The 1,153,433-nt window shown below is 41.2% G+C and overlaps 7 protein-coding genes across 13 annotated transcripts; 4 read left to right on the top strand and 3 right to left on the bottom strand.

The window, feature by feature from the left end:
• Positions 1–58,344: 58,344 nt before the first annotated feature.
• Positions 58,345–191,307, bottom strand: TTC6 (tetratricopeptide repeat domain 6). Its single transcript, XM_084629936.1, has 33 exons — positions 191,220–191,307; positions 189,369–190,552; positions 182,274–182,357; positions 170,067–170,288; positions 168,782–168,924; positions 163,720–163,929; positions 151,835–151,994; positions 148,788–148,892; positions 145,715–145,819; positions 144,063–144,125; positions 134,773–135,200; positions 132,304–132,796; positions 130,424–130,553; positions 123,007–123,182; positions 122,442–122,578; positions 113,555–113,724; positions 112,026–112,146; positions 104,474–104,624; positions 103,605–103,687; positions 101,541–101,617; positions 99,847–100,007; positions 90,299–90,433; positions 87,803–87,952; positions 81,457–81,597; positions 80,663–80,776; positions 78,413–78,532; positions 73,964–74,037; positions 68,396–68,606; positions 66,344–66,496; positions 65,957–66,127; positions 64,568–64,793; positions 62,674–62,836; positions 58,345–58,371 (listed from the first exon to the last, which is right to left on the bottom strand). The coding sequence occupies exons 2-32, from the start codon at positions 190,530–190,532 to the stop codon at positions 62,700–62,702; spliced, it is 6,015 nt and encodes a 2,004-aa protein (XP_084486062.1). The 5' UTR covers positions 190,533–190,552; positions 191,220–191,307; the 3' UTR covers positions 58,345–58,371; positions 62,674–62,699.
• Positions 191,308–212,270: 20,963 nt separating this feature from the next.
• Positions 212,271–218,775, top strand: FOXA1 (forkhead box A1). Of its 2 annotated transcripts, XM_084630540.1 has the most exons (3): positions 212,271–212,700; positions 215,210–216,440; positions 218,655–218,775. In XM_084630540.1, exons 1-3 carry the CDS (start codon positions 212,626–212,628, stop codon positions 218,744–218,746), a joined length of 1,398 nt encoding a protein of 465 aa, XP_084486666.1. In that variant the 5' UTR covers positions 212,271–212,625; the 3' UTR covers positions 218,747–218,775. The 2 variants fall into 2 exon arrangements, with proteins under 2 accessions (XP_084486666.1, XP_084486667.1); XM_084630541.1 differs by lacking the exon at positions 218,655–218,775 and having other exon boundaries at positions 215,210–217,613.
• Positions 218,776–256,953: 38,178 nt separating this feature from the next.
• On the bottom strand, positions 256,954–541,629 carry MIPOL1 (mirror-image polydactyly 1). 3 transcript variants are annotated; one of them, XM_084630964.1, is made up of 15 exons: positions 525,481–525,524; positions 524,762–524,907; positions 523,173–524,140; positions 482,355–482,481; positions 480,889–480,968; positions 465,419–465,647; positions 461,928–462,060; positions 459,048–459,153; positions 436,537–436,666; positions 430,243–430,276; positions 429,812–429,982; positions 389,258–389,365; positions 330,789–330,883; positions 291,326–291,556; positions 256,954–261,381 (listed from the first exon to the last, which is right to left on the bottom strand). In XM_084630964.1, exons 5-15 carry the CDS (start codon positions 480,905–480,907, stop codon positions 261,315–261,317), a joined length of 1,323 nt encoding a protein of 440 aa, XP_084487090.1. In that variant the 5' UTR covers positions 480,908–480,968; positions 482,355–482,481; positions 523,173–524,140; positions 524,762–524,907; positions 525,481–525,524; the 3' UTR covers positions 256,954–261,314. The 3 variants fall into 3 exon arrangements, with proteins under 3 accessions (XP_084487090.1, XP_084487088.1, XP_084487089.1); XM_084630962.1 differs by lacking the exons at positions 523,173–524,140; positions 524,762–524,907; positions 525,481–525,524 and adding exons at positions 492,003–492,076; positions 541,522–541,611; XM_084630963.1 differs by lacking the exons at positions 523,173–524,140; positions 524,762–524,907; positions 525,481–525,524 and adding an exon at positions 541,522–541,629.
• Positions 541,552–945,417, top strand: SLC25A21 (solute carrier family 25 member 21; the record flags this gene model as incomplete). Of its 3 annotated transcripts, none has more annotated exons than XM_084630965.1 (10): positions 541,552–541,618; positions 802,129–802,177; positions 862,334–862,417; positions 908,937–909,003; positions 916,958–917,017; positions 919,816–919,923; positions 924,849–925,013; positions 939,564–939,745; positions 940,588–940,640; positions 943,733–945,417. In XM_084630965.1, the coding sequence occupies 10 exons, from the start codon at positions 541,552–541,554 to the stop codon at positions 943,792–943,794; spliced, it is 897 nt and encodes a 298-aa protein (XP_084487091.1). In that variant the 3' UTR covers positions 943,795–945,417. The 3 variants fall into 3 exon arrangements, with proteins under 3 accessions (XP_084487091.1, XP_084487093.1, XP_084487092.1); XM_084630966.1 differs by lacking the exon at positions 541,552–541,618 and adding an exon at positions 552,751–552,934; XM_084630967.1 differs by lacking the exon at positions 862,334–862,417.
• A 3,007-nt stretch (positions 945,418–948,424) lies between these two features.
• Positions 948,425–971,919, bottom strand: PAX9 (paired box 9). Of its 2 annotated transcripts, XM_084632476.1 has the most exons (5): positions 971,750–971,919; positions 970,371–970,997; positions 967,162–967,301; positions 960,073–960,225; positions 948,425–949,896 (listed from the first exon to the last, which is right to left on the bottom strand). In XM_084632476.1, the coding sequence occupies exons 1-5, from the start codon at positions 971,751–971,753 to the stop codon at positions 949,642–949,644; spliced, it is 1,179 nt and encodes a 392-aa protein (XP_084488602.1). In that variant the 5' UTR covers positions 971,754–971,919; the 3' UTR covers positions 948,425–949,641. The 2 variants fall into 2 exon arrangements, with proteins under 2 accessions (XP_084488602.1, XP_084488603.1); XM_084632477.1 differs by lacking the exon at positions 960,073–960,225.
• Positions 971,920–1,045,433: 73,514 nt separating this feature from the next.
• Positions 1,045,434–1,047,778, top strand: NKX2-8 (NK2 homeobox 8). Its single transcript, XM_084632052.1, has 2 exons — positions 1,045,434–1,045,919; positions 1,046,877–1,047,778. Exons 1-2 carry the CDS (start codon positions 1,045,757–1,045,759, stop codon positions 1,047,407–1,047,409), a joined length of 696 nt encoding a protein of 231 aa, XP_084488178.1. The 5' UTR covers positions 1,045,434–1,045,756; the 3' UTR covers positions 1,047,410–1,047,778.
• Positions 1,047,779–1,125,850: 78,072 nt separating this feature from the next.
• NKX2-1 (NK2 homeobox 1) lies at positions 1,125,851–1,129,520 on the top strand. Its single transcript, XM_084629783.1, has 2 exons — positions 1,125,851–1,126,369; positions 1,127,591–1,129,520. The coding sequence occupies exons 1-2, from the start codon at positions 1,126,003–1,126,005 to the stop codon at positions 1,128,259–1,128,261; spliced, it is 1,038 nt and encodes a 345-aa protein (XP_084485909.1). The 5' UTR covers positions 1,125,851–1,126,002; the 3' UTR covers positions 1,128,262–1,129,520.
• The last annotated feature ends 23,913 nt before the right edge of the window (positions 1,129,521–1,153,433 follow it).

Here is a 1,153,433-nt window from a genome sequence, read left to right as displayed (position 1 = left end):
TCCCCTATCACTACCATAATACCTGTTTCAGACTCACTAATGAATTTTATCCTCACCACACTCCTGTGAGATAGGGAAGTACTATCCCCATTTTACACACGGGGAACTGAGGTACAGCATAGATTAAGTGATTCGCTAAAGAAGTCTTGCACAGAGAATCTTTGCCTGTGCCAGGAACTAAACCCACATCTTCGGAGTTCTAGCCAAATGCCATATCTATTAAACCATTCTTTCCACCCCAGGGAAGGCTGATATTCACTAATGACGACATCTCCCCTCTGATGACTATAATCCTTAAGGCGGCTACAATTCCTACTCTCCAATACTCTAAGAGTTCTTGACCAGTCCCCTCCTTCCTTCTTGACTTTGGATTTTTTTTAACGAGGCAATTGTTTCATTTTCTGAGTTAAATTGAAAATAATCATTGACATTTAACATGAAGACCTTTGTTACATTATTTGTGTCCTGAATAATGTTACTAGCCATTTGACTAAGCAAGGATTTAGCCCATGAAAATTACAGCATAATTAATAGCAAGCCAGCTAAAGACTTTCCCACTCCTAATAATAAGCCCCACTATTTGGGGATATACAACCAAGTTAAAAATTGCAAAAAAAAACCCTGACTCTTGTATTACTAATCATTTTAAATAACAAAAATTAGAAATAGCAAAGATCTAGATGTATTAGGTTATGTAAGTCATACCCCACTAGTGCACAATTGTTTCTTACAGCGTGGTCTCAAAGGACTTTGCACAGTTTACTTTTAAATGACTCAAGTGATGCAACTTCAACCCATGACTTCCATAGGGAGATGGTTTCGTAATCTGAAAGCCCCTACAGTTAGAAGTTTTTTTCTGATACCCTGGCTACATTTTCTTCTGCTCATTTTCAATGATTATATGCACCTGCACTATTTGAAACAATTTATTTCCCTTCTTGTGTTTACCTGCTTCAAACCCTAGTATGCAGTATAGTTGTAGCCGACTCACCCACCTTGTCTCTCAAATCCTAGTAGATGGTTATCACATCTTCCTTAGTGATCTCATAGCCAAGGAAAAAGAAAAGGAGGACTTGTGGCACCTTAGAGACTAACCAATTTATTTGAGCATAAGCTTTCGTGAGCTACAGCTCACTGCATCTGATGAAGTGAGCTGTAGCTCACGAAAGCTTATGCTCAAATAAATTGGTTAGTCTCTAAGGTGCCACAAGTCCTCCTTTTCTTTTTACGGATACAGACTAACACAGCTGCTCCTCTGAAACCTGTCATAGCCAAGAGTCATTCAGACTACATTTTTTCTCATAAATCAATCCCTGCAGACCTTTCGTCATTTTATATAGTGCTGTTCTCTGGATTCTCTCTACTTTGTCCATGTAGCGCTTATAAGGGAATGTCAGGGTTAGATGTATCTGTGCCCTGTCTCTTTAAGGATTCAGGTCTTCTGATCAGGTTAAAGAGGGAAGCTCTGGTTGCAGCAGCAGAGTTGTGTGGTTCCTGAAAGGACTGAGTGGCAGTGGGGCATGTGCAAGTTGTTTGGTTTTAATTCTTAGTTTAATAAAACTCCATTTTTAAAACTATCCCTTGCCTGGCAGTGTAATATTTGGCAAGCACAAGAATCTATATGGCAATAATCCACCCTCTCAGAGAGACAAAACTACATGGAATCTGCTGTAAGCTGTTCCAGGAACAGCTGCCAGGGAAGATTTAGTTATTTGAAGCACTATGGCAGGGAGAACATTAGAGAATCTGCACATGGAAGTAGTAGGACTTTTATACCAGCTAATGGACGAGAATTTTTGAGAAGTCTGACTCTGTGGGCATTTCTGGGACAAGTCACAGTGAAACTGCAGCAAAAAGCCATTTTGCTTCAATCAGATATATAAGAAGCCACTTATATTAGCAGGAAGAGTTGAAGGATCAGAGACTGTCTAAATTGCTGGCAGTGTTGGTGCTAGCCCACTGGGGGCCATAAGCAGGAATATTTTGCACCGCCACACACACACACACAAATAATTAATAGGGGGCCGCTTGACCTGCTCAGGGCCATAAGCAATTCTGCTTATGTCATGTGCCGGTTCTGATTGCTGGCATTAAAAGATAAGATTTTTACACTTCATTACTACAGCAAAAGAGGCACAAACCAAAACAACTGAAGTAGAGAAAATTCAAAGACAGTATGCCGAAAAATTCAAATTGCTTGAAATACAGTTTCAGGAAAGCAAGGACGAAATTAAAAGCAAAACCACTGAGGAAAATCTATCCCTATCACCCTGCCCCAAAAACAGAACCAATTTTAAAGAAAAGCTTTAAAGTAACCTGACAGATTGGGAACTCCCACCAAAAGGAGAGGTTAAACCTAATGTGAAAGGGGGTACACCAAGGCAGAGATAAAGGAAACTGTAATCAGGGCAGTTTGCTCAGGGCTGAGCTCAGGAGCTACTTGGAAGGAAAAACTAATCTGAGTCTGCCAAAATGGAGGTGCATCTTAGGTCCTATTATCAGGAAAAAGGTACAAGTGAACTTTTACCTGCAGCTCTCAAGAGAGGCACAAGAGTCAGAAGACACACCTCAGGATTTCCCACTTGGAGCACTTGATTTGAGACAGTAAGTTTGCCCCACACAACACTGACTCTGACCTAAGATATGACCCTAGCCTTGTACAAAATGTTTTTCTTCATTAAGTCCTGCCAGCACTGCAGAATGACAATATTCAGAATGCGATGCAACCTTATTTAAAAGCTAATCAGGTTGCAGATGAAACCTGGTTTGAGAACCTGCACACTTCTGTAAGTGATGAGGTAGAGCAGTAGCAGAAGCTTAGGAATGGAGCACTGATGCTAAGGCAGTAGTTTGTAATGCTGTGCAATTGCCCTACACACAGCACAGGTCAGAGAGGAAAGCAGCACCTTCTCCCAAGGGAAAAGAAGTCTCAAAATGATGTATCTTCCATGTTGTATGCAGTGTTGTAGCCATATCAGTCCTAGGATATTAGAGAGACAAGGTGAGGGAGGTAATATTTGTTATTGGACCAACTTCTGTGGGTGAGAGAAACATGCTTTTGAGCACCACAGAGCTCTTCTTCTGGTATGGGAAACTTACTAGCTGTGACATGCTGAGTAAGTTTCCCAGACCTGAATAAGAACTCTGTGTAAACTGGAAACCTTGTCTCTATCACCAATAGAAGCTGGTCCAATAAGAAATATTACCACACCCACCTTGTGTATCAAAAGTGACTCATTGATGAATGAGATAAGGGAACTAAAGGCCAGTGCTGATGAACTCAAAAGTATGAGAACTAAAATTAACATATTAAAGCAAATTGGCTAGGTGCATAACAAAAGCACTGGTAATGAATTACCAGACATGCAAGCAAGCAACCCCAGAGAGAAGATGTTTTAGCTGCAGGCAACTGGCACAGGAGGTACTTGTGACTCCTGTTTCATATGTGGCAGTAAAGAACTCTATCAGTCAGGATGTCATGCAGGAATATCACAAGAGAGTAAAGACTAAAGACACTGTCTCTGATTTACCAGGAGTGGTTTACATTTGCCATCTAACACTGAAGCAGCAATCTACAGTAGCTAATTTGGTTGAAAAGAGATGGATGACATGGCATTTCCTCAACAAAATAAAAATTCATGCCCTATAGGACACTGGCATACATAGGCTGGAGTCAGTGAACGGAAGATAATCTCCCAAGGACACACCTTAGAAAGCTCAAATTACTTTGTTTTAAAATGTGGTTTCCCTAAAACAATTAATCATGACAAAGGGGCAGAGTTTGAAAATTTATTTAGAAGGGTACAGCACCACTATAAAACTGAAACATCTTGCATAACCCCATATCTCCCACAGGGCAATGGGCAAGTAGAAAGCCTGAACTGAACTCTGCTGGCTATCTTGAGAACCTTCCTAGAAGAACAAAAGTCAAACTAGAAGAACTCTCCTAATAAGGTAATCTGTGCCTATAACTGTACATGAAAGGAAACTGTAGGGTTCACAGACTTCTATTTATCATATGGAAGATCATCACATTTGCTCATTAACATAGCATTTGGTCTACCTATAAATAGGGCCCTACCAAATTCTCGGCCATGAAAAATGCATCATGAACCATGAAATCTGGTCTCCCGCTGTGAAATCGGGTCTTTTGTGTGCTTTTACCCTATACTATGCAGATTTCACAGGGGAGACCAGCGTTTCTCAAATTGGAGATCCTGACCCCATAGGGAGTTGCAGGAGGTTACAAGGTTATTTTAGGAGGATTGCAGTATTGCCACCCTTACTTCTGCACTGCCTTCAGAGCTGGCGGGCTGGAGAGCGGCGGCTGTTGGCCGGGCACCCAGCTCTGAAGGCAGCGCCCTGCCAGCAGCAGCACAGAAGTAAGGGTGACTATACCATACCATGCCATTTTTACTGCAGTGCTGCTGCTGACGGTGGCTCTGCCTTCAGAGCTGGGCTCCCCGCCAGCAGTCGCCGCTCTCCAGCTGCCCTGCTCTGAAGGCAGCGCCGCCAGCAGCAGCGTAGAAGTAAGGGTAGCAGTACTGCAACTCCCCTACAATAACCTTGCAAACCCCCCCCCCCACTCCTTTTTGGGTCAGGACCCCCGTTCCCTCTAAGCCGGGTGCGTGTGCATGTGCACACAGATCCGAAACACCGCATGCACAAAAACTTGCACAGAAGCATAACAGTTTGCACAGAAGAAATTTTTTGTGCACACGGCCTGTCAAAAATTAGAGGGAACATTGGTCAGGACCCCTGCAATTACAACACTGTGACATTTCAGATTTAAATAGCTGAAATCATGAAATTTATTATTTTTAAAATCCTCTGACCGTGAAATTGACCACAATGGACCGTGAATTTGGTAGGGCCCTACCTATTAACTTTGAATCTGCATCTGGGGACCATAATGATTACGCTGAGAAATGGGAACATCAATTGAAAGAATATATGAGCTGGCATCAAAATATTCTCAAAAATCTGCTGCTTGTGGAAAGAATCACTATGCCAGAAAGTGCATGGTGCTGTACTCTTAATGGGTGACAGAGTACTTGGCAGGAATCTTTCGGAAAGATGAGGACCACAGATATTAAGATACTATTGGGAAGATAAAACTCATGCAATATTTGAAAGGAAAGGGATAATCCGGTCTATAAAGTAAAAGCAGAAGATGAAAAAGGATGTGTTAGTGTTCTTTGCCACAACCTTTTACTTCCCAGTGGCTTCTTACACTTGGAGATAACACTACCCTGTAAACCACCACAGCAGAAGATCCAGAGAACAAGACTAACTAGCTCAATAAGAGACCAAAATGAGGACAGGAATTCAGACTCCAGTGATTCTGACAGTGAGAGTGAAGATGACCTTCATTACGTAATGGCACCTGATACTGTCCATGTCACAGAGACTTGGAATCGAGAGGCAGAAACATTTTATCCACATCTGGGAAATGAGGATGTCGTTGATCTTTTAAACTTGGACACTGCTGATCAGACTGATGTGACGTTCACACCATCCACTGAAAGACATGAATGCCAAAATGAGACCATGGAACCTGAAATCAGTAGTGCACCAAAGGACAGATCACCAGGACAATCCACTGACATGCGAGATCATCCAACTACAGAGAGAATAGCCCCACAGACATTGATATAAGAACAATTAGAAACGTCTGCTTATCAGTGTCTAAATCCAACAGTTGAAATACACCATGGGGTTGTCCTTATGTCTGTCACATGGCTAATACCTACTCTTGTACCTTATCCTGATCTCTGTCCAAGACTGATGTAATATTTGTAAATGATGTGATATTGATTTATGGATATTGTTCTAAATAAAGTATCTTATAGGTCTGGATAGTTTGCTATTACGTTAAATTAGTAGATTCTTTTCTTAATAGCTTGCCATATGCCCATTGACTTTGAATGATGTAGTTATATCATTGATCATATCCGAACTGTTATTTCATAAGATAGAAATATATTTTGGAATTTAAGCTACTCAGAACTGGCTTAACTTTCTGGGGGTAGCAGAACTATGATTGCCGCAGAAACGTTCTGCTTAATGTGAAATAAACTGGGGAGAGATGCAGATGTTTTCACCATCAATACCAGAACTTGTGGAAGAGGAGAAACCTAAAGACTCAGTTGAAAATGAGTTATCAGCTTGTGAAACTCATGGACTACTGCTAATAAGTCAAATGAATACACTAAGTTATGTTTTGTTAATAGAAATGTCAGGCTGACATTACATTTACAAAGGGGGAGTGTAGCGTGCATAAGGGAATATCAGGGTTAGATTTACTTGTGCCCTGTCCCTTTAAGGAATGAAGGTCTGCTGAGGGGGTCAAAAGGCTTACTTTTGGACTGGTTGCAACAGCAGAGTTCTGTGTGCCCTGAAAGGACTGAGCAGCAATGGTGCTTGTGAAAGCTGTACTTTTTTAATCTACTAAATGTAATAAATCTCCAGTTTCAAAACTGTCCCTGGTCTGGGAATGTAACAGCTACATCTTTCTGGAATCAATGTGCCCAGCTCTACAGATGGCATTTCCCCTCTTAGTCCATGATGGGATATTTTGGTATCTGCAACTCAAACTTTCCATCCGGTTTTCTTCTTATATTTGGTACTTTACTGCATTCCAAGCTCATCATTAATTTGTCAATCATTATCAGCTCTGGTTTGTTTGGTTTTTTGTGTGTGTGTGTTTTTTTGTTTTAGCGGGGAGGAGGAAGTCATCCAGCATGACTGCCTAGGTATTGCTGTCCCATTGTGATTCATGCAGTTTTTCTCTAATTGCATTTTCCAGGAAGTACCTCAATTTATTTTTTCTATTTTTGTAGAATTGCTCGCTTTCCTGATGTTTTCAACACCTCCAAGTTTAGCATTATCTGTCAACATAATTAACCCTTAAAGGAAATGCTCTGAATGCATCCGATGAAGTGAGCTGTAGCTCACGAAAGCTTATGCTCAAATAAATTTGTTAGTCTCTAAGGTGCCACAAGTCCTCCTTTTCTTTTTGCAAATACAGACTAACATGGCTACCACTCTGAAACCTATTTTATTCTTGTATTTCTAGCCAAATTTATTAACCCCTTTGGAGATGGTGCTCTTGAAATACCACACTGAGCCTCTAGGGGACTCACCCTTGGACTACAGCAGCAATAGCTACAGAGGCTTAGGATGCCGTTTCCCAGATTGGGTCTGGTAGTACAGTCCCTGGATCCTAGGCAATCATAAGCAGAACTCAGAAACAAATGGTTTGGTTTCATTTTCAGTTTTGGCTGTGTTTGGAGTGTAGCAGGGAGAGAAGCGTCACACCCAGGAAGGACCTTATACTTGCCACATTCCTTCTAAAGGGAAGACTTTGAGTCCCTTTGGGATTTCTGGGCCATTGAAAAGTGTCATCACAGCAGAGACCAGAAACTCGGGAGGCTAAAGAGTCATGGTTAGGCTATGAAGAGCCAGCTTAACTGCACACTGGAATCCAGACAAGAGAGCCACAAGGACAATCTTACCATCCTTGGCGTGGATACTTTATAAGAACACTGCATTTTAGTTATTTTGTTGTTTTGTTTTAATCCAGCCTTGGACTTCAGCCCTGCACCACCTGTCAAAGACTTGGCCTAAACTCACTGTTTACCTAGGCTGGTACTGGGAGGGAGAACAGGGTGGTTTGTACTGGCTGTACATTTGGGAAGGGTCGAGTTTAGTATTGCCATTTTTGTCTTTTATTATCCTGATCCCTTCTTCCATTGTCCCCTATCCTGAGTTCCCCATACCTAATAAAGCCCTGGTTACAGTTGTCTTACTCTGGGAATTGTGATAGCTATTTTATTTTTGTGCTCACTTACACTCCTCTGTAATAAACTGTGTGTTAAATATTTTCCCAAGGAACAAGCCCTCTGTGTTCTCCGCACTAGGAGCGGTCTGATTGCTTGGAGGCACAAGGCACCCTTATAAGTGAACCTAGGATCCATAACCCTGAGGAGAAACAGAAGGCTGCAGCCACATCTCAGGGCTCTAGTAGGCCATCCTATACATATATTTACATTAGTGGCCCTGTACAACTACACAAAGCCCAGATATAGTAGAAATACCTCATTCCTGCTACACTAGGGTCCAGGTAACAAAGAGTACATAGGCCTACACCATTTCCTGTGCACTGCAGTATTCTTTCTATACTCCAAGGGAAAGGGTGTGTATGTTGGGAGAATGGCAGCAGTGTGGTAAGTGACTCCATGCACAATTTGAATTGCCAAACCCCATGAAAGTGAGAAGCAATGGGATGGATCCACTACTCCCTTCTCTGTGTCCTGTAACAGCAGCTGTAAACCAGATGAGCACTGGCTATTGCATGTTGGAACCAAGGATTTTGTCCCTTTTGCTACAATGGCTTCCCCATAAGAGACATGATAGTTTCCTTAGGTATAGGATAATGTTTAAGAGCTTAGAGATCTGTACTTTCAGGAAGGGCTTGATGAGAGAGGACAGTACATGTGGAGAAGGGAATAAAACCTGAATGTGCACTGCCTTGGCTCTCTCTCTTTTTATGCTTGACCATGGAACACCTCTGCTCTGTACCTTTTTGTTTTTAATTTCCTGAATGCATTTCCTGTTTACTCAGCCTGTGCACTGATTTCCAGGCCCTAGCCACATCTGACATCTTCAGAGGATTGATGAGCTATTTCCTACTTCCAGATCATTTACAAATTTGTTCCATTAAACTGGACCCAATAGTGTTCCCTATGGCATCCTCTGTACACATCGCCCCAGTTAAATGTATTGCCATTGATCATTACTCTTTATTTCCTTTTCTCAGCTATGGTGCAATACAATTGACCAGGCTTCTATCCAAGCCAATTTGAATTAAATTGTCTAGTAAGATTTTGAGAAGATCAGTATAAATCACTGCCAATACATAGCCTATGGTTTGTTTTTAAGAAGTTACCAGTCAATTTAATAGTCCATTCTCACTATTACTAGTTCTGGTTACATACTGGAAATGAAATAGTTATTTACCTCTCAGACTTGGTTTGTAGCTGGATTCGTTAATGTTCATAAAATGTTTTGAGATCCTGCTAGACAAGAACAAAGTATAATTATTATTGGTTAACCTGTGATTTTAAAATCTTTTACTAACACCTGTATTTAAAAATATTACATACTGCCTTTGTAATCTAAAATATTGTACTGATAATCTATAAAGAAGCCCCTCAGAAGCTATCACTGTTGTGCCCAATATATCCAGTTGACTTTTTAGACAGATCTATTGCATTAGATTTAAAAGTGCACAGTGACTCAAGTGCTTTACCGGTTTTTTCAATTTCAGCAAACTCTCACCATGGCTCAGCTCCCACTGGAGATTTATATCTCAAGTCAAGAGTTTCATTCCAAATGATCTAATACAACTTTGTCTCTTGCCTTTTCAAATTAAAGTACACAGTACATGGGGTAAAAAGCCAAATGCAATTTTCCCCCTGGAGAGGATGGAGAAGGAACCACGTGACAGATGCTAGTCATATTGTTTAACTAATCATTGGAAGGTGATCAGATACTTTAGTATCAGCCACAGTAAAAAACCTCAATAGAAAAGAACAGGATATCCCTGTATTTTATAAGAACTGAGATGTCTCTATTTACTGCATTTTAAAAATAGCTACTTATTTTGACTTCTCCAACAAATTGTGTTTTTACATTTATCCAACAAAATCAACTTTGATAGAATTACATTTATTGAAGGCCAGTTGTTTTGCTTCCCTACTATGTAAAACATCTCTTTTATTAAAAAAAATGTGTATGTTATACTAGTGATATTTCCTGGAAACAATTTTCAAGGCAACCCAGGGACTTTGTCAGACAGTGTAAATAATTAAGAACTTTATTGAGGGCAATTCTATTGCACTACTCCTAGTTCTGTTATGGCTGATACTGTGGTGACAGCCACCAATGGGAAGTAATTGAGTGTCCCAAGAAGGCAAATTCTGGTCTCTATTCTGGGGGTATAAAGCAAATGCAAAGCTGTCTTGACTCCAGGCAGCAAGAGCCAGTCTAGCAGCTCTGCACCAACTCTATTCCTAGCCTCTGCACAGAGAGCATGACTGGTATATGTTATGTTCATGGCATGTAAACGGAGAAGCTGGATAAAAACATAAAATATTCTTTGTGGATATTGCAACTGAACAGTACCTTATTTCTTAAAATCCAGAACCTTAACATACAAGAACCAAAAACTGAGAAAGAAAAAGTAGGCAGCTTCTTAATACAGAGATACACAACTCACCCTAACTTGCTCTAGGCTGGTTCTTTGTAGACGGACAGTACAAAGACCCAGATCTCAGGCTTTCTTACAGAATCCCCGAGTCTGGAAGCAGGAGCAGGAAAGTCCCTGAGAATTTAAAGTGATAGCTTGTAATTTTAATACAATTTTCAATATACCACAGTTTGGACTGTCTTTAGGCTGTTTGAATTTGTACCAGAGACCAGATTGGTCTTTAGCTGGACTCAGGTACAAGAGTTGCAAATGTGGCACAGAGACACCCTTTTATCAGTCACCTAACACCAGTCCTGCACCAAAAACATCTTGGCCATACCAAAGAATGTGGACTCCTGTGCTCTTTCCTGATATAAGTTTCCAGATGTCCATTTAGAGTTATCTACAAAAGGCACAAATGATTGCTTCCATTTATTGACTGTTTACAACGTTGTAACCATTGCAACAAACTACAAGAGACGTGGTGAATTCTCCATTTTTTGATGTCCTCAAATCAAGAACAGATACCTTTCTGGAAGATGTACTTTAGTGGAACCCTGTCAGTGAGCAAGTTATGGGCTGTCTTGTCTAATGGTTACAGCAAGAGTCTGGCCAGCCAGTTAGAGCTGAACTCAGAAAGGGCAGGTCCTGAAGTGGAGCCAAGAGTCAGGGCAGGAGTCAAAGCCAAAGCCTAAGGTGAAGGGTAAGCCAGAGTAGTGGTCAGGAGGTATAACCAAGAATCAGACTGGGAGTCAGAAGCCAGAGTCAGAAGCCAGGGTCAGAAGCCGAAGGGTGAACTGGCTTCACAGTCATAGGTGTAGCTGAGGATCAGGGCTAGGAGTCTGAAGCCAGCACGGAGCTGGAGACTGGGGCAGGTAACAGGCTAGAGCCGGAGCAGGGCTAGACAGGACAGGACCAAGCACAGCTGCAGGCAAGAAGTGCATTGAGCAGCCAGAGCTCTGCTGTTGCTGCTGGGCTTATAAATCAGGCACTGTGATTAATCAGGCAGTTCCAGGGCTGTGCAGTTGGGCCTATTAATTGCCTAGCAGGGAAGTTAGCAGGGAAGCAGGCCAGTAGCTGGTCCTAGCTCAGTGGTCCCCAAACTGTGGGGTAGGCATGGAGGAACGTTGGGGGGTGGGGAGGGAGCAGGCAGGCCGAGGCCAGCCCCCATGGGGGATGAGGAGGCAGTGCCACCCAGCTCCACTCTGCCCCCAGCTCTGCTCCAGCCCCATCCTCAGCTGTGTCCCCGCCCCCACCCCCAGCTCCGCATCTGGCCGTGGCCCCGGCTACCGTCCCCGGTGGTGGCTCCACTTCCGGTCCTAGCCCTGCCCTCCCAACCCCTGTCTGCACCTCCCACCCCGCCTCCCAAGAGCCAGAGTCCCGCTCCCGGCCGCAGCTGGGGGGGCGTACGCATACTGGAGTAAGGGGGGGGTGCAACATGAAAAGCTTGGGGATCACTGTCCTAGCTGGTCTGACCCCTGACAGACACAAGGGGTAACAGGGAAATTCTATGGCCCATGTGATACAGGAGGTCAGACGAGATGATCCCTTCTGGCCTTGAAATCTGTGGATCTATATTATATAGCAGATTAGCTCAAAGATATTGTCTCCTGAGAAGGGGAAGAAGAAGCAGCATAAATTGAAGAAGTCAGAGATAGGCTGGCAATTTTGGCAATCATTTTCAGTTAACTGATGGCCACCAAAGTTAAACAGTTGTGTAATCAAGAAAGCCATAAAATGAACACGTATTAATTTACCATATAAGCAAAATAGTAATACTATTATTGTATAATGTAAAACATTTTCCTGAAGAACTAATATGTTTAATTTGAGACTAATATCATTCAGCTTTTCTACATGTCATCTAAAGTATATTCCCCTACTTCTCAACCATTTATTTTGTGCTGTTAGTGACTGAATGCGTTTTTAGCTTCTGTCAAGTGATAATTATATATCTGAGTTCAGTATCTTACATGGTAGCAGAGTCTGTGCAAAGCCAGAGAAAGCCAGAAAGGATTTAAACCTGAAGTGTAATAAATGTTAATGTAAAGCTGGGCCCTTCTATCTTTCTTTCAAAATCTTCCAACTCGATTGCTGACAAATATACATCCCTAGTGTCAGTTTATAGCTCATAACCATCCAGCGTAGGGCAAATATAACAGCCCCCAATACATGATCATGAAAATATCCAACAACCGTGATCCTGTGAGGACACCTAGTGAGCAATTACATATAGAAACCAAATAGTAATAGTTGGATTGTCCTACTTCTAATATACACGTTCAGAATATAAACATTTTAACCTTAAATCTTGTATTGAAGCCAGTGGTGATTATTATTAATTGTATTATAGTTGTCCCTAGCGGCCTGGGCCCCATTGTATTAAGCACTGTACAAACATATAACAAAAAGATGATCCGTGTCCTGAGAGTTTACAATTTAGGTAAAATTTTAGCTCTCGCTTTGGTACTTACGTGACCCGCAAAAGTACAGTATCTGAGCACCTCAAAATCTGTAATGGGTTTACACTGACAACTTGCTGGAAGTGCTTTATCTCCACTTTATAGAGAGGATAATAAGATACAATAAGGCCCAGAGTTTTAAAGGTATTTAGGCATTGCTATGCTCAGCATTGCAACACCTACCAGTAATTTATTTAGAAGCCTAAGTCTCATTTTCAAATGAGAGTTAGGCACTTAGGTGCCAAAATCCCATTAACTGTCAGTGGGATTCAGATTCCTAAGTGCCTTATTGCCTTTTGAAAATCTGTACCCAACTGACTTGCCCACAGTCACACAGGCAGCCTGTGGCAAAACAGGGCATTAAATCTGGGTTTCATAATGCAGAGCTGTAAAAGGAGATGGCCAGAACTGGAGACAACTGGCTCTCAGTTTGGGGTTTCAGTGTACAAAACCCAAACCAGAGTCCCATTTATGCCAGACCCCAAATTTTGGGACAAAGGAGATGTCTGGATAACTGGTTCTGATTTGGGCCATTCTGTTTCAAATAGAGCTCATAGAATCATAGAATATCAGAGTTGGAAGGGACCTCAGGAGGTCATCTAGTCCAACCCCCTGCTCAAAGCAGGACCAATCCCCAATTAAATCATCCCAGCCAGGGCTTTGTCAAGCCTGACCTTAAAAACTTCTAAGGAAGGAGATTCTACCACCTCCCTAGGTAATGCATTCCAGTGTTTCACCATCCTCCTAGTGAAAAAGTTTTTCCTAATATCCAACCTAAACCTCCCCCACTGCAACTTGAGACCATTACTCCTTGTCCTGTCATCTTCTACCACTGAGAATAGTCTAGAACCATCCTCTTTGGAACCACCTCTCAGGTAGTTGAAAGCAGCTATCAAATCCCCCCCTCATTCTTCTCTTCTGCAGACTAAACAATCCCAGTTCCCTCAGCCTCTCCTCATAAGTCATGTGTTCCAGACCCCTAATCATTTTTGTTGCCCTTCACTGGACTCTCTTCAATTTATCCACATCCTTCTTGTAGTGTGGGGCCCAAAACTGGACACAGTACTCCAGATGAGGTCTCACCAATGTTGAATAGAGGGGAATGATCATGTCCCTCGATCTGCTGGCAATGCCCCTACTTATACATCCCAAAATGCCATTGGCCTTCTTGGCAACAAGGGCACACTGCTGACTCATATCCAGCTTCTCGTCCACTGTCACCCCTAGGTCCTTTTCTGCAGAACTGCTGCCTAGCCATTTGGTCCCTGTCCAAAAGCAGGGGTGGTTTTGATTGGGATTGCGTGAACTTGTTTGGCCTAGTTTTGTCCCCACCCAAGAATAGCTGCTCTTAGTTAAGATTTTGGGTTGAGCTCTGTAACTTCCTACATGTTCTTACTAAGGGTATTTTTGAAAGTGCCCCTCAGTGCTTCTGCTGTGCCCGACAGGCAGTGCAGTGATGTCATTGTGCTGCTGCTTTGGAACCCCGCAGAGGAATGTGTTTATGTGTAGTACATACAGGCACTTTTGAGAATGTTTCTTCTTGTGGCCGCTCGCTGTTCAACAAAGTTCTGATGCTTCTGATGGTTTAGAGCCTCAGGGTAACATCCAAAAAAGGTGACTTAGATTCAGGGTTGCAACATTTAACTTTAGGCACCCTGGTTAGGCCCCCAGGCTCCCAATCAATGTATTAGGCTCGAAGGAATAGGTGTCACAGAAGCCAGCACACAGAACAGGAAGATGCCTAATTTGGCCAGCTGGAAATACTGAAGAGAGGCATGTGGCCTAATCCCTGAAAAGAGATGGGATTTAGGCCCCTAACTCCAGACTGGAGGAAGGTGCCTATCTCTGCTTGACATTTACAGCTATGAACCTGCTCCTGGAGTTAAGCACCTAAACCAGGTGAGCCCTTTCTCACAAAAAACAGTGGTGATGGTATTATACCCAATATCCCAGTGGTTAGTGTACTCACGCAGAATGTGGGACACCCAGTTTCAAATCTCACTCTGTCTGATTCAGAGTAGGGACTCAAACTCAGGTCTCCCACCTGAGTACCCTAACCACTGCATTATTGGGCATTCTGGGATAGTTTTCTTTTCATTGGAGCAAGGTCTCATCTGCCAGATGAGTGCCCTAACCTCAGGCTTTACTCATTTTCACACTCTCTGGGCCATCATGGATTCTACATCTAGAAGCCCATTCTGTTAAATTAACAGCTGTGAATGGTTTAAAAGATACATTTGTTCATCTTTATTTTTTCATTTTTCTGGGCAGGGTAGTTCTCCAGGTTTGTCCTACAGTACAGTGCTCACTGCTACTCAGAAATTGCAAGTTTGAAAGTTTTATTTGAATGCAGTTGGGTTCCTTGCTCTATATATGAGAGGCTGTGAAAGAGGCAGAGATAAATTCCTCTTAAATTTATGGGGGCTTGAAAAATAGTTCTAGGTTTGGCCCCTCTCTACCTGTAATATGTGAAAGCCCTGTACAAGAACAACAGCTGTGATCAATTTTGATACATTTAATAGTCCCCTAATGAATGATCAAGTACATGGATGTGTCCCAGCAGCAAAACATGCCAGAACAACACTGTCAATGTGGTGAAAATTCAAGGAAGATGAAGGAAAAGTAGATTTCAAAGAATATTTATTGCACTTGATTTAGTTGCAGCATCTGAGATATTGGACAATTTAAGAATATATTGCACTAAGCTTTGAAAATTATAATTTTATATCATACAGTACATAAATAACGTTTTCATTTAATTGTGTCTATGGTTGTACTTTCCTAATGCTCTTTTTGTTCTCTACCCAGATAGTAACTATATCAATGACATGTTCATATGAGAGGCCATTTGAGACTCCTTTGAATTAGTAATGCCCCAAAGACTGTTTATGGCAGCACTAATTAAGTGACAGGGCCTCCAATTTCCATCTAATTAGAGTGCTAGTTAATTTCCCCAAATCCTCACTAATATTTAGAAAGTTGCCAGATAATGCAACAAGCATAATGAAAAGAGATTAGCTTCAGAAAGACTTGGGGGGGGGGGGCGGTGTCTGATAACATAAGCACCATAATGGTGAAATACCTGGAAATACTGTGAAAGGAAGAGCACACACAGATTACATGTAATTATGCTTCAGCCAATTCTTTAGCCTTGCCATGTATAAAGTACCAAAGTACATTTCTGCCCTTTTTCCTGAGTCTTCTTGTACCTTAGGGTAACTATACAGCAGTTCTATTAAGTGGTACATCTGTCATTGCACTGAAATCACCCCCCTAAGACAGTGAAACCTTCGGAGATCAGAAGCTGAGTTAATTTTCGTGTGTTGTCAAAAGATAATGTAAGTTTTTATTGGGGAAATATCTTTTCCAAAATATCTATTCCCAAAAGCCATTCACAGAAGAAACAGTGACATAACTATGTGAATCATAAAAGGAAAACAAACATGTGGGCTGCAATTCTGAAAAAACTCTGATTTTTTTTACAACAGACAAATTGAATGTTAAATAGTCCTATACATGCCTTTACTGAAATGATTTTTCTTAGAATGTACATTATGCCATTTTAGAGAACGAGACAGAAACACAGGCACTTGGTTTAGGTAATTGTCAGAAAATACGTGAGTGACCATCACTATGATATTTGTTATTTTGAATTGGGTCACTTAAGTTACATGGTGCTGTTTCTGTTCCAGGCCTGGATAAAATAAGCTTCAAAAGGTTGCGGAGGGGGGTATTTGTTTTTTGATTATCTGCAAATATTCACAATTGCTTGAGGAATCTATTGGGCAAAAAATAAAAAAACCCTAAACATCTATAGAAGCACTTTTGGCAGGAATTCTCTGCTTCTAGAATTTGTAAAGCATTTGCTATTGAAGAACATTTTTATGAATGAACTAGTAAAAAGCAGGATGGACAAATAGCCACAGAACTAACATGACAGTTCTATTTGTAAGACATTTTCAAATAGGTGTCAATGATATTAACTCAAAAATTAACAGCAAAATATTTTTTAAGTACATCAGAATCAGGCAGCCTGCTAAACAACCAGTGGGGCCACTGGATTATTGAGATGATAAAGGAGCACTCAAAGAAGATAAGGTCATTGCAGAGAAACTAAATGAATTCTTTGCATTGGTCTTCATGGCTGAGGATGTGAGGGAGATTCCCAAACCTGAGCCATTCTTTTTAGGTGACAAATCTGAGGAACTGTCCCAGATTAGAGGAGATTTTGGAACAAATTGATCAATTAAACAGTAATAAGTCACCAGAACCAGATGGTATTCACCCAAGAGTTCTGAAGGAGGTATGGGGGGTAAGGATACCTCCGGCCAGTGATGAGCTGCCAAAATCTTAACAACCGGTTCCCTCCTCACTCCACGAGGGGGTCGTGGCCCACCCCTCCCTGGGACCCCTGCCCCATTCACCCCCCTCCCCTGTCCCCTGACTGCCCCCAGAACCAGGCAGGAGGGTCTCGTGGGCCACCGTAGTGGGTGCCCACCACACGCCGCCCCTAAGAGCCAGAAGGACCTGCTGAGGGGATGAAGTGGGGAGTCCCAGTGGTGCTTACCTGGGGCGGCTCCCAGGAAGCATCCGGCAGGTCCCTCTGGCTCCTAGGGGCGGGGAAGCATAGCTGGGGGGGAGTAGGGGGAGCAGCCGCTCCCCCCACTGATCACATCAAAAGTGGCGCCTTAGGCGCTGACTCTGTGGGTGCTCCAGGGCTGGAGCACACACAGGGAAAATTTGGTGGGTGCAGAGCACCCACCGGCAGCTCCCTGCCCTGCCCCGCACCCGGCCTCAGCTTACCTCACCTCCAGTCCGCCTCTGCCCCTGAACACACCGCCCTGCTCTGCTTGTCCACACACACTCCCCCCACCCACCCACCCCGGTTTCCTGCAAATCAGCTGTTTGCGCGGGAAGCCAGGTAGGGCTGAGAAGCAGGCGGCAGCTTTACGCTCAGGCCCAGGGAGGCAGAGGTGAGCTGGGGCGCGGAGCGGTTCCTCTGGGCACTCCCTGCCCCCGGGTTACCTGCTGCGGCGCAGGCAGCCCTCCTCGCGCCCCCCCCACCCCAGCTCACCTCCGCTTGGCTTCCGCCTCCCTGGGCCTGAGCACGAAGCCGCTGCCTGCTTCTCAGCCCTCCCAGGCTTCCCATGCAAACAGCTGATTCGCGGGAAGCCGGGTGGGGGGAGGCAGAGAAGCAGAGCGGGGCGCATTCAGGGGAGGAGGTGGAGGTGGAGTGGAGGTGAACTGGGGCCGGGCGCGGGGTGGGGAGCTGACGGTGGGTGCTCTGCACCCACCATATTTTCCCCATGGGTGCTCCAGCCCCAGAGCACCCATGGAGGTGGCGCCTAAGGCACCACTTTTGGCCGGTTGTTAAATTTAGAAGCCCTTTTAGAACCATGAGGGACAACCGGTTCTAAAAGGGCTTCTAAATTTAACAACTCATTCCAGCTCACGCCTGCCTCCGGCCCTGTATCTGCCACAGCTGGGCTCGTAGGTCATCCCTCTCCTGCTCTACGCCTTTCAGCAGGAAACATACATTTTCTTTCTCCTCTTTGGCACGTCAAACCTGGTTTCTCTGGAACTCTAAGTTCCCCTCCACTATTTGCAGGGCCTCCTCAACAGCTGCCAGTTTGTCCCACAGCTCCTTCACCTGCCCCTCTGGGTCCCCCAGTCCCTTTTCCCCCAGGGTCTGGGTCCCCACCATAGCCTGCTGTGCCACTGGGTTCACCCCTACATCTTTCTGGGCCCATTCTGTTTCAATCTTTTTGTCTATCCTTTCTTTCTTACTCCCAGACAAGTGCGTGGGTGGAGCCTCTGTCCTTTCTGTGGTTATACCCACTTTCTCTGCACTCCCAGTATGTGCTTCCTGTTCCCCCTTCCTAGGAACTTTACCCTTCTCTGAGCCATTCCTCTTCTTCCTATGCAGGGACTTCCTTTCTCTGTGCCCCAACTCCCCACATAAAAAACAGAACCTGCCCCCCAGTCTCTTAGCAGGAGGGCCTCTTTTGGGCACTCTTGCTTTTTCCCTTTCTGGGGAGTTTCTTCGTTACAACTCACATAGGGGCATTGCCTTTGTAGGCGTCCCCTCTGGCCACAGACATAACATAATTTTGACTGGGATCCAGGCCTTAGGCTTTCCTCCCCGTTCCCAGCCCTTATGGCCTTTCCTATTTTTCTTCTTCCAACACCTCAATAAATGCCACTGCTGTGCCATAATCTCCAGTAAGTACTCCTACAGGTACTGTTTTGCCTCCCACAGTCTTTGCTCATTTTCCAGCAGCTGCATTAGCAGGGCCTAGATCTGCCCTTACTACTTGTCTATCCTCTTTGTTGGGGGTAGCAAATGCAGAGCCGAGCCTGGGAGGGTTTTGCTGCCCTCTGCAAAGAGTGCCTCTGCCCAAAGTGACTCTATAAGTCTTTTCTCTTCCCCCCTCACCTTAAGGGTGTCTCTCCTGCACTGCACCACGCTCCTCCCTTGTGTCAGTGGTGACCATGCAATACTGTCTTTCTCAGTTCCCTTTCCTCAGGGTCAATTGTCCTATACAATTCTTTATCCAGGGCTCAGTCCTTCGCACCGTTCCCTTACCTCAGAGGCAACTGAATGCCTGCATTCTCCACCATGTTGTCATGGGGTGCAGCCCTCACTGCCAGACTGGTGCCTCCTCCTAGTCATGCTGGGGATTAGCTTAAGGCTGATGCCCACATCCGTGGTCTGCACACCGGCACTCTGTATCTACTCCCACCTCTGGCTCCTCTCTCTGCTTCAAGAACTGCAGCATCCTCTTTGAAACACAGCCCTCCTGCCATGTCGTCATCTGTGTTTCCTCCTTCTGTGTGTGGGGGGGTATCTCTGTCCAACAATCCAGCCACTTCCGCAGTGGTAAGTTGTGGGGACCTGGGCCCACCCTCTACTCTGGGCCCCAGCCCAGGGACCCTGTAATAGCTCCTCTGTAACCCCCATCAATGCTGCTATATTTCCGTGGGCCACTTCCCCATGGCCCCAGCACCTTCTTCGCCCTCATCTCAGGGCACTCAGCTGCTCAGTCCCAGAAGCCAGTCAGGAATTCCCTCTCACTCCCCTGGTCCCCTTCTAACAGCTGCTCCGTCCAACGTGTTTAGTTCTTTCAGTCCTCTGGGGATGCAGTCCTTACTCCCTGGGCTCTCAGCAGCAATTGACCCTACTCTTCCCCACAGCTCCCTTTTATCTGAGCTTGCAGGGCATGATTAACCTTTTTCTCTTCCTGTGCGTATCCTCAGGAGGGGCCCACTGGAAGAGTTGATTCTCCTTAATGGCCCATCAACCATGGCTGGCTGGCCTTATTGTAAATCTGTCTTGTGGGTGTAACCCAGGAACACAACACATTTGAAATACAAACATATAGCAAATATTCATTACTTCAGATACAATGATGACACATGGATTTAAACAGTATAATAATACTTAGCAGCTCATAACATTTTCATTGACACGTTACAAGTAATACTTTGTATAAAATTTATCAGAATTGTGCAACAGATGTGGTACATCACTGGTTGCACCTTAGTGTACACATGGCCATCTTTCTTTCTATACAGCATCACAGTAGCATTTAAATACTAATATATTTTTAAATGTTTTAAAAAATAGGAAACTGAGCCAATGCCTCACACCAACAACCCTTTAAAATTATAGTTCAGTTTGCTATATGCTATTCAAGAAAGATTTCCCATTAAACATATTATTTTAAACATGCAAACATTAAAACGTATGGAGATCACAAGCTAAGTTACAGAAACAATTCTGACACAAACCTTAATATTCAGTTCCTAGACACAGATGGTTAAAGAGGAAATAATTCTCATTAAGCAGCACCCAAACATCCTTAACTCTGACCCTGGAACAAGACATTCAGACTACCTACAGAGTCTGAAGCAAACTTGATGGAGATTTTCATAGCCATCCAGGGGATAGAGCCACATATTTTTCATTCAAATTCATGTCTCTATCACCATAATAAAAATGAAGGTTAGTCTGAATAGACACACTATTACTCAGATGTTTCTTAGCATAAGAGACAAATAAAATCCCTTTAAAAATCTTAATTCTTTTTAAATAATGTGCCAGAATCCTTCTAGTATCCAAAGTATGTAACACCAATAATTCCCCTTTATTAGGATGTGACTTAGTAAAAATGGTAAATTAATAGATTTAAATAAATTCAAATACATTAAACGTTCCGAAATAGAGGAAACCGAAAGTGAAACTGGGGAATCAGATTTTCTTGGCATCCAAGAGACCTGGAGAGTATTAGATCAGGCAAAATACTCAGTACTTCACCTCTGATCTTCAAAGTTAAAACCAGAACTGACCTGGGCTTCAGAGATGGAACCGCAGAGGTCATGTCAGAATCAGACAGCTTTAGTAAATCTGATGCACATGATCCGTTACTGCTAACAGTCGCTCTCTTTTCCCTGGCCTTCTTGGAAAATGATATACTTGGAGCTGATGATGTGGCAGTCATCCTTTTTCCACCATTGGGACCTTCAGAGACTTGACAGCTTGGAAAGAACGATCCAGAGCCAGAATACATAATGGTCCCAATGACTGGGAATCTTTACACAGCTTAACTTTGCTGAAAGAAGCTACTAGAGCTGAAACAGGCCTATTGGACTTCAGATCCAATGACCTTCTGGAACCAGTTGAGCAGCAAGGGTTTCCTTAAGTAGATCACCTGCAGTCTGTTCTGCCTCTCCTTGCGAGTGCTGGGCATGGAAGTCTGGCAAATAGAACACCCACACGGAGAAGGGCCTTCACCCAGGCATTTAAGGTACCTCAATAGTCATCTAATACCAGGAAGACATCTGGGCATGAAAAGGATCTCTTAAAACATGACTCATTTTTCCGTAGTTCCACTATCACACGGAACCAACTCCACAAGCTACACAAAACTATCTATACTTAACACTACCTTATATTGAACAGTAAACTAAATTAACAGCTATAAACTACAGACTATTGAGACAAGCTCAGTGGAGAAAAATCTGAGATCCAAATGCACCAGACCAATTCACTTCCAACTGCTGCAGAAGCTGGAAGGAACTGAAGCAGTATGAGGTGCACTACCCCCTTAAATAGCCTTGGACTGAGAACATTTGATGACACTGAGAAGAGGGGTACAACATGTGTATTCTAACAGACATTGCTTGGAGAAGGTTCTATCGTTGGGCACCACCAGGTGGCTCAAAACCAATAAGTGGGACTATGCAGAGCCACTTGAAGAACTATAAGCATCACCACAAACGTGATGCATGTGAATCTTCATGATCAATCTTATTCCCAAAAATGCCAAACACATTTTAAACTGATGTGGCAAATCCTTCTTATGGTAGCACTCTGGATCTCTGCAAACAAGGCACTGTCATAACCTTCTCTTTGAAACTGCCCAGTGAACCACCTTCCTACTGAAAGTGGGGAATAACATATTTTATATTGTGCACACTACTTACTATAGCTAAGCAAGGGATGGTGGATGTCTATTAAGGAAGATAGATTTAAGAACTCTGTAAATTGTCAAACAAAGGGAATGGCCTTCAAATAAATAATTAAAGAATTAACTGCATTGCCACAAAGAAATCAGGCTAAAATGCAAAACTGTTTCCTGTTTTACCTGGCAATGACATTCAATATTTCTGTTTTCTTACATGTTTGTAATCAGAATCTTTGAATCAGTTAACATTTATGTGTTCTGCAGTTACCTAAAGGCATCTGGTAATCTGATCCTTTATTTAAGATACTTCCTATAATGAAAATCAAAAAAGGGATGTAACAAAACACAAGGGAAATTATCATTAGTATAAAGAAAAGGAGTACTTGTGGCACCTTAGAGACTAACCAATTTATTAGAGCATAAGCTTTCGTGAGCTACAGCTCACTTCATCAGATGCATATCGTGGAAACTGCAGCAGACTTTATATATACACAGAGAATATGAACCAATACCTCCTCCCACCCCACTGTCCTGCTGGTAATAGCTTATCTAAAGTGATCATCAGGTGGGCCATTTCCAGCACAAATCCAGGTTTTCTCACCCTCCACCCCCCCACACAAATTCACTCTCCTGCTGGTGATAGCCCATCCAAAGTGACAACTCTTTACACAATGTGCATGACAATCAAGTTGGGCTATTTCCTGCACAAATCCAGGTTTTCTCACATCCCCCCCACCCCCATACACACACAAACTCACTCTCCTGCTGGTAATAGCTCATCCAAACTGACCACTCTTCAAGTTTAAATCCAAGTTAAACCAGAACATCTGGGGGGGGGGGGGGGAGGAAAAAACAAGAGGAAACAGGCTACCTTGCATAATGACTTAGCCACTCCAAGTCTCTATTTAAGCCTAAATTAATAGTATCCAATTTGCAAATGAATTCCAATTCAGCAGTTTCTCGCTGGAGTCTGGATTTGAAGTTTTTTTGTTTTAAGATAGCGACCTTCATGTCTGTGATTGCGTGACCAGAGAGATTGAAGTGTTCTCCGACTGGTTTATGAATGTTATAATTCTTGACATCTGATTTGTGTCCATTTATTCTTTTACGTAGAGACTGTCCAGTTTGACCAATGTACATGGCAGAGGGGCATTGCTGGCACATGATGGCATATATCACATTGGTGGATGTGCAGGTGAACGAGCCTCTGATAGTGTGGCTGATGTTATTCGGCCCTGTGATGGTGTCCCCTGAATAGATATGTGGGCACAATTGGCAACGGGCTTTGTTGCAAGGATAAGTTCCTGGATTAGTGGTTCTGTTGTGTGGTATGTGGTGCCATGTACATTGGTCAAACTGGACAGTCTCTACGTAAAAGAATAAATGGACACAAATCAGATGTCAAGAATTATAACATTCATAAACCAGTCAGAGAACACTTCAATCTCTCTGGTCACGCAATCACAGACATGAAGGTCGCTATCTTAAAACAAAAAAACTTCAAATCCAGACTCCAGCGAGAAACTGCTGAATTGGAATTCATTTGCAAATTGGATACTATTAATTTAGGCTTAAATAGAGACTTGGAGTGGCTAAGTCATTATGCAAGGTAGCCTGTTTCCTCTTGTTTTTTCCTCCCCCCCCCCCCAGATGTTCTGGTTTAACTTGGATTTAAACTTGAAGAGTGGTCAGTTTGGATGAGCTATTACCAGCAGGAGAGTGAGTTTGTGTGTGTATGGGGGTGGGGGGGATGTGAGAAAACCTGGATTTGTGCAGGAAATAGCCCAACTTGATTGTCATGCACATTGTGTAAAGAGTTGTCACTTTGGATGGGCTATCACCAGCAGGAGAGTGAATTTGTGTGGGGGGGGTGGAGGGTGAGAAAACCTGGATTTGTGCTGGAAATGGCCCACCTGATGATCACTTTAGATAAGCTATTACCAGCAGGACAGTGGGGTGGGAGGAGGTATTGGTTCATATTCTCTGTGTATATATAAAGTCTGCTGCAGTTTCCACGATATGCATCTGATGAAGTGAGCTGTAGCTCACGAAAGCTTATGCTCTAATAAATTGGTTAGTCTCTAAGGTGCCACAAGTACTCCTTTTCTTTTTGCGAATACAGACTAACACGGCTGTTACTCTGAAACCTATCATTAGTATGTTTGATATCCAGTTTCTCAATATTTTTTCTATAAAAAATAGGTTAGAGACTAAATTTAGAGTTTATCTCCCCAATTTAGCTGCCAGTTGAAAACACCTTTCGTATCTACCATTAAGTTAGTCTAGATAAGTGACTCCTTTTTTCAGGTTTCACTTACATCTAATAATCCTTAATACCAATCATAGATGGTTCATGTATAAATCAGCAGTTCTTACCTTCTTTACTGCCAGAAGCCGAATGCATTATCTCTAGAATAAACATTGTGCTAGCTTCTGGCGCAAGAAATACAGGATGCAAACACTGACCTCAGCCTGACATAAATATGTACAGCATGCAACACCATTAAGCTACTTTGCAATCTGCATTTATGGGCACAATGCCCTTCGACTTTCATTAATTCTAATAATATATTCATTAGCAGATTAAATAAACTTGTATTCAAGAAACAACAGAATTACAAATAGCTAAAAATATGTTGTTATGTGGATGGCCAGTGAACTTCATCAAATTTGGTTTCTATCTGTGATTGAAATAATGGAAGTAAAACTCAATTAGCACCAAAAATAAATGTGCTAGATCCTAAGCCTTCTTTATTCATAGCGTTTAACTAATTAAAATAAATATTTTCATCATAGTGAAACGTCAGATATGCTTATCACAACTATGGTAGTTTATTTTGATCTCCCCGTAGATATTACTTCCTGTGAGGCATGATTCTTCATTGTTTTGTTTATTCTAGGCCGTATGTCTGTTTCTCCTGGATAATATAACAAAAATATCAGGACACTTTGCTGTCTGGTACTATTATGCAAATAAGATTTTTGTGTAGCATATTCTTTACCTTTTTTCCCTAAGCCTAATCATAGACAAATTAATTTAATCTTTCTGTATTTTTATCACCCTGTGTCCCCCTATAACTATCACTGGAGGCAATCTATAAATAATAATGCTACCACTTTGCCAGGATGAAAGACATCCGTCCATACAGATGCAAAGTGCTTTCAATGGAAACTATTATTCCGTTTTATGGATTGGGGAACTGAGGTACAGGGGGGAATAGTGTATTGCCCAAGGTCACATAGTAACCTTGATTTCTTCCTGATGCAGACTCCTGTGTTCTAATGGCTCTTCTATATACTACCATGTGTCCCAATTCACAAAAAGAAACTATATTGGGAATGGAAATAATAGAATCAATAATAATTTTATGCACATAAGTATAGTTTGTAGCACACTATAAATACGTCATTAACTTTTAAAAAGAAAAGGACCACACAGTATTCAGAATATGTAGTAGAGGGGGACATAGCACTGGCCAAGACACCAACAATACTAGTGACTTGTCAATAATACAGCCAAAGAATTAAAAGTTTAAAAGGTAAAAATTTTAAAAATGCCTAAGTCTGGACAGGAAACAAATTTTCTGTTACATGGGCAATTCCATGGGCTTGAAAAATATTTTCCCTTACAGAAAAATGAAAACAAAATGAAAAGAGAATGAAAACAAAAAATTCCTGTGAAGCAAAAACCTAATAAAAAAAAAAAGCAAGTCAGTTGAAATATTTCTTTTTGATCAAATTAAAATATGTCATTCTAATTTGTAATGTTTAATTTTTTGTAATAATATTAAAAGATTTCTAAACAGAAAAATTCAAAATGAAAAACCAAAATGTTCTGTTCTGAAATGTCAAGATTGAAAAACATTTCAGGTCATTCTCTTTCACCATGAAAGTTTCTCCAAATGGACACTTCCACAAAATGTTTCACATCTGATAAATTGGCATTTTACAGTAGAAAAACATTCTGTCAGAAAATTCCCAACCAGGTCTAGTCTCATTGACTTTCAGTGAAACAGGATCTTAGGAGCCAAAGGGCCTGATTTTCAAAGATATTTAAGTGTCTAAAGCTGCAGATAGGCCCTTGTGGGATTTTCAAACACACCTACATTCCTAAGGACCTTTGAAAATCTGGCCCTGAGTCACTTTTGAAAATGGGACATGGGCTTCTAAGTCATGTCGGTGCTTTTGAAAATTTTACCTTAAAACTAAATTTGTCACCACATCTTGAACTTTCCTTTCTCTTCCCTTCCAGAGAGGGCCTGAAAAATGTTCTCATCTTCAGCTCAGTGGTTTATTTTTTTGCCTCTACATTTTGTTTGACGAAATAAACTATTTGGGGGGGAATGCTGGCAATTTAGTCTGCAGAACAGAAGCTGGTAAAGCTGCAACACCCACATGTGACTGCATGGCCCATTCCCAGTTGGCAAAGCAGTCATGTCAATAACTGACCTAATGGACTGCCAGGGAGTGATTAGGATATCAACACTATTGGTGGTGAAGTGTTATTGGCCTCTCTGTTTATTCTAACCCAGTAATCCACCTGTTATCATTTTCCAGAAAGCAGAGGAAGAATTAGCAGCAAGAACCAGTGAACTGTGAAGCCTCATGCAAGGTTGAGTGGGCTCGTCTACAAGTGAGCCTTGTTCTCAGTGACTGACAGAAAGTACTGCAGATGTACCTGGGAGAGCCACTTTTGTCCATCTCTTTAGGCACTTATATGGCCTCCATCTTCATAATAATCCAGCACCTCCCAATCATTTCAAAATAGAAATATCAACAACAATATATTGTTCTAGAAAAAGCCACTACTATGGCAAATCAGATACCATGGTGATGGGCATGGTGTAAAAAACAAATAGAAAGAGGGGGAAATTCCATGTTGTGCCTCTAAGTGTATGTCTTCGCTGCAGAGTTAGCATGGGCTCTTACTCGAATGTTAGCTCTAACAGCCTGTGATTGGGTATGCATCCCACACCAGCCCTGATAGGGTAAACCAGGGCCTCAGAGGCCAATTAGGTTACCTGGCATCACCTCAGAGAAGGAGGTCCAGGGTTAATTGAGAGTGAAGCCCAGCACTGTAAAGCCCAGAGTCTGAAAGTAGATGGGGGCTGAAGGGGAAGGAATCTGCAGTTGCTTCCTGGGAGGAAGGAGGCCTCCAGGAACAAGAAAAAAGTCTAGGGGGAGAGTAAGTCCTGGGAACCTGCCCTGACTCTAATAAGGGGTGGGGAGCGAAGCAGCCACAGGGTGTAGAGCCTGAGTATACCCAGAAGCAGGCAAGAAAAGATAGAGAAGCCGGGCAGGTAGGAGCCCAAGGAAACCGGGACTGGGAATGAGCAAACCTGGATTACTGGTTGTAGGATACCTGGGCTGGAACTCATGTAGTGGGCAGGCTTGCGTTCTCCTGCCAGCCATTGGTATAGTGTCACAGAGCCTGAAAAGAAGCTGAACACGATCTTCCATTTGCACAGTTGTCCTGTTGGACTTCATAACCCCAGAAGGGATGGACTAAATGGTGACCTGGCCAGAGGGCCAAATTAGTTGAGGATGAAAGAAATGCCATATCTCTGCTCCCCGTTTCTTCCTATACCCTTTCCCCAGACACATCTGAACCACGATAGATTCCAACCAGGAGAAAACATGCAACTACTGATTTATTCTGCCACGCACTTCTGCATGCATTCAAAGCAGAGAACACTAGTACAAGCCAAGCAACGCTTGCAGACACCAGGATGCATGATGCACACACATATGTGCATCTCTCTCTATATGCTGAAATGTGCTTTTCCTCACACTGACAGGCATTAAAGCATTATCTGAGGAAGCTTAGATTTTAAGTCCCATTGCATGACCTGTGGCTGTATTAAGTCCAGAGGACTTTCAAAGTCTCTTAGTACTACTAGGCCATTTTCCATTTATCACAGGTGGAATTGTAAAGAGCAGAAAAGAGGTTGCAAAGGTATATCTCATGTAAGCAAGATTCTGCATCCGAGTTCAGCAACATGTTTATGTTCCCTGAACTTTACTCCACTGCTGTGTGATGATACAGAAGAACTTTTCATAGAGGAGGAACTCCAGATGATCCATGAGGTTCCTGAGCAGGACAAATTTTCTACAACTCTCCTTGTAGCTCACTACACAGTTCCAGTCATTAAATTTGTTCCTCTGATCCTTCCATATGTTGTGCAGTGCACAGCATGCCCCAATAATATGAACAGTACAGTACTGGGCACACTGGGATCCAAATGGGTTTGTAGGAAGTGCCATCTTTCCTTCAGTCCACCTAATGCACATTCTATAATGATCCTGCAACTGCTCAGTGGTTAATTACAGCTTCATCTGCCAGGTGTCCTCACATCAAGGTAGGGCTTCATAAGTTAAGGCATTAGAGGATAGGCTGGGTTCCCTAAAACAGTAGGGAATAGGCTGGGTTCCCTAAAAGTTTGCTGCCTCCAAAGAGACAGAGAACACATCAGCCTGAGAGGTTAGCTGAAGACTCACACTTCACTTTAATACACAGCATTGAGACGGTTTTGTCATAAATAAGAATAAGTTTATTAACAAAGAACAGAGATTTAACTGATATTAAGCAAGAGAAAAAGAGACAGGTTTTGTTACAAACAAAAACAAAACACACTTTCCGGTGACTACAAAGTAATCTTAGCAAGTTACAATCTTTGCATAAGCAGTTTTCTAACTTACATCAAGTTATCAGCATCTCTAGCCATCCAGACGAGGGGATCTAACTTTGTCAGACTCGGAGGGTGCTGTACCCTATGTCCCATCAGTGATGGATAACTAAAAGGTCTTTTTGCTCACCTTATATTAGTCAAAGTCCATTGTCTCTGTTTAAGAACCAGGAAGGCTTCTGGGGGGGTGGGGTGCAGATTCTGTCCCCTCTCATGATTGTTAAACTGCCTTCTCCCCAGCTCATTTAGCTTGATGGCTTTATTTACCTTATACATCAATGTATTTTCATTGTCCTCTGTCAGTAATCAAGCCAATCAGACAGGTAAAGACACATTCCTTCGTCTTGGGCAGCCTGGATTCAAGCTCTGTCTCCCAAGCACATTTGAAGAATATATTTCCAGCACATATTTATAACTCTTTGCATACAACCCATACATACATCACACTGATTTTTTGAGACCACCATGTTACCAGTTTACATATGATCCTTTACATGACACCTTTGAGCTACATATTATGGCAATTATATGTTTGGGGCAATGAATTTGTCAGGTAGAGTGACCAGATAGCAAGTATGGAAAATCAGGACACTTCTTTTTTGGGGGGAGGGCAAAAGTTGCCTATATAAGATAAAGCCCCTAATAGCTGGATGGTCTCAATAATATCAGGATGTCTGGTCACTCTAATGTCAGGCCTGATTTGAGTTACAATGTGATGGATCCTCTCCCAGTTGGCCTAGAGGGGCTCCCAGGGTCATTTCCCTCTGCCCCCCAACTAAAACTCAGAAAACTCCAGCCAGAAGCTCTGCACTTAACCTAAACATCTACTTTTCAACATCTGTGATTTTTTTTTTTAAAAAGGCACACCATCAACTTGAAATCTAAGCAGTTCAAAAATATACTGGATCATCTATTATGTATCAATACTTTATCAGGGATATGAAGGGTTCCTGATGGAGGACCAGTGAATGGAGATGGGGAACTGCATGGAGTGGCTCTCTCTTCTGTAGTCATCGGCTCTGGTGAAAGTTAGGGGAGGACTGGGCATAGCAGAGTCATGTCCTCAACACCACCTTTTCTTTCCCTTATGCCAGCATTAGTGGTGTGAGGGCATCTAGCAGGAGGCAGCATACCCATGTCCTGCACAACCAGTTTTCTGCAGGTGGAGAGGTCACCTACACAAGGTGTTATGTTCGTGATGTACACATAGGAAAGTTAGATAAAAACATATACTACTCTTGCTGAAAGGTTACAACAAAACATTATTTTATTTCTTAGAATTCAGAAGGATTACACACAAGAACCAAAAGCAGAGAGAGAGAAAACAAGCTGCTCCCGAGGGCAGTAAGGCACCACTGACCCCACCATGCTTTAAGTCAGTTCTTTCCAAGAGTCAGAATGACTCTTATCATATGCTTTCCGACACAGACCCTTAGCCCTCAAGCATGGCCAGAAACTGCTCCCCCCCCCTTAAAGTGATATCTTGCAGTTCCAGCACAGTTATCAATGTACCGCACAGGGAAAATACTCCACTAGCCATATCCAGCCATTTTAAAGCCACTTTGTATCACATAGAGAACTGAAGATTTTCAGGTGTTAGCTCTAATCTCTTTCACTTGTCATCTGAGCTGTTATTTGTTAATACAGTTTGGTATTGAATTTTCAGGTAGAAGTGTGATTTTTTTTCAATTGACCATGTCCTTTAAGCCACAGCCCATAGTGAGGCTGGGAGTGGAGGAGGGGCTCCATACCAGAAACAGCTCCTGGAGGCATTGGGCCTGAAGCTTGGGAGCTGCTGGAGGAGTGCAGTGCACACAGCTGCTGCCAGAACAAAACCCTTTGAACAGAGCACAGCCTGTACACTTTCTCCTAAACCCACCTTGGCTCTGCTTGACTGGGTGGTGCAAAATGAAATGGGATCATGGTACCATCTACCATGTTTGGGGATTAATTAGGAGTTAGAGGCCTTGACTCTCCACTGTGTTACCACATCAGTATAACTCTGTTGAAATCAATGGCATTACACTGGGATAAAATTGGTGTAACATTATGAAGAATCAGGCTTTTAACATTCACTTGCATTCAACTGTGACCTTAGTGATCCTTCCAGAGTTCCTGAGCTGATGACTGAAACACATGCACACCCAGCATTCATGAATACTGTGTTAGAGATTAAAACACTCAGCAAACACAGGGCCACAATCAATCATGTCAGCATGGGCAGAGGATAGATAACATTCTCATTTCAACTGACAGTTCAATCTGTCCATTTCACTTTCAAAAATGTGGGTGGGTATTTGTTGTTAATCTGCAGTTTGTGGATCTGATCCAAAGATCACTGAAGTCATTAAGGGTCTTCCCATTGATTTCAATAGCTTTTGGATCAGAATCCTAATGGGTGGTTTGTGTGTGCGCCTGTTTACAAAAAAATGAGACTGCAGCACAGCTAAAAGTGCTGTTCAGCAGGGACACTAGGTCCCTGAACTTCTATTGCTGCCTCTAGTAGGTATAATACCTGTTTTCCCTTTGTTTTTAAGGACTGACAGCAAGTCTCAGGGAGGGTATCAAACTCTGCTTCCGTTCTAGGATATTTATTTTTACTTAAAAGAGAAACCACTAAGCCAGATTTGTTTCTGTAAAGTAAAATAAAGGAGAACCAGCTGCAGCTGGCATAGCATTACTATCAATCAGTAATAGTCATCCCCTTTTAATTATCTCTTTTGGGGACGGGGGTGGCAAGAAAGGGAGGATGGACAATTCAGACAGGGAGACTGGCTGCCTCACAGACAAGGAGCTCTCTTTCTCTTCTTTTTACTTGCTTTTTGGTTTTTTTTTTTCCTGTTTATGTTTCCTTCGGGTGCAGTATGTGATTTCTTTTTCTGCGAAAATAAAACAGCCACTGGGGCAATGAATCAAAAAGAACAGCCTGGAAAATATAACTGCTGGAGATGGTTAGAAGATTCTGTACTGTTTTCCTTCTCTTTCTGAATCCCTCTCTTCGGAAAGATCAATAAATCTGAGCTAGGCAGAGGAAATCATAGCAAGAAATGAGTAGTTATGCCAGACCTACAGTGCCTTCATTTCTGTTTTTGGTTTCGTTTTTAAATATCAAATAACGTTATACTGTATATCAGACACAGAGAGAGAACCATATATTCAATGGACTTGGAGACATTATACTGTAACATTCTACTAAGAATAGCTCCAGTACCAACAACTGATATTTATGACTCCAGCATCTCTTATTATACAGCTCATCAGGTTGTCCTAGTAGAGCTTCCACATTGCCACTACAGGTGGTTATGCTGTAATTCACTCTTTCTGTGGATGTCACAGTATGTAACTTTCACAAAGTTTAATATTCTGTCCTTTACTCACAGTGTATTCTTCAATGCACATTTTCAAAGCTTACTTATTTTCTTGATACTCCATGGAGAGACTTTCCATAGACTGAAACGCAAGCATGAAGACAGTAAAAAGACAGAACATACTGTATAAGAGTGGATTAATCATTATCTTTTGGAACTTTATTGATTTGGAATAAGCAAAATGAATAAAGTTTCCTTTTTACTGTTTTAGAACACCATCCTGGAGCAAACAAACACACCACAGTGGAAACTGCTTACGGAAAAAGGTCCATGATGTTGTATACTAGTATGTGGCATGCATGGCAGTGGATCTATAGCAGTGTCAAATAACGTTTTCTGACTGGGCAAGACACCTAGAATGTGTCATGTTCCAAGTCAGCAGTTGCATGATACAGGCATAGGTGATTTACCACGGTCTTCAAGCATGTGTGTGAAATATCTCTAGCTCTTCTGATGCGCTTGACACATGAAACAAAATGTTGCAAGCACTCCCAAGGGAATAATGCACAAGAACTGGGTATTCTGAATTACCAAGTATATAACTAGTGTTTGGAAGCATCCACAGAATATTTAGTAGAAAACATGCAAGTCCCAATCCTGCACACCATATACACCCAAATTTCTCATTAAAATTAAGTGCATTTCAATTAAAGAAATGTGGGATCAGCCCAGTAAAGGGCACTAGACACTGACAACCTTCCTATTAAATACTGCTGGGCCTTATTTGTGATATTTCATTTGGCTAAATACTGTCATCCTGCAATCTTTTGACAAGTATGAGCTTTCATGCCAAGGAAATGTTCTTGAGATAATATTTCCTGTTATACTTTCAGGTAGATTTACCAGGGAGCCTCACAAATAAAGTGGATGCATCATTACACAAACTAAAAACTATTTCCCTATGCTAATTTCCCCCCCTACTGTTACTCACACCTTCTTGTCAACTGTTTGAAATAGGCCACCCTGATTATGACTACAAAAGTGATTTTTCCTCCTGCTGATAATAGCCCACTTTAATTGAATTGTCTTGTTAGAATTGGTAAGGCAACCCACATCTTTTCATGTACTCTGCATATATATCTTCCTACTGTATTTTCCACTCCATGCATCTGATGAAGCGGATTTTAGCCCACGAAAGCTTATGCCCAAATAAATTTGTTAGTCTCTAAGGTGTCACAAGTACCCTCCGTTGTTTTTTCTGATACAGACTAACACGGCTACCACTCTGAAACAAAAAAGTCTCTGTGCAGCAGACAGAGGCAGACAAATCACATGCACACACCTGAAAAGCACGGATTATGACATTCTGAGGCCCTAAACTATGCCAAGTGTAAGAGTCCCCGTACTAGAAAAAAAAAGAATTTATTATTTTCTCAAAAAGGACATTGAATATATAAACATGAAAGCTTTATATTTGCATATATACAAAGGTGAAGTTGTAAAAATAGAATAATAATCTAACTAAAATACATGTCTTGCAAAATGCCTGTTTTCATTATAAAATAGTTTCAAATTAACATATTTTCATCTATGATTTCTTAATCATAGATATGAAAACTTTATATCTACAGAAACATAAAAGCAATTACAGTTACACAGACCAGCTTACTTAATGGAAGCAGTACAACCTGAGTATGTCTGTTTGCACATCACGTTAATTTTAACACTGACATTTAAAACATTTTCTTTCATGATTTTTGGAGAGCAAAGTCATTGATGATGTCCTCAAACGATAAGCTATGGAGTTTGTCACTTTCGATTCACAGAATGCTTAGGGCAGATAGCTCATTTTTGCAACTGAACTATAGCAAGAATGAACTGCAGACAACAATGCTGCAAGAAAAGCTTTCTCCTGAGCAGTTTGTTACAATTAGACTAAAAATAAGCCACAAAATCACTTTCAAAAACCAGTAAAAAAAAATTTATATTATAAATATTGAGATTTATATATCGATACAACAAATAATATATATATATATATATATGCATGCTGAAAACCTGTGTTATTTTACCAGGATATTTCTGTGAAAGTTAGTGCTATTTTGTCTATGTTCTCACAGGAAAACAAGAGAGGATATATCTTTTTTTTTACACCATGAATAAGGAAAATTATCCTACTTTTCATATGAATAAATGAAAAAAACGCTTGATTAATTTGTTAGGGAAATACAAAGTTTATCCACACTATATACAAAATATATTTACAAATGTTTATTCCGATTTAATTTTTGCTATGAAACAGTGAATTGTTGGGGTTTTTCTTTTGCCATACTATAAAAATACAATGTATGATGCATATGATATGTGATTTATAACTCTGTACAATAATTTTTACATAGCATACTACCTATAATAAAATATTATCTTGAGCGCTCCAAACCTGCCAAGCAAAAAATCCCAGTCTTTTTTCTAGGCACACATCTCTCTTCGTGTTCACTTCTCTATACTCTGTCTCCCCCATGACCACTAATTAATCTCGAGTGAACACCTCGGATACACAGAGTGACAACAAGCTATATGCATGAAAGAGAAAGAATTTACCAGAAAAAAGACTGGTAATCTCTAGACAGGCACTGAGAAAGTGAGAAAAACTAGCCTATATTCAAGACATTAGAATGAATATTTAATAGCCTATAAATCATAGTTTGAAATAATTGCTCACCAAGTACTCAGATTATAATATATATGTATATCTTCCTTCACTTTTCTCAAAACCCTCTATTTATCCTTTTGTCAGCACTCTCTGATATTTACTATCAAAGTTCCCAAAACTGACAGAGAGAAGCCAACACAAATTTATCCTCCTCAAGATCCACTCGATCCAAGGCCATAAGACGATCACCTGCAAACTCCATCATGTGAAGCATGGGTAGTGCATGAAGCAGAAAGCAGCGTGCACACTAAAATACACAACAGCACAGCTGTATGCACAGCTCAAAAGAAGAAACTAACACTAAGACTTTAAGAAAACGAATTCAAACAGGAGCAAAGGCACTGTACGCCTGAGCGTGCTGGACCGTAAACAAAAGATGGCATTCTTTCGGCTATTCCCCGTCAAGGGGGATGCTATACATGATGGCACTCCTAGGACACGTCCCATGTGAGTATGAGCTTAGCACGATGGCTTCACGACACTGCAGTCTCCAACCTCACATTTTGTTCGATTTTATCAGCAGTTGGATTATTCATTTATTTAAATAAGTTATGAAGGCATGGGGTCAGAATTTTACCAGTAGCAGCTGGCCAACAAAACGCTGCTTTAGGAGACTGATAGCAGATTTACTCGTAGAAATACTAATTTTACAAGTACAATTATGGTTTTTTTCTCAGCCTTGGCCTCCTGCCTGTCAATAATTAACAATTAGTGAAGGGTAAGGGTAGGTTAAGGGTATTTGTGTTGCCAGATGTGTGTATTTTTGTCATATTTGAATGAAATGTCTGTATTTAGAGAGAATCTTCTTTTCCCCATATCTCCTTTATTTATCAACTGATTTTGATAACATTTGAAATGGGATCGTTTTTTTCTTTTTTAGAGGCCCCTGATATTGTGAGGCCCTAAGCTGTAGCTTAGTTATTTTATGCATTAATTCGCCACTGTTGAAGAGCAGGGACTAGAATGCTGACCTGACCACTTTGAAAACACAAACCTTTACCACTTGACCTATAGAGGAAGACTGTAGCTGTAGCTTCTTGTGAGACAGCCACTAGAGGGCAACATCCTTCCTTCACTCATACACACAAAGCCAGTAGTACATTACAGCCTTTTGTATATTTTTAGGCCCAAACAAGGTAGGCTGTGTGATGCTGTATGATTAAAGATGAACATTTTGATATTACCACTGTTATATAATTGCAACAAATCTTGTACAAAGTATGTGTCATGTAAGATAACAATGGAAAAGTTATGATTTGCTAAGTATGATTATCTTGCTAATATGCAGGTATCATCTTTGTATCTGAAGTTATGAATATTGGATATGTACTTGTATCTTAAACATGTTTGTTCTTGGGTGACAGCCCCAGATAGAATTTACATTAGGGCTAGACATCTATGTGTGGACGGCCCATCAAGGATACTCCACTCTCACAATGGTCCATTGAAGAAACTCATCCCATCCAGATAGCTCTTCCTAAGGATGCCTCAAACAGCAAGAAGCCAGTGTCCACCCCCTGTGATTCAAAAAACCATGTAAGGACATGTGATAAGGACATGTGACTCTGGACTCCATCTTGGGCCAATAATTTTCCATGCACCTGAGGTGTGGGCTTCGTTTGGGATAGTACATTTCCAGCCACATGGCAGAGGATACAAAAGACATCTGAGACACCTCCATTTTGCCTCTTTCCTGCTCTAATTCTCTGGACTGTGGATTTACAACTAAAAGTAGCCTCTTGAACTATGGACTGAGGACCTTCCAATCTTCTGGACGTTACCAGAGAAACTTTACAAGCCAGCAGTCTGTTCAGTCACTGCTACAAACCCTGATATAAGGACTTTGCAATCATTTGTATGTATATGATCTATTAACCATTTATAACTCTTCTTTTGTTTTATTAATAAATCTTTAGGTAGTTTACTAAGGATTGGTTGACAGCATGATATTTGGATAAGATCTGAGATTCATATTAACCTGGGCGTAAGTGTCTGATTCTTTGGGATTAGAAAGAACCTCACACATGGGGAACTGAGTTTTCAGTAACCTCTCACTATATTAGATTGGGTTGTCTGGATGGAGGCCAAGGACTGGAATGCCTAAAGGGGACTGTGTTTGGCTTCTGGTTAACCAGTGTGGTATTGCAAAAGCTCTTTTGTTACTGCATTGGTGTCAAATTATAAAATAAACCACCAGTTTGGGGGGGATTGTCTGTCCTATTTCTTGCAATCTGCTCTGAGTGTGGCATTCTCAGTGTGGTCTGTCCCAGGCACCTGGTCACAGGCTGAAATAAACAAAAAGTTCAAATCTAGCACTAGATTAGCTGTAGCTCTAGCTATTGATTATAAACACTGACTGTGTTGCTCAGGTGATCTTATAAAACTCTTCCACTGCCAGGTACACTTTTTTTTTTTTAATAAGGGTGTTTTCCCCAGGGCAGCTTTACCCTACATGAGTTTTTTTCATGCCAAGTCAGTGTGTTTTTAGTTCACTTTCATGTGTTTTTCACTTTTATAGGTTTGGCAATCTTGCAGAGCTGACACCTCTATGTGCCAGCTACCAATTTACGTTGTTATTTTTCTTAGTTGTTAGGTTTCCTGTTCCAGATGCGTGGGTGGGACGGCACCTGTTTTTTATTCCTCATGTCTCCTCTCTTCTAGCTATGCTTTTCATTAGAAAAAAATCCAAATCACAAGCGAGCAAGAAATGGCCCCATAGAGAAAGCGGTGACATTTTATTTTGCTTTTGTTCTGTTTTGTTTGTTGACATTGGCAGTTTTTGGCTTGTTTCTTTAACTTCCGTTTCCCTTTGACAGCTATATTTCTGTCACCTATGGACTAACTTATCACTCTGTTCAAGCTAAACTGCCATGAACCTGAACAATTTTCACCAAGAGGGATATTTTAAAGGATTTCTGAATGAAATGTTATCCACTTTATTTCACAAAGAAAGGGATAGCATTAGCAATTGTCACTGGGTGAGAAAATAGCCAATGTTTGCCATTGTGTACTGTGAAGAAAGAAAAAGCAGAACTTGCAAGTCCTGTTTGTTTTACTCAGACAGAGTCTGGCTGCTATTTGTCATTGAATATAAGTGGTATTCCCTCTGAAACTGGATTTTTTTCCTCAATGAAGACAAAGTTATTTTTGCTGTTTGTTTGTTTAAATAGAACTACAGAATAAATTAGATGTTGGAGTTGGGAAAATCAGTTTATGGAGTTATTAAAATTATGTTCACAAAATGTGACTCTAGCCTAACTGATAATGTTAAAAGTAGGGCTTGTTGGAAAAATTTCAAATGAAATATTTTCCCATCACAAAATGGGATTTTGTTGAAGCTGAAATTTTCTGTGGGAAAAGATCAGATTTGGTGACTTTTTCCATCAGGAAAATCTAAATAATTAAGGAATGTCAAAATGTTTCACTTTGATCAAAAATGTTGAAACAAAGTGCCTTGACATTTCAGAATAAAATTTGTTTCAACTTTTTTTATTCTGCAAGAAGTTTAGCTATTTCACCATCTTATTCTAATTTGAGATGAAAACAATTTTCAAAATTCTGAAATTTCTCAGTCAATGGAAATTCCATTTTTTATCAACTCTAATTAAAAGCACTTCTGTGGCACTTTCCAGCCAAAGTTCTTAAAATGCTTTAAAAATATTAAGACTTACAATGCCCCTGGAGAGTTGGTGAAGTATTATTATCCCTATATTACAGGCAATAAAACTGAGTCAGAAAGAGATTAAGTGACTGGACCAAGGTCACACAGTAAATCTTGGACAGCGAACCCATATCTATCTCCAAATTCTACCCTTTAACCATAAGCTCATCCCGATCTGTTAGCTGATGTCAACTAACGGATGTCTGGGTATTCTACTTAACTACAATTAAGGTGTGACTCATACTACAACCATTACAGTTAATGCATCCTTGGCAATTTATCTCAGTCAATATTCTTTCTTTGGTTTACAGTGTTGTACGAAATAATAACTACTGCGCCTTAACCATTAGGTTGTCATGAAATGCTTTCAAACATCCTAGTACACTTGTTCACAGACAAAATGTCAGGCACTCACAAGCTGAACCAAAGGATTCAATTATTTTTAAAATAGTCTAGGAGATACAGATATCCAAATATGTTCATGGGGATTTCCCATGTGCCCAGATAGCCACTAATGATATTTCTCTTATTATGTTGTTTATGTAGCTATAAAATATGAGTGCACAAATCCAGATGACAAAGGTGTGTCCAACATCCATGCAGACTAAGGCACTGCCCATTAGTTACGGAAAACATTAATATCCAGAATGATCATGGAGTTTGCTTACACTTCTGTACAATGCAGCAGTAGTTCCTTAATGCTACCGATTGTCATTATGTTTATAATTTTGTAAATAAGCACCCAGGGCCCAGATCTTCAAAGATATTTAGGCTCCTAACTTCCATTGCTTTCAAAACCATGGAGGATTTAGGTCTAGTTGCTTCAGCAATAAGCACTTTATAAATCAATACAATAAATTAATCCTGCACCCCTGGTACCCTTTAGCCTCACCCCAAAGCCTTAATTGTATTTTAATCTCCTAGATTACTATGATCTATTGTAGAGCTGAAGACTGATATTTCTATCAACTTAGAGTAGCTTCTCATAAAACATTCTAGTCTTCTTCCTGAATCATATCAATGAGATCCTTATATCACCTAAATTCAGAGGCAGGTATTGATCCAGGATTGTAATGACATTCTGTATTGTCTGGCCAGCATTTAAGAAACAAGTGCAAGTTTATTTGCCTCTTCTCTACCCTGCTGGTGTCATTGCTTCTTCCCAATACCTCCTAACTTAATTTTCAATCACTCATTAATTCAGAGCAACTGGCTTTCTGCTGATATATATATATCAGTGTTTTAAAGCAAAGAGTGTGTGTGTGGTGGTGGTGATGAAGAGATGCTTCAGTCCTTTACATACATAGACCTATATTTAGGTGACAAAGATTCTTTTCAGTAATGCCTCCAATCTCCTCTATCCAATTTGATATAACTTCTTGAACACTTATGCATAAGTAAGCAGGGAATTATTCTACTTGAAACTTTGGTTTTTATAAGGCCTATACATCACGATGACTATGGCATGCATGTAAAACCGAAAAATGCTGACATTTCTGTCTTTCTTTGTCAATATGAAGCTGAAAACTCTTATTTTTTCCCCTGGTCTTACTTACAATCACAGGGATCATTTTTCTGAAGCAATAACATGCAATACCTCTCTCATATCATTTCCTTGATAAAGCATATTACATAGGAAAATTGTTTTTGAGATATTTCTACTGAATGATCAAATACAAAATGAAGTAAAATGACAGCATTATAACCACAAAATGACTAGTAAAATATCTTGGAAAAAAGGTAAGGGCAATCCTCAATGAATTAAGTGCACCAGACAAAACTGAATATGCTACTGAATGGGAAGGATTTGCCACTACTTATATATCTTCACTTTTCTTAAGTTAAATGAGGCAGAATGTTTACAGTGGCAGTTTCCCTATCTATCTGAGCAAAGGCAAAGCTTCTTAGTAAATCTGGCTTTCTATCTACTTGGAGAAAATAAGAATGAAGAAGCTGGAAAATAAAATCACAATGAGACTCATATATTTTAAAGTCAGAAGGGACCATTATGATCATTTGGTGATGATCACCATCTTCTCTTATACTAAGTAAATCTGAAAAGCAAAATCACTTTGATACTTCCAATAAGCAAATCTCTGGATCTATAATTTATTAACGGAGATAGAAAATACCCCCACATCTTTACCTCAGATATAAGTTTTGCATCTAAGTGTTGGGATAACAGAAAATGAATGATTCATTTACAGGAGAAGTCAAGAAGGTTCCAATTTTTTCTAATTCAGTAAACATCCTGAAGTTGCAGAGACACTCCTGCAGTTGATTTTGAATGGTTTAGTCTAGTCTGCAGAAATCCTTTCATGCAATTGCAATGGACTAAATCGTGAAGTCCTAACTCATTCAAATCAAAACTCTCAGTGAACTCATGAATGAGAAATTACTTATCTGATAATTTTCTGTTAGCAGCTACTCTCCAAATTCAGTATGCATGGGCTAATGCCCACCCCCCTATGGAATTCAGAGGCAGTCCAACATTGTTGCTGGAGGCTCCAGGACTAGGCTCTGCCCTTCAGCTCAGGCCAGCAGAAGAGTACTTCCACAGCTGTAGAAACACTTCAGCCACCAATTATTAGCATTGATATAATGTATTAAACTTGATATAATGTATTAAATTAACCTTGAAACAATATATGTCTGTTTTTCTTTTTCTTTCATTTATAGTCTGTCCATTTACCAGACTACTGGGGGGTTGAATTTAGAGAGAAGCTGCTAGCAGAACAAAAATTATCAGGTGAGAAATTTCTCGTTCTGTTGCACAGCTTCTCTTCTCATTCATTACTCATGGGTAAGGCTGTGATTTTGTCATGGAAGTCACGGAATCTGTGACTTCCAAAGATCTCTGTGACATTTTTGCTTCAGACCCAGGGCGGTGGGGCTGAAACTGTCAACCGGTGGAGTCCCCCTGCAGCTCCCAGCCACGGCAGGCAGCAGGGGCCCCTGGCAGCTCTAAGTGACTGCCACGGGAAGACCCCATAGCCCAAGCCGCTGCTGCGGGCATCATGGGGACCCCCACAGCTCCAAGCTGCTGCTGCGGTTGGCAGGGATCTCTGCAGCTCCAAGCCATTGGGCAGCGGGGGGACCCTGAAGCTCCCAGCTAGTGTGGGCATCAGGGGGACCTCCATAGCCTCCAGCATGGGTGTTGGGGGGATGCCGCAGCCCCAAGCTGCCGCAGTGGGCATCGGGGGGGATCCCTCAGCTCCCAGTCCCATGGGGCAAGGGAGGGACCCTGTAGCTCCAAGATGCCAAGGTCAGAACCCATGGCTCGAAGCTGCTGCCACAGAAAAGGGGGACCCCGTGCTCTCAGCCACCATTGGTGGGGAGAACCCTGCAGCCCCAGAAATGGTGGGTGCTGGACCCTCCTCCTTCCCCATTTTGTCATAGCTATTTTTAATAAAAGTCAGGGACAGATAATGGGCTTTCATGAATTTTTGGTTATTGCCCAGGACCTGTCCATGACTTTTGCTAAAAATAACCATGACAAAATCTTAGTCTTACTCAAGGGAAGTAGCGAGCGGTGAATCCAAGAAGTAGGGAGGGAAAGGACAAGCAGAATTTAATTATTATAGTAGGGTAATAGGCAGGAACTGAAGTTCCCCCCGATAAAGCAAGAGCTTTATAAACTAAGGGGTTATGTGGGAACCAGCGCAGTAGCACGTTCCTACCAAAGGATGTCTTTGCAGAGGAATGGAAGCTTGGTTGCAGATTTTCCTCAGATGATCCTCATACACTTCTCCCCCTGTGTTTCTAGAGACTTCTGTGAATAGTTTTCCAGATGCCTACCATGTCAACTGGCACAGGATTTATACATCTTGCCTACAGCAACCTTTAGACCCAAAGGACTTGGCATCATGGAGAGAATGAGATGGTACAGGGTACAATTGGCATATGTACTCCATATGCTTGAGATACATCTGTAGAGTTCTAGGAATGCCCATTTATGCCACAACCTTCCAAAGGTTAGAACAAAACGATGGGAGAACTGTTTCCCAGGAATTGTGAAAAGAGGAACTTACCTTGAACAGAAAGGTCTCTGAAGCTATAAGAATAATCTTTTCCTCATGACAAAGGCAGTGTGGTTTTTGTAAGGTTATGGGAACTCATTCCAAAACTTGCCTTACAGAGGTAACAGCGACTAGAAAGGTCAGTCACAGGCGTGTCTGATTTGTCATTGTGATAGAACTTAGCACCTGCTACTCAAATGAAGAATCTAATGTGTCCATCTACAAAATGCTCTCCCTCCCCCACACCTGAAATGGAAATTTGACCAGATCTGTTAGAACTCAACAAGCATAATTATTTATCTGGATACCAAACTGTATGATAGGTTAATGGAGAATCCATGTGCTGAAATACACTTCTCTTCCGATGCCAAGGCTGTTAACTGTAGGTGTTCCCAGTCTGACTGAAAGAGTCCCTGTGTCAGGAGCTCTAGTGTCTTCTGGTGTGGGGTCCTTGGCTGTTTAGCAAGTCCAAAGTGCTTTCTGGGCCAGTGGAGGATGAGGAGGAGAACCACAACTCTTCTTTTTCCTCTTTTCTGTATCCTTTATGGAACGGTCTTGAAAGGGAGCAGATTCTTCTCTAACCAGAACATGATTTATATTGCCACAGAGAAGCTTTGATCTCTGGTTACTTCCTAGCTATGGAAGTGATTAAACACTCATGCCTCAATCATCAGCCAATCCCTAACAGGAAGTAGGAGGATACTTCCTCTGTGAGTACCATTATTGCCTACTATGTGGTTTCTTGCACCTTCTACTGAGGCAGCTGGTAGCGGTCATGGTCACAGAGTAGATACCGGACTAGATGGAATCACTGTCCTGGAAAAGTCCTGGCAAACGGTTGTGGTTTGGGTTTTAGTTGTTGGTTGTGGTGGTTATGTGTGATACATGTGTGGTACTTCTTCCCCTGGTTGTTTACAGAGGGGAGGTAGTAGACTATTCATCCTGGCATGAAGCCCACACAACAGAGGAAGGGCATTGATACCCATACCTCAGTAGTGGAAGTAGCTTGTTAGATGTCCCCGGGGGGCTGAAAGGCTGCCTGCCTGCCCCACCAAGCTGGCTAGCATCCAAGTTAGGGTTGGATAGATAGGATGGATAGGATGGAGGATGTCCCACCTCCTGGTTTGGCTGGGAGTCTCCCGGTATTGGGCTTGATCTCCCAGAAGCTACTGAAGCCAAATCGGGAGATTTCAGGCCACTAAAAGTCCAGTGGTGCAGCTCCCTACCTGCCCAGGCTCCGTGCTGCTCCTGGAAGCAGCCCACAGGTCCCTGTGGCCCTTAGGTGCACGGTGGGCCAGCGGGTCTCTGTGTACTGCCCCCACCCTGAGCGCCGACTCCACAGCTCCCATTGGCCAGGAACGGGAAACCGCGGTCAATGGGAGCTGCGGGGGTGGGGACTGGGGCAGCACGCAGAGCTGACTGGCTGCCCCTGAGCCTAGGAGCCGCTGCTGGACATGCCACCCCTTCTGGGAGCCACCCAAGGTAAGCACCACCTGGCCGGACCCTGCACCCCCTCCCACACCCCAACCACCTGCCCCAGTCACCTCCTGCACCCAAACTCCCTCCCAGATCCCGCACCACAAACCCCTCCTTCACACCAACTACCTGCTCCAGACTCCCACACCCAAACTCCCTCCCAGAGCCTGCACCCCCCTCCTCCATCCCTACCTGCACCCCAACTCCCTGCTCCAGAATCAGCCCGAAGCCCCCTGCCACACTCCGAACCCTTGGGCCCCAACCTTCAGCCCAGAGCCCACACCCCAACCACCTGCCCCAGCCCAGTGAAAGTGAATAAGGGTGGGGGAGAGTGAGCGGGGGATGGGGCCTCAGAGAAGGGGCAGGGCAGAGGGCGGGACAAAGGAGTTTGGGTTTGTGCAGTTAGACAGTTGGCTACCCTAATCAGACTGCCTATACATGCTCAGGTCAGGATAGCAAAGGGGCAGTGTGCATGTGTAGCGGGACCCACCCACTCAAGTCCACAAACAGCTCAGAGACCTTTTTGCTGGTAAAACACCCAGTCCAGTTTATTTACAATATTAATTTCCACCACCCTTGTACTCTATATAGCTTCAATCCTACAGTTCGGGAGCCCTCAGCTCCTGAGGCAAACAGGGAAGAGTGAGCAAGCGACTGGTAAGTGATCTCGCCCTCTCTCTCTAGCTATCTGCTTCCCACATTCTTCCTGTGTCTTTTGTACCATCTGCCTAATGGCTTAATTAGCTTCTTATTTCTCCTCAGCTCAGTCAGGCGCACCTCTTTTCAATGAGATCTGCTCAGCCTCTGCTGTAACTAGAACTGCAATGACCAGAGTGCTGGCTCAGCTGCTGTTGCCCAATGCTCTGACACAGAGCACTGTGAAAGGGGCTGTGTGTAGGAGAAAAGCCCCAGACGCACCCCTTAGGGAGAGAGAGAGAGGAGAAGGGGTTTAACCCCTCATTTTCACCCCGACTTGTTCAGTAACAATACTAATCACTGCTGGGTGAAGGACACACTTGCTTTTGCCTTTTGTGGAGTCTGTGCGATTTGTAGGCCTTACCTTTGAGTATCATGAGACTCCCCTGGTTCACAGTGGACAGAAGGGGAGCTGTGTAGGAGCCTTGCTTCTTTCCCCAGGGAGCTAGGACACACTTCAGTATCAGAGAGGAGATTCTGGATCCTTTCAGGGTTTTCCCCCTCCAGCCCAGATCTGATGTGGGACTTGCCTCCCGAACTAGACAGAGCTTCCTCCTCATCCTTGGGCCTTGTCTACACTACAAAATTACTCCGATTTTACAGAAGTCAATTTTTGGGAACAGATTGTATAAAGTAGAGTGCATGCGTCCACACTAAGCACATTAATTCGGCGATGTGTGTACACAGTACTGTGGCAAGCATTGACGTTCTGAGCGGTGCACTGTGGGTAGCTATCCCACAGTTCCCACAGTCCCCGCTGCCCATTGGAATTCTGGGTTGAGCTCCCAATGCCTTATGGAGTCAAAAATTTGTCACGGGTGGTTATGGGTAAATGTCATCAGTCAACCCTCCCTCCGTGAAAGCAACGACAGACAATCATTTTGTGCCCTTTTCCCTGGATTGCCCGAGCAGATGCCATAGCACAGCAAGCATGGAGCCCATTCAGCTCACCGCAGCAGTTATGACCATTGTAAACACCTCGTACATTATTGTGCAGTTTATGCAGAACCAGAACCTGAAAAACCAGGCGAGGAGGCAACGGCAGCGTGGTGAAGAGAGTGATGAGGACATGGACACAGATTTCTCTAAAACCGCGGTCCCTGGCAATTTGGAGATCATGGTGTTAAAGGGGCAGGCTCATGCCGTGGAACACCAATTCTGGGCCCGGGAAACAAACACAGACTGGTGGGATTGCATAGTGTTGCAGGTTTGGGATGATTCCCAGTGGCTCCGAAACTTTTGCATGTGTAAGGGCACTTTCATGGAACTTTGTGACTTGCTTTCCCCTGCCCTGAAGCGCAAGAATACCAAGATGAGAGCAGCCCTCACAGTTCACAAGTGAGTGGCAATAGCCCTGTGGAAGCTTGCAACACCAGACAGCTACCAGTCAGTCGGTAATCAATTTGGAGTGGGCAAATCGACTGTGGGGGTTGCTGTGATGCAAGTAGCCAACGCAATCATTGAGCTGCTGCTATCAAAGGTAGTGACCTTGGGAAATGTGCAGGTCATACTAGATGGCTTTGCTGCAATGGGATTCCCTAAGTGTGGTGGGGCTATAGACGGAACGCATATCTCTATCTTGGGACCGGACCACCAGGGCAGCCAGTACATAAACTGCAAGGGGTACTTTTCAATGGTGCTGCAAGCACTGGTAGATCACAAGGGACATTTCACCAACGTCAACATGGGGTAGCTGGGAAAGGTTCATGACGCTCGTGTCTTCAGGAACTCTGGTCTGTTTAAATGGCTGCAGGAAGGGATTTACTTCCCAGTCCAGAAAATAATTGTTGGGGATGTTGAAATGCCTTTAGTTATCCTTGGGTTCATGAAGCCGTGTACAGGCACCCCAGACAGTAGTAAGGAGCTGTTCAACTATAGGCTGAGCAAGTGCAGAATGGTGGTAGAGTGTGCATTTGGACATTTAAAAGGTTGCTGGCACAGTTTACTGACTTACTCAGACCTCAGCGAAACCAATATTCCCATTGTTATTGCTGCTTGCTGTGTGCTCCACAATCTCTGAGAGAGTAAGGGGGAGACAGTTATGGTGGAGTGGGAGGTTGAAGCAAATCACCTGGCCACTGAAAACGTGCAGCCAGACACCAGGGAGGTTAGAAGAGCACAGCAGAAAGCACTGCGCATCAGAGAAGCTTTGAAAACCAGTTTCATGACTGGCCAGGGTACCGTGCGACACTTCTGTTTGTTTCTCCTTGATGAAAACCCACCCCCTTGGTTGACTCTAATTCCCTGTAAGCCACCCACCCTCCCCCCTTCGATCACAGCTTGCTTGCAAAGGAAATAAAGTCACTATCATTTAAAAACCATGTGTTTTTTATTAATGGATTATAAAAATAGGGAGAACTCACAAGGTAGCCCGGGTGGGGTGTGGGAGGAGGGTAGGAGGGAAGGAAAAGGCCACTTCAAAACTTGTTGAATGACAGCCTTCTGTTGCTTGGGCTGTCCACTGGGGTGGAGTGCTTGGGTGCCCGGAGCCTCCCCCCCACCCCCTGTTCTTGGGCGTCTGGGTGAGGAGGCTATGGAACTTGGGGAGGAGGGAGGGCGGTTAAACAGGAGCTGCAGCAGCAGTCTGTGATCCTGCTGCCATTCCTGAACCTCCACCAGATGATGGAGCATGTCCATTTGATCCCACAGTAGCCCCAGTGTTGCATCCTGCCTCCTCTGATCTTCCCGCCGCCACCTCTCATCTCGATTGTCCCTCCTGTCCTCACGTTCATTGGCCACTTTCCTGTACTGTGCTACTGTGTCCCTCCACACATTCTGCCGAGCTCTGTCAGTGCCAGACAACTGCATGAGCTCAGAGAACATTTCATCGCGCGTGCGTTTTTTTTGCCGCCTTATCTGAGATAGCCTTCGGGACGGAGGAGGGAGGCTTGAAACATTTGCAGCTGCGGGAGGAAAAAAAGGGAGTGAAGTATTTAAAAAGATACATTTTACAGAACTACGGCTATACTCTTTCACGGTGAACAACACTATTCACATTACATAGCACATGTGATTTCGGTACAAGGTCGCATTTTGCATCTTATATTGAGTGCCTGCGGCTTTGGTGTTAGAGATCACACACGCAGCCCGGGGCAACAGAATTCGGCTTGCAGGCAGCCATGGTAAGCCATAGTCTTTTGGCTTCTGCAACCTTCATAACAGCAGCGCCCTCCTTTCCCATACCAAGCAAAGCCCATTGAGTTGGCCATTTAGTGCTGCGGTTTTCCTGTTAACGTGCAGCAGCAGAAACCAAACTAACACCTCCCCCACCTCAATCCAATTCTCTGGGATGATCGCTTTACCCCTCCTCCCACCACGTGGCTGGTTTCAGGGAAGATCCCTGGCTAGCCAAATGCAAACAGCTCAGCACCAATGCCCACCCCCCCAATCACTTGGCTAACTGCGGGGAGGATTTCTTTTCAGCCACAGGCAAACAGCTCAGTAGGAGCGGCCACCTCTGAATGCCCCCTTAATTAAATTCCCCTATTTCAACCAGGTCAACCATATCACTCTCCTGAGGATAACACAGAGAGATAAAGAACGGAAGTTGCTTGAATGCCAGCAAACACCAGGACCATAAGCTGCCAGGCTTTGTCATGCAATGATAGCAGATTACTTGCTACTAGCATGGCATGGTAAAGTGTCCTACCATGGAGGACGGAATAAGGCTGCTCTCCCCAGAAACCTTCTGCAAAGGCTTTTACTGTACCTCCAGGACAGCTTCATGGAGATGTCCCTGGAGGATTTCCGCTCCATCCCCAGACACGTCAACAGACTTTTCCAGTAGCTGTACTGGCCACGAACGCATCCCAAGCCTTCAGGGCTACTTAATCATTAAAAAATGCTTGATTTTATAACATTTATTATATTTTAAAAAGGTACACTCACCAGAGGTCCCTTCTCCAGCTTGATTGGGTTGGGAGGGTATTTCAGTCAGGGTGATAAAAAGATTCTGGCTGTTGGGGAGAACGGTGTGCTGTGTGCTCTCCTCAAGCTCGTCTTTCTCCTCCTCATCTTCCCCATCCGCAAAATCCTCAGGCATGGCAGAGAGTACCCCATCATCAGAGTCCACGGACAGGGGTGGGGTCCTGGTGGCCCCCCTAGAATTGCATGCAGCTCAGCGTAGAAGTGGCATGTCTGGGGCTCTGTCCCGGAGCGTCCGTTTGATTCTTTGGTTTTCTAGTACGCTTGTCTGAGCTCCTTAAGTTTCACGTGGCACTGTGTTGCGTCCCTGCTGTAGCCTCTGTCCATCATAGCCTTGGAGATTTTTTGAAATGTTTTGGCATGTCGTCTTTTGGAACGTAGTTCTGATAGCATGGATTCCTCTCCCCATACAATGATCAGATCCAGTACCTCCTGTTCGGTCCATGCTGGAGCTCTTTTTCAATTCTGGGACTGCATGGTTACCTGTGCTGATGAGCTCGCCTGACCAAACAGGAAATGAGATTCAAAAGTTCCCAGGGCTTTTCCTGTCTACTTGGCCAGTGCATCCGAGTTCCGAGTGCTGTCCAGTGCGGTCACAATGGTGCACTGTCGGATAGCTCCCGGAGACCAATACCGTCGAATTGCATCCACACTAACCCTAATTCGAAACGGCGATGTATATTTCAGTGCTAATCCCCTCATTGAGGAGGAGCACAGAAATTGATTTTAAGACCCTTTTATGTCGGAAAAAATGGCTTCATTGTGTGGATGGGTGCAGGGTTAATTCGATTTAACGCTGCTAAATTTGACAAACTCGTAGTGTAGACCAGGCCTGTCCTCAGAAGCTACTGACTGGGCTTTTCTCTGCTGGAGCCATGATTCCTTGGTAGGGTGGGGACCCAACAAACCAGTTGGACTTTGAGTCCCCTACCCTGGCAGTGCAAGGGTCAGGTGGCTGGCCACAGGCAGGACATAATTCAACCTCTGTAGAGCCTGTAAAGGGAACAGTGCTTAGATTTACATCAGGTGTTTGCAGAACAGCTCTGCTGTGCTTGAGTGGGGACAGAGGAGGCCAGCACAGAGGTGCTACAGCAGCAGATCCAAGTGTCTGAAACCACAATGCTGCTAGTTACTCGATCCAGGGGTGGAAGATAAGTCGTAACTACATGAAAACAAATACAAATACAGGTTTTAAAACTAAATGGTAGGGAGAAACTGAACCACCAACTTGTTCCAATGTTGGTGGCAGAAAATCTGGTGGTGTGAGCTGAAGAACAGAATTCTAGTCCTGGAGTCTCCAGTAACAACACTGGACCACCTCCAAGTTCTATGGGTGAGGGGCATTAGGTCTTGAATAATGAATGAGGAGAGAAGTTGTGCAACAGAAATCCTTACTCAGCTGTTACCCAGGCAACATGCACATTGACTCAGACTCAGACTTTAAGGTCAGAAGAGACCATTATGATCATCTAGTTTGACCTCCTGCATAATGCAGGCCACAGAATCTCACCCACCCATTCCTGCAATAAACCTCTCACCTATGTCCGAGCTATTGAAGTCTTCAAATCATGGTTTAAAGACTTCAAGATGCAGAGAATCCTCCAGCAAGTGACCCATGCCCCATGCTGCAGAGGAAAGCAAAAAACCCCGAGGGCCTCTTCCAATCTGCCCTGGAGGAAAATTCCTTCCCGACCCCATATATGGCGATCAGCTGAACCCTGAGCACGTGGGCAAGATTCACCAGCCAGATATCCAGGAAAGAATTCTGTGTAGTAACTCAGATCCCACCCCATCTAAGATCCCATCACAGGCCGTTGGGCCTAATTACCAAGAATAGTCAATATGCCAAAATCATGTTATGCCATCATACCATCTCCTCCATAAACTTATCGAGCTTAATCTTGAAGCCAGATAGGTCTTTTGCCCCCACTGCTTCCCTTGGAAGGCTGTTCCAGAACTTCACTCCTCTGATGGTTAGAAACCTTCATCTAATTTCAAGTCTAAACTTCCTGATGGCCAGTTTATATCCATTTGTTCTGTGTCCACATTGGTACTGAGCTTAAATAATTCCTCTCCCTCCCTGGTATTTATCCCTCTGATATATTTATAGGTAGCAATCATATCTCCCCTCAGCCTTCTTTTGGTTACGCTAAACAAGCCAAGCTCCTTGAGTCTCCTTTCATAAGACAGGTTTTCCATTCCTCGGCTCATCCTAGTAGCCCTTCCCTGTACCTGTTCCAGTTTGAATTCATCCTTCTTAAACATGGGAGACCAGAACTGCACACAATATTCCAGATGAGGTCTCACCAATGCCTTGTATAATGGCACTAACATCTCCTTATCTCTACTGGAAATACCTCGCCTGATGCACCCCAAGACTGCATTAGCTTTTTTCACGGCCATATCACATTGGCGGCTCATAGTCATCCTGTGGTTAACCAACACTCCAAGGTCCTTCTCCTCCTCCGTTACTTCCAATTGATGTGTCCCCAGCTTATAACTAAAATTCTTGTTATTAATCCCTAAATGCATGATCTTACACTTCTCACTATTAAATTTCATCCTATTACTATTACTCCAGTTTACAAGGTCATCCAGATCTTCCTGTATGATATCCCGGTCCTTCTCTGAATTGGCAATACCTCCCAGCTTCATGTCATCCGCAAACTTTATTTGCACACTCCCACTTTTTGAGCCGAGGTCAATAATAAAAAGATTAAATAAGATTGGTCCCAAAACCGATCTCTGAGGAACTCCACTGGTAACCTCCCTCCAGCCTGACAGTTCACCTTTCAGTATGTCCCACTGTAGTCTCCCCTTTAACCAATTCCTTATCCACCTTTCAATTTTCATATTGATCCCCATCTTTTCCAATTTAACTAATAATTCCCCATGTGGCACCGTATCAAACGCCTTACTGAAATCTAGGGAAATTAGATCCACTGCACTTCCTTTGTCCAAAAAATCTATTACTTTCTCAAAGAAGATCAGGTTGGTTTGGCATGATCTATCTTTTGTAAAACCATGTTGTATTTTGTCCCATTTACCATTGACCTCAGTGTCCTTAACTACTTTCTTCTTCAAAATTTTTTTCCAAGACCTTGCATACTACAGATGTCAAACTAACAGGCTTGTAGTTACCCGGATCACTTTTTTTCCCTTTCTTAAAAATGGGAACTATGTTAGCAATTCTCCAGTCATACGGTACAACCCCGGAATTTACAGATTCATTAAAAATTCTTGCTAATGGGCTTGCAATTTCATATGCCAGTTCATTTAATATTCTCGGATGAAGAGTATCTGGTCCCCTGTCAAGGTTCTTCCCCCACTCTGAATTCTAGGGTACAGATGTGGGGACCTGCATGAAAAACCTCCTAAGCTTATCTTTACCAGCTTAGGTCAAAACTTCCCCAAGGTACAAAATATTCCACCCTTTGTCCTTGGATTGGCCGCTACCACCACCAAACTAATACTGGTTACTGGGGAAGAGCTGTTTGGACGCATCTTTCCCCCCAAAATACTTCCCAAAACCTTGCACCCCACTTCCTGGACAAGGTTTGGTAAAAAGCCTCACCAATTTGCATAGGTGACCACAGACCCAAACCCTTGGATCTGAGAACAATGAGAAAGCATTTAGTTTTCTTACAAGAAGACTTTTAATAAAAATAGAAGTAAATAGAAATAAAGAAATCCCCCTGTAAAGTCAGGATGGTAGATACCTTACAGGGTAATTAGATTCAAAAACATAAAGAACCCCTCTAGGCAAAACCTTAAGTTACAAAAAAGATACAGACAGAAATAGTTATTCTATTCAGCACAGTTCTTTTCTCAGCCATTTAAAGAAATCATAATCTAACACGTACCTAGCTAGATTACTTACTAAAAGTTCTAAGACTCCATTCCTGGTCTATCCCCGACAAAGACAGAATATAGACAGACACACAGACCCTTTGTTTCTCTCCCTCCTCCCAGCTTTTGAAAGTATCTTGTCTCCTCATTGGTCATTTTGGTCAGGTGCCAGCGAGGTTACCTTTAGCTTCTTAACCCTTTACAGGTGAGAGGAGCTTTCCCCTGGCCAGGAGGGATTTCAAAGGAGTTTACCCTTCCCTTTATATTTATGACAGCCCCTTACTTCGTCCCATTAAGCTGTTCGAGTTTTGCTTCTACCTCGGATATGGTAATATCTATCTTCATATCCTCATTCCCATTTGTCATACTACCATTATCCCTAAGATCCTCATTAGCGTCATTAAAGACTGAGGCAAAGTATTTGTTTAGATATTGGGCCATGCCTAGATTATCCTTAACCTCCACTCCATCCTCAGTGTTTAGAGGTCCACTTCTTCTTTCTTTGTTTTCTTCTTATTTATATGGCTACAGAACCTTTTACTATTCGTTTTAATTCCCTTTGCAAGGTCCAACTCTACTTGACTTTTAGCCTCTCTCACTTTATCCCTACATGTTCGGACCTCAATAAAGGTAGCTTTCCTTGCTGATCCCTCCCATCTTCCACTCCCTGTATGCTTTCTGCTTTTTCTTAATCACCTCTCTGAGATGCTTGCTCATCCAGCTTGGTCTACAACTCCTGCCTTTGAATTTTTTCCACTTTCTTGGGATGCAGGGTTCCGATAGCTTCTGCAGCTTTGACTTGAAGTAATCCCAGGCCTCCTCTGCCTTTAGATTAATAAAATCTTCAGTCCAATCCACTTCCCTACCTAATTTCCTTAATTTTTGAAAGTCAGCCCTTTTGAAATAAAAAACCCTAGTCGCAGATTTGTTTTTGTTTATCCTTCCGTTCAGTTTGAACTGAATTAGCTCATGATCACTCGAACCAAGGTTGTCCCCTACAACCATTTCTTCTATGAGGTCCTCACTACTCACCAAAACCAAATCTAAAATGGCATCCCCTCTTGTTGGTTCAGCAACTACTTGATGAAGGAATCCATCAGCTATTGCATCTAGGAGAATCTGAGCCCTATTATTATTACTAGCATTTGTCCTCCAGTCTATATCTGGGAAGTTAAAGTCTCCCATGATCATGCAGTTCCTATTAGTATTTACTTCATTAAAAGCATTAAAAAGAGGACTCTATCCACATCCAAATTAGATCCCGGTGGTCTATAGCACACCCCAAGCACTATCACAGGGGAGGCTCTAGTAGTTTTCTTCCCCAATGTGATTTTTGCCCAGACGGACTCGGTCTTATCCATTCTAGTGCATTCTACCTCATCATTGATATACAGTGCTACTCCACCACCTTTACCTTTATTTCTGTCTTTCCTAAACAGCACATACCCTTCAATACCTCTAGTCCAGTCATGACGACTATTCCACCATGTTTCTGTTATCCCTATACTATCTGGTTTCACTTCCTGCACCAGTAGCTCTAGTTCCTCCATTTTGTTACGTAGGCACTTCACATTGGTGTACAAACATCTTAATTTTTGCTGTTTGGACTTGCTCACATTTTCTACCCAATTAGGCATGGACATTCTACCACAAGTATGACCTATTAGACTGGTATCCACACTGCCCTTCCTCCTTATGTCCATTCTCCTACCCACGGCTGTATCCTTTATTACTTTGTTTTCTTCCCTCTCAAAGACAATGGCGTGGAGATTACCTGGACATCTCCTAACCATCTCCCCCAAATTCCTAGTTTAAAGCTCTCTTAATCAGTTGTGCCAGCCTCCATCCTAGAAGTCTATTTCCTTCCCTACTCCGATGAAGTCCATCCCGAGAGAACAGTCCTCTGTCCATGAATGCCTACCAGTGGCCATACATCCCAAAGCCCTCCTTATAGCACCAGTGCCTGAGCCATCTGTTGATAGTCATAATCTTGTCACACTTTGGTGCCCTTCTCTTGGAACAGGCAGAATCCCACTGAAGATCACCTGAGCCTCGATTTCCTTAAGTGTCTTCCCCAGCCTGGCATAGTCTCCCTTGATACGTTCCAGTGAGGATCTATTGGTATCATTCGTTCCCACATGAAGGACGAGCAGTGGATTCTTTCCTGCTCCCTTTAGGATCCTCTTCAACCTCAGGTCCACGTCCCATATCTTAGCACCGGTAGACAGCACACCCTTCTATTCTCTGGATCAGCTCTGGTTACAGGACTGTCTATTCTCCTCAGTAGGGAGTCCCCGATCACATAGACCTGCCTTTTCCTGGTGATGGTGCGATTCTCTGGTCTATTCCCTGTTCCCTCCGGCTGCAAGTTCTTTCCATTCTTATTCTCCCTTGTAATCCTCTCCAACCCATCCTGTATCCTCTTGGGGCTCATATTTGGTGTTGTCTCCATTGACTCTTCCCCTTTTCCTGTAGGACTAGCTGCTCTTCTTTTCTTCCTTGCCCTTCCACCTTCAGAGATCACCTGTTGTGCCCCTTCTTCATTTTTTAACTTTGCATACCTGTTCTTGAGCTCTATTTCTCCTTCACTAGCCTGTCTTTTCCTCTGCCTGGTTTTTTTACTCACATGCTTCCACTGTCCATTTTCTTCACCCAGCAGTCTCCCCTCAGAGTTCTTCAGTCCTGCTTCCATCTGCAAGTCTGAGCTCTTCCCTTCAGCCGCCTCGTGTCTTTGCTCCATAATCTGCTCCAACCCCCTTCTTAACTCAACCAGACTTTCCACCTGCATCTCCAATCCTCGGATCTTTTCTTCCATCAGCTCTATCAGGTGTCACTTCATGCAGACAAAACTCTTTACAAGTACCCCCTCCAGGATCATGTACATACCGCAGCTTCCACATCCAGTCATCTTCATTGTGTCTTCCACTACTTGGGTCACTACCACTGCTGCCTCTGTATCTGTCATAGCCTTCCCACCTAAATCCGGTTAGTCTGGGAAACAAACCACACCAAAACCCACCCCAAATGAGCACCGCAATACAAACTCCCACTCACAATCCCCTGTTTACAGCTCTGTTTGCTGGCTCCTGTGCCGCTGCAGCTGTCTGTGCCGCTGCCTGATTGAGTAGGGGTCCTATAAAGGTAGCCAGAGAAGCCCCACCCCCTAATCAGGGCTCAGCTTCTCTCCCAGCACAAAGCCCCTACAAGCCTCTACACATACAAATAATAAAAATACAAAACCAAACACAAATAACTTCTCCTCCAACAGAACTCCCACTGAAACTCCCCTGTTTACAGCTCTGTTTGCTGGCTCTTGTGCCGCTGCAGCCCAAGTAAGATCTGAGTGAGATCCGAGTGAGAATTACAGGATTTGTCTCCAATTATTCAACCTCCCACACATCTCTACCAGATCTTCCTGTATGTAGAAAATGTATTTTTCCCCATGTCAAACTACATAAGGCTAGACTGTGGTGTTTAGCCACAGCCCAGAGTAGAGGGCAGTGCAGAGCTGCACTGTCCCGGAGAGATCTCTGTGATGGATTGTATTTCAGAAGCTGCAGTATGTCCTGTGGGCTGGAGAGATTCAGGGGCAGCACCCTCACTGAACCTTTCCTTTGAATGCAAAAGCTGGGATTTTTCCTGGTCCTTGCATGAGGAAGCAATCACAATGGGTCAGAAGGTGCCTTGCATCTATCCACCCCCACCATACAGCTATACAGGGGTCAGGTACAATCTGATCACATCATTATGGGATTCTATATGATCCACACAGGGTCAAGTGCTTGAACAACAAGGAAAGGTCAGACCTGCAGAATTCCATAGAGTAAATGCAATGTTTTTTCTTCTGAACACCATTAAGGGAGGACTGAACAGTCTGTAAGACCTGTCTAGACTAGGAAAATAGGTCATATTTTAAAAAATGTTACCTAATATAGTTTAACTACTATGTTTTTAAATACTGTGGACAACTCTATCTACACTAGTGTTTAAAAACATGGTAGTTAAAATGTGTTTGCTCAGATATTTTTAAATACAATCTATTTTCTTGTCAAAACATACCCAGTGTGTGCTGTTGGCCCAACGAGGAAAAAAAATGTAAAATATCCAACGGAAAAAAAACAGCTGTGAAAAAAAGTTAGCTATAAATACTGATTAAAAATGATACTTTTAATAATCACAGTGGTGCTGCGTGGAATCCAAATCATACCAGGTTAGGCAAAATTCAGAATGGTATGCATCATTCATAGTCCCTTCCACCAAGAGGGCACAAATGCTACTGCATAGCCATAGCCTACCAAAAATAACCTTAATTTATAAGTGGCAGCAATGGCTATTAGAAGTATCACAGACTTGGTCTCTTTTAATTTGTTCAAAAGATTTGAAATTAGTTTTGTCATATAAACCTTTCCACTATTTTTAAAAATTTTCTAAAAAAAATTATTTGGATCATAATCAAAATAAGAGCTGAAGAAAAAGAACCTGAGAGCTACCAGAAACTTGCCACTTGGCTTCAAATGAGTCCGTGAGCTTTGATTTATGTAGCTCAAGGTTTTACTGCTCTATACAGAGGTTCTCAAATGTCATTGCACTATGACCCCCTCCTGACAACAAAAATTACTACATGACCCCAGAATAGTTAATACTTTAAATAAAAAATGCTTAGAAACAGGACCGGCATTGGGGGTGGCAAGAAGGCAATTGCCCAGAGCCCCATGCCACAGGAGCCCTGTGAAGCTAAGTTACTCAGGCTTCGGCTTTGGTCCCGCACAGCAAGGCTTGGGCTTCAGCTTTCTGCTCTGGGCCCCAGCAAGTCTAATGTTGGCCCTGCCCAGGCAACCCTATTAAAACGAATTCATGACCCACTTTGGGATCGCAAACCACAATTTAACACTCGCTGCTCTATTATGAAAAATAAGATCATCAACTATTTCCTGTTTAATTTTAAAGGCAGTCGATATACTTCCTTAATTGTCAGTGATATGGCAGCGATGCATACAGAAAATAGAAATAGGAAGGCTAGCCCATACCCCTAGTACTGTGTGATAGATTAAATGTATTGAAATGAATCATTACTTAGCCAATTATAGAAGTGAAAATATTTCAGTATTCCGGTTTTGTAAAATTTACAGTATCTACCATAAAGGATAGAACAAACTGAAAAACAGGACACTTAGCCAGCATTATTCAAAATAGCTGGAACCTGCCAATATTAAGCAAAGGGAAATTTGTCCAGTTAATCATAACTGACAGAGTTTGATTGAAGTGTTTTTAAATGTAAATCAAAGAGCTTATAAAATGTCCATGGCTAAATTCATCCCATGGTGATGGCAAGACTAAATTAAAAAAATCTACTGTAGATAGTGCAAAGAAAGCATCCAGGGAAAGGTTTGATTTCTGTTCATTTTGATTTAACTCTGATGTTGCAGTTTCCACAAGGAGACTGTCACAATCTCATGACCCATAACTGAGCCTTTCTTAGGGGTGTGGAAGGAGGAAAAGAGTAAGAAAGGACAAGGCCTTGATACCACATGATTTAACAACCCACCAGCCAAAAAACTGCTGTTACAGTAACATGAAACATGCAAAAATACCTTTGAATGCTTATTTGTACACCCCATTACCACTGTTAAATTGAGAATGTGTGTATATATGGTTAATTAGGTGCATAACCTTATTTGCATATGCAATCATTATAATTGTACACACCAATAGGGGCACAAGTATACTCACTTTTTGTAAACTCAGGCGGCGGGGGGCGGGAAAGAGGACATTACCCTTCACAAATTTGGTCTCTATTATCACAAACCCATCACTCAATATTCATCTTTTCATAGGAAAGCAAAGCAGGAGTGGGGAGACTGTAGAGGAGGAAAAACAAACAAGAAAATGGGGCAACCCCCCCCAAAGTGATCAGAACTGAGTATGCCCATCCTGGGCTGAGCAAACAACCAGTAATAAAAGAGCCATTGTCACTGAGTCAAACTGAAACTTCTGAAGAGTAGAACTGGCCACAGAAAGCTATGCTACTATGATACTGGGAAGTTAATTTATTTCTTAATAGCCACAAAAATTTGTTGTTTGTTATGTCAGTCTCAGGAGTTCTCTTTATTGAAGTTACAAACTCTAGAGAAACTGTTTGACTTTGTCATCTGTCAGAAACCTAAGAATTCTACAGGCTATTGCAGAAATACTATAAATCTCTTATTTATTACTGCAGAGCTGGAGGCATGAATTGCTATTTGACCTTCCCCTTTTCTAATAAACTAGGCTGACAGCCACTTTTACCTCTCTGGCATATATTCTCTCTTAGATTTAACAAAAAGCTTCTCCATCAAATAAATGTCCACTAATTAAAGCTCTAATGTAGTGGAAACCAATTTAAACTATCTATACAGGGTGATGTGCTGCTGACATCAAATATTATGCTTCTAATATTCTAGTGCCTCTGTATTGTGAAGTTCCACAGTACAAAACAAAAGGCACCATATTGGTACAGCTGAAACATAGTGGGAGAAATCTTCGCCCCACTGAAGTCCATGGGAGTTTTACCATTTACTTAAATGGAGCCTGGATTTCACCCATTAAAAACAAACAGTTGTCCTTCATGTGAACTGCATCTGCTGAAGATTACTGGAACAAAAGTCTAGCTAATATTTTATAGGTTCTACATTTAATTTCTAAATTTAACTCGTACATAAAAATCCTTTTTTCCTTGCATTGGAATAAGCAACAGTTTCACCATTTGCTTTCTCACTGTCATAAAGCTTAAGGCCAGAAGGGACCACCAGATCATCAAGTCTGACGTCCTGTATATCACAGGCCACCAGCACCACTCAGCACCCACACACTAAACCTAGCAACCCAAAATTAGACCAAAATATTACAGCCCACAGAAGACTAAACTATTATGTGCCACAAGCAGAGAATGGGACAGACGGAGGTGCTCCAATGCCTGAGGCCTTTGCAAGGCAGTGAATTGATTAAGTGAGATATACCCCAATAATACCAGCAAGTGACCTGCACCCACATGCTGCAGAGGAAGGCAACAAACACCCAAACTCACTGCAACCTGATCCAAGGGGAAATTCCTTCTTGACCTCACATATGGTGATTTGTTAGACCCTAAGCATGTGATCAAGAACCAGCCAGCCAAGCACATAAGAGAGTGAATGCTCAGTGCCATCTCAGAGCACTGGCCCACCCAGTCTGGTATCCCATTCCAGTCATGGCTATCTCTGATACTTCAGAAGCAGCAGACCAAAAAAACCCAACAACCCAGAATACACTGGGGAAAGTGGTGGAATCCCTTCCTGACCCCTATAGGTGAGTATCTGAAGTCCCAAAGCATGAACATTTAGGAACATAAGACATAAGGTGGAAGGGACCGTACGGCTGCCAAACCCTGCCCTCCACCATCAGGAGCAGATCAGCACAGCATGCAACAGCTGTCAGAAATGGAGCTTTGAAAGGGGAGAAGCGCATGCCTTCAGGGCAGCCAGCCAGCCAAGTTCAAAACAATGAGCAGAGTGGCCACTTGAGGGATTATGGGACACTTCCGGAGGCCAATTACAGCGCTGAAAGCAATTGATGAGTTTACACTGGCAATGTAGCACAAAAGCATCTGCGCTGTAAGCCTTACGACTCTCGTTGAGGTGGTTTTTTTGCAATGCTGCAACTGAGGAGTTTCTGTGCACTAAGTGGCTTGGCAGTGTGTACACTTCAGGAGTTACACCGCAGAAAGCTGCTTTACTGCAAAGAAACTTGCCAGCGTAGACAATGCCTACTTTGCTGAATAGAGATGGACTTAAGCATATGCTTAAGTACTTTTGTGGACTGTGGCCTTAGCTATGATCTTTTCCACTTCTCCACCCCAATGAAAGTTTATTTTACAAAAACATTTTTCAAAAGCAGAATATCATGAAGTGAGAATTTTAGCAGTGGAACCTATTGTCACAACTGCAGAAAGTTAGAGAAGACAGCTATAAAACCAGTTTGCATCATTGTGCCATATTAGCTAAACACTGATTGCTTGGGCAAGGGGAAAAACAAATAAAATTTTTTTATGCAGAAATAAGGGGGTGAATAGCATTGTATGAAATATTCGAAAAAGGGAATGCTTTAGGCAAAGTAATTTTGACGTTTTTACTCCGGTCTCAGCAATGAAAAATCTATTGGGAGTTGTCAGGAAGTGAAAATAGAACTGTGAGACCCATTAAATAATCAATTCACATTATGTCAAATTATATTTTTTCTTATTATGAATGTGAATGTAAATTATTTCCTTGCCATTGAGTGATTTATTTTACATAGAGAAGACAATGTAATGATAATCATGAACTAGCATTTTATTATCAGCTTCACAGTGAAGACTCCTTTCTGAATTCATATTTCAGGAGGAAAATGGATATTATTTTAAGGCGAAGGGGGACTTTTTAAAGACACAAATGGCAGGTAGGTGTCTAACTCTCATAAACGTTCAATGAGAGTCAGGTGCCTAACTGCGATTTGTGTCATTGAAAATTTCCCCCTATCTTGAGAAATTGTAGCAAGTTTTCTGTTTTCAGCGAAAGCTAAGTTCTTTTCCCACCCACCTCAAAGTAATATCCGAGCACATAGCTGTATAGAACTCAGCGGTACGTTACAACTAGATATGGACTAAACTTGTTAACTTCAATGTATGAGGTTGGGGGTTGACATATTTTTATTTCTGTTCATGTGGAGTTATACCCTAAGTTTCAAATCTGAATGAACATGATCAAAGCAACATTCTAAATCTCATTCTTAAGGCTCATACCCCAAGACTGTGATCTATTATTTAATTCACTTTGAAGAAAAGTACAAAATACATGCTGAGTGTTCATGTCAATTTTTTATTTTATGTTCTTAAATCCTTTTTCTTAATCTGCTTTTCAATGACATCAACCTTTTCCAACATGGGATGTGGGTAAGTGGACAAATTATCTGTGTTTCAGATTTCAATTTGGAATAATTAGGACACATTTATACCTTAGCCAATGATCCCCATCCTCCATTCAGATGGGGGGGGATGTTTGAGCCAATTGGCAGGGGACAGACAAACTCCAGGTCCTAGGAAGAGGAGGAAGGGAGGGGCTGGCTTGGCTGCTCTGGAACTTTTCCCCACACCCTCCCTGCCCATAATACACATGGACGCTACTTGTGTAGAGATTGGGGAGGGCAGGGAAGGACAGATTTTTCTGCTTCCTCCTGCTGCCCATTTGCTGGACTGTAGGAGGAAGGGATAGCTGACTAGCACTCATACAGCACCATCCTATTGCTGTTACTGCTTTGCTCCCCCACCCTTTAACTGAGGGAAATACAATTTAAACTATATACAAAACTGCAATGGGTCTGACTAGGTCACCAGCAGCATCCTGGAGGCCTGATTTAGGTTAGTTTAGAGAAAGAACAGTAATTTACACATTGTAAATTTAACAAGTGGAGTTTGTAAATTTTGTTGCAATTTATAGCTGGTGTCCAGTGTAGGTAAGAAGCTCAAAGGGGCCAGCTCTCAGGGACAAATGTGTAAGAGGCCCAAGAGGTGGCAGGTGGACCATGTTAACCTAAGGTAGAAGGAAGACCTGAAGTCAAAGACTCAGGTACACCTTGTGTGTACGCTCATTCCCTCTCACTGGGAGAGGGAGAGAGGAATCAGAGGTAGGCTGAATCCTAAGGGTTGGATGAAAGGGGGCTAAACCTAAATATTGGTTATTTTGCCATTTAACGTCACATTGGACCCAAGTAAATAAAGATGAGGCCTTCCCCAATGATAGTTATTCCTTTGTCTGTGTTTTGTTCTCCAACAGCCATTTGGTGCCAATCAATAAAGAAAATCTAACATTCGCTTTGTGAAATTACTTCTTTAATGTTAGCATTCTGTTCTTAAATAGCTCTGGGTTTTTTGCACAATTTTTGCACTGAATCAAGCAATTAAATTATTCAGGAAGATAACATATGTGCAGAAGAAAATGAAGATGGATTATTACAGTATTAACAATTTTTTCCTTGTATATAAAACTAACCTTTTGTGCCAAGTCTAGTGCTAACATAATACATTCTTCTAAATAGTATTTGAGATATAATTAAACAAATATCTCTTAATTAAATAAGGCAAATCTCTGTAAATAGACCCAACTTGTTACCATGTTTTGCAGGAACTGGAATCTTTTCACATTGCATCGATCATTTCTTGAATGCTGATTGCTTGCTTGTAATCAGCAATGGCTTCTTCACTGAATCCCATTTTACCACGAACATCAGCTCTAACTTTATACATCAAAGCATCATTAGGTTGAATTGACAATGCTGTAAAAATGAAAAATAAATGTTAAGGCATTTTTAAATTTCAAAAGATTGTTATGATTGTTATAAAAAACAGCACATGCTAAAGCCCATCTGAAAGTTGAGACAAAGTAGAGAGCATGTGGGTTTTGATCTAAATAGGAAATACATATGTCCAATTCATATTTTTATAGCAGGAGCTAAGTAATTTTGTTAAGATATTTACAATCTTACTGTCTCCCTTTGACTCTCCTTTTTCTCCTCTTGATGTTAGATATCATCATGGCATGTTTATAAATCTGACTCTAGCAACTGCTGAAGCATCAGAAGCCACATTCTCCCTCCCAAATCAGGTTCAACACCAAAACAAATATCAAGCAATAGGAAACCATTATCAATCTATTCCTTGGTGTCAGCAATGCACATTGTCTCAGAGTCAGATTTCCTATTGTTCAAAGGTATTTAAATAACTTACTATTGGCAAGTGTTTAATCTGTTGTTTAAAGAGTCTAGGTCCCAGCAAACTCCCTGTTTTATAGTAATCAATTCCCTAGACAAGATTTCATAATTATTCTGTTCTGACATCATGAAAATCTACTTTTAATGGAAAAAATTCATAGTGAAAATAAGGAATTCTATACATCTTTACCCAAATCATGTTTTCAGATAATTTAGACAAACTTATATTGTAAGCGTATACCGGTTAACTTCTCAGTAAGACTTGATCATATTTATTGTTGGTGGAAAAATTATTCACTTGCAATCAACTATTAATTGGTTCAAAGTACAGACAGTAATATAACAGTGGTACTCTAGTTTGTATAGGGCTTTGACTCAAGGACTTTGCTATCAAAATCCAATGAAGTAACTTCATCTTAGGAACATTCAGACAGCCTGACCATGGATTTGGTAGCTGAGATGGAAAGACAGGAATTGAATCTGGGGTGGTTGAAGATGGGTAGCAAATAGGGATGCACTTGGCTGGTTTGCACACACAAATGTGGTATTTGTGAAACTTAGCTCTATGTATACATTATAAAATTAATTTAAAAAAAATCTTTATCTGTAATTGGCTAAAGCAGTAGTGACTGAGTAGGTAATGAACTCAGATGCCCTCAGGGTTTGTGAGGGTAGCATGAATGCACATCTTTCTGCTACAACTTTCTTTGAAAATCTGGCTCAGAGTTCAGCTGCTATGGTACATATTACATATGACACATTTACTTCTAATCAGTAATTGGAAATAAACAGATAATTGAATTTTTGGGTTTTCATGGCTGAACTGAACCCTTCTCCCCCTCTCAAAAAAAATCATTGTGGGTGAATCCATAATAGATGTTTTTTTAAACCAAAACCACCATCTCCCCCATCCAAAAAAAAGTAAAAAATAAAAAAAAAAATTACTAACTACTCCCCCCCGCTACACACACAGTCAAATTCGACTCAAATTCACAAATAGTTTCTGTTGACCCAAAACTGCATTTTTTGGCAAATAAAATTATTTGTCCAGAAAAAAAAATTTGCCCAGCTCTCTAGTTAATTTTCATTAGAAAAACAATAATATTTTTTAGCTGGCATTTTCATTACAACTCCCTTTTCAATCTCATAGCCTCTCCTATATAAGTTAAGAACTTAAATATATTAAATACATAAATGGAAATAGTTGCTAATACTTTCCGAACTATGAAATAGAGCCAAAATAATTTGTTGTTCTTATTATAACTGAAACTATGTCAGGTACTGAACAAAAAGTACCTGTTGAAATATCCTTCTCAGCTAGCTCATATTGCTTTAATGTTCTATAGAGGTTTGCCCTGTTAAAGTACACTGCTGCAGAGAAAGGGCAGAGACAAACTGCCTTCTCAAAATCTTCTTCTGCTTCTTCGATATTTTGTAATAATGTATTTGTAATAGCTCGATTCAGGACTGCAGATTCATTCCGTGGGTCAAGCTGTAATGCCTTGGAATAGTATGAATTGGCCTGTGAAATATATAAAATGAAGATATTATGCACCATGTAAACTTCTGAAATGCTGTATATATTTTTATATTGCATTAATAATCAAGGTAGCAGAAATCCACAGGATTTATGCAAGAATGACAAGATTTTTGCAAGGATCTTTGAGAAGAAGAATTCAGCCACTCTTTTGCAACAGAATGATTTATTATTATTTATTAGTAGTACTATGGTAACACCCAGAGGCTTCAATCAGGATTGGGTTCCCACTTAGGGTTGCTACCTTTCTAATGGCTGGTAACTGGACTCCCCAAATCCCCACCCCGCCTCTTCCCCCAAGGCCCTGGCTCTGCTCCATCTCTCCCCCCAAGTACCCACTCCTGCTCCGCCTTTTTCACCCCAGATTTTTAAAAAATGGACATTGGGGTTTGTTAAATGGCATCTAGGACACACAAGCCAAAACCCAAACTGTCCAGGTGAAAACCAGACAGGTGGCAACCCTATTTCCACTATGTTAGAGGCTGTACAGAGAGTATGAAATGGTCCTTGCCTCCAAAGAGCTTACTAGGAAAATGCAAGGGGAACTTTGGTGTTTGATTACCTCAGGCCCTCCCCAGGGCATTTCTGCAGAAGGGACTGGGGATTCAGGACTCTGAGGGTATTACAACAGAGAGAAAACCTGGCTTAGTAGTTAAAGAATAGGCCTGTGAGACAGGAGATTTGGGTTTTACTTCTCACTCTGTCACTGAATTACTGTGTAAACTAGGACAATTACTTGACTTCTCTTTGCCTTAGTCTCCAGGGCAAAAATTTCAGAAGCACCTGGCTGATTCAGTAGCCTAAGTCTCATTGAAAGTGAGGGAGATTTAGATTTCTAAATTACTTAGGAATTTTTGAAGGTTTTGGCCCCCATCTGTAAAATCACCTGTTATGAGTCTTTATTCATAAATATTTGTAAAGCATTTTGAGATCGTCAGATAAAATGGACAGTAGTAGAACATAGTAGTATTATGTATTACTCATTTCTATATATTAATTCATACCCTATCAGAGTACAGCTAAATGATTAATTGTAAGAAGATTCAAGTAAAAGCTTACATTTATACACTAATTTGTATCAATAGCATTATTCCTTAGTCAAGGAAAAGTGTTCTAAGAATGGTATGAAAATAGAACATAAGACCTACCTGTGAAAATTGCCTGTGATGAAAGTAGATATTTGCTGCATTGAAATAGGCTAAAGCATAGCCAGGGTTGATGGAAATTGCTTGCTGATAATCTTTCATAGCACAGTTTAAGTGACCCATAAACTGGTTAATGACACCCCGGTTTGTAAGCAGCTGAGCATTGGTAGTGAGCTGAAATGTAACAATATATGCACTCTTATTTGAATAAACTCCACATTTCTACATTAATAACAAGACTCTTTCTTTAAAGGAAATGTATAAAAATAGAAAGTACCTCCTAATCTAAACCTACAATTATTCATACACAGTTCTTCAAATTTATGTGCATTATTCAGTGGCCTAATAGCAGGTTCATATTTATAAATCAACTGAAAACCAAACATTTACCTTTAGTGCTGCGTTTGTATCTTGAAATGCAGCAAAAGTATCACCCATCTGAAGACAGACCACAGCTCGTCCGTCATAGGCAATATGGCATTTTGGATCAATGTCAATGGCAACTGTAAATTGATTCCAAGCTTTCTGAAACTTTCCAAAGGCCTATAATGAGTTTTAACATATGAATATTATTAAATGTACCACATACCAATGGACATATTTTCAAAAATTATATACATGTGGGAAAATTGCACATGCCCCCATGTTGCCACATTCAGTTATTTAATTTTGTGCACAAATTGGGAAAAGATGCATGCAAATAACTAGTTAGATATCCACACATCCACTGCATGGGCAGTTACTTGATTTATATGCTACCTTTGCAGGAACTGCACACGTAATTGCTCTTGTACCTCGGCTTCTGGCCTCAAGTTTTAAATGTCTGGCCCTGTATGATAATGTAATGAAGTGAAGACTCATCTCTATGCACCTGCCTTCCCACAATAACATCAAACTGTCTTGGTGTGACCCTCTCTCCCTGGAGATATTAAAACAACAACAATAATCATCCTTGGGTTACACACTATCCAAAACTAAATAAGTAAGACCTAGTGAGAGCCACTCACTAAATACGACAGAATAAAAATGAGAAACACCAGCATAATTGTTCAAAACAGTATATGAAGAAAGCACAGAAATTCTGTTAGACAGCAACAATATCTCATTTTCATTTACTTGTGAATATGAGCCTATAACCTTAAAATTGGGACAGCTATGTTTTATTGTCATGTAGCCAAATTTGAGGTCTTAGCTGCCCATGGACGAGTGATCTGATATTTTATCCCCAGACTGGAAGTAGGCCCAGCCCCACTGGTTGTGGAGTAGTAAGAGTTGCTAGACAAAAAGGGGATGGAAATATGCATGGGGCAGGATAAGCTGTTGAGTGAGGGAGAATAGAAAGATGTGAGGGAAATAAATGGCTAGACCCTACTTCTTCAAGTTCTGATGACTGATTCACGGATTCACTAATATTCTACCTTGGAAGACCTGGATTTGAATTTTGACCAAGTACAAATAAGTTTGGTAATCTTTGGTTCTCCAAGAAACAGTCACACAATTTGGATTCATTCAGCAGAACCAGCACTTTGTTGTTGAAAGAGACTTCCTTATATGACTGAAAACAATGGCAGGAAGGCTCCTTGTTAAGACTGATGATAACACTCAGCACTTAGTACTTTATAAAGGTCAGTGAAAACATTAATTAGAATTAAAACATATTGGCAGAGCTGTGTGAGGAAATTTGCACAAGGCCTATCCAAGTAAGCCTGATGCAGGCTGATAAAATTAGTCCCTCATTTACACAGGCACAAAATTAACTCACAACTTTGTTGGAAAGAGTTTTGTCAGACAAATGGGTATAACAACAAAGCACAATAACAGTGTTGTAAAATCATGGGAATTAGAGAGGAGGAAAACACATGATATGTCATTTCATACATGACTTTGCTAATGCAGGATTGTTCTTTTTGGGGTATAGCTAAGTGGTTTTCAGATTTCATTATATATAAGCTCTTTTTGAAGGGGCTTAATACAAATGTTAACATTTTGTTTTGGATTGACTTAATCCTTTTACATAAGATTCACCAAAAATATCTAAGTCACTTTTTATGTAGCGGCCTAGTCTCTAGTGTTATTGATTAAAATACCATACAAGGTATCTAGGCATGATTACCAATAACGCTCTATTTCTCTCTGCGCTGACTAAGGAGATCAAGTCTATTGGTACTCAAGAGTAAATCCAATAATCAAGTAAGATGCAGCACAGACAAATGTCAAAGGGAATTGCAGCCTATCCCTTTAGTTGAAAAGAAAAAGTGAGTAGGGGGAAAACAGAGAATAACAAAGGATACATTAAGGATACAGTTATTTTATCTGGCTGAACAGTGTTTAACTAGTTTGCAGTATTACTATGTATGGAGCATGGACTAAATTTTATATATGAAAAATAATGCTCCTCTCTTTGTCACACAATATTACAGACTATGATCTTTGGTGTATTACCTGCAAATTGTATCCTAAGCAAATTCTGGCTTTCACATACTTTGGGTTAAGATGCAGTGCTTTCAGGAAGTCTTTCTGTGCTAGGGTATTGCCAGCTTCATTACCATATTCCATGTATGAATTTCCTCTTGCAACATAGGCATCCAGAGAAAAGGGATCTAGTTTAAGCACTTGAGTAAATGAATTGACAGCTTCTTCCAACTGCTCAAGTCTAAAAATAAATATGCACTTGATGGTCAGTGTTTTGTTTTTTTATTTTTTTTTAAATCAGTCATTTTAATGAAAGGTGCCAGACTTACAACTCTAGAGACTTAGGTTCTCATTTCATCCACTAAACAGATAGCACTGGCAGTGCACACTTCCCCAACCAGGGACAATGGTTAAAGAAATATGACTGTGATTAATTCTCCATGCACAGTCCTTTTCTTGATCATTACAGAGGCCAATGCTGTTAGTCTGTGAACTTTTAAACACTTAGGGTGAAATCCTGTCCCCAATAAAGTCAATGTCAAAACTCCTGTTGACTTCAGTGGAGCCAGGATTACACTCAGCAGATTCCAACTTGGCTTGGTTTGTTCAGGTTCAGATTTCCAGCTCAACCATTCACACTGCCCAGTTTCAAGACCGAACACACTTTGTGCCAGTCTGTTCAGACTCAGCCGTTTCAACCAAGCATAGTTTACTTCTACCATAAACCTTCTTCTTCCTGTTTCATCTTACTCTCTTCACTCCTCCAAGACTCACTCTCACCAATTCCTTTCTTCATCTTTCTCCCAGTCTCAACTCTGCCCCTTCTTTTTCATGACAGCCTGTAAAATTTGGAACTGACTCCCTCTTTTTAGTCCTGATCCAATGCCCATTAAGACTCCCACTTATTTTGTTCCTCAGACTACCTTTTCTCCTTCAAATACACTTTATGCAAAGACTTTCAGCTATAACGTCTGCCCCACCTCAACAAATACAATTTCCCAGTGCATTAAAAATATCTGAACTATTTGATCTATTTCTAAACTATACTGTAAACTCTTTGGGGTAAGGGCTGTGTCTTGTTATATGACTGCACAGCTCTGGGTGTGCACAAAGCTCTCAAATAATAAAAAGAGAGGAAGGATAGTATTGCATTTAAGGCACTGGGACTTGAGAACTGGGTTCAGTTCCTGGCTGTGACACACATTTTTGTGCAATTGTCCTGGGCTGAGATCCACCAAAATGCTTGTTATGAACATATACATCCAAAAGTACAGAATTTGATCTTCAGCATTCAATAATAAAATCTTCAAGCATGCTTTCCTATTTAGTTAAGAACAGTAACGTTTATGATTGAAACATCTGATTTATTGTGCCTAGACGAGGACCTTTACTCAGTGCACAGAGCCACATGTATAGACCCTTAGAGATTTTTCCTTTTCTATGATTTGTCGAAGTCACTTTATAATCATGTGTATAACAAGCCTATTGCTTTGCCAAATCTGGCACCAGTCATACTATAGGCAACATGTGGGGGGGGACATGTGGGATCAAGTGGCCCCCCCAGATTTCTGCTTGGCCTGCCAAGGGGGAGGAAGAGGGGCTCCGTTCTCCTGCTGCACCTACCCCCAGTACACTCAGCCTCTGACCCTGGCAACCGGGCCTGGGCGGAGAGTGGAAGGGGTGGGACCAGCCACTTTTCATGCCGGCAACTCCAGATCACTGCTCTGTGCAGTATGGCGGCTGCCTGAGAAAGAGCCTGGCTGGGGAAGTGTCCCCACCCCCTCTGCTCCCCACCTGGGCCCAGCTGCCAGGGACAGGGGACAAGCGAGTCAGAAACATGCTGGGGGGTGGGGAGGCACCAGCTTGCTCAGCCACTGTCCCCGGCAGCTGGGCCTTGGTGGGGCGGGCTGCCATCCCAGCCAGGCTCTGGCTCAGGAAGCCGCCGCGCTGCACAGAGTCAGCGACTCAGAGTAGCCAGCTTCAGCTGCGTGAGAAGTGGCTCCATCCTGCTCTCCAGGGCCGGCTGCCAGAGAGAGAGGCTGAATGTGCCGGGGGAAGATGGAAGGGGAGGGAGGCGCAGTGGGAGAAGGACAGAGCTCTTCCCTTCCCTGCCCCCTGCAGGAAACTCTGGTGGGGCAGGTAAAGCACGGCAGCCCCAGGCTGCGCACAGGACGGGGGGTCACCAGGCAGAAGAGAGACACGTGGGGCAGTCACGTGTCCTCCCCTTTCGATTGTGTCCCCCCAGTATTATCTAGAGGCACGAGTTGTCTATGAGTCACATATGCTGCCTAAGGGATGTTGTCTCCTAGCAACCACAAGAAAATGACCAGAAACCACTACCGCCTACTTCAAAGTCATGATTCCCAAAGTTCCAAGAACAAAAAAAGTAAAGGGGAAATAAATACAAACCAAACAGGAAAACTTTCCATGGTATGATTACAAAAGATGTTTCAATGATTATACTGTCCTCACCCTTAACTCTTGTCCACTCTATGGAATATTTCCTTAAAATTCATTCTGCAGCGTTGCCACTAGAGTTTCAGCTCCACTGGTGCCATCAATAGTGGGAGCATTGGGATAGACAAAGCTCTGGTGTCAGCTAACGTTTCAAAGCCCCATGTCACACAGACCTGCGCTGGGCAGGATTAGACAACACAACACTTAAGACACTGGTAGCCACCTGGAGCTCTGGCTCCATTAGGCCTCCCCTTGTTACTAATCCAGAGGTGAAACAGTGTAAGCAACCAGGGAAAATTTGAGGCCAAAAAAGCAAAGTGCAGACACCCCTTGAGGCAATTCAAATTTATTAATATTAGTAACTTTAAAGCAAGCTTTTGGAGCTGTTGCTCAAAACCAGCATTTGATGTCTTGTGTGTTTCTTATTAGTATGGATGATGTGATGGGTTTGGAGCTGCCCTGTGATAATTTATAAATACTGTATGTTGGCCTGGTTATTGGGTGTTTTGTAGTCATAGAGTTTAAGGCCAGAAGGGACCATCATATCATCTAGTCTGACCTCCTGTATAACACAGGCCACCGACACCACCTGCACACTAAATCCAGCAACCAAAATTAGACTAAAGTATTATAGTATACAGGAGACTAGACCAGTGGTTTTCAAACTTTTTTGCTGGCAACCCAGCCTGAATTTGTTCATGGCCAATTTACACCCATTTTCTTGTGGCAACATTGACTTTTGTCTTAAATAGCTCTTCTCCCACCCTGGTATTCTGCCACCCTGGTATTCCTTCCTCCGCTTGCCCCACTACCGTCGTATTTATAGAGATAAATCATATCCCATCTCAGACTTTTTTGCTAGACTAAACAAGAAATCTCTTCCAGTCTCCACTCGTAAGATAGGTCCTCCATTCCCCTGATCATTCCAGTAGCTCTTCTCTGCACCTGTTCCATTTTGAATTCATCTTTTTTGAACATGGGTTTTCTGTATGACTATATTGTTTTAACACAATGGGAGTCTGTCTGGAAAAACATGCAGGAAAGAAAAGAATGGCTCAAGATGCCACCTCTTGGCAAACATACATGAGTTGTTAAGGGGCAATGACAAAACTATTAGTGCTTCGATGATTCTGCCTCTGTCTCCAGCAAACCTACAAAGCTGGTTTTGATCACGACAGGAAAAGGCCTGCAATCAAAGAAGAACAAAAGAACAACAGCAGGGATAAAAAGAGTCACTCTCTCAAGAAAAAGGCACTAGTTATTCAGGGAAGAAGAAGGAGGGGAACCAAACCTATTCAAAAGATCCCACTGAAAAAGATAGGCCTGCCTAGGTTACCAATAGGGATGATAAGTCTTTAGATAAGACAGACATGTGTGTAGAGTGTTTGTTATTTTAAAAAAATTCTTTAAAAGCTTTGTTGCCACTGCACAAAAAAAAATAAGTTTGTTTGGTCACAGATTCCAGAAGGGAAGAATTGCATAAGCCTGAAATGTGTAGGACCGGCTGGGTAAGCACTGTAAACAAACAGGATACTGTAGCCCAGGGTCTGGACTAAGAGTGGAAGAACTGCTGAATTCCACCCCAAGACAGGTAAAGGCAGGAGGCCTGATATCTGAGGAGGTGCACTGATAGAGACCAGAAAAGAGACAGAGGTGCAGCTAGCCCTTTAACAATGACAGATGAAAACAAAACATTTACCCTATCTGCAAATGACAAAAATGTGTACTCATATGGTGACATAAATTAATGTATTTTAAAGGGATCAAATCTGCAAACAATCTGTGCATGGAACTCTAATTTATGTCAAAAGCTCTTTTATGTATGGAGGTCAAAATTGTGCCAAAGTGTGTAGTCATTTTACCAGGGAGACACTGAAAGATATACTAGATGTCCATGTTCTACCTGAAGCATAGACGGAATTCTTTACTACACAGAAACAGCTCTAACAGATATGGCTAAAATGCAACTACAAGGATTCAGGACAAGGATTTTGTTATAAATCTAAATAATTTTTTAGAAGTAAAAAACTGTATTAAAACCATAGTGCCAATCTCTCAGTTGGCCCTTTTAGCACTCACGTAAGCTCAAGGGAGGGGGACTCCCTGATTCTGGAGTTATAGGACCAGCACCAAGATGCAATTTAGAACAGCTTCTAATTTGCGTTAGCTGATAATGGGCCCTGAGAAGCTCTTTTAGAAGCTGAGGATCTCTTAGTCATAGGAACATCCCAGTCACACCCACTGCACCTGGGTACACCAGAAAACACAGTGCCACTGTTTCAGCTCTATGCCCTCCCAGAACTCCCCTGATACAAGGAGAATCAAGGAGCCAGTTATATCACCAGAGCAACACAAATCAGCCATAGCCAGGCAAGACTCATGATGATAGATCTTAAATATGCCCACCAAAAGAGGGCCTAAGCAGCACTTATATAATACAGTGATACGTGCTAGAGAAAACCCTAGAATAGATAAGAGTAAATTAATAGATAGTTCAACCAACATCATACTATAACCTACCCTTTCCACATTAAAAAGTAGAGACTTCCCATTCTTACTGATTATCACTATGATAAAATAGAATAACTTAAGTGTATACTCTAATGCCTCTAAATTATATACTTTTAAAATGATTAATAGGTTTACTTGAAGTTTTCAGAATATATCTCTGCTAGCTGAGACTAAACATGAAAAATTTCAAGTTAAAAAGTCAGAGGTGATTTTGTAAAAAGGAAGGCGCATAGACTTAAAATGGAAATTGTGTCACTACTAAAATTATGGAGACACTAACATGGTGCCATAATTACAGGCATTACTGGGTCTGTTCTACCTCCTCACCACCTTTCATTCTATTTCATCCCTCTTGGTTCTCTTAGCTTTACTTTTTCTCTTGTACCTTTTCCCCCCCGCTCTACTGCTATAAACGTCTTATTGCTAGGTAATGAATGATCCCATGTGAGACTGGGACATCAATGGCAAATCTGACAAATACCTACTCATCTCTCTTTTTTCTTTCCCTTCTTCCTCTTCTCTTATCCAGTCCTCACTCGGACAGTTATTAAAAGATACATTGGAACATCATCCAGCTCCCCCTCTATTTCTCTTCTCCTACCCTATGCCATACCAAACCACATATCATACCTGTGGTAGCAGATTCCAATAGCTTGATAGATCTCACTATTACTTGGATTACACAATGAAGCCTCTTTAAAGTCCTGAAAAAAAAGATACTCAATTATATATGTTTGTATTGTTTTGCTTCAATAACATGGCCTTAGCAAATCAAATTTATATCAACAAGGGGATGAAACCTAAACAAGAACACAGTATGTTTTCAGTAGAATTGGAGAGTTAATGCACTGTTTTCCATTCCATAATTAATGCTCAGGTTCTTGGGGGAACATAGTTTTTCTAGTCAGACAATATATTTGACATCCAGGTATTTCCTACAGAGCTGGATGCAATATTACTTCCAGTATTTTTTATAGAAACACCTATATAATTGCAATTAAACATACATATTAAGGGTATATTATTTTCTGATACACAATCTCGTTATAAAATTCAGTAATAAAAACATTTTAATAATAAAAACATTTTTTCATTCGCTTCTGCTACAGTATTTATAAACAAGTAAACTCAAGTAGTTTAAAAATAAATGATAGGATTGAACTGAGTGATTCTTTGGTTAGAGAGTTTCCTGTTCATAATATTCCAATTAAAGATGTGTCAATATTTCCATTATAAGTCACTAGTTTAGGGATTTCTAACTCTTCTTTTAACTAAAATTTGGAATACTTTCTCTGTGTGCTTTTGATATATAAGATTTAAAAGGAAAACACTGTTTGGATGTTTCTGATATGGAGAAAACACCTTTTAACGCTATAATAAGGAAGTAGATTAAGTCCTTGCAAGGGAAAGTAGCCTTTATACAGTCTACAGCACCTCCCATCAACATATAATTACAGGAACAGTTTGGCTTTGAAACAGCACTTGTACTGATGCACTCAATGGAAAAATAGTTTAGACTGGGGTGGCCCGCCTGAGCCTGAGAAGGAGCCAGAATTTACCAATGTACGTTGCCAAAGAGCCACAGTAATATGTCAGCATCCCCCCCCCCAATCAGTTCCTCCCCGCCCTGCTCCCAGCGCTTCCTTGCCACTGGCAGCCCCGCCGATCAGCTGCTCCCCCTCCCTCCCCACACCTCCTGATCAGCTGTTTCGTGGCATGCAGGGGCCTCTGGGGGGGAGGGGGAGGAGCGAGGGCACTACAGGCTCAGGGGAGGGGGCAGGAAGGGGTGGAGTGGGGGCAGGGCCTGTGGCAGAGCCAGAGGTTGAGCAGGGCCATTGGAAAGTTGGCACCTGTAGGTCCAGCCCCAGAGTCAGTGCCGATACAAGAAACCGCGTATTAACTTCTGAAGAGCCACGTGTGGCTCCGGAGCCACAGGTTGGCCACCCCTGGTTTAGAGGGTATTTTCTAGCTCTTCAAATGGAAAAAATAAATATCTCACTATCTATAGAGATTTCGTATTCAAGAGACTATCATCACATTGTTCTGACATTGTAATGAGATATACACATATGTACAGAAATGTGCTACTACGTTAGTAAAACCTCTCTTTTGTAGTGACAATTTTATTTTACTTGTGTAACTAAAATATTGTAAAATAAAGGCCCACTCTAAACAGGGCTGGACGTTCTGGCCCAAACTACCCAAGCACTTAAACGTGTTTAGCTGTAAGCACACAAATAGTTCTAATGAAGTCAATGGCACTGCTCACATTGCTAATTTTGCGCAAGTGCTTAACTGCATTGCTGGATCACCACACTCACCTTCACAGATCCAGTAACCACTCCAAACACACTGAAAGACCTGTTGTTATCTACAGCCAGGCACTGACATACCACAGATTGTGCTCCAAGAAAAGAGTCTGGGATACACACCTTAATACATTTAAAATATCCTTCACCGAACAAGGACACTCCACCAGAGAAGTAGATTGCATCATGGAACAGGCCACTCAAATACCCCAAGAGAACCTGCCTCAATACAGGGGAAAAAAAAAACAAAAACCTCCAACCACACACCCCTAGCTGTCACGTACAAGCCCACACCGGAACCCATGTAGGGTATCATTAAGCAATTACAACCCATACTCTATGGAGACCACATCCTAAAATAAATCTTTCCTGAACCCCCCTCTTCTGGCCTTCAAACCACTCCCCTACCTTGCCTACACATCACTCCATATCTGATCTAGAAGTCCTCATCCTCAAAGGAAACCTGCACAATACCTTCAAAAGATAGGCCTGTGAGCTTAAATTCATAACTTTGCTAAACACTAAAAATCATGGTCTTAATACAAAAAGAAAAAGGAGTACTTGTGGCACCTTAGAGACTAACCAATTTATTTGAGCATAAGTTTTCGTGAGCTACAGCTCACTTCATCAGATGCATACTGTGGAAACTGCAGAAGACATTATATACACAGAGAGGTCTTGTTTCATGGTCTCTGTGTATATAATGTCTTCTGCAGTTTCCACAGTATGCATCTGATGATGAAGTGAGCTGTAGCTCACGAAAGCTTATGCTCAAATAAATTGGTTAGTCTCTAAGGTGCCACAAGTACTCCTTTTCTTTTTGCGAATACAGACTATCACGGCTGTTACTCTGAAACCGGTCTTAATACAGACACTGGATTTATAGCTTATTACAATAATCTGTAACCTACTAACTTCCCCTCCCCCTTTTTTGTCCTATAACTGCAGAGGTTTTAATGGGCCACTTCACCTTGATTGTTTATCATAAGTAGTTAAAACTTATAAGAGACCAATCTGTTCACAATGTGTGTAGTTATGACATTCTGAGTACCTTTCCCAGACCTGAAGAAAAGATTTGTGTAGCTCGAAAGCTTCTCTTTCACTTTCACCAACAGAAGTTGCTCCAACAAAAGATATTACCTCTTCCACCTCGGCTCTCTTGCTAGATCATGGCAGAAAACATCTTCCAGGATTGAGCCCTAAAAGACTACCTCCTGACACAACAGGCATAGTACATGTGGGTTCTCTGAAAGCTCCCCCCAGCAGCACACTAACAAAACTGATTTGTACACCAGATTCTCTAAATTACATGTAGGAAAAACATAATCTTGTGAAAATATTTAGCTACACGGGATGCATTAGGATTTTGAGTCTCTAATGTTCAACTCTCATTTTGTAAATCACTCTTCTCTAAAATTCATTCAGGAATTAACACTTTTTCCTGATCATGTTGCTTCTACCGCATTACTATGAGTCCCTATTCTCCTTTTAGGAGCCCCTACACATCAAAATATATACCATCTGAGTCTCTCCGTTGAGCCTCTTTGATGAATTACATTTAGTAGCATAAGACAGAGACCTATACAGTAATTGTTCTGTTTCAGCTATTTCTATCCAAGGTCTACAAAGTGTGAAGGACTTTTTCCTGTGCATTTCTAGTGGGACATTTCTGGGTCATCACAAAGGTATCCATCTTCATAGAATCATAGAATATCAGGGTTGGAAGGGACCCCAGAAGGTCATCTAGTCCAACCCCCTGCTCGAAGCAGGACTAATTCCCAGTTAAATCATTCTTGCATCTACATAGAATATCTATCTTTGAAACAAACTACCCAATTTTGTAGCGTGCCCATGCTGAAATCATTCCTGTCACATGAACAAAAAATTCAAAGCCTAAAGTTACCCATCCAAAATAAAAACACAAATAATACTGAGAAAAGTATTCCTTTAAGTCATAACAATTGAAGGCTTTTGAGAAATTATACTTTAAGAATGAAAAACGGTATCTATGAGACTATTTAATATGTTTAAACCTCAGTCCTGCTATTGTTTTGCAGGCAGAACGCCCAATGAATAAGAGGGGAGTCTGGATTATGGATCAATGACAAGACTGCAATCCTTTTTCTGAAAACCTGAAGAAAAAAAAACTCAAGGCCTGAGTCTCCTGTAACTTTAACCTTGAGTGATCATTTCACCTTCTGCAAAGAGAATGTAAAACAAAACCAAATCAGAATCCTCCATTCACTTACACCTGTGGCATTGGCTTACACTCACCTTGCAAAAACAGAAAATGACTATTCACGGTGCAAGGCAGTGGAGGCAGGCCTTCACTTTTTAACTTAATATACAACTTGCATATTTTGGTTCTGTTTGTTGTTTACACTGTGGCCATTTTACATCACTCTGGCAGTGTAAAGGTGCAGCAAAAAGAGTGTAACTGTCATTTATGCCCATGCTAATGTAACACTGAACTACAGTGACAGAAAGGGTTCTTCCATCACTGCAGTAAATCCACCTCTTCAAGAGATGGCAGCTAGATTGATGAAGGAATTCTTCTGTCAACCTAGAAGTGTCTACACCAGGATTTAGGCTGGCTTAATTACATTGCACAGGGCGTGAAATTTTTCACAGCCCTGAGCAATGTAGTTAAGCCGACCTAACTTTGTAGTGTAGACCTGCCCTAAATTTGCACATTATTCTTCAAGTCAGCGATATGTGTCATAAAATAAACATGAAATGTGAAATTTTGTATATAAAGAGAATCTTATACCTCTAATGCATTAGAGTAGTCTTCCAGTTCCACATAGAGTAGTGCACGGTTAATTAACACTGTCAAGACAATTTCCTTAGTCAATTCAAGAAGAAGAAGAATTCCATAGTCTTTCAAAGCCTAAAAAAAAAAAAATTAAAAATATTTAATTTTACTGAGAAGCATACAATGATACTTAAGTTTACAATCTAAAGCTCCAATCCTGCAAACACTTATGTCTTATTTTAAGTATCTGAGTAGTCCTACTGATTTCAGTGTGACTACTAAGATGCTAAAAGTTAAGCACATGCTTAAATGTTTGCAGGACTAGGGCCTAAATGATAAAGAGGAACACAATACAGCAGTTATTTTCTTCTCACAGTGTTGCCTATTCCTTTCTGTACTTATATATACACCCCTGTCTGCAGAACACAATAGCAAAGAGACTAAGTCTGCACTGAGGCTACAAACGATTTATGTTTAGAGATAAAACTGCTATTCTTTCTGTATCTAATTTGCTGTTTCCCATATTTGTGTTTAAACTTTATTTTAATTTTTTTAACTTCACTTTAGATGCATCAAGCATTTTTAATATAAAGTTAAGAAACTTCTGAAAATTAAATGTCTCAAAACCTAATTTAAGACTATACTGGAAAGTCTTATTAGTTTAGTTTTATTAACTAAATCTCAGTAGAGAGCACAATGGCATGAATAAGTGGAATGGAAATGCAGGTATCAATTCACAAACTTATCAAAGTTGGACAGTATCTCACCAACCCTAAAATGGAAAATAAAGTATATGCCTTAAGTCAAGTGATAACTAATGTGGGATAATTAGAACAGTTTAGGCCTTCATATCATGAAAGGCTTCCTGATAGTATTAGGCAGACCCCGCTTGTTGAAGGGCAGGAATGAACCTGGGAAGCTAAATGCATGAGCCTCTACTACATGAGCTAAAAGCCACATGGCTCTTAGCTAAGGCTGTAGCAGACTCATTAATCTCTAAGTGGTCTGGGTGCCACAAGATGGGACAGAACACCACACCCAGAAGGTGTGTGGGTTGCACTAAGACCTCTCTACACTGCCATATTGGTGTAAAGAGGCCATAGTGTAAATGAGAAGTAGGCCTTTAGTACTTTAGGATTTATCTACACTAGAAATGCTACAGTGGCACAGACACAATAGTCTCCCAGGAGAAGTCCTACTGCTAGCGATATTTAAAACTAGACTAAGCAAACATTGGATTAATCTAAAAGGTCTTTTCCATCCCTAACTCCTGAGAGTCTACATGAGTTGATGGGTCAGCTCCACTCTCACCACTATTCCTGCCACTTCCTGACGCCTATTGGGATGGGCTTCAAGGACTGGAATGGTGATTCAACAAGAAAAATTCTGTAGTCCCTTGGAGGTGAGGGATGGGAACTGAAGTGTCGCTGGGTAGCAAAAAGAATTGGGAGGAGAAGGCTAGAATGAAGACCTGTAGGCTGGAACAGGTGTTGGGGAAGCCTTAAGAGGCAAAATAAGTATTGCAGGGAGCTCAGGGTACTAAGGATTTTTGCACCTTTAGAAGCTATATGGGGTAACAGTTCCCTCTGGAGCAAAAAGATCTGCAGGGAGGAAGTAATCAAGCAAAAGGCTCTGTGGGGCTGTTGACACCCAAGTCCCACCTCTATGGTGATGAAGTCCCAACCCCACCTCTGTGGCGATCCCATGTGTCTTTTTCCCAAATGAAGTGGGCTTTGTGGAGCTTCTGTCCCAATCCTGCTCCTTTGAGCAGTGGGTATGGACAAGGCCACAGGGGACCAGATCAACCCCACAAGATAGAGATGGGCTCAAATTTTTACAATACCCATTACTGCCTTAATCTTGCCCTGTTCTGCTTCTATGCTCCCCTTCTTTCCTTCCCCTTTCTGAACTCCCCTGCAAGATTTTGGTGGGTGGGTGGGCGTGCATGTGTGTGAGATACACATATCGCAGCAGAAATGCATATGTCTGAACAACACTACATCCTGAAATAATCACTGCAAATGTTAGTGATATAAAGGCCAGATTTTCAACCTGGCCTTCACTGTATAAATGTATTGTCATGTATACATCCAAATACCTGATTATACCCACAAAACAGGTACTTAGATCTTCAACTGACAGCAATGCAGTTGTAAAGGATTGTTGATGCAAAAAGGAAAGCTTACTACTAATGTTCAGAAACAGTTTATTAGCATTTCTGAATAATTGCATAATCAAGTGCTCTTGAATAAAAGGATATAATACCTTTCTAAAGTCCTTTATTTGGTGATAACAGATTGCTCTGTTGCAATATGCCAAAATGCAGATTTTGTCCAAGTCAATAGTTTTGGTTAGGTCTTCAATGGCATTTTTGTATGTCTGCACATAAAAAACATTGAGTATAAAACCACTGTATAATTCACAGCATCATATGTTCTGTCCTAAAGAACACAACAGTGTAAAATTTGACCATACAGTTTTACATTTCTTGTCTCTTCATCAGTACTGGAAGGCATTCTCTCATATCAGTTTGACAATATGGGCCAGTTATTGTAGTCTTCCCTTAGGTAGGATTTCTACGGGATTTTGACTGGACCAGGACTGCATAATTGAGGCTTATTATTTTATATTTTTGTCATTGTCATGGTTTTATTACTTAGTCAATCATTAATGTTATCTAGCTATATTATTCTTTACCCTCTCTTTGACCCTTTCATGATCACTTTGTATCATCTCCTAACATGGATGGTAGTTTATTACGGAGCTGCAGTTGCTCCTGTGGCCAAATTCACTTATGGGAGCTTCCTCCATGGGTCCTGGAGAGGTAAAATAGAGATAAATCTAGCTAGCTTAGCCAACCCACCCCACTGCACCCTCTCCAGAACCACAGAGCCCCCCACAAAGTGGCTTCCAAGGCACTGGGGAAACTAGAAGTATGCTATATCGGTGGAATTCCCCACAAGCCTGGGTAGCATTGGTCCCCCGCTTTTATCTCTTTCTACAGGTGACTAACAAAAATATTTCATGTACTTCATCCAAAAGATAAAATACGTCTCTACCTTATTGTGATATTTCAAAGTTCCTCTGTAGAGATAGGCTCTCACACTGTCAGGATGAATTTTGATAGCCTCGTTACAATTCATAATTGCCTTGGAGTATCTTCCCTTGCTACCATAGTAAGCAGCACGACTTAAATATGCCTTTATAGATGAAGACAGAAACATGCTGCAGTACAAGTACTAAAAAAACTTTGATAATACTTTGGACAACCACTGAGTAAAGGTAATAAATTACTTTTTTCATAAAGAACTTAAAACTTCTAAGTCTCGCGGTCATAAAACCAAGCAAATTAAATGAACACTGGGTACCTTGGTTATAATAATGGAAAACAACATGAATATTGAAACAAGAAATAACTTATATTCCATTAGATATAACAAAAATCAAATGCAGGAAAATGATCTTTGGAAAGCAAAAAGAAAAAACAAAAACAAAAACACAGATAAAACAGACTTTAACAAAACAATACTCATGATATCCAAGTCATCCCTTAAAGGGAAACTACTAAGCTGTTTAATAACAAAAATTACCATTTAGAAATTGCTATTGTGACTCTGGCAGATCAGACACCAGCTCATGCCAAGGTCCCCATGTCTCAAATGAACACTGACAGATAAATAGCTGGAACCTCTCTGGCTCACTTGTGCGTTAATATTAATATGATAAATATAAGAAAGTGCTTAGTGTTTGGACTCTGTTGAATGCTTATGAATTGCTGCATGCATTGATCTTCCTTGTAATATCTGTATTCCATATTGTAATGTACTATTTGAGTGAGTGTAGTGGGAGCCTCTGTGACTGTATGAATCACCATACAGTTGATGGGTCAGCTCCACTTTCACCGCTATTCCTGCCACTTCCTGATGCCTATTGAGATGGGCTTCAAGGACTGGAATGGTGATTCAACAAGAAAAATTCTGTAGTCCCTTGGAGGTGAGGTATGGGAACTGGGGTGTCTCTGGGTAGCAAAAAGAATTGGGAGGAGAAAGCTAAAATGAAGACCTGTAGGCTGGAACAGGTATTGGGGAAGAGGGAATTAATTACACACAGGGACATACAGGAGAGGGACATTAATTAGTGTGAAGAGCTGCTCTTCTACAGAAATCATTATGCCCCTCCCAAAAGAGGAGTCCGATCGACACCAGACAGGCTATGGTTGGCTCTTACAACTGGACACTCCCTATATCTGGATTGAGGAACCGTCAACAAAAGTACTAAAGACTTATTGTTGTTCTGTTCTCCTCCCCGTGAAGATGAGTCATGCAAGTGAACTCCTCCCATCAGCTGAGTTTTGCAGCTGAGAGCATATGGCAGGACAGTGATCAAAACCACAAGCAAAAGGAACTAAGGATCTCTATGTTGCTGGGACTCTGAGAGACAATGAGTTTTCTAGGTATAAGCAAGAGATCATCAGTTGCTTAGCATGAATTAACCCTAAATGACAAAAAGAGCTTGCTGATTAGAAGAGCCTCTATTACCTTACCAAGACTGTAATTCATTTGTGTGTCTATATTCGCTTGCTTTAATCTTGTAAACAACACTCTAGTTACTGTTTCCTATTTAATAACTCTACATATAATTTATTAAAGGATTGGCTACAAGCTTTGTCCTTTGTGCGAGATCTAAGGCACAAATGATCTGGGGTAAGTGACTGGTTCTTTGGCACTAGGAGTTACCTCAACATTGCTGTGATTCTTGGTTTTAAGAGCCATGTATGACAGAGATATGCTCAGCTGAGTGACAGGAGAGACCAGAGGACCCAAGGAGACTGTCTGTGACTTCGTTTAAGGCTATTAATATGCCTGAGGAGTTTGCACTTGGTTGGTGAAATCTAAGTTTAGAATTACAATTTGCGGTTTGTGTCCTGGTTTTTTAACAGTTTGCCCTGAGTTTGTTACTCATGTTCTTGCACCTCCATTGGGAACATCAGTTATAACCTGATGGAAAATGTGCTCCAGATTTTTTAATATCCATCACCCTATTGCAACAAAACAATAACTGTTTTGTGCAACACAACAAAACATAATGTGTGAACTCCCTCTGCTACTTTGCTTCAAATAGTTAACTAAAACATACTGAGAGCACTACATATTCTTATGGAAATTATGCTGCTGGTGTATAGACAGAAAAGTAAACATAATCCTCAAATCTTAATTATTTCTCCATTAGAAGCACAGCAGAAAAATAAGTAAGAGTGATTAACACATGGAGGACATAACTGTCAGGAAAATACATAAAAGAGATCGATACCGTGTCTTTCACATATACCAGTATATGAAGAACTTCATAAGAATAGAAGAATGGCCATACTGTCTGAGATCAATGGTCCACCTAGCCCAGTAGCCTGTCTTCCGACAGTGGCCAATGCCAGGTACTTCAGAGGGAATGAACAGACAGTAATCCTCAAGTGATCCATTCCCTGTCACCCATTCCCAGCTTCTGGCAAACAGAGGCTAGGGACACTTCAGAACATGGTTTTGTATCCCTTCCCATCTTGGCTAATAGCCATTGATGGATGTATCCTCCATGAATTTATCTAGTTCTTTTTTGAACCCTGTTATAGTGTTGGTCTTCACAACATCCTCTGGCAAAGAGTTCCACAAGTTGACTGTGTGTTGTGAGAAGAAATACTTCATTTTGTTTGTTTTAAACCTGCTGCCTATGAATTTCATCTGGTGACCCCTAGTTCTTGCGTTATAAGAAGGAGTAAATAACACTTCTCTCCTTACTTTCTCCACACCAGTCACGATTTAATAGACCTCTATCATATCCCCCCTTAGTCATCTCTTTTCCAAGCTGAAAAGAGCCAGTCTTCAAATTCTTTTTTGGCCTTCCTAATTATATTTTTACACTTCACTTACCAGAGTTTATGCTTCTTTCTATTTTGCTCAATAGGATTTAACTTCCACTTTTTAAAGGATGCCCGTTTGCCTCTGCTTCTTTTACTTTGGTGTTTATCCATGGTGACACTTTTTTGGTCCTCTTACTATGTTTTTTAATTTGGGGTATAGATTTAAATTGAATCTTTATTATGGTGTCTTAAAAACATTTCCATGCAGCTTGTATGGATGTCACTTTTGGCACTGTACCTTTTAATTTCTGTTTAACTAACTTCCTCATTTTTGTGTAGTTCCCCTTTCTGAAATTAAATGCTACCGTGGTGGACTGCTTTGATGATCCCCCTGGGATGTTAAATTTTATTATGTTATGGTCACTATTACCAAGCAGTTCAGCTATATTCACTTCTTGGACCAGATCCTGTGCTCCACTGAGGACTAAATCAAGAATTAGGGGGTAGCCGTGTTAGTCTGTATCCACAAAAACAACAAAGAGTCTGGTGGCACCTTAAAGACTAACAGATTTATTTGGGCATAAGCTTTCGTGGGTAAAAAACCCACTTTCCTCAGATGCATGGAGTGAAAATTACAGATGCCAGCATTATTATACATGAAGAGAAGGGAGTTACCTTACAAGTGGAGAACCAGTGTTGACAGGGCAATTCAATCAGGGTGGATGTAGTCCACTCCCAATAATTGATGAGGAGGTGTCAATACCAAGAGAGGGAAAGTTGCTTTTGTAGTGTGCCAGCCACTCCCAGTCCCTATTCAAGCCCAAATTAATGGTGTTAAATTTGCAGAGGACCCAACCACATAAGCCACAACATCAGGGACTCAATCACCTGCACATCTACAAATGTGATATATGCCATCATGTGCCAGCAATGCCCCTCTGTACATTGGCCAAACTGGACAGTTTCTACATAAAAGAATAAATGGACACAAATCAGACATCAGGAATGGTAACATACAAAAGCCAGTAGGAGATCACTTCAATCTCCCTGGACATTCTATAACAGATTTAAAAGTAGCCATACTTCAACAAAAAAAACTTGAAAAACAGACTTCAAAGAGAAACTGCAGAGCTAAAATTTATTTGCAAATTTAACACCATTAATCTGAGCTTGAATAGAGACTGAGAGTGGCTGGCTCACTACAAAAGCAATTTTCTCTCTCTTGGTATTGATACCTCCTCATCAATTATTGAGAGTGGACTACATCCACCCTGATTGAATTGGCCGTGTCAACACTGGTTCTCCACTTGTAAGGTAACTCACTTCTCTTCATGTATAATAATGCCGGCATCTGTAATTTTCACTCCATGCATCTGAAGAAGTGGGTTTTTTACCCATGAAAGCTTATGCCCAAATAAATCTGTTAGTCTTAAAGGTGCCACCGAAATCAAGAATTGCCTCTCCTCTTGTGGGTTCCAGGACTAGCTGCTCCAAGAAGCAGTCATTTAAGGTGTCAAGAAAGTTTATCTCTGCATCCCGTCCTGAGATGACATGTACCCAGTCAATATGAGGATAGCTGAATCACCCATTATTATTGAGTTAATTTTTTATAGCTTCTCTAAGCTTCCTGAGCATTTCACAATCACTATCACCATCCTGGTCAGGTGGTCGGTAGTATATTCCTACTGCTATATTCTTATTATTCAAACATGGAATTACTATCCATAGAGATACTATGGTACAGTTTGGTTCATTTAAGATTTTTACTTAATTTTACTCTACACTTTCTTTCACATATAGTGCCATTCCCTCAGCCATACAACCTATTCTGTCCTTCCAATATATTTTGTACCCTCGTATTACTGTGTCCCCTTGATTATCCTCATTCCACCAAGTTTTTGTGATGCCTATTATATCAATATCCTCATTTAATATGAGGCACTCAAGTTCACCTATCTTAGTATTTAGATTCTAGTATTTGTATATAAGCACTTTAAAAAATTGTGACTTTTTAGCTGTCTGCCATTATGTGATGTAATTGAATTGGACTCTTTCATTTTATTATTTTTCATCAGATCCTACTGTGACAAAGCTCTGTCCTTGCCTCCGTGGGTACCGTGTTTCCTGGCGGATTTCGCTAGCCTCAGAGGCTCACTGTGACCCTCCACGTAACCCTTCTTTCTCTAGAGACAAGGGTCACAGTCTACTGAACCATTTTCATCATAAGCCAGTGAGAGAGGTGAGGAGAAGTTATCCTTCCTTGCACAGTCTCTGTTGTCTCCCAGTCTCAGTGATTAATCAGGGGACAAGGGGAGGGGGAGCCCAGGCCCACCCTCTACTCCAGGCTCCAGCCCAGGGACCCTAATAGTATCAGCTATGGTAGCTGACCTTTTAGAAACATGACATGTACAATTCCCTGGGCTACTTCCCCCACAGCAGCCCTCACTTCCTCAAGCTCCACTTCACCCTTACCTCAGGGCCTCCTTCCTTGTGCCTGATATGGTGTGTACTACTCAGCCTCTCCATCCAATAGCACAACTTCCTTCCACAGCTCCTGACATGCACACCCACCTGACTGACTGTGAAGCTTTTAACTAGTTTCAGCCAGCCCCTGATTGGCTTCAGGTGTCCCAATCAACCTAGCCTTCTCCCTGCCTTCTGGAAAGTTCTTAATTGGCCCCAGGTGTCTTAATTGACCTGGAGCAGCTTCCATTTCACTTAACCTGGTACCAGGGATTTGTTTAGCCTGGAGCTAATATATCTCTCTCCCACTACTTTTCTATAGCCATCTGGCCTTGCCCCATCACACTACCCATATTTTATCCTCTCCTCCTTACTAGGATAAAGAGAATCGCCATAAATAGATCCTCCCCAAAGGCGGCGGTCTTCAAGGCCGGTCCGCCACTTGTTCAGGGAAAGCCTCTGGCAGGCCAGGCCGGTTTGTTTACCTGCCTCGTCCGCAGGTTCGGCCGATTGCAGCTCCCACTGGCCGCAGTTCGCTGCTCCAGGCCAGTGGAGGCTGCAGGAAGGGCGGTCTGCACATCCCTCGGCCCACACCACTTCCCGCAGCCCCCATTGGCCTGGAGCAGCGAACCATGGCCAGTGGGAGCTGCAATTGTCCAAACCTGTGGACGTGGCAGGTAAACAAACTGGCCCGGCCTGCCAGGGGCTTTCCCTGAACAAGCAGCAGACTGGCTTTGAGAACCACTGCCCTAAGGAATGTCTCTGTTGGAACCACGTGCTCCTCCAGACCTGTTGACTTTCCCCCAGTTCTTAGTATAAAAAACACTCTAAGACCTTTTTAATTTTATGTGCCAGCAATCTGGTTCCATTTTGGTTTAAGTGGAGCCCAGTCTTCCTGCATAGGCTCCCCTTTCCCAAAGGGTACCCCAGTTTCTAATAATCTAAACCCCTCCTTCCTACACCACCATCTCATTCATGCATTGAGACCCTGCAGTTCTGCCTGCCTAACTGGCCCTGACTTCAGAATTCTTTAAAACTGCTCTCAAAATCTACCCAAAAGAAAACCATCAGAATTATAAATTCAGTATTACCTGAAAATGTTTTGGATTAATGGCAAGTGCTCGATTGAAATCTTGGATGCAGTTAGCTTGTTTGAGTTGCATTCTGCACAGCCCTCTCTGATAAAAAGCATCAGAATAATTTGTGTATATCTTGACAGCAAGGCTAAAAGCTTCAAGGGCCTAAAAGATGACATAATGGTTTGAATTAATGTAATCTACTTGCACAATTGCAACCATAGGCAGAATATCAACTTTTAAAACCCAGTAGTATTTTTTCTTGTGTTTTCACTATTTTACTCCTACTTTTTTAAAATTTTAATACAACATATGAGACAAACACAATAAGTGAAATTCTGCCCTCATTTAATACTTATCTTAGTCCATTTTTTTCAGTGGGACTACATTAGTATAACCAAGGGCAGAATTTGGTCCTGTGACCATCAATGATTAACATACTAAAATTATTTGCTACATTAGAGAACACCTAAAATGTGATTTCTTTAAGGTCCTTCTGCAGATTTTTTTTATTCATACAAAAACACAGATTTTTCAGGGATCTGCTAATGTGGTGGCAGCCACATATTCTAAAGGGAAAGTAACCCATTCCTAGTGGTCAGGGTATGCCACATCAGGTATTTCAGCCACTCTTGACTATCATTTATAACTGTCTTGGAAAAGGAGGCTAACAGGGTTATAAAAATAATGTTGTGATACTACTATGTTTGGTGAGTCTCCCAACACTGTAATACAGAGACAAGCTCTTGTCCTCACAATTAAACATCAAGTCAGCCAGGGAATTTAAAGTTGCTATGATCTGAAGATTTAGAGATAACCTGGGCTAACAGATCCATTTTGGAGGTAAACCACAAAACAGAAGACAAGGACCATTCAGCTCAAATATTACACGCTTCTCTATTCAAAATAGAACAGTTACTATGAGGGAAGTTCCTATTCCAGGTGACATTTCAAATTTTAGTCATATAAAATTACTTTGAATATACTGTAGATATTATTCACTGGTCTCCTGTGACTAAAGAAATTATTAATGTTTATATTGTTATTGTTAAAATAATGCTTGAAGCATGCAAGGCTCTATTCAAAAATAGGGTTCCTACCTAAGGATATACCACTCTAATATCCAGTCCTGTAAACACTTATGCATTTGTTTAACTTTACTCATATGAAAGGAAGGTTGGCCTAGTGGATTGGGCACCAAACTGGGACTCAGGAGCTCTGCATACATTCCTGGCTCTTCCAAAGTCTTTCTAAGTGACCTTGGCAAGTAAATTTAGGCCCGGATGCAACAAAGCAGGTAGGCATGAACTTTACTGTAAACACATGCATAGGCCCATCTCTACTCAGCAAAACATTTAAGCACTTACTTAGGTCCCACTGATGTCAATGGGACTTATGCATATGCTGAAGTGTTTTGCTGAATAGGAATGAACTTAACAAGTGCTTTCCTGAATCAAGGCTTTAATTTTTCAGTTCTTTAGTTCCCCATATGTAAAATGAGCATGATAATAATATTCCCTTTCACCCATGCTTGTCTCTCATGTTTACATAAGACTGTAAGCTTTTCAGAGTAGTGACAATCTCTTATTGTGTTTTGGAACAGTGCCTAACAATGTACTCCGATCACGCTTAGGACCGCTAGGTGCTACTGAAATACAAATATATGATGATAACTAATCCTACTGAGGTCAAAGACATTATACATGTGCATAAATGTTTGCAGGACTAGGCTCTACAAATAGAATATAGGAAAGAATGGAGAAAAGGGATGCAACGATAAGCGAAAAGGCACTCTTAAAAAAGATTTTCTAATGTCAATTTTGTAACACTTCAAAATGAGGGGAAGGCTCGGGTTTATAAGCTTTTTAAAGTTGGCATTATTCATATACAAAATGGATCCTACTCATATAAGGCCTGATTCAAAGCCCACTAAAGGAGTCCCATTGATTGCAATAGACTTTGGATCAGACTGTTAATGAACAAGCCTGTAACTGTAGTTAAAAACATAGAAAGAACAAAAAAGTCCTTTAATATTAAAATGCACCTAGAAAAATGTATTAAATTACCTAACAAAAAATACCTAGTTAAAAAAAAATTTATATCATGTGTAAAATAAATGCCAAAAACTGAACTAGTATAGGATTGGTTGGCTGAGGGATTTTTTTTTAACTTCTGTAAAAGTACAACAATCCGTTAACTAAAATGCTATCCCTAGCGTGGCATACATTGCTTAAAACAACAGTGAAGACATTAATGTACAAATAAGATATTCATGTTGATTTCACCTCCATTAGAAACACAGCAAAAAGTATGTATAACTAATTAAATATGGTAATACTGGTATGGAAAAAATTGTTTACACATTTGCAAGATGGTCTGATAAAAACTAAAGAGTAAAAATATGTAAAAAGAAGTGGAAAGTAACCCTTAAAATATTTAATTTTTTTAGTCAATCTTGTTTCCAGCTCTTAAAGCCACAAGGCTAATATGTTCTAATTAATAAATACATACCGGTAATAAACTGACTTGCTCCATATAGCACAGGCCCATGAAATAATAAATTTCTGCAGCCTCAAATGTATGAGGCAAGATTTGTGCTGAAGAAGTCAGTATCTTTAATGCTTGTTGAAAACTTTCCACAGCATCCTGTAACAACAAAGGATATTATTCTAATATTTGTAAAACATGGTTAGTAAAAAAAAAGTCTGAGTTTTAAAGGTGACATACACAGAATTTTTTTTAATTGGGCCTGTGCCCTTTTTGCTTCTTTATTATACGTAAAGAAGACCTGAAAAGTACTTTTGATTTTTTAGCCTTATAAATTTAAGAAATGTGAAGTCTGGTCTTCCTTGGTTTTGCTGAAAGTTCTGAATTGCTGTAATTGAAGGTGTGGGCATGATTAAGTACAACTTTTTTTCAAAATGTTCATTAGTCATTGGTTTAAATAAGTGTTAACAAAAACAAAAAGTAGAACTTTAAGCAGTCTGACTAATAATCTCTTCCTGTTGCAGTTGCTTAGCAACTTTCAGCCTCTTGACACTTTTGGAGGACTCTATCTTGGGAAGCAGCAACTCTGAAAAAGATTTGGAAATCATGGTGCATGATCAGATGAACATGAGTTCTCAGTGTGATTCCTGTAGCCAAAAGGGCTAATGAGTTCTTGGATGCATAAACAGCAATCTCAAGTAGGAGTAAAAAGGTTATTTTACCTTTGTATTTGGCATTGGTGCAACTGCTGCTGGAATATTGTGTCCAGTTCTGGTGTCCACAATTCAAGAAGGACATTGACAGGGTTCACAGAAGAACCACAAGAATGATTAAAGGATTATAAAACATGCTTTAAACTGATAGACTCAAGGAGCTCCATATATTTAGCTTAATAAAGAGAAGGCAAAGGGATGACTCAATCACAGTCTATTAGGACCTACATGGGGAAGAAATATTTGATAATGAGCTTTCAATCAAGCAGACAAAGGTATAACAAGAAGCTGGATATGAGTCAACAGTGTGCCCTTGTTGCCAAGAAGGCCAATGGCATTTTGGGATGTATAAGTAGGGGCATAGCCAGCAGATCGAGGAACGTGATCGTTCCCCTCTGTTCGACATTGGTGAGGCCTCATCTGGAGTACTGTGTCCAGTTTTGGGCCCCACACTACAAGAAGGATGTGGATAAATTGGAGAGAGTCCAGCGAAGGGCAACAAAAATGATTAGGGGTCTGGAACACATGACTTATGAGGAGAGGCTGAGGGAACTGGGATTGTTTAGTCCGCAGAAGAGAAGAATGAGGGGGGATTTGATAGCTGCTTTCAACTACCTGAGAGGTGGTTCCAAAGAGGATGGTTCTAGACTATTCTCAGTGGTAGAAGATGACAGGACAAGGAGTAATGGTCTCAAGTTGCAGTGGGGGAGATATTTAGGTTGGATATTAGGAAAAACTTTTTCACTAGGAGGGTGGTGAAACACTGGAATGCGTTACTTAGGGAGGTGGTGGAATCTCCTTCCTTGGAAGTTTTTAAGGTCAGGCTTGACAAAGCCCTGGCTGGGATGATTTAATTGGGGATTGGTCCTGCTTTGAGCAGGGGGCTGGACTAGATGACTCCTGAGGTCCCTTCCAACCCTGATATTCTATGATTCTAAGGTCCAATGGCTGGAAGTTGATGCTAGCCAAATTCACAGCAGAAATAAGAAGTAATATTTTAACAGTGAGGATAATTAACCATTGGAACAATTTACTGAAGGTCATGGTGGATTTTCCATCACTGGCAAGTTTTAAAATCAAGATTGGATTTTTATGTATATATTATATATACACACACACACACCAGTTCAACATACATTACTTTGAGGGAGTTCTATGGCCGGTGTTATACAGAGGTCAGAGTAGATTATCACAATGGTCCCTTCTGACCTTGGAATCTATTAATCTTTGATGTCATAACTTGACTAATGCTCCAGTCAGTAGAGACTCTTCCAGTGAGACATCACCTGAATTTCTAAAGCAAACAAGCAAAACATGCCAACAAACAAAAGCCAAATCTTTTAGGCCTTCCTTATATATCAGGCAGAGGCAAAAACCCCAATGTGTCCCACTTTTCAGGTCACATTTTAAATACTTGCTTTCGGGTTTTCTGTGCGAACAGTGATAAACTATGTATAATATTCAATTTATAGCCATAAAACATCTCACTTATAATACAATGGTTAAGGGCTAATCCTGCAAATACACAGAGGTAATTTCACTCAAGTGAGTAATCTCACTGAATAAAGCTACTCACATAACATGTGTGATGGATGTGGAGCTATTCTGTAATAATTTATGAATACTGTATGTTGACTTAGTTATTGGAATGTTTACTGTCTGAAAATATTGGTTTAATTTAATGGGGGGCTACAAGGTGAAACAAATAGGAAGTTAAAGAATGGTACGAGCTAAGCCACTCCTCAGAAAACACTTGAGAGTTACTAAGGGACAATGACAGAGCCACTGGTTTGGAAGACTGACTATCTCCTGTTCAGCATACAGACTGGTTTGGTTCAGAAGGCAAGGACAGAACCTAGGTACTCAGAAGAACAAAAAGGGCTATAGCAGTTTTAAAAGGAAGACTTTCTCAAGAGAGTGAAGGAGTTGTTTGGAGGAACCAGACTGAGGAACCAGACCATCAGGGGATGGTAAGCCTTTAGGTAACACAAGGTGGGTGAGGTAATATCTTTTACTGGAGCAACTTCTGTTGGTGAGAGAGACAAGCTTTCAAGCTTATACAGAGCTCTTCTTCAGGTCTGAGAAACTAAGAGCTTGGCTACACTTGCGAGTTACAGTGCATTAAAGGAGCCCCGGGCGCACTAGCTAACTACCCATCCACACTGGCAAGGCACATAGAGTGCTCTGACTCCATGGCTACAGCGCTCTGCGAGTGGAATAACGTTTTGTGTGCCCCTGCTGGAGCGCCGTGGTGCCAGTTTGGACGCCCTGGTCTGTTAGTGCGCTCTAATCGGCCTTCAGAAGTACCCCACAATGCCTGTTATAGCCACTCTGGTCATCACTTTGAACTCTACTGCCCTGCTCTCAGGTGACCAACCCCCAGACCCACCCTTTAAATTCTCTGGGAATTTTGAAAATCCCCTTCCTGTTTGCTCAGCCAGGCGTGGAGTGCTCTCAGCAAAGCTTTCCAGGTGACCATGCCTCCACACGCCAGGTGATTCCCAGTATGGAGCAATGGTGAGATGCTGGACCTCATCAGTGTTTGAGAGGAGGAAGCTGTCCAGTCCCAGCTGCGCTCCAGCCGTAGGAATTACGATACCTTCGGGACGATATCAAGGGACATGATGGAAAGGGGCCATGACAGGGACGCACTGCAGTGCAGGGTTAAAGTGAAGGAGCTGCGGAATGCCTACCACAAAGCCCATGAGGCAAACAGCCACTGCGGTGCTGCCCCTGTGACCTGCCGTTTCTACAAAAAGCTGGATGCGATACTTGGGGGCGACCCCACCTCCACTCCGAGTACCACCATGGACACTTCAGAGCCCAGTTCAACAAGGCAGGAGGAGGAGGACCAAAGTGGGAGCGAGGGTGCTGAAGCAGAGGAAGACATTCCGGAATCCCTAGATGCATGCAGCCAGGAGCTGTTCACAAGCCAGGAGGAAGGTAGCCAGTCACGGCGGCCGGTGCTTGGTGAAGGACAAACACCAGAGGAGGTTCCCGGTAAGCGGCTTTTATTTTGGGAAGGAAGTTATTCGGAGCGGGATCTTGGGGCGAGGAGAGTTCGGGCTGCATGCATGCCTAAATGCGGAATAGGGCATTGAGGTGCTCTCTCACATCACAGTAATCGGCCTCAGTGATCTCTTCAAAGGTCTCGTCCAGAACTTGGGCAATGCGCTTGTGCAGGTTTCTTGGGAGAGCCACTGTGGTCCTTGTTCCAGTAAGGCTAACTTGTCTGCCCCACTGTGCCATGAGGGGCAGGGGGACCATTGCTGCACACAGGCAAGCTGCATATGGGCCAGAGCGGAAGCCGCATTGCAGTAGAAGACCCTCCCTTGCTTCCCAGGTCACCCTCAGCAGCGAGATATCTTCCAGGACGAACTCCTGTGGAAAATGTGGGGACAGTGTTCAGTATAGGGGCCCCCTGCAGCTGTTGGCTCTCCCCAAGGCACAGAAACCCAGAGGACAGTACAGCCATGAAACAATCAGTCACGCTTGACCCTATGTTTACTCACCATTTTGGGGCTCCCGTGAGTTATGTGCGCTCGCTTTGGGATGGGCAAATTATGCTATTGTGTAGACTGTGCTTGCCCTTAAGTATGGGGGAATCATTGCTCTGTCTGGTGTGAACAATGCTGCCTCTGTTAAGTGTTGCATTTTGCCATTACAGATGCAACCTTGAGTTCTCAGCCGTCCGTGTTATCACTGGCTGAAAGACTCCAAAGAATCAGAAAGAGGCCACGTAGAAGCAAGGAAGACATGTTGCTGGTCCACCAGCAGAATGAGGAGCGCCGGCACAAAAGCACGGTGCTCAAGCAGCAAAGCATGGATCGGCTGATAAGCATAATGGAGCGCCAAGCAGACTCTATTCAGGCCCTCGTAGCCATGCAGACGGAGCACTACCGTGCCCACCCCCACCCCGTAGCCCTTGTCCCAAAACTCTTTCCCTTGTATCCCCATGTCACCTCCAACCCACTTTCCCCAACATCAGGGTTCTTACCACCACCAGCTGCCTCCAACACCTGTAGCTTCGCCACCCAGCTCTGAAAACTACAACCCTTACCCACTGCACTCAACCCCCATCACCATGCAGTATAACCATCCTGAAGTGCAGCACTCATTGCACAGCACTCCAGACAGGAAGGCTGAGTATGATAACAGGACATACACAAATCTGTGATTGTACTGTTCCCCACCCCAGCACCTTGCCCTTTCTGTTTCCCAAGCAGTTGAGTTTCTTTTCAATAAATGGATTTTTTGGCTTTGAAAACATTTTTTATTATTGCATAAAGTAAAAGATACCTTAGCCCAGGAAAGAAACAGGCACTGCAAGTCAGAGTAGTAAACACAGATTCCTACTAACATTGGAACCACTGCACTTCACTCCTGTGCAGGGGACCAGATATTACTGGTGGCTTTCAGCCTCAAATTGCTCCCTCAAGGCATCCCTAATCCTTGCAGCCCCACACTGGACCCCTCTAATAGCCCTGCTCTCTGGCTGTTCAAATTCAGCCTCCAGGTGTTGAACCTCCGAATTCCATGCTTGAGTGAATCTTTCACCCTTCCCTTCACAAATGTTATGGAGGGTACAGCACGCAGATATAACCGCAGGGATGCTGTCATCAGCCAGGTCCAGCTTCCCATACAGAGAGTGCCAGCAGCCCTTTAAACAGCCAAAAGCACACTCCACAGCCATTCTGCACCAGCTCAGCCTGTTATTGAACCGCTCCTTGCTGCTGTCAAGGCTCACTGTGTAAGGTTTCATGAGCCACAGTATTAAAGGGTAAGCAGGGTCTCCAAGGATCACAATGGGCATTTCGACTTCCCCTACGGTGATCTTATGGTCTGGGAAAAAAGCCCCAGCTTGCAGCTTCCTGAGCAGGTCAGTGTTCCGAAAGATGCGTGCGTCATGCACCTTTCCAGGCCAGCCTGCGTTAATGTCAAGGAAATGCCCACGGTGATCCACAAGCACCTGGAGAACCACAGCAAAATAATGTACTTGGAGGCTAGGTGGGCTGGTGCCAGAATTGGAATGTGTGTGCCATCTATCGCCCCTCCGCAGTTAGGGGAACCCATTTGTGCAAAGCCATCCACAATGTCATGCACGTTACCCAGAGTCACGTTTCTTCTGAGCAGGATGCGATTAATGGCCCTGCAAACTTGCATCAACACGAATTCCAACAGTCGACTTTCCCACTCCAAACTGGTTAGCAACCAATCAGTAGCTGTCTGGAGTTGCCAGCTTCCAGATTGCAATAGCCACCTGCTTCTCCACCGTCAGGGCAGCTCTCAGTCTCGTGTCCTTGTGCCGCAGGGTGTGGGCAAGCTCCTCACACAATCCCATGAAAGTGGCTTTTGTCATCCGAAAGTTCTGCAGCCACGGCTCGTCATCCCAGACTTGCATGATGATGTGATCCCACCACTCAGTGATTGTTTCCTGAGCCCAAAAGCACCGTTCCATGGTGGTGAGCATGTCCACGAATGCCACAAGCAAACTCATGTCATATGCGTTACTCAAGTCGATATCATTGTCGGAGCCCTCACTGTCACTTTGGATCATAAGGAATAACAACTGCCAAACATGACGTGCTGGCGAGACTTGTCATCATACTCCACAGTACTTCGGGCTCATTTCCCAAGGGGAAGACAGAGCACGCAGTACATAAAACATTGAAAGATGGCGCCAAACGTGGACAAAAGCACAGGGATTGCTGGGATGCAAACCGATGCATCACAGGGTGTTGGGACAGGACCCAGAATGCCCCGCACCCCCGCCCTCTTCCCACAAGCCACAGCGCCAGAATGGGAAGAGGTGCTCAGTGAGATAGCGCCCATAATGCACCGCTCCCAATGTCGCTGTAAGTGCTGCAAATGTGGCCATGTCAGTGTGCTTGCAGCTGTCAGTGTAGATGGACTGCAGCGCTTTCCCTACTGTGCTCTCCAAAGGCGGGTTTAACTCAAAGCACTCTGCATCTACAAGTGTAGCCATGCCCTAAGGCTATGTACACACTACAGTTTATGTCAGTATAAGGGCTCGGCTACACTTACATTGTATAGCACTCTAACTTGCTGGCTCACGTTAAAAGTGAAAAATCACCACCCTGAGTGCAGCAAGTCAGAGCGCTTTGAAGCGCTAGTGTAAACAGGCTCTGAGCGCTGGGAGCCGTGCTCCCAGCACTCGGAGCTAATCCCCTCGTGGAGGTGGTTTACCAGGAGCGCTAGGAGAGCTCTCTCCCAGCGCTCGAACGCGACCACACTCGCACTTCAAAGCGCTGTCGCGGGAGCGCTCCCGCAACTGCACTTTGAAGTTTCCAGCGTAGCCATGCCCTAAGTTATGTTGCTCAGGGATGTGAATAAGCCACCCCTGAGCAATGTAAGTTACATTGACCTAAGCGTCAGTGTGGACAGTGCTATGTTGGCGGGGGGAGCTTCTCCCGTGGACATAAAACTACTGCCACTCGTGGGGGCTGGGGTAATTAAGTTGAGGGGAGACCTCTCTCCTGTCAGCTTAGAGTGTCTGCACTAACAGAGCTACAGCAGCCACTGTAAGCTCTGTAGTGCTGCCATAGCCTAACTCAAAGTGTCACTCCTAAAAACAAGGTTTGAACAGGTTGTTTAGCATAAGTAGTTAACAGGCTACTTCACCTTGAATGGTCCATTGAAATATTTGTTAACACCCCTCCAGTCATAAGAAGGAAAGGAGAAAATGCAGCTGAGGGCAGTTGTTAGTGGGTTTATAGATTGTTTTAATAAACCATAAATCCATGATTTTTAGTGATTAGCAAAATTATGATCTTGTTCATCTTTTGAAATTGTTGTTTAGGCTTCCTTTGAGGATGAGGGCTGATAGGTCAGATACAGAGTGATCACTTTGTGAAAAGTGTTCACCCAGAGGTTTTTGTCTTCTATCATTTTCCTGTGTGAGTTCACTCAAGAGTGTAGTGATAGCCTGGCGACACCCACATAGCTGCTATTGGAGCCTTTAGTGCACTGGATGAGGTATACCACATGCTGTGACAGGCATGTTGTGGGGGGTGTGGATCATCATAGCAGTGAGATATGTCTGCAGGTTTTGCATCTGTTGTTGTGGCAGTGTCTGGTGCCACCTTGAGTTGATGTGTCCTGGTCTGAGGAAAGCTTGCTTCTAATGATCATCTTGGAGAGGTTGGGGGTTGTCCCATCAAGTATGGGTTGTAGTTGTTTGATGATACCCGGTATGGGTTCCAGTGTGAGGTGAAAACTGGGTGTGCAGTCAGAGGGGATTTTATTTCTGAATTGAAGTAAGTTCTCTTGGGGTATTTGAGTGGCCTGGTACATGATGCGATCTACTTCTCTGGTGGAGTGTCCTTGTTTGGTGAAGGCAGTTGTGAGTGCATTAAGGTGCATATCTTGAACTTTCTCCTTGGAGAAAATTCTATGGTATCTGAGTGGTAGGACAGACATGCATATAGACCGTTTGTTGTTTTAAAATCCTCTCGCTCTAAATGCTTTATTCCTACTGTTAAAATAAACAATACTTTGGTTTTAAGAAGGCTGTTTGGTCACTGTATACCACTGGTCACATACTCCCCAAGGTGCCAGAACTCAGTCAGACCTGATCAGCAAGCATGCTCAATACAAATGATATGGTAACACAGGGACCACTTTAAGAGTGGGAGAATTGCAGAATTCCACTGTGGGAGAGGTAAAGGCACAAGGCTTGACATCTGAGGCGGTGCACTGAGAGAGACCAGAAAGGGGACAGTGGTGCAGATAGACCTGCAACCATGACAGCATGTTTTCAGGCTCTATCCCTAATGCCTAGAGTACTCCTTTTCTTATGCTGAAAGTTACTAATGGCTACCATCAAGGGGTCATTGATCCAGAAACGATCACAGCCATGGTTAAAGCCAATGGATGAGCTAATTACCTTTCTCTCAGGTGAAGTATAAGGAAAACATTAAGCATCTTTTCTGTGGTGAGACAGATGTAATAATGGAGGCTACTGCCTAAGGCACTAGGCTGTATGATGATGTGGCTCAAGGGGTTTTGCCTAGTGGAAACACAGGATGTAAGTGTTTTCTTTCTGCAAGCTATGTGCATGTGTGTGCAATACAGGAGAAAGCCAGAGAAGCAGTTGTGAGCATAATCCTGAGACAAAGCAGAGGGATGGAGCTTCTTGGACACAGAACTTGCTAGAGAGGCAGACTTTTGAGGATTTCTGAAAAAGGAAACTGCCAGGTACAGTTTGTTTCTAGTGTGTTTGAGGAAACAGGGCTTGCTGTACGTTCTTTGTAAATAAACAGGATTGCACCAAAATACATGCCTGACTTGTATCATCTATTTCTCCTCCTAACGAAAATAACCCTGCAAGGCCGTGATTATTGTCTAACTGCTTGGATCAAAGGACCAACAGTATGATATTTCTACTGGTAACATACAATGGGAAGCAAGTACAGTATTCACAAAGCTGAGGGACTAGTTATAATCACTCTTAAAATTCTTATACATTCATTCTACAAATATGAAACAACCAAACTTTTGTATTGCCTCTAGCTCCATTAGATAGTACAGTATTTGCACACTGCTTTCTTATTATGTTTTGAAAAAAGCAACATTATGAAATTTAACTGAACTTCAGTCTAAATAATTATTTCTTTTAAACTAAATTTTACATTGTTTTAAACAACACTGTGTAACACTTGCTGGAACATTAGTGCAGGAGCATTAAGCTAAAAAGAGTGTTACTATTCCCTTTTGTAATTTAAACATTGAAGTGCAGGGAATATTTGATAAAATGAGATACTCTGTAAAGCATCAAGAAACCAAGACATTGTATTGCTTGGCATTTTATTGTAAATAGTTTAGAAATAATTTTCTAACCTTGGTTTTCTTGGCTTTCATTTGTATTTTTCCTAGCAGAACAAATATGGAAGGCACAGGCTGACTTGCAATAACCTCAAGTAAACACTCTATAGCTTTACTGTGATTTTGACAAAATGACTGAACGAGTGCTTGCTGAACAGGAGAGGTTTTAAGGGATACTAAAAATAAGAAAAACAAACAAACAATGGTCACATTATATTATATTATTTCACACTGCATGTTCTAAATATAAGATAGTTTCATAGGATAAACAAAACTTTACATTGTTCAAAAATCCATGAGACTCCAAGGTTGTTTGCTCTAACCGCTATACCAAAACATAAACAATTTTTTAAGAATTGAGTTTTAATCCTTTCACATCAAAGCCTGGGGTAGAAAACTTCAACTGTAAGCAATGAAGTTAGGGTCAAATAATGGGCATCTGCAAACTTCCCCTCTCCAAAGAAAGAAAAAAGGAAAAAGACAACGTCAAACTACTACACAGGCATTGCTGAGGGGTCAATGGGGCAATAGAATCGTCCCCACTGAGGGCATGGGGCACTTGTTCTGCCACTCCGAGACCACTATTACAACCCACAAGAGTTACTATAGCCATTGCAGTATTTTACCTTACAGGTGTGTTATGAAGCTTAATGTTTGTAAAGCCATTTGATATCTTAGTAAGAAAGGTCCTAAGTAAATACAATGTATTACAATAAATTCCACATAAAGTTCTATTACCAATATTTATAAGTAAAGCTGCAAATTTGTCACGGAGGCCCAGGACTTCTGCAGTGGCCAGTGCGGCTGCCTGGGGGCTGCTTGAGCAGCTCAGGCAGCCCCTGAGCCAGCCGCACTGGCTGCTGCTGGGGCAGTCTTGGGCCACTGCACCCGCCTCCCCCAGCAGCAGTAGGAGTTTGGGTGTGGGATGGAGCCCAGGGCTGGGGGTTAGGATGCGGGAGGGGGTGAGGGCTCTGGGCGGCGCTTACCTCAGGGGCTCCCTGGAAGCGGTGACTTCCCTCGGCTCCTGGGCAAAGGCGTAGCCAGGGGGCTCAGCGCGCTGCCTCCACTTGCAGGCACCGCCCCTGCAGCTTCCATTGGCTATGGTTCCTGGCTAATGGGAGCTGCAGAGTCGGCGCTCAGGGTGGAGGCAATGAGCAGAGCTGCCTGGCCGCGCCTCCATCTAGGAGCTGAGGGAGGGGGATGTCACTGCTTCTAGGGAGGTGCAGAGCCAGGTAGGGAGCCTGCCAGCTCCACCAACCCTCCCCCCCACCAGTGCCTGCGGGTTTCCTGGGCAGTGGCGCACAGCCTCCCCTCCTCCCCCCGCAGCACCAGCGGCGGTCCTGGGCCAAACCCAGGTACCTGTGACACCCCCTACCCAAGCAACCCTGGCACTCTCGGGCTGCCCCCACCCCAAGATTTAGTTAGGAGTATATAGTACAAGTCATGGACAGGTCACGGGCCGTGAATTTTTATTTACTGCCCATGACTTGTCCATTACTTTTACTAAAACGTTACTAAAACGTAGCCTTATTTATAAGTCAAAATATAAACATAAACAGCACAAGTAAAGAAAGGTAAGTGAAAGAATTGCAAGCAACATAAGGAAGTGTCAGAGTTCCTTATAATAAATTACAGTAGTTAAATTACTCCTTACGTTAGGGCTCAGATACTATGGTTAATAAGAACCTAGACAATTAAACTGATTTTACCTTCACCCATTTCTGATACTTGAAGAATACAGAAGCTTGCAAGTTTATAATCCTCCATCTCAATTAAATATTGTCCCCTGTAACAAAACAAATTTTTGTTGTATGTAATTTGTCACTGTAAAACCATTTTTTCAGGCTAAGATTTCTTATTTAAGCAGTATTTTAAAAGTACAAATAGTGCAGGAGTAAGTAAAAGTCTAAAGTTTCTAGTAAGAATCACATCTTCAAAGGAATACCATCCAGGTTTTTCCTCTTGTTCCTTCTGAACATACTTTTTTAAAACACTATCACCAAGAAATTTTAAAAATGCATAGCTATTCAAATGGCAAAGCTCACAAAAACACATTTTCTGTGGGCTCCACAGCTAATAGCACACACACACTATCTCTAGAACCATGTAAATATTGTTAATAATGCTATTTCTAAAATCAATGTTGTTTTACCATAGAGTGGTTGTAGGTAAATTCAATCTGATTCTGAAGGCCAAGCTAGGTTTCTTGCTTTCCCATGCATCACCATTAGTAGTAAATGTACTTGCAAGCCAAATCAGGCCTTCAGAGATACCTGCACCACCCCATTCTTGGTATTGCGGTAACAGAGGTGGGACTGACTGAAACTTAGTAAACTCTTTTGATGATGAACAAGAAGGATGAACTTTTCGCCCATTCTTTCTTAAGTTTGTTGCGGCTCTATAGTACTGATAAGAGCAAAAAGCAGTAAAAACTTATTGTTGTTCCTAAAGTAAGCAGAGAGGACTTGACATGCACACAAGGAATATTGATTAAGGCAACATTTTTATATATTCACTATTTAGAGTACAGCCTCACTTTAAGTCCTTAATGTGAGTTTTAATTGATGCATAGAGCATTGAGTTGGCCTTCTGCACTGAGATGAGATGACAATGAGATGTTCTCACTTCTTAAACATTTTCTACAGTTTATTTGGTTCCTCTCAGATGAAAACTGGCTTATCTGTTTGACTTAGTAAGGAGTGGTACCTTTCACTAATTTGGGAGGAGTGGAGTGAAGGAATTAGTTCATGATTAAAAATGTATTTTATGCATACTTAAGGAACTATATGGATTCATTAGTCAATACGTCAGTTTTCACAGAGTTTTGGAAATCCACACCAGCCAAAGGAGAGTTTCTCAAACTGCATGTGCCTGAAGTGACAGGCAGGATTTAGATATGCCAAATGGTACATTGGTTCTAGACAAGCCTTAAGAAGCTTGTAAAAAAACCACCAACTATGCAGAAAATACTAAGGACATTCACGAACAGTTTGGGAAGCTCAGATTTGACTTTTGAGACCAAATAAAGACCAGAAAAGGAGAAAGAACAAATGGTGGTAGAATCCTGAGACTAGGAGAGGGAAGATCTTTAGCAAAATTATTTTCTCTGAAGAGAGAAACAGATTTACAGAGAAAATGAGTGAAGCTACACTGAAATGGAGCTTTTAGGCTAAGCTGGAGAGAACAGCTAAATATCAGGTTTGAAATATTTACTCTCTCTGAACTCATAGGTTCAAGCCTAGGGGAAAGGCTGGACTCAGCACTTCACCCTTATTTTACTGTGTCATTTCTTCAGATAGGACACTGAAATATTTATCCACTCTTAATGGACATTTAAAATATGAATTTAGAAGAGTATAGGTGTGCTCTGTTGTCACTGTCCATATTCACACTCCCCCGTCCCCAGACCTTGCATGTACTTTATCACGCAGCAGCCTGTATATCATGCTGGATCCTTCTCTCCATCCCAGAGGTAACACCAATGAGGTGCTACTCAGAGCTTTGGAGCTGTGCTCCGGCTCCGCTCCAGCTCCAGGCAAAAACCTGCAGCTCCACTGCTCCGGATATGCTCCGCGCTCCAGCTCCGGGCTCCAAAGCCCTTTTGCTACTACATGGATATAATTTGTAAAGGATATTACCATTACCCATACTTTTCTACATTGAAACACACTAAAAATATCAGCTATATTAACACATCTACTAAACAAGCCTACTGTTGTTGAAAACAGTTGTAAAGTGGAATACTTGTTAAGTTCTAATGATAACTTTCCTACCTTATTATGCATAAATAGGATTCAGTTGGATAAAGATGAATGGCTCGATTTATATCTCTTAATGCACGCTGTAAATTGTGCAGCTGTTATTAAAAAAAAAAATTCAGTTACTCCTACATACTCTCTAATCACTTTTTCTACCCCATTGAGTATATTCTTCTCCACAAGAGATTTCTTTGTAATAAAATATGTAAATTAATGGCTACACTGTCCTTTTCTTTAGGTTTTAAATAATAGTAGAATACACACAGTGACTTGCACATCATGAATAAATACATTTTAAAATAAAATATTTGCTAATCAGCTTCTGCTTCACTTATCTACCAACACCCAATTTCAGGATTTTCTATTCTCCCTACATCTAATGGTGACACTAAAACAAATGCCAAACAGCACAGAGATCCTTAATCCTGACAAAAGATACAAACATGCAAACTTCCTAAACTGCTTTTATAATATTTTACAAAAGCTTATCTATTAATCTTACCTCTTACTACTATTATTTTATCCATTCCACTTTTTGAGGACTGATAGATGGCAAGGTAAGGCCCTAAAAAGCCCATAGAGCTCTAAATACAGAGCTCTAAATACAGCTCATGGAGGAAGTCTTTAAAACTACAATTACTACAGATGGGATTATCTGTTATTGCCTTTGATCCCAACCCTACAAAGATTCACATATGTGCTTTTTATGCATTGCAAGTAGTCCCATAGAAATCAATATGGGTACTTATTGTCCACAAAGTTAAGCATGTATGTAAGTCTTTGAAGGACCAGGGCATAAATATCTATTAAAATGCTTTTCATAGCAACTATAAAATGTAAAAGTAGTGTTATAATGATATAAAAGACCAAAAAGGATAAAATACCTGATGATATGCTTGAGCTCTACATATATAAGCGCTAATATTTGTTGGGTCAACTTCAATGGCTTTAGAGAACTGCCGAATAGCTTCATAGTAATGCTCCAGATGTAACAGTAATATCAAGCCAATATTTATGTACGCCAAGGCAATACCACTAAAAAAGAATAAAGATGATCTTATTTTTCATTTTGTCATACAATATGAAACACTTGGATGTATACATCAATGTCCAATACAACATGTTTCATCTAATTACTATAGTATTATAAAAACACATCTGTAAGTAGTCAAAAGGTAGGCTTTGAGTTACACCTATCTGCTTGCATAACACACATCAAATGCATTACTAATTCCCTTTTTAATTCCCTTGAACACTGGTAGCTGTATATATGCATGATTAGTGACTTCTCCAAAACACGGACTGCACCTTTTTTGGTGGATGTTTATTAGAAGTCTGTGATATGCAAGTCCAGTTTCATCAGCATTCCTCTGACTTTCTCCTAGATCCCTGTCTGTCTGGTTTAAAGGCTGAATTTAGTACAGAGGGTTCATTAGTTTCTTTGGTTGTTGATTTTTTGCCACCATGTCTCCATTCTTATGTTATTTTATCAGATGCCTTTGATGTCATAGACCATGAAGTGCCACTGCCCCACCTGGGGTATTGTGAATGGGCTGACTCACCACCAGCACCTCCTTGTGGCTGGGCATGGCATAGCAGCTCACTCCTTACTGGGTGTCTTCTGCCGATGCCTCCTCTGCCTCTGTGGTGGACTGCCTCTTCCTGTGACTTGGCCCTCCAGTCAGGTCACTTTAAAGTCTCTCTCTTTCCAGGGTAGTCCATGAACAAAAAGCAAGGGGAATTAATACGAAATAGAGGGGAATGATTCCCTCTCAGGATGCGTCAGAATCTGGCCCTTCCTTCCCTCAGGGAGTGGCCTTCAGGCAAGTGGTCATCTGGGAAGCTCCTGCCTTCAGTTAGCCCTTTCCTCAGGAGCTGAGAAAGGCTGAAGGTCTGTCTTCCCTTGTCTGCCAACAAGTGAGCTACTCTGTTCCCCTTTTAAGCTCTTCCTCCAATCTATGCATGCCTTACAAGTGTGATAGGACTGAACTGCCTAGGCCCAGAGCAGCTCCTTAGCCCCTGGTTGTCCAGTATGGAGTTTGTATACCACATTGCATACCCTCCCACTCCAGATGGTACCTGGAGAACCAGAGCCAGCAGACTATCTCCACTGCCCCCAACTCGGGGAGGGGGTGCGGGGGGGAATAAAAAAAATCAGCATTTTGGTGAGCTCTTCTCACTCTGTGCTCACAGTTCAGATAGAGTACAAAAAGTTCCTCTCCATTTGTTTCCTGGGCCAACATTTTCTTTGTCTCACTTCTGAGGCATCGATTTGCAAAATGAATTCTTTTGAAGAAGTCAACATTGAGCAAGGCAGGCTCTTTGAAGATGTGGTTTTTCAACTTCTAAAAGGCTTTTTCATAGGCCTCTGACCAGTGAACCTTCTTGGGGCTACTGTCCTAATTAGATCTGTGAGGTGGGCTGCTAACATCGAAAACTTGGTACAAATCGGCAGTAGTAACCTGACAGTACCAAAAATCTCTGGACTTGTTTCTTCATGGTTGGGATAGGGCATGCTTTGAAGCCTGGACTTTGTCCACAAGAGGCTGGATCTGGTCCTTTCCCAAAAGTATATCCTAGGTAGGTGGTCTCTTCTTTTCCAATCTTAGACTTGGCTGGGTTTGCAGTTAGCCCAGCCTCCCATAGGAACCGAAGTACAGAGGCGACTTGACCTAGATGCTCCTTCCAATCTCAGCTGTGGATGTCCACATCATCTAAATAGGCTGCTACATATAAGCCAGGTGGTTGAAGAAACTGATCCATGAGCAACTGAAACATTTTTGGGGCACCATGGAGGCCAAAAGCATAGTCCTAAAATCACTTAGGCCAAATGGCGTGGCAAAGGCATTTTTCTCCCATGATTCTGGTGGAGTGGGATCTGCCAGCATCCCTTGGTTAGGTCTAACGAGGTGATATATCAGGCCTCACCCAGTTGGTGTATTATTTCATCAACTCAGAGCATGGGATAGGCATCAAATTTGGAGACAGAACTGACCTTTCTAAAGTCTATACAAAACCACATAATGCTGTCCAGCCATCAAGCTTTGGTATAGCTGCTGAGGGATTCTTCAGTGATCTCTGGTTCCAACATTGCTTGGACCTTTTGCCACACAGCCTCATGAATTTCTGGGGAGAGCAGCCATGGGTTCTCCCAGGCTCTGTCTGGATATGGTGTTGCATGAAATGAGTCCGCCCCAGCTGGAAGATGAACACTGTTAAGATTTTACTAGGCTTCTTACCTGTACCCTCTGTTCCAGGCAGAGGTGTTCCCCCATCTACATAGGGTCTGGGATCAGTGAGGTGGATCACTTGAGGCCCCAGCTCAGGCTCATGGGGATAAAGAGTGATAAAGAGCTCTCCCTCTCCTTCCATGTTTTCAGAAGGTTAATACGGTAGACCTGGGTTAGGTTCCTCTTATCAGGCTGCCTGATTTAGTAGTTAACTGGCCCAATTTGGTGGACTACTTCATATGGCCCTTGCCATTTAGCAAGTAACTTGGACTCTTCATTCAGGAGTAGAAGTACCCAATCACCCAGCTTAAATATGCATTCCTTTGTTATAGGCTTGTTCCTGGGTCCATTAAGTACTGCGTAAGTTTTCTTTGGCAAAGGTCCGAAGGGTTTCAGGCCTCTCCCAGAATGTACTATAGAATATTCTCCATGCTAGGAGGCTGCTCCTCCCATATCTCATGCACCAGGTAAAGAATTCCCAGGGGTTGTCTCCCATATAAGAGTTCAAATGGGAAGAACCCAGTAGATGACTGTGGAACTTCTCAAACATCAAATAATAGGGGATCCTGAGCAATAAACTTCTTTAACATCTTTTTCAGGATCTAGCTGAATCGTTCAACCAGCACTTGCGGATGATAATCAGAGGTACATAATCTTTATTTTTAGGAGACCACACACCTCCTTCTGCAGCTGAGATGTAAAGTTGGTGCCTTGATCAATGAGGATCTTCTTAAATATCCCTTCTTTGGCAAAGACAATTAGCAGTTCCACTGCAATAGTCTTTGCATTGGGGGTATGCAGTGGGATTTCTTTGGGATAGCAGATGGCGTAATCAACTATAACTAATACATGTTTATACCCAGTTCACTTTTTTCAAAGCACACAATGATGTCCATCTTAATCCTGTTGAACAGAATGCCTACTATGTGGTGCAGGATGTGGTCTCAAACCCTGGTCCTGAACCTAGATCCACTGGGGAAGCAGTCTTGGCTGTTGTGCCCTGCCAACTCATCCAATTATCAGGGAATTCACAGACTTAGGTGGGCCAGCTATCAGGATTCTGTAACCTGCTTCCTGACTGGCCACATGATCTTGACCCGGATTGGTTGGTGACCATATATAAACTTCCTGCTTCCTTTCTAGCCTTGTCTGAGCAACAAGCCATTGTCTGCTAGTTGGTACTTGGACTCTGCCTTTCTGCATTGCCTGATCTGAATGATTCCTGTGCATGACACCCGGAGACCTAGCAATTGGAGTCATAATGCTATGGTAGGTCCCCTACAGCTCTGGAGCAAGATGATAAAATCCTAGGTTTTCTGAAATCTTTCTAATGATGGGTAGATCTTGCTACCAAGGTGTCTATTTCCATCCCCAGATGGGTTACTCTGGTGAATGAAACTAGGGAGCTTTTCTTGGTACTGATGATGAAGCCATTTTCCAGGAGGAGATTCAACTTCCAACATGTGACAAGTTGTGCTGCTAATTGCAACGGAGCTCAGAACAGAATGTCATCCAGGAAAGGGTACAGGTGGGTCTACCACCTGAGTCTGGCTACTATCACTGCAAACATCTTTCATAAAAAAACTGGCGGAGCCCAGGACAGGCTGAACGGAAGTGTTCAGTACTCGCAACATTTTTTACCATAAGCAAACCTCAGAAGTATGCAGTGACATGATCTGATGGAGATATGCATCTGTTAGATCTACCGAAGTCAAGAAATCCCACTGAGACAGGGATGACACCACAGAGGCCAGTGCCTCTATCTGAAACTTCATTTTCTTCATCCACTAATTAAGCCTTTTGAGGTCAGCAATAGCTCTGATACTACTTCCCTACCCCCGCCCCCATCCCATGCATTTCTGCACCACGAAAAAGATATAGTAGAACCCAGTGTATATAACTGCAAGGGATGCTTAGAGAGTGGTGGAAGAGGCTTTCTGAGAGTAGGCTCCATCTTTCTAGCCATGGAGTCCTTAGAGCAGATCTCCTCCTCTGAGGGAATAACCATATCCCTGGTGAAGGATGCTACAGTGGCATCCACCTTTGGTAACTAGCAACAGAGCCTTTTGGTTCTTGAATGTTATATAGCCTGAGGTCACTCTTGTTAATTTCTTAACAGGCTTGTTCCATTCATCACTAATCACTTCCCTGAAGAAGGAGTATTGCTGACTCAGGGGGAAATTTTGAGGGGAGAAACTTACTCAGGCTTATCCAGGTTGCATGTGAATCCTGGAAACAATCTGGTTGCATATAGTTTGACATTTCTTGGGGGGGGGGGGGAATCTTTCCTGCATTCCCCCCCCCCCCACCATCCTGTTTCAATTCAGAGCCAGACAGCTTACCCTCTGTGGTGGAGAATAAGGAGGAAGAGGAGACAGGACTCATACTTCCTGACTTTTTGTGCTTTTTCTTTCCCTTTTGTTCCTTTTAAATTTTTTTTTAAACTTTTTTGCACACTTTGGGATTGTAGAAGCCTGTAGCAAGGCAGTTACCCCACTCTGGTAGAAAAACGCTAGGCTGATTGGGGAAGCAGCCACAGCTGGGGCCACGTCCTGATCAGGCCATACTTGGCCCTGTTATATGGGCTCAGCGAGGAGCTGGGTTAGTCTCTCTCTAGCCATGGAAAGAGAAGGACCTAGCTGCCTGGGAGCGGAGCGGAGTTCAGCTCAGCTCCAGCCTGGCAACTCCCCAGGCTGAGGCTTTGATAAAGGCCTACACAGGTACTGCGACTGGGAGGTGCAGCCCAGGAATAGGCAGAGGCAGCTGGTGCAACCCCCTTACCGATGATGGGTGGCCATTACAGACTGCAGTTTGCCCCAATAAGGGGGGCTACAATAGATGACTGGCAGTAGCCACTGAGGCAGGGTAGGTGTAGAGGGTTGGGGGATCCCCTGGTAGGGGAGACCCAGAGCATGGGGACTGCTGGGGGGGGGCAGAACCCTGAGGAAAGGGGCACCGGGGTCCAGGAGGCCTGAAAGGGCGAGACACCAGCCACCAAGAGGCGCTTCACATGCTGGATGAGCTAATTCCCAAACAACCAGCAGGAGGTGCCGCACCAGTGAGTCTTCGCTCTGCTACAAAGCCCTGCTGCAGCTCTGAGGAGACCTTTTGCTGTTTGCCTTCCTTAGTGCCTGGAGCCCTTTCAAGAAGTCAGTCTCAGAATCCTCCCCACTGTGTCCAACCCCCTGGGAGGGGAAAACTCCTCAGTCAGGGCCTTCCAGGTCATCTTGGGAGGGAGTGAGGCTGACTAGAAGGCCTGCTTCTTTCCTCAAGATGCTTGGGACCCACTTTAAGACTTGGTGGCATCTGTGGACCCATAGACTCCCCTCTTTGTTCTGCAGTGGTCCCTTGGGACTTACCCCCTTTGTCGAATGGTCTGGGTCCTCCTTCCTTTTAGAGCTTCTCCCTACTCTGCACTGGGGTTCCTGGTCCATTTTCCTGCAGTGGAGTCAGGGCTGCCTGATGAGTTGGGGACCCTGTCTGTCTGACTCGTAGCCCTGAATCCTAACAGAGATAGGGACAGAAGGCCAGGTGTAGGGTGGGCACCACTCATCCTAGAGCCTGCCTCACAAACAGAGCACTGTTTGGATTTAACCCTATGCTTTCTTGGCTACTCACCACACCTGCAAGGGACAGAGGAGCCAGCAGTGAGACACTGAAGCGGAGGCTCAGAGAGGGTTAAATCCCTGAAGAGTTAATTGCCCCAGGGAGGGAAGGAATGTTGGAGAGGGAGAATGCTGTCATCACTGCCCAAAAGCTGGGCAGAAACAGTTCAAATTGCAAAGTAAGAGCAGAAGCAACAAACTGCCACTGTCTGTTGGCATGGACCCAGAGAATCTGGCAGCAAGCAGGAGCAGAGGGATGTGGAGCCAAAACATTGATCTGTCTCTGCGAAGCTGCCGACAGAGGTGAACAGCTCAGATGTCCAGAATTGTGGGAGATGGTGGGCTGCAAAAATACTTATAGTTTTCCAACAAATAAGAGGAAGGATAATACACCTATACCCCGATATAATGCGGTCCTCGGGAGCCAAAAAATCTTTCCGCGTTATATGTGAAACTGCGTTATATCGAACTTGCTATGGAGGGCCGGGTAGGGGAGGCTGTGCCTCCCCAAACAGCCTGGCCCCGCCCCATCCGACCCCCACCTACTTCCCACCCCCTGACTGACCCCTCAGAACCCCCGACCCATCCAACCCGCCCTGTCCCCTGACCGCCCTCCGAGACCCTCTGCCCCTTATCCAACCCCCCCCCGGCCCCAGCCCTTAACACGCCGCTTACAGCAGCATGTCTGAGCCAGACACGCTGCCTCCATAGGCACCAACTCCATGGGTGCTCCAACCGTGGAGCACCCACGGAGAAAAATTGGCTGGTGCAGAGCACCCACCGGCAGCTCCCTACCTCACCCCAGCTCACTTCCGCTCCGCCTCCTCCCCTGAGCACACTGCCACTGCTCCGCTTCTTCCCACTCCCTCCCTCCCTCCCAGGCTTGCCACGACTCAGCTGTTTGGTGCAGCAAGCCTGGGAGGGAGGGAGAAGCGGAGTGGCGGCATGCTCGGGGGAGGGGGCGGAGCAAAGGTGAGCTGGGGTGCGGAGCAGTTCCTCTGCTCCCACTGCCCCCCACCCCCAGGTTACTTGCTGTGGCCCTCCCTGCGACCCCCCCCCCGCCCCAGCTCACCTCCGCTCCACTGCCTCCCCCCCTGAGCTCACCGCCGCCACTCTGCTTCTCCCCCCTCCCTGCTAGGCTTGCACAAGCCTGGGAAGGGGAGGAGGGGAAATGCTTTACTGCGTTATATCTGAATTCATATTATATTGGATCGCGTTATATCAGGATAGAGGTGTATTGTGCTTAAGGCACTGCACTGAGATGCAGGAGACCCTATTCATTTCCAGCTGTGGCACAGAATTCTCATGTGATCTCTGGCAAGTCAATGAGGGCGGAATTTTCAAAAGGTTCCCTTAAGGCACTTAGACGCTTTTGAAAATCCCACTCAATCTCTCTACTGCTCAGTTCCCAATCTCTAACATAGGAATAATAATAATGCTTTCCTGTTTCATAAAGGATAAATTCATAAATGTTTGTAAGTCTACACTGATGGGGGGCCATAGCAGTACTTAGATGACAGACATAGATTGAGAGAAATGAACATAACTTTCCGCCTTAGCTAATTCGAAGTGTACACAATCTATATTAAAAGTCCAATCACCTGTCCAGAGCTAGAGCACTTTCAAAGTCACAGATTGCTAGTGACCACTGACACTGTTCTGTGTATAAGATCCCACGGTGAATGAAAGAACTGAGATTTTCATAAGAGTCATTGAGGAGCACTGAGGAAAAAAGAATATATTTTAATTGTAACTTTTTGATATTCACATTTAAATTGTAGTTGTTTGTTATATAGCTTATCTGCATATTTTATTCTAGCTTTCTTACTGTTATACTTAATATCAGTGAAGTGAATATAAAGTGAAGTATAAACTAACTGATTGGACTACCATGCAAAGAAACTAGTTTATGTAACATGAAAAATGGTATGTATAAAATGGAGCATGTACATACAAGTATATAATTATACTTTACTACTTCTACTCTCAAATGATTAAAATAAAACAAAGGGGGAATTTGGAAACAGTGGGAAATAACTGAAAATGGCTTACAGCCAACATCCAATACTAACACTAAATTAATACAAATTAAAAAGGACAAAGTCATCACAAAGTGCGGAGTGACTACAGCATCCCTGCCCATCTTGGCTAACAGCCATTGATTGACCTATCCTCCAGGAACTTTTCTCATTCTTTTTTGAACCCAGTTATACTTTTGGCCTTCACAACAACCCCTGGCAATAAGTTGCACAGGTTGACTATGCATTGTATGAAGATGTACTACTTTACGTTTGTTTTAAACCTGCTGCTGTTAATTTCATCAGGTGACCCCTAGTTCTTTATGTGAAGGAGTAAATAACACTTCCCTATTCTTTCTCCATACCATTCAAGATTATATAAATCTCTGTAATATCACCCCTCTAGTCATCGCTGAAGCAGTTCCATACCCCTAATCATTTTTGTTGCCCTTCTCGGTACTTTTTCCAATTCTAAGGTATTTTTTCGAGATGGGGCAACCAGAACTGCACATAGTATTCAAGGTGTGGGCATACCAGGGATTTACATAGCGGCAGTATGATGTTTTCTGTCTTTTTATCAATCCCTTTCCTAATGGTTCCTAACATTCTATTAGCATTTTTTGACTGCGACTTCACATTGAGTAGCTATTTTCAGAGAACTATCCATGATGGTTCCAAGATCTTTCTTGAGTGGTAATGGCTAAATTTAGACCCCATCATTTTGTATGTTTAGTTGCGATTATTTTTTCCATATTCAACAGTGAATTTCATGTGCCATTTTCTTGCCCAGTCATCCAGTTTTGTGAGATGCCTTTGTAAATCTTTGCAGTCAGCTTTGGACTTAACTATTTTGACTAATTTTGTATCATCTGCAAATTTTGCCACTTCACTGTTCACCCACTTTTCCAACTCATTTTTGAATATGTTGAACAGGACTGGTACCAGTGCAGAACTCTGAGCAACTCTGCTATTTACTTCTCTCCCTTTCAGTACTGACACTAGGAAATAACTGTGATATCTCAGACTGTGGTCTGGTAACTGATGGAGAATGTTTTGTAAAAAGTCAACAATGCATTGACATTCATCAACATAAAATTAAAAAACAGTAATACCAGAAACACTGAAGTCCTGCAGCGCAGTCTTTGGATCAATCTTTCGCAGTATGCAACCTCTGCAATAGAATGCTAACCAATTAAAAGGGTCTAGATGAACTGCAGCAGAAAAGTCTTCCACTGCATTTTTATACTGCTGTCGTTTAGTATATGTTCTTCCTCGATATATCCTAGTACAGAAAAAATAATCTCTTTATTTACAGTTTTCCATACAAAAATTATATTTACAGAATGAAGCCATAGGATGCTATCTAAAATTTGAATATTTGGATCAGCTTAGCATTAATAGTACTTAATTTGTTTCTTTGCTGTATATCTTAAAGTAATTATCTGAAAAAAATGTCAAAGGATAGAATAAATGTTAATGGTAGTTTTAGTGGTAGTAAGAGTTTTATTTCTTTTGTCAGAAGCTCTTTCTTTCTTTTTTGTTTAAATCAGCAGTGACAAAACAACTCAGAGGTTCAAATCCTCCATATGGATTCATATGGGCAGTCTACTGCATGCACCAGCACAAAGCCCCACTGAAGTTGATGGGGCTCTGCATAATGGACCCGTGCACCTGCATGGAGCTTCACAGACCCGAGTGGGGCTCTGTGTGAGTGCAACTGAACACTTATGCAGAGCACTTTGCAGGATCAGACTCATACAGACTTAGTACACTCTTTTAAAAGAAAAGAAATGGAGCTCTGCTTACTACCACTAAAACTGCCTATAAACATTTATTGTCATTCAATATTTCCTTCAGGTAATTCAGTTTACAGAATTGGGACCCATCTATGCCTCTTAATTTCACAGTATTACTACCTTAACTTCAATTAACTAGCAACATACTTAAGTAAACTGCAGGCTCAGATGAAACAGAGCTGACTGGAAAGCCATGCAGTTAAGATTCTTTCTGGGAAGTTTTCCATTGCTATGTCATCCAGTGGGACGTATGCTGCATTCCATAAAACATAATAAAAGTACTTTACTTCTATTCAGAAAGGTCACTTAAAATATGTATTAACCCTGACCTATTAAAAAGATGCACAAATTAAGACTGTGTTCCTTTAAAGATTTAACCATGTATTTTACTTTACGTACATACAGTGAGTTGTCCCACTGAAGTCAATGGGACTAGCCATAGGGCTAAATTCTCATCTGCCTCTTGAACTTTGGGGGGGTGGGGGGGAGAAGGCAGACTTCAGGGATCTTGTAGTTCTTGGTGCTGCACAGTCTTACTCCAGTGTAAGTTAGAGTTGCTGAGGAGCAACTGTAACTTACATCACTGGCATAAGGTCTCTCAGTGACCATACGCCAGAGGAGTATTGAGTGTAGGGGATCTCTGCTCTACCATGTCCCCTATGCTGGGGGATGCGGAGTGGCTGGTGCAGGAAGCAGCTATGCCCCTTCCACCACTGGAGAGCTCCCCTCTGCAGGTGGAGAGTTCTCTACTAGACATTTCTTGTCAGCATATGTCCACTGTGGAGAGTCTGTTCCAGAGTGTGATTGATACCTAAGAGAGAGAGCAAACTCTATATTTTCAAAAACATTGCTTAATCCACAAAACTCAAACCACCACTACAACTTAGAAACAAAGAAAAATTAATTTGGATTTTGATGCTCCATAAAAAGAAATACTAAAGAACTAAGACCTTAATTCAGCAAAAGCACTAACGCTGGAATTTTCAAGGTAACCTGAGGGAATTAGGTACCCAACTAAGATGAAAGTACATCCTTAACTTTAATCAGGTGTTTAAATCTATCCCCATTCATCACTTTAGCATGTGGTTAAATCCAGCTAACTCTGTAGTTGCCTCTTCAAATGGATTTAAGCAGATGCTTATGTGCTTTGCTGAATCGGGATCCAAAGTCCATCAAACCCATGGAAATACTCCCTAAGGAAAGGAGTACTTGTGGCACCTTAGAGACTAACCAATTTATTTGAGCATCAGCTTTCGTGAGCTACAGCTCACTTCATCAGATGAAGTAATCATCATCGGATGAAGTGAGCTGTAGCTCACGAAAGCTCATGCTCAAATAAATTGGTTAGTCTCTAAGGTGCCACAAGTACTCCTTTTCTTTTTGCGAATACAGACTAACACGGCATTCTGAAACTCCCTAAGGAATATCTTATCCTAGAAGACTTACTTTTCAACTTCTATGACAAATCTCTTCGGAAACTAAATTATTTTTATTATTTAATGCATATTTGTCAATCTTATATTATTATTTATATTACTGTAACACCTAGGAGCCACAGTCATGGACCAGGACCGCACTGTGCAAAATACTGTACAAACATGAAACAAAAAACAGTCCCTGCCCCAAAGAGTTTACAGTCTCACTTTACATTTGTGATTACAAATATTTGCACTGTAAAAAACAAAACAAATATTATATTTCAATTTACCTAATACAAGTACTTTAGTGCAATATCTTTATCGTGAAAGTTGAACTTACAAATGTAGAATTACATACAAAAAAAACTGCATTCAAAAATAAAACACTGTAAAACTTTAGAGCTTACAAGTCCACCCAGTCCTGCTTCAGCCGATCGCTGAAGTTTGGTTACATTTGCAGGACATAATGCTGCCCGCTTCTTGTTTACAATGTCACCTGAAAGTGAGAACAGGCGTTCGCAGGGCACTGTTGTAACCGGCATTGCAAGATACTTATGTGCCAGATGCACTAGAGATTCATACGTCCCTTCATGGTTCAACCACCATTCCAGAGGATGTGTGCCTATGCTGATGACGGGTTCTGCTAGATAACGAAAGCAGAGCAGACCAACGCATGTTCATTTTCATCATCTGAGTCAGATGCCACCAGCAGAAGGTTGATTTTCTTTTTTGGTGGTTCGGATTCTGTAGTTTCCGCATCAGAATGTTGCTCTTTTAAGACTTCTGAAAGCATGCTCCACACCTCATCCCGCTCAGATTTTGGAAGGCACTTCAGATTCTTAAACTTTGGGTGGAGTGCTGGAACTATCTTTAGAAATCTCACATTGGTACCTTCTTTGTGTTTTGTCAAATGTGCAGTGGAAGTGTTCTTAAAATGAACAACATGTGCTGGGTCAGCATCCAAGACTGCTATAACATGAAATATATGGCAGAATGTGGGTAAAACAAAACAGGGGACATGTAATTCTCCCCCAAAGAGTTCAGTCACAAATTTAATTAATGCATTTTTTTAACGAGCATCATCAGCATGAAAGCATGACCTCTGGAATGGTGGCTGAAGCATGAAGGGACATACGAATGTTTAGCATATCTGGCACGTAAATACCTTGCAATGCTGCCTACAAAAGTTCCATGCAAATTCTTCTTCTCACTTTGTAGTGACATTGTAAATGATAAAAGGGCAGCATTATCTCCTGTAAATGTAAACAAACTTGTTTTAATGACTGGCTGAACAAGAAGTAGGACTGAGTGGACTTGTAGGCTCTGAAGTTTTACATTGTTATGTTTTTGAGTGCAGTTATGTAACAAAAAAAATCTACATTTGTAAGTTGCACTTTCATGACAAAGAAATTGCACTACAGTACTTGTATGAGGTGAATTGAAAAATACTATTTCTTTTGTTTACAAAAATATACACTTTGAATTCAATTACAACAGAATACAATACATATGAAACGTAGAAAAACATCCAAAATATTTAATAAATTTCAATTGGTCTTCTATTGTTTAACAGTGCAATTAAAACTGTGATTAATCGCGATTAATTTTTTTGAGTTAAACACGTGAGTTAACTGCGATTGATCGACAGCCCTAGTAGACTTCAATGCATTGGGAAAGAAAGGTAGGTCATATAATGGAGATATGCAACGCATCTTTAAGAACAACAGGTACAAGAGGATGAGTAATCATTTTTTCTTCAAGTGCTCGCGTATGTCCATTATACTGTAATTGACACCCAAGCTGTTATCCCAGGTGGCAGGACTGGGAGTCTCGTCACAGAAGGGAATGTAGGATTGCTTTCCCTATACTTGAATCTTCCTTTGATGCAGTGGCAGTGAATGATGTCTGGTAAATGTATGAATGGAAGACCACATCACCGCTTTGCAGACGTCCATAATTGGAACATGTGCCACAAACACTGCCGAGGCCAAATGCTGTCTGGTTAAGTGTGCTGTGAGTCTGTCAGTAGGCGTGACCACTTTGACAGCATAACATTCTGAAATACAGCTGGTGATCCATTTTGAGAGTCTGTGCATTGTGGTTGACTGACCTTTCACACAGTCTGCCTAAAAAATAAAGAGCTGGGAAGAAACTCAAAAGAGCTTTGTCCCACTGAGGTAAAAAACAAGAGCTCGACAAACATGCAAAGAGTGGAGCCTTCACTTGAACTTGTGTGTATGTGGCTTTGGGAAGAAAACTGACAGGTGTATAGATTGATTCAGATGGAAATCAGATACCACTTTTGAGAGAAATTTAGGGTGTGGTCTAAGCTGGAGTTTGCTTGTAGAAAACTGTGTAGAGTGGATCAGTGACCAATGTACTTAGTTCTCCCACCCTCCTAAAACACTAAGAAAGCTACCTTCACTAACAGTTGTAGAAGTGAACATGATATTAAAGGCTTGAAAAGAGAATCCATAGGGCAGACTACACTACAAGGAGTTGGGTCCCTGTTTGATAGGAAAAATCTATGTAGATCTTTCAGGACTCTGCTCATGATATGATGAATAAAAAGTCTTACCATCTGTGGAAGGTCCAAGGGTGGACCGCTGAAATGGCTGCAAGACACATCCATATGGAGCTGATGGTTAGACCTGACTCCTTAAGTTGCAAGAAACAGTCCAGTATTGTTTAAATATTAGTCTAAGTGGGGAGACACATTATGGAGGCTGGCCATCCAAATGCAGAAAGGCTTCCACTTACTCAATAAGTAACTCCTGTGGAAGGTTTTGTGCTGTGAAGAATATTCTCGACTGCCACAGAGCAATGTGCCTCTTCTGCATTCAACTACTGACATGCAGCACTTTGGGACTTCAGTGCAGCACCCGACACAATTCTGTGTTATGAGGCCAGTTATCAGTAATAGCATGGGCTCCTGCGTGGGCAGTTTGTGGAGCTCTGAATAGCAAATCTGTCTTGGCCAGGCTGGAGTTATAGGGCTCATTCTGTCATGATCTTTCTTGAACTTGAGAATTATCCTGGGAATCAGAGGTACTGCTGAGAATCAGAGCTGGGTATGCATACAGCAGACTTCTGTCCCATGGAAACAGAGAAGCATCTGATATTGATCTGGGGCTATGACCTGCTTTGGAATAGAACCAGGAACACTTCCTGTTCTGCCAAGTCACAAACAAATCCACCAACAGAAAAAACCCTGTGTGGAACAACCAAGCTAGAATGTTTATGTTGAGAAACGATTTGTGGTCTAAACTGAAAGTTCTGTTCTGACGAGCCATTAGACCATTTTGAACCCCCAGCAAAGCGAGATGCCCTGAGAGTGTCTGGGCTCCAAATGCACGTTACACAATTTTACCGCTTCCTGACAAAGGCTGTTTGAGCTGGCACCCCTTGGCTTGTTCACATAATACACTACTGTGGTGTTGTCAGTGAGCATTTGGACAGTTTTGCCCTGAATGTGAGGCAGGAACTGCTGATTTGCAGGCAAAATTGTGTGCAACTCAAGTATGCTTATGTGTAACCTGGCCTCATGGGCAGCTCATAAACTTTGAGCCTGATAAATGCCCAGATTTGCTCCAAGCTGAAGCATCTGCTACCAAAGTCTTGGAAGGGAAAAGAGGAGAGAAAGGGACTCCCTTGGCTCATCCACTGAGGTGACAACACCTTGTCAGGAATGCATGCCAGCTTATCTAGACAGTGAATCTGAGGATAATAAACTGACTTGAGCCATGCCTGCAGTCCTCTGAGGCGGGTCACACATATACGTGAACCAGTGTGACCTAAGAGCCTGAAGCAACTCCTCACAGGATGGTCCTTGAAGGATGCTCAGAGGTCCCAGAGAGTCTGAAATCTAGAAAGAGACTAACACCTTGACAGAAGTCAAATCCAGGACTTCCCCAGTGAATTCTACCTTTGCAAAGACAATAATATCAACTTTTCTCTGTTTAATTTCAGGCCCAGAATGTTGAACAGACACAGAGTTTGATGGACCATAACATGCAGCTGGCATCTGAAGTGACCCCAAATCAACAAGTTGTCCAGGTAAGGATAACAGTGATGTCTCTTCCGTGAAGACAGTCTGCCACTACTGCCATGCACTTGGTAAAGACCCTCGATGCTGACGATAGGCTGAAGGGTAAGACAGTGATCTGGTAATGGTCATCTACTAAGACAAACTCAAACTCCTTCCCCACGCCTCCTGCCCACCGCAATCAGCTGTTATGCAGTGCGCAGGAGGCTCTGGTGGGGAGGGGGAAAGAGCGAGAGCATGGCAGGCTTGGGGGAAGGGGTGGAGTGGGGACAGAGCCTGGGGCCAAGCAGGGGGTTGAGCACTCCCCAGCACATTGGAAAGTTAGCATCTATAGCTCCAGCCCTAGAGTTAGTGCCTATGCAAGGAGCTGCATATTAACCTATGAAGAGCCGCATGTGGCTCCGGAGCCACAGGTTGGCCACCCCTGCTGTAAGTCAAGGGAAGCATGCCAGCCTCCCAGATCTATGGAGGGGATAATCATAGCCAAGGATGCCATACAGAATCTTATCTTCCTGAGGTATTTGTTGGGCTTTCAAAGGTCTATGATGGGTCCGAGAGTTCTTTAGTGGGTGCAACACCTCATCTATATTAGGTGAAAACAATGCACATTCCTTCAAGGAGAGTCCTTAATTGTCTGTGACACCTGCACAGGAATCCCCAAGGACTCCAACCAGGAAGAGCAGCACGTAGTCACTGCCATAGCCCTGGCTGTAGAATCCGCCATGTCCAAAGAAGCCTGAAGAGCTGATTGAGAGACAAGGTGGCCCTCAAAAATGAGTGACTGAAATTGTTCTCTGGAACCTTCCAGCAGCTTGCTCACAAATTGAGATATTGCCTCCCAGTTAGAGAAGTCAGACCTCGACAAGAGAGCATAGTGATAGACAATATTGAGGTGTGAACTTTCCATAAAATGAGTTTTACTACCAAAAAGGTTGAGCTTCCTGGTGTTTTTGTATTTGGGGGCAGCCTTGGCCTGGTTCTGCCAGTTCTTCTCATTCACTACAGCCACTATCAAAGAGCCAAGTGTGGGATGTAATTAAAACTGTTCAAACCACTGGGTCAGAACCTGGTATTCCATTCATTTGGCCACGGGGGGAATGGAGGAAGGGGTTTGCCAAAGTGTTTTAGCCAGCTGCATAATGTCCTCATTGATAGGCAGGACTACCTTTAATACCACATCTTGGCAGCTTTGCCAGTGCCAGATGACAGATTTTGTCCTGAAACAATGGTGACTGTGGTAGCAATGGACATAAGTCCCTGCTATGGCCTAAGCCTCTGGTGTAGTCAGTACAAACATGGCTATTGTCCCACAGTGAGCAGAAATGCCTGCTCCATTGCAGCTGGAGAGATAGCTAGTCTCAATGGTCCCTGGGAGGGCACCTGGGTTGATGGCTCAGGTCTTTCTATATGAGCCAGAACAAGGAAGCAGCAAGCCAAAGGGCAGACTGTACCACTAGTACCAGAACAATCTTCTTGTTGTGTTTTTGAGGCCAGAACTACTCTGAGTCTTGGACTTCAAAGAAGACAGTCGTGGAGACAGAACTCTCCTGCAGCTCCTGTCTGTGGGCATAGCTGCAGGAGCACTTCAGGAAGGAGTCATCGAAGAACTACCTTTGGACAACTGAGGAAGTTCCAACACCATTCTAAGGGCAGCCTTCATGAGGATGTAATGGAGATGCTCCTTCCTCAGCTTCTCTGTCCTGGCCTTGAAACCACAACAAATAAAGCACTTATTTCTAACACGATCCTTGCCTAAGCACTTGAGACAAGGCAAATGAGGGTCACTGACAGATATAGGCTTTCCGCAGCCTGAGCAAAGTTAAAAACCCAGGGATCTTGGCACAGGCTCCCCGGATCCCAAGTAGGGACTGGATGCCCTGCTGACTGGAAAAAAACTAAGAACTAAACATTTTTGAAATGAAATAAAAAATTTTAAAAGCATCAAGTGACAAAAAGGAGTACCATTAGGTATTACAGAGTAGACTAAAAGTTTTTGTTAACAGGGAACACAAATGCTCTGACCACCAACCACGGATGGTAACAAGAAACTGCAGGAGCAGAGGGTTGGCTCCACGCTTTATACCCTCACTTCAGAGAATGAGGAGCTCAGCTGTGAGGGGGGCTGCCCCTATATGTACCACTAAGGGAAAACTCTCCACCACCGGTGCCTGGGACATGCACACACCTACAGTATAATCATCAATATACAAGCACTTGAAATATCTGCAAGAATTAGACTTGGCCTGGATGCGAGGACCTAGAGAGAGGCTGGAGTCAAAGATGACACCCAGATTACGGGCCTGAACAACAGGTAGAATTATGGTGTTCTCCACCATGGTCAAGAAAAAGGTAACGGAAAAGGCTTGGGAATAGAGTTCCAACTTTGGCTGGACGAATTCCTGGAGATTTCATAACATGACATGATCTTTATTTAAAGATTCGTCTTTAATTCCTGGAGACTCCAGGGCAATCCTGGAGGCTTGGCAACCTTTGGGGGGATTAAGAGCTCTGTTTTAGCCACGTTCAGCGTAAATTAATTGTTAGATATCAACGAGGAGATGTCAGTGAGACAGGCTGAGATTTTAGTTTGGATAGACAGACAGGTCTGGAGTAGAGACAGAGATCTGTCAGTCCCTGCATAGAGATGGTAGTTTAATTTGTGTTTGCAGATGAGATGTTACTATATTATTTTTAAAAGCTATTTTAAAAATCAAATAATAATTATGGACTATATATTTACCTTGCTTCAACATTGCTGGGGTCTTCCTTAATCACAGCTGTAAAATCCTGAAGAGCTATAGTCCAAACTGATTTCTCAAAGAAATGTATTCCATGTTTCATAAATGCATCTGTTCTTTTTGGATTATATTGAAAACACTACATTGAAAAATTTAAGAAGCACATAATATTTGCATAATAGTTATACTTATTTTCCTACAAATTAAAAATCTGAAATGAAAAGGTACCAAAGAGTATAAACTTTTAGTTTATATATTTTTTTAAAAAATCTTCCATTCTTTTAAAAAAATTTCCTTGTCCTTTAATTTCCTTTGCTATTCTTTTCCCTTCAATTGTAAAAGTGGAACACATAACCAACTAGGCAATCTTATAAACTGACTCTTAATTTAGCTATGAATCATTCTCCAGGATAAATTACATAAAATATGTACTAACTCCATCACACTGAATGATTTGTTTGTTTAAAAGGATACATAGCTTTCAGAAATTTGTGCCAGATAAATCTAAATATTTGTAATTCAGTGTTGTTACTATAATAATGTTACACTACAAAAAGGAAAACCTACTTTGGCATAATCATCCATTGCCAACAATAAGTCCTGTTTCTCTTCCAACAACTCAGCTCTCCTAAAATAAATGTCATCATCTGTAGGGTTGCATTTCACTGCTAACGTGCAATTTATGATGGCCAATGCATTATTGCCTTGATTTCTGTAAATTTCAGCCTTTGACAGATATGCATCTAGAACCAATAAAATATAAAATACATTTAGCAGCACAAAATATTTACGATTCATCTGCCATCTGTAGAAAAATAGCACAAGCATGAAAGTAAAGCATGACCAATTCTTTTTCACTCTGGGTGATACACGGCAAAAGTACTGGAACTTCAGCTCTGTGCTCAGACCTCTAACTCCATAGTCCTCCCGACAGATAGCTTGTGTAAGATTTCTCAGTTATTGAAAGTCTTTGCAAACTCAGATTAACGTAAAGCACTTCAAAGTGATCCGAATGTTCAAAGCCATTTTAGCCTGAGTAAAATAACCTAACAGGCCTATTTTGATGTTTCTCAACAACATTCTAATCTGTAGATTGAGCAAAGAGATGAAATAAAAAAAAAAACTGTGCATGCACAAAAAACTTCCAGCAACTTAAATTACTACACCAATTTATTTCAAACACAGCATGTTTCCTTAGCTCCCCTTAGAATGTATTCCTCAAAACAAAGCAAGTTTGAGCAAAAAATATCAGTCACAAGTTAGTTATGTTTGTGTCAAATTCCTGATTAAAAAACTTACGGCAGTGTTTACACACACATGCACACCTCAAAACATTGAACAAATTTTGCTGGAACTTTGCAAAAACAATTTGCTTCAGGCAATCATCAAGCATGGAAAACTGCAACCTAAAATGAATTTGTCTGTTTAGCGCAGTTAAAAAAAGGGAGTTAATCATAAAAATTACATTTTAACTAACATACAAGGGGACAAAATTAAGGGTGCATGGACAACCGTAAATTTGTTGTTTCCTAACTTTCAAGTGCACCCTAAGTAACATTCTTTTCATGCAGGTTTTATTGTATGCAATCCCTTAGGTTTCTGTTTGCTGTAAATTTTTATCTTCCATTAAAAACAATCTCACCTAGGGTTGCTAGGTGTCTAGTTTTCAACCAGAAAGTCCAGTTTTAAGGGGACCTGTATAGTCTCCAGTCAGAAGTATTGACTAGACACCAAAAGTCCGATTACTGCAATTTTCTATCTTCTTCTCCAGGAAGCAGCTGTAGCCATGAGGGAAACTCTGCAGAGGGTTCAGCCATCGCCGCTGTGGGTCAGGGCGGAGCAAGCCATACCCCTGGGGCACACAGGTGGGGGAGTGTCCCTGGTTTGCCTCGCTCCCCTCCAGCTGCACAGTGCCTGGGTGGGTGTGAGCCAGGAGGAGGGAGGGGTTAGGAGTAGTCATGGCCTGTCAGTCATGGAACCCTCACTCTGAACTCTAGGGTACAGATGTGGGGACCTGCATGAAAGACCCCCTAAGCTTATTTCTACCAGCTTAGGTTAAAAACTTCCTCAAGGCACAAAGTCTTTGCCCTTGGATTAGGTAAAACGCTACCACCACCAAGAGTTTTAGACAAAGAACAGGGAAAGGACCACTTGGGGTCCTATTCCCCCAAAATATTCCCCCAAGCCCTACACCCCCTTTTCTGGGGAAGGTTTGATAATAATATCCTCATCAATTGGTACAGGTGAACACAGACCCAAACCCTTGGATCTTAAGAACGATGAAAAATCAATTGGGTTCTTAAAAGAAGAATTTTATTTAAAGAAAAGGTAAAAGAATCCCCTCTGTAAAATCAGGGTGGTAAATACTTTACAGGGTAATCAGATTCAAAACACAGAGAATCCCTCTAGGCAAAATCTTAAGTTACAAAAAGACACAAAAACAGGAATACACATTACCTCCAGCACAGCGAATTTACAAGCCAAAAAACAAAGAAAACCTAACGCATTTTCTAGCTAGATTACTTACTAACTTTACAGGAGTTGGAGAGCTTGCATCCTTGATCTGTTCCCGGCAAAGGTATCACACAGACAGACAAAAACCTTCCCCCCCCCTCCAGATTTGAAAGTATCTTGTCCCCTCATTGGTCATTTTGGGTCAGGTGCCAGAGAGGTTACCTTAGCTTCTTAACCCTTTACAGATGAAAGCGTTTTGCCTCTGGCCAGGAAGGATTTTATAGCACTGTACACAGAAAGGTGATTACCCTTCCCTTTATATTTATGACAGAGCCCCTGTGAGGGGTATTTGTAGGGAGCTTGTTGCCACAAGCTAGTGAACAGGGGACCACAAACAGGGGAGTTTGAGAGAGGGAGAAGGAGATCCCCCTGCTGAAAGAACAAGTTGCGAGTACTAATCTTGGGGTGAGTGAGTTTGTTTGGCTGTTTGTTTTTTTTCTCTCTTTCAGGTTATTTCAGTTACAGGGTCAGTTGAGATTGTGTCTGGGGACTGTTTGAGCCTTTGTTCCCTGGATCATCCTTGATCATCTTTGATTAGCCTCAATCAGCCTTGCGATCACCCTCCCCCTGTGTGATTAACAATGGGCTAGAGCTGACCTAGGAGAAAAGGCCTTAAAAGCCAGAGGCTAAGCGACCCAGGGGAGCTAGCAAAAAGGGGACCACAAACAGGGGAGTTTGAGAGGGAGTTTGTGGGCGGGAGCTGTGGTTAGGAAGGGACACATCGCCAGTGCCAACACTGCTCCAGTCTCCTCCACTTGCACCTGTACCCAGACAAACCACCTAAGCATGGATGCCTCTACCCAGATCCTGGTGTGGATTTGAAGAGACCGTGGGCTGCATTTCCCCACTCACAGAAAGCCACGCTGGGGGGACCATCCAGCGTGAAAGGTGCCTGCTGGTGGAATCTCAGGAAGCAGGGGGGAGAGCTATAGGAGGAGGTGGCTAAGCTGAGGAGCATCCATGCCCACAAAGAATTCCTTGAGAGTATCCACATGGAGACATCCAAGGCTGAGGAAGCTATCCAGTTTCAAAGGACTGATGTCACACCACCAGGGGAGGAGGATATGGCTCTGTCACAGGGAGGACACTGGTTACTTCTGGCAACAGGCAGTGCTCCACCCCCTACTCCCAAACTGCCCACTATGATGATGGAAAACCATTATGCTGCCCTGGCAACGAGCGATGAGGAATCACCCCCAAATGTGGAGGAGGAGAAGCCATATACCCACAAGGCTGGGAGGATCGCAGCCACCAGTCCCAGGAGGAAACATAGGGTAGGCTGGTGAATCTCTTCTGTCACCCTGACATGGCATCCTGGAAGGTATGGCTAAGGGACAGCGGCCCATATCCGAGATGTTACTGAGGGACTGTCGAGGATCATCCAGCCCTCTTACTACAACCCACTGCTACTCATCCATGTGGGCACTAATGATACTGTGAGGTATGACCTTCAGCAGGTCATGAGTGACTACAGGGCTCTGGGAGTAAGGGTGAAGAAGTTGGGAGCGCAGGTGGTGTTCTCTTCAATCCTTCCGGTCAAGGGTAGGAGTCAAGGCAGAGACAGATGCAACCTGGAGGTGAGTGCCTGGCTGCGAGGATGGTGTTGCCAGGAGGGTTTCAGCTTCCTTGACCATGGGATGCTGTTCCCGGAAGAAGAACTGCTAAGCTGAGATGGGGTCCATCTATCGAGGAAGGGGAAGAGCATATTTGGATACAGAATGGCTAACCTCGTGAGGATAGCTTTAAACTAAGTTTGAAGGGGGCAGGTGACCAAACCCCACAGTTAAGTAAACATGGAGACCTGAGAGAAGGGTCAGAATGTGGTGGGAGCATGGGCTGTTATAGCAGGGATAAGGGAGAGACAAGACAGAACTCGGGGGGGGGGGGAGCATGAAATCAAATCAGTGTCTTAAATGTATACTAATGCAAGAAGTATAGGGAATAAGCAAGAAGAACTCAAAATACTAATAAATAAACACAACTATGACATAGCTGGCATCACAGAGACTTGGTGGGATAATACACATGACTGGAATGTTGGTATAGAAGGGTACAGCTTGCTCAGGAAGGACAGGCAGAGAAAAAAGGGAGGAGGTGTTGCCTTGTATATTAAAAATGTATATACTTGGATTGAGGTTGAGATGGAAATCGGAGACGGACTTGTTGAAAGTCTCTGGGTAAAGATAAAATGGGTAAAAAACAAGGGTGCTGTCATGGTACAGGTCTACTACAGAGCACCTAACCAGGAAGAAGAGTTGGATGAAGCTTTTTTTAAGCAACTAACAAAATCATCCAAAGTACAGGGCTTGGTGGTAATGGGAGACTTCAACTACCCAGACATCTGTTGGGAAAATAACACAACAGGACACAAATTATCCAACAAGTTCTTGGAATGTATTAGAGACCATTTTTTATTTCAGAAGGTAGAGAAAGCTACTAGGGAGAGGCTGTTCTAGATTTTATTTTGACAAATAGGGAGGAACTGGTTGAGATTTTGATCAAATTCACCCAAGCGGCACTTCCACTTTCATGAAATGGTAACGTTCATGATTTTAAGGAATGGTAGGAGGGAGAACAGCAAAATAAAGACAATGGATTTCAAGAAAGCAGACTTTAGCAAACTCAGGGAGTTGGTAGGTAAGATCCCATGGAAAGCAAATCTAAGGGGAAAAACAATTGAAGACGGTTGGCAGTTTTTCAAAGGCCACAAGAGCAAACTATCCCACTGCATATGAAAGATACAAAGTATGAGAAGAGACCACCCTGGCTTCACCAGGATATCTTCAATGATCTAAAACTCAAAAAAAGAGTTCAACAAAAAGTGGAAACTAGGTCAAATTACAAAGGATGAATATAAACAAATAACACAAGTATGTAGGGACAAAATTAGAAAGTCCAAGGCACAAAATGAAATCAAACTAGCTAGAGACGTAAAGGGTAACAAGAAAACATTCTTCAAATACATTAGAATCAAGAGGAAGACCAAGGACAGGGTAGGTCCATTGCTCAATAAGGGTGGGGGGGAACAATAACAGAAAATGTGGAAATGGCAGAGATGCTTAATGACTACTTTGTTTCAGTTTTAACCAAGAAGGTTGGTGGTGATTGGACCTCTAACGTAGTGAATGACCGTGAAAATGAGGTAGGATCAGAGGCTAAAACTGGGAAAGAACAAGTTAAAAATTACTTAGACAAGTCATCAGGGCCTGATGAAATGCATCCTAGAATGGAGCTGACTGAGGAGATATCTGAGCTATTAGCCATTATCTTTGAAAAGTCCTGGAATCTCCCATCTTCCATAAGACTGGAAAAGAGCAAATATAGTGCCAATCTATAAAAAGGGAAATAAGGACAACCCAGGGAATTACAGACCAGTTTATCTTCTGCTCCCAGAAAGATAATGGAGCAAATAATAAAGCAAACAATTTGCAAAGATCTAGAGGATAATACAGTGATAATACATGGATTTGTCAAGAACAAATGGTGTCAAACCAACCTGATAGCTTTCTTTGACAGGATAACAAGCCTTGTGGATAGGGGGAAGCAGTAGACGTGGTATATCTTGACTTTACTAAAGCTTTTGATACTGTCTCGCATGACCGTCTCATAAACAAACTAGGGCAATGCAACCTAGATGGAGCTACTATAAGGTGGGTGCATAACTGGTTGGAAAACCGCTCCCTGAGAATAGTTATCAGTGGTTCACAGTCATGCTGGAAGGGCATAATGAGAGGGGTCCCATAGGGATCAGTTCTGGGTCCGGTTCTGTTCAATATCTTCATCAACGATTTAGATAATGGCATAGAAAGAGTATAAAGTTTGCGGACAATACCAAACTGGGAGGGGTTGCAAGTGCTTTGGAGGATAGGATTATAATTCAAAATCAGCTGGACAAACAGGAGAAATGGTCTGAAGTAAATAGGATGAAATTCAATAAGGAGAAATACAAAGTACTTCACTTAGGAATGAACAAATCAGTTGCACACATACAAAATGGGAAATGACTGCCTAGGAAGGAGTACTGACGAAAGGGATCTGGGGGTCATAGTGGACCACAAGCTAAATATGAGTCAACAGTGTAACACTTGCAAACAACATTCTGGGATGTATCTGCAGGAATGTTGTAAGCAAGACACGAAAAGAAGACTGAGAGGGGACATGATAACAGTTTTCATGTACATAAAAGGTTGTTACAAGGAGGAAGGGGAAAAAATGTTCTTCTAAACGCTGAGGACAGGACAAGAAGCAATTGGCTTAAATGGCAAGGGAGGTTTAGGTTGGACATTAGGAAAAACTTCCTAGCTGTCAGGGTGGTTAAGCACTGGAATAAACTGCCTAGGGAGGTTGTGGAATCTCCATCATCGGAGATTTTTAAGAGCAGGTTAGAAAAAAACCTGTCAGGGATGGTCTAGAGAATACGAACTCCTGCCTTGAGTGCAGGGGACTGAACTAGATGACCTCTCAAGGTCTCTTCCAGTCCTATGATTCTATGCTTCTAACTTACCCTGAGCACGTTTGAACCCTGTACCTTCTGTACTACAGCACAGACTTTTATCATTTGCACTACAAGAATAACATTAGTCAGTGGCAGAAGAAGGCTGCAATTGCAGATGGTGAGAGGGAGTAGGCCACTGGGGACAGGATATGGTTTGGGGGAGCCTGGTCCACCTCCCTCTCTCACTCCCCCACCCTTCCTGGGAGTTGGAGAGCCCCTGCCCCATGTGGAGCCCCCACAACAGGGAATGAACCTCTGGGACCATTTCCTGGCCCAGATAATGACTAGGGGGAACCTGGCTTATCTCTCTTCCACTTCCCACCCCAGAAGTGGGGAATCTCCTGATCCATACTGTGCCCTGGGAGGACGGTGGATGGATGGCTCGGGCCACATGCTGGATTCAGATGGCTAGTTGGGAAAGCCTGTGTTTCTGTGTTCCCCACTGAAGGAGTTGAGGGATCTCCTGCTGCATGTAGTGCCTGGGTCTAGGGGGAGGCTGGGAGCAGAACACCCAGCCCTCCCACCTCACCCAACCTGCTGCAGCTGCTCTGGGAGCTCCCAAGCACTTTGAGTAGCATCCACTGCAGCTCCTTTGGCTTTCCTTTCCTTTCACAAACCAAAAAAAAATAAAAGGTTGAAAGAACACTTTATAATAGAAATCTTTAGGCAGGGTCATTACCAGCTTTCCTAGAAATATTAATGGATATAACATCATGACAATTGTGTATGTATTGAAATAAAACAGTTAGTTATTGTTTTAGAAATTTGGGCCCCAATCTTTCAAAGACTTGTGCTCATGCAAAACTTTACAAACTACAAGCAATCCTATTGAAGTAAATGGGACTATTTGGTGCATAAAGTTAGGCATGTCCATAAGTCTTTGTGATACTGGGGCCTAATACAACTGAAGAAACAGCATTTGTAAGAAAAAACTGTTTTAAAAAAAAAATCAGTCATACTTCAGTAGATACATACCTGCATTATTTTTGTTCCACTTAATTATAAAATTCAGGTCATCCAAGGCAGCTTGATTTTTTTCTTGAAAGAGGTAAATCAAATGTCTGTGCCAATAAGCATTAAGTAGAAGTGGTTCTAAGCTTATGGCCTACAAAAGAAAATGTGAAATAAATAATAATTTATTATTTAGACAGTGAGATCTCACCAAGCAAATAATTTCTTATGCATTTTATTCATAGTGCTCATAATATTAATCTAACATAAGTCTAGGGAAAATTTACAGGAGTATACATATCTGCCACTGGTCTGCTAGAGTCTGGACTTGTAAACTGTCAAGACACACTGCAAGGCTCACCTGTTTTCTAAGGCTTTGGAGGATGATAAAGATGAGGAATTAAAAGAATAAAATGAATGTCCTGTGCAGGTAATTTTAGACAGTCTAGAAGATATCTAAGAGATTATAGGTGATATTGTGTATTATAATGTACTGTAAAGAGTCAGAACATGTAACAGATACCTATATTATTTTATAAATCAAAATAAATTAAACAAATACATACTTTACACTTATGTATCACTTTACATGGAAAGTCTAGTTTCTTAATTATAAAACAGTAAGTCAAATTTAAAGTTAAAATGTTTTATAAATGTTTACTGGAATCTGGAGATAATATGTAAATTGGGTCCAGAACAGGCACATTTTGGGGGGAAGTATCAAAACCAGGTAAAAAGATTTTTACCCACATGCTTTGGATCTATGCATAATGAGAACAGGTGATGTGAAAGATGAGCAATGTGGATTTGGAATTTATAATTACTGCACCTATCTAAAATAAACACTATTCCTGATCTGAAGACTATTTCATCAAGAAACGTCCTGGTGATAGGCACCTTAGAAATACCTAAAATAGATAAGTAAATTGAAGGAGCGCTGCTTGGATAGAATTTGAATTAATGAAGAATAAGATCCTCCAACAAAGACAGACTGGAGGGTAAATCTTTCTCACATTGTAGATCTTGAGAGAGCAGGACAGCACAGATGATTAAAACACATATATAAACAATTTATTTATACTGAGGGGGCTGAGATTAATTATCATCATTATAATCATGATTTAACATTTATATTCCAATAGTGTATGGACACCAAGCAGGTTGGGGCCCCAACGTGTTAGATGCGGTGCAAACATATAGTAAAAGATAAGTATAAATATGAAGAACTATGCTATTGGCTGTAAGTGAAGATTTTTGCATTAAATACACCTTCTACCTTCAAGTAATGTACTTTAGATTTTATCTTTTTATTTTTGCTGTTTATAATTTATTTTTGTTATGCTTAGTTTAGATTGTGTAGTTTCTTGGGTGGAGGTGAAGAGTTTCTCTATAAAGTGGGTACCCTCTAAATTACTGATAGACTTAATCTTCAAAAACATACCAAATACCAATGTTAATTTATAAATATTAATTATTGTAAGAACATTTATTTTACTTATGCGTAATAAATATACTGCACTTTATAGAAAATAAAGGCTTGATCATCAGCTGTGCCCAAAGTAGTACTTGGAACAGCTGGAAACAAAAAAAAAAAAAAACCTTACTTGCCATCTTTCTACACTCTCTCTTCGCAGCCAGGGCCCAATTCAGAACTTTTCTAGCTTGAGACAGCTATTATGGACTCCAAAGAAACATTATGGTGCTAGAGCACAGCGTATTTTGGCCCTGCATCTCCATTCCCCCAATATGCACCTGGGAGCATCCCATTCTGGGAGAGAGGCAAAAGAAGGTGGCATAGAGGCTGGCTATCAGCTTTCTACCAGCCCTGGGAGAACTCAGATGCCCAACAAGGAAATAAAAAACACCTACTTCTTGGTAGTAAACAAACTTTGTATTAAACTTACTTTTTCTAAATCATCCATGGCTGACTTTAACTTGCCTAATTTCCTGTTTATTGCTCCACGTCTACAATAGTGAAATGCTGAGGAATTTTCTTCCTTTTCAATCAATACTGTTAGTCTATTGATTTCTGTTTCCAAATCTTCAATTTCAGCAATATCTTCTACCAAAGCAGGATTCACTGAGTCCATTAGTTCTATTTCTAGATCAGGTTTTCCTTGTTCTGCAGAGTCCACCTTCTTAGTGTCTGTTAGTACTTTAGCATCTTTTTCCTCAGTAGAAGCCCTACTAGGAGGGAAAGCCTCATCAAACCAGCTATCCCAGATTCCTCTGACCCACTCACAAACACCAAGGTCTTTTGGAATTCCACCTTTACTTTTTTCAAATTTCTCAAAATCTAACAAACAAGGGAGACTGGGACTTCGATAACGTTGGACTGCCGGAGATACTCTGATACTGAATTTATCCTGTAGATGCAGTCTTCCAAGGGATACAGAGCTGAAACAGGGGGGAAAAATGATGACGTTAACTACAGGTTCTTAGCTGTATTGATGATACGGAGAATTTGGCAATCAATAAATATTTAATTAACCACTTAATTAGTTTAATTAATAATTATATAATATTTTTGGTCTAAGAGCCACTTATTACAATATAATTACAAATTAGTCACAAGTGAGCACAGGTATGATAAATGATGTTCACACTCCAAAATAAATCAGCACCTGCTGCTTAGTTCCAAGCACACACACCTCCTCAGAAAGTTCTCAACAGACGTATATAAGGACAAAGCTAGATCTGAGAAAAGGACCAAATTCAAGAGCTGCATAATAACCTAAAAGATTAGATTAAATAGATGGATGAGACACACTAATGGGATTCTAAGGAGGCCAGTGAACATAGATCTACGTGCATCATCCAAATTGTAATGCATGGAACATGCTAATCGCCAACGACGGTGCCAATACCAAGCCCAGAATGATCATTTCTTTCTAAAGACAATACATAGCTTCCAAGCTGAGAGCCTCGACAACGTTCAACATCAAAATCTGCTGATTGTGTCAGATTTAAGACCTATTTCAAGCCACTCAATGCCAAGGAAATATAAAAGTCTTTATCTGTAGCTGTAATATTATCTCTGTCACCAAAACACAGAGTTCTAAAATGGAATGTTGAGATAATATTTTACGTTTATCCAGACTCTTTCATCTTAAAAATCCCAATTAAAACCATATCTAATTATATACAAAACCACTGAAATGTAGCCACCTCTAGGTGAAGGACATGCAGGACACCACACAGAGGTAGAAAGCCCTGACTCTCAGCAAAAGGGCTATGAAAACTTCAGTGTCAACAAAAAGCAGAGAGCACCTCTTTTTATAAGTTTCAGAGTAGCAGCCGTGTTAGTCTGTATTCGCAAAAAGAAAAGGAGTACTTGTGGCACCTTAGAGACTAACCAATTTATGTGAGCATAAACTTTTGTGAACTACAGCTCACTTCATCGGCAGCTTATGCTCAAATAAATTTGTTAGTCTCTAAGGTGCCACAAGTACTCCTTTTCTTTCTGTTTATAAGGTTATCTTGAAAACCTACCACCACTTCAACATAGCATCACAGTAAATCACACTGTCCTCAGTTTTGCTAGTTGAGAAAAATCTAAGAGCTAAACATAAGGAAAAAAGAAACACAAACTCATAACAGCCCATGAAAGATAGCTACAGAGACAAACAATTAGCTGGAAGAAGAAACTGAACTGAAAGGCCAGTATTGAGCACCCATTTATATACAGTGTGTGTACATTTTTCATCAATCAGTGCACAAGCGGGTAGTGTACATTTTTTCAGTAGCTCCCAAACCCACACACACACAACTTAATCCAAAAGTGAAGATCTATGCATCAGACTTAAGAATTAATTTGTTGTCCATTTCATATACTAATACAAAACTGTTAAGTAAGAATATTAACATTCTTTTACTGCATCTGTGGCCTTTTAAATCCTTGATAGCTTCCTAAAGTCATATCTCTTCTATATCCTATATAATAAAATGAATAAAAATAAGCAATGACAATGAATATATTTAGAGTGATGCAAGAAGTCTGAAGAGTAAAGAAAGAACCCCTTCCCTTGGATATAAACTGTGCAACCTCACAGAACACAAGACGTTAATCCAGCCTAGGATTTCATTCTATTCTTTCAGAGGAAAGAAATCTCAGGTTAAATTGTGCTGTTATAACAACTAGATTAAGCTTTTGAACACACTACTTTTTAAACTTCAGTATTCACTGGCTACTGTTGTTCTATAAATAAGTTAATTAATTAAAGTATAGGATTCCCTTTTTAATGAACTGAACATAATTCCTGTGTTTCAGAGTAACACTTCACATTCAAAAAGATTAAATACAAAAATCAAAAATATGACCACAAATTTAAATAAATGGTTTACAAATGCAGTATGCATTAATTAAAGAAAACCTTTTAAGAATCTTTGAGGGTTGTTTTAATTCCTCAGCCATAGCTTCTAATTTTCCACGGTCTATCATTTTCTTTGATTTCTTTGTTTTCTTTCTTTTTGGGAAAATAATGTACTTCATCCCAGCTTTTCGAGCTTTCTCAACAAGAACGATGTCATCATCAGTATCCTCTTCTCTTCTAAAAATAGGTATTCTTTCCATTGGTAAGTCTACCAGTGCTGGTAAAGACTCATCACAGCTTTTAGTCAATAGGTGCTTAGAAGGGGAGCTTTTCTCAATCTCCGTCTCAGCCGCTCGCTCAGATAGCTGTCCCTTCATAACCTTCAACTCTTTCATGCTGGTTTTGAAATTAGCAGAAATCTTTAACACTGTTTTGCCTTTGAAAGCAGACATATCTGGTGCAGAGACTGATCTTTTAATAAAACTTATCTGTTAGAAAAAAGAAAGCTGAATTTATTTGATGTTCATTTGAAACAATATTTATGTATTACGTTTACACAATTTTAGTAGATTGGATTTTAGTATTTAATTTAAAAATAATAAAAAAGATACATAGTTTCATAGAGGCGATTCTATTCAAAACATTTTTAAAATAGTATTTAACCTAAAAAAACCTATATTGTATCTACATTTGTCAACATGTTTTTGAAAGTATGTAAGCCTATGCAGTAATACATCATTATTTGAAGCTGACAGATGTTAATCTTAACAGCAAAGTATTACAAGGAACCAGAGATGAAGATGTAAAATTCATCTCTTTTATTCAAGTTTAATTTTATTCAAACCAAAAGATTTATACCAGTGGAGCCACCATTCATAGAAACGTGTATTGAGGCAGGCATGGAATCAGGACTAGTGAGAGACTGTTTGTCCTAGACACACGGAAAGAGAGACAAGATGAGAGGAATGTGGTTTAATTAGGCCGAAAATTTATTACTTATCTGGGAACTACCTGGTGATAATTTGTACAATGCAGGCCATGATTCCTACCTTAATGATTTCTACCTGGTCGAGTGCTGCCATCAGCCACCCTACCCCTCCACAGCTAGTCTCAGCCCATTGCTGTGACCCCTATCACTGTCCCTTGTATGAGGATTAATGAGCTGGGGAAAGAGGGTTGTCTCCTCATTGTACCAGACATTAGGAGTCCCAAGCCTGTTCCCCAGCTACTTTAGGGAATGTGTTTGTCAAAGACATGGCAATTTCCTGCACTATCCTTGAAAAACCTTACTGAATCAAGTGTATGTATCTTTGGAGTACATTTTATTAATGCAAAGTTCATGTATTATTGTGGGTCTGGATGATCAAAACTATATTGAACAGTGTGGCAGACAAAAATAGTCTATTGGGACATATGAAGTGAATTTTCTGGGAAGTATCTATGGGAGATGAATGCAAATTCCCCACCTCCAATTATGCAAATACCCAGCCTTTTGAAGCTACCCCCTGAGGAGAGGGTATTTGCCTGCTGGTCACCTGTTACATGAGGCCAACATCAAAGATCCATGCTGTATCAAGAAAAGACTGCACTATTCATAGTTGTTCCCATTCTGAGCCAAGGCTGGTATGAACTTGTAACCACAGAAAAACCCCTTTGAAGGACTGGCTCCTATAAGAGTCCTTGTTGCAGTTGGCGGTGATCTCTGGTACGCTTATCAGCATACACATAGGTTCTTTTGTTGTTTGAATATGTTTTCTCTCTAATGCTTTCAATTTAAGATTAAATGTGCTTGCTTAGAAAGAGCTGTGGTAATTTGTAACTGCTGGCAATTACAGCAGTTCATAACCTTTGGAAAGAAAACAAAGCACAGACCCTAGTCTGGTAAGGCAATCTGGCTTGCTGGGTATATCAGAGTATAGGCAGGGAACTATACAGCCTGGAAAAACCCCAGTCAGGAGGAAGAGAGGTGATGGCTGAGGAGCCGGGAGAGTAGAGTGGGTGTCTTCAAGTGACCACAGAGGGTGAATACAAGTGCAGTTGTCCTAAACTGTGACATCCTTCCCCTAAATCCACTTCCAATTCTGATTTATCAGGAAACTGGATGCTCTTTGAGATGAGTACCTGCACTGGACACCCTATACCTGCTAAGTTGTATAAAACTTGACCCATACCTCCAGGCTTACCCTGTTAGGTCTCTGAGTTGCCCTGGGGAAGATGAAAAATCCCACCCCATTCTAGCAACTCTGGCCGTGAGAGAAAAATCCCTTTCCTGTCCTCAAAAAGGTGAAGAACACAATGCTCACAGCAGACCAAAAACTCACTCCTCTACTAATCCCAGGGATGGGAGGGTGGGGAGCTGCTAACTGGGCATAGGAGGGGGCTCAGACTGGAGGGACAAGGTTTATATACCCTCCACTAGATGTGCAGAAGACAATGGCTTATCTTAGCCCCACTGGCCTGCCCACCATCTGCTCGGGCCCACCTCGACCAGGTCCTGCAAGAGGGCACACCCTGCCCACCCTCCACCCCAGGCCCTCCGGACCTTTTCATCGGGCTCCTGCGCAGTGGACTCAACCGCCCCCCCCACCCCTTCACTGTGAGCCGACTGCATGACTTGCAGCTGGTTCATTTCCAGACCGCACCAAGGAAACATCTGTACATGCTCGTGCTCCACACCCTTCACTTCCTCACCCTTGTGTCCCGCCCTGACACAAAGTGGCAGGGCCTCCTGCCACCTTTAAAGGGTGAGGAACCCTGGTGGACCAGCCTATACTCTACCCTGGTCCTGAAGCTTGCCGTGGATATCAGTTGACGGCTCCTTCATGGGGCCGTGATCACGGGCATGTATTTGGCACGGTTTACCCCTGTCCCAGACACCTGCCCCTTCTGCAGCGCGAGGGAGACCCTGGCACACATTTACTTGGAGTGTGCCAGGTTGCAGCCCCTATTCCGGCTCCTCACAAATATTTTGTTACATTTCTGGCTACACTTTTCCCCTCACCTCCCTATCTATGCACTCCCTATCCGTGGCCCCACAAAGCAATGGGACCTCCTGGTCAACCTCCTCCTGGTTCTGGCTAAAATGGCCATCTATAAAACCAGGGAGAGGAGGTTGGCCAATGGAAACTCCTGTGACTGTGGGGCCTATTTCCGATCCTCCGTCCGTTCACGTGTCCGGGCAGAGTTCCTCTGGGCAGCATCCACTAACTCCCTTGACGCCTTCAAGGAGCAGTGGGCGCTGTCTGGGGTTCTCTTCTCGGTGTCCCCATCAGGTTCCCTTTGACCGCACTCCTGTTCCTTTTATTTTGTTAGTTGTCCCCCGAAATCACTTGGCTTCCAGGTCCTGTGGATCCCCCCCTTAGGCTGGGGGGAGACCCTTTAGCAGTGGGCGGGCTTCCACCCGTCCACTTCCTGGATCCCAATAGGATCTGAGGTGATGCCTTCTCCCCCGACCCCACACATCTGAGGGGGGTACCCCTTAAGGAGCTACCACCCTTTCTTCCCCACCAGTCCAGACAAAGTCTCCCCACCTTGAGGTTGCAGGGATTGCAATTTGTGCTACAGGGAATCAAAGTTTGAGGGGAACGGTACACTGCTATAGTTTGTGTAAACAGAAAAACCACAACCTGATTACATCCAGGATACAGACCAGCTGTTACACGCTGGTGTTTAAATTGAACAATTATAAATCAGGTACAATTTGCAGTGATAAAAGTATGCTTTGCCATAAGTTTTTACACTGTTAATACCAATTCACTGGTCTATTTTAAAAATGTACACAGACTGCTGAGTAGCCCTGCCCTGCGGCCAGGTACCCCAGCTTTCCAGTGTCCGCAGCTCAAGCGCAGCCCTGCTATGCCAGAGCTTCAAGGGGTTCAAGGCTTCCTGCTGCTAAGCTGGGAGCCTGGCAGTCCAGGAAACCTGACTCAGGCATGGGCTCTCAGGATTTCCAGGGCTCCCAGCTCCTCAGCAAGGAGCCTGGAAGCCCTGATTCTAACTGGGGCTCAGTTCCTGGTTCTATGGCTGGAAGCTGGGAAGCCCTGAGAACCCCAATCTCATGGCCAGGTCGTGGGCCAGACCTAGCAGTCAGAACTAGATTCTGCAGTCACAAGATAGGAGTGAAGAGTCAGCTGGTCAGGATACCGGAAAGTAAGAAGCAGGAGACAAACTGGAGATCAGAACCACGAGTCAGGAACCAGAGTCAGACCAGGTCAGAATACAAGAGCATCAGAGGCAGAAGCGAAACTGGAAGTCAAGAACCACAAGTCATATGCCAAGAATCAAACGTGGTCAGGATGCCAGAAAAATCAAGCTGGGGAAGTGGGCAGCAGAGTGGAGCCTAACTGTTCAGACAGCTTCCTGTTCCTGCTTCTGACTTAAGTAAGTCCAGTGGGCCAATCAGCCACTCTGCCAGCTGGACCTCAGGGATGGAGCCTCACACTGGGGCTGGGCTTTGTGGGTCCCAGGTAAGGAATTGTCAGCAGGCTGCTAGGTAGAGGGTTGAAGTATGCCTGCTCCCATGAGCCCTGTGGGCCTGGATTCAAGACTCACAGGTCATATCACCACCCCTTCCCCCAAGGGCACTCTCCAGGAGACATGGGTTCAGGTTTCTCAGCATGGCTCCAATGGAAGACCCAAACCAGGATGGGAGTATGAATGTTTTCAGCTGGCTCCGAAGTGCATTGTTCTGAGCCGTAACCCTCTCAATCAGTTAAGTACCATAATTTGCCCCACTTGATCTTAGACTCGAGAACTTAATGAACAATGTATTCCTCCTGACCCTGTACTTTCACCGGTAGGAGCAATGATTGGGTTCTATGGAGTGCATGGTTTTAAAAGCAAGACATGGAACATGGGGTGAACTCTGAGGGATCAAGGGAGCTGGAGCTCGAAGGTGACTGGGTTGATTTGTCACCATATCCAATACAAGCCAAGGAATTGGTGGTCTAGTTTCTGAGAGGATCTGTCCATGCAGATGTGCTCTGTAGAAAGCCATACCTTTTGTCCTACAGATCATGCAGGGCTCTGTTATCTACTCTTGTCCACATGCTTTTTGTAGTCTTCCTTCACCTTTTCAAGGTGTCCCATCACTTCATCTTGTATGCGATAGATGTATTGTACTAAGTCCAATGCAGAGTTGGCGGAAGATGTGGGTAGCTATGGTGACATCAGGGGTGGTACCCACAGTTGATAAAGAAGGAGCTGTGGCCTGTGGATGCATGTTCTGCATTACTGTACAAGTACTCAGCACAGGGAAACAGTGAAGACCAGTTATCCTGGTAATGGTTGATGTGGCATCATAAGTATCGTTTGAGGATCTGGTTGATTCTTTCTGTTTGGCTGTTAGACTGAAGATGGTAGGCAGAGGACAGGTGCACATGGACTCCTGTTTAATGAAGGGCTTCATGTCAGAAACAGGCAGTAAACTGAGGTCCCAAGTCAGAAGTGATGTGATACTAGAGACCATGAAGGCAGACTACATAGTTTATGCAGAGTCAGGTGGTTTCACCCAGAGAGGGTAAACCCATGCAAAGAATCATAGAATAGAACATCATTATGGGATTTGAGTATGTTGGCTGGTTCTGGACTGGGGCCCTGCTGAGTCACAGCCACATCTTCAGGACAAAGCGTTGGCCTTGCCATTTCTAGTTCCCAACTGGTACGTCACGATAAAGTTGAACAAGGAGAAAAATAGGGCCTACAAAAGCTGTTGTTGGTTTAGGGCCTTGGCCTGGCACAGGTACTTCAGGTTCTTATGATCAGTAAACACTTGGATCTGAAGACAGACCCCCTCCAAGTAGTGTCCTCACTCTTCAAAGGCAGTATTAATTGCCAGGAGCTGCTTCTCCAAGATTTTATAGTTTCTCTCTGCAGGGGTAAGCTTCCTCAAACAGTAGGAGATGGGGTGCAGTATTTTTTCAGGTTCATGCCTTTGGGAGAGGACTGCCCCGATTGCCATACTAGAAATGGCTTCCACAATCAAAGCTTGTATCATGTCTTGTATCAGGTCTGAAAGGCAGTATTCCATATATCCCCTTCTCAGATATAGATGAGACTGTAAACTCTCTGGAGATCCAGTATAGTGAATATGCGGGCAGCCTCCACATGGTCCAAGAACTCAGGGATCAGGGTAGTGGGTAATGGTTCCAGATTGTTATCATATTTAGGGCTCAGTAATTGTCCCAACGTGGAGGGAGGCTTTCTGCATTGTTATTCTCAAAGACATAGTTCTGGTGCTTGGGAGGTAAGTTCCATCATTCCCCCAGCAAGTGTTTCAATGGAAGCGACTACACCTACTTGAGCCTACTTGGGTTTGGATACAACATTCACTTGTCCCTGACCATGCTGTCCACCAAATTCTGACAGGAAAATGACCTTCTGCTCTCGCCAGTGAATAAGATGCAGCCAGGAGATGCCAAAGATCTGGGAACATGCAGGGAATTGCATTATTTTTCTGTATCCCTCAATAATGGTCTCCATTGGGAGAGTATCTTCCACAACTAGACATGAAGACAGTTTCATCAAGAGTTTCAATCATGTCAGGCATGGCCTTGTGCAGCAGGAATCTGTATGGCCCAAGCTGTAGCTGCATCCATTAAATTGTCTGCTGCTCCAAAATTGATGAGGGCCTGTTCAAGGGACATCTGTTGTGGGTCCCCCAGGATGTGCAGCTGGACAGGCACCGCAAATGAGAAGCCCCTGGATAGGGCTCAGGATGTGTGTCAGTAAGGGACTAGGATATGGGGAAGTTCTCTTCTCTAAAGGCCCAAGCTTGTTCCCACCACCATGCCTGGACCAGCTTGTTTCCCATGCTCCTCGGCATTCATACTGTCCAGGCTGAGATAGGGTGGCCAGGTTCACCATAGTAGAAGCACAGATGGCATTGACGAAGCTGTTCCTTTTCTTCAGCTGTAAATCACTGATGAGCCAGACTGGTTTCACGGGCAATAGAGAAAGTCACAGTTCACAGATAGGAGGGCTGCAGGAAACCTCTTTTCTCCTCCCTTTGTTCTTGCAACCAATTATCTGTGTGGATGGTAAGGTCCGCAAGGCATCTAAGCCTGTAGGTTTCTCTACGTGGGCCAGTTCATCTTTGATTTCTTCCCACAAGCTCAACTGGAACTAGTACAGCTGCGCTGCTTCATTCCACTCTGTATCCGCTGGGAGGCGGTGGAAGTGCACCGCTAAGGAGGCCACTGTGCTGTGCCTCTGCTGGAGTCCCTCAGGATGGCCTCTGTCATTTGAGCTGGGTCATGGAAGATGGTTGACATCAAATAGAAAAAGCCAACCCAGTTTGACAGCACTGGGATATGGGACTACCAGCTGCAGGGAGGCCCAGTCTAATGCATCTCCTGTCAGCAGGCTGATTACCAAGGCTATCTTGGCCCAATTAGAGGCATATATTTGGGGATGTATCAGAAACATAAGGCACCATTGGTTCATGAATCCCTGGAACAACTGGGGGTTCCCATCGAACCGTTCAGGCAAGGGTATCACAAGCCCCTGTTCAGGGCAAGGCACTGCAGGCTGTGTTAGCTGCACAGTATTTTTCATACTGAGCTGCCTCACTTGCTCCTGCAGCTGCTGGTTGTCTGAGGTCAGCGGTGCAACTTGGGCCTGCAGTTCTTGATGATCTGCCTGAAGGGAGAGGGCCCATTTGAGCAACTCCGGTGCTTCTGGTGGTGCTGCTGGGTTTCATCCTTCTTGCTCTGCAGGGTTAGTCTGGTCCAAATAACCTGTCACATCTTGGTCACAGGCAGCCAGACTTAGTGGTCAGAGCCAGAGTCGGCAGTCACAAGACAAGTTAAAAGTCCGCTGGGCCACAATACCAGGAGATCAGAAGTAGGAGGCAAACTGGAGATCAGAACCACAAGTTGGGAACCAGAGTCAGGCTAGGTCAGGATACCTTGGCATCAGAGACAGAAGACAAACTGGACATCAGAATCATGAATCAGGAACAAGAGTCAGGCCAGGTCAGGATACACGAGGGTCAGAGGCTGAAGCAAAACCATAAGCCAGGAACCACAAGTCAGATGCCTGGAGTCAAGCCAAGTCAGGATGCCAGGAAATCAAGCAGGCGGAGCAGTTGCAGGAAGCACAAGGCAGAAAGTCCAGAGCAAGGTGGAGCAGGCCAATCAGCCCCTCTGAGACTCTGCCAATCAAACCTCAGGTTCCAAACCTCACACTGGGGATGAGCTTTATGGGTCCAGGTGAGTGATTGTCAGCAGACAGCTAGATGGAAGGTTGAAAACTGGCTGCTACCATGAACGCTGCAGGCCTGGGTTTGAGAACCATGCGTCGTAACACCCAATACATTTTAGCATTTCAATATTTGGTTTAATTCTGAACAACAAAACCAAATTTTTAAAAATTTCTTGCAAATCAGAAACCCTAAAAAATGTTTCAGAAACAGCAACATATTGTGTTCCTGAAATGAAATAAATTCCCAGGTCCAGCAGTAGTGCAGCAGTGAAACTAACAAGAATGTCAGTTTCAGTAAGCAACTGCTGAGGCTACTTGCCCCAGTGTTGGGTACCCCAGAGCACCAAGATTCCCAAGCCAGCTTGGGAGTTGACTTCCCAAGGAAGTGGGAAGCCCTACCTCTTGCCAGTTGCTTTCACATTCTCCTCCCCACCATACACACACACCCCTTCCAGGCACCACGTTACATTCCCTGCAATCTATTCACAATCCCTTCCCTGGCAGGAAAGCGTCATCTTAAATAGAGTCCACAAACTGATCTGCCTTAATAAAATATTACCCTTATAATGCTGTTAAGGTCAAAGTCTTGCATAGGTTGCATGATTGGTAAACAAAATATGCATAATTTATTGCTGTCTTATGCAATTTGTCAGGTTGCTAGAAATATTATTTATTTCTATAGTACCTTAAATATGCATGGCACTTTACAGATATAAAAAAATCCACAATGTTGCTATTCCAATCTGGTTAGAATCTAAGAAGCAAACCTTTACTCACAGATCTTGTCCAACTTATATGTGATTAAGTAGGTAAAGACTACTCACATGAATAAAGGCATTAGCCAATTCCCTCTGAAGTCAACAGGAGACTCTCAATACAGACCTCCAGCTTTCTATTTTGATATTAAAAGATTCCATGCAATCCACTTGAAAGAGAACTTTGATTTAATCTCATTTTTTTAAATTTAAGCAGAAAGGAAAACTTTAGAAAAGCAGTTAACTGTAAATATTTCTTATACAGAATTATTATGCTGGAAGTTTTCTTTCTTAAAATTTACTGGAGATTGAAACAATCAAGCACCAAAAGGATAAAAGCTGGTCTATAAAATCTAAAGGAAAAAATAAATAAAAGTGACTAAATTACAGTACCTTTAATTTTTCAGAAGCATAAAAATCTAGGCAGGAATGGCTTCTTCTTAGTGTGCTTTTTGCCTACAAATAAAATAAAATGAAAATAGGTCTATCATAGTCCATGCCGAGTAAAAGTGGAGTCTTCATTTACTCCATTCTTAATTACACAATTTTCAATAAGAATGATAGTTCTTCCTGACAAATTTTCTGTTTTAGAGCTGGTTTTATAATATGAATTTATGCAAAAACTATGTTAACACAACGCTAGGATTACAAAGTTAAAATTAAAACAAGAGCAAAAAAACATTAAGTGACTATGTTACACATATTTCTTATCATCAAATCTTGGTTTTCTTGTTAGATATAGAGCTTAATATAGCTCTAGTTATGTTATTAAGTACACACCATAAAATATTACCACAAACAAAATATTTAGTTAGTTTAATATCTTAGGTTGCATGAGGACACACTCACCTCCCTTAAATCTTGAAAGCATGTAAATAAGAAGCTAAAGGTAAAGTCTCTAACATTCCTTCCTACCTTCACATTACCTACAATGTGGTCAATGACATACTCCAATAGTCTATAGGGTATTCACTTCAACAGGTATAAAAAAGCAACTGCATCCAATTCATAATCTAATGCAAAAACTTAATAGTGACCTCATATGTTTTATATTTACCAATTAGCACATCTAACTATCACATAGACCATTCATTTGGAAAATTATTCTGCCTTAATTCTGTTGAGACTACCATCGCAGTTTTGCACGTGAGCTTGAGTTGGATGAAGCTCAGGTATATACTACTTTTCAGTAGGTATGTTCCAATGAGCTAATGCAATTGTCCCAGCAGCAGCATGTATGCCTGCTGAGCGCCTGGTCAGGCCAGAATGTGCAGTGATGTCATTAAAGGGCTATTCTTCACTTGAAAATTAAATTAAGTTAGAACATGCCTTTCAGGAGTTGTATTAGTTAACCTGATGTTAAATGCTGCTTTGCAGTAGACAGTAAACTCAGGGACAAGGCATGTTTAACATTGTGTCAGCTTGTCATGGTTAAATATATGGTTCCAGTAGTTTACCCACAATCAGCTGACACAATGTTAAACACAGAGATCCTTGACTGCAAAGCCATGCTTAACAGCACGTGAGATAACATGACTCAAAATTGTGTTCTAACACAACCTACCTTTCTAGTGAAGACAAACCTTGGATGATAAACTCCTTTCAGTTACACTTCTTTCCAAAACAACTGTTAATTGCATTACAGAGAATTCTACAGTATCATATAATACTTTTATAGTAGTGTGACAGGGTGAACCAGGACCTTTGAGGCTCCCTGCTGGAGGCCTCTCAGTCCTACCACACCTTGCCCCAGGAAAGGAGCAATGAAGGTTGGTCCTCCAGGCTGCCTAGAAAGACTGCAGGGAAGAAGCCAATCAGAGCACAGCAGCCTCAGATAAAAGGAGTTGCAGGGGCTAAGCATGGCAGTTCCTGGCTGGGACCAGAAGGGGGAAAGACAGGGAAACAGTTGACTGACAAAAAGTATCTTTGAGTGTAACAGATTTATCCAAAGATTACAAATGTTTTTGGTAAGCCCTTAACTCTTGAAAAGGAAGCAACTGGAAATAATTTAAATTGAAAGCTATCTTACTGAGATACATACATACCACCATATAATTGTAGATGTCAAGATCATCCTCAGACTCTGAGTCTTCTTCATCTTGAAGGTCAGCAGAAAAGTCTTCAGTTACAACACCCTCAATAACATTGCTCTGTAATATTAACGTATTTACTATTAATTTTACATTACTATTAAAATTTTAGTCAGCTACAGTAAATATAGCAATATGCCAATTACTAAAGAACATACTATAGCTAATCTAAAGTTTAGGGCTGTCAAGCGATTAAATAAATTGTATACTATTGTTGTTCAACAGTGCAATTAATTGTAATTAATTATTTTTTAAAATATTTTTGGATATTTTCTACTTTTAAAATATACTGATTTCAATTACAGAACAGAATACAATGTGTACAGTGCTCACTTTATATTATTTCATTACAAATATTTGCACTGTAAAAAACCAAAATAAATAGTAAAGGAGTACTTGTGGCACCTTACAGACTAACAAATTTATTTGAGCATAAGCTTTCATGAGCTACAGCTCACTTCATCGGATGCATTCAGTGGAATAAATTTGTTAGTCTCTAAGGTGCCACAAGTACTCCTTTTCTTTTTGTGAATACAGACTAACACGGCTGCTACTCTGAAACCTGTCAAAATAAATAGTATTTTTCAATTCACCTAATACAAATACTTTAGTGCAATATCTTTATCATGAAAGTTGAACTTACAAATATAGAATTATGTACAAAAAATAACTTCACTCAAAAATAAAACAATGTAAAAATTTAGAGCCTACAAGTCCACTCAGTCCTACTTCTTGTTCAGCCAGTCACTCAAACAAATAAGTTTGTTTACATTTGCAGGCAGTAATGCTGCCCGCTTTTTGTTTACAATGTCACGTGAAAGCGACAACAGGCGTTCACATGGCACTGTTGTAGCCGGCGTCACAAGATACTTACATGCCAGAGGCACTAAAGATTCATATGTCCTTTCATGCTTCAACCACCATTCCAGAGGGCATATGCCCAGGCCAATGACGAGTTCTGCTCGATAATGATCCAAAGCGGTGCAGACCAATGCGTGTTCATTTTCATTATCTAAGACAATTGCCACCAGCAGAAGGTTGATTTTCTTTTTTGGTGGTGCACGTTCTGTAGTTTCCGCATCAGAGTGTTGCTCTTTTAACTCTTCTGAAAGCATGTTCCTCCCTCTCAGATTTTCGAAGGCACTTCAAATTCTAAAACCTTGGGTGGAGTGCTGTAGCTGTCTTTAGAAATCTCACATTGGTACCTTCTTTGTATTTTGTCAAATCTGCAGTTAAAGTGTTCTTAAAATGACCAGGTGATGGGTCATCACCCGAGTATGCTATAACATGAAATCTATGGCAGAATGTGTGTAAAACAGAGCAGGAGACATGCAATTCTCCCCCAAGAAGTTCAGTCACATATTTAATTAACGCTTTTTTTTTTAAACGAGCATCATCAGCATGGAAGCATGTCCGGTGGAATGGTGGCCGAAGCATGAAGGGGCATATTAATGTTTAGCATATCTGGCATGTAAATACCTTGCAATGCCAGCTTCAAAAGTTCCATGCAAATGCCTGTTCTCACTTTCAGGTGACAGGGTAAACAAGAAGCGGGCAGCATTACCTCCTGCAAATGTAAGCAAACTTGTTTGTCTGAGTGGTTGGCTGAACAAGAAGTAGGACTGAGTGGACTTGTAGGCTCTAAAGCTTTACATTGTTTTGTTTTTGAGCGCAGTTATGTAACAAAAAAAAATCTACATTTGTAAGTTGTACTTTCATAATAAAGAGATTGCACTACAGTACTTGTATGAAGTGAATTGAAAAATACTATTTATTTTATCATTTTTACAGTGCAAATATTTATAATAAAAAATAAGATAAAGTGAGCACTGTACACTTTGTATTCTGTGTTGTAACTGAAATCAATATATTTGAAAATGTAGAAAGATGGATTTCTGATGGAATTCCAAATGTAGAAAGATGGATTTCTAGATGATTTCCAGAAGATGATTTCCAGTTTTAGTTAATCACATGAGTTAACTGCGATTAATCGACAGCCCTACTAAAGTTTTTATAGAATTGCTATTTAGTTCACATTTAAGATGTGCAGACACTGCAGGCAGATGCTCTGTTATGGTCAAAATCTATTTGGTGTGACAGCAAGTGAAGCTACCACCAAGCTGGCTGGTGCTCCCTGATTCTCTAAACAGCTCCTCCATGGCCTTAGTAATTTATGCCACAGGAAATGGTCCTCAACGCACTAACAGTTAGGGATAGGCAGAGCACAGCTCACTCTGGCTGTACCCCCTCATGATGAGACTGAGAGGGACTGGCAAAGGAGCTAACTATCCCAGGTCTGTTCCTGCTGTAGACTCCCCTATGCATAAGAAAGAATGCCTCTTTTTACTGCATCTCTTGCACTGGATATTGTATATGGATTGCTGGCTTCTCTATAGCCACTGGTCCCAGCGAAGGTGCAGAGTAATGACTTTGAGTGCCAGCACCAGGCATTAGATATGCCCATTAGCTTGGATGGCATGTCGGCTGTCAAACATGTTTGCATTACGAAGATTTTATTGTACAACAACTTGACAAAATTTAAAAAAAACACTGACATTTTCTAAAATTGTTTTCTCTGTCTAAAATGCTGGGGAGCGGGGAGGAGGGGTTATCACATTTTAATAGGAACCAGTGATAGGATTCTGTACAAGCGACTTCATGTAAAGTAGCTTTATAAGTTTTATTAAAAGAAAAAACACACATTTAAAAACAACGTACTAGCATATAAAAGCATTAAGTGGTAAAGGTCATATATATTACAATGTAATTAAAATAAACACTATACCATATCAAAGGTGGCCACTATAACATATAGAATAATTACTACTGGAAATTCTATTATTTCAGAAACTGAACTTAAAACCACAGCAAATTATGCAATACATACTATAACAACAGATCATACATAGTATCATCTATAGATATTAATACAGAAACTCTAATACAAATAGTAGTATAAATAACTACAATTAGAGTGGTATACATCTTCAAAAGGTAACAATACACAGAAAACATTTAAAATATTTACCTCATACGTAGGAAATAAGGTTTCCTTCATGAAAGATAGTGGAGCAGAAAATTTTGGTGGAGCTGGAGCCCAAAACATTTTTAGAGTTCCTGGATAAACAGAAACCTTCAAAACCAACAAACTACAGTTAGCTACTAAAACCAAGCTAAACATTAAATGTCTTTATATTATTATTATCTGAATATAACTGTTTGGTGAAAAAATGCCAAAGTTCACTTAATATGCTTTTGAGGAAAGCTGCAACCAGAATAATGAAATTTCAAGAGATGAAACACACTTCTACGCCAAAATAAACTATTCAGTGTAGCTCTCTAAAATTTTTAATTAATTGTTAATTGGCATTTCTCAACCTAATGCTGGCATTGGCTATCATGCAGAAAAGTGAGGTCATTTTTGGCACTAGCAACAAGAAGGAACTACAAGTTTCTAACTTGTTTTACTAATAATTTAACAATTAAAAGAAACCCTAATACTTAAAACAAACATTTTCAATTGTAAATATTAGAAGTTTTCCTTCTTATTGCTAAATCAATACTAAAGCAGATAAGAAACCGACTAGCAGATTCTCATGTCTCACACACTGCCATTGTTACAAATGATATAACTTTTCAGAAGATGGCAGGTTCCAGCATTTGGCTCAGACATGATCACTCTACTTAAAAACTTAGCTTTATAAAACTTTAAAGTAGGGCTGTCGATTAATCGCAGTTAACTCACGCAATTAACTCAAAAAAATTAATTGTGATTAAAAAAATTAATCGCAATTAATTGCACTGTTAAACAATACCAACTGAAATGTATTAAATATTTTTGGATGTTTTTCTACATTTTCAAATATATTGATTTCTATTACAGCACAGAATACAACGTGTACAGTGCTCACTTTATATTATTTTTATTACAAATATTTGCACTGTAAAAATGATAAACAAAAGAAATAGTATTTTTCAATTCACCTCATACAAGTACTGAAGTGCAATCTCTATTGTGAAAGTGTAACTTACAAATGTAGATTTTTTTGTTACATAACTGCACTCAAAACCAAAACAGTGTAAAACTTTAGCGCCTATACATCCACTCAGTTCTACTTCTTGTTCAGTCAGTCGCTAAGACAAGCAAGTTTGTTTACATTTACGGGAGATGCTGCTGCCTGCTTCTTATTTAAGTTACGTGAAAGCGAGAACAGGCGTTTGCATTACACTTCTGTAGCCAGCGTTGCAAGGTATTTACATGCCAGATATGCTAAACGTTCATCTGCTCCTTCATGTTTCAACCACCATTCTGGAAGACATGCTTCCATGCTGATGATGCTCATTAAAAAAATAGCGCATTAATTAAATTTGTGACTGAACTCCTTGAGGGAGAATTGTATGTCTCCTGTTCTGTTTTACCCACATTCTGCCATATATTTCATGTTATAGCATTCTCAGAGGATGACCCAGCACATGTTCGTTTTAAGAACACTTTCACAGCAAATTTGACAAAACCAAAGAAGGTATCAATGTGAAATTTCTAGAAATAGCTACAGCACTCCACTCAAGGTTTAAGAATCTGAAGTGCCTTCAAAATCTGAGAGGGATGAGGTGTGGAGCATGCTTTCAGAAGTCTTAAAAGAGCAACATTCTGATGTGGAAACTACAGAATCCGAACCACCAAAAAAGAAAATCAACCTTCTGCTGGTGGCATCTGACTCAGATGATGAAAATGAATATGCTTTGGTCCGCTCTGCTTTCGTTATCGAGCAGAACCAGTCATCAGCATGGGCACACATCCTCTAGCATGGTGGTTGAACCATGAAGGGACATATGAATCTTTAGTGCATCTGGCACATAAGTATCTTGCAACGCCGGTTACAACAGTGCCCTGCGAACGCCTGTTCTCACTTTCAGGTGATATTGTAAACAAGAAGCGGGCAGCATTATCTCCTGCAAATGTAACCAAATTTCAGCGATTGGCTGAAGCAGGACTGGGTAGATTTGTAGGCTCTAAAGTTTTACATTGTTTTATTTTTGAATGCAGTTTTTTTTCTATATAATTCTACATTTGTAAGTTCAACTTTCACGATAAAGATATTGCACTAGAGTACTTGTATTAGGCAAATTAAATATACTATTTCTTTTGTTTTTTACAGTGCAAATATTTGTAATCACAAATAAATATAAAGTGAGCACTGTACACTTTGTATTCTGTGTTGTAACTGAAATCAATATGTTTGAAAATGTAGAAAACATCCAAAAATTTAAATAAATGGAATTCTATTATTAACAGTGCAATTAATCATGCGATTAAACGAGATCAATTTTTTAATCGCTTGACAGCCCTACTTTAAAACAAACATTTTGGTTTATCTATGGCCTCAAATATTTCTTACCATCTTAAATATTTGTTGTTCAATGCAACCAAAACCAGTGCAGTTTCCCTTTAAATAATAAGTTGCCAAATTTAAAACAGATTTTAGAAATACTTTTTAGCAAAATGCACACACAGCATGTGGAATTCATTGCCTCATGATATAATTGAGGCCAACAGCTTAGGAGGATTAAAAAAAAAGTTTAGAAAAATGTATGGATAACAATAATATCCAGAGTTATGTTAGGATATTATATTTTTTGAATTAAGTGTTGGATGGGATATAAGCCCTCACACTTCAGAGCACAAGCCAACCTCTAATTATTGGGGGTTAAGAGGAAGCCTCTTTAGGAACCAGCTGTTCCAAGGATTCTTGCTCCTTCCTATGAAGCATCTGGTACTAGCCACTGACTGCAACAGAATGCTGGGACCACGTCTGATCGAGTAGGGAAATTCCTATGTCCCCATGTAATAATATTTCATATAAAGAACTGGGGATGAGGGTGATTTATTACAGCATATAAAAGACTGCATATTACAACATATAAATGACACATAAAATGTGTCATTAGTGTGTGTCATTGAATTCCTGAATGACACACACTAACAAAATGATTTAGGAATTTGTTTTCAGGCTCTGTGTAATTATTTGTAAAACCGCACAAACAGTGTACATTTTTATCAAAATTAGTTCTTACTTTCTCTCCTAACAGTTCCAGTCGTGGCTTTTCAACATAATAGGCAGCTATTTTTTGCCATTCTGTTAGACTTTTTGATGTATGTGGAGGCAAAACATTAATTCCATCTTTCTGATTATCCTGATATAGTTCTGAAACAGGAACTCCATCATAACAAATTCTAAAGTGGAATAAAACATGAATAAACTACTCAAATATCAGTTACTTGAAATATTAAGAAAAATAATGTAATGTTACTTAATTCAAATTTTAAATTAGTTTCCCTTGTGACTAAACCAAAGGTGAAGGAATAAATAAATAAAATTACTCAAGTTCTTTCCTTAGAAGGGGAGATGTCAGGAATAAAATGGTTACCTGCCTTTGGGTAACTGGTGTTCTTCAAGATGTGTTGCATGTGTCCATTCTACTGTAGGTGCGTGTGCACTGTATGCACAGTTGTCGGAGAACTTTTTTCCTCAGTGGTATCTGTTGGGGCGGCTTGAACTCCCTCTGTTGCATACACTATTGCATGCTGGTATAAGAGAACGGAGCTCCCCCTAACTCCCCTCAGTTCCTTCGTACTAGGTGATTTTGATAGAGAGGGGAAGGAGGGCAAGTCGTGGAATGGACATGTGCAAAACATGTCGAGGAACAACAGTTACAGAAAGGTAGGTAACAGTTTTTATTTCTTTGAGTCCTTGCACATGTTCATTCCACTGTAGGTGACTCACAAGCAGACAAACATAGAGGTGAACTCGGAGTCTACCTGAATAGTGATTGAAGGACCACCTATCAAAAAATGGTATTGTCCCTGGACTGATGGGAAATGGCATAATGAGAAGCAAAAGTGTAAACTGATTACCAAGTTTCTGATTTACAAATAGCTATGATCAGCACTTGTGTCAAGAAAGCCACTGGAGTTGCCTATGCTTTAATAGAATGCATCAATACTCCAGCAACTGGTAGCATAAACAAATGCACAGAGATCCAGGATGAGATTCTCTAAGTGAAAACTTAACCCTGTCCATAACCGTAATGAACAGCTGCGTGGAGATTCTAAAGAACGTAGTACTCTTCAGATAAAAAGCTTAAGCCCTTCTCACATCGAACAAATGAAGTCTTTCCTCATCTCTATGCACATGGGGTATCGGGAAGAATGTAGGCAAAAAGACTGCCTGGTTAGCATGAAAATTAAAGACTAACTTGATGACAAATTTTGGGTGAGGGCAGAGACAAATTTTATCCTATGGAAAACTGGATAGGGAAGCTCTGACACTAGAGCTCTCAACTTGCCCACCCTTCTGGCTGAGATAATGGCAAGTAAAAATGCTACCTTCATAGAGAGCAAGTTTCAAGGGGTTCAAATCGCAGTCCCATTAACTTTGCTAGAACCAAGTTCAGATTCCAAGGAGGGATAGGATCTTCGGCATGTGGGTACAATCTGATCAAACTCTTTAGGAATTTGGTAACAATGGGTTGAAGAAAGGGGATTTATTATCCACCAAAATGTGGAAGGCTGAGATAGCTGCCAGATGTACTCTTACAGAGCTAATCTCCAAACTCTGATGCTTTAGGTATAGAAGACAGTCCAGTACAAGATTCAGGGGTGCATGCTCTGGGGATATGCCTTTCTGACAGGATGAAATGGAGAAGCACTTCCATTTACTACGGTACATGCCCCTAGTTGAGGGTTTTCTGCTATTCAGAAGCACTTCAGGGACATCCTTAGAACAGGATTCTCCAAAGCTGTGTTAACAATGCATTAGCAATGAAGCATCCATTCTGTCAGTTGGAGGGCTTCTAGGCTAGGATGGAGCAGGCAGCCGCGGTCCTGCAAAATCACATCTAGATCCAATGGGAGAGACAGGGGCTTGACTGACAAGGTCAGTAGGGTCAAGAACCAGTATTGTCGAGGTCACATTGGTGCTATAAGGATGAGATGAGCATGGTCTTGTTTGACTTTGAACAAAACTCTGGACAGCAAGGGAATCAGAAGGAAGGCATACAGGAGGGGGTCCTTCTAGGATAACAGAAAACACATGTCAACTAGCCTGGTCTGATACCTCCCCGGAACAAAACCAATGGTATTTTCTGTTAGACTTTGCTGTGAACAGGTCCATGTTACTAGTCCCCCAGAGTGGAAGATGGATCTGGCGATATCAGGGCATAAAGACCACTCATGGTGATCAGAGAAGTCCTGCTCAATCAATCTATTAATGTATTCTGCTTCCCTGGAAGGTAAGCAGCCCTGAGATTAACTGAATTGGTTATACAAGAGTCCCAGAAGCAAATTGCCTCCCGGCATTGCCTCCTGGGTCGACTGCGCTCCTCCCTGTCTGTTTACGTAAATCATAATCACAGAGTTGTCTGTTAGAATTAACAAATTCTTTCCATCTATATGTCAGAAGAAAGCTGAGCAGGCTAGTCGCAAAGCTCTTAACTCCCTGACACTTATATGAGCAATCAGATCCCAAGACAACCAGAGACCTTGCGTCTGCAGGGACCCCGCGTCTGCAGGGACCCCATGTGGGCCCTGCAACCCAGAGCTGATGCATCTGTGACTAAAGTGTGGGCTCGTAGCAGAGGGATAAAAGGGACCTCCACACAGACTTTCAGAGGGTCCATCCACCAATCCAGAGACAACAAAATTGACACTGGTACATGAACCATTTATCCAAATGATGATTACTTGGGGCTTTCCCTGACGCTAGCCATGCATGCAGCTTTCTGAGATGCAGCCTGTGTGTTAACCCACATAGGTACACCTTGACATGCGACCCAGGAGGCTGAAGCATCTGTGTGCCATGGCGAGAGCCTATGCTTTCAGTCAAAGCACCTCAACAGTTTTGTCTGGCAGTGAGGAAAAGGACAGCACAGGATTCCAAGGTGGTAGCTGCTCCATGACTTGTGATGAGGAAGCCACACTTGTGACCTCAGTGCTCAGTACTGGAGAACGATACTCTTGGTGCCGATGCCCCCAGAGCAATCTCAATGACAAAAGATGAGATGGTTGCGGGGAGGTCCTAGCAGGAGCAGGGACACCCCACAGTGTCCAGAACGACCACTGATATGGGCCTGGAACTGCACCTTGACTGGGCCATTACTCCATAGGAGGAGGAGACCAGTGCTGTGACTGTTGCGTGACCCAAGGTCTGATGGAGTGTATGCCCTCTGTCTTGGATGGGACACAGAGGAATGCACCTCTGAGTACGAAGAGGAAGAATCTGAAACATCTGACATTGGGGGTGCAGAACCAGTTGGGACTTTGGATAGGTAGCCCAAGCTTGGAGAGGATGGATGTGGTACTGATGATATCATTGGAGGCTTGCCCTTAGACTGCAACAGCCTTTGTGGAAGTTTGGAGGTAACAATACTGTGAGTTCCTGACATGGAGAGGAAGGTCACACAGGCATCAGTACTGATTTTAAACCTTCTTACACCTCCGCGGATACCAGTACCAAGAGGCTAAATAGGTCCCTTGTGACTGCTTATGCCTCTGGGGTGGTTGGGAGCAGCAATGACTGATGGCTCTGCTGCAGAGATCTTTCAGGGGATGCCTTCAAAGGACCTGGCACAGCTCTGGAGGTGGCGATCCCTTCTTCTTAGCTGAAGAGTGCTCCAGTGAGAGACTCTACCCTTATTGTCGCTTAAAGTCTCTAACTCTACTAGGCTTCGGCATCAACATCCCCAAGTGAGGTACCAAGCCTGAGGAGGATGTAAGCCTTTTCTTCAGTACCAGCGAATGGGACCGAGGAGTTGCAGACACCTCCTGTGTGCTCCATACTGAGGCTGATGTACTTGGGGTTCTCTCTGCATGAGACGAGTCCGATGGGGGGCAAAATGCTGCCTTTAAGAGCAACATTTAAGCCTCACCACTCCAACTCTCCTTGAGCGGAGCTTAAATCCCTTCCAAATGTGACTTTTGTGGGATTCTCCCAAACATTTCAAACAGGCTGGGTGTGGGCCACTGACCAGCACAGATTTAGTGCAAGTGTGGCAGGATTGAAAACCTGGTAAATGCGGCATCATTTCGGTACTGATCCCAGTATTGAAAGACGAAAACTAGTCCAAAAACACCTACGACTAAAATCTATCACTAAGACTAACAAACTTAACCAACTAACTACTTCCTAACAATAACAGAGAGTATATATACAAAGGAGTGAAGGAAGCTAACTACAACAAGTCTGAGATTACTCCGACAACCATCACTGGCAGTAAGAAGGAACTGAGGGAGTTGGGGACAGCTCCATGCTCTCATACCAGCATGCAGTGGTATATGGTGATGGGGGCATTTGAGCCGCCCCAGTGGGTACCATCGAGGGAAAATGTTCAAACAACTGTGCACGTCCACGCCCACACCCACAATGGAATGGACACGTGCAAACACTCAAAGAAGTGATTTCAGGAAAGCTTGTGAGATCAAACCCATGATGTACATTATGTGAAGACACAAGAGGGCCACACTAGTGTTTCCCATGCATGTTGGACCTACAGCCCTGAGCCTGCAAACACCTATGAATATGCTTAACTTTAAGCATGTGAGTAGCCCCATTTATTTTAACAGGATTAAATTTAAGCATGTGTTTGCAGCATTGAGGCCTAACTAGTGCATGCATAACTTTAAACATAAAGAGTAGTCCCACTGAAGTCAATGGAGTTACTGACATACTTTACAGTAGGAACATATTTAAGTTCAAAGTGCAGTAAAGTCAATGGGAGAGTTTCCGTTGTCCTCAGTGGGTTTTGGATTATACCCTAAGTGATTATCCTGTCATTTGGATTCTGATTTTGGGAGGGTTTTTTGTTTTTTTATAAAATCACCTACTGCAAATGCCACACAAATGGAACATCTCACTTTAGAAAGTAACATTCTCAAGTATGTAAGATAAGAAGTAAAAAGCCATGTGTCTAGATGTTTCAGATTAAAACTTACTAACCACTTCTTACATAATGTATATAAAACTGTCACGTTGAATAAGCATTTTTGCCATTCTCTACCTCTATTCACTTTGTGCCTGGTACCTCGTCAATAACAGATTTGGAGTGGGGATGACAGGGTTACCCAAAAACCACTACTATTTTCATTCTTCCAGGTTTGATTAATATTTATCAGCTAAGTAGCTATTTTTAAAAGGCATTCAGCTTGATAAATGATAGAGAATTTATACCGATAGAGAATTTCTGCATCATATTTTTAAATATATTAACTTAATAGAAAGTAAGGATTATATTTATATTTTTCTTTTAATTTATATTTTTGTCATGATTTCATAACACACTGAATACTCAACGTTTTGGTTATAATTGGTCTTTATGAAAATAATACAATCACAAAAATATATAACTAAATGGAAATGATGAAAGGTAGTATATATACACACATAGGAAAGAGAACTTATTGCTAAATACCTATGTATACACAAAAATATATATTATGTTTGACTTTTGAGCATTCTAACCTCATTAGTACATGCTCAGAGTGACATCTGCTGGCTTTATATAGTTTTGGTTTTTGAAAAGACTAAACCAGTGGTTTTCAACCTTATTTCATTTGGGGACCCCTAAAAAAATTCACATGGAGGTGTGGAACCCTTTGGAAATCTTAGGCATAGTCTGCAAATCCCCAGGGGTCCACGGACCACAGGTTGAAAACCATTGTTCTATAGTAATGACAACCTTTCACGTGAACCCAGAGGGGTCCACGGACCACAGATCAAAAACCACTGGGCTAAACTAATAATGGCATTTCTCTTTGTAGAGACAAGGTGAATGAGGTAATATTTGTGTTAACTACTTATGCTAAACAATCTGTTCCACCTTGTATTTAGCTGTGCCACTCTGAGTACCTTTCCCAGACCTGAAGAAGAGCTGTGTGTAGCTTGAAAGCTTGCCTCTGACCAACAGCAGTTGGTCCAATAAAAGATATTACCTCACCCACATTGTCGCTCTATCATGGTGTCAATGTGGCTACGACAATACGTTTCTCTTTTAATTCATACAATTAAGTTTCTATTATTTCATCTCACATTTCTTTGTAATCTAACTGACACACACATACAATATAGTTGGCCTGATTCTCATTTACACGATATATAATTTACTCTCATTTTAACACCTCTTTACACTACCAGAGCAGTGTAAAGGGGCTTTAGCATACCTGAGCATCAGTTTAAAACAAAGTGCCTTCTAATTTGGAGTGTGATTAATTTTTGAAAGGAGTCCAAAAAAGGTAACTTTGGAACAAAAGAACCTGTAATTCTTACTTAGGGCCTCAGAGAGAAAGGCCTTGGACCTGAAAGTAATATGATCTTGAACAGTCTCTGACATATATCTGAGATTTCTCTTTCTTCAAATAGAAGTCTTAACGAAAGATCTGTTAATTAACTTGATGGCGGGAAAAACTAGCTTTTTGGCAAGTGTCTGGCCTTTTACCTGTTAAAGTTTCCTCTTTATTTCTAAGACTTTGCAGGTTCTGACTCCCATTGAGAGTTTGTATAGAATGAATATAAATTAAAATGATAAAAGATATAAAACACCCTTGAGTAAAACACACTTAACACCCGAGTTCAGAAGTAATTGAAATGAGCAACAAAAACAATTATTCACTATTTATACTGCACTTTTGATCAAAGTAGTTTTCAGATTAAGAAGTCTATGTCAAACAATAAAAAGTTGATGTAACCTGAAATGCCTTACAGACTGTTGACCTTCTGGAGACAAAAACACACTGAGGGAAAGTGCTAGGAAGTAGTAATACTGATGTAACAGTATTGTGTTTCTATCTGCTGGCAAAAAAAGTATAATCTGCACTCCCAGAGAAGTACAGGAATTCCTGCTGAAAGGAGTTTTATAAAATACAATACTATATGACATTTTTTACAATATCTTGTAGGATATTTTTGCTGGAAATGGGGCGACAAAATACCTCTTTTAATGTTTAAATTGAACATATTGGTGTATAAGATAAACAGAAGAATGAAATAAGCATTACTAGCTTAGGCAAACTTGAAGATATAGCTTTCTTGATCCATTCCTCTATAAATTCTATAATAGACCGCTGCAGATTTCCTTGGTCTTTGTTACAACAAACAAGCGTTAATCTAAGTACTTAAAACTAGCACCAACACATGAAGAGAACTAAACTATTGTTGTTATAACTGCAGACATCAGTATAATTTGATTTTGACTATCCGTTGCACAGAAAAACGAGTTTGCTCTAATTTGATTCATTGTATCTGTAGAATTTGTCAAATGCAGGAGCTAGTCATGTCTCAGTAGTTCAGTGTGTGCAATTATATTCTGAAAGAAGCCTTATCTGGTGTTAGGACAAATTGTACCTATAAGGTTGTAGGTTCACATGGCATGTAGATTTAAAAGATTTAAAACCAGGCAATTTCAAAGCAGTAGGTGGTGCCACAAGATGGCAGTGCTCCAGAGGATTCAGTTTTCTATACTTAATTCAGCAAGGTCAGGCATATGCTTAAATACTTGAGCATGCAAGTTGTTCCATCAATGTCAATGACATATAGATAAAACATAAACATACAATATAATGGTAATTTCTACGCCTAGTAAATAAAAAAGTGAAAAACTGAGGCCATAACACAAATTGAGTAGCAAGAAATCTAGAAAATTAGCCAACTATTGAAAATATTAAAATCATCAAAAGTTGTTCTAGATTCTTGCATCTAAGATACAAAAGCATCATATATTGATAAATATTTTTACTTAACATTCTCTGACTCGCAAATCTTAAACTGTTGGGATCTTTCCAGAAGTCACTTAAAAAGAAAATGAAGGGGTGGAAGAAGTATTATAGCTAATGGCTTAGGAAATTCTTGTTTCTGCTTTTGAAGCTGCATGCCACGTTCACTGGGATAGTGAGTCTTCTGAAACCAGCTACTGATGTGAAAGCCTTTCTAGGTAAAGCATTTTCAACTCCTTTGCCTTCTGTACAGAGGTCTCCACCTCTTACCCAAAGTAGTTCTCTATGAACTAAAATAGGCTTTTGAGATTTTTCTGAACCTCCCAGTGGAATGCAGAAGTTTGCAATCAAGTGCACCTGCTGGCATCAGCCTGAATCAATAATTTTCTGTACTGTATCACCCCCATCAAGGAGTGCCAATGCCTGGCGTCAGGCCAGATCTACACCTTCATAAACTAGCTTTTTAGGCTCTCTGTTCTGAGGGACATTAACCTGCCTTTTAGTTAGGAAGGCAAGACAGACCACAACAGGAAGGGATGCAGCTATGGTGTGGTAAACCCCTTACTCCAAATCAATCCTATGACTCAAGCTCAGAGTTCTGAGGTGTAGTACCACATAGTTGGCTGGCCTTTCCTTAGACCATGGCCATTTCAACCACTATCCTTTCATGCAGAAGGAAGGACCCATAGCTGGCAGCATCCTCAGGGAAGATCCTTGGAGACAGTACAAGATGACAGCCATAAATGCTTCACTAGCTGGTCCAACATACTTTGCAAAGTCACAACATTCCCACTGCATGGCTCAGTTATCACTTGGCTACAACCCTTGTAGATCCCTGGCCCACTGCTAACTGGGTCAGCCAACATAGCCAGCTTTTTAAAAAACTGGGGGAAAGTCAAACCCTCTGTCAGAGTTGTTATCCCTATCCTCCTGCTTCTTTGCAGCAGAATCATATTTGGCAACAGATTAGAACATCAGCCCAATAGAGTACAAGCAGCAATCACCATCTCCCTGGTCACCACTCTGCTCCAATTTGGGTAGTGATGGAAGATCTAGGAGAAATGAGCTCTTCAGTACACAAGGTACCAGCAGCACTGGTGAGAAGGCCAATGCTCCATGCAGTGGTGAATTAGCCACTGGACCAATGGGGCCCATGCCCAGGGGCCACAGCCAATTGGGGGACCCCCGGAAAATGGGCAGCCCTGCGCTGCGCTCCGCTCCACCTGCCCGGTGCTCGTGCCGGGGAGCGGTGTCAGGGTGCGGGAAGCCCCTGCACCCCAACCCTGCTCCCCAGCAGAAGCCCCGGGCAGGCAGGGCAGGGCAAGCCCCCGCGCCCTGACCCCTTCCCTGGCAGGGGCGCTGGGCAGGTGGTGCTGCCCCAGCGCTTTGACCCCACTTCCCCGGCAGGCGTGCCAGGCAGGGGAGGGGGGACTTCAGACAGAGGGGGGACTTCAGGGGCCCCCACTTGCTCTGGCCCAAGGCCCCACAAACCCTTAATCTGCCTCTGGCTCCATGTGGTAATTAAGCCAATAATTGTAAAATGGCCTTCTAATTATGGTCTAAAAGGAATTGACTGAATGGTTCCAAGGAAAGAGTTTAGTTTATGGGTGTTATGCAGCCAACAGTAAGGGGCATGACATGCCTTCCTAGCCATGACCCTTAGGGGTCAAAAAAACTTTAGAGGCTTGGAAAGTTTCACCTGTCATGTGTTAGAGAGCTTACTTTACAGAAGGTTTTTCCTCCTTCACCATTTACTTCACTAAGTTTCACCAGGTGGCATACCTCCAGGTAACTGACAGCCTCATAAATCCTAGCTGTCACCATTCAAAAACAGAGTCAGATATTTTACACTGTTAGGAATTTTTTATCTACTTTATGGAAATGATTGATTAGATATGGAATTGGATGAACACATTCATTGGGGTAGATCCACATCTGGGAAGACAAACACAAAATCTTCTCTATTTTGCTAATTTTACTCACTGAGGTTCTAAGAGAACTTCACCTCTGGTGAATACTCAAATCAAAAGGAGCAGTATTAGTCTACTGGGAGGAAAAGAAGTCTGCACAGATCAAAATGAAAGAAAGGGCCTAACACAGTAGCCTGACAAAAATACTCAAGGAAAACTACTAAGTCATCTTGATAGCTCAAGTGAAATCTTTACACAAGAGTTTTCACAGACTCACAGATTTTAAGGCTATAAGAGTTCATTATGATCATCGGGTCTGAGCCTCTGGCATAATACAGGCCATAAAATTTTACCAAACGATTCTTGCATCAAGTCTATAATTTCTGGTTGAGCTCTAGCCTATATTTCAGAGATATTCAGTCTTGATTTAAACACTTCAAGTGACTGAGAATCTCACATTCCTTTGTTTGCTAAATTAAAGGCTCTCTTTCGAAACCTTCTCCCCATGCAGATGCTTATAGACCTTGATCAGGCCACCTCTTAACTCTCTCTCGGATAAACAGAATAGACTGAGCTTCATTAATTTCTCACTATAAGGCAAGAGGTTTTCCAGACCTGGAATCATTCTTATAGTTCTTTTCTGAGCCAATTTGTCAACATCCTTTTTAAAAAGTGTGGACACCAGAATGGACTGCAGTATTGCAGTAATAGTCTCACTAATTCCATACACAGTTGTAATATCACCTCCCTACATCTATGCAATATCACCTTGCATATACATCCAAGGATAATGTTTGCTGTCTTTGCCAGTGTATTCCTTTGGAGTTCATCTCCAGCTGATTATCTACCATGACTATTAAGTCCCTTTCAGAGTTATTGCTTTCCAAAATATAGTACCCCATCCTGCAAGCATGACCTATATTCTTTATTCCTAGAAGTATAACCTTACATGTGCCTGTATTTTTAAAAATGCATGTTGTTCAAGTGAGCCCATTTTAGCAAGCAATCCAGACTGCTGTGTAGAACTGACCTGTCGTCATTATTTACCATTCTAACAAATGTTTGAGTCATTTGAAAACTTATCAGAAATGATTTTATATCTTTGTAAGTATGACTGGATCTGGAGATATAAACAGCCCATAAGAAGCGAACAACCAGTCTGAAAATTGTGAAGGAATATCTGAAAGTATTAGGTATCCAATCCTAAATCCCCCGATCAACAACAGAACACAGTAAGTCACAAATAAATACAGCAAAAATGTAACTAAAATAATCACTACACAATGAAGGTGAAAGATAATTCTTATTTATATTTAACTTTTTTTCAATTAAGAGAAAGGAACTGCAAAAACCTGTATGAAAATCAGAAAGAGATTTAGGAACTAATCTGAATGACACTGGAAAGACATAAATTAGTGATGTAACAACACTATAAAACATGAGTAGGCGGACAACAAAGCAGAGTACTGTTAACGTTTCATCATTGTTCCTTGTAAAACAAATTACCTGTTGACAGATCATCCTGTTGTTTGGTATGTTGTACTATCATTGTTAACCTGGATTTTTTAAAAATATTTTACATAACAGTCTCTTCATTTTAAATAAATTACTCACAAATCAAAGGTTAAAATCCTGCAACGCTTTCTTCCACGAGTAGCCCTTATTCATAAAAGTAATCCTGTTGACTCACAAGCTGTGCTTAACTTTATGTACATGAATTTTCCATTGGAATCAATGGAACTACTCAGATGCTTAAAAGGTAGACAGAAATGTAAGTGCTTCCAGAATCAGGACTTGTGTGAGTAAGGTCTTCTGTGAGTAATGGTTTGCGGGACTGAGCTTTAAAGTCCAAATTCGTATAGGCATGCATAACATGACTCCCTTAAGTAGCCCTATTGACAATAATGGGACTGCTAAAGTTTGTAAACTTAAGCATGAGCATAAGCATTTTCAAGACTGAGGTCAAATCTGCACAATATTCACTGAAAACCTGACTAAAAATGTATTTGTTTTAATAAGTCAAATGCAAAACAATATCTTTAATGTTTTGAGCAATATGAATTCTAGGTGTTTGTGGTTTAAAGATTAATATAAACAAGAATATTAAAATATGTCTGTAGTGCCAGCCTAATACAGAATCTATTACGACATTTTGTGTCCAGAACATTTCTTTAATAATAAAATATTAAAATAACGAAGCCTTCAGAAAAGTTATTCTTTAACTAATATTCATCTAAACTAAATTATAATTACAAAACTAAAACTGAAAACAGATTATAGGTTCATACCTATTTCTTTCAATTTGCTCTTCAAAAGTAATATTTTCTGAGCAGAGTGATGCTTCCTCCTGGTGGTCCAGATCCTTTGCTGTAAATAAAAGATAATGCCCTTTTCTGCTGAAAGTATGACATACTCTTGAAGCCAGCTGTAGATCAGCAGGCAGTGCAAAACTAGGAGAAGCAGTACACAGGTGATGAATAACTGGATAATGTTGACCTCTGGGGGACAAAAAAAATCAACTATTTAGCATTTTCACTGTCTTCTGACATCTAGATTTCACATACACAGATTACTCTACTACTGCATTAGAATCACACAGACTGTATTTGAAGTTTTAATACATATAATTAGTAGAAATTATTGTACAATTAACAGAAAAGAAAAGAAGATGCTAAAATCCCTGACAGTAGTTTTAAAGTAGAAATTAATTACATAGGACAAAGTCTTACTCTCCTGATTCAAGCACAACTTTTATGAGCTTCATTGAGAGTTTCACTTGTGTAAGTACTTAGGATAAGACCCCTAAATTGTACACATATGTAAATATGCTGAAACATTTACACGAACTCATGAGTAAGACTACGGGTGTGTCTACACTGCAGCTGGGAGTGTGCTCCCCAGGGTGGGTAGACAAACACATGCTAGGTCTGCTGGAGCTAGAGTACTAAAAATAGCAGTGTAGCTGGAAGTAGCATGAGCAGCAACTTGGGCTAGCCACCCTAGTATGTAACCAAGGAGTCCAGGTGGGTTTGTCCTCAGGCAGCTAGCCCGAGCTGCTACCCATGCTACTCCCAGCCACACTGCTATTTTTCATGCACTACCTTGAGCGGAGTATCTGTCTACCTGGGAAGCACACTCCCAGCTGCAGTGCAGGTGAACCCTAAATCTTTTGACAGAGTTCCTTGGAAATAATGTTTATAAAGTTTTGGACTTAATTATGTTAATGAGGTGCTATCTTCACTTGAACATTTTCCTAACTTCTTTCAGTTCATAATTCCAAAACAGTCTGGCCCATACTCTACACATTTGTTTTCATCTCTTGGCTTTGTAAGACCTGATGCCATTGATTAACTTTGGAAAGTTAAAATTTACTTCCACCATTTAAGATCCTGATCCAAAACCCCTTGAAGTCAATGAGACTCTTTCTACTAACTTAACCGGCAATGTATCAGGACCTAAAAGGCATTTCCGCCCATTTTATGGGCTCCACAGAGTTAATAAATGTCCAGGATGCAGACAGCTATGATGCGGGGGGGGGGGGGGGGGTGGTGTGCGGGTAGCAGGCAGGAAACCACCTGGAGCGAATGAGGATGGTCTAGGAAGTAAAGAGGGTCCAAGTGATGGTTCAAGTGATTCCCACATATCCACGTTACATGCACCCAATCATCCACCAGACGCAACAAAGCCTTCACCATGAAGAAAGAAAATAGGTAGCTTAGAGCCATGAAGGGGTTAATGGAGAAGAGTCATTTGGTCGGAGAGTGTGTGCGAGTGAGAGAAAGGGTGGATTTTAGAGAGGGTGGATTTTTAGGAAGAAGCAGAGTCCATCCCTGTGCAGGTTACAAATTCTACCAAAGGTCCTTTCACTGAATTGTTCTTACATATTTTGTTTTTTGTTTTCATTTTAAGATCTAAGAAAATTAATAGGGAAACAAAATTATGAAGTATTTACAAACTTAATTCCAGTTTATCAATTACTTAAGGGGAACATCTGTGTGAGAATGCTGGAAATTCAAAGTTAAAGTTACACTGAGTAACTTTCTTGATACCTCGCAGGGTTACCCCTGGAGTCATGAAGCTTACACATCACCCTCTTGCTCAGGGCTGTGCCTAACTCCACAAGCTAGAGTGTAACGTTTTTTTATTTTATGAAGGGGGAAAGCAGCACTAACTACTACAATTAAATCAGAAAAATACAGAGGTTAGTGTAACACAGAGCCATGTTTGTCATGTTCTAAAATAATATTTTATATTTATGTTGTAATAATATTACAAAAAGAATGAAAGCAAAGAGGAAAGATAAAGCAGCCATAGAAAATGAAGGCAAGAGGATATGCACAACATATAACACCACTCAGAAGAAAATAATACAACTCAAGAATCAGAAAATTGTTGTTATTATACAGTCCAGCAGTGACATCAATGGATTTTAAAGAAAACTGCAATACCCACTTAGTTCGTCAATATCTGAAAAACCTTAAACTACATTTTAATTTTTATTTGGGAATATACTTCAATATGTTTTAATTAATTGTTATATGAAAGAGAAACCACTTTGGGGGGGAAACAAACTATGTCTATTCTGTGCAAAAAAGTTAGGTTTAACTAAAGAAGTGTTTTTTTAAATTATTTAGTTAAATTAATGCAAAACCCTGCATGAACACTCTTTCGTCATTTTAAATCTGGTTCATATTGATTTAGCATGTGTCAGTAAATGTACAGGCACAAGTTAAACAAATATAAATAGTTTTCAGCCAACACCCCCAAAAGTGTTTGGACCAGTTTAACTAAAATAATTTAAAAACTGATTTTAGTTAAACAAGTGCAACTTTTGTGGTGTAGACAAGGCATTAGTTCCCTCAACAATGCAAAATGCAACAATGCAAAATTTCACCAGATCCTACAACCCAAGCAAAAGCTCACTGAACTCAGTGGGAACTTTTCCTGCATAAAGAGTACAGGATCAAGCCTTTGGGATAAAATTTAAAAGGATAAAAAAGAAAGGAGTATCCATGAAAGAAGGGGATTCACAGGCATGGCACACATGAGATGAATGGGCTAGTCTGGATTAAAGGATACCCCCTGGAAACCCAAGCAGTGGAGGGGACATTTTCAGGACAAGAGTTCATAAGTTTTGCAGTATAGTAGGATTGAAAGCAGAGTCAGCTTAGATTCAGGAGAGTGAAATTGCAGACCAATATTTTAACGAGAAGCTTACATATTGGTTTATTTTAGAGAAGAGAAGAAAGATTTCACACAGTATTTCTACAAGGGGGAAATACTGAATATACTCCATAAATGTATGCAATAGCCTGGCTTATTTAAATCCGTGCACTAAAACTACATTTTCCCCACAGTACAATTCACCTGCAAATTAAAAAAATAACTGAGAGAGATAAGACTTCTATGGGCAAAGAGTTTCTTAAATTTTCTTTAAAATATAATAGTTTCAGTGATTTCTGTAAATAAAGAAAAGTGAAATAACTGAAAATTTGTCCCAGAACATTGATCAGAAATTCTTGTTTACTTATTTAAAATAGATAAAAACAGGCAAAGTATACATTTAATTGGGTCATGTTCTTACTCTTCTAGTACAGAAGTTTATCATTTCACTGGATGGACAAGCTGGAAGTATAAGCAATAAAAACTAAAATATTTGGGGCATGTTGCAGGTAAAGGTGTGTTTTTACAGCACACAGTCTCCCTTAAGATGACTGACTATTTATCATTCTTTGAAAAAGAGGACATGAAAAAACAATACTATGTGTGTGGCCTACATTACCTTCATCTAATGCGCTAAATAAAGTTTTTTTTAGAAAATCATGCAGTTTCTGAACCATTGATAATCTGACAATAACTATTTATTGAAGGTAAAATACTCATTGTCTGCAGTCACTATTTGTTTTAATATATAATCTTGCTAACCAAATGATCTTTAAGCCATGTAGATAAGCAATGGCATGCAGAGGGTCACTTAAATGCCAATTTGACTGTTTCATAAACTTAGGCATTCTTTCCCCATGAGTCTAGTCTCGGCTACTTAATTGAAAGTAATATCCATTTACAAACTTTAGGCCTGCCATAAAAAGGCTCTCTTCTGTGTCCAGCAAACCTTTCAGGGCCCTAAGCCCAACAAAAGCTAATAATTAAAGCTTTTTTTTTTTTTCACCTCAATAAAGAGTGAAGTGGAGGTGCAACTTAAGGTACACCAAAACAAACCTGGCCATAAAGATCTAATTGACAGGGAAGACTGTAAAATCAGAGAATCTCACTTGTCATGAAGTGAACAGGATCAGACAAATTAGTGCATAAACTGTACTTCTTTCTATATCTGCACACATGCTACAGAACGACATATGCCACCTATGACAACAGCAGAATAAATAGGAGCTGTCCTCAAATTACAGCTTCAACTAAAAACTGCTGAATAGAGCTGTGCGAATATCTGATTTTTTGGTTAGCTGAACCAAAACAAAAAACAAACAAAATTTTTTGTTTTGAGTCAACTCAAAACAAAAACTTTTTGGTGAACCAAAAACGTCTAAAAAATTTAGTGTTGAGTTGAGTGAAATGTTTCATTCGACCCAAAATAAATCATTTCATTTTGCTTGAGGGTTGTGGGGTTTTTTTTCCTTTTTAAAATAATTAAAATGCAGGTAAAATCTGAAATGAAAAATAATTTCCAACCAAAATATGAAGATGTGTTTTATTTCAAAAATATCGAAACAAAATATTTAGACTTTTTCTGAATTTGTGTTTAATATGGCAAATATGACATGAATGCAAGAAAGTTTCAGTCAATCTGAATCTACATTTATCTAAAATAAATTTCATCCAAAAAATTTCACCCGCCTCTACTGCTGAATCTGAAATAATAAGCACTGACTATAATACAAATACAAGTCAACGAATTCTTAGTACATAAGTAAAGAAGATGGCTTAAATCCGGAATTGTTTACATTACATTTGTAGTATTTTCCACTGTTTGTTTTTAAATATTTTAATTAGATTATGCTTGGGATTGTATGGACCAAGTTCTACCACAGCATAAGTGCCTCCAACTCCTGCTGAGTCAATGCCTGGGCTGAATTTGGCTCTACAGGTTTAAAAAGTTGTAACTGAAAACTATTTTAAGGAGATAAACAGAAAATTCAAACTACAGTTGATTCTGAGCTACAAAGTTTGAATCTGAACTTCCCCAAGGTTCTGGGTGTTCAGATTTAGGATTTCTAAATAGCCCTATGCCTACTCTAAACATGTACTATACTAATTTTTTCCAAGTATTTAAAATAACTGCAAAAATATTTCCATAATATTCACTTCATAACAATGAAATGTTCTAAAAGTTACTTGATCTCTGGATTCCATGTGGACAGCGAAGACAGTGATTGCTGTAGCTGGAGATCTTCTTCTAATAACTTTTGCTGAACTTCAAATGGTTTAGCCTTTATGATTGCTTCTCCTTTCACCTGTAGCATGTCTGAGGATATAGCCTAAAAAGCAATAAAACTGAAGGGTAAAAACAATGTTATGAGAAACTAAATATTATATGGATTTTTTTTATCCATGTTGAAGTACTCTGAACTCTGGCAATTCTACACTTCAGAGCAAACCATAGCACACAGTTAAGGTTGCTATAAATTAGAGTAGCCATAGTGACTGCTGTAACTTACTCCACTTGTTACATCAGCTCCAGGGGAAATCCAGAATCTGGCAGACACAAATTTGCCATGCTCCTTCCCAGGCTGCACTTTCTGAGAGTATGTCTACACTGAGGGCCGGTTAGGTTAACATAAGCTGCCTTATGTCAGTGTCTACACTTCAGACTTCCACCCACCAATGTAAGTGCCCTACTACACTGACTCCACCTTCACGAAAGGTGTAAGGCTTATGTCGGTGTAGTTAGGGCGACGCAGCTTACATCAGCTATCTTGTCAATTTCACCGTGGGGAACAGGGAGGAGAGAAACCCCAGGGAGCTTCCCTCCCACTCCTGGCTGGAAATGAAGGGGTGGGAAACCCCGGGTGGTTTCCCCAATTCCCTGCAGCGAACAGGGAGTTTGCGGGGGGGTGGGGAGCCTGCCAGGAGCCCAGGAGCCTATGAGGCAGCCAGGCTTCTGTCAGGGAGCTGCCAGCAGAGCTGAGAAATCCAGCTCTCAGCTCCCCACACTGCCCCTCTTAGGTTAGTGGAAGCGCTCCTGGGAGGACACGCACCACCAACCCCAGGAGAGTAGTGTTGACATGCACCACCACAATAATTACACAGTCAACCTAATATAGGTTGACTTAGGTTTGTAGTGCAGTCATACTCTGAGATTGGAAGTGTGCTTCCCGACCTGGGTAGACAAACATGTTAGCTCTGCTTGAGCTAGCGCACTACAAATAGCAGAGTATCTGGGGATTACATAGAATACGCATCCAAGGGGTTCAGGCAGGTTTGTACTCAGGAGTCTGGCCCAAGCTGCCTCAGCTATGCTGGCTATGCTGCTATTTTCAGCACAATAGCTCAAGCAGAGCTAGCGCATGCCAGTCTGCCCATGTGGGACCCACACTCCCAGCTGCAGTGTAGACATAGCCAGAGATGCACAACACGATCCACCTCTAAAACTATAATTAATCAGATATACAAATGTTACCTCTAAAGGAGATGTTACAGTTGTCTGTGATTCTTGTTTTCTCTCTACATCCTCTGAAATTTTAGGCACTGGAAAAGCTGGTTCATATAAGGATGGAATGTCTGAAGAAGACAACTTTAATTTATATTCCTCAGTTTCTACAGAAGTAGGCATATCCTCTGAAAGTGGAGATGAAGTTCCTGGTGCCTCAAAAGGAGTTGTTCCACTAAGTGATTCTTTGATCTAAGAAGGGGAAAACAGTTAAAATTTTATTTTTTGTAGACATGACATGTTCATACTTCTAATATGACTTTTCTGAAATATAGAATGTAAACACAAAATCTCAAAAGATCATTAAAATCTTAAAATTAATATTCAGAACAGCTCAAGGTATTTTAGCCATGAACATACCAATGATATCATGATGATTTTTTATGTACACAAGAAGGGAATTGGCGGGTTTAGGCTAAAAGTTCATGACTTCTCAGGAGTCTTCTTTTAGAGAGCTAGATTCCTTCAGAACAATTATTTTAAGAATCCATGTTCTTGTGCTGTTTTCTCACATTGCCCCTCACTATATGCTGACCGCAGAAGAAAAGTTGCAAAAGTCCTTACTAAAGCATTGATTAATGGTACTACAGACAATCAGGATTCTACTGAACTTCACTTAGATGCTTTCCCATGGAACGGAGGAAAGTGTAGAGAGGTAGTAGAGTCAAGAAACTGAAGAATGAAAGGAAAGAGGTAGCTAGCTAGTAAAACAGAGAAGAGAGGAACAATATCAAAATGGAGGAGGGGAAGAAAAAGACTCAAAAACCTTACTACGGATCCAAAAACTCATCTCCTCACTTACGTCCCTAGGACTTTCACAAGTCATCTTTGGTTCAATCCACTCAGCCAGTTACCCCTGGGGCCTGATCTTTGGCCTAGATATCAAGATAGAAGACATAACAACCCAGTCTCTGTCTTGGATAGACCATCACCTCATTAAAGTACTGGTCAGAGATCTTCCAGTGCCCAAGCAACCAGAAATACGAATTACCCTGATTCAGCCATGGATTCCAACAAATTACAAAGCCTGCTAAAGAATGAGAGCACTCCAGCCATAAGATCAGGAGCTGAGGACCTGGTGAATCACTACCATTCTACACTAGCTTCAACAACTAACATGTCTGCCCCCAAATGGCACCTTTCTTCCCATCACCCACAGATCTCCTTGGTTTTCTGACACCCTGAACCAGCTGAAGAGAGAAGAGCAGAAACTCAAGTGGTAATGGTGGGGGAGAAAGACTGATACTGACAAGATGAAACACAATGATTCCTCAAAGCTGAGGCTGTATAACAGGCCAAAAGAACTTTTCTTTCAGCCTGCACTGAGGCTGCCAAATCCTGCCTCAAGGAGCTATCAAGGGTAGTAAAGTGCTTTATCAATCCTGAATGCCCACAACCTGCATTAGAGCTGGGCCTCAAGCACCATAAAGAGCTATCATCTTGCTTCTCTGAAAAGATTAGACACATTCAGGAAGCCTTCTTAAACAGCCTGGATCCATGCTGCCTATACCCACTATCCAACTCTGCATTCCCAGAGTTCAGAACATTCCCTCATCAGAAAGTTCTGGACACCCTAAAGGAGTCTCAACCCAAAACTTGGGAATCTGACCCAGGCCCCTTCTGGCTTGTGAAACAGAATCAAAAACAACCATTGCCACTCCTGACCGAAACAGATAATATATCATTCAGAGAAGAATATACGAATGGCCACACTGAGTCCAACAAATGGTCCATCTAGCCCAGTATCCTGTCTTCCAACATTGGCCAGATGCTTCACAGGGAAAGAACAGAACAGAGCAATTTATCAAGAGATCCATCCCATCGTCCAGGGCCGGCTCCAGCCTTTTTTGCGGCCCCAAGCGGCAAAAAAAAAAGAAAAGAAAAAAAACCCTGATTGAGCTGCCACCGAAGTGCTACTGAAGTGGAAGGGAGAGAATGAAGGACTCGCCGCCAAATTGCCGCTGAAGACCCGGACGTGCCGCCCCAATAACTAACGGAGTGCCGCCCCTTTCTACTGGCCGCCCCAGGCACCTGCTTCCTTCGCTGGTGCCTGGAGCCAGCCCTGCCATCGTCCAGTCCCAGCTTCTGGCAGTTGGAGGTTTAGGAACACTCAGAGCATGGGGTTGCATCCCTGAACATATTGGCTAAAAGCCATTGATGGACCTATCCTCCAGGAACTTTCTAATTCTTTTTTGAACCCAGTTATACTTTTGGCCTTCACAACATCCCCTGGCGATGAGTTCCATGAGTTGACTGTGTGTTGTGTGAAAAAAATACTTCCTTCTACTAATTGTAAACCTGCTGCCTATTAATTTCATTGGGTGACCCCTGGTTCTTGTGTTATGGGAAGGGGTAAATAACACTTCCCTGTTCACTTTCTCCACACCATTCATGATTTTAGAGACTTCTATCATATCTCCCCTTCGTTGTCTCTTTTCTAAGCATAACAGTGCCAGTCTTTTTAATCTCCCCTCATAAGGAAGCTGTTCCATACCCTTAATCATTTTTGTTGCCCTTCTCTGTACTTTTTACTTTGCCAAGGGCTCTGTTCCTCTCCCCCCCGCATAGCAGGGCCCCACATTCTCTGCACCATGCCAAGGATACAGTCCCTCCCCCACCCTTTCCCCCTTCCCTCACACCAAGGTCCCCTCTTATCTGCACTACGCTAAGGGCTTTGTGTCTCTCTCCTCCCTCTGCCCCTGAAGTACCTTTCATTCCCCTAGACTGGGAGGGGTGGATGCCAGGTGGTGCTCTCTCCCCACACCTGGTTCAGGCTTTGAGGAGGCAAGACATTACAAAGCAAGGAAGAAAGATTTCTCTCTCTCCTTTCTCTCTGGCTGCCCCTACTGGCTGAGTACCTGCTCAACAGCTCCAACCAGAGAAAGTAATTGTTTCTCTTTTGTCATTCAGGGTGTCAACACGTTGAACTCTATTGGCAGAATGATCATAGGTATTATTATGCTGCATAGTATTAAACAGATGATAGCAACTCCAAGAGTCCCCCATTTTTCTTCTTTCAGTGTTCTGATTGCACCCAGAATCACCAGGATTCTGGCCACAGATGCCTAGAACATGCCCTGAAATTTGGGAAATGATCAGATTTGAAATTCAAAAGTTATTGTGTCACAGACAGACAGAGAAATGTCATCAAATTAACTATAAGGCCTTCACAAGCGCATGCAAAAATGGGTACCGGTTATATGGGCCTTTGGGCCCAGGCCCCACCAATATCCTGGGAGTGGATTGGAGCTGGCACCACTTAGAGGAAAAAGGCCCATACCAGAGCTCATGTTGTGCCAGAACACTGTGTAACAGTGTTCCAGCACTTTTTTGGGGAGCCAGAACATAGTCTGGTACTTCTGACTGAGCTCACTGCTCCAGAAGTAGAGATGGTGGCTCATTTAATGAGCCACCCTCACTCATTGGAACACAAGAGCTGGTCAGACCAAAGGTCCATCTAGCCCAGTATCCTGTCTTCCGACAGTGGCCAATACCAGGTGCCCCAGAGGGAATGAACAGAACAGGTAATCATCAAATGATCCATCCGCTGTTGCCCATTCCCAGCTTCTGGCAAACAGAGTCTAGGGACACCATCCCTGCTCATCCTCGCTAATAGCTGTTGATGGACCTATACTCCATGAATTTATCTAGTTCTTTTTTGAACCCTGTTATAGTCTCGGCCTTCACACCATCCTCAGGCAAAGAGTTCCAAAGGTTGACTGTGCGTTGTGTGAAGAAATACTTTCTTTTGTTTGGAAAATAAATAAAACTTCCTTATTTACTTTCTCCATACCAGTCATGATTTTATAGACCTCTATCATATCCACCCCAATCGTCTCTTTTCCAAGCTGAAAAGTACCAGTCTAATTAATCTCTCCTCATACAGAAGCCATTTCATACCCCTAATCATTTTGGTTGCCCTTTTCTGAACCTTTTCCAATTCCAATTCCAATATATCTATTTTGAGATGGGGCAACCATATCTGCACACAGTATTCAAGATGTAGGCATACCATGGATTTATATAGAGGCAATATGATATTTTCTGTCTTATTATCTATCCCTTTCTTAACGATTCCTAATATTCTGTTCGCTTTTTAACTGCCGTTGCACATTGAGTGGATGTTTTCAGAGAACTATCCACAATGACTCCAAGATCCCTTTCTTGCGTGGTAACAGCTAAATTAGACCCCATCATTGTATATGTATAGTTGGGATTATGTTTTCCAATGTGCATTACTTTGCATTTATCAACATTAAATTTCATCTGCCATTTTGTTGCCCAGTCACCCAATTTTGCGAGCTCCCTTTGTAGCTCTTGGCAGTCTTCTTTGGACTTAACTATCTTGAGTAGTTTTGTATCATCTGCAAATTTTGCCACCTCACTATTTACACCTTTTTCCAGATCATTTATGAATAAGTTGAATAGTACTGGTCCCAGTACAGACGCTGGGGGCACCATTATTTACTTCTCTCCATTCTGAAAACTACCCTTTCTACCCTTTGCTTCCTATCTTTAAACCAATTATCGATCCATGAGAGGACCTTCTCTCTTATCCCATGACAGCTTATTTTGCTTAAAAGCCTTTGGTGAGGGACTTTGTCAAAGGCTTTCTGAAAATCTCAGTACACTATATCCACTGGATCCCCCTTGTCCATATGTTTGTTGACCCCCTCAAAGAATTCTAGTAGATTAGCGAGGCATGATTTCCCGTTACAAAAAACATGTTTACTCTTCCCCAACAAATTATGTTCATCTATGTCTCTGACAATTCTGTTCTTTACTATAGTTTCAACCAGCTTGTCCAGTACTGAAGTCAGGGTTTCTGACCTGTAATTGCTGAGTAGGGATCCAAATCCTGGGGATGCTCCTGGGTTCCTCTGGAGACTGCCCAGGTGACTGAGCTTCCATCTCTCCTTCCAGAGCGGGAAGCCAGGTCTGGAGACTCCCCAGGGGTCTTCCCAGGTTACCAAGCCACCATCCTTCCACTTAGGAAGGAACAATCAGTTGTACACATACAAAATGGGAAATGACTGCCTAAGAAGGAGTACTCTGGAGAGGGATCTAGGGGTCATAGTGGACCACAAGCTAAATAGGAGTCAAAAGTGTAACACTGTTGCAAAAAAAAAAAGCACACATTATTCTGAGCTGTATTAGCAGCAGTGTTGTAAGCAAGACATGAGAAATAATTCTTCCGCTTTATTCTGCACTGATTAGGCCTCAACTGGACTATTTTGTCTAGTTCTGGGTGCCACTTTTCAGGAAAGACGTGGATAAATTAGAGAAAGTCCAGAGAAGAGCAACACATATGATGAAAGGTCTAGAAAACTTGACCTCTGAGGGAAAATTGAAAAAAATGGGTTTGTTTAGTCTGAAGAAGAGAAGACTGGGAGGGGACATGATAACAGTTTTCAAGGACCTAAAAGGTTGTTACAAGGAGGAGAGAAAAAAAAATGTTCTCTTTAACATCTGAGATTAGCACAAGAAACAATGGTCTTAAATTGCAGCAAAAGCAGTTTAGGTTGGACATTAGGAAAAACTTTCTAACTGTCAGGGTGGTTAAGCACTGGAATAAATTGCCTAGGGAGGTTGTCATTAGAGATTTTAAAGAGCAAATTAGACACAAACCTGTCAGGGATGGTCTAGATAATACTAACTCCTGCCTTGAGTGCAGGGGAATGGACTAGAAGACCTCTCAAGTCCCTTCCAGTCCTAAGATTCTATGACCTCTCCTAATGGAGTGGGAAGCCAGGCCAAGGGTTCCCCCTGGGTTGTGCTCAGGTTACTGAGCTGCCATCTCTCCTTCTGGAGCAGGGATGCAGGTCCAGAAGTTATCTTCCAATTTTATGCCCACCTGGGAGGCTCCACCCTCCCCCAGACACCCAAATATAAGGGACTCTGTCCTTTACTCCCCTTTGCTCTCTGACCCCTACCAAAAATTTTTACAAATCTAGGGCCTGTACTGGAAAATATTCTTTTTTGCCTTCAGAATACACATAACAATTGTAAAGCCACACTAATTTTTTAAACCAATATTACAGAGGGGACTTAAATAAGGTTTTTTTTATAGTACCTGTCTGTAACCTAAACTATGGAAATTCTACTACCCCTCCAGAATAGTGTTGAACTTCACCTGTTTCAGTTGCTGAAAATCTATTGATAGCTCTTTTTAGCTTGAGATGTATTTTGTGCTGAGACTGGAAATTTTCTAACGATAACTTCCTTTCTGCTTGGAGCATCTCCCACAATTCTGAACATTTGACATCTAAAATATTCTCTCTGCAGCTCACAGAGGTGGATCAGTATTTTGGTGCCATATGGTCTGACCACACCCACTCTGCTCCCACATGCTGCCAGATGAGTTATTCCCATGCTGTAAAACTTGCATAACACCATTATCAACAAATATTCCAGAGATAAGTAAATAACTAATACATTAGAACAAGGAAGACTGTCATATGGTAATGGTTCCACCTAATATCTAACCCTTTGTTCTTGAGCCATCCAGGGTGGATAGAACTGTGGGAGATGCTACTAGCCGAAAGGAAATTATCATTAAGAAATTTTCCATTCTGAAGCCCAGTTTCTCCCACAATTCTCAATGACTGAGAAGTAGCGAGCAGCAAGTAGGAAGGGTTATGAGACAAAAGTTTAGTAGGAAAAAAGTATCCCCCTTTTTATGAGGTCATGCAAAAGTTTGTATTATTTATAGGCTACTTCCTGCAGCACCTTCCTGCCAAAGAAGGCCTCTGGAGAAGACAGAAGGTCCACCTTTATGTGAATAATAAAGTTGTTAGCTGTAGACCAAGTGGCTGCTTTGAAAATTTCTGAAGTGCACACACCTGTTCTTTCTGCCCATGATGCTCCTAAAGATCCCGTGTAGTGTGCCTTGATCCCTTCTAAGACATGAACCTCTGATTTCAAGGATTCTACAATACATAGACTAATCCACCTAGCAGTGGAGGACTTGGAATTTCGCATGAAAGGACATGAATAGGGAACCTGATCCTCCCATGGATTCTGCATGCCTGAGATGGATTTTTCAACACTCTTCTGATATCTAAGGTATGCCATGCCTATTCAGTTGTATCTTGTGGTTTTGGACATAAAGGAAGCACAATTGCTTTAGAAGTGTGGAAGGAGGAATTTACTTTAGGAAGAAAGGATTCTAGTATTCTGAGCACCAGTTTGTCCTCATGGAACACATAGTAAGGCTCCTGTATAGATAAGGCTGCCAGCTCTTACACATGCCTCGTGAATGTGACAGCTACTAAGAAGAAAGTCTTAATGGATTATTTTTTAAAAAAGTAACACTGAAGTCAAACACTGAAAGGGATAGCTTGGCTGGGCCCTCAAAACTAGTGGAAGGTCCCATTTTGGGAAGAGTGGCCTGACTAACTGACTGCTCAAAAGAATCTGGCTACCTGTGGATTGTCTGCCAGGCAGCCCAAGGATCCTGCAAATAGTATGCTAGTAAGAGCAGACAGCTGATGTGCACTGGTATAGGGCTAATCTGTCTATACCTTCTTGTAGAAAGTCCAAAACAGTTGGAATTCCTGAATTTCTGGGATTTGCATTGTGCTCTTGGCACCAGTTGACGACTCTGGACCAGATAGAAGAGTACGCTTTTAGTGTTGATACCCTCGTAGATTAAAGCAATATCTTAATAACAGTGGAGGACAGACCAAGACCTTTTAGTACTTCCCTTTCAATAGCCAGGCTATTAGGTGAGCTGTTTAAGATCCAGATGAAGGAGAGGATCTTGCCAGAGAAGGTCCGGTCTCCATGAAACCTGGAGTGGGAGCTTTCATGTCAGCTCTATCAGGTCTGAGAACCAAGGTCTCTTCAGCAAATGGGGAATTATCAGTATTACCTCTCATGTGCTCATTTTATTTTCTGGATCACCTTCTGCAGTAGAGGAAAGGGTAAAACACATAAAATAGGCCCTGTGGCCAACTGTGTGATAAGGCACTGTTCCCATGGCTCTGGGGTCTGCCTTGTATGCAAAATATTTTGGCCTCTTTTTGTGAACAGGTCAGTTGAAGGGAGGCCAAACATCTGAACAATGAGATCGAAAACTTGATTCAGGCACCACTCGGAGTTGTTGACCCTACACCTGCTGAGCCAGTCTGCTTTTTGGTCCAGATCCCATATGATATGGATCACTCTGAAAAAAAAAAAAAGGAGAAACTGTTCTGCCCACCTCATTATTTCTATTGCTTCTGTGTGTAGTGTCAGATTCTTTGTTCCCTTTTGACTGTTTAAATACACTACACTAGTTGTATTGTCTGATTGAGCCAGAATGTGGTTTCCCTTTAAGGTGGCTGGAACCTTTCAGTGCTAGCTTGACCTCTCTCAGCTCTATGAGGTTTATCCTGTGAGCCTTTTCCTCTTCCCTCCAGAGGCCCCTGGCTACTTGGATCTCCAAGTAAGCATCCCAGTCCTCCGCGCTAGCACCGGTTGTGAGGACTAAAGGATCTGGAAGGTAGATCGGCATGCCTTTACGGACCTTGTCATGGTCTGACCACCATGGTAAGGAGTTGAACACCTGTGTTGGAACCCATACTTGATCTTTCATGGGTTCTGTAGAGTGGCCCCAGACCTTTAGTATGAAGGCTTTTGATGTGTGACTGCCCATGGAGCAATCCCTACGCATAACATCAGGAGTCCTAGCAGTTTGAGATATAGCTCTATGGTGGGCCTCCTGCGACTCCGGAGAAAGAAAATAAATTACTGAGTGGAATCAGAGAACTTTTCTTAGCACTGATGATGAAGCCATGCACCTGGAGGTGATTCAACATCCAACGTGGGGGCCTGTGCACTGCTGACTCTGATGGAGCTCTGATCAGATGTCATCCAGAAAGGGGTACAGATGAGCTCCTTGCAACCTGAGTCTGGCTATTATCACCACCAGTATCTTTATCAAAATCCTGGAGGCCAAGGACAGGCTGAACGGAGCATTCAGTACTGATGTCTCCTGACATAGGTGAATCTCAGAAGGCTGTAGTGGCACGGTGTGATTGGAATATGGAGATATGCACCATTAGATCTACTGAAGTCAAGAAGTCTCCTCCCCTCACCCCACTAATTGAGCCTTTTGAGGTGATCTCTGATACCCCCCATGCATTTCTGCACAATGAAGAAGATGGAGTAGAACCCAGAGAACTTTTCTTCTGAGGGAACACTCTCTATTATTCGGATATCCAGAAGATGAGATATTTAATTCTGGATCAGATTGTGTTATATGGCGTCGTTGTAGCTGTATGAAGAATGCATGGGGTGGAGCCTGCAACTCAGGGTGCATCCCTTGTTCACTATTTCCCTGGCCCACTTTTCTGTGGTCAATGAAAAATTCCTCTAGGAAATGGGAAAACCTGCCCCATAGCTTCTGCTCTGGGCAGAGGCCTATGTGATTTTTGTCAAAGTGGACTTTTCTGGAGGGCTGAGGTCCCTCTGGACTTTCCTCCAAGACCTTGATTCCACTATTTTCCACTGGGGAATCTGTTGTCCACACAGTGGTACCAGCAAAGGGACAAGGAGAGAAAGGAGTGACTCCTGCTGAAGGCTGGTCTATAGTCTCTCCTGAGGGTCCTTAGTGGGGATGGAGAGACTGTTTGGATATTCTTGTATCGTCAGGCACCACCTTTTCCAGCTTTTCTCCAAAATGCAGGGAGCCTGTAAACTTGGCCAAACATAGGACCTGTTTAGAGTGAGCATCCACAAAGCCATAGGTGTGCCCAGCTAGTGAGCTGGAAGCCATGGAGCAGGCTGAGCACCTCATAGCATCCATTGATGCGTCACCTGCAAATACTGTTGCTAGGGAGACTTTCTTTAAAGTGGAGCCACAGTCAGGGTGAGCTCTGCCCTTAAGGCTTTGAGATCGTTCAGCCAGGAACGAGATGCTCCTACAAAGCAGGCAGTTGACAGGGACACTCAGAGGAGGCTTCAAAGTCCTTTTGAGAGTGGTCTCCATCTTCTTATCTGTGAGGTCCATAAGGTAGAACTCCCCCGAGGGAATACCATATCCCTGGCAAGGGATGCTTCAGCAGCGTCCACCTTCAATGTCTCTGCAATAAAGCCCTTTGGTTCTTGAGTATTATATAGCCTGAGATCGCTCTTGTTAATGTGGTTGCTCTTATCCCTAATCACTTCATCGAAGGCAGAGTGAAGGGGTATTGCCATCTCAGGGGAAGTTTTTGAGGTGAGAAATTGACTCTAGGGTTTACTCTCAGGAACCTGCTCAGGTTTCAGAGGCAGACAACCCACCTTCCTCAGAGAAGGAAGAGTGAAGGAGGAAGAGGAGTCAGGGAACCTACATCGCCTGGATTTTTTTAACTTTTTCTTTCCCTTTTTATGCTTTTTAGATTTTTTTTTTTAAACCTTTTTGTGCACTTTGGGAGCACAGAAGCTCTGCTGCAGATTTGGTTAGGACTTTTGTGGCTTGCCTTCCTTAGAGCCTGGAATCCTCTCAAGAGGTCTGTCTCAGAATCTGCCTATTGGGTCCCATTTCCTCTGAGAGCAGGGAGGAGGAAACTCATGGTCAGAGCCCTCCTGAGCTTGGGAGGGAGGGGGCTGATTAAATGCCCTGCTTCTTTCTCCACGGTGCTCTGACCCACTTTAAGACTCTGGGAGACAGGACTTGTGGCCCCAAAAGCCTCCCCCTTTTGTTCTGCAGTGGTCCCCTGGTACTTACCCCTGAGTCGAATGGTCCAGGTCCTCCTCGCTTTTGGAGCCTCTCCCAGCTCTGCATTGGGGTTCCTGATCCATTTTTCCCCAATTGGAGTCATGGCTGCCTCAGTGACTGAGTGACCTTCACCCACCTGTCTGACTCGTAGTCACGGGACTTAACAGAGGTTGGATGCAGGGTGAGCACAACTCACTATCTTCCAAGCCTGAGAAGGCTGCCTCATACATAGAGCACCACTTGGATTTGACCTGGTGCTTTCTTGGCTGCTCTGCCATGCCTGTAAGGGGCAGTGTAGCCAGCAGGGAAGACACTGTAGTGGAAACTCAGAGACGGTTAAACCAGAGAGGTTAACCAACCCAGGGAGGAGGAGGAATACGGAGAAAGGAGAACACTGCTCCCCACTATCCAGAAAACTCAGCATAAAAGTTAAAACAGAAGGAGTAAGGATGGAAGCAAACGAAACTGCTACTGTCTTCTGCTGCAGAGGCAAAGAATCTGATGGCAAGCAGAAGTACACTGAGTTTGGCCATACCAGGCAATGCCAAAATACTGATCCGCCTCCATGAGCTGCAGAGAGATGTAAGCACCCAGGCATCCAGAACTGCAGGAGACACTGGGCTACAGATATTTGTATCCTATAAGGCAAATTTCTCAACATAATGTTTCCTGCTGTGCAATTTTTCCTTCATTGCCTATATTTATTTTATACAGCATCTGCAATATTTGATCAGTTAAGACTAAAAGCAATCAATTCCTCTATGAATAAATGGACTTACAAAGAAAGGTGGAATAGAAACCAAAAGGAACTATAATTAATTGCACTAACTATTAATATTAATGGGGATTTTTGCTCAAAAATTGATGGCATGATCTGGTCTATGGTTCCTACAACATGTGACCTGAAAACTTGAAAAGAGATATACAACAAAGACATATACTACTCAAATACATTATACATCTCTCAGCTGCTCAGTTTACAACTGTGAGCAACACTAAGAACTTGTCTAAGCTTAAATGTGTAACCATATATAGCTAGATTGTATGTTACAGAAAAACAAAATATACACACAAATATATAAGAACTTTTATTTACTCAAGGACCCACTCAATACAAGCACTTAACTTGAATAGTTGATTAATCGTGTTTATTATTTGTAGTACTTAGGGATCAACCAAGAACAGGGCCCCTTTGTGCTAGGCACTGTACAAACAGAGTAGTGTACTGTCCTGGCCCTCAAAAGTACTTGCCATTGATTTCAATGGGATTTTGGATATGTCCAGTAGTAGGAGAATGAGATCCAGGGGGAGACAGAGGAAAAGAATTGCATATTTGACTTTTATGGAGTATTATAAATGTTTTAAAACACTATTTAGTTTCCTTTCACTTTTATCAATTTGAAACATGAACTGCCTATCTGAGCAAGACAGCAAGCAAACACAAGCACAATAATTATTATGTTGTAACATTCCTAGATAACACTGAACTTTACCAGGCTCGGCTCCTGAAAACTTGTCACTATTTCTTCATTAGCTTGAGATTCAGTCTTCTTTTCCTGAGATTCAGCTGATGTCTGCTTTGCAAACAAGAAAGAAAATTAAGTATGATTTTATGACTTATATTTTTATCCTACAGAACAAAACACCAACAAAGTGATATATTCTCATAAGCATGAGTTTTGTTTTTCACTGCAAACACTGATAAATTAATTTGCAACTAGTAAGTACATTTATGGACAAATGATCTTAGGCCCCTATCCTACAACCACTTTTGCACATGCTTAATTTTACTACCATGAGCAGCCCCTCAATGGACTTACTTATGGTAGTAAAGTTAAGCACAAGCAAAAGCATTTGCAGGATCAGAGCCCTAAAGAGCAGGATGTTGAGTAATTTCTTGATGCACCACCTCACATGCAGAATTCTGCAGGCAGAGCCAGCAAAAGAGTTACTACAGGGTTTAGAAGGATGCTCAGCTCCTTGCAGAACTACTCATCCTCTTGTGAAGTTGGGGTGTGGAGCCACACCATGTCTGTGCTCAACATATGCCATTTTGTTTCTGGTGCACCAAAGTAGAAGCACCAACTCACCATGTTAAGTAAGGTGTGCATTTCTTTACTCCACATGGTTGCTTCCTATGCATCTGCCAAGTATGTGCAGATAACTCAGCAAGTGTGCATTTACCCTTTGTGACATATAGGGGTTTTGGGGGTCAAGTCCTAAAGACAGCACTAGCTAGTGTGAGTTTCATAGCTAAAGCTATATTTAAGAAACGTTCTGAAATAAAACATGCTTTAAAAATCACAAAGAAATTGGAAACATTTATAATCTAAACAATTCACAGATGCAAATAAATACAAGAGCTCATTAAAGCCCTCAACAAAACACGTTAGAGACCAAAAATGGAAGAAAAGAAAAAAGAACCCTTCAGCAACAAAACGCCTACTGGGATTGAGACCACTTATTTTTAAGTTAAATGTACAATTTTTCAAGACAATGCAATTTTCTCTTATTGGATACATTTTCAATCTAGTATAGTGAAGATTTTAAAATATACAAGCAAACAGTTTTTTGCATGTAATACTCAATTTAATTTTAATCTACCGAGTAACATTTCATTGAGAGTACATTAATAAATAAGCATCAGAGACCATGTATTTTCAAAATTTTGACTTATCAATGATGTTGAGTAAAAAAGCTGTCCAGAGGCCAAGAAAAAGAGAGCTGGGTCGACTACTATCCCACAAATTTAATCTGAAAAGCAATGAAAAGCTATACAATGCTCTGAAAGGGACCCTGATATATGTTTATTACAACTACCTTTATAATTCACCAATGACTTGCAACAACAGACAAAGGAAAAACTATGCTTTTCAAGGCATTAGGTAGTTTTTCCCTGCTTCAGAGGCAAGGAACTGAACTGTGCAGAGAATTCATTGTAACCAAAATAAATTCCTCTGTTTAATCTCACAGTTCTATTTTTAATTCTTAAAGTCCTGCTAATGTTATCTACCTTTAATAAATGTTTTTCAATATGTATGAAAATTTGATATTTTACATAGCAGTTTTATTTTACCTAAGAGATCACATTTGTTCTTCAATAGATAGAAAATGTTAAAATAAGTTTAAGGAAGAATCTATATTTATATTTAATCTATATTCTATTTATATGCAGTAAATAGGCATGCCCTGAAAACCCAAAGACCAGCACTTCAGCTGTACTAAATCAGGATAGCACCACTGATTTACACATGCTGAAGAGCTGGCCCAAAACATGTTTGCATTCTGTGGAAGTCATAACATGGAATATACAACATGAAGATCCCACTAACACTTACATTTTGAGTAGTAGGTATGCTTAAAGGTATAGGTTTCCAATAAAAGAATACAAAGATGTTGCTATTCTTCCTACTAATGATCAAAAGGTGTATCTTAAAGCAGTGGAATGAGAGAATAGCTCCTGACATATAAGAACAGGTAGAATACATTCAATATCATCTTCCCATGCTGGAACACACAATCTTCTTCCTTTTGCAACACCTGCACATATTTCCCCCCTTCACAGGGGAAGAGGAAGTCCTGTCCTCACCTACCTCCAGCCCAGCCGGGATTAACACCTAACCCGACTCAGGGTAGGAGCCACTGGCTGAGAAGTCCCCAGCCCTGTGGTGACTTCTCTCTCTGCTGATGCTCCAGGTGCCTGAAATGATCTACCTGCACAGCTAGAGAGTGTTGCCTGACTGCTCTTGCAGCTTCCCTTTGCTTCCCTGTCAGAAAGTCATTTTTCTGCAGGGAAGCAAAGAAATCTGCAAGGGACATGAATTCTGCACGGAATTCCCCCAGGAGTATATATCACAGGCCACCAACAGCACGCAGGACCTGCACACTAAGGATGAGGGAAACAGTAATAAGAACACGTGTCTATATAGAACATCTCTTTGCACAATTAGATTATTTTGAGCTGATTAGGTTTTTTATAGAAGATTTAAGCAAATAAGTTAAACATCAGAGGTCCCTACCTCTAGGCCACCATCACCAGGCAATTTCCCATAGCATCATGACAGAAGTGTGTATTGAAGAGAAATTTGGAGGAAAGTGTAGTGGCTTACCAGACTATTTCAGGGACAATATACCATGCATAACGGTTGCATGGAAGATTGTGTGATGGTGCTTGTGAAGCAAGTGAATAATTGGGCAATGTAGGATAAAGAATAGCATTATTAGTAGAGCAGAGGAGATGGGGCGTTGACACAATAAAGTACATGTACAGATAAGAAGGATGGGTCTAAATTGAGAAGGGCCTTAACAAGTCTGGAACAGACAGCTTCTGAAGGAGAAGCCAGTGGAAGGACTCAAAGAGCAGGGTGCTGTGTTCAGACATACAGGTCAGGAAGATGACCTTAGCAGGAGTATTTTGAATATACCTCAGGTGAGCGTCAGGAAGTGAGGGTGAGTGTCAGGAAGACCAGAGAGAAGGAGGTTGCAATTATCAAGATGGGCAAGAAAAAGAGCCTAAACAACAGTGAAAAGACTAACAAATTTATTCAAGTCTTCCTTTTCTTTTTGCGGATTCGGGGGGAGGGATAGCTCAGTGGTTTGAGCATTGGCCTGCAAAACCCAGGGTTGTGAGTTCAATCCTTGTGGGGGCCATTTAGGGATCTGGGGCAAAAATTGGGATTGGTCCTGCTTTGAGCAGGGGGTTGGACTAGATGAACTCCTGAGGTCCCGTCCAACCCTGATATTCTATGATTCTATGACTAACACGGCTGCTACTCTGAAACCAATGAAAAGACTGAATCTTAGATATGTTATAGAGGAAGGACCAGCAACATTTGGACACAGTCTGAAATGGATGCTCAGATCTGCATTCCAAAATAATGTTACCATTCCTTTAGCAATTAAACAAAAAAGCAGAAGCAGTACAAGAAAAGGATGGACATCAGTTCCATGACAACCAATAGCCCTTGTAATCACACTTGTAATGAAAAAAAACATTATGTTTCTTTTACAGAAGAACAGTGAGGAGCCAAGTAAGAGCTGTGTCCACAAGTAACCAGAAAAATAAAGATGAGAAAAGTCTGACCTTCCTGCTTGAAGGCCTGATCCAAATCCTATTCATATCAATGAAAAGACTCCCATTATCTTTACAGGAGTTGAATTGGGCCTCAAGGAAACAGTGAAAAAGAGAAAGTTTAAAAAATCTGCTGATAGTGTCTGTATGAAACTGTTCTCACTTAACCACCTTTCATGTATTGCTTGCTGGTAAATTGGTGGAAAATGTATGCTCAGTCAATTTCAGCATTGCCGCTTAAGCTTGCAGGTATAGTATTAGTATTTATATCTTCTACAAGAATTGCTTCTCAACTAATGGTGCACCATACATAGATCTATCCAAAAGCATAAGCCAGTTATGTCCGAACTATCATTTAAACCTCAACTAGAACATAAAGAATGTAAATAGCAAACATTAAACTGACATAAATATCATGAATAGATGTAAATGTCAAAGGGAAACAGACCTGGTCAACAGTGACTAACCCTTACCAACCCACTTCTGAAGCACAGTAAGTGATTAGCCAAACTATTAAGCATAATGGAGAAGATCACAACAGGCCATCATTCTGACATGGACTCACAGTACCCAGAGACAGACAGACAGCCACACACACATAAGTTAAAAAGATAAAAATACTGTGTATTTGGTGTTGGTTTGATACTGTTCATTACATAGTTCTTGTATAGTAACAATATTTGCATGCTCAAATTTTTGTGGTTATTTTACCAAGATTTTTATTTTACTAACAAAACAGTTTTTCTTCTATCCATATAACCCAAAAAGTTATTTGGACCGCCAAAGAATTATTGTACTGTAACAAATAAAGATGATCAGCTGCAGGTTGTTTAATGCTGAACAAAAGAAATACATTTCTGCAATGAATATAAACTGAATATAAAGTCAACAAGTAACTTGGTAACTCAGTATATTAAGAGTTAGCAAGCACTGACAATCAAATTAAAATTATAATTAAAATTCTACTTCTCAACAAAACATGGTGGGAACTATTATTCATAACTAGTTCCCCTTGAGGAATCCAAAGAAAACATGGTTGAGGGGTCATATCCCGCTGCTGGGCTGGCATACTTTTCCCTGGATAACAGTAGTCTTTTTAAGGCTGCTGGGTAAATTGTGGTCAACCTTGTAACAATATAATAAGCTAACAACATTAAGTAGCCAATGCCAATCAAGAATGAGATAATAAGAAGGGGAAATATGTAAATAAATAAAATCTCATTTAATTACAATAGCTTGTTTTCGTTTCACTACATGTATTTCTTGGATATTTCTATTTCACCTAAAAGAATAAATTTCATACCTTGTTTGTAAAGGCAAGGACTGAAACTCAGCAAAAGATATGAGATAAGTTGTGCATAACAGATTAAAAATAATTGCTAGACTCTTCATCCTATTTCAAAAGTTACTTCAGTTGAGAAAATACATGCTGCAACTGCCTTTGACTTTACATAACTTAATCAACAATTGTTAGAGCAGCATTCACCCTTGTTAAGGCTCAGATCTTCTAGATAATGAAAATGCTAAAGAACAACCAGACCTGCAAAGACTCTCCATTTTAGATTTTTTTTTTAAACCTGAACCTGTCAGTGAAAAGTTTTAAGTGAAAGGAATTCAAGATCACTGTACAGATTTTAAAAAGTGCTCTCCGCCCAGCAACTCCCATTGAAAACAATGGAGAATCTCTCCTCCCCACCTCAAACTGGGGACTGAGCTTTTTTAAAAACCTGGCCACTTATTTAGGTGCCTAAATAGGAACTATAGGTTATTGGGCCCTTTTGAAAATTGGGCCTAAGACATGTGTAGTTCTTATAAATAGGTGACTAAAAGTAATGTAGCATAAAACTAATAATAATTTTTATTGCAAACTGAACAGGAAGTCACAATGGGATGTGCTCACATATACTACTGTTTAAAATAGAAGTTCAGTTAACTTACACAATTATTGTTGCTCTCCTTCTAACTTTTGCATTTAATCAAACTACATGATGTTGGTTATCTCAAGTGAATTTATTGATCCTAACTGTATTGACAGCAGTAGGGAATCATAGAATATCAGGGTTGCAAGGGACCTCAGGTGGTCAACTAGTCCAACCCCCTGCTCAAAGCCAAGCCAATCCGCAACTAAATCATCCTAGCCAGGGCTTTGTCAAGCCTGACCTTAAAAACCTCTAAGGAAGGAGGTTCCACCACCTCCCTAGGTAATCCATTCTATTGCTTCACCACCCTCCTAGTGAAAAAGTTTTTCCTAACATCCAACCTAAACCTCCCCCACTTCAACTTGAGACCATTACGCCTTGTTCTGTCATCTGGTACCACTGAGAATGGTCTAGATCCATCCTCTTTGGAACCCCCCTTCAGATAGTTGAAAGCAACTATCAAATCCCCCCTCATTCTTCTCTTCTGCAGACTAATGATGTTCTCTGCCTACCCATAAAATGCATACAGTCACACAGCTCCACTAATTTGCCTCACCTTGTTCTAAGGCAAGCACCTCTGCATGAAAGAGTAGTTCAGTCTCCATGCCCATTTATTTCTGGGATTCTCTGATGATATTGCCAACACGGGTGCCAGTTGCAATAGTGGTTTTGGTGAGGGGGCTGGACTAGATGACCTCTGGAGGTTCCTTCCAGCCTGAATTTCAATGATTCTGCGTGATCACCTGACCACTTGGAAATGGAATAAGATCTTCTTTCATCAACTTATCTCACACAGGCCAACGAGCCATCTGACAGTAATATCTACTGTCCTGGTTACAGAGTAACAGCCGTGTTAGTCTGTATTTGCAAAAAGAAAAGGAGTACTTGTGGCACCTTAGAGACTAACCAATTTATTTGAGCATGAGCTTTCGTGAGCTACAGCTCACTTCATCGGATGCATACCGTGGAAACTGCAGAAGACAGAACTACAGAAGTCCTGGTTAGAAACTGAATCAGTAATCACCAAGTAAAAAGGCTCTGTATCCAATTAACAGTCTTCTGTAGCATTTTTTTTAATGCTTGATGCCTTATTGTAGTCTTTTACTGTAAACATTACCACATTAGATGAGAGGAATCTCTAACACCACATTAATAAATCTAACAATAACATATTAACAGTTTTTCTGTGATTTCACAATGCTGAGCAATAACTCAAAACTGACACCCTTAATATTGTTACCTTATAAATATTTAACACTTATTAATCTGTCAATATCAAACATATCCCTTTAAAAGGGAAACAGAAAAACCATCTAAATAATAAGCAATGTAAAGGACCAATGTCCAAAAAGAGGCCCTTAAATGAAGTTATATTTTAACTGGTTTTAACATTGGCTTGATTTTACTTTTAAAGGACACTGCAAATTGACAGTAAGATACAATGAAGGAAGCTCTATAACACATCAGTGTTTTTATCCATTTGTTTTGTCTGGCCTCTGTGTTATAACACATTGTAGGATCTGAAAAACAAATATACAACTTTTCTAAAAGTAATATTTACTCAACAGAAAATATTGCTCTTGTTCTGGTTCACCTACTTCCATTTTTATGCTGTAGTTCCGGCCAAGAACACTCTCCAGGAGTTCTTTGATCATCTGGTCTGAGGGAGACTGAAAAGTAGACTGCAGAGAAGCAATTATTTCATCAATAGACCTTGCAGCCACTCTCACAGGCAACTTTGGTGTGGAAGTAAGCTCTTCTGGTTTGCTCTGCTGGAAGTTCTTCTCGTATATTTTTGAACTGTCTGGTCTAGTTATGTCTCTAGCCTCTTCCAACTGCTCTGAAGCAGACCTCACACTTGGATGGCTGCAGGAGACACTGCTTCTTTTACTCAGTGCTCTTCCCGGCTCAACAACTGAATCTTGTTGACTTGCTTTTGAAAGTTCTCTGCATACTTTCTTATCTTTTTTCCTAATAACTATTTCCTTTTTAGAAGCCTTTTCACTTGAATCAGAATCTGTAGAACTAGATTCATCACTTTCTTTACTGTCATTGCTAGCTTCTTCGGTTCTATTTGTTTTTACAACCTGAATGTTTATCTTTAGAGAATGGGCTCTAGCCTGCACTTTTCTAGTATCTTTGACTTTCTGTAACAGAATGGGGGGCTTATAAGTTACTAGTCTTGGATGAAGAATGAGTTTGCGATATTTAGGCTTCCGAGGTGGTGCTGGTTGTTTTAACATAGTGATTTTTTTAGTGGTACCTGCTAAAGATGCTATTACTGGCATCTTTACACTTGTACTTTCATGACTACAACTACTATTTTCCACATTTATTTTTTCAGAGTAACTTTTCTGATTTTTGTCAGCACTGTCCTCTTTTACAGAAGATTTATTCCTTTGAGTCATCGTGCTGAGATCACGAGTTTGTTTTTTCATGTCTCTTACTTCAGGAGAGATTCTTACTTTTCTGTGAATTTCAGAACTGCCAATGAATTCATTAGGGACATTTTTATTTATATTAATGATGGGCTTATGTGGACTCTCTGACCTCTGAAGATGATACTGCTCTAACTGATGTGACTGATCTGGTGTTAAATCTTCCAGTAAAGGCTGAGTGCTCACATTTGTATAAGCAGTAGCTACTGCTTGTTTGAATTTAAGAAAATCCTTCCGAGATTCCTTGCATATAATCTCACGCTCCTTAATCATATTTAGTTCTTCTAGATAACTTAGTCCAAAGTGCTCATGTTTTCTAGCCATTTCCTTTTAATGTATGTGGCCTGTAAAGCAAAACAGAAATGTGTTTATATATGTTATATACAAACATAGACCCCTTAATCCTGCAAAGACTTGTGCACATGCTTAACTTTATGCACTGCAAGTAGTTTCATTCATTTCAACAGAACTACTCACAGTATGTACAGTTAAGCACGTCTGACCAGCCACTAGCACTTTATCTACAGCAACTTGAGCCATTCCTACCACTGCTAGCAACTGCTGGAAATCTAGTATAGAGAAGGCCTAAATATGGAAGTGCTAAATGCAAAAAAATTAAAAGATGGCCTTCACCTGCAATAATAAGTTATCCCCCTCCAAAAAGACAGTACTCTCTCCAATCAAAGAAAAAGATCCCCCCCAAGAAACTTCCCTTTAAACGAGTATCTGGAAAAGATACTCACAGCCCCAAAGGAGACCAGCTACCCCCAAAAAGAGATACAACCTGACCTCCCCAACATGAAATATACCACCCAAGTCCCCCAAATGGGACCCCTCCTAAGCACCCACCCAGCCCCCAAAGACACCCCCTGGCCCGCCCCAAGACACCCTCAAAAAGATACCACCATGCCCCCTGACCTCCCCCCAAAATAACGCGCCCCCAGGCGAAAGGACAGCCCCTGACGCCGTGGCGCTGAAGGGTCAGTGAGGCCCTACATCGAGTTCTCTCACCTGCCCCCAGGGAGACAGCTGGGCAGGGAGGGAGACCCACAGCCACAGCCCTTCCCGCGGGGCGGCGGCTCTGTCCAGGCACAGGGCCAGGGGCGGGGGGGACGCGCTCGGGAACCTAGCAACAGACCAGCTCGGCTCTGTGCATGCGGCCCGGCGGGAGAAGAGAGGGACCCGCGGGGCGCCTGCTTCCCGAGAGCGCCCCCTGCAGCCGGGGAGGGTCCAGCGCCGCGCGCCTTCCGGAGGCAATGAAGGGCGGAGGGGAGCATGCTCCAGCCCTGCCCGGATTAACCTCTCCCGGTCCCTGCTGGATTTCCCCGGCGGTAGCCAGGGCTGGTCTCGGCGGGGATGCAAAAGGCGAGGCAGCTCGAGCTGATGAGATCCAGGCTTCAGCGAGTAGCGCTGCGGGGCATTGGTGCTGGACTCCCTGCGGAGCGGGTCCAGCTCCTCCAGCAGTCGGTGCAGCTGCACCCGTTTAGGCCAGCCGCCAGCGTGGCCCCTGCTCTGCTCATCTCGGGGTCACCCGACGAAGGGGGACACTTGGCTGCCGAGGCAGGCGGAGCGGTCTGGCCGCCGGGCTGTGTGAGCTGTGTCTCCTCCCCAGCCCCACGTGCGGACGGAACGGGAAGCCTGGTAGCTGCGATCCAGCTGTGGGAACTGTCCTCTGAGGTTACCCGCTGGCTGAGGGGCAGCGACCAGGGTCGGGTGTCTCCCAGCCACGAAAGCAAGCAACTCTCACTCTGATCCTGGATTTTCCTTCAGCCTCTTTTCTTCTCCGTATAAAGAAAACTCCGTTGCGCGGTCGCTGATGCTGTGCACTGGCTCCATGACATTTCTACTCGGAGCCTGACTGTCAAAATGGCATTCATGGTGTTTCATATTTATTATCTCTCAGAGACTTTCAGATAAAGTCCAAATACCTCTGTCTAACTGCCAGCCCTGCAAACTCAGCCTGGAACTGAAGGTCAAACTTGAATCTTTCTGGCTCATTCATCAACAGCAATAAAGTTTCGATCACTGGAATTTAACTAAAAAGGTGGCTGAGGACCCGTGGGACAGAACAGAATCCAGTCCTGGCTCCTAGAACTGTATCCAATTTGCAGTGCTAACGGGAGTCAAAAGTAGAGAAAACAGTTGTGAATGGAGCCTTCCTTGTGCTTGCGGTTGCGGATAATAACCTAGTTTCCTATCCATAGAGGTACCCACTATACCTGATATAGCTAAGATCTGAGAGTTCCATGTTAACGCTAATCCTTTTGTGTATTTCTGATTTGGGAGGATGGGGATCCCTTCCTTAAAATAATCATGCCCAATGCAATAGCAAAACCTTTTAGATACTTATCCAAACTGAACCTGGGTATCTCTGAGGCTGGCCCATCATTGTTGTAAATGGTCTTCACCACCAAGGTTTATATATCATTCAAAATGAAAGAAGAGCAATATTTCCCACAAGAGAACCCAAAAGACAGAACAGAGAGACAGATTAATAAATTTGAACACTTCTGCCCTTCCATTGTTTGTTTTGATAGTCCATCTAAGCCCAGAAAAATGCCTTGTTATTTTCAGGAAGATGTTTACTCCCGAGATGGAAAATGATTCTCCCCCCTCGAAGAGGAAAGATTAAGAATGAGCTCTCAAAACTGGATACTTTCATAAAAAAACAACCTTCCACACAAAATTCCTCATGGATAGATTTTACAGAAACTAGACAAGCCATTTACAACACAAATTTTGCTTCTCTACAAAGGAAAAAGGACACTAAACTATCTAAACTACTACATGCCACAAGGAGCCACAACAGTAGTTCCCTGAACCCACCCAACAATATTGTTAATCTTTCCAGTTATACTCTTAGCCTGGCAGAAGAGTCTGTCCTATCTCGGGGCTTCTCCTTTTGTCCCTCCAGGCCCACAGACATGATACAGTTCTGTGGTGACCTAGAATCCTATTTTTGACGTCTCCAACTCAAAGAATATTTCCAACACAACTCTGAACAACATACCAACCCACAGAATCCTTCCTACCAACACTACAAAAAGAAGGATTCTGGGTGGACTCCTCCTGAAGGTCGAAACAACAGACTGGACTTCTACATAGATTGTTTCCGTCGATGTGCATGGGCTGAAATTGTAGAAAAGCAGCATCACTTGCCCCATAACCTCAGCCGTGCTGAACACAATGCCATCAACAGCCTTAGGAACAACTCTGACATCATAATCAAAAAGGCTGATAAAGGAGGTTCTGTCATCATCATGAATAAGTTAGAATATGAACAAGAGGCTGCTAGGCAGCTCTCTTAACTCCTCATTCTACAGGCCATTATCCTCTGATCCCACTGAGGATTACCAAAAGAAACTACACCATCTGCTCAAGAAACTTCTTGAAAAAGTACGGGAACAGATCGGGGCAGACACATGCCTAGAACCCTGACCGGGGTACTCTACCCAAGATCCATAAACCTGGAAATCCTGGACGCCCCATCACCTCAGGCATTGGCACCCTAACAGCAGGGTTGTCTGGTTATGTGGACTCTCTCATCAGGCCATACACTACCAGCACTCCCAGCTATCTTCGAGACACCATTGACTTCCTGAGGAAACTACAGTCCATCGGTGATCTTCCAGAAAACACCATCCTGGCCACAATGGCTATAGAAGCCCTCTACACCAACATTCGACACAAAGATGGACTACAAGCTATCAGGACCAGTATCTCCGATAATGTCACGGCAAACCTTGTGGCTGACCTTTGTGACTTTGTCCTCAATTACAACTATTTCACATTTGAGGACAATATATACCTTCATGTCGGGGGCACTGCTATGGGTACCCGCATGGCCCCACAGTAAGCCAACATTTTTATGGCTGACTTAGAACAACGCTTCCTTAGCTCTCATCCCCTAACGCCCCTACTCTACATGTGCTACACTGATGACATCTTCATCATCTGGACCCATGGAAAAGAAGCCCTTGAGGAATTCCACCATGATTTCAACAAGTTCCATCCCACCATCAACCTCAGCCTAGACCAATCCACACAAGCGGTCCATTTCCTGGACACTACTGTGCTAATAAGCGATGGTCACATAAACACCACCCTGTACCGGAAACCTACTGACCAGTATACTTATCTACATGCCTCCAGCTTCCATCTTGGACACATCACACAATCCATTGTCTACAGCCAAGCTCTAAGATACAACCACATTTGCTCCAATCCCTCAGACAGAGACAAACACCTACAAGATCTCTATCAAGCATTCTTAAAACTACAATTCCCACCTGCTAATTTGAAAAAACAGATTGACAGAGCCAGAAGAGTACCCAGAGGTTACCTACTACAGGACAGGCCCAACAAAGAAAATAACAGAACACCACTAGCTGTCACCTTCAGCCCCCAACTAAAACCTCTCCAGCGCATCATCAAAGATCTACAACCTATCCTGAAAAATGATCCCTCACTCTCACAGATTTTGGGAGACAGACCAGTCCTCGCTTACGGACAGCCCCCCAACCTGAAGCAAATACTCTCCAGCAACCACATACCACACAACAAAAACACTAACCCAGGAACCTATCCTTGCAACAAAGCCCAATGCCAACTCTGTCCACATATTTATTCAAGTGACACCATCATAAGACCTAATCACATTAGCCACGCCATCAAGGGCTTGTTCACCTGCACATCTACCAATGTCATATATACCATCATGTGCCAGCAATGCCCCTCTGCCATGTACATTTGCCAAACCGCACAGTCCCTAGGCAGAAGAATAAATGGACACAAATCTGACATCAGGAATCATAACATTCATAAACCAGTAGGAGAACACTTCAACCTCTCTGGCTACTCAGTAAAAGACTTAAGGGTGGCAATTTTGCAACAGAAAAGCTTCAAAAACAGAATCCAACAAGAAATTGCTGAGCTTGAATTAGTAGGCAAACTAGATACCATTAACTTGGGTTTGAACAGAGACTGGGAGTGGCTGGGTCATTACACATATTGAATCTATTTCCCCATGTTAAGTATCCTCACACCTTCTTGTCAACTGTCTAAATGGGCCATCTTGATTATCACTACAAAAGTTTTTTTCTCCTGCTGATAATAGCGCATCTTAATTAATTAGCCTCTTACAGTTTGTATGGTAACTTCCACCTTCTCTGTATCTATATATATATAGATATATCTTCTTACTATATGTTCCATTCTATGCATCTGATGAAGTGGGCTGTAGCCCACGAAAGCTTATGCTCTAATAAATTTGTTAGTCTCTAAAGTGCCACAGGTACTCCTGTTCTTTTTGCGGATACAGACTAACATGGCTGCTACTCTGAAACCTCTAAGAGGGTTTGTCATCATTCATTGCATTTAGCTTTAAGGTGGCAGGGGAAAGAAACCAACAAGAAGTACCAAAGAAACTGCCTCAGCAAGTGTTGTTTCTTTCAGGCTAGAAGAATCATAGATGAAACATTTCTGGTTCACAACATCTGGGAGACAGGCATCAGGTGTTTGGTGATGAATCCACTTAATTCAGAGACATTCAAACCCAAGTGACAGATACAGAGCGGAATACCTGTCCTTCCAGTTTTTATACTTATTCCTTCTATTTTCACTTAGTGTGCAAACTGTTTGGAAGGCTCTCAACCTAATGGTTTTGCTATGTACCACAGTGCTTACCCTCATTAATATTTATGTACAAAACAAATCAGGTTGCTGGGAAACCCAGGGGGAAAGGTCAGTGTGTGTTACTGGTCCCCCCTGGGCTGGATCAACAGAGGATTTGAGTCTGCTAAGGCCCCAGCTACAGAGCTCTTTAGCCCAAGCTCTAGAGATTTACACTTCCAGATCAGTTCAGTCTCTAGTGTTGGCCAAGATAGTGGCCATCACAAATGCATTAGAAAAATATACAAAGCAAAGCCCCACATAATTTACCATAATCTGAATTTAGGTGAAGGGTTTGGTACTCTCCACTCCCTGGAGAGGCAGCAATTCCATTGCACTCTAACAGGATTCTAATTACCTGACCTCTACCTTACTGTGTTGCTCCAAGCACCAAATTTCTGAAGTTCAGATAATTCACTGGCTTTTATACCCTGCATCTGCTTTTCCATAGTCCTTTATTAATTTTTCCCTTTAAAATAATCTCCTGATATTAAACATTAAACATACCAGATAATACCCGGGGGGGTGGGGGTCCACAGTCCAGTTATCCCAGGCCTCCTGGCGCACTGCAGCATCAACATATAAGCAGGCAAGTGTCCCACTTTTGTGACATAGAGCCAACTTGCCAGGAGCCTTGTGGCTGCAGCAAATTTGCATACCTGTTTGCCTAATCTGGTCATGTCTATGGATTGTCGCTATAAATGGATGCTTTTATTTCACCCGTCGTGGTCTGCAAACAGCTGTCTGATAATAATGAACTTTTGTGATAAGCTACTTGTACCAGATTCAAACTAGTGACCCAAGTGGCAGAGAGGCAGTGAAAAGCACAGAACCAAAGTTATAATGGCTTTATATGGTAAGTATCTTTTCAGATTATTCTGCTTCTGAGTTCTATAGCCTTGAGAAGCCTTTTCTACCTGTTTGTATTCCTGTAGCTCAAGGGAGTAACAAATGTATTTCTTGAAAATAGTTCAGGTTAGACTAAGCTAGAAGGTAGATTTTTACTTTTTTCAGGCAACAAAGGATGTGTGAAAGCACAGAGAACATGAGCCTGTCACATTACGTCCAGAGTTACTGGAAGGGTTCCTTCTACTAGCAAAGTAATTGATTAAAGCTTTAAGAACTTTTGCTTGCTCTGGGGAACATGACTTCAGCATGGGGTAGTCTACCAATGTAGGATGCCCTCTGCAGCCCATTATTTTGCTATGTAATTTGTTTCCCTTTCTCCCCAATACACTCATTAATAAATAGCTATTTGTTTTATGGTGCAGTAACCTAGTTAATCATTCAAGCCATCATGCTACTATTCTGCACAATAGGAATGCAAGCAAAAGTTGATAGAGATTGCTTTCTTTGTTGAGGTAAGAATCATTAGCTGAGTCATATAGTTGGGATTCTAGGAAGCAGCTCAGTCTCAAACTAACCTAATGGTAAATAATAAATCAGCATCTCACTTTATCTTTGATAGTTCTTCTCTGCAGGAGTCACTGTGGGGGATGGAAGAGAGGACACTGAACACGAAGAGGTATTTGCATCAGGAAGCTTTAGGAAGATGGCACTGAATGGAAAGAGGTATTTGCATCAGGAAGCTTCAGGAAGGAGGGGAAAACCTTAGAGATTGCTTCTTCCAGGTCAGGGTTGTGATACAATGGTGGAGCACTGCAGGAAAATTAGCATTCTATGCTGCCCATCCTGTATCTGTTCTGTTCTCGGGACTGATTCAAGCAAAACTGGGATCCCCTTCAAAAGTATTCATTTAGGCTGCAAGAAAGGCCCAAGATTTACTTTGCATATGTTTCCCCCTTATTCCACCTGGCCTCAATGCCATGCAAGCTAGCTGGGGTCAGCACCCACGGCACCAAGGATGGAAAGATAAAAGCAAACACTGCAAAACATTTGTGGGGCTAATGTCAAGTTAAATAGCAAATATCATTTAGTTTCCTTTGTGAGTAGGGCTGTCCTCAGAGGCTAGTCCAAAAGGCAGCGCTGCCAATTTATCACCTAGTGATTTACTTGAATTCCAGACTCTACAGTCTCTGCATTTCATGGACTAACTCCAGAAGAAAGAGGGCTGTTGGGATGTTATCAACAAGGTATTATGCACATCATGGGTTGTTATTTTCTATACTTCTGTTTCAGTTATATTAGGGTTGTCTCTTATCCTCTAGGCAGATAGTGCCATTACCAAGGTGAAAAGCAGACGGGACAGGGCACAACCCTGTGCTGACACTCTTCTAAGCTCTGTTTTTTATACCAGTGATTTTAATAGTATCAAAAGGTTCTGTCTACATAAATTCAATCCAGTGTCTAAACCTAGATCTCAGTCTAAATTTAAGAGCTGTATATAGGCTCACTGAGCCTGGTTGAAAGCATCCAAAGGAGATTGTTCTGGGGAGAATCACTTATATATGATATATCTAACAGTGCGGAAAAAACTATGATTAAAATAAAATGTTGAGGAAGAAATTTGCAGGGAATGGGAAAAACATATGCCAACACGTAAAAGAACAACTAGTGTTACAACTAATTGATAACAGTGGGAGTTCTGCATGTGGAATGACAAGGATAGAATCTGGCCTACTGTGAGAAGCTTAGCAAAAATATGAACAGTCAGCTCTCAGATGTCTACTGTGATTTCATCAGTTCCAGGTGTTTCCTCTCACTTTCATTTCTGAAAGCACCTTGCCTTTCTTCATCTGCTTAAGGGTGGCCATGCTACCTTTGCTGTTTGCCAGTCTGAGACTATCCTGCAGTGCAAGCCCAACAAGACAATCCCTGAAAGAACTCTACCAGAGAAAGCATATGTTCATGGACATAAAACAGTGAATAAGAATGAGCCCTGGAATAAAAAAAAATAATGGAAATGACTGGCAGGGGATTCAGAGCTGTCAGGAGTATCTTGAGAAATTTAGACACAATGAAACAAATAAGATTCTGCAGCTTTTGACTTTCAGCTGAAGAGAAGGCATTTTACCTGAGGAGCAGAGATATGAAAATTAACCAAATGCACTCAGCAGAAGATACAGATAGTGCTGAGAAGCTTGATGTAACAGATTCTAGGAACAGCTAAGAGAAATTGCAGAACAAATGCCTGGATTAAGAGCCAGGCAAAAGTCAGAGGTGTGATGGAAAAAAAATCAGAAAAGTTAGTAATAATATTGAGCAGGACATTTATCTTATGGATGCGACTGCAACTGGTGATTGAACTGATCCATTGATTCATTTTAAGAGGAATAACGGCAAAAGGCTATCAAAAGTACAGGTCGGTTGAAATAAAAACATATAAAACAATAACATGGATGAGTCTCACTGAAACAGAGAGAAGTAAAATAATGCTGAAAATAGCTTTCTCCATGCCATGGATTAACATAGCTGCTTTAGATATTGCAGTGAATTGTCTCCATGGTACTCATCCTGGGGACAATCACATAAAAAATTGTGCATAGGTTTTTTGTAGGAAAAGTATGACATACATATATTCTGGTAAGAAAGTGATCTGTATTTCCTAGCCCTAGTGAGTTGACACAGGACAGAGTATATAGTAGCCACTGCTACAATTTTCATTCCAAGAAATTATATCAAAGCACCAATTTGGGCCCAAACATATAATCCAAACAGAACTTCCACTGTAGTTGGTGAGTTTTGCCTGCATGAGGACTACAGGACTGAGCCCTTTCTCATTAGGTATACTATAAAAGTTATACCTGAATGTACTTAATGACATTCTGTGACACTCTGCATTCTTGTTTCACACGCTATCTAGAAAAAAGTGATGTGGCTTATTTAGTACTGTAAGATTATTCTTCATTTTGAGCAATAGGCTAGAGGTAATTTATTATAAATAGTTAGGCTGCAATAGGCACTAAGCCACTTGATCCTGTTCCCAATGAAATCAATGGCAAAATTCATATTGATTTAAATGGGAGTGGCAGGGCAATTAGATAGGATTTAATAAGTGTCTAATAGTCCCTCCTGCAGAAAATTCAAAGGAGAGAATTCTGGGGAGGAGGGGGAATGGTTTTTACCTCCTAACTCTCTGTTTTCCCTCAAGACCCATACAACTCTCTGAAGCCCAGGGCCATCTACACAGGAGGCTCTGGCTCTCAGGCCCTGACTGCCAGAAAGTACAGTTTCTGGAACCCCTTCTTTCCCCAGACTTCCCTGCAGGGCTTGGGGGATGATATACATCCTGACAGCCCTCCCCCTTCTACTTCCACTCTACTCACAGATCTACCACTCCATGAGGGGCCTTTATGGGGACCAGGACAGAAGGTACAGTGTCATGGAGGCAGCTGACACCCCTCCACCTCACCCCTAAATTGAAGTTTTGTGCATGGAGAGTCCTCTGTACGCATGGACACTGGGAGGGGGATATCCCCTCTCCCCAAAAGCTAGTGTGTGGCTTATGAACCTCTCTTAGCCATCACAGTCATACCTGAAGCCTAGAAGAGTCTTTTTCTTTTTTTTTAGTGTAAGCCATTTAGTCGAACAGTTTAATCCTCGTCTCTGTAGCCTGCTTAGTCCAAGGATTTAATCAGTAGATGAATCTCGATACATGTAGATGGCTCTAGATCTGGGAAACCTTGCATAGTTTAGTCCCTGGGTACACACTATTATTTTTCTAAATTATACTTCACCATATCACTAAGCTTTCTAACTTCATATACACTGTACCTTCTAGCAGGCTACTACTACTACAAGGAAGGCTTTGTTCTTTTAAAAAGAAAAGTGTTCAATTGGCTGGAGAGAAAATGCAAACTAGTTTCCTTTGTTTCTAATTAACACAAGCTCTTTAAAGAAACATTCCTAGGAAAGCTAAAAAGTAATAATTTTAAAAGAAAAGAAATTGTCTGCTTTGTAGCAAAAAGTAGTAAGTTTACACTGAACCACCTGTCTATAACCAACTACTATAATAATAAATAATATTCCTTATCACTTGTATATTATTTTTACTAAGAATCTGAAAGAAGGCTAAGTAACATTATCCCCATTGTAAAGAATGGAAAACTGAGGTACAAAGTGATTACATGACTTTCCTAATGCCACAAAGAGAGGCATAGTCAACTCAAGAATTGAATCCGTGTCCCCTAACTTCTAGTACAGTGCTTCTCTTCTACATCCTCTATCTCAGATAAATAGAAAAACCTGATAAAATTACTCAGATGTTAATCCTATATTTGCTGTTTAAATAAACCAATAACTATGTTTTAATATTTCAGTTTTCCCATATATACAAATAAAATAAGCATAAGTGTCCCAAAGACAACTTCTTATTAATACATAACTACAGTGAATATTAACTCTGGAAATACCATAATCCATATGTGTGGTAACTAGCTAAATACATTACAAAACAAACCACTATCCAGTTTAACCTTAGGAAACTGATCCGTTCCTAGTTGCTGTAATTTAAGACTACCTCATCTGTAGTGTTTTAGTGAAGCCACTTGTGCTGTGCAAGGGAGTTTCTGTGGCACTGGAAAAAGGGGCTGAGTTGGACATCTATCCTGCAATGAGACCTGCTCTGCCTCAAAATCATTATCACCTGAAATGGGGTTTTATTATGACTATTCTACATGGCATTATATGTATTCCATGAATTCAAGCAAAAGTGCTCCTTCATAAATTTGTAAATTGTCTGATTTAGAACTAAATTATGTCTTCTGTGTGTTACCTTAATGGGAACTGCAAGTTCATAATCAATATTTGGCCTACAATAATTATTGTAGCAAACAAACTATCCTTGGAAAACAATGTTATTGTCATTGCTTGTGTATAGCTGCAATGACATTGCAGTTTTTAATAACTGATGAATTACAAGAAGGTAGACTGTAAAATAATGTACTTTATATTACAGGCAAAAATACATAGTGGTATTCAAATTATCTGATTTAGGGCCCAAACCTGTAAATACTACCTGTTGAGAGTAGTACTTACTATTATGAGTTGTCCCATTAACTACAAAAGCCTAATCCAGCTCCATTGACGTATAGGGCATTGGTAGCTTTTCCATTGTCAGTGTATGGGTATTTGATCAACCCCTATTGGGATTACCTATAACAATAAAAAGTAGTAAGTGTCTACAGAATCACTACTTTAAGTAGCTCAGGCCGTTACCTTCTGAGAGTTATGGGACTTAGAAAACTGTAATTCTTCTAATCATTATATCGTATCTCTGACCCACAACAAATATTCACACTCTTCTTTGATAAGCTCCTCTGTGGTTCCAGAATATCTGAGCTTGCCAACATTATATCAACAGAAATAGTTTTGTAAATAAATATCTCTTCCTCCTAAGTGTTTAGGCTTTATTTGTTTGCCAATTTAAACATATTATTTAAACACTGACATGTCCTTGACAGCAGCAGAGTTGATCAAAAAGTTGGAAAATTGATGATGACCTTTAATTGTTAAGCAATATTTTTAATGAGACATTATGACCACTTTTAGTGAACACAAACCAAAAGTTTATATTTGTCAGATTTTCACTGTGCTATTCATAATCTAAATAAGTGTAATATTATTACGTACCCAAAGAAAAAATATCTGATTCACTTTTACAAGTTAGTCATAATCTTTACAGTGAGAAGGGCAGAACCTCCCCTGTTTTGATAGACGCCAAAAGCAATAAGTAAAAATAAAACATTTTCACGTAGGTAATGTGCTATTCTATTTATCTAAGGCTCTAATCGTGCACTGATTCAATGAGACTACTCAGGAGTTTAAAGTTAAGCCCCTGCAGAAATCTTTGCTAGATGTGGCCCTGAACTTTTAATTTAGTTTTTAAAGGTTGACCTTATGACTGGCTGCTCTCCACTTTCTTTGAGTTATCCTGGCAAATTCTCCAGATTTCAGTCCCAGTCCATTTCATCTGCTTCCTAAAGCATCCCATTTTGACCTTGAAATAATGTGTGTGTAGTTCTCATTGACTTCATAGCTGAAAAGCTCAGCCTCTGGGGGCATACAAGCCCCATACGTGCAGACTATGCAATTAAAAGGTCAACCCTAGGCATAGAGGGAATTAAATCTGCTGTGGCTCCAGCGGTACAGAGAGGTTGGAGAGTCCAAGGCCAAAGCTGCTAAAAAGAATTGTGGGGATTCTGTTTGTGAGCCTGCAAAGGCTGAGGTTTGGTATGAGAGTGACTCCCTGATAGTGATCCTGCAAAAGGTGGTGGGGAAAGGGCCTCTTCCCCCAACCCTACAGATGATAATAAGAAAAAGATTCTGTCCACAATCCTGCAAATAGAGTGGGGGAGATAGTCCCTAATCGCTGCTGTTGGGAAGGGTTCTATTTGAGAAGTTTGGGTTCCCTCCTGTTCACACCATCACTGTGTTGGGGGCTTTCTCTCACTCAGCATTTAAAGAGGAAGAAATCTGAAGCTGGGTAGATTCCGGAAAGTCTCTTTAAAGAGAGCTCCCTTTTGGAGCTGTCAGCCTTGGGGAGGGTCTCATGCTGCTTGACTCTTCACTGACTGCCTGTTAGCCAAGGAAAAACTGATGCTGCGTGAGGAGGGAAGGGAAGGCAAGGCACCTAGTGTGGTAAGTGCCTTTTCTGATGTGATTTCCTAGATCCTGAGCATTGTAAAAAGCTCCATCTCTCTGAAGGGGATGGTTTGGGGAAGCTGTGTAAAGCCAAAATCTGCTTCACCAGCCAGCTACAGGGGGGAACTAACCTTCAGAATAGGAAACAGCTAGCAGGGCTGTGGTGCTCAGGAGGTTCACAGAACTTTGGTGATCCCTGCAGTCACTGGGGCAATAATGAGCTGGATAGAACCCCAAGCAAACCAAAACCAGCCTCTGCATACTATGCCATGGAATCTCACTGGGACTCCTATTCTACGGAAATATCACTGACATTCACTTCCCCTCAGTAAAGTCCTTTACTCCATGGACTCCACTGGGCATGCTCAAAGTGGGGTACAGATGTTCCTTTGCAGAGGCTAGTGGTGGTGGGGGGTGTTCCTCTGACAGATGAAATATCACACCTGCTCCTGCATATGTGATCATACTGCCCTACAATCTACAGAGCATGAGCATTGCTAACTCAGCTCAAGGAGATTCATCTTTATCTCATTTGTGATAGGGCCCTGACTTTTTTGTAGCAGAAAGTCTTGTGTTCTATGAACTGTGAAATGCATGAGTAGCATTTCTGGTAGCATCACACAGGAAGGAACTTTAAATAAACCACCCCTGTGTTTTGTTATATTCAGCTCTTCTATTACTGTGAATTCAAAACTGAAATCAGTCCAGGACAACCATTTATGACAGCCACTGGTCTCTACCACACATCCCTCTAATACTGATGAGGAGTTAGAGGCACACAGCTGAATTAAATCTGTCTCCCTAGCTGACTTAAAGAATAGACCCCCATCAGCCCAGGAAAAAAGGTCCAAACAGTCCTGTGGGGTGGGAGAACTATCAAATGTGGGGGAGAGGGAAGAACCCTCCACAATCCCCATCATTCAAAATGTGAGCTACCAAACCCACCCTTCCCTCAAGAAGAGCCATTTCAACCTAGAGTTAGTAGTATTTGCATAAGCACTGCCAGCCACAGTCAGTTCTGGAGCTTGTGCCCAGAGTGGTATGGAATTATTTGATTTATTATGGCCTTTAAAGTTGAGCCAGCCTTTCTCTGGGGTAGGTAACCCTGCTGCAATTCTAGGATTCAAAATTTTGCCTGGAAAACCACATATATTGCCTATTTAATAGGTCATTTGTTAGGGCTAGAGGTCCAGTTCAATAACAATGATTTTTTTGCTTCCTTAGTTCTCTGTTGAAAGCCCCACCTGAACCCTGAAAGATCATGTTAGTTGTTTGAGTTGGATTCCACAAATAGGAAACCATAGGGATTTGTGCATGTTTTCCCTAAATTCGCTCCTTAGCTACTGCTAGTATATTATTATAACTCCAGAGACAAGGTAGGTGAGGTAATTTGGATCAGCTTCTGTTGGTGAAAGAGACAAGATTTCCAGCTCACACAGAGTTCTTCAATCCTGAAGAAGAGGTCTGTGTAAGCTTGAAAGCTTGTCTCTTTCACTAACAGAAGCTGGTCCAATAAAAGATATTACCTCACCCACCTTGTTGCTAATATCCTGAGACCACCACGGCTACAACAACACTGCAAACAATTATGACTCTATTAACTTTCAAAATAAATAATGTGTTTTGAAAATTGGATTTGTGAGACTGGGTACAGGGCACCCAATATACAAGATAAACATTTATTTTTACAGTTCCATACATTATAATATAAACATTGCACCCAACATTCAAAATAAATGCTTATTTTTGACACTGGTGAAAAAAAAAGCCAATGTATTTTAATAGGTCTGTTCCCATACTTAAAAAGATCCACCCCAGACCACATATAAATGTGGGCATCCTGACAATTTGAACTATTCAAATAACATGTATATGTCTAGCAGCATTCCCAAAAATTAAGGTAAGGTATTTATTACATAGCTTAATTTGGATGGTAAACTATTTAACAAAAAGTATTTAACAAAAGTTGCTTTAAACAAATAAGACATACATTTCCTTACTACCCAATGGTCTTTTTGTCCAATTGTAATGATTGGACAGACACTATTTATTAGTAGTTTTAATTGTAAAGATTTGTCCCCCTCCTAACTGATTTAGTACACAGATATTTTGGTCGGTTTTAGAGCAGGAATATGAACTATGTAACCAAATGTATTCTGATCCCTAAATTACACCGGAATTAAATCTAGAAAAAGAATGGATGCTAACACGCTATGATGCTATCAATACAAATCATAGGACAAAAAAAAAAAAAAATCCTGGCAGTACAGCATCCCTACAACAATGTCCAAAGCGGTATCTCCTATGACTGTGGGCAAAAGAACTTTGTGACATGACTAAATTGTCACAATCAAGTAATTAAAGAATCCGAGGTTGTTAGGGCTGGATCCTTAGCGGTGTTGTTGCGGATGCTCAACATCTTTCAGGAGCGGCTCAGTACAGATCAGGATCGGGACCAGACGTGACTGTCTCCTAAACCAATGTCTTCTTTTATATCTTCCCCCCTCCCCCCAATACTCCATGAATCTGATGGCCCGGATCCTGTTCTCACGGACTGCAATGCAGCAGGATCGAGCCCTGTGTCGGCGAACCTTCAATTTGCAGTTATCTGCTTCATTCAAAATAGAGAACTCGACAGCCCCGGCTACTGCGTGGGGGGAAGAATTCGTATGCACCTGCGCTACAAATTCTTTGCTTCATCTATCAGGAAAACATACTGTCTAGTTTGGGGTGTCGGGGGGGGGGGAATACAAGAAAACAGGTTGTAATGTTGGAGACTACTCGATTATCGGACAACCTGCGAGTCACCCAACTGGCGCGACAAAAACGGGAGTAGGAGTGGAGGATGGCGGCGAAAGACGCCAGTTCCCAGGTGACATTTGTGTTGATTTCATTAATCAGACTTCCTGGCAATTCTCCAGAATCCAGCTACGGGTAATAGCTAATTCCCCATTATTAATAACATGCGAAGTCCAAAATATTGATAATTTTGCCGAATTTCTCATATAATTTGTCCCCTTTATACTTTTATATAGTTCCTCTTTAAAGGAGTGACTCTAGACTGTATAAGTTGTCACCGTCTATATTTATAGGCGCCCATTCCATTTGGATTTATTGTAATATGGAAATAGCACTAATCCCTGGCGGTTGACAACAGTTCTGCTGTAATCCTGTATCTTACAGTCATACCCCTTTATTTGCATAAGACTGAAATTAAAGGAAGAAAAATCGATTCATTTGACTAGCTTAATCGAGATTCATTTTTTTGAAATGGGCTTTTGCCTGTAGACACCAGAGGAGATAAATGATTCAGTTCAGAACGAAAAAGGGTGTTGTCCGTGAGAGTGGGATCACGGAACCATGTAGTGTAGTTAAATGTCACTTGTACAAGTGATTCAGCAACGTTTAAAATCTACTTCCCCGTATGTTCACTTTAAGGAGAAGAAAATTCTTTTTACAATTTAGCAGGACAAACAAAACAAGCAGAAGCTAGGGGAAGAGGCTCTCCATTTCAAGGCAGGTCATTAGTTAAGGGAAAACTACTCAACTGACAAAATCCGAGGCAAGAAAAGTTCATGTGGAAAAGACTAAAAGAAGCTGTTGACCCAATAAAGTGTTCTTACCTGTCTAGGCAGGTAAACTGATCCCCAAAAGAGAGGAAAGTAAATGCAACCTTATCGCATCTCACCTGGTCGTGAACTCCTCCTGCTGAGCGACTCAGAGTTCAACCCTTAAATCAAAGACAGATTCCAAATGGGTATCGTCTGAGTCTGAGGCATACTTCTAAAACAAAGAGATGTCATATGCTGGGCTGGCCTGGGAGGTGTTAAAATGCACGAGGCTATATTTTGCCCAAAAATTGTTATGGTGAACCGTTTAATCACTGTTTACATTTCAATCAATGCTGCAAACTGCCGAAGTGGTTTTATTCTGTCTAGATCCTTCCATAAAATTAATTTATTTGAGCATGAGCTTTTGTGAGCTACAGCTCACTTCATGGAGGCATACTGTGGAAACTGCAGAAGACATTATATACACAGAGACCATGAAACAATACCTCTTCCCACCCCACTCTCCTGCTGGTAATAGCTTATCTAAAGTGATCATCAAGTTGGGCCATTTCCAGCACAAATCCAGGTTTTCTCAAATCCAAATCCAAATCAAATCCAAATCCAAATCAAATCACAAATCCAGGTTTGCTGGAAATGGCCCAATTTGATTATCACTTTAGATAAACTATTACCAGCAGGAGAGTGGGGTGGGAGGAGGTATTGTTTCATGGTCTCTGTGTATATAATAAAAAGAAAAGGAGTACTTGTGGCACCTTAGAGACTAACCAATTTGTTAGAGCATAAGCTTTCCTGAGCTACAGCTCACTTCATCAGATGCATCTGATGAAGTGAGCTGTAGCTCAGGAAAGCTTATGCTCTAATAAATTGGTTAGTCTCTAAGGTGCCACAAGTCCTCCTGTTCTTTTTGCGAATACAGACTAACAGGGCTGCTACTCTGAAACCTGTGTATATAATGTCTTCTGCAGTTTCCACAGTATGCATCGGATGAAGTGAGCTGTAGCTCAGGAAAGCTCATGCTCTAATAAATTGGTTAGTCTCTAAGGTGCCACAAGTACTCCTTTTCTTTCTGCGAATACAGACTAACACGGCTGTTACTCTGAAACCTTCCATAAAATTGCATTTTGTCTTGGTATTTACCGGATTCTTCGTGGAATCCAGATGCTGTTTAAATTAATCGAAGTGCTTTCTGGGAGTGAGAAAGGAGGATTCAGGCTTTCACAATTTGTGTTGTCTCTGCCCAGTATTTAAAAGAAACACTTGCTACACCTGGCGATCTGGCAATTTTAGGATTTTCGTTTTATTGCCATTCGTGTGCGGTTTTGTATGAATGGAAGTAATAGGACTTTCCTGTTTCTGCTTCTTTTCTGTAGAAGAGAAGTAAGCTTATTTTTCCAGATAGATAGATAGATAAATAGATGATACCATCACCAAGTTTAGACAAAACAATTTTAACCCTTCCCCATAACACTCGAATAATATGGAAATCCTTTGTGATAATGACCAATTCTAGGGTGCAGATCTGCAATTAAATGTATATAAGGAAAATAAAACGAAGTCTATATAGTAACGTAGAAGAAAAATATCCTTAGCTGCATGGAAAGCGACAGATGATTGAAACAGCTGCACTTTAGGGATGTGTCCCTTAACAGAACATCTGTTTAATGTCGATCAGAAGATCTCATTTGGCTAAAAACCAAGTGGCCACTTCAAATTAAACCTGAAGAATTACCTGCAGGTCCTGTCCATTTCAAACGCAGTCTCTCCTAAATTAAGCGGCAACGTTCTTCTGCTCTAGGAAAAACAATTAAACAGCTTTTCCCTCTCTCTTTTTTTAAAATAACTCCTGATATTTTAAAGCTTTGTTTCTGCGTTTGTTACCCGGTTTGTGGAGAAACGAAACTGTGGAGAGGTTGGAATCCATAAATAACTTTTATATTTGGCAAGTTAGTAAGAATGGCAAACTCTATTTTCCCCCAACTTTATTCTTCAGTAAATGAGATGGCAAATAGTCCAAAAATATGCCATTTCACCTGGTTCATTGTCATTATTTCCCTACCTAAGGCCTGCCTGGAATACCGTTACTCAGAAATATTGCACAAACTGGCTTCAAAAATTGTGTGTGTTCTGTAAAATAAGTAGGATAAGTCGTGACTCGCTTATAATAACAATTTACATTAACGTATTTCTCGTTTTAATCTTGTTATTCCCCCCGCCCCTCCCCAATCTGCAACATCCTCCGATTTCTGATGCGGAGAAATCACTGACAGGAATTGAGACTCTGACCCCCAGTTAGACAATTCAAAGCAGAGCCCCTCCCCTGTATTATTGTTCTGTATTATTACTCTGCAAAACAAATTATCTTGGAAGAAAACGATTTCACGGATTCGTTAGAAATAGGCACAATCCGCACTAGATCGGTAAGAGGAGAGGAACCCTATCACTTGAACCAGGGGCACACGATTATAGCCTAGCAAACACACTTTGGCAACCAGACTCATCCCAGAAGGTTTTATCTGGAGTCACCCACTCACATCCTAAGAAGAGTCTCCTTTCTTTCCTGCCTGGAGTGACTTAAAAGTACGGCACAATGCAGTAGACGCCCAGATCATCAGGCATGTTATTACATAGAGTTGCAACAGCTAGCTGGCTAGAGCGATCGACTGAAAAGTACTCTTTTTAAATACCCGCAAAAGATAACCGCCCTGATCCTCGAGGTTAGATCCACCGCCTCACTCAAGAAAGTATATTGGAAGCCAGTCTCTCAAGCAGCAGGCTGCAGTGCAGTAAAGGGGGGGTGGGCATTGCGGGAATTTCCAGTAGCGGCCGATTCTTTGCCTCAGGCAGCTTGATTAGTATTCGAAAAAACTGTTGTAAGAAGATTATAAGCTGCAGTTATTCATGTGGTATTGTACCCAGTAGCTGTGTTTAAAACAGGTATGTGAGTTTGACGTAGCAGCTGGACAACAGGAGGCGCTGTGACTTTGTTCAATCAAATAAGTCTCCTATACACCTATAACTTCAGTGAAACAAGTGTCTTACAATTGCCTTTCAGCAGAGGAAACCTTTAAACGTTTAAAAAGGGGGCTGATTCTTTAATCAGTTTTGTGTGCTGATATCATTGCTTACGGTTTTTGGATGGACGGAGAATGTAATTTTAAACAGGCTCACTTTCGAGCCAGGTGATATTTCTGTTACACTTTGCCTTGTGATGTGTCTATATAATTTTGCAAGTGTATCTAGCAAACATGTGGCGTGGGCAGTCGTCTTTTCGTGGGTTTTAACTGATCTCTTTTGGGAGCGAATATATTTAGGCAGTTGTTCACTAGACTTACATTACTGCGGAAAATAGGATACTATCTTGCTTATCTCACTCAAACGAAGAATAGTTTGTAGCATAGTCACCTGAAAAAGAGAGGACCTTTTGCTGCTGAAAACTGCCAGTTCCATAGTGCATTTGTGTGTACTTGTATGTTATCCAAACAGAACCAAAAATATTGAAATAAGCACGTGACTCAAAAAGTACTAATCCATAGATTGATTAGTACTCATATGATAGATAGATAGATAGATAGATAGATAGATAGATAGATACTGCATTGTGTAATGATATTGTCTCTTAATACGTTCCATGTGGATTTTGTTTCAGCCTAAATCTTTTATTTACAGTGTGACCATTTTAAAAAGTGGATTGTAATCCAATGCTTTTATCTTTTTATTTCTTTAACGGCACATTTTTATCCCTTGTTCTCGCCTGCTGTTTTCAGCGTTTTGTTTGTTTCGAGGATTTAACTTAATTCTGTCGCCAGATTTAAAGAAAAAAGGGAAAGAAAAATAACAAAGAAAGGGATACCGCGTTTCTTAGACAAGTTAAAACATATTTCTTCAAAGCAGAGATATTATATATGAGACTATATATTAGAATGTTAATTTATTTTTAGGTGCTTCAATAAGAAAGTTGTTTAAGGTGTGATCCACTAGAATTTACCACATTATTAGTAAAAAAAAAAACAAAACAAAGCAAGGACAGTTGAATGTGGAAGCAACCAAAAGCCGTTGTATATGTCCCATCTGATAAACAACTGGTAAAGAAATTCAGATCACTAGTGTATTTTTAAGGTTTGCTATGATTCGTATATAATCGATTTTCAAACGCTCATGAAATTGCAAGGTGGTTTGTTCCCGGCCCCCTGCCTTTCCCCGAAAGCTTTTTTACAACGAAGTAATACAAGTTCTGTCATGGGGACAAACATAAAGGATGTTGCTAAGAAACCCAGGAAGAGTCTGTGATCTTGACATCAGATCAGAGAATCACAAAAGCTAGAAATTGATATCTTAGTTCACCCAGTTCACCCCCCTACAAGGGCTGGATGGATCGCTCACGTGCTTTTCCACCTTTTAGCCAAGTAAGCCCATTGTCAGGCAGGCACCCGCATTTCTTGGAAGAAGTCAGAATAATGCACAATTAAGTTACTAATCAGGCATCCGCTACCCATTGTTATCACTATTCTTGGGTGACTATTTCCAAGCAAGCTTCTGGGCTGAATGCTTTCTATAACAAAGATATAAAATGGTTTCAGTGACTCACCTGATGTTTGTCAAATATAGGTTAATGTCAGTGGATCCGCATTCAAGCTGGTGTTCGTGTTTATTGGATGGCTTAGCGTCATGTCTCACCGCTGTGACTCACATGGCATGGTTTCTAAACGTGTGACACGGCAAAAGAGAATAATAAAATATACAGAAATAGAAGCCTTGTATGAAGGACTGGACTGGATTTAGCCCATGAACGTGTCAATAGAATGTTGGAAACATATGTTCGAGAACCTTGATTGAAATTGTAAGCCCCAAAGTTATTTGCCTTGGTGAGTCGGGGGGTGGGGGTGGGGATAAGTATTGTGTGGTGTGATCATAAGACTAGTTCTCATTTCTTGGTGTATGTTGGCTGCAGTGCTCAGTCATTACTTTGAAATATATGCCGGTCGTCAAGTTAAAGGAGCATCTACTGTACTTTAGTAAACACAGCCTGCTAATCTCCGGGTTTGGAGGCTGGGTGGCCTTTTGTATTCTAGTCACACAGCGAGGGCTGCCCTTCCTTATCTACTTCGTGTAATTTCCAACGATCCCTGCTAGCATTTCTACTGGCCATTTGAAAGGACGGTATTTTCCTTTCCTACTCTTCCCCCCCATCCCTCCTCCCACCCCGGTCTCTCCTTCATTCCCCGTAGCTTAAACCAATTACACTGCTTTGCAAATAAAGTGACGCCCCGGGGGAGTTACAAGCGAGTGGAACTGCCTTGTTTGCAGGTGCATCTCCGGCTTTGTAGGTGCGAACGTCTTTGTGCGGCGGACAAATGGGGAGAGGAGGAGGAGGAGGTGGGCACTTCTGCGACGTAAGATCCACATCAGCTCAACTCCACTCACATCCCAGCCGGCACTTCCTCACTTTCTCAAGTGTCTCGCCCAACACCGCTCCCTGCCTCCTTTTTGGCTTATTATAGACCAGATCTCAACCCCCTTCCTCCCCCGCGCCCCGCGAGTTGGCTTCTTGCTAGACTGGGGCTGTGTCAAGCTCCCTTTCCTGCTGCCTGTCTCTTGCAAAAAGGCTGGATGGTTACACCGGGCAGGTTGGCTCCATGATGTTAGGTGCTGTAAAAATGGAAGGGCATGAAACTAGCGACTGGAGCAGCTACTACACCGACAATCAGGAGGTGAGTGAATCATAAGAGCTCCCTTGTTTGCTGCCCCTGAGCCGCTGTAGCGGGCTGGGGGGGGGGGGAGGCGTGGGGGGGAGGCTGGGTGTGCGTGTAACAATATGGGGAAGCGGTTTGCACTCTAGATCCTGCCAGTGCAAACGTGCCTTTTCCAACACTGAAGCCGGCCAAGCAATAAAGAAACCGCCACGCTTTCCAATAGCCCCATGATAATGGGGCTGCTGCTTGTGCTTGGAGTGAGTGGGGGTGCAGGGGGGAGTTAGCGAGCTCGTTTAAGAGGCGTCATTTGTACTTTTGCACAAACAAAAGCCCCCCGTAAACTCTTGGCTCGGTGCACAGGACTGTGCCCGAGCTCTGAGCGCCCTCAGCCCTGGACTCTCCAGATGGTGCAGTGTGAGGGCCACGAGTTGCAAAAACCCTCGAAAACACTAGCGCCTTCCGTCGCCGTGGACGAGCTTGACTTTTAAGGCCTTCTCGTCCCACAGTTTTCAACGGCCTCACCTGTTAATTCTGGTGGTTTACTGGGCAAAATAATCAGGCGTTTGTACTTTGCAACAAGATTTTTGAAACATGGGTGCGCTTCTGCCCGGAACCGGAGGGTGGCGCTGCTGAGAGTCGGATCAGGCTGGCACTGGGGAACCTGTCTCTTTCTCCATTCCCTTTGCATTTCCGTGTTGTTCTTATTTTTACAATTATGCTCAGAAGGAACAGAAAGAAAAGATCAAACATAAAGAAATGCACAATGATAGAGGGCAAATAAATCACCATTACGGAGTGACTTACCTCCCCTTGGAATATGGATTAAAACACAACAGCGATTGCTGTTTGCACATTTGTGGATGTGGCCGTGCAGCTTTCACACTGGCATGTTTGTGAAACACAACACAGTTAGCATTAGAGAATATCTAAAGTCATGCACAGATTAGTACATAAAAAGGAGACACTTCACAGCCGAATTGTAAATGTGTAGGGCTAAATTGCGGGATATATGCTAAATATTTACAAACCCATTTTTGAGTGTATATGTGTTTAATGAAGGGGAAAATAAGAGTCATATTAAATACTTAGCTTTTCTGTATTTACTATTCACTACCATAAAGTCCTGGAAGCCTCCCTTTTACTATGTTAGAGACAATAGCTTATCCTTATTTGTTACTATAATAAACTCACTGTACATATTTTTATAAGGGAAACACATTCCTGTTTTAAACTGTTCTGTGAAATAATTACCTCAATTTAAATTAAAATCAGGCTTTTAGAGAAAAAGGCAGGGTTGCTTATAATAAGTAGCTGCAAATACAACAGTACATCAACAAAATAATTAAACATAGCTTTTACTTGACAGAGTTGCATTTGTTCACTCTTAATTGTAAATGAACGAAAAAGGCCTTGACCCCATTTCTATTAAATTAGATTTAGTACCGGTTTATATACCTTTACTAATTTTGGTGATAGATTTTTATCATAGTTCTGAAATATGTCAAAGTCGTAATTATATTGCACATAAGAAGATTATAGAAAATCATAAGGAAAACACAGTATAGAATTCAGAGTATTTATACTTTGGGAAGTGTTTTTTAATGTTAAATAATGTGACACATTAGATATAAAACAAATAACGGTGCATGCGTTGTCTTTCAGAAATGTATAAGTAAAATAATACGGTCTGAGCAGGAACTGCTGAATTTCTTGTAATAGTATATCATTAGTTTGTTTAACAAAAAATTCAAGTACATGGCAGCCATCTGTATGATGATTCTTTTGTAGCAAAACCTAGGCAATTTAATTCCGCCTTGTCTAAAATGTAATCTGACAATGCACAAGTTTGTTCATTTTTATTAGTTGTATTAGTTTTTATTAACTAATCAAAACATTAGTAATATGGAAACAGTCTAAGAGTAAAATCTATCCTGTTTTAGCCAATTGTTTTGCCATTATTTGTAAGTATGGCTTTGGTATGAAAAGGTGAGATTGTACTTTAGCGTAACTTTGTAACGTAACTGTGTACTGCATCAGCCGTTGGGGATACAAATACAGGCGCCTTTTCCAAATAAGCACTGAGTAAAAATATTTAGCCTTCTCATCCCACTACCTTGTGCACAAAACGGCTGCAAATAAAGATAGCATCGTTTCAGTATGACAGTAATAAAATATTAAAGGCAAAAAGGCATTCACGTTGGCTGGCCGTTTGTAAGACACGTCAGCTAATACACGTTTTTATATATTTTTGCTTTGTATATGTAAATAGGGTGGAGGTATAGGAGCAAATCTGTTTCAATGAAGCCTGAGTGTCTTGCCTTGCCCCGGACAGTCAGATCGCCTCCAGAATTGCCGTGGTAACTTTCCTGGAGTTCGGGGGCGTTATTGCTTTGTGTAAGGCAGGGAGACATTGCCCTGGCCTCTCGTGTAATGAACTCTTGCTGGGGAGGGCGGGGGGTCGCTTTCCTAAAGTGTCCCGCCTTCTCTTCTGCTAACCGCCGCTCTTAATCTTGTGTCCCTGCTGCAGGCCTATTCCTCTGTTCCCGTCAGCAACATGAACTCGGGACTGGGATCCATGAACACCATGAACACCTACATGACTATGAACACTATGACTACCAGTGGCAACATGACATCCAGTTCCTTTAACATGTCCTACGCTAACACAGGGCTGGGGGCAGGCCTGAGCCCGGGCACCATGGCCGGCATGTCTGGGGGCCCCACAGGCGCCATGAACAGCATGACTGCCGGGGTGACGGCCATGGGGACAGCGCTTACCCCGACCAGCATGAATGCCATGTCGGCTCAGCAAGCTTCAATGAACGGCCTGAGCCCTTATGCCAGCATGAACCCATGCATGAGTCCCATGGCGTACGCTCAGTCCAACCTCACCAGGACCAGAGACACCAAGACCTTTAAGCGAAGCTACCCCCATGCCAAACCCCCCTATTCCTACATCTCTCTGATTACAATGGCTATCCAGCAGGCTCCCAGCAAGATGCTGACGCTGAGCGAAATCTACCAGTGGATCATGGATCTGTTCCCCTACTACCGGCAGAACCAGCAGCGGTGGCAGAATTCCATCCGCCATTCCCTCTCCTTCAACGACTGCTTCGTCAAAGTGGCCCGGTCGCCCGACAAGCCCGGCAAAGGATCCTACTGGACCCTGCACCCCGACTCCGGCAACATGTTTGAAAACGGCTGCTACCTGCGCAGGCAGAAGCGCTTCAAGTGCGAAAAGCAAGCGAACGGCAAAGCCGGGCAGGAGGGCAGGAAAGACCACTCCGGCGCCTCCAATTCCAGCTCCAATTCCCCTTTACACAGAGGTCACAATAAACCTGCCCAGCTGGAAAGCGCAACAACCTCCGTCTCCAACCCCAACCCTCCCACCAGCCCCCCGTCTCTGGACCACAATGGATCGAGCACTGAGCTTAAGCCCTCGGCCTCCGCGGCGCCCTCCGCCATCAGCTCGGTCCCAGCCTTGGCGCCTGTCCCCCACCCGCCGCACTCCCTAGCCCACGAGTCCCAGCTCCACCTGAAAGGCGATCCCCATTATTCCTTCAACCACCCCTTTTCTATCAACAACCTCATGTCCTCCTCGGAACAGCAGCACAAGCTGGACTTTAAAGCCTACGAGCAGGCTCTGCAATATTCTTCTTACGGGGCGGGCATCCCAGGCGGGCTGCCCCTGAGCAGCGCCTCCATGGCCGGTAGGAGTGGTATTGAGCCCTCGGCACTGGAGCCGTCCTACTATCAAGGTGTGTATTCCAGACCCGTGCTAAACACGTCCTAGCTCTGCTCCCTCACCTCCCGCATGGCGAGGCTGATTCTCCCTGTCTCTAGCCCGGTAACAAAACTGTCACGTTTCCGCACGCTGCGTGCGAAAGGACTGTTACTTTATTATTGTGCTCCAACGCGTTGTGTATGTTATTATAAAACTGGCCCTCCGGCGAAGTTGAGCGAACCCCCATTGTACATACTCCCCGCCCCTCGCCTCTGCCCCTCCAAAGATCGCTGTCGCCTCTGCGGGGTGTTATTAACAAGAGAGAGAGAGAGAGAGAAAAAAAAGGTTGTTAAGCTTGTAAACTATTTGTTTGTGCTTTCCATCCCCACCCACTCCCCCCTTCTGTGCTCTAGAATCTCAAGCAAGTTTACAGGTATGTGGCAATACTTTTAACAATACGGAGATGAAGAAGCAAGCAAGCAGACATATAAGGTTCTTTTTTTAATTAAAAAACTTTGAAGGACAATACTGCTGTGAAGTAGCAAAACACTAATCTCTAAGCAACAAGAAAACCATTTACTTTCTCAGATTATCCTTTTGATACTTGCAAAACACTCGTCGGTTGGTAGCACAGGCATCAACACAGATGCTATGGGCCGGATCCTGCACTCTCACTGATGTCAAGGGGAGTTTTGGAGCGCAGAATTTGGGCCAGATATTTCCAAGCGTTACCTGTCTTGGGATTTAATATAAAGTTACAGAGGTCACAATCAGTTGGATTTTTTTTCCTCCCAGGCTGTTACTGAAGATTCTCATTCATCAGGAACTCTCTTCAACATGTGGATGACATGATTATTTCATTTGAGTCTCTTCACTGTGTACAAACTAGACCTATATATGTATAACAACGTTATTTTCCCCCCAGAAAATATTGAATATTAACCCAACGCAAAGAAAGAGGAGAGAGAGAGCTCTCTCTCCTTCTATCTGTTTCAGACTGACACATCCAGAATTTTTTATGGCCGTTTAATTATTGCCATTGTTAGCTTGTTTCATCCAGTGTTAATGCACTTTCCACAGTTTTACACGGTGTTAGCATAGACAGACGGGTTTTATTATTCCTGTTCGCTTTCTCAATGTTCTTAATTTATTGCATGGTTTATATTTTCTTTCTTTACAGCTGAAATTGCTTTAAATAACAGCAAGAAATTACACATGAATTTTTTTAAAAAATGTTAATTTTATAAATGTGATTGTAATTGAAAAATATTTTGATTTAAAATGATAACTGAGAATTTAAGCCGTGAAGTATGTTTTTGATCATTTGCAGTTAAGGACTTTAAATAAATCAAATGTTAACAATGAATGATTTCTGCTATTTTCTTTCGATTGCATATGTGTGAAGGATAGAATAGACTTACATAAAATATAAAAAAAAGAGGGTGGATATGAAGGCATGATAAAGACTTATTAAATGTTGAAGAACTCTTAACACTGTGAACCAGAATGGGGATGCTGGCGTTAATAAAGAAAGTGATATCTGCTTTATTCGATAGATAGATAGACCACACAAGCTCTCTCTATATAGTAAATATATTCATGCATAAACATCCACCTCGAATTTAAAATTCACTCGCTATGGAAAAACTGCAGTTAGATGAAAGTATAATATCCTTTTTCTTTAGCGTTTTAAGACTACAGAAATTATCTTAACCGGTGCTGTGAATCTTTTGTCATTTTAGGGCGGGAAAGAAACTGAAAGTATGTCTCAGTGTGTGTACTGTTTACTAGGAAAGTAAAACTAACATTTTACACAATATTTAAAAGGTAAAAATCCACCGCAGAGTGTGCTTTTATTTTAAATGCCATTAGATGCTCCCTACTGTATATTTAATCTGTATTTATTGCAAATTATGCAGATGTTTCCGAGTCCAACTGTGGATAACTAATTTAACAAAATGTGCTTGTCCCTCTTACCGCTGTTCCTAAATATTAATTGGTTCTCGCTGATATTGTTATGTATGCCAGTGTGCATTCCTCTCTGTGCTGAAATGCAGCAGAACTATTTGCAGTATAGAATGCAACATAGCAGTGTGGTTTTGTAGAAACACATTTGGTACCTATTCTTCTAAAGACGCAGTTTCCAGGAGTTAAGCTGTTGGTCATTGTTACACTTGAAGAAAATCTCTTCAATGCAACTTCACACCAAAATGCTGCTCTAAATCACAAAAATCATTAATCTCCTCAGATCCTAGGCTCAGTTTCCAGTCCACCTACTTCTTTGTGGATTTTGCTCAGATTGACATCAACAACAACAACAACAGCTCTGGCAAACGCTGATCCCCAGCAAGCAGCACTTGTTTGTGAACAGCATCATCGCGAGGGGTATGAACTTGAACAGATTTTACTTTGATCAAGCTACTTCATACAAGAACCCGAGATAAAAGAACGGTGTGATTCTCTTAATTATCACATAATTGCCCCCTGACTGGTCGGGGAAAGTGGAGACAAACTAAATGGGGGGGAGAGAAACCACGGAAATCCCATAGCAAAACCCAATTCTTCAAACCCTGCGGCCCAGCCAGGAAGGAAAGGAAAATATATAAAAGGCAAGCAGCTCTGGGCTTTTAAAAAAATAGTTTGATCATTCACTGACTGAAGCCACTACTCTGACGGGGGTTTAAGGACACAGACACACAGAGTGAAATACATTCCACCTTTTGCTACATACTTATATTTGATCGAATATAGATTTAGAAAATGAGTTTTCCAAATGATATATCACGTATTCTGGAACACTGGGAAATGCAAATCTCGGCCTGGTCAGCAACATGAGCTGCTTAGCCGTGTATCTAGATGCCATTACTTTGCTGCCCCGACGCATAAGACTGTCTATGCCGCCTGGAGCTGCAGGCTGCTCAGCACCACTGGAAGTCAGGCCAGATGAGCCCTAGTCTACCGCCCTACCTCACTCTGTCAGAGGGAGTTTTTACCCCAGCAATTACTACCCATTGTAAGTAGAATGTACCTAGTCCTCCATAGAACAGTGCTATAAGATAACACTCTACTTCAAAATGAAAACATGGATGCAGTGCTTTGGGGCTTTGAACAGAAAATATAAATTGAGCCACAGTGGTTAAATATTAGGATTCAGACCTTAGCTGTGGAATACAGCCAGGATGTAATTGACCTGGAAGAAATGTAAAATGATTAACCAGACCATTCTGGTTCAAAATGATCTATCCGGCTATCTAGGTATCTAGCTATAGTTAGTTCAGTCTATATTATAAATAATATATATTTCCAGGATATGCATTAAATATGATAAACGTTAGAATCTCTGTTTTCTATAATAAGAGCAACAGTGACTACGATGGGGGAAACCATATACATGGAGTAGAGGGGAAATTATTAATTGCCAGCATGGAAAAAAAGTATATTTTAACAAATATAGCGAATACAGCTTATGTGCTTAGTTCAAGACAGAGTCACCGAAAGGAAGGAAAGTCGTGTATTTTCTGCCCCATGCTCATCTATCAAGTTCTGTTGTTCCTGCTTCTTCTCCTCTTTACACCTCTCCTCAAGAAGCCTTCAGTAACAGCAGAAAAATAAGCTCGAGACAGGACTGCAAGGGAAGGAGTGCAATGCACCACTTTCATGCTTTTATTTTCAGCCAGTTCTATTGTTCTGCCACGATCAAATTCACTACACAGAGCATGATTTTACTACATTTCAACGCCTGGTGTCTTAGCCCTGTTGCCTTATAGGAAGCCAAGGAAATGGGTGAATTCAGGATTAGTCGCGCTGTGACTTTCGGACATTACTGTATTCCAGTTTATCTGGGAATTTCTGCCTTTTAAAAATGCAATTATCTTTAATCAACCACATGCTAGAAAGCTAAAACTATTGGCAACCGTCAGGTTCCTTTAACCTAATTAAATGCAAATAGGGAGTAATTCAGTATATTAGGGGACCTCTTAAACGGTCTAAGTGGATTTTAGATGGTTTGAAAGATCCAGATCTGGAAATGGATCGCGCTTTCCTTGAACGGGAATTTTTGAGTTCGCAGCGAATAGGGGCTGGGATTAGTGTCAGTAACTTTTTCATTTCATCATTTTAAAACGCTAGGTAACTCGTACCTCTGGCAAGTTTTATAAGCAATGAGAAGAAACACATGCCCAGATTGTCACAGGTCTAAAAGGAAATACGTTTTTTTTCCCATCCATAAAGCAATTTGGGCCCAATCCTGCTCCCACGGAAGACAACTGGAGCTGTACTAGTAACTGCAGCGAGATCAGGATCAAGCCCTAAATTTGCATCACTTTTTAAAACGGGGAAATCCTTATTTTTCTTTGAAGGGGAATGAAATCGTGACACTCAACGAATGGGCAGGAAGACAGACACATCGGTGTCAGGAAAGGAATAGAACAATATCCCTTCGGTATTGTTTGATCTATCAGGTTAATATTGGTATATGTAACAGCAGAACCATTGTAGGGTGGGTATCTATTGAAATAAATGAGTTAAAACCTCTATATGGAATCATGAGAGAAATAGAATTTTCTGTTATTTTTGCCTTACATGTTACTGTATCAATAAAGTATAAATATAGTCAAATCCTAGAAAACACATCTCACTTTAACATATGCCCATGCCAGGTTTTAAAATGACCGGGGGAGGTTTTTTTTTTTTTTTTATTGGTCAATGATCAGTCAATACAAACCACTGGATCCTGAACTAAGTGAACCATCCCCGCTGTAACTATAACTAGCCTTTAAAATAATCAATTGAATGGGGGTTGATTTTGCAGCAATACTGTATGTAAAAACGCTTGGCTGCAGGAGCAGTGCACATAACTGTTCCTTTTTGCTATGAAACAATATTAGTTCTAGATTTTTTTTTAAAATACTCCATTTGGAAACCAGTTTCTTTAAAAAACACGCAAGAGAGGAAAGACACTTGTTAAAACACACGTTTTAGTGTACGTTCGGCTGTTAATTTTGACTTAATGTTTAACCAAAATTACCCTCTTATATACCGAGAGCGGAATGTTTTCTGGGGATAATAGGATTCATATGCCTGCATTGCATGTAGTAACATATATATTTAATATGAATTTGTTTCCACCGGAAACACACATGCAATGGAAATATAGACAAATAAACAAAGTAGCATTACATGACAATAGCGTATACAGACTGATTGGTGTGCGCAGTTAAGGCTAGATTTTCCATTCCTAAGGCAGATTGTGGTATAGAATGTTTGCTGCCGATCAATAACTTAAAAAATCAATTAACTTGGTGACTAAATTTACAGGTGATGCAGTAAGACAGGTAATTTCTCCTTAATCAAAGCACGGGAGTCTCCATTTCCCAGCAAATACAGTGTAATAACTAATTACTATAGACTGAACAATTGCCTATAATTTCCAAGGGCTAAAGGTCAATTTTCAGAAGGCAAAAGATTGAAAAACGAGTTAAAAAGGAAGGGTGATAAGGAAAAACACAGCCTTTGTTCCGGCTGGTTATTCCCCACTAATTATTCTACCCTTTGTGACAGAGTAACAGTTAAAGACAGATTAGTCCAAATAACCTCACATTTCATTCTCAATATAGTGCAACTTTCTGGCCCAAGACATTCCATGCTGTTTGTGTTTCTCCTCTTCGCCTCAAATAGAAACTCATTGAGATTTCACATCTTTGAACTTTGGACAGCTTAAACTATCAGCCCTCACCTTTGTTTTCAGTCTTTAGGATTTAAAACACATGCAGTCTCCTGACAAAATCCAGCTGGGTTTGAGGTAAAAATAATAATAAAATAATAATAATAATAATTAATAAAAATGGGAACCTTCAATCCCCTCATACTGCTCTCCCCTAAACTATGAAATGAAATTTAAATAATGTAAACAAAATTTTCTTATTATGGCACGACTGGGTCATTTTCACTTGTCAATTGGGCTTTGCAAAACTGAACAATTTAAGACAAAGCTCGGTACAATTGTTGATCGTTGTACAATTATGTTTTAATTTGTCAAGAGAACGCGTTTCATCATTCTCAAACCTTTGCATTCCTCCAAAAGAGCTTCTCGCAGATGGAGAATTATTTTTTAAAAAGTGTCGTCCCGTCCCCCCACCCCGCCCCCCGCGGGCGGAATACATTTCAAATAGTTACTGGTCCCAAATCTCAGCCTTGTACTATGTACTCTCCGCTGGAGCCCTGAGAGCATGATGCGGTGCAGAGGATCGCTAGCAAGCTGGACACGCAAGAACTGCAGTATCTGGAGATCAGCTGCCTTGCGATGATGCATTGCAGCTCTCTTACGCCGCAGCAACCAGAATCCGAATAGAACGCGCCGCGACTACAGCGCACTCCGACTGTATTCCAGGAACATGGGCAACTAGATTGAATGGCCAGAAACAAACCCTGCCCAATTCAGGCAAAACGCCTTTGCACTGAAGTAATGTGATTTATCATCAGGTGGGAAACGGATCAGTTAAAGGCGATTCCTCCCTTCCCCCCTCCCCATTTTTAATGCCACTAGCCCCATTTGATAGATTTGACGACCCTGAGAATCATTTGCGGCGAAAGAGCTGGCTTGTAAACTAGGCGCCAATAATACCCAGAGACCACCTGAGAACGTTTCCAGGTGACTTTAATTGAACTCATTTCTGCTTGCGGATTCTGTCCTGGATCAGCTACTTCATACCGATTCAATAAAGCAGAATTAGTCGTTATTTGAAATGAAATCACCCTCCGAAGCTGAAGGCAGGGGCATATAGGCTCCCCGTTCCCTTCGAGGCGTTATAAATGAACATTTAAAATGTCCCTGCAGTGAGTGTTTACTTGGGTGCCTCGTGACCCCGGAGGTCTGTCTCCGTTTATGCGGATTCAGGAGGCTTTATAAAGCCCGCACTGTGGTGGAATCGGAGCGGTGGATGGCACGTATTCTGTGCTTGTGAAGCGGCGTATTCCGGCGAGCAGCAACGCCTGACGGCCACGATAAGCCTGGCACAAAAGTGCAGCTGGGAGCCTGACCCCCCTGGGGCAGATCCTGCCCTCACTGAAGTCAATTGCCAGACTCCCTCTCGGCTTCAGTAGAAGCAGGATCTGGCCTAGGCGCTGCATAGCCATTGTAAACATTGCCTTTGTGTGTTAGACTTTCAAACCCTCGCCGGCCAGCCATCTAAAGCTGACACGAACTGCGCGGTAGCTGACATACATCGGTCCCTTTATCCTCTCTCGTCTCATAGCCAGCCGCGCCTGGGCAGCGGGCATACATGCCCTTCTGCTTATGACTGGCAAAAAATGTAAGCATCTTGGTAACTAGAAGGTGGGGTTCCTCCTTATGAAAACTTGGGATTTCTCCATAGTTGCTCTCCGTAGTTAAAATGGGCTCCTTTAGCTTGAGAAACTTCTGGGGGGCGGGGGATCTCTCCATGGCTGGAGGAGCGTGCGGCTTGGAATAAGAGAACGTCCGAACTTCATTCAACTATATGCAAGAAGTTTTCTAGTGATGAGGTTATCTCATGTGACTAAGATCTCTTCCTTTTGTCCCCTGTCTGGCTGCTTTAGCTGAGGAGATCCCTCACAGCCTGTAGCTGTGTAACCACGGCGTACAAAACGAGGAAGGGACGCAATACCCTAGCTAAAAGAAAAGGAGGACTTGTGGCACCTTAGAGACGCACCAATTTATTTGAGCATAAGCTCTACGTTCAGTTTCGTAGCTACCTAAAAGCAAAGTCCGCCCAAGAAACGCAGGCTCGCCCTCGCCATCAGACACCCACCGCGCAAGCCGAGCCCCAGACCAAAAGAAGCGCTGGTGCCCAACTAACCGGCCACCCGACGGCTAGGGGCAAATCTCTGCCTTACAGCCGCCACGGTGAGTTTTCTAAGGTGCCCTCGAGTCCTGCCTTGAAACAATACGGTCTGCTCCTGTGGAAGAAACATTCTGCCCTTTCATACCGAAACAGCTGGCCAAGTAGACGGCGTGATTCAAAACCAGCATGCCAGGCAGAACCTCATCAATCTCCCCTCCAATAGCCATACTTAGCGGCACAGCGGTCCCGAGAAAAAGCCTTTAGCCGGTGTAAGCCAGGCTAGCGTCCCCCCTGCCCAATTGTTCCCTTTGAGCCCCTATTAATGCGGGACATATGTTATCCACAGGCAGTAGGCAGCAGTAAGACGCTGCCCTCTAACTTGTTGCTCAACTTACGAGGCGGTTCTCATCTTCTCATCAAAAGCCGCCGGTCTTTCTTCAGCCTTATGGACAAAAATTTGAACAACAATGCTCGACCCCCTTCACTTCAAAAGCCGCTATCAGGGAGGCTACCCAGAGAATTTTCTCCCGGCCTTTCATTCCGAGTTTGAAAAAGCCACTACAGGGCCAAGGCGCTCCTAATACTCTTTGATGGGGATTGAATTCATTATCTCCAATAACACAATTGTGCTTGGCCAACGAAAAGAGCAAAGTAATACTCATCTAGAATTAGAGGGGGCTGAGAAGAAAGGGAGGGGGGATGTGGAGACATTTCAAAGGCGAAGGGGGGAAAGCAGAAAACACCTATATCGAAAATCGGCTTGGAAGTGGGGGTCCCCGGCACTTTAAATTACAGAAGTGTATTAAGTGGCGCATTGCGCGGATCAGGGCGCGCTGGTGGTCCGATTGCGCATTCCTGCCTTTGCTGGCGGAGCCGACGCTAAACTGGTTCCTGACATTTCTCTCCTAGCAATAGGTAGGTGGCGTTGGGAGGTGCAAGTCCGGATCAGGGACCCGGCTGTGGACCCTCCTCATCTAAACCTTACAGCAATTCCTATGTAAACGGACCGCATTTTAGGCACTAGATGCTGCACTCCAGAATGGCTTGAGGTTGGAGGAGGGGGAAAGGATCCTACCCGGCTGAACCTGCCATTGCTAACCGCTCCTGTTTTAAGTGCCACATGAATGGACCGACAGCTCACTGCAGGGGATGGCCCGCAGACACCCAGTCTTACCCCCACAACTTTGCAGAAGAGCGTTAGAACCAACAGACTGAACTCTGTAAGAATTGCTGCTCCACTGAGCAGAGCAAAACTCAGGAGTGTGCCCAGGAGAGATCAGGGCGGTGGGAATGTGCCTAAGCACAGAGCCTGACATCAAACATTATAGACCGTTAAACGCGGCACAGTTTGAGGCAAATGATTGTAAACAAACTCAATCAGACGTTAACGCTTCCAGAGAAAACAGGAACAGCCAGCCCTTGTTCTGATCAAATTCAGCTACCACTCCACTTGGTCGTGGGCAAGACTAAGGACTAGATTAAAATGAGGGATTAAAAGAGTTCCCTGCTTCTTTGTTTATAGGGTGGTTGTTTTCTATCGGATGTTATTCAAGCAGGTTTCCTTTCAAAGCCAACCAATATAGAGATGAATGTTTAAATAAATAGTGTGTGTGTGTATTTATATTTGTGAGGGGTTTGGCAGTGTGAACAGAGGATATACATCCTCTGTTCACACCGCCAACCCTCCCCCCATACATAAATATGTTTAAATAAGATTATGACTTTGTATAAGGTAAATATGTAATTAAAATCTTTGAGGAATAAGTCAGGGAAACTGGCACATAGCAGATAATGGTAGGATAAAGAAGGGTTCAGAGTTCAAGACTCACCCTCAGGGCTATATGGTGTCATCCAATTCTAAGCAAAACTGGCTGGAACCCATGAGGAGTTCTGCATCCCCCTGCTCCATTCCCCCTTAAATATTGATGGTATAATAAGACCCTCTCCTTAGCTCTAGGCCAATGGTTCTCAAACTTTTATACTGGTGACCCCTTTCACATAGCAAGCCTCTGAGTGCAATCTCCCCTTATAAATTAAAAACACTTTTTTATATATTTAACACCATTATAAATTCTGGAGGCAAAGTGGGGTTGCGGTGGAGGTTGACAGCCCGTGACCCCCCACGTAACAACTCTGCGACCTCCTGAGGGGTCCTGACCCCCAGTTTGAGAACCCCTGCTCTAGGTCTTCTTTCACTGCACAGGAGTCCCTTTCTTCTACAGCTCTTTAGCACCCCTTCTGGCTGTCTTTGGAGCAAGGTTCATGTGAAGAACCATCACTCATCCCCATTGCAATGTCAAGCCATAAATGGAGAGAGGAAGGGAGTGAGGACCAGACCTTAAAAGGTACTGAGTGCTTTCAGCAAGGAGCTGAGCACCCCGGGAAGTAATTCAGCTCCCATGGAAGTCAAGCCCATTAATTGCCATGGGATTTGGGGGCGATGAGTACCTTGGAGGACAGGCCCCTAACAAGCCAGGCCTCACAATCTTTAGGGGACACCATTATTATAAATTTAAAAAACAAGGGGGGGAAGTGGGGGTGTGGAGGTTTGGAGGTGGGGAGAAGGGAAAGATCATTGCTAAAATTCCAGTGCCTTGAAAGTCAACACTTAAATAATGTTATAATTGTGTAGGCAATTCTCTCTAGTGTTAAGGGGAGTTACTTTCATGGTGGTGGTAGGGCGAAAACGTGAGTGTGTCTGTAGGGGGAAATCTAACTGATAACTGGAAGGAAAGTCAACTGCTAAGGCATAGTTTAGAAGCTTCTGGCTTCTATGTATTAGTCAGACTTTAAAAAATTATTCATTTTCATAAGAGGAGTTATCTTTTATATTTTAAATCTTTCATGGAAGGTTATAAAACATGTATTAGTTAAACAGGAGACTGCCTCTTTAGGCTAATTTGTCCTTTAGATAAGACATAAAACCCAAGGTCCTGACCACTTGCAGTACATTAACAACCCTATGACACATTTCACAAGAGCAGGGGTCCCTGGCCAAATTCCACTTTAGGTAACCAAGACCTTCTTAAACCCCCCTATTGTTCCAGTTGAATATGATAGAATCAGCCTTCAGTTCCTACTTTAAATGAGGGCCAGATTCTGCATCCTTCTAGAAAAACAAAACACCCCCCCCATAAAACCCCCTCCCATTCCCATTGACTTCTGTGGGAGTTTTGCCTAAGCAAGGACTGGTTTAGGTTACTTGGCTGGGTGGGGGAGAGGTCAGGGTCAGGGGAGAGATAGCTTCTTCCAAACCTGTGGGGATTTCCCCATGTGCAATAAAGCTGACCCTGTCATCTTTCCTTTCATGAAATAGGGCTGACCTTGACAGGATTATTGTATGTGGATTCCCACTCTGTGCTCTCAGGTATGCCCTGGAGGGATTTTTTTTTTCTTTTTGGCCCAAGTGTGAGTTTGGAACCACACCTGCTTTGACTTCAGAGGGGGTGCAGAGTATTCAGGAAGTTCAGTATCTTTCCCATAGTTTGTAAAGTGCTTTAGGTTGCTTAGATATTTAAAAACAAAACAAAACAAAAAACATGAGATAAATAGGAGCCTAACCTTTCTCCCACTGAGGGCAGTGGCAAAACTCGCCTTATGCTCTATGGGAGCAGACCTCACATTCATAACACTGAGGTAGGTATATATAGGCCAACATGAATATATTTCATCTGGTAAAATACAGATTTTACTGTGCATATGATTTGCCTCATTACGTATAATGACTCCTCCAAAATATATTAAATGACCGCATACTTCATGTGCAAGAACTGTCTTTTACAAGGCTAGTTACCCTGAATGTCAATATTCCACCACACATTTTCTAAATAGGCATTTACACAATAGACCTTAATTGCTACAAGGGAGCCCTTTGTCTATGAGAAATAATTTGTCCTATGCCACAGCACAAACATGATTTTCAGGTGAGGAATAAGAAACCCTAAGCAACACAGATTCTGTTTTCATGCAACAGTTTGTACTAACAAAAAGCAGGAGGTGACCCCATTCTCATTTCCTGGATACCTGAAAGCAAAATTACAGCACCAATGGCCCTGGTTTTTTTTTAAACTGGCCTTGTTTTTCCATATTACTACAAGTTACACAGAACACTATGCAGTGAAAATAAATAAGATAGATTTCCCTCTTTCTATAAAGCTATTGCATTAAACATAATCACTATTTTAAAAAATCATGAATCAGCAAAGAATGAGTGAAGCTGAGCTAGAAACTTGCTATTTTCTATAAATTCAGTAAAAGGTGATTTATTTTTAAAATATTCTTTCCATTTTTTATTGATAGCTGAATTTTTCAAGCACCAACACACACCAAATTTTATTAAACCATAATGTTTAAAACAGGAAGTTCCTTCCTACTCCAGAGGCTTGTAAAATAACTGCTACCAGTCAATGGGATATTGTTAAGGGCCCAATCCTGCAAATACATATGAGTAGTCCTTCATTTTAGTGGGAATACCCATGTGAATAAGGGTTTTTGGGATGATGCCCTTACTGTTTAGGCTTCACATACTCTTGATTTTTAAATATGGAAATTTACATTGATACATCACATTTGGTAGTTTGCCTGCATACTAGTGTCCAAAATATTTTCATCTAAAGATATAACCATCAAATGCAGTATGTATGAAAGCATTTTAAGCATTTTCCCTTTTTCAAAAACAACCTGCCCAATCAACCTGTATTTAAATTACCATTAAGATTGTTTGTTACAACCTGACTAAAGCCAGATTATTCTAATTTAAGGTTCACATTATCTTTTAAGAACATAAGAATGGCCATACTGGGTCAGACCAAAGGTCCATCCAGCCCAGTATCCTGTCTACAGAGAGTGGCCAATGCCAGGTGCCCCAGAGAGAGTAAAACCTAACAGGTAATGATCAAGTGATCTCTGTCCTGCCATCCGTCTCCACCCTCTGACAAACAGAGGCTAGGGACACCATTCCTTACCCATCCTGGCTAATAGCCATTAATGAATTTATCCAGTTCTCTTTTAAACCCTCTTATAGTCCTAGCCTTCACAACCTCCTCAGGCAAGGAGTTCCACAGGTTGACTGTGCGCTGTGTGAAGAAGAACTTCCTTTTATTTGTTTTAAACCTGCTGCCCATTAATTTCATTTTCAGTTCTGTCCATTAAGAAAAATGAACAAAACTAGCAATACACAGAAGGTATAATTTCCTTTTGAGGAACCTCATGGGAAATACCTGCTGGCACTGTACTTACAGAATAGATTTTCCCCCTTCACCATTGTATCCCTCAAATTTTCCCCTCTTAACATGGAATTTCTTTGTTTTGGTGTCTTTTGTTGCCAGGGTAATGTTAAAGATGAACATTGGTTCTTCTGACATTTAAAAAGTAACCAAAGTTCAGTTCCTGCTAAATGGAGGGGGCGGGGGAGCGAAAAATAGGGAAAGAAATCATATGTGTATTTACACTGCATAATTTTGGGAGGGACTCAGATACCAATGTGATGGGCACCATGTCTGGACCTAGATAGATAGGGAATCGATGAATAAGCTATACACAGAGAGCAAAATCTCAATGAATGAAAACACAGTATCTTACTGCCTCTACCTCCTGGTTCAAAAGTTTTAAAATACTTTCCCCTACCCCCTAGAACAGTATGGGAAGAAAACCAATTACTGGGAGGAATATACTGGTCTCGCCTCTATAGGGCTAAAGTAGCCAAAGAGGTGCCTTAGGGAACTGAGAAAGAGCAGGAGAGGGATTGTGATGCAACTAATTTCCACTCTTCTAGAGCCAGCAGGATATATCAGAGGGTTTGTTTTCTTCCTTTTGCTCTTTTTAGGAAGTTAGGGCAATCTGAAAGGGTGGTGAGGTCCCTTCCTATCTCGTCCCATTGCCAAGGTGGAATCAGAGCAGCCCAGGAACTGCAAAGTCTGCACAGAACCCTAAGTGTTCAGTTACACTGCCCATGCATCAGACAGGCTCTGAGGGTAAGAACTATGGGTATCACAGGTTACTGCTGAGGTCAAAGGGAGTTTTGCAAGAGATTTCAGTGGAAGAAGGATGGGTTTTATTAGGTGCTATGTGCCTTCAAGTCCTATTGTAGACTGTAAACTCTTTAAGACACGGACTGTCTCTTTACTGTATATTTGTACAGCATGTAGCACAATGGCCCCAATACACGTACTATTGTCACATAAATGATAACATGAAATAAATAAACAATGCTGCTCAGTACCTCTAGGAGTTGATCAGCACCTTGCAGGATGGAGCCCTATATAGGTTGCTGTCAAAGTCACATATCAGTAATTTGTAACAACTGCTTGGACTCTTGTACTATCTTAAACACTTCTGTTATGTACTGTATAGATTACTGAAGTTTCATCTAGATATGAAAATAATAAAAATCCAGTTTTACACATAACATACAGGATTTTTTTCAAAAAGAAAAACAGAAGACTATCTCTTTCATGAGAGGTCGTAAAATGGGGATTATTTGCTCAAGAGTCCGGAACTCCTTGGCAAATAGATATTTATCTGATAAATGAGAGCATTTACAGTTTGGTCTATTGAGTGTAAATATGTACGTAAGCAGTTTTTACAATGTCTCTTCTGTCCTGGATAGACTGGCACACTTAAATATGTATTAGTATACTTTTCTAAAGGACAAATTTGTATTCCTTTTTGTGGAAATGCTTATCTAGAACAAAAGCTATGGGATAGAATGATAAGGAAAATAATCTTTGTGGAAAGTAGTTATTAGATATGAGCTAAATTGTTTTGTAATCGATTTTAATTTTGAAAAGGAAGAGAGACATTCTACTTAATCAGGTAAATAACATACAACAAAACACTTTTTAACTGAATAGATTATACCTATTTTGGACTAAATATGTGGAAATTTAGTTGCTGTGGAAATTATTATGTCATAAACTGTGGAGTCTGGCCCTATGCAATAAGCAATAAGGAGCAGGATTAGATTCACTACTAATAAAGTACAACAATCCTGTTTTAATGCAAATATCTTTAGCAATAAATACAAATGGAAATATAGACAATGTAATTAGCTTTTAAAAAATACATTTTCCCAATATATTCAGCACTGAATTGCACGTGAAATCCTATAAAAGTGTGTAAATATATATGCCCAGTAATATACAGATCTACATTAATATACATATACTCATCTACAAGAGCCTGTGGTTTATTGACTATGTGGACTATGCATACATATAACACACCTGAGACAATATCAGCTTAACAAGAAACTTTGAAAATTAAAGACCAATAATGAAAAAAGTGTTTTTTTAAAATGCTACCCTCATTTTAATTGTAACATTATTTTTAAGATTATTGAACACTGGGGCTTCAAAATTATTCTATGAGAAATGAAATCACATTTCAAGTGTAATTTTTCATAAGGTCTAAAATAAATATTCAATATTACGTCCCTGTCAAAATATGAATTTGAAGCTTGGAAAGCGAAGGGTGAGGGAGGACAGCATTTAGTATGGGCCTGGCTCCTGGGTGGTGCTGAGTGTCACCAAATCCGACTGATCTCAATAGGGGCTGGAGCTGCTCAACATCTCACAGGATGGGTCTTTTAGAAAAGGCCAGAAAAAGAAAAAGAGAGAGATGAGTTAGCTTAGCAGCAGCAGGTGTGGGCTCAAGAGTAGATAGCTGGATGGACAGACTGAAGGGTTAATAGACAGATACACATGTGAATTAATGGCTGGAGAGGGCGAGACGGAGTGTGCTGGGGAAGACAAGGAGTGAAAAGATTTGGCGTAGTTATAGCAACCAGCTCAGCCCTGTCCACTCCCCCATCCCCTCTAAACCCCTTTCAGCTCGGGCTGCCGGAACACGTTTTTAATTAAAGCGTATAAAAAGTTGTTTTGTAAGGACTGCTCCTCATCCGATCGGTTTCAAAATGGTTAATCAGGCTTCATCTCCTTTTGATGCTCAGAGAAGCATAGGCCGCAGAGGGGCTCACTGGGGCTCACTGAAACTGCTGCGAGAGAGTTATCTCTCAATCAGACTGACCGGGAGGGTGAAACTAGCACATTGACTTGAGTAAGGACTGGAAGATTTGGCCAGTAGTTATTTATTAACACCGCACATAAGCACAGTGCTGCCTGTGGGCATGTTGCTCTGAAATACAGAAGGGACATTAGGCAGCCTGTGCCTTTAGCGCTATAGGGATTCCCCCCCACTCCAGTGTGTGGCGGCTGCAATCTCCAGCAGCAGGGATAAGCTGCCCTGGAAAAATGAGGGTGGGGACTGGCCTGAAAGGTTTTGGAGACTGGTGCCCTATAGATAGAGCCAAGGATGCAAAACCATGGGGGAGGGGAGGAGGCTCCTCTAAGCTTATCACACATTGAAACTTATTGTGATGAAGTCTCCTTCAATGGCACTCAACTTCCCAGCCACTTTTCCTCCTCCATTTCCTGAGGGCAAGTGTTTCCATAGAAAACATGGGGGCTCTAGTCCCCCTCCACTCTATCCTCACCACTCAGTCTCTGGATGCTGAGGCAGGTCTGGCTCATCTCTCCTGTTCCTGGAGACAGCAGCCTGCTCAGTTCTAGCAAAGGGAGTGTGGAGTTCCCCACTGGGGGCGCAAGGGCCCCAGAACTAACTGCACACCGAGTTCTTTATTTACTCCTATTCAAGGGCTCCTGTAAAAATGAAATAAATAAATAAATAAATAAATAAAATAAAACAGTATATACTAAACACACACAGTTCTTCATCTCTGTTAATAACACCCTATACCTGATTAAAACTGAAAGAACGTTTAATACTCCCTTACACTTTTCTGTGGTCACTTTTTGCATTTCCTTTAACTCAGACAATGAAAAACATCGAAGTCAGTTTCATGTTTCTTTGCAGTCAGTTTCACTTTCAGGTCCTTAGTGCCCTAAGGTCTGAGTTGTAAGCTCTACAAGAAAGTATTCTGGTTTTGTTTGTTTGTTTGTTTGTTTGTTTAAAAAACCCATCAGTACAAGTTTTTTATCATGGAAAATATTTCTATTGATCTTAAATTTTGTCCAAAAATATTTTTACAAAACCTAACTTTTAAGACAAATTTAAGCTAATCCTGCCTGTAACAAGCAGGAAACCAACTGAACTCTCCTTTTGAGTGTCTCTGAAAACTGCCAGTCAAGTCTGGGGAGGGACTGGTTGTGAAACCTGATCTTGCTTCTGGTTCAGTTGAAAGCCCCAAATGTTTCATGCATGACAGTGTCTTTTAGATATTTCTTATTTAGACTTTTTTCCTGCTTCCTCCTTCCAATCTCCTTGGGATTAACAATTCCAAGAAGCCCTTACAAATATAACAACTATGCTGTAGGCAGCAGTATTTCTTTGAAAAATTTTATTACTGTTTTTTTTTTCATTCAAAGACACAAGTGTCTGACATAATTGTTTATAAAACAAAAGCAGCCAGTTACATGTAAAAAAATTGATACATTTTATAATTATCACAGCATTTTAGCATTGCCATCCATATTTGGCAACATTTCACAAGATTTTGCTTTCATTTTAAACATTCTGATTAATTTCTGCTTTCTGCTTTCAATTTTGCCTTTATCTGAAATGATTGCTATCTCCCATTACTCTCAATAGGACCAACACCTCAGGTTTCCCTCAGCAAGGTAGCCACCACTTTGCAGGTGAAGTCGAGACTGCCCCTAGAAAAGATGGCCACTGTCTCCCATTATTATCCATGGGGCTGAGCCCAGACTTCTCTCACAGAATATGGTGGCCCTTGTCTGTGAGGGCCGTGGAAAGGACAGGATAATGTGTAGGTGCCAGGAAGGAGTTTACCAGGACAGGAGGGAGGGGGAATGTGTTAGGAAACTGAACAATAAACAGGGAAGAGTCAGGGGAAAGTGGAGAGCCAGAAACAAACTGAGAGGGCTAAATGCAGGGAGCAGGAGGCAGATTGAGGAGGTACACAGGGCAGTGTGCCATGGCAGGCAGAGACTAAAATGGGTAGCAAACTGGAAGGAAAAAAAGGAAGGACATACAGGGGGAAAGTGAATGTAGGGAGTAGGCGGGGGACAGGAGAGAGTGGGGAGCATGGAGACAGAATGTGAATGGGGCTGCTACCTATCCTTTCCAGGAAGGGAAAGAGAGAGCACAGCAATAGAATGGCAGCTCCCCGCACTCCAGAGGATAGCAGTAATTCAGTGGAATTTCCCTGTGAATAGTGAACAGAGAAGCCTGCTTTTTGTGTGTGTATGTAAGGCTACATTTTGACTCTGAGATAACTGCACACAAAATGGGGGTTGGCTGCTTCCCCTAAAGATGAAAAAAATCAGAAGTCAGGCTAAAAACTTGATTTATTAAATATCTCCTGATTTGGGGCTCTGACTCATGATTTGTGAGTACTTGTTGGCAAAACTGTACTTTTAAAATATCATCTTTACCACAGGTCAGGAATTTTTATTGTTTTTTATTATTTACTTGCAGTAGTGCCCACTATGTGCTAAGCACTTTCCAAACAATTAAGACAGACAATCCCCACTCCAAGGAGTTCACAGTCTAAGGAATAGTTTAATAAAAGCAGGGTTAATAGGTTATTTCCAAATATTATATATTCATGTTCTTTTCTAGAAGTCCATTTTAAAGCATGTAAGAGCATGCAGAGTTTACTACTGCAAAAGTTATAAAGCTATTGGTAATCGAGACTCAGGTTAGATAAGGGGTTGTATGGGTGGAGCAAGTGAACAATGCACTTAGAAGTGCTTTTCTTTCACTGATCTTGGTTCAAATTAAGGTTACATTCCAAGGGGAGTGTCCTTTTCTTTTTCTTTTTTCTCCAGGAAGAGGATTTAAAATACATCATTTTTAGTTTAAAACAAAACAAAACAAAAACCCCTATACATATTCATATGAATGAAGTATTCAGCAGTGGAAGAAATTAAATTAGTCTTCCTCCTCATTAAGGGTTGATTTTGAGCACCCTCAGCTCCAAGTACAGTCAAAGCAGGTTGAATAAACTCAGCACCTGGCAGGAATAGGCCTGATCCTGTGCCCCTTTTTGGTGTAAATAAGTCCCACTGAAGTCAATGGACTTCTGGTCCTGATCCTGCAAGATGCTGACAACCTGTCCTATAAGGTGCTATGTGTTCTCAGCTTCCAAAGAAGTCAGTGACAGCAATTAAAAAATTACAGGTTCAAGCCCCACATACTTCCCCCTATGCATTGGAATTACACTGGCTCCACTATATTCAGGGTGGTCTGTGACTGTGTGATTGGACTTGCCCAGTAAGAAATAAAATACACATGCACATGTGACACAGGCAAATACTCACAAACATCTGCACTCAAGCACCCCCCATAATAAGGCCAGTTCGTTGTATATATACGTATGTCAAGCGTTTTAAATTTTTGTGAAAAATATTTCCACTTTCCCCCCCATCAAAAGTCTACATTTGCGGGAAAAAAAAACATTACAAAATGGGTTATTATTATTGTCACAAAATAACTATGGGGTCCTGTCGGGGTTCCTTACCCACTCTGAACTCTAGGGTACAGATGTGGGGACCCGCATGAAAGACCCCCTAAGCTTATTCTTACCAGCTTAGGTTAAAAACTTTCCCAAGGTACGTTGTCCTTGAATAGTATGCTGCCACCACCAAGCGTTTTAAACAAACAACAGGGAAAGAGACCACTTGGAGATGTCTTCCCCCAAAATATCCCCCCAAGCCCTACATGCCCCCTTTCCTGGGAGAATAGTATCCTAACCAATTGGTTACAAAATCATCAAAGACCCAAACCCCTGGATCTGGAACAATGGAAAAATCAGTCAGGTTCTTAAAAGAAGGATTTTATTTAAAAAAAGAAAGGTAAAAATCATCTCTGTAAAATCAGGATGGAAAATATTTTACAGGGTATTCAGATTAAAAACACAGAGGATCCCCCTCTGGGCAAAACCTTAAAGTTACAGAAAACAGTAATAAACCTTCCTCTTAACACAGGGAAAATTCACATAAAACAAAAGATAAACTAATCCTCCTTGCCTTGCTTACCTATACTGGTTGCAATATTGGAGACTTGGATTAGGATGGGTTGGAGAAGATGGATTTCTGTCTGGCCTCTCTCAGTCCCAAGAGAGAACAACCACGTAAACAAAGAGCACAAACAAAAGCCTTCCCCCCCCAAAGATTGGAAAGTATCTTGTCCCCTTATTGGTCCTTTGGGTCAGGTGCCAGCCAGGTTAGCTGAGTTTCTTAACCCTTTACAGGTAACAGGATGTTGCCTCTGGCCAGGAGGGATTTTATAGCCCTGTATACAGAAAGGTGGTTACCCTTCCCTTTATATTTATGACACACCTCCCTCCCTCCAAATCACAGGTAGGGTGAAACACTGTCTGTGATTTCTTCCTGGAGCTCTAGGAGAAAACAGAGTTAATAAGACACATGTATCTCTAAATATACTACTAACTGTATAAAGACTAACAATATTTCCCACATCTTAAGACGATTTGGACCAGTTGATTCTGGGAAACTTTCACGGGAGAGTGCATCAGCCACTTTGTTAGAAGCTCCTGAAAAGTGTTGTATGTCGAAATCAAAATCTTGGAGAGCTAAACTCCACCAAATAAGTTTTTTGTTATTTCCCGTGGCGGTATGAAGCCACTGTTGCGCAGCATGGTCAGTTTGCAGGTGGAAACGCCGTCCCCAAACGTATGGGCGTAGCTTTTCCAGAGCGTAGACAATGGTGTAACATTCCTTTTCACTGATTGATCAGTGGCTTTCCCTCTCAGACAGCTTCTTGCTGAGAAACACAAGAGGATGGAACTCTTGATCTGGTCCTTCCTGCATTAAAACTACTCCCACACCACGCTTGGATGCATCTGTGGTTACTAGGAAAGGTCTGTCAAAGTCTGGGGCCCTTAGCACAGGGTCAGACATGAGTGTCACTTTAAGCTGGTTAAAGGCCTTCTGACACTCTTTGGTCCACTGAATGGCATTTGGCTGTTTCTTTTTGGTTAGGTCTGTCAGTGGAGCGGCAATTTGGCTGTACTGTGGTACAAATCACCTGTAATATCCGGCCAAGCCTAAGGATTGGACCTGTTTCTTTGACTTTGGGACAGGCCATTTTTGGATAGCATCCACTTTGGCCTGTAGCGGGTTGATAGTTCCTTGACCCACCTGGTGTTCAAGGTAAGTTACTCTGTTTAGGCCTATTTGACACTTCTTAGCCTTAAGAGTTAGTCCTGCCTCCCTTATGCGCTCAAAGACTTTTTGTAGATGTTCCAGGTGTTCTGCCCAGGAATCCAAAAATATGGCCACATCGTCAAGGTACGTGATTGCATATTCTCCCAATCCCACTAGAAGACCATCTACAAGTTTTTGGAAGGTGGCGGGTGCATTCCTCAGCCCGAAAGGGAGCACATTAAATTCATACAGCCCGACATGTGTGATGAAGGCTGACCTTTCCTTGGCAGATTCATCTACCGGTAACTGCCAGTACCCCTTGGTTAAGTCCAAGGTAGAGATGAACTGGGCCCATCCCAGTTTCTCCAATAGTTCATCTGTGTGTGGCATTGGATAGTTGTCTGGGCGAGTTACAACATTTAGCTTACGGTAGTCCATGCAAAAACGTATCTCCCCATCTGGTTTGGGAACTAGAACCACTGGAGATGCCCATGCACTGCCAAAGGGGCAGATTACACTCATCTGTAGCATATCCTGGATCTCCCGTTCATAGAATCATAGAATCATAGAATATCAGGGTTGGAAGGGACCTCAGGAGGTCATCTAGTCCAACCCTCTGCTCAAAGCAGGACCAATCCCCAATTAAATCATCCCAGCCAGGGCTTTGTCAAGCCTGACCTTAAAAACTTCTAAGGAAGGAGATTCTACCACCTCCCTAGGTAATGCATTCCAGTGTTTCACCACCCTCCTAGTGAAAAAGTTTTTCCTAATATCCAACCTAAACCTCCCCCACTGCAATTTGAGACCATTACTCCTTGTCCTGTCCTCTTCTACTACTGAGAATAGTCTAGAACTATCCTCTCTGAAACCACCTCTCAGGTAGTTGAAAGCAGCTATCAAATCCCCCCTCATTCTTCTCTTCTGCAGACTAAACAATCCCAGTTCCCTCAGCCTCTCCTCATAAGTCATGTGTTCCAGTCCCCTAATCATTTTTGTTGCCCTTCGCTGGACTCTCTCCAATTTATCCACATCCTTCTTGTAGTGTGGGGCCCAAAACTGGACACAGTACTCCAGATGAGGCCTCACCAATGTCGAATAGAGGGGAATGATCACGTCCCTCGATCTGCTCGCTATGCCCCTACTTATACATCCCAAAATGCCATTGGCTTTCTTGGCAACAAGGGCACACTGCTGACTCATATCCAGCTTCTCGTCCACTGTCACCCCTAGGTCCTTTTCTGCAGAACTGCTGCCTAGCCATTCGGTCCCTAGTCTGTAGCGGTGCATTGGGTTCTTCCGTCCTAAGTGCAGGACCTTGCACTTATCCTTATTGAACCTCATCAGATTTCTTTTGGCCCAATCCTCCAGTTTGTCTAGGTCCCTCTGTATCCTATCCCTGCCCTCCAGCGTATCTACCACTCCTCCTAGTTTAGTATCATCCGCAAATTTGCTGAGAGTGCAATCCACACCATCCTCCAGATCATTTATGAAGATATTGAATAAAACCGGCCCCAGGACCAACCCCTGGGGCACTCCACTAGACATGGAGCCATTGATCACTACCCGTTGAGCCCGACAATCTAGCCAACTTTCTACCCACCTTATAGTGCATTCATCCAGCCATACTTCTTTAACTTGCTGACAAGAATACTGTGGGAGACCGTGTCAAAAGCTTTGCTAAAGTCAAGAAACAATACATCCACTGCTTTCCCTTCATCCACAGAACCAGTAATCTCATCATAGAAGGCAATTAGATTAGTCAGGCATGACCTTCCCTTGGTGAATCCATGCTGACTGTTCCTGATCACTTTCCTCTCATGTAAGTGCTTCAGGATTGATTCTTTGAGGACCTGCTCCATGATTTTTCCGGGGACTGAGGTGAGGCTGACTGGCCTGTAGACTGGCCAAGCCCGTTCTATAGCAGTTTTAGCTTGAGGAGAGACCCGGTAAGGTTGGGCTCTAATTGGGCTCTAATTGGGGTGGCTGAGAACGTCGGCGCATAGCTAGTGCACAGCTCCTTGATCTGCTGTCACTGCATACGTCCAAGGGTCATGGAGAGGTTCACCTCTTCCACGCCACCATCACTTTTCCCTTCGTAGTAGACACCTTCAGGCCACTCAGCGTCATCTCCTCCCTGGGCTGTAAACTGACAAACCTTTAATTCTCTGGAATAAAAGGGCTTTAGAGAATTAATATGGTACACCTTAGGCTTTCAGTTGGAGGTGGGGAATGCTATGAGATAATTAACAGCTCCCAGGCGCTCTTGGACTGTGAATGGCCCTTCCCACGACGCTTCCATTTTATGGGCCTGGAGTGCCTTTAAGACCATGACCTGGTCCCCTACTTTGAAGGACCGCTCTCTGGCATGTTTATCATACCAGGCTTTTTGCTCTTTTTGAGCATCTTTTAGGTTTTCTTTAGCAAGAGCTAAAGAGGTTCGGAGGGTGTTTTGTAGGTTGGTTACAAAGTCCAGAATGTTAGTTCCTGGAGAAGGTGTAAACCCCTCCCATTGCTGCTTCACCAACTGTAATGGCCCCTTAACCTCACGGCCATATACAAGTTCAAATGGTGAAAACCCTAAACTGGGATGTGGTACAGCTCTGTAGGCAAAGAGCAACTGCTGCAACACGAGATCCCAATCATTGGAGTGCTCATTTACAAATGTACGTATCATGGCCCCAAAGTTCCATTAAACTTCTCCACCATGTCATTTGTTTGATGGTGGTAAGGGGTGACAACAAGTGATTTACCCCATGAGCTTCCCAAAGGCTTTCCATAGTTCCTGCCAGGAAATTAGTTCCTGCATCTGTAAGGATGTCGAAGGGCCAACCTACCCTGGCAAAAATGTCTGTTAGTGCCTGGCACACACTTTTAGCCCTGGTGTTGCTTAGAGCTACTGCTTCCAGCCATTGGGTGGCAAAATCCATGAAAGTCAGTATTTTTCGGAAAAGGACCCAGAATATCCACAGCTACTCGCTGAAATGGAACCTCAATGATGGGGAGTGGCTGGAGAGGGGCTCTGACCTGGTCTTGGGGTTTTCCCACTCTTTGGCATACCTCACAAGATTGGACATAGGCAGAAACATCCTTGCCCATTCCCTCCCAGTGGAATGACCTCCCCAAATAGTCTTTGGTCCTGTTCACCCCAGCATGGCCACTAGGATGATCGTGGACTAAGCTCAAGAGCTTGGCCCGGTATTTAGTTGGAACTACCAACTGTCTCTGAGGATGCCAGTTTTCCTGGTGTCCACCAGAAAGAGTTTCCTTGTATAAAAGTCCTCTTTCTACAACAAACCGGGATCGATTAGAAGAGTTGAGAGGTGGTGGGTTGCTCCGTGCCTTCATCCAAGCTCTCTGGAGGCTTTCATCTGCTTCCTCTTTGGCCTGGAACTGTTCCCTTGATGCTGGAGACATCAGTTCCTCACTGGATTGTGGACCTGGGCTTGGTCCCTCTGGAAGTGATGCAGGTGATGGGGCTGTTTCCGCTGATGGTGAACCGCTCTCCGCTGGTGCACTATGGGGTATTTTAGGCTCTGGCTAAGCTTCTTGTGTAGGGTCATCTGCTGCTGCTGTTAGTGCAGGCTCAGTGGTGCCCTCTGGTGTTGGAGCTGTAGACGAGGTTGCAAGCGCTGGACTCAGTGCTGGCAATGGTTCTGTTGCTGGTTGCTTCACCAGATTAGGTTCGGGGACTGGCTCTGGCTGGGTCTCTGGGACTGGATCCACTACGGCCGTTGCAGTCGTTGGCAGGGTCTCCGGTTCCACCACCTCCATCTGGGTCTCTGGTAACACAGATGGGGCCCTGGTGGAAGGCTCAGGAACAGGGATAGGTGTGGAAGCTTGCTTAGTCGGGCTGCGGGTGACCATTCCCACCCTCTTGGCCAGCTTTACCTGCTTGGCCAAGTCTTCCCCCAGCAGCATGGGAACGGGATAATCATCATAGACTGCAAAAGTCCACATTCCTGACCAGCCCTTGTACTGGACAGGCAACTTGGCTGTAGGCAAATCGAAAGAGTTGGATTTGAAGGGTTGAATCATCACTTGGGCCTCTGGGTTGATTAAGTTGGGGTCCACTAAGGTCTGATGGATAGCTGACACCTGCGCTCCAGTGTCCCTCCATGCTGTAACCTTCTTCCCGCCCACACTCACAGTTTCCCTTCGCTCTAAGGGTATCTGGGAGGCATCTGGGCCTGAGGACCTTTGGTGTGACCCTGGTGCAATGAACTGTAATCTGTTGGGGTTCTTGGGGCAGTTGCGCTTCACATGCCCCAGCTCATTACATTTAAAACATCGCCAGTTGACTGGTCACTGGGGCGAGGTGGGTTGCTGGAGAATGGTGTGGTGGGACGTTAAGGTATCTGGGGTTTTCCTTGGGATGTAGATGGGGCCTTGGGTTGACCCCGGTGGTAGGGTTTTGTTTCGGGTTGCCCCTTCTGATATTCGCTCCAACTGCTACTTGTTTTTTTCTTTTCTGCCACCTCCACCCATTTGGCTCCAATCTCCCCCGCCTCGATTACAGTTTTGGGCTTCCCATCTAGGATGTCCCTTTCTATTTCCTCAGGAACACCCTCTAAGAACTGCCCCATTTGCATTAGGAAGGGCAACTCTTCTGGAGATTTAACACTTGCTCCTGATATCCAGGCATCCCAATGTTTCACAATGTGGTAGGCATGTCGGGTAAATGACACATCTGGTTTCCACCTTAGGGCTCTGAACCACTGACGGGAATGCTCGGGTGTTAGCCCCATTCTGAGTCTCGCCTGGGTTTTAAAAAGTTCATAACTGTTCATGTGTTCCTTAGGCATTTCAGCTGCCACCTCTACTAAGGGTCCACTGAGCTGCGGCCTCAGCTCCACCATGTACTGGTCTGTAGAGATGCTGTACCCAAGGCAGGCCTTTCAAAGTTTTCTAAGAAGGCCTCGGTATCATCGCCTGCCTTGTAGGTGGGGAACTTTCTGGGATGGGAAGTGGTACCTGGAGAAGGATTGCTAGGGTTGGTTGGTATATTCTGCTGAGCCCTTGCCTTCTCCATCTTCAGTACATGCTTCCTCTCTTTTTCTTTCTCCTCCATAGCTCTCTTGGGGGCAGCTTCCTCTGCCTCCACCCTGGCTTTTTCTGCCTTCATACCTCTCTTGTGGGCAGCTGCCTCTGCCTCCACCCTGGCTTTTTCTGACTCCACCTCCAAACACCTTAAGGCCATCTGTCTATCATGCTCTTTTTGCTTCTCTTCAGCTTCGAATCTGGCCAGCTCTAATTTATTAGCTGCTTCACTTGTAGTCATTTTCCTGCTTTCTTGTGCTTAACTCTAGCTATACTCGAGAGTTAGGAAAAAAAACCAAACTTGTGAATTTCCCTGCAGGAGGTTAACTATCCTGCCTTTAGGTAAAGAAAACTCCAGCTCAAAAAAGAAAAATACCTTCGTAAAAAAACACCTCTGTCTCCAGCCAAATAGACAGAAAACCCCCTAGCTGCTCTCAGCTTAAAAAAAAACCTCTTCAGGTCTGTGCTTTTGGTTCAGAATGATCTCCGGTTCAAAATGATCCCACCGCTCTGCCACCATGTCAGGGTTCCTTCCCCACTCTGAACTCTAGGGTACAGATGTGGGGACCCACATGAAAGACCCCCTAAGCTTATTCTTACCAGCTTAGGTTAAAAATTTCCCCAAGGTACTTTGCCTTTTTCTTGAACAGTATACTGCCACCACCAAGCATTTTAAACAAACAACAGGGAAAAAGACCACTTGGAGACGTCTTCCCCCAAAATATCCCCCCAAGCCCTACACGCCCCCTTTCCTGGGGAGGCTTGAGAATAATATCCTAACCAATTGGTTACAAAATCATCAAAGACCCAAACCCCTGGATCTTGGAACAATGGAAAAATCAGTCAGGTTCTTAAAAGAAGGATTTTATTTTAAAAAAAAAGAAAGGTAAGAATCATCTCTGTAAAATCAGGATGGAAAATCTTTATAGGGTATTCAGATTAAAAACACAGAGGATCCTGCTCTGGGCAAAACCTTGGTCCACAGGACCATAACAAGACCTCATATGGGACATCTTATTTTATGGATCCTGAAACCTTGGAGACATTACAATCTGACGTATCAATAAGCTCGAGAAGAGACAAGGTGGGTGAGGCAATCTCTTTTATTGGATCAACTGCTGTAGATGAGAGAGACAAACTTTTGAATTTACAGAGAGCTCTTCTTCGAATCTGGGAAACTTATTCAGGGCTTGTGTTCACGTACAGCACTTTAGTGAAGATGCTAGTATGTTTCTCCCGTTGGCACAGTTAATCTACCTCCTGAGAGGTGGTAGCTATGTGAGAAGGAGAAGCTCTCCCATTGACATATCACTGTCTACACAGGAAGTTAGGTTGGTACAACTACATCACTCAGGGGTGTGGATTTTTCACATCCTGAGTGATGTAGTTATACTGATATAGGTCTGTAGTGTAGACCTGGCCTTACAGTGTCACAGCTAACTACAAGATGGAATAGATAGTTTAGCATAGGTAGTTAATACATATTTCAAGAGACCATTCAAGGTTAAGTGGCCTGTTAATACCCCTCCTGTCATAGGGAGGAAAGGAAAGGCAGAGGGTGGGGGAGAACAACTGGGAGGTGGGGTTTAGTGGGTTATAGATTGTTTTAATAAACCATACATCCAATGTCTCTATTCAGGCTCTTTTGAAAGTGTCGTTCAAAAGATGAGCCTGGGAGTTAAATTCATAACTTTGCTAGTCACTCACAATCATGGACTGAATAGAGTGTTCTTGGTCTGCAACACATGGTATCAGGGACTCAGGACATGGTGTGGGTGCAGCAGGAGCCTGTGCTCTGGAGGTCATAAGTGAAAGCAGCCTCTCAAACAGGTCTGTCTGCAGGCCTCTATCTCTTTCCCTCAGCCAATATTCCTACTCCAGAAACTGCAATGCAAGCCTCTCCCTGCATGCTGAAACTCTGTCTTCACTTTGCAGCCTCTCTGTGCCTTCCCACTTCCCTTAAATCCTTCTCCTTCTGCTTGCTGGCTCTGTCCAGAATGGCCACCATAAGTTCATCATGGAAATGCTTCCACTTGGATCGGTCTGTGACAGTTCAGAGTCCCAGGGACCTGCTGGAGTGGGTCCATGCTGCTGAGGTGGAAGGACCAACAGAAGTTGAAAGATCATCTCAAGTGAGGCTGTTGTGAAGTGCTGGTGGCAAAGTGCTTGGCACGGTACCCAAGCAAACTCCTTGTAAAAGGGGCAGGATGATGGTGAGTGCTCAGAGGTGTGGTTTACATCCCTGGCTTTCTGGTAGTCAGTCTTGAGCCACGAAATCCTCTCCTTCCATCTGGTGAATTCCCAATGTTGCCTGCTTCTTTGCTATTAGCTGGTCCACATTGTCTTCCTGGAACCATTGCTAAAGTTGAACTGTTCACTTGCCTTGCACGAGAGATTAATCAAAATCTGGCTGTGCTCCCGGGACCAGCTAGCAGCATGCTCGGTAAAGGGCTTCTTCATATCAGTGGCCATTACAAATGCAGAAGTAGGTTCACTCTGCTTGCAGCTCAGCAGTCAGAACAAAATGGAAGGGTTAAACACCTCACAGATGTTCTTAAACCATTTTGTGCTTAAATGTGCTTCCGTTTCCTGGGAGTTTCCTTGGGATAGAAGGGACAAAGGACACTGGCCCATGGTATTGTTACAATGGCATTGATGGACTCTCAGGACCCAAGTCTGGGGGTCCTGGACCTGAGCTGCATTCACACTACAAAACAATGGAGTATGGTCCCTTGCCCCCACCGGATTCAGTCTCAAATCCCCCAGCCCTAAGGGTAGAGCCTTGCAAATCCGTGGATATCTGTGGACCATTTTTGCAGATATGGGTTAGATGCAGATACAACTGTGCAGGGCTCTACTCACTGGCGGTGCCTGGCCTGTGGCATCTGGCTTGGGCAGCCCGGGGGGGCACAGCATGCTTGGGGCTTGTGGCCAGCAGCCAGTGGCTGGGCGGCAGGCTGGAGTCGGAGCTGTCCCCACCCACTGGCTGTGCCGCTTCCTGTCCAGCAGCTTGGGCCCCTTGGGGAGTGGCAGCGTGCCCACCATGGAATGACCTGCTAGCACTGGCCGCACTCCTGGCCCGCTGGCTCCCGGGCAGCGGGGCCTGCCCCAGCTGTGGGGACTGGAGCAGGCGGGGCCCTGGGGCCTCACCCCTCTGCCCTGCTGTCCTGCAACATGCACTGCTGCCACCGCTGCTTGCGAGCACATGGGAGCAGCACGCGATGCAATGCCCCGTTCCCCCAGCCCCTGCCCCCACGTCCCCCTTCTCCTCAAGACTCCACCCCCCTGCTAGCCCAGCAGGCTGGCTTGCTGCTGTGGATGCAGATACACATAAAAGACAGCTAGCAGATTGCCAGCCGGATGCATGTTGATTCTGGCGGATGCGGATCGGATGCAGATCCACATTTTTGTATCTGCGCAGGGCTCTACCTAACGGGTCCTGGGTCTACTGTGCCAGACAGAATTGTGTATAGACAGAAGCGGGTTTGGGCTTGAGCCTGAGTGCGAGTCCAGGCTTACACTGCAGGGTAAATATACCCTCTGCCTCTGATCTCTCCCCATTCCAGCCCATTCAACACACTGCCATTACATTTCTTCGCTGCCACTCAGCTCATGTCCCTCCCCTACCTTAATGAGTCCCTCCACTGGCTTCCCTACTGGGTTTCAACCTCAATTTCATGCTTCTTCACCTCACCCTTAGTGCTCTTTGCAGTGCTGCTCTTGCGTGCATCTTGGCTCTCCTCTCTTACTACACCCCCATGATGCATTATGACCTGCCAACTCTGCCTGCCTCTCAGAAGCTTACATTTTCACACTTTTTTCACCCTCTTCTCTATGCCAAGAATAGCTTCCCCCTCCTTAAAATGCCACGCAAACATCACTGTCCTCCTTCAGATCTCTCCCGAAAATTACTTCTTCCAGCTTGCCTTCCACTAGCAAGTGCCCACCCACTGATTTTACAATACGTCACCCAATAATCCATTGCTTTAGCTCAGATTACAGTATAATTAAAATCACCATAATACAAAACCAAGCTAATAAGATTAACTGCTCAATCACTTAGCTTTTATGTTGCATCCTTTCTGTCCATCTCTCTGACTTTGGCTATTTAAACTGTGGGATCTTTGCAATCCTTACATGTTTGCAAAGCCCCATGGCACAGCAGCAGTGCTATAGAAATAAAAAAATCATCTGTAGTAATTAATAAATACATAAATAAATAAAACAAAGGTCATTAGGTCATGGGTTGTTTTACTCCTATTTTGCCAATCCATCTTCCATCCTACTCTTTCATTAGTTATCTCCATTACCATTTTATTTTCCTTGTTTTCTATGTAATGTTTTCATGTCTTTCCTTGTCTCTCCTTTCCCCCGGTTCTGTTTATCTTTTCCTATTCCCAGCTTTCTGGTATGATGTGGTGTCTCCCTTTACATGCTACCCCCTTCATCTGTTTTCTCTTCTTTTCATTGTAGCCTGTCTTGTTTGGCTCTTTTGCACCCTCTCCTCCATCTCTTTTATATTCCATCTTTCATTCCTTTGTGCTTTTTTCTGTCCAACCTTCCTTCCTATTCTGTTCATTGCTTCTCTTCTGAAAAGTCCTCCTTATCTTTTTCTCCTTCCCTTCACCCATTGCTACTTCCCCTCCAAGTCTCCCAATTTAGCTTTCCTCCAACAATTATAGAAAGCAATCTGGATCACTTAGCAAGGTGGGCTCATGTGAATGTGTGGTTTAGACAAACAAATGCAAGTGTAGACATCTGGGAACAAAGATTGTATGTCACATTTACAGGTGGGGGACTGTATCCTGGAATGCAGTTGCACTGAAAAGGAGTTGGAGGTCATGGTGGATAACAAGCCAAACCTGAGCTTCAAGTGCGATGCTATGGCTAAGAGAGATAATGCAATCCTTGGATATAGAAGCTGGGAACAATCAAATAGAAGGAAGTTGGCATTATCTCTGTATATAGCACTGATGAAGCCATTACTGGAATACTGTGTCCAGTTATAGTCTGCACCATATATTATAGGAGCCATCTCCGTGGGTGCTCCAGTGGGTGCTCAGCACCCACCAGCCACAGTTGTTCGTCAGTGCCCCCGAACAACTAATGGGGGGTGCTGCCAAACAGCTGTTTGGTAACGCCGCCAAACAACTGATTGGTGGCTAGGGGAGGGACTTCGGGGAGAGTGGAGAGTGGCGGGAAGATGGGGGGCCCGGGGGAGGGGATGGAGCAGGGGTGGGAAGAAGCAGAGCAAGGGTTGGGCCTTGCCGGAAGGGGGTCAGGGTGACGGGGCAGGGATGGAGCACCCCCGGGGAAAACTAGAAGTCAGTGCCTATGGTGTCCACAATTCAAAAAGGATGTTGAAAAATTGTAACAGGTTCATAATGATTCAAGATCTGGCCTGTGTTATACAGTAGATCAAGTTAGATAATTATAATGGTCCCTTTGGCCTTAAAATCTATTAATCTGTTCCTTTTCCCAGAATTTCTTTGAACTCTATTTGCTCCCTCAATGCTGAGAACAGCTTGAGGATGATGTTGATATCGCCACACCTGGGGAACAGACCTTTAACTAACACACATATTTATCTCCAGTCTGGCTCTGAACCCTCACATCTCTACAAACATACAGCCCCACAACATTTATCGCTGGCTTCTTCCCAAAATGCATTTCACCTTCCATCTGTGGACCCCCATCCCTTCCCCTACAGAAATGCACAAGCATACCTCCTGTTTTGGTGCTCTGATTCCCTCTTCTCTTCTTCACTGGGTACCTCTACATTTTCTTTCACTCTCTCTTCTGTAATAGAATCAGAGAAATGGAGCTCTAAGCCCAGGGCTAAATTTACACATTACACACCCCTAGGCACAGCATCTTCAGTGCCACCCACCCAGGGACCCTTCACAGACCCCATTACCACAACTGCACAGTACCCCACACCCACTCACCCCACCCACAGACCCCCCCACTGCCCAGTGCCCCCCACACAGCCCCACCACCACAACTGCCCAGTGCCCCACACAAACCCCCACTGCCCACCACCACCTCACAAACTTCCTACTGTCCAGAGCCCCCCACTGCCCACCACCACCCCACAAACTTCCCCAGAGAGCCACTCCCCCACACCCTGCCCCCCAGCCACACTCACCAGCCTTGCTGGCAGGTGACTGTCCGCCAGGCTGAGCTGGCAGCACAGCTGGGGCCGGTTGGGGATCGCTTGGGCCCCTCGGGAGCAGCGCGATCCGTCAGGCTGGAGCAGGATCAGGGCCTGCCCAGGCTGGGCTCCCTCAGGACCCACTTGCCCAGCATGGCCCCCTGTGTTGGACTGCTGACCTCTTCCCCTGCCAAAGGGGGCTGCTTTGCCTTCCCAGCTGGCAGGAGTGCTTCAGCAGGCCTGCGTGGCACCGTCTCCCGCTCAGCCAGCCCCGCCCCCTGCTGGAACCTGGGAGTGTCAAGCTTTGAATTTTTAGGGACCCCTAAGCACATGCCTACTGTGTCTAATTGGAAATCCAGCCACATCTAAGCCCCCTGCACTGAGGCAGGACCAGCTATATCTATTCTATCCCTCACAGGTGTTTGTCTAATTGGTTCTTAAAAGCTTTCAATGATGGGTACTCCACAACCTCTCTTAGAAGCTTATTCAAGTGCCTAACTATCCTTATACTTAGATAGATTTTCCTAATATCTAATTTAATTCTCCTTTGCTGCAGATTAAGCCAATTACTTCTTGTCCTACCTTCAGGGGACATGGAGAACAAATGGTCATTGTTCTCTTTATAACAGCCTTTAACATATTTGAAGATATTAATCAGGTTCTCCCTCAGTCTTTTAGGCACATTTAATCTGCAGGAGCTGCCCCCTGTGGAACCAGCAGTAACACAAAAGGAAGAAGTAGCCCCTGAGCTTGGTACGTTTCTGGTACCATGTTTGTTGTTATTGATATAGGGATGGGAGCGATTTTCAGTTTATTACCCAACACAAAATTTATGGCGAATCACAGGCAGTAGGGTGTAGCTGTTAATGGCGGATTGCAAGCCAGCACCTTATCACCCCTGCCACCACCATCACGTGGAATTCAAAATGGAGCCTGGGAAGTGCAAACAAGTGAAAGCAGCATTCACAATTAAATTTTGACTTACAGAGGTGTGCCTATGTATTTAAAGTAAGACTTTTGTTGGCTTCCCTTTTAGTATGCATAGCCATACAAATCAGGCTACAACATAATGAGGCATCTGTAAAGAAAAAACTGTCCCGAGGTGGAGGTTGGGGGGGTGGAAGGTTAAATGTAATCCCTGGGTGATTAAATCAATGTCCAGAGTGTGGCTGGGAGGTTGTATGCAATCCAGAAATGTGCTGGGGGAGGGAGGATGGTTGGGTAGTTTTTGTAGAGTCCTTATGATCGTGCGTATTTGCATGCAGTCCCTGGGCAGATGCATTCAGAGCAGCCTACGTTGAGAACTATATGGAGCCACAGGGAGGCAGCCATCCATGTGGATGTTAATGCAGCATCCTGTTGATGCCAGCATGAATTTTGAGTCAATCCCAGGTGCCGATGTAGTAGGAACTCCAGATAGGTAGTCACATTTTGGGGAAGTGCATATTTCCAAGGCTATCCTCTGTAGGTCATCAGCCCACTCCACTCGAAGATGTACTGCCCTGTCACCATAAGTTTGAAAACCTCTATGGCATACGTGGTTGGTGTGTAATTTTCCAGCCGCCGTCCCCATCATCTAGTCCTCGGTTAAAGTCACTTTTTTTATACCTACCTCTGGGCTTTTGTCACCTGCCACCTGTAAGCCTAATTTAAAAAGCCCTTCTCATTAAGTTGGTGAGTCAGTGTGTGAAGATACTCCTCCACTTCTTGGTCAGGTGGACCCCATCTCTCTCCTGCAGTCCTCCCTCCTGTAACAGCATCTCATGGTTAAGAAAGCAAACCCTGCCCCTTCTTCTCTCTTCCATCATTTTGTTTTCCCTCCTCTTTATCTCTCCTCCTGCCATCCATTATCTCTCCCTTTTCTCTGTGCTTCCCCAGCTGGGTTTACATGGCAGTGAGAGGGTTCTGCTGGCACATGGTGATAGTGAGTGTGGCAGTGAAACACGTCTCTTCCTGTCCCGCTTTCCACATAGGCTTCATTTCAGCTGGGAAATAGAGCAATCTGCTCCCTGCTAATTCTAGGTAAGTTGCTGGAAGCAGAACAATGCTGAAGGGGAAGAGGAGGTCTTCAAAAACACTGAGTGGCCCTAGATAGAGCCATAGAACCACCTGTTGGTTAAGACTGTCACAGGTGGATGTATATTGGAGCAGGAGGTGGAGTCAGTAGCTGGAGGATAGAGAGGAACAAAAGGGCTTGACGGCTGGTTTCAGTCCTGTCCAGTTTTGTAACATCAACATTTTGCATCCATTGTATCCATTCCTCTCTGAAAAGGAACTAGCCATTGTCATCTGTACTTGCATCACCTTTCAGTCAGAAAACTGCAACTCACTATATCAGATGACAACTGTGAAGGTCACACAGGAGCCCCAATTTGTGCAATGCAGCAGCCTTACCTTTAAGACCAATAAGAGGACATCATACCAGTACAGTTTGCTCTCCACTGCCTCTCCATTTAATTCTAGGTACACATTAAGGTCCTCGTCCTAATCTTTTGAGTTCCTTGTGGGCTGGACATAGCTATTTTAGAGACTCCCTTTCCATCTACAATCCCCTGATATAGCTGCAAGGATGCTGTGATTATTGAAAACCTAGATGAAATTTTATTTGGTGTCTGGATTTCCCAGTGGTGAGTGAATTAGAAAAACACTTAAATGTAAAGAAAATGGATGCACTTCAAATGTTCTTTTCATTTTGAAATATCCTACCAGATAGAGAAAGATTCCTTAAACTTAAAATGAGGAATACCTCTAAAAGCAAAGAAATTTTTTATACACACATGTATTATAATAATTAATAATCAATCATAATAAATACATCTATATAACGGAAGAGGCACCAAAACCAGGTTTATATTTTCTGCTAGCAGGAGACGATTTAGATAATATGAGCATAAAAATGTAAATACCTGTGAAAATATTAGACATACATAATAGGAGACAAAATAGCAGGTCCACATGATAACATACATTTTTAAAGGAAATGAGGACACAAATGAGTGAACACTTAAATAAGAAATACTTCACTGATAATGTTAGCAGTACTTTTCAGTATCTCAATGACTGGATAATTACAAACATTATTCCATTTTTCAAAAAGAGACAGTCAGATATGTGAATGCCTGGAAATATTGGAAATTATTCTGTGAGATTTATGAAAACATATTGGCAAAAGGCATAATTTGATTAGATAAAGCCAACATAGATTTACTTGAGGGAAGCTGGGCGTTAGTAACTTGTTGGAGTTTTTAGAAGATAAAACTGTCATGGGTAGACAAGCAAAATGAAGAGAAAGCAACATACGTAGATTTTTGAAAAACATTTGATACAGATTTCCAAGGTGTGTGATCAAAGAACAGTGTAATTGTGAAGCTTTCTGGACTTTTTCCAGAGAACTTTATGATGACTGTCTCTGGCGGTTAATAAATGTTTGATAATGTGGAACAATATATGTATTATTCACACTAGTACGGAGTTTGCAAAAACCTGGAGTATAATCAAAGGTCAAATTCTGGCAGGATACTTTGCACAGACTTGTTAGGCTGCACCATATTCTGGCCCAGTGGTTCATTATTAGTCTATAATGAAATCAAATGAAAACAAGACCATTTTTCTTGCCCTGAGTGTGTGAAACTCACCAAGTTTCGATATATATTTGTTAATCCAATTTTATGGCTTGATAAATGTTAGAAGTAGAGGATGTATTAATTGCTTAGCAAATAAACATAGTATAGAATATAACAGATAATCAACAATGACAAAAGTAAGATCTATAGAGAGGTTTATTAATACAATATTTCTTTACTAACTAATACTAATGATGGAGTGGGTAACTGTGAATGACTGAAGTTTGCAATCTAGTAATGGCCAGATTCTATGACCCTTCCTCATTCCCCGTCTCAGCGGGGCTACTCATGGAGTATGGTATTACTCAACATCAAGGAAAATAGTAAAATCTGGTTCTAATCACCCAATTCTTGGCCAGCTGCAATCAGTGGAATGACTCCCATTGACATCAATAGGTTTCAGTTAAGGCCCTATCTGAATAAACACAATAAGTAAGCAAGCAAATAGATCACCAAATGCACTTTTAGGATTTATTTTGCCAATTTGGGGATACCCTTTGTAAAGCACTTTCAGATTTACTGAAGAAAATGCTACATAAGAACTAGATATTTTTAAAATTATAATTCAATGTTAATTATTTATGATAATACATCACAACATACTAGTAAGTGTTTTACAGGATGGAAGTCTTAATAATAGGGTGACTCACTGCAACCCTAGCTAGTCAATCTTTGAGAAGTTGTGGAGAGATTGACAGCTTTTTATACCAATAATGAAGCATCTGAACCAGCAAAAAGTGAATGAGCAAGGTCCTACTCTATTATAAATATGGAACTAGGTTTGCCTGTTTCATCAAATAAGAAGTAAATCAAGAAAATGAACATAGATAGCCAATATTTTCAACCCAGGTGCCTGAAAATAGATTCCTAGATCCACATAAGTATCTAAGTAAAAGAGCACCTGCAACTCTCTTTGACTTCAATGGGGTTTGCCAGCGCTTGGCAGTTCTGAAAAGCTGGCCACTTTTATTTAAGTCTCCAAACAACTGCTTTTCATCCCATTTTTAAGTTTTAAACAAACAAAGTTTGCATTCTCATGCAGAAGTTGCGTGGTTTGCTGTGGGATTGTTCTCCAGATGAAGTTTAATTTGTGACTTGTACTTGCTGTATCAAGTGCATTCCTCACTGTTAGTGGGGTAATTTTGCTATATGGATTAGCACTTTGCTTGTCCATAGGAAAGAGTCCAGTTTCTGGAGATTCAAATTTTAAACTGCAGAATTCCTAGCGTTCTCCTCCCACTGAACTGAACTGACTGGGTGTTCCACTTGATGAGTGCTTGTAGGACTGGATCCAAAGAACACAATGTGGTTCTTGTTCTCCCGTGAATGTTTGGACTAGTGCTGAGGCTAGTGCCCACAGGGGCAGTTATGGCGTGGCATGCAGCATAGATAATGCACCCTCTTCACTAATGGCATAACTTCCACACTCCCTGAAACTCCACGACTTATTGTGCCTGCTTGAGGCACCAATTTCTGCCGTATCCCAACACGACACTGTGCTTTGTTTTTTCCGACGTGCATATTGGCTCTAGACTTTGCACCATAAACCTTCATGAGTTATGAAGTGTCTCTTTTAGTGAGTTTTTTTGATGTTCACATGTTCAACTGCTTTACGGTCATCTTTGCATAGAAAGTTGTCGATTGGCAATCAAATGTACTCACGTTCTTTGACTTTACATTTCAATCTTTGATCTATAGATATCATAATTACAACAGAATTAATGAACTTACATAAGCAGATGCTTTTGCAGAACACAAGACTCCAAAAAAAGATAGAGCTCAATTAACTGAAAGAATGAACATGCCAGTTCAATCTGTTGTAAATGATTCAAAAAAAGACTTTGGTGAAAGAACTGCTTATGTTTTTTCTCAACAAACTATTGTGTCAATCATGATTCTTATAAGTGCCAAGTGGGGAAACCCAATGGTCAAAAGTAATCTGCCCCAAGTTTTGCCAAACCTCTGGAATACCCGCTAAAGCAAAATGGATGAACTGGTGATTGAGCAAGGATTATAAACCATAGGACTGTGGGTATATCAGACATAGCAGAGAGTTCAGACTCTGAAAGACTCATTATCACAACACTGATGTCTTGCTCAAACTAATTTGGATTGATCAACTGCTTTGGCTTCAGAGACTCCTTACCAAGAAGGCCTCTAGTGGTATACACTGCTGTGATGAGCAAACTGAAAAGTGAATGGAAAACAGGAAGAAAAATTACCCCAAATAAACAAAAAAGGAGGATTTACAAAAGTCAGGGGAAGTGTTAATCTGACCTCCACAAGCTAATTTACATGGCCAATACTTTATGTGCCAGTAATAACCACTCACTGATGTTGGCACTATTAGAGGAGAAATATTATTACAAGGAAGAACAAACAATGTTTCCAGTTTATTAAGTACAACATGTTTTCTATCAATACCAGGCACAAACATATTAGTCTTTCACTCCTTTGTTTTCAAACACGCTGGAGTCATTGCATAAAATCCGCCACCCTCTGCATTTCATATTACTACAAACTGACACAGCAAGGCAGTAGCTGATCTTGCTTCAATCTCTGTCAGTTCTTGATCTTCTTCAAAAGCACAGTGTAACTACTAGTCTTTAGTGATCTTCACTAATAATATTCCTGTTCGTCATCAGTTTTATTATGTTAGAATCTGAGGGTGAAAGTAAAATTTGCTCCAATGTGTGAAGTGGATGAAACAAAAATAATGATACTATTGGAAATGTTAAGATATCAAGCATAGTGGTAATGCAAAATCTGAGCTCATGCAGTTTTCCCACCGTTAGTTACTCTCTTTTGGGTCCAGTATATTCTGGTAGACGTATACTCTGATACACTGCTGCTTTGTTGGTTAATAAAGTGTAAAGTGTATTCACCAAGTCAACTTAATGGCTACAGTTATTTTATTTTGTGAAAGGAAGGCGATTCTAACCTGTTGATAGCTGAAATCCTGCTTAGACATCAGTTTGTGGCCTGATATTACAGAGACTGATTTTTATAAATAGCATACAGAGAACACACCCATTGTGCCACATAAAGAATTTGTGAAACAATATAACTACGTCTGTGAAAGTCAAATACTGAAAAACAAAACTCTAGGTCTCCAATCTGCAAGTTAGAGCAGTTCCCAGGTAGTGGTTATTTCTTTATTTGTGTATTTATTTTATCGTGCATTTTAATTTATGGAAGTCTCTTTGAAAAGGTTTGCTTCAGAAATTTGGTCAGCTAATATCTGTTCTGTGACAAATGCACCATATAAGAGTTTCTACCTGTAGTGGGGCGACTGCCCCACCCCTATGAGAGATAGGGCTAGAGTAGGCCAGAGCGGCTGCACAGAAGGGCAGCCAATCAGGAAAAGGCCTACTGGGAGCCAATCAGGGCCAGTATTACAGCCAGCCAATCAGGGCTAGGCGAGGCCCTATATAAAGGCTGCCCAGGAAGGGAGCAGGGAGTCTGTCCCAGACCTTCATGGGTGAAGGAGACAGAGCAGGAGACAGGCACCTCAGACAGAGCAGTGCTGGGCAGGCTTTGGGGGAGCATAGAAGGGCTCTGGCCCAATACCTGTCAGACTGCGGGCCCTGATAGAAAGGGCCTAGAGGGTGCGAAGGGCCAGAGGGGAAGTGGCCCAGGGACAGTTAGACAAGGGGAGAGAAGGAGGGAAGGGAGGCTGCCACTAGAGGGTTCCTGTGTTGGGACCCAGAGTAGTGGGTGGGCCTGGGTCTCACCCTTTCTCCTTGTACAGCACCTGGCCATGGAAGGGTGGCCATGACAGACTGCAACCGGCCATTGAACAGAGGGGCTAGACTCATGGGGTTGTGGTTGGCCACTGCGGCAGGAGCGAACTGAAAAGACTGCGGTTAAACTCCCACCCCGGAAGGGGGCAAGTGTGGACTTGGGGATTACGTTTTACGTCTAACTAGAGCCACATGAAACATGGTAGTTTCAGTTTGCAGTGGTTTTCATCTCTTGAGTTTCACTATGAATTTCAGGTTCAAACTAGCCAGAAAATTCAAAGTAAGTTTAGTTTTTTTTACTTTAAATTATAAAAATTTCCCTATCACATGTTGGAAACAGAAAAGAAGGATTTCTTTTTTCTGAAGTTATTCTACTTTATCAATAGACTACACAGGCAAACTGTCTGCTTATAGCCTGATCCTGCAAAGTACTATGGGTAATACTTACTAACCCACTGTAAGCGTTACTCCAAAGAGGAAGGGTCTGTAGGATTAGGCCCCTAATATATTTTATTCATTCTATGAGGAAGAAATCTGGGCCACTGACATGACGCTTCAGATTCTAAAAGACATTTTTGAAATTGCATGTCAGCCATTGCAGTTAATTTTGACTCTCATTAGTTTAATAACAATATTTTATGTTACTTTTTTAAAAAAAACCTTTACAAAGACTATTTTAATGAAGGGATTAAAAATACAAAAAACAAAGACAGGTAACTTGAGAATCAACTTTGGAATGTATACGGCTAGTTCAAATGTGCAAGCTTGAACTTAACAAATGTTTAAAATATTTGAGTTTTTTAAACAGTGCCAAAATAAACCACATCTTTTCTAAAGACTACATATTTAGCTAGGCACTGGCAATGCAGATCTTTCAACCATTCCAAGTATTTGTTTAAAAGCCTCACAGAACACGTGCGCTCCCTACAAAACTGGAGAATGAAATGTTTAGACCACTGAAGCCCAGCAACTGACTTACGATCAAGCTAAAACAAGACAAACACTTTGTTTCTTGGATTTGCGAATACATTTTTTATTTACCAGTGCAGTGGAAGAAAAAGGAATATTTTGCACAGACCTTATGCTAATTGGTGTAATTATAAAAGCCAGATGAACTTCACATAATGCTGCAACGCTGTCAAGTATAGTACCAGAAAAACTGCCATTCATTTGTTGCAAGAGTTTTCTCTGCCTCACAGTAAATTGTTTTATGCTGGTACATGGGGTACAGCACCCCCAAAAAGCAGCTTTCATATGGCATTATTTTAAACAAAGACAAACAAAGGCATGTAGAAACTTACATTTAGATAGCAACTTCATTGTTGTGTGTGAACTAAAGCAATTACAATTCAAGGTCACCTAATAAGATTTTTTTATAAAACCATTTTAATGTGGAAACTAAAGTGAATGAAAATCTTATAAAATATCCTATAATTTGAAAAAAATGGAATGTCTCTGTGACAACACATTGACATTATTAAACTATTTCAATATGATAGCTTATTTGTAAAAGCTGTCTTCAAATTCTCATACATTAATAATTAACTAATGAGTCTGCCTAGCAGCTGAATATATTTAAAGAGGGTTATAACTGATTTCATCGATAGGGTCCCACTACAAGACTGAGTGGGCTATGAACTTTTCAACTATCAGCAGCTTCCCTGACACCAATGTACAAAACTATGCGGTGAGATTTTGGCTGTGGGTTGAATGAAAAACAGTACTAAATAACTAAAGGGCCACAGTTCTGTTCTGTTAAAGTTGACTTGTCACAATATTGTTAATTAGTGAGGGCTTAGGGAAGGCTTACTATGAATATAATTACAGTACTGAAAAGCATTAATAACATTCTTATCCGGAGACAACGTGACACTATTTACATATTTTATCATGGCATGCATCATGAATGGCTCCCAGTGCTGTCATTCGCTGCATGATCAGAGAAATGCACAAAATCTCAGGAGGGATATGAAATGTACATATATCTCCATGCTACATCAAAGTAATGGTGACACTGCTTACACCAGTAATTACCATTGTCATAGTCTTTGCCTATGGAAGACAAGCCCTTACTCTGAACTGGTGGTAAAGGCACTGTCACTACTGGGATGTAATCTGACACAGTCTCATCCTTCCCCATAAATTAGGAGACTAATAAATAATGTCTATTTTGCGGTTATACAGTATTTTACACCTGTACAGACATTAACTAATCAATCCGCTCAACAATTCTGGGAGGAAAAGCAAAAGCAAAATACTATTATCTCCATTTTACAGATGGGGAAACTTAAGAGGGTGAAATCCTGCCCCCCATTAAAGGTGAATGGCAAAACTCCCCTTGATTTTAATGGGTCCAGGAATTCACCTACACTACAGAGATTAAAGGCCTGATCCCATACCACTGAAGTCACTGGGGGGATTAACCGTTCATTTCAATGGGAGCAGGAGAATAAATCAATTTATTTCAATGGGAGTTTACCCATTGGGGGGAGGGATAGCTCAGTGGTTTGAGCATTGGCCTGCTAAACCCAGGGTTGTGAGTTCAATCCTTGAGGGGGCCATTTAGGGATTTGTGGCATAAATTGGGGGTTGGTCCTGCTTTGAGCAGGGGGTTGGACTAGATGACCTCCTGAGGTCCCTTCCAATCCTGATATTCTATGATTCTATACCTTGGCACTTTTGAAAAATCCCACTAGGTGCCTAAATACCTTTAAAAATCGGGCCCTAAATGACTTGCCCAAGGCCACACACCAAGCCAGTAGCAGGACAGGATTAGAACTCAAGGGGTCCTTCTCGTTTAGATGAGCCTTCCCAAGCATTTTCCCAAAGACGACAAATATTTGTAGCTGACTTTTTAAAAAGTGATGGGTAATTTAACAATGAATAAAAGTCATTTGTAGTTGCACTACAAGGGTGCGAAAAATCCATGCTAAAAGGTAATCCGATCTCATGCTTCATGGTATAAGTGGTAACACAGAGTCAGGAAGGAATTTTCCCTCATATACAACATGGCACAACTATATTATGGATGGTCATCATCTTGCTCTGAAGAATCAACTATTGGCCACAACCAGAAAGAGTATATTTGACTTAATGACTACTGATCTGATCTTGTATGATCAATCCTACTTTCCTGGATAAAAAGGGAGGATGGAAGCATGATCATGTAAAGTCTGCATGTAAAGGATTAGGAGCTCTTTCATTAGGGATTCTGTTTTTCATTTGGGGGGGGGGGGTTATTTTTAGCAATTTTTTTTTTTTTAGTTTTATGTAGCTGTCCAAAAATCAGGGTAGATTTTTTTGTGGGCTGCCTCTTTATATACACTGCAATGAGTGATGTATATTATATATATTACTCATTACAGTAGCATACACTGTAATGATTAATCTCTTTATAATGTTCCCTAGTGAACTTTAACACAGTACTGTTTTCAAAGAGCACTATGTCATAGCGCACTAGGGAACCTTTTGTGCATGCCAGCCATGTCTACATGGACCAATTAATGTGTAAAACATTAGTGCGCTTTAGAAATCACATCCCACAGTCCACATTATTGCTCCACGTAGGCAAGTTCTTTGATACAAGTAACCATTTCTGCTGTTCATTGGATAAACACCAGTTTCATTTTTTGCACTAAGAGCGCTATATCAGTTAAAACTGAAAATCAGAAGCCCTACCCTTAAGAGAGAATCAAGGGGAAAATTCTAGATATACCTGGATAAATGTGAAAGTGACACCTAGGTCACTCAAGCATGGACGAAAACTTCTTCCTTCCTTGTTTGCCATTTCCCTCAAGCAGAATTGGCACAGAGGTGTCCACAGCATGTGGCATGCCACTCAGTACACCACTGGGGGTACAGTAAGGGTATTAGAATAGGTTAGTAGTTGCTTCCAATCTAGTGAGAGCAGCATCCTCAAGAGAGTAATTACAGGCTCACTTTGCGCACAAGAGGAACTAGGGCCTGGTGCAGCAGTCATTGGTTCCTCTAGGGTTTTACCAGTTTCCAGGTCTGGAAGCATTAAAGGGTCATCTGTGGTTTCATGACCATGGAGGTTCAGAAGCAATAATCACAGTCTGTCTTGGGGCAGAGTGGGTGGTTTGGAATCACTCATAGAGTCTCCTGGGGCATAACAAGTACTATGAACTGTAGGTAAACGTACCTTCCTCTGCAAGTGGCCTAGTTGGCATACTGAAACCAAAAGGAGCCTAGGTCTGCAGACAAAGAATGCAGAGTATTCTGCATTCTGCACGTTGCAGTGTCTGACCAGAAAGATGGACCCTGAGTCTGACCCTCCACATTAAACGGCATATTGCAGATTTCTTTCCTTCATTCTTCTATTCTCTTCTTTCATTGTATCTATAAAAACAATCACTAAAGAGAGAAGACAGCATAAACACACAAAAGCCAGACGAGGGGGGCTGAGCAGACGGTTCAGTGCTTCCATTTCAAAGGAGGAGGCAAGAGGATTGATATAGAAGAGGTGAGGCTGTGCCTTACACAGTGGAGGTGAATGGCAGTTCCTTTGCCCCAGCAAGGTGGAGTATTAACCCCTCAGAGATTTTCTTTCACAGGAGAGGGAAGAAGAGTGTCATATAACAATCAGAATAATCTTCTCTACAGCTTCAACACTAATCAATGTAACTATGTTTTTACAATTTAATGAATCTACTCTTTTAGTGAAATCTAACTGTACATACATGTATATAAGGAGCTGAAACTGATCTATAGTAGGATTCTGTGCTAGCTATAGAAATTCTTTTTAAAGCCATGTGTATACCTTCCCCATGATGCATTTACATAATTCTGATTAACAAACTACAATATAGAGGGATTATGAGTGTGCATCAGAAGGAAAACATCTCCATGATATTAATATACATAGAACATTGAATCTGAACTTCTATTATCAATTAAGAAATACATTCAACATTAAAATATTCAATTGTTTGCAGACTGATAAATAGCACAGTAGATTTACATTTTGAGACTGTGCTTTGTAGGACTGGCCCCTGAAGCAGGCCGTATGTAACAACATGACCAGACTATGCCTTTCAGCACATTGCAGTCCGACAATGTTAACTGAGAGAAGAGACTACTGTTAAAACAGCACACAAATGATTTCCACAATACTCACTGACCATACCACAATACAGCTGCTTAAAGCAAATACATGTTTGCAGAGATACAGTTTGACAAATAACACAACTCAGCAGCGAAGTGGTTAAACATTTATGATTTGATTTTATCTCAGTCTGGAATGTCATTGGAGTGTCCCACTTCTAACAACTGTTTGCTAAGTTAAGGCTTTAGTGTTTACATAGTGCTGAATGAAGCAGCCTGGTCACCAGATGTGAATACTTCCCTAGGCTGGCGCTTTCAGTCAGATCACAGTCCTAATGGTCCCTGCTCCAATCTTCTTCCTCAGGACGTCCACCAGTCTTTCCAACCTGAGATGCGGGCAATGTGGGGAAGGGAGGGAAGAAAATAAAAAGGAAGCTAACATTAGGAATGTTCTGGCTGAAAGAGACAGTGTTTGCACTGAACCAAGCTGTCCTGGTGGTGGTCATGCTAAGAAACAAAGCATTACTGTAAAAGACAGACACTAGGGCAGAATGCCGACAACGTGAGAGAAACTTTTAACCTACAGCCCAACCCAGTCACAGTCCGAGGTGTCTATCAACTCATCTTCCCTCTGTGTAGGACATACGGTGTCTGAGACCCCCATGACACACTAGTTTACACAGGACTGTCTGAATAAATCTTGCTGCAGATATGCCGCGATACACGGGCAGCACATTCAATTCCTGGAGGAAAAAAAACAACCCGACTCAGTGGCTGTTGCCTTCACTAAACGCAATACTAATTGTCTTGTCTTCTTTAAAAGAAAACTAGCACGTGGTACTAAAGCTATGTGCACACTACAAGCGGTACAGTGGCAAGTCTGCAGCACTGCAGCGATGCTGATGTGGCACGGGTGCTTCCTTCATTGACGAAAGGGTTTTTTCTGTCACTAGTTAATCCACCTCTCCGAGAGACAGCAGCCAGTTCGACAGAAGAATTCTTAGCTGCACCTACAGTGGGGGTTAGGTTGACCTAACTAAGGTGCTGAGGGTGCCAAATTTGTCACAGCCCTGAGCACTGTAGCTAGGTCGATCTAATTTTTAAGCCTTAGCTCAATTGCGCAATGTGCCTTGCACATACTGTATGTTTATCTCTAAAAATCCCATGTGTGAAAATCTCTTTTCAAAATACATGATAAAAGTCCAGTTTCTGAGTTGAGAGTGTATAAGATGTTATGTCTACACGGGTTCACATGTTTTGAATTGATGATACAAACAAGAGCATACCATAATTTGGGGTCAAATCCTGCAAAATGCTCAGAGTACTCAGTTCCCATAGACTCCAATGCAGTGGGAGCGAGGGTGTTCAGTGCCTCACAAGATCAGACTCTTCCTGGCACACAGCCAAACCCAAATTCTAAATTTTTTCCAGGAGTTCACAGTCATATGCATTTTTCTTAAGCACTCCAGGGAAAGTGTATTTAGCTATTTCCTTGGTTTAATCTGTTTTTTTAAATGTAATACTCCAATGAAGGTTCTCCCACAAATAAACACAGAGCATAAAGCTGGACATTGAGGGAAAGGGAATATTTTCAGTGCCTATGCCAGTTAACAAGAGTTGTGACTTGTGAGTCCAATTAGCTGCACACAACACTGAAGGTTCACCATCTTTTCTGGTCTGAGAAAATGTTGTGTGTATATGTGTTGTATACTGCACAACACTGGAACATAAATACAATATAAAAATAATTTAACCCCCTTAAAGCTGAAAAATGCATTTGACCTAATGGATGCATTAGTGACTTAGTGCAAAAGAATTAGTTCATGCTTCTTGGATTTACTGCCACAAGTTATAACATCTGATAATCACTAATGTGTACAATTAGGTACTGAAACACTCGCATTTTCCAGTAACCCCTGAGTACCATGAAACTACACCTTTTATTGTGCTATTCAGATGGCTTAACTCCTGAAACTAGATTAGGAACTCACTACCAAAAACAACTGAGGGGAAGATTATCGACAGGCACCAGGAAATGACACATGGAAAATACAGATGGTACTGGTTGCATTTTCCATGGTGAAGGTACTGGAGATGCAGTTTTTATGTCTGTGTAGTTTCACATTTTAAGTACTAGCATAGGTAGTATCATTACAGGTTAACTATTCCTCCTCTTCCCCTTCCCGCTTGTCTATATATCTTTGTACCTTTGTCATTTTTTCTTTTGTCTTTTATTTGCTATAATTTCCATTATTTACCATAACACATGCATCTACAGGAGTTCATCAAACTTTTGGGGGTGAGGATCCGGCAGGAAACAACTTACCCACCATGATCTACACAACTCTCTTAAGTCAGTTCTTATGCAGTTTACTCTAACCAGAAATACTTTTCCAGGCTGGTTAAGTGAGTGGCTTTTAGGTCGTAGAAGATCTAAGGATTTTACCTCATAGCTTTCACTTGATATGCCATATTTTTCTTCCCTCTTACTTAGAAGTTCATATATTTTATCATTTCCTATTTCAGGGACAATATTAAAATAATTTGGAATACAGCTGGTTGAAAAATTTATGATGTAATGTTTTTCTGTTAGCAGATGCTGATTTGACAAAATCAAAACATTTCATGGGACTGCATCTATTTTGTTGAAATTTTTGATGGGGAATTATTGAAACATTTCATAGGGATGAAACAGTCCATTCAGACTTCATCATTTTGATAACAAATATGTTATTAATGAAATCTTTCAACTTTTATAATAGTCAAAATAATAAAATTATAAAAGTCAAAACGATAAAGTTGAAACAAAACATTTTGACCTTATTGAAATGAAATCTTTTAATTAAGTCCAAATTAAATATTTAGTTTCACAAAAAAATTCCCAGATTTCTACTTTTCGTCCCAATTCAGGATGAAACACAATTTCAAAATCTTTTCCCATGGGACAGGAATTCCATTTTTCAACCACATCTAATTTGAACAATTGAAGTCAATGGAGTGATACCAATTCACATCATCTGAGGATCAGACCCACTGTATCTTATCTGTTTTCCATCTGCAGGAAATATGCCCTTTTTCATGGAATAGACATCAGTTCCCTAACCTTCACCAACCAGGAATTGCCTAATGTCTCTGCAAAAGATCTGGGAGATATCCAAGAAGAGTAGCTTTCCTTTGATGGCTTTTTCAGGTTAAGGATTAAGATGACATTTTTAATCTTCACGAATAGGGGCTGTAGGAAGGGCCAGTTCTATGGGTGGGCAAGCAGGGTGGTTGTCTTGGGTGCCAACTTCCAGGGGTACTGAAGTGCTGTGCTGGTTTTTTGCCCCACTCTAATCCTGATTGGCTGGTTGTGTTTTCTCCCACTTTCAACTGCTGTCGGGAGGCATGGTCCTAAAACATTTTCTGTCCTGGCTGGCAAAATGGCTCGGGCTGTTGCTGGCTCTAGACCTGTTCAGGCCCACAAAGCTCAGTGTTATAGCAATATGGAAAGGGAAGGAGGCCAGGCCTCATTTAGATGTTATCATTCATCTCCCTTTACTTTCAGCAGCTGCTAGGACCTTTGGATTTCACAGGTATCTTATTTATTATGTTCAATAGCACCACAACAACCTTCTCAGCCACTTTAAGCACCTATGAAAATCTCTCTCATACTAGTACTTATCCCCAGGATAATACAACCCCTGCTATGGAACAAAAGGGATGAAGAAACTAATCTGACACACTGAAAGTCTGAGATTTGAGGGTTCATTATTTTTTGGAAAACAGAAACACCTGATAGCGTGATTATTTAAATCAGTGTTGTATTAAAAGCAATGCTGTGCAGCTGCACACATGGGGAAAAAACTACAATGGTTTCAGTTATTTAAGTACCTTTAAGATCATAAGATAAATATGGAATAGAGATCAATGTTTAAACTTTCTCTTGCAGGTGTGCTTAGATATGTAGCTATGATCACAATTTTGTGATCAACCAATGGCAGAGGACACCAAAGTAGACAAGTTAGTGAAGAGTTGCCCATATTTGAAAAGAAATACCAGTAGGATGAAAGTTGCTGTCTTCTGTTTAACCTTGCAACTGTCAGGCCTCATTGAAAATAATGAGGCTTAACAATCATAGCTTCTGCTCTTCTGATGAATGATGACTGCAATCATCAAAATGAGGTATCCAGCAACAAGTACAAACTATGCAGAGCCTATGTGCCTTTTATGTCAGTCCTGTATGGATTTGCATTTATTTATTATTAGAAAAAATAATTTTTAATCGTAGGAGATTAAGAAACCACATCTCTAACATGGATCTAAACAATTCTGTGAAATAAAAAATAACAGCTAATTATAAATCAAATCACAAAGAGGGTGAAATTCACCCCTGTGCAGAGAGCCAGCAAAATGCCTACTTGTACCCCTAACATACCTCTTAATCCCATAAAATAGTGCTATGGCCTAAATCAGTGGTTAACAACCCCTGGTAAAAGCCCCAGGACTCACTTTTGGGAACTATAATTCTATGTCCCTGTTGTCCATCACAGAGCCCAGTTCTGCCACCCTTACTTACAGAGTAGCACCTTTCTCTGTGAATAGTCAACTAAAGTAATGAGACTACCTGTGTAGTAAGGTATTACCCAGAGTGAGTAAAGGTGACAAAATTGGGCCCTGAATGATCAGCCTCTTTGTTAGCTCAGATGGGCTGCTGCATATTTCCTATCTCCCTTTCAAGGTTGTGCCGTCTAATCCACGGTGGAGCTTGTTGCTCCAAATGCCATTCTTATGGCAGAGATAGTAGCCTAAATTCCTTTGTGCATGCATAGCTGAATGGGAGGTGTAGGAAACTAGTGGGTACACCAGATCTCTTAATTTTGGTAAATTTTCATAAAAAGGATGGAAGCCAATAACCTATAGGAAGTAATATTAAGAACATAAGAAAGACCATTGGTATGACCCAGTAAGGCCAATCTAGCCCAGTATCCTGTCGTCTAACAGTGGCAATTGCCAGATGCTTCATGAATGAACAAAACAGGACAATTTATTGAGGGATCCATCCCCTGACATCTAGTCCCAGCTTCTGGCAGTCAGAAATTTAGGGACATCCAGAGCATGGGGTTGTGTCCTTGACCATCTTGGCTAACAGCCATTGATGTACCTATCCTCCCTGAACTTACTTAATTCTTTTTTGAACCCAGTTATAGTTTTGGCTTTCACAACATCCCCTGGCAATGAGTTTCAAAGGTGACTGTGTGTTGTGTGAAGAAGTTCTTCCTTATGTTTGTTTTAAATCTGCTGCCTATTAATTTCATTGGGTGACCCCTGGTTCTTGTGTTATGTGAAGGGGTAAATAACACTTCCTTATTCACTTTCTCCACAACATTCATTATATACCTCTATACTATCCCCGCCCTAGTCACCTCTTTTCTAAGATGAACAGTCCCAGTCTTTTTGCTCTCTTCTCATACGGAAGCTTTTCCATATCCCTAATCATTTTTGTTGTCCATCTCTGTACTTTTTCCAATTTAATATATATTTTTTGAGAACTGCATGCAGCATTCAAAGTGTGGGCATACCATGGATTTACATAGTGACACTCGATATTTTCTGTCTTATTATCTATCCTTTTCCTACTGGTTCCTAACAGTGATAGCTTTTTTGACCGCCACTGCACATTGAGCTGATGTTTTCAGACAACTATCCATGATGACTCCCAGATCTCTTTCTTGACTGGTAATAGATAATTTAGACCCCATTATTTTGTACATATTAGGGCTGTCAATTAATTGCAGTTAATTCACGCGATTAACTAAAAAAGAGTAATCGTGATTTAAAAAATTAATCACGACTAATCGCACTGTTAAACAATAAAATACCAGTTGAAATGTATTAAATATTTTTGGATGTTTTTCTACATTTTCAAATATATTGATTTCTATTAAAACACAGAATACAAAGTGTACAGTGCTCACTTTATATTATTATTTTTATTACAAATATTTGCACTGTAAAAAGATAAAAGAAATAGTACTTTTCAATTCACCTCATACAAGTACTGTAGTGCAATCTCTTTATCATGAAAGTGCAACTTACAAATGTAGTTTTTTTTACATAACTGCTCTCAAAAACAAAACAATGTAAAATTTTAGTGCCTACAAGTCCACTCAGTCCTATTTCTTGTTCAGCCAATTGCGAAGACAAAGAAGTTTGTTTACATTTACAGGAGATGCTGCTGCCTGCTTCTTATTTACAATGTCACCTGAAAGTGAGAACATGTGTTCCCATGGCACTTTTGTAGCTGGTGTTGCAAGGTATTTACATGACAGATATGCTAAATATTCGTATGCCCCTTCATGCTTCGGCCACCATTCGAGAGGATATGCTTCCATGCTGATGATGCTTGTTAAAAAATAATGCATTAATTAAATTTGTGACTGAACTCCCTGGGGGAGAATTGTATGTCTTTGGCTCTGTTTTACCTGCATTCTGCCATATATTTCATGTTATAGCCATCTCGGATGGTGACCCAGCACATTTGTTTTAAGAACGCTTTCACAGCAGATTTGACAAAACACAAAGAAGGTACGAATGTGAGATTTCTAAAGACAGCTACAGCTCTCAACCCAAGGTATAAGAATCTGAAGTGCCTTCCAAAATCTGAGAGGGACGAGGTGCGGAACATGCTGTCAGAAGTTTTAAAAGAGCAACACTCAGATATAGAAACCACAGAACCCGAACCACCAAAAAAGAAAATCAACCTTCTGCTGGTGGCATCTGACTCAGATGATGAAAATGAACATGTGTTGGTCTGCTCTGCTTTGGCTCATTATTGAGCAGAACCCATCATCAGCATGGCCACATGTCCTATGGAATGGTGGTTGAAGATGAAGGGACATATGAATCTTTAGCGCATCTGGCACGTAAATATCTTGCGACGCCTGCTACAACAGTGCCATGCAAACGCCTGTTCTCACTTTCGGGTGACATTGTAAACAAGAAGCAGGCAGCATTATCTCCTGCAAATTGTAACCAAGTTTGTTTGTCTGAGCGATTGGATGAAGTAGGACTGAGTAGACTTGTAGGCTCTAAAGTTTTACATTGTTTTCTTTTTCAATGCAGTTATTTTTTATAAATTATTCTACATTTGTAAGTTCAATTTTCACGATAAAGAGATTGCACTACTGTACTTGTATGAGGTGAATTGAAAAATACTCTCTTTTATTTTTTACAGTGCAAGTATTTGTAATAAAAATAAATATAAAGTGAGCACTGTACACTTTGTATTCTGTGTTGTAACTGAAATCAATATATTTGAAAGTGTAGACAACATCCAAAAATATTTAAATAAATGGTATTCCATTATTGTTTAACAACGCAATTAATCACGATTATTTTTTTAATCGCTTGACAGCCCTAATACATATGTATTCATTTTTATTCATCTTGTATATTTGTGTTGATATATTTTAGTTAAGTTGCAAACACATTTATTACATTTGTCTATGATCTTGCAAAACAGGATGAATTAAACTTTTCACTGCTGTGAGTCTTATACTGTGAAGAAATACTTTGCGGAGGAGGTACTCTTCTGAGGATAACTAAGATGCATAAGACAACGCTTATCCCAAAGTATAAGCATGGATAATGACCCAATTTGCTTCACCTCTTGAAGCTACCCAAAGAATATCCTCAGGAAGAACGAGGGAGTACTTGTGGCACCTTAGAGACTAACAAATTTATTTGGGCATAAGCTTTCAGAGATTTTTCTGACCTTTTAGTGAAGATTGAACATGCATGACTGACTGGTGGAAAAAAATCAACTCTAGTGACCAAGGTCCAGACGTTCAAAGATATTTAGGGCCCTGAAGATAACAGATAGGCTCATAGTGGAGTTCTCAAAAGTGCCTAATCTTGTTAGGCACCTAACTCACATTGATTTCAATAGGACAGATACCTAACCTGCTTAGGTATTTTTAGAAATTCCACAGGGCACCTATCTGCCTTGTTGGATGCCTAAATGCCTTTGAAAATCTAGCTCTATGAGATTAATTCACCTTACAAATATCACTTTACTGGTGTGCAATTTCTTTTTGCTATATTGTATCTATGTATTCAAAGACCCATGTTAAAAGGGAAAAAAAACACTGGGCCAAATTATGTCCTCATATGGATATGATTGCTCTGCCTTTAGTCATATTGAGCTGCACATTCCAAGGGCAATAAATTCCATGCTTAAAGGATGGATAAAATTTGCCATATTTGAGGAGCATAAAAAGGAGTGAGAAATATTCTTTATCTTTATCTTATTTCTATAGTGCCTATCTAAGTGCTTCTGCTAATAACCTTGCACAAGAAGAAAAGTCCTATAGTTTAAAGGCAAAGACATCTGCAAAGCTGGTACATGAGTATTTCTTACTTTAGCAATAGACGTATTGCCTTTAAGACTCTTGAGTGGTGCTAGACTAATGGTGCTCTTTTTTATATGGAGTTAATTCTAGGCCAAAAGCAAGGAAATCTGTGGCTGAGTGTAGCAGCAAACAGCTTTACTAGTGGGGTCTGCTACTGTGATGTTATCAGGTGGAATAAATTCTTCATGAAATGTTCATAATCTTTGAGAAGAAGGTCCCATCTACAGAAGCAGACTGCCTAAGCAGTCAGGTATTTCTTTTCCAAGACATAGTCTGCTTGCTTGCTTATGCAGTTACTTTAGGTTTGTGCTCTCCTGTCCCTTATGCATGCTGTTCTGATTTGAATACTGGATGTGGTTAGACAGTTCTAAGTGCTTGACTGCTTTGATTTTTAGTAGATTTATGGATTTCCCTTCCTTGGTGTTTCCCTTTGGGTTGCCATACATTGGAGGTGGGCTCCAGATTTCCAGAGTCTGATGTCTACTCTGATTTTGAATAATTCTGAATTATCTGGAAGTTTCCTTATTAAAATATATTTAAAAATTCTTGATGACAGAACTTTTAATATTAGCTATAGGGCTCTCTATTCACTGTTCTTTCAGTTCACCCCTCTACTATGGGTGTGTGTGTGTGCGCAATTTTTGCACCACTGCCCCCCGCACAGGAGACCAGATGAAGGAATACAGCTTTAAACTGGGGTTTGAGTTTACTCTAAGATCTACTGATGAAGGCTAAGAGATGTGCTGAAACAGCGCATTCCCCTACCTGTGCCCCTTCTCTGGCCTGAGCTGCCCATTTTATGGTGGACAGTAGCATTTAGCCACAAAGCTTGAGTAAGGGCTTGTGTAGATCTGCACTGCTCCAAGGGGATCACTGGGAAGATTACAGCTCAGGTCTACCTAAAATATACCTCTACTAGAGAATACCATTCTTCAATTAGCCTTATGTCCTAATCTGCAACGCAATACATAGACTAGGACAAAACAATAGCTTCTAGCTGCAGATGGATGATAAAAGCGATAAAAACAAAACCCTTGTGGATTTTGAAATACTATATAAAGGCCTATAAACCTATACTCTAACCTTTGGTTATCTGTCCAACAGATTAGATTAGGCTCAGGCCATGAAGATGGCCTTACTTGGGTGCTTGCTGGCTTCTTGTGGAATGTATTTTGCTGACATTAAGGCCTCTCCCAAACCCAACAGTTCTGACACATTCCGTGATGAGTAAGAGGCAGTAGACAGAAAGAGCGGGAGATGTCTGTGTTTAACAGACCAAGTGCAGATCTGCTACAATCCTGTAATAGATTATTTATCGGATAACACCTTGATATGGTTTAGAGGCACAATGCTGATTTCCTCATACTTCTTCACTCCTTCAGCATCTTCTCTACCAGAAAGAATAATTTTGTACTGGATTAAACTTAGAGGTAAATACAGCCAGTTGGGCGCCTTTCAAAATAAACCTGGTTTACATGGGCCTTGGCTAAAATATTAAATATTGTTCTGTGGCCCACAATAGTTAATCTCGCCAAATAGTTTCCCCTATACCTTCTGTCTCAAAGATTATGAACCTGACATCAGCATTGCCACATACCTTCTACCATCACTTACATCAAGGAAAAGTGAGTGTAAAACACTACCATTCTGTTTTGATAGTGTTTTACTCCTAATGACAGGTTTCAGAGTAACAGCCGTGTTAGTCTGTATTGAATTAGGCCCCGTGTATGTATTTGGGACTTAAGTCATTCTTGCTAAGGGTACAGCTCTTCCCCTATTTTAGAATGTTTATTAAGAGCTTTTATTGATTGCCCACAAGACATTATCTTATTACAAATAAGACAAACCCCCCTGAAATCACTAATTTACCACCTCAACTGGGTTTCAGTACAACCAGTTCTTTGGAGCAAAGACTGTCTTTGTTTGCTGTACTGTACCATTCTGCGCAAGTTGTTGACCCTAAACAAATAATAATAATTAGAATAGATGATAGATTCATATATTTAAAGGCCAGAAGAGACCATTAGATCCTCCTGGCCAGAGAATTTCATCAGGTTATCCCTTTGTGGAGCCCAATAACTTGTACGGTAGCTTCAGTAGTGACCTTCTGATCCCACATGTGTATTAGAAACCATTTTCTAAATTCTTTCTTTATGTGTGACTTATTTTATGCTGGTTTCTCCATGATAGTTTGTCACTGACAATTATTGCTTCAGGTAATTTTTTTCCATAGTTTGTTCTCTTTCTTGTAGAGTTCATCTAAAAAATCCTGGCATCAGAACATGTGTCTTGGAATGACCACATTTTCACAGCTTTTTTGCTTACATTAACTGGGGGTTTATTTAATTTACATACCAAATATTTACTGGAACAATTCTCTCTGTCATATGCATAAGAAAAACTAGCAGTTTTGCTTTTCAGGTCAGATAGCTTTACCATAGAAAGCCTTTGTGCCAAAGTATTTATTGGTTTGAAGGGAGGAGAAATCACTACTTCCCATCAACCACAGAAGAATACTAGTCTTTCATTTTGGTAGTGTTGTTTGATGTTATTAAAAAGTCATGAACTCCTGAAAGGCTCAGTCTCTCTCCTAACAGCTCCCCACCCTTCTCTCAAGAGAAAAGCTGCATGTGTATATAGCTGTGATATTCATGTGCAGCCCGGAGTTTAAGGGCAGATTCTCAGCTGGCATAATCAGCATATTGATTCCAACAGAACTATGACGATTTACATCAGCTGATGAGTTATTTCAATAATACTTCTGACAGGGTCACTTATTTTCTGCAGTGTCCTGTTATATACAATCCATTTAGCAAGACAACCAACATTCTTCTTAAGAGTTGTATTTACTGCTGCTAAAGCAGGCCAGCTGACAAGTGTCATCAGATACCCACACAGATAAAGGCAAGTTACTGGCAAGATGGAAGAATGATGTGGGATAGCAGTAGCTCTGTGGGATCGTTCAAATCTAAGCTAGGACTGAGGTGGTTGCAAGGTCCCAGATGAGGTTTTTTTTTGTTTGCATGGCTGTTTTAAAGAACTATTCTTTAGATCCTGTAGTATTAGGTTACAGAATAGATAGTACATATCTGCAATGGAGCCAAAGGTAAGCCCTTGCTTAGCCTGCTGGGCAATGCCAAAAATCCATTTCTCTCTCTCTTTTTAACATCAAAACTGACTAACACAGCCTGCTGTGCCTATTGTCACCATGCAGAGTATTTCTAAACTCTAGGTTAGAGTATGTGGTCATGGAACAATCATGGAACAGTATGTGGATGTTTTTCTTTCCATAAGAGATGAGGTTTGTGATCACAGAGATTGAGACTGATAGTGAGAAAGCTTGCCTGCTAACCAATAAACTGAACCAGTACAAAGCTGAGAAAGCTAATAAAGCCATACACATTTTTGTAAAGTAATAAAATCAAGACTATGAGGTTCTCATTTTCGTTTTTGTTTTTAAACCACTGAAAAAGAATAAGATGATCAAGACACAAGAGCAGGGTTTGACATTTTCTTTGTTCCCAAGTCCAGTAGTTGCTATATTCAGTCTTGGATCAGTGCCTGCTAGACTGAGGGACAGTGACAGATTTTAATGGCCCATGGTCTCCCAAACACGAGGGTTGGAAAAGAATGTGAGTACAATCATAGCGAGCTGGGAATTCTCCCTTTCAATGCACGGCTAGCTCCAGGGCTTCTTATGTGGAATAGGCAAACGTCCTGCAGTGACCCACACTAGCAGATACTGAAAGTTTTGTTGCTCCATGCAATTATTCTGTATGGGACAGCAATCCCTGTTCCAAAACACCGGTCCCTCCAGGGATGCATGTTAGTCCCCCACTAGTCGTGGGAGGAGCTTCTAATAATAAAATGCACTATTACTAAGGCTCAGTCTTTGGCATAGTTATTTTTATAAAAGTCACGGACAGGTCACAGGCAATAAACAAAAATTCATGGAAGCCGTGACCCGTCTGTGACTTTTGCTGCTGTGGCTCCATGGTTTACCCCGCCACTGTGGTAGCTGGGAGCTGTGGGGATCCCCCTTCGCCTGAGGCAGCTGGAAGCCCTCTGCCCACAGCACCTGGGAGCTGCAGGGTGGTCATATTTCCCAAAGAAAAAACAGGACACCCCCCAGCTGCTCGCCCAAGGTGCTCCCTCCCCCTCCCCCCCAAGAGGCTGTCGCCTGTCACTGGAACCATGAGGAGGGGCCCCCTCAGGAGTCTGTCACCTGTCGCTGGAACCTTGCAGGGTGCCCCTGTTGCTGCCTGTCGCTGGAACCCTGCCAGGGTATCAGCTCCAGAGTCTTCCATGAACTCCGTGGTATCAGCTCCGTGACTTCCATGAACTCCGTGATGGAAACGTAGCCTTAACTATTACCACTACTTAGCACTTAGAGTTCGTTTTACCATAAAACTTAAAGTACTTTACAAAGGCGAGTGAGTAACATTAGCTCTGTTTCTCAGATGGGAAAAAGTTTGGGCAGAGAAGTTAAGAGATTTGCTCAAGCTCACACAATAAACCAGTAAGGCCCCAATCCTGCAAACATTTAATGCATGTGTTTAACTTTATTCAGAAGTAGTCTTATTGAGCAGGATTGCTCATGTGTGCAAAGTTGAGCACATGCATAAGTGTTTTCAGGATCAGGACTGAAGAGAGCGCTGGGAATAGACCCTGTCTCTCCTGGCTCCCAGTCCCATGGCCTATCTATTGGACCAAGTTCGTACTTGGGGATCTAGAATGCTTCCAGGTTTTGAGAACTCTCTTAATGATATGTGTCAGAAGGTATGTGCTGCAGGAATTGGAATTAATACAATAATATCTTCTGTTGGAGATTTTGGCCTTCTTTAGAAATACTCAAAAATGACCTCAAAAACTGATTAACTGACAACTGTAAAAACTTTTTTAAGCATAAAAATCTGTTTTAGAGTATTTTCTGTTAGTTACACAGTAAGCCAAATGGTGTATTTTTAAAAGTCTCTAGGGAAGCTGTGATTATCTTTAAATGTTAATGCCATCATTCTAATGCCTCTCGGCGTGCTTCAGACAAGTCCTCCTTGTAAGACCAGATCTGACCTTCTTGTCTGTCTATTCCAGGTCAGCTCCACCTCTCTTATGTGTGCCCTAGTCAAGACTTGTTTATAATGAGGTTTGCAAAATTGCAAACACTGTTACACTGCCCAGGTTTCTGTTTCTCAAACGCATCCCACCAAGCCGTAGTTTTGGGCGGTACCTGCTTAAAACACTAAACACCCTCTTGACACTGTAAACAACGAAGACAAGATTGTGTTCTTTCTTGATTCTGTGCATATTTTGCAAACACTGATGCAGACTCCATGGGCTCTAGATAGCTCTTATTTTTCTTCTATCTCCTCGTAGGTAGCCGTACCACTATGACTGAGAGCAATGCGGAGTCTGTGGAGCAAACTCTCCCCTTCCCCCCACCCCAAACCACCATCAATTCCCCTTCAATATACTTTTAGAAAAACCCTTTTTTATATAGGCGTGATGTGGTTTAGTTGATTTTCCTTCCTGGCATAACTGAGGTGATATTGCTCAAGCTGAAATGGAAGAGATGGTGCCATAGAAAGATCAAATGACAATGGGAAAGGGTTTGAAGGCACAGGAAAGTAGTTAGTTAAGCTCTCACTTGTGATATCTCCCTCATGACAGGCGACAGACGAGTAGCCCAAACTGCCCAACCTTCTGGCAGAATCCAATGGCACACACCGAGCAATACACCTTGCCCATAGACCTTTCAGTACCTCTCGTTTTGGAGGTACTGACAGTTGGTCAAATCCTGCAAACCATTTCTTGAAAAAACAACCGCAGATTATTTATTACTAGTCTCTCAATAATGTAAGGAAAATGCTGTGGACGAACCATTTCTCTACCTACAATATCTATTTCTTGTAATATTTTAAAATATTTCGGATGGGCATTATTAATGGAGAATTAATGGCAATTGGGGCCCCATTGTGCTGGGTGCTGTGCAAACACAGACAAGAATGCGGAGGTGATCACTTGCACGCAGTAGAAAAAAGATTGCAAAAGCATTGTTTGAGGATTAACATTACTCAGCAAAATGTGCCATCTGCACATGCATGGAGCTCTCCTCAAATTATGCTGTAGACATGCTGCCTCTCCACAGGAGTTCCTCATTTAAAATACTAGAACCTGCTCAAAGTCTTATGGGAAAAGCTGGCTGTTAGTTTAGTCACTTAATATTGGGTTAGAAATATGAAAAACTACTTTTTCTTCATAAAATTCGGTAGGTTCCATTTTCACAAAGCACTTACAGCCCTGCTTAACTTTAAGCAAGTGAGTAGTCCCATTGATTTCAAGTCTGTTTAAAGTTAAGCATGGGCTGAAGTGCTTTGCTGGATTGGGGCAATAGTTATTTCCATTGGCTTTGTAAAAAACAAGAGTGACTAGCCCTTCAGTAAAACCTTAGAAGTAATTCATAAGCCTCAAAAAGTCTGAATTTTTCCTGAGTTTTTGCAAACACAGATTTATCTGGCTACAACATTCAATCTTTTGCATATTTTCAGAAACAATTTCAATATTATTAAAAAATACCCTTATTGTTATTCCAACAGCCAACTCACTATTAAATTACTTTTTTACCTTTTTTGATAAATGGCTCTGGCAAGACAATTAAATATCATTTAGTAACAGCAATATAAATGCCATGGGTATATTTTATTTGGATAGAAATGATAAAAGCTAATGATTATTTACTGAGAGACTTACTTTTTCACCTAGGAAAAAAAGCAAGTTCCACAAAAATGTTTTCTTACTTGTCTTCAAGGGGTATTTAGTGTGTTGTCAAAAAGATAATTTAGTAGTTTGTCATAGAACAGTTGACTATATGCTTTAAAATGCTATGTAAATATGCTTCTTGGTACTGGACAAAGTGTACAACTCCAAGATCTAATTTGTTTGTGTTATTGGTCTTACTAAATATTAGTCTTTGCTAGTCTGGTTTACACCATTTATCTTGACTATGCCAACATTCTGATTTTGTTCTGAAGTATTCCACAACAAGCTGATGTTATACAATACTAGCCTTAGAGCTAGCTTTTCCAGTTTACTGAGTATACTTAGTATATTTTGTTACTGATAAATCAATAGAACAATGTTGTAATGTACAAACTTCCATCTCTGTGAAGCAGCTATAAGCAAACTGTAAATGAACACACGGGTCAAAAAATGGGATACTGTGATTATGTTGACTCTGAAAACATTTGATTTTCATACATTTTACTGTTTAGGTAAAATAAGTTGTAGCACTGCCTGCATTTTCTTGAACATTAAAGTGATAAATATTCAAATGATAATAAATATATGGGTTTAGATCCTAGTTATTCATGTTTAAAAACAATTATTGTGAGGATTGGTGTTGCAGGCCATATTTTATAGTAGACAAGTAAATTAAGTCATATGTACAAGTAAGTAGATAAATACCTGACTTAGGCTATGTCTATATTTAAAATTGTACAGCTGTAGCGGTCAGTGTGGTAGACACTTACTACAGTGATGGGAGGGGCTCACCCATCACTGTGGGTAATCTACCACCCCTAGAGGTAGTAGCTAGATCAACGGAACAATTCTTTCATTGACCTAGCAATGTCTACACTGGGGGTTAGGTTGGCTTAACTACATCTCTTAGGGGTGTGGATTTTCACACCCCCAAGACATGTAGCTATGACACATGTAACTTTTCAATGTACACCAACCCTTACATTCTGAGCTTGATTTTGCATCCCATATGCACCCGAAATTCCATGAAGGCTATGTAAGTTTGGGCTGTGCAAATAGCCTCTCTGTAAATATCTTGAGGACAGAGTCTCTTGACTTCATTCTTATGTAGATCACTGAACATAATGTTGTCATTCAACACAAGCCATCAGATGCCAGAAATCTCACTTCAACCCATGGCATCGGGGATCTCAAGAGAAAGATATCCCAGAATGACAGGTCACTCTGTGACACCCCAGAGACTAGGCTTGCAATGAGACTTTTGGTATTTGATACCAAATACCAAATACATTTCAAAGACAGATGTATTATGGGATATCCTCAAAGAAGCAGGAAGTGTCAGGAGGGATTCAGAGATGGGAAACAGATTAGATCAAATTTATTTCTCTGCTGAAAGGTCTCCACAATCTGGCTAGTAGATGGCAGAGGAGGCATTCAGCACATGCATCAGTTTTCATTTTACCTTAGTTCATTTTTAAATATTTTGAATTGATTTGTTGACTTAGATTAATCATATCAAGGTGATGTAGCAGACTCTACCTAGTTAATTTTAATCAGTATGTATCAAATTGTATTAACATTGAAGATAGGCCAGGGCTGAGACATACTACTTCCTGAATAGCAACACAGACAGTCTGCCATCAGAAGTACTGCTTTATTCTTGGAACACTAAGGCATTATTCCTGGAACACTCAGACATTTCAGGTGTTGGGGAAAGATCCTGAATTGTGTCTTTTACATCAGCTGTAGAATCCACATCAGTGAATTCCTCTGTATATGTATGTTTCAGAGTCCACAGGTACCTTCAATATGCTTTCCAAATTATTTCTGAACTCATGTCCACTGTGTAGTTGTACTGTACAGGATCTGGGAGTATTTTCTTTGACCAACACTTGAGAAAGTTTCAACTTACCTCCTGGATGTATCTCTTCTGAACACCAGCATTTACTGGAGGGCAGTAACTTTATCATCCCACTGTATTAACTTTTCAGCATCTATTTATGAACTATCAACTTCTATCTTGTAGTACAGTCTCTCTTGCTTATTTTAAATAAGCTAATTGCAACGGGAAGTCTTGTTTTCAGATGTCTACCCATTCATAGTTGGACAGATGATTCTGATTATTCTCTTTTCTTGAGTATATTTTTTGACCAGTTTTTTCTGCTAATCCTTTTGACCTTGGATATTTTGAACTGGGTATAACATGCACAGAAGCCCACTACTTTACAAATGCTATGCATTTTGTATTAGTATGTAGCAGAACATTATTTGAACACATTTGATCAAGAATTTCATGCTTTGCAAAGATAGATTTTCAGGTGACTAATTACTGTTTTACTCAGCTCAAAGTAGCCTGAATATGAGTGATATATGGGAAGAAAATCTAAGGGAACAAGGAGCTCTGCAGAGCAGGCAGTTTCTCAAAGAGACAATATTAAAGGCACAACAGAAAACTATCCCAATGCAAAGGAAAGGCAGGAAGAATAATAAGAGGCCAAAATGGTTCCATTAGGAGCTCTCTAAGCCTGAAAATCAAAAAGGAATCCTACAAAAAAGTGGAAACATAGACAAATTGCTATGGATGAGTATGAAAGACTATCACAAGCATGTAGAGACAAAATCAGAAAGGCTTAGGCACAAAATGAATTATCTCTAGCAAGGGACATAAAAGGCAATAAGTTCTATAAACACATTAGGAGCAAGAAAAAGATGAAAGATGGTGTAGGTTCTCTACTTAGTGGGGACGGAGAGCTAATAATGGATGACATCAAGAAAGCTGAGGTATTTTTTGCTTTAGTCTTCACTAAAAAGATGAATTGTGACCAGATACTTAACACAAATAACATTAACAAGGGGGAAGGAATACAAACCAAAATAGGAAAAGAATGGATTAAAGACTATTTAGATACGTTAGCTGTATTCAAGTCAACGTTGCATTTCAAAATATACAAAGTATATATTCTTAAATCAAATGCTAGTATGTTCTCAAGCAGCATTTTTCTTACTTTGACTCTATTGGTAAATTTTTATTATTACTGATGGAAATATTTTTTCATCAGTTTGTGTCTGGTGAAATAGCCAATTACCAATACAAATCTAATCCTACCAACTGTACCTGTGAGGAAAATTTAAAAATCAGGGCATGTTTAATCTTGAGAAAAGAAGTCTGCGGGGGGACCTGATAATAGTCGTCAAATATGTTAAGGGTTATAAAGGGAACAGTGATAAATTTTTCTCCATGTCCACTGGTGGTAGGACAAGAAGTAATTGGCTTAATCTGCAGCAAGGCAGATTTAGATTGGATATTAGAAAAAACTTTCCCACTATAAGAGTAGTTAAGCACTGGAATAAGCTTCCAAGGGAGGCTGTGGAATTCCTGTCATTGGGGGTTTTAAAAAACAGGTTGTACAAACACCTATTAGGGACGGTCTAGGTTTACTTGGTCCTGCCTTAGTGCAGGGGGCCGGACTAGATGATCTCTTGCAGTCTGTCACGGGGTTTGCATACCCTACACTAGGCGAGAGTTAACCCCATCTTATGAGCCTCAGTTTAAAAGGGAGCTGCCCAGCTCATTCTGGGCTGACTGCCGATGCTCGGTGGAGACTCCAGTCCAGGAGCCACTTCAGCCCCTGACTGCAGGAACCAGAAACCCTGAGGCCCCCAGACAGGAGACCGATTGCCTACTGCCAGCCGACAGGAGTCCCAATAAGCTAACAGCACCGGGGAGCTCAAAGCCCCCAGTGATGAATGGACCCCAACTTCAGGACTCACAGTAGGAAGTAGCCCAGGGAGGTGGGGTGAGTGGTATCTCCCATCGGAGGAAAGTTGGAGTGTTGTGGTAGGATCCCCATGACTGGGTGGTGACCATACTTAGTGCCAATAGGGCCCTGGACTGGGACTCGGTGGAGAGAGAGGGACCAGGTCCCCTTACCCCAGCTGCCACCCACCCCTAGGTGGCAGCCTGCTTCACTGACTCTGGCCATTAGGACGCACAGTCCTGAGCCCAAGGGCAGCTGTACTGACTCTGGCCACTAGCCCGTGCAGCCTTGAACCCAAAGGAAGCTGCATAGACTCCAGAAATTAGGCTGCCCGGCCTTTCGCCCAAGTGCAGCCTTCTTGGCCCTGACCACTGAGCCATGCTGCCTTCAGCCTAAGGATCGCCTGATAGATGGTAGTCCTGTTGATATCACAACCCCATCTCACCCTGAAATAGGACGGGGTGTGCATACTCTGTGACACAGTCCCTTCCAGCCCTACATTTCTATGATTCTATAAAACAGGTCTTGCCTTCAAAGGCAAAATGTATCAGCTTTACCAAGTTTTTCTCGTATATACTGAGGATACAATAATTCTTTAGGTTTTTTGGATAACAACATTTGATAAGTATGATTTTCAAACCGTAACAACCATTTGTTTGCTCATACAGGCCAGTAAATGTTTTCTCTGGTGCTTCTTTTATATAATTCCATAACCACAAGTTCTTCAAGAAGGTTCGTTCCCCAGTCTGCATGAGATCACTCATTTTATTCCTGAAAATTACATCACTAAGAGCAGCTACTGCATTACAGACAAATCGGCAAAGAAGGGATGAGCCATTTCTCTTTGCCTCTAGTGATGCCTCAAGTATCATCCTGTTCAGAACATGTTTTGCAGCCACACAAGTTTCTTGCATCTACCAGTAGAGACTTGAAGGTGCGTTAACTTGTACTGCTGTGTAGTGGTCCATGGTAAAGGTAAATGACTGTGGTAATAAATTTGAGTTCTGGTAATTATGCCATAAATAGTGCACATGTTGCAGCCAAGATGTCACTCGGCACATGGTTTAGGTTAAACTGATACCTTTGCAAGCTCAACCATATATATTGTACTTATTCAACGTTTTTAAACAAAAGCCTCTAAGGTATTATGTTCAATTTGTACCAGGAATTCATTCCCATAAATGTACTGATGAAATCTCTCTGACCGAAATACTATAGCAAGTTATCTTTTTTCTACAACGGGGAGGTTTTTTGCTCCTCTTTGAATCATCGGTATGGAAGCAAAAAGAAATGGAGCAACAATCCGCATTATCCACTTTGTTAGGCAGCACCTACCAGTCCATTTGTTTTGATATAAATATTGCAAAATAAGGGCTTTCATTTACTATTTCTTCACTATTTTAGTGTGTTTCAATTTCCATAGTTATTCACAGTACTTCCTTAATAATTCTTTAAGTGGCAGAGTTGCTGTGGAACTTGGTAGCAGGAATTTGGGAAAGTACATAAGCATTCCAATCTGTCATTCCTATTTACTTGAAAGTTACTAGAAGTTTAGTGATAGCCTCTACTTTAGTGTCACCCTGCTTAGTGACTTTTCTAGTTAATACAGATGGAAATGTTTTACCCGTATTGCTGGCTTTGCAGCATTTGCCTTTATTTATTAAATCTAAAGCCCTATTTCCTTGCCACAATTTCTAATACTGTATTCCTTTCTTAGGCCACAAAATCAACAGCATCAGTGATACCATCAACTACTCCTAACACAGACTACAAAATTCTAACTGGACACTCACCTGGGGTAAGCAATTTATTTTTATAGGCAAGTAAAATATTTTTAAATTATCCTCAGTCAACACAGCAAAGTATGGGTGATTAGATTTTATGCCTGGGCTAGTAAATTTTCATGAGAATTTTGCAAGAATGACCTCTACTTTTTATGGAACATGAACAGTACACTAGATATACTGAGAGAAAAAATATCTACCAAGAGATGTTGGAAATGTATTATACCCAGAACATTCTGTAACTATCCAGGCAAATTTGTGATGAGTGACTGCATGCATCTAACACAAATTAATATTCAGCTCCAGTCCAGTCTACTACTTATTTCTTCAATAGCTAAGAGAGAAAATTGCTTTTACTTTATAGCTTTATTAAGTTCCTTTAGATCTAGGCATACCCTCACCAACTTGTTTGGTTTTTCTACCACTACAATTAGATATACCTAGATACTTGGTTCACTGACTTTCTTTATAAGTTGTAATTTCACCATACATGTTAGCTCCTGCATACTGCTATCAGTGTAAATGGAATTTTGCTGAGTGGAGTAATAATGGGGATTATTTTAGGGTTTAAAACAACTGTGATGTGTACAATTAGTTTTAAACACCTAAATAAATTCTGTTAGTACTGTGAATTGCTTTCAGTTAGATCACACATGAACTTCTTTATATATTTCAATTACTCTTCATTCTTCACAAATCTTAAACCCTAAAACAGACAGAGTTTCCATACCCGCTGTCACAAAATCTAGTGACTTTACACTCCCTCTATTCAAACTTACTTATGTTTCTTTTTCTATTTCAGACTTCCTCATGTACATATCCATGCCATGCAGGCCTAAGAAAGCTTGCATCAGCTGTGCCACACTTTGCAGAGTTCCTTTGGGGCGCACTGTATTTTTATGCATTTGGAAATCTTGCTACTGACTAGTGTTGCCTTCCCAAACTCTGTAAAAGCCAGCAAGGGGAGATTAGATCATGGGCCCCATGAAGCGTATATTGCAATAGTCACTTGCAGAAATCAATAGATTTATAGGGACACTGCAAGTAATAACTCCATCACATACAGGCAGGACTGAAAACTTCCTCAAACCTCTCCTTCCCCAAAAAGATACATCATAATATCAAAACAAAACAATTTTGCTCCTATTGGTGGAGGTAGTATCTACACTGATCATACAATATACATAACCTGCTTTTAACAACTGCATTCTTTCAGGACACCAGTCCTCACCTAGCATTTTCTCCCTAACAGATCCTACCCAATAACTTTTGATCCAATTATGAAACTCCATAAAGTTGTTAATTTTCATCACTGTCAGTATTACACTAATCTTATCAATCATAGACCTTTCACAGGGGGAGACACTACTGACACTAGACATCAACTCTATTGTCTTTAAAAACAGTAGAAAGTTAGTAGAACCTCTCCACATTCAACCTTTACTCAGTTGTCTATTTTAGTTAGTTTTTTTGAGTATAGACTATCTGTTTCACTATAAACTATGGGTCAGATCCTCAGCTGGATAAAGCTAGGCCTATTTATACCAGCTGGCCCTATATTTATATTCTTCCATAAAATATCAGAGCTTTCTTTATGTTTCAGAACACCAGAACTCATTACAATTACTCTCACAATAATGTTAAAAATACTATTGATTATTCAGCACCAGTACAAACATTCACTGACACAGAATTATAGCACTCTTCTTTAAGATCAAAACCACTTTTGACATTATGGGCCAAATTCTTTGCTGGCATAAATGGGTGAAACTCCATTAAAATGAATGGAGCTCCTCCCATTTACTCCATTAGGTAATTTGGTCCTATCATCCCCCAAATCCTGTTTTATAATTAAGGGGAAGAATCCAGTCTAAATATAATAGAAGAATTTGAACATGTAATCATTAAACATATTACTAAACTAACAGGAACAAACCAAATGTTGTGAAAGCCGCAAAACAGAGAAAATTATTGGTGATATTTAAAGTAAAGCCAGCGGAGTTCTCCGATATTGGGTGATTTCTCCAAAACAAATAGCTTTTATTCTCCATGAATGTACAACTTGTTTCTTTTGTGCAGTGCTTCTGCTTGTAATTTTTAATTAGCTAGACCCATCCTTATCTTTGAAGAATGACTGAAGGCATACATGCCACCGGATATACTTCAACTAAATATATTTAGGTATGATTTTTATAGGAAGAAAAAGACTCAATCAGCATAATAATCCTGAAGTCTAGTTTTTATCTGTTTCCTGTTTAACAGAAATTGTACTCTACAGAATATAATCTGTACATTAAAGATATCATGCTTGCAGTTAAAAATCTCAAAAGACTTTAGACCTACAAATAAAAGATACCCATTTTATCCTTTTCTGAGACACTGACCTGTATCCTCATTTAAAAATGAACACCACATCTTTATGTTATTAAATCTTTGTTTTGATCTGTTAGTATTCACCAAAGTGCCATTTTATAAAACCCCACACTGAATAGGCAAGGCTGGAGGTAACCATCTGCAGCTTTAGAGTCTGCGTTTGAATTGATGAAAAGAGCTTTGTGTTTTCATTGCCAAGTTTGATTCTTCCAGTCATTAGGCATTCCCCTCAGATCGCATCAATGAAGCGGACTCTCTTACACCCATGTGTTAAATTCTCTTCTCCTCATGGTTTCCTTTGCCAGCTATACTCCAGAAAGACTACTGGGTCTTAGTCACATTCTTCTCACAGCTGTGTTAAAAAAGAGCATCAGAGCGTCTTCCCAAAACCCATATGTGTATCTGGTCAGTCCCCTGTCTGGGGGTCACCTCACATTGTGGTGTGATTATTCAAAGATTCATTCTTGTTCTTGAACTGCTCTGCTCAGATCATTCTGAGAAAGATTAGACCCTCCAGTGGGCACTAGAGAACGTCTTGGACATTGATGTGAAATGCACACAACTCCTATACTCAGAAGGCAGATTAGTTTTACTTTCAGAGGCAGAGAAGTCTAACGTTTATTAAATGTTCAGTACTCATTTCTTTTCATTTTCACATTCTTTTCATGTGTCAAATGCCAGTATAAAATGAAAAGAGAAATATTCCTTTTTGTGTCTCTCATTAATGGACATATTTATCATACAAAGCAAAGAAACAAAACAAAGTTTTATAGTAAAATACCTGAAAACATAAAGAGCTTGCACACCAGAAATGCAATGGGAAAATGCAGGACTGTGAAAAATGGATATGTTCCATTAACAGTAAGGGTTATGTTGGCAAGGAACATGCAGGAATTCTCATTCTATTTTACACTAAAAAAAATCACCAAAAAATTAGGCAAATCACTGGTAAGATTAAATATATCTTGTGTAGGGTATTGTAATTCCCTTTGCTGAAATTACCTAATTATATATGATGTACTTTAATTTTGTCTTGCATTTTTTTCCAATTTAAAAGCAGAAACAGGGTTTTTTTTAAGAAAAGAACTGAGCGTCAGTAAACAATTACAGAGAAAACAACTAAGAGTGTTATCACTTTTATATTTTCTTAGTCCATTAAGAAAACTAACTTGGCAAAATGTATGTACAAGCATTTATCACAGTTTGTGTTTATTTTCTTAGATTTATATGTTAACAACCAAAGTGAATTTCCGTTCTAATTGTATGTATGTCATTTCAGTTGTATGTGTAGCAATATTTTGTGTGCACACACGCACACACACACACAGAGTCAGACCCTACTGATCTATCCAATGTCATTAAATTACTCTTTTACCAATAAAAACCCATAACTAAAATCTCATACACTTAAATTCACAGTATCCTCAAGACTAATGTTATAGAAATGGAGCTCTTTCTAGGGAAAATATATCATAACCACATCAGTCTTTACTATAAATTATTAACATTGATTTAACACTATATTAGGACCTCTTCCTGCTTTTAATGAACTCGACAGCCACTGCCAATCCCCACTAGTTCCACCAGGGCGGACCACTTTAAAATCCAGCGTGGACTTCATATGATCCAGGTTGGCAGAGGCACAAATTAATTCACAGCATCTTCCAGTTGGCTTGGCCCCACCTCCTCCAAGTCAACCCCACTTCCCTTTTGGGGCTGCAACATCTGGGCCCACCATCAGAGCAAATTTTTAGGGGCCTTCTGCCTATGTGTCACCATTTCAGGTGGATTTATGCCACTGCCCCAAATGCTTTGTTGATCAAAATGAAATAAAAAATTTATTTATCGAAAATTATATTTATTTTTACAGTCTGGTAATTACATATACTGTTGCAGACAGTTTAAATATTATTTAAGTCCCTAAGCAGAGCAGGGCAAATAAAAAATTTGTTGGTTTACTGGTTATTCTAAAAAATTGGAAAAAATTCACTTGGGGTTGAACCCAAAACAATTTTTTTTCAAATTGTTGGCAAAACAAAAAGTTGAACTTTTTTGCTTTGTTTTGGATCAAATGAAACCTTTAGTTCTACCCAGAAATAAAATACTTCATTTAGAAAATTTAACATTTTTAATTAAAGAAAATTAAAGGATGCTTTGAAATGAAAAGACGTTTGAATTAAAAAATAAAACCTTTTTGTTTTGAAAATGTCAAAATTAAACAGGATTTTTTAAAAAGTTTTTTTCCCCACAATGGAAACAATTTGGAGAAATTGACACAAATTCACAAAATGTTTCGGTGTTGCCAAATCTGTTTTTTTGGCAAAAAAAACAAATTTGCTCAAAAATTTCTGCCCAGCTCTCTACATAAAAGATCTTATCTATTAAGTTAATATTTACTCTGTTGCATATATTGCTATTTATATATTGCAATGCATTGAAAAAAAAAGTAAGAATTTCATTCTACCTAAGTATAAAACTGTACTTTTGCTATATCCAGGTTTGCTATAAGCAAATTCCACTGTATCCCCTTTCTGGCTCACAACTGCTGCTTCACATGGGGTGGAATCCAGAAACTTTTTAGATGCTTTGTGTCCATATGCCAAAGGACAGAGCACTAATTTATGTGAGATACTACATTTAGAGAGCAACAATTGCAGGTAAAAAGAAAAGGAGTACTTGTGGCACCTTAGAGACTAACCAATTTATTTGAGCATGAGCTTTTGTGAGCTACAGCTCACTTCATCAGATGCATACCGTGGAAGTGAGCTGTAGCTCACGAAAGCTCATGCTCAAATAAATTGGTTAGTCTCTAAGGTGCCACAAGTACTCCTTTTCTTTTTGCGAATACAGACTAACACGGCTGTTACTCTGAAACCTGTCAATTGCAGGTAAGTAACTTAATATATACACAAATGAATTAAACCCAATAGTGCCACCTTCGATGGAGAAATGAAAGCTATGCTGTTTTCTAAACTGTTGACATAACATATATTGTAAGAATTAAGATTTATTTTAAAATCTTAATTTTTTTATTCATTCTTCAGTAATGTCAAAGAACCGGTCATCTAAAGTGTGGTATATGTCAATCAATGACATTAAGAAAGAAAGATTTGCTTGCCAGACTTGATTTTGACTTCTATTAATGACATGATGCTCTGAATTACATTCTTCCTTAATCAAGCTCATGATTATTTCCCTTTTTAACTGTAAATCCATTACTAATGTAATTATAAAATAACACTGAAAAAATAAAATAACTAGCACATCACCAGAAAATACTTCACTCACAAATCAGCATTACACTTTCTTTTGGCAGTTTTTTAAGATGTTATGGAGAAGAAAAGGTAAGCCTATACTTTGAATTCTCAATTGGGCTATGAAATTTAGTTTCATATTTTAAATATAAATAAAAATCTCTATAGGATAATGATAAAAATAAATACTAATATAGCAAAAAGCCTTTCAGCTGATAGGTTTTAAAACTGTCAGTCCTTTTTGAAATGTAGAACATCCTACATCTTAAAAAAAAAAAATGTAAAGCTAACAAACTAGTTCCTGCCTAATTGCCAAACACTGATTTGAATGAAGCAGTTGAGGTTACAAAGAAATTGTGAATTCTCAGCCTGGTTTCCCTGCTGATGAGCAGGAACTGTCTGTGTAGTTCTCCCAGAGGTGTCAGTGGAATCTCTATAGTGTCACACAAGGGTTCTTAGCTCAGAGTAAACACACTTTCCACAAACTCAGCTGCTTAATCTGTTTGCAGGTTGAATTATAGGATGGGGGTGGATGACTGGGTGCTGGGAAGATGCACTGAGCATTTCCACAGTTTCTTGATAAAAAGGGCATGCTATTGTCATCAAAAGACTTCAACCAACTGTTTAATTTTGCTAGAGGACTGATTTTAGCAATAACCTGAAAAATTTCCCAAGTAGTTAAGCATGTTAAATTGAATGAATTCTTTTCATTATGGCAGTGCATTGGCACCACTATAGTTCAAGTTGTGTCTGCACTTCTGTTCTGACCACTGTGGTTTCAGGGGATTAAAACATGACTGAAAAATATTATCTGGGACAAATATTGGCCTATAAATTCCCAGTTTACAAATAGCAAGTGTTTTTTCAACTAAAATGAAAAACAATAGCATGACAGCTTGAAAATGATGCTAGTGCAAAGGAAGATTTAATAGATGTTTGGACATGGACCATGAGTCCTCTACGTTCTGTACAGCACTGAGCAGTGTTGACACTGAACAAATAATATAGATAGTTTATATTAATTTGTCAAAAATGATATTAAAAAGCAACTCCTGCATATGCACCATATCTATTTTTCATAAGGTTATTTTAATTATGCACTGTAATTTATTATTTAATTTATTTATTTAATTATTTTAATTATTTTAATTAATAATAGTCCAAGTATATGCATGCTTAATATATATAAAAGATTAACCCAACAGGGAAAAAAACTTATTGGGTGCCTGAAACGAATTATGGACTAATTTCTGGTTGCTAAGTGAGTATATTACACACACTAGGAAACTTGTTGGCAGATGTGGAACAAACAGGGAGAAATGTTGCCCTGATTCAGGCATTACCACCTAAAAAACTTGTAGGGAGTTCATTTTGGAACCCCCAGGTGTCATACAGGTGCGAGCTGGGCCAAGCAATGAAGAGGTATAGTCTGCACGTTTGCCCTGATCCAGCAATGAGAATTATGGGCAAAGAACTTACAGGTAGAATAAATAAAAAGACAACTCTTAGGATTTTGTCTGTATATACAATATATAACACTAGACCTATGTTTTGATCTCAGAACATTAATATGATCAAGAAAGTAACAAGACGGAACAAAATAGATCACATCTTTCTTCAGAGGAGGTGGGTGAGTGTACTTCACTGAGAAATAACAGTACCTTCAGAGAACAACAGTTTAATCCCCTTTGATTTCAATGAGAGCAAGAGTAAATTTGGAGTCTTCACATTGGAGACTATAAAGTCAGAAATTTAGAATGAACATGCACACTTTCCTCTTAACAGTATACTGTATTCTTTCTGTCTGCGTGATTTATTTCTCACAAGGCCAAAAGTGTCTGTTAGAGGAGCATTTATAACAACAGGTTGGATAGTGTATAATCTTGAAACTTGTGAAACATATACTAAAGCAAATATTAGGAGTATATACAAATAGTTTAATTTAAATTCACAAGTTGAGTTTGACTTGTAGTGGCTGTAATAATTCTATGTACATTATTTTAAAGCTGACTACAAAGTCATATCTTTGTTTTATCAGCTAGTTATTACCCAATATTCAACTATCGCTTGTAACTAACCATTATCCAAATGACTAGTCATTATGACTGTAAGATCTCATGGGTGAAATCCTGGCTTCACTGAAGCCAATGGGAGGCTTGCCGTTGACTTCAGTGGAGCCAGGTTTTCATCCAGAGTGTTGTACAGTGATTGTCACTAAGATATATTTCATATTCCACTTTCACTATATAAGTTTGTTTGGTCAGCTTTGCCGTGTTTCCTCTCTAAAAACCTGCTAAATGGAGCATAGAATTGTCTGTGTACTAACTAGTACATTGTTAAAAGGGAACTTATAATGGACTTCAACAAAGCTGAACTCCAGGGTTCAGAGTTTAGCAGCCTTTTAACAAGAAGTCTTAAGTTATGGAGCACTGTCATTTACCTGAACACAGGGTCCAATCCAATGCCCACTGAAGTCAACAAGAGTCTTCCCATTCATTTCAATAGGATTTGGATCAGACTCAAACACCTGGCCTGAAATGTACTAGGTATGAACCAGACAAAAACTGATATATATGTACATTGCAAATATTCTCACATGTAACTATAAATTGTTGTAGACAGTGTTGTTGTAGCCACGTTGGTCCCAGGATATTAGAGAGACAAGGTGGATGACATAATATCTTTTATGGGACCAAAATCTGTTGGTGAAGAGCTCTGTGGAAGCTCAAAAGCTTGTCTCTCTCACCAACAGAAGTTGTTCCCATAAAAGATATTACCTCACCCATGTTGTCTCATGTAGCTCTAAAGGCAAATATAATACTGTAGCAGGGATTCCATGTGTTCCAAGAACACTGAAAACCATTCCAACCTAACAGAAAATACTTTAAAGCCTCTTGTATATGTATAAAAGCAGTGCCCATATGACATTAAGGGAAAGCACATCATGAATCCTACTATTTCATTACAATGCTGTTGAAATAATCAGCATCTAGAAACCTTTAACACTTGTAGCCATGGATGTCAGAGTTCTGGCATGCGAGGATTTAATTTTGCTCAGTCACTTATCCAAAATGATCTGTCCCAAACTGAAGAGTGGTTTTACAAAACTCAAAGACAAGTTGCTTAGAATCTAGAGAACATAAAAACCTATGGGGCTGATCAATGGCTGCTGGATCTGGGCCAACTGGAACAGGCAAATCCCATTCAGCTCATTCCCCCCAGTTTCTGCACCCTTAAAGAATACCTCCTTTAAATCCTTTACCAATCCATTTTATCTGATCACTATATCCCTTCCCTGTGGAATACCTGCACTGGACACCCGTCCCACATTTACATAATGATTTGCAACATCATAGACTAACTCCCATTTCATGTTTGCCCCCAGATAAGCCGCTTCTCCCACAAACCCGCTGTGGGGAAGACAAAAACTCCCAATCTGGTGGTGAGGGAAAAATTCATTCCCAGCCCCCCGAGAAAGGAGCACTAGCACAGCGCCTATAGAGAATCTCAACAAAACCCAGTCTTTCACCATTTCATGGGTGGGAGGGTGGGTGCTGCTCTGTCTGGTCCAGGTAAAAGAGGGCTTTTTCTCCACTGGCACGGACTTACATAGTCCCCCCTCTCTTTTGGTCACATGGGGGTTGTTGGGTCAGTGCCCCTATGCTGACTTGGTCTACAGCTGCCGCAGAAAGTCACTCCCTAGCTCGCTAGCCCTTAAAGGGGCGCACACGTTTTCCAACAAGCCAAACAACAACCCCTACCCCTTAACGTGCAGTGAGGTCATTCTCCCAGAGGCAGGTTGGTTACAAAGCGCTAAGGCAGTAAGCAGTAGTAGTGTTTTGTCACTAAAGCAGCAGAAGTGACTCTTGACTACAACAAGAAGCCAATCTGTGAGAAGCCACTTTTAAACAGCCACTTTTGTGACTACAACCACACTGTAACCATCAGGAGGAATAATGTCTCATTTGTCTGTCAAATGACATTCTTCCAAATGTAAAGACAACTGACTTACGTTTGAACTTTTTTGTTGGCCTCTTGTGAAGCTTCTAAAGCTTGCTGAAGCTTTAATTCCATGTCTGTTCGCTCTGTTAGGGCTTGCTGCAGTTGGGTAGCTAGCTGCTCATTTTGGCGATGTGTGATGGTTACAATATCCTCGCTGCTTTTCAGTGCATCTTCATATGTACTAAGAGTACAGTTAAACTGATCCTTAAGACTCACTTCTTGGGACAGAGATTTGTGTAAACTGGGAAAACAAAAATATACATTTTATTGACTCACAGTATAAGCTTTGAGTTTGAACTGCAAGAATACCACACTTAAATTATATTAATGTATTTTAAAATATTACACGTATATCAATATAAACTAATTCTGGAGCAAGATCTTTATTATAGAACAAAACAAGAAGACTGAAAATGCAGAGATGTAACACTGAGCTGGAAAATCTCTTTATATTAATTTCAATGAACCTATAAACTAAAAACAACATATAATTTTAAAAGCTTCTTTTCAAGTGTACAGAAGATATTTAAAAATTCCAAAAGAAAAAAAACCGTGAAAAACTCAGATTAAAAAAAAAATAGAATACATCCCAAAATTAACTCTTTAAAAATAAGATCTGTGCCACATTTAAGCATAATTTTTCTATAGGTTGTATGATAAAGTTGAATGTGTGATTTACAAGAAATTGAGTTAATCACCAAGAATTACTGAGTGTGCAATGGAAGAGTCAGCTGTTTTCTCATTAAATATTGAAATAAGTGAGTAGAATGAAACAGAGGGATAGATTCTGATGCCCTTAACTCATTTTGAACAGCATGAGTTGCCCCATTGACTTCAGTGGGATTACTTGTGAAGTAAGTTATGACTCAGCATGGGTAAGGATATCAGAATATGGTCCAAAGGGAGTAAAAATACAACTGACTAAAATAAATTAATGAAATTAATGTGCTTTTCTGAAATACAGTTTGCACAGGCTAGCCCAACTCCAAACCATCTCAGTCAACTTTTCAGTGTCAGAAATCTCAAATCCTTCCTGATTCTGGTATAAATAAGGATAAACTGATCTTAAATAAGTTTTTCTATATTAGGTAGAAATATGTTACTTATCACTATCAGATGGCAATCACTGGGCCAATTCCATATCCATAGCTCCTTGCATCATGGTAACCACAATTTCTTGCCAAGCCATCCACAGCCACCATTTTGGATTCATTTATATAATAAGTAAATCACCTTTAGCAACTATTTCACACAGAAAAACCTCTATCAGCCCTGGCTATGCATTCATCCACTGTATTTTATATGACGTTGGGACTGTATTCATGGAGACATTAAGTCATGGAGCATGGTGGTAATAATCCTTCATTGCAAGATCTGGTATACAGTATTCAGCAACTCAGTACCAGGAAGCTACGGACAGAGTTTAAAAAGCAGCAACAAAAGTGTCTATATGTGCACAGCAAAGAAAAACCTGCAGCTGGCCTGTGCCAGCTGACTTGGGCTTTTTTCCCCCCCAGCATGATTCAAAGGCTTTATTTCTTCAATTGCTTACAGGTTGGGATTTCCATTTTTAATATTACATTAAAACAAAAATAGGAGCTTTTCACACTAAAAGGAGAGGGAAAGACGCTATCTTGTATTTCTCCCTGTCCTTGTGCCAGCTGGATTTCTTTGAACTCTTGGAAATAGTGGAAGGGGCAGGACTGTTTCTGTCATCCTGTTTCTGAAAAAAGTTGGAGTAGGGTGTGAAGAGAACAAAGGTTAATGTGAAGAGTACCTGTCTGGATATGAAGCCAAAGCAATAGGTGAGCTGCAGCTAAAAGGGTTTTCAATGCAAACCTTACTGTCTCTCCGAGCTCAGACTGTGGGGCTGTTTCATTGCTGTCTAGACTTCTGGGCTCTGGCTGGAGCCCAAGCTCTGGGACCCTCCCAGCTCACAGGGTCCTAGAGCCCAGGCTCCAGCCTGAGTCCAGAAAACTACACAGCAGTGAAACAGCCCCGCAGCCTCAGCCCAGCGAGTCTGAGTTGGCTGGCATGGGTCAGCTGCGGGTTTCTAATTGCTGAGTAGACTTACCTAATGGAGTTGAAGGGACTGATTTATGAGAAAAGATTAAAAGAACACCAGATGAGGAGATTGATTAATAACTAAGGGCTTGTCTACTTTGCGATGTAGTGTGCAGCAAGCCAGGGCGTGACTCGACAGTGCACCAGGTTGCTGAGCACTAACTGGCCATGTGAACCCTGCAACCACGTGCTAAAAGTTCTGTAGTGTGCTTTGATGTACTCCCGTTTCAAATGCTGAGTAGGGAACATCCCTGCACTGACCAGGTGATGGACTAGACAGTAGGTCTGCTCCATTTCTATTTTCCATTATTCTATCATTCACCTGTGTGTGAAATGGGACCAAAAGTAGAAGAAATTCAAGGAGCACATTTACAACGAGGTGGTAGAAATAAAAACATTATAATGAGTAGGCAGTTTATATCATAGTTTAGAGTACTTCAGAACTGCTGCCTGTACACTAGAAACTTATGAAAGCTGTTACCATATTGATGAATATGACCTGAAGTCATGACAGAATGATGACTATGAAAATATCAACCATTCTTTAAAGTGTATTGTCCTAGTCTCCTATCTGAAATGCGGGGTGAATAAAACACGCCAGCCATACTTTGCATCCAGGGTGCTGGTATGCAGTGGCATATTTATTTCCCTTTCCTTTTGTTAAAACATTTATACAGAAAACATCCCCCCGTCAAGCTATATAGCGAAATCACATACAAATTAAAATATAATATACATGCAGAAGTAAAATATGGATGAATTAATAGAAATTGAAAAGTTAAAGGTTAGAACACAGGTACGTCATTACACCTAGCACCTGAGGTTGTTTGAAAATGGTGTGAAGCACCTATTCAATTAAATCACGACATTTTGAATATATCCATAATTTATGAAGGGACATGACAAATCCACAGAGGAGAGGCATTAAAAAAATAAAATCATATTAGTAGCTGCATAATAAATATATTGACTGATGTTTTATTCTAGTGGGCAACTACTGAGACCTACTAGAAAAAGTAAACAACAACATTTGGAAGTAGTGCTAAAAGCTGCAAATTGAGGATGCTGTTGCTCATTTTTATACTCCTCCGCCAAGATTTTCAAAAGTGGCAGCCTTTAAAGTTAAGCCCCTCAGGGTATGTCTACACTGCAATTAGACACCTGCGGCTGGCCTGTGCCAGGTGACTCGGCTCGCAGGGCTCACGTTAAGGGGCTGTGGTGTAGATGTTTGGTCTTGGGCCGAAGCCCAAGCCTTGGGACCCTCCCACCTTGCAGGCCTCTAGAGCCCAGGCTCCAGCCCAAGCCTCGATGTCCACACTGCAATTAAACAGACCCTTAGCTGGCACGGACCAGATGCGGGTTTTTAACTGCACTGTAGACATACCTTAAGTCAGTATTTAAGTACTGCCCCTGATCTATGTCTGGGCCCCCTAGATATTATCATAATTATCATAATCACTCCCATAACCTCATTGGTCATTGGGGCACCATCAGTGATGAGCAATCAACCAATTGTCTCCACACCTGACAATTGTGTGTCAGTGCTTCAGTCTCCATGGAGTCCATTCCTGTCCACTCTTTTATGTCCTGTTATGGACGGGAAAGTCCATTTCCTATCCATGTCTTCTTCTGTCTACCTCTTCTTCTTTTCCCCGTACTGTCCCTTGGAGGATGATCTTGGATAGGCCAGATGATCTTGTTACATGGCCGTAACACTTCAGCTTGCACTTCTTCATGGTCGTCAGGAGGTCTTCACATGACCCAGCGCATTGGGTGATGATGTTGTGGACCTCTTCATTAGTGATGTTGTTGAAGTAGGAGCTACCCAGGATTTTACGGAAGCATCTCATCTCTACTACCTGTATTTTCCGTTCAAGTTCTGCCATAAGGGTCCATGTCTCGCACTCATACAGAAAAATGGAGATGACCAATGTGTGCAGCAGTTTCAGTTTAGATTCCAGGGAGATGTTCTTATTCCTCCCAAATTGGCTTTAGCTTTGCCACTGCTGCTGCTGTTTGCGCAGTTCTTGCCTGATTTTCTGCCTTGGATCCTTCATCTGTGATGACTGCCCCCAAATACTTGAACTGTTTCACTGTCTCCAGCTCTTGTTCACTGGCGGTGATATGTGAGTTGATCCCATCACGTTTGTTTGTCATCAGCTTGGTTTTCTCTGCACTGATTTCCATGACATATTTTGCGGAAGTTCCATCCAATCGTTTCACAAGGTTGGCAAGTTCATCTTCGCTGCCTGCCAGGCCATCAATGTCATCAGTAAACCGAAGATTTGAGATTGTTCGCCCCCCAATGCTGATTGTGCATATGTGATCTTCCAGGGCATCAGTCATTATGAGTTCCAAGTAGATGTTGAACAGTGTGGGCAAAAGAAGGCAGCCTTGCGAGACTCCAACAGTGGTGCGAAACCTCTCTCCTGTTGTGCCACTGATGAGAACTGCACTGCTGGCCTTGGCATACAGTTGTTTAATGTTATCATAATACAAATAAAATAAAATAAAACAAAAATGACAACATTTTGGGGAATCCTCACCTGCCCATAAAGGGGAGATTTAGAGTGTTTTTGCACTGCTGTTTCATGGCCATCTATCTAGCCCTATACCTATTCTACATCAATGCATTACCTTTGTCTTATTGATCACTCTATTTGGCAACATCCAGAAGACCTGAGATCTCAGTATGTTCTTTAGTCTTGATAACATTTTTGCATTTTGAACTTTGTGAAGAGAGTCCTGAGACTCTTGAGATAACAAGTGATTAGCTAAGGTAGGATCTGAGGAGCTGATGGAATAGTATCCCAAAGGGAGTAAGTCTCTCTGATAACTTTTTGTGACAGATTTCTTCAGGCCTGAACCTACGAGGCCTACAAGGCACATGCATCTGAGCTATTTTTGCTGCAAAAGAGGGTTAAAAATTGGTCAAATTTGGATTATTAAATGTAAGTATGTTTAATTGAAAGTCCAGCAGCCATTAATCAGTCACTAGAGTGGACTCCTCTGCCACAGTCTGGTATCTTGGACTTCTGCCACAGATAATCCTCTGTTCTTGTAGTGCTCATTCCATAGTGTGCAATTAGCCCCTTTGAGAAAGCTTTGTCTTCCGCACAGACAAGCTTTGCCTCTATTGTAGAAAGTTCCCATGTGACATAGGAGTGAAGTTGTTGACCACAGTCTTCATCCCAGAACCTTAGTCAATCTTTTAAATACCCTGGACCCAGGCCATTGAGCGCCTTGATGATAAGGACCAAAACCTTCGATGTCCTACAGGAAGCCACTGTAGGGGGAGCAAAGGACAGGTTTGATGAGCTTGCAGGAAGTTGCTGAGGAGATCTGCTGCAGCATTCTGTACTAGTTCAAATTTCCTAAGTGCTGAAGGTGTCATGTACAGATATATTGCATTGTGGTAGCCAAGCATGAATAAAGATAGTTTTCCAGGATGGGATGGAGTCTCCTAGCCAAGTGGAGGTGGTAGAAAGCATCACTAGCAATTACTTCTGTGTGAAAACTTAGTGTCAGTGAGGAACCCAGGAGCACGCCAAAACTGTGGACAGAACTTACCAGTTGTGGCTGTGTACCTCCAAGCGAAGATTGAACATGGTTTGTAAACTCTTCAGGTGGTTTCCTCTGCCTATCAGCATCACCTCCATCTTGGTCAGGTTCAATTTCAGTCAGCTGTTCTTTGTCCATGAGCTGATCTTTTCCAAGCACAAAGTCATCTTGGTGGTAATCATGTGGTTGTATGTGGTAAAAGATATAGACCTGTATCTTATCTCCATATTGCTGGCACCTGAGTCTCTCATTTCACCATTTCCCCTAGTGGCTGCATATGGATGTTGATTAGGACCAGAGAGAGAATTCTTAGTGGAACTCCATGAGTGAGGGATCTAATAGTGGAGGTGCATTTTCTCATCATGACTCATTGGATGCATCCCTCTAGAAAGGAATCAAATCATTTTTAGTGCATTACTCTGGACCCCTGCCATCTCTCTGTTCACAGTGTTGAATGCTGCAGAGAGGTTCAGAAGGACGAGACTGATTATCTGCCATCTATCCATTGACAGCAGATCATGCACCAGTACCACTAAAGCGGTTTTGATTCCATGTCCTGGCCTGAATTCAGATTATGCCAGGTCTAGGATATTCGCTTCAATTAGATAAGCTTAAAAATGGCCGTTGGCTAGCTTCTTTATGAGCTTGCTCAGGAACAGAAGTTTGACACACTGAAAAGCAGTTGACTAGAACCAGTGTATCCAAGGTGTTCTTTCCAGTGTTGGTCAGACTGTTAATGTGACCTTAACTCATGTAATTGTGGAGGAAACCACACAATAGCAGACCCCAAAGTACTCCTAGACTTCTAAGTGCTAGGCACATTTCTTTGACCTTGCCTTCTCCAATAATATATACACATTCATCTGTTGCTATATATTATATAAAAAAATCCAAAACAAAATGCTTGACTGAACACACTTCTAACCCTGGGAACAGGACGAGAGAACAAACACGTGACAGATGTTGGTCACATTGGTTAATGCACTACTTGGAGATGCTTGGATACTATGGCAATGAGTGCAGTATAAGCACCTATATAGAACAGAACAGGATATTCTGGATTTGCTGCCTTAATTCTGAATTTTCCTCTCTCTGTGTGCGTGTGTTCAGATTAGTGATATATTTTTAAAGAGCCTCTAAACATGTGTACCTGTTATTTGCAATGCACACCCATTCATATGTTCTAATGTTTCTTTGCTTCCACATTTGTGGATTTTATTTTCAAATTAGTGCAGCTGCAATTGTTGTAGGTGCCCATTGTTACTTATTACACTATACACCTACATATTTCTGGTTTCAGAGTAGCAGCCGTGTTAGTCTGTATTCGCAAAAAGAAAAGGAGGACTTGTGGCACCTTAGAGACTAACCAATTAGTCTCTAAGGTGCCACAAGTCCTCCTTTTCTTTCTACATATTTCTGTGAATAATCTGAATGTTTCTGTTGAGCTTTGATATAGAACTGGCTGTTCATAATGTTCATAAGAAACAAAGTATACAGGGTTTTGTACAGAGACAAGGTGGGTGAGTTAATGTTGTTTATTGGACCAACTTCTGTTGGTGATAAGAGACAAGCTTTTGAGCTTACACAAAGCTTTTCACCAACAGAAATGGGTCCAATAAAAGATATTACCTCACCCACCTTGTTTCTCTAATATCCTGGGACCAACTCAGACACAACAACAGTAGTGTAGCTGCATACAGGGTTTGGTATAGGCATTCACAAATCTGTGCATCCTTAAAACTCAGACAATCCCGGCACGTTGCAGTCTTGCATCAACTGAGAACAAGACAATTGCAATGGTGGACTCATGCCCAACCTACAGAGGAAGGCACACTTCTATAGAAAATTTATAGAGTTGAGGCTGAAGGAACAAAGAGCAGGAGGCCAACCATGAATGAGGTTGGAAGATGCAATTTTGAGGGATTTAAGAAGCCTAATTCCTTCCTTACTGACTTTTGCCACAGGAAAAAGACTTGCAAGAGACTGTTCAAGATGGAAGTTCATTCTATGTGCCACCAAGGCTACATCATAGCCATGTGACTCCGCTGCTGCATCTTTGAGATACCCCTTCTGACTAGGTAAAACTGAACTTAAATTTGCAGAATGGCTGCATTTTGAATCGTGCCGTCTTTGTTTTATCCCACCATTAAAAGTTATAGAAAAGATTTTTCCTATCTTTTATCTACTATTTATTGTCAATTCATGTAGTCTAGTCTGCCTTAAATACTTACCAATTGCTTTTGGTAACTAAATGACTTTAACTTAATATTTGCAATCATTTAATTGTTTAGGTAATACAACAAATACTGAGGTAACCTTATCTATTAATCAAAGGTAGTTAAGAGTGACCTCACTATTTAAAGAAAAAAGATGTTTAAGATGTTTTCATGTATAAAATCTCTCAGACAAACCTGATTATTTTACACATAAAGGGCTAAATTAACAGCTGCACCAGACCAGAGCTTAGGCTCACCGGGGTCAAATGGAAGTGCAAGTTAACTTCTGCTGGCTTGTGGCGGCCACTACATTAACTAGAACTGTTAGAGGCCAACGTATTGTGGCACTGCCCCCTACATAGGGAAGTCTTTGTGAATGGGTGGAGTAAAGCCAGCTACACTGGCTTTATGTCAACTGAGAATTTGCCTATGTCAAGGGTTTACAGCAGCACAAAGTCTCTGGAAGGGGTCTGAGGCTCTACCCCAGGGGTTTAAAAAGGTTAATTTTTTATACTAAGTGTGTGGTTCTAACTACACTAGTTTCAAAAACAGCGCATATTTTTGCTAAAAACTGAGCACAATTTTTTTTAAAACCCTGGTTATATATTAAAATATTACAGCTATTTTAACGCAAATTAAACTTGGTATGAAATAAAAAGTAGTAGATATTACCCTCCTTTATTTATCCTTATTATGAGCCTGATCAAACTGTTTCTAGATCATGTGAGGCTCAAGCCCCAGAGCTGCATCCTACGAGGTGTTGAATGTGTTCTGGGGGTGCAAAGCCTCAATTCTTACTGACTTCACGGGATGTTGAGAGTGCTCAGCAAATTGCATGTTTGGACCTTGATTCCCCTGCTGGGTCATGGTCCAGCACCGTGACATATGCGGTCGGAGGCCTTAAAAATCTGTGCTGTCATGGTTGCTTGACTTTACATCAGCACACATACCTAAGAAAACCAAATGGAAAATATACACATGGAAAATAAGATTTGCTTTTTGTTAGGAGTTGCATATAAAAAAAATAAAGGGCACAAACAAAACCAACCCTCACTTCATGAATAGTTTTAAAGATTTTTTTTTTTAAATAGGAAAAGCCCTCCCTGGAAAAGAGTTGTCTGTCTATAATAGCATATCACTTTGCTCTATTTGATAAATTATAAGAATAATAAAGATGAAAGGAATAAGAATATTGCCTCTGAAAACTGAAGTACCCAGTAAAGTGTTCACTCAGTTAAAAGTGATACTTATGATATATCAGCAGTCTGATAACACTGGAACGTATAATAACACAAGCAGAATAGCCTAAAAACAAGTTCAACTTAATGACCATCCTGTGCTATTTACTTTTATTTTTGTCTCCAGGGAATACTGTTTACCTTGCTTTAAAATTTATATGAGTCATTGTTATGTGCCTTTTTTAATTAATTTGAAGGAAATAGTAATTTGGGAGAGACAGCGGAAATCAATTCTGATTCTATATTGGTAGCTACTGTGCAATGTAAACCGTATGTCCTCTCTAATTAAATGTAAACATGTTCAGTTCTAAAGTCCAACAGCGATGACAACAACCACTAGAAAGGATTGCTTAAGCACTGATCAACTGATTCTCCTGAACCTTTTGTTCATACCGTAGGTGCGCTTGTGCAATCTGTGGCAGGGTGAATGCCAGTTGTAACTGACTTTATTTTAGGTCATCTTCAGAGAAAAGAATTGACAAGCATGTGGAGTGTTCTGTAATACCTCAAGTTACTCATTAACTATGTCCTTCTGATAGCTAATCAATAGCATCGCATGGAGCCAAACACACTGCACTGAACTGCCCCTCTTCCAAAAGCCAAGTCTTGGTAAATATTTAATGGCAGTAAAGGTGTTTTGACTCTTATCAAACAGATATGTTAAAGAACTCTTAAAAGAAACTTTATCTTGTTTCTCTCTGCATAAATAATTTGTTCTGTTACCATACAGTCCTGATGCAAAAGCACTTACATTAATGCATTCAAATCAGTGCTTTGGAGAGAGAATACTGAGTTTCACTCTGTGTGGTGAAATAATGAAAATAGCTCTGCTGTCACAAAATAACAATGAAAAATCAAAAAGTTTACTTCCTTGGTAAAATGCCAGCTCCAAATACACAGGAACCAACCCAACCCTTTATACTTCAGTAGTAAATACTGCATCAGACTTGTTCAAAACCTGTTATACGAGTGCACGCTTGAGGTTCTCTGACAAGGTTTCTCTTGTTATAGAATCTCTACGACCCTCTAGAATCAGAACGGGCCTGGATTTTAATCCCTTAGCCAATATAGGGGACAAAAAAAATCCAGTTTTCAACAGTTGCCTTAGTTCCTGCATATTTTTATTTCCCATGACCATCCCATACAGACAGTGGATATGTTCCCCCATCAACTGGAAACATCCTTAGCCACCGAATCTCATTTGGACGTCTCCCATTTGTCATGTTTTTCTCTATACAAGCAGCATGTATGGACTTTTCAAGCATTTAAGCCCCGATACATCAAAAAATAGTATGTGGGCTGGCTGGTACACCTTGCCCAGTACTCAATTGATTTCAAAGGGGTTTGCACAGGTACACCAATGTGATATCTGTTGCAGGATCCAGGACTTAGACATTTGCCATTAGAGGATCTGACCATCAGGTAAACCTGTGTGTTTTGAAGACATTGATTCATCAACAGTCTGAGGAACATAAAATTGAAAGTGCTTCTGCCTCTGAAATTTAAAACACTAGAACACTAAAGAAGTATAAGCCCTTATATTTATATTTGTAAAGGACCTCTTCACTGCTCTAGAAGCTAGCTATTCAACAGATAAAAATATTGATTCATTATATTTTGGAATGATTCCAATATACACAGGTAAATCAGCCACCCAGGAGTTTCCAAATCAATAATAATCTAAGAAGAAAACAATATTAATAAAATAATAAAAAATATAAATCAATCAAACAATAACAAAGTGCAGGGCATTTTATGGGAAAGAATGAGTAGTTGAAGGAAATCATTGTCATTAAATGCTTTGCACTTAACACATTATTACTGTTATACAAATCAAGCATAAGAAAATATTTGTCACTGGTGAAATTATGGGTCTCATGGTTTGGGCATTGCAGTGAAGTTGCTAAATCTGACCCTGAACCAAAGCAGAAAGAAATTAATGGATTGGATTGAAAACCAGCCCTGCCTTCCATCAACATCAAGCCTGGAAAGGGGAAGGCAGGAGTCTCTCCAGATGGAGAGAATAAAAAAGATGGAAACGTACTTCAAAGCTAGGCTGCCCAAATAGATACTGAGTTTGAGCAGAGATGACCCAGTGGGTGGGTTGAGCAGCCCGGAAACAGGGACTCCAGTGGTAGCCAAGCCTGGGTGAAAGACTTTCACTGAACTACGCTATCTTATTATTCATTTGTTAATAAATACAAGTGGTCAAAACTTTTTGAAATTAAGTATTTAAATTTAAAAATGCCCTATCTGACAATGAAATTTTTCACTAAAAATTGTCAGTTTAAAAAAAAATATGCATGACACTTCATCAGAAGTGTTATTGAAGATATTATAGGAATTCTTCATTTACAGAAACCCCTTTGATAACAATTTTGATGTTTTCAGTAAAAAACACTCCAACAATAAGGGTCGGTTCTGAATCCTGGAAAACAAAAATAACTTTGAAATTTTGGTATTTTTCACAATTTCCTCCCGCCATTTTTCACCCAGCTCTATCAATAAAGTCAAGTCCCAGGGATGGAGCAAGCTCTGATGCTAACCAGGTTGTGTGGACTGTGTCTGAGGGCTTCTCCTCACTTCCATGCTACAGTGGCGCAGGGGCATTGATGCAGCTGCGCCAATGTAGTGCGTCTGATGAAGACGCACTAAGTTGATGGGAGAGCACTCTCCCATCAATGTAATTACTCCATCTCAACGAGAGGCAGAAGTTATGTCGGCAGGAGAGCGTCTCCCACTGACATAGCACAGTGTAGACACTGCTTTAAGTCAACGTAACTTATGTCGCTCAGGGGGTGGCTTTTTCACACCCTTGAGCAACATAAGTTACATGAACTTAAGTGGTAGTGTAGACGAGCCCTTACAAAAATCACCTGCTCAAAGGCATGCAATGAAGGTCAACTGCACTTTAATCCTTATATTTTACCTAGGGCTTGCTCCTGCCAAACCCTTGCTCATAGAAGCCACTTTGTTAAGTGGACATATAGATCTATGAAACAAAAGACAGCTGAAATGCCAGCTCAAAACGACGAAAGGGAGGGGTAATGCCTGGGAAATCTAATTTGTTGAAAGTCTGTTCACCAACGTACCAACCATTACTGAGACAATTGGCAGACTTGTCTGGGCCATCCTCCTGAACGCTAAGGCATTATTCGAAGACTTGGAGTGGGAGAATAATCTTGTGGTTGAGGCACTGGACTAGGATTCAGAGATCTGGGTTTAATTCCTGGTTCTGCCACATGCCTTCTATGTGACCTTGGGCAAGCCACAGCCTCTTTGTGGCTGAGTTTCCTTTCTTCAAATGGGGAATAATACTTCCTTTCTCCCACACTTTGGCTGTCTGGTTTACTTAGATTATAAGCTCTCTGAGGCAAGGACTGTCTCTTACTGTGTATATGTACAGCACCTAGCACATGGGGGCCCTGACTGTGGCTGGGGCCTTTAGGAACCACTGTAATACAATTTATTACTAACAATGAGAAGACTTGAGTACACATATTCACTCTAGGATCACGGCCTTAGTGACTCACAGGTAGCTTATAGGATATGAACTCAGTCTGCTATTGCTAGAGAAAATCAGAGAAGCAGCAGTAGAAGGCTCCAGGAAGTAAATGCTGGAAGGGGGCTGAAAACAGATCTTGTATCCTGGAGCTTATAAGACAGTTGCTCTTCTCTTCCTTTTTTCCTGCTGAGTCTGAATGCTGAGCTGTTTAAATGATGTGGGGAAAAACCTATGCTGTCATGTACTATAAGCAAGTCTGAGTTAACAGGAAGACATATTATATGTACTTAATGAGGCAAGAATTCTTATGAAAAACTGCAGGTCGTTTCTCCGTAACTTGTAGGTAAAATATAAATATAAGGAAGTGTGTTCATTGCATTAAACCAAATGGCTAATTATTTCTGAGACCATGACAAGGAAGCTGAATAGGATCCACCTGAAATCTAGCCAATGCAGTGTGCACTGCAGATCTTTTGGGAGAGGACAACGGAACAAGCTAAGTATGAACATGACCTAGAATATACTTATTGAATCAGGATTTTGCTTTTTTCTTATTGGAATTATAAAACCGCTCAAGAAGTAGAACTGAAACCATATCACAGGCCACTTGTTTTACCATTATAGCTAAAATGGAAGTAGGAAGATGGGCTTCTTATCAGGCTCATTTGGTTAGACAGAGTTAGAGTTTTCCCTTTTTAAAAGGGAGAACATGGATCCTCGCATCTCTATCAAAAATCTTAGGAACCAGCTTTAGCCTGTGGAATTCACTGTTGCAAAATATTCCTGAGGCACATAGCATCTGAAGTCAGACAAGCGTGGATAAAATTACAATCCTTTCAGTCTTGTAGATCCAGGGGTTAAAATAAGGGGAAGCAGGAGGAATGGGACAGGGAATGGGGAGAGGGGTTGAGCACGACTCCCCATCTCTGCTAAAAGCTCTCTTCCTCCCCTTGGCTTGCAATCTCCAACATCTCTCCTTTCTCTTTGCCTACTGGGATGAGAGTGCCCCATCCTGTTTCAAGCTACTGTCACCACTGTGTAGGTCATTAGTGGATTTCCTTCTGAAGTCAAAGAAAAATTTCCCAGCATTATATTATTAGTTATTTGTATTCCCCTAGTGGCTAAAAGTCATAGTCAGGATCAGGGTTTCTTTTTGTTGGGCTCTGTGTATAATACAATTAGATGCATTATGGAAAATTCTACTCCTTCCTCTTAATCTTTCATGAATGGCCACACTTAGAACGAGAATACCAGACTAAAGGGAACAATTCTGATGCTTCTAAAAGCATTTTAAAAAATCCAAAAAGAGGGGCAATATGAAAAAAGTTCTTTCAAGAATAAGAAGAATTACTAAAAGTCTAGATGCTCGGAGTTTGACATTAACCTCATTTACCTCCTAATAGCCAAGAGATGACAATGACACAATTCCTCAGGGGCATATTTTGTACTCTATATGCAGGCCTCTTACATTAATGGGAGGTGCACAGCTCAGAGCCCATGAATCAAGTTGATAATATGTCCCTAAGTTATTGTTTCATGGATAGTGGGTGAAACTGATGTCATTCCTCTGTTCAGTCAGGAGTTAAAACATGTACAGCAATTCCTTATTTTCACAATATTCCTTCTGACAAAAAGAACCACGAGAACAGTTCCCAGCTGGCTAAACCTGACATACAGGTTTCGTTAATAAAAAAATGCATGACTTAATTAATGAAATGGATCTATTAAGACTGTCCCCCAACCCACTATGGCTGCCCCACCTACAGCTGAACTTCATATGACCTATCTTATGCAAAAAGAATTGTAATAACTTGTACTAAAAGCTGTTACAGAGGAAAGGTTGCCATGAAGATAAAGTATGACTCAGAAATGCATACGATGCCCCTAGAGGAGAAAGCTAAGTAAATTCACGTTTAAGCAAGGTTTACTTTTACAGTGAATAAACAGGTGACATAATTTTGTTAAACTGCGTAATATTATTTCATCAGCAGTAATTATATTTGGTTCTATAAGTACTTGATTATACGGACTGCACTCAATCCACAAATAAATGTCCATAAATAAATCTCAATAGTATTAGAATTAAGTCCATTACTGAGGCATTAGTGGAATCAATATTTTTTAAGAGTTCTACATTTTTATAAACTCCCCCACAATAATCCCCAAAAGAGAGACCATGACACTGTTAGCTTTTTGTTTTCAAACTGTACATCTTGACTTAAATCTGTAAGTTTAGGATCTTTAAACCCAAGAACAATTTGCCTGTTTTGCCCCAGCAAGCATAATTCTGCAGTAACCTACTCATTTTACAAGTTTTTCTGTTCTTGTCTAGCCATCCCACGCTAAACTGGTTTTCAAATCCACCTCCATCAACACTGGCAGGTTCAACCCCTCCTTCTCTCAACTAGTTTCCCCCCAGTAATGCTCTACCACATTACCTAGCAAAGAAAAAGAACTCAGCTCTGTTGACATAAACCAAGTGCTACATATGTTCATGGACAGACCATGAACATTTTCCAGACCTGCACTTCTACAATAATAGGGCTCGCCTATTCAGAGTGCAGACTTTCTTTCTCTGTCTCAGAACAACATCGTGTTTCAAATGAGGCTGTTTCAAACACCCCTTGTCCATATGTAGAAGAAATGTTAGACATATCTGGAAATAAATTCTCACTCCAACTGATGGATGCTACAGGCCCCACCCATATGCATGATGGTGAGCTGACACCTCCCTCCTTGATTGTACCTACCTTGATTGTAATTTGTATCTTGAGAGTAATCTAGAGAAACCAGATGGAACTGTTGGTCATTAAGCATCGCAGATAATAATTAGTCATTCACAATGCATCATTTGCCTGAAAAATGCAGATTAGCATTCTCTAGTCTTGGAAAACTGGATGCAAAGCAACAGCTGCCATAGAATACTTTTTTACCCCACCTAAATTGTAGCACAGAGTCTAATAACTAATACTTAAATTTATATAGCTCTCACAGTACTTTCCAATGGTGAATGTGTCATTATTCCCATTTTACAGCTAGGAAGACTGAGATGCAAAGAGAAAAAGAACAACATTTTCAAAAGTTGCCTCTGATTCTGGATGCCCAACGTGAGATTTCCTGGCCGTGATTTTCAGAAGTGCTGAGCACCTACAGCTCAATGTAAGTCCCTGGAAGATGAGGGTACTCAGCAACTCTGAACAACAGACCTAACGTCTCTCTAGTTGAGAACTCCAAATCACTCTGGGGCATGTAGGAAACACGCAGCTCTGGGTTCATGCCATCCCTGAAGAACTGCTTGGTTCTTCTGGAGACCTCAGATTCTGGTGCACTAGTTGAGTGTCATGTGACATCCTCTCAGTAAGTGGTAAGTTTAGGAATGGCACAGTAGAGCGCAGCCTCAATGAGCTTTGCTTACAGTGCACAGCCTAAGCAAAGATTCTCTTTGTGCTTTTAAAGTTACATATACCACTTTATACAAACTCTCTAGAAATGAAAATGTTATTTCAAAGAATCTGTCTCTGACCAGGCCAGGGCCGGCTCCGGGCACCAGCTTCCAAGCAGGTGCTTGGGGTGGCGTTTAGAACGGGGCGGCCGTCCGTGTCCTGCGGCGGCAATTCGGAGGCAGCTCTGCTGCTCTTCCCAGAGCAGCGGCTTTTGGGTGGCAGGTCCGCCGTTATTGTGGCGGCTACAATTCGGCGGCGACTGCTTGGGGCGGCAAAATTGGTAGAGCCGCCTCTGGACCAGGCCCAGGTCATGCCTAGTAAATGACCTATATTTTGCCTGGTCTGATGAACTGATGACTAATTTAAAGTTTAAAGTAATTTATCTTGGGAGCCACCAGAAAATTAATGCTAGACACCAGCGGTTCCCGAACTTGTTCCGCCGCTTGTGCAGGGAAAGTCCCTGGTGGGCCGCGCCAGTTTGTTTATCTGCTGCGTCCGCAGGTTCGGCCGATCGCGGCTCCCAGTGGCCACGGTTCACTGCTCCAGGCTCCAATGGGAGCTGCTGGAAGCGGCGCAGGCCGAGGAATGTACTGGCTGAACCACTATACACTAATGGAAAGCTAGGAATCCTTTTATTTTTCCCTAGCCTTAGTTATTCATGAAATATCACGTCTTAAAATGACAACATTGGGATAATCATCTTGACTTTTCCCCTCCTGCTTCAATTGTGACCTTAATTAGGTGGCTGCTATCTCAAATTGTCCCAGTGTCCTATGAGCCTTACATACTGTCAAATAGTTGTAGAGCTGAAAAGCTCATTGAAGTCAGTGGAAAGATTCCTCCTGACTATAACAGGCTTTGGATATGGTCTAAGATGATCGTATGCATTCATAGGGGAAGGAAAGGACGGTTGTATACTGGCACTAATCAGGAGGCATGTTGGTTGTGTCCTGTGCTTTCATCATAGCTTCTTGGTCTGTGACCCAAGCAGCACACTCCAGGAAAAATACAAAGTTGAGCTTTTAGCACCATCTAAAACTTTGGAAAAGAAAACAGTTCCCAGACAGAAAAGGAGTACTTGTGGCACACAGTCTCTAAGTTGCCACAAGTACTCCTTTTCTTTTTGTGGATACAGACTAACACGGCTGCTACTCTGAAAAAAGTTCACAGACAGAATCCAAAGAGCAGAGAGTGAACAACCAATGTGCCTAGAGCTATATGTTTTTCAGGATGAAAGTAACCTGGTTCAGGAGTCATCTGTCACAGTAGAGCAGATGACAGCATTGTTTATATGGTATACAAAAGATCTGGTGTACACAATGCACAGATGAAAAATATCAGTCAGATCTCTTAAACAATCATTCTGGATGAAAGAATCTAGAGTCTCACAGCTGTAAATTTGCTAAAATAAGAGTAATATGTTGCCTACTTCTACAATAAGTACAGAAGTAAAAGTGATTGGCTGCTAAATTTGGGACGTGATACTGAAAAACCTTAACAAGGAGATCAAGGAAAAGAGAAGCAGAGTATGTAATTCTCAAAGTAACTATGGTGTAGAGAAGAATTTCAGCAGCCTGCCTCATCAAGTACTGACAAATGGAATGTGAGAACTATCCCTTAGATGAAAGAAGGCAGACTGAACAATCCAGCTAATGGGATCGCATTGAGCTAATGGGATCACTCTGACTTTTTTTGCTTTGGTTGGTGTATGTCAAAACTTTAATGTTATTTTAAGGTTGTTCCTTTTATTTTTATATTCATTAGCAGCGGGCCAGAACGGGCTTTAAAAAATTTGAAGGGATTGGGAGAATAAACACATCCAGACACTGTAAAACTTGTGGGGAATGCCGAGCCTTCTGCAACAAGGTTACACTGCAAACTTCTGCTGTGTTAAAATTGTGAGAACAAATTTCTCTAGCACTGTTACCGAAGACGAAACAGAAACCTTGGGTTCTTTAATATCACATTAAACAGATGTTTACTGCTACTACAATCACTCTGAGATGAGAGGGTTACAGATTGTTTGCATTCAAATAAGCCCACGACTGGTTTCTTATATAACTCTCAGTTAGGCAAGAGAAGGGTGAATACAATCAAAGTGTCCTTCAGACACGGCAGAGCACCAGGTAGATTTGGTGTTCAACATTATTTGCATAATCTAGACATTATGGCTCCAATTCTGCTTCTGCTGAAGTCAATAACAGAAGTTCAGTTGACTTCCGTGTGGGTGCTGTGCTCTATGGTCAATATGACTCCTGAAGATGTAAACATGAGTTATATCAGTTAAATATTACTGACCCGTATATGTTGATAATACAGTGAGCATCTAGCACATTTGTGGGCACTATAAAACATTTGATGATGACGGTTGCTAGAAATTCTGGACTACTACTTGTATGACATGCCAGCATCAAGGGGTTAAGCACGCAGTAGGAGTTCTGGGTGTTTACACTCGACTAATTTATGAGGCTTTTTTAACAAAAGTAAGATGAGATCAAAATGTTCATACCTAGGAGCCTAATGTTTGGTACCTAAATGAGCAGCCAGCTTTTCAGAGGTGCACTTGCAGTTCCCACTTAAGTCAGCGCCTTTGAAAATCAGGCCACAAGCTACTTACTAAGAGTATTTCTACACTGCAAGTGCTAGAGTGGCACAACTGCAGTTACACTGCTGTAGTAATGTAGTGCAGACGCTTGCTACAGCGACTGAAAGGGTTTTCCCATCACTGTAATACATCCGACCCCTCGAAAGGTGGTAGGTAGGTTGACTGACAAATTCTTCTGTCAAGCTACGGCTTTGGTCAGCTTACTTATATCTTTTAGGGTATGAATTTTTTACCTTAATTTTACATGTAGACCAGGCCTTTGTCCCTAAATACAGAGTTAGGTGCCTAACTTTATGCATCCAAGTTTGAAAATTTTGGTTTTACGGTCAGATGTGCTCAGAACCCCCTTGTAAACAGATCTTTAAAAAAAGCCTTAAAATACACTGGATTCTGTGCTATCAAATCTAAAGAGACTGTCCAGAGCAAGCCAACATCCTCACTGGCTTCAAAGTTATGATTTTCCACCTCATGAACTTTTATTGACTAATGACAGGTTGAGTACCCAAATCAAGTCTTACTTGGAACATATATTAATCATTTTGGAGTGCTAGCAGCTATCTGTCTACAAAGGCTGTGGGCAGAATAAAAGCATTCCAAATTGTAGTTGCCTGACTTCAAGACTGATTCCTAAAATCACAGGAAACCCAGGGACATGACAACTCTGACACACTGTTCACTGAAAAACTGGGGTCAGTGAACCCCTGCTTATAAAACCTGGAGATCTGCTAAGACTACTTTTATTATCTACCACATCATTAGTTTTAATGATACTAGTGATTACACATAGATAAGCTTAAGAGATACTATTGTTGTCTCCTATCTTATAACAGTAGGTATCCTACTGTGACTTCACACTGGTCATCCCCTAAACCACACTTTTCTTTCTTACTATTCTACCTTAAAAGAATAGGCTAATGAAATAAAAATCGCTTTTCTGATGCAAACCACTGAAATACTAACACAAAAGCAAAACAGTATGAACAAAATATTAGGAATAAACACTCCACAGTATGTTTTTTCTTGGTTTTCCAAGAAAAAACACAGAAAAAAACAAACAACAATCCCAAATAAACTACTGTATTTGTAGTTTAGTCTAATGTTAATTGAATCTTATTTGGGCATACTGGCCCAAACCCAACAACATGGAATTCAAATGGAAGGAACAGATTAAAAAGGGAGAGTTTGCTGTAGTTGTATGATTGCCACTAAGAAATCAACATTTGCCAACAAATTTTACACAATTGTCACAGTTATTTCCTAACTCAAGTATAAAGAAAAAATCTGGTATCTCAGATTTTGCTGTGTATAATGTGTGGCAAACACTATTGGCCACTACTGAGAGGTGTGGACATAAGTTGATCCTTGCTGCAAGTCTGGAAACAGCCAAGAAGCCAGACACATTACACAACAGTATTTAAATTCCTAGGCACAAGAAATAACCCCCACATGAAAGCAGCAGCCTTAAAGACAGTAGGTTGTGGGGGTGATGGTAAACATAATTCCCATCTTGGTTTTGGTGCAGACATACAATCCCACCTGGAATGTAGGCTCAAGAATTGTGGAAAGAAAAAGAAAACATTGTACACTGAGTTTAGTCATCTATTTAAGGCTACAAAAAATTTGAGGCTGATGTTTAAGAGAGTTTTAATGAGAGATGATGTGATGTAAGCCTGTTGGTATGGTGTGTTCTTTTAGGTGGCATGACAGCAGGAGTGGGTGAAATCTAAGACTTGTGAAATATTTTGGGGCTATCACAAAAAAGGAATCTTTTCAGTTTGGACAGAAATATCACCATAATTTTCAGCCATTTTTGTGCTATTTTACTGCCCAAGAACTATCTTTCTCACAGACAGATGTGGCAAAAAGTGGTGCAAAGTCTCATCATTTCAATGATTTTTCCACTTGGAACAAATAACTAAGAACTCATGTGATGAGCAATAACATAACTGTCATAGACTGTGAGCAAGGAGGCATTGTATTTACAAATCAAGGAAGTAGAAGTGGAAGATTTTCTTCTTTTTAGTTGCATGCCAAAGCTAAAGCTCCAGCAGGGTTCACACGGGCCAGTCAGTGTGCAACATGCTAGTGGGCACTAGAACGTACACTCTTGTAGTGTGGGCTAATGCACCATGTAGACAAGCCCCCAGAAACCAAAGAAAAGTCTATAATGGAAAAGCTGATTAAGAACAAAGTCAATAATGAAAAATCACAGAGAAAAAAAGGAAGAGAATTCCATTAGATGCACAACAGGAAGTTGGTATGAAGGGAGAAATAGAACCATGCAACCACATCAGCATCCAATTGCAAACAATTCCTTTGTCAGGTCAACTAATGACCCAAGACAGCACTTCAATGACCACCTGAAAGAAATCTACAACAGCAAAACTGGCAAAAAATCCTTCTAGTTAGATTTACTAAAAAGCAAAAAATCTAACATTTTCCCTTGAATAGTTCAGTCTGATGAAAGACAGAATATTACAGATTGAGACTGCCTTTTGCCTTAGTGTTGACTAGAAGATAAATGCTAGGTCCCTGCCTTGTGGATTTTATAGACCTGACATTGTTCAGAGGATTTAAAAGTAGGTGAGTAAGCAGAATACAAGGTATAAAATGTAAACTTCCAGAATACATAATATTCAGTAAGCAATTAAAATTGCATTATACAACAATTAAGATCGGCACTGAATTGAAACAATTCTTTAAAATCAAGTCTGCAGAAAAGGTAACCAGGAAGTGGACTACAGCTTTCATTTGATTAAGTCTTTGCTACATGGATGTCATGAGGCAACTCATTATTCCATCAAGAAGTTGGAAACTTATGAAACACCTTCAGGAAATTGTGAGTGGCCTCTCTTGCTCAACATTTCTATAATTGCTTTAGTGACCCATCAGGTAAAAATCATGTATTTTTAACAAAGTAAGGACTCAAGCCTACATTCCTTGCATTGTCCAAAACTCCCACTGAAATCAATGGGACTTTACAGATTGAGAATAAACCAAGACACATCACATGGTATCCCGCATAGGTGGTACCTGCGATTTTTTAAAATAATGAAAGAAATAAAAAACCCAGCATTTCCTTACACTTCTATTGTTCTAGATGAGTTGTGTTATATCAAATTGCAGTGGGTTAGGCTCCTTCACAGGAAGAGAATAACTCAAGACATATCACATTGTGTCCCACTGCATAATGCATGTAAACAAATACCTCCTCTTCACTTTGGTAGAGCAGAAAAAGAATCCTTCCCTCCTGTGCCCTGAAACTATAAGCACAAGAAGAACATTTGGAGGCAAGAATGTCTGTACTGTATGGAAAACTAGTCAAGACAGGAAGTCTCTATAGTACTAAAAAGAACTCCCACAAAATCAGAATGAAAAATAAGAACAGTATTATTTATCAGTATAATTGTTTGAACTAGTCTTTTTTTATTATTATTATTCTTTCATGATTACAATCAACCACACTAAAACGCTTTTAAAGCCATGGAGACCGATCTGTAGGGGAGAGGAGAAAAGGGTAGGAGGGTGGGAAGGAGGAGTAAAGAGAGTCAACCTTTTTCTTTTAAAATATTTCTTTTTAAATATAGTTTTTTAGTTAAGATTTTTAAATTTTGCCACTTTTCCACCTCAGTTTAAAAGAGTGAGAAGCTGAGGAAGCATCTTTGTTGCAGGCAAAAAAACCTTGAAAAATCTAAGTACAGGAGTCAGCTAGAGCTGAATTGGACAGATTTGCATATTCACAGTACTACTGAGAAATAACCATACATTAATTATGCTAATCCCTGTATTCTGAATGGCTAATACAATGATTGTCAGCCAATTAAAATACAGTCAGGATATGATTATTGAAAAATTACACACAACTATATACCACCAGAGTCCGAACAATCAGTGTGTAGGGAATTGCGTAACTGGGCACAAAATCATGCAGTAATGTATCAATTGGTGCACAGAATCCAAGTACTATGATGGGCCGAAGTAATCCTATTTCAGTGTAATAATCCATAATTTGGACCATGAAGCTATAAAATATAAGAAGTTAAACATGTACCATTGTACACAGAGCCTCAGTTTTGCCAAGAATGCAAATACTACCCCATAAAGCATCTTTCTTCTTTTATTTCTCCTGTTATAGTGTGGGTCAGTGGTAGCATTAAAATTAAAATCTGGTGTGTCTCCTTTACACTATGCTTCTACTTCTGTCACTTGAAGAAATTGAAAAAAAAATTGGTTCCCTTGTTTTTCAAGTCTATTAATTTTAATCTTTAGGAATATCAACCTTCATGTCACTGTACAAGATAGTCTGCAGAAAAATATGCAAAACTCCATAAAATTAATTGTTTTTGAGACTGTTTGCACATGCCACTTAAACTATGAATTCTAGCTTAACTGAAGCATCAGGAGCTGACTTTATAGAAATGCCCTTGGAGTAACTACATCATAAAACTAGGTTAAGGAAATACAATAGCAGGAGAAAATTAAGGGCAAAAAAGAAAGCTATTCAAGTGTGGAAATAGTATCTCTAGCTGCTTTTGGATTAAAATTTTAATAAATCTCTTCAGAAGTACTTAACTCTTAAAAGTAACAGGACTCGTTAAGGAGTTGCTTTGCAACAATTCACATGAGAAAGCCACCTGTACTAATTAAGGGGCTGATTCTATTAATATTTACTATAGGCCCTACTGCTATTATATAGTGAATCATTCCACTGAGGTTATTGCTGTGTGGTTTTTGAAAACTACAACACAGATGAGTCAAGATATCTTTTCTGCTCTCTGCCTGGCTATTAATAGCACATTGTTTTCATGACTGTGCAGTATGTAAATCCCTACACTCTGACTTGTTACTGCCCTCAGGACTCACTACTCATATGCCAACAACCAACATGGCTGCCTAAGCTTTTCATTTCAATCTGGTGACAGAATTATACATTAAAAAAATCCTATTCTAGAGGAACGTTAATTGTAATGCAGTTGTACCACCTGAAAAATGTCTGCTCTTTAGACAATTTGATACAATAAAATCAAGTTTCTTTCTGTTAATTAGAGCTGGACGAAATGTTTTGGATATTTTGACATTTCAGTTATAAGTGGCAAGAAAATTTTGATAGACAAGGTGGGGGAGGAAATATCTTTTATTGGACCAACTTCTGTTGGTGAAAGAGACAAGCGTTCAAGCTTTCAGAGCTCTTCTCAGGAAGAGGTCACTTGAAGAAGAGCTCTGTGTAGGGTTACCAACTTTCTATTTGCATAAAACTGAACACCCTTGCCCCGCTCCTTCCCTGAGGCCCCACCCCTTCCTCTGAGGCCCGCCCCTCCAGGCCCCATCCCCGCTCACTCCTTCCCCGCTCCCTCTGTCGCTCACTCTCCCCCATCCTTGCTTATTTTCACTGGGCTGGGGCATAGGGTTGCGATGTGCAACAGGGTATGGGCTCTGGGCTGGGGGTGCAGGCTCCGGAGTGGGACCAGAATGAAGGGTTCAGAGTGCAGGAGGGAGCTCCAGGCTGGGGCAGAGGGTTGGGCTGTGGGCTCTGGGTGGCACTCACCTCAGGCAGCTCCCAGAAGCGGTGGGCATGTTCGGCTCCTAGGCACTGGGGTGGCCAGGGAGGAGCCACACGCTGCCCCCGTCTGCAGGAACTGCCCCCGCAGCTCCCATTGGCCATGTTCCCAGCCAATGGGAGCTGCGGAGCTGGCACTCTGGGGCAGTGCATGGAGCCTCCCTGGCCACCCCTACACCTAGGAGCCAAACATGCTGGCCGCTTCCGGGAGCCACACAGAACTGGGCAGGCAGCCTGCCTGCCCTGCTGACCAGACTTCTAATGGCTCTGTCAGCCATGCTGAGCAGAGCCGCTGGGGTCCCTTTTTGACCAGGTGTTCTGGTCAAAAACCGGACACATGGCAACCCTATCTCTGTGAAAGCTTGAAAGGTTGTCATTTCACCAACAGAAGTTGGTCCAATAAAATACATTACCTCACCCACTTTGTTTCTCTAATATCCTGGGACCAACATGGCTACAACAGTACTACAAACAGAATTTTTTTATAACATTTTTGGTAAAAAGTTTTTTTATTGTTGCACCCTTAAATTATTGTTAAGTTACTGCTGGTGCATTTAAGAAAACAAAATAAACTAAAACACTAAATCCTACATTAGGGCCCAGCCTTGCCATTGGTAGCCTCACTGCAAGATAACATATATTAACATGAGTTTATATATACTTTACATAGTGTGTACAGTTAACAGTAATGTTAACCTCCAGATGTTGGGACTGAATGATATGATTATGGAGTGTCACAGTTTCTGATCACAATGTAACTTTTGAAATATGTAAGCTTAATATAATAACCCCCTAATGTTTCATAATTTTGCTTTACCTGCTTATTTTTACACTGGTTTTCTGGTTTTGCAGTCCCTGCCTTCAGTTTCTGTTTGAACACTGGGATGAGAGGCGCGGCTTTGATCTCATGACATCTGAAGAGGGGCCATCATATTAACAGCAGGGCACAACCAGCTAGAACCTTTGGTTTGAGGCCCTCTATCACCACCTATCAACAGTGCAATCTTTCTCTAACCTCACCCAGCATCCACACATGCTCTGTTGCTGTAACCCCACCATCTCCTTGTAACCATTGCAACCCAGCTGCTTACTCCCTAGCCAGAAACTCTTTCAACCCCACAACCACCACATCGGGAAACTCAGCAGCCTGCCATCTTCTCCATTAGATGTGGTGAGTGTTAAGAGCTGCCCTCAGGAAACTACTTATAGATTCATAGATTCATAGATACTAAGGTCAGAAGGGACCATTATGATCATCTAGTCCAACCTCATGCACAACGCAGGCCACAGAATCTCACCCACCACTACTGCGAAAAACCTCTCACCTATGTCTGAGCTACTGAAGTCCTTAAATAGTGGTTTAAAGACTTCAAGGAGCAGAGAATCCTCCAGCAAGTGACCCGTGCCCCATGCTACAGAGGAACGTGAAAAACCTCCAGAGCCTCTTCCAATCTGCCATGGAGGAAAATTCCTTCCCGACCCCAAATATGGCGATCAGCTAAACCCTGAGCATATGGGCAAGATTCACCAGCCAGATACTACAGAGAATTCTTTCCTGGGTAACTCAGATCCCACCCCATCTAACATCCCATCACAGGCCATCAGGCCTATTTACCATGAATATTTAAAGATCAATTAATTACTTGTACTGCATAACAACAACTTCATTGACCCTACAAACTTATCAACAATGTTGCATATTCTTATATCCCAAGAGATGGAACTCTTTATAGTACCTAACACCTCCTTTCTGTAGGTATGTGTAGATCTTTTATTACATCAGAGAAAACCACATTAAAGAAGAGTTAAAGTTACAAAGTGAAGCACTCAAAATTTTGGAAATGCCAAAATAATCTGGTCCCTTTATGTATATACGTTATGATAGCGTTACAGATCCTAGCGAGCACTCCCTCCCAGCCACCCCCTAGGCCTGCTGTAAAGGGAATGCAAGCCTCTGTGCTCTGGATCCTCCTATATGTGTTAAGTTTCTGGAGCCTGACTCAGTCTGCTACCATTTCTCAGAAATGGGGCTCCGCAGAACACCTGCCTTAGCCCCCAAGGACCAGCACTGATTCCAGAGATACCTCAGATATTTAAATACACCCCTATCCCAGAGCTCCATCCCAAAGGTGTGAAGCTTCTAATTTATTGTTCAAGTCTCTCAGGGGACACAGTAGGTGTAAAGCAGTCAGCAGACATATTTTGCTCAGTCTAACACCTTTATGTTCCTTTATACTTAATCATGCAAAGCAAAGGAGAGCACAGAACATACCAAACACTAAACGCATGTCCCTGCCTCAATTCTCTCAACACTCCAGGCATTCTTTGGGCTTGGGTCTGAGTCTCTTGGGTTGCCAAAATCCTTGAGGCCATCTTGGCTCAGGAAAGCAAGTAGGGCCTTGTGCCCCATGCTAGTGCCCTCTTCTTTCTGGAGCCCATTACCCAGTTTCTGTGACCTTGCTCCCTCTTGCCCCATTTTGCTCTTCCTCTGTGGCTACCCCCATTTCTCTGTGTTTCTTTATTTAACCCTTCCCCCCCCCCCGCCCGGTCAACTGGTCTCTTTTGTTTTAGTCCTGGTAAGTTCCCACTACTCTTACCTTCCCCCTGCCCTTTGGGGGGTGAGGATGGGGGGAAGAGCGGTTAACCTAAAACTGGATTTTCAAGCCCAGTGCTGCTTTTTAGCATTATGAGGTCTAAATACTGTTGCTAACCTTAAGTATTTCCTACTGTTCCTGCCAGGTGTGTATCTGCTATAAGCCCTGTCAGCAATGGTGTATCCACATACGTATAGACACTCATAATACAGCAGTTTTTTCATAATACAACTTTCCAATGTCAATCAGAATTCATAATTTGTACTGATATAGCCCCAATTCATCACAGATGATCTTTAATTAAATGATCACATACTATCTTTTTCTACAGAACCTCAAACTGGTAGTAGTACAAGCGGTTATCCTCTGTGGGGACTGGCTGTTAGAGGGGTAAAAGAGACACATTTTGCCAGTGGGCTCACAGCTGACTACAGAGAAATATGAACCTCATTCCCTCCATTGAGCCTATTCTCCCTCCCCAGCTTCTGTTCCTGTGTCCCTCAACTTTAGGTTTTACTGGAAAACAACAATTCCATATTGCAAAAAAAATTCAAGGTTCTGAAATTTGTTTTCAATCCAATGCAGAACACAAAGGAGACCTTGCAAAAGTTTTTGTGAAACAAAGAAAGGCTCTGATTCACACCAAAGATTTGAACCTGGGTTTCCCACAGTCCAGGCCAGTGCCCTAAGCACGGGGCTAGAGAAAGTGTCAGTTGCTGTTGTTTTGACCACAGTGATCCTAGACCTGAGAAACCTTCCTGATGACATTGTATTTCTATGAAACATTTCTGTTTTGACAAAACAACATTTTTACACTGGAAAAAGTTATCTCAAAAATATTTTGACCAGCCCTATTCAGTCCCTATCCTCTGATCCTACTGTCCCTGTCCCCCTCAGACATATTATTCCCAGCCTGCAACTATCCCTCCTCCTCCCCTCTGCTTCTCATTCCTTTGCACTTCTCTCTCCTCATTGATGTCTACAAATTACTAAGGGAGCAGTGAGAGCACAAGAGAGTCTTGCTATTTGGTTCTGGTGCCACAACAGCCCTAGAAGACAGGAGGAGCAATGCAACCCTTGCAGCCCTGAGGTGGAGCATGCTCAGTCACTCTCTGGGGATGGAGCATACTCAGTGCATATGAAAACTTAAGTGAATAATACTGCCAGCCTCTATCAAACTTTTATTGAGTATTCACAAACTGCAGTTTTTCAGAGGCTTATAACTTGGGCAAATTTTCATAGGGACAGCAAATGGTATACCTCTGACATTAGGGTGACCACCCTGACATATTTCAAGTCCCTGCTCCAAAGCATGGAGGTGCTAGAGCTTCTCAGTGAAATGATTGTAAGAATTTTTTTAACTTGGAAAAAAATAGCATAGGTTTCCTTAGCCGCTTTCTCCGAAATGGCTGAACTGTTTTAGCTGAAACTTTAAATAAATGTCCACCTGAGACAGCCAGCCAGCATGGAAAATTTCAGCTCCAACGGTCTGAGTTTGGCAAAGTTATAGCCAACTGAAAATGGGGTTTTATAATAGGATATGTCCTCCAACCTTAACTATGGGGGGTCACTATCAGCACCTTCAATAGCACAGAACTGTGTGGAGGTGGAGCTCATCAGCAGCAGGATCTCTCATTCTCTGGGCCCAGAAAAATCAGGGGTAAATCCAGAAGCAGGTTTTTCACTCCTCCCTCCCCCCCCCCCACTACCAGAGCAGTGAGAAAGTAGGGCTGGTGGACATTTGCTCTTTCCATGCCTCAGAAGGCCAACGAATTGGGGACTAGAGCCAAAGACTGGATTCATTTTCATTTCTCTATTCTCAGAGATTAGGGACTAACATAGAATATGGAAGCAGGACCAACAAGGGAAATCCTGGGTTGTCTGGTGGCCCAGTTTAAGCCAGTGGGGAGAAAAATGGACTGGGCAACTGTTCAGCAATTCTGAACTGTGACAACCAGGGCACACTGTTTGTTACATCCTGCAGTGGCAATTGACAGAGTCCTGACCAAGAGCCGCACTTCCACTCACACAGAACAAGACGCAGAGTTTCAGCTGTGAAAAGCCCCCCAAGATCGGCCAGCGCTTCAGCTCCCAGCTCCAATACTTGAAATCTGGCATTTTCAGACTTACTCCCATCTGCTACTCTGAAACCACACATTCTTGTGGAAGTTAAATAGAAAGCCCTGACAACAAAATGGGTAGTAAAATGTGAAATGCTGTTTTGATTTATATAGACTTTTAAATAAAAATAAAATTAAAAGGAAACTGCTTGTACAAAACTGATATAGATCATGCAATTAAAATTATGCAAATGAAAGAAAAATATACTTGATAAATTCAAACAGTAGAACAATCTGAGAGGATGGACAGTAATGTAACTCTTCTACATAGTGCAAAACTGATTATTCTAACACATCCTTCATCATGTCACTCAATTTTCTATGATTTGCATTAATCCTCAGCCTAAAGGATACAGTTGTGAAAGAATTAGAATAACTCAGTTGGGAACACTAACTCGGAACTGTTATGCAAATTTTTATTTCAGACTCACATTTCCAGGTTATGCATCAGAAACTGTGATTTTGCTTCTGAGCCACAATATAAAAAAAATAAACAGAGAGACAAAGAACTTGCCTAACTTCATTCTGAGCCAACTTTCTTCTGGCGTGTATGATTGAATTTGATTCCTGATATATATATTTTCTCATTTCTCTTTCCTTTTAAAGCATGATGGAATCAATTTTTGCTCACCCTCAGTTTTCAGAAAACTCAAATTCAAATTGAAATAGATGATCAATTTTGGTCTTTCAAAAAAATTTCATTTTCTTTCCTTTCTGAAACTCATTTCTTCTAGGAGTTTCTCTCCATGTTCTTTGCATGGGAGCATGGCCTGCAACAGTGGCTTCTGGCAGAGAAACAAATAATAGTTTCAAAACAGCAGCAGCCTGATCACATGATATGCACAGGGAAGAAAAGGAAGCACTGCCAGGGGCTCAAACGTTGAGATATTTAGAAGGGTGGAAGGGAGGGCAGATAGCATTTGCGGCCCAACACATTTGGGATCTGGGAAACTTGGGAGAGAAATACGTCCCCACTAAACTAAATAGAAAGCTGACCTGGGAGGGAACAGGAGATGCATTGCTATTGGAGGGTCAGCAGAGGGTGCATAAGGGAAAATTGCTGCTAGGGAAAGGGGCAGTACTCTACCCAAGGTCAGTGCCAGTTAGGTTATAAAGCCACCCAAGAGAGGTGAAGTAACTCCTCTCCTTCATGCCACATGGACTGGCTGCCTCTGTCCTCCTCCCTTACCAGTGAAAGGACAGGGGTTTCTGCCAGCAAGGATATGTCAATGCTGCAAAAAAAACCAGCAAAAACAAAACAAACCATGGCAATGAATCTCAGAGACCATGTCTGCAGATTTGGGCTTGCACCCTGGATCTAAAAAATAACCATGCAGATGTTCAGGCTCGGGCTCTGAGACCCACCCTACTCCCTGGACTTCCTAGCCCAAGCTGCAGTCTGAGCTGGAATGTTTACACAGCTATTTTTAGTGCGGGAGTGTGAGCCCTAATCTGCAGCCCTGGGCCCTGAGATTTGCTGTTTTGGGTTTTGTTTTCTGAACATACCCTAAGTTTCTCTGTTCCTAGGCCCCTGTCTGCTAGCATAGACCATTCAGGACTCCCTATCTTCTGTGCATTTGCTGGGGACGGGGGAAGCAGTGAAGGAGGGGAGGAAAAAATCACTATGGTAGGCAGATTTCCTTCTAGGACTATGTCCTCCGACTTCCAGACATCTTAGAGGCGCAGGAGCAATCTGTTCCTCTCGCTAAACCAGACGTTTGCTTTTCAAAGGTGCTTCAGCTCCTCTCCCACTTTGTAGGTGAATGTACACACACACACAAACCTGATCTCCTTCCACATCAATTTTATATCATTATAACATGAGTGTGATGAAATTAGTTCAGTTAGAGAATGTACATTAGAGAAGAATCAGGCCCTATATATCTATAAGTAAGCGTGTACACATGTACTCACTCACCACTAGATATGTATGCATACACAGTCACTACACTCCCCGCCCCGCACCCCTGTACGTGGTATTGAATGCTGTAGCTCTCTTACTGGGGGCCTGGTTGTTCTGCTCGTGCATGGCTCTCTGCTTTGCCAGCCCTTGCTCCCTGCCCTAAGCTCTGAGTGCCAAGAGGTGCTTTCCTGGCTTTTCCTGCCTCCCTGCTTGAGGGAGTCTCTTGGGAGGGGCACTGCTGCTCTTTAAATGCCTTCGTGTTACACTGCCTGTGGTTTTTTAATATCTTTTTTCATGCAGTGCACGCCCCTGGAGTGGATAATGGTGTTGCTGATGCTCTCTCAATTTCAGGATGACTGATTCCGGGAACTTGACCCACTGGCCAGCAGGGATCCATGGGTGATGTCCCAACAACTATGGGACCTTGGCTTATGACAGCTGTGGGACTAGTTGAGGACACAGTGTTATCTCAGACTCTGAGGTCCTATAAGGAGTTTGTGGAATTTAGGGCACATGAAGGACTTTATTGTGGATGGACCATCCCCACGCACCTGGTGGTGCGATATGTGGTGCCTTTGATTCACCACGGGCTGGCTCCCTCCACTATCTCTGGCCGGTTAGTGGGCCTGTCCTACTGGAGTAGGTTGGTGGGTTTCCCAGACCCATATGGGCATTTCATTGTATGGAAACTCTGACAAGGGTGGTCCAGCAGGAGTGGATGCTAGAGACAGAAACCCAAAACAGAAACAGGAAACCCATGACAGAGCTGTCAAAGGCTCTGCTGTGGGTCTACAGCTGTCAGAGGGAGGCCATGTTATTTAAAGCAGCATTTGTTGTTGCCTTCTTTGGTGCTTTTAGAGCGAGTGAACTGGTGCCTTATGGCAGCTGTGGATAGGTCCCAGCATGCATTAAAAGTAACCAATGTGCAACTGGCTGCAGGACTGGTGTCCCTGTGCTGAAGGTACTCAGAAACAGACAAAAAGGGAAGGGGGGCTTATGTGGTGTTCAAGAAATGTGCAGATGAGTGCTTATGCCTTCTAAAGGTGATTAGAACTCTACTAAAAACCTCAGGCCAGCATCTGGGCCTGCTGTTCACACATGGTGAAGGCAGCTGCTGAGAAACACCTTGCGCTTCTGAGGTCTTGACCGGGATAAATTTGGTACTCATTCTTTTAGGATCAGGGCAGTGATGTCAGTGGCTGCAGAGGGTTTTGGCCAATGACAGGTGGAGGCAATAGGGCACTGGAAATCAAGGTCTTACAGGACTTATGTCCGCACCAAGGAAAAGATGGCAGGGAAGGGCGAAATGTAACTACCCCAATGTGCTTGTTTGTTTCAGAAGCTACCCAGAGCGTACGCAACATTTGGATTTGCGGGCACTGTGTAGTGCATTGGGCAGCTAGGACGGCAGCCGGAGCTCAGCTGCACTTAAGGGCTCAAGCTATTCACATCCAGAGGAGACATGCAGTGGGATCAGCTCATACCACTTTTGCACTCATAGACAGGGAAGGGCTGGGAGCCTACGTGGACAAGGCTAGAAAGCAAGTAAAGAGGGAGGTCACCAAGCTATTCCTGGAGATCCGGAGTTCAGTGATACAGCACAGGGACATCTGTTTACAAACAGCTGGAAGTTCTCAGGGATGATGGCGTACATTTATTAGATGGAAGTGCTAACATACGGCTATGGAATGTAAGGGCATATATTGGGCAGGTGTTATGACACCATGTGGTGTGGTTGGGTGTGGGAGCGGCTAAGATAGTCACCGGCACCCCCTGTGGCCAGTTTCCAGTGAAGATAAGAGAATAAAATGAGCGGATCCCAGAGAGTAAAGATCTGGGACTTTGGTGATGGACCATGGGTGAGATCTTGTGGCCTTCGTGGGACCAGGTCCCCACTCTGATGCACCCTCTATCCCTCTTGCATGGGACAGGGTGCTAGGACTCAGAGAGATGAGTCCTGGAGGGTAAGCTGAGGAGAGTCTATCCCAAGCTATGGGTTATGTGATAAGGAGTCCTGTAACTCCCGCACTGGTATCAATTAAATGCCTGGTATAGGAGAGTATGTGTGATGGAGGAGTAGCGCCCCCTTCCCTTTATTAATGTTTAATAAAAGTTGAGGCCTTCCACTTAATTCCATGCATGTGTCTGTCCTCATTTTGCTGCTGTGTCCACATCAAATGTGTGTGTGTAAATACACACACACACACCATATATGGTATTCATGTTATAAATCATTGAGCCATACATTTATACTGCTCCCAATGTTCATTATTTTCATGAGTCTAATGGTATTTGTTTTTTTAAATCCCCAGTTCCGGGAGTCAAATGATTATGTGAAAATCTCAACTTCCTTTTAAAAAACAAGTTTCCTTCATGGTTGCAGAAGAAAGTTTGAAAACATGAACCAAGGGATTCTAAAAGCTCTGAAACCAGAATACAAATAACTAGAGGGTTGCACACTTTGTTGCTTCTGTAGGCTAAGTGCAGTAACCACACCAAGGCTCCCTTGCATTCCTCCATTCCCCTCCCAAGCTCCCTGTGTGCCACTCCCCCAACCCCCTCTATTTCAGGGACTCCTTGCAACCACCCACTCATTCCAGGGGCTCTGAGTGCCCCTCATCTCCACCTTCCCCCCTCATTTCTCCCCATACCCCTAATTCTCCCTTTCTTGACCAGGCCAGGGGCTCTATGTGCCCCCCACCCCCACCACATGCCAAGGATACTGTGTCCCCCATGTCCCCCACCCCCATATCATTGTGCCTTCTTTCTCCCCATGCCAGGTGCTCTGTGTGTATCCCATTCTTTTTCTGTCTGGAGAGAAGTCTTCCAGGGTGTCAGCGTTTTTAAGCTGTATTCAGAAGATGGGCAGAACTGAGATGGGGGGTGTTATGCTAAAGGTGCTAAGGGTCATCATCAACTGCTTCTTTGACCTCTAGATAATTACAGACCTGATTAAAGCTGGTGAGTCTGTTAACCAGATGCTAGGGGTTCTGTGTGTCCCCCATTTTCACCTTTTAATTTTTCCAATTTTCACCAAAATCAGTAGGGTTCTGTCTATAAATACCTAGAACATTTCCTGAAATTTTCAAAATTATCAGATTCAGGGTTCAATTACATTGCAGACAAACAAAGACGCAGACAGTCAGAGAAATACACTTAGCTGAGTGTCCTTGTTCGCTTGGCCAGAAAGAACCCCAAAATGTATTATATTTTTTAAAATCTCATTATTTTGAGCCAATGTTGTGATTTTTTGGAGGCCTGAAATCATGATGTTTGAATGCTTGGAGTTGCCACATATCTTGGACAGCCTCATCTGCTTGCTAATCTATCCCAACATGGGAGATGTGTAACATTCCAAACTTCGAACAGCTTTAGACAGTTGACATTAAAATAAAACTAACCTGCTACAAATGCGTTTCCTATTTTCTCCCCACATTTGTGTTTCTTTCTACACTCCTTCCCTTAAGAAAAGCCCAATTTCCAGAATGAACAATATTTTAGTCCTGGACTAGTTATACAAGCAGTCAACTCCACTAAGTGAGAGGTTCTGTGGAAAGTACTCAAATGGTATGGTTTTAGCAGCAGGCTGATTCAAATACGGCAGAATCTGTATAGCATAGCTTGGTGTGCAGTGAGAGTCAGTGGTAAGCTGACTGAGTGGTTTGAAATGAAACCTGGAGTCAAACAGGGATGCATACTCTGTTCAATACGTTTTGCTTTATATTTAGAAAACATCTTGTCCAACTCCCTAAGTAACATTGATGGAGGCTGATGATATTGGAGCAAATTATCTATCATCTTAACTTCACAAAAAATATCATAATGATAATGTCTACAGAGGAATACAACCAAAAAGCATTGGACAATCTGTATACAACAGCCAAACAATGGAGATTAAAACTGGATGAACAAAAGGTAAGAATAACAGAAATATCAAAAATCAAGAAACAGGCTAAATTAGTAATTTATGATATAGATGTCACACAAGTAGACAGCTTCTGCTTATTTGGGTTCCATCATAACACATGGCAGTCACTGTGATGAAGATATCATCAAGTGGATAGTTATTGCAGCAGAACATTTGTATGCTTGAATAAAAAATGTTTGGAATTTCCAGTCAGTGTCTATGACACCTAAAACCAAATTATATATTCCATTCCCTTATGGTTGTGAAACATGGGTGCCTACAAAGCATCCGGAACAAAAGCTGCAAACATTTGAAAAGAAGTGCCTGTGCCATATTCTAGGCATGACAAGGCTAGATAGACTAAGAAATGACAACATCCGTAAAAGACTGAAAGCATAGTGTGTAACTACAACCATCAAAAGCCGCCAACTGCAATGGTTTGGCCGTGTTGCTAGGACAACTCCATACCTATTGCCTAAAATTGATCGCTATGGAAGAGATACTCCTGGGGGAATTCTGCACCACTGCACAAGCACAGAATTAATGTCCCCTACAGATTTCCTCCCGACACATAACAATTTATCCTGACCGGTAGGTAAAGGGAAACTGCAATTACACTTTTCTCCCACCAGGGGCTGATGTGATGCCAGAAGAGAGGGCAGCTTGCTCACAGGCCAGAGCAGCTAGCTGCAGAGAGGTAGGGGGCAGAGGCTGCCTTCCTCACAGTGTCCTGCCTGCAGGGCTAGGTAAGGAGGCGTGGGATATGGCAGGGAGGGGGTGGACAGACCAAGGCACACAGGGCTGGTGTGGGGGGGTTGCACATACTGGGGTTCAGAAGGGTTAGTGAGAGTACAGACTGGGATGGGGGCACAAGAACTAGTGGGATGACAACATTGAGCCAGGGGCTGAATGGGGGTGGGAGGGTGCAGGGCCACATGGGGATATGTGCAGATATGCCTGGCTGAATGGGAGAGGCTAGGGGTCAGCCAGGGTCTGCATGGGGGAGGCTCCCCAATTCCCTAACAATCCCCCCACAAAAAAAACCTGTTCCATACTTCTCCCACCCACACCCAACAACCCTCCAGGTTCACTGCCAGGCTCCTTCCCAGCAATTACTTCCCTCTCCCACGGCTCCTTTGTTACCCTTGACTCCCCCATGTCTTTGCACTGCTTCTGAGGGGTGTGGGAAATACAGTTCTGTGCTGTAGTTTAAATGAATTATTACTCAAAAGTTCTGCATTAATAGGCCTAGTAAGGAATCTATTTGTCAAAAAACATTTCTTGAATCTTTTTTTGTTGTCTGTATTGTTACAGAGATACTTGCTGACAGGTATTTTGAAATAAACTACCAAAATAATTGAAACTGGCATGATTATATTGTGTTACTTTGACAGGTAAAATATGCAGAATTTTAATACTGTGTGCAGGATTTTTAATTTCTTGGCACAGAATTCTCCCAGGAGTAAATAGCATGGTGAGAGAGACCGTGGACATCCAAGGAGACAGTGGTATAACAGTATATAAAACCATCCAGGGAACCCACCGAATTTGCCCAATTGCTGGCTCAAAATAGATGCAGATGGAATCTGCTCATAACTTTGGCCCTACCCAACCTTGGTTTTGGAAAAAGGAGATGAGGGTGATGAATGGAAGTGGGACGGAGTAGGGAGGAGGGCTTTGACACTTGTACACCCAATAACTATTTTTGCTAGTGAAAATAATGAAAATTCATGTTGTGTCAAGTTTGTACATTCTTTTATATAGACCTTTCTCATTTTACCACAAAAATATGGGAAGCAAAAAGGGAAAATATCATACCCCCTCTTCACCTTCTAATGAACTTGTGTCCAACATGTCAACAGAAAACTTCATATTTGAGATTACTACTAAAGGTAGCATACTGTGCACTGTGAAAACTAGACACACCCTCTAACAAAGATTTAAAGAACACTGAACTGCTAGTATCACTGTTATTATTTAACACAATAAATCTTGTTCTGATGGCAGCAAACAATAGGATTTGATCAGTGTTTGATTATTTCAGTTTGCATTTTTTCTCAACAATAGGAAATATAAGGAAGCACTGCAAATCAGCAGAGAGACTTAGGCGTACTCTTTATTACAGAAGAGGATGTCATTATTATACTGGCTGAGTCTTGGAATGTAGTGCTACTAGTTTGTGACCAAAAAAAATAAATCATGTCCTGAACATGACTGACTCCTTTAAATTTAACATTCTCTTCCTCAGTGAATTTGTTCAGGCCCAAACTAATACAAGTGGCTATCCACTGCTGTTATAAGTTAATTTATTCCCCAATGATAAACAGAAGTGAAACTGCAGAAATGTTCAATGTAACTTTCGGGAGTAAACTTAATCCCTTTTTATTCTTTATTATTATATTGACTTCTACAAAAGTTTTGGAGATAATATTAAAAGCTGCATTGTATCTTTTCTTGATGACATGTACGTATACATATGGGACTGAATTCTAAATGTGCTAGAAAAAAGCAACCACTTAAGACATCAAGGGAGAAATGGCATTTACGGGTCAAAGTTCTCTATTTCTAACCTTATAAAGGGCTCTATAACCTAGTTATTAGTTGGTACTGAAAGCTCTACAGTCAGAGCATATTATATTAATTCAGTTTATAATTTCATATATCTAATGATACCAGACCATAATCATCATAGATTATCAAATACCATAATCAAATTAGCACTAAACTGTTAGGTGAAATTAAAGGTCAGAACTTAGTTAACTATGTGGTATATTCAGATATGGAGGTAATATTCATGTGACTGGAAGTATTTGCATCAACAGACTATAGTCTACTGTCTGCTTTAACGTCTGCTCCTGTGGAACTTTTTCATGTTAGAATAAAAATGTGCTTCGTCTTTATGCTTACAGACCAACTCGTAAATTCTGAGCTTGAATTTTTGAAGTGGCATGATAAAAAAGTAAATCAAATTATTTTTACTATTTTTCAAGTCCTTTCTAAGTGACTAATGCTGTTTTGTAATGCATTATTTCTAGTTTACTATAGTGTATCTAGGAATTTTTCATTGAATGCTGAACAAATTAGTTAAAAGAAATACTAAAAGATTCCTTGGAGTTTCTATTGACTAATAACCAAAGCAAAGGTTTTCAGAAATGCTGAGGAGATTTAGGAATACAAGTTTTTAATAAATATAAGGAACAAGGGAAGCGTTAACAGCTACTAGAAACCTGCAAATGGAATCTCCGTCTCAGCTGAAACATTGTGTGGAAATACAGAAGACACACAAGAAAAATGCGGTGTCGTTGCAGTTATTTTTTCAGCTGTAACAAACAAGTCCCCTTCTGTTTTAAATTTTAAATGAACACACCAGTCATATATCACTGTATTATTTCTGCAGACCATGTCCCTTGCAATAGCTATACATTCAACTTTCAGACTTTCTTCTTGTACTGATGTCAAGAATTCTGTACCTAATCTGTTGCCCGTATTGTAGGCTGATAAACTAGGAGGTCAGGATGAAGAGAAATAGTAACACAACCGCTCCCCCATAAAACAACCTAACTTCTTCACTGGACCACACAGCCTTCCCTTAGAGACTAAACAAATCCAGTGATCCATGGAGAAGTTTTTCACAGGCCTCCAAAATTAATGAGAGAATGGCTGTCCGCGCCACTAACTATTGTAGAATATAAGGCAATCAAAATTCTGCATTATGTAGGAGTCTAGAAAAGAAAACACAGTTCTAGAATTCAACAGATTTTGTGTTTCCTAAATCAATGCAGATAAAGCTAGGTAAGTGCAGATAATCAAGTAAGAAATAGGCTCTGTCCAGCGGTGCTGGAACAATTTGTATAGTGGAGGTGCCAGGAGACACTGAACCATGACGGAAACCACTTCAAGCCACGGGGTGCAGCAACACTCCCAGCATCCCTAGTTCCAGCACATATGGGTCTATCTGTTTTTTAGTGAATGCATTGCTGCATCTAACTTTTTGAATTTCATCAAGAACACTGAGTGAGAATTACTACACAGAAAAAAACCCAAAGGAATAAAGAGCAGGACTATTGAAATGAAACTATATTAGCCATGTTTCAGAGTAACAGCCGTGTTAGTCTGTATTCACAAAAAGAAAAGGAGTACTTGTGGCACCCTAGAGACTAACCAATTTATTTGAGCATAAGCTTTCGTGAGCTACAGCTCACTTCACCGGATGCATACTGTGGAAAATACAGAAGATGTTTTTATACACACAAACCATGAAAAAATGGGTGATTATCACTCCAAAAGGTTTTCTCTCCCCCCCCTCCCCACTCTCCTGCTGGTAATAGCTTATCTAAAGTGATCACTCTCCTTACAATGTGTATGATAATCAAGGTGGGCCATTTCCAGCACAAATCCAGGTTTTCTCCCCCCCCCCAACCCACTCTCCTGTTGGTAATAATTAGCCATGCGACCATCTTTATAAAAAGATACTTCATGGCACTGAGTCATTGTTAATAAACCAACAATCACAGGAGAGGACACCTTGCATTTCGGAATAGGGCTTGAAGATCAGAAAGGTGGGAAATCTAGAAAAGAAATCTGCTAGCTTCACACTCTTTGGAATTTAAGGCCCATGGAATATGTATAACCCAAGGCAGTTATACATGTTCCTAACAAATACCTAAGCAGTAAGGCCATTTCCTCACTTACAGTTATAAAGCCATGCAGAAAGTTTCCCCTATGAGTCATCACATTTACAATAATATAAATGATTTTACCTGTAATAAACACGTAGCGTCTGAATTTCTTCTTCTAGGTTTTTATTCTGTTGAACAGCAGTCTCTCGCTCTTGTTGCATAGCTAGCAACTTTGCCTGCAAATAGATAGGTGATAATTATTTAAGAGAAGACTGTGCTGTTTTAAGCACAATGAAAAAAATACAGCAATCCTTTATGAATGTTAATTTCAGCTCTGTTGTAGGTTTGATTATACACAAAACCGTAGTCCTCTGTAATATTACCCATTTGTTCATTATTACAACATTCTTATTTAGTTGGTATACTATTGTAATTGTTTGTAAGTATTGACATCTTTCAGTTGGTAATGTTCTAAACAAATTTCCCTACTTTTCCCTTCTGCTTTTCTATATTCCCAGTTCCCATATTAATTTCTTCTTCAATTTTATCCAGCTGTTTGCCAACAAATATATTTACATGGTATTCAGAATGCTAAATCTTGAACTAAAGTACTGTTGTTAGAGTGCTAAGTAAGGGTATTGACCAGTTCCTGTAATTGTCTGAGAAGAGGTATGGAGAAATAAGTGCACGTATGTTTAATATAGGACCATAGCTTAATCACTTTGAATATTTAAAAATCTAGTACTAATAGTGATTTAGGACTCCCCAGAGTACTCAGGTTTCATATCATTTATTTAATATCTCACAGGATGATTAACTGATTTAACTACAAATAAGACTGGGCTTGCATTAGGCAGGGTTCCCTACCATTCAATATATTTTTTATTATATTGTACATTATACAGCTACTGCAGATCAACCAATTACCAGAAGTCATAGGACATAAAACCCAAAAGGGTGTGTGTGCAACTCCTCAGTGTACTACTATGTGTGAATTCTGTCAGTGTCCCTGGCCTTGCACCCACCAACTCTCTGAGGCTACAAAAAAAAAAGTCTTGGTGAATTCCAGACACAATAGATGAGCTGTGCATACATAGAGTGGAAGGATATGTTTCAGGCACTGGACTGGGACTCAGTAGATCTAGGTCTGCCAGACTCACTGTATGACCTTGAGCAACTCAATCTCTCTGTGCATCAATTTCCCATCTGTAAAAATGGGGATAATAATACTTCCTTTCATCCCCCTTTCTTTTGTGTATTTAGACTGCAGCTCTTCAGGACAGGCACTGTCTTTTAATATTTATATGTACAGTGCACAGCAGAGAGAGGCCCTGATATCAGTTGAACCTCTAGGTGCTACTGTAATATAAACAAATTATAATAAGCTGTTAAGAGAACAACAAGCACAGACTATTTTACTACACACATGGTCTCTTTTAGCCTTGAAAGTGAAGCATATTAATGCTTAACCTCTCAGTAACACTGATTTAGAGTGCCTGATGCTGAACGGCAATGCACTTTGCATGAGCACTTGGAGTTGGCAAGCCCTAACTCGTGGCACTAAGAGGTTAAAGTACTCTCCAGGTGAGCTGTTTAAGTCCTGAGCCTGGTGCTGCTTACAGCTTTGCAAAGAGAACTCACAGAACACAAGAATGTTAGCCAAACTAAGCGATTTTCTATAATTATACCGTACTGTCGGTGAAACAACATACTTAAAAATTGGAAAAAACATGCTCAAATCAAAGTAGGTGGTTTGTTCTAGAGGCCAATAATTAACATCCTTGCCAATTTTCAGTGTACTGTGAAGTGTGATTGAAATGGTAGACTGGAAGGAAATGTTTGCAGCAGACACACCTACGCACAGAGAGATTAACGGCTAGTCTCTTTAGGGAAGTACACCTACCATTCAAGTCACGCTTTTCAGGACAAAGTTCAGAAGACATTGGGGCTTGAGACTCTTATTTATGCCAACTTTGTACCAGTCTAACTCCACTGATTTCATTGGAGTTTCACCTGATTTACACCAGCATAAATGAGAGGAGAATCCAGCTCACTAGACTCAATATAGTCAAAAACAACAAAAACAGAAAAGTAATAGGCATGTTGCCAATCTTCTCGCATGTGATTTGTGGGGGTGGATAACAAAAAATTTCAGCCTGGGTATGTGATCATGACAGGGAAGGGGGACTCAGCTGGGAGTGGGGTGAGAGAGAAGGCAAGAGCAAGCACCAAGCAGTGAGGGTACTTCTCTGGGATGTGGGAGACCGGTTCAAGTTCTTGCTCCAGCTATTCTGGGGTGGTCTTTCTCCTCAATTGCACCTGATGGAGCTATTCCACTCGTATAAGTAATCAAACATTCAGCAGGCCAGGGAAAGACTGATTCTATAGCTCTATGGTTACAGCACTCACCTAGGATGTGGGAGAGGTGGGTTCAAGTCCTTGTTCTGACTAATTTGGAGATTATATAGTGGAAGAGAAAGTCCTGAAGATTGTTTCAGTAGTGGAGAGGCTCAACTGTTTACGCTTGGTACAGCTGTGGGGTGATGAGGGCATATGAGTCTAAGCTACCTTTCTACTCCCTCAATCCTGAGCTAAATGAAAATTGGCAGCACATAGCCAGCAGAGAATTGCCCTGCATTACAGATACTCCCTTTTTGGCCTAGGTGTGCTGACTCCATGCCCTGCACCCACTGTCCCCCCCTAAGATGTGGGGGTGCACTGCATTTATACTCCACTAGCAGAAGGTCTATTAAGGGCCAAACGCTAGTATAGGGATTTAGACCTCTCTCACAACAGATCTAAGCAGAAATAGAGCTAGAGCTGGCCTGAGAATCACGATATTGTAACTGGCTCCCTGGCACAACTCTCCTGTGCCCAGTCGAGATCTGGTGTCCATAAACATTTATGACTTAAAAAATAGTTGAAATGTTTGAACAGGACGGAAAGTTGTTACTGTGTTCCAGCAACAGAATTTTGATTAAGCTGAGGAGAGAAGAGGGCATGGAAAATCAACATTAATTTGACGTAGGCAGCAAATTTTACAGAGTGCTGATCTTTCCTCCTCAATTTTGAAAGTGGTACCAAAATTCAGCTGTGTATATCCTAATGACCGAAGTGATAGTCACAAAATAAAGGACCCTGCATACTGCATTATCAGGGGATGCTTTCTAATTATTTAAAAAATGCTCAACATACTGAATAAAATTCCGACCCCTTATCTGCACTATGGGACATCTATGGCATGTTACATGCATGCACCACATGATGAACTCCTCTTGACATCAAGGAAAGTGTCTCATGGGGAATAAGGCTCCAGTACAGTACTTAAATATGTGCATAACTTTAAGTCCTTGAGTAGTCCCATTGAGTTTAACAGGATTACTTACGTACTGAAAGTTACGCACATGCTTCAGTACTTGGCCAAAGCGGGGCCTAACTGCAGAACGTATAATAGAGATCCCAAGCGGAGAGGACAACTGTGACTTTCTACTGCCACAGGCACAATTTCTGAAAAGTACAAGGAAAGAGGTGTAACCAGCCCTCAAGTGGTTGCATATCTAGGGTTAAATCCTCAGCCCTGCCTTTGGTTGCTTTGCATTGCTGAGGTAGATCAAAGCAGCCAGAAAGCTAACCTAATCCTAAAGGGGCAGCTGAAGATTCCCCCTGGCCTGGGTGGAACAAAGTTGGTGTAGCTGGCTTATACCACCTGTGCCCCCTCTTGCTGGAGGGGGCATGGCAGGATTTAGGGGGTGGTTCAGATCCATTGACTGGCTGACATTCCTCAGGGGCACAAACGGGATAGATCTCAATAGAGAATATAACTCTTATTAGTTCGTATCTAGAAATTTTAATCAGCAGGAACAGCAAATTAAACTGTTTCACTCTGCAATCTAATACCACGCTCCCCAACCCAATCCTTACTCTGTTATTTAATACTGTCCAGGGATATTTGCAGCAGACATGTAAATGACAACGCTCATAGCGGTCTGGGTTTTGCCTTAGTCTTAAGGTTGCAGACAACAAATCCTGCATTAGAATGCCCTGTCTGTCTCACATGAATATTACTGCTACATCACATGATCATTCATTTCTGAAAACTTCAGTCCTGATTCAGTATTATGGATCTAGGCCAGAACAAACATTTTCCAGATAGTACAGTCAGGGAAGAATATGGCTTTTATTGCTCTATCAAAGAGAAGGAAAGGGCTGAACAGCAATTTTGAGCAGGTAGTGCACACATGATTTGTTTCATTGTAATAAAAGCAAATTGAGCCTGATGCTAGTTAACCCATGTAAAGAAAAGTGTGTTGTAACATTTTGTTTATGACGTTAGTTCCATAGTCTTCCCCTTACACGATCACCTCACACTGGGGAGTGTGGCATAAAATATTATTATAGCAAATATTTTACATGTAGGAGCTAACTATGTGCCCATAAAAATACTACATGCTAAGTCTAGTATGTTATCACATTATGGAGGCAAATTGATATATGAAAAGTTCACATTCCTCTGAATTAAAGTTACTTTAAGAACCTGCCTATTTTACCTTAGATACATTGATAACATTTCCTGAGTATCTGCAGTAACATTTTTTAATATCCTATACTTTAGGAAATACCTGAAATATTGCAAATGCAGAGGTAAAATGAGTTAGTTATCTCAAGTGCAATCCAAGGCAAATACGCGTGATTAATACATGGAATGTACCACCCTGAAATATTTTATTGCATATGGTATTTCTGAAAACCAAAGGACTGTTTTAATCACATAGAGAAGAGGCGTAGGGTGAAATCTTGGCCCTACCGAAGTCAATGGCAGACTCCTACTGACTTCAGTAAAGCCAGGATTTCACCCTTAGTTTCTGTGGATTTAAGCACATAATCTCTAAAACCCAAAAGTCACATGTAATCTATTCAGCACATATGGATTATTACATATGCAAACTAGATAGTTTATTTCAGGCAGAAGGCCATCTTAGCCCTGGTCTACGCTACAGGGTTAGGTTGAATTTAGCCGCATTAGGTCGCTTTTATAATGAATGCATCTACACAAGCAACCCCGTTTCGCCGACCTAAAGGGCTCTTAAAATCGACTTCTGTACTCCTCCCCGGCAAGGGGAATAGCACTAAAATTGACCTTGCTGGGTTGAATTTGGGGTAGTGCAGACACAAATTGACGTTATTGGCCTCCAGGAGCTCCCAGAGTGCTCCATTGTAACTTTGGACAGGACTTTCAACTCCGATGCACTAGCCAGGTACACAGGAAAAGCCCTAGGAACTTTTGAATTTTGTTTCCTGTTTGGTCAGTATGGTGAGCTCAGCAGCACAGGTGACCATGCAGTCCCCCCAGAATCGCAAATGAATCATAGAATAACAGAGTTGGAAGGGACCTCTGGAGGCCATCTAGTCCAACCCCCTGCCCAGAGCAGGACCAATGCCAACTAAATCATCCCAGCCAGGGCTTTGTCAAGCCTGACCTTAAAAACTTCTAAGGAAGGGGATTCCACCACCTCCCTAGGTAACGCATTCCAGTGTTTCACCACCCTCCTAGTGAAAAAGTTTTTCCTAATATCCAACCTAAATCTCCCCCACTGCAACTTGAGACCATTACTCCTTGTCCTGTCATCTGCTATCACTGAGAATAGTCTAGATCCAAATGAGCTCCAGCATGGAGTGAACGGGAGACACTGGATCTGATTGCTGTAAGGGGAGAAGAATCTGTGCAGGCAAAACTCCGATCAAAAAGAAGAAATACTAATATATATGCCAAAATCGAACAGGGCATGGTGGAGAGAGGCTACAACAGGGACACACAGCAGTGCCATGTGAAAGTCAAGGAGCTCAGGCAAGCCTACCAAAAGACAAAGGAGAGAAATGGTCACCCTGGGTCAGAGCCCCATACATGCCACTTATTATCAGCTGCATGACATTCTAGGGCGGGACCCTAACACTACCCCACCACTGTCCGTGGACACCTGCAAAGGGGGACTCTCACACAACAAGGAGGAGGATTTTGTGGATGAGGAAGAGAAGGAGGAGAATGGGCAGCAGGCAAGCGGGGAATCCATTCTCCCTGGCAGCCAAGACCTTTTCATCACCCTGGAGCCAATACCCTCCCAAGACGGGATCCCCGACCCTGAAGGCGGAGAAGGCACCTCTGGTGAGTGCACATTTGTAACTACAGTACAGGGTTTAAAAGCCAGTGTTTAATGTTTGATTTTCTCTGAAGACTTGGGATGCATTCGTGGCCAGTACAGCTACTGGAAAAGTCTGTTAACGTGTCTGGGGATGGAGTGGCAATCCTCCAGGGACATCTCCATGAAGCTCTCTTGGAGGTATTCTGAAAGCTTTTGCAGAAGGTTTCTGGGGAGGGCTGCCTTATTTCGTCCTCCACGGTAGGACACTTTACCACGCCAAGCCAGTAGCAAGTAGTCTGGAATCATTGCAGCACAAAGCATGGCAGCGAATGGTCCTGGGTTTTGGTTGCATTCAAGCAACATTCGCTCTTTATCTTTCTGTGTTAGCCTCAGGAGAGTGATATCATTCATGGTCACCTGGTTGAAATAAGGGAATTTTTGTAAGGGAACAGTAGCGCTCCCCTAAAAGGGATCATCCCATAGCCACATGGCGGGGGGAGAGGTGAAGGGATCATCCCAAATAGCCACACGGAGGGGTGGAGGAAGGTGTGTGCTGTACATCCACCCGAAAACCACAGCCCCTCCTTTTAAATGGCAAACCCAACTGGCATTGCTTGCTATGGAAAGGAGGATGCTGCAGTTTGAAAACATTCCCACATGTTATGAAGGCGTCAGAAGCCAAACCAAGTACCTTTTGGCTTACCATGGCTGCCTGGAAACCGAATTCTGTTGCCCAGCCATGTGTGATGTGTCACCATACCGGCCGGCGCTCAATATGAAAGGCAAAATGTGACCTTGTACCTAAAGCACATGTGCTGTCTGCTGTGAATTGCTTGATTAATTGTGAAAGAGTCTCCCTTTTGTTCTCAGAAATGTATCACCTTAAATTTTACTCTCCCTTTTTATCCCCCTGCAGGTGCAAATGTTTCTATGCTCCCCCTATCATCTCCGTCCCTGAGGTTATCGCATATTAGAAGGTGAAAAAACCACACTCGTGATGACATGTTTTACGAGCTCATACAGTCCTCCTGCACTGATAGGGCACAGCTGAATGCTAATCGGTGTTCCATTGTATCAACCAGCCCCACTGCCGCCATGATGTCCCAATTGCCACAGCCTATGCTTTTAGGAACGTCTGTGTCCCATGTCCTCATAATCGTCCTTGTGCTGCCGACTCTTAGCCAGGTTCTGCGCATACTGCAGTATAATGTGCAAGGTGTTTACAATGCTCTCAAACAGCAGCGGTGAGATGAGTGGGCTCCATACTTGCCGTGCTATGGAATCTGCATGGTTGTGAAATGATTGTCTGCAGTTGCTTTCACAGGGGGAGGGAGGGGAGACTGACGACACGAACCCAAAAACCACCCGCAACAATGTTTTTGCCCCATCAGGCATTGGGAGCTTAACCCAGAATTCCAATGGGCAGCAGAGACTGCGGGAACTGTGGGATAGCTTCCCACAGTGCACCGCTCCGTGAGTCGATGCTAGCCAAGGTAGTGAGGATGTACTCCGCCGACTTAATGCGCTTAGTGGGGACATACATAATTGACTGTATAAAATTGACTTAGATAAAATCAACCTAATTTCGTAGTGTAGACATACCCTACGTGTCAACAAAAGTGCTTCAATTGTCACAGCACCAAGTAGTGCATTCAAAACCAGATGTCAGATTGGTTTCTGCAGGCAGGTAATGTTATATGCAGAGATTACAACAGATTCCAGGCAGAAATAGTTTTATTATGAAATCTAGCTGCAGGCAATTTTTTAAAACAACAAGAATCCTGTATATGGAGGCCTAGCAAGTAATTTCTTGTATCACCAATCATAACACAAACTGTGAAAAGGTGAGAAAACCACAGATGCCATTTGCATATATCAGCAAACAGTTATTCCTAACTGATTTAGAAGCCCAAATCTCTATTAGGCTTTCAACTACCTGAAAGGGGGTTCCAAAGAGGATGGATCTAGACTGTTCTCAGTGGTAGCTGATGACAGAACAAGGAGTAATGGTCTCAAGTTGCAGTGGGGGACATTTAAGTTGGATATTAGGAAAAACTTTTTCACTAGGAGGGTGGTGAAACACTGGAATGCGTTATCTAGGGAGGTGGTAGAATCTCCTTCCTTAGATATTTTTAAGGTCAGGCTTGACAAAGCCCTGGCTGGGATGATTTAGTTGGGGATTGGTCCTGCTTTGAGCAGGGGGTTGGACTAGATGACCTCCTGAGGTCCCTTACAACCCTGATATTCTATGATTCCTCAGTGCATGAGCCACTTTTGAAAACAAGACTTGGGCTCCTAAGTCAGTTAGGCCTTGCAGTGCTGAGTGAAGCACCACTTTAACACCTTTTAAAGTCTGGATCTTTGTGCTTATGCCAGGTGCTAGCTTGGTACCACAGATGACAAAGTGGTATGGGAAAGTTTCAGTGTTGATACCTGTTGTCCAAAGAAAGGGCTCCCGTGACATCAAGCTAGCACCTATCACAAGCACAAAGGCCAAGACTTTAAAAGGTTTTTAAGTGTAGCTTCCCACAGCAATGCAAGATCTAACTGACTTAGGAGCCCAAGTCTCATTTTCAAAAGTAAATTAAGCACTGAAAATCAATGGGACTTAGGCTCCTCCGTGCTTTTGAAAATGAGACTTGGGCTCTTAAGTCAGTTAGACGTTGCAGTGCTGAGCAAAGCAATGCCTAAATACTTTTATAAATCTGGACCTAAGTTTGTTCATCGTTCCCTGTTCCAAAATACACCACACATCTCTCTTGGAAATCTTGAGAGTGACTTAGGCCCGAATGGCCATGTACAATAAGTGAACAATCCCTCTAGCATCCAGATCAGGGTTGAAGTACATTGGTGGGGGGACCTACAGAAGCTAACACTGCTGCTGTCATAGGTTATAATTAGGCTTAAATTTCACTGTACACGCACAAACAGATGAAAAATATTTCCATCAATAATTAATCAAAATTTACAGTTATGCAAAGTAAGAAAAATGCTGTTTGAGAACTTGTTAGAGTTTGATTTAAGCAGGTTTAATTTGTGTTTTTTAATGTGATGTTGATAATTTGTGTTTTAATGGTTATAAAGCTTTCACATTTAAAATCTCAGTGTCTGTTGTCATTAAATACTTAGTGTCTCACCCCCTCATAATTTCCCACAGCTGTGAACATTTAAATTGATAATCTAAAAAAATGCTTAAAAATAAAAGGATACTATCTTTCAAAATTATAAAAAAATAAAAATCAAATTCTGCCAACTCTAGTTATATCTGTGTTGTAGACAAAGTATCAGTTTTCAGAGCTGTTAGTCCAATATCTTTCACAATCACTAAATTTCCCTTTGAAAGGAAAAATCCACACATTTAAATTCTTCACTCCTCATTCAAGTACAAAAAGTCAATTCAGGTAATTAAGCAAAATACTGTACTCAATGAAAAGCAGTTAACCAATTTGTGTTGAATGCTTACAATTTATGCTAAATGGGAAAACATAGTTTTTGCTAATTTCATTGAGCAAACAAATAATTAATATATCCCAAAGTAGTACTTTTTCATTCATAGTGCCAAAATCATATATACCACTCTGAGGTGCTTCTGCTGAGAACAACAGTGTCAGAGTTTTGTTGTTGTTTATATTGACTATTTGAAACTATTAAATGAGACCATACCAAAAAATTCAGTTACATCATGAACAGTTCACAAAGATCACTATCCTACAAAGAATCACAAACATGAGTAGGCCTGTTGACTTCAGTGGCATTGCTCACGTGAGTAATTTTTTGCAGGATTTGGGTAGGCAAGGAGGGGGAGTTTTAGTTAATGTCTATTTGTATATACACGGCCTGTGTTCGTGAAAGGGAAATTGAGCTATTAGTATGCACAGGCACACAAAAAAAATCTAATTAGATATTATCATCTATACATAACACAGAATCAAAATGCTGAGTTTAATACTAAGACTTTAGACAAATACGTCACTCTTAAGAAAAGAGCAAAGAAATTATCAACACAGAATCAATATATCTGTGATTAGGAAATTTAGGATTAGTAAAGAGTCAATGTTTATATCTCAGATAAACAACGGAGGTGAGCATTCTGCAAGTATCAAGACACTTGTCACTATAGGAGCTTCTTTTGCAATGGACTTGTATAGGAGCCCATTTTGTATGTGTGTTCTCCTTTGATATTTGAGGCTCCAATCAGACCACCTAGCGAAACATTGAGCTCAGTCCCCAACTGCGCCATCTTGCTTGACATATTCGGAAAAGGAAGGAAAAAGTAGCTTTAAGCCATCTTTCTGCTTTCCCAATTCTGTGACTGGCTGGGGGTTGAACTGATCCCTGACTCAGTTTAGAGCAGCCTAAGGGCTGCATTAACTTGATCCATCTCATAATGACACTGGTTAAACTAAAGACTGCTGAGACACAATCTATGCAGGCCCCTGGAATGTCTCGTATGCTGCAGGAATCCTCTACAGACAATTTATGGTGGCTTTAGGGTTCCTTGCACCATTCCAGTGATACAAAAGGACCAATCATAGTGGGGCTATGGATTTGTCCTTTATGATTTATCATGACCTGTTCTGAATATAAATATCACCAAAATCTTTATTCTGAATTATGCTTTTTTTCCCTCACCCAAATACAAGTCCAGCCAGGAATTCTGATTAAGATATACCTATTAAAACATTATGGGAGCCCTCCAAAAAACATTTAGCTGTTGCAGAAGATGCTACTGAGGATTCAATAGGTGACACTCTTCCTCCTGAATCCATACGGGATAAACATCTCCATATGGGGTTCTGGAGCACTATACTATAGGAAGTGCAGTCTTATAGATCAGACATAAAAACAAGGTTCTGATGCTAAAGATTCCTGGCACTTTTTGCGAGAAAGGTGGATATGTCCTTAATTAAATTTCAGTTGCGGTAACTGCATTCTTCCTTACTAAATTTCCATGTAGCTTCAATTGAAAACAATTTTCTTTTTCAATTGCTATCCTTAGCTGTGGTGTGCAGTTGCTGTGCACTGTTAAACCTCTGTCACCATTCAACACATGGGTACATTTCAGCAATGAAAGAAGGAATCCCTGCGTATTTGATAACACTTATAAGCATTTGAAATTTGGAAGGTGAAAAAAACAAAATGTTAATATATTCTATTTAAAATTACAGTTTTGCAAAGCCAAGCAAACACATTTGGAAAAACAAATCCTTTTATTAATGAACTGTCAAATGCTCTGACACATTTCCATATCTATAATCCAGTGCAGAAGGCATAATTTTTGCATTAGACTTGTGAAATGCTATTGAGCCCATTTCAGTCACCACAGACAAAATTACAGTGTGAAAAAGTCATGTCTTGTTAAACCCACACAGTAAACATTTCCCGATATAACAGTGTCCTTCTATAGTTAGAATTTTAGCCAACAGTTTTGTTTTTGTTTGTTCAAAGGATGTCTCATACTTTCTCACTGCACCTACTGTATACTTCATCACCTGAACACCTGCAACTAAACTGGTCTTGCCAACAAAATTTTTTAAAATTATGCAATCTGTATTCTATCAATGGCAAGCACTTGGGTAGAATTTCCTCGATACCTTTCAACATAACCAACAGACAATTAAAGAACTGAGTGTATAGTAATATTTGCCAACTGAAAAGTTAGGGAAACCAGTTTAATCAAGTGATCTTCACTGACATTTTAGCAGTGTTTTTGAGCATTAGCTGAATGTTTTAAATATAATGTATAAGGATTAACTTTAAATAATGGTTCATGGAAAATATTTTGTCGTCTAATTCAGGCTATACAATCTGTAATATGGGTCTAACTTTCATAATACTTGAGGCACAAGATCCATTAATATTTGAGCACCTCTTTTGCATGTATGAAGCAAGTACTTAAATGCATGCAAATCTTAGCCTCGATTTAAGAAAATTAGGTTCTGAGAGAGGAATCCTGCCCCATTTAAGTCAATGGGAGTTTTGCCATTAACTTACATATGCATTCACACAACTTCTATTTAGACATAGATATATCAAATAAATATACATATGCTGTATTGTATGAAGGGAAAAATAGATAGGATAGGATATGTGTGCATGCTCTCTTTCTTTCTCTGATTTTATGTTTACTAACAGATACTATAAATGTAAAGACTGTAGAATTCTTTCCAAATCTATATTATGAAAGCTGAGATGCTATCTATTCCACAGTGGTAAAGGATTTTCACTTTTAAACTGACCAACACACATAGATTTTATGGAGCGATGAAAAGATCCTGGGTCCATTTGCACAACCCAATTTATGAAGGACCTGGACTGCAAGAGTAAAATTCTTCAGATGACCAGCCCTTTAGAATGACAACATTCTTTTTTTTTGTGGGGGAAAGGGGTCCAAGGATATAAAACATATATAGAAAAGGTGACACCCACCATCCTCTTTTGGAGGCGGCAAGAGTTGGCAGCCCTATTGCCTAGGCACACCGCTGTGGATTTCAGCCATTGTATGGAACTCTACAAAATGCTTTTGATCCATTTTATCTTGCAACTTAGCAAAGAAATGTTGCAATAAGAAACACCAACAAAGATCTGAAAAACTTAAGCTCTGGATTACCATATTGTGTTCTACTGCTATTCAATGCGTCAGACAAAGGCAGTGGTGTTCAAAGTAGAAAAAGAAAAAAGAAACTGGTCACAGAAAGTGCAGAGCACAAAGTAAATAATATTCCTCCACATCCCCACTCTTTCATAGATTGGTTGTTAAAAGAGTTGCAGCAATTAGGCTTTTGTTAATTACCAGCTGTTGAAACAGATGTGTTGACTGTGCTTATTAGCCAACAGCTGGGGCAGGAGAACAATTGATGCTCCCTAAAACCAACAGCCAGCTGCCTTGCAGTAATTATCTCCAATCAATAATACAGGTGATAAAGGCAATAAAAAGCTTATATCTATGAGTTTCAATAACTAAGGCACTGTTAATACATATTACTGGAATCTATGGTTATTTTTAGAAAATGAGAAAAATAGTAACTTGTTATGGCTGCCATGTGCATTATATCATTTAAGGGGCAAGTGTCATGCAAACATTAACTGAGGAATACACAGCAGAAACAGACACTTTAAATTCTTTTCACTAGCTTGCCATATTTCAAATGTCTGCCTATCTTTAAGGGCTGTTCTCTCTTTCTCAGCTGTCTCTGTGACTGGTTTTTATTTACATTTAATGGACATCCTTACCATATACCTTTTCCCTAACTTCACTGTACATCACTTGATTTTTAAACAATATATATATATATATAAACACTAATTCTAGGTGTTAGGAAATAGCATTATACAACATATAATGAAAATGGTGTGGTCTAGTGGTTAGGGCAGTGGTTTGGTTCTCAAGAGACCAAACTAGACCACTGACTCCTGAGGCAAATAATTTACTTTGTGCTCAGTTTCTTCAGCTGTAAAATGGGATAATAATGCTTGCCCAGTTTAGTATACTATTTTAAGATTGTTGTCTACCAGGTGCTATATAAATGCAAAGTATTACAGTATGCTATTGTGAAGGGACATTAAATATTTTCTCTAATTCAAGTAGATCAAAAGGATCAAAATGTATAGACCATATAGTGGCATAACACCATTCAGATCTACACTGGTGGTGGCCACCTGCATAAAAGAAAATTTCTGAATGAATCATACTACATCAGTGTATATAGTCATATGGTTTTTATTTCATTTTGTTCCTGCTTTGTTTTACATTTTCTCATCTCCATGGCCTATTAAAGTGCATTAAAAAAAGAAAAGCAATGGAAAATAATAGTTTTTAGACCATTTATATTAGCCAGGCAGTTCATCTCAGGCCAACAAAAGACATGTCTACAACAATGTACAACCATGTCTATTCACTAATTAGTCTGCACTTAAAGACACTGCCTTACTGAAAACAAGGATTAAGGCTGGTTGAATACTTGCCCTTTCATAGACCTCCCTTATGTCTCTGTTGGGTCATCATAAGCAGCTTGTTCACTCAGCTTAAGTAGAGAAGCTTGACAACCAGTTCTGCCCTCATCAGTAGGCATTGGGGCAATTCATAGGAAGTACAGAAACTTTAAGGAAACTTAAAGAAATCAGCCAACCAAAAGTGTTTCATCTAAATGTATTTGTAAAACTGCAAATATATTAATTCTATATTAAATACTTATAAAGCAAGAAGCATTGTAAACTACATGGTACAGAATCCTAAAGTAAAAACAAAGTATATTCCAATCCCCACTTTCCTACTCCAAAAGAAAAAGAAGTGCTTTTAATGGAATCAAGAGTCATGGAAACAGATCTCTGCACATACACCTTTACATCCATTAATATGCTTTCAGTTCATACTGTAAAAGAAACACCCGATCAAGCATGAGTATAAATATCAGTTTTCTGTTTTTAGAAGAATGCCTAAAACAAAGTAACCCCCCCTTCAGCTACTTTAATTTCCATTAGGAACAATTGTACAGTGTTAGAGAGTAGACAAACACCACAACAATAAGCCACAGCAAGGTGTTTTTGAACCATCCAAGAATTGTATCAAATGCTTAATAATACTAATACACATATTGATGGGACATTGCTATTAGACTTTAAATGTAATTGAAGTTAAAAAACCAAAACAAAACACTTCAAATACAAAACATGATTCGTGGCAGAAACAGAACAGAAAAAAGTTGGGAAAAAATACACTCTGTCTTTACTATTTTGGAGCTTGCACAGACCTCTTCTCTATTGTATTCTTACTTTTCTTTCTTTGCACTCCCCAAACTGCCTGAACTATTTGGACTCCTCCTCTTGTACCTATTCCTCATGATTCCTGCTGACCTTTAAGATGCAGTTTGTTTCTTCATAGCCATTTCTATTGTAGAAATGAAATTAGGAATACTAAATATCTTCCAAGTTAGATTTTAGAGTAGGAAATGACATCTGAAAATGGCACAATGGTCACAAATGGTCACCTGCTGCCTAAAGGTTCCTGAGGGTGGGGTGGAAGGGTAAATAAGCTGTTTTAAACCACCACTTTTCATTCTCTTTTCTCGTCCCTCTGCATAGATGCCTCTCCCCTACAGTACACATCCCTGCAGTTTCTGGGCTGTTACATAGCTTTCCCCCTCAGAAGGCATGGTTTGGCTCCCTACATTCTCTTTTATATCCATGTATGATTTGACGGGGACAAGGAGAGGGAAAGGGTACAAGTTGTGGCCTGGCTCCACTCTGCTAAGAAATTACTAAGATCTAGATGGTACTGGGAGGGGATATCTGGTGGAGAAGTGGACAGCACAGGACTACTAGTCCCTAGGAAGAGCTCAGGGAAGGATTATACCTAAGACTGAAAGATACTTTTAGTTAAATTAGGCTAGATCTGCTGCTATCAGGACATTTTTCGAGTTTTATCAGTTTTAAAAAAAATTTTTTTTGACGGCTGCAGCAGCAACAGCAGTAGTAAGTGGGAGCTGAAAGACGAGGAATTCACCATTAGCATTAGGAGTTGTCACACCTAAGCAGGGACAGGACCCATGACCTTTGACTGTAGATGCATACCTTTTGGGGTTGGGGAGATCTGCCTAACATTCTAAAGTTCTTAGAAACTGGGATTACCAAACCACCTGCATGAATTTATTATAACCAACACTTTACCTCTATAGAATAAATTACTGAAACATAATCCAACAGTAACAAGCTACCTTATAATGTGTACTATTTGGCCCTTAGCATACTACTAGGACACTTGAAGGCACCTGGACTTAGAGGCCTCATAGCTTGCAACAGTCCTACGGTGAGCACTAAGCCCTGGTCTACACTAGGACTTTAGGTCGAAATTAGCAGCATTAAATCGATGTAAACCTGCACCCCTCCACACGATGAAGCCCTTTTTTTCGACTTAAAGGGCTCTTAAAATCGATTTCCTTACTCCACCCCTGACAAATGGATTAGCGCTTAAATCGGCCTTGCCGGGTTGAATTTGGGGTACTGTGGACACAATTTGACGGTATTGGCCTCCAGGAGCTATCCCAGAGTGCTCCATTGTGACCGCTCTGGACAGCACTCTCAACTCAGATGCACTGGCCAGGTAGACAGGAAAAGAACCACGAACATTTGAATCTCATTTCCGGAGACTGCGGGAACTGTGGGATAGCTACCCACAGTTCAACACTCCGGAAGTCGACACTTTGCTCGGTACTGTGGAAGCACTCTGCCGAGTTAATGCACTTAATGCACTTAGAGCATTTTCTGTGGGAACACACACACTCGAATATATAAAACTGATTTCTAAAAAACCGACTTCTATAAATTCGACCTAATTTTGTAGTGTAGACATACCCTAATAGTCCAGGAAGGCACACCCTAACTTGGAACAATTAAGGCAACATTGCACAATTAAGACAAACCTTCTTAGCCTTAAGAATTACATGAAAAGCTAACTAAGGAAAGGTGATCTGGATGAAATTAGGATAAAGAGTTCGCAGTCAAACCAGGAGGGAATATCTAGTGGAGTCATACAGCAGTCTGGTACTGTTCAATATTTTCATTAGTGACTTGGATAATGGAATTGAGTGTATGCTTATAAAATTTGTGAATGACACCACACTAGAAGGGGTTGCAAGCACTTTGGAGGACAGGGTTAAAATTCAAAACTACCTTGACAAATGGGAGAATTGATCTGAAATCAACCAGATGAAATTCAGTAAAAACAAGTGCAAACTACTATACTTAGTAAGGAAAAATCAAATGCACCGCTACATGGGGAATAACTGGTTAGGCAATACTGAAAAGGATCTGGGGATTATAGTGGATCACAAATTGAATATGGGCCAATAATGTGATGCAGTTGAGAAAAAGGCTAAAATCATTCTGGGGTGTGTTAACAGTTGTGCCATTCATAAGACCGTGATGTCACTGTGCTGTGAGCCAGTATGCACTGGTGAGGCCTCGGATGCAGAAATGTGTCTTTAAGAAAGATGTGGACAAACTGGAGTGAGTCCAGCGGAGAGCAATAAAAATGATAAAAAATGATAAAAAAATGATAAAAAGTTTAGAAAACCTGACCTGTGAGGATATGTTAAAAAAAAAACCTGGGCAAGTTTGGTCTTGAGAAAGAAGGGTGAGGGGGGACCTGATAACAGTCTTCAAATGTGTTAAGGACTGTTATAAAGAGGATGGTGATCAACTGAACTCAGCTGAAGGTAGGACAAGAAGTAATTTGCTTAATCTGCAGCAAGGGAGATTTAAGTTAGATATTATCAGAAACTTTTTAACTATAAGGATAGTTAAGCTCTGGCATAGGTTTCCAAGGGAGAACAGGTTGGACAAACACCTGTCAGGGATGGTCTTGGTCCTTCCTCAGCATGGGGGACTGGACTAGACAACTTCTCATGGTGCCTTCCAGCCCAACATTTCTATGATATGCTCTGAATTCATACTCAACCGGACCACATTCTGTCTTCTGCTACATTCATGCAATCCCACTGAATAAGGCTCAGAACAAAATCTGGCCCATTGAATTTATTCCAATGCATTTTTATATCTCTTGTACTCAAATTAATCTTTACCTTGCTAATGAAACATGTACACGTCAGCACTGTACACACTATGGGGTTATCCTATTTATCCAAATCTATAGTATGTCATAAACAATAAGAACAGTTCCCTAATAAAATGTTAAACTGATGCTTGTGACTATAACAAATCCTTTTTGATATCTCATCAAATGTTGGTAAATGTTCCAATCAATCAAGCTCTCAACAAATTTTACCTGGCAACAGCTGCATTGAAACAAAGTTACTGCAGCAACAGGTAACGTCACAATGTTAATAATTGACATGCAAAGAATGAAAAGGTGAGCAAAGGATAAAGAGGACAAAGGAGAGATTTTAGTATTAGTAAAATAGTAGATTTAGTACTATTTAATCAATCAAAATTAAGATTCAGTGTATCTGCATTCAACATTATGTTAAAAGCTGAAGTAAATTTGATGTTTTGGACACTTTTTTTTATCAATATATGATAGAAGTTGATTTGCAAAATGTGGCAAGAAAATCCTTCACTGATTTGAATCTTCCTTCGTTTGAGTCTATCAAGACAGTAAAGAGAATGCCATACTGTAGCTCCGAATGTTTACTGTACCTAAGAAAAGTGTGGTTCAATTCCTGGTTCTGCAGGTTACAACAGGAATTAGTAGTGTGTTGGTAATAAATGAGCTTCTAGATTTACATATGTCTATCAAAAGGTCACACCCCTCTGAGGGAGGAACTAGATCCTAGTGACACTGTTTAGATGAAGTTGATTCGCATGACTAAATCATCAACAGCCTTGGGTGAATTCTGCTATTGTATTAACATCCAGGACTACTATTGCTAGAGGCACTGCAGCAAAGAAGCCTCAAAGAAAATAAATTAAAAAAGAACAAAAATAGTGAAATATGGATTAGATCCTTCACCACTGCATTTTTTTCTTACATGCACAAGATGATTGACTCATAGTTCATATATAAAAGTTTTAAAATGTCAATTTCCATGCTTCCAGGTAATGCTATGCTGTTTTACACTGCTACGGAAACATTGGTAGAAGTTACATTTACTATGCACTATAACTGCATTTCAGAATTTTCTGTAAAACATGCAAACTAAACATAATTCAAGTATTGCACTTAATAAAGTAAGCAAACCTTACATTTAAGTTAATTACTACAAAGATTCTTGCAAAAGTAAGGGTTAGACCCCTAAATTGTTTTCCCCCTGAAATTAAAATCCCCATTTTCATTATATATAAGCTACTGAAATTCTGTCAATTCTATTCAAAAAGATTCTGCCATTTAGATGGATTCTTTGACTACATTAGAACCTTGCTATTTATTCTACACTTTTCGGAGTGCACACAAAATACTGGTCATTTTTCCCTGTCAGCAAAGATTTATTAATGGATAGAGGCTAGAGTACAATTTTACAAAATATACTACAGATTTAATTCTACTTCATGGAATGTTGACATAAGTAATTAAAGTTGAACTGTGATTGTCAAAATAAGTTAGCCAAATATATTTGCTCTTTTGCAGGGGTTATTAACTTAGGGCCTGATTCTACTCCCTCTCAGGTCAGTGCAAGTCTTCCCTATGACTTCAGTGGGAGCAGGATTGGGCCCTTCCTAGCTAGTTCGCAATGGTCTTCACAAAATTAGAGAAACAAAGTAGGTGAGGTAATATTTTTGTTGGACCAACTTCTATTGGTGAGAGAGACAAGCTTTAGAGTCACACAGAGCTCTTCTTTAGACCTTAGTTGCTCGAAGGCTTGTCTCTCTCACCATAAAATTTGGTCCAATAAGAGATATTACTTCATCCACCTTGTCTCTCTAATATCCTGAAACCAACATGGCTACAACTACACTGCATACATTCCCAAAATTAGACTTAATAAGGGTCTTCTACATTAGTAGAAATGTTCCACAAGGCTTCATTAATATTTCATATTAAAAGGATACCATACTTTTCCAGCCACAGCAGCATTATTTAAATACTAATATCTATTATGACTCCAGTCTCTAAAATGCCCTCTTGTAGCAACTCATTAGCTTTCTTTTTAATCTGCTTCATGGTGGTACTCTTTAAACAGGGGGGAATTTGTAAAGTAAGTATCCGATTAAGAATCTTCCACAACCCTTCCCACCCCCATCTTTATAGCATCAAGACTCCAGGAAAATGGGTGATTTCATTGAACACATCCACTTACAGAATAAAGAATTTACATTACTACTCGAAAAATGTCCACCTCAAGAAACTGATAATAGGTAGCAATCTTTCACCTCCAGATAACCACTCATCTGACTGAGCTCCCAGCAGCGCCCACTGCTTTTACTGTCTCTGAACAACTTTAATATTTTTAAGGTACCTTAATTTTTGGACATGCTGTGCAATCTTCCCTCAAAATGTCTTTGGATATCAACAGACTGACATTAATGTTTGCTAAAAACCATCATCACCACCACTACCACCACCATTTAAGATTTAGGCTGAGAGAGTTATTGCTGCAAATTGGAAGTTAGCATCTACAACAAACTTTACCACTAAGGAAAAAACACAGAAAGTAAACATTTACTCTCTGATACAACGATCGTGTAGAGTTTTTGCTTCAACAGTGGGTCAAAGAAATTAACAAAAACACAGGATTTTTCATTTTACAATGAGGTTTCCAAAAGTTCCTCAAATGATTTAATCTAAACTTCAGTTTTAGCTGATCTCACACAAACTCTTTCATCCTACACACAAACCTTAAGAGACAAAAAGATCATCTTTTGCTAGAGCCACAAAATTGTCTCATTAATTCTTGTGCAGTGTATAGATTTGAAGAAGCCCACATCACGACATATTTAGCCTCACAATTTAGATTTTAATTATGGTTAAGACGACCATTTTGTTAAGAAAGGTATTAATGCTTTTTGTACCTAACATTTATAATTACAAGAAAAAGGAAGCATAATGCTAAATAAACCTGTTTCAAGGTTAGGCTAATCCTCTAAACATATGTCTTATAAAAGTGGATAGATTTGGCAACTGATTAAGGTAAAAATAAACATACTACTGGATTTCCAGAGAGCACACCTTACCATACTGTCTTTGTTTCATTTTAAACAATGAAGGACAGAAATCAGACATTCCTTGATTGTTTAACAAGTTATCAGTCTTCAGATATAAACCCATTAAAAACAACCCACCTGAAACCCCTGGGCTTATTCAAAGTGAAATACTATTCTTTATCAACCAGGATAATCTCTTTATCAGTGTTATAACCATATCACATTATTGAGACTATCTGGGGGACAGAAGTGGTTCTCTCCAGACACTAAGGAAGCAGATTAAGACTGGGGCTAGATTCTACAGCTCAATATAGGATGACTGAAGTACTATTTCTGAGGCCTGATCTAAAATATACTTCAACTGCAACTCGGAAAATCACTATTACTATAAAATATAGTAATAGGCTAACACACTAAGTATGTACGTAGATGAATATATACATGTATGCATATACACACACAGAGACATATATCGCACACAAAAATAATGCTTAAAAAGCATTATTAAGACTGAAACATCAAGCACTGAAATGTTAGGAAATGCCACAATTAAGGTTGCCTGTGCAATCTTAATTCAGTCCCCTTGTCCGTATACATTATGGCACAGTCTTTAATTATATGATTGCATTCTATTTTTTCCACAAAACCCCTGCCTTATTCCGTGCACAGGCTTAACCTGCTCTAGTGATGAATCAGAGTTGTGAAGTAAAGAAGGATGTTGTCTGTAGGACCACTGCTTCATTTGTTGCAGTAGTTGGAAGGTGTGTAGCAACTGAGGCAGGGAATTGTAGGAAGAGAAGGGATGGACTCATGGTTAAGGCAGTTCAATGCTGCTCTGGAGAACTGGATTATATCCTTGCACCTGCCACAGAATTTCTATGTGATGTCACTTAAACCAAACTTTTCACAGGTGGGCACTCAGTTTCTGAATGCCTGATATAAGACCCTAAAGTCTGATTTTCAGAAGTGCTGAACACTCACAGTTGCAACTCAAGTCAGTAGGAGCTGTGCTTTGAACATACAAAGTGCTATATAATGCTAACCATTCTGAAAAATCAGGTCTAATGTGTCTCAAATCGGGCACTTAAAATTAGTGGCTACTTTTGACTCTAATCTCTCTTTTCTTCAGTTCCCCATTTGTAAAATGGAGATTTTAGCGCATCCTGATCTAACAGGAGTATTGTGAAAATAAATTCATGAATATTTATGAAGGACCCAGATACTATAGTGATGAACAAGATAGACATATGAGGAAATTAATAATTCTGTCTTCAGAGCATGATTTGAATAGTGGACAGTAAAATAAAGCCTGGGGCCACAAAGAACAAGGATAAAACAAAATATTGAATAGTTGCTCACTAAGTGAGCACCGTCCATCCTGTGCACTGAATGAGTCATGTGTTCTGTGGAAAAAGAGTATGTAATCATGTAATTAAAAACTATAATAACGTACAGGGACACGGTATGAGGCAAACCAGCAACTAGACCAGGACTGCTCACTTGCCTGTCATGACTCATCCCTCCAGCACAGCCTGCAGTGACTCAGCCCTAAGGCATGCTGCTGCAGCCTATCCCTGAGCAGACCCTCAGTCAGATGGCCCCCAGGCACAGGTATTACACTGACTGCCAGAGCTGAAAGTTCATCTGTGCAACAGTACTACATGGCCAGGAATCCTCCTGCTACCTTGCAGTGTTACAGACTCCTAGGCTTCCAACCTGCTCTTGATCCAGTTCCTGTTCCTGTGCCCAGCCTCGCCTGTGCCTTGTTCCAGCTCACTTCAGCCTTGTTCGTACCTTACCCTAACCCTGCTCCAGCCCTGTTCCTGGCCTGTTCCAGCCATGTACCCACCTTCTGAACCCCAGATCTTTGGACCAACCCGGCTTCAACCTTTGACTTGCTTCCTTGCTCTTGACTACAATCCTGTTTTGGCTTGTCCATGGACTCCGACCGTGGTTCTGACCCACAGCCTGACCCCGGATCCCAGTTTCAGCACTGCCCTTGGCCCAGTCCCAACTCTGGCTGACTTCAACCACCACTCCAACCACCAGGCCTGATCATCTAGAACCCAGAGCCTGACACAAGGGGGCCTAAGGTTGAAAAGGCAACCTTAATTGTGGCATTTCCTAATCTAGGAGTGCTTGATTTTGCAACCATAACAACATTCTTTCAACATAGTTTTTACTCACCCACACATAGTCATAATCTGGATAGTCATGCAGGGTAGTCATAATCTGCAGGATACTTATAATATGACCAGATAACCTGCTTTCCTGAGAATGAGGAACTGTGTGAATAATTCTACTACACTTTGAGATCTATGGATGAAATATACTATATAAGAGTTAGGTTACTGAAACCAAGAACATTTGGCCATCCTGTCTTACACTACTCAAGTCCCCTGAGGTTTCTGCACTGTGAATATAGCACAACAGTGTGTCCAGTGGACACCAGAAGGTTTTTCTCATCCTGCCCACTGCCGGCCACTTTCTAGTTGCTCAGTGTGGACTTGAAGTGATCTTTGTGCTTCACAGCACAGCTAAGAGGAACAAAACTACCAGTGTATTAGCTGCTGCTCCCAGCATGGGAGAAAGGTCTTTAGAGTGTTCAGGCTGGCCCAATATTTGGGTAGGCTGTGGATGAGGAAGATGGGGGCCAGTGAGAGAGAGCATGAGAACCCAAGGAAAGGAAGAACAAAGGAGAAAACCTACAAGGAAGGAATGTGGGAGGGAACACTTCAAGGAGGACAATAAAGGAGACCTGAGAGGTGCCAAACAGATGATGTGAAGGTTTAGGGCAAAGAGAGAGAGGGACGAGTAAACAACACCACCTTCCTTTCAAAACTGGGCCAAAAAGAAAAAAAAAAAAAAAAGAGGAACAGAAGGAAGTTAGTGAGAAAAGAAAATGGGATATGCAAAGTGCTTTAAATAATAAATAAACCTATTCAGCTTTATCAGATTTTTTATGTTTTTAGTGCTCTTTTTCACTCTGAGGTATTTACATGAACATAAAATAGATTTGAAAGTTTTTTGATACAAGACTTACTGGTCAAGATTTTAAAAAATGGCTCATGATTTTGAGTGTCCAGGTTGAAACATCTTAGATGGACCCGATTTTCAGATTTTCCTGAGCACCCAGAATCTGAAAATCAGTGTCTCAACCTAGACAGCCAAACTTGGAATTATTTTTTAAAAGCTTGGTCATTAGACTGTTATTGTAACCTGTTAATGACAAGTAACAATTCTTAATGGTTAAAAGGGGTGTGATAAAATATTAAGGTTCTTGTTACATCTTTTAGGCTAAAAGTTTTGGAATAGTCTAGAAGCCTTGAGAGGAAAGAGAATGGTGGAATCACTGGGAATTGGAGAGGGGCATGCTTAGCAAGTCAAATCAACTGTAAGTGGATATTCAAGGGAGAGAAGTAGATGGAATTCCATCTTCAGTGTTGGATTCACTAGGTGGTGACTTCTCAATTTAAACAGCAGTAAATGTGAAAGCTACAATACAGAAAATGGGCAAATAATATTTAGTGATTACTAAATATCAGTATGAATTTATCTTAAATCCTGCATCTTGGCAGGGGGCAAAACTAGATGACCTTTACAGTCCCTTCTAACACTGTAGCTCACGAAAGCTCATGCTCAAATAAATTGGTTAGTCTCTAAGGTGCCACAAGTACTCCTTTTCTTTTTGCGAATACAGACTAACACGGCTGTTACTCTGAAACCTTCTAACACTATGATTCTATGATCTGGCCCAACGTTCCTAGAAAATTAAAGGAAGTGCAGAGAACAAGTTACTGAATAGACTCAAGTAATGAAAACAGATTATTCTTCTAAAATAAAAAGTAAACATTGTCAAAAATGGTAAATTAATAGCAAGGATTTGTGCTCTTCTAAAAAAAAATCATAATTGGTTCTTTAGATTTTTCAAGATCAAAAGTGTCACTGAATGAACCTTTGTCCACAGAAGTCAAAGAGCAGGGTAGAAGTGTCTCTGGTCACCTTCAGCCTCAAAAAAATGCCAATGTTCAATCAATGATTATGCCATAAAAACATGGATATCCTTGCCCCACAAGGATTAGAGACCCTTCAGAGTAGCAGCTGTGTTAGTCTGTATCTGCAAGAAGAACAGGAGTACTTGTGGCACCTTAGAGAATGCTCTAATAAATTTGTTAGTCTCTAAGGTGCCACAAGTACTCTTGTTCTTTATGTCATAAAAACAAATGAAAAGCAGACTTGAATTTCATAGGAATCTGAAACCTCACTCTATGCTAATATCACCAATTTCAAAGGAGCATACAATGAGCAATATAAAGAAATGACTGAAGCTCTTCACTGTGAATATACACCTCTTGGCAGCTTTAAATTTGCAGGCCCACTACAAGATCCTGAATGTCAAGTCATAGAGGAAAAGATAAAGGAAGATTCAAGAAAGGCAGTAACTTCTCATGAAAGGGTCTGTAATCCTTGTGGGGCAAGGATATCCCTGAATGGCACAGTACATGCTTTATGCCTTTTTCAGTTAATTTATTTATTTTGAATAAAGTAACACAAAAACATGGAAGTCATATTTTCTTTAAAGAGAATTTCATTTCCCTTCTCTCATCAAGGACTGGAGATGTGTCCCAGTCTTATAGGAAGATAGACATAATGAAGGAAGGACAACCTACTGATTCTGATGAATATGAAGAGGGCCCTTGTGCACCACGGTTGGAACAGTATGCAGAACAACTTTGTCCACATGGAAAATTTAGATTGTTTCTTAAAAAAGAAACAAACAAAACTATGTTTGTAGAAAAGGGGTGTGTTATAGCAGGTCCTTACCAGCTTGCTCACTTCCCACGTTATGTAGTGCCTCAGCTCACCTGGTCTCTGCTCTGCACCACCTCCAATGCCTTCTGGGTTGCAGAAACTTAGTCCTTCAGCTAGGTCACTTTCACTTCTAACCCTTCTGGGATACTCAAAATCCACAAGTATGAAGCAATATAAAAACTCTTCCTATTCCTCTGGGAGATCTTCTAGGCACCAGTCTTCCACCAGTCCGTGACCTTAGTCAGCCTTTTCTCCTGTAGTGAGAACTCCACATCAGCTCCCCTCCTGCTGCACAGGTCTCTTCTATTTAAGCTACTCCCTGGAAGACTACCTTCTATTCCAGGTATCTCAATTTGGGTGGATTGGACCTTCTGTAGCCCATTAACCCCTTCCTGCCTTGAATGGTGGCTTGCATGCTGCATTGCAGGCAGCCATCTCAAAAACCAAGTGAGCACAGACAAATGCAACTCAAAACGGGACCTTAAGGGTTAAACATTTAAAAAGGATCTTCAAATGAGGACTGCAAAGAGGATATACCAGGTTCACAGGAGGCTTAAATGGAACTAGGGCTTCTAAACAATATGATTACCAATATATTGTTGAGCAGTGTCCCTATTCATCCCCAAAGCTGATGCCTCAAGGAGCAGATTAAATTACCTTCATAAAAAACCTGTTGGGAAAAAGCCTGGGACCTTACTGAGAGAGGGTTTGGTAGGTTTAATGGATCTCTCCTTACTTCTACATTAGAATCTCTTCCAAACTCTTGAATGGGAAAAGAACATAGAACAGCACCTGAGATTTTAGTAGGGTCTCAGTGAATCTTAGTCAGAATTAGAGATACATTGAAGAGTTACCTCTTATGCACTGGGCTGTCAGAGCTAGTCACTGGAAGTTCATGTGAAAAACTGCCTCCTGTTGGTTAAGTTATGCTATTACAGATATATTCTCTGTCCAGACTAACCTTGGCCTGCCTGATACAATTTTCATGAGGCACCATCTCTTTTAGCTCATATCTCCAGAACAAGTATCTAGAACCTTGCTTCCAAGCAGAATTATTTTCTCTAAGCCATTTTGTCATTGACCCTACAATTGGCCAGATTTGCATCTATTGCAATAAAAGTTCTTCGAAGACTTAATAGAAGTCCCAGAATCAGTCAAACACAGAAAATGCAGTTTTGTTGAAACTGAAACATTTTGTCGGAATGTGTTCATTTTGAGAAAATTCTTTTGACTTTCTTGTTTCATTAATTTCAATCATTTTAATTTCAATGTCAAAACATTTTGTTTCAATGAGGTTAAAATATTTCATTTCAACTTTATCATTTTGATTTTGTTTCAACTTTATATTCTATTAAATATTAATTTAAATTGTACAGTACAGATATTTAATATTAAATATAATTTATACACATTATATATTTAAAAGTCAAAACAAATAAGGTAAAATATTTCATTTGGACTTCATGAAAATGACATATTTATACCCTATTGAAATGCCACATTTTTACCTTATTGAAACGAAACTTCTTGATGGTCCCAAATAAAATAAACCAAAATGTTCATTTAATGGGAAATTTCAGCTTTTTGTTCTGATTCAGAACCCTCCCCCCCACCAATGTCAGGTTTCTTCATGGAACAGAAATTCTGATTCCTGGCTGTTTCTCCTTTTAATAGATTGAAGTCTTGGATCCACCATGAGAACATTTTATCATGAAATATTTATCTATTTGTCCAACTTCGGCTTCTAATTTGTTCTAGCTCATAAACAAAACAATTGTAGAGGTCAGAGCTGTAAGCAAGTCCAGAGGATTACTTTGAGCAGGATACATGTAAATGAAGGCAGGATACATTGTCTGATGATGTGAACAATGCTGTAGAGAGCATAGAACTTCTGGATGTCTGACTTTAATTGTCTTTTTTTCAACAGAAGAGGTCATTCAATAGTGATGTAATCACGGTGGAAAAGAGTCAGTAAAGTTTGAGAGGAAGGGATCCCAAAAAATTGTTTTACAGGCCCGCCACAAATGCTAAGGCTGCCTCTGTGTGGAACTGGATTCCCAGGTGAAAATTCTTGATGAGATTTAAAACTAGGAACCAGAACAGACAAAGCCTGGACACTACTGGTTGCATCTCATGCAAAGAGTTGCACAACAGACAGTCATCTAAGACTTCAAGAAGTCTGAAGTAGAGTCAGCAAAGTTGTGCTTTTTCTTAAAAGACTAACTGCTTCTCTTAAAATTATCATGCATTTGTAAAGACACTGGGGCTAAAGAGAAGCAAAAGGAAGGATCTTAGTTTTGGAAGTATAGATTGCAGAAGCAGAACTGGAAGATAAAATTGGTGCTGGAGAGCAATCCGCAAGTACAGATAAGCATGTTGGTGAATGGGAATGCTAAGAAATTCCACAGAGGAACAACTAGAGTGTCTGTATGGAATCCACCTTGAACATGTAGGAAATTTCTAACTTTCTAATTAATTTTCAAATCCAACATTTCTTCAACAAGAAGCAGAGTGAATGAAAAGTTCCGAATCTTTTATGTGACGAGTCTGATATTACCTGTATGGAGAGGAGATGCAGAATTGTCTTTAGGCTTTTGGCTTTCTTTTCTATGTATTGGAAGAAAAGAGACTGAACTACTGTATGCAGAGTGAGAATGGAAGTTAGGAAAATCTATTAAATAAGCTTACACTGAAGAACAGACTAAAAGAGACTGATTCGTTCATGACAGAATTATTTAGCTACATAGTGTGTTCCTATCTTGTAAAAACAGACCTGTTTATGAGAAACCTGATCAAACAACCTGAGGTTCACATAGGCAATGATGTAAGCAACATACACATTTATAAAAATGATAAGAAAATACATGGATTTATTCTGCTTTAACGTCAGTTATAGAAATACATCCTGAGGACATGCTCAGAGTTGTACTTCTAGCAGGCCAAATTAACACACCCAATGGAAATCAAATAGATCAGATTTCATGATCTTTTAGAAGCAATTCCAATTTGACAGCCACTCCAATTTTAAATGCTATGGCACAATAGCCCTCGCATTTGATGGCAAGAGGTTCTCTGACAGCCTTATTTCATTGTCAACACTTATGGTGAGCAGGAAGTGAGCAGGGACCCCAATTTTGAAAGATATTTGGTGCTTAAAGATGCACACAGTTGCTTAATGGGATTTTCAAAAGCACCTAAGCAAGATAGGCACCTAATTCCCATTAATTTCAATAGGCATAAGGTAGCTAACCTCCTTTAGAAAATCCCACTATGCAAATATCTGCCTCTTTAGGCACCTAAATACCTTAGGAAATCCGGCTCTAAAACCTATCTATGTCTGACCCAGCCTTTAAAGTAACAGTTGCAGTCCATAAGAATATTTTCCCTTTCAGATATTGTCCTTACCTTGCTCCCTTTTACACTTGGTACTTTTATTAGCTATTTATTTAATTATACAGACATTTCACCTAAATTCCCTTAGAGCCCTTCCTGAGTTTAAGTGCTCTTTTTTTTTTTGTTCTCCCTAGCTCTCAATCCAATTTTTGGATCAGATCCTAAAATGGTGTGAATGAGCACAGAAACATTAATTTTAACAATGCTACACTGATCTGCACCAGTTGAGGATCAGGCCCATCATGTGTCCTCCATGCCCGAAGGTGATTCAGACGGGTCACTTTGACAACCTTCCATTTGACTCGGTTGGGAACCATTTTTTAATTTTTTCCATGAGTTCCTTTCCTTGCAGTAAATTAAGATTGCAGCCCACTTGCTTGGCTGCTTTGCAACTTGGAGAAAACTTCATCAAAGCATTTGCCAATACTAATATCACTTTACTTTTCGAAGTAGAACACAGTGCTTTTTGTATCACGGCTGCTATATTATTAATCACTTTCTGGAACATAATAGAAATGTTCCCACTTTCCTGTGTTGGTAAATTGAGATAATTGTGATACAACCTGTAAGTTTTTTGGAATGCTTGGAATGGAGGGTTGGAATGCTACCACACTGCTATGCTGAGCTATCATAGAAATGTAGGGCTGGAAGGGACCTCAAGTGGTCATCTAGTCCATCCCTCCCACGCTAAGGCAGGACCAAGGACAGCTTGGCAATCCCTGACCGGTGTTTGTCTAATCTGTTCTTAAAAGCCTCAGATGATGACCTCACATGGTAACCAATTCCAGTACTTAATTTTCTAGTAGTTAGAAAATGTTTCCTAATATCTAACCTAAATTTCCCTTGCTGCAGATTAAGCCCATTTCTTCTTGTCCGACTGCCAGTGGAAATGGAAAATAATTGATGACAGTCGTCTTTAAAACACCATGTAACATATTAAAAGACTTATCAGGTTTCCCTCCTCAGTCTTCTTTACTTATAGGTCAGGTTTATAAAAACATTTTATCATTTTTGTAGCTCTCCTCCGGACTCTCCAATTTGTCCACATCTTTCTTGAAGTGTGGCACCCAAAACTGGACACAGTACTCCAGCTAAGACCTCACCAGTGCAGAATACAGCAGGACAATTACCTCCTATGTCTTACATATGAGACTCCTGTTAATACACTCCAGAATGATATTAGCCTTTTTCTCAACTGCATCACAATATTGACTTAGATTCAGTGTGTGATCCACTATAATACTCAGATCCTTTTCAGAAGAACTACTGCCTAGCTAGTTACTCCCCATTTTCTATTCATACATTTGATTTTTCTTTCCTAAGCATAGTACTTTGCACTTGTCTTTATTGACTTTCATCTTGCTGCTTTCAGACCAATTCTCCAATTTATCAGGATCATTTTGAACTTTAACCCTGTCCTCGAAAGGGCTTGCAACCTCTTCCAGCTTGGTATCATCCACAAATTTTATAAGCATACCCTCCACTCCACTGTCCAAGTCATTAATAAAAATACTGAATAGTATTCTTTGAGTATGTTTTTTCAACCAGTTGTGCACAGATACTTTACAGTAATCTCATCTACACCACATTTGCTTAGTTTGCTTATGCGAATGTTATGTGGGATTGTGTCAAAAGCCTTACTAAAATCAAGATACATCACCTCTACAGCTTCCCCTGACTCACTGAGCCAGGATCATGTCAAAGAAGTAGCGCTGCCAATTAGTCGCAGTTAACTCACGCAATTAAATAAAAAAAATTAATTGCGATTAATCACACATAACAATAGAATACTGTCATAAATATAAAGGGAAGGGTAAACCCCTTTGAAATCCCTCCTGGCCAGGGGAAAGCTCCTCTCACCTGTAAAGGGTTAAGAAGCTAAAGGTAACCTCGCTGGCACCTGACCAAAATGACCAATGAGGAGACAAGATACTTTCAAAAGCTGGGAGGAGGGAGGGTCTGTGTCTGTCTGTATGCTGCTCTTGCCAGGGACAGAACAGGAATGGAGTCTTAGAACTTTTAGTAAGTAATCTAGCTAGGTATGTGTTAGATTATGATTTCTTTAAATGGCTGAGAAAAGAATTGTGCTGAATAGAATAACTATTTCTGTCTGTGTATCTTTTTTGTAACTTAAGGTTTTGCCTAGAGGGGTTCTCTATGTTTTTGAATCTAATTACCCTGTAAGATATCTACCATCCTGATTTTACAGGGGGGATTTCTTTATTTCTATTTACTTCTATTTTTTATTAAAAGTCTTCTTGTAAAAAACTGAATGCTTTTTCATTGTTCACAGATCCAAGGGTTTGGGTCTGTGGTCACCTATGCAAATTGGTGAGGCTTTTTATCCAGCATTCCCCAGGAAAGGGGGGGTGCAAGTGTTGGGAGGATTGTTCATTGTTCTTAAGATCCAAGGGTCTGGGTCTGTAGTCACCTAGGCAAATTGGTGAGGCTTTTTATCCAACATTTCCCAGGAAAGGGGGGGTGCAAGTGTTGGGAGGATTGTTCATTGTTCTTAAGATCCAAGGGTCTGGGTCTGTAGTCACCTAGGCAAATTGGTGAGGCTTTTTACCAAACCTTGTCCAGGAAGTGGGGTGCAAGGTTTTGGGAAGTATTTTTGGGGGAAGGACGCGTCCAAACAGCTCTTCCCCAGTAACCAGTATTAGTTTGGTGGTGGTAGCGGCCAGTCCAAGGACAACGGGTGTAATATTTTGTACCTTGGGGAAGTTTTGACCTAAGCTGGTAAAGATAAGCTTAGGAGGTTTTTCATGCAGGTCCCCACATCTGTACCCTAGAGTTCAGAGTGGGGGAGGAACCTTGACAAATACCAATTGAAAATTATTAAATATTTTTGGATGTTTTTCTACATTTTCAATATTGATTTCAATTACAAGACAGAATACAAAGTGCACAGTGCTCACTTTATATTATTATTTTTTATTACAAATATATGTACTGTAAAATGATAAAATAAATAGTATTTTTCAATTCACCTCATACAAGTTTTCAAGTGCAATCTCTTTATTGTGAAAGTGTAACTGACAAACGCAGAATTTGTTTTGGTTATATAATCGCACTCAAAACCAAAACAGTGTAAGACTTTAGAGCCTACAAGTCCACTCAGTCCTACTTCTTGTTCAGCCAATCGCTAAGACAAACAAGTTTGTTTACAGTGACGGGAGATACTGCTGCCTGCTTCTTATTTACAATGTCACCTGAAAGTGAGAACAGGTGTTTGCATGGCACTTTTTTAGCTGGCGTTGCAAGGTATTTACATGTCAGATATGTTAAACATTAGTATGCCCCTTCATGCTTCGGCCACCATTCCAGAGGACATACTTCCATGCTGATGATGCTCATTAAAAGAATAATGTGTCAAATAAATTTGTGACTGTACTCCTTTGGGGGGAGGGGAGGAGAGGGAGAATTGTATGTCACCTGCTCTGTTTTACCCGCATGCTGCCATGTATTTCATGTCAGTCTCGGATGATGACCCAGCACATGTTTGTTTTAAGAACACATTCACAGCAGATTTGACAAAAAGCAATGAGGGTACCGATGTGAGATTTCTAAAAATAGCTACAACACTTGACCCAAGGTTTAAGAATCTGAAGTGCTGTCCAAAATCTGAGAGGGACGAGGTGTGCAGCATGCTTTTAGAAGTCTTAAAAGAGCAACACTCTGATGTTGAAACTACAGAACCCAAACCATCAAAGGAGAAAATCAACCTTCTGCTGGTGGCATCTGACTCAGATGTTGAAAATGAACATGCGTCAGTCCACACTGCTTTGGATCGTTATCAAGGAGAATCCATCATCAGCATGGAAGCATGTCCTCTGGAATGGTGGCTGAAGCATGAAGGGACATATGAATCTTTAGTGCATCTAGCACGTAAATATCTTGCAATGCCAGCTACAACAGTGTGATGCGAAATCCTGTTCTTAATTTCAGGTGACATTGTAAACAAGAAGCAGGCAGCATTATCTCCTGAAAATTGTAACCAACTTTGTTTGTCTGAGTGATTGGCTGACCAAGAAGTAGGACTGAGTGGACTTGTAAGCTCCAAAGTTTTACATTGTTTTATTTTTGAATGCAGTTTTTTTGTACATAATTCTACATTTGTAAGTTCAACTTTCATGATAAAGAGATTGCACTACAGTACTTGTATGATGTGAATTGAAAAATACATTTTTTTTACAGTGCAAATATTTGTAATCACAAATAAATATAAAGCGAGCACTGTACACTTTGTATTCTGTGTTGTAATTTAAATAAATATATTTGAAAAGGTAGTAAACATCCACAAATATTTAAAATAAGTGGTATTCTATTGTTGTTTAACAGCGCGATTAATCATGATTACTTTTTTTAATCGCTTGACAGCCCTACGCAGAAGGAAATTAGGTTGGTTTGGCATGATTTGTTCTTGACAAATCCATGTTGGCTATTGCTTATAACCCTATTATCCCTAAGTGCTTACAAACTGTTTAATATGTTGTTTCAGCATCTTTCCAGTTATCAAATTTAGGCTCACTGGTCTATAAATATTCAGGTCCTCTTTGTTCCCCTTTTTAAAGATAGGTTCTATGTTTGCCCTTCTCCAGTCCTCTGGGACCTCACTTGTCCTCCATGTATTCTTGAAGATATGGTTCCAGTATTGCTTCAGCTAGTTTTTTAAGTACGCTAGGTTGAATTTCATCAGGCCATGTCAACTTGAATTCATCTAATTTCTCTGAATATTCTTTAACTTGTCTTTTTCCCTATTCTGGCTTGTGTTCCTTCCTCCCTGTTAATAATATTAAATTGTGTTAAGCATCTGGTCACAATTTACCTTTTTAGTGAAGATTGAAGCAAACCAGGCATTAAACAGCTCAGCCTTCTTGGTGTCATCTATTATTTAGCTCTCCTTCCCCACTAAGTAGGGGACTTTCCTTTGTCTTTCTCTTGTTCTTTCGCTGACTCCACCTCAAATAATTCTTTCACAGCAAAGTGACACCACCACAACTACCACACCCCCATGGTCAGTCAGAAGAAAAAAAAATCACTTGACTTGACACCCCACATTGGACGAAACCACCCATTTGATCATTACATTGATTGCTTAAAAGGAAAAAAAATGTCTGAAACTCTTAACAAACATCACATCCCCTACGCTGCTAAGAGGGTAGTTATACAATCCCTGAAATCCACCAATCGGATAGTGATCAAACCAGCAGATAAAGGGGCACCATCATAGTCCTCTACCATGACAACTATGACAACGAGGCCAACCAACAACTCTCCAACAGCATTTACTATGAAGATCTCAAAGACAACCCCACATCACAACTCACCTAGGAATTTAAGGATATCATGAAATAATCCCCAAATAACTCCAAGAGAAACTTGACACCCTCATGCCCCAAGAATCCACCTCAGGGACCTTCAATATGCTTCTCAAATGCATAAACCAGGGAACCAGGCAGACCCTGGCACTGGCCCCAGCACTCTTACTGAAGGAATATTGGGACTCAAAGAAACCATTCTCAAACAATTTACTATGCAACAGGCCTGTTTCCTGCAGGAGGCATCCAACTTCCTTCAGAAATTCTGCAGCATTAACAACCTCCCTCAGAGCACCATCCTTGCCATCACAGATGTCACCTCCCTGTACCCCAACATCCCTCACAATGACAGAATCACTCTCTATAACACATGTCTACAAGATAAAGGACACCGCTCAGATATCCACCCCAAACACATTGCCAGAATCATCCATTTCATCCGCACCCGTAACAATTTTACATTCAACAACAAACATTTTGTGCAAACCATGTGAACAGCTCTGGGGACTAGAATGGCTCCCCAGTATGCGAACCTCTTCATAGGCCACCTCGAGGAAGCATTTCTGGACAAATGCATCACAAAAGCAAAGAAATTTCTCAGCTCAAAGGATGAAAATATCAGTGTGACAGACAATCTAAAATCCCTCATAGATTCCACAACTTCAACCGCCACCATCCATCCATCAAACTATCTCTCTAGAACACTATGACACCAGCATCAACTTTATGTACACCACAATGCTCTGCAACAATGTAAGCCTACAGAAAAATATATACAAGAAACTCACTGGTCACCACATTTACTTTCACGGATCCAGTAACCACCCCAAACACATTAAGAAATGAATTATCTGTAAAAAATACAGATAATTGCCTGTCAGGCACTCAAATACCAAAAGGTGTCCTCTGAGGAGAAAGTCTGGGATACACATCTTAACACATTTAAAACCAGCTTCACCAAACAAAGGAACCTCCACCAGAGAAGTAGATTGGATCATGGAATGGGCCACCCAAATATCCCAAGAGAACCTGCTTCAATACAGAAAAAATAAAAACGTCTGACAACACCCCCTTTAGTTGTCACCGAGCACCCTACACTGGAGCCCATACAGGGTATCATTAAGCAATTACAAACCATACTTGTTGGGGCCAACATCCTGAAATAAATCTTTCCTGTACTTAGTGGTGGATTAGCCACTGGGTCAGCGGGGCCTGTGCTCAGGGGCCCTGGCCACTTGGGGGCCCTCAGAAAAATGGGCACCTCCATGCCCCGACCCGCTCCACCTGCCCAGTGTTCCTGCCAGGGACTGGGGTTGGGGGCTTGCCCCGCTCCGCCCACCTGGCGCTCCTGCTGGGGAATGGGGGAAGCCCCTGCACCGCAACTCCATTTCCCCAGTAGGAGTGCGTGGGGGGGAAAGAGGAAATGCAGGCGGAAGGGGTGGGTAGGGGTCCCCACTTGCTCTGGCCCAGGCCCCACAAAAGCTTAATCTGCTTCTGCCTGTACCCCCTCTTGGGGCCTTCAAACAACTCCAAACCTCACCAAGCTCATCATCAGAGGTAAGCTCCCTACAGACCATGACACACGAACTCAAAGTGGCACCAGACCCTGCCAAGACAATGGATGCAAATCCAACAGACATATCTTCACTGCTATGATAATCAATACCCCCCACAACACACCTTTCAAGATTTATGGGTCCTACATATGCCCATTACAACATGTGGTGTACCTTCTCCAGAGCATTAAATGCTCCAATAACAACTATGTGGGTGAAACCAGACATCACTATGCTTTCAAATGAACTCACACAGGAAAATAAAAGAGAAATAACACAGTATCACCTGTGGGTGACACTTCTCAAAAAATGATAATTCCATATATGATCTTTCAGTCCTCATCCTCAAAGGAAACCTGCACAATGCCTTCAAAAGACAAGCGAGGGAGCTTAAATTCATAACTTTGCTAAACTCTAAAAATCTGGGAATCAATAAAGACACTGGATTTATGGCAATTATAACAATGTGTAACACACTAACCCTCTTTTGTCCTATGACTGTAGAGACGTTATCTGCCCACTTCACCTAAAAAGTTTTCTTTTCTGTTAACTGCTTACGCTAAACCATCTGTGCCACCCTGTATTTAGCTGTGACATTCTGAGTTCCTTTCTCAGATCTGAAGAGCTCTGCGTAAGCTTGAAAGCTTGACTCTTTGACCAATTGAAGTTGGTCCAATAAAATATATTACCTCACCCACCTTGTCTCTCTTGCTCTTAATGTATTTATAGAGTCTCTTCTTATTGCTTTTTATGTCCCTTGCTAGGTGTAACTCATTTTGTGCCTTTCTGATTTTGTCCCTTTGTGCTTGTGCTCTTCTTTCGTACTTACCCTTTAACAATTTTTCCACGTTTCCATTTTCTGAAGGATTCCTTTTTAATTTGCAGGCCATTTAATTTGAAGAGCTCCTGATGAAGTCACATTGACGACAATGATGACTTTTTCTTCTCTTTCCTTCTCACTGGGATAATTTGATTTTGTGCCTTTAATATTGTCTCTGAGAAACTGCCAGCTCTCCTGAACAACTATTCCCTTTAGATTTTCTTCCCATGGGATGCTACCTACCAGTTGCTTGAGTTTATTAAAATCTGCTTTTTTAAAAAGTGCATTGTCCTAATGCTGCTGTTCTCACTCCTTTCTTTCCTTAGAATCACAAAATCTATCATTGTATGCATCCGATGAAGTGGACTGTAGCTCACGAAAGCTTATGCTCAAATAAATTGGTTAGTCTCGAAGGTGCCACAAGTACTCCTTTTCTTTTTGCGAATACAGAGTAACACGGTTGCTACTCTGAAACCTGTCATTTCAGGATCACTTTCACATAAATTGCCTTTTTCCTTCAGATTTGCAACCAATTCCTCACAGTTAGTTGGAATCAATTCTAAAATGGCTGCCCACCTGTTTATTTCTTCCCCCTTCTGAAATATGTTGTCCCCAACACATTCTAAGAACTTAACGGACATTTTGTGTTTTGCCATATTATTTTTCCAAGAGATGTCTGGGTAGTTAAAGTTCCCCATTACCACTAGGTCTTGTGTTTCGGATATTTCTGTTGTTTGTTCTAGAAATGCTTCACTGACTTCATCCTCTTGATTTGGAGATCTGTAGTAGACCCCTACCATGACATCACCTTTGTTATTTTCCCCTTTTTTCTTCACACTGAAACTTTCACCTGGTCTGCTTGTCATCATCTTCAGGACCTCTGAACAATGATATATATTTTTGATGTATAATGCAACAACTCCTCCCTTCTTATCCTGCCTGTCCTTTCTGAACAAGCTATAACCTCTTATACCAATATTCCAGTCATGAGATTTATCTCATCGAGTCATCTGAGATGCCAATTAAATCATAATCTAGCTTGTGTACCGAGACTCCCAGTTATTCATGTTTATTCCACATACTCCTTTGCATTTGTGAATATATATCTAAGATGTTCAGCAGATTCCCCCACTGTTGTCCCATTAAGATGTCAGACCAACAATATTACAGTAACTGTGTTCTGGCCTATGGGTTTTGATCAAGGGTTTCATGTTGTTCTTTCCCCTACGCTGACCCTGAAACTATCGAGCAAACACAAAATTCTAAGGAGAACAAAGAGTAAGAGGGATATAGAGCATAGTGCTAAGACCAACAAAGTAACTTTTTCTTTCACTCTCCTTCAAAAGCACAGAACTTGACCTAGATTGAATAGTTCTTAAGAAACAACTATTACTACAATTATGAGACAACAAATTCTATAGTCAAGAATACTAGGCATTGTAGAAAGGCAAAATAGAGGTCTAATTAAGTACAAAATATTAAAGAAAGCAATTCTTAAAAAACTATAGTATCAAAACCACACCAGCAACATTTTAAAATAACAATAAATGGCAACTGGAAGCAGCAATAGACAAAAATTTCATCCTATCACAATATGAATTTCTAAATAATAAGCCAAAACAAAACATTTTCAAAGCTCCAGCAACACCATTAAAAATACCTGTTGAATTTCAATTTTTAAAGAGTGTAAGGGGTACTGTAATTAATTTTAAAGAGATAAACGAATCCAGATGGCACCTAGCTTAATTCTTTGACTGACAAAGGACAGAAAAAATATCATCTACATGATAAAATAGAGGCAGGTGTATTACCCATTATTTTAAAAAAATGTTTCTTTAAAATAAAACTCTCCATTCTAAAAAGAGTTCAAGATTAATTTTTTACTGGAAGATAATGTGTACAATTAACCTTTTGAAAATACTATGATATGATATTCAACATTCGACAGAAAGCCAAGTTTAGATATTTTCTTATTTCATCTCTAAAAAATAAAATTGACAAAGATACAGTTAATTCTTACCATACAATTCTGTAAGGTACTAAAAAAAAAAAAAGAAAAAAATCCATGGTTTGTCCCCAACTTTATGCAATAAAATTTCAAATAGAGACATAAAATGTTAGTAAAAGGAATAAAATATTGGTAAGACTAAAATTAGCTACATAGATAGATATGATCTGGTATCCTACTAAATGTAAGAAAAAATCCAAGTGTTTTCAACTTGGGGTTAATGATTAGCTGCATAAAGAGGTCTGCTATCTCTCTCTCTCTCTCTCTTTTTTTTTTTTGTATTGCAAAGGCAACACAGCCATCATGCAGGTCTGTCTGTGTCATTCTTAGGCCACTTTCAGGCAGATTGAGAAAAGCTGGAAAGTAAACACAGGTGTTTTAAAACTGGAGCCGCTGTCAGGGACAACCACAAACACCCTCAACTCTGATGTGGCAACGCCTCTTTCCCGCCCTCCCTTTTTTTAAAGCAATGCCCAAAAAGAAAATGTCAAATGTTTCACCTTTCACCACCTCAAAATAACTTGGAGCTTAAAGCATTGTTTGGCAAATCTCAAGCAAATAGATCATTTTTTCATTTCTTTTCAAATGTAGCCAATTAAAAATTATCCACATAAAAATAAAGTCATTTTATTTCTATTTTATTTTCAAGATAAGTTTTCTGGTTTAACTGCAAGCACTGTGTTGCAAATTGAATATTTTTTTCCCTAAAACCAGTTTAGACTGCTTGCTTCAGTTTCAGCTAGAAAATATGAGAAGGAATTTTGCAATGCCTAACAGATAGACTTAATCCAATGGATAAGAAGATAAAAAAAATCCATGGCTTTTTGGTCATTGTGCAAGAACAGATGCAACACTGTAAAAGTACTAACTTGTTGTAAGTCAGCTATCCCAGGAATTTGCACATCCTGTTTAACAGCCACAAAGAGGTATTGGCACTAGTTAGCAAAAAACTATGGTAAATAAAAGTAGAACAATTCCCCACCAATTATGTAATTAGTCTCCACTTAGGCAGCCAAGATGTTTAAAAAAATCATTTAAAAATGTAATAGCTATTAAAGAGACTTAATATTTCACCTTCAAAAATAGGTAAACTAAACAAATGTGGTTAACCTGGACCAAAACCATCAACACTCCCCACAAAGTCTATAATTGGTTCATAACCTAAATATGAAAAGATACGGCAGATAAACCAAGACATCCGTAAATGTTATACTCAAAACTGAATAAAACTTCCTCTCCTCCTTGCATAAGCAGCTGACATACTTCAAAAATTAGTGTTGTTAAAAGAACAATGCCTATCAAAACGAGGTAAAATATTACTTATCTTAAAGGATGGTTTTTCTGGTCAGTCTCCACATCAGGACTCCAGAACAATTTTCTTTTGGAAATAGATGCTTACACGCCCTGAACGGTTTTATAAACCAGACACCAGACTTACTGTGTGTTCTGTGTTCTAAGTTAAACAAACATGTGCAGTACTTCATGACATAGACAGTGCTCATGCATACATTTATTTATGTTAGAACACAAGCAGTTTGGGGTCGGGTTTTTTGAATTTCTCAGTATGGTGAAGGGAACATATTGCTTTCAAAAGATCTGGCTGAGTGATCCTTAGCACCCTCCCATTCAGTTAACCTAACTGGGAATTGAAAGGTGCTCAGCACGTCACACATCAAGCCTTAAAAGAGCATCACTAGGTAACTCCTGAAATTTAAATTATACAAGACAAATCAGTTATCACATTTAGTCATTTTTAGGCCATGCTAGATTGATATTGATTTTTCATGGAAAGCTGGATTCACAAAACCTATGAATTATTTTCTAATGTGGTATTAAAAGTCTGAAGGGGTAGTATTTTCAAAGATGCATTCTGTCAGGAACAAGAGGCAACAGAATGTAAATGAGAGTAAAACAAATATAAAAATTCCATCATCTTGCAGGGAAGCATCCGTGCCTTGCATCACCTCACACATGCAGGGTGTTAAGAGACAAAACATATATAATGTTAAGGTTGTGACCTAATCCATAAACAGCAAATAAATAATTCATTTAGCATTAATTGTCCTTAACTCCGCCCCCTGCACCAAGCATAAGACATACGGTCTGTAATATCACATGCTACCCTGAAACCGCTGCACATAATGGGGCAAAAGTTAGGGAGAATATGTCAAGTTTACATATATAAGTTAGCTTGTTTTATTGGTTGGTGTTAAACTTAATTTTTCATAAACATAAGAAGGATTTATGTCTTCACAACCCCTCTTTCTGGGAGTTTTTAATAGAAAAAAACCACAAGATGGTTTTTCAGGCTTCTTTGATTTTTTTTAATTCACATTATAGAACTACAAGATGCAATGTGAATTGTGAATCACATCTCTCATATGCATACTTGATGCTAAAGAGAAAAAACCTCTAATTTAAAAAATTTGGATTAAGTACAAGAGAATTTACAAATGACTGTTTAACAGTGGTTTTAAACTGTGTGATATTTACCTAGCGGAGAGAAGCAGCAATTATGGTCCATTACTTACCTGTATGTCTGAAAACATTTTAAAAGTGTATTTTTAATCCGACAGACTGGAGTTGGTGTAGTTTGCCAAGTCACTGGCTACCATTAAATAATGAATGATTATCTTTCATGCACCATGCAGCCGTCCTGGATGAAAACTAAGTCCTTCCAAGCCTTTGTGCTCAAAGTTATTACCCGTGCACAAAAGGAACCAATTTTCTAAGCAAAAAAACTCCTGCCCTGCTCCTTTGCAGTGCTGAGCACTCACAACTGCCACTAACTTTAACCGTGGTTGGAAATACTCAGCACATCTGATTAATTACTGGATATATCTGTAAATTACCTTTGGGCAGAGACTGGTCATTTTCTACGTGTCTTGAAAGCACAGTACTATGGTGCTGAATAAAGTAAGATATTATAATAAATTTTAATCAATTTTTGTTAATGAAAACAAAACTGTTTTTAATAAATGACAGAAAACCATCTTAGATGCTTGGCTGATTTTATCTTTTAAGAAACAAGAAAAAACATCAAACTGATTTTTTAAATGAAGGCCCCGGTCCTGCAAGTCTTATACATTTGAGTAATACTTATTCACACAAATAATCCCATGAGTGAAATTTACTGAATTAGGCCCCAGTTCGTGAAAATGTTGTTTCTGGACTTGGACGTGCTATTCTAAGTTTCAGTCTGGAATGAAGTTTTTACTGTTGAATTCTTAAGCCCAAAAGATAGGGGGTTAGAATGGAAACAATTCAGTAATGTGAATTATGCTGCTGCTAGAACGTCAGCTCTGCTGGGCAATTTTTTTCAAGTTACTAAAGAGAGGAAACGAAGTCTGATGTCATTTTCTTACAAACATAAACAAATCCCAGCAAGACTGCAAGTCTCTCTCTTTTTTTCCTGAAGAATAACAGAAAAAACAAAACTATGAGAGGCAGACATTCCTTTGTAAGGATAAAGCTAATAAAGCATTTTATGTTGGAAGTAGACATGACACAATGAGTTTAAAGGTGCATTCAGCTTTGTCCTAATATTTTAAACTTGACAACGCTACATGTCAAAAGATGTTAACATTGTTTTGTGGTCCAACAAGTCGCTCTGCAAGAATAATTTTTAAGCGGCTTTTCTTTTTGTTTCAGTTAAAATTAAAATCTATGCTGTCTAATCCTTGGAGTCAATCTGTAATTAAGGGGATTTGAAGAGAGACCATGCACTGCATTAATGATAAAATTTAATATCTGTTTTAATACTCCAACATAAGAAAAAAACCTAAGCAACACACACAAACACAATCATTTCTCTAGTGTGTGTGAATAGAGTATATGCACCATTTCTATGTGTAGTAGCAATGCTATGTTTGATGTCATCTTTTTTGTTTCTAGATTGAATATTTCAGGATTAAGTATCTACGCAGCTTAAAACTGCATTTGGTTGAAAGTTGGCACACAGCTCTAGTAGGCTAGATAAACAGATTTTATTTTATCTAGTACAGAAAATTATTGTTGGATGTATAACTGCTTCTACTTGGAATTCCTAGCAATCACACACTCAAGATTTCACACTTCCCCCCACACCTCCAACATCTAAGGTAAGTATAGCTCAAAGGTGAGAAATAAGAGTAGACAAGCAATTCAAGTTGACAAATTTCATTTGGTATTTTGATTTTTTTAATAGGTCATTAACTACTTTTATAAATTCTATTAAACATACTGCAAAAATTGTTTTTCATAATGTTTTTAGTGTCAATCCATATTCTATACTATGTAACATAGAGCACTGTACCTCCCAGGATAGAGTTTGATATCTTAACTATTTAAAACTGCAGGAGGTTAACACCTAGTGTAGTACTCAAACTGTCCACTCAGCTATACATCTTTAAGTGAAAACATGATTGTTTTTAGACCGAAACTGATTTTAAGTAGTCATACTTTATTTTTGTACAAACTAGTGAATAAAAGATCTAACTGAACAAAGAGTGCCATTTGTACTTAGAGTGGTTCCTAATGACATTTTGGATGGGAAGGTTTGAAGTGATACAATATTTATATTTGAGAAATGGATACTGACTTGGATCAGTAATTTAACTTTGGAATATAGCATTTTCCTCAATAAAATGCCTACTTCTCCTGAGCCTTTCTGAAAATTGTATAGAACCACAACTTATTCTAGCAACAACTAATAGTATTGTACAACATACATATGTACTTTACTACACAGGTCTACACATAGCTTCTAATGATGTCACTGGATATTAAATGGTTTATTTTTCTACGCCAATGTAAATGTGCATGGCACTTCCCTGAAGACCTTATAAACTCTGGGCTCATGCCTACAAACAATTAAGTGTGTGAGTAACTTTAATACTCCAAAGCAAGTAGAAAAAAAAATAAGGTCCCAATCCTGCCAAAGCTTATGCCTAGAGCCCTACCAAATTCACATGGTTGCTTTCATGGTCATAGGATTTTAAAAATCTTAAATTTCATGATTTCAGATATTTAAATCCAAACGTTTACAGTGTTGTAATTGTAGGGATCCTGAACCAAAAAGGAGCTGTGGGAGGTGGGGGTCACAAGGTAATTGTATGCGGGGGTTGCGGTACTGCTACACTTCTGAATTATGCTGGCGGTGGTGCTGCCTTCAGAGCTGGGCAGCTGGAGAGCGGCAGCTGCTGGCGGGGAGCCCAGCTCTGAAGGCAGAGCCGCCTCCAGGAGCAGCGCAGAAGTAAAGATGTCATGATATGATATTGCCACCCTTAGTTCTGAGCTGCTGTTGGGTGGGGTGCTGCCTTCAGAGTGGGGCGCCTGCCAACAGCTGCCGCTCTCTGGCTGCCCAGCTCTGAAGGCAGCCAGAAGTAAGGGTGTAAATACTATGACCCCCACTCTCCCACACCGAAATAACCTTGCGACCCCCCCCCGCAACTCCCTTTTGGGGCAGGAGCCCCAATTTGAGAAACGCTGGTCTCCCCCCATGAAATCTGTACAGTATAGGGTAAAAGCACACAAAAGACCAGATTTCACAGTCCGGGATGTGCTTTTCATGGCCATGAATTTGGTAGAGCCGTACTCATGCCTTTGAATTGTGCCAGTGAACTCAGTGGGACTATTCACATGCACAGTCATTCGCCTGAATGTTTACAGGATCAAGGCCTAAGTTAATAGGGCTACTGCATTCATAGAATTACTCACTGGAGTTATGCAAATCAATTTTTCAGTTTGCTGGCCAAACCAAAAATATCAAAAACAAATTTTGTCTTGGATTGACCCAACACAATTTTTTTCAGTTTTCTCAGTGACACAAAAAGTCAGAAAATAGTTCATTTTAGGTCAAACAAAACAAATAGTTTCAGCCAAAGAATTTTTTTCTTGGTAATTTCACAAAGGTGCTCTTCACAAAACTGGTGGAGGCAGTTGAACCTCCCCCCATTATATCCCATGGCCCCAAGGTTAGAGCAGTCACCTGGGATGTGAAGATACAGACAGGTCGGAGTGAGAGAATGAAAACTTAATAGCCTGGTGGTTCTGGGACTCACCTGGGATCCAGGACTTCCTCCAATGAACACTTAATTATACAAAGTGGTTCAGCTCATCTAAAATGCAAGAGACCCAAGTTTAAGTCCTGCTTCAAATCAAGCTGCATGGGGAGTTGAACATGGGTGTCCCACATCCCAGGTGAGGGCGCTAACCCCAGGACTATAGGGCAACACTACCATCACAGCTTCCTTGAATAGTGCCTATGGCCCATTGTGAATTGCGCCCCACCCAATTTTTTTTTTGACTGAAATTATTCCTCAAACTCATATTGTATTTGTGAATAGTTTTGGTTGACTCGAAACTGCATTTTTTGGCAAATAAGCTTTTTGTCTGAAAAATTTCACCCAGCTCAATTACTTGCATTTTTAAATGTTTACTATTCTAAAAAGCTCACTATTAGGAGCAAAGCCAGAGTCCATCACCCAGGCCCCCTCCATGAGGGAAAACCAAAGGATCAACACAGAGGCAAATCCACTAGCCCCACTCCATCCCTCACCCAGCCCCACACATCCTGTGTGCTACTGTGAAGGAAGCACCTATAAAACAGGACTCCATAGCCTTCAGGGTGTGCATGTCCCCCATGTAGCACCCTCAAACACTTACACAGTAGAACTGCACTCCTCCCACACACCCACAAAGGTAAAGGTGGGATTTAACCCTTACTTATGATCAAATGGGTGGGATTTTCAGAAGTGCTTCAGTGATTTAGGAGCACAAGTTTTATCCAATTTATCCACAACATTTTATCCAATGTTGCACAATACATGGGACAAACAAACAGACTGAATTAAACAGGTGAGGTAACTAGGGTCTCAAGAAGCTATTTCTGCAAATAAGTGACAACTGGGAACCAAACTGCAAGTTCTGATGTAGCTAGGGTTACCATACTTCCGTATTTTCCCGGTCATGTCTGGCTTTTTGGTTCTTAAATCACTGTCCAGGAGGAATTTTTAAATATCTAAAAATGTCCGGGATTTTGCCATTATTATTTTTCCCCAAAGAAGAGTTGATCATTCGAGAAAGAAAGTGAATGTTGATCACTCGAGAGAGTGCCCGCTTTTTCCCCCCTAGCTCCCAGCGCTTGCGCCGTGAAACAGCTGTTTCGTGCAGCCGGGAGGGAGGGAGGAGGAGGGTAAACGCGGTGTGCTCAGGGGAGGAGGTGGGGCCGGGATTTGGGGAAGGGGTCCAATGGGGCAGGGAGGGGGCGGAGTTGGGGCGGGGACTTTGGGGAAGGGGTTGGAATGGGGGCAGGGAAGGGGTGGAGTTGGGGTGGGGGGGGTGCGAGCAAATACTCCCCTTCTCCCCCCGGGTGGAGTGTCCTCTTTTTTGAATGTTCAGATATGGCAACCCTAGATGTAGCCCTTCTGACTTGATCTATGTATGCAAACCAAAAGGATCTTCCCCACTCACAACAGCAGAACAGACAAGATCTTCTGATTAGGGGAGAAAGAAAGATGGGTAGGAGCAGATATATAGTATCTTGTGGGCTTCTGAGGCAAGACTGATCTGTAGGCTTGAGACTGCATTAGGGCCCTGTGCTTTAGTGTCATCTGCTGCCAACTCCCCCTCATCTACTCAAACTACCTCATAATTGGTTCTTAAACCACAATAAAAAGCCTATCCAATAGTGCATAAGACTGAGATAAACCGGGCAGATTTTCAGATAAAGAAGCCCCAGAAGACATTTTAGCAAATGTGTAAAACTCAGAAATATTTAGATTGATACCCCACCCCCATGTCTCCTCAGTGTCTACCTCAGACCTAAAGTGGATTCTATTAACTCTGAGAGCCTTTTCAGATAAGGAGGTCATGGGTGGGTCAGAGCAAGACCTTTGCTATTTAACGCTCCTTTTGGGTGAGGGCTTAGGTTACTACTACCTTTTATACATTTTATTGTAGGACAAATAATCAATGTATCATCATGCACTCAGGCTCCAGATGTTGTTTACAGTTACTGCTCAAATAAAAGTTATTTTCTCTGTGCATCCTGTAAGCTGACAATGTAAAATAGGGCATGAGAAGGGTGCATGAACATGGAAATTGGGATCCACTGCACTGTCAGGGGTGGATGGAAACAAAACTTACATACAAAATTAAGTTTTATGAAACAAATAAAGTAATACTTAACAGCAACATATTATTTGTCATAGCCATTCACATAGGTCTGGTACCTTGTCTCCAGGAGAAGCCTCAGAGAAAGGGAAAATAAAGACTGAGCTAAACATTTTTGTTTGTTTGTTTGTGATGGACCTATTCAATAAAAAGAAAAGAAGTAAAGCCAACACATTACAGCAACAGGAAAAAAAAAAGGAACAGTAAGAAAAAATGCTCTATAAAGTTTTAGCACAAGGTATGACTCAAAGCCAGATGGCCACATCCACCTGCTCCCACCTGACAATCATAGCTCATATAAAGGGGAAAATCCCCAAAGTGATTACAGTTATCCAAATTCCAGTATAAGGAAATTACTTCAGGATCAGATCATGAAAGAGCAGAAATAAAACACAATCAATGCAAAAGAAGTCCAGATTTCAACAATATTCAAAAGCTTCACAGTACCTATAATATTCAAAGTGAAGAACTGCAAGCAGCTGCACACCATGTTGCACTCAATATTTTACTAATCCAACAGGATGGGATTATACTATCGTGACTAAGATATGGTGGGGGTGACTGATTCATGCTATTCAGTCTTCTTTCTTCCATGCTGTCTCAAACCCATATCAAGTCAGGACCCCTACGCCAGGACATTTAAATCCCCATTTTATTTGTGTGTGTGTGTGTGTGTGTGTGTGGTGACAAGTATCGGAAGCAGTCAACGATGCACATGTGTGTGTGTGTCATGACAAGTATCTCTAGCAATGATGTACCAAATAAAAAATGTCTGACAGCCACAGCATCGTCTGGGACTGGAGTGACATTACAATTGTTTCATTGCTGCAATCACCAATTTACCATTGCTTTTAAAGTTAAGTCCTTCACCTTCAGAATTATCAGATTTTATCAAATACTGGCTCCAGACTCATCAAATTGGCTTTTGTCTCGAAGGTTAGGAATAAAAACAAAAACCCCAAAGAACAAAGATCAAGGGAAGTTTTCAGAACACCTAAGTGGCTTAGGAGACACTTAGGTACTTTTAAATATTATACCGAGATAAAGCTCTAAAATTTGATTTTGGGAAAATTTCTTGTAGTCCTTCCCACATAAAGCAAGTCTGTCTCAGTTAGTATGAGTCCAACTGTACAGCTGTCTGAATGACAGGAACAAGTTAACTGATACATTTTAGACTCCTCTAAAGATCACATAGAAAAGTAACTTCCATGCTTAATAATGAGACAGTTGTAAAGTCCAATATTTTGTAATCTACTAGTGCTGGAAACATTCCTTACACCGCTGAAAAAGGTGAGTGGGGGAGAGACCCTGGATATAAAGAACCTATTTCTAGCCCTGAAACTTCAAGAAATATTAGACTTTAACCTGCCCCTGTCTGAAGACTGAAAATTGCATGACCTGTACCTCAGATCAGCATAATTTTGAAATGCAATTCTACATTTGGGGGAAGGGAAGAAACATTTTTTTAGCAGGTTTTGGATTGTATTGCACTGAAACTAACTGAAAACTGCTTGGAGGCTTGGAATATCCAGAGTATATCCCACTGATGATGGATTATTGGGCAGAATTAAGTGAGATGGTCAAATGTATATGATACATTAGTTAGTGCATAGATAACAGACATAAACAAATGTTGTTCCAGACATATGTATATGACAGTGGATTGGGACAGAAAGCAACTAGCTGAGGGTCTCAGGAGTCGAACTGACCAGGGAACAGGGCTAAGGAAGCTGGAGAGCAGGTGAATGGTATCTGATGTGTTTAAAACTTTACACTGCTGGCAGAGGAAGCTCTAACTGATGCTCAAACTTTCTCCACTCAGTGATCCACATAGATAGAGAATTCCCTGAAGCTGTGTGGTTATCGGTGGTATTTTCTGCCACACTGTGTATGATGATGCACGGGCTGGTTGCCAAAAGTCTATGACATATCTTTAATGGGAATTATAGGACAGTAAGAAGAAAACACACTCAATTCACATTGGTCTTGAATATGTACTCAATTTGTTATGCCAGTAATTGTAGATTGCACAGTCTTTAAAGTTCCGCTAGTGCATAATAGAACTGCTTACATAGAGTCCAACCATTAATCATGTTGACTAGTACTTAATGCATTTAACTCAGTAAGACTGATCATGTAAGCACTATTCAAGTTGAGTGAGGGTTACCAAATTGGGCCTAGATGTAGTAACATCCCACACAGACACAGAGCATGTCATTACAACTTAGTCTACTAGCAAACAAACATTATATTTAGTCACCGTTAAGGTTCTGGCAGGACATACCCCATCCACCCAAAACCTTAAAACATGGAAATAAAAAGTTAAGGGAAAAGATGAGTGTATTCCTTTCCACCTTCATATTCCTACAACATTATCAATAACACACTCCCATGCTCTACGAGGCTTTAACTTCCATCTGCAGCAGATTCCCAAAAGCAATATGCATCCCTGCTTCAACAAACTTACACTATAATGCAAAACCTTAACAGTGATCTCATATGCTTTTACATTAATTATATCAACAGATCAGCACATCTGACTGTCACACATTCCGTGCATTTGTGAAATTATTTTGCCTTAACACTGTTGAGATCTCTGTTAAACTTACACTCATATGGCAAAGCCTTAAACTGGGGTACATACTGCTTTTGAGTATCTGTTTGAGATGGAAGTGAAAGCCTTCCATAGTTTCGGTGTACCTCACTGGATAGCTCCCCTAGAGAAGAAAAGCTGCACCTGCCTGGGAATCAGGGAGAAACTGAAGCTGCTGCTGTCAATCCTGCTGAAGAGCATGAGAGGTTGTAACATGTCTCAGTGAATTCTGTGTCTATAACATTCCATCCCCATTGAAAAGGTCCTCAACATAAGTACAGAAAGAGCAATCCACCATGATGGGCAATGACAACATAACTGTTCACAGAAGAAACTTCCATTCAAAAGTCTATGTAATCACTCACTTCCCAAAATACTCTCTGTCACCTCTCATAGACTTCTGGAAATTGGCTACAGCCAAGTGCAGCTGCAGCAGCAGGGTGTGCATTCCTGCATTGCACCAGCAGATCTGCCTTTTGCCCTCCCACTTCCATGGCAGAATGAAGCATACATCTCAACCTCCAAAGCGAACAGAATGTTGGGAATCATTAAGAAAGGGATAGATAATAAAACAGAAAATATCATATTGCCTCTATATAAATTGATGGCATGCCCACCTCTTGAATACAGCACGCAGCAGATGTGGTCATCCCATCTCAAAAAAGAATTGGATCAGATCCCTATCTTTCACCCTTACTATTTGAGGTGAAGGAGTAATTGCCAGCCCTTTTGTAGAACTACTACTTGAGGAAGACTTGACACTCAACTTCTCAGTGGGTTACACAACTATTTACCTGTCAGCAGGAGAATATTGGTGATTGGAAACCCTGGATTTGATCTCTGACTCTGGGCGAGCACTATAGTTTATTGTAGTTAGAGCCAGGATAATCAAAACTGACTAGATATTCAATATGGGGTTTTGTCATGGAACAGACCTGGGATGTGGGCCTGCAGCAGCCTTACATAAGCTCTCTGATCACTTATTAAAAAAAAGTGGATAATGGAGTGTTCAGCAGCTCTTCCAGAACTATCTTCTAGGTTAGGGTTATTGGCTATCGTCAGTTGCATGGGAATTTAAACAGCAGTTAGGAGACCAGAAGTTCAAATCTCACCTTTTCTTTTTCCCAGCTCAGGGAACTTTCACCTGGGCTACAGGCATCAGAGTCAGACACATTCATTCTCTCTCTCTCTCTCTCTCTCTCTCATACACACACACACTTTACTGATATCAGTTCCGCTGCTTTGCAGTAACAACCCAGTTTTAGACACTTTAAAAGTGAAGCTTTGCTGGCCATGTGTGCCCACAGTGTTAACTGTAGTCATTTTTTTTAAAGGTAGAAGCAGGCAATACAATCTCTCTTCAGAAACAAGAATCATATTCCACATTGTATATTACTTAACATTACAATAATTCCAATAGGAGTGAGCATATTAAAGTTTATGTTACAGCTGATCCTTCAGATTCATCATAAAGTCAAGGGTTATGTGCTTCACTCGATTGGTTGAATGCTCAGCTGCGGTGCTCTTGTGCTTGGCATAACTAAGGGTGATTGGCACACCTTTCCACTCCAAAAATTTTGGGATGCTGGGGGCCAAAATGGCCTCTGACACAACTTGGGGAAGCCTAAGGGGTGCTCTAAATTGTACCACCTGGAGTGGGCCTCCTGTCCCTGCCACATGCCACATACCACACACAGAGCGAAGGAAACGGGAGGTGTAGAGCCAGGCAGTGTAGGATATACCTACTCCAGGGGAATCTTTTGACTTCTCCTTTAGGGCAGCTTTCTGGCTCCCTTGTGCAGCAGGACCAGGAGCTGAGGATGTGGCCTGAATGTATTAAGTTCTTAATAAAATCATGAAAGTGTATAGGATGAATTCTACATAAAATTACAACTAGAGAGATGGCCAGGCAATAAAATATGATAAAACAATCACAGCCAAATATTAGCATTCTAACAGCTTTGAAGGAGATGTATAACCTTTAGAAAGTCTACTGACATCATACTTGGCTGGAATAAACTCATTAAGTCATTAAAGGTCACCTGATTTGTGTATCCCTTTCCCCATTTTAAGGGTTTAGCTTAAAAGTAAATTAGTGTGTCTCTTTCGTGTTTAAAGCAGATTAATAGCAGCTTTACAAAGAATGGGCCACCTAATTAAAATTTGCAACATAAATCATAGGCCTTTGAAAAAAAATCAGCTCTCCAAACTTCATATTCAAATCCAGTTAAATATGTTGCATGAGTTTTCACATGAAGTTTATGATTTCACAGGACTTCTTCTCTATTTTTTCTTTAGCAGAGCAAAGAGGATATTCACATAAAAATACAGAAATGTTATGATGATGGTGACTGAGGCATGGCAGAAACATTTCCTTTTCTTTTTTTGAACATATTCTCCACAGCTATCAACTACAAAATCAACAACAACAAAATAACTCGAGGTGGTATTCTAATACTGATGATCAAAACGGTGATTCCTGAAAAACTGCACAGTTTAACTGAGTCAGGTATTTCAGTGTAATGTGGGAATACATTTATCAGAATCAGTAAAGACCAAGTGTTAATTACAAAGGCCAAACACAAATGAATAATCTTATATATAGACCCTGACATATTAGTCCCGTAAAGCACTTTGCAGATCTTATTTTATGAAAATGTACAAAGGATCTATATACATTTGTGCTTTTAGGAAGTAATTATTCCTAAAAGATTTAGATATAATTCAATCTGGAATATTGTAAGAGATTTTTTTAAAATGGTTTCAGATAGAGGAGGATTATATTACCTTAAAATGGAAATACTGATCCAAATTCTCCTCACATTGGCATCAGCACAACTCTGGGTGTCACTATGAGAAGGATTTGGGACCGACATTTTCATTCAAATGAGTGTAATCCTCTAGTATGTGGAGAAAAAAATGTAAAACAAAATTCAGAGCACAAATTTGGCATCAGTGGGATTGGATCACTGTCACCATGAGGAGCGTTTGGCCCATTACACTAATTAGTCATGTAAATCCTAAACCCCATAAACTGATCTGCATGAGACAGATTGGTTTAAACCAACTACCTTACCCAAAAGGTGAAGATAAGATGTACTGTACCGTAAGGTAATGTAAATGACTGATATGGAACTAGAGGAAAGCTGCATACATGCAATAACATCACACTTCATACATGAGGCACGATTCTCAAGTCTGACAAGACCTAAGGGCTCACAAGGGTGGTTTTACTTCACTTTTGTGTCCCCCTGATCTTGGGGCTGGCTAGGGCGTAGTTCACCCCAGCACAACTTACAGCAGCCTTCTGCCCCATTCAGTTCCTTTGCTATGATCCTAGGAAGTGCTGAAAGTCCTCAAAACCCACTCCAGTACGTGAGGGTAATTAGCACCTTACTGAAGGTGGCCTGTGCCCCAAACATCTTACAGAAACAACCATTTCACAAGAGACCCACATTAGAAAGCGTATTCAGTAGCTATTAGTGAAGGAGAAGACATTCATTTTAAATTATGTACTTCTATCTCATTTATGAAGTTAGACATTACACACCCAATCTTTTTTTTAAGCCAGAGAGACTTGCAAGGCATGGGAGACGTTACTGGGAAGCATTAAAGCACTCTGCAATTCCCTGTCTGTCTTCCCCGCTTTGCAATTTGCAGAGATAGTATGAAAGGTTCTTTAGCTCATCCATAAGAAGAAAAAACCCCATTAAGCCTTTATACTGTACATTCACTTTCTTAATCCCCCACTTCTTTACTTTAGCAATAACACACCAGAGGCCTCGTAGCCCTTCTCTGAGACTAACTCAGCACCTTTATATGAACTATTACCATTCATTTGTAAGGAAATGCTCCAATCACACAGACACTTATGCACATGAGTAACTTTACTTCCATAAATGAGTCGGTGGGATCATTCATTTGAAGAATCACTTGTTTGAGAGTGTCTGCAGGATCAGGGCCTTACTATTATTTTGCAGATTTTCTCCTTTCATCTTATGAAGGAAAGAGTTGCTCAATTACAAAACAAGTATTCGCTTACTCAAAGGTAGAGTTATGATTGCTGCCACACAACAGTGCTTCCTGCTTCCCATACCCTGGCATCCCAAATCAGAGCACCTGCCACTAGGCTAAGAGGCTCTTTCCTTATCTCTTTCCCCTTATCCTCCTCTCCTTCAGTCAGTCCCTGCACACTGCTGGTGCTCCATGCAAGCAAGGATTGCAGCAGTCCTGTTCACTACTCTGGAAATAAAGTTGAATGATTGTTTATGAAGTTTGGCAGCTTGTTTTAGGTATCAATCACTAAATCTCAACAATCAATCCAGTGTTATATATTTAGTGGCGGCATTGCTCATGGATTTTTCCCTTTCTTTGAATAACAAAGTGTAAGGAAGCTGATATTTTAAAAACAGGTTATTATTTGAGGAGTTTTATCTCAGAAACCCTGTGAGCAAATGATCTCAACTTTGTATCACAAACTCTACCTCAGGCCCTGAATTGTCATAACAATTTTCAACCCAATCTGACTATGCATGTGGACTATAAAGAGTAAATTGGAAGTAGAAAAATTCATTACAAAAGTTCAATAAGTAACCTTAACTCCAATCCTATATTCCTGCTCTCTCCATTGTTTCTATACTTAAGGGTGTAACTATCTTTCTGTTGTCACCCTGATTTTGACCCCTCCTTTATTTTTAAAGGAAAATCCAAAAGGCATGAACATCTTTTTTTTTTTTGATTCTCATCAGAATAGATTATTTTGGCAAATTTGAGGTGAATTGGACGAGAAGAGTTAAATTTATGGGAGTTAGAAAAATACAGAAATTCCCCCCCCCCCTTTTTTTAAACAATTGGTGCAGAGTAGACAGAGTAAAGGTGGACATAAGCCTTGTTTCTGCAGTGTGAGGTCTTACAGCCGTATTTGGAGGATGGATTAAGTATATACATGGTGGTTTATATATGGGGTGCATGTGATGCTGGCAGACCAGGTGCCAGCTCTTGCCAAGGTTGTAGGTGTCAGCTGGGCATAGACAGATTCATAGCTGGAAACCAGACCAGCTCACCTGTATGTTAGTATTATTCAAGACAGGTGTTAGACTTACAGGAATGTGTTTAGTGTTTAGACGCTATAGAATGCTTGCAAGTCGCTGCATGCATTGATTTCACTTGTCATGTCTATATCCCATGCTATAAGGTGATATGGAAGTTTTGCTTTATAACTGTCAAAATGCTTGCTCTGAACCTGGGAACCCAGTCAGAAGGAATGGTCCACCACCCGTCAAGAAGGGCTATCAAAACTAAATGGGCCATTGTGGAACATCACAATAAAAAAACGTGCTTAACAGCCCTCTCACACCCTTGAAGCTGCTATGTGCAAGAAAGCCTGTCCCATCAGCGTGAATGCTGGAAGAAGGGGATAAAACAGGGACACAAGAAAATTTTCTCTCTCTTTTTGCTGTTTGGACTCTCACAGCACTGGAGCTAGGAAACAGAAGCAGAGATCCCCAGGGTCAACCTGGGTTAGCCTTAAAAGACATTCAGTGCTGGCAAATTACTACAAACCTCGGTCACCTTTTGGAACCACAGACTGTAACTCATTTGTGTATATATGTTGCCTAGTTTAACCTGTAAATAACTCTCTCATTTCTTCTTCCTAGTTAATAAATGCTTAGTTCGTTTACTATAGGATTGGCTACAAGTGTTGTCTTTGGTGTGGTGTGGTGTTGTCTTTTTGTCTGAGGTACAAAATTGATCTGGGGTTAGTGACTGGTCTCTTGGGACTGGAAGCAACCTGAATCTTTCGTGATCTTTGGCATATGACAATCAACTATCACTAAGTCCAATTTGCGTGGGTGGCTAGATAGTGTGGAGTGCCCATGGGGACTATCAGTGACTCCATGGTAAGACTGTTATAGCACTTCAGGAGTTCACATTTGTTATTAGGTTGGTGAAATTTAATCACACAAGATACCAGTTTGGGGTGTCAGCCCTGCTTTTTGACAATCTGCCCGGAGGTTGGCACGCTCAGTCATGAACCACTCCAGACACCGTGACAGGGTGGATGAAGTAAATTTGTTTCCCTGGATCAGAGTGGGACAGTAGGAGTTGGGAGGATGTTGTTTTTGCGCTGTACATTGTATGGATAAAAGATATGGTATGCTTCTCTGAAAACAGTCAGGTGACCTAGAGGATGTTCTGTGGCTGATGTGAAGGGGCTCTTAGATTTGTAACTACTCTATGTGTGGTGAAGGTTTATGGTCACTGTTAGAAGTGTACCAGAGATGAGACCTGGTGGTTGGGAATGAGAAGGGGGAGGGGGGAGTATGGGAGCATATTTTCAGTCATGCTCGGTCTCCCAGTAGGGTGTGTGTGAAAATTCTGTCACAGTGAGCTCTGGTGCTAATAGTCATAGGGACAGGTGGTTCTGATTGCAGTGGCAAGAGAAGAGCACCTGCAGGAGAATAATCTGTGATTTTTAAGAAAAGTCACGGATATAAACTTTTATATCTAGTGTTTGGTTTACATTTTCTACTTTTACCAGAAAAAGGGCTGATTAGCTTCTTGTTCTAAATGAAAGCTTAGTTACATATCAAAGATCACAAGCACTCCTGATGGGAGTTTTCAAAGGTTCTAAGTCCCTAACTTAAATTAACCACCCAATCTTTCAAAAAGTATTCAAAAGGGACAAGTTCTCTCTGAGGACAACAAAATACAACAAATCTGGACTCACTAGATTTCTGGAGATATAATATTAAAAGACCCCAAAAGCAGCTTTTCCAAAAGTGAAAAGCCTTCCACATTTCATATATCCAAAACAACTTGACCAATTAACCTCTAACTTTGCAAAATGAAATATGCCTGAAAAAGGCCAGGCAGAATTTAGATTCTTTGAGGACTGGGTACAGGGACAGCAATAGCAGGATTAAAAATAAAATCTAGTTTCAATTTGAACTATTAGGTCTCTCTTATGGCTCTGAAAATAAAATTATACAGTAAGCATCATTTCAGATAATATTAAAAGGAAAAATTGTAATCTCAATAAAAATATTGTTTTCTGATGGAAAGAATCCCTCCAGCAACCAGGGGCACTGGAACAATTTTTATAGCAAGGGTTCTAAGAGCCATTGAATGAAACTGTAAACTTGGCATAAAATGGAATTCACTTCAAGCTTGGGGCTGCAGCAGCACCCCTAGCATGCCTAGTTCCAGCACCCATGCCAGTAACTATTCAATGCCATTAAATAAGTAACTTAGTACAATTATGGGAAATTACTTAATATTTTTTAAACATTTCCTATTTGCACTCAACAGAGTATCTGTCCAACACTAGCTTGTGGTGACTCCAGATTCAAGGCACCTGCATTACTGTGAACATAAATGATTCTGGAGTCTACGGTTTCTCTCTATGATGACCATCAGTTATCTTGAAGAAGGCTGTACTACTTTTGATAGCATAGACTTCATTCTGCAATATTCAGCAAAGATTTTACTGGTAACCTTAAGCTCATGCAACACTTGGTATTTATGTGGCATAAAGTCTTTTCTAGTCTATTTAATAAAAATCTGTTTCCAAAAATATCCTCAAAAATTGCACAGCAATTTTTGGCTACTAAATTCATGTGCATGCAGTTTTATATGGCCAAGTTTCTGCTCAAGCAAAAAGTTGGATTTGTGTATGCAACCTCTATTCTCATTCTTACATGCAAATCTGAATGTTTTCATGTACAAATATATATGTATGCAAAATTTTAGAAACTAAGTGGAGTCTGCTCTGAAAATTCAGCCCTCTACATCCACAGTGATAAAGTGCTGTTCCTTCTTTTTGTAATTAGTGAAGGAATAACTAAACAAGAGGTATATAAATCAGCTGATAGTCACTATGATCTACTTGATCTCAAATTTCTTCACACTCAAGTGCCTTTTGTGCATTCCATAGTAAACAACCGTGGATCCACTTTTTTGTCAACAGAAAGGTCAACTCTTAATTTCTTTGTTGCAGCATGAAGGTTGAACATGTCACTGTATCCTGAAAGTGACCAAGGGTAAAAGAGAGAGAAACCATCTAAGGTGACAGGTTTCAGAGTAGCAGCTGTGTTAGTCTGTATCCGCAAAAAGAAAAGGAGTACTTGTGGCACCTTAGAGACTAACCAATTTATTTGAGCATAAGTTTTCGTGAGCAACAGCTCACTTCATCGGATGCATTCAGTGGTGCTTATGCGCAAATAAATTTATTAGTCTCTAAGGTGCCAAAAGTATTCCTTTTCTTTTCATCTAAGATGAGTTGTCTTGAGCTGACCAAATCTACCAAGCAAGAATGACAATTCTCTCATGCTCTCAAGAGTAACAAAAGAGGCTGGGCTACATTTGGCTATAATGAGATATGTTCATTTCCTTCTGCCTAAATAAAACACAATTTTAAAGTGACAAGATTAAAGAGATAAAGGAATACTGGCTTCTACTTAAGATTTATTTTCATTCCTTCACACATAAACAGGAAATAGATTTCTGAACATTTTATTGGTTGAACACACTTACAAGTTTTTGCATCTTCACCGGGCAATTTCTCTTATGCTGGCAAGTAATGGTGTCTGCAGTTAGGCAGCTACCACTTTCAACAACGTCACAATGCCACTTTCTCAAATCAAAGTAGAAAAACCCTGTCAAATCTTTTCATTGTCTTTTCTCTGTCCCCCTCCTCCTACTCTCCCAATTTTTATTCTTATTGACAAGGCTTATTATTCTTCCTCCCAATTCCAACTGAAATAAGCTACCCTTTTGCAAATAGTAGTCTCAACTATGTGGTCACTAGTAGTATAGGTCAATAATGTTATTAATATAGCACATGCTGCTGAGAGCAGATCAAACAGCCGTACTTTAAAATGTTAGTTTTGTGCAATTGAGACAAACAGCAGCAGTTTTTTACACATGATAAAAATGTAATATTGCAAGAACAGAACCAAAACCAAATCTAGTGCTAGTTACCACAACACAGCCCATTGATTTGGAGAATATATTATTTCTTTCTTGTTGTTTTCATACAACACACAAAATAAAATAATACCATAACAGAAGGGTGCTGTATCTGTGTTTAAAGAAGGGGTTGTTGGCAAACAGCACAGCTCACTTCTGCCGAAATGTACACAATTGATATATGCAGCACGGAAAGCTGGCACCATGGGCTTACAACCTTAATTTGCCTGCAAGAAGGAACGGAGATTTACCTTCAGAGCACGTTCTTGATTGTTTTCAGCAGTCAGATGTCTCGTGTTGTTTGCTGAAGTCTGGTTCTGCTCTTTCAGATGATGAAGCTCCTGCTCCAGCCGTTTGCACTGCAACGAGGAAAGAATTCCATTAAGTAAAGGAGATGGGGCATATTTTTTTTCCCAAGAAGCCAAATGAATTAATGTAAATAACACCATCACCATTTTTGCAGCGGAAAAAGCTTCCAACAAAAGCAAGTTGTAATCAAAGAGATGAAATCATATTAGATCTATACTATATATATATATATATATACACACACACACACACACATGTAAATCAATCTTTTATTCATTGTCTTGTTCAGATCCAATTGTTTGAAGGAAAAACTTATATATCAGGTATAGTATATCAAGAAACTCTGCCAAATAATATTTAAATATATTTTACAAATTAATATGACACTAAGCCAAATTCTGGTCTCAGCTGTGCTAGTGTAACAGAGAAGAATTTGCCCCATTATATATTTAAATATAATTGAATATGAAAAAATTAAGCGTGTACCTTCACAAAACCCCTCACTTTTTAATAAGGAAATATATGTATAGATTTATACAGTACATATTAATAAAACTCAGAGACTGCATTCCCAAATACCAGATCTTGGACAACAACTAGTTTTTTAAAAAAATGTTTGTTTTTTAATAATCAACTTTTTAAAATAACCAAGAACAGGATAGAAAATTTTAGTTTTTCCTATTCTGAGTGTGTGCATACAAACACTTAAAGGAGTTAACTTGAATAAGTATTTTAAAGGCCAAAATATTTAGGATATTCAAATTGGTACCCAAAGCAGATTTAACCAGTTTTCAAGATAGCAATGAGGGGCAAAACCCAGCTACCCTGGCTTACCACAGTAATTAAACAGTTAGCAGAAAAAAACTCTTATAAAAATAGGGAAAGGGGAACTAGAGATGTCTTACTATGGGCATGTAAGAGAGCATATTAGCTGAAAACATTAGCAAAACCAAAATGTTTTCAGCATACACCATATTACTGGGAAGCAGAAGGAAGGAGTTATGATAGCACCATTGAAAACCAAAGCATGGAGGAGCTTGACAGCACAGCATCTGAATATTCAAAGATGAGGAACATCTTCTGCTGATACTCAGAGTACACATGAAGGGAAGGGAGAAGATCAAAGATATAATGGCCACTAGCACTGTGATCTCAAAACTAAAAATTTAAACTCAAATAATATTACTATGGACAGATATGATTCTGGATTATTTTGGAAGCTATGTAAAGAATCAAATTTCCTATCAAATTTATAATCTGTCATGATGCAGGACTAGCGAGTAAGGAAGCATGGGTCATGTGAGCCCCAATGATTAAAAAGGGTAAGTGGTTCTGAACCAGAAGACCACAGGCAAGTGAGTCTATCTACAGTCCCAAATAAAATTTTAAAACTGTATCCAAAAGTGCATTTTCCAACACAAGTTTAGATAACACTATTTTATTTCCTTCTTTAAACCCTTAACTACAAATAATGGACTCTGGGCCCCATTACCAAACACTGGCACCTAAACTGGACGCCAAATCCCAAGGCTTGCATGGGTATCCAAATAACGGCAGTTGCTCAAAATGGGCAAATAAGGGCTGATCTAAGCACCCAAATGAAGTATCTGGGTGTCTATTTTATGTATTTGCATATGAAACCTGAGCTCAAAAAAGTCACCAGCTCTACTGAATTTCTCCTTTTTAAAAAGAGGGAATATTTCTGGAACTAGTATATTCTCTCGAAGTGGTGGCAGTGTGTAAGTGTGCTAACTGTATCACAGCTATTTCATTTTTATAGTGAACAACAAAGGAGAAAAAGATAGAGAAAAGAAAAAAAAATCTGTTAAAGTGCACCATGATGGATGGTGGTTGTGGATTTTTTTTCCTTGTTAAAGCCTAAGGCTAAGATGACATATTAATACGTTTGATTTGATTTGTGTATGTCTGTGTTTATTTGTATAAAGCAATGGTTCAAGTACTGATTATAATTTTAATGCTCATTTTATAGAAAATAGCAATCACAAGTCATGCCCCTAAAATGCCTTTTCATAACAAGTGTGCGAGAAGTAAGGTGGTAGGAAAACAACTCCAACAACTCTAAATCAGTTCTAATTAAATCCATGTATATATGGGTACAGTTTCTCTGACAGGCAGACTCATAACACCAGAGTTTTAAAAATCAGTTAGTTAACTCATTATCACAAATCATGAGTTTTCAATTGCAACTTAACATCAGCAAAATTGCCATTTCAACCTTTCAAAAATGCCTTCCTTTAAAAAAAAATCTTTTGTCTTGAAATCTCTTAACATTATACTCATTGTACCAATGACACTTAAAACACACTGGGGTAACATAAGGAGATGGGCCAAAAATTTAATCCATCTGAAAAATATCACACATTTTTATTCACGCTGCCCTCCTGGCTCCAAAAATAACGCTGGTACATGGGTAATATTAAAACTAGTTATTGGATAATTCAATAACAAACCTCACGGGCCTGATGTTTTGCACAACTGCAGGCATCTGTGTGCACTTCATAATATTATTCTACTCTATTTGTTCCACTCTTATGAAGACAGGATATTGACATAAACAGAAACAGCAAGATTCTTGCACTATCCTAGCTACTCACAGGGCAAGCAGGCAAGTCAAAGAGAAGCAGCACAAAGCATGCATACCCCCACATTAAAGCAGCTGGTAGAATTAAATGTATGTCAATCTCAACAGTGTCTAAGTTGATTTAAATATGCTAGATGTGCACTTTTCCATCTTCAGTGGATAAAATGATCTCATTTTCACTAAAAACACTGACAATAGAAAATCAGGACTAGTGTTGCTAGAATCCATTTTAGGGGTATCATAAAAAAAACCCCAAACAAAACAAAACAAAGTTAGCGACTTAATTTACATATCACAGGAGAAAAAGTGTCTAATTAATTAAATCTATGATAGTGTCACCCAAGTAGAAGGCACAAGTCACCTGATACATTTAAAATAATTCATTAACCAGACCTATCACAGGTACATCACAAATCAAATTTATTTTCACCAGTCCAGGAAATAGCACCTAGATATGCCTTGTCTATGAAGGACTGTTGTTACAGTGACAATTTTGTATTTATATGTTAATGGTGTATATGGCATAAAAATCATCACTTTACAAAAATGTACAGTTAGAATATTTTTAGCATTAACAATACTGTACTAAAACTACACTCCTTTTTCACAAGGGCAAGAGTATCTGGAATTTCTGTGCAGCCAATATTTTTGCTGTTCGGAAGTAGCATTAAGAACAGTTTTAGACAATGTGGGCCTTCTACTCATTTCAGCCAACATTTTTTGACTTCTGTGTCGTTGGTTTTTAGCAGGATCCAATAAAAATAGATGTTCTTTAAAAGAACATGTGTTTTTATTGGTTCCCTGCTTTGCTGAAAGATGCCAACAGCTGCAAGGATGAAACTGGACTTCCTTCTAAAAACATATATAAAAATCTTTTTGGAGTAGGGCAGAGAAGACATGCCCAGTTTAATACTGACAAGGAAGCATCAGATGTTTGCCTTTAAGGCCTAATGGAGGAAGTCTTTTATTTTTAGTATTATAAATAAGAATTTCTAAACCCTGCCATATCAAATATGTGAAGATATTTATTTGTGAAACATTCAAGCTATAGCCTAGCAATATCAGAGATGTGAAACTATTTGAAAATGATATATCAACTAAAGTAGATTTTAGACTGTCTACAGATTCTTATTTGAAAGAAAACTGCTCACATAGAGGAAATCCTGAATTAAGCTACTTACTAGATTATGTAAAAGGCAATAATCATTTAGGATTCTGTTTCTTTCCTAGATCGAATATCTTACATACTTCGGACACAATTATGGCACATATGCACAGTGTTGTTGCAGGTCAAGAGGGCTGGGGGGCGGGTGATAAGCATGAAGTAGACTCCTAGAGACTTAGCTAGGAAGGGGTCATTAGAGCCTTGGTGAAGGAATGTCTCGTTTCATGGAGATTTCACACAAGTAACCCATTGAAGATCAAAGCTCACTCATGTAAATGGATTTTACCACCAAGAAAAGCTGCGTAGTCAAGATATGCATCACCTATGCAGAGATCAAGTGTGTAATGTCAAAAAAGGGTGAAAGGATTTGATAGAAAACAGGAGACATTTTCCTAAAGAACAAACTATTATAAAATCTGGATCTACACATTAGCTCTAAAATTACCACGCTTAAGTCGGCTTTGCCGATGTCACCAACAGCCTCTAACCCAAACAGTGCTCCTCTTTAACTCCACCCCCCAGCTCTGCTCCCTTAGCAATAAGTCTTTCCGTTTTGTACAGCAGTTGCCAGTAAAACAGCAACATTTCCCAACACTTGCCACTCACCATTGTACTAGTTTTCTTCTATAATTAAAATAGGAAACAAATGCAGTGTCTAGAGAACCACTGCATGGTAAGTGTTGGAATATGGTGACACTTTAACGGTGATCACCACACACTCATTCAAAAAGTAATCACTTTGGACAAGATTTTTATATTCCTCCTTCTGAATTACGTATGTATAGAGGGCTTTAGTTTTACACCCATGAATTTCAGAGAGGTAGTGAGAAAGGGACAGATATGATGGGCAACATAATTAGCATTTGCCACTCAGTCTCCCATCCCCCATGCATCAAAGGGCTGAAGCAGTCCCACCCAGCTCAGCCAGTCTTCTTCCCTCCTGCTAGGGCCTTGGAGCAGGGCAGTGCAAAAGGATCCGTCAGAGAGCTTTTCACCACTACGCCTTGAAGGGAAAAGAAAGTCCTAGGTCTTGCCCTCTATCAGGCCTGAGGCAGGTGGAGATACTCCTGCTGTGTGCCCCTGCTGTGTGCCAACTCAGAGCTTGGGGAAGAGCGGTCATTGTAGATTAGTCCCTCCCTCAGGAAGGGGATGAACATCCTCCAGATCTGGAGTAAGGGGGTTGGCTGGGGGTGTGCGTGTGTCTCCATCCTCCGGAGGCTATATCCCATCCCACATCTGGAGGGATTGAGGATCTTCCCCGTGGTGGTACTGCAGCATCACAGGAGTAAAACAGAGTAAGAAAGTCAACTGTGTGTGAAAGAGAACAATAAATGTAAGCAAGTGTGAGAAAGAAACTGGTATGTATCCGAGAGTGAGAGAGCTCAGAGGGGGCGGGAAGGAGGTTGAGAAGTACTGTGGGGAGCTGAGATGTACAAAGACAGAAGAAAAGACATTGAGAACCCCCCCACACACACCAGGGAGACGCAGTGGTGGGGACGGATTCAGAGTGGGGAGAAGGGAATAGACAGAGTATGTTTTAAAAAAAATACTTATTCTTCCTCCCCTTACTTGAAACTCCTGTGGGTGCCTGGGGCGCTGGAACAATTTGTATAGTGGGGGGGGAGGGCTGAGAGTCATTGAATCAAACTGGAAACCCTGTATATAATAAAAACCACTTCAAGAAAGGGGGTGTGGAAGCACCCCCAGCACCTCTGAGGGTGCTAGAGGCCCTTACAGGTCAATTGCTCTTTCTGTGCACCTGACAGCATCTGATGTGAGATTCAGCAGAGTGAGATAGGTCTAATGAGGAAAGGTAGATTTGAGAGTCATCACAGAGGAGGTAATTGGACCCACACAAACCAATGAGGACACAGTGACAAAAAGCGTAGAAGGAAAACATGGGAAAGCTGAGAACAGAGCCTGGAAGACCCCTACAGAGGTGGGGAACAGGGCAGAGCAGGAACTGCTGAAGGCGGACATTGACGGAACAGTCTGGGATAGGAAGAAAACCAGGTAAGGACAGTGTCAAAATGCTCAGGAAGGACAGACTGACAGCATCAGAAAGTTAAGAAGGATAAGCATGGTGTAGAGTCCTAGATACTAGGAAGAAATTATTAGAACTACGGTAATGACAGTTCCAGTGGCACGGAGGGGGTGGAAATGGATTGGAATAGGCTCAGAGGTGTGTTAGAGAAGAGGCATTCAAAGGAACCATCTCATGTTGTTTGTCTTCACTAGAAAATGAGGTTGCATTAACATGATGCTAAATATGACTTTATAGTCAGTACAAATTGATCAGCTGACACAACATGTTAAGCATGACCTGAGGGAAGCCCCCAGCATTCTCTTTCTCACGGTTTATCTACAACTAGCTAACATGGTGTTACACACCACTTTCTTTTGTCTACACTGACTGCTAAATTGCTTCTATCACATTACTGAGTCTGAGTCCTCAAAGCTGGATTCTAACATGCCTTCACTAGAAAATAAAGTTAAGACCAACAAGGTTACAAAGGGAAGAAGAGAAATGTGAAAGTAATTGGAGAAACAGCTAAAGTCACTAGTTGTTTTAAGTGTGGGGGAAACGAGGCAATGCTTATACAGGATTAAGAGCCATCCTGTCACCCTCCTGTGCAATGTACACACAGCTCTATAGCTCTGATTCAGCAAAACATTTGAGTATGAGTAGTCCCATTGACTTTAATGGGATTAGTCATATGCTTGAAAATAATCATGTGTCCAAGTGCTTTGCTGGATGAGGACCTATGCCTCTATTTCATCAAACCAGATGCAGCAGATGACCAAATTACTAATTTCTTATCTGAATACAGAGGCTGAACGACAACTAAGACTAGCTAAGATCAACCCAGAGAAGACCCAGGTTTTACTGGCTGGAGAAGCAACCCAATAATATGGCAGGCTGAACAGAATAGGAGGGGGTTGTGGTAAGAAAACTATTTGTAGTGTGAGGGGAAATATAATTTTTAGGGCTATTTGAGCCTGCTAACTTTTGTTTATGTTTTTTATATTGCTGCACAACACTTTTGTGCAGAGTGGGGCTTTTATTAAAATGGAAAGATCAGTTATGGGAAGATGCTCCAAAAGAAGAAAATGCATTGTACCTTTCAGATGCGACACAAATTATGAGTAGATTTCTCCTTTTAATCACAGGTTTGAGGTTAAAATTTGACACCTGTTTACAATGTCATTTGTTTAAATAAATTGCACCAGGTGTAAACCAGTGCAGAACTTGGCCCAGAGTTCTTTATTGATATCTGGAGTTCAGCAGAAATACCTAAAAGAGATAGATTAGATTGATAATGCAATTAAAAACAAAAACAAAAAGGCCTTTGTTTATTTAGCTCTTCTATGAAAATATATCATGTCCATGGAGCAGATCCTGCAGTCTTTGTCTGAACCCGCACTGTTGATAATTCTGTGACTAGTTCTGCATTTGCAGTCCCATCTTGATGTAGACCCTATATTTGAATAGTAATTCTCTTTTTTCTCTTTATGTATTTGATAAAAAACAATAATATTTATTAACCTTAAAGATAAAAAGTGATCGTCACTAACCTAAGCCATTTTACTGAATTATACTAATGCACCTACAGGGATAATTATCTAAATAAATTTATTTAAATTTGATAACTTAAAAAAATCCAGTTTGATAGAATACACTTAATTGTATGTCCTGACATATAAAACAATTGCTTAAAAAAAAAAAAGCCCTGTCGCATATTTTCCCCTCCCTTGTTGATGTTTATGTGGATTTTTTTTTCAAACAAGTGAGAATCTAAATTCCCAATCTTGCACTGACCTCATTGAGGCTCCATATAGATGCAGGATGCATTCTGATATAGGATTTAGGTCAAAATCACTATGGTCCAGTTCAGCACGGTATTTAAGCATGCACCCAACTTTAAGCATGCAATTAGTTTCCCTAAACTCAACGGGATTACTTCAGTGCTTTATGTTAGGCCTGTTCTTAAATACCTTGCTGAAATACAAGTGAAGCAGTGAAATTGACAAGAACCACGTTGCTAGGGTGACCAGATTCCTGATTTTATAGGGACAGTCATGACTTTTGGGTCTTTTTCCTATATAGACTCCTATTACCCCCTACCCCCGTCCCGATTTTTCACATTTGCCGTCTGGTCACCATATAGGTTGCAGCCAATACCCAAAGTAAATATGTATAAGGGGAGAGAAATATTTCCCTCTTTAATGTCTTTCAGTTATGGTCAACTTAGGTGTTCATTTAAACAATCGTATGTACGTCATTTTGACAGAATTGCATTTATCTCCTTATGTAGAGTCAAGAGAATGTTACTGTTCTGCACGGAGAAAAGCAATTTAAAAAATAAATTTTGATATATTTCAATAGAAATATACAAGAGAGAAATTAAACAGACCTTTGAATATCATGTTCCTACTGGCCAGAGTAGTATTTCTGCAAGTGACAAATACTAGGATTTACAATAGCAATCACTTCATCAGTAGCAAAAGCAACTCACAGACAATCTGTACATGAAACACTAGAAAAATATATTTTTTTGAAACTATGGCTATTTTTTACATGTGATTTTTTTTCTCAGTCATCTATAGACATGAATGAATACAATAATATGAAGGAGACAGAAACAGTTTAACTGATTTTACTTTTGTTTTATTATTCTATTATCTTTTTCTTTATTTTCTTTTAAAAGATCTTCACATGAGAATAGCACCCAACTTGAGAGTCCTAATGGAATGCAAACATTCTTAGTTTTTGACAGTTTTTTTCTTTTTGAACAGTCTGCTCCTTGTCCCAAATTCATCATGATTGCTTGAGAGGCAAACATCTTGCCACTTGGATGCTACACAACTCTTTCCTTTGCAGACAAAAATAATACCAAACTCTTCCAGTCAAAACACAAACCAACCTTTGGTGTCAATGTGAATTATGTACATTGAACTGCAGATGTTTGGACGCACTTATATTTATATAAATAGATTTTATCTTTTTTCATGTAGAAGAATTATTTTTGTTAAAAAATAAATGAGTTTCTATACAATAATCCCTAGAAGGATTTTTCCATTAAACTATAATTTTGAATTAAAATTTTCTACTGTCTGAAAGAAAAGGTTTTCTTCAAAGTCTTGGCAAACACTCAACAAATGTGTTTAAATGATTATTTATACAATGCCTAGCAGCTTAAAACTACCGGAATTTCAAGAAAGAGAAGTGCTTTTATAGCGCTTAGGCCTCAGAAACAGCTGCCTCTTAAAAAAAAATTATATTTGATTAGTAAGAGAAACATTTCAAGCTAGAAACATTTTTTGCAATTGTGCATTGGGGTCTTGCTCACTCAGAAGTCATCAAAAGAAACATTAAAATACAGATGAAACACTCTTCGTCTGCATTGCTACTGTGAGCCAATTGGAGCCTGGCAGATTAAAGGAACCAGATAATACACAATGAACCTCACAAAATGTGTAATTATGAACATGACGAAGAACAGCAAATCAAGATTTTATTTCTTTTTTTTGGAATACTTTAAGGAACCATAGTCACACTCATACCATAAAACAAGATGTACACAGGTGATGTAGGTTAAGTACTTCTGTCCCTCTTCATTAAAAATCTAGACAGGTACAACCAAATAGTGCCACCAGCCACACCTGTGCAATTTTGTTTGGCCTCAAGTGTAATTTAGCTGTAACGTTTATGTAGTTATACAGCTTTTTTTCCCTTTCAGGATGAAGTTTGGAAGATCCATGACAAGATAAATTTTCTCTTCGGTAAGCTCTCAATGTACATTTCTACCATATTATAATGAGCCCTCAACATTTGGCAATGTGGGGACAGAGTCAAACCTATGATGTAGGACCACAATCACGGCCTAGAAATGATCAAAACTATCTTTGTTCTTGCAAAGGGCAAAGACTGGTAATGGCTGAACCTAAAGAGATATGGTAGTTTGATTTGAATAAGCAGTATAAAGCTTGGATTGCTTAACCAAACCCGTTAAGTTCTGGAAGTCAGGATCGAAGACTTGCAAGTACAGGCTATTTCAGAAGACTTTATTTCTATGAGTGAAAAGTTTCATTAAGTAGGCCTGTAACAGAGTCAAAACTGGTGTCAGGCCCCAATTTTCAGTGTTGCTCCATTTATTGTTGCAAGGTCCAAGTGACCTAGTTAGTGTTAAATTCCACTTTCAAAAGTTAATTTGGCATTTAGGAGTCTAGGTCTCATTGACTTTCAATGAAAAGGAGAGAAAAAATAATTTTAAAAAGTAGTATCTCTAGAAATTACCTAAAATAGTCTTTTGTAGGTCTAAAAAGGCCACAAAACTAGAGGTCATTGTATCTTGGCCTTTCAGGAACAGAACCACAGAATCATAAAAATGTAGGACTGGAAGGGGTCTTCAGGGGTTATCTAGTCCAGCCCCCTGCACTGAGGCAGGATCAAGTAAACCTAGGTCAGGGGTCGGCAACCTTCGGCACGCGGCCCATCAGGCTCATCGGCTGGTGGACCGTGAGACATTTTGTTTATGTTGACCGTCCGCAGGCATGATCCCCCGCAGCTCCCAGTGGCTGCAGTTCGCTGTTCCCAGCCAATGGGAGCTGCGGGAAACTGGACACAATTCTCCAGTTTGGAGAACTCACCAGTGCTGAACAGAGCAGGACAGTTACCTCCCCTGACTTACATACAACACTGCTGTTAATACACCCTGGAAAGTTATTAGCCTTTTTTGCAACTGCATCATGTTGTTGGCTCATATTCAATTTGTTAAAAGAAAAGGAGTACTTGTGGCACCTTAGAGACTAACCAATTTATTAGAGCATAAGCTTTCGTGAGCTACAGCTCACTTCATCAGATGCATATCGTGGAAACTGCAGCAGACTTTATATATACACAGAGAATATGAACCAATACCTCCTCCCACCCCACTGTCCTGCTGGTAATATTGGTTCATATTCTCTGTGTATATATAAAGTCTGCTGCAGTTTCCACGATATGCATCTGATGAAGTGAGCTGTAGCTCATGAAAGCTTATGCTCTAATAAATTGGTTAGTCTCTAAGGTGCCACAAGTACTCCTTTTCTTTTTGCGAATACAGACTAACACGGCTGTTACTCTGAAACCATTCAATTTGTTATCCACTATAACCCCCAGATCCTTCTCTGCAGTACTACTGCCTAACCAGTTATTCCCCATGTTGTGTTTGTGCATTTGGTTCTTCCTTCCTAAGTGTAGTACTTTGCACTTGCTTTATTGAGTTTCATAGTGTTGATTTAAGACCAATTCTCCAATTTATCAAGATAATTTTGAATTCTCACCCTGTCCTCCAAGGAGATAGCAACCCCTCCCAGCTTGATGTCACCAACAAATTTTCACTATCAAAGTCATTAATGAAAATATTGAATAGTGCCAAACCCAGAACCGACCCATGGGACCTCACCACATACATCCTCCTAGTCTGACAGCAAAACTATTGATTAAGCCTAATGGATTTAATATGGATTTCTACAGGGATATAAACAGAGCATAATTCTACCCAAAATATCTTTAGCCATGCCCTGAAAAAAAAACTGTATATGCTAGATTGAATAAAAAGCTACATCTAATTCTATTAACAATATAAGCAGAGATCAGTCTCCTGCTAAGGCTAGTGTGAGGGAAATTCAAACCTGGCATAAAGCCAGCAGAGCTTCTGGCTCAGGGGGCATGTCAGGATTTTGGCAGCGTATAACAGCTAGGAGGGTATGGGGTCAAACTCCACAGCTCTTATGCTGCTCTAAATTATCTAGAAGCTGTTTGGGCCCACAGTGACCCCAAGATCCTGGAGGCAGAATGATGGTTTAGAGCCCCTAGGCTCGGTCCACTTGAGCATCTGATCCATTGGAGACAAGTCTACAGGTCTTTTGCTAGATATTCTCAGGTCATACACCACCAACCTTCACAGCAGGTGTATTACTTTTGTCTGTTTTCTTGCACTGATACAATGTATACTTTTGTATGCATGCTATCACAAGATAAAATAATTGCATCAGTATCCACTGGAAGAGAAGAGAGTACTCTCACATTTTGTTGCAAGTAATAGAACAGAAAACTGGTGTGCTCGGTCCCAATGGAAAATAGGGAATCTCTCATTCTCAATGGGGTACTGCTTCTATTCCTAGCCCCACAAGGCCATGAAGTATCTGACTTTCAAGTGTTGTCATTTTTAGGTGTAGAAAAACTTTCACTGGCCCACATCTGAATCTTACTCATTGGGGACCTAGGTAATTTGGAGGGAAATTCCACATTTGGTGGAAAGACAAGATTTTCATTGCAAACTAATTGCTGTTGTTTGAAGCAGCTCAGTGATCTGGAATGGTGAAGTCCCAGAAGATGGATTAGGCCTCAGTCCTTCAAAGATTTATATTAGTCTCAGACAATGTAAACAGTCTCACTCAACTACCCACTCCTAGAAAGTTAAGCACATGCATAAGTCTTTGTGGGACTGGGGTCTTAGTGGGTAGGTAATGAGATTACAGGTATAAAACTTTGCATATGCATGTGCAATTTGTCACAGAACTTTTCCATTTATCACATGGATCTCACTTCCACATATATGATATCTAACTATTAATGTAATTCTTCTCAATTCTCTGGCATTTTGGGCTTGGTTACGAGATGTAACTCAGTGTTCTCTCTTCACACAGTATATAGAAATGGTTTGTATAAGGAATGGGTAAACTCAGTGAAGTTCTAGGATTTGCAACCTCTCAAACTGTTTTTAGGGGTTGCAAAACTCATTTGAATGTTTGACCCTTGCAATTTACCTAAGAACGTTCAATTAAAAGACAAAAAGCAATAAGTTTTTTCTAGCAAAGGAGAATCCTATACTCTGTACTGGAAAAAGACAAACTCCCTTCAAATAATGCTGGAATAAGTGGGTGCCTTCTACTTGGCACATATATTGCATATCTTTTCTCTGGATTATATTCCTCTCTTACCTTTTATCCCCCAGTGGAGTTTTTTCTTTGCCCTCCCTCTGCTACTTTCTTCATAGTCCTTTCTAAGCAGAATGCAAAAAGTAATAATTCCAGAATCTGAGTGAAACTTTTACACACAAAGGTTTGAAATTAAGCAAAAATATGTTCACCCATCTTTAAGGTTTTTTAAGTGCATCTCATATATAAATAAATAAGAGACTTCTGTTTTACATGGAGGTCACATTACTCATTCAATTTTCTAATTTCATACCTATAATTCTAATAAATAATAAACTAAACATGTAAGCTGATAAGTAGTGCTCATGGTAATAGGTTAGTAAGCTCATGCACGGGAAATCAATATAGTACAATGAACTTTAATAGTTTATACTTCTCTGCATTGTACATATCAAAACAAAAAACATTACCAATGATCCCAAATAGTTCAGCCAATTGTACATTTTAATTAAGAGTTCATCGTGGGAGAAAAAAGGCTCAATAATTTAAAAATCAAAGTTTTTTATTCATCACTGTCACTGATAATGAAGCACAAACATTTATTCTACCAAACAACTTGTAGATCTTTGTTAGCAAAAATCATGATCACAGGATAGAGGTCTAGAAGTACAATATATTTGCTGGGGAATTCTTTATTACATTCAATGCATAGTAGCAACTTCAAAAAAAGAATTTCAGCATGAACAAAAAACAATTCCAATGTAATTAGCTTGGAATATTAAACAGCACTAACCGTTTAAAATGTTTAAAGAATATAATGATAAAAATATGTCTAACATACTAATTAATTCTTAGAGTAAATCATGTGTTTCTGGACACTGACATGTGTATCAGTATTGATACTCTATAAATCCACTGACTACTCAAGGCCCAGTTCTGCTACCCTTACTTCATTAGTCTCATTGCAAGGGGCTACTTGCAGGGTAAAATGCAATGCACATTGAGAATGGGTATCAGAATCAGGTACTTGGGGTACATCATCTAAACTGCAGCTGGGAGCTTGCTAAAAGCCAGAAGCTAAAAGCAAGAAACCCACTCTCAGCTTCAGTGCAGACAAACCCTTTGTGAGAATTCTATTTGCTATGTATCAGTTATCCCCATTTAGTTGTCTGTAAACTATTTTGAAATTCAGTTATGGCTGCTGCAAACGTCACTCCTTGTGTTGGGATGTTAGGTAGCTGTAATATTTTGGAATGGACCTCCAAAACTACTTCCTAACTTCCTGAAAACTTAACTCACTTTGGTTCATCATGATCACAGCACTATACAAAAGACCAGCCTTAGGACTTCAGGAAGCATGTTTTGAGTCCCCATAAACTTAAATTATTCTTTTTCTATAAGAGAGAGGTGAAGATCTTCAGGCTGCTAGTAGTCTCCTCTGCTGCAGGAAAAAGTGGAGCCCAGCTGTTTGTTCTGAGTTCCGTTCACATCTGCTAATGTTTTTAAAAGTTTCAAGGGACAATTCTTCAAATAACCTATGGGTTGAAGGGCTATTACAGCACAAACAACTGGATGTGTACATGCACAAACTAGTACATTTGAGATTGTCTTTTTCCTCCAATTATTTAAGTACACACATCAGAATATCCAGAAATATTAATATAACAGACCTTATCGAAGTAGTCATTCCATCCTATTCCCTCAAATTCACAGAGATTTCTGACAGAGAAGAACAGAAAGGAGCATAAATTCATCTAAATTCACCACCCTACAAATTGTGTACATTTTTACTTGCTCGTTCCCTTCTATTATGTTATCTCATTTTTCTCTCCTTCCATATGTGAATCACAGATGCCCCATTTTTTCTTCCCAATTTTGTCTGTTTTCTTCTTTTGTCTCTCTTCCTTTGAAAAGCAGCATCTTCTTTCCTCTCATCCTCACCCTGTCTTGTGTTGTCCACCCCACCATGCTCCCCACATTACAATGTCTATTTCCCTTTGGTCTCTCTAATCTGTTCTCCCTATCCCCACAGATGTTCTCTGTATTATATGTCTTCCCTCATAAGTCTCTCTCATTATAACAACAGTATGCACCAATGTTATAGCAGCTGACTGTCAAACTAATAAGTCATTACAACAGCCTTCTGAGTTTAGCAGATAGGGCCAGCAATACTTGCCCGTTTTATGGGATGGGAAGTTAAAAGAGAAAGTTCAAGTGGCTAAATCAAAGGGATCCCATGTTAGAACTAAAATGAGTACACACAAGACCCTTGCTTTCACTACTGTGCTTAGCCCATTAGACTATATGATATTTAGCTATTGCTTCTGGTGGCCACATGTTATGCTGCCTGGTTCCACTGCAATCAGAGGGCTTACAGGCAGGAGGCAGCTTGTCACCATTTGGCACAGCACCTCCCCTTACACACAGCTGCTTTACCTCTCCCCCCTGGGGAAAAAGTTGAGCAACCTACACCAGCATTGTTCACAGGAATTGAATGGAGGCAGTGGACAGAGTCTGGGACACCCGAGTTCCAGCCTTGTAAACTGGGGGAGTTGCTGGAAAAGGTTGGTAACCACAGTTTTAAATGGTTGGCTAGAGCAACACATTTCGAGACTAGCCTTTTCTCTATAGACATTTCAGGGCTATAGAAGCAAACATCCAGCGTAATCCGTCCTCTTTTCCACCTATTTCTAGGAATGAGGAATCTAATTCTCAGGCTAATGCAGAGTATTCCGCTGTTGATATAGGTATGTTTTTGTACAACTGTAACCTTGTTTCACTGAATGCAACTAATGTAAATTGATGGACAGGAAAACAAAATTCTGTAAACAATGTGTCATTCTAATGAGCTGGTTTTCAAATAAGCTTCAATGGATTTTCTTGAAATCCATATGCAAACAAGACTATTGCCTAAATGTTAAGTTGGCAGTTATTACATAAAAAGACAAGAATGCTTCTTGTCCTTTTTTAAATACCACCACATTAGTTCAGGAAACAAGTATCAGGGATCGCTGTGCAATAGCCATAGTTTATTCATTTCCTTGTTCGGTTATTATAATCCTGGGATCACAGGTGCTTCCTCATGGTACACAAACTAGCTGTTTGTCATGATGATAAGTACTGTACTCTCAGTTGAGCTGTCAATTGCTTAAGTGCCTGGTCTTGATTTTCTCATTGAAAATGTGTGTTCCCCAAACATCTTTAAACCCTAACAAAGGCTACTTTAAACAAGACAGGCTATGAGGATCTAAGCCAAGATAACTAACTAGGTATATTAGAAGGGAAAGTTTCAACGGCTCTAACAGTGGTAACAGGTACTTTTTGAACAATCAAAGAGTAGTTCCTCTTTTCTCCTTGGAATGAGGAATGGAGACATAGGACATGTTGCTTTCATTATTCTCAATGAAAACAGCCCCTATCCCCTGACACACACACTCTACATAATGCTACATAAAGGCCAAGAACTTATATTATATAGAAGAAAAGGTGCTCTGCATGCATAAACACACAACTATAAACCTTCAAACTTTAAAATTATTAAATCATTTTTTCTCCAGAACATTACTGCAGTTGTTCCTTACAGAGAGCTGAACAAGGACAGAACTGAACATGTAAATTTCAGATATTTTTGTCAAATTTGATCAAATTCACCCCAAAATCATTTTTTCTAGTACAAGCAAAGGTCAAAACTTATCAATTTTGCTCAAACTTTTCAAAATGAATGACAAATGGAGAGACTAATCCTGTGATGTTACATCAAATGAGGAAAATATTTTTAAAAATTATATAAAACAGAAAAGATAGGTTTAGAATGTATAGCCTTCTCAGCTTCAACAATAGTGTATACTATCAACATGAGATTTATTATATATGTGTATGTATATACAATGTGTGTGTGTGTATGTATTTAAAAAAATCTTGTTTCATTAATGTTATATCTGTGGGGATGGAACTAGCTACCCAAGCTGATGGGGGCTTCTGAGAGCATTCAGTTCTGAATGGAAATTTGCTGTTATTTCAGAAAATCCACCTAAAAGCTTTCAGACCACTAACAGAGGCAGAAAGCCTAAAACTAAACACTGTGGTTCCCTCAAGACCTCTTCACTTGTTTCCTCAAGAACTCAGTTCAACTTCAGTCTCATCACTCAGGGTGTTTTATTTGGATACAGCAAAGCTATGCGGTGTTGGTCAGACTGAAGCATAGGCATAGGCATAGGCAGGGGAAGTACAGGTGCAGGGGGGGTGCAGCAGCACCTCCAGGTTTTACGTGGGGTCCCAGCTGCCGACCCCATACCCACCTCCAGCTGTGGACCCGGCCCCTGTACCTCTGTCCAGGTCCCCACTCCCAGAGACACAGCCCTGCTCCCGGCCTCAGCTCCGGGGGAGGGGCGAACACGGACAGGGATAAGGGGACTGGCTTTCAGCATCCCCACTATTAAAAATGTTCCAGGACCACTGAGCATAGGGGGTGAGCATAGGGTGTATGACACATCCAAGGCTACACAGAAAACTTCTTCCTCTATACACATTTAGGCATTACATTGCATATACTATACTTGCATCATTGGGATTGCCTTGGTTAATCTGTAGGAACCAATCCCTGTACATCATGCTCTGTCCACACACTGACCATGTACAATTTACTCTTTACCTCATCTTTACATTTCTGACTTATCCATTGTTATCTTGTCCATTGTAAATAGTTTCCCTGGCTGTTCCCCTTTATCTTAGCTAGAACAGATATTCTGTTTCCAGCCTGCTGATTCGTTTACCTCCCTAATCCCAAAAAATGATGCCTCACCCATGTCCAGTTATTCATGTCAAGCCAGGTCTACACTAAAAAGCAGCAGAGAGAATTTCTCTGAAGTGCAGCCTGCAACATGTGCAACCCCCAGCACCCACACCCACCTCACGGTCTCCAGGCAATTCCATTATTCACATTTACAGGGAAAGACACCCTAAGTAGAGGGAGATCTGAGGAAATTTTAAGCAAAACAGAAAGCTTACAGAATGTTATGACATCTCCTGAAAGCAATGGGGTGGATCCATCTGCCAAAACAAACAAAATGAATAAATGTCTCAACAGTTGAGAAGCGTCTATATACCATGGAGGACAGTATGCAGCACATAAAAGAGAAAGTGTAATGAGACACGCAGCAGCTGTCTAAGTAAGAATTTGGCCCCAGCATGGAAAGCAGAATGGCCCGAGTATTGGTTACAAGTGAGAAATAAAGAAAGATCTAAGAAGAAGCTGCTAGATGCCATTAGTTTCATCAAGAGATTTATTAGCCTGGTTTTGCTAATTGGTTTAAATTAACGTCCCTACCCCCATGCAAAACCCTAACATGTTCTAGTTGTCATTGGGACTTTCCGAAGTGGGGTTATAACCAGTGCTTTTAGATTGATAAAGAATAGTTGGGCTTAGAGAAGTTGAGAAGGTAGAGGAAGCAACCTACAAAGTGATTGTCATAAATATAAAGGGAACCACCTTTCTGTATACAGTGCTATAAAATCCCTCCTGTCCACAGGCAAAGTCCTTTTACCTGTAAAGGGTTAAGAAGCCTAGGTAACTTGGCTGGCACCTGACCCAAAATGGCCAATGAGGGGACAAGATGCTTTCAAATCTGGAGGGGGGGAAAAAGGCTTTTGTCTGTCTGTGTGATACCTTTGCTGGGAACAGATCAAGGATGCAAGCCCTTCAACTCCTGTAAAGTTAGTAAGTAATCTAGCTAGAAAATGCGTTAGGTTTTCTTTGTTTTGGCTTGTAAAATTCGCTGTGCTGGAGGAAATGTGTATTCCTGTTTTTGTGTCTTTTTGTAACTTAAGGTTTTGCCTAGAGGGATTCTCTATGTTTTGAATCGGACTGCCTGTAAGATTATCTTCCATTCTGATCTTACAGAGTTGTTCTCTTATCTTTTTTTGTTCTTCTAATAAAGTTCTGTTTTTTAAAAATCTGATTGGGTTTTTTGGGTCTTAAAAATCCAAGGCTGGTCTTTGCTCATCTTGTTTATTCTCAAGCCTCCCCATGAAAGGGGGTGTAAGGGCTTGGGGGGATATTTGGGGGAAATAGGAACTCCAAGTGGTCCTTTCCCTGATTGTTTGTTAAATCACTTGGTGGTGGCAGTGTTTACCTAATTTAAGGGCAAAGACCTTGTGCCTTGGGGAAGTTTTAACCTAAGCTGGTAGAAATAAGCTTAGGGGGTCTTTCATGCGGGTCCCCACATCTCTACCCTAGAGTTCAGAGTGGGGAAGGAACCTTGACAGGGATAAAGATTTTCACTTCCTGACCAGAGCTCCCCAAAGCAGGCTTGATAGCAGGAGGCCAGAGATATCCAAGTCGCTTCAAGCAGAGGGGGAGTGGAAGTCTTCCTCTTCTACCCAACACCGCATCAGTCCGCACAGTGCACTGTAATCCCCTTTTGGGATACGAAATCAGCTCACCACCTTCTGAAGATTACGTGGAAAGAACACTTGACCAGTAACAACTTAGAACCTTTCCAATGAGACTGTAAAACAACTGATCTCATTCATTCAACATAATTATTTCACCTTTGCTTTCTAGTTGTGTGTGAACTTTAGTAATAATTAGACATGAATGCCTAAGGCTCAATTACTTTGCAGAAGAGGGTGAAAAACAAAATCAAAATTACCTAAGAAAATAGAAACTTTGTGAATGACTGTAAGGAGAATCACGAGTCAAACACTAATTCCAGTAAAACTTTTGGTTAATATATTTATTATATTTAATTTATTAATTCTGGGGCAAAAATTTTATTATGGCTGAATTTTTCTTCCAAAGAGACACTCTATATTATCAACGGCATAGAAAATTTGAAGTAAATATTATTGATATTTATCCAGTACTACAGTATAAGGTCTATGCTACAGTATTTTAGTTTAGCTACCTCAGATATTAAATATTTATGATCATTGTTATATGATTGTGAAAAGCAATTATTGTAGTTACATGTAAAATCAATAATGACCCTAAACATACAAGATTTAACAGATGGTTCGGTTATTTTTGCTTAAAGGTTAAAATATCCTTTACTGCCTTCTAAATATTAATGTCAATGAGGATATGTTACTTTTCAAATTTACCTTTTGTTAAGAATCTTTCAAATACCTTTGTCCATTAAAATTGGGCAAATCATAGTTTTACTATAGCGACCAATATATAAACTTGAATTAAAAAAACTTTTAAAAAAAGAATTTGTTGTTTCTACTGTACCAATAGCATACACCATGCTAAATGTGTCAAAACACACTACAGAAAAGAATGGTGATAAAAACTGCATAGAGCACAATGTCCAAAATCTCTTAGACAGTAATCTCTCACAATTACATGCTTCCTCCTTTCAGTTTTTCCAGTGGATACCTGGCAGAACCAGTATCCCCCCAAGAATTAAAAAAAAAAAAAAAGTTTACACATGACTCAAGACTTCCCAGGACAACATTCATGAATTCATAGAAGTTAGAGGTGGAAAATAAATATTAGCTCATGTAGGTTTGTCCTTTTGCCAGTGTAGAATTGTTCCCTAAAATTGAGTCTTTATTGCTATTTAACTTCAAATGGCTAAAATAATGGGGCTTCCACAGGTTCTCAAGAGAGATTAGTCAATGGCTTAATATTCTTCCCGGTTTGGAATTACTCATGATATTCAACTTAACTTTACTTTTGCTCAGTTTTATTCCATCACAATTATATTCCCCTCCCTCCCTTTTTTTTACCACCTTAAACACTTCCTCTTCTTCCTTACTGTTTATGTCCTTCAAATAGTTTAGGTGGATTGCCTTTTCTCATAAGTCACCATTAACCTTAGATGGTCATCTAACCCAGAGGTGGGCAAACTACGGCCCGCGGGCCACATCCGGCCCACGGGACCGTCCTGCCCAGCCCCTAAGCTCCTGGTCAGGGAGACTAGTCCCTGACCCCTCCCCTGCTGTCCTCTCTCCCCCACAGCCATGCCGCCGCACCACCAGTGCTCTGGCCCTCTGCTCCTGTTGGGCAGTGTGGGCAGCATGGCTGGCTCTGGCCGGGCTGTGAGCTCCTGCTGCTCTGAGCAGCGTGGTAAGGGGGCAGGAGGGGTTGGATAAGGGGCAGGGGATCCTGGGGGGCAGTTAGGGGACAGGGAGCAAGGGGGGTTGGATAGGCGTGGGAGTCCCGGGGGGGCTGTCAGGGTGTGGGGGTGTGGATAGGAATTGGGGCAGTCAGGGGGCAGGGAGCAGGGTGGGTTGGATAGGAGATGGGATCCTGGGGGGGCAGTTAGGGGCGGGGGTCCGGGGAGGGGGTAGTCAGGGGAGAAGGAGCAGGGGGGGCTGGATGGGTCGGGAGAGCTGAGGAGGGCAGGGCCAGGCTGTTTGGGGAGGCACAGCCTTCCCTACCCGGCCCTCCATACAGTTTCACAACCCCGATGTGGCTCTCGGGCCAAAAAATTTGCCTACCCCAATCTAACCAGTAAATCATTTTCTTGTAGTTTTCCAATGTTTCTCCAACTTGTTGATGTCCCAGAAATAGGACACAAAACCAAGTGTTCATTGTGTAGGAGTTTCTATAATTGCCTTAAAGAGAATTGATACTGTATTGATATGTTAGGTAAAAAATGCACAATACAGGGCAGGATGGCAACTGCTTCTAATAAAGATGTGCAAGCTTTCTTTTACATTAAACCTAGCCAAAAAGAAATGGGGAAGGCGGGCCAGTATTTGCAGATAGGATTGCATATTCGTCTCAACCAATTCCACCAATCCACCTCATCAAGTGGGAAACTTGTTGGGGCAGGTGGTGATTGGAATACCCCATTTGAACAGAGGAGGAGAACATATGCTGAGGGAGCTGCAGGGGTGGCCCCCTCCTCTAGCAGAATCTCTAGCCACTAATTGGCCAACTGAAGGAAAGAAGCTGATTGGTCCCTCAGCCTCCCCTTTCATTAGTTTCAAATTTTAGCTCAGGCCACATGAAGCCTGTTTTTGCTGTTTTTCAGCCACTCCACCCTGTGCTGATAGCTTCAGAGTTGTGTTTTGTAGATACTGTGGGTGTGACTGATTGACTGTTTTGGGGACAGGAGAAATTTTTTTCTTCCCATAAGGGCAAAATTGGCAGAGGCCTGAGGAGGTTGTTGCTTTCCTCACGGAACCCTAGAGGCACAGTTAAGTTGACAAGGAATAGGGTTTAGTAGTTAGTGGTAGTACTTGGTGAGGATGTTGGTTCATCACAATTTACAGTAGGTTTCCACTATGGTTCAGAGGAACAGTAGCCAGAAGTAAAACACCTGGGATTTTGCTGATGGGCCTTGTTCTTACGGTATAGAGGGACAGCTTGTGGCCTTCCTGGGCAGAGATCCCCTTTTAGTTAACCTCTGTCCCCCTCGCAGAGTGAGGTGGAGATGGTAGAAGAGCAAGCAGGGGTAGGCTGAGAAGAGTCTATCCTGGGTTGTGGGTTATCTGGTAGTAGACCTGTAACCCCCACACTAGAACCACTTAAAATGGTATTTGAGAATATGGTTAACAGAGCAGGTAGCACTCTGCCCCGGGTTAAGTTTAATAAACTTGCGGCTTGCCACTTGAAATCCATGCTTGTGTTTCTCCTCATTTACTGCCATGTCCAGATCAATTCAAGTCATTTTGGACCAAGGGAGAGGGAATTCAATTCTCAAGTCCTCATGGAGAACAGCCTGTCAACAACTCTCTTCCTTATGAGCCAGAGAGACTTCAGCTTGAACCATTCCATTGTTTGCAACTGCAGTATTATCATAGGAAAGAGTGGGGTCCCCACGAGTAGGCAGGTCTCAAGTCATTCAGGTCTTTTGGTCAAAGAATAGAGAAGGGGCCACAACCTCCTTACCAAAAGCAGATGTCTTGGTCACTATTCTATCGGGCCACTTAAAAACAGGTGGGAATTTAAGAACATGCCCAAGTTGCAAAGTCACCTATCAAAGAGGCCTATATAACCTCTGCTATATATTCTATTGTTTCCACCAAGTCATTATCATCATCTCCCCATTCTTACCAGTCTCAACCAACTCAATCTCATCCATAGCTAATCTCACCCAGACAATGATAAAAAAACACCTGGCCACACTCCCTGTAGTAGAACCTCAAAGTTACGAATTGACCAGTTAACCACACATGTGATTTGGAACCGGAAGTACACAATCCAGCAGCAGCAAAGACCATACAGTACACTATGTTAAACATAAATTACTTAAAAAAAAAAAAAGGAAAGCAGCATTTTTCTTCTGCATAGTAAAGTTTCAAAATTATATTAAGTCACAGTTCAGATGTAAACCTTTGAAAGAACAACCATAATGTTTTGTTCAGAGTTACGAACATTTCAGAATTATGAAAAACCTCCATTTCCGAGGTGTTCGTAACTCTGAGGTTCTACTGTAAATGAGTTGGAGATATAAACCTAGTTGTCACCAACATACTAAAGGCACTTAATCTTCTTTTAATACTTCTGCGCTCAGTCTCTTAATAGGCTCACAGGCATATTGAAGAGCAAAGATGGCTAAGGAGAACTCTGCAGCAACACCGGGACATTACTACACTTTGGGAGCTCTCAAAAGAAATAATATTGCTACCAGAAAATAGCTCTATCCATTTTTTCTGCTTTGATCTGTAGACAAATCAACTCCACCCCATCACCCCCATGACCCATATCAAAGATAGCTGATAGATGTAACTGCATGATAGCAGCATGAACAAAGATATATTTGGCCACTATTATTTGAAGGTGCCTCCATCCATTGTTCACTTTGCTATTACTTCAGAAAAACTATGAGTCACTGAAATCAATAGAACAACTTTGATTTATACCTGCTGAGGATATGGCCCTAAATGTCCACCAGAAAGATAATTATGACCACAAAAGCAGCCTCTTATACAAGTCATAGATTTCAAAATAAAAATGGCAAATATGGAATATTTTAGGATTCATTCTTAGAATAAACAGTGATAACTTAAAACAAAGAGGGGAGAAGAGGGGAAAAAACATTACGACAAAAGGAAATAAAAATTATTTCCCACCTTCTCCTTCCTAATTTCATTTAGGCAGGACTGATATAGAACTCTTGATATAATTAGTTATTTTTTGTCTTCATAAAATAAATGGATCGAGTTTTCATTGCTATAATAATAAATAATGATGCTTTGCACTTCTAAAGTGTACTCATATGCAATATTAAATTGAGAAACGTATAATCAATTACTATTTAAATAGACATCAGGATTTATGGTGGCTGAGTATAAAGATGCAAATTTTTTTTACATTCAGAAATCTTTTATAGGGTAATAGAAAGACAGACACACACAATGTAGGTACCAATTTTTCCATATAAATGCGTATACTGGATTCCACTTATGTTATTAGGAAGGGAGTGTATAATAAAAATAAAACAAAACCAATCTTTTTTATAATTTCTTTTTTTTAACAAAGAGATAATTCAAATGTATGACAATGTATTTCTGTAGGCAGATTTCATAAGCATGTTGCCTGTGCATACTACAATTTAACAGGAAAACCTCCCCAGCAGTTTGGATAATGTATATTTTTATAAGTAATACCCACTGAGCCAAATCCAAAAGACCTGAGTCCTTACTCAAGGAAAATTTTCATTAAAGTCAATGTGATTTTTACCTGCTCTGTAAGCAAATCAGATTTTGGCCTAACATTTAGGAAGTGTACAGCACTTTACATCTTCTAAGTACTGTAGAAACATTACTTTAAAAATATCTAAGCATATAATTTCAGGCACCTATACAACTTATTTCAACCACAGTGAGTACAATTCTGCTCTCGGACTAAGTACTGTATGTTACTTATAACACATTGGGAATTTCCTCTACAGGTTGTTAATGAAACAGACCACCAATGATAAACCATTTTTTCCTGTTTCATCCTAAGGTTTTGACATTAAATATTTAAATTAATTCTAGAAAGTGGTTTGGGAGTCTGAGCTGTGTGATCCTAGAGCTTAGCATTATGATAGATGAGTCAAACAGCAATTAATCAAACAAGCTTGTATGCAAATTTATGGGCACTACCTACTGTCATTTTCGAAAAGGGAAGGTGTTTTATGTACTGAATAGAAGATGAATGTTCCAGCTGAAAATTTATTAAAGCTTATAATTAAAGATACAAGGCTTAATCATGCCCTCAAATACTATGTAGATATGTAACTTGTAAATTCTACACAACACATTGTTTGCATAAGCACAACAGGTGATTTAACAATACAAATAGTGATGTATCTCAGGGCAGAATCCAGCCAAAAGTTTGTGACATTAAATGGAGAAAATGCAATATTAATTAAAATTTTGCTTCAAAAGTTCAAAAAGACAAATTTTAATCCCTCTTTTCAAGGAAGTTATGCATTCACATATTTACTCATATTGAGCATTCAGACTAGATACAGGAGTCTATTATAAGAACTTCTTGAAGGAAGATTAGAAAATCCTTACAAATCCTCTATTTTCACTCCCTCCATGTCCTACATGCTGACCTGTCCTTCCAGCTGAGGAACATGGTTCCCAATGGCATGGGTCAATGCCATACCTGTAGTCAACTGAGAGGATAGCTTCAGAGATAGTGTGACAGATTCACTTTCTTAGGGTGAAATCCTAGCTCCAATGAAGTCAATGGGAGTTTGGCTACTGAGTTCAACAGGGCCAGGGTTTCATGGCAAGGCACAAAAAATCTGCCAATACAGAAATCACAGCCTCTACCATGTCAAAGTGAGGAAACTAGTTGAGATTCCAAAGATACAGATCTCAAAATCTTCTCAAACTGCCCTACTAGGGCACAAGAACAGGCATATTGGGTAAGACCAAAGGTCCATCTAGCCCAGTATCCTGTCTTCTGACAGTGGCCAATGCCAGGTGCCGCAGAGGGAATGAACAGAACAGGTAATCATCAAGTGATCCATCCCCTGTCGCCCATTCCCAGCTTCCGACAAACAGAGGCTAGGGACACCATCCCTGCCCATCCTGGCTAATAGCCATTGATGGACCTATACTCCATGAACTTATCTAGTTCTTTTTTGAACCCTGTTATGGTCTTGGCCTTCACAAAATTCTCTGGCAAAGAGTTCCACAGACTGACTGTGCATTGTGAAAAAATACTTCCTTTTGGAAGTATTAAGGATCTCTTATTCCCTCTGGACAGTCTCAGCTTTCCTCCCTTTATGCAACAACATATAAACTGAGACTATAGAACTATATGCAATGATTGAATACATTACTAAATGAAAACTGAAGTGAATATTATTTTCTCTGGGGGTGGGGGTATTACAAGTGAACATACCCAATCCACGGTATAGAGAGGATTAAGTTTGGTGAGTTCACTTACTACAAGACTCCAGAGGACTATAGATCACTTTAAAAACAACAACCCCCCGTCCCCACCACCACCACTTTGCACATTTACTCAGTGTGATCTAATACAATGTCACTCAAAATTTAGGAAAGAGCAAGGGGTGAGCTAACATTCAGGTTTAATTGCACGTCACTCCATGACATACTCATACAGCAGAAAACCACACTGACAAGTACCAGAATCACATATGTTTTGGCTTGTTTATCAGAGACCATTTCTGATTTTTTTTTTGTTTTTTGGTACCTGAATAAAAAACACCTCTATTTATTGAAGAACAGACTGACATACAGTCAGGTATGAAAGAACCTGACCTTTGGTAAGATGTTGGGGGACTGGGCAACTCTCCGATGCCATTCCCAGTACCTCAGATACCTTGAGGGAAGTAAAAAGAAAAGGAGTACTTGTGGCACCTTAGAGACTAACCAATTTATTTGAGCATGAGCATGAGGGAAGTAGGTATTCTGTGCTTCACAGCCATAGAGGCTATTGCTACTTCTGAGGAACCTAGCCAGTTTGGAGCTTCTGTAAACTCTGCAGCCAAAGAGGCTCATTTTACCTATTTTACTCCCTAAGGGAAGTAGCACAGAATATAAACATCAAAGACATGACCAGGAAATGGGTGGTTTGGCCTAAAGGTTGGAGCCTTGGGGGCAGCCAGGCCAGGAGGTTAGAGTGGAGCTGAGCTGAAGTCAAGAATCAGGGCCATGGGACACCTGGGGACGTACTTGAGAGCAGAGCTGTGATCAGCAGCCAAATGCCAGGGCCACTGGCTGAGCTGGAGACTTGGTCGGGAAGCAGAGCCAGGAATGTCAAGGATGGAGAAGGACAGGGACTGAAGTGGGCACAAGAGCAGGTGGGGCAGGAGCAGACACAAGAAGCAGGACCAAATGCAGCTGCGAGCAGGGAAAGTGTTGAGCAGCCAGCAAGCTCCAGCTGTTGCTGGGTTAAATAGTTGTTGCCTCCACCCCTCCACCAAGCAAGAAGTGGAAACAGGCAGCACCTGTTAGAATCAGGAGTCCAGTATGTTGCTAAAAGATTGCCCTGCTGTACAGGACTCCCCATACAGTACCACTCCTCTCCCCGCAAAGACAACTCCTAAGGGCCATAAGGCCCAGATTTTTTTGGTGAAAGGCAAGTACAAGCTCAGGAGCATAGGCATTCCCTTCTGGTTCCCAAGATCGTTCTTCCAAGCCACAACATTGCCATTGCACCAGGTAGTAAAGTCGACTTCTGATTTGCTTAGAATTCAGGATTTCTCTGACTTTGCATTCTTCCTGTCCTTGAAGGAAAGTGATGGAGCAGAGCAGTCAGGGAAGTAATTTTCTGTGTAGGGCTTCAGGGGGGACACACAAAAAACTGGATGGACATTCGGGCAGCTGTAGTGGGACTGATGCTTATGTTTCCTTGGCAGACTCCAGATGCTCCATAAATTCCTGGTGAACTTGAAGGTGGGTAATGAGATCTGTCACAGCAGTAACTTGCGAGTGCAACTAGATGGAAATGAGGGTGAAAACTGTAATTGGCATAAAATGGACTGTGTTGGATGCAGGTATGGATGGAATTATTTTAAGCAAATTTGGCATATGGCAGGAGAGTGACCCAATCCTCTTGGCAGTAGTTAAGGAAGCACTGAAGGCATTGCTTGAGCATTTGATTTACCTGTTCTGTCTGCCTGTTGGTCTGCAGGTGACAGGATGAGGTGGTAAAGAGTTCAATTCCTAGGAGTTTACAGAGCTCGCACCACAACTGGGAAGTAAATAGCGGGCCCTGATCAGACACTATTCTGGCTGGCAATCCGTGGAACCAAAATATAGTTTAGGAAAAGGCAAGCTGTTTCCTGAGTAGTGGGGAGAGAGTGAAAAGAAATAAAGAGTGCCATCTTAGTGAAAAGATCAACTGCTAGGATGTTGGCGCAACCTTGGGAACAAGATAGTTCTACAGTAAAATCCAGGATTCAGGTGGAAAGGGATGAGCCTGGAGTACGGTTTAGCATGTGGGCACTTGTTCCGACAGTGCAGGTCATAGGAGCGGACATATTTTTTTCACGTCAGTACTTGCCCCTGGCCAGCAGTGAATTTTGTACCACCAAGTCTGGAGTTTTATGGCAGCCAAAATGGCTGGCCATCAGCATATCATGGCACATTCTCAACACTTTGATTCTGGGCTGACCTTCTAGCATATAAAGACTTCCCATGATACAGAAGACCATTGTGCAAATAGAAAGCTGAGCTGGCCAGTGTGTTGGGGGAAATCAAGTGTCTGACAGACTTTGGTCACTTGCAGGTCTTTTGGGAGTCATGTCAGAATAAGGAACACTAAATCCCAGGCTATGGCTCCACAAATAAAATTAGATGGGCATAGCACTGTATCTCAGGGAGCTGTGTTTGTTTCGGCCTATTCATCCTTGCAGGAAAGGGTGTCAGTTTTCCTGTTTCATGACCCAGGGTAGTCGGTAATGATGAAATCAAATTTGTTAAAGAAAAGTGACTAATGGATCTGCTGCTGTTCAAAATGATGGGCTGTTCAAAGATTCTCTAAGTTCGTGTGATAAGTAAGGACCTGGACTGGGAACTGAGACTCATCCTAAAGATGTCTCTATTCTTCAATTGTGGTTTTGATTGCCAGCAGCTCATTGTTCCAGACATCACAGTTTTTCCTTAGCAGGTGTAAGTTTACAAGTATAATACACACAAGGATGGAGTTGGTTATGTGGCCTACATTTTTCAGAAGTACAGCTCCCACTGCAAATTTCAAAGCATCTGCTTCCCCAGTAAAAGATTTAGCAGGGTCTGGATGCACAAGAACAGAAACTGAAGTGAAAGCTTTCTTGGCTGATTGAAGGCTGACTTCCTCCTCTGACCTGACAAAACGAACCTGTTTTTGGAGGAGTACAGTTATGAGTGCCACTAGCTGGGAGAATCATTTAATGAACTGTGGATAAAAACTGGCAAATCCAAGAAAATGCTGAACTCCCTTAATATCTTTTGTGGCCTTCCACCTAGTGATGGCAGACACTTTCCATAGGTCATTTGCTAGGCTCTTTGGGAGAAATGTTGTAACTGAGGAACTCAATAGTGTCATTGTCAAATTCACATTTCTTCAGTTAAGCATAGAGGCGAGCCTGGTGAAGTCTGTCAAGGACAAAGAGAATGTGTGTGTGACGTTGCACTCCATATGTTTATGGAAATATGCTAATGAGTGTGAATATGATGTAACTGGAATATGCTTCATGCAAAAGGTCTCTTGTATGGTATCATTACAAAGCTTATAATCTACTGAGTGTGTTCAACCTATTTGTATGAATATATCATTCTTGTATCTAAAGCTAGAAATATGAAGTATTACTCTGAAATCCTATTGTAATTATACGAAGTGTGGGCCATTAATGGTGGCTTAGAATCTTGATGGCTCCCATTAACTAGAACAATTGGTTGTAAATGGCTCTGTTTACTTGTAAGACTTCCTGTGTTCCTGGGAGTCAGGCCAGAAAGAATGGAGGCTTGGGGCTCACAGGACATGTGACCATGTCACCTCGTACTGGAATCCATCTTAAACCTGGTGCTTTTCCATTTAGAAGGAGAGGTGGGAACCCAGAGAGACAAAAGATCCCCATCTTGTGCCAAAGCTATAAAAGGGGGTGGAACAGAACTAAGGGGGCTGCCAGTCATGAGAAATCCCCTAATTACCACCTGAGCTGGAGCTAACCGGGCAAAGGATTGGGCCCAGACTAAGAAGGAGTCTAGTCTGTAAAAGAAGCTTACTGGAACATCTCTGAGGGTGAGATTTACCTGTATTCAGTTTCTTAATGTATTAGGCTTAGATTTGCATGTTTTGTTTTATTTTGCTTGGTTACTTACTTTGTTCTGTTTGTTATTACTTGAAACCACTTAAATCCTACTTTTTTACTTAATAAAATCACTTTTGTTTATTAATTAACCCAGAGTAAGTGATTAATACCTGGGGGAGCAGACAGCTGTGCATATCTCTCTATCAGTGTTATAGAGGACATGAGTTTACCCTGTATAAGCTTTATGCAGAGTAAAACAGATTTATTTGGGGTTTGGATCCCATTGGGAACTGGGTGTCTGGGTGCTGGAGATAGGTAACCTGCTGAGTGGTTCTCAGTTAAAGCCTGGAGCTTTGGGGGTGTGGTTCAGACCTGGGTCTGTGTTGCAGCAGGCTAGTGTGTCTGGTTCAACAAGGCAGGGTTCTGGAGTCCCAAGCCATCAGGGAAAATGGGCTCAGAGGTAATTTCAGCACATCAGGTGACAGTCCCAAGGGGGTCTCTGTGACTGAACCATGTCACAGTGTGTCATGTAGCTTCTGGTTTTCAGAGAACACAAGGATATCATCTAAATAGATAACAAATTGGTCCATCACATCTCATAAAACATTGTTCACAAAATCTGAAATATAGCTGGAGCATTACATAGCTCAAATGGCATAACTAAATACTCAAAATGTCCCTGTCAAGTGTGAAACACTGTATTCCACCCATCACCTTCCTTCACACAAACCAGCCCATAGGCTGTGTGAAGGTCTAGTTTAGGCAAAACCCTACTCAAGCAAAGTCTCTCAAAAAGTTCCTTAATAAGTGGCGAAGGGTGGCGATTTCAAACTGTCACTCTAGTCAGGAGCTAGTAACACAAGAGCACAGGGAGCCATCTTTTTTGCCATGAAAAAACAACAAAACAAATAGATGCCCCCCACTGGAGAAGTAGAAAGATGAATAAACTCCTTCTCTAAATTCTCATGGAGGTAGTCCCAGAGCATCTGGAATTCCAGTTCTGAGAGGGAGTAAATATGGCCAAAGGGAATGTCAGACTTGGGCTGCAGGTCAATGGGGCAATCTTCAGTGTAAAGTAGTGGCAAAACATCTGCCCTCCTTTTGTCAAAGACATCAGCACAGTCTTGATATTTCTCTAAAATATCTGAAGGGGATAAAAGGGTGACAGAGATGGTGGCATCTATTTTTTAAGTCCCCCCTTCAGCAACTGCATTGCAAGAGGATTAAGGACTAACACTTAACCTTGGAAGACCTGACTGGCAGCAGAACCTTGTGGTAAAGGGCATCATGACTCAGCTCCACTAAATGTGCGTCATAGGCAACCAGCCAAGGAATACTGAGGATGATAGAGGAATGAGGGGGCAGATCAGTTGAAATTTCTGAACCTCCTATTGGCCCTGGAGGGTGGTCACAGTCAACAGTGTTGTCTGGTGAGTTACTGGGCCAGAGGAGAGTGGGGACCCATCAATGGATTCTATCAAACTGGGGATCGAGTTACGTCGAGTGGGGATGTTATGGGTCCAAGCAAAATCTATGTCCATGAAGTTGTCTGAGGACCTTGAATCCACCAGCATTCTCAGCCCAATCTCAGACCTGGCAGTTTATCATAACCAAAAAGGAAGCTGGAGGCTTGCTGGCCAGCCATTGCCAGGGTACTGGTTGTTCCTGACTGGGACAGGATAGAAGTCTTACCGGGGCACCCCTGGACATAGTTCCCAGGTTCTCTGCAATATAAGCATAAGTCTATGGTTTATTGGTGGCTCCTTTCTGCATCAATAAGGCAGGGTTGAATTTGGTTGGCTTGTGGGGAATCGAAAACTGGTCTCCTTTTATAGTCACTGTTCAGCCAGGCGATCACCAATGCTCAGGTACAGCTTGACCAGGGGATCTAAGTCAGATGCTGGCTTTACCTGTGCTGGCTCTTCATTCAAGCCATGCTGAAAATGGTAGCTCTGCGCTGTCTCATTCCACCTAGTGTTGGCCGGTAAGCACTGGAATTCCACAGCGAACCTGGTGACTGGTCTATTTCCCTGGCATACATTCCGAAGCATGCTTTCGGCAGAATGGGAATGGTTCAGATCATCCAAAACAATTGCTATGGCTCAACTGAATTCCTTCAGTTGCCTCAGCAAGGGACAGGAAGTCTCCAGGAGGTGTGATGCCCAGGCCAGGGCCTCCCCAGTTAACAGGATGATAATGAGCTCCACTCAGGCCTGATCAGTGGGAAATGACAGGGATGTAGCATGAACAGGAGTTGGCATCGATTCATGAAGTTGCATTTCCCATGGTCACCGTCAAACTGGGCTGGCAGCAGACTCTTCAGGTCCTGAGGGATCTGGGTCCCAGATAGGAAGATCTGTTCCTACAAGGCTGAGATCTGGGACTGCAGCCTCTGCAAGGTGTTCATTATATCCATCGGAAAGAGGGAGGCCTTAACAGGTGTCAAACCCACAGCTGAACAGTCTTCAGTCTCTCTCTCTTGCACTGCTCAAATTGTCAAGTACATGACTGGATGTTGGCAGTCAGGCCTAATGGTTAGATCAATGGGGGTCGCTAGGCCTGGAGGCTAGAGGAGAGCTAAGCTGGAGTCAAGAATCATGGCCTTGGGACACCTGGGGACATAGTCGAGAGCAGAGCTGAGCGTTAGAACCAGTGATCAGAAGCCAAATGCCAGAGACAATGGGTGAGCCAGAGACTTGGTCAGGAAAAGGAGCCTGAGGTGTCAAGAATGGAGAAGGATAGGGGCTACAGCAGGCGGCAGCAGCAGGCACAGGAAGCCGGACAAAGAGCAGCTGCAGACCAGGAATGTGTTGAGCAGCCAGCCATTTCTGACTGTTGTTGGGTTAAATCGTAATTAGCTCCACCCCTCCACCAATCAAGAAGTACAGTCAAATAGGCAGCCCCTGTTAGGATCAGCTGTGTCCAGTGTGTCCCTACAAGACTGCCCCTGCTGCCTCTGGCTGTCTGACAATAAATCAGTTGATCTACTCACCTTTCCCAAAAATGAAGGTTTTGATGAATCTTTGTAAGGAAACTCTTAAAAATAATTAGAATTGCAGTGTAATTAAAGTATTTACCCCATTAACTCTGTGGAACAGAACTGAATGGAAAACTGAGCCCAACTTACAAATAAAAATCACTGTTTGTGTGACCGGGCTTTGTTTTTTGGTGAATTTCTTAGAAGGGTGCATGCCGCCCAGCTTCATGGGCTTAGGCTTCAGAGTGAGGGGGCAAGGAGGTATCCCTACAGCCACCTGTGAGAAAGATGACTTGGGTCTAGTAGCCATTTCCCCTGTTCTACCCTCCCAGAGGGTTATTTTTTGGAGTTAAATCCCACCTTTTAGATTAGAATAAAAAATGAAAGTGCTATCTCCCCCAGCTCTTATCCCCCTCTAACCGAAAGCAGGGCTCACTCCAATATGAGCTGCACAAAAGGGGCATCTTGCAGGCAGAGTCTTTGAGCCTATACTGACTCTCTTGTGCTTACTGCATTAACTCCCTCTGCTCACTCTTCCTGGTGGTAGTTTCCTCCTCCCATTCTCTTGCCTGTTACCAGCTAGAGAAAAAGCACAGGAAATGTGTGGGTGTAGGGATCTTGCTGTATGCTGGCACAAGAGAGGAAATGAACCAAGATAGTCCTAGGGCTAATCAAATTGCAATCACACTCCACACAAGCCAGTGAGTTTGAAAAATCACCCCCACCCCCACAGCTGTCTGCTTCACACAGACAAGTGTGAATCATACCTAAGAATCTGGTATTCTCCTCTGACTCTTAGTATTAGAGGCAGCAGAAGAGGGGGTAGAAGGAGCAGTGTCCTAGCACAGTAGCTCGATCATTGTCAGATGTACCTTCTGGTGCGCTAATGCCAACTCCAGCAAAGTGAACTCAGCAAGTGTTGGCAAAGGCTAGAATAAGCACCACAGTGTAAAACAGAGATGCTAATGTGAAAGATTTCGTGTTTTAAAAAAAATAAAAATAAAAAACAAAAGGTAGTTTCCTCTGTTCTAACAGTGTGGCCATGCGCGATTGCCCCCCTCAACCCGAGGATGCAGATTCCCTAGTTTAGAGTGCAGCCCCAACCTATTTTTCAAATAACCACTTCTTTTGTGGTTTTTAAAGTTATTGCAGCTCACAAGGCGTATTTCTTAAATGAGAAATGTTCACCGATGTGTGGTAAGAAATCTTGAATGCTCTAGGAACCACAGAAAACACTGAGCTCTACACCTTATTTGGTTTAAAACCAGAAGAACGGTTTGAGAACAGCCTCAGAAAGGTTAATAAGAAGTTGGCCCACTGAGACTACTGACATTTATTAGTATTAGTCGTTAGCTGAAATTGATAATGGTAGGCAGTGAAGCGTACTGTTTCTAATCTTTGTTCTCAATTACCATGAAACACTGTCTGATGCCAAACAGTGCCTTGAAATGGAGAAAGGCACTTTAACTTGTTTCAGATGAGCAACTGGGAGTGTGCCAGTTTTGTACATGAACAGTCATAAGCATGTTCCTGCACAGCAGGATGTGATCAAACTATTCAAAACTGTAAAACCAGGGTTGCTTGCCAATTACGTTACTGCTTCAATCCAGGGTATTAAACAGACAATGCTATACTGGTCATGAAACTATTGCTTTTCTTCTACAACAAATTCTACACCTTTAATATTAAACTTTGCGTAGCAACAGGCTATACCTTGATTACAAAATATCTACTCAATGGAAGTTAGGGCTGAAAACACAATAAATACATGACCCTTCTGTAGTATGATCCACGGTCTTGGTTTACAACCTTTAAAAGCACCTTCAAGCTGCACTGATAAAAACATCTCTTTTTGTCCCTCAAAAGGGAAGAAAAAAAAGTTGCAATGCCTTACTCAGTGCCCCAGTTTCAGCTGCCAAACCTTTAATCATATTAACATTCCTGTCCAGAAGGTGTAAAATGGCTTACAGCCAGTTGCTACTTTGAGGCATTATTACACCATATTGCCTCCTGCTGGTAACTATTATCTTTAAAGTATTTAATGAAGATTACCAAAATTTAATGAAGATTACCAAATTGTGACTACAGTGTGTTATATTTGTATTAAATGTTAATCACAAATATATTTGATTACTCAATAAACAAGCAAGACTTGCGAAGAAATACAAGAACTACATTACAAACATTTGAATGGACAGGATATTTCCATGAATGGGTTAAGGTTAAACTGAAAATAAATCAAGAAACTGATTTCTTCATTCTCATGGCAGTCAGCATCTCTGTTTTCTTTTTAAAGAGCAGCCATAAAACAGATACAAGTTCCACACCATAACACAGTATCTGTTCACTAACAAATATATCTTGGCAAATGCAACCACTGCGTTGTGTTTGGGTTTTTGTAAAAAGGGGGTTGACATTGGTATGTGGGGTGGGAAGGTAGGGATGTCAATGTTTAGCCATACTTTAGCTGTTTGTTTTTTATTCATTGGAAAATACATACTAAAAGTAGTATCAAATATTTGAGTTTATATCATTTTATTTGTTTTCACACATACAAAATGTAGTTTGTGTATTTGCTCAGCGATCTAGTGAATGATCTAAGATTGCGTACATGTGTGCTACTCAATACGGTGATAATAGTGTCCAGCTTTCTGTTAAGACATGGTGATCTAGATATTTGTGGTTCACAAAGGGGTGGGTTTTTTTAAAACCACATTTCCTAAAAATTAGTGAGCATTTCTAGTTTGTGCAGCAGTGAAATATGCAAGTAAAATTCTAAGTCACAAAATATAACTAATTAACTATTGTCAAGCATGTGTACAATAGCAGTCTAATTAAATAAATACAATAGAGCCACCACAATGTACTGCAAAAATCACACCTGAAAGACTACTTCAAACAGCCTATATTTACATGCTCATAGAGGGCACCCAATTTATTACAGTGCATCCATTATTTAAGAATATTAAATATTGTCCAACTGAAACGAAACTGATAAGTTAAAGTTTCATGGTCTTCTGTGTTACAGTTTCTCAATCAGAAAATCTGAAAAACTATCAATAATACCAGAAGAGCTAGATGCTGTTCAGGTAAATTGTAGTTAACAGTCAAGTGTCAGGCTGTGAAGGGACTCATTCAGAAGGTTAATGGATTAGCTTAATTAAACATACCCCCTGTAAAACCCTGAAAGCAGGGAGGAAGTGAAATCAGTTATGCTGGTAACTCAAGTGGCAGTGTTGCTCCTTCACCAGATACTAGCAAGTTGTATAGGAGGATGTAACTTTCACAGAGCCTCACAAATACTGAGCTCTTAAATGCTGCACTCCAGGGGACAACCACAGACTACAAATGTCTCCCTATGGGTGTGACTGATTGTAACCCCTGTTTTGGCTCAATTTTTATGATGTGCCTTTGTGTGAATGTGATTTTATGTCCACTGAAAATGGAGAGCTCTCATCTTGCGGATGCTACCAACACCTGTGGCAGGGCCAGGTCTAAATGACAATAATTTGGGTTTATTATAGTATAACTATAGATATTGCCTGAGTTACCTTCAGTCCCGTTGTGCTCTTATGCAAGATTCCCTCTCCTATTCTTCTTGCTGATAAATTGTAATAACTGTTATTACAATCTTAACAAAAGACCAGTAATTTGTATATTGCACAAGTACCCAAACCATTATCAATTAAGAAATGTGGTTTGAAATGGTGGCCACAATTCTAAGATTTCTCTTACACATTCTAGAATATTAGTTTTAGTTATAAAACTACGTGTAAAAATATAAGTTAGGTTTTCCATCAGTAAATTTCATAGAGTTCTATTCGTAATAATTATTTACAATTCATAGCAGAAGCGTTTTTTAATGAACATCAAGTGGAGCAGTACTGCTTGGCATCAAATGTTGGTAGTACAATATAATTCACATCACAATTTTTTTTATGACCTGCACGATCTACTTAAAACTACCTGTGTATTATGCTGACAGATGTATAAATTGCCTTTGATGCTCTTGGCACATAAACCATTATTATGTGGAATAACTGACCTTTTATTAATGCTTACTTTAATTATTTGGGAGAGCAACATATCATACATGATTCTGTGAGATTATTCAAACAAGCAATTTAAAAAAAAAAAAAGATTTTATATATATATATATATATATATATATATATATATATATATATATATATATATATATAGGTGCATGTGCACACCGTAACACTCAAATGGTGATATTCAAGAATTTATAGGTTTTACTGACCTTTTACAATTCCTATGTGAAAGGACAAGGACGAAAAAAAAACCCCATAAAAGCAACAAACCAAAAATAAAAATACCAAACATATTCTCCTCCTTTGCCAAAATCTTTTCTCTTACTGGTTGCCCAAATGTCAATGTCCTGTGTAAGAAAAGTCAATAATAATAAAAAAAACAAGCATAAAATGTTCATAGGACTGTTGGGTGTTTCACCAGTAACTATGCTGCTACTAAGCTTTTTTAAAAAATCAAAATATAATCAAATACATTCTGGAATGGCAAATGAATGGAGGAGACAGGAAGCAGCCAAAGATGGACTGAGGAGAAAGAAATGACTGAGATATGTTCAGGTAAATTTGTATAAATTTAATCAACAAATTAAAAATAGTTGAGAAGCCAATACAAATACAGGTGATTTGACAAACTATTTATGCTTTGCTCAAATAACTTTTTATAATTCTACCTGAAACTCTTGTCACACGTGTTCCTCGGCTAGTCTATCCATTGTACTCTATCAGTTATTATCCATTTACTGTAGAACACCCCAACCCCATTAGTCTGTGAAAGATGCCCATACCTGTGCAGAGGGCCAACACAAGACCATGTGGTTTTAATGGTACATAGATTCTGGACATCTTTATGAGACTGACTGAAGTAGCCCTGTGTGGCTCCAGCAGGCTCCCGCAACAGGAACGAGGAACAAAGACTCTGATAGAAGTAGGTCCTCTGACTCCACCCCTTTCTCTGATGCAGGAGCCCTCTCTTTGCATTGTGTATACACCCCCTGCACAGAAACCTCTTGCACAGTAAGAGCAGAATTTGTCTCTAAATGCCTATCATTTATTTGATATATACATTAAGACACAGATCCTACTCCCCTTGAAACTAAAAAAATAAAAAAAAATATTCACACCATCCAATGCTGCAAAGCAACTGCTCCAACACATGTTCTCAGAAATTATCTCGTTTTAATATATCTGTCCTGAGCAAAGAATGAACCAACAGACAAGGGAAGCGTAGTGAAAAATCTCTGAACAATTTCTTAATCACCTGGCTCATTCATGACATTTCATGCAATACAACTTTCCAGATTCCCAGAGATATTATTTCATCTTAAAGAAAAATTATTTATTTTGTAATGTTTGTCTTCTGTGTTTGGAATACTGTGGAGGGGAAATGCAAAAACACAAAAAATAAAGGAACCCAACATTAATGCCAGTGGCAATTCCATAACTACATGAACATGGTTGCATGCCAAGTAGAGGTCCTGGCCAGGGTAAAATAGGGTAGAACATAAGAACAGACGTGACAGCAGAAGAGGAGGAAGATTCAGGGTTTGGAGAGGACACTCTCCTACCTGGTAGCTTCTTGTTGAAAACATTAGTTGAATCTACATTGCACCAACAAAGACCATAAACTGACTTTAAAAACTAGTTAATCCCCAGATGGATGCTACTTGGAGACTGGATAATTTAGATAATTAAGGTTCAGGGAGCATGTTGGATTTCTGGCTCTCTGAGAGGCAGGGCCAGATCACAGCTCTTGCATGAGGTGAGTGCTTAATGGCTGTATGTACCCCCCACCTAAAGTCCCCTTATTCTCTCCCAGCTGCCACATGATCTGCCTATTCCTATGACCTGATCCCAAAGGACAGAACCCAGGAATGTGGAAACAGGTCATATCAGGTGCTAAGTCTAGGAGCAGCCAAGACTGGGCACAGAACCCAAAGCGATTCTATGGTGAGGTACGACTGGTAGCCCATGGAAGCAACTGAGTTCTCTCAGAGGAGGGCTCTCTGCCTGCTTCAGGGAAGGGGAACAGTGTTTTTTTGTGGAGTTAAGGAGATGGAAGGGGTTGTGTGTTCAGAGGTATCAGGAGCAGGAAGGGCATCAAACTTCTGCCGAGTATAGTAAAAGAGGCAAAGACACGGAATACCAGGACTGTATATCAAGGACTTGATTTTTAGCTCTTGAATGCAGAACCCTAGGGAAGAATTTGCTTGTCTTAAAGAGTAGCTATATGTGACAGGATTTCTCTGCCATTTATAATGGTTATCCCTTTACAAATATTTAGGACTCACTGCACTGTTGCCCTGCACCTTGTGTGCCCATTTACACCATCACAATGACCGCCCTGCACCTTTAAGTGGGGGTAATTTGGCTGGGTGGCTGAGTGAATGGAACAGTGCTTTATGGATTTGGGGTAGGGAAGGGAATAGGGATGAAAACTGTTGCAAAAAGGGGTCAGCATGGTCACTGACTCATCCCCTAGGAATGCAGGATTTAAAAGGGGCAGCTCTGGGCCTGAAGCCACCCTTTTACATGGAGCAGTCTGAAGAAGGATCCACCCTCCCTCCCCTTTAGGTGGTAAAATACCAGGTTTGGTCTACACCTGCTGTAGGCATTATGCTAGTCGCCCCTTTTTTAGGGGGGCTGGGAAGGAATTTTTCCTTTATCACCATATTGGTCTGGGTGCAGTTCGGGTTTTTTCACCTTCCCCACAGTGGGTTCAGCAAGGGCTCTGTTCATGCATGGCATGACGGGCAGTAGGCTATATGTCGCAACTCATTATTTAAGTGTAAGGCGGATGTCCAGGGCAGGTACTCCATAGGGAAGGTATACAGTAACCAGATAAATGTTTTGGAAAAGGACTTAAAAGAGATGTTCATTAAAGAAATGAATAGGGGAAGTTGGGGACTCCTATGATTGGTATGGCAGGGAGTCAACCCCCCATTCTTATAGCCCACCTTAACCCTCCTACGAGGGGGATGGATGGTAAATTCCTAGCATTGGATTTTCTGAGGGACCTGGATGGAAAAAGAGGGGGAGCTGGTGGGAGCCCCTAGGTATGATAAGGTCCCAGCAATAAATTTGCTGGATGGACTTGGATGGAAAAAAGAGGGGGAGTTGATAAAAGCCCCCCAGATAATTACAGCATAAACATGGGGTTACCTGCACTGTATAGTTTTATCTGCTGGGTAGTCCCTGATATCTAATAATAAAGTTGCATCCATGTCAAATGTCTCTTGTCCTTCTTTCGGCATAGCCGGACAATGAGCTGCACAACTGAGCTCTTAGCAGTTCTATAAAGGTTAGTACTTTGGAAGCTGTACTTAAAAAAAGAAAAAAAACACAGAGAAGCATCTTCTGTAACCAGGAGTGTTAGATGCAAAAAAATAATCTTTTCTCTTTGAACAGTGGCTTGCAAACATTGTTAAAGCCATTTTAAATAGCATTCCGATGGTACTACAATAATTGCATAGTGTTCATGAGTTCTCTATGTGGAAGGACTTTTTAAAAGGTGAACTTTGAACAGGAAACATACATGGAAGACTTTGTTTCACCAAACATGGGGGAAGAGAGAGAGTTTGGCATTGAATGTTTTTATAGACTAGTAGGGACTTACTTGAGACAAAGCAGCATCCCGTTCTTCTATCACTGCATTCATTTCCTCAGCTGTTATTTTCTTTCTACGCTCCTTGGTCCTGTGTATTCGATCCACAATTATAGCTCCATTCTTCTGTATAGCTATCCCTGTGTCTGCATTGTTTATTCTGTTCAGTAATTCCTGTAATGTCTACCAACAGCATTATATGTTAGTCAGACATGAAGTTTTAATATATTTTATTTAATATAGGGTTTTAATTAATAGGCACATGTGAATTGTAAATTGACTGAGTGAAGTTATTGAATTTTCATATTGCAGCAAAGATGTACATTATTAGTGTGTCAATTCTTCTTTTTTCCCACATCTTAGTTCTTGAAACCCACTCAATTGAACTTAAGCCTCTAAGATATAAGACTGACATCAAGAAATCTCCTCAGAGAATGGCTTACCATGTCATTTTCTTCAGGGTTAATATTTTCTAGCCTAGAAAAAAGGGACACAGAAAGCCTGATCAGTAGCATTTCCTTAGTGCAGCAAAATGAGTTCGCTTTTTAAATCTTTAGAACCTCAAGTAATTTCATTCTACTAGTCTTTAGAGTCAACCATGACACTGAACATATTAAAGTGCCACCTGCTTGACTCCATCTTTCAATAATGCTCCATATCTTCAGCACTGACTTCAGACTGTTAAGTTATTAATGTTTACTGCTATATATGACTACAAGGATCAATTGTTCATATGTGCTTAGATGAAGAAAGTTCCCTAGTGATAGAAGGCGTTGGTGCTCTTATTTTATTTATTTCTGGACTTACAACTTTAACCTGAAATTATATTCGTGTTGTCTTTATTGCACCCCAAAATGCAATGGGACAGTAGGTTTGTGTGGGTGGGTGGGTGGGGTGGGTGGGGAGGGTTGGGGTTGGGGTTGTTTTAACAAAATGTCATTCTTCCCCTCCACCTAGGAGGACAAACATTTTAGTTAAACCTCACTTAGAAATTTTGTTTTATCCTATCACAAAATATAGGAGTTAAATTAAGCCTCCGGTGGTGCCCTTCCTTAATTCTGGAACAAAAATATTGAACTCTTTCCTTCTTTGTTTCACTGGCACATTTACTCATATGTAAAGAAGCAGTAAACAGTTTTACTGCTTTGTCGAACAACTGCTATTGTGCTCTGCAACAGCAATGAGTAATAGCACAAATTTCTGCATACAGAGATGATTAAACAGGAAATTACACTTTTTTCTATAATAATTAACAAGTTAATTATAATTAATATCAAAACATCTGATTATTTACAGAACATTTGGGGGTCCAAAATACAGAGATTAATACCTTGTTAAAAATTAAGATTAAACATTAAAGAAGTGCAGCCTCTCCCAGTTCATGGCTACTTAAGCAAGTGGTGGATCCAGTACATATTAAGTAGCTTAAGAAAAAGCAGTTCTGGCAGAGGCTGTAATGTAACATTTCAAAAACAGTTACTGCAATCATCACACTTCCAATGTCTGCCAAAGAACTAGGTGTAATTTGTACTGTGATGCTGTTGTCAGAGATCACCCTTCAAACATCCCTGTGCCACACAGCAATTGACAGTGTACTAACCCTGTGCCTTTGAATGCACTAGTCTTCATGACCCTAAATATGGCATAGCCTCTTATGCACACTAAGCTAGGAACTCAACCCATTCCTGCCATCTGACCTTTGACATTTAATACTAGTGCAGTTACCTAGTATCATAATTAGTGAATTTCCTCTGTGTTTTCTGTTCAATTTGTACAGGTTCATAGTCAGACAAAGTCACCCGAATTCTTGTAATCACGGGAAGCAATTCAGAAAGGAATGCTCTATTGCTGCTGTGCAGTGGAAGACATTTATTTGGGAGGTTCTGAGCAGATGGTATTCCCAGCATACCCCAAAACAATAAACATGTGCTGAGTAGGTTTGAACCTTACCTCTTATTAACAAGTTTACACACAAAATGTAAACTCCAGCCTGAACTCTCACTCATAGCTTAGTTATTCCTAGAGTTACTCCTTTCAAACAGGTCAGTCCAAGCCCCTAGATTCCTCTGACTAATGCGGCCATCATCATTTCCAGAGCAGGCAAATGATCTACACCTGCCACTGTGAGTCAGCAGGATTCAACTGGCAGCTCCCTATGCGTTTCCAACACCTGCTAACAGGGTGGGTCAACGGTAGAACCCAGCCGACTAGAAGGGAAAAATGAGTATTATTACCCTTTGTGGGTAAGGCTATCTCCTAAATCTGATTTTGGGCCAGATTTATGGGCAATGATACTTAAGTAACTTGTAAAAATCAATTGACTAACAGAGCACACATTAAAGGCAGCCATACTATTGCAAGGGATCTAGTTTTATTTTAACCCATTGGCCAGTGGCAACTGGCATTTCCCAGCTTTATTCTCTAATGCAATCAACAAGTACAAACAACAAAGCATGAATGCAAATTGCCAACTCTCAATACCAAGAGGTTGAATACAAAAGTGGAAAAATAATGGGGGCATTTCAGTCTGGAAAAATGCAGGTTGTTTACTGTGTAAAAATCAGCAGTGCCACCAAGAAAAAAGTTTGTAAGGGAAGCTTCATGAGAATAGTTTTTCTAATGAAGTCTTTCCTACCAATTATCTGTGATACAGAAACCACATTTATGCTAGGGCATTAGAGTAAGAAAAAAATGCCAGCTAATAAAAATACCCAACAAGAAGCAGATATCCATTTTGTCCTAGAGAAAAGAAACAGTTAATGAGGTTTTCTACTAAGGTCAAATATTTAAAAAGTAGCAACTAAGTACAATGCAAAATCTGTTGTACTTACTTTATGTGACAGGTTTCAGAGTAACAGCCGTGTTAGTCTGTATTCGCAAAAAGAAAAGGAGGACTTGTGGCACCTTAGAGACTAACCAATTTATTTGAGCATAAGCTTTCGTGAGCTACAGCTCACTTCATTGGATGTTGTAGCTCACGAAAGCTTATGCTCAAATAAATTGGTTAGTCTCTAAGGTGCCACAACTACTCCTTTTCTTTTTACTTTATGTGGTACAACACTTACAGATACTATCCTTGCTACTGTGAAATACTGTCTGTTCTCAGTGATACAATGTATTTTTGGGATGAATTCAAGTTGCAGCACAATTTCCAGAATTGTGAACATTTGGACCAATACTCAATTCTCATTCTGCAAAGAAGGACCAATCCTAGGGATCATACTGGGGAAATAGAGTCAGATATATCATCTTGATATTCTTTACCTGCCTGATACATGGAGCCCTTTAGTGGCTTCATACAAACAGACATGATTAGGGCTCTCTCTAGCTCCCTGGAGTAGTGGTTCCCAACTTTTTTCTGTTAGAACACCTCTCTACTGCCAGTTCAGCAGATGTCATCTTTCCTTTCTCTCTGGCTATTTTCTCTCATTTCTCCTTTCCCATGTGCTCCCCCCCCCCTTCTTGTCTCTCTTTTCTGTATACTTTTTCTTTATTTACCCTTTTAACTTATTGCTCTTTTACATGTGCTTTGTTGGCTCTTCTTCCCTTATGCCCCGATACCCTCCTCCTTTCTAGTACTCTATTCCCCTTCCCTATGTCCTCTCGCACCAGAAGCCTTTATGCAGCTGTTGTGAGAGTTGTCTGTTGGTGAAACCCAGGGCTGAACAAGGGTCATGAAAGGAGTAAAGCTGCTGCCTGAGCCTGACACTTGGAACCATACACAAGCGGCTCTTGCAATGTGCTCCATCAGAGTCCACAACAGAAGCAAAGAGGGAAGGGGAATGGCTTATAAGCTAACTATTGTTTTATCTTCAGATGCAACAGCACATTTGCAGAGAGAGAGAGAAAGAGTGAGAGTGTATTGGGGGGCATCTGGGTCCTACATCTTTCCCCACCCACACTAAACCTCTGCATTCATAACAACAAAAGAATGGTCACACTGCATCAGACCAATGGTCCATTGAGCCCACTCTCCCATCTTCTGACAGTGGCCAGTGCCAGATGCTTCAGGGGAATGAACAGAACAGGGCAATTTATTGAGGGATCCATCCCCTTTCATCGTGTCCCTAGCTTCTGGCAGTTGAGGTTCAGGGACATCCAGAGCATGGTGTTGTGCCTTTAGTACGAACCTCTATTATGGTATTTTAAAGAAGTTTCCATACAGCTTGCAGGGATTTCATTCATGATTGTTCCTTTAATTTCCTCCTCATTTTTGTGTAGTTCCTCTTTTTGAAGTTAAATGCTACTGTGGTGGGTTTCTTTGGTATTTTCCACCCTACAGGGATAAGTTTAATTACATTATAGTGGCTATTACCAAGCAATTCAGCTACATTCACCTTTTGGACCAGATCTTGTGTGCCATTGAGGACTAACTCAAGAATTGTTTCTTCCCCGTGGGTTCCAGGACTAGCTGCTCCAAGAAGCAGTCATTAATGGTGTCCAGAAATTTCATCTCTACATCCTGTCTTGAGGTGACGTGTACCCAATCAATATATGGATAGTTAAAATCCCTCATTATTATTGAGTTTTCTGTTTCTGTAGCCTCTCCAATCTCCCTGAGCATTTCCCAAACACAGTCACCATCCTGGTCAGGTGGCCGATAGTATTTTTCTGCTGCTATATTCTTATTAATTCAGCATGGAATTGAGATTCTATGGTGTAGTTTGATTCATTTAAGATTTTTAGTATGTTTGAATCTATGCTTTCCTTCACATATAATGCCATTCCCTCACCAGCATTACCTATTCTGTCATTCCACTTTAGCTAGTCTGCCACTCTGTATGGTTGGAAACACTAGCCTCATTTGCTCACTAGAGCTGGCATTTTTTGACAGAATGTTTTTTCACTGGAAAATGCAGATCTGTCTAAATGTATTGGTTTCAATAAAACTTTTGTTCGGATGGGTCCTCAGGTCCAGAATGCAGTTTCTGGTCAGACACACCTCCCCACCAGTAGTTATAGCACTCTCCTGGGACATGGGAGACTCAAGTTCAAGTCCCTGCTCTGCCTCTGGCAGTCTTTCCCACAACCCAGGTCAGTGCCCTAACCACTAGGCAAGGGGTGGGCAAACTTTTTGGCTTGAGGGCCACATCAGGGTTGGAAAACTGCATGGAGGGCCAGGTAGGGAAAGCTGTGCCTCCCCAAACAGCCTGGCCCCTTATCCACCCCCCTCAGAACCTCCGACCCATCCAACCCACCCTGCTCCTTGTCCCCTGACCACCCCCTCCTGGGACCCCTACCCCTAACTGCCGCCTGGAACCCCACCCCTTATCCAACTCCCCCTGCTCACTGTTCCCTGACTGCCCCAGAACCTCTGCCCCATCCAACCTCCTCCTTCTCCCTGTCCCCTGACTGCCCCGACCCCTATCCACACCCCTGCCCCGACTGCCCCCTGGGATCCCACACCCATCCAAGCCCCCCTGCTCCCTGTCCCCTAACCGTAGTTTGCCCACTTCTGTGCTAGGCCATAGATCCAGTCTCTCAATCTGTCCTGTTGGAGCTGTTCCATTTTATATAAATATTTAAAGATTCATTGGCCCAGAATGTATCACAGCCGCTCTCATATTTTACATAAAATATTTCAAAAAGGTCTCTGATTCATTCCTATGTGGACCAAAAACCAAGTTCAAAACCACGAACATTTTCATGAAATAGATTTCTTGTTTTCCAGCCAACCCTAGCGCTCATACTCTGATACTAGGTTGTCTTCTCAGAAAGATAGAGGTCCCATGGGCAGTGGCGACATAGGACCCTAACAAACCCTTAAAAAAAACCTGGCTTTTGGAGCCTAGCCTGGGGGTCAGCAGTAGTGGGAGAGGAATCTAGTCTTGTGCCCAACGAGTTTGTGCTTGACAGACTAGTCGAGACAAAAAAACACAAGGAGAAGAGAACAATAATTATGAAGAAACAGCATTCTGGGTTCTGGTCTATCCTGGAATGGGAGTAATTAGAGGGGTATGTGTGTATGCATGCATGACAGCATGCATATTTGGGTGGGAGGAAGGTGGGAATTGTTGGGCAAATGAGAAATAAAAGGCAAGCTAGGGAGGATGTACTGGGGAAACAGGGAAAAGGAGAAAATTAGGGATGGGCAAGAAAGTGAGAAGAGGAAACAGTAGAGGAAGAAAGAAAGAGAAAAGAGAACAAGAAGGATAAAAAAAATATAAAGGAAAAGAGAAAGAGAATGAGAAATTAAAATAGTTCTTCCTAAATTAAGAATGACTTTTGCTTAAATGAGAACAAGTAGGAGGGTAATGCAGATAATTTTTTCCACACTTCCACTGTAATTAGTAGATATTTTGCTAAAAGAAATGTCTAGTGGGCTAAAAGATTCGATTGATTTCCTATACAGTGCAACTTCTGACCGACAAACTTGTACTCCATGTGAAGAAACCACTGTATGAAATGTCACACTTCCCTAATTTATCTCTGAATAAATCAATAGTGGATCTTTTTCTCTCTCTCTTCTTTCTTTTCTTTACTTTTTTGCAACCAGAATCATTCACCTTGTTCTCCATCTGGGGAGAAAAACATGACCTCATTTGATCATGTGTTTTTTTTTTTAAAAAACCTACACACACAGTTGGAATATTTAGACTATCGATATCCTCTTACGTTCTATCACACTGAAATTCATGTTAAGATTTACCACATGTTCACTTTTGAGTACTATCAAGTTTCCCTTGGCTTCCAATAAATAGCCATCTCTTCACATATAGCAGAAAAAACATACATACTCTTTAAGGGACTGCTCCAAATCCTTGGCTCGAAGAAGTGCTTCATCTCGCTCTTCATTGGCTAACCTAAGTCTAGCCATGACAGCTTCATCACGTTCTCGTTGAGCTGTATAAACTTCTTCCACGAGTGCTGCAAAATGACCAGTGTGTTTAGCACTGCTTTAGTTGTATCTTCACATGGGGCCCTATCTAACGCCTATAGAAATCAATAGTTTTTCCACTCATTTCAGTGTCCTTTGGATCAGGTCTTCACTGTACTTCCTATACAAAATATTTGCTAATGTGAAGATACCATAACAAGATTTTGCTTTATAGTTTTGAGAATATCAAAGTGCTATTGCTAGTTAACATACCTAGAGGAATAAGGAAGGGACAAGGTTTCAAGATTGACCTTCAAACTCATCACACAGAACAAGGAAACCATCACTTATTTGAAGCAGTGACTCTGAATACAAAGCTAATTCCTGATGCACACATTCATATCAGATACAACTAACCCCGTTCTCTTACAGCAAGACATCAGGTTAAGAGAAAAGATCTCCTGAAGGTGCTTTTAACACCACCCTTTAACTAGCCCCAAAGTGGTGCACAATTTAGCTCTTGCACGATGCCTCTCTGGTATTACAAAGATAACATGGTCAGCACCCCTCTCTCCCTGTCAAGCCTTTACTTTATTGTTAATATATTGTTCTATTATCTGTTAAAGCATTCAGGGACCTTTGAGCATTAAGTGCCAATAAACTAAGATTTACTGTTAGTTTGCTCCCAAGGACAGAAACCTTCAAGTCATTCCTCACACTGGGCTTACTTTTTCTTCCTGCATCTCCCTTGTCAACATGGCTGACATCATCTCTGGTACACCGTCAGAATTCGTACCTCAACCCTGCTTCTGCTAAAATCTTTATTCACACACTTTCGTCATTCCCCCTCTCTAATATTGCAGATCTCTCTTTGCAGTCGTCCTAAATCCCTATTCTCAACTTCAGGGCACTCAGGACGCTGCAGTGAGACTACTCTTATTCCAAGGAGGACTATATCTTCTACCATGGCACTGGAATGGAATCTCCAAATTCAAATCAAAATTGTTTCCCCTGGGTCTCAAAGTTCTCCGTGGGCCCCTTTCACTCTAATGAACTGATCTTTAATTTACATAGTTCTCCTGCACCCAACTCTGACGCCTCCAAATGCTGGCATGTTTTCCAGTATTCTCAAGATTCTGCTGAGTCAAAGGCAATTGCATTTGTCCTTCCCCCTCTATCTGGAATTCCCTCCCATTCTCTGCGTCACGGATGAGTCATTTCCTTTCTTCAAGTCTCACCTTAAATAGATTCTGTTCACTTTAACCTAGAGCCAACTCTGCTGCTTTTTCTATCTTAGTTTCTTTTTTCCTGCTTCACCTTTGTACATTATTATTATGTCTGTATTAAAGTGGCTCCATCCAATTTACTATAAAGCACTTTATGATACTTCATGGGAATGGCACTTTATAAAATTGTAATTATATTTTATAATACACTTTTTGCTTACTACTGCACTTATATCATTGGTACCAAATAAATACATTTACAAATATTTACAGAAAATATTTAAAAGACAAACTAGCAATAAAATGTCACTGCAGTCAAAAATACCAGAACAAACTGTTGCTCGCGACTAAATTTTGTTGAGAAAATACCCCATGATGAAATGTCATTTTTTAGTTATTTTTCAGAAGTTTTAATATATCCATACAGATATATTCAAGTACAATGACAAAGAAAACAGCAGGAGTATGGATTTAACACTATCACAGCATGAAATATTCACCGATAAATATTCCTGAGTGTTATAAGATAAATAATTCCCTAACAACCTCCCACCACAAAACTAAAAAAGTGGAGAAGCATCAGACACCTAATCTACCTGGATTCAATTGTAATACTCTCATGAAAGACCAAACATCTTCATAGTTGCATCTTATGTCTCCATAGATTAATGTCAGTTTTTCCAAGAGGGTGGTGTTGGTTTGGTCAGTTAGCCAATCAAAGAATGAAATGGGAAGAAGCTGATATCCATTTTCATAAAATGACTCTTTTGGTCACTAAAAGTGCTGCAGCAATTCATTTCCTGGCATTACTTGAGCAGGGAAGATCTAGAATGTCCAAACCACAGAGGCTTGACATAGGGGAAACTCCTACCCTGGTCACCCTAGATAGAGCATCACAAATGCCATGATTTCTACAGTTCTGCCTACTGTGCCATTAGGACTGTTCAATAAATGAGGTCATTTGAAGGGTTAACCACAAGCATATCAAAACATTTCGATGAAAATGTAGTCTATACAATGAATACCCTTTAACTTGCAGATTCCTTGACCCCTTCCACGAGCAGCTTTGGCAGCTGAGAGATGTAGGACACTGGGGGAAGGAGTGGAAGAATTAATCCTGACAGATCATCTAGAAAGGAATTCTGGGTTGAAATACTTCTGTCACCCCTGGAGCAGAACCAGAAGCATTATTGGGAAGTGGATGAAAGGAGAAAGAAAGATGTGATTTTTGTGCTTCTGAGGGTAGGGTGAGAGGGCCAAGGAGAATGGGGACAGCTACACAAGTTGCTTCTAGGGGTATGGTCTACTCTCTTGTTCACGGTTGAAGAGGAGCCCTCAACTCAGTCACATTAGAGAGGTCACAGAAGATATATGCCAAATTGTGTTTCTGGCAGGAAAATAATTTCTGTATCATAAGAAAAACCATACCCGATTGTCCAAGAATATTCTGCCCAGATTTGGAGCATCCATCAAATACTCATTTAGATATCTTCAACCTGAATATTGTTTGGTGGCAAGAGGAAAAGAATTTTTCTGCTGCAGATGGATGTAGACACAACACCAGACGATACCTGTCTCTTTGTGAGATGATATCCTTGCTACTGTGCAGGGATAAAGTTAGGTGGATGGGCAGAGCGTGCAGCTCCAGATCTACACATGTGATTTGGAGATGACAGAATTAGTAGCACATGCGGAGAATGATTCTGACATCTGGACAGTTGTGTGGCGCAGATAAGCACTGTGTCCTTACACCTATCAGGTTCCCAAAGGGACATAAGATTTCTGAAATTTGTGATGGCATCATGATGCCAACTGCAGAGGCTTACATTAGAGCCTTTGTGTCTCTTGCTGAACTCACTTGGCTGGTTGTAGAAGCCTTATATGCCATCTGCCAGATTTCTCTGCTGGCCAGATCATCTACTGATTCTACATACATATTTTCACGTTCAACTTGTACATTCATTTCTGACCATATCAGATCATTTTTAGTATTCATAAATTTAAAAAGTTCTACAATTATATCAATATTTCTTTCTAAAAATCCTTTAATTTCATACAGGGTGCAATTATTTTGGTAGCTAAATGGGCTGAGAAATTTATTTTCACAGCAACAATCAACATTTTAAAGAGTTATTGATATGTCGTTGTAGCGGGGTGGCCACCCTGCTCCTAAAACAGAAGGGGTTAAAAGCAGCCCTGGAGAGGGCTGTGGCTGGGGATGGCTGATTGGGGAAGCAGCCGCAGCTGGGCTACGCCCCAGTCAGGCCCCAGCTGGCCTGTATAAAAAGGCTGTGAGCCAGAGGCCCAAGGAGTCTCTCTCCAGGCTGGGAGAGAGCAGGGCTTGGCTGCCTGCCTGCCTGACAAGGTACTAAGGGTGGTGCAGTGCTGGGGAAGAAGCAGGCTGAGCAGGGGCTCGTGATGACTGGGAGTAGCCCAGACTGAGGCAAGGTGGGGATAGTGGATTGGGGGTTCCCCAGGAAGGGGAGACCCAGAGGCAGAGTGTGGGGGTACTGCCAGGGGCACCGGGGTCTGTGAGGGACAGAGTGGCCAGAGCTGTGCGGATCACTAGCCTGCAGAGGGTGCTCTGGGGCTGAAAGAGCTAATTTCCAACAACCAGAAGGAGGCGCTGGAGGGGTGTGTCCGCTCCTTTACAGTCGTGTATAGAAGTACAGCCCCACTCCTACAAGCTACTTGGCAAAGGCAGACTCCTGCAGCTGCACAGAGCCCTACTGAGTTCAGGAGAGCTGGAGGATAAGATTGTAATTCTTCAAAGTTAATAACGAAGAGAAACACCCAACTGTGCAAAAAAAAAAAAAAATCTCCCACCCACTATCAAGCTCATATTTGAAGATAAATAAGCAAAAAAGGATTTTTTCTAGAACTACCCCTGCATGAATGTGCACAGAGTGTGGAGCAAGGGACAAGGTATGCCTTCCCTCCCCCAGCTCCAATGGAGGGGTTGAGCTAATCTCAGTCCTTGTGATCCTATGGGGACTAGGACTGAATGACACCAGTTACCCCACGGATGGCCCGGAGGAGCCATGGCCACACCCACTCCAGGGGCAAGGCACACTGAACCCTCACATGCCGTTGCGGTGGCCATGCTACCTGTGTCCATTGGAGAATTCTGGGAAGCATTATGTCATTTGTAAGTGGCTTATACTTATCACCTTCCTTTATCGAAAACAGCTCTATAAATAAGGACCAAAAGAGTGAAGAGGGAAAAGAGAGTATTTTTATATAATTTAGCATTCTGTTACAGAAAAATACCACTATCAGCAATACCACATCTTTCAACCAGAAGGATCTCAAAATGCTTTACAAACTTTATAAAGAAATCATCACCCACTGAAACACAGCCACCTCTGGAGTGAAACAGAACATCTGTTTAACAGCACAACATTTTAATGCTATATTTAGGACAGGATCTGAAGAATGAAAGTCCAAATAAAACTCCTTGGGAGATATTTTGACAGAAAGGATGCAGTTATCCAGGTTGGAACATCAGGATCCACAACCCTATCTATGCTTATGAAAAGTGTCATGGGATTGTGAATGAACATAAGCAATCGGGTTCTTATGTCCACTACAAAAGATGGCACCTCCAGCAGCACAATGGCCCATAGTTCCATGCTAGCACACTAATTCGGTGCCTGACTCTAAGAAATGAGAACCAGCTACTTAATCCACCCTCCTGGGTTTTCCATGGAAGCCTGCCATTGAAGTACCAACCAACCCTCCCCTGTTTATCTCAAGAGCTGACCAACAAGAATAAAATTTTGTATACAATTTCCCCCCTTGAAACATGATACATGAACTGAACATGTATCTTCAGGCATTAAGGTAAAATGAAGACTTATTTTTTAGTAATAGCATGTATATCTCAGGACATGCAAGAGTTAATAGAGGTTATTCCTGCAATGTTAGATAAAATTCACCTAATGAAAAAAACACCCCCAACTGTTTTCCAATGACAGGTTTCAGAGTAGCAGCCGTGTTAGTCTGTATCCGTAAAAAGAAAAGGAATACTTGTGGCACCTTAGAGACAGTCTCTAAGGTGCCACAAGTACTCCTTTTCTGTTCTCCAATGCTTACTAAAAGCGTACTTGAAACATATTTATATAGTACATTGAACAGCTAAATTTTATCTGCTCTGGAATAATGTAATAACATCTTTGTCTTTGTTACCAAAAAACTTATTATACTGGAGCTCTTTATTTCAAAATGATCATTATGCTAAGTCCATCAACTCTAAAACATTTTTATTTTTTAGTAAAGAAAACAACTGTAAACAGAGAGCTTTGGTAAGGTAGATAGCTATTACAAAGTTCACTTAGAAAATCAATATACCATTTTAGTTGGAATTTGCTCATTAAACACCCACAGCTCTAATGCAAATTATGATGGAATGAATAAAGCAAATACATATGCTTCTTTCTTTTTATTAAATGTAAAATCTGCTGTTAATTGCTTCTGGTATGTCATATAAACTTTTCTCCTTAACTATTAAATGGAAGCTTTTACAAAAGTCATTAGAGAGTCTCTTTCTTTAACTTGTATAAATTTCAATATTTGTTCAGTAAAGGTTCACAGCAGTTAAATTACATTAACAAATATTATTAGCTACTATGTAAGCCAGCTAAGTAAAATACTTATATTGCAGGTAAAACAAATCATTGGGTGTTTACAATAATATTTGGATATGCCCATTTTTAAACAAGCTTATCAAATATCCTGTAATTCTTAGTCAAATGAGAGACTCAAAGTAGATTTTTTCCCCAAATACTCAAATTTGTTTAGTAAGCTAATTGTTTTCTAATATGGGTGAAAGTAAATATGAAGAAGATGAACCATACCAAGTATGAGTTTACTGAGTCAAAGTAGTGTACATATTTTCTTAGTTAAACCTGATTCTGTTGGCAAACCTGTCTTCCACACTTTTTAAACTACCTTTAAAATACAGTAGTAGCAAGAGAGCGTGTTGGAAATCATTCTAGTTTAAACATTAGTTCATGATTCTCCAAACAACAGAACTTTGGGGGAAGGGAAGGAGTACGTTTCCCAGGAAAGAAGACTGTTTGCTGATTTCCTAGAGGTCATCTGTGTAAATAGAAAAGCTGAATAGGAAAGGCAAGAAAGAAGAAATTGTTAGGATTTAAAACATCTACCTCAGCAGAAATCACTTAACATTACTCCTATCAAAAAAATGAAAAAGACAGAATGAAGGCAAGACCTTATAACAAAAAGATGAGATCGCTATCCACAGTACTATCTCAGAAGATATAATAAATATTACAACACTGTAAGGATTGACTTTCAGAATAATTCCCTGTTATGAAATATACCAGTACAGTATTTTGGAACTTTATAAGGTATTTTATAAATGAAGTAATAAAATTCTGCCATATATATATATACACACACTCGTGTGTATGTCTCTCTCAGAACAAAAACCAAAAGCTCTAAGAAGTACTGAAAGGTTTTATTTGTTTGTTAGTATTTTGTTACTAACTCTAGTTGTGATTGTTTATTGGGCATTTTCATGGAATAAGAGTGGCAAAAGCAACTTGCTGTTAATATATTGGTGGATGATATGAGGGTTCTTTGGGTTTTGGATTTAGTATTCAAGATTAGTGGCTGTTGAACTCTGCATGACCTAAGCTTTTCTTTAGAGTTGGCTTTGGAATTATCACTTTTAATGGTTATGCATAGTATGTATTTTTAATGTTATAGTCAATGCTGGGGGCAACAGGGTACATTTTTATGAAGAAATGCTTGGAGTTTCCTTAAAATTTAAAAGTTAAAATTTTTCAGAACTATCTGAAAATAAAATATTTCTAAGTCTTTTTTACTATATGATTTCACTGATAATTCATATAGCTCTATAGAGAGTTAAGATTTAGTTTGTCAGAAAACAAAGTAAATGATAGGTTTCAGAGTAGCAACCGTGTTAGTCTATATTCGCAAAAAGAAAAGGAGTACTTGTGGCACTTTAGAGACTAACAAATTTATTTGAGCATAAGCTTTCGTGAGCTACTCACGAAAGCTTATGCTCAAATAAATTTGTTAGTCTCTAAAGTAAATGATGTATTTTCTATTTCGCCCTCCCCACCAAACATATATTAAAGTGAAAGTAAAATACAGGAAACACTTGGTAAAGTCATACTTTGAATTTAAGATTCCAGTAATGGGTCTCTTGTTTGTTCTGCTTAGTTGTTTCTGTGAAGGATCTGTCAGCTGAAATTTATCCCGGGGAATGGGCGTAAATGGTTTTGGGTTTTTTTGTGTTTGCTTGTTTTTGGAAGGAGGGCAAACGTGGGGAAAGAAAGGAGAAAAACAGGGAAGAGGGTCACTAAGAACCACCTTCATTTTCACCTTTGCAGCCTCCCCCAGCATTGGGGTGCCCTGTCCTTCTGGTCAGAGTAGGTTTGGAGCCTGTCTATGCCATTTCTAGATGGACCACTACTATTGATATTTGTTTTAAAACACTTGCCAAAACTCAATTTCCATTAAAAAAATCTTTTCTTTATTCATTTACTTTAGAAATCAAAATAAATTGACAGACTTTTTTCAGGTTTGGGTCTAGTCATTAACCCCCAGTTCTTATTTTAGAAATTGAACTTATAATAGTCAAATAAATTGAAACAGAGTAATTACATTACTGTGAATGTCATTAAAATGTACTATTAATCTGCCTACACACACACATTGCAAAATGCTGATAATCCCTGGAAATGTTGTAAACCTAAAGGACCTATTCTACTCTCATTGAACTCAGTGGCAAAACTCCCATGTCTTACTTTTTTTTTTTAAATGATCTTTAACGTTCTGCTATGAAACGGACAACACGACCAGGTTCTTCATTGCGATTTTGAAAATTACCATTAATTTATTTTAAATTTTGTCAGGTAACTAAAAATTAGAAGCACAATGCTGATGAACAAAAATTGCAAAGCATTTTTGACTGGTCTATACTAGGAGTTACCGACTACAAGCTATTTACATATAAATGTGACTCTGTAGATAAAGCAATCTGTACAAACACAGATAGACGCACTGACACTTTTATTGCTTTGTGTTTGCTATATGTATTTAGTTTGTTGTATTCATCTGCTCCTAAATTTCCAATGCTGTAAACACACTGATTTAACTAAATGGCTAAAACTATTTAGTTGGCACTTATCAAATGTGGCTCTGTACCGTGGTTTCACTGTGTACTCAGATCCAATTCAGTGAAAAAAGAAAAAAGAATTTTTGTGGGTTTAGATACCGACTCTCCACAGGACTTGCCTAACCTGGCTCTTGTGAAAGCTAATCCTTGTACAACTTTAACCTCTCTGCTTTCAACATACTGAATTCCACACAGCTGACTTTTCAAAAACTGCACAGCAATCTTGTTCAGCCTTTTTCTGTGAGTAACTGATTCCTGAATAGCTTTATTTAATTATTTTAATGGAAAAAGGATTGGTAAGTAACATGGGTATGTATACAAATGTAAGCACATTATGGTCATGTTTGGGTGTTACACTTCAACAACTATAGCCGGTGTAGTCCACGCTATTCCCTAAAAAAAAGATGATTTGAAGTCCTTTCTTTTGTGTATAAAGGAAAAACAGATCTTATATTTATGGTTTACTTGGCATCATGGAGCAAAAACTCACTAACAGGGCCTTATCTGAAATAAATGCTGGATTTATTTTTACATAAAAGCAAAACTGTATATGGCTTAATAACTAAAATACTGAACTTGTTCCATCCAATCAAATTTTATACTTTAGATAGTTGTGACCTGTATATTGTTTTTAGACTATTGACATTTCTGAGCATTTCAACGTAAACTTTAAAGTGAAACGTTCATTATGTTGCCAATAGTCATCAGAGTTGCAAAGAAAACTCTACGTTGTCTGTTCTTTTGACAGCTGTGTACTTTCCCATTCTCGTAAGTCAAACACTATTGTCTCTTTAAAGATTTTACTATGTATAAAGATACATTTTGATAAAACATTTAGAAAGTGGGTTTACATAATGCAACATTAATGACAAGAAAACCAAGAAATAATTATGTATACTGTATACACAGTGAATAATTATACACAGAGAGCTGAATAATTAGTGAAAGTATATGCATTACATACTTTTTAAAAACGTAGAATGTCATATGTATTTAGGTTTATAAACATAAGGGTTGGGAACTAGTGAGTTCTTTTGGCTAAAGCCCAATATTGGCCTTATTTCAGTTTAATTGGAAGAGGATCTTGAATTCATCTTCTCCATGAGTTATCAGGAACCTGGATTTCTCTTTGTACCAAAGGTTAATAAGAAATGTGTCTGCAAAAGTCAAACAGCATTAAATACCAAAAACTGATTATTATTCCACAGGAGTTGTTCTGTCATTCATAATCTCTCCATGCTCCAACCTTCCTCAGCTAATCTTTAATGGATGACATGCAAGAAAGAAAAATAACTAACATCTAAAAAGGGGACTCTACAGCAAGCTTTTAAAGAAATGGAAAATACTTTTCTCAGTGCTAGAAATAACCACCATTGGCACTTAATTAGTGAAACGACCACTTAAGTAAGAGGAAATAAGTAATGTTAAATTAAACTTTAAGTCTAGCCTAGCATCCTATTGGATGATTTGTTTTCTTCAATTCTGCTGTTTGAACTGTTGCACATTTATTCAGTAATTATAATTTTTCAAGTAAATTAAGGACATTTTCAATAATGCTCTGCACTTCATGATGTTCATACCCTATACCACATCTGAGTATTCCAAAGAACTGCACAAACATGAATACACAATATTAACTACTTGAACAGACTAAACGAAAACGTAAGTTTTCCTGTATTGTACTCCATTGCTACATTTTTTTTTTTGAGACCGAGAAAAAGAGAGACAGACAAACATATAAAGCTGCAAAACAAGTATAACAGTAAGTGATATGGAACACAAACAGCAAATAATAGATTGAGAAAAAGGTGGAAATTTTCCTTTTTTATTTTTAAAAGCAGAGAGAGAGAGGAAAAACCTCCAAAAGAGTTCACAATTTACATAAAACAATATTTTAAACATTCATATAGCAAAATTCACGGACCAATCTTTTTCCAATACATTCATATATAAACACAAAACCAAATGTTTTGCAATTATCTACTGGATTTTTAATAACAAAATAATTTATCCTGCTGAAAATTCAGGGATCTCAAAGCACTTGTCTCACAACTTACAGTGCTCTAGAGCTGTGAAAAATTTTACCTTCACATTACGAGTCTCCTATTTTAAGAACACTGCTACAGTCAAAAACTGGATGTAAGTATGAAATACTTGCCAACCTATTTTATTTTTGTAACAGTTTCTGAATGTATTTTTTTAAACTCACAAGAACAGTCCAAGGAATGACCCAGGTTGGGACTTTCAAGGGCTTCTTTGAAAATCCCAGCCTAACATTAGTTTATCTGTCCCAGCCAGTACACTGGATATGGATCTCTTTACTACATTCCTGTTCCTCTCCTCTCACCACCAACGTTCTCTCCCCCAAAGCCTGGGAAACAAGCAGGGAGAACTGGAAGTCCTGGCAAAGTCAAGGAATTATGATGTAATTGGAATAACAGAGACTTGGTGGGATAACTCACATGACTGGAGTACTGTCATGGACGGATTTAAGCTGTTCAGGAAGGACAGGCAGGGCAGAAAAGGTGGGGGAGTTGCACTGTATGTAAGAGAGCAGTATGACTGCTCAGAGCTCCGGTATGAAACTGCAGAAAAACCTGAGAGTCTGTGGATTAAAAAGTGTGATTTAGTCTGTGGATTTCGAAGTGTGAGCACCAAGGTTGATGTCGTGGTGGGAGTCTGCTACAGACCACCAGACCAGGGGGATGAGGTGGATGAGGCTTTCTTCCGGCAACTCACAGAAGCTACTAGATCGCACACCCTGGTTCTCATGGGAGACTTCAATCACCCTGATATCTGCTGGGAGAGCAATACAGAGGTGCACAGACAATCCAGGAAGTTTTTGGAAAATGTAGGGGACAATTTCCTGGTGCAAGTGCTGGAGGAACCAACTGGGGCAGAGCTCTTCTTGACCTGCTGCTCACAAACCGGGAAGAATTAGTAGGGGAAGCAAAAGTGGATGGGAACCTGGGAGGCAGTGACCATGAGATGGTTGAGTTCAGGATCCTGACACAAGGAGGAAAGGAAAGCAGCAGAATACGGACCCTGGACTTCAGAAAAGCGGACTTTGTCTCCCTCAGGGAGCTGATGGGCAAGATCCCCTGGGAGAATAACATGAGCGGGAAAGGAGTCCAGGAGAGCTGGCTTTATTTTAAGGAATCCTTATGGAGGTTACAGGGACAAACCATCCCAATGTGTAGAAAGAATAGTAAATATGGCAGGCGACCAGCTTTGCTTAACAGTGAAATCCTTGCTGATCTTAAACACAAAAAAGACGCTTACAAGAAGTGGAAGATTGGACAAATGACCAGGGATGAGTATAAAAATATTGCTCGGGCATGCAGGAGTGAAATCAGGAAGGCCAAATCACATCTGGAGTTGCAGCTTGCAAGAGATGTTAAGAGTAACAAGAAGGGTTTCTTCAGGTATGTTGGCAACAAGAAGAAAGTCAAGGAAAGTGTGGGCCCCTTACTGAATGAGGGAGGCAACCTAGTGACAGAGGATGTTGAAAAAGCTAATGTACTCAATAATTTTTTTGCCTCTGTTTTCACGAACAAGGTCAGCTCCCAGACTACTGAACTGGGCAGCACAGCATGGGGAGGATTATTTTTGAAAACTCATGGCGATCCGGGGAAGTCCCAGACGACTGGAAAAAGGCTAACGTAGTGCACATCTTTAAAAAAAGGAAGAAGGAGGATCCTGAGAACTACAGGCCAGTCAGCCTCACCTCAGTCCCTGGAAAAATCATGGAGCAGGTCCTCAAGGAATCAATTCTGAAGCACTTAGATGAGAGGAAAGTGGTCAGGAACAGTCAGCATGGATTCACCAAGGGCAAGTCATGCCTGACTAATCTAATTGCCTTCTATGACGAGATAACTGGTTCTGTGGATGAAGGGAAAGAAGTGGACGTGTTGTTCCTTGACTTTAGCAAAGCTTTAGACACTGTCTCCCACAGTATTCTTGTCAGCAAGTTAAAGAAGTATGGGCTGGATGAATGCACTATAAGGTGGGTAGAAAGTTGGCTAGATTATCGGGCTCAACAGGTAGTGATCAATGGCTCCATGTCTAGTTGGCAGCCAGTATCAAGCGAAGTGCCCCAAGGGTTGGTCCTGGGGACAGTTTTGTTCAATATCTTAATAAATGATCTGGAGGATGGTGTGGATTGCACCCTCAGCAAGTTTGCAGACGACACTAAACTGGGAGGAGTGGTAGATACGCTGGAGGGTAGGGATAGGATACAGAGGCACCTAGACAAATTGGAGGATTGGGCCAAAAAAAATCTGATGAGGTTCAACAAGGACAAGTGCAGAGTCCTGCACTTAGGACAGAAGAATCCAATACACCACTACAGACTAGGGACCGAATGGCTCGGCAGCAGTTCTGCAGAAAAGGACCTAGGGGTTACAGTGGACGAGAAGCTGGATATGAGTCAACAGTGTGCCCTTGTTGCCAAGAAGGCCAATGGCATTTTGGGATGTATAAGTAGGGGTATTGCCAGCAGATCGAGGGACGTGATCGTTCTCCTCTATTTGACATTGGTGAAGCCTCATCTGGAATACTGTGTCCAGTTTTGGGCCCCACACTACAAGAAGGATGTGGAAAAATTGGAGAGAGTCCAGCGGAGGGCAACAAAAATGATTAGGGGACTGGAACACATGAGTTATGATGAGAGGCTGAGGGAACTGGGATTGTTTAGTCTACGGAAGAGAAGAATGAGGGGGGATTTGATAGCTGCTTTCAACTACCTGAAAGGTGGTTCCAAAGAGGATGGATCTAGACTATTCTCAGTAGTAGCGGATGACAGGACAAGGAGTAATGGTCTCAAGTTGCAGTGAGGGAGATTTAGGTTGGATATTAGGAAAAACTTTTTCACTAGGAGGGTGGTGAAACACTGGAATGCATTCCTAGGGAGGTGGTGGATCTCCTTAGAAGTTTTTAAGGTCAGGCTTGACAAAGCCTGGGCTGGGATGATATAATTGGGGATCGGTCCTGCTTTGAGCAGGGGGTTGGACTAGATGACCTCCTGAGGTCCCTTCCAATCCTTATATTCTATGATTCTATGGTACAAATTATTTTCTGCTGCTGATTCACACTTTCTGAATTCATGATAACTGAGGGCAGGTCTACACTAGAAGCACTACATCAGCTCAGCTGCTGTAGGGTGTCTGGTGAGGATGCCCTATGCCAATAGGAGCATGCTCTCCCTTTGGCATAACTACTCCACCTCCATGAGAGGCGGAAGCTATATTGGTGGAAGAGCATCTCCCGCTGACATAGGGCTAGTGCAGACAGCACTTCCGTTGCTGTAACTTCCATCGCTCAGGGGGTATCTTTTTCACACCCTGGGCGATGTAAGTTAGATTGACTTAAGTGGTAGTGTAGATCTGCCCTTAGTTTGGATTGTGTATGGTACGGGGCGGGAAAGGGAACAGATTTTCCATACAATAAAAACTAACCAAAAAAGAGTTAAATTATTGTAAATTTTGTTAATTAATAGCAATTCTAGTGCAATTGTCATTTAAAAGGTATACAGAGCAATTTTTTCCCAGTGGCAACATAGCTAAATGAAATATAGTGGGTGAAATCCTGAACCCACTGAAATCAATAGGGGTTTTGCCATTGACTTCAATTGGGCCAAGATTTCAACCATTCACTGTAATGAGCTGGCAGTGTTTATCTGAAACACTTCACCACGTTAGCCAGTGTTAATACAGCTGAGAAAGAGATAAGTGGGTTTGGCTGATTCACTGAGGCATGTGTCTTGTTACCCTATGTAGACATAAGAGAACGGGAGCGGCTCTCAAAGATAAAGAGTCTTCTAAGGAGTGGGCTGAGCAGTGGCGATGGAGGAACCCTTGCAGGAACCAAGGTTTCATCAGCTCTTTAATAGTATCTTCTTGTTTTATTCATTAATAAAGCTGAGTTCCATGAAGGGGGTGACGTTAGACTTTACAAGTTTGTAGAGCAGATTGGAAATGCTGCCTGCTAATGTTAAGGTGAGGCAACGTGTCCAAGTAAACAGCTAAAACCAGAACAGAAAATAAAAACACAACCAGCCATGCCTCACACATCCAACAGTAGTTAATTCCTTCATCAGCAACTCTTAAACCCCCCCCAATAAACCAACATTTTCAAAATAAGTTTGTCTTCCATAACACAGAACAAGGAACCTAAAACTTCACAAAATCTAAAATTGTGCATCAAAGCTGTAGTTATATTACGAGGTTTTGATGATGTATTAAAACACAAAAGAAAGGCTAGTGGTAATTCCCTCTGTTTATCGTATTGCTCCATGTCCTTCCTTATAGCCATTGTTTGGGGTGACATACAAGTCCTTCTACAAGCAAAATGATTGCAATGTCACTCCCTTAGTAAAGCTGAGTAACCCTGCTTTGTTGACCTAGCATGATATTTCATTTATTCGCATTTCAGAAAAACAGTTTCAACCCTATCAACACAACAAATACAGGTTACGATGTTTCAGGTTGCATAGTCAGGACTTGGAGAAACTAGGTTACCAAGTAAGAAGTTCCCAGTCTACATTCTCCTCCTTTGCCAACCTAGATAACAGGATCGCCAAAGTGGCACCCAAGAAATGTGTTGGCCTATTTCTTTGAGAGGGAGAGAAAGTTATTTACATGATCTAAAGGAATGTAGGAACAGACTACTCCTTGTCCAAGATGCACTGAATAGAGCAGATAACCTGGAAGCCTTCTTATGGCTGGTCAAAATAGCCAGTCAGTTTTTAGAATTAGTATGCTGACCACTTGCTTAATCAGCATGGTTGGACTGCCCCTTTTGGAAAGTACGAGTTCAGAGACGTGACTCTTCCCCCTCCTCACCCTGAAGGAATTTTCTACTCTTCACGGTCATTGATCCAAGTCTCATCTCCCATTTCCAAGTGGGGAGGCTAATCTACTGAGAGAGAAAAAGTATTTTTGTGCTTGAGAGAGACTGTATTGGCCATGAGATTGTTTTGAGCAACCCTGTGATGCAATGAGCCTGAAGCTCAGACCTTCTAGAGAGACTTGAGAACAGACATCACTGTTGCCATTCTTGGTCATCAGTCTTATTCTACATGCTTAGCCCCCTTATACTGCAGCATGACATTGTGTCACTAAGTAACACTTTGTGGCAGTGATGTAGCCCTACTAAAATAAAGAACCTGCAAGACTCTCTATATAGCAAATATACCTAGAGTACAAAACCAGTGAAGGAGCAACCCTCAAACGTCTGGCACTTTAGGAAGTTTTTACAAACCGATGGGGGCTTCAACTAGACGCTGAAACTCTCCCTTACACAGAACTGCTCCTTCCTGTTAGCAGACAATGGTTGCCCCCTATATATCTATTTGTTTCTTCTTGGGGAAGGTCTAGTGGACTATCATCCTGGTTCAGACTGAGATCCATTCCCTCCTCTCACACCTTTGAATGGATATTCACCTTCTGTCTCCCCATCTCTTCCTTGCAGTGTCTCCACCCTTACTTTCCACTCTCCCTTTACCTTTTTTGGTGTGGTCCCCCCTTCTCCCACCCCTGGGGGGCAACTTTCCTTTCTCCCTTTCCACCTTTGGTGTCCATCCCTTCCTCTGTCCACTTTGAGAGGTTTCTCCTTCCTCTTCACAGCCCCTCCTGTGAGGTTCCTCCTTCCTCTCCCACAACCTTCCCTCCCACAGAGTTCCTTGTTTTCCTCTCCATCACCCTACACTCAATCCCTATATGGCTCTCTCTTCCTCTGCCTTCACCTGTTGCCTCTTCAATTACTTCCTCCTCCCGAGGGATAATTAAGTGAACAATACCTCCATAGATGATGGCTTAGATGAGAGAGAATCAGGCAGGGGGAATAGTAAAGAATTAGAAGAGAGAGAGAGAGAGACAGAGACAGAGCCTATGGAAACCAGCAGCAGCAGGAATAATAGCCTCTAGTGGCCAAAGAACTACAACAACAAAATTCTTCCCTATTTCTAGTCCCAGCTACTTGGGGCAGAGACAGGAACCCAAGACAGAGATTGAAACTCACCATTAGGGCTGCAAAAAGGAATGATAAAGACTATATTTGACAGTACATTATTTCTTATATATGACTACAAACACACGCCTTGTGTTTCTTTCCTCACTTTTTTTTACTTAGTCTTTTGTTATTCTCCCATTAACCCCTCAGATATTTCTGTTCTTCCTCTTTACCTCTTCCCATGCATGTACAAAGCTCTAGAAATGAAAAGTATAAAGTGACAAGCTTTGGGTTATTTGCTGCTGAACTCTATGGAAATTTCCATTTAAAAATGAACTCTCTTTTTAACAACAGTGCCAGTCCCAAGTGTGGATAAAAAAGGAGGCTTCTGCAGTTGGGTTTATACTCCTCTCCAGAATAGAGAGGGGTAACTAGTGGTGTTCCCCAAGGGTCAGCCCTAGGACCAATCCTATTCAACTTATTCATAAATGATCTGTAGAAAGGGGTAAACAGTGAGGTGGTAACGTTTACAGATGATACTAAACTGCTCAAGATAGTTAAGACGAAAGCAGACTGTGAAGAGCTTCAAAAAGATCTCACAAAACTAAGTGATTGAGCAACAAAATGGCAAATGAAATTTAATGTGGATAAATGTAAAGTAATGCACACTAGAGAAAATAACCCCAACTGTACATACAATATGATGGGGGCTAATTTAGCAACAACTAATCAGGAGGAAGATCTGGGAGTCATCATGGATAGTTCTCTGAAGACGTCCACGCAGAGTGCAGCGGCAGTCCAACATGCAAATGGGATGTTAGGAATCATTAAGAAAAGTTTAGAGAATAAGACGGAGAATATCTTATTGCCCTTATATAAATCCATGGTATGCCCACATCTTGAATACCGCATACAGATGTGGTCCCCTCATCTCAAAAAAGATATACTGGCATTAGAAAAGGTTCAGAAAAGGGCAACTAAAATGATTAGGGGTTTGGAACAGGTCCCATACGAGGCGAGATTAAAGAGGCTAGGACTTTTCAGCTTGGAAAAGAGGAGACTAAGGAGGGATATGATAGAGGTATATAAAATCATGAGTGGTGTGGAGAAAGTGAATAAGGAAAAATTATTTAGTTGTTCTCATAATATAAGAACTAGGGGCCACCAAATGAAATTAATGGGCAGCAGATTTAAAACAAATAAAAAGAAGTTCTTCCTCACTCAGCGCACAGTCAACCTGTGGAACTCTTTGCCTGAGGAGGTTGTGAAGGCTAGGACTAGAACAGGGTTTAAAAGAAAACTGGATAAATTCATGGAGGTTAAGTCTATTTATGGCTATTAGCCAGGATGGGTAAGGAATGGTGTCCCTAGCCTTTGTTTGTCAGAGGGTGGAGATGAATGGCAGGAGAGAGATCACTTGATCATTACCTGTCAGGTTCACTCCCTCTGGGGCACCTGGCATTGGCCACTGTTGGTAGACAGGATACTGGGCTGGATGGACCTTAGAGCCAGTATGGTCATTCTTATGTTAACCCACTAAGGTAAAGCCTTACTGCAACAGTAACAGTTGGTGGGCAAAACCAGAGGTGGGCAAACTTTTTGGCTTGAGAGCCACATCTGGGTATGCAAATTGTATGGCAGGCCATGAATGCTCACAAAATTGGCGCTGGAGTGCAGGAGGGGGTAAGGGCTCTAGGTGGGGTTGCGGGCTCTGGGGTGGAGCCAGAAACAAGTTCAGGGTGCAGGAGGGGGCTCTGGGCTGGGGCAGTGGGTTGGAGTGCTGGGGCGGGGGGTAAGAGTTCCAGCTGGAGGTGTGGGCTCTGGGGTGGGGTTGGGGATGAGGGGTTTGGGGTGGAGGACGGTGCTCCAGGCTTGGACCAAGGGGTTTGGGGTGGAGGACGGTGCTCCAGGCTTGGACCAAGGGGTTTGGAGTGTGGGAGGGGGCTCCAGGATGTGGCAGAGGATTGGGGCATGTGGGGGGTGAGGGCTCCGGCTGGGGGTGCAGGCTCTGGGGTGGGGCTGGGGATGAGGGGTTTGGGGTGTAGGAGGGTGCTCTGTGCTGGGACTGAGAGGTTCAGAGGGCTGGAGCGGGATCAGGGCTGGGGCAGAGGGTTGTGGCATGGGAGGGGCTCAGGGGTGCAGGCTTCGGGTGGCGCTTACCTCAAGCAGCTCCCAGAAACGGCAGCATGTCTCCCATCTGGCTCCTACACAGAGCCGCGGCCAGGCGGCTCTGCGCACTGCCCCATCTGCAGGCACCACCCCTACAGCTCTCATTGGCCACAGTTCCCGGCCAATGGGAGCTGCGGGGGTGGTGCTTGGGGCAGGGACAGAGTGTGTAGCCCCCTGGTTACCCCTACACATAGGAGCTGGATGGGGAACATGGCGCTACTTCCGGGAGCCACACAGAGCCACAGCATGTGCATACAGAGTGATCTCTGATCCCGCTCCCTGGCTGGAGTACGGAAGTGGGGCAAGCCCCAGAACCCGCTCCCCAGTGGGAGCTCAAGGGCCAGATTAAATTGGCTGGCGAGCCGGATGTGGCCCATGGGCTGTAGTTTGCCCACCCCTGTCTTGAACCAAAAATCGAGGATGGTAGATGTAAATGGAACTTAAAACCCAAATACGACAGATCTCAGTGAAAGCCAAAAGGAAGCTAGAATCAAGACATCAAATCCTCATGATCAAATTTGTAACAAGAACAGGTGCATGGAATTATGAACTTTGTATAGTACAGAAAAACTGGCATAAGTTACATAAGAAACGAGAAAATACCATATGAACATACTTAATATCAGTGAAATGAGATGGGCAGGAGGTGGCAAGATGGTGTTTGATAGTACTACAATCTTATACTCAGGTGTAGGAATTATGCTGGATAAAATCACAGCGAAGACTCTGCTGACTTGGGAGGCAGTGAATGACAGAATAACGACAGCCATGCTGCAAACAAGACAGGACACCTGTACAAGTATATGCACCAACAAACACAGCAGGCCACAGTGAAATAGATACATTTTATGAGGAGGTGCAGCAACAACTGGACGATGTGCCTACCCACAAAATCAAGGTGATGATAGGCAACTTCAATGCACAAACTGGTAACAACTCTACTGGCTGGGAAGTAGTCACAGGCAGAGCAGCGGAAGGCATCCAAACTGATAATGACGAATAGGTCTCGATTCGCAGTGGCACAAACACTCTAAAGATAGGAGGACAAGAGGAGTCACAAGGTCACATGGAGATCATGAGATTATGCAACTATCCATCAGACAGAGCACGTGTGTATACCTAAAATGTGCTATATTCTTTGAGGGATGTCAGAGTCAGCAGAGGAGCAGATGTTGGCTCAGATCATTATATTTTAATGTCCACATTACAACTTAAACTCAAAGATCATGAAGACACACAGACAGTGTTCTAGCAAGAGAAAAGTTCAAGGACACAGAAACGTAGATCTGATTCCAGATTGGACTTAGTAACCATTCCAGGATTTATAGGACCAGGCTGATGACAGAGCAGGACATATTATAAAAGTAAGACGGCTCAGGTGGTTGGGATGTGAACACCACATGGCAGATGGGAAACATGCTACGCAAACACTGAATTGCATACCTGAAAGAGGAAAGAGAAAGCAAGGAAGGCAAAGGAAGATCTGGCACAGGAAGTGAGAACACTGAGTGAATTGCCATCACCTGGGAAGAAGTACCACAACTAGCGAGTAACCATAATCAGTGCAGAAACTGGACTGCCTGAGATGTCAGGTATCTTTTTCTGCCTTTCTGACACAGGTTTTAAATCAGCAAGGCCTTCTATAAATTGGAAGGTTCATTTTTAAAAAGTGAATTGTAATCCCTCCCAAAGAAGGTGGTAAATGTTTTTATGATGTCCTTATGTGATGCTTTTTACAATGTACTTTTCTGGAGTAATTTTCTTATCACAAAGTCAATACTAAGCAATAGGAAGAATGCAAACACCCATATTTCTAAGCTTCATTCTTGATGTGTTAAATACAATAGCAATTAAACATTAACTAGTTACATGAAATCATAACACCATGTGTTCCCCTTTTCTCAATGAACTTAACAAATTGAAAAAAATCATTTGTCTAAATACACTGAATCTTCATTATTATGCTCTTTAATGATAAAGTAGGTCTGCCCCTGAAGTTTTTATTAGACAAATCGGCAAACCTCCACAAGTTCAGTTTGGTTTAGATAACTTGGATAAGCACTCCAAATTTTGGAGTTATCTGAAACTTTTACACTGGTAAAACCGAGCAGGAAGCAAACACTCGAGAGATATTGGAGGCTTTCTTCTTCCAGTCAGGCTAGAAATAAAAGGACACCCAGTTTCCCAGCAATTAGACACTTCTGCTCTTCCAGAACAGGAGATGCAAAAACAAAGAAAAGATGAGAGGGGGAAAATTTATTAAAAAGTTACCTAATGTTCTTAAGACTTCAAAGCTTTGATTCACATTCGGTTTCAATGGTTTATTGCTATGTCCATATCTAGTTATCATATCATGTCATATCCTTCTGAGAGGATATCATTAATAAATTTACTAAAGTAAACAGAAAATTAAAAACTTAAGATGGGAACTGATTGCCAATAGTTGTTTCTTCTTATCCTTACAGGAAACTGATTAGGATTTTGACTATGTATTTTATATCTACAGGGGCTTTTTCCCTATAGGCTTTAATGAGCAATGAAGGTTTACTTTAAATAGAATATTTCTGTATTATATACAATAGGTAAGACGCTATGCAAACATCCAGAAAACAAACAGATAACTTTGAATTTAATGCAAACAAAAGATGTTATCATGACACACACAGAAGATTTATGTTTCTTCTGAATATACACAAGAGGGTTCATTCAAAAAAAGAAACTAGCAGAGTTTAATAATATCCAGAATTTCTCTTATTTTGTTTCACACTATCTAGCTCCTCATCCCCATAAACCTCCTCTTCCATCTGTAATATACACACACAAAAGAATATCGTATTCTTAGGAGCTTGACATTAAACTGATAGCCAACCATCTGATTTTTCAGTTGGAGAGTTTACTTACATTCTTTTCCACTATTTTTCTGGTGATGATTAATCTCCCTTTCAGTACCAATATCTTGGAGACAGGTCATTAGACACATAATTTTACACCTTGCACCTAACTTAAACCTAATAAAATATGGCTGAGAATAAATTGCGTGAAGCATTTCATAAAATTCTGGTGCAATTAACTCTAAATCACATGGAGAAAGATCTCAAAGAACGTTGTCATCTTTCTTTATGGTACTAAACATCATCTTTCTATAATATTTTAGCCTCACGGTGTACTGGCTCTATATAAGAAATCACTGTCAAATGTAAATATATTCTACTTAAAATATAACTTTTTGCAACTTAACAAGGTAACTGTTTTTTTTTATATACCTACCCAGAGAACAATGGTTAAATATATTCACATCTGTACTGTTCTTAAAATCTATTTTAAAGTAGTCACTTTCAACTGTAAACTTTAAAATCGTTGCACTTTGGAAATCTTTTATAAACCTCATCCTCTGGAGCCATACCATCATCAATGTCATGAGATGAAAATTCATTAACTACCAGAAGAACAGATTTTTCAAGTAAAGTGCAGGTCTCCAGTTGAGGTGAATATGTGACTATCTCCATACAAAGGGGGGGCGGGGGGGGTAGTATTGCTCTGAACAAGCTAAAACAATAAGTGGTATTTGAACTGCTGGTTGAAAGGTAGAGGCACTGGTAATCATTATTTCTTCTTGTTTGTTCAGGACCTTCCAACAAAACAAACAACCTTTTTGTGATTGGATTGACATGGTGTTAACAATGCACTTAATGCCCAAATCAGTATGAATACAGGTAAAGCTCTCACTAATACCAGTACCAGGATGTTAAAGCCACCTATTTTCTAAGCAACTCTAAACAGCCACACATAAAAAAAAAATTATCAAATCTTCCCTCCTTTAGCAAACATAGCTAACAGTCACTAGGCCACGTCATATAGCAACCATGGGTACTGTATGATCCATAGGGCCATCTGTTAAATGCTTGTCTACTGTACCTGCAGTCTTTTCCGCAATCTTAGCTTCTGTAGCTCTCTCTTGCAGTTCTAAGTCCAGCTTTATTGTCTTCAGCTCCTTGTCTTTTTCAGACAGCTTATCCTGAAGCTTAATTGAACAAATGGACAATAAGATTCTTGTCTGACAAATATACCCTGTCCATTAATCTTCAGCAAAATAAAAATTTCCCATTATAAAATGATTCCTTTCCTCCCAAAGAAAACAAATATTAAACAACACAGGTGTTTAACGTACTTCTATTTATTTAAAACACTAAAGCAGAAAATACCATCTGTTTTCAACCCCCTTGTTTTCATCTACTCTGTACGACAGACAGCACTGTTTTTATTTGGGACACTCCAACTCAGAAACTACTAGCTGTAACAGTGTTACATTAAGAAATTCAGAAGCAGCATGGGATGAATGATGCATCTTATTCCCTGGAATATTCTTTCAGCTTACAGCCCTTTCATAGCAATGGTGTTCAGTTCAGATAAACGGAAAGGTTTGGGCCAAGATTGTAGGTGCAATACATTCTTTTCTGTATTCTTTTCAAGCCAGAATTTTGACTCTTTCTCCTCATATTGAGCCCTTCTTTTATTTGGGAATCAATTGGATCTGTACTTGGGAAACAGTAAAGTGTGGCTGTCATTTAACTGTAAAAAAATGTACCTGCAGAAACGTCAGAATCTGCCATTTGGTTATGCACATGTGACTCTCACTGACAATAGAAACCTCTGCAGCGTGTGACCCAGGGATTGGCAACCTTTGGCACACGGCCCATCAGGGTAAGCCCCCTGGTGGGCCAGGCTGTTTTGTTTACCTGCCGCGTCCACAGGTTTGGGCGATCGCAGCTCCCACTGGCCACAGTTTGCCACTCCAGGCCAATGGGGGCTGCGGGAAGCAGCGGCCAGCACATCCCTCGGCCTGCACCACTTCCCGCAGCCCCCATTGGCCTGGAGTGGTGAACCGCGGCCGGTGGGAGCTGCGATCGGCTGAATCTGTGGACACAGCAGGTAAACAAATCGGCCCAGCCTGCCAAAGGTTGCATCGTGCCAAAGGCTGCCGATCCCTGGTATAACCAATAACAGAAATTACCCCAAAACTTAATTAAAACAACAAAGTGACATTTGGGCCTGCCTATCAGATTGACTATATTCATAAAGCAAGAGCTCCAGTTTATAAATTATTGCTCTTATTTATAAGCTTCTAGCCACTGTTTATGCCAAACAGCTGATAATAGCGTCATGAAATGCTTGAGCTGTCTGAGAATGGGGGAAAATCCATGGGGATAAATTGTTTAACAGAACAGATTAAATGAATGCCATTCTGGAAAGTAGGTTTCAAACTTTTCATAAAAATGTGGAAGCACCATCATTCAAACTCTCTACCATCAACATTATATTAGAAGGCTGAAGTCTAGTCTTCACGAAAAAAACAAAACCAAACCCAAGACAAGGTAGTGATGGAGGCTGAGGGAATTAAAGTAACACTAATAAAACATGGATTGGGGTTCATTTGGTAGATAGAATAACTTTGGAACCAAGAACTCTCAGAGTCTCAAACTCCTCCAAATTCTAGAGAGAGAAATCCAATGGAGATTACAGTACACAAACAGAGGGACGCAGAGGTTATATTAAAATGATCAATGCTTAAGAATTTGTACAATCTCTAGGGTTTCCCTCAAGATTAAGACATGAGGGAGTAGGGGAAAAATCTCAAATGTTTTCTATCTAAAATGAGAGAAATTTGGAGAAATATATGTAGAGATTGCAATTGTTATTTTGGTATTAGTCTAATTAAAGGTGGAATTAAGCAAACAGGAGAGGGAATGTGAGAGAGTAGATAATTAAAGCTTGGGATGGAAAAATGTGGTCAGCATTAAACAAACAGAGGTGCTGTTAGAGGCCAGGTACGGTAACAGACCTGAAGAGGCACTGCTGCTAAATAAATCAAGTTCAGTCAATCAGCTGCAATGCAGAAATTCATTAATTAAATGACAACGGGGAAATGCTAATAAAAAGGGAAAATAAATACAGCGGAATTTACTAAGCCCTCAAATCTGTGAACATTTCTGTACTTGTTTTCAAAAGGACAAACAAAATGAGTACAGTTAAGCATATGCATGTTTGCTGGATTGGGGCCTGAAACAATTTGCTATGTCTAATTATTTACGTTCTGCTTTTAAAACATTGGTCTCTCCCCTCTTCTCAGAAAAGTTTTAATAGGAGTGCACTGTTGTGAGATTTCATGTTACTAAATATTATTACTTCTTCAAAATATTGTATGATACCTTTACTACTAGTTTGCTGTGAAATATCAAATTATTGTAAAAATAAATGGACAAAGCACATTTTGTGACACATTATTCTCGCTTTTGTACTGTGCTTACTTAATCACTCATTTGCAAAATTCTGTGATCTGTACTGGATCTCCCAGTCATTAGCGTGAATGACTGACATGAAACTAGCCCAGTGTGGGCCCTGATCCAAAGCTCACAGAAGACCACAGGAGTCTTTCCATTAATTTCAGTAGGTTTCAGATTAGCCCTTCTGTTTCTAAATTCCCCAGTCTCCACAAGTCTGACTGAAACCTAGTAAAATGTTAATGAATGGCCCTACAGTGATATATTTATTTTGCATCTATATCTATGATATAGGAATTGATGTCACTGATTAAAAAAGTCAAAAAATAAAAGATTATTCACTTCCTTGGAAACATTCATTATGCAAATACTAAGAGTAGAAATGACAAGAGATCTATTGATTAATAATGCAATAAAATAAAATAATTTAAAAAACTATATTAGAAAAGGTTGAAATGAAGGTTTAATGGAAAACAATAAAACAGCAAGTACTGTAATCTGAATATCTCTATTGTACCTTTTTATTCTTTGCCCTTACAACATCCAATTCTTTTAAAAGGAATGCAATATTCATCTCTTTATCTAGGTCTCCAGTCTCCTTCCAAGAAGTCATGAGGTCAGAGAGCATTCTACCTTGTTTTTCTGTAATACTATGATTTTTAAAAAAAGATTAAAAAAATTCATCAATCAATAGAATAGAAATTCTCTCATTCAGCAAGACATCCACTACCTGCATCTGAAGTTTACAAAACTATCACAGATTTAGGATTTATAAATTAGCCATAGAGCTGGACAATGCTATTTCTCATCTTTTAAACCTACAAGAGCAGCAGTATTTGAAATAATAAATGTATTAAAATGCTAGTATATAAAATAAACTAAGCTAAATAAGCTATGAAGTCTATAAATTGGAAATGCTTAAAGGAAGTAAAGATCAAAAATCCTGAGCTTAATCTGGAGTGATAATGTAAGGAAAATATTGGGGGATCAAATTTATGCTCAGGATAAAGTATGTATTCCAAGAGAATGGGTCACTCAACGAAAAGAAATGAAAATATTCAAAATATATTCAAAATATTCAAAATATTCAAAAGATATGAGACAAAGGAAAACATATTTTTGGAATTCTAGAAAATGATTTTATGTTATTCTGAATATTATATCAGACCACAGGGTGTTCCCACTTTATACCACCCTATTCCAAGAGCATTTATTTAGTGATGGAAAGAAGAGAGATAAGGTAGAGTTGAAAAGGTTAATTTTTGGAATACAATGTGGTGAAATTTCCTGCTGAACCTTTATACTACCTATTTTGCTTCTAAGGTCTGATACCAGCTACTGTAGGGAGCTGATAACAAGGGGTGAAATCCTTTCCTGGTTAAAAACTGAATTGGGCACTCTTGCTATACCAATCAGACAAAAATTTAGGCTTCATTAACAGTATACCAATGTCTACAAAATATTGTCTTGTAGTCTACCTTTCTAGGACCCAACTCAAAGTAAGATTTAAAAAATTCCTTTTACTCTGTCACCTGTTATTTCCAGATAACTCAGATCTTAGCTCTAATGCAGAACCAATGTAGACATGTTCATGGATTAGGGGAGAAATTCATGGATTATAAGTAACAGGCACAGAAACCTTAAGTTTTATACAATATAACCTATTACCTTTGACATACCAACTCTGCAACTTTTTTTGTGCACGCTATCTTCAAATACAATACATTTCCCAAAAATAAATAGGAGAAAACCAAGGGTGATCTTTCCCAGACAGCTGAAGACCTAGCAAAATATTTTCAAATGTGGCTAAGTGTCTTTGGAGCCGAAATCCCATTTTCAAAAATTTACTTAGACACTACAGTCCCACTGACTTTCAATGAGACTTCCTAAATCAATGGCTCCTGATTGCCTAAGTCACTTTTGGAAATGGGATTCAGGCTCCAAAGTCATGAGGGTGCATTTGAAAATTTAACCCCTAGTAAATAAATCAGAGTTTCTCATAAGTACATACACACATGATTACATGAAGGAGCGTTTTACATTCTAATTATAATGAAAATGCAATATAGATTATCATGGGACTCAAAACAGGTCAAATAAAGAATGGAAAATAATATGGATAAGTCTACTAAAGGCCTTACAGAATATCTGCATTAAGACAATGATTAACATATACAGACCCCAGAAATTTTTATTATATATAAACATGAATAGATCAAGGATGAAACTATGGATCCTATCTCCAGCACACAAAGAAACAAATCTTGGATCCATAGAGCCATGGAGAGATCAGTTGCCCCCAGGAATGTGTTGAGAGGACTATTCATGGAATTCTAGGGTTACCGCAGTTGATTCATCACTTTCTATCAAAGACATCCATATTGAGTAGCATGTTAGCACAATTATGTCAAACAAGGATAGCTTGCACTGAAGCAAGAGGGAAGCTGTGCAAGTGGTAGGACCAGTTATCAGTTCAACTGGACTCACCAACGTAAGAAGTTGGTATTATGAAGGTGAACACAAGAAGCGTTATTAACACTGGAAAAAGATAAGAGGGAATCTACATGGAAGGCAGAAAGATGTAAACACGTATCAACTTGCCCCTCCTTTCACCTTTGCTACTGACAATTTAGTCACTTGCCCAACTCACATCTAAGAGTTGCATTTGACCCTTTCACTTCTCTCCTCTCACACCCCAGTATTCACCACTTCTAAAACCATCCTTTCTTTTCAGTCCCCATTGCTAATACCCTGCCTCACACACCCTGCCTCTCTCTGACCTGAACTATAATACAACCACCTAATCCCCAGCCTCCCTGATCTTCCCATCTTCAATCTATCCACAATTCTGTAGCCACGTTATAATCTCTCTCTCACTCCACAGACCATTCCTCCCTCTCCCATAGCCCCCTAGATTCCTTCTGTGGGTGCTTTCTCCAAAGTGTTATAAATCCTCATCCTCACTTGTAAGGCTTTGCCTACATCTCACCTCCTATCTGCCTTTGCTCCCCCAACTCACACCAGGTGGTCTGCCCACTCCTCACCCATCATTGCTCCCTTGGTTACTCCTCTTCCTACACTTGTCTTAATTCCCATAAACTCAGCTCACTCGTGAATGAAAGCCCCTTTTCCAGTGCACCCAACAACAGCCTCATTCTCTTCCTTCAAGCCCTCTCTCCAAGACCCATTTCTTTTGCCTTGGTTTTCGTAAGTGACCTACACTGCTGAGCTCTCTCTCCTGCTGCCCAGCCCAATACTCAATTGTAATTAGTGTCAGAACTTCATTTCATTAGTGTCAGAACTTCATTACCAGCAGGACAGTGGGGTGGGAGGAGGTATTGTTTCATATTCTCTGTGTATATATAAAGTCTGCTGCAGTTTCCACGGTATGCATCCGATGAAGTGAGCTGTAGCTCACGAAAGCTCAAATAAATTGGTTAGTCTCTAAGGTGCCACAAGTACTCCTTTTCTTTTTGAGAACTTCATTTGTGACATAAAGAGACTTTGTTTTAACCATTGCACCTCATTTTGCTACCCCTCCTTTTCTACAGTTAGCTTCATTTTCAATGTTTGTCTGATGCAGATTTTACCTTCTTTGGGGCAGTGACCATGCCTTGTTTAAATTTCAGTAGTGTTTTGTGCAGGTTTATTATAGCCCTAGGTAAATATTTATCAGCACCACAATAGCTTTGGATTAGTGCTAGAGGAGAAACAGCTGAAAGGAGTGGGAGACACACTGGATTCCAGGAGACATGGCCTAGGGGTGGGAGAGCATGGTGACCATTTTTATGAATCCAACACATAAACAGCCTTACACTCATTCCAAATTACACAGAAATGCTCCATATTTTTGGAATTTTCAAAGCCTAAGGGAGTTAGGCACCCAAATACCATTGAATTTTAATGCAACCTGGGCAGCTATCTCCCTTCATCGCCTTTGAAAATTTTACCCATAATAGTGAAATATTCTCAATCCAGGAAAAATATATAAAAGAAGCTTGTATTTACCTTGATTCTTCAGCAGTACAAGGGGCAATAACATGATCTAGACACACATTCTGGGTGCTAGCACTCTGAACACTGAGTGAGGTGGCTGTTGGCAAATCTGACAGCTTCATTGCTTCAACATTGCCTTGGATGACTAATTCATGTTGTGGTTGTAGGCTTCTTGAAGAACTTGGATAAAGCTGAAATTTCGGACAAAAGTCTTCTCTTTGCTGTTCCAGACTACAGATTTCTATTTGAAGATAAAAATTAACAAAAAGTTGTCCTTGAACTGCCTTTTAAATTGAAGGAACACATACACTTAAAATAATTTATGAAGTTTTAAAACGCACCCACACTTTTCTTTGTAACAGAAGGAGGAAACATACCAATTTAGATCCACTGCTCCCTCATCATCCTACTGATGAAAGGAGAGGAGTGTATCCAAAGCACTGACTCAGGAGATCAGTCCATATTCAGGAGTTACTGATTTTTACTGGATATTTCACATGCAAGTCAAAAATTGCTCCCCATTTCCTGATTTCTCTTCCCTCTCAATTACTTATTAACAGGATAGATCATTGGTCCTGACAGATGACCTGCAATAGCCAGGGTAAGCCTGTATTACAGCGCGTTATGAGCCTGATTTTCATTTACACTAAGGCCTCTTGACTTCAAAGCTTATGTTAATTTTCCTCTTAGCTCCCAAAGCACCTGGCTCCACTCAGCTCTCCAGCTTCTATAGAAATATGATACTCCAGCATATGCTATGATAGTTTTGCCACCACAATTTGTGGAAGTCTGCTGGAATATGCAGCCAGTGCATGTCAGTGCATCATTCACCCAGAGAGTGTAATAATATTTGCAAATCTTCAGAAGCAGGTATACTCTGAGCTATCTGTTTTATGTAGATTAAATAGAGACTACTAAGAGTTCTATTTCTAAAACTTCTTGAGGAGGGTTTTTGTTTTGTGTCACTGTTTATTAAGATTACTTTTATTCTATACATACTGTACTTTGATCGGACTCATTATTTCCACTCAAAACAGATACAAGAAAAAACTGTCTATGTCCTGTTACTGTTCTATGAATAGCCTTAAAATAGCCATTAAACAAACCCAGGATACTGTACTGCATATAAAACTGAGAAGCAGAACTTTAATCCAAGAATACTCAAAGTAATTCCCTAAAATCTGTTGAAATTGTGGGACTCTTTCTTTCCTGAGGGAGGAATAGCAATGACACACAGTCACTTGCTGCAAACTCTGCCTCAGCACTGGGGTTGAAGCTTGCTCCCTCAGGTTAGGCTATCGCAGCACTATTACGGAACTTACGCAGGACAGGCAGGACTCCTGAATCAGGTATGCACTAGTGCTCATTGTCCCACGCACCCCTGGTTTCTGACTGGCCGTTCATTGAAACTGCTGCTGGATTTATGAGCTATTGGGGGAAAGTGGTTCAGCCTCTTTCTCCCTGCTACAATACATAGCAAAGGAAGACCTCGCTGTAATGAACAAGGCAGAGCAGAGACACTGAGTACAGATCTTGCCCCCACTAGGGTGTGGGACATTCTGGGTGTATTCAGTCACTATTAGCTAGAGAACTAAGGTAATGGGAGTTTTTATTGCCTTTAAACCCTTGTTGTGGGGGGCGGGGTGGAATCCCTTTTGGTTGTGTAACCACTAAAGGGAGTTCTCCTTGAACTACCTTTAATTGCTTCCCTATCTACCAAAGTACACATTGACGAATCTTGTCTGCAAATGCATTGTCTCCTCCACTTCTCCCACTTTAGATACCCTTTGCTTTGCATACAAAGTAATACAAACCACCCCCCTGCACATTATAGGATGGGTGCTGCATTACTGAAATTCGTACTTGCTCTCAATAGTTTGGTTCAATCTCAGGTAATTATTTTCTTTCTGTATTCTAGCAGTAAACTCCATAACTAGTATTTATTTGAAGCACCTCAGGCAGGGATGGATTAGTGACTGTGATGAACTCTCCAACCACCACACACCTACTATTTATTATTTGTATTACCTTTGGGCCTCGAAGCCTTAGTCATGGATCAGGACTCCCTAGGAACTGTACAAACACAGGACAAAAAGATGGTTCCTGCCCTAAAATACTTATCATCCAAGTATATAACAAGCTAATCAGCCTTTGTAGTTACACTGGGACAGATCAAAATTTCAAGAGATCTCAGCTCTCATACTCCAGGGCATAAGGTGATCAATAGCAGAGGTTTTCCTTTTCCTATTTTTCACATCTGCAGCTTTTAAACCTCATCAATGGATGTACTGAGTTCTTGCAGGAGGGTGAGCTGAACTGTACTGTTTAGGGCACTAGTAGGGTGGTGCTCTCTGATTCCCAATCTAGGTGCGGTTAGGACTTGGAAATCTATGTCTCCTTTGAGTCATCAGCAAAGCCAGTCATCATTGCAATGGATTCAAATTTGCATGGGACATTTCAATTAGCTGGTCTTAGGGCCTGTAATTGATCTGGCTTATGGGACCTGGTCTTTCCTTGCTGGTTTTATAAGACAGAGAGGAAAGGTGGCAGCCTCCCCCTCTCAGAATTGGAAGGACTATCTGTCATGGGGCATTAAGGGTGAAATTGTTGCTTGTTCAATAAAGCTGCATCCTTTCTTTGCCAAGGCACTACAACTATGTCATTGTCCTCATTTGAGCGCGTCTGGACCAGAGTGCTTTGAGGAAAATTTTGTAAATGCAGTCAGGTTTACTGTGTATTGTGACTTTTATCAATTTCAGAAATATTTTATTCACCAAATAAGCATGACCATTTGTCCTAGCTACAGAACCTAATCTAATCTAATGCAATTTGACTGTACATTATTGCACTTCTACTAATCAATATATTAAGTCTTATGGAAAAGACAACACTTCAGCTTGAAACTTGTAACTAACCCATTTTTAATAGATGCCAAAGAAACCAGTACCATGGCTGGGTAACTTAAGGATCAGAAAGGAATGAATCAGCATTTTTTGTCAAGGCCAACATATACACATATTACCTCTGAAACGTCTACCGAACGGAATGTCTGCAAGAGAACCAGATTGCTAAACAGCTCACCCCCTTCCTGAATAGAGGTCCTATATCCTGAAAAAGAGGGCAAAGCTCATATAAAAGGGTTTTACTTGAATAAACATGCAGTGAAACAAAATGACACTGAGGGAAGGAATCTACTTCCGTTGCTTGGTGTAGGTGGGGAGGGGCGGGGTTTGTTTGGGCTGTATGCAAGGATCTACATATGCGTGCTTTCTCCTCCCTCATTCCCATTGGGGTCATTACAAGCGCAGTATGTATGAGGTTGCAAAGTACCTTGGCAAAGAGCTTCTACTACTTTTTGATGTCCTCTACTCAGTTGACATGCCTCTTTCTCAGTACTGTTGTCCTTTATGTGTGTGCAAACCAGAAATCTTCAAGATTCAGCCCAAATAAATTAGTGAGAAGATGGAGAAGGACTTGGGAAATTCAGTGCAAGTAGATAATGAAAGTAATTCCAACTTCTGTTTGGCAAAATTGTAACAGCTGGCTCAAGCATTTAATACAGAATATTGCTACAGGATCAACATCTCCCATTTTCAAAATAAAAGCCACAGGTTACCTCAGCCTAGGGGTTTTAGCATAGACTGGCCTAAGTTGATCATTTTATTGACCTAATAGTCATAGTATTGAGTGTCTAAACTTGGCATTTGTCTAGGAGCACCAGGCTATTATCCTGCAACTGTCCTTCATTGACACTCTCTTTTAATTTGGCCCTATTACGTATCTTCCTTGTGTCGGGACTACTAAAAAAATATGCTTTTTACTAGGACTCCATACGAGGCCTAATAGCATCACCTGTGCAGAGTTCAGAGCAGCTCCATGGGGAGGCTGGGATCTGCAGCCACAGAAGTTTAGGGACATCTGGGGGCTCGTATCACACTCAATGTGTCACTTAATTGAATCCCTTCCCTTTCCTGTAACTCCACCTAGACTGACTTCCACAGATGACAGCCAGGCCCTTGAGAATTACATCAGAGAAAGTGCCGCGCAGGTGCAGTATATCCCAGTTCCCTCATCTGTCCCTAATTGTCAGCCCGGTAAAGACTGAACAGGCCACAAGGCCTGAAGACAGTCACCTGGTTCACAACTGGTGCTAGTCAGGGAGAAGAGACCCCTATTAGCTGAAGACTCTAAAATCCCCGGCAATTGACTGGGACAGGCGAGGGTCTCTTAAGGAATTCCTCCAAACACAATGCAAGGCAGATTTAGTGTGTTGTTTGTTTTCTTTTGAAAACACACACGTTTAAGAAGCTGTAGGTTGATGGCCTGTCATCTCTGCCCATGGAGGATTCAGTGCCACACCTAGGGTCTTTATTCAAGCATAGTTTTATTCTCCAAAAATACAATTTAGGCAAAACCTTGAAACAGATACAAGATTTTTCCTCTTTATCCCTCTTAGTCCATCTTGCTTCAGAGTTGACCATCGTCTCCCTCTTGTTGCTCCTCATTCCTCCTCAGAGCCATCTGCTTAGGAGTTGCCCTTCTCCAGGGCTTGTCAGAGGAGCCAGCTCCTCTACTAACTGAGCTCTATCTCACTCTTTTTAGATTCCTCATTCCTCTGACTCCTTCCCAGCTGGGTCAATAATTGAACAGGGTCATTTGATCTTTAGCCCATCAGGATCAGCTGGGAGGATCACAAGTGAGGCTGGCCCTGACTCCCCTGAAAGAGCTAGTCACTCTGTGACAGGGACCCATTAATAATAATACCACTTAGCTCTTCTATAGATAGCACTTTTCATCAGTAGAAATCAAAGCTCTTGCATTAAAGAAGGTCAGTCTCATCCCGATTTCCAGATGTGGTAACTGGGGCACAAATACAGGAAGTGAGACTTGCCCCAAGTCACCCACACGCCAGTGGCAGAAACGGGCATAGAACCCAGGTCTTTTGAATTCCACTCCAGTGCTCTGTCCACTACCTCATTTTTGGCCCTTCTCCTTGCCCCCTTCTATTCTGGTGACATTTAGAGATTACTCCCACAGTTTCTCTTTTCTTTTTCATTGGCTTCATTAGGACCTTAAGAGACACAACAAAATGGAGTCAAAGAATAATGATTTTTTTTTAAACAGTGAACATGGAATAATGGTTCCCTACCAAGAAATAAAGAGGAAATTCAAATAATTATAGTGGTATTCTTCCAAAACTCAGGATGGCCATAACTTTCATGAACATGCCAGATCACAATATGATCTGTCACAAAAAACCCAAGAGGCACGTTTACAAACTTTTTATAATTTTTAATGGTTTGTGTAAAAATAATTATCCTCTTAATTAAAATGAAATTGTAATTCTCAAACATATAACTTTTCAACTACCAAAACTGCTTTGACAGATAGTTGCATTAGTACAGCACTGCAGTTTAAGGGCTGAGGCTCTTCTGGTTTTGGTTTGCATTTTTAAGAGTCCAAAATGGTGATGAAATGGACAGAAATTTTTGTTAAAACAAGGAAGTTTTTTGCTAATAGTTCACAAAGCAAAACTTGTATAAGTTTTATTCTGAAATGTCACTTATTTCACATGATAAAAAAACTTTTAAAATAACTTTTGAAAAAGTCAGATGTCCTTTGTCTTCTAGAATATAGACAAAACTCAAAGTGTAATGGTTCATTTCTTTAAATCTTGATGGAATCTAAAGAGAATACTGAATTCATTCTCTGTAAGTAATTTAAAGAAGGACATCTGTGTTACTTAGAATGCTTCTTTATTTCACCTGTACTTGTTTGGAATCCCGGCAACATCCTTTAGAAAGAAAGAAATTGAGAGAGCTTAAGAACTGTTGGAGTTATTCTGGCAGAATGGCAATTTTTACAATTCTCCAAGGACACTGGTTATTTTAGCTATTATATTTTCTCTCTCTCTTTCTCTCTCATTATTAGCCTTTTACTATCTTTCTTTGCATCCAAAATGCTGAAGTAAATGGGAAGACTTAAATATTTACAAGATTGAGCACGTCTGGTATTCACTGCAGTTAATCATGATGCAAATATTAATAGGTAAATATGACATACTTCCTTTGGCATTCCATTCTCATTTTTCAATTAACATTTAAAAAAAATACTAGCATTTGAGAAGAAAAACGATTTTTGTTGGATTGGTTTCTCTCTTACTCTAAAAGCATTTTTAGATTCTGAACACATCAAAATAGCAGAATCTCTAGTCAGACACTAAGTGGGATTCACTGAAACACAATGTTAGTTCTAATGGATGGATGATTGTGTTTGGTCTTTTGAAACTTTGAAGTATAGGTAAGTCTTGATCACACAAATTAATAAATCCTAAAGCTGGAGTTAACAATAACCATTACACCCAAATTCTGCAGCTTAGCCCAGCCAATTTTTCAAAAGGTCAGGTTGTGAACTGGAGAAGATCAGGGAGGTCCACCGCATAGCTTTGTTGCCAGGCATCTCTCGTCTGGATTGTTGCAGGCATTTATTAGTATTCGTCAGCAGACTCAACAAAGCAAACAAGAAATTCAAGCACGAATAATAAAATGAAATGCTGCTATATAACCCTTTGTCATTCAGCAAATATGGGACTTTTTAGCTACATTGTTCCTAAACCTGGGTTACTACTTTAATTTTTCTCCACAGTGCTGACTGAATGAGTATGCATGTGTGTTAAATGCAGAGCTCCCTTAACAACTGCAGGACTGCCATTTAATCTGTTGGTAGATGGACCATTTCCTGTGGGAACTCTAGCTATGACTTCCAGATCCACCAAATAAATCTCAGATTAAGATTCCAAATGAAACCTGCCTTTGGCAGATAAAAAATGTCAAGATGGATATAAACAGTAAAATTATAAATTATCTAGGTGTTGCACGATGACTTTATGTGCGTTTTTTGTTTACACTTTCCCCGATATCACAACTATACAAGGCATTCATCAAATGTCACACTTTCATAATATTGGAGGCATCATTAAAACTGTTTGGCTAAGGACCTTGAAGTGTTTAAGCAGTAGCTCAAAAGTATATTTGTGCAAAGTAGAAGAATAAATTTACATATCAGCAGCAGCTCATAAGGGATGGGTAAATATTCTGTTTATCTCTCATTGTAATTCAGGTTAGTTTAAATACAGGGTTTCAGGATATCATTACAGCCTATATGGAGTTATTACATAATTTCCAAACACACTGACTGGCAGAGGTTTATTCATGTACCCTAGTATTTATGTTTTCTAGAACAACTGAAAACATAAATGGGATAAAGTAAATCTTCCCATCTCATTTTCTGCTGTTATTGTGATACCAGAAAATTACAATTTATATATGACCAACTCAATTAGCTAAATCTTGATTATTCACAATTCCCTTTTATCTACAGCAGGGTCATTAAGTACACTGAAAATTATCTGTATTAACCAATATATTCAACGTTCCCCATCACATTTGAATAATTAAAGTTCTATTGTATTTAGAATTCTTAACAAAACAAAAACACACTACTCTTTAAATGATTTTTCCTTTAAAGATTTCTTTTAATTGTAGGTGTCCACCATAAAAAAAAGAAAGGAAAGGTCACTTTTGGCAATAAAATGCCAATAAAAATCATTCAGAGCAAATGGTCTATTAAAGATGCAGGTGAAATCTCTGACGCTAGTCTCCAATGCACTCCCCAGAGAACAAGGGCTGTTTTTTAATGAAATTTTTTGTTATGTCTTTTCTCATCTTACCTGTGCTAATGCAGGCCTGTTCTGGATTTAAGCTTCATACCAGTTGATAATAAAATACTAGCAATGAAGGTTTCTAAAGAAGGAAACAACCAATTCTTCTTGTACCTGTGATAGTTCTTCTAAAGCTGATTCTGAGGCATAGTATAAAAGATGGCTGTGGTAATAACTGCCACTACCCTGAGCGGACATTTAAAGTCTTTTTAAAGTTAGCGGTACCCCCAATTTTAAAGACTAAAATGATACAAAGTGAAATATTTTAAGGGGTTCATTGACCCAACCCTTTAACCAAGTAATAAATGCGTGGTACTTATAAAGCACTGAGTTTTCTAATCAGTGTATAATCACTAACAACAATCTTCACAATATTGCTCTGAGAATTAGGTAAATGTTGCAAAGCTTTAATTTTGTGTCTGGTGGAGAGCAGTTAGGGACACTCTTACAGCCCCCATGCTCCATCCAACACACTTGCAAACAGTTTCCAGTTTAGTGATTTAAAGTTTATGGGGTGGGGGATGAGTGGCTGGAGGGGGAGGGAAGATTGTTTTTGGAGGGCAGATCAGATAATATGTGAGTTCAGTCAGTCAGACAGTCATTTAGTGTGGCTAGAAGTCTAACAATCAAAGAGAACAAAACAACTTCCTCACAAAATTAAATTCACTTTCATTTTTAGATCTCTCAACCTTCAGATCCCTTCTCTCTTCCCAGGGTTCTTTTGGGGTGTCCTGTTCCACATTCCTCAACCTGAGATTTTTTTGTCTCCCTCCTTATGTCCACTGTTGCCCCGTTGTTTCTACCCCCTCCACCTGTGATGTTTTGTCTTGCCCCTTGTGCCTCTTCTGCTTTTAACATCATGCTGCTTATCCTGCTCCCCCTGTGCTCACTCTTTGGAGGTCCCTTTATCTTGATGTAAGCACTAGGGTGGGTTTCCCATCTCTGAAGGCAGAATGAGAGGAGGAAACGGCTGCGGTTTCTCCTGCTGCAGCGTTCGAAGGGAGAAGATCTGAGCCAAGCATGTTGAGTGTGGTTCCACTCTGCCCCCACACATCAGCTGTACTCTTGGAATGAGGGGCATCAGTCACCACCTCCCCACAACAGCCGCAGCAGCACTGTGTGTTTCGGAGAAAGAAGAAGCATCACCTCAAGTCTGTACCCAGTCGACTCTTGAGCCAATTAGGGCATTGGCTGGAGGTGAGAAGCAGTTTTACAGCTGTGTCTTACCCCCAGAGCTTCGTTGAGTAAGTTAGAAGGCTAAAGTGCTAAGTGGCAGTGGAGCACAAGCTCACCATCCCTTACCACAGAGACTCCAGCCACACAGTTCCTGTAATTCCATGGCCAACTTAGAGCTTTGTGCTATCCTCATTTTACAGAGAGAGGGGAACAGACACAGATAAATTAAGAGACTAGATCAAGGTGACTCTGCAAGTCAATAGCAGATGTGGGATTGGATTCAGCAGTTCCTGGCTCCCAGACCCACACTCAGTCTATTGGACAATTTACATCTAACTATATATGTAACTAATACAATGGGAGTTTCAGGAACACAAGGAGAATAGCACAGACTTCCCTCAGTGGCTTAGTATTTCTTTTCAGCGTTGCATCAGGACTTACATTTCATTCCATTTAGAAAGAAATAAATCATAGTAAAATCTTTATGCTACGAAATCACCGCAATCAGACAGAGCTCCTTACTAACATGGTCTATATCTTTCATGGAAATGGAGGGTTTTCTTTGTTTGCTTTTAATAAAAACGTCAACAACAAATGTGTCTTGGCTAACTTTTAATCCCATTTTACATCTACGTTCCAAATGTGTATAGCTGTACATATCAATTACAATGAATTTATCTGGGATTATTGATAACTAATGGAAGTAATCTGCAAGTGAAGTAAATGCAATACATACATGATATATATTTCTAAAGAGGTTTCATTTCTTAATACATTTTCAGTATGCTATAAAATGGAACAACATATTTATAAATATACTGAAATACATATCATAACTTTGCTGACATAAGGAAAAAGCGCCCGATTTTCAATGCTAGGTACCAAAATTTGCATGTACTTAAACAACATGTGTATAACTCACATGCATGTACAAATACATGAAGGAAATGCACAGACATCACATATAAGAATGGCCATACAGACCAAAGGTCCATCCAGCCCAGTATGCTGTCTACCAACAGTGGCCAATGCCAGGTGCCCCAGAGGGAGTGAACCTAACAAGTAAAGATCAAGTGATCTCTCTTCTGCCATCCATCTCCACCCTCTGACAAACAGAGGCTAGGGACACCATTCCTTACCCATTCTGGCTAACAGCCATTCATGGACTTAACCTCCATGAATTTATCCAGTTCTCTTTTAAACCCTGTTATAGCCCTAGCCTTCACAACCTCCTCAGGCAAGGAGTTCCACAGGTTGACTGTGCGCTGAGTGAACAAGAACTTCCTTTTTGTTTTAAACCTGATGCCCATTAATTTCATTTGGTGGCCCCTTATTCTTATATTATGGGAACAAGTAAATAACTTTTCCTTATTCACTTTCTCCACATCACTCATGATTTTATATACCTCTATCATATCCCCTCTTAGTCTCCTCTTTTCCAAGCTGAAAAGTCCTAGCATCTTTAATCTCTCTTCATATGGGACCAGTTCCAAACCCCTAATAATTTTAGTTGCCCTTTTCTGAACCTTTTCTAATGCCAGTTTATCTTTATTGAGATGATATGTGCACACACAAAGCAGCTGTACATGAACACTAAGTATTTAAATGCATAAACCAGGCACACACAAATATATCTGAAGAACTGTATGTATCTAACTATGATAATCTGGCCCACATGTCTATTACTTCCCTCCACCCCTCTTCTGTTTTTCCTGGGGGTGAGGGGGGAAATTCTTGAACATGATAGTAAATTAGAATGAGCATAGCACACAGTAAATTCTATGGCAATTTCCACATGCTGCTATGCCAATGCAACTCAAATTCAACCTACATCATCACAACCTGATTAAATTGTGGGCCTCTCAACAGTCAGTGACATGCATGCTAAATTTGGTACAAATTAAAGTGCTTTTGATGAAGCAGACAAATGTCCTCTAAGGACTAAGATGAAATCAGTGTATTCATTTTAATTGTCACCACACTAGAATTTGACACCCGATCTTTTGAAACACTGGTTCATTAGCTCACTATACCAACATGTAAAATGAGAGGGAACTATATTACTGATCTTATTCTGTGATACTTATATAACTATGGTTGAAGGTGTTAATTAAAAACTCCTATTTTCAGAACTTATACACTTTGTGCTCATAACTCCTTCTCCAGAAAGAAACTGGGTATGCAAGATTCCAGCTGGGATCATAATTCGTTTTAAAATAAAGTTTTAAATACAAATAATCAGAATGTGAGTTATAGAAAACAGCGGTGAAAACTTTGGATACTTTTTGGCCACTCTCACAAATAAAATAAATGAGGGAGTTATTATTTATTTTACAGTAGCACCTATACATCCAAATCAGGGATCAGGCCCTCATTATGCTGAAAATTCTTTTAATTTTCATGCACACTTACTAAAAGACAATTCCTTCTCCTAAGAAGTTTAAACTCCAGGGTTGTTTGATAACACAATGCTGGTAACTCGACTCTCATATTAATTTTTTTTTTTTTTACTGTGTAAGCATATGGGACAAAAGAAGTTGTTGGTCTGGTGACTCTTTGTATCTTTGAAATTCAGTTATTCCAATAATAAAATGTAATCTTTTTTAAAAAAATCCAAATTAAAAAACAAAAGCAAAAACCACAAGCTTTGTAAGTCTTTGGCCCGTTAAGTGAACAAATCACTTTGCCACTTTTAAAAGCAACAAAAAAGGGACAAATTAAGTTACATACTTTTACAAAGTTAGTAATTCTAGATGCACAGCAATCAGATTATCATGATCATTTTCTCCAGTTTGGAGTCAGTGATAGAATATCTCTTGTCATTTTTGGTTAAGAAATCAAAAACTACCTTACATATCCAAGAAGGGTTATCTCCCTCCTTTCCTTAAACCAAATAAATTCACACACAAAAACACAACATAGACAAAAAGATCACAACTGCAAAAAGTATAAGAAATGTGAACATATTTATAGTTAACAATGAAACATCCCCGAACCCTTCAAGCACACCTTTCAAATATAGCTCTTCACATGGGACATCACTCAATTCAAACACAAATTTACCTCCAAGTAAATTTACCTGCCGTTTTTCCAAATCCTGCTATTTCCTGTGAATTGGTATAAAAATGTTGAATCTTGAAGTTTAGGTCACAGAAACCTATATACCTAAAAGGAGCCAATGCCGTTCCAAGCCTCCTCATGTGCTTTTATTTATTTATATTTGTGTGTTCTCCATATTTTGGTGCTTTGCCACACATTTAGGCCATCACCAGATAAAAGTTTTACATCCCAATTTACAACTTCTTTTAATTTTCATGCAAACTTTATACATACATTTGTAAGATTAAATTTCTTTTTAGAATAGACTATAGTCCTATGCTTTCGGGCTTGGAATCTGAGCATTCATCTGGAAATTAAACAGTTTTCACTGGCCAGCTGCCAATGATCCTAAACCATTCCATCTAAGAATACTTGAGAGAAATATGTGAGAAACCACTATCCCCCTATTAAAAACGAGGTCCTGTGGACATAAACAGTAAATTTAAATTAGACCCAAGACCAAAACGGTAATCCTTACACACAGACTAGTTTTTAACCCTGTCTAATACTTATGAACAGAGGCAAAAGCATGTCTTCAATTCATGAAGACATTTATAATCCAAACAGTCTGGAAGTTTCAAAGACCAACTGAATTCCAAAACAAAATTTAAAATACAGTGTCCTGCTTAAACTGCTCTCTCAAATGTTTTATTTGCTGGAATACATAAACAAATTGCCCAATGTACCATGTAATTATTAAAACTGCCATTTCTCCAGAGGTAATAACTTATCTTTCCAATCTCTTTGTTTGGTTGAGTTTCTTCTAACCACATGAATTTAACCTCAGCCATGCCTAATGGTATTTGCTTATGCTGTAAAACAGGTTCTGAATCAGAAATAGTCATTAGGAGCTATTTCTAGAAGCAACCTATGTGGAGGGGAATATTGGAGGCAGTATAGTATCCAATGCAGGAAGGAAAAACAGCTAAGAGGAGAGCATGGAGGATTGAGGGACACAAACAATGGCAAGTTACTACTTTAATTATCCAGGTAGAACACCTGAAGTCGTTTTGGATGTAGTGGGTCATCCAAAAAAAATCAGATGTTCACCTTGGTTACATAAAAGGCCTTTACCTGTTACCAATATGGCAACCAGGCCAATTACTCCAATAAAGTATCTAGACTCTTAGTACTGGAAAACAGTTTCAGGGAGTTATTTGTTTGAAATAATATTTTTCAATTTAAACCAAAGTGATGACAAGGAGCTCTGTATGTCCAACTGATCTCCGTAAATCACAACATAAAAACTATGAACACTGTTCATAGTAAGTACCTCTTTCTTAACTTTCCTATGGATACAAGTAAATAAGAATCATACGATTTGTAAATTACTAATTACAACTTAATTCTATGTTATGCTATACATGCTTTCATCTTCAATATTTCATAAAGTTAGATAATATCTTTTATTGGACCCACAAATACATAAACATTTGCATGAAATAATGTCCTTTCCTAAGCAATATAAAACTTTGAAATCCTTTAATCAGAAGTGATATTTCAAATAAATGGAACTCATTAAATAGCCAGCAGTTTTTTTAAAGATTCTGTAAGCTATGAAATTAATACCATTTCTTGAAATTTGACAGGAAATGTTTAATGCACAGTAAATTTACGGTACTCATTGTTAGCTACTTTGGAACAGTTAACCTTTTGAACCTTTCTTAGGGTATGCTGACCCCTAAAGGTCTAAAGGTACTACATTTGAATTAGCTACATAAAATTGAAAATATAGTATAGTGAAAGACCAGTTCTCCAATTTTCCACTTAGCTACTGCACTGAGAATATCTCATAAGTTTTTGGTTCCGAAATATTTTTCAGCTACCTCAGCAGGCATTCTTCATAATGGGGATTAAAATATGCCTGTAGATTGTTTTTACATACAGTATCACTCCTAGAAAATTAGGAATCTCCAAACCAGTAAGAAGCAAATCCCCTCCCCCAAAAGAAAAAGAATGCTTTCTCTGCCTTGCCTTGCAAATGCAAGACTGGTTTTATGGCATATTTGAAATTTATTCTCTTTGGAGAAACAGTGGGTAGGTGAAAATTTGGGTCACAGACACATGAGGTGCCACTAGGGTTTGCCATAGCAGAGGTCTTTGTGGTTGAGGCCATTAGCAGCCTGATTCGTCTCTGCCCCACTCTTCCTAACCTATCTCTATGCCCACAGTAATGGTCATTTGCCTGTGAGCTCCTCTCTTTCATGAGACACTTGGGCTCTTCCTCCCACATCCTTTCCTTTCTTCAGGATATATGGGCCACTCATGACTTACCATCTCTCCATTAGACCCTTTAGGCATTCTGTTCCTACGAAGAATCTAGCTCATTCATGTGATACCACCTTAGACACTTAATTCTCATGCAGTTCCCCCATGAGATAACCCTCTGCCCCAGAGCTCTCTATGTCACCACTGAGAACTCCCTTTGATTCTTTCCAATATAAGATGACTCTTCCCTTTCCCAATCAGGAGGCTAAAGATATGTCTACACTGCGGCGGGAAGGTGTGATTCCCAGCACAGGTAGACTTGCACTACCTCAGCTAGAACTAACCTGCTAGAAATAGCAGTGGGGACGTTGAGGCAATGGCAGTGGCTTGTGATAGCCCCCGGAGTCCAAGACCGTCCGACCCCTTGCGTCCAAGCTTGGTCGGTGAGCCCAAGCCCCTGCCAGTGCAGCCACATCCACCCTGACATTTTTAGCATGCTAACTGAAGCTGAACTAGTGCAAGTCTGGCTACCTGTGCTGGGACTCACACCTCACAGCTGCAGTGTAGACATGTTCTAAGAGCCCCAACTCCTAACAAGGTGCCAAGTGCCCTCAAAGCCCCATTGAAGTCAACAGGGGAGACACTGCACATTGTTGGATCAAATGCTACACTGTCATGTGATTTGAACTAAGGTAATATTAAGAATTTTTTAAATATTAATAACAACATTTTGATTCCCACCACAATGAGGGTCTGAATAACAGAAAAAATACCATGACTCTTAATTTTAAGATAAACTTTTTTTTATTAAATTCGTGAAAGAACTAAGTTAGAAAGTAATGGCATTTTGAGGGCAAGGACTGTCTTTTTGTTCTGTGTTTGCACAGTGCCTAGCACAATGAGGTCCCAGTCCGTGCCTAGGACTCCTTAGCACTACAGTAATACACATAAGTAATAATAATACTGAATATCACAACTGAGAGTTTAACTGAAGTCCCTTAACATTGCAAAATACCGAAAAGCTACAGTAATCTACAAAAAACTACACTGGTTGAAGATTTACACATTTTGTCTTTCATGGAAGTTTTACAATTCTATTTTAAAAGACATAATCTTGCAGCTGCTTTTCTTTCACCCCAAATGTTTCCAAGAGGCAGAGCAAAATGATTGTGGAAAAAAAAGTCACTTCAATATATCAGCAAGAACAAATACATTCCAGTCAGTACCTAGCACTGGTACATCACCTGGGGTTACGCATTAACACCTTAAAAGTCCTTACCTTTTGACCAGTCCTCCATTTGTACTTCTGAACTTGTTTGATCTGGCACTCACTCTGGTTTTTGCTCCAAGATTGTAGAGCTAAAATAAAGCCAACTCTAGATAAATAAACTTGAAACAATATATTAGAACACACCTATGCCTACCCTTTATTTGACAGAGAATTTACAAGACAAATGATTTTTAAAATATTTATAGTAGGACAATAAACTCTGTGTATTTTAACAGTTAATGCTAAGCTATGCTTCTCAGTAAAAGATTTTTTTCTTCACACATTTAGTTTATAAAATGGTTTATTCAGCTTTCTGCTGGGTTTAATGCCTTTGTTGAAGTATTTATTAGTTTGCCTCCTTGTTCAAGTCCTGATCTTGCAAACACATGCTACCAAATGCAGCATTTACTACAGCAAGTAGTTCCATTGAAGGCAAAGGCATTGTTCACCACTGTGGCAAGTGCTACTCGTGCTAGTAAGTACTTGCGGAATTGAGTCCTTGAGCTGTTTATAATGTGCTTGCGTTTGTGAATTTCATGAGAAACACACAAAATAACCATGAACATTTTCAACTTGTACTTTAAGCTTATATTTAAGAAGACAATTCAAACCTCTATAATAAAAAAAACTGCACTGTATATATACTGTTCCATATTATATACTGTAATATAAAACAAAACTTTTCAACTAGTCATGACAATATTTAATTACGGTTAATGGTAAATTTACTGTATTGATAAGACCTTTTACTTCTTTAGATTTTCATGAACTATTTAATATGATGGATTTTTAAGACTCTCTCTATAAAATATTTTATTTCATTTTTACATACAACATATTATCTTATGATACTTTGTCTAAACACTTTACCGTACACTTTATTTATGAGCTTTGCTTTTTGTTTACCATCTAAGTTTACCATAAACTTTTTAAATTATCTATAGCAACAGCAATTTTTTACCCTTCAAGTACAGGTGTTGGTGAAACACCCAAAAATAAATACTATATTGTATTCTGCATTTGTCTAAAAATACAGTGTGAAGAGGTAATGTATGGGCTAATGAAAATGCACAGAGAATTACCATCTCTGCAAATAAATCTGATGTAGGGTGAAAAACCTTAAAAGTGAATGTATAAAATCCAGTAAATGATACCAAGATAAAGGTTTCTCTTTCCTCCTCCCCACTTACTAGTGAAGAAGGGGAGGGGGAGGGGGAGGAGAGTTTTCCTTCTATGCTACATCAAAAACTGAAGGGTCTGTCATTTTTCATTTGAGATTATAAAAAATTAATTCTGAAGACAACTGATAAGACTTTATTTATTGAGACTAACATTTACAGTAAACACTCAAGAATTAGTAGTATCTCTAGCTCATATTTGTCCTAAGTCTAAGTGTACACGATGAAAGCAGTGCAAGTGTTTATTTGATGTGCTTGCTTCTTAAGAGTGAAAGAAAAGATAACTTTACCGCATACCTAGAACAGTGAGTGCCTTACAAAAGTCCTCAAATGAAGCTGTAAGCTTCTTCTTTTTAGATTCTGTATAACTGTTGATTTGGAGTTGGCAACCTTTTTCTAAGTTCCTCATTTACTTTTGGATTAGCTGAAAATATAGAAGGTTATTAATATCAAAGAAATATGTTTCAGTCAGTGAAGCCATTTCCCTACATATTGCACAAAAAGATTCATAATAATTGCAGTCTTTTAATAAGATATTCATATAGCAAGACATGAAGAAAATACAGTCTTTAATAACCTCCAGAGTATTTTAAAACATGTCTTAGAGCCTTAATGCGCCTAGTAATATACTATTTAAAACCATAATTTTATCCCTGTACAATATACAGTCATTCTTCCTCGTGATTTACCCAGCTAATGAATGCCAGCAATTAGTAAAATGTAATCCCATTGCACAATCATTTTAATGCTTTTAGCACTCAGAAAAGTAAACATCAAATTAATACTGCTCAAGCCATATCAGATCCTAGCTGGAAGCAAGCAATTATAGTTCAGCTCCTCAGGTGTAATTAAATGATTGGAATGATTTAGTTCCATAAATGCAAGTTAATTCATAAGCAAGCAACAAATATACTGGGAGTAATTACAAGAAACATTGACAGTCTAAGCAGGGCATGTTCTTTTATGTACCTGTTGTAGGAAAAGGCTGCCCTCTCCTGGAGATAATAGTGAATAATAAATCTACTGAATAATCAATTCCATAACTTGGAGAATGGCATAACTTTTAGAGGTTGTAGCTTCTCTCATATGATACACAAATACCCATAATTAATTAATAGAAACTGTTTTGTTTTACATAGAGAGAAAGTCAACTATGGTGATCAAATTATGTTGGGTAACTTACTGGTAAAAGTCAACTAATACGATTTTTCCAGGCAGTTGGTTTTTTTATTTGTTTTTTTCCCTCTGTTATCAACAAAATATTACTTTTCAAAATATCTCATTATTCAATTTTGCTAAGTATGTGTCCAGGCTTATTCTTAAAAAAATCCACCATAAAACGTAGCTTATACACAATATTTGCAAGCAAGACAATATATGTTTCCATAGGGTACTCTAAGTGACATTGAGTAACAAAACTAACTACAATGCTACCATTCTGACAGCACTGAGTAACTCATACAAATCAACAAGAAGTTGGGCATGGTCATAAAAGTTTCTTTGTGAATGAATCACTAAAGAATTGCAATACAGTGTTCTACTTAAATTCCTTTTTGAAATGAAATGAAAGTTTTGTAACTGATCTACTACCGCAGGCATCACTGAGTGCTTTTATTAAGGAAACAGTCTTCTGGTTAACCTAATTAAAGTGATAATCAAAATAAATCAAAATTTAAGAAATAGTGGAAGAATATACAGGAAACAGGGTGTTAAACTTAGAAGCGAAGGGTAAGAGAAGGGTTGGAAGGGGCAAAACTAGATGGATGGATGTCACACAAAAGAATTTGATTAGCTCCAGAGTTTCCAAGGAACTGCTGCAAGACAGACTGGAATGAAGAAGAAGGACTCAAAGAGCATCGATTCCATATAGATGGGTCTAAGGCGAGAAGAAGGTGACAGTATACCACTGGGGAAAAGGTTAAATCAAATTCTAAAAATGGTAAGAGGAAATTAAGGCCACAAAACAACATATTTCAATGACACAATTCAAGATTGATTTAAAATGCTCTTTCCTTATTCACGATCCTTCAATTCAAGGTGGTATCAATTATACATATCCTGTTTTGATATAATCATGACATCCTATTACAGCTTCCGTCCTGTACACATCAGCAACTAACCAGGACATTAAGCAAGGAAAATTATAAACTGACTGTAACTGTGGCATGCCACATCCAATAACTGCAAAAACAAGGCTTTGCAAATTTAAGTGAAAAGTTACTTATGTACCTGAGTATAAATTTATTAATAACGTCCCAGTTTTTAAACGAATTCCAGCCCTAACCTGTCTTTACATATTGCTTTCTAGTAAAGTGTACAGAGAATATGTAAACAGTATTTGCAAATGTCCTGTATATGGTCTTTTCCACAAACACTAAACTTACAAAAAGTACATTCAAAAACATGATTACTGCTCTTTAAGACATTGAATAGTTCCTTACTAATAAGATTTCTTGCTAGCAAAATAAGTCTCTGTTATTGATCTTTACACACTTAAAAGCAAGCAGAGGCCATGGACAAATATCTGCAGACACTATACTCATTGTCGAGATGAAATAAATCAAATTCTTTTAAGAAGTCACATTTCCAAGTTTAAAATGTACAGCACACTTGCTTTGCCCTTTGATGTCACAGTCTTATTTTTCTATTCAAATCTTGTACACTGTAAGTTAATTGCTTTTGGAAACTACTTATTATTCATGTAAAAATTAATGTGCCAATGTGTTTAAATCCTTTTAAATGACCATTCATGCATCTTTCTTCTTTAAGTACCGATGAAATCTGTCAGAGATATCAATGCAAGATGGTCTTAAAGAAAGTTCTAATAAAGATTCTTTTCTGCTAACATAAGATTTTCATTTTTGCCAACTTTACTTAAATTCCATTAATTTTTTAAGCTGCTTTTAATAAATTCACCAAGTAAAATTTTTTAGGCCCCATAGTCTGTCATTTGTGTTCCAGCTGACTTTATGAATATTAATAACAGTGTTATCCTGATTAAATAGGCTTCATATGAAATCCCTGTGAATCCTATAGCTCAGACATCTCATTTTTCCAACTCTTTATGAATTTGGATTCAGATATTAAACTGGAAAAAAATCTTAAAAAACAGATTTAATGGTACATTTGTGTATTCTTAAGCAAAAATTAGATGATCTAATGATTCAAATAATTAAAACCGATAGCCTGAAATCATAATATGTGGACCTTTCTGTAAACATGCAACATATTTTAACTCTAATGAAAACTTCAACACTTTCCAGAACAAAGGATTAAGGATCTATTATAAAATACTAATGTCTGTCCTTACACTCACCTTAAACAACAGATGATATAGTCTTAACTCATGTATATGAGTTTTAGAGTTGCAAAAAGAATTCCTAAAGTTTCCCTAAAGGAAAATAACTATTGATGGATCTTTGGTTATGTACATTTAAATACCAAATACATGCACACAGTGCATTTATTACAGTTTAAGTATAATGATTTCAATCTTTTAATACATATAAAACCATACTCAGACACCCAAATTAAACTAAACAACATTAACATTTATCTGGTGTACTTCTGTTCTCATTCAAAAATGGCCTAAGTTTTCTAACAGGGTCACGCCAAAGTACACACATGCTCTCAACTAACAAATCCTTAGCTACATGCATGGGCAACTCTGATTTATGTACATGCACTAGAGGTTCTGTACAGCTTCGTCAGACATCAGATTGAAAAATTGGGACAAACTGTCCTGTGTTATAGCCAGAACAAAAAGTTACTTTATTTTCATCATGCAATATGAAATAGAAGCATCACTTACCTCATTCAGTTAGGGCCCAATCCTGCAAAGGGACCCCTTCAATCTTTAGCCCTAGGTATAAACGTTTGCTTAGATGGATTCCATTGCAAGAACAGGGCCTTAACTATTAGATTTACTAATCACCAAGATTATTTAATTCACTCATTATCAGAAGAAGTTATATGTTAGAATATTTTAAAATGTTTAAACTTTCAGAGTAAATAATTTCTGAGGATGATTTGTTTTTAGACTTCAGTCACTTTCTACAACGTATGAACAAATTAATTTTCCAGCTAATGAGGATTTTCTACAGCCTGTATGCATATCTCTGTCCTTCACTATAGTATGAATTTTTATTGGTTTGGTGCCCACAACATGCTAGGTGCTTTGCAGACTTATTAAATTGAGCTGGTTCCTTATCTGTTTTCCCTACTGTCTGAACTAGCAGAGTACTCTTTTATTTCACTTAGTAGAGATATATGTTTTTGGCAGTATCAGTATAAGGTTAGGCCTGGTCTCTTCGTGTACCGTTACATGATTATATCATTACATATTGGGCTCTGAGCTCTTAGAATGTACATTGGTGAACCACCGATACCCTGCAAAGCACTGTTTTGAGTGAAGGTTGGTATGTGAAGAGGTGTGATCTACTGATTTCTGCACAGTTGTTCTACTCTCCTGTGCTAGAAGGAATACAGTCAAATTCATTTAGGATGTGTGGGCTGACCAAGCAATTTGACAAAACCCATTTACCTAAACCAAACTGACTACTTATGAGAGACGCATGCCAGGGGTTCTTAAAACCTTAGATGTAAACAAGGTCTTACGAGAGTGTGTCTCATGGACACCTCTTCTGTCATTCAGAACTGCATAGCACGCCAGGGCAACCACAGCAATCATTTATATAAAAAATATTCGGAAAGCCTTTAATTTATCTATAACTACCTTGACAGTGATATAGCCATGTTAACAAAGGAGGAGCTGGCGGCAGCACCTTGTGACCAGCCAGGTCTCCACACACCCATAGCAAGTGATCCATAGACCACGCTTTGGATACGGATACCACAGATTTGTGCTATTGCTTAAGATTAAAAAAAAAATCCACAACAAATAATTTTCTTTGAACATTTTCTGTACCAGATTCTGCTTCTCTCTTTGAAGTGTATTAAGACCATTCTTGTTACTGCTGTTCATATGGCAGTAACATCCAAACACCCAATCAGGATCAGGGCCCCACTGTGCAAGGCACTGTACAAACCCACAATAAAACATGGTCCTTATCCTGAAGAGCTTACCATCTAACTTGAAACAAGCTATAGGTGAGCCAAGTCACCATGTGATCTTATGTGCACATATTTATGTTCCTGAATTGTGTTTTTGTTTGTTTGTTTGTTTGGGGTTGTTTTTTATATATATATATTCGCTGCAAGTGCTGGTCAGCCTGTCATTAGTTGGCTGATTTTCTTTTAGCTGTCACACCAGATGTGGGTCTTGAACAGGGGTGCTGGAACAATTTGTATAATGGGGGTGCTGAGAGCCATTGAACCAAACTGTAAACCCTGTGTATGATAAAAGTCCCTTTAAGCCAGGAGGTGCAGCAGCACCTATGGTCTTGAGGAGTGGTTTGAAGGAGAGAGTGGATGGATTAACTGATAGATTAACTCAGGAAGTGTATTACATTTGCAAGAGGTGGCATGGCAGCATGGAGAGAGTTGTAGGAAAAGTGAAAATGGGCATTCACTTGCAGCTTCCATCTCTATCATCTCTACCACAGGGAAACTCAATGTCCCCTTCCCAAATGACAAAGACAGACAGTCTAACTGCGGTCTCTTGAATAACTATCTCAATCAGTTATTTTGGAAAAGGACAGGATTCTCTACGGAGCGCTCCTTTCCTCCTCTCTCCTTGATAGTGGGCTCCAACTCCTTTCACAAGTCACATAACCCTCCTCATGTACTGAAAAATCTGAAATTACATACAGAGAGTGGCCCCCTGCCATATTACCTTCCTTGATAGAGTAAGGCTGAATAGGATTTCATTCAAAGCTCACCAAAACTTATCCTACTGTGGTTACCAGCTGTCTCTAGACAGCAACATAAGTGCTCCATCCCTCCACCCCAAGTCTACATGAGCTGCCTTCCCATGCCAGCCCATGAAGCAAGAAACAGAACCTTGGACTCAATATAGTGATTCTCAAGTCATCTTAAAAGGCTTTGACTGAAATCAAGTATTTATCCTTTTTCTGTAATGAATGAACTAGTAGAATTGCTCCATTATCTGAACAAGTAGAGTGTGTTTGGAGCCAAAAAGCTGTGAACTGTACTCCTAATGTGTATACTTAGCTAATATTCCCTCTATATACGTGACCAGAGATTGTTCATTACACTAGGTCAGGGGTGGGGAATCTCTGGCACCAGGGCTGGATCCGGCCTGCTGCTTCATTTCATCTGGCCCACAGCAAGTCTCTGCGCAGTGGGCCGGAATCCCTGAGACTTGGCGCCACCCCCACAGGGTTGGAGCTGCGAGTGCCGGCTCAGCCCGCTGCAGAAGGAAACTGGGGTTGCCAGGTCATTTAAAGTCTGGTCAGCTCTGCACAGCTCCCAGAAGCAAACGGCATGTCCCTGCGGCCCCTAGGCGGAGGGGTGATCAGGGAAACTCTGCATCCTGCCCCAGCCCCCAGCCCCAGCTCCGTAGCTCCCATTGACCAACTGTGGCCAATGGGAGCTGCGGGCGTGGGAAGCACGCACTGTGCAGAGCCCCCTGGCCCCTCTATCTAGGGTCTGGACATGGTGGTTGCGTCTGAGAGCAGCCTGGAGCCAGGGCAGGCAGGGAGCCTCCCTTAGCCCCACCGACCTGGAGCTGCCTGAGGTAAGTACCGCCTGACCGCAGCCCGCACCCCCCGCCCCAGGTTGGAACCCCCTCCTGCACCCTAACTCCCTCCCAGAGCCTGCACCCTATGCCCCAAACCCATGCCCCAGCCCTAGCCCCTCCTACACCCAAACTCCCTCCCAGAACCCACACCCCGAACCTCCTCCCGCACCCCAACGCCCTACACCAGCCCTGAGCCTGTCCCACACTCCAAACCCTTTGGCCCCAGCCCAGAGCCCCCTCCCATACCCTGAACCCTTCATTTCTGGCCCCACTCAGAGCCTAGGGGAAGCCCTGAGCCTCCATGCCCCTGTCCCACAGGGCTGTCTAGCCCACGACTGATTTTTTCTGTGGGTCAGTGGCCCCTGATAGAAAAAAGGTTGCCCACCCCTGCACTAGGTAAAATTCTGCTGTTTCTACACAAACGTTCTCTTGGGGTTACATCTTTGATAGAAATGCTGTATGCTCTAGGAAAATACCACAGACAGCTCAGTAGATCTGGTTAAAACATGCAGTACTATAAAATTAATAGATGCTAACATTCTTCAGAAGTGTGAAATTCTAAGCAGTTTGTACTTAAAAGAAAAAAATGGACGTAGGTCAACATTAGAACTACAAATTGGCCATGAAAATGTGGCCACTAGATGGAAGAAGATATTTGCATAAAAAGGGCAAAATACAAAGTTTACTTAATTTGTGCATTCCACAATGAACTTGATAACCCCATATTACAAACACCTTTTAATCTTCAGCCACTCCTCCATGGCTTTATTGTCTTTCAAGCAAACAACTCCTGTTTAAGCGACAGGAAACTGAGCTGGCACTCATATAGTTTCCAGTGCATTTTTCCCTTGGTGAAGAAGGGATAAGAAGAATGCAGATTTTGAGTTAGAAAGGTCTGGAATTCTGTCCCTAAACTCAGCAGATTTCTGGGGATTCAACCAATGCTACTACCATCCACGTGGAGGCGTAGGGTGAGTTTCACAAGGGGAACTTAGATACCTAAGTCCAACAATTAGCCACAACTGGCATTGAGAAAATTCCTGCTCAGCTGTTGCCTAACCCAAGGTGCCTAAGTTTCCATCATTAAAGGGTCCTGAGCATCTGGGCATGCACATAGTCACTAAGTCCTGACAGTGCCCAGTAGCTCAGCACTTAACTCATGCTTAAGCCCCAGTGGGATTCACAAATCAGGAATTCTCCACTTATCTTGCCTTCGGGGCCCAGTTCAGTAGGTATGCTTATAGCATGCCCAAATCCATGGAAGAAGAAGAGGTGGTGGTGGTGCCCTTATGACTTTTAGCCCAATGGTTAGAGAACTCACCCACAATGTGGGAGAGCTGAATTCAAATTCCCCATCTGCTTGATGTGGAGCAGGTATCTGAAGTTATTCTCCCACCTCCCAGGTGAGTGCTCTAACCACTGGGCTATAGAGTCAATCTCTCTTTCTCTCTCTCTCCCTCTGTCCCAAAGAATATTTAAGTATTTCTACACAGTGGAACAGCTTCAACACAAGACACAGAGAAACTTACACCACCATATCCCACAGCACAGTGATTAGGGCACTCTCCTGAGAAGGAGGAGACCCCAGTTCAAATCCCTCCTCTGTATCAGGCAGAGGGGGGATTTGAACTTAGGTCTCCTACATCCTGGGTGAGTGCTTCATCCACTGGTTTTAAGGCGATAAGGAGGGGGCAACCTCCACCTTCTCATTTTTTCTTGGAAAAGAACTGACCTGGATTAGGCACCAAACTCCAGGAGGAATTCACAACAGTGAACCCTCAGGTGGAAATGGACACTTCCTTCTGTCCCAAACTTCAGCACCTAAGTCCCTTTCAGAGGCAAGGGTTAGGCTTCGCCTCTCCCCTCAGCATTTTCTCCTGGCTAGCTTAGGTGGCTCCCGAGGAAGCACGCTGGCTTTTGTGAATCCCATTCTTAGGCGTCTAACTCTCCCCTAGGCATTGTATAGGGAGCCTGGATGCCTAACTTAGGTTTGTGAATTCCACTAGGCAGCAGGACACTTAAAATGGAGACACTGTGTATATGTCTACACTACAATTAGACACCCGGAGCTCACCTGTGCCAGCTGACTCAGACTCGCAAGGCTTGGGCTGCAGTGCTGTTTAACTGCAGTGTAGACATCTGGGCTCAGGCTAGAGCCTGGGCTCTAGGACCCTGTAAGGTGGGAGGGTCCCAGAGCTTGGGCAGCAGCCCCAGTCAGAATGTATACACTGCAGTTAAACAGCCCCACAGCCTGAGTCAGCGGGCATGGGCTAGCCATGGGTGTCTAACTGCAGTGTAGACATAAAGTGCAATGCTGAGCAATGCAGCCCTCCAGCCCTTTCCCACCTATGGTGCCTTCAAGGGCCGCTCTTGCTCCTTGGCACCACCGTTTCTGAACAGCCTTGGAGTAGAGACTCCTCCTGATAGCTGCTGCTGCTGCCCCCGAACCACCTCATGGGACTGGGTGTAAGTTAATGCTGATAAGGCTAGCACTGTCTTACCAGCAAAAATCCTGCAGGGGTCGTGGGGGGGGGGAAGGGGCCGCCACAGTGCTTGAATGACCATCCTCCCCCCAGCTCTGCCTTCTCCCAAACTGCAGACTCATCAATTCCACCTGGAGAGCTTTCCGTGGGCCTGTGAAAAGGTGGCAGTATCTGATGCTAAGGTGGATGGCACTTACATGCTCTGTTACCTAGAACTCCCCATTTTTGACACCATCCACCCATAAAAGCAAAGGCTCGGTGTGCTTTCACCAGCCACAGTTTTGCTACTTGCCATGTTGGAAAGACCTTGTAGATCTGTCTAGATATCGCACAGTAAAGGAAAAGTTTACACAGACTTAAAAAAAAAACAACCCAGCCTCATCAGGCCACTATACATTTGGAATAGTTCCAAGCCAATATTTGTCCTGTACCTTGGATGTAAGTGACAGTTACCATTGACATATTAGAGGGTGCAGGGAGGGATACAGAAGAGGGAAGATTATATGCTCTATTGATAAGGAAGTAAAGTTTGAAATTTAGGATTATTTTCATAGGGTTAATTAGATACCAGGATCTTCTAAAATATCCTGAAACGTTTTGCCCCAGGCCAAGGTAAACTAAATCACTTAATCTAGGAGGGTACAGCATATAAAAACAAAAGTCAGCTTATAGAATAGTTTCCCCAGGGAACAAACAGCCTGTTTTGTTTTGCTTTTTTGTATTCACATGGAAGCCAAGTTTTGATGAAGTGACACACTCCTCCACAAAAGGCTTATATTTCCATAGAACCAACAAACTTACCAGAAAATCAAAAGTCTATAAGCACCCAAAGCAAGTTCAGATCAATCTATGAAGACAGCTGGTATGAAAAGTCCCTATTGTTCAAAAGAAAAAAATTATAAGAAACAATTATAATAACTAATTCACATACATATCAAAAATATAATAAAAAACACCAGACTCAAGTTTTCATTTACATACAATAGAACTGTTTTACTGTTTTATTGATATATTAAAATCAGGACCCCTCATGTCCCTGGTGTTTTTTTTGGGGGGGGAAGGGATTTTTAAAAACACCCTATACACCATAAACTTGCACTCTCTGTCTCCTTTCTGCCTCTAACCCCCATAACAAACTCCATTTGCACCTTTATTCATTAATTCTCTTCTGTCCATATGTTCTGCCCTCCTTCTCCTGAATTTTCTTTTGTTTCCTATTTTGTTTTTTTCTCACTTTGTCTTCTGCTCTTTGCTCCTCTCTCCCCCTGCCTCCAAACAAGCGCTGGCCTGAGGTTTTGAAAGAGGTGTCTGTGCGGTTTCCTTTACTCTCTTTCCCCTCAAAGTCTGTCCCTACTTTAAATTCCATCTTCTCTCTCCCTATACTTTCCCCCTCAAGTGTATTTTTCCTGCTAGGCCTCATCATCTCCATTCTCCACATTTCCAATCTGGCCAAGTATTAGCCCAAAGAGCTTCCTGGCATCTGAGCTTGGATAAACCCCCAAATCCTCCATGCCAGGGCAGTGTGGAAAACCACTGCTGAGGTCATAACCTGCTTTGATCAAGCGTGAAATAGTCCATTTCAGCATCTAAATGGGCATCATTAGGCTTCAATGCAAAACACCCCTTGAGATGAAAATGGGCAGTTGAAAATTCTCAAAGCTATTGTTTCAGTCATGCAGTCAGACAGGCCTTAGTGCATCAGTTTCCATTGTCCCCACAACCGGACAATCGTCTCTGCAACCTTGAAGGCTCAAAAGACAATTTTTAAGCATTAAATGTTTTGGTTTCCCTTCATAATAACAAGCGTAACATAACAATTCCAGGTTTCAGAGTAACAGCCGTGTTAGTCTGTATTCGCAAAAAGAAAAGGAGTACTTGTGGCACCTTAGAGACTAACCAATTTATTTGAGCATAAGCTTTCGTGAGCTACAGCTCAAATTCCAGTTATTGACAATTAACAACAAGCACAACGATACAATATAAAGTCATATTCCTGACATACAATAATAACACATATTTGTTTTCTGCTTTATGTTGTAAGGCAGTAGAGGAAAAGAATCATAGGAAATGATGAGAAGATGACACATGTAACATGGCATGGCAGACACTCTTCCACCTGTGTGTGATATTTCTTTTATCATGAAATAAGGGCATTAATCTGTAACTGTTTCGAGCACTGTTTTAGCAGGTCCATCAACAGAGTTCCCAATAAATATCAGCTTCTCACAGTGATCTGTCAGGTTAGTTTCTGAGTAATGAGACCAGACCCCAAGAATACTGGTTTGTAGGGCAGCCATGAACTAGCCCAGTTTGACCTCTGATGCAGACAGAACTGAAATACTGACCAGACTTTCTGAAACTATTTGATTAAAGTAAAAGTCCAGAGATTTTTCCCATTTACTGTATCTTAGAGAAAGACTGAAATGAAAGCCGGTAAAAAATGTTGATATGCTTAAAGTGAAACTCTAAAACAAACTTTAGAAATGGTTTAGGAGACATCTGATAATATGGCTATACTATCTTCTCTTTGCAAAATCCACTGTACAATAGATCACAAGAGTATCTAAGATGTCCTAATACTCCTAATTACAGCTTCCGCTACCAGCAAAACAAGTCAATACTGTCTTATTCCCCCCCGAACCCAATATACTGAAAGAATGAAATTAAAGCAATAGGATGGCATCATAGCATGGTATCATGTCGCACACAAGCACACAAAGAGGTGTCTCAGTGTTGGTATCATAACAAACATGTCTACATGCATGTGGGCCATAATTTTAAACACAACCTATGTCATAAATATAAAGGGAAGGGTAAACCCCTTTGAAATCCCTCCTGGCCAGGGGAAAGCTCCTCTCACCTGTAAAGGGTTAAGAAGCTAAAGGTAACCTCGCTGGCACCTGACCAAAATGACCAATGAGGAGACAAGATACTTTCAAAAGCTGGGAGGAGGGAGAGAAACAAAGGGTCTGTGTCTGTCTGTAGTCGTCTTGGACAGGGACAGAACAGGAATGGAGTCTTAGAACTTTTAGTAAGTAATCTAGCTAGGTATGTGTTAGATTATGATTTCTTTAAATGGCTGAGAAAAGAATTGTGCTGAATAGAATAACTATTTCTGTCTGTGTATCTTTTTTGTAACTTAAGGTTTTGCCTAGAGGGGTTCTCTATGTTTTTGAATCTAATTACCCTGTAAGATATCTACCATCCTGATTTTACAGGGGGGATTTCTTTATTTCTATTTACTTCTATTTTTTATTAAAAGTCTTCTTGTAAAACACTGAATGCTTTTTCATTGTTCTCAGATCCAAGGGTTTGGGTCTGTGGTCACCTATGCAAATTGGTGAGGCTTTTTATCCAACATTTCCCAGGAAAGGGGGGGTGCAAGTGTTGGGAGGATTGTTCATTGTTCTTAAGATCCAAGGGTCTGGATCTGTAGTCACCTAAGCAAATTGGTGAGGCTTTTTACCAAACCTTGTCCAGGAAGTGGGGTGCAAGGTTTTGGGAAGTATTTTGGGGGGAAGGACGCGTCCAAACAGCTCTTCCCCAGTAACCAGTATTAGTTTGGTGGTGGTAGCGGCCAGTCCAAGGATAACGGGTGTAATATTTTGTACCTTGGGGAAGTTTTGACCTAAGCTGGTAAAGATAAGCTTAGGAGGTTTTTCATGCAGGTCCCCACATCTGTACCCTAGAGCTCAGAGTGGGGGAGGAACCTTGACAACCTATAATTCACAATCAAAACAACACAGTCATTTTCAGTAGTTTCAAGAGACAGAAGAAATTTGGAGGAGACGTGGGGAGGGGGGAGACGACAAATTTAGAAATGAAGTAGAGGAGCTGCAAATCTACTGGCTAAACTTACAGTATCCAAATTTTCTTCAGCCATAATCACCTCTTTACAAATAATCTTCCATTTTTCTGAAAGCCAAATTATTAAAAACATAAAACAAACACGCAGTTCTTGAACAGTCTCTAATTTCTGCACTAAATTTAGGGTTGTCAGGTGTCCTGTTTTTGGCTGGAATGCCCAGTTGAAAAGAGACCCTGGCTGCTGACAGGGCCATCAAAAGTCTGGTAGGTAGCAGAGCGGGGCTAAGGCAGGCTCCCTGCCTGCCTTGATTCCACGTGGCTCCCAGATGCAGTGACATGTTCCCCCTCTGGCTTCTATGCATAGGGGCAGCCAGGGGTCTCCGCACGCTGTCCCCGCCCCAAGCACCAGCTCTGCAGCTCCCACTGGCCGGAAACCATGACCAATGGGAGCTGTGGGGGCGGTGCCTGCTGACAGGGCAGCACACAGAGCCACCTGGCCATGCCTCTGCATTGGAGCCGGATGGGGGACATGCCGCTGCTTCCAGGCTGCCTGAGGTAAGCGAAGCCCATAGCCTTCACCCCTGACCACCCCCTCTACACCCCAACCCCGTGCCCAAACCCTGATCCCCTTCCCACCCTCTGAACATCTTGGTCCTAGCCCGGAGCCCCCTCCTGCACCCCAAATCCCTCATTCCCAACTCCACCCCAGAGCCTGCACCCCCAGCCGGAGCCCTCACCACCCCACACTCCAATACCCTGCCATAGCCCAGAGCCCCCTCCCTCACTCTGAACCCCTCATTCTTGGCACCACCCCAGAACCTGCACCCCCAGCCCAGAGCCCACACCTCCCTCCCACACCCCAACCCTCTGCCTCAGCCCAGAGCCCCCTCCCATACTCTGAATCCCTCGGCTCCACCCCCCAGCCTGGAGCTCCCTCATGCACCCCAAACCCGTCATTTCTGGCCCCACCCCAGAGCCAGCATCCCCAGCCGGAGCCCTCACCCCATTCCGCACCCCAACGCCCTGCCCAACCCCAGTGAAAATGAGCAAGTGAGTGAGGGTGGGGTGAGTGAGGGACAGAGTGAGGAGAGATGGAGTGCGTGGGGGTGGGGCTTTGGAGAAGGGGTGAGGCAGGGGTGGGGCTTTGGAGGAGGGGCCGGGCAAGGGTGTTCAGTTTTGTGCGAGCAGAAAGTTGGCAACCCGAACTATATTGCCACTAACTGTAAACACATACAGTCATGTTACATGTACTCAATCCATTCTAGATATAGAACAGAAAAACTAGAAGCCCTTTTGTATCCCTTACAATCAGCACAACAGTATTTCTCACATGCCTTCCAGGTGGTTTTCCAAATAAGAATGCACTTCCTTTTTTTATCATAAACTGTTGGATGTGCAGTGGACATATCCAGAATGGTTGATCCTCTCAATTTCTGTGGCATACTACACTTATAAAGGCCAGCCACACTAGAGTTAAATCAGTCATTCAAAATCTATAGAGGGAATGAGGCACAGGCAAGTAAAAAAAGACACTACCACTGAAATGAAGTGGCTTTGTGAGGAGAATTAACTTGGACTTCATATTCTGAACTAAATGATTGAGGAGAAAAAAAAATCCAGAAACTTAGGTGCTGAATTCTTCCCTCACTTACATGCTACTTCTGACTCATTGAAGCCAACAGGAGTGCACTGGTGTAAATGAAAGCATACGTTTGTCTGTAGATCTGTAAAGTTTCAATAGCAATTATTGGGCTCCTCTCCTCAATTTAAGATGCTTGATAAGTACTGCAAACACATCTAGCAAGTAAATGCTTCCCCCACTCATGACAAAAATAGCCCAACATTTTAAAATTGGCAAGAAAAAACAAAGTTATGAAAAGCATAATGCATTTCAGGGTCCATGTGTTATACTCCATTAACAACACTTCACAGGTGTTGAAAACACTCTACATTAGCCTTGTGCCTTATATCACACCTAAGGCAAAGGGTATAACACATGCCCTGTCATGTGCTGTTGCTTATTTAGCTATGATAAGCAGACTAGTGTTTTTGTAAATGTAACGCAGATGTTTCTCACAGACTATACATACCACTAAAGAGAGCTAACAGGGAAAAGGGGAAAAGTACTTGGATAAGAACACCTTTAGACGGGGGGGAAGGGAGGACAGTCTGGGACCATCCCAGGAGAATCAGATATTTTAAAGCAAGCTAGAGCCTAATGAAAACAGCAGATAAGTGCTGGATCTCTTCAGGAATTAAATATGATGAAAACAGTGTTCAGAATTTAAATGGATGATGAAAATCAAAAGGACCCAATCCTGCAAATACATATTGCCATGAGTTGTCCCACAGCAGCAACAGCAAAAGGTCAGGTGAAACTTCAGGTTTACATCTACTAGCCGGAAGCCAATACAAAAGAAGAACCTCCCATGAATTGTGCTTGAGTGGCTAACAGGCTAGTGGTCTCAGGGAGCTGACACCCAGTTAAGCAAAAAGCAAGACTTCCTCATGCTGGAGGCAGAGAGTAGCAAGGTGATTCTCAGTCCTGGCTATCCTGAGAACTATCACATTTCCTCCTTCCCCACTGGTCAGGGCATAGAGACAACACCTTGATAGTAATCCCAACATCCAGCTGGGAAAGGCAGGGGGCTGGGCTTATCACCAGAGCATTTCTGCTGGACCTCCCTGTGAGGCCAATGATCTCTCTGGGTATGTCTACATTTCAGTTAAAAACCAGCAGCTGGCCCATGCCACCTGACTCGGGCTAAAGGCTGTTTAACTGTGCTGCAGGCATTTGGGCTTGGGCAGGAGTCCAGGCTCTACACATTGCAAGGTGAGAGGGTCCCAGAACTTGGGCTGCAGCCTGAGCGCAAACATCTACACCACAATTAAACAGCCTCTTTGCCTGAGCCCAGGTCAGCTGGCACTGGCCAGCCACGGATGTCTAATTGCAGTGTAAACATACCCTCTCTCTCTCCTGGATAGTAGTTTTCTGAGAAGTTTTTCAAGACCTGCATTGCATTTTTTATAATAATATTATATTCATACAGACACCAGCCTAGCACAATCCTACTCACCCACTTGCAAGCAATACTTTTTTGATGGCCAAATTAAATGTTAGGGGCTTTCTGCCAGTATAGGGTAGGTGAATAAATATTTGGCTGGGCTGGTAAATTTTCATGCCAATATTATTTACATATATATTAACTTAAAGGAATATCAAATACATAGTATATGAGATACACATATTGTGGGGGTATCTATCTTTCAGACTGTGTACAGAAGACATTTTTTTTTAAAAGACCCCAACAACATTCTGTAATTTCACACACCCTGCCTTTAGTAGGGTTAAACCTGGAAGTATATCAGATGTCTTTTTACAAGGCTGTATTTCTTGCTGATAAGAGAATGATAAAGAAAACCTGAATCTAGAAATCACCATCATTGCCACCAAGACTTCAGACTCACAAGGTAATTATTCGCAAAAAGAAAAGGAGTACTAGTGGCACCTGAGAGACTAACCAATTTATTTGAGCATAAGCTTTTGTGAGCTACAGCTCACTTCATCGGATGCATTTAGTGGAAAATACAGTGAGGAGATTTATATACACACAGAACATGAAAAAATGGGTGTTATCATACACACTGTAAGGAGACTGATCACTTAAGATGAGCTATTACCAGCAGGAGAGCGGGGCGGGGGGGGGGGAGGGAACCTTTTGTAGCGATAATCAAGGTGGGCCATTTCCAGCAGTTAACAGGAACGTCTGAGGAACGGTGGGGGAGAAATAAACATGGGGAAATAGTTTTACTTTGTGTAATGACACATCCACTCCCAGTCTCTATTCAAGCCTAAGTTAATTGTATCCAGTTTGCAAATTCATTCCAATTCAGCAGTCTCTCCTTGGAGTCTGTTTTTGAAGTCTTTTTGTTGTAATATTGCGACCTTTAGGTCTGTAATCGAGTGACCAGAGAGATTGAAGTGTTCTCTGACTGGTTTATGAATGTTATAATTCTTGACATCTGATTTGTGTCCATTTATTCAAAACCTGTCAAAAGGTAATTATGGTATTTTAAAACACAATGAAGCTAAAGGTCAGTGCAGTAAGTGAATGCAGTTGGTTACAAAGCCAACATGTTGGTACATAATGAAGTTTTACTTTCCACCCTCTCAGCCCAATACTTTGTCTATATACTTTACTACTACATAAAAATGCATTAAAAGAACAGTAGGATATAAAGTCAAGCACTCAAAAGTAAGGAAGTGCCAGAATTAAGGTTACCTCTGCCACATTAATCTGGCACCCTTATCAGCACATGCATTATGATACAGTATTTAATTAAATGATCACATACTATTTTTTCCACAGGACCCCTACCTCAGTGCTCTGGGAATAAACCAGAGTTGTCTCATGAATGACTACTCATTCACTGAATAAGGCAGGGGTCCTTAATTCTGGCATTTTTGTAGCTTTGGAATGTTTGACTTGACAAACTTCACATTTGGTTAACTTTGAGAAAAACAACAATGTGATTTCCTAAAAAAACTGGAAAAATAAATTCCATCATGTTAAACCATATTGATCCCCAGTTCATCAACAGGGTTCTGATCTTCATTTCTACAGCACAGACCTCAACTATGCAGTTAAGATTAACTAGTAACAGTAATAGGCTGTTATCCCCTATAATGTGAACTAGAACGGGATGAGACATACACTTTGCCAGGTTTCAGAGTGTTGTTCTGTATCCTCAAAAAGAACAGGAGTACTTGTGGCACCTTAGAGACTAACAAATATATTTGAGCATACGCTTTCATGGGCTACAGCCCACTTCATCAGATGCAGAGAATGGAACATATAGTAAGAAGAAAGTGGAGTAAGAGGCTAATTAATTAAGATGAGGTATTATCAGCAGGAGAAAAAAACTTTTGTAGTGATAATCAAGATGGCCCATTTAGACAGTTGACAAGAAGGTCTGGGGATACTTAACATGGGGAAATAGATTCAACATGTGTAATGACCCAGCCACTCCAGTCTCTATTCAAACCCAAGTTAATGGTATCTAGTTTGCATATTAATTCAAGCTCAGCAGTTTCTCATTGGAGTCTGTTTCTGAAGCTTTTCTGTTGCAAAATTGACACCTTTAAATCTATTACTGAGTAGCCAGAGAGGTTGAAGTGTTCTCCTACCGGTTTTTGAATGTTATGATTCCTGATGTCAGATTTGTGTCCATTTATTCTTTTGTGTAGAGACTGTCTGGTTTGGCCAATGTACATGGCAGAGGGGTATTGCTGGCACATGATGGCATATATCACATTGGTAGATGTGCAGGTGAACGAGCCCCTGATGGCGTGGCTAATGTGATTAAGTCCTATGATGGTGTCACTTGAATAAATATGTGGACAGAGTTGGCATTGCGCTTTGTTGCAAGGATAGGCTCCTGGGTTAGTGTTTTTGTTGTGTGGTGTGTGGTTGCTGGAGAGTATTTGCTTCAGGTTGGGGGCTGTCTGTAAGCGAGGACTGGTCTGTCTCCCAAGATCTGTGAGAGTGAGGGATCATTTTTCAGGATAGGCTGTAGATCTTTGATGATGCGCTGGAGAGGTTTTAGTTGGGGGCTGAAGGTGACAGCTAATGTTGTTCTGTTATTTTCTTTGTTGGGCCTGTCCTGTAGTAGGTGACTTCTGGGTACTCTTCTGGCTCTGTCAATCTGTTTTTTCACTTCAGCAGCTGGGTACTGTAGTTGTAAGAATGCTTGATAGAGATCTTGTAGGTGTTGGTCTCTGTCTGAGGGATTGGAGCAAATGAGGTTGTATCTTAGAGCTTGGCTGTAGACAATGGATTGTGTGCTCACCAGTATTTGCTGATAACAGACAAATGGAGAGACGAAGGACTCCTGGATTCAGGCTTTATAGGGGAGTGTTCTCTAGTGGATATAGACCATTCTGCCCCTAACTGCCCCTTGGCTCTGTAACCCCTTCCCCTTCTGCTCATATCCAAACCCCATCCCTTGGTGCGTGCTCCCCATTCTACAGCTATAGTGCCCCACCAAACCTCCTCTGCTCCAATCCACCAGCTCCCATCCCTTCTCTGCTGCTTCCACATCCTCAGCTTCTACAACCCCCTAGTCTCTACCCATTTCTCACCTCTCTGAATTCCAGCATGTCTTCTTCTTTGTTCCCACTGCCAGGACACCAGGAAGGGGAGCAGAGAGCAAAGAAAAGAAAATCTACCTATTCTCAGTTCTGGTACCTGGCAGATGAGAGGAGCAATTACAGGGAAAGCCATGCTCATCCCCTGCAGTCCTAAAATGGAGCATGCTCAGTGCAGAAGGAATCTTCAGATAATTTAGCTGTGAAACTCAAACAAGCCTCTACTGAGCACGTGTGAACAAAGATTTGTTTTCAAAGGCTTAGAACTTGACCAAATTTAGGAAGACTTTCACAGGGACAGCAAGAGGTGCGTCCTGAAGACTAGAATGATCTCTCTGCCAAATTTCATCCGCTGCTGAATAACATGGAGGTGCTAGAGCTCCTCAATGACATGATTTTTTTACACGTGTAAAACAATGGATTTTTCCCTAATCTTATACTTGGAAAAAGATACACCTTTTTGAGCTGAAGGTTTAAAAAAAAATCTACTGGAGGCAGACAACCAGCATGGAAAATTTCAGCTTAAATTGTTAAAGTTTGTCAGAGTTATAAGCAACTGAACAGAATCTTATAATGGGAACCAGTGGGCACTCGTAACTATCGGTGACATTACCAGCACCACCTATCACAGAACTATTTATTCATTTCATGATTTCTGTATTCTCTTTTTATCCTCAATTAAATTTTATTATTTAAATCTTATTTGCAATACATAGTGTGAATAAATGGAACCTTCTAGTTACATGATTCTTCCATCATTTATAAAGTTATACAACCTAGGTCATGAAGAAGCTGAACAGACCTGCTTTGTTAAAACATTCCTTTATTGCGCCTTGAATAAAGATCAATTGCAAGCCTTTATAAGGTGCATATGACACACACACACGACAAGCATATTTCCTGGGCCAGAAATGTGAATAGAAAATCATGATTCACACATAATGAATTAAAAAAAAACCCTTAAAGTATTCTTCTGAGGTCATTTACCTGATGGTGGAGTATAGATAAGTTTTAGGATACACCATTGCCAGAGAAATTTCTCTCTATGGTTCAGATCCTCAAACGCAAACAGAATAGGTTTTTGCTACCAATATGTTATGGCAAACAGTCAAACGGAAGCAAACATTTTTCTTGTTGAGACATGGACAACTTAGCTTGTTTCAGCAAGATTCTCTACTTGAAATTTGCCTAGAAAAGAGAAGTTGGACAATCTCTTCTATCCTGTAACTATAGTGTCAGCTTAGCAAGCTGCGTATTGATTAATCATAGAAGGCCAGTTTACAAATAGAGATTGTCCTTTTCATCAAGCTACAATGATATGTTTTCACTAGCAGTGCCCTAGGCATCATGGGGAAAGGGAGAAATTAAGTATTGATGGATTGAAGATTTGGACTACTACCTCAATATCAAAGCACCTTCACACAATTACTCTTTGTGGAGCAAGAGTACATTCTTGGGGAGGAGAGAGCTGTATATCTGCTTATTCTCCACCTGCAAGTAGATCCTTGATCAGCTCACAATTCTGAAACCCTCACTCATGCTGAGGATTATTTATTCGTGTGAGTTGTCTTGCTGAACCTTGTCAGTCATTAGGAGCCTGTTTTTCAGAGGTTTTGTGCATCCACCACTCCCTTTGCTCAGCATCGCTAAAAACCAGGCCTACAGCACTAGGAATACTACCTTATAGGACAGAAATGCAAGGAAAATCAAGCTTAGAGGCCAAATACTTAAGAAACATATTGGTATTTTGCATTGTCAGCATCTGCTGGACTCTAGGTTTGATCTTACCAACCATCCTGAAGAAGCACAAGAGACTATATACAACATTCACCAATAATGGTCTCAAATGGTCGTGAGGACAAGTCTTAGCATGATGAAAGACTTCCAGATCAAACCACACACCCTGAGTTCACAATAAAACTGGAGGAGGGGATGCAAGAGATAAATTCTTAAATCACTTATCCAGGGAGTCAACATTTCTTTAAAAAGTTTCACTTTCATGAACCAAACTGTCAAGCTGTTAGCACAAATCTTATCTGGTTATCAAAAACTAAACTTTAAAGCAAAGGAACTCGAGTTGTCTGAGAGACGATCTGTGAATATGTGTAAGGCCATCAGAGCTGTTATAATGGATCTTAGCCCCATTCTTTGAATTTCTTCAGGACTTTGAGGACAGTATCATCTAATAAATGGTTTGGCCTTGTAAGAAAATATGCCAATGCCCTTTCTTTGGCTATCTAAAAAAAAGTATTCTTTGTTGAACTCCCAGATTGTGAACTTGTTCAGCAGGCTGGCTTGAGAATGGAGGACACTGTAACAAGCTGGCAGTTTTTGCCTAAAATGTTTCACCCTGTCAGAAGATGATTCTGCTGGAAAAGGGTTAAGTGAGCTCAGTTTCCTCACTGAGGCAAGTGGCTTATTACTGAAGTAAATGTAAGGAAGAGAAAGGATCTTTTCCTGAGATGAGCATTCTTGATGTAGGCACTCCAGGAATAGCCAAGCCTGGGGAGAAGTCTTGAGCTGAATTTTATTAACAAAGAAATTCACTAAAACATACAGCCAAGTCAGAGGAAAGGGGTAAGATTTTGATACTACGCATTGTCAGAATTTTGTTTTATAGTAGTGTGACTGGGTCGGGCCAGATGGCTACAGGAGAGTGATAGAAAGCAGATATATTAGCCCCAGGTTGAGTAGGTCCCTTTTCCCTGGGTAAGGCAACAGCAAAGGTTCCAGAACAATCAGGAACTTTCTGGAAACAATTAAGACAGACAGGCTGATTAGAACACCTGCAGCCAATCAAGAAGCTGCTAGACTCAATTAGACCTGCTGGCTAATCAGGGCACCTGAGTTTAAAAAGGACCTCACTTCAGTTTGTGGCGTGTGCGTGAGGAGCTGGGAGCAAGAGGCACTAGGAGCTGAGAGTGAGAACGCATACTGTTGGAGGACTGAGGAGTACAAGCATTATCAGACACCAGGAGGAAGGTCCTATGGTGAGAATAAAGAAGGTGTTGGGAGGATGTCATGGGAAAGTAGCCCAGGGAGTTGTAACTGTCATACAGCTGTTCCAGGAGGCACTCTAGACAGCTGCATTCCACAGGGCCCTGGGCTGGAACCCAGAGTAGAGGGCAGGCCTGGGTTCCCCGCAAACTTCCCAACTCCTAGTCAGACACAGGAGGAGTTGACCTGGACTGTGGGTTCATGAAAACGGCCAAACTGAGGGCTGCCGTGAATCTCCGAGGCGAGCAAATCTGCCAATAAGCGCAAGACCCACCAAGTTAGAGGAGGAACTTTGTCACAGTAGGTTGAGAAAGGCACCTGCTCACAGGTGCCCATTGCTAGATGCATGGGTTACATATTACACACCCCCTACTTCTTCAATTAGAAGAAAACTACTGCATTGTTTTTATGAATGAGCTTGAAAACATTCAGAGGATCACAAAAAATAAAAACTTAAATAACACACAGCTAAGATTGAAAGCATGTTTGAATGGAGTCCAATTAACAACCCAAACCACTTATACTGTCTTTACAAAAATGCCACTTTTTTAATGCAACATGAATTACCATGTGTACCTTTGAATTCCTGTAAAACAGACAATCTTTTTCTATAGTACAAGTGGAATTTTAAAACTGTAGATCTGTAGACAAGTTCTTTAATTTTCATTCATCCCTCTGAATGGGTGGGACAGCAATATTATTGCTGGATACTAGTGAGAAAAATTCATGTAACTTTTAGAACTTTCATATCAATAGTGAAAGTATAGATATATCCTTCCATTTCTTTAAGCAGTTAAGATATATGATTTCCAACTGTATAATACCAAACAAAAAACAAGTACCGGCAGGCAAAGTCATGATGGCTCCCTTAGCATCAAGTAAAATTTCCTACTAAATATTCAAACATAATGTTGTGGTCTATTTGTGACCCACAGCTAAAGTTACATATGAAAAAACAGTGAATGTCTACCAGGAATATTTTATGCACACCAACTTTTTTTGGAATGTGAAATAGATACTTTCAAAATATGAACAGAATTACATTTTTTTCCTAATATTTAGTAACCTTCAGCTACTGTAATTCCACTTCAAATCCTGGAAAACAGTCTAGAGACAAATATTAGCCTAGCATAGGACAGCAAAGAGGAGGAATAAAATTACATTTCAAGGCGAAACTGTATTTTAATTAGTGTTACCTAGTACACCCACACAGCAGTCACCTTCAGTGCAATGAGAGAAAAACTGTTACACTCCACAAAGGTCTTTGGCTGCCACTGCAAAGCACAGAAGTTGGAGCCCCAGCAAGAAGGGGGCAGGAAGGTAAAATTGGCTTCAAGTCACTTTAGTGCCACCCTAGTTCTAGGACGGCAAACAAACTTACACCACCTTTCTATGACTGCCCGTAGGCTGCTCTGCAGCCCAGAATAACCAGAGTGTTCTCCACTCACTTTTCCATCCCAAACAACCCCTGCACTGGGAGAAATCTCCAGGGGGCTATTCCATCCCCCTTTTTGCTGCCACAGTGGCATCAAGAGGCTGGTGCAGTGGATAAAGTCTGTCTCAGGGTGGCCCTAAAGCAACTGTATTCCATCATAGAAACTCTCTTTTGATGAAGGAAATTCCACTATACCATGGAGGTGTGGTGCTGAGCCAGTAACCACACACAGAACTGCATTTGCCCAACAATCCAGCAAGGTGATGAGGCTGCTGGCTCAGCAACACCGCCAAAGTCTGTGCATTTGTGTCATCTAAGCAAGCGAGACTTTTTGAGCCACAGACATCACAGAGACCTGAACTGTAACATCAGCCCAGCATGCTAAAACTCCTGAGCTAGTGACATCACAGAGGCCTGGGTACTGACATCACACCACTATCTACAGATGTTGAACTGCCTCAGACACCTGAAAGAAACGTGAACCTTGAAATTTACCCAGCAAATTAGAGATCCTCAGTCCAAGAGCTCACAGAACCCTGTCCCTGATGTCAGACCAACAGGCTACAGGTCCCAAGTCAGCAAGACTCCTCTTGCCTTGACATCAGACCAGCTACCTAAGTGAGCTGAACCAGTGGACCCCCACCAAGGCCCATATCTTTAACCCAGTGCAGCAAGCTGTGGCCGCTCTGCTAGTAAACTTCACAGAGGTGTCTGCATGTAGACATCAGATCTGCAATACAGAGTTGCCAAGCCACAGGTCTCACAGTCACCATCTCCTGACTTCTGCCTAGCAAGCTAGATGAGGCAAGTCACTGACCTCACAGAAGCTCATACCTTCACATCAGTCCAGAAAACAAGAGAGGCTTTGAGCCAGTAATTGTCAGCAAGCTAGAAGTGTGGAACCAGAGAGCTTACAAAGGCATGAACCAGACAACTCATACAGGCACCCTGGGCTAGAACTGTTGGGGCTGGGGCATGGATGAAGGTAAACTGGCCAAAGCTCTACCCATACAAAACTGAGGCAAAGATGCTAGGTTGGGGGAAGCAGCAGGAGGATATGGCAGAGATACTTCTGCCCCTTTAATTGAAGTTGCTCTTCCACCATTAGTTGCATGAGTTCACATCTTAAAAGGGATTGGAGGGTAAAGAGAAGGGATCTTTAGATCCCCAGTAGCTTTTAGATGACCATATTACAAAGTGGACCAGATTAGTTTTGTGGAAGGTTAGGGGATTGTGATTGGAGCTGGTTGCGAACAGAGGAAATTTTTTTTCAAGCTGCTGCCCCATTTCTCTTCCACCCCACCAATTTTGCTGAAATTTCAAAATTAAAAATATCAGCTATAGTTGTAACTTTTTCACAAGCTGGTGTAAAATATGACAGCCTCATTGGGATCTAGTTACCTAGGGAGAGCCATTGTTATAATCAACTTAGGTGCACAAGTGCTCCAGCTTGTTCTAGAAGAAAGGCAGTTGCCAGCATAGCATTCTCAGTGATGACTCTGGAATTTGTTTCTTCTTTCTCAGTGTGAAATAGTTCAAAGGTCTCTCTCATCAGTGCTTACAGCAAAGACCATCCAATTGCTAAGACTTGCAGGGAGGACTGGGCATATGAGCACGGTGGGGCTCTGAAGGGAGATGAAGTATATTATGCAATTTTAAAATTACTGACCAGTGCAGTTGATTTTGTTGTGTGTAGATTTATGTTAGCCTGCTGTGTGAATTGTGATTTTCAAAAACTGCCAGGGAATATAGGACAGCGGAGAGGACTTTTTTGTATTTAAATGGAAACAAATTTATTATATACACAGTAGAGCTGTTGATTAATCACAGTTAACTCAAGTGATTAACTGAAAAAAATTAATTGTGATTTAAAAAATGAATCACAGTTTTAATTGCATTGTTAAACAATAGAATACCAATTGAAATTTATTAACTATTTTTGGATGTTTTTCTACTTTTTCAAATATATTGATTTTAATTACAACACAGAAACAAAGTGTACACTTCTCACTTTATATTATTATTTTTTATTACACATTGTATGTCTCCGGCTCTATTTTACCTGCATTCTGCCATATATTTCATGTTACAGTAGTCTCGGATGATGACTCAGCACATGTTCATTTTAAAAACACTTTCACTGCAGATTTGACAAAATGCAAAGAAGGTACCAATGTGAGATTTCTAAAGATAGCTACAGCACTCAACCCAAGGTTTAAGATTTTGAAGTGCCTTCCAAAATCTGAGAGGGACGAGGTGTGGAGCTTGCTTTCAGAAGTCTTAAAAGAGCAACAATCTGATGCAGAAACTACAGAATCCGCACCACCAAAAAAGAAAATCAACCACCAAAAATCAATTGAGTCAGGTGGCATCTGACTCAGATAATGAAAATGAACATGCATCGGTGTGCACTGCATTGGATTGTTATCAAGCAGAACCCATCATCAGCATGGAAGCATGTCCCCTGGAATGGTGGTTGAAGCAGGAAGGGACATACAAATCTTTAGCGCATCTGGCACGTAAATATCTTGCAATGCCGGGTACAACAGTGCCATGAGAACGCCTGTTCTCACTTTCAGATGACATTGTAAACAAGAAGCGAGCAGCATTATCTCCTGAAAATGTAAACAAACTTGTTTGTCTGAGCGATTGTCTGAACAAGAAGTAGGACTGAGTGGACTTGTAGCCTCTAAAGTTTTACATTGTTTTATTTTTAATGCAGTTTTTTTGTGCATAATTCTACATTTGTAATTTCAACTTTCAAGAGAGATAAAGAGATTGCACTACAGTACTTGCATTAGGTGAACTGAAATACACTATTTCTTTTGTTCTTTTACAGTGCAAATACTTGTAATCAAAAAATCAATATAAAGTGAGCACGATACACTTTGTATTCTGTGCTGTAACTGAAATCAATATATTTGAAAATGTAGAAAACATCCAAAGATATTTAAATAAACGGTATTCTCTTATTATTTAACAGTGCGATTAATCTCAATTAATTTTTTTAATTGTGCAATTAATCGCAATTAACTTTTTTATTGCTTGACAGCCCTAATATACAGTAAACTAGCCTCAGAAATCAAGCAGGTAGGTGGCCTTTCCCAACCTGAGTATGCAGTCTACAGAATCCAAACTCATCCTTTCCCTGAGGTTTAGTTTTATTAATATGGAGATATCCGTGATATGGGGTACGGCAGAGGAAGAAAAGGTATGTGATAAGCTGTTCGTGTTTGCTGGAACACCCTACCCCATTACTATGTGTGGATCCTAGTGCCAAATGTTAAGTGGGTTCCACTGACTTACCGAGGCACTACCCCAGCACACGTGGTGACAGGGGAAAGGGTCTCTGCTATCTGGTATAGAGGGGGAGAAGACAGGACTTCAGTATCATATGTATCCTTCCAGTATCATAAGACTCCAGGCTGGGCCTGCGGAAAGGAAAGTGGGCTGCAGTGGTTATGGGACACAGTGCAGTGCAGGCTTTGTTCCATCTCCTCTCCTCCAGCTGCCTGTGCAGTGTGAGAGGTGCAGTGGAAGGGCAGTGCACAGCAGAATTATATGATTGAATATCCTTCACTCGTTCCTAGAGGTACCAGCCAGGGACTGAAGAAACAAGTTACATTTGAAGCAACTGTTGGTCACACAAGTAGCAAGTGCTTTGTATTTTCACAGGCTGAGCCAGCCTTGGCATTCTGGGTTGGTTGCAAAGCAATTTTTGCTGTCTCCCCCAAAAATGTAAGCTATTTCAGTCCATGACTGTCACACTGTTGTGCACAGGGCCAACTCAAGGACTGTGTGGAGGGTGAGAGAGGTGACTCTCTGGAATCTACCTCAAACTTAACTGCCTTCTTTGTCAAAAATGGTACATGCAGAGGGGATCTTTAGTCCCCATAGCTTCCTGCTGCAGAAGTAGAGCAGAGCTGCAAATTCTTTTCAATCTTAGCCATCAGTTTACACCAGTTTATGTTTTCAAGGCTCTCTCTATCAGACCCAACTGATTCTCTTTTACCAGGCTTACAGGTAATATCTATTAATAAGGGTTCTTTGTGAGCTCCTGGGAACCCCCTCATATCATTGCTCCTACCAAAAAGAGGGCACAAACTTTTGTCATTCTCAATAGTTGTTCTATATTTATCAAGAAAGAAATACATCACTATGAAGTTTAAAGGTTTTTTTTTTTCTTCATTTTTTAGTTAAAAATAATTTGCCAAAATGCCACAGCAAAACATGTAAATGTGTTACTTCAAGGATTACAAGTAGCATATGAACCAACATATCTCTCTCAAATTTTTGACAAAATAAAGATGAAGGATCATGTCCCAAGAACCTGTGCTTACGTGCAACGTGTTACCTGAAATCACACTCCTCGTAAAATAATGTTCACTGAGCTATGCTGATAGACAACTTCACAGAGCCGTCTGACTCCAGGTAACATTAATTTGGCAACTTGTAAAGAAGGCTAAGAATGTGGCAATGGTATATATAAAAGAGATCTATTAAAGGGATACAGTAACAGTATACAGGAACACTTAAAAATATTAACAAGTATGTAACTATTATTGAAGGGAATATATAAATTACAGGTGATCAGATTTAGTTTTCAGGAAGCCTACCTGATGCTACTGTCTGCTGGCATCAACTGCTTAGAGTTTTATTTTTCAGCAGAATTTGGTTCACTTGAACTATTTCCAAAGGGGAGTGGTTGTATTGCAACTTCAAATCTGGTGTATGGTGAGAGCGATGATATTCTCCCAAAACTCAAACTTGTAATTAGCAATGCTATCCTCTCTGCAAGAAAGGCTGTTATATATTTACAGCAGCAACCTGCTGTAAATATATCTTTAAATCAGAGGCTGTACCTGCCCATACTAGATTTGATCCAGTCAACAGCAGTCTCTGATCCTGACTGACCTTGTACAAGTATCATAGTTGATCTTCTCTAGGTGGTCCTGGCCAAGTGTCCCCCCCACAGCCTTAGTGCTGCAGCAAAATGTACGTTAATCTCTTTTTAATAAAGATACTTTATTTTTGGCTACAAATGATATGTGGGATGACACTAGGGGCATTAATACATCTCCACTCCCTTATAACACTGAAAATACCTGACTCTGTAATGTTACGATAAATGTGGAGTGTATATAATAACAAGGGCAATATATTTCAATCTCATTTTATTCACTTTATATTTCCAACAAAAGAAATGTATTTTGCAAATGAAGGTGCTTCTATCTACTGACCTTGGCATTCATCAGGACCATACTGTGATTTATATTGAGAATTCCAAGACTTTATCTAATCTTATAAATAAATGTAAAATACATAAAACAATTATCCTAGAGTAAAATTGAATTTTATCTCTCTGTAATCAGCTTTTGTCTATGCTACACATTTCTATATTTGAATACAATTCAAAATTAATAACAGCTATAATTTATTTTCTGACTTTTCATTATCTTGACATTTTAACAATCATTTTTTATATACATAGGCTTTACTTTATCTAGGGCTTCCACCCCACAGTTGATTTTTAGCCATGAACAATGTACTCTTCCAGAATACCTGTTCAAGGAATAAGCCTGTTAAAAGAATACATTTCCCATCTAGCAAACCAAAATATACAGTATCAAGAAATAAAAGGAATTCATTGTAAAGGAAAAATCAGAGTAAAGAAGAATATGTAGTGCTGCATGTCAATGATCCCGAATACTGTGTGTACTTCAACATCTGCCTACAGCAAACTGAATTAAAGAGAGAAACTGGCTTTGATTGATTTCCTTGCTTTTAGAAGTTTCCCCAATTAGGAACATAAGATTAGCCAGTGCTCCATTTAATAGCAATTCTTAGCTCTTATCAGTAGATCTGAAAGAGCTTTACAAAGTGAGGCAAGTATCATGCATCCCCATTTTATAGATTGCGAAACTGAGGCAATAACTTTCCCAATATCACCCAGCAAGCAAGTAGCCGAGCCAGAAATAGAACCTAGATCTGCTGAAGCCCAGTCCAGTGCTCTATCCACTACAACATACTGCCTCCTCTGTCTAGTATACTGCTTCTGACAACAGCCAGTACCAGATGCTTCTGAGGAAGGTACAGATACATGAAATACCAAAATAGAGGACTATGGAATAAGCTGCCAACAAAAGTTTCTTCCCTCTCAATTAGTGGCTGACTTATGAGGGTTTATAGTGTCCTTCCAAATTATAGGGTTTATAGTCCTTCCAAAGCATGAGGGTTTATAGTCCTTCCAAATTTTCTCTACATATTTCTAAATAGAATATTTTCATCAGAAGCTAGTACAAAGAACCTTCAATGACATAAAAAATGTCCGTTTTCCAATTTTGGGGGGGGAGTGGGGTGGGGGGGGCAAAAATTGCCAATCTTGTTAATTTCAATTTTTACAAAAATGTCATGGCCCTTTTCAAACTTGTAGTACATGACCTTGTACACATGTTATGATTACATAATTATATATAGGACTCTACATGTACACAGCACTCGTCAGAGGAGGCATGGTCCTTGTCCAAGAAGCTTACAATTTAGCTCAGGCATTAACAGTGGTGAACAGTTGAGGTGCATGGGTGGCATTGGCATGATCAGTGAGGAAAATCCACCATTGGAAGGCTTCACAAGAGAAGTATTGTTCAAAAAATTATATGAAAGAGGAAAGGGGGGTCAGTTGGGAAATGATCCAAGATGCCAAATACATTCTATTCCCACTAACTTCAGAGGAAGCTGGGGGTGTTCAGAATCCTGATATGATTTCTCAGCACCCTCAAGGATCTAGTCCTTAGTGAGTAAGTCATAAAGGGAAGTTTGAGGCATAAAAGCTAGCATAAAAGAAAGTACAAAGCCAATACCAGGAGGAAACAACAAAAAGGAGCAGTTAGGAGAAAAACTTGAAAGAGGGAAGGTAGGCTAAGGCAGAGCTGAGTCGAGCCTTAAAAATGAAGGCAAGGAGCTTGATCTTTAACCCCATTTAGGCACACCCTTCGAACACACAAAAATACAGTGCTGATGTCATAGAAAGTCCTCAAACAGCATGGACAAAAAAATCTTGAGTAAATAAAAATGAAGAATAGATCTGCTCTGTGGCTTGGCTACAATGCTATGTGTCATGAAACTGGACAAGTAGTGCTCAGAGGTTCTCACACTTCAATGCACCGCAACCCCCTTCTGACAACAAAAATTACTATACGACCCCAGGAGTGGGGGCCGAAGCCAGAGTCTGCCTGATTCCCACTACCCCAGGTGGGGGAGCCAAAGCCCGAGTCCCACCACCCTGGGCAGGGAAGGGGTCAAAGTCGAAGCCCAAGGGCTTCAGCCCCAGCCAAGGGGCCTGTGACCTGAGGGCTGAATCCCTCAGGCTTCAGCCCCGGGTGGTGGGGCTCAGGATTCAGCCCCGAACCTAAGCAAGTCTAAGCCAGCCCTGGCAACCCCATTAAAATGGGGTCCCAACACACAGTTTGAGAACTGCTGTTGTAGGGCATTAAAATGGATAAGGGAAGGGGGTAAGGAAGGAAGCTGGCTGTGTAAATGCCACTTGTGCACCAATGGTGGATTGGTAATTGCATTAGTATCAAAGGAGGCTGCTCACCTTGCCTCCCTGGTTGCAGGAGGAATGTCATAACCATGGTGGTCTAGACTGTTGAATAAAAACAGCATTCCCAAGAATGAGTGACCTTGAGTCTGAAGTGGCCCTGGGTCAGAGTGAGGCATGGTTAGGAAGAAGCCCATTGAATTCCTTAGTGGTAAACCCAACAAGGAGAGGGAGAAATAGTATGAAAGAACACTGTAGTTAACTAAAGAAAAGGTTAAAAAAAACAAACAATATTTTTGCAGCTTAGCATTTATCTGTGAACTGCTGGTGCAACTCTATGTTCCATGGTAAAGCTATGAAGCTCTTGGTTGTTTGACAAGACAAGCTACAAGCTTGAATGAAATGTTCAGCTTAAAGAATTAGAATAAATCTGATGATTGATGTTTTACTGAATGTGACGGGCTGTCATCCATTTTAAACAGGATCTTTGCTAGGATGTACTGAAAGCAATTTTTCCATTACCCTGAACATACTAAAGCTTTTTCCAATGACAGCTCACTTCAGACTATTCAGAGAAAAGACCTGCTCAAACTATTGCCATTTAAATAAAATAATGAAACAGGAATTGAGCTAATTTGAATAATTAAGCATTCAAACCAGAACTGTATATTTGTGATTAATTCACACCCAATCCACAAAAACATACAAACCAAAACTATACACTCATTTCCTAATTACCTCTAAAAATTACAAGATACAAGGTATTTTAATCATTTATTTGCTCACCCAAGCCTTACATATATAGATGATTCCATATTTTGAAATATTAGGTTATTGCAAAAGACAGTATTGAAAACAATGAAATAGTGTTAACTGATGCGGGAATGTGTCTGATACTATCTATTCTTAGGTTAGATAGTAAAGACTAGGAGTGGATGGGTCATGACACAAAGTAAAACTATTTCCCCATGTTTATCCTCCTCCCCTCCCCCACACTGTTCCTCAGATGTTCTTGTCAACTGCTGGAAATGGCCCACCTTGATAATCACTACAAAAGTTTTTTTCCCCCCCTGCTCTCCTGCTGATAATAGCTCACCTTACCTGATCACTCTCCTTACAATGTGTATGCTAACAGCCATTGTTTCATGTTCTCTGTGTATATAAATCTCCTCACTGTATTTTCCACTGAATGCATCCGATGAAGTGAGCTGTAGCTCATGAAAGCTTATGCTCAAATAAATTTGTTCGTCTCTAAGGTGCCACAAGTACTCCTTTTCTTTTTGCGGATACATACTAACACGGCTGCTACTCTGAAACCTATCTATTCTTAGTATTACTGTTAGACTATGCATAAAAGATAGTGATACAGAGGTTCTGCAATTTTCTTTTCAAATTAAGAAAGATTCATTAAAGAAAGTCCTGGAGTGGAATTCTGTAATAACATAGAAGAGACAAGAAATCAACCTGCATTTTTCTGGCCTGTCTAAACTAAATTTGGAGTTAAGTTTAACCTTTGTCCGGGGTAATTACTGCATACATATCGATGCTCATTTTTAGGACGTGCATATAAATCTAAAATAAATAATTAATTAGTGTTGCCTCTGGGCAGTGCCTTATACCAGTACTTTACAAAAACTGTAGCCTAGCCACAGGTAGTTTTGGGACAGAAAATACCGGGCCTACAAATGCTGGTAATTCCTTAAGTAAGAACACCCTTTCCCCATTAGATTGTACGTACATACACTGCGTGAGGAATTAGGTGGTGATGTTATTTTAGGTGATCTTTTCACACAAGGTCAATGCTAAAGATAAATGAAAAATGAATTTTGTGGCCTCATCCAAGGTCTCTACATCACAGAACTTCCACATGTAGAAAATTGACACAACTGATTATCACTGCAATAACACCAACAATATAGGTCAAAATTCAAGTACATTAGTAGAGCTAAGAGGGAAAGCTTGCCCAGTATCTCTGCCATTTGTCTACGCCAAGCCATCGCAGTTAGTGAATCCAATTTCAAAATCATTAAATTCACTCGCAACTTGCAGAACAATGAAGTCAAATAATCTATTACAGCCTTGAAGATGTCATAATAATGTTCAGATTGTTCTTTCCTCCAGTTATTGGGCAGCACTCTGCATACAGTTAGTAGATTAACATCTGACTTAAATTTCATACCATATTATTGTCGAAAAAGAGCAGTATGTGCTATGATCCAAGAAGAAAAACAGTCATTTTGAATCCTGTTTGGTTCTAAATCAGGCAAATAAATCTGTTAGAATGAATGCTACATTAGGGATTTTTAAAGCTCCATCTAAGTGGTGACAAACTACTGGGTATGAGTCTTTTGTTATTTTCACAAAATACAAAAAACATTTAGCCAGAGGTAGTGATGTTATGACAAAGGTAAGCCAGAAATAATGGAAGAAAACCCTTATACTTCGTTTTCATTCCAAGATAAGCTTCTCTCTAAGAAAAGATGTATATGCAACTAAAAATTCTAAAACCATTTTTCTAAGTTCTGAAAAGCTTTTCAGAATAGTATGCTTTCCAGAAAAACGTCTCTGTACTTCACTCCTAGAAAAATGTTAAATGTCATTTTTCACTTGCCCGCCCATGCACAAGGATGTTTTATATATAAGAAATGCTTCATATAAGAAATCATGATAGTTTCACCCCAAAACTCTATTCAAAGTAACAAATTCCTAAATATGACTGGCTAATGCTGCTGTGAAATAGCACTGAATTGTGCTACAAAAAATATTCCATAAAGTTAGTCTGCAAAATCGTAATATGTGAGTAAAAGCAAGTGTGCTTCAACCTTCAAAGAACACAAACCAAAGATGGTGTTCTGAGAAAACTAACTTGTTCTGTTAAATTTCTTTTTGACAAATGCCAAAACATTACCTTTCACTGTCTCATGTGTAACATCATGCCTTGAATGTATTTGTTTTACTTGCATAAATAGCAGTGTGCAGAGACTCACTTTCTGACACTACTTCAGCTTGCAATTCACTATTACTGCACAGTAGTAACCCAAATCTGTAACATTTGGACATAAATGAATCCCTTATTTTTGGGATATCAGATACTGTACAAAAGTGTTATTGTACTATGATGTTATTCAGATGTAGGACAGTTGGGACTCAATCAATTTCCAGATTTTCTGAGAAAAATATGAATGACCAAGAGCATCAAATAAGAGATGCACTGTATTTAATTTCTTTTCAGAAAACACCAAAACAGTCCAAATTTAAAGTTTTAGACACTGATCTTTAGAACGACAGATTTTTTTTCCAATCAATACTATATATTTACATTCTTTCAGACAGCAATTTCAAGAAAACCTTGGTTCCCCCCCTCCGAGTAAAAATATAAAAGAACTGTAGCATCACTGTAACCACATCATCCTGCTCTTTAGATGTTGTTTCACTCTCATAGCTTGTGTCAACACACAGAAATGGCACCATTTTAACTAAATTGGTTTCAAAATGTATTTTGTTAAATTAGCATAACTCCCCTTGTGTGGACACTCTTAAATCACGTTAAGAGTGGTCAATATGGATTTAGCTTCATTTGGTAACAAACCAAATTCATTCGAGCCTATTCACACTACTTGTTTTTTAAGTTGAGGGTATGAATATGCATCAGGCACAACAAAGTGCGCAGTTTTTTGCTGACCTATTTTCTGCAGTTGTATCTGCATTTTCAGTTAAAAACTCAAAGGCTAAATGGATATCAGAGCCTTAGGCTACGTCTACACTACCCGCCGGATTGGCGGGTAGTGATCAATCTATCAGGGATCGATTTATCGTGTCTAGTGTAGACGCGATACATTGATCCCCGATCGCTCTGCCGTTGACTCCGGAAATCCACCAGGGGGAGAGGAGGAAGCAGAGTCGACAGGGGAGTGGCGGCCGTCGATCCCGTGACGCGAGGACGCGAAGCAAGTGATTCTAAGTCGATCTAAGATACGTTGACTTCAGCTACGCTATTCTCATAGCTGAAGTTGCTTGCGTATCTTAGATCGATCCCCCTCAGTGTAGACCAGGCCTTAGTGTCTCAGTGCAGGATCAGCGTCCATGACTTGTACAATACATTTCAAAAAAAGTTTTAATACTTCATGCGTTTTTTGAACATGTAATATAGAATCATAGGCATGAAAGCACTTTCAATTATATATACGGGGTTTCTGGGAGACTGGATAGCCAGTATTGTCACCTGTTATTTTAGAGATCCACTGTTGGCACATAGCTCCATCTAGTGTTTAAAGATACTAAAGAAACTCTAAAAAAGCTGTATTTGTTGAAAGATGTTTTAACAGTTCAGCATGTCAAATGTGGTAATAAGGGCCCGGCCCTCGGAAAAACAACTGAACAAAAGAAAAAGGTTAAATGACAATCTTCATCAGTGTATGATCTCCTTTATTGTTCCCAATAAATGTACTCTCAAAATGTATTTCAAGAAGCTCCTAAACTACCACCATTAGTCTAACGGGTACCCAAATCAAGACATGAGAACCATCATAAAGTAAAAAGTAAAGGAGTACTTGTGGCACCTTAGAGACTAACAAATTGTTAGTCTCTAAGGTGCCACAAGTACTCCTTTTCTTTTTGCGAATACAGACAAACACGGCTGCTACTCTGAAACCCATCATAATGTATTCATTCCTCATGCACATGTAAAGTTCAATATGTCCTAGAAAAATACATACAGCAGATAACTATTATTGGCACAGTAGCACTGTTCTAGACACATATGGACTTCATTTCTTCAAATTTATAGAAATGCAAATGCTTCCATAACATGCATTTACCTTTTAAAACAGTAAATATGATCCCAATTTAATATTTTTCCTCATATACAGGTAAAAAGTGTGCTACACTTGTTTTCTACTGCTTGCTTATGCTCAACACATAAGTAATCTGCTGTTTGGTAGCGGACAGTAAATCAGAGAATTGGGATGTGAGGTACACGAGCAGTATCAGATCACAGGTTACAAAACTTGCAGTTTGTTTTTTTTCGGGGTGGCGTTAAGTTAAAGACAAGCAAATATCTCAACACGAATGTTGGCATTTTAAAATTACTGTAGTTTGTTCTAAAAAGTATTTTTAAAATGTGAGTAGCAATAATCGTAAGGTTGTTGTTCTACGTACTGTTCCTTTAAGGAACACAGTGAAATTAGGAAGGATTCTACTTCACAAGGATATAGGTGTGGAACTATATCCTTTTTCATGATATGTAGTCAGGTGCAAACATAGAAGCTTAACTTTAAAGTTCCCTGTGGTCTAATAAAAACAAACAGTTTTAGAGACAGAGCCAAGAATGCAGATTTATAAAAAAAAATTATGTTTGCTTTTCTTTAAAGACAATCATGCCAACTGAAATGTTTAACTGCATCTTTCTAAATTAAGATTTGTTAAAAAATAAAATATAATGTCAACAAACTCATGAAATATTGACATAACAAGCAACGAAAAACAACTGTGAATTAACATGTTTGTAAACAGATTAAAATCGAATGGCTAAATACTTGAATATTTTACTTTAATTACTATAAAGCAATGTATCCAATAGGGTATTAACTTTATTACACATTCAAAGATAATATTTGTGAGAACAAAAGCAATTTAACCTGAGAAAATATATTTTTATAGATACACCAGATAGGATTATTTTACCAGGCTTTCAAGCATGCTTCATAGCGTACCATCATTTTTACCATTACACAATGACAAGTTACACAGGTTTATTAGTGTTATCTGAAATGTATGCATTTACATACTAATATGCCCAGAGGGTGTGAAAGAGTGTGCACACACAAAAAATAGCACACTTAAGTACACAGACCTTCTTAAATTACCAAACTATGTCTAGATAATGTGGAGTACCTGAATTATTCTCACAAAAGCAAGAAAACTACTGAAAGTTGAAATCCTGGGTTTACACTGTATATAATTCACAAAGGGCCTATTTCAAAACTCACTGAAGTCAATGCAAGTTTTTCCGCTGACTTCAATGGACTTTAGGTCAAGCCATACGACTTATTTTAAAAAGGAACATCTTCATTTAAGTTCATATTTCATTTGTGGCATTAACATTGTTCCTTCACCACAGTATTGTATTGTATTTTTGTAGGGTTTAATTTTCTTTTTTATTTTAAAGTACAAAAACAAATCAACACTTTTCCAAAAAAAATCTAAATAGGAACAAGTGAACCTTGTAAAAATTTCCAACTATTTCTCCAAGAGTTCTGTTTTTCACAAAGTAAGTCTGTGTTTTTGGAAATCCAAAGCTTTCAAACCATTCCCATAGCCCCCATCATCAGGCAGGGAAGGACTGCACTGCACCCTCAGTCATGCTGGAGAAAAAAAAAGAGTGAATATTTCACAACACTTTGCCCAAACTCCCTAAGCTTCTCATACACTATGAATTGCCTTGGTCTCTTGGGGCTTTTCATAGCACTGTGGAACATAGTCAAAATTATTTTCCCGTGTTTTGCTGCTGCTCGATGAAGTGTTGAACGACCAGTCTTCCTCCCCTGCCTGCTCACCAGAACAGTCTCCCTTTGATGGTAGGGTGTAGTAGACTTTTTGCCAGGCTACTTGAAGACAGAAAATGCGCGGTAAAGCAATATGCGTCCTATAGAAAGTGCTAGAGGGGAACATAAAATGCTAACTACACCCAACCCATCGAACAACACTGGTAAGAAAGTGGGTATGGTACCTGGAGCCTTTTGGGGTGGGTGAGTGCAGATGGACATGGCTCTCAAGGGTTGTGAGAACTTCACTCCCTGGTCCCTTGAATGACAGAAAGCATTTATGGATCTCCACCATCTCTTCCTGACATAGGGCAGGGAAAAGGGTTGCATTTCATCTGTCATCCTACCCAAAGGTCATGGAGATGCTTCTCTTCCCCTTTTTAACTATGTGATGGGATGAAAGTTAGTGCCCTGCCAGATGTAGAAATCCACGTGTCTTAGCCCACGGCAAGGTACTGATAGCAAAAAGACAGGAATTGGCAAAATTCCAGTGCCAAACAGAACGCAAGCCTCAGAAGGTTCAAGCTCTGTTCTTAGTTTCAAACTTGTGATACTTGAGTGGGTTTGAAATTAGGCAAAATGTATTGAATACATGTTGAAATTATTGCTGATATTTTATGTTCTTTTCTTCATTCACAATACCTTAATTACAATACAAATTGCCACAAAGCAAGCAGCTCATATGATGTTTTTATCAGAGATTTTTCTGTCAAGGGAAACCATGTCCCAAAATTTTGTTGCAACAGAGAATGGCATTTATGTATAACAAGACAGGAAAAATTGTGATATAAATGCCATACACATAATGCTGAAAAATAAAAACAAAACAGAGGAGATAAATACATATATACAAAATAAACTGGATGAGAAATATTGCTACTTTCACTCACTGGGACTGCATCTAAAACCAGCCAACCAATTTCTCTGTAGGTCCATCACTGCTGAACACCCAATACTGCAAGGCCCTGAACAACCTCAAAATTTCTATTGACCTGAATGTGAGTTGCAGTTCTGTACCTTGAAGAATTGAACTCTAAAAAATCCAACTACAGATCAAGAACCTTGGAAAAGGAGAATTGTATTGATGGGAAACTAGTGCCACTTATCTTGAAGCCCAGCATTCATATTAGCATTGGTAAATTTTATTATAGTTACATACATTATCTATACACTAAATTAATATAATATATACAAAAGTACACACATCATATAAAGGGTAAAGACTCCTATTGAACTGAAAACTGATATAATGTTGCCTATAGTTTAGCTACTGCTCCACCATAATATAATACATGTATATGCTATTTACACTGTTGCCAATTTGGCTTGGACGTAGTCCCAGAGTTTTCAGCACATGACAATCTTTAATTAAAGATTAATCTTTAATTCCGGGAGACTCCAGGACAACCCTAGCTGTATACTGTGTTGACATGAAGGCAATAAATGGCATCACCATGTATACCTTGCTTGCACACTACCCTCTAATCCACCTTAGCCAGAACTATTTTCTCTTTTCTTTTCTTAAAAATGTATAAAATAAACCATTCCACATGGCATACATGCTTACACTGTATGCTTCTAAACAGTTTTCAGGTAAAATACCACCATTTAGGAAAATAAATGTATTTTTCAGAAAATAACATACTACAAAATTACTTCTTTCCACCCAAAAATAGGATATCCAGTACTTGCAGCATTTAGTTCTGGGCAAGAAAAATATTTAACATTCAGTACCTTGTGAACCATCTGGTCTGGAAATAAATATACAACATGTAACATGCAGGATAACCATGTCATATCCCCCTTTAGTGACTAGAGTAGAACCTACTATTGCTCCTACATACTGTACTGTTACTCCTCTGGCTCAAATGGTAGAGGCCTGAGCTTTTCGTGCTGACGGCCTCATGTTGAATCCTGAGTGACAATCCATGGGAAAGTCATTTCAAATGGGAGAGCTGGTTCACCTCTTTCCAATGGTCTATAGCACTTGTTTCTTGCCCTGACAAGATCCTGGATTTTAACATCACAACATTATGATTTTATTGTAATGTACCTAAGAGATATGAACAAATACTTCATATTATTATTTTTATCTTCTTCCAAGTCCTATGTCATTCACAGTATGCATGCTAGCTTTACAGGTGAAGAGATTACACAAAGTAGTTCTAACAACACTTCCTTAAAAATAGTGTCTAAAACATTTGTAAAATAGTTTTTTGTATTAAAAATGTAGCAAGAACAAAACATACAGGATGAGGTGTAGGATAAGTGCTTTAATACTAATTTGATACAAGACAAAGGCCTATGTTGTAACTAAATATGAAGGAATAAGACTTCCAACACAAACACTTTTGTACAGCAGGATATTATAACTCATGCTTCTCAGTAAATTCTTACGTAGCAAACTGCTCCATCACACAATCAGAATAAAATTAATTAAAATAACACAAACCAAACCAAATAAAGTTACTTGAGCAAGTAACACTTTCCCCATATGGAGGGTGGCTGGTAAGCATTTCCTACTTCTGAAATGTTTAGATATGCATCCTGCTGCAACGAACTGAAAGGCCACTGAGAGGTGTGCTTGCACCAGTGAAACAACACATGAATGCGAGCCTTCCACAATGTTATTTTAATCCATTCCAACTCTGCGGGGAAACAGCCACTTGTCTGTCTATAAACTTGTCTTTCTGCCAATCAAACAAGCTCTCAAAATTAAGCTAATCTATAATGCACAGGGGAAAATTGTCAAAAAAACAAAGTATGTGCTAAGATATTTTATTCTTATGTCAGAAGTATTATTAGTACATCCAAGAATGGGGCAATCCACTCACTAGCACTAGCTGATGGAGTAGAATGCAAAGAAGGGGTTCACATTTGAATCCTGTACTTAGTATGTAACGCTGAATGTAGTATGGCAAGAAAACTGAAGTGAAACTCAATTCTCCTAAAGAAAATAAACTATTGTAACTATGAAAACGCCAATTAAGACCCCTGTCCTGAAAAGATTTATGCATTGAAAATTGGAATGCAGCATGATAATTTTTTTAATTGTACAAATTTTGTGACAAATTTTTAAAATTAAAATTCACACATATCCACTAGCATGCTTGAAAGAGCCTTATTCTGCTTCTCCCAAGCTAGTCTAAGGCCTCCTCCACACTACAAGTTTAGGTCGAATTTAGCAGCGTTACCTCGATTTAACCCTGCACCCGTCCGTCCACACGACGAAGCCTTTTTTTTCAACTTAAAGGTCTCTTATAATTGATTTCTTTACTCCACCCCCGACGAGGGGATTAGTGCTGAAATCGGCCTTGTCGGGTTGAATTTGGGGTACTGTGGACGCAATTCAACGGTATTGGCCTCTGGGAGCTATCCCAGAGTGCTCAGTTGTGACCGCTCTGGACAGCACTCTCAACTCAGATGCACTGGCCAAGTAGGCAGGAAAAGGCCCGCAAACTTTTGAATCTCATTTCCTGTTAGACCAGCATGGCAAGCTCACCTGCGCAGGTCACACTGCAGAGCCCATCAGCACAGGAAACCATGCAGTCCCAGAATCGCCGAAGAGCTCCAGCATGGACAGAACGGGAGGTACGGGATCTGATCGCTGTATAGGGAGAAGAATCCGTGATGGCAGAACTCCGTTCAAAATGATGAAATGCCAAAATATTTGCAAAAATCTCCAATGGCATGAAGGACAGAGGCTATAACAGGGACCCGCGTGAAAATTAAGGAGCTCAGGCAAACCTACCAAAAAAACCAGAGAGGCAAATGGCCACTTCGGTTCAGAGCCCCAGACATGCCGCTTCTATGATGAGCTGCATGCCATTCTAGGGGGTGCAGCCACCACTACCCCAACCCTGTGCTTTGACTCCATCCAAGGAGTGGGAGGCAACACGGAAGCAGGTTTTGGGGGCGAGGAAGATGATGATGAGGAGGAGGTTGTAGATAGCTCACAGCAAAGAAGCGGAGAAACTGGTTTCCTCAACTGCCAGGATCTGTTTATCACCCTGGACCTGGAGCCAGTACCCCCCGAACCCACCCAAGGCAATCTCCCGGACCCTGAAGGCGGAGAAGGGACCTCTGGTGAGTGTACCTTTGTAAATATTATTCATGGTTTAAAAGCAAGAGTGTTTAATGATTAATTTGTCCTGGCATTTGAGGCTAGTACAGCTACTGGAAAAGTCTGTTAATGTGTCTGGGGGTGGAGTGGAAATCCTCCAGGGACATCTCCATAAAGCTCTCCTGGATGTACTCCCAAAGCCTTTGCAAAAGGTTTCTGGGGAGGGCAGCCTTATTCCATCCTTCATGGTAGGACACTTTACCACGCCAGGCCAGTAGCACGTAGTTGGGAATCATTGCAGAACAAAGCATTGCAGCGTTTGGTCCCGGTGTTTGCTGGCATTCAAACAACATCCGTTCTTTATTTCTCTGTGTTACCCTCAGGAGAGTGAGATCATTCATGGTCACCTGGTTGAAATAGGGTGGTTTTAGTAAGTGGACGTTCAGAGGTGCCTGTTCCTGCTGGGCTGTTTGCCTGTGGCTGAACAGAAATCTTCTCCACTGTTAGCCACGCGGTGGGGGGAGGGCTGAAGCCATCATCCCAGAGAATTGTGTGTGTGGGTGGGTGGGGGGGGATTAGTTGGGTTTCTGCTGCACGTTAACCCGGAAACCGCAGCTCCTCCTTTTAAATTGCCAACCCATTTTAAAAGGCCAACCCCACGGCTACTTCGTATGGAAATGAGGGCACTGCTGTTTGAAACCATTCCCACATGTTATGAAGGTTAAAGAAGCCCAGACTGTGGCTTACCATGGCTGCCTGCAAGCCGAATTCTGTTGCCTGGCCCTGCATGAGTGATCTCTCACACCAAACTAGCATACCCTCAAAAAGAGGCAAAATGCGACCTTGTAATGAAAGCACATGTGCTATGTAATGTTAACAGCAAGGTTTACCGTGAAAAAGTGTACCCATTGTTCTATAAAATCTGTCTTTTTAACTACCACTCTCCCTTTTTTTCCCCTCCACCAGCTGCATATGTTTCTCCTTCCCAAAGGCTAGCGAAGATTAGAAGGCGAAAAAACCGCACTCACAATGAAATGTTCTCTGATCTCTTGCTGTCCTCCCACACTGACAGCACAGCAAAATACGTGGAGGCAGACAATCTCAGAGTGCAGGAAAACACAGTATGACCGCGAGGAGAGGTGGCGGGCTGAAGATGGTAGGTGGCGTCAGCTTGCTGAAAGAAGGCAGGATTCAATGCTCAGGCTGCTAGAGGATCAAACTCATATGCTCCAGCGTATGGTTGAGCTACAGGAAAGGCAGCAGGAGCACAGACTGCTGCTACAGCCCCTGTGTAACCAGCCGCCCTTCTCCCCAAGTTCCATAGCCTCCTCACCCAGATGCCCAAGAACGCGGTGTGGGGGGGCCTCCGGCCACCCAGCCACTCCACCCCAGAGGATTGCCCAAGCAACAGAAGGCTGGCATTCAATAGGTTTTAAAGTGCTGTGTGGCCTTGTCCTTCCCACCTCCACCACCCCACTCGGTGCTTCCTTCCTCCACCATTGAAAAGTACCCCTTTCGGTTTATGTACTCGCTGTCTTGGTGCTCTAGTGCCAAGATAGGGATATGGGTTCCGTCTATTGCCTCATCACAGTTAGGGAATCCCATTGCAGCAAAGCCATCCACTATGACCTGCACATTTCCCAGAGTCACTACCCTTGATAGCAGCAGCTCAGTGATTGTGTTGGCTACTTGCATCACAGCAGCCCCCACAGTAGATTTGCCCACTCCAAATTGATTCCCGACTGACCGGTAGCTGTCTGGCGTTGCAAGCTTCCACAGGGCTATTGCCACTCACTTCTCAACTGTGAGGGCTGCTCTCATCTTGGTATTCTTGCGCTTCAGGGCAGGGGAAAGCAAGTCACAAAGTTCCATGAAAGTGCCCTTACACATGTGAAAATTTTGCAGCCATTGGGAATCATCCCAGACCTGCAACACTATGCAGTCCCACCAGTCTGTGGTTGTTTCCCGGGCCCAGAATCGGTGTTTCACGCCATGAACCTGCCCAATTGACACCATGATGTGCACATTGCAGGGGCCCCTACTTTGTGAGAAGTCTATGTCCATGTCCTCATCACTCTCATCACCGCACTGCAGTCGCCTTCTCCTCGCCTGGTTTCGCTTTTCTTGCAGGTTATGGTTCTGCATATCCTGCTGGATAATGCACGTGGTGTTTATAGTGCTCAGAATTGCCGTGGTGATCTGAGCAGGCTCCATGTTCCCAGTGCTATGGCGTCTACACTGAAAAAAGGCACAAAACGATTGTCTGCCATTGCTCTGATGGAGGGAGGGGCGACTGACAACATGGCTTACAGGGAATTAAAATCAACAAAGGGGGTGGCTTTGCATCAAGGAAAAATAGAATGGCCCCCTCAAGGATAGAACTCAAAATCCTGGGTTTAGCAGGCTGTTGATTTCACGGAGGGAGGGAGGGGGGAGAAAATGAATACAAATGAATACAAAACAAATCTGGTCTATTTCTTGTTTTGATCCACTTCATCTATCTTTATACATCTTGCTGGCAGCAGAGGGTGCAGTATGACTGCTGGCAGGACTGAATCTCCATGAGATGAAACTTAAAAGGGAAATGACTTGGCTGAGTCACTCCCATGTCTGCCCAGGCGCCCCTGACCGACCTCACCGAAGTCAGCTAAAAGAGCACCCTGGAGTGTGGCGACGATGGCTACCAGTCATACTGCACTGTCTGCTGCCAAAAGGCAATGAGCTGCTGCTGTGTAGCAATGCAGTACCGCGTCTGCCAGCACCCAGGAGACATATGGTGACGGTGAGCTGAGCGGGCTCCATGCTTGCCATAGTATGGTGTCTGCATGGGTAACCCAGGAAAAAAGGTGCGAAACAATTGTCTGCCCTTGCTTTCACGGGGGGGGAGGGGCCTGACGATATGTACCCAGAACCACCCGCGACAATGTTTTTGCCCCATCAGGCATTGGGATTTCTACCCAGAATTCAAATGGGCACCAGAGACTGCAGGAACTGTGGTATAGCTACCCACAGTGCAACGCTCCAGAAGTCGATGGTTGCCTCGGTACTGTGGACACACTCCGCCCTTAGAGTATTTGTGTGGAGACACACACAATCGACTGTATAAAAATGCTTTCTACAAAACTGACTTCTATAAATTCGACCTAATTTCGTAGTGTAGACATACCCTAAGCTTGGTACCATTTGCTAAATCGGTATCTGTAAAATATTTAAGTAATCGATTCCATGCAGAAATTTGATCAATAAGATTTTCAGAGCTTACTGCACCTTTTCCTCATAAAGTTAAAATATAGAGCAAGCAGAAATCACCAGAAATCCTCCATATTTACTAAATACTATTAAAAACTCAGCCAATGTACTTCAAGTACACAATTCTGGACCATCAAAGAAGCTTTCTATTAAGCTCTCTCGCATTTGGATACAAACTCAGACCAGACACCAAAAAATCCTGTGCTTTTACTCAGTACTGAGCTTTGTAAGTGGCATTCATGATCAAGGAATTAAACTTTTTTCCCCATTCTATTAATATATTAATTATCTTTACATTCCAAAAGCATCACATTTTGTACTAGCAGTAGAGAATCTACTGGCAGAGATTTAGATTTTGCCTTTTTGCCTGTTAGAAATGCGTATCATTTAATTTACTGCAGATTTGGTTCCAACATTGCTATTCAAATTAACATATTACACGAAGTCAAAATTCTGCCTTCATTGGAGTTACCCAGGATGAAAGTAAGGGTTGAATTTGGACATTATGATGTTATATGGATTTTGGTAAATTCTGCATCATTAAAACCATACTGACAGCGAGAAGATTAACTCATTACCTATTATTTCTTCCATACCTAGGACCCAGTCCCACAATATCGAAATTGATGGGAGTTTTGCCACTGAATTCAAAAAGATCAGGCCTTTAATTTGCTAATTCAACTACTATAAATTGTGATGTATGCATATCAGTTTTCCTCACTAGGAAGTAGACATCAAATGGAGATCTATAATATCAGTCTAGTAGCCTTATTCTCTACTAAAAACAGAGAACAACATTTTAACAATACTTGCAACTACTCCTGTAAATAAAGTCACAACAAAATTCTGTGAACCTTTTCAACATTGAATTTTTTTTAATGAAGTTCAGAAACAAGAAAAGCAATGACTGCTCATACTGTTTTTCAGCATGTCTTTTTCTTCTACTTTTAAACAGAGATTTAAAGCGGGATAATGAACTACCACATATTGAAAGTAAAGCCCTGCATGTAACCATTACCTCTTTGATGCCAATAAAACTATAAGCCTCTTCTTTTTTAAATAGAATATTTTCATTAATTTACACACACCAAAGAAAGAGTACACCTGGTTCCAACCTCAGAATCAATTCAATTGTGCATTAGCCTACCCACATCCTTCTGAAATGAAAACTCAATACTGGAAGGAAGAAATGAGAACGAGCTAAATCAAGATTTTAGAGCTGTGAATGAATTGCAGTTAACTCAAGAGATTAATGCAAAACAAATTAATTAGATTTTAAAAATAGTCACGATTAATTGCAGTTTTTAATCACACTGTTAAACAATAATAGAATACCAATTTAAATGTATGAGAAATATTTTTGGATTTTTTTCTACAGTTTCAAATATATTGGTTTCAACACAGAATACAAAGTGTACAGTGCTCACTTTATATTATTATTTTGGATTACAAATATTTGCACTCTACAGAAGAAAAAATAAATAATATTTTTCACTTCACCTCATACAAGTACTGAAGTGCAATCTCTTTATCATGAAAGTACAATTTACAAATGTAGAATTTTTTTCCACATAACTGCACTCAAAAATAAGACAATGTAAAACATTAGAGCCTACAAATCCACGCAGTCCTATTTCTTGTTCAGCCAATTGCAAAGAGAAACAAGTTTGTTTACATTTATGGGAGATAATGCTGCCTGCTTCTTATTTACAAGGTCACCTAAAAGTGAGAACAGGCATTCGCATGGCACTGTTGTAGCCAGCGTTGCAAGGTATTTACGTGTCAGATATGTTAAACATTTGTATGCCCCGTCATGCTTCAACTTCTAGATTTACAGTGCAAATATTTGTAAAAATATAATATTAAGTGAGCACTGTATTGTATTTGTATTCTGTGTTGTAATTGAAATCAATATATTTGAAAAGGTAGAAAAACATCAAAAACATTTATCATAAATTTAAATTGGTATTCTATTATAGTTTAACGATGCGATTAAAACTGTGATTGTGATTATTTTTTTAATCTCACAATTAATTGCAATTTTTAAAATCATCTGACAGCTCTAGAAGATTTCAAACAATCATTATTTCTGCTTTCTCTCAAAAGTGTCCCAAGAATAAAGTCACTATTTGTTTGCATGCAGAGTAACTTGTTTTCATTCATGACAGTATAATAGTTTGCTACAAGCATTAACAATAAGGCTGCGTGTGTGTCATGGACGTCACAGAAGTCACAAATTCTGTGACTTTGTGACTTCTGCAATAGCTGGTGCAGCTGGATCCAGGGCTGCCCTGGGCCAGCCGCCCTGGCTGCTGGTGGGGCAGTCTTTGGCCATCGCCCCCAACCCCCTCCAGCAGCAGCAGTAGTTGGGTGTCAGAGGGGACCCAGGGCTGGGGCAGGGGGCTGCGCTTACCTCGGGGGGCTGCCCGGAAGCGGACGGCATGTCCCTGCAGCTCCTAGGCAGAAGGGCCAGGGGGCTGTACATGCTGCCCCTGCCTGCAGGCATGCCCCTGCAGTTCCCATTTGCTGCGATTCCCAGCGAAAAGCGCTCATGGAGGGGGCAGCATGCAGAGCCCCCTAGCCTTCCCTCTCCCTAGGAGCTGTAGGGACATGCCATCCACTTCTGGGGAGTTGCATAGAGCCAGGTAAGGAGCCTGCCAGCCCCGCCAATCATCCCCTCCCAGCAGGGGGGCCAGGTCGCCCTCTCCCCAGCACCCACGGTGCTCCCCACCCCACCCCGCAGCACCTGCAGCCCCCTGGCCCAAGTTTTAGTCAGGGGTATTATCATAAATATAAAGGGAAGGGTAAACCCCTTTAAAATCCCTCCTGGCCAGAGGAAAAATCCTCTCACCTGTAAAGGGTTAAGAAGCTAAAGGTAACCTCGCTGGCACCTGACCAAAATGACCAATGAGGAGACAAGATACTTTCAAAAGCTGGGAGGAGGGAGAAAAACAAAGAGTCTGTGTCTGTCTATGTGATGCTTTTGCCGGGGACAGAACAGGAATGGAGTCTTAGAACTTAGTAAGTAATCTAGCTAGGTATGTGTTAGATTATGATTTCTTTAAATGGCTGAGAAAATAGCTGTGCTGAATAGAATGAATATTCCTGTCTGTGTGTCTTTTTTGTAACTTAAGGTTTTGCCTAGAGGGATTCTCTATATTTTGGATCTAATTACCCTGTAAGGTATTTACCATCCTGATTTTACAGAGGTGATTCTTTTTTACTTCTATTAAAAGTCTTCTTGTAAGGAAACTGAATGCTTTTTCATTGTTCTTAAGATCCAAGGGTTTGGGTCTGTGGTCACCTACGCAAATTGGTGAGGATTTTTACCAAACCTTCCCCAGGAAGTGGGATGCAAGGGTTGGGAGGATTTTGTGGGGAAAGACGTTTCCAAACTACGTTTTCTCGGGAACTCAGATAAAGTTTGGTGGTAGCAGGGGAAGTCCAAGGGCAAAGGGTAAAATAGTTTGTACCATGGGGAAGTTTTAACATAAGCTGGTAAAAGTAAGCTTAGGAGGTTTTCATGCAGGTCCCCACATCTGTACCCTAGAGTTCAGAGCGGGGAAGGCCTTTCACTGCTCGTGCCACAAATCAGCCGGAGACGGCTTAGAGTGCAAGCACCAGTGCCCTTTTATTTACAGTGTCACTTCCTACCACCATCTATATATAGTCTGTTCAACACTGCTCCCTGAGGGACAGCTAGCTCCCTCAGCCAGGAGGGACCTACAGCCACAGGCTCCTCCCTTTGCTTCCTTCCTGCCAGCTTTATATAGCCCCTGGCTAATAAGGTCTACAGGTGTTTCTCATCAAGCCCTTAGGCAAGCCATACCCAGCCAGCTCCAATTAATGCCCCTTAATTGGAGCTGAGCTAACAGGGGCCTGGCCAGGACCTCCTGGCCAGCACCCTGTTACAATCCCAAATACCTGGTTTTCAGTTGTTAATGACATTTCTTAAAAGTTATCCTTATACACTAAAAATACATTTATTCTAAATTCAAAGGTGATTTTTTTAAAATTTTGAGTAAAATCCCTTCAATCATGTTGTAAACAGTTGGTGCAATTAAAAGAATGATATTTACCATCCACCATAATTAAATTTACTTCAGCGTCACTGTTATTTGCCATTCTAAGTATAAAGAAAGCCACAAACAGCTCTGTAATACATAACCTTTGGTATTCAGTGTATGTGGTCACATGTCTTCTTAAGTGTTTGTACAGCACCTATTACAAGGGAGACAGAACAGCTACAGTAAAAAACTCTCAAGCATTTGTTAACTTGTTTCTGTTCTATTGGATCTGCACAAATCAGCACATACTAAAACTTCAACTAATATTATTTAGCTCATTAATATCAGCACGGATAATCAAATATCACCTCCTGCCATCTTCAAGTTCACAATACTCTTTTAGCCATTCTAATTTTAAGTTATCTAACTATATCCATATAATTTCTATAACATACCTAAGCCAGTCCACTGAAGATATTACTAATATCTCCATTACAACCACCCATTTTCCTGTTGAGTTCGTAGTGCATAGGAGTCCACAACGAATAACCACAATCAATTTGGTAGCGATAAGCATCCTTGGTGGTAGTTTGTACAAATCAGTATTTATAAAGTGTTTTAACTACAAAAAGTGGATATATTGTACATGTTAAGGAATACTATATTAGCCGACAGCATGGTTACTGCCCTCTCATGCTTAAGAGTTGGTAGACCCACGGTAGCATTGAGGCATACTGATGGAAAAGCATGAAGGAACTTACACTGATGCTTTCCATGCTGTATCTATTCTGTGAATAAACAGAACTTCTCAGTCTCCACTGATGTTTACATGACATTTCACAAATAGTTTACATTTAAAGAGAAGGGAAAAGGCAAAACCAGAAATCCTCTTTTCAACAGTATTTAGCTGCTGAAATATTGCTGTGAGATGAAATTTACTAAAATAAGCGTTAGTCTCAAAGTAAGTTTTTAAAATAAATGTTAAACTAGTCACTAATCCACACAAGTGAAAGGAAGCCTCAGCACAGGTTTGAGAGGTTTGAGCTAACATGTTACAGGCTATGCTTTTGCATTTTTGGGTGCTCCTGCAAAATATATTTTACCACTGGCCTCCTTCCACAAATGTAACTGTTTCCTGCCTACACTACTATGCACAAAGATGGCCTAATGATTTTGGGAAGAGTTAGCCAGAGGACGCTTGGGGATATACATCAAAAGCAATTGACTTGTTTTACATAAAATTGTGGGTCACACAGGTGAGACAAAACTTTAAGCACTCAGCCTCCTGCAGCAGAAGTTGAGCCCAACTCTGGTGACCAGTTTACATTCACAAGGCTATCTGCACATGGGGAGGGGAAAGAAAAGCTAATATATTTAAGTGAAAGCCGAGCTTCTCCTTTAATTTTCCACCAAATTAGAGGAGTGAGCAGTTGAGAGCTTCACAAGAACAGAGCTGACTTTTGAACCCTTATAGAAGCAACATCACACACTCTCCTTTAGGGCAATAACAGTGTGCTACAGCAACCCCTACACTATCATGTATCAAGATGGCATGCCAAAAAGATTAATGGTAAGTTTGATCTGATTTAATATGCTCATTAATGGTTGAGAAAAAGGAGTAAATTCCACAAGAGTGAAATTTTCAGACGGTACTGAACTGGAAAGGGTACCAAATAGCAGTGAGAACAGAGAAATGGCACAGAGAACCAGCGAAGCTAGAAATATGGACAAAAAATGGCAAGCTAATAACTCAGAACAGAAATAAAGTGAAACAGTGAATGAGAGAGAAAAAGCTGATTAGATGTCAAGGAGAAACACTGGGTGATAGAAAAATCACATTTCATTTGCTATCCCCTAGGCAGCGGAGCAGCAAAAAAAATAAAATAAAAGTGATCTATGGGAAGAGGCTGCATCATCAGGGAGGTGATAGTTCCTTTCTAGGGAAACATGTGTGCACCCACAGCTCCACACTGCCACCTCCATGTTCGTCGGCACCAGCTCACCAACAAACAAACAAAGCCCCAAGCACAGGCAGACAAGGACAGCGGGCACGCTCTGGAGACACCGATGTGGAGGGGGGAAGGCATACAACTCTTGGGAGTGCGAAAGGTGAGCCCCAGCTGGGAAAGAGGAGCAGGAGCATAAGCAAGGATGGGAAGCAGGGCTAGAGACGGCGGTTAGGATTTGATCAGCTGTTTACTGAAGCTGGTGAGGAAGTAGGGGCTGGAATTTTCGGTGGATGTTTTTACTGGGGGCTGAGAGTGATTGCTGGTAGCTTGTTGCTTTGGACAGTGCTGTGGTGGTGGACCTGTGGGGGATTTTTGGGGGAAGGGATGCATAGGCTAGGTATTTCTGAGAGATGGCTAATGGGAAAGGGCTGGAGCACACTGGGGTTTTTTTGAGGGGGTGGGGTTGGCGGGAGAGGACAAAGTTCCTGTGTTTGTCTGCTTGGTGTTTGTTTTTGTGTTGCTACTGTTGTTTGTTTTGTTAAGAACGTTAAGAACGTTACGGGACCGGAGGAATCTGATGTGTTTCTTACTAATGGCATGTGAGGAAATGTCTGAAGAGATCAGGAATGGAGGCCCTGACAGGTGTCTGGTTTCAAGAGTAAAGTTGGTTGAAGTGTGTGTGTGTGTGTGTGTGTGTGTGTGTGTGTATAGAGGGGGGATCATTCACTAATAATTTAATACCTAGGGTGATCATACATTCTGTTTTGGCTGGGACAGTCCCCTTTTTAAACCCTGTCCTGGACATCTTGACTTTTTTTTTGGCAAAAGTGGGCATTTGTCCCGTTTGATGATCAGTTGGCAAGAACAAACGGGACAAATGCCCAGTTCTGCCAAAAAAGTGGGGTGTGCCTAGGGTGACTAGATAGCAAGTATAAAAAATTGGGATGGGGGGTAATAGGAGCCTATATAAGAAAAAGCCCCCAAAATCAGGACTGTCCCTATAAAATCAGGATGCGGGGGTGTGGTGTGGAGGGGGAGAGAAAAGGAGATACCTGCCATGCACAACAGGCTTGGGCTACTGGTGACACCAGGTGGCTTGGGTGTCCCGTTTTCACTTTGAGAAATATGGTCACCCCAGATACCTTCGAAGGTGGAAATAATCAAATAAACTGTATTTTGATAATAATATTACTGAACTAGTTCTTTTAAAGAGGAGGATGTTGTGGTCCCGGTAAACACAGGTGACGCAGTGTTTGGGAAGGGCAGGAGAAGACAAGGCTCATGAGAACACAGGATTAAACCTTGTAGTACTTCGGGAACTCTGTCCAGTGGAGGTGCAGCCATTAGTATTTTGAGAGTGTGAGCAGATAGATGTCAAAGGAGAAAAGGTATATGTTATAAGTTAAAGTAACCTGCAGGGGTGTTTAACCATGTTTGTTTGGGGTATATGACACCTAGTACGAAAGTGATAATGGATTTGTTTTTATTTTAATATTGCAGATCCTCTTTAAGGTTTCCTAAAGTAGTAGTTAATGTTTTATATAAGAGAATGACATTATGGGGACATGGATCCACAACAGACGCATCTCAATGTTAATTATGTACACCTTGGGTATTTTATTTTGAAATGTAATTTTATTCTGTAGACATATACAAATTCTCTACACAAATTCCTGTTTTGTTGCAATGGTACTTATTGCTGAAGAAAGATCTGATCAACTGTAGACCCTCCCCCGGCTGATACTGTTAGGCTGAACTGCTACAGTTAGTCCGTCCTAATTCTATTTCTGTTCTTTGTATCAAAGGGGATCTTGTACAGTAGATTCTCCATCTCTGGATAAGCAGTGATGCTCAAGTAGTTCTTTGACAACCTAGAACACTGGGGGCCTGATGATCCTGCAGTATTTATCAAGCAATGTTCTCACTGAGAAAAACCAAGGGAACTAATGCAAATGTTAATGAAACATTAATGTTGAGATTTTAATTACTTGAAGGTCACCACAAACAAAGTTTATTATCTTACGGGAGTTACTCTAGATCCCCATCACAATGATTACTCAGTCTTTATAACATGCATATATTAAAGAATTCACATTACTATTTGTTTCCTGATACGTGCAAGGGGGACGAACTATGTTTGCTGTGTGAAGAATAATTTTGAATTTCCTGATTTTTTTACAATTAAAATCTCAAGCTTTAATGCGGCATTAATTTTTTTACATATAATTAATACTATCCATGTTCATATACTGTATAGTGACAATCACAGGTTTTGCAAAGCAATTAACAGCTACATTTTCTTACAGTGCTGGAATAAGTGTCTACTTATTGTATTGGAATAAGTGTCTACTTATTGTATTGGAATAAGTATCTACTTATTCCAGAACTTGTTGGTAACACTTTATCACAAGAAGAGAGGCTCAGCAAATGAACTTATCAGAATTGTACTGTAGCTTGGTGAAAATATCTTTCTAACAACAACATATTTTCAGGTCTTGGCTTCTAAGTAATAACACACTAGCTATTCATTTTCCAAGTAGCAGAACACATTTTGGAGAGATTTGACAAATTCTCAGAAAGGCCTGCTTCTGGGGGAAAAATGTGCTTTATCTCAGAAGTTCATGCACAATAACTACCTATAGACAACTAAAGTATCTTCTTCAGCATACCACTTGTCTAAAAAATATTGCTTTTTTGCTTGTAGAGGACCTGCTTTTTCTGCCACATAAATGGGCTAAAATGGTAAAATTAGATGAATTTTGGTTTCTAATGATTTAATAGTCTAACTTGATTTCCCTTCCTGTTCCCTATATAAATCTAAGATTAGCCTCTTCACAGTCCTTCCATACGATCTCTCCATTGGTAGTATAAGAACCGTCTCTGCAACTCCTGCCAAGTGAAACAACTTTCCTTTATCTCTATTGCATTTTGCCATTATTGTGACACTTTAATCCTAGCTCAAAATATATTTTCCCTTTCCAGTAACTTAACATAGTTTTCCTCAGTTACTAATTATTTAACTCCGTGAAGGTATTAACTCTGTAAAACATTTTGGGGTGCTGTTTGTAGGAAATACTGAATACAAAATTAAGTTGTGCTGTAATCTTACTATCTGGTGTAGGTACTTATATTACCCTATTTCCACAGTTTCTGGGCACTTCACAATCTTTAAAGTATTCATCCTCACAACACCCCCTATGAGGTAGAGAAATACTTATCATTATTAAAAATATTACACTTTTCACTTTAAATATATTTATCAGATTGTACACCCAAAGAATCATTCCAGATAAGAAGGGAGAAGAAAAGTTATTTATTTTCTCCAAAGCTACCAGATTTCATTTAACCCCACACTTGGGCCCATACTCTTAGCAGCAGACTTATCATAACTCTCACATTTTAAAGTAGTCTAACGTCATTATCTCCTGCAAGAGTGTCACATGCTACCACATCCCATGGCAATTTCCAAGTGTCTCCAAGTGTTCTTTACTTTCTGTTGCGTGACTACATTGTTTATTGTTACACGCCTCTTATTCACACTTACTCAATGAAGTTTTGGTGCCTTAGTCCTCTGATGTGAACGTTTTCTCTTTAAAATAATCTAGTTTTCCCTAAAACTTGTCTTGTGTATAATTCCTTAGCCATGTCTTCCAAAATCCTGCTAAAAAGGAAGAGAAGAAACATCACAGTGACTTCAAAAACTCTTCCATGTGTGGTGACATTCACTGCAGGCTAAAAGGACCGGTGTTTGGTGAATCTTGTGGCTCACTGTATCTGCAATGACTGGGCCTAACTGCTTTGGATGAAAGCCTGGCCTTACTAAAATCAGTGGCATTGACTTCACCCAGAATTTCACCCTATAAGTCACTGTGGCTTGGCAGATCTCTGGGCAAGCACCTGAAAGCTGCCTTGCCCTTTTATTGGTGTGCCACATAATTATGACAAGAAGTTGGCACCCTGAATGAACATATCAGAGGCACCAGGAGGTAAATGAAACACTGTATTAGTACCACCCACTTTGACACCAATCTATTGAGTCATACAAGGGTAAATACCAGTTCAGAATATGGAAAACAGCTCTACCCAAAAGGAAATTCTACCCAAAAAGAAAGCAGGCAGAATTTAAAAATACAGGCGAGTCGCATCATACGTGCATTTAACTTACACAAATTCAACTACACACGCTCGGCAAAAAAAAAAGAAAAATAACAAGATACTTATAAAAAGTGTGGGGATTCCACCCACCATTCCACTCAATGAGCATATGCCCCGAGTGAACATGAGATGGGAGACGTGAATCTGCTGTTCCCGCAGTCGGTTTCAGTTCCCACATGCCTCTCATAGTGTGAGCATCTCGCCGCGCTGAGTGTGATTCTAGTGTTTAAAGATAACGTATTTTCCATACAGCATGGCCGCTAAACACAAGCCAACTACTTCATCTGGTGCTCAACCAAAGAAACAGTGATCTGTTCCAATGCTGGAGGAAAAACTGGCTATGTTGGACTTATTGAGAGACAGTATGTCAGTCTCCAAAGTGGCGTGTAAATATGGATGCAATGAATCTAGCATCCGTGCCATGAAGATTCAAGAGAGAGAAATTCGTCAAGACGTGGCATCAAGTGCTCCAATAACTGCTAAAGTGACGAGCCAGGTGCGTGATAAGACTTTAGTGAAGACTGAAAAGGCATTAAACTTATGGCTGGAAGACATGAACCGTAAACATGTGCCTATCAATGGCAACACGTGTCAAGAAAAGGCTCTTAGCCTCTATGCACTGTTCAAACCTCCCGCTGAAGAGGGACAGCCTTCTGATGAGAAGGAATTCAAAGCCAGCCAAGGTTGGCTTAACAGTTTTAGGAACTGCTTCAACCTCAAAAACGTGCAGACTACTGGTGAAGCTGCATCTGCCAATGAAGAATGATTTAATTTCTGAATACGATCCCTCTATGGAACGAAGTCTCAAAATCACACATAGTATTACGGATGATTTGAGACCGTATCAAGAAATGTTTGAGCAGCTCAAGAGACAACAGCAACAATTGCCCATCACCCTGTTTTTCAAGGAAAAACAACCAGCAGCAGATGAGCCTACACAATCAACTTCTCAAGCTGAACCAGAGCCAACCGCTTTGTCTACAACTCGCTTTCCATCACCCAAGCTATGTACTCTTTTTTTATATACTGTACATTACTGTATACATTAATACATATTACTGTGCAGGGTTGTATACACAAACCATGTACAGTATACTGTACTTTATGGGCGATTTAAGGGATTTTCAAGGGTAATTTTGACTATATGCAATTTTAGCCTTACACACTGACTTCAGAACCTAACCCCCACATAAGACGCAACTCCACTGTAGGATCTGTTTTGGCTTGGAGATGACTTGGCACTAAGGTTCAGATGGTCTTTGGTGGCTGGGATGCAAGAGCATGCAGACACACACAGCTACAAATATTTTCTGTCTTCAAGAGGTTCAGCAGAAGCTAGGGTTCCTGTTGTATGATGGTGAGCACCTTTTGAGGGAGAAGTTAAGAGCTTCAAAGTGACAGAGACAAAAGCCACCCTTCATTCCCTCATGTCTGTCATCTAGTCCTTTCACCAGAAGCCACTAGCCAACCTAGACCTCTGGAGTCAGGACACTCATGTTCAGGGTGTTCATCATCCCTTTCAGATAATCCAAAAGGGCCTCCTAAATCCCTAATTCCAAGAAACAAAAACCTCTTGCGTTTTAAAGGGTAAAGAATTAATAGTCAGTTGGTATCCAGTTTCGAGGGTGTCCCTCATGGAAGGAAAATAGGAAGCTTTTTATCCCAGATGGTCCCTAGTCACCTTGGATAAATAGTCCCTCAGCTTTACCAAGGAAGGCTACAGAATTCAGTTAAAAGAAATTCCACCAAATTCACCATCTGAGCTATGTTCAAGAGTGCCTCTAAGATCAACATGCATTTGACATGCATCCGACGAAGGGGTATTCACCCACGAAAGCTCATGCTCCAATACGTCTGTTAGTCTATAAGGTGCTACAGGACTCTTTGCGACTTTTACAGATCCAGACTAACACGGCTACCCCTCTGATATTTGAGATCAACAAAATCAATAAGAAATTTCAGGAAATCCAATCCCTCCTGGAAAAGAAAGGCATCAAGTCTATGGATATGTATTTCCTGATCCTTAAAAAAAATGAGGGCTGAGGCCTATCATGGTGGACAGACAGCTCAATTTCCATGTGGCAAAAGAAAATTCTCAGTGTCTGTAAGGATAATCATACATTTGTTTTCTGTTTGTTTTGTTCTGTTTTTTGGAAGAGAGTGACTTGATATATGCAGTTTGGACCTCGCAGATGCTTGTATGCTGAAATGACTGAATTTCATTCAAAACTACCTGAAGGTGCAACTTGTGTATCTGAAACAAGTACAGGATATAGAAGCCCTGCCAGGCCTGACTCCTGAGCAGGTAGAGACTAGAGGAAGAGGTTTGGTATCACCTAGCTGAAGGTGGGAGACAGGAAGTTAGACAGACATCCCCAGAAAACAAAAGGCATTGCCTCTCCCCTCTGTAGATTCAAATTGGGTCAAGAGTCATCAGGGTGATGAAATAGGTGTTGGTTGGCTTTGGGTTAGCTTGTGTGGCTCTGTGGGGATGGAAGCCTGAGGGGTCCATGTCTAGCCCATGAGAGGGGAGCTATGGGATGTGGGCAAAAGGGTTACAAAAAGTATGGGGGTCAACTGGAGGAGAAAGGGGGTGGGGCAGCCAGATGCAGGGGTCGGGGTCGGGGTCAGGGGCAGGGCAGAGTGTTGTGCTAGTAGATTGGGGGCAGCCAGGGAGCACAGAGTTATTTGGGGATTAGAAATCTGAGGAGGGTACTGGGGTCAGCAAGGGAGTTGGCACAGTGGGGTGGGACAGGGGGGAACGGGGAAGAAGAGCAGGGGAGCTGGCTCAGTTGATTGGGTTTGAGACCAGAAAGTGGAGGTCCTTTCTGTTCTCTGCTCCACTGGCTACTAGGATGCTCTGTCCTATCACCATCCCTGGGGCTGCTGCCTATACAATAACTCCTTGCTTAACATTGTAGTTATGGTTCTGAAAAATGCTACTGTAAGCAAAATGATGTTAAGCAAATCCAATTTCCTCATAAGAATTAATGTAAAGGGAGTTGGGGGGTGGGTGGGTTAGGTTCCAGGGAAATTTTTTTCACTAGACAAAAGACATTTATATATGGAGTCAGAGGGTGGAAGAGGGTGTGATATTTCCCAGGGAATGCCTTGCTGCTAAATGATGAACTAGCACTCGGCTGAGCCCTCAAGGGTTAACACATTATTGTTAATGTAGCCTCACGCTCTACAAAGCAGCAGTAATGGAGGGAGGGAGACACAATAGATGCATGGCTGTGGCTGCAAACATTCCCTGCGAAACTGAACAGTGATGATGAACCCATGCTATCCCACTGAAGCACACCACTCCCTCCACAGACATACACATACCCATCTGTGTGTATGTGTGTGTGTGAGAGAGAGAGAAACAGAGACACACACGGTGTGTGAGAGAGATAGAGACACACATTGCCCCTTTAAGTATGCTGACCCCACTCTAAGTACATTGCCTTTTTAAGTAGATCAACAAGTTGAGATACCAGCTGCTGCCAGCAAGCTCCCTCTGTCCTGAGCCCTGTCCTGTCCCCACCTGCTCTGTGGAGATGAGGTGTAGGAACGTGGGGGGGGTGGGGACACCCTGACATCAGCACCCCTCTTCCCCACCTGCACAGCAAGCAGGAGGCTCCCAGGAGCAGCTCCAAGGCAGAGGGCAGGAGCAGCACAGGGGAGTGGGGGGAGGGACAGCTGAACTGCCGGGCAATTGATAGCCTGCTGGGCAGCTGCCACACAGGGAACTTAAGGGAGCTGATGGGGGGCTGCCAGTCCACGCTGGTTCTAAGCCCCCACCAGCTTGAGCCAACTAGCTGCTCTTCCTGCAAGCAATGGACAAAGCGGGCAGCTGCCAAACACTGTTATAAGACAGCATTGCACAACTTTAAACTAGCATGTTCTGTAATTGATCAGCCACATAACAAGTTAACCAGGACCACATTAAGTAGGAGTTACTGAACCTCCTGCCTCCCTGCCCCTTGTGACAGGACTTCCCCCTTTCCACTCTCCAAACTTGCTCCCTCTCAGTCTACCAGCAGGGGCTGAATTGCAGACTGCAAAGCAACAGGGGACCTGGCCTTTCGAGCAGGGCAAGGACTCTAGGCCCAGGTTCTGGCCCGTAGCTGCCCCCCGCCCACTAGGTATAAAGGTTGCGGGGGAAGGGCTGGGGGAGCGCACGCAACAGGCAGGTTCCTGCACGTGTAGCTGGGCTCGTTCCTCGCTCGCATAGCCTCTGCCTCTTCCTCCTCCCGCCCAGCCACGATCCCAGGGTGGAGGGGCGCTCGCGCTTCACCCTTCCAGCTGCCACTTTCTGCCAGGAGCCGGTCTCCGACAGTCCCCCCTCCCCCCGACTTCCCACTGTCTCGGGCTCTTTCCCCTCACTGGGGCTGGCGCTAGTTCTGCCCCCAGGCCGCCTCTGCCGGGTACTTCGGGACTGACCGCTCTGCTGCTTCCCCAGCGCAGGTGAAGATGTCCAGGAAGCCGGGCGGCTTTTTGCAGGAGGCTTCTCACCAGATCACGGCCGGCGGCTCAGCGGGTAAGTCAGACATTTTCCTCCCAAGCACTCTGCGCTCCCTGCTCTCTCATTATTATGTATTGGAGGGTGTGATTCAGTTCACCAACATTTCCTGACTCTGGCTAGTCGTGGGCACAACCTCCCCTGGTGTGTGCGCTGCGAAGCCGAGCCTGGGCATCTGAAAACCCACTCTGCGCCTCCTCCCCCCACCCCAAATGTGTCCTGGCCCTGGAGTCCAAAAAGCCTTGATCAAGTGCCCAGTCTCATCCCACTCGCTGGCTGTGGGCTGCTCCTCCCCCTGTGTGTGCTTGCAGCCAGTTGCACTGACTAAAGGAGGCGAGGTGACAGCCTGCTCTTTGGTTCCCTGCTTCAACAGTTCCCCTGTCTGGGAAGTTTAAACCAGCCCCCTTGGCGTTCTGATGCAGCTCTCTTAACCCAGAAGAACGGACTAGGTTTCCTCTCCTTTGATTTTACAAACAAACTGCATGGGGGTAGAAATTAGCATGTGGTGTTCTCCTGTCAGTGTCTGTTGCAATATATAGCAGTGGACTGTAGGTTGCTGGTAAAATACAGTAACTCCTCACTTAATGTCCTCCTAGTTTGGCAGCCGCCTGCTTTGTCCACTGCTTGCAGGAAGAGCAGCCCATTGCAGCTAGCTGGTGGGGTCATGAAACCAAGGTGGGCTGGCAGTCCCCCTATCAGCTCCCCTAAGTTCCCTGTGTGGCAGCTGCCCAGCAGGCTATCAATTGCTGGCAGTTCAGCTGTCCCTCCCCGCACTGCTGTGTGCTGCTCCTGCCCTCTGCCTTGGAGCTGCTGGTGGGAGCCTCCTGCTTGCTGTGCAGGAGGTGGGGGCGGGAAAGGGGTGCTGATGTCAGGGTGTCCCCCTCTACCCGCTTCTGCTTCTTGCTCCTGTACCCAATCTCCCCAGACCAGGGGGGACACTATAGGGCTCAGGATACAGGGAGTTTGCTGGCAGCAGCTTCTGTTGCAACTTGCTGATCTACTTAAAAAGGCAATGTACTTAGAGTGTGGTTAGCATACGTAAAGGGGCAATGTGCATGTGCATGTGTATGTCTCTCACACACATGCATCCCCAGGCACTTTGGAAAGTGGAGGGAGTGGTGCGCTCCAGTGGGATAACATGAGTTCATCATCACATTCAGTTTCCACAGGGAATGTTTGCAGCCACTGCCATGCGTCTATTGTGTCTCCTCTAGGGTGACCAGATAGCAAATGTGAACAATTGGGACGTGGTGGGGGGTAATAGGAGCCTATATAAGAAAAAGACCCAAAAATCAGGACTGTCCCTATAAAATCAAGACATCTGGTCACCCTAGTCTTCTCCCTCTATTACTGCTGCCTTGTAGAGTGTGAGGCTACATTAACAGTTCATTATTTAGCAGCAAGGCATTCCCTTGGAAATATCCTACTCTCTGATTCCACCACCTCAACCAAGCTTCACAATCATCATTGCTGTGTACAGTATTAAATTGTTTGTTTAAAACTTATAGTGTGTGTGTGTGTGTGTGTGTGTATGTATAGATACTAAAAAAAAAAAAAATCTTTTGTCTGACAAAAACAATTTCCCTAGCACCTAACCCACCCATTTACATTAAATCCTATGGGGGAAATTGGATTCACTTAACATCATTTTGCATAAAGTAGCATTTTTCAGGAACATAACTATAACACTAAGCGAGGAATTACAGTATTCTGTCTGAGGCCCCAAAAGCTACGTTTACAATAGTGTTACAACAGTATTTTAGGCCATTATGGAACAATTGTGAAATACTTAAAACACAGGAATGGCCATACTGTTTCAGACCAGTGGTCCATCGCCTTCCAACAATGGCTGATGCCAGATGCTTCCGAAGGAACGAACAGAAGAGGGCAATTTGTGGAGTGATCCATCCCCTATCCTCCAGTTCCAATTTCTGGAACTCTGAGGTTTTGAGGACTCTGCTGTACTTTGGACTAAGCTTGGATATAGTGCACCATGATTATGTTTGAAAGGCTGCTAAGATTTAGATCGGTTTACTGTTTAACTATAATGGTGCTACTGGCCCACTGTAGTCTCTTCTAACAAGTGACTGCTTTATCTTTTCCTTGCAGAAGCATGGACTTAATTTAATATCTTTCCATATTTGCATACTATGATCGTCTATAAATCCTTATTGGAGTGTTCATACCATGTAGAAAGCAGTGTTAAACTTCAGAAACTTATTTTATGTAGCATTTTTGTAGCACATTTGATATTATTAAGTTAAAATAGATTCTGGATTGTTGTTACTGATCTAGACTATTATGACACATTGTTAATAGCACTTGAAGTTATGTAGTTCAGGGTTTACAATTCTGAAATATTAATAGTAAAAATTGCACTGCACTGAAACTGTAACTACTCTATTTAAAATGGAAGTACACTGTACTACTCTTTGTACTTTAGCAGTAATCTTTAAAATCAGATATACTGTTGCATCTCCAGGAAGAAATTAAAGTAACATCTTACACTTTTCTGACATAAATATAGCATTAAACTAACAAAATCAACCTATAATAATCAATAACATTATTTTTAAAAATTTACCGATCACTAATTCATTAGATTATTCAAACTGTAAACTTTAAATATCACAAATTTATGATATTCAGTTTTTGCATTTAAGTCAGCTTGGACAATGACAGTATTTCTAGTTTCTGATTGTCATGTAGTAGAATATTTCAGTGCTGGGTTGCAAATAGTGCAGAGTGCACTCATGTCTAAAGAAAATATTACTTTTTTTAGTTAGATTATTTAAATCATGTAAGTATTTTAATTAGGTGGTCTAAAATATTTTTTTTATTAGACCTAAACTAGTAGACAGTATCTTTTTTGGCTTAAAATGCTTAATCTGTCATTGAAGTACTATAGTCTGTTACCGTAGTTTTCAGACTTTTTTTTCTGATGACCCAATTGAGGAAAATTGTTGATGCCTGCAACCTAATGGAGCTGGGGATGAGGGGCGTGGGAGGGGTTCAGGGCTGGGGCAGAGGGTTGGGTGAGGGCAGTGGGGTTGGGGATGAAGGGTTTGGGGTGCAAAAGGGGGTTTGGGGGGGCTCAGGGCTGGGGCAGGAGGTTGGGGTGTGTGGGGGTCAGGGCTCTCGGCTGGGGGTGAAGACTGTCGGATTGGGGATGAAGGGTTTGGGGTGCAGGGGGAACTCTGGGTTTGGGGGGCTCAGGACTGGGGCAGGAGGTTGGGATTGGAGCATAGGGTTACCTCAGCCGGCTCCTGGTCAGCGGTGCAGCAGGGGTGCTAAGGCAGGCTTCCTGTCTGTCCTGGCACCGTGGTCTGCGCTGTGCCCCAGAAGCGGCCAGTAGCAGATTCAGCTCCTAGGCGGAGGCACACAAGTGGTTCCATGTGGTTCTCCTCCACAGGCACACACCCCCACCCCCACAACCCAGCTCCCCTAGGAGTCAGACCAACTTCTGGGGCACAGCACAGTGTCAGAACAGGTAGGAACTAGCCTGCCTTAGCCGGGCAGCACCACCGGCGGGACTTTTAGTGGCCTGGTCGGCAGTGCTGACTAGAGCCGCTGCTACCCAGTGCTTTACATTCCATGACCCGCAGTTGGAAACCACTGGTCTATTAGGCCCTGATATAGTACAGTATATAAATGTTTAATTTCAAATCCCACAATATACAGTATAAATATGACAAATATAAATAAATCAAACAGAGTCAAAAACAAAACCACGTACACACAACAAACATCAGTTAGTCTGGAATAGCAGATTTTTCCCTCGCAGATCATTATCCAAATATAATGGATTTCTCTTTTCCTGACTATCACACTTTTTTCTTTAGTTTTTGTTTTTAATCTTTGCTAAAGCAGATAACACTCATTTACCATCCTTGATTTGAAAAAAAATAAATACATGCAGTGTTCCTTAGATAGAATTAATAGTTTGGCAGAAAAATAATAAAGCTATGTCATTCCTAGAGTTATGAGATGCACTTTACCACCAGAAACATGAGTAAATATCTAACCTTAAATTACTGGCTGAGGACTGAGGCCCCCTACTCAGCCAAGGCCTTAGATAATTTTTCCAGCTGTTCTACCTCCGTCTATCCCCCCCTACGCCACCCCTTGAAGGCAACCCTGACTCCTTTGTGGACACCTCATATACCTGAAAAATGTAATCTAATTGGGCAGAACATTGTGAAAAGAAAACAACCTGATTTAAACTAAATATGCAATTTGGCAAGTGACGAGTTGCGGAGTGTGTGTGTGTCAGAGTTGGGTGTGTGGAAAGTAGGGCATAAGTATCCACAAATATCTGAAGGGTATAAATAGGGCCCTACCAAATTCACAGCCATGAAAAACACATCACAGACTGTGAAATCTGGTCTTTTGTATGCTTTTACTCTATACAGATTTCACGGGGGAGACCACCATTTCTCAAATTGGGGGTCCTGACCCAAAAGGGAGTTGCAGTGGGGTTGCAAGGTTATTTTAGGGGCAGTCATGGTATTGCTACCCTTACTTCTGCATTGCCTTCAGAGCTGGGTGGCCGGAGAGCAGCAGCTGTGAAGGCAGTGCCCTGTGAGCAGCAGCACAGAAGAAAGCATAGCAATATCTTACCATGCCACCCTTAGTTCTGCGCTGCTGCCTTCATGGTTGGGTGGCCGGAGAGTGATGGCTGCTGACTGAGGGCCCGGCTCTGCAGGCAGCAGCACAGAAGTAAGGGTAGCAGTACCACAACCCCCTCCTACAATAACCTGGCAACCCCCACCACCACTCTGCCCACACACAGCTTTTGTTTGCTTCAGGATCCCTACAATTACACCACCATGAACTTTCAGTTTTAAATAACTGAAATCATGAAATTTATTATTTTAAAAATCCTCTGACCATGAAATCGATCAAAATGGACCATGAATTTGGTAGGGCCCTTGTATAAACTTCAAGGTGACAGAATATTGTCAGCGTGGTACAAGGGGGTATAACTAGGACCTACAGGATGCAATTAGGGAGAGGAAAACCCTTTTGTTGGGATCTAAAACTAGACTTCCCAAAACCCTAGAATATGTATTCAGAACTATCCACCATTGACAGGAAAATGGAGTGGATGACTGAATAGGTCTTTTCAATCTCTATTTTCTGTGATCAGAAAAGCTTCCCCAATTTCTTTGCATTACAGACTATTAAAAATGATGCGGAAGGAAAAAAAAAGGAAGAGAAGTACGGAACTTGTGAATTGTATTAGAACAGAATATGTCCCTTGGTGGTTCAAAAACACTTTCATATACAGTAGCTCCTCACTTAAAGTTATTCTGTTTAACGTTGTTACGTTGCTGATCAGTTAGGGCAGTGGTCGCCAAACGTTTTGGCTCGCGCACCCCCAGGATGACCTGCCGCAGGCGCGCTGCCTATGGAAGAAGACCGGTAGACCTGCTGCAGGCGGGGTACACCAGCTGTGGATGTGCAGAGCTGCCGCCGAAGGGAAAAATGGTGGAGTGCCGTCCGGCGGCACTACTGCTGCTGTGCACCCCCGGGATCATCTCGTGCACCCCCTGAGATGCGCGCACCCCAGTTTGGAGACCACTGAATTAGGGAGCATGCTCATTTAAAGTTGTGCAGTGCTCCCTTATAACATTGTTTGGCAGCCACTTGCTTTGTCCACTGCTTGCAGGAAGAGCAGCCCCTCCCCCCTGCTCCTGCCCCCCGCTTATCCCTTCTCCATATAGGGCAGGGTGGGGACAGGACAAGGCTCAGGATGGAGAGAGCTTGCTCACAGCAGCTGCTGTCTCAACTTCCTGATGTACTTAAAAAGGCAATGTACTTAAAGGGGCAATGCGCATCTCTCCCCCCCCCCCCCACACACACACAGAGCGTGTGTGTCTCTGTTTGCCATGCTGTCTCCCCTCCCTCCATTACTGCTGCTTTGTAGAGTGTGAGGCTACATTAACAACAATATGTTAACCCGTGAGGGATCAGCCGAATGCTAGTTCATCGTTTAGCAGTAACGCATCCCCTGGGAAATATCCCACCCTGTTCCACCCTCTAACTTCACCACCTCAATCAAGCTTCACAATCATCATTGCTGTGTACAGTATTAAATTGTTTGATTAAAACTTATACTGTGTATCTATGTAAAGTTTTTTGTCTGGTGAAAAAAATTTCCCTGGAACCTAACACGCCTCTCCCCCTTTATATTAATTCTTATGACAGGTTTCAGAGTAACAGCCGTGTTAGTCTGTATTCGCAAAAAGTAAAGGAGTACTTGTGGCACCTTAGAGACTAACAAATTTATTTGAGCATAAGCTTTCGTGAGCTACAGCTCACTTCATTGGATGCATTCAGTGGAAAATACAGTGGGGAGATTTATATACATAGAGAACATGAAACAATGGGTGTTACCATACACACTGTAAACAGAGTGATCACTTAAAGTGAGCTATTACCAGCAGGAGAGCGTGGGGTGAGGGGGGGAACCTTTTGTAGTGATAATCAAGGTGGACCATTTCCAGCAGTTGACAAGAATGTCCGAGGAACGGTGGGAGGGGGGGAAACATGGGGAAATAGTTTGACTTTGTGTAATGACCCATCCACTCCCAGTCTCTATTCAAGCCTAAGTTAATTGTATCCAGTTTGCTTAATTGGAATTAATTTGCAGTCTCTCGTTGGAGTCTGTTTTTGAAGGTTTTTTTGTTGAAGTATTGCCACTTTTAGGTCTGTAATCGAGTGTCCAGAGAGATTGAAATGTTCTCCAACTGGTTTTTGAATGGTCGAAACAACAGACTGGACTTCTACATAGAAAGCTTCCGCCGACATGCACGGGCTGAAATTGTGGAAAAGCAGCATCACTTGCCCCATTACCTCAGCCGTGCAGAACACAATGCCATCCACAGCCTCAGGAACAACTCTGACATCATAATTAAAAAAAAAGGAGGTGCTGTCGTCATCATGAATAGGTCGGAATATGAACAAGAGGCTGCTCGGGAGCTCTCCAACACCACTTTCTACAAGCCATTACCCTCTGATCCCACTGAGGGTTACCAAAAGAAACTACGCCATATGCTCAAAAAACTTCCTGAAAAAGCACAAGAACAAATCCGCACAGACACACCTCTGTAACCCCAACCTGGGGTATTCTATCTGCTACCCAAGATCCATAAACCTGGAAATCCTGGACGCCCCATCATCTCAGGCATTGGCACCCTGACAACAGGATTGTCTGGCTATGTAGACTCCCTCCTCAGGCCCTACGCTACCAGCACTCCCAGCTATCTTCGAACACCACTGACTTCCTGAGGAAACTACAATCCATCGGTGATCTTCCTGAAAACACCATCCTGGCCACTATGGATGTAGAAGCCCTCTACACCAACATTCCACACGAAGATGGACTACAAGCCATGAGGAACAGTATCCCCAACAATGTCACGGCAAACCTGGTGGCTGAACTTTGTGACTTTGACCTCACCCATCACTATTTGGGAACAATGTATACCTTCAAATCAGTGGCACTGCTATGGGTACCCACATGGCCCCACAGTATGACAACATTTTTATGGCTGACTTAGAACAATGCTTCCTCAGCTCTCGTCCCCTAACGCCCCTACTCTACTTGTGCTATATTGATGACATCTTCATCATCTGGACCCATGGAAAAGAAGCCCTTGAGGAATTCCACCATGATTTTCCACTATTTCCATCTCACAATCAACTTCTGCCTAGACCACTCCACGCAAGAGATCCACTTCCTGGACACTACGGTGCTAATAAGCGATGGTCACATAAACACCACCATATACCAGAAACCTAACTAACCGCTATTCCTACCTACATGCCTCCAACTTTCATCCAGACCAGACCACACCACATGATCCATTGTCTACAGCCAAGCTCTAAGATACAACCGCATTTGCTCCAACCCCTACAAGATCTCTATCCAGCATTCTTACAACTACAATACCCACCTACTGAAGTGAAGAAACAGATTGACAGAGCCAGAAGAGTACCCAGAAGTCACCTACTACAGGACAGGCCCAACAAAGAAAATAACAGAACGCCACTAGCCATCACCTTCAGCCCCCAACTAAAACCTCTCCAACGCATCATCAAGGATCTACAACCTATCCTGAAGGAAGACCCATCACTCTCACAGATCTTGGGAGACAGGCCAGTCCTTGCTTACAGACAGCCCCCCAACCTGAAGCAAATACTCACCAGCAACCACACAACAGAACCACTAACCCAGGAACCTATCCTTGCAACAAAGCCCATTGCCAACTGTGTTCACATATCTATTCAGGGGACACCATCATAGGGCCTAATCACATCAGCCACACTATCAGAGGCTCGTTCACCGGCACATCCACCAATGTGATATATGCCATCATGTGACAGCAATGCCCCTCTGCCATGTACATTGGTCAAACTGGACAGTCTCTACATACAAGAATAAATGGACACATATCAGACATCAAGAATTATAACATTCAAAAACTAGTTGAAGAACACTTCAATCTCTTTGGTCACTCGATTACAGACATAAATGTTGCAATACTTCAACAAAAAACCTTCAAAAACAGACTCCAATGAATGACTGCTGAATTGGAATTAATTTGCGAACTGGATACAATTAACATAGGCTTGAGTAGAGACTGGGAGTGGATGGGTCATTACACAAAGTCAAACTATTTCCCCATGTTTCCCCCCCTCCCACTCCTCACTGTTCCTCAGACGTTCTTGTCAACTGCTGGAAATGGCCCACCTTGATTATCACTACAAAAGGTTCCCCTCTCCCTCCCCCCCTCCCCCCCACTCTCCTGCTGGTAATAGCTCACCTTAAGTGATCATTCTGGTTACAGTGTGTATAGTAACACCCATTGTTTCATGTTCTCTATGTATATAAATCTCCCCACTGTATTTTCCACTGAATGCATCTGATGAAGTGAGCTGTAGCTCACGAAAGCTTATGCTCAAATTTTTTAATCTCTAAGGTGCCACAAGTACTCCTTTTTCTTTTTAATAATTCTTATGGGGAAATTGGATTCGCTTAACATAGTTTCACTTAACATTGTAGTTATGGTCCTGAAAAATGCAACTCTAAGTGAGGAGTTACTGTAATGTAAAAGTATTCTTCTTGTGGGTGATGCTGTAGAGCTGAGTTCTTACGGGGGATTTGAATAAAGTCAGGTTGGTGTTTTGGTACATAGATATTTTTGGAAGGGTGTTCCTGTCAGAAAGGGCAGCAGGGAAGAAGGCATAGAGCCAATTATAAGAAAAGGAAACTGGACACAGAAGCTGATGGTGTTGGCAGAGCAGAGAGACGAGGGTAGGAATGTGAGCAGGAGAAGAAGTTTGAACTAATTGCACTGTGCAGTGGGGAGGCAGTGAAGTGACTCAGAGGGGATGACATTGTCAAAGTAACAGGTGAGAGAGATTATTTTGGTATCAGCGGGTTGGATGGACTTGAGGGGAGTTTTTAGTGTCAAAAAGACCTGAGTAGAGCAGACTCCAATGGGTGAGATGGAAAAATGATAAAGACAAAAAGAAGCTGTCAGGACAGAAAAGAAGGGATGAATTTGAAGCATGGTGACAGATGTGTTGGGTCTTGCTCATGGCCTTGATAAGGGAGGAGGAGAAGGGGGATGGGAAATCAAACATGACCCACCCCCCACCGGTTGCAGGCCAGGGTGAAATGGAAGAAGAGGTATGATCACCTGTAATGGAAAATGAAGGTAATCCAAAGATTTATGGGGAGGAAAGATTAGGAGTGTACATCTAGATCGTGACAGCAAGTCGGCTGAGATAGGTGCAGAATTACATTTGAGTCACCTGTGTAGTTCATCAGTTAAACTCATGTGTGGCAAGATTTCTTACCTCTTCCATGTCAGATGCAGTCATTGCTTTGGTTTTCTTGGTGCTGAAATAATTTAGCTCTTTGGCTAGACTGAAAGCTCTACTCCTTTTGAGAGTATACTGAAAGTCTAAAGTCACAACCAGATCTACCCCAGTTTTTGCTGGGTCATGGACTTCTCCCTGGAAGTGGTGAAGGGGAACTTCCGCCTTCTGAATTTCCAGTTTAAGTCCCTGTAAAGTAGCCAGGCGGACCCACTCTAGGCCACAAGCCCACACTTTCCTAAAGGTTGCTTCCTTCACCTTGTGTCCAGTCTGTCTCCTACTTCGAGCTCCTCACATCAAGTTCCAACAGACATAAAAAGTTCCTTTAACCACTTGTTCGAGAAACCTTTCCCTGAGCTTCCTCTGAGCCACTAAATGCTTTTCTGGTTGCTGCCCACAGGAACTTGTGCTTCTTCTGCACATTTCACTTTTTGTCTAGTAAAAGAATCACAGCAAGTCCTTCTCCCTATCTATCTATAAGGAAAAGAAGGATGCTTTTATACCATCCAGGGGGAAGGATAGCTCAGTGGTTTGAGCTTTGGCCTGCTAAACCCAGGGTTGTGAGTTCAATCCTTGAGGGGGCCATTTAGGGATCTGGGGCAAAAATTGGGGATTGGTTCTTTGGACTTTAGGGATCTGGGGCAAAAATTGGGGATTGGACTTTGAGCAGGGGGTTGGACTAGATGACCTCCTGAGGTCCCTTCCAACGCTGATATTCTATGATTCATTTCTCTTCCTAGATTGGCCTGCTATCAAACCTTCGGTTCCCAAGTACCCTGGAAACAACTGTTCCTCACAATGTCTGTGCTCTGGGTAAAACTTGGAATAGGGCAGAGCTGGAAATTGATCCCCTCTTAAAGGGCCAGCTTTGCTCTGCCATACCATGTGAGTGGATTATGTTATCCAAGAATCCATATCAAGGGAAGGAGCCAAGGAATGAGAAGGAAAACGGGGGGGGGGGGGGGGGGAAGGAAGACAAGACGTAGAGCCAGGTAAGGCTGTGTAAAAGGAAAAGGATGATCCTGGACTCCCTAGAAGATACTGACCAAAACCCAAAAGGGTTGTAAAAGTGGTGAGGAAACAGGCAGGGTTTTGCATGCAGGTCTCTTACTTTCTACATATTTATATATCTCTTGTGCTTTGTCTTTGAGTAAAGTATGGTTCATTTAAACATTCTGTTGCAAAGTCTGAGTGCCCCTTGCATTCACTGTCATGTATCCTTGAAGGTGGAAGCTGGAATTTGGAAGGTCCACAGCTTCAGTGGAACTCTGAGAGCCCATAAAGGCTACTGGAGAGGCTTAGGAGAACTGGTACTGGTTTCAGGATGTACACAATTGGACTGAGGAGTCCTGTCTGTCAGAAGTTGCTAGATGGAGGATCTGTACCCTGACCGTGCATCTTAAGACCCTGAGCCAGAGTTGTGAATGCAAGTACAGCGACCTGGTAAGCATCCAACTACCAGCCCTGCAAATTCAACAAAGGATCTGAAAGTCAAGCTGGGCTATTTCCTTCATCTGCACCATAATCTCCTACACTTTAAGGTGCTGTAAGTGAAGTTCCATCCTCAGAAACCCCTGTGCAATTTCACTTAAGCCTAAGAGGGTTCATTTTGGCTTTGATGCCTGTTGAGTTTGCAAAGTTGGCAGTTCACAAAAGCATATTTTTCTTATAAGCTGAGGAAATTTTGACATGAAAGAGTTTGAGGGCCAATACATTTGCAATACCATTAAAGTCTATTCTTTCCAGTACTTCAAATAGAACAGAATAAACCATTTATGGTAATGTACAAATAATCCATATATAAATCATGAGGGACAAGGAGGGTGAGGTAATATCTTATCTTGGATTAACCTCTGTTGGTGGAAGGGACAAGCTGTGACATTTTGGGGATAACCCTACCTGGTAAAGGGGTCTGTCTCCATGTGCCCTGTAACGTTGGGATGCTTTGGGGCCTGACACCAGGAGCCATGCCAGAAGCACAAAGTGTCACCCTGGCTCTCACTAGCCTTGTTACTCCTTGCAGGGTGATACCAACAGCCCTTCTCTTCCCAAGTCTCTCCAAAATCCATGCTCCCCCAAGTTCTTAGCTACCAGACATTCATACCATTCCCCTCTGGTTCATCACCCCGTTGTGTGAAAACCGTCTGTCAGTTATCAGTTTGGCACGCACACACTACATACAGTTTGCACACCAGTGATCTGCTTGGGTAAAAATAAACAAAAGGTTTATTTAATAGAAAAACCACAGATTCAAAGATGAAATAGTAAAGGAAAGCAAATGTATAAAAGTTACACAGAAAATAAACAAAGATGTGACTTCAGGCTTTACATTTCCATATTAGCTAAAATCCCTTTTCTCATACAAGTTACTTATTGCCCTTGAACAATTTCCTGGTATGCCCTCTAGCATTAGTCCCTTCTACCAACAGAAGTTGGTCCAATAAAATATATTGCTTCACCCACTTTGTGTCTCTAATATCCTGGGACCAACATGGCTGCAACAACCCTGCAAATAAAGTCATTAAGACCCGGATCCAGCAAAGCACACAAACATCTGTTTACTTTTAAGCACATGGGTAGTCCCACTGAAGTGAATGTGTTTAGAAGTATGGAAACTAAAGACAATAATAAATGAGATTAGTACCTCCCACAACATCATAGCTTTCACTGTTAGACTCTGATCCAGCAAAACGCTTAACTTTAAGCATGGGAGAGTCCCACTGATTTTAGAGTTTGATTTTAGTACGTTCAGTGTCCATACTCCAACATACGTCTTAAAATCCACACAGAACTGTCAACCTTGTTTCTTATCACATGTTCATTTAAAAAAATGGACTATTTGCCCTTTGGTGATCAGAGTCTGCAATTATTTCTGAACAGTACATTATATGCACAAAGGAATTATGGAAAGTAGTTTACAAACTGATATTTGAAATATTTGCATAACTTTCCACCTGCCAGAGCTCCGAACACATATAAATAATAAGTGTGGCAGCGTTCAGGGGGTGATCTGCACTAAACAATTTCTAGCTGATTATGCAGGTTCATTATTGGTATTGATGACTAAGTCAGTCTTACTTTGTACTGTTTCCTCCTGTGGACTTGAAGCGTTGCAGGGGGGAAGAATGCAGCAGACTGCAGCCAGACATCCCTAATCCCACCTTTACAGAGGGGATCTTAGGGAAAAGGGAGTAACTAGTTGGGCACAAAGTTAGCTAATGATGTCAGTACTTCCTGGGCAACTCCTTGGTCAGGATCTACAGGTTTGGGTTCCTTCATGCAGACAGAAGGGAGCATTTGTCCCTAAAATTTTATACCTTTAGTCCGACCTACATGTTAAAACATCAGAGAGCTAATATGATTCTTTCAGGTGGGTTGGGGTTTCTTCCTAATTAAGGACTCTAATTATATTGAAGGTAAAATTGTTTTTTTAAAAAAAAAAAACACCGACAATAAGCTTGGGTATATAGCAAAAGGAATCTTGAAATTAAAGGGTTAAGGTATATATTAAAACAAAAAACTGCTTTTACTTTTGCCACTCATTTTCTGCGTTATCCACAAGATGGCAGTGTAAGACTGCCATCTTGTGTTTAAATGTGTAGTATTTGGTTATGGAAGGAACAAAAATTAAGTTGTATACTTAGCCTTTGCAGGTGAGAGATAAAATTTCAATATGTCAATCTAGATGAAAAATGTTTGAAAAATTATTGTAAAGATAGAGGAACGAAAAGTTCATATACATAATCAATAGGGCCTGAAAACAAACACACATACTACATAATCTTCTGTGTATATACGCGTACCTAAATTTAATTAAGTTAAACATTCTGTTTTGTTAGGAATTCTACAGTCTAAGAAACAGCAATATCTTTTCCCCCAAAAGTTCATACTGTGAAGATAAAAGTGACAACATCAAATTTTCTGTTTTACAACAAATCTACAATAAAGATCACATAACATAGTAATATATAATTGGCCAGAAGCGGGAGGATGGTTTTGTGATTAAGATACTGTTTTATTAACCAGGACACCTGGGGTGAAATCCTGGTTCCATTGATATCAGTGGGTGTTTTGCATTGACTTTAACAGAGTAGGAATTCACCCTTGGATTCTATACCTAGTTCTGCCACAGACTTCATGTGACCTTTCAAAAATCACTTAATCTGTCAGTGGCTCTCAACCTTTCCAGACTATGATATTTTCAGGAGTCTGATTTGTCTTGCGTACCACCCCAAGTTTAATCTTACTTAAAAACTACTTGCTTACAAAATCAGACATAAAAATACAAGTGTCACAGTACACTATTACAGAAAAATTGCTTACTTTCTCATTTTTACCACCTAATTATAAAATAAATCAATTGAAATATAAATATTGTACTTACATTTCAGTGTATAATATATAGAGCAGCATAAAACAAGTCATCGTCTATATGACATTTTAGTTTGTACTGACTTTGCTACTGCTTATGTAGCATGTTGTAAAACTAGGCAAATATCTAGATGAGTTGATTTACCCCCTGGAAGATCTCTGCGTACCCCCAGGGGTACATGTACCCCTGGTTGAGAACCGCTGTTCTATGTCACCCATCAATGGGTAGGCAGCACAACCTGGCCGTCAGAGCAGGAAGCTGACTTAGTGGTCATAGCAGAATCAGAGGTCAAAACCAGAGGCATGGTCAGGAGACAAGCCAATAGTTGATCAGGAGTCAGAACAGGACCAAAAGGTAGGGTCAGAAGACAAGTCAGAATCGAGTTCTGAGGGTGGCAGGGACTAGGGCTAGAGCAGAGCAGGCAAGGGTGGGGGAGCAAGGGCTGGACAGGAAGCAATCAAGTGCAGCTGCAGGCCTGGAACCCATTGAGGACCGCCGCTTAAATGGTGGTCAGTTGGCTCTTCTGGCCAGGCAAGAGCACAGTCATTTAGTGCGGGTTTATTGGGCCTAGCTGAACTAGGGTTGCCAACTTTCTAATTGCACAAAACCAAACACCCTTGATCCTTCCCCAAGGCCCCTCCCCTTCCCTGAAGACTTGCTCCCTTTCACTCCATCTCACCTCCCTCCATCGCTCACTCTCCCCCACCCTCACTCACTTTCATCTAGCTGGGGCAGGGTTCAGGTGCAGCAGGGGGTGAGGGCTCCACGGGCTTGGAGGTGGGGCCAGGGATGAGGGGTTTGGGGTACAGGAGGGGGCTCCAGACTGGAGGGTTTGGGGTGCAAGAGGGGCTCAGGGCTGGGGCAGAGGTTTGGGCTCTGTGTGGGGCTGGGGATAAGGGGTTTGGGGTACAGGAGGTGTCTTAAAGCTGGGGCAGAGGGTTGGGGTGTGGAAGGGGGTTCGGGGTGTGGCTCTGTCCAGGCGGTGCCTACCTCAGGTGGCTTCTGGAAGCGGCTGGCATGTCGCCTTCCTAGGCAGAGTGGCCAGAGGGCTCTGCACGCTGCCTGCCCCCGCAGCTCCCATTGGCTGTGGTTCCTGGTCAGTTGGTGCTGCAGAGCCGGTGCTGGGGTGGGGGCAGTGCACGGAGCTCCCATAGCCGCCCCTGCGCCTAGGAGCCGGACATGCTGGCTACTTCCAGGAGCCGTGCGGAGCAAGGGAAGGTAGGGGGCCTGCCTTAGCCCTGCTGCGCTGCTGGCTGGATTTTTAGCGGCCCGGTCAGCAGTGCTGACCAGAGCTGCCAGGGTCCCTTATCGACCAGGCGTTCCAATCGAAAACTGGATGCCTGGCAACCTTAAGATGAACTCATTGGGTTGCTAGGTGACTGAGCCTAGAGGCAGCTGAGTTCCTGACACTTTATGCCTAAGTTTACTGAATCTGCTTAAAAAAACAAAGGGGGATGGGGGGAAGGGAAGCATGGACCAGTTTGTGAGTAATAGTGCCCTTAAGGTCTGGTCAACACTTAAAATTTAGGTCAACTAGCTACAGCACTCACACATTCCTGAGTGCTGTAGTTGTGCTGAGATAACTCCCAGTGTAAATGTAGCTAGATCAATGAAAAGAATGCTTCAGTCAACATAGCTAGCATTGCTCAGGGAGGTAAAATTCCTGAAGGAAAAACCCCTTCTGTCGATGTAGGCTGTGTTTACACTATGCGGTTATGCCAGCATAGCTACCGTGCCGTAGCTAGACAGCTATACTTCTAGTAGTGTAGACATGGTCTTAGTCTGCTTTTGATTGCACCTATAGCTAAGCTGGTTCTTCTAAGCATCTAGCATGCTGTAAAATGCCATTAATGGCAAGTGCTAAATTTCACCACTGTAAACACCAGACTCTCCATGACTGAAGGTCTAGTGGCCTGCACATCCCAGTTTATTTAGTGGCTTGTCCCTTGGACTATATTATTTATTTATTTATTTATTTTATTTATGCTGGCAGTTATACAAAGATTGCAATGCAAGCATGTGGCCTCTATTTTTCCTGCAGCTCAAGACAGTTAAAAAGTGATGCCCCCAAAGATTGTTTCACTGACATTCCAAAGCCCTAGGCCAACTTGTGTATAGTGGTGTAGTCCTGGACAAATGTTGTTTGGGGGTGCCTGAAAATTGTTTTGTAGGATTAGAATTCATATGTTCTTGGCTCTTAGACTTTTGTGTTCAATCCATTAGACTACATGGTTGCTGCTGTTCTTGTTCTCTAGACCCTCTTCAATTTTAATTTTGGTAGGAAATGTAATTTACAGGTCACTTTTCATCCTTCATTTAATAGATCATTTCCCAGTTTGGGACATTCTTTTCATGGTTTCCTTGACATTACTCTGTTTGTGTTACACTGAAATGTGTTGATGACTGGTTTCCTCCAGGACCCACCCAGACAAAAACAAAATGTGATGCTTTCCCAGTGCTTAAAACTTTTTTTTTTTAAGTCTTCATATTTAACTTATATTCAAATGCTCATTCTGTAAATGTTATCACAGAACTGGGAAACTTCCCTGTTCTCTTGTAAACTCAACTTTGAATGCAAATCTTAACTTTTATTTGTTAAAATGCGTGTAATGTTGCTTACGTTTGCAAAATGTATATTTATTTGTAGGGTACTCATAAAACTGAAGAGCAGATTAACTTTAGTCTTTCAGTTGACATCAGGTACCATCCTTGATTGACTGATCTTCCATGAGAGAATGATTATTACACCTGTTCTGGTTCTACTACCACATTATCAGGCAGTGTTCCTGACTTTGGTGATTTTTATCATGAGTTTCATGGTATTTGGTGTTTTCCTCAGCTGCTAGAGTCATGTGATTATGTAAGAATCTTAGTTTGTTTGTTTTTTTAAGATAAATTGTTAGTCCTCATGGTTGTGGACAAAAGCTTGAAAGCATGAACCCTAAAGTCTTAAAAACCAGAAGACAAATAAAACCTCAAATGTATTTATTTATTAAAAATCTCATAATTAAGTCAATCTGATACTGTTTTTTTAGTGTCTTAGTCATGATTTTTGACTGGTTGGGTTGGTAATAATTTACGGCTTTAATTAACAGGAGCTATGAAGATATAATCTACAGACAAAGCTTGGAATGCTGTCTTGGAGCTAGTGGAAATACAGATACACTATAAAGGAAATATTGGTCTCATGGAGGCCAATAAAGCACTAGTGTGAAATAACCATCCTAATGCTTATTGAAACTATTCCCAAGTGTCTAGTACAGAAGATGCTACTTCTCTGTAAAATCTGACAAATACTGGCACAAAAATGAAAAAAAAGTGTGTATTTAAACATACACATAAAATAGTGCTAATTACTAACTTATTAAATGTGGTAATGTGAATATGTGAAATACACAATACTTAAACTGGGTAGATATATGAGTTAGTGTTGGGGATAATTTGGTCTCTTCTAAATATCTGGTAGCTTGCTCTGGGTACCAGAAGCTCCTCTCAGAGCTACGCTAGGTACCCTGATTACATCTGCCCTTTGATACAGGTCCCTACCAAAGAGGCAACCTAAAGAGGGGAGAGGGAAGTAGTACAAGTTAATGTAGCCTTGGAATATATTAATTTGTGCAGAGAGGAAAGGGTTTTAGAAGATTCAATAGAGGAGCCCAGTTACTTTTCATTGTCTCAATTCCCCCCTCTCATTGCTTGGTTTGTAAAGCCTGAACCATGCAGGGGGACTTTGTGGGATTGGGGGATTATGTTGCAGAGGCGATCACTTCCTTCCCCGCATCTTTGCTCATGGATGAGAGCAGGGCTGCAAGTGAGTGAGGAACAAATAGCAGCTTTATTTAACTCGTATCTGTTCTTAAAATGATCATATATCAAAGTTGGGATGTAAATGGGGACATGAGATGGTGCTTCGTTGAGAAAACCTGCACAATATTTTGTTTCTTTGTGAATGGTTAAAGTAGTGCCCACTCCCCTCTCCACCCCCTGCATCTTCACTTCTTTCCCATCGGAACAAAATGGAGATTGATCACTAAATGTATTTGATATCTCTGTAATGTTGACAAAGAATATATATAACTTTTTTCTTTCATGTAGTGGTTGCCCAAAGGGAAGGAAAATTCAGAGGGAGCTTGTAAGCAAGTATTTGGGCCAGTACGCAGTATTTGTGATAGACGAGAGAAATATTAAAATTGTCTCTTTGAGCAGTTGTTCACTACATATCTATAAAGGGGAGGAGGAGAATGGTATTTGTGAGGAAACAGTCACAGACATTTTTTCCCCTCTCAAATATTAAACATTGAATATTGCTAAAGATCAGAGTAAATGGAAAAAAAAAGTTGTCTTTAGGGTATGAAACTATTTTACCGTAATGTCAATACATTTAAATTGGTTCAGACTTTTCTTATTAGAATAAATGTTTCCTCTTAAAATGGATGATAATCATAATCAAGACTAAATTTGTTCTGTTATTTATTTTCAAAATGATTGTACATGTTTAGCAGACTTTTGATTTAAATCCCTAGGGATATATTGGAGACAGATGTTTAGATGACCTCATGTTTAAAGTAATGTTGTATTTGGACAGCAGATTAAATTTTGCTTAAAATCTTTCCTTATATATTAGAGTAGTTTGGGATGCAGAAAGTAATCAATAATTTATATTGGAAAGATACTACTGTATTTCTATAAAAGAGAGGTGTTTTTTTCCAGGAGTCTATATGCTACAAAAGGTCTGATTATGAAACAGCTTGTTTACAAATGAAAATATTGTTTCTGGCTGGAGAGCTAAATGGGAAACAGATTTTTAAAATTCCATGAATTTAAATGCAAATTTACCATGTCATTTATACCTTCCCTAAAAAGCTGGTAAAAGCCTGCAACAGGATTTATAATGTAATATCACTTGAAGATTGCTTTGTAAACCTCCATGAGAGCAAATATTTTATCATTTGCTTTCTTTGAACAATGGTGTCGACCTGGTTACAATCAAGATCATGGTAGGTAAGTATGATTGTTCTACATGGGAGGCAGTTCAGTGGCCCATAATAATGAAATCATCAGTATTTCAACAAAAGTAATTATCAAAATTGGCCGATTGAAAATATATGGTTATGTATTAATTGACAGATAAAATAGTGATCTTCAAAAGATTGAAGTGACTTACTACTTGCATTAGGCAACACTTTGCCTTTTAATGTGTTTTGTTAGATAAAGAGAAGTTATTCAATAAATGGCATTTAGCCATTTGCAGTTGTAACTAAAGTTACTATAGTGATTAATGTGTAGTTATCCTTGTCACTACTACCTGGAAAAAAATATTAATATTTTACTGGAATAATAAAACGATTCAGGTTTTTTCTCTGTAAGCTAAAAGAAAAGATTATCTGAAAACATTAGTGATGTTACGATTCTTGGGGCTAAACCCTTCTTTCACTTAAAAAGGCATATTAGTGTCTAAAACATCATAAAAGCTATATGTGTGTTGCACACAAAGGACAAAGCACCAGAAACCCAAACCAGAGGGAATTTGCATCCTCTGTACATCATGTTTCTGTGGCTCACTACAGGTGTGTGAAATATAGATGTATCAAATATGGCCGGTAGGTTCCTCTAGAGCATGGATCCACTTGCTGGTTGGAGAGAGAGGGTGAATGTAGTGTCTACCTACCATTGTTTCTGTGGGCAAAGAGGTTTTGCTCAGGCTTTTCCTGTGGGAATCAAGAGTTGGGATTTAGATGCTGATATCTGCTGAAAAATATTGGCAAACATTCTGTTTACAAATAATTTCCTAATATTTACCCTCATTTCTTATTAATAGCTTTGCATGGAAATCAGGATCTATAGTGTCCTAAGAGTTCATCTGTTCCTGCTTTTCTCATAAAAAGCAAAGGGCCAAATACAGGGAATATGTCTAAGGGTATGTCTACGCTACGAAATTACTCAGATTTTACAGAATGTATAAAGTCGAGTGCATGCGTCCACACTAAACATATTAATTTGGCAGTGTGCGTCCACAGTACCATGGCAAGCATCAACATTCTGAGCGGTGCACTGTGGGTAGCTATCCTGCAGTCCCCGCTGCCCATGGGAATTCTGGGATCAGCTCCCAATGCCTGATGGAGCCAAAAATTTGTCACGGGTGGTTATGGGTAAATGTCGTCAGTCAACCCTCCCTCCGTGAAAGCAACGGCAGAGAATCATTTCATGTCCTTTTCCCTGGATTGCCCCAGCAGACGCCATAGCACGGCAAGCATGGAGCCCGTTCAGCTCACCGCAGCAGTTATGACCATTGTAAACACCTCATACATTATTGTGCAGTTTATGCAGAACCAGAACCTGAAAAACCAGGTGAGAAGGCGACAGCAGCGCGGTGATGAGAGTGAGGACATGGACACAGATTTCTGTAAAACCGCGGTCCCTGGCAATTTGGAGATCATGGTGTTAATGGGGCAGGCTCATGCTGTGGAACGCTGATTTTGGGCCCGGGAAACAAGCACAGACTGGTGGGACTGCATAGTGTTGCAGGTTTGGGATGATTCCCAGTGGCTCCGAAACTTTTGCATGCGTAAGTGCACTTCCATGGAACTTTGACTTGCTTTCCCCTTCCCTGAAGCGCAAGAATACCAAGATGAGAGCAGCCCTCACAGTTCACAAGCGAGTGGCAATAGCCCTGTGGAAGCTTGCAACACCAGACAGCTACCAGTCAGTCGGTAATCAATTTGGAGTGGGCAAAACTACTGTGTGGGTTGCTGTGATGCAAGTAGCCAACGCAATCATTGAGCTGCTGCTATCAGAGTAGTGACTCTGGGAAATGTGCAGGTCATACTAGATGGCTTTGCTGCAATGGGATTCCCTAAGTGTGGTGGGGCTATAGACGGAACGCATATCTCTATCTTGGGACCGGACCACCAGGGCAGCCAGTACATAAACCGCAAGGGGTACTTTTCAATGGTGCTGCGAGCCCTGGTGGATCACAAGGGATGTTTCACCAACATCAACGTGGGATGGCCGGGAAAGGTTCATGACGCTCGCGTCTTCAAGAACTCTGGTCTGTTTAAACGGCTGCAGGAAGGGATTTACTTCCCAGACCAGAAAATAACTGTTGGGGATGTTGAACTGCCAATAGTTATCGTTGGAGACCAGCCTACCCCTTAATGCCCTGGCTCATGAAACCGTACACAGGCACCCTGGACAGTAGTAAGGAGCTGTTCAAGTGCAGAATGGTGGTAGAGTGTGCATTTGGATGTTTAAGGGGTCGCTAGCACAGTTTACTGACTTGCTCAGACCTCAGTGAAACCAATATTCCCATTGTTATTGCTGCTTGTTGTGCACTCCACAATCTCTATGAGAGTAAGGGGGAGACGTTTGTGGCGGGGTGGGAGGTTGAGGCAAATCGCCTGGCCGCTGAATACATGCAGCCAGACACTAGGGCGATTTAGAAGAGCACAGCAGGAAGCACTGCACATCAGAGAAGCTGTGAAAACCAGTTTCATGACTGGCCAGGGTACCATGTGACACTTCTGTTTGTTTCTCCTTGATGAAAACCCACTCCCTTGGTTGACTCTAATTTCCTGTAAGCCACCCGCCCTCCCCCGTTCAATCACCGCTTGCTTGCAAAGGAAATAAAGTCACTATTGTTTAAAAACCATGTATTTTTTTATTTATTGATTATAAAAATAGGGAGAACTCACAAGGTAGCCCGGGTGGGAGGAGGGTAGGAGGGAAGGAAAAGGCCACTTCAAAACTTGTTGAAAGACAGCCTTCTGTTGCTTGGGCTGTCCACTGGGGTGGAGTGGTTGGGTACCCGGAGCCTCCCCCCACCTCGTTCTTGGGCATCTTGGGGAGGAGGGAGGGCAGTTAAACAGAGGCTGCAGCAGCAGTCTGTGATCCTGCTGCCATTCCTGAACCTCCACCAGATGCCGGAGCATGTCCGTTTGATCCCGCAGTAGGCCCAGCGTTGCATCCTGCCTCCTCTAACCTTCCTGCCACCACCTCTCATCTCGATCGTCCCTCCTGTCCTCACGTTCATTGGCCGCTTTCCTGTACTGTGCTACTGTGTCCCTCCACACATTCTGCTGAGCTCTGTCAGTGCCAGACAATGGCATGAGCTCAGAGAACATTTCACCGCGCGTGCGTTTTTTTTGCCACCTTATCTGAGATAGCCTTTGGGACGGAGGAGGGAGGCTTGAAACATTTGCAGCTGCAGGAGGAAAAAAAGGGAGTGAAGTATTTAAAAAGATACATTTTATAGAACAATGGCTATACTCTTTCATGGTGAACAGCACTATTCACATTACATAGCACATGTGATTTCGGTACAAGGTCGCATTTTGCATCTTATATTGAGTGCCTGCAGCTTTGGTGTTAGAGATCACACATGCAGTGCCAGGCAACAGAATTCGGCTTGCAAGCAGTCATGGTAAGCCATAGTCTTTCGGCTTCTGCAACCTTCATAACAGCAATGCCCTCCTTTCCCATACCAAGCAAAGCCCATTGAGTTGGCCGTTTAGTGCTGCGGTTTTCGTGTTAACGTGCAGCAGCAGAAACCAAACTAACCCCCCCCCAATCCAATTCTCTGGGATGATCGCTTTACCCCTCCCCCCACCATGTGGCTGGTATCAGGGAAGATCCCTGCTAGCCAAATGCAAACAGCTCAGCACCAATGCCCGCCCCTCCCCCCCACCGCTTGGCTAACTGCAGGGAGGATTTATTTTCAGCCACAGGCTGAATTCCCGTATTTCAGCCAGGTTACCATGAACAATATCACTCTCCTGAGGATAACACAGAGAGATAAAGAACGGATGTTGCTTGAATGCCAGCAAACACCAGGACCATAAGCTGCCAGGCTTTGTCATGCAATGATAGCAGATTACTTGCTACTAGCATGGTATGGTAAAGTGTCCTACCATGGAGGATGGAATAAGGCTGCTCTCCCTAGAAACCTTCTGCAAAGGCTTTTACCGTACCTCCAGCACAACTTCATGGAGACGTCCCTGGAGGATTTCTGCTCCATCCCCAGACACGTTAACAGACTTTTCCAGTAGCTGTACTGGTCATGAATGCATCCCAAGTCCTCAGGGCTACTTAATCATTAAAAAATGCTTGCTTTTATAACATGTATTATATTTAAAAAGGTACACTCACCAGAGGTCCCTTCTCCGGCTTGGTTGGGTTGGGAGGGTATTTCAGTCAGGGAAACAAAAAGATCCTGGCTGTTGGGGAGAACGGTGTGCTCTCGTCAAGCTCCTCCTCCTCATCTTCCCCGTCCGCAAAATCCTCAGGCATGGTGGAGAGTACCCCATCATCGGAGTCCACAGACAGGGGTGGGGTAGTTGTGGCGCCCCTTCCCCCTCCCCCCCCCAGAATTGCATGCAGCTCAGCGTGGAAGCGGCATGTCTGCGGCTCTGTCCCAGAGCGTCCGTTTGATTCTTTGGTTTTCTGGTACTCTTGTCTGAGCTTCTTAAGTTTCACGCGGCACTGTGTTGCGTCCCTGTTGTAGCCTCTGTCCATCATGGCCTTGGAGATTTTTTTGAAATGTTTTGGCATTTTGTCTTTTGGAATGTAGTTCTGATAGCACAGATTCGTCTCCCCATACAGCGATCGGATCCAGTACCTCCTGTTTGGTCCATGCTGGAGCTTTTTTGCAATTCTGGGATTGCACGATCACCTGTGCTGATGAGCTCGCCTGGCCAAACAGGAAATGAGATTCCCGGGGTTTTTCCTGTCTACCTGGCCAGTGCATCTGAGTTCCGAGCGCTGTCCAGAGCGGTCACAATGGTGCACTGTGGGATAGCTCCCGGAGGCCAATACCGTCGAATTGCATCCACACTAACCCTAATTCGAAACAGCGATGTTGATTTCAGTGCTAATCCCCTCGTCGGGGAGGAGTACAGAAATCGATTTTAAGAGCCCTTTATGTTGACAAAAATGGCTTCGTTGTTTGGATGGGTGCAGGGTTAATTCGATTTTAACGCTGCTAAATTTGACATAAACTCATTGTGTAAACCAGGCCTATATTTGAGATTCTCTTATATTAGTAAGTGTAAGGAAGTTTAAGATGCATGTCTTGATTTGGAAAAAGGTATAAATAACACCAATTTAGAGTCTCCTCTGAATTTGTTCCATAATTTTTGCTGACATCTAGCAACTAACATATTACAAATATAACTTCAGGTGGGGAATAAGCAACAGGAGCACACAAACTCTAAACACAAGTTAGTTTTTTTTTTTTTCCCATGGATATTCATCAGAAGTAAAAGGACAAAAAAGTTAATTAAAAATTCTGTTTCAGCAGAATTATTTTATCTTCCAAAATCTTCATTCATAACTTTAAGTAACAGCCAAGCTTTCAAAAACACACAATAAAAATATTTTACATGTCAGTTATCAGGATTAGTGTTACGAAGGTGAACAACCTTCAATACAAAGAAATTTGATTATATTGATACCCAAACTTGAGGAATCAGTAGAATCTAAATATTAACATCCAGATAGATTAACTTTCAGAAATGATCTGACAGTTACAGTACAACAAAATATTGATAATTTTCTATGACTTTTTAAATTGGGCTGCTCATCGTTTTGCTGTTTTATCAAAAGTTGTTAATTTTAATGGATAGCACTGGCTTTTTTTCTGTTCACTTTTTTTCAGGGTTTGTGAAAACTGTTTATTACTTGGAAAAAAAAAAAAAAACCCATCCCAACTCAGAACACTGCACTAAAATGATCTTATGGTTGCAAAGCCAAGCACTCCAAAGTTAGGAAATATCAGAATTGAAGATGCCCTAACTTTGATTCTGCCTTCTTGTAATTAAAGAATGTACCATAATACATACACACATTTTCACAGACTAGTTCTTCCACAGCACACTTGCCTCATTTGGTGCACAGGATGGACCATGCCCACTAAATGGCTAGCTAGTCAATAATTCATTTATCCTTGTCAATATTTACCCTGTGTCATCTTTACTGAACAGCATTCAAACCCTGCAATGAACAAAGATTATTAACTTTCTCATGTACTTTTCTGTAGAGCTTAGGGTTGCCAGCTCTCCAGGATTGGCCTGGAGTCTCCAGGAATTAAAGATTAATCTTTAATTAAAGATTATGTCATGTGATGATGAAATCTCCTGGAACACATCCAACCAAAATTGGCAACCCTAATGAGAGCTTATTGCCATGATATCTGAGGCCCAGACCCACAAACGTACTTAAGTCCCTAAAACTCATACTTAGGGGCCTAATTCCCAGTGTTAGGCTCCACGGTGATACACAAAATCCCTGCTCAGACATTGCCTTACCCTGTAGGTGCCTAAATTCACTCCACAAACCCGGGGAAGATAGGCGGGGGAACGTATATCTCACCCAGGGGGCCCAATCCACTAGGCATGGTCAGAGGCTGCCTAGCAGATCAGGTCCCTTTCTGGAGGTATTAGTAGTGCCTGCTTGAACTTTTATCTCAGTAGTTAGAGCACTCTCTTGGGACGAGGGAGATCAAGGTTCAATTCCCCACCTTTGCCAGATGGGGGGAGAGGATTTGAACAAGGGTATCCCACACTTCTCAGGTGAGTGCTCTAACCACTCAGCTATATGATATTCTGAGCTGGGGCTCCTTCAGTCTCCCTCTCTGCTTTTTCTAAAATCTTGAAATTAAAAAAAAAAAAAAAAGACTGGAAAAAAGAAATTCCATAATGCAGAACCTTATGGATTTCTCCCTCTTCCTCCTCCTCTCTCACCCCTCCCCCCGGCCTCATTATCATGATTGGAACCTTTAGATTTACACTACAACCCTATACCTACCGAGATAATGGAGAAACTCGGCAGCAGTAATAGGCTGTTTTCCACTGTGTGGCCAACCACTTGAGGAGAAAGAGACCCATACCTTGTCAGTGGATTTCACAGCTATTTGCTGGACAGCAGAGGAATGTTGAGATTCCATTATTCCTGGATTCTATTCCAAATTCTGGAGGGGAGTATGCGCTAGTAAATACAGATGCTTGTTCCCTTTAGCTTGAACAGCTAAATTTCTCTGTCTGCTGTTGCAATGGAGGAACAAAAGAGTTTACAATTGACTATTATTCATGGTATGAAACCGTATTTCAAAAGCAGTGCAGTTAAAAGAAAAACTTCTATACTTAATTCCACTCTTTGAATTAAGGCGACCTCAGTGTAACTTGAAATTCTTTCCCATCCCCTCTGATTGCATGAGACAGTCCAGTGAATCTGAGAACTGATAGTATTTTATTCACTCTTCATATTCCTTTTTCACAGGAATTTGCTGCTCTGCTGAAGCACCTTTCTGCTTCTGTAATATATAAACTACTACTACTGTTTGCACTAAGAACCACTTTTTTTTTTCAAATTAAGGGACAGAAGCATCAATGATTATATGAAATTCACTATGAAGAATGTAAACTTAAGCTCTTCCAGAGTATTCCCAGGATATTCTTTTATTGGAAAGAAAAGACTTACTTAGAGGTCTCTGTATACAGTGAAACTGAACAAAAGAGATGTCCTTTAGATTCTCTGCACTATTTCTGCAAATTAGGGACTTCTTAAGTACTTGTAATGCTTAATTTCCATATACAGAGCTTTGACTGGCTGCCCAAGCTCTGCTTCCTTTGTGGCTTTGCATTTATTATGGAATTGCATTTCTCAATTTACTTTAGAGTTGGATTAGATTACGTTCCAACTCATAAAAGTTACTATCTTTTGAAAATAAGTTATTTTAAAGAGGGGGTGGTAAGCTCTTGAACCACAGTGTCAAACACTTCTCAACTATAAGAGCTGTACAGCCTATTATGAAACTACAAAATCATTTCACTGGGATGATATTACAGTAATTCTCCAGAAATCTGAACATTATTTATTTATTTATTTATTTTTTAATAACCATGGAAGCCCTGAAGCCCTGGATACTAGGGAAGTCACTCTTGGCACCTGTTGGTGAAAAGTGCAGCCCAGAACTGTTTGAGAACTCCAGATGGACAGGGGCTCGATAGGGGAGGGAGCTCCATGCCAACATTTGTTGATGAGCAAGGGGAAATGACTGAACGGGCCATTTGCATTTAAATTATATGACCATTTGGGGCAGGTTTGAGTTTGGGAGCAATCAAATGCTGTTGAGAAATGAACTGACAAGAGAACTACACCAAATGTACCTGGGATGAGGGTTCACCCTGACCAAAACAACAGTTTGGCATAGTTGGGTAGCGATGCCAATGGACAGAGCGGAAACGGCTTCCCACTATCTTCTGGGAGTGATCTGCTGCTGCTAAGGATTCTGTAAGGACACTTTCTATAAAGAGTCAGCATAGCCGCAACTTCAACATAGTGGATGGCTGCAGGCTGAGCTGAGGTAGCTTTGAAGTAACTAAGTCAATGGGCTGAGCTGGCTGTGAGATAGCAGACAACACAGAAGTGTTCCTGAGTGGCTTGGGCTGAAGCTATGAAGAGCAGTAGCCTGCAAGCTGAACTCAAGTTTGGGCCCCCTATCCAGGAATCAAAGCTGAAATAGCTTCAGCTGGGTCAGGTGCTGGGGCTCCTGGAGCAGCCCAGGCAGTACTCCTCAGGGGGAGGAGATGGACTGCAAGAAGCCTGGACAAGAGACTGAGTGGGGAGCTGGGGTGGCAGGAAATGCCTAGAACACATTAGCCACTCACAACTGCAAGAGAAGCCCAGTGAACTGAGTTTGGGACTACTAATGATAAGATGCAGTGGGGGAGGAGTTTTACCTAATAGATAATATTAATTTATTAATTGTCGGCTTTCCCAAGTTCATTCAGTTGTCTCTGTTCCTCCTTCTCTTCCCCTCAAGTAAAATTCTATTTGTTTTAGACACCTGGACCTGGTGCTGCAAGTGGGGAAGTATCGCTTATCAAGGGTGCCTATGGTATTCTATATAGTTTGCCAGGTTTCTGGGTGGGGGTTCAAATTGGTGTTTGTTTTCAGGAGGAACTCCTAGAAAATTGAACCTGGCCCTTTTTGTTCGTGACAACATCTGGCAGAAGGGTTACATCCGGAAGAACTCAGTCTAATATTGAACATAGTAGACTCGCATAAAGTTACCATAAGAATAATGAGCTACAATCTACATACCATACAGACTATGCTGACAGCTTGTGCCACACGCTCTCAAAGAAACTGCGGAATCACCTGATCAACATCCTCTACAGCAAACAGGGAAAGATTAAGAATGAGCTCTCAAAAATGGATACTCTCATAGAAAACCAACCTTCCACACAAACTTCCTCGTGGCTGGATTTTACTAAAACTAGACAAGCCATTTACAACGCACACTTTGCTTCTCTACAAAAGAAAAAGGACACTAAACTTTCTAAACTACTACATGCTACAAGGGGCCACAGCAATGGTTCCCTCAACCCACCTAGCAATATTGTTAACCTATCCAACTATACTCTCAGCCCAGCAGAAGCAGCTGTTCTATCTCGGGGCCTCTCCTTCTGCCCCTCCACCCCCACGAACATGATACAGTTCTGTGGTGACCTAGAATCCTATTTTCGATGTCTCCGACTCAAGGAATATTTCCAAAATACCTCTGAACAGCATACTAATCCACAGAGGTCTCCCTACCAACACTACAGAAAGAGGGATTCTAGGTGGACTCCTCCTGAAGGTCGAAACAGCAGACTGGACTTCTACATAGAGTGCTTCCGCCGACGTGCACGGGCTGAAATTGTGGAAAAGCAGCATCACTTGCCCCATAACCTCAGCCATGCGGAACGCAATGCCATCCACAGCCTCAGAAACAACTCTGACATCATAATCAAAAAGGCTGACAAAGGAGGTGCTGTTGTCATCATGAATAGGTCGGAATATGAACAAGAGGCTGCTCGGCAGCTCTCCAACACGAGTTTCTACAAGCCATTACCCTCTGATCCCACTGAGAGTTACCAAAAGCAACTACAGCATTTGCTCAAGAAACTTCCTGAAAAAGCACAAGATCAAATCCGCACAGACACACCCCTGGAACCCCGACCTGGGATATTCTATCTACTACCCAAGATCCATAAACCTGGAAATCCTGGGCGCCCCATCATCTCAGGCATTGGCACCCTGACAGCAGGATTGTCTGGCTATGTAGACTCCCTCCTCAGGCCCTACGCTACCAGCACTCCCAGCTACCTTCGAGACACCACTGACTTCCTGAGGAAACTACATTCCATCGGTGATCTTCCTGATAACACCATCCTGGCCACTATGGATGTAGAAGCCCTCTACACCAACATTCCACACAAAGATGGACTACAAGCCGTCAAGAACACTATCCCCGATAATGTCACGGCTAACCTGGTGGCTGAACTTTGTGACTTTGTCCTTACCCATAACTACTTCACATTTGGGGACAATGTATACCTTCAGATCAGCGGCACTGCTATGGGTACCCGCATGGCCCCACAGTATGACAACATTTTTATGGCTGATTTAGAACAACGCTTCCTCAGCTCTCGTCCCCTAAAGCCCCTACTCTACTTGCGCTATATTGATGACATCTTCATCATCTGGACCCATGGAAAAGAAGCCCTTGAGGAATTCCACCATGATTTCAACAATTTCCATCCCACCACCAACCTCAGCCTGGTCCAGTCCACACAAGAGATCCACTTCCTGGACACTACAGTGCTAATAAACAATGGTCACATAAACACCACCCTATACCGGAAACCTACTGACCGCTATTCCTACCTGCATGCCTCCAGCTTTCACCCTGACCACACCACACGATCCATCGTCTACAGCCAAGCTCTGCGATACAACCGCATTTGCTCCAACCCCTCAGACAGAGACAAACACCTACAAGATCTCTGCCAAGCTTTCTTACAACTACAATACCCACCTGCAGAAGTAAAGAAACAGATTGATAGAGCCAGAAGAGTTCCCAGAAGTTACCTACTACAGGACAGGCCTAACAAAGAAAATAACAGAACGCCACTAGCCGTCACCTTCAGCCCCCAACTAAAACCCCTCCAACGCATTATTAAGGATCTACAACCTATCCTAAAGGATGACCCAACACTCTCACAAATCTTGGGAGACAGGCCAGTCCTTGCCTACAGACAGCCCCGCAACCTGAAGCAAATACTCACCAACAACCACATACCACACAACAGAACCACTAACCCAGGAACTTATCCTTGCAACAAAGCCCGTTGCCAACTGTGCCCACATATCTATTCAGGGGACACCATCACAGGGCCTAATAACATCAGCCACACTATCAGAGGCTCGTTCACCTGCACATCCACCAATGTGATATATGCCATCATGTGCCAGCAATGCCCCTCTGCCATGTACATTGGTCAAACTGGACAGTCTCTACGTAAAAGAATAAATGGACACAAATCAGATGTCAAGAATTATAACATTCATAAACCAGCCGGAGAACACTTCAATCTCTCTGGTCACGCGATCACAGACATGAAGGTCGCTATCTTAAAACAAAAAAACTTCAAATCCAGACTCCAGCGAGAAACTGCTGAATTGGAATTCATTTGCAAATTGGATACTATTATTTTAGGCTTAAATAGAGACTTGGAGTGGCTAAGTCATTATGCAAGGTAGCCTGTTTCCTCTTGTTTTTTCCTAACCCCCCCCCCCCAGATGTTCTGGTTTAACTTGGATTTTAACTTGAAGAGTGGTCAGTTTGGATGAGCTATTACCAGCAGGAGAGTGAGTTTGTGTGTGTATGGGGGTGGGGGGGATGTGAGAACCTGGATTTGTGCAGGAAATAGCCCAGCTTGATTGTCATGCACATTGTGTAAAGAGTTGTCACTTTGGATGGGCTATCACAAGCAGGAGAGTGAATTTGTGGGGGGGGGGTGGAGGGTGAGAAAACCTGGATTTGTGCTGGAAATCACTTTAGATAAGCTATTACCAGCAGGACAGTGGGGTGGGAATAGGTATTGTTTCATATTCTCTGTGTATATATAAAGCCTGCTGCAGTTTCCACGATATGCATCTGAGGAAGTGAGCTGTAGCTCACGAAAGCTTATGCTCTAATAAATTGGTTAGTCTCTAAGGTGCCACAAGTCCTCCTTTTCTTTTTGCGAATACAGACTAACACGGCTGTTACTCTGAAACATAAGAATAATGTGAGCACAAACATAAATATAGCTTATTGAATTGCACCACAATACAGTACTTGATGACTAATCTTTGAAGTTCTGTAAGTTTCTACCCAGGGACATTTATAGAAGTTTATGTAAATGTGTAGTAATTCTCCATTTTGCAAAAATTTTATTCAGCACAGATGGCTAGTGTTTGTGGGCTTGCTTTGTCTATATCTTGCCTACAGACTATTAGATTAAGAAACTAAATTCAGACAGAATAACAAATCACTTTTGTTTATTGTATTGGATTTTATAGTTTGGTTGGAACTATTTGTGTATTTGCTAACTGCTTTTGTAAATATTTCAGTATTTAAACTTGTAATACAAGATATTCTGACTAAGTCAAAACTTTCAAATTTGGGGTTTAAAGTTAGGCCCCTACAGCCATATTTAGGTATTTAAGTATGAGGCTTGATTTTTACCCAGAACCCTTACTGAAATCCATAGGAGTTGCAGGTGCCTGACACTTGTGAAAATAGACAGCTTTTATATAAATGGATTTAAGTGCCTATGTTTAGATTCCCAAGATTGAAAGTTTCAAGAGTGGCTTAAAATGGAGGATAGACACTGAGCTCAGGGATCCTAACCTGAATTCCCATTTCTCTCCCAAGCACAGGCCCAGGTGCATACCCATGGATTACTTATAGCACCCAGGCTACACATCTCCCAAAATCACTGTGTGGTAGGCATCCCTGCTGAATGCATGGGGCCCATGCCTGTGAACCAGAAACTTACCCAGATCCTCCTGCACACACACGCCATCACTATCTTCTGTGGTTTCCCTCCCCACAAAATGAGCCTAAAAGCTATCTCAGAGGAATGGTGCCATGGGAAGTACCAAGTGGTGAATGACATGAATAACCAACTTCAGCTGCTAGCCCTAGGTTGTACTGTACAGTAGACAATTTATTACATTGCTCACTTGACTTTATTTGGTTGGTTTGTTTGTGAGAATCTCTCTTCTCCCAATACTCGGGTAGCAGAATTCTATTGCTGCATCTGGTTATCAGGAGTTGGAATCATGCTGGAAACTGCAGATAAAGAAATTGGGGGAGGGAGAAGCTAGTGTGTGGGATGGACAGAAACATAGACAACTCATGCCTCCCCATGCTGGGTGGGGCACAATCTAAAGGGGTGGACACGTGACCACCCCACATGTCTCCTCTGCCCAGTGACCTCTCCACCCTGTGTCCAGCCCAAGGCCACCATGCTCTCCCCACCCCAGGTTACCTGTTTTGTGCATGTGTGTATGGGGGGGTGCTCTGTCCCTCCCCACAGTATGTTTGGCCATTTTCCCTGACAGCCGGGTGGGGAACGGGACAGAGCCACTTCTGCCTGACAGTCTGGCTGGGAAGCAGTGGCGGCCCGCTCCCAGACCAGGCTCAAGAGCCAGGAACAGAAAAAGAAAGAGGAAAAATACAAATAATCGACTTTGTACTTGAGGACAAAAGGTGGTGGTGGCTGATGGTGGTTCATTAGACTGAAGATTCTCTTAGTCTTACTCAATGATTAAATCACAGAAAAATTAGGGCTGTTGATTAATCGCCGTTAACTCACACGATTAACTCAAAAATGAATCGTGATTAAAAAATTAATTGTGATTAATCACCATGTTCATTGCAATGTTAATCATATTGGGTGATGGTAATAGAATACCAACTGAAATTTATTAAATATTTTTGGATGTTTTCTAAATTTTCAAATATATTGATTTCAATTACAACACAGAATACAAAGTGTACATTGCTCACTTTATATTATTTTTATTACAAATATTTGCACTCTAAAAATGATAAAATAGTATTTTTCAATTCACCTCATACAAGTACTGTAGTGCAATATCTTTATTGTGAAAGTGCAACTTACAAATGTAGATTTTTATTTGTTACATAACTGCACTCAATACAAAACAGGGCAAAACTTTAGAGCCTATAACTCCACTAGTCCTACTTCTTGTTCAGCCAATTGCTAAGACAAACAAGTTTGTTTACATTTATGGGAGATAATGCTGCCCACTTCTTATTTACAGTGTCACCAGAAAGTGAGAACAGGCATTCGCATGGACTTCTGTAGCCAGCATTGCAAGACATTTACGTGCCAGATAGGTTAAACATTCATAAGCCCCTTCATGCTTTGGCTACCATTCCACAGGACATGCTTCCATCTGATGAAGCTCGTTTTTTTTTTTTAAGTGTTAATTAAATTTGTGACTGAACTCCTTGGGGAGAATTGTATGTCTCTGTTTTACCCGCATTCTGCCATATATTTCATGTTATAGTAGTCTCGGAAGATGACTCAGCACATGTTGTTCTTTTTAAGAACACTTTTTCTGAAGGTTTGACAAAATGCAAAGAAGGTACCAATGTGAGAGTTCTAAAGATCGCTACAGCACTCAATCCAACATTTAAGAATCTGAGGTGCCTTCCAAAATCTGAGAGGGACAAGGTGTGGTGCATGCTTTCAGAAATCTTAAAAGAGCAACACTCCACTGCAGAAACTACAGAAACCAAACAATCAAAAAGAAAATCAACCTTCTGCTGGAGGCATCTGACTCAGAGGATGAAAATGAACATGTGTCAGTCTGCACTGCTTTGGATTGTTATCAAGCAGAACCCATCATCAGCATCAACGCGTGTCCTCTGGAATGGTGGTTGAAACATGAAGGGACACATGAATCTTTATTGCATCTGGCGTGTAAGGATCTTGCAACGCCGGCTACAACAGTGCCATGCAAATGCTTGTTCTCACTTTCAGATGACTTTGTAAATAAGAAGCAGGCAGCATTATCTCCTGCAAATGTAAATAAACTTGTTTGTCTGAGCAAGAAGTAGGACTGAGTGGACTTGTAGGCTCAAAAGTTTTACATTGTTTGTTTGTTTTTATTTTTGAATGCAGTTCTTTTTGTACATAATTCTACAGTTGTAAGTTCAACTTTCATGATAAAGAGATTGCACTACAGTACTTGTATTAGGTGAATTGAAAAATACTCTGTTTTTTTACAATGCAAATATTTGTAATCAGAAATAAACATAAAGTGAGCACTGTACACTTTGTATTCTGTGTTGTAATTGAAATCAATGTATTGGAAAATGTAGAAAACATCCAAAAATATTTAAATAAATGGTATTCTATTATTGTTTAACAGTGTGATTAATCACAATTAATTTTTTAATCATGCAATTAATTGCAAATAATTTTTAATCACTTGACAGCTCTGATAAAAATTGGAGGAGGAGATCTCCAAATCTGGTGATTGTATGTCATTACTGGTTTTAATGTCGCATGGTGAGGTGACTACTTCATACTGGGTGATGTGACATTTCAGAGAGAAGAGAAGGGAATAAACATTTTTGTAAGTAGTTTATGTCCCCATGTAGACCCTCAGATTACAAAGTGTGTGTGTATGTGTGTGTGTGTTCGTTCACAGAATAACTTTTTTTTTTAAATGAAAACTGTGGTATAGCTCATCCAGTGTACTAAATGCCCCAATTACAATTATGTGGGTGAAACCAATCACTATGATCTTGATTGAACTCACATGGGAAAATAAGACAAAAACACCTTATTACCTCTCAGTGAACACTTCACAAAGCAATCACTTTATGTGATCACAAAGCTCTGGCCTCTCAGTCCTTATCCTCAAAGGAAACCTGCACAAAACCTTACCTTCAAAAGACAAGACTGGGAGCTTAAATTCATAACTTTGCTAGACACTAAAAATCATGATCTTAATGAGGACACTGGTTTTATGGCTTATTACAACAATTTATAACCCACTACACCTCCTTTCTGTCCTCTGACAACAGGGATGTTAATGGGTCACTTCACCTTGACTGATTTCTTAGTTTAGCATAAGTAGTTAGCATATATGCTATCTGTAGGACCTTGTAGTTGACACTCTGAGTACATTTCCCAGACCTGAAGAAGAGCTGTGTGTAGCTTGAAAGCTTGTCTCTCTCACCAACAAAAACTGGTCCAATAAAAGATATTACCTCACCCACCCTGTCTCTCTAATGACTATTAACAGTTTCTAGATAGCAAAGTTCCCAGTACACATGGCTTGGTCTACTCTGTTCTTTCTCTGTGGTCCTTCCAGAAGAGGTGGATACAGAAACTAAACCTGTGGGTAAATAAAGAAGGAAAATATCATCAGGGCAATTTGTCATAAGTATTAAGCTGGTTTACATGGTCCCTGTTCAGAGTCTCATGTAAAGAGCTGCACACAACAAGCATTTTCAGTGCACAACATAGGGTTGCCAGGTGTCTGATTTTTCGACTGGAACACCCGCTCAAAAAGGGGTCTGTGCTGCTGACCGGGCTGTTAAAAGTCCGGTTGGCAGCTCAGCAGGGCTCACAGGCTCCATGTGGCTCCCAGGAAGCGACCAGCATGTTCGGCTCCTAGGTGGAGAGATGACCATGGGGCTCTGCACGCTGCCCCAGTCTGCTGGGGCCACCCCGAGCACCGGCTCCGCAGCACCCATTGGCTGGGAACTGCAGCCAATGGGAGCTGCAGAGTCAACACTTGCAGGCGGGGGCAGCGGGCGGCGCCACCTGGCCTCCCTTCCACCTAGGAGCTGGAGGGACATGTTGCTGCTTTCTGGGAGCCACCTGAGGTCAGCACTGCCTGGAGCCTGCATCCCAAACCCACTCCCACACCCAACCCCGCTGTCCCAGCCCAAAGCCCCTTCCCACACCTTGAACCCCTCATTTCTGGCCCTACCCTGGAGCCCACACCTCCAGCCCAGAGCCCACACTCCCTTCCACACCCCAACCCCTGCCCCATCCCAGAGCCCCTCAGCCCCAGCCTGGAGCCCCCTCCTGCACCCCAAAACTCTCATCCCTGACTCCACCCCAGAGCCTGCACCCCCAGCTGGAGCCCTCACTCCCTCTGGCACCCCAACCACCTGCCCCAGCCTGGTGAAAATGAGTGAGGGTGGGGGAGAACTAGCGACAGAGGGAGAGGGGATGGAGTGAACGGGAGCGAGGCTTTGCGGCAGGGGTGGGGCAAGGGTGTTCAGTTTTCTTCAATTAGGAAGTTGGCAACCCTAGCACAACAACAAACAGCTTTACTGGGCCTACAAAATCCAGGAACAAAGTTGCATATTCTTGGGCACCATGTACAGTCACGTTATCTATTAACTGACTAATCACATATATAGACATCTCTTTTATAGAGCGCTCTCATAACAGTCTCTAACATAACAAGATGATTCTCCAGATCATTAAAGGAAGTGCCAACAGTTTTGCTCCCAAGACTCTGACCGTGGGCCCCAAAAACACAGCTGGGGACCATAGGACAGCATGTTAAAAATATCACCATGTTATTCTGAGACCCTGTCACACATGCCATGTTTATTGCCTTTAAAGTGCCTAGTTTTAGAAAGGAACACATTAAAAGGAAAAAATTGTTTATGGATTATAGTTCTTTAAAACTCAAATATATAGCTTTCTCCCCAAAACTTTGCTTTGTAACTGTGAATATAGTGGTGAAAGATAGAAAATGACTGGAAAATGTTATCAGCACATAAATATGTAAAATGCCATGAAACATGAGCTAAAGGGGATTTTTTTTTTAAATTGGAAATGGCTATTTCAGTGTTAAATAAATTATCCATGACTTCTGACATTGTTTACTAGGATTTTTCTTTAAAGTCATTTGAAAACATTCAAATTCGCCTGTTTAATGGCATCTCCATGTATATATGCAGATAAGGCAAAATTTGTTGGCAAATGCTCTACGATAAATAATAAAAATTCCATGAATTTCTCCCCGAAGTAAATTTCTTGAAGTCAGCTTTCCCACATACCATAAATTTGCAATAATTTTCTTCCCATTTTAAAATCATTCTATTTATTACATATCTAATTTATATTTCTGTGGTGAAATAATTAGCCTCTGAGGACAGTTGTCTTAGAAATCTTATGTGAGAATGTGTATTGTTTCTTTAAATCCATAGCAGGAAGAGAGACAGGCATGGATGGGGGGAAAGTTCTAGGCAAAACCTATAAAGTGAAGCAGACGGAAAGCAAGAACAACAGTGTGTGTATATATGTGTGAGGGAGGAAGTTCATGTTTAGAATAATACTGAGTTTTTTTAATCTAAAGAAGTTTCTTGTTCAGAATTAGAAGAAAATGACCCTTTACCAGGGCGACGTGACATAGTGTCAGAAGCTAATGCATTGGTTTTGGACCAGCATAAATTAGAGGAAAAGAAAATGCCAAAGTTCAACAGTCCCCTTTCAGCTGGGTAATTCCATATAAAGGTCTGAGTGGTAGGAGTACTTCACCAGATTCTGAACCTCAGTGAAGCTTAACACAGACAGCAGCAAAGTATGGGCTGGCTCATTAATTTATGCAATGGGGTGGGAAACTGAAAATATTTAGAAATCATTTGCCAACTAGTTGCTGACAATGTAGAATGTGTTTGGTGGTCTCATCTTGCTTCGCAATGCATAAGCATCTGTATCACAAAAGCCACCATCACGGTCAGCACTAATCTGCAATATTAGCCGAGAAGCCAAGGAAGGAAAGCACACTGAGACTGAACACTCCTCTTTTTCCTCACTGACCCCATTTCCTCCAGGGCAGTTGGGAGTGCGAGGAGATTTGAGTAGCCTGTGTTGAACCTCCTCTGTTAACCCCAGTCTTCTGGTCTGTTAATCTGGCATTTGTTAGGAGCATTAAATTAAAACACTTTCAAAAATAATTTTTGATTAAACTATTTTTACCTGCCATTGCTATTTTTACCTGCCATTTTAAATGATTCACACAAGAAAAGTTAGCATTCTGAAGGTGCTTTGTGTTGCCAGAACATTTCAACTTAAAATGTTCACTGTTCTTTTTATGCCTATGATACTTGTACTTCAGGATTTAAAATGGAGATGGCAGTGTTGTCTGTTCACTATCTTTGTGTTTTCCTGAGATGTAAAGGCAAGTAACATACCAGTTGGCTAAAGTTCAGTATTACCTCTTGGGACTGTCTTTGGCAACTGCTGTTGCTGAATTCATGTGTGCATACAGAAGCTTCAGTACTTGGAGGTATTTGTATATATGTAGTCTGTACTATAAGATATATTGAGTATCATTTAATTTTCTGGCAATAAATGTAAGATTATTAAATTATTACAAGTGTGAAAATAGTTCTTTAAAAGTTAACTCCACTCTGCAACCCTGGTGTGGAAGGAGAATAATTCATTAATTGAAATGGTTTCTGAAAGGATTTGTCAAGAAAGGTTAACTTTCTTTCCTTTATAAAAATCTTTTGAGGTCTGTTTGTATTACATTTATAATAATTTAAAATATTTCAAAAAGACTTAGTACTAATTTTATTCCATATAAGTTTTCCTTTTGGTAGTTCTAAACACACAGGAAAGCTCTGAGTTTCAAAGTGTTCATAGCCTAGTAACTTAAAGTTTCTATAATAGTTTTAGTTGTCTTTTTTAAAAAAAGTTTTCCCTTATGATTAATGTGGGTGATCAGTGAAAAAAACAACTTGAATATCTACTATATTAAATTTTGAGCCAACTATGGGAGACCCAAGCTGAAAATACAGCCTGGCTTAAATAGAGCTGGGGAAAAATTTTGTCCAAAACTTTTTTGGGGCAAAAAATACAGATTTGGGGATGCCAAAATGTTTATTGAATTTGTGGCAATTTCACCAAATTGTTTATTTCAGGGCGGGAGGCAAAATAATAATATTGGAAAAAAAGTGAACCATTACATTTTGACTGTTTTGAAATGGTTTTTGATTTTTCAATTCTAAATGACTTGGTTTGAAGTTTCCTACCATATTATTTAAAAAATTAACCTTAAAAAGGCTCAAAATAACATTTCATTTTGGGTTGAACAACACATTTTGTTTGACCTGAAATACAAATTTTTAACTTTTTGGTTCGGTGTAAAAAAATAAAATAATTTCAGAACAGCCTACAAACAAAAGGTGATGTTTGATTGTTTTAATTTTTGAAACTGCCAGCAAACTGAAAAATCAGTTATTCATACAATGCTTTGTCTTAAGTGAAACTTTATAGAACCACAGTAGTACTAATTGTCATTTGAAATGTTGACCTCCCATATTGAAATATATCAGACCACAGTCTTGCAACCTGCTCTGCACCTGCTGACCCCTGCACCTGGAGTCCCATTGACAAGAGGGGGGTCTGAACTAGGGGTCTGCTTGTGTGGAGCCTCCTTTGACTTTTTAAAGCTATCGATTATGACTCCCTCTGAAATTAAAGGCTAACAAATCATATGGTAGAACAACTATATTTGGTTAGTTTTGCAGTTTTTGAAAGTAGAGCTTTTTCTCTACATCATATTTGATGAGCTGTTAAATTGATGCTACATTTGACCAATAATTAATGCAGCTAAGGCAACACTATTTGAATTCTCTAATATGGTAGTGGTAATGACATCTTCATTTCAAGTTGTTCTGGGATATTTTTAATGATTGTTTTTAACCCACAAGAAAATTTATTCTCAGCTGGATTCTTTCATTGTAGGTATTACTCTTTTAACTTTGTGGGTTTATTTATAATTATTATTGAAAGGATATAGTCTAGTGACTTTGAAAGGTATCCATTAAAAGACTTCAGTAACAAGTGCATGACTTTGAAAGTCATGTTAGACCATGTGTAACATAACAACATCAAATATTTTAGAAATAGTATGATATGCAGACAGTACACAAGATTAATGTATCATATATATAAGTAGTGGTGCGTGCATTTTTAGAGCTATCTATTCCTCTTGAATCTGCCATTGACATAAATGGTAGGTGCAAGAGCGTAACCCTTCATACACATACACAGGCAGGGTTTATACTACTGCCAAAACTGGCCTATTTTATCTTACAAGTGAAGTCTTTGATACTTAGGCATTTGAAGAGCCACAAATACATGAGAAGAGTTGGAAAGGCTTGAGTATGATACATTTATGTTCTGTATATACTATTCGTTTCTTTAATGGCTGTAACTGTATTTACAACTGCAGGTCTGTCTGCAGTTAATGTACCTTAATAAATTTGATTGGTATTTAAGGGGTGACATCATTCAGATTTTTTAGTCCTGGTTCTTTGTAACTTATTCAAGGTCTGTTTTACTTTTTTCCATTCTCTTCTGCTGAAGCAGGAATTTCCTGACAACTGGCTTTAGCCAATTAGGTAACAAGATGTAGCACTACTTTCAAAACATAAATAATGTGAAATATATTCCGATGAGACTGTTTGCTTTTCTTTCAGATTAGATGATACCCTTATGGTAGTCTAGTCTATACAGGTGGAAGTAAGTATATCTGATGTTATCAGCATCTTAAGATTTTAACCTTTACTATTACAACTTCTATTACAACTGTAATAACTGACAGTTTTCTTAACTTCAATTTAAGAAAATAAATAGCAATCTTACTGTCATGGCAACATTAGTTCTGCTTTTTAAAAAATCATGTGTTGGTTGCAAAGAAAATATTAATTTTAAAACCAGAAATACTATTTTTTTCTTTTGGCTATTATAGTTGCAAGAGATGCTTATGGGTAGAATCCATACATTTTTAAACATGGCCTTTAGAAATATTTACATTGTCTTGCTGTTGAAACAGCTGGAAAATGTTCCCCTCCAAATCTAATAAATCAGAACAGGGGGTTCCTAAAGTGTAGGGGCCAAAGAACTAACCGGGGAGGTATGGACAAACCTTAGCTTTTCTTTCTTCTTAAAGAAAAATAAAAGTCAGTCTCTAGTTGTTATGGATGCAAAGAAAACTTTCAAAATCTGAAGTGATTCTAGCCAATACAATGATGTCTGCCTGAGTTTGCAGAGAACTGGAAACGTGCTCTGGGTTGTGAACTATCCGTTCATTTCAATAAGTGCTAACTTGTATGTCAATGATAATACTTTAAATGTCAACATTTTGTTAACAATTTTGCTACTCATCAAAGCATGTAAGAAAGGAGAGGAAATATCGTATTATGAAGATCTACACCAGCATTTCCTAAAGTGTGTCGGGGGTGGGAGAGGAGCACATGGGGGTGGGTTGTCTTAAAGGACTTGCTAGAGGGGAGCTGGGAAGATGTGTAAAATAAGATGGTTAGGCCTTTAACAATATATGCTGGGATTTCAGGATGGCATGACTAGTTTTGTTCTTCTAAATGGATTCTCAGCTTTCACAAGTTTGGGAAATACTTCGTCATTATTTTCACATGAACACCTTGATCCTTAGGGATATTGGGTCATAGTCTGACCTAGTGTCAGCCGGTGCAATTCCATTGACTTAAATTTCTGAATTTGGCCTAATCTATAGATTTTCAGGGCTGTAATATCTACACAATAGTCAATAATTTTACTCTTGAGGAGCTGTTATAATGAGGTAAAAATTAGCTAGCTTTCTCTCCTTCCTGCCTTTCCTGTGCCTCGGACTTAAGCAGTGCTTAACTGTGCTCTCTGCTGGCCGTTGCTTGAGCTTTTTGTTCATTCCATATGCATTGCCAGACTTCTCTGTAGCACTCCAGTAACTAGGAGGAGGAAGAGTACCAGAAAGGACACACATTCTGAAGCCATGCATCATGGGAACCTTCAGCAGCGCTGCTTGTCTAGACTCACAACTCGTTATGAATTCTGAGCCTCCTCTCCTAGTCAGGATGTTACCAAGGAAGAAAAGAATTCAAGTGTGAGATCAGCTTGTCCCTACACCACACATTACCTGTTTTGGTTTGGTAGTAAGTTTAATACAATATTTAGTGGTTGAGGTGATGATATATAGCAGGATGGCCATGACCCAGCATTTGGACCAGTATGTTAATGTTTTCATCTCAGACTGTCAAGAACAATTGATACTCTTCAGCTGAATTGGTGTACTGTTCCCAGGGTGAGAAGTCCACCTTTAGTATATACACAGTTGCACGGCTGTGGCAGTTGGGGCAAGTAATGCACAATTTGTGCAGTCTCCCTCATCCAACCAATGAAATTACTGCACACAAATTAATGGTAGAGTAAGGGTTGTGATTGGTTGAGTTACCTCTAATATCACAATGGTTTTTCTAGGACTCTTGGAATTGCATAGATACAGGACTAAGTTGTACACTACATGGATATAATTTATAAAGTCAAAATGACTGAGAACTTAAAAGTATGTGTTTCCCAGAGTTTGTTTCCCAGAGCTGTCCCTTTTTTAGAGGCACAACCACCTAATTGTTACCCCACATAGGTGTTACTCTCACCATCTCTGATCAACTGTCATAACTGGAACAAATTATTAAACAATCCATTTGTAAGCACCTAGAAGATAATAAGGTTATACACGAATAGCCAGCATGTATCTTTCAAGAACTAATCATGCCAAACCAACCTAATTTCCTTCTTTGACAGCATTACTGGATAGGGGAGAAGCTGCAGATGTGATATACCTTGATTTCAGTAAGGCTTTTGACACAGTCCCACATGACATTCTCATAAGCAAACTAGGGAAATGTGATCTAGATTAAATTACTTTAAAATAAAGTGAGTACATATTTGGTTGAAAGACCATATCCAAAGAGTATTTATCAATGAATCTCTGTCAAACTGGAAAGATGTATCTAGTGGGGTCCAGCAGGGGTCAATCCTAGGTCTGGTACTATTCAATATTTTCATTAGTGACTTGGATAATGAAGTGGATGGTGTGCTTATAAAATTTGTGCATGACACCAAGCTAGGAGGGGTTGCAAGCACTTTGGAGGACAGGATTAGAATTCAAAACAACCTTGACAAATTAGAGAAGTATATGAAACCAACAAGATGAAATTCAATAAAGACAAGTGCAGAGTACTACACTTAGGAAGAAAAAAAATCAAATGCATAACTGCAAAATGGGGAATAACTAACTAGGCAGTAGTTCTTCTGAAAAAGATCTGTGGTTTACAGTGAATCACAAATTGAGTGAGTCAACTTGACGTAGTTGCACAAAAGGCTAATAAAATTCTGGGGTGTGTTAATAGGGTTTCATACGTAAGATGGGAGGCAACTGTCCCACTCTACTCGGCACTGGTAAGGCCTCACCTTGAGTTCTGTGTCCAGTTCTGGGCATCATCGTGCTTTAGGAAAGATGTGAATAAACTAGAGAGAGTTAGGAGGAGAACAAAAAATTACGAATGGTTTGGAAAACCTGATCTATGAGGAAAGCATGATAAAATCTAGGCATGTTTAGTCTTGAGAACAGGAGACTGAGGGGGACCTGAGAACAGTCTTCAAATATGTTAAGGGCAGTTATAAAGAGGCAGAACAAGAAATAAAGGGTTTAATCTGCAGAAAGGGAGATTTAGGTTACATATTAGGGAAAACTCTCTAACTACCAGGATAGTTAAGTACTGGAATAGGCTTCAAAGGAAGGCTGTGGAATCCCCATCACTGGCGGGTTTTTTTTTTTCTGTAGAATAGGTTAGACAAATATAGTCAGGTATGGTATAGGTTTACTTGGTCCTGCCTCTGCAAAAGGGGGTGGACTTGATGACCTCTCAAGCTGCCTTTCAGCCCTGCATTTATATTATTCAAACTGCCACAGGGCCTTTGGACTCCAACATTTCTTCTGATTCTCACAGACAATATGAGTGAGTGAGGAAGACGAATGTGCATATTGTGCTGGGAGAGTTGTTGATTTGTGTGGGGTGTGTTCTGTGATGAGGGGCTGTGTGAGTTTCGGGTTATTGTGTGCATGGTTTTATGGGGGGTTGTGCTGGTTCTGTTGATTTGTGTAGGTGGCAATGAGGTGCATGGGTGTGGCACTTGGGCCAAGTAATCCACCACCTGTGCACTCTCCCTCATACAACCAATTAAACTGTTGCATGGAAATTACCTGTAGAGTAAGGGTGGTGATTGGTTGAGTTACCTCTGATGGCATGGTATAGATACATGCCTTACTTTTGCAGTATGCTGCATGGGTGTAATTTGTAAAGTCACTTAAAACTTAAAAAATGGATGGTAATAGACCACAAAAGCCAGTGATGATTGATCCTGGGATAGTCTGAACAAAAAGAGCTCTCGACCATACTTCTAGCTGTTTCTATCGCTTCACACTGAGGGCACGTCTACACTACAGTTGGGATCAACGCTTTGAGATCAATCCACTGGCAGTCGGTTTAGCGTGTCTAGTAAAGACCCACCAAATTGACTGCAGATCACTCTCCAGTCGACCTCTGTACTCTACCCCCGACGAGAAAAGTAAGCTAAGTCAACGGGAGATTTTCTCCCATCTACCCCCCCACGGTATAGACCCCACGGTAACTCAACCTAAGGTACGTCGACTCCAACTACGTTATTCGTGTAGCTGGAGTTGCGTAGGGTAGGTCGACTTACTGCGGTAGTGTACGCATAGCCTGACTCTGCAGATATTTTAGGCTTTTGAGTGACATTCTTGTTTGAACGGTTTTGTGTTATAAACAAAGATGCAACATTTTCATATAATATTAGTAAACTACTGAGTTATTAGCAGATCAAGGAAAGGTGTGGGATTAGCACACATAATGTGGTATGCGTAACCTTGGTTGTTTAAAGTTCTTTTCCTTTTAAAATACTGTGCCTGTTTAGATCACTAATGTATTTTAATTGTTTCCATCTTTCAAAATATGTCTAGCGGGTTCAGTTTTTAGTTGTTGTTAGACAAATAAACCAGTATTAGATGCAGTGCTTTCTTCCTTTCAAACATAGTTTCAAATTATTGCTTAATGTGGTTTGAAGATTTTGCCAGAATATTCCCCCAGATCCTACTTTTGTATGAGGGTGGTTGATTACATCTATTTTTTTTTTTCAGTTTACAAATGCCAATATATTCAGAAGAATGCAAACCCTGGGACCATTTGTCATCACACTTTGATTGTAGTTCATTTAATTATTGTATGTAGGAGGAAAAGCAAACAATTAGATGTCTGAGGGGGGATACAGTGGAGTGTCAGGGCATGCTAAGCATTATTATTGCATCACATAGTTGTACAACCTTTGATTTTTTCCCCACTGCCTTTAACACTTACCTGCCTGGATTTGGAAGATACACATCTGCAAAAAGACTTTGTTTAAAATATGTTAAAACATAAATATGGAGTACTCCTGAAACAAAATTAAATTAACAATAGTTCTGGGCTTTTGGGTGTGTGTGGCGGGGAGAATTAAAGCCCTCCCATGGGGGATGGGATGGTAGTAATTGCATCCTCCTTAAATAATAAGAAAAGTCAGAGGAAAATTAGGGTCCAAAATAAAGAACTCCAAACCCTCTCCCAGCAATATTTAGACAAGACAATTGAAACTCCAATTTAGAACCATTTATGGTGTCTTTCACTTTATTTTGCTTTCTAGGGTAGGCTCTAGAACAGTGATACTCAGACTGAGGCTCGCGAGAGCCGCAGGTGGCTCTTTAGTGTGTCTCCTGCAGCTCTTTGCCTCACGTGATATTAAAACACTGTGTGATTTCATTATTAACCAATCAAGATTCTTTTACTATGTTATTAACCAATTATAGTTGATAAAATAATACTTGGCCAGTCATTTTGCCATGAGAATAATATATATAGTAAATGAAACAATGAATTCACACTACTGTGGCTCTTTTGGGTAATGCTGATCTCTAATTTGGCTCCTGAACCGCTGAGATCTGAGTATCACTGCTCTAGAACATGACAATTCTATCTAGGTAGGGCAACATACCTCCATGTCTGATACTGGAGGAAGAGAAGACATGGAGGGTTAAGTGAAAAGAGAAGGGCTAGTGTAAAGTGGTGAGGTGGCCTCTACTCCTCATCCACAAAGGAAAGCTGTACAACACCTTCAAAAGACAAGCCTGGGAGCTTAAATTCATAATTTTCCTAGACACTAAAAATCATGGACTGAATAGACACACTGGATTTTCCCCGACTTTTGACTGCAGAGATACTAACTGCCCACTTCACCTTGAATAGTTTCTTGCAAAATGTGTTAATTTCAGATGCTAAACCAACTGTTCCACCTTGTATTTAGCTGTGCCACTCTGAGTACATTTCCCAGACCTGAAGAAGAGGTCTGTGTAAGCTCAAAAGCTGGTCTCTCTCACCAACAGAAGCTGGTCCAATAAAACATATTACCTCCCCGACTTTGCTTCCAGTGGGCATTTTCAACTAATTCTTAATTCATAGTTAAGGCTAGAGTTTGGTGGTGGCCTCTTCTGCAAAAATCCAGTTCAGTAGGTAGCTGGGACCATTACCAAAGGTTCTGTCCTTGTCCCCTGTAGCTCTGCCAAAGCTCCTTTGCTTTGACATAGCACTGTTCCATGTCCTGGACATATCCCTTCTTCACTTGCTCTGCAATCCACTTGTAGATCTTGATGTTCTGATGACTGTTGTTCAGATGGGACTGGACAAGCTCCTTTCCTAAGAGGAAAAGGAAGTTAAGGACCTCCTGATGGGATCACACAGAAGCACAGGGCATGGCTGCTATAATGTGTATGCAACTCCGGGTTTGGGATCTTGTCACAAACTAGAATTGCAAATGTGTACATTTGTCTGTATGCCAGCAATTAAATGGGGAGGTGACATCTGCTCAGGATAACCCTGGAGCAGTAGAGGGCATGCAGGCCAATCCAGAAGTGAAGCAATGTACTCTAGGATAATAGTGAGAAGGGCTGCCAGAAGCAGCATAGTTAGTCCGAAATAGAGATGTGTCTACTAGAACCTCATACTGTATAATTATTCTGGAATATTTATGTCACTTCCAAAGCAAATTAAAGTGGGATAAGATAAATTGAAAAAAGAACTTGTGTGTGTAGAGGTGAATACCATCTGGTTCTCGTGACTTATTACTGTTTATCAGTTCCAAAACCTCCTCTAATGACACCTCAATTTGTGACAGTTCCTCAGATTTGTCACCTAAAAAGAATGGCTCAGGTTGGGGAATCTCCCTCGCATCCTGAGCCACAAAGAAGTCAAAGAATACAAATAATTCATTTAGTTTCTCCACAATGGCTTTATCATCCTTGAGTGCTCCTTTAGCATCTCAATCATCCAGAGGCCCCACTGGTTGTTTAGCAGGCTTCTTGCTTCTGATGTACTTTAAAAAATGTTTTGCTATTACTTTTTGAGTCTTTGGCTAGCTGTTCTTCAAATTCTTTTTTGGCCTTCCTAATTATATTTTTACATTTCATTTGCCAGAGTTTATGCTCCTTTCTATTTTCCTCAGTAGGATTTAACTTCCACTTTTTAAAGGATGCCTTTTTGTCTCTCACTGCTTCTTTTACTTTGTTGTTTAGCCAGAGTGGCATTGGCCTATCTACATTGTGATGGGGTTCCATTAAAATTTAAAAATATGCACTATAATAAAAATTATAGTTTTAAAAGTTAAAATACAAAATTCATTTCAGGTAGGCATCTTGGAAGGAGGAGGGTTTTCAGAAGACACTTTTATGACTATAGTGATAGTGTCTATCAGCATGTCCAGGCACTTAAAATGATTTAGGGGGAGGGATAGCTCAGTGGTTTGAGCACTGGCCTGCTAAACCCAGGGTTGTGAGTTCAATCCTTGAGGGGGCCATTTAGGGATCTGGGGCAAAAATTGAGGATTGGTCCTGCTTTGAGCAGGGGGTTGGACTAGATGACCTCCTGAGGTCCCTTCTAACCCTGATATTCTATGAATCTGTGTGGACAGTTTACCTAGAATGACTATTAGATTTCTCCCGGTTAATAGTCAAGATTTCTTAAAATAGTTTTTGACGCTTGTGTGTTTGGTGGGAGGTCAGGGGAGGTAGGAGAAAAAGTGGTTTTCTCTTCTCCAGACATGTTAGATGTTTTACTGGATGGTGATGGATATTTTTCAGGTGTACAGTAGCTATTTAGAACTTACTGCTTTGGATACATGTGTCACAGATCTGGACAGGTACTCCTTTCTAGCCACTCACTGGACTGCTCTGAAAGGAATCCAAGCTTCTGTGTTCCCTGGATTCCTAGGTATGTTAAGCTTATGGAGCATCAGCAGACATCATGCAGGCTCTCTTTCTTCCCTTGGCTTCTCTGGCATATTTCTTACCCACTTACTCTGTCTGCAACCCTATCATGGAAACATAGTCCTGCAGCCCATGTACCTTAGGCTCCTAGGACCGGTGCTGAACCCAAAGACACCCCCATTGCTTAAATGCATCCTGTCCCAGAACTCTACCCCAAAGGTATGGAGCGTGTGGTTACAATTTAACTTTCTCCAGACACATGCAGTGGATGAGAAGTATTTAACACAGAGAGAGAAAGGTACTTTGCACAGAGTCCAACATCTTAATGCTCTTTTACTTAATCATATAAAGCACAAGAGTACAGATGATACAAAACAATAAACTTCTAACACCATTGTACCTCACTAGCTCACCCTTTCCTTGTGAGACCATCTGGGTCCAGGCATGAAGGCAGGCTCCCCATGCTGGGTGGTTTCTCCTTCATGTATTGGCAAAATTGGCCCTGGAGCAGAACAGTTTCTGTTCTTTGAAAACCTTTTAGCCCCTTCTGTCAGGTGATATCCTTGCCATCCACCTGTATGAGCACAAACCTCTGCCAGGTGACTTTGTTGCCAAGGCGACCTCTCCCCTGCTAAACCTGTTCCCCTGGTTGGGAGCCAGTCTGTTATCTAGAGCAGTTACATTTCAATAGTCAAAGCATTTTAAGTCAATGACTCTTTTGTTATTCTTTTGCCGCCAGCCTTTGTATCTCAACCCAACGTGGAGGAAAAAAGACCATAAAGAAACCAAATGCTGCACATTTAGAATGGAGTTTGAAGCTTGGTAATAATACACAGAGTTAATAATCTTACACAGAATTCATACCTTGTACAGACATTCCCAAATAGTCATAACATTTAAGTCAGTGCAGAGAAGTTCTGGCTTGATCCAACTGAAAGGCTCCACCATGTTGACTGCTGGTCAACAGAAACTCTGAGAACTTCCTGTGCTTGCCAGCCATGCAGGCCATTGTCCTATTCTAAAAGGTAAGTCCCTCACCTCTAGCACCCACAGAATGCCAGAGAAGACATTTTATGGTCATGCTTTTTCCAGGCCAATCACCTCTGCTGAAAAGCCTTTCTCTTACTATACCAATCTCAATCCATCTGTCTTGTATGTTTGAGATTCTGGACACAAAATCTTGCTGGCCTCACTCGCACAATTCCCCTTAGCTTCAGTGGGAGTCTTGTGAGAGGAAGGTGAGCAAGATTTAACCTGGTGTCTTGCAGGGTACGGTCTGGATCTAATGTAAGCCCTGATCCTGCAGTCAAATTACATGGACATATGCTTATATCCAGAGCAGTTCCACTGAAGTGAATGACGCTGCTTATGGATGCAAGAGTCTGACTGCACAAATCTGATTGCAGGATTGGGGGCTTAAATTGTAAGCCTCTCGGAGCAGGGGTTGTGTCCTCTTTTACATACCTGGCAAGCTTTAGGCACTAAGCAAATAGTTACTAAAATGGGAATTGTAAACTTGAGAATAATGTTTATTGAGACTCTGACATATTCAGGCCTGATCCAGCACTCATTAAAGCAAATGGGGAGACTTCCATTCGCTTCAGTGGAGGTTAGATCAGCTCTTCAGTGCATAAGTGGTGTTTTCCTTGGTTCAAGGAACATCTGTCAGCTGGGATGGAATTGTAAACATGCCTTGGCCTGAACCCATCTTCCCTGCACTTATCCCGAGTGATGGGTATTCTGTTTTGTTTTTTTTAAAAGACAAATAAAAGCAATCTCTGTCCAGAAGCTGACCCAGAACATGCCTCTCCAGTCATGGCTTTTCAGAGGTATTATGCTTGCTCAGGCTGTGTAACCCCAAGTGAGGAAATGGCCTTCCCTGGGAATCATGACTTTCATAGCATGGGAGGTATTTGCATAAGCTGTCATTTTCCATCTCTGCCCCCTGCTTTTGAGAACTGCACAGCTCCTGACCAAGGAGTAGGAATACTTTAGCAGTTTTTTGGCTTTCCCCTAGAGCTTCGGTTAGCTATAAAGCTTGCATCTGTTGTCTTCTGAGGCTTGTGCAGCCTGGAAGGCATGGATATTTAGTTCTGGATCAGGTCATTAATTTGAGGGATAGAACAATTTTGGGCATTACTTTTAAACTTTGAAGAAACTTATGTCTAGTTTGTATTTTGTTGTTATGGTAGTGAGAAGCTCTGGACTCAGCCAGGCCAAAGAAAAGATGGGGTAAAAACCTACATAAAGATCTATTTCATGTTGCCTTTAAAGTTCCCTACATGGAAAGAATATGTATAAATTTGCACAGATTTTGGTCCATGTCCTTCAGCAGCTCAGAAGAATTGCCCAGAGATAAATGTAAACTTAAACTTGAGGGAGCAAGGAATACTTCTGCACAGTTGCATCAAATATACTCGGCTCTCTCCCCAAGACTTTAATATTTAAAATTAAAGAAGTTTCCTTCTTTTGTGCATGCATGGGTTTTTTTTGCTGTCTACCATTCACACATATCTCCTTTGAAACTTTGCATCTATTTCTCTAACAGTTTTTTTCTTCTCCCTACTAGGCAAACATTTTGTTTTGCTGCTGTTCTAGTGCTGCCATAGCCAAAGTGACTGCCTTTCATGACTTCTGTTTCTTAACTATTATTGTTACATTTTTTGGCAGTCTTAAAAAAATTTCTGGAAATTTAATTGTGATCACAGACTGCCTTGCACTCCAGAAATTGCTGCTTCTTTGCTTGAGGACATACTAACGTGTTTTAAAACTAGGAAGAGCTCAAACGAGACACACATTGATTCTGTTGCTGATCTCAGTTACACTTGTTTCAGTGTAATTTCCTTTGTGTTACTGAAGATTATTCCTGTGTAAGTGAGATCAGAATCAGACCATGATGTTTTGGTATGATTACAGCAAAGTAACAGCATTTGATTACTGTTTTGCATATTAATATGAGTCAATGATTTAAAATATCTTTTTTCTGTTTCTGCATATAATGTCATTTTGTTAGTGATGTGCAAAATCTAAACCCCATAGATCCAAATATCCTCAAACTTTCAGGAAGTTCACATCTAAACTTTCTGTCTGAGAGGGAGCTATCAACTAACTGTAGATTTGGCAAAATGCAGGTGTTTTTTTTATAATTTTGATGGATAATATTGATTTTCATTTTTAAATTTTATCAATTTAAATTTTCACAGTTGTGGGAAATTGGGGGTGGGGAGACAGTAATTACTGAATGACAGCAGACATTCAGGTTTCAGAGTAGCAGCCGTGTTAGTCTGTATTCACAAAAAGAAAAGGAGTACTTTTCATTGGATGCTGTAGCTCACGAAAGCTTATGCTCAAATAAATTTGTTAGTTTCTAAGCTCTGGTCTACACAAGGACTTTAGGTCAAATTTAGCAGCTTTAAATCGATGTAAACCTGCACCCGTCCACACGATGAAGCCCTTTATTTCGACTTAAAGGGCTCTTAAAATCAATTTCCTTACTCCACCCCTGACAAGTGGATTAGCGCTTAAATCGGCCTTGCCGGCTTGAATTTGGGGTACTGTGGACACAATTTGACGGTATTGGCCTCCGGGAGCTATCCCAGAGTGCTCCATTGTGACCGCTCCGGACAGCACTCTCAACTCAGATGCACTGGCCAGGTAGACAGGAAAAGAACGCGAACTTTTGAATCTTATTTCCTGTTTGGCCAGCGTGGCAAGCTGCAGGAGACCATGCAGAGCTCATCAGCAGAGGTGACCATGATGGAGTCCCAGAATTGCAAAAGAGCTCCAGCATGGACCGAACGGGAGGTACGGGATCTGATCGCTGTATGGGGAGAGGAATCCGTGCTATCAGAATTCCATTCCAGTTTTCGAAATGCCAAAACCTTTGTCAAAATCTCCCAGGGCATGAAGGACAGAGGCCATAACAGGGACCCGAAGCAGTGCCGCGTGAAACTTAAGGAGCTGAGGCAAGCCTACCAGAAAACCAGAGAGGTGAATGGCCGCTCCGGGTCAGAGCCCCAAACATGCCGCTTCTATGATGAGCTGCATGCCATTTTAGGGGGTTCAGCCACCACTACCCCAGCCGTGTTGTTTGACTCCTTCAATGGAGATGGAGGCAACACGGAAGCAGGTTTTGGGGACGAAGAAGAAGATGATGATGATGAGGTTGTAGATAGCTCACAGCAAGCAAGCGGAGAAACCGGTTTTCCCAACAGCCAGGAACTGTTTCTCACCCTGGACCTGGAGCCAGTACCCCCTGAACCCACCCAAGGCTGCTTTCTGGACCCGGCAGGCAGAGAAGGGACCTCCGGTGAGTGTACTATAAAATACTATAAAATATGTAAAATACTATACATGGTTTAAAAGCAAGCATGTGAAAGGATTACTTTGCCCTGGCATTCGCGGCTCTCCTGGATGTACTCCCAAAGCCTTTGCAAAAGGTTTCTGGGGAGGGCAGCCTTATTGCGTCCTTCATGGTAGGACACTTTACCACTCCAGGCCAGTAACACTTACTCGGGAATCATTGTACAACAAAGCATTGCAGTGTATGTTTGCTGGTGTTCAAACAACATCCGTTCTTTATCTCTCTGTGTTATCCTCAGGAGAGAGAGATATAATTCATGGTCACCTGGTTGAAATAGAGTGCTTTTCTTCAGGGGACACTCAGAGGAGCCCGTTCCTGCTGGGCTGTTTGCCTGTGGCTAAACAGAAATGTTCCCCGCTGTTAGCCACGGGGAGGAGGGAGGGTTGAGGGGGTAGCCATGCGGTGGGGGAAGGCAAAATGTGACCTTGTAACGAAAGCACATGTGCTATGTATGTAATGTTAACAGCAAGGTTTACCCTGAAAGAGTGTAGCCACTGTTTTATAAAATGTGTCTTTTTAAATACCGCTGTCCCTTTTTTTTTCTCCACCAGCTGCATGTGTTTCAATGATCACAGGATCTTCTCCTTCCCAGAGGCTAGTGAAGATTAGAAAGAAAAAAAAACTCACTCGAGATGAAATGTTCTCCGAGCTCATGCTGTCCTCCCACACTGAGAGATCACAGACGAATGCATGGAGGCAAATAATGTCAGAGTGCAGGAAAGCACAAAATGACCGGGAGGAGAGGTGGCGGGCTGAAGAGAGTAAGTGGCAGGCTGAAGACAGGGCTGAAGCTCAAATGTGGCGGCAGCGTGATGAGAGGAGGCAGGATTCAATGCTGAGGCTGCTGGCGGACCAAACCAGTATGCTCCAGTGTATGGTTGAGCTGCAGCAAAGGCAGCTGGAGGACAGACTGCCACTACAGCCCCTGTGTAACCAACCGCCCTCCTCCCCAGGTTCCATAGCCTCCACACCCAGACACCCAAGAATGTGGTGGGGGGGCCACCGGCCAACCAGCCACTCCACTACAGAGGATTGCCCCAAAAAAAGAAGGCTGGCATTCAATAAATTTTAAAGTTGTAAACTTTTAAAGTGCTGTGTGGCATTTTCCTTCCCTTCTCCACCACCCCTCCTGGGCTACCTTGGTAGTCATCCCCCTATTTGTGTGATGAATGAATAAAGAATGCATGAATGTGAAGCAACAATGACTTTATTGCCTCTGAAAGCTGTGATCAAAGGGAGGAGAGGAGGGTGGTTAGCTTACAGGGAAGTAGAGTGAACCAAGGGGCAGGGGGGTTTCATCAAGGAGAAACAAAGAGAACTTTCACACCGTAGCCTGTCCAGTCATGAAACTGGTTTTCAAAGCTTCTCTGATGCATACCGTGCCCTCCTGTGCTCTTCTAACCGCCCTGGTGTCTGTCTGCGCGTAACCAGCAGCCAGGCGATTTGCCTCAACCTCCCACCCCGCCATAAATGTCTCCCCCTTACTCTCACAGATATTGTGGAGCACACAGCAAGCAGTAATAACAGTGGGAATATTGGTTTCGCTGAGGTCTAAGCGAGTCAGTAAACTGCGCCAGCGCGCCTTTAAACGTCCAAATGCACATTCTACCACCATTCTGCACTTGCTCAGCCTGTAGTTGAACAGCTCCTGACTACTGTCCAGGCTGCCTGTGTACGGCTTCATGAGCTATGGCATTAAGGGGTAGGCTGGGTCCCCAAGGATACATATAGGCATTTCAACATCCCCAACAGTTATCTTCTGGTCTGGGAATAAAGTCCCTTCCTGCAGCTTTTGAAACAGACCAGAGTTCCTGAAGATGCGAGCGTCATGTACCTTTCCCGGCCATCCCACGCTGATGTTGGTGAAACGTCCCTTGTGATCCACCAGAGCTTGCAGCACTATTGAAAAGTACCCCTTGCGGCTTATGTACTCGGCGGCTTGGTGCTCCGGTGCCAAGATAGGGATATGGGTTCCGTCTACGGCCCCACCACAGTTAGGGAATCCCATTGCAGCAAAGCCATCCACTATGACCTGCACATTTCCCAGGGTCGCTACCCTTGATATCGTAGATCTTTGATTGCGTGGGCTACTTGCATCACAGCAGCCCCAACAGTAGATTTGCCCACTCCAAATTGATTCCCAACTGACCGGTAGCTGTCTGGCATTGCAAGCTTCCACAGGGCTATTGCCACTCACTTGTGAACTGTGAGGGCTGCTCTCATCTTGGTAGTCATGCGCTTCAGGGTAGGGGAAAGCAAGTCACAAAGTTCCATGAAAGTGCCCTTACGCATGCAAAAGTTTCGCAGCCACTGGGAATCGTCCCAGACCTGCAACACTATGCGGTCCCACCAGTCTGTGCTTGTTTCCCGAGCCCAGAGTCGGCGTTCCACAGCACCATGATGCATGCATTGGCAAGGCCCATGCTTTCAGAGAAATCTGTACCCATGTCCTGGTCACTCACGTGACCGCGCTGACGTCGTCTCCTTGCCCGGTATCGCTTTGCCAGGTTCTGGTGCTGCATATACAAATGCGTGTGGTGTTTAATGTGCTCCTAATTGCCAAAGTGAGCTGAGCGGCCTCCATGCTTGCCTTGGTATGGCGTCCGCACAGAAAAAAGGCGCAGAACGATTGTCTGCCATTGCTCTGACGGAGGGAGGGGCGACTGATGACACGGCTTACAAGGTTGGCTTCAGAGAGCTAAAATCAACAAAGGGGGTGGCTTTACATCAAGGAGTATTTCAGGCAGGACTTCACGGAGGGTTCCAATAAGAAATGGTGCACCTAAGTTATTGTTCTTATTGGAACAAGGAGGTTAGTTTGGCCTCTGATTGATACATGGCTAGATTTACCTCGCTGCACCTTCTCTGTGAGTGACTGCAGTGTGACCTAGAGGAATGAGTCTCCTAGACAGGGGAGGGGAGGAGGCAAATGAGTACAAAACAAATCTGGTCTATTTCTTGTTTTGATCCACTCCATCTATCTTTTACATCTTTGGCTGGCAGCAGACGGTGCAGAAGGACTGCATGCCATCCACATCTCATGGCTGCTCGGCAGAAGATGGTGCAGTAGGACTGCTAGCCATCCTCATCTCTTGCCTGCCTGGCAGAATATGATGCAATAGGACTGCTAGCAATCCATATTGCCTGCCTGCTCACCATAAGACGGTTCAATAGGACTGACTGCAGGACTAAAGAGAATGACTTGATCAAGTCACTCCAGATTTAGTTCCTGCACCCATGTCTGCCCAGGCACTCCTGATCGACCTCACACAGGCGACCAGAAGCACCTCAGACATGACGATGACAGCTACCAGTCCTATTGCACCGTCTGCTGCCACAAGGCAAGGGGTTGCTGCTGCTGTGTAGCAAAGCAGTACCATGTCTGCCAGCACCCAGGAGACATACGGTGACAGTGAGCTGAGCGGGCTCCATGCTTGCCATGGTATGGCGTCTGCACAGGTAACTCAGGAAAAAAGGTGCAAAACAATTGTCTGCCCTTGCTTTCACGGAGGGAGGGAGGGAAGGGGGGCCTGACGATATGTACCCAGAACCACCCACGACAATGTTTTAGCCCCATCAGCCATTGGGATCTCAACCCAGAATTCCAATGGGCAGCAGAGACTGCGGGAACTGTGGGATAGCTACCCACAGTGCAATGCTCCGGAAGTCGACGCTTGCCTCAGTACTGTGGAAGCACTCCGCCGAGTTACTGCACTTAATGCACTTAGAGCATTTTCTGTGGGGACACACACACTCGAATATATAAAACCGATTTCTAAAATAACGACTTCTATAAATTCGACCTTATTCCATAGTGTAGACATACCCTAAAGTGCCACAAGTACTCCTTTTCTTTTCGCAGACATTCAATAATTCAAAAAGTTAAAACTTTATAATCGCTAAAAGACAAAATAAATATCCTTAAATCAAACTCTAGTAAGTTCTCAAGTAGCATTTTTCTTACTTAGCCTATCTATACATTTTGATTAGCAAAGATGGAAATATTTTTTCCGAGGTTCGTGTGTACTGAGAAATCAACACTTGCCAGTAAAAATCTAATCCTTCCAAGCTTCACTGTATCTCTGCTGTATGATGTGCTTTAAATCCTGGATAAACTTCTTCACATAAGATTATACATTTTTTTAAACTATTGGTATATCAAATATGGGGATGTAAACAGGAGAACAATCCCTTTAATACGCTAATTAGCATTTCTAGATTCATATGGAGGAATGGGAAACCTATAGTTTTGTAGTGAGACATCTCGTTCCGTTGAGTTTTTGTGGATTGATAGTGCAACAGGACTATGCGAAAATTCCTACACACATATTTGTGGGAAACCACACCTTTGCACACCAAAGATTCCTGCATATGATCAGTTAGGTGTTCATGTAAACATGCAATTCTGTGTGTACAGTAGGTGTGTCTTTGTGGCTTTACTTGCTGTATCTGCAGCTGAAAATGTGACTAATTTTAAACAGTCTTGTACTATGGAGATACTAACAGCTTTTAATACTAACTAAAATTTATCTATATGTAAGTTCCTTACATATGTGAGATTTTTATCATGCTGTATATTAAACAGGCAAACATTACGAAATGTTATTTTTTATTGCTAAATGCATGTAGAATAATCTTGTAATGCTCAAGGCTAAGTTTCTAGTTTTCAGTATGAGTTGTTCCTTTACAATTCTGTTGCTTCCATTTTTTCTTTACATTTTTAAATGTTTTTTGTAGTTCAGAAGTTGCTTTTTGCCTCATTGCAGTGCTTTCTTAGGACTCAGCATCAGGTAATAGAAGTAGACAGGAAATGTGCTATTGCTCCCCAGAGGATGATTAAACAAGTCTGAAGAAGTAACCTGATGTTCCCACAAAAACGCTCTTATATAACAATATGGGATTGTTAACTATGTTTTCCCCAAGTATTGAACAGATTTTTAGAAAACATTTTTAGAAAACATGGTCTCACATTAAATCAGACATTGTGGTTCAAGAAATAATCATGATACACACAATAAAGAAGCATAATAAATGAAATAAATTATTACATACTTAAAGCCCTATCACAATTGGTTTTTGTTTAAATTCTTCAAAAATAACTTTACAATCCTCCACCAATCTTTGGAGCACGCTTATAAATAAAGGACTCTTATCCTGCAGCCCCTTACTCTGTTGACTAAAAGGTTACAGATTGAGTCCTAAAGACACTGTGGGACAAATTTTGGAATGAATCCCATTCTCTTTCTTATGGAAGTAATCCAGTTTACTTCAGGGGGCTGCTTTATTAAGTAAAGGAAAAAGAATTTGGCCCTCTGCTCTCAGTTACACTCAGACAATCCTATTGTAGGGGCAGAATTTGATTCACAGCTTTTAAAAACATAATTTTTATTCTTTCCTTCTCTGCCTTTTGTTTCTCTGATGTTTTCCCTGAATATGATCTTAATAATATATATTAGCATTAGGCTGGGTTATTATAGGTATTTATGAGTCTGAGCCATTAACATTTGCAAGTATATCTTCTTGAGAAACTTGTTTTGTGTGCATTTTATTTTCTTTAGTGAAAGGTGTGTATATATAATTTACAGTTTTATAGTTTTTCTTTTCCATATTATGTGAAAAATGGAAAACTTATTTTATTTTGATGGTTCTAAATAAAATTCTAGTCAATGTGATTTTACAACATGAATTTTATCTTTAGAGCTGTAAAATAGATTATTTGAAGTCAGATGGGGGCGGGGAATAGATCCCTCATAGCACATTGTGTCTTCTAGAGTATAATTTATAATGTATGTTTGTTTCCATTGGCGAGAACATACAATAAATATATTGGAACAGACTATTTTATGGTGGAATTAGGTTAGAGTTGTATTTTTTCCATGTGTTTTAAGAAAATAGTAGAAATACTGTTAATTTCCAGGTTAATACTGAAGCACTTATGGTTTTTATTTTATAAATTATAAAGATTTGAAACTGTAAGAGGTAGAGATGGAGTTGTGACCACCTGTGAAATTTGACTATGTACAACTTACGAATTCTCATTGATGTTATGAAGTCATTGTGAAATTATTATGTCACAGAATGCCTCTACATGGATTCCACTATTTGCTCAGAGGGGCAGTAGCACATATGTTCCAGACGAGGGACAATGGAGAGTCATTAACCTTAATGACTGTGCTGTGACCAGACAATGAGTATGCTGAGGCAGTTAGCTGGAGCTGAGAGAAGCTAGTTCCTTCAACTTGTCTTCAGAGAGGGAGAATTGGAGAGTGGAACAGTCCCAAACAGGACAGAGGTGGGAAATCAGGGATTTAAAAAGGAATCAGAAAGAACAATGGGGAAGGCTTTTGGAGGGACAGGAAGTTTTGGACAGGAACAAGGAAGAGGCAGGCGTACTCTTGTAGCAAGGGGGTCCAGTTTAACTGTATGACTAACCAAGAACAGAGAAAACTAGCAGACCTAGAAAAGGCTCTATCATTCTGAGGAGAAGCTGTAAGCTGCAGGGGAAGGATCCAGGACACACCAGTAGGCTCTGCCCAAGCCCAGAGAACCTCCAGAGTGGTGAGGAACCTAAGGCAGGAAAACACATATGGGTGTGTTTATTTTTTTATAGATATGTATATCTCTTACATTAACTAAGTAAAGGGTAATGATCATAGAATCATAGAATATCAGGGTTGGAAGGGACCTCAGGAGGTCATCGAGTTGAACACCCTGCTCAAAGCAGGACCGATACCCAATTAAATCATCCCAGCCAGGGCTTTGTCAAGCCTGACCTTAAAAACTTCTAAGGAAGGAGATTCCACCACCTCCCTAGGTAACGCATTCCAGTGTTTCACCACCCTCCTAGTGAAAAAGTTTTTCCTAATATCCAACCTAAATCTCCCGCACTGCAACTTGAGACCATTACTCCTTGTTCTGTCATCTGCTACCACTGAGAACAGTCTAGAGCCATCCTCTTTGGAACCCCCTTTCAGGTAGTTGAAAGCAGCTATCAAATCCCCCCTCATTCTTCTCTTCCGTAGACTAAACAATCCCAGTTCCCTCAGCCTCTCATCATAACTCATGTGTTCCAGTCCCATAATCATTTTTGTTGCCCTTCGCTGGACTCTTTCCAATTTTTCCACATCCTTCTTGTAATGTGGGGCCCAAAACTGGACACAGTACTCCACATGAGGCCTCACCAGTGTCGAATAGAGGGGAACGATCACATCCCTCGATCTGCTGGCAATGCCCCTACGTATACATCCCAAAATGCCATTGGCCTTCTTGGCAACAAGGGCACACTGTTGACTCATATCCAGCTTCTCGTCCACTGTAACCCCTAGGTCCTTTTCTGCAGAACTGCTGCCGAGCCATTCTGTCCCTAGTCTGTAGCGGTGCATGGGATTCTTCCGTCCTACGTGCAGGACTGTGCACTTGTCCTTGTTGAACCTCATCAGATTTCTTTTGGCCCAATCCTCCAATTTGTCTAGGTCCCTCTGTATCCTATCTCTACCCTCCAGCGTATCTACCTCTCCTCCCAGTTTAGTGTCATCTGCAAACTTGCTGAGGGTGCAATCCACACCATCCTCTAGATCATTTATGAAGATATTGAACAAAACATTTATTTATGAAGATACTGAACAAAACCAGCCCCAGGACCGACCCTTGGGGCACTCCACTTGATACCGGCTGCCAACTAGACATGGAGCCATTGATCACTACCCGTTGAGCCCGACAATCTAGGCAGCTTTCTATCCACCTTATAGTCCATTCATCCAGCCCATACTTCTTTAACTTGCTGGCAAGAATACTGTGGGAGACAGTGTCAAAAGCTTTGCTAAAGTCAAGGAACAACACGTTCACTGCTTTCCCTTCATCCACAGAACCAGTTATCTCGTCATAGAAGGCAATTAGATTAGTCAGGCATGACTTGCCCTTGGTGAATCCATGCTGACTGTTCCTGATCACTTTCCTCTCCTCTAAGTGCTTCAGAATTGATTCCTTGAGGACCTGCTCCATAATTTTTCCAGGGACTGAGGTGAGGCTGACTGGCCTGTAGTTCCCAGGATCCTCCTTCTTCCCTTTTTTAAAGATTAGCCTTTTTCCAGTCGTCCGGGACTTCCCCGGATCGCCATGAGTTTTCAAAGATAATGGCCAATGGCTCTGCAATCACATCTGCCAACTCCTTTAGCACTCTCGGATGCAACGCATCCGGCCCCATGGACTTGTGCACGTCCAGCTTTTCTAAATAGTTCTAAATTTCTAAATGTTTTAGAATCTTGTAAAAGTCTGTTTTGTTGGCTCTCTATCATGTGGTCCTGAAGAGAAAGTGCAAACCAAGAGTGTCTACATGGCTGAAGTTCTGGGAGAGGGTGTGTTTAAGCTATGGGGAAGTCTGTGGGGTTAAAACTGGTCGAAGGGATAGGCAGTTGGACCATGGGGTCCCAGCTCTCAGGAGGGGTAATATACAGAAGATCTACACCTCAAAAGTTTGCCTAGAGACCCAGCCACTGGGACCCTGTTCTGACACAAAAGGCTTAAATAGCACTTGGGGCCGAGTGAGGAGGACCCCCACTACAACAGTTTGGGGAGTGTTCAGGCAAAGAGAGCTCTACTTGAGCTATATGTGCTTCTATGGCCATGGCTAGGAACTCCAAATCTGAGTATGCTAACATTGAGGGTAATAAAAGATTGAACCCCAAACTAGATATGAATTTTCTAGGTCAAGCCTACCTCCAGTAGAAAGCCTTGAATGCCCTGAAAGCTCCTTAGGTCTTACAATAGTGAAGCTGGCATCTATAAACTGTGTTATGTAAAGTATTTTTCCATAATCCAGAGACAGAGCTTCATCTTCTCTTTGTCAAATATAGAAAATAGGAAAAGGTTGTTCTAAAGCTTTATCCATATTTTGGGAATCATGAAGATTAGTACATCACACAACAACTACCCTTTACACAGCAATAGTAAGTGTCTTTAACTGGCTGGATAGTCTGTATATTGAGCTTTGTAAGTACAGCCTCTTGTATGATGTTGTTACAAATATTTTTAAATTATTTTGTTTAACTATTTGTCCCAATAAGTGGAAGAGAGATATTACACAGGGGATCCCTTCACCAGCAGGGAGCAGGAGGTAGAACAGACTGGATGCAGATTGTAGTGTATTGCTGCCCTTGTGAAAGCTAGATAAACCTAGGAAAGTTTCTGGTAGCTGTGCTCCCCTCCTGGCATGTGAAGACTACTATTAACCTATTCTCTGTCTTGTGTCAGCACCATACTGGAAAACTCTGGTGCTTTTTTTGTCTAATGCAATTTGTAATCCATTTTATATTTTCTTCTTGTGGCACAGGTAGCCCAATGGACCATTTGTCTTCCTTATGCCCTAAGAAGAACTTCTCTTGTCCATATGCTTTGTTATTCCAATGTCCACATGATTTAAAACAAAAGTACTTGTATGCTTCTCTATTCTACTTTAGCTGATGGTTGGATGTCTTGGTGTGTGAACATGTGACTAATGTTGAAAAACCCTTATTAAGAAGAGTGGTAGTGAACTTTTTAATAGTACTATTCACTCATAGAAGTTAGAGATGGAAATGACCTATTAGTCCATATCCCTGCCCATGCAGGATTGTTCCTTTTATTACATTTTATAATGTTTTTTAATGTCCCAAGTAGTGAGGCTTTCACCACTTACTTGTGAGCCTATTTCACAGACTATAGATTTAACTGTTAGGAAGTTGTCACATTTAGACAGGCTTTCCAACTTGGAGTGTTTTTTGCTTAGCTTCCTACTAATGAATGGTACTGTTACTCCAAATCAGATTATTAAATGGTAACAAATAATGGTCAAACTAGACATGTTAGGATTAGAGTAATGAGAAGTCAAAAGCTATTGCAGTGCAAATGTTTCATTATAAAATGCTTCTGGTCTTGTTGCAAATATAATTCTGGTCAAAGAATAAACTGTTTTAAAAACTATAAATTGTAAAAAAAAAAAAAATCTAATAATTATTCTAAATATTAAGCAGGAAGGAAAATCTTCCTTGCTTCCAGTGAAAATAAATTGAAATGATGCTTTGACTATAATAGACCACCCTACTAAAAATACATAATCCATCCCCATCTTGGAAAATTACGCCTTTGGCTTTTTATCTTCTGTTGTATGACTTTCCCTTTCTAGGGGTACATCTTCACTGCCCTCCAGATTTGCGGGTAGTGATCGATCTATCGGGGATCAATTTATCGCGTCTCGTCTAGATGTGATAAATTGATCTCCGAATCGACGCATGTACTCCACCTCGGCAGGAAGAGTAAGTGGCGTCGACGGGGGAGCTGCCGCAGTCTACTCACCTCCATGAGGACGGCCAGGTAAGTCAAACTAAGATACTTCAACTTCAGCTACGTGAATAGCGTAGCTGAAGTTGCATATCTTAGTTCGAACCCGGCCCCAGGGTAGCCCAGGCCTGGGACATGGCCACTAATTCACTATTAGAGGGTAGTGTCCTTACTGTGAGACTGGAACAACACCATTGGTTTTTCAGAAACTTCTGCTTCTGTCATGCTGTCTGGAGTGGTTCACTCAGTGTGTCTAATCTTTAACCTTTAAAAATTCTCAATATCTAATTTAAACTTTTAACAGTGCTGGGGTTATAATCTATAAACCCAATTGACCTGTGGCATGTGAATCCTCCCAACTACGCCAGTTGTCAGTGTCTGGAGTGGTTCACAACTGGGAGTGCCAACCTCAGGGCAGATTGTCAAAAGGCAGGGCAGACACCCCAAACTGGTTGTGTGTTCTATAATTAAATTTCACCAACCCGGTAACAAATGTGACCTCCTGAAGCACTATAACAGTCTTACCATGGAGTCACAGACAGTCCCCATGGACATTCCAGTCTATCTTGTCACCCAGGCAAGCTGAACTTAGTGATAGTTGGTTGCCATACAAGAAAGATCACAAAAAATTCTGGTCGCTTCCAGGCCTAGGCAACAGCCATCGAACCTCCGTGTGGAGCATTCACATCTCATTACATAGAGTGGAAAAGATTCTGGAATTAAAGGGTTGAGCTTTAATAATGCTTACCATCTTCACAGCATTGTTCAACACCTTCAAGTTGGTGGGCATGCTTTTGGCAACAAGTGCTTCCCTATGTATACTGCACCCACATCACATTGGGAGTGACTGCTCTGATATTTGTCACTACTCCACTATTCCTACCAGTCATTGGCTTTACTCTATTGGTGCAGATGCCAATACATCATGACCAGATGATGATATGTTGATTTTTGAAGCTGTCAAGCAACTGGAAAATCTCCTCTGGTGTTGTTCTGGTAGGCAATGACTGGCAAAACAAAAAAAGTCTTCCTATATTGTACCTTCGTAAATGTACTGCACGTACACCAGAAGGTGAACTAAGCCTACCATGTCTGTGGATTCATCCAGCTGCAGAGCAAATTACTGGCCCCTAGTGACACAGTTCACTAACTGAGTTAGGACCTCATTGGCCATGTCATCAATTTGATGCAACACTGTGTTGTTTGATAATGACTGAATTAATTTTTGGGCCTTGTCTCCAAGCATAGTGCTTTCTATGTCTGCAGCCACAGGTAATATTAATTCCTCTGCTATGGTGGGAGGTTTTCCTGACTTTCCAACTCTGTAACTCACTAAGTATGATGCTTCAAGGGCCTTAATATTGTTAGCAGCAGAGCACAAAACTTTCTTGCTCACCCATTATCTGCACCTACATCTGCTTGAAAAATTCTGCTGGTTTGTCCTTGTGGTGTTCATTTTTTTTTCCAAGTGTCTGCATAGAAGAGATGATTTTAGGCTGTTAGTCGACAGGACTTCACCATATAACACACACTGCGGCTGAGTGTATTCACTGTCACCAGTCTAAGAAAATCCCTTTTTGTTGTAGTTTTCGTCATGTTTATGTCTGTTTGAGGTAGATCCTGTTTTGTCCCTCGTGTCAATGTTTCACTTCATAGGTTGAGAGCCACTTGTTGAGTCAATAGTCATTGTCTCACCAGCAATTTCAGCAAGTGCACTTGCACTAAGAAGATAAATTTCATCACTTTGCGTTTTATCACTGATACTTTGTGTGTTCTTAACACTACCTGTCTTTAGCCATCTGTCCATATTTCACTGTTATGTAAAGATATAGTTATAGTGTGACGTGTACAACCAAAAAAAGACCCCTAAGTTCTGAGCTCAGGTAGACTGGACAATTGCTGGGTAACTGAACCTGAGCTGTACAGTGATTGGAGGTTCTGTACGTCAGAAGCTGTGTATCTGTGTGCTCATTGGTCCATCCCAAAGTAAATTAACTATCCTATTTTATATAACAAATTACCACTGAGCCTATTATGAAAATGCAATAAATAAAATTATTAATACATAAAATCCACCATTACATAATTTCTCCCATGTAGCCTCCTGGAGATGTCTTACATCGCATACAACAGTTTGAGAACCCCGGCAATATACCATGTTATATACAGACTTGCAGTCTTTTGATTTTTTACAAATACCTTTTCATGCAAGGCATTATAAAAGACTGCTAACATATTTCATTAAAGAAAACATTTTCTGAGCAAATATTCAGTTAATTTGGAAGAGTTTCAATGTAATCTTGTTTCATAAACTGGTTGGCAGAGCAAAGCAATATCTAACACTCAACGTAATGGGATTTCTCTGTCCGTCCTTCTGTAATACGATAACTTGCATGCCATACAAGATCAACTACTGAATTTAAAGGGATGTTCTAGGCACCAGTGGGCAGAACCCTACTGATTGATGGACAAAAACGAAAAGAGGGATTTGGGGGGCACATAGCCCCTGACATCTGGTTACCAGAGCCAGCAATTTCATCTGCCTGTGTAATTTTCTATAGATCAAAGAACCTCTTATTGGAGTCATTAACGCCTGAAATAGAGGGGGATGAGAGGGTGGTATGCAGAGTGCTGTGGGGGGAGGAGGTGGAATGAAGTAATGCAAGGAGCTCCTGGTGTGTGCAATGTACTTGGCCTACTGAATCAACAATGTATGCAACCCTCTCGTATTCTTAGTATGAAATGTTTCATTGGATTGTGCTGGTATAATTGTCTCAGATCCAGATCCCCTGACAGGTTAGTTATGTGAGTATTTGTGTAAAAGAAACCTAGTAGTAGTGCAGTTATACATACGGAACCAAGTCATAAGCATCATCTTGCTGGGTGTAGCTGAGGCAGCCAACCTGGATTCATATCAGGTATCTGTCTAATCACATGACATACATAGGGGCAACCTACCCTATTCTGTGCTGGGCATCTGCAGAAGGTTAAAAACAACAACAAAACAGAAGAACCACAATCATTTAAAAAAAAAAGTTGAAAAACTTTAAACAATGCTGATAGTGCACAATCCAGAGACCAGTGAAAGAACAACTGAACTTTAAGATAAACATATTTTGTAAATGGAAGGGGGGCAACGAGAAACAAACATTAGAACTTGTGGCTCAGTGGCCATGTCTTCTTAAAATTGCCTTTAGGAGTTGTTTTGATGTAATAAATCTGTCCTGGCAGTAGTGAATGAAGGGACAGCCACAGCATCTCTGGGCTATCACTGACCCTCCCACTTCACCCCATCCTTTCTTTGATTGAATCCAGAGTGTCCTAACATGTTCCAGGATTAACCAGATGACTTAAACTTAATTCTCTAATCAGTCCACATAGGACACTAGACAAAAAAGTCCCAGAAACTTGCTACAAAGGCTCTGGCCACCTTGCAAATTCAACATCCTTTTGGCACAGAAGGTAGATTGATGCCTAATTTTCAGGAAAGTTGATCTTTGCATTTTCTGAAATTCTAGTAGGCACCCCCAATAATTCTATCCCATTGAGGGGAAATTAACTCTCTGGACAGGGCGCACTGCCTAAAGTGCTGATATTGTGTGTGATGGACAGTGCTCACTGGCAGCATCACCTAATGGTTAGGCTACTAGGTTTCTACTTGTCCTACCTCCAATGTCTCTCACTGGCCGTTGTCACATGCTGTGGCAGCCTGCCTTTTGGTGGGTGTTGACTCAATCCTCTGGTCAGGTAATCAATTATCCTTAATTCTCTCTGTACTAAAAGAATCTCCAGGAAGATATGGGGTCCCACACCCTGACCACTGTGGGGGATTATCACTCCATCTATTGACCCCTGCAGGTGTCCAGTCCCCCAGCCACACAGTTTTCAAAGTCTTTACCCTGCCCTTGCTTCACCAAGGAGAAATCTGGAGGTGAAGGTAACTACAGGGGTTGGTAGGGTAACTTCATAACTACGGGGGTTGGTAGGGAGCCTCTGCCCTCCTACTCTTCTGGGCTCCAGCCCAGGACACTCTAAGAGGCAACAATGTCCAGCACCCAGGAGTGTCTTAAGGCTGCCTCCCTTGGCCACCTTCTACTACCCACTCTCCTGCCAAAGTCTTACACTTTGATACAAAGTAGTAAAGAAAGTAGTAAAGAAAAAGAGTAACTGAACCTTCAGCCCCTCTGGGCTCAGCAGGCAGGAGCTCGCAGGGTAGGTCTCTCTCTTTCTTTGCCCTAGCTGATTCCCTTTAAGTTCGACCTGCAGCTCGAGCATTCTCTGCAGGTGTGGATGGGAGGGTTGGCCTTGACCCAGAGTTTCTCCTTTGAACTCCTTCAGTTCCAGGGTGGGGTTTATATACCTCATGTCAAAGTTTGACTCAGACTCACAATTTATCAGACCACTCTGTTTTATTAGCAAAGCTGCTCTGCTAATACATTTAGAAATGAGCCCCCCGAGTGGGGCTTGTGTCTCTTAAATTATACAGTTTTTTGGAGAACAAGTTACAGAGAAGTTACAGACAAAAGAAGAAAAAGATTTTAGTCACCACCCTTCGAGATCCCTGAGACCAGTCACGTATCTTCAATTACCTGCCACCCTTAACAATCTCCTTTAACAGCTTCCAGTTAATTGAACTAATTGCCCTTCACACCTTCCATTCTGATGCCTGCTTCTTAGACGTGCTGGCTCTATCTTAATTGCTTCTCCATTCAAAAGCTAACTGTCCCTACGTGTGCTCCCTCAGATACTTTGTAACATGTTTTGGCATGCCCTCTCATATACAATGTATCCAGCATGTCCCCTTATACAACGTTATACTTATACAATGTTATACTTCCATAATCCCCCCTTTTGGTCAAGGCTACGCCCATGACCAATGACTTACTGGATTCCATACATCAATCGTTCTTTTTCATTACTTTCACTGGTGACATTTAACAACATTAGATTAGCACTCTGGTTAGGGGTAACCTGATGGATGGTGTGTCTTGTGCAGTTTTGGATACAACAAGAAATCAATTGAAAACACACAAAGATTATTAGAATTCCAAATAGGATAGTCAGGATTCCTTGAAACAACCAGTTTCCCAGACTAGAGAAATTGAATAAGTTACTTATCCATTTCCACAAGGAACTTGGTTCTTCGTGGGGAAGGTATGCAATTTGCTCCAGATGGCTAGCACGATTTACTACCTCATTAGTATTATCAGGTATGTATACACAGCATTCTGTTCCAATTAGAGCACAGGTCCCTCCTTTGGCTGCCAGTATTATATCTAATGTCCGACGGTTTTGGAAGGCCACTTGTCAGACTGCTCCTGCTTCTTTGGCTAGAGCTTTTAAGCTCTCTCCTGTTTCATTGGGCATGATCTCAACCAGCGCTTGTAACCTTAAAAGCCTTTTTGCATGGTGGATTACCCCCCCCCCCAACTGGGACTAAAGAAATGCCAACAGCTTCTTCCCAAGTTATGGGGCTTATGTTATCCACATACCATTTAGCATCTGGCAAGTCCCTCCTTTTTCACCTGAAATTACGGAGGCGATTTCGTGGGAGGGATTGAAGCACCCGGAATTGTGGGAAAAGCTGAGCAGGATAACAGATACCTGACCAATTTGCTGGTAACACAGTGTAAGCATTTTCCCCACAAACCCAATGATGTCCCATTAAAGCTGGGAAGGGTTGACTGCAACCCTTTGACATGTAAGAATTTACGAAGGAGGAATAGTATCCCCCAAAGGGCACAGGATGATTTTCTACTGGGAGAAGAGGCAGCATTCACATGACATTTGTAGATGGTGCTGTTTTTCTCAGGGAGGCTGTAGGGGGAGCAAGAGATTGAATCTTTGGTTTGGTCCCAGGTTGAGAGGAAGTTTATCTTTCCATACCCGGTTCGCCATTCTCCAACTTTGTTTGAATAGTCCCATACACCATGGGACACGATGTATTGGAGACAGCTGCTCCTCCCTAGATTCAGCCCTGTCCCATTACACACCCAGCACCAGTGGCCCTTTCCTTTCACCACACTTATAAGTTTAGGAACATATGTTTTTCCCAGCCCACAAGTGTCATTTTCCTTCCATGTCCTTTTAAGTGGATAGGGTTCTCCAGCAAGCTCTGAGGAATTCAAAGGGATTGCCATGGTGGGGATACTAGCTAGTGAGTGAGCTGGGATGTGGCTGCAGACCCAGCAATTAGAAATATTCAGGATCTGGGCTATCTGCACCTATTGTTGGATGAAAGAATTGTCACTGTCACTCTGGATTCCCCAGACCCTCAGGACACAGTAGCTGAGGATTAAGCTTCTCAAAGGACACATGTTGGAAGCAGGACCCTTTCTGGTTCCGACAACCCCTTTCGAGGGAACCGCAGTCACGGTTTTACGTCCACCAGGCAGCAGGCGCTAGGCTCACTACTGCTTCTTGTTTGTTGGGTCCTGCTGTCTGCTTACCCTGCTTCTGGCAACCCTTATGAGAGCGCAGATTGTAAGGTATTGCAGGCTTTTCCTCTTTGTCTTCTGGGGTTGAAGCTGGTTCTGCGTGGTCTTGCAGAGGTGCTTGGTCCCCTTGAGGTGGCACTGGCTTACACTGTGAGGCGTGGATCCATGCAGCGATGCCGGATAATTTCACTGCTGTCTGGGTGGTGAGCAGTACCTGGTATGGACCCTTCCACCGGGGTTCCAAGGCGTGCTTCCGAAGGTGGTGCCGCAGGTAGACCCAATCACCAGGCTCAAGAGTGTGACAGGCAGCAGAGGTGGGTTCCGTCGGCCAAGCTGCTCGCACCTGCGAATGGAAGGAGCTCACAGCTTGCATTAACCCTTTGCAGTACTGGAGGAGCGTGCTGTGAGTTAGGTTTAGGTCTGGGGCTGGGGTAATAGTAGCCATTGTTCGCATAGGGCGTCCCATGATGATTTCAAATGGACTCAATTTGTGTCTCTGGGATGGGGATGACCGAATTTCCAAAAGGGCCAGTGGTAAAGCAGCTGGCCAGTTTAACCCTGTGGAACTACAGATTTTTGCCAGCTTATTTTTAAGCACATCATTTCGCCTTTCAACTGCCCCTGCACTCTGTGGATGGTAAGGGCAGTGCAACAGGTGGGTGACATGTAATACCTGGTTTAGATGTTGAACAATTTTTCCAGTAAAATGTGTTCCCTGGTCACTAGACAAAGTGGCAGGAATTCCCTTGGTAGGGATAATGTGGTTTAACAGACATTTTGCAACGGACAATGAATCAGCTTTGCGACAGGGAAAGGCTTCAATCCAACCCGAAAACAGACATATTATAACTAAAATGAATTCATATTTCTGACACTTTGGCATTTGTACAAAATCAAGTTGCCAGTGTAGGAAAGGTGCTTGAGGCAAACCCCGGAACCCTTGTGTTACTTTTACAGATTTGCCTACATTGTGGCTTTGACAAGTAACACAAGCGGCACAGTGGCGGGTTGCAAAGGAGCTGAAATGGGGAGCCCACCACCCGCCTTACTCATAGCAGAGACCATCCCCTCCTTGCCGACATGCGAAACACCATGTAGCAGGGCGGCTAGAGACAGGTAGAGTGAGAGGGGGCCTACAAAGGTACCGGTGGGCGATCGCCAAAGGGAATCAGAACGCAAAGAGCAACCCAAAGCTCTCCAGGAGTCTTTCTCTGTTTCTGGGGCAGAATCCTGGAGCTGAGCGAGATGAGACAGGGATGGTGGTGTTACAGAGACAGAGAGGGGACCAAGAAACACTTCTGGTGAAGGTTTTATAGTGGCAGCATGTTTTGCAGCAGCATCAGCAAGTGCATTACCTTTTGCCACCTCGGTGTCTGCCGCTGAGTGGCCAGTACACTTAACAATTGCCAAGGCAGACGGTAGTAAAACTGCATACAGGAAGGCGGCAATGTAGGGGTCATTCTTGATAGGGGTACCAGTAGAGGTAAGAAAACCTCGAGCCTGCCAGAGGGTGCCAAAGTCATGCACAACCCCAAAGGCATACCGAGAATCAGTAAAAATAATGGCAGAGAGCCCCTTGGCTAGAAAGCAGGCACGGGTTAGAGCAATCAGTTCAGCCACCTGGGCAGAGGTCACAGAGGGTAAGGGCGCAGCTTCTATGGTCTCAGAGAGAGAGACCACAGCGTACCCTGCAAGAAGGTGGCCTTGGTCATTTCTATAACAGGACCCATCAGTGAATAATACCAGGTCAGAGTTAGGGAGAGGTACATCTGAAAGGTCGGGGCACGGGACAGTGATAGCGGAGACAGTTGCAAGGCAGTCATGGGGTTCATCATCACTAGGTAAAGGAAGGAGGGTAGCAGGGTTTAACCGGGAACAGCGCTTAATAGTGATATGTGAGGCTGAAAGCAGCAAAAGTTCATACCTAGTGAGGCGAGCAGAAGAGAGGTGAGCAGTGTTGCGTTGCAGAAGGAGAGTTTCCACAGAATGGGGAACCGTGAGAGGAGAACGGAGGACAAGGGACTCAGACATCTCGACCAGGCGCGCTACAGCAGCTACAGTGTGTAGGCAAGGGGGTAAACCCTGGGCTACAGGGTCCAAGGTTGCAGAAAAATAGGCCACCGGGCGATTTCTGTCACCGTGCTCCTGACTAAGAACCCCGAGGGCACAAGCAGATTGTTCGTGACAGAAAAGGGTAAAAGGCTTGTCATAGTTAGGTAACCCTAAGGCAGGGGCAGAGGCTAAATTCTGCTTAAGGGAGATGAAAGCAGCATTTGCTTCAAGTGGCCATGGCATGGGGTTAGATACAGAGGATCGAGTGAGTTCTTGGAGTGGTTTAGCCAGAGAAGCATATTGGGGAATCCATTGCCTACAGAACCCTGTCATGCCTAAGAATTTTCTGACCTGGCATGGAGAGCAAGGCTGGGGAAAGCTAAGGATGGCTTGTACCCGGGCTGGAGAGAGTGTACGGGAGCCCTGGGAGAGAAGGAAGCCTAGGTATGTGACAGAGGTTTGGCAGAGCTGCAATTTTGTGCGAGAAGCCTTATGACCCTTGTTTGCTAAAGCTGTGAGAAGTGTTAGTGAATCAGTTTCTGAGGCAGACAGAGAGGGGGAGCACAGGAGTAAGTCGTCCACATATTGGATCAGTGTGGATCCTGATGGGAAAACCAGACCAGCGAGATCCCTGGCGAGGGCTTGAGAAAAATAGGATGGACTCTCTGTATACCCCTGGGGAAGGTTAGTCCATGTATATTGCTGACCCTTGTAGGAGAAGGCAAAGAGATACTGGGATTCAGAGTGAACTGGGACAGAGAAGAAAGCGGAGCACAAATCTACAACAGTAAAATGGGTTGCATTTGGAGGAATAGACGCTAGTATTGTAGCAGGGTTAGGAACCACTGGAAAAGAAGGTATAACAATACGGTTAATAACTCGAAGGTCTTGAACAAATCGCCACGATTTGCCATCAGCCTTTTGAACTGGGAGGATAGAGGTGTTACAGGGGTTGGAACAAGGGACAATAATTCCTTGTTCTTTTAATGCAGATATAACTGGAGCAATCCCAGCCTCTGTCTCAGGATTCAAAGGATACTGAGACAGGCGAGGCAGAGGTTTGGAATTGTCTACAGTAATCCAAACTGGGTCAGTATTTAATCGGCCCACTTCAGATGGGTGCAATGGCCATAGGGAGGAAGGAACCTGAGAGATTAGGTGCTCTAGGGATGGAGTTAAGGGACAGCAAGGGACCGGAGTGGAGAGGGAAGTTTCAGACAGCAGGGAGGCTACAGAATCACATAAGGAAGACTGAGGGATTTGCAGATAGACACCATCTGGGGAGCAGTAAATAGAACAGCCAAGTTTGCATAGCAAGTCCCGTCCCAGAAGGTTTGCAGGGGCGGAATCAGAGAGGAGGAATGCATGCTCCTCAGAGAGGGGACCGACCTGAACAGACAAAGGTTTTGAGAGGGGAAAAGAGGTAGGGATCCCTGTAATGCCAACAGCAGACACAGATTTTCCAGATCGGGGAACCTCAGGCAAGTCAGTGGTGCGGATTGTAGAAAGAGAAGCTCCAGTATCAACAAGGAAAGGGAGAGAGAGATCATTTACAGTCAGGACACATTCTCCAGTAGGGGACAGAGGTAATAAGGGAGCTAAAACTTTGTGAGGTTCCCCAGCATCCCGTCATTGTTGGGGTGAAAAATAGGGTTGGGGATCAGCTGGAGGAACCAGCGGGGGGTTCACTTGATTTCCCATACAATTATTAGGTCATCTTGGACACTCTTTTTTCCAGTGTCCAGGCTGTTTACAGTAGTTACAAACCCCAGTTAATCCAGCCCCCCACCCCCTTCCGCAACCCTGTCCCTGTCCCCGGTGTGGTCTGCTTAGTCCTGAATAATGCTGTATCTGCAGAGCCATTAACTTTTGGGAGGACTGTTCCTCCTTTCCTTTTAAAGTGCGGTGGCAATGCTCTGCTACTGCCAGCAATTTGTCCATGGTTTCAGTCTCCCATCCCACACTTATTCATTTTAACATGCTGCCTGTGGCAGGGAGAAGACCATCAACAAATGCATGTGCCAAGGGCCCCTGCCCATTTACATCGGGCTCTTGTATTCCTGAATGTTGTAGGAAAATATCAGTTAGCCGGGACCTATAGTCACCTGGGCTTTCTCCTTGCCCTTGCTTACAGCAACGTATTGCTGTCCAGTTTGTTTTAGGAGACCACACTTTGGGAATGGCTTGATGCAGGCGCTTCCAAAGAGCCATACACTGGTCTCTGTATGCTGAATCTGGGCCAGTACTTTTTATGGTTGAGTGGCGTGCCTCAGCTGGCCAGTCTGCGGCAGCCAACCATTTTTCATAATAACTGGCAGGAGCTAACAATTTATACAGTTGGAGGAGATCTGTCTCAGAGGGTTCATAGGTTTCACAGATTAACAGAAACTCCTCAGCAAATTTGACAGAGTTTTCCTGTGGTTTGGGAAAACTTTTAACTATAGATAAAAGTTCCGTACGAGTCCAGGGCTTATAAACCCATATGGACTCACTTTCTCCCATCTTAAGGACTCGTAAGGGTGCCACAACAGTTTGATCAGAGTCTCTCATTAACCTCCCATCAGGTTCTCTTTTCCAAGAAGAGATGTCAAGAGAATCTTTGCAGTCTGCTTTGGATTTCTTCTTCATAATATTTTGCAGAGCTGCGAGGCCAATGAGGGTATCTTCTTCACTTTCATTATCTGTAGTCAATGAAGATTTTTCCTTTTCTGATTTCTTTGCGCAGGAGTATGGTGGGGGTCGGGTTTGATCCGGATCATTGCACAGGACTGGGCAAAGGCAAGCGCTTGGACTAGTGGTGGGAGAGACTGCATCCAATTGAACTGTTAGTTTTTTGATAGAATTTTTAAGAGAGGTGAGTTTTGACTCAGTCCATCTACAATTTGCCTCTTCCCACCACTGCATGAAGCAATCTACTTCTCCTCTCTCCAATTTGGTTTTTGGGAGGACGAGTTTGCTTTTTAAAGCGTCCACTCGATCCTTGTCCCAAGAACCTAACAGTGGCCACTGTAATTTGGGGTTCTCTAGAGCTAATTTGGACCATTTTTCAAGAAACCTACAAGAGTCCGGACCCCTCCTAAAATACATAAAATAAGCTGGAGTTCCCTTAGGGAACTGTTCTACCTTAGACTTCTGATTACCCATCCAGGAGGACTTCACACAGCACTCACACAAGAAGGAAATTCAGGCTCAGCAGAGCGGTGCCCGGTGCAACACACAGAAAGGAGCCCACAGGCTACTGCCTCAACTGCCCTTGCTTTCACACCAGGGGTTATACCCAAGGCGTGGTGCGGCTGCAGCTGTGCAGATTCCACTTATTCAGACCGTGGGGACGGGGACCCCTTGGTCAGCCAGTCTCCGGACAGAGATGGCTCCCAGATTCACACACACACCACAGGGAAGACAGATAGACACAAAGACAAGACAGTCCTCAAACCGGTTAAAGCACAAAAATAATAATTACCTGAGACGTCTGATTCCGGAAGCTGGATCCAAAGACCCCTACCCGAACAGAGTGGGAACCAACAAGTTCAATGGCGTAGACTGCGCTGCTGCTTTGTACCTTTCTGTCTTGTGGAGGATCGCTTGGACTAAGCGTCCAGGCACCGGCTGCCACGATCGTCCTGCAAGGCAGTCAGGGATCACACAGCCTCAGTGAAGCCACTTGCCATCTCGGTAGAACCTCCAAATTGTCAAAGTTTGACTCAGACTCACAATTTATCAGACCACTCTGTTTTATTAGCAAAGCTGCTCTGCTAATACATTTAGAAGTGAGCCCCCTGAGTGGGTCTTGTGTCTTTTAATTTATACAGTTTTTTGGAGAACAAGTTACAGAGAAGTTACAGACAAAAGGAGAAAAAGATTTTAGTCACCACCCTTCGAGATCCCTGAGACCAGTCACGTATCTTCAATTACCTGCCACCCTTAACAATCTTAACAATTAACTGAACTAATTGCCCTTCACACCTTCCATTCTGATGCCTGCTTCTTAGACATGCTGGCTCTATCTTAATTGCTTCTCCATTCAAAAGCTAACTGTCCCTATGTGTGCTCCCTCAGATACTTTGTAACATGTTTTGGCATGCCCTCTCATATACAATGTATCCAGCATGTCCCCTTATACAACGTTATACTTATACAGTGTTATACTTCCACACCCATTACACTGTGAAATAAATACTAAAAAGTGAATCGTGAAACGTGCTTTTTGGCGAGTTGATTGTGCCCATGTAGCACAAACCATACTACTGTTTCCAAAGCCAGATGTACCAAAGCCAGGTGCATGCTCACCTCCTGTCAACTGTTGCCCTTGTTGGGCAGGTCTGCAGTGGTGCAGGCCTCCAGCTAAGTCACACAGTCAAATGCATGAACGAACCCGTTCTGGGGTAAAAGGTCCAACAGGGCCTGTCCTTGTGCACTTGGTAATGTCTTTAGCCTTGTCTCTGGATTCAGTCCTTAGCCTCTTCGGGGCTAGCTTTAATTCCATGCCTGCCCTGGTATAGAGCAGTGCCCCTGGGGCTTTCTCCCTGGGGACTCCTTGCCTTCATCAATTCTTATCGCCCCAGCTCTCCAGCCTGCTCACTCCTTCAAGTTCAGTCCCCTTCTGGGAGTAACAAAGTTCAACAAATGGTTTGCCTTCTGCATGGTCTTCAGCTCTATCCTTGAGCCCCTTTAAATTCTAGCTTTCTTGGGCTTCTAAACAACATCTTCTCCTTTTCAGGGCTTTGGCCACTCTGTTTTGTGGGGACCCAGGCCTGTCCACTTTTCCAGGTCCCAACCCAGGGACCCTACAAATAGCAGCCACGTGTTGCTTTCTTTAATTACTACTGCATCTCCTGGGCTGCCTCCCACTCTGTCCCATCACCTTCTTTGTTTCTCTTTCTGTTCCCTGTTTGAGCAGGATCTCTCCCAGGCCTCCTTGCCTGGAGAGTTTCTCTGTCCTGACGTCTCAGGGTCTTCTCTCAGGCCTCTTTGCCTGGAGAGCTTCCTAGTCCTGTCCCTGCTTGAGCAGGGTTTCTCTCAGTCTGTTTACTTGTGGAATTTCACAGCCTTTTAGTCCTCCTTCATTCTTCTGGTCCCAACCAACAAATGACCTGTTCAAGCCCTCCTTTTAATTGAGCCTACTGGGCTCTGATTGGCAATTTCCCTGCAGCCTTTCTAGGCAGGCCTAGAGGACCCACCTTTACTGCTCCTATTCTGAGACAGGGTATGGTAGGACTGGGAGGCCTCCTGCTGGGGGCCTCAAAAGCCCCAGTACACCCCATAATACCATGACATACTGCACCAACCTGACAGAAAACGTATATGGATATGGTGTAACCATTCTTGAGGTAACAAGCTGATTCTCAGTCTTCGGTATCTCCCTGCCTCCCTATATCCTAGGGTGGGCTATTAATTAGAGACCATTGGGATTCAGTCCCAAATATTATATTCTAGCTAACAGTCACATTATAGACATTGTAGTATCTAATGTGGCTATTGTATTGGGTGCAGCTCCATATGCTGCCACTGGGGGATACCTGGAGGGCTTGTAGCTTCTTCTGCCCGTGTTGATTCCAGTGGTTGTAATCCTGGTGTCAACCCAACTCACCACATTATATGCTTTCTAGGCCACAGAGCAGGGAATGCAGGCTTGTGAGGGGCTAATTCAATTTAATTCCACAGAAACAAGGTACGGAGCTAATTGCACATGCTCCCTTCAATCACTGCTCCATTCCTTGTGCTGTCTTTGCTCTTGCTTCAGGGGAAAGAGGGGCTGGCAGGAGGGAAAAACTTTTGAGTCTTGAGAAGTCTGTTTTTTGGTAAGTATAAGGGTTGGGGGCAGGAGGTGAGTTGAGCCAGCAAGGATTTTGAGTAGGGCTGATAAGATATTTTTCCATGGAAAATTTAGATTTTTTTTTCATCAAAATATTTCAATTTGGAAATGTTGCTGTATTGTCTAATAGGAGTTTTAATATGGGTACCTCATGCTCCAATTCTCCTGCATAGGCTAGGCTCCCTAGCTGGACTACATCTCCCATGGTGCATCATGGTCTCCGTATCAGGATTTTGAGTAGAGGTGTCTTGGGAGATGTAGTTCAATCACACAGCCCAGTCCTTTGAGGAGAATGGGGAACATGAGACAACTGAACTACAACTCCCAAGAGACACTGTGGGTGCATATCCAAATTGAAATATTTTTGTTCAGGAAAGAAATATTTCTTCATCTTTTTATGAAAACATTAAATTTTCCATGGAAAGTGAATCTTTCCATCAATTTTTTTTTCTATTTGAAAAAAATTTTCAGTGGCAAATGTTCAACTAGACCTAATTTAGCGACAGGACGGAGGGTCTGAGCTGTCAGTAGATGCTGAACATCAGGTGGGAAGGGGAGTTGAGTGTGTTCTGAACTTGCTGGGATGTGGGGGGGTGAGGTTGGAGGGTTTGAGTTGGGTTGGGTTGTCAGAGTTAATGGTAGGTGAATGTGTGGGGGCGTGTTGGTAGAATGGGCTGTGTGTGTTCATAAATTTTGGTAGTATATATAGGTAAGGAGGAAAAAGGAACATAAGAGTTACATTGGAAGGGGGAGAGTGAGTGGGAGGGGCATTGGTTTGGAGAAAAAAGTAACGATTTTCTTCCATCCTGTTTACAGTAATGTGTCCCACATTTTCATTATGGAAGGGGAAGTATGGTGGCAGAAGGAGTGTATGTATCCTTTTCTTCCCTTTTAACTACCAGCTTTCCTGTACCTCTATCAAAACCCTTCTCAAAGACACTCCCACCAAAGCAGACCATCCCAGCAATTCACTAGAACAATTCAGAACAAAACAGAGTTAGTCCCATGAAGAAGTAGCAAAGCAGAAAGTTCAAAGGAGAAGGGATTGAAGAGTCTCTCCTCTTAATTCTCAGTTTTCCCATTGCATATATAACCACCCCAGGGAAGATGGATACAGTAGAAGAAAAGACTTAAAGTAGGAAAAAATATATTAAAATAACAAAGAAACAAACAAAAACAACCCTGTTGAAAATAGCGCCTGTAGCTACTACATATTTAAGGTGATATTGGAAGTTCCCTTTCTATGCTTGCTCTCATGCATGCAACAGTTAACGCTGTTCCTAGTACAGCCTCTCTCAGCATAAACTGTTACTGGATTTGAAAAGAACTATTACACTGCCTTTACACACAATCCTAGCATTCTGAGGTAGAAAAGAGGTCATTTCATTCTCCCTTCTGCAGGATTTGGAACCATTACTGAAATAACGAAGAATTTCTCAGTTAAAGGTTTGAATATAAAGGCCTGTAGTCAGATGAAGGAGGAATCCACATTTAATTACTCATGCACTTGAATAAATTAAAAAATATATTTTCATTATCCTTTTAAGATTGGAGGTAACACTGGGATTTTTTTCAACAGTTCAGAAGAATTCTGAGTGTTAAGATTCCTCTTTTGCTCTTCCTCCTGAAAAGCTATCATTTTATCTGTAGCACATATGGAGAAGTCTAGCTAGAATGCAGGCGAGCCAGAGCTGCTCCCTTATCTGGCCCCTTCAGAGCATAGCCTCTGTGTTTGCTTGATCCAAATTGACAGGCTAGTGTCTTAGTCCCATAGCCTATGAAATGAGTGCTAAAATGATCTATATTAAGCAGAAAAGAAAACACGAAATTTATAAGCCAAAAAATCCAAGATTTGAGCTCTACCGAAAAAATCAATACTTGCATTTATAGATGCAGAATGTTAATTACCTAGTATCAATACTACAATAAATGAGCATGAATCATTTAGATCTGTTGTTGCATCATTTCATCTAAATGTGTAGTACATTGCCAGCAGCCAGTATCCTGACTGAAAACTGTCACAACAGTGATCACTACAATCTGGGAGTTAAGTTTGACTAAAACATATGTCTTCAATTTTAATAGCTCAGCTTCCCAGATGCCCTAGAGGAGAATATTGCCTGAGAAGGAGCTTTTCATGTAAGAATAATTTGTGTTAAGTAGCTCAGTGATCTGTTTGTTAGGTTAGAGCTGACAGTTTGTTTATATTTCTAAAGGGGTATGATGAATGGGAGAGAAGTTGATGCTAATTAGCCTAAATTGTTCCTAAGAATGCGGAGAACTTTGCCAGTTTCATTGTTTCTGTTTCTTTGCACATTTTCAATAATTGAATGGAGCTCAGACCATTCATCATAATTTCAGGCAAGATGGAAATAAATGAATATAGCACGGGCCAGCCTGTGCCATGGAAGATGTCACTTTAGAGGTCAATTAGGTAAGACATCAACCGGGAACTGATGCAGCATTTTCTAATCCATTTTGTATAAATATAGCAAACATGAGCATTTTCATCTAAGAAATTTATTCTCTCTGTCATTACACTAGTATACAATATTAATACTTGGAAAGCTTTTTTTTTCCTTATTAACATGATGTTTCTTTGTTTTTGGAGCTTAACTATAATGCCAGGATGTGGACCTGTAACATTATATATGAGACAACTTGCTACTTTTCAGTGTGCTGTTTATCAGTTACAATAAAACCAACAAATCTGCTGTTGGGAAATCTAAAGCATGGTATGGTCAAGTGTGATTTGCAGAAGATGTTTGCAAAAGGGCCTGAAAATAATCAGTTGTCTGGCATAGTTAATAATGAAGAACCATTTAATACTGTTCAGTGAGTTTATTTTCTACATATTGTACTATGTATCAATATTACCCTTTGTTTTAGATTTGGGATCATAACTTTTTCAGCTCGAATTCAAAACATCCTTTACATACATAAATAGATAATTTTATAAGAACATATAATTGAGCACTTTCCCTAGTAAACTAAATCTAAATTTAGAAAAACCTACCAATGTCAAGTTTTTAGGCTTTATTCAATACCATTCTTTTTTAATTTATGCACATATAATACCACAGGAAGAGATGGTATAAATTTGTGGACTGTGGAGAATGAGTGAACATTTTTGAATCAGGATCTTTAAAAGGGGTGAAATTTGAGTATGATTAAGTTAGGAAAAAGGCTCGCTTACGGCGGAAGTCAGAGACTCTGTATACATTATAGGCATGTCATGGCTTTTAAAAAGTTATGTTAGACTTCTATACAAATTGTGAAAGAATTTGTATAACCCCAAATAAAATTCCGTGTGGTTCTAAACTCTTACAACAGCACAACATGAAGTAAAATAAAAAGGAGTGAAATGATAATAGTAGTTAGTATTCAGATCAGGAGTGAGCCTTGCTGTAGGGCAGTCTGGTAGTTTACACTGCATGGGTGTTTTGCTGGTCACTAATTTTCTCGGAAGGAAATGATCCCATGGCTTATGCTATCCACGTTTGTGCATATTTGCCCTATAATTGGCATTTATTAAGGAGACTTTTGGTTTGATGGATGACTGTCAGGTTATAGCTTGCTAGCTTTGATGCAGATTGCTTTTGCATGAGGGTGTTTTTCTGTTGTTTTTTTTTTTTTTACATTAACTCATTAGAACTCTGGTCTGCTTCAACATGCTCTTTATTTACCTCCTGATAATTAAGATTTTTGAACCACAGGTTTCAAGAGACTTAGCAGAGTTTTAGTCAAGTCCTGATATTTCTACTTTTGAGGGAAAGAAAAGCATGTAGCAGAAAAAAATAGATGAACTGTGAACTGAAAAGTTTTAAAATTATAAATTGTAATATGACCTTAATTAGATGGCAGCTTAATTAGTTGCCTTTGAAATGTTAAGCCACTTGCTAAATATCTTAAAATTATAGCATTAACTTCCTTGTACCTAAGCTTCCTTTTAAAGAAACAAACAAAACAAAACCAAAACAACCTCATAAAATCAGCAGGTATAGTAATATTTTCACAGCAGGTTGATATAAAATGAGCATTCAACAAATCTTAATTTGGATGTCTGAGGCACATTAGCAATTTCTTCAGTGCTGACTTAGTAGCCTCTCTTATAATATATTTGGAATACAGTACTGTTAGGATAATTAGCTACAATATTATTGGTAAAATGGTTAAAACAAAATGATATGGATTTTTAAATGTTTTCTGGTTAACAGCCTTTATAGTCAGTCCCATAAGCATTTTTTGTTTTGACAGACAGAGAAAAGCATATAAAAGAAATATAAGTTTTCTGCATTAACAATGTCAGGTTGAGGTGCATAATTTTAATGCAAAAACAGATAATTAAAATGATAAATGGGTGTTTCAAAAAATAAATAAAATATGCTCTTGAGAATAACAGTGGACCAATCCATGGCTGCTCTGTTGCACAAAGTAAAATCTCAATCTTTAATATGAAAAATCAGTGGAGCAAGAAAAATGCTATTTTTAAGAACATGCTGTTATCAGTTTTGTATGATCTACATTTTGGTTTGGTTTTTGTATTAATTAATATTCTTGAATATTGAACATATATGTGGATCAAATTATTTTGCCAATAGTTGAATGTTGTGTTTTTTCCTGGTACTTTTTAGACAAAGGCCTGATATATTATGTTACAAGTTGCTTTTTATAAGACACATGCAACTGTAGAAACAACTATATTCAAATACAAAATTGGATCACGATTTTGAAAACATTCAGGATTATTCAGATTTGTGATTTCACTCAACCAATTGCAGAGATTCTATATGGCACAACCACAAAATTTGGGTCTTTATTCCCTGTAATTCAGGAAGGTTTGCTTGGATCTGAAATTTCTGTTTGGGCCCATCACAAAGAAAAAATATTAATTTGGTCCCAATCTTGCAAATGATTACAATGCTTAACTTTACTCATTTGAATAACTTTACTGAAGTCAATGGAGAAAAATTAAGCATGTGTTAAGAGTTTGCAGGATTATAGCCTTTGTTGCTTGTATGTTAGTTATCTGATTCCATATGTTCTGTTTGTGAGTAGTGCTGATCAAATTATTTGTTGCAAATAAATTATCTGACAAATCCAACACTTTTTTGTTTACAAGCAGACTGATTTTTTCTTAATAAATGTATTTTCTCTTCATAATTATTTAAGCAATTTGTGAATAATTTTCAGCTTTTGGATTGCTTGAGATGATTACTTTGACTCTTCAATATTCCTACTGTGTGAGTGGTCAGCTCAGGCATGTGGTATTGTTTCTGCTTCTAATGGGATGTTTCTGCTCCTAACTCAATGACTGAGATGTCTTAAAGGAGAATGGTGACTAACAAATGGCAAATACTCTTTGTGTGTGGATATTGGTATTTACATGAAGAACAGCCATGTTCACCAAACATAATTCTGTTCACATCAATGTTTATAAATATTATTAAAAGGTGTAGAAAATGACACTAACCAACTCTAATAGTTTGGTTCAGTTAATGTAGGAGTGAACTCACTGTGATCCTTGCCCAGAAGTAGCAGTGGGTGGGGAAGAATGGATTTGGCCGGAGTATGTTTACCCATATGTGCCAATGTTAAATATCTTTTGTCCTTGATTTTAACTTTGACAAAGACCTTTGTGGGAATTCATACTGTCTAACTTTTGCAGGGGAATGTAAACTATAGGTTATGTATTCCATACATCCTCCTAGGTTAAAGTTTTAAATGCTGTTATATAATAAAATAAACTGTGAGAACCCAGAACCAAAAGTACTTGCTGTTCAGTGAGCATGTTGTATTCCAAAGGGGTGCTATCAAATGGCTTATGCCCCAGATCTGACCAGCTTTAAGCAGTGTTGCAATCTGGTGATAGCAGTGGACAAATATGCCCCTCCCCATGCCCAAATTCTGCAACTTAGCTGGAAAAAAATGTATTGTAATTGTACTTCAGTAGGAAATAGTGAAGATTTGGGGGCATATAATGAGCTGCAAGCCATGTGCTTTGGCATTTCTGCATGATCTTCCCCTGTTCCACCAAGTACATGAATAATGAGGTAATAGGATTAGGATAAACCAATATTATATTGTCTGGCTATACCGAAAGAAGGACAGGAGACTTCTGACATCGGTTTAATCCAGGGATCGGCATCCTTTGGCATGCAGCCCACCAGGGTAAGCCCCCTGGTGGGCAGGGCCAGTTTGTTTACCTGCCGCGTCTGCAGCTTCGGCCAATTGCAGCTCCCACTGAACCCTGGTGGGCCGCGTGCCAAAGGTTGCCGATCTCTGGTTTAATTAGTCTGCAACTTTATTATTAGATGACTGGGACTACCCAGCAGATAAAAGTATACAGTGCAGGTAACCCGCACGTTTTTTCTGTAATTATCCAGGGGGCTTATGCCAGCCCCCATCTTTTTCCATCCAGAACCCTCCAGCAAATCCATTGCTGGGACTTTATCATCCACGCCCCCTTGTAGGAGGGTCAAGGTGAGCTGTAAGAACGGGAGGTTGGCTCCCTGCCATACCAACCATAGGAGTCCCTCACCACTCCCTGTTCATTCCTTTAACAAACACCTCTTTTTAAGTCCTTTTCCAAGACATTTATCCAGTCACTGTATACCTTCCCTATGGAGTATCTGCCCTGGACATCCGCCTTACACTTAAATAATGAGTTGCGACATATAGCCTACCGCCTGTCATGCCATGCATGAACAGAGCCCTTGCCGAACCTGCTGTGGGGAAGATGAAAAAACCCCAACTGCCCCTAGGCCAATATGGTGGTAAGGGAAAAATTCCTTCCCAGCCCCCTTAAAAAAGGGGCAGCTAGCATAATGCCCACAGCAGGTCTAGACCAAACCTGGTATTTTACCACCTAAAGGGGAGGGAGGGTGGATCCTGCTCCCTGTAAAAGGGAGGCTTCAGGCACAGGGCTGCCCCTTTTAAACCCTGCATTCCTAGTGGATGAGTCAGCGACCACACTGACCCCTTTTGCAACAGTTTTCATTCCCTCCCCCACCCCCAAGCCATAAAGCACTGTTCCCTTCATTTGGCCAGCCAGACAAATACTGCCCCCCCTCCCTTCCCCCCCCCCCCACTTGAATGTGAGGTGCAGTCATTGTAGTGTGCTAATGTTGTTGGTACTCATTTTTTGTCAGTTTTGTACCCTTCCTGACAGTGGGAAAAAAAACAAAATTCCATTCTGGTTAAGTCTTCTGTTTTTAAAATATTTTATTTTTATTTTTTTTAAATTGGCACAATACCTGAGAATTTTTTTTTAAATAACCGCTATTTTTATGTGACGGTAAGAAAATAAATATGTTAACTGCTTTTCCACTCAGCCACAAACAGTTAAGTAACAAACTCTACTCCAAGGGGTGTGGACGTGTCTCATGACATTGTTGATGATGTTGGTACATTGTATAAATGGAAGTTGTAAACTGAGCTAGTTTGGCTTCTCTGGGCTTCTGTTCCATTGGACATGTAGGAAGGTGAACTAAAAAGAAAGGAAGCAAACAGAATTAAGTTTAAAAAGTTGAATTTATTTGTTTAGCATGGGAGACCCATCTAGTGGTCAAAGTGCAGGACTGGAAGTCAGGAATTCTGGATTCTATTCCCAGCTTTGCCATTGCCTTTCTCTGTGACAGCAGGAGTGCATGGCAGGCCAGTAGTATGGTGAGTTGTAAGGGAGATGCTGAGGAAGTGGGGCTTATTGAAGGCTCTCGAAGTACAAAAACTGGCTGATAGTTTATTTCTACCCTGGTAAACCTTTCAAGGCTCATGTGTGAGGATCTGAGGATTGATGAGTCAGAGAAAATGTTTCACACAAATTGTCTGTCAGATGACCTTTTTGTGGGTACATCTGTTCTCTGTTCTTTTATGAATCATCATTGGTTCATCAGAGCAGAGATAACTGGTACTCCACTTCTTATACTTCATCAGCCCACACCACTCTTTTCACACCACTTTTCATACCACTCTTCTCCCCTTCTTTCAACATCTCTGCTCTTTTCCTTTTGTCCCACATATGTTCTGTAGACTCCCAGTTCCTGCCTCAGCTTCCCTCAGCATTGTCATCTCTGAACCCACATTCCTTCAGCCCTCATCCTCATAAAGCAGGGGTTGTAGGCTGGTTCTGAGGGTCAAGTGCGGATCTGGAATGAAAGGGAACAGGGCTCTGTGGATGGTGGGATGGCTGAGATGAGGGATCCAGAGATCTTTGTGGAGACTGCAGCTGGACAATTCTGAGCCAGTGCATGGCACTAGGAAAGCCCTTGATGTATACCAGACCTAGGCTGTCCTAATTCTAGCCTCTCCAGTGATGTTAGAACTTCCTGGCTTATGCCTCCACATCCCCAAACTACTGCAGAACTCCATTCCATCCAGGTCCAATCCTGCAATACAGTCCACGTCCCCTGATTGGGGGAAGTGGGAATCCATGCAGGGGGCTTAGAGTCCATCAGTTATTTGAGGGACAAGGAGAGGGGAAATGCATTATAGGGAGTTAGGTACACAGTGTAAGATCAGAGGAGCCCCGCCTCCCCCCCCCCTCCCCACACACACATTCCACAAAACAAGCCCCTGTTATACTAAGTCATTTAAAAGAAACAAACAAAAAACCCTTTCACTTTTAGCTAGCCATGGGTCAGAGGAGGTCCACACCTTTTCAAAATTTTAGGGGGCACGGGCCCAGTATATTCGTTCAGCTACAATTAAAAGTGATGGACTGAAGGGAGAACTTTGGATATAAATATGAATTTGGATGAAAAATCCGCCTTCTCACACACATTCAGGATGAGGGGGTCCAGTCCAGAAGTTTGGTTCCACCTCATTTCTCCTTTTGACACATAAGTCACCTATTCCAATTATATCTATATGCCTTACTGAAGACCATATAAAACAATACATTTTATAGTCTATTCCACACATACCTATGAAGAATATTAAGAGGAATGTTACAGTAAAAACTAAGTATTTACAATTATGGAAATAAAATGTCAAAGGGAGGGAGATATGTATTCAGATACATCAAGCTGTTCATTTGTACATTTATTTAAGAGCTTGAGTATAAAATATGGTTTTGCATATTCAAGAGCTCCACAGGAAACTTTGCCTCCTTCACTGTCTTGGTCTGTCAGGCACACACAACAACAGTAGATACTCTTATATGCCAGCATCTAAGCCTGTAGAGGGAAAGAACATATTATCTTACAATGTATTTATCAAATAGTACGTTAACTTGTAATTAAAGACATTGGACCTGATTTCTCACTCTGTTACTATGGTTTAAAGTCCCTTTGGATACACATTTAAACTTTAACTTAAATAGATTTTGTTCTCTGACATATAATATGTTTATAGTTAAGTATTCAAACTGGTCATAGCAACCTGTTTGAATCGTGATACACTCATGAATTTGTTTCTTTCTATTTGTGTTAATTTCCTAAGATTACACAGAATTTAAGTTTCTAGTATTTGTAATCAAAAATAGAAGATGATTATGGGTAGACTAGTCATGAAGCAACCTGGAAATTACTATGGAAGGGAAGAACCTTAAAGGAAGAAATTCATGGCTTTGGAACTTTAGCTTGGCTTGGGTAATGGCGCACACTAAAAAGAAGTCCATTTGTAAAAAGGATACTTCCTTGAATAGAAATTGATGTGGGTTATACACATTTGGGAGGGGGAATTTGTGTAAACAGTCCTATATTTAGCTTAAAAATATCTCTGCTAATGTTACATATGTGCATGAGAAAAATATAAGGATATAGTAATGTTAGCCTTCTGAGGAAAATAACTTTTATTATATTTCTAGTGTGCTTGCTTAAAACATTTTTGTTAACCAGTGCTCACCATTGCTAAAAAGCATCAGAGATTTTCCTGTGGTTGCATACACATGATCTTCTGAGTAACATAATGTGAAGATATTCAAATACAGGAGTAGACAAAAGAAAAAAAGTTATACATTCAAAAGGCAGAGAACTTTACAATGCTTCAAGTAAGTAAAAGCAGATGTTGAAAAGTTTAGAAAATCAAGACATTATTTTCCTGCTTCCATTGAATTTTCCTAAACACATTATAAATAAGCTTTGAAGTAATACAAAATACCCTGTTTGTTTTATTGATAGCATCTTTTTGTAAAAAACTTTATCAATGCTTGTTTAAGTTATAGACTAAATGATATCTGTGTGGTTAAACAACCAGCCGTATCTCTTTGCAAGCACAATGCTGAAAGACACGCAGTGTCTGAATCCTTCAAAAGCCTATCTGATTAGATCTTTTGAGATTAATTTTAAACAGCTTAAATATTTTGTATGTTTTCAGAATGTAAAAATTAAACCTAATTGTTTTTATATTACCTCAAAATAATGTGACTTTGCATTGCTCCAGAAAAGTCATTTTAAACCTGTAAATAATTATTCTAAAATGTTGGTTTTATAAAGGCTTTTATAATAGAGATTTTTTTTACAGCCTTGATAATCTTTTCTAGTGTTATACTTTACTTTCAACAAACATTTTAAGTCCTTAATAAATATATAAACTGATGATGATCTATATGTGAGAGGTTCTAAAATGCGTCCATGAAAAGAGGTTATGTGAATTAAACACTTATGAAGTGATAGTCCAAAAACTGATATTCTGTCTCCCCAGAGCAAGCATAACAAAGGCAATCACGGCATTGGCATTTAGCACTGTTTATGTGATTCCATAAAGAAGGGGCCAACTGAATAATTAATTTGCCAAATGGCAAGAATTATACCTGTTTGGTCAGGCAAGTGTTTCCAGATAGCAGACAGATATTTGGGAGCATGTTCATTCAACTAGCAATAAGGGTTCAAGGGAAACTTTCACGTCTTACATTCAAGTCTATTTTGTCTAGTCAGTAGCTAGATGTAGAATGTATCATCATGTAGAACAGCCATTTCCCAGTCATTTCTCACTCATTTTGGATGCTGGCGTGTCTGAAAGATGGAAGCAGAGAGGAAAAAAGCCTCACTTTCTCTCAAACTTCCACATGCCCCTTTGTTTTATAATATTCCTCCTCCCACACAATCCTCTCGGGTTTGTTTGTTTTTATAGCATAAGATGAGGATCTGAGGGAAGAGGGCACTTTCTCAGTCTCTGCTGCTGGCTGTAGTGCTAGTGCACTGGTGAGCAGTATTAGCACTAGGTAGACCGATACGAAAACTTCAGACAGCACGGCACCTACATGCCAGGAAACTCTGCATCTTGCTCTCCGGGTTTTGGTGGTTGCTCTTGTGAGAGTTGGGTGAAGTTCAGCTGCTCTATTAGTCTGCTTGGCTTAGTTTGCAAGTTATTGTTTTAGACCCTGAGGTTGCAGAAAGGGACTCTTTTATTCGGTTTCGTCCAGAGGGTCATATGTCTTTAATTTTAAGACAAAATTCTTCTGCCTTTTAATCTGCTGACCTGTAATTGGGCCTCTAATTTTGCATGGGCAATTTTTGCATGCACAGGTGGTGTATTTGCACACTTAATTACTATAAGTGCAAAAGTCAAATTTGCATTCACACATAGGTGCACATACATGTTTATGATGCACAGAATCCACAGTTTCCATATAGAGTAACTTGTACAATTTCAATTTTCCTATACTCTTTATCTTGTAATTCCTATTTCTTATGTATGAAAATAAAGAATTGAGGCCTACAAAAGTTAATAAAATATTTCAATAAATAAAAATCTGTCATAACAGAGCCCCCTAGCAGAATGACACGTGGCAGACACATTGTAGCACTAGGCTTTAGGATTTAGGACTACTTAGTTCCCTGAGAGCCAGTGTAGTTGTGCATTGTACTTGCCATTACTGATGGAGTTTTGATATATATCTTTGGGATGGATGTTGCATCATGCCTGGTCACATAATTGACAGTGTAATGCTTGGATCATTAAAAGAAAAAAACTAAAATCCTGGTCTGCTTTTTTGCTGCTGCTGCTGCTCATCTTACTGTCCTTTTAAATCTGCCTGTTTCTCTTCTCTCTCACTGCTACCATGACTATCTAATGAAAGATACAGAAAACTACAATATATATTTGAAATCTCAGTTTGTCTCTCCCCTCAGGATGACTCTTGTGATGTACCTGTTGACTTCATTGCTCTACCCAGCATTGTTCACGTTTTACCGCATTATTTCAATTCTGTATTTTTTCTGAAGTTAGATATTCTCAAATATACAAATAAATAGTCTCTCTAAATAAAAATATGACGTGAACCCAATTAGTTATCCCTTCCCAAATATCTATATCCATTCAGTCCTGTGCCTCTTTAATGAAAGTGTCTTCATGGCCTACTAGTTCATGCAGTCATGTATTTTAGTTATATGATAAACTGTTTGGGGCCATCTTTTAATTCTGTGTGTACAGCGCCTAGCATCATGGGGCTCTGATCTCTGATTGTGGCCTTAATAAATACATGACATGGACATCAGTTGGCTAGGACTTGCATAGAGACCCCCAATTTGTATTACATAGGCCATGTCTGAGCCATCCACAGGTAATGAAGTTTGGGCCAGTGTGTTTGGGTTCGTCTGAAAAATAAAATTTTGTCTCTAAGACACAATTGTTTAAAAAAAAATGGAAATTTTTTTTGAAATGTTTAATGTAAACCAGATCATTTGCAAATGTTCTTGAGAAACCTCCTTCATCTCTTAATTTTTTAAAACTGGAAATGTGATAGAATCAATTGTATAGTATTTTAATGAATAAAAGTTATTTGCATTCTTTGTCTCTCCCAATGTGAATTAGTTGCTTCCATAATTTATTCCTGTTAAAAAAAAAAAGAAGAAGAAGAAGCCCGAGACTCATTTAGATTTTAAAAAAGTAATAGTAATACAGTGTATATGGGACTTCTTTTCTCACTTTTTATCTTCACAAATAAAGGTATAATTTCCATTCTCACATGCACTTTTACAAGATGTGTCAGAGTATAAATCTACAGAAAAACATTTTTAACTGCAATACGAAAATAATGAAATGTACTCTGTTTTTGGAGCATCATTAATTTCCACAAAATGAATGCATAAAAAGCTTAGTCTGAATACTGTTGTTACTGTACTTCAATTACTTCTGGTATCATAGAGGAACAACATATCTTTCTCCTTTTCCTCATAACTTTCATCATGATTGTATAGTCAAATTTCCTTTTTATGTATGTGATACAGGCAGTAACTTTCTTAATGTTTATGCAGACGTTAAAATTAGCAAAAATATCTTATACTTTTTTAATTTGTATCAGTCGCAGGGTGAGTGTTTCTTGTTGTCAGAATATTCTGTTTCTTTTCACAGTTCACCACGTAATTCACTGATACAATGGTATAAAACAAGGCAATGCATCAGCTTTTTCTGCAACAGAGCCAAGTTACAGCTGACCGTTTTCCCATGGAAGCATTTGCCAGTCTAATATAATGCTTTTGTTTGTGACGATATTTCCAGAGTCTGCGTTAGGGAAAGGCATTTCAAAGAAGCTGAAATGCTGCCACTGGAGAGCTTCCCCAAAGGAAAACTGAATCATGATTTCTGAAATGCAGAGGACTTTCTGCTAGAAGTATAATGTATGTTTACCTTCTATGATGTGTTTTTCATTACCAAAAATGTAAGCCTCATCAAATGATAGAGCAAATTCATTAAGAACATACAGTAACTATCTCTGCTCTTGTTCTTTTTCTTCCACTTTTCTGTCACTATTAACAGTGAAACGATTAATTATTGCTGCTAGTTTAAAATGTCACTTCTTAATTCCTAGGTTTCTTTTCTTCTCATTTAATATTTTCCTTCCTTACTCATACTCTCATGGTGTATTTTTGTTGCCAGATATAGTAATGTAACACTGGGCAATGTCCTGCCATAATTTCACAAATAGAACTCTCATTTGTCAGTGGGAGGCTTCCATTAAAAAAAAAAAAGTGATGACAAGATGCACTTATGGCCCGCAATTCTCAAAGACTACTATAGTAACTTATTTTTGGGAGAGTGAAACAGTGCCTAGCAAAGAGGTGAGTGTGTATATAAGTGGGAAGGGACTACTGAAAAGAGTAAAGACAAGGTTATTTGATTTGGAGACAGGTGGACTTTAAAGAATGGAAATTGCACATTATGATAAAAATAAACTGCCAAGTGAAAGTACAGTTTATTTTCCTCAATGTGCAATTTCCATTCTAAAGTGTTCATGCCCTTTATTTGATATATTTAGATTTATGCAAATGCTAAAAATAGGGCTCCCATATACATGGTCTAAGCACCCTTAACATCACTTAAAAATACATCACAAATAATACCCTAAGTGTAGCAGTACGATTTAAAATAAACAGCTGCCAATAGGGCAGGCAATTTAAAAACTCATTTTCCTCTTCCTCTCCAGCAATACCCCACCCTTACAATTCCCCTAGGGAAAAAAAGATGAGCTTTGCAATGTGCCAAGAAGGTCACCACATTTGAGCTATTTCAGACCAAAACAGGGAGTGAGTTTCAAAATGTCCACAAGGCTCTTTCCAAGAACACCTTGCCAGTAGCTCCTTCCTGTTTATACCAATTGAGCTTCAGCTCGAGTGGCTCTTCTGATCTCAACTGTAGCATTATGGCATACAGAGAGAGGCATTCTCTCTTTAGCCTCTTTCTACACTTAAGGTCAAACTGTTCTGGGACATTCTTGAAATTAAGGTGCTAACATGGTTGTCCTGGCTGATCTAGAGAAACCTACTGTAGGGTGACCAGATAGCGAGGGTGAAAAAATCAGGAGAGGGGGTGGAGGGTGGGGAGTAATAGGCACCTATATAAGAAAAAGCCCCAAATATCAGGACTGTCCCTATAAAATTGGGACATCTGGTCACCCTAACCTACTGGGACCAGCTACGTTAACAAAACTGTTCTGGTATGATGATGATGTCTTACCAAACCGTATTGTATGCGTAGGTGGAATAAACCTTGTTATAATCATGTTACTGCACAGTCAGGATCTTTATACTGATTTGTAAAATAGTTTACAACCAGTGACATGCTGGACAGGGGCTTTTACAGGCTCCTGGGATTTCCTTGTTAAATTTCATCACCAAATTCAGTTCATATTCTTCACAAAGGGAAAATTATGTGAGTAGTGTGGTGTTCTGTTTTGGTGGGTATCAGAAAAGTTATATGTACACAGTTGTGTGTGTTTACATTAGAGAAAGCAAGGTTAAAGACGTGCATCTTGCATTTGGAATAGGAGATGATAGTGTCTGGTGGTTCTTAGTTCCTGTCAGAGTTCATTCCATACTTGTATACCTGCCCCCATAAAGGCTTTTTCTGCTGTACAGATGTGACAGTTCCAGTGTTCCTGAGGAGATAAATTATTGACTAGGGCTCTTGTCCCAAAACTTTAGGCAACCTTTTAGGTATCCTGGGCCCAGGCCATTTCAGCACCTTGAAGATAAGAACCAAGACCTTGAATATGGCTCTATATTCTGTGGGAAGCCAGAGTAGAGAGCAGAGGACAGATTTGATGTGTTTGTGATAGCCTGTTTGCTGAGGAGATGTGCTATGGCTTTTTGTAGTAGGGCTAAGGGCTGGTGGCTTCACGCTCAGGTATAGTGCCTTCTTGTAGTCCCACTCTGTGTGTGTGTGTGAGAGAGAGAGAGAGGTGTATAATTGAGGCCAGGTCAGATCATTATCCATAAGATAATTTCCTAGCCAACTTGAAATGGTAAAAAGCTTTATTTGAGGACACTGCTTTGTGAGAGCTTAGTGTCAGGGAGGAATCCAGGAGTTCTCATAAACTATGGACTGAACTGATCAAGAGTGGGTGAATAATGACTTATCCCAGGTCTTGAAAGTAATGTTGTTGCTTTTGGAATGGCCCAGATGGCATCAGATGCTAGAATTTTCAAAAATGCTTCTGGGAAGCTGTAATGGACTTTACCATCCCAGAACACCTCCTCATGGCATTGTTGTCACCCACCATCCCACAGCACCATCTTCTGGCATTGCTGTCTATCTCATGTAGTGGGTACATAACCCTTTGACCAGGTCCCTCTAGAGTCCTGCCCCTTTCGGGGCATTAATGTCCTACATAATGTCCTTCACCAGTTTTTAAAACACAAGTAGCAAACCATAAAGACTTCTGCCCCCTTTGTGGGTCTTCAGTTCCAGTATCTTCACCGACTGACATCAAAATGATAACACCACCTCACTTCTACCCCTGTTGCTTTGGGATTTTAGTCTCTCTTCTGATTCCCTTTTGTCCTCTGTCCTATTGTCAGGACACTGACCTGCAGGGCCATTTCCCTTGGGTCCCGCCCCACTTTCTAGGGGCCCACCACAGAAACTAATCCTGGTTCCTATAGCTTATTCCTCTCTTCCCTCCCCACCAATATCTGAGTCCTTCTTCAGTCTCTTCACCCAGGAGAGGACTTCCACTCTGCCTCTTCCTCAGGCCTTCCCACCCTGGGTATCCTCTTAATGTTGCTCTAAATGCCTTCCTTCATGGTAACTACCCAGCTCGTTCCCCTCTAGGTGTGTTCCTAAATTGAGCCTGACACAGCCTCCAGGTAGAACAAGGTGAGCTAATTGGGCTCTCAGGCTCCTGTTAACCCATCGTTGGTCTGTGTTGGGTTTATACACCCTATCACAGGAGAATACCCCTAAATGCTGCCAACAAGGGTCTCATCACTGAGGACTTTGGGACTGCATACTATCAGTATACTTTTCAGGCAGTATAAATAGTTTCCAAAAAAAGTATACTTCACCTAAGTTTGTTTGCCAGCTTCCATGGTTGGGAAAGAGTGTTTTTATTATTTAAATGGAAAAATAAATGAGTAGATTCCCCTGTCCCTTATCCTCCCTCCCTTCAAGGATACGCATTCTAGGATACAGACTTATCATAAGCTAAGAAGGAATTTTCCTTGTTTAAAATTCTGATACCACATCACTGGTTTACTGTGTAATTCATCCTTGAGCATGCTGGGCACAGAAACTGTTAGCTCTTTGCTTGAAAGAATTGTATATATGCCACATATGGGGTGGTGATACCAGTGTGACAAATTGCAGTCATCTGATAAATTGTATTTACATCCACCTTTGACCATCTCACCTGCTCTCTGCCCACTAATCCATTTCCACTGGGATTTATTCTAACATTCCAAACCTTGGAGCAGCTTCAAACATCTGCTATTTTTAAAGAAAATCAACCTGTCAGAAAAAAATTTTCTTCTTGCATCCCAGCAAAGAATCACCCCAGCCTCAAAAATTATACTGGCCTAAGTTGGGCCCCACAATGGGCAATAATCAACTCTACACCAGTGATAAGGCCTGATACCTTGCAATCCACTAGTTCTAGAAATGGGAATGTTATACATTTTGGAAAGAGATTTTCAGCTTTCCAATGAGATGCACAACACTTGCTTCTAGCTCTGGGAGTTCTTGAGATATTAGACTTTAAAATTATGACATTTATAGGTATAAAATAATCTATTTTAGGTCACTTAGAGAAATTTTATCCCTCTTATGTGGCACTTATGATACTAAAGGAGCTGGAGTTTACAGGAGATGGGATTGACTTGAGTGGGAGAAGAGTTAAGCCAACACTGAGCCCACTTGAAAATCCCACTCAGAGAATACACGATAATGTGGTATAGGTGTTTTATTGGCATGAAAGGGGGATGCATTAAACGTGAGTTGTGAAGCCATTAGTAAGTTATGCATATCATCTCAAACAAATTCCAATAAAACCTCGATATCACTCCACAACCCCATATGCGTACATGCACACGCAAACACTCTGTCTCCCCCACCTGCGTTGCAATTAATGTCAGTGGGAGCAGCATTAGGCGGACACAGAGCACTTTTGAAAATCTCACCTTCTAGTTATAGCCTGTAAGTCAGAAAGCACCTTAACTTGCAGTGCAAACTCCTATACTGTTGTATACTGATTTCTGGATTCACTCTTGTTATTTCAATACATCAACAATTATTTGTTATTATTAAATATTTTCCAAATACTGTGATTTTTAGAAAAAAGTAATTAGAAAATCTCTGGATGACTAAAATTTAATTCATTTCCAGTAAGACAAATTTATTTATGGATGGTGCACTTAAGCCTCAGTTCAGCAAAGTGCTTAAACACATGCCTATATTTAAACTTGAAGTTAGGAATGTGCTTGAGTGCCTTGCTGAATCAAGATCCTACTTAGGATCATACTGGCTTTTGAGCAGGTTTTTCAACATAAGATACAGACCATCCAGAGATAATTGTCTTGCCTTGCGCCTGTTATGGCAAAAGGGGAGCATGAAACAAATGGCTGGGTGAAGCAAAAATGGATGTTTACAGCTACATTTGAAAACTGACTTTATGAACTGTTTGCTTATTGCTACTGAGGAAACCTGCTAAATACAGGACTTCTAATATGAAAACGTAAGAGCATCAGCAAATATGTGCAGTGCTTTGGGAAGGAATCCCGACATCTGCTGTATGAAGAGCTTGCCAAGGAATAGGCTGCAACAAGCTTTGCTTTACAATTACAATATTTTTGGCTCTAGTATCTTATTTGACCACAAAAATTAATATGAAATAATCACTATGGAAATATTAAATGACACTTTGCAAATATATAGTATGCTTTTAAAATGTATATACCTTAGACATACTTTAAACCTAAATTAGATTTGTTTATCTAGTAGGGAATGTACTTGAATTCTAAATAATTATTTTCTCAGGAAAATAACCAGCTCAGATCCTCATAGAGAAATTCTGAAAAGGAGTGACCACCTCCTGCTGTTCTGTATCACGCTTTTAAGTAAGTCTTGTCCAATTGGTACATTCCTTTTAACTTTGTTAGCAATCCTAGGACATAAAGAGAAGTAAACAAAATTGAGCAATTTTAGCAGTTTTAGTGCCAAATGTTCACAATTAGAAGGAAAGGACATTTTCCACAATGAAATGCAGTTTCTGTGAAAAATGACAGACTAATAGAAATGGAAACTGGAGTTCTCCATTTGTTGAGCTGATACAGTGTAGTGAAAAACAGTAGTTCTTCTCTGAGCGATGGTCCCTATGTGGATTCCAAACATCGGTGCACATGCGCATTATGCTCCAGAGCCGGAACTGTTCATAGTAGTGTCAGTTGACCCTCACATGCGTCGGCCGCATGGTGCATCGACACTGCTCCAGTTCCCTCTTACCACCGCATGACCAGAGTCAGAGCCCCTGTTCCTCAGTGCTCTTAGCTCACTAAGAAAAGTGCTTCTGTTCCTTGTTTATGTTTTTTTTTTCTAGTTTTAGGTGTTTGTTGTCCATTTGTTCATTGTTCATTCAGTTAGTTAGTTTATACTATTGCAACACAGAAAGCTTGGAAAGGACACACGGGCCTCTTCAGAGAAAGACTAGCATCATTTGTGAATCTAGGTTTTCTCAAAAGTTACCAACCAATGGTGAAACTCTTGTTAGTGAAAAACTTTTGCTCCAAGTCTTCCCTATTACTTAAACCAGCTTTCTCAACCTTTTTGATATCTGGGACCAGCTTGCTGTCATCCTAAGCTATGTCAGGGAGATCTCAGGGACTGGCACTGGTCCATGGAACGGTAGTTGAAAAACACAGATTTAAACGCTGTTTTAGTGTAATTGACAGTACTTAAGAGATGCACGGGTCCTTGCACAAGGATCTGAGTCAGTATGGGAAGGTCACTTTCACCCTCAAGATTTCGCTGACCAGACATGCCATTTAAAATCACTTGTGCAGTTAGTTCATAAACCTTAGCTTCAATGAGCATTGTCACAAGAGAATGTTTCAACCTGTTTGTCAGCACCAGTTAATTTCTCCTCTATTTTGAGATTGGTTTGGGGGTGGGAGGAGAATGAGGGATGAGAGGAGGGAAATAACTTTTATATATCAAGGAAAATTGTAACATAAAATGACAAAATATTTCCATTTATTTAGATTGTACAGTACATTTTAATTTTTTTTCTGCACTCTTGCTTGCGTCAGTAAAGTGACTGTCCTCATGTTAAGTATCCTCACACCTTCTTGTCAACTGTCTAAATGGGCCAGCTTGATTATCACTACAAAAGGATTTTTTTAGTCCTGCTGATAATAGCTCATGTTTAATTAATTAGCCTCTTACTCCACCTTTTCATATTCTTTGTATGTGTATATATATATCTTCTTACTATATGTTCCATTCTATGGATCTGATGAAGTGGGCTGTAGCCCACGAAAGCTTATGCTCAAATAAATTTGTTAGTCTCTAAGGTACCACAAGTACTCCTGTTCTTTTCTCCATAGTGAGTTGCATTTCATATAGGTTTTTTTTTTTTTTTCAAGGACAGGATTTTCTTAATACTGACAAAACCAGGGTGTAATTAACATGTATAGAAAATAATTTTCATAAACAAAGTGAAGCCTTATTATTTTTTTTCAGTATTTGTCAAGGTGTTTTGTGTTTCTTTGCAACTGTTCTCTAATCCTTGCTCTGCTCCTTTCATTAAGTAAGAAAACATCTGGGGAAGTGGTGAGAAAAAGGTATTCCGACTCTTAATGCAGCCTGCTTAGCTGTTTTCTACTTAATTATTAACTTTGGGAGGTTTATATATTTTATACTGTTCCATTATATTGAAAATTGGCAGTTAATGACACTGTTACATTTGAATATATAAGTTTATTTTGTTCCCAAACACAAGAAATAGATATTTTGAAACAGATTTTTGATAATATCAAGGGGTAATTTGAGTTGGTTTTCTTCTTTCTCTTTCAGTACAACGTAATACTTCTGCTGTTCTTGGAAATCACGAGAGACATTTAGCTATTTACTTAATTGTGTTTTTAATCTGTCATGTGGCACCAGAAACAAGAAAACTTCACATTCTGCACTTTGCTAGTCAGCTTTAAAAACACATCAACAAGTACAGAGTATCAAATTCACGTCTGTTTTTCCATGGCAAATAAGGGTTACTCAGAGTGTATTTTGAAAGGGAAAACAGGGAGGAAGAACTGTTTTGAAAAGCAGTTACTTTAGCATTTAAGTTGCTGTGAATATTTTTTTAATCACACCTTCTCTTGTTGATGTGGGCTACAGGAATGAAAAGTTACTTAGTGAAGCCTTCCTGTCCTACTTTAAAACCTACAGCTAAAGTGAATTTAATTTAACTTTACTATAGGCTATTGACCAGCTCATTCATCTGGAGTTGCCTTTGTCCCCTATCCTGTTGTTTAATATAGTGTATTATGTAGGGTATGATAATTATTCTGTGTTGGAGGGACATGTAAAATGTTATTCTCTAAATCTGATTTCAAGGTCATTTTACAGACCATGTGCTGAAAAAGCAAGACTAACCCTGTTCCCACATATAGTCATCTAGTCTGCAACTACATGTCTTTTTTTTCTGTTTGTGAATCACTTGCAAGACATAACTTCAGGTTTCAGAGTAGCAGCCGTGTTAGTCTTTTATTCGCAAAAAGAAAAGGAATACTTGTGGCACCTTAGAGACTAACCTTAGAGACTAACTCACGAAAGCTTATGCTCAAATAAATTGGTTAGTCTCTAAGGTGCCACAAGTACTCCTTTTCTTTTTGTGAAGACATAACTTGTTTCACTGGAAAAACGGGGGGAAATTGAGAAAGGACAGGAAAGAAAAACAGAATAAGGAGTAGACAACAAATGGAGAAAAGGAAACTGAGTGGAACAGATAAAAAATAAATAAAATAAAAACAGACAGGGGACTGAGAATTATTTTATATACTTAGCTTAGGCCCTGATCAAACTTCCACTGAAATCAATGTGAATCTTTTCATTTACTTTTGCTGGAGTTGGACCCCGCTCTTGCTGCCTAAATTGTATTTACCTTTAAACAGCTCAAATCTCTATCTATTGAAGGAGGGTGAAGTGAAAGGTAATGGCAGAATGTATTTACTGATGGAAGTTGGATCAAATTGTGCCGATATGTCAATTCAGAAATCTTACTTTAAACAAACATCCTTGCTGGTAATCTGTTAACTAATTACAATTTAAAAAAATTAAAATCCAATTTAGTTTTTCGCTGTTTATACTGCGTGGTCATTTTTTGACATTTCTCCCAACTTCAGCAGGGAGTGCCAATGAATCTGGTTTCACTGTTCTTTATAATCTGTTTCACTTTCAGGTTCCCAATACTGGAATGCTTGGGTTAGAAACCCTGCAGGAGGTACATTTTATGTAAACTGCTTTTTCCAGCGCATTTTGAAAGAAAGTATAGTATGTTGCTCTTTGGTTTTGGAAGAGCTTGTTTTTACAAGATCTAAATTTAGGGCCACTTTTGAGGAGTTCCCCTTTAATGATTTGGCATGTTAATAGGATAGACATTTTAAAATATTTATGCCACAATAAGAAATCTCTCCTCCCCACGCCCCTCTGAATTTTATGTCATGCTCAGGTACAAAGCATATGCTCTAATATTCAAAAAAAATTTCAGCCAGAAGTTGTTTCTTGAATGTTGCATAGTGTGGCCCTGGCAGAAGAGAATTGAGAGATGTCTTGCAATGATATCTGGCATTTCCTGTTGGTTGAAATGTTGCTTTGCTTACTATGTTAATATTTAGTGTTATCATTGGCAAGGCAAAATTATATAGAAAAAATGTTGGTGTGAATTTTACTGGTGAGATGGGATTACAGGCCATAAAAATTCTCAGTTTCCTTTTTAAAAACTTAATCCATTTGTCCAACAGGAATGAATACAGCAGGACTAGAGGTTTTGAACTTCCCTCACATCTGGGTATAGCAATGTATTTTGACTCCAAGCACAATAAAACAACCCTACTTGCTGGTGGTATATGACATAATGACCCAAATATGTTTTTAAAAAATCATTTATTGCTGTACATAAACAGCTAAGTTAGCACAAGGGATGATAAAATAACACTGGTAATTCTTCCTTTAGCTGGGAACCATTGGTGGCCCATTAGGATTCCAGATGTAGCCATGTGTGCTTTTTCCATTTGTTTTCCAATGTCTAGTGCTTGGACCCTTGGTACCTTGGCTGTGGTTGTCAGGCATGTTGGCTTTTCAGCTTGAGGTCTTCCTGGAGAAACACACTGGCCTAGCTAATAGCTATAAAGCAGCTTATTGTCTTGGGCCTGGTTTGTTGGGAATAGCCGGACTGAGGGCAGCCTCTTGTCAAAGGTCAAACACCAGCTTGACCAAGTTTTCTATAGTAAACACTTTCAACTGGACCTCAACCTCTCCTTAATTTTAACATAGAAAGTAAGAATGCAAAGTTAAAGTTGCTTTTCAAAAGTACTGAATTCTGCAATAATTCACAACTCTTCAGAATACATGTGATTGTATTCAGGTGCATTATATTATAGAATATATTCTAATTATTTTATAAGAGAAAATATAAAACACTGAATAGAATACCAATAGAAAAAAGAACAATCCACTAGAGAAGCTATTACTGTAATAATGGTGTATGTCTCATTGTGAAACCTTCAGTTTGTTTCATAGTTGTTAGGAAGCAGCAGTTATATTTGACATTATATATGTGAATCAACTGTTTTGGTTTTTTTTTAAGGTATTGGTATTACGGTGGGGGTGTTAACTAAAAAAATTGGCACAAGCCTTAATCTTCTTTTAAGTAAAGAAAGAAATACTGAAAAAAAGAACTGTTGCAAATTTAAGGACACATTCTTTCATCTTTTATGTCGGGTAGTGTGACATTATGCCCTATATTCTTTATAGAAATATTATGATCTGAATATAGCATAACTAAGATGTGTTTTATGCAAGATGGGTCATGTGCGACATCATTGGAAAGGTTATGATTTACTGAATGTGATTATCCTATTTGTATGCATGTGTCATTTGTGTACCTGAAGTTAGGAACATTGATTATGTAACAATTACAACTGTGTTTTCACCTGGGGAACCCCCACCAGACACTGTGCAATGAGCCTGGAATGGGCCATTAGGGAGAACAATAGGACTTTGAAGATACTCATCTCCCTCCTTCCTGAGAAGTTTCCTGGGGTGCTGCTTTGACACTGCAGGGCCATGTGATCATGTCATCTGGTATTGGACACCATCTTGGACTGCTGGTATTTTTCCATTAAGGGGAATTGGGGGTTAAACTGGGAAACAAAGGATTCCCACCATATGCAAATCCTATTTAAGGCTGGGGAAGTAAGGTAATCTTGGTTCTTCTCCACTGCCTCCCCACCCAAGAAGGAAGATTGCTGAAAACAAGAGTCAAAGGAACTAAGCTAGGAGGGACAGGGGCTGAGCCCAGGCAAGAAGGTCTAGCCTGTGAAAGGAATATATGGAGATTTAAACGGCAAGCAGTGCAGTTTACCTGCAAGAAACTCGGCAACCTATACAAAACAACATTTAGGGTGAGAATATGCTACTATTTACCAGTTAATTTAGTGTATTAAGCTTAGATTGCGTGTTTTGCTTTATTTGCTCAGTAATCTGTTTTGATCTATTTGCTGTCCCTTATAATGACTTAAAATTTACCTTTTATAGTTAATTAACTACACTTGTGTTTTGTTTATTCTAAAACGAGTTTGTGTAATTCATAACTGGGAATGGGGGTGGGCGGGCAAAAAGCTGTGAATATTTTCCTCCACACTGAGGGAAGGGGTGGATTTCATGCGCTTATGCTGTATAGATTTCTCTGCAGTGCAAGACAATATAATTTTGGGTTTACACTCAAGAAGTTGTGTGTACATGAGTGCTGGGTAATTCCCTCACTGAAAGCCTTCCCATGCAGCACTGATTTCAGTATCGGTGTCATTGTGCAGCTGGGTGTGTTCCTACCTGTGTGTGTGTGCGCAGCAAGACAGGGTTATGGAGCCCAGGCTGGTGGAACAGGTGGGCTCAGTAGAACCCCTGTACATTAGTTGGCATTCTGGAAGCGGGGGGGGAGGGGGCAGGCAAACTGTCACAGGTAGCACTTGCTTAATTAGGGCCAGATTTGTGAGCTGCTTTACTCCCACTAGAGACCAGTGACTCACTTGAGTCACTAGGATTATTTGTACAAGTAATTGTTTGCCTATGGAGGTAAGGGCTGGACAATCCAGTCCACATTAACTTCAGTGGCACTGCTTATGTAATTGACAGTTGCAGAATCTAAATAGAATGTGGCCCTTAGTATGTTCAGTTGCCACATAAAATGTATGTTTTCAGTAGGGTGGGTGGGTCTGAATCTTTTAATGAATATACACACTTCAATAGAACTGAGCCAAAACTAAACCCTTCCATGTGGACAGCCCTGAACTTTGTATATACAGTATGTGGATCTGAATTTATTAACTGAGGTCCATCTCTAATTCATGTACTGTGTATTTCAAAGTTCTAGTGCATCACTGTATTACAGTACATTTATTGGTATTGAGGATCTTTGGATCTCCTCAGTCAAGGGTTTTCTGGAGTTAGAGCAAATTATGACTGGGCTCGGCCCAAGCTTTCCCATTACACTTGTGGTAAAGGGGCCTGTTCTCCTTTCACTGAAATCAATGCAGTTATGCTGGTGAAAGTAAAAGGAGATAAAAGGAGAATCAGGCCCAAGATATTCAGCAATAGTTGGACACTTCCTAAAAAACTCGTTGCTTTTAGTCCTGGTGAGTCTGCCCTGTGGACCTTATCCAGTGACAAGAAACCTCGTTACCATTTACATCCTTTCAAATGCCCATCTAAGTTTGGTTTAAAGGAGGTAAATTGTTTCCTTTTCAGATTGCTAGATATCATAGCATTATATTCTGTTATAGTTATCAAAGTTCAAAAATAACACTTTATCTCTCTATCTATCTAAAAATAAAATAAATATATATCAGAATATAGAGAGAGAGTTTATATAACTATAACTATATAACTTTCTATCTATATCTACAGATATACGTACATAATATTTGGCACAAATAGCACAGGGTATAATTCTTCATAGCATGGGTACATTGAGAGTGTGTGAGAAAGAAAATATGGGCTAACTGGTGGATGAAGTGACCATTTTCCTTAGAGCTTTGTGGCTTAAAGTGTGTCTTAATAGAGGAGATAGCTTATTGGCTTATACAGTTATTCCTGAGTGAACACTTCAGAAACAAAATGGAGTTGCAAGGGGATGAGTAGAGGGGAAACCAGTGGTGGGAGGGGAAGAGATGGAGAAGTAAAAGACCCAAGCAGATGAGAATGTGGTCCAGCACCATGGCCCTTGTATTACAATCACTTTCGTACCTGTCTAACCTTGCACGCAAGTAGCCCCATTGAACTCAGTGGGACTATTTGTGTAAAGTTACTCACAAGCATAAGTGATTGCAGGATCAGGGTTCATATCTGTACAGTCAGTCAGCACACTTTATTTTTGCCCAAAGCATTACTTTCAAACTGTATATCAAGCTGCTGACGTGGCCTCATTTCATTTGAAATTTGAAAACTGAGGATGGCCAAATCTGATGTAAATTAGTTTTACTCCACAGAAATCAATTTACATCGGCTGATGATCTTGCCCAGAGTATAGTTATAAGTGATCTGGAAGCAAAGAGTTAACTGGAGACCAATTAATGTATTGTAATGATAACAGAATTTTTGTAGATAACAGGAAAAACCTGGAGAAGGAAAAATTGACCGTAATTCAATGTTTTGAAATGGGTGAATCTAAGGTTGTAAACTGAGTGTGAAGAGCTGTTCAGGTGACTTGTGTGAATACTGGATGTTGCAATTTATTATTATTATTATTTAATTATTATTTTATTAATTTTTTTTCTGTAACCCTTTAGAGTACAGCTATCCATACACATTCTTCTAAATATGTGTTTGTTTGGCAGAAAAAATGTCATTGTTCTAAAATAAAATGTCTTAAGCTGAAAACACAGATATAATGAACCCATTGTTAGCTGGGTTTTATATACAATCCTTCTTCATTGACAATTTTATTAGTTTTTTTTATAAGATTTGTATTTTCATGATTGAAAAATTTAAATAATATGTCAGACTTAAATAAAAGTACCATGGCTCTCGTTCTACCATCATACACATGGGCACAACTCCTGTTGACATCCCATATGTTCAATAATGTGTTAGTTCAGTGGTATGGCCTACAGCTAGTATCATGTGCTGCTGTTATTCAGTCTGCTCTCACATGCTATACAGGATTAGGCTAGTCAGATTGAAGACCTGCAGGTAAATACCATCTGGTTCAGAAAGTGATTCTGGTGATTTAGTAAGTAGCAAGCTTCCCCTGAGGCTGTACTGAATCAGCCAATGCTCACTAGGGTGTTAGAGGGCACTAACACGAGAAGTACTACTAGAAGTACCATCCTTCAGGTAAGATGAAACATTGAGGCCTATTATAGGTTCTTCTCTGAGCCCACCTCTATATTTTCTGAGCACTGCAATAGTAATTTAGATTTGCATAGTGAGGTAAATAGTAGATTTGACGGAGTTTTCTGTTTTCACCCTTCTCAGATTCCAGGAAGCTCTGCTTGGAACATGTTTATCATCTATTTTAAAAAATATATAGAAAACATTTTTATTTAAAAAAAGAGGTTCTTGCACTGTGTGTAGAAGTGGTCAGTTTTGGTAAATCTCATCCTCTTTGCTAACTCATTCCATAGCTGAACTCCTTCAACCAAGAACCCTTTGTCTCCAGTCTTGTACTTCATTTTGTTCTGGTAGCTATATTGTGCCAGAAGAACAGATCTGTCTTAGCGTGCCATGGCCTAAAGTCTCTCTGGGTCCTGATGGTGTTGGAAATTAGGATTGAGGCTACTTCCAGTTGGCAATTAAAGCGGTCTGGGAGCCCGTGGAGGTTGCTGGATGCGTCAGGGCGATCTGTCTTTGTAGGTGCTAAGATGATCCTTGAGAAGGTAGGCTGCTGAAATCTACCTATGCTGGTGCCTCTGCCTTACTTCTGCCCCAGACATGGTGAATTACAGTAATCAGTCTGGAGAGGGTGAACGTGTGGATCATTGTGGTCAGCTTCTCAAGTGAGACAAAAGGGCTAAATCACCTAAGTAATTGAAGGTAGAAGAAGGCATATTTGCCAGTCTGCACTGTCTGCTCACCCAGGGTTGGAGGTGAGACCCCCAAGACCTTGAGGATTCATACCACTCTAAAGCATTTCCTTCTCTTGGCTAGCATTGCTTTTGCCTTGCCTGAGTTGAGTCTGAGCCAACTGCTCTTCATGCAGATATTGTTCTGTAGTAGACTTTGGGACATTTCAATGACTGTGTTGGCTGCATCTGTAGAAACTGAGGTTGACCTTGGAAAATTGTGTGTATAATTTTGTATATTAGTGTGTGAAAAAACAAAACCCAACAAACAAACAATCCCCACTGTGATCCTTCAGGTGAAAGGCACCACGTAAATATAACAGAACAAAAATATTAACTGTACATTACATTATTAGCAGTTAAAGCAATTAATTATTCTTGCTTTTTATTACATCTGTGTTTCTATTCACTTCAGATTTGAATGTCCTAATCTTATAAAGGACTCAGAAATATCTAGGGATATAACAGTGGCATGACTTCCTCTGAATTAGATTGGCACTACATTAGTTTTCTTGAGGAAAGATATTTTTCTAACATGGCCAGTTTATTTTTATTAGTGGTAGCATAAGCCAAAACCTTATTGACTCAGTTTATGTAAATTGCCAATCAGTTTCTCAGCAGAAGTGAAATATATTTATTAAATGATGTATAATGCAAAAGCAGTGTTTTTAAAAGCAATAGAGATGAGAGTCTATGTAAAATATTGCATAAAGGAGCATGCTTACCGCAGACTCTGCTAGCTGTTTTCTCTGCTAGCTGTTCATTATATAGATTCTACAAGATTTCTGCACAAACCTGATTTAAGATATTTTCAGGCACAGCAGAAGAATATTATTGTTGGATCCAATCCTTGACCAAGGAGCTGCACTAGATACAGGGCCTTGGAGTATATGGGGGCAAAGATGTCTATAATCTACCTTTTATGCACCCTTCCTCCTGATTCTGAGGTCAGTTTAGCCCCCAGCCCAATGTAGAGTATCTTGAAGGCTGCTCTAAATTACACTCAGCTGCAATGGTCCCAAAGGGCCATTTAAAGAGCTGGGGATTACCAGAGCACAGCAGTGCTCCAGCCATGCCTCATTACCCTAGGCTGTGAGAGGGATGGCATCAGGTCGGCTGAGTCAGCTCTTCATAACTGAAATATTCTCCTATGTAGAAGAATCCTCATCTGACAATTTAGACCAGCTGTGGCTGCTTTGTGATGCCAGTCATGCAAAGCAGATTGAAAAGAGGCAGGATGTGGCCTATTGGTATCTATCTGGGTAGTTCTTATGGGCCCATCATCAAAGTACAAGGACCACAGTTGATATATGGCCAATTTTGCCTTTCTGTAGATATGGTTGCCTCAATATTTGCAGCAGTCCTATAGTATATCTGTTGAGGCATCTTGATTTGAGGTGCATGGAGTGTTTCTTTCGGCAGAGGGGAGTAGGTGGTGGGATAGAAGAGTCCCTGCAGCAAAGACCCTAGGACAGTGAAACTTGGGGACGAACCTTAGGCTGAAGTTTGTTTTGTTGTTGATTAAGTGACTAATAAAGCCAAACTATAAAAATGGCTGAGTCTAGATCATATTCAGTGTGTGAAGCAGCTGGAAAGCTGCTCCTAAGGGGTAGCTGAGGATTCTCCTGATGCAAGGCAATCTCTCAAGCAGCATGAAGCTGAAAGAGCCAGCTGTATGTCATCTGCCTTTAATTCCTATTTGGGGGCATGTTAGGGACAGGGTTGGAGCTCATTGTGCTCTGGCTGATTCTTTGTTGGTAGAGATGTCTCTTAGGTTGCCTAAAGGATAGTGGTGTAATTTTCAGGATCAGGAGATAGGAAAGATGGCTTAAAGTCATATTTTCATCTTTCCCTTCCTCTTTGCCTCAGCTGCATCAAGAATGAGGCCCAACCCTGCTTTGAACAGAGGAACTTCACCTGCTTCCAGTGGGTTTGTCTATATCTATTTTGGGGGGATTTGGCTGGGAGCTCCTGTCCATTACAGTTTATACTCCAGGCACCTCTTTGGCCCTCATTTAAACAGCCTAGATCTGGGAATCTCTCTGACAATGAGAATCATGCAGAAAGGGTTTCAGATTGATTTCCATTCTCCTGCTTGTGCTTGGATATTCCAAAAAAAAAAAAAAAAAAAAGTATAATGTTGCCCTGTATATTTTAAAAAGCAAGATAATGGCTGATAACAAGATAACTTTAATGCTGTTTTAGCTTGAATTTGTGTCTAATCCTTTTCAGATTCTGTTGTTCATTGGGACGTTTGCATGGAACAATTTACTGCAACTGAATGTGTACAATGTATGAAAGATGTTTCCTTTGTTGTCTGGAGGTACACACTAATTACCAGAATTATTAGACTGCAATATTTGTATACGAAAATTGCACTTTTCTTCTATTGTGTTTGGTTTTAGCAGGATTGTTAGCATTTATCAAAGTTAGGAAAATATTGCAATACTGGAAATAAAACAGTATTATCTGCTGGGCATGGTAAGCTTACTCCTAATATGTGGATCCATAATCAGTCCCCTGACCATTTCAGCCTCCAAGTCAGATTTCTGTATATTAATTTACTGATGTTGAGTCACTGTTTGCCAAGAGCTGACCTGAAATCCCCCAAATCATTTTATTTGAAACTTTTGGTTGGTCTTAAACTGAAGCCTCAGAAAAATAAGCACTTCAATTTGTAGCACTTTACTGGGATTATATTATAGTTATTAAAATATTTCTTGGTGTTATTTTCTTGGGCTTTAAATTAAAGATTCAGTCTAGCAATATACAGTAATCGTTACTGACTCAGAAATTGCAGCCAATATGAGAATGGAAGCCAATTTTTTTGTTGACTTTCCAGAATTGAAATTGTAGTACAGTGCACTTAGAACACACATGGTGTCTCTTTACCATTCAGTCATTTAAAAATGATGCTTCAGCCATTTAAACATTTTCATATACTTGTGCACTGTATGGTGTCCAACAGCCAAGTCAATAAAATAGTTGAAGTAAAATAGTAATTTAATTACCAGCACAGCCAGAATATTGATTGTAGGTAATAAAGGTGCTAAAGCAACTAATCATACTGTAGTAACTCCTGAAACAAAGATGGAGTTTGGAATTATTTGAATGACTTAATTTACTTTAAATTGCTCTAACATTTAACATATTTTCTTTAAAGAATGGTTCTCTAACTCTGAACATTTAAGTTTAGCACCTCTTTATTTTTTGTTACTGTTGGCACACAAAGCCTGTAAAAGAAATTTCTAGTGTATAAGTGATATATTGTAAGAATGATAGTGTTGTTTTTCTTCAAAATTAAGGTTGAAAGTAGCTATTGAATGACTAGGTGACTAAGCCCAGATAGTGTATATTGGCTGCATTTCTTTAAAATGTTGTTGTTTATATATATTGCTTAAAAACAAAATTTAAGTGACTTAGCAGTTTAGAATCAAAATATCATTTCCTCAGTATAGATACATAACACTTAATTACTCTAGCTTATTATAACAATGTAATTATGTGGTGGAATAATACAGAAATTGATATTTAAAAAAGTTTAGAGGTACGTTTTTAGAAGATTGCGTTTCTGGAATTTTTTATGCAGTGGAATTTCTGATGCTACAGTAAATAAAGAAGTTGGATGATTTTCATATGATATCATATTTCACTAATACAGAACAACCTTGAACCACACTAGGGCAATAATTACCTAACCTAAATCAGAAACAAACTCAGCCAAACAGCTGTTTTCAGTTTGTTAAGAGATCCATTTGATTTACTCTCTTGGTCAACTTTCATTACTGTAGAATACAAAATTTTACTTGAGTTTTTAACCCTGAATTCCCAGTCTTGTTTGCTGCCTGCTATAAAATTGTATGCATGAACTGTCACAGTCATTCAGCATGCTAGGGAGCTACTGCTGAGTTTTATGTCAATGCTATTTTCATGAGAGGTAGAAGTTTCAATGCAGGTAGAATGAAATCCCAAATCCATTTCTACATCCCCCTCTGAAAACTAAGAAAAGAAAAATCCGTTTGCAGATGTTGACAAGTCACTGTTGTGAATATGTTTACTGAACGGATGGGCCAAAACTGTAACCTTGAATCCAAACCACTTTAAATGTTGGGGTTGTGACACTTCCCAAGGGTATCCAGAGTGTGAGGCACCATCTCATCATCACCTGCCCTTACTGTGAAGCTGTCTTTCTTCTCTGTGCTTGCTGTGGATCAGCTCCCTAACACCACCAACCTCTGGCAACTACCTTCTAGGCCTCTGCATGCCTCGTTGTCTCTGTACAGTTTAGTGATTAGGCATACACCAACCCCAGAGTCCTTCAAGGATTCCCTGTAGTGCCCAGCCCCGTATCCACTGAACACTAATAGAATTACCAAGCCTGCTGTTCCCAAGGTAACAGAGTACTGAAGCTTACTAGTTATACCTAAGAACACAGTTCTGTTGAACACACAGCTCTTAGATATATTTATAGTGAAAAGAAGAAGTTCATTACCAAAGAAGAGAAATTCAAGTGATAGTGAGAGAATATTGGAAAGAAATGGTTACACATTAAACAAAATCATAACACACTTTCTAGAGACTAAACTTAGGAGAATACCTTGTTAGATATCTCCTACAAGAAAACTTACCCTAAAGTCTTTCCTCGGTGTTTTCAATTAGCTTGTGTGAGACCCCTTCCAATAAGATCAAGCCTACTGACCACTTGTGCTCACAGATTGAATGTGTTCCTAGTGGTTCATCTGTAACCCAAATATAGTTCCAAAATTCATTTAATTTCATTGTGGTACCCCTAAACAGGATAACTGCTACTGTTCACCTATTCCTGTTAATTTCCTATCTTTGAAGATTTCACAATCCTTCATTAGCATTTGTCTCACACTTGTGAGTGGAGGCTCATTGTGAACCCTAAAATATTTAATTAACATGTAAAAAGACAGATAAACATTTCTTGTCTGAAAGAAAACCTGCTTTTCACCTTTGCTAATGACCAGATCCGAGATACAGACCCTATGAACATAATTTTTCAGTGTCTATACATAACTTTGTACACAATATCCATATATGTGTTTTGCATGTTATTGATGACCAGTGTGACATAGGCTTTTATTACAGACCTCATATAATACTTTTTGGTGAACCAGAATGTAAGTACCAGATCCCAAGTGTTCTGGTAACCCTCATGCACCCTTTATTCCCTCTACCACTTTGACATTAAGAGTTCCGTGGATCATAGGAGTGTTCAAATTTACCTGCTCAGATTTGAACCTACTCTTGTGGTTTTCAACTCAAAACCATAATGGGTCTACATTCTGATTTCAGTTTGGATGCAGCCAAAAATCTTACAAGATCACCACAAAAGATCAACAAATATAATGAGCTTTCCACCATCTTTAACTGAAATTTCACAAGAATTTGGTGCTATCAAATATGACCCTGAACATTGACCCTTATTCAACCTCTACCCCAAACCTTAACCTAAACAAGAAGACATGACCTCTTTTGATAATCTACCATGAAATTGAAATGACCACTGCACTGTGGCATTCCTAGTGAACTATCTTTATTTGAATTAAGTGTTATTGGTAGGAGAATACAAAGAAGTAAAACATTCTGTTATTGTTTTTACTTTGGGTTGTATGAACATATTTTTGACTGTTATGGATTCCAAGATTATATGTAATGATAACCAGAATCTCTAGATCAGTGGTTCCCAAACTTGTTCCACCGCTTGTGCAGGGAAAGCCCCTGGCGGGCCGGGCCGGTTTGTTTACTTACCGCATCCGCAGGTTCGGCTGATCGTGGCTCCTAGTGGCCACGGTTCGCTGCTCCAGGCCAATGGGAGCTGCTGGAAGTGGTGGCCAGTATGTCCCTTGGCCCGTGCCACTTCCAGCAGCTCCCATTGGCCTGGAGCAGTGAACCACGGCCACTGGGAGCTGTGATTGGCCAAACCTGCGGACGCAGCAGGTAAACAAACTGGCCCGGCCCGCCAGGGGCTGTCCCTGCACAAGCGGCGGAACAAGTTTGGGAACCGCTGCTCTAGATCATTATTGTTGTACTTATAGTGCAATGCAGTGGTGCCTAACCTTATTACCCAGGAGGGCCGCATATACCTAAGCAGACTCTTGTGTGGGCCAAACAGATTCTACATCTTTTAATAAGATTTAAAGTCACCTGTATTTATTTATATTTTAAGTTCAGCTTGTTTCATATGTATTTAGATAAGTTGTTTCTGGGTACAGTATTATCTGTTTACACACTAGTGTAAAATAAAATGATGTAAAGATGACAACAAAATGCTAATGAATCATCCGTTAGTATATTGTGTTGAAGCAGGCCATGGGCATTATGAAATTCTCTGGAGGGCCATGTACAGCCTGTGGGCCATAGGTTGGGCACCCTTAGTGCAATGTATTCTATCCCCTCTCACCAAAGCAAATGGCAGCGTTAGGGACCTGCAACCCATGCAATCACAGGGGGCCACAAGGCGGTGAGGGGCATGGGGGCCACCTGACATGGGGCCTCAGTTACAAGTGAAATGCAAACTCTGCCCAGCATGGTGAGGCAGTGATGCATACCCTAACCAGTGTGATGGGTGGCCACTCTAGTAGGGGCTCCGGAATTGAGTTTTGCAGGGGGGCACCACAGGACAAACACTGCCACTGAAAAGCAGAACATTCCATAGGGTTTCTTCCAGTTAGTTACACACCCCACTATCGCACATGTAACATGGAAGTTCAGTAAACATCCTAGTTCTAATATGGAAACAAATTGGACACTCTAGGAAGTAAAAAGAATTCTAGGTCTCAGGTTTGGAAGTAAAATAAATTTTGGCAATGTACTTTTTTTCTGAAGCTAGTGTTTCAGTCTGCAGAGTCAAGATGACTTCTGATAAGGTGGTGATTATTATTATAATAGTGCTTCTGTTGTCTTAATCTGCTTTTTGTTATAATATTCTAAATGCATCCACTAGGAAGGCAGACAAAGGAAAGGGAAACTGCCAAGTACATCTCTTCAAATAGTTTTTTAATTTGGTTTTACACTCCATTGTTTATAATATTCTTAAAAACTTGAAAATAGCATTTCCCTGCTTTCTGATTTTCACTTTTCCATTTGGTAAATGTGAATTGCATGGGTTCCTTATGGAGCTCACCCAGCAAGGCTGTACTCTGTTTACTTCCTTATTTGTGTTCCAGCATACTAGGTGAAATCAGCACCTCTTCAGGAGGAGGAGCATTTTAACTTGTCCTGACTCTCTTGGCTGCTTGTCTTTGCAGCTGTGAAGCACTAAATATCAATATTGTAGCACTTACATAACACTTCTCCGCTTCAAATCTCTTTCCAAGCATTAATTAATTAAATGTTGTAATGCCCTACTGAGGTACATAAGCACTAGCCCCAGCACATCGAAATGTAACTATAGCCCCTGTAATACATGTGTGAGACCTACTTTTATCAGATAGGAAAATGCCAGTTATGGACATCAAAATTACCAATTTATGTACATCAGAACTTTTCAACCAGTGGGACTGGTAAAATTATAATTGGGCAGGCCAAAAGGGAATTTAAAGAGCTAGTAGCAAAGACACAAAAACTAAGAGCAAAATTTTTTTTACATTTTTTTAATCTCTGGACAATTGAGGAGTTAAAGGAGAACTCAAGGAAGACAAGGCTGTTGCAGAGAAGCTAAATGAATTCTTTGTATCAGTCTTCACTGTCAAGGAGATTCCCACACCTGAGCCATTCCTTTTAGGTGACAAATCTGAAAAACAATCCTGGACTGAAATGTCAATAGCAGAGGTTTTGGAACAAACTGATAAATTAAACAGTAATAATTCACCAGGGTCAGATGGTATTCACTCAAGAGTTCTGAAGGAACTCTGATATGAATTTGCAAAAGTACTAAGTCCAAAGCAGACTGTGAAGAGCTATAAAGGTATGTTACAAAACTGGGTGACTGGGAAACAAAATGGCAGATAAAATTCAATGTTGATAAATGCAAAGTAATGCACATTGAATAACATAATCCTAGCTATACATACAAAATGATAAGTTCTAAATTAGCTGTTACTAATCAAGAAAGAGATCTTGGAGTCATTATGGATAGTTCTCTGAAAACATCTGCTCAATGTCCAGGAACAGTCAAAAAGCTAACAGAATGTTAGGAACGGGAGAGAAAATAAGACAAAAATCTCATAATGCCACTATATAAATCCATGGTATGCCTATGCCTTGAATACTGTGTGCAGTTCTGGTCACCACATTTCAAAAAAGATATATTAGAATTGGAAAAAGTACAGAGGCAGCATTTTTAAAACAAATATAAAGAAGTACTACTTCACACAAGACATAGTCAACCTGTGGAATTCGTTGCTAGGGGATGTTGTGCAGGCCAAAAGGTATATCTGGGTTCAAAAAAGAATTAGATAATTTTATGAAGGATCAATGGCTATTGATCAAGATGCTCTGGGTGTCACTAAACCTCTGACTGCTAGAAGCTGGGACTGGACAGTGAATGGATCACTCGATAAATTGTCCTGTTCTGTTCACTCCTTCTGAAAGAATCTGGTACCAGCCACTGTCAGAAGAGAGGATATTGGGCTGGATGGACTATTGGTGTGACCCAATATGGCCGTTCTTATGTTCTTAGAGGAATAACTCATTTCTGAGTTCAACTGGCCAGCTCAAAACTTCCTCGTGAAAGCCATCAATAAGGAAAAGGTGCAACTGGTTCTTATACCCTATTTTCTCACAAAGTATATAGATAAAATGTACCAGTTTTACAGCATCTGATTACGCTGTGCTTAATTGAAGAGGCAATTGCTTTTCTGCAAGTAGTTTTTGTGCATAGTGTAATGAACCCGCTATATTTGAGGATGGACGGTCTCAGTATGAGTGATAAGGCCTTTCTCTCTCCTCTCCCCCATCTTCTGCACTATTAGTACAGATAAACTAATGCCATTCCCAGTGATTTTTGGTTTCCTTTAAAAAAAAAAAATCAAATTTTCCCGGGAGCAAGGATTTAATTTTGAATGGATTGGTCTGCATGATCAAAATACTATAATTTATTAACAAAAAACAAAGCAATAAGTTCTGCTAATACAGCAACATCAGGAGATTCAGCATGGTGCAGTGGAAATTACTTTACGGTGTGTAGTGTTTCACTCACTTGACACTGAACAACAAGACCTATTTCATCCATTTGGCATATGACCGCAATCTTGGAGATTGGTAACATTTTCACTATATCAATTTCTTTTTCTCTTGTGCATGTGTGTGGGACATCATTTCAGCAGCTTCAGTAATGGATGGTAAGATTAGCCCCTCAACCATTGCAAAGTTTCCTTTCTTCAACAATTTCTTACAGACCGCAAACTTTGAGTATGTTTCGTGGACCTGAGGAAGAGCTCTGTGTAGCTCAAAAGCTTGTCCCTCTCACCGACAGAAGTTGGTCCAATAAAACAGGGGTTCTCAACCTTTTTTTTTTTCTGAACCCCCCCACGCACTTCCCCCACATGCTATAAAAATTCCATGGCCCACCTCTGCCACAACAATTAACTTTTTGCATCTAAAAGCCAGGGCTGGCATTCTGGGGAGGCCAGCAGGGCATTTGCCCAGAGCCCCGTGCCACAGGGGACACCGCAAAGCTAAATTGCTCAGGCTTCGGCTTCAGCCCCAGGTGGTAGGGCTTCGACTTTCTGCACTGGGTCCTAGTGAATCTAATTCCAGCCCTGTTCGGTGGACCCCCTGAAACCTGCTTGCAGCCCTCCCAGGAGACCTCGGACCCCTGGTTGAGAACTGCTGCAATAAAAGATATTACCTCACCCACCTTATGTCTCTAATATCCTGGCATGGGCTCAGCTGCGACAACACTGCATACCGCAAACGTTAAGACTTTTTTCTGAAACAGCGTTAACCTTTTGAAAAGTACTTTTCTGCTTTTTGAGGGCAGTTAGCATCCTTTTAAAAATAATTCTGTAAGTTTCCCAGCATGCTCTTTATGATGTTATTAACTGGCTCTTGAGCAGCTTGTTTGGTTTCATGCTTTCATTACCTAGTATAAATGTTACATAATACACGTAATAGATTTAGAAAACTAAGTACACCTGTAAGGCCAAAGGGATGATGAAAACTAACCCCTCTGGGTGAAATCCTGGCCCCATTGAAGTCAATGGCAAAATTCACCCTCTGTCTTATTTTCTTGCCCCCAATTTATCTGGCTTATCTCTCCCTTTTGGGGAATGGCAATGGTGCTTTATCCACAAACTGCAACATGCTACACCCTTTCACACCACAGATATGCTTGGGTGCAATGGCCTGGCAATTATGCACATGATGACACAATCAGGAAATGGGTATGACTCTTTTCCAGGCCAGCCCCACTGGTTGAAAAGTTCTGATGGAGATAAGTTGGTAATTTTGATGTCCATAACTGGCATTTTCATATTTGATAAAAGTAGGTCTCACATATGTATTACAGGGGCTAGAGTTACATTTTGATGAGCTGGGGCTATTACTTACATACCTCAGTAGGGCATTACAATAATTAATTAATTAGTCAGTCACACCGCCGCGCCCCCCCGATGGTTTGGCAGGCTTCCTGCTTCTGATGCACTTAAAAATTTGTTTGCTCTTAGTTTTTGTGTCTCTTGCTAATAGTTCTTCAAATTCCCTTTTGGCCTGCCTAATTATACTTTTACACTTGACTTGCTGGAGTTTATGTACTTTCTATTTTCCTCAGTAGGATTTTACTTCAAATTTTTTAAAGACGACTTTTTCACTAACCACCACTTTTACTCTGTTTAGCCATGGTGGCATTTTTTTTGGTCCTTTTACCACTTTTTAAATTTGGGGTTTATATATAGTTTGAGCCTCTATTATGGTGTTTTTAAAGAGTTTCCGTGCAGCTTGCAGCCATTTCACTCTTGTGACTGTTCCTGTTAATTAGCTTCATTATGTTTGTATAGTTCCCCTTTTCGAAGTTAAATTCTGCTATGATGGTTTTCTTTGGTATTTTCCCCTCTTCAAGGATTAAATTTAATTATATTATGGTTGCTATTACCAAGTGGTTTAGCTATAGTCACCTCTTCGACCAGATCATGTGCGCCACTTAGTACTAAATGAAGAATTGCCTCTCCCCTTGTGGGTTCAAGGACTAGCTGCTCCAAGAAGCAGTCATTAATGGTGTCTAGAAATTTTATCTCTGCATCCCCATCCTGAGGTGACATGTTCCCAATAAATATGAGGATAGTTGTAATCCACCATTTTTATTGGGTTTCTGTTTTTGTAGCCTCTTTAATCTCCCAGAGCATTTCACAATCACCATCAACATCCTGGTTTGGTGCTCAGAAGTATATTCCTACTGCTATAGTCTTATTTATTCAAGCATGGAATCTCTATTCATAGAGTTTCTATGGTACTGTTTAATTCATTTACGATTTTTACAATATTTGACTATGCTTTCTTTCGTACATAATGGCACTCCCCCACCAGCGCGACCTACTCTGTTATTCCTATATATTTTGTATGCTGGTATTATTATGTCCAATTGATTATCATCATTGCACCAAATTTCTGTGATGCCTCCTATATCAATACCATTAAATACCAGGCATTCAAGTTCACCCATTTTAGTATTTAGATGTCTCGCATTGTATACAAGCACTTATAAAGTTTGTCAATATTTAGTTGTCTGCCTTCATGTGATGTAATAGAATAGGACTCTTTTTTCATTTGACTCTTTCTCTTCAGTACCTACCTGTATTTTATCAACTTCTATCCTCTCCTCTTTGTTAGGATATAGAATATCACCTTTAATAAATCCTCCCCTAAGGGATGTCTCTGTCTAAACAGTGTGTTCCTCTGCATCTGTTGGCTTTCCTGCATCCCTTATTTTAAAAAACTCCTTTATGACCTTTTTAATTTTACAAGCCAGCAGTCTGGTTCTGTTTTGTAATAGGTAGAGCCCATGCTTCCTGTATAGGCTTTTCGTTTTCCAAAAGGTTCCCCAGTTCTTAATAAACTTAAATACACTGAGCACCATCAACTCATCCACACATTGAGACCTTGTAGTTCTGCTTGTTTAACTGGCCCTGTGCTTGGAACTGGAAGCATTTCAGAGAATGCTACCATGGATGTTCTGGACTTTAATCTCTTTCCTAGGAGCCTAAATTTGGCATCCAGAACCCATATCATAACTTTCCCTTTTGTCAATGGTACTTACATGTACCATGACCATTGGCTCCTTCCCAGCACTGCACATAAGTCTATCTAGATGTCTCAAGAGGTCCTCAACCTTCACACCTGGCAGGGAATTCACTACATCACATACCCAACTATCTATATTTATAATAATCAAGTCCCTCATTACTATTATCTGTCTCTTCCTAATCACTGGGATATCCTCCCCTGGAAGAATATTCTCTGTGTGAGAGGATACCATGATATCATCAGAAAGGAGGGTTCCAACTATGGGATCATTTCCCTGAACTCCAGCTTGATGTTCTCCTTCCTCAAGACTTTCATCTTCTCAACAGCTCAAAGGCTGTCCGGCTTGGGGAGGGACTGCTCTGCTGTGTCCCGGAAAGTCTTGTCTATGTACCTCTCTGTCTCTCGCAGCTCCTCCAGTTCAGCCACTGTGGTCTTAAGAGCCCACACTCAGTCTCTGATGACCATGAGTTACTTGCACTGAATGCACACATACACCAACTGTCCACAGAGCAGGTAGTTATACATTCTGCATTCTGTGCAATAAACTGTATAGCCCCCACTCTGCTGCTGGATTTCGGGCTGCATTATTTTTACTCTGTGGTTCACCCTGCAACAGCTCACCCGCTCTGATAGGCAGGATGTTAACCAATTACAGTGAACAAGTTTCATGCTCTTAAGAGCACCCTCTTCTTTTCTGCTCTTTCTGTGTCTATTGGTAGCATGTGATTTTTTTCCCATACAATTCAGGACAGTTTTCCAGCTAACTGACAGAAACACTTAACAGGAAATACCTGGGGTTTTAGGGCTAAATCCATTCCCGTAGCTTTCTCTGTGCTAAGTGTCCAGGAGATGAAGGAACAGTGAGATCTTCCCCTGCTGTCCCATTTCCTGAAGGCACTTTTCTCCACTGTCCAGTGAGCTCCCTAATGTCTCTAGAAGGCTGAACCCAGTCCTCCTCAGGTTTTGTGAACCTCTCTTCAAGATTCTCTGCTTGGTAGCTTTGCAATTCTTTACTGTGAAGATAGTTTCTAGATAGCAGCCATGTTTGTGTGCTCTCTCTTTGCTGTCCTATAGTCCTTCATATTTGGTCACCCATAGCCACAAGATGGTCCTTAGCACCTCTCCTAGGGTGGTTGTTTTTTTTAAAGTCCTATTCTGCTTTCACCAAACCAGGACACCTCCTTTCAGTGTTTCTAGTCCTCGCTGGAACCCAGAAAGTCCATCATGGTGTACCCAGATAAGAAACCTTCAGGCAAATGGATCCTCCTTTTTGCTCCATTCAATTGCCCTTCAGTTAAACATTTAGCAGGAATGCTTCCATCCTCCTGCACAAAAAGATCAGAAACAAATAGCACTACCTTGGGAATCAGTACAGATGGTTTGGGAGAAAAAAATGAACTAATGTAATGTGCATGATGTTCTAATGATGATTGCAGATTGCCTTACCTCAGAGCCTCATGTCTTCTGAAACAAATGATGGCATTCAGAAAAATCTCAGGGCTTTAGAGTCAATTATATCAAATCCCAAGTAATAGCGTTTGGAATAAACCAAGATACCTAAAAGTCAGTGCAAGAAAAAACTTATATTCCATTCGGCAAAAACCTTGATAAAGCTTGTAAGTGTCCATATTACCTCCCATCTGGAAAAATTCTGCAATTCATGTTACATGTCTCTATTGAAAAAAGTAGAATGATTGAATAAAATGGGACAAGCTAATAATATCGGTAAAAATTATCCTTTTCCCAAAGATTGTTTTTATTCGCATAGTTCCAATTGAAATAGCTACCAAAGTGTTAGAAGAGTTACAGGTTGTTTGTTGGTATTTTGGGTTTGAGAGATAGAGAGAAACATTTTAAGTGACAAAGAGTTCTGTGGCACCTAATAGACTAAGAGACATATTGGAACATAAGCTTTCGTGGGTGAACACCCACTTCATCGGATGCATGTCATTTTCAGTGACTATTTCAGTGGACCTGACACCCTACAAGTTAATGGAAATCTATGAAGATGTGTTTGAGTGATGGCTGGAGAGTCTGGAATAAGCCTAACATTTTATCCATATTTGTGGGAGTGATCCAAAGCAAAGGACTTTAAACCTCAACCTGAACATAAGAAAAGTGAAAATACAAGTGGCATTGAGAGTACTTTTGGATCTCCCAAATTAAAGAGGCCTAGCTACTCCAGAATACAGAAGTGCCCTTGCACTGTCTAATAGCCTTAATGTGTGCTCTGCAGAATTTTGAGAGAAGAGAGATCCTGGTGATAACAACTTGAAGTCAGAAAGGTGTGGTATTTTCTCGTAATCGAAAATCTCAAAAATTATCTGAAACAGGAGTAAACAGTGGTTTCTTATAGATCAGGCTACCATTTCTAAAATATGAGAAGAAATAAGACAAGAAAAACAAAGACCTGAGAAATTTTGATTTACAACAAAATATTTGCAGTCTGTAGACTCTGTTTTCTATTAATAGAATGGATGGCTAATAAACTTCTAATATTTTAATAGCTTTGGTTCCAAAAACTTCCCACTGTGTTGTACTGTAATTTGAACTTTCATAATGATTTTTCCTTGTATCTGCCTAAAGTCTGCAAAATAACATTTTAAGAAATCTGTTACTGAACTCTGAATGTTTATATACAGATCTGTGATCTCCACAGAAGAATCTGTAATTGTAAAGAGAATATGTTTGCCAGAGAACGCCACTAGCCATCACCTTCAGCCCCCAACTAAAACCTCTCCAACGCATCATCAAGGATCTACAACCTATCCTGAAAGACGACCCATCACTCTCACAGATCTTGGGAGACGGGCCAGACCTCACTAACAGACAGCCCCCCAACCTGAAGCAAATGCTTTCCAGCAACCACACATCACACAACAGAACCGCTAACCCAGGAACCTATCCTTGCAACAATGCCTGTTGCCAACTGTGTCCACATATCTATTCAGGGGACATCATCATAGGACCTAATCACATCAGCCACACTATCAGAGGCTCGTTCACCTGCACATCTACCAATGTGATATATGCCATTGTGTGCCAGCAATGCCCCTCTGCCATGTACATTGGTCAAACTGGACAGTCTCTACATAAAAGAATAAATGGACACAAATCAGAAGTCAAGAATTATAACATTCAAAAACCAGTTGGAGAACACTTCAATCTCTTTGGTCATTCGATTACAGACCTAAAAGTTGCAATTCTTCAACAAAAAACCTTCAAAAACAGACTCCAAGGAGAGACTGCTGAATTGGAATTAATTTGCAAACTGGATACAATTAACTTAGGCTTGAATAGAGACTGGGAGTGGATGGGTCATTACACAAAGTAAAACTATTTCCCCTTGTTTATTCTGCCCCCCAACCCCCACTGTTCCTCAGACGTTCTTGTCAACTGCTGGAAATGGCCCACCTTGATTATCACTACAAAAGGTTCCCTCCCCCTCCTGCTGGTAATAGCTCACCTTAAGTGATCACTCTCGTTACAGTGTGTATGGTAAACCCATTGTTTCATTGTTCTCTATGTATATAAATCTCCCCACTGTATTTTCCATTGAATGCATCCGATGAAGTGAGCTGTAGCTCACGAAAGCTTATGCTCAAATAAATTTATTAGTCTCTAAGGTGCCACAAGTACTCCTTTCCTATATTATGGAATATAATGCAAATGACAAAATATACTTACTATGAAAAAGCAAATAACTATTGATCGTAGCAAACAATTCAAGTCTTTCTGGCTACTAACCTAAGCAACATTCCTATTTAAGCCCAGGTGAGTTTTTCCCAGGTAAAGGCCATTTCTTTCCATTTCTTTCTTCTAACTTGAAGGTAAGCACAGAAGAGCTTTAGTTGTCTTAAAGAGAAAGGAAGTCAATTGTCACTAGTACAAATACTTTCATAATAAATAGGCTGTATTCATTATGCCATCACTTAGTAAGGGATACTAGATGTATATTTTGAATAGCTGCTTTTAATAAATCAAAGTTCTTCTCTTCTTCTGTTGTTCCTACTCCTGTAGCAATGGCTTTCTTTTAGTCTGTGATACTTTTCTACAATTTCTTTGTAGGGCTAGTGGATTCATCAACAGTCTTCACAAATAATCAGCACGTGTAACAGAGAACAGACTATAATTAAATAAAACAGCAAAGGCAATTCTGGTTGATAATTATATCACACAAGGCATAGTAATCATGAGTTCTATGTGGAAATAGCTTCTTTATATAAAGGCAGTATAGTGGCCAACAGAGAAATAGATGACCTCAAGAAATGTCTGGTTTAACAAATGTATATCTTTAAATTGAAAATCTAATTATTTGCCTTAGAGTTTCACTGCTGGGAACTTTAATGCAAGACCATGTTAAGTAAACTTATTATTTCCGTTTTTCGTTTAACCTGTGGGTTATAGTATGACCAATCTGTTTTATATCCTCAATCAACGGATGATTGTATTTGGTAATAATTTATCAAGAATAAAAATCTGTTTTTGAAACTAATCACCTCATCTTAGTCTGCCCTTTTTCAAAACCACCATCTGATATTCATTTTGTCTGCAAGACAAACATACTGATGAAAATGCATCTACCACAGGATATAGCCAGTGGAATAAAGCCGTTCCATTCTTTGTATATATTCAGAATATTTTGTTTTCTCAACAGATGGACCAAATTTCAGTATTAAAAAAAATCAATTTTACATAAACAATTTTGAACAAGTACATTTTGCATTTCTGTAGCAAAATGTCCAATGGAATTCGAGGTCAGCTCGGGCCATATCCGAGATGTGAGATTTGAAAAAAATTACTTTTTTACTGAATTTTTTCTAATGAAAATGATGAAGCTCTGTGTTTAAAACCTATGTTCTAGTTCTGCTTATGGATGTGTGGGCAGGTCTCCTGTTAAAGTCAGTGGGAGCTATGTGTGCATGCATTTGAAGACTGAATTTGGCCCATAGTGTTTAAATATTTACTTTTTAAAATTTTTCTTTTCTTCAAAAAATATTCTCCAGTAATGGGAACTGAATTCCTTTAAAAAGAAGTGCAGAAGGCAGATATATCTGTGTACAGACGTTGCAGCATGAACCTCCCACACTCCCAGTTATCTGACCTGCCAGAACCCCCTTCGGAATATGAAGTATGTAAATCTTCCAAGCATCCATTTCTTGCACCTTTCCAGAATTGCTAAAGTAATACTAAAGTATAAGCTTGCTACAGCAAGCGCTCCACATGCAGAGCACCTGCAAATGAGTTTCCTGTTTGCTGAGCACTGATTGGATCATGCCCATGTGCCGTAATCTTCTGAAATAAAATGTTGTCCCCTTAGGACTAAATTGAGAACACCAAACTCATTTTAATTTGGAGCTCAAAGTAGATTTAGACTCTTTTCTCTGGAAGAGCTGGGGGTTGGTTGGGAGTTTTTTATGAAACTTTTTTTTGTCAAAAATGCTGATTCATCAAAACTAAAACTTTTTGTGAAAAGATATTTGTTTTGACTAAACTTTTCTAAGGAAGGATTCTTGGGGCCACGGTGGAATTTCTGGTGAGAAAGAAACCCACCCCAGAATAGCCAATAGCCTAGTGATTAGGACTATAGCTCTCTCTGACCAATGAATATTAATTTATTTATGCAAAATGACCGCACCACACCTTTAAGGGCCAGGGTGGGGAATTTGGCTGGCTGGCCGAATGAAGGAAACCGTGCTTTTTGTCTGGTGGCCTGTGGGGGAGGAAAACTGCTGCAAAAGGAGACTGGGGCCAACCTGGCAAAACTGAATAATCTCTTGGGAACTGGATGGGCAGAAAGGTTGAAAGGGGGCAGCTCTGTGCATGAAGCCCCCTTTTACACGGAGCAGGCTGAGGTAGCACCCACCCTCCCTCCCCTTTAGGTAGTGAAATATCAGGTTCGGTCAAGACCTGCTGTGGGCATTACACTAGCTGCCCCTTTTTAGGGGGGCTAAGAAGGAATTTTTCCCTTACCACCAGATTGACATAGGTGCAGTTGGGGTTTTTTCGCTTTCCTCACAGCAGGCTCAGGAAGGGCTCTGTTCATGCAGTAGGTTATATGTCGCAACTCATTAGGTAAGTATGTGACAGTGAAGATACTCCATAGGGAAGGTATACAATGACCAGATAAATGGTTTGGAAACGGACTTAAAAAGGACAGGTTTGTTAAAGGGGGGAGGTGCGGACTCCTATGATGGTTACAGCAGGGAGCCAACCCCCCTTTCTTATAGCCCACCTTAATCCTCCTACGAGGGGGAGGGGAGATGCATAGTAAGTTCCCAGCAGTGAATTGTTGGGGGGGGGGAACCTGGATGGAAAAAAAGAGGGAGCTGGCAGAAGCCCCCCAGGTAATTATGGAATAAACATGGGGTTACCTACACTATACACTTTCATCTGCCGGGTAGTCCCAGACATCTAATAATAAAGTTGCGGCCTGATTAAATCTATATCAAATGTCTCCTATCTTTTTGGTATAGCTGGACAATGGAACAACTCCAAAGGAGAGATTGACTGGGCTGTTCTGTAGTGTCTCTGTCTTACTTTTGCAAAATATTTCAAAAAGACTCAGTTTTGTTCTGAATTGGAATGAAAACAAATTCCAAATCTCAGAATTTTTCATGAAACAGAAATGTTGTTTTCCAACCAGTCAAGTCCTTACTCATTGTCCTACAGATGAAATGCTATCCAGATCTTTATAGAGTAATAAACTCTAAGGTAAATCTCAAAAGGGGAAATAAACCTTTAAAGAAATATCATATATGTCATTATTTTTAGTTTTTAAGAAGCACATGGAAAGTAATTGGAGTTCTTCCAGCGTTCATTCTTTCCCAGCTCTGCTGTATTTAAAAAAAAAAAAATCCAAACTTTTCCCCATGGAAGTAATGAAGTACAGTCAAAATTAGGAAGCTGGGGACTTTTGTTTTTCAAGGTACCAAGTCTGTATGTATTTGTCATGTTATATCACAGACTATCTAGGTAGCAGTAGTAATGTATTATTCAATATTGACTGGAGCAATTTTGCAGTAACCAGTGTTTAGCAACAATTTTCAAAAGCAGTTTTGTTTCAACTATTGTTATTTTCTCTAGATTCTTTTTTTTTTAACAAAACCTCAACTAAAGGACTTCCCCCCCCCCCATAATTTTACTAGTGTGTTGGCCATGATACTAACTGTATTTTATCTGACAAGAAGTTGAAAAAAAGAAAAAGCTTTGAAAAACAAAGAAGCTGAAAAATGAAATACAGCTGTTTGCACACAAATAAAAAACAGGAGGCCTAAAATCCTTACCACGGATTGGGTGGATTATTTGAAATGTGGCTCATTGTTTTGTAATAATCACCACTTATTTTTATCCATTACAATGAACACTGACAAACTATTGGAAACAACTTTAGCAATCCACTTCTATAAAGAACTGGGAATGTGAACATACCTTTAACTTTTATTTTTACAATTTATATGTCAGGGGCCCTATGAACACAAAACTGCAAATGTTCAAAAAAAGCCATTTTATAGATTTATATACACAATATTTGGTTTTATATACTATTTTTCAAACCTCAGAGATCCCAAAGTCTTTTACAAAGCAACATGCTAGCTATTGGTAGTACGCTGGGTAGGCAAATGTGGCACCCAGCTTGAGCTGAGCAATAGGCTCTCACACAGCTTTGGACGTATTTAGGTCCTTTTTTATTAAGAGAGGAAATGTTGGCCAAGACATAGGGATTATTTCCCCCCCCCCACCTCCACCCTTCAAAAAAAGACAAGGCATGAGATCAATTTCTACTTGGACAGCAACCAAACATAGGCAAGGATTTACAACTCTGCCATATATCACATCACAGCAGGCTAAAATCTGGTACAGTTCTCACCTCGGAATATTTGTTTTGAATCTGTATAACAAGTTGTTCAGCCATTTTTAGTTATAAGGCGACAAAAATAAATACTTTCCCTTTTTCTTTTAACTAATAATACTCTAGCATCAGGCTATCCAAATGAATGGTGAAGGCCACATTGTTGAAAATAAAAAACTTCAACTAACTTTAATGCAGCCAGAGCCTTCACACAAAAGTGCTTATCTTCCCTAGAGCTGGCAACAGGTGGTGGCACCCCCCAAAATATGCCAAATCTATGTACAACCCAGCTAGTGGGGATGGGGAATCCCATTACAATATCTATATTAAACTGCTTTTTGTAGGCTTTGCTCTATGAATCTATGAATCTAATACACAAATCTATGAATTTGTATGGCCCAATTACTGTATTATCTATTGTGCTATAATGATGATTTGACCCTTATATTCATACAGCTCAAGTATTTAAATTATTTTTAGACAGCAGTTCCCATTGCATCCACACTTGCAGCTCCTGGTATATAGGGCAGGAATGGATGTGGCTGAAAAATACTGTATTCCTTCAATTCCCAGCTAGTGGCTATCCCCAGTATTAGAATGGAAGTCAGTGAAGGAATTGGAGCAGCAGGGGTGTTTATAGCAGCTTGTTCAAATGAGCCTATTTCATTACAGCAAGCTAATTCAATGTTGTAAGGACTGGTAGCTAGAACATATGAGCAAGAGAGAGAAATATTTTTTCCTTGAAACTGGTGTTCGCCAATCTGATCTAACCTAGAATATTTAAGTATGGACTTGTAATTATTTTTTCACATAAATATAATATAATGTATTTGAAAACTATTTTTTTCTTCATACAGATCAGTGTGCAAAATATATATGGCCAATTTTTTGACTTCTAAATTATACATGCAAAACTGGGAACCTGGGAGTAAAAAATTCACATAATTTCCTTTTAATTTCCTCAAAGATGAAAAGAGAGCTGAATCTTAATTATTTTAAGGTAATTTTGATATACATGCGGTGTGCTCATTAAGCTGCTAAGTATCGTGTCACATTTTTTTTGGAAAAGGAGGTGGAACTGGCAATATTTTTTTATGGTGATCAGAACTTTTTGTACCCTAAATATTGTGGAACAAATGTAATAGATGATAACTTCTCTAGTCATTTTTGGATGAACTGTCAGAAATATGAATGAAGAATGGCACTTCTGTGAGGTGTACAAAAAACCTGATAAAGTTAACAAGAGCCTATTGTGGTGGTGTGAATGCAGGACTAGGAGCTACTGGGGAACGCCACATAACATCTCATACTCTGCCTTTCCATCCAGTGAGGATAATGTGGGCTTGCCTACTTCTCACAGGTACTGCTTGTATCTTTATATAAGTTTGTTAATACTCCGCTACCACAGTGATGAGTGCATTTCAACTACCTAAACAGTTTGAAAGATAGAGAGTTTGAGAATCTTCAACTGTCATTAAAGTTCATGGGAATTGAGGGCCCTCATCCCTAGTGCCTTTGTGAAAGTCCCTTTTAAATCATATTTGTCAGCTGAAAGTTTTTTCTAGACATAGTTGAAATTATATGCGAATACATAATATTGGGTCTATGCTGTAATAAGTGCCTGGAAAGGGAATAAATTATTAGCTTCTTTACCTCATCAGTTACTGAGCTGTAGCTCACGAAAGCTTATGCTCAAATAAAGTCTCTAAGGTGCCACAAGTACTCCTTTTCTTTTTGTGTGTTTACGGTTTCAGTTATCACATTTTAATATACCGTGGCATTTTCTGTATTAATGGACAAATATTCACATTTAGGCTAATTCTTAAGAAAATATTACTTTTATAATGAACCCCAGTAATGGCTCCTTATGAGAGGAGTAGGTGTTTTAAGAGGCCCATGTGAGATGGAAAGAGTGGTGCATTGAATATATGGCGAAGTAAGTGAATAGGATGGCAGAGGAGGAAAAAATGTCTGGGAGCAACGTTTTTCTGAGTACTGGTGAAAAACAATCTGGCAAAGAAGAGTGAAGCTCCTATGCCAAGTTGAATGCAAAGCCACTAAAGAAACTTTTGGAACTCCAGTACATGTTTTGTGGAATTTCCTTTTCAGTGTGTTTGCACATCTTAGGGAGCAACTTGTCAAACTGGAATGGAGTCCTTCTGTACTTGACCTCTTGCACTATAACTATTGTACAGATTTACCTCAGGAACAGACAGTGGGTTAGGTAAACTCATACTGTGTATGGTCAGTCAGCATATACCACTGTTACCACCAAATATTTTTCCTTCCCCCAAACAGTGTCTAGCAAACCTTGCAATTGCACAGAAAATGTTCCCATTCACTCCACATCAATCCTGATAAGACTAATGGAGAAACAGTCTTAGTATAGGCTTAAACTACCCAAACTGTTTCAAGTGCCTGAAAAATACCCACCATGGCCCAAATCCTACTGTCCTTATACAAGCAACCCCATTGCAATCAGCCCTATGGTTAAGCAATGCATGTGAGTAAAGAAATCAGTCTTTTTAAGATCTGAACACCAAGGAGGGAGAAGAATTTTTAAGATATTGATAAGTAAAGTGATGAGATGAAATACATGAGCTGAGAATTAGGAAAATCTTTCACCTAGTAAGATCAACAAAGTGCAATAATGTCCCATGTATAATGAAAGATTAGGACAATAGGAAACAATCCCTCATTGACAAAGGTGCTAGACCTTTATAGGTGTCTGCCAGCTCTATCTATGATGATGTGCCACCTCATCTTTCAGCTTAAATTTGGCATTTATAGCAATACAGATTAGAATTTTTTTTTAAAGGGAACAGATTCTTTTCTGTGGAAAAATGGGCTACTAGCAGTATGGTGGATCTCACTGGCTGGTCTCCTGATGGCTTTGAACTGCCTTTGGGTCTCTCATGTGATTATATGACTGTGGGACTAGCTAGACAATGCTTCCTCTGGGAGCAATTTAACCTTTAATTTTGAGGAATTTGTGCTGGTTACATATCTATGTACATCAGTAATGTATTGTGGTTTGTGCTTTGCATATTTATTATCTGTTTCTACATATATTTAAAATTGAATCTGTGTTATATGAAATCGACATATTGCCTTCAAAGACCACCTACAATCAAGATTCTGACATCATGTTTTTCTTGAAAGTCAGTATGATAAATTGCACAAATCATGCTTTCCAGCCCTTTACTGTTCTTACTAGTGAGCAGTTTGCTAATCAGACAGAAGAGCAATAATTGAAACAGTGCTCCCTGGATGCAAAAACATATAGGTTTTACATATGTTGTATTCATTCTTTTATTTTGTATGAACAGTTGGGATTTTTCACTGTTCTTTCTTAATGATCTCAATCCCTACTTGGCTTTGTGACTTCATAATGACTTAAAGATTTTAAGGATTTAAATTTTTCTAGACTTTTTCCTTTATACTATTTTCATTTCTACCTTTGATTTTAATGGTGTCTCAAGAAAAATGAATGATCAGTAGCTACTTCTAATAAATATTGTAGTTTTATTTCTTTTGCACGTGTTCTGCAATACAGAGAATTTGTAAGGATTAATTAATACTACTTTGTGTATTACTGTAGCTATTGGTCCTAATTAAATTCATTAAAATCTCTAAGTATTACTGTGTGCCATAAAAACAGGATTCCGATTCAGCTATTTTAGTAATGCCTTCACATCAACCCACATCATCATAAAATACAGGGATATAATGTTGTGTTTTGGATTGTATTTTTTAGGTTACATTGTTTTTTCTTCTAAACTTTTAACAAGCTTAAACCAGACCATTTTCCAAGTATTTAGAATTTTGGGAAAGGAGTGACATTTATTTCATAATTCAAAGCCTTTTTTTTAGCCTTGAATAAATAATAGCCTTATTAATGGTTTTCATACATTACATTTTATAATCTAAAAAGTTTTACGTTTTTATGAGTTTCTGGATACCAGTATCTGTTTCATTGCCATAGGAGATATGGATTCTTAAGAAGACAAAAGAAATTAGAGGAACAAACAAAACAGCTATCTTGCATTGCTCAAGCTGGGTGTAGGTAGGGTTTTTTGTGACCTATTTTAGGCTCTGATTATTATTTTTTATTTGTATTGTAGTAACAACCAGAGGCCCAAACCAATGCATTGTGATGGGTGCTACACCAACACATAGCAGAGACAAACCCTGTCCTGAAGTTACCAGCTAAATAAACAAGACAGACTAAAGGTGGGAGGGAAAACTGATGGATAAAGAAGTGAAGTAACACACACACACACACATCCAGGAATAGAACCTAGATCTTCTAATGCCAAATCCAGTGCCCTGTCCACTAAATCATACTGCTTCTGATGGTTCAGCCACTTGAATTCAGTGGGACCACTCTTATGGCTGAATTACTCAGACATTGCAGGATTAGAGTTTTAATGTGTAGCAAACTCCATCATAAAATGATGCACTTGTTATTTGTTACTGATAATGTAAGATATTAGGGCCAGATTGGGATACCTTTGTTCAGGCTAAGCAGTTCCTTACTCCACAAGAAGTCCTATTGACTTCAGTGGATGTACTCATAATGTAGGATAGTATTCAACATGAGCAAGATTATCCCAAACTATTTATGCTAAGTGTTGAAATGTATTATTCATACTGTCCAAATCATATTCTCTCTGAAGTTGGTTTATAGATAATGAGCCTGATTCTGTTTCTCTTTCCTCCAAATTCTCATTGACTGTAACGGGAACCTTGCTTTCATTGGTCAAGACATGCCCATTGTGGCCAAGGCGCAAGAACATGTTTATTTTAAGGTCTTGCTAAGGAACTGAATGGACTGTATATGTCATATGTTTCACAGTTGCTATTCCTATTCTTTTGTGATTCTAATTGTGATCTTTAGTCGAAGTCCCTGTATGTTCTGTGCTTACATGAAAGGCCTTTAATAGTCAGAGCACTCTCCTGTGCTTCTTGTGTGGTGATATGAAATTCATTTTTTTCCATAATAGGAACTCTGAATCTCCAAATGCTTTTTAAGGTTAAGAACTTCTCATAATAACAATTTCCTGGTCAGGAACTGAAAATGCTGATTTGTTAAAACTGAAATTGTTCATGGGAAAAGGTTGGTTTTGACAAATCTCCCAATTCAAATTTTTTTTTAAAAGAAAGTTTCAAAATTCTCAGAATGTCCAGTTTTGATATTTTCTAAATGAAGTTTCATTGTTTGGTTTCAAATGATTTTTTTGTTTTGCAATTTTAATTAATTTATACTAAACAATTTTTTAAAAGGTTAAAATGTTGAAATCAATATGAAACATTTTTGAAATTATCAAAACCAAACATTGATTTGCTCTGAAATTTTCTTTGGATTATCAATTCACCAAAAAATGTTGTGATTTTGACTTTTTGGATTAAGTCTGGATGGGAAATGTTTTCAAAATCTGGAAAATTCTTATGGGACAGGAAAACCATTTCCCATCCAACAAAAGAAGTGAATGATTCACATCATGTGACTGTTTGAACAAGATCATCATGGTCAGTTTTAAGTTATATAAAGGTTAAAAACCACACTGCCCCATTTTAAACAGTTGCTACTTTTCCACTCAGATTAAAGTGCAAAGTATTTAAATAGTCAGCACTGAGGCATATGTCCAGTACTAACTTTAAAAATCTAGATTGGATAATACAGCAGTGAGCAATTGTTACTAGCTCAGAACTCAGTTTTGCTCATCTTGGGATTCTAGCATGGGTGATTTTTGTGGAAAAACTACATGGAAGTGGGGGAGGGAAAAGGAAATATATCTCTGTTAGATTAATATTTATTACTGGCAGGTGTTTGAAATTGCTCAGGAGGGTTGGAAGATAGAATATCTCCCAGGGAGATGGATTAGTGGGCAGGTGATGCAGTCATGAATATCAAATTCCTCTTTAATTTTTCACCTGGATACCACCTCCATATATATGGGGTGAGAGCCTGTGCTACATACATATATCCTGCAAAAATCCCAGATAGCTGTATTTTTGTTGATATATGAACAGTTCATTACGTATGGAGGAAAATAAAATATTCATGAATTATGAAATACTGTATAGGCATCCAATTAAATCCTAATTATGACAACATAGCTCTGACATTACTTATTATTCGTAAAATAAGCTTTTACCTAATAGCTTTTACCTACTTTCTTAAAAGTAAGAAACAGAAGAATATTCACAGCATTTTAATTAGAAGGACTACAATCTTTTAATCAAGATCAACTGTATAATGAATGGCAGTTCGTATCTCTGTTGTCCCAACTGTCCTCAGACCAGGAATTAAAGCTGGGTCTGCTGTGTGCCAGTGAAGACAATTACCTTTAAGCTTTCCCAGACGGCTTGTGTATGTATGTGCTTTAAAGCCGCAGTACATGTAAGTGAGCATGCTTTCCTACACTGGGGATAATGTGATCATAATTCTAGCAGCATGGCCTGCTAGTTGAAAAAGTTAGTTATTGCAGCCTGACACATATGCTTCATTTGGGGGACTTTTTCTAGTTTTGTTTTCTTGAATGTTCATTTTTCTTACTCCTTTTACGCCTCCTGTTTAAAACAATTAATCAAAATCCCCAATAGCTTTTAAACAGTCTTTGTTACTAAAGCGTATAATGTGCCTTTAAAAAAAATACTGGAAAATTGTATTTTCACAATGGGCTTAATCTAAAGCTGGCCACTGCTGTGAGAGGGGGGAAAAGATGATCTCCAGTCAGCTCTCTGTTAGAAGAAGGAGTACTTGTGGCACCTTAGAGACTAACAAATGTATTTGAGCATAAGCTTCCATGAGCTACAGCTCACTTCATCAGATGCATGCAGTGGAAAATACAGTGGGAAGATAAATATACAGAGAACATGAAAAAATGGGGGTTGCCATACCAACTCTAATGAGACTAATCAATTAAGGGATACTGTTCCTGAAGGCTTGTAGTCCAAGTTTGTGTGGAATGTTGGTTTAGAGGGCTTTTACATCCATAGTGGCCAGGATGGTGTTTTCTGGAAGATCACCAATGGATTGTAGTTTCCTCAGGAAGTCAGTGGTGTCTCGAGGATAGCTAGGACTGCGGGTAGCATAAGGCCTGAGGAGAAAGTCTACATAGCCAGACAATCCTGCTGTCAGGGTGCCAATGCCTGAGATAATGGGGCATCCAGGATTTCTAGGTTTATGGATCTTGGGTAGCAGACAGAATACCCCTGGTTGGGGTTCTAGGGGTGTGTCTGTGCAGATTTGTTCTTGTGCTTTTTCAGGGAGTTTCTTGAGCAGATATTGTAGTTTCTTTTGGTAACCCTTAGTGGGATCAGAGGGTAATGGCCTGTAGAATGTGGTGTTAGAGAGCTGCCTAACAGCTTCTTGTTCATATTCCGACCTATTCATGATGACAGCACCTCCTTTGTCAGCCTTTTTGATTATGATTTCAGAGTTGATGTCACAGACAGGACCAGTATCCCTGATAATGTCACGGCAAACCTGACGGCTGAACTTTGTAACTTTGTCCTCACCCACAACTATTTCACATTTGGGGACAATATATACCTTCAAGTCAGCAGTACTGCTATGGGTACCCGCATGGCCCCACAGTATGCCAACATTTTTGTGGCTGACTTAGAACAATGCTTCCTCAGCTCTCGTCCCCAAACCCCCTACTCTACTTGCGCTACACTGATGACATCTTCTTCATCTGGATCCATGGAAAAGAAGCCCTTGAGGAATTCCACCATGATTTTAACAATTTCCATCCCACCATCAACTTCAGCCTGGACCAGTCCACACAAGAGATCCACTTCCTGGACACTACAGTGCTAATAATGATGGTCACATAAACACCACCCTATACCGGAAACCTACTGACCGCTATACTTACCTACATGCCTCCAGCTTTCATCCAGACCACACCACACGCTCCATTGTCTACAGCCAAGCTCTAAGATACAACCACATTTGCTCCAACCCCTCAAACAGAGACAAACACCTACAAGATCTCTATCCAGCGTTCTTACAACTACAATACCCACCTGCGGAAGTGAAGAAACAGATTGACAGAGCCAGAAGAGTACCCAGAAGTCACCTACTATAGGACAGGCCCAAAAAAGAAAGTAACAGAACGCCACTAGCTGTCACCTTCAGCCCCCAAATAAAACCTCTCCAGCGCATCATCAAAGATCTACAACCTGCCCTGAAGGACGATCCCTCACTCTCACAGATCTTGGGAGACGGGCCATTCCTCGCTTACAGACAGCCCCCCAACCTGAAGAAAATACTCTCCAGCAACCACACGCCACACAACAAAAACACTAACCCAGGAACCTATGCTTGCAACAAAGCCCATTGCCAACTGCGTCCACATATCTATTCAAGGGACACCATCATAGGACCTAATCACATCAGCCACATTATCAGAAGCTTGTTCACCTGCACATCGACCAATGTGATATATGCCAGCAATGCCCCTCTGCTATGTACATTGGCCAAACTGGACAATCTCTATGTAAAAGAATAAATGGACACAAATCAGACATCAAGAATTATAACATTCAAAAACCAGTCAGAGAACACTTCAACCTCCCTGGACACTCAATTACAGACTTAAAAGTCACAGTTCTTCAACAAAAAAACTTCACAAACAGACTCCAACGAGAAACTGCAGAAATGGAATTCATTTGCAAACTGGACACCATTAAATTAGGCTTGAATAAAGACTGGATGAATCATTACACAAACTAAAAACTATTTCCCCATGCTAATTTTCCCCCTACTGTTACTCACATCTCCTTGTCAACTGTTTGAAATGGGCCATCCTGCTTATCATTGCACGCATTTTTTTTTCTCCTGCTGATAATAGCCCACCTTAATTGATTAGTATCATTAGAGTTGGTATGGCAACCCCCATTTTTTCATGTTCTCTGTGTATATATATTCTTCCTACTGTATTTTCCACTGCATGCATCTGGTGAAGTGGGCTTTAGCCCACGAAAGCTTATGCTCAGATAAAATTGTTAGTCTCTAAGGTGCCACAAGTACTCCTCATTCTTTTTGCTAACACAAACTAACACAGCTACCACTCTGAAACCTCTCTGTTAGAGAAATTCTACAGGCCAGGGCAAGATTCCTCTCAGCTGGCTGGGGAAGACATGTTGCAGAGCTCATTCTGCCACTCCTATGAACAAGAATAGCATTTTCCCCTAGCGAACAATTACTGTGGGGGAGAGAGGGCTTTATAATACAGACCATACCACATTGTGGAAATGGAAAGTGGGCTGGGGTATTAATCTTCCCTTATTCCTGGTGCTCTCAAATGCTATGTAGAGATCCTGCCTAGTTGCTTATGGATCAGATCCAAAGCCATTGAAGTCAATGGGGGTTTTTCAGTAGTCTTCAATGCACTTTTGATCAGGCCTTAAGGAAGGAAAAGAAGCTTTTTATGCCCTCTTTGCCCATCTGGTATAGCAATGTCACACAGAACAGGATTTATCCTTATCTCCCTGCATCCATCTCATTTACATAGTAGGTGTATAGATACTACTTACAGAAATGATTGATGTGAAGATCAGACAGGTGATATAATACTGTATTTTTAAGGGGGATATATACATGGGTAGGACGTCTCCCAAGTGGCCCAACCAGTCAGTCATATTCCAGCATTGCAATCAGTCTCCAAAGTCACATTGATAATTAGCTTTGATAGTAGCAAAGATGTTTGCACACTGGGGGAATAAATATTATGACATTTTCCCAAAGTGATCAGTTATTTTGGGTACCTCAGTTTCTGGGTACCCACCTTGAGATATCTGAAAGCAGCCTCAGCTTCAGAGCACAGGTTTTCACCAATTCTGAAAATCTAAATACTTTAAAGCAGGCATTCTCAAACTGGGGGTTAGGACCCCTCAGGTAGTCACGAGGTTATTACATGGGGGGGGTCACGAGCTGTCAGCTTTCACCCCAAACCACGCTTTGCCTCCAGCATTTATATTCATGTTAAATATATAAAAAAGTGTTTAATTGATAAGGTGGGGGGGGGTCGCACTCAGAGGCTTGCTATGTGAAAGGGGTCACCAGTACAAAAATGTAAGAACCACTGCTTTAAAGCAACTCAATTTGGGCACCTGAAAATAAAGGCATCCAAAATCACTCGTCACTTTTCAACGTTTAGACTACATCAACACATATTAATTCCAAGGATTACATATTGTATATTACAGTAAATGAAAATACGTTTTAATACAAAGATAATTGTCACTATAGTTAATATAAGAGCAACCAAACTCTTTGAAACAAAATACAAATATTACCCTTTCTAAACAAAACATTAACAAGTGAGACATTTTCTGTCTTGTGAGGAATACGGTTTACCAGTGTTTCATATATACTGTAATCTCTGTACTTTATTGTAGCGCCTATCAATATGAAGTTAATCATGGGTGATCTCAGGTTCAGTTACTCTAAAATTCTCTTTTAATGAGAGATGCCGCTAATTTATATAAACACACAATAGAGACCACTTGTGGTGTTGATCATCTTGATTTGAGGGATTTGTTTAAAGAACAAATCAGGACATGCGGGACACATTTTTTTAAAAAAAGATCCTGTAAAATTACTCTCTGAGTTGAGCCCAATATTTTCTGTAATTTTTTCAGTCAAAAAATTTAATTTACAAAGCTCTAAAGGTTTCCTATGTGGGTTCCCATTTGGGTCCAATCTCGCAAATCCTTACTCACGCAAGGACGACTCATATGAGTAAATGTTTTCTAGATCTGGGCTGTGTTTGTAATTTATTTGCTATATTTTGTTATCTTTTGTAGTAATAGCATATTTTAAAAGGATCCCCTAACTACTATACAATTTCTAGACACAGCCTCATACCATTTATATGGTGATCTGCACTTATTTTCTACCAAAAAAAAACCAAGCAAAATGAATTAGGGACAGCACAAAAAAAAACTGTAAAAAAATGTTTGATTGTTGCTTAAAGCCAGACAGACACATGTAAAAACAATAATAAATATGTATCCAGCCAATCTAATATGCTTGTTTGGGCAATTTTTGGCTGGAAAAGCATAAGTGAGTAATTAGATAGTTGCTGCCTTGATTGAGCTTAATAGGAAACATTTCAATTAGGCTAAAACTACATAGAGAGGAAGTAGGCTTTATAAAGGGAAACATTCTTTGTCATGCAACTGTCAGCTTTTGCCCACACTAAGAGATGGGATTAAGTGGATCTATGCAAAGGAAGCAAAAAAAGAAATGATTGCAGTAATTAGACTTATACTTAAACACTGTGTCTTCTGATACAATTTCTTGATGATTCCAGCTTCGATAACATAGCTCTTATAACCTCTTCCATGAATTTAAGGCCATAATTTGTTACAGGCAGGGGGTTTAAGTTTCTGCTTTTAAAAAAAGAGACGGTTTCTCATTCTGTATATTCTAACATTCTTCTGTTTGCCCTAAGCTACCTACACTGCAAAGAGTGATCAGAAGAACCATTTGGGGCGAATTTATATATAGTTGGTGTTTTTATAGTATATCTAAGGTTAAAATATCCATGTAGGACACTCTCCAGATTAAAACAGTCTCCATGAAGGGCTGAGATTGTGAAGACGACTCCTCCTTCAGGAAGTTGTTTCTCCATCAATAGCAGAGGCATAATACCTAAACTGGTATTGCATGGCTTTCTATGCCTGTTCTTACAGGGGTGGAGTCACAGGCTCCATATATGGCAATCCGGCTCACGGGAATTTTGTCAATGCTGAGGCCGTCCCTAGCCTCCCAACAACAATTAGGGGAGCAAGTACTTCCATGACTGACTGATACATTAAAACAAAATTGACCAGATGTTGTCTGTCTGTTTCCCTCTGCCCTCACCCCACATGATGGGGTCTCCTACAGGGTTATATTAGTCTTAGTTCTGTCATAACTCCTGCAGGTTGCATAGCTTGAGTAGTGGAGAATGGAAAGACGAAGACAGACAGATGACTGCAGCACAGGGAGCTGCAGTTGTGCAGGAGGTAGGAAGCTCATTTACAGTACGTGGGCTCTGCTCTATAACTACCTGCTGTGGAAATAGGGTTCTTTTCCTTTTATCAGCCTGCTGCAATGGGCTGAACTTTCCCCTGGATAAATCAGTTGCAGAACAGCCATTTGCACCCTTGAAAATAGAAAATATTTCCAGCTGGATAGACCCTAAAATGAGTAAAAATGGCTGTCTTTTATTTACTGCCGCATTGTTAGACTACCCTAGTTCTGTACAATGTTCCCAGTAAGTTATGACAGATATTCCCTTTCATGTAGCAGAAATGTGCTAAGCTAAGCAGGCTCATGCTGGGTTAATACTGTGATTAATTACTTTCAAGGGACACGTGGGTGCTGCAAGAAGTGCTGTTGGTGATTCAGAAGGTGGTTGTCTGCCCTCTGAGTATTGGATCATTGCCCCGGCATGAATCGACAGTCTGAAACATTCTGATAGCCTCATAATAAAGGTGCTAAAATAATTATTTTTGTATTAAGAAAATCATTTTAAAATACACTTCAGAAGCATTTAACTTTCTGACACCAACTTCAAGGGAAACCTGGAAGCTGTCTAATAGAATGACTCCTGCCAGTTTGTATTTGGGTTCTGGGAGGTGCAGAGGGCACTCAGTCCGTTGAGCATGAAATTGCAGAACTCAGGGGAAGGCTCACTTTACCTGCTTAAAATCAGAATGAAATAAGTGTTGATATGACCTCACCAACTGAGACAAGACAATAGCCGTTTTCAGTTGCATCTATTAAAGCTTACTGTACAGGCTAGGGTACAGAGGTTAATTAATGTAAACAGAGAATAATATTGATCAGGTTTTATGTTTTTTCTGTGTAAAAGTTTAACAAAAATAAAGTTTCATTTTGGCATGCATGGAAAGCTAGGTAGAATTTGCATATTTTCACATGGTACAGCAGCTAACTCCTATTGAGATCATTGTGGGATTGTTGCTGTTGCTGTTTAAGCCTGGTGTCGAGTTTGTTTAGCCTGGAAATACTTGGCCTGAGGTAAAGAATCATTGGAGGTTTGCACATCTGCAGTTATAATTTAGTAATTTGTGTTTGCATGATGTATGACAAATTGACTAATGAGTGCCCTAAAGAGAAATGCCAGCCTGGCATTTCATAGGCAGCAATCTTATGGTAATACTCAGGTGTACTGTCTACCCTAAAGGACAGAAATTACTCCACTGCTCCATTACATTTTGTATTTCACTTAGGTTTGAAGTATATGTATAGTCTTTTTTCCAGGAGCTGCTTTTAGATGGAGTTCTGCTTTATGACAGAAGCTTGACTTTCTGCCAGAAAAGTTGGAAATGGAGGCAACTTAAAATAAATACTGATGGTATTTCTCTCTCTCTTTCTTTTTCTTTCTCTCTCTTTTATTTTTTTTTTTTTAAGGAAAGGCATATGTTCATATCCTAACTTGTCCCAATAGAGGGTCAATTACAACCAGTTGGCTGCAAATCCAATCCAAGAAAAATACTGAGTAAAGAAACTGCAGCAGTAGGTACCAAGGGCCTCTAGTACAGTCATTCACTCCCAGTACACGTGAAATGTGAACATAAAGCCTACGGGTAAGATATTTTTAGGTCTTGTGTTTCCCAAGATGTCCCAAAATGAATCCATACATTAAGCAGACATTTTTGCATAGTTAGGTATTTTCCTGGATAGCCTTTTAACTGTCCACAATGGTATGAGCTCTTTTATGTGAATCGTGAGAATAGAACAATATCTTATTTAGAAAAATCCGCCTGGCCAAGTGCTCACATAGAGGCACATGGTCTGCAACGTGTGTTTATAGGGCCGAAACATCTAACCTTTGGAGCCAAATTTAAAAAAATTAATGAATGAGAATGTATCCACAATGGTATACATGAATGGGATTAAATTTTATTTTTCCAGAAGTGGTCCATTTTCTGAATTTCTGGAATTCTGGAATTCTCAGAAAGGAAGACTGGCGTGTACACATTAGGATACACACATAAACACGTCCCCACCCATCACAATCTCCCTGTTATCTGAGGTCACACACTTAAATAGATCCAGTCCATATTCATCGGTTGTACAAACTGGGGGGGGAGGCAAAGGACTATATGCAAAATATGTTCTGGTTTTTTTAATATTGCACATGCACAGCCTGGCATCATGCTGATGTTACAGAGATGATTCTCCTTCTCCTTGTCTAACTTTTTGTGCCAGACCAGGTTCTCATATACACATTTTGTGTCAGATCTACCTTGCTGAAATGATGGTGAGAAGAATTGTAATACTCCAAGTCATCAAAGGTCAGCATCAGTAAATTGTGTGCCAGCATTTTTGTCAGACTGGCATTAAAACGATGGTCACAGGTCAGATAGAGTAGAACTTAGATCAGGTCAAGCAGGCTGGACACAGATCAGCAGTATCTCTCCATACATAACATTCACACCTGAACTTTGCCTACTCTTTTAATAAACTGTCATACAGACCAGTTGCGGGAGTAGAGAGAGAAGTTTCACCTCTCTAAGTCTAAGCATTTACGGACTCTGACCTGTACTCTGTGGCTAGGCAGTCATAGGACTGGAGAGAGAATGTTTCTACCAAAGGAATCACAGACAGAGAGTAACAGCAGTGTATATGAGACCAGTAAACTAGTTTGAAGTGGGTTCCCTTCCATCCCCAGCTTCACCCAGACCACTTTTCATCAGTACATACCTACTTCTCATTGTCACTTGTGCTCCATGGGTGCATGCTCATCTGTTTCCAAATAAACAACTAGAGCTGATCAAAAAAATTTTGATCGAACAGTTTTCCATTTAAAAAAAAAGTGGTTATGTTGGAATTGAAACATGTCATGGGAATTATGATAATTTTTTTTGCTGGGAAAAACTGAAAATGAATTGTTTTGATAAGCTAACAGCATGTCATTTTGATAAGATAAAAGAGTTTCATTTTGACTTGTATTTAGATTATTTTTTTCAATGTTTATATTATCATGACGGTAATATATTATTATGTTAAATATGATATATAGTATTATATGCAAAAACACATCAAAAGAACAATAAGGTCCCAAAGTACAGCCCTCAAAAATTAAGAAATTACAGAATTAAGACTGCCTGGGCAACGTTAATTGGGCCCCTAGGTGCTTATGCATGGTCTTTCATTACATGAACACATGCGTTGCCCAGGAAGTCCTATCTCTGTGGGGATTGGGCATGTGCAGTCCAGTCAAATGTAGGAGCTGTGAAGAGATGGCCTATGCTCATTTGCTCGGTGGAGATGGCCCATGCACAGACTGGTCAGCACTAGGAGCTGTGAGGACCTAACCTTCAGAAATTTTAGCTGTTAATTTCTAGTAAGTCTCTACTGAGTGTGTAAATGCAATTTTTTAAAGGCTTATAGCTTGGAAAAATTCAGGTGAATTTTCACAGAGACAGCACAAGGCACATTCCTGACACAAATGATACCTTCCTCCCTATTTCAAGTCCATGTTCTAAATCACAGGTGTGTTGTGGTTAGAGTGTTATATTGAAAAACAATGTATTTTTCCATAACCACATTCTCTGTTTTGGCTGAAATTTTCCAAAAGTATACAACCTGAGGCAGATACCCAGAATGGAAAATTTCAGCCCAAATGGTTGAAGTTTGGCACAGTTATAAGCAACTCAAAACAAGGTCTTATAATGGGTAACCTTAATAACAGGTGGTGCTACCAGCCCCACTATAGTATATTGTACTGTATTTAACATTTTGAAACAAAATGAATTGAAATGATAAAGTCAAAATGAAATGTTTTTGCCTTGTTGAAACAAAATTATTCAATGTTATCAAAATATAATGATACAATGATCCCAAATTGAATTTTTTTAGAATTTTAGTTTTGTGGAAAATTTGAAACTTTGGTTTTTGTTATGATTTGAAATTCAATTTTTTTCCAAAATGTCAAATTTTCCACAGAATGAAAATGCCGGTTTCCAATAACATCTCAAACAAACACACAGAAAGAATCCTCCCCTTCTAAAAATTCAGTGGTATCAGTAGCAGGTTTATGCTGTGTTAAAAATTAGCTCTTGATCCTCTAGCTCTGACTTGAGCCTCTCTGACTGATTGGGCCTCCCTTTTTTGCCAGTACTTTGGAGGAAAGAGCTAAAATTCAGAGGGATCTTGATACATTAGAGAACTGGGATATAGGCAACAAAATGGAATTCAACAAAGACAGATGCTAGCCTTAAGTAATAAAAACCAAATGCACAAATACAGAATAGGGAAAAACTGGCTAGGCAGCAGCACTACTGAGAAGGATCTGGGAGTTGTGGTGGATCACAACCTCAACATGAGTCAGAATGTGATGCTGTTGCAAAAAAAGCATATGCAATTGTAGGTTGCATTAACAGAGGCATAGCACGCAAGTCACAGGAGGTGATAGTATCGCTCTGCTTGGCACTGATTAGGCCTCAGATGGAGAACTGTGTCCAATTTTGGTCACCAATGTACAGAAAGGATGTAGAGAAACTGGAAAGGACCAGAGGTGAGCAACAAAGATGATCAAAAGGGTGGAATACAAGCCATATGAGCAAAGGCTGAAGGAACTGAGTATGTTTACTTTGGAAAAGAGGAGATTAAGGGGGGATATGATAGGGGTCTTCAGATACTTGAAAGGTTGCCATTAAAAAGATGGAGAAAAGTTGTTCTCTCTTGCTACGGGGCAGGACAAGAAGCAATGGGTTCAAACTAGGAAAAACAGCTTTAGATTAAATCTCAGGAAAAACTTTCTGTAAGAACGGTAGGACAGTGGAGCAGATTGCCTCAGGAGGTTGTGGAAGCTTCTTCACTGGAGGTTTTCAAAAGGAGGCTGGATAGCCATCTGTCTTGGATGATTTAGACACAACAAATCCTGCATCTTGCCTGGGGACTAGACGAATGACCCTTGTAGTCCCTCCTAACCCTATGGTTCTATGTGGTTTATTAAACTTAAGCTTTTGGGCATCAGCTCTCTGAGGTCAGTGGGCAGAGCTACCTTCCTGGGAGGTGGCCATCATTGAAGAAGCCACAGTGTGACCTCTGACCCTGACTGTGGCCATTTGGTTATAATAAGGCCTCTCTTTGTAGAAATGTTGGGGAGTGGGGGGTTGTGCTCCTCTGCTATTGCTTCTGTTCCTGACTTTCTTCATGCGGGTTGCCTTGGGTCCCACAGCAGAAGGTTCTTATCTAACATCTACAGCACCATTGAGATACAGAGCACTTTACATACAAATGATGAGAAGCTCATCCTGAGTACTGTAATTTTCAGCCTAAATAAGAGAGAGATGACAGCAAGGCTGACAGTTATCTGAAAGTGGATGAAATAGCTTGGGAGGGTGAGGGTTTAAATAGTGAAAGATGATGCGATGTATATGAAACAAGATGTATATCTTGTTTTTTAAACTTAAAAATTTAGGGACAATGTTTGAATTTAAGACCTGGGTGCAGATAGGCCATATAATGGTATCTGAAAAGTGAGGAGAATTGAAGTTGCAGACACACTGGCACAAAGAGGATGTTCAAGTACATGGGATTGCATGATTGGAAAAAGGAGGATCATCAGGAGAGCTGAACTTGCAAAGTGTAGGGCATGGGCTGTAGATAGGAAACTCCGATTGTCTCCAGGGTCTGCGATCATCTTATAAAACAGTTATTACTAACAATAAACACGATGCTTTGAAACTATAGAGGGGCTTCTTCAAAACCATAGATTTCCTGAAACACATCTTTTATTGAAATATATTTGAATTTTTGTTTTTGTTGTTCCTTTCATGATCCACACTGTTAAATTAAATTTGAAAATGATCCAAAAGAAGGATAAAACCATCTGTGTCACTTTCTAATATATTATGACTATTATTCAAAGTGGTGGTGTGTACATAACTGGCTCAGAGTTCTATAACATCCAGTGTCAGGTTAGAATGTAGCACATCTTCCCCTTCCTAAAGATAAGCAACATCTTGCAAGTTAAAAACAAATTGGAGATGTTGGATTGGGTTTGTTGAGCTGATAGGAATCTAGCAAATTCAGTTTATTTCTTGCAGCAAAATCAATATTTTACTAATTGTGGATAGAGGTATATTCCGACCTTCCGACTAAAGAATTTTGTTATTGTTATGGTTGATATGATTGACTCATATATTTGTCAGACATGTCTCTTTTTTTCATTGCCCCTTTTTGAAACATTTTTTATTTTATTTTGGTAAGTTGGTGCTTCCTGGACAAACCAAGTGTGCAGTAACTATGCCATTCAGAATAGACTTTGGACCAATTCTAAGGCTGTCAGTCACTTGCATTGTTTCATGTTGCATTACTACTTGATGTTCAGTAACCAATAATGAACAATTAGATAGGTATTTTTTCAGATTTAGTTGCATGCCAGTGTTCTTGTCTTCTGTTCTAATTTCACACAGAGTATTGCAAAGACAGGTCCATTTCTCCTTTTGCCAGGATCTTGGAATTTGTAACACTGCTCATTTTAACTATGAGTTGCTAGAAGACCAGCTGCATGTCACCATGTAAGAGGAGTGAGGCCTCTAACTGTGGAGTTGTTTTGTCCTTTTCAGCCTAAGGTACCAATGTATGCTAAGAGCTTTCCTTTAAGGATAATATTAGATAATTCCAATTTGTTATATTTCGCCTCAGTGAAAAGACAGCTGATTTATAGAGTGCTAGGAATAAGGTTTCTTCCTTTTGGGTGGCACATGACCTCTTCTTGTAAGAACTTAGCCCTGGTCTACACTGGTGGGGGATCGATCTAAGGGTATGTCTACGCTATGAAATTAGGTTGATATTATGATTTTTAGAAATCGATTTTATACAGTCGATTGCGTATGTCCACACTAAGCGCATTAAGTCGGCGGAGTGCGTCCTCACTACCGTGGCTAGCATCGACTTACGGAACGGTGCACTGTGGGTAGCTATCCCACAGTTCCTGCAGTCTCCACCACCCATTGGAATTCTAGGTTAAGCTCCCAATGCCTGATGGGGCAAAAACATTGTCGCGGATGGTTTTGGGTATATGTCACCAGTCACCCCTCCCTCCGTGAAAGCAACAGCTGACAATCGTTTCACGCCTTTTTTCCATGTGGATGCCGTACTGCTTTCAGCAGATGGTGCAGTAGGACTGCTAACAGTTGTCATCCACTGCTTCCGCTGCAACTCTGCTCTGCTGCTATTGTCTCAATAGCGAATTTCTCCATGTTGTCTGTAATGGGCTCCCAGGTACATGTGTTCTTCTTCGGGAAATGTGTGCGGTGCTAACCATCGTCATCCACTGCTTCCGCTGCAACTCTGCTCTGCTGCTCTCATGAATCCACCTCGCAGGTCCTCTCGTCGTTCTATATAAATATCTATTCTCGTGGCATCCATCATCAGCCACCACTTCCGCTGCAACTCTGCTCTCCTGCAGGGGCCATACCATGGCAAGCATGGAGCCCGCTCAAATCACTGTGGCAGTTATGAGCATTGTAAACACCTCACGCATTATCCTGCAGTATGTGCAGAAGCAGAACCTGCAAAAGCAGGCGAGGAGGCGACGGCAGCGCGGTGATGAGAATGATGAGGATATGGACACAGACTTCTCTCAAAGCATGGGCCCTGGCAATTTGGACATCCTGGTGGCAATGGGGCAGGCTTTTGCTGTGGAACGCCGATTCTGGGCCCGGTAAACAAGCACAGACTGGTGGGACCACATAGCATTGTAGGTCTGGGATGATTCCCAGTGGCTGCAAAACTTTTGCATGCGTAAGGGCACTTTCATGGAACTTTGTGACTTGCTTTCCCCTGCCCTGAAGCGCAAGAATACCAAGATGAGAGCAGCCCTCACAGTTCACAAGCGAGTGGCAATAGCCCTGTGGAAGCTTGCAACGCCAGACAGCTACCGGTCAGTCGGGAATCAATTTGGAGTGTGCAAATCTATTGTGGGGGCTGCTGTGATCCAAGTAACCAATGCCATCACTGAGCTGCTGCTATCAAGGGTAGTGACTCTGGGAAATGTGCAGGTCATAGTGGATGGCTTTGCTGCAATGGGATTCCCTAACTGTGGTGGGGCGATAGATGGAATGCATATCCCTATCTTGGGACTGGATCACCTTGGCAGCCAGTATGTAAACCGCAAGGGGTACTTTTCAGTGGTGCTGCAAGCACTGGTGGATCACAAGGGACGTTTCACCAACATCTATGTGGGATGGCCGGGAAAGGTTCATGACGCTCGCATCTTCAGGAACTCTGGTCTGTTTCAACAGCTGCAGGAAGGGACTTACTTCCCAGACCAGAAAATAACTGTTGGGGATGTTGAAATGCCTATAGTTATCCTTGGGGACCCAGCCTACCCCTTAATGCCATGGCCCATGAAGCCATACATAGGCAGCCTGGACAAGGAGCTGTTCAACTATAGGCTGAGCAAGTGCAGAATGGTGGTAGAATGTGCATTTGGATGGTTAAAAGTGCGCTGGCGCAGTTTACTGACTCAGTTAGACCTCAGAGAAACCAATGTTCCCATTGTTATTACCGCTTCCTGTGTGCTCCACAATCTCTGTGAGAGTAAGAGGGAGACGTTTATGGCAGGGTGGGAGGTTAAGGCAAATCGCCGGGCCGCTGATTAAGCGCATCCAGACACCAGGGGGATTAGAAGAGCACATCAGGGCATGCTGCGCATCAGAGAAGCTTTGAAAACCAGTTTAATGACTGGCCAGGCTATGGTGTGACAGTTCTGTTTGTTTCTCCTTGATGAAAACCCACCCCCTTGGTTCACTCTACTGGCCTGTAAGCCACCCACCCTCCCCCCTTCGATCACCGCTTGCAGAGGCAATAAAGTCATTGTTGTTTCAAAATCATGCATTCTTTATTAATTCATCACACAAATAGGGGGATAACTGCCAAGGTAGCCTGGGAGGGGGTGGGGGAGGAGGGAAGCACGGGGTGGGGTGGTGGAGGAGGGAAGGACAGGGCCACACTGCACTTCAGAACTTATTGAATGCCAGCCTTCTGGTGCTTGGCAGTCCTCTGAGATGGAGTGGTTGGGTGCCCGGAGGACCCCCCCACCCCGCATTCTTGGGGTCTGGGTGAGGAAGCTATGGAACCTGGGGAGGAGGGCGGGCGGTTACACAGGGGCTGCAGTAGCGGTCTGTGCTCCTGCTGCCCTCCTGCAGCTCCACCAGACGCCAGAGCATATCAGTGTGATCCCCCAGTAGCCCCAGCATTGCATCCTGCCTCCTCTCATCATGCTGCCGCCACCTCTCGTCTTGCTCCCTCAACCTCTCATCTTGCTCGTCCCTCCTGTCCTCGCATTCATTTTCTGCTTTCCTGGACTCTGCCATTGTCTGCCTCCACACATTCTGCTGAGCTCTTTCAGTGCAGGAGGACTGCATGAGCTCAGAGAACATTTCATTGCGAGTGCGTTTTTTTCGCCTTCTTATCTGTGCTAGCCTCTAGGACGGAGATGATAGGGGGAGCATTGAAACATTTACAGCTGAGGGAGGAAAAAAGGGAGAGTAGTATTTAAAAAGACACATTTTAGAGAACAATGGGTAGACTCTTTCACGATGAACCAAACTGTTAACATTACATAGCACATGTGCTTTTGGTGCAAGGTCGCATTTTGCCTCTTATATTGAAGGCCTGTAGGTTTGGTGTGAGAGATCATACACTCGGAGCCAGGCAACAGAATTTGGCTTGCAGGCAGCCATGGTAAGCCACAATCTTTTGGCTTCTTCAACCTTCATAACATGTGGGAATGGTTTCGAACAGCAGCACCCTCCTTTCCCATACCAAGCACCCATTGGGTTGGCCATTTAAAAGGAGGGGCTGTGGTTTTCGGGTTAATGTGCAGCACAAACCCAACTAACCGCTCCCCCCAGCTAATTCTCTGGGATGATTGCTTCACCCCTCCTCCCACTGCTTGACTAGTGTCAGGGAAGATCCCTGCCAGCCAAAGCGTGAATGGGCCCTCCCCAACCCTTCCCTACATGGCTAAAAGTGGGGATGATTTCTTTTCAGCCACAGGCAAACTGCCCAGCAGGAACGGCCGCCTCTGAATGTCCCCTTAATGATGTCCCTAGAGAATTTCTGCTCCATCCCCACACACATTAACAGATTTTTCCAGTAGCTGTATTGGCCACGAATGCATCCCAAGTCTTCAGGGCAAATTAATCATTAAAAAACACTTGCTTTTAAATCATGTATTATATTTACAAAGGTACACTCACAGAGGTGCCTTCTCTGGCTTCATGGTCCAGGAACCCACCTTGGAAGGGTTGTGAGGGTATTGGCTCCAGGGTGATAAACAGTTCCTGGCTGTTGGGGAGAACGGGTTTCTCTGCTTGCCTGTTGTGTACTATCCTCCTCTTCCTCCTCCTCATCATCTTCCTCGTCCCCAAAATCCTCATCCGTGTTGCATGAGACTCCCCCCAAGCAGGGGTCCACGGACAGGGGTGGGGTAATGGTAGGGGCACGCCCTAGAATTGCATGCAGCTCATCACAGAAGCAGCATGTCTGGGGCTCTGACCTGGCACGGCCGTTTGCCTCTTTGGTTTTTTGGTAGGCTTGCCTGAGCTCCTTAATTTTCATGCAGCACTGCTGCAGGTCCCTGTTATAGCCTCTGTCCATCATGCCTTTGGAGATTTTTTCAAATATATTGGCATTTTGTCTTTTGGAACGGAATTCTGATAGCACGGATTCATCTCCCCATATAGCGATCAGATCCAGTACCTCCCATTCAGTCCATGCTGGAGCTCTTTTACGATTCTGGGACTGCATGGTCACCTGTGCTGATGAGCTCTTCATGGTTACCTCTGCTGATGAGCTCGCCACGCTGGCCAAACAGGAAATAAAATTCAAAAGTTCCAGGTGCTTTTCCTGTGTACCTGGCTAGTGCATCTGAGTTGAAAGTGCTGTCCAGAGCAGTCACAATGGAGCACTCTGCGATAGCTCCCAGAAGCCAATAACATTGAATTGCATCCATGCTACCCCAAATTCGACTCAGCGATGTTGATTTCTGCGCTAATCCCCTCGTCGAGGAGGAGTACAGAAATTGATTGTAAGAGCCCTTTAAGTCAACAAAAATGGCTTAGTCATGTGGACGGGTGCAGGGTTAAATTGATCTAATGCTGCTAAATTCGACCTAAACTCATAGTGTAGACCAGGGCTATGTTACGCAATTTCAGCTACGTGAATAACGTAGCTGAAGTTCATGTACTTAGATCAACTTACCATGGTGTCTTCACTGCAGTGAGTCGACTGCTGCCACTCCCCCATCAACTCTGCCTGAGCCTCTCACGGCGCTGGAGTACAAGAGTTGACGGGAGAGCACTCGGGGGTCGATTTATCATATCTAGAATAGACGTTATAAATCAATCCCCGCTGGATTGATTGCTGCCTGCCGATCCGGTGGATAGTGAAGACATACCCTTAGTTTGTAAAGAAGGCAGTCATTGCTATCCAATTTACATATCAGTGTACTATCTGATGAAATGTGGGACCTTACTTATAACTTCTATATGTCTTTCAAACTAGATACTCTAAATGGAGCTCAATCAGAGAGGACTTGTGTAAGAGAATAGTTCATTTTATTGAAATAGATTATTTACTTTTATATATATTGTCCAAGGAAGAACCAAAATGGAAAAAGTTTGTAACATACACAGAGGTGAGAGTAAGCCGGTACACCCCAGGACAGTGTACCAGGAAGCAGCAGAGGCAAATTATATGGGCTCATGGCTCCAGCAATATTGAGGGCCCAGGGGCCCGGCTCCACCAGTGTTCAGGGCCGGGTATCCCCCCTGGTCCCACCTGCTGCCCCCCCATGCCTCCCCCGAGTGTCTCCTGACCCCCCCCCCACCTTGCTGCCCCCCACGCACCTCCCTGGGTCTCAGAGCAGTGTCTCCCTGTCTCTCCCCTGCAGCTCCATGCTGCCTCCCTGCATGAACTGCAGCCACGGGGTCCTAGTGCCTCCCAGCCACTAGTGGCAGGACAGGCTGCCCTTACCCTGCCCTTCCCCCTCAGACTCTTTCATTTTGCGGCTGGACCCTTCACCAGTACAGCCGCCCCCCTGTCCGCAGTCTCCACTCCTGCCCCACGCTGGGCAAGGGGAAGCCCCATCCCCCACCCCCAATGAGGCTACAGTGAGGGGCAGCAGCAGGGGACGAGGTGCACATGTGATGGCAGCCCACTTCTTCCCCCCCTCCCCTGGCCATGGCATCCACCACAGGGGAGGCAAGGGAGATTCCTGGACCTGAGAGGGGCCTTAGGAGCATGTGCAGTGACAGTGGTGGGGATGAGTGTGCTGCCGGGGTGGAGAGGGGGGCCCCTACCCTAGAGTTCACTGCTGCTGGCAGGGAGAGGGCTGGGGGGAGTCCTCCTCTCTGGCTCCAGTCCTCGGGCAGCCTGCCTGCACCCCAAACTCATCCCCAGCCCTGCCCCACCCCAGAGCCCATACTCCCAGCCAGAGCCCTCATCCCCCCACACCCCAACCCTCTGTCCTAGGCCTGAGCCTCTCTGACACTGCAAACCCCTCATCCTCAGCCACACTCCAAATCCATCCCCAGCCTCATCCCACAGCTTTCACCCCTGCACCCCTTCCAATCCCCAAACTCCCTCCCAGAAGCTGCACCCCCTCTGTTGACACCCCCCACATCCCCAAACTCCCTCCCAGAACCTGCACCCCCTCTGTCAACACCCCTTCACATCCCCAAACTCCCAGAGCCTGCACCCCTTCTGCACCCCAATCCCCTGCCACAGTCCAGGGCCTGCACCCCAGACCTCCCCCACCCAAGCTTCCTCCCAGAGCCTGGGCAAAGTGTGGGGTGGAGTTTGGGTGGGGGCAGAGTTTGGGAAGGGGCAGGTTCTGGGCACCACCAAAATTTCTACAAACCTGCCACCCCTGCCGGCAAGAGCCGGTGCGCCGTACCAGGGCAGACCAGCTTCCCCAGGCGGCAATTTAAAGGGCCTGGGGCTCCCAGAAGTGGCTGGAGCCCAGGGCCCTTTAAATTGCTGCCAGAGCCCCACTGGCGGAGTCCTGGGGTAGTGGCGGCGGGGCTCCGGCTGCTATTTAAAGGGTCCGGAACTCCCACTGTCTCTACCACCCTGGGCCCTTTAAGTAGCTGCTGGAGCCCCACCGCTACTACCCCAAGGCTCTGGCAGCAGGGCTCCAGGGACGATTTAAAGGGCCCTGGAGGGTAGTGGCAGCCAGAGCCCTGGACCCTGCTGCTGGACCCCCGGGACTCCATCAGCAATTTAAAGGGCCCGGGGTCCTGCTGCAGTAGTGGCAGCTAAAGCCCCAGGCCCTTTAAATCGCCCCTGGGCCCCAGGGCTCCCAGCCACCTCTGCAGCTGGGAGCTCAGGGGGTGATTTAAAGGGCCTGGGGCTCTCAGCTGCTGCTACCAAAGCCCTAGCCCCAGGCCTTTAAATCCTGATTTAAAGAGCCCAGGGATTTAAAGGCCCCGCCTCTTCCGGTAGAGGCCCCGCCCACTCAGGACTCCGGAGTACCGGCAAGTCCTTTAAGTTACTTTCACCCCTGAACATACACAACTCTCCCAGCACTCTTTCCTAGTGAGTTAAATCATTCCTGGCTTTGATTTAGCCTAATCTGGCTGTTGAGCATTTAACAATGAAGATATTGTTTAGGAAGGTTACAAGAACCCCTGAAGAGAGTTGTTTCTTCTGAATACCTTTCAAATAGACTTAGTATATGTGGCCTGTCTTTTGGGAAAGGGCAGCTTGTTATGGATAGCAGGTAAATATTGCTTTACTGGTTTAGCAGATTTCTAAATAAGGTTAGGTTTCAGAGTAGCAGCCGTGTTAGTCTGTATTCGCAAAAGGAAAAGGAGTACTTGTGGCACCTTAGAGACTAAGAATGCATCCGATGAAGTCAGCTGTAGCTCACGAAAGCTTATGCTCAAATAAATTTGTTAGTCTCTAAGGTGCCACAAGTACTCCTAAATAAGGTTGTTATTCAAACACGTTTGCTTCTACTGTATGTTTGAAAATAAGTCTTTGGGAACGCAGTACAATAGAAATATCCAATTTGAGCTCATGAATAATTAAACCGATTCATGAATAAACTCTTACAAAAGATTGAAGTCTATTTATGTTGTCATAATAGTTATTTGCAAGTATTCTGATGATCACTTGTATTCAGGCAGAAACAAATATTCATGAATCTCAAGCGTAGGTACTGGAACTAGGGGTGCTGCTGCACCTCCTGGCTTGAAGTGGTTTCCATTATATGCAGGATTTATAATTTGGTTCAATGGCTCTCACCACCCCGACTATAAAAATTATTCCAGCACCCTGATCTCAAGTTTATAGCATTTGTTAATCTGATGCACTATTTGCTATTCTTATTTCAGTGTTGTTATTCATTATCTTCCCATTGAAAAGTTTGACATCCAATCGGGAGCAGAATATATAGCACATGACCAACCACACACTATGAATTGAGAATGGCAAATAACGTATTTAAAGGGAACAATTCCCAAGAACCCATAATTAGAAAACTATTTGTCTAAACTATTATGTGAATAATGATCAATATCTAATTAATTGTCAGAAACCTGGAATAGTTTGTTAATGATTTGCAAACCAAAACAGTCTAAATTCATTGAAGTTTTGATTTGATGAACACTGTTCAATAACAATATGGAGTAAAATTGACAGTCAATGGGACTTAGGCTCTCAAGTGCCTAAACCACTTTGAAAATGGGATTTATGCTCTTAAATCACATAGGTGCTCTTAAAAAGAAAAGGAGTACTTGTGGCACCTTAGAGACTAACCAATTTATTTGAGCATCAGCTTTCTGAGTGCTCTTGAAAATTGTATTCTACAGCTAGAACTATTTGTTTCTCTATTTTATCCTTATTTATTAAAAAGTAATATTATTTAAAGATTGTTGTGTATCAACAAGTGTCTCAGTTATTTCCTATCTTAAGCATAGGCAAACCTATATCTCAGGTACCATTGTTTCTGTGATAACTGTTGACAAATTACTTTTTATTGGCTCCTGTTGTATATGGTGTTATTTTTATTCTACCATAATTACATATATGCATGTTGATCTATATATACTATGGGTTTGACTACTATGTTTCCCTAGCATAATGACAGGTTTCAGAATAACAGCCGTATTAGTCTGTATTCGCAAAAAGAAAAGGAGTACTTGTGGCACCTTAGAGACTAACCAATTTATTTGAGCATAAGCTTTCGTGAGCTACAGCTCACTTCATCGGATGCATAAAGCTTATGCTCAAATAAATTGGTTAGTCTCTAAGGTGCCACAAGTCCTCCTTTTCTTTTTATGTTTCCCTAGTCTAACATCTAAAATGCATTATACCATGTCATTTTTGATTGTTTATTCAATGGAGTTCCCATACATCATATAATGAAGAATTTAATGAGACTTTAATAGAATCTCAGGGTTTTTTTGCTATGTGATGTGTTGAGAACAAACTGAGTTTAAGCTATATGGATTTAAATACCGTCCAATATAGTAAAGCTTATGAAGAAATCTTAAGCCTTTATTTCCTTACAGCATTGCCCATCGCATTAGGAACTCAAAACATGTTCAAACATTTCAGGATTAGTTTCTTAAATCTCTACGTAGACTCTGTGTTGGACTTTCATTGTGAGAAAAGTATATCTCATGTTTACAGTGTAGTCTTCCTGGACTATAGTCCCTTATGTGGTCCTGTATGATTAATAATCGTATGTGTGAAACAGCATGGAAAATCATAATGAAAATACATGTAATTCAGTTCCACCGAAATGCTTCACTGGAACCTCCTGAATCAGGCAGAAAGGAAAGGCCTCAAGCAATTTTACGTGCCAGACTGTAACCCACTAACCTTTCTTTGTCCTTGTGGGTTTCAGAGCCCAAACATCTATGCTGCAATTTTTAGCCACGCAGCCCAAGCCCTGTGAGCCCAAGTCAGCAGATCTGGGCAAGCCAGAGCCGTACTGCAGGTCTTCTATTGCAGTGTAGCCATAGCCTGAGGCTTTTGACCGGGGAATAGGACTCCCCAGAGACAGCATCTTCAAACTACCTTGTCTCAGCAGGTGTTTCCTTTGGAGCTGCTGCTCCTTCAGGTTCCAATATAGAGACTGCGCATCAGGAGGAAGTTATTGCTGTCTTTCCTGAGAATTGAAAGGTCAAAGCTAGGAGTCTTCTCTGGAAACCCATTTAACTCCAAATGCATATCTTGATTATTGAGTTTCCCAAGTCTGGGTTTTGGGTTTCCCAAGTCTGATTCTCTCCCCACAACGCCCCAGTCCTATGATGGGTGCTTCAGGGTGGGCCCTCACCTAGGAATGAACAACCTGAGAAAATGGATGCTTGAGATAATCAGGAAAGGATATTCAATAGAATTCACTCATTGTCCCAGGGACAAGTTTGTCTTTTCACCAAAGTAAATTAAAGTAAACCAACGCTATCGGTGAGAACTTTGTAGCATCAAAAGATGAAAGGTGCAGTAATCCAGCTCTTGCGCATTGGAATGACAGAACCGGTTCTGTGGCAAGAGAGAGATTTTGGAAAGAGTTCTTCGCAGAATAATGGCATGCATCCCATTTTATATCTCAGATCTCTGAGCAAGTCCCTAAGATCATCAATATTCCAGGTGAAAATACTGAAATGCATTATTGCAGCTTTATCTTCCCAAAACTTCAGAATATGAAAATAAAACTTCTGGAGATCTACTGAAGATACAATAGAGGAGAGTCATCTAGAGATCCCTTAGCTTTTGCTACAAGAAACATTTTCAATATAGAGTACTTCCTTTGTGGACTCATAACTTCTCCACGGGTATTCACAAATGCCATATCATCCCTCCCTTCAGGTGAATAGGATACATATCTACACTGGACAATCTGATCTTCTCAATCTGTTATATGGGGCCCAGCAGCTATTGCTAAAAGCTTTCAGAAATATGGCTTTGAACAAACAAGTGGAAGCCCTCACAAAACTCCAGCATCTAAGGTATTGCCCATGACGATCTTTGTTTCAGAAGAGAGATGGAAGAAGATAGTGTCTGACTGGCCAAACATTAGCACATTCCCCAATGATAAAATCTCTCACTCAGCTCCTGGGCTAGCTGTTCTCATGTGTGAGTACTCGGGACAATTCTTGCTTTGCTTCCAGACAGCAATCGTAGCAAATCAGTATATAAAGGTCCTGTTCAGATAAGTCTGTATGACAACCTCTTGGTGAATTCATTCTTAATATTATATAACAGCTACCTGGTGTTCAGTCCAGGGAAGCTGGTCTTAGGCAGAATATGTCTCACATGCATTCTGTATTAAGGTTAAGTTTGAGCATGCTCCAAGAACAAAGTGATCCCTGACAGAGCTTACACACTGAGTGAAAGAAGTGCTATAGAAGGAGTGCCTTACTCATGGTTACTTCATATATGTTAGAAATTGTTGGGAACTGATATTTTCAGGTTCTGCACAATGATAAACTCTCTGTTGAACTGAAATATTAATACAGGTCTTGATGCCATTTTATATCCAGAGAAAAACAATTTATACCTTGAAATTTAATTTTTTACAAAATTGGACTCACTCAAATCATAGCAATAGGATAAGTATATGAATATGGCGGAGTACATAACAATGCAGGGTTTGTAATGATTTTATACTAACTTCATTATCTGTAGCAGACCATTCTTTAGTCAGATCTTGGTCTCATGAGTATCCTTTTTTGGGTTTCTGCTGATTTTTGAACAGTTTAAACTTTTAAATTAAAACATTTATTTGGCCACATAAACTCAGATGTCTGATTATTGAATTTACAACCATATTAATTAGTGTACAGTCTAGTATTTAATTCTATTCTATTCTTTATTTTCAGTTCAGCCACAATAGTAGGATGTCCAATCCAGCTGTTAGTTTTCATTCTACTATAGTATCCTTAATCAGATGGTTGTGGGAGCATATTTTCAAGTGTTACAGGTGTAAACTCTGTAATCAAAATTTTGTGTCAAGGATTCATGCTATTCTTTAGTTACCAGACTTGGAGAGGAGAGGGGTTATGGAACCAGATGGGACTTCTTACATGGCTAGACACATTCATCATGTGCTCTTATTGCATTGGCTTTTTATTTTGCTTCATCATCTCTGATTTGCTTATAGGCCTTAGACTCATGACATTCTTCAAACACAAATTTTTCTGAACTTAAGGTTCTGCATATGGTCCAGTTCTTTCTACCCCCTTTTGTGGCTCCCAAGGTTAACAAAAAAAATGAACAATCTTTGGCCAGTTTAAACTGAACTGAAATTATGGAATTGTGTTTTAGTGTCTGGTATATCATGAATGTTTTGGTAAATTATTGCTTGGAAACAGTAACTGTGGTGAGAGATCCTACCTGCAATCAACAATTTAAATTATCTTTTGGCATCTGTGTGCAAGTGTAAACATGGCTATTTCTTCATTCTAAATATATTGTATTTGTGTAATGGCATACTGAAGTCCCCATACAACCAATATTTTCTATTTATGTGAATGGTCAGATAGTAGAGATTAAAACTAGTTGGAGAATGTTAAGTATTTTCTTTGTAATTTTTTTGAAATAAAGATTTGTCATTTTCTTCTTTTTTGTATAATTTCTGTGTTTTTAAAGAAAAACATTTTTTTTCAATTTTTGGTTGTTTTGAAAACTGAAAATATTTGGTTTCTGGTTTTCTTCCTTTTGCAAAAAATGGAAAAATTCAAAATAAATAAATCAAAATTAAAGTAATTCTACAAAAAAAAATTGTTTCCCAAAAATGACCATTCTTAATTGAAAAAGTTTTTTGATCAAAATATTTAGACCAATTCAAAGAGCGTTGCTTTACCTACTGTATACATCCACTAGACAGTGCTTCCAACTTTAACACAGTTTTTTAGGGCTGACAAGAACATGGTTGCACAATAGCAGAAATAAGGAAGCTGAGCAAACAATGGCACCAGTATTCATCCTGGCTAGTTTTCATTCCCTTTAGAAGGATCAGTGACATCTGCTTCACAGTTTGAAATCCCCAGCTGAGGCCCTTCAGATTAATGACGACAGGGAAGATCAAGGATATATACCAGCATTTCTTGTAGATCGTAGGGAGGTGCAAATCAAATGTACAATTTGCCAAATACTGCAAATATCGGCAATGTTTGTCCATCAGCATGTGTGTGAATTCACATGGTAATATGTTTCACTTGCCCATGGTGCTGCCAGCAGCCGCTACTCTGCCTGTCCCCTTCCTGCCAGAATACAACTTCAGATAACTGGAGGAGGAGGGTCCACATATAGAAAGATATTTTGAGCAGGGTTTTGTATGTTCAGACTGATTCCAAATTGGATAATATTAGGATTGGAATCAGACTGTAACCCGAGCATTAGAACTACTAATTCCAAATATCACCTAGAGTACCCCATTTCCTCATCAACAATAATATATAGCATATTATCAGTATCTTGTATATTATATTTTTCCATGCTCTTCCAGTATAGTCTCTTGTGACTAAGGAAATGCCATGTGAGCAGCGTGAACAGGAAGCATTAACACTACATATTGTGCTAAAAGCCAGAGAAACAGAAAATTGTCTTTCTGCAATCTGTTGGAAGCTGTTTTGAGAGAAAAAACGAGAGCTCGGGATCAAGGTAATAAATAGAAAAAGGGAAAAGCTTTAGAAATTTGTTGAATGAGTAAAAGCAGAGTGCCATTTCATAATATGGAAGTCTCAGTGCAGCACTCCATAATACCAAAATAATACTAAATTTCATTTGTTATTGCTTGCCTTCTTTCTATACACTGGGAATCATCAGTTTATTGCTTAATACTTAATGAGACTCTTAAAGAAAGACTATGTGAATTTGTTGAAATCAATGATTTTTGTCTGCCTATTGTTAACAATGTACACATATCTATTGATCTCCATTCCCAGAATCTTATTCTCAAAGATACATTTCAAACTTCCCTACAGGACAAAAGGTCATTATTGATAGTGTGATAGCAATAATCATCTACAGATGTGATTCCTTTAAATAGAGTTTTGTCATTTTGGCATTCTATGTAAGCAAGAGTATAGAATCATAGACTTTAAGGTCAGAAGGGACCATTATGATCATCTAGTCTGACCTCCTGCACAACGCAGGCCACGGAATCTCACCCACCGACTCCTGTAACAAACCCCTAACTTATGTCTGAGCTACTGAAGTCCTCAAATTGTGGTTTAAAGACTTCAAGGTGCAGAGAATCTTCCAGAAAGTGACCCGTGTCCAACGCAGCAGAGGAAGGAGAAAAAAACCCAGAGCCTCTGCCAATCTGCCCTGGGGGAAAATTCCTTCCCGACTCCAAATATGGCGATTAGCTAAATCCTGAGCATGTGGGCAAGACTCACCAGCCAGACACCCAGGAAAGAATTCTCTGTAGTAACTCAGATCCCACCCCATCTAACATCCCATCATAGGCCCTTGAGCATATCTACCGCTAGTAGTCAAAGATCAATTAATTGCCAAAATTAGGCTATCCCATCATATCATCTCCTCCATAAACTTATCAAGCTTTGTCCTGAAGCCAGATATGTCGTTTGCCCCCACTGCTTCCCTTGGAAGGCTGTTCCAGAACTTCACTCCTCTGATGGTTAGAAACCTTTGTCTAATTTCAAGTCTAAACTTCCTGATGGCCAGTTTATATCCATTTGTTCTTGTGTCCACATTGGTACTGAGCTTAAATAATTCTTCTCCCTCCATGGTATTTATCCCTCTGATATATTTATAGATAGCAATCATATCTCAGCCTTCTTTTAGTTAGGCTAAACAAACCAAGATAGGTTTCCATTCCTCAGATCATCTTAGTAGCCCTTCTCTGTACCTGTTCAAGTTTGAATTCATCCTTCTTAAACATGGGAGACCAGAACTGCACACAATATTCCAGTTGAGGTCTCACCAGTGCCTTGTATAATGGTACTAACACCTCCTTATTTCTACTAGAAATACCTCGCCTGATGCATCCCAAGGCCAGATTAGCTTTTTTGACGGCCATATCACATTGGTGGCTCATAGTCATCCTGTGATTGACCAATACTCCGAGGTCTTTCCTCTCCTCCTCTGTTACTTTCCAGTAATGTGTCCCCAGTTTATAACAGAAATTCTTGTTATTAATCCCTAAATGCATGACCTTGCACTGTTCACTATTAAATTTCATCCTATTACTAGTACTCCAGTTTACAAGGTCATCCAGATCTTCCTGTATGATATCCCGGTCCTTCTCTGTATTGGCAATACCTCCCAGCTTTGTGTCATCTGCAAACATTATTAACACATTCCCGCTTTTTGTGCCAAGGTCAGTAATAAAAAGATTAAATAAAATTGGTCCCAAAACCAATCCCTGAAGAACTCCACTAGTAACCTCCTTCCAGTCTGACACCTTTCAGTGTGACCCACTGTAGTCTCCCCTTTAACCAGATCCTTATCTACCTTTCAATTTTCATATTGACCCCATCTTTTCCAATTTAGCTAATAATTCTCCATGTGGAACCATATCAAATGCCTTAGTGAAATCGAGATAAATTAGATCTACTGTGTTCCCTTTGTCTAAAAACTCTGTTACCTTCTCAAAGAAGGAGATCAGGTTGGTTTGACACGATCTACCTTTTGTAAAACCATGTTGTATTTTGTCCCAATTACCATTGACCTCAATGTCCTTAACTATTTTCTCCTTCAAAAATTTTTCCAAGACCTTGCATACTACAGATGTCAAACTAACAGGCCTGTAGTTACCTGGATCACTTTTTTTTCCTTTCTTAAAAATTGGAGAATTGCTAACATAGTTCCTGTCATACGGTACAACCCTGAGTTTACAGATTCATTAAAAATTCTTGCTAACAGGCTTGCAATTTCATGTGCCAGTTCTTTTAATATTCTTGGATGAAGATTATCCGGGCCCCCCAATGTAGTCCCATTAAGCTGTTTGAGTTTGGCTTCTACCTCAGATGTGGTAATATCTACCTCCATATCCTCATTCCCATTTGTCATCCTACCATTATCCCAAAGCTCCTCATTAGCCTCGTTAAAGACTGAGGCAAAGTATTTGTTTAGATATTGGGCCATGCCTAGATTATCCTTAACCTCCACTCCATACTCTGTGTTAAGCGGTCCCACTTCTTCTTTCTTTGTTTTCTTCTTATTTATATGGCTATAGAACCTTTTACTATTGCTTTTAATTCCCTTTGCAAGGTCCAACTCTAATTGGCTTTTGGTCTTTCTCACTTTATCCCTACATGTTCTGACCTCAGGAAGGTAGCTTTCCTTGCTAATCCCTCCCATCTTCCACTCCTTGTAGGCCTTCTGTTTTTTCTTAATCACCTCTCTGAGATGCTTGCTCATCCAGCTTGGTTTACAACTCCTGCCTATGAATTTTTCCCCCTTTCTTGGGATGCAGGCTTCTGCAACTTTGACTTGAAGTAATTCCAAACCTCCTCTGCCTTTAGATCCACAAATTCAATTCACTTCCCAAACTAAGTTCCTTAATTTTTTAAAGTTAGCCTTTTTGAAATCAAAAACCCTAGACACAAATTTATTTTTCAGAGTAGCAGCCATGTTAGTCTGTATTCGCAAAAAGAAAAGGAGTACTTGTGGCACCTTAGAGACTAACCAATTTATTTGAGCATAAACTTTCGTGAGCTACAGCTCACTTCATCGGATGCATACTGTGGAAAGTGTAGAAGATCTTTTTATACACACAAAGCATGAAAAAATACCTCCTCCCACCCCACTCTCCTGCTGATAATAGCTTATCTAAAGTGATCACTCTCCTTACAATGTGTATGATAATCAAGTTGGGCCATTTCCAGCACAAATCCAGGTTTTCTCCCCCCCCCCACCCCACCCCCACAAATCCACTCTCGTGCTGGTAATAGCTTATCTAAAGTGACCACTCTCCTTACAATGTGTATGATAATCAAGGTGGGCCATTTCCAGCACAAATCCAGGGTTTAACAAGAACGTCGGGGGGGGGAGGGGGAGGGGTAGGAAAAAACAAGGGGAAATGGGGAAGGGTAACCTATTTCCCCTTGTTTTTTCCTACCCCCTCCCCCCCCAGACGTTCTTGTTAAACCCTGGATTTGTGCTGGAAATGGCCCACCTTGATTATCATACACATTGTAAGGAGAGTGATCACTTTAGATAAGTTATTACCAGCAGGAGAGAGGGGTGGGAGGAGGTATTTTTTCATGCTTTGTGTGTATATAAAAAGATCTTCTACACTTTCCACAGTATGCATCCGATGAGGTGAGCTGTAGCTCACGAAAGCTTATGCTCAAATAAATTGGTTAGATTTATTTTTGTTTATCCTTCCATTTAGTTTGAACTGAATTAGCTCATGGTCCTTTGAACCAAGGTTGTCCCATACAATCATTTCTTCTATGAGGTCCTCACTGTTCATCAAAACCAAATCTAAAATGGCATCCTCTCTTGTTGGTTCAGCAATTACTTGGTGAAGGAATCCATCAGCTATCGTATCCAGGAAAATCTGAGCTCTATTATTATTACTAGCACTTGTCCTCCAGTCTATATCTGGGAACTTAAAGTCTCCAATGATCACACAATTCCCATTAGTATTTACTTCTTTAAAAACATTAAAGAGGTCTCTATCCATATCCACATGGGATCCCGGCCGTCTATAGCACACCCCAAGCACTGTCCCAGGGCAGGCTCTAGTAGCTTTCTTCCCCAATGTGATTTTTGCTCACACAGACTCTGTCTTATCCATTCCATCACTTCTTATTTCTTTACAGTCTACCTCATCATTGATATACAATGCTACTCCACCACCTTTGCCTTTATTTCTGTCTTTCCTAAACAGCACATACCGTTCAATACCCGTACTCCAGTTGTGACAACTATTCCACCATGTTTCTGTTATCCCTATAATATCTGGTTTCACTTCCTGCACCAGGAGCTCTAGTTCCTCCGTTTTATTATCTTGGCTCCTTGCGTTAGTGTACAAACTAATATCTTCTGGCACAAAAAGTGTCACTTTTTTGTCACTTATTCCCTTTTGAAACTGGTAAAATTCCTTGTTACTGGGCAGATTGCAAGGTTAACAGGTAAGTGGAAGTGTTGTGGCTAGATCTATTAGGTGGGAAGATGTGTTTTATGGAACTAAGAGTGCCCCTCACTTGCCTTTGTGGCCTGAATATTCATCCATTGATGGAAATATAAATGTAATATACATATGTAATATTGTGTCTAGTTGTTTGGTTTATGGTATTAGTTCAACAATTACAGGTAAACATTATATCATAAGGAAATAATGTTTAAGTACTTACTTTTTAAATGTCTGAAAACTTGTGCAAAGTGTATGAGTATAAAATGTATTTAAAAACTCTCTACATTCAGTAAACTAGTACAATTATTGTATGCATTAGCCAAGGTTTGCTCTCTTTCCCCCATAATTACATAATAAAATACTGAAGATACCATTCATATTATTTAGAGGCAATTAAAGTTGCATCCAGCTTTCATTTTAAAGTCTTGTTTTCTCCCGTCTTTAACACGTATTGGAAAAATTACATTAGTAGTATTGGGCACCATGGACCAGATTTTTAAGAGTTCCTATTTAGGCATTAAAATAAATTACCAGGTTTTTCAGAAGAGCTCAGCATGTTGGTGTCACAATGGATGTTGACCTGTGCTGATTTCTGTTGAGAATCTGGCCCCAGTTTTGCATGCTGAGTATTTGAATATCTGGTTCTGAACTCTTGCAAAACTGGCCCTGAATGTATGTGAGCAGATCGCTTTGTATGAGATGGCTGTATCTTTGAAAGATCACAATATTCAATTATTTTCGCTCAGGTGATAGTAGAGCCATCTGTTTTAGGATCTCTGATGATCAGGCTTCCTGTTATGGCTGTGCAGGTGTGGGGTGAAGGGGTAGGAGAGTGTGTGTGTGTGTGTGTGTGCATGTGACAAAGAGAGAGAGATTAAGGAAAAGTGATAGCTTCTCAGTAATTACAGTAGTTACCATGGTCCAATGTGAAGCTGATTTTGATCTCTCTTGTACCATTACAAGAAAGAAAGAAAGAATCATCAGGAAGGGTAATAAGGAAGGAAGAACAGCTAATGGAGAAGATAGGGGGGATCTGTAGAGAGGGGAATGATACAGAGAAGAAAGTTGGATATGGTAGAGTGGAAAGAGTACCATGTCATACATCAACGTATTCTTTTAAATTGATCGTATTTCCTTTTTTGCACAGTCTTATGTATACGTGGCGTTCTGCCCTCTATTGTTACTTGAAGAACTGGCTCATATGTAATCCTTGAGAGATTCATGAGCGATACTCCTCTGAAACATAATAGGTCAAATTCATCCCTGGACTTCAGTGAGTCAGCTTTGCACTTCCTGTAAATTGTGTGGCATATTCTATTGTTTAGTGACATATTAAATTTTTATTAACACTTGTGCTATAGCTGGTATTTATGCATATATGTGTGCATGATGCACAAACTACTGCAAACAGTCAAAATTCCTAAGGAGAAATGATATATTATCATTTCACATCTACTAGATTGTATCCTAGTGGTATGCAACTGATTATCTTGAAACTGTAATATCTTTATTTTCCCACTTCCAGTGTGTCCTCTGTTTGGGGGTTTTCTCCCTTTCTGTTTTAGATCAATTTCAAAATTAGGAATACTTTCCTCTGTAAAGCCCTGATCCAAAGACTGTTATTGCCATCATGGGGCTTTTGATCAGGCCCCAAATGAAACTGTATTAGTAGGCTTGTTAGCCCAGGTTAGGTTTTCACTGTATTGTTTCAAATTATGCTGTAAAAAGTTCTATGATGTGTATATGGCATTGGGACAAGACAATACTTTAAAACATGGGTAGGGAAATTGTTCTTATCCAAAAGTAATTTCACCTGTAAAAAATTCAGTTGTCTATCTTCCACAAAGAGAGTCCCTATCATAATAATTATACTTGGAGATGGACCTTGCCTGCAAAGTTCAAACCCAAATCCAAACAGTCCCCAAACTTGAGGTTGTTCGGTTCTGGGGCTCTTTCTTGTACCTATTGCTAACAATAATATAATTTTACTTTGTTTATATTGTACTACCTTTCAAGGGCACTATTGAAATTATGCTAAGATTCTTAATGTGGTTCATGAATGGTTATGTTCATGAAACTCCCTCAACTGAGGACATAACAAGTCCCTAATAATGACCCCTTTACCAACAAGATTTCTTTTTCTTGTCAGGGTTGAAAAAGAGCTGATTCTGATAGATTTATTTCACAATATCATCCAAGCCTTATTTCAAGGCAGGCAGCAGTGCAGGCGGTCAAGAAATAAACTGTACTGATTATATGCCACACTTTGTTTAGAAATCATCTGCACAAAAGGCCTCAGATGTGGGTTGAAGAGCAGGAAAGATTATATAGGTCTGTGCAGGCTGCTTCTTCTGAGAACCTTTGGAGGGTGGCACATCTGTTGCTACTAATTGACTGCTGTGTTCCAGGCATTAATTAGAACTATTGAAGGACACTCCCAGATACACCAAAGATATTCCTTAGTTGCTGAAGCAAGAACCCATGATCCGTTGTGTCGTAAGCTGCTGAAAGATCCAGTATGGCGAAAATGATGAAGTGGCCACCTTGTGAAGTCAGGAGGACATCATTTATTGATGAGTGCAGTCTCAATTTAAAAAAAAGTCTTAACTCAGACTGGAATATATCCAGGATATCGTTGTAGTGGATTGTGCCAGTCAGAGATCCACAAGAGAACACATGAGGAAGTGAACCAGCTGGAACTGGTTGTGGGTAGGTAGTGTCTGACTTCTCAAAAGCTGCAGTGAAGCTCTATTTGTTGAACTGGCGCCTCTGTCTGAGCTGCCTCCTCATCTGGTCCCAAACTGAGAACATTACAGGCATGAATATCACTGGTGGCATCCAGATACACCTTGGGGTTGAAAAGCCACCAATTCTTCAATCACACCATATGAAGAGGAGGCTGGAGACATTACATTGGGCTAGACTATGATTTAACAATATATCCAGAGTAAAGAGTAGCACATTGTTGTGCTGTCTCTGCAGCAGCCCTGTAAGGATATTGTGGCTCATGTGATCTCAATCTCCTTCCTGGTCTCCCTGCTCCTCCAGGAAGAGAGTAACTGCCAGATCTACACCTGGCATAGCCACATTCTCAGGCACTTTAAAAGATGAAGCCAAGGTAGCAATGAGAGACATAGCAGCTCTGCAAAGCTTGCTACCCCTCCCATTCCATTAGCCAGCACAAGGAAATAATTGAGAGTCTTATGTTCCCTATTCCCTTGTGTTGCCACACAAGCCAAACCAGAATGTCTTATAGCAAGTATGAGGAAGAGATGTATTGCTAGATAGATTATTGTGAAATATGTTTATTATTTTAAAATTTTATGAGGTGATAAGATCAAGAAAAGTGGTCAATCCACTCTGATGTCTCCACTGGGATTTACTACTTATCTTTTTATGTGGTCTGAAAAAAATGCTAACAAACGCACTTTTTCACGTGTGCCACTAAATGCCAATTCAGTGACATCTCAAAATCCTTTTTACTACATTGCATCACTTTGTTGTGTCTTCTTTAGTAGAAATCATTTGCTATCCCTTCACATGCTCTTCAGAATGTTTTTGCATGTATTTTAATCAAGCAAATAGACAATCGATCTATCTAGTCTCAAGAATGTTCAGCACGCCTTTTGTTGTGGTATGTAATATGAGGCCAGTCTCCTCCAGAACAATTAGATACAGAGTGACCTTCTTATCCTCTTTCTGCAGCATCACAAAGGCATCCATCCATCTATGACGTTTATAGGGTGTGAATCACCATAAAATCTAGGTGCATGCAATTAATGAACTAATATCTAGGTGCATGCAATTATTGAACTCCAAAGAATTATATAAAGATATAGAAGGTACCATGTGAGCCAACCTGTTGCTGAAGTATTACTCATCTGTGGAGGAATGACATGACTCATGTTTGCATGCAGTGAGGAGGCACTTTTCTACTTTCCTTTATCTGCTTCAGATTTCACAAATTGTTAAATGAAAGCAGTTTTTAAAATGTGGCGAACAAATCAATTCCCCATCTATAATGACACAATACCATGTTTTTATTGTGCCAGAGGCAATGAACCGAGGTAGAAAGAGAAAGCAATGAATAAGGCTCTCTCAGGCCTTGTCATGCAGCTCCTTTAACACATTCTTTGTGGCGTTCAGAGTTTTCTAAACTGCACTCTGAGTGCCTTCCTGCCTCAGGTTGATGGGTGAGAAATCTGGCTTCCTCCTGCTGAGTAAGGAAAGGAAAAGACAACCAGTGAGTGGTAATACATATGTATACATTTGGAGGTTATGCCACTCAATGGGGAGCCTGTCCCTGATCTAGTCTTAGACGTGCTTGAATTGTTCCAGTCCTGTTTCTCCTCCTCTCTTGGCTCTCCTTTGCTGCTCTACAGGGTGCAGATGTTTCTCCCATGCTATTTCATGGTTATTTTTCAAGTGGCTTCTTTGTAGAAGGATGAGAGCCCTCACATTGGAGCATCTGCTCTAACAATTTTTCTAAGCAAACAGCAGATGGCATTGCTGCTGTCCTTTTGATCTAGAAAGAAAAATCCCATACCAGTGGTTTTGGTTTAAGTTTCAGGCTGCTTAGCAATGGTGTGCGTGAGCATGTGCCTCCCTCTCTTCCCTCAACAGTAGCACTACATGCAGATGTTTTCTTTGTGACTTTCTTGTTTAGCCTCTTTCCCTCTGTGACCCTCACTCCTACTGGGTGCCTTGAACTTTTTCTTCTAAGTCTCTCCCTCCTGGGACTTTGTAACAAATGCCATATCATTATCATCAGATTCAATAATTTTCTCTTTGGTGTCGGTGTGTATTTGTAATGAAACAGGACAGGTGTACCTGGCTTGGGCTTCCACCATTGTTATGATTCACCCTCTGTACATAGTGAACTGAAATACGTAGTCATCTTTCCTATTTACTTTCCCTCCTTAAAAAAGAGAAAGGAAACTTTATTTTTGTTAGCATGACTAGTTTACTTCTAAGTAAAGTTATGTATAGTTAATTAAACTTTTAACTTCAGATCTCAGTACTAAAATGTCTGTGAAATTTGCAAGCTTCCTTAAATATGTAGCCTCTGTTGTTATTTTTGTCATATTTTCTGTAACACTAATTTAATTTTTATCCACTATGGAGCACTTGATTTTTACTGACTCTGACATGAAGGTATTCATAATGCTCTCTTAAATACCTCTTAGTAGAAGTTTGTTGTACACAGGGTCTATTTATGGGGTCCTGTTATTGTTTTATTGTGAGAAAATTGAATTTCTATACAAAAATACTCTGTGTAATTTCCTGTAAGAATAAGATAGGATTCTAGTGCAAGGAAACTGCAGTAGGATTTCTATGTGAGATAGGTAAGACCGAAACAAGAACAGTCTTGCAGGCAATATGTTGTCAGCACAGTGTAAGAGTTAGGAATATCATGCCCATTAGCAATCCTGAGCGCTTAAGGTAGAGCTTGTGAGCATTCAGCCACTTTAGGTTTCCAAGGCTGTAACTGAGAGTAGAGTATAGCCCATTTTATCATGTTTCTAATTTGCACCATGTTGTACTTAGTCATTTAGTAGCCAGGATAGGAACAGGAAGAATCACAGACTGAAAATTCCGATGCAATTTAAAGGAACCTATTTTCTTCTGCCTTCTTTTCACCAAACTTAAGTGTGCCTCTCCCTGGAGCGCCCATCTCTTCCAGCTGTTGGGGCATAAGTTTCATTTCTTTATTAAATAAAGTGTAGAAATTTTCTTTTGTGAATAAAGAATTTGTCCACAATTCATATCTTCAGAGACATTTTCTTTGTTTAATCATGAGGTCACATTACAGTAAGTGCTAAATTCAATGCTGACGTAAGTAGGCTAGCTTGTTGCTGTTTATAATGTTCTATAACTTTAATAGTAATTTAAAAATTAAGGAATTTACTTTTTATTCTTTGAAGCACTAGATTAAACCAATTTTTACATGAAAGTATTTATAATGCTGTATTCATTTGTGTCACTGGAAAAATGGATAACACATTGGCCTTGAACTTCTATGTTTTTTCTGTGGGTTGACATTAACTTGACATCATAATTGAAACCAAGTTTAGTCTTTTGATAAAGATTAATAAATAGAAAGCTTGTCTGTTTTCTACCCACAATTGCAAATGATTTTGGTGCTTTTTCATTCTCCATGAGTTGGCAGCTTTTAGGTTTGTTGGTTGAAGGTCTTTCATATTGTGGTAATTACAGATATACATGAAATAGAGACTGATTGTTCGTATTGTATCTAATTGATTACTAAAGAGAGGTGAAAAACAAACACTGGTATCAAACAAAGATGCCGTTTTATCTTTGTCCCAAAATTTTTGGAAAATCAACACAGGATGTCTAAAAGGGAATTTCTGATTTGCCTACAATTAGCTACATACATGAGTTAGTTTGCTGCTATTTGAACCAGCTCCATATAAGTAAAATTAATAGATTTAAGGGTCAGTTTAAAATTTATTTATAACCTGTTCTCGGATTTCCTTCATAGTTCTTGCATCTGAGGTCCTTCCCATTTTATAAGAAAAGAATGGCTTCCAAGTTTCCTCAAGAGTAGATCGTTGTAGTATATCAGGAACAAAATTATCCTGTCCGAAGGACTAATTTTCAGCATGTTCTGAAAATTCTTTGTTTTTCATCATGAGGAAGGATGATGTAGTTACTGTGCCTACGGAAAGGCATGGCCTTCAAAATGTGCTGGGAGAGGAGGTATTGCCAATGCCACCTCCAGGGGGCTGGCACCAGAGCAGTCCTGCTGGCTGTGTAGTACAGGTCAGGTTCCTTTGTAATGGTCATAGGTTGTTATTATTACTATTATTACTTGTTTCATGTCAGTGTCCAGAGGCTCCGGTCAGGATCATAGACCCCCTTTGTACAAACACACAGGAAGGCATTGTTTCTGTCCCAAATTGTTTACTCTTTAGTTTAAATAGATTGGATCCCTTGCTGCAAAACGTTGTCCAACATAAGGACTAGAGCTGGAGGAGTATGTGGGCCTAGAGGCATGAAATGGATCAGCATTATCTTATGTGGTAAATTGCAGGCAATTCAGAGGTAGATGTTGCTTCTGAGAGCTCTTCCACCCTGCCTGTGATCCCTCGAAATTCATGGCACCTTCCACTCAAAGTACATGCAGAGGGAATTCTGGAGATTCCCAGAGGTAATACTACTGCTACTTTACTTCATCTTTACTCTCCACCTCCACCATGTGCCAAGTCATTTTGTCTAGTATTTGCACAGATTTCCTGAACAGGGACATTGACAGGATGATTCAGCCTAGAATAACTTGTGTAATTTGTCTGGGTCAGTTACCAGTGATACTTATTTTTATCAGAATTTTCCTTAACTGTAGTGCATGTTGAAGATATTATTGCTCTGTTTTGGGTCAACCCACTGCTTTCCCAAGATACTGTGTATCCACAGGGTTTTTCCACTTGCCTTTTATATAAATTCTTTTAAAGCTGAAAATTAGGCTTTTCTTTGAAAAATCTTGTAAAATCCTCTTTTCAAAGTTTAATGGGTAGTTTTGCATTGCCAGGTTTTCAGGGCCATTGACAAAATGTGTACTTTTTATACTCTGGAATAAAGGAACTTTATGGGGCATAAATCTACCATTCGTAAATTCTTCCAGTTCTTTTTTGTTGTTGTTCTGTCCTTTTAATTTCTTCAGTTCATTCAACCCTCTTCCAGAAGAAAAAATGGAGGAAGAAAATTTCACATTTTATTTATTTAGAACTAGATTTTATCTTTACAGTGTGCACTGCATAGATGACAGCCGAAAGTTGCACTGCCTCAGGAATAGACAAGGCAATGAACTATGATTCTGAGTCACAGTTTGTTTCCACATCTTCGCCCTTGTTCAAGGAAGAAATGAACTGCTACTTGTCTATATTGGTAGCAGTTTGCTTCCTTCTCTCCACCAGTCCCACTATGTTGGCTGGTGTGTAATGGGGTGGAATCCATTCCCTGCCTACTTGTGAGGGATGGGGAGTGCTGATTCTGTAGTGGCTACTCTACACAAGGTGTGACCCAACATGTGGGTAGCCCATATAGGGTAGTAGGGTGACACTTGACATCTCCTTACTCCATGTCCTTAATCCTTACTCCTTAATCACATGTTGTGTGATTGTGAAGGGCAAATGATGATCTTGCCCTAAGTGTGCTGATCTTATACTCTTGGTGTTCTGTGCAATTAAAAATAGAAATATTCTGTACAAACCCCTTAACCATTAGCATTAATTGAGTTGTCAATATTTCAACATTAGCATAAGCCTGCCAAACAATTATAATGGTCTAGATTCTGCATCCTTACACTAAAAAGTACTTTATCCTGTGATTAGTCCAAAATAAAATGAATACTATAGAGGCAATCACAGTAAAACTCAAATATTATTCAAATATGGAGGCTGCGAGTGGGAAAAACTTGCAAAATTCTGGTCAGCAAAGCACATCAGAAACAAGTGCATATGTTCATAAAAATCCCCAATTCTTACATTTCATTAAGAATTCGGCCATTAGAACTTCATAATTAGTCACAATTAACAAATTAGTATATATACATTGATAGAAAATAGCAAGCATGTAATGGCTTGTTTACACTAGAAGGAAGCTGTGTGGTGTGTTGTGATATATAGGACATTTGTCAGGTTTAGTAGATTAAGATAGAGTTAAGGTGAAGAGTACAGATCTATATCTTGAGTTAAAAACATTACAGGGGTGTGGTAATTATCCTAAAAACAAACATTACAAACCCAGGATATTCAGAGTTAGGGTTCTATTTGAAAGAAATTCAAACATGATAAAATGAGCAACTGCACAGTTATGTCACCCAAGCATCTTTAACGCTGGCCTGTAACATTTGAAAGATGGCTGAGACCATAGCATGTTTATATTAAGAAGGGGAAGGAGGAAGCATGTATGAATGGCATCAAGGGAGATCATGAGGTGGGACAAGGATCAGGTCACTGGGACAGGTGGAGGCTTGGAAGAGGAAAGGAGACAAGAAACACTGGCATCTATGACAGGGAGAAATAGGATATAGTGGGGGTGCCACACTGGATCTTGTCAATCTTTTTCACACAGTCAAGATAGGGGAGGGGACATAAGGAGTTAGTCAAAGGGAGTGAATACAGGTAGCCAGAAGTGAGGGCAAAAGAGTCAGAAAGAATGAAAAGTACAGGAATTCTGCTTGACCAGGAAGAAGGAATTGAATTAGTATTGTGAGGCTTAATTAACTGATGTTTTAAAGCACTTTTATGATGCCTTGCATCTGAAGTTCTCAAAGTATTATTACACTTCAATAATTTATTTCTTCAGTTTGGTACATGCCCTTGATTTCAATTCTATGTTAACTTTTACGATGGCTGGGAAGGGACAGAAGCCACTGATTCCTGTATGCATTTTACATTTTCTAACAGTGAAAATGTGTACAATGAAATACCATCCTTTACTTTAAAGTCTCTTATTGAGCTCTGTCTCTCAGAGAGTGAATTCACTCTGTTGGTAGATGTAATGGCATCACGTCTCTCTGTTGGTGCTATATGGAAAAGACAACATCACTGAAAGCTTTAAATTCTCATGTTGTTGGGGCTCCTTAGTTTTGTCAGGTGCTCTGACTTGGACCTAACACTGAGTTGTAGCTTGGGAGACAAAACAGTTGGAGAACTTGGAGAAAGGCTCTAAGGGTCAGTGAAATTTACTATGGGCAGCTGTGGCTTCAAAGCAACTCTCTGTGCAGAAGCCTATTAAGAAGTAGTAGGTTACTTTCCTGCAGTTTCCCCAGCATGATGGATGACATTCTGAAAAGTGAAAGGACTTCCTGTGCCAGGGAGGTTTTCCTTATGGTATGCTGTGAGTTCTTCTCTACCCAGTTTGGTTTCAAAATATTGGTTACCCTTTGCCTGATTTATATTCTGAATTAAAAACAAAAAAAGTGGCTTCAGGTTTTATTATACCAAAACAGACAATGTGTGATTTTCATTGTGGTTTATGATAGGAATGTTAAATTAGTAATTTATTCCTTGTCCTAATAGTATTCTAAATAAGCCATTTACAATTTAAAAGCAGCAAGTACTTTTAACTAGGAACTGGTCCAAGGTCAGATCTCTATTTGAACTTTTCTAAAGTTTTCATGTATTTGGATACAGAATTTTAATTTGGCTCATTAAAATGGTGAAGGACACATCCGTAAAGTGTGGATCCAGATCCAAGTTTCATCAATATTTAGTCAATGTCTGAATCTGGGCCCATGTCTACTTTAAACCTATTGTACATGGTATTACTCCTTGCTTTTTAATATTAGATAATGTTCTAAAGTATGCACGTACTTTTAAAAAAATATTAAAATTCCAACTAAATTTGGAGCTCCTGTTAGCTCACATGAATGTTAATTCTCTGTCTAATTAAGGAATTGTGTTAGTTTATGTCTCATTTAAGAAGAAGCATTTTTATTATTTAATTTTTTTTTTCAAAATTTTGTATTCTTCACAAAGTTCTGATGGAAAAGTTTAATGAGACTATTTTTGTCTATTGATTTTCCTAAAAAATGTTTTTCGAGTTATTGTTTCTGCTTTGGATTTTTTGTTTTTTATGTTGCCAATTTTTTTGGTCTATGGGTGGGTCATTTTTAAAATTAAAATCATTTTGTTTTCAGAATTTTTTATCTTCAAAATAAAAAAACCTGATTTTGAAACCAAATAGTGTTTAAAATATTCAGTAGAAATTTTAAAAAAAAATTTAAAAAAATCAAATCTTTATGAAATGAACAAACACCACTTTAAAATGCTTTTGAATTTGCCAACATTTCTGTATATAAAAAACATTTCCGGGGTTTTTTGTTTGTGTGGCTGTTTTTTTTTTGTTTGTTTTTATTAGCCATAACATTTTGTGTGTGTGTGTGTATATATATATATATATATTTCAGAAATAGTTCTCAAAATAGGATGTATTCTTAAGGAGTTCTGTAGTAATAAGTGGTAATGATCTCCCATTAAAATGGCAGCATTTGCCAACAGTTACAGAGATATTTCCTATTTTAATTATAGACTAAAAACGGAGCTAACTATGTGATAAATGTTGACATCTCAGTACAGACGACTGCAATGCATATTCTGGATCTTTCATTCATACATGTCACAGGAAATGATTGGAAAAATAACACTAAAAGAACACTCATTCTAAAATATACCTTTCCATGGGATTCTTGTCAGTAACTCCTCAAATACATGAAGCTAATATAAAATTTTCTTTTAAGATCCCCACTGATTGCCCCAAAATTAATAATACACCAGGATAAAAATTGTGGCCAGGTCTACACTAGAAACTTTTGCTGGTATAGCACTGTCAGGTGTATGATATTTTTTCAGAATTTCAATACCAGGAAAATCCTTAGTGTAGATGCAGTTATAATGGCATAAAAGTGCTTTTGCCAGTATAGCTTACTTCACTCATCGAACCAGTATAAATTATACTAGCAAAAGCACTGTTTTTACCAGTATAACCTGTCTACACTGGGCGGGGGTTGCTGGTATAACTATAGGAGTTTAGCTCTACTGGCTAAACTTTTAAGTGTAGATCAAGCCTGTGTTAAACTGGAGTTAAAGTTGAGTATATTTTAGTAACTTCAGAGTAAAAACATCACAGAGTTATTGCAGTTATCCCCAAAATAAGTGAAACAACCCCCTGGAAATTCAACATTATGGTTAAACTTAAAAGAAATTCAAACATATTAAGGTCAGATTTATGATTAGCACATAATAGAGTTTGTACTTCCTAATTAAATTAAACTGATTATAAAGGATACATTTACATTTTTTCCATTTTTCCTCTCTGTCTTAAGAACATAAGAATGGCCATACTGGGTCAGACCAATGGTCCATCTAGCCCAGGATCCTGTCTTCTGACAATAGCCAATGCCAGATGCTTCAGAGGAAATGAACTAGCCAGGATGGACAGGTGTCCCTAGCCCAGGGGTGGGCAAACTTTTTGGCCCAAGGGCCACATCTGGGTGGGGAAATTGCATGCCGGGCTGTGAATGTAGGAATGGGGCAGGGGCTTGGGGTGCAGGAGGGAGTGTGAGGTGTGGGAGGGGATGCGGTGTGCAGGAAGGGGCTCAGGGAAGGGGTTGGGGTATAGGAGGGGGTGTGGAGTGCAGCAGGAGGCTCAGGGCAGGGGTTTGGGGCGCAGGAGGGGTGCAGAGTGTACCAGGGGGCTCAGGCTCAGGGCAGGGGGTTGGGGTGCGTGGTGCAGGAGGGGTTTGGGCTCTGGCCAGGTGCTGCTTACCTGGAGCAGGTCCGGGGTGGCAGTGGCACGCAGCGGGGCTAAGAGAGGCTCCCTGCCTGCCTGCCCTGGCGCCGCGCCATGCTGCTCCCGGAAGCGGCCAACACCATGTCCCTGCAGCCCCTGGGAGAGGGGGAGTAGAGGGCTCCGTGTGCTGCCCTCACCTGCAGGTACCTCCCCCGAAGCTCCCATTGGCCATGGTTCCCCGTTCCTGGCCAATGGGAGCTGTGAGAGGCGGTGCCTAGAAGCGAGGGCAGCATATGGAGCCCACTGCCCCTCCTCCCCCAGGGGCCGCAGGGACTTGGTGCCAGCCGCTTCCAGTAGCAGCACAGGGCCCACAGCGCCCTGGGTGGTGACAATCCCGCGGGCCTGATCCAAAGCCCTGATGGGCCAGATACAGCCCGGGGGCTGTAGTTTGCCCACCCCTGCCCTAGTCTCTGTTTGCCAGAAGCTGGGAATGGATCACTTGGTGATTACCTGTTCTGTTCATTCCTTCAGAAGCACCTGGCATTGGCCACTGTCAGAAAACAAGATACTGGATTAGATGGACCTTTGGTCCGACACAGTCTGGCCGTTCTTATATTCTTATGTAACAGAACAGGGCAATTATCAAGTGATCCATCCCGTCATCCAGTCCCAGCTTCTGGCAATTAGAGGCTTAGGGCACCCAGAGCATGGGGTTGCATCCCTGACTATTTTAGCTAATAGCCATTGATGGCCCTATCCTCCATGAATTTATTTAATTCAGTTTTGAATCCAGTTATACTTTTGGCCTTCACAACATCCTCTGGCAACGAGTTCCAAAGATTATCTGTGAGTGTGTGAAGAAGTACCCCCTTGTGTTTGTTTTAAACGTGCTGCCTATTTATTTAATTGGGTAACTCCTGGTTCCTGTGTTATGTGAACAGGTAAATAACATTTCCCTATTTACTTTCTCCACAACATTCATAATTTATAAAGGATTTATAATTGTTCCATATCCCCAATAATTTTTGCTGCCCTTCTCTGTACCTCTTCTAATTCTAATATATCTTTTTTGAGATGGGATGTGCAAAACTGCACATGGTATTCAAGGAGTGGGCACACCGTGGATTTATATAATGGCATTATGTTATTTTCTGTCTGATTATCTATCCCTTTCCTATTGGTTCCTATCATAGAATCATAGAATATCAGGATTGGAAGGGACCTCAGGAGGTCATCTAGTCCAACCCCCTGCTCAAAGCAGGACCAATCCCCAATTAAATCATCCCAGCCAGGGCTTTGTCAAGCCTGACCTTAAAAACTTCCAAGGAAGGAGATTCCACCACCTCCCTAGGCAACGCATTCCAGTGTTTCACCACCCTCCTAGTGAAAAAGTTTTTCCTAATATCCAACCTAAACCTCCCCCACTGCAACTTGAGTTGTCCTCTTGTCCTGTCCTCTTCTACCACTGAGAATAGTCTAGAACCATCCTCTCTGGAACCACCTCTCAGGTAGTTGAAAGCAGCTATCAAATCCCCCCTCATTCTTCTCTTCTGCAGACTAAACAATCCCAGTTCCCTCAGCCTCTCCTCATAAGTCATGTGTTCCAATCCCCTAATCATTTTTGTTGCCCTTCGCTGGACTCTCTCCAATTTATCCACATCCTTCTTGTAGTGTGGGGCCCAAAACTGGACACAGTACTCCAGATGAGGCCTCACCAATGTCGAATAGAGGGGGACGATCACGTCCCTCGATCTGCTCACTATGCCCCTACTTATACATCCCAAAATGCCATTGGCCTTCTTGGCAACAAGGGCACACTGCTGACTCATATCCCGCTTCTCGTCCACTGTCACCCCTAGGTCCTTTTCCGCAGAACTGCTGCCTAGCCATTCGGTCCCTAGTCTGTAGCTGTGCATTGGGTTCTTCCGTCCTAAGTGCAGGACCCTGCACTTATCCTTATTGAACCTCATCAGATTTCTTTCGGCCCAATCCTCCAATTTGTCTAGGTCCCTCTGTATCCTATCCCTGCCCTCCAGCGTATCTGCCACTCCTCCCAGTTTAGTATCATCCGCAAATTTGCTGAGAGTGCAATCCACACCATCCTCCAGATCATTTATGAAGATATTGAACAAAACCGGCCCCAGGACCGACCCCTGGGGCACTCCACTTGACACCGGCTGCCAACTAGACATGGAGCCATTGATCACTATCCGTTGAGCCCGACAATCTAGCCAACTTTCTACCCACCTTATAGTGCATTCATCCAGCCCATACTTCTTTAACTTGCTGACAAGAATACTGTGGGAGACCATGTCAAAAGCTTTGTTAAAGTCAAGAAACAATACATCCACTGCTTTCCCTTCATCCACAGAACCAGTAATCTCATCATAGAAGGCAATTAGATTAGTCAGGCATGACCTTCCCTTGGTGAATCCATGCTGACTGTTCCTGATCACTTTCCTCTCATGTAAGTGCTTCAGGATTGATTCTTTGAGGACCTGCTCCATGATTTTTCCGGGGACTGAGGTGAGGCTGACTGGCCTGTAGTTCCCAGGATCCTCCTTCTTCCCTTTTTTAAAGATTGGCACTACATTAGCCTTTTTCCAGTCATCCGGGACTTCCCCGGTTCGCCACGAGTTTTCAAAGATAATGGCCAATGGCTCTGCAATCACAGCCGCCAATTCCTTTAGCACTCTCGGATGCAACTCGTCCGGCCCCATGGACTTGTGCACGTCCAGCTTTTCTAAATAGTCCCTAACCACCTCTATCTCCACAGAGGGCTGGCCATCTCTTCCCCATTTTGTGATGCCCAGCGCAGCAGTCTGGGACCTGACCTTGTTCGTGAAAACAGAGGCAAAAAAAGCATTGAGTACATTAGCTTTTTCCACATCCTCTGTCACTAGGTTGCCTCCCTCATTCATTAAGGGGCCCACACTTTCCTTGGCTTTCTTCTTGTTGCCAACATACCTGAAGAAACCCTTCTTGTTACTCTTGACATCTCTCGCTAGCTGCAACTCCAGGTGCAATTTGGCCCTCCTGATTTCATTCCTACATGCCCGAGCAATATTTTTATACTCTTCCCTGGTCATATGTCCTACCTTCCACTTCTTGTAAGCTTCTTTTTTATGTTTAAGATCCGCTAGGATTTCACCGTTAAGCCAAGCTGGTCGCCTGCCATGTTTACTATTCTTTCGACACATCGGGATGGTTTGTCCCTGTAACCTCAACAGGGATTCCTTGAAATACAGCCAGCTCTCCTGGACTCCTTTCCCCTTCATGTTAGTCCCCCAGGGGATCTACCCATCCGTTCCCTGAGGGAGTCGAAGTCTGCTTTCCTGAAGTCCAGGGTCCGTATCCTGCTGCTTACCTTTCTTCCCTGTGTCAGGATCCTGAACTCAACCAACTCATGGTCACTGCCTCCCAGATTCCCATCCACTTTTGCTTCCCCCACTAATTCTTCCCGGTTTGTGAGCAGCAGGTCAAGAAAAGCTCCCCCCCAGTTGGCTCCTCTAGCACTTGCACTAGGAAATTGTCCCCTACGCTTTCCAGAAACTTCCTGGATTGTCTATGCACCGCTGTATTGCTCTCCCAGCAGATATCAGGAAAATTAAAGTCACCCATGAGAACCAGGGCGTGCGATCTAGTAGCTTCTGCAAGCTGCCGGAAGAAAGCCTCATCCACCTCATCCCCCTGGTCCGGAGGTCTATAGCAGACTCCCACCACTACATCACTCTTATTGCTCACACTTCTAAACTTAATCCAGAGACACTCAGGTTTTTCTGCAGTTTCGTATCGGAGCTCTGAGCAGTCATACTGCTCCCTTACATACAGTGCTACTCCCCCACCTTTTCTGCCCTGCCTGTCCTTCCTGAACAGTTTATAACCATACATGACAGTACTCCAGTCATGTGAGTTATCCCACCAGGTCTCTGTTATTCCAATCATGTCATAATTCCTTGACATCACCAGTACCTCCAGTTCTCCCTGCTTGTTTCCAAGGCTTTGTGCATTCGTATATAAGCACTTGAGATAACCTGCTGATCGCCCCTCATTCTCAGTATGAGGCAGGAGCCCTCCCCTCACAGACATTCCTGCCTGTGCTTCCTCCCGGTATCCCACTTACCTCAGGGCTTTGGTCTCCTTCCCCCGGTGAACCTAGTTTAAAGCCCTCCTCACTAGGTTAGCCAGCCTGCTCGCAAAGATGCTCTTCCCTCTCTTCGTAAGGTGGAGGCCGTCTCTGCCCAGCACTCCTCCTTCATGGAACACCATCCCATGGTCAAAGAATCCAAAGCCTTCTCTCCGACACCACCTGTGTAGCCATTCGTTGACTTCCATGATTCGACGGTCCCTACCCAGGCCTTTTCCTTCCACGGGGAGGATGGACGAGAACACCACTTGCGCCTCAAACTCCTTTATCCTATGATGGGGTTTGACTGACCACTGTGGCGCCTCCTGCCGGCAATGCTGGGAATTAGCTTAGTTTGCCAGTGCGCCCTCTTCTGGTGATGTCTTGCCATGTCACATCTGCTCCAGGAAGCGTGTTGTCCCAAAGAACACAGAATACTCTTCAGGACACAGCCCTCTGGCTGTGTCACACTCTGTTCTCCCTCCTTCGGCGGGAACCGTAGTCCACTGTCCAGCCACTTCCTTTGTGGTGAGTGGGGACAGTGGGGGGGACCTGGGCTTGCACACTACTCCAGGTCCCGGCCCAGGGACCCTGTAGATGGCAGCCATGTGCTGCATCCCCTCTAGCCCCACAGTCTACTTTCCAGCACCTTCTCCACCCTTGTCTCAGGACCCCAGCATGTCAGCAGTCGGCTGAGAGCTCACTCTCACACCCCTGATCCTGTCCAGCACTGCTCTGTCGAAGGTGCTAGTTGCCCTCTACCTGAAAGGTAGCCAGTCCTTCTTCCTCTCCGAGCTGCAGGAAGTGACTGACCTGCTCTGCCCTGAAGCTTGTCTTATATTGGCCTGCCTGGCCCTGATTGGCTGCTCCTCCTAGCCCTCTCGAATTGGCTGTGTCCTGCACTGCCTCCCTAGGGTCCTCACCAATTAGCTGCCTGTTGCACAGCTTCCCTAGGGTTCTGTTAACCCTTTATGCACTAGTGTGGGACAGATGCCCCATCACAGTTCCTAACATTCTGTTCGCATTTTTGACTGCCACTGCACATTGAGCAGATGTTTTCAGAGAACTATCCACAGTTACTCCGAGATCTCCTTCTTGAAAGGTAACTGCTAATTTAGACCGCATCATTTTGTATGTATAGTTGGGATTATGTTTTCCAATGTACATTACTTTGCATTTATCAATATTGAATTTCATCTCCCATTTTGTTGCCCAGTCATCCAGTTTTGTGAAATCCCTTTGTAACTCTTTACAGTCAGCTTTGGACTTAAGTATCTTGAGGAATTTTGTATCATCTGCAAATTCTGTCACCACACTGTTTATCCCTTTTTCCAGATCATTTATGAGTATGTTGAACAGGACTTGTCCCACTACAGATCCCTCATTTGGGGAAATCTTCATGATCATGGTATCCCTGGGAGGCACCACTATTTACCTCTCTTCATTCTGAAAACTGACCATTTAATCTTACCCTTTGTTTCCTATCTTTTAACCAGTTACTTATCCATGAGAGGATGTTCTCTCTTACCCCATGACTGCTTACTTTGCTTAAGAGCTTTGAGTGAGGGACCTTGTCAAAGGTTTTCTGAAAGTCCAAGTACACTATATCTACTGGATTACCCTTGTCCACATGTTTACTGACCCTCTCAGACAATTCTTATAGATTGGTGAGGCATGATTTCCCTTTACAAAAGCTATGTTGACTCTTCCCCCAACAAATCATGTTTATTTATGTAATTGATAATTTTGTTCTTTACTATAGTTTCAACCAATTGGTCTGGTACTAAAGTTAGGCTTGTCGGCCTGTAATCACAGGATCAGCTCCGGAGCCTTTTTTCAAAAAATTGGTATCACATCAGCTATCCTCCAGTCATCTAGTACAGAGGCTGATTTAAGCAACAGGTTACATATCACTGTTAGTAATTCTACAGTTTCATATTTGAGTTCCTTCAGAACACTTGAATGAATACCCTCTGGTCCTGGTTGCTTATTACTGTTTAATTTATCAAGTTGTTCCAAAACCACCTCTGTTGACACCTCAGTCTGGGACAGTTCTTCATATTTGTCATCTAAAAAGAATGTCTCAGTTCTGGGAATCTCCTTCACATCCTCTGCAGTGAAGACCGATGCAAAGTATTCATTTAGCTTCTCCGCAATGGCTTTGTCTTCCTACAGTCACCGCCCTGTACTTTAAATTGTTGACTGGCTGGCCAGGAGAAGAGGGCAATGCTTTCTGGCTTGGGGGAGGAGGGGGGACGTAAAACTTCTGGAAAAGCAGTCAGCATGGTGAATGACTCACCACCTAGGAATGAGGGGTTTTAAAAGGTCATCCTAGGCCTGGACCCTTCCCTCATCACTTGAAACAGGCTAGGCAGCACCTACCCTCCCTCCCTGTTTATGTCAGAAATATGCCGGGTGATTAGCTATATCTGCTGTGGGCATTACACTAGCCGCCCTGTTAAGGCCGGCTGGGAAGGAATTTTTCCCTTACCACCATATTGGCCAGGGGCAGTGGTGGGGTTTTCACCTTCCTCGCAGCAGGTTCAGGTGGGCTCTGTTCATGCACAGCATGACGGGCGGTAGGCCATATATCTCAACTCTTTATTTAAGTGTATAGCGGATGTTCAGTACAGGTACTCCATAAACTAAGACACAAAAAAAGGGGGAAATGGCTTGGAAAAGGCATTAAGGAGAGGTCATTGGTAACTGAGCAAGCTGGGGGCAGCTGCGGACTCCTCTGATTGGTACAGCAGGGAGCCAACCCCCAATCATTATAGTCCACCTTAACCCCTCTTACGAGCAGGGGTGATCGGTAAGGTCCTGGCAAAGGAATTGCTGGAGGGACCTGGATGAAAAAGGGGGGGGAGCTGGTGAAAGCTCCCCCCATAATTGGAAGCCCCCTCCTCCTCCCGGAGGTTCCTGGCAGTGGATCTGCTGGAGGAACATGAACGGAAAGGTGAGGGGGTGGCGGAGGGTGCTGAAAAAAGTACTCACCCCCCCCCCGGTGAATTGTGGGAGTTTTCACCCACACTACACATTTTATCTGCGAGGTTAGTCCCAGACATCTAATAAAGTTGCGGCCTGATTAAACCAATATCTAATGTCTCCTGTCATTCTTTCAGCATAGCCAGACAATACTCCTTTAGCACCTTGATCATCCAGTGGCCACACTGTTTGCTTGGCAGGCTTCTTGCTTCTGATGCCCTTACAATTTTTTTTCCTGTTAGTTTTTGTGTGTTTTGCTGGTTGGTCTTCAAATTCTTTTTTGGCTTGCCTAATTATACTTTTACACTTGACTTGCCAGAGTTTATGCTCCTTTCTAGTTTCCTCACTAGGATTTGACTTGCAATTTTTAAAGGATGCCATTGTGCCTCTAACCATTTCTGTTGTTTAGCTAGAGTGGCACTTATTTGGTCCTCTTACTTTGTTTTTTAATTTAAAGTATACAGTTAATTTGAGCCTCTGTTACTTTGTTTTTAAAAAGTTTCCATGAAGCTTGCAGGCATGTCACTCTTGTGACAGCACCTTTTAATATCCATTTAACTCACTTCCTCATTTTTGTGTAGTTAAATGCTACTGTGGTGGGCTTCTTTGGTATTTTCCCTCTCACAAGGATGTTAAATTTAATTACATTATGGTTGCTATTACTGAGTGATTCAGATACATTCACCTCTTGGATCAGATCCTGTGCTCCAGTTAGGACTAAATGAAGAATTGCTTCTCCCCTGGTAAGTTCCAGGACTAGCTGCTCCAAGAAGCAGTCATTAATAGTGTCTAGAAATTTTATCTCAGCATCCCATCACAAGGTGATATGTACCCAGTCAGTATGGGGATAATTGAAATCCCCCATTATTGAGTTTTTTATTTTTATAGCCTCTCTAATCTCCCAGAGTATTTCATAGTCATCATCACCATCCTGGTCAGGTGCTCAGTAGTATGTTTCTACTGCTATACTCTTATTGTTCAAGCATGGAATTTCTATCCACAGAGATTCTATCATACACTTTGATTCATTTAAGATTTTTACTGTGTTTGACTCTGCTTTCTTTCACATATAGTGCTACTCATCACCCAGTACAACCTACTCTGTCATTCCTGTATATTTTGTATCCTGGAATTACTGTGTCTCATTGATTATCATTGTTCCACCAAGTTTCTGTGACGCCTAGCATATCAAAATCCTCATTTAATACCAGACACTCGCGTTCACCCATCTTAGTATTTAGACTTCTGGTATTTGTGTACAAGCACTTTTTACTTGTCTGCCATTATGTGATGTAGTTCTTACCTGTACTCTATCAACTTCTATTCTTGCTATCCTTCTATCCTTGCTACAGGACACATACACCACCCTCCCCTAGAACTAAAGAAACACTAGTAGCAGCCTTTTGCTTAGGTTTTCTGAATGGCTTTGCAATGCCTGGGGAAAGTTTCTTTATCCCTCTCTTCCCCTACCTACCAGCCCTGAGCAATTACCGAAATTTAGCCCTTAGAAAGAAAACAAAAGTGCTAATGACTGGATATAGATGATTCACCATGATTAAACACCTCAAGCTCTAATTACACAGAATTTACATAGACGAGGAAGCATGCAACACTTCTGCTGTATTCCTCTATACCTCCTAAATGCTCCCTATCATATATTCACATTAGTAGTCTTCCGTCCACCCACATATGGTGAGGGCAGCATCCAGTCTCCAGTGAAAAAATATTAAAAATACTGCAACACATATGCTTCCAGGAACTGTGTCAAAATAAGCTGATTTAATACCAACATTCCTATCATGTTAGGAAAGCAACTTCTAGTACAGTATCCGCTTGCAGATTTTTATCTAGCAGTATAACTAATGACTCTATTTTGAGATGTTTTCTTTCCTTAACTGTGTCAGACAGATTATACCATGAGGGGAATTTTCAATATGAAAACCAAGATTCAACAGCATTCCCACCTTTTATGTTGGGGGAGAGGTGGACTTAATAAATTAATATTTATTTTTTACTGTTATCACTGTGTTGATGCCCTTTGGACCTGTGGACACCTTAACATAAATTAATTTAATATTAAATAGTACACACACACACACAGGCTAACAAGTACCACATAACTTCTGGAATGGGAGCATACAAAGCCATTACAACTCCAACACATAGACAAAATTGCAATGGAAACAAAAACTCTTTGCCCTGATGAGGCAGAAGGTGAATCTTAGCAATAGAAATTTCCAGGACTGTGGGCCTTCAACAGAAAAGGATTTGTCCCTCATCCTCTTCAGTTGTCTCTCGGGAGAGTTAGTAGATCTGTTGCTGTGGTGGGGTCGGCAGCTCCTCAGATGGACTGATCTTAAATAATGTAAGACTTCAGTGCCTCAGAGCTTTCCCTTCTAATAAAAGGCAGCTAGTGCAGTTCATGGAATGCAGACATCAGTGCATTTCATGGACATATTTTACAAAAATTTCCAGTCTACAGGTGGTTTTCAAAGGCAGTCTCACACTGAGCATATTACAATAATTCAGTCTGGAGGTCATCTGGTTGAACGAGCTACTGAAGTGGAAAATTTTCACTAGGGACAGGAAAACCAGTTCACTTAAAATCATACCCATCATTTCAATTGCACCTTTATTGTGAGATTAGAAAAAATTCAGTTTAAGGACCCTTTCTTTTCTTTCTTCTCCTGACCCAAGAAGAGAAGGGATTGTGTACTTCCTCAAGTTCCACTGTTTGTTAACTTATCTTGTTGGAGTCCAAAATCTCAGAAGTCTTTCCACCCACCTTGGTTGCTGCAATGTTAAGATTGTGCATGAACAGAAACCAGAGTATATACAGCAGCATTTTGCTCACACATTTTGTTCACACTGAAAGAGGTCATCCTCATCTTCCACTCAACCCAAGCCCATTCATTGGAAGATAGGGGGGGTCCTCAATTATTGTCTGTCTAATTTTGCAAACATTTTAGTAGAAATGCTAGAAGCCAATATTGCATGTGAGTGATCTGATACTGAGATCTGTGAGTGTAAGTCATAGCCTAGCCATAGTATTGGTGCACAGATGATTTACAAATGTAACCTATTATTTTCACTTTAATTAGATGATGTGAGAGGTATGAGGGATGGATGAAAGAAATTACTTATTTGATACTGTATTTACTGGTTCTAGTAAACTGTGATATGAAGCAGCCACAGGCAACAGAGTTAGTAACACAATCAACTAAAAGTCATTACTAACTTGCTCAGGCATATGTACTGAACTGGGACTATTTGGCATATCTTTAGTCTCCTAAAATAGAGGAAATGAGGAAGCAGTTGGAATGGGCTGGCTGAAGAAAGGAAGGGGGGAGAGAAAGATGCGCAAACGCTTTGTGTAAAACCTTCAATTCGCTTGCATTTATCTTTGGGTGTGAGAATTGAGGGTTTTGAGAACTTCAGTCTGTGCTTGTGAAAATTCACAAAAAGGTTGAGGCTGTTCCCATTGCTGGAAAACCTGTAACTCCAATGGCCCGGTCAACCCCTTTATTCACCGAAGAAGCCTCACAGTCTTCTTGCTAATTTTAGGTGTTTTAAGAGAATTTTTTCTGGTGGTGGTCTGGATAACCTAATAAATCTTTCCAATCTTTAACTTCTCTGAATCAAAGGGAGTCCTTGTCTCTACCTGCTTTCTTGTGGTTGGATAGCTCTCTCAGTGAGCTTTGCAGAGGGCAGCAGCTGGTCATTCCCCCCCACTTCAGGATCTTTGAATCAGTTGGTTTGGGGTTCACTAGTATTGGTCATTCTGCCTTACAAATCCATCAGATTCTGCTGATGAGACTGAATGTGTGTGGCCTCAACCCTCTCAACAGTACAGTGGAGCAGGACATCACTCCTGTTCCTCCTGCTTCCAGTCAGCTCCTTAAGGAGCTCAAGGGCTGTGAAGACCTATAAGTTATAATCCTTATAAATGCATCTGGGAAATGCCTGGGGGTTGCCTTGCATTCACACACTAGGAATTATGGGAGTGAACCTTGTAACACAGTTGCTAAGAAATCAAGAGATGACCGTGAGCTGGAATCTCTAAGTGAACAAAGAAGAGTTGGTTCCCTTCCAGTCCTTGTGACTCAAGCTTCAGGAGTTCATTTTGAGAAGTGAGCTTGGCAGGATTCACACAGCTGTAGAGAGACACCTAACACATAGTCTGAGTGAAACAATTCCAAAATCCAGGCAAGAATTCATAAACCGGATAAGTCATAAAGTTTGCTTTCAGAGGCATTGTTTTCTGTTTTTTATATACCTGCATTGTATCTATTTATTGTCCATTCCTTCTTACCGAGTAAGTGACCGTTCTTCACTTTAGGATGAATTCTAAAGCCCTTACTAAGTTATTCCTCAGGAAAACTCCCACTGAAGTCAATGGGATTTGGAAGTTTGCCTGAGTAAAAACTGAGTAAGGGTGTTAGGATCTGAACCTTAAGGTATTTTACTGATTCTGTCAATGTAAAAAGATTAGTAGAGTTCAGATATGGATCAACATTCATTTGTCTAGGACTCGGCTTTTTCCATAATGAGGATTGCGTAGAGTACAAAATGAAGACTGAAGAAAGTGTAACCATTCAGTTGCTATAAATTTATGACTGCTATAGATTGCCTTAGTAGATTATTGAATTAGTAGTGCAAGAGAAGGATCATATAACACAAATAGAAAATCTATCCAGATTATAGGACATTCAAATCTATTAATAAATTTAACAGGCTTGCTTTCGGAATTTTTTTACATTGTATATATGGTGAGGAAGTCAGTGAGTACAGCATATGTTTTCAGGTACTGTGAGGAAAATATCACGATGCACTGCTTGGGTTTTATGTAATAAAATCATAGCATAGGACTCAGCAAGGTACTACGGGCTTGTCTACACTACCGCATAAGTTGATGTAACTTATGTTGTTCAGGGGTGTGAAAAAGCCACGCTCGTGAACAAGGCAAGTTATATCGACCTAAGCGCTGTCCACACCAGCTCTAAGTTGGCGGGAGACGCTCTCCCACTGACATAGCTTCTGCCTCTCACTGATGTGGAGGAATTATGCTGATGGGAGAACGCTCTCCCATCAGTAGACCGTGACTTCACCAGATGTGCTACAGCATCGTAGCTGCATTGGTGCAGCTGTGCCAAAATAGCGGGTGGTGTAGTCTAGACCTAAGTCACGTATCTTACTGTAAGCATGCGATACATTGAAATCAAAGGGATTATTCACATATTTAAAGTCAGGCATGTGTTTATGTATCTCGCTGCATCAGGGCCTTAAATGGAAAACATTCACTTTTCTTTAAAATGATATTGTCTCCCTCCCCACAACTTGTTTGTATCCTTTTCACCTCCTGCTAATTATTTGTAATAATGTGTTCCTACTTATATACATATGTTATAGCTGCAACAGATTAAATTATTATTCTTACATATCTGCATGCCACCTGTAACCTTTGGAAAATAAACATTAAAGGTCACAACCCGCCCTAAACCTTGATGATAATGATTGGCAGTTTTAGAAAGTGTTATCTAGTTACTATTCTAGTAATTAATATTCTAATAATGCTAATTTCTTAAAACAAAAATGATACTAGATTCACAGAGTGAAATTTATACTTTAACAAATTGAGCTGTAAAGCTTTAATTTAAAAAAATCCCCAAAACCATAAGATCCAAATCATAAAATAAATATAAATTCAAAGATAATAAGGCCAGAAGGGACCATTGTGATCATCTGATCTGACCTGCATAACGCAGACCATAGGACTTCCCTGAATAAATTCCTGTTTGAGCTGGAGCATATCTTTTAGAAAAATATTCAATCTTGATTTAAGAATTTCCAGTGCAGAATGCACCATAACCCTTGTTACATTCCAGTGTTTAACTACCCTCACTGTTAAAAATGTGTGCCTTATTTCTAATCTGAATTTGTCCAGATTCAACTTCCAGCCATTGATTTTTGTTATAACTTTGTCTGCTAGACGGAATATCCCGTTATTATCAAATACACAGAATGTATGTGTAGATTAAAAATTTATAAATATATTTAACAGGTTAACTTTTGACACAGGCCCAGAACTGCTTTGACATTAACTGGCCTGTATTTTTTATTAAAACCACATAACCAACTTTTACTTATTAGAACCACAATGTAGAGCACAATGTGTACTTTACCTCATTTGAGCCTTCAATAAAGTCTACACTTTTCATATTTTTCCACAACAACTTTTATTAGATTTACTATGGCTAGTGGGTTTTTTAAATTATTTTAGTTTTTTTGTGCCAGCACATTTTCAACAAACTTTATGCAAATAACATTCTATTTTTGTGACTGTGTTCTAACAAAATAATCTGCACGTACAACCCATCTCTGCCAGACCTGAAACAGACATGGAAATGATATAAATGTGTCAGTATTACAGTAGGGAAAACACATGAATGCACATGGTGTCTCTTTTAACTCTTTGGCTCAGTGTGATACTAACTCATTTTTGACATTTGGAAAACTTCTAACATTAATTTATAAGTTTATTGTGGGGGATAATTCAGACAGACATAGTGTTGAAATAAAAACTTGAAAGAATGCACATCAGATTTTACAGGTGCATAGAACATTAATTTACAATGACAAACTTTTTGTTAAAGGTTGACATAATATTGAATGGAATGTTTTGTTTAAATATGGTGGTCTAGTTTACGGACCAATACCAAAATGTATGACCAAACTGGGACTTTGTACAGCCTGAGTTTCTTCTACTTTTTCTAGAATCATTTCTTTCTTTCTTTCCCCCCCTCTGATCACCAGTAGTTGCCTTAGAGTATTTTATTTGTATTATTTTCCATAATTGTATTTTCCTTTAAAAAGAAAAGTATTTACCAAAGTTGATAATGTTAGATGTATAGTTCAGAACAAGTAATATTTATAGAATGCATACTAAGATTGACCTTTATGTCAGTTGTCACAGAACTTGATTTGTTTGTTTGAAGTGATATACATTTATACTGAAAGCAAAAATTACAGTTATTAGCACTTAGTATAAATGGATATGCTTTCTCCATGGAGGACTTTTTCTTTTGAAATTTACTTAAGGAAAATGCTGAGAATGTATATCACTTAGTTATGTCAAATGGGGGAATTGGGAAAATGGGTAATGAAAATAGTTTTGTGTCTTTCATGTGCCCACTTGAGTGAATAGGATGAAATGTCTTCGTTTCCATTTAACATTTCATGGGATAAGCTGATCTCTTTGTGTACAAGAACAAATTGTCTTGGTAATTTTAGGACTAAACTCTGTTCTTGAATGTATGGACAGGGATACCATGAAGTCAGTATAAACCCTATGCATGCATCTGGGGCCAGAATTTAGCTGGTGGTATTTTTTAATATGTTACTTGATGGTGATAATAGTAAAAAAAATAAAGACATATTTGATGGCAACAAGGGACAAATGACATCAGAAACTTAAATCTAGACAAAAAAGCTAATGTAAGGAGGGAAATGGAAATATGAAGACATTTTAGGTGCTTTTATCCATTTTTCTTTGGCTCAGGTTGTTCATAGATCCTGGATACCAGGTCAAAACTCTGACATTACCCTTTAAAAAAAATCTCTGAAAAGAAAAACACATTCCTTACTCCAATCTGGGTAATGATCTTTCACTGCTCTCACTAATACCTCCTTCTCTGCAAGATACTAGGTACATTGTAAAATCTGAAAATCTATCAAGACCCACAAATCCTAATACCAGCCTTGCCCCTTAAGGTCAGCTGCAACCGATTCTGACTCTGTCTTCTCTGAGTCTCCTGGGGTGGGCTTGCATTTATATCACAACATATGACAGTCCCTTGGGCTAGAGAGTTCATTCCTCAATCAAGGCAAACTAATGGAATCATTTTTCCAGTAAGAGAAAGCTGCACATCAGGATTTTGGAGCTATAGGGCAATATGCCTGGCCCTTCTATTTGAATCCTCTCTTGGCCACCAACATATTGTCATTAGGTCAGACAACTCAGCAGTCTCAGCATACTTGACCTGTCAGAGGCATGGATGGAAAGGACCAAGAGCTAGTCCCTTCTTAAAGAATACTCCCCTTTGTTCAGATGGTCCAGCAAAATCTGGAATCCAGAACAACTTTTCATGTAGTAGGCTATTTAAGTAGATTAGCTCAGAGAAGCCCAGATATACTCAAGAAGATTGTCTTGTCACACAAGGAGCTATTCTAATGGATAAGTAACAATACACAAAGAGCATTGAGTGTCCACTTTGCATCTAACTCCTACCCAGATACTGTAAGGTATACTGAAAACCCTAAAGCATGAGTCCAAGATGTTGTCTCGGTTCACTGGACCAAGGAGATATTATTTACATTCCTTCTGCTTCCCATGACCTGGGAAGTCCTCATAAAACCACAGAGATGCTAATGGCCCCAGAATATGCAAGAAGTTATAGGTCTGTGGGCCTCTTTTTTGTCCAGAGCACTCAGCTCTTAGAAAAAAGAGACTTCCTGTATAAGGGTCCCATTCTTCATTCCAGGCCTTATTCAGATTAAAAGCTTGTTTTATGAAGAGCCTTTAGAAAATACTGAGGTGCTCAGATTGTGTCCTCTCCACCATGCTTTATTCCCATAGGAAGGGAATTCCCTTTTTCCGCTGGTGTTTGGGAGACCATCTCCGCCTGGAGTAGGTTCCAGAGACTTCAGCATGTAAGACTTCTTTCCTTACCATTCTTAGATTTATTGCAGATGTGGTTTATAATGGCCAGCTGTCAGCCACTTCAGCTCTTAGCTTACTTAGTGTTAACATACCATTAATAGCTTTCCAGTTTGGTCTCACCCTTTGGCAATTAGATTCTTCCACATGATCTTCTATCTAGTCTATACCCTCCTACCTAGGTCTTAATTTAATTCTAAAAGTTGTGTACTCAGATTTCCTTTGAACCTACTGAATGCCATCCAGATGTCCGTCAGGTTCTGATGGTTTTCATTCAGTTCACGTGGGAGCTTGTGATCCTAGTTTTCAAAACTGCTTATCTGGTTTTCCACAAGCAGAAACTGGTTCTCCATGGCTAAGTTTTTCAGTTTTCTCCTTCAAGTAGTGTCTCCTTTATTTCTTAACTAGGAAATCATTCTCCCATCTAACCTCCCAACATATATCTAAAGCCAGGAGCTTGGAAAGAAATCCTCTGGCATTCTCTAGCCTCGTTCTCTTCTCTCTGACGTTGTCTGGCTTCTGCCCCTGTCTTACTACAACAGCCTTCAGAGGTGAGAGAATGGCTTCTGGATGGGGATGCAGATAACAGCCTTGTAGGGATAGTAAAAAAAACCACTCCCTCTAAGACCCAAGATACATCCTTCTCTTTGTGCAGTGGACAGCTGGAGAGATTGGAGAGAATAGTGGAGATGGAGAAACAAAAAGTTAGAATTTGGGAGGGAAATTATTAAGTTGTGTGAATAGGGGATGGAGTAAGGGATGGAGAGATAATGGGGGTAATACTCAACTTAAATCCTTGACAAAACTTTGGAATGGTTTATCTGTAAAAGTATTTTGGGAAAGGGGGTAAAAGTTACCTGCAGAGTAGATGGATAGTGCATTTTTGCCTTTACAAAGGTAGAATTTTTAGAGCAAAACTCAGGTCATTGGTAGGACAGTATAACACATTTGTACTTACACCTTCCTTTAGAAAGTAACTATTCGGTTCACATTTACTGATAAATGTTACCTGAAATTTTAAAATAGAAAATATAAATGTTCTGGGTAGTTTGTTTCTTAACTAAGAGCCAAATTCAGTTGCACTTGGAAGCAGAATCAATAAGTGTTAACTTTATGAAATATTAATAAAAAAATGGTACAGGGATTAAAATAAAAGTATTGAAACCAGAAGTATTCAGTATGCTACATAGATGTGCAACACTGCATCTTGACATTGCTGAACACTCAGTGGATGCTTCTTTTTGCTAACATTATATAATATTACTATATCTAGTAAATTACTTTGTTCTAGTAAATTCTAGTAAATTACTTTGTTAAATATTTTGAGTAATGCCGTGTGGAACTCCCTAGTGTTGATCCATTTTGGCATTACTCAAGTTTTTTTTTCTTTAATAAGTTAGCTACTTTTTGGCTTTTTTTGTATGGATTGACATCTTTGGCATTCATTGGACCAAGAAGAACCAACATGTGATCAATTACCAAACAAGTTTCATTACAAAATCAAAATGAATATACAGAATTTGCTCTAAAAATGTCTTTCTATTAAGAGGTTACTATTTGAGACAGTTGGATATGAAAGGAGCTACAGTAGACAAAACCACAATCTGTTTTATTCTGTAGTATTTTCCTACGTCTTTATTAATATAGTTACATAGTGTTCTGATTTTCTCTCTCCTTCTTCTCCCACCCCAATTTGTCAGAGACTACTTGGAAACCTAGTGATCAGTTTTATTTTTCTCGTTCCAATTCAAAGGATTTTTAAAACAAGAGAGTATATTTGCATTCATAAAATCTTTGATTATATAGTATTGAATTTTTTTTCTGGTGCCCTGTGTCCATCCTGGGTTATGTGTGATTTAAGGCATAAGAAACAAAAACTACAAAGGTCTTTGAAATTAAAAGGTACTGTCATCTTCCAAAGCACTGACGAAAATGATCCTAACTGCAAAGAACAGTTAAGCTATCATGCTGACAACTGTAAACTGTTGCCAGTTAAGTTTCTCTTAGTTCTGTGATATTATGCCTGTGGGGAGAACTCTGATTTTAATTAGCAGTTGAAGCTCTTGCAAAACTACGTTTGGCACATCCTGGCAAGCTCAGGAACAACTATCTGCTGTCCTTGCAACTATTTATAAAATTATTATAGAGAAAACTGCTAGTGTTGCTGATTCTTGGACAAGGGAGTCACTACTATCTCTTACTTTAGCATTACTGCGCAAATCTATATCCAAACATTGTGCAAAGTTTGTACACTGTGTAATTTTAAAATACTAGAACTGACACTTAGGACCAACACCAGATTTATTTCCATGATGTATGGAAGTTGTTATAGAGCACCACAAAACACTGACTACATGTTAAAAGGAGAAAATGGGCCAGATTTTCAAAAGGACATTCACTCACCTTAGATATACGTGCCACCAACTTATTCATATCCATTGAGGTGTTTGGGAGCCCTAACTGGATGCATGCAGTTTGGTCCTCTGATGTTTAAAAAGGAGCCAGATGTCCAGTTTTCCAGTGGTCAGTTCTGGAAATTTGAAGTCTGAAAATGGGACACCTAAATGTCCCGGTTATGCTCAGCAGCTTTCCTGACCTTTCCCAACAGACGGTGCTGATGTGGGCTCGGGAAGCATTCTTCCCAGCCCCAACCCTAGCCCCTGGGAGAGCACCAGCAAGAGCTCTTCTAGACAGAGAACAGCAGCACCACCACCACTGAGGGCTGGTAAGTGTGGTGCCTAGCCGGCGGCAGCCCCAACCCAGGAGGTCAGGAGAGGGTGTGAATGTAGAGAACAGGCTCCTCACTGGGTAAGGAGTGCCAGGTATCAGGGTTTTTTTCCCCCCTTCATTTTGATAATGTGGGCATCTTAGCTATAATAAAGTTGTAGCTTTACCAACTTATCCAAAGCCCACTAAAGTCAATGGAAAGACTTCTACTGACTTCCGTGGACTTTAGATCAGGCAACAGGATTCCGGTCTCAAACATATGATGTATTATATCCTGGATTGTAAAATATTCAGGTCAGAGACTGACCTTGTCTTGTTTAATTTGTCTTCAAAGTGCCACACACACCTGTGGTGATAGTAAATTACAACATCAGTTAAAGTATACGTTGTGACGTTAGCTACTATCTGTGTGGATACATGTGAGAGAAATGATTTTAAAAGATGAACTGTGAAATGCACTGGATATATGAGACCAGATTCTGGCACTAAAAAGTAAGCATTTTTTATTATTTATTATTTTATTTTAAAATAAATCTGACAGCACATGTTTATATGCTACCTGAAAATGCTTCTTACATTAGCATTTTGCTTGTTAGAAGCTCTATTTTCTTCTTTTAAAAAAGAATAATATTTCAATAGAAGCTCTAACTAATTTAAAAGTAGTTCCTGGCTGAAGGGGAAAATGTTATATTTGGCCAGTGATGACCCAGCAAAATAATTTGTGAAAAATATGACACTATTCTAAGTAATGTTATTTTAAATAATATCTCACAAAAATGTAGGGTGCCCAGATGTCCCAATTTTATAAGGACAGACCCAATATTCAGGGCTTTTTCTTATGTAGGCACCTATTACGCCCACCCCCATCTTTCACAATTGCTATTTGGTCACCCTACAAAAATGTATATTGTATGTAATAATTTGAGGAAAAATTACATGTAGGTAGATATCCACTTCTTTCTATACTGCAGAACTTAAAACATACGTTAAAAACATCATCAGGGTTTGTGTGCATGTGTGTGTTGGACACTTCTGGAAAACTCGATGTCATGCATTTCAGACCGGACATGGTAAATCTATTCATCATGAGCTGAAGACCACCACTGTGTTTGCAGAGCAAAAAGCCAGCCTTTCTTTTCTGGATAATAAATGATCACAGGGCTGGAAATGAGTCAGACTTTTCAGACTAGCCAAAGACAAACTATCTTTGATTCCAGTCTTCTTGACTCACCTGTACATATTCCATGTTATTACTCAGGTGCTAAGCAGAAGTGCTTTTTGTCTTCAAGGCTGAAAGGCCCTTTAGTTTAAATTAGGGACATTCACTGGTCTTCCTTGAGAAAGTAAAATAAATTCGCTAGTGGTTACTAGTTGTAAAAAGCTGTTAAAATACACAAGTTCTGCCTCATTTCCAGTGCAATGCTGTGACTTAAGAACACTTGTTTATTGTTGCACAGTATGCTGCCAGACTGTCCAGGTAGATGAAATCTGATTCCCTTTCTTATTGCCTTTAAGCATTTCATTATCACTTACGGGTTGTTTCAAAGGACGAGTAAAAATATAAGACTTCTTGGAGTAAAGTAGTGACTAACTTTCAGTAACTTGCAACTGAGCACTTCTCTCTCTCTCTCTCTCTCTTTTTAAGAATAAATTGACTGTGTTTGACCTTTGACTCAAGAGAATCTTACAGGTTTCTATTACTGAGGAAATAGGTTCCTTATTGACAGTGTCATCAGAGGTGAGATGAGTAAAAGAAGCTGTTATGTAATGAAACATGAAGAGACATACATGAAATATTAAAGGCTTGACGGGGCAAGTCAGCCTGCGTTAACAATATGCTAAGAACATCTATCAAAACAGAGCCAGTGCCTGAGCAGCGATACTCTGGCTGCATATTAGGTATGTAGTCAGATTGCTGAAGTGTAGCCCTCTTCCACTGACCTGTTGCACTGATATGAAGTGTAAATGTATCTCTAGATAAGCTGTCTGTTGGTTAGAGCTAGACCCTGGCCTGCTACTAATTGATTCCCACCATTGTTTTCCCAGAACACTTCTGGTGATTTCTAATGAATCCCAGTATTGATGATACTCTTTTAAATTTCACCCCTGTGCTGTTTTTCATTCCTTTCATTAACACTAATAAAAATATGGCAAGAAAAACACAGAAAAGCAAAATTGCAACTGCTTATTTGTGTTTAAATATGTTTTAAACAATAGTTAAAATGTTTTGCATCTTAAGATGTTTGTCACTAATTAAATGGCTGATTTGTATATATGCAGCTAACTTTGTATCTTACTTGCAGTTGTTCAGTGTTTGAAAATGTCATCTTCTAAAATGATGATAGGTCTGTTACACAGGCTAATGCAAGTGTTTTTTAGGAAGTAGAAGAAAGCCTTGCAGGCATCAGCAGTTTATTAGATCCTGATTCTGCTTTAAAAGCTTTTAACACCAGTCTTTTATCACATATGTGTCAGGGACAGAACTTATAAAAAGGCAAGCACATTTGAATAAATTACACTTAGTTCGTTGTTAAAATTATTATAGGCTAAGTCCAGACTTAACACAGTTGCAAAAAGTAATTTTGTATTTACAACTTTCCTGGTCTCTGTGTTAGAAGTTTATATAATTATCAGCTCGTTAACAAGTTGTTAGTTAATTTCATTTATTTATTGTACTAGAGATGGGAGATCTTAAAGATTCTGCAATTTCTAAATACCCACACTTAACGGAAGTTCTGATTTTTATTCTGAGCCTTATCAAACACTGCAGCACTCATTCCCTACCATCCCTAGATATCTGTCTACTCATATGCCCCCCTTCATCATAGTATCTGAGTGCCTCACAATCATTAATGAACTTCATCCCTATTATTTAGGCAAGGAACTGCAATAAGGGATAGATTAAGTGACATGCCCAAGATCACACAGGAAGTCTCTGTTTGATCTGGGAACTAAACTTAGGTTTCTTGAGTCCCAGTGTGGTGCTCTATGCACTGTTTATGTCCATAAATCAATCCTTTGGTTACTTTTTGTCCTCATCCAGGGCTTTTGTGAGGATAGGGTTTTTTTTAAAATAACTATAATGTTATGTAAAATTTTAGGGTGGATTATCCACCAGTCTATACCATCTGATCCTGCTTGTTCTCTGCCATCACTTTGGAGGTAAGACAGAACACCTCAGGGTCAGCTCCTCCTTAAAGATGGGTGAGTCCATTCGAATAAAATAAGAGTCCTAAATCTTCATCCAGTCTGAACTGAAACTGGTTGGGTTTTTGGTGGTGGTGGTTGTTTTTGGGGTGGAAGGCACGTTTGTTTTTGTTTCCTTCCTAAAGATTACTAAATGTCCCTTTTATTTAACTTTCTTCTCCACATGCCTCTGCACTTTTTGGTTTGGCTGGGACAGTAGGCGGAAATACCATGAGAAAATTGCTCCTGTAATCTGTTCAGCCTTATTGAAATCAGCACTGACAGGAAATCTCACAGGAAAGTCTTTTCTTATGAGATTTTCAGCCCAATTTCTCAACCCTAGGCCTTTTAATCAGGTATGAGAGGAAAGAAACAGATCTAAAATCCTGAACCCTGAGCAAAATCTGAGTAAAAAATGTTTACTCACAGAAACTGTGCAGGGATTGAAAGTAAAGGAATCCACTCCTAGGTGCCTCCACAGTCCAGTCACAACCATTCCAACTTACTGAGAGGAACTGTGGACACAGTCAGCTGGATATGTGCAGTGCAGAAACACACTGGGCACATTTGTCTGCTCTATACAGAGAACCTTGGAAATGGGTCTAATACCTGATCTTCCCCACTGATTTGGCCCTTCTGCACAGCAAACCTGCAGCTTTTATGCCAGTTTGAGCCTCAGTATATGTGCTTCAGGGGTTGCAGGATTTGGGCCTGAGTGAACTACTGTTCACATATCTCAGAAAAAGTAACATCTCCAACTCCCAGTTCCTGACAATGTGCATCTGAGGCAACTAGCCAGATCCATAGGAATTAAAGTTACCCGAAATATCTTTTCTATAAATTTCAGAAAACTCTGGTGAATAAGTCACATCTGCGGCAGGTACTGTAACTTTCATTAGTTCTACTAGCATTTACTTCATGGTTCAGTCCAGGACTTATTAACTTTAGCAGTCCAACTTCACTAGTCAACTTCACTAGCAGATCAAAATTTATTTTCCTTCCACCCATTTGTTTCCAGGCCCATTTACTCCAGCCATTAAAAGGGTATCCAGCTCTATTGAATTATCTTGTGTATGCCGCAAAATACTGTAAAAATAGAAAACAAGACATTGTTTGCATTTACATTTTTTCTCAATTTTTTGGTTTGGGGAAGGGGTTAGTTAAGAGCAAGTGTTGGCATTTATTGCTCTCCTTATCTTTTTGTGGGCAAGAAGCAGAAACTGAAGAGGGAATTTTGTTCACCTTGAACTGTAAAGATCTAAAGTGTCCCAATTCTCTATACTGCCACCAACGACAGATTATATTTAGTTGCAAAATAATACACAATACTTTTTAGATATATGAATTATCTACCCATGTAGACTACCTCTCTGTATTTTAATATAGTTTAAAATATGTATTCTGTAGAATCCAGATATGAGCTGGGTGAATGCTGCAAAAGAGAATGTGTGAGCACTTTTTCAAACTTTTCAACAAATTTGGTTTGGCTGATCATGTCTCTTTGATGCTTGCTTTCCATGAATATTTTAGCAAACATGTTTACTTGTAGGAATACTCATTGAAAGAACAAATTGTAAGGACATAGTGCTGAATACTTGGATAAAGTGGATTATGACTTTGTAACCACAAGCCCTTTTGCTAACCATCTGATTTAGGAGAAATTTTCAACCAAGTAAATGCAAAGAAATATACCATGTGACTTAATCATCAAGCAAAACAGCACACATTTCCAATTGGAAATACAAATACATGCATGAACCAGTTGTGGTATCCATAGGCTGAAATATGTTTGCATAAAACATTTATTAGCATTTGTTAAGTAATTCTGAACAATGAACAAATTACTGGTAATAGGAATTACTCTGTGTTCATGGACAATTAATTAATTAAAAAGAAAAAGCTCTAAATTCAGTGACTAATGTGTTTGCTGCTGGTAGTCTGTTCAGCTCTATTCCAAGTTGTGTATTTTGGATTTTCTATGGAAACAATTTCATTAAACTAACCACGTGTCCTACCATGTAGGAGATGCATGTCCACTACAAAAAAAGAATTCTGATGGGACTAATATGATTATGTTATGCCATAAATAAATTTGTGAAAATTTTCCCATGAAGTATGAGAAATGATCTTTTAGTAAATGTATTTATATGTACGTTGAAAACTCACTTTTCTCTTCGGAGATGAGCCTGTACCAAAACACAGTTCCGAAAATCCCTAAATTATCGGATATGTCTGAATTGGAATCTGAATCCAAAATCTGTATTTCAGGTCTTATTTGAATTTCCATTCCAGCTCGGTTTTAAGGTTCTTTTTTTATGTTTAAAACGCACAGAAATAGTGTATATGAAGAGAAACCTATTTTTTTATTATTATTGTTGCAGTTGGTGTTTTTCAGTTTCTTTGTCACAAGAAAGCTGTAGACTTCAAGTTTGAGGCTTCCAAAAAGTGTGGTGTTGTCATTTATTCCAAACTTGATCCTAGTTGATTGAATAAATACTCAGACAAAAGCATTAGATAAAAAGATTGTTTGCTTCACTTAAGGCAAACTGGCTGAAATGTTTTAATGGCAGGTAATACAACACCAAGGAGGCGTTTCTGAGAATGTTCCTGTGCATATGCCATTGTTTCTTATGACAATAATAGCTTGTGGTAACATGGTCCAATGTGAGTTCCCACAGAATTATATAACTGTTACAAAACGAATGTGAGTTTTCACTGTGTGATGCAGCAAGAACTTTGTAAGAAATGATCATCTGGGGAAAGCAGCTCCAAAGCCCTTCCACTGCTTCTGTTACAGACCCTTGTGTGTAATTATTAGACAATTACACATTTTATTAAACTTTCTGTGATAATACTTTGCCTTCTTTTTTTTTAAATTATTTCCACTAAGCGTGGAACCAACAGCCATGTCCCCACCCCTGGACTGCTCCTTATGTCACCTGCCTACCTCCCATCATACTGAGCTATGTGGAGTGGTGTCCCCCTGCATACCTGTTCTGCAGCTTTTGACTATGGTTCTGTTGCACTGGAAGGTTTTTATGGCACCAACATCCTTAGGTGAATTTCATCCTTGGTCCCAAACCTGATGTCCTAATGTAAGCAAAATTTGCAGTTTCAATGGGATGGGAGTTTGTCCATCTATGACTACAGCAGCAGGTCCACAACATGTAACAAACTTCTTTGGCTGAAAATTCAGAATTTAGAAAATGATGGAAGCAATGGACTAATCCAGCCTTTTGTCTATGGAGATATGGATGCAGTTCTAAATTAGATAATAAGTGATTTGAGTTTGATGGCTTTAGTTTCTGTTAGTGTAGATGCTTAACGGGGTTTTGTAGGTCAGTGTAGAAGATGAAAAAAAGTAGGACTGCATCTCCTTACCTTATTCCTATCTCTAGTGTCATTCTCCCAATTCCATGATTACTTAGCTTCTTCACTACAAGCGCAGGCCCTTGAAAAATGGAAATATAACATTAATATTACTAAAGATTTACTAGTCAACAAAGGATCATTAAAATGTACATTAGAGGCCAAATTCTCTGCTGTTGTAACTCCAGTGCAGCTAGTCAAGTTTTGTTTGATCCTTGATGTTTGATTCTTGATCTTAAATTGTTTCCACTAGGAAATTAATATGTAAGTGTGTGTGTTTTATTTTTCTTAAACACTGGAAGTAGCTGCGGTAATATTATAGGTGGACTCTTCTACTACCTTTATCCACTAGGTGACAGTACAACTCTTTTACCTTTTTTATTATTATCCACAGGTGATTGAAGCAAAAGAAAAAAGTTAATGTAAACAACTTCTGAGAATATATTCTTGGCAGTTGAAAATTAATATGTACTCTGTGTGAATTTTTTGTTTATAATTTTGGTATTGTGAGGAAATATTTCTCATAAGTTAATTTGCTTAATGCAAATAAAGGAGTTCTTTATCATTAAGCAAAGCTATTGTTTGTTTTTAACCAAAAGACCCCTTACATTTTATCTTAATTGTAGACTGATAAATAGCTATGGAAAACATAAATACTGAAAGTTACTGAAAATGAACCCGTTTTTGACAGCTGAAAGTAAGATATGCAAAATAAACCCTGAATCTTAGCAGTGATCTCCAAGAAGAAAGATGGATTTTTAAAGTTTCCTTTTAAATAAAATAATATGTACAGTATTGTTAACCCTTTTAATAAACAGTTACACTATGAATTAGATGACTTGTTATTTAAACTGTTTTTAAAAAGAATGAAAATAAATTACTAATTTTCAGCATTTCCATTGTACTCTGCCACATGGCTTATATTTAATTTATGCACAATAAAACTAAATGTTTCTTTTTGTATTTGAAAATTTTATAAAACAGAGTTCCCCTTTGCTACCCATTTTCATCTGCATACTTCTCAAGGTATTTTTATTTGAACAAATCCTGGAGGTAGGGTAAAGGAAAAATAGTATATCGAAATGTGCTGGAGTGTGATATTTTGTATGTTCTAAGGGCTGATTCTTCAAACATGCATTTCATTGACACTAGTCACATGAGTAAAGTTTCACGGCTAAATGTTTACAGGATCAGTCCTGCAACCACTACCATGTACAAGATAAAACATACACTAAAAAAAATTACATGCTACTCATATTGTGTGATGATATGAATATATAAAATTATAATTTAATAGTTACAATATTTTATACTATTCCTCTGAGCCATATAAAGTAATAAAAAATCCCAAGAACTAAACATTTGTGTTTGTAACTACAGTGAGATTTTAGAGTGAGCTTTAGAATGATATAGGTATGCAGAGGCTATTTTAATTTATAATGCAATGCTGAAACCACTTGGAATATTGTTTGTAAATACTGACAAACCTCTGATTCCTATTAGAGGAAAGAACAAAACTATTCTCATAGCATAACAGACATATTTTTATCATGGTATTATTACATTCTGGAAACAAATGTCTCTGTATAATAAACAAAGTAATAGCCATTTTTTAAAAAATTCTAATTCCCAAAAGTTATAAAATATAATAAGCAAAATGAACATTTTTACAGTAGTAATAAAAGATACAATTTAATGAAAAGTGAAAATTAAATAAACTAATGATCTGATATACACAACACACACTTTCTTACAGAACACCTTCAAAATGTACCTTATAAAAAATCTATTTTAAACATTTTAGCAAAAACCAATTATAATCATGAGCCTACATAACTCAGAAAACATCATTCTTAAAAGAAAAAGAAAATTTTCATCGGTATGACATACAGTAACACTTGCTGGACTAAACTGTGCTATGATTTACACTCCGTGTAATCCCCCATTAGGGTGCAAGGTAGGGCAGAATTTGGCCCATTATGTTTAATGATTGAGGACTACGAAAGTGTTACACATTTAAAATTTATGATAGAGCATTACAAAGGTTCACTTTGTACTTTGAGCTAGGATTTCTAGAGACATTAAATGCTGTTGCACATTTCAACACTTCTAGTAAAACGGTTGTGGTTCATTTTTGAGACATCAATTTCTCTATACATTTACTACATACTATATATTTCTGTTACTTGTGGTCCCATTACGACATGTAATGTGAAAGAGCATTTCATTAAAAAAAAAAAATTAAATCCTTCTTAATCTTCAGCAGAGTCTTCTGTTTAGTCTCAGAACATAGGAAAGATCAGATACACTGTATTATAGAATATAATGCCTAAGTGCTTGCCTTATTTTTTTCAATTTATTTTAGGCATGTGCCAAAATACTGCATCCTTTGTCTGCACCACATAATGTTGCGATAAAATTCTACCTACCTTGGACACTCTTCTCAATTTTTTCATTTATTTGTAGAAGAGCTAAACAAAATACAAAGGCCTCAATACTGAATTTAGCCCAAACCACAAAGCGATTACTTTGTTTTTGATTCCTTAAAATGTAAGCTATTGTGTAACCATGATGTCTATAATTTCCCTATATTTCTTAAAAGAAAAAATGATTGCACTGTTAACCGTATAAGGGCTCTTAGGAGAATGTAAACAAAATGTATTTACAATACATTATGTTTTTCTGAGATTGATTTAGGCTTCAGTATTGTGACATTACCTTTATAGTTAAAATTGTCATTTCCACTATAAACCTCTATGTTGAGATGTTTATAATTCAACTCAGACATTTAAAAAATAAGCAATCTAGGCTGTGAGGTCTTTATTTGGCAGTGAAATTTTTAGTAGACATTTGGAAAAAATAGCTCTGCCTTTTCAAGTTGTAAGAAAACAAAAACAAATGTTAGTGGTTTCAGACACATTTCTGTCGACCTATAACCTAAAGCCAGTTAAATTTTATTAAATGAAATTTTAGAAGCCATTAATTCTTAGCAAATACCAATGGTAACTAACTATTGAGTATACTAATTGAGAAAAACAATCACGTTACTTTGCCAGTAATTTTTTTGTGAAGCAAAATTCAGTGAGCTATATCGTGCCATCACTGAAGTCAGTGGGGAGTTCTCTTTAAAAGCTGCTTCTACAACATGGCCCCTTGTATGTACATTTTGGACCTGTTGCTTATCTTACTGGTTTTTCACCAATGTAACTCCATTCATTTTAGTGGAATTACTTCTGATTTATACCACTTTGAGAGAGAATCAGATCAGCTATGCTTATGCCTGACAGCAGAAATGACAAAATAGAGTATCTCTGTTCCAGATAGAGGTTCTTTAACCTATGTCCATTGAAGTCAATGGGAATTATTTCATCAGCTTAAATGGGTGCTGAATAAGGCCCTAGATCCTGATCCTGTAAATACTTACACACATATTCAACTCATGTGAGAAGTCCCATTAGCTTCACCTAAGTGAAGTTTGGCATGTACTTAAGTCACTCTTGGATTGTGTTCTGATTCTGTGGAGTTATCTATAATTTTATATATTTTCTGCGCTTGTATTTCTATATTAGGTTGCACTTTCATGCTGTTGAATCAACATCCATAGGTTTCTATACAATTTTATTTTTTAAAGAGAACTAATTATTTTTTATAATTGTTATTTCTTCTTTGCTAAAAACATAGCTGGATAAATGTTGATATTTACAGAAAAAAATACTATTCTGACAGAAAGAGAAAGGATGAGTAATATTTGTGTCACATGAACTATTAAAAAGAAAAGGAGTACTTGTGGCACCTTAGAGACTAACCAATTTATTTGAGCATAAGCTTTCGTGAGCTACAGCTCACTTCATCGGATGCATACCGTGGAAACTACAGCAGACTTTATATATACACAGAGAATATGAAACAATACCTCCTCCCACCCCACTGTCTCACCCTCCACCCCCCCCCCCCGAGAAAACCTGGATTTGTGCTGGAAATGGCCCACCTGATGATCACTTTAGATAAGCTATTACCATCAGGTGGGCCATTTCCAGCACAAATCCAGGTTTTCTCGGGGAGGGGGGGGGTGGAGGGTGAGAAAACCTGGATTTGTGCTGGAAATGGCCCACCTGATGATCACTTTAGATAAGCTATTACCAGCAGGACAGTGGGGTGGGAGGAGGTATTGTTTCATATTCTCTGTGTATATATAAAGTCTGCTGCAGTTTCCACGGTATGCATCCGATGAAGTGAGCTGTAGCTCACGAAAGCTTATGCTCAAATAAATTGGTTAGTCTCTAAGGTGCCACAAGTACTCCTTTTCTTTTTGCGAATACAGACTAACACGGCTGTTACTCTGAAACCTGTCATGAACTATTAACAGTAACACAATACTCGGGTTGGGTGGGACAGGAGCAGCTGTTATGCCAAACCTATTGGTTTGAGATACATATATGGCCCCCATTACTGTAGTTTCTGAGAACCTTAGAGTCTTTAAGGTATTTATCCTCCCAGCACCCCAGAGAGGTAGGGAATTACTATTATCCCCTTTGACTGAGGCACAGGAAGGCTAAGTGACTGGTCATGCAGTCATACCAGGAAGTCTGTGGTAAAGCAGGGACTCCCAAGTCCTAGACTGGAGTCCTAGCCACTGGACCATCTTTCTTCTCCTCATTACTCTGCATCTCATTTCTGCCAAATTTAAAAAATGAGGGGAGGTGTGCTATGGCATCCCTTTTTGTGAAATAGGTAATCACATTTTAGAGGACAAGCCCAGTACAAAGCACTGGAGTGAAACATGTGGAAGCGGTACAGTAAGATGGGGCAGCAAATATATTTATCTATTTTAATATATTGGAAAATAGCCATCTGAAAATATTGTCTTAGGCATTTATTTGCTCTTTGACAGGTCATATTCAACCACATTATAGCTATACTTGCCACAAAAAGAAAAGGCAGAAAGCTCATATTCAAAAGAATTTAGTAATGTAAAATTTACTTCTGTACTGTTACTACCAATGATGACTGGAGGCAAAATGCTGGAAACAAAATCCAGTCGCATGATAGCCGCTGGAAAGTGTTCCACTTTTCATGGGGATAGATTTTCCACAAATTTTTACTTAAAAGATTAGATCTATGTGTAAACTGCAGGGATAACGCTGAGATCAGGATGGCATAGATTCTATCACATTCTTCTTATGCCACACCTTCCAGGCCCCACTCCATAAAGGATCAGCCTCAGATGTGGCTTGTACTCAGACCCATTTCAGCCTGTTAAGAGCGAGTGATATTACTAGTTTGACAATTCAAACAATACAAACCTGTCACCCTAGGCAATTTTAATGTGTCATTTAATATTTTCCTATACCTACCCATTTGAGTGTAACAATATTACTATAATATTTACCAGTGCCAGTTTCACCCATTTTGGGGGCACCTTCCTACCTTTCCCCATCAGAAAGTTCCCCATATACACACTCCTTTCTCTTTCCCCACATCCCACCACTTCAGTGAGATTCCTGTGACCTTCATCCCTACCATTTTTATATTTAAAAAAATTGAAATTATTATCTTGACTCTCAGCCCTGTGACTTTGGTCATCAGTGGGGTTCCATGAGCAAGTGAATGCCAGGTGCACCCTCACTCTGACCACATCCCTAGGGCTAGCCAAAAGAGTTAAATTAACCGTACTCCTGTTATGTATCTTTTTGGAGTCACTTCATTGGTCATTAAACTTAGTACCATATTCTGGTTATTTTATAGTTGGGTCTATTGTGCCTGAATCTGTTTGGCATTGCAATATGTGTGCCATTATTAGCTAGAAAGCAAAGGGAATAAACTGTTGTTCAGACCCATCAATCCAGGAATGACTAGGTAAGGAATGACCCCAAACAGCTCAACGGTGATATAAAAGCACACTTCATTTACAGGTGAAAAAAATGATTCAAGTGTCCAGGTGCAAAATAAGTCCAGAAGCCAGAGAACGAAAATATTAACTGACATTCCAAAAACAACCACAGCATTTCATTGGGTACACAATGAAACAGCCGTAGGCTTTCTGTAAGCCATGAAAAATAAATAAATAAATAAATGGATAATATAAAAATGTGGTCAATGTACAGCACTCCCAGCAATGCTGCCTCAACAGGATTTCATCTTGCAGCTTTTGAATCTAAGGTCTCTTTATGCACTGGCTGCAGAAATTCTTTTCTGTAGCTCCCAGAGTTGATTTTTCACTGTTCAGGTTATATGAATTTTGGTCAGAGGAATTAACCACACTGAGACAAAATTTTGAATAGGCCTCAGCCCCGCCTTCAAGATTGCGCTTGCAATCATTTCCATCCAGATGTTGGGTGTGTTTTCTTTTTCAAATAAAAGGTACTTCTGCATGCAAAGCAGGCATCTATCTTCTCTTTTCCCTGTACTCCCACAAGTGCCACTTGTACATAAAAATGCAGGCTTTCTGAATGCACAAATTACTATGTTGTGGGTGCAAACGTGGGGAAATATTTAGACTATTGATGTAAAAATGTTTAAATCTTCTTCATTTCAGTTTAACTGTGATTTCAGCCTTCAGCCTTTAACTGTGATTTCAGCCTCAGAAGACACCATTGCTTCTCTCTCACTTCCCTATCATATAATGCTGGAAGCTCCTCTGTAATAAGGGTCCAAACCTGTTTTGACTGGTTTTGATAATGGAAGGTTGGGCCCCAACTGCAATAGCTGTAGGGATGGATCCCATTTTTAGATTATTTGCTACTTCATAGAAGTGCTGCTATACTAAAGTGTCCCAGATGAGTGTTGTATGCCTTAGCTTCTCCCCCAGATTGATATTTTTAGATCAAAGTTTTTATTCTGTCCTTCAGGTATACTAGTCAGTGGTCAGACAAGATACAGAGTGATCAAAGCCAGATATAGAGATGGGAGGAGGGAGGAGGGGAGAGAGGAAATGTAGCAAAGGGAGAAAAGTTGAGGGAGCCAATTCTAATTTGAGGGGGAAAAAGAGAAAAGTGCCTGAAAGATGTTCTCTGTTCACATTTCTCTTTAGTGGTACGGTACGTCAATGTCTAATGCAATACACTGTTTAGTTTTCAGAAACTTTAGGCGGTATGACCACATGCTGAAAAACAGTCTCTAAATTTGCACCTGCAAAAAAAAAAATACTCAATCTATGTATGCAAATGACATATTAACTACAGTAGCTACAATGAATTGCATACCAAATGCTGCTTCTACATACGCTTTTTCTCTTGCGGACAGAAATGAACTTGCAAGCAAAAATGTGGCTGTAAATGTGTAGATTCTTTGAGATTTCTATGTAAATTTGGCCCTACGTAAATTTGTAAGCTGCTTGTGTATCAGAATTAGTTACAGCTCATTAAAAAATTCTACAAAGTAACGGATGGCTGGGACCGCTCCATCATGCAACTCAGACACATTGTTAGTGAAACCCATAATGAGTGCCATAAAATAGAAAAGGCTATTTTTAAATGTTATTGCCTTATTTTCTTCTTCAGATGGTATTTATCTACCCTTACTGAGTGAAAGAAAAAATTCTACCTAAGGCATACTAATATGATGAGAAAAATAGATTTTTTCCTGTTTATACAGAAGTTCATTTTAAAATGTAGGATGCATCAGAATTAAGCATGGAATTAATGGGATGTGTCCTGGTGGAACTACAAATTCACATAAATTACATATGTATCTTAAAATACATGTTTATGTTTTGATTATTGTTTAGAGTATATTGAATGATAATTTAACTACACTGATCACTTAGGTTTTCACCTGAAACATACCATTTTCTCACTAGGTATGTGCATATAGACTCTAGGACCCAGAGCTCTAAACATGCTTAGCACCCACAGTTAGGACAGATTTTCAAGAGTTTGGCACCCACTAAGAAAAATATGGACACTTTTTTTAGGTGCTTACTTGGGAAATTGCTGGGTTCTGAACACTTTTGAAAATCTACTTCTAGCTTCTTATTTAACATCATTAACAAATATATAGCAAATATATTTCCATATTCCACTTGGAAAGCTAATACAGAGTACTGGTAATTGCTTAAAAAGCCTATCTGTTTAAAGGCCAGTAAGAAAACAGTAAGAGAAGGCAAACATCAGGACAAGCATAGGTAATAGTTTATGGGAGATGGAAGGAAGGGTCTTATTGAAAAGCATTCCAATCCATTTAGTTCCTTCACAAGTCCTAATGAGATAATAACTCAAGTCAAAACTATTTGTTACTTTCAGGAAGTGTACCTCAGGTAAATGAGGAAATTATTTGAAGAAGGATCATAGTGGGTGGGGTCTGTTTGTGATTCAGCTTGGTAAAGGCAGATGCGGATTTACTTCTGGTGTTTAGTGCCCCACTAGTATTGGTTCCCATTGATGTGGCTATCTGGTCTTTATCTCATGTGATTCATGGCTTGTGAATTGAGCCGATGGAAAACACTTAGAAACTGATACTACTGAGGCTGTAGCAGATAAAAATGTAATACCAGTAGCAGAAGGAATCCTGGAATGTCTCTTTAGAATAAGCTGATGATAATGAACATTTGATGACTCCAAATTAAAATAGCTCATTTCATAGTGTTTAAAATACTTTAACTAATTAAATCAGCATGATTCTGTTACGTTGAACTTCCAAACATCCTAAAAATGTAGTGGAGGGGACAAACATATGCACTGAAATGTATAGTTCTTGTAAAGATGAATGAAAACCAACTGGGAAATATACATTTTTTTTAGCACAGAAGTAACAGAGCCCTACCATTCCCTACATAGGCAGCTAGTACCAAATTGTACTCATGGAGCTTGTGATGCATATATTTCTGTTGAGGGAAAACAGCTGAGGTTCTGCCTGTACAAAGGACTTGTGCCTTTGCACTAGCTCCTTGCTCTTTCTAGCATATGCAGAAATAATAAGAAACGACATTGCAGCCCACAGGCAATTAGGGCCAAATATTTGCCCTTTACTTAAATGGCAGCCATGTGCATGCATCTGAGGGCATTCTGTAATTCTGAGGGCATTCTGTAATTCAGCCCTTAGGAAGTGTCTTCCGAAGGGCCGAATTACAGAGACTTGTAAAAACATCAGTTTATGTCACTTTTTTGTCAAAGTCGGTGTACAAAAGGAAAACATTGAATTAAATCATGAAACTGCCAGCAGTGAAACAATGACATTACAAACAACTGAAATAATATTCAGAAAGAGAAATGTACCACATGGTATTTGGCAGAATAGCAAGTGTGTGAGTTTTTATCCAATGATAAACACTGGGTTCAATTAACAAAGCCTGTTTTCCAGGCTTTTATTTTTAACACTCCTAGATAACTTTAATGGACCCGTTCCATTAAAAATACTAGTACAGAGCCTCTACACATTAGGGGGCTTTCATGTGGATCTTATTGCACCTGAAAAAATAGTTTAGTTTTCAGTGCTAAATATAGAGAGCACAGCATCAATGTTCACAGTGAATTTCCACAGTTTAACATACCAGGTGAGAAAGCTGCTCTTCAGAATGGTTGTCATATTCGTTAAGGGGGTGGGAGAGAAGGGGGCCTTCTCAAGTTGAACATTGCTTAACCATAGTCAGGGTTGGCAGGGGGCCAGTGTAAGTACAGTCTGTGGCAATGTAAAGGCCTGGGGTAATCTAATAAGTGGCACTATGCTCTATGCTCAGGATTAGGAATCTTGATGGATCAACTAGAATATGCATATTTTAAACAAATGTGTTTTGGGGGAACTACGCAGTGTCTCATCTAATAAATGAGAAAAAAATTACTGCAAATGAGGAAAAATTATGCCTTAAACTGAAAAGAAAAAAATAACAAATAGGGTACAAGATAGAGTGTAAAAGCTGAAATGGAGTATTATTATTGTATGCAGTTGTTGTAGCCATGTGGTTCCAAAGATGTTAGAGAGACAAGGTGGGTGAGTTCAAAAGCTTGTCTCTCTCACCAACAGAAGCTGGTCCAATAAAAGATAAGGAGTACTTGTGGCACCTTAGAGACTAACCAATTTATTTGAGCATAAGCTTTCGTGAGCTACAGCTCACTTCATCTGATGCATACTGTGGAAAGTGTAGAAGATCTTATTATATACACACAAAGCATGAAAAAATACCTCCTCCCACCCCACTCTCCTGCTGGTAATAGCTTATCTAAAGTGATCACTCTCCTTACAATGTGTATGATAATCAAGTTGGGCCATTTCCAACACAAATCCAGGTTTTCTCACCCCCACCCCCCGCCCCACACACACACAAACTCACTCTCCTGCTGGTAATAGCTTATCCAAAGTGACCACTCTCCTTACATTGTGTATGATAATCAAGGTGGGCCATTTCCAGCACAAATTCAGGGTTTAATAAGAACGTCTGGGCCGGGGGTGGGGGTTGGAAAAAACAAGGGGAAATAGGCTTGTCATAAATATAAAGGGAAGGGTAAACCCCTTTGAAATCCCTCCTGGCCAGGGGAAAGCTCCTCTCACCTGTAAAGGGTTAAGAAGCTAAAGGTAACCTCGCTGGCACCTGACCAAAATGACCAATGGGGAGACAAGATACTTTCAAAAGCTGGGAGGAGGGAGAGAAACAAAGGGTCTGTGTCTGTCTGTAGTCGTTTTGGCCGGGGACAGAACAGGAATGGAGTCTTAGAACTTTTAGTAAGTAATCTAGCTAGGTATGTGTTAGATTATGATTTCTTTAAATGGCTGAGAAAAGAATTGTGCTGAATAGAATAACTATTTCTGTCTGTGTATCTTTTTTGTAACTTAAGGTTTTGCCTAGAGGGGTTCTCTATGTTTTTGAATCTAATTACCCTGTAAGATATATACCATCCTGATTTTACAGGGGGAATTTCTTTATTTCTATTTACTTCTATTTTTTATTAAAAGTCTTCTTGTAAAACACTGAATGCTTTTTCATTGTTCTCAGATCCAAGGGTTTGGGTCTGTGGTCACCTATGCAAATTGGTGAGGCTTTTTATCCAACATTTCCCAGGAAAGGGGGAGTGCAAGTGTTGGGAGGATTGTTCATTGTTCTTAAGATCCAAGGGTCTGGGTCTGTAGTCACCTAGGCAAATTGGTGAGGCTTTTTACCAAACCTTGTCCAGGAAGTGGGGTGCAAGGTTTTGGGAAGTATTTTGGGGGGAAGGACGCGTCCAAACAGCTCTTCCCCAGTAACCAGTATTAGTTTGGTGGTGGTAGCGGCCATTCCAAGGATAACGGGGGTAAAATTTTGTACCTTGGGGAAGTTTTGACCTAAGCTGGTAAAGATAAGCTTAGGAGGTTTTTCATGCAGGTCCCCACATCTGTACCCTAGAGTTCAGAGTGGGGGAGGAACCTTGACATGGTGGCACAGTGGTGGGATTAACCTGAAATCATTTTGAGATCCAGTTGAGATTTTTTGAACTAGAAATACAGATTTTAAAAAGGAATTTTTAGGAAGTCCAGAAGGCAGCTTTGAAACTGAAAGCAGCTTGGTTTCTCTCTGCTTTGTGGCCAAGCAGAGACAAAAGGGGATTATCTTGTGAATTGCAGGTTTTCTTTGCCTGGAGGCAGGGTACTTAACTCCTGCAGGGAAATTCACAGTCTTCCAACCCAGAGGTTTTTTTTTTTTTTCTTTTCTTCCTAAAAGTAAATAGGGGGTGTGTGCTCTACCCATTTGCCTGGAGACAAAAGTGGCAGGGTTTTTTTTAGGATTTTGATTTTTTTTTTGTTTTACAAGGAGCACAGGTTTGAAAAGAAATTTTTTTTCTTCTTTGGGCTGGGTAAGCAGGTTTCCAAGTAGTTGGAGGTTTTTTGCTTTAATTTGGGCCCAGAGCAGAGACAAGGGAATTGTCTTTTTCTGTAGGCTGACAATCACTATCAGAGAATAGGTATTCTATTCCAGCACAGCAAAATTTTACAGCCAAGTTTTGTTTGTTTATTTCTAAACCTCGGGTGTAAAGTTAGTTAAAAACAGAGAGGTTAGAATGGCCAAATCCTCAGCTCGACTACAGCTGGAATTAGCCAAATTTCAGGCTGAGGAAAAACAAAGGGAACATGAAAGACAGATAGAACTCATGCGGCTGAAGGAGGAGGAGAAGGAAAAAGAGAGGAAGCATGTGGAGGAGATGGAGAGGATAAAGGCCCAGCAGAATATACCAACAAACCCTAGCAATCCTTCTCCAGGTACCACTTCCCATCCCAGAAAGTTCCCCACCTACAAGGCAGGTGATGATACTGAGGCCTTCTTAGAAAACTTCGAAAGGGCCTGCCTTGGGTACAACATCTCTACTGACCAATACATGGTAGAGCTGAGGCCGCAGCTCAGTGGACCCTTAGCTGAGGTGGCAGCTGAAATGCCTAAAGAACACATGAACAAGTATGAACTGTTTAAATCCAAGGCGAGAGTCAGAATGGGGATAACACCCGAGCAGTCTCGTCGGAGGTTCAGAGCCCTAAGGTGGAAACCAGACATGTCATTTACCCGACATGCCTACCACATTGTAAAACATTGGGATGCCTGGATATCAGGAGCAAGTGTTGAATCTCCAGTAAATTTGCCCTTCCTAATGCAAATGGAACAATTCTTAGAGGGTGTTCCTGAGGAAATAGAAAGATACATCCTAGATGGGAAACCCAAAACTGTAATTGAGGCAGGAGAGATTGGAGCCAGATGGGTGGAGGTGGCAGAGAAGAAGAAAACTGGTCGCAGTTGGAGCGGAGACCAGAAGGGACCACCCCAGACCACACCCTATTACCGGGGGCCGCCCAAAGCCCCACCTACCTCCCAAAGAACCCTCCAGACCCCTTATCGTCCCACCACCCCGTTCTCCAGCAACCCTCCTCGCCCCAGTGACCCGTCAGCTGGACGATGTTTTAAGTGTAACGAGCTGGGGCATGTAAAGGCCAACTGCCCCAAGAACCCCAACAGATTACAGTTCATTGCACCGGAATCACACCAGAGGTCCACAGGCCCAGATACCTCCCAGATACCCTTGGAGCGGAGGGAAACTGTGAGTGTGGGTGGGAAGAAGGTCACCGCGTGGAGGGACACCGGAGCACAAGTGTCAGCTATCCATGCTTCCTTAGTGGACCCCAATTTAATCAACCCAGAGATCCAAGTGACGATTCAACCCTTCAAGTCCAACTCTTTCAATTTGCCTACAGCCAAGTTGCCTGTCCAGTACAAGGGCTGGTCAGGAATGTGGACTTTTGCAGTCTATGATGATTATCCCATCCCCATGCTGTTGGGGGAAGACTTGGCCAATCATGTGAAGCAGGCCAAGAGGGTGGGAATGGTCACCCGCAACCAGGCTAAACAAGCCGTGAGGCCTAGCTCTGTTCCGGAAACTTCTATCAGGACCCAGTCAGAGGTGATGGACCTGGACCCCAGGCCAATGTCTGCAACAGCAGTAGTGGATCCAGTCCCAGAGACCCAGACGGAACCAGTCCCAGAACCGGAACCAGCCAAACAACCAACACCAGACCCCGTGTCAGCACTGAATCCAGTACTTGCAACCTCAACACCAGAGGGCCCCACCGAACCTGAACTGGCAGCAGCCGATAACCCTACACAAGAGGCTCAGCCGGAGCCTGAATCCCAACATAGTGCACCAGCGGAGAGCGGTTCATAGTCAACAGAAACAGCTCCATCCCCTATATCGCGTCCAGAGGGACCAAGCCTAGGTCCACAATCCCATGAGGAACTGATGTCTCCAGCATCAAGGGAACAGTTCCAGACCGAACAGGAAGCAGATGAAAGCCTCCAGAGAGCTTGGACAGCGGCACGGAGCAACCCACCGCCTCTCAGCTCTTCTAATCGATCCAGGTTTGTTGTAGAAAGAGGACTTTTATACAAGGAAACTCTTTCTGGGGGACACCAGGAAGACTGGCATCCTCAGAGACAGTTGGTAGTTCCAACTAAATACCGGGCCAAGCTCTTGAGCTTAGCCCATGATCACCCTAGTGGCCATGCTGGGGTGAACAGGACCAAAGACCGTTTGGGGGGGTCATTCCACTGGGAGGGAATGGGCAAGGATGTTTCTACCTATGTCCAGTCTTGTGAGGTGTGCCAAAGAGTGGGAAAACCCCAAGACCAGGTCAAAGCTCCTCTCCAGCCACTCCCCATCATTGAAGTTCCATTTCAGCGAGTAGCTGTGGATATTCTGGGTCCTTTTCCGAAAAAGACACCCAGAGGAAAGCAGTACATACTGACTTTCATGGATTTTGCCACCCGATGGCCGGAAGCAGTAGCTCTAAGCAACACCAGGGCTAAAAGTGTGTGCCAGGCACTAGCAGACATTTTTGCCAGGGTAGGTTGGCCCTCCGACATCCTCACAGATGCAGGGACTAATTTCCTGGCAGGAACTATGAAAAAACTTTGGGAAGCTCATGGGGTAAATCACTTGGTTGCCACTCCTTACCATCATCAAACAAATGGCATGGTGGAGAAGTTTAATGGAACTTTGGGGGCCATGATACGTAAATTCGTAAATGAGCACTCCAATGATTGGGACCTAGTATTGCAGCAGTTGCTCTTTGCCTACAGAGCTGTACCACATCCCAGTTTAGGGTTTTCCCCATTTGAACTTGTATATGGCCATGAGGTTAAGGGGCCATTGCAGTTGGTGAAGCAGCAATGGGAGGGATTTACACCTTCTCCAGGAACTAACATTCTGGACTTTGTAACCAACCTACAAAACACCCTCCGAACCTCTTTAGCCCTTGCTAGAGAAAACTTACAGGATGCTCAAAAAGAGCAAAAAGCCTGGTATGATAAACATGCCAGAGAGCGTTCCTTCAAAGTAGGAGACCAGGTCATGGTCTTAAAGGCACTCCAGGCCCATAAAATGGAAGCATCGTGGGAAGGGCCATTCGTGGTCCAGGAGCGCCTGGGAGCTGTTAATTATCTCATAGCATTCCCCACCTCCAACCGAAAGCCTAAGGTGTATCATATTAATTCTCTAAAGCCCTTTTATTCCAGAGAATTAAAGGTTTGTCAGTTTACAGCCCAGGGAGGAGACGACGCTGAGTGGCCTGAAGGTGTCTACTACGAAGGGAAATGTGCTGGTGGTGTGGAAGAGGTGAACCTCTCCATGACCCTTGGGCGTATGCAGCGACAGCAGATCCAGGAGCTGTGCACTAGCTACGCGCCAACATTCTCAGCCACCCCAGGACTGACTGAACGGGCATACCACTCCATTGACACAGGTAATGCTCACCCAATTAGGGTCCAACCTTACCGGGTGTCTCCTCAAGCTAAAACTGCTATAGAACGGGAGATCCAGGATATGTTACAGATGGGTGTAATCCGCCCCTCTGAAAGTGCATGGGCATCTCCAGTGGTTCTAGTTCCCAAACCAGATGGGGAAATACGTTTTTGCGTGGACTACCGTAAGCTAAATGCTGTAACTCGCCCAGACAACTATCCCATGCCACGCACAGATGAACTATTAGAGAAACTGGGAAGGGCCCAGTTCATCTCTACCTTGGACTTAACCAAGGGGTACTGGCAGGTACCGCTAGATGAATCTGCCAAGGAAAGGTCAGCCTTCATCACACATCTCGGGCTGTATGAATTTAATGTACTCCCTTTCGGGCTGCGAAATGCACCCGCCACTTTCCAAAGACTTGTAGATGGTCTCCTAGCGGGATTAGGAGAATATGCAGTCCCCTACCTTGACGATGTGGCCATATTTTCGGATTCCTGGGCAGACCACCTGGAACATCTACAAAAAGTCCTTGAGCGCATAAGGGAGGCAGGACTAACTGTTAAGGCTAAGAAGTGTCAAATAGGCCTAAACAGAGTGACTTACCTTGGACACCAGGTGGGTCAAGGAACTATCAGCCCCCTACAGGCCAAAGTGGATGCTATCCAAAAGTGGCCTGTCCCAAAGTCAAAGAAACAGGTTCAATCCTTCTTAGGCTTGGCCGGTTATTACAGACGATTTGTACCGCACTACAGCCAAATCGCTGCCCCACTGACAGACCTAACCAAAAAGAAACAGCCAAATGCTGTTCAGTGGACCGGAAAGTGTCAGAAGGCCTTTAACAAGCTTAAAGCGACACTCATGTCTGACCCTGTACTAAGGGCCCCAGACTTTGACAAACCGTTCCTAGTAACCACAGATGCATCCGAGCGTGGTGTGGGAGCAGTTTTAATGCAGAAAGGACCTGATCAAGAATTCCACCCTGTAGTGTTTCTCAGCAAAAAACTGTCTGAGAGGGAAAGCAACTGGTCAGTCACTGAAAAAGAATGTTATGCCATTGTCTACGCTCTGGAAAAGCTACGCCCATATGTTTGGGGACGGCGTTTCCACCTGCAAACCGACCATGCTGCACTAAAGTGGCTTCACACCGTCAAAGAAACTAACAAAAAACTTCTTCGGTGGAGTTTAGCTCTCCAAGATTTTGATTTCGACATCCAACACATCTCAGGAGCTTCTAACAAAGTGGCTGATGCACTCTCCCGTGAAAGTTTCCCAGAATCAACTGGTTAAAATCGTCCTTGAGATGTGGAAAATATTGTTAGTCTTTATGTACTTGGTAGTATATTTAGAGATGCATGTGTCTTATTAACTCTGTTTTCCTAGAGCTCCAGGAAGAAATCCCAGCCAGTGTTTCACCCTAGCTGAGATTTGGGGGGCGTGTCATAAATATAAAGGGAAGGGTAAACCCCTTTGAAATCCCTCCTGGCCAGGGGAAAGCTCCTCTCACCTGTAAAGGGTTAAGAAGCTAAAGGTAACCTCGCTGGCACCTGACCAAAATGACCAATGAGGAGACAAGATACTTTCAAAAGCTGGGAGGAGGGAGAGAAACAAAGGGTCTGTGTCTGTCTGTAGTCGTTTTGGCCGGGGACAGAACAGGAATGGAGTCTTAGAACTTTTAGTAAGTAATCTAGCTAGGTATGTGTTAGATTATGATTTCTTTAAATGGCTGAGAAAAGAATTGTGCTGAATAGAATAACTATTTCTGTCTGTGTATCTTTTTTGTAACTTAAGGTTTTGCCTAGAGGGGTTCTCTATGTTTTTGAATCTAATTACCCTGTAAGATATATACCATCCTGATTTTACAGGGGGAATTTCTTTATTTCTATTTACTTCTATTTTTTATTAAAAGTCTTCTTGTAAAACACTGAATGCTTTTTCATTGTTCTCAGATCCAAGGGTTTGGGTCTGTGGTCACCTATGCAAATTGGTGAGGCTTTTTATCCAACATTTCCCAGGAAAGGGGGAGTGCAAGTGTTGGGAGGATTGTTCATTGTTCTTAAGATCCAAGGGTCTGGGTCTGTAGTCACCTAGGCAAATTGGTGAGGCTTTTTACCAAACCTTGTCCAGGAAGTGGGGTGCAAGGTTTTGGGAAGTATTTTGGGGGGAAGGACGCGTCCAAACAGCTCTTCCCCAGTAACCAGTATTAGTTTGGTGGTGGTAGCGGCCATTCCAAGGATAACGGGGGTAAAATTTTGTACCTTGGGGAAGTTTTGACCTAAGCTGGTAAAGATAAGCTTAGGAGGTTTTTCATGCAGGTCCCCACATCTGTACCCTAGAGTTCAGAGTGGGGGAGGAACCTTGACAAGGCTACCTTGCATAATGACTAAGCCACTCCCAGTCTCTATTCAAGCCTAAGTTAATTGTATCCAATTTGCAAATGAATTCTAATTCAGCAGTTTCTCACTGGAGTCTGGATTTGAAGTTTTTTTTGTTGTAAAATAGCGACTTTCATGTCTGTAATCGTGTGACCAGAGAGATTGAAGTGTTCTCCGACTGGTTTATGAACGTTATAATTCTTGACATCTGATTTGTGTCCATTTACTCTTTTACGTAGAGACTGTCCAGTTTGACCAATGTACATGGCAGAGGGGCATTGCTGGCACATGATGGCATATATCACATTGGTGGATGTGCAGGTGAACGAGCCTCTGATAGTGTGGCTGATGTTATTAGGCCCTGTGATGGTGTCTCCTGAATAGATATGTGGGCACAGTTGGCAACGGGCTTTGTTGCAAGGATAGGTTCCTGGGTTAATGGTTCTGTTGTGTGGTATGTGGTTGCTGGTGAGTATTTGCTTCAGGTTGGGGGGCTGTCTGTAGGCAAGGACTGGTCTGTCTTGGGTGGAAAAACAATAAACAGGTTGGGGTGGGGAGGAAGGGAGGATGAGGAGCGATGAGGAGAGTTTGGGGCAGAGACTGCTACCCAGGCCCCATGTTTTTGCATGAATTAGCTGTATGCACAATGTGGCTCACCATGTGTCGAGCCAAAAGCACCCGGATGAATTCTGTGGGCATCATGGTAGAAACCATCCTCACACATGTTTTGCAATGTCTGTCACTGTTGAGTAGAAGGATTGTGTAGTACACAGATTGTTTAGATTCTGGGAGGTCTGCTGAAGTGCCTCAAACCTGGGTCCACAGGAGCAGCCATGCGACAACCCTCCACTTGGCTGCCTGCTGACAACTGCTGACCCATGAAGCCCAGCCCCAGTTTGAGGCTCCATCCCCAGTGCCCCATTGGCAGCATCCCAGAGCAGCCAATTGGCTCACTGGCCCTACTTAAGCCAGCAATGGGAACAGGAAGCTGTCTGAACAACTGGGATCCACCCTAGTCTGGACTGTGTACCTTGTAGCTCCCACTCCCCTGGCTTGACTTCCTGGCATTGTGAGTGCTGAGTTGTAGTTCTGTTTTCTGGTTTGTCTCCTGCCTCTGACCTCCTGGTTCCTGACCTGGCTGACTCCTGACTGTGGACTGCAGCTCTGACCACTAGGTCTGGCTTCCTGTGACCTGTCCCTGACATACCAGGTGATTTTATTGAGCTGAAATACCTAACAGTAACTTGGAAGGAAGTGAAAGAACAAGATAACCCCATGGTCTGACACACTTGGGAGAGCTGACCACTTCATTTTAATTCTCAGTACATTTGCTTAAGGGTATTTTTAAAAATCCAGCCTCTAATGTAATTGCATATCTGTCTGTACAGTATTACAGCTTTGTGATTGGTTTGAGGAAGAAGCAGGAGAAATGGTGAGCAAAGGTCCAGCAGAAGTGGAGAAATATGCCAAAGCACGCCCTCACAGCAGGAAGCTAAGACAGTAATTGGGAAAGTCTTGAAAGCTTCTCTTTGCCCATATGTTTACTGTTGCTCCAATTCTGGCTCCAACAGTGACTGCAGGGCAGTATGTATCAAGGAAAATCCCCCTTGTCTAGGGAACTATGAGATAGCAGTGGTAGTCTGGCATAAATAGTCTGGGATTTCGATTGATTTTTTTTTAAAAAATTACCTTGGAATTAGGACCAAAGAATCCAGATGCATTAGAAAGTTCTGAGAAGAGCTGGCTGGGAAATTTCCATTGCAATGAAATATTGTGGTAGGTACATGCACACGTTCATTATGATATATTCTGTTTTCCAGCCAGCTGTAAAGCTGATGGGGAAATTTTCATTCACATATTTTGTCCAAAAAATGGAAAAGCTGTTGAGGAACCTTTCTTTCCATTTTCCAACCAACTCTAGTTATCAACATCTAAAAAGAGGTTGGAAGGGGATTATAATGAAAATTGCATTGCAACCTTATCTGAAGCACATGACCCTGTTTATATATAAAAATGTAATAGTTTTGTAACTTCTGGGGGACACTCTATTAACAATCCACCATTCTTTCATAACAAGCTGTGGTGTCCATTCATAGTCTGGAAAGTATTTGGCGCAAGAGGGAATTGAAGGCAGAGGAGTGGATTTGGGGTTAGAGGGAATCAGTCTGGTTGAGTAGGCAGGAGATGTATACAGTAACGGGTGATATTAGTAGGTTCCCGGAAAGGTGCCATATTGCACTAGTTCACAGTGGCACGCTGTGCTAACACTTCTACTTTGGCCTCAAAGTTTCTGCCATATTTAAGCTTTCATTTAAAAAAAATTAAGGCCAAGATTTTCAAAAGCGGCTGGTAATGTTGAGTACCTCAATTTTGGAGTGCTGAGCTTGAGACACTAACAAGGGCCTGATTGAGGGCTCATCAATTTCTGAAAATTCAGGTCCTTGAAGGAGTCTCAGGCTGGACCACCAAAAATTGGGGCATCTAAAAATCACTAGTTACTTTTGAAAAGTTTGGCTTATGTATCGAGCCCTTTAGATTGCCAGGTTACTGTTCTGGATGTGAACCAATGCAGTGCTGGGCCTACAGCCAGATCAAAACAAATGTAGAAGGCCTAAATGTTGACTGGAAATGAAGATCTTACATGAGAACAGGCATGTTCCCATACCTCTCAATGTGGCAAAGCACAGATATGGGACACAATATGTGACAAAGACCCAAAATGAGGAAGACAAAAAAGTATTCATGCGTGACATTTAATATGCTGTAGGATTCCTTCCCTTAGTATAAGTAATTCTGTTTATAACCTCAGTTAAATGATTCTTTCTGAGGGAAATAATTTTCTACAATAAAAGTATGGGGTCACCAAATCTGTGAAGAACATAGATAAATGGGAATAAAATGAATAGCACTCCTCAAAATGAGGGCTGTCTGAGAGGTATGATGGTTCTATTGCGCTGGGCATGGGGTTGGGGAGAATAGGCTTCTGAGAGGGACACTACATGGAGGAGTTTGGCATGATGGGAACAGGGCACATGACTGGCTTATAGATCCACTGCTATGTGGATCCTCAGGCCTAAATTGTATAATGGATTCCAAGGAGTCCTTGGCTGCTGCTGAAGCAGTCATAGAGGCAGAAGAGAGACTGTCCAAGTGGTCCATGCTGATCCACCAGTTCCAGGGGTGGATTTTCCTTCAAAGCCTCTTAGATCCTCCACAAAAATTGCATTTATTTACCTGGGTTTCAGCACTGGTCCTGAGAGCAATTCTTCTCCATTGGACATTGACTCTGAAACCTAATAATGATAATGTCAAGTCAGCATTCTTAATTATCTCATGCAGAAATATCCAACTGGTTTAGGATTGTGAGCAGAGTAAGAATTGTTGGGAGAGCTGAAAGGGAATATCACCATTTCTGTCTTCTCCCCCCTGGTCTTGGGTGAGGAAGGTGATGAGGAGAAGCAGAAAAAAGAATCTGTGCTGGAGTTGAAGTGTTGAAGCTGGAGATAGTTGTAAGTATTAGAAAATGCAGAAACTATAATTAACAGTTCATTTAATTTGTTTAAGCCTTAGGGTATGAGTTCTCACCCTTTGGTGCGTCGTGTGAGCACAAAGCGACAGCATGTTTCTCTAGTTTACCCTGAGAATTAGTTCTCTCAAGAATCATAAAACACCTCTTGACATTTGACAGCTCAACATTTGATGCTTTTATCATCCTTCATTACTGCTGTCCCAAATAGCAGTAACTTCTTCTGTGGTTTTTATAACTCAAGGCAGCATGTGCCCAGAGTGAGGACCAGATACCAAAATGTTATTAGAAGGTGGAAGTGAGGCCCAAGACTGTTGTAGAGTAAGGCTCTAGTCATGCAGAAGGCCAGGGATCCGTGAGTCTGTTTCTTACCAATTTGGACCTACCGAAATTTTGCAGGCCATGTCAGTACCATCTTGAGAACTGTATCATTGCACCCTAAACTTTGAGTGTGTAATAAAGATGAGGCCCAGAAGCTATGCAACTGTTTTCTTGTCCATGTCTGTAATGAGATAATTTAGCAGTGACTTTCTATGTTTATAAAGAATCTGTTCTGTGTTTGATTTTTTTCTGCTAAGCAGCTTTTCATTTGTATGTGACTCACTTATTATAAGGAATCACGTATAATAATATGCCGCTGCTAATCAGTTCTTAATCTGTATGAATGCTTTTGTATATATGTTCTGTTCTCTGTACTCAGCGAATACATCTATGCCTCAATAAAATACCTGATGCATGGCTGTGGCTGGCCAGGGTCAGTGGACTTGGGCTCGCAGGAGTCAGGCTACTGGGCTGAAAATTGCAGTGTAGATGTTTGGGCTTGGGCTGAAGCCCAGGGGCTGAAACCTGGGCGGGTCTCAGAGCCCAAGCCCAATCAGGCGTCCAGCCCAAGCCCAAGCGTCTATAGTGCCATTTTCAGCCCTGCAGCCTGAGCCCAAGTCAATTGGCCCAGGTTCTGAGACTCAGTGCAACAGATCTTTTATTGCAGCACAGACATACCCAGAGGCATTATCTTATGAAAAATGTTGATGCATGTTAATTATGGATAAAACTTTGACTTGTGTGGAGGAGTGAGAATCAAGGAGATGGTGGCAGCTTCCTGGTCACATGTGTCCAAACGCCAGTGTAAATTAGAGTTGCTGAGGAGCACCGCTAACTTACACCACAGATATAAGGTCCTTCTGTGACTTTAAACCAGTGAAAGATTGGGTTTGGAAGAGCTCCATTCTACTCTGCCTCTCTTCTCCCCAGCATGCCCTCACACAACATTTCCCTCCCTATACACCAAGGGACGAGGGAACAGCTAGTGCAACCGCCTCCACCAGTGGGTGCAGGGGAACCCTGCTGGCGATTTGTGGGCAGTTTTGTCCATTTTGCACAACTTAAGCAAATTTTGCTTCAGAATCTGGTCCTGTATCCAGCATATTGACAGGCACATAGCCTGGTGATCTTTATTCTTACCACACAAAAGCATGCACTGCCGTGGGGGGTTGTGCCCAGGCTGAGGTTCATTAATAAAAAAAAATCGGCAGAAGGGGAAGGTGTGGACCAGAATAGGTCTAGAAGGAGGTATATTAAAATTGTTTTCAACCATATATCCTATACCACTTTTTTACCTGACTGAGTTCCAAAGGGAAAAAGTTGAAGTGAGCAGTCAAGAAGAAAGTTCTGGAGACCCTACAATAGAAATATTTATAGTGTATCTGTAATAACTGAAGGTGTCTTTAAAATAGTTGTAATTTCACTTACTGAGAGGATTCTAGGGGCTTGAAGATTTGACGGTAGCTTTCTAGAAAAATGAACTTTTGATTATCATCATTATTTAACTTTTAAGTAAGATATAATCTTCTATGTAATCTCTACTTTATTTTTACTACATTATATTTTTATTTTCACTAATAAAATATAAGACTTCTTGGATGGAAATATATTTTCCATAAATGATATGTAAGTTTGTTATGATGATATGTATGTTTGGAATCAAGTAACATCCACTTGAAAGGTAATGAAACATATAAATCAATTGTTTCATCTAAAAATATTCTAGATAAATGAATTAATAGCTATTTTTGACATATTAAGTATTTTGGCATATTGGAAACTAAGTTAAATATATTCTGCTTTCAAGCTGTCTGAGCATAAGTTGTAAGAGGAGGTTTCAGATGAAGGGACAGAGAGATGGACAGACAGATATGAAAACCTCCATCTGTCCTAGGCATTTGTATTGTGCTCATCACTATATTAGCTGAAATGCAGACTTTTGTATATAGTTCCTTTCTGTATAAATCCCTTCATAAAGTGCTCAAGATACACCCACTATACTTTTCCTAATCCTAAAGTGCTGCCACCTTGAGAATAGAATACAGCAGACAAATGCACAGCTGATCCCTCACCACAGTGCAAAACAGTGGGTTGGGGAGAAGGTACATTTCGCCCAGGGCAAGCCACTGTTTGTATGGAGAGAGCCATAGGATGTGTAACGTCCACAAACAGCAGAAAAATCTTGGTTATCAGATACAAAATAAAGACTGTTTCTGCAGCCTGCAAGAGCTATTCAAATTGTGTTTAGTTTTGGCTGGTTAGGTAAGAAAGATACATAGAATTGTTTCTGTTCTTTGATTAGATGAGCAAGAATTTCTGTTGCAGAGACTTATGCATGTGGATCTAAAAACCAGTTTCTGTGAATACTCACACATGCAACTTTTAAAAGTTGCATTCTGCAAACTTTTACGCCAGTAAAGCTATTGTTTGAATGTTTGCAGAAGGTGAATCCAAAAAGACTAATTGTAACCCGCTGGTCAGTGTTTGCTGCACGTTCGCCTCTTGCCCAGTTTACAACCTCTAGCTAGAAAGGTTGGCTTTTTGGCTCAAGAGGTAGCCATTTGCACTTTTAGCTCTAGAGGTCCCCGTTCAGTGCCCAATATTGACCAAGGTGGCAATTGTCCCAAAAGTGGGGCTGGGCTGAGATTTGAACTTCTGTGGCCTTCACATGCTTGGGATGATCTTTTGCTGTCCAGAGGGAGTGTGTAACCAGATTGTCAATATGTGTTATCTTCCCTCAATCTACAGAAGATCTGGGTCTTGTGTCCTTTATTGATTATTGTATTGAATTATACTGATAACCCCTGTAAACCCTAATATCAGACAAAAGTCCAACCTCCATGGCTACTCCAGTAATCAAAACATTACGGCGAACTCCAAAGTGGGCTAGCATCATTGTTGGGGTTGGAGACTTGAAGAGCATGAGAGAAACAACAGTCATATCACACCTAATTAGATGTACCTTTATTAAAAGCCTTATCACACAGAAAAACCCACTTAATAGAACTGCCACACAGATTGCAATAGTTGGAAAGTACAAAGTGTCCAGCCACCAGTGTTTCCAGTTCTTTCTTACTCACATATCCATATGAAATCCTGAAGAAAAGTGGAAGTGGCCAGCTCCTGTTGAGGTTCATGAAAACGATGACCTCTAGCCATCAGCCAACCCTCATTTCTAATAAGTTATGCATATGGCCTTCAAAGTTTGTTAATATTCATGAAGGTAGAAACTTTCATGTCCATTTTTGGGACTGTTACCCCAGTAGTACTGCGGGACTTTTCACCAGCTAAGCCAATTGGATAGTTCTCCTTTTAACTCGTTAGCATTTATGTCACCTTATCACCATAGCAACATGTGGTTACCTTGAGGAAGTTTCTAACATTTCACCCTGGCTACCAATGGTCATCTTGTGGTATCTACTAATCTATTGTAGACATTATTATCCAAACTCGGCAGTTATTTTCAAAACATCAGTATATTACAAACATTAACATCAGCAGATTTATGAACAATTTACTTATGCTAATTTATCTTTATAATATAGCTAATTTATCCTAAATCCTAATTTGATTAAAATAAGTTTTTATAGGTCTAAGCCTGTAGTTTTCTTGCATTTCTGCTTTAAACCTTAAACTATCAGGTATTAGGCACTTATATTCTGTTCTTATAACTAGGGCCTTACCAAATTCACAGTTCATTTTGGTAAATTTCATGGTCATAGCATTTAAAAAATCTTGAATTTCATGGTTTGAGATATTTAAATCTTAAATTTCACAGTGTTGTAACTGTGGGGGTCCTGACCCAAAAGAGGGGGGCCTCGCAGAATTGCCACCCTTGCTTCTGCACTGCTTTCAGAGCTGGGTGGCTGGAGAGTGGCGCCTGCTGGCCAGAAACGCCGCTCTGAAGGCAGTGCCACCAGCAGCAGCGGCGGAGAAGTAAAGGTGGCAATGCCATACCATGCCACCCTTACTTTTGTGCTGCTGCTGGCTGTGGTGCTGTCTTCAGGGCTTGGTGCCTGGCCAGCAGCCACCACTATCTGGCTGCCCAGCTCTGAAGGCAGCACAGAAGTAAGGGTGGAAATACTGTGGCCCCCTACAAGATTTCACAGGGGAAACCAGATTTCACAGTCCGTGATGTGTTATTCATGGCTGTGAATTTGGTGGGGCCTTACTTCTGCCAGATTAATTTGTTAGTTGCAAGCTACAGTCTGCTACAGCTAATGGCAACAGTGCCTACATATTTAGCTCAAGCTGTGGTGATTTATGTTTTTAACTCTGGAGATCCGCAGTTCATTCCCTGATGCCATCACATAGAATCATAGAATACCAGGGTTGGAAAGGACCTCAGGAGATCACCTAGTCCAAACCCTGCTCAAAGCAGGACTAATCCCTGCTTTGTCAACCCTGACCTTAAAAACTTCTAAGGAAGGAGATTCCACCACCTCCCTAGGTAATGCATTCCAGTGCTTCACCACCCTCCTAGTGAAAAAGTTTTTCCTAATATCCAACCTAAACCTCCCCCACTGCAACTTGAGACCATTACTCCTCGTTCTGTCATTTGGTACCACTGAGAACAGTCTAGATCCATCCTCTTTGGAACCCCTTTTCAGGTAGTTGAAAGCAGCTATCAAATCCCCCCTCATTCTTCTCTTCCGCAGACTAAACAATCCCAGTTCCCTCAGCCTCTCCTCATAAGTCATGTGTTCCAGTCCCCTAATCATTTTTGTTGCCCTCCGCTGGACATTTTCCAATTTTTCCACATCCTTCTTGTAGTGTGGGGCCCAAAACTGGACACAGTACTCCAGATGAGGCTTCACCATTGTGGAATAGAGGGGAACGATCACATCCCTCGATCTGCTGGCAATGCCCCTACTTGTACAGCCCAAAATGCCATTGGCCTTCCTGGCAACAATGGTACACTGTTGACTCATATCCAGCTTCTAGTCCACTGTAACCCCTAGGTCCTTTTCTGCAGAACTGCTGCCGAGCCATTCGGTCCCTAGTCTATAGCAGTGCATGGGATTCTTCTGTCCTAAGTGCAGGACTGTGCACTTCTCCTTGTTGAACCTCATCAGATTTCTTTTGGCCCAATCCTCTAATTTGTCTAGGGCCGCCTGTATCCTATCCCTACCCTCCAGCGTATCTACCTCTCCTCCCAGTTTAGTGTCATCTGCAAACTTGCTGAGGGTGCAATCCACACCATCCTCCAGATCATTAATGAAGATATTGAACAAAACCGGCCCAAGGACCGACCCTTGGGACACTCCACTTGATACTGGCTGCCAACTAGACATGGAGCCATTGATCACTACCCGTTGAGTCCGACAATCTAGCCAGCTTTCTATCCACCTTATCGTCCATTCATCCAGCCCATACTTCTTGAACTTGCTGGCAAGAATAATGTGGGAGACTGTGTCAAAAGCTTTGCATAAACATGGTTGAAACAAATTAGCTTAAAAATTAAATATTGTTATTTAGTTAGTTTTGGGTAGTGTCCAAAATGTGCTAAGTACTTTCCAAAGACAAAGAAAGATATGGTCATTACACCCCAAAAATTGCAATCCAAAAAGACAAAGAAAGTGGACGTTTGCAGTGTTGTTGTAGCTGTGTTGGACTTAGGGTATTAGAGAGAAGAGGTGGGTGAGGTAATAGCTTTTATTGGACCAACCTCTGTTGGTGAGAGAGACAAAGTCCTGAAGAAGAATTCTGTGTAAGCTTGAAAGTTTGTCTCTGTCACCAACAAATGAAAGATATATCTCACAACCTTTCTCTCTAAAGAGAGACGAAGGAGGGCATAAGGCAGACATATACAGGCAAAGTGATCAGGATGGTGATAGCTATGCATCATGTTGCATCATTTAAAATAAAACCTATCCTGGCTGTCTTTCTACATAATTGTTTGAGTTCTATTTATTTTCAGTTATATATGTACACAATCCCTAACTCCATTCTAGAGATATATGTGAATTCACACATGCATCTCTTCTATAAACCAACCCTTACCCTTTTTTATAGAGATGTAGTAAGTTCTGAGGATAGGAAAGTTTGCCTCAGCATTATTAGTTCCTTGATATTATCTCCTTAAGATAATTCCTCAGCTGTGTAATTAAGGAACTCACCTATGTCTCTGTGTTTGATTGACCTTTACATGGATGTGCCCCAAATTCCTGTCAGTTTCACCAGGCTTAGTTACCATACTGTTGTTGAAAATAAAATCTTATGTCAAAGAAGGAGAGTTGTAAAATAAATAAATAAATACATTTATGTGTTTTACACTTAAAAGGCAGATCTGAAAAAGATCTGTACAATATCCCTTGCAGAATGTTAACTGTTTTCCATTAAAACAGTAAAGGTATGTGATAGGTCAGTTTGTTTTCACAGTTTTTGTATCTGCTCTTTTAGAATGCATATAAGAATTATAAGAATATAAGATTTGGTTTATATAAACAGAATGCAGTTTCCATGAATGCTACAATGTTACGTATGACCTAAAATAGTTTTCTGCATAATATCACTTTAAAATATGGTATTCAGCCATTGTAATCCCCAGAATTAAATTTAAGGTTGAGCTAATCTTCATTAGATAATTTCCCAGTCCAGAACTAAAGCCCTGTCTACACCATAAATTTTACATGCATATGTACCATTTAAGAACATGGCTCTAAAAATGATCCAGCATAGTTAATACACTTCTGTACCCTCTTTCCCCCTTGTGTGGAGGGAGGATGCTAGGTCTCAGAGAGAGCTGAGTCCTGAGGGATAGGCTGAGGAGAGTGTACCCCGAGTTACAGATTATCTGGTAAGAAGCCCTGCAACCCTTGGACTAGTTATGGGTTATGTGGTAAGGAACCCAGTAATCCCTGCACTGGAACCAATCAAATGTCTGGTATAAGAAAGTATGGATGATGGGTGGATAGTGCCCCTCCCCTATGCTAAAGTTTAATAAAAGTTGTGGCCTTCTGCTTAATTCCGTGCATGTGTCTATCCTCATTTCACTACTGTGTCTGCATCAATTGTGTTTGTCGTAACTGGTCAGATGAATATGCCACAACCTAGTTACACTAATACAATTGTATTTACAGGGGCCTAATGTTACTTTGATGTGTGGCACTGCCCAATACTGCCACAATAGGTGTTTCAGTGCTTGTATGAACTGCACTGTGGCTGGCAGTTCTGGTACTCTCCTCTGTCACCACCAATGACTTGCATGCCTTTCTGTTGTTTGGCTACACTGTCAGTGGAGCAGGAGTGATAAATACAATGCTCTTTCTGCAGTGTTTAGACCACTTCACTTATGGGCTCCTCTGCCACTTCCAGAAGCGCTGGTCCATCTGGATCCTCTGCCTGAGGCACAAACAATGGTTGGGTTCTCTGAGTCTACCGCCTGGTCCTATGATGGAGTCTCAGATTCTGTGATCAGCAGTAGCCTGCCTCCTGATGCCACTATATGTATTGTGGTCTGATGACTGGACATCTCCCATAGGCTATCATAAGGATCTGTAGCTTATTGCAAAATAAGTAGCTGGGAGTCCATATAGCTGATGAAGGCACAGAAAGGAGGCTGTGAGCACCCTGAACATGTGATATGAAGCATGCAAGTAAAAGAGGAAGAAGGAATAGATGTTTCAGTGGAGCAGGGAACCAAAAGTCTGTCTACACTGAAAAATATCCATCATAGCCAACGCTAACTTTATGACCCGGTTTGGCCTAAAATGAGTTGAAGACCTATGTGTCATATGGTGGACCAGGCACAAGCTCCTTAAACGATTTCTAGAAAATCAGTTTTGAGAATAGAATTGGTGCTCAAAATGCCAGAAAGTCTTTACATACAATGTTTTAATGTACCCTAAAATGATTCCTCTTCTCAGTTGATTTGGTCAGTTCTAATAAATATGCTAGATAGGAGATTGCTAATTTGTAGAATCAAGGTCACATGCAAAATAAGGAATATTAGAAGATGCTCCCTAAAGACCTGATTGGGCCTTGTGCCTGTATGTAGGCACATGCATAACTTCAAGCATAGGAGTATTCCCATTGCCTTCAATATAACAATTCACTTGCTTAGAATTATGCATGTTCCTGAAGGACTTTACTGAATCAGGGCCCATGGCTTCTGACATATGGCACTTTGACTTCAGTATTGATTAGCTATCGATCTATAGTAAAATTCCTGATTTAAGGGGATTAATCCCTGGTAATTTCTTCTTATCCAAATCTAAATGGGAAAATCTGAAAGACTAATTTATGTCCAATTTTAAAGAATGCAATCAAATAGCAACCAGCAGTTGAATGAAAATAACTCATTCAGGAGCCTGGGAGTCAGAGTCTGAAGCTGCTTATACAAGCTTTTTAATGTCAAACCATTATATGATAACTAGGTAAATTCATAAACTGTTGGTCATTACTAACTATAAAAGAGAGCTTTACAAGAAATGTTAGATCAGCTATAAACATCTGTAATAGGTATGTGAAATTTGTTAAATCCAGATCCCTGGTAGGTTTGGTTGCACAAATATGCATTTAATATTGTTTAGGGACTGAACTGTAATTAATTCATCGTGCTTTTGGATTTGTAAAGTAGGAATATCATGGGCCTGTTCAAATCTTACATTATTTTTAATTTATATTCAGAGAGAAGTGACCCTGTGGCATCCATAGATCTAAAACTGATTGGAAACTATAAATAATTATTATCCTCATATTCATATTTTTTTTACATTGGAATACACCAGGCTTTGTGCAGATTTAAACTCTCAAATTTAGAGGATGTTAATATTGGCCTCATTTACATACACATGTTTGGCCCATCTCTAGTTTCTGAGCCCATGAGTCCAAATCAGGACAAAACATAGTACCTGTTTTTTAAAAGCATTTCTTCGGTTCCCTTTACAGAGCTCACATTCTCAAGTGGTCGGTGCCTAAAACCCTACAACTGATAACGGTTCCCTCAGCCAAAGCTCTGGATATTTTATAACCTCTGAATGCACATCAAGCGATACTTGATGATTTCTGATCAGCTCTCAGTCCCCTCAAGTTATTCTCGTCCTCTTGCTGAGTTTCCCTATTTTCTTTTATTCTCAAGTTACACAGAAAATGCTTTAGAAGCTCTACAAACTTTTAAATGGGCAGTATATCGGCTCTGTGGAAAAAATATAGAGGTAGGTTAACAAGAAGATCATGCAAAGTAGTAAGAAAATAAATAGAGGGCTCAATGATCCCACTTAAGCACAATCTTGCATTTAATGGTGCAATGCTGAGTTCCAGTGTGCATGGAGAATACACCTGCAGCTGCTTTTTGCCGCCACTGTGATGATCGTGCTCCATGGGCCCATGTAGACAGAGAAGTAGGGCCATGGCTTCTCCTGGTTCCTACTTTGGGGGAATAAGGAGGGAACAATCTCTGCACACCCATGTCTGTAATTGTGCCTGGCTTTTATGCTGGCCATATGGAGAGAAGGGAGGATGCTTATGAGTACCCCACACCTTGTCTCTTACTCTCTGCACATTCATGTAAGAAGCAGGCATAATCTGGCCCAAAGATGTGAAATGTAGTGAGGTTCTGTGCTGAAGTATCATTAGCTGTGAGCTGGGGATATGTCTCAGGCTAGACACTTTTTAGAAATGGGAAATAACATTTTGAATTTGGATCTGCAAAATACTTCTGAGGTGCTGATCAAATTACATGGCCTGGCTATAGGGGATGTGGCCTTGTAAGGCATTATTGATCATTGGCTAGTAACCTGTATCACAAAATTAAGTGGAGGTGCCAGGAGGACCCTCACAATAAGGCCTCATTTTGCTCTGGAAGTTGATCTCTTTATATAAAACACAAGGGAAGAAGGTCTCAGATGAGGAAGGTGACATTGCTTTCATCATGGTACAGCAGGAACATCTGGTGCCCCTTCAATGAGAGTCAGAAGAAGCTAGCACATCCATCACTGCAGTGTCGAGTATTAAATCCCCTCACTTTTTTCAGTGGTATGTTATTTCCTTGGATGGTCATATTGCTATTCCTTGAAGAAGTTTGCTCCTTGGCAAGGTCGGCATTGTGAATCCATGTCTCTGCTGTAATGTTCATGATTAATGAAGGATTACTGCTCTACATTTGTGTTATATAAAACAATGTCTCGCCCCTCCCGCACACGCTGCTGTGACGCTGGTGGAAGTTTCAGAAAAGAGAGAGGGTGTGGGAGCCTACCAATGTTAAAGACAGGTTAATTCTAGACATGGCTTTGCATGTTGACATTTCCCAGTTAGCACATAGCTCATGGTAGATTTCTGTTGAAACTCGGCCGTGATACACTGCCAGCAAATGGGAGTGGTGAAAAATACTAGGAAGACCAGTGACTGCTAAAATAACACAAAATAGTAGTGCTGTCATCACCTGTTGCCACAACACAGACTTAAGGAAAAAACACATGCAAAGAGAAGACTGTTGCCTATTTGACAGCATTGTGTATGCAAGTCATCATCAGGAAAATATTTTACCATTTTGTATTCAATCTACAATGGCGCAGTTAGAAACTGTGTTTTTGTAACCTTAACACACAGGGCCAAATTCTCTTCCGGTATAAATCAGTGGAAATACTTCTGAAAGCATTGCAACTGAGCCCATTTATGCCAGCAGAGAATTTGGCTCATAGTGTCTTCCCCCACTCCCAAACTATTAATTTGAACCTAATCCTGTAAGTGGATCATATGTATGTATCTTATGCCCACAGCAAGTGTCATTAACATCAATGGGACATTGGATGGGAATAAGGAACTGTGCATGCAGATTTGTTTGCTGGACTGGGCTTCTGCATTCTAAATGGTTACACTATTTTGTCTTCATTCACAGTTGCAGTCCACATTTTTTTTTCTTGCATAGATCAGTAATTTGGGATCTGATCCTGCACTCTGCAACAGTGACACTCTGACTGGCTTCAGTGGGAATTTTAGGTGTGCAAGCAATGCAAAGGAGGTTGTAGAATTCCTGTCACTGGAGGTTTTTAAGAACAGGTTAGACAAACATCTGTCAGGGATGGCCTAGGTATACTTATTCCTGCCTCAGTGTGGGGGGAATTGATTAGATGGCATCTTTAGATCCCTTCCAGCCTTACATTTCTATGATTCTAAGTTCAGGTCCTTTGTTCTGCAAAAGCAATCACTCTGTAATAGCCTCTGGGTCCTATAGGGTTTATATACAACAAGCTGTGAAATAAGTGGGAGTTGCATACAACATCTGACCCAAAGTCTCCCCTAAAATACCCATACCTATAAACAATGCTGTATTAACCTAATTTTAATCCTAATAAATCTTTCCATGATAGGGCATGATAGTAATTAATGTTGGTGGTGAAACCTGTCCAAACTTCAGGACATTCAAACTCTGGGTCACAATCCAAATTGTTATAGCTTGAGCCTTTCTACTTTTTGATAGAGTAAAATGTTTCCTGCAAGACATCACTTTTTGAACACACTAGTGTTGGCTCTTTATAAAAGATGGATTTTTTCTGGTGTACAAGTGCATTTTGGTGCAATTATCTCTGATTTGTTGTCACTTTATGTTTTTGCAGGAACTCTCCCTCCCCACCCATTCCCCCAAAAAATCCAATCTTTGATAGCAAAGGTCAAATGGAATGAAGACAGTACCATTGTAGTCTGGTGTTATGGCAATTGGACTGTGGGAAAAAATGTTCCCCCAAATCTCTCTCTTATGTAATGTTCACTGTTAAAATGCAGAAAGAGGCTGTTTGTGCTAAGGATCAAATCTTTCAGTATCCATCTGGAAATCAGCTATTGCATTTGTACTGCAATAGCTTACCAACGTTTTATATCTTTAGCTTGTAACAGAAATCTGTTTTCACTAGAGAGCGTAAACCAGACGTGGTTTTGGTTTTAGCTTAGTTTTTTCAAAACCCTGTCAGCCGTTTTTGTTTTGGAAAGCAGATCCAAAACCAAGGGTGGTTCAAATCCAAGGGCCACCTTATGTTTCAATGGATGAGTGGAAGTGTTTGAAAACATTATTTCATCTCTGTTGGTTTGTACTATGTTTATTTCTAAATAGTTTGTTCCATTCAAAATACAGATGGGACAAAACTGCGGATGGTTTTGGTTTTGCAGAACTTGACTGGACAATGATTTCACATATTATGCCATGAGGATTATTCAGAACTAGATCCCATTTTGTAGCCAAACTCCCCAAGTTGTTGTTTTTGGTGGTGGTGGTGATCTGAGGATAAGGAGCTCAGAAAAATGGTTCGGGTTTTCACCCCTCTTTAATTTACCTCCCTTGCCCCTGGGAATGAGCTGCCATAGGTTATGCTCCCATCCTTGCCAAGATCCAATGAGCACCACTCAACTTTCAGGTCTCAGTGTGGCACCCCAGCCTCCCTTCAAGGAAACTCTATTGCCCAGACTAAGGAATTGTAAAAACCTCCATTTCTTAAATTTTCTTCAGTAAATCAGGTCTGGCTGTGACTGAGGAGGCAGCTCACTGCCAAGTGTAAAACACGCTCCCCAAGGGCACCACCTGAGGTGTGATATTGAAGATGGCCAAACTTGTCATTCATGCAAAGTAATCATTCATTCCTCAGCCCTCTTCCTCAAGTCCCACGATCCTGCCAGCTTCTTAACAGTGAATAGAGAGATACCTGCCTTCTAATTTATCTCCAGACAAGCGAGCCTAGTGGGCGGGGAGGTGTTCTATATTTCATTTGCTGGCAGTATTCCTAACCTACCAGCCAACATGCAATGAAGTCAATAGGCTTTTATCTTTGTAATCAACCTTTGCTACAAACAAAAGTGCATCCAAATGGTCTACCACATACAAAGCTGATATTAAGTAAGCTGTAACACCCGGACTTCAATTATCCAGTGTCAGGTGGGGAAGGGATTCATGCTCCCTCACTCCTCGCTATACCAACAAGCAGGGAGAACTGGAGGTCCTGGTGATGTCAAGGAACTATGACGTGATCGGAATAACAGAGACTTGGTGGGATAACTCACATGACTGGAGTACTGTCATGGATGGTTATAAACTGTTCAGGAAGGACAGGCAGGGCAGAAAAGGTGGGGGAGTAGCACTGTATGTAAGGGAGCAGTATGACTGCTCAGAGCTCCGGTACGAAACTGCAGAAAAACCTGAGTGTCTCTGGATTAAGTTTAGAAGTGTGTGCAACAAGAGTGATGTAGTGGTGGGAGTCTGCTATAGACCACCGGACCAGGGGGATGAGGTAGATGAGGCTTTCTTCCGGCAGCTCACGGAAGCTACTAGATCGCATGCCCTGATTCTCATGGGTGACTTTAATTTTCCTGATATCTGCTGGGAGAGCAATACAGCGGTGCATAGACAATCCAGGAAGTTTTTGGAAAGCGTAGGGGACAATTTCCTGGCGCAAGTGCTAGAGGAGCCAACTAGGGGGGGCGCTTTTCTTGACCTGCTGCTCACAAACCGGGTAGAATTAGTGGGGGAAGCAAAAGTGGATGGGAATCTGGGAGGCAGTGACCATGAGTTGGTTGAGTTCAGGATCCTGACGCAGGGAAGAAAGGTAAGCAGCAGGATACGGACCCTGGACTTCAGGAAAGCAGACTTCGACTCCCTCAGGGAACGGATGGCCAGGATCCCCTGGGGGACTAATTTGAAGGGGAAAGGAGTCCAGGAGAGCTGGCTGTATTTCAAGGAATCCCTGTTGAGGTTACAGGGACAAACCATCCCAATGAGTCGAAAGAATAGTAAATATGGCAGGCGACCAGCTTGGCTTAATGGTGAAATCCTAGCGGATCTTAAACATAAAAAAGAAGCTTACAAGAAGTGGAAGGTAGGACATATGACCAGGGAAGAGTATAAAAATATTGCTCGGGCATGTAGGAATGATACCAGGAGGGCCAAATCGCACCTGGAGCTGCAGCTAGCCAGAGATGTCAAGAGTAACAAGAAGGGTTTCTTCAGGTATGTTGGCAACAAGAAGAAAGCCAAGGAATGTGTGGGCCCCTTACTGAATGAAGGAGGCAACCTAGTGACAGAGGATGTGGAAAAAGCTAATGTACTCAATGCTTTTTTTGCCTCTGTTTTCACTAACAAGGTCAGCTCCCAGACTGCTGCGCTGGGCATCACAAAATGGGGAAGAGATGGCCAGCCCTCTGTGGAGATAGAGGTGGTTAGGGACTATTTAGAAAAGCTGGACGTGCACAAGTCCATGGGGCCGGACGAGTTGCATCTGAGAGTGCTGAAGGAATTGGCGGCTGTGATTGCAGAGCCATTGGCCATTATCTTTGAAAACTCGTGGCGAACCGGGGAAGTCCCGGATGACTGGAAAAAGGCTAATGTAGTGCCAATCTTTAAAAAAGGGACGAAGGAGGATCCTGGGAACTACAGGCCAGTCAGCCTCACCTCAGTCCCCGGAAAAATCATGGAGCAGGTCCTCAAAGAATCAATCCTGAAGCACTTGCATGAGAGGAAAGTGATCAGGAACAGCCAGCATGGATTCACCAAGGGAAGGTCATGCCTGACTAATCTAATTGCCTTTTAGGATGAGATTACTGGTTCTGTGGATGAAGGGAAAGCAGTGGATGTATTGTTTCTTGACTTTAGCAAAGCTTTTGACACGGTCTCCCACAGTATTCTTGTCAGCAAGTTAAGGAAGTATGGGCTGGATGAATGCACTATAAGGTGGGTAGAAAGCTGGCTAGATTGTCAGGCTCAACGGGTAGTGATCAATGGCTCCATGTCTAGTTGGCAGCCGGTATCAAGTGGAGTGCCCCAAGGGTCGGTCCTGGGGCCGGTTTTGTTCAATATCTTCATAAATGATCTGGAGGATGGTGTGGATTGCACTCTCAGCAAATTTGCGGATGATACTAAACTGGGAGGAGTGGTAGATATGCTGGAGGGGAGGGATAGGATACAGAAGGACCTAGACAAATTGGAGGATTGGGCCAAAAGAAATCTGATGAGGTTCAATAAGGATAAGTGCAGGGTCCTGCACTTAGGACGGAAGAACCCAATGCACAGCTACAGACTAGGGACCGAATGGCTAGGCAGCAGTTCTGCGGAAAAGGACCTAGGGGTGACAGTGGACGAGAAGCTGGATATGAGTCAGCAGTGTGCCCTTGTTGCCAAAAAGTCCAATGGCATTTTGGGATGTATAAGTAGGGGCATAGTGAGCAGATCGAGGGACGTGATCGTTCCCCTCTATTCGACATTGGTGAGGCCTCATCTGGAGTACTGTGTCCAGTTTTGGGCCCCACACTTCAAGAAGGATGTGGATAAATTGAAGAGAGTCCAGCGAAGGGCAACAAAAATGATTAGGGGACTGGAATACATGAGTTATGAGGAGAGGCTGAGGGAGCTGGGATTGTTTAGCCTGCAGAAGAGAAGAATGAGGGGGGATTTGATAGCTGCTTTCAACTACCTGAAAGGGGATTCCAAAGAGGATGGCTCTAGACTGTTCTCAATGGTAGCAGATGACAGAATGAGGAGTAATGGTCTCAAGTTGCAGTGGGGGAGGTTTAGATTGGATATTAGGAAAAACTTTTTCACTAAGAGGGTGGTGAAACACTGGAATGCGTTACCTAGGGAGGTGGTAGAATCTCCTTCCTTAGAGGTTTTTAAGGTCAGGCTTGACAAAGCCCTGGCTGGGATGATTTAACTGGGAATTGGTCCTGCTTCGAGCAGGGGGTTGGACTAGATGACCTTCTGGGGTCCCTTCCAACCCTGATATTCTATGATTCTATACCCTGCTTTTCTGGAGTTTTATCTCTACCCCTGGGCTGTGTGTATGAGGAAACCATCTCCCCTCTTTTGGATTAATCCTACTTTCCTTCCGCAGGGATAGCTTCCTGTCTCTGCCCTGCCTAAGTGTGTGTGGTGAGTCATGGTCCCTTGACTGAGGTGTCCCCCAATGTCCATGGCAATCCTCTGTAAACAGTCCTCTATTATACACCTCAGCCTCCTTGTTGCTTCACATGTAATGTGGAATCCATGCCTCAGTTTCCCCAGGTTTGGCTGGGGTCTTAGCTGTAGCAATACTGGGCTATGTCACAGTTTCCCCAATTTCCACATGAATCTTGGACACAGCCATATTGGGCTGTTCCTCAGCTTCCCAAATTTCAGCTAGGATCTTGGCCACCCTGGGCCAGGCCTGTCTGCAATATCTGCTGACAGATTGGCTGCAGCCACTCTGTGTTCAGGGCTGGATTTCCAATTAGGCACAGCAGGCACATGCCAAGGGCCCCTTACTTCTCTGAAACTGTGTGCAACATGAAGGTCAGCTGTAGCTGGTGGTGGGGAGGTGCCGAAAATGCTGTACCTAGGGGTGTGTAAGGTGGAAATCCAGCCCTGCCTGTCTTGTTCCTGTTTCCCTGGTTTTGGTCCCCAATCCCTGCTGTAATCTTGGGTGCATCCACCCCAATCCCAGGGAGAGAGGTCTTCTCTGGAACTGCCTATGGTATAATTACCCAGCTCCTATGGTCATCTGGAAGGGGAATGCCCCTCCACCTGGCCCAGCCACTTCTTGTTCCTCCCTGCTTTGTCCAGATAAACCCTTGCCTTCCTCCCACTCTGCCACCAACTAGAGATGAAGCCCTTATAATGGTAACAACCCCTTTTCTTCTGGCCTGCCAGACAAAGGACCCACCATTTACAGTTGCATGAGCATGTTCTCTATTCCAGATTTTTTATTATAACATTATGTTGATGGTTCAAAATGTGGTTGAAAGAATAAATGTATTGATGGTTGATGTTAACCTATTAATAATGTTTGCTAAAATGTAAAGAAAGGTAAAAGTATGGAATGCAGTTTTGTAACACCACTATATTTTTACGCTTCTTGGGTGTGTATATACCTACACATAGTTTCCTGCTTAACTGTGGACGGTAGTACAGTTTATTCCTTTTCTTCGACAAAAACCTCATGAACTGAAGTGGGAAGTATGTATTCAGCTTGAAATAACTAATGGATAATTATAGCTTTCAACAATACAGTTTGGGCCAACTATTTTGTATCTTTTTAGAAAGGAGGATTGATTTCTGAAGAATAAAGTTTGTGTGTTAGTAATCCTTCCTGGCTCTTAGTATAGAAGGAGGTTTACCATTCACATTGATAAGTGGACATTCTTTGAAAAATGGAAGTCGGCTGTTAGCCATAACCCTTTGCTAGTTGCTGTACATACTCAATGACAAGTAGTGGGCATGTCTACTTTTGGAATACTGTCCAGCTAAAAGTTGTTATTATTAGAAACTATGTTCTTAAACCCAGCTTAATTTTTGTAACCTACATTTTGAAGCAATTGTTCAAATTTGTTTTCTATATTTTCAGAAAAAATGGAATATTGGGATTAAGAAAAGATATTGGCTTACAGCTTCCTCCATCTTTTCCTGATTTAAAGACTGAACATTAGCACAATTTTAAATATTGTAGGAAATATTTTAAAGTCTAATGCTCACATACAATACAGTACAAGGAATTTTTTTTCACTTTGTCATTAAGTCAATACCTTTAGCTAATATAATTGTTTATCCAGACACGTTGAGAGCTAACACAAGTAGAATCGCTGAATTCATCTATGGCTTTATACACAGTTATTCTTTTCTTGAGGGCAAATTATACCCACTAAGACATGTAGATACCTTCTTCTGAGGCCAATGAGCTGAATTTGGCCCTAAGTGTGAAAGACAAAAATCAGTACATATTGGTTACTTTTTAGTTTTGCTTTCTTTAGAATTAGGGTTGCCAACTCTCCAGTATTAGTCTGGTGTCTCCAGGAATTGAAGATTAATTTTTAATTATAAAGATAATGTCATGTGATGAAACCTCCAGGAATTCATCCAACCAAAGTTGGCAACCCTATTTAGAATACTTTAACTAACAAAACAAGATAGTCAACATAAAGTCTGAATCAAGAGATCTTGCCAAATATTTTTTAAGCAAAAGGGTAAATTATTCCCAATAAATTATGATGGTCCTTTAATAGGTTACCAGTTACTTTTTTCCAAAAATCTCTTGAGTAGGTTTTTATTGTATAGTAAAATGTCAGTGAATGAAAATAAACCATTATAAAAAGGAGTTGATTATGTTTATGTTAAGCAATGATACTTACCAGTATATACACATTTGCATGACTGCCTTTGAAAGTCTATTAACTTGTTTAGAGATGTAATTAATTGGAACTTTGTTAGGAAAGGACTGAAAGATTGACAGTTGTGGGCAAAGCACTGGACTCTTATTTGACAAAAAGATTACATAAGAACTGATTTATACAGAAAAACATCTAGGGACAGTTTAAGCTGCAGTATCAGCTTTCAAAGCTCTCCTTTTATTAATGTAACTTTTAGTTCATTTTATCTTTTTCAGTTAATGCTTTGGGAATAGGGGCCTAAACCAAAACATGGTGAATTCCACTGACCTCAGCAGACTTTAGATCAGGCCCTATGTGGCTAATTATCAGTAATTATGTTAAATCATGTAGCAGAATATGTAATCTCAAAATGTCTCACTCAGCAGCTTCCTGAACCAATGAGACAGTACAATGCTGTTGGAGGGAGGCAGTGCACTAAACCACTTGTTAGCTACTGATGATGCACAAAACCCGTTTATTGATGCTGCCCTGCTGATTGGATTTATAGGGCATTATCTGCACAGACCACCATCAGGAAGGATGCCAGGCAGACCACTGAACGTTTGGGCACCTATACAAAAAAAGTGAGTTGAAAAGCAGAGATGTGAATCTTTCACAAAGTGCCTGATCCCTCAGACCTCGTGTAGGCAAAGTTTCCATTGGCATCTGTGGGATTTGTGCCTGCCTGAGGGCTGCAGGAACTGTCCCCAGACAATTTTAGATAATCTTCCTTAGAACAGGCCCAGGGTTTGGAAATGTTTCTGGGTAGGTAGGGACAGAGAGGTGTTATACCACAGCATGACTGTCCACACTAACAAATTATTATCATCACTACATTTTCCAAAAGCAAACTGCTGGTCCAGATGGAATAGAACTTCCTCTTTCGCTATCATTAGAGCCGTGCATGGATACACAAATGCATATCTGCATGCAATCTGCTATCTGCAAAAATTATCTGCGGATTTGCAGGGCTCTATACCAGGGGCTGGGCTGAGGCTCTGAGGCATCCCCCCACTCCCCACCAGGGAGAGCCGAGTGGGCAGCTGTGGGGAGCCCACATGGAGTCGCGGACCCTCTACCTGCCCTCGGCTGGGCTGGGAGCCTGGGGGGCAGGGACACGGCCAGGGACTGCTCTCAGCACACACATGCGACACCGTGGGCAGGTGGAGGGTCTGCCGCGGCTCCCCAGCTGGGCTGCACACTGGCCTGGCTGGGAGAAGGGGGGGAGACCTATGGAGATGCCCGAGGGCTGCTTGGGCCCCTCACCCAGGGCAGATGGAGGGTCATCCACAGCTCCCCACAGATGCCTGCCCAGCTCTTACCATGGCCAGACTGCAGCTTCCCTGGCTGGAGCCGGGCCAGGGAGAGCCGTGCTGGCAGCTGTGGGGGGCCACAGCAGACCCTCCACCTGCCCTGGGCAGAGTGCTCCAGCAGCCACGGCCCATGTCCCTGCACCCCAGACCCCCAGACACCACACCCAGAGCCCAGCCAAGGGCAGCGCCCCCCCACCCCATGTCCCTGCCCCCCGACCTCCACACCAAATGTCCCTGCCCCCCCACCCAGTGACCCTGCCCCCTGGCCCCTCCACCCAGGGCAGGTGGAGGGACCCAGGCTCCCCACAGCTGTCACATGGGTCTCCTCAAACCAACTCTGGCTGGGAGCTAGGGGCTCGGAGCCACAGCCTGGCCATAGTAAGAGCTGGGCAGGCAGCTGTGGGGAGCCATGGCAGACCCTCCACCTGCCCTAGGCATGGGGCCCAAGCAGCTCCCGCCCAGTGTCCCTGCCCCTCAGGCCCCCCACCCAGGGCAGGTGAAGGATCTGTGCCATGGTTCCTCACAGCTGTCTGCTGGGCTCTTACCATCAGAACCCTGCACAGATACTAAATTTGTATCTGCATCCACCGTTGCTATCCGCAGAAATGGTCCACTGGATATGAAGCGGATACCCACGGATTTGCAGGGCACTGGCTATCATGCTTACATCAATACATTCATCTGCCTAACAATTGCCTTATTTGGATTTGTAAATTCCATTTCATAGTAGTAAGATGTCAGACCAAGCCAGTGTTGTGGTGGATTTATTTCTTTGATCTTGAAGGGCATTTTGATTTTAACCATAGAACCAATAAGGACAATCTTGAAACAGGTTTCAGAGTAGCAGCCGTGTTAGTCTGTATTCGCAAAAAGAAAAGGAGGACTTGTGGCACCTTAGAGACTAACCGATTTATTAGAGCATAAGCTTTCGTGAGCTACAGCTCACTTCCTCAGTTCCACATCTGAGGAAGTGAGCTGTAGCTCACGAAAGCTTATGCTCTAATAAATCGGTTAGTCTCTAAGGTGCCACAAGTCCTCCTTTTCTTTTTAATCTTGAAACAAAGTCAAGTAGACCTGAACATAAAGATTCTTAGGACCAAATCTTCAGCTAGTATAAAGGGGTGTAACTCTATTGTCTTCAGTAGAGTGATGTACCTTTACACCTGCTGAGGTTATGGCCCCTAGTCTTTATTGCCTGCAAAGGGGGTATTTGCCTTCCTAATCACCCTGTCAGTAATTTGCCAGAATAATTACAGGAGTGATAAATAGAAACATATTACTCTCATCTATGTAATTGTATTGATTTTATGAATTATGTAACTCCCAATCTATAACTATTTCAGTCCATCTGCATCGTTACACTGAATCGTCATTTCCTGAAGCAGTGCCTCCTGTTGGTTACTGAAAAGGAGACATTAAGAAGGATTCACCTTTCTGCTTGGGCCCCTATTTGCCACTGAAGAGTAGTACAAGGACCATAAAAACTCCTTATCATGCCAGGAGAGAATCTCCCCAACACCAGCAGTGTGTATGATAGCCACAGGCAGCCCTATGCAGACCCCCTCACAAGCCCCAGAAAAAGGAATATGGTGGGTACAGTAGGGGGCATGTTAGAGTTGGAGGGGGATTTTCAGCTGTGGTGGGCATAAACAGCCCAGTATGGAAGGGTATCATAAAATAGAGAAGCTTCTAGAAGCTCTAGTTTACACTGGAGCTGTACTGGCCACCACAGCCATCAAGAATCTGAAGAGCATAAAGGTGGCTTAAAACCACCTTTGGTCCTATTTCCCCAGGGCTTTCTGTGCTGAGGCTCCAGCACAGAATCCTGGCCAATATTTCCAGATATGGCCCTAGTCTTAAGTCTCCTTTAGGCATCCCTGTTGTGTCATTTTTACTCATATCCTTCAGTGATAGGTAACATACAAAGGCCTATAAATAAAATAGATAAAATGTAGACTCTAAATTCCAGAATCATCCAGTTTTGAAAGAGTATTTTGATTCCCCAAACAACTGAGCAGCCTGTGATAGTTGCATATAAATCCAGAGTCAAGCCTTGTATTTCCTTAAACAGCAACCCCATGGTGTGAGACCAAAAATTTCTTTCCTGTCCCACATTTAATATTTTTAGATTTATATTTCCTTGAAACTTGTGCAATGGTACAGTACTTAGGGACAGGTCATAAGGCTTATAGCCTGTTGAATGTGTGACAAGGAGGTCATAAAGAATCAGGTCAGATGTAGTTAATTAATGGTAAATGAAGGACAGCTGCTCTTTATGTTTCCAGCACATCTTTGATCTGCTTTACTCTTCAGACCTCTGTGGACAAGGTAGTTAAACACAAACTAGGAGGCCTGTTTTAAAGACCTTAAAGAGCTCAGGGGCAATCGAGTGACAGTCCAAGAAGCCATAAGCTGTTAGCTTTATTCATTAGAGAACTTTAAACATGTCAAGAATTAGAATAATGTCCCTACTCTTAGATCAGCCTGAGCAATGAAGATTACAACAGCTCTGGGACACATGAGTGGGCAAACTTCTTGTGAAAACACGTTTATTGAGAAGCATTTTACTATAATGGCAAAGAAAATATAGCTTGCACATTTCCATTGCAAGGATATTGGTTCAGTATGCACTGAAACAGCAAAAGCTGTCATGGCGCAAATACAGTGTAACCCAGTGTTGACCTCACTGATCCCTTCAATCATGTTTTAAAAAACTTCCTTTTCAGTCACACATGATAGAAAGAATATGTCATCTGTGAGCCACATAGCAATATGTAATGCTTGCTGGGAAATGTATGGAGAATGTTACATGATAAACTGCAGTTCACTTGTGTGCAGAGACTCCGGTACTTAAATATGTTAAAATGCAGATATTTATTTTGTAAGTCAAATCTTTAAGGCCAACACGGGCAGTCTCTAAAATGTCCATAAATACTGTCTAATTACTGGAGAAAAAAAAATGGTTTGACATATAAATGCCTTTTTACCACTATTGTTAATCACGTTAGGAAACCTGTGATTTTTGCACATAAACAGTGTTCAAATGTCAGCTGAGTGAGATGCATGTTCTGAGATATTTTACTATTGCCAATATTTTTCATTTTGTATCTCAGATTTGGCATTGACCAAACAAATTTTAAATAACATGTTAAGTAAAGACTTATGGAAGAGCATATAATGTCATACCAACAATAGTCAGTAGAAGTTAAGGCACTCTTGAGACATAGTCAAGTAGAGCTGAACATAAAGATTTTTAGGGCCAGATCGTCTCATCTGCTGTTAGTTAGTGTGGCTCAATTGACCTTAGTGGAGCTACACCAATTTACACTGCCTGCGGTTCTGACCTATTGTTAATTTTTGATATGTTTTCTCCATAATCTCTTGTACAATTACCTACTTGTGCACTCTCTTAATGGTATTCTGTCCTGTAGATATACTTAATGTCTGGATCCTTAAGATCAAGGGGTGGGTTTCAGAAAAGGTGTGAAGAGGCAGGAATTTCAAATATGGCCATGGTTATTGCCTTCTTTTGACTACACCTTAGATCAGGGATAGGCAAACTTTATGGCCCGAAGGCCACATCTGGGTATGCAAATGGCATGGCGGGACATGAATGCTCACGAAATTGGGGGTTGGGGTGTGGGCTATGGGGTGGGGCCAGAAATGAGGAGTTCAGGGTGCAGGAGAGGGCTCCAGGCTGTGGCAGGGGGTTGGGGTGGGGGAGGGAGGGAGGGTGCAGGCTCTGGGGTGGGGCTGGAGATGAGGGGTTGGGGGTGCAGGAGGTTGCTCCAGGCTGGGACGGAAGGGTTCAGAGGGTGGGAGGGGTATGAGGGCTGGGGTAGGGGGGTTGGGGCACGGGAGGGGGCCCAGGAGTCCAGGCTCCAGGCAGCGCTTACCTCAAGCAGTTCCCAGAAGCAGTGGCATGTCCCTCCTCCAGCTCTTCGTGCTGCTGTGTCTGCAGGCACAGCCCCTGCAGCTCCCATTGGCCGCGGTTCCCGGCCAATGGGAGCTATGCGGCAGCGCGTGGGGCGGCGGCAGTGTGCAGAGCCTCATGGCTGCCCCTACATGTAGGAGGCGGAGGGGGGGACATACCGCTGCTTCTGGGAGCCACACAGATAGGTGATAGCAATATATTGTTGGATCACTGCCAAAAGATAATGGATAGCATGGTTGCACCTGTCACAGGTGCATTAAATCTACATATATTACCTTTATTGTGAAATAGCTAAAATAATGCAAATTACCTACAGTAGATCTAGTTTAGGAGGACGTCAGAGTAGTCCAATAGGAACATTCCCCTCAGTTTTTAAGCAGTCTCAACAAAAATAAAACAAATCTGGCAGATGGGCAACAAGGGAATTAAGATGATGAAATATAATACGATACAGAATTCCAGGGTAAAATGCAGCACTAAGCTTACGTCATTTAAGAGATTCTTTTATTTATTTTCCTATTGCTTTCAAACCAGGTCTGATGTACATTTAAGTAAAGATGCATGGTAAAGACCTTAGTCATATTTTTAATAACTCAAACATAGCAGTATAAATGCTGCGTTACTCCTATAACACCATTTAGCTAATTTTATATGTATCACAAGCCAAATTCTCCCTTTCTGAAGATCCACTTGTAAGTGTGAGATTTCCATGGACATGTGCAAGGTGCAATGCCAGCTTAGTGTATGGTGCCTTGTAATCATGCCTTAGGTGTTTTGGAAGATCCAGGTTGTGTTCTATATTTCTGCATTTTGCTGCAATACTCCAACTGTCAAACACGGAACAGAAATTTTTACTCATGCTTTATTTGCAACATAACTGACCAATTTACTAGTGGTTAATAATAGTGGATCTTATGCTTCCCTCTGCTTTGCTTGCACGAAAAAGTGTGTGTCCCTTTAAGGGCTAGAGAGCCAGGCAGTGACTTTCTGCTGCAGCTGCAGACCAGCTCAGCAGGAGATGCTGACCTGTCTCCCCGAGGTGACTGGAAGAGGGTGGGGGACTATATAGGTCTGTGCCCTCACAGTATCAGGTAGATCCTGGGCTCACCACCCTCCTGCAGAATAATGGATTCATCCCAGCCTCCTTGAGCCATCTTTGACCTCCTCTAGGTTAATAAGGTTAATAATCGCCCCTCCCACTGTATGTCCCTCAGTTCCAAAGGCCTTCCAGAAGGGTCCCTACAGGACCCAGGCACTAGCTCACTAATCCTAAAAGCTCAAAAAAAAGTACCAGAAATGTCGCCCTGAACAAGGCCACCTTCTGCCCTCAATGACATATGGGTTCCAAGATCGACACCAGATCCCTGAGTGTATTAACAGTGATGGGACGTGTATCCTTTCTAGGGCTGGTGCTTTGAGACCACTCTGCTAGAAACCTTTGAACTACAAAACTGCTGCAAGGATGTGGGTAACCATTCAGCTTGCTGACAAACGTAAGGGCCGATAGGTGAGTGGAGATGGTTGAGGATCCCAGTCCTCAGCTTGCTAACGACACCACATACTGCAGCACACGTTCCTCTGTAATGGGCCATATCGGTGATAAGCCTTCCAGATCCTGAAATTGCATAAAATCATTAAAACTTCTCTCATCGCTCTGCAATGGAGATGTCTGGGAACCCAGGTAGCTATGGAAGGGAGGCAGCCTAGCTAATTGCTGGCACCTCCTTGTGGCAGATGTCCACTGCAGGTCCTCCCTAGGGAAGGGATATGGTGATCTGATAAAATGGATTGGCAAAGGATTTAAAGAAGGTTTTCTTTAAAGGAGCAGAAATGGGGTCGTTCAGGGTTCCTATGACTGGTACAGCAGGGGGGATTGGTTAGGTCTCAGCAGTGGGTTGGCTGGGGAACAGGATGGGTAAATGGGAGGGCTGACGCAAGCCCCCTGGTATATACTGAGTGGATTATGGAATTATCTGCACTGTAAACTTTTATCTGCTGGGTACTACCAGACATTTAAGAATAAAGTTTCAGAGTAGCAGCTGTGTTCGTCTGTATCCGCAAAAAGAAAAGGCATACTTGTGGCCCCTTAGAGACTAACATTAAACCACATCCAGTGTCTCCTGTCCTTCCAGCAAAGCCAGACGATAGAGCTTAAACATGAACAATTTGCAGCTTATGCTATGGGAATGTCAGAATGGAGAAACAGCCACACTAGATGACATGCTGCCCAGAGAAACTCTTTTCTGGTTTTCAGTTGTTTCCATGAGTCAACTCATTTGGAAGGTCTGCTGTAAAATTCCCCAGAAGTTTGCGACCCCCTTATCATTGATTTCCAGTCTATGTTTTAACCCCCCTTTGGGGGACTGAAGTGGAAGTGTACTGTTCAGTCAAGAACCAGTGAGCAATGGCAACACAGCCACAAAGTTGGCTGTCCTGCCATTGGAGTGAGAAGACCTAGTACATTGTGCAAAGGGACTGGCACTCAGTGTACATGGCCCAGGTGCTGAAGGTCTGAGGCCAGTATTTCCTACTGATCCTTGGGCTCTGTGTAGCTAGGAGGCCAGGCCATCATCACTTTTCATGCAGAAACTACTCACTCTACCCTACTTTCTATAGTCATGTCTACACTGGTAAAATGTACCATATTGGTATTAGCACCTGTGTTAGCTAGCTGTGGTTAACCAATGATCTTTGTAGTGTTAACTGTGATCAGCTAATATTTTTAAACTTAACCATCCTATCAAAATCCCAACAAGAACAGTGGAAGTCAAGGGTCAGAGCAGGGTCAAACCTGAGACTAGGAGTAGTGAAGGGGTTTGTATTCTAGGCCAGGGTCGATACCAAGGGTTAGAGTCCAACTCTGGTTTCAGGGTCTGGGTCAGGAGGCAAGGTCCAAATCAAGCCAAGGTTGAAGCCATGAGTTCAAGAGCAGGAATGGTTGTAGCAGCTACAGGAAATCTGCACTGTAGCCAGGACGCTTCCTGGAATGCCCAATGGGATTATATAGGGTGGTGAGCCAATCAGGGGCCATGAGGCTGCTGTCTGTCTAACCCCCTAACGCAGGACTTCCCATGGTCTGTGTCCACAGTGGGTCACAAGTGGTGGAGCACAAGCTGCTTACAGCTGCCACTGGGTAGCAACATGGAAATGTCTGCTGCCTGGCAGCTCAACAGGCTCAGGTCATAGACCAACTGGGTCTTACATAACCGATGCCTCCCACCAGCCTGGATTTGTCTGGATGGGATGCATGGAAGGCTACCATGAGATCAGGGGCATGGACTAGGGAGATGGGCTCTCTGGATCACTCTTCTGGGCCATACCCTTCCAGCCTATAAGGTACCAGAGGGAGCTGTCTGATTTTTGAGTCCATGGACCTTGTACTCATTGTGTTCTTGGATCCATACCCAAGGGGGCAGCAGCTGACCCCAGTGAGTGAAGGGGTTGTCAGTGGAGGATTTTAGCAAGTATGTGTGAAACACTAGGTGTATTTTGAGGGAGCTGGGTAACAGAAGCTTCATGGTCTCCGGGTTGATTATCTGGCTGATGGAATATGGCCCATGGTATGGTAGTCCCATTTACAACACAGCTTGTTGGTGCAGAAGTTTTGGGCTGAGAGCCACACTTTTTGCTCAACGGTGAATGCTGGGCCTTCTAGGCACTGGCAGTCAGTATACCACTTGTAGTTTTCCTTGGCCATGTCTTCTGTGTCACTAGCCCCAATGACCGGAGTGAGCCATCTGTAGTTTTCACTAGGTCAGGGAGATTGTTTGGTTGAACCTGAATACCCAGGGCATGGTCTATTTCAGCATCTATAAAGTTGTTCACTGCCCTGGAATGCACCAGTGCCCACTCTGGTGAGATTCGGTAAGATTCCCTTGGAACCCAGACACAGACCTGGACTTTGAGGTGCAGGGATAGCTCACCGTGAACTGGGTATGTCTCAGTGAAGAGTAAGGGGTCATTATCTCAGGGCTCATCCTGGCCAACCCCTTCTACCAGTCCTGGGTGTGGTAATTTCCTGAAGTGCGTCTTGCTAGAGCTCAGGGCGGGCAGTTGGGAAGACCATGGCCAGATCCTCCCCAGTGGACCCGTAGCCCATGGCAGCAACAGTGCTCTTTTTCCTCAGGGGTCACATGGTGGTTGGCACTATGCAGATGCATGGTTTGGTTCTGGTTTGGAGACAGGTACCAAGGGGCACTGATCAGGTAGTTACACAGACTGCTTCCTTTCCTCATGTTGCTTCCTGAGCCCTATTGACAATGTGTAGGACAAGGTTGATGAAGGCATCAGGCCACCACATGAGCTAACTTGTCCTTATTCTCCTTGTGTAGTCCACAACAGAACTGGTAGAGCTGTGCCGCTTTGTTCCACTTGGTGTCAGAGACTAGTTGCCAAAAGTGGGCAGCATGGGAGGAAGCCGATCCTTGCCCCTGCTGGAGTTTGCACAGGGCTGCCTCTGCCGAGCGAATACAGTCAAATATGGCAGAAAATGCCTTGAGGAATTTCATCTAGCTCGCTCATTTGAGTATTAGTGAGGCCCAATCCAATGCATCTGCCACCAGGAGGCTAATAATGAGTCCTACTTTTTGCTTGGTGAGTGGGGTAGGACTGGAGGTGGAGTAGAAACAGTAGGCCGCATTGGTTTATAAATCCCCTCCATTTTTGGTGGTCCTCATTAAAAAATTCTGGGAGGAAGACTGTGTCCGGATATGTGTCCACACTGTGAAGGAGTTTGCAGGTTCCAGGCCAGGGTTGACTTCAAGAGTTAGAGTCTGAGTCGGGTTTCAGGGTCTGGGTAAGGAGACAAAGTCCAAATCAAACTGAGGTTGAAGCCAGGAGTTCAGGAAAAGTAATGGTTATGGCAGCAAGAAATCCACACAGTTACCTGGATACTTCCTGGAAGGCCCCTGGGGTGTATATAAGGCAGTGAGCAGGAGCCATGAGGCTGCTGCCTGTCAGACTTCCTGAGTTGGGACTTCCCATGGGCCGTGTCCGACAGTGGGTCATGCGTAGTGGAGCACAAGCTGGTTACAGCTGCTGCTGGATGGCAGCATGGAGATGCTGGTTGCCTGGCAGCTCTCTAGGACGGGATTTTAGACCTGCTGGGACTTACACATTCTTGTCCATGCTAAGGACAAATTGGGTTCAGTATCTTCTTAGCTGACATGTTTTCTACCATGATGCATTATGTCAGTGTAGTCAAGGCCTCTGAGGATCGCATTCTACTTGAATGCTAACTGCCATTACGGAGCATTTTCTAAAAGAACTTTCCACTTATACCCATTTTTCTAAGGAAAGGATTGATTTGGCTTATTACCTAAAAGATTAATTAATGTTTGCCAGAAGCTCCAGGGTCCCATTAGCTAATCCCATACCCCACCGCTAACCAGAATAATGGGCAAGAGTTAAAGGAAATGTCATTTTTTAAAATGAAGGTGAATGTCATGTAAATCTTTTCCAACATGCTCAGAGCATCCCTGTACTCTTTACTTTTGAGCCTAATTAACACATATTACATCCGGGAAAGGCACAATATGTGGATGGAGTGGGCTTTGACAGCCATATCTATAAAGCTGAAAATGGCATTTTATGGCTGCTTCTGAGATGGAACAGGTTAAAGCTTTATGTGTCTGCACAGATGCCGTGGGCCAGCAGCCATGAAAAAAATGTAGTCTGGATAGAACTCATAATGGAAGATTGACTGCTGGGACCCTTGTGTTTCAGACATTGATTATTCTCCAAACAATGTTTTTTACAGTCAATTAGAGGCTGCTGGAAGTATTTGTCTTGTCAGATAACTAGCATTAGCCAACAAGTAAGCTGATTTTAAGAAGGAAATGTGTAACAGTTGTTTTTGTTTGTGTTTTCCTTTTTTAGGAAAGAAAGATCAATATAATTCACACTTCCTTAGGATTGTTTGATGGATTGATTTTTGTGTCAGACATATTTCTTAGAAGGAAATGTAAGGTACACAGTAAAATATTTATTATCATTTCTTATATCGTAACTGTGTCTCTGCGAAGGCCAAGATAAATATGTAGTGTTCCAGCTATACAGTGTCTGGCGTGTTTATTGCCACATTTTCTATGAGCAATCTCCATTCTGTTGTGTTTCCTTGGTGACTATGTTATTCCAGGAAAATGAGTAACACACGGTGAGGAGGGTGTCTAATGACTTCTGCACTAAATGGGGTGTCTGCACTAAAACACATGGATGATGCTCCCTGAACGCTCAGATCTGCAGTAGAGCATCCTTTACAGAGAACAATGCACAGAAAGCCTGGGGAGGTTCAAGTACAGTCTTTTGAGGAGCAAATATTAATGTGCATCAATTGTACCCCACACTTCCCTCCTGGCCACAGCTTTTAGAGTGTATGCAGAGTTCAGAGCCAGAGTTTGTCCCAAGAGAAGAATAAAGAGAAGCATAAAGAATTCCATGTTTGAAATGTGTATAATCCACCTACTCCTGTTATCTATATTCCCCACTTATTGTTTGTTTGTTTGTTTTTTCCCTACTCAATTAATATAACGTGTATAGGAGCATTATGTTCCCGTAGTTCTACACTGATGAGCTCTTAGCTTAGCAGTATTGGGAATCGGTAGCATTCGTAAGTATGACATCATCCAAAAGACTCAGAGAGCCAGTCACATAATCACAATGTTCCCAGCCCCTTTAATACAGCAATAAACCACTCCAGGTCGTGCATTATATGGGTGTTAGCTTCAGGTGTGCTGCAAAGCAGAAGGATAAAAGCCGAGGGAAGTCAATCATCCAAGATGTACACCGATCACTAACTAATACACAGCATGGAGTGACATATTGCTGTTGACGTCTGTAGCTTGCTCATTTTAAATATAAATTACAATACATCTTAACAGCCAATTTGGGAAGGGTATGTATCCTTCCAGAATGAAAACAGTTTTTAGTAGGGAAAAGGCATGTGCTGTGTTGCAACTGGAGTGGAACCACATCTCTTCTTCAAGATGTGTTGCTCATGTCCATTCCATATTAGGGGTGTGTGCTCGCCACATGCACCAGTGCCAGAAGTTTTTCCCTCAGAGGTATCAGTAGGGGACCAGCTCTGGCGCCCTCTGGAGTGGTGCCCGCCGGCTCCCCCACCCTCAGTTCCTTCTTGCCGCCAGTGACGGTGCTCGAACATCTGATTCTTTGGCTAACATTGATTTCTTCTCTGTTCTTGCAAACTTTGAAATCCTGTAAAATAATTATACATAGTAGTTTTCTTAGTTACCCTTAGAAGTAGTTCTCAAAATCTTAGTTAGTCCTGAACGGGACCCAGCCAGGGGTCAGGGCATGCCCCGGTCCCCAGACTTTAAGCCCTGCAATCACAGCAAACAGCCTATGCCCATCAGAGATCCCCATACCAGCTGCCTAAGGTGCTTAGGCGAAGGGCACATAAAGTGACAAGTGCCGTATCTGCAAGTCCTTCAAACCTAGGACGAAGATGGAGTGCGATATCCATCTAAGAGTGCTCCTAATGGCTTTGGCACCGAGCACCATGGCCTCCATGCGCAGTGCTCCCCCAGCACCATCCATGAGCTCCAGTCAAGAAGCCGAAAAAGACTATGAGGGGGAGATCTGCTACCTCCCACCAGGGAAAGAAGAGGGCAGGGGGCGAGCCACGACCCATGTCGGGCAACATCCCATGCCTTACCTGCAACTCCAGAGAGCAGTGCAGGCCCCAGCCAGCTTCAGGTGCTTTCGACTCCTGAAGCCCTTCAAGCACCTCAGGAGATCTTGACACTTCCAGTGCCACCCTCGCTGGCTCCTGCAGTACCCCGGTCTCAGGGAAAACCCGCATTGGGACCTATGCATGTGTCCCCACCTCAGCGGTACCATTCCCCATCAAGAGGGATGTCCCACCAGCATTCACCTGCCCATAGCTGTCATAGAATCATAAAATATCAGGGCTGGGAGGGACCTCAGGAGGCCATCTAGTCCAACCCCCTGCTCAAAGCAGGACCATTCCCCAACTAAATCATCCCAGCCAGGGCTTTGTCAAGCCTGACCTTAAAAACTTCTAAGGAAGGAGATTCCACCACCTCCCTAGGTAACACATTCCAGTGTTTCACCACCCTCCTAGTGAAAAAGTTTTTCCTAATATCCAACCTAAACCTCCCCCACTGCAACTTGAGACCATTGCTCTTTGTTCTATCATCTGCTACCATTGAGAACAGTCTAGAGCCATCCTCTTTGGAACCCCCTTTCAGGTAGTTGAAAGCAGCTATCAAATTCCCCCTCATTCTTCTCTTCCGCAGACTAAACAATCCCAGTTCCCTCAGCCTCTCCTCATAAGTCATGTGTTCCAATCCCCTAATCATTTTTGTTGCCCTCCACTGGACGTTTTCCAATTTTCCCACATCCTTCTTGTAGTGTGGGGCCCAAAACTGGACACAGTACTCCAGATGAGGCTTCACCATTGTGGAATAGAGGGGAACGATCACGTCCCTCGATCTGCTGGCAATGCCCCTACTTGTACAGCCCAAAATGCCATTGGCCTTCCTGGCAACAATGGCACACTGTTGACTCATATCCAGCTTCTCGTCCACTGTAACCCCTAGGTCCTTTTCTGCAGAAGTGCTGCCGAGCCATTCGGTCCCTAGTCTATAGCAGTGCATGGGATTCTTCCGTCCTAAGTGCAGGACTGTGCACTTGTCCTTGTTGAACCTCATCAGATTTCTTTTGGCCCAATCCTCTAATTTGTCTAGGGCCCTCTGTATCCTATCCCTACCCTCCAGCGTATCTACCTCTTCTCCCAGTTTAGTGTCATCTGCAAACTTTCTGAGGGTGCAATCCACACCATCCTCCAGATCATTAATGAAGATATTGAACAAAACCGGCCCAAGGACCGACCCTTGGGACACTCCACTTGATACCGGCTGCCAACTAGACACGGAGCCATTGATCACTACCCGTTGAGCCCGACAATCTAGCCAGCTTTCTATCCACCTTATCGTCCATTCATCCAGCCTATACTTCTTTAACTTGCTGGCAAGAATACTGTGGGAGACCGTGTCAAAAGCTTTGCTAAAGTCAAGGAACAACACGTCCACTGCTTTCCCCTCATCCACAGAGCCAGTTATCTCGTCATAGAAGGCAATTAGATTAGTCAGGCATGACTTGCCCTTGGTGAATCCATGCTGACTGTTCCTGATCACTTTCCTCTCCTCTAAGTGCTTCAGAATTGATTCCTTGAGGACCTGCTCCATGATTTTTCCAGGGACTGAGGTGAGGCTGACTGGCCTGTAGTTCCCAGGATCCTCCTTCTTCCGTTTTTTAAAGATGGGCACTACATTAGCCTTTTTCCAGTCATTCGGGACCTCCCCCGATCGCCATGAGTTTTCAAAGATAATGGCCAATGGCTCTGCAATCACATCCACCAACTCCTTTAGCACTCTCGGATGCAGCGCATCCGGCCCCATGGACCTGCGCTGGTCCAGATTTTCTAAATAGTCCCGAACCACTTCTTTCTTCACAGAGGGCTGGTCACCTCCTCCCCATGCTGTGCTGCCCAGTGCAGCAGTCTGGGAGCTGACCTTGTTCGTGAAGACAGAGGCAAAAAAAGTATTGAGTACATTAGCTTTTTCCACATCCTCTGTCACTAGGTTGCCTCCCTCATTCAGTAAGGGGCCCACACTTTCCTTGACTTTCTTCTTGTTGCTAACATACCTGAAGAAACCTTTCTTGTTACTCTTAACATCTGTTGCTAGCTGCACCTCCAGGTGTGATTTGGCCTTCCTGATTTCACTCCTGCATGCCCAAGCAATATTTTTATACTCTTCCCTGGTCATTTGTCCAATCTTCCACTTCTTGTAAGCTTCTTTTTCGTGTTTAATATCAGCAAGGATTTCACTGTTAAGCCAACCTGATCGCCTGCCATATTTACTATTCTTTCTACACATTGGGATGGTTTGTCCCTGTAATCTCAATAAGGATTCTTTAAAATACAACCAGCTCTCCTGGACTCCTTTCCCCCTCATGTTATTCTCTCAGGGGATCCTGCCCATCAGTTCCCTGAGGTTGTCAAAGTCTGCTTTTCTGAAGTCCAGGATCTGTATTCTGTTGCTCTCCTATCTTCCTTGTGTCAGGATCCTGAACTCTACCATCTCATGGTCACTGCATCCCAGATTCCCATCCACTTTTGCTTCTCCTGCTAATTCTTCCCCGTTTGTGAGCAGCAGGTCAAGAAGAGCTCTGCCCCTAGTTGGTTCCTCCAGCACTTGCACCAGGAAATTGTCCCCTACACTTTCCAAAAACTTCCTGGATTTTCGGTGCACCGCTGTATTGCTCTCCCAGCAGATATCAGGGTGATTGAAGTCTCCCATGAGAACCAGGGTGTGCGATCTAGTAGCTTCTGCGAGTTGCCGGAAGAAAGCCTCATCCACCTAATCCCCCTGATCCGGTGGTCTATAGCAGACTCCCACCACGACATCACCCTTGTTGCTCACGCTTCTAAACTTAAGCCAGAGACTCTCAGGTTTTTCTGCAGTTTCATACTGGAGCTCTGAGCAGTCATACTGCTCTCTTACATACAATGCAACTCCCCCACCTTTTCTTCCCTGCCTGTCCTTCCTGAACAGTTTATATCCATCCGTGACAGTACTTCAGTCATGTGAGTTATCCCACCAAGTCTCTGTTATTACAATCACATCGTAATTCCTTGACTGTGCCAGGACTTCCAGTTCTCCCTGCTTGTTTCCCAGGCTTCTTGTGTTTGTGTATAGGCACTTGAGATAACTTGCTTTCTTAGTATGAGGCAGGAGCCCTCCCCTTTCGCATTCTCCTGCTTGTGCTTCCTCCCAGTATCCCACGTCCCAACTTACCTCAGGGCTTTGGTCTCCTTCCCCCGGTGAACCTAGTTTAAAGCCCACCTCACTAGGTTAGCCAGCCTGCTTCTGAAGATGCTCTTCCCTCTCTTCATTAGGTGGAGCCCGTCTCTGCCTAGCACTCCTCCTTCTTGGAACACCATCCCATGGTCAAAGAATCCAAAGCCTTCTCTCCGACACCACCTGCGTAGCCATTCATCTCTACCCAGGCCTTTTCCTTCAACGGGGAGGATGCACGAGAACACCACTTGCGCCTCAAACTCCTTTATCCTTCTTCCCAGAGCCATGTAGTCCACAGTGATCTGCTCAAGGTCATTCTTGGCAGTATCATTGGTGCCCATGTGGAGAAGCAGGAAGGGGTAGCGATCCGAGGGCTTGATGAGTCTCGGCAGTCTCTCTGTCACATCATGAATCCTAGCTCCTGGCAAGCAGCAGACTTTTCGGTTTTCCCGGTCGGGGCGGCAGATAGATGACTCAGTCCCCCTGAGGAGAGAATCCCTGACCACCACCACCCACCTCCTTCTCTTGGGAGCGGTGGTCATGGAACCCCCATCCCTAGGACAGTGCATCTCATGCCTTCCAATTGGCGGAGTCTCCTTCTGTTCCCTTCCCTCAGATGTATCATCTAGTCCACTCTCCGCATTAGTACCTGTGGAGAGAACATGAAAACAGTTGCTTACCTGTATCTGCGCTGCTGGTACATGGACGCTCCCCTTTCTTCTTCTGGAGGTCACGTGCTGCCAAATTTCTTCACCGTCCTCCTGTCCCTGCTGCGTGGCTTGCTCTGAATCTTCAGAGCATTGTGCCTGTAGAAGCATATCCTGACATCTGTCCAGGAAATCTTCAGTTTCTCTTATGCAACGCAGGGTCGATACTTGTTTCTCCAGACCTTGAACCTTCTCTTCCAATATGGAGACCAGCTTGCACTTTGTACAGACAAAGTCGCTTCTGTCCTGAGGAAGAAAGACAAACATGGCACATCCAGTGCAGGTCACAACAGCTGAACACTCCCCATCCATATTACCTTCCTTCTACGAGCTTGCTCAGGAGTTGTAGTAACTACTCAGAGAAGCCAGCAAGATGTAAGTCTCAGTGGGCTCTCCCCAGGCAAACTCCCTCTGTTAGCCTCTCTGCTGTTCGCCGCTCAGCTGGTTCGCAGCTGACTGGCTTTTTATAACAATTAGGCCCACTCAAGGCTCACCTGGAACAAAGCACTCCCAATTCAAACTTTTCAAACAAACAACCAATCAAGCACACTGTCAAACTGTCTCCACAACAGATACTCAGATACTCACCAACACAGCCTCCCTAATACAGCCCTTAGCTTACCTCCTCTCAGACAGATCCCAGGCAAACTCCCTCTTTGTTAGCCTCTCTGCTGTTTGCCACTCATCTGGTTCGCAGCTGACAGGCTCAGTGGCGCCCTCTTCAGTCCCTGCACTGGGGGCACCGATTGAGGGACTCGAGGCATACCTCACCGGTAGATTGGCGCAGACCCCCTGAGGCATGTGCCATCCGGCAAGAACTCCAGGACCAGCCCCAACCATCTTCAAGGGCCCAGGACCGATCCTGGGACCCATCGGGTACCAGAGACCACCGATTGCCAGGCTGTCATCGCCCATCTCCAAAAGGAAGGTCTCCCTACTCAGGACGATCCTCCCAGCAACTCGCTCATCATAGCACCCAGTCCCGTTCGATGTCTCAGTACCGGTCGAGTAGCGTGAGGCGTGGATCGCTGAATATCCGATGCAGATCTGCCTAATGCCATCGATCCCTGAGAGCCAGACCAACACAGTCTCGCTCGGACAGGTCGGCTTCGGGATGCAGCCACCGGCACCGGTTGGACAAGAGCCACTGCTCAGCCTGATCCTGGTCGCCCAGAACTGACCACTCCGCTGGTACCAATGGTGCTGACTATATTATCAGCACTGAAACCTGCCCCATGGCCCCAAACGCAGTGGCCAGTGCCATGATACCAGTGGAACCCTTGGGGTTCACCCAGTCTTCCCAGGCTTCCCGATCAGTGTCAGGAGCCTTGGAGAGGCCAGCGGGCTTGGTATCCCATCCCCGTCCAGTACTGGAGACTTCAGGGGGTAAGACCCTGCAGATCCAGGAGAACCCAGGGGAGCAAGCTGCTTGACCACCAATGGATGTGGAGGTTCCCGGGGCACCATCATCGTCCTCATCGTTGCCAGACATGGCTATCACAGGGTTCCCTTGGCCAATTCCTCAGGATGATGCCAAGGCGGACCAGGAACTTTTGAAGAGGGTCAGGTCTAACCTTTAAAATAATCAGTAGGATGTTTTTAACACCCTGTGTAGATTCCCCTTTATTTGCTGATGAGATTCCATCTGTGCACCGCTGTTAATTGATGCATGTGACATCACTAAACTGTTCCCACAGGCCAATCAGAGTATGCTTTTGGACTATCTGTGTCCCTAGCAGTCTTAAAATACCATCTTATCATAGAATCAGAATTGGTAAACAGCAGCTATCTAGTATGAATAGCTAGATTACGTTGCAGCGTGGGATTGCATATTTAGCGAATTAGTTATTCATAGCACTGACAGACTTTCTCCAGCTAATGTGCATAAGTTTTGTGACAAAGTGCAATATATTTTATTTCTGTGCACATCTCAGATTGCTTGTAATTTAGTAGGGCCACCACAATTTCTGGGCAAGCTATCAAGTGGGATGTTGTAATGATTTGCATGACTACTATGGTAAATGGAAAAATGTAGCTTGTGTTTGTAGCTGTTCCATTGGAGTCTTGCAGTTTTCTCTCTTTTTAGTGCTTTTTAGAAAACTATGTAACAATCCTTAGCTATTTTGCAGACTGCTGTCTGGTGAAACTACCTATGCACTGTTTAAAACTTTGTGCATAATGAATTGATGAGAACAAAGGAAAGATTTTTATCCTTTGAGAAACGCAGATAACTAATAGAATCTTGAAGTTATCAAAACATATTTCTTGCCAAAGAACTTGGAATTCATGGGATTCAATTACTGGAAAAATGCCTGAATTAAAAATTGTCCTGTGAGGACCAAGAAACTAGAACCAAATTCTGGCACAGTACAGTTTTCTCCCAAAATGGACATTAATGTGTAAAAACAGGGTAGGGTGAACAAATGCTTGGCCCCCTACCACCAATCATTCCTGCCAGTGCAAGATGGAAGATCAAAAATTGGGGAAGGGAAAGAAAAGTCATAGGCCATACCCCTCCCACCAATGCTGAAACACTCTTCTGCAGCTCCACTTGTAAAGCACCTGTTGGCAGCTGTGGAGCATTTCTGTACAGGAGGTGGGACAGAATAAGAACAGAAAACCTAGGTTCTGGGTTCCCCCATCAGACATGTAATTTGGTTCTTAGTTTAGTGCAATACAGGCAAGGCATGAGCAATGAGAATTATAATAAGTGGGGAGTCAGGGGGAATAAGCAACCTAGCTGACTTAGGAATAACAGTGCGATTCTTGCTTTCCAGAAAAATATGATTAAAAACAACGTTGAACTGCTGCTACTTTTACTGCATGTCCCAGCCAGTATATATTAATATTCTGGGCATATACTACTTGTGTTTTCTCCCTTTAATCCAGCCTTGAAAAATAAAATTTTATATGGGGGTGGGGGTGGAGAGGGGAGAAGAAAGTATGAAAAAACAATAACTAAATATTAATTTATGTAGGCATTCAGATATAGTATTGATGGCTGAGGTAAAAATAGCTATCTAGCAAGTTTTGTATGTTCCATAAATTTCCCATACAGCTATAATTGAGAAATGAGGAAACCTTGTTATTTTGTCAGTATGTCCAAAAATTGGTGTAGGTGTACAGACTTAAATACCTCAACAGCAGTATGTAAAACAGCTGCTCTGAGATGTTTTGCTTAATACTTTGACCAAGATTTTGAACAAATGATATTTCATGGAAATATAACAAATACTTTTGTATCTCCAAATACGGAGTAATCATTATTTTGAAATAAAAGTATAAAATAAAGTGTGTGCAGGTTTTTTAAAAGAAATCTAAAGTAAATAAAATGAGTCCACAAAATCTAGTTTAGAATCAGTGCAATGTAATTAAATTAGTCTTTTAACCACGTGTTCCTATTACTCTTCCCCTTGTCTTAATTTCTTGTGTGCCTTCTCTGTTTTTTATTACACCCAGTTGTCTCAGCTTTTCGTTAATTAGAACCTGATTCTGCAACCATTTATGTTCATAATAACTTTGAATACCTGCATAAATATGGGCAGGATTAAGCTCTTAATTTGTACAGCACCAGCATAGTGGAGCTCTGATCCTGAAGGGGCCTTTGGATTCGAATGTGAAACAAATATGAGGATGGAAGTTCTAATCATATGGGGGTGTACAGGTGTGTCTGTGATTAGCTTTCTTTACTTCAGATTTATGGCTCCAGTCCTGCAACTGACACAAAGGAACTACTCATGTGCTTATAATTAAGTATATACTTAAGTCTTTGCAGGATTGGAGCCTGAATTATTATCTGTATTATTATATAAATAGAAAATCTCTGATATTTTGAGGCACATATACCAACAGAAAATATGATTTTTTTTTTTTTTAGCTGAAATGGACAGAGAGGAATTGTTGGTCAGGTGGGTGGAAAACAAAAGGTCACGTTTTAAAAATGTCCCTTAATTTCATGGACAAATCATACCATACCATAATACTGTACTGCTATGCATTTTCTCCGTACTTCTATATTAACCACAAGGAAATTAGGATATCATGGTGTAGCAGCTGACAAAACAATTAAGATGGAAATAATTTCCTCCATGCTATTTGTTTAATAGTTTAAATGTTTTGCTCAGTTATATATCATATTGTATGTAGGAACTGCTATGCCTAGATTTTATGGGAAGTTTGAAAATAATGTCTGGAGTTTGAATCCAATTTTATTTACTCAAGTGTGAAGAAAATACACTTTTCTGATTTGTTCTACTTGAAAGTTTGTATTTTAATAGCTCAGAAGTAGTTGAAGCTAGAAACATTGAACTGAGCTTGGTTTATAGACAATATTTGGGGAAAAAACAACTCACAGCCCCGATTCTACAATAGACTTCATGCAAGCAGACCTCTACACCTGTACAGAGCCCCATTGACGGGTCCAGCCATGCTGCATCTGTTGCACCATCAAGGCCCAATGCTACATTAAATTGGTTTAATACTTTGAGTTGTGAACACTTAAAAATTAAATTTTCACTCATAGACATTAGAACAATCCCAGCAATGCACTTTTGTTGTGGACCGATCAGTACAGTGGTTTCTGGTATGTTGTTGTTTCGAATGGAGGCGTCTGGATGGGTGGGCATGGAGCAGTGAATGTAGAAAATGGCAAGCAGATGTCAAGGAGCTCTGATGTGTGCTAGAAGAGTAGAGTGTATAACAACTTGTAGATAAGAGAAGTGCTCTTACTTCAAGAGTCAGTAATTGCAGCCGCACTGGGAATGACTGACTACATGTGCCTGTGGGGGATCCAAACTGGAGCATACAGTTTGGATCCTCCACTTTCCCACTGTTATCATGAATAGCTCATCACCAAAACTTACTACCTCAAAATGTGTCTAGGGTGACTACTAACGACATCTTTGGTCTGCCCTCTGATCTCAGTGTTGCATTTATATTGGCCAAAATGGTACAGAAAAAGAACTTTCACTTTTATAAATGATGAAGCTGAGAGCAGTCATTTTAAAAATAATCAAAACTGTTACCATAGAACAAGTTTAGTTCTTGGGAATAATGGTTCAGTACACTGAGTTTTTAATACTAATAGTAATACTCAGTCCCTATGTTTATTTATGTCTTCTTGTTATTGAGTGTTCATTGAAAGTTAATCTATTTAGTTTTTTGAGAGGAAAGAGCTTACTTTTCCATAAATATTTTTTTAAAATACAATATATTTCAGAAGAGCATCTTTACTATGTAATATGTTTTTGTACTTCGGCTTTTAACTCCGTTTCCTTCATTGTACTCAGCTTTCTATTTTCACATTCACACTTAGAAAACTATTGGGGTCAGTACAACAAAGACTGCTGTTTTTACAAATGTTGATTAGGTCTCTCTTCTTTATCATCTTACAGGTCTTGTAGAAATTTGCCTCATGCACCCTCTTGATGTAGTGAAAACCAGGTAAGGTTCTGCTTGAACAAGTTTTATTGACACTGGAAACTGTCCAAATTGGGAGCTGTCAGAAAATAAAATGCTAGAACTTGTTCAAGTAAGATAACTTCTCCATTTAATGGCATTTGTGTTTACTTACTGTTTTTTATAGCACTTGATAGACAGAATTTGAATGGCATGATGCATTTCTAGTTAGAGGTCATCTGAAGGTGTTAAATACTTTTTATGAAATACAGTCTTCAAATAATAGCAAAAGGAGATCGTATTAAATAAAAGTTGAACATTTAAATTTGCTTAAACTAAAATGCCATATTGCCTTAGAAATATTTTGAGACCTGCTGCAATGGGTCATGCTTTCAAAAGTTAGTACAAAAGGATGTTCCCCAAATTAGCACATGAAAATTGGTTATTTCACGTCAACTATATTTTTCCCTCCATTTTCCTGCATTAGCCATACAAATTTGTGTTTTTGTGAGTACACATGGTGAACCAATTTTGAAAAAAATTGTCCTAAAATTTCTGTTCTATCATATTGTTCATTTAGAAGAAAAAAAATCTATGGTATTTGATTTCTGGCTATTGGAACTTGACATCTGAATTCATAATGTAACAAATCTACGTAGACGTTACTAGTACCAACTTTTTGTGAAACTGACTGTAGTAAAGCGCTAGCATTGCCAGTTGAAAAGTGAGAATTGAAGAAGGTGCCTGAAGTAGGAAAAAGAGACAGCAGTTCTCTGGGATGCTTACAGTGATATTGAAAGTTTGTAAAGATATTTTCTGCTTGTTTTTTATAATTACGCTAAGGACTGTGGAGAAGGAAGTGATTCCATATTAGGAATTTTCTCTGAATTTTCCTCAGCACAGTATCCACAATTCTTGGTCTCTTCAGTAACATAGCCACTTTCAGTTACTACAACGGTTTTCCTCTTGACTGGATGGGAACATTATGTACATATATAAACTGATGCAACTCTGCTATGTAGTGTGCATTTTTGTGGAGTTCTGCACTTTCTGCTCTACATTTTTTACAAAGGGGACAACGTGACTTTTTAAGATTAGTGAATCTTTGGTTGAACTGGGTTAGCACTCCAGAGGAACATCAAGACAATGCCAGAGGCCCACATCTTGTGGATTTGTGGCTGTGTATCCTTGCTTGATTCTTATGTGTTTTCTGTTTGCTTGACTATGTTTTTAATAAATACGTTGGAGAAGGAAGTTCCTGCCTGAGATTATTTTGAATATCAGGAAACACTTATGATAATGGTTTGGATTTTTTGTGAGAATATTTTGCAATATATCTGCTGTATTTAATAATTTTCTATTATTGTACTGTACAATAATAATATGATCATTTATCCATGGAAGGTTTTGGAGAAGGGATGAGATATAAAATTATGTTCTTGTAAAATATAAACAAGCAACGTGCTCATTGGAGTTATTTCTTGCTAAATGTACATTTGAAAATAATTGTGTTTCATTCTGCATTAGGACACCAAAGAAGATCTCAAATCTGAGGAATTCATCTAAATTACTATACATATTAAAAAAACAGAAAGGTCTCTCTCTCTCTTTCTCTCTTTGTTATTTTAGCCCAGTGCATCCCACTTCCTCTTCCAAATGAAATGATATACCCAGTTGGAAGATTATTGCTGTACTTTCCAATAAAAGAAGGCCTAAACAGCCCATGGTGCATTTGTTAATCTCACAGCAAATCTTTTGTTACCTTTTTTTTTTTTCTTAACTGGATTATCCTTATGGAAAATGCAGCAGTCAGTAGAATAAATAAAGTACTGGGTCCCTATAGTCTCCCTGATGGCAACAACAAACTTTCCTTAAAGTTAATAAAAGTTACTTGTATCCTCTGGGTGGGTAGGGAGTGAGGATACAGCCCCTGGATTCCAATTGCTAAGAACTTCCAGATAGGGCTGCTGTCAAAATACAGAAGGTCAGGTTTTTTTGACTAATAAACCTTGATGATATCACTTGAATGGAAGACTGGCGAGCTGACGGGTATCCTAGTCTGAATGAATAATCACTTTTGCTTCTCCTTCTGCTTAGCCTTGATTGAAGGGAGGTATCATACTTTTTACCCATCAGACTTACCAACGTGTGACAAAGAAATGATTTTGTAATACTCATTATTTTTGAGGTAGATATAGTAAAGTGTTTTTCCAACTAGAAAGCTGTAGTTTGTGCCTGATTGGTATATGTGTTAGTTCAAACAAATGTACCAATGTCATAACTTCACAATGTTTTATTGTTGGGAAAATGGACACTTGAGCAACAACTGACAGAAACCGTTTAAGGGATGATTAAGCTAGTTAGGGGAATTTTGGGGGGACAATGGAATTTCCAATGCTAATGGAAAATTGTTTGGGAGGAAGAGGATTTGGGCCAAATAAATAAAGTTAGGCCAAGCTGTAACTGGAGGTCCAAACTTAGCAGTGTTTGAGTAGCTTTACATCCAGTGTTAGAGTTTTGGCCATCCTCACAAACAGGTTTGAAAGGGTTAAGAAAATACCCGCACAAAACTTTCACTTTCCCCATTCCAGATTTTCTAATGGAATCCTGTCAGCGTAAAGTTGATGTGTAAAAAGTGGTGAATTAGGCCCAATAACTTCCAACTCGTGGGCACCACCATGAAATTTCATCATTCTCAGATATACCATCTTAAAGAAATGGTACATCCAAAAACAACATTGCAGCATTAGAATGCACAGGGATTGTGACTAGAGCTGGGTAAACAATGCAAAATAACTAAATAAATAAAAATAAAAAATGATGTTAATATTTGCTCAGATTTATAAATGAATTCCATTCACATTCTCTATGCTTGCTCTCTTTTTGTTCACTCCCACAAATATTTGTGCAGTTGTGTTTTACTGGCATCAGTGTTCCTGTAAAGCAAATTTCAAAGTTGCAAGTGCAAGTATTCACAGAAATTGTGAACTTTTGATTAGGGTGTAAGTATTTGCTTTGCATATGGTTGTGAATCATCCTATCAGGGAACGGAAACCATACCTCATTCCTTATCAGGGCAATCATAACTGTATGACCCAAGATATTTGCTCAGAGATTAGCAGATTGGCCTAACGGTTGGTTAAAGCCTGATATGCAGAGTGTGGTTGAAATTATGGACTCCAGAATTCTGGAGCAATTTCTACAAGGCCGTGCCTGGGTTGGTTAGGAGGCGTCAATTCAAAACCCTGGAGGAGAAGGTCAAACTGACAGAGGAGTTTGAGGAAGCAGATTTTCCCTGACAGGTACATTGTCCATTTAATAAACCTGAACTGGGAAAAGAAGTTTGGGGAAATGGCAGGGGTGAAGCCTGCAGAGAAGAAAATGGAGAACAGAGGAACTCCTTTGGGGAGGTGGGAAATTATCTGCTGACAGTGTGGGAGACAGGCCCCTATACAGACTCTGCGCTGTCTGAATTTTGTGGTTGGACTGGAACCTTGGGAGAATGCCAGAGAAAAAAAGCAACCATCTTGATGAAGATGGGGGAGGAGATGAGAGAGTGGCCAGGTGTTTGTTGGCTAGGAAAGATGTGGTAAAGTCACTCTGGATCCTACCAGGGAAAGGCTGAGTCTGGAGTGCATCCATGTGGAGAGAAGACTCTACCCAATGGTCAAGATACCCCTAAAGGTCCAGGTTAATTTGAGATAGAAACAACTTGGAGTTGTGGTTAGGTTGTCCCATCTGTTGGTATTAGGGATGAACTGGAACTCCTTCCCATTTAGGAACAAAGTAGGCATCTAGGGTCCATAGCAGAAGGGAACTGAGCCACCGAGGAAGATAAAGAAATGGCTTGAAGTAGGGAAGCAGAAGAACCCTGGACAACAGGATACAAGCCAGGGGTTGAAAGAGGGAAATGAACGTTCCTCAGAAGAAAATGGAAAAAGGGAAGAACTGGCCAAGCAGGTATTGGGGGTGGGGGAGGCAAGAAAGGAAGCCCAAAAGTATCAGAGGAGGATGGGCTGTCCACAGAATGTTTGTTGCCATGGTTTTGAGAGGAGGAACCCTGAGATATGTTGGTAGGACTAGGACAGGGGTAGGCAACCTATGGCACGCGAGCTGATTTTCAATGGCACTCACACTGCCCGGGTCCTGGCCACTGGTCCAGGGGGCTCTGCATTTTAATTTAATTTTAAGTGAAGCTTCTGAAATATTTTTAAAACCTTATTTACTTTACATACAACAATAGTTTAGTTATATATTATAGACTTATAGAAAGAGACCTTCTAAAAATGTTAAAATATATTATTGGCATGCAAAACTTTAAATTAGAGGGAATAAATGAAGACTCGACATACCACTTCTGAAAGGTTGCTGACCCCTGGACTAGGAGAACAAGAGACCATAGAGAAAGGAGATGAAGGGATTCACCCTGACCCAAAATAAAAAGGGTGAACGGGAGGAGATTAGATCTTCGAATTGCCTCTGGTATGAAGACCAGTAGACTGAAACTGAATTATGAGGATGTTCCTCCCCTATGAAATGTGACTTTTGTGGGTGTAGATGAGATAACCACCCTGGAGGCAAGTGCAGGAAAAGGGCACCTGGTGCCTCCTCTAAAGAAGGGAGGGCATGAGGGAAAAGGAACCTCAGCGTTCGACAATTGGGGAAGATGTGTGACAGAGGGCTGGAAGCTAACAGGTGAGCCAGCACTCTGATCTCTTAGGCACCAAACAGCTCCCCTGGAGAAGGCTCATTGGGGATATGCAGCTAACTAGCTAGTCAGTCTGGGAGAACTGAGGAACCAATTAGCCATCAGCTGTGGGATATAAAAGCAGACACAGGAAAGAAGTAAGGGGAGAAGACCCTGGGCTAGCTGAGCCCAGTATGCTCTGAGATCTTGAGAAAGAGAGACCCTCTGTTCTTCCCCGGTCCTGTGGGAAAGAATCACTGAAAATACTTTGCTGCGCAGGGCTGTACTGGTGTTGGTGATGGGAATATAAATAAATTCACACAAAGTTATCACTGAGGGGTTTCTGTGGCATCGGATCAGAGGACAGTGATAAAGGGTGCCGTGTTACAGTCACCTCAGTGTAAATGAGAAAATGCCCTTCTGTCTCTTATGTGGTCAAGAGTAGACACAGGCCGGCATCAAAAACCTGAGACTGAAACTCCAGCCCACAAATTTTGGGGAAGTTTTGATCCATTTTGTGATTTAGCTTTCATGCGTGACTGTTATCTTTGTAACGAGCTAAACCAACACCCTGGATTCAAAACCCCCTGAGCTTTGGAAAAGTTAAGAGAGGATCCAAGTCCAGATATGAACTTTTCTCCTAGCTCCAGTCAGAAACTTTTCTACTGGTGATTCCCTCCCCCTGCCTCTTGTTCCAATTTCTGTTGTTTCTGCTCATATTAGAAGAGTTCAGCTTACTACATGTGTTTCCGATCTCATTCCATCTGTTGTTTTGCAAGAGCTCCTTCCTTTTATATCATTAATTCCTCTTTGATTTCGGGTCTTTTTCATTCAAGTGAGCAGTAGTGGAGCCTGTTCTGAAAAGCCTTGGCTTAGAGTAAAAGACTGATAACAATTGTCATCTGACTTCCATTTCTTTCTAACGTACCTGAGTGCATTGTCCTTACCCAATATTACTATCAGTACATGATCATAATTTACTTGGTTCATGTTGACCTGGGTTTGGTTCAGGTTATTTGACCAACCAGCTTTGATTAGGTTCTTAACCAACTTATTTCTGCCAAACCGCAAGGCTTTTCACTAGTATCTTTCTTGATTTATCAGTGAACTTGGATATACTCACTCATGGGATCCTCATGCATGCTGTAGTTGATCTTCTGGTTTTGGCATTCAGGATTCAGCACTTAAATAGTTTGAATGTTTCCTTACAGATTATTCATGCCAGGTTTTATGTAATAAGAACTTATCTCAAGTTAACAATAATTTTGATGTGGATGTGCTCCAGAGCTCAGTCATTTGCGCTTTGTAAAAAGGAAAACAATCTGTTAGGAATTAATAAGGGCATATGGACTAATAGTTCCAATGAGATATGCTATTCCAATTTAAATCCTGCCCAGAACTGAAGAACAGTATTGGTGTGCACTGTTAAACAGATGCTGCATTTTTCAGTGCTGGGCAAAATGATTCCTGTTTGTATGCGCAGACATACCATGTATGTAGTTAATACAAATGCTGGTTTCTCATCTGTTCATGTGATACTGGGGCATTTGTGATCAAGAAACAGAGGAGCTTTACAGTTGCCTTTTTAAAACCAGGGTATTTTTGGTGAAGAGCCCTGACACAAGGCACCTCCCTCGCTACCTGGAGAACCTCACTGTCTAGCCAGTTGAGATGGTTTCACAGTTACAAACACACACTGGGCTCTCCAGCCCAGGCTCACACTCTGAGTTCCTCTTGTGCTGCCAGTTGCTTCTTGTTTCGTCCCCTTATATTCCCACAATGACCTTGTTAACCCAGTGATTGTCACCCAGGTGCTCACAATCCCCCAATAGAAAGTGTATAATTGCCTTCAGCAATGTCAGCCATTAGGGTGCTGCTGATAGCACCCTATCACAGGGTCTTGATTCTAGAATTTACTTCCCCTTGTTATAAAAGAAGCTAGATTCGTTGTCCCTCAGTTTACATTACTGGACCTGTTTTCCCAGGCCTTCCCTGACAGGGCGGGATGAGTGATGAGTGAGTTGGGATGGCTGGGGGAGACTTTTATTTTATTGGCGGGGGGTCCTTATGTGGACAGTGCTCAAATGTAGTGTTTTGTTTTGGAGATTTATTGTTCAGTGTGTGATTTTATAAATAATAAGTGCTTTTCTGAACAACTGAAATAAATCTAGCAAAATAGTCACTTCCTTTTAGAGATAAAGGGCTCACAGGACTCTGCTTTGGGTTTGGCAACTCCTCAATTGTTGTATTTTGCCATTACAATGGCCAAACAAAAAACACCCTTGGTTTTAGTTTCCTGATTCACCTGTGACTTGCAGCAATGTGAAGTGTCTGACAAATATCCCTTGCACACACCTGACATGCTCAAAATAGAACAATAATCTCCATTTCCCCTTTAAAGGGTCTTTCCCATGTTTCTAGGGCTGTCAGGGGAATGCCATAAAATAAATGAAAACTCCAGAATCCTCAACAGATATCTGCATATTAGAAATATACAGGTGGCCAGTCTCCTTGCACTGACAGGAAGGGAAGCCACTGAGGATAGGAAGCAAGTGAAGGGACCCCCTGTCAAAAATATAAAGGGAAGGGTAACCACCTTTAAAATCCCTCCTGGCCAGAGGAAAAATCCTTTCACCTGTAAAGGGTTAAGAAGCTAAGATAACCTCGCTGGCATCTGACCAAAATGACCAATGAGGAGACAAGATACTTTCAAAGCTGGGGGGGGGGGGAAACAAAGGGTCTGTCTGTGTGATGCTTTTGCCGGGGACAGAACAGGAATGGAGTCTTAGAATTTAGTAAGTAATCTAGCTAGATATGCGTTAGATTAGGATTTCTTTAAATGGCTGAGAAATTAAGCTGTGCTGAATAGAATGGATATTCCTGTCTTTGTGTCTTTTTGTAACTTAAGGTTTTGCCTAGAGGGATTCTCTATGTTTTGAATCTATTACCCTGTAAGGTATTTACCATCCTGATTTTACAGAGGTGATTCTTTTTTTACTTTTTCTTCTATTAAAATTCTTCTTGTAACAAACTGAATGCTTTTTTCACTGTTCTTAAGATCCAAGGGTTTGGTCTGTGGTCACCTATGCAAACTGGTGAAGATTTTTATCAAACCTTCCCCAGGAAGGGGGGTGCAAGGTTTTGGTGAGGATTTTGGGGGGAAAGACGTTTCCAAATGGCTCTTTCCCAATAATAAACCCGGTTAGACGTTTGGTGGTGGCAACGAAAGTCCAAGGGCAACAGGTAAAATAGTTTGTACCTTGGTGAAGTTTTAACCTAAGCTGGTAAAAGTTAGCTTAGGAGGTTTTCATGCAGGTCCCCACATCTGTACCCTAGAGTTCAGAGTGGGGAAGGAACCTTGACACCCCCCTTGGGAGAAATGGGGAGAGACGCATTAGCAGGTGGTGAGGTAAGCTTTTTGGGAGGAAGGGAAGTAGATTAAAAGTCTCTCACAGGAGCAAGAGGAAGGGGATTTCTGAGCAAGTGCTGGGACTAAGGGCAAGACATCAGTGATAGTTATTCTTACTTATTTCCTCCCCAGCACAGACCTGGATGTGTAGAAGTCCCCCTGCAGTTTTGGAATCCTGTTGAATCCTAAACCAGAGGAAGTGGTCCAGATCTAGAGCTCTGAATCAAACCTGGCCATATTTGGACTTGGGGCTCTTGTTTCGGTCTCTCTCTGCCACCCTTTTCCCTTTATTTAAAATACCACAAGTGCCAGGTTTTTGCACACTTGGCCTATCTCTCGAAGTACTCTTCACTGAAGATGATCCGGGAACAGATTGAAAGCATGCTAAAAGGACCCTTTTTCAACAAGTCAGTATTTTTTAAATTCCTTACCTGGCTTACCATTAACAAGACTTTAGATTATGGACACTGGGTAAATTTTAAACTTTGAATTTGCTCTTCACAGTTTTATGCTCTTTTTATCTTGCATTTCACTCAGATTGGATAATACAGTTAGAATAGCCCATGTTACTTCCCTTTAAAGCATGTTTTGCTTTCAATCTAATGCAGTAGCACAATGCTCTTTATATGTTTGTGTTTCCAGTACTTGCAAAGATCAGGTACCCCTTTTGTATTAACATTTCCTGGCAGCTACAAGGGCAGCATTAGTAATTTGACAGGAGCCTGAGGGTTTCCCTTCTATAATCTGCATATATATATACACGAAAGCACACAGACCCGTTTGCTTGTGTTGTTGGGTGTCTTCCTTGATACAGAAGGGGAAATTGCTTGATGTTTGAGTTCACTCGCAGTGGAAAAACCTGCAGTTGATTAGCTCTATCCTCATATTGCAGTTACAAGGAGAGGGCAGCCATGGACTGCATTTTATGATTCCATGGACTGCACATTGTGTACTCCTGGTATATGTCCAAAAAATTCTGTTTTTTTTTTAATTTAAGTTCATGAAAATATTTCCTTTCATAATGTAGGGCTACATAGCATCCTTTGCCATGTATGACTGTGACAAAAATGGCCCAAAATTGTGGTAGTAGGGGACAGCCCCATCCTGATTCCAGACATGACAGAATTCCTATATGTGGCTCTGAGAGGGCAGATGCAGGAAAGGGAAGGAGCCAGAGAGCAGGTGCTCTCCAAAACATGCCCCTGTGGAGAATGGCAGCATTCCCAGTTAGAAATCTGCCCACAAATAACAGGAATATCTCCACCTCCATACACTTCAGTCTCTGAAGAAGGTTTTGATGCAGCTGCAGGCAGGGATCATCTGGGAGTGATGCTACCAAGAAAGAAAGGGAAAGGATGAAGTGTGGAGCCATTTGGATACTTGGACAATCCTTTCTGTAGTGTCTCAAGGTTCAGACAGATCTCAGGAAATCCATGGGTTGGTAAACCCATGGCAACCCCATGCTTGCACTGGTACAAAGTATCCTCCTTGATTCAGAAGGGGAAGTTGCTCTGAGCGTCCCTAAACCTCCAACTGCCAGAAGCTGGGACTGAACTACAGGGGATGGATCACTTGAAAATTGCTCTGTTCTATTCATTTCCTCTGAAGTATCTGGCACCGACCACTGTCAGAAAACAGAATAGTGAGCTAGATGGACCATTGATCTGATCCAATATGGCCGTTCTTATGGGAAACCACCTCTAGGGTTGAGATGGGTGTTCAGTTTCTATAGTCTGTTTAGTCCTTGGCCTCTCTACTACAACTGATAACAGGTATGGCAGTTATAGTGGGGGTTCTAGAGTATCACCATTCCACTAGGAAATATATCGAGACCACCAAACTAATTTAAAGTAGAACACACAATAGCTGGCAGATTGTATATCAGTTTTTGATCACTATCTACCTGAGGTAGGTTTTAACCAGTGAATTAGCTATGATCAAGCTCTATATCCCATTACAAATCCCCTGAGCCATTTACCTTCCAGTTCAAGATTTTTAAAAAAATATATTTGGTAAGCAGTGTCTTATTTAGTTTTGATTGTTCATTTGATTTGTGTATAGCACTTTGATCCAGGTAAGTAGTTCTGTCTCTAAACACATTAACATATGATGACAGTGTCATTAATGACCTTTACAGAGATGAATTCTTGCTGGTATTGAGTCACAAAGCAATGCAGGTATAATACAAGTGTTTGTCCTCTGACAGAGAATGTGATCGTGGAGGAAAAGAGAGGAATGAGAGTCTGGTCAGAAGGGATGAGATTGAGCAGCTAGGTTGGTTCATAGAGTCAAATTCAAAAGTGATATGTAGGGTTGTATACATTATATTCTATTTGACTCATTTAGACTCCTTCAGACCTGATGATGCCCATTCTATCCCTGTGTAACGGGGTCCAAACTGGTGTAACTTACACACCAAGGAACTAGAAGAAGGTGTAGATAGAAGTGGTGTCAATTTCTTTGTCTAACCGTTGTCTAACTCCTTGTTGTGTAAATTACACCAATTTAGACCACCACCCCCCTTACTCCATGGCAGAGTTGGTGTCATTAGGTTTGGGGGAGCCTGAATGTAATGGAATCCAATGTAGACCACCTTATATATCATTTCTGAATTTGACCCATAGATTCTAGAGCTGGGAGATGCCTATTAGATTGTCATGTCCATCCACCTGCTAGCACAGGATTGTTGTCAATTGTACAACTACTAGTGTTTTGTCCAGTCAAGTTTTAAATGTGCCAAGTGACAGAGCTCCCACCATGTCCCTCAGGAGGCTATTATACAGTCTAATACAGTTCTGCTAGAAAGCTTTTTCCTAATATTTGGGCTGAACTTTCCATAACATAATTTCATCCCATTACTGCTAGTAATTCCCTTTTACTATGCTACATCACTCTTCTCCCACGTTTGTGTTGACATCCTCCCGATATGTGTAGACTATTAGCATGAGCCCATTTTCTTTCACCCAACCCCTTATGAAGGTGAGCTGATCAGACAAACAGGCTTACTAAAAAATCCTCTCTGCATGTAAATCTTCTATTTAAAATATAAGTATTTAAAAGGAAACCATAGGGGACAGTTATAAATGAGAGGAAGGCAGAAAGCACAGGGCTAGGTGTTGGGAAAGGACACGGGATTATATTAACAAGAAAAATATATGTTTAAATTAAGTATTTAAAATGGGAATTGGGGAGTGGAAATGAGCAGATGTTGATGTAGAATAGCAGGCTGGAGACAACTGAACAGGGAATGGTTTTTAAAATGTATCCTATTTTTTTAAAGGAATACTTAAAATTAGGATTTAGCAGCTGGGAAAGGTTAGATGGGCCATGGGTTAGAGACATCTATGCTATACATATGATTTTTTAAAAAAACAATTTAACAGAGCAGATGGGTGGGTTATTAACAGATGTTAATGATTTGTCAGTGGTATGAAACATTAAGATCACATTCAGGGTAGACCATGGTCATGCCTGATTTCTAACTCAGGGACAAAAATTTAGGGTTAGACCACTGTCATGCCTGATTTCTAACTATGGATGGAACATGCCAGAAATAAAGCAAGCAAGGAACCACTTTATTTTTTTTTAAATAGCAAAAAACTCTATTTATTTTTATTGGTGTTTGGTCATGTGGCAATACTACTGAGATAATTTAAGGATAGAATACCACTACTTAACAATTTCATGCACAATAAACAGAAGGACAATTATTGACCGCTTTACAATAGTATTGTTTTTAACTATTTGGTGAGCTGCCTTTTGGAAGCTACTGATCCAAAAGAAGAAAGCTGTTGGAAACACAATATAACCGTAGTGAGGCCAATAATTCTTTCAAAGTAGTTGGCCATTAATATTGTGTTTAAATACTGTATATCCCTAAAAATAACTACATTTGACCAATGGGTTCCAAATAAATCTATAAATAAATAGAGATAATATCTTACTTGAGGAACTATGTGTTGTGTGTTTTTACTAGCAGATGTATCAGTGTGTATTCTAGGTCTAGAGGGGTTTTTGAGAAACAAGAGTCTTCATGGAAATAAAAATACCATATCCAAAATAATCTTGGCAAGACAGAGTTCTGGTTTTTTATTTATTTCTCAAGAGGTTGCAAAATATTTCTAATGAAATATCTGCAAGTTTTTAACCGCTGTAATATGTTGTAGTAAGCTGATGGCTCTCTGGTTAAAAGCCCAGTGGGCTAGACTGTGCTTATAACAACCTACACTGAGCAAGGGGCAAAGTGTAGCTGTTCTACCCCAAGATCACCCTAAGCAGGGAATTATGCCTCTCTGAAGTACAATTCCTCCCTTCATAATGAACAGCTGGTCCATATCTGTATCAAATTACTTACGCTAGCCAAGGCTCAGACATCCTTCACCCATCTCTGCCCATTCCCTGTGCACCTGTGCTGGGGGTGAAATAATAGATGAGCATCCCCTGCTGACTTTCTGCTATACCCTGCAGTGGAAGTGTTGTGGGAGGAGGGTGTCCTACATCACACTATATCCTTGCCACATATGCGGGGCCACGAGCGGACCCAATATTTGTCATTGAGAAGAGTGAGAAACCTTTTAAATTGCTACTTCATGTAATAACGATCTAGCATCTACATAAATCTCATTCCATGCAGTGGCTTAATCCAGGCTGCTTTCTCCCAGGAGCTGATTCAAGTGCTTCCTGGGTAAAGCAGCGTGTCTTAGTTTTATTGTTTTTTAGAGAAAACTACTGTGATTCAGGCTGTGCTGTTCATCTGCACGGCATGAAGACCAGGACTTTTCCGCATGGGTTAAGACCTCTGCAACATTCTTGGGCTGGCAAATCTTCATTTTACAACCCTGTGCTTTGGCCACGTGTCTTTCCTGGCTGGTATAGGCTAGCAGGCCAGTGCAACATCCTTGGCTGGAGGAGAATGTTTAAGGAGGGCAGAGTGCCAACCACTCTTAAAGAAGCATGTGTGTGCTCAAGAAACCATCATTTGACACTGGCAATCTGGCCAATTATCAACCTGGATCTAATCTGCAAAGGCAAAAGGGGGATTGTAACTCTTTCTTGCTTATTTATGTTGAATGTAGGCAGTAGAAATGCTTTCTCTGAAAATGAAATTTTATATTTTCAATGTTTCTTACATTAGAAATTCTGGTCTTTTCAGCCTTGAAAGCAATATGGACCTGTAGAGAACTGGCAAGATTATCATCTCAGCTGCTCACTAAGTGAAAACTGATTCATTGAGTTAGAAATTAGGTTACATCCAGATTGTTTAAAACTCTTCACTTTTGTTTGTTTTTTATCAATGCCTATGTTACTCAAAAGCCTGAGGAATACTTGCAGGGGAAAGATCGCTATCGTTAAGATTCAACACTTCCCTTCCTTCAGTTAACAACTGAAAAAGATGATAAGATGCATCTCTGAGAATCCCAATGAGGCTACTAGCAGAACCAAGAAAGACCAGACTAGATATTCCTGAGATTACTAAATTAAAAAACAGGTAGGAAGGAAAGAAAGGTTGAAAATACACTTTTCCACTCTTTCTTATAAATCATAAAGAAGCAAAAAAGGGTGAAACCTATTTTTCCTTTCCCTTTGCAGTTCCCCGGTAAGTGAATCAGTGCACACAAATGCCTGTATGGCACGTATCTCACTCTACCTCTGATTTGATTAAATAAGGACTCTAGTTTACATAACCACCAATTTCTGTATCCTGCCTGATTGCCAATATTTCACAGCATTATACCTGCTGTTATTAAAACACATCTTGAAAACATTGAAGTAATTCACTTGGACAAAAGTGTTCTTTCTCTAAGGACATTGTTTGAGTTCCATCCCCATTCCTTAAAGATGAGTAGCAAATAATTCCAGAATGTCAGTTGTGCTGGAAGGCTTTCTTAGCTTGGTCATGGGAAGGTGCATTGTCTCCTAAAGGTGTCATCGTGTACTTCCTTTTTTCCCCTTGCCCCCTTTCCTCATTTTTTATTGCAATGCTGCTTTAGTGTCTAAACCATTTGTTGACAAACCAAAAAACTGGAGCAGCTTGCAGTGCCTTAGTTCTACTCATAATGGCAGCCTGTAGCATGCAGGACAGTGTGTGGCACATATCTCATGGATTCTAGGTATATACAGTACTGTAATGTAGCTAGAGACAGATCCTGATTTAACAAAGCATTTAAGCTCATAAGTAAATACATCCCTATTCAACAAAGCACTTAAGCTCATGCTTAGTTAAATGTTGTAAACCTTAAAGCTGTACTTAAATACTTTGCTGAACTGGAAAACAAAAGAGAATAAGACTCTCTTCAGTTGCCTGCGAATAAAATAAACAGAATTGCACCATGTTACTTCCTATTCATATCGTGCGAAGTTATCACACATTGCAAGGGGCCGTTGATTTAGCTGTGAAACACGTAGCCACTTATGAGGAAAATAGGCCATATCCAGGCAATCTGCCATTCATGCCCAGAAAATACAAATGGACACACGAGATAAGTATGCGCCTAAACATAAAAAACAAGCTCTTAGTAGTAGGAAGGGAAAAATATGGGTGAATAATCTTCACACAAGTGATTGTAGTAAGAATGATGATGAAAGCAGTGTTGCCACCTGGATAACCTTAAAAGTATAACGACAGCATGCACAGGGAAAAGAGATAATCTCACCAGAGCAACAGAAGTAAAAGCTAACAGTCAGTAGAGTTCAGTGTGGTAAACAGGCTAAGTTCACCTTGCCTGGCAGAGCATTGCTCAAAAAAGAAACAAATATTTTGCAAGAGATCTAAGTAATTTGTTGAATGACCAGCTGCTGTTGCAAGATATTGGTAACCATTAGTGAAAGCCTGGACACTGTTTTGTTGAGACATTCACCATTGTTTAGAGATTAATTAGAATATATTAATGATACTACATGCAGAATGTTATCTATATGCTTTGCAACCTTTGAAGAAATGTATACATTGGGAATGCTAGATGTGTTAAAGATAGAGGGCCCGATTCTTTGTTCTGTTACCACTCTTTTATGCCATGCTGGAAGCACAAAGGACCCAAAAATGAAGAAGATTTAGCCCCTGGAGAATTTCCCCCACTGAGGGAAAATCCCAGGGTGATACAGAGATGGTTTAATGGCTCTACATCTCCTTCCCCTCACAGGATTTGACAGGGGGCAGGGGACTGCTGTGGGGAAAAGTCCACAGAGAAACATCTCTATACTCTGACTAGTCCTGGCAGCCAGAACAGCCCTTTGTGATTAAGTTCAAGCTGGGCCCCTGGCCAGCCCAAGAATGCTGAATTGCCACAGCATCTTAAAAGTATGGCTTGGCTACAATGCAGAATCATCTGGACAGTCAAATCATGAAGCTGGTAAAGTGCAACCCCATTTAGCCAATAGTCCCAGGAGAGGTCAGATGCCTTCAATCAAGAATTTCTTGGAGCACAGCCTCTTGAAAGCTGCCTTATCTGAAAAACAGGCCAGCTTTCTTATCCAGGGTACAATACAAACCAGAGAGACGTAAACAAGCTTTGGTTAACAAGAGTTTTGATGAGCCATGCTTCAAGTAAACAGGGATAGTAGTATACAACAGTGAAACGTTCATTGAAATTAGGACACCAACTATTGAAACTTCCATAATAATGTTCATGGGGTTCAAAACAATAGCATTACTATTTGGGCAGTGTACGTCAAATTACAGAAATAATGAGAAAGACCAGCTGGGTGAGGTAATATGTTCTAGTGGACACTTCTGTTGGTGAAAGAGAGCTTTGTGAAGCTTGTCTCTTTCACCAACCCCAAGGGGTCTAATAAAAGATATTACCTCAGATCTTGGGACCAACATAGCTACACCGACACTGCAAACAAGCAGAAAGAATGATACTTACCATCTATTAAGCACTTCACATATTCAGAGGGCAATGCAAACAATATTTACAACACTCCTCCAAGAGCGGTAAATGTTATCCCCATTTAACAAACGGGGAAAAGTGAGGCAGAATGGTGACATGATTTGCCCACAGCCTGCAGTGGCAGAGCCAGGAGTGGAGCTCTCTCAATCTCGTACTCAAGTGTCCAGACCAGCATGCCTGGCTGGGTGAGGTAGGGGTGCTAAAAATGTTTTCCACCCTGGGCAGCAATATACTGAGGGCTGGCCTTGCAGACCAGATAGACTCCCATACAGTACTGAGAGATCAACTTTACTTGAGGAATCTTCTTAAAATCCATATTGTCCATATAACAGTTCCAGTAGATTGAAACAGGAAACTTTCTTAACAGACTGTGGGCTAAATTCATGCCTGTTCAGGAAGCCAGCATAACAGTATGCAGCACCACTGAAATCTCTCTTAAACCCCATTCCAAATCGGTTTAAATGGGATTTTAATAGTGCATAGGCCTTATGCTAGCCCTCTGCATACAGGTGAATATCACCTCATGTGGAGAAATTCATTTTTAATAAATGTCGCTATTTATATTCAGTGGAACCTTCCTCTGAAAATGAAGCTGTTTTTTTCTTAGAAAAACTTCAAACAGAACTGTAATTTGCACATTACAATCTAGAGCTTTCGTTTTGCTTTGCTACAAACAAAGTTTCATGGTCTCAGAGTTCTCTACGAGAAAGCTCCACTAATAATGCATGTGGGTATGTCTTCACTGCAGAATTAATGCAAGCTCTTACTTGGATGTTGCCCCTAACCCAGCTATCTTCCACACACAAAAACCTCGGCTCCAGGTTTGGTGGTGGATATCAAGGTACAATTCAAACACATACAAATTGTATATATTGTGTCCTGCTGTCTATTTAGGGTATGTGTATGTGGCAAAGAAAAACTCACGGCACCCATTGGCAGATTAGCCAGTGGGCCAACAGGGCCCATGCCAGGGGGTCACCGGAAAAATGGGTGCGCCCCGACCTGCTCCACCCGCCCAGCACTCTTGTTGGGGAGCAGGGTCAGGGCGCAAGGGCTTGCCCCACTCTGCCCGCCTACCCCTCGTTCCTGCTGGGAAATGGGGGGATGCCCACACACCCCGATCCCACTCCCTGGCAGGAGCACTGGAGGTTGGGGACGGGGAGGGGCTGCAGGCAGAAGGAGTGGGGAGGGGCTTCCACTTGGTCTGGCCCAGGGCCACACAACCCCCTAATTTGCCTCTGATGGCACCAACTCTCAGAGCCCAGGTCAATTGACTCAGGCTCATGGGGCTTGGGCTATGGTTCTAAAAAATAGCAGTGTAGATGTTTGGGCTCAGGCTGGAACCGAGGCTCTAAAATCTGTGAGGTGGGAGGGTCTCAGAACCCGGGCTTCAGCCTGCGTGGGAATGTGTCTTCTATTTTTAGCTCCACACCTTGAGCTCCATGAGTCTAAGTCAATTGACCAGGGCTCTGAGACTTGGTGCTGCATGTGTTTCTTTGCTGTGTGGGCATACCTTTGGAGGCCTAATTTAGAATACATATTTTCACTGTAATTCTATTTCATTTCCTTGCAAACTTCATAGATAAACAGGCTGTTGTTGCATAATAATTGTCAGTATCTTGACAGACCATATTCTTTTCTTAAATGAATGTGATATAAGATTATGTACTTTTGGATTTAGACACTGAATTATACACAGGCTAAATTAAATATATTAATTTATAGTATGTTTTGCTTTTATGTATATTTATTTTCAATATATTTTCTATATTGACACCTTATAACACTTGTATGCTGAATGAGTAGAGTAGAGTTATATGGTAGTGGTGAATTTAATTGCACTTTCTGTTAAAAATAATAAAGTAATGCAAAAGAATTGCACTGACATTTTAATATGCTGTCACTTTAAGATACCACATGAAGTGTGAACAGAGCACAGGCACTTTAAACAGGTGTGTCTAATTGTTAGTTTGTTTCTTAAGAATAGCCATCATGTAATGTTTGATGAAACATGTAGATCCGGGGAAGGTGTTTGGATACCGCAACATGCTAACTAGGTTTTCCTTTGCCTGCTGGTAAAAACAAATTGGGCTGTGTAATTGATTTTTTTTGTAAGTAAGGCTTTTATGTTTGCTTTGAATTCAGACTCCATCTTTTTCTTGTTATATTTTGTCCCTTAGGAGGATTTGCACCATGGGCTTCTAGGGAAAAAAAGAATTTAGTATATACATTTATATAGTGAATAACACATTTCTATTACTTTCAGATTTTGCCAGTCTATTACTGCAAAAGTAATCTGGTAAATGGTGAAAGAAAATCACATCAGATTCATTAAAAATGTGTGATACTACTCTGAAACCTGTTTTAATTAAATCTTCCAAATTCTAATACGTTTGGGAGGGTTCCAGAATGTCTTGTTTGTATGGGATTTGAAAAAGCCTCTTAAAGGAAATAGATCCATCCAGGGGAAAAGGTCTATTGGACAAACAGTATTTATAAAGAAAGCACTGGCAGGAAAGCAAACATCAAAACATGTACAGTTCTTTCAAATGCTTTGTGGATTTATTACTAATATCTCAAAAAAAGCTTCCACATCACCTACATTAAAACAAAAAAGCATTATGAAAGTGGGTAGTGAAAATTAGAAAACCTTAACCCTATTGCATCAAAATGAGTAAGGAGCATGTTTTACCTGTTGGTCCGTGTGTTCAGTTAACAAGGTTTGTTTATAAAACACTTAGTTTGTCTCTGTGCCAAAAGGGGAAAAATATGTAACATGTTCTTCAAAGTTACTTGCTCAAGATTTAGTGAACACTTCAAGATTAAATGTTTCATTAATTTCTTAAATACATTTAGGCTGACTGCAGAAAATTATGGAAGTCAATGTATTAGTTAAGCCGTAGTTAAGGTAAAGGAATTCTGATCAATTTGCTAAGAATTGCCTCCAGCTTGTTTTGGTTTCTGCCCTTTTGTTAAACAGAATCTGACTGTAGTTTGCTCTATTTGTCCTTCTTCCCGATGGTCACTGAAATAAATTGTGATTGGCCCACGATCAGTCATGTGCTGCTTGACTACCGATCATATGTTTGTTGCTTGATAGGTAGTAAAAATTAAGGGAGGATAGATGGTCTCATACTTAAGGCACTGGTGTGGGACTGAAGAGACCTAGATTCACTTTCCACTTCTGTTACAGATTTGCTAGGTGACCTTGGACAAATAACATATCCTCTCAGTTCCCCATCTATAAAATAGAAATAATATTACTTCGTTTCTCCCGTCTTTTGCATACTTTGATTCTTCCGTTTGAATTTAATTTCTGACATGGAAAATATTTACTTAAATTTCCTTACTACAAAGAAGTTACAAAAGGAAACTCCTCCCACAATAAGTAGAGGGAGACTGCCCTGCTGCTGTTACATGAACCAGTTTTGTGGTGAGTCCTAGGTGTCAGGAGGAATGGTGTTCATGCTTTTGCACCCTGATCTAGAAAATTTGACCAGAATCCTGAGGTTAGTACCTCTGTACTTGTAAAAAGTGCCTCCCCAACCCTTCAGCACTATGCTGGGGCCTTGGTTCAGTCACTGATGGCGTTCAATCACTTTTTTGTCAATGCCCAGCATGCTGCTGGTAGGGAAGAGTAAAGAGGATGTTGTGCTGATGGCAGTATGGCAACATCTTTCAGATGAGACTTAAAAACCCACGTCGTGGCTACATGTGGTCAGTAAAGAGACAAAGATCATTGCTCTGGTCACATATTAATTTGAGTAACATTCTATTCTGTGTTCCTATATTCTGCCTGGAATTTCAGCTGTATAAGCTATTGGTCACACTTTGAAATAAGGTTAAATTGTTATAGAATCCAGCAGGTCGATCAGTTTTTTTTATCATGGTTTATAATCAGCTATAATAATGGCTTATAATCAGTTATACCGCCTTTGAGCGATGTGTCTTTAACCCTCTATAACACATACTACTGTGGTCTGTAATACGGTTATAACTGTTAATTATTTGTTAGCCCTTTATAAATTATTAATGAATGTAACCTTAATATAAAGTCTGACCACGTCATTTGTCTTTCCTTCCTGTCCTAAACTTTTATGTAATGCTGCTGTGCACTGTTAAATGGCTATTTTGCAAAGCATTTTTGGAGTCTTTGGGATAAAAGATACTTAGACGGTCCAAGATCAGCATTGCAGAATAGACGCAGCTCACAAGACATTTTGGTAAATGTTCTTTCCTGTGGTTTGCATGTACTATGCTGCTAGTGACTCAGATAAAAATATCAATGTTTTGAGTCACTCTTCCTCGTACAGCTAGCAAAACTTAACTCAAGCCAAAGGAATAAGTAGTTTAAACAAAGACCAACCAAGTTATAGGCAAGACTCCTACATGAGCTGGCTAATGTTCTAAGACCCTTTCCTTTTGAGATGAGACCAGTCTAAATATATTATCAGGGTAACCAGACCTGTTAGATAAGTCAGTCCTAAACACAGCTTCCCTTTCCCCCTAGCCAAGTTGAGGGAGGAATAATTTTCACCCACACCAGTCTACAGAAGTTCGGTGTTCAGACACCCACTGGACCCTGCTAGTTTCTTGATTGAAAGGCAAATCCAATCGTCCCAGAGTCCCTGAAAGCAGTATTTGGCTTTTTCAACGATAAGTAGAAGCCTGAACATATCCCTGCAGTCACACAACTGACAGGAGTGTTCTCACAAAGAAGAACTTTGAATGGGATCATTCTGGCATCCTCCTGCTGCCCAAAGTTTCTCCTACTAACCCCCCCAAAATCCCATGCACACATTACAGGTGCTGTGTAAATGTAAGATTGCTATTAAATACTCAGAAGCTGAACTGGAGTGGAACCCAATGTACATGATAGCTAATGCCCCATCATAAAAGTTTTCCCAATAGCATCCTTTTAGCTCCTTTTAATTCTCCCAGCTTGCTTAAATCCAAGCAGTTAACATTGTTATTATCTTTTGGGTGACTATAAATCGAAATCCTGATTGTTATATCACTGCTGTTCTATTTTAACATCCTCTGCTCTGGGCTGCCCGTAAGCCAAGACTTTCAGCTAGTGGAAAATGTAACAGCATGTTTGCTCTTGCTCCTTTGAACCTGGTCTTTATTCTTATGTGATGGGTGCTGTTACAGGTTCAGGGTAACTGCACCTGTATTCCCCATCCAGGGTCCCTCAAGGGCACTCATTTAAGGTTTCAGGCTTCTAGTTTTCACCTCTCTTGGACAGAGACCCACATATCTCTTCCTCCTGACTGGGGTTTTAAGGGCACAGCCCCCTGCCATCCACTGTGGTAGCCCCAGAAAACCAGTCTGCCTGAAGGCAGCCCCTGTACATTGCTTTCTTTCAGAGGACAATAACAGGGTTTTTACCAGTGACCAAACAGCTCTTCCAGGCAAGCACATTTATTTAGAAGGCAAAAGCATTACAGAGTCAACAAATTAAAAAAACAAAGTTTAAGCCCTATACGAAACATACCAGAAATCACCAGTTTTCCACATGGAGAATCAGACAGGCCAGTGTCCCTTCCAAACTTTCAGCAAGGGTTGGGACCTCCCATTGCACAGAGATTTGTTTTTCAAAATGAAGGCCACGAGTCAGTGAAAGCTCATTCTTTTATACCAAAAGCACTTTCATTGTTTCCTAGTCTCTGGAAAGCCCAGCTTGAACCAGTATATGCAAACCACCCCCGGGTGGAACTTCTCTGAAGTTGTTTAATCTTAGTGACTCACTTTAATCAGCCCCCAGTGATTTTAGTTCCTGGAGGAATTGTGGTGACCCTTCCCCATGCAGTAGAACACAGTCATACGTAAACCATTCATGAATTTAATACAATGGTTGCAATATCTGTCATTGGGGCTATTTTGGCTTCACCAGAATTGAACAAGGGACCTCCAGAGGTAAGTCTAAGGCCATGTCTACATGACAAACTTCAGTCGACACACATTACGTTGTCTTGCAGCCACCAAAGTTTACATATTGCTCAGGTGCAGGCATATCTGTCTGCGAGCGTCACTGCTGCAAGTATTCACCAGAAGTACTTGCATCAATGTAGACTGCATTGAACCATGAATAGGTATCCCACTGTGCCATGCGCCACTGTCCAGTGCAATACTTTTGGGACACTTTCATAGTATTTTGTGGGATCATAATGATTTGCCTAGGGATTTCTAAGAGCTAGGCGTCAATTTCCCTGGATGCATCCCATTATACATTCCACATCCCATAATTTTCACACATGTTTTTGAAATCTCACAAACCCACAAGATGCTTTTTGGTCTCTGACATCTCTGACAAAAGCATGGAGCCCACAGAGCTCAGCACTATTCTCATGAACATTGCAAATACAAGACATGTGATTCTCCTATAATTGCACATCTTCAGGAAGTTCCACAACAGCTGGGATCACAATGAGGAAAATGAAGATATCTACTGGGAGAGTTTGTTGATGGACATATGGAGAAAAATATTCCGGGGTGCTGGGGGCATTCACAGAGCAGCTTCAGACAGTGAAGCGCCACTTGAAAAATAAGCAGTGACTGGAGGGAATGCATCGTAATGCAGGTGTGGGACAACAAACAAGGGCTACAGAAATTTTGACTGTGAAAAGCCATGTTCCTGGATCTGTGTGCCAAGCTTGCTCCAGCCCTCCTGCACAGAGTCACCAATGTGAGAGCTGCACTGACAATTGAGAATAGTGTGTGGTGATCATGCTTTGGAAGCTGGCAATGGGGGATTGCTACCAGTCAGTGGAAATCATTTTGGGAAATCAATGGTGGAGGCTGTTGTCATGCAAATATGTAGGGCTGTTAATCGTCCCCTGCTACGCAGAACTATGATTTTTGACAATGTGCAAGAAATAATGATGGATTTGCAACAATGGGTTCCCAAACTGCAGTGGGGCAATAGATAGTATTCATATCCCTGTTTTGATACCAGCCCACCATGCTACTGAGTACATCACAGAAAGGGATAGTTTTCCATTGTTACGGAAGCACTTGTTGATCACCAGGGATGCTTCACTGATATCAATGTGGGTTGGTCAGGGAAGGTGCATGATGCTCGCATCTTTGAGAACGCAGGTCTGTCCAGAAAGCTGCATGCAGGGATGTTCTTTCCCAAGCAGTGAAAGGTTCAACTACCACATCCCGACAGCTACAGCTACAAGGTGTGTACTTCATAATATATGTGCGGCAAAGAGGGAAAAGCTGCCCCCAGTGAGGAGGAGTGAGGTGGAGTAGCTGTCTGCTGACTCTGAACAGCCAGATAACAGGGCTATTACAAGAGCCAATATGGAGCTATGTTTTTGATGGAGACATTAAAGTTTTATTTTCCCAGTCAGCCACAGTAGTGTTCTGTCTTGAGATAATGTCTCTCTTGTGTAATTTACATTATGTATTTTGTTTTGCTGCTGGTATCTATTCCATTGTGCCTGCTGCAAATTATTAATACTGCTGGATCTGGGGCATTGCCTACTGCTGTGAATTGTGTGGTGCTGGCTGTACATTATATATATGGCTGGGTGTTTTTCCAAGGCCATGCATTCTGTGGTGCTTCATGGGCATTTATAAGTACTATTCGATTTCTTGATGTCCGATGTGCATTCTGTAACATTTGTTGTGAACGAATCAAGATACTTTGCTTCTCCAAAAACAGAAGTTGATTGAGTACAAAGAGCAAAATCACAATGCCGACAAACAACTATAAAACTTCCACTATAACTTAACGGGGTTCCTATTAAAAAGAAAGTAAGCATTTATATCCATTCATGTAAATAAAAAGGTAGTTTTCCGTCATTTGTTGTGGCTACTCATACACTAATGTGTGGTTTTCACAGGTCAGCATATGTAAAGCTGTGGTTTTTCCTGGCTGTCTCCCAGAATGGAGCAGTAGGGGAAGTATGTGGTCTATGATCCCATATGGTATTTGGGGACAGGGGAGATAAGGAGCAGCGACCATGGAGTTCTACACTGAGTGCAAGGGCTGAGTCCAGGATGTTTGGATCTGTAGGTCATCCATCTGTAGGGTCTTCAGCATTTGAGGTCGCTGCCTGAGGAAATTCAGTGGGTACATCTACACTGTTCTGTGGGACCTGCACTTTTGCATGCAGTGTTTCCAAGCTGCTTGAGTGTCCACACTCATTGTAACCTGGATTTATAGCTGCTGGACCTGAGTCTCACAACGATGCCAACATGTCAATACTGCATACACAGACCTTCTGACTCAGGTCTGTGGGTTGAGCTGTGTCCACACTGCAAAATGATAGGGCTTGGATCTGAGTCTCAGTGGGACTCGGGTTCAGACCCACTGCCCCCAGGTGGGTCCTAGGACTTAGGTTCTGAGTGCTGCTGACCCAAGTCAGACAGATTTGTGTGTGGACGATAGGGGGTTGAGCTCAAATATGAGTATGAACCCCAGTTTACAATGCAGTGTAGACATTTCCCACTCCTTCTCCTGATGGGATTCCCAGGCCTTCCTGTTTTTCCTCCATGCTCTCGGTTATATTGGCTCTCCAAGCTCTTTGTTCACAGGGCGATGGAGCACTTGCTTGTAGGATCTCTTTCCTTGTCCTCTTCCTTCTCCTCATCAGGGTCAGATGTTCTGTGGGTGTGGAGGGGTCACCCCTCAAGACACCATGCCAAAGGCTGTTGATAAAAAGAGTCACATGCACCATTAGATTTACAGTCACAGTGTAAAGGGAAAGATAAGTTTCAAAACTCCCTTCCTTTATTCCCCTAAATACTTTTTAATAAGAAATGTTTATGGCACTTCAGCTTTGGAGTGTCTCAGCACAGCACCGCTCTCCAGCTCGACCCATAATGAGGGTGGCCAGGCAGAGAGAAGGGAGCATGGATTTTCTGTTGCATAAAGCTATAAAATTCTGTCCTCTATTCCATGAGTACAAGTACAGGGCTATGGCAGTGAATGATGGCAATGTTATTCACAGGCAATGGTGAGTTTGGCTGATATTTTATTCCTGAGGGTCACAAAGGCATGAAGAACCCGGCTGCTACTCGTGTCCCAAAGCTGCCCAGCCCACATGCTCCTAGCCTCTTTGCTAATCACACAGGAAAGTGTCCTATTGTGCAAGTAGAAATAAGGACACCATCCCTGGAAACCTTTGGGAGAGGATGCAGAGTATCTCCACAAACGTTTCATTGAGATGTTTCAGGAAGATAAGAGAGGCATTCCTGTCCACATACACAGATGCTCCACGTACACCGTCACCTACCTAGCCCAGCAAGGGTATGAAAAACAGATGCCAACTCTACCTCTGTTTGTTCCACTTCTACCTGAGCACAGGACACAAAATTGATATGGAGCATGTAATCAGACTGCCATAATAATGCTCACAAATGTATTTTGAATTTACTTTCTTTTTATTTTCTCACAATATATGAGAAAAGCAATGAAAAGTCAATATGTTTATCTTGGAGGATGGACCAAGCACCAACTTTAAATGGTTGAGGTAAGGGGGAAGAGAGAGGAAGTAAAAGCAAATAAAACATTGTACAGTGGAGTAGCATCTTACACGGGGGTTAGGTTCTAAAGTCAGCGAATAAGGCGAAAATCGCATATAGTCAAAATTGCCCTTGAAAATCCCTTAAATCGCCCATAAAGTACAGTATACTGTACATGGTTTTGTATATACAACCCTGTACAGTAATATGTATAAATGTATAATGTATACAGTAATGTACAGTATATAATAAAGAGTACATATGCAAAATATAATTTTACAGTACTGTATTTTTAATTACAGGGGGTAATTACAGGGGGTCGTCAGGACTTGATGTCGATCCAGGAGACGGAGGTGACGGAGAGCTTGGGTGATGGAGAGCGAGTCATAGACGAAGTGGTTGGCTCTGGTTCAGCTCAAGAAGTTGATTGTGTAGGCTCATCTGCTGCTGGTTGTTTTTCCGTGAAAAACATGGTGATCGGCAGCTGTCACTGTTGTCTCTTGAGCTGCTCAAACATTTCTTGATATGGTCTCAAATAGTCCATAATACTACGTGTGATTTTGAGGCTTCATTCCATAGAGGGATCGTATTCAGAAATTAAATCATTGAAGTGTTTCAGGGCAATTGAAGTGTTTCAGTAAATTTATGAAGATTCCAACTTGTTGGCTCTTCCTGTTCGTTGTCATCACCTTCGCCTTCTGTAGACAATTTTATCAGTTCCTCTAACTCTTTGTTATTCAATGTTTCTCTATGGCCCTCAATTAATTCTTCAATTTCTTCCTCAAGGATGTTGACGAAGCCATCATCACCCACTTGCCTGGCCCCCTGAACAATGCATTTCACTTCTTTGTCAATGGTCGGGAAACCCTTAAAATCATTCACACATTCTTTCCATAGGTTTCGTCAACATGCATTGGCTGTTTCAGGTTTGATTGCATCCATTGCCTGTTTAATATAAGTGATGCAATCAGCAATGTTGAAGGACTTCCAACACTCCATCACATTAAGATTGCGATCAGCATCCATAGTGCTACGTATCCGTGAGAACGTAAGCCTTGTGTACGTGGCCTTGAAACAGCGAATCACGCCTTGGTCGAGAGGTTGGAGGATGGAGGTGGTATTGGGGGGAGAAAGACGACTTCAATGTCATTATGCACAAACCAGAGTGCCACAGGGTGGCCAGGAGCATTGTCTATGATCAGCAACGCTTTAAAGTCAAGTCCTTTCTCTTCGAGGTACTGCTTGACCTCCAGAATGAAACACTTGTGGAACCAATCCAGAAATAATGCTGCTGTCACCCAAGCCTTTTTATTTGATTGCCAGAACACAGGCAGGAGACTTTTGTTCTTGCCTTTTAGGGCACAGGGATTTGCAGCCCTGTAGAGCAAGCCCTGCTTTATTAAATGCCCAGCCGCATTGCCACAAAACAACACAGTCACACGGTCTCTAGATGCTTTGAAGCCAGGTGCTTGTCTTTCTGATTTCTAAGTGTAAGTGCGGTTGGGCATTTTTTTTCCAGAAGAGCCCAGTCTCATCAGCATTAAAAACTTGTGCCCTTTTCTGCTGTGATTTTCTTTAATTGTTCAGGGTAGGCTTTTGCTGCCTCTTCATTGGCAGATTCAGCTTCACCAGTACTCTGCACGTTTTTGAGGTTGAAACAGTTCCTAAAACTGTTAAGCCAACCTTGGCTGGCTTTGAATTCCTTCTCATCAGAAGGCTGTCCCTCTTTGGCGGGAGGTTTGAACAGCGCGTAGAGGCTAAGAGCCTTTTCTCGCAATGTGTTGCCATCGATAGGCACACATTTACAGTTCATGTCTTCCAGCCATAAGTTTAATGCCTTTTCAGTCTTCACTAAAGTCTTATCACGCACCTGGCTCATCACCTTAGCGGTTATTGGAGCACTTGATGCCACAGCTTAACAAATTTCTATCTCTCAAATCTTGATGGCACGGATGCTAGATTCATTGAAGCCATATTTGTGCGCCATGTTGGAGACCAACATACCGTCTCTCAGTAAGTCCAACACAGCCAGTTTTTCCTCCAGCGTTGGAACAGATCGCTGTTTCTTTGGTTGAGCACCAGATGAAGTAGTTGGCTTGCGTTAAGGGGCCATGTTGTATGAAAAATACATACAGTATCTTTAAACACTAGAATCACACTCAGCGCGGTGAGATGCTCACACTATGAGAAGCACACGGGAACTGAGACTGACTGAGGGAACAGCAGATTCACATCTCCCATCTCACGCTCACTCTGGGGCATATGCACATTGAGTGGAATGGTGGGCGGAATCACCCGCACGATTTACAAGTATCTTGATATTTTTCTTTTTTTTTTTTTTTTGCCGAGCACGTATAGTTGAATTTGCGTAAGTTAAATGCGCGTATGATGCGACTCACCTTGTAAGGAGAAATGCATGCTCACACTTACCCAAGCTCCCTTCCACTTAATCAGCAGGATGATCTGTGCTCACCTGGTGGAACTGGCTAGACTTCTGCTGACTTTCAAATAGGTCTTGGTTCATTGCAGGGTTTGAGTCTCTCACCGGATCTCCCATCTCCTCCTCTTCCTCCTTTTCGCTGTTCAAGGCCAAAGTCTCTGTCTGGGCCCCTCCGAGATATCCATGGTGGTCTGCAGAGTGCTGCTGGAGTCACTGCCTAGTATGCCATATGGCTCATAAAAGCGGCAGGTCTGTGGGGCAGCACCAGATTTCTTGTTGCTGTCCCTTGCCTAGTGGTACACCTGGCGAAGTTCCTTCACAGTCACATGACACTGCTGCTTGTTTGTACACCTTTGCCAGCATCCCTGTACAATCTGCCCATGGATGTTCATGTTTCTATGGCTGTTCCATAGCTGTGCTTGCACAGCCTCTTCTCCCCACATGCCCACGAAATCCAACACTTCTTGTCTGCTCCAAGCAGAAGCACACGTAGTATCTCTGTGTGCACAGAGGGTTGCCAGGCATCCGGTTTTTGACTGGAATGCCTGGTTGAAAAGTGACCCAGGTGGCTCTGGTCAGCACCACTGAACAAGCTGCTAAAAATTCAGGCAGTGGTGCTGCGGGGCTAAGGCAGGCTCCCTGCCTGCCGTGGCTCCACACGACTCCTGGAAGCGGCTGGCATGTCCGGCTCCTAGGCGCAGGGGCTGCCACAGGGGCTCCATGTGCTGTCCCCACCCTGATTGCCGGCTCTGCAGCTCCCATTGGCCAGGAACTGTGGCCAATGGGAGCCGCAGGGGTGGCATCTGCGAGTGCAGGCAACATGCAAAGCCCCCGGCCCCTCTGCCTAGGAGCCGGACATGCCAGCTGCTTCCGGGAGCCATCTGAGGTAAGTGCTGCCCATCCGGAGCCCGCACTCTGAACCACCTCCCACACCCCAACCCCCTGCCCCAGGTCAGAACCCCCTCCCGCACCCTACCTTTCTCCCAGAGCCCATACCCCTCACCCTCTCCCTCACCCCAATGCCCTACCCCATCCCTCAGCCTCTCCTAAACCCAAACTCCCTCCCAGAGCCTGCACCTCACACACCCTACTGCACCCCAAACCCCTCATCCCCAGCCCCATCCCAGAGCCCGCACCCCCAGCTGGAGCCTGCAAACCCTCATGCACCCCACTCCCCTGTCCCAGCCCTCAGCCCCCTCCCGCACCCCAAACCCCTCATTCCCAGCCCCCACCAGATCCCACACCCCCTGTTGGACCCCTAACCCCAACCTCCTATGCCAGCCCGGATCCCCCTACTGCACCTTGAACCCCTCATTTCTGGCCCCACCCCAGAGCCCACACCTCCAGCTGGAACCCTCACCCCTTCCCGCACCCCACAGCCTGATGAAAGTGAGTGAGGGTGGGGGAGACTGAGCAACGAAGGGAGTGAGGGAAGGGGAAGGAGTGAATGGGGGTGGGGCCTTGTGGAAGAGGCGGAGAACGTGGCAGGGCAAGGGTATTTGGTTTTGTGTGATTAGAAAGTTGGCAACCCTATGGGTGCATGGAGCCAGCAAGGTCTGCTGGCCACAAACAAAGGTGAGCAGTGAGGTGTGCTCATGAAGGTGGGCAATGAGGAAAAGGCATTTTAAAAACATGTTGGGTTTTTTAAGCAGGGTTGGGGAGCAAGCTTCCGGTCTCTGTGATCCCTGGGCAGTGGATTTTAAAACTGTGAGCAAAGTGGTCACAGTAATGGAGACTGGGGCATTGTGAGACAGTGGCTGGAAGACTCTTAGGGATGACACAGATCATGCAGTGTCTACATTTGCACTGCATCAACCAAAGTAGTTCGATTATGGTTCTGTGCCATTCTAAGAGGTGGTTTTACTGCATCATCATCCTGGGCCGCTTACATCAGCTGGAGACAAATTTGAGTGTAGAGACATGGGTAAGTAGGCAACTTACGTCAACATAAGTTTGTAGTGTAGACCAGGCCTAAGTCTCTACATCTCAAGCTAAAGAGCCAGACTCAGAAGCTGAGAGTTGTTAGAGATTTTCATTTTCTTTGGATCAGGTACAAAGGGGGATATGTAAAACACAGAAGGGGTTTCTCTTACACATGCAATCACTTCACAGCACAGTTTCTCCTTGCCCGTATGTACAAATGAAAGATTCATACACAAGTCATAATAAGGTGCGATGGTGCCTGAGAAATTATTTGGATCTTTGATTTTATAATGTGGTTATTTATCTGTGTCCTATTACCTTTTTAAATTTCTTTTGAATGACCCTTAGAAGTAGGGTGGATCCATGGGCATGAGCAGGGGGAAGTTACAGGACCCTCATAAACAAAAATGATCTTCACATTATGCCGTTAAAGCTTAAAGTCCTACTGTGCTCAATATATCTCCAGTACCACTTGGAGGAGATATACTGAGCACACTAGGACTTCAGAGGAGCTTTGTTAATTTAGTGCCTGCTCTCTAGCCCATTTCTACATTTGAGGTATGCCTGGGTGAAGATGTAAATCCTGAGCATCAATGCTACTTATGTAGTTTTGGCCCTGTATGCAATAGGTATAGTTTCGGTCTGGGGATTTACTTTCTCAGTAGTTACTGTACATGAAAATCGTGATTGAAAAAAATAAGATCCACTGAAAAAATTGTCATTTGACCTAGACATGCATGTGAATGAAGACACAACACACAGAGGATGGGATCTAAGCAGCAGGCTCCAACTTCTATTATATTGAATTAATACCAGGATGAATGGTACTGCAAAGTGTTATGGGGAAAAGAGTGGTCTGGTGTGGGAGGGCAGGTCTTTACACAATAAACACTCAACAAAACTAGCCAGTTGCTAAGTTCCCCAATACCTGCCCTTTCGTGCAAGGGAGTGACCGTAGAGAGATGGGGTGCCTCAATCTGTCCTAGACTAAGAGACTTCCCTCTGCCCTACTAATACCAAACTTGTTAGAGGCCTCCTGGGTTCTATGCTCTGTTTTACCCCAGGATCTGACCAACTGACACCTACCCTAACCTTGCACTGGACAAAAGTTGTCATGATTCTAATGCCCTGAATACCCACCCAGGCATCCCTGGTGCTGTGAGGATGATGAAAAGCCCTTTGTCCATGGCCAGTTCTAATGTGAGGGGGCAATGCCCCACCAAAAGGTTGATCTCTCAAGGCCTACAGCATGCCAGGAGACCCAGTTCTGCCACTCTTGGGACTACTAACTCACAGGGAGGGTACTTTGGAGCTGCTCAGGTACCACCAAAGGTGGCATAAGGGGAAGGCTTTCTGAGCTGAACGGTGCAGGCGTACACCTGACCAATCATGTTCGCCTGCCTCCCTAGGGCCAGCTAATCAGGAGCTGAAGGGATGGGGAAAGCACACCACTCTGTCCTCATTGCCACAGCCGCTCATCTGCTCCAACCTGCCCAGGTGCTCTCCTCTTGTACAAGGGATGCAGGCAGGCCTCCCAGTGTCTACAGGGGTGGGCACCCCTTTCCCTCTGCAGACGGACCAGGACCCCAGGGAGTACTTTCCTCCCTACTGGTCTCCTCCCATGACCCAGGCTGAAAGGAGTGACATTCAGGAACACACAACACCACATGATTTGTAGAACCGCTGAATGTTGTAGTTACAAATAAAACAATACTGCCCTCCTAGTTGGAACATTGAGTTCAAACAGGCTGATAGTTTAATTGGACTGTTTTAGAAACATATTTGCTTAACCATCAGTCTACTATTCTTGTCAAGCTCTGAAGTGTTATAAATCTTTGTTTTCAAAAAATAGACCAGAAAAAATGTAACACATTAAAAATGAATTAGACATTGCACGCCACCCATAAACTGTATAATAAACAGATCATGGCCCTGTAGTAAGAGTTATGATTTCTGGCAAGTCACTGGAGAAGAGCTCATGGGCTTTCAGAATGACCTACATCATAAATCACCAAATTCTCATTTACATTGAGCACATGTATCTCATTTTTCAAGACTGGCTTCTGAAATACTGATGAATGACTTCAGAACTGATAGTTTGAATTTCTGGGAAATAGGGTCACTAGCATCTTTTTGGGGAAGACACAAGAGAGATTTTTTTTGCAAATACAGCCCATAGAAATGGGAACCCTGCAAAACATTAACATTCACCCCCCAAAAAGGAAACACTGAGACTAAAAAGCCTGCACTACTTTTCCTCAAGTTAATCAAACTAATATATTTTCAATGTAGAAAATAACTATGCACACACAAGGCCAGGGTAAACCTTTATAATTTTTCCTGGCACATCGGCACCAACACATTACTATATGGTTTAATGTTTTATACAGGATAATGTTCATGGCACTTAGCTCCTTACATGTTCAAAGCACTGTATAAACATCCAAGAATCTCAGAGCACTTTAAATATATTCATTAAACCTCACAAAAACACTGTGGGATTATGTATTTTCTACCCATTTTGGAGATGACTGAGATGAGGAACAGAATTGAGGGTTCTCAGCATCTTGTGGGATCCTGTCTTGAGTGACAGAGGCAGGATGAGAACCGACGAATTCAATTTCTTCATCCTTTGTGTAAAAGTCTCTTAATTTGTAAAGTACACTGGAAGATGATCTATACAGTATTTATATTCTGCCCATTATTAAATATTAGTGTCAAAGGCATAAATAATTTCACATTAAGTGTTATTTCATTACATATCAAGGGGCAGACCCTCAGCTGAACTTCAGTGAAGCTGTGACAATTTACAATAGCTGAGGAGCTGTACCAAAGTTTATTTTGCTAACTTTTATTGCTTTTTGTTCGAATATAGCTGCAAATAAGTTTTTTTATTTACATTTCTGAATACTTGAAAGCTGCAAGTGGACCTACATTGACTATATTACATGATTGTAGCATGTAGGTTCTGATTTGGTGTTGAAAGCAGATCCTTAGGAGATAACTAATGAAATGAAACACAAAACATGCCATCACCTAATAAAAACATCAGTTCATAAGAAACATTAACTACCCTTTTCAAAGACTTCCTTTTTTAATTGATATATTTGATTTTGGCATCAGATAATGAATTAATACCTTTTTAATGTAATGCTGAGCACTGGTTACAAGTTAAAGAGATTTTATAAGGAAACTATTAGCCTTTGTTCAGCTTCTAGTTCCATGATTCAAAATGACCAGCATTCATTAAACTTTATTACTGAGGTGCATGAAAGTTTCTTTGGATTAGGAAGGCATAACCTTCCGTCCAGGTTTTTAAATGGTGTTGCAGCTTTTCATTAACCTGGAAACCTCCTATTTACATGGTTCACAGCCTGGTCTCAGCTCACTTGGAGGTAACAAAGGGTGTCGGGACAAGAGTACAGCAGGGGGCTCACTCCTCTAGGGCTGCCATCTGAATTTGATCAAGCCAACTGTTTCAACTCCTGCCTCATTAGGCAAAATAAAATGGAGATTATGATGTGTGGAAGGATCAAATTACAGAGAGCTGGCTCTGCCTCCTAATACTTGCTCTTGATTTTCATTTTGACAAGACCTTGCACACTCTGTTTTCCATTTTACACTGCAGCAAGCTTTACATTATTTTGAGGACAAGATCATTTATATCCCTTTGACATGTCAGCACTTAGGCGAGGAGGAGTAAAGTAATAAGTGAAGACACATTAGTCTCCGAGGCAGTTTACCTACTGGAGAGATGTCACTGTGTAGCATGGACTTAATGCTTATAGAGGCATTAATTCAGCTTGTCAAGTGATGCCTAGCTCTTTGCTAGAATGGCTATACATTTGAAAACGTGACAAAAAACAGGTTGCTGGGGAAATTATTTTTACCTGACACAGATAATTAAGTAATTTATTTTGATAAACTTAATTAACATTGTCTTGAGTCTATTTTGCTTCTGTCCAGTTACTGTTTTCAGTGTTTATGCGACATTGTAAATATTGCTTTAGATTGAATGTACCAGTGGGTTATAGTGGCCATTAATCTGGAGACTAATAAGATTCTTAACCACCTGATCGTCCATTGAAAAACATTTTCTGTACATGGCATACACTGATAGAAAGCTCATGGTCTATAAATGTCAAAAGTGGCTTTTCAAATTGATCAGATGGCAACAAACTGGCACAACCCATCACAGATTTCTTCCTAGGAAGGCTGTTCTTTTCCCTCATACAACTCACCTGAGTATGACTTCCCTTTGAAAAAAACATAGGTGGTAGTGAGTGATGGTTAGCAAGTGGAAATTTTTCTTGATTCTCTTATTCCATTTCCTGGTAGGAAAAAACATGAATTTGATTTTCTTCAATTTACTACTGTCTGAGCTAAGGGCAACAATGCTTTTAATCAGCGCTGAGAAAGTAGAATGGTTCAACATGAAAAGCACTTTTATTCTTTTGACATTGGAATAGGATTTGATAATCTAACAATGACCTGGACTCAGTAGTACACACAGTTGTCACCGCCTAGCTGAACTACAGCAGTGCAGTATACCTGAACATATAGCCATCATACCTCAGGAAATGCCAACTATTCAGTAATGAGTCTCAACAACACACGCTCTTGTGAGCACATCAAACCTGTCTTCTGCTCTTTACATGGGCTTCATACAACCTCGTTCATGACACAACCCGGATTCATTTGCAGAGCGCTGTCCACCTTGTGCACAGAGTGAGGCAGGGATCTCAGAGAAAAAAAAATATGAAGAACTGGTGGAATATTTTCAGCTTTTTTCATCCAAAAATGCTGTTTCATCTAAACCAAATCATTTCACAGATATGTATCAATTTTGACAAAGTTTTCTCCAGGGAAGGTTTCTGAGATCCAGTACGGACTTGCTGGTCACTTCCAAAAAAAGAGTGACAGTGAGAAAGATTGAAAAACTGACCTTTTGGACACAATTCTGTTTCCTGAAAACATTTGAAAGGGTTTGTTTTCATTCCAATGCAGAACAAAAACAAATTTTGAAACCTTGAAAGTTGTCACAAAATGCAATTGTCATTCTCCAGCCACCTCTAATAGTGTGTGATCATATAATTAAAGTCTGTATCATAGTGCGTACATAAAAAGAGGCGAATTATGGTTGCACAGTGGTTATATACCTTTGTGTTCCCAGCCTCTCTCTGTCAGCCTCACCCCAACTCCTGTCCCTGTCCCCCTGTCCTCATATGCATCCTCCTCCCATCCCAGTTCCTGCTTCCCACCCATTCTTCTCCAATCCACCCTCAGCTCCTGCCCCCTTCCTTCTCTGTTCCTGTCCACCACCTCAGCTCCTGCCAACCTCCACCTCTGCTCCAATCCACTCCACCCACCCTGGATTCTGGCCCCCTTCCCTTTTGTACCTATATACCTTCTAGCTCCCTCTCCTTCCTCTCCAATCCACCCCACTAGGTCCTGTCCCCCTCCTCCTATGCTTTTCCCACTCTCTGGTTCCTGCAACCCCCTCTTCCCTCACCCCTCTGCATCTCAGTCAGGCTGCTTCCTCCTTTTCCTCCTTTCTGTCTGGGTGCAAGTTGGAAGAGCATTGAAAGCATAGGAAAGACAGTATCCCTGCTCCCAGTTCCTGTGCCCGCGGCTACTGGAAGGAGCAATTGTAGGGAGAGTCTTGCTCGGCCCCTGCAGCTCTGGGCTGGAACCTGCCCAATGCATTTGGAATCTTTGGAGACTTTAGCTGCCAAAGAAGTCTCCACTGAGCATGTGCAAACTGAGATTTTTCGGAGGCTTATAACGTGGCCACATTTGAATGAATTTTCATGGGAACAGCAAAAGGTATGTACATGATACAAAAGCCACTCTCCTGCCAACTTTCAAGTCTCTGCTCCAGAGCATGGAGACACTGGAGCTTCTCATCAAAACAGTTATAAGAATATTTTAATGTGGGGAAAAGAATGTGTATATATATATCAACCTGAGGCAGACACTCTGCAGGGAAAATTTCAGCCCAAAAGTGTGTCAAAGGTATCAGAAACTGAATACAGGGTCTTATAATAGAAAGTATTAGACAACCTTAACTAGGCAGTCCTCTGCCTAGAAGTAAATGGAATAGAAGAAACACAATTGGTCTGGGTTGGATTAGGCTCCATCATGAAATAGTCCCACAGGTAATATAAATGTAGCATAATGGTTCATTGAAATTAACATTGTCATTGGTGATTTGTATCTGTTTCTATATTAAGTTCTTATTAAGGTTTTTATTAGTAATGCAAATATATTAACAAAAATAGTATCAATGCATAATAGGCTAATATCAGTGCAGTAAGAGAATAATAATGAAGACAGGGTTGCATTTATTTTTATATTCTAGAGAAAGATGAGATTGAGAGAACAGGCAGTTGAGATTTTATGTGTATGTGACCATAAACATATATTATCATAAGGCCTAGGAACTCCATTCATGCACCAGGTCCCCATTGTGCTAAGCTCTGTACAAACACAGAACAAAAAAAAAGAGGAGTCCTTGTGGCAGCTTAGAGACTAACAAATGTATTTGGGCATAAGCTTTCGTGGGCTAAAACCCACTTCATCAGATGCATGGAGTGAAAAATACAGTGAGCAGTATAAGTATTACAGCACATGAAAAGATGGGAGTTGCCTTACCAAGTGGGTGGTCAGTGCTAACAAGGCCAATTCAATTAAGGTGGAAGTGGCCTATTCTCAACAAAGAAGGGGTGAATATCAAGAGAGGAAAAATTACTTTTGTAGTGCTAATGAAGCCAATGCAATCAAGGTGGACGTTGCCCCCATTTCCAACAATTGACAAGAAGGTGTGAGTATCTGCAGAGGGAAAATTACTTTTTGTAGTGACCCATCCACTCTCAATCTTTTTTCAGGCCTAATTTGATGGTGTCCAGTTTTCAAATCAATTCCAGTTCTGCAGGTTTTGTTGAAGAATTGCCACTTTTAAGTCTGTTATTGAGTGTCCAGGGAGATTGAAGTGCTCTCCTATTTGTTTTTGAATGTTACAATTCTTGATGTCTGATTTGTGTCCATTTATTCTTTTGCATAGAGACTATCCGGTTTGGCCAATGTACATAGCAGAAGGGCATTGCTGGCACATGATGGCATATATCACATTGGTAGATGTGTAGGTGAACGAGCCCCTGATGGTGTGGCTGATGTGGTTAGGTCATATGATGGTGTCCCTTAAATAGACATGCGGACAGAGTTGGCAACGGGATTTGTTGCAGGGATTTGTTAATGTTTTTGTTGTGTGGTGTGTAGTTGTTGGTGAGTATTTGCTTCAGGTTGGGGGGGCTGTCTGTAAGCAAGCACTGGCCTGTGAAAAACAAAAAGAGAGTCTCTGTCCCAAAGAATTCACAATCAAAGTAGTATATATACACAGCGTCCACTGAGTTTAGTGTGAATGCGCCGCAAGTGTCTGGAGGCAGAGTTTTGACTGTAGTGTAATGTACATTTTAATAACCTGAAAGATGTCACTCGAAGTAAATAGGAAGAATAAATGTATTGGGGTGGAGGGCAGGGAGTACACATCTGCTAATGCATTAGCATGGAAGGCATCTTCGTGCACAGGGCCTGCATGACACCCTATGAAATACTTAACCCTGTAACTCAGGGCTTAGATGGTGCACAGGACATTGGGCGGTCCTTTGCACAAAGGTGAATTTCCCCCCCAAGAACAGAAGAAAACTGCATGTTTGTAATCTGTAGTTTTTAATTAATACAGGAAGAAGTGAAGATAGAGATGATGGTGATACTTTGGTTAGACTTTGGGAAAACTTAATGCCAACCATGTTCGTTCTGTAAAAGGAAAAAAGGAAATCTCATTTGTTCCAGCCTGCTGGAGACCATGTGTCTTGTTAGTGTTTTTTTACATTCTTTTCCTCTTCAGGGGTCATGTCAACTGATTCCATATCATTTGTGGTTTGTCAGTGTCTTGTATTGCATTAAAATACTGAACAGAAAGAGTTAGAGCTGTTTTGTGTTACTGTCTGTTTGATTATGCAGTCTTACAATATTAAATAGGTAGATCCTTGAAAAATAGCATTTTCCTATGAACCTATTCTAGAAAAAATATAAAGATGCCATATTGACAGAACTTGGGGTGAGGCAGGCAATTGCGGTGGAGGATAAATGTCCTTTAATATATATAAACTGTGTCTAAAATAATCACCTTGATTGGCTTAAATGAAACATAATTGCTTCAGGACATGGTAATAGTTAATTTGATCTCAAAGATTAATATTGAATTAAGAGGGTTGTACGTTTTATGACTTTAAAGCTGTGAAAAGTGAAATGCTTTTGCATATCCACAATAATAATCATATTTAATAATGCTAATAGGCAAATAATGCATTTTTGCTTGAAGTAACTCCTAACTATGCTTTGTTAACTACTAATATATATTGCTTTCTAACCACATTTAGGGCCAAATTCTGGTCAAGGTTTTCAAAAGTGACTAGAGACTTCGGATGCTACAACTTTGGCATACCCAACTTTAGACATTTTGAAGGGCCTGCCTGATTTTCAGAAAGTGTTCAGCACCCACCCTCTGAAAATCAGTCCCCTTTAAAGGGTCTTAATGTAGGCATCCATAAATTGAGACACCCAGAATCACTGTGGTCACTTCTGAAAATCTTAGTCTCAGTTCTCAGATGTACATACTTGGCTGTCATTAATTATTTAGCAATGAATTATTTACCTGAATAGGAGCTATGCAGGTACCCAAGGGCAGAATTTGTCACTAGCATGAAGCAAGTATCAGTGGATTAGAAAAACCATAGATAGAATGAATTAGAAGTATAACTATATTAATTTAAATGGGAGTGACGTGTGCATCAAACATCAGATTTTGACTTGTGAATAATAAAAAGATTCTTAAGATGTATGATCTGCAAAGCCTCAGATATAAATATTAGAAATTGAAATCTCTGTAGTTGTTAAATTGTGTTTGCTTAAAACTGCACCTGTATACGTATTTTTAAAACTATGGCTGAGAAGACTGTAGACTGCAGCCCCAGGCAGCCCAGAGCAGTACTCACAGCACATGAATAGGGGAGCTATAAGTGACCTTATTGAATCTTTTGGACTTCTTAATCCTGCTTGGCCCTACCACCCCACCCTGGAGTACCTCCTATATTGGTGGTGAGTTGGCAACATGACAGGCTGCAATAGGCTTCACTCTTCCAACCAAGGAGTCCCCTATGCTCTAGAAATCTGCTAGATCTATGCAAAAAGACTTGAGGAGGCCAAGGATCTGGTCCTATTTATGTATGCATAATGATTTCATGTGGCACATTGGGCAAAATCTGGCCTGTCCTCTCTTTGGCCACATGAGGAGAGCAGAGGATACCAGCCATGTGGTGGGCCTGACTCATATGGCACAGGGCTGAATTACTGAGGGTGGCTGAGAGGGGGACACACATTCTATTCTTCCAAGAGTAGCAGTGTGTGCCCCCCGCCAGCAAGAACTGCTCACTGAATTGGACAAATCTGAAATGCAGAGTTCAAGTCCCAGTCCCCAGCTGAATTACTTCGGGATACCATTTGTCCCAGATTCCCTGTGGTGCCGCTCCGTGCCAGCACGAGACTCAGGGACCAGCCTCTTCCTGATTGGAGGAGGGGCTGAGGTGGGCCTTAGCCCCAACGTGCCACAAGGCCCTGCCACCTGGTCAGGCCAGAAGTCAGAGACAGGCAGTGGTAAGAACTGCCCAGGGAGCCTGGGCTGCTGTGGGGAACCCCGGATACTCCACCTGCCTTGGGTAGGGGACAGAAGTGCCTGAGAGCAGCCTCCAACCAGGGGGTGGGACTTCGGGGGGAAGAGGAGGAGCAGGGGGCAGGGCCTCAGGGGAAGACACAGGGTGGGGGCAGGGCCATGGAGGGGGTATGGCTCCTACATATGTCTTGCTTTTGCCTTTTGAAAAGGTGGTCACCCTAGTCTGGAGTAGGAGGAGCTGCAGGGCCGTGACTCCACCCCCTTTTGGCTCTGAGTCCCTGCTGTCCCCAGAATGCAGGTGGCACAGGGATGGCTGCTGTGAGCAGGCTTTGTGCAGCTGCACAAAGTGGGGAGCTTCTTTCTTGTCCCTCTGCCCCTTTGTGGTTGTATAGGTGCCACTCACAATCTAGCCCATAATATCAGGTTAAGTCTAGTCTAATAATCTAATGCACCTTCACTATCAGTGCGTACTGACACAGAGCAGCACAGGGTGGCTGGAAAATCTGAAATGGCTTTACACAAGCTTTTTAAAAAATAGGTGAAGCTTTTAAAGATTTTTGCTAAAAAGAAAGAAAGGTTTGAATAGGAAAAAGGTCCGTATTTTCACTGCTAATGTTCCAATTAGTCTAAAAGTATAAAATAGTTTCTGGTCACTGATCATGCAAACTGCTGTAGGATATATATATATATATATATATATACATAGAGAGAGAGAGAGAGAGACATATTAGAAATTACTGTGTCTGATCTGTTTAGCAAATCAGTTGTTTAAACAGTGATGCCAAATCCTTAACTTCTTTGGTTAGATTAACTTAGACTGTTTAGGGTAGGTTAATTCTTCCAAAAAAATCTCTATTGTTCCAACGTTACAGCTAATTCATTTGCATTTCATGCATTTGCAATTATTTTTAAGGTGTTTTAGATTGTGCCAGCTGACATACTATAGACGTGTCTACATGGAAAATATTTCTGTGGCTCTTATAAAGTTCCGAAAAGATAAAATGTCTCATGTTTTCACTCCAGGAGGTTTGGGTCTTTCAGACAAATTTAATAGCTATTTATGCATTGAGAAGATCTTATCTGATGTCCTATTGGTTCAGGGTCATTCACAGGCTCACATTATACTGAAACGTGGACACAGAGAGAGTAATTTGTTAATGCCATGTAGGATGAACTTGGTTAGAAAGGGAAGTGTATGCGCTTTATAACAACACAAGTGTTTCCTTGCAAATCCCTTGGCAGGTTCATTATCTGTAGAGCCCCAGGCAACAGTTGGCCTATCGTGAGAGTGAAATTTAACCCACAGCATGAAATTAATCCTCAAAGACTTGTGTCTGCTTATTCTAGAAATAATAAATTCTAAGTGATTTTATTATTCTCCTCTCTAAATTTATGCAGAGGTGTTAAATTGGTATCTAAGCTCTGTGGCACATGTCAATCTATTGATTTATGCTTAGATGAGTAACATTAATGAATAAGAGAATGGTGAGCAGAACAAAGAGGCTGGAGATTTGAACTGTAATATTAAAGTGGTAACATGTTCACCCGGCCACCATCCTTTCTCTATCCAAACCCCTAAAAACCCTTTCTTTTCTGATACGCCTTAAAACAGAGCTTATTGTGATTGTGGGGAGAAAGGAAAGGAAAAAAAATAGATAAAAGTACCCAAATTAAAAGCATCTCTGAACTTGTCAGGGTTCCCTGTCTTTTATATTTGAAGCAATTTGTGGTTTATAGATTATACTGTGTTTTGCACATCTTTTTGATATCCAGCATGAAAAAGTTTTGAAATGGTGAGATCAGAATGTGGGGAACTGATGACGTTTAACGACTAGCAGGTTCTGCCTGCTTGCAGTTTTCAGGATGTACTTCTTCACTCATAGCAAAAAACCTATAGCATTAGTGCAGTTAAGTGCTACTAGAGATTACTGAAAGCAATACTGCGGGTGATCTTTTTTTAAAGGGATGAATAATTTTAAGACTAACCAGACTTATATAGTTGCTTATGTGAAAACAAGAGCAATCAAACCTTCTGTGTTAGGAAACTAACCATAAGTTAGAGGTTTAGGGTTTATTCCTCTATACACAGTGGTGTTCAATTGGCTAGGTGCTCTGTGGGTTTTTTCACCTTCTACTGAAATTGTCCACAAGCAGAGGCAGGATGCCAGATTTGGTTGGCCCTTATACATGGCCAGAACGACTCATATTGATCCATGCTGAAGACCTATCTATTTGGAAGGGAATAAGCACTGCCTCTGCCACACCATCCCTCTCCCCTGCAGAAAAGCTCTTCCACTGGAACGCCACACAGGAATACCTCTTAAGGGGTGGGGGCAAAGGGAGAAGGGATGGAACCGCAAAGGTGCTGGTCTAGAGGGCAGCATCTCCTGCTTTACAATCCAATTTCGATGTCATAGCCTTCTGTTATCTGTTAATACTGAACAACAGCAGGAGGCATATTCTGCAAGAGCTATGCTGACAGGGGACCAGTGAAGCAGCAGGAGCCAACTGTGCAGTCCTGAGGACTCAGGTCTGTAGTTTGAGTGGGGATGCAGCCTCCCAAATCTGCAATCTCCCAAGCCTTTCTCACCAGAGAAGATAGTGTGAGGAAAACGCATTAGGAACCTTGGTGTTTTCCTCCTCATGTGAGAGTGCAACGTGGGCCATAATGTCTGCGATGCAAATCCTGTCGAGAACTTATTGCAAACATTCTCATTTGACACTATCGTTTAAAAACTTACTTTACTAGATCCTTTAAACAAGCCTTTTGTGTTGGGGTGTTAGGAAGGAAAAAGTGGGTTACAGGAGAATGTTAAAGAGGCTGATAAGCAAAAGATGTGACTTTGATCCCAAGAAATAATTTAAGATATACTAAAGCTGCCAGCTGATGTCATGTAAAGATCAGAGATGTATAGTAGATCTAGGTAGCTTCTGGAAACTGGGGATCTTCTTTGCTGGTGGGGCTGAGTGGTCATTTGGGGAATGTGTCCCCTTAAGTTTGTGAGGCTGATGTTTAACTGTCTCCCATAACCTATGTTGGGTGTTTGGTGGGGACTTAGAAAGAGCTCTCCAAGCTGGCATGGAATTCCTAGTGGGGAGGTAGGAGAAGAAGCAAGTTTCTCCTGGTTGGTGGTATAGGATCAGAGGAATGGAGTTTCAGGCTCCTTCCCAGTACCAGCTCTTCAAACTCCAGACTGGGGCTAGGCAGGCAGGGAGAGAGGCAAATGGCAGCAACTGTAGCTCAGTAGCTGCAGCTTGCCCCAACCTCTTCTCATCATTCCGCTGGAGCAGCTTTTGGAGTGTGTGGGGCAAGGGAGAATCTACATGGTGCATCCCCTTTGTCCACCTTAATGGCATTAAGTAAAGGATGCAGGAGAGAAGTTCTTCTTGAAGTAGCTGCTGCAGCCATGATAGACAAATACCCATGGTGCTGCAGCTGCCTGAGGGCTAGGCTGTGTTTATTAGACACTGTCCTGCATATAAGAGTGTGTGTGTGTGTATGTGTAATGGGACTGGGTACACAAGGATGTGTGTGTCAAGCTTGATCTGTAGACCAGTGTGGAGTAGGGACAGGACCATGTCCCACTTCCTCCCTGCCCCTTCTGTAGCAATACATGCTCCCACCCAGTGATGTACAAAGGATACAGGTCTTGAAGTCTCCCTTAGGAATGGACGTAATAATCGGAGCAGGGAGGAAGCAGGGTGTAGCCTCCGCTCTCTCCTGGTTTGGCTTTTGTATGGGACACACAAGGAAAGCAGACTCCTTGCACCCCCATGCCTCTGTCCACTTGCTCAGAGACCTGAGGCAATCTAACACAAAGTGAACAGCAGCCAACTCAGTCCTGGCACCAGAAAGGTTCAAAAAGTTTAAAGGGGCAGAGCTGGCCTAGCATTTTTGGGTAGGCCTTAAAAAAAGGTGGTGATGGTTTTGCTACCCCAATTCCTCAGATCTCCCAGTGTAACCAATTCCTGTCCACGGTTATCACCCCACTATGAATAGGGCCAGCCTGAGGATGTGGAGAAAGGCTAGAGCAATTGTTCTTTGAGATACACTGCAAAATTGGCAGGGGATCTTTAGGTCCCATGGCTGCAGAAATGGAGCCCATCTGATTCCTCCTTTGCCCAATATTTTACAACATTTATCTGCAGTATTAGTCCATCCCTTACCCTGTTCTTGTAACCCTTCACTGGGGAAGCAGAGTGAATTTGCAAGGTGTGGTACCACTGGATTCCCATTCACGACAGCACGCTGCCTCTCTCTCTCTCTCTCTCTCTCAGCAAAACTGAGGAGCCACAGAAAGGAAGTTAACTGCAATGAGCAGAATTATTTCATATTGCAATTGGTCACATAAGTTGTATGGGGTGAAGCACCTCCCGTTTTCTGACCAGTCACTTCTATCATAAGTGTGTGTGCGTGGGGGGGGGTTGGAATGTAACATGCCAACAAGCCACCACTCTCTTCCTTATACACTTCTTAGCCATATTTTGTCCCCAGTAGGAACAAGTAGAAATATTTAGTTTTCAGATATCGCTTTTAAAATAAGTATGTGTCTTTTTAAGATAATGAGTTACTATCACTGCAGCTTTATCTGTGAATCTTTAATTTGACCCACTTGATCCCACAGGGTTTGGTTCACTGGGTTGATGGTACAAGTACTGAATGTGATGAAGAACCAAAGCAGGAGAAACCATTAGTCCATTACAAATGTTACATGCCAACATCTGAATGAGCTTTGCATATATATATTCTTCGCAGATGGGACTAACAACTGACAAGAGTGAACCATATTTGTGTGGGCTATCCACAGGAGAAGACTGAAGAAGAACACAAACAAAGTGGTTTTAAAAGACTTCTGTGAATCTGAAAAAGGGTGAGATAGTGCTCAACTCCAGCTGATGACTAAAATAACACATTTTGTTTTTTGAGGGTGAAAGAGGTATAAAACCATTGTGAATGGAGCCTTAAGATGTTTCTTTGATGTGAAGATTTTCATGAGGTTAGAAACAGTCGCATAACAGTGTTTAAAAAAAAATCTTAAAAAAGACATAAAGTTGCAAAGAGGCAGTAAAACCTGTTGCAAAGTATGTCCCTCAGATACTGCAGTGGCTGCTTCCCACAAACATTTGGCTGTAATCCTTTCCCTTTTTCAAAAATTATCTTGTTTGTACCTTTAAAATTATCAGCACTTTGAAAAATCTTGTTAAACCTAAAAGAAGTCCTGTTTTTCTTTAGGTTTCACAATGTTTCAGATACTGATTACAAAGGGAACTCTCCTTTTATTCCTGAAGTCAGTAAGAAATATTATGGAAAATTATGTTAACTCTTGCAAATCCCTCTACAACTATAAAAGTACAAATGAGATTGTCCCTGCTGTTTCAGTCAGGCCTATGAACCTCAGAGCAATAGGATATTTATAAGAAAATTCCAGACATAGCAGTGGTGCCGTGATCCATATGACCCAAACTTTCCAGTCTTTGTCTTTCCTCCTGTCTTTAAGGAAAAACAGAGGGGCATAAAATGAAAACTTGGAAGATCACAAATCATTGTTATGACTCATTATAATGAATGATTTGTGCATTACTTTATGGAGTAGTTAGGTTGACTAGGGGGAAAAAAACCCTTCCTTTTTAATTTTCACCATTTTGTGCCAATTCTCAAGTAACTGTCTCTCCTAAAATAACAGGGCTCCTTTTTCAACACTGTCCTGGGCAACTGGCTAGTTTTTTCAGCTGGGAAAGTGTGTTGTGTTATAGAGGTGCAGGCTAGCTCTGCTGTTGTCAGGGGTCTGTTAGTGTTTCCATTACGATATTAAGTCCTGTTTTCAGGAGTTTATAACTTGGCTGTAAAAAAACATAAAAGGCTGAACTTTGATAGTTTTCAAAATGTATTTACAAATAACAAAAAATTCCATTTTGGTGAGGTTTTTTAAGTTCTGTTTGTGGAAAAAATAATACCCTGACACCTTTTTAGCAACTGTGATTCAAACAGTTTTTGGTACTAAAACTGCAATTTTCTGGCCATTTGGTACTAAAACTGCAATTTTCTGTGCAACCTGGACTGGATTATCTTGAGTGGGGTTTTTTGTGAGGGGCGGGAAAAGGGAAATTTTGAAAAAACTCAATACAAGCAGGGCTACTGAAGTCTAAAAGTAGCTGGCCACTGCTCTGGCACAGTATCTTTTCCCCACTATATTTCTTAGTATCCATCTACATTAACACTGTAATGTCTTCATGCTATGGATTAATGTGATATTATCATGTATGATGTCAGAGGTTTGTTTAGTGACTTTGTAGGAGAAAATTGAATTTGTTGCATAAAAAATTCCCTTAAAATGTGGCTACACATCTATCCATTCTAAAACAGACAGGTAATCTGTTGTTTCAATTCTAATAAAATGCCTTAGAGGTTTTTTTTAAAAAGTAGAGTAAAATTATATATAAGAGAACCTTTAAAACTGTTTAGATATTGTTAGTAGTTTGACTTAAATTCACCACAGCAAAGGAAGGCATTGAGTTTCACCTGAAACTTTACCCTTAACTTGCCTTGTTATGCCCTACTGTATGGTAAGAATTGTGCGGCTGCTAAGCACAAACTGATAACGAGTATCATATAAGTTGTAATAGTGGGGCACAGCTGGGTGGGTGAGAATAGAATTTCAGGCTTTAATGGTAAATTTCCTTGCTTTAGGGGATTCGTTTCAGAGTTATAATTTTATTTTAATTGTGTCTTTGGTGGTTCAACTATCTACAGCTAATAATAAAATACAAAGGTAATTTTTCTATGGAGAGAGCGAGTAATATAAACATGATTACTCTAGGCCAGCGGTTCTCAAACTAGGGCCACCGTTGTTCAGGGAAAGCCCCTGGCAGGCTGGGCCGGTTTGTTTACCTGCCGCGTCCACAGGTTTGGCCGATCGCGGTTCCCACTGGCTGCGGTTCGCCGCTCTAGGCCAATGGGGGATGCAGGAAGGGTGGCCAGCACATCCCTCGGCCTGCGCCGCTTCCCCCAGCTCCCATTGGCCTGGAACAGCGAACCGCAGCCAGTGGGAGCCACGACGGGCCAAACCTGCGGACGCAGCAGGTAAGCAAACCGGGCTTTCCCTGAACAAGCGGCGGCCCTAGTTTGAGAACCACTGCTCTCAGCAACATATAAGTTATGTAAAATACTGTATGTCACTTAAAATGGTTTGTCTCTTGATAACAATAGACACTCAGGTTAAGATTTGTGAAGCTATGCATGGGATTTAGTGACTCATTTCAGTATGTGGCTAAATCCCCTCTGCTGCTTTGAAAATCTCAACCACGACACTTTAATGATACTGTCCCCCCGATGAAGTGAGCTGTAGCTCACGAAAGCTTATGCTCAAATAAATTGGTTAGTCTCTAAGGTGCCACAAGTACTCCTTTTCTTTTTGCGAATACAGACTAACACGGCTGTTACTCTGAAACCTGTCCCCCCTTTGAAATATATTTTTCAGTACAGCTTTTGAAAGCAGGGTGAATACTCAAACTAACATTACTTACAGTACTTTACTTACTGCAGCTTGCTCTTGGCAATTTTTCACTTAAAATGCATTTCATATTTTATATTGCTTTCATATTTTAAAATGTCTTGACTTATTTCTTTTCTTTTGCAGGGGAAAAAAATCTTCATGTGACTATACCGCATTGGCAGTAGGGAGTGAATTTAATATGTGCTGTGTTGTGGTGTACAACTTCTTCTTTGCCGATTCATTGCAATATGAAAAAATATAGTAATGCACCAGGGGGTAGAGGGGTTGATCTCACAAAAGAACTCAGAATGTTAATGAAAACTGAAAAGGGATCTTAATTTCTCATTCAATAGCAGTTTAAAAAATCTCTTGCCAGAAAACCATCGACTAGCAGCCATTTTCCTGTTCTCCGAGTCAGATGGAAAGGTGCTGTGTGATTACCAAAAGGGAAATTGAAACCTCATAAAGAAAAAGATTCAGAAATACATAGCCCTTTTTGTAAGAATTAAAATAAATCTGAAACCTTTCCTTGCTGGATATAAACCTTAATTAGGATTTACTAGAGATACATAATTTAATATTTTGACTGATCTAATATTAGAGATAATTTCATAGTGAATCTCCTGCTTGAATGTACTAGCAAATAATTAGCAGTATGAACACTAGAATAACTTGCCAGCAGTCTAGTGGTTCATCAAAGGTGTGCTTTATTTTAGACACCTACAAGTAGACCAGCCTTTGTTGGTAGCAGGCTTTTCAGAATAACTGAGGATAGCTTTGATTTTATTTATTTATTTATTTGTTTATTTATGTATTGAAGCAACCAATAGTGTTAACATAATCTTTAGGTTAGTAAAGACCTGAAGAAGAGTACTGCGCAGCTTGAAAGCTTATCTCTTTGGCCAACAGAAGTTGGTCCAATAAAAGATATTACCTCAGTCACCTTATCTCTGTGATATCCTGGAACCAATACGACTAGGGTTCTTACAACAAGTGCTTCCCACTTGATCTTACCTGCCACGACTCATAGACTTCAAGGTCAGAAGGGACCATCGTGATCATACAGTCTGACTTCCTTCACATTGCAGGCCACAGAACCTCAGCTACTCCTGAAATAGATCCCTAACCTCTGTGAATAACCTTTTGAATACCTTATTTTTTATTGCATTTGTAGCCCATTTCACAACTTTGATATACTATTTGCATGCATGGTTTATCCCTGTCATATAAGACAATACATTTGCAGCTAGGATCTATAAATCTGCCAATTCATCACCCCGCAAGCCTGGCACCCGAGGCAGTTGCCTCGGCCGCCTGCCTCTATATTCAGCCTCCCTCATCTGCGCTGTCTAGAGCATCTGGGTGGACTTCAGGGGTAGAACATTATAATAGTTTCTAAAGGGTAATCAAGTTGTGGACAGTTTTCAGGTTCACATCTGAAAGTAATGGTTGATGCTTCCTGGACAGTTATAGCTGTTGAAGGCCCCCCGCTTATATCAGGGAACCCAGGAACAACAAAGAGCCAAAAAGCACCCCAAGGCTGTGAGTTAATTTGACAAAAGCTAGATCTGTACCCTTCATTTTGAGTGTGCTGACACTACCTCTGTTCATTACTCTAAGCCCTGGTCTACACTAGGACTTTAGGTCGAATTTAGCAGCGTTAAATCGATGTAAACCTGCACCCGTCCACACAATGAAGCCCTTTATTTCGACTTAAAGGGCTCTTAAAATCGATTTCCTTACTCCACCCCTAACAAGTGGATTAGCACTTAAATCGCCCTTGCCGGGTCGAATTTGGGGTACTGTGGACACAATTTGACGGTATTGGCCTCCGGGAGCTATCCCAGAGTGCTCCATTGTGACTGCTCTGGACAGCACTCTCAACTCAGATGCACGATTGTTTGCCGTTGCTCTGACGCAGGGAGGGGCAACTGACGACACGGCTTACAGGCTTGGCTTACAGGGAGTTAAAATCAACAAAGGGGGTGGCTTTACATCAAGGAGTATTTCAGGCAGGACTTCACGGAGGGTTCCAATAAGAAATGGTGCACCTAAGTTATTGTTCTTATTGGAACAAGGAGGTTAGTCTGGCCTCTGATTGATACATGGCTAGATTTACCTCGCTGCACCTTCTCTGTGAGTGACTGCAGTGTGACCTAGAGGAATGAGTCCCCTAGACAGGGGGCAAGGGGGGGGTTGCAAATGAGTACAAAACAAATCTAGTCTATTTCTTGTTTTGATACACTCCATCTATCTTTTACATCTTTAGCTGGCAGCAGATGGTGCAGAAGGACTGCATGCCATCCACATCTCATGGCTGCTCGGCACAAGATGGTACAATAGGACTGCTAACCATCCTCATCTCTTGCCTGCCCGGCAGAAGATGATGCAATAGGACCACTAGCAATCCGTATCACCTGCCTGCTCACCATAAGATGGTTCAATAGGACTGACTGCAGGACTAAAGAGAATGACCTGATCAAGTCACTCCAGATTTAGTCCCTGCACCCATGTCTGCCCAGGCGCTCCTGATCGACCTCACAGAGGCGATCAGGAGCACCTTGGACATGACGATGACGGCTACCAGTCCTATTGCACCGTCTGCTGCCACAAGGCAATGGGTTGCTGCTACTGTGCAGCAATGCAGTACCGCATCTGCCAGCACCCAGGAGACATACGGTGACAGTGAGCTGAGCGGGCTCCATGCTTGCCATGGTATGGCGTCTGCACAGGTAACTCAGGAAAAAAGGCACGAAACGATTGTCTGCCCTTGCTTTCACGGAGGGAGGGAGGGAACAGGGGCCTGACGATATGTACCCAGAACCACCCGCGACAATGTTTTAGCCCCATCAGGCATTGGGATCTCAACCCAGAATTCCAATGGGCAGCGGAGACTGCGGGAACTGTGGGATAGCTACCCACAGTGCAACACTCCGGAAGTCGACGCCTGCCTCAGTACTGTGGAAGCACTCCGCCGAGTTAATGCACTTAATGCACTTAAGCATTTTCTGTGGGGACACACACACTCGAATATATAAAACCTATTTCTAAAAAACCGACTTCTATAAATTCGACTTAATTTCATAGTGTAGACATACCCTAAATGTTTTTCTTTGCAAAGAAGGAAATTAGCATAAGAGGTTAGCTTTTCTTTGTAAGTGCAGTACAGAACTTGGAAATAAACAGTAGTTCTATTCTTCATAGAAATCAGTAGATTCTTTGCTCAAATGCTTGCAGGTTCAAGATTGTAATATGGTATCTTTTCTACTGTATAACCAGCACTGACTGAGTACTGAGCAATGTTCTCATTTCATTCCTCAAAATTAAAAACGTACTTGCACAACATCACAGCTAGCAGTTTGCTTGATATTTTTCTGGCCCGTTTTTGATGTGGAATAAAATAGTGGTAACTTTGAGTTATTTAGTTTTGAAAAATGCAGTTCCTGAATGAGATTATTAAAAACATGTATGGTTTGAATGAGGCTTGTGCTGTATTTCTTTCTCAGGAAGATGATAAAATATTTGAGAGTCATGAACTGGTGAGACTGCTATAATTATTTCTTTTGTTAGCCCTCAGCATAATTACTGTAGCACATTTCCATGGAACTGTTCCATGGGCAAGTTAGACCTGCTCCTGGGCAGGTTTAATTCATGCATCTCTGTTTTTGCCAAATATTCTAAGTGCTTTGTAATTATTTTTGAACAAAGTTCTTGGTTCTACCTTTTAAGCTACTGTATGTTTTGTCTTGCATTGTGCAACATAAAGGAGAAGTCACATTAGTGTGTGGAGAAAAAAAGACTTAATAATTCCTCAGAGCTTCAATCCTAACAGAAGGTCATTGCACTTTTTTGTCTCCTGGTGATCTCATATTGTTGTTTTGTTTTTTAATGAGTCAGGTTTATGATAGGGTAACATCTAGGAGAAGACTTGGATTTGTAAATTTGTCTCTGTATCGGAGGTATTTTTAGAGCCCTTATCCATGTAGTATTGCAGCAGTAAATAAAATAACTTAAATTACCATGATGTTGCCCAAGAGAACTTCAGAATGAATTCTGCTCCTCACCTATCTCAGGTTGTCAGAAGATTTGTTTGTAACAAGCGTCTTCTCACGGCTCTTCAACTGGGAAGGGACAAGAGCAAAGTAATTGATCTGATTTATCATAATATGGACAAGAAATGTCGGTGCTGGTTTCCTTCTCCCACCTGGATTTTTCACTGACTAAAAGACTTCTCAGCTGGAACACAAAGAATAAAGGAAAGGCGTTTTTAAAATGAATGGGGAATATAAAAGGGATGAGGAACCTTCCTGAATAAGATTATTGCACCTAATTACAAAGTGTGAAATTCACCCCTATGCAGAGAGCCAACTCCACGCACCGCTGAGCCACTTAAAACTTCAGAAAAGGAGTTTGGTGGTGCAGAGGCCTTTTCTGCTTCTGCACAGAGATGAATTTCTCCCAGACAAAATTTTTTGTTTTTAAATTGTATGCGCAAGTTAGAGTTAGAATTTCGATGCAGGATGGGAGACTGTTTGGGCTGGTTATTATGTTGCCTTTGAGCTAGTTCATCTGTCAAAGTGATGAGTAGTTTACTGATGGAGCACTCCCACGCAGCCATAAAGCTAAAAATTCCTGTGCAATATACAACAACACAATAAGCTGCCTCCTTTACTGATGAACACCGTGCAGAGTGATTATTGGGCATTGGTTTCAGAGTTCTCTTATAGTCTGAAAATAAAAGAGTAAACTCTGTGCCCTTGTTTTGAAATCTGAACCAAGGTTTGTGGTTTGACAAACTCCACACACATCCCAGGGCAGATTCAGATGTCTTTAAATGTTCTTTTCCTTGAATATGCAAGCACATACTCAAACATGTATATGCAAAACATAAAATATACAGTAGTTCAGTGAAACCTGCTGATGGTATGTCAAGTCTCTACAGCATGCTCTAGTAATAGAATACAAGTTCTAAACCTTATTTTGTTACTTCGGAGGAGACCTAATTGTGCTTGGTTTTATCCTGATATATTGTTAATTTTTTGCCACTTTACAGGAACTGGGTCTTCTTCTTCTTCAGCCTCTTAACTTGTTTTCTTCATTGGGACTGACCACTGTGCTTTTCAGTCAGGTCCCAGCAAGAGAATGTAATAATGGCAAATGTTTACTTGTATTGTTTGATTTATAGTTTACATGTCTCTAGTACCTTCCACGTGGATCTCTCAGAGTACTTATCAGGCCACAGTACACTCCTGTGTGGAAAGAAAGCATTATGTGTGCTTTGCAAATGGGTAAATCAAGACACATTGATTGGCTTGCCTAAGGCTACACAGGAAGTCCATGGCAGAGGCTGGAATAGAACCTCTTGAGTCCCAGTCCTGGGCTTTAATTAGATCATCCTGCCTGTTTTCCAGGAAGAATCTTTCCACTCCTGCTAGGTCTGAGGCAATCCTCCTGCCCCTTCCTCCATTTTTTACCATCCAGAATTCTGCCAGATCCATGCCACCTATCACTGTCCTTTTTTTTTTTTGAACATGAGAAGATTTGACCTGGAGCTGAGTGTTGTGACTTACATTTGTAAACCTTTTTGCCAGGTCATGTAGTTACTACCAGTCAAAGGAAAAAACAAAAAACAAAAGCATTAAGTCTGCTGCTACTCCTCAGCCTGACTTCTTCTGTCCTCCCCTCTGCCCCCGACACCATATGGGGCAGTGCTCTCTTTTAAGTTGTTTGTAATTCACCTAACTTTTACAATACCCTTTACCCAAGAATATGACTGCTACTTTTCCTTCGTCTCACTGGCCTTACCCCTAGTACATATCTTCACATCCAGTCCTCCTCCCTGCCCAGATAAAAAACCCATGCACACCAGTTGGTGATAGCTACCATGCAATACCACTCAAGCTGTTGAGCAACTGATGTGCGACAAAATCTCCAAAAAGTGTAATAATACAAAAAGGTTACAATGAAGTGGGATCAATTTATTGTGCATAAAGAAAATGTTCTGTAATCTCACTCTCATGACTGGAACTGGGTGAACTATTCACAGGGAACTACATATTATTAGATAGAAATAGGAGCTAATTTATCTCTGAACAGACTTTGCTTTTTCAGGATTTGTTCATTATTTGAAATTATTCATTGACAAGAAAATACTTCCATCTGTGAATTGGTTGTGAACTCTACTACGAGTTTTCACTACTGTATTTGTAACTTGCTATTCACACTCTGTGGTTGGTCACCTAATCTGCATAGAATTCATCTTCCAAATTAGGGGATTCCCAAACCCACATTCAGCTTTCAAGATAGCTATACAAGTATGTCCATTGTGAATATTCATACAAATACATATTTGTATACATAACTGAAAAAATTTGCCTTTCCAAAAACAAATATTTGCTCCTCCAAATGTCACAGAAAGTAAATAAGAAGGATTATGAATCCCATCAAAGTGAATGAAGTTTTTATTGAAATGAATGTTAGAATACACTTTTTTGTAGTATTTGTCTATCTGTACTAATGATTTATCATTTGTGAAGCAAGTAATTTACAGTAGAGAAAACTGAGATAGCTCTGTAGAGAGTAAAAACTAAATATAGGTCTAAAATGCAAAATGGTTTTTAAAAAAATTCTGCCCCTTGCCTGTTTCTATAATGTTACTGTTCTGCTATGTTTCTTTATGGCCTTGTACTTAAAATATCATCAATGCAGTCCTATAATACTTAAAATATAACCACATATATTGCATAATTTATATCTATGGCTTAAAATAATTAGGTTTTTGTTCTGAAACGTAATGTTCATTTGTTCAACAGCTTGTGTGACTAGAAGGATTTACTGTTAAAATAAACGGCAGAATTATACTCTCAATTTAGTTATTATCCCATAAGTAATATAAACAACCTGAAGAATTTGTGCCAAATAGTAGAATAAACTACCTTATCAAGGTCCATTTTATAATATCGGGTTTCACATGAAATTTAAGCACTAGCAATGCCATATACAGCCTTTATAGTAGTTGTGCAAATCTGCATTCATATACAGCCCTAACAAATGGCACCAGAGTAAATGTTTAAGTTAACAAATTTGATAGCTGTTTAAATTGTGATCTAGTTATATTTGAATATAAGCATGTAAACTGCTAAAAATATAGCCTCAGACTATCAATTTTCAAATCTAGTTATGCTTATAGGAGCAACTGCAATGAGGTATGTCTGGAATCACAGGAAATTAATTAAAGTATAAGTTCTAGCTGTTGACCTTACATTTCAGAAAGCTATACATGTTTAAAAGCTTTTTTTAGAATTTACATTGCACAGAAGATTTAATTTGCTTTTGTTACTATGCTGAACAATTTTCCATCTATCATCTAAATTGACTGAGTACCCAAAGTTATATATTTACAGTATGCATATAAATGCTTTCCCTCCTTCATACTTTGCAGTCAGAGAAGGAAATATCAAGGATTTGATTCACATCTTAAAATTGCACGGTGCAGCTGTCATCTCAGTTAGACGTAATAAGGGTGTGTAAGTTAAAGGGGAGACAGAAGACTCACCTATTAACAAAGATCATGAATATGGTCCAAATGCTATTTTTTTCTTGCGAGAGAGAAAGCACCCATTTTTTCTTTCCCTTTGATCTTCTCAGCAGCAGAACTGGTACATTGGCAGCACAGTACTGAGCACCAAGAATCTCTGGAATTCATGGGTGAAATCCTGGCCCCATTGAAGACAATGGGCAAAACTTCTATTGCAGAAGTGACCAACCTGTGGCTCCGGAGCCACATGCGGCTCTTCAGAAGTCAACATGCGGCTCCTTGTCTAGGCACCGACTCTGGGGCTGGAGCTACAGGCGCCAACTTTCCAATGTGCCACAGGGGGGCGCTCACTGCTCAACCCCTGGCTCTGCCACGGGCCCTCCCCCCACTCCACCCCTTCCCACCCCTTCCCCTGAGCCTGCCGTGCCTTCACTCCTCCCCCCTGCCCCCAGAGCCTCCTGCACGCCACCAAACAGCTGATTGGGATGTGTGGGGAGGGAGGGGGAGGTGCTGATCAGCAGGGCTGCTGGTGGGTGGGAGAAGCTGGGAGCAGGTGGGGGGAGCTGCTGCGGGGCTGCTGACGTATTACTGCAGCTCTTTGGCAATGTACGTTGGTAAGTCTGGCTCCTTCTCAGGCTCAGGTTGGCCGCCCCTGTTCTATTGAGTTGAATGGAGCCAGGATTGACTCCATGAGTCTGTGCTGTGTGGACAAGGTTTGGTTGCTGACAGTATATTTAAATACAGATATCAAATACTGATTTACCCCTTTTTGACAATAAGGAAATGATAGTATTTTTAACATTGATTGAAAAGCTTGTGGCAAATATCTCCAACAGCTGGCGATGGGGCAGTAGATGGAGAGGGTGCTGAGTTTCTACGGATAATTCTTTCCCAGGTGTCTGGCTCTCACCTCAGCCTCTCTTTCCCCACCATCCTGTGGATTTCACTGCATCCAGGGTAAAACTGGCTTGCAAACTTTTGCAGAGGGAGGGGTCACTGGGAAGCATATGGGGACTGCGGGAGTTTACAAAAACTGGGAGAAAACGCTGGATTTTGTAAAAACAGCAAGGACAGTGGGACAGACCGTGGAAACAGATGTGTGATTTTCAGGAACATATGATCACTCTACGTAAGAGGGTTTTGCACAGAAACTGCTTCACAGAATGGTACAATGATTACTAATGGGAAATGGCTGGCACAGATGGCAAAAGAAAACGGGCATCCTTTGTGTTGAAGAGGAGTTTATTTGTGCCTAACAGATCTAGTATTAGAAGTGGTGATATTTGCATGGCAAAGTATAGTGAAGATGGAAAACTTTACAGAGCAAAAGTTAGCAGCATAAAAGGTAACAACCTAACTGTGAGACATGTGGATTATGGATCTGAGGAACTTGTTGGCAGAGAGATGATTAGACAAATTCCTGATCAACTGCTTACAATACCTATGCAAGCATTTCCATGCGGTCTATCTGGATTTAATTCCCCAGGGGGTTCATGGAGTGATGAAGCAAAAGACATTAGAGGAGTCATTCAAGGGCAGTTTCTGTCCATAAAGATTACCCCTTTCACGATGTCCAGGTGAGAAGGACCTGGGATTATTTGTCCTACAAATAGCAGTTGTACAGCTGCACAAATATGGGTCATTTAATCATAGCTTCTTTGATTTTGGATCACAGAGGTTTACAACTTGGAGTTTAGGTTTTGAATAAACACCAAAAATCTCAAAAAGAAAAGCATTTAAAATGGCTATTTTTACATGGTTTCCACCTGAAACCATAACCGTTCCTGGACCCGTCCTTTCCTTTCCCTTTTCAGGCTCTTGTCCTCAACTAGCTTGGGAATCCCTCCTCTTATGTAATCTTCTGGGGTGGATTGAGGACAGTGGCTACTGCCTCCTCTTACAAACATCACGAAGCTTTTGTGGTAGACTTAGGAGAGAGAGGGAGATAATTATTGCTGCAGCATTTTGAACAGACTAGAGAATCAGCAAAGCTGGTGGAGAAGAGGTTACAGTTGAGGAAAATGTCAGTTGTTTGAACCTTTTTCTAGTGATACGTTCAATAAACTTGCACCTTGTCGCAGCATCCACTGTCTATTGCTTCTTGTTGTGTGGCAACGTTGTTAATGCACTCTTAACCCAGGTGCTTCAAAGGGCTCTGCATGGGCAGATCCAGGTGCCCATATGGAGCCCTAGAAAAGGACTGTGGCCTTATCTTGTTAGCGTCCTTTCACTCTGACTCTGAAAAATGTTTAGTTGCAGGTTTTGCTTTTTAGACTTCGGAATCTTAACCAGACCAGAAATGTGTGCTCCTTTCTATTTAGTCAGGCAGGTTAGCTTCTGTAATTCTAACAAGCCAATAATGTATAAGACACAGTCTTCCGGTTTCCAAAGCGCAAGAAATTCACTTGAATATAAGCATTTAGTTAATACTGTTTTCAGAGAGAAATAGATTTGAAGCAGAAAAAAAGCATTGTGTGTCTCCAGGTTGTGCTCAATCCCCTAGTGAATAATGTAAAACAGACCAGGTTGTTTTTGAAGTGAATGCTTTCACCCTTCTTTATTATTACTAGTACAACTACAGGGTGCTGCTGTGGCTGCTGCTCCTCCCCCCAGCAAAACAAATAAACATCTTGTCAGTTCTTCCTCTAGCTTCTTCTAACAAGTACTGGTGATCAGTTAGCTAGTACATTAAAAAGTTAAACCTTATTTTATTGAGGCAAGCAATTCCAAATCAAATAACCCAGTTCACAGATCTACATTAGAGCACATAATTGGCATATATTTTAGGATTGCTGTTAAAGCTATTAAAAAGATTTACTAGGGAAGGAATTAATCCAAAAACCCTAAAGGAAGGAATATGTTGTTTGTGTCAGTGTTACAAATGGACTCACTTAATACTAAGATCTTCTCTCCCTTTAAAAAAGAAATTGAAATAAATGTAAAAAATATTATTTAACATTTTTAGTAAGAAGTTATCCTTTTACCCCATAAACTGATACAAATAAATTAACTATTATTTTATTAAAGTGTTTATTCGGTTTCTGCATTTTATGAGCAGAAATATTAAGAATTAAGAAATATACAGGACAGTTGTATGTGGCTATAGGATAAAGCTAAAGTAAAATAATTTTAATATATATTATCTCTGTTGGGGTAGCCCAGGATTAAGGCCCCAATCCAGCAAATATTTATGCATGTGCTTAAAATTATGCACATGAGTAGTCTTGTTAAATAATGTGAATGTGTACAGGTAGCACATACATAGGTATTTACAGGATAGGGGCCTACGTTTTTCCAAGAGTATTTTAGAAACAATCACCTTTATTCTAAATTTCTGCTTAGGACGAAAGTCTTAAAAACTTCTGAAAAAAGTTTTATGGTTTAGGACAGTCTTTCTATGTAAATACTAGTCTACAATTTCTTTCAATTACTAGTGAATTTTTACAAGGTTTCTTTTTACAACAAATGGAGCCCATCACTTTTGAATTTAAACTTTGAGGTATAAATGATCAAGGCTTAAACATACTAATATTAGTATAAATCCTACATGTGTGTGTGTGCTAAGATTTTTTTTCAGTCTTGATTTCTTGGCTAGTGTAATGTAACAACTTACAACATTCCGTTGCTGTTATTACTGTTGGACTTTGTGCGATGCCATTGAGGCATTTTCAGCTATTAACCTTCCCAAGGGTTCTTTTCAGACAAAATGTTATGCATCAACTCTCACATGAGTGTAAACCTCTAGAACAGCAGTCTCTGCTTTGCCAACTTGGCAGCAAGCTCTCTCACTAATAAAAGAGGTTACCTCAGATGGAGATCCCACATGTGCCTGAACTGCTTTTCTTAGGACTATGGAGCGATCCAACATTTCCTTCTAAATGCATTCAAAAAAGATGTGGGTTTGCCTTCATAATTGCCCAAAGAATTATATTACATCACTGGAAATTTGTCTTCCAGAGTGAAGAAAATGCTTAGATTTGTTAGTGCAAACAGCTTAGGAAACACTGATAGGCAAAACTAAGAATGCCTTTTGCTAAAATGTGAAAACCTTTTTTGATCCTGCTGAATCCAGTTGAGATGGAAGAGAAAATTGCTGTTTAATATCATTTAACTAAAATTGTACTAGTTGGTGGTATTATTTGAAGCTGATGGTGTCTAATCAGACTAAGAAGCCATATTTGTATGTTTTCTGTCTAAAACACTAAAACACTGTATGCTATGTGTGAAGAATATAAATAAAAAGGTAAACATGCTTGTTTTATCTTTTGCTTAGGACTTCCAGCAGTATTTGATTATAATAATTAATGTCTGAATGATTCTTTGAAGCAGGCGTTATTTAATGCACAGGGCTGATGTTACATGAGTTATAATGGCAGTCTGTAGATGGCCTCAAACAATGCTATTCTGAACTGAGATTACTAACATTTGTGTTTGTGTTGTTTTGGATGCTGGATAGTAATTGAAAAAATCGAAAAAGAAATTATGTTCTTCCAACTCTGTTTGAAGTTCCCTTGATGTGGAACTTGGCTAGGCTACTCAAGTGAGCATCTTTGTAGCTCTACAGTTTTAAAAATGAGATATAATGAAAGACTACACATTTTGGTTTTAGATGATAATTTTTTCTACAAAGTCCCCTTATTGTGTAGGATGTAGCCAAAGACTTCTAAGTGTAATCAAACTGTGAACAAAAGCACAGTATATCCAAGGCTCAAACTGGAAAAAGATGTCATGATCCCCCCAACCCCCACCCCGCATACACACTTTTAAAACAAAGGGTGGAGGGGATGGGGAATGTACGCTCTAGCCTCTTTTTCCTTTTCTCTATTGGCACTTTGAGAAGTTAGGTGTACCCCCATTTGGAGCACTCAGTAGATTAACACAGTGAGTTATGCTGACCACCTTTATCCAGAGTTTATAAATACTGGCATGTATGTTTGCAGTCTTAAATCATAATCTTGTTGTTTTTCTTAAGGCTGGTGTGCTGCAAGCATTGTCAGCCTGCTGCTGAATGCTCATTATGTGTCAAAATATGAGCAGAAGAAAGGTGACTTAATTAAAGTATTGATAGCTGCATTTTATATTGTTCGCCTCTGTGTTAAATGTCCAAAAGTGACTGTTAGGCACCTGATCTAACTTCCAATAGAATCTCCTGATGATTTCAGTTGGAGTTGGATCAGACACTAAAAATAAGAAATTGTATGGTAGGTTCATTTCACAGTGGTAAAATGCATTACAATATGCTACTTCAGATTTCTGAAAACAGGGTCTGATTCAAAGACCATTGAAAGACTCCTATGAACTTCCATGGACTTTGGATCAAGTCCATGATTAGCAGTTTATTTTTTACACAACAAGAAAGAGGTGTAAATTGTAAAAGTGTTGGCTATCTGAATACTATGAACTACTAAAAAGTTACTTTTAAAACTGTATTTCTCCTTTGTTTAATAACTCCTATGAAAGTAGCGTTAATAAGAATAAATATCAGGAACAGTCTATAATAATGAATAAGATATATCAATAAACCTTAAAATCCCTTTTATATAGAAATTGGAAAGCTGAAAGTGGCTTTTAAAATCCTTAACTTCACATGCTGTTATAAATTGTATTTTTTAGGTTCCAAATTCAAAGAGGGAAAACTGATCCAACCAGTTACAAGAGCTTGGGGGACAGTTTTAGGACTATTTTCCGGACCGAAGGGTAAGAATACATATGTTATATTTGTCAATTTTATGTGGCTGTTTCTAATCACCCAGCTTTCCAGACATTGGAACACTGCTTTTAAATTAACCCTTTCTCCTGTGGTCAGAATTTGGCAAACATTTTATTTGACATAATAAACACAATCTGAAATGCCTTACACATCATTTAGATGCAGGATGCTTAATTATGCTCTTTGTTACACCAATATGGACTCACTGAATTCAATAGTGTAATACTGATTTGGCCTAGAACCTATGTCATTAAAATCCTCTCTATTTAATATATAATCCAATCCAGTGCAGCACCAATTCCTGAACTCTGATTATCTGGCATTTCAAGTTAGCCAAGGTGGATTAGCTTCCCAGCAGTTGCCCTAACTAATGCTCCACAGGAGCAACTTCTTCGTTCTGTGGAGCATATAAGATCTTTTCTAGGGTTCCTCACCCCAATCCAACAGATCTCTTAAGCATGTGCTTAACTTTCAATACATGAGCAGTCTCACTGATGCCAGTGAGTTCAGTGGGATTACTCACAAGTTTAAAGTTAAGTACATTAGCAACAGGACCTCTGCATGATTGATGCTTACCTTTAATAGAGGGGACTCAAATTAGCCAAATCCCAGTTTTATACAGCTTGCAGGCTTACTCCCAAGAACTTTGAAAATACAGTAGAAACCTGATTTTATACTGTATGGATTTTCAGTACTTGACTTTACTATGGATTAAATAGAATTGTGCTTTTACATAAGTACAGAGTAGCAGAACTAATGTTTTCAATCACTAAGTGAAGAAATCTTTACAAATGTGTCCATTAAGTTTGTGAGATAGAAGTCTGCAAATCCGTCTGCAGTGATTATGTTGCTTTCTGTTACTTTTTGATTCCTGGTGAAGAACTGCTGTGCATCACACCTATCAGACATGTGACATTTTAAAAAACATTCAAAAGTTTGCTAAAATAATTAGGATTTCTGGTTTTTCCTGATTTGTGTGTGTGTTATTCTTTATCCCTTCTGAAAGAAAAATGAAAAATGTATAATCCCTTCATCTAGTTGTTTAAAAAAAAGCATAAATCAGGTATAAATCACCAGTAATTCAGTATTTTGAATTCAGTGGGCATTTGGGTGTGATATGAATGCAGGACTGGAAGCTTGATGTCTTTTGGGTCTGATCCAAAGCCTACTGAAGTCAATGGAAGTCTTTCTTGACTTTAGTGGGACAACTCACAGTGTGTAAAATTAAGCATGTGTGTGAGTCTCTGGAGGTTCAGGGACTAAGTGAATAAAATGTTTCCTATTTAGCCAACGTTGAGCCTTTTTTTAACTCTTCTATCATTGGGTAGTTTTGTCCAGTCCAGGGGTGTAAAGTAACAGAGACTATATGAACTTGAATATATTATTGGAGGTACAAACCCTTCACCCTGCTGTATTTTTATTTGGAAAAGGAACAACTAATATTCATTTCAATTAAGTTACATTAAAAAGGTAGACTTTTTCCCTCAAATTTATAACCTACCATAAATTTCAAGTAAATAGCCCTTTCTAATATTCTTTAGAATGAGTTTTTTTATATATGTCTTTGTGGAGTTTCTCTTCAGCAGCGAGACTCAGACATGTTTGTTGTTCAAGAGTTTTTGTCACATAAATATTGTACTTTCAATCATTTCTCAAAGACACAAAGACTACTTATCCCATTAATATAACTCAGTTAATGCTGATATTATTGCGATTTGCAAGGAAATGTGTGGTAAATTACCTTACTCAGAATATATACCATACCTGTTGTCAAGGTTCCTTCCCCACTCAGAACTCTAGGGTACAGTTGTGGGAAACTGCATGAAAGACCCCCTAAGCTTATTCTTACCATCTTAGGTTAAAATTTCCTCAAGGTACAAACTTTGCCTTGTCCTTGAATCCTATGCTGCCACCACGAAGCGTGTTAAACAAAGAACAGGGAAAGAGCCCACTTGGAGACGTCTTCCCCCCAAAATATCCCCCCAAGCCCTACACCCCCTTTCCTAGAGAAGGCTTGATAAAAATCCTCACCAATTTGCATAGGTGAACACAGACCCAAACCCTTGGATCTTAAGAACAATGAAAAAGCAATCAGGTTCTTAAAAGAAGAATTTTAATTAAAGAAAAAGTAAAAGAATCACCTCTGTAAAATCAGGATGGTAAATACCTTACAGGGTAATCAGATTCAAAACATAGAGAATCCATCTAGGCAAAACCTTCAGTTACAAAAAGACACAAAAACAGGAATATACATTCCATTCAGCACAGCTTATTTACAAGCCATTTAAACAAAAGGAAATCTAACACATTTCTAACTAGATTACTTACTAACAAGTTCTAATACTCCATTCCTGTTCAGTTCCCGGCAAAAGCATCACACAAACAGACAGACCCTTTGTGTCCCCCCTCCCCCCAGCTTTGAAAGTAACTTGTCTCCTGTCAAGGTTCCTCCCCCACTCTGAACTCTAGGGTACAGATGTGGGGACCTGCATGAAAAACCTCCTAAGCTTATCTTTACCGGCTTAGGTCAAAACTTCCCCAAGGTACAAAATATTACACCCATTATCCTTGGACTGGCCGCTACCACCACCAAACTAATACTGGTTACTGGGGAAGAGCTGTTTGGACGCGTCCTTCCCCCCAAAATACTTCCCAAAACCTTGCACCCCACTTCCTGGACAAGGTTTGGTAAAAAGCCTCACCAATTTGCCTAGGTGACTACAGACCCAGACCCTTGGATCTTAAGAACAATGAACAATCCTCCCAACACTTGCACCCCCCCTTTCCTGGGAAATGTTGGATAAAAAGCCTCACCATTTTGCATAGGTGACCACAGACCCAAACCCTTGGATCTGAGAACAATGAAAAAGCATTCAGTGTTTTACAAGAAGACTTTTAATAAAAAATAGAAGTAAATAGAAATAAAGAAATCCCCCCTGTAAAATCAGGATGGTAGATATCTTACAGGGTAATTAGATTCAAAAACACAGAGAACCCCTCTAGGCAAAACCTTAAGTTACAAAAAAGATACACAGACAGAAATAGTTATTCTATTCAGCACAATTCTTTTCTCAGCCATTTAAAGAAATCATAATCTAACACATACCTAGCTAGATTACTTACTAAAAGTTCTAAGACTCCATTCCTGTTCTGTCCCTGGCCAAGACGACTACAGACAGACCCAGACCCTTTGTTTCTCTCCCTCCTCCCAGCTTTTGAAAGTATCTTGTCTCCTCATTGGTCATTTTGGTCAGGTGCCAGCGAGGTTACCTTTAGCTTCTTAACCCTTTACAGGTGAGAGGAGCTTTCCCCTGGCCAGGAGGGATTTCAAAGGGGTTTACCCTTCCCTTTATATTTATGACATCTCCTCATTGGTCATTTTGGTCAGGTGCCAGCAAGGTTATCTTAGCTTCTTAACCCTTTACAGGTGAAAGGGTTTTGCCTCTGGCCGGGAGGGATTTTATAGTTCTGTATACAGAAAGGTGGTTACACTTCCCTTTATATTTATGACACCTGTGGTGCAGCTTGCCTTCAAAAACAACTTTACAAAATCTCTAGTTCTTGATATGAAATACAAAGTCAATAACTTTCAAAATAGATCTGCTCCCAGTCTTTCTTCTATCAGCAACATCACAGACAACTGACCATAACACTTACATCCCTAATACTGCTGCCATAGCCTTTTGCTACCCAGTGTTTTCTTCTTTGTTGCATGTCCTTTGGTGGGCTTAACTGATAACAAACAATAAGGGAAAACCTTGATAGTGGTATTATCTCAAGAGAACTGATTAGGGATCTCAGTTATGTGGTGTTAACAAGAAGAAAATGTAGAGAATTTTTCTAATTTTGAAAGTGTGTTGACCTCAGTCTGGAGTCAGAGCAAAATATTTCTGATGTTTTCAAGTGTTAATGTTTGAACCTGTGGGCAGAAGTAGAATTTGAGCACTGTATAGGGAAAGGTTCTAAATTAAGATTTTAATCTACTAGTGCGTTGCGCGGAGTTTCTAGTGGGTTCTAGCTAAAGCTATGAGAGAAATTCTTGCCATCAGTGAAACACCGTGATTACATTCGTCTCTAATATTTTGGCAGAAACAAAAGGTGATTTTCAGAGGCAAAAAAATGAAATTTCTTTATGAATTTCACCTGATCCTTCTTTTGACCTTAAACAAGCTAATAACAAAAGCTGAAAATGACCCAGGCAAGATTGTGGGATTTATTGTTTTACGGGATGAACACTTTCTATAGTATGAGCTTCTTTCATCCAACATCAAGCATGCATGTGTTCTTGTCAATCTATTGTTTGCTTGAAAAAGGACATTTTGTGTTGCCCTTCTAGTATTCCCTGGTAAGGTTGGAGATGTTATTTTGTAATTCCTCTGCTGTGACATAGAACAACTGGTATTGTTCGGTGCTGTTCCTCACAAAGAGTTGCTACCTTGGAACACTTAAACTGTTTCCACTTATGGTCTATCTGTAGTAGAGATTCGTGTTGTAACTGAAGAACAAATATCTCTAATGTAGACAGGTCCTTAAAATGGCATTGAAGGCTCAAAGACTTAAAGTCTGCCCCTCAGTGCCTTTGTCCCATCTTACATGATTGGATAAACAAGGGGGTTTATATTGACTTCAGCTGAGTCCGGATTTCATCTTGAGTCTTCAACAGTAGAGCTGGGTGAATTTTTTCAGCTGACACTTTTTTTGGTGAAAAATTCAGACTCAGGGTTGCTGAAACATTTTAAAAAAATCTAAAAATGATACAATAAGATTATGAGAAAAATCAAAACAATGATGATTTTTTTGTTTCTTAATTTCTTTCAGGTTTTTTTAAAGTCAAAGCTCAGACTCAAAGGGTCAAACAAAACATTTAATTTGATCTGAAACAAAAATGTTCTTGACTTTTCGATTTGTTGGAAATTTTGACATGTTTTCCTGTTGAGTCAATCCAAAATGATTTGGGGAGGGAGGGGAATGGGCGGGTTGCCAACAGACCAAAAATAAATAATTTCTTCTCAGAGCTCTGTTCAACTATGAGTCTACTGGCCTGTCTCCATTAGGGATTTTTGCACTACACTAGTGCAAAAATCCCCTAATGTAGACAGATCATAAGAAGTAACAGTTTAAGTGCCCCAAAGAAGAAGCTATTTCTGAGGGATGGCAATGAATACTATCAGTTGTTCTATGGCACTGAAGTATGGAAGAGGATATGGAGGGAGCAAATTTATAGAGTACGAAAAAGTAACTGAAGTAGCAGCATGTACAAAAAATAAATGTACTGCCCTGTAACAGAGGCTCTTTATAGTAATAAATGAAATGCCTAAGCTGTAAAGTAATTATTCCATTTTTCCAGGGGCGTGGAGGGAGGCAGGAGGTCACATTGTCACAGTCATCTGTCCATGAGTACCAGCTTAAAGAGGGAAGAAACTGAGAGAAGAAGGTGTAGAAAAGACAGTTTGATAGACACAGTCAGCAATTTTGGCTTAAAATAAACAGATATCAACAAATAACCCAGAAAAAAATGTATGATATAGGAGCTGCTCTGTCAGTCCCAAGTCTGGAGGCAACTGCCCAAAGAGAAATTATGAGAGTGCTCGCTCAGCGTGAGCGACAGAAATCATAAAGAGGAGACAGAGAAAGATTCATTCCAGAGTAAAATATTTGAGTTCACCCAGGGAGAAATTCCCTTCTGTGAAGTCGGCCAATGAAAAGCACCACTTAAATGCTATGTAGGACCTATTCTGAAGACTTAAGTGGGACTTAAATGGTGCATGGGCCTTATGCTGGCGCTCTGCACAGGAGCAAATTTCACCCGTGGTAAGTCAGCCAAGTTTAGATACACTGATCTGAACTCCCCAGTTGTTTTGTTCTAATCGTTAAACCATGTGATCTCCTGGCCTTATAGTCTTGCCATATAAGGCTATTCTGACTGAATAATCACTGAGCTGAGATCTTAGAGAAAATGGTATCCTGCCAGATATAATTGAAATATATGTTGAAATATGTGGTCACAAAATCTTGACCAGATGCCGTAGTATGCAGTTGATTTTTTTTCTGCCTAATAAATACTATGGTGACAGTACTTCCCATCTGGCCCATCTCATAAAAAAGAAGCTGTGTACATAAATAAAATATAAATTACCAGTTTGTACAGTCTTTAAGGGTTTTCCTTGGTTTCAATGCAGATTTGATTTGTGGATTGGTCGGATCAAACAGCAAAAGACTAAGGGCTAGAATTCTCTGCTTCTGTAAATTGGTGCTGTTCAGTTGAAAATTTGGCCCTGCGTGTGTATTTTTTAAAATGGCAGAGAACACCCCAAAAAACTGGTTTTGGGGTGCAGATGAAACTATGCTTAGCTCATTGCACGTTTCTTTGTAAATCTAAAAAATTAAAATACCATAAAGTTAAAAGATATGTTGTGGCCTGGTTTTATTTTTTTGTTTAAATGTCATTTTAATTGTTTCATAGGCTAAATTTCATTATGTTTTGTTACTGCCAGATTTTTTAATTAGGCAATGTTTGTACTTCCATGAACCAATAAATAATTAAAAAGTCATGCAAATGAATGTTTTTAACTGACTGACCTTTAAAGGCAAGTACTATATTTTTCTATAGTCTCCTGAAGTGTATAAAGTCCAAAGTTTTGTAATTAAGACACATGAGATTTTTTTTTTCTGAAATAAGAATTAATTGGAACTTCAAACAGTGGGTGTTGTGCAAAGCATTAGCTTGATTTATGCAACGTGAGCTACCCATTCAAAAAATCCCATATCTTGGCTAGCCAGTTCTTCTCATTGTATTTATAGAACCTCTTTTATTGCATCTAGCACTGATCTGACCTTGCCAATTTTGGGTGCAGTTTCTTCAGCTGCGCAACCTGCATGCCTTTTACCAATCCCCCTTATTTTCAATTACTTTTTAAAAAGTAAATGTGACCAGCTTTATTAGCCAAAGCATGTGAGTCATTCTACCTGTCTTTTTTTCTTCTGTATTCCAGCCACTGTCTTTATCAGTGCTTATTACTGCTTTTCAGTTTTGCTCGTATTAAAGAAGGCATTTCTTTCCAATACACTTTGACAATGTAACTACACATAAGGTAGGTAAACATAGTGGATAAACCAAATGGGGAACAGGGAATAACAGGGTAAACAAAATGTTGTTACTAAGGGCCTGCTTCTACAAATGTTTAGTTCTGGCCACAGTGCTTGCTATCCTCAGTATTTATTCAAGTCATTATCACCGTGAGCTAGAGTGGCACAGCCCTTACTTGCCTGTGCAGAGGATTAAGGGAGAGTAAGCTCCTCGTACTGCCCTGCTCGTTTGGCTGTGCTCAGATTGTGACACTGGAGATAGGAAGGAGAGCAGAGGCTACTCATCCAGCACTCCCCACATCCCTAACACCACCAACCACCTCACCACTTGCTGGACAGAGTAGCTGCCTGTGCCCATAGGGGCAAGAAAGCTTTGCCATGTAAAAGAGATAAAATAACTTTGCCCTGGGAAGGGAGTAACTGTGTGATCTGCTCCTGAGGCAATGTGCAGCTGCACACCATCTCTTACTCAGGACAGATTCAAAGGTTACGATCTACCCTCTGCCAAGAGTTTGTGTTTTCAGGGTCAGTCCCTAAAATGCTGCTCAATGTTCTGAATATTTACCAGCGTGTTTACATCTTTATTTACTGCCATGCCTGTTTAATGAAAAGTTACCCCTACTATGCTACTGCTGTATCATAATTGAAATGTCATGGTTGCACAGAACACTACCTCATCATAGACATTCTCCATGGTCTCTTTAACCATTCACTTTTCATCATTCCACTCTTCTTCTCAAATAGAAGGAAAAGTCAGAGCACCAGAAAAAGCACTTCAAATTTAGTCAATTGCTGAACACTGTCACTTTCAAAGGCCTTCAAGATTCTTTCCATCCACAAAATAGTCTGACAACTACAAAAGTGGAAATAAAAAAATCTATGAAAGGCCCTCTAGGTGGAAATAAATTGTCCCCACAGGGAATTAAAATCTTCAAAGTAGGATCCATCCCTTGAACTTTTTTTTCTTGTCTTACAAGAAAACGGGAGCCACAAAACATAAAATTTAATTGAGATTTACTTAAAGTAGGGCTCCGTCTGACAGAGCATTAAAGGTCACATAGCTTTCTATTAAAGAGAAGCTGGAGTATTAACTTCAGGGCTTTTGCTAACTTCTGTTGGAATCTTCCAGTTGCTGCCTATTGTATGGTGGCCAGAGCTTCTTGAATCCTATCATGCCGTGAACAACTTTCTGTTTAGCTAATTAATAGTTGTACATTTGGATTTCTCAGTTTGGGTTAGTTTCAGAGTTGGTGTGTATATTGACAGTTCTTTGACAGCAGAAGTAAAACGACCATGAGTATATCTGTTTATTGAGGACTGACAGGTTTATAGCCAACATAAAAATAATCTGATGTTTATTGGGGCAAATGTTTAGACAGAGGATTAACTGAAACTGCTGAGCAGAAAAAAAATCATTCTTTTCAGACTCCAGATATGAGGTTACATCAAATTATATGAACTTTTTTTTGTCACTGTCTTCCTCACCACTGCATCCATCTATGTTATTGATAGTGACTTCTATTTGAATATGAAATGTAAGAATAAAGCAACAGTCTATTGGAATATATATGTTAAATGTATTTAAACACACTTGGGATTATGTCTGATATTAAACATTGGAAATTATACTCATCTGCACTGTCCTAATTTTGAGTTAAAAGCATTAAAATTATAGATGCTATTGTTTAAGGTCTGTGAGTAACAACATTATTATAAACCTGGATTTTCATGGGTTTGTAACTTTATCAGTAAATATTGTTCTGGGCTATAACTGGCCGGTTCTCAGTCGAGGAGTCTGTTACTTTGGTTGATTTGTCTGAAGAGAGCAAAGTCAAATTTTTATGGGTTCCCAATTTAGTAAAACATTGAATGTAAAAAATTAAAATTTGACATGCAGTTTAGTCTTTCTTGAATCTGGATTGTCTTTGGAGAGTACAAAATGAAATTTCAGAGTAACAGCCGTGTTAGTCTGTATTCGCAAAAAGAAAAGGAGTACTTGTGGCACCTTAGAGACTAACCAATTTATTTGAGCATGAGCTTTCGTGAGCTACAGCTCACTTCATCGGATGCATACTGTGGAAACTGCAGAAGACATTATATACACAGAGACCATGAAACAATACCTCCTCCCACCCCACTCTCCTGCTGGTAATAGCTTATCTAAAGTGATCATCAAGTTGGGCCATTTCCAGCACAAATCCAGGTTTTCTCACCCTCCGCCCCCCCCCCCCCACAAACTCACTCTCCTGCTGGTAATAGCCCATCCAAAGTGACCACTCTCTTTAAAATGTGTATGAAAATGTGTATGATAAAGAAATTAATTTTAAAGAAAGTGGTCACTTTGGATGGGCTATTACCAGCAGGAGAGTGAGTTTGTGTGGGGGGTGCGGAGGGTGAGAAAACCTGGATTTGTGCTGGAAATGGCCCAATTTGATGATCACTTTAGATAAGCTATTACCAGCAGGAGAGTGGGATGGGAGGAGGCATTGTTTCATGGTCTCTGTGTATATAATGTCTTCTGCAGTTTCCACAGTATGCATCCGATGAAGTGAGCTGTAGATCACGAAAGCTCATGCTCAAATAAATTGGTTAGTCTCTAAGGTGCCACAAGTACTCCTTTTCTTTTTGCAAAATGAAATTGTTTCTCTTAGTCTATTTAAGACTTTATTCCTGGTGGAGACATTAGACGTTGAATCTATTTGGTTAAGGAACACTTTCTGAATCTGTTTTTAGTTTCATTAAGCTTTGAGCCATATTTATTGCTGGTCCGGCTCCAATGACTTCAGTAGAGTTACACTAGGGCTAAGATTAGAGTTGTTTTTTTTTAAAAAATGACTTGGGGGAGAGGGAATAGAAATAAAGTTTGCTTAGGGTTCAGTTGTCTGTCTTTTTACCAAAACTAATGATAACTTAGATGTGTTACTCTTGTAAAAGATGATAGCTTCTTGAAAAGATGACTTATTGCATATTTGTATATTTGGTAGCTCATTTTAGAAGTGTATTTATATACAGTGTGCTGAGTGAGATAAATTTTGCTTACATTATACACAGATGGACCTGAATGCAACTGGCCTGGTCTACACTACAAACTTTTGCTGGCATAGTTATGTTGGTCAGGGTTGTGAAGAGGTATGATCTCTAATGGACAGTTATGCTGGCTGGTATAAGCTGTGTCCATAATAGGAGTGCTTTGCCAGTGTAGTATACCTGTATTGGTAAAGCGTTTCAAGTGTAGACCTGGAACCACAATTCTGATTTTATTTTCAGGACTAACGACTTCAAGGGGAAAAAATTATATATCGAGCACTACAATTGAGATGAATTATGTACTGTGCTGTCTCATAATTGCCTTTAATGATAATATTACATTCCTGTTATATAACCCTGATCATTTTCCTATATTGTAAGATGTTAAAATAAACTAAAAAAATTAAATTAAATAAATTTTAAAAGAAAGCAGCTACTGAGCTTTTGCGGGAACTATTTTTTCATAACATTTTATTGCACAGTGATAAACTCTGATCTCAGTGGAAACACCATCTTATCTTATGCTTTCTATAGACTTCCATTGAGATCTCAATAAAACAAAATGATTTGAAACAGTGCACTACCATAAAAAATGAAGACATAAGTATTAATTTTCCTTGCTTTTGGGTGCTTAAGTTAGATGCTAAACTCTTTACATTACTTTTAAGTTAAGCCAAAAACTACATCCTTTAAAGTGGTGTTAGAGAACAAGGATGTTTTGGTATTATATATTTATTTACCAGCAATGACTTCCAGACCAAATTTTCACAGTCTGCAAGCCAAAACAAGCCCCTTCTAAACTCGGGGGGGTTTTTTGGTCACTTTTTAAATGTGCCACTGCCAAGCCTGTTTATCTGAAAATCAAGGTGTGTATTTTCTGCATTATACATGCTCCATGAACATCAATAGCAGTAAAAACTCTGGAGCCAGAATTTATCTGGCAATTTTTTTTTATTATACCTTCAGGCAGAAAACAATCCAGCTTGATCTTCTAGAGCTACTTACAACATTTTGGGTCTGCACAGTGCTGACAGTGTTAGTAAGCTAAGCATATATGGCTCAAAAGATGCTCAAGGCTGTTCTGTTCAGAATTGCCTTCATGTCTGCAGAATCTGGAAGCCTTAGAACAATATCTGCCTTGTTCTTGAGTCCATCAAGCCAGCCTGCTGTATATGGCAATTTGCATATGACCATAAACTGCCCCAGGCAGTGGCAGAGGTAGGACATGGAACTGCACAAATCTTGGCAGCTCTGGCTGGGGTAGGTAAGTGGGTGGGTGAATGCTGGAGGGTGTCTGGGGGTTCTGGGTAGGAGGGTGGGTGGTGGAGGATGGCCGGAACTGCTGGAGAGAGTCTGAGTTCTTGGATTAGATGCATGGTAGAAGTTGTGAGGTAGCTGGGTGGGAAGTTGGAGGTGTCTGTCTGAGGAGAAACTGAAAGCTGTGTGTGGAAACTGGTTAGGCCATCTGCAGGGTAAGGTGGGGGTTGGGCGGGCTGTCTGTGGGGTAAGCTGAGTGTAGGTATAAAATTGAGAGTAGGGGTTGTCTGGGGAGCTGGGTTTAAACTGGGAGCTGGCTGTGGGGTAAACTGAGCTTGTGTGCCTGGAAGATAGGGGTGGCGATAAGAGTTGGATGTGTGGCCCTCCCCACTGGCTCTGGCTGTTCCTCTCATCTTCTTCCTCACTGTGATCCAATAGGGGAGCAGAGAGAGGGAAAAGACAGAGGGATTACCAGCCTGCTGGCAGCTGCGAGCAATAATTGCTGCCCATTCCTGCAGCCCAGCTGGATGTGTGACATCTCAGCTGGGCTGTGGGAATGCATGACAGCTGCGAAATGAGTGAGTGTCACACCAGATGCATGTCACTTGGCTGCCCTATGCACAAAGCCCTAAATGGAGTTGCCAGTCGGAGGAGGTGGCATGGCAAAACCATGCCCCAAATCCCCTCCCCTCAATGGCTGTTGCAGAGCGGGGATTTACTTCCACTGAACAGGGGCAGGAGTTTCACGGAAATCCAAAGACCAGACCAAGATCCATCCTTCCCCACTCCCTTCTGGTATACTTCCCACCTAAGCAACTTGTGCTACTCGTTTAACCCCAGCTGGTGGGAGAGGGATAGACCCAGAACTGGGAGGTGTGGTGCTGAGAAGGCCTGGAGACCATTAACCTGGCCTCCTCACCCACCCAAACTGCTCATTGGATCCTCTCCGTATAGCTAATTTTCCCTCTCTTTGCCCTTGCACATTTGTTAACCTTTCTGTGTGGGGGTTACCCACTGTATAACCTGCACATGTATCCTTCTCCTATACAGTTGTGTCTACTGCAGAAATGACAGGTTTCATCGAAAGGAGTGTGATTTGAAATATTGGAAATGGCAACTATATTAATGTGTAAAATATTATCACCTGAAAATCTCCAGGTGTTTTGCAAACAACTAATTAAACCTCAGAACACCCCTGTGAGGTAAGTAAATATAACAGGAAGTGTAAAGGGCTGAATGTCAGCTTTAACTATGAACCTTGTGCTTTTGTGGATTTAACTTTGACTCTTAGGGCTAAATTTTCAAAACCTTGTGCTTGCTTTGCATATCTTTAAAGAAGTAGTGCACAGGATGAGATGAGTGTTTGCATATTTTCAGTGAGCATGAATTTATTGACAGGAAATTTATGCTTGCAAATTATGGGTAGGGACATAGAGAGTTATTTTAGTGCATAATGAAAATGTTCAGCTGTGTTTAAACTAACCACTTGGAAATGAAGATCTCTATTTGTTTCTCCAGTTCTCCTTTCAAAATTAAGACCCTCATATTACAACCGGATTTCAGTAGGGCTCCACATGGAATGAAGGCATCCATCCATGTGGATCCCATCTCGGGACTGGGGCCTTATCATGTGCTCTTACAATGAAAGGAAAATAGATGCCATAGCATGGATTTTAGCTTTTTGGTGTCATTTTATGGAAGAAATTGCAGCCTTCCTGATGGAAAATTAACAAAAATTGTTGCCCTTTTAAAGATAGCTCACAATGTTTCTGTATATGTTTGCAATGTGATGTAATTTTTCTCAGTACACTCCCCAATATCCTTGCACTCGCTATATCTGCATCCCTGCTTTAAATAGACTCCTATGCAATATGGTATACAGATGATATTCCTGTTTTCCATTTTGGCTGGTTGTTTATCTCTTTTTTAGAATTGTGTGTTCTCCATGTCATTTACATTCTCTGCTTGAATGAATGTCAAACTCTTGGATTAGAACCACTCTAAAGCATTGCATAGAGTCTATGAGGGTATTAAAATTAGGTTTAACTTTGGGGGAAGGAAGTGGAAAGATTCTGTGATTTTTAGAGTTTTCTTTGTGTTTTGAGACTGCTATTTATATGTTGCTTGAAAAAATTAGAGCAAATGTAGCTAGCATGAGGAACAAATTTTTAGATTATGTGTAGGTTTGGGAAAGATTCAATTTTTTGGTAGTCAGTAAATGTCAATTTCACTGTACACACACACATGAAAAAATATTTCCATCAACAATAATAGAAATTTACAGAAAAGCAAAGTAAGAAAAATGCTGCTTGAGAACTTACTAGACTTTGAGTTAGTGATATTTATTTTTTCTATTTTGTCTTATATGATTGAAAATTTGTGTTTTAACCGTCATGAAACTTTAATTTTTTGAACTTCAACATTTTCTGTCATTAAATAATTGCCTGACCTTCCCATAATTTCCTGCAACTGTGAAAATCAAAATTGATAAAAATAGAAAATTCTTTAAAATAAACATTGATATACTCAGTCAGAATTATACATTCTGCCAAGCCTAGTAAGGTAGGTGAAAAACACCATGCTCTCTTGTGAAAATTCATACTCACATTTTATGTAGCAATTTTGTCTCTTATTTCCACGCACAGATATTACAAACCTCAAAAAAATCTTGACTGACTTTTTTATTTTCAAACAATAGAAAAGTATGTTCCATTGTGTGTGTGTGTGTGTTTTAGTTACACAGGAGGTCAAATTGAATGATCACAGTGATCCCTTCTGCAAGTGTGGGTCTGTTACTGAAAAAAGGAAAGGAAAGAAAAAAGAATTTATAATCAAGAGAAGCTCAGCTAACAAACCCAGAATAGTTGGTTGTTTCTGCTAAAATGATCAGTAGTGAAACAATAATAATGATACCTACCTCTTCTACAGTTCTTTTCATCTGTAGACCTCTGAACGCTTTGCTACAAGACTATAATTATCCCCATTTTACAGATGGAGAAACGGAGATATAAAGAAGTGAAGTGACACAGCAGGCCGGTAGTAGAGCCAAGAATAAAATCCAAATATTCTGAGTCCCTGTCTAGATCCAATGGGCCACATTGCCTTCAAATAGTTAACTGTTCACAATGGCATTATTATCAGGAGGTTTCGTCATTAGGTGTAGAGTATTTATCTTCTATTGCTGCCCACAGCTTGCCTGACACCACCTTCAAATATTAACACTCGAACACATGAGAAATATTCTGCTCTGACTCTGGATTGAGGGCTAATTCTAGTCTCAATTTTGTACAACCTTACTAAATACAATGAAGTTTCACAGATATAATTGAGGGCAGAATTTGGTTCACAGAATTTTTATTATGGATGGAATATGCAAACCAAACAGAACACAGGTCAACTTTCAGATTCTAGGTTGGCTTTGAAGGGTGGTATTTAGGAAAAACATTTTACTGTGAAAATGAGTAAATTTGATCTGGAAGTCATAGAGGCAAAATAAACAAGGACACCATTTTTAGAAAATAACTTTGGAGAATCAAACATTTGAAAGACAAAATACATCAGTGCTCCTTTCAATATGCTCATTTGTTTTTCCACTGGAACAGAATGCAGTGAAATTATATATATATATATATATCTGTGTATATTTGTTAGGACCATATGGGCCAGATCCTCAGCTGGTGTAAATTGGTGTGTCATAAATATAAAGGGAAGGGTAAACCCCTTTGAAATCCCTCCTGGCCAGGGGAAAGCTCCTCTCACCTGTAAAGGGTTAAGAAGCTAAAGGTAACCTCGCTGGCACCTGACCAAAATGACCAATGAGGAGACAAGATACTTTCAAAAGCTGGGAGGAGGGAGAGAAACAAAGGGTCTGGGTCTGTCTGTAGTCGTCTTGGCCAGGGACAGAACAGGAATGGAGTCTTAGAACTTTTAGTAAGTAATCTAGCTAGGTATGTGTTAGATTATGATTTCTTTAAATGGCTGAGAAAAGAATTGTGCTGAATAGAATAACTATTTCTGTCTGTGTATCTTTTTTGTAACTTAAGGTTTTGCCTAGAGGGGTTCTCTATGTTTTTGAATCTAATTACCCTGTAAGATATCTACCATCCTGATTTTACAGGGGGGATTTCTTTATTTCTATTTACTTCTATTTTTTATTAAAAGTCTTCTTGTAAAACACTGAATGCTTTTTCATTGTTCTCAGATCCAAGGGTTTGGGTTTGTGGTCACCTATGCAAATTGGTGAGGCTTTTTACCAAACCTTGTCCAGGAAGTGGGGTGCAAGGTTTTGGGAAGTATTTTGGGGGGAAGGACGCGTCCAAACAGCTCTTCCCCAGTAACCAGTATTAGTTTGGTGGTGGTAGCGGCCAGTCCAAGGTGTAATATTTTGTACCTTGGGGAAGTTTTGACCTAAGCTGGTAAAGATAAGCTTAGGAGGTTTTTCATGCAGGTCCCCACATCTGTACCCTAGAGTTCAGAGTGGGGGAGGAACCGTGACATGGTGTAACTACATTGCATTCACTGGCGATATGCCAAGTTAGTGCAAATTAGTTTCACAACAACAAAGTCTCTGGAGATATGCCAGTTTAGTGTAAGTCGGTGTAATTACAACTCACTGGAGACATGTGAGTTCAGTGTAAATCATTGTGACAACAATTAAGTGACTGGAGATATGCCTGTTTACACCAGCTATCTGGCTTATATTTTTTTTAGTTTCATACATTTTTAAAATCAGATCTTTAAAAATCTGTTAAATATTGCTGATGTGCTAACTATTTCTATGCAAGCCCTCCACAAATGCATCAGTAGAACATATATCTGACCTACATTTATTAGTAGTGCCTTGTGATAACCCCTAGAAGCCCCAATTAGAGATCAGCTCCGTTGTACTGGGAGTTGTGTACACACATAATAAAAAGATGGTGCCTGCCTTAAATAGCTTACAAGGTAGTTTTCCCATCTACAGTATTTAGTAAAACATCAGCAGCACTTCATTTACACTCCTTGCTTATAATTTTGCTATACGAAGACATTTATATTTTTATCTACACAGTGTTAATTAATCTGTCTCAGCTGCACAGTATTTGCCATCTTATTTAAATGGGTTCATTCTATAATTGTGCTTTCAAATCCTCCTTTGAATCAGGCATAGAAATGATCTACAACATTATTTTATCTATTCATAGACCCAGCTGTTATTAGTTGTGCTATTTTTTTCAAGTATGAATTTTCTTTTTTCAGAGGAACAATATTATTAACATTTTATGTGTTATAATCAATGAGTTTAAGCTTGGTTTGCAAACAAAACATATAGCACTAATTAAGCTCTGTGTTTTGGAAGCCAGGCTGTAGAATACAAGTTTAAGATCCTAACATCTATGGTCCCAGTCCTGCAAGTGGATAACATATGGGTGCATTCAGTGGGTCTACTCAGATGTGTGAGGTTACTCACATGCATAAGGTTTGCAGGATCAGTCTGTGTCATCATAGAGTTAGAGTGACCAAACATCCCATTTTGGCTGGGACAGTCCCTTTTACAGGCTCTGTCCTGGCCATCCTGACTGTTTGGGTTTTTTTTTCCCCCCAAAGGAGGCATTTGTCCCGTTTGTTCTTGCTGACTTGATCAGTTGGCAAGAGCAAACAGGACTGCCAACTTTTGTCAAAAAAGTCGGGTGTGGTGTGGAGGGGGCAAGCAGAGATGCCAGCCCCCCGCAGGAGCCAGGGTTGTGAGGGAAGCAGTGTTTCGGCATGTGGGGGCCCCGCAGGGTTCCAATGACTGGGCAACAGCCTAATATTTGGGGCGGGGGAGAGACAGGGTTCCCGCAACCAGACAACAGCATGGGGGGGCTCTCGGGCAAGCGGTTGGGGGTATCCTGTTTTCTCTTTGGGAAATATGGTCACCCTACGTAGTCATAGAGTTTAAGACCACCAGATCATCTAGTCTGACCTCCTCTATATCAACACCACCCAGCACCTGCACAGTAACCCCTACAACTGAAATTACACCAAAGTATTACAACTCACAGGGACCAGATTATTATGTGCCACAGGTAGAGGATAGGTGGGGACCAAGGTGCAGCAATGCCAGAGCCCCCTTCCACTCTCTTTGCCCCCAGTGGCAGGAAACTGATTGAGATACACCCAGGTAATCCTGGCCGGTGATCCGCACCCACATGCTGCAGAGGAAGGTGGAAAAAAACCCCAAGATAACTTCCAGTCTGACCTGGAGGAAAATTCCTTCTTGACCTCACATTTGGTGATCAGTTAGACCCAGAGCATGTGAGCAAGAACCAGCCAGCCAAGCAGCTGCGAGAGAGCATGCTTGGTGCCACCTCAGAGCCCCCATCTCACCCCATCCAATGTTCCATCTCCAACTGTAGACATCCCTGATGCGTCAGAAGAAGGAGATTTCAAAAACAAATCAGAATACGTGGGGGTGGGAGGGAATCCCTTCCTGACCTCTGCAGGTGGCTCATATATTGTATGCTTCCATTCATTATGGATAACAGAGGGTACGTTATATTCTAATAGCTGTACATAATTTAGATTTTTTTTCTCTATACTATGTGGGTTTTTTGTTTTTAACCTGGCATATTTACAGAATACAGTGAATTTGCTTTACTTTTAATACATACTAGAGGTTTTATTTGCCAAAATGGTATAAAATTTTAGACTGAAAGTTGCCTTTCTTATTTAATAAAATAGTCTTAGTGTGTTCTAACAAGCTGCTGTTTACACCGCAGCATGTGACTCTTGCATGCAAATTAAGAACAAGAGAAAGCACACATTCCATGAACACTGGAAAAGATTTTTGACCATTATCAGACATGTTTTTAAATGCTTTCATTTTACAGTGGTGTAACTCCATGACATAAATCTGGAGACAGCCCCTAAGGCTTGGTTGAGTCTGGTGATTCTTGATCCTTTACAAACCTGTACAAGAGCTGTGCAATGGTCCTTGTGCTCTCCTAAGGACAAGGGCACATCTGCCAATCCTAAACTTCCTAGACAGACCAGGGCAATGTCCCTGAATTTCTATCACCCCAGCCCCTGGCTCCACAGAGGGAAGTGCATGCTTTCCAAATGTGGTACAGTGACAACACTTCCTCTGTTCTTCAATTGACATAATACTCCTGACTGGCATGGCTGGCTGTAGGTGTTTTGCTGCCCCAAGTTCCAAGAGCACAACTGCCCAAGCAAAAAAAAAAAAAAAACGAAAACCTGGTAGCCGGAAGGCCGCCCCTGGAATTGTGCCACCCCAAGCACGTGCTTGCTTTGCTAGTGCTTAGAGCTGGTCCTGCTGACTGGAGCTCCCACATGGGGCAGGTCATCTCCAAAGTATTCTCTACTTCAGGCTGTGGCACAATAACTCAGTTGAGCCCTGGAAACAAAATGATTAAATGTCTTCTGTTGTTTTGAAACTGCATACATCTGTGCATCTCTGGTGCTGCAAACAGTTTCTGAAGGTTGTACACTTAAAAGGAAAGGAAACTGGATCTAGCCCTAATGGTTATGAAGAAACCCTCTCAAATTTGAACCAATGCAGTGTTGCTTCTAAGTAGTCTGCAGACCGCTGAAACAATAGTTCTGAAAACTGTATATTGCCCTTTTCCTCTCACTGGGGTGGTAACTCTGAAACCTAATGATGGGGCCATATTCTATATTGTTAATTATCTCAGTGTAATTACATCAGTGTAAAATTATAACTTAATGTTTAATATTTTCTAAACATAATTGCAATAGAGAATACATAATGAAAAGCAATATTTATTTCAAACCTGTGTTATGTTATTTTTTTAAAAGAAGCAATATTATTTATTCCTCTGTAATTTTGGGTTTTGCTAGCTCTTAATAATTAATTTTTCCTTTAAAAAAATCTTCCATTGTGCCAGAGGGAAAGAAATCAGTACACACAGAACATGTACTGTAAATCACTTTTATGTCTTTTAAAACAGCTGACTTTGCATTTTTATTACATTGTTTGAAAAAGTATCTTTTCATCTGGAAAGAATCAGTTTAAATGTGATTGTCAACACAACTAAGCCAATTTTCTGTTTAAAATGGCTGCTTGTGAAGCTTAGAACTATAATTATGCCAGTATTTTCTTCACAGACATTAGTTACTAGGGCCAGGAGAATTTAGGTGGGATGTGCACAGGAAATACCTGGCAGACAGTGTAGAATGTACTTTGAACATAAAGCAAAGCACTTTTATTTAGCTTACAGGAAGCATATAAGTAATGATGAGCAACAGTCATTGCTTTTAGGTGAAGAGCCTTCCTTTTAAATTACAAAGGGATGTTTGGCAATGTTTTGTGAAATTCAATTAAAACTTCATAAATGTGTATGTAAAAGGGTGCGGAATACAAATATTTTTGTTGGGGGGGAAATTATTTGCTGATCAATTTTTTATATATTCTGATCAAATTAATCAGGAGACATAATTTCAGAGTGTTCCTTTTGTTTTCGGACTTAAAGTATATTTGTAACAAATCTATTACAATTCTCTCTAGTCAGTCTCTGTGTCTCCACCATTTCAGTTTCTTTACTAATCTCACCTGAAAACATAGCAGCTTTCCCCTACCTATAATAATTTTCAATTTGTCATTGCCGTGCTTATTTAATTCAGTAGAGTAATTGATTATTTAATTCTAAAATGCATTTTGGGATGAAATGTATATGAATGTTCCTATGCAAAATGTAGTATTGTATTCACTGATCACATTTTCACATTAATAGATGTACTTGAGATTTACATTTTATAAAAAACTTTGTTCCCTGTTTTAAGTAGTACATTGTAAAAAATTTCATAATACTGAAATGTAAACTGTCACCTTTCAATACACATTCTTGGTACATTTCATTTTTCAATTTTCAGAAGGTATAAAATACCTTTATTAATGAACTGTTGCCTTTGGATTATGCAATATACAATGAAAACATATTTATCATCTTGTTTTGTTCCAGTAAATGGGCTAGTTGTTTTATTAATGTTTAGAGATTAATCCACATATTAGACACTTCTAAAATATTGTTTTAAAGGAAAGAGTCATTGTCAGTCAAATATTCTCAGGCAGATTTTTTTTCCTTTGAGAGATACAGCAGTCACTGCGGCAATGACTATTAAAAGTGTGCTAATCTTTCATCTCTGACCAGATTTCCAAAGTGCTGTTCTGTTTGTAATTTTCTTTATGCAAGTTGGGCAGCATTTGAAGACATTATATATCTCACCCCTCAGGTTCTGTAGGAATCCCAAAAATATTCATGCTTGACCATTGAAGGAGGACTATTAATCTAAATCAGAAGACAGTGACATTAATACAATGTGGGTGCAATTAGTAATACATCCATGACAATCACACAGGTTTTCAATGGAATTTACACTAAACAAAAGGGCATAAAATGGGGAGTTCACATTTTATGCAGGGTTTGTTGGGGTTTTCTTTTTGTTTTCCTTTTCCTATTTATAGAAGCACTTTTCTTCCATGTACAACTAAATCATTCTCCGCAGCACACTGGGATTGTGCATTCTAAAAATAATTGGAGTCAAATTGTGAAAAATAAGGTATTAGCCTGTTTTAAATGGCTAAAATACCTCAACACTCAAAAATGATTTTGAGAAATATTTTTAATGGGGCTCCATTTTGCTGTAGTCACTATTTTATTTAATTCTGTATTTCTGATTTTTTTTCTTTTGTTATTTTTATTATTTATATGACAAACACTGTAACAGTTTCTGCAACACATTTATGTGAAACACACTGCATCGTCTCACTGGAACATATACTCAGAAACACAAAATTAAACAATGTTGTCAATTTCTGTCACTCTGATCTCGTTTTGAACATTCTCTTTCACTGTAAACCAGAACCAAGTTTTTTTAAAGTTCTTATGTATCATGTGAGGCAGAAACTGTTACTAAAAGTCTCAGACTCTGGCTATGCACATGGGATCTGTTCCCATGTGTGAAAAAATGGGTGTTCTTTAAAGCCTGTCTTCCACCTTAATGCATGTTGACATACTTTGTTTTTGCCTGAACCTGCCTATGTGTTGTTCTTCGACTGAGTGACATTCAGGGTTTTTTTTGTTTAGAATGTTTTGTATGATAAATGGACTTTTCAATAATAACCTGCCTCTTCTGCGTAGTAGGAATTTGGTAGCCAAAACCAAAATACTTAATCACTGTTTTCCTGTATCAGTTGCACGCTGTGGCACAGACAAATATCTTCGTGTTTCTGATGCCTCTTGAGCCAATCATAGGGCCTGATCCTGCAACTACTTATTGTTGAGGGTAGCACTTAACACTGTGAACAGGCGAGGGGACTAGTCAGGAAGGAAGCATAGCTGGTCAAAAAATACTTCACAAAAAATGTTGACATTGCTCCATTTTCAAGGGTTCAAAAAAGCCCTTCATAATTATTTATTTTTCAAGTGTTTTAAATATTTTTAATGGAAAATATTATAAAACAGTACTAAAATAGTCATCCAACATTTTCATTTTCCAAAAGCCATTTTTCAACAAACTAAACTTTTTCATTGATCCAAATCCAGGATTTTTGTGGACAATAAATTTTGATGATGTGTTCCATAAAAATATCAATTCAAAAAATCTTTTGTGGAAAACATTTTTATAATGTCAACAGTTTTTCATAAAATATGTGTTAAAAGATCATTTTTCAACAACAAGAAGAAAAAATGGTTTGAAAAATTGTGACCAGCTCTATTAGCCTGGTAGCACAATTTTGCAGGGCACAGCCTGTATTTATCTCCCTCCGTTCCCCCCATTTTTTTTAACGTTTAACTTAAAATGATCAAACAATATTATAGATAAAATAAAAGTATCAACTAATGGGCCGCGATTTTTGTTTCTAGCAGGGTTCTACATTATATCTGAAAATTTTAAAAGTATGCATTCCATATATTTACTTACACTTGCACTTTTATTGGATCACAGCTAAAGCTGGTTCAAAAATTTTCATCAGACCTTTTTTCAGCAAAAAAATGGATTTTTGATTAAAATGGATATTTTCACCCCGAAATAAATTTTCATCCAAAATGTTTGGATTTTCATTAAAAAAAAAAAGCCTGAAAACCTATAAACTAAAAAATTGTCATTTTAAAAAGTGTTCAAAGAAAAACATTGCTGAAAATGTAAAATTTTCATTATTGTGAAAAATTTTCACAGGAACAAAAATCATTTCTCCACCAGCTCTACTCACAACTTAGGTTAATAAACTATAAATAATAAAATGCTGTTACATAACTGGAACAATAATGTTATGTGCTGCTGCGTAAGAGGGCAATGAAAATAATTGTACATATTTATAAAAATGCCATGTTTCTCTGGCTTTCTCAGAAATACCATAGAAATTAATTGGTTCTTTTAGTGTTACAGTAGGGAAATTGTGGTAAAGGTGACTTATTTTTCATGAGGGATAGTGATGAAAACTTAATTCTAAGTGAGGGAAGCTGAAGACCTCTTCATGGAAAAATAGTAATTTTAATATTGGTAGAATGCAACACCCTTTGTGAAATTCTAAGATGTGATATGTTAGAAGATTTATCCTCAATACTATGCTAAATGATAGGGGGAAATGCAGTTTCAGTGGTAGATCATTCATAGTTATCATGAGGGAATGTTTGGTATTTTGTCTTTCTACCACATGAGATCAGTTTTCTCTTGATTGTCATCATTTTGTTAGGTTGTCTTGCTATTTAAGCTATTAAAGATTAGTGTGCTGCTTGGTCTCAGGTGATCCATAAAGAGGAATGAAGCTTTGGGAAGGTAAACCACCATCAGACTGACTCGGTGTATCAACCTTCCATGACAGGAGCTCTTTGTTGAGAATTGTTGGCAATTGCAGAAGTTTCCAACTTAAGATAAGAGCCAGCGTTCTCAGGTAATGCCCTCGATCACACACCTGATGACAGACTCCTGCTTGCAAGTTTCTTCAGGTGCTATGTTTGCTCAGTAATCCTTCAATGCCAAACTTTTCTAAATAGCAAGCAGGTCCCATCAGTAATGGACATCAGCCATTAAGCTTGTAATATTTGTCATATATCGGGTTACGGCTTTGTTACTCCAGTGTGATGAATGGATGCTGCTATGCTTTAAGAAAATAAAGAAGTACAATAAATTTAGAAGCACTGAAAAAGTTTCTGTTGTAGGACCTGATACAAAGGCCACTGAAGTCAATGGAAAGTCCTCCCCTGACTTTAATGACCTATGGATCAAGCCCTTATTCTCCTCTCTTTTGAGAAACAGAACCCTAGTATGTAATTAAAATACATTTTCCCCTTTCTCACTATGCACATATTTTATACCTATTAATAATCTTTACAAAATACTACTCCTAATACACCTATTGTTTTATTTTAACTTCTTGGTTTTTATGTTTTTCACAACTGTTTTGATTAAAACAGAGAGGCTTACAGTGACTGATCCAGTGTTCACTCTGGCCACATCCATAAAAGTTTTGTACAACTGTTTCATTTAGTAGTTGCTATGTTTGTCATAACAGCTCCTGCTTCAAGTGATATAATATATATCCCACATCTGGGATGCTGTATATCATTTTAATATAATACAGCCAACAATATATACAGTCTAAATTTACAACTTTATATTTTAATTGACAAGTAATTTGTCCTCATAAATTGAACTGGTAATTGTCAGACAGCCCCACTGCTTTTGGAAAAACTGATAGTAGTATTATTTAAGGATTTATTCTTTTCTAGTTATTTATTAAATGCCAGTTGACCTAGAGCAAAACTTCTCTTTCTCTAAGGAGCTAACATACAAATCAAATCTAGACAATAGAGTGTGTGGGGGGAAAAGCACATAAAATGTGGACAGTTTGATGAGTTAATGCTAAGACCTCATGGAAGAAGTTTTGTGGAGGCATATATGACTGAGAAGAGAGCTAATGATTGCCACTTAAGGGCTGGCAGAGAGTTCCAATCATGAGGAATGGCATGGAAGAAGGCATGAAACCAATAGTTGGAGAAGGGTAGAAATAAGATTTTCAGGAAGTGGACTTGAAAGGAACGTAAGAAGTGAGAATAGGGGGAAAGGTGAACAGAGATATATGCTGGAGCAGAGCTGTGATTCAGGATTCTTTATGAATCAAGTAAACAGTATTATTAGGCCTTTTAAAGCAGAGGAAAATAGTCAATACAGTATATACTCAAGATGTGAAAATGCTAATAATGTTTTATATTCAACTGCTTAGGCTATGGTAATGCTTTCCAATTAATTTTTCCAATAAGAAAATCTAACACCTTTGAATTGTACAAACTTTTGCTGCTTATCTTCTGTCTAAAACCTGCTTTGATTCTTCCCATCCTGGATAATTCATTTGGCTCAAAATGAAACTCCTATTACCTTTTAAGACACTGCATCGCCCCAATGTGAATTTTCCTTATATCCTCTCAGATGGTCATTGTGGTCTATAGTGTCACGGGCTACCTCAGCAATCTTTATAGACAGTATTCTTTTTCTGCATTCATTAATGACAAAAATACATAGTATTTGCTAAAATCATCTGAATTACTCTTTCACAGATTTTTGTGGCATATTATCTAAATCTTTGTTTAAGAAGACTTTAAATGGCAGATGTCTTGACTTTGGTGGAATTACTCTGAATTTACAATGGCATAATGGAAAGCAGAATTTAGACATATATAATTCTCTCCCATAAATACTATACATATATTATGCTAAGCTGGTGTCTGTTTAATGTGCAGTTCTGCAGATGATGGTGTGCCACAGGCCCATTGGCAGTTCACTACTGTGTGTCAGCAACTCTTGTCAGACCTGACTTACTGCACCTCACATACTGGTGTCATGATATTTATGTGAAAGATGACATCTAATATATTGTTTGAGATCTAATAACACACTGGTCATTAATGTCACTGTGAAATGTTTATAGCAACTCTATAGATGAAATTATGGATACCCTCTGATATTTTGTTTTTGAAACTGAACAGACAAAGGTGACAAAACAGGTTTCCTCTATGTAAAAGAAAAAGAAAATATGGTGGCAGATGCCTTGTGCAAGAAAGAGGGCTCTGACCTGCTGCCTTGAGGTCAGCCAGTGACTAACCTTCCTGAAGCTTTGTAAGAGGGGAGGTGTGACCCTAAGAGCATCTCAGTGCCACAGGACCAGGGTGTCACTGGTGTCAGGTAATGAGTTTCGGCTTGCCTGATCAATTCATTATACCCTAACTCACTAGGCTATAATCTGTATCTAAAAGGTGTCGTGTAATATGTCATCAGAAAGCTCATAACTCACTGATCATTAATATTCTTGTGTGGTGTATGTATGCAGTGTGTATTAAGAGTTATGGATATATGCTGGAATGATGACTAAAATGTATTTAAACCAGGCATGTCATGGGGAGTTGGTAAACAGGTGGGTCTAGACAAATGAATGTGTATTTACTTCTCGGAGCCCAGTCATCAGGCAGAGATGATGAAGGTCCATTTACATATTAGGTAAACAAAATTATCAAGCTAACAAGTGGGAGAGGACACAGCTTCAAACAGGGAAGAGAAACTTTATCAGGGCTATAAAGATGGGGGTCTGAATCTCAAGTGACAAGCAATTGAAACAACTAATTGTATACAATATTATTGTATTATAAAAGTTTATCAATTGAGGTGTTTTATGAACACCGATAACACACTGGTGATTAATATTGTAAAATGTATGTATTACCACTATAGAAGGAATTATGGATACTTATTGATATTAGACTTTACAGTCTGTATCCAAACAAAGGGAGAAACAGGTCTCTTCCAGACAGGAGAGATGTCACAGATATTTACCTGTCTCCTATGTAAATTAAGCATGATGGAATCAAACCAAAGGAAGCCCTACTTAGATACAGGGGGATTGGAAGCCCACAGGAAGGGAAAAACAGTATGAGGTCATCCTGCCTCTTGAAACAAGGTCACTGAACTTTGGAAGATATAAGCAAAGATAGGAGCCATCTTTGGCATACATCACTAGAAAGAGCCAAGGGAACATAACTCTTGCAAGCTGAGAAAGATACGTCCCTCAACAAAGGGGGAAAGGGAGTTGAAGTCTCTGGGAACTGAATATAGGTGAGGAACCTGCTTAGGCAAAGATCTTTCAATTAGGAAGACAAGGGAAGCCAGTATCTTGTGCTTCTGTGAAGGTCCTGATTGAGGGGAAAATCAGCCATGGCTGGGAAGAAGGAAGATTGGTGAGATAAAGCATCTTGAATAAAGCATTTACCTTGTCAAATTAAGTTTTAGACTTTTAGATTTGTGTCTTCACTTTTATTTGCTTGTAACCCTTTCTAACTTTAGTCCTTTTACTTGGCATCCCTTAACCTAAGTCCCATTGTTAATAATTTGTTTTATTTTTACTATAAACCAACTCAGTGCAGTATTTGAAGGGAAGGGTATTTACTTCAGTTACGTTAATAAACTGTAATGTGCTTTTGTCTCTTCAAAGGAGTAAAGAATCTTATTATTTCTGTGAGCTATCCAGCAGAGGACTGGACACTTCAGGGCACATGGTTTTGGGGAAATTCAGGACTGGGAGTGTGTTGGGGTCAGCTTGATGGTTGTAACCAAGGCTAGTGAAAGCCAGAATGGGACGGTAGGGCTGTACACAAGCTGCTGGGGTCAGAGCTGCTAAACCAGGGCTGTCTAGCATGCAGACACTCAGGGTTTGACCTGCATGCTTATAGGTTAGCTCTGAGCAGTCCAGGCTGGGAGCTACATAGAATCATAGAATATCAGGGTTGGAAGGGATCTCAGGAGTCCAACACCCTGCTCAAAGCAGGACCAATCCCCAATTTTTGCCCCAGATCCCTAAATGGCCCCCTCAAGGATTGAACTCACAACTCCGGGTTTAGCAGGCCAATGCTTAAACCACTGAGCTATTCCTCCCCCCCCCCCCCCCCATTGGTGCTTTTACAGCACCAAAGCATTGTAAGGCACCCAGGGATGCAGGGCAAGTAGTGACACAACCCCTCTCTGGTCTGGATTGCACCCTTGAAATCACAACAGATGTAAAATACATGAAGTCTGGGTCCAAATAAAACCACATAGAAACTAATTGAAACATTTGAACTAATCATAATTTTCTATTTACTATCTTACATGATCATTTCTTTTAAAACCCTTCAATTCCTATATCTCATTAAAGGACCTCAGCCTGCCTGCTCATTAGAAAGATTTCCATTGTCTTTGCTATCTAAAATATTTTCAACAATGATGGGAAATGAGCATGCCTAGTAGAATTCCAATTAACCTTGCCTTGCTTCATTTCTGATTTTAACTGATGCATGACCAGAGCTTCTGCTTCTGTGATTCATCTGAGACGACTTTATAAACACCTGTGAATAGGAAGTCTCTCACAGGAAAAAGTTAATTATAGAACACTTAGACAGATATATTTTTGTTGCAGTAATGTGTATACTTAAATGACACTGGCTTCACCATCAGCTGAATACCAGCTGAACTGAGTTCTGGTAGCCTACAAGGTTTGCTACTGAGTTTGTATTGTGTGCCTGATAATCATTTCAGCAGAAAAGAAAAGAAAAGAAAAGAAAAGAAAAGAAAAGAAAAGAAAAGAAGGAGCAATTTTCTGTTCAGTGGAACACAGAAAGCCTCCTTGAACATATGGGATAAAATCCTGCCTTGTCTATAGAAGTGCAAAGAGACCTCAAAGCTGGCTTAGCTGCCCTCCTGATAATCCCCCTATATAGGGGAAAGCCTTGAGTGGTCTGGTATTGGCATAGTGTTGTGGGGGGAAAGGAGCGTTACTGTACTCTGATGATCCCCAGTTGCAGAAACAGTCCCTTGAGGCCACAGATAGCATGTTGCAATCTACAGCAGGCCTAAAACTGCTCTAAATTTCATTCTGAACGAAAATAGCCCCTGGATTGGGGAGCTGCAAAGCTGTCCTAAAGCCACCCAAAACTCCAGCTCTGCAGACAGCACAGGTCAGCCAGTCTGAAAATACCTTCATGTAGAATTTATACACCACTACTGTCACAGACTGTCAACCACTAATCTTCCAAGCTGTCATTATAATCCCTTTCATCCAAACAGAAGTTAAAATTAACCAAAATCAAGCTGTTCTTTCCAAACAATATTTTTGTCAGCATAGCTGACATTTCAAAATGATAATAATTAATAATAATTCAGAGGAAAAAATATCATGAAAATTAATATTTCTTTCATGGGAATGTGCAGTGTTTTCTACTAAATTCAGAGTTCTCCAAAACAGGAACTTTCCCTCCACTCGCTAATATATTGTCATTCAGATTTCATCAGTTCTTTGTCAGATTTCCTACCTTCTAATAAATCCCTCCTGCAGGAAATTTCACTTTTCTACTCCCACAACCACGGGTGTGGTATAAAGACCCTGAATGAAATAGAATATTTGAAGTGTACTACAGCACGTGCAGCTTAATGAATAGTCATTCCCATTCCAATGATAGTGAAAGTTTGCATTTGTCAGTGGTAAGACAAAGTCCCTCAGATGTAAAGGTAAATCCCCCTCTAACAATAGATCCCTTCAAAGTAAACTGAGTCTCTACTATTCATGGCCCAGGGATCTGCCACAGCTGCAAAGTCCTCTTCCTGCTCCAAAAGTAATGAATGTGAATATTGTAATGCCACAACTCTAGGTGTATTGTCAGTACCAGGGATCGAATCTAGGATTTCTGTATCTTAAAGCATGAACCTCTACTATCTGACCTAAAAGAACCAGGTCTATTAACCAAGGTCGTAGCAGCGTCATCAACCTCTCTATGTCAGCCAGCCACAGCCAAAGGGGGACAGAGCCCCACACTGAATAGATGTAGATTACAATACCTTCTTTATACACAGAGTAGTTGTAGCCGTGTCGGTCCCAGGACATTAGAGAGACAAGGTGGGTGAAGTGATATGTTTTTGTTTTACAAACAGAAGTTGGTCCAATAAAAGATACTACCTCACCCACCGTGTCCCTCTAATACCTTCTGTAGCAGTCACAGAATGCCCAATTAGACAGTCTATGCTGAACTCTGCAATTCAGCCCATGTGGTAGCAAGTACTTTGACTACTGTCAGAAGGCATCCAGCTACTTCTTCCAAGGTTTTCCTGTCCCCAGATACCCTCTGCCTGTTTCTCCCATTAATATACACCCTTCTGGACCCTAAACACACAGGTGCTGAATCCACTGTGTGCTGAAGATGTGTGTCTTAAAGAACGAAGCCCTTAAAGTCTTTAGATGCTGAATCATAGCACTTCAGATGCTGAGTCATAAAGCCTTTGAACAGCAGAGTCTTTGGGCCAGTTATGGTTGCTCTGGCGCAAGTGCACTGGTTGGGGGTGAGGGTACAGGGAGCAATTTGTCCCACCAAGCGCACCAGCAAAGGGTGCAATCCTGACTGGGTTTCAAGGAGCTGGAGCTGGGACCACTGGAATACTGGCAGCATTTGCAACCTCGGGAGAGGAGATTCTGCGTGACATCGCTATGAAAGTAGAGTTGCACTGTGGGGAGCAGCACTCGCTACAGAAGTAGCAAGGGGTTCCTCTGTCCAGGTTTCTTTAGGCAGTGCAGCTGTGGTAGTGTATCACCGTCTTTCCCCCTGTGTAGCTCAGATCTAAATGAGTCCTTGACTGCCTACTCATTACCAAGAATCACATGTGGTGTCCGGCAAAATTTCTAGCCAAATATTTACCTGAGTGTTCCAAAAATAGAATCATCGTATCTTTATGGCTTATGAAAAATAGGCTCTAATTCAGTGGCATCCCTTAGACTCTGAATAATATTATGCCAAGGGAAACTATGGTTTCCGAGTTACTTTCTGTGCCCTGTTTTGTCATGTATCGCTTGACCAGTACAGAACAATTAGGATAAAATTTAAGCCAGGGGTGATTCTCATCAATCTAATCTAATTGTGGAGGCTTTTTTTTTTTCAGAACAGTTTTGTCTCTCTTGTCTAGTAACCTGCTGATATTTATATTTTTGTTTTGCTTGAGATGATGCCACAGTATTGGGAAAAGGTGCCACAAACAAGCATTGGAGAGCAGAATTTGAACCTTACTGGTTTGGGTATTCTCAGAAAAACAACAACATTGCATGTTGGAAACTGGAAAAAGAGGAACATGGGGATTTAGAACATTCCTGTTAATTGATTATTTATGCATTTTCCTTATTTTGAGCAGCATCTTTGCTCAAAAGAATTTGATCTATGAGTTTTATATTTACTTAGCTGTAGAATATCCTTGGGCATCTAGATTTATACTGAACTTTTGAACCTCTTCTTTAATAAATAACTGTATCTTCAGTCACGACTAATGCAGTTACTGTGGTATCCACTAAGTTTTATAAGACTGAACACCAGACAAAATTAGTCACCGCTGATTCTTGTTTTAAGCTTGCGAGCACTCAGTATCTTCCAGGATCAAGCCCTAGCAGCAAAAATATTTTAGCTAAAAGTAAGCATTCACTAGCGATTCATTGGTATTTATAAAAAGACAGTCTCTCTGTCTACCTCACTAAAACAGTGTGTTTCTAGTTCAGTTGTACACAATCAATGCCCTTGGTCCTGCAAACAGTTACACGTGTGCTTAACTTTAAGCAAGAGAGTAATTCCACTGCAGTCAGAGGGGAAGTATGTGTGTCTTTGTGAGATTGGGGCCCGTGCTAGTTTCTTATCAATCGCACAAAGGAGAAGCACAAAACTGACAGAAGAAAGCCCTAAAAATGGGAACAACTTAGATGCATGTTTGGTAACGTTTAATAGGGCTAATGGAGATGTCAGAAGTGCCCACTGAGTTTGTGTTTTTTCTCTTTACTGAAAATAAGAAGTCCCATTTACTTTGTACTTCATTTGAGCCCATTTTCAGATAAGAGCTTGTACCTGAGGACACCTTTCCTACAGCAGGTTTCAGAGTAGCAGACGTGTTAGTCTGTATCCACAAAAAGAAAAGGAGTACTTGTGGCACCTTAGAGACTAACAAATTTATTTGAGCATAAGCTTTCGTGAGCTACAGCTCACTTCATCGGATGCATTCAGTGGAAAATACAGTGAGGAGATTTATATACACAGAGAACATGAAACAGTGGGTGTTACCATACACACTGTAAGGAGAGTGATCAGGTAAGGTGAGCTATTACCAGCAGGAGAGTGGGGGGAACCTTTTGTAGTGATAATCAAGGTGGGCCATTTCCAGCAGTTGACAAGAACATCTGAGGAACAGTGGCGGGAGGGTGGGAATAAACATGGGGAAATAGTTTTACTTTGTGTAATGACCCATCCACTCCCAGTCTTCATTCAAGCCTAAGTTAATTGTATCCAGTTTGCAAATTCAGCAATCTCTCATTGGAGTCTGTCACTCTCCTTACAGTGTGTATGGTAACACCCATTTGTTCATGTTCTGTGTGTATATAAATCTCCTCACTGTATTTTCCACTGAATGCATCCGGTGAAGTGAGCTGTAGCTCACAAAAGCTTATGCTCAAATAAATTTGTTAGTCTCTAAGGTGCCACAAGTACTCCTTTTCTTTTTGTGAATACAGACTAACACGGCTGCTACTCTGAAATATCCAATAGAGATTCTTATTTACAATTCAAAGGTTTCCTGTTGCAGTCCCAGTAAGGAGATTCCTCATATATTCCCGGTGGACTAGGAACATTATCTCTGTAAGACTCCCAAACTCCAATAGCTGGAGTGGCAAGAGTCCTGAGGTCATACCTGAATCGGGGTTTCTTGCATAGCAGTATGTTGCCTGGCATTACCAATTGAGTCACTGGTGCCAGCTGTGTTTACATATCTTGAACCTTTCAAAGTCAGTGATCTTTGTTCTGATAACAATGGAGCATGCTATACTTTGAATTCACAGGTAACATTGAAAAATCCATTGTTTGACTCTCATCAACAAATAACAATGACAAGCATATGACTGAATGGTGATTTGCCTTCTACAGTTTTTGTAAGACTCTTGCTTTTAACTTCTGTGATTTACAAATTAATGGAAATATTAGGCAATAATCAAGTATAGGGAACTGAAGATTTCCCTATAGTTTGGGAGTCTTCAAAAACATAGCAGTGTCAGACTTGGGATCAAATAGTCTGTCAGATAATGAAGCATTAACTGGCAAGAGATTATCCTTGAAAGCCCACATCCTCACCTATTTATCACTGTGGAATGTTGACGTATCAGTTACCACATTCAGGAGGAAGTATGTGTGTTGTACTTTAGAAGAAATCCCTAGAAGAGGCTTTTTCATTCAAAATTACCGCTAGATGAGAGAGTAAAAAAGCTATTGTTATGGCATAGCTGGATGGATACAACATACAGCAAAAAATGAACACATCAGAAAATCAACTGAAGAAGGAAGACATAACAGCCTACATACTGATTTATGTCCAGCTAAGTATAGCATAAAATATAATGTAAAACAAAAAAAACTGCATTTGGCACATGAGTAGAAAATATATCAAAGAACCGAACAGTAGAAATAATAATGGATGTTGTCAGCTTGAAGTTTGTATGTTGTAAACAAATCACTTTATTTACCTTTATTATTAGTAACATCTAGATGATTGATTCCAAACTGTTGACTGTGGATCATAGTCCACAGAGATCTTGCTGGTGATCTTCAAAGAGCTGGCTGGTCACATGGGGCTGGCTCTTCAATTCATTTCCAGCAGCTGCGCAAAAAAATTATTCCTAATGCTATGTGTCCATGTAAACATTTACAGTACTGTTGTCACCACAGGGATGCTATTTATTCACAAGTGGGAAGGGAAGTGGTTCATGTCACCATGAAATGGAGAGAAGGTGGTCTATGTTATAATCTTTCTCTCAAGGTATGATTCAGATTATGAAAATGTTTGATAGTCACTGCCTTGGATTATTAAAAGTGAAGGCATTTTGCCACTCTTTATGCCCATTGCTCACTTACTGCACCTGGACAATGAAAATCAGTGAAGATTTGGAGCTCACTAGGTGTGACAATCTTTGTGTTGGAGCTGTCATGTTGGAAGCACATCTCACATGCAGCTCACTGTGGGTTAATCCTGATAAGGAAATCCCCACGTGTGTGATATTTGAATTGAGAGGCTGCCAAAGCTGCTGGATCCTGCAGGTTTATACATTAAAAATAAGTGGTGGTGTCCTTGGCGCGCATGTGGCGAGAGGGGCAGATGGAGAAGAGAAGGAAGAAGAGCAGCAAGGTGAAGGGGAAGTTTTGACTTCATCTGAGTCGGTTTGCCCATCCCTGTGCATAAAACAGGGCTTGCTTGTGACTTAGCAAATAACCAAACATGCTGGGCTGGTTCGTCTAAATGGCTCAGCCAGTGGTGTGTCGTACACCTGGAAATGAAGCCTAGGTCTAGCAATGACCTTGAGCGCAACAGAGATTTGAACCAAATCCAGCCCAATGTAAATTGGTGAACTTCAGTGATTTCATCTTAACCACATGGCACAGATACGTCGGAATCCATGACTACTTTATCAGTTATTTTTACCTTTGATGATGGAAAAAAGTCACCACGCAGAGAAGAATTAAAGATCATTAGTCTGGTCCAGTGCTGATGCAGGATGTTGGTGAGTTATTGTTACTCTTAGTTTCTCATGCAGCCAAAGGACTGATTTGGCAGCTCTCAAGGTTGTCAGTGAAAATGAGCAACTGTTACCATCACATCAATCCACCCATATGTAAAAATCCCCAAATGACATGGGTGTTTTTAAAAACATAAGGCTTGTGTAATCCTTTATTTCTTTGACAACTGTAACAAAAATGCAATCTTAGCGATTTGAATTTTCCAATTTAGGCCTAATTTGAGGTTTTTCCATGCTGCCATTCTATGAAGATGACAATGTACTGAAAAGATTTTTCATTATCTGTGGGTGATTACATGGCCACTGAAATGTAAAAAGACCAAGAATATTGTAAAATCTACCCAGAGATTCTACACATATGGAACTGCACACAGCTGCAGATGTTTCCAGTGATACAAAATTCACTAAAGTCTGTTACAGAATTTGGCCCAGATATGCTCTTATAGAATTACAATGACCCTGGTAATAAGGAAACTTTAAGCAGCAAGCACCAGATTTCCATAAAAAGGTTAAAACTGAGATCCAAAGCATGTTGGTTTGGTTTGGTTTGGTTTGGTGTTTTTGGTTGTTTTTCAAGGGTTCTTTTGTCATTGTTTTTTACTACATCGTCACAAACAAATATGGAGAGATAAAGGGAGGCGGAAAATTCTTGAGTTCAATTAATTATGAATAATCTCTGACCAGATTTTATGTGCTTGGCTTGCTGTGGTGTAGTACAATTTGGGTATAAATTTTGTATGGAGGCTGTGTACCCAGAGGCTTGTATAATTTTGAAAAGGTGAGTAATCAGATGGAAATAGAGTAACCCCACTGACAATGGAAAGAATCACATTTACCATTCTGCTCTCCATTGGTTGCATACGGCTTTTTACATTATCATGTCTAAGTTTTACATATTCATGATCAGAATTTCACTTTAACTCACAACTCAGCAAACAAAGTGTATTTCTATTTTACACTCTAGTCTAAACCATGATTGCACTTTACTTTTCACTGATGTATGGTACACTTTGCTTAGTGCTTGATTGCACTAGCCTGCTCTGTTTTATGTTTGTGTTTTTGGGTAACTATGGACATCAAAAAAGCTCTGTTTCTATTTCTGGCCATTTATTTACCTAGAGTTGGGAGTCACAAGCTTTCTCAAGAAGCTGAACTAAAATAAGAAGAAATGATCAGATATGAAAACAACTGGAAAGAACTTGGACAACCTAGTGGAACCTATGCTGCTAAAGAGAATCTGTGGTCAGGAAAAGGAAGGGGATTTTAAACTTACCATAAAACTCATTTCAAGGTTCCTCTAAAAGTTTGAATTTCTCTCTAAAGGTCTCATCTGAAGCCTACTGAAGTAAAGAGAAAGGCTCTCATTGATGTTAGTGGGTGGTGAATCATGCTGTAAGAGCCTGAAACTCAGTTATTGATTTTCACATATGAAGAAGTAAGAAGAAGAACTATAATTCCTGTCATGCCAGTCATCAGCTAGACAAGTGGATGAGCTACTTAACATGTTATGCAGGGACTAAAGATCAAAACTGTGGTAAATTTTGCAATTATGGCTGAGAGAGTCAATGTGAGTATTTAGTTCAGTTTCAGTCCACATGAGCTGACACCATCCTCTGAGTTTCCTGAACCCAAAACACAGTGTGAAACTCTCTCAAAACTGTTGAGTTTCACCTGATTTAGTCTCCAAGCCATATGAAACTGCCAGTTTCACATGGTTTCAATATAAAATCATAAGTGATCCAGATTCTTCTGAAACTGTGCACAGGTGTTCTGAAGACGCACAAACATTTGCCGACCTTTCAAAAGATATGAGCTGTTTCAAGCTCATAACAAAACACATCACTTAAATGAGTCTTTCATGGTGTGTTTCACAGAGAACATTTCACACATTTCCTTGGGAAGGTTCAGTGGGAGCCCCTAGTGTGCAGCCCTCAAGTTGCTTGTAACCTTGTCCTTCAAGATCAGTTTTAATTATGATACAAAACATGGCATTTTGAACTATGGACACACCCTTGCCATACAAGTCTGTGTTTGTTTTTCACTCCACTAGTTTTGAAAGGCCTGGGCTTGCAAGGAAATTGCATCTATAAGTGCTTGTTACTTTGGCAAAATGATACAAAAGTGTTCTTGCAGCATCTCTGGTTTTACTGTTGGTGGACAAACTTTTTGCATGTCTCTAAATCAATATTGTACAATAACAGGTAATCATTTAGTCACGCCTAGTGAAATACTATTCATATTGGCTTTGTAATGGTCTGTGATGATGCCAAATATCATATTGGCAAATATCATATTGGCTTTGTAATGGTCTGTGATGATGACAGCATTGTGGTTACTAACAGCAGTTACACTTGCAGTCTGTGAGATCATTTTATATGCTGTTTAGAAAGATAATCTGCTGCTAACCTAGCTTTGCTATAAATGCACAGAGTTGATTACTGAGCAAGTTTAGTCAGATGTTTGTGACATGTCAGGTTAACTGATACTAAGGAACAGAGAAATTGTCCCTTCACACACAGAGAAAAAAATAGATTTCAAATAGAAATCTCACAAAAAAAATCACACAAACTCAAATAGACTTCAGTTTGAAATATTCTTGCTTTTTAAAGTGTGTTATCAATTTAGATATTAAAAAAAGACTTGAATAAAAATGCATGATGCACATGTTAGAAGAGCTTGTCATGAGTTTACACGGTTTGCCATGTGACACATTTTCAGTTGTTGTTTGTTGAGTAAAGTACTGTATGCTCATTTAAGATTAATTTAAGTTGTTTTATTGCATGCTGAGATGGCAACATTTCTTTTCCACCAAAGAGGTTGAGTTGGAAAGGGCGCCTGATCAAAAAAGTATATTCAGGAAGAAAAGAAAACATTTCAAAAGGGATGTTCAAGTTAGGCCTGCCAAGGCAGGTTTGCTACTCAAAGAAAAGATTGCAGGGTTTTTTTAAAAAATAAAGACTTCATTAAGGACTGCCACATCACATGGTGTGATGTGTCACCACTGAGATACAAACTGCATTACTTTCTGAAAGAAACATGCAAAGGGAAGCTCTGTGCTTTACAATTGAGGGGGCTATGGCTTACATCAAACTATCAGTATATCTTTTAATTAGGGCCACCAAACTTCTACAGACTTTTCCTTTCACAAACTTGCATCTCAGCTGGTAAATCTGGCTGCAGAAGGCATTAGCAGACCTGTAATGCAGAGTTATATACTCAATGCTCAGCTAATATCTAGAGTAATGAATATAGGTTACAAATTGCAAATATGATATGGTTAAGTTCCTCTTCTAACAGCTTGACAGAGAACTTTGGTTGGTATTCTTTGGTAAACATTTAATTAATTGCAGGCCGAGGATAGGCTTAGTCATAGATTACATAAGAAACACCAAAAGACATCTATTTTTCACCTCTAGCCCAGTTTTTCCTCTCCCTCCCCACCAGCTGGCAGACACTAATGGAGAGAGGGCACAAGGCTTTTACTACTGCTGCGTCATCTAAATCTGCTCTGGCTGTGTTCTTCCTCTTTGAGAAATTCAGCCCAAAAGATTACCAAAAAGTCCAGGGGAAACCCATGTCATGCGAAATAGTAGTGGGTGTCTTTTCCTTACAAACTGTGTGAGAAGGAAAGAAAAGGGAAGTATAACCAAATTGAGGGAGGGGTTGGAGGTGGGAAAGAATTCAAAACTGTGGACTGTTCTAGAAGTCCCTCAGTAGCATTTTTGGCTATGGCCTGAAAATGAAGCTGCTTGACTAGAAACGTATCATGATTAAAAAGCTAAAATAAGTGTAATTCTAATAACTGTCAATCTACTCTGTTTGTGCCTTAGGTTTAACTAGAATTAAGCAAAATTATTTGCAAATGTGTGCTCCATTTTTTGACCTTTCAGTTATGTGTGCATCCATGAAACTCAGTGCATAATGAGCCCTTTCATGTGACAGAATTGTTAAACTTTTTAACTCTGAACCAAGTCAGGTGAGTAGGGTCAGGAATTTAAGTTCAGTCTTGTACCAGTGCTTTTATATATCATGCCATTATTACACAATGTGGTTATAGCCCTAGATCTGGGACTACATTGTGTGAACTTTTTGTTCATTCGAAGAGTCATGTTCTTTCCTCAGGGCACACAACACTCCTCCTAGAAATTTTTCTGATCTGAAAATACATTAATAATTTTCCTTATGACGAACAGCACTATCTAAGACACATTTATATTTTTAATATAATGATCAAAGACTCAAAGTAGAATCTGATTTCATTGACATGCATAGCAGATGCCACAAATATCCATCTCACATTTTTGATATACATTTTCCATTACTGTGGGTTTTCTTCCACATCTGTACAGTAACAGGCTTTACTCCCGCAATATCCCTGTGTACCGCAGCCCTCTAGTAGTTGGAAATTCAAATGTGTGTGTACATGTGCGTGCATGATCATATTGCCCTCTATTGGCTAAATACTAGTACACAGCCTACAATACTGTAATCCCTAAGCATATATGACCATGTCACCCTCTATGGAACACAGATGTTGAGGGCAGTACTACTACAAGATCATGAATCTTTCATAATTTAGAGATGCTGAACAAAAATTAAGAGAAAACAGTACCCGAAAGTACAAAGTTTGAAAAGATGGCACCATATTAATTATCATATGTATATTTAGTTTGTTCATACCAAAAGGCACTTCTTTCTTTTTCCATTTAAAAGTGAAGGAAATAAGTACAGTTTTCTTGACCTAACATGAAAAATACTGAAGCAAGATAATTTTTGGTATAGATGCAAATACTATGGGTCCAATTTTAATTCTGAACTCAGGCAGGTCTCTGTGTCTGAAAGTGAAAATCACTGCAGGCACAATTTTGCACCTGCAGTTCTGTTTGCCTGCAATTGAGATTATTTAGACATCTACATCAATGATTGCACCTGCAAATTGGAGACATCTAAGTAACTTAAATTACAGGCACAAATAATTGCAGGTGCAAAGCTGTGCCCACAAAAATGGAGGCTGATGTCTGAAAATCCGGCTTTATATCTCGGTAAATTACTCACTGCATTATGGAACCAGTATCCTCCTGGGAGTGTCACAAATCCGTATAATGACTCTGAGTGCCTTTTAGATCTTTGATTTAGCAGGCAGATGGGAAAGAACACATGTAGCCAGAGAACTCCCTAGTGACTACACATGTGGATACTGAAGAATGTGAGTTATTCCAATGAAGATTAGAATTAACTTGCAATCACAGTTTTCCTTTCTGATCCACACTTTTCTGATGATTCCAAACAGCTTAATGTTGTATTTTTATTATCTCACTATTGGTTAGAACAGGTGGTGCTGCTAATGCAAACAGGGAAACTGTGCAAATAAGAACTACCTTTTATAGAAGATGGCATTAGAGATTAGGAGAGACAAAATGTTGTCAGCTTCTTAAATGCATAAATAATGCTAAATTTCAGAGATCTTCAATGAAGACAGTCACACTTCAAAATGTACATTTATTTGCCATCATTTTTCATGGAAAGTGACAAACAAAAATCTTTTTTAGATAACTGTAGAACTTCCCTCCCTTATCTTTAAACATTCTGGAAAACAAATCTGCAGGTACCCTCAATGTTGAATTATTTTGCTGTCAGAGACATAGATACACAGCTATAAACGTAACCATTAGCACCTAAATTTCCTTTAGTAACAAGAAGTAATAATGAAAGTATTTTTGTATATTCTTTGGCTTAAATAGATCTAGGTGTGGTGCAGCTTTATAACAGTGATTGTTTCCTGTTGTACCTGTTATGCAAAAGGCAGTACTGTTAGCAGAAGGGTGAAAGAAATTAATTTAAATTCTCTTCTAGTGTTTGAACAGCTAAAAATCATAGGGAACAAATGAAGCATTCTGCCAGTTTTGACAAACTGAACAGTAAAGAAGCATTTTTCTGTTTTAGAAGCTGTAGGCAAAATTGTTTTGGCATGTCTATAACTTGTTCCTACTGCAAACAGAAGGGAAGTTAGAGAAATGTCTATTGTGGGAACAAAACTCTGTGCATTAAAAGAAGTGAGGCATTTCAGCCCATTCTACAGGCTAGTCAGTGCTTTTATCCAGACAAGAGATCTGTAAGGACTCAATGCAACACCTAGTGAAATGAATGGAAAGATTACCATTGATTTCAGCGGGAGCTGCACCAGACCCTATGGCCAGATCCTCAGCAAGTGTAAATTAGCGTAGCTCTATTGAAGGAAATGGTGATATGCTGATCTATGCCAGATGAAGATCTGGCCTCTAGCCTTGCCGAGTCTCAGCAGCCATGGAAGGTCATGGCTTTCAGTTCCATGACGGACTGACCTATTTATTAGAAAAATCATATGCCTTGTGATAGTCATTTATTTAAATTTATCAGACTTTCAAACATAACTCTTTTTAAAGCAAGTATTTACAAATATTTTTGAATATAGAATACATTTAAAATACATGAAAGCTTCTACTTTAACAATAAGAAAAGGAGTACTTGTGGCACCTTAGAGACTAACAAATTTATTTGAGCATAAGCTTTCATGAGCTTCATCCAATGAAGTGATCTGTAGCTCACGAAAGCTTATGCTCAAATAAATTTGTTAGTCTCTAAGGTGCCACAAGTACTCCTTTTCTTTTTGCAAATACAGACTAACACGGCTGCTACTCTGAAACCTACTTTAACAATGTATGCTTACTGTATTGTTTAGTTAAGTTTTAAGCAAAAAATATAAGTAACCTAGAAACAAAAAGCCGGAATAAGATCTGCATTTTGAGCACTAGTGAATGTCTTGGGTATGTTGTGAGGTACAGAGTAGAGATCATGAGACTTTTTCCCCACTGGATTGTTTTTATAAGCACTCGAGTATGGCAAAACATGGAAAACATATGAGAGTAATATATGGTGTGAGAGAAGAATTGACTTTAATGTGAACATTGCCCAGTTTTTAATATAGATCTCCTTTTTCCATTCTCACTTTCTGTTGTGCTAGATAAAAGAGAGGAAGGTCCAGGTTTCTCATCTTTCCATATTGTTTGGGGTTTATTTATGGGTGAGTCCTCTAGCCCTTTTAAATTCAGTGTACAGTATAGAAAGCTAAAAATTAACAAGAGTTTTGAGCTAGATATTGAGAGGTAATTAAGATTCATGGAGAAGGGACTTATTTCTCTTCAAGAATAAAAAAAAGTCACATGGATGATAGTTCTCAACAACTTCATAATCTGCCCTGCGTGCAGTGAATATACTGCTGACTTTCATTCTGAATGAATTAAATAGATTGATGCTGATTATTAATCTGTATGATGGACAATCCAATGGTTTCTGAGCCACTTCCTCCAAAGCTCTATATTTTTTGAAGTGCTTTAAGAATACATTTAATTGATATTCTCGCCTTCTTTTATTGCTTATTTCATGCTGTACATTGTCCCTATTTCTTTCTCTTTGGCTTCTTCCATTGATTCCCCTGCTTCTTATATCATGGACATTTGTGTTGTGGTGGACATATAACACAACATTAACACTACTACAAATATTAGGCCAGCTTTCCGGGAAATGGGCTTTCAGGCACCTCCTATATTATACATACCTCTGAACTGTATTTCTGGAGTGAAAAAAATGTCACACAAATAAATTGTGTTCTTTTTTGTAAGACTCTTTATAGCACTGTGTTCACAATATTAAAAGATTAGGATTGTGTTAACACATATTGTAATTCTTTAAATATGTTGTGGATATTTTTTTAATCTTCTGCCCTGAAACTGATATTTATTTGGCTGCATGAAAGCTTGTATAGTACAGTGGTTCTCAACCAGGGGTACGCGTACGTCTGGGGGTATGCAGAGATCTTCTGGGGGGGTACATCAGCTCATCAAGATATTTGCCTAGTTTTACAACAGGCTACGTAAAAAGCACTAGTGAAGTCAGTACAAATGAAAATTTCATATAGACAACGACTTGTTTATACTGCTCTATGTACTAGATACTGAAGTGTAAGTACTGTGACGGGTTGGACCCCCCCCCACCCAGGATGCCTCCTGATATGCTGGGGTCCCACTGACCCCACCCATTCCACCAGCTCGGGCTTCCTCCCCCTGTTCTTGCTGTGCCAGGCCCTCAAGCCTTCTCTGGCATACACACAGGTAAGGCCACACCCAGCTGTAGACACAGGCTGAAATCAGCTCTGTGTAGGAGGATTTAGCTGAAAAGAGAGATCTGTACCTCAAAAACTCATAAAAATCGCCCCCTCTCTCAATGTGGAGGAAGATATGCACAGCCCTCTCCCCCTCTCCCGCCCCCAATATGAATTGCACAAAATGGGTTTTGGAATAAACAAAAATAAGTTTATTGACTATAAAGGTAAACGTTAAGTGATTATAAGGGATAGCAAACAGAACAGAGCAGATTACTGAGCAAATAAAACAAAACACGCAACCTAAACTTAATTCACTAAAGAAACAAGTTACAAATAGCAATTTCTCACCTTAAATGTTGTTTTAGGCAGGTTGCAGAGTCTCTGCAGTTAGAGTTCCAGTTATTTCTCTTCACAGGCTAGACCCCTGGCTTAGTCTGGACTCAGCCCTTGCTTTTCCCGAGCTTAGTTCCTTTGTTTCTTCCAGTGCTTCTTGGGTGGGGAGGCAGTGGAGAGGAGCTGGCCACCTTGATTAACTTCCTTCCCATCCTTAAATAGGATTTACATATGGTGGGAACCTTTTGTTTCCCAGTCTGATCCCCATCCCCTTCAGTGGAAAAGTACCAGCTCAAGATGGTGCCCTGTACCAGGTGACATGATCTTGCAGTGTCAAAGCAACCATGAGACAAGGTTTACTTGTAATGTGCACAGAAAGGAACTCCAGGAAGATGGGAGCATCTTCAAAGACCCATTTCATTGTCTTTCCTAATGGCCTGTTCAGGCTGATTGCCTACTGTCTTGTGGGTGTTCCCCAAGTACACACACAGTTGTAATTGTTACATAGTCAATATTCCTAACTTCAGATACAGGACTCATACATGAATACAAATTGGATAACCACATTCAGCAAATCATAACTTTCCAATGATACCTCACATGACCCATCTTGCTTAAAACATATCTCAGTTATGCCATATTCATATCATAACATTTTATTAACAATATGGGGTGCAGTGTCATAAGTACAATAGTAATATTCTAATTGATTTATTTTATAATTATATGGTAAAAATGAGAAAGTCAGCAATTTTTCAGTAATAGTGTGCTGTGACACTTTTGTATTTTTGTGTCTGATTTCGTAAGCAGGTAGTTTTTAAGTGAGGTGAAACTTGGTAGTACGCAAGACAAATCAGACTCCTGAAAAGGGATATAGTAGTCTGGAAAGGTTGAGAGTACTGGTATAATAAACTAAATGATGTCTTAAAGGCAAATAAATGCAATGTAAGTACATAAAAAAGAAAAAAAATGACTTGTCATGTTGTTTTCAAGTATCTAAGATTGTGGCTGTCTTGATTGTGGAATTATGAGGTAGAACTAAGGGAACTAACTAACTCTGGGCTCCATGTGTCAATGAAAGCTTTAACTGATATGTCTCTATTAAAATGGTATCAATAGGATAATCTATGTAACTTGCTGTCTTAGGTTGCTAACGTGGTAACATATAACATGTATTTTTCATACATGTTTGCAAGTTGAGGTAGAGATCGGGGCAGAGTGGAGGGGAGAAACTCTAGAGCTTGCCTCAACCTGCTAACACATGTTAAAAATACAACTGCCTTGTCATCAGTAGGGTTTTACCTTGTGTTAGTTGTAAATGTACAATGTGTTAGCTAGCACAAGATAAGAACACACCTTGTTTCGTAGCAAAGACTTAGGTAACTTTCACCACATTTGGGAATGTTTCCCTCCTTTGTTGAAGGACATCCATCTGCATCCCACCTAAATTACCATCTCCTCAAGATGCCTGAAATTTTGTGAATTCACATTGCAGATCTTGCCAACCTTAAATGACAGAGCCATGAAATCCAGCCCTTTCATTCAAATTCTGAGATTGGTGCAGTGTAAGTGAAGGCGGAATAGGACCCTAAAGGTATTTTGTGTCATTGTTTCAATTATAGAACTATGTGGGTAAAAGACTTGGATTTGACAGCAGCAGAAGAAAGAGGATATTGTATGCATGCCTTCAGCTTTGTATTAGGTCCTTAAAAGGAAAATTATGTGAAAGACGGGAAGAAAACAACAAATGAAGCAAGATCCCTATTTCAATATAATTTGGAGAAAATAACTGATTTGGGTTGGTCATGTTGCCAGGATAGATGACTCAAGACTTCCAAACAAGAAATGGAAACCAGAAGGATGCCTAAAGCCTGAAAGAAGAACAAATTGAGAAGATATGATTGACTGTAATGTTTCAAAATCAACTATTCCAAAGATGAGTTTGGGCTGTTGCCCAGAATACAATTGAATGGTGATGTTCATTTAGATCCTTAATGCTGAAACAAAATAAAACACTGTAGTTATGTTTCTGTTAGACATTTACTTCTTAATTCTTTCCAATTTTCCCAAATTTGGGATCTGATGTCACTTCCTCTCTCTTTTACTACATGTTGCAATGATTGTCGCTGCTGCTCTGTAATTTTTCTGAATATCAGTTTCTGATGAAGGCCTGCATCTAAGGCTTTGTCTACACTACAGAGTTTTGTCAACAAAAGTTATTCCACTTTAATTAAATCACTGTTGCATGTCCACTCTATGCTCCTTGTGTCAACAATGTGCATCCACACTAGCAGCTCTTGCATTGACACAGAGAGCAGTGCACTGTGGGTAGCTATCCCCCTGTCCAACTGGCTGCAGGATGCTTTGGGAAGGGTTTGCAATGCCTCATGGGGCAGGTACAGCATCACATGATGCAGGTTTCTCAATCGATCGTTCCATGGGCATCCTACTAGATTGACAGCTGCTTTTCAACTTAAGGTGGGGGGGCGGGGGGACAGGGAGAGTGTGTGACCGGAGTGTGAAACTGAAAATTGCTTGATTCATAGCAGAATATTGTTTTCCTAACCTGTTTCCCCACTGCTAAGGGAACAAATGCATTTCCCTTCAACTCTACTTCCATATCCTCCTCATGCACATTCCCCTCACACTTATCCCTAGGCCTACAAAGGGCAGGGAGTGTGATAGGACTTATGTATATAACTGTATATATGTGATTATATGAAACTAGTTCATAGAAGGAGCACCATCTACTGGCATGTAAGAATATGTAACATCGTTCATAAGTTTTTAAGACCAATAAAGTTGTTGTTGTCCATTGCAAATGGCTACCTGATTACACAGCTCTTAACAAAGAGGGCCTTTGGCAGAGATGGCACTCCTCCCTTCTCTATGGTGGAGGCAGATCTGGGAATGGATCTGTGGAGCACTTTCTCTCCTTTAGTTCTGTATCTTCTCACTACACTGAAAAAACCATAAAGTCTGTGCTGGTGAATGAATTTTAATTATTACCATATTTAAAATATTTTTGTATAAACTGAAAACTGATGTATTAAAACCAGTAAGAACAACACTATTTATGTAGGTTTATGTAGTTGTAACTGAGCTCACTTGGGCTTACAGTGAGGTTTGAACCTGTGTCTTAAGCATGAAGGCCAAAATTCAGCAAGGTATTTAAGCATGTGCTTAATTTTAAGCATGTGAGTAGTTCCATGGAAAGCAATGGGACTAACAACATGATTTAAATTATGCATGTGTATAAGTGCCTTACTAAATTGGGGGCAAAAAGTAGAAACCTCTATCACTTAAACTGGGACTAAGTCCCAAACCTAGCTGTACAACTCATTAACCTCTTATGGGGACCAGCCACTAGATTGGGACAAAGATCCACACTAAGAGAGTTACATTATATCACCCAAATGAATTTTTAAGATGAAAAATTTGCATTTCAGTCAATTCCATATGACTAGCTAACTTTGTTATGCTTTTTTGAAGTAGTTACAAATTTTATCTTTAAAATTAAATTATCAAATAAAATGTCCTTAGTACATTTCAACCAACATTTAGAACCAAATTGGCCTTTATCCAGCCTCTGAACGGGTGCCTGCCGTTTTTTGTGTGCAACTTTCTGAATATGCTTTTTGCCCCTCATATCCACATTTTTGGCCCTAACTTTTCTATTTTCATCGTTACTGTGGAAAGAAGGGGTAGCTAAGAAGTTCAGAAAGAACGATTAAACTAAAATGATTGTTCTTCATTGACAAGAAGTTTCTTCTTTTCTTTTAAACAGGTTTCTAAACTATACTGGCTGTGTGGATTGCATTTTTGTTAACTCGTTGCTGCTTCCAGTTGTCATTCCACCACTGTATAGTGGAAATGGTAGCATGTTAGTTACATAATAAGCAAGAAAACAGAGTTTCACTATTGACAGTGAGGGTTGTTCTGAATAATTAGGAATGCTCTGAGATTAGTTACTTTATTCTGAAATGAAAATAGAATTCCCTGTTGGCTAATGCTCTTTCATACATGTGTACAAAAAACTCTTTGTTTGTTTCTCCAATAGATGGTTTGGTTTCTACAAAGGCATACTCCCTCCTATCATGGCTGAAACACCCAAAAGGGCAGTGAAGGTAAAGCACTATATTTCCTCCTTTTAAAAATAAGTGTTATAGTAACTAACATCGGTAACAGTAAAATGTCCTATTTGTCCCTCACCAAAGAAATGTGCCGATTGATGTTAGAATTAAGACATGATCCTCTAGTCTTTACTTAGGAAAAAAAACTTACTGATGACAGAATGGAAATTTTGCCTGATTAAGGACTGAAGCATCAAGCTCTTAATTACTAAGTATATAGTTAAGCAAGATGCATGACATTACTGAAGAACAAATTATGACTTCAAAGTAATATTTTATCCTAATATGTTTTGCTTTTTATAGAAGTTTTACTTCATTATGAATCCTCAGCAACATGCAAAAGAACTAATCCTAGGAATATGTATGTGTATGAATGCAAACATAAAGGAAACTCTTCAAAGTAAACATTTATTAAGCATTATGTCAGTGCAGTTCAAGTGCCCTCTTCCTGCTGTTTTCCTATACTCTGAGAACAATCACTCAAAAAAAACAAGCCCTCCTATACCCTTCTGTGTATTACAGTCACCCATATTAATAGACAGAAATCCCAATCCTGCAAACAGTTATTATGCCCTTTAGCTCTGTTATAGTAGAAATAAATTAATACTGGCCTATCAAATTGCCTTCACTATTAAATGATAACTTTATTTGTTCTGATATGCTTCCCTCATTCTCTACATTGCTTCTTACAACTTTACTTTTATTAGGATGTTTTAAAACCTTTCACCACACAATTGTGGAGTTTTCTGCATTAATATTTTTTGGTTCTTCAGTTGAATGTGTACATGTAGAAGGACCTCCTGTGCATAATGCTGTTCATTGGATTTTCTCTCTTTTTTGTTTTACTTTCCCCAAAGGCCCCAGATCAATCTGGGCCTTAGTCTGCCATCAGTCATTGCACAATGTTCCCTTTCACTTATGTAGGTATTACATGTGTGTAAAATGATAGAATGTAGCCCCATCGCGTAATCCTAAAGAAGATCTCTTGGTAGAGTCCTGCTGTTATTATCATTGTGGATACAAATGAGACAATCACTGTCTCTTACAATTATTGAATATGACAAAGAAAAACTATGGCTGTATTTAATTTGGAATTGCAGTACAGAGTCGAAGGTTGAAATTTTGAAACCCTCCTAATGACTTGGATCATGTGCTTTCTTTTCTTCACATTAACTTGATAAAAGGTCAGAAAGTCAGTCTGATGGTTGCTTCTGAGCACAAGTACTGGTATATACTTAGTAAAAGGGTAGGTTTAGGCACTGGGCTAGATTCCAGTACTGCCAACCCCAATCATTCATAAGTCATGAGTCAGGCCGGCCCCAAGTGATGAGATTGTCTTAAAAATCATTCGATGTTAAAGAATAATAAATGTGAGGATCTCTCTGCTCTCTGGTTTTTGAGCTGTTAGGATGCACATTTTCTACATACTTTTGATAATCATGAGAGCTAAAACTTACACCTTTTTGTTTTTGCTAAATCAAGGCTGATATGCTCACATAATAACAGGATTCTTGGTGCTGAGGCTTTAAGAAAAACACCGACTATCACAAGAATCTCAGTAAAATTGTGAGAATTGGCAATGCTGAGATCCTTGGCTTCCGTTAAGTTCCTTTGCACGGCTCCTGTGGGCATAAAAAGGATCTAAAGCTGCCTAAATGCAGCAGCACTATTCCACAGAGGGGGCATTTCAGTGGCAGGAGGGGTCAGGATAGGAGTGCAATATGCTCCAGAGATCCTGGCTGATGGAGCAACTTGCTGCAAACTGTTACCAGACAGCACAAGTTATAGCATCCTGCTTAGAGCTCTGTGAAACCCATGGACATTGGGCTAAAGAGAATCTAAGTAGATTCAAAATTCCTTTAGCTTTTCTTGGATATGAACAAGAAACACCAAGGAAGATCACTGGTTTCTTAGATTCATTTTTCTCCTTCCCTTCCTCAGTAGCCCCCACTCACTCTAACAGGCCTCGGGATACATCCTTCCCATTTAGGTATGCTGGGTTGTGAAACTGTTGGTGATCTGGAGCACAACATCCATGCAAAAGACTTTGAGGCTTGAGCAGTAACTAGGGAAACTCCAGCTTTTCCCTTTCACCATCAGTGAGGGAGCCTCAACAGTGGGAAGGGCATTTTCTGGTTTCTGGCAGTGTGGTTTCTGGTTTGGTGGTGAATATTTTTCACAGCTCCAATTGTACAGGAAGGGTATCTTGAATTATGAAATGACTGCACTAATTAAAGATCACCAAGATAAACAAACAAGGCAGAGTTCCTGCTGAGAAGAAATGTAACATTGTCTGCATGGAATAATGTATTCGCTGGATACATCTATTTGCATGTAAAAATAAAGCCATTAAAACCAAAGTGTTCTGATGCAATATTTTACTTTAAAGCTAGGTGTCAGAGACCTGGGTTCACCTTTGAAGAAGTTTGATCCTTTGTCTGTCTGTCTGTCTTTGTGTCTCTTTCTCTCCATCTCTCTTTTTTCCTTTCTAAAAAGAAAGCTGGTATTTCTGAAGGATGAAAACTTTATAACCCTGAGTTAGCTTGGGCTTGGATAACAGAAATCGGTGGTGCCAGTACAATGGTTAACAGATGAACTTTTTGGGAAAATGTATATTGTGCATATGTTCCCAGACATCTTGTTTCAAGCATATTTTAACCTTAAAGTTATTGAGACATATGGTAAGTACTTTGGCTTTTTTCTGTGTAACATAGATTTAAGTGTATCTTTGCCAGATGGGCAGTATTGGTTATTAAATATATGAATGCATATATTTTAAATATATGTTTCTTTGGACTTTGTGAGGATAGCTGTTAATATAATTGTATAGTAAAATAAATTACTTCATTCTATGTTATTAAAGGCACTTCGGGTGCTCATCCCTTTCAATGACTGGGGACATAGAAGCCTGTCTATCTATGCAGAGCCTTTTGACAAAATTATTCACACACAGAGTCATTTTGGTATGTCCAACTAAATTTTATATTAAGTTTTTACTGGCATTGATTATTTTTCTTTAAAAAAAACCTCTATTCACATAATGTGAAAGAGTTACTATTAAGCAGTTCTTTTATTTGGGACTTTAGGAAGTTATCAGTACTCTAAGGTAAAATTTTTAAGACCAAAACATTTCCAGGTAGTATATTTCTTCTTTTTTTATGGCCATTTCACAGATCTAGGAGACTGTGGAAAACATTATGGAATAGCAGAAATTCCTTGAAAGGTGGGAAGGGTAGCACTCTACAGAAAGACACTGGAGAGAGAATAAAGCAACTTTACAACAATAAGAAATGAATTTAATTAGTATCATAATGGACCCTGCGGTACTTGAGATTTTTCCGGAGATTTTCTTTTGCCATACAAGTAAAATTGACTCTGGAAATTATGGCATACTGTTTAAGAGAGGTGTATTTCATGGTTATTTAACTTAGCAATAAAGATAATTATAGGTTTATGCCTAACACTTTTATCTTGTTTGATTATTGACAGACCTATTGCATTGATCTTAAACATATTTGCACTAAGTGCTGTAGATTGCTGTTAAGTCAATACAGTGTCTGGAAAGCAATTAAATTCTAGGGGCTGAATTCTCCTGCTGGAGTCTAAGAGTCATTCCTGTTGAATACAGAGGAAGCTATTTGTATCCTGTGGCTGGAGTGTCAGGCTCTAAGATTTCACAGTTTCAACAGCGTGTAACACTGACAGATCCCGGGCATCGTCAGGCGAGATTGAACCTGGGGTCTCTGGAGCTTAGTGCATGAGTCTCTACTGCATGAGCTAAAAGCCAACTGGCTTTTAGCTAAGGCTGTAGAACAGACTAATTAATCTCTAAGTGGTCTTGGTGCCACTAGAGAGGACAGAACACCACACCCAGGAAGTGTGTGGGTTACATTTGCCGTCATAGATATGTAATATGTATTTTATTCTAGCTTTAAGTTTGGCATTGTTACATTAGCCCATTCGTGTCTGGTCCTTTGTTGTACCTGATGTGATTCTAGTAAATTTTCTAGAAACTAGAAAACAGATCTGGTCCAGAAAATGCTATCAAACTTGCTGCAGCACAGGGCCCTGAGTCATGGAAGACCCCACATCACCAGGAACAAGTTGAAATGCCAGTGTTGTATTTACTGCTTATGCTCCAGTGACACGTGTTGTAGAGTAAGTGTTGTTTTATATGCAGAGCTCTGTGATAAACTAAGTCCTTGGGGTATCAGGTTGTCTCCCTTGGTCTGGGCACATTACAGGTCAAGCACCTCCTTGTGTTTAACAGGAAAACTCCATTCCCTGTGTCTCTCAAGAAACATATATCAGTTCTGGACACATTTCCCATTGCTTCCCTTGACATGGCAGAATAGTTTGGCTGCACATGAAGGGGTGGGAGAAGATTCCACACACAAACTTGGCCTTGTAGTTGGAATCCAATTGAACAGCGGTCCAAGAGATACCACGTTGGCTTGAATCAGCTTCCTAAAAATAATGGAATGCTAGGGCACATTCAGCACTGCAGCAGGAACATTGGGCAGGAGTCTGGAAGATAAGAGGTTGTTGGTTACTCACTTTTTAGAGGTGGGGAGGTTGTAACTTTTGCCCCATGTTTCTGATAAATGTTCAGAAAGTCCCAGAATACATCTGTGGTAAAGCCCTGAGAACCTCCATTTTTCGTTGCTTTATTCTTCCCTCAGTACTGAAAGCCTCATGTCAAAGTCACCATCCTTTGACAGGGAAGTACTGGACACTTGTTTGATAATTATGGGAGACTCAAGTCTGGTGAGCTTTATAGTCCTTCTAAGCCTGGCATATTCTCATCTCTCTCAAAAATATAAAACCATGAAACTTATATGGACTATTACTTGTAATATTTCTAAGTTCTACCTGAAACTTGGACCCCCTCCTTCCCTCTCTATCCCTGAAAGTTCTCTCCTGTCCTACTTCATCATTCTGGCAAGAATTTACTGTTCTTAAAGTAGTTACTCTGGATGGCATCAGCAGCGGTGACCATGAGATGGCTGAGTTCAGGATCCTGACAAAAGGAAGAAAGGGGAGCCGCAGAATACCAACCCTGGACTTCAGAAAAGCCGACTTTGACTCTCTCAGAGAACTGATGGGCAGCATCCCCTAAGAGGCTAATATGAGGGGGAAAGGAGTACAGGAGAGCTGGCTTTATTTTAAAGAAGCCTTATTGAGGGTGCAGGAACAAACCATCCCGATGGGCAGAAAGAATAGCAAATATGACAGGCGACCAGCGTGGCTTTACGGAGAAATCTCTGATGAGCTTAAACACAAAAAGGAAGTTTACAAGAAGTGGAAACTTGGACAGATGAATAGGGAGGAGTATAAAAATATTGCTCGAGCATACAGGACATGGAAGGAAGGCCAAAGCACAACTGGAGTTGCAACTAGCAAGGGATGTGTAGGGTAACAAGAAGGGTTTCTACAGGAATGTTAGCAACAAGAAGAAGGTCAGGGAAAGTGTGGGACCCTTACTGAATGAGGGAGGCAACCTAGTAACATCCCAGATGTTTGGAAAAAAGCAAATATAGTGCCAATCTTTTAAAAAGGAAAGAAGGAGAATCCGGGGAACTACAGATTGGTCAGCCTCACCTCAATCCCTGGAAAAATCATGGAGCAGGTCCTCAAGGAATCCATTTTGAAGCACTTAGAGGAGAGGAAGGTGATCAGGAACAGTCAACATGGATTCACCAAGGGCAAGTCATGCCTCACCAACCTGATTGCCTTCTATGATGAGATAACTGGATCTGTGGATCTGGGGAAAGCAGTGGATATGATATATCTTGACTTTAGCAAAGCTTTTGATATGGTCTCCCACAGTATTCTTGCTAGCAAGTTAAAAAAGTATGGATTGGATGAATGGACTATAAGGTGGATAGAAAGGTGGCTAGATTGTTGGGCTCAATGGGTAATGATCAATGGCTCGATGTCTAGTTGGCAGCCGGCATGAAGTGGAGTGCTCCAGGGGTCTGTCCTGGGGCCGATTTTCTTCAACATCTTCATTAATGATCTGGATGATGGGATGGATTGCACCCTCAGCAAGTTTACAGATGACACTAAGCTGGGGGGAGAGTTAGATACACTGGAGGGTAGGGATAGGGTCCAGAGTGACCTAGACAAATTGGAGGATTGGGTTAAAAGAAATCTGATGAGGTTCAACAAGGACAAATGCAGAGTCCTGCACTTAGGACGGAAGAATCCCATGCACTGCTACAGGCTGCGGACCAACTGGGTAAGCAGCAATTCTGCAGAAAAGTACCTGGGGATTACAGTGGACGAGAAGCTGGATATGAGTCAATAGTGTGCCCTTGTTGCCAAGAAGGCTAACGGCATATTGGGCTGCATTAGTAAGAGCATTGCCAGCAGATCAAGGGAAGTGATTATTCCCCTCTATTCGGCACTGGTTAGGCCACATCTGGAATAGTGTGTCCAGTTTTGGGCCCCCACTACAGAAAGGATGACTTATGAGAAGAGGCTAAGGGAACTGGGCTTATTTAGTCTGCAGAAGAGAAGAGTAAAGGGGGGATTTGATAGCTGCCATCAACTACCTGAAGGGGGGTTCCAAAGAGTATGGAGCTAGGCTGTTCTCAGTGGTGGCAGATGACAGAACAAGGAGCAATGGTCTCAAGTTGCAGTGGGGGAGGTCTAGGTTGGCTGTTAGGAAAAACTGTTTCACTAGGAGTGTCGTGAAGCACTGGAATGGGTTACCTAGGGAGGTGGTGGAATCTCCATCTTTAGAGGTTTTTAAGGCCCAGCTTGACAAAGCCATGGCTGGGATGATTTAGTTGGGGTTGGTCCTGCTTTGAGCAGGGGGTTGGACTAGATGACCTCCTGCGGTCTCTTCCAACCCTAATCTTCTATGATTCTATGAAACATTATTTCAGCAGTACATTTGCAAATTTAGATGATTTGGAACTTTCTGAATTTACACCCAAGAAGTTGGGAACTGTGGCTGAAATCCTGTCTTCATTAAAGTCAGCAGGAACTTTGTCAATGACTTCAGTGGGGTCAGGGTTTCACCCTGTGTATTCTTCTTTCAAGAACAAGGCCCTCCAGTTGTTCTGTCTTTGAATCTGGCAACACTGGACAATTGGTGTGCTGAAACATCCAAGGAAAGTTTTAGGTGACAATGGGTATCATTCAATCCTGGCTGGCTCGTTACAATGAGGTGCAGGAAAAACTAAATTAGAATCATAGAATATCAGGGTTGGAAGGGACCTCAGGAGGTCATCTAGTCCAACCCCCTGCTCAAAGCAGGACCAATCCTGCTTTCCCAGTTTCCCATCTCTCCCCTCAAGTTACAATACAAAAGGCACTGATTGTGAAACTAATCCTCAGAGGAGTTGTATATGCCCAGCACTTCTGAGGACAGTCCCTTAAGCAAAATTAAACAGTTCTGTGTGAGACTTATTTTTAAAGGAGGGAAGAAATTGGAAGAAAAATATCACTTCATGGTGGAAGACTACAGAAAGATACACAAACTTCCATTCTGCAATTCTATCAGTTTGCATCTCTCTGATGAGAAGTGTACTAATATCATACAAAAATGGAAATAATATAGTTAATTTATTACAAAAAAGATTATATTAGCTATTCTGTAACTTACATAAAAACATCTGAAAATGAGCCATTAGAGCAAAGGTTAGTAAATTGAAAGCAAGAACTATGTATTGCAAATCTTCTCTTGTGTACAATAGCTCATTGTCTTTAATTCCGTTTGTGTTAACTTTATGCCTTATTTACTCATGAAATCATCTGAAGGACCTGATTCTCCGCTACCTTGTAGCTTATGTAGTCATTTACACTTGTACCTACAGAGGGTATGAGACAGTGGAGAATCAGGCCTTCATTGTCTCTTTTTTCTAAATCAAATAAATATCTTGTAATAAAATCTTCTAAACAATGCTGAGTTTTAAATGTAACTGTATTTAATTTATAGTTTTTCACCTTTGAACAATACAAGAAATTACTAGGACATGCTTCACTATCACCAGGATTGGTAAGTGTGAATACATAATTAGGGTTTTCGTTCATTTAAGGAAATATTGGATGTCCCTCTACCCTTCCCCAAAAGTAAAAGGACCAAGATACTTAGCGTGATGCCCGTGTGAAATACAACAGAAAAAACATGCCAGGTATCTGAGCTGCAGATAGCAGAAATGAAGGTGTTGCCTTGGAAAACATGGGAAGGGTCCAAAAGTATAATGTGTGATATCTTGGAAAAATCAATAAGTTACCATAGTAAATACATTTCAGTTGCAGCTGGTCAAAAAATGGAAAAACTCATTTTGTAAAAAAATTTCTAGGTTTCAAAGTTTTCATTTTGAAGTGGTCAAAACATTGTTTATTTTTCAATATTTTTGGAAATATATTTATCAAAGACACCATTGAAAATGTGATTGAAATGGTTATTGACATTTTTTGATTATCAAAACCCAGCTTTTCATTAAATGAAGATCTTGCTAACCTTTTCAGCAACTTTTTTTGGTAAACAAAAAACGTCAACAACCATTTTTATATCATTTTCTATAATATTTTCAATAACAAATGTGAAAAAGTGGCACGATGCTGTTTTCTGGGGAAAATGAAGAATGTCAACAATTTTCATGGTTTTTTTTTAAAGGCTATTTTTAATTGAAAATTTTTGTCTGAAAAATTTCAACCAGATTTCATTTCGATGTTTCTACTTTTAATCTCTTGCCTCCTGTCTACTCCCTTTTAAAAAGATTTTGGCATGCATAAAACACCTCACACTTTGTAGAGACACCTGTATTCTGTTTATAATAATCCATGTATCTGAGTTTTAAGCAAGACTAAAAAAATGTGAACTACTTGGAAAAGGGTATGTAATAAATAATAAAATCCTGAACATCTGGATTATAGATTTTGTGGTCAGGTGAGTTTGGGATTAGAATTCTTTTTACAGTTTTGGTTCCTGGGATGGAAGTTTGTGATAGACAAAGAAAATATATGGTTACTTGTCTTGTAAGAATAAGTGCCCTATATTAGACTATACTGTGCCTGCTAAAGGGTGTAAAAATAGAGAGGAAACCTTTAGTTTATCGTTACCCCAGGTACTGTCTGTGTGAAACAACATGCTCTTGCCCTTCTCATGCAGGACGGTAAACTCTTCACATGAAACTTCCTCCTCCTAAGTACTCCATTGGTGCCATGGTTGTTTACAGTCCCCTCATGTTGTCAGCAAACTCCCCCTTTCTTAATGTACAATGGAGAAGCTGTCATTTGCATCCCTGGCAAGTGGAAAGAGCAGGTTTCAGGTTTTTTGGTGTATTGCCACCCTTTTCCAAGAACAGCATGGTGAAAACTAGTAAACATAACAGCGTACGTTCTTAACAAAGAGCAGCTTTGATTCGTATAGCAGCTGTACTGGGCAACAAACATCCCAATAATTTTTTTAATGAATAATGCCGCTTTCATTACATTGCTATCGTTTTCAGTTACACTTAGGGCTCTCTTGTGTCTTAAATGCCATAGCCATTGGGGGTGGGGAGGAGAAGAGGAATCCTAGAGGTTTTCTATATACCTCCAGGCTGAGGCAAGTGGAATACCACCAGGTCTTCTGGTGGAGTTCATGTCCCACTGAAAAGGAGAAACAAGTGTTCCCACCCTCTTCCCCTTGGCTTCAGACCGACAACTGCTAATGAAGGGGTGGGCCATGCTCCCATCCCATGAGGGAAATATAGCCCTACTGGCAGCATGGCCAGTGTTCCGGGTGCAGAATGACTGGGACAGAGACTGCCTCTGTATAAGTGAACAAAGGGTTAAAGGCTCCTGCCACCCTCTCCCTTCTTGAACATTCAGAGTCAGTCACCGTCTGGCCCCCTGTGAGCTGAATGGAAAGTTTTCCTGACTATTGCTTTCCTCCCACCATGGTTCTTTTCCTATTTCAGCCAGTTTACTCATATACTATGCTGTGGGTTTAAGGTGGTAGAGGAGTGGCTTATACGTGGCTGGCACTGGAGATTAAAATAAAGAAACAAACAGCCCAAGATTAATTATTTTGAATTTTCTTAACTGCTCTGAAACTTAGCTGTTGTTTATCGATTATGAACAAAGTAAACCATTTTTTATCTTTCTAAATTTGGCGTATTCTACCTGAGTGCAAAGCACAGGCCTTACTCAGGGCCATACTGTGCCATTGATCTTTTGAGCAGATGGGGTGAATTCACCCCAGTGAAGGGGGCCAGCACCAGCCCTCTGCACCACTTAAGTACCACTTAAGTCATCTCAGGGTTGAAATTTACCTATGGAGAATTTTCCTTCTAAGTGGGCATTTTGCTTGAGTAAGTGCTTCACAATTTAGCCTGGAATATTCATTACTTTTACTATATTTTAAGTGCATTTGATTTAATGCTGAATACACAGAAGTTTTTTTAAGTATTACATAGCTACATCTATATTTTAAAAAAACAAAATTATTATTTATTGCATTCAAACTCCACCCAAATATAACATGGGAACATTATTTTTCCATGTATGCATCTTAAATCAGTAACACAGCTTTCCTTCCAGCTAGAGAGAATTCATTGTTGATAGGACTTTGACGTTTTATTTTGAATTTTTGGAATGTGGTTTTGGTTTTTGTAATTTCTTCTTCATGAACTGTCAACATCGAATCAAGGGCTAAAGCTGTTTAGTAATGGTATACTGCTGAATTAGTGAAGGTCTCTCCATTTTCATCATATCATTCAGCTTCATCATGTGATGTATGAGACATTTTACAACAGTGCTCATGAAAACTTGATTTTTAAGTATTGATTGATTTAATTTCCCTAGACGTTTGCAGTTGCTGGTCTGGGATCTGGATTAACAGAAGCAGTTGTGGTTAACCCATTTGAAGTAGTAAAGGTTAGCTTACAGGCAAATCGGAATGCTTTCACAGAGGTATGGTAACTATTCCATTATTTTTTCAATACTTTGTTAAATATAAGAAATACTTTAAAAGTTAATTTTAATATTTAATCAGACTCTCTATGCTCATTGTAGAAAACTTTCTCTGAGGCTGTTTGGATGAAATAATGCCATTCCCTCTAAGCAATGCTATTTTAACAAAGGTGGAATAGGAAACTTTGCTGACAAAATAATAAATATAGGGAAAGTACCTAGTTGCACATTAGGAGCCAGATGTTTTACTCCTCTTTGTGATGCTCTTACAACACCCATATAAGATACGAAAATACTGTTATCGCCATATTACAGATGGGGAACTGGGGCATAGAAAGAGGTTAAGTGACTTGCCTAAGGTTACACAGAAAGTACACGGAGCAGGGACTTGAACCTATGTCTTCTGTAGCCTAGGTTAACACTCTAACCCATGGACCCTCCTTCCTCCATGGTCAATAGGGCCACAGAGAATACTGTATGGAAAGTAAAGCAATTGGGGAGCTGGAAAGGTGATTAATGAAAAGATCTTTCTCTCTCTCTCTCGTTCTCTCGTATGACGTGCTCTGTAATATGAAAAAATCGTGAACCAGTATTACAATCTGTCAGTTCCATGAACAAATAATCAGACCTTCTCTATACCTCTGCAGATATAATTGGCCTGCCTCGATACAAACTTTTCCTTTTGAGTATAAATGTATTAATACCATATTGTGAGCAAACTAGTTCCAGCAGCACTAAATGGGAACACAACATCCTCTCCGCACATAAATTCCAGAGACTTTATTCTCCCTCACAGGGTTTTTAATCCACCTCACTGCTTTTCTTTGCAGTGAGTTATAATTAATTATTACCCCCCCCCAAATGAAACCTATATCCTCTACGTTTTTCTCCTCTGATCTTCAAAAAAATAAAATAAAAAAATCAGTGATATTCCTCATAGTAATTGTTCTAGAAAATCAAAGCTTCAATTTTTGAAATCAAAGCTCTTGAGCTTAAAAAAAGGAATCAAAATACACTGATGATTAATGAAAATGCTAACAATGCCCTAATTGCAGTACTATGGTTATGTCATAGTCATTCATGTAAAATTTTCAAAAGCACCTAAATGAGCACCTAGGGACCTAATTCCCATTGAAAATCAAATAAGTTTTTATTTGTCCTCTTGAAAAAAAAAGTAAATGGGACTGAGTCACTTAGGTGCTTTGTAAGTTTTACTAACATTTTATGTAACTAAAAATATAATGCCAGATATTCCACTGGTGTAAATTGGCTGAACTCTATTCACTATACAACCTAGATGGAGCTACTATAAGGTGGGTGCATAACTGGTTGGAAAATCGTTCCCAGAGAGTAGTTATCAGTGGTTCACAGTCATACTGGAAGGGCATAACGAGTGGGGTCCCGCAGGGATCAGTTCTAGGTCCAGTTCTATTCAATATCTTCATCAATGATTTCAAAAATGGCATAGAGAGTAACTTATAAAGTTTGCAGACAATACCGCTGGGAGGGGTTGCAAGTGCTTTGGAGGATAGGATTACAATTCAAAGTGATCTGGACAAACTGGAGAAATGGTTTGAAGTAAATAGGATGAAATTCAAAAAGAACAAACACAAAGTTCTCCACTTAGGAAGGAACAATCAGTTGCGCACATACAAAATGGGAAATGACTTCCTAAAAAGGAATACTGAGGAAAGGGATCTGGGGGTCATAGTGGATCACAAGCTAAATATGAGTCAACAGTGTAGCACTGTTGAAAAAAAAAAGCAAACATCATTCTGGAATGTATTAGCAGGAATATTGTAAGCAAGACATGAGAAGTAATTCTTCCGCTCTACTCCGCACCGATTAGGCCTCAGCTGGAGTATTGTGTCCAGTTCTGGGTGCCACATTTCAGGAAAGATTTGGACAAATTGGAGAAAATCCAGAGAAGAGCAACAGAAATTATTAAAGGTCTAGAAAACATGACCTATGAGAAAAGATGGAAAAAATTGGGTTTGCTTAGTCTGGAGAAGAGAAGACTGAGAGGGGACATGATAACAGTTTTCAAGAACATAAAAGGTTGTTACAAGGAGGAGGGAGAAAAATTGTTGTTCTTAACTTCTGAGGTTAGGACAAGAAGCAATGGGCTTAAATTGCAGCAAGGGCGGTTAAGGTTGGACATTAGGAAAAGCTTCCTAACTGTCAGGGTGGTTAAGCACGGGAATAAATTGCCTAGGGAGGTTGTGGAATCTCCATCATTGAGGATTTTTAAGAGCAGGTTGGACAAACACCTGTCAGGGATGGTCTAGATGAGCGGTGTCCAATACGTTCACCGCTAGCCCCATGTGGCTAGTAGGCTATTGAATTGTGGCTAATGCATGTGGCTTTTTTATAATGTGGCTAATAAGAAAAATTCAAAACCACAAGTATGGCTAGCAGTGTGGCTAGCATCAAATTTCTATTGGACACCATTGGTCTAGATAATACTTAGTCCTGCCTCTCGAGGTCCTTTCCAGTTCCATTATTCTATGATTTTATGACTTCAATAGAGCTGTGTTGACTTCTACCAGTTGAGGATCTGTCACATTCCTGTTTGAATATGCTAAAAGAGATGTCAGAAATAGAAGACATTATATTTTTTCTTTTAAAAATTCTTAACTTACCAAAACCCAGACCTATTTCCTCATGAGTAGCATATTCTTGTTACTACCTACTATATGATGTGGCTTCACTCTGTAACAACGCAGCGTTTTTCTAAAAGGATTAAGCAGTGTCTGCACTTATCCCATTGTGTAGTTCATGCCATGTGATGAAACTTAATTCAATTTACATATTATGTTGGCTGTTACCTTTAAATAAGAAATGCAGCCTGTTTCAAGGAACAAGGGAGACTGCACACCAATAGTGTGCTGACCATTGGATTGTTCTGTGATATCTGAGCATCTTTCTGGGGTCTGTTGGTTTAAAGAGGAAGACCCCCAGATTTGACACATCAGCACTCTGACATCATGGAATTCCCCTAATAGAAACACTGCAGTGGGTATTTATCAATGGCCAAATGCTAGCAGCCGTACACATTGGATCTTTTCAGATTTCAAAAGCTAACCAAGGTCAGAGCTGTGCTTTGCCAACGAAAATCTTCTGCTGCCAAAACTGGCATCAGGTGTTCAGCAGCTGGCATCCCTTCCCCTCTGAGTCATTAGTAAATCAATAATCCAGCTTAATGCCAGTGGGCACTGTATTGTTGAAGTTGCCTTCTTTAGCAGAGACTTGAAACTGAGTTCATGACTGCTGGTTATCTTTAAAGATCCAGTCTGAATTTTTCCAAGAGCAAAGACATTAATCCTAGTCTCCTGATCAAATTCCAGTTTGAATATCTGCATTCAGTGTATAGATGCTCATCTATAGTAAAGAGCTTTGATATCTTTGTGTGTAGCTACAAAAGTAAATCATTATGATAAAATAGGGTTGGTTTGTTTTTTATTTCTACAGACAGAGATGGATAGCAGAGCATCAGCGGGTCAATATTAGTTACTAAATATGCAAAGGACAAATGAACCTAAATAGTAAAAGAAAAGAAAACTTGGCTGTAACCTAAATAAGCAGTAACCTGTTGTGTTGGGTATAATTGGGATCATTTGGCTGATGATGTTGATCTGCCAGGGTGATATTTTAAAATGGAAGCCCATTAAACAAATATGTATATTGACATCAGCAGTGTTTACAGAGTTCTAGTCAAAACTGTTCTACATTTTCCTGTTTAAGCATCTTAGTGGAAGTAATGTTTTGCCTTTCTGATTAAATATTTGGTTATACAAAAGTGGCATTATGTTTTAGTGAAAACCAAGGACAAGTCAGCAAACAGGCTTTTTAAATGACCTTTTTAATACTTGTGACTTAAAGCAAAGAGCTAAAATGTTAATGTTAACCTGTGAAAGTAATTCACTGTACCAAATCTAGTACAATACATTTGGGAACACTGGACTTGCCATGTGGTATCAAATGTGCATCTATTCTGATGGCCTGTCAAACAGCAGCCAATACCACATACCTCAAAGGAAGGTGCTAGAATCTTTGTAATGGATACTTAGGTAATAACCTGCCCATAGAGGAAATTTCTTCCTATCGTCCATTAGTTAGTGGTTGTCTTATGCCCTGAACTAAGAAGGTTTCTATCCCTTGAGGCCAGGATTTTCAGAACAGGATATCTTAAATGAGATTCCTAAATCCAGGTTAGGGAATTTAAATAAGTGGCCTGATTTTCAAAATCCAACAGCTCCCATTAAAGTAAAATGTTTCATTAGAGAGGCAAACCATAATTTCCATTAGGACGTGTAAGCAGGAAAATGGAGAACCATTTTGACTAGATTGCAAACACTAATTTCAATATACTTATAATAAATATAGACCAAGATTTTCAAAATAATTTGCCTAAAGTTAGGCTCTTAAATCCATACAGAGGCATTTTCAAATACACTTTGTATGTGGCTTTTCATCTACTGCAACCTTAGCAACACAGCGTCTCTGCTGATAACAGTATTGCCAACTCCACGCATTCAAAAATTATGAGTTGGACAAAAAAAATTCATGAGATTGGTATAAGGATCATGAGATTTCAAAACATAAGAATTTTGGGGTCTTTTCCTTCACCTCCTGGTTTCTGAGCCCTTAGGACACATTTGGATCATGGTTTCAAGCTTTTCTCTGCAATCATGAGGGTTAGAAACTTTTTTTTTTCAATGAAAGTTGTGATTCTCACATAACCTCAAGATTCCAGGGGCTGGGGCTTTGAGAAAACGCACCAAATATTTTGAGACTCGTGATAAAATCACAAGAGTTGGTAACACGTTGATAGTGGTCTGGTTTGAAATGAGGCTCTGTGGATAGTTTACTACACTTAGTGTTTGTAAAAATTATTTCTTCTTTCTTTTGTTTTACATGTGCAGCAACCATCAACCTTTGTCCAAGCACGGCGAATTATTACAACTGATGGCTTAGGATTCCGTGGACTCAACAAAGGCCTTACTGCAACATTGGGCCGCCATGGAGTTTTTAATATGGTTTACTTTGGATTCTACTTCAACGTCAAAAACATTATTCCAGTCAATGAGGTAAGTGTTTTGTACTGTATGAAAGACAAAAAGATAGTCATAAACAGGGCAATTTAATTGAAATTCTACCTTTCCTTGCAAAGCTGTGATCTTTTCAGAGAGACATTTTGCTTCATTTTGTCTATTTTTGGGAGTCCTACAAAGTTTTATTAGAAAGATTATTTTCTGTAGCAAAACAAGAATTGGCAATTCTCACTTTTTAAGCAAAGTGAGCTACAAGGAATTCTTTAAAATATGAATGGCCAAATTCTCATTTACATGAAGGCCATTTTGCACCTTTCTGGCAGCATAAAGATGCTAAGAAATGGGAGTAAATTACATTTATATTTACATTGCGCTCCTTAGTTTGAATACCGTTCACCAGTTTACATATTTTTAGAGTATCGTAAATTTCAAAATATGAAAAGTCAGATTCTCTTAAGGACATGGAGGGTCAGGTGTGTCTTCTAGGAAATAATGAAGAGTTCCTGCCTGCTAGTCAAGGGATAGTGATAGGATTTGGCATAACAACCATTTACTAACTTTTTAGAGTAAAATAAAATGTCATAAAAAGCTGTTATTGCATTATGAGGGAGAGGACAGTTCAGAGTTTGTATAGATTTTGTATGATGCAATGAATTATTCAGATCTGGAGACATATATTTTATGTATGATTTTAAATCTAAGGGAAGTGAGTCTGCTGGCCAGAATCCACCTACTTGTCCTCAGTGTACAAATACACCACAATCAGAAGACAGACATCTTCAAGGGTGTAGCCAGTTACAGGATTAGGTTGCATTAACTACAGTTGTGTAGAGAAGTTTGCACAGGGCCTGACCACAATAGGTCTGACCCAAATCTCATTGAAGTCAGTGAGAATCTTTCCACTGATTTCAGTGGAAGTTGGATCAGGCCTAAAATTCCAGCTGTGGTCTAATATGCAAGCGTTATGTCTCACATATTCGTGAACAAAGAACTCCAACATTTGGAGAACAGAAAAAATCAATAATTCTTTGTAATTTGTAATCTAATCCTTTTTCATCAGTGGGAAAGCAATATAGATGCCAACAATTATCAAATGTCTGACGGGCTTGATAAAATAAGCTGTTTCTCAGTTGGAGCTGAAAAGTTTAGACTGTTTCATCTTTTCAATTATTCTCAAGTATTTCATCGTGAAAACCAATTTTTTCATTTCATATGCTTCTCAAGAAGAAAAACTCAAAGTAAGTCTTGTAATGCTGACAAGCATATAAAAACTGTGAAATAAAAATGGTACACTTTTTAAATAGCTCTGGCTCTTTACTATATATCTGCTGCTTACCATCTGTAACGTAAGTGGAAAAATGTATCGAAATCTCCATATAAGCCTTTTAGCTGTCAACAGTGTTAAGCTATGCATTAAATTTGCATCCCAATTAAGGATGTTTGCAGCTTATTTTGCCAAAAACAATAAATCTTTTGTGTTGAGTGCCTGAATGATATAAATGACATGTGTGGGTTGTAAGTCTTCAAAGTGAATAGTTTTTCATATGTTCAGTCTATTTTGTTAAACATGCCATTTACAATCAACCTCCTGCTCTGTTTACTAAAAACAGAATAAATCAGACTTGTTCTATTCACCACAGAGTATTAGCTTCTATACATCTGCACTAGCAATTGAATTGGTTTGTAATTTATTTCACCTTGAAATTTCTTGATTTTATAGCAGTTTGTTTATGCTACACATTTCATAAACTTCCAATAGATGTTCCTTTGCTATTTTTATCATAGTTAGATCTGTTGGTAAATGTTAATTTCAGAATAACAAGTAAAATATTTGCTCACTACTACCTCTAAGTGGCAGTCACCCACCTTAACACTGCATTCCTAAGACTCTCATAAGTCCTAAAAAATGGCCACCAAAAAAAGTTCATTTCTGGGCACAAATTGATCTATCCAGCTGCTGCAGGTGTATGCTGTGTCACCTGTTAAAGGGGCTTTTGTGCCCAGATATGGGAGCTGATGAGTCAGTTGCTATGTCACAGAAAGGGCTCCCCTATCTATTCTATTCTACATAGGTTCTTATAGTGTGCTCGTCACTGTGGTATCTGAGCACCTTCCAATAGTGCATTAAGCAATGTGATTACACATCTGTCACATGGCATTTTTTTCTCTCATTGGCTTCCCAGAGGGAGAAGTGTGTTCAGGAGGGTGTCTTGTTTTGATAGTGTGGTGGAGGTTCTTTGTAATATATCTATACCTGTCGTGATGTGTTTATATTAGAGAAGGCAAGGTCAAACAAATGTGCCTTGCACTTGAAGCAGAAAGTGGTGAAGTTTGTGCTGACCCTTAGTTTTGAGGGAGTTCATTCCACAGTCTCCGACCACCCCCAGAGAAAGTTCTTTCTTCTGCACAGACAAACTTTACTGTTATTGTTCAGAGTTCCATTGTGCCTGAGAAGCATAGTTGTTGACCACGGTCTTCATCCCAGATCTTTTAGATTCCCCAGACCATGGAGCACTTTGAAGATAAGGACTGAGACCTTGAACTTGATTCTTGATTCTGTGGACAGCCAGTATAGAGAGCAGAGGACAGGTCTGATGTACTCACAGGAGCCTGTGTTGCTGAGGAGACACTCTGCAGCATTCTATATTAGTTGGCGTTTTCTAATGCTGAAGGTTTTATGACCAGATACATTGCTTTTCTGTAATCCAGTGGGAGGTGACAAAGGGATGAATGACAGAGGCCATGTCTTTGTCCTCCAGGATGGGACGGAGTCTCCTAGCCAAGAGAAGAAGATAGTAAGCAATTCTTGTGAATGCTGCTATGTGAAAGCTCAGTGCCAGCAAGGAATCCAAGAATATTCCTAGACAGTTGACTGGACTGATCATTTGTGGGTGTGTATCGTCCATCAACAGAGCCACACATTCTGCAGAATGCTTTCCTCTGCCCACCAGTATCAGCTCTGTCTTGCTCAGGTTGAGCTTCAGTTTCAGCCCGCAAAGAAGAGGCAGCAAAACCTGAGTGCTAAATTTGAAAAACAATAAAAGTCATGCAAGAATATGAGAGCAGAAGAATTTTCTTTTAGTTGTACGCTACCCAGGACATTTTAAGAAACAGAGAAGCCCAATGTGGGGGGGAAATTCTTGTTGGTGCAAAGTGCTGTAAAAAATCTGAGGCAGAGGATGATTATGAGGCATGCTGGAGGAGACTGGGAAGGAATGGTATTTCTCAGAGCTACAGCCCACCCTGAAATTCCCACATGTGATGTGAATTAGCAGGACTAAGACAATGTTGTACCTGAAACATAGTCACCCACCATCTCATTTGTCCACGACCGTCCTGCAAGCTGTGACAGCTGCAGCCTGGGTTGCTTTAAGTCTGCAAACATGTCTTCCCCCCACCAGGAGATGCTATATTGAAAGGGAAGAGAGTCTGGCTAGTGAGTGCTTCTGCCTCAGTTACTCCAGTTCCGATGTCTCAGTACAGAGTTACTTAGGCAAGGAGCATGGCAAAGCAGAAGAATCAGGCCCACAGCCATATGGGGGAAGGAGAGGACAAAGCACAGCTGGGCATAGAGGAGAGAGAAATTTTGACAAACTAAAAATTGGATGCAAACCAGACCCTTTTAAAAAATGTGGTCTCTGTTTTCTGACCAGCTGCACAAGGACATTGGAGACAGAGGGCAGAGACAGGGACATAGGATGTAGGGTGACGAGGTGGAAAAACCAGGGCATTTTTTCTAGTGGAGGGGACTCGGAGAGATTGATTTTGATGGGCTCAGGGAGCAGTGCACCAAAAGGGTTTTGATGGCTGTGAGGGCAAGAGGTTGCCCACCCCTGCTTTTTATATTTTTTATGCTCCCTTCTTCTATTTTTCCTTTTCATTACTTCCAACAAAAAACTTGACAATGGTCATGCTGCTGGTGCATTGATACCACTGCCTTACCCATGCTGACCAGTATTGTTTCTTTGTACTACCTCATCTGTCTGTCTGTATTCATTTCTTGTCTCATCTTATACTTAGATTGTAAGCACTTTTTGGCAGGGACAATTTTTTGCTCTGTGTTTGTACAGCACCTAACACAATAGGGTCCTTGGTCCATGACTAGGGTTCCCAGGGCTCTACAGTAATATAAATAATAAACTGAATTCATACCAAATCTGGATTAAAAAGAAAGGAGTTGTGTATTTCACTGGGAATTTGCACTGTGAGAAACTCCCAAGGCTGAAAAACAGATCACTCTGAGGGTATGTCTACACTACGGAATAAGGTCAAATTTATAGAAATCGGTGTTTTAGAAATCGGTTTTATATATTGGAGTGTGTGTGTCCCCACAGAAAATGCTCTAAGTGCATTAAGTACATTAACTCGGCGGAGTGCTTCCACAGTACCGAGGCAAACGTTGACTTCCAGAGCGTTGCACTGTGGGTAGCTATCCCACAGTTCCCGCAGTCTCCGCTGCCCATTGGAATTCTGGGTTGAGATCCCAATGCCTGATGGGGCTAAAACATTGTCGTGGGTGGTTCTGGGTACATATCGTCAGGCCCCCGTTCCCTCCCTCCCTCCGTGAAAGCAAGGGCAGACAATCGTTTCGCGCCTTTTTTCCTGAGTTACCTGTGCAGACGCCATACCATGGCAAGCATGGAGCCCGCTCAGGTAACCGTCACTGTATGTCTCCTGGGTGCTGGCAGACGTGGTACTGCATTGCTACACAGCAGCAGCAACCCATTGCCTTCTGGCAGCAGACGGTGCAATATGACTGGTAGCTGTCATCGTCATGTCCGAGGTGCTCCTGGCCACGTCAGCCAGGAGCGCCTGGGCAGACATGGGCGCAGGGACTAAATTTGGAGTGACTTGACCAGGTCATTCTCTTTAGTCCTGCAGTCAGTCCTATTGAACCGTCTTATGGTGAGCAGGCAGGCGATACGGATTGCTAGCAGTCGTACTGTACCATCTTCTGCGGGGCAGGCAAGAGATGAGGATGGCTAGCAGTCGTATTGCACCATCTTTTGCCTAGCAGCCATGAGATGTGGATGGCATGCAGTCCTTCTGCACTGTCTGCTGCCAGCCAAAGATGTAAAAAATAGATGGAATGGATCAAAACAAGAAATAGACCAGTTTTGTTTTGTACTCATTTGCTTCCCCCTCCCCCGTCTAGGGGACTCATTCCTCTAGGTCACACTGCAGTCACTCACAGAGAAGGTGCAGCGAGGTAAATCTAGCCATGTATCAATCAGAGGCCAGACTAACCTCCTTGATCCCATAAGAACAATAACTTAGGTGCACCATTTCTTATTGGAACCCTCCGTGAAGTCCTGCCTGAAATACTCCTTGATGTAAAGCCACCCCCTTTGTTGATTTTAGCTCCCTGAAGCCAACCCTGTAAGCCATGTCGTCAGTCGCCCCTCCCTCCGTCAGAGCAACGGCAGACAATCATTCCGCGCCTTTTTTCTGTGCGGACGCCATACCAAGGCAAGCATGGAGGCCGCTCAGCTCACTTTGGCAATTAGGAGCACATTAAACACCACACACGTTATCCAGCAGTATATGCAGCACCAGAACCTGGCAAAGCGATACCGGGCGAGGAGGCGACGTCAGCGCGGTCACATGAGTGATCAGGACATGGACACAGATTTCTCTGAAAGCATGGGCCTTGCCAATGCATGCATCATGGTGCTAATGGGGCAGGTTCATGCTGTGGAACGCTGATTCTGGGCTCGGAAAACAAGCACAGACTGGTGGGACCGCATAGTGTTGCAGGTCTGGGACGATTCCCAGTGGCTGCGAAACTTTTGCATGCGTGAGGGCACTTTCATAGAACTTTGTGACTTGCTTTCCCCTGCCCTGAAGCGCATGAATAACAAGATGAGAGCAGCCCTCCCAGTTGAGAAGCGAGTGGCGATAGCCCTGGGGAAGCTTGCAACGCCAGACAGCTACTGGTCAGTTGGGAATCAATTTGGAGTGGGCAAGTCTACTGTTGGGGCTGCTGTGATGCAAGTAGCCCACGCAATCAAAGATCTGCTGCTATCAAGGGTAGTGACCCTGGGAAATGTGCAGGTCAAAGTGGATGGCTTTGCTGCAATGGGATTCCCTAACTGTGGTGGGGCCGTAGACGGAACCCATATCCCTATCTTGGCACCGGAGCACCAAGCCGCCAAGTACATAAGCCGCAAGGGGTACTTTTCAATAGTGCTGCAAGCTCTGGTGGATCACAAGGGACATTTCACCAACATCAACGTGGGATGGCCGGGAAAGGTACATGACTCATAGATTCATAGATATTTAGGCCAGAAGGGACCATTATGATCATCTAGTCTGACCTCCTGCACAATGCAGGCCACAGAATTTCACCCACCACTCCTAAAAAAGACCTCACACCTATATCTGTGCTATTGAAGTCCTCAAATTGTAGTTTGAAGACCTCAAGGAGCAGAGAATCCTCCAGCAAGTGACCCGTGCCCCATGCTACAGAGGAAGGCGAAAAACCTCCAGGGCCTTCCAATCTGCCCTGGAGGAAAATTCCTTCCTGACCCCAAATATGGCGATCAGCTAAACCCTGAGCATATGGGCAAGATTCATCAGCCAGATACTACAGAAAATTCTTTCCCGGGTAACTTGGATCTTACCCCATCTAAAAACCCATCACAGGCCATTGGGCCTATTTACCATGAATATTTAATTACCAAAACCATGTTATCCCATCATACCATCTCCTCCATAAACTTATCGAGTTTAATCTTAAAGCAAGATAGATCTTTTGCCCCCACTACTTCCCTCGGAAGGCTATTCCAAAACTTCACTCCTCTGATGGTTAGAAACCTTCGTCTAATTTCTAATCTAAATTTCCTAGTGGCCAGTTTATATCCATTTGTTCTTGTGTCCACATTGGTACTGAGTTTAAATAATTCCTCTCCCTCTCTGGTATTTATCTCTCTGATATATTTATAGAGAGCAATCATATCTCCCCTCAACCTTCTTTTAGTTAGGCTAAACAAGCCAAGCTCCCTGAGTCTCCTTTCATAAGACAAGTTTTCCATTCCTCGGATCATCCTAGTAGCCCTTCTCTGTACCTGTTCCAGTTTGAATTCATCCTTCTTAAACATGGGAGACCAGAACTGCACACAGTATTCCAGGTGAGGTCTCACCAGTGCCTTATATAACGGTACTAAAACCTCCTTATCCCTACTGGAAATACCTCTCCTGATGCATCCCAAGACGACATTAGCTTTTTTCACAGCCATATCACATTGGCAGCTCATAGTCATCCTATGATCAACCAATACTCCAAGGTCCTTTTCCTCCTCCGTTACTTCTAGTTGATGCGTCCCTAGCTTATAACTAAAATTCTTGTTATTAATCCCTAAATGCATGACCTTACACTTCTCACTATTAAATTTCATCCTATTCCTATTACTCCAGTTTACAAGGTCATCCAGATCCTCCTGTAGGGTATCCCTGTCCTTCTCTAAATTAGCAATACCTCCCAGCTTTGTATCATCTGCAAACTTTATTAGCACACTCCCACTTTTTGTGCCCAGGTCAGTAATAAAAAGATTAAATAAGATTGGTCCCAAAACTGATCCTTGAGGAACTCCACTGGTAACCTCCCTCCAACTTGACAGTTCACCTTTCAGTAGGACCTGTTGTAGTCTCCCCTTTAACCAATTCCCTATCCACCTTTCAATTTTCCTATTGATGCTCATCTTATCCAATTTAACTAATAATTCCCCATGTGGCACAGTATCAAACGCCTTACTAAAATCTAAGTAAATTAGATCCACTGCGTTACCTTTATCTAAAAAATCTGACACTCGCATCTTCAGGAACTCTGGTCTGTTTCAAAAGCTGCAGGAAGGGACTTTATTCCCAGACCAGAAAATAATGGTTGGGGATGTTGAAATGCCTATAGTTATCCTTGGGGACCCAGCCTACCCCTTAATGCCATGGCTCATGAAGCCGTACACAGGCAGCCTGGACAGTAGTCAGGAGCTGTTCAACTACAGGCTGAGCAAGTGCAGAATGGTGGTAGAATGTGCATTTGGACGTTTAAAGGCGCGCTGGCGCAGTTTACTGACTCGCTTAGACCTCAGTGAAACCAATATTCCCACTGTTATTACTGCTTGCTGTGTGCTCCACAATATCTGTGAGAGTAAGGGGGAGACGTTTATGGCGGGGTGGGAGGTTGAGGCAAATCGTCTGGCTGCTGGTTACGCGCAGCCAGACACCAGGGCAGTTAGAAGAGCACAGGAGGGTGTGGTGCGCATCAGAGAAGCTTTGAAAACCAGTTTCATGACTGGCCAGGCTACGGTGTGAAAGTTCTCTTTGTTTCTCCTTGATGAAACCCCCCTGCCCCTTGGTTCACTCTACTTCCCTGCAAGCTAACCACCCTCCCCTCCTCCCTTTGATCACAGCTTTCAGAGGCAATAAAGTCATTGTTGCTTCACATTCATGCATTCGTTATTCATTCATCACACAAATAGGGGGATGACTACCAAGGTAGCCCAGGAGAGGTGGTGGAGGAGGGAAGGAAAATGCCACACAGCACTTTAAAAGTTTACAACTTTAAAATTTATTGAATGCCAGCCTTCTTTTTTTTGGGCAATCCTCTGTGGCAGAGTGGCTGGTTGGCCGGTGGCCCCCCCACCGCGTTCTTGGGCGTCTGGGTGTGGAGGCTATGGAACTTGGGGAAGAGGGCGGTTGGTTACACAGGGGCTGTAGTGGCAGTCTGTGCACCAGCTGCCTTTGCTGCAGCTCAGCCATAAACTGGAGCATACTGGTTTGGTCCTGCAGCAGCCTCAGCATTGAATCCTGCCTCCTCTCATCACGCTGCCGCCACATTTGAGCTTCAGCCCTCTCTTCAGCCCGCCACTTACTCTCTTCAGCCCGCCACCTCTCCTCCCGGGCATTTTGTGTTTTCCTGCACTCTGACATTGTCTGCCTCCACGCATTTGTCTGTGCTCTGTCAAAAGTGTGTGAGGACAGCATGAGCTCAGAGAACATTTCATCACGAGTGCGTTTTTTTTTTCTTTCTAATCTTCACTAGCCTCTGGGAAGGAGAAGATCCTGTGATCATTGAAACACATGCAGCTGGTGGAGAAAAAAAAGGGACAGCGGTATTTAAAAAGACACATTTTATAAAACAGTGGCTACACTCTTTCAGGGTAAACCTTGCTGTTAACATTACATACATAGCACATGTGCTTTCGTTACAAGGTCACATTTTGCCTCCCCCCACTGCGTGGCTACCCCCTCAACCCTCCCCCCTCCCCGTGGCTAACAGCGGGGAACATTTCTGTTCAGCCGCAGGCAAACAGCTCAGCAGGAATGGGCTCCTCTGAATGTCCTCTGAAGAAAAGCACCCTATTTCAACCAGGAGACCATGAATGATATCTCACTCTCCTGAGGATAACACAGAGAGATAAAGAACGGATGTTGTTTGAACACCAGCAAACATACACTGCAATGCTTTGTTGTACAATGATTCCCGAGTACCTGTTACTGGCCTGGAGTGGTAAAGTGTCCTACCATGAAGGATGCAATAAGGCTGCCCTCCCCAGAAACCTTTTGCAAAGGCTTTGGGAGTACATCCAGGAGAGCTGCGAATGCCAGGGCAAATTAATCCTTTCACATGCTTGCTTTTAAACCATGTATAGTATTTTAAAAGGTACACTCACCGGAGGTCCCTTCTCCACCTGCCGGGTCCAGGAGGCAGCCTTGGGTGGGTTCGGAGGGTACTGGCTCCAGGTCCAGGGTGAGAACCAGTTCCTGGCTGTTGGGAAAACTGGTTTCTCCGCTTGCTTGCTGTGAGCTATCTACAACCTCATCATCATCATCATCATCGTCTTCATCCCCAAAACCTGCTTCCGTGTTGCCTCCATCTCTATTGAAGGAGTCAAACAACACGGCTGGGGTAGTGGTGGCTGAACCCCCTAAAATGGCATGCAGCTCATCATAGAAGTGGCATGTTTGGGGCTCTGACCCGGAGTGGCCGTTTGCCCCTCTGGTTTTCTGGTAGGCTTGCCTCAGCTCCTTAAGTTTCACGCGGCACTGCTTCGGATCCCTGTTATGGCCTCTGTCCTTCATGCCCTGGGAGATTTTGACAAAGGTTTTGGCATTTCGAAAACTGGAACGGAGTTCTGATAGCACGGATTCCTCTCCCCATACAGCGATCAGATCCCGTACCTCCCGTTCAGTCCATGCTGGAGCTCTTTTGCAATTCTGGGACTCCATCCTGGTCACCTGTGCTGATGAGCTCTGCATGGTCACCTGCAGCTTGCCACGCTGGCCAAACAGGAAATGAGATTCAAAAGTTCGCGGTTCTTTTCCTGTCTACCTGGCCAGTGCATCTGAGTTGAGAGTGCTGCCCAGAGCGGTCACAATGGAGCACTCTGGGATAGCTCCCGGAGGCCAATACCGTTGAATTGTGTCCACAGTACCCCAAATTCGACCCGGCAAGGCCAATTTAAGCGCTAATCCACTTGTCAGGGGTGGAGTACGGAAAGCAATTTTAAGAGCCCTGTAAGTCGAAATAAAGGGCTTCATCATGTGGACGGGTGCAGGGTTACATCGATTTAACGCTGCTAAATTCGACCTAAACTCCTAGTGTAGACCAGGGCTGAGTGGATTGCCAGCAAGCTGCAGCTGTCCACCACAGGAGCAAGTGGAAATGTTACTCTGAGGATTGTGACAACAGCTTTGTATCTGCAGTACATTCATTCCCCAAGGTTGTTGTGCCTCTGTTTTCACAGTTTGTTTTTTTTACGGTCATTTTAGAGAATTTAAATGAGCAACTTTAGCAATGAGACTTTCAAAGAAGGGTTCTGAAGTGGCACAAATGTAGCAAGAGCATTCATTGCAAATAGAAGTGCAATAGTGAGCATTGTAGGAGACCTTGTGTTACCAAGTCTCTTCCATGGTGCTTTCACTTACTAGTATTATATTCCACTAGTTCCTAGAGGGTCTGACTAAACACACAGTAGCCTGTACCCCAAAGAGGTTTCAGTGTAACTACACAAGACAGACAAAGGGTGTGAAGGGAACCAAGATTCAGAGACTTGCCCAGGTGCAATGCTCTTTCCACTAGATTACGCTACCTCCCTATTATTTAGGATGTTGTAAGGTGGGCAAGGTAGGGATCTGAGAGACTAAAGAAAAACTTTTTTTCAGAGTTGGTCAAATGTTTCCCAACCTAATTGGTTCATTTCTTGGTTGAATTTTGGAACATATAGTACATGTTTAAAACTTTGAAGAGTTGTTTTAGCAATTCTGCACTGATTTATACCTCTGCAATCCCTCTGAACTCAATAGAAATGTTTGTGTGTACACCAATGCAGAATTTGGTCTCGTCCATTCATATTTTAAAAAATCAGAAAACTTCCTTCTTTTATACCAATAATTCCCTTAAATAGTGGGTTCAATCTGACATGCTGCTACAGCTGTTCCCTTCAAAGTCAGGCAACGGTGATTAGATGGTGCAAGGTCAGTGTACTGATATTGCAGCTCTAGAAACTTTGATTCAAATCCTGATCAGATCATGAGTGAAAATTAATTTGATGGACCTATCCTGATCCCTAGTAGAGTCATAGCACCAAGTCGTAAATATATAGAGAGAGGGAGTGTAGTCCTATGTATAGAGCAGAGAATGAAGGAGTCTGGCCTCTACATTCTATTCCTGGATTCTCCACTGACCCACTCCGTGACCTGGGGCAAATTTATTTAGTTTATGTATTTATTTCTTATGACTTATTTCAAATCACTTAACACTTTTGTGTCTTACTTAACTCTTGAGTATTATGACTAGAATTTTCAAAGAAGTCTAAGAGACTTAGATGCCCGAATCCCATTGAAAATCAGTGGGTTTGGTGTATTATTCCTTTAGGTTCCTTTGAAAAGACCAGGCTGTAATACTAATTTATTCTTACTATTTATTCATCATGTATATTGTCATAATTGTACATAGTTCTTTACAGCAGAAGACCATTCTTCTACAGTTTAATCCAGAGGGGTTAAAAATTATTAATTAAAGCTTGGAAAGCATGTTGACATCCTTGCATATAAGGTACTATGTAAATGCAAAGTATTATTTATTCTAAGCTGTTCATCCTCAGCACTCAGAAAATCAGCAAGGGGTCTCAAGAGGAACACCCTAAAATTGAATCACAAAATCAGTGACAATTTTAAAAATATTGGCTGCAATTAGACAGGTAATAACAAAATAACACTTCCCACAGTTACAGTAAGGTCCATGTCCTTCGCCTAGAAACAGGATTTGATTATAATTAAAGATTCTTTGGCACAGATTCTGTCATCTTTATCCACACTGAGTAGGACCTTTCTCCACAAGTAGTCAGCTTGATGCAGAATCAGAGTCTCTGAATGCAGTACTCTTGAATGCCCATGTTGTTCAGGTTCCCACACTGGTTTCTGAACACCATTATACATGTGACATTTAGTATTCGAGGTAAGACAGGCAAATATAGTCTAATATGATTTTTCAGTTATTCCATTGGTACATCCAGAAGTGCTGCATTTTGAATTAGATGTCTCCCTCAATAGTTTGGATCATCTCAGTCAAGGAGTTCTCTTATTCTGAAATAAAAGTGTCATATTTTGATTAGATTTGCATTGCTTTTACACTCTGGTGCATCATGGCATCTGTGGTACTATTAATCCCAAAGCATATAACCCTGAAATTCAAAACACCCCAATACACATGAGAACGCTCAACATTTCAAAAAGAGCTGACCTGCCAGGACACAGCACAAATGCAGTTGGCCCCAGGTTCAACATTTAATATATAATTATTATTGCTTAACATTTGTATTACAGTAGCACCTAGAATAGCAAACCACTGTGCTAGGTGTCATGCAAACATATAGTCAATGACAGTACCTGCCCCAAAGAACTTACCTCCCCAAAGGGGGTTTCAGACTGTTTTACAGCCCTGAATACAAATGTGCCACTTGTCGCCTCCTGGCTACAGTTGGTTTTAGAAGTTTTGTAAAACCTGAAATGTTGCAGGATTCCCCCCGCCTTAATTGTAATTGCATGCACACAGCTTGGATTTGTACAGATAGTCTTCACAATAATTTGCTGCTAAGCATTCTGGCAAGAACTTTGTGTAATGTTTAATTATAACAAAAGCTGTTTTACTTTTAGTTTAAAAAGGATTATCCAAGTAAATGCCCTCTATTGTGAAATTATGGAGTTACTTTTTCTGTAACTAAATATAAGCACTGTGTTGATTTAAAAGCCTCTCTTTAAACTTACAACACGTGGAAGTCCAATTTATATTATGAAGTTTTAACTAATTTTCCTAGCTGCAAATCTGCAAAGGAAAACCTATTGACTGTTCCTATGTTCAGTAACAAATGTAAGGTCACTATGTACCTCCTTTTTAGAATTCTTTTCCTCAGGAATGTGTATGGCTCAAACAACACCTTTAAAAGAAACGTTGTTGTTCTTCTTCTTATTTTATTATTATTACATTTTTAATATTAAGCTGAATGTATGACATTGCATCATCCTATATTGTTTTACTATTGATTTGCTGTGTGTTGAGTGCCTTCTTGCAAAACATGAATGCAGTGCATGGTATGATATAAAAGGATTTTTGCTCTGTTGGTGTAGAATGGAAGAACAGGGGCATAAAAAGTTATGCGGACAGCCTAGGAAATTCATTATGACAGAGTTCACTGTGATGAACACTGTTCACAGAAATGGGATTAGACTTTGTTAAAGAAAATTTGACTCCCAAATAAACTGAGTACTTTGATGTCATAGAGAATGCCAAGGTAGAAAGATTTTCTAAGAGAATCCAGTAAAGCACAATTGGATCATCTAGACTCAAACAGAGAGGGAACAAAATGTTTTAAGGTCTGCTTTATAATCTGTTTCTATCTTTTACCATGAAAGAATAGTAGGGTTTAGAAACAATGAGTTGTAAATTCTTCAGCCAATTAGTTTAGTGAGTTACTACTGTTTATAATGCACAGAATGTTGAAGGCTGTTTTGCTGTTGCACCAAGTTGGATTGTTAATAACAGGAAGCTAGCACTTCTCAGTACAGTGGATCAGCTACACTTGAAAATAAATGTAAAAAACCTGGAGGGGAATGGCAGCAGACTGAGATTAGCCTTTATTTAATTTAACATTTGGGGGTCCAACACACAAATGAGCATTTTAGTAGGCTTCATGGTGGAAGTTGCTGTCATTTGTAAAATATTCTGGCCAATTAGCTAATAGAGTGCTTGGATTTCTCCTGTTTTGATACAGTAATACTAAGTACATTGTGAAGCCCAATTATACAAATCATCCCCATATGCCATACCAGTCTTTCTTTATGAACTGTGTTTATAAATCCTGTGTGAGGAAATGTGTACTTCAGCAATTTAGACCATGTGTAAAAACATAGCCAATAGGATTGTCAAGAAAACAAGTTCCAGCCTAGGAAATCCTAATGTGTTCCGCTAGAATAACATGAGTGTGTCGTGTTGTGCAAGTTTTCTGATTAAATGCATATTACTTTGTAGTGTTTAACCTATTTAGGTGCTTCCGTTTCCTTTTTCATTCATTCATTCTTTCTTTTTAGGAGCCAACTTTGGAGTTCTTGAGAAAATTTGGAATTGGGCTAGTCTCAGGGACAATAGCCTCAATGGTTAATATCCCTTTTGATGTTGCAAAAAGTAGGATTCAAGGGCCACAGCCAGAGCCTGGCGAGATCAAGTATAGAACCTGTTTTAAAACTATGGCAACAGTCTATAAGGAAGAAGGGTAAAACTTTCTTATTTTACTAAAATGTCCAGGCCTCTGTTTTAGTTCATATGGGTCCATAAAGCTATGTTGTAATATGTCAGATTTGATGAGGAACATGAAGCTACCTTGCACTTATGTGTTGAGAGAGTGCAATGTAACATTTTAGAGATGTATTTTAAATGTAAGAAGAAACCTCTTCCTATTTCAGCTATAGGGTTTTTCTTTTTTAATATTTGCAAAACTACTGTTATGTTGTTGAAATTTATGACCCACAAATACATGCCTACTACATTTCAAGCACAGCATTTTTTGCTTGGTAATGATAAAACTGACTCTTTGCTTTGCAAATGCAAAATATCAGTAGAGCAACAGAACATTTCACAGTTAAAATCTCTACTTGCAATTTCTGAATACAGTTATACATTGAGAATGATTGATGAAATGAGTGAATGGAGGACAGAACCTTTTGGCAATAAGTTTCTCCAACTTTTTAAATATTTCTCAAGTGAGCAATGAGTTGTGGCTTTGATATTCAATTATAGCAGTCATTTTATCCATGTAATGCAGCTGTTGTTAACAGACTTGTCTTGAAAGTAAAAAGCATCTCACTGATTAAAGTCATGATTCTGATTGGAGGGATCACAGCATAGCTTTTGTACTGAACATTGATTAACTTTTTCTCTTTGTCTGATCTACCTCTGCAAAATGTTAAAATCCAGATACTGTCTGGTATTGGACATGTGTCATTCCAAATAATTGCATGTAAGTGCTATGCCAGTATCTCAGCAAACATAAGATAAAATTCCATTCTGTTTGTAGAAAAATAATATTGTTTGAAACTTTTGTTCTTTCTGCTACAGGTTCCTGGCTTTGTACAAAGGGTTGGTTCCCAAGATCATGAGGCTTGGCCCAGGTAATTTTGCCTCCATTATTTTTGTCTCTTCTTTATTCTTTGTTTCTGTGTCTTGTTTCCATTTAAATTTAAGACTCAATAAATAACAATAAAACAAATGAAATACTGTACATAAATCTGGCCCTTAATATTTACATTATTTTTGTTTAAAAAAATTGGATTTGTTGTGCTAAATTTGCCCTCAAAAAAGCATATTTGCATGTCTAAATTGGAATACTGTGCACCCAATGACCTTAGGTGCCTGCAGATGCCTGATCAGTGAACAAATCATGAAGCACAAGGAGGTTCGGTTGTATGTGCGAATGGATGTGTCCACATATTTTTCAGGCACACTTTTGAAGACCCTTGAAGGATATGCTTATAGAAATAGTTAGTGTCAGTCCCTCACCCCTTGGGCCTGATTCTGTTACATTAAGGCTACTTCATGTTCTTTGATAGTGTAAAGGCGCCATAAAGTTGGCGTAAGTGGCTCCCTGAGAACACCCTTTCTGCAGGGAGCCTCCCTGGCCAGGTCAGTACGGGCATAAGGGCTCTACACCAGCCTAGCATGGGGGTGAATCAGAGACATGTAGAGGCAGAGCCAAAGTGCACTGAACTCTAGTTATTTTCTGCTTCCAGTGCCTGTAAGGGATGATGGGAAACAGAGTGTAAGTTTGAACAGATCTGGGGCCTTTCGAGTTTTGCCATTCCAAGCGGGCACGCCTGGCTGAGAGTGCAGGTACCGCAAATAGACCAGGATCTTATTCCCATGTAAACAAGTGTTTCCAGTTGGAGTAGGTGGTTTAATAGGCAAGGTTACACAGATTTAAAAGCCAATAGGTAACTGTGTCTGTTAACAGTATCTGTTCTGCCTACGTTTCGTGTTTTTCATTATAAAAAATGTATGAGATTTTCCTGTAAATGCTTGCGTGTTCCTGTAAATGATTTTCTCCAGCCAGGAGCTAGACTGTGCCTGGCCTTTGTGCAGTTTCATAGAAAGGTGGGGCACAGGGAATCCAGATACAATCCAGGGAGCACACAGCATTCTCCTGCCTAATGCCCCCACAATGGGCAGGGAGGAGGAAGATCCCCGCTTTCCTTGTTCCAGCCAGCGTAGCTAAGTTTATAATGAAGAACTTGATTCCAGAAGGTGCTACCACTCTGCCCCAGATCCAGCAAAGCAATTGAGCATGTGCTTAACTTTAAGCCCATGAATAGTCCCATTGACTAATATATAGGTTTTGCTGTCTGAATGAAATAAGAAAGCAATTTTAATTGTGGCTGAAAAGATAAGTCCATCTGTCTACAACATAAATAGTTTGTGTAAGAGAGCTGTACGAAAAACTCACACTCTCTAAGTACTTGAAATCAGCCCTGGCGTGAGTTCAAACTATGTCTGCACATGACAGTTTTCAGAGTGGCAGCCGTGTTAATCTGTATCTGCAAAAAGAACAGGAGCACTTGTGGCACCTTAGAGACTAACAAATTTATTAGAGGGCTACAGCCCACTTCATCAGATGCATAGAATGGAACATTTAGTAAGATGATATATATATATATATACACACACATACAGAGAAGGTGGAAGTTGCCATACAAACTGTGAGAGGCTAATTAATTAAGATGAGCTATTATCACTACAGAAGTTTTTTTCCCCTGCTGATAATAGCTCATCTTAATTAATTAGCCTCTTACAGTTTGTATGGCAACTTCCACCTTCTCTGTATGTATATATACATATCATCTTACTATATGTTCCATTCTATGCATCTGATGAAGTGGGCTGTAGCCCACAAAAGCTTATGCTCTAATAAATTTGTCTCTAAGGTGCCACAAGTACTCCTGTTCTTTTTGTGACTGCAAATTAGTATGGCTTTGCCAAACTGTCTGTGAAAGCCTTTTTGCAATTCTCCTCCTCCTCCTCCTCCTCCTCCTCCCGCCCCGCTCCCCGGTCTGGCTATCTGTGAACTTTATTAGGCTGCTATTTGTAGTGTATTTCAAGTCTGAGCATGGTTTGCTGGACTAAGTCACATGCGACAAGTCACATGGCATTTCTATGTCTCTGATTGTCTGAGCCTATCCCATGGGAACAGAAAGGTCAACTCAGTTCAGTAGAAGATGTTTTTATTTGGCTTTTCAGAGATAATGCATTCTAATTAAGCTATCTGATCCAACAGGCAAAATTAGGGAAAAAAGAAAAGCTTTGGGCCCTACTCGGTTATTACAGTCGAGGTTGTGCTACATTTACTTGTATTGGGTAGAATCTTTCAATTATCTTTCATAATTTCCCCAATGTATAGGCCTCTTCAGAGGCTACGCAGAGGCCTTCTGAAAATCCCCCTTGTTAGAAACTGTGTCGGGTCTATTTATTTAACTTGCATAATAATTATAGCCCAGTCTTAGAATGTCATGCTTGTTTCTCTCCGGTCAGAGTTCCCTCATTACATTAGCACTGGGGCTTAGTCACACTTTTGATTCTACCAATATCAATCCATCAACCCCACATTTTGCCTGTGGATTCATGAGATAGAACCATGGGAAGACTAGATTCAATACCAGTACCATGATTTTCAAACAACAGGTCCTGTTAAACCATCCAACCCAAATGTCAAACAAAACATTTGATAAGCCTTTTCAAATCTTACTTGCAAGGATTTTCACAATTCTGGTGAAGAATTTGTGTCTTTTCATTCAATTCTTTTCATGTCCAAATCTTTCTCTCTCTTTCTCTCTCTCTCTCTCTCTCCCTATATATATATATATATTTTTGCAGATCAAGAGTTTTGTCTGTACCATAGCTAAAAAAATAAAATAAACATCTGCTGAAAATTTTTAGAACAAAGTATGAAAAATATGTAAGAAAATTACATTTAAAAGTAAGGGTGCTCTTGGTTTAATTTACAAGCTTTTCACATTGACTTTGTGTTCCAGTGTTAGGTAAATTTTGTATAGTTTAAGAACTGGTGATTGGGTAGAATCCAGAGAGTTTTTGCTAATGCAGTTTCATTATATTTCAATTTATAATTTCAGTTCAGGAGAAATGACACTATATATGTCCTGCAAAATATCGAAGGGATCTAATTTGATACTTAAGATAATGTCCTCTTTTCTAGGTGGTGCAGTGATGCTTCTGGTTTATGAATATGCTTATGCATGGCTTCAGGAGAACTGGTGATCAGAAGTACTGCTTCTAAAACAATGTACTGTTTGAAATTGTATACCTGATAAATTTCACGTTATGATATAAAGGACATAGGTAAAGCAAAATATAAGAGGAACTCATGCTACAGTTCTCTTTGATATGAATGAGAGTTGAAGGCACTGATCACTTTGGAAGATTGGGCCCTATGGCCTTGATCCAGCAGAGCACATTGGCACAGGCTTAGCTTTAAGCACTGATGTGCTTATTTGCTTTGCTGAATCAGGGCCCCAGTGATCAAGAAAAAATATAAAGGTAACACAGGAACAAGTTAATTTCTCTAGAACAAACCAAATGTAATGGGCAGTAAATTATGTCATTTAGTAAATGCATCCATTTTTTAACTAGTGATTGTTAAAATGTCAGGTTAAGTTTCTTGATAGGTGAACTCAGCAGGAGAAGTGCATTAATCATGTTGGGCCAAATCCTACACTGGTATAAATTGTCATGGCTCCATTGACTTTAAAGTTGAGGACCTGGCCCATACTTTGCAAATCTGAAGTAAATCCTGGGTCCAATCATGCAGTTCTAACACAGTATGGGAGTGATGCTTGGAAAAGGATGGATGGATTGCCCCCATACCTCAAATAATACCTACTGTCAAACATTCTGCATAGTCTCAGTTATACATTGAATATTATCCTTACTTCAAACAGGTCATAGAAAGATGATGAGCATAATTCAATTTACCTAAATTCTGTCCTCACATAAAATTGTACAACAACCAAAGAAGTCAGTGAAGTAGACAATAAACAAACAAACAGGTAATTTAATTCATTTTGGACATATAAGGCCAGATTGTGAACTCACATTGTGAGCAGTTATTCACATGAGTAGTCCCATTGACTCCTGCCCAACAGTAATCATCTGAAAATTTCACAGAAATGTTCAGAGGGGAGATCCTAGCCCCACTGAAGTCAAGACAAAATTCCCATTGATGTCAGTGGGGGCCAACATTTCACCCTAAGTGTTTTTATTTCCAGATTTAAAAAAATCAAATTAAAAGATGCAAGAGAAATAATGATCATGAACACCCTTTCATTTGCTGTAAATGTGAGAATAAAAAATATATCAGTAAGCCTATATAATTCATTTCAGTGTATATGTGTGTGTATATGTTTCAAGAAGTTGACAGAGAATACTTGACCTTGAAGGGTAAAGGTGGGTGAGGAGTGGGGATCAAGATTTTCTTTTCTTTAGATTGTAATAAATGTTTCAACACCTCACGACCACCCTGACTGCCTATCGTGACCCCCTTGTGGTTAAGAAACAGTGTCCTATACTGATATCCCATATGCAGTCTTAATTCAATAACCATAAGCCTTTCTGAAAAACAAATACTGAATTTTGTTATGAAATTAAATATGTTTGCTTTCCCAGATATTCAGTATAAATTAGCTCATATTTCAAATATATTTTCCTACTTTTTTCTATTTTCAATTGCTATTTGAAATAGGATATACTACATTTCTGTCATGCTTATTGAAGACAAAGTCTAACTTCACGTAGTGTATCACCTCTCTGTTGATGTTCAAGTGCTGTCTTCTTAAATACTAGAAGGGCTGTATTTCGTTCACAATAAACAATTACCTTTATCTAGTCCTGTTTTGCTGACTATTGTCTATATATTTTTAAATGGCTGGAAACATTTATGTTATCACTGTACACATTATTTGTACTGGCTAATATTAGATGTTCTTCCTTCTAGATAATTGCAAAACTTTCTCTTCAGCAATCCTAGAAGAATATCTTTGCAGATTATTTTTTTAAGGACAACTCAGGTGTGAAGTCTGGCATCTGCAATGTTTTTTTTTTTAAATGCATTATAAACGGAAAAAGGTTAGAATAGAAATGCATTCTCAGCATTTTCAAGCATTCTTGTACTGACATGCACACAGAAAATGTCTCTTTTGTCTGGATTTGACCATACTGACATCTCAAAGCTGTGTTACTTCAGTGGCTAAAGCCAACAAAATGAGATATGGTCCTTTTTTAATTTTATTACAATTCCTAGGCAAGTATTCCTCATTTGATCATTTTATTATCAGCCCTTACACAGTGTAAGAGATAGTGCTTGGAACATTTTGAAAAAAGAAAAACCAAATACATTATAATTATTCTTTTATTAATTTAGAGCATTCAAAATATAAAAATAAAAGGCTTTTAACATTCAGTATATACATACACAGCCTTCTGTTGTACATATTTTTCAACATGATCTATTAGTTTTAATTATAGTTCAGCCTGATCATTTGGTAAAACGAGGACCATTAGCAGAAAACGTGGAATCATTTTTTTTTTAAAATGTGTCTTTTTAACCTCTTCAAGCCCACACTATTCACTATTCCTGGTGCTCCACCAGGCTTCTCTTTTGAAAGATTTGGGTACTCTGAGAATTCAGGATTGGGCCCTTCATGTGCACAGTGTGGGAAATGTTGACTGTTAGAGGACTAAATTTTGCTCTCATTTATGCTGGTGTAAATCCAAATTAACTCCACTTGGATTACTCCAGATTTACATCTGTGCAACTGAAAACAGACTTTGACCCATTTATCATTAAAATAAAAATGGGGATTTAGTCTTTAAAAGTGATTTAAAGGTGTTAGGTCATTAAGCTAATATGTACAGTCTTTCAGTTTAACCAATATGTATATTCTGTACGAAAAGTCCTTGGATAAAGGAAAATTCTGCATGGTAATTTTACATCAAAAAACAATGTTAACCTCCCTACTACCCCAAGAAGCAATTATAAACAGCTCAATAAGGATTAACATCAGATACCTTTACTCACCTTGAGTAGCACCTTACTCCACACATAGTCCTACTGACTTCCCACTCACAGATTAAGGTATTATTCAGAGTGAGTAAATGTACCGAGATCTGGCCCTGAACAAAGGAATGCAGATACAGGAAAAAACTTTGCATTAAAGTTGCATTTCCACACATGGAATAATTACTTTGGGCCATATCCTCAACTGAAGTCAACAGAGCTTAGACCAGCTGAGGATCTGACCCTTTAAGTATCATTTAAAGACACACTCATGCCTCATGAGAGTCACAGGAAAGCAGTCTCTTATTTCAACTGGGACACCATCTTGGACTCTATGGATCAGAAAAGAAAGGGAATCAGCCTTTTGAAACAGGGGCATTTTTATCACAGACCTGTTAATGCTTTGGGATGGAAAATCTGTAGTTCAGGAAGGCTTTTCCTCTTTTTGTCTTCATTTCTTGTGCCTTGTTTGTGTTAGTATGTTGCTGATTACAGATGGGCTTCTTAATTCAATGTTTATAGTATCTTGTCTAAGAATTAGTTTAAAAGTTAAAAAACTTGGAAAATATGACATGTTGCCAAGAAAATCTTTTATTAATCATTTTCCCCAATTTTTTTCTTCTCCCTTTTACTTTTTTAATAGGGAATTTGCCTGGAATTAAGACACCATTATCTTTAGCATGGAATTAAGGATCTCTGAGCGAGATTCTGACCTGAGCTACAATGGCATAAATATGGAATAACTCCATTGAAGTCACTAGAGTTTTACCAATGTAAAAATGGTACAAATGAGAGCAGAATCAAGCCCTCCCAATTCAACAAAGCACTTAAGAATATGCTTAAATCCCATTGCCTTTAGTGGGCTTAAGCATGTGCTTAAAATTAAGTGCATGTTCAAATGCTTTTCTGAATAGAGATGGATTTAAGCACATTGTTAAAGTTAAACAACTGCTGAAGTCCTTTGCTGAATTGGGGCCTAAATCAGTGGATGTTTTGCTGAATTCCAGGATCTTTGTTTCTTTAGGGCCAGGTTATATCTGTGTTCTGTGTGTAGAAGTCCTGATGATTCAACTGTCTTTTTATGCAAAGATCAAAGCTAACTACAGCCCTTAGAGTCCATCTGCCATGCTGATTATTCCTAATCTGTAGTCCTCATTCTGTTTATGAAATTACAAATGGTTACTGTGGAAATATGTTTTTCTGAAAGCTTTCCACAAAGTTTCAAGCTGCTTGTTAGTCCCCGATCCTGCAAAGACCTACACACTGTGAACAATCCCATTGACTTTAATGAACTACTCAGAGTATGTACCTCTGTGTAGGATTGCTGATCATATGGCATATGTAGCTATTTACTCATTATTTCCTTTACAGTGCCATGGAAATCTGCCTATGGCCATTTGAGTTATAAATAAAAGCATGAAATTCCCATAGTAGGTACTGGATTTTATCATGCCATTGAAGCAATGTTTAATATATCTAAGAAGAAATCAAGATGATGTAATTAATGCAGTCTTTTAAAGTCTATATCTAGTGATGTTCTTTTAAGTTATTGCACAAAAGAATTCTAAAAGTACACAATATATTAATATTCTATTAAGGATATGAAATGTCACACCAATTTTCAAATCTTTTTCTTTCATGCATGTGTTCCACACATGTCTGGAAGCATGTGGAAGACTTATTGGAGTAATATTCAGAACTTTATTATTGCCCTTGGAAAACAGGTAAGTTTGAAAAGACCAAAATATTAGCTTTTGGGGGGTTAGTGTCAAGTAGAAAAATTTAAAGCAAAATCATTGGGACAGAATGCTTGCCAGTAGATACAGAAACGCCAAAAGGGAGTTTAACATTAAATAAATTTGTATTTGTCGGACCACCACCAGTATACCTACGAGTGAAACACGTTTATGTACAACAATGTAAACTTTATCGGGAGCCATTTTTACATTCAATAAAGCAGAAAGTTTAAGACAGCTTTTTCTTTTCAAAAAGTTACAACATAATGTTGGGGCTGAAATTGCTGAACACAGGGAAGCCAACAATGACAGTACAGTTTTGTTTCACAGTGGTTTTGTTAACTTAAATTGATTCTTTTAAGTTTCACAAGTTTCACATTAAACTTTTAAATCACTTTCCTCTACAGTTCTTGGTTTTGTTCAGCTATTTTCCACCTGCTTCTGTTTTGTACACTTGGCACATGTGTGGTTGTGTCATGACTCTGGAAGATGGGTATGACCTGGGAGAGTTATTTGGTCGATTGCCTTTGAGTCCTCTGCTGAAGAAACAAAATGTCTTTCTTAAGATGTTGAAGCCTCCATTGTATGCACAAAACATGCCAAAAGAACTGTCTCAACCTCAGTCACCTGAGGTGCTTGCCAACACCAAGCAAGAAACAGAAACGACCTAGAAAGTCACTTTTTAACATAAAAAAAGTAGCAGAAATGTACTGTGGAATGAAAACACAGATGCTGTCCAAAGCTTATATTTACAAATAGATAGAAATGAAAACACCTTACTGTTTTTGTAACAGGATGAAATACAGGAAGAATGTGAGAGCCACATATTGCCTTGGTTCTATATTTGATAAACAAAAAAACCCACAATATCTTAACAATAACAGTGGATCACTTAACCTTGCCGATAAATGATTTGTTCTCTAGAGACAGATCATCAGCAAATAACTTCTGTTTGGCCACTTTTGTTGATTAGAGGCATAGCATATCTTTCCCTATTGATTTTTCTTTATTGATTTGTACACAATCTCAACGACAATTGCACATTTAAAGAGTTCTTGTTGACTTAGAATAAATATGGGTGGTTTTACCAATGAAAGTCCCATGAGCCCTTTGAGGGATGTAAGATCTTCTTTACTTAAAACAGTGCAAGGGCAACAACCCATGGATCCGTTTCTTATGTTGTTTTGGCTAGTTCAATCCAAAGATTTTGTGGGAGAAAAGTCATGGGGAGAAATCTGTAAATGTCACCAACACAAAAGATCAGTCTCTGAGCCAGTGAAAGGGAAAAGGTAGAGTTGTTCTAGAATGAGTTTCGTATCAGAGAGCAGAGGCTGTGACAGAGTGACTACCTTCTCGGGCTGTCTGCATGCCCTTGAATGCCAGTGCCGCAGGAATATCACAGTTGTGAGGGGAGAGCGGAGTGCCTCCAGCATGCTGCCAACCATGGCCGGTCACATAACCAGAAGGGGCAGCACTGTATGTCATATAAGGGGACACTTGGGCTGGTGTAGGGTAAGGCGCCATAGTTGGTCCTGAGACAAAACCGCTGACCGTTGGAAGACCATTTGGTGCCTGAAAGGGAAAGAGGGAAAAAAAGGTTCTAAAATATAAAGATACATTTTTTTTCTGCTTCAGAAAGAATGAACTCCTAATACTCGTGAACTTGTACACATGTCGATAGAGCCAGTGGGCAGGATACTGGAGTGAGAGAATAAGGAGATTTGGGTTCTATACCTACCTGGTTCTACCACTGACTTGCTGTGTGACCTTAGACAATTCATTTCAGCTTGCTTTGGGTGAACTCCTGATCCCATTCAAGTCAATAGCAAAACTCCCATTGAATTCAATGTGGCTAGGATTTCACCCTTTGTGCCTCAGTTTTCCCATCTGGAACATGGGGATAATTATACTTACCTGCCTTTGTAAAGTATGTTTAGATGTATAGCTGAAAAGTGATATCTGTGTGCCTAGTTTTATTATTCGTGGTGTCTTTTTAAACCTTTTCTACATCTTTGGGACCTGCTCTTGCAAATGATCTTTACTCACAACTCCCATTAACTTCAATGGGACTTTAGTGAGCAGAACAATTACAGGGCAATTGCAAGAGCCTTACCATTTTTTGCTAGGTGCTTATATAGGCTGATGGCAGGGGTGCTGGAACAACTTTTATAGTGGGAGTGCTGAAAGCCATTGAAACAAACTGTAAACCCTGTGTATGATGGAAATCACTCAAGCCTGGGGGTCTGGCAGCACCCTTAGTTCCAGCACTTATGGCTGATGGTAAGGATTTCTATTTAAAATAAAAAGGGAGAGACATTCAGTCTGTCACAGGAGGAATTCACAAGGGAATGCCACCCTTTTTAAATGAAAAAATGGTCAATGTTTTAATTCACACACTGCAGATGCCTCCTCATCAGAGTACATGCAAAGCGAAGTCATTTATCTTGCTCAGGTTTTGATTCATGTAGTGCTATTTTCGTGTCAGTGTTGTTTTTTTCAGGAAGGAAGTTTTCTATTCAAATATAAGGGTACTGCATTTAGGGTCCTGATTCAACAAAGCACGTAAGCATGTGTTGTTTTTCCATTCACTGCAATTAGATTTAAGCACGTGCTTAAGTGCTCTGCAGAACTAGGGCCAAGCTGTGTAACACAGAGATGTAAGAAAGGGGGCAGACTTTTGTTTTGAATAAAACTTCACATAATGTTAAAATTTTCTACTTTGCCTATTTTTCTCTTCTCTGGATTTCATCTGGCCAAATTTCAGATTTATATCTACATTTTAGATCTTTCTAAATGGTAAAGGTCTGGTTATGATCTCACACATATATATTTAGCACCAGTGTAACTCCGTTAGGACTGATTTTCCTGTCTCTTACACTAATCAAATTCAGGAGTGAATCCACTGAAGTCAAATTAAAGTTTTACAGCAGTAAAACCAGCATGAGAGAGAGGAATCCAGCCTTGTGTATTTAACAGGCATATTAACACAAATTATACAGCTGTGGAAATAACATATTGTTTTTCAAATTTATAAATGTTTAACTGACACTGAATTTGCCATTTTTTTCCAAATCTAAATTTTGATCTGAAATTCAGCCCCAGTTAATGTTCTGGTATCTGAGGGCTCCCATGCCTGCTCTGGTGTTATAAAATGCACTTCTGCACCATGTTCTTGGGCTTTTCCTAAAGGTAACAGAAAGCACTTTACCATGCCAGAGTGAAACAGGCAGGGGAGCCCTTAGATATGTATTATAAAGCTCTGAAACACAAAGATACATAATGTGAGTATAAAATGGGGAGAAGGAAATTGTGCCTGACAGGGGTCTAGGGGGAAGAAGAGCTCTGACAATTGCCCCTCATGGAGTTTCCTCTGAATTCTTTTGATAAGAGTGTGGGGCTTGCCCACCACATGGGGAAAACTGGTCATCAATCCCTCAACTCCCATGAAACCACAAAACATGGATATCCTATGCCTCTGCACTAGCTCAGGAACCCAGTGAGCCCCTCAATGGTTCCCAGTCAGTACAGCTCCAAGTAAAGCTGCACTGCTATGAAAGCTTATGCTCAAATAAATTGGTTAGTCTCTAAGGTGCTACAAGTCCTCCTTTTCGTGAATACAGACTAACATGTTTGCTGTTACTCTGAAACCTGCTATGAAATGCTGTTCCGGGGGCTTCCTCTGGAACTCTTCCCTTTAAAAGTATGAGTGGCTCTGTGCAGAAGTTATACAACCAAAGTCTATATTCCCTTTCCAAGGATTCCCCACAGATTTTAGAGGGTAACAGGTGTCTCCCACCAATCCCCCACATCACCACTTCACTCCCCTCCCCACCTCTTCTGCACAAGCCAAGGCAGATTCCCCACAGTGTGCAGATCTGGGGAAACAACAAGGCTCCAGTTTTGTGAACAAGGAAGACAACAGAATGTTTAGCATCTGCTGTACAGAATATCATTCTCCAGAATGTTCTCAGAGAATGTCTCAAACGCTGACTGCTTCTCTTTGTGCCTCTTAAAATATGTTGAAGATTCTACTGCATGAGGCATCATCTTACTTGAGGGGGAAAAAAGAGATGATTAGAATTCAAAGGTGTCATTCAAAGATGTGCTCCGATACTTTGTCATTTCTATATTAATGCGCTGTTCGATTTACAGTGACGGTGATTATTTTCACACCATTCACACACAATTAAAAATAATTATGCTTGGTAGCAGTGTAACTTTTGGTCTTCAAGAACCACTGTCTGTTGGGTCCAGTCCTACAGGCTTTGCCTAGGCAAAACTGTAATTGAAGTCACTGAGAATTTTGTCTGGACTGGCACTCCAGAACTGAATACTGTGTATTGTGTGAGGCAAATCTGGCATTGTAAGTAGAATTGGAACCAAATAAAATATGCCATGTCATTAAAATAAGTTTGTCAGGCATTATTCAAGGATAGGTGACTGCATGGTTTTTTTTTTATAAATGCTTAGGCCCAAATGCACACTTACTTAATCTTCTTACATATCATTACATTGACCTTCCCTAGCATGATACCATGCCAGTGAATAAAACAGACAATCATGGATTTTAATTATTGAAAGGGTTCCAGTGTTTTATTGAATTACACTGCATATTTTACCTGGGTGGTTCATTAACAAAATTTGACTACAGATCCATTCATTTTTATAAAAGATAAATAATAAAAATATACCCTGATTTTGTAAAAGTCAAATTAAGCCCGCATGCCCCCCCCATCTTAAACCCCACCCCTGATGATTTGATATATTATAATATTACCCAAACACATTGCTTTGGGATTTAAAATGTAATTGCACTAGTGACTTGTAGTCCAATATGGAGCCTTTCACCTATTGGTCACCAGTTCAAATCTTTCCTAGGGTTTGATAATGACTGAAAAACTGTTACAATCTGATGCCTCTTTGATGAAATGAATTGGCCTCATTTTAGTTCCTAACTAACCAGTCTTTGTCTCACAAAACCATCATCACCGTAGGCACTAATTGGCACTCTAATCCGAAGTTTCAGCAAAGAGACCAAGGATCAAACTGTCATGGAAATGGGTCTACTCCCAAATTAGGTTTGAGGCACATAGGTGGGGCAGTGAGAGGAAGCTTTCATTGATGCTGCCTGTATTCTGCTTTGTATGGGTTAACAGAGAGCTTGAATCTCCATCTGTCAATCTGGCAGTTCTTACAAGCACTACATTCACTTACAAATTAAATGGAAGGGATTACATTCCATGACCCTGTATGCATTGGACGAATAATTCAACCTGTGTATTTCAATAGGAGGAAATGAACACCAAAATCCAAACATATATAATTAGGAGGGGGAGAACCCTGTGGTGTTTATGGGTTTGCAAAACCTTTAGAACTTTGTTAAAGGACTGAGTTTCATGAAACTTTTTTAAGTTTCAAAAATATTTTTCTTTTAATTTAAACCATTGTTTTTCAAGGGACATTTAATTTTAAAAACAAACAAATGAATTTCTAACTGAATGGAAACCTATGCTATACAAATAATAATCTCATTGGAAGGTAATTACTGCTCTGTTTTGAGGAAGACCCCGGGAAACATTTGCTTTCCAATGTTGCATCTGCCCAGAACTCATGTTTTGCAAGAGTAAAATGAAACTAGAACCTCAGCAATTCTGAGTTATGTTCAAAATATAGAACCCACGATTTGTTAGTGGTTTGTAAATTTAGCAAAACAAGTTCTCTCACTGTGCTTGTAAGATTCAGGGCCTGATTCTGCTCTGGCTTCCACCAAATTTACACAGGTGCAGCTCCTCTGAGTTACACCTGATTTACACTAGTGTAAATTTAAAAATAATTTAAAAATAGTTGGCCACATCGCACTTCAGCTGTTGCAATTCAGAATTTTTCCACTGAAGTCAACAGAGCTGCACTTATTTTTGCCAGCTGAGGATTTGGCCAAATCATTTTATTTGCTTTATGTATATATATATATATATATATATATATTTGAGATTACATTGGGGCCAATGACTGACACTTGACTCTCAATAATCTTTGGAACAAGTAGCTTACATTGGCCATTTGGCCACTCAGGGTATGTCTACATTGCAACTAAAAACTCGCAGCTGGCCCATGTCAGCTGACTCAGGCTCACAGGGTTCAGACTAATTAACAAGGTGGGAGGGTCCCAGAGCTCGGGCTCCAGCCTGTCTCGAATGTCTACACTGCAATTAAGCAGCCCCTTACTTAGCCCAAGCTCTGTGAGCCTAAGTCAGCTGGCCCGGGCCAGCTGCAGGTGTCTAATTACAGTGTAGACATACTTAAGAATCAACCCTATTCCTATTGAAGTCAATGACAAACTCCATTAACTTCAGTGAGGCAGGGTCAGTCTCTAGCTTGTGTTTTCTGAAGCGACAAGGAACAAATTCCTCAGACAATCCCTCCTATTTAGCTCACAGTCTCCACCATCTCCATTAGATGGTTTTCATTTTTTCCAGTCTTGGGTTGTAGAAACCACATGGGCCAAATTCTGCTCTGAGTTACCCCAGTGTAAATCCAGAGTTCCACCGGTGAATTATTCCAATTACTTTTACTTGATTTAATTCTTATCCCTTCTCCCCTTACCCCCTTGTCTGTCTGTTACACATATGTTTGTTGGTGCCTGCTTTATTGCCTGATCCTGCAAAATCTTCCTTGTTGATTTCTATGACTGTGAGCTTTTTAGAGCAGGAACTGTGTCTATTTAAAATGTATGCAAAATACCATGCAAAGTTATTGCAGTACATTCATGTCTGTTACTGTAAATCATAATATTCTGGATGGACAATATCAGTGGTTATTATTTTCACAGAGTTGCCTCCATTATTCTGTCTCATCAACCCATCCTTCTGGTGCTTGCTGTGATATTCCATTAGGCTAAGGTGTTTTTGGAGCTTTCATTCTGAAGAGGTGTTTTAAACACCTATGAAAAACAAATTGTAACTTCCTTGAGAAACAACATTTTTCATGGGCAAACAGTGCCTTCCTCGACTACCAAGTTTATCAACACTAATGAGCTCGATCCAGTAGTCTTGCTTCAAACCACTGAAATCAGATGCAGTTTTGCCTGTGTCAGGTCAATAGGAATGGATCTCTGGTAAACAGTGCTGCTATCTCTCAACCACAATATCAGTGTGGATGTAATGCCTCTCTTTGGAGCAGCAAACTTTACACATTAACATTATCCTCCAGTGTAGAGCCATCGCCCAAAAGCAAACTAAACAAACTATCAAAGTTATCACACTAGGTTTTCTAAGAGCAGCAGTTAGCCTTTAGAAGGGAGTGTTGCCAGCAACCTTAATTATAGGCATGCTACCATAACTCCACAAATAATACATTTTCTCACTGCTCATTTTCAAAATGAAAAGCTGGAGCAATTTCTGCAAACTGGAAATGTGCGTCCAATGTGCTGAAAACACATTTGCAAAGTAGCTGCTGAAGGAGTAAATTTTTCCACAGCAAAGGAAAACTACAGCAGAGAGCATGGCTGCATATCTAGTCTTCCGACAGTAAGAGTAAATCATCTTAAATGCCCCGAATATGTTTAACGTATTTCCTGATGTACGTATAACTAGTCAGAGAGGTTACAGGAATGTGACTAGAAGCAATCAAAAGCAAACTGTAAATATAAAGGAAGCAAACATGCTAAATCACTCCCTTTAATTGGATGGTAAATATGATTTATAAATCAAGCTAACATATGGGATCCCCGAGGGACGGGTAAACAAATTTTCCAAGTAAAACATCATCAGCAGGTATGTAATGGAAATCTTTTAGGAGAGTGGATTGCCTAAAGATGCAATTAATACAAATACATTTCTTCTAACCTTTTAAAATAAATAACATAAAATAAAAATTTGGTTGTGATTGTTGTAAATAGAATTAGGGCTAAATTCTGCAGTCATTACTAAGGCCTTTGGCATTGGTGGGAGAAATTACATGATCCTACAAACACTCATGAATGTTCCATTGATGTTAATGGGGGATACTCATGTAAGTCAAAATTACTTGCATGAGTAAGAGTTTACAGAGCTGAGCTCTAAGTAAGGACTGCAGTACTTGGCCTTTTTATGACAAAGCTCGTCATAAAAGAACTTTTCTGAAAAATAATTTTGACCACAAGTTGTGCCCCTAATATAGCCAGATATACATGCGTAGTCTATTTAGAGTGGATTCTGCAACCCCATATTTGCTGAGTTTTCATTACTATGCTTGATCCAAAAATCTATGCGTATTTTATAATGTAGTGTATCCAGCATATTGGAAATAGTTACCTTTACTGGATATGCTCCTGTTTCCAACTGAAGTCAAAGACAAATGCTCATTAATTTCACTGGGAGCAGGATAAGATTTGTTTTAAAAACTGGGGAAGGAAATTTTCATTCAACAACTTCAATGTTCAAAAGAAAGTTTCAACATGAAAAGAATGTGGATTATCTAGTAGGAGGTAGAACACTGTCTTCAAATTCAAATTACCTCAATTTCAGCACAGTAAATATATTAGACTGCAATAGATTTGAAATTAGATTATTTAAAAATTCTAACAGTGTAAGTGTGGTAGCTTTATATTTGGTCTATTGCTCAGGGGAAATGTAATTGCATTGATTTCCAAAGTATCTGGCTGTGAAAACTGAAGACAGCTTTTCAGGAGCTGGGATTTACTTGGTTTACTCTTTATATATACATGACATGGAGCAAGGTTAACAAACCTACATTTGAATTCAACAAGATTATTCAGATGAATAAAATTATGCTTAAATGTTTGCAGGAGCAGGGTCCAAGTATTTAATTAACTAGCTGTCCAGACACAGTGGATCTCTCTGAAGTGAGGTAATTTTTTTCACAGAACTTTACTGTCAGTATAGGTTCATAGTAACTAGAATTCAATATGCAATGTTTTGTAATGCAACTCCAAGAGACATTCACGCTACTTCATTATAAAATGTGGTCCACTCTCTTAATAATGAGCAGGTTCCACCCTCTATATTTAATGCACTTTTTTATTAACTTAAAGTTGTTTCCCTTTTTTCATAGACAGCTCCAGCTGCACCAAATAACACATAAAGTCGGATCAGACTAATTGAATTTTGTAACTACAGTTGTAATATTCATCAAGACGTGTCTTAATTACGTTTGGCTATCAAATTCCAAGTTTGAGTCTCTTTAGGGGAGCAAAAAGCTTCTCTCAGAAACAGTAATAATAAATTTGATTTGCACACCAACAACAGCCCCCTCCCAAAGTTTCCAGGGGCACTGCACAACATCACCAAAACAAAATATAACAGAAATAAAAGTGAAACCACCTTCTTTAAAAGCCAAACACATTAAAAACAGACCCAAGGAGAGCATGACAACAACAGTGTAGTAAAAGAGAAATAAAGGATAAAAGGGTAACACATATGAGACCCAATATTGGTCATATAAACAAAACAAAACTTACGTTTTTTTGGAGGAGAGAGAAAGGGGATTGAATATCGTCAGGGTGTTTTTTTCTAGAAAAGAAATGTGGATTTCACAGTGGAGTGGATTCCACACTTATAGTCCACCACAGGTAAGGTCAGTCATAGAATCATAGAAATGTATGACTGGAAGGGACCTCAATCACACATCAAGTCCAGTCCTGTGCGCTGAGGCAGGACAAAGTATGATTTAGATCTGAGCGGTGTGTGTCTAATCTGTTCAGAAAAACTTCCAGAGACAGAGATTCCACAACCTCCCTAGCTAATTTGTTCCAGTGCTTAACTACCCTTACAGTTAGGAAGTTTTTCCTAATGTCTAACCTAAATCTCCCTTGCTGCAATCTAAGCCCATTACTTCTTGTCTTGTCCTCTGTGGTTAAGGAGAACAGTTTATCACCCTCCTCTTTATACCAATCTTTTCCACACTGGAAGACTGTTATCATGTCCCCCCTTCATCTTCTCTTTTCTGAACTAATCAAACCCAATTTTTGTTCAACCTTTCATTATAGGTCATGTATTTTAGACATTTAATCATTTGGACCCATTGCTCTCCTCTGGACTTTCTCCAATTTGTCCACATGTTTCCTGAAGTGTGGTGCCCAGAACTGGACACAATACTCCAATTGAGGCCTTATCAGTGCTGAGTAGAATGGAAGAATTACTTCTCATGTCTTTCTTCCAACATTCCTGTTAATACATCCCAGAATGATATTTGTTTTTTTGCAACAGTATTACATTGTTGACTCATATTTAGTTTGTGATCCACTATAACCCTCAGATCCTTTTCTCCAGTACTCCTTCCTAGGCAGTCATTTGTATTTGTGCCATTGATTATTCCTTTCCTTGCATTTGTCCCAGTGATGAGCTGCCAGAAGCTGAAGAACCGGTTCCTTCAGTCGCTCCAAGCCTTCGGCGGCACGTCCTTCAGTCGCTCCGGGTCTTTGATGGCACTGAAGGACCTGCCGCCAAAGGCCCGGAATGATTGAAGGACCCGCCGCCGAAGTGCCGCCGAAGTGCTGCCGAAGGCTCGGGTGTGTAAAAATTCACAGGGGGGGCTCCCCAGCTGAGAGCTCAGGCGAGACGCACAGGATGGTCCAGCGGGCCACATGTGGCCCGCGGGCCAGAGTTTGCCTACCCCTTTAACAACTGGCTCTAAACCAGCTTCAAAATTTAACAATCAGTTCGCGTGAACCGGTGCGAACCGGCTCCAACTCACCATTGATTTGTCCTTATTGAATTTCATCCTATTTATTTCAGACCATTTCTCCAGTTTGTCCAGATCATTTTGAATTCTAATTCTCTGTCCTGAATCCTTTACTAACATCAGACATGACAGTGGCATTCTTAAAAGGCAGGTGACATATGAGCATTGTGCATTCGCTCCAGTGTGCATTTTCAGTTCAAAATCCGATTTACAGAACATGATACAATAGAAGTGGAGGCCATTCTTCTTTGAAACTCTGCTGGGTGCTCTCCCAATACCTAAGATGGATCTAGTAAACCTACAGACCCCCTTTGATGCAAAGTTATATGAAATTTCCAAAGAAATTAGATATGCTAGAAGTTTAAAACTCAGCCCCAACTATGGGACTGCAACTGGCACCTCCATGAAATCTGTATAATACGTGGTAAAGAACGAATGTTTTGTTTGTCTACATTGATAGTTAAAAGTCTATTGTTCTCACAAGTTCTATAGAAAATATCTATCTGATATAGTATGTTTAACCATATAGTCAGACCACGCTGGGGTCAGCAGGAAGGAGAAAATAAGGGAGATGGGGCTCCCTCAGGACTTGCTGGCTCATAGGAGTGGTGGGAGAGCTATTAACAGTGCTACTAATTTGCCCTCCCAGTGGAGACCCGCCACCCAAAGCCAGCATTCCCATTGTCCAGCAAGGCTCCAAGCTTGCAGGGGCAATTATCAGGTGCTGACAAACTGATGAGGGTGACATCAGAGCCCCCTGCCTGTGACTGGGAATATAGGCAATCCCAACTGGCTACCCAATTGCCATGGCAGCCGTAAAGCACAAGGTGTAGGTTCCTGCCTCCATTCTCCTGCACTCCAAACACAGGAAGGCTTATGGGATTTCTAACAAATTCCCATGTTTCTGAGGATCTGGTCCTGATGAGGATCCCTCAACAGTCAAGCTCATCATTCCTTCAGAATAGGTGCCATGATCTTGACTACCATGACTGAGTTCCCAGACAGTGATGTCCAGGCAATAAGCAGTTGGCACTCAGAAGCCAACCTGGGTGCCAACCATTCACTCACCTCTCTGACTTTCTTTATTAGTTTCATCCCGGTGGAGTGCCCTGAAGCCATGTGGATTGTTGGGCAGGGCACTGTGTTTTGGGCGTGGAAGCAGGTGGCCAGTAATAGGCAGGTCTCACAAATAGGATTCGAATGGGGTGCGATCCAGACCACCTGGGAAGGAATCAGGTGTATGTAGTGGGATCAGCTCATGCCGCTCATCCACAACATGCAATGACATGGATGCCTAGACCTCACCATCATCCACCTTGGTGACAATGTCCTGATGGTGGGAACCAGTGTAGAGCAATTAATCAGAGTACAGCAGGACTGGTCATTCCCCAGGCCAGACTATTCTGGTCTAAACTCCTCCCTTTTCAGGGAGGAATAGGCAGCATAATCCCTTCAGCTAACTGGGCAGGGAAGCCAACGGGAACATGTTCTGAGTGCCCAGGACACTTGATGCCTGGAGAAAGTGCATTTCTAGGATATTAGCAGGGACTTGTCTATCCCTGGACCTTCACTTATGAATCCAGCTGTTCAGGGTCTGATTAGGAGTGGAGGATGCCAGCTAACTAATTTGCTGGTGGCATTTTGTGGCAAGTAACCCTTGTAAGAGGATTAGATAATAGGCCAAAACATTTAGGGCTAAATATTCAGCTCACTCTTACTAGGGTCACCATTTTTTGTGGGTGCAAATAATTGTGGATGAAAATAATTAGTGGTGCTGTGCCCACCGCACCCACAATACACTGTCCACTGTAACCAAAGAGTAGGATCCTAGATATTTACATGGCCTAAACTGTTGGTGCAAGTAATTATGGGTGCAGAATTGCATCTGCAGTTATTTGCCCTCTATTGCCCTAAAATGGAGGCCTGGATATGAAAGTTTCTCCCCTACGATATAAGAGGTTGGAGTTCATGACCTCCGAATCTCGGTGCAATTGGGAGGATGGAACAGTAACTCCTGAAAATTCCAGAAGTGAATGTTCAACAGCTGATAAAGGTTTGGCTGTGAAAGTGAATGCTCAATAGCTGATAAAAGGTTTGGCTGTGGGTGAGTGAAGCTCTCAGGATGAGAGCAGGGCTTCTTACATATTAGTATGTGTAAGCTCTAGCCGTTAATAGTGTCTCTGATTTGCTAGAGTGGGGCCTTATTCAGGGCCTGATCCAAAGCCCATTTAAGTTAATGGGAGTCTTTTCACTAACTCCAGTGGGTTTTGAATCAGATCTTAGAACAGAATTATGTAGAATTCATACAAGGTTCATGCACTTGGCAACATTCAGGGCACACCCGGAGTGTTGTGTAGGAGCAGTGCACACACAGCTCCTCTCAAAGGCATGAACCTTAAAATCTCGCCCAAATAACATAAACCGTGAAAAGCTTCCCAAAACTGGGCTCAAGGCCCAAAAGCAAAAAATGCAGTAAATAAAAATTAATAAATAAAAATATTAAACAAAGTCAATGTATTCCTTTTATCTATTAAAAAATGTAATGCGCAAAAAAAATATAAAAAAAAAAATAAAAAGCTAACAAAACCAGTCCGTTGGCAAACCAGCCTGTTTGCTTGCTTAAAGCTTTGTGCTGTCTTGTATTTAAACCGCAACAGAATTAACTTGCAGGATAGCTGTCCTTAGACACTAGTCCTTAATGTTGGCCTGTTAAGAAAGTAGCAGCCATTCTAGTCAAATGTGCATGTCTTCTTTCTGCAATATCCATAACAATAAATTCTGAGAAAAGTATTGTGATAATATTTGCCTAACACTCCACTAATTATATGTACACCTAACCCAAATCCTTGCATTAATTTTATTATAGAAGTGCAAATACAAACTTTAGTACTATTCAATTTGTGCTTCCATAAAATTAGTCTGTTCAAGACCTAGGCCTTTTAATATTGCAGTTTACAAACTGTTCATGCTTATAAAACATCTTCATTTCAAATGCAATGTACAAATGGAATTCTATTTATCTTAGCTCCACAAGGATTTCAATTAGTTTCCCTAAAAGCAACTGTGTATACAAGCGGCTTAACCCTGAAATCACTTTTCTTTAAATGCACGGTATGTTCACTTTTTTGTATCAATGTCCACAGACAATAATTACCCTCAACACTTAATAAAGTATGTTTTCATGCATATATGTGGTTGTGTTGCTGAGTTTAAAGATGTGAGGCATTTGTGAACCAAAACTGTCACATTCCCAGAAAAATCTATTTTCCACTTCAGGTTCCACTGTGCTCAGACTGTGCTGTCTGCAAAGCTGCTTTGGCTATAAAAGTGTGTAAAATGATGCACTGGGAAAATATAATTCAATTGCTTGCATACAATCTAAGACTGGAGGTATCAGTTAATTAAAAATCAATAGGAGCATTACTAGACATCTCTGTGATTTGCTACGGAACTTTTGATGCAAAATCAGAACGTGCCAGCCAAAGTTTTCAAGCTGTCAAAGCTCAAATATAGGACAAAGTTTTGGGTTCCAAAGACACAAGAAAATTATTAATGTGGAGAGCTTAAAATGTTGTACATGTGAAAAGTAGATTTTGTTTCAAGTGCATGTGATGGCTAAGGACAAAAAATCTGGAGATTTTTGGCCTCATTCTTTAGTCCTTACTCAGACAAAATTCCCATTGATGTGTGGCGAGTGGGGACTGAAGGGCAGTATGCAAAGGAGACTCTGCACCACCTACATGTTGCAAAGGGTGTTGCCTGAATAAAAGCTGCAAGATCTGGCCCATTAAAATGACTCTGTTGCTTATACAAGAATGGAACAAGTAAATATAGCAAAAACTGCAGCACTGTATACAAAAACCTTATTTCGGGCTTAATTCTGCCACCCTTTCTCATGTGGAGTGACTTTCCATTGGTCTACTTGTGGAGTGAAGAAGCACTCCACAGGAGTAAGGGTAGCCGATCAGACTGAGGCATTCTCCCCCCCTCCCCCGTGCAAATGGTACAAAGGGGAACCACAGTCTGTGTCTTGTACATTGTTGGTGCGTAACAAATTATAAATAATGATAATCAGTAATAGCTGTATTCTCATCGCCCACTCAACCCTTTATGGAAATGCAGTGTGGCACATTCTCCCCACCCTTGTTCTGCAATTCAAACTCTCATTAGAGCCTGATTCCCCACTGTTTTACTCTAGTTTTAGGCCAGCGAAGCACTGTTGACTTTAGTTATGTTGGTGTAAAACTGGAGCACAGGGTTGAATCTCTTATTTTAGACCAATCACTTCTGTTCTATGGGTGAAAATGCACATTCATCCCCCTCTGGATAGAGCTTCAGTAAACAGGATTTGTGCAGGGAACCCCTTGGAATGGCATTCACCCAGTAGCCCACAGGCAGCGCATGTATTTCACTGTAGTCTCTGTGCAGCATGAATACCGGCTGAAACTTCTTACTCCATCGATTCTAGGTACCCTCACCCTGCATCCACATAAGTGCAGACCCAAGGGTCTCTCCTCCTGCCCATGCCAGTTTACTCAGGCAGTTCTCCCTTTGCAACAGGTGTGGAGATGCCTCACAGTCTTGCTGATGGATTTAATTGCCACAGAATGTTTACCACAGACATATCGCGCTGGGTGAATTTCAACCCAAATGAACAAATGGATACGAAAATTGCCTGTGCATTGAGCTTTCAATCTGAAATCCATTTTGTACCTTGTTGGAAAAGTTCTGTTCAAACCACGAATCTTGTCAAAACTGCAAAAAAAAAAATTCACATTCTTCTTGGGCATTTATTTCCTTTCCAGGATACTCTGGGTCACAGAAGTAGCCAATTTATGAATTAAGGCAGCTATACACATTTTCATTAATACTATGGTAAACAAGCAAGAACACTATACTGTAAGTAGCCCAGAATATAAATTAGGGCTTCCCAAAAACAGATTTAATCTACACAAACTATTCTAGGAAAAAGATATTTTTAAAAGTACTCAGCAGTACTTTTTATTTTTATTTTATTTTTGAACATGCACGGCTCTGAAAATGACATTTTCCACAACTGCTAACTATTTTTTGGCCTTTCATAGCCTTTATATCCTGTGGACAATATACATGTGTTAAGTGGACACAACTTTATTAATAGTGTAGAATTTGCCCCCATTTTTTTTTATTTTCTACATTTTGAAAGTAATTTTTGTAGTCCACTTTCTAGGTTGTTTGTAACTTTTAAATAATATTGGTGTTTCCACCAGAACATTTATATACATATACAAAAGCATATATAGTGAAAGGATGAGACGTAAAATACAGTTTCCTACGCTCGTGTGGAAAACAATTGTAAGGTTCAATTTATGTTGCACGGTTCTTTAGCTCATCTGTTAAGGTGACTGAAAACCTAATAGAAGCAGCAGTTTACAAGGCCAGGGTCTAATCCTGCAAATACTTCTGTGGATTTAGTCACACGATAAAGTTACCCATGTGCATAAGTGTGTGAAGGATCGGGGGCCTAAGCCATTATATACAGGGCTGAGCTGTTCTTAAAAGGACAATGGCAAGATATTTTTCGCTAACTGGTTTGCATATGCACTATTTATTTTAATAAAACTAGAAGCTTGGAAATTAAATTAATTCATTAAAGCTTTTTTCATTAATCACAACTCTTAGTTGGGCTGCTAGCATTATTTGAAATTGGGAAAAATAGTCTAGTTTTAAGAAAAGCTTTACATAGTCAGAAGTGTTGAAACATTTTTTATATTGAGGGTGCTGATGATGGAAACCATGTATTTGGTGTTTGTTGTTACTGTGTCAAGCCAGGGGGTGCAGCAGCACCCTTAGTTCCAGCACCACTGTACATAGTGTTAGCAAACATAATAAAAAAGTTGCTCACATTTGGGGCCTACCGCTTTTTCCATTAAACCTATGCAGTTATGTTTTCAGAAGCGTTCGTTCATTTTGTGAGCATCGCATTTCGGATGCCCAACTCTAGTCACCTCGTGCTTGATTTTCAAAAGGGTGGAGAACTCTCAGCTCTGAAAATCAGGCAAAAAGTGATTCAAAGTGGGCATCCAAAAATGAAGCCATACACCTTTACTGAACGCTTCTGAAAATGCTGCCCTCCAACTATAACAAAATTTGAATATAGGACATGAATTTCCCAAAACAAAGTAGAGCCACCCCCTGCATGCATTTCAGACTCTGCACAGAGAGCAGAATTAACATGTTTTGGGAAATGCGCTGTGGTTTCGAAATGTGTTTTTACTGTGTGTAAAAAATGTTGTTACAAATGTGCTACCCCGGTCAGTCATATTTAAAGCTTATCCCTGGGGGCATGATTTGATCCCTTATCAGCAAATGTAAAAGTTGGACAACTGTTTCTAATATTGTTCTGTAAGAAAAAGCATAGGAATTAAATAGAATATTTAGGAGTAAAAATGCTTAACCAAACAAAGAAGCAATTTGTATCCCCTGTTTCCAAGCTATTCCATCGCCTGCTGAATATGGCCTGAATTTTCAATATGTTTAAATGCATATTGGGAATGATTCTTTTTAAGGCAGTGAGTCTGAATTCTAACCAAGCTACCCTTAAAATACCTGGGGTCAGAAATCTAGCTCTGTTCTCTAGGTAAATCCACTTAGTGAACATCCAACTGTGAGGTGTATTGATAGATGGACAGTAGGAACTTGGCCTCTCTCACAGCTGCTCGCTGTGCATCTCCCCCAACCCAGTTCACAATAGGGGGTGAAGCCGCTGGTCGCTATACAAATGCCCACAAGCCGATCTGGCTATTGCCGGCTTCCCAGGGGACTGACTGCCTGTGGGTGGCGTTCCCACGTTCCCAGCAAGCTTTGGGACGGCTATTTCTTTTTGATTCCTTGCAAGGCCAGGTCCCTGCTGGCGTGCCCTGGGTGCCAGCAGGCTCCCGCGCTGTGCGGGCTGCAGTGGAGAGGGCAGAGCTCGGTGCGGGGTAAAGGGAGCGTGCGGCTCGGAAGCGGATAAAACGGGGCCCGGGTGTTTGCCGTGAATACGGAGCGGGGCTGGAGAACCCCCGGGCCCTGCTTGGAGCGAGCTCGGCCTGTTGGCCGGCTGGCAAAGCGGGCGCGGGGCGCAGAAGAGCTCGGGGACCTTTGCGCCAAGGGCAGGAGGAGGGGAGTTAAGATGTGTCTGGTTCCTACGCGCTGCAGGGGCGCCGCGGCTGTCCCACCGCTGCCCAGGCCTGGGGGGCAGGAGAGGGAAGCAGCTGGAGGCCGCCTTCTTAACACCACCCCCGAGATGTGTCGGGTCAGCATCGCCCAGGGGCTCGGAAAGGCGCCCGGGATTTCCGCGCTCCCGGGCCCGATCCTGTTCCCGGGGGAGATTTCCCGGCGGCTTCAATGGGAGCAGGATCGGGCCCTAGGCGAGCTGGGTGTTTCAGCCCGGCACAGAGGAGTGGCCTCGTGACGTTTCGCCAGCGGCCTGAACCGGCCCTTCCCCAGGGCTCCCTGTGCGGAAGGCGGAGTCCGCATCGCCCGTGCAGTTGACCCCCCTTCCCCCCTCCATTGGAGCGGGCCTTGGGGCTGAGATTAAATCTGAAGAGTGCAGACGCCTGGGCAAAGGCACCTTGTTAATTATTATTATTTATCATTGCAGCGATCAGAGCCTAGCCTGAGCCACATACAGCTCGACACCCCCTGGGCCATGATCCACGGGGACTCCCGCACGTGGTAACGAGGCGGATTGGGAAGCGGTAGGACTCCAGTCCAGGGTCTGGCAGCTGGGTTATGGTTTGGTTGTGGGGGAGAACGGGGTCCTTGTTCCTTTACAGAGCGTTATAATTATTCTTCCCCGGACTTTTCATGCACATTTAAACAAGCCAGCACCTAACATGGCAGGGTACAGAGGAGGGATCGTACCGACACCCAGACTCGGCAGCAGCCCGGACGGTCCTGGGAACCGGCCCAGTACAGAACACAGCAGTGAATAAGGAGAGATCAGCACAGTGCTGAGATCTGGGACTTGAGACTGTAGCCAGGCTGAGCCCAGAAGCCTGTGGAGAGTTTGGGCCCGTCTGCAGCCAGCCATTAGAAATCCAGCCGGGCAACCTTCTTGCAGACAGAAAGGAGAAAAGCTCCCCCCACCGTGCAGCCCTCCCGCCTGAGGTTAGCAAGCGCTGTCTCCTTTACCTGGCTGTACTTGGCCTCCTGCTCCAGGGAGCTCTTCTCCAGTCCATTCACAGCATGCTGGGCCGAAGGGGGGAAGCTATTTCTGCTCAGGCTGCTCCATTCTTCCACTTTGGGGCTGTGATAGGGCGAGCTGTCACTCACTGTTGGGAGACACAGGCGCGGCTCGTTAGAGATTCCGAAAACGAGCTGGGAAGTGCCAAGGCAGTGGGCTTGTGGCAGGAATTGCTATGTGTGATTACAGGCTGTGCCTTCTGCTCACCACTAACAAACACACACACCAGAAATCGCTCTGAAACTGTACTTGTGACCCAGAACCCCAGTAAACCGGAGGCCAGAACTCCCGTTCATAGGTGCTGGAACTCGTGGGGGTGGCGGGGGGGGGGGGGCTGCAGCGCCCCTTTACTTGAAGTGGTTTCCATCATAGCCAGGGTTTACAGTTTGGTTCAATGGCTCTCACCACCCCCACTATAAAAAGGGCTCCTGCTCCAGCTCCTGGCAAGACCGTCTCAGCTGAGTGACAAATCCTCCCTATTTCTATCCACGCAATCAAGAAAAAGAACTGATCCGGCCTGACACCAGCGGACACCTATTTATAACATTTACAACAGCTGGATTTCCTTCTTCTCCCAGAATAAAAAAAAACCTGGGGAGAAAACTGAGATGCAGGTACGTATGCACGTCTCCTGCTTTATGAAGTTAAACCTCAAAGATATTTTAATAGCATTTCCACTTCTGTACTAAATAGGCGGTACTCGTCTTCCCCAAATGGCCCGAAACCGAGTTACAGCTTTCGGTAATGTGAAGGAGACTTCTGGTGCTTGTTTGGAAAAAGGAGTAAGTCCTTATAACATTTTATTTTACAAATACTTGATGTGTAAAGTATATAGCATGTGTGTAAATCACATATATTTTACATACATGTAATCGCTGTACGTGTAAATTGGTATATATAAGTGTGTGTGGGCGTGCATACCTCTAGGTGTGTACACCCCCACCCTGCCACCCCACTCTCTATAGAAAATCTGTTGGGTTTCTCTTTGGAGGTGGGGGTTGAAGACTGACAAACAGGAGAGACAAAGGGAAAGAAAGACAATAGGAGACAAGATCGATCATAAGTTAGAGGGGCGAAACCTTCAAAGTTTCATTTCCGTATTTAATCGAAATACAAAGAAACCCATATAGTATCAACCGATTAGCACTAGCCCCAGGGCTGTTTCGAACCATTCATCATCACCTTTCCCTGACACCAAGTCATTTCAGAGGAGAAAATTGCGTAAGAATAACTGGGTGCTTGACATAATTATTTCCAAGGTAGATTTAAGGGAACAATGTAACTTTTTTTTCCCCAAAGGGAAAAGAGAGCCGTGTTGTTCGCACTTCTGGCACTGCGGAATTATGACCCCTCCCCAGTAAAAAAAAACTTTTAAAAAGCATTGATTTGAAACGCCTATGACTCTGTTAGGGATTCGCGGGGCTGTAACATTTACATGCAACGAAAATTGTTCGGCGTGACCCGGAGTACCGGTTCTCCGAAACCACCTCCTCCCCGAGCGGTGAAGTGTGCCTTGCTGCGATCCCAAGCCTGTTCCCGCTGAAATCAAAAGCAAACCCTCTGGTTGACTTGAGTCGGAGCTGGATCGAGCTCTCGTGTTAAACTGTTTCTGTTCAGAAGCTACCTCTCTAACCAACTTGCAAGGGAAAATGCAGTCCGTGGCACAAGCCTGAAGTTGTCTGAAGAAACTGAGCTCTCTCCGCGAGCCCCCTTTTCTGCTGATCTCACACTTTCCCATGAATAGGGGCTTCCTTTAAATGTCAGCAAGGTCAATTTATCCTACAAATCAAGAGCAAACAACCCTCGTATGCAGTTTCTGCTGTTCAGCAGTCCAAACCGTGGCTTGGGGGAGAGGAGAATGTATATTGTAGTAAATCTTGTAAATCCCAAAGTCTGACAGAGGAGGAAAGAAATCTAAACACTCAATGGTACCTTAAGAGGCCCTGTTGCCAATCTGATGTTAATAAAGGAAGAAAACATGAAAACCTTCTCAATTTCTAATTTAATTTTGCCTGTAATGTTCATTTCAGACATTCCACCCACCGTGTAATGAACATACTCTAGCATGTATATTTTCTAAATCCAGCTCCACACGCATATACGTTTGGTTTGTTTTTTTGTTTCGGGGGGGGGGTTATATTCTGAAACTGTGTCCAACATGCGGGGGCTGCCTTTGCTTGTAAAAACCTTCTGACACCAATGCATTTGGAGCGTGTGTTATATTGATATCTTGTGAAGTCAACGGGTGTAGTTGAAAACATGCCATGAAAATAGAAAGCCAAACTCTATTTCCAAGAGCAGGACACAGAGACAGCTACAGCCCAGAGTTATTTTTGAAATACACTCCTTTCATCCCATTTAATGTTTGTTACTTGACAAAAACTAAACTTGGAAATGTTCTTTTTTGATGCAAATCACAGACTTGTTCAGCGAGAAGCTAATGTTTTTAGCGAAAATAAAAGAAGGAGCGTAGAAGAAAAGCAGTCACTTGGAAAGGGACAAATACAAGTTAAGTATCAGTGGTTTCGTTTTCCTGGACCACCACTTCGGAGGAAAACAAAGTAAAACATAAGAATGAAAGCAATTAGGTGACATTTGAACTTCCCGTCTGAGCAAATTTGGCCTGATTGCAAAAACTAGAGAAACTGAATTTCTCTGTAATTTCAAGATGCTTTCACTTACGAATGCCTGATTTGGTAACAAATATATGTAATACACAGAAGGCATGCGAGCTCATTATATCATTAATGACTGATAAGGAAGCCATAGATGTGATGATACATGATATAGAGAAAGAGAGTTAATGTGGACGTGCCAATGTTTTTAGCCCACGCTGTCTGTTCTTCAGCTAAATTATCATTGCTGAAGTCAACCTTTGTCATTGCATTATGTATTATACGTCCAAAAATCATAAGCCCATTAAATGTGTTCCTGATCTTTAGTGTGTGCTGGAGAAAATATAGTTTACAAACTGTGGAGATAAATAAATGAAAGTATCACTAAACGTTGCAAGAATTGGAGACTTCCTGCTTTGAAATAGAAAAGTCGAAATATTCGAAGAAAAATGCCCAGAAATTAGGCGTTAAGGGGCTCTCTTTTGTTATCAACATAGTATTTCTATGTGACTAAGAAGTGTCGTCTTCGGTTCTTTTCTTACCTTGGTCTGTTATGGACCTGATCCCCAGGATATCCGTGACCGAATGGGAAGAGGGCCAGGTCCTAGGCATAGCCATGGTGCTGGGGATTGCTGGCACTCCCGGCGGGGTTGGCACTTTGGCTCCTGCAGCAGTGATGGGGCTGGGATAGGAGTATATGTGGTTGTAAGGCAGAGCAGGCTGTGGAGGGGGCTGATGCTGTTTGTAGGACTCGTAGTGACTCTGCTGAGAGAGATTTCCAATTTTGTTCCGGAGGATCCGACTGATGGAGCTGACCGAAGGCACATTGTACTTGTCACACACACCATCTGCCAGCAGTCGGTCTCGAATCTCCCAGGCAAAGATGCCCGGATCTCTTTGTTTGTAGGTCCGGATATGTTTCACCACCGTAGGGGTGGTGACCCGAGGCTTGCTGCCTCCGATCGCCCCTGGTAGGATGGAGCCAGTCTCATTGTAGCGCGCCAGGATTTTGCTCACACAGCCATGGGAAACCCGCAGTTGTCGGCTGATGTCACAGGGTCTGATGCCCAGTTGGGCCAATTCCACAATCCGGAGCCGGATGGCATTGGGCAAGGGTCTCCCATTCACAAACACCCCTCCGAGCTGGTTCACTTCCCCAAAGGCAGGTTCTGCAAGCAAACACACACACACACAAACACATTTGACACGGCAAACGGTTCACGGGGGGCCGGTTAACACACCCGACTATTAATCCTCAAAAGGCAGATGTCACCGGTTAGAGGGAACGCGCCACGGTCACTTCACTTACAATGTTTTAATCTAATGCGGCTGACATTTAAAAAAATCCGTGGCAACATTTTCAATGCACATTGATTTGTGCCATTAAAAATAGTCCAGAATGCACATTCCAGAGGTGAAAAATGAGATCACCCAAGCAGACAAGTTTCTTTATCTCCCCCCTAAAAAGAGAGGGGAAAGCCAGCGAAATTAGTGGACAATTCTGCAAAAACGTGAAAGGTGAGGGAACCTGAAAGTAGTAATTAAAGAAAAAGATCAATTCTAGTGCTGTTTGTTCCTGTTCATACTTCTTTGTTAGCAGCACGACTAGCCCCGCGTTGCGAAGCAAACGTGTTACTTTTTAACACCGCTGCGCTATCGATGTCAGCAACAATATACAATGTGCCACACAGGCTCAAATCATCCGTTAGGCTGCAACCGTCCAGTACTCTCATAATAACATTAATAATAAACCAACCAGTCATTAGCTTTCTCCATTCTGTGCTGCTGACCCTTAACGTGTTCCTACAACTTGTAGGAACACGAACAAAGTCAATAAGCAAATTGCGGCTGCACATGATCTCACACTGGTGCTCTCCCTTTTGACAGCCCTTGAACCCGCCTGCAGTTTCCAGCCACTTACCCATTGCTCTGAGCAGGACACCAATGAGACTAATCTTCCAAAAGGGAATTTAACAACAGATTCAGTCTCCCGGCCTCCTGCAATCCCGGCTGGAAAAGTCCACGGGTCCCTCTGATTTCCACTCTAGGAGATAGCAAGAACGTAAGGAAAAAGGCTAAAAGGAAGTCTGTTTCCCGATGAAAGAGACTTGAGTTCTGCATTTCAATCTCACAGCAACGTGGGCTGGGCTGAGCTGGGCCGGGCATCTCAGTCTATCAGTCACCAGAGGCACACCCCCTCCACGGGGCGGAGCCAAGGAAAAGAGGGCTCCCAATTGGTGCTCGATGATGATAGACAGCATAGTCCTGGAAGGCTCTTCCGCTTTCTTTTGCAGGCATGCTCAGCACCTGGATTCCTAATACAATAGAGACGAATATTAAATACCTACGTAGTGGTAAGTCGCACAGAGAGTGAAATTAATATAGGAAATTTGAGGAATAGTTTAATGATAGCACTGTAGTAAGGCATTATTTTGTAGAAAAATCAGTTGGTCCTGTCTCTACGTGTGTATCCGATCTGTTAGTTCGAGTTTACATACTTGCGGGGTTGGTGATACCTTTCCTAGGCTATTGTCATCGGTGCCAATATTTCGGTCATATCTCTTTAGAGAAAGCAATCTGTTCAAAGTTTGTAGGTACGCCTGCCTTTTCTTTCATGCAAGTTTTCTCTGGCTATTGCTATTTGCACAATAAATGACCAGACAGAGAAGTACGTCGATGTTGATATCCAATAACTGGAGTCAGCAGTTTCACCGAGGAATAACAGCGACGTCTTGAAAAATGCAGAGCTCTTTATCATTTATTTTGCAGGTAATGGAGATTTGTGTGTCTTTACATGATTCTGCTGTAATTTTAAAATAAAAGCCTTTTAACAAGTGAATATATTCTTTAGCATACGTCCCAGAGAGTTGTGATTGTTAAAGGTAAGTTTATTTTTGTCATGAACTGAAAGCATGTACGAAAGCCACATGAATCTGTGAGTTGTATACATAACACGTGGATGCCACAGTCTGTGTTCAGATGGGGGAGGGGGATCATTGTGTGTGACCTCCATAGACTCGTGCTGCGTGATTAAAAAAAAAAGACAATTTATATTTTTCATTCCTATTTTAAGTGTTCCATTCTGTTTAATTGTAAGATGTAAATGCCTGATTTTGACTTTAGCAAAAACACTAAGACTGGTATTAATAGAAGAAAATCGTCAGAAAAAGTTGGTAGGCGCTGGAGTACTTGCGTTTCATGCGGTGTGGGTGTGTGTGTGCGAATGTGTTTTGTTTGGCATTGTTGCCTGTCTGATTCATTAGATACGTTTGTGTACATACTTACACACACTCCGCACATATGTCATACTACACGCATAGATTATGCACTCTCCCATTCCAGCCAGGATTTTCTGATATTGTCCTTTCAAATTTACGTTTAGAAGTAGAATCTAGCAGGAATAGGATGTGTAAATGCTATATAATGGAGAAGAAATAGAATCCGTTAATTAGACTGAAACATAAACTCGGAAAATAAAAGAAATCGGATCGGCCCAGAAGGCAGTGTGTTGGAACTGTTTCCAAATATCATTTTCAAACGGAATATTAAACGAGGAGGATTTTTAAGGCGGCAGGTTGTGAGAAAACAGAATAGAATTTCCATGGATATTCGGTCTTCCTTTGCAGTATTATTTTAAACCCTAGTGAATCTGCACAATCAGGAATGAGTAGGATAATACCGGAAACAAGACAGGAGTCAATTGCACGTTGAAACTATTTCTTGATGGAGGGGAGGCGATCATGGTCACTTTGTGGACTTTTTGAAAAGATTCGGAATATTGATACATTTGATCTCTGATACGTATTTTGCACTGCGTTTATGTGCCAGCAATGTGATTTGCACGTTCAAAATATCTTAGTTGTAAATTGTGGGATTTCCTCAGTTTGTGAAAGTTCACCAATACCTCACACTACAATTCTCACACATTTACCATCGCCGTTGCATGCTGTTAAAATTGATCTTTCTAGAGGCTTTAATGTGAATCAGAAGTCCTTTTGCCACTGTATGTTGATGTGCTCTGTGTATTTTTTTAAAAGAGAAGGCAATGATGTGTGGAACACTTATACAGCATTAATCAAAGCTAATTATGTAATTTAACAATACACTGGAGTGCATGTACAGAAAACTTCCGATCTGAATTAATTACCTACTCCCTTCCGAAATCTAATATATAGACTAATCCATTACAAGACTGGCTTTTTCTCCAAACACAATTTTCATTTTAACCAACTGAATGTATTTTAAATAAGCTAGATCGTTGCTAAATGTCTGTGTAAGTAATGACCTAACTAGGGCCTTACACAATGTATGGCGAAGTGCACAGATAATCTTCAGGTTTCCTCGCATGTGTGATCGTTTTCTGTGTTGTTACCCATTAGTTCTTGGTGTCTTTTCTTATTCTAATTATAAAGACAATGAAGAGTGTCAGACTGAGTTGTCCTAGCAGTTAGCGTTGCGATTTAGGGCCCAATCCTGCATTCCTTGAGCACCCCAAAACTCCCATTGACTTCATTAGAGTCTTCTCCCCAACTCTGCCTGTGTTTCTCCCAATCTAGGTCTGTGTGTGGACTATTTTATTCGCATTGTGCCTTTTTCTCTCAGTGTCTTCCAACCTGTCTAACCCCCCCCCCCCCGCGACCCCGCCTCTGATCCCTTGGATATTCGGTTTCTTTTCCTTTCTCAATGTGTGTTCCTGATGTGGTCCTGTCGGAAAAGCTCGTTTACTCTGCTTGGGTCTCCAGTGGTTTAAGGATAATGTTTATCAGAAGTGAACGTGCTCAACTTGTTTCCATTTAACTGCTGAGTGTGGGCTGAAATAACAAAGGTCACAGCCACAGTGAGTCGGTAGAGGGCAGGGGGAACCGAGAGGAATAGGAAAACATGATCATATACAACAGCCTGTTGACCACTGCCTGGCAAAAGATTAATTTCAGGTACAAAATAATTAAATAATTGAAGGAAGGGGGCTTCCTTCCGAGCAGGCCGGCACCGGCAGCGGATACCACCGCCGCTCGCTTGGGAAGTTTCCCCGGCCGTTGTGCGGCTCGGTGGTGGGGCTGAGATGAGCAGGCTTGCACACGGGAAAGAAAACAGGACAAGTGGCTCTTGCTCGAGTCCGAGCAGTCCGTGGGGCGCCTGGGGGAAAGTGCAGGGGGCGTCCAAGCGGAATAACTGTGAATGTAGGGGGCTGTTAGACCCAAAGAGCGGATAAATCCCATTGCTCCCAGTGGAGCTGTGCAGTCGGAGAGTCCCAGTTAGGCAAACCTGCATCGGTGCAACGCACCGCTTCAGGAGCAGAGCTGATCCCAGGGATATTACTGGGAACCGATAAGAGAGAGGTGGGGTAGAAAAGCAGCCAGCACACGCACCTAAGAACAACGGAAACGCCGAGTGGGTGCATGTCCAGGGGTGACACGCGAAAGCCCGGCCGGCTAATGCAATAAATCTGTTTCTTTTTAACTGCACCGTGCTGTAGCAACGTGCGGGCCGGATCTTGCTCCCGTTTCAAGGCCAGGGGAGTTTGGCGGGTGCCTTAGATCAGGCCCAAGCTGTTGTATATTATATCTGCGGAAGACGTTAGACTGACCAGTGATTTTCTTTGCATGCCACCCGCAGGTTATCGACGGGATCCCCACGTTTAAATGGATGGTTTCCCCTGAAAGGTCAGCGTCTGTGCATATATTATACTAATATCACACTGTAAAGGCTTCCACGGGTCTGCTCTGTTGAGCATTTGAGCTACAGTTAAGCCAGGCTGTGTGCGGTGGTCTTGTCTCGCTACACATGGCTCTTTTGTGTTGTCCAGTTCTCAATACCTGTTTTAATGTATTTCCGGTAGGAAACAGGTTGTACCGAATTAGCACTAGTGAGTGCCTGACAGTATTTCTTATCATCTTTTCCCATGCACCGTGGCTGGTGGAGTAATTCCATAGTGCTGCTATTTATCTGATTTTGCCTATTTTACCAAAATGAGGTCCCGCCGCCTGTCTTAAGTCTGATCCTTCTCAATTACAAATTTAGGATCTAGTCCTGCTAGCCGAACTCGGGCGAAACTCCCATGGCAGTCAATGGGCATTTGGAGGTCACAGAGCATGCAGGATCTGGCCTCCTGGTTGGATCCATCTTTCAGTAATAGGGACGGATAGGGGCAGCCATAGACACACTGGCGGTGAGTGCCTTGGGGAAGGGCCTTCATCGATATCTTTGGTACCGAGAAGCAATCCAGGAGTCCTTACTCACCTAAACTCCGGTGGCTTAGAACAGGATCCAGTCACTGAAGTAAATGGCAAATCTCCCCGTCATTTCAATGGGAGTTCGATCAGACCCTTAGTGAATGCATTTCCCTCCTGTTCTCACTCGAGATCTTTCCTCCACTTGGAATTGCACGAAGAATTTGCTCTGGCTACTAAAGACCAAATGCACATCAATCCCTCATACTAGATCGTTGAGGCTTGCTTAGTTTTGAATGGCAACCCAGACGCATGTGACACAAGACACATCCACACTCACACTGTCAGTCTATCGTTTTCTGTAGAGATCTCAGCCGGAATCTATTTAAAATATTGCTTTAAAAAGATACTTTTCTCCACCATGACATTTCAACAGACACCAAATGAGATTTATCAGGGGTAGCCGTGTTAGTCTGTGTCCACAAAAACAACAAGGAGTCCGGTGGCACCTTAAAGACTAAGATATTTACCCACGAAAGCTTATGCTCAAATAAATCTGTTAGTCTTTAAGGTGCCACCGGACTCCCTGTTGTTTAAATGAGATTTAAATCCCAAACTTTTCAACCGTATTAAAAATTAAGTAAAATAAAACAGTCACCCCAGCGATCCATTCAAAATTACTTTTAATTGTTCATTATGTGTTGATTGACTTTTGACAGAAACTAAATCCCCTCCAACCCACTCCCCAATAAGCGTAGCGATTGAAAAGCACGCCTTCAAATAGGGATAATTGGATGGTAAGTAGAACATTTCTGTACATAAAATGCCTAAATCTGACCTTCAGAAAGGACAAAGCCCCCTGTATGTGTGTTTTAAAGGCTGGATGTCATGGGGCCGCAGAGAAAAAGCGTTCATGTGGTGTCATTCCGCTAATACCGAAACTCCTGGCGCATATATAGACACATAGATATTATATTCATGCCGGGGAGTGAGCTTATTGCAGTGAAATGCTACTCAGGACGATTGATTTACACAATCAAAAGGGCACACTTCACCCAGCCACTGCTCGATGAAACTAACAAGGATGCGTGTGTATTTGAGATCTCCTAACAGACATTTTCCTAGAGCTGCTCCGGGAGCAGTGTTATTACAAACTCCACCAAAACAAGCAACCGGGGTGAGGGGTGACGGGGGGGGGGGGGAAGGCCTGGGGGAGCGTTTGTGGAGTCTTTCGACAGGGTTGGTGCCGGGGGAAAGGCAAGGCAAACCTGTGCTCAGGTTAGCTTTCTCAGGTGCAGGGGAGAGCCACACCTTCGGTTTTGTCATTGTCAGTGGGTGAGTGGTGTAAATATGCCCACAGCGTGCAGATGAATAAACAGGGCTGGTATTTTTAGCAAACAGGAATACAAAACCTTAGAACCCTTAAAAAAAGAAAAAGAAAAAAGGTGTGTTGCCAACACATTAGAAAAGCGACCGAGCCCTGAACGAGTGGGACTGTATGCTGCCGGGTCCGCTCGCAGAGGCAATTAAAAATGTCTCTACAGTGAGCTATAAAACGGGACTTTTCCTTTAAATACCAGTGTGAACAGCGCCTCCCCTTTATGTTCGGCATTTTCTGTTAGATATGGATTGCGATGCGTTAATAGTGTGAACATTTGCTCCACCGGTGACCGGAATGTCTAGCGTTTAAATGGCCTTCACGTTTCAGTGGCTAACCTGGGTGTGTGTGTGTGTATATATATATATATATATATATATATATATATATATATATATATATAAGCAGGTCTCTCGCAGCATAGTCGCGGGATCTCGGGCACTGTACCGTGCTTGAGATACTGAGAAATCCGCTCCAAGCGGAACCTCTCCGGGTGCCGGCAGGCTGAGGGAGAGCGCGCATGCGGAGCAGACGACACCTCGCGAACCGGCGCGATCTGATCCAAGGGTCTTGCTGTGCAATCGCCCAGGGCCTCTCTAGTCTTTCGGCCGCCGCCTGGGAACTCCCCGAGCTCGGTGTTTTTACAGAGTTCTCAGAGGTACTAATCCTCCTCCGCTGTCTTTAGACAAAATGCACTTCAAGGAAGTCCCTGACAGACCCCTGCTGCTGAAAGTGGCTTTCGACATCATGGGAGGGGGATTTTCAAAATCGAGTTCCTCTCTTGGTCGGAACGCTGCAAACTAGGTATTTACTGCAGTGATCACTCAGTCCCCACAAACCTGAAGTTCAGTTGGGCTGGTTAATACGGCACTGGGATGGCTTTCTAGTCTTCTGGGGAGAGGCCTTCGTGCGGGAAAAAAGTAATAGTAATCCTGGTTGCATGTTTCAGTTCACTATTTTTTGTTCTCTTGTTGGCTCTACTCTACACTGCAGTCACCTTTGCATCAGTGAGGAATACACATGTGCACACGTGTAGTTTCTTTGTTTTGAAATGAATCCATGTGCACTCTCTGAATACACGTGCCTAGAGGAAAGTAGTGTATAGGGATAATATACACACGTGACTCATTGAAAACAATCTAGTATTCAAATGTATAAGCAAATATTTCCAAAGACTGGGGTGTAACAATTAATGAACTTCAGATTTAACAGACCCCTAAGCATCCTTTCTGAAGAAAAAATACTTCTCCCCTCCCACCCCCCACCCGCACCTCCCATTTAGGAATCGATTTGCTTTCAGGGCTAAGTGTCATGATGCGACTTGATATGATGAGCTTTTGTTGAGTGAAATCTCAAAAGGCACAAACCAGATCAGATCTGAGCAATAACCTTGCATTTTCCACCCTCGTGTTACAACGCGAAGGAAACTGGTTCGCATTCGGAGAATAATCAAAATCGAATTGGATCTTAAACTCATCTATTTAGTCACAAAGTTCAAAATGGAGGGGAAAGTAACGGCCAATAAATGAGGAGTCTCTCTCCCTCTTGTCAAAGAATTTATGGGGGTAAAGGTCTTTGGCTAATAAGCGCACTTTGCGAGCTCACGAGGGATTGGTAGTTTTTTTAAAAAAACCTGAGGATTTGTTCCGCTTTTTAAGAGTAAATTTGTTGCATATGATTTTCGTAGGATTTGTAGGGAGCCCTCAGCCTGTGCTTTCCTGAAGGCCATCTGTATGGGCCAAATCCTTCCGCCTTTGCTCGGGCAAAGCTCACATTGACTTCAAAGTGGGATGCTTGCCCGAGGAAGGGGCTGCAGGATTTGCAGGCTTGCGGATGCGTTTGTTACCGAAGGTGAATTTCGTCCCACCTCGGTGCAAGGACCGACGTTTCTGATTTTGTGATTCACAGTTTCCATCGCCTGGTTCCTTACTCAGCCCTAAACCTGAGTCCTCCTGTAATGTCCTTAAAGAGTGTCCCAAAAGGGATCTGGATAGAATCGTGGCTGTAAGTAAGTGAGAAGGAAGCTTAAAAGCCCTCCTGGGAAGGCCAGTCTATATCGATTTGATAGGGGTTCGCTCATTTCAGCCGTGTTATTGTGTGTAATAATAGATCGCCTTGATCAGTCCTCGGGGACACAGTTTGTAGGTACCTTATAACGTTGATGAAAGTCAAGGCACCTTGAGGCGAGCAGCAAGCAGCTAGCGCTAGCATAAGTTAATCGGTTTTATTCCCCATGAGTAAAGAGATGGGAAATTAAAGAGGGGGAAGGGGGAAGAGCTCACTCAGACCCATTCGTTTTACATTAGAACTTCATCCCGCCTCCACTGAAAGCAATGACAACTCTCCCTTCGATTTCAATGAGGACGCAACCAGGCTTTTCCATTGTGCAATGTCTTTATTTCTTTAAGAAAAACAAGCGGGTAACATACATCCAAAACCTTATTTTTTCAATTGTAAATTGTCCACGCGGACGGAATGGCCCCCCTAAGCTTATCGATGCCACATTTCCTTCCAGCTGAAAGGACACTGTGGCTACAGCTAAGGCCAAATCCAAAACCATGGAAGTCAGTGGGAGTCTTTCCATTGATTTCTGTGGGCTTTGGAGCAGGCTGTGGGTGCTTAAGGCGAGGCTTCTGGAGGAGCTAGTTACTTGGGTTAAGTGGTATGATCCGGGATCACGGCAGCGATATTACTGCCTAGCATTCTAGTTTGAATATCCAGATCCATTTGTCGGTTTGTCTTAATGATGTGTTAGTTTCTTTGGCCCTTTTAATCACTTTGTTCTTAGCAGACTCCGTGGAAACCAGACAGTGCCTCATTAGGGCTTTCCTTGTGAAAAAACATTTGACTTAAATGCTCAGTGCTGAGTTAATTTGTCTTTGCACTAGGATTTTTGGTTAAAGACACCAGGGGAAATAGGTTTCAGAGTAGCAGCCGTAGTCTCTAAGGGGAAATAGGCAATTCTAACGGCTATAAAACAGCAAAAAGACAGATTTTAAAAACATATTCTTTTCTAATAAAGAAATCAGGTTTGCATGTGTCACGTTATATTAATTTAGAGTAAATGAAAATAATCCCTCTATTGTTCTGTACTAGATTACAGTAACCAATTGGGAATTTCTAGGTAATTTTCCCCATCTTTACAGTTCCTTCCAGAACACCTAGTAAGAGCGCCATCTACGGGAATACATAGTTCCTCAAGTAGTTTTAAAAACAAAACGGAAACATTTCAGATGACTGTTCTTGCAACATTCTTATTTCAGGGCATGATCCTATAAATTATCTTTCAGTTCTACAGAGAGAGAGAGAGAGAGAGAGGTGCTGATTCAGAACACTGGTTTCAGAGGAGCAGCCGTGTTAGTCCTTATCCGCAAAAAGAACAGGAGTCCTTGTGGCACCTTAGAGGCTAACAGATTTGCCATTCAGAACACTGAGGCTGCAGAAAACGTCATTTATCTTTGTAGCGTTCCTTCTGAGAGTCTCCCTCACATTTGTGCCGTGACAGGTGGAAAGGTATGTGCCATTGACTAAGTCAAAGGCAAAAAGAAATTACTTTGCTGAAGTACCTCACTTATATCCCGTGCACAAGGTATTCCAGAAAGGGAAGACACAACTATGCGGCGAGGTTTTGTGGGTAACTGGGAGAGACAATCCGCTCTGACAATTCTAAATCCTAAATGAGAGGTCTACGCCTTTAAACCAAGCGACAAAGACTCTAAAGGAAGAACCCAACAAAACTAGCAGGATAGGGAAATATATCCGTGATGGAAAATTTCAACGTGTACATTTGTCTACGTCTATTTTTCTACGTTTTACTTTAAAGGTGAACTGCAAGGAAAAAGTGTAAGAAGTTTTAGGCCTTTTCTGCTTCTCTATCGTATATAAAGAATGTCCCACAATCCAGGGAGAAAAAAAGCCTAGTGTGTCTTTTCAAGTCTTCAGTGGAGCAGGCCTTGACTATGTTCAAAATTCTGTCTTTATTTACACCTATGTAATCCCATTGACTCCAGTGGGTTTGCCGGGAATTAGCAGAATTTAGCCATATATTCAAAATCCCGATACACTGAGACCATTAGACTTTTTCGGATTTTATAGGGGGTAGGTGATAGTGTTTCCCCCCCCCCCCATGAGTTCCACTGGTGTGAAATTTCTCTCTCTGGACTTTTATCTCAGTTCATCCTTTCCAACTGTTGAACTTTGCACCTTAAAACTATTTCCCGCTGAGATGTTTGTTTATTATGATCGTCGTTGGTCCATTATTTATTTTTTTCTTTTTTTTTCCTATTAGTGCCCCTCTAATTTTCTCTTTTATAGTAATCGGAAGGTTTTTAATGGTTTACATTATATTTATACGTTTTAAAATATAGATATATCATTGCATTTCAATTCTTACTATGCAGTCCCTCTGGAGGAGAGGTGCTTTTAAAACAAAATGATTAGTATCTTAGCCAGAAACCCATGATTCAGCATTTTTGGTGTTTATCTACAATGACTAGTGTGAAGTGAGATAGCACGAGGTATGTATGCACTCTGGGGAACAAGAGTACATGTGCATCTGAATAATGCTGCAGCGTATACAGATGGGTATTGTAGGGAAGAGTAGGAGACAGAGAAGGTCTGCTGAGTACTGCAACAGAAAGGGATTTGTAGTGGAAGGAAAGGCATTAGGAAAGCAACCTATCTTTGTCTTCCACCTGTTATATGCACATTGTGGAGACTGTGCATATGCAAAATGCTTCTTTATTAAATCGAGATTAATGGCATATGACTTGAAAGGTGAATTCCAAGCAATTTTTTAAAATAACATTTTGGCCTGCAGGCCCAGACTTTTAACCATTGTAGTGTTTATAGGATAGCTACCGTTTAAAATTTTAAACTGGGCAGGATACAGTTATTCCCGATTTAAGAGATGGGTTAATTCTTTTTCTTTATGAAAAAAAAAAGTCCTTTTGAGAGCAAATAAAATCCTCTGTCTCTAGCTATGTGGCATCATACTTGCCTTGCCTGGTTTACCTGGTATGAAGAGGGCTCCACATCACCATTGCACTCACCTGAACTCTTCCTGGGCTATTGCTTTTTAACCATACACTTACTAATTTGTCGTATAAAAGAACAAAGGTGTCCCTGGATGTGGATTCCAGTGTCCGTTATTGTTTTCTTCATAACCCAAGGGCCTGGATCCATATTTTGAACAATTCCGAAGTTAGGTTCACGGTGTTTTCCAAAGTTGTAGTGCAAAAAGTACATTTGTACTCCGATTTCACTGGGGGATGGGGAAGACTGAAATGAGAGTTTATTTATGGCATTACAGACAGATACTCCGCTTAATTTAAACTTGTAACCTGTTCGGTTGGTTTATCAGAAAAAGTGCTGTTGTCCAATTTACTTATCTAGCTACGAGGGGTCTAATTGCTTATGTGGCTTGTAATTACAAATAATTGAGGAGGGGGAGCGGGGGGAGAGAGAGGAAATTGGTTAGAAAACCAGCCCATGTAAAGTAACACATTTGGCCCAGAAAGGAGAGAACACAGATTTTAGTGCTGATTCTCACACAGGGTCACCCCATTAAAAATACCTTTCGTCTCCATTTAAGTACCTCCAACGAAAGACTCTATGTCATAAATAATAATGTACTATAATTAATATCATTAATCAATTAATTATAATTAATATTTAATTCGGGGTTCATTCCATTGCGCAAGACTGGCTGTTTCTGGAAGGATAAAAGAAACTAGTCCTTTTATGTTGATGGGGAAATTTTTGCATTAGCTTAAACTTGTCCTCCTGAGAGTTAGTGTTACAATTATAAAGAGAAAAATAGTTTAAAGTGGCAGCAAATTAAACCAACTATCTTATATGTGAGAGTCAATCTGCTTCTTACGGCAAAGGAAGGAAATAACATCTACACTAATTCTTTTGAAAAGGACAGATCTCTCTCTGTCTAGCTAAATCAGCGAACCTATTGATGAAACGTTTATTACAGCTGCATGTTTTTAATTACATAAAGTGATTTTTCATCAAATGTAAATAACTCCTGGGGGTAGCATGATACTATATCTTTGCGAACTCGAGTCAGCCATTGATTCAATACAGAGGTTATTTGCGGCTCGGATTTCTAGCGGCTTCAGAAAACGACTTTTATTAGTGGCTTCTGTTTTATGTTTGCTTTACACAAAAGCGCAGGATATTCCCTAAAGGATTAATCATTAAATGCAACGAAAAGATCCGGAATGAAACCTTCACTTTGTCTGTCTCGGTCCAGGGACAAACAGCAATATATGGGTAGCGCTGGAAAATCGGTGTGACCACATGTAAGGATTTCTGTAAAGTTTGACCCCATTAACACCAGTATTGAAACGCTTGTTTGTCTGACATCTTTCTTACTGTTTCAACCGACAGGATCTAAAGGCCCAGCGAAGCCGTATTTTGTTCTGCTTCTCCTTTGTTACTTGTAGCCCGTGAGAATTCCCCCCGCGGTTCAGGGCTGCGTGTTGAAAACACAGGACAGAGATACGGAGTTCAACATCTCAGATCCACAATAGATACAGTCTTTACAGTGAGTCCCGAGGAGTAGAATCGGGCTAAAGCACAGCCTGCATCTTGAGTCTCGGGTAGAGAGGAGATTCCCCGGCGTGGTACAATGTAAACAGAAATCCTATTTCCTACAGTCTCGGGTAGAAAAGGATAGGCGCGCTCCATTCTGGCCCCCCAGGTGAATAGCCCCCGCACAAGGGGTCTTTAAGATCTAGTACTGGTGCCCGGTGACTACCGCTCAACCACTGGAGTACATCGCCGGGCACCAGTTCTAGAGTCCACGCCAGGGGTCACAGGCTGCAACAACGATCCCCTCTCTGTTGCCCGGAGAATCTGTGTAATGGCGGATCCCACCAGCTGCCGCCTCAGCCTTGCCACCCTCGGGCCCTCCAACTCCATCGCAAAGGGCTAGATGTGTGGCCACAGACAGAGCCATTCTGGAGCACCGCTGGGCGGCACGCAGCCAGTGGGCGCGCAGTGCCATTGTCTGACCTCTTCGCCACCTAGCAGCAGAACCAGGGTTTGCGGAGCCTTCTGTGCCCAGCCAGGTGAACCTTCCTGGCACACTCAGAGCGACCACGAGCTGCCAGAGGAAGCGCGGGGTGGGGGGCTGGAGGGAGGCAGGTTCGGGGCCTTAACCTGAGATCACCGCAGCTTTTCCTTTAGGGGTTCACGTTTTAAAGATCGTTTAAGCCAATGGGTAGGCTGCCTCCTGCTTGCGAGCGGTAGGTATCCTGAGCTAAACAATCTGCAAGGCCCCAGACAGCCGCACACGATTGCCCCCGTACTGCCAGAAAGGAATGCTCCTTCCTTGTTTGTAAATCGGCATATCCATGTACACGTCCATTTTCCCCTTCACTCGCCCAAGCAATGCCCCCCACCACCCCGCAGGCTGATCTTGGGGCTTCTCCTCCTCCTGCCTCCCTATCCCTGCTTCGAAGCAGGACGCGGTTGGGAGAAGAAGGTCTCTGTTTAGTCTGCAGTGCAGTTTAAGGCGCAATGCAATGGGCTCAGCTCATCCCTTGCTGGGGTAGGAGAGTGCAGATAACACCGCCCTGGGACAGACAGATTTACTGCCCAACCCCGGCCTCCAGTCCTGCAAGAAAGGGAGAAGATTGCCCCCTTGGAGACTAACTCCTGTACCCTAGTGTTGCCACACCAGTAATGCTCATGCTCCTCCACTGAGCTACCTGTTGAAGGCAGACCCCCTCACCCTGGTGAGGGGGAGCGGTGGTGCTGGCTGACCCCGCGCCCCCCAGTGGGAGTGCTCAGCAGGCCTAGGATGTGCTCCTCCAGGCCCGCTACTGTAACGTCCCATGGAACTTGCCCTCACTCTGGAGGCTGAAAAATGCCCTTTCCCAAAAGCGTGATGTAATAATGCCCGACATCTCAGCCCCCCCAGAACGAGTCGAAGGGCGATTATGGGCACAGCCGTGGGGCTGGAGAACATATCCTGGAGCTGCAGCGCTCTAGCGTCCCGGGGGAGCTTCCTTATATTATTGACTGAGGGGGCAGAGGGGACGGAGATGGGAACTTTGTGCCATGTGTGGTCATATGTGGGGCAAGGACTCTGCTAGCTGGCTCTGCAGAGAGGAAGGGTGAAGGACTGGACCAGCAGCATCCCTGAAGAGAGATGGCGAGGGTGCAATAGAAGGCCACCAGACACAACCCCTCAGTCCCACAGGAGGAGTCAAAAGTTAAGGCCGAACCTTACCCAGAGGCTGTTGGCAAAGAGGGCTTTTTGAAGCGGCGGCGGGGGGGGGGGGTCCTGCACCGCTTGATGCCAAACTAATATCCCAAATCAGGCAAAATTCATCTGGTTTCTGGGGTAGGGCGTAGCCAAAAACTCACCAAAATTCATTGGACCTCAGCACGTTTCAGGTCCAAGACACAACCCCTAAGCCAGGTGAGTAACTCGCAAGCTGTAGGGAACAACAGCTCATTGCTGGGTAGTGACTGTGTAACGCTGGGATGTCACCCAGCGCTCTGCGTCGCAAGTACATACACCACTTTCCATACCAGCTTTCACAGCTATTTAAGCAATTGGACTAAGGTACCCGTGTAAATGAATTTAAATAAACTATATAGGGATTACCTGATGTCTCTGTGGTGTCAAAATCCCAGCATTCCCCAGTGCAAATAGCTCACAATTCGCTATGAGCCACATAGCATCTCCCATCATCAAGTGCAAACATCGTGTGCACCGATCCAGGATAATATATGGACGTACATTTTAAAAAAAGCTAAACAATACCCTGCTGTTTTCCGTGTGGTCTCTGGCAAACAGAATTTTCCAAAAAACTATGCTCGCAGGCTAGTACACAGGGTCAGTTTACGCAGGATTTTAATTTTTCTGCTTAAAACCCTGTGGCAGCCTTCACAAGTAAATTGTGACCGTCAAAAAATATAATCTAGTATAAATTTCACTCCCTTCACGGTGGAGAAAGTTGTGAGGTTATGCGTGAGAATATTCAAAAAAGGAAGACTCAAACCATTACAGTCCAGAATTACCGCTCACCGTCAATGATTAATGAGTTATTATTTATTAATAATACCTGGTCACATTTTAGTTAGGCACCTGCTAATGCCCACTCTATGGAGTCTGCAAAACACTGTCGGGAATATCTTCTTAGGGTACCATGCTGACAACTTGCTAAAAGCCTTTGCCTTTGGGGGCTGAATTTTCAATTTTCATTTTCAATTGCAAAAGATACCTTTTTTCCCCTGGAAAGGCTGGACAAAGTTCCTTTAAGACGTTTTGGGATTTCATATGGTGGGGAAAATACAGTTTCCCATTTAAAAACAAAAATCTAAGAATACTATTTAGAGCTGGAATAAAAATGGCTGATTTTTGAGACTTGAAACTTCACGAGGATTTAGACTCGCTAAAGAGGATAAGTGTCTGCTTGGCTAGAAAAAAGGTTTTGAGTTGACTAGAATTTCACACTCATCATGGCCAGTAGTTATTTATTCTGTAAATCTACAGGTGCGCATTAAAACATGACACGGCTACGGGTTCACTTGGCTCAAAGAAATGGCAAATTTTGCTGGTAAAAATCACTGGAGCGTCAAGATGTGCAAGGTAAACAAGGAGACCGGAATTTACAAGCGTAGACGACTGTATCAGCAAATTGTTGTGGAGAAAGAAAATGGCAAGCGCGACTGGCCCAGCCTGGAGTTTGTAAAATAAGCAAGCCGGCTCGCTGAAGAGAAAGGGCCTTGCAAGCTCCTTTGCCCTGGCGAATTACCTCCAGGTTCCCTTTTTCTTCTTTCCTTTAAACTTCCAGCAAGCCCCGTCCGCCTTCCTTAAACATTACACACAAAACCAAGCACAAATGCAACATGAAAGTGGCAAGCTCAAACGCTCGAAAATAGCGACGTTACTTGGCTAGGTTGCATCCACACTCTTTTCCTTTGTGTTAAATGTCAACGTTGACATATTGTGTTGTTGGGCCGGTCCATAAAATAAGCAGGTCGTCAAAGGTGGCCCAGTTAATGTGGCGGGTAAAACCTTGGCTTCTGGCATTTCCTTACGCTGGAGGGCCAGATCTGCCGACCTTCGCGCTATGTCGGTAACGCTGGAGGGTTCATTTTTCTGTGTTGTTGCGCACACACACCCAAGTAACAAACAGAAAGTGTGTTCAGGAAACACTGAAACTGGAATGCGATCGGGTCAGTTCAAGACTGGGCAGAGTTTGGTCACCAAGTTCTGACTCTCAGATGGTAAAACTCTTCTAACAGGGAGGCCCTATGGCTGATAGTGTCACCCATGAGGAAGACATCAACGGCCTGTTCGTCCATCGCAGATCTCCTCTGCAGAGTTGTTGTCGCCATGGAGTGCTGGGATATTAACAGAGCGCATCTGCGGGGCGGGTGGGGGGTATGCAATGACTACTAGTCTATGATGGAAGGATCTGAACCCCCCCCCCCCCACACACACGCCACTGGCGCTGCCCTGATTGGTGCTGAATTCCCACAACTGTTGGTTCAGCATCGGGCCCTTTGTGGGGGGCGTTTACTTTTAAAAATGCCCATTGCTGAACCGCGGACCAATCTATTCCGCATAGGTGTGCCCCCCGCCCCCGCCAAAAGGTTTTGTTTTTAACCCGCAGAGAAGCCCTTTAGCAATACCTCTAATACCTTAACACACTACCTTTCTGTCAGGATGGCTCGAAAGCACCCCCACAAAGCATCTGTTGCAAAGCACTGCTAAGAACAAAAGTAAACCCCCCACCATTGACTTGAGTGGGAGCAGGTTGGGACTCAGTATCCCTTTGACGTCACAAAGGGTTGCCATTAGAGTAACTAGGGGTGATGTGAGGTCAATGAGTCCCCAAGGAGAAGAACCTTTACTGCATTTACTCATATGTGTGTTTGGAACCAGGAATTATATTGTTATACTGGAGTAGTTTCCTTTCCTGGTCAGAAAAAGGAACTTTCCTTTCCATACATTGTATCGGAAGGGTTTCCTCCATCAAGGGCCCAAAGCTGATCTATACGGTATTGGATAGTTAATACAGACTCTTCCCCCCCCCTCCCCCATTTCTGTTTTGACTTCTATGACATACGACAAAATGCTTACAGTATGAAGTCACAAAGCCTCATGACTTTGGGGGGAGGGATAGCTCAGTGGTTTGAGCATTGGCCTGCTAAACCCAGGGTTGTGAGTTCAATCCTTGTGGGGGCCATTTAGGGATCTAGGGCAAAAATTGGGGATCGGTCCTGCTTTGAGCAGGGGGTTGCACTAGATGACCTCCTGAGGTCCCTTCCAACCCTGATAGTCTATGATTCTATGACCTAGCGATGATAGCCATTAAGACTGTGTATTTGTTTATATTCAACAATTAAGACTATATATACAGGCACACCATCAGATACATATATGTGTATATGTGTTTGGACAAAGGCAGCTTCTCCATATTTAGCCAGACCAACCTGTCCCAATTAATTGAAGAGTTAGACGACTGTAAATGAGATTCTTAATACGATTAAGCGTTAAAATCGTCGCCAAGCCATGAACAAAATAGACGCCGGGCACCCGTGACAAGAGGACTCGGTACGCTTTTGTGCCTTACAAAATCCTGGCTGCTTTTTCATTTTGAACACGCCAAGGGCCGCTCCTGCAGCCTGTTCGCATTAGGGACCCCAGGACCCCAGCCGCTTCTTAGCAGAACGCGCAGGGAAGAGTTTTATGGAGTCAACTGATGGTGCGTTATGGCTCTTGTGATTTCAAGCGGATTTTGGCCGAAGTAATTAGCGGAGCAGCCCCTAGTTCTCCAGTTAGGAAGCTTTCCAGCCGTGCTTGCTAAAAACAAACCAACCAGAATTCAGTTGCTCTCGCGTCTTTGTTTTCTCGGCAAGTGATCCGCTTAGCGGCTTTTTGGACCCCACAAACAAGCTGTTTGTAGCACAGGAGCCCAGCAGCAAATGCACCCGAGCATCCACCTCACTTGGGGCTCTCTAGCTTTCTGTGTGAACCTGTGCGCCAAAGCCCCCTGCGACGGGGAAGGCAGAAATCTCTTCCCACGTTAGCTCCGGGAGCCCGGACACTCCTGCGCATCCTTGCAGAACCGTGGAAGCGGTGTGAAATCCGCGCGGGATGAGTGGTTCTTTGCTAACCCGGCCAGAAGCGAGTGTATCACCGACGAAGGGGCCCAGCGTGCAGCCCTCATTCAGGCAAAACTCCCTGGCAGTTCAGGAAAAGCCTTGCCCATTTAAGAGCCGCACCGTCGTTTCCCCCACGGGCTTATTCAGACGGCCACAGAGGATCCAGTTCCATCGAGAAGATGTGTTATTTCTACTGCAGACCGGAGCGCTAATCTAGCTCTTACTTCACTTGCATCAAGATTTAACAGACTCTTGAAATACCTGGAGAGTGCAACCCCTTAAAATTAACCCAGCAAAATATCCATATAGACAGTGTATTGACTTCAAGACAGCTTTCATTTGCTCTATTATCTGCTAAGAAAAACCTACTTCATATCGGCCCTATATAGAAAGGAAAGTGATGCGGGACATGTCCCAGATTTTAGATTCCCGTGCTTGATATTTGTTTCTTTGGGAAGAGGGGATTTATTTTCCCCGCCCCCGCGCTTAGAACAAGTCTTCCCTCAAAGGAGGACCTAGGGATTTTATGCAAAAAATCAAGTTCCCCATGGGTATGCATTGCTCTGACACAGCCAGCTGTGCTTTACAATGAGGACATCAATTAGAAATGGCCCTTTACCACGGCTGTCCACACTAATAGGTTAGAAACCGCCTCTAACAATGGATTGCCCCCAGGAGAAAACCAGGGCATGTCCAGCTCGGAAAGACGTGTAGACCCTGCCTGGTGGGGTAGATTTATGCGACTGCACGTAAACGACCAGAGTTGTTAAAAAGGTCACCCAGCATAGAAACAAACAAACGAACAAACAAGCAGCGCATGAAGGGGTCCCTGTCGTTGCAATCAGTGGGTTGCCATTTAGAGCCGGACAGGAAAGAATCAGGCCCATTTTGGTCGTTGATTTGTTGTTGTTGTTGTTCTGGTCTCTTTTCCTCGAGCCGGTTGCAAAAAGCGGCCGAGGCGATGTGTGCATGTCTCTGATATACATGGGGCTGCGGGCAAGCTGTCGGGAGAGGCAGGACAAGGGACTTCACCGTCCATCATCCTGACAGCGCGGCCGTCACCTGGAATGCATTACCGCAAACAGCGGCCACCCGGGCTGCGGGGGACAAGCCGCGGCCTCGCTGGAAAAGCCGCGCGCTGGCCCCTGGTCCTGTTGGGAAGGTGAATTTCGAATGGGGCCCCGCGAGTGGGAAAGGCGAGGGAGCGAAGCGAGATTTCCCCCGCAGCTGCGTTCCCACCGCGTGTTCCTTTCATTGTCCCCCAGGAAAGATCAGCGGGCTGGGGCGCCCTCTCTCGATGAAACACACACAGGGAGGCTACGAGCTACTTAATTCTTCCCCGGAGTTAGAGCCCTTGTCACTGTCCTCCCTTCTGCTGACTTTCTGGAGATCTCACTAAATCAGGAGGCTGACACACGTAGCCAGACAAACACAGACCCAGAGATAAAGCTTGCAGACCGCTCTGACCTTTTCACTGCAATGCGATCTGAACCCATCAACAGGCGGTTCGGTTAACGGCTTGTTTACATGATTAAGAGTAGATCAGCGGCCGCTTTTAATTTTCCACCAGAAGCTGAGCTTGCCGGGCTGACTGAAAGCCAAGCTGTCTGCCAAGTAGCTCAGGACAGAAAAAAGGTAATGGAGTTTAATTACTCTGAGCATGTGCCATCCTGGTAGCAGTCATTGAATCCGGTTGGTTTAGATCAATCATGGACACGGAAAAAGTCCTCGGTGTACATATGTGGGGGCATGTGTGTGTCCTTGTAATGAAACTCATTCACAGCGTTCGTGGAGAAATGCCGGGATCAAGTCCGGGACAGACTTGTAACGCAGTGAGCAGTTTAGTGCATGCGAAGCAAATATCCAGGAACGGCTGCTTCCAGAACCGGTCCCTCCGTCACCGAGCAGACAGACACTCGTGCGCTCGGTGCAGCTTTCGGAGCAGCGTCCGAGGGACAGTCCCCCCTGCGCTGGAATCCCAGCCCCAGAGCTTTGAGAATAATAAATCCTGCAAGATCGCGCAAAGCGTTGTAATTCATCCCATTTACACACGGCACCATCCGGGTAAAAGAGTGTGAATCCCAGGATAATTGTGGTGACCATGAGTGCCTCGTCTATTTACTTTAAAGCAAGACCGCAGGAAACCAGAGCGATACACATTTAAAGTAATGGCGAGGCTCTCACTGACTTCTTTCCCTTCGCCGGCTCCTTTCCCATGCCCAAGCCTAGAACCACAGCAATAGCCCTGTGCTCTTTTTAAATAGCCTCGTAGAAACAGACTGCTCCCAAATCAATAAGGGCACCTATGTTAGTGGGCTCTGTCTTTCTTACCTTTGCAGTCTCATTGACTGTCGTGGGATTGCTCAGGGGCTCAGCGCTGCACGCAGGGGTCCTGGCTAGAGGTCCAGCCAGTTGTCTGGAGTGCTCTCTAGGCGTTGAGAAGAGGTGTCTTTCCTCTGTTTCCAGTGAATTGTACGTGCCTGCATTTGTACCGGAGGGCCCCAAAAGTGGAAATCCAGCTTCCAATACATTGCAAGACAGCCCCTTTCAGTCGATCACAATGCACAGAACTAGGCATCATCCTCAGACAAACTACTCATTGAAGTGATTTGCAGACATTCGGATGAAGTTCTTTTGGGAAGCTTTTGGATACATCCCCCCAAATGAAAAAAATATTGAGTGCAATCCGATGCAAAGGGCAAAAACCTGTGCTTTGTCTAGAGCTATCCTTATGACCCAAGGATAAAACATAAGAACGGCCATACTAGGTCAGTCAGCTGTTACCCAATGGTCCATCTAGCCCACTATCCTGTCTTCTGACAGTGGCAGGTGACAGGTGCTTCCCAGGGAATAAACAGAACAAGGCAATTTATCAAGTGATCTGTTCCCGGTCATCCAGCCCCAGCTTTTGGCAGTCAGAGGTTAGGGACACCCAGAGCAGGGGGTTGCGTGCCTAAGAGTGATCCGTCCTTGGAAGGGGTGGATTACAGCATGCAGAAGGAATGCCACTAGAGTTCCGAGAAATGCCCCCATGCACCCCACCTCTTCAAACACTATAGTATCTTTTTGCAGACTCAGGGCCCAGTCATGTGACCTGCTGAGCATGTGACTCCAAATTGCTGAGTGCCCTCAGAGGGTGTTGCAGTCAAAGGGTGTTGGGATGTAGGGTCCCTCTTGTGAGTTGCTCAGAACCTCACCTGGTGAGCCCTATAATTTCCAAAAATGAATCCCTATGGGCCCAATTCTGCCACCATTAGTCTTGGGGAGTAGTACCTTACTTAGCAAGGAGGTCCATTGTTAGTAAATTGCTCCAAGGAGTAATTACTCTCACTGTTAAAAATATGCCTGCTATTTCTAGTATTAACTTGTCTAGCTTGTTTCCAGCCATTGGATTTTGTTACGCCTTTGTCAGGTAGATTAAAGAGCTATCTGCTCTCTGAGAGCAGGACTGCGCCTATGATTACTATTCCGATATTATTTTGTTTTCATTTCTTTCTTTAGGATCTCTCTTTATTACTAATGTTGATCCTTAATATATTTTCTCAGAACACATCTTAGCTTAGGCTTCTTTGTGATTCCAAATATTAGAGGAAATACTGAGAGTCAGAGAGTGCTTTCTAGCCACTGACTTTGCATTACAAATATTCTGATTTCAGGATAAAGGCAACAGGCAGTTTATATAATAAACAAGACCAAATTAAACAGAATTTTTAAAACAAAAGCCGAAAACTGCATTCCTTATTCACATGGGTGGTCTGATTGGCTTTAGTGGTACTACTCACATGAGTAGGGGCTGCAGGATAGGCCCCAAATGACGTACTTATGGAAAATGTAATAGGCTTGTTTAACAAGGATACATAGAAAATGTCTCATTTTAAAAACATTTAAAAAAAATAGAACCAAAAGAATAACCAGAAGCCTAGAAGAACCTTACTGCTTTATTTAAAGGAAACAAGAGGATAAATCCTTTTGATGTTGACCTAACAGAAGAAAGGAATGTAGATTGGGATGTTTCATATTTACCTTCCCTGCAGATTTATCTAGGCTTTCAGAATACTGAAGTCAATGAAAGCTATATGTGAACATTTGGAGGTAGGGAGCGTGGTCTGTCTTGCAACTGTTACCCACTGGAACTACTTGAGTGGGTCAGGATTGTAGGATTACGTGCAAGGTCTGCAGGGTCAGGCATGTGTGCTTACAGGCATGAGTTTATATGGCTACCATGTGACTGTTCCGTTCCCATGCAACAGCAGAATGATTAAGATGTATAATTGGCCATTCAAGTCGTAGTTTTTCTCTGCTGCCTTACTTTCTGCACGCAGTTCATCCTCTTTCTATAGCCAGCGGTGGTAGATTTCTGTTTTCTCATTGTCCCCATTTCAGTCACATAGGGCCCTCATACTGCAAGGTACTGAGCTCTGCTGGTACTCAGCACTGAATGAAACACTTAGTACAGGGTTTCCTTGCCTACATCTACAGGTGACTGTAGCTTTGCTGTAGAAATAGCATTTCAGCCCAGGTTTATCCAGGTATCAAACTGTCACATTCCATGGGGCCTCCACTGCAAACTGCCCTTTGTACAGAATGTTTACAGTGACTGTAAGGCAGCTGTGTTTAGCCATTCAGTCCAGGTTATGTCTAGAAAATAACGAGCTAGATTCCCGGAACAAATGCTTGCCAAATAGCAAGGAAAGAGCTACCTCTCACCAACTAAAGCTTATGTTCATAATAGGTATTAAAATTAAATGTGCGTAACAATACTGTAACTTAGTAACAGTTCAAACAACGGGACTGGGAACTCAATGATGTGTAGCGTGTCACTCAGTACAGTAGCTATTAGCTATAACTCATATTTTAATAATCCTATAATCACTTGCAATTACAAATCAGGGCCTGAGCCTGCACTTTGAAAAGAGAACACTGGGCCTGATCCTAATCTCATTGACACCAATGCGAATAATGATTAGCCCTATTCAATAGCCTGTAACTCATGTGATCTCTGGCTGCGGGAGGGTTGTGCCTATGGTATGTTTTGCACCAATCAGCAGCCTCAGATTTGGCTCTGGCTTCTTGTTTACTGGTTATGTGAGTATGTGCTGGTCAGGCTTTCTGTACTGTGGACAGAGCGCCCTGTATTGTGTTAATTGATTAACAGCCCAAATATGGGGTCATAAACCTCACAAAACAGTCAGAAATGAAGGACATATTGGGGGCAGAGAACTAGATCTCTGTGTCCTTTGTTTTGTATGTCCTATCCTCCACTTCATGACCAGAACCTGAAGTGCTAGGATCTAAGTAGAGACCTTCTACTTGAGAAGAATAAGATTTTGCTATAAACAATGGTTACTACTCACATGTACATGCATCCCAGGATCTGGTATAATCCAGTTCTTCCAAGTTCCAGCCACCCTTCTCTCCCCAGATCTCCTCATCTCCATGTTATTTTTGTGGTAACAAAATCAGCTAGCATTGGGCATGAGTAAACAATGAGCAAGGATCTGAAGTTTACTTTGGGCATCAACAGAGCATGCTTGAGCACATACTCTAGAGTATAATACATCAGAGTGTACTCACTCAAACACAGCTCAGCCCTGTGCAGGACTGGCCGTTTGATTGTACAGACAAGTACATTTCTTCTAGAGATGGAAGAATCTAGAAAAGTATGGGATTCCACTTAATATCTAGAGACTCTGATTTAGAATTTCTTTTAAATCTATTCTTCAAGATTTGAAACACTTTTAATGTTCTTAAATGGAACAAAACCTTTAAAAGTTCTGATTAACTTTTAATTCTAGCACTTAGGATCTGTTACAGAAAGTTATAAATGTTACTTCGGGGTTCTCCTATTCCTTTTTGTTTTATTTTTTTTTTCATTGTCAATGCACTAATGATTGAGATTCTTTACTCGCCATTGCTTTATTTTATTGTTGACTTTTCATTGTAGCCCAAATATTTGTAAAGTAAGTCAGTGGTAGTGCAGAACTGGTTAAACTAGATAGGATAGCTGGTATTCAATAGTCACTGAATGACATATGGAGCTGCATGCATAAAAATATGAAGTAACTAAAATATAAAGAGTTATTTTGTTTGCATTGGAATTTGTGACTCTCGTATGCAATATTTTGGAAGATATGAGGGCAAGTTTATCCTAGGCTATGTAACCTACCACTGTGTGTTTATTACAGCTCCCACTCTGTGTTGCTATACAGAGGATATGAGGTGTTACTCCCCCTCCCCAGTTAGGAAGCTGTGGTTCTTTAGCTACAGCTGTAGGAGCTGGTGCTTTTAGCTCTGGAGGTCCCTGGTTCAATCTCCACTGCATTAGCAAAGATGGTGTTGGTCACGGATGCACATGCACGTGTAGGGCTGTCAAATTCACTGCAGTGAATTTCTTTATTTTTTTAATGTAACTTTAACATCGAAGGTGGTAAAAATACGGAAAAAGCCATACCAATAATTTTGTCCCGCGCTTTAGGTCTAGTTCAGATTTGGTTCCACTGGACTTTTTGTATATTGGGTGCTTAGCTTTTTAATAAGGACACTCAGGTAGAATAGGCCCCTAATTAGTGAGATCCTTTGGATTCTAAATAGCTATTATTTTAACAACTTTGTTCTGTCACCAAGAAGTGAATAACTAAGAACATTAGAACGGCCATACTGGGTCAGATCAAAGGTCCATCTAGCCCAGTATCCTGTCTTCTGACAGTGGCCAATGCCAGAGGGAATGAAGAGAACAGATAATCATCAAATGATCCATCCCCTGTTGCCCATTCCCAGCTTCTGGCAAACAGAGGCTAGGGACAGCATTCCTGCCCATTCTGGCTAATAAATTCATGGAGGATAGGTCCATCAATAGCTATCTAGTTCTTTTTTGAATGCTGTTATAGTCTTGGTCTTCACAACATCCCCTGGCAATGAGTTGCACAGGTTGACTGTGCATTGTGTGAAAGAATACTTTCTTTTGTTTGTTGTAAACCTGCTGCCTATTAATTTCATTTGGTGGTCCCTAGTTCTTGTGTTAGGAGAATGAGTAAATAACACTTCCTTATTTACTTTCTCCACACCAGTCATGATTTTATAGACCTCTATCATATCCCCCCTTAGCTATCTCTTTTTCAAGCTGAAAAGTCCCATTAATCTCTCCTTATAGGACAGCCGTTCCATACCCCTAATCATTTTTGTTGCCCTTTTATGAACCTTTTGCAATTCCAATAGATCTTTTCTGAGATGGGGCAACCACATCTGCACACAGTATTCAAGATGTTGGTGTACCATGGATTTATATAGAGGCAATATGATATTTTCTATCCTATTTTCTATCCCTTTCTTAATGATTCACAACATTCTGTTCACTTTTTTGACTGCCACTGCATATTGAGTGGATGTTTTCAGAGAACTATCCACAGTGACTCCAAGATCTCTTTCTTAAGTGGCAACAGCTAATTTAGACCCCATCATTTTATATGTATAGTTGGGATTATGTTTTCCAATGTGCATTACTTTGCATTTATCAACATTGAATTTCATCTGCCATTTTGTTGTCCAGTCACCCAGTTTTGAGAGATCCTTTTATAGCTCTTCGCAGTCTGCCTGGGACTTAACTATCTTGAGTAGTTTTGTAACATCTGCAGATTTTGCAACCGCACTGTTTACCCCTTTTTCCAGATCATTAATGAATATGTTGAATAGACTGGGCCCAGTACAGACTCCTGGGGGACACCACTATTTACCTCTCCATTCTGAAAGCTGACCATTTATTCCTACCCTTTGCTTTCTATCTTTTAACCAGTTACCAATTCATGAGAGAACCTTCCCTCTTATCCCGTGGCAGCTTACTTTGCTTAAGAGCCTTTGGTGAGGGACCTTGTCAAAGGCTTTCTGAAAATCAAAATACACAAAATTCCCCCTTGTCCACATGCTTGTTGACCCCCCTCAAATAATTCTAGTAGATTGGTGAGGCATGATTTCCCTTTATAAAAACCATGTTGACTATTCCCCAACAAATTATGTTCATCTATGCGTCTGACAATTTTGTTCTTTACTATAGTTTCAACCTGTTTGCCCAATACTGAAGTCAGGCTTACCGGCCTGTAATTGCCTGGGTCACCTCTGGAGCCCCTTTTTAAAAATTGATGTCACATTAGCCATCCGTCAGTCATTTGGTACAGAAATTCTATTCAACATTGGTGAGGCCTCATCTGGAGTACTGTGTTCAGTTTTGGGCCCCACACTACATGAAGGATGTGGAAAAATTAGAAAATGTCCAGTGGAGGGCAACAGAAATGATTAGGTGACTGGAACACATGACTTACGAGGAGAAGCTGAGGGAACTGGGATTGTTTAGTCTGCGGAAGAGAAGAATGAGGGGGGATTTGATAGCTGCTTTCAACTACTTGAAAGGGGGTTCCAAAGAGGATGGATCTAGACTGTTCTCAGTGGTAGCTGATGACAGAACAAGGAGTAATGCTGTCAAGTTGCAGTGGGGTGAGGCTTAGGTTGGATATTAGGAAAAACTTCTTCCCTAGAAGGGTGGTGAAACACTGGAATGTGTTACCTAGGGAGGTGGTGGAATCTCCTTCCTTAGACATTTTTAAGGTCAGGCTTGACAAAGCCCTGGCTGGGATGATTTAGTTGGGGATTGGTCCTGCTTTGAGCAGGGGGTTGGACTAGATGACCTCCTGAGGTCCCTTCCAGCCCTGATATTCTACGATTCTAAACTGATTTAAATGCTAGGTTACAGACAACAGTTAGTAGTCCTGCAATTTCACATTTGAGTTCCTTCAGAACTCTTGGGTGAATGCGATCTGGTCCTGGTGACTTATTACTGTTTAGTTTATCAATTTGTTCCAAAACCTCTCCTAATGACACCTCAATCTGGGATAGTTCCTCAGATTTGTCACCTAAAAATAATGGCTTAGGTTTAGGAATCTCCCTCACATCGTCAACTGTGGAGACCGATGCAAAGAATTCATTTAGTTTCTCCTCAATGGCCTTATTGTCCTTGAGTGCTCCTTTAACATCTTGATCGTCCAGTGGCCCCACTAGTTGTTTAACAGGCTTCCTGCTTCTGATGTACTTAAAGTTTTTTTTTGCTATTACTTTGAGTCTATGGCTAGCTGTTCTTCAAAGTCTTTTTTGGCCTTCCTAATTATATTTTTACACTTCACTTGCCAGAGTTTATGCTCCTTTATATCTTCCTCATTAGGATTTAACTTCCACTTTTGAAAGGGTGCCTTTTTGTCTCTCAGTGCTTCTTTCACTTTGTTGTTTAGCCATGGTGGCTCTTTTTTGGTTCTCTTACTATGTTTTTTAATTTGGGGTATACATTTAAGTTGAGCCTCTATTATGGTGTCTTTAAAAAGTTTCCATGCAGCTTGCAGGGATTTTACTTTTGGTGCTGTACGTTTTAATTTCTGTTTAACTAACCTCGTTTTTGTGTAGTTCCCCTTTCTGAAATTAAACGCTATAGTGTTGGGCTGATGTGGTGTTTTCCCTGCCACAGGGATGTTAAATTTAATTATGTTATGTTTGCTATTACCAAGCGGTCCAGCTATATTCACCTCTTGGACCTGATCCTGTGCTCCACTTAGGACTAAATCAAGAATTGCCTCTCCTCTGGTGGGTTCCAGGACTAGCTGCTCCAAGAAGCAGTCATTTAAGGTGTCAAGAAACTTTATCTCTGCATCCCTTCCTGAGGTGACCTGTACCCAGTCAACATAGGGATAGTTGAAATCCCCCATTATTATTATTAATTATTATTATTTAGTTTTTTATTTTAATAGCCTCTATAATCAACTTGAGCATTTTACAGTCACTATCACCATCCTGGTCAGGTGGTCTGTCATATATCCCTACTGCTATATTCTTATTATTAGAAGATGGGATTACTATCCGTAGAGATTCTGTGGTACAATTTGATTCATTTAATATTTTTACTGCATTTGCTTTTTTTCCCCACATATAGTGCCACTCCCCCACCAGCATGACCTGTTCTGTCCTTGTGATATATTTTGTACCCTGGTATTACTGTGTCCCATAGATTATCCTCATTCCACCAAGTTTGTGTGGCCTATTATATCAATATCCTCATTTAATACGAGGCACTCTAGTTCACCCATCTTATTATTTAGATTTCTCGCATCGGTATATAAGCACTTTAAAAACTTGCCACTTTTTAGCTGTCTGCCATTACATGATGTAATTGAATGGGACTTTTTCTTTTGACTGTTTTTCTCATCAGATCCTACCTGTATTTCATCATCTTCCTTCCTCTCCTCCTTATTAGGACACAGGGAATCTCCATTTATAGATCCTCCCCTAAGGCATGTCCAAACTACGTACTCCTCTGCACCTGTTGGCTTTCCCCCAGCCTTTAGTTTAAAAACTTCTCTATGACCTTTTTAATTTTAAGCACCAGCAATCTGGTTCCATTTTGGTTTAGGTGGAGCCCATCCTTCCTGTATAGGCTCCCCCTTTCCCAAAAGTTTCCCCAGTTCCTAATAAATCCCCTCCTCCCTACCCCATCGTCTCATCCACGCATTGAGACCCTGCCGTTCTGCCTGTCTAACTGGCCCTGCGTGTGGAACTGGAAGCATTTCAGAGAATGCTACCATGGAAGTCCTGGACTTCAATCTCTTACCTAGCAGCCTAAATTTGGCTTCCAGGACCTCTCTATCCTTCCCTATGTCACTGATACCTACATGTGCCATGACCACCAACTCCTCCCCAGCACTACAAATTAGCCTATCTAGATGTCTCAAGAGATCTGCAACCTTCACACCAGGCAGGCAAGTCACCATGCGGTTCTCCCAGTCATCACATACCCAGCTATCTATGTTTCTGATGATCGAATCACCGATTACTAATACCTGTCTCTTCCTAGTAACTGGAGTTCTCTCCCCCGGAGAGGTATCCTCAGCGTGAGAGGATACCACAACATCTGAAAGGAGGGTCTCAACTATGGGATCATTTCCCTCTGCTTAGGTTGGAAATTCTCCTTCCCTGAGGCTTTCATCCTCCTCAGCAACACAGAGGCTGTCAGACCAGGGAGTGGGACAGTTCTACTGCGTCCTGGAAAGTCTCATCTATGTATCTCCTGGTCTCCCTTGGCTCCTCTAGCTCAGCCACCCTGAACTAACAAAATGACATAAACAGCCCATATGTAGGGCTTCAATATCTTGTAAGCAGGGTCTGTGTCTTCCTGTGTGTTTGTACAGCAATAAACTGATCCTGGCTGGGGCCTTTGGTCTCAATTGCTGTACAAATAGTCAGCAATAAGAACACTGTTGGGCCACCTCAGGGAAATCAACTAACATTTTTATAACCTGAGCTTATGTGTTATCCTTCATTAGTAAAGGCTCACTTGTACCAGTAGTGGCTATGTCTTAAAGATACAATTGAGCTTTTACTGGAAAGGAACTATTTAAGTGAAGCATAATTCCTCCCAGAGCTCTCTGGCACTTAGAGGGCATGCACTCCTGCTACACTCTTTTATGGGGTGCACCACACTCCCCCATGGGTGTGGTCTCAGTCCCCTGAGGGGAAGTTGGGGGTATAGTCATCACCCAGCCTTCTGCCTCACCTCTTGGGATGCTGTGTGCCCCTGGGGGGATATAGAGGAAGTGCAGGGACTGCAAGTGTGCTGACCCTTACATGAGCCATGCAAGGGTGTAAAGACGCATTGAAATCTTCCCCAACAGCTGCATTCCCAAATAAAGGCCAGGCTCAGTCTGGCTTTGATAAAACAGGAGGAGTTCATACGCAAACAAAGAAGCAAAGACAGAAGAACAAATTTTGTTCAGTCAAACCAAGTACTGAGCTTTGAGCATGTGAGTAATTGAATGGACTACTCATATGCTTTAAGTTAAGCACATGATTTTAGCTTCTTTGCTGGACTGGGACCTAAATTGGCTTAATAAGAAATTTAAGAAAGAAAAAGGGACAAAAGGAGTAGGGCAATATGTTTTCACATTTCAAATTGTAAAACCTGAGAGATAAGCATAAAGGCTTCCGTGTGCTAGGGAAAGATCATGTCCAGATTCTATTTTCAAAGAAGACTTAGATTTGGAACCAAATTTTCAAAAAACGGCATCTAAATTTTCACCTTACGTTTTCTAAATGCAAATTGGGTAGTTAAATATCTTAACGCCCAAACTCACTGTGCCATTTCTGTTTGCAGATTCACTGAATGTGGGTTTTTGTAAAATGAAGATAATACTAACCAACTGGCAGAACTTTATGCAAATTATTGAATGTTTGAAAAGCTCTTTGAGATCTTTAGAGTCCAATGGGGGCTGCACAAATTCATTTGTGGGCAAAATTGAGCTCAACATAAGAAAATACAGTGTAGTATCACATCAACATATTTTTCTTCTATAATGCTAAGATTGTCAATGAGACACAGTGCAAATATACATCTGGCTGGAGGAAATAAATGCTATAAATACTTCAAAGACTATGTGACGGGCTAAAAATGTAAAGGGATGAGGATTTGTTATTAACAGAAGGGCCTAGAGATCCCAACTGAGATCTGGGCCCCATTATGCTAAGCATTGTTCTGATATATGTAAGAGAGATTATTTTGCATCATTCATCTCAATAGGTTGTTAACACTGAAGCCCCAGCATGACAGGTTAGAAGTCATTATTGTTAACTGTGTAAATGCTGATAATTTTAGCAAAAGCAATCAACTGCTCTTGTATTGTGGGTGGAGTTTGGGATTGTTGAGACCGAGATTGGACAGAGTTTAGACAGAGTGCCAGCACTTTCCCTCCCTCACCTACTTCTTTTAAATAATATATACACAATTGAAATAGACAATGAAACATATGCATATCACCTCAGGTTGTGGCTACATAGTTCAAAACAAAAAGAATAACTCACCTAGTTTAGAAACCTTGTTTGAGTTTTTGCTTATTCACACATGCTCTTTATGTTTCAGCAGATCTGACTGCATGATATTCTTCCCTTTGGATAGACAAGATAAGTGGGAACGTAATTGCTGGTAGGATATGGGTTGATGAGTACCTACTGGAGAAACTCAACTGTGGCAAATTATTTCTTTTCATACAATCATATGTATCAGGCTAAATTTCTCCATGCAGAATGTACAGTCATAGTTTATTTGCAACATAGACTTACAGATTTCAGGGTTGGATTAAAGAAGAATCCCTGGGACCTATGTCCCATGAATTGGTGGGGCCCAGGTGTGGCAATGAACTAGACCAGGAGAGGGATTGCCCTTCCCCTGGCTAGTCACTGGCCAGAGAAAGTGAAACAAGGATCCTGCACAAGGTGGCCAGGGTGCAACTGGGCTGCCTGCGTGGAGAAAATCAAGAAATATGTCTGGGTGGCTGGAAGGAAGAGTCTGTTTAAAGCCCAAATGAGCTGGGAGGAAGACCAGAAAGCCACAGGTGACTTGTGGAAAGATGACAAGAGCCTTTGAAAGGGTTAGATCTCAGAGTCCATCCAGGGTGGAGGATGTGTTGTGTCAAAATGTCTGTCCAAGAGCCACAAGAAGGTGACATTTGTATTGACCAGCCTCTGTTTAGTCTTAATCTATCCCCAAGCATATATATGAGAAAAGGAAGGCATGGAAAATTCTCATGTTGCAGAGGGCTTGCAGCTTGGGGGACATTGTACACTAAAGAAACATTCACCCTTAATTTTTTTCTATTTTTTGTAAGAACACCATTAAGATACGCAATCTGTCTACACTGCATGTAGGCCTGTGCTTGAGCCTGGGCACAAAGCTAACTTCCCTTGTGTCTACACGCAAATTGTTCTAACCCAGGACTTGGACTCAAGGTCCCAGGACCATGCAGGGCTGGAGGGTCCGAGCTAGAGTTAAGCCAAGACCCAGGGTCCGAGCCCTATAGCTCTGCAATGTAACCTCACCCAGCTTGACTCAAGTCCCAGGACTCATCCAGAAGCATCCCACAATTCCATGGGACCTCTTCCTTAGTCCTCTCTATCGCAACAATCTGTAACCCACGCTATTGAAAATAGAAGCCCACCCCTTCCCCAAGAAATGGCAGCAGCTCAGGTCAGTGTTAACCCATTCTGTTCTGATCACCGATCTGCAGTACACTATCAGAGAGCCTCCTGGGTTTGCCATGGAAAGCAAGTCTTTTGCCAAGTGAGCCACATGTTCCTAGAGCTACACTGGCCACATTTTGTGGGGGCAGGGAAGTCATAGACACTCTGGGATATGCTACTTTGACTGGGGTCTGCACTCTGCAGTGTGGACGCCAGAGCTGTAGGTTTGAGCACAGGTCAGAAAATTCTTAATCTAGGGTTAAAATACAATGTAGATGCTCAAGCCCAGGGTTCCATAACACAGGTCAGCTGACCAAGTCCTGCTAACCCTCAGCTTACATTGCAGTGGAGACATACCCAATGAAAATTATCAGAGCAAAACCTACAAAATTATCTACAGAGGCTGGGAAGTGCCCGATTAGCAGAGACAGTGCTCAAGACTCTTCCATTTATGGCTTCCTGCCAAACCACATATTCAACTCATTAAGTGCTTACAATATCTTTTTTATATTTAATAACAGAAATAAAAAGGAATTAATATTTTCACAAAATTGTCATTTTTTCCAGCACATTGAGTTTAATGGCAAAAACTCCCCAATAAAGACAAAATTTAGAGCTACAAATATATACAATATATAAAAATAATCAAAGCAATGTTTTCTTTTAAAAAATCACTTTTCCCCCCCATGGAAATCAAGTCTGAGTGCACAAGAAAACATTTGAGACATTTTGATCTATGGCTGTAAATATTTAACACTCAGGGACTATGCAGGTTGGTGATTACATATTGCCCTTGCCCCAGAGGGGTATCAGGTCATGTCCCAGATTTGGAGACACCCCAGCAGCAATCACTTTTGAAAATGTCTTTAGCCATTTACAAAATTTGAAGGAAGGAATCTAGGCATCTGGAGCTGGTGGGTTGGTATTTTGACAGAGAATGTTGACTCCAGGGAGGTGGACACACACAAACTCAAGAGTCTGAGCACCCAAGTGGTTGAAGAAGAAAAGGAGGAGAAAAGCAAATGTAAACAGAGAAAACCTCCAATCATACAGTTGACCAAAGATAACTGGATCAATTGCAGCAGGGGGTTCAAAGGAAACTTAGTTAGCTGCATGCCAAATTGCCACTGAAATTAGGCCCAGAGATTATTTGACTTGTACAGCCACCTTGTTCCATCAGATTTAAAGTAGAATTCCCCTTGAAATCAATGAAAGTTCTGCTTAAAGACCTACACCACAACATGTCCCTTTAAATATTTAAATATCCCAATATTTAAATGCATCTTCCTAATATTTAGATTTACATGGAATGTTACTTCCTGAAGCTGCTATAAATTATTCCATAGTCTTTTCATTCCCTTCCCGTGCTAAAAAAATAAAAAAATCAAATAGTGTTTTACGTAATGGAAAATATAAGGGGAAAAGCAAAGCATCAATAGACTATTTCATCAGCAGAAACCATTTGGGACCTGCTTAGCCTACTAAGCTCTTCTCCAAATTTAGTTTGGAAGAGGCACATAAACAGCTCACTTTCCAGCTCCCTTTTTTTTTTTTTTTAAAGTGGAGTTCATGAAATATTTTAGCTTTCTAATCGGTATCCAGGCTGATCTTGAACTTGCGTTGAAGTAACTTCAGATCATTATTTTTTTCCTTCTTTTGACAATTTTTGGAACATTTGGAAGACTAGGTAGGTTGTTCCTAGTCAACAGGTTTCTAGATACTTGCTCATAAAAGCATGTGAGCTCATAAATAAGTCAGGCACACAGAGTGCAGGGTTTTTTTTAAAAAAAGGTGATTGGCAGAGTTTGATTTTCCTGTACATGTCATGGGAAACAGTGCAAAGTCTACAGTAAAATTAACGAATAGCCAGTTTTTCATGGCACCCCTGAAGAGATGACCCTGCAGCCATCTCTCCGAGAAAATACCTATGGGTACTCTATGTGCTGTTGCTAGCTTCTTGAGCCCCTAGAATCTGGTATATGTAGGCATGTGGGACTAAGGACACAATTCAACTCCCACTGAATTCAATGAAAAGATTCTCATTGACTTAAATGGAATTGGTCTTAGCCTTAAATGCATCAAGGCCCAGACTTGCACTCATTTCCATGCAACACACCCACTAAACTCAGTGGCAGTTTGGTCTGAGTGAAGAATACAGATCTGAACTCTGAATGAGTGTGTGTATATACAGTCATATTCCAGTTTGTATCACATATAAAATGTAAAGGGTTATTCACAAATGAAGAAATATTTTAACAGAACCAGCAAAATGATCTGTTTCCTTTACCTGCACATTTCAGGTGTGGCAATCCCCCACAATGGGTAGGACCTCTTCCTGCATTCTTCAGCAGCGGCTCAGAAATGAGCCCAGCAGCAGTCCTCCTGGTCCTATATGAACTGGCCCCCTGAAAGCCCACTAGAAAGCTGTAAATCACTAAAACACAGGTATCATTAAGGCAGTTCTAGACCCAAACACCTCCAGTTAGAGAAACATATTTCTAACACAGCAACCTGAGCTGGCCTGCCAAGATTATTATCCAAAGTGAGTTGGGTAAGGGCTGCCTGACATACTGTCTCCAAGAAGAGAAATTTACAGGTAAAGGTGACAAATTTCTTATACTTGAGGGCAAGTGTCAGTAGACTCACAGAATGAGATGTAACTACCAATGTATACAGAGGAACAGAGGGGGAAGAAGTGATAGATAATGGAAGGCAGTCACAGAGGTTTAAAACTGATAAGGAAAGATATCATTTCCCTCCCAGGTAGAGGCATCTTTTTAAGTTTACTTCAGCACCTCTTGGGGGGGGGGGGGGACCCTCTATCACTGTCAGCAGCATCCTAGGAGGAGACCTGATCCAACTTGTAACATTCATAAAAGTCTGTACAGAAGATCAAGCCTTACCTTCTGCTTATCCCATGTTCCTGGCTATACGATTCCACTATACAATTGGCCTTCATCTGGCAGTGATTTTTTGTGTGCGCTACTTTCTTGCTCTTACATCCAGAGTGATAAGCCATGAAGAGGTACTGTGACTGCCTGCATGACTTAGCGCTTTTGATAACCTACCAAGGACTCAACATATATTCAAGTTGTGCTATGTTCTCTCCAATGGATGGACCAGCTGGGACAGAAAGGTGGTGGGACTAGTTCTTGCACTCGGAGCGTGGAAGCTCTTTTCTTCTGGACAGCCTCTGGTAACGTGAGCACAGTTTTGCTTCTATGAAAGCTACAGTATTGCTTTACAATGGACATCCACCCTGCGCTTGGCCTGGCTTTCAGTCTGAGTGCTGGGCTCTGATTATGGGCTTAAATGGGGTTTAAGTGAGGCACAGTCCCTTGTGTGGTCCTCAGCTGTGAAGTAAACTTCCACTTCTCTGAGGCTTCAGATTAAAAGCATTAACAAGATCCGTTCCTTATGGTTTGAACACAAGGCATTATCTCTGCTTCCCCTGTCTCCTCACTGGTGCACACCGATCTGGGCTCCATCCCATGACACCTACATATATGCCACATACACTTTCATTTCTCCTATTGCAGTCAGGAAGAAGTGCATTCGTATCATATCTAAAACACAAATACCCCCACCCCAGCTGTGCCCAGATAGCGTGGAAGAGGAAACTGCCTGATTTGAATGTAGAGGGGACAAGAGCCGGACTCAGTGTGAGGGCAGTAGATTTGGACAAGGAGCCTGGGGGAAGTGGGGAGAGGGAAACTGGGACTAGGAGTTGGGGTGGGAGACTGGCACTGGCTGGAGATTGGGATGGGGAAGCTGGGATTGGGGTGGCTAGTCAATATTGTGTTTTCCTGTCATTGTTCAGTGTGTGTGGCCCCTGGCTTTATGTACCACAGCACACTATTCAAACCCTGCTCGGACTGCACCATTATTAAGTTCCTCCTGGGCTTTTCAGTGGCGCTCATCACTAAAGTTTCTGAGTGCATCACAAACATGACATAATATATTTTCAACACACCCCTGTGAGATGAGGAGTTACTATTATTCCCATTTTACAGATGGGGCATGGAGGCACAGAGAAATTAATTTAAAAAGTCTCCATTAATTTTGTATGCCCAGTTAGAGATACCTAGGAGACCTGATATTTCAGTGTACTTAGCATTATATAGCATTTAATATATCTGCAGATCTGACCCCAGGGTCTAAAGTCAGGTACCCAGAAATTGAGGAACACAGTTAGTGACCACTTGTGAAAAGTTTGGTTTAAGTGGCTTATCCACCATCACATAGAAACACTGTGGCAGAGGCAAGCATAGCATCCAGTTGTCCATGGCATCATTCAACTGCCTTAAGCATGAGACCATCTGTTCCCTTCCTTACAATCCCTTGCTTCATTCATTAAAACACCTTCCAACTTCTACAACAAATGAGGAAGGGGGTCCTACAGCCAGCAATCTCCTTTGTTACACAGCCCTGATTTATCCCCAGAGCAGGATCCATGCTGCTACTGAACGAGGGGCAGAGATCCTGTGGTAAAAATAGTACCAGATTTATAATTAAAGACGGTATCAAAACATACGTACAAGGGAACCAAATTAAGGCTGTACACACAACATTTATTCTGGCATTTCCTAACTTCAGAGTGCTTGAATTTGCAGCCTTAGTAATGTTCTTCTAATACAGTTTTATGGGCGTAATAGACAATATAGAAATGTCTTGCCTAGTTTGATTATGTTTTTCTAATTTCAACCAAACTCAGCAATGTGCAACTGTGTGCATGCATTCCATTAAAAAAAGCCCTAATCGGACTCTGAGTAGTATGGGTATATATTACAAAAACTTAATAGGAACTGGGTGACTGCCATATATTACCTGGCACACTGAAACTGTACAGTCTGTTTTCACCATCAGAGTATGACTTATCATCTGGAAGTGATCTAGTTGCATGGTTACCTTTGGTGTGTAGTTATTGTTGGTTCTTTACTAACAAGCAAAGAATGACCTTAAGTCAGACTTTAACTCCATCAAGTAAACAAGTAATTGGACTGACGATATCAAAACCAGAAGCGAGCAGTGGATTTGAAGCTAGTCAATATTCTGCTGCTTTTATCCTCTCTGGTTGTTTTTATGGGCAGTTATAAAACCCAAATATCCCTCTCTCTCTCCTTTACTAAGTGGTAAGCAAAGAACACTGCTTGAAATAGACAGCTGCTCAACTCTCCAAAACCCATGTCCAGAAAGTAAATTTGTTTTCTGAAGGGGTTAACAAATATAGCTCCGTATTCTCCACCAGTGCACACATGTAATTTCCATCAGCATCTATAAGAGGTATTGGCACCTAATGAGGGAGAAACATGTGCCACATTGTGCATGACACTAGAGAATCTCTAAAATGGTTCCCATTACGTCTGTGACTAAAAAGGCTATTAAAAGTGCCTCAGATAAGTTTTCCAAATCCAGTTGAATATAAAAAACAGACCGCCAGTATCAACAGGGTATTTGTGCCTTATGGGCCTGTCATTTCTGAACTGAAAAAATAAGTTTCAAGAGCACAGCAGACACTAAATACAGCGTTATCTGGTGGCACATTGTCATAGGAGTGTATCCCAAAATGCTTTGGGGAGTTAACTGTCCCACATTTCGTTCAGCAACAAATAAAGGCAAAGGAAGGGAGAAATTAAGAGGTGAAGACAAGGGAGAAAAAACATGCTTGTTGAACTTACTAGATGGAGCATCTGTTACCCTGGCAGACCAGGTGCCAGCTCAGGCCAGTGTCCCCATGCCTCAACTGAAATCAGTCTGGCTCACCTGGGTGTTAGTACTGTTCAAATAGGTTTTAGATTGATAAGAATGTGTTCAGTGTTTAGACTTTATGGAAAGCTTGTAAGTTGCTGCCTGCATTGATTTCACTTATAATATCTGGACCCCATGTTATAAAGTAATATTTGCATGTTTGCCATGTAAGCCTTTGTAACTGTAAATCAGACAGCAGAGAAACATTAACTAGTGTGACATGCTGGTCTCCAACAGAAATTGTTATGTCCTGCCTGACAAGGAAGGCCCATTGATGCCAGACAGACTAGAATGGAACATTAAAAGGGACAAAAGACTTTGTTGTTTACTCTCCCCCTCCCCACCCCATGAAGATGAGACAGAGCAAAGTCCTCCTCAGCTGAGTTTGGCATCTGTGACCACTGCAGCACCTCCTATTAGCTGTCTTGGGAATTAGCTCTGCACCCTCTTCTGGTGGTGTCTCACTCACCACCACCTCTGCTCCTGGACCCATGTGACTCCCAGGACTGCAGCATCCTCTTCATGACACTGCCCTCCAGCTGAGCTACTCTCTGTATTCCCCACTTCTGGGGGACCTGCAATCTCTGCCCAGCCACTTCCCTCAGTGGCAACTGCAGTCCATTGTCCCAGGGCCACTTCCCATGCAGCTTCAGCACCCTCTTCCACCCTTACCTCAGGGCCTCAGCCTGCAGGCCTTAACAGCCCACCAGGAGCTCTGTCTAGCTCCCTCAGCCAGTCCCTGCTTGCAGTACTGAATTGTCCCATGTGCTAGAGCGTCTTCCTTCTGCTAGAAGCCTAGTCTTCTCCCTTCAAGCTCCAGTCAGCTCCTGAACTCTGCTCTACCTGCAGCCCTTCTTATATGAGCCTGCTGGGCCATGATTGGCTACTTCTCTCAGCCCCTTTCTAATTGGCTGCCTCCAGCACAGCCTCTCTCAGGCTGCTTTTAACCCCTTTTCTGCCAGTAAGGGGCAGCTGCCCCACCAGAGCATCTCAGGCAGAAAGGGAATAAAAACTCCTACTAAGGAGGAACTAGATCGTTATGCTGCTTGGACTGGGGGGCACCAGGATTACGAGGCATAAGCAAAAGATCCGTAGTGCTTAGCCTGGGATAGCCCTAAAAGATATATAGAGTTTGCTTATTATAGAAGGTTCTATTACCTTTTGAAATTTAAGATTAGAACTCATCTGTGTGTAAATGTTTACCTGCTTTAACTTTGTAAATCACTCTCTTATTTCTTTTTCCTATATAATAAACCTTTAGATATTTTATTATAGGACTGGTACAAACACTGTTTTTGGTGTGAGATCTAAAGTGCAATTGACTGGGTAAGTGACTGATTCTTCGGGACTGGGAGTAACCTGAATATTGCTGTGATTCTTGGTGTAAGAGACCATCCATCACAAAGGTATGCTTACCTGGGTGGCAAGACAGATTAGGAGTACCCAAAATGACTGTCTGTGGTTATGTTGTTAATAATGCCTGAGGAGTTTACACTTGTTAATTGGTTGGTGAAATCTAAGTATAGAATTCACCACCAATTTAGTGTTTGTGCCCTGATTCTTAATGGCCTGCCCTGAGTTTAGTACTCGTGCTCTTGAGTCACTGTCAATGAGGCAGAAAGATACAGAAAGTCTGTTCCAGATGGCATGAACTGCAGGGGAGAAGACTCTTGCACCAACAATGGCAAGATTGTGTGAAGGAACAAAGAAGAGCCCAGTGTTAGATAAGCAGATGGACCAAACATGGAGGGGAGGGAGAGAGTGAAGCTAAAGGTCTATGAGGTAGGCTGGAACAAGTCCATGGAGGGTATAAACATGATATCAACATCATTATAGCTTTGGATTTGGGGGAATACTAAAAATGGTGCTTATGTCTTAAGGACCTCATTCCCATATGCCCACTAGAAAATACAGTGTGCAATGTTGTACAGTATATCGTGTACAGTTGTCAAGGTTCCTCCCCCACTCTGAACTCTAGGGTACAGATGTGGGGACCTGCATGAAAAACCTCCTAAGCTTATCTTTACCAGCTTAGGTCAAAACTTCCCCAAGGTACAAAATATTCCACCCATTGTCCTTGGACTGGCCGCTACCACCACCAAACTAATACTGGTTACTGGGGAAGAGCTGTTTGGACGCGTCTTTCCCCACAAAATACTTCCCAAAACCTTGCACCCCACTTCCTGGACAAGGTTTGGTAAAAAGCCTCACCAATTTGCCTAGGTGACTACAGACCCAGACCCTTGGATCTTAAGAACAATGAACAATCCTCCCAACACTTGCACCCCCCCTTTCCTGGGAAATGTTGGATAAAAAGCCTCACCAATTTGCATAGGTGACCACAGACCCAAACCCTTGGATCTGAGAACAATGAAAAAGCATTCAGTTTCTTACAAGAAGACTTTTAATAAAAATAGAAGTAAATAGAAATGAAGAAATCCCCCCTGTAAAATCAGGATGGTAGATATCTTACAGGGTAATTAGATTCAAAACATAGAGAACCCCTCTAGGCAAAACCTTAAGTTACAAAAAAGATACACAGACAGAAATAGTTATTCTATTCAGCACAATTCTTTTCTCAGCCATTTAAAGAAATCATAATCTAACACATACCTAGCTAGATTACTTACTAAAAGTTCTAAGACTCCATTCCTGGTCTATCCCCGACAAAGACCAGCATATAGACAGACACAAAGACCCTTTGTTTCTCTCCCTCCTCCCAGCTTTTGAAAGTATCTTGTCTCCTCATTGGTCATTTTGGTCAGGTGCCAGCGAGGTTACCTTTAGCTTCTTAACCCTTTACAGGTGAGAGGAGCTTTCCCCTGGCCAGGAGGGATTTCAAAGGGGTTTACCCTTCCCTTTATATTTATGACAACAGTATAATGTTGCTAACTCTCATGATTTTGCCATAAGTCTCATGAAAATGATTGTTTTCCTTAAAGCCCCAGCTCTTGGAGTCAAGTGGAGATGTGATGATTTCAGCCTTCATTCTTAAAGAAAAAGTAAATTTCTAGCTGTGACGGGATGTGCCTACCCCATGACACTGGCCCTTGTGGCTGTGGCGAAAGCTTCCAAATGTGATCCCAGTGCACCCTAAAGGCTCAAAAAGCAGAAGGCAGATAAAAAGGGTACCAGATCTATAATTTGTACACAATCTCATGATTTCTGGTGACCCTCACTCATGATTTTTGAACATTTGGGGTGGGCAATACTGCTATCAACAGCAGCGTAGTCTATACTGGAGAAAGTAGGCACTCCGTACAGCAAAGCTTAAAAGAACCTACCGTTATTCTTAGTGCCATGCTGATCAAGTTGTTACCTATACAGTGTACCCCAATTATCCGAATAGCCTGGGGGAGATGGATTTTATCTGGCTAATCAGAAGTTTGGATAACCAAGAGGGTAAGAGCGGTATTGCAGGGGAGCCCTCACAGATCTGCTGTCATGTCCCTGCTCAATCACTCCCAGGCTGCAGCTCCATGCACTCCCACTTCTGCCCTCCAAATAATTGCATGCACAGTTGTGGCAGGGACAGGGAGAGGCTGTGGGCCAGAGCAGAGACCCCTCCTCCACCCCCCAGCCAGGTCTGCTCTGCTAAGACCGCAGCCTTCCCTGCACCTTGTGCCTGCAGGGATTGGGGGTCACCTGCCCTGCAGCAGCAGAGGGAGCCCTCTGCAGCCCCACTGTCATGGCCCCACTCACTCCCGCGAGAGCGGGATGCAGGGGGCTCTCTGCACGGCCTCTGGAGTAAGGCTAGGAGTTAGTCTTGGGTATTTTTAGTAAAAGTCATGGACAGGTCATGGGCAATAAACAAAAATTCAAGACCCATGACCTGTCCATGACTTTTACTATAAGCACCCCTGATTAATCTTAGTTGCTCCTGGGGTCGCGGGGCACAGCTGCTCCGGGGAGCCCCGGGGCTGCTGCTCTGGGGTGGGGCGGCCCGGGGCGCCGCTGGTGCTTGCAGGGAGGGGCGGCCTGGGGGCCAGCTGGCCGGGGACGCTCCAGCAGTGGCCGGTGCGGCCAGCTGCTCGGCCGGCCCTGGGGTCAGCCACAAGGGCAGCTGAAGCAGCAGAACTCACGGAGGTGCCAGAAAGTCACAGAATCCATGACATCTGTGACCTCTGTGATAGACTCGCAGCCTTATTCCGGAGCCACTCACTTCTCCTCCCCCCCCCAGCCCGGGGTTTCTGCTTTATTATCCAAACCCCTTCCTTATCTGGCATGGGGACAAGGAGGGGATTTGGACAATGTGGAGGTTCCGACAGTAGGGTTTCAGAAAATCGGGAGTATCCTGTATTACATTCTATGACTACCAGCAATAAACAAGAAGGAATGGGTTAGAACATGCACTATGCAAAAACTTGTCAGGACATGTAAAACGAGAGTGACATGGTTTCTGTTATACCTGTCTCCTTTGTGTTTTTAAAAAAATAATTAATTATATGTAACGTATCTTTGAAAACATCCATTTTTATTCAGTTTTTGAAAAATGTTTATATTAGCCGAACACTTGTATGACTAATTTTTACCCAAATCCTTGTAGGATAATTGTATATAAATGACATCTCCCTTTTAAAAAGGTGATGGCATTTTTAAAATCCCATTAGGCACCTATCTGCATCTTTAGACACCTAAATACCTTTAAAAATCTGGTCCTGAGCCTCACACATAATGGGATATATTCTCTTCCTAGAGTATCTGCAGCACTCCCATGAAGATTAATGGGTGTGCAATGTGGAGATATGTGCTATCAGCAGTTAACCAATTGGAACTGATTGATCTGTGCATGGTTGTAAGGTGCTTTGGAAATGGAAAGTGTTTTGTGTTATAGCTTTTAATATCTTACCTAACAAGTAAACAATATTTAAGGTAATAACTCAGAGCATCCCTCAAGCTTTTGAAAGAAGAGTCAGTGCATGAGAGATTTATACACAGAGTCCTATTTAGTGTTAGTGGGAATTGTTCTGATACCTCCCCTGTGTGCTGGTGGAAGACGAGCTCCTGTGTTAGGTAATGTACCAACAACAATAATTAATTGCTTGCAAAATGATTAGGAAAGTGAATGGTGTATGCTCCGTTTGACCTGCTGTGGAGAAGAACGCCTGCACTCCTTATGTCAAAACACCTTTTCCAGGTCCTTGGGCCCTGTGCTGAGTACAGGTTGGCTGGACCTGGTCATTGAGCCAACTAAGAGCAGATTCTGTTCAGAGCAGAGTGGGGACACCAGCTGGTTACAACACCTCCACCACCCACCCCTTTATCTACCCCCATTCGCCCAAGACGTTTTTCATTCATATTTTGAAGGCATGACTTCAGTGAAGTAACTATGTCCCTCGTGCCTTGCTCCTCATTCTCCCGTCAGGCTTCCATCAGTATTTTAGAAATGGCCAGTGACTGCGCAGGTAGATAATTTTTGAGTCCACTGGCCTTGCCTTTGGGACTTTAATGTTATAGGAAATGTAATCGTGTGTAAATTTGTACTTAAAATACTTATTCCCTCCCAGAAAGAAGCAAGTGGGGCAGTGGCCAGTGCCCCACGTTTTCTGACTATGTGTGTGTTGCAAAGTTCTGCAATTTTAATGACCAGTGGAACTTCCATACTTGTCCGTTCTGCACTTTTTATTGGTTAAGTTCACAGAAAACCCACATAATTATTGCATAATGCCTTAATGAATCAAGCTCATAGTGTGCAAGTCAAGTAGCAGTAAAATAAGTGTGCTTCATATGTTAACAATTATGGGCTAGATTTATAAAAGCATTACACATTGTTTGCATTGGGGTTTCTAAGTATTTTATTCATAAGAGTGTTTAATGCACCTAAAATAAATCCACGTTCCTTCTGAAACTCATTAAATCTTTGTCTCTCTGCACAGATTGTCATTATGTATCTTAGGAATGTATCACACACAACCAGGCTGGAGCATCCTGCTCAGACTCTCATAATGTCAAGCATTTTATTTTTCAGAAGAAAAAGTCAGGTATGTGAGTTAGAAACAGCTAAAGCTGTGTCTAATTTGTGTTCCATTTGCAGAGTTTCAAGCTCCAATGGTAGGGGTCGTCCAGTGCATGCCTGATCCCCCCCTAAGGCCAATGGATCTATATCAGCTAAGGATCTAGCTTACAATGTGTAAGTCATGGCAGAAATTGTGCCAACGGGAGAATCAGAAACACTAACTCAAGGCCTTACTCAGTTCACACTTACTGTACCTCCATTGACTTCAATGGACCTGATTCTCCTATTACTTATACAGTTGCAAATTAGCAGCAGTAATTTCATTCAAGTCAGTGGAGTTATAGCAGTATAAAAGTGGTGCGAGATGAGAATCTAACCCAATGAGTTTACATTTGCTATAAATTAGGGTAGAATTTGGCCCGCTGACCTCAATAACAGACGTACAATAGAAGGTGTACAGAGAATGTAGGATCAGACCCAGTGTGTTTTTGGTATTATATATCATAGCTATAGTGTAGATAGGAGCACATGATTAGGTTCCTTTGTACTACAGAACTCTTCTGTAAATTAATGTATTCTCAGCCTAAAACAGGCATATTTCACACTGGAATAGGACACAATATATCTGCTTTCTAATAAATCATTTTCTCATTCCATTTTGTTGAGAAAATTGATTAAATTTTCCTTTAGAATAGTTTAATGTTTGATATAAAATGTTAAAAAAAAAAAACCATGGTGAAGGGTTCTATTCAGAAGAGAACAAATGGTGCTGTAAGGGGACCCTTGGCATAAGTCCAACATAATCTTCTTTCATGTTAACCTTCCTCTGAGAATTCAGAGAAGTAGAAGAGTTTCTGAGAGAGGATCCTGTGAACTTCCTGATATGAACATAAGATCACTTGAGAGAACTGCATGTTTTCATGCAATCATATTTCCTGGCCAGATATAATGTTGCCTTTGGGGAAACTTCCACTGCCAGGCAAAATCACTTAAATGTCCAGTTTTTCCTTTTAGAACCAGGCACTCTGCTTTCCTACATGAAAGTCTTTAATGCCACGTGTATGTGTGTGTAGGTGGTGAATATTTTCTCATGTTCTTCACACTGATTAGCCCTGGTAGGTATATCTGAACCACATTTTCTAAAATAAGTTATAGAAAATATATTTTACCCCTTTTCTTTCTTTGTTTTTGAGAGACCCGCCCTAGACGTCTGAGCACAAGATTAGCCTTTGTAGCCTACCGCAATTTCATATCCCCATTCATACTTTGGACTGACACCTCCTTTATCTTCTCCCTGTAGAAGAAATGCTGAAGGAAAGGATTCAAAGTAATCTTTCTGTATTAGAGAAGATATAAATTATTAAATGGGGAGTAGGGATGTTCCTTCCAATTTACCTAATCAAACAGAATTTGCTTCAATGTGCTTTGGCTCAGACCCTGCATTTCCAAATGCCCATCCCAACAACATGCACTGTGCTCAGTGTAAAACCCAAGGGCAGTCTCTTTGATTGTTCCAGTATCCTGGTCCAGGAACTTGGAGCAAGGGCTAGCCCCACACTCAGGGAGTTTTTTCTGAAGGCTCTCTTCTGAGAGGGAAGCTCGGAGTCCAGGGATTCATGGGGAAATTAAGTTCCCATCACAGCCAGTTCAGCAAAAGGAGCCCTCATCAGTAAAGGCACCAGCTGCAAGGCCCAAGATTCAGTGTGCAGCCTCTCTCTCCTAAAGCATACCTCAAACTGCCTTGCCACCTCAACTGCTGTTATTTTGGTGACAGAGCAATAGGGAATGTGGACAGAGAGAGAGAGAGTGTTTTGCTGAGGAGGGGGTCTCTACATGATTATCAGTGTGTACTCTATACTAGGAGGCATTGGAGACTGAGTGGTATTCATTAATTTATTATTGTTGTGGGAGTGCCCAGGAGCATTAGTCATGGACCAGGATCCCAGGCACTGTACAAATACAGAACAAAAAGACAGTCCCTGCCCCAAAGAGGTTCCTGTTACACTAAGATTTCAGACTGGCAGCAGTGAGGTGCCATCTCTGTGATCCAGGGGTTCTCTTTCTGCGTTAGAGTTGGCCGCATTGTCTGAACCATCTCTGGCTCAGAAACAAGGAGGGGCTGTCCCTCAGTGCACCTCCCTGGGCTCTTCTCCCCACAAACATCGTTCTATCAAACATTGGTGCTATCGACTGGCCCTACCGCAATGCACAAGGGAGTTAACGCTGCTACCAGCATTATCAGCACACGTAAAGTCTACAAGCAGCATTAGCTTCCAACAACTTCTAATATGTAACACAAACCATTTGACCCTGGAAAGAAGTCACCAAGAGCACCTATTCACCAGCTTCTTGCCTCTCCCTGGACACACATCTTTTTCTCTGCTGCCCATGGGCCGTGCAGATCTTTTGCAGAGACTATCGCAGCTAGAAAAGAAGATACTGTCCCTGCTCGGCAAAGGCCTCCTATGGTTTTTTCCTGAGTGTTTTCTCCCCTTTGCACCGTACAGTGGGGAAAAGTATAAGGCTCTTTGTAAATTGTAATGGGTTTTTGAGCCCCCACATTTTGCATATTCCTTTAATGTGCGTGCATATTATGGGCTTGATCTAAAGTTCACTGAAGTCAATTGAAAGCTTATAATTAATTTCAATAGGCTTTGGATCAGGACTTATGTGCTGCCATCTTGGAAAAAATCAGAGTCCTAAAAACGGGAGAACTTCAAAAAGGTTCTAGGCCTGATTTTCTAAACTGTGGGATTGATTCTGGTCTTGGTGAGCCTGGGTTTATACAACCTTTACTCCGGTGACTTAAGTGGAGCTCCTCATGAGCTCACTATAGGGAATCTCACAATCAGATCCTTTGTGCATAAAATTAACAAATGTGATTCTATATTCAGAACAGGCAATTGAACAGCGAGTGGCCAGTTGGGTGCATACCTGACCACTTATAGATTTAGTTGTCCAAATTTGGTATGCAGCTCTGCACACATTTTTTGCATATACAATTTCATATTTTCAGCTTAGAAAAGCAGGCCCTCTGCATTCAAAACACTTTCCATCCAGGCCCTTTTAATCTTTCTAGCTGTTGCTGTTTGCTGCATGCCTTCCTGAAACTAATGCCAGGCCTTGACCCTCCTCTGATTTGAGTGTATTTATTTGTTTTTACACACCTAGGGCCTGAGCCTATTCCCAACAGAAATCAAGGGCAAAATTCCTGATTTCAGTGTTGCAGGAAATCTAGCTGCCACAGAGGTCTCAGGAAAGATAATTATCAGCACACTTAACTCACTAGTCTAATGTTTTTGGAGCCTTCAGCTCTTGTAAAAGAAAGCCAAACATCCTCTCTGATGTCATTTATATTTTAAAGGAGACATTTATAGACTACAATGGTTTACATTTGTTTATGCCACTAAAACTTCCAAGTAGGGTGCCCAGATGACCCGATTTTATAGGGACTATCCCGATTTTTGGGTCTTTTTACCCTCCACCCCGTCCCAATTTTTCACATTTGCTGTCTGGTCACCCTACTTCCAAGCCTACAAAGGTCAGTTGGGTTTGAGATCTGGTCACACACAACACATTCCCACAACCACAGTGATTTCATAGGGAAATCCAGACAACTGCAGATTGTTTGATTTAACTCTAGGGGGCACCAGAGACACTGTTTTGTTTTGGGGTCGCATGTCACCTTACTAGTTTCTGTCTGATGGAACCCCTGGTGTCTATCATGTAGGATTAAGTGACTGTCCATATTTACTATGTATGTGATTAATGAATAAAAGAGCCAAGCATAGTAATGGTTCCTTTCAGGCAGAGGCAAACAGTGATATTAACTAGATTAACTAAAAAAAAAGAAAATTATTATGAAATATGAACAATTATTATTTATATAGAACATGACGTTTTCTAATTAATGTATATTGTCCCTGACTGGGCCTGATTCACCACTGTTCCGCATCCTGTGTAATTCTTTACACTTGTGCAAAGTGGGTATCTAAAATGCTACCAGAGCAGAATGGTAGGAGTTTATACCCACTTAGTAAATGACTCTATAAGGGGCAAGGCACTGGAGAATCAGCCTTGTTATTTCTGCAGTGAATAAATATGGACTGAAGCTGTTACTCATATTAGTGTTGTAGCAGCTATAAAGCTGTGGACCATCACAGCGGCTTCATGCGGTGGTGTTCTGCCTGCAAAAGTCCCAGCACATTAGAGAGACAAGATGGGTGAGGTAATATCTTTTATTGAGCCAACTTCTATTGGTGAGAGAGACAAGCCTTAAAGCTTACCCAGAGCTCTTCTGCAGGTCTGGGAAACATGCTTACAGTGTCACAGCTACATACAAGGTGGAACAGATTGTTTAGCATAAATAGTCCAAGAAAGTGTTTGTATTCATGAGATGGATGCTTCAGACTTTCACCTCTAGAGGGGGATATATGACCTTTGTTCTATTTTCTACTTTATTCTACTATTTTTTTCTCATTTCCTTTAAATAATAATTTTCTACCCTGTTACTATAAATATGATTTTAGCTAGAAACAATGTATTATGACAGTACATTATAGGGATCCTTTACAGGGTATGCATTTAAGAAAAAAAACATTTTCTGTATTTTGAAAGGAATTGGGCACTCTTGTATCCCTCTAGATATTTTTTAAGCATGGCTGTACCTTCAGATATGTACAAAATTGAAAAAGGTAGCTGTCATATTCCACTATGTATTTCAGTAGTGGAATTAACTAGCATCGTTGTCAAATTTGGTATGAATACCACATATATTTGATTAAACATTCAATAGATAACCTATTTCCTAAACAGGTAGCTGAGATATAAGTAAAGGATGAAATTCTTTCCTAGTATAATCCTAATGAAATCAATGGATTTCAATTCAGGGATGAATTTGGCCCACGGTGTCACTTTTGAAGAGGCTTATTTTTAAGTGTTATGAGTGTTCTTAAAATTACAGAGAAACTTACCATCAGCTTCTCTAAATAAAAAATGGGTGTCTAGATTAAGATGCCTGCATTTTAGTCTTCTGTGGTTCTGTAGACTTGTGAGTCTCAGCAACTGGTGGAGAAAAGGCCTACTTCACAGCAGAAATGATCACTCATTCTCTTTGTCTTGTAATTTACAGAGAGTTTGAAACACTGGACCTTGTGGAAACTGCTTTGTAATTAATAGGAGTGAATAATTGTTTATGGCAAAAAATACCAAGAATACATGTCAGGAAATATTATTTTAGTTAGAAGTAATGTTTACATGCATTTCATGTAATTGGCTAATGGTTATTACTATCTAGCAGCATATTATTATCAGGCTAAAATATTGGGTCCTGAACTTTATGCTTGTGGGCCTACACATGGTGCTTAAAATTAATCATGTGTGTAAGTCTTTGCAGGACCTGTGGCTTGGATTGCGCTAAAGTTAAAAACATTCAGCAGAGCAATTGGTTGATAGGCAGGTAAATTACTGTTAACAATGGACCAATGCAAAAACTTACAGAAGCCAAAAAAGCTGAAGTACTTGATACAAGTTATTGGTTAGTCCCACAATGATTCCCGTGGAAGTAACAAGAATATCTTCTTTAAACAAAAATCTCCTAATATTTGTTTCATTTCTCTCAACATCTGAAGCAGAGGCAATCCTTTCTAGATGCCAAATCCTGGAACTGATCTGATAGTCTGTTTCGCACAGTGAGCGAGAGAACCACATTTCATACCTGAGATGTCACATTTATATGAGCTCTGTAAGCAATTACTTAATCGGGAAACGCTTTGTTTCCTTTTGCCAGAGGTGAGGTTCAGATGGCCTAGTGCTTGCTTCATCTTTCATGGAGTCAGGGACAAAGGTGCAGAAGCGAGAGTATGAGCCCTGCAGAGTGTTTACAGCTCCACAGACCCCTGCCACAGGTGCTGTACAGGACCTGAGATCAGAAAGAATGAAGGGGAGATGTCATAACAAGCAGAATAGTGTTGAAGTGATACCCACTCCCCATAGCAAACTCTGTCTCTCAGTCACAGAGAGATTCTGGGTATAAATGATGCTGAGCGCATTGTATGTATGCACTGATGTATGATGTATGCTGGTTTGCCTTGCCTTCTCCACTTCTGCTTGCTCTCCATAGGAGATGAATGAGCAGCATGGACACATATGCTGCTGTGCAGGGGTTGGGGAAGGCAGGAGCTAGCAGATCTTTCTAGTGTTGGCCCTGGCTCTAGTAGAGCAATTCTCAACCTTTAGTCACCCGGGACTCCCAATGGAGCCAGTTTTTGCTAGGTGCCTCTCCTGAGCCATGAGCTGTAATACTTTGGTCTAATTTCAGTTTTTGGGTTTCGTGTGTGGGTACTGCATGGTGCTGGTGGCCTGTGATATACAGCAGGTCAGACTAGAAAAGCTGGTGGGCCCTTCTGGCCTTCAACTTTGCAGGTGATATTTTTATGGTAGTTAATATACATGTCTCTTTTACAATATATTTGTGTATGTTTTCCAACAATGTCTTTGCAATGTGTTCTCTGCGTGGATCACCACACATGCCTGGCAGTGCCAGGGGCTTTTCCCTAACTTGGGTCACTAAATAGAGCAAGTTATGTTAATGGCGGCAAATTTTGCTTCAGTTAATGGGGACTTTTTTTAGCCCCTTTTTCAGGCATGTGGCATATCTAACTTAGTTCACTTTTTGCCTACTGTCCAAGTTTTTTCTACCGGCAGGATTCGACCCTCTGTCATTAACTGGGGCAATGATGGCTGGGACTAGAAGGCTGGCCTCTGGCTTCCAAATGTTGTTATTGAGACATGAACAGAACTTAGGAGGGTATCTCTTGAACTAATACAGAGACTTTCACATTTAACAATTATATCACCTGAGAAGCATATTTTGTTGTTTTCTGACATAGGAGTAAGATTTGGAAACAATGGTTTCTAGCAGCAACACAAAGGATTCACCATTTTGTGGCAGGCATCTGGACTGATTCATTTGACAAAGGTCATGAACTGCCTCTAGGGATGTCAAGTCAGGTCCTTGGCTACCTTGGATCTCATTTTGCTTTGACATGTGTCTTGGCCATAAAGAATGCTGTGGCTGCTGAGTTGCAGAAATCCTTCACAATATCTTTGTTAAATGTACTTTTGTGACCTCTAAAAGGCCATAAAGACAGATTGCCATAAGCAATGGCAAGAATTTTCCAGACAATGTAGAAATTATGAATAGAAAATAAAGATGAATAGATAGAAATACCTGGTATATATTTCCAGATTCACCTTAGAATTATTTGTCTTTCCGTCATACGTCTTTGAAAAGTAAAGTATTTCCAAATGAATAGCAAGCTACCAAAGATCAATACAAGCTAATTCATTTTAAAGCAGTGATGGCTTTTATAGGAGATGCAGTTAGGACTGCAAAATATTTTCCAGTATCTTTTATTTTGCCAGTAACCTGTTGAACTGTGTCACTAGGAAATTAGACATGGGCAAACCAGCTTTAGAAACTGGATACCATCTTCTTCTCCCACATACCTGTGCACAACTCTTCACCTGTTTCAAAAAATGAACGCAGACCAAATTCTTGCCAAGGTTCTGAAATAGTGTATGGCCTATTGTTATGATCTAAGTTACCTTTTTCATTTAGCTAGAAGATGGCAGTGGCGTACACTCATGTGTTGATGTGACTGGATTATAATTTTTGTTATTACTGAGAACTTCCTCGGTTAAAAAGTCATTTTGCTGAACAAGGCTGTTTTTGTGTCTTAATTGTAGTGTATAATAGTTTGGTAATGGTTATTGCGACTGTCCCACTTAACCTCTTTTTGCTTTTCTGCCTATGTTCTTCCCATTAATAGGCATGACTTTTTAAGTGCCAGGTATCAATTTCTGATGCTACATTGACTGCCTGGGCTCTGAAGGCTAATTTATAGTTTATACTTAGGGCCCTATCAAATTCAAGGTCCATTTTGGTCAATTTCGCAGCCAGAGGGTTTTTTAATTGGTCAGTTTCACTATTTCCTATGTTTAGATCTGAAATTTCATGGTGTTGTAATCATGGGGGTCCTGACCCAAAAGGTGATTGTGATGGGGGGAGGGGTCACAAAGCTGTTGTAGGGGAGTCATGGGATTGCCACCTTCACTTCTGTGATGCCTTCATAACTGGGCAGCAGCCCCAGAGATTCCTGTAGGGGGAAAAGGCTCCCAGAGGTGGAGGTGAATCTCATCTCCCTGTGCTGCTGGGAGCTCCCCCACTGGGGGCTCCTAGCTGCTAGCCCCAGCCAGTGGTGGATTAATGCAAGGGTGCTCCGGGAGCCTCGGGGCAGAAGCCCCGTGCCTGGGGGCCCCAAACTGCAGCTGGAGCTGTGGGGGCCAGAAGCCCCAAGCCCAGCTCCAGGGCTGCTGCAGCACAGAAGTGAGGACTTACCACCCTCACTGCTGCGCTGCCTCTGATGGTAGATCTGATCTCCCCACGCAGAATGGCCATGCAGGGGAAGGACAAGTGCCATCCCTCCCCAGCCCAGCCAGGACTAGCAGCTAGGAGCCCCTGGCTGGGGCACTCCCAGAAGCATGGGGAGATCAGATTTCACAGGGAAGGGCTTATTTCATGGTCCGTGACATGTTTTTCACAGCCATGAAATTGGTAGGGCCGGATTTATACTTCATATTACTGTGCTGTTTCAGTCCGTACTACTACGCTGTTTAAATAACTTTTCATTTTCAAAGCATGTGTGATCAGAGAAAGATACACATTTCTCCAGTGTTCACACAGAGGGCAATAAACTTATGGAGGGTTGTGTTGCTACATGATAGGAACTTGTTTTTACATATCTCTATGAGGAGATACCCAGTGACAAAATTCAAGATGAGTTTGTGGAAGAAATAGCCATACTGTGCATATCTGAGCAATTTGTTCTTGGGCCAGAACTATGTTTACTAGGGCTGGTGAAAACTTGGAATTTCCATCCCGTGGAAATTCTGACATTTTAAAATTCCCTTGTATCTTAAATCAGAGCAAAAAGTCAAAATGGCAGAATTTCCCTTCAAACAAAATTTCTGAAAAAAAATTGTTTCAGAAATAGTGAAACGACCTTATCAAAGGGCTTCATTTTGACTTTATCACTTCAACTATTCTATCCTATTCAAGTTGAAATCATAAAATAGCAATGAAGCACTTTGACCTCATTGTAATGAAATGTTTCAATAACTTTTCATTGAAAATTTCAACAGGATCAATACGTTCCAGTGAAATGTTTCTATTTTGTTGAATCAGCTTTTTCCAACAGAAACTAGTTCCACTGGAAATTGTCCAAACAGCTCTAATTTTTACAGAAAGAAGTACAGTATTCATAGCTGGCCAGAATGAGTCTGCTCTGGTTCAGGGGACTACAGACCATGTCCAACAGTTAATTAATTAGCAGTGCAATCCCCAGCTCAGCACTTATGTTTGTGGCAGACAAAATAGGGTACATTTTTTACATCCTGGTAGCAGTGTTAATCTCAGTACCTAATGCCACCAGTGTGAAAAGTCAGGCCATTTCAATCAAGCATGCTGCAGTCCTCACTCCAGCAGTGAACTAGATATATTACGGTTCACTGATTATGGCCATTGGCCTCGCCTTGTTCATAAACCTCTTTGCTACACTGACATTTGCACTCCTGGAGGAGAGCTGCATTTCACTGAACTGCTACTAGATTGTGGGTCAGCTGTGGTCAGTGTGACTCTGCTTACCTGCAGTGTTTTCAGGCAGTACCGTTTAGAGATCCTAGATGATATTTAGAGCTGTGAAAATAGTGCAAAAAAATATTCTGTAAATAGTGGCAAGGTTTAGCAAATACATTAGTTGTTGAATAATATGTAACCATTACTAGAAATTATCTAACTAGCGGGTGGATAGAAAGTACACAAGTTGTTGAGCCCCAAGTCGTATCGATCGTTTGCATTTGCGATGAGTTAACACTACACAGTACAGATGAGATAAGTGGCTGATGGTTTCTGTTGAGCTTCAGGTTTGTTCAGTATGTTCCAAACCCTTCTGCCAGGTGGATTCAGCAGCAACAAGGGCTAGGATCAACTCCGAGGGGTTGCTCTTAACAATACAAAACAGAACTAACACAAGCCCACACCCAGTAATCTGGGGACGCTAAACACCACCTGTGGATGCCTCTAAGAGGCAATACTTCCCTGCTCGCAAGCACTGAGTCTGTGTATAATAAAAGAAAAAACTTTTATTTAAAGGGAAAGGGAACCAAGCATTAATCTGGGAAAATACCACAAAAGTGTGTAACCATAAGCAAACACCGCTCCACAGTGCATTGGGCGGTGTCCTTTGCCTCAGTTTCCCACCTTGCAGTGTGAAAGCCTGACGAATGTCTGTTTACTATGCCACTCCCCTTTCCCTCCACTGCATTCCACTCAGAGTTGGTTGTCCTTAATCCCTGAAGAGCCAGAGGCTGTTATCGCTGCTACTGCTTAATACCACTTCTGCAATGCCACATAGTCCAGCTCTTAGTGATTGCCCTGGGTAGCGGGGAACCTCTGTGCAGCCGCCTCTTCATTGTCCTTCACTACAGCATCGTCCCCATGCAGGTCTAGGGCTAAGCTCATCAGGGATTTCAGCTCTAGTGAAACAAGGACTCTCAATTGAGTCCAAGGGCAGCGCCAGTCTCTTTCTGGTGGTGGGAGGGCTGAGCTGGGCCTTTCTTAGCCCCCCCTCACTCGAGTCCCACCCCTGCTCCTCCTATCTCCCCCCACCCCAAGGTCCCACCCCCCTGACCACATCAGAGGCCGGAAGCCAGAGCTGGGCAGTGCACACTGCTGGCTGCTCACTGGGGGATCTGGCTCAGGGGGTGGCAGAGCCCATGGGGGATGGGGCCTAGGTAGGTCATGCCACTGTGGGGAGTCCCAGACCTTCCACCTGCCGTGGGCAGCACACAGCTAGCAGCTGCTGCTCTCTCAGCTCTGCCTTCAGAACTGGGCTGCCAGAGAGCAACAGCTGCCCTGGGGGAGGCGGGTCTTCAAGAGGGTGATACTGCAAACTTTGGGGTGGCTATAGCCCATACAAGCCCCCTGCCCCAGCACCCCCTCTGATTGAGTGTAATCAGCTCTGTCTTTAAACTATGGAGAGAGGAGGGTAAGATGGTTTCTAGGACTCTTTAGTCAGAATCCACACCAGCAGGTAGGAACACCTGTCCCCATCCCCCTAGCATCATCAGTGGGATTGGGCATTGCTACCCCCTGCTCAGTGAATGAGGTTCAGTTTAGGGTGACCCACTCAGTCAGGGCATGCTAAGTACAGTTCTGCTGCCCTTTACTCATATAATAAGGATAAGAACATTTCACTCTCCCTGCATTCATTACTAAAGTGAATTTTAATCTAGCACCAACCAAAATTGATCGCTTTGGCAAAGTAGGTCTGCCTGCTAAACACCAAGGCAGAGTAGATGCATCTTTGAAATAGTCTGCTCCTGATGTCGTTTTGCCTAGTGCGTCACTAGATGTTAGGGAGAGATCATTCAGACCCTGCTTACGCTCATCAGTTGATCAAATCAAAGGCTCAGAGATCTATCTTGGTAGCCAGGCATAGCTTCACAGGTGGAGAGTGCAATAAAATCCTGTGTGATTTGCCAGATACATGCCAGGGAGTTTGGAGATGAGGGTGAGAGGATATTGATGCTCTACAGCTAATGCCGAGGCACAGAACCTGCACACAGATAGTTCTGTTCTTCTGCAGGTCCCCCACAATTCACAAGATTCAGTGAGAAGCTGTTGGGTCTGGAGGTGTAACCATGACTTGTTCTATGTACAGACAAACCCTGTGTCCCCGACTGAATGATTACTGATGGTCTCTGAAACAGGAAGTGGGTGGAATAAGGGGTTGGCAGGCCCTGATTTGCAGATCTGGATTCATGACACTGCCTACTGGTTCCTCCAGCTGACTCTAGGAGAAGTATTGGACTCCAGAAGGAGTTGAATTCTTTGCTAGATAGTGTTACAGTGTTGTAGGGCTTGAAAAGGAAAATAAATGAAAAACTGGGGCGATCTTTCCAGCTCCAAGAAGGACTTAAAAGGACTCTGTGTGGTGACAAAAAAGATTAAGATGCTTTAAAACTACAACTTTTTAGAATAACATTTCTCTATAATTGTCTTTATTTACACAGTTACTAAACATTTCAATAGATTCTCATAAAAAAAAAGGCAATGTAACTAATGCTAAGATTAGTACACAAGTCATTCAAAACAAAGAAATTCAATTGAGGTGAAAAATATGCTCTGGGTCTTGGACTATCTAGGTCCCACCTGCCTGCTTTCTTCCTGTTTTGTACAGAACTTAATTTCAGTGCCCATGCCAGATAGACAACCCTGGAAAATGTAGCACTTGCCTTATCCTCAGAACAAATACAGTACCATTCAGTGGCACTGCAATCTTCCCTCCACTGACTGATAACATGCCCAAGGGACGTGAAGTGACTGTCTCTGTACGTGAGAGGATGAGCTGTTTACATGGCCCACTACTTCTTTGAGTTCTCTGCTGAGGCTTCCAGTAAAAGGTTCTAATCAGTGGCAAATGTGCTGGTGACTCTTGTGATGTCATGTTCAGTTCAGAGAGAAATGGACTGTTACCATCAGCTCATTCCACATAGACTCCCACAACAGCCATGAGATAGTAATGCCTTTGAATCACTATCAGTCTGGGCTGGATTTGAACCAGTGACCCAGGGGTCAAAAGCACAGTATTCCGTTAACAGTGCTGTACATCTTCTAATACCTCATCATAGATTTCCTAGGAGTAGACTGTAGCTGGCCCCTATGTAGGTGTGATAGGGCAGGTGAGGGTTCAAGCACCTTCCCTCCTTTCCTCATCCCACGTCCCCAGGACCAGCCACAATCATAATCCACACATTTTCTTGAATGCAGGCACTTCTCTTTGCTAGCATACATTGGGGAAACTAGTTACCTCAAAGGTAACTCACTGTGCATTGCTTATGTAGAAGCCCATATCCTGTAATCCCTGAAGGCCTAGATGAGGCATCATTCCTCCCAGTGCCCCAACATATAGTTTTAGGCACCTTGGAGAATCTAGGCTTAGCTACTCTTGGTTTCCCATTGTGAGGTAGGTGCCTAGCTTTTAATATCTCATTATCTCAAATAGGGCTGGACAGAATATGAATTTCCTTCTTGCTATGCAAAAATGTACATCTACACAACACTTCCCAAACATTGGCTGGGCGCCTATATACCAAAAGGGGTTTCTAGTGGAAATCCTGAAACTGGAGATAGGCAGGTTCAATGGGCCAAGTTAAAGGGAAACATCGGACATACTTCTTAAAAAAAAAAAATGGATAGAGCCCTATTAGAAGCAGATATCTGATAGCTCAGTCACTGAATATCTCTGTTGCCCCAAGGTCTTTTAATCTGAACCTGCCTGAAACAATCTTTACTGTTGATGCTGTACTAAACAACCTGCAAAAATACGAGGCCTGATTCTCATTTACACAAAGGGCCCCCCTCTCTGGCAGTAAAGGAGCCTTAGAGTGGATGTAAATGTAATTTGCTCCGGCAGTATAAAGAGGCCTTAGCAGGTTTGGCAACTCTCACAATTTTATCACGAGTCTAGCAATATTGGATGTTTTTCTTAATGCCCCGATTCCTGGAATCATGAGGATATTTAAGAATGTCAGTTTTTGTTTTTTAAAAAGATTAAGTTTCTAGCCTTTATGTTTGCAGAGGGAAAACTTGTAAACATGACACAAGCATACCCTAAAGGTTCAAAAATCAGGGAGTGAATAAAAAGAACCCAAAATGTATTTTAAAAAACACATATGTGTTTTTTAAGCCAATCTCATGATGATGGGAGGGGAAGAAGGGGTGAGTTCATGACTTTTGAAAGCCAGGATAGCAGGACTGCTTTAGTGTAAATCAGACATGCAGCATCTGTTGATAGAACTTACAATTTCTTGTGCTTGTATCAGGCACGTATCATAGAACCATTGCCACTTTTCACAAATTTACGTTTATTGTGGCCAACATTTTCAAACCTGAGTGCTGAAAGTTAGGCTCCTAAACCCAGAGGTAAGCCCCTAAATAATAGTTAGATACTTAATGATGGATATCAGAACCTAACTTGAGGCACCCAGGTTTGAAAATGTTGGCCCAAAGCCACACCAGTTAGCAGCCCTGTATAAGTAAAGGCAATGATAAGAGTTGTATATTGTTTCCAATATAAACCCCATGGTTGCAAAGATTTATAACTCCTCCATAACCATAGATGTTGACAGGTAGTATTAAACTACTCTGTATAGAAATGTTGGGCTTTACATTTTTCTTAATAGGTTAGATAGTGACTCAGACTATACTCGCAGGCAAGGGAATAGGCAGTTGCGTCCAGGAATATACAAATTAGTGGGTCTATTTGCCCACTTACTGCCTTCCTGGAAAAGGATGGGGAATAGCTGGCACCTTGGGTCCATCCCCCTCTGCCTGCTGGCATGGGGCTTGTTACCTATTGCTGGCATCATTTAGAGCAGTGGTTTTCAACCTATGGACTACGGACCCCTGGGGTCCAGAGACTATGTCTAAGATTTCCAAAGGGGTCTGCACTTCCATTAGAAATATTTTAGGGTTGCAAATGAAAAAAGGTTGAAACCCACTGGTTTAGAGGTAAATTATTACCAGCAAGGAGGGAGCGGAGAAGGAATTGTGTCTCAGGTGTGTCAATGAGGCTCAATGCCTCCAGCTGCTACATGTAGATTGGTGCCTGAAATCACAATCTAGCACAGTCTTTACCAGATAAACGGTGCTCCTCTTTAAAAAAAAAAAAAGATGAATTTATATGATAAAACAGCTCTTTCTGTGCAACTATGATTATGAAGAATGAGTAAATGATATACCATTTTTTGCCTAAATGCCTATTGGCAAATCTTACATATTTATACACTAGACCTGTGGTTCCCAAACTTGTTCTGCCACTTGTGCAGGGAAAGCCCCTGGCGGGCCGGGCCGGTTTGTTTACCTGCCGCGTCCACAGGTTCAGCCGATCATGGCTCCCACTGGCCGCGATTCGCTGCTCCAGGCCAATGGGAGTGGCTGGAAGCGGCGGCCACTACGTCCCTCAGCCCGCGCTGCTTCCAGCCGCTCCCATTGGCCTGGAGCAGTGAACTGCGGCCAGTGGGAGCCATGATCGGCTGAACCTGCGGACGCGGCAGGTAAACAAACCCGCCGGCCTGGCAGGGGCTTTCCCCGCACAAGCGGCGGAACAAGTTTGGGAACCGCTGCTCTAGACGATAACGGGTCTAAACAGACTCTGATGATCTGTGGTGCCAATTCTCATATAATACTTTCAGATAATGTTAAGGACTAATTTATGCAGAGAAAGAAAGGAAATTCAGAGTTCTGGATGAAAACTGATTTTAACTCAACCCGTCTAGGTACCGTAAGATTCTTATTCCATGCCACATTACCAGGCCTGATTCTCCACTGCATTATCCCAATTTTATGCTGGTATAACTCCATTGGTTTATTGGTATCACCTGATTCTCCACTCAGTTGCATCAGTTTCTTATGTGCCAGAGTTCTAACACCTAGGCACAATGGAGTGAGATTCTGCTTTAACTCTTCACTTTCTTAGCATGTAATCTGTTCTCCTTACAAAATCTGAATATGGTCAGAGAGGTTTAATACAACATTTATTTTTATAGCAATATTTTTGAAGCAATTGTCTTCCAACTAGCAATTGCCCATTTAGCCCATTTTTGTAAATTCATTTGTTGAAGATTTCCCTCATGTGTGCACGCTGAATACATTGTTAACCTTGTTGAGCAGTTAGACAGTTACACAGCACTGCAACATTTCAGATCTTTGTCAAGAGCTGAAAGCCTTCTTTCTCTGTGGATGTTCTGTAAACTTGGTGTGGGAAATGGTAAAGAAAGGAATAAAAATTTAGAGCCAAATCCTCAGGTAGTGTAAATCTGTGTATTTCATTGAAGACAATGGGATCTATGCCAATTTACAACAGTTGTGGGTCTGTCCTTAACTTGAAAACCCCCCTATCATTCAATATTCATTTTCTTCCACAGGATTATCTAAGTCTTTCTTCACTCTTATTTTTTGCTGCTCCTCTTTTTTCCTCTTAAAAAAAGAAGGCAGTAAGTTTATGTAAAAGAATATGAGATCAGGATGACTATTTGTCAATATAATATCTTATAATAAAATATATTAGTGATCTTACTGGCACATGATTGTACATACTTACATTGGATAACATTCACTAAAAATCCTAGGCCTGATTCACCGCTGTGTTATCCTCAATTTACACTAATGTAGCTTCATTGATTTCAACAGAGTTGTACCAAGTTTAAAACCAAAGCCGTGATGAGACAGACCCTCTTTTTCTTAGGGGAGGTACCTAAAAAGTAACTCTGCAATTCACATGCTAATAATAGGTGACTTCTGGATCTCTACGGAGATTAGAAGAACAAGTGAAGTGGGGCTGTAATGGTGTCACACAAGTGAAAATGTAAAAAGTGCTTGTGAGGGTCAAAAAGAGGCAGCCAGAGCTAGAACTGAACTGCTCCATGCACATACATTAATTAAGTGAAATAAAAGCTTTTCCTGAATGCTTGGAGAACACCGGGATCAGCGCAGCGCAGGGCAGGTTGCAAAAGCCGCTGTTGACACAAAAGAAAGACAGAGGATGTTGTGGTTGCAGCTGCGATACAGCTGCCGCATACAAACAAATTAAAACCCTCTGAGGGCCAAAAAGCACAATCAACGGTGACATAAATTAAGCGAATAAACATTTTTTCTCAGCAGTCCAAGGACACTTGTTCAGAGTTTGGAAAAGCATGCGAGGATTTCCCAGCTGCACAAAGAGTCTTTACATGCCAAAGAAGCTTAAGATCCAGGTTTGTCTGTTAAAACAGCATATGCTCACTCTCCTGATGACTAGGTATAAATGTGATGTTTTCCCTCTGTTGTTACCCATATTTTAAGGCTTCTGCTCACACACACAGGTCCACATGGACACTCTTGCTATTGGTGTCAAGACAACAGAAGCTGCACACATTAACTGTCAAAGGAACTGTTGCACTGTGTATGGATGCGCCAACATAGTTTGCAAATGGTACTGTATTAATAGAGCAGCTAGGATTTGTTATGAGGAGGTTTGATCATGTGAAACCTGCCAACCCATCCCACCCCAGTCGCACTGGGTTGCCGAGAAAGTTTTGCATTACTTATAAGGCGCTTATGCTGATTTACAAAACCATTCACAAGCAGGGCCCAAGTTACCTTTCTGAGTTAGTAACTCTTTCCTCTTCTGGTTAGCTGGGGTCAACTGATACAGGTCTCTGTGCATCTTCAATACCAAAATGTGTCACTTTGGGTGGTCGCTCTTTCAGCTATTGTGCACGTGGAGCTCATTGCCTATTGACATCAGCAATGTCGCTACCTTCCCTGGGTTTAAAGTCTAAACTCAGGACACATTAGTTTTCATTGGCCATTAGCTGGTTGCAAATTATTATGAATTTTGAAGGATGAACTGGTTTTTCTTTTAAATTTTTATCATGGCCGTGGAGTGTTTTGAAATGCGTCTGCATGATAAGGCATTCGGAATTGTGGGTTTTTTTCCCCTTTCATTTAATTTTTGTTTTCCATTTACAAATACAGTCAGCCAAAGATACAGCAACACAGAATATACAGTGGAATTATTCAAGTACAGATAGACTATTTTCTCCCTAATGTAAAAATGTTGTAGACCTAAAAGCAGGAAGGCTCTACAAGGCAACCCTTTTGAGAAATACATAAAATAAAATGAAACAGTTACTGTTTTAAAACAAGCATAAAATATTTAACCAATTGAAATAGCTATCAGTCCACCCTATACAGGACATTTAACCTTCTTTAGCACTAAATCAAAACACGGGAACTTTAGTCTATCAGAAAACAGCCTATTCATAAGAGAGGAGTTAGCATTTTAAATAATTAATTATTGCTCTTTTATTATTATTCATTGAGTGCTGCAGGCATGCTTGGTGTGGTACTAGACACGGAAGATGACACAGTCCCTGCCTGTAGGAGGTTACCTGTACTGTTTATCAACAGATTGGTTACCGATTGACAGAAGAAGAGAAAAATTCCATTTTAGAAAGACAACTGCAATGAACCAAATCTAACAATAGGAAAGTGGTTTAATATCCCTCTGCTAGAACAAATTCTGTCAGACAAAAATGATTCCAAAAAGGTCAATCATTAAAAGGCATACAAAAATAAATAAGAGTCATAGTAAGAGAACATTACCACAGGGAAACATTCGCTCTCTCACTGGGAAATACTCTCAATAAATGCCTCCGTCACCTCAGCTTTCATTTAGCAACAGAAGGCCCCCCAAGAATGTTTTGTTTTATTCTAGTGGAAATGAGTCAGATGCTGTTCCTCATTCATGTCATTGTGTAAAGGCATCGCAATATGATACATGAGATCATGGAACTGTTCTCATATTAATCCAGTAAACAAGATGGAAGGCATGAATGGATGAGCCTAACCCTGGCTTTCATGACTTTTGGAGTATAAGTGAAAACCTTCATAGACTGCATTATTACAGCAAGTATGTTAACTTGGTATTAAGAGAAGAAACTATAGGATTTTTTAAGTGGGTAGCAACTGCGCTATGAAGTGCAAAGAGATTATTAGTGAGAAGATGGGAAGAGATGAGAATTACAAGGACGGGTATTTGAATTTAGCAGGGATGGCAGCATACAAAACAATTAGCTAGAAGACAACTCAGCTGAGTTTAGAGCTATATGGGATGAGCTTGCCAAATTCCTAAAGAATACAGCTGATGTGCTAGGACACTAATTTACTGAATTCAGTACACAGTGTGGCAAAGGAAGGAAGGGGAAGGATAAATAACCATTTATTTGCTTTTAATTGTTACATGTGTTTTCTTCCCACTCCTCCTCTTTCTATCCAATCAGGTTTATTTATTTATTTAGGTCTGATCAAGAAGTCAATCGATGGCTTGCCATTTATGTCAACATGGGAAGGGTCAGGCCTAAATTCTGGGATTGTTTTACACTTCCAAAGATCAAAATTCAGCCTGTGTTGCCCACTTGCTCCTTCCCAGTGAAGCTAGTGAGATGGCACAACTGTGAGTCAATGCAGAATGTACTCCAAAGTTCAAAAATAAAGAGACTGCTTGAGAAAATATTGTAGTGAGTCCAAGCATGAATGTTAACCTATCACAGATTAGTTCACGTGTTAATCAGCTGAACAATTTTGTCCTGATCTGTAATTGGGGATAGACTTGTAGTGAAGTGCAATTGTCAGGCCTATAGGAGAGAAATTGACTTTTCATGTCCTGTGTATTTCTATATGTTATCACAAATTCTAATAAAGCGTTATTTAAAAATCACACACTTTTTGTATTTTATTTCCTTTTTTAATTGTTTACTTCTTGACAGAAAGCTATATGAGAAACGTCAGTCATCCTTGGATCACCTAGAGGGACACGTTTAGAATTGCTACGTAATATTATATCTAGGGGTACCCAGGTATCGAACACCACAGAGTAGCCTTTAATTTTAAAAGTGCATATGGAAAATATTACTGCACATGTGTCATAGCTTTTCTGCATTAGAAACCATGGCCATTTAAATTGCCTTTAAAAATAAACAAAGGCATTAGATTCAAATCCTTCTCCCAGTGAAGTCAAAGGCAAACCTCCAATTGACTCCAATGGTGCAGGATCAGGTCTTTAGTCCATTATGAACCACTTGTCCACTCAAATGTGATTTTAATACTTATTTAGCATTTTTGCAGCATTTTATATAGAGCACTGTCCAAACATTAACTAATGAGTCCGCACGGCACCCAGAGAGGTAGGCAGGTTAGTATATTTATCTCTATTTCACAGGCAGGGAAACAGAGCCAGGAAAGTAGCATGAGTTGTTCAAGGCTACACAGTGAGTTAGTGACACAGAGCCAAAATTAGAACTTAGGCCTGCCTGCCTCTCAACCCTGCGCCTCTGGATTCTGCAGCTTTGCCTTTTGGCAGTGAGGCTGTGTTTCAATAACTCAAACACCAACAACATTTGAAATGAAAACTTTCAGGCTGTTTGCACTCTTGCCATTTAGAAAGTAACTGAATAGACTGGCTTTGAAATGGTTAAAACAAATAAATCTAAATATTCTCTCCTTACTCATACTAGGGATGTAACATTTCAGCTCACAAAATATGTAATGGACAGAGTGCCCAACCTTTGACTCTAGTTTGACTCTAGTTTTGTTTTGACTGGTCTGTTTATAATACAGAAAAACCTGTACTAGGCCTGTAAAATTGTTCCTTACATCCTTTTACTGACTAAGGAGCAGGGTCGAGCCCACAGTCAGTAGCAGTAAAATTTGTTCAACACCTGATGTTTCCACAAGAAAGTGACCAAAATGAAGATTTAAATTTTAAAAGTTTGGGGGCGGAAGGAGGATGGAAGCAAAAATGTGTAGGGATAGAAGAGGAGAAAAGAGAGGCACAGGGTTTCTATGGGGAGATCTGAGATACAGAAAGAGGAAAGGAAGATGAAGCACTTACTATGAAATAAACCTTTTAAATTATGCAATATGTTAAATCGTATACCCCAAACATATATGCATAAATTAGGGCTGCTATTTGGTCAGGGTCATTTATTACTTCTTAGTTTTAGAGTAAAATTAAATATAAAAATACACTACAGTAAATACTCAGCACCCATCTCAGCAACTTGAATTTCTAAGAACAAAACAAGAATGGCAAAAATAGAGTTGAGTCCAAACCACAAAACTGAGATGCCTATTTTGAACTCTGCAGCTGTAGAGGATCATTTGGACACAGGGTTTTGCTTTCTCTCAGCTATAGTCAAAAGTAAAAAGGAGAGCTTTGTGGTTTAGATGTTTGTTTCTGCTGTAACCTCCCTACAAACAGTAATAGCTTGAGTGGCATTTCTTTGCACAGTTAAGGATGCTGTTATTTATCACGGAGACTTCTGAGAATAACTTTTGCGGGTAGAATCCCGCTGATGTCAGTGGTGTTACTTCTAATTTACTCCAGTGAAAATCACAGCAGAATCAGGCCCAGTGATTGCAACAAACCCCTGATCTTTGTGAAAACATCTTTTCAGCTACAGTCTCAGAATCAAATCTTCCAACTGGGGAAAAAAATTTTAGGCTCACCAAACACCTCGTTCCCTAGTTTTTAACCTAGCAGCAATTAATACCTTTGTACTGCCTAGTAAATTATATGATAATGTAGAAAGGTTCTTGAATGTTTAGCCATGTCCTATGGCTCAATGTCCTGATGGAAATGAATTCTGAGTAATTTGAGAACCTTGAGATCAAAGCTTGGCTTATCCTTTAGAACACAGCAGCAGGCATTGTGCATGCAGCATGTGCAAAATATTATCAGAACTAAAGAGCAGGATTCTGTGTTAGTAAAAAAATCTGTGAAATAAAAATTAGAGGAGAAAAAAATCGAACATATGTGTCCTGCTCAGAAGCTCCAAGTACAGCTATATACACAGTGGAGTCTTTTATACTGAAGTTCTACTTTTCATAGAAAAACTTTGCCCCAGACAGAGGTTCCCTGTCAGAAATGAATCACAGAATTAGACCTGAAATTTGCATGATGCAATCCATTAAACAGTCGAGGGCAGGGGGGGAGAGATTCATTCTACTTTAGCATAAAGTGGAGTTTCACTCCTCCCAAATTCACTGTAAGTGGCCTCCAATGTAATTTGTAGCACAACAGGAAAAAGAGTAAATGTCAGTTCACTAGCAAATAATTGGCTTCTAAAATCTTCATAACAAAATTAAGTAAGAGATTTGGTTCTGTTTGCCTTTCTTGAATTGTGCACAATCTTCATGGATTTCATTCAACTTTTGTAATTTTATGAGTCTTGCATTATTTGGTGTTTTCCCGAATGCCCCAGCTCCCAGAGTCATTGATTACATGAAAAAAGAACAGGAGTACTTGTGGCACCTTAGAGACTAACACATTTATTAGAGCTGCTGCGAAACCAATTCATTACATGAGAATCTCATGTTTCATTTTGCAAATAAGCAAAATGGGGTTGCAGAGAAAAGCTTAAAAATGTAAATCCCAAAAGCTCAAAAAAATCCAGAAAGCAAATCAAAAGAACCCAAAATGTATCATTTTGAAAACTTGGTTTTCTACTGCTTTCTTCCAAGACACAATACTACATTTTCATAAAGAAACTCTTAATGAAACTATCCCAGTAGAGGTCAAACCCTGAAGCCCTTCCTCAGGTTTAACCCTTCCTCAGTCCTTCCTTAGACAGAAAATAAGAGCTCTTCACTTTCTGAACAGCTCTACATTTTTCAGGCATGGAGTGAGAGTTCACTGGGTTTTGCCCTTGTACACCAGGCAACCTTTGGACATGCCCTTCTGGAGCAACAGAGGCTGGAGTCATTGTGGCAGAAGCAGGTACAGCTGGTCTGATTCTTCTCTTGAGTTCCTTAGCCTTTTGGGGCTCCCCTGCTGGAGGAGGTGAATGCCCCGAACCCCTTCCGAGACATGCCCTTTCTGGGGTGATCAGTGCTACCAGCTGAGCTCGTGGTTAACTTTTATACTCCGGGATTGCTAGCTCAGCATTAAGCTGCCACTTGTTTGGGAACATTGTGAGGGGGAAAAGGGTCCCTGCATATTCATGTTGCAACAGCTTTAATTTGGATTTATATCTCATCTTGCCCTTGATATCCTGTGCCCTTCATTTAGAATCAGATCTGGAACTCTACGTACAGTCAGGCAAATGGACTTTAAGCACAGACTAAAGGGATTGGGTTGTGGGCACAGGGGGGAGTGGGAGGGAGGTTTGGGATGCTGATAGAATATTTATTCCAGGCCATGGTAGTGGAGCCATTCTGCAGCTGCCACTGCAGCCTCAGGACTACAATAGTTCCCATGGCTGCTGCGCCCCACTCACTCAAGGAACTCTGTTGACCATATACTGTAAGATCCATCCACCACCACGCCCTGGATGCTGAGGCAAAGGGTCCCAGTGGAGCAGAGCATGAGGGGTTGTGCATCCCCTGTTCATGTCCTCACAATCTCCTTCTCCTTCTCCACAGAGGAGGCAGGGCAGGGAGGATTTGTCCCTTTGTACATTCCTTGCTTTCTTGAGTTCAGTTTGCAAAATCATTCCTCCTCGTCAATTACACAGACTCAGCAGAAAGCAAATGAAAAACCCAATCCTGCAGTCCTCGTTCATGCAAGAGAAGTCCCATTGATTTCCATGCAGAATCAGGTTCTACAACAGAAATTTGTGGGTTACAGAGCAAATGTGAGCCCAGAGACAAACCAGCTGTCTACATATAGTCTTCATCTGATTTGTTCCCCAGGTGACCAGCAGCCCCTGTAGAAGGCCCTTAAATATGGCATGGATGTTGGAGATAAAAATAAAAGAAATTTAGAGCCTTTATAATTCACCATTATAGGAAGAAACCTTTGTCTTCAGGTTTGGCTTTTTGATTTTTTTTTGTATTGTGTTAAATTCAACAAGCGTGTGTGTGTGTGTGTGTGTAGATCATTTTTAAAATACAAAATGAAAATAAAGGAGAAACATAAAGAGGAAAGAGATAAACCTACTAAGGGAATGGGGGAAACGACAATAAAATACCATTATTCCTCTGGGAGGAAAAGAGATAGAGGCAAATACAATACACACTGGATATAAATGGCATCCTTCTGACATAGTATAATATACACTACAAAACAGCATCCTTATCACAAAACACTCCACAGAGAATATCAATCATAAGACAAAGAGAGATGGATGAGTTTAAGGTAAGATTGAAAGACAGGAAGTGAGTTAGGCTCTAAGAGAGAAAGTGAGTTAAGAGATAGCAGAAGTAGGAAAGTTACCTGAAATGAGGGAGATTCACAGAATGAGGACAACAAAGTGGAATATAATTTGATTTCATACAGCACCTGTCATGCTGAAGGGGTGATATCTGGCTCCCTTTAAGTCAATAACAAAATTCCCATTGACTTCAATGGGCCAGGATTTCACCCAAGGTTTCCTAAGCACTGTAATAAGAGTTGAACAGTGGTAATAAATGGACTGTATAAGCAAAGGGAACAGCCAATACACACTCAATAATATATCATATACAGCTTTGAACATTAAAATCTGGCACAGCACAAGAGAAAGGATGGGTTATAATTAAGGTTCTGACCAGGGAGTCAAAAGATCTTTGTTCATTTTCTGGTTCTGCTCCAGACCTCCTTCATGATATTAAGCAAGTCATAACTTCTCTATGCCCCAGCTCTCCAGTTGCCAAATGTGGTAATAATTTTTATTTTCTCCTACTTTTTTCTTATCTACTTAAGCTGTAAATTCTTTGGGGCCGAGACTGTTCCTTGATATGTATATGTGCAATACCTAGAACAATGGGACCATGACCTCAATTGTTGTCTATGGACACTGCCATGACACAAATAAATGAAACAAATTAATGTAGTAATACTAAAGAGAATATGGGGTCCAAGTACACATTTCTGGCTCTGAGAATACTAGCCATGGGACCTTTAACTCGCTCCTGGAGAGCAATCAGAAGGGAGCAAGAACCTTGGATTATCATCTCAGCCCAATGAGGTCACCTCTGGCAGTGTCGCGCTCCCAAATACTGCGCTGCATTCACAGATTTCAAGGCCAGAAGGGACCATTGTGAAAGTCTAGTCTGACACTCAGTATATCACAGGCCATAGGTCTTCCCTGGAAAAAAAAATCCTAGTGCATGTCTCTTAGAAATAGGAGTGCACCACTGAGAGGGAACCTCATAAAGTTAGGTTCTCTCAGTCCAGATGCCTAACCAAACTTTCTCTAAAGTACGCCAGTGTATTTGGTCTGTAAAATTGACTGAGAACCTTACAAGAAGAGTGTTTCTTGTCATATTTCCAGTCCTGCCCGTTGCTGTCTGAGCCAGGGCTGCGCCAGAATGTCATAATGAACAACGTGAATATTTCAGCCAGAACCAAAATAACATTTCTTTTTTAGTTCGAGGCCGAGACACAACTAACTACTTGAGAGCAAATGGTCAGTTCAGCATCCCAGATGCATTGATTTACTCAGCCCGCTTTGCAATACTCCACTGAGCAAAATAAATGGCTTCTTTCAAAAAAGTAAAGCATCCCATATTTTCTCAGGTGGTATGAATAATTTTTAACATGGCCTCGGAAGATTGCAAGTTAGGTGCGTGGTCACGCCCAGTGCTACTGACTTGCCACTAAAACAGAGAAGAAAAGTGTGTGTGTGTGAGAGAGAGAGAGTACATAAATAGCACGTTCTCTCTCGCTTTTTTTAGCCGTGGAGGCGGCACCTGATCCTGCACCAAAACGCGTGGGGAAATCAACGGGGATTGACTGAATGCAGCATAGACCCCTCTGAGCTCTCACAGCAAAAGCTTTACAGGACAAAGGGCGTTTCCCTTCGCCAGCATGGCTTCGGTTTTTGGGGAAATCATCATCGTTCGCCTTCCAAAACTGCATATCTTTATTTTTATTGGCGGATCGGTTTTCCGCAAGCTATTTCATTTGAAGCCGGAGTAAAAATGGCTTTGAACAAATTGGCAGCTCTGGATCGAATTCACTACAAGGACTAGATCACGTTCCCTCTTTTCCAATACAGTATGAAGGAAGAGTATAACACAGTTGTATGACACCGGTTTACCCGCAATCATTTTAAAATCCAGAATGCACCCTTCGCGAGGAAATTCCCCTCAGTCTAATACAGACGCCAGTAGCTGGGGTAGGGTGCAAAACTTTCACGTAGTTGGGACACATTCCTAATGGGATTTTCTGTGGATGTTCCTAAATCTTCTCAGACTGCATCAAGCAGTAATTACTTTAAAAGAGCTCCATGCTTAAGCAAAGGAAGCTTCTCAGACCCACAGGAAAACCATATTCTTGGAATAAATGAGCAGTGGAAATAAGAATAAACAACACAAATAAACATCGCCGCAGGCGACATTATTGAAATTGAATTATGTGCAGGAAAATTCACGATGATACCAAGTGGATTGCATATTTGTAAGTGAAATGACTGCTCAGACAACTCAACATGCAAAATAGCTTTTTCATGGAGCTTTTTCATGAGAGAGGAGTTGAGGAATTCATTCAAACTGTAACCTTTAAATTTTGGGACTGATGCTGCTCCTATTGGAGTCAATGAAATGTAGCCATTGATTTTAATGACAGCAGGATCGGGCTCTTTACCTGGACACCATGAAATGAATTAGACATCGATTCTGCCAAGAATGTATGTGTTTTTATGTACACGTACACAGAGCGTGTAAACACACATAGACGTGATACTGTCTGTATATAGTGTGTGCGTACGTGCCTAGAGAAATAGAAATCCTATGTTTGTATTATAATGTGATACGATTATATAGTATTTTCTGTATATATGAGGCATACAAAATGTATAGCGTTATGCAAGTTGCAGTTACAGAGACCTGGGAATTGGTAGTGTAACTTTACAGATAAGTGTCTTTAAACTCAATATTAGGAGTATTACGCACTATTCAACCTGCGTCTCTTCTTGCAAAACATCCCACCTGATTCTGAAAGTGACTATTCGATCCAAGGTTTCAGGGTAGCAGCCGTGTTAGTCTGTATCCGCAAAAAGAACAGGAGGACTTGTGGCACCTTAGAGACTAACCAATGTATTTGAGCATCAGCTTTCGAAGTGAGCTGTAGCTCAGGAAAGCTCATGCTCAAATAAATGTGTTACTCTCTAAGGTGCCACAAGTCCTCCTGTTCTTTATTCGATACAATACATCTTTATCAAAGAGTCTGATCTCGCCATTTGCCAAATGCCAACCGATTAGCAGGGTTGTTTCAGGGAACCGACACCTGCAGACGTTAAGAACTTCTGAATGGATATGTATCTCGGTGGTTTAAACGCTCATAAAAAAGTATTCCAGCTGAACGTGGAACTCTGAGATAGGAGACATTAAAACTAAGGGAGAGAGAGACACAGAATTTAAAATGTATCCAAGTAGATCCCAATCAAAACAAGCCACAGCACACTTGAGGTTATTGCATTTTCCTTTGAAACCAAATATTCCGAAGAGACAACAATAGGTAGGTATATTAGACGGTTCAGCGGTTATAAGGGGACCGTTTCTTGTGCTATTTGAGAAAAACTCTCAGAGTAAGAGCAAATATTTGATGCTGAAGAGCTCTTAAGTCTTGAAGAGTACCATTTACTTATTTCTACACAGCAGCGTGGGCTCAGGATGTTAAATAGATTAAAAGGCTAAGAGAGGTCACTGAAGTAGAGACTTTCTTTCTCTCACTCTGACTTTTTTCCCTTACAAAGTTTTTTACACTTTCTTTAGAGGGTGCTTGGCAAACTTCATTTCAGAGCCACCTTGACTACAGTATAAATTTGTGCCTCTGTGAACTCCAAAAAACCCCAGCGCAGTAAGAATATGTTTGCATACGAGATACGAATAAGTAACTTTTCGGTGTCTTTTATTTGGGGGGCCTTTACAACTCCAATTCAACCTATTGCCTCACTTCATTGGGACTAGCACCACTGGTTGCCTCTGTATGGCCCCAGGGCCCGACATATTAAATATGCTTTTGTTATAATCTCATTGCTTTGTTTGCAGAGGGATCTGAATCCATTACAAACTACCAGTAAGCTGTTATCAGTCATAGCTCGGGAGCGCCACAATACAATACACATTATACTATACTTACCTTGTCGAGTGCAGTTTATGGATCTCCGCTGGGATTAAAATGATTAGGAGATACAGGGCCACCTATCCCTGAATGAGTCGTTGCATGGAGGGAAAGCAAGGCATTTCAATTTAATCTCATTTAAAAAGACATAACTAATAAATTTGTATGGACTAGGCTGCAGTAGACGGAAAGCAGAGTCGATAGTGGTTCAAATCCCATTGAACCCTATTGAAAACCATGACAACAAGAAACAAGCTCCGATTTATCCCGGAGAGTTAAAGAACATTGTGAGGAGGCGTCAATCACCTATTATTCCAGATCTGAACAAATGCAAAATCTTGACTGGAACAAATGCTTCCAACAGGTCCAGGACATAGGGCTACATTTCCCCTTTGTTCACAGGCTAGCAGTTGGCATGTATTTGTGTTCCCCTCGGTCCGACCACCCAGGACGTTTGGGAGGCTGATCTTGGAACAGGGAAGATAACTACTGTCACCAGGCACGCTTGATAGGTGGCTCCAATAATCATGGCCTGGGAATCTTTTATATGGAGCCTGTCCAGTCTCCAAGAAATATGCAGGAAGTTGGCCAAAGGGAGCTGTGGGCCCTGTTCATCTAGCCCACAAATCTGTCAGATATAAATCTGTCTCCTTCCCTTGCCATTATCGCTCTGTTTACATTTTCCCTATCAAGTGCAACTGCTTCCAGAAGCCATACCCAGAGCAGTGGGGCGGGGGGCCGGGGGGTTAATATCATGGGTACTGGTGCATTTGTTTGGTGTGTATACAGGCCCATTTGAAACGTTACAAGCGAGAGATTAAACTAGTATGTAAATATGACCGTGTATGTTTCAGAGGCATAACCCGGAACACACTTTTTAACCCATCTGGCCGTTTGTACAAAGTTTGTTTGTACTTTTGACGCGGTCCAAATGAAAGGAGCGCTGCTTGGGAAAGCGAGGTGCCGCCTGGCCTGTAAAGGGCTCCTGTTGCCTCTGTTTACCAGGAGCCAGACTTGCACGTTTATTTCTATAGGGCTCCCTGTCCTGGGTGCGACACCAGCTCCAGCGGATGGGGCTCGCTTGGAGATAAGCTCGCCCTAGGCAGGGAGAGCGGTTTGTGACTCACATCCGCCTGGGATTGCTCTGGCTGGGCTGCGAGCCACCATCACTTGGTTTGAGGAGATGGAAATACGGGGAATAATCCCACCGATTTAAACTAGAAGCACCGGGGTTGACCCCAACTGGTGAACATCGATTATTTATGGCTCGATCATGCAGTTCAAGGCCGACAGTCTCAGGCCTATAATATTGCTGTTTAACGTATGAAAAGCTGACCCTCAAGTGTCTATCAAAATACCAGTTTGCACGAATTAGACGGTGCCCACTGGCTTCACTGGGACCCGTGAAAAGGCTACATTGAATGGACATGTGGAAAGGCTACATTTGCTTCCTACCCTGAAGCCTTCTCAAGGCCTGGCACATTGAAGTCGATTGAAAACACCCTTGGTGACTTCAGCCTGGCAGGGTGGAGGCCAGAGAAAATTCCCAAGGCACCAAGTTTCAGAGTAGCAGCCCTGTTAGTCTGTATTCACAAAAAGAAAAGAGGGACTTGTGACACCTTAGAGACTAACCAATTTATTTGAGCATGAGCTTTTGTGAGCTACAGTCCACTTCATCAGATGCATTCCAAGGTAGCAAGAGTGGGACACACAAGAGGAAAGTCGAGCTGGCCGATGCAACCGCTGCGTTTTAGTGCCGCGCCCTGCCGCACAGTGCGGAACAGACCTGCTTCGGAGCCAGCGTTTGCTCCTGCGCTTGTTTGGCCCCGTCCCTTTTACACTGTGTCCATCTGCGACAAACCACCCCCACTCTGCGCCTGCTCGCTTCCCTCGCCTCCCCAGCGGCAGGCGGTTCGGTCCCTGCAGCGCCTGGCTTGAGAGAGCAGACCTCGTAGCACTGCATCCTCACATGATGCTAAAAATAGCGCATCGCTTTCGGAACTGGCTATTTCTCGGGAAAGGTTTTGCCCCCCCCCCCAGGTTTACACGAGCCCCTGGGAAAGCAGGAGCAGCCAGCCAAATCGATCCCTGAAGGGAGTGAAGCCCTTTCCTGGAGCGAACCCCTTTTTCGAGTGGAAACAAACGGCTGGAGGTGTGAAACAGCCCCCAGTGGCTTAGCAAAGCTGCCAGGGGCCTGGGGGCTAGCTGCATGGGCTGCGGTGAGGGAGCCCAATGAAGGCCAGGAATAAAACCAATAATGAATGAACTCCTGCCTGGGGTGGGGGCGGGCGGGGGGCTGGCCAAGCTCTGGGGATGTTCCTGCGCGTAGCAGGGACGGTGGTGGCGTTGGTGGTGGATGGAGGGGGGCGGTTGTTGGTCGCCACATACCACCCAAGATGTTATTCACTGCTAACAATTACCATTATCTGTCCCCACTTTGGGCTAATCAGACAGAATATGTAATGATGAAGCCCGTTTCCTGCTGCTGTCTTTGGGAGGTAACGGGTTATTCTCTCGGCGGGGTTACACCTACTCCCATTAGAGCTTTAGCACTTGACTAATTCAGGTACTTAGCATCCCCCAGACAGGGACGGTCTGAAAGCGGGCAGTGTTTGCAGCGGCGAGGACTGTTTATATAAACAGGACACCTCTGTAAACGACACTAATATTCGGGCTTCGGCTGGGATGGAGCCAGCATCCCCTTGAGTCCGCAGGTTCCCGAGTAGCTTGGCGCAGTTATTTCCTAGCTCCGAGGGAGTCTGTGGCAAAGGCGACCGACCCTACAATGGCCACAGCTGGCAGGATCAGTTTTACGGTGAGGAGCATTTTGGATTTACCGGAGCAGGATGCTAACAACATCAAGCAGGACTCTGATCGCCACCCGTCAGAGAAGTACGCCAGCTCGCCGTACGGGGAATGGATCGAAAGCGACAGAAACCATTATCTGTGTGAGTATGAAATAAACAGGACATCGCAAGCGTAAAATACCTTTTTACCGGGGCCAATCCAACACTCCGCAGGAGCCAGTCTGGACTTCTTGGAGAACAGTGGTTGAATTGCGGCAATAAAACAGCAGGAAAATACTGACAACACGCTTAAGGGCATATAGGTAGAGTTAATGAGATCTGAAGATATATCGGTCTACCTGTACGCATATATATGTATGTAAATGCTCACATATATACACACCATAAGCTTTAAAGTTTATCAGAATTGTCCTTCTCTTTCCTTGCTGCAATTCTATCTGTAGTGGAGGGGTTCCAAATCTAATAATACACGTGCTCCAATTTTCCATCTGAACCCATGTACAAAATAGAAACAGTATGTAGCCTGATAGGATCCGAGTGTGTAGAAACACGCATCTACACAAGTATCCGTGTATTTATTATTAAGCTGTAACTTTTATAGATTGTGTAAGGTCTGTGCATGTATCATAAAAAAATAACGTATCACCCCGAACCATGCTTCGGAGCTGCAGAAGAAAAGAGATACAGGAACAGCAGTTATTGAAAGAAACATGATAGCTGTTACAATAACCGTACGGCATACCGATATACAGATTATATGAACCTCTGCAGGGTTTACATATTGTACATACTGTATACAGAGATTCGATCTTGCACACGGTACAGCTATGGCACGTGGAAACGCAAGGCAATCCGATCTTTTCGGTTTAATTTGTTCCCAAATCGGGATTTTAGATAGAATCTCCTGATTCCTATCAGAATTCTTTGGGGCTTTTAAACAATGGTGACTTTCACTGTTCTAATCAGAATGTCCCAAGAGCACCTTGCTCACACCAGCATCCCTTCCCCATCTTATCTGGGGGGCTACAGGTACCGGATCCTGCTGGTGGCGGCCACTTGCTCTCCCTCTAACCCTGCCACTGTTGTTGCTGTCCCCAGCTTCCGATGAGAGCGGTCCAGAAACGAGTTTACCCGATTCCACCCAAAGATCGCACCCGCCCCACGGCTCGGAAGCCGAGAAAAAGAAAAAGAGGCGAGTGCTCTTCTCCAAAGCACAGACGCTGGAGCTGGAGAGGCGGTTCCGGCAGCAGAGGTACCTCTCGGCGCCGGAACGGGAGCAGTTGGCCCATTTGCTCAGCCTGACCCCCACCCAAGTCAAGATCTGGTTCCAGAACCACAGATACAAAATGAAAAGGGCTAAAACGGAGGGGTCCTGCAGCACCGAACTCCCCCAGCCCCCTCTGCTCAGGAGAGTCATGGTGCCGGTGCTGGTCAGGGATGGCAAGCCGTGCCAGAGCTGTACCCCCACCCCGGGAGCGGCGGCGGCGCAGGACAAGCTGGGCTGCAACACACAAACTGCGTTCGCACTCCAAGGCTACCAAACCTTCCAGCCCAGCTCCGCCGCTGCCCTGAGCCTCTTCCCGGCCTACCAGCACTTAGCACACCCTGCCATCGTCTCCTGGAACTGGTGATGCTGCCTAACCTTCCTGAGCTAAACTGAGCGGGGTGGGGCGAGGGGATCAAGAATCCAGCCAATTTCGTTGCCCCAAGCTCCTAAATCAAGATTCTGGGATGAAACTGCAGGTGGATCCGCAAGGGAGGCGAAGCCACATCAGTGTGGACTGGTATTTGGGACGCAACCTAGGGCTGTTTTGTTTTCTTAAAGCACGTTGTGAGCATGGCTAGCCAGGGATGTGTTTTGTTTTCCTTTCGGGGCATCCGTTTTAGAGGGTGGACGAGAAAGGGATAATATTTGTAAATCCTATGCGACTCCTGTTGCCATGCGAAAAGCTATGTGTAAAATAAATACATACAATAGTGGTTTGTACCTAAAATAGTTTATTTTGAAATAGATTATTCTTCCAGTGACTAATAAACCGATTTTGGGGGGCAAATAAAATCCACCAGGACAAGTGTCTTTTTGAACATTCGCGCTCACCTTTAGCTTCATTGTTGTGTGATGAAGAGTAAGATTCTCTTAAATGTGCTAAATAAATTACATGTTTGTCATTATACTTGACCCTCACGCTCCAGTAACACACAAAGTTTGCTACAAACACCTAACTTTAAACCCGATGACGTTATTATACCTGACCCGCCAAAAAAATCCCTTTTAAAATTAGTCTGTTGTACGCTCACTTGGGGCTTGGTTGGTTGGTTTTTTTTGTTTGGTTTGGTTTGGTTTGGTTTTTTTTTTGTTTGTTTTTTTGGAGTCTAATGAGGTCTCATGTTGCTTTGATGTATTAAATGCTTGTTATTTCCCGATTAGGTTTTTATCGATCTCTGTTTCCAGCTACAGAGTATGATACCTACTGCAATTCAGCCACGTTTGCACGGACATATTTTTAACCAATTTCCATCAATTTTTTCGAAACAGGATCCAGGCTAGAGCGTCTCAGCATTTCAAGCAAATCTTCAGAATTATACTTACAGCTCCCCGTATATCTGTAATATTTTTAGTCGGCAAGAATGACCAAAAATAAGTACGCGTTCCTTCGCTTCATGTCCCTTTGCTAACCACAGATTTGAAAATGCCTTTTAAGGCCAAACGAATACATCTTATTGTAACATACAAATGGCTTGATGCTATTGGATTTATTCATTTCAAACACAAGCAGTTGCCCCACCAGGAATCTTGGGAATATTAGCCCTGTCCTGATTCAGACAAAACTCCCTTTTCGCTTCACCCGGAGCTTTGTCTGAGTAAATGGCCCTGAAGGGACCCATACGTCTTGCACAGAAAATAGAGACATATTTGACGGAGCAAGATGCACGTCGTCTACACACGTTGCCTGAGGCTAGCTGCCAGAGAGAAGAGCTTCACATCAGAGCCGCCAGAGAAGTTAAAATGCGTGGCTGTGGCTGTTTACCCCTAAAACCTCTCCTCTTTGCTCTGCCGATGGACAGTTGTAACAGGGTCAGTCTTAATTTTAAAAGAATCGGCACCGGCAAGCTAAGGGGGAATTAAAGTGCAATTTAATTTGTCCAAGTAGAGAAGAAGGGGTATGGGGGGAGGGATAGCTCAGTGGTTTGAGCATTGGCCTGCTAAACCCAGGGTTGTGAGTTCAACTCTTGAGGGGGCCATTTAGCGATCTAGGGCAAAAATTGGGAATTGGTCCTGCTTTGAACAGGGGGTTGGACTAGATGAACTCCTGAGGTCCCTTCCAACCCTCATATTCTATGATTCTGTGTGGAAACAACTCACCCCCCCCCCCCCACACACACACCTTATCTATCTTTTTAAAACAATTGGCCAGTTTTCTCCTACATGGGTTCCGCTTACCATGATTTCAAACTCTGTCAGCTCTTACACGAAGGATACGTCACCAGGGAGGCTGTTCAGTTAATACCATTGTAGCAAGGGGATATGGCAGGATTTACCAGTGTGAATGAGTGAAATGATTGTTTTCCCCACAAGCATTGGTAGACAGGAGCAGGATCCAGCGGTCTTTAAGCTAAATACCCATTGAAATAACAAACCCACCAACCGAAAATCATTTGATTGATTTAAAAATGCTAGATGCGCCTTAAAACGTCTGCAGACCTGGACCAACCACCTGCTGTCGGTGTCACTCCGAGGCTGCAGCCCTCCCAAACACCCGCTCGGTGAGGGCAGTTATCTGCATTAAGCGCGGCACCGCGGCAACTTTCCAGCAGAGCGATACGGTCCTAGAAGCGGCGCCGATTTCGCTCAGTGTGGGATTAATTCTGATCCTGTGTGTCTGCTTTGTCTAACCTAAGAAGCGCCCGGTGAGGTACCCTATAGGTCCCCCATTCAACTCCACTCTTAAGTCAACGGGGGTCGAACCACTGACTTCGACTGAGTGGGATCAGGTCCCAGACTCGTTTTCTAGCCCTAGCAGGCTTTGGATGAAGAAATTAGCCTCTCAGGAGACTTATTTTCTGATTTCCAAGCCGCGCCCGGCCCCCTCTCTACTGGCACTTCTCCTTGTGAGTTGGGCGGCGAACGCCCCCTTTCAATCGTCAGATCAGCGGTTTGATCATCTCCAAGCCCCTGAAAAGATGCACCGAGAAAAGCCCACAAACCCCGCTCTGGGCCCAGCCCGCAGGGAGGAAACGGGTGCGGCTGGTGAGTTCAGGACGTGTGGCGGAGTGAGCTGCAGAGTGCGGTGCAGAAGGGCTCGTGTGGCCTGGATGGAGCACATAGGATGGCCCTGTCTCGTCACCTGTTTTCCCCCCTCTCTTCCCTCCCTCCTCTCCCCACCTCCCCCCCTTTTTGTCTCAGCTGCTGGCCACCTTGTCTTCCATGTGGATGGGGTTATCTTAGAAGAATCTCCCAGAGAATGGCTCCTTAAACCTCCTTTTGTCTTGGGAGTTGAAAAGAGCATTGTTATGCTTGAAAAGGACCTAGACAAAATCCGCACTGTTTCGATTCAGGACTGTTTAATCAGTCCCTAGTGACAATTTTATGGGTTTTAGGCAGGACAATGGTATCTTTTAAAACCTTGTGGCCTTCATGAAGACAAAGGGCTCGAATTTTATGGGCTTACAACTCCAATTAGAACAGTGCCAATGTGTATGGGAGATTATCAAATTTGTATCATAAAACCCCTTTATAATAAATGATTGCTGGGGGGAGGGGAGAGGGGCAGAGGCTTCAAGCAATAGACTTTGTCAAAGGTATGTTTGAAACTGCACATGGTGTTTTACATTTTATCTCTCAGCTACACAATTCTGTAGAACGAGCCGATGTGAAAACGGAACTATTTAGTTATCTGAAATGAAAAAACCCAGAGAGGGCACCACTGAAATAATCGATCCCAGAGCCCATTCCCTTGACACCTAGGGCCTTCTCTTTATTTAATTCGACGTTCAATGTTCTTCTAAGGTAGACATCACACAAGCATTAAAGTAGCTCCTATAACTTTGCTGACCTTTATATGATCACTATTCATTAGAAAGCCTAACTTGGCTATTTTAGGACAAAATTCCTGTGGCAAAGTGGAAGGGCTGCTTTATTTATTTATCTCCCTTTGTGTCACAAACAGACTGCAGTGGAGTCATTTAACTAATGTATTGTCTTAAATACGCACTGGGTGCACATAAGATATAGGTTCTGTGCAACATTAAACACGGTAAAAGTCTCAAATTAATAGGGAAGGCATAATTCACAGATTATTAAAGGGAATGAATGGTACAAGGTTGCATGATTTGTGGAAGTGAATGATGGTGATGGTTGCACAGGGAAAACTTTAAAGGCAAAATGTAGTGTAATAAAACAGCATTTAATTGCTGCATCTAATTAAAAGCAGGAATAAATTACAAAAAAGAAAAGGAGGACTTGTGGCACCTTAGAGACTAACAAATTTATTTGAGCATAAGCTTTCCTGAGTCTGTGACACAAAGGGAGATAAATAAATAAAGCAGCCCTTCCACTTTGCCAAAGGAATTTGGTCCTAAAATAGCCAAGTTAGGCTTTCTAATGAATAGTGATCATATAAAGGTCAGCAAACTTATAGGAGCTACTTTAATGCCTGTGTGATGTTTACCTTAGAAGAACATTGAACTTCCAACTAAGTAAAGGGAAGGCTCTAGGTATGAAGCATGCATCCGATGAAGTGAGCTGTAGCTCACGAAAGCTTATGCTCAAATACATATGTTAGTCTCTAAGGTGCCACAAGTCCTCCTTTTCTTTTTGCGGATACAGACTAACACGGCTGCTACTCTGAGACCTTACAAAAAATAGGCATCTTAAATGTAGTGAAGAGGAATAATATATATATATATAAAAAAAAAACCACACACCACTCAAGAAGCCATCAACTTGATAAAAGGATAAGGTTGGAGACTGACAAGAAAGGAGTCTCCTCCTTAGAAAAAATTTGAAATCAGAAATTTTATATAGTCACTGTAAGGAAAATTCTATATTGTGTTAATTGCTAACTTAACCAATGATTAACTCATCTTTTATATATGTAGATAGTTGTAATTAGATGGAGAGATGTAGATCTGATTTGAATCTTTCTCCGCCTTCCAGTGTTTTCTAATAGGAAAGTTGATGATGCTTTCAGTCTTATTCTGCATCAGACTTGGCCTCTGCTGACAGGTAAAATTAAAATTCCAACTCTGCATGCAGAGAAAAAGCTAGCTGCCTATCTGCATCTTTTAATGACTAAATACTTTAAAAAAATCTGGCCCTCAGATCAATTGCTCTCTCAAACATACGTGCAGTCCCACTGAAATGAATGAGTAAAAGTGGCAGAATCAGGCTTTTAATGGTGATACTGAATCAGTAGGTGGTATTGCTAAAATCTTCAGAAATCCTTCTTGGATATTTATTCTCATTTAGCTCTCTAAGGGCCCGATCCGGCTCCCATTGAAATCACTAGCAAAACTTACTGACTCTGGACGAGCGCCGGAGGTATTACAACTCACTAGAATTAACCTTCCAAAAATGTAGAATCGTTTTAAATGTGCACATATATTATTCAGCGCAGATCTCTTGGTATGGTTTATTACAGCATTATGTATTTGTCTGATTATGTATGTGGCTATTAACAGTCTCTGGCTGCATTCTCAATCCATTTAAAACACCACAAAAGATAAAAAAAAATGACAATGGTCACCTCCAAAACAGAATTCCTCAACCCACAAAGGAAACTCACTACCCTTATCACTTGTTTGGGGAAAGCTCCAGTGAATAGGTTAGTCTCGCACTATGTCTTGGTTAACAAACTCAGACTTCGTTATGAATGAAGCAAATTCCAGAGCTGAGGGCTCTCCACTAACTTCCCTGCCTCCTGCTCCCTAGAGCTGCAACCTGAGGACTGTTAGGGAGAATATCCCAGCTGATCACAATTGCTAAAATGGTACTCAGGGAAACAGCAGGGCTTTGTATTGCATGCAGAAACAAACTGGTAACTATTGTAGTCTACAGAGGAGCCCAAGTCTTAAATACTCCAATTAAGTTATTTTGCAATAGCTTAAATTTCTGTGTAGTCTACAGAGGAATCCCATTCCACTAATCCAGTTTGGAGGTAATGAAACTGGGATAGCAGTGGTGAGAGCCACATCCAAAAGGTAAGGTAAAAACTCTTAACCAGACTCAAATAGGAAAAAGCATTTCTAGCTACTGCTGCTACTTGAAAATCCAGGAACAGCTGAGGATCCCATGAATTTCAGACTGAGAGCCTTATTTAACAGTGCTCTGACATCCCTTAACCTAGAGGCCAGATACTCTGTTTTCCTTCTCTTCTAGATGTTTCTCCTGACTCACCAGCATTACTTCCATTTCCATCTTAAATGCATTGAGCTTCAGTTAGAATGCTTTCTTCCAAGCTTCTGTCTTGATCAGACAACAGTAAAGCAAAGACCATGTAAAATCAGATGTAGATCATCTAGATCAGATGAAGGTCAGAGGTATAACCAAGTTCCATTGGAATCATTGATGCCATATCGGCTGGAACATTCTCATTTAATCACCTAGTGACTTTACTCATATTTTGCACAAAAGGGGCAATACAGAACTTCATCTGAGAGCAAATATATCAGCTGAGCAATCTTCCACAAGGGAAGGAATGGGGCCCACTCAAAAACATGAAACTGTAGTAGGAGTAATGTACTAGAGGAGACTGGATCAACAACATTTCTAACCAATGGCATTAAAAGCTGCTGACAGTTCACCAGGGACAACTAGCCTTTGTCCATCACTAGGCAGAGATCATTGACCTATGGGAGCATGTACCTTCTTGCCATATTCATACCTACACCTAGATTGACAGGGGACAAGAAAAATCAGAGTACTGTAGATAGATTACACCAGTATTACTTTTCCACAGCCTTCTTAACCATTTTCCCCCCAAACAGGAGAAGATTATATATATGACAGTAACTGGCAAAATTGTCAGTATCAAGAGTTTCTTGAGCAAGAGTTGGGAAAGCACTCATCTGAGTGAAGCCAGAACCTAGTCCTCCCATGAAGAGACAGTAACAATCTGATCCAACAAGAGTCCCCACACCTGTTTTCTTTTACTAGCAATGTGGAGAATGACTCCATCTCACAGGCCGTAGTCAGAAGATTTGAAACAGACACTCTTCATGAGCAAAACTGGGCAAAATCCACTGAGAAAAAAACCAAACCACTAGGTTTTCTATTTCACCAGAAAGGTCTCTTCTCACTGGAGTCAGATGATTTATCCAGAATCTGATTGATCTTATTTATAGATAAACAACAGTACACGAGTAAATCATTAGAAGAAAACAGAACAAAAGTACACAGAAAAAAGGAAGCAATAGGTAAGTAAAATAGTGTCATTCTCACTAATGTAGGAGGGGCAGGAAGTCCTTGGAATGTCCTTATCTCTGGAGTTCCTCACAGTGAGAAAATATTGACTCTGTCATTGACTGCAGGAGACCCAGATTAATCAAAATGTCCACTTCTCAGAACATTTCCACTGATTGGGACTTCACCGACAATATTGTGGAGGATAAGAAATCTTTCTTGGCCTTTACAAAAGCCATGGCATAGGATCCCAAAAATATTTCATGGCACTAGATGTTAGACTCCATATGTGACTACTGCTCTTTCCTTCTCAGTTAGTTTTTCTTCTGTTGAAGGTAACCTGTATACTAAGATGACCTGGGTACAAAAGGATGGAATGGATGCTTAGGATCTACTATATTTCTAATTTAGGACACACATTGATTGCAATATCCTAGAAAGCCAATAGATTGGACCTGTAAAATACCTGCAGAATTATTGTGTTCATTCTTACAGGTGTGTAGTATCTACTTTTATGATGCCAGTCCTAGTAATAATTGGAAAAAGATATTACAAATATATGTAATGTGAGTTTTTTTTAATACAGAAACTAGTCTGTCCATGACCTGAATATGTATTAAAGGGAAGAAATTCATCTTTCTATAAACTATATTAATGTGTGCAATTATATTATTTAATTTTGCTATATTGGACATTAATTTTGGTACAACAACATACTGTGTGTAGCAAATTTAATAATATCTTTCTTACACTAAAAGAACATTTGAAGAAAAGGAATCTACCATTACGGTATTTATTTTTTTACATTAGGTTAGTCACCAAATATCCCAATCACTTTTCTTGTCTCTTTCTAAAAATTGTAATCAAAACATTTTGATTGCATTGTTATGAGACATATCTACTGTATCTTTTTGTAGAGACTTGCATGGATTTTTTATTCCCTTTTACTAGTGCCAGTTTTCTATATGCATCAAATATCCTCTATAGCTACATCACATGCTCATACCTTTCCAAATATTCCCAGCAGAAGTGAAGTTTCCCAAACAGGTTGCAACTTGGTTTGGAAAGACGCCCACAGCTAGCAATATACCCTTCTGGAAGGTGTTGATTTTTTGCTCTTGTTTGTTTGCATGCATTCATGTAGAGCTGCCAACTGAACACTTCTGCTGTCTGCAGGACACCATATCCTTCTAGGATAGGTGGTCTACCGCTACTCTTCCAAAAACACATCTGCTGCTATTTTGGCAGAAATTGCCAGCTCGTTCTTGTTTTATCTGTTTCCCAGCAGTTTCTCACAGATCATCTTGATGTTGTGTTTTCTAATGTCCCTGCACGCCCATTGCCTTTGGCACAACACTATGTACAATTGTAATGGTGACATTGCTATCCCTTTCTGTCTCTTAACTTCTCTTCTGCCAATCTCAGGGCATTTTGTTAACTTTACTGTTTAATATCTTATGTCACAATTTCTCCTCCCTCTTCTTCCCCTGCAGACATTTTCATGGTGTGTTTGTCTGTATTTCTTCTGTTAGAGGTAGAGAATTAAAGTTATTTCATTCTTCCCCTTCATTTGAATCAGGATCTTATACCTTACTATAGCTTTAGTCCAATAGATTTAACATTAACGTCTTTGATATTGTCTAATGTGACAATCAGGTGAAATTCATATCCCCATTGAATAATCTGCATGACCACTTCTACAAATAGCTCTTATAATAATTGTATGTTTACAATTATTTTAGCATTTGGCTATTGAAGAAATTAATTTACTTTTTTCCTATTTCAAAGTAATCTAATAGCTTGATTTTTTTTTAAGTTTTCACATTAAAATTCAGTGATGATAGTGAAATGGTTCCCGTTTGGTAATTTAATAGCTCATCTAGGTTTGTGTATACTTCTAGCATTACTGGAATTCTGACTCAGCTGTGGTATCCACACTTCAAGAAGAATGTTGATAAATTGTAGAGGGTTCAGAGAAGAGCCATGAGAATGATTAAGGGATTGGAAAACATCCATTCTGGTGAAAGACTCGAGGAGCTCAATCTGCTTAGCTTGTCAAAGAGAAAGTTATAGACTGACAAGCCACCCTTTAAATACCTAAAGAAATTTGATAATGGGGGCTTTTCAGTCTACAGAGAATGCTATAACCAAATCCAGTTGCTGGAAATTGAAATCAGATAAATTCAGACTATAAGTACAGTGCAATTTCTAAAACACTAAGGGTAATTAACCATTTATCAAGGGTTGTGGTGGATGGTCCACCACTGGACATTTAAAAATCAAGATTGGATATTTTGCTAAGAGACATTCTCTAGTTCAATCACAGTTGGACTTGAAGTGGGAATTAATTCAGGAAAGTCCTATGGCTTGTGTTATGCAGGAAGTTAACTAGATGATCACAATGATCCCTTCTGGCCCTTCATACACTCTTATGATCTCTAGGTGTCAGAATGGCCCCTGTTATCATCCACTACAAATTATGGCAGCCCCAAGGCTGCTCTAATTTATGCTGGGATTCAAACTGGTCACTGTCTGGCCCCTGAATCAGAGAACCACAAAGGTTACTTAAAACTATGTTGGTCTTCCATCCACTCCTTCTGGGCTGCACTGAGTGCAGGCTGAAAGCAGCCCAGCATCAGGCCCAGATGCTATAAGCCACCCACAGCTTAATTGCTTATTCATGAGAATTGCTGAGCACTCAAACATCCATTTGACTAAACTGTAACCCTTTAGCACTGGGAGAATGGAGCCACCAACCATCATGCTCTGTGGCTACTTATCCTCATCCTCTCCCCAGAGGAGTTGTCAATGCCTATCACTAGCCCCTATTGTTATATATAGGGCAATGGAGAGTCTGGAGAGTAGGGGAAATGGTGTTTCCTCCAACATACACATGTGTGCAAGTAGAATAAGTCTACAGAGCCAGTTGACTCATCTGAAGTAGAAACAAGGTTGCCTTGGGGAAATGGGGTGAGGCCTTTGAGCAAAAGGAAATTCCCCTTCCAAGGCAGCCCACATGAAAGGGGGTGCTTCAGAGTCCTCTCCATCCTTAAGCCACCAGCTAACTTTTTTTTTGCGGGGGTGTCTCTGGCTAGGCTTCCCACCCACCGACTTCTCCATGGGGATTACTGTATCTCCACAGGTGAGACAGGGAGTCAACATTCATGGAGAAAGAAGGATGTAGAGAGGATTTGTATTACCCCTCCAGCAGTTTTGGAAGATCCTACAGCAGAGCTGCACTGAGCAGCTTTACCCGCTCTTCTGGGGCAGCCAGATCAGCCCTGCTAATGTAGATTTCTCCCTTAGAAAGTGCCTCTTAGTCCCTCATAAAACAGGATAAAGATGTAGCCCACTGACATTGTTGGGAATTGTGGGTGCTAAGAGCAAAGCTGGATTGAGCCCAGTAAAAGGTCTTACAGCAGCTGGTAGAAATAACCGAACGAGCAGGAGGCTGAGGAAGTGTATTTGCGGTTCTAGCTCTCTCTGTCTCTGCCTTCCCCGTTACCCCCCTTACCCCTGACTATGCTTGCTACAGCATTAGACCAATAGCTTCTCATAGCAGCAACACTTTGAATTTTTCACTATTGTCACTGTACAAGCCAATCATGTAAAAATAGTACATTGGCTTGGCAGGTGTTTCTGTTTTGAACATGAATTAAATAACTTTTTATTGTCGTCTTCAAAGCCTTTTTATGGTCATTTACTGAGTGAAAGGGGTTCTGATTTTGAGAGTGTCTGCCAGAATGTGTTTGATCCAGTCATCATTTCTTCAGAAAAATCATGCACCTGCAGCTAGAGTGCAAGACACAGTAAATTGTCCATCATGCACTGCACGTACAACACTGCCTTCCTCGTCAGTGATAACAACAGCAGGGGAGAGATCTTGGGAGTTAAGCTGCACATTGATTCAGTCTTGTTGCTGTGCAAATCTTGGAGATGAAAAGCGCCGTTTGATACCATTTTCTGAAATTGATTTTTAAATGATTTGTTATTCATAATTAGAGCTGGCCAGAAAAGGGAATTTCTGTTTTCCAGGACATTCTGAGTTGTCCTTATTTTATTTAATTGCACATGGGAATTCAATGTCAACATTGTGGAAGTGCTGGTGAAACAAAACAATCTGTTTTGGTGCCCCTTCCACAGCCAGCTAGGTAGCCGGCAAGCTGGGTTGCCAGCCAGCCTGCCTCATTTCCACCAAAAGCTTAGACAGAATCCACAAGCTCCCGTGGAATGTGTCAATTCTGTCAAGTCAGCATTGTCTGATGGAGGAGAGTTCAGCCGGAAAATTTTCCACCAGTTATATGTATAATATAGTAGCACCTAGAGCAGTGGTGCTCAAAACTTTTCTTATTGCATACTCCCTTCCAGATCTACCAGCTGCCTGCATACGCATACCCTTCTCATCACTGAGACAGGGTTGTGTGGTCTTCTTAACACTATCTGTCTTTAGCCCTCTGTCCATATTGCACTGGTACCTACGGATATTGTTATAGGGTGACATATACAACCAAAAAAAGATCCTGACTAAGTTGTGGGCTCAGTTAGACTGGACAGTTGCTGGGCAACTGAACCCATACTGTACGGTGATTGGAGGAGAGGGCTACGTACAGCCGTATATCTCTGTTCTCATTCTCAGCTTGAAGTAAATTAACTACAATATTTTATATAACAAATTCCCACAGAGTTTTAAAGCTTTATCAGAATGGCCTATTATGAAAATACAATACATAAAATAATAAATAAAATCCACCATTACACAGTTTCTCCCACATACCCCAGAGGTGTGTGTTGCATACTGTTTGGGAACCCCTGGCCTACAGGACTCAGTCAGGCCAAGGGGTCCTCTTGCGCTAGATGCTGTACACATGAAGTAAAGAAACAGCCCTTGCCCTGAGGAACTAGATTAGTAACAAGAACCGATCGGTGGTTGAAGCAAACCGATGGGGGAGTGGAGGTGTGTATGGATATATACGGGGGGCGGGAATGAGAATATCAGCACATTTTCATACAAATGTGCCCCTGCCTATCAGTTATCAGTTGGCAGTGTTGTGTAGGCATCACAGAAGGAAGTGAAATTTAAGGAGGGATTTGGAGGAAGAGACGGTAGTAGCAGTATAATTTTCTTCAAGGTTTTATGCCACACATAAGGGATTCCACAGGAAATAGGGTATTAAAGGTCAAAGTGAATTTGTAAACTTCCAATATGAAAGACACATGCCAGTATTTGGAATGTTCTCTTCCCAGAGGGTATGTTTTGACAGGTTTGTTTTCAGCAGCTAAGATATTTGCTTCATTATCCCTTTCTGATGAAGCCTGCTGTAGAGTGAACAGATGAAATGGCAGAAAGTTGAAAAGCATTGTATGTGAAAGTGTCAATAGTTCCAGACACACTAAAAACTAAACTAGTTAACAATGGAATCTTTACACTATAAGAGAGAAATTGACTAAATACTGCTGGGTCACTCTGTGCTGCCTTGCCTGAAATCTTGCTCTGCCATCTGTCTCTCTCCTGGGACATGGTGCTGCCAATAATCTTGCTCACCTCTGATACTCATTCCCATTTCCCCCACAAAACTATCAATGAAATGACGGATTCATAAAAATCCATTTCACCATGGGGATTTGTGAAAGACAATCTGTGACAGAAGAAGTTTTTAAATAACAACAGCCCTTGATACCTCAAGTCAAACAGTCGGTCACATGTTGTAGGTGAAACTGGTTTTTTAGTCAGGAACTTTAAGGGTGGTGATTGCATTAAACACTTGATATTCCTGTGAATGTATATTTGGGGAAGATGCCTGGTTAAATGCTCACGGTCTTACAAGGTCAGTGCCTCATTTTCAGTATCACCAAGCGCAAATGTTAAAAATACAAAAAAACAACACAACCCAGCAACCCCAAAACACCACATGAATCAAGCCTCAAAAGTCATGGGATTGGTTTAAAAATATGGCTTTTTTTTAAATGAAAGCTGAGAGTCTCTTGTGATTACATGTTTCCAGGAACTGGCGCTCTAAGGCAAAAAAACCCCAAACAAACAAAAAATAACCCCACACTAAATATTGTGAGAATGATAAAATCATGAGAGGTTTCAGAGTAACAGCCGTGTTAGTCTGTATTCGCAAAAAGAAAAGGAGGACTTGTGGCACCTTAGAGACTAACCAATTTATTTGAGCATGAGCTTTCGTGAGCTACAGCTCACTTCATCGGATGATGAAAATCATGAGAGTTGGCAACACTACAGTTTCAAAGGGAGGCCCTAAGCTGCCTGCAAAATGTGTTCCTTGTGTGTTCAAAACCCCACCTGTGAATGCCAGCGGGCATGTAAACATACCAGGCAGAGGTACGACTACCTAGCTAGTGTGCACAAAGCAGTGCTAATGCACACACAGGTTTTGCACACACCCAATTTAAATGAAAAGTTAGTCAGGAGGAAAAAAAATAAGTGCCTTAGAAATTGAATAGAAGAAGCATTAGAATCACTTAAGGCAGCGGCTACATTTGCACTAGAGATGGAGGTGTGACTCCCAGCTCAAGCAGTTGCACGCACACCCACTCTTGCAGTGATTGAGCAGTGCAGCTGGGGCAGCCTGAGCAGTGGGACAGGCTAGCCACCCACCATGCCTCGGGTTTCGCATGGGATGTAGTCGGGTGACTAGCCCATCCAGCTGCTCATGACATAGTAGCATAGCTGCAATTTTTAGCATGCTATCTCAGAGCTAGTGCAGGTATGTCTCCCCGAGCTGGAAATTACACCTCCAGCTTCAGCATACACGTACCTAGACGTGAATGGATGTTAGTCATAATTTTGGACTAGCTTGTACAACCACAAGCCTTGTGTTGTTAAGGAGCAGTATGTAAGGGAGCATGCACACTACGCCACTCCCTGCTGGGGTGCAGCCTACTTCCCCAGGCAGACACACAGTCAGCCAGCTTTGCTGGCCTGAACATGAGGGATGCGGAGGCAGGACTCCAACTACTCCTCCCTCACCTATTGGTATGTCCTGTTCTCCCAGGGGAGTAGGGAAGGCACAGTCCTGAACTCCCTTGGGTGGAGGGGCTAGAATTCACCTTGCTCTTATGTAGGTCATACAAAGATGGGGAATGCTCCTTATTCCCTTCCACTATGAACCTGCATATGAGCCTCCCACTATGAGCGAGGCAGAATCCAGCCCTTTATTATTTTAAATAAAGACTATGTAAATTAAGAGTTTGTTGCAATGCTAACTGATAACAGTAAATAACATAAGTAGAGCAACACCTTCTGGAAATTCTTAATGGAATCTTATTTTATATTCTGGGTTTGTTTCTTTTCCAATTGACCTGGAAGATGCAAACCAGTCTATTTACATGCTCCATTTTGTGATTCATTTCTGTACATTGTTAATACACTATATTAAAAAAAATAACACCTCATGGGTGCAAAGTTAGAGGCTGTTTGAGAACACTTTACAATGTTGGCCCATAAAGTCATAATCAAAGGGCTCAGGAAACTTTTTGAAGTTCCAAAGGAAACACTGCATCTGGTAAGCACAATTATTGAGAATGCAGATCAAAGGGAGCTATGGATTCCATCCCCAGCGTTTATATAATACATGCATTTGAGAACTGATTATGGTAAATGGCTTGCTTGAAGAATGTTTGCTCAGTAGTGCAGGAGGGAAAGTATTGTCCCATCAACGAGGCGTTTCCTTTATCTGTTCTACGGCAGAGTTCAGTTAAGAGAGCCAAAGTGTGTTAGCTCAGTAGAGATACAGAGACTGGCCGAAGTGAGGACAACTTTGCCAACCTTTTGATTTGTGGGGTACTGAAAATACTCTATTCCACAGGCCAAAATAATAGCTGTCCAGGTGTGGGTGCCCTATGGGGATGGGAAATGAAGCATGGCGCTTTTCCCTCACCACAGTTTCCATGCAGGAGGCAAACACAATTTGGCACCTAGTGCTTCCTAAATACAAAGAGGACCACTTATGTTCACCTCCCAGAGACAGGAATTCTGAGCTGGGCAGGAGCAAAGCTGTTCCCTCACCCCCTGCACCAAACAGCTACTAGAGGGCTGTGCTGGACAGAGCATATAGTATGCCCATTATACAGATGTAGAAAGGGCTGTTGGTGACGGGTTCCCCCCAAAAGCCTGTGGAGATATTAGCTCTGCTTCTGGTCTTCATAGGCATAATGGGCCAGATCCTCAGCTCGGTGTAGCTCTATTAAATGTTAGACCATCCCTGCTGAGAATGGGGCCCAACAGAGCCAACTCCTGCCATTCAGGTAGTACATCTCCTTTCCCTCCTCTTCATTTATATAGCTCTGGCCCATGCCTTGTTTTGATCGTTGTTACGAGGGGGGAAAAAAAAAAGATATGGAATCTGTCTAACATTCAAACACAGACAAGACTAGAAACAAATAGATCACACACAATTGTTTTTGAAAAGTTTATGTGCCCTGCTCTGTGTCTACTTTGAAGGTGCACACTAAGCAAGTTATTTAAACAAATTCAGACGAAAAGAAACCCTTTGACTTGTAAGTGGGGAGTTCTCAAACACAGAAAGTGTAGATAAGAACAGAAAAACAGCTACAAAAAAAAAAAGTCCCTTCTCATTCAGATTCTCTTTTTGTGTGTACGAAGTCAAATCTGCTTACCTTCCTGACACAAACAAGATGGTTTATATCTTATAACCACACATTTGTCATCCTGATCAGCTGTAAGTGATCCCTTTTATAGGACCAGGTATTGGGAAGCCAGACTGTTTTGCTGTTGGACCGTTCAGGCTTATGAGAAATTATGATCTCAGACGCACATCTGGAGTGGTTGAGTACAATATGCAGAATCAGAAGAGAAACATCCATTACTTGTGACTCTGGGGCAGAAACTAGAACAGTGTACATCAGGAAAGATCTCAGACAAACTACAAGCTAAGAGATTATCAAACTAGCTAGTTTACAGAAAGTTTAAAAAAAACAAAAACAAACAAAAAAACAAACCACACCACACAAAACAAAGAACTCAAGCACAGGGCATCAGAAATTGGTGCCAGCATGGTAGCCTTCACCTCATTAGTGAAATATATTGATCCACTGATCAACTATACAGTCCCTTCCTTTTCTTCTATATTTGTGAAATATGCAAACCTACACCTCGAGTTAGCCTTTGTAGGGAAGCTGCAAGTATTTTGTGCATGTTACTCAACTTCTGCCCTCACCAGATATTGCTTCCACCAACACAGACCCTCAGTATTTTGTAACTCAGTGACCCTGAGTGAAGTGAGTTACTGCACTGCAGTTTTAAAATTACTAATTATGGCTTGGACAATGGTGGAGTACATGCAGGGCCAGAGTAAGACAATGACACCATAGGCGGGTGCTTAACAGCAGCATTCTTTCTTTTTTTAAAAAAAAGGTAAATTTCTCGACCTCATGGTTGATTTAAAAAACAAAACAAAAAACAAAACACCCCCCCACACACACCCCAACCTTGAAAATGTGAAAAGAGTATAACCAATCCTGTGACATCTGCCTGCCTCTTCAGATGGCCTGAAATAATAGCTCTGAGTTTTGAATTGCATTTTAGAATCATAGAATTGTAGAATCGTAGGGCTGCAAGGGACATTGAGAGGTCATCTTGTCCAGTCCCCTGCACTCATGGCAGGACTAAGTATTATCTAGACCATCCCTGACAGGTGTTTGTCTAACTTGCTCTTAAACTAATGATGGAGATTCCACAACCTCCCAAGGCAATTTGTTCCAATGCTTAACCACCCTGACAATTAGGAAGTTTTTCCTGTTGTCCAACCTAAACTGCCTTTGCTGCAATTTAAACCCATTGCTTCGTGTCCTATCCTCAGAAGTTACAGAGAACAATTTTTCTCCCTCTTCCTAAAAACCTTTTATGTACTTGAAAACTGTTATTGTGTCCCCTCTCAGTCTTCTCTTCTCCAGACTAAACAAACCCAGTTTTTTCAATCTTCCCTCACAGGTCATGTTTTCTAGACCTTTAATCATTTGTGTTGCTCTTCTCTGGACTTTCCCCAATTTGTCCACATCCTTCCTGAAATGTGGCGCCCAGAACTGGACACAATACTCCAGCTGAGGCCCAATCAGCATGGAGTAGAGCAGAAGAACTACTTCTGGTGTCTTCCTTACAACACTCCCACTAATACATCCCAGAATGATATTCACTTTTTTTTTGGGGGGGGGGAGGGCAAGGGGGGCAACAGTGCTACACTGTTGACTCATATTTATCTTGTGATCCACTATGGCCCCCAGATCCCTTTCTGCAGTACTGCTTCCTGGGCAGTCATTTCCCATTTTGTAAATATGCAGTTGATTGTTCCTTCCTAAGTGGAGTACTTTGTGTTTGTTCTTTTTGAATTTCATCCTATTTACTTCAGACCATTTCTCCAGTTTGTCCAGATCATTTTGAATTTTAATCCTATCTTCCAAAGCACTTGCAACCCCTCCCAGCTTGGTATCATCTGCAAACTTTATAAGTGTACTCTCTATGCCATTATCTAAACCATTGATGAAGATATTGGAATAGAACCAGACCCTAAACCTATCCCTGCAGGACCCCACTCATTATGCCCTTCCAGCTTGACTGTGAATGACTGATAACTACTCTCTGGGAATGGTTTTCCAATCATTTATGCACCCACCTTATAGTAGCTCCATTTAAGTTGTATTTCCCTAGTTTGTTTATGAGAAGGTCATGCAAGACAGTATCAAAAGCCTTCCTAAAGTCAAAATATACCACATCTGCCACTTCCCTGCTATCCACAAGGCTTGTTACCATGTCAAAAAAACAAAACAAAACACGCAATTAGGTTGTTTTGACATGATTTATTCTTGACAAATCCATGCTGACTGGTACTTATCTTATTATCTTCTAGGTGTTCACAAATTCATTGCTTAATGATTTACTCCATTATCTTTCCAGGTACTGAAGTTAAGCTGACTGGTCTGTAATTCCCTGCATTGTCCTTATTTAACTTTTTATAGATGGGCAAATGTAGTGCCAATTTCCAGTCCTCTGGAATCTCTCCTGTCTTCCATGACTTTTCAAAGATAATTGCTAATGGCTCAGATATCTCCTCAGTCAGCTGACCTCAGACTGCAAGTATTCTAGGATGTATTTCATCAGGCTCTGGTGACTTGAAGACATCTAACTTTTCTAAGTAATTTTTAACTTGTTCTTTCCCTATTTTAGCCTCTGATCCTACCTCATTTTCATTGGCATTCACTATGTTATACGTTCAATCGCTACTAACCTTTTTGGTGAAAACTGAAACAAAAAGGGCATTTAGCACTTCTGGCATTTCCACATTTTCTGTTATTGTATTCAATTTCTATTATGTATTCAGTAGGATGCTGTTACCATGTCTTCTTGGGCCACAATTGAGAATGTCAAATTCAGGGCAAACTGTTGAGAAATAAGGGCAGATATACCCCAAGATTGGTGGCTGATCCCCATAGGATATACCAAACCAGCAACAAAAGTAAACTTCTTGTTAGCCAGTGTGGTGAAACAGAAGTCATAAAAGCAGTTTCTGTAGACATTCTAATCCTTGTATTACCACTGAAAACACTAGAGACTTAGAGATGAGTGGTTCTTTAAAACCACTCTTCAGATCCCAAAGGACCAGCCACACACCCAGGTCAATCTCTTAGATCTTACCACCCCCCCCCCAAAAAAAACCCCGCATGCTGATGCCAATCCTTTAGTATCTAAAAATCTAAAGGTTTATTTATAAAAAGAAAGAGAAAGGTGAGAGTTAAAAATTGGCTAAAGGAATCAAATACATACAGTAATTGCAAAGTTCTTGGTTCAGGCTTGTAGCAAAGACGGAATAAACTGCTGGTTTAAGTCAAGTCTCTGGCTGCTTCCAAATAATTGGAAGGACCTCAGTCCCTTGGTTAGAATGCTCCCATTAGTATAGTCCGTATTCCAGAGGTTTGAGCAGGAAAGAGGCAAAATGGAGGGGTTTCCAGGGCCTTTTATATCTTCTGCCATGTGGAGGGAAACCCATTGTTTCAAACAAAGCCCTCAGCACAGCTAGTGGAAAAATTACAGGTGACAAGATAGTGTTTTGGAATGACATGGACAAGTCACATGTCCACGCATGAAGGTTTGGACACAGTAGAAGCCATTACCTATACCCCAAACAGCAAGTTTGCAGGACAGGCTATTCAGTGTAGATGGATGTCTCCCATGTCCGTTGTCACTTAAGTGTTTCTTGATGAGCCCCATAATTTGAATAGTCCCTCCAAGATGTACTGGCTAACTTGTGGGCTTTACCCCAGGAGCAAACATTTGAAATCCAGGTACAGAGCCAATATTCATAATTTCAAATATAAAAATTATGTATGCTTACAGATAGCATAATCATAACCAGCAAATCATAACTTTCATAGGCATCTCACATGCCACATTTTGTACCAGATTTGTGGCAAATATATAACAGTGGTTCCAACAATGATCTATATGGTCATATTTTAATCAGATAACATAACAGGTGCTAACACACGGGGTTTGTCTTCTCTACCAAAGAGATCGATACTGCTGTAATTGATGCAGTGGGTGTTCATTTAGTGGGTCTAGTGAAGACCCACTAAATCGATGGCAGAGTACTCTCCGGTTGACCCTGGTACTCCAGCTCTCAGAGAAGAGTAAGGGAAGTTGACTGGAGAGATTCTCCCATCGACACAGTGCAATGAAGACACCAGGGTAAGACTACCTAAGCTACATAGTCACAGCTGAAGTAGCATAACTTAGGTTGATTTACCCCCATAGTGAAGACAAGCTCTAAGACAGTGCTCTGGGGGGCTCCCTACCAACACTGCCTGAAGAGATGACTATGTGTGGCAACTGGGGGAAAAAGGGCAGTGAGCCAGGCTTGGTCCACTCAAGGAGATACACCCCAGTAGCTGACAATAAGTACTCATGGGCCCCCTGTTGACACCCCTGCCAGTCTGGGGGGGGAGGTAGAGAGGAACCCTGGTGGTTGCCCCTGTGGGATAGGGGGGCCCTGCTGTCTTTTTTGAGAGGAGAGAAGGGGGTCCTTGGCTACTTTTCCTATCTCCCTGCTCTGTGTCACTACCACTCCAAGTAGGGGGGAAATGTCACAGTGGGGGGTTGCAGGGTAGAGCCATGAGAGGCCCCATGTCAGAGTGTGCCTAGGACCCTGGATTGCCTCTGTCTGAGTACTGACTAACTTTTTTTCCCCCCTCTCCCCCCTTCAGAGGCAAACAGTATCTTGGGCAGTGTCCTTTGCCTTGTGGTGTGAACATCCCATAGATGAATGTCCCTTTAACACACCACTCCCCTTTTCTTCCACTGACCCCACTCAGTTTGCTGTCTGGGGTCAATGAAGTCCCAGAATTCAGGGGTGCATTCACATGTGTTCACCTCTAGCCCATGAAGGCATGGGAGAGAGTTGAGCACTGGCCGTGCTGTTCACTGCTGCCACCTTTGCCACGGTCTCTGCTGAGGCAGTGTTCTGAGGTTCCACCACTTGGCCCAGTTCTTGGAGATTTTAGCTCTTAGTGATTTCACAGGGCAGTAGGGAATCTCACTGCGGCAGTATCTTTTGTGGTGTCCTTCAATGCATTACTTTCCCCACAACAGGCCTAACAGTCAGCCCCTTAAACCAGCTTATCAATGATTTCAGCTCTAGTGATTCCTGAGCAAAAACAAGGACTCTCCCTTGAGAGTCATCAGCTTTGTCTTCAAACACTAAAAGGGAAAGGTCAAATAGCACCTAAAACTCTTTAAACAGAATACACACTACCAGATAGAAACAGCTATCCCCCACCACCTCTGACTTTTATTTGGTTTTGGCATCACTATCTCCTGCTAAGTGAGTGAGGTTCAAGTCAGGGTGACACCATCACCCCCCTCAATTAGGACATATTATGTGCAGTTCTGCTGCCCTGTAGTCACAAAGGTAACATGTCATTACCCTTATATCCAAGACTAAGTGAATTTTGACCCAAATTAGCCAAAATTGATCACTTTGGCAAAATAGGTCTGTCTGCTGATACCTACACAAAGTAGGTGTGTCTATGCAAATACCTTCCCCTCCTAAGTTCTCCCAGTTGATCAATAGATGGCAAGGGGGAAGCTCATTCAGACCCTGGCTTACACCTGAATCAAGCACCCCCTCATCCCTCTGCCAGACTACTTTGTCAGCTTCATCTTCCCTCTCCTTCGCCATCAGCTCACCAAATTCAGGTTCCTCCCCATCCATAACTAATTGCATCTGTGGTCATCCTGGTTGTAAGAACTTGGTCCAGCTGCTTGAATCAGTGAACAATGTACAGCCAGTTACTAGAGACCTTAATTTTTACTGCCCTACATCAAATTTAGTAATTGAAGACCAAGTGCAAAGTGGGAGTAAACACAGTCAGAATGAGTGTATTTGAGACCCATTTTACACAGATGTGAAAGACTATACAAGGTGTAGGGCAGTATGAAACCAGATCCATCATCTGAGTCCTTCCATCAATAGTATTGAATCCTCATGGACTTTGTTTTCTCTCTGTACAGCATAGCAGTTGCCTGGCTCCTATTCTCTGCAAGGGAGCCAGAGATCCTGTGATGCTAGCAGACCAGGTGCTATCTCCTGCCAAGGCCCCACTCCTCACTTGAATCCTGACAGCTACTTAGCTGGAATCAGTCTGGCTTTCCTGTGTGTTAGTATTGTTAAAATAGGTATTAAACATGTAAGAATGTTTAGTGTTTAGACTTCATGGAATGCTTGTAAATTGCTGCCTGCATTAATCTCACTTATAACATTGGTATCTCATATTATTCTGTAATATTTTACCATTTGCACTGTAAGCCTCTGTACTTGTGTTAGTCACCAGATGGGAGAGAGACATGAACTAGTATCAAATTCTGATCTCCAAACAGAAGGTGTTTACATTCTGGCAGAAGAAGAAGGCCCGTTGACACCAGACATACTAGACTAGAACATTAAAGACAAGATTTTGTTGTTTACTTTCCCCCTCCATTCCCTCCCCCCACTCACCTTTGGAAGATGAGTCTTGCAAGTGAATTCCTCATATCAGCTCAGTTTACACTCAAAACAGAAGAGGCGAAGGGAATATAAACCCCTAACAAAGACGAACTGGATCTTTATGCTTCTTGGACTATGCGGGCACAGATTACAAGGCATAAGCAAAAAAGATTCCCAGTGCTTAGCCTGGATTAGCCCTAAAAGACAGAGTTTTATTATCATAAAAGCTTTTATTGATTTGGAAACTTAAGAGCATAACTCATTTGTATATATTTGCCTGCTTTAACTTTGTAAATAATATTTCCTTTTCCTAGTTAATAAATCCTTAGATGGTTTATTATAGGATTGGCTATAAATGTTGTCATTGATGTGAGATCAAAAGTACAACTGACTGGGTAAGTAACTGATCCTTCAGGACTGGGAGTAACCTGAATATTGCTGTGATCTTTGGCGTAAGGAACCATTTATCATTCAGGTATGCTTACCTGGGTGGCAAAACAGATTGGAGCTCCCAAGGTGACTGTCCATGGCTCCATGTTAAGGCTATTATAGTGCCTAAGGAATTTACACTTGATAATTGGTTGGGGAAATCCAAGTATAGCACTCACCATCAATTACAGGATTTGATCTGGTTTCTCCCCAGACTTCCAAGAGCTTGGCACTCATGGGCTTGAGCCACAGCAGAAGAGCCTGATAGATCCATTGATTGCATTTTGCAGAATTCAAATTAGCTGTTGCTCTCCTCACTCAAAAGCAAGCAAGGCCTCAACCTCCCCCTCACACCAGGCACATTGTCATGGCTTTTCTGTGGTGAAGCAATAGGACTACTCCCAGCATTCAGAGATCTGGACAACAGTGAGAGTGCCACACCTTGGCAAAGCAAGCTGCAGACTGGTTTAAAAGGAGTGTTCCTTCTAGGTGACAGTCAGGGAATTAATTTACACAGGAGGAAGAGAGTCCCTGGAGGTTGGGCACACAGTAATATACCCATCATGTGGTAAAGTGCATTGTCGGACGATTTACGACGCAGTTATGCAACGAGGAAGGATTAGACTGACTTTTTACATACAACTAAAACACTTACAGGCCCCGGTCATCAGCAGGCAGAATTGAACTTGGGACCTCTGAAGCTTAGTGTATGAGCCTCTACTGCATGAGCTAAAAACCACAGGGCTCTTAGCTAAGGCTGTAGCAGACTCATTAATCTCTAAGTGGTTTTGGTACCACTGGAGGCAGACAGAGCACCACACCCAGGAAGTGTGTGGGTTACGCCACAACGCAAGGTACCTATGAAAACAGCAAAATAATCCAATGCCTAGTCACTTACAGGAAGTGAACTATATGCCAGACAATGTAGTTAGTGGGAGCAGAACACACTTAAAGGTCACTGATTAATCAAATTACTTTGTGCTGTGTATGTGTGAACCAAACGTTTAGCCCATCGTGCCCTCAGAGTGGTTAGAGGCACAATACAAAGTTGCTGTGTGGGTGGGGTTTGGGTCTTACAAGTACATGTCTCAGGGGGAGAAAGAAATAAAGCCGATTTTAGCTAGAAATCTTAAAAAAAAAAAGTCCAGTATCTCAGAATCTTTCCAGGCTAGAAGCATACCCCATACATCCTATATAAAAAGTGAGGGAACTTCCCTGACCAATGATCTATGGCTCTTATTTCTAGCCCTGATGGTCTGTCACATACTGGACTTTCATTCTGCATCTCAGATGAGTGTAATTCTGAGGGTGACATAGGGAACATTTCAAGATTTTGAATTTTTAAATTGGTGGCTGCCTGAATCTGTGGAGAGGACTGAAATGCTAGCAGCAGCAGCCCCAGGAAATGGCTTGGCGGGCAGAGTGCAGGTGAAATAATCAAAGTCACATGTTACATACATGACAGTGACGGCTTGCATTTAAATTAGTTCTTGTGTATCTCATAATAGACAGGCAGTGATAAGCTGCTAATATTTTAGCAAATGGCTCCTACAAACATTTCTCCCTGATCGTGTGTTCCAAGGCTATGTGTGCTCCAGCGAGGATGGGTGAGGACTGCAGAATCTAATCATTTGTTTTCCCAATTAAACAAAAGAGGTTATTTCTTAAATAAATCAAAGAAAGAAACAGCAGCTGGCAAACTCTTCTACTGAATGCATTTTCTGGAAATATGTATACGTTTCCCCCCCTGACAACTATACTAACACAATAGCTCAGGGTTCAAATGGTGTTATTTGAAATCGGAGTTGGAGGTGAATATCCTGTTGAGAGATCTGGGACATCCTCCCCTGGGAAACACATTTTGAAAATCCTACCCAGTAAATGCAATCGGATTCATTGTGAAGGTAAAAATGTGCTCCTCAGAAGTATTATGATCCTGAAAGATAACTCAAACTGAGACGGGGCAGAGAAGAGCTACTAGGCTTGTAACCTAGCAAGATCAGGGCTGAGAGGGGATATCATTGCTCTCTATAAATATATCAGGGAGGTAGACCACCAGGAAAGGTGAAGAGCTATTAAAGTTAGAGGATAATGGTGGCACAAGAACAAATGGATATAAACAAATGCAGGCTGGAAATTAGAAGGATTTTAATCAGAGGAGTGAGATTCCAGGACAGCTTCCCAATAGAAGTTGTTGGGGGCAAACAACTTACATTTGTCCATTTCTCTCTCAGAACTATGGGTGAAATCATATGACAGGGTTGCTTGCGATGGTGGAGGGCAGTCCTTGGCAACTCATAGATTCATAGATATTAAGGTCAGAAGGGACCATTATGATCATCTAGTCTGACCTCCTGCACAATGCAGGCCACAGAATCTCACCCACCAACTCCTGCAATAAACCTCTCACCTATGTCTGAGCTATTGAAGTCCTCAAATCATGGTTTAAAGACTTCGAGGTGCAGAGAATCCTCCAGCAAGTGACCCATGCCCCATGCTACAGAGGAAGGCGAAAAATCCCAGGACCTCTTCCAATCTGCCCTGGAGGAAAATTCCTTCCCGACCCCAAATATGGTGATCACCTGAACCCTGAGCATGTGGGCAAGATTCACCAGCCAGATACCCAGGAAAGAATTCTCTGTAGTAACTCAGATCCCACCCCATCTAACATCCCATCACAGGTCATTGGGACTATTTACCATGAATAGTTAAAGATCAAACTTTTAAGTGTCCACATCTCAATTTACCCATTTAATGACAGTTGCAGTAGACAAGCTAAACACTGAATGGACATGCAGAACAGCCTTATCTTGAGAGGCAGCCCCTCCAGAACAGCACTGAAAACTGAAAAGATTTAGGCTCTAACTCTTCTATGCATTGTTATTGTTTAAAAGCAGACAATATGTTTTGTCAAGAGCAGTCCCTGCCCTGGAAAGCTTATGATCTAGAAGATGTTCATAGAAAGACACAGTATGCACTATGAGATGGGGAGAAAGGAGCTATATTTATTAAATATTCTTAATTGCTCTTCAGGGTTTGTTACCTGGTACATGCAGGTGGGCTGAACCAGCAAGATCTAGGGTAATAACCTGGTGAGAAGCCCAGCCCATCTGCTACACATGTGCTGGTGGGAAAGAAGAGGGCAGTAGGATTTCTTCCAGGGTGCTATTTTTTTTTTCATATCAGCTTGTGGCTGATAGCTGTCAGATAAATGTGGTGCTCCCCACCCACTTCTAGCTAATGAAAGGAAGAAGCGCATTTTTATCCCTTCTCCAGCTTCCTTACTGCCCTCCTTCCTTCTGTTAAAGTTTCCTGGCTGCTCTGTGTGCACGTACGGGTAGTGGTAGGGAAGTGTCTGTTACTCTGCTCTTCTCAGCTACCGACTATAGATCCTCCTCCTCCTTTATTAAGAACTCCATGGCCGGGTTCTGCTCTACTTCTCCCAAGCAGCCACATGAAAAGCAGGAAATGCACTGACACAGTTTGTCTACAGATTGAGGAAAGTCACACTAAATCAGTTTATAATTGATTCATATTTGGAAGGTTAGCAGCAAGGATTGTACAGTTTTCTAAATGAATGCTTACATTCTGCATAAATAGCATATTTAGGCACACACATGCCTTAAAGAAAACATTCTAATCTTCCACTGGCAAGCAGATTTTAAAGTCTTAACATATCATTTATCCATGTTGTAACTGCATTCATTTCAGTGAAGTTCATACCTCAGCATAATTCATTAAAGTCTCCCATTAAAAAGTGTTTCCAAAGTTGTCAATTGTTAGGGAAAATTTACTTAATCAAAATGCTTAAATTAATATGAAAGGTGACATCTATAATGCACTTGATGTGACAACTGCACAGTGCAGGGGAGAGAAGGTGCTTTCAGGTCAGACATCAGTATGAAAATCCAATATACAATATACTGTGGGGATCCCTTCTGGTTTCTGCCTTATGTTCCTAAAGTCTCATGCTTCAGGGCTGCAGCTGATCACCTGCAGGGGTCAGAAGGGAATTCCACATCCCACTGCATTTTATTGTATGTGTGTCTCTCCTCTTCTCCTTCCTCCACAGCTGCTTCAAATACAATCCTGGCAGAGAATAGTTTGGAAGAGAGTCATCTGAGGGAAGGGATCAGAAGGAGACCCCATGACTGGAAGACATGGGATGCATTGCCCTAGGGATGGAGGTTCTACGACCAGCACTCAAGAGGAGGAGATGGGTGGTAGCAGTCGGGGACTCCGTCCTAAGGAGAACGGAGTCATCCATCTGCCATCCAGAAGTGTGCTGCTTGCCTGGAGCTAGAATTCAGAATGTGATGGAGTGTCTGCCGAGACTAATCAAGCCCTCGGACCACTACCCCTTCCTACTTCTCCACATGGGCACCAATGATACTGCCAAGAATGACCTTGAGAGGGTCACTGCAGACTATGTGGCTCTGGGAAGAAGGATAGAGGAGTTGTAGGTGCAAGTCGTGTTCTCGTCCATCTCCCTGTAGAAGGAAAAGGCCCAGGTAGGGACCATCGAATTGTGGAGGTAAATGCATGGTTGCACAGGTCGTGTTGGAGAGAGGGCTTTGGATTTTTCAACGATGGGATGTTGTTCCAGGAAGAAGGATTGCTAGGAAGAGATGTGATCCACCTAACAGAGAGGGAAGAGCATCTTTACAGGCAGACTTGTTAGCCTGGTGAGGAGGGCTTTAAATTAGGTTTGCCAGGTGATGGAGACCTGAGCCATGAGGTAAGTGGGAAAGTGGGATACTGGGAGGAAACACAAGGAGGAGGGTGCAACAGGGGAGGCCTCCTGATTCATATTGAGAAAGCAGGGCAATTGGCTAGTTATCTAAGGTGCCTAGTACACAAACGCAAGAAGCCTGGGAAACAAGCAGGAAGAATTGGAAGTCCTGGCACAGTCAAGGAACTATGTGTGCTTGGAATAACAGATTTGGTGGGGTAACTCAGGTGACTGGAGCACTCTCATGGATGGGTATAAACTGTTCAGGAAGGACAGGTGGGGGAGAAAAGGGGGAGGAGTTGCACTGTATCTAAGAGAGCAGTATGATTGCTCAGAGCTCCAGTATGAAACTGGAAAAAAAGCCTGTGAGAGCCTTTGGGTTAAGTTCAGAGGCGAGAGCAACAAGGTGATGTCATGGTGGGTATCTGCTATAGACCACCAGACCAGGAGGATGAGGTAGATGAAGCTTTCTTTGGACAATTAACAGAAGTTTCCAGATCACAAGCCCTGGTTCTCATGAGGGACTTCAATCCCCCTTACATCTGCTGGGAGAGCAATATAGCAGTGCACAGATAATCCAGGAAGTTTTTGGAGAGTGTTGGGGACAACTCCCTGGTGCCAGTGCTGGAGGAACCAACTAGGGGCCATGTTCCTCTTGACCTGCTGCTCACAAACAGGGAAGAATTGGTAGGGGAAGTAGTAGTGGGTGGCCACCTGCGCAGCAGTGACCATGAGATGGTCAAGTTCAGGATCCTGACACAAGGAAGAAAGGAGAGCAGCAGAATACGGACCCTGGACTTCAGAAAAAGCAGACGTTAACTCCCTCAGGGAACTGATGGGCAGGATCTCCTGGGAGGCTAATGAGGGGGAAAGGAGTCCAGGAGAGCTGGCTGTATTTTAAAGAAGCATTACTGAGGGTGCAGGAACAAACCATCCCCATGTGCAGAAAGAATAGCAAATATAACAGGTGAGCAGCGTGGCTTAACACAGAAATCTTTAATGAGCTTAAACACAAAATGGAAGCTTACAAGAAGTGGAAATTTAGACAGATGATTAGGGAAGAGTATAAAAATATTGCTCAAGTATGCAGGAGTGTAATCAGGAAGGCCAAAGCACAATTGGAGTTGCAGCTAGCAAGGGATGTGAAGGGTAACAAGAAGGGTTTCTACAGGTAAGTTAGTAACAAGAAGGTGGTCAGGGAAAGTGTAGGACCCTTACTAAATGGGGGAGGCAACCTAGTGACAGATGATGTGGAAAAAGCGGAAGTATTCAATGCTTTTTTTGTCTCGGTCTTCACAGACAAGGTCAGCTCCCAGACTGCTGCACTAGGCAGCACAGTATGGGGAGGTGGTGAGCTGCCCTCAGTGGTGAAAGAACAGGTTAAGGACTATTTAGAAAATCTGGACATGCACAAGTCCATGGGGCCGGATGCAATGTATCAGAGGGTGCTGAGGGAGCTGGCGGATGTGATTGCAGAGCCATTGTCTTTGAAAACTCGTGGAGATCAGGGGAGGTCCTGGATGATTGGAAAAAGACAAATATAGTGCCAATCTTTAAAAAAAAGGGAAGAAAAAGAATCTGGGGGAACTTACAGACCAGTCAGCCTCACCTCATTTCCCGGAAAAATCATGGAGCAGTTCCTCAAGGAAGCCATTTTGAAGCACTTGGAGGAGAGGAAGGTGATCAGGAACAGTCAACATGGATTCATCAAGGGCAAGTCATACCTGACCAACCTGATTGCCTTTTATAATGAGATAACTGGCCCTGTGGATATGGGGAAAGCTGTAGACTTGATATACCTTGACTTTCGCAAACTTTTGATACGGTCTCCCACAGTATTCTTGACAACAAGATAAAGTAGTATGGATTGGATGAATGGACTATAATGTGGATATAAAGCTAGCTAGATCGTCGGGCTCAAAGGGTAGTGATCAACGGCTCAATGTCTATTTGGCAGCCACTATCAAGAGAAGTGCCCCAGGGTCAGTCCTGTTCAACATCTTCATTAATGATCTGGATGATGGGATGGATTGCATCCTCAGCAAGTCTGCAGATGACACTAAGATGGGGGGAGAGGTAGATATGCTGGAGGGTAGGGATAGGGTCCAGAGTGACCTAGACAAATTGGAAGATTGGGCCAAACGAAATCTGATGAGGTTCAACACGAACAAGTACAGAGTCCCGCACTTAGGATGGAAGAATCCCATGCACTGCTACAGGCTGAGGATCAACAGTTCTGCAGAAAAGGACATAGGGATTACAGTGAACGAGAAGCAGGATATGAGTAAACAGCATTCTTGGCAACAAGGGCAAACTAAGGGCATATTGGGCTGCATTAGTAGGAGCATTGCCAGCAGATTGAGGGAAGTGATTATTCCCCTCTATTTGGCACTGGTGAGGCCACATCTGGAGTATTGCATCCAGTTTTGGCCACCCCCCCCACTACAGAAAGGATGTGGACAAATTGGAGAGAGTCCAGCAGAGGGCAACCAAAATGATTAGGGGGCTGGGGCACATGACTTATGAGGAGAGGCTGAGGAAACTGGGCTATTTTAGTCTGCAGAAAAGAGTGAGGGGGGGATTTGATAGCAGCCTTCAACTACCTGAAGGGGGGTTCCAAAGAGGATGCAGCTAGGCTATTCTCAGTGGTGGGAGATGACCGAACAAGGAGCAATGGTCTCAGGTTGCAGTGGGGGAGGCCTAGATTCGATATTAGGAAACACTATTTCACTAGGAGGTTGGTGAAGCACTGGAATGGGTTACCTAGGGTGGTTTTCAAGGCCTGGCTTGACAAAGCCCTGGCTGGGATGATTTAGTTGGGGGTTGGTCCTGCTTTGAGCAGGGGGTTGGACTAGACGACCTCTTGAGGTCTCTTCTAACTCTAATCTTCTATAATTCTATGATTCTGTCTAAAGCCATGGGTATGTATACAGGACAGCTAGCCTGTTCCCCACCCCTGCGGCTACACTGCTATTTTTAGCCTGCTAGCTCAGTTAACGCTAGAACATTTAGGTCTATCTGAGCAGGAAATTATACCTCCAACTCAAGTGTAGACATACCCATGGAGGACAGTCTTTGGTTTTTGAGAAGTCCTGTTCAGAAGTCTGGGGTAATAGCCTCAGAACATTAGAGCAGATACATAGGGTAGTGGGAGAAAAAGAGAGGTTTATACACCACTGTTGCAGCTTAAAGATTCTGGATCATCTGGGGACTGGATTATTTCCTAGTAAAAATTAGAGCAACACAAAGAGTGCTCTAACTTATGCCTGGCTGCACTCCACGAGCCAGGAACAGCAGAGGCCATTATCCCTCTGTCTCCTGGGTTTGCCTTTCATTCCCCTGTTAAGCAGGCTTTCTGGTGGTTTTGCAGAGACAGAGCAGTACAAAAGAACTGGGAAGGGATGGGGGTGGAGAAATCTGGCCCAGCATGTTTGCTGGGGATTAATCTTTAACTGCTAAATATTGTACAAACTTTAAAAGGTTGGGATTTTTTCCACCTCACTAATCAAGAAAGAGGTAGATCTTAGAAATGAGACAATTATGAAAATCAGGAAGCAATTTAATTGTCTGAAAACAGCTTAATTAGAATGAATATCATTTTCTTAAATTATAGTAATCATTCTACTGGGAGTTAAAGAATTGCAAACCTTGTCTTTAAGTAAAGGATCTTTTGCTATCAAAACCAAATGAATGAGACACACTGGCTAATAATGGGAATAAATTAGTCCTGTTTCACCAAGTTCTGTGAAACAAACACATGCAGATTGAAAACCTAATTGCATTTGTTTGCTGTGTGGATACTACTCCTACTCCTACTTGTTTATATCACAGTAGCATCCAAAGTCCCCAGGTATGAGGCTGAGTAGTACCATCAGAATCTGACTGTAGCACCTTACCCATTTTAAGTAGCACCTTACTCATAAGCAGCCCCCTTTGTTTTAGGGGAACCACTCAGTAGAGTAATATGCAATGCAAGACCTTTTTCATCTCATAAAAGAGATGTCTGGGTTACATTTTAAATGATTCCACTCTATTTAAAGCTTCTTACCTTGCCATGAAAATGATATTGAATATTTTCATTTATCTCTCCTTTGTTTTTTTAATCTTCCATGGGCCAAATCGTTGCCTAGATAGCACAATGGCACAGGGACATAACAGGCTCCCATGATAGCTACACACATTGCATGCAGCAGTGCAGGAGGCTCTTCAGAACCATTCTTTCCTACTCCCTGTGCAGGTGGACAGAAAGAGATGGAAAGAAGGTGAGGAGCCCTGGCTCCATCTCCTGCTTCCCCTCTTGGGCTGGTTAGTGTATGTTGTGCCTGGTATAGACCTGGCACATCTTACTCCCTCCCCAGAGGGGTGGGGAAATCATGAGGGAGACATTAACTTAGGGGGAAAAATATATCACAATTTCCCTCCTGGGCTGCTCCTGGGGCAATGCAACAATGGGCCTTGCTCTGGGCTCATGGCAAAGCTATGATTGAGCCCTATGTTTATTGGTAAATTGTGTTATTATTCACATTACTGTCTATGGAAAATGCTGATAAATTTCATAATTATTTTTACATTCCAAAACTGTTTATTTCAATAAGAGTTTTGCCTGAGCAAAAGCTACACAGGATTGCATCTTTTTAAATTATACTACCAAAAATGCACAAGTGTCATAAGCTAATTATAAATATGCAACATGAACCTGGGATACTTGCACTGCTTATAAGTGGAAGCTACAGAAAGTGCTTTTCCAAGTTTTTGCCCAAAGTCTTATTGGAGTTCAATATGACTCATGCTCCTAAATTACTTTTGAAAATGAGGCTTAGAGCCTTAGTCACTTTTGACAATTTTACCCATCATCATGTATTTTGGATGTGCCACATAAACTATTTTAGGAATGTTTTACATAATGGTTTATTATTGATTCTTTATTAAATTAAAAATTGATACAGAGAAAAATCAGAAGGGAATACAAAGAGGTCAGCCTGAGAAACAGTAAAAGGACACTGTCGGGTAATAATGAGTGATGTGACTTTCTCCTGTAGGAATGACAGTGGAAAGAAAGTCTGGAAGAGACAAAGCAAGCACCAAAAGAGGAAAGGTCTTCATTAGAGTGGCACAGCAGCAAGGGAGGGAGGGAGAAGGAACAGAGATAGAGGTCAGACAAATATATGTAGTAAGTGCATCCCTCACTAGAAAACCTTTTATTTTGTAAACATTCATACATTTTACATACAAGTTATGATTAGTCTGTAACTAAGACCTGAAGAAGAGCTCTGTGGAGCTCAAAAATCTTGTCTCTCACCAGCAGAAATAAGGCCAATAAAAGATCTCACCCACCTTGTCTCTAAGAGAAATAAAGACCATTTGTTCTGGCACTCTGATGCTTTAGAGAAACAAGTTGTTGGGCTGATTACAGGGGCAACTGGGTGAATTTCTGTGGCCAGTGTTATACAGGAGGTCAGACTAGATAATCTAATGGTCCCTTCTAGCCTTCAAAATCTGAATTTTTTCAGTTCTTGTTGCCATTCACACAAGTCTTTCAATAGCTGCTGTTTCAAATTTTATTACCTGCTTGAATTAGCTGGGATACACTTAGAAACAGATCCTGAAGTTTCATTTCATCCCAAATTGGGACAAAAGTGTAGAAATCTTAATTCCCCCCCACACCCCAACAAAGCATTCTGAAAGATTTTGATCAGACCTTTTGAAAACATTTTATTTTGACTTTAGGATTTTGACTTTAATAAATGTTTTGAGAAGGCTGTTTCGAAACTAAACATTTTGATACTTTCTCATTGCATTTTTCAACAAGATCAGTATGTTCCCACAAAATATTTTTATTTCATCAAATCAGCATTTTCTGATAGAAAAACATTCTTTCAGAACACTTTTGACCAGGTCTACTTAAAACTCTTTGCTCTCTTTCTACACCATTGATTTATTTTCAATAAGGAAGGGTGAGCTCCCTCATAAAGAATGAAGTCATATAGCAAGGATATGATCATATTTATTAGTGGCTGCTATTTCCTGAGTCTTTGCTCTAACAGGTAAAGCCAACCCAATGGGGTGGGGGGCAACAAGGGGAGCATTAATTATCATTCTACATGTACCTAAATGAGAGTGCTGCCATCTACCTTATGATACCACAATGCTGCTTGTGGCATACTAAAGCATGAGGAAAGCTGAGACCACTCCCTCTAAGTCAAAATGACCATTTGCTAATGGGACTCTTGCGGATTTCCCTCCTTCCCACTGAAAAGCCTTTTATGCATTTTGGGCAGGATTTTCAAAAGCACTTAGCACTGGCCTAGCTGCTTTCACTGAGCAAGTCCCCTTGGCTTCATTGGGAGCAGAGAGTTGGGTGAGTCTCCAAAACACAGGGCTACCAGTTAGTTACCTTTCCCTTCTCTTATTTCTCACCTACCCTCAACTCTCTCAATCATTTCTGGTCTTCCCGATTTAAACAAACAAATCGCCCAAGCTAAATATTTTGCTGTATTCACTCTTCACCCAGTAAATAAATCCTCACTCCGTTCCCCGTGCCCCCGCAATAGCTCCTCTGCTGTAATTCCCACTGCTACAACTCCTCGGGGGGGGGGGGGGGGGAGAAACCACCAGGGGTAACTCTGTTCTAATTGGGGTCAGCTGACAACCCATGGGTGCATTGGCCCTGTTCCCTCTTAAAGGGCCAGTGTCATCCTGTGACATTCCCTCTGGCACATCCCTCTCCAGCTCATAGGACTTCCAATCCTTGGTAACAGACCCCTCTCTACCTGCTGCCTCAATCAAATCAGAGACTGGTTATCTCCTTTCCCTTGGCTTTCCCCCAGTAGTGCCCCTTGTGCTGCTTCTGTGGTGGGGCTGGAGCTTGCAGAGGGGCTGAGTTGCTCTCAAATTCTAACCTGATTGTGTGTCCCAAACAGGACTGATGCGTAGAACAGGGGTGCAGGCCGCTGATTCCATTTTGTAGAGGATTTCAATATCCTGACATTTGATTTCATTCCAATTTGGAACAAAAAGCAACATGGAGTGGTGGCTCCATTGCAGTCTGCCTGGTGGGCTGCCCCAGAGCTGTGGGACCTGGAAGCCCTGATTCTGAGGCAGTCTGTATAGTGGGATTGCCAAGGAGCCATGCAGGCTGGGAGGAAACCAGATAGGGTTTTTGGTGGGTTCCACTAGAACTCTGTGAAAACTGAACCATCTCCTCAGAAGGCTTCATTTTGAGTGAATCTGTAATGTCCAATGAAAAAATGTTTAGCCAGCATTTATCTGGCTCTGCTGAAAAGTCAGCATCTGAGCATCCTCTGATCTCAGTGCTCTAAACTTACAGTGGAAGGAGGGACCTTCTTATACCTACACAGCCCATGGGAGATGGGTGGGCTTCAGAGCCCGAGCGCCAACCCAAGCCGCACATCTACATAGCTATTTTTAGCATGACAGCGTGAGTCCCCCAAGGCCAAGGCTGTTGACCCAGGCTTGGAGGCTCACTGCTGCTGGCTGCGTTGACATATCTGGGGCTAGACTCTTGCTAGTGTAAGCAGTGTCAGGATGAGCTCCACCCTGACATCTGGTGGTGAGGTGTGGCAAGTTGTGGAAAAGAACTTCAGGGGCCGATCTCATTTGCATAGGCACACCCACCACGCCTAGAATGAGACCATAGCTGCCCAAATGGTCACTTTGGCTGCTGTGGGATCCCCAGTGTCTCTGTTATTGGGGCAGGAAGAATAAATTGTTATTACCCTGATTATGGGAACTGTGCTTGGAACTGTACTTGGTCTTTTGTTACGATGGAGGGATTCACCATCATCTAAGTAGCACTCGCTAGGCAAGGGTCATGGGTTCCAAAACTGTGTGAATGAAGAGAGGCTGGGGACAAGTATTAATACTTGGTGGCATGGGCCCCTTGGTGAGGGCTTTACATGCTGATTGCACTTCCTCCTCTCTCCACTGTGGAATATCAGAGCTAATTTTGATTTCATTAGAAGTCTAGTTATAGGCTGCTGAGCTCACTTTGGGCTGACAGTGCACTAGCACTGGGGCTCCCCTACTACAAGCTGAATTCACCTAAGAGCTGAAATCACTGAGTGTTGTGTTAAGCAGTGGGGGAGCCTGAAGATATATTGTGGAGCAGTTTGCGGGACGGCTGGTGAAGCAGTTCGACACAGAGCAGTGTGTGGATGGCAGGAGCTGCTTGTGGGCCGTGGAGCTGAGTGAAGGAGTTCGTGGGGCGGCTGGCGGAGCGGAGCGCAGCTGAGCGAAGGAGTTTGTGGGGCGGCTGGCGGAGCGCAGCGCAGCTGAGCGAAGGAGTTTGTGGGGCGGCTGGCGGAGCGGAGCGCAGCTGAGCGAAGGAGTTCGTGGGGCGGCTGGCGGAGCGGAGTGCAGCTGCGCGAAGGAGTTTTGTGGGGCGGCTGGCGGAGCGGAGCGGAGCGGAGCGGAGCGCCGCTATGGAGCTATGGGGCGGTCAGCTTCAGATCACGTAAGGTGCCTCTTACCCCCGTCCCATTTCCACCCAGGTTGGGAGGTAAAGCTCCGCCGATAAACTTTCGAACTCTGGGGCTGCCCTGACCAGGGACAGAGACTTTTGGGGCATTGGACTTTTGGGGTTGCTGGACTCAAGAACCAAAGGGAAAAGGGCATGCCCCAATTTGCCTGGGGTGGGGTTGCTTTTGCTCATGGGTTGTGTTATGAATCCGGTTGGTGGTGTTTCCCCAACATAATGCCACATTGTTTCTCTCTGTTATTAAAAGACTTTTGCTACACTCAGACTATGTGCTTGCGAGAGGGGAAGTATTGCCTCTTGGAGGCGCCCAGCGGGGGTGGTATATATTTGTCCCAGGTCACTGGGTGGGGGCTCGAGCCGGTTTGCATTGTGTTATTGGAATGGAACCCCTAGATATTGAACCCGGCCCTTGTTGCTGCCAACTCTGACGGGCAGAAGGGTTACACTAGTTCTACTTGCCTCTCCCTCTCCTGACTGTACCGCATGGTGCTGGTGTACTGAAGGGGCTAGATGCTAGTCCCTTTGTCTCCTGACTGTATTCTATGGCATTATTTAGACTAAGACAATAATAGGTCTATTTCTGAAATGTGCTAGCAAAAATCTTGTAACTAACACATTTTACAATTCATAGGTAGACAGGGCCAGTTATATTTTAACATGTGATAGCTAGCCATGGAGACCCTAGGGGGCGGTAAGCCTAATGTGTTAGCTAACACTGATCTAGAGGCTACTCCCCAGCGGCACACTCTATCCCAATTTATTTGGAGCTGCTGTGAAAGCCTCCTAGTGGGTGTGGAGGCATAATGCCTCATCCCAAACCCACAGTAGATCCCGAAGGCACACATGGTGTGAAGTGCCTTGCACAGGTCCTCTGCCCTGAAGCTAATTTTCCCCAGGTAAATACTTTCAAAAAGTAGTGAGAGGTTCAAAATAAAACTTAAGTCAATTCAGGCATTTATGTCATTTGCACTAGGACTGCGATGCTAAAGCACTATCTGCAAGTCAGAAATGGAGAACTGGAATTCCAGGTAGAAATTCAAGATAGCCTCAGTCTCTTAGGCAATGTCCGCACTGCCCCACAGTTCAGGTTATGGGGGTGTGAATAGCTGCATTGTAACTCCCCCTTGTGGATACTGTGGGCACAAACAAAAAGGTTCCTAGTTGGGTTCATGCCCCCAGCGTCCACACAAGGGAGTTACAGTGCAGCACTTTGGCGTGCACTGCTACTCATACCCCTGTAGTCTGAACTGCTGGGCAAGGTAGACAATCCCTGAGAAGCCTAACGTCCATTGATTTTTTCAATGGGACTTAAACACCAAAGTGCACATCACTCATTGTTCAGTTGGTTTATTTTTGTTTGGAACGCAAGAAATTATTTGGGACAGAGGGGGCTGGTAGTAGTGTCATTTTTTTGAAGAGGTATCTAAGGGCCAGATTTTTCAAAGGTATTTAGGTGCATAAAGTTGTAGGCAAGTGTCTAATAGGATTTTCAAAAGTGCCTATGTGCCTAACTTTTATTGATTCCTATTGAAAATCTGGCCCTAAATCACTGTTGAAAATAAGACTTGGACTCCTAAGTCACTTAGGTGCTTTTGAAAATGTTAGCCTATCTCCTTAACAAAAGTTGTCTCCTACGAAAAAGCATATGTATTTACCAGCCCATTTAGTGGTTACTAATCTTTCCCCTTCCTTCTGCCCTCTCTTTTCATTTTCTTCTTCCTTTTCTTATTCTACCTTTTTTATTCCATCTTTAAAAGTACCCATGCTTGCTGATATTTTGAATAACCTGCATTTGATTCTATTTAAACATTCTGGCATGATAAAAATATCTATACTGTAGACTGGGATTCTCCGTACATCTGAAAAAGCAATAAAATATACATTAAATATATTTTACCATGGTTTTATAAAATGTGATAAATGCATTAGTATAGGTGACTTGCATTTGCTTCTGACTGCATGCATAGTATTTGTTATAGCCAGAAGATCCACTTTTTAAAAACTTAAACATCTAAATTCCACATTTTGATGCTCAGACATTAAAGTATGTAAATGATCTTATGAGCCTGATCCAACACCCATTGAAGTCAATAGAAAAATTCCCATTTATTTCAGTAGGCTTTGGATTGGACCCTATACAGGCATTCTAATGTGGATTGTGGACACATCTGAAGCATGATCCCTGTATGTGTACAGTTGTGGCTATGTGCTAATTATTAAGAATGTTTCTAGGGAAATAATGCAAATAATACTTAAAATAATTATTTGTGAAATTCAATTAAAATATTATTTGGTTAATATTTCTACTGCAGTACAAAAGAAAGTATCCCCTTTATTCTTGAAGTGAGAAAGTCTGAATTAGGAAAATTGTATATGCAAAAAAAACCCCCCGCGTTCTGCTTAATCCCCTAGAGGGCAGTATGACCTAAATATAAATTAAACCGAGCCATGCAATTAGTATTTTTTCAATAGATGTCTATGTTAAATAAGATTCTGTTTCTTACTTGCCCTTACAAATTCTCATGAAGATGCATATGATTTTAGGTATATTTTTGATCTCCAGTGACTGCAACAAAAATTGTAGTTTCATTTATAACAAAATGAGCAATATCAATCCATATATAATTTACTTAAGCAACACCAAAGGTATGCCCTATTTGCTAACTAACACAGTCAAATTTACTATATGTAAGAACTTATCAGCAAGCTTCTTAAGCTAATACTGATGATTATGAATTACCATGGGATCATTGATGAACCTCCAAACTTCAACTCTAACCTCTGTGGAAAGAATAGTTAGGAATCTCCCACGGGATACACTCATAATTAACCATTTTCAGGTTCTTTGCCCTATCCAGAGCAGAATCAGAAGAGCAAAAAACATTTTCAGAACAACAGAAAAAGGGATTGGTTCTAATGCTGAGAGATGGAAAGCGATTTTCTAAACTGGTATACCCATTCCTAATTTCAACTTCCTCAGCATACAATGTTTTAATGCAAGTTTTCTCTGTCTGTCAGAGAATTTTTGCACAATATACTGCAAAATTAGAAAGAAACTAATGGTAGAGACACACTAGCTGTCCATTTCATGGAATGCTATTTTCAGAAGAAAATATGTTTGAAGAATTATCTGGCAAGTGTATAAACAATTATATTGCTAGGTGTAACTGTTGGGTGTGATGACATTTTACATTAACTAGTTTAGATTTCTTTTTCAGTGAATTTCTTAACAACGTTTGTGTTACCCTCCTGCTTCATTAACGTCTGTTTAGAGTACAGTGCTTAATGCAGTTTTTAACCTGGAGTAAAGCCACATACAGATAATTTAAAATGATCATATCAACTAACAAACACGTAATCAAGAAGCTCTTAAAATGCATTAAAATTCAAGTCTCTCACTGTTAGCAAAACTGCTTCATTAAGATATTAAGACAATGTTCCTTTTATAATTAGCTTGTGTTTTCTTTGCATCCTTGCAGTTAAAATAATTTCAGTGAGGACTGATGGGAAAGTTTATGTTTTTCCTCTGGAGAGGACCTGTGTGAGGGCTAGGTTCACAGCTCATCATTTATAATCAGCTTTCATTTTTTTACCTTGCTGTATTTGTTCTGCAATACAGCCTACTGTGCAGGCCCAGCCAACCTTCTGTGGTGGAGATAGGGCAGACTTTGAACTTAAATGTTCAGCAAAAGAAGGACTATGGGTTGGATTCTGCCACACTCTCCCTCATAATGTAAAGCACATGGAAAGCCAGTTTGGAAATGTTTTGGTCACACACTCTGATATCCTTGCTCCCACCCTTGAGCTCAGAATCTGGGCTTATATGTGTGGCAGAGAAGGAAAACTGACTTGCCAAAAGCCATGGGGGCAGTGGGAGAGAAGGTGTCACTCAGAGCTGGGAGTAGTGCCTTGTTCTCTGTCCTTTGCATAGTCAACTTCCTCATGCTGCTTCCCACATTCTGACCTGCCCTCTTCATGGCCATATTAAAGTCATGCTGGTTGGTCAGCGAGGACCTGCCTCAGCTGCATATAGCTGACTATACCTGCCATACCTGCATATAGCTGCCCTCATACCATCATCATTAACCCCAGGACTGACCTCCACGGCTGCAAGCTTGATTTTCTTCCAAAATATCAAAGAGTCTGATTATGCTGTTTTTTCTGGGCTCCAGATCCTGGCCCCATGTGTAGGTGAAGGGACTGAATAACCTGTGATTTTAAGAATAAAATCAGTGACAATCAGTGACTAATAACGGGTTTTCCCCAGTTATATATTCAAAGATATCTGCAAGGAAAAGACAAGGAAGCTATATTTAAAAAAATGAAAATGGAGCTTCTCCTGTACTCCTCAGAAGGGGTGGCCTGTGGTTCTAGATGTTGCAGAACCTCAGAGGTCAGCTGTGTTCGCTGAGGCATCACAAACCTATACATCTGTACTGTCCAAGTGTCACACATGTTTGCTGCCATGGCAGCTATAACCAATGGGAATAGTTTATTTTTAGTGCAGACATCTTGGGAGCTATAGGGATCAAACCTTTATATTTGAAGTTTGATATTAAATATGCAAATTAGGCCAACCAATTAAGATTCCCCTATTATGCCTTAATTTGCATATTTTAAAAGTTGAAGTTAAGTAGTAAGCAACTACAAGGTCCACTTGTTGAAACAACATATGCTCTAGGCTCCACATATAAGTGCTAAAAGGTGTCGGATGGAATGCCAATGTTCCAAAGGTTCCTTAGAACTTTCACAAGTGGCAGGCGCTTTCAGTGGGAAACTCTAATGCTCTACAGGGTTAATAACAAATAAAGTGGTGCTGATTCACCTTTTGGCTTCAGTGGGGGAGAATAACTTAGCATGTTTGACTCATGACGTCCCCTAACAGCCTTTACTCTTTTGCAGCTGCACAAAAGGAGGGGATAACAGGACTGAACCCTCTTGGATGTCACAAGCCCACTGGGAGGTATAGTTGCTTATTGCCACCCTCTGAGACTCATAAGGAATGAGGATGTCAATGAAGTGTAGACAGCATGTGGAGAAAACAGCTCCCTGCAATAGAGTAAACATTCAATTGTGGATGTTCTTACCGAGTTCAAGAGCTGTTTTGTGTTGGCTCCCTCTGTGTATAGTGTAACAATGATCATACTAAGTCTTTTAACATAATAATTGGCTACTAATAGAGGTGATTTTAAAAATATTTTGTAACGTTAATGTTTTAATTGAACAAAACACACGTTCTATATGCCATTCCATTCATTAACAGTGAAGCTCTTACTGAAACAGTAAGCAATACACTGTATTTTTACATATATTTACCAGATTCTAAGTCAGGTGTCAGACAGAGGCAGAAGTGTTAAATAGTCAATCCATTGTCCATATATTTTGTGTCAGTGGTGTCCTAATTCTTTATTTAGATATCAGTGTTGTAACAGCTGCTGGCATGAATAGTCATTGCACTTGTATATTTTGTTCAGAGACTTAATTATACTATTGACAAAATGACAATGACCAAGAAAAAGACACAGAAGAGGATGCAAAAAAAAGAATAAGGCGCATCACTACCCAAGACTACAGAATTAGAGATTCCTAGGAGCTCACTTACACTGGTTTTACATGACTTAAGTAGGCATGCCATTACATTGGAATGTAGCAATATCTTTCTGCTCATTCTTCTGATAAGTCTCAGAGGGTGACAATAGGCAACTCTCCATGCCCATAGGCTCTCTCCTATGAAGTCCAAGGGGTTCAAACATCCCTGCCTGTTGCAAGAGAGTAAGACTGTTAGGGGAGGTCATGCATCATCATGGATTACAGTGTCATCAATACGCTGTTGATATCCAGCTCTACATCTTTTTCAGATCTAATGGAGACAATGCTATTGTCCAACTGCCTCAGTGTCTGAAGGAGACTGGGACCTGGATGATAGAAAGCTGGCTCAAGCTAACCCCACGCAGATGGAGGTAAAGTTATTAGGAAGAGGAAAGCACTTTGAGGAAATGGCAAAAGCAATTATCACAATGTATATTGAGGGCATCTGCCTTCCAATGGTCAAAACAGTATGCTGTCACGGGCTTTTATGGAATCCATTGCTGCTCCAGGTCACCCAAATATTGATGGTTGGCTAGGAATTCCTTTTCTCATCTTTGGTTAGCCCCTAGAAAAAATTAAATTCAATTCCATTAGTATTCAGATAGCCACAGTATTTTATTACTAATTCAAGTTTTTGGAGCAACTTTTGAACATTTCAGCTGACATTCAGAATTCAATAGGAGAACAAACAGATCTTCCCACACCTAAAATGTAAAATACTTGACCTTGGTTTTAACACAGCTTCACCAGATGCAGTGCTACATTTAACCTTCACTTTCAGAGTTTAAAAGACATAAATCAGGAGGTGTTAAAAACCATATCTTTATTTTTTAATGAAAAGTGAACACTAATAGGCAGATCAGCCACAGATGAAGCACTGTCGAAAGCTGCAGCTGCATCAGTGCAAGGGAAAGGAACAAAAATGTTTTTAGAACAGAAACTGCTGATATGGCTTTTGGTGAAGCCTCAGCGACAGCTGTGATGCCTTTTAACTTTTATTTTTCATTTGGAAAAAATGTTATTTCTTGTACTGTCATTTTTATTAATAACACTGAAAAGTTAGAAATTGTTAGGCCAGGCTGAGGAGCAGGGTTGGACAAAATTAGATGTGATGTGGCTTCACAAAAATATCAGAACCCAAACCAATTATGCTGGGGGGAAATAAGTAGGGGGACCAAGAGGTGAACAATCCTCCAGCCAATGGCTGCACTTACATACAAGCAGAAGTGATGGCTACCAGGAAGCCACCTTGATGGAGAGGAAATACATGGATACCTTCCTGAGGGACACAAAGGGAGGTCGAATCAGGGCTTTAAGGACCAAATTGCGGACCCATGGCGGTGCCTAATGAATCTTAGGAAAATGAAGTAAAGGTGTAGCTGTGAGGAAATGCTTGATATGCCCGTAAAAAGAGATCCACTTCCTGCCTGTGGTGGAAAGTATGTTGATTAGATATTTTAATTTGTGAAGCCCTTGATCAGACCCTCCGGTAAGAATTCCAAGATCTGTAGTATAGTGAATGAAGAAGGAGAGAAGCGACATTTCTTGCACCACTGTTTGAACTTCCATCGTGTTCTAGAATAGGAAAGATTTTTTGAAACTTATATATATGCCAATAGCAGAGATTATGCCTTCTGAATATTTTCTCTTCTTCATGCAAAATCATTCAAAGACCAGGCAGTTCATCTTAGATACTCTGGCTCTGGGTTACAAACTGGTCCCTGAGAGAGCAGATCCTGTTTTAAAGGGGAGACACTTTGGTCAACTGAACCGTGTTGGGGAGACTAGAGAACCAGGATCTCATTGGCCTATACAGAGCCAATATTACCACAGCATCTTCCTACTAATCTTCTGGATAGTTCTGGGTAGCAGGAGGTAAAGAGGCAAGGTGTACATAAGGCCTACTGGCCACCTCTGGGAGCCAGCATCTGTGCCCAATGTTCTTGGATCCATCTTTCAGGACAAAAAGGAAAGTATCTTTCAGTTCCAGTGTGATCCATCAGTAGGACCCTGAATTTCCTCACTAGAAACTGAAACACTCCAGGGTGAAGGCTCTTTTCCACTGAATCTATGTTTAGCTGTTCTTGGCATAGCCCATTAGCTGTTATATTTTTCTTTCCTTGAATATGTAGAGCTTGATTTAATGGACTAGGGTCTCCACCCTTTTATCCTGAAAGATGGATCCAAGGGCATTAGACACAGATGCATGTTATCTCCCAGAGGTGGTCCCTAGGAATGTAAATTGACAGCAACAGTTTGAAAAATTAACTTGTGAAATTAGACACTGATATTTTAGGGTGATATTCACTCAAATCTTTTTCTTTGCAAAATGTTTAGGCAGTAAAGCTCCCACCATTGGTCCATCTCTGCAAAGATGCTAGTGGAACCATTTTTCAAACAATTAGGACTTTTAATGCTCAGAAGATTGAACTGGAATTCCTTAGAGATTTGGAGACTACTTTACAAGAGCTGAAGAAGGTTCTGAGTTCATCAGGTTCATTGCTTTTGAATTCTCTCCTCCTCCACACCAAATTGTTATTGTTTGGGAAAGGATTTGCACATCCATTTTCATATATTTTGCGTTATAAACAGGATGTGCCCCCTGGGTTTTACTCTTCATTCCACATCTTTAAGGCCTCATGTTGTGGTGAACTTCCTTGAGCAAGGAAAACTGGATAAAATTCTTGTCAGAGCCCATCAGAAAAACTCTGAGTTTGGTCACTATATGGTGGGATGTTTGCCATGCACAAAGAGCAACTATATACTTTCAATATTGCCAGTCCCATGTGTTAAAAAATCATGTGCCAGGCCCCTCAAAATCATGAGATTGGCTTAAAAGTCGTGAGATTTTAAATAACACCTTTTGGGTTCTTTGGTTGACGTCTAGTGTTTGAGCTTTAAGGAATTCACATTTCCAAGCTTTTCTTCACAACCACAAAAGCTAAAAATTTACTTTTAAAAAAATTGGGAAAGGAAAGGAAAGGAAAGGAAAGGAAAGGAAAGATGAGATTGTCACAGAATCACATAATTCCAGGAGCAGGTGCCTTAAGAAAACCATCAAATATTGGGATAAAATCATGAGCTGGAAATACTGTATTTTCAGTCTGAATTATTTATTTTAGATTAAAAGAAACAACAAAAACGAGAAAGAACAAAAGTAAAGTCTCCATGAACGAGCATGTTTTTCTCCTTTGTGACTCTCTGTATCTTAACTCAACACAAAAGAGTAACTGCCTCCAATAGACTCTCAGAAATTTAAGGGGCAGTACACAGAAGATGAGAATCAAAGCAGGGGTTTTTTTGGTGAGAGTATGTGTGTTGTGTACAGGGCCGGCTCTACCTTTTTTGCCGCCCCAAGCAGCGAAGCAAAAAAAAAAAGAAAAAAAAAGAAAAAAAAAGAGGCCACCGAAGAAGAAAAAATAAAGCGAAGTGCCACTGCCGAAGTGCTGCCGAGGAAGGGAAGATGAATGGCCCAAGAACGGCCGAAGTGCTGCCCCTTCTGATTTGCCACTCCAGGCACCAGCTTCCTTAGCTGGTGCCTAGAGCTGGCCCTGGTTGTGTATTCCAATGTGTATGTGAAAAAGATTATTGAAGGGAAGCTAACTGGAAGAACTGAGTTTTGTATTTAGTTCTGAAAATGATGAGGTCTGTGGTCATTTTTATCTCTTGTGAGAGCAAGTTCCATAGCCTTGGTCCAGCTCTGGACCAAGTGAAAAGTTCTGTCCCCTGCACTCATAAGCCTCCCCAAATCAGTCAATAGCTTGAGTTGTTTTGGTGGAATGTAGCTGTGGTGACAGGGCAGGATCAAGGAGGAAAAGGTGATCTCTCAGGTAGCTGGGTCCCAAACCTCACAGAAGAATTTGAATATGAGTACAGAGATCTTGAACTGGCCCCTGTCTTCAATGGGGAGCAGGTGCAGAGAGCAGATCCCTGGGATGCTGGGTTGTGGTAACCTGTGTTGCCAAGCAGACAGGCTGAAGCATTTTGTATCAGGGCGTGTGGCTTCAATCCTAATTTCTCTTTTCCTTTTCACTTCCTTGATTCACCTCTTCTCTCCACGGTTTCTTTCTCCCCTCCAAATTCACTCTGATACCTACTCTTCCTCCTGTACCCTCTACACATATTCTCTCTCACATGCACACTGAGCGCCACATCCTGCCCAGGCCAATTCAGTGATGTGGAGGCAATGTACTGCTTATTGAGACATCCCTGTAACAAGGAAAGATGAGGTACCACACGGTGAGGTTCACTTTGCTGATCCTCTCAGAAGGAGGAGTAAAGTCCTCACTCACATTCTGGAACAGAATTAACAAATGGGCATAGGATGTCACATATTCTGCCAATGCTCCCATCTCTCCTACATCCATGTCATCATCATACCAGCAGATGAAACATTTATGGTTCCCCCTGGTTCCCGATGGTCTAGGATGAGGTGATCTAAAGACCAAGGAGAAAATAAAATAAAATAACCTTAAAGACTGAGAACATATAGAACCTGCGATCTCGCAACTTCAGAAATGTTCCATTCTTGGTGAGCAATAGAGGTTGGTGTGAATATTTTAATAAAGGCATGTTCTTCCTCCTCCAGCTACCCTTCCAGTCCCTACATACACACACACCCCCTTTCCTTTCTTTCTCTTTCAGTATGACATTTTCAGGGAAAGAGGATACCATGAAAAAAATTATTTTAAAGGGCGGGGGGAGATCAGAAAATAGAGGGCAGAGACTTTGTGAAGTCCAACAAGAGGCAAAGGATTTGCATGTAAAGAGATATAGATGGAAACAAGTTGGTATATTTTAGTGGCATATTGTCCTGTCTATGAGTTATTTCCTTATAAGAAACTGAAAACTTCACCAGTTTTGCATCTGCAGTTTTCACCAGCTGGTTGTCTTGGGAAGATGGATGAAAAAAAAGGGAGGGCAGGGAAATTGTTCCCATTTCCCTCCCTCCACCGCAGAATGGATTATTTCCCTTAAATTGCTCCCCTGACATGTGCAAGAGGACTTGTGCCACAACACCGCCTCTAGAAGCCTCCCACACCCAGGAGGAGTGCTGGAGGGAAAAAACATCATATTTGTTTGTACAGGAGCTGTAGCAAGTTACACTGCTAAGTTTGCTTCTCCCAGCAACCACAAGGGCATCTTACCTTAAGCTAGCAGAATGGCTCCTTCAACCACTTTATGGGCACTCTAACGGCTCATAACTGCCCTGGCCCGTCTCTTTCACCTGAGGCTCATTGGTTCCCAGAGCCATAATTTAGCCCTCAATGAGGTAAATGAATTTAGTGCTTTTTAAAAAATAACTTTCATTTTGTCATGATCTCACATGAACTTGACTGCACATGACAGCAGGAGTACATAAGACGCATCACAAGGATAGATCAGCGTCAGCTCAGTCCAATACATAGCATCTTGCCTTGTTTATGAATGCCCAGATATCCTGAAAGTAAAGGCACCAAGCAAAGCAGCAAACCAAAAAAAGCGGGAAAGGAATAAAAGGGCATGTGAGGAGTGCTGTTTGTTTAGAAAACCCAACTCCAAGTGACCACAACTACACAAAGAACAAGCAAGAGGTCAGGTGGTTACCCCTAACACCTGTACTTACAAAACAAATCTCAAACTAGCTTCCAAATGAGGTCAAAATAATTAAGTGATACTTTTTAAGTGCCTCAGTACTGCACCACAAACAAAAATGTTTCAGATTTCAGACAGAGGTAAATGTAAATGATTTCTGGGTACCGCTGTCTTTCAAGAAGTAATATTTAATTCAACTTTTTCTTTCATAGGAGATTTTTGTCTGAGCAAAGTGAGAGCCTACCTTCAGCTTGATGGCACTTCTCTGTTTGGGTGTTATGCAATATCTTTTGACTGGTTAATTCCAAAATTTCAGCGAATATTCTAGGCATCAATGGGCAGAACCCTGTTGATTCTGGGGGAAATCAGAATGCTTTAAAGGAGAAATGGGGGGCACATACTCCCCCTTGAATCAGGTTAGCAGACCCCTCAGATTTATTCAAGGCTGCAATTATCTATAGATCGAAGACCAGCTGTCATGGTTCCTTCCTCACTCTGAACTCTAGGGTACAGATGTGGGGACCTGAATGAAAGACCCCCTAAGCTTATTCTTACCATCTTAAGTTAAAAACTTCCCCAAGGTACAAACTTTGCCTTGTCCTTGAACAGTATGCTGCCACCACCTAGCGTTTTAAACAAAGAACAGGGAAAGAGACCACTTGGAGAGGTCTTCCCTCAAAATATCCCCCCAAGCCCTACACCCCCTTTTCTGGGTAAGGCTTGATAAGAATCCTCACCAACTGGTACAAGTGAACACAGACCCAAACCCTTGGATCTTAAGAACAATGAAAAATCAATCAGGTTCTTAAAAGAAGAATTTTAATTAAAGAAAAGGTAAAAGAATCACCTCTGTAAAATCTGGATGGTAAATGCCTTACAGGGTAATCAGATTCAAAACATGGAGAATTCCTTTAGGCAAAACCTTAAGTTACAAAAAGACACAAAAACAGGAATATACATTCCCTCCAGCACAGCTTATTTTAAATGCCCTTAAACAAAAGGAAATCTAACGCCTTTTCTAGCTAGATTACTTACTAACTTTACAGGAGTTGTAAGGCTGCATTCCTGATCTGTTCCCAGCAAAAGCATTACACAGACAACCCAAATCCTTTGTTCCCCCCGTCCAGATTTGAAAGTATCATGTCCCCTCATTGGTCATTTTGGATCAGGTGCCAGCAAGGTTACCTTAGCTTCTTAACCCTTTACAGGTGAAAGGGTTTTGCCTCTGGCCAGGAGGGATTTTATAGCACTGTATACAGAAAGGTGATTACCCTTCCCTTTATATTTATGACACCAGCTTGATGGCAGCCATTCCTCTATATGCCCTGCTCTGCTGTCCTCTCAGCTGAGTTTAAAATGTTGACCTCTCTTCCAAACAGAAAGAAAATAAATAATAATGTGCAGGGGGAGAGCGAAATGGGTAGGCCTGTGGTGAAAGGAGGAATGAGGATGCACAGAGCCACTAGCGGTGGGGGGAGAGATAGGAGGACTCTGGTATGTGGGTGCAGGGAATAGGGAGCACACTGAGTTCCTGGCATGGGGAGAGAATGGGACACACTGGTATGGGGGAGGGGAGAAAGGGGGACACAGGTCCTTACATGGGGTAGAGGGAGGTATGCACATCACAACACAGACCTTGGCATGGGGGGGAAGGGAGAAATGGGGGCACACAGAGCCCCTGGCATGGAGGAAGAGAATAGCAGACCCTGGTATGGGGGTGATAATGGGGTGCACATAGAAATTTTGGCAGGGAGGTAGAATGGGGTACATTAGTATGGAGGGAGTGGAGAATGGGGATCACACAGAACCCCTGGCATTGGTGGGAGAATGGGGGACCCTGATATGGGGGAAGGAGGTGAGGGGCCCTCACAGAGCCCCTGGCATGAGGGAGGAATTGCAGGGAGTCCCTGAAATAGAGGGAAGTGGGCACAGAGGGAGCTTATAGGAGGAAATGGATGGATGCAAGCAGCCCCTAATGTGCGTGATGAGTTTGGCTGACAGAGGCAATGAAATGTGCAACCTTCTGGTTACATATTTTTGGTTTCAGCTGCCTACATGATGGTGAAATGTCAATAAAACACACTAAGCTGAAGAAAAAAGATAAAATAGATAATTATTTATGTTTTCACCGAGGGACTCAGAAATAAATTGCTCTGGCCTTAAGCATCAGACTTAAATTGCCTTTTGAGATTGTTTATAATAGACCTGCTGCTTGAATACCTAACCATATCAAATAGAGGTTATTTGTGCCTCTCTGTTCTCTCAGGAAATCTTGACCTTGAAATAGAATAAATACGTATCATGCTCATTACTAACACCAGTAGTGCTAGGTAGGGTGACCAACTGTCCCGGTTTTATATGGACAGTCTCAATATTTGGGGCTTTGTGCTATATAGGTGCCTATTACCCTCCTCCCCCACCTCCTGCCCCGATTTTTCACACTTGCTATCTGGTCACCCTAATGCTAGGTTTCACGGATAACGAACAAAAACTTGAAAGAATGGACTTATTCTGTGCTATTTGAGTCATTGTTACAAAAATGAGACATCAGAACATAAATGCTTAGTACAGTCCATGAATGACGACACATTTGTAACTGACTCAACAGATGGTGATTTTACCATGGATGAGATATGGAACTTTTTATGGTCTGGTCCTGCTCTGCTTTTGTCACTCTACAGGAAACCAAGTGAACAGAGCTTGAGGATGGCTGGTTATTAAGTCTGAGTTTTTCGAAGCTGCCTAAGGGAATTAGTTCTTATTTAACATGGCTAGTATGATCATGAAAAGGAGACTAATAACATATAAAATTAAATCTGTAAATGATCTCATTAAAATGAACGGAAATTGGATGTCTAAATCTTCTAGGCAGCTTTGAAAATCCCACCTAAATGTTTTTATTTATACGCACACACATATATATATACACACACACACACGGCAACTTCAATCACTGTGGTACCTATGTGCCAAGGAAAGGTGCTGAGGGTCTCAGCCAGTGGCACCATGGCTTCAGCTGCACAGAGGGCTACCTATGCAGCCTCTTGGCTCCTGCCCTCCTGAATCTTGGAGCCTGTCCCTGTAAATTCCAGGATCCACAAGACTGGGAAGCCTCACCCACTATCTGCTCTGCACCTTCCCACAAAAGAACTCCTCCAACTGGAAAGAATGATTTCCTGAAAGCTCAGTGAGAAGTTTTCAGTCCCTTTGGGGGGTGGGGGGCGAGAGAGAGGAGTGATCTAGCACGTGACTGATCTGAATAGTCACAGGGAACTGGTGAAATATTAGATGATTGGGGGGAAAAAACAAATGTGGAACCAATATTCAAAACAGGAAAACTGACTGATAAATTAAATCTCAATCCCAAGTAATATTAAATACATAGAGGAATCGGTTATCATTATATGGGGCCAAATTCATCACTGGTGCAAGTGGGTGGAACTTTATAGATTTAATAGAATTGCACCTACTTAAACACTGTTGGATTTGGCCTGTGGAGGATAACAGACCCTGAGTGAAAAACAGCATGCATTTGTAAAGAGCAATAGTGCCAAAATAAATTAATAGCTGAAAGGAATGCCACAGATTTAATACAGTTGGATTCTACTTAGAGCTTTGCCTACACATGGAGCTATTCCTGACCAGCTATTCCTGAATAACTCCATGTGTGGACATGCTTCTGCTGTAATAAAAATGCCTTAATCCTGTTTAGTTTAATCCATTTAACAAGGCATTTTTATTCCAGAATAATAGATGGTATTATTCAGGAATAGCAATTGTACTTTAAATTCACACCCTCTGTTAATCCAAATTAACTTTCAAGTATAGACAAGCCCAGAAACATTAGATACAGTATTAAATGACGAAGCCTACTTGCAATACTAATTCAAATTAACTTGGGTATGAGCACTATAATATGGATTGTAAATTGGCTGATGGACTGCAAAGGGTAACGATAATCAGTCATGTAATAAATTGGATCAGTGTTGGCTCTGGTTTTATTTAATATCTTTCAGGAAAAAGAGGTTAATAAGACATGAATGAAATTTGCAGAGGATACCAAACTGGGAGATCTTGCAAACCTCACTGAGGCCATGGCTATAATACAAAGGGAGCTAGGGGCAATAATACAAAGGGAGTCTGAAACTACAGGTAGAAAATAACAAAATGAGATTCATTTGGAGAAAATGTAAGTTGGGAAATCTGGGGTGGGGGAAATTCAACACAGAAATAATCAATTGGAAGGAAAACCCCATTAAGCAGTAGTGCTAAAAGAGACTTAGGGGTAACAGTGAACAGCAAAATAGAGATACATCTTCAATGTGACACTGCAGCAAGTAAGGCCAATCTTACTGAATATATATTGATGTCATGTCACAGGGCAGGGAACTGACACATCCTCTCTAGAGGCCTAACCCTGCAACTATTAAAGCCAATGGGAGTCTGCTAATAATGTCAATTAGAACAGGATTTGGGTCTTTCTAAGCTTGGTGAGACCACACCCACAGGTGCTAGAACGACAGGTGCAGGGGTGCTGCAGCACCCCCTGACTAGAAGTGGTTTCCATTATATACAGGAACTCCGCACTTCACGTTGTTTCGTTGCTGATCAACTAGGGAACATGCTCGTTTAAAGTTGTGGAATGCTTCCTTCTAATGTCCTTTGGCAGCCCTGGCAGCAGCTGCGGCTCAGCTTGCTGATCTAATTAACAAGGCAGTGTACTTAAAGGGGAAATGCACATCTCTCTCTCTCTCTCTCACACACACACAAGGTGTGTGTCTCTGTCTGCCCTCCTTCCTTTCCTGCTGCCTTGTAGAGTGTGAGAGTTAACCCTTGAGGGCCCAGCCAATTGCTAGTTCATCATTTAGCAGTAAGGCATTCCCTGGGAAATATCCCACCCTCTGACTCCTCCACCTCAACCAAGCTTCACAATCATCATCACTGTGTACCAGTATTAAATTGTTTGTTTAAAACTTATACTGTGTGTGTATGTGTGTGTGTGTGTGTGTGTGTGTGTGTGTCTATATACATATATATAGTCCTTTGTCTGGTGAAAAAAATTTCCCTGGAACCTAACCCCCTCATTTACATTAATTCTTATGGGGAAATTGGATTCACTTAACATCATTTCGCTTAAAGTCACATTTTTCAGAATCATAACTACAACGTTAAATGAGGAGTTCCTGTACAGGGTTTACGGTTTAGTTCAATGGCTCTCAGCTTCCCCACTATACAAATTGTTCCAGCACCCCTGACCACACCTGGAATAGTGTGTTTACTTCTGGGTACCTCAGTACCTGAAAGATGTAGACAGATTAAAAGAAGAGAAGAGAAACACAAATGATCAGGGAGCTGGATGAATGGATTTATGATGAAAGATTAAAAGAAATAAATATGTATATCCTGGTTAAGCAAAAATGTTGCCATTTTTGAAGATCAGGATAAACTCTGATGTCATGCCACAGTGTTACAATGGACAATGGAATGAGGTGGGCATGAAAATGATTTTTCAAAGGACTTTGAATTGAAAAAGATCTATTGGATTATCTATTTAATCACCCTGACAGCATAGGATTGTTCTCTATGATGTATTTTCTAGTGCCTTGTCCAATCTTGATGGGCCTTTCATCTCTTCCCTTGGGAGATTATTCCATAACATTTCTGAACGTTAAGACTATGTTTTCTTTTTTTGAAATTTCATCCTGTTATTCTTAATCTGACATTTTGTCATCCTGTTACTTTTAGTTACAGATGCTTTCTTTCTATCCTGTCTTTCAACACTTCAGTATCTGTAGATGTTTATCATAACTCTTCAATATCCAAGCTGCACATGGCAGTGAGTAAAGAATGAACTTCCAGCTTTAATTCTGAGTCTTCTTGCATCTGCATGTTTCATTCAGAGACCCTAGCTCACAACATTACTTTGACTATTTGGAAACAACAGAGTTTAAATTTGGTTTCTCTTGGTCATGGACAGATCCATGTACTGATCTATAAGCACATAAAAAAATTAGACAGGGCCAGCAGAACCAGCAGAGCTACCAAATCCAGGGATTTGAAAGAATTGGACCCTGTCCAATATAATGGAATCACAGAGGAACTTCTTATCCAGAAATAATGGAGACTGAAATTGCAAGGACCAGATGACCAACTGAAGAGGAGAAATCCAAAAAGTTAGTAGATCACCAGCCTGGTAGTAGGCTGCAGTAAAAAGGAAAGAATCTAGTTAAAATTGTTAGTTTGCTATGCATTTCCCCAACTGTGCCAAAACACTTTTAAAGAATAGAAAAATTAAATTGTACTGTAATTAGAAATATTCTGGCCCTCGTTCTGCTCTCAGGCACACTAGTGAAAATCAGGAATAACTGTTGAAGCCAGTGGAGTTACAGACCAGTAAAGTACTTGTAAAGTAAAGTAAAGTACTTGTGGGAGCTCAGAATCAAGCCCTCCAACCCTAATTTATGCTACAATTTCATCTAAGGAAAAGATGCAGTTTACTGAAGAAAAATGTGACGGGTGTGATATTAAGAATAAAAGCGAAGAATCTGATATAACTAGAGGGAAAAATAATTTTAAGAACAGGTAACCATCAAAAGTGAATCTTGAATGAGACAAGCAATTGTAAATACATTTAAAATACATCCAAATGTGTGTTGTATAAAGCCTCTATGTGCCTCTCTCACATAAAAATGAGTGGAAGGAAACAAATTAATCAATTCACATGGATTTCAGAGCTGTTGGGGCACATTTTCCTTTTTGTTCCTTGGGATGCAGGCAAATAAGAAAGCAGGGTCAGGGAAAGCACTAAAGACATGAGGAGAAATCCTGGCTCCACTGAAGTCAATGGCAAAACTCCTATTGCCTTTAATGGGTCCAGGATGTCACCCCATGGCTCTATTACAAAACCCTCTTTTACCAAATTCCTGGATCCCTGGCCAAGCATGCAGAGGGCTATTCCTTCCCCAAGTCTTCTAGGCCTCTCCCATCTCCAGGTATAGCTGGTTCCTAGACCTGTCTACCAAGCTATGGGTTGCACTCCTTCCTTGGGAATTGCAGAGTACGGAGGAGTAATTAATGTTGCTAGAATCTGCACTAACTGATCATTTTAAGCTGTGTACGATGGAGAACATCACATTGAGGGCTCGATTCTCCATTCTGCCCTAACAGAGCTCAGATGGAGTGGAGATGTGAGGCCACAGATTGTAGCTCCCTCATCTGGAGTCAACTGCCTCCAGGTCAAGATAGAGCTGTAAAGGAACAGTTCAAAGTTATGATACAGGGAGCTTATACCAGCAGAGGATTGGATGTGGTGGAACCTTGCTCTGCCAAGCCCACTCCATTCTCAATCCTGCTTCTGCCTGTGGAATGCCCTCACACCTCTCCTTACTCTGGGGGTGAGGGGTGGCTTGAGCGAGAGGCAGCACTGCTTTTTCCAGCAGAGTTCTCTAGAACCGGGGAACCTTCTGGCCACCTCCCCTTGTTTTAAGGCCATTTTGCACTGCTTATGCAAAGCAGCCTTAGCAGACTGGAGAATCTGACCTATTAAATAGTCTATTCCCATCTTGGTCCCCTGCTCCCTGACTCTCTTTCCTATATGGGTCATCAGCTATGTGGCATGAGGAGTGGTAGATGGGTGGCACAGGAGGGAACATGACACATAGCTGTGCTTCCCCTCCTCACAGACATCCTACTGCTTTTTACAGAATTCCTGGTATTTTTCTCCCCTCTGCAGCATGACTTGGGGGCATATAGGCTTAGCTGACAATTAAATTGCTGCAGAAAATAATGAATACAACTAAAGGAGGCAATAGTGGATATTAAAATCCTAACATCTATGAGTCACATTCAAATTTAAAGAAAGAAAGAAGAAATGTTGTTGTGTGTTGCCAATTGCTATGGTGACAATCACTGGGGCTCTAGTCTCCTCTTATGTGTATGCAACTCTCAATGATATCAGTGGAAGTTATGCATGCACACAAAGAGAGTGGAATTTGCAAGTGAAGAGGTTTACCTTCTATTCATTTGGAAGATTGTTCTAAAGAGAGATTTAAAGCGGTGTTGGTGGACGAAGAAAGACTTTTATAGTAGGCTAAAGGAATAATGCCTATTGTGAAACTTGGTGGAAAACATTTGCTGTGTTGGAAAACAAGGCTAAAAAACCCCTCACCTATGCTCCTTGGGACCTTTTGACCTGAAAACAAGAAACAAATGGGTTTATAATGTCATTATAAAACTTACATTAATGTATGTTTTATGGCAGTAAATTGTAAGTATATGGGCCTGTATCATGCAAGGTACCAATGGAGTGTTCTGCTTAAAAAGTGACAGTACAATAATGCCCAAATTTTGTAAAATAAAAAGATACGGAATATCTCTCTTATGGATATGCAGGACGTTGGTGTCCCATGAGAATCCATAACAATTAAAGCATCCACTTCCCCTCCTGTTGGGCTGTGTGTGTTGAACAGCATATTTTAAAATGTAATAAAATAAAACATGCAGTAAAAGTAAAAAAAATGACGGGAGAGAGCAATAACAACATGGAGCTGGCAGTGGTTAAAAAACCACTTTGAAGGGGAAACAAGTTTTATGGATTTGCTTATTTTTAAGCTGGAAGAGCTGGGATGAGGCACATGTCAAAGGAAAGCAAGTTCCATGCTTGTGCAATGTGTGGCCACAGACACCATCAGGATAATGCTCAAGGAGAAGGTCCCTAAAGAAAGCAAAGGCTAGTACCCACATAGAAGAAGCAGAATTTGTCCTTTTGACATAGCTTGTCAGTAATGACACAGCAGCCACATTATTTGGTTTATATAACCAAGATGGTGAAGGGACATGACCACAAGTGGACCCAGAAGACAGTGGACACCCTCCTCAGAAATCAAGACAGCCCCAAATATGGGAACACAGTCCCCCAGAAGCCCAGGGCTCTGAAAAACACAAGGCATGGTGAGACCAACTCTGACCAGTTCTGCTATATCCATAAAGAGCATAACCATCTCACCATAATGATCAGCTGAATGAACTGCTAATACAATGAAACAATATATATTAATCAGAATCTGCTGTCCCCAAAAGTGTTCATCTGGACAACTGCTCATGGTGTCTATGTCAAAAGACTGGTAGCATCTCTTGGTCTCACTCATGGCTACTCTGTACATCCACATAAAATCTTTGTACAGAAAATAATCTGATTCCAGGTGGCTCCCCAGACACCTCCTTTCCAAACTGTACACCATCTGCTTCATCTCGTGGAAATGGGGAGTGAAACCACACTGCCCTCTGGGCATAGGAAGTTGCTATGGTACAGCAAAGGACCTCACAATTTAGGACCCCTACCCAACCAACAAGCAATATTAGATGTCGGGGAGCTAATTGTTTACATAGTTGCAAAGGAGGTTCAGATGTGTCAGGAGACCACAGAAATTAATGATGCAGAAGGAAACTGAGTTACACATTCACCATAGACAATATGATCAAAAATAGAAAGCAAAATTTGTACTAATAGAAAATGTTTGTGCTGAGGCTAAGCAGTTTATTTATATCAGGGTGCTGGATCATGCTAGAAGGTTCACATCCCAGACCAACTGCTTTTCTCAACTCTCTGTCTTTTGGAAGGAAAATTCTAAGTACTCTAACCAACTGGGTTGTTAATTACAACTAGAGATGGTTGAAAATTGAAATTTCTAACCTGCAGAAAATTCCAATATTTTGAAATTGGTTTAAGTCTCAAAACAGGCCAAAAATTTGAAGTATCAATTTTTTCATGGGATGGAAAGTTCAGAAGAATTTGCATTTGAAACATTTAATTTAATCTAGTCCACTTGAAACAAAATGTTTTTTATATTCCCACATTGAAATATAGTATTTCATTTTGTTGAACAATATTGAAACATTTCAGTTTGGGTTGGTTTGAGATTAATCTGTGTCCCCCTGAGCTGCTGTGATGCCTCATGGGAGTTGTAGTTCAAATGCCTCATGCCCCCATTATCCTCTATGAGCTGGGGTCCCTGGCTGGACTATGTCTCCAATGATGCAAAGTATGGTCATTTGACTCCCATGACGTTCCAAGTCAGTTCAATCAGAGATGAGACCACAGTACATCATGGGTAGAGTTGCCAGACATCTGGTTTTCAACCAGAATGCCTAGTTGAAAAGGGACCATGGCACCTCCGGTCAGCACCACTGACTGGGCTGTTATAAGTCCGGTTGGTGGTGAAGCAGGGGTAAGGCAAGCTCCCTGCCTGCTCTGGCTCCGCATGACTCCCAGAAGTGGCCGGTGTGTCCTTGCAGCTTCTAGGAACAGGGGCAATCAAGGAAGCTCTGCGCTCTGCCTCTGCCCCCAAGAGCTGGCTCTAAAGCTCCTCTTGGCCAGGAACCATGGCCAATGGGAGCTGTGGGGGTGGTGCCTGTGGGTGTGGAGTTGCCTGGCTGCCCTTGTGCCTAGGAGCCGGGCTGGACATGCAGCCACTTCTGAGAGCCACAGAGAGCCAGGGTAGGCAGGGAGCCTATCTTAGCCCTACTGCACCACCGACCGGGAGCCCCTGATGTAAGCACCGCCTGGCTGGAGCCCACACCCTGAATCCCCTCCTGCACCCCTACCCCCGGCCCCAGGTCGGAACCCCCCCCCACACCCTAACTCCCTCACAGACCCGCACCCCAACCCCCTGCCCCAGCCCTGAGACCCCTTCCTAGCCCAGACTCCACACCCTGCACCCTCTCCTGCACCCTAACTCCCCGCTCCAGCCCTGAGCCCCACCCACATCCAAACTCCCTCCTGGAGCCTGCACCCCCTCCTGCACTCCAACCCCAACCCCGAGCCCCCTCCTGCACGCAAACTCCCTCCTGGAACCCAGACCCCGCACCCCCTCCCACACCCCAACCCCAGCCCTGAGCCCCCTTCTGCACCCTAACCCCCTGCCCCAGCTTGGAGTCCCCTCCCACACCCTGAATCCCTCATTTATGGTCCCACCCCAGAGCCCGCAGCCCCAGCTGGAACCCTCTCCCCTTCTCACACCTCAACCCCCTGCCCCAGCCCAGTGAAAGTGAGTGAGGGTGGGAGAGGGCAAGCGATGGAGGGAGGGGGGATGGAGTGAGTGGGGGGTGGGGCCTTGAAGAAGGGGCGGGGCAGGGGTGGGACCTTGGGGAAGGGGCAGGGGCAGGGATGGGGCAGGGCAAGGGTGTTCAGTTTTGTGCGATTAGAAAGGTGGCACCCCTAATCAGGGAGCCTAGCCCATAGAAAAGAACTGACATCCAAATTACAACTCCCATGATGTTCTTCTTCAACTCAAGCAGACAGAAATTAATATCAAATTAACATGAGTCAATACATTTCAATTCAGTTCTACAAACCAGAATGTTTTGATTTAAGTCAACCCACCCAACTCAAAACAAAATATTTAGTTTTGGTTTTCCTGACAGAAAATTTTTAAAAACAGCAAAACTACTTTTTTTCCTGTCAAAAAAGTTTGTGGAAAATTCCCACCTACCTCGAACAAGGTCAGCTCCCAGACTACTGCACTGGGCAGCACAGTATGGGGAGGAGGTGACCAGCCCTCTGTGGAGAAAGAAGTGGTTCAGGACTATTTAGAAAAGCTGGACGAGCACAAGTCCATGGGGCCGGATGCGCTGCATCTGAGAGCGTTAAAGGAGTTGGTGGATGTGATTGCAGAGCCATTGGCCATTATCTTTGAAAACTCATGGCAATTGGGGGAGGTCTCAGATGACTGGAAAAAGGCTAATGTGGTGCCAATCTTTAAAAAAAGGGAAGAAGGAGGATCCGGGGAACTACAGGCCAGTCAGCCTCACCTCAGTCCCTGGAAAAATCATGGAGCAGGTCCTCAAGGAATCAATTCTGAAGCACTTAGAGGAGAGGAAAGTGATCAGGAATAGTCAGCATGGATTCACCAAGGGCAGGTCATGCCTGACTAATCTAATTGCCTTCTGTGGTGAGATAACTGGCTCTGTGGATGAGGGGAAAGCAGTGGACGTGTTGTTCCTTGACTTTAGCAAAGCTTTTGATAAGGTCTCCCACAGTATTCTTGCCAGCAAGTTAAAGAAGTATGGGCTGGATGAATGGACTATAAGGTGGATAGAAAACTGGCTAGATCACCGGGCTCAGTGGGTAGTGATCAATGGCTCCATGTCTAGTTGGCAGCCGGTATCAAGCAGGGTGCCCCAAGCGTCAGTTCTGGGGCTAGGTTTGTTCAATATCTTCATTAATGATCTGGAGGATGGTGTGGATTGCACCCTCAGCAAGTTTGTAGATGACACTAAACTGGGAGGAGTGGTAGATACGCTGGAGGGTAGGGATAGGATACAGAGGGACCTAGACAAATTAGAGGATTGGGCCAAAAGAAATCTGATGAGGTTCAACAAGGACAAGTGCAGAGTCCTGCACTTAGGACGGAAGAATCCCATGCACTGCTACAGACTAGGGACCGAATAGCTAGGCAGCAGTTCTGCAGAAAAGGACCTAGGGGTTACAGTGGACGAGAAGCTGGATATGAGTCAATGGTGTGCCGTTGTTGCCGAGAAGGCTAATGGCATTTTGGGCTGTATAAGTAGGAGCATTGCCGGCAGATTGAGGGACGTGATCATTCCACTCTATTTGGGATTGGTGAGGCCTCATCTGGAGTACTGTGTCCAGTTTTAGGCCCCACACTACAAGAAGGATGTGGAAAAATTGGAAAGAGTCCAGCGGAGGGCAACAAAAATGATTAGGGGGCTGGAGCACATGATTTATGAGGAGAGGCTGAAGGAACTGGGATTATTTAGTCTGCAGAAGAGAAGAATGAGGGGGGATTTGATAGCTGCTTTCAACTACCTGAAAAGAGGATTCGAAAGAGGATGGTTCTAGACTGTTCTCAGTGGTAGCAGATGACAGAACGAGGAGTAATGGTCTCAAGTTACAGTAGGGGAGGTTTAGGGTTCGATATTAGGGAAACCTTTTTCACTAGGAGGGTGATGAAGCACTGGAATGGGTTACCTAGGGAGGTGGTGAAATCTCCTTCCTTAGAGGTTTTTAAGGTCAGGCTTGACAAAGCCCTGGCTGGGATGATTTAGTTGGGGATTGGTCCTGCTTTGAGCAGGGGGTTAGACTAGATGACCTCCCGAGGTCCCTTCCAACCCTGATATTCTGTGATTCTATGATTAATGTCCACAAACAATTCTTTAGTCAAGAGGCCTAGGCTTCATTTTCCTACAGTGAACCTATGAAAAGGCTAATTAACTCACAGCAGCAGAACAAAGGGCACGAAAGAAATATACTCGGTCAGTGAAAGTTCACCTCAGCCCTGTGGCATGTTCACAGGTTGGGAGTATTAGTTTTAGGCCCTCTGTAGCCACTTTTCCACAGACTGCAATAGCAGTCACTGCCTCTCCACAATCCCTCCATAGACTTTCTGGGTCACTGGATCCTAAAGACCCTGGCTCCTGTCACACTACCCCTGGCTTGTCACCAGTCCACTTCACAATAGCCTGTTCAGGATCCATGGCTGCAGGGTACAGAGCATTTGTCTGCAGTTTCCACTGCACAGCCCCACCATGGGCTTTTCAAGTGGTGTGAAGAGCCAACCTAGAGTCAGAGGTGCATTAACTCTAACCACTATTGTAAGTAAAGGTGCAATAAGATGATAAAGTGCACGGCATGTCAGAATTTAAAGTCTATCTCAAATGGAATTGGATCACAATGCAATCAGCTGAGTGAGCATAAGGAAACATTGTAGTCAATGTTAGTATCCATTTGGAAATGTTTTACACAACGAGTGTTTAGTCCAATATGAAAAACGTGCAAAAGGAGAGGTGCATTAGCCTGAAGTGTTAGAAGCACAAATATGGGAATATTTATTTGGTGAATAAGCCTAAGTGATCATTTAAAATAAATAGCTCCATAACCAGGAAAAGAGCAGTCTAAGCAAAACATTTACATGACATTTCTCCAGAGGAGAAAAATTAACTAGATGAACCTGCAGCACCTGGTTACCTGCCCCCATCGACCATTGCTGAAACTGAAATGGCACTGGAAAAATATAATTACATCCATTCTTGATTTTAAGATATGCTTCATTCAGCAAAAATAATTTATTCTGGGCCTGTTGGGCTCTAGTGAAATGGAGCTAGTAATATTTACCTACCTTTAGAAAGGGCTTTGAGCTCTATCATGAAAAATGCTAATTAGTTTTATTAATGTATTATTATATGTGTGAACAGTACATCACCTGATCAGGATGGTGATGGTAATTGTGTAATGCTCTGGGGGATTAGAGAGGCTACAAAACCAGAAAACCCAATAATAATGGGGAATTTCAACTATCTCCATACTGATGGGGCACATGCCACCTCAGAACACAATGCAGAGTTAAAATTTCTAGACACCATTAATTATTGCTTCTTGGAGCAACTAGTCCCGGAATCCACAGGGGGTAATTCTTGATTTAGTTCTAAGTGGTGCACATGATCTTGTCCAAGAGATGAATATAACTGAACCACTCTGTAATCCTGACCCTAATGTAATTTAATTTAACATCCTTATGGGGGAGGAGGGGGAATACCAAAGAAACCCACCACACTAGCATTTAACTTCAAAAAGGGGAACTACACAAAAATGAGGAGGATAGTTAAATGGAAATTAAAAGGAACAGTCACAAGAGTGAAATGCCTACAAGCTGCATGGAAACTTTTTAAACACATGATAATAGAGGCTTAAACTATAGGTTATCCCAAATAAAAAAATTGTGGGTGGACAAAAAAAAATGCCTTCATGGCTAAACAACAGAGGAAAAAGGTGGTTAGAGACAAAAAACATCTTTTAAAAATTGGAAGTCAAATCTTAGTGAGGAAACTAGAAAGGAATATAAACTCTAGCAAGTCAAGTACTGTATAAATGTGTAATTAGGCAGGCCAAAACTTACTTTGTATCAGTCTTCACTGAAAAGAATGTGAGGGAGATTCCCACACTTGAGCCAATCTTTTAAGTGACAAATCTGAACAACTGTCACAGATTGAAGTATTAATAGAGGAGGTTTTGGAACAAACTGACAAATTAAATAGTAATAACTCATCAGGACCAGATGGTATTCACCCAAGAGTTCTGAAGGAACTCAAATATGAAATTGCAGAACTACTAACTGTGTTATGTTCCAGAGTAGCAGCAATGTTAGTCTGTATCCACAAAAAGATCAGGAGTACTTGTGGCACCTTAGAGACTAACAAATTTATTTGAGCATAAGCTTTCGTGGGCTACAGCCCACTTCATCGGAGGCATGCAGTGTAAAATACGGTAGGACGATTTTATATACACAGAGGACATGAAACAATGGGTGTTACCATACACGCTATAACAAGAGTGATCAGTTAAGGTGAGCTATTACCAGCAGAAGAGAAAAAAAAACCTTTTGTAGTGATAATCAAAATGGGCCATTTTCAGCAGTTGACAAGAACGTGTGAGGAATGGGGCGGAGGGAGAAATAGTTCTATTTTGTGTAATGACACATCCACTCCCAGTCTTTATTCAAGCATAATTTAATGGTGTCCAGTTTGCAAATTAATTCCAATTCAGCAGTCTCTCATTGGAGTCTGTTTCTGAAGTTTTTTTGTTGTAATATTGCAACTTTTAGGTCTGTGTTATGTAACCTAACACTTAAATCAGCCTCTGAACCACATGACTGGTGGATAGCTAATGTAACACTGATTTTTAAAAAAGGCTCTAGAGGCGATCATGGTAATTATAGGCTGGTAACCCTAACTTCAGTATGAGGCAAATTGGTTGAAACTATAATAAAGAACAGAATTATCAGACACATAGATGAACACAATATGCTGGGGAAGATTCAACACACCTTTCATGCCTCACCAATCTATTAGAATTCTTTAAGGAATGTGGATCAGAGTGATCCAGTAGATACAGTGTACTTGGACTTTCAGAATGTCTTTGCAATGGTCCCTCACCAAATGCTCTTAAGTAAAGTAGACAGTCATGAGATAAGAGGGAAGGTTCTCTCATGGATCAGTAACTGGTTAAAAGATAGAAAGCAAAAGGCAGGAATAAATAGTCAGTTTTCACAGTGGAGAAAGCTAAATAGTGAGTCCCCCCAAGGATCTGTACTTGGACCAGTGCTGTTCAACATATTCACAAATGATCTGCACAAAGGGGTAAACAGTGATGTGGCAATGTTTGCAGCTGATACAAACTATCTTGAGTAATTTAAGTCCGAAGCTGACTGTGAAGAGTTACAGAGACAGCTCACAAAACTGAGTGAGTGGGCAACAAAAGGCAGATGAAATTCAATAAATGCAAAGTAATGTACATTGGAAAACATAACCCCAACTGTACATACAAAATCATGGGGCCTAAATTAGCTGTTACTACTCAAGAAAGATCTTGGAGTCATTGTGGTTAGTTCTCAGAAAACATCTGCTCAAAGTACAGAGAAGGACAATAAAAATTATTAGGAGCATGGACCAGCTTCCATACGAGGAGAAATGTAAAAAGACTGGGACTGTTCAGCTTAGAAAAAAGATGACTAAGGGGGGATATAATAGAGATCTTTAAAATCATGATTGGTAGAGAAAGTGAACAGGGAAGTGTTATTTACCCCTTCACATCACACAATGAAATTAATAGGCAGCAGGTTTAAAACAAACACAAAGAAGTACTTCTTCACATAATGCACGGTCAACCTGTGGAACTCATTGCCAGGGCATGTTGAAAAGGCCAGACATATTTCTGGGTTCAAAAAAGAATTAGATAAGTTCATGGGGGATAGGGGCCATCAATGGCTTTTAGCCTAGATGGTCAGGGATGCAACCCCATGCTCTAGGTATCCCTAAACCTCTGACTGCCAGAAGCTGAGGCTGGACTACAGGGGATGGATCACTAGATAAATTGCCCTGTTCTGTTAATTACCTCTGAAGCATCTGGTACAAGGCACTGTTGGAAGACAGGATACTGAGCTAAATGGGCCATTGGTCTGACTCAGTAATGCTGTTCTTATTTTCTTATTAATTTTTTCTTATTTTCTTAATAAGAGGTATAAATACACATAAATGCATTGTCTTTTGGAGGATAAACAGTATTGAATACTAATTAGAAAAATCATCCACCAGACCACAGTGCTTTCTTTTAAATAGGCGTCACAGCAGCCTCTTTAAAAGGAAAGGAAGCAATTCTTGCAAATAGTGAGTTCACCATCTGCGCAGAAGAGGGCTGAAAACTGAACATTATTTCCTAGGTAGCCAAGAAAACAAATCATACATAAGAATTCAGACCTCTGCCCACCTCTGGAGGGGAAAGCTAATGGAAACAACACCTCATCGGGGACATTACTGTGCACCATAACCCATCAGTGACCCTGAGGGAAATGAAACTGAACAGGAACAGAGCTGCATGCAAGACAGGCACTGCCATTTTCATCTCTGAGCCATCACGAAAACAGTTTAATTGGATATAAAGAAAAGCAAAATAAATAAACGTAGGGAAATATTTTCAACCTGCATAAAGAAATCATGAGTAAAGACAGACAAAGGGAAAGTCATTTGTTTATGGCCATTTGCAATAAATACAGGGTGTTCGATGAATAATTCAGACAAGGAAAAATGAGAGAAATCAACTCAAAGGACTGCATGTTCAGCTAGGTGTCGTCCTTTGGAAGGAACAAGTCACAGAAAGCATTGTATAAAAAGTTCATTAAACAGTTCCTCCAGAAGTCAGAGTTCTCAAGCAACTAACTGGTAAAGTCTTCCAATCTTCTTTCTCACCCATTTTGTCTTGTCCGGACTGTATTTGTCTGATATGGCTGATCATTCTAATTCATGGTTGTGTATGATCCTCTACTGCATGTTTCTTTTGTAGTAAGGTGGGGTGGGGATGTATGTAATATTTGTCTGCTACCTCAATGTGATGTTTCTGGGTGGCACTGTTGTTGGTTCCTAACAGAATGGAGCATTCGTATTCCACAAATACACATTTTATTATAACAGAACCAAAATGCATTTTAAAAAAACCCATATGAATACATTATGGGTTTTTTTCAGGGTAAGCATCCGAGGCTGGGTGCCAAATCTTGCTTTTTTGAAGTCACATGCCCTGCCCATTGCCCGTTCTAGCTGAGCCCTGGACAGAGTGTAGGGGAAGGCAAATCTTCTCTGCAGGCCAAGATGTGGCTTCATAGTAATCCTGTGAAGACTATGCTAATGTTGGAGTAGGTTCCCCAGCCATATAAGCAGCCTCCGTGGGAAGGAGGATGGGAAGATTCATGCAGATGTGGATCCCTTGGCTCACCCTGCCCCTTCTCACCTATGTCCCTTTTCCATCAGCCCCCTATGCACTGCAGGCAGGTGGCTCTCAGAGACTGATCTGTATGTAACATGGAGTTGCACTCTCTATCCACATTGCACCCCGCCAAATCCTGCTTCCATAGGCAGTAAAACTGCACTGGCTCTGCTGTTAAGGGAGTACATGCAACCAAATAGGCAGGGGAAAGTCTTGCCCCTAAAGGGCATAAACTTATTCATCCTTCAACAAAATATCTGTTTTCAGAGGGGAGCCCTAGAAAAATGAGACCTGACCTACATAAGTCTTAATACAAACATTTGAAGGGGGTCAACCAAACTGAACTTTGGGGGAGGGAAGATCTCATGGTTAAGAGATAGGAGCAATACTTGAGAGACCAGGATTTACTCTATTCCTCTCCCACATATTTCTCATATGACCTTGGGCAAGTCACTTATATCGCTACCTCACAGGGGTGCTGTGAAACTAAATTCATTAATATTCGTAAAGTGCTCTCAGATCCTGGAATAGAAGGTGATGTGTAAGTGAAAAGTACTATTGTTATACATTATTATAACTCACAATGGGCCAAATCCTTGGTCCTCCTCCATCTGACTACTTGGCAAAGCAACTGGAAATCTGCATTAATGGGGCTGCTAGGGATTCCTCTCATGTAGGGAAATCACTGGGTGCCATACAGCTGGCACAGCCATCTCTACCCTCCCAAAGTTATGCCAGAGGCTGAACCAGCTGCAGGATCAGGGGAGTGGAAAAGGGGCTTAGAGAAACCTTCCCTCTCGTTAGGCCCTGTGCCAAGTGCAGCTTGACTTGACACAAGGTACTGTACAATGATCAAATCTGGCTCAACAGACATAAGCACCATCAGCTCAGGTTTCTACCCAATCTGTTCATCCAGTGATAATACATAAACAAGTTCACCTAAGGTACTTGCTTGCTTCTGAAGACAACTTTATTCCAAGGTAATGTTGTAAATTATTTATTCTGGATCCAGCTGTGGAAACCAATGCATATATAATTACTGATGTAGGTGGCAGTCAATCTTGTCCTTCCATACTCCAATGCAGGACAGTATCTCATTGTATTACCTCAGCAGCCTTCATTGCTTGGAATCTGAAACAAGCAAGATACATAAAATAGTGGGGAAGCAGGTAATTACAAGATAACGAAACTTAAAAACTACACAAAAGGAAAAAAATACATTAATGGGCTATTACAATGGGTAAACTAGCTCTATAAAGATAGCTAACCTTCTTCGGGATAAGAATTTCGAATACAGACTAACACGGCCGCTACTCTGTACACTGAACTTGTAACCTGAATGAACCCAACTATACAATTTGCTTTTTTTGAATACATATAACATGCTTTCATTTATTACAGAGCAAAGCTGAGTGAAATTTTTCATTTTATTATCTCCAACATCCAAAGTAATTAAAAAGGTAGTCCTGCAACATGGAGCCTTTTTGGACTGGAATGCTAATAATGACTACTATCTGGGTGTACAAAAAATATACCTGTCAATGAAGGCATGTTGTCATTCTAATGGATTTCCCCCCACAACTCTAAAGTGCTATTCTACTTGGAATTATTTTTATTATTATAATTATTTTATAAAATTAATTTACTATTTTATAAAATTAATTATAATGTATTATTATTTTATTAATAATTTATTATTATTTTATTATAATAATTATTATTAATTATTTTTCAGAATAGAACTGTACTTTGACTAAGAAAAAAAAATCTAACTCCTTGTCTTGGGGCCCCAGAAGGAAATAGTCTTTCCAACAGAGTTCTGCAATATTAGGTGATTTCTCTTCCCAGGGATTTATCTGAACATTTGCTCCAGCTTCCATTTATGTGCGTACACACCTGGAATTTCACTTCATAGTACTCTATTTTGGTATGTTTTTTTCATCTTCTCAGTGTCTGAGTTCATTTAGTTCATTTTTTCAGTAGAATACTTTTTTAAATGTTCACTTCATTTTTTTCTCTGTCCATTCTTCTTACATCTCAGACACCATGCTCACCCACCCTAGCAATAAGCATGGCACAAATGCCTATAAAAATAAGACAGACAGACATCTCTCCTTTCTCTTCAAACCACTTTTCTGATTCTACCTTGGTCTTCACTGTATCTCTTTTCCCTTCAGTATTCTCTCTCTTCAGAACAGCTGGTGCTTGCACCTCTGAAAGTCAGACAACATTCATTCAGGTGCCTAAAGACAGATGGGGATGTCTAACTTCAGGCATCTGCATTTGAAAATATTGGCCTTTAATTTTTAGCTAATTGGAAGCCTGTATTCTCTAGGTATGAAAAGCTGTTTTGGTCTTCCAAATCTATCTACTGAAACTGAAGACAACTGACATCATCAGTGCTGATTTCTAACCAGGAAGGTAGCTGGTATATCCCAAACAGGTACCGTGAGCACAAGTTTCCTCTTTTACAAAGTTATAGATGGCAGCAAGTAGTGTTTAGCAAATGGAGCTTTCCTAGTTCCCCTAGTTCTTTGGTGGAAACAGATTAATTTGTTTTTCTGTCAATTACTTAAATTAACACCAAGCCAGTAGAAATAGCCAAGAAATAAAAACAAACACCATATATGCAGAAATTGATTGGATACACAAAATAACCAAAACTGGCTCATAAATTATGGAGTATGTGCTATTGTAGGATGGGCCCCCAGGTGGATGAATATAATGTGTACTATATTACAAGATACTGGTAAAAAAACTGAAGGCCACAGCTAGTTAAATGGCATGTGTACTTTTGCTTATGACTAGTACCTACCTACCTATGTGAGTGGAATGTAGCTAAACCTACCAGCACTGTTTCAGGAAATCAGAACTAGTTGGTTCAGTTCACTGGATTTGCAACCCCTGAATTTCTAATTTATTCAAACCTAAAGGCTCCAAGTGCAACGTCACACTAACACTGTAATGTAATATATGCCAATTTCATAATGGGTGCCGGATTCTCACAGTGTTGGCCTGCAACCAGCTAACTGAGAGAGTGATCAGGAAGGGGGAAAGGGAGAAGATTCAACAGGGGCAGGGGAGAAGGCAGTACCAACCATGAAGAGGCGGAAAATCTGTGGAAGAGAAAAACAACAGAGAATGGAGCAGATGGGACTAACACAAACCACAGAAAGGGACAAAGAGGAAGGGAAAGAGGTGAGAAGACAATAGAAAAGAGGGATGAAGGAAAAACAGAACATGGAGATATAAAGGATGAAGAAAAAAGGGACAGAGAGAAGAACAAAGTGGGCAGAGACAATGGAATAAACAGAGGAACAAGGGTGGATACCAGTGTGACAACAAAGACCAAGAGGAAAGGAGATGCTAGTTCAGTTTATGTATAGAAACAGGGGAAAAGAGACCAGGGTTCATTTCAGAGATATGATGAAGCAGGACAGCATCCCACTTTTACCCCTTACCTTAGTTCAAATCAATTGATTTTCTCCCACCACTCTCGTCATTCTCCAACGCCTTCATTCCTGGTGGCAGTGTTTCTTGTCAGAGTCCATTAAGAGGCACTGTGTCTCATGGAATAAATTTTCTTTGTCATTCTGTTCTTGTGTCTCTACTGCCCAGATTTTCTGTTTTCACTTCCTCCTATATTGTCTTTGATCTCGTCTCTCCCTATTTTCATGGTAAATTTTGAATAATGTAGAGGAACTAGGGTAACAGTGTCACAAGTCATTGAAAGTGTGGCAAAAATTATGAAAATTGCCATCTCTTCTTTTCTTTCAGCTAGTTGCCAAGTACTACCTTGGAGGTCTATTGGGTAGAGCTCCAGTCTGACTCCACCTGTCCAAATCTTTGAGTCTGACCACATTCCCCCACTCCTTCCTCTCCAAACTCTCCATCTGTGAGAAGTGATGTCCTTGTGGTATGAGATAGAGAAGACAACAGGAAATAAATTAAGACATGAAATGGCAGATTCACCAAAACACTCTAGAGTACTTTGAACCACTTTGACAATGCAAAGCAGCTGTAAACCCAGGTTTATCAGCCAGTTAAGCCAGGTTTATGGCTGTTTTCTGTCATTGGATATGCGCAAAGAAGCCAAAGTCTACCAGTGATTTTAGACCTAAATCTTTATTCTACTAAAACCCCACAGAAGGAGTTGCTTTCTTTGTTGACAATGTCTGCTCTGCACCCTAAAACTCTACCCAGGATTTCTAACCAAAGTTCATCAGACTGGCATCCATTCCATTATGCCACCTATTCCCTCCCTCACTACTAGCACAATGAAACTCTAAAACGTCAAACGTCATGGACATTTTTAAAATAAAACATCATAATTCTGGAATCCATGTCTCCATCCTTATTCATCATGCTCTCCTCAAACACTCAAACAATCCCACTGGCCCCCCAGTCAGTATTTAACATTTATTTTTTACTCAATATGAATCATGCTAATATTGTTTTTGCAATGAATTTCCTGTTTTAAAATGAGAAAACAAAACAAAAGTGGTATTTGGAGAGAGAGGTGAGATCTTTCTAAAAATTCTACAATATAGAATATAACTTATAACAATCTCAATGAATTAAACTTCTGAGACATACAAGCAGGAAAAAGCTATACATAGTGACTTAGCAGAAAATCAATCTTCAGGACAGCCTTTCACAGAGAATCCAAAACTAATCATAAAATGCCTCTATAGTAGGGTTTTTGGAAGTTGCCCAGAGGGAGAAGAACTCACGGAAATGAGCTCATACCAAGATTATACAACGTTAAGAGGTTACTGCTTAAAATGACTTGATTTACTAAGAAGAGAGATTAAGAAGGGACAAGACGAACTACTATAAATAACCTGCTTTGGGAGCAGGCCTGTCCTTCAAAATTCAGTTCAGTGGGCCATATTCTTCTTCCTATCTGACAGGAACAACAATCCAGCAGATCCAGTATATTTGAGTCATGCAACCACTTTACAAATTTGCTCTGATTAACTAAATGTCAGCCACTGGAAAATGTTAATGCTTGTGCTAGGATGTTGGAGGATACGCAGAGTAACAGAGAAACATGGCCACCATATTACCCCTAGAGTAGATCCCTATTACAGGGTACTCCTGAGAGAAGCTGGAAGGGTCATATTTTACAATTCACCCACCTCTATTTATAGTATAGACTAAAGAGGCTCTGCTCTCAAATAAGCTTGCAGAGACTTGACCACATGTACGTCCCTTTAGCATTATTTAATTAGTCATATGATATCATCACATATCAATAGAAGAATAATCTTGAAAATATATTGTATGGTATAAACCCCTTGGAACACTGGGACTTAAAAACAGGGCCATTAGTGTACAAGCAGTTGAACTTCTATAAAGAGGAATTTATTTGTTACCAGAGTGTTGTGTCTCTCTCTATACATCAATAGTCAGTTAACAGAAAATGTGCCAGGAGATGGCTCTCAAGAATATGTAGCATTGTTTAGGGGTCAGGTAGTAGAACCAAAAAAATTTCATTCTTTCTGGACACTGCAAACAGATTCCTTTTACAAAAGCACTTTACATAAGTTTTGAACAGTACCCATCAGTTCTTCTAGTAGAGCGAGGGCATAATCTTTCCAGGAGAGAGGACCTCTTCAAGTGAAAGAGGACCTCTGAAGCGTCCCCAAAAGACCTTCTGGGTCTCTGAAATGGCCTGTTTGCCCATGAGACCACCAGCTCCCACTTCACCATTAACTGAACAGCAGAAGATCCTAGCATATGGCTGTCTCTGATTATATCATATGTACATTCAAACATGATATTTTTGAAACAGGAAAACTAAACAAAAAGCTTTTTTTGTATTAATTCTCACTTGAGTAATAAGCCCCCAGCATAGTGGCCCATATTGTCAACTCAGTGGGTATAGGCAGTGACTCAGGCAGGTCTCATTCCTTACCAAGCCTTATCCCACTGGTAAGGACTACTGTGAAAAGTGCTATAAGGCCTACCACTTAGGGAGGGGGAGATGCATTCTGTCATGCCATGGTGGGAAATAAGGGGAAAGCAAGGAAATCCACTCCTAGGCAGGAGAGGTTTTAAACAGTATATTTTTGCCACATGGATTTACCAAGAGCACATTTTGAGAATATTTTACTGGTTTGCGGAAATGAACATTGGAAACAAAGTATAAATGGTCATAGATTAACAACCTCCTCCTTCTCTTGATCCCTGATATTTTTCAGGGGAGGAAAAGACAAGATATTTTATGTACCCGATACTTTTCAGGGGAGGAAAAGACTTATCTCTGGTTTGGAAACTGAGCTATTTGAATGAAGGAGAGTTGAAAATAGAAAATGAAGGCCAACCAAATTAAAAGGAGCTAATCCTTCCCTATAGATCTGGAGAAATATCCAGATGGAGCAATGCAGAGTGTAGACTATTATCATGATACATAAGAACTGGTCAAAATTGCTTCATGGTTTTTATCCTGAGCCACAATTTGTTTAAGGAGAATTTAAATAAAAAATCATCCTCAATGAAACAGGGGTGCTGCAACAATTTTTCTGGTGGGGGGTGCTGAGAGCCATTGAACCAAACTGTAAATCCCGTATATAAGGGAAACCACTTCAAGCCAGAGTGTACCGCAGTGCCCCCTAGTTCCAGCACCTATGCAATGAAATGTATTTGAGTAACGGTCAAGCTAGGTCTCTGCCTTCCTGTCTCCGGAGTGAGGCGGTTCTCAACTCTTTGCTGGGGATGGCAGGGAAGAATTCAGGGCAAATTAATGGAGAGCTTTGCTTGATTGTTCAGAAGGAAATTATAACACGGCAACAGTGAATGAGTCCTTTGGTCGGCTCCAGCATTCTTTTAGTCTGAGATGACAAGTTTTGCAGGGGATCCATGTAAGATTGGTGGGGAGTCGCAGATCTGATAAATGTAATTAATGCTTTAGCTAGAGGCGTTCTTTGAAACAAAGCAAGGAGTTCAGTGTGATGATAAGTCAGCAGGCAACAGCTCTGAAGGTGGATCACAATACCTAAATGACAGGTGTTTGAAGGAACATTGGCAGGTCTATTTTGGCCTCCGTTTTAGTTTGTGTTACAAAAAAAAAAATCAAGTTCCGCAACCACAAGATCAATAGAAATATTCCTATTATCGGATTATAAAATGTCAATGGAAAGAGACTTTTCTGAATGATCAAACATTCCCGTTTCTGAGAGTGCCTGCCACCCAGCCATTGCAGCAGCCAGCTAGTGCACGCCAGCTGGGGAGCGAAATTAGCACAACACACAAATAATAGTGAACAGTGACATCTGACTGAAAGTAAGAAGTCGTTTGCGTTGTCCCAGCTGAGTAAAGTGCGAAGCGGAAATTGTACAGCGCCCAGGGACAACAGACATCAGATTGTTTTCATTCTTTCCGTTTTAAATAGGTGTTATTGGAGGTACAAGGAAGGCACTTTCTGTTAATATACAGACTTTTCAACCTCAGCATCCGTACAATAAATGCAGAACGCATTGTCTAGTTTTTAAACGTAATCATATTTGAAGTCAAATACTTTCGGTAACTGAAGAGAAGAAAATATATTTTTAAAGTATAAAATCAAAACTTGCTCACATTATAGGTAACCAATAGGACTATTTGCCGGAGCAAGGCGAATAAGTTTAACCTCTGAGTCTTGGGGGAAGAAACAGTCAAACGGGCAAGGTCTCTTTTCCCCCTCCCCCACTGCCCTCCATATTCACAAGCTTAATTAAAATCGGTGGAGAACTGTAACCAAAAAACAGACACACAAGTAAATCATTTTGGTCCTGCGCCTTCTCTCTTTCATTCACTCACTTCTAAAAGCAAATATATACCTACTGGCAACTTTCTCCCTTGCTTTTCATCCTAAACCTAACTGCTGAAACATAATCCATTTGGGAGCTTTGTCCCAGCGGGCCTGGGGGGTTTTGTACCCCAGAGTTTTAATCCACCGCGGCTCTAAAATGTTTAGTGGCCTAACAAATCTAATTAACATTACTGTTCGGCGGGGGGGGGGGGTAAGGGGGAGAGACTCTCCTTCACTCTCTGCTCAAGCTATATACTACTCCAGATTAGGGGCTGCAGGATGGCTCCCCAGAATTGCTGGCATTTGCAATGATTAGCGTGGAAATAGCTTAGGGTGGCAGTTGTAGGATTGGGGGAAATACTGATTGTTTTTTTCTGAGATGAGTCTTAAATATAGTGTGGTTTTTTTTTTAAATAAAATCCTTCACAAATGCTGGCAACAACCCCCTCCCCTAGGGTAATAATCCCCCTCGGATCCTAATGTGCCAAAGCTATCCATAAACAAGAGACTGTCCAGACTGCAAGGGGCTTCCACTCAGCCCCTGATTCTGGGTTGGCATTTCTCCCTTCCCCCTCATCGCGTGAAGTTCTCCCCCTCTCAGCAAAGTGCGTTTTAGGTAAAGCGGAGGTCAGTGTCTCCCGGGGACAATCCATAACGGCACAGCAATGCGGCACCAGCACCCTGGCCAAATCTGCCCTAGAACAGAGGAGACTCTCGCCTATAAATGTTGCTCTCTGCATAAAATAAATGTCCCTTACAGCGGTCTCTGGGCAAATGACAAAGCCAATGACATGGGCTTTGGGGCAGAGGATGGGCACTTTATTATAGGATAAGTGTTACGAGCCGAGGTGGGGAGCTAGTGGAATTCTGTACCAAACACCGAGAGCGCGGTGCAAGATGAGCCAAAGGGGACTCTCTCCGTTTGGCCAGAGCACCTCTTGGAAAGCCGCAGGTTATCTTCGGGACCTGCACCCAAGAGGCACTATAGAGTCCCGGCTCAAAAAGGCTCATTTTCATACACAGCCTCAGCTCCTGAGACGATGAAGTGAGGGTTTCCCTTTCATTTCCTCAGAACTCAAAACCGGGGAAATGTGGACTCATTCACTTCAACCCACCAGACTTTCTCAGGTCCCATTGAAGTAACCAGTGGAGTGAGCATCTTCGACAGAGGGAAAGATGTAGATTTTTCCGACGATTCCTAACCGCAGTTCCTCCCACCAGGGCAATAGATTTCAAGGGAGTATTTACAAGGTGTGTTGGTGGAAAATAACCTTTACTTACCCGGACACCCATTCATCTTACCCTTCAGGAGTAGCGGACTGCAACGTGTGTTAAAGTGTTCTAGCAGTGTTCAGTTAGACTGTTTAAACCGCTCTATTACGGTTTCTTTTGTTTCTGCTGTCCATATTTAATTTGCTCAGACATCTGGGCTGAGGGAGGAGAAGCGGGTTATTCAATGAACAGGCAATATATTCATAGGAAGTCGCCTCTAAAGACTGGATCTGAATCTTACCTTTGTTATTAACTCTTTTAAACTAAACAAAGCTCGTTTAATGGCACTACATTATTAGCGCGAAAGGTAACACTACGTTGTAATGATCCTCAGATAGATAACCTAACATTCCATTACACCGCACAGCGCCTTATGTTGGCAGTGGTTTCGTGTTTCCACCCACTCTCTATGCTCTAAGAGTAATTATTTTTTATTCTTCTTATAGAACGTTACCTATAAGGCAAAACTCACTGTTCTGCTTGCTCGGGCATTGCCTTGGGACTATCCCCCCAAAGTTAACCACGTCTAAGCAATGAATCTCGCTCTAACTGAAAAACGTAAAGCGCCTTTCCTCTCTCCCAAAGGCAATGGGAACTTCACAGACGGCGTGCGCGTAAGACACTGACATCTATCATTCGCCAACAGGTCGGGAAATTGGATAAGGTGTGTCTGGTGCTTTGTAAATCACAGGGTAAATTGTACCGACCTTACACAGCCAGCAATTTTGTGGAGCCTACACAGCCGGGACTTAAGGAGGCGCCTTTGGCTTTTTCAGGTTATGATTTCAAAACCCGTTGTGAAGAAACAAGCACCCTGTCTGGAAATTGTTCGACACCCTTTTGTTGTAAGTGTGGTACTCGTTTGAGCCTGATCCACCAAAGCGTTTGAGCACGTGCCTAAGGTTGAGCACACAAGGAGTCCCATTGAAACGAGTGCTTTGCTGAATCGGCTCCTTAGTTTTCGCTGCTTCTACCTTGGCTCCGCTTGCACATGAAAAACATCTGCAGAGCGATACATTTTTGTTTTACATGTTAAAAAAGTGAAATACACCCTTCTTGATTTGACATCAAACAACGTTAAACCAGTTAAACCAGACGCCGAAACGCGCAGAAATCTTTCCCCTTCCCATGCAGAGAAATGTATGGAAATTCTGCTTTTCTCTAGCCCCCGGGTTGAATCTGCCTAGAGTAGCTCATCTGATTCCCATTTGGGAGGCATGCTAGCACATATTTAAAAAGACACTGTTAAATTTGAAGAGCCCTGGACACGCTTTAAAAAGCTGCTCCTTGAGTTCCCAGCCCCCGCAATCCAGCTGATGAGGAAAGGCGCTGTGGTTATGGTGGCACCGTTTCCATTGGGATTGGCACCATTTGTTTGACGAAGTCTCCCATTCTTCCACATCCTGAGTGTTATCAAACGGATTGTGTGGGGTCACAAGCTATTGAAGAACCGTCCGTGTAGCCGCAGAGAAGAGAATAAAGCATTCTGCAGACATAGGGTGCAGACGGTGGCATTCTCATGAATATGCTTCCAACAGGCGAAATGAAGTTCATCTTTCTTCTTCCTCCTCCTCCTCCTTAGCATTTCCTTTTAACTCAAGCGCTTTAGTAGACAGCCGCACCAGGTAAAAGAACACACCGCTGCCAGGCAGTTAGGTAGGATCAAACCAGGGAGTTCGGAAAGGCTGGACTTCAATTGCTCTGAAGGCAGCTCTCCCAAAACAAAGTCGGAAAGGCAGTTTAAAAACAAAAACAAACTTTCCTGATAGTTGCATAGGAGACTGAACTACCCTGCTGTAATTAACCTGGGTGGCTCAGTGATAGCATTCCACTAGGATAACTCATTTTGCTAAAAAGTGTATGCAAGTCATATGATTTGCAATAAACAATCCGTGTGCGTGCGTGTGTGTGTGTGTGTAAGCCAAATTACAATGAGAAAAAGCGAGTTTTACCTTCATACATATCAGAGACGCAGGACAGATATAACAATCACATCAACTTTCCTTTCCAGGATCCAGCACAATCCACCTCCGCACTGATCGGGTTAATCTAATTGAGGAATATTTGGAGGCCATTTGATATGCATTCGTTAGAACAGGGGGACAAATAAGAATGATTAACCACAAAAGTTTTGAAAAGGAAATAATTTCAACACATTAAAAAGGCACATCTGCACAAAGACCCACTACTCTAGTGTATGTGCAGAATTATCGTCAAATAGGAAGCCCGCGCTATATTAAACGGGCAATTAGACATTACTCAGAAAGATACAGGTTCCAGTGATATTTCGTAGGAAAGGCAAAATACGGAGGATTTTTAGACGTGTCATATGCATAGCTAATATCCTGAATAGAAAACATCCCTTTTCCCTACCACCAACAATAACTTTTTGCAATAATTAAACTGAGATTAATAATTGAGTGGTTTTGGAATTAGGTATAATGTAATGTAAACTCCTTTCAAAAATATATTTTTCTTGCCTGTTTGTGCTGCAGAATTTGTATTTTTCCATATACTTTTATGTCCTGTTCCTTTGCTAACGTAATAAAATACGCACGAGATTTATGTGGAAAATCCGCAAAAAAGCTTCGAATTTTTAACCGAATATTCTCATCAACGAAAGCACTGAAATAAATGTGTAAAAAAATGACAGATTAAAGCAATTATCCCTTGGCAAAGCCAATGAAGGAAATGTTCCACCTAATTAGAAAGACGAGCGAAAGACAAGAAAACAGGACGTCTCCAAAGCAGACCCATTTCTAACCAAAAGTTGTCCTTCCCTGATTAAGATGTGCTATAGGCGACACAACAGACTCACAACAAACCCCCTTTTCGGTATTAAGGCTGGAGATAACCTGGTGCCTAAAGAGGCAGTTGAACTGATTCAGAGGAACTGAGGGCCTGATTGAAAAAAAGTTCCACCGATTATATTTGTGTGGAAAAGCTCACGTCTTGCAGAGCTCTAAAGTATAATCAAGGCGCAGGCTTATACTTGAAGGGTGTTAATTCTCATACGGGAACCTACTTTCTCCTAAACCGTTTCTTGCCTACTGAATGAGAGCCTCCCAATTGAAGTAAAATGATCCTTATGTCTAATATCAAGCACAGTCACAAAGCGACTGGCCATTTATGCTGCCACTTTAGACAAAGATATTTAGTTATTCCCGGGTAGCAAGTGCACTTTTGCATTTTTAAGCAGGAACAAGCAGAGTACAAACATATTTACAAGTGCAATTATTAAATAGTTATTTGATGCTTTATAGTCACTAGGTTAACTGCACCTTTTGCTGCAATTTTCTTAATATTCAGATAATCCCTTTATTAAATTAGTTCCCAATCCTTTGAGCCAGTACGTTAAAATTCATAGAAGGTTTTTCGTTGCCTTCAGGAGAGACACTGATATGTGTGATTTGTAGTTACTGTAAAAGTTGGAAGATTCCTTCAAAGTCTTGGCAATAATCTGAGTCACATTAACTATTAGAGATATATATGTATTAATATGAATGGACTCTACATTTACTTAAAACTCGACTGGGCAAAATATCACAAAATTCAGGGAACCAAACCTTCATTGGCAGGATGATGGACCAGATGACCAAATAGGTCTTTTCCATCCCTAACTTCCTTGATTCATAAATAACCTTAGAAACCATCTTTAGCGGTGCCATAGGAAGCCTCTGACACTGCTCCTACTAGAAAATGACAAATGACATTTTGTTTTAAGATATTTTTCAACAATCTATCACCTATTATTACTTTACATATTTGCAAGCAAGCTTCCATCTCTCTTCAAAGTAAAAGCTAGGCAAAACGATCTGATGATTTAATGTACAGGAACCAGACGCTGACTGTGGCGTTGCATTTGAAGACTTATTATGATATATGCTATAGAGAAACCTCCTCCGCAACGTTGTTAAAATGTAGGTGCTGTTCACTGCTTTTCTACCAGACAATCTTTTGGGCATCTCTAGGACCCTTGGTATTGTGCAATGCCCAGTGTTGGAAACGGTGCCTCATATATGAACGTTAGCTCCTCAAACTATTCTAGGAGAGATTTCTCCCTTCAATGTTTCTTTAAACTCGAACTTAGTGGGGAAGGGGGGGGGGAGCGAGGGGAAATAAATCCCTTTGTTCCATAATGTTAAACTCTCTCTAGCCATCCCTCACAAAGGCTGAGGCTATAATGTTAGGCGTCGGAATAGAATTGCAAATCATTTTTCTTTAACTCAGCAAATTTGTCTTTACAAATCACATGAAATTCCCCACCCATAATGCTGCCACCCCAGAAGAATAAAATAAAATTACTTGTGCTCACGGGGTCTTTCAAAAATACATAAAAAATCCTGACAAGTAAAACTTAAAGGTGTTTACCTTGTCATCAGCATGTAAGCTAATTATCTTGGGCAAGATGTAGGCTTCTATTGTCTTGTTGCTTTAGTGCCTATGCCCCGCCTCTGGTGGCAGCCTAAAACCTGGCGTCTGGCTAAAACAAACGAAAGGCAGCCCTGAGCCTCCACTCAATCCAATTAAGGCGGACTTCGTCCACTCGGTTACGTGTACATCCAACAAGATCGGCGTTAAGGCAACACCAGAATATTTGGCAAAAAAGATTGGCCTCCCCTTCCCCCTTTTTTTTCCAGCCGCCGAATCATGTCGATGAGCCCAAAGCATACGACTCCTTTCTCAGTGTCTGACATCTTGAGTCCTTTGGAGGAAAGCTACAAGAAAGTGGGCATGGAGGGTAGCAACTTGGGGGCTCCCTTGGCAGCCTACAGGCAGTCTCAGGTTTCTCAGCCAGCAATGCAGCAGCACCCCATGGGCCACAACGGGACAGTGACTGCTGCCTACCATATGACAGCGGCAGGCGTCCCCCAACTCTCCCATACCACTATGGGGGGCTACTGCAACGGCAACCTAGGCAACATGGGCGAGCTTCCACCTTACCAGGAGACCATGCGGAACAGTGCTTCAGCCACAGGATGGTACGGGGCCAACCCGGACCCCCGTTTCTCTACAAGTAAGTGAGCCTCGTAGCCAGTGGGGAAAACTTTACGCATAGCTCTGGGAAGAAGCCTTTCCAATGAGCGACTTGGAGAAACCATGTCGGTTGCGGTACAGTGCGGGTTTTGGAGCGGGGTGGGGGTGGGGGCGAAAGACAAGGGGGGAAAGTGGCTTGAAGTCGAAACCAGGTCAGCTCAAAGAGCTGGATCGCGGCAGGGCTGTCTAGGATTGATAACGATCGGTATGTTTTTCCCCCGGCTTCCCAGGCTCCTGTCTTGTTTTAGCTTTTTCTCGGTATCCCCTGTCTCTCGCTTTCCATTTCACCCCCGGCTTGTGGGTTGCTTCACTGAGACGGAAGGTGTTGTCTGGTCCCAGTGACCCAGCGCTCCATTGCCGAGGGAGAACCGATGGGGAAAATGCCCCACGATGGGAGCGATTTCACTGTAGGCGAGGAAACATTTGGGTGGCTGTGTCCTGGGGGTGGGGGTCCCTCTCCCCAACCCTCCTGCAATAAACAACCGTGCAGATAAGGGCGACAGAGAACGGAAACGCGGCAAACATTGTCATCAGGGCAAGGGACTCGTTTAAATAAATTCAGACACCTTCCAACCTAAATTCAGAATAATTCGCAACTAAATGGGCACATCAAGCTACTTATTGACCTGTCGTGTCTCAGCCCCCCACATGCCTGCTTAACACAGAAGGTGGTGGAAGGGGGAACTCACGTGTATTCCTTTAATACGGCTATACGGAGCGAGATGTTTCCTTCTTTTGGAGAGTGGTTTGAAAGGGGTGTGAGACCCGTTTAAAGATGGAAACTTGCACTAGCTACTGTATGTTCCTAGCACTGCTTTTGTTTCGTTCTCTTCGCTATGTTCCAGCTCTCGGATAGTCCGTGTTTGCACATACTCAGTTATTGGTGAAGGTTTTGCTCCGTATGACCCCTAAGTGTTTGGAATAGCACGGGGGGAGGGGAGGGAGAAGCGTAAATCGTTATCAAACTGTTTCCCCGCTAGTGACATAGCGTGCGGCGGTCTACAGCCCTGCCTGGCTCGGTGCTGGGCTACTACCGGTGCAACCGGCTTAGGTGGGTTGGAATAGATTTTGACTGGGAAGGTGATTATTAATCGGGGAGAGGATCTTGGCTTTGGGGTCAATAGTCGAGAAGCGTGTCTCGCCCAGGCAGTCCCGTGCCGCTAACCGTGTCCTTTAAAATGTGTGATCTTCTTGATTTTAGTATCCCGCTTTATGGGGCCGTCTTCTGGAATGAACATGGGCGGCATGGGGAGCTTGAGCTCGCTGGGAGACGTTAGCAAGAGCATGGCACCTCTCCAGAGCACTCCACGCAGGAAACGCAGGGTCCTTTTCTCCCAGGCCCAGGTTTACGAGCTGGAGAGACGTTTCAAGCAGCAGAAATACCTCTCGGCTCCGGAGAGAGAGCATTTAGCCAGCATGATCCATCTCACCCCGACTCAGGTCAAAATCTGGTTTCAGAACCACCGCTACAAGATGAAACGCCAGGCCAAAGACAAAGCCGCGCAGCAGCAGATGCAACAGGACAACGGCTCTTGCCCACAGCAGCAGTCTCCCAGGAGGGTGGCGGTGCCCGTGCTTGTAAAGGACGGCAAGCCCTGCCAAGCCGGCTCCAACACACCGACGGCAGCTCTCCAGGCCCATCAGCAGCAGGCAGCGGCAGCAATCACAGTGGCTACCAATGGCAACGGCCTTGGACAGCATCAGAACCACCAGCCAAACAGTGCAGGGCAGTCTCCAGACCTGGGACAGCACTCAGCCAGCCCGTCGTCTCTCCAGAGCCAGGTCTCCAGTTTGTCCCACTTAAACTCTTCTAGTTCTGACTATGGCACCGCCATGTCTTGCTCTACCTTGCTCTACGGTAGGACCTGGTGAAAGGATTTTTTTTTTTTTTTAAAGAAAGCTCTGATGCGCCCAGTCACACAAATCTCTGTCCTGGTCAAACTATTTTTTTTATTTTTATTTTTTAACGAGCGGTTCTTTGAGGAACCCCTAACAGAGAGAGATAGAGAGTGACTTTTAGGTTGTTAAATGAGTATTTAATAAAAAAATAAATAAATCATGGAGCAGTTGCAGGATGGAGCCCATGAGTGGTCATGATCTGAAGGCTTGGATTTCAAATGTACACTTTGCCAGCGAATAGACCTTGCATGTAAATATAGAGATTTTCGGAGGGGAGGGGAAGGCTTCCGCCCCCCCTCCCCCACAAAAACATTAGTGTCACCCAGAGAAAAGGAAAGGCCCCCTTTCTACTCCCCCAGCCCAGCCGCCAGGGCTCGCGGATGGAGATATTGATTCGTCACAGCTTGGCATTTTTTTCTTCCCTTACTTTTGATGTGAACCTGTAGCTGTATAATGCTGTCAAAAGTTGGACTAAACCCATAGTTTTTAGTAACCTGTATATTTTGTTGTAAAGAAAAAAAATACAATCAACCAAATCAAACCAAAACACACACCCGACCTTTTTTATGGACATTGAACGATCCGTGTAAATCCTTTGGCAGTTTGTTATTTCCGCACATATCCTCTTTCTGTTGTAAACTTATGTAGATATTTGGCTTAAATATAGTTCCTAAGAAGCTTCTAATAAATTATACACATTACAAATATTCTTTTTATTATTATTATTATTATTTCCCTTTGCTTTCCCCCGTAGGTCTCTCTCCCCACACCCGAAAACAAATGGGGAAGCTAATAAACACTGACACTAAAAGCAAAAAGGCCCAAACCTTGCTTCCATTGAAGTAAATGGGGAGTTCGGCCCATTGGTTTCAATGGGAAGCAGGATCAGGCCCATGGTCTGGAGAAGTGATAAGCAAATATACCTGATAACTATATTCCTGCTTTATCTAATGAAGGAATCGAGTCCGAATTGATTAGCCAGATATCAGGGTAGGGAGCCCACAGCAGATAGTTATTCACAGAGAAAGGAAAGTATTCCAGAAGTAGTCACTGAAATTCCAAAAGGCATTTAGGAGAAGTTAAATGTCTGAGGGTATTAGAAACAAACTAATGAGGAACCCACTGACAGGCTAGCAAATGCAACCGTTTTAAGGCGTGTCCAGTTTTAATAACTTGTACAAAGATCATTTCTACCAGGTTTTATTATGTACTTGTATTTTAAGGAAAGTACAGTCACCTTATTTATAATCAAAATAAAATGATAGTTTATTGTGTCCGGCGTGTAGTTTGAATTAACTTTCTTTATAAAAATGTATTTCATTATATAAACACACAGGCGCAAACGCATCACTTCAGTTTGTCCTGCAGCTTTCATTCTTACAAAACAGGCAGGGGAACTACTTTGCTGCGGACGCATTTCGTTTTAACGCAGATTGCTTCTGCTTTGGGGACTGGACTAGGCTGTAAAGAAACAGGTGAAGAGGGGAGGTATGTGTGTAGCTGAGAAACAAACGTGCATGTGTTAGTGATGTACACACTATAGGGATTCAAGAGAGGTACGTGTTAACTTCGGTGTAAATAGACAAAGTAGATATTGTGAAATAGTTTTAACTGGACAATCAACAAACACATTCAATTCACAAGCTTTCTGGCCCAACATGATCCCTTTTGTGAGTGTAATTGAAAATCCAAAGTGCCCAGTGTTAACCTATCCCATCAAGGACCCCAGACCCTAATTTCCTCCAAATCCACTGCTTAGCTGTAATTTTCCCTCCGATTTTTAAATTAAAACGCTGAAATACATCTCACAATTCAAAGATCTCTGAAATCCTGAAGAATCACGAACCCAGTGCCTGTTATTTGAGAGGGAGCGAGAAAGGAGTTAGCGAGAAAGAGAGTGGAAACAAACAAACAAATCTACAGTTTCTGTAGCAGCGCCGGAGGGCTTTATCATCTTAGTTACCCTAGTGTTACTCAGGGAGCTTGGATAAGAAAAAGGAAATAGAGTAAAAAGATTATCTGATCTTTCTGTTAAACTGGAGGACATCACGTGTGTCAGCGGGAATATCAAGCCCCTCCATTTTTATAGTATTCCGTAGGTTGATAGAGGAAGATTATCAAATGGGATAGAACATATTTTAACGTTACTTTTTTCTCTATTAAGAATATTTATTTCAAATTTATAACTATAGGTCAAAGCTAGCATTCAGAGAGCCCAAACAGAGTGTTCGGTGCTGTCATTTAAAATAGAACTCCACGGGGAAAATTGGTTGGAATTTCTTTGAAGTGTTAAACTTCTGTTCTTAGGTCCTGGTCCAAGGGAGAGACCTGTGCTTGTTTAATGCTATACATTTTTAGTAGGTCTAGTTCCTCTCTCCCAATTTTAAGATACACACGAAAGGTGTGAAATGCTATGCTTAAATCGACAGTTTCCCTTTCTTGGGATTTATTTTAGAATCCTTCCAAAAACTGGTAATTTTCAAACTCGAGGGGAACTAGGAATAATTGGAAAATCCGAGAACTATTTTCATGGAACGGAGAAATAAAGTTGGCATGTTTAGTGTGGAACCAGCTAGGGACTTAACATAATAGACTTTGGGCAATAAATGAATTTTATTGTATCTAGACAACCTCATAAACACATATTTGGTGGTGGGTGTAATTACTGTAATGGATTATTATGTACACTGGCTTATCTTTCTTAAACTAAATTTAGTTTCGATTAAATAAACTCGTTTCCACTTTGTCTGATGTCGGCTTAGTTTAAAGTCTGTTTACTTGTTCCTCAGAAAGGTGAATTCATCTCTTTATAAAGCACTAGAGACCAAGCAAACACAATTCAAACTGTATTTACATATCAATCAGGAGAAATGCAAACAAACTGCCTCTTTAACAAATTTATAGAGGTTTTTTTTTTATGACACCGTATTATTAGCCTTTTATCATAGACTTCTTTGTACAGCCAGTTACGTCTTCCATTACGATCAAGATATTCCAATGACTTTTAAAAACATTTTAATCTAAAATTTCCCTTGAGCAGACTCGCGGGAATTTACCCACTGTATAGCTTTCCTAAATTAAAATATATGCTACTGTGTAAGCCCTTGCCTCTTCCCGTGCCACTGATTTTCAGTCGCTTGTTAATCAATGCAGAGCTCGAATAATGGGACGTTAAAAAGGCGGGGGATGGGGGGGAGGAGAGCTAGAACAGTGATTAAAATCTTTGAAATGCTGGAAGAGAAATACATTTCCAAATGTCTCCGATCACATATAGAAATCAGACCCCGGGCACCATATAGATATTTTGTAGTTAAAGAGATCTAATAAAGAATGGCTGTTTCCTCCATCCGCTCCCCCCTGGCACTGCCTATAGATGTACGAGATTTGCTGAGGGCATTTTTTTCCCTGCTGTAAATAGGAGTTCATGCTTGAGTGCCATGAAGTGTGTGGATGTAGTGGCACAGAAGGCTGGAGAAAAAAAAATATCAGGGCTTCGCCATATTTGCCGTTCGGTATGAACACGTTTTTGTTTCAAACCAACGTCCTTTTATCACCAGTAGCTGAGGAGGCTCGGAAAGAAATACAATCAGAAGGATCGCCAATCTTGGGGTCTGAGCCAAGATGATATTTCTGTTCCCTGCAGTCAGAATAAGAAGCAGTGCAGGGATGATTATTATACACACAAGAAAACCAATCGGGATGCTAATCTAGATGTGTATTGCCGGCATTTTAGTTCAAAAGGCAGTTCAGTATCCTAATACAGTTAGTTGTTTAAAGTGCAGGTCCCAAACAATGTAATCTGAGACAGTTCTAAAATGACACCAAGAGAAGTTGCCATAGAAAAAAGTATATTAGCAGTTTTATTGCAGACAGCGGGTAAAAGGGCCTCGCTGGGGAGTGAGCTCTATTCTAACTACTCATGGCGACTGCTTTTACAAAGGGAACTTGGAGGTAAACACTGAATGGCTCCTGAAGAATTTCAATCCTTTCATGGCAATGTTTGGCGCAAAGTTGACACTATCTTTCTATCTGACCAGCTGCTCCTCTTATGATTCCCATCGAAACTGCCCCCTCCCCTAACAAGTAAATGGTAATATTGTATATATGTATCAAATGGGTACCAAGATAGAAATATTGTCTTCTATGGCAAATTGATGATTAACACGAAATGAGAGCTGGTTGTTTCTGGCTGCAAGCACATTAGGGAACAGGTAAGGTCAAAGCTTTATATATTATGTCTTTTTCTCTAAGGCTTCTGCTCAGTTTCGGATAAAGAAAGTGAGTAAGATGTGTTGTCATAAAATTAAATTAAAATAATGTTAATGCTTAAAGTAACTGAGCATGCAGAAGACTGCTTCGAAAACCTAAAATGGAAAAAGTTAGTTGTGAGATTCAAGTTTAGATTTAAAGGTTCGGGTTTTTTAAAAAAACGTGATCATTTTTATAATAATAGCAAAGATATGAAAACAAGTTTTATGAGTATGACTTCATTGACCTGAGTTGCCATATATGAGCTTCTCTAAAGTAGTATGTTTAATTTTAAAAAATATTTACAATGTAATTAGCAATATTTAAGCCGTTTTAATACTTACGTCCATATCTCACATTAACAACAAGATGTGAAAATGATTAATATACTTTTTAAAAATATTTGATAAACACACTGGGGCTATTCATGTGATTTTTAATCCATGTGTGGGTTGCATCTCCCTAGCAAATGAATTTACATAATGATCTTGCTACACTTAAAAGTTTTCTTGTATTCGATTGATCAGAACTGCTAATATCTTTCCATACATTGCTTTATCATTGCAATGGTTCTGTAAAGTGTTTCTCGGGAAGCACTTAATTGATTAGATATTCAGAAAATGTCTATATAAGAGATTAAGACAACATAAAGCGGCAAAGAATCCTGTGGCACCTTATAGACTAACAGACTATTGGAGCATGAGCTTTCGTGGGTGAATACCCACTTCGTCGGATGCACGTCGACTTGTATTCACCCAGGAAAGCTCATGCTCCAATACATCTGTTAGCCAAAAAGGTGCCACAGGACTCTTTGCCGCTTTTACAGATCCAGATTAACGCGGCTACCCCGCTGATATAAGACAACATAGTTTCAATTCAGAAAACTAAAGAAAGAGTGAGATCTAGTGGCCTTTTTCTTTGAGAAAGTGAATTTTCCCAAAGCATCCAAACATGCGCACACCTGGGAACTTTGAAGGAACAAACTTTTCTGTTTCATATTAAAGGTGCAGCTGAAGTGGCTGAGTTCATTTCAGTTTGTTAGTGACCTAATAATGTAACTCCAGGACGCCGCTCTTTTGGAGTTTCTCTCGGTGCTTTTGTTTGGCAAACTTTTTTTGTTTCTCAGAAGCACTTATAAATAATATATTTTTGGCTCCATTTTTGTTTTGATCATTTACTCCCAACATGCCGATTTCTTAAGATATTTATTAGTGTTATTAAACGAGAATACAATCAATCAAGATAGTAATACAATATAGCCATCTTAGCTCTCTCCTCTTTCTGCATCAGTTTATCTTATTGAAAGAAAAAAAGAAAGAATAAAAGACTATTTAACATGGACATTCAAAAAATATATATATACTAGGCACAACCCATATCGATGCTGCTCTGACAAGCTGATTTATCTGTGGACTACTCAGAACCCAAGCAGGCTCAGTTGAAGAATATGTTACATTGAAACAAAACTGAATCGTTAAGTGGAGGTGGGGTTTTGTTTTTGTTTCCGTTTTTACTCCTCTTCCCCCCAACATATATTGCTAATTATTTAAACTATCTGTTAAAATTATTTCGTCATTTCTAGCTCCTAAGAACATTTTTATATTTTTAAAAGGGTTATGCTTAAAACACTTCAACACTGGGTGTGTGTTTAGAAAAAATTGACTCCATTTCTCCTGACAGGTAATCTTTTTCTGAGGGTTATCTCCCAAATAAAAACAAAATGGAGCATAAAATGAAAGGTTTCAGAGTAGCAGCCGTGTTAGTCTGTATCCGCAAAAAGAAAAGGAGTACTTGTGGCACCTTAGAGACTAACAGACTTATTTGAGCATAAGCTTTCGTTGAAGTGAGCTGTAGCTCAGGAAAGCTTATGTCCAAATAAATTTATTAGTCTCTAAGGTGCCACAAGTCCTTCTTTACTTTTTTCATAAAATAAAAGGCCTTCAAGATCAGCTAAAACATGGTATGCCAAAATTTTCTATGTGTTTTTAAAATATATCCCTCAGTATGTAATAGAGGGCCTGATTTTGCTCCCATTTAAACCCAGGGGAATTTTGTAATTTACTTCAGTGGAAGTAGGATCCGGTTAAAAATGATCATTTATAATTTCACTAAAGTGAGAAATAATTCTTCTGAAAGAGTCTCTGCTCATTTAATGTAGTGATCAGGCAGATTTCAGGAGTAGTGGGTGGTAACAATTTTCAATGAAGTTCAATTTGTTGTGATCTACGCGCAGCCTTAAAATAAATAACAAAGGAGTTTTGTAGGTAAGGTGCTTCGCTCGTTAATTTAATTTGTTTGTTTATTTGTTTAATTATTTATGGAGTACGGAAAAAAGCCCGATTCTAGACTGGATTGTTGCAGGTACTACAATGGAAAATCCCAAAGTATAAATTGAGAGCTTCTTTTACTGCTGATCATATATGGCTAAATGGTCATGTGGGGGGTGGGGGAGAAGGGGAGAGAAAGAGATTAAAAACACCAAGCTAATCATTTGTTTTACTCAAATGCAAATGCTAACCCTAAATCCAATTAATAATTTCTTCTAATTGTGATGCTTTGTATTATTTATGGCTAATAGCATGGTATCATATTTAAGTATGCTTATGGCTAATGTAATCAAAAGTATATGGCCAACATATACAACAATTGCTTAGTACTGAAGTTATAGAGAGAAAGGTTTACGAAGAACACCGCTCATTAACTGAACAGACTTTCCCTTAACTAGCTAGTGTGCTAAAACAAGAAGGAAGTGGTACACCAGAATGAACACACCAGCTGTGCCTCCTCAAAAACCGAGCGTGAATTATTCTGTTGAAGCAATGTGGGCAGGTTACAACTACCCCAGCACGGTCGCCTGTTAAACGTTAATAGCTGACAAATGTTTCGATTTGCATACTTTTTCATGGGACTAAAATGTGCTCATGTACACTGATAACAATACAGCCCTACCTAAATCCCGCTGGCTTGCCTCACGGAAGTAATCCAATTTAACTCAGTGGGATTAGGTGCGTGAGTAAAACCAGCACAACCTGGCCCGTTTCTAGCTATTTTAATTCTACCCAGACAGCGAATAAGACGCAAAGGTCCTACCAGGATTTTGCTACGTGCGCTTTATCTTATAACTGCTTGTTTACGCCCTGCCGTGTATTTCTGTCCTTTAAAAGAAAACCACCCTTTAAAAATGAATATGCTTGAGATTGTTGTCAAAAATCAGGACCTAGGCGTGGCCTCTATCGCTTCATATCAGAACGTGAATAATGTTATATTTATAGTATAGTTACCTATGTGTGTGATACAAAGCGTCTTGCTTCTGAATTTGTGTGGGTGGGGGTGGGGGTGTGTTAAAATATCTCTCACATGCACAAGGCATTTAGATAACTGTGAATTGAATACTTTCTGCCAGTTCCAGCTATTTTCAATCTTTTAATCATTCTGTATTTTAACTGGTTATTCTTTGGAAAATACAACTTGTCTGAAAGCTGCCACCGCGTATCACTGGAGGGATCCTTCCAATGGAAACCATCGTCAATATTCAGTGTGTGAGCCATGGCTCATTCTCTCACACACACGCGTGTGTGTGTTGTCCTGGAATAATGTAGAGTAACGCAGGTGGAGAAGCAGAACCCAGGCGCTGAAAATCTGGGCACCGCATTGTGTGTTGTGTGTGGAGTTTAGGGGAAGGGATGACAGAATAGTGTGTGTTTGCGAGTTTGGTTGGGGGAGGAGGACTGGGGCGGAGGCGGTGGGGTGCGGGAGCTATCGTGGTGGAGTCCGCATTTGTGTGGCCGTTGTGCGGTCGGGGTGCAGCCTGAGTGTTTGTGATGGCGCTGGGGACGTTAGGGGTGGTAGTGGAGCTGGTGTGTTGCGGCAGACGGGTGGGGTGGTAGCCGAAGGCGTGATGAGCGTGTGTCGGTGTTGGGGAGGTTGGGGCTGGTGCTGGATGGGTGGCGGTGTTGGGGAGGGGGCTAGGGTTGAGAAGGGCAGTTGAAGGGGTGTATGAGTTGGTAGTGGGGGAGGAGGGTTGGGGGTATTTGTGTGACAGCATACCGCCCTTGTACAATAACCACGCAATTATCTAGCTGAAACATTCTCAAATGGCAAAAAGTTGCAAAATAGATCGACCTCCCTGAGATGAGAAGGAGCTGGATACAGAGGTCTGCAGCCATCATCCCTTTTTCAATACATTTTAAACAAGAGGATCTAGTGAGTGATTCCGATTCAATACACATAATCAGTTTGGAAGTCCTATTTCCATTTGAAAACAGGCCTATTTGCAATCATGAGAGCCGGACATGCTGAAAGATACAGAATGCATTCAGAGTAGATGGTAGGTGATAGAATCTGTAGACAAGCACTAAATATTTTCTCCCAGTTTTCAGACCTTTTACATTATACTTTAATCATGATGTATTTTTAATCTAATATTCCTTTTGAAAATATGACTTAATTGCTTTAGAAAGCAAAGCTCTGACCCACAGCGAGACTCCCTGGTGGAAAAAAAAAAAGCGGGGGGGGGGGGATACAAGAAAGAACGGTGATTGAAAAAGCATGTTGATTGTCCTACTAGTCTCTTAGGGTTAACAGTCATTTAATCAAGAGTATGCTGGGTAAATGATTTTTGTGGAAAATGCTAACTTGTTTTTAAAGTAAGGACTGGATGAAGAACATTTGCACAGGGCTATAAATAGAAGCTACTATACACACATGTAAAAGTATAAAGGACACATCGTGCTGAAACTAGACTGATACAGACAGGAAGTTTTCTTCAGAAACAAAATCTTCTGAAACACTCAGTTCCAGTAGCTAAGTGTTCTTGCAGTGAATTTCAGGGCCTGAATAAGTGCACAGGATCCAACTGTTGGAAATAGCTGAGACGCAGTTGCCAGAGAGAGGTCATTATTGTATTTGTTCCAAGCCTCTGAAAACAAACTGGTACACCTCACAGTTGTATGCTACAAGGTGAAAAGTTTTGCAATTTAAAGCAATATGTGTTGTTTCTTAACAAAAACATTTTTTTTGTCCTGAAAGTAAAAACCAGACAGACATAACACCCTAATATGGCATCACTGATTCCATGGCATATTACAATCTACAGCCCCTCCAGGCAGACACATCCCACCACCACCACTTCTTAAGACAGTCATCTTACAAGCCTGATAATATTTTCAGTTCTGCATTCTGTAAAGCTTTTTTTTCTAACTATTCAAGTGCCAGAAGATAAGAGGCCTACAGGACCTCAGTAATCATCGTAATTTATGAGGGGAGTGGTGATGGGAGTTGAGGATTGTCTGCATATAACCAATAGAAAATTAAACACTTTCATAATTGAAAAGATATAACACCTTATTTTTTCTGGGTTCTTTTTTGGCAGGGGGGCACTGAATAAAATCTACTGTAGTCAGCTATCTTGTCTCTGAATTGAGTTGATCATAGTCCTTAACTATTCCTGCAATAAGTTTTATGGGAGACACTTGCTAATTGCAGCTAAAATACAGTACTAAGTTCTGGACTCAGCACCCCTTTCTTCAAACTCCCACCCTCTTTGACATACACACAATTTTATTCTCCACCACTAGGAAGTGAAAAATCAGCCCTGAACATGTAACCTGCTAAGAAGCTGATTTAGTGTGGAAAAGGTAAATACTGTTATTACCTACTTTCAAAATATTACACACAAATTTCACTTGATGACGGATGGGTTTACATAGTTGCTAAACACAGAATCCAGTCATCTTCAACAATTATTGGTTTTATCTTTTGCTATCACCTCTGTTTCCTATCAAAGCCGGAGCAGTGATAAATACATGGACCGATGCAATAAAAACAAGAGTGCTGTATTCAGATGTTTTTGCATTTCCCTCTGATACTAAATTTAAACCATCTATGAAGAATAAGTAGAGAAAAGGGATTCAAGCGTGGACAGGAGGGACAGCTTCACAAATTGCTATTGGAGTTAATTCAGTTGCCTTTTCACTTCTCACACTCTACACACCAAAAGCTAATGTATTATCTTTAGAAACATTTCTCCTCTGTTTTTACTCCAACCTACAAAAATACATTTCTGACATTAGTTGTATTTTAAGTGCATGATTTTAAAGTCTCATCATCGTAGCAGATGCTGTAAATGTGAGCAAATGTTTTCATTTTAGCCACTGAAGAGAAGTAAGTGTCACTCAAATATTATTTCATACTTTTCCATTCCAATCTGCAGAGAGTAAGCTTCCTAATTAGGACCAGATCCTGCATTTTTCACTCAGGCCAAATGCGCATTGAAATGAATGGGTGGAGGCCCCATAAAACTGAATTTGTTGTTCTTGATACCCTGCAGGCTATGAATCATTTTATTGAAATACCCCATATGAAGTATTAGCATGACGAACATCTTCTTTATTCCAGGAGTCTAGACTTCTAGCCATTGATTCATAATGATACCTAACATTCTCTTCTAAATTCAGACAAATGTACAATGTAATTGGAGGGAGGCTACCTCAGGGCAGGGTCAGCTTTGCAGTTTATGGATAAACTTACTCTCCTTGTTATTGTGGATGCAGGAAACCAAGGGCCAAATTGTGTTCCCAGTGTATTTAAATCAGCTAGTTCTAAATTACGTAGAGTTTAACTCTGAAGAACTATCCAAAGTCACAATTAAGAACATATCCAGGATTTCCAAATACAAATGAAAAGGAATTTGAGCAGAGAACTTCCTACAGCAACTGGAAGGAATGTTTACAACAAAAAGCCTTTCATACATCAGTAGCTCTGGGTGTTATTTGTATAAAGTCATTACAATAAGAAAAGTAGCAGGCCGGAGGTGTGAGTGCAAATGAGAACGTGCAGCAGCAGCAAAATGCAGTAAAAGTACAGGTGCCTGGGAAAGTCAGGTGCCATTTGCCAGCTTTGCGCACACAGTTGGGACGACACCATTTCATTTTTTAATTAATTTTTTAGTTATGGAGTTTTTTTCCACAGGAACCAGGTGAAACTTACATGATATAAATTCGTAAGAGCAATTTGTACACCTCAAAATAGGGGCTGGTACCTCATCTATTCACCCCAACTGCTACCGAGGAAAAAAGAAAAAGAAAAGAAAAGCCACCATTCTGCTCAGGAAATGTATAAGTTTATGGTCCAGATCCAGCTCCTTTTTATTCTCGGGAGTTGTCCCATGGAAATCCAAAGGGTTACTCAAATGAGTAAAGGGAGCAGAATTTGGCTCTAATTATTTCTTGTAAAAGTCATACGTTTTCTGTTTTGTTGCTTTTCCTTTAGGGTTCCTTGTACATTTTTATGGCACATTTTCAAATCTATCACATCCCCAAATCGAAGAATAGTTAGGAAAAGGAAATTGACACTGACCCGAGTTGCCTTCATATACCAATTCCTAGACAGTTGTTCATTTATTATTACGGTTATGGAGCTATTTTAGCTGAATATTGTTCAAAGCCAAATTTTAAATTAGGTACTGAAAAGTGGGTTCTTATCAAAACGGTCAGACTTAGCTTTCAGAGACAACACCTACCATGTGTAACATGCACTATTCCACACTTATTTATTTAAACACATATAGCGCATCAATTCCCTTTATGAATATTATACTTTGTTCTATATATCCACGGGCAATCCACCAACAAATGAATATTACTAACTAATTTATAAAAATGACACTGATTTTTCTTTGGGAGTAATATAAGACCCGATCCTGCAGTCCTTGCACAGGCAACAATCCCAGTTAATCCAAAGGGAGTGTTGCTTATGCACTGCAGGACTGGTATCTCATTTACTTACATACTAGATTTGATCGTGGTTTATTGAGAGTCATTGTTAGCCAAAGGAATACATAAAGGTCTTCCAGAAGAAAAGCACTGAACTTTTAAAATACTAGCTAGAAAGCTGAACAAGCAAAACAAAACAAAAACAAAAAATATCCCTCCATGATCATATAGATTTTCTGGAAACAAGGTTAAAACATATAGCATATTGATAAATGATTATATTTGTGTGTGAGCTTATTTGCATGGTTTAAACATGCTATAGTGAGTCAGATACAATCAATATGAGATTTGCCAGATGATAATAAGTAATTCTCTAAAGAGAGAAAGTGAGAGCACTAAGAATCTATTTAATTAGAAATAAAAGTTTTCAAGTGAAAGGATATGGAACAAGATTTTGTTGTTGTTGGTATAGGTCTTTTAGTCATACACAGCTGATTCACTTTATTCAGCTAGACTTTGGACTTATTTTAAAAATCCACTCCTGTGATGCTTTTCAGATATTATTCTGGGTATTAATCAAAATACCAATTTAGCGATGATTTTCTCCAGGTATTTTGACTCCAATGAATTCCTGTTGTATTGGTAATGTCCATGATCTCTGGATCTGGATGTCTTTTTAAAAGAAAATGTTCTTTTTAAACCCCTTCCGTATTTCTCTATCCTATGAAACATTTTTTTTTTTACTTTTGTTTTCAATGTATTTAAGAACGATGAAAACAATAATTTCTTTGTCCAATGAATACAAACTAAAATATCAAAGCATGTTTAGGAATAAAATGAGTAGATAATTGATAGGTTTTGTTAAATATTTCACACGAACATTTTTATACCTTTTATATGTACTTGTCCTTAACCTTTAAAAGCAACTGCTGTAAATACAAGATCTGTACTTTCTCTAATAGATTTTACTAGGAGCTGGTGACAGAGAACTGATTTCTTTTCTATTAGGGTTTAGCACATCTTTGTTGAAGGCCTGTAGAATGACCAAGGATTAGATTTGCATCTCTTAGACTCCCTGTGTGGTCTTTGTAAGAAGCTTGTAACTGTTAAAAATGACTTGTTAGGAAGCGTGTGGGCTCTCATCTCTTTGCTTTTGACAGAATGATTGTGAAATTCAGATTGGTCCTATAGGCTTTAGCCTGCAGATTCCACCTGAACCTTAAGCAATTAGAGCCTAATCTCAATGCAATCATATTTGAGTTAGGATTTGTTGCACTTTGTTTACTTCAATTAAAAAGCTACAGAATATTTTTGAGCATTTTAAAAGTGATAGGCATTACAGAATTTTTTAAACCTTGAATTTGATAATCATTGCCCCTTTATTCGACTCTTTACACTCAAACCACTTGTCGACTTGTGTGTGCAGAATTTAATAGGAAAACACAGGGTAAAAAAACAAGGGGAAGTAACAGTACGACCCATCGGGGGAATGTACTTTGTATTTTCACCATTTCTAAACCAAGCATTCAAACTTCAGTTCAATTCTGCATCTTATATTACTATAACCAAAAGTATCTGATACAAACCTAAGAAGGAAAATCTCAGGGCAAATATACATGTTCGATACTTCTATTCTTAGGGAGGCAAAACAGCATAAGGATTGGGTCCATGATTTGTTTTTGTTAAAATTATTATTTGCTGAAGTTTATGATTGGTTTGTAAGAGACACGCAGAAAATTCTGTTATGCTAACACATTTGTTCCCCTGGTTGTTTACAGCTATTGCCTGAGAAATGATGGGACAGTTTACCTTCCTAAAGTTAGATATGAGTTTAAATACCATAGTTCTTGTGACTTATTGTAACAAACAAACCCACAAACCGTGGCACTGGTTTGTGATTGTCCAATTCTTTTTTATTTAGGGCTTGAAAAAGCGTGTGGGTGGGTCGGAAGGGGAGGGCTGCTGCAAAATGACACTTGTGAGTATTTTTTTACCCTGGTGACAATTTCTTTGTGTTTGGGTTCTGGTTTTGCACCACTAGCCTGTCAATGGTGCTTTTTAATAATAATCATGATTATAATTACAGGTTTTAAATAGCCTCTGCTCCTAACATTAACATAGCCCTTAAACTGAAGCAGTTCCTATTCTCTTTATCAAGTCTAGATTATTTCAGAAACCCTTTACCAGTTACTACTCTGAATACAAAAGGGATCCCCCAAAGATTTGTTACTCCTCTTAAATACTGCAATCCTTCCCTTGACTCACTGGGATTGTTTTCTGTTAGGGTCATTTGCCCCATAGCAAAGGGGCTTTGGGCCCAATCCTGCTCCCACTTAAGCCGGTGGTAAAACTCCCATTGATTTGAAGCGTCCTTTGACGTTAATGCAAGTTTCCTGCATCACAATTGGCCTAACACCCATTATCAGCACAGCCGGCCCCCAACCCTCTCCCTCATTTTAATAGACTTCCCTCACTCTCTTCCCACCTCTCTGGGCAAGGTGTCCCTTGATGGTGGCAGGAACCTGTCACACCTGGAGCTTCCCAGAATAACTGGCAGGCAGCAATTTCAGTGCTCCAGTTCTGCACACCATCGCTTCAGTTCCCCAGTGTAGTCTACAATAAATGACAATAACGTGTGCAGCACTGAGACCCATTAAACTGTTCTTAGCAGAACATTTCAGCCTGGGCTCCAGTGCTGGGGACAAGATGATAGGACTTAAAAGCTGCTAACTATTAGATTTGCAATCACTCTCCTGACCCAGGAGTGTGGGACCGAGCCCTATGGTGGGAAATCAAAGGACCCCACATCTTGCTCATCAACTTTGCTGCCTAGGCCTCCCACTGTTGGTCTGATAAAGTCCTTTCCGGTGTGTGCTGAGAATTCCAGCTCTGCCGCTTTGAAGCCGGTGAGCGTGATATTCCCTTGGCGATTGTTCATTCTTCGCCGAAATCATAACCTGGAGCCAGGCTTGCCGGATTATTTGTAATAGATTTATTCTTTCATTTATTTCCTGCACCTGGAATGACCCTCAGTTTGTATTTTTCCTCTTTGGTTTATAAACACAGACACAATTTCCCTTTAATGAGGGAAGCTCACCCTGACTCACCCTGATATCTCTGCAGGATAAACTCCTCTGCAGCCTTCTCAGATAATAATGTGTGTGTAGATCATTTACTCCACAATGTCTATCAGACAGGAAAATAAAATAGTACGACCCAAGCATATTCTTTGCTGAAAATGGGGTGCCCCAAATCTACTCATTTTGATGCCAAGAAAACTGTTCTTATTTAAATAGTAGAAAATGCAGGGAAATGTCATCTCTTTCTGCGATCTCGAAAGAACAGACAGTTTTTCTTGCCTGTAAATGATATTTCTCAGCTGAAAGCAGCTCAGTCCACAGCTTAATGAGTTTCATGCCAGGCTTCAATAGGCATGAGTGAGCAATGGAATGGAGGGATCTCTTGGGGTGCGAATGCAAGCATCTTCTAGTGCCTGTAGCCCCCTTCCCTTCCCAGCCTCACCAGCAGCTGCCATAGTACTTTAGATGGAATATTCACAGATTGCAAAATAAAGGAACAACTGAAGAGAAGGCAAAGATAGCAAAGCAAAAGTTCTACAGTGACAAAGGGAAATGGAAACTTATGGCACTGCAAGTTAATAACAGGAAGATTAAATCCAGCGGCAGGACAAGTGTTAACCAAAAGACTACAGCCTGCTAGATAATGTTAATGACACAATATTTTCCAACAAATTTTGCATTATTTTTTAAATAACATATTAGATTTCTCCCCTATTATTTGCCCAGCTTTACAAGAGACATAATACAAAGAAGGATACTTTGCATAGTTGGGACGGTTGCAACAAGAAGGGTATCAAGCACAAATCAATAGCACAATAGCCTGTGTGTGTGGCGGGCAGGTCGGGTGGGGGGGAGTTTAAAGTGGTCAAAGCTTATGTCATTACAGGTAAAAAAAAAAAAAAAAAAAAAGTCTGTTCTCCAGGGACCCTGTTCAACTTCCATTAGAGTTAAAGGGCAGTGGATCAGGCCCCATGCAAGTTCAGTCCACAATTTACTTTGATCTTTATAGTAGTCTCTCATCCACAGAGAGGGATTATTTTTTTCAAATATAATAATGCTGAACAATAGCCCTACTGTGAAATGTGTGGGTTACCTCATCATTATATAAGGAGGGTAATAAGTCAAGTTAATTTGGACAACCAGTGAGCAGAAGGAGGACACTTTTATCTGTGGATAGTCAAGCACAATCTGCACACCAGGGCTTCAGGCACAAGGCGTGATACATCCAGGAGAGCTGGCTGTATTTCAAGGAATCCCTGTTGAGGTTACAGGGACAAACCATCCCGATGAGTCGAAAGAATAGTAAATATGGCAGGCGACCAGCTTGGCTTAATGGTGAAATCCTAGCGGATCTTAAACATAAAAAAGAAGCTTACAAGAAGTGGAAGGTTGGACATATGACCAGGGAAGAGTATAAAAATATTGCTCGGGCATGTAGGAATGATATCAGGAGGGCCAAATCGCACCTGGAGCTGCAGCTAGCAAGAGATGTCAAGAGTAACAAGAAGGGTTTCTTCAGGTATGTTGGCAACAAGAAGAAAGCCAAGGAAAGTGTGGGCCCCTTACTGAATGAGGGAGGCAACCTAGTGACAGAGGATGTGGAAAAAGCTAATGTACTCAATGCTTTTTTTGCCTCTGTCTTCACTAACAAGGTCAGCTCCCAGACTGCTGCGCTGGGCATCACAAAATGGGGAAGAGATGGCCAGCCCTCTGTGGAGATAGAGGTGGTTAGGGACTATTTAGAAAAGCTGGACGTGCACAAGTCCATGGGGCCGGACGAGTTGCATCCGAGAGTGCTGAAGGAATTGGCGGCTGTGATTGCAGAGCCATTGGCCATTATCTTTGAAAACTCGTGGCGAACCGGGGAAGTCCTGGATGACTGGAAAAAGGCTAATGTGGTGCCAATCTTTAAAAAAGGGAAGAAGGAGGATTCTGGGAACTACAGGCCAGTCAGCCTCACCTCAGTCCCTGGAAAAATCATGGAGCAGGTCCTCAAAGAATCAATCCTGAAGCACTTGCATGAGAGGAAAGTGATCAGGAACAGCCAGCATGGATTCACCAAGGGAAGGTCATGCCTGACTAATCTAATCGCCTTCTATGATGAGATTACTGGTTCTGTGGATGAAGGGAAAGCAGTGGATGTATTGTTTCTTGACTTTAGCAAAGCTTTGGACATGGTCTCCCACAGTATTCTTGTCAGCAAGTTAAGGAAGTATGGGCTGGATGAATGCACTATAAGGTGGGTAGAAAGCTGGCTAGATTGTCGGGCTCAACGGGTAGTGATCAATGGCTCCATGTCTAGTTGGCAGCCGGTATCAAGTGGAGTGCCCCAAGGGTCGGTCCTGGGGCCGGTTTTGTTCAATATCTTCATAAATGATCTGGAGGATGGTGTGGATTGCACTCTCAGCAAATTTGCAGATGATACTAAACTGGGAGGAGTGGTAGATACGCTGGAGGGGAGGGATAGGATACAGAGGGACCTAGACAAATTAGAGGATTGGGCCAAAAGAAATCTGATGAGGTTCAACAAGGACAAGTACAGAGTCCTGCACTTAGGACGGAAGAACCCAATGCACAGCTACAGACTAAGGACCGAATGGCTAGGCAGCAGTTCTGCGGAAAAGGACCTAGGGGTTACAGTGGACGAGAAGCTGGATATGAGTCAGCAGTGTGCCCTTGTTGCCAAGAAGGCCAATGGCATTTTGGGATGTATAAGTAGGGGCATAGCGAGCAGATCGAGGGACGTGATCGTTCCCCTCTATTCGACATTGGTGAGGCCTCATCTGGAGTACTGTGTCCAGTTTTGGGCCCCACACTACAGGAAGGATGTGGATAGATTGGAGAGAGTCCAGCGAAGGGCAACAAAAATGATTAGGAGTCTGGAACACATGACTTATGAGGAGAGGCTGAGGGAGCTGGGACTGTTTAGCCTGCAGAAGAGAAGAATGAGGGGGGATTTGATAGCTGCTTTCAACTACCTGAAAGGGGGTTCCAAAGAGGATGGCTCTAGACTGTTCTCAATGGTAGCAGATGACAGAATGAGGAGTAATGGTCTCAAGTTGCAGTGGGAGAGGTTTAGATTGGATATTAGGAAAAACTTTTTCACTAAGAGGGTGGTGAAACACTGGAATGCGTTACCTAGGGAGGTGGTAGAATCTCCTTCCTTAGAGGTTTTTAAGGTCAGGCTTGACAAAGCCCTGGCTGGGATGATTTAACTGGGAATTGGTCCTGCTTCAAGCAGGGGGTTGGACTAGATGACCTTCTGGGGTCCCTTCCAACCCCGATATTCTATGATTCTATGATTCCTTTCTGACCAGAATTTTTGTTGTTACCACCTTTGGAATGGAGAGGGAGGTAACGTGGTACAAAACCCCAAAGACTATGTGATGAAAAATATGTCCATCGAAGAAGGGTGAGGATGGGATTTTAAAAAAATGCTCAGATTTGGCCTAACTCTATTTCCATTGGAGTCAATGATGAAACTCACGTTGGCTCCAACAGGAGCAGAGCTAGGCCACCTCAAGTGTATTTGAAAATCCCTCCCTGAATGTCTGAGTACTAGGTGTAGAATTTCAGGATTAATCAGGGATGTGAACAGCTCTATTCCTGGCAGACACTGCTGTGTCACTCAGAGAAGTTTTACCCCACACTCTAGACAGTACTTCATGCTGCTTAATATGATTTACCTTTCCTTTGAGGCAAGAGGCCCTAGGATTATAAAACAGCTTTCAGCCTAGTAATATAGAAGCAGATCTGCCAAGTCTACTGCTTTTCCCAGTAGACTACTGCTTTTTTGTCTAATGTGAAATGTCACCAATCTATTGCTTTTACTAGTGCTGGGTTTATAGACTCAGTGCAGGGCATTTCACATGAAATAGAGAATGATTTGTTTGTATTAAGCAACAGCCCTGGAACTAAAGTGTTTCAAAGTTATCTTCTGCTTCTCTGATTTCTATAATAATTTATCGAAGCTAAATCCAGATGCCCAAAACTTTCTCACAAGACATACATGTCAGAGGCATCACACACTTTTGCTGTACAAATTATGGAAATACATTTTTTAAATCTTTGACTTCCTAATGTACAGCCTTAAGATGTCATTACCAGTTGTTCTAAGCCCACCAATAGAGAGCTTTAGAAATTGTTTTATATTTCTACATTTACTTTTGATGTTAATCTAGTTTAAGTGAGCACTAAGTTAGGGTTAATGTTAACATGACCCAATTCTCCCACCCTCTTAGGATATGTCAGTATGAAAAAAGCATGAGGATGAGACTGGAAAATTTCATGGAAATGCATGCAGATCTCTCTCCATGCCTGGATTTTGTTATCATAAAACTTTAGAAGTGGGAAGGTACATGCTTCTAATGGGTTTTGCCTGAATTTATGAACATATATGCAATCACAGTCTATCCTTTTTTGCTACAGAATGTTGGCAGGCGTGCAGAAGCCTGGATTCAGACATGAGGCAAGGGCTCCTTGTTCTCCCTTGTTAGTTCAGGTAGGTTACACGTGTTGTCTGCCTGGACTAGGACTGACTTCCCTGAGAGAACTCCCCTGGGTGTAAACAGGGCTCTTTATCTGGCTTTTAGTTTTAGAAGGATGGGTTGGAGCTTTGACTCTGGCTAGGATAATTTCTCCTAAACTCTGTGGCATGCTGTACGAATGCCACAACCAGAGAGATTTGTATCTGTGGTCAACATCACCCACTGAAGACTAGATAGAGAAGCTCCATTTAGTCTGTTTGAGTACCACAGTTAACATAACAAGCAGAGCAATGTCCAGTGGATTCTATTTTATCATGAACATATGCCAGGTTCAGAAGAGCACTGCCTTGAGACAGGACACCAGGACACCAGAAAGACAAGCAGCTTCAAACACACCGGAAAATAGTGCTGAAGACTTTGGATCTCCTCTACAGCTTTTTTTCCACTTTGGCTGCCCTTTCTTCAGACAGGAAAGTGCTGCCCAGCTCATTCTGGAAGATAAATCCCAGGTGGATTAGTTTCTGTGTCAGTACAAGAGAACTTTTGGCGGAATTCACACTAGTCCTAGGGATGGGAGTACTGTAATACTAAGATGCTATCAGGGTATTCAGAACATTTTTTCTCCAGATTAGCTAGTTGTTAAAACTGCAAAAAACTGCTAGCTCTTGCTTCGAAAGATGGGCCACAGTAAAAGACGCAGATGACAGATCAGAGGGAACAGCAGGGTATTACAAATGAAGGTTTCTGAGACAAAAATGCAGGTACTATAGGTGCTGCAGAAGAAGCATGGGAGTGATGGAAATGTGCATCTTGGCAAGTTTATAAGAATATTTATCCCCAGGGCCACGGCTAGTCTTAATTATTAGGTCATACAGAAAATGCAAGGTCAGATCAGACCAGTGGCCCATATAGTCCAGTATCCTTCTCTCTGACAATGGTTACTACCTGTTGCTTCAAGGGAAGGTGCAAGAAACCCCACAGTTGACAATTATGGAATAATTTGCCTAGAGGGGAAATCTTTATCCATATGTATGTCGAGTACTTTTTTGAATCCCACTGAGTTCCTGGCCTCAGTGATATCTTGTGGTAATCAGTTCTTCAGCTTCAAGGTGCATATCACCTCTCAGCCCACTTTCAGTAATTGGCAGCATACAGTAAGGGTATGTCTACTCTGCAATTAAACATCTGCTCTGGTCTGTGTTAGCTGACTTGGGCTCACAGGGCTCAGGCTACAGGGCTGTTTAGTTGCAGTGTACATGTTTGGGCTTGGGCCGGAGCCCAGGCATTGGGATCTTCCGCTCTCCATGCAATTATACAAAAATAAGATTGTATGTGAGAATCTTAAATGAAAAGTCATTGCCTCAAGCCTCATTATCAGCATTATGGAAAACCTGAGTTAGCTTTTTGGGATTTCAATAAATTATTCATACACTCAAGGACAAAATATACCCCTGACAATCTCATTGACTTGACTGTAAATCAGGTAGAATTTGGCCCTCAAACTGTAATGGTTCTTTAAAGTTATGAAAAGAAGGGACGAGTGGAGTCCACTCTGCTTAGAAAATCTTCTGTGATAAAACCATGACTACGCTATGTTTCCTTTGTGCTGCTCCAGTGGCACAAAAACGACTTATAGGGGCTCTAAACACAGGAAATTCCTGAATGGAAAGCTGGCATAGTCAGAGCACATTCCATTCTAGCAATCCTCCCTGTGGTAATGGTGCTGGTGGCTGTTACAAGCAAGTGCAGTTTACAGCTGCCCTGGGCGTGCTCTAAATTGTCCCTTGACTGAACTGGCCCTAGCAGCCCCAAGGATTAGGGGATAAAAGGTGCTGGAAAACCACCTTTGTGCCATCCTCTCAAGTACAATGAGCAATGCTGTGGTGCACCTGATAGTCCAGCAGTCCATATCCAATCCCTTCACAACTATAATCAGTATCTTCTTCTAACCCTACAGTATGCATTTTCAATCATTCAGATTTTCGTCAGGATTATACAAATATTCTAGGTAGTGTATGCATATCTTGGAGGAATATAAAAATGCAAAGAATGCACCCAAATCCAGAGACGAGCAACACAAATGATTAAAGGTCTAGAAAACATGACCTATGAGGGAAGATTGAAAAAATTGGGTTTGTTTAGTCTGGAAAAGAGAAGACTGAGGGGGGACATGATAACAGTTTTCAAGTACATAAAAGGTTATTACAAGGAGGAGGGAGAAAAATTGTTCTTCTTAACCTCTGAGGATAGGGCAAGAAGCAATGGGCTTAAATTGCAGCAAGGGAGATTTAGGTTGGACATTAGAAAAAACTTCCTAACTGTCAGGGTGGTTAAGCACTGGAATAAATTGCTTAGGGAGGTTGTGGAATCTCCATCATTGGAGATATTTTAGAGCAGGTTAGACAAACACCTGTCAGGAATGGTTTAGATAATATAGTCCTGTCATGAGTGCAGGGGACTGGACTAGATGACCTCTCGAGGTCCCTTCCAGTCCTATGAGCCTATGAATTTTCCCATAGTATGAGGAACTTCTTCCTGTGTACTTCACCTGCTATCTGGGAACAAAACCAACCTATGTTTTCCACAATCAAAACTCTTTTTGCTACCTGCTACCTTTAAAACACAGTGTATTCTACTCTATTCACTCAAAGTACAACCAGCACTGCAGCTATTGTAATGCTGTCTGTTTTGTTGTCTCTTGTACAATCCACCTCTGTCCTAGTCAAGCAGCAAAACAAATTAAATTTACTAAAGGAATATGAAAGGCTTTTAAAATACGTTTTGTCATTTAAACATGTTTTTACGGTACAATTGAAAATAATGTTTATAACAAATCATACTGGGGTTCCACTTTCAGCATCCATTGACAAAGACAATAAGTTAATATTTCAATATTTTTTGATTCCCAAGGCTTTCCCATTTTCAGTATAGAAAAATGTCTAGATTGTTTAGACTGAAAGCCAATAGACATGTCTAATCCTGGAATGCAGTTACACTGAAAAGGATTACAGGTCATGGTAGATAACCAATTGAATATGATCTCCCAATGCAAAGCTGTAGCTAAGAGGATGCATGTGATCCTTGGATGTATAAACAGGAGTAGGGAGGTGGTATTACCTCTATATACAGCTTTAATGAGATTGTTACTGGAATATTGTGTTCAGTTCTGGTGTCCACACTTCATACAGGATGTTGAAAAAATGGAAGAAGCTCAGAAAAGAGCTACAAGAATGATTTCAGTTCTGGAAAACATGTCTTATAGTGAAAGACACATGAAGTTCAATCAATTTAGTTTATGCAAGAGAAGGGTAAGAGGAGATTTGATCACAGTCTACAAGTAACCACCCAGGGAAGTCGTTTTTGATAGCATATAGCTTTTCTATCTAGCAGAAAAAAGGCATAACAATATCCAGTGGTTAAAAGATGAAGTTAGACAAATTCGGACTACAAATAAAGTGCACATTTTTAACTGGGAGAGTAATTAACCACTGGAGTAACTTGCTTGGGGCTGTGCTGGAATTTCCACCACTTGAAATCTTGATCTAATGATTGGCTGTCTCTTTACATATGCTATAGCTCAAATCGAAGTTATGCGCTTGATGCAGAAATGACTGGGTGAAATTCTATGACCTGCAGGTGAAGGAGTACATACTAAATGTGTAAAATGGTCCCTTCTGGCCTTAAAATCTATGAACCTATGAATCATCCTTGCCTTTTGCCTCTGACCACCAGTCCACATATACGGCATAGCTGCTGATTTTTAAAAAGACTTTACTCGGTATCAAAACAAATTTAGCACAGAATTATATTTTAACAATTACACAACTAAAACAAAAAAGTAGGGAGTACATCCTAGGACATATTCACAAACAAGATAAAAGTCTGCAAAGCCCCCATTGAAAGAAAAACAAAAACAACCCTCCACCCCAAAGGAGCCAATACTCAAGCTCAATGAATACAGGGACATCAATGGCCCAAATTTAGTACCACCTGCCTACCAGCCTGACTTCTGTTCAAGTGGAAAACCCCAGAGCATTGTAAGTAAAAGTCCAACACCACCAATATCTCACAGTCACTCGTCATCTACCCGGGAAGCATCCCACAACCCTTCCAGTCCCAGGAACTACGTAGTGACTACCACTGGACAGATCCACAGTAGAAACTCAAGAGTTACGAACACCTCAGGAATGGAGGCTGTTTGTAACTCTGAACAAAATGTTATGGTTGTTCTTTCAAAACTGAACATTAACTTAATACAGCTTTGAAACAGAAGAAAAATGCTGCTTTTAACCATCTTAATTTAAATGAAACAAGCACAGAAACAAGAAAAGGAGTACTTGTTGCACAGAAAAAGTTTCCTTACCTTGTCAAATATTTTTTTTTAAACTTTCCCTTTTTTTAATAGTTTACATTTAACACCGTACTGTACTGTATTTGCTTTTTCTGGTTGGAACGGAGGGTCCTCTGGTGCTGCCTTATTGGGTACTTCTGGTTCCAAATGAGGTATGTGGTTGACTGGTCAGTTTGTAACTCTGTCAGCAACTGACATTAACTGACATTTGAAAGTACTAAAATGCCACCAATAGTCACAAAAAGGTCCATACAACAATATCCACAATACCTCTTGTAATGTGCTGTCTCAGAGTTAAATCAAAATACTCCTCTCATCTTGTTATCTGTCAGACTAGCTCTGTTGGAGGATGTAGCTATAACAGGGAAATACATAGGCAGATCCTCTGCCCCAGCTCCTGTACAAGCTAGAGTTAGCCTGGAAGCTACTCTAACTTGCACCAGTTGGACAGAGTCCACCAGGGACTATACACCAACTGGGAATTTCTAGAGTGCATTGCTTTCTGGCCTTTTCCCTACCTACCTCTTGCTACCCACAACAAGCATCTTGCTGCTACCAACCTAACCTTGTGTGTGGGGCTGCAGAGAGGGAGGCACAAGAACCAGCTCTGCTGACTTGATGTGCCACACACGTGGTGCAAAGAGAGTGGACTGGAGCAGAGAATCAGTTCATACTTTACATGACTGGTGAGGAGAAATTCTTAAAATCAGGCATAGTAAGCTGGAAAAGCAGAACCCCCAAATGATTAGAAAGAAACATAGCTTTAGGCTAGCTATGAGCTATTTCCCAGAATCAAATTGCCCCTCCTTATCAATAGACCTTAGTCTGGAATAAAGGGTCCTGGAGATGATTTTTGAAGTAGGCACAGGGAATGGGTTTTGTTTCCCCTTGTCAAGTAATAATACTGCAGATTAATGAGCTTTCATTTCGGGGGTGGAGGGTGTGACATTGCACGCCATATGTTTTTTGGAAATATGCTTATGAGTGTGAATATGATGTAACTGGAATATGTTTTATGCAAAAGGCTTCTTGTAAAGTATCATAACAAAGGTTATAACCTGCTGAATATATTCCTCCTATTTGTATGCATGTATCATTCTTGTATCTGAAGCTAGAAATATGAAGTATAACTCTGAGGTCCTATTGCAATTATGCAAAGTGTGGCCCATTAATAGTGGTTTAGAATCTTGATGGCTCCTATTGACTAGGACAATTGGTTGTAAATGGTTTATTTACCTGCAAGCCTTCCTGTGTACTTGAGAGCCAA

The sequence above is a fragment of the Lepidochelys olivacea genome (genome assembly GCF_965140295.1).
Source record: "Lepidochelys olivacea isolate rLepOli2 genome assembly, chromosome: 6".
NCBI classification, from domain to species: domain Eukaryota; kingdom Metazoa; phylum Chordata; order Testudines; family Cheloniidae; genus Lepidochelys; species Lepidochelys olivacea.
The sequence above is the reverse complement of the archived record's forward strand: the minus strand, read 5'-3'. Positions and strand labels throughout refer to the sequence as shown.

Bases quoted from the DNA above. Each gene is read 5' to 3' on its own strand.
- PAX9 (XM_084632476.1), bottom strand. The intron at 960,226-967,161 runs GTAAAGGAGACA...ATTCCTTCCCAG, and splicing joins AGGAGGCCAAGTACAGCCAG to GTGGTCTGGATCGCACCCCA. The intron at 949,897-960,072 runs GTGAGTGAATGG...TTTCCCTTTCAG, and splicing joins TAATAAAGAAAGTCAGAGAG to GCACCAAATGGTCTTCCAAC.
- NKX2-1 (XM_084629783.1), top strand. From the start codon at position 1,126,003: ATGTCGATGAGCCCAAAGCATACGACTCCTTTCTCAGTGTCTGACATC. The intron at 1,126,370-1,127,590 runs GTAAGTGAGCCT...TCTTGATTTTAG, and splicing joins GGACCCCCGTTTCTCTACAA to TATCCCGCTTTATGGGGCCG.
- NKX2-8 (XM_084632052.1), top strand. From the start codon at position 1,045,757: ATGGCCACAGCTGGCAGGATCAGTTTTACGGTGAGGAGCATTTTGGAT. The intron at 1,045,920-1,046,876 runs GTGAGTATGAAA...TGCTGTCCCCAG, and splicing joins CGACAGAAACCATTATCTGT to CTTCCGATGAGAGCGGTCCA.
- TTC6 (XM_084629936.1), bottom strand. From the start codon at position 190,532: ATGGCTAGAAAACATGAGCACTTTGGACTAAGTTATCTAGAAGAACTA. The intron at 90,434-99,846 runs GTTAGAAAATTA...TTGTTGTTACAG, and splicing joins TGAAAGCCAAGAAAACCAAG to GATGCTGTGGAAAGTTTTCA. The intron at 74,038-78,412 runs GTATAAGATTCT...CTTTTTTTTCAG, and splicing joins ACTACTCTAATGCATTAGAG to GACTTTAAAGAGGCTTCATT.
- MIPOL1 (XM_084630963.1), bottom strand. The intron at 462,061-465,418 runs GTAAATACAAGC...TAAAAATCATAG, and splicing joins TGTACTGCTGAAGAATCAAG to TATTACAGAAAAACAAGGTA. The intron at 429,983-430,242 runs GTAAGCCATTCT...TGCTGTTGGTAG, and splicing joins ACCCTGAAGAAAATGACATG to ACATTACAGGAATTACTGAA.
- FOXA1 (XM_084630540.1), top strand. From the start codon at position 212,626: ATGATGTTAGGTGCTGTAAAAATGGAAGGGCATGAAACTAGCGACTGG. The intron at 212,701-215,209 runs GTGAGTGAATCA...TCCCTGCTGCAG, and splicing joins ACTACACCGACAATCAGGAG to GCCTATTCCTCTGTTCCCGT. The intron at 216,441-218,654 runs GTGTGTATTCCA...TAATCTCCTCAG, and splicing joins GGAGCCGTCCTACTATCAAG to ATCCTAGGCTCAGTTTCCAG.